The 941,794-nt window shown below is 43.5% G+C and overlaps 13 protein-coding genes and 3 non-coding genes across 73 annotated transcripts in view; 8 read left to right on the forward strand and 8 right to left on the reverse strand.

The window, feature by feature from the left end:
- The first annotated feature begins 9,106 nt into the window (after positions 1-9,106).
- On the forward strand, positions 9,107-22,620 carry pnrc1 (proline-rich nuclear receptor coactivator 1). The gene is made up of 3 exons (XM_078212483.1): positions 9,107-11,095; positions 13,270-13,681; positions 22,526-22,620. Exons 1-3 carry the CDS (start codon positions 10,700-10,702, stop codon positions 22,603-22,605), a joined length of 888 nt encoding a protein of 295 aa, XP_078068609.1. The 5' UTR covers positions 9,107-10,699; the 3' UTR covers positions 22,606-22,620.
- Positions 22,621-36,085: 13,465 nt separating this feature from the next.
- On the forward strand, positions 36,086-60,748 carry LOC144493505 (peptidase M20 domain-containing protein 2-like). Its single transcript, XM_078212484.1, has 7 exons — positions 36,086-36,597; positions 38,582-38,730; positions 44,355-44,497; positions 51,944-52,098; positions 57,013-57,145; positions 58,332-58,439; positions 60,022-60,748. Exons 1-7 carry the CDS (start codon positions 36,217-36,219, stop codon positions 60,168-60,170), a joined length of 1,218 nt encoding a protein of 405 aa, XP_078068610.1. The 5' UTR covers positions 36,086-36,216; the 3' UTR covers positions 60,171-60,748.
- A 20,358-nt stretch (positions 60,749-81,106) lies between these two features.
- LOC144494082 (gamma-aminobutyric acid receptor subunit rho-1-like) lies at positions 81,107-107,857 on the reverse strand. Its single transcript, XM_078213659.1, has 8 exons — positions 107,839-107,857; positions 99,919-99,986; positions 97,711-97,934; positions 90,919-91,001; positions 88,250-88,390; positions 84,355-84,507; positions 82,628-82,824; positions 81,107-81,406 (listed from the first exon to the last, which is right to left on the reverse strand). The coding sequence occupies exons 1-8, from the start codon at positions 107,855-107,857 to the stop codon at positions 81,107-81,109; spliced, it is 1,185 nt and encodes a 394-aa protein (XP_078069785.1).
- A 67,531-nt stretch (positions 107,858-175,388) lies between these two features.
- On the reverse strand, positions 175,389-228,665 carry LOC144494083 (gamma-aminobutyric acid receptor subunit rho-2-like). The gene is made up of 9 exons (XM_078213660.1): positions 228,401-228,665; positions 221,878-221,984; positions 197,975-198,042; positions 193,637-193,860; positions 190,983-191,065; positions 188,817-188,957; positions 182,450-182,602; positions 180,033-180,229; positions 175,389-175,811 (listed from the first exon to the last, which is right to left on the reverse strand). The coding sequence occupies exons 1-9, from the start codon at positions 228,589-228,591 to the stop codon at positions 175,500-175,502; spliced, it is 1,476 nt and encodes a 491-aa protein (XP_078069786.1). The 5' UTR covers positions 228,592-228,665; the 3' UTR covers positions 175,389-175,499.
- Positions 228,666-238,806: 10,141 nt separating this feature from the next.
- ube2j1 (ubiquitin-conjugating enzyme E2, J1) lies at positions 238,807-275,436 on the reverse strand. 2 transcript variants are annotated; one of them, XM_078212485.1, is made up of 8 exons: positions 275,323-275,436; positions 261,971-262,044; positions 259,115-259,246; positions 254,285-254,369; positions 253,114-253,219; positions 251,558-251,687; positions 247,668-247,808; positions 238,807-241,792 (listed from the first exon to the last, which is right to left on the reverse strand). In XM_078212485.1, exons 1-8 carry the CDS (start codon positions 275,351-275,353, stop codon positions 241,505-241,507), a joined length of 987 nt encoding a protein of 328 aa, XP_078068611.1. In that variant the 5' UTR covers positions 275,354-275,436; the 3' UTR covers positions 238,807-241,504. The 2 variants fall into 2 exon arrangements, with proteins under 2 accessions (XP_078068611.1, XP_078068612.1); XM_078212486.1 differs by lacking the exon at positions 247,668-247,808 and having other exon boundaries at positions 238,809-241,792; positions 275,323-275,431.
- A 2,343-nt stretch (positions 275,437-277,779) lies between these two features.
- Positions 277,780-311,170, reverse strand: LOC144493507 (ras-related GTP-binding protein D-like). 2 transcript variants are annotated; one of them, XM_078212488.1, is made up of 7 exons: positions 310,830-311,170; positions 301,582-301,877; positions 295,436-295,635; positions 293,227-293,341; positions 288,627-288,769; positions 280,438-280,528; positions 277,780-279,403 (listed from the first exon to the last, which is right to left on the reverse strand). In XM_078212488.1, exons 1-7 carry the CDS (start codon positions 310,969-310,971, stop codon positions 279,398-279,400), a joined length of 993 nt encoding a protein of 330 aa, XP_078068614.1. In that variant the 5' UTR covers positions 310,972-311,170; the 3' UTR covers positions 277,780-279,397. The 2 variants fall into 2 exon arrangements, with proteins under 2 accessions (XP_078068614.1, XP_078068613.1); XM_078212487.1 differs by having other exon boundaries at positions 280,380-280,528; positions 310,830-311,163.
- Positions 311,171-324,417: 13,247 nt separating this feature from the next.
- ankrd6b (ankyrin repeat domain 6b) lies at positions 324,418-537,803 on the forward strand. Of its 4 annotated transcripts, XM_078212489.1 has the most exons (18): positions 324,418-324,575; positions 432,299-432,432; positions 433,170-433,237; positions 461,325-461,700; positions 478,317-478,415; positions 492,371-492,469; positions 496,234-496,332; positions 499,687-499,785; positions 499,916-500,014; positions 502,589-502,687; positions 506,129-506,206; positions 507,201-507,305; positions 513,296-513,430; positions 515,260-515,448; positions 520,044-520,196; positions 525,994-526,107; positions 528,722-529,049; positions 534,578-537,803. In XM_078212489.1, the coding sequence occupies exons 4-18, from the start codon at positions 461,581-461,583 to the stop codon at positions 535,144-535,146; spliced, it is 2,385 nt and encodes a 794-aa protein (XP_078068615.1). In that variant the 5' UTR covers positions 324,418-324,575; positions 432,299-432,432; positions 433,170-433,237; positions 461,325-461,580; the 3' UTR covers positions 535,147-537,803. The 4 variants fall into 4 exon arrangements, with proteins under 4 accessions (XP_078068615.1, XP_078068618.1, XP_078068619.1 ...); XM_078212492.1 differs by lacking the exon at positions 499,687-499,785; XM_078212490.1 differs by lacking the exon at positions 433,170-433,237 and having other exon boundaries at positions 324,440-324,575.
- A 5,512-nt stretch (positions 537,804-543,315) lies between these two features.
- On the reverse strand, positions 543,316-552,218 carry lyrm2 (LYR motif containing 2). The gene is made up of 3 exons (XM_078212494.1): positions 552,149-552,218; positions 547,484-547,624; positions 543,316-544,814 (listed from the first exon to the last, which is right to left on the reverse strand). The coding sequence occupies exons 1-3, from the start codon at positions 552,191-552,193 to the stop codon at positions 544,737-544,739; spliced, it is 264 nt and encodes an 87-aa protein (XP_078068620.1). The 5' UTR covers positions 552,194-552,218; the 3' UTR covers positions 543,316-544,736.
- A 2,832-nt stretch (positions 552,219-555,050) lies between these two features.
- On the reverse strand, positions 555,051-749,592 carry mdn1 (midasin AAA ATPase 1). Its single transcript, XM_078212495.1, has 102 exons — positions 749,389-749,592; positions 742,999-743,222; positions 739,477-739,701; positions 737,482-737,589; positions 732,770-732,962; positions 729,305-729,514; positions 728,712-728,843; positions 727,976-728,079; positions 727,262-727,376; positions 725,473-725,672; positions 724,236-724,317; positions 722,032-722,127; positions 718,899-719,011; positions 715,542-715,690; positions 711,447-711,507; positions 709,024-709,235; positions 708,066-708,169; positions 706,411-706,555; positions 704,856-704,952; positions 701,529-701,642; positions 700,344-700,491; positions 699,258-699,368; positions 697,535-697,686; positions 694,724-694,902; positions 689,313-689,521; positions 686,835-686,981; positions 686,452-686,593; positions 683,315-683,449; positions 680,273-680,411; positions 677,704-677,842; positions 674,419-674,549; positions 674,146-674,284; positions 672,610-672,739; positions 670,307-670,546; positions 669,027-669,224; positions 666,813-667,024; positions 665,567-665,689; positions 663,779-663,976; positions 662,510-662,617; positions 662,231-662,419; positions 661,034-661,138; positions 660,625-660,888; positions 657,995-658,262; positions 656,620-656,779; positions 655,910-656,026; positions 652,905-653,110; positions 652,025-652,170; positions 651,237-651,439; positions 650,735-650,955; positions 650,010-650,123; positions 647,163-647,292; positions 645,477-645,598; positions 644,636-644,769; positions 643,434-643,588; positions 639,566-639,686; positions 637,896-638,106; positions 636,594-636,819; positions 635,145-635,274; positions 633,962-634,132; positions 632,207-632,421; positions 629,108-629,498; positions 627,974-628,083; positions 624,204-624,909; positions 621,086-621,244; positions 620,512-620,773; positions 618,268-618,503; positions 616,624-616,719; positions 616,409-616,503; positions 614,334-614,458; positions 612,831-612,980; positions 611,313-611,422; positions 608,422-608,495; positions 605,617-605,797; positions 604,799-604,958; positions 603,718-603,864; positions 597,788-597,914; positions 595,219-595,324; positions 592,813-592,928; positions 591,791-592,270; positions 590,310-590,527; positions 589,748-589,879; positions 588,393-588,580; positions 586,828-586,989; positions 585,870-586,007; positions 584,448-584,586; positions 583,138-583,313; positions 580,709-580,837; positions 579,986-580,127; positions 577,479-577,804; positions 575,973-576,116; positions 573,713-573,814; positions 571,193-571,394; positions 570,874-571,038; positions 570,490-570,653; positions 568,551-568,640; positions 565,577-565,692; positions 561,238-561,412; positions 560,077-560,150; positions 558,621-558,735; positions 557,741-557,804; positions 556,039-556,181; positions 555,051-555,636 (listed from the first exon to the last, which is right to left on the reverse strand). Exons 1-102 carry the CDS (start codon positions 749,482-749,484, stop codon positions 555,451-555,453), a joined length of 16,689 nt encoding a protein of 5,562 aa, XP_078068621.1. The 5' UTR covers positions 749,485-749,592; the 3' UTR covers positions 555,051-555,450.
- Positions 749,593-754,712: 5,120 nt separating this feature from the next.
- Positions 754,713-793,856, forward strand: casp8ap2 (caspase 8 associated protein 2). 3 transcript variants are annotated; one of them, XM_078212498.1, is made up of 10 exons: positions 754,713-754,901; positions 762,259-762,350; positions 770,082-770,171; positions 771,729-771,829; positions 772,914-772,988; positions 774,672-774,787; positions 777,058-779,531; positions 780,924-783,618; positions 787,595-787,694; positions 790,957-793,856. In XM_078212498.1, exons 2-10 carry the CDS (start codon positions 762,281-762,283, stop codon positions 791,014-791,016), a joined length of 5,781 nt encoding a protein of 1,926 aa, XP_078068624.1. In that variant the 5' UTR covers positions 754,713-754,901; positions 762,259-762,280; the 3' UTR covers positions 791,017-793,856. The 3 variants fall into 3 exon arrangements, with proteins under 3 accessions (XP_078068624.1, XP_078068622.1, XP_078068623.1); XM_078212496.1 differs by having other exon boundaries at positions 754,836-754,901; positions 774,648-774,787; XM_078212497.1 differs by lacking the exon at positions 754,713-754,901 and adding an exon at positions 759,827-759,941 and having other exon boundaries at positions 774,648-774,787.
- Positions 793,857-795,933: 2,077 nt separating this feature from the next.
- On the reverse strand, positions 795,934-850,690 carry slc18b1 (solute carrier family 18 member B1). The gene is made up of 14 exons (XM_078212499.1): positions 850,406-850,690; positions 828,667-828,809; positions 827,436-827,531; positions 822,697-822,770; positions 816,757-816,904; positions 815,121-815,277; positions 813,407-813,543; positions 809,955-810,056; positions 808,394-808,485; positions 805,957-806,052; positions 802,421-802,495; positions 799,167-799,260; positions 799,009-799,058; positions 795,934-797,730 (listed from the first exon to the last, which is right to left on the reverse strand). The coding sequence occupies exons 1-14, from the start codon at positions 850,425-850,427 to the stop codon at positions 797,676-797,678; spliced, it is 1,341 nt and encodes a 446-aa protein (XP_078068625.1). The 5' UTR covers positions 850,428-850,690; the 3' UTR covers positions 795,934-797,675.
- Positions 850,691-851,647: 957 nt separating this feature from the next.
- On the forward strand, positions 851,648-859,730 carry rps12 (ribosomal protein S12). Of its 2 annotated transcripts, XM_078212501.1 has the most exons (6): positions 851,648-851,714; positions 851,842-851,891; positions 853,919-854,035; positions 855,203-855,305; positions 859,282-859,383; positions 859,629-859,730. In XM_078212501.1, the coding sequence occupies exons 2-6, from the start codon at positions 851,878-851,880 to the stop codon at positions 859,686-859,688; spliced, it is 396 nt and encodes a 131-aa protein (XP_078068627.1). In that variant the 5' UTR covers positions 851,648-851,714; positions 851,842-851,877; the 3' UTR covers positions 859,689-859,730. The 2 variants fall into 2 exon arrangements, with proteins under 2 accessions (XP_078068627.1, XP_078068626.1); XM_078212500.1 differs by lacking the exon at positions 851,648-851,714 and having other exon boundaries at positions 851,721-851,891.
- LOC144494589 (small nucleolar RNA SNORD101) lies at positions 853,751-853,822 on the forward strand. The gene has a single exon (XR_013498118.1). It is a non-coding gene; the product is annotated as a small nucleolar RNA SNORD101 (small nucleolar RNA).
- Positions 859,117-859,203, forward strand: LOC144494597 (small nucleolar RNA SNORD100). The gene has a single exon (XR_013498126.1). It is a non-coding gene; the product is annotated as a small nucleolar RNA SNORD100 (small nucleolar RNA).
- A 190-nt stretch (positions 859,731-859,920) lies between the features above and the next one.
- LOC144494596 (small nucleolar RNA SNORD100) lies at positions 859,921-860,009 on the forward strand. The gene has a single exon (XR_013498125.1). It is a non-coding gene; the product is annotated as a small nucleolar RNA SNORD100 (small nucleolar RNA).
- A 19,565-nt stretch (positions 860,010-879,574) lies between these two features.
- Positions 879,575-941,794, reverse strand: part of eya4 (EYA transcriptional coactivator and phosphatase 4) — a 428,611-nt gene continuing 366,391 nt past the window's right edge. For 45 of the 50 annotated variants that reach the window (XM_078212520.1, XM_078212514.1, XM_078212513.1 and 42 more), the window contains 7 exons: positions 941,002-941,091; positions 917,603-917,661; positions 917,356-917,516; positions 913,332-913,446; positions 910,820-910,941; positions 908,264-908,364; positions 879,575-881,835 (listed from right to left, as the gene is read on the reverse strand). In XM_078212520.1, the coding sequence (XP_078068646.1) occupies positions 881,755-881,835; positions 908,264-908,364; positions 910,820-910,941; positions 913,332-913,446; positions 917,356-917,516; positions 917,603-917,661; positions 941,002-941,091 (729 nt within the window). In that variant the 3' untranslated portion in view covers positions 879,575-881,754. Of the gene's footprint in view, positions 881,836-908,263; positions 908,365-908,402; positions 908,504-910,819; positions 910,942-913,331; positions 913,447-917,355; positions 917,517-917,602; positions 917,662-941,001; positions 941,092-941,794 lie in introns of all 50 variants that reach the window. The other 5 variants (XM_078212517.1, XM_078212556.1, XM_078212503.1 and 2 more) reach the window with 1 other exon arrangement.

Genomic DNA, 941,794 nt, shown 5'->3' on the forward strand with positions numbered 1-941,794 from the left:
TGGAAACATTCAGCAGGACAGGTTAGAATCGTTGAATCAGAAATGCAAAAAGGCCACTTGGTCCATCATATCTGCGCCGGCCAAAAAACACGCCACCCAGATTAATCCCACTTTCCAACATTTGGTCCAAAGGACTACAGGTTCCAGTACTTGAGGTGCATATCCAGACATCTTTTAAATGAGTTGAGGGTTTCTGCCTCTGCTAGCCTTTCGGGCAGCAAGTTCCTGACCCAACAACCCTTGGGTAAAATACCTTTTCTTCCTATCCTCTCTAATCTTTCTACCAATCCCTTTACATTGGTGAATGGAGTGGGAATGGAGGGATACAAAAGAATGGTCTAGTTTGGACCAGGGAGCAGGGAGCGGCGCGGGCTTGGAGGGCCGAAGGGCCTGTTCCTGTGCTGTATTGTTCTTTGTACATCTGTGCCCCCTCGTCTCTGGCCTCACTGCTAAGGTAAATAGGCTCTTCCCATCCATTCTATCCAAGCCCCTCACAATTGTATACATCTGAAACTAATGTCCCCTCAAGCTCCTGTGTTCCCAGAAGAGCAACCCCAGCCTATCCAATCTTTCCTCATTGTTACAATTTTCCAGTCTTGGCACCATTCTCCTAAATCTTCTCTCTATCCACTCTAGTGCAATTACGTCCTTTCTGTAATGTGTGATCAGAACGGCACACAGTGCTCAGGTTGTGGCCTAATTAATGATTTACACAGCTCCAGCATAACCTCCCTGCTATTATATTCTATACCTCAAATAATAAAGGAAATAATTCCAAATGCCTTCTTAACCACCTTATCAACCTGTCCTGCTACCTTCATGGATCTGTGGACAATCACTCCAAGGTCCCTCACTTCATCTACACCTCTCAGTCTCCTTCCATTTATTGTGTATTCCTTTCCTTGTTTGACCTTTCCAAATACATCACCTCACACTTGTTCAGGTTGAATTCCATTTGCCACTTTTCTGCCCACCTGATCACCCCATTGATAGCTCCCTGCAGTCTACAGCTATCCTCATTGCTATCAACCACACGGCCAATTTTTGTGTCATCTGTAAACTTCTTGATTATGTCTCCCAAATTTGAGACCAAATCATTGATATATATCACAAAAAAATCAGGGGACCGAGTACTGAGCCCTGCAGAACCTCAATGGAAACAGCCTGTCAGTTGCAAAAGCACCAGTCAATTACTCTTTGTTTCCTGCCACTGAGCCAATTTTGTTTCCAGTTTGCTACATTCCCTTGGATCCCATAGGCTTTTTATTTTTTAACTGTCATTTAGTCTGGGAATGTGGGACATTGTCATAAACCTTGTTAAAATCCATGTAGACCACCATGTAGACTGCACTACCTTTATCAATCACCCCGTTACTTCCTCGAAAAAAATCAGTCAATCAGACATGATTTTCCCTTAACAAATCCATGCTGACTATCCTTGATTAATTCATGCCTTTCTAAGTGACAGTTTATCCTGTCTCTCAGAATTGTTACCAATAATTTGCCCAGTACTGAAGTTATACTGGCTGGTCTGTGATTATTCAGTCCATCCCTTTTCCCCTTTTTAAACAAAGGTACAACAAGAACAGTCCTCCAATTCTGCAGCACCGCACCTGTACCCAGTGAGGGATTGGAAAATGATGGTCAGACCTTTCACTATTTCCTCATGGCTTCATTTAATAGTCTGGGGTACATTTCATCCAACCCTGATGAGGTTAATATCAACTTATCTCCAAGATCTCAGGTGTGGACCCTTCATCAAAACTATTAATGCTTTCTGAAGTCAAAATGATTCATATCTTTTATGTAAACATTTATTCAAATGCTACTCAAATCTATATCTTTTTAACTATACAGACTGAAATTTCATAGAATCCCTGCAGTGCAGGAGGAGGCCATTCAGCCAATCGAGTCTGCACCGACAACAATCCCACCCAGGCCCTATCCTCGTAACCCCACATATTTACCACACTAATCCCTCTAACCTATGCATCCTAGGACACTAAGGGGAAATTTAGCATGGCCAATCCACCTAACCTGCCTATCTTTGGACTGTGGGAGGAAACTGGAGCACCCGGAGGAAACCCACGCAGACACAGGGAGAATGTGCAAACTCCACGCAGACAATGACCCAAGCCAGGAATTGAACCCAGGTCCCTGGAGCCGTGAGGCAGAAGTGCTAACCACTGTGCCCCGAAATGCTCAAATACACAGACAGAATTTGACTTTGGTGAATAAACAATTGGAAAGGGGAAGCCAGTAGACAAGGTGAACAGAAGAGTGGGAGGAAGAGGGGGGACTAGCTGGGAGGAGAAGGGAGGGTAAGAAAAGGTAACAGTGAAGAAAGGAAAGAATATGTACAGAGAGGGATGCGTGGTGGAAAAAGGGCAAGATCAAGTGTGGCACTTAGAGAATAGACATGGAGCAAGAAAGTTAAGGATGTATGCTTTTTCGTTTTGAAGGAAGGAAGAGCGAGGAAAGAAGGAAAAAAGAAATGAAGAGAAAAAGAAAGACTGTCTTACACTGTTGTAGCATTTTTCAAGACATAATGTGCTACATTGCATTCTGGTCAGATCACATAGGTACAAAATAATCCAAAACACGAATGAAATTTTGATATTTATTTTAAGAGGGATGGAATTCATAAGTAAGGAATATGCTTCATTTGTACAGAGCGTTGTGCTGGCCTCATCTGTGTTTAGTTTTAGACACTGAACCTCAGGAAAGATATAATGCCTTGGAAGGGTACATGCAAATTCAGCAGAATGATAGCAAGACTTAAAGTTCTAAGATTAATAAATGGCTGTCAAAATGAATTTGTTAAGTCACAGAATGGTTATGGCACAGAAGAAGGCCATTAGGTCCATAGTACCTGTGCCAGCTCTATGCAAAAGCAACTCCTCCACCATAGCACTACATTATTTTTCTCTTCAAATCATTGTCCAATTCTCTTTTGAGATTATTAATAACCCCACAGCAAACTCATGATACAATGAACTCAAAGGTCTTGTTTATTTCCATCCACGCAAAATGGGAAAAGGGGATTTGCAATACCCCTTTGCCTTCAGATACCAAAATGATAAAGAAAATAAAGATTCACAGTTCAGAGACCAGAGAAAAAAGAAATATTGTTTTATGTGGGTCTCATCCACACTCTCAGAGTCTCCCCCCTTCATGGAGGTCAATGGGCTGAAAATTGACGCTGGATAATTCACTTTTCCAGTGATATAGACTTCACATGATGTGATAGGCACGCAGAGATTGATCAGTCTTGTAGGCAATGGTACAGAATTTCCAGCAGAAGCAGGACAGAATACCTACAGTGTAGAAGGAGGCCATTTGGCCCATCAAACCTGCAATGACTCTCTGACAGACCATCTTACCCTGGCCCTATCCGGTAACCCCTTGTATTTACCCCACTAATCCCACTAACCTACACATCTTTAGACACTACGGGGCAATTTAGCATGGCCAATCCACCTAACCTGCAAATCTTTGAATTGTGGAAGGAAACCAGAGCACCCGGAGGAAACTCATGCAGACACGGGGAGAATGTGCAAACTCCACACAGTCACCCAAGGCCGGAATTGAACCTGGGTCCCTGGTGCTGTGAGGCAGTAGTGCTAACCACTCTGCCATCATGCCACCCCCAGGGGCCAGTTCCCCTTGGCAGAGCTCCTTGTCTGCAAGGCTGCAGTTAGACGATAAACAGCAGACTGAATTTTTCAGTTCAGCAAAGCAATATTACTGGTTCCACAAGCCAGAGACTCACATGACTCCCACCTTACCACACTGTCTTACCAAGGGATATGTATATCTCATTTGGGTCCCTGACATTGTTAAATGTCTTAATCACTGAGAATTGCAAGGAAGGAAGCAGACAAGCAGACTCCAGTTGGCCAGCCTGGGTTATGAAATGCAGATGGCCAGTGTATAGCTCTGTTTGCATTTAGCCTGTGCAGCCCACAGGGGGTTATTAGTGGTTCCCCAGAGATAAAGATGTGCAAGATTCCCTGATTCTGCCAGGAAGCTTCCTTTGTTCCAGTCACAGACAGACATAGATGCAGCCATTTTTAAGTCTTAGTCCGCTGTTTAAAATATTAGAAATACCCATGAAGATATCTATATATATTTCATATCTTAGTCCCCGCACAGTAAAAAATAAATCCTATTTTTTTTATGTGGTCTTATGAAGGAAGAACAGTAAGTGAAGAAGAGAATGTTGATTCTCTCATCCACTCTGGCATATCAGACACAGCTAACAGGGGCAATGGTAGTTTCTTGCTGCATTTGTTCTGAGGTTTAAATCTGGGATGGTGCATCAGGAAGGACATTCTCATGTCCTGGAACATAAAGTGATTCATTAACCTGGGAAGATTCAAATCTGTCTTTATGGGAAGTCAAATCAGGGTTGGAGTTCTGAATGTTCCTCTGTTGGGCCATTGATTTCAGAATTCTGTCTGTCTAACTCATGGTTAAATGTCTTCTAAAAGGTCTGGGGTTTTTACAGGCTGGTTAACACACAGGAGTGAGTAATATTTTGATTTATTATTGTCACATATATTATTATACAGTGAAAAGTATTGGTTCTTGCACGCTATACAGACCAAAGCATACCATACATAGAGAAGGAAAGGAGAAAGTGCAGAATGTAGCGTCACAGTCATAGCAAGGGTGTAGAGAAAGTTCAACTGAATGCGAGGTAGGTCCATTTAAAAGTCTGATGGCAGCAGGGAAGAAGCTGTTCTTGAGTCAGTTGGTACGTGTCCTCAGACTTTTTTACCTTTTCCCTACGAAAGAAAGTGAAAGAGAGTGTGTCCAGTGTACATGGGGTCCATAATTATGCTGGCTGCTTTGCCGAGGCAGTGGGAAGTGAAGACAGTATCAATGGGTGAGAGGTTGGTTTGAGTGATTGACTGGGCTTCGTTCACGACCCTTTGTAGTTTCTTGTGATCTTGGGCAGAGCAGGAGCCATATCAAGCTATGACACAACCAGAAAGATTGCTTTCTATGGTGCATCTGTAGAAGTTGGTGAGAGTCATAGTGGACATGCCAAATTTCCTTAGTCTTCTGAGAAAGTAGAGGCATTGCTGGGCTTTCTTAACTACAGCAACGGCATGGAAGGACCAGGACAGGTTGATCTGGACACTTAAAAACTTGAAGCTCTCAACCATTCCTACTTCGTCCCCATTGATGTAGACAGGGGCATGTCCTCCACTGTGCTCCCTGAAGTTGTTGACTATCTCCTTCATTTTGTTGACACCGAGGAAGAGATTATTGTCATCGCACCAGTTCACTAGTTTCTCTCTTTCCTGTACTCCGTCTCCTCACTGTTTGAGATCCGAACCACCACTGTCAACAGCAAATTTGAAATTCAAGTTGGAGGGGAATTTGGCCACATAGTCATAGGTGTATAAAGAGTATAGTAAGGAGCTGAGGACACAGCCTTGTGGGGCACCGACGTTGAGGATGATTGTGGAGGTGGTGTTGTTGCCTATCCTTATTGATTGCGGTCTGTGGGTTAGGAAGTTCAGGATCCAGTCGCAGAGGGAGGAGCTGAGGCCCAGGCAATGGAATTTGGAGATGAGTTTCTTAGGAATAATGATGTTGAAGGCTGAGCTATAGTCAATAAATAGGAGTCTGACATAAGTGTCTTTGTTATCTAGGTGTACCAGGGTTGACTGCAGGGCCAGGGAGATGGCGTCTGCTGGTTGAGGTGGTAGGTGAACTGTAGTGGCAATCTGGGAGGCTGGAACTGATTCATGCCATGACTAACCTTTCGAAGCACTTCATAATGATGGATGTCAGAGCCACCAGATGATGTCATTCAGGCACACTGCTTGGCTTTTCCTTGGTACCGAGATGATCTTCTTAAAGCAGATAGGGACCTTAGATTGTTGTAAAGAGAGGCTGAAGATGTCTGCAAATACTCCCGCCAGCTGGTCCATGCAGGATCTGAGTGCTTGTCCAGGTACCCCATCCTTGCCAGTCGCTTTCCGTGGGTTGACTTTCAAGAAAGCTGCTCTGACATCTGCGATGGTGACCTCGCATACAGGTTTGTCTGAGGCTTCCGGGGTGGAAGGTGTGCCCTTGCTGACCTGTTGCTCAAAATGGGCATAGAATGCATTGAGCTCATCGAGGAGAGGTGCATTGCTGCGGGCGATTTTACTTGCCTTCATCTTGTAACCTGTTATGTCTTGCAGATCTTGCCATAGTCGGCAGGGGTCAATGTTGCTAGCCTGGGACTCTAGCTTGATCCGGTACTGTCTTTTGGCATCTTTGATGGACCTTCTTAGATTATATCTGGCTTTCTTGTGGAGGACAGGGTGACCTGACTTGAACACCTCAGACCTGGACTTCAGCAGCCAGTGGATATCCCTGTTCATCCATGGTTTCCAGTTGGGAAACATACGGATTTGTTTCGTTGGCACACAGTCTTCTACACACTTACTAATGAAGTGGCGTACTCGTTCAGGCTGGTTGCTGAGTTTTTAAATACTGACCAGTCTACTGACTCTAAGCAGTCCCGTAGGAGATCATCCGATTCCTCAGACCCACATTGCACGACTTTCTTTGACAGATTCTCCCATTTCAGTTTTTGCTTGTAAGCTGGGAGCAGGAGCACAGTCTTGTGGTCTGATTTGCTAAAGTGTGGGAGGGCGATAGAGTGGTAGGCATGTTTGATACTGGTGTAGCCATAGTCTAGGATGTTTGGGCCTCTGTTGGAACAGGAGATGTGGTGGTGGTATCTTGGTAGGACACGCTTGAGCTTGCCCTGATTGAAGTTCCCGGCCACGGTGAACAAGGTCTCAGGATGTTTCGTCTCAAGGCTATTTATGGTGGTGTACACTTCGTGCAGCGCAGTCTTCACATCCATGTGGGGTGGGATGCAAACTGTTGTCAGGGTAACAAAGGTGAACTCATGTGAAAGGTAGTAGGGGCAGCATTTTAGCATCAGGTATTCTAGAACCGCGGAACAGAAACTCACCAATGTTGCTACATCTAGGCACCACAAGGTGTTGAATAGAAGGCTGACCTGACCTCCTCTAGCCTTACCTGAGGCCACTGAATGGTCGATTTGGTGGATTGAGAAGCCTCCAGCCCACACTACCAGAAGGATGTGGATGCTTTGGAAAGGATACAGAAGAGGTTTACTAGGATGTTGCCTGGTCTGGAGCATATTAGCTGAGGAGAGATTGGATAAACTCAGTTTGTTCTCACTGGAACGACGAAGGTTGAGGGGTGATCTGAAAGAGATCAACAAGGTTATGAGTGGCATGGACAGAGTGGGTGGTCAGATGCTCTTTCCTAGGGTAGAAAAGTCAAGTATTAGGGGACATAGGTTTAAGGTGTGTGGAGAAAAGTTTAGAGGAGATGTGCGAGGCAAGGTTTTTACACAGAGGGTGGTGAATGTCTGGAATGCACTGCCCAGGGAGGTGGTGGGAGCACATATGATTGCGGCATTTAAGGGACAAGTAGCTGAATATATGAATAGGATGGGAATGGAAGGATACAGACTCCATAAGTGCATACAGTTTTAGTTTAGGCAGGCATCATGATCAGCACAGGCTTGGTGTGCCGAAGGGCCTGTTCCTGTGCTGTACTTTTCTTTGTTCTAGTTGTAGGGCACACTCCAGTGAAACAGGAGTGAGCCATGTCTCCGTGAAACAGACTACACAGCAATCCCTCAGTTCTCTTTGAAAAGTGAGCCTGGCTTTGTGAACCTCATCTAGCTTGTTTTCCAGAGATTGGACATTTGCTGTGAGTAAGCTCAGGAGGGGGGCCTCGGGATCACGTTGTTTCACTTTCACTCACAAACAGGCCAGCACGTTTTCCACACTTCCTGGAGTGACTGCTTCTTTTCAGGCCTGAGAGATGGTGAGAGTAGTATGCAGTGTTCAAGGTATAGGTACATCTAATGAGGTTCTTCGCTCTGGTCAGTGTGTGGATGGAGGATTTGTTGGCTTGTTTGCGGTTCCTGCGTCTGGGCCCGTGTGGTCAGGCATTCCGGCTCACTGTCGGGCTGCGGTTTGGCTTTGGAGGTCGGAGGATATCCAGACCATGCTCCAGCATGAACGGGTTGAAGGTCGGTAAGTGGATGACGTCTCTGGGGCTGCAGTTGCAGGTGAGCCGGTGGCCGGGTCCATACGTTGGTGTCCTCAGAGTCACTACCTGCTCAGGGCTATCTGCAGGAGAATGCTGTAAGTACTAGGTTGTTTGATCATAGAGTGAATGGCTCTTGTCCATCTTAGCTTCTCCCCGCTCACTTTGTGAACCTGTGGGTTCAGCTGTTCAAACTCCAGGATTGTGATTAGGCTGATCGTCAGGAGGTTGAGTGTTTTAATGGAAATTTGGCCTCTTTCGGGGATTCCAGTTTAGTGTCCTACTCAACCGCTAGCACCACTGGGGCGTTCCAGTTAATGTTGCTAGGTATAATGAATTGGCTCGCCAAAAGGTGGGGTCAATCTGCTCCTGAACTTTGGCCAGCCTTTCTGGGTCTGGGTGATAGGGAGACGGTCTTCTGGAAGGGGTCTTTCCTGCATCTGCAGTGTTGCACCATGGTGGGGGTGGTATGTACCAATTTGAATGCAGTAGCAGCTGTGTCAGGTTGCCTTGTAATTCTGCAATGAGGTGGGTGTGTTTGAGATCCAATCTGGTTGGTTGGGTGGTAGACTCCATTACTTTTGGAACACTGCTAACTTCTGGTGGATGACCAACTCTCACCTTTGTAGCTTTTCAACTAGGTGAGGCATCTCATTCTCTATCTACTTGTCTGTTTGGGGACTCCCTTGGTCTCTCTTTAAAAGATGTCTGCCAGTCATACTTAATAATTTGCCTTCCTTCAGGCTTTTTGACTACACAGGGCATCTCCATCACTATCTCCTTCCTTGCTCCGGGACTTCACTGGCCTGTGCTTAACTCTGGAATACTCTGTAAAGTCTATTTTAAATTCTACTGACATTTCCTGGACCCCTTAACTTTACTAGCTTGGCTTTGGCCATGTTACATTCAAAAAGCCAATCAAGCAGGATGACCCTTCCATCCTGACTCGAAACATTGGCTCTATTCTCTCTCAGTAAGAAGTCTCACAACACCAGGTTAAAGTCCAACAGGTTTATTATTCTCCATTGGTGAGGCCGCAGCTGGAATACTGTGTGCAGTATTGGTCCCCTTATTTGCGGAAGGATATATTGGCCTTGGAGGGAGTGCAGAGAAGGTTCACCAGGTTGATACCAGAGATGAGGGGTGTTGATTATGAGGAGAGACTGAGCAGATTGGGTTTGTACTCATTGGAATTTAGAAGGCTGAGGGGGGATCTTATAGAGACATATAAGATAATGAAGGGGCTGGATAGGGTAGAGGTGGAGAGATTCTTTCCACTTAGAAAGGAAGCTAGAACTAGAGGGCACAGCCTCAAAATAAAGGGGGTCAGTTTAGGACACAGTTGAGGAGGAACTTCTTCTCTCAGAGGGTGGTGAATCTCTGGAATTCTCTGCCCCCCGAAGTGGTGGAGGCTACCTCATTGAACATGTTTAAATCACGGATAGATGGATTCCTGATCGGTAAGGGAATTAGGGGTTATAGGGATCAGGCGGGTAAGTGGAACTGATCCACTTCAGATCAGCCATGATCTTATTGAATGGCGGGGCAGGCTCGAGGGGCTAGATGGCCGACTCCTGCTCCTATTTCTTATGTTGTCAGACCGGCTGAGATTTTCCAGCATTTTCTGTTTTTGTTTCAGATTCCTGCATTCGCAGTACTTTTCCTTTATCTTAGGTAATAAATGCGTGTCAACATGCAATAGGGCGTGCATTCCCGGCTCTTGTGGGAAATTCCCGGCTGAAAGAAGTGGAAATTATTGCCACAGCAGCTGAGCCGACAAATAACGTCACTCATCCAACTTTCCATCGGATTCGACTCAAAGGTTTCAGGAAGCTGACGTCACCGCTCGCGCGGCCGGAAAGTCCCGTCACGTGATCGCCCCCTTTCCCTTTCCAACCGTCGTCTTGTCGACAAGAGATGTAAACAAATAGTACCAAAAAAAAACGAAATAAAGCCGACAGACATCTTAACACAGGGTTAGGCGCACTCCAAAGTGCAGCCGAGTGATGGAAATCAGAATCCTGTGCATGTCCCCCGGGTTCCGTTTTCCTTTCCCCTTCCCCCCATTCCAGGTCGATGACATCACCGTTACTAAGGGCCGCCGGGGGGGCGGGCCCCGGTGCTGGTCATGTGATGCAGGCACGGAGCACTGCCATTGGCCAGCGCCCTGAGTGATGACGTGTCGCGGCCGTCTCCTTCTCTCTCTCCCCCCCCCCCCCTCCGGGTTGTTGTGAGGAGAGGAGCGAAGCGCAGATTGAGCTGACTGTTTTGTAAACAGGAGTCGGCTCCTCGGCCTCCCATCTGCTGAGACAAAGGCGATTGTCTGAAGCCGGCGATATATATATATATACAGCGAGATATACAAATATTGGGGTGAGGAGTTAGAGCCGGAACCGGGGAGGATTTACGAGTGAGCGAACAATCGCAGGAAGTCGCTCCAACCCGGCCGCCATTTTCAGCCTTCGAAACTTTTAACCGACGGAGAAAGGCGACGTGTTCTTCTGTTTGTGGAGGCCGCCTACCCGCCCGGAGATTTCTTCCATCCTCTCCACAGTTAACTCGGACCAATATTTAGACGGCGGAGGCTTCCCGTTGCATGGTGACCGCCTCCCCCGCCGGACAACGCACCTCAGATGCTGAGCTCGGGATTTTAGCCACAGGTCGGAAGCGCAGGAGGAGGAGGTGGGACGTGGCGATGCACCCGTTACCTTTGCCCCGACCGCCGTCCGGCCCCTTGCCCGTCAGCGCCTCCAAGACCGTCGCCGCCAGTCGCCACCGTCACCACCAGCCACCGCCGCACCAGCATTCGAGCAAGGCGGCCGCGGTGAGCCGAGGCTGGAAGATCCGTTGCACTTCCTCGGCCGCCTTGCTGCAGAGACACCCGCACGGACGGTCCTCGCTGCAGCCTGGCTCGCGGAGCGGCCCTTCGGCCGATCACACATCGGCGGTGGCGGCCAGCTCTCTGAGCGCCGACGAGTACAAGGACGGGAAGGTAAGAGAGCCCCGGACCTGGAAAGTTCCGTGCGATTTCAAATTCGGTCGGCTTGGGATAACGTGGACTCGTTCATCTCCCCAGGGACTGCGGGGGAGGGGGGCGGTCACAATGCCGGTGGAGAACCGTTAAATGTTTGGATTTGGGAGTTTCCGGTCCTGACTGGCGACCCTTTATCTCCCCAGGGGGAGGGGGTGTTTGGGGAGCAGTGGCAGCCGGGGGAAGGGGCTGTCATTTTGGGGGGGGGGGGAGAGAGTTGGCAGCCGGGGGAGGGGTTGTTGTTGGAGGGAGGGTTGGGGAACAGTTGGGAGGGGGGGGAATGTTTGGGGAAGAGTGGCGGCAGGGGCTGTTGTTGTTGTCGGAAGCCGCGCGGCAGATTCAAACTCGGGCCGTTCTAAAGCGGTTGGGCCGCGCGCGCTCCTCTTTCCCCCCCCCCCCCCAGCGCGCTCCCTTCCGCCACCAATTGCAGGCATTGGCCGCCGGTGACCGCTCTTGGACGTTTTGTCCTGATGCCCCCGGGGTTAACTCCTTGTTAGAAGTCTCACAACACCAGGTTTAAAGTCCAACAGGTTTATTTGGTAGCAAAAGCCACTAGCTTTCGGAGCGCTGCTCCTTCGTCAGGTAAGTGGGAGTTCCTGTTCACAAACAGGGTACATAAAGGCACAAACTCAATTTACAAAATAATGGTTGGAATGCGAGTCTTTACAGCTAATCAAGTCTTAAAGGTGCAGACAATGTGAGTGGAGAGAGCATTAAGCACAGGTTAAAGAGAGGTGAATTGTCTCCAGACAGGACAGTTAGTGAGATTTTGCAAGTCGTGGGGGTTACAGATAGTGTGACATAAAGCCAACATCTCGGTTTAGGCCGTCCTCATGTGTGCAGAACTTGGCTATCAGTCTCTGCTCAGCGACTCTGCGTTGTCGTGTGTAACGAAGGCCGCATTGGAGAACGCTTAACCGAAGATCAGAGGCTGAATGCCCGTGACCGCTGAAGTGTTCCCCCACAGGAAGAGAACACTCCTGCCTGGTGATTGTCGAGCGGTGTTCATTCATTCGTTATTGTAGCATCTGCATGATCTCCCCAATGTACCATGCCTCAGGACATCCTTTCCTGCAGCGTATCAGGTAGACAACGTTGGCCGAGTTGCAAGAGTAGGTACCATGTATCTGGTGGATGGTGGTTTCACGTGAGATGATCCGGCACGTCTTGCAGAGGTTGCTGTGGCAGGGTTGTGTGGTGTCGTGGTCACTGTTCTCCTGAAGGCTGGGTAGTTTGCTGCGGACAGTGGTCTGTTTGAGGTTGCGTGGTTGTTTGAAGGCAAGAAGTGGGGATGGCCTTGGCGAGATGTTCGTCTTCATCAATGACATGCTGAAGGCTCCGGAGTAGATGTCGTAGCATCTCCGCTCCAAGGAAGTACTGAACTCCTTGTTCGCAGGGATTCTTGGCTCTGTGCAAATTTAACCCCTCCACCTTCACTCACTGGATGGCGTGTACCGTGGAAGGGATAAAACAGGAATGGTGCAGGAGCGAGGCGACTTCTTACAAGCTTTGCCCAGCATACCTTCTAATTCTATCTTTTACACTTGTTCTATGCTTCTAAAACGTCATTCTAACTTATACTAAGTGTTTTAATTCGACCTCTTACAGGTTTGGCATTAAGTTGATCTTTCTTGACAACCTAGCTATGACTAACACCATTCTGCACTCTGATTTCCTTCTCTGTGAATGGTGTGCTTTGTATAACGCGCAAGAAACAAAACTTTTCACTATATACTAATACATGTGGCAATAAATCAAACCAAAATGGGAGCTGGTTTCTGTCGAAAAGACTTGCGGCTCATGTTCTTGTGCGTATATTTTTCCAACTTTCCATGAAAGAATGCTGGAAGGGTATTTCCTGAGATCATCGAATCCCTACAGTGTAGAAGGAGGCCATTCGGTCCATCAAGTCTGCACCGAAAACAATCCCGCCCAGGCCCTATTCCTGTAACCCCACGTATTTACCCTGCTAATCCTCTGACACGAGGGGGTGGCCAATCACCTTAACCTGCACATCTTTGGCTATACGGTAGTGTGAGTGGATTAAATCTTTAATTCATACTGAAGCTTTGTTGAAGAGTTGTCGTCTGTGTCTTGCAATCTATTTCATTTCACTTTTTTGTTTTTTGTCTTAGGTGACCAAATCGAATATGGGAAAATCAGATAAAGCAATGGCTCCACAAACACAATTAATGTATAGTGTAAATAAAGCAGAAGAGCACTGCCAACCCTCAAATACCAAGAGAAGAAACAAGCGTAACCTTCAGTTAAGAAAATCTTCAATAAAAAGAAATGAAAACAACCATAGTCAGAATTCTCCCTCTGTTGAACGCTGCAACATTCTCAAAAAAGAGGGGGAAAAGCCGATTATTTATGGAAACAACCCCAAAAATCTAAGATTACTGAAAGTTGGTCTGAAGTCTGTACTGAGTCTTCAAGGAGATCAGAACTATGCTGGACCAAAGTTCAGTGAGCCACCATCTCCAAGTGTTTTGCCTAAGCCACCCAGTCATTGGGTAGGAGCACATGCTGAATATCCTGATGAGAGTAAGGAAATAATGACTGTCCACTTAAAGACTTTACTAAAGGTTGATGCATAATTCAAGAACAGTTCAGCTTAACTTAAACACTGTAATAGAGTCAAATTAAGAATGTTTCGGTCGTGATTCAATTTGTTGCAGCAGAAAGTCCTGCATTTTAGACAATTGTAAATTTCTCATTGTGTTTTTGGGATAACCATATGCAAGTGGTGCTAGTAATGAAGTGGGATTGTGTATATTAGTGTAAACCATGTAATTACTTGTATATTTTCATATACTCAAATTTGAAAGAAATGAATTATAGTTTCATATGAGAATTTGTTGCCTTGTACCAGTTGGTGGGCAGAGTTAAAATTTTATATTTTGTATATAAAAGGGGAAAACTCACGTTAAAAGCTCAAGCATTCCAAGTTATTCATCCTCTGAATGCACGAGCCAGCAGATAGTGTTATGTATACCCCTTTGTATGTTTGACAATCTGCAATGCATTCTTGACAGGAAAAATCTGGACAAAAGATAGAATAATTCAAGCACTGCTTTTAAATGCACTAAATGATACAATGTACCATCAACAAGATGCACTTTCATCTTACTGAGTGTTAAATATATAATGTGAATTTTAACGAATCACCAAATTTAACTAAAGCTCTGGCTGGAGGAGGAGCAAAGTCTAGTCTGTTAGTAAATTGAATACCTCACTGTTAACATACAAGTTTTGTGGGTCCTTTTAAATGTTGTTCTCCAGAATACCTTTCTTAAGCTTTGATAATTTCCCTCACCGATTTGCTCAATCATTACACAAGTTGTATAAAGCCAATAGGAAAGCAAGGGGTTATGTATCTAAAATTTGTCATCTCATCTAAATTTCTTACAGTTCCACTTTTGAAAGTGGGAGCAAACTCAGACTTGCATTCCTGTGTTTAATGTTTGGTTGGACTGTGGCCAGTGTTTTGTGGGTATTTCCCTAAACTTCTGGGACGGTACTGTTGATTGAATAGTTGACATCAGGCTTGGCAAATTGCTCTGGACCAGGATGTGCACAGGATCAATGGCATTTCCTTTTATCAAATCAGTTTTCACTATAGTTAACCAATATTGTACTTTTAGATGAGTAGTGACGTTCAGTATTGCACATCTGAGCTGTGTAGGAAACAACTTGTCTGTTTACAGAACAATCTTCTTGGTCTGAATCTATAAACAATGTAATTCAATCAATGATTTACTGCTACTCCATTTGATAGGGGCTGAATGATGTGGCTGAGTTACCATAAACCAGCATGTCTGAACATATACAAGAACAATTGGTAACTATCTGAAATCCAGTTACTTCCAAAAGAGTGTTTACTATAGTTCTCTCTGGACACCATTTTGGCCATTAATAACTAAAATGCTGGCTCAACGAGCCAAGTATGGAGATGTTTACACTTACATGGGGAAAATTCATTGATCCTGAGTCTTTTTGGGTCTAACTTGGACTGTACAAACTGTCTCCCTGGCTTTTGAGCACTCTTAACCCATACTTTTAAAGATACTGTTGTGAACTCAGTGATTTATATAACTGTTGAAACAAGTCCTGTAAACATACTGGAAATGGTAATTCTACCAAATGTCAAATGAGTAAACACAAGCTGAAACATTTTCTTTTATCCCTATGCAAATCACCAATTATTTACCAATGACTTAGAAAATACACAATTGTTAAATGAGGAATAAAACTGGTATTTTCCAGAAGAAATGCTGACATCCTTGAAGTATAAAGATTTTTGCTGCAACTTTTGTTAACTGTTCCTCTTGTACCCTTACTAAAAATTGGCAAATTTCAAAACCAAAAATAAAATTGATTTGGTCTCCCTAATAATTGCCTTGTTAATTTCAACAAATGTTTTGTGTTCATGTAACAATATTGTCACTTTTTTCCAACAGTGCTCAGCAATGAGGCTGGATCAGTCATTGATACTGGATGTGTTGAATAGACTAGCCATATTTTTCAACACAATTTATTTCTGTGAAACTCTGCGGGCTTTGTAGATGGCAGGAGAATACTTTTGAGAATGGATGGGTGTTAGTTTAAGTTTTGTGTACTATTTTTCAAGAATTTACAATGGAGTACAGGTTAAGACTTGAAGCAAGTCCTTTGTTTTGCTTCTCTATCCTCTCTGCATCAAGGTAACAAAAGCAGTTCTCCTCCCTCTATTCCTTTTGAAAGACTGTTGTTAGCCACCTGTATGTACTTCCAAAATTTCCAAAGCCCTTTAAAATAATCAAGTGTTGTAATGCCGGAAGAAGGCTTTTGGCAGCTTCATAAACAACCCTGCCTCACTTAGTATATTCCATTCCATTTTTGCTCTTATATTTTGCTATCTTCCCCTTTTGTGCATCAATATGCTTTTCACAACCATGCATGTGGCAGAGTTCAACTTTAACCATTCAGTAAAAATGTCCTTAATTACTTTTTAAATTTGTTATTGAGTAAATTCATGATCCCCCTAGTCTTGGACTCCCTACAAAACTAATGTGGAAACGTCTCTACATCTACCCAGTCAAATTATTTTGCAAGGTTAGTGGGTCACCACCCAGTCTTTCCTAGAAAGAGTTTAGCTTTTGAATTCTTGCATCATCCTTAAATCATTATTTTTACATCTCACCAATGGTATATCCTTTTTGTAATTTCCAGGATTTTTATTCATATTTCAGAGGCAGCAAAAGTTTAATGTTAAGGATTGCAATCCATTCAACAGCTTTAGCTGAAAGCATGAATGGCAGTGAAGCTACCAGGAATATCTTGACCGAAGTTCAGGGCAATGGCCTGATGTTTTTATTGTTTCATGGGTTGTAGGCCTCACTGGCAAGATAAGTGTTTGTTGCCTTTGAACTGAGTGGTTTGCAATTTCAGCAGGCAGTTGAGTCAACCACATTGCTAAGAGTCTGGAGTCACATGACCAGACTAGCAGGTTTCCTTCCCTAAAAGACATTCGTAAACCAGATGGGTTTTTACAACAATTGATAGTTTCATGGTCATCATTACTGAGACTAGTTTTATATTCCAGATTTATTAATTGAATTTAAATTCCACCAGCTGTTGTAGTGAGATGCCCACAGTTATGAGAAGCAAGTGGCTAGCTAGGTCTTCCGTTGCCCATCAAGTGGTCAAGCGTTGTCCAGATTTTCCATAGAAAGTTGAAATCTGGGACTTCATCCAATGGGAACTTGTAACTAATATGAATGGTGATATTTGCAGTCTCCAAGAGGGAGTGCACCATCAAGAGGTGGGGCTTTCATCAATTTATATGGTGTTGAGTGTACTCCAATGGGATTGAGATTTCCAACAAAGATGGGAGTTTTTTTTTGAGACATTGCGTAAACGTACGTTCTTCGTAAACATCAGGAGGTTCAATTTGCGCTAGCATAAGAAGTCTCTCGAGCTTTGTTGGTCTCAATGTCTCAAAATTAATAATCATGACTTCCCAGAGGTGGATTAGCCTAACATCTATTATTGGAATAAATTATTGAGGAAGTAATAGCAGTAGATTTGAAAAAGTATAATCTATTCAGCATAGCTTCATGAAAGGGAAATCATGTCTAAATTTTTCGAGCAAGTCTCAAGCAGAGTGGATAGAGGGGAACCAAATGTACTGTGTCCAAATTTACAGATGACAAATAGGTGGAAAGGCAAGTTGCAAGAGGGATACAAACAGTTTACACAGATATTAATAGGTTAAGTTGGCAAATGGAGTATAATGCGAAAATCTGAAGTTCAGATTGGCAGGTTGGTTAAGAAGGTTAAGGCTCATGGTATACAAGGAGAAGTGGCTAGATGGGTGGAGAACTGTCTTGGCCATAGGAGACAGAGGGTAGTGGCCGAAGGGTCTTTTTCCGGCTGGAGGTCTGTGACCAGTGGTGTTCCGCAGGGCTCTGTACTGGGACCTCTGCTATTTGTGATATATATAAATGATTTGGAAGAAGGTGTAACTGGTGTAATCAGCAAGTTTGCGGATGACACGAAGATGGCTGGAATTGCGGATAGCGAAGAGCATTGTCGGGCAATACAGCAGGATATAGATAGGCTGGAAAATTGGGCAGAGAGGTGGCAGATGGAGTTTAATCCGGATAAATGCGAAGTGATGCATTTTGGAAGAAATAATGTAGGGAGGAGTTATACAATAAATGGCAGAGTCATCAGGAGTATAGAAACACAGAGGGACCTAGGTGTGCAAGTCCACAAATCCTTGAAGGTGGCAACACAGGTGGAGAAGGTGGTGAAGAAGGCATATGGTATGCTTGCCTTTATAGGACGGGGTATAGAGTATAAAAGCTGGAGTCTGATGATGCAGCTGTATAGAACGCTGGTTAGGCCACATTTGGAGTACTGCGTCCAGTTCTGGTCGCCGCACTACCAGAAGGACGTGGAGGCATTGGAGAGAGTGCAGAGAAGGTTTACCAGGATGTTGCCTGGTATGGAGGGTCTTAGCTATGAGGAGAGATTGGGTAGACTGGGGTTGTTCTCCTTGGAAAGATGGAGAATGAGGGGAGATCTAATAGAGGTATACAAGATTATGAAGGGTATAGATAGGGTGAACAGTGGGAAGCTTTTTCCCAGGTCGGAGGTGACGATCACGAGGGGTCACGGGCTCAATCTGAGAGTGGTGAAGTATAACTCAGACATCAGAGGGACGTTTTTTACACAGGGTGGTGGGGGCCTGGAATGCGCTGCCAAGTAGGGTGGTGGAGGCAGGCATGCTGACATCGTTTAAGACTTACGTGGATAGTCACATGAGCAGCCTGGGAATGGAGGGATGCAAATGATTGGTCTAGTTGGACCAAGGAGCGGCACAGGCTTGGAGGGCCGAAGGGCCTGTTTCCTGTGCTGTACTGTTCTTTGTTCTTTGTTCATTTTGAAAGGGAGAAAAAAAGAATATTGTGCAGCAAGTAATCAGGAAAGCTAATGGCATGTTAACCCTTATTTCAAGGTGGTTGGGATATAAAAGTAGGAAAGTCTTGCTGCAAATTTACAAGGTACTGGTGAGACCACATCTGGAGTAGTTTTGGTCCCTTTAAGGAAAGAGGCAGTTCAGTGAAAGTTCACTAAGAGGAACCTGGTATGGAGGGATTGTCTTATAAGGAAAGGTTAAGTAAGTTAGGGCTACTCATAATTTAGAAGAATGAGAGGTGATCTCATGAAACATATAGGTTTCTTAAGGGTCTTGACAGGGTAAATGCAGAGAGAATATTTCCCCTCATGGGAGAATCTAAGACCAGAGGACGTAGTCTCAGAATAAAGGGTTGCCAATTTAAGACTGAGATGAGTTTCTTCTGAGGGTTGAGGGTCTTTGGAGCTTCTTGCCACAGAGCTGTAGGGGCAAAGTCCTTGTGTATACTTAGGGCTGAGGTACATTTTTGATCAGTAAGGGAATCGAGGGTTACAGATAAAGGGCAGTGTAATGATTCTAGAAGCTTGACTGGAAAGCAACATCGTTTATTACAAAATGCAAAGTAAAACCACTATCCTGGTGTACACATACCAGTCACTGTCTGGGACTATAGTTCAGCAAGCCCAGTCCTGGACCTGCCTTATAAAAAGCTTAGGCTTCATATGTTTCATATGAAGCAATTTTTAAAAGCGGCATCTCGGCCTTTTGGCTAAGATGCAAATGAGCTCAAGTCTTGGAGGAGGATCCTCCCCCTTCTCCAATCAGCTTGACTCATGTAGATCAGGCCCAGGACAGGGTGGTTTTGGTCTCCCGTCCTGTCTTGTCAGCCTGGATCTGAAATGTCTCAACTTGTTGAGACTCTGAATTGGATTTCATTTGATTGAATTGGAAAAGTATATATAAAAAAAAGCTTAGATGATGAGTTTCAGCTGGAGAGGCCACTGCCTCTAATATTCAGAGCCCCAGCAGGAGATTAATCAGTGCTTCCCCATGGACCTCATGGGAGTTAACACAGGCATGAAAGGAAACGTGAGGAATGTCGAATCAGGCATGATCCTATTAAATGGCAGAGCAGAATTGAGGGGATGAATGGCCTACTCCTGTTCTTGTTTCCTATGGCCTGATATCGGCATTGTGTGGCAACTCCTGAGTCGGGTTAAGCAGGCTAAGTAAAGTAGCAATGGCTGTGCTGTCCCAGGTGATACTTGCCAGTTACTATTCAAGAGTGTTGCCAAAGTATTTTGGTGTTGGGTTATAGATGAATAATGCACCGCAGAACTGATATTCCCTGTTCTTCGCACTCTTCAGTTGGAAGGGTGAAATGACAGTCTTTGTAATGTTTGTGAAGTTTGCTTCCAGAGAACATTGATCTTTCGTGGGTTCTGTGTTCTTAAATTGCTTAGCTTGGCCCTGGCTTTCCAGGCTATCAACATATGTGAAGATCCATGATTTTGTAGGAGATATGCAGGTAACAGCTGTAGTCTCACCAAAGTTCTATATAAGTGTCACAGAATGTGTTTCATTGTTGTCCATGATCAAAGGGTTCTAATGTGTGAGGTCCGTGTATTTTCTTATCCTCAAAATGATTTGTCCCGATTTAAATGTTTTCAGAAGCAAGCATTCGTGAATTTAAAAATAAGACTTCTTTCACACATTTGCCCAGTGGTTTAAAACAACACATCTCACAAACAGATTAGGTACAGATGAAGGAAAAAAACACTACTACAATCAGTCTTTTTCATAGCAGACCTGCAGTTTCTTAGATTCGATACTTTAGCTGGAGAAGACGTCTTGTAAAAGCAGAGGATTCTCCGTAAGCTGCAAGGCTGCTTGTAATTGAATTGCCAGATCAGCTCACAGGCAAACCTGAAGTTGGGACAGGTTGGTTGGGGGAGAGGCCTCCCACTTTTAAGGTATAGCTGTTTTACCTTGGCTACATAGCTATTTTACAGCTGATCTGATGCTATTTCTGCCTCTGAACAGCTTCTGTTGTTTTAAAAGCAGATAATGAACATGTGACCGGACACAAGTCCAAAATCCTTTTCCAGATAAGGGGGTGTGTTAGACCAGTTGTGGTTTTTTCGCTCCCAAGTGTTTAAGACAGCCATGTTTGTGTGGGATGAGGAGCCAACACAAGTCAATGAGATAAATTTCATATTCTTCTGACATAGTTCATAGTGAAGCAGAACACTGAGTTGGCTGATTATAGTCCTGTTTGTAGACGTTCCATCCTTCTAAAGGGTTCTGTGAATTTCACAAGTGACTGTGATTGTCCATATTCAGTAATTGCTTGAGTTTCAAGTCTGTCTGGAGTTGAATAACACCAAGAGTGATATAACATACTGCTAGTTTCAGCGTCAATTTTTAAAATATAGCTTTAAATGGAATTTGAATTCAATAAAAAATATCTGGAATTAAGATTCTAACGATGACCATGAAACCATTGTCGATTGTCAGAAAAACCCATCTGGTTCACTAACGTCCTTTAGGGAAGGAAATCTGCCGTCCTTACCTGGTCTAGGCTATATGTGACTCCATAGCCACACCAATGTGGTTGACTCTCAACTGCCTTCTGAAACAGCCCAGCAAGCCATTCAGTTTTAAGGGCAACTAGGGATGAGCAATAACTGCTGGCTAGCCAGTGATGCCCATGACCCACGAATGAATTTTTTAAAAAATTACCTGGTAGTTAGCCGGGCACTTTAATAAACAGTGCTGGCTCATTGGCAGTTAGTCCCACTTCTCTGGTCTTTCCCCATAGCCCTTTTAATTTTTTGAAATATTTATCCTTTTTGAAAGTTAGCATTAAATTTGCTTTCACCACCCCTTCAGGCAGTGCATTCCAGATCATAAGAACTTGCTGCCTTGACTCTGGCTATTTAGGTAATCATCTTTAATTTTTGCTTTTGGTTCAGCTCATTTATAAATGTCTGATTATGCTACTGTAAAAAATTGTGGAAGAATTGTGTACAAGAATGGCCAGCACTTGCTCACTTTTGCATCCCTTGAGAAGAAAATATGGAGGAGAATCATACCTCCCACAAACAAACACCTGAGCTTCTGAAGATACATATTTTTTAAAGATTTTGTTGTAATAAATATCTTTCTGGATATATCAATGCAAACGAAAATTCAGTTTTAAGGGCAACTAGGGATGAGCATTTCACATAAATACTAAGGCCAGGATTTTGTTGAGTCAGTAAGGGTCTTGCCCATCAGTTGGAGAACCAGTGTGGGTGGGGGGTTCTCTGTCAGTTTGCGAGGCACACCAGAAGAAATCAAATGCCCTTCAGATACTTAATTGGCCACTGTCTGCTCTTTACTGCAATTGAGGCCCCCAGCTGTGGATGTCCTGCTTGCTGAGACCTACTGGCTAATCAGAGGCCAGATGCTGCCTCATGCTTCCAGGGCCAGCGGAAGCGATGGCTGCTGGTAGCACTGCACCCACCAAGACCCAGAACACGGAGGGCCACAGGTGAATAAAGGTGGGATGGGCATGGGGACAAGGGCAGGCTTTCAATGGCTGGGTCCCTCAATGGAGCAGACCTAGATTTGCTGGGCAGCTTTCAGAGGGTGTGGGAGATCCATGCAGTCTCCATTTACTTCCTGAGCCACCACTAAACTGCAGTTGACTTGGGGATTATGGGTGTCAATCAGTTCATTAATGAGAGGTGGCCAGAAATCCCACATCAGTCTCTTCCGGCCTCCAACTTAATCTGGGAAGCTTTTCCAGCTGCTGGAAGGCTGAGACCAAGCATCTCCCATGATTAAGTGGGCTCTGCTGACCTGGTTCCTGCTGTAAGCTGCTGCTTAAAATCCAGCCCTAAATTTCTATTCATAGAAAATTGAGTTTGAAGCTCACTGGTGAAAGTTAGAGAACTGTCACATATCAGCTAACATGTTTTTTTTTGCATATTGCTCAGGATTTCAAGAGAAGTCCCAGAACGGTTTCCCCAGGAACGAGAGCACTTTTGAAATGGAATCCAGCTTCATGGAGAGTTAAATGGAAGTTGTTAAGGAAAATAATCATTTGCCACCAAAAAGGAACTGAAGCTTTTTGGTTGCAGCCTTAAGATTGATGGAGATATGGGAATTCCATTTGAGATCTGGAGGCAATAATAAGGCTAAGATGTCAGCGCATTAAGAATGTCAACAGGTGAAGGAGAATGAAATGTAAAATCATCAGCACAAAATGCTGCAGGTTTCCAAGCGATGTGAAGAAACTCCAAGGAAACTCAATTACATTGACTTTTCTTTTGCTCATGTTAGTAAATGAAGGAAGCTATTTTCACAAGCACGGATAAGTCAAAGATTTAGTGATTCAGTTACTAGACCGCAAGAGGAATTAAGGATTTGTACATTGAGGGAATACATTCTGAAGGAAGTTAATGTACATTGAATAAAATAATCAACAAACAGCTGGACGATAAGTGAAAAAGGTCATTGATACAAAGAAAACAAAGTGGGTGACAGGATTCCTGCGATCATGGAAAACAATCAAAGGCTAAGCCATCAACTACAGACAAAGTAATTTTTTGCAACAAAAAAGAAAATGCTGGAAAATCTCAGCAGGTCTGATAGCATTGGTGGCATAGTGGTTAGCACTGTTGCCTCACAGTGCCAGGGACCTGGGTTCAATTCCCAGCTTTGGTCACTGTCTGTGTGGAGTTTGCACATTCTCCCCGTGTCTGCATGGGTTTCCTCCCAGTCCTCCAGTTTCCTCCCACAGTCCAAAGATGTGCAGGTTCGGTGCATTGGCCATGTTAAGTTCTCCCTCAGTGAACCTGAACAGGCGCCGGAGTGTGGCGACTAGGGGATTTTCACAGTAACTTCATTACAGTGTGAATGTAAGCCTATGTGTGATTAATAAATAAACTTTAATCTGTGGGGAGAGAATACAGCCAATGTTTCGAGACTAGATGACTCTTTGTCTGCACGGCTCTGACAAAGGGTCATCTAGACTTGAAACGTTGGCTCTATTCTCTCCTCACAGATGTTGTCAGACCTGCTGAGATTTTCCAGCATTTTCTGTTTTTGTTTCAGATTCCAGCATCCACTGTATTTTGCTTTCATCAAAGTAATTTTTCGTTCTAGGATTATCTCCCAATATTTCAGACATTCACCTCCTGTTCACTTGATCCCACTAAACTTCAGCCTGTCTACGGCCCTTGATATGGTTGACTGTGCCATCCTCTTCCAATACCAACCCAACTGGGTGGGACCTTGCTCACCAGGTTGCATTTTTATCTATCTAATTGTAACCAATGAATCACAAGCAATGGCTTTTCTTCCTGAACCCATATGCTTACCTCTGGTGACCCTCAGCAACATCACCTGAAAGGCCAGCATTTGGTTGCATATCTATGCTGACAGCATCCAGCACTATCTCACCATCACCCGCATTGACTCCTCTGCTGTTGCTAAATTATCAGACTACTTATCACACATCTGCACTGGATGAGCAGAAATTTCCTCCAATTAAATATTGGGAAGAGTGAACCCGCTGAAACTGTCATCCATGCCTTCGATTTCTCCAAACTTGACAATTCCAACACATTACTGGCTGCTCTCCCACATTCTACCGTTCCTTTAACTCAAGGTCATGCTAAACTGTTCACTCACACTAAGTCCTGTCCTCCTATCACCCTTGTGCTTATTTTGGCTCTCGGTCAAGTAACGTGTTGATCTTAACATTTTCATCCTTGGTTTTAAATTACTTGCTGACCTGCCAATACATCCCTCCCCCTCCCACCCCTTTCATTCTTAGGATGAGAGAATTACTGGCAAAGCCAACATTTATTATCATTCCTTAGTTGCTCTCGAACAGGTGGTGGTCAACTTCTTTCTCGAACTATTACAATTGTTGCGGTGTTGGTACAGCCTCAATGCTGTTGGGGAGAGAGTTCAAGGAACTTGGCCCAGTGACAGGAAGGAACAACAATATAACTCCAAGTCATAATCATATGTGACTTGGAGGAGAACCTGGAGATGGTGGCATTTCCATGCATCTGCTTCCATTGTCCAACAAGGTGGCAGAGGTCACGTTTGGATGTTTTGTCTATGAAGACTCGGAGAGTTGCTGCAGAGCATCTTGTAGATGGTACACAGTGCTGCCACTGTACACCCAGTGGTGGAGGGAGTAAATGTTTAAGGCGGTGGATAGTGTCAAGCAATCAGGTTGCTTTGTTTTGGACAGTATCAAGCATCTTGATTGTTTACCCGAAAAGAAAACTCCCTCCTGCCCACCTTTTGAAGAAAGTTTTGAAAAACGGGCTGACCATTCTTGGAGCTGCACTCATCAAGGAAACAATTCCAGGTAGAGTATGCTACAGACCTCCAGCAGAATAAAAGACGACAACAGTGAAGATATGATGAGGTTTTTAAAAAATAAATTGTAATAACGGGTAGCTTTAATAAACCCAATATTATATGGTAAACTCCAAATAGAAGTTTGGTGACTGACATAGGCTGTCGAATACAACACCGCTTTTTAATAGAATTGTGCATTTTACCGGGGATTGCAATCTCAATTTGTAAGTAATGGAAGTGCTGGGAACGAAGGATCATAATACCATCAAGGTTAAGATCATCTGGACTCTGCTGAATGTCTGGAACGTCCTGCCTGGAGAGGTGGTAGGAGCAGATACGATAGCGGCATTTAAGCGACAACTAGATGAATACATGAATAGGATGGGAATGGAAGGGTATGGGCTCCATCAGTGCATACGGTTTTAGTTTAGGCAGGCATCATGATCGGCATAGGCTTGGAGGGCTGAAGGGCCTGTTCCTTTATTCTTTGGTGATACCAAGGGCGAAAACAGAACTGTGGGATTTTAAAAAGCAACTTCAATAATAGAAGACAAAAAGAAATATGTTGTTAAAAAAAGCTGTTGAAAAATGGAAAACATCGCAAGTTATAATATGCAGGAAATCTATGCTAAAGAAAGATAAATGTAAATTAAACAAGCAAGGGTAGAAATTCCAATTAGAAGAAAGACTTACCATGCAATGTTTACAGAGAAAGGGGAGAGCAAGAATTTTGGTAGGAATAGAAAATCATTTTAAAATCAGTTTTAAATTTAAGTGTGCAAAAGAGGCACTAGCAAGCATCAGAGCAAAGGACATGAGTACAATAATAAAACTTTCATTCCAGTATTATGTAAAAGAGCAAAGCATGGAATAATTTAAGAGTAAGGGGGAAAAAGTCAGTCGCACCAGGAAAGGAAATGTTAGTTTGCTGTGCAACCTCTGACCTCTAATGAGTTTCCTGGAATATTCTTAAATAGAAGGACTGTTCTTCAAATAGATCCAAGGAAGTGACTCTGAGTCTGCACATCCTATATTGGATAAGGCCAATGATAAGTATCTCCTATAATCCCCATGCAGCTAAGTAGCCCTTCAGTGGCTCTAAGAGACCAATACTGCTTTTTTTAAACTGGTGGCTTGGTGCCCATTAGTGTCAGGGGGATTAGCAGGATGAATGTGTGGAGTTGCGGGGATAGTACCTGGGTGGGTTGTTGTCGGTGCAGGCTTCATAGGCCAAATGGCCTCCTTCTGTACTATGTGGGATTCTATGATTCTAAGTTAGAATGATCAGTTTTTGATTTGTTGGCTTTGTTCTCTATAACTTCCTGTTGTGTGAGGAGTAGGAGAATCAATCTCAGTCCCTGTTCCTGATTCATGTCAAGCGACCCCAGCAGGTGTAACCTAAATTAATAGATTGAACAGTGATGCCTTTTAAATAGCCCAATGACTTTCACTGCTAGATGAATTAGTTATTGTAGGTCTGTGGTTGCTGTGTTACCAGAACCTGCGCTTTCAAAAAGGAAAACCAGAAATTAGGGAGAAAACAAAGCTTTCAAACAGTTCCCAAGGTGTGTATTTTGCTATTTACACTGAATTTGTCACCATATCATTCTCCAAATCCAAATTTACAAAAATGTATGTTGTTATGAGGGGACAATTCAACATATCATAAAATCATGGAACCTTGCAGCACAGCGGGAGGCCATTCAGCCTATCATGATTGTGCCGGCCCTCTGACCAACAGTTACACTTAGTCACACAGCCCCATTTTCCTGTCTGTAATATATATGTTTGCTTTGAGCAGTGAGCATGGAAGTTGACTAATTTGTTGTCAAGATCAATATTGTGGCCCTCTAGTAGTGCTAGTTTAGCAAATATTTTGTTTGTTTATCAACTTATTGACCGGAATTTTCCTAGGCACTTGAAGTCAGGTTTGGAAGTGAATGGGCCAGGAGAGGTCTTTAAATGCATCATGCTGGCATCCTGACATCTTATAGAATCACAGAAATTTATAGCACGTAAGGAAGACCATTCAGCCCATTGCATCCATGCCGACCAACAAGATGCCATCCAGCCTAATTCCACGGAAGCAATCCAATCCACTTCTGCTCCTGTGTGCCTGCAGTTGACCCCAGGCTGATCGCTGAGTGGTGGAAAAGACCCCCTTCCATCCTATGGCAGGAGTGTGGGGGAAGTAATGGACTTGAGGGGGGAGGGATATTATGATGACCACGGGGGATCGTCAATAGATAGGACCTCCCTTATTTAGTGGAGGCTCGCCCAAAAGGGAAGGAGCAGCAGGGGGAGGGGGGGGTTTAAAGCAAGCTGACTCCAGTCAGGCCAGCAGTTAAAAAACCCGGAGCTGACCTATTCTCTGTAGCTGCTGGACAGCGTTCAAAACACACTGCAAATAAAGACTGATTGGTGACAGAAGACTGGCCTCAAAGACACATATATCAGACTCCTATTCATAGGCTACAGCTCAGCCTTTAACACCATTATTCTTACAAAACTCATCTCCAAACTTCGTAGCCTCGGACTTGGCTCCTCCCTCTGCGACTGGATCCTAGACTTCCTAACCCACAGACCGCAGTCAATAAGGATAAGCAACAACACCTCCTCCACAATCATCCTCAACACCGGTGCTCCACAAGACTGTGTCCTCAGCCCCTTATTATACTCCTTATACACCTATGATTGTACGGCCAAATTCCCCTCCAACTCGAATTTCAAGTTTGCTGATGACACCACCGTTGTGGGTCGGATCTCAAAGAATGACGAGACCGAGTACAGGAAAGAGATAACGTTTGTTTATTAGTCACAAGTAGACTTTCATTAACACTGCAATGAAGTTACTGTGAAAATCCCCTAGTTGCCACACTCCGGCACCTGTTTGAGTACATTGAGGGAGAATTTAGCATAGCCAATCCACCTAATCAGCACTAGAGAATATGGTGAACTGGTACAACGACAATAACCTCTTCCTCAATGTCACCAAAATGAAGGAGATGGTCATCGACTTCAGGGAGCGCAGTGGAGGACATGCCCCTGTCTACATCAATGGGGACAAAGTAGAAATGGTCAAGAGCTTCGAGTTTTTAGGTGTCCATATCACCAACAACCTGTCCTGGTCCCTCCATGCCGACACTATAGTTAAGAAAGCACAGCAATGCCTCTACTTTCTCAGCAGACTAAGGAAATTTGGCATGTCCACTACAATTCTCACCAACTTCTACAGAAGCACCATAGAAACATTCTTTCCGGTTGTATCACAGCTTGGTATAACTCCTGCTCTGTCCAAGACCACATAAACTATAAAGGGTCGTGAATGAAGCCCAGTCCATTACTCAAATCAGCCTCCCATCCATTGACACTTCTACACATCCTGCTGCCTCAGAAAAGCAGCCAGCATAATCAAGGAACCCATGTATCCTGGACATATTCTCTTCCACCTTCTTCCGTCAGGAAAAAGATACAAATGTCTGAGGTCACCTACCAACCAACTCAAAAACAGTTTCTTCCCTGCTGCCATCAGACTTTTGAATGGACCTACCTCGAATTAAGTTGATCTTCCTCTACACCCTAGCTATGACTGTAACAGTACATTCTGCACTCTCTCCTTTCCTTCCCTATGTATGATATGGTTTGTCTGAATAGCGCACAAGTAACAATATTTTTCACTGTATACAAGTACACGTGGCAATAATAAATCAAATCAAAATCGTCAGTAAGATTGTTACAGTGAGCATCATTTAATACCAAATTCCTCAAGCCCCATAACCCTCTGACATATCTGCGCTTTTCCAAATTCTAGCCTCTTGGGTATCCCTAATTTTTAAAATTGCTCCAATATTGGCGGCTGTCATTTGAGCTGCCCATATCCCAAGCTCCAGAACTCCCTTCTTAAACCTTTCTGCCACTGTACCTCTTTCTCCTCCTTTAAGATCCTCTTGAAAACCAATCTCTTTGTCGTATGAGGAAAGGTTGAGGACTCTGGGTCTGTACTCGTTGGAGTTTAGAAGAATGAGGGGGGGATTTTATTGAAACTTACAGGATACTGCGAGGCCTGGATAGAGTGGACGTGGAGAGGAAAAATTAGACCCAGAGGGCACAATCTCAGGCTGAAGGGATGATCCTTTAGAACAGAGATGAGGAGGAATTTCTTCAGCCAGAGAGTGGTGAATCTGTGGAACTCTTTGCTACAGAAGGCTGTGGATGCCAGGTCATTGAGTGTCTTTTAGACAGAGATAGATAGGTTCCTGATTAGTAAGGAGATCAGGGGTTATGGGGAAAAGGCAGGAAAATGGGTATGAGAAAAATATCAGTCATAATTGAATGGTGGAGTAGACTCAGTGGGCCAAGTGGCCTAATTTCTGCTCCTATGTCTTATGGTCTTATGATCCAAGATGTTTGTCATCTGTCCAAATAACTCCACGTGTAACTGAATGTCATATTTTGTTTGATAATATTCCTGTGGGACACTTTACTATGTTTAAAGCCACTATACAGTTAAATCACGATGAGTCAAACCCTGATACACAATTCCGTTTATGTCAAAGTTGCAACCATTCCTGCCAGCAAATCCCACAGAATGACACCCATGATGAGTTGACATTCCACACTGATAACTGGTTTACTGGGGTTATATGACAAACTTAAATAAGTTCAGCTAGTCCAATCAATGGAGTTCAATCACACAAAGTGTGAAATCATGGAAAGTTGGGCAAACCATCATTTGACATTGAGATTTCCCTGTGAAAGAACATGCAAAGCTTGTGGGTATAGCTAAACCTGTGAGAAAGTTAAATGTGTTGTTGAATGGAGAGAAGGTGAAGTTGATGCAGCAAGTGGAAAACTGGTGCGAAACAGAAAGCAGAGATTGTGAAGGAGTAGGAGATTCCACTGTTGAGTTTGTCCATCATTATGAAAAACAAGGCGAAGGGTTTCTGGGAACCATTGGTCAAGATTTCATTCCCTCCAGCAAGGAAAAAGATGAGAAGGGCTGCTGATCCCAACACTGAAGAAGCTCTGCTAAAATGGTTCAACACAGTAAGAAGTCTCACAACACCAGGTTAAAGTCCAACAGGTTTATTTGGTAGCAAATACCATAAGCTTTCGGAGCACAGCTCCTTCGTCAGATGGAGTGGATATCTGTTCTCAAACAGTGCAAACAGACACAGAAATCAAATTACAGAATACTGATTAGAATGCAAATCTCTACAGCCAGCCAGGTCTTAAATGTACAGACAATGTGGGTGGAGGGAGCATTCAACACAGGTTAAAGAGATGTGTATTGTCTCCAGACAGAACAGCTAGTGAAATTCTGCAAGTCCAGGAGGCAAGCTCTGGGAGTTACTGATAATGTGACATAAATCCAACATCCCGGTTTAGGCCGTCCTCATGTGTGCGGAACTTGGCTATCAGTTTTTGCTCAGCGACTCTGCGCTGTCGTGTGTCGTGAAGGCCGCCTTGGAGAACGCTTACCTGAGGATCCAAGGCTGAATGCCCGTGACTGCTGAAGTGCTCCCCCACAGGAGGAGAACAGTCTTGCCTGGTGATTGTCGAGCGGTGTTCATTCATCCGTTGTCGTAGCGTCTGCATGGTTTCCCCAATGTACCATGCCTCGGGACATCCTTTCTTGCAGCGTATCACACAACCCTGCCACAGCAACCTCTGCAAGACGTGCCGGATCATCGACACGGATGCCATCATCTCACATGAGAACACCATCTACCAGGTACACGGTACCTACTCTTGCAACTCGGCCAACGTTGTCTACCTGCAAGAAAGGATGTCCCGAGGCATGGTACATTGGGGAAACCATGCAGACGCTACGACAACGGATGATTATCAGTAACCCCCAGAGCTTGCCTCCTGGACTTGCAGAATTTCACTAGCTGTTCTGTCTGGAGACAATACACATCTCTTTAACCTGTGTTGAATGCTCCCTCCACCCACATTGTCTGTACATTTAAGACCTGGCTGGCTGTAGAGATTTGCATTCTAATCAGTATTCTGTAATTTGATTTCTGTGTCTGTTTGCACTGTTTGAGAACAGATATCCACTCCATCTGACGAAGGAGCTGTGCTCCGAAAGCTTATGGTATTTGCTACCAAATAAACCTGTGGGACTTTAACCTGGTGTTGTGAGACTTCTTACTGTGCTTACCCCAGTCCAACGCCGGCATCTCCACAAAATGGTTCAAGGCAGCTCGAGAAAGAGATGTTTCATCCCCCGCCTAATCCTGCAGGATTTCCAGGCTGCCCTGGAAAAGAAACTGGGCTTCAAGATGAGGCATGCTATTAATTTTTTGCACAGTAACTGGGGATGAGGCAATTATGGCAGCAATGACAGATTGGCTCCAAGATGGTCTCGCATTTGTCTTGAATGAGCATGCAAAACAATATATTTTAACGCAGCTGAAACCAGACTGTTTTACCAGCTTTTGCCAGAGTGCTCTTTGATATTTCAAGTTGAGACAGGTAATAGTGGAAAGTGGAGTAAGGAATGTATCACTGCTGTGATCTGCACAACATGGATGACACAATAAACTGCTGCTTGCAATAGGAATGTCTAAGAAGCCACGTTGCTTTGCAAATGTCAAGACACTACCCACACAGTACAATATTGTCTTTTGGCATCTTTGATGGATCTCCTTAGATCGTATCTGGCTTTCTTGTATAGTTCAGTGTCACCTGACTTGAACGCCTTAGACCTGGACTTCAGTAAGCAGTGGATATCCCTGTTCATCCATATCGGACCAAGTTAGAGTCCCAGGCTAGCCACACCGACCCCCGCCGACTATGGCAAGGTCTGCAAGACATAACAGGCTACAAGATGAAGGCATGTTAAATCGCTGGCTCCAACACACTCCTCCCTGATGAGCTCAATGCATTCTACGCCCGTTTTGAGCAAGAGGTCAGCGAGAGCATGCCCTCCACCCTGGAAGAACCTGTATCTGGGGTCACCATTGCAGATGTCAGAGCAGCTTTCTTGAAGGTCAACCCACAGAAAGCAACTGGCCTGGATGGGGTACCGGGACATGCACTCAGATCCTGCATGGATCAGCTGGCAGGGGGTATTCACAGACATCTTCAATCTCTCTTTCCAACAATCTGAGGTCCCTATCTGCTTCAAGAACACGACCATCATCCCAGTACCTAAGAAAAACCAAGCAGCGAGCCTTAATGACTATCGGCCGGTGGCTCTGACATCCATCATTATGAAGTGCTTCGAAAGATTAGTCATGACATGAATCAATTCCAGCCTCCGTACTACCTGGATCCATTACAGTTTGTCTACCGCCGCAACAGGTCCACAGCAGACGCCATTTCTCTGGCCCTGCAACAAAGGCACCTATGTCAGACTCCTATTTATTGACTACAGCTCAGTCTTCAACACTATTATTCCCATGAAACTCATCTCCAAATTCCGTGTCCTGGGCCTCGGCACCTCCCTCTGCAACTGGATCCTGAACTTCCTAACTCACAGACCACAATCAGTAAGGATAAGCAACAACACCTCCCCCACGATCATCCTCAACACTGGTGCCCCACAAGGCTGTGTTCTCAGCCCCCTACTATACTCCTTATACACCTATGACTGTGCGGCCAAATTCCCCTCCAATTCGATTTTCAGGTTTGCTGATGGCACCACCGTGGTGGGTCGGATCTCAAACAATGACGAGACAGAGTACAGGAATGAGATAGAGAATCTGGTGAACTGGTGCAGCAACAATAATCTCTCCCTCAATGTCAACAAAACAAAGGAGATTGTCATTGACTTCAGGAAGCGTAAAGGAGAACATGCCCTGTCTACATCATGATGTGGAGATGCCGGCGTTGGACTGGGGTGAACACAGTAAGAAGTCTCACAATACCATGTTAAAGTCCAACAGGTTTATTTGGTAGCAAATGCCACTAGCTTTCGGAGCACTGCTCCTTCGTCAGGTAAGTGGGAGTTCTGTCCACAAACAGGGCATATAAAGACACAAACTCAATTTACAAAATAATGGTTGGCACTCACAAGACTGCCTCGAACGTTACCCAAGCACAACGCAACGCCATCTGCGCTCTCAAGACCAACCGCAACATTATCAAATCAGCAGACAAAGAAGGGGCCATTGTCAGACTGAACATAACGGATTACTGCAAAGAAGTGTACCGACAACTGAACAACGAGGAATACTACAGACAGTTACCCGCAGATCCGACCAAAGAACACACCCGTCAACTCAACAGACTGATCAAGACCTTTGATCCAGACCTTCAGAGCACCCTCCGTGCTCTCATCCCACGTACTCCCCGCGTTGGAGATCTCTACTGCCTCCCAAAGATACACAAGGCAAACACACCCGGCTGTCCCATTGTATCGGGCAATGGGACCCTGTGCGAGAACCTCTCCGGCTACGTCGAGGGCATCCTGAAACCCATTGTACAAAGAACCCCCAGCTTTTATCGCGACACTGCAGACTTCCTACAGAAACTCAGCACACATGGAGCAGTTGAATCAGGAGCACTCCTCGTCATAATGGATGTCTCAGCACTCTACACCAGCATCCTCCACGACGATGGCATTGTTGCAACTGCCTCAGTACTCAACGCCGACAACTGCCAGTCTGCAGATGCAATTTTACAACTCATCCGCTTCATCCTGGACCACAATGTCTTCACCTTCAACAACTAATTCTTCATCCAGATACACGGAACAGCCATGGGGACAAAATTCGCACCTCAGTATGCCAACATCTGCATGCACAGGTTCGAACAAGACTTCTTCACTGCACAGGACCTTCAACCGATGCTATACACTAGATACATCGATGACATTTTCTTCCTTTGGACTCATGGTGAACAATCACTGAAACAACTATATGAGGAGTCCAAAAATCTGCAGGTTAGGTTGATTGGCCATCCTAAAAAAATTGCCCTTAGTGTCCTGAGATGCGTAGGTTAGAGGGATTAGTGGGTAAAATATGTAGGGATCTGGGGTAGGGCCTGGGTGGGATTGTGGTCGGTGCAGACTCGGTGGGCCGAATGGCCTCTTTCTGTACTGTAGGGATTCTATGATCTATGATGACATCAACAAGTTCCATCCCACCATCAGACTCACCATGGACTACTCTCCGGAATCGGTTGCATTCTTGGACACACGCATCTCCATCAAGGACGGTCACCTCAGCACTTGACTGTACCGCAAGCCCACGGATAACCTCATGATGCTCCACGTCTCCAGCTTCCACCCTAAACACGCTAAAGAAGCCCTCCCCTACGGACAAGCCCTCCGTATACACAGGATCTGCTCAGATGAGGGGGATCGCAACAGACACCTCCAGACGCTGAAAGATGCCCTCATAAGAACAGGATATGGTGCTCAACTCATCGATCGACAGTTCCGACACGCCACAGCGAAAAACCGCACCGACCTCCTCAGAAGACAAACACGGGACACGGCGGACAGAGTATCCTTCGTCGTTCAGTACTTCCCCGGAGCGGAGAAGCTACGAATCTTCTCCGGAGCCTTCAACATGTCATTGATGAAGACGAATATCTCACCAAGGCCATTCCTACACCCTCACTTCTTGCCTTCAAACAACCGCACAACCTCAAACAGACCACTGTCCGCAGCAAACTACCCAGCCTTCAGGAGAAAAGTGACCACGACACCACACAACCCTGCCACAGCAACCTCTGCAAGACGTGCCGGATCATCGACACAGATGCCATCATCTCATGTGAGAACACCATCCACCAGGTACACGGTACATACTCTTGCAACTCGGCCAACGTTGTCTACCTGATACGCTGCAGGAAAGGATGCCCCGAGGCATGGTACATTGGGAAGGCCATGCAGATGCTACAACAACGGATGAATGAACACCGCTTGACAATCACCAGGCAGGAATGTTCTCTTCCTGTTGGGGAGCACTTCAGCAGTCACGGGCATTCGGCCTCTGATCTTTGGGTAAGCGTTCTCCAAGGCGGCCTTCACGACACACGACAGCGCAGAGTCGCTGAGCAGAGACTGTTAGCCAAGTTCCGCACACGAGGACGGCCTAAACCGGGATCTTGGGTTCATGTCACACTATCTGCAACCCCCATGACTTGCCTGGGCTTGCAAAACCTCACTAACTGTCCTATCTGGAGACAATACACATCTCTTTAACCTGTGCTTAACGCAATCTCCATTCACATTGTCTGTACCTTTAAGACTTGATTACCTGTAAGGACTCGCATTCCAACCATTATTTTGTGAATTGAGTTTGTGTCTTTATATGCCCTGTTTGTGACCAGAACTCCCACTTACCTGACGAAGGAGTAGCGCTCTGAAAGCTAGTGGCATTTGCTACCAAATAAACCTGTTGGACTTTAACCTGGTGTTGTGAGACTTCTTACCCTGTCTACATCAACAGGGACTTAGTAGAAAGGGTCGAGAGCTTCAAGTTTTTAGGTGTCCAGATCACCAACAACCTGTCCTGGTCCCTCCATGCCGACACTATAGTTAAGAAAGCCCAAAACACCTCTACTTTCTCAGAAGACTAAGGAAATTTGGCATTTCAGCTATGAGGCTCACCAACGTTTACAGATGCACCATAGTGAATCGCCCAATGAAGGAGCAGCGCTCCGAAAACTCATGATACCAAATAAACCTGTTGGACTTAAAACCGGGTGTTGTGTGACTTCTAACTGTGCCCACCCCAGTCCAACACCGGCATCTCCATATACTGGGTGCGGGGGGAGACAAGAGTGTATTTTCTCCCCCCCCATCTGACACAGCTGCTGATCGGCGGAGGCTGGATGGAGCCCCGCCCCAAGCACGAGGTGGATGCTGATTGGCGGAGAGGCTGGCTGGAGCCCCGCCCCTAGCACGAGGTGGATGCTGATTGGCGGAGAGGCTGGCTGGAGCCCCGCCCCGAGCACAAGGTCGATGCTGATTGGCGGAGAGGCTGGGTGGAGCCCGCCCCAAGCACGAGGTGGATGCTGATTGGCGGAGAGGCTGGCTGGAGCCCCGCCCCGGGCACAATGTCGATTGGCGGAGAGGCTGACTGGAGCCCCGCCCCGGGCACAATGTCGATGCCGATTGGCGGAGAGGCTGACTGGAGCCCCGCCCCGAGCACAATGTCGATGCCGATTGGCGGAGGGGCTGGCTGGAGCCCCGCCCCGAGCACGAGGTGGATGCTGATTGGCGGAGAGGTTGCGCACGCGGTGTTGAGAGTGGTAATCTGTGCTGGGGCTAGAGTAGGGAGAGTGCGGAGTGAGTCCTGTTGGAGCAGGTGGAGGGTATCGCCACTGAGGCCGGTGTGTGGTGATGGGGTCGGGGGAGCTGGCAGGCCTGAAGGCGCTGTTGTCCCGGGCCGTGGAGGAGGCCGCCGGTAACTTGTCGGCCCTGAGCCACCAGATCTGGAGTCAGCCGGAGTTGGCTTACCAGGAGCGGCGGGCTCACGACGTCCTCTGCAGCTTTTTCCGGGCTGCGGGCGGCTGGCAGGTGAAGCCTCACTACCACCTGGACACGGCTTTCCGGGCGGACTGGGGCCCGGAGGGAGGTCTGGCCGTGGGCGTCCTGTGTGAGTACGATGCCCTGCCCGAGATCGGGCACGCCTGTGGGCACAACCTGATCGCCGAGGTGGGCGTCGCCTCTTCTCTGGCGCTGAAGGCAGCCCTGGAGACGCTGCCTGACCTGAAAGTTAGGGTAAGGTTGCTGACTGGGGCCCCTTGTTGTTTCAATAAAGATTTGCCAGTAAAATGTGTTTGTTCTGGTGAAACCTAAAATAAAGATGGAAAGAGATGGGCAGCACCCAGGACAAAAGTCTGAGATCACCAACCAACCGACTCAAGAACAGCTTCCATCAGACTTTTGAGTGGACCTACCGTGGGTCAAAGCTAATCATTCTCTGCACCCTAGCTATGGCTGTAACACTAGATTCTACACCTTGCCTTCTCTCTGAACGGTATGCTTTATATGTATAGTGTGCATGAAACAATACTTTTCACTAATCCAATACATACAACAATAATAAATCAAATCCAAATCAGAAGATTAACCTTTGGAATTGGATTGCCTTCACCAGACTTGGTGAATGAATAATCTATGCTCTTTCAGAGACCAAACTGTTTACTGTGCATTTTTTGGCATTTACTTCTTGTTTGATTTATTATCGCAATTAAAGTGAATGTTCTGTCAAAATTGTGGCAATGAATTGGACATTTGCTGACGTGGTGCCTGGTGAATTGGTGAAACTTGGCAGTTGGTTGCAGGCAAATCATGCCTCAGACTACACCTTTGTTTTGATTTTATTATTGTTGCATCTATTAACATACAGTGAAAAGTATTGTTTCTTGTATGCTATACAGACAAAGCATACTGTTCCTAGAGAAGGAAACAAGAGAGTGCAGAATGTAGTGTTACAGTCATAGCTAGGGTGTAGAGAAAGATCAACTTAATGCAAGGTAAGTCCATTCAAAAGTCTGACAGCAGCAGGGAAGAAGCTGTTCTTGAGCCGGCTGGTACGTGACCTCAGACTTTTGTATCTTTTTCCTGACGGAAGAAGGTGGAAGAGAGAATTGGATGAGATTACCACTGTTGCCATACATTAGGTTTCAGGGTAGACCAGTGCTTCCTAAATTATTTTCCAATGTGACCCCCATACTCAAAATTAATGTGACCCTAGAGTGTAACAAAGATGAGACTGCAAATGAAGCAGCATAGAGAAGGCAGGATCAGGCTCCTGTGTTGGCTGACACAAAAACTGATGGTGGTAACTAGTGGGGAACAAAGCCTTGGGTTACAGAACAATAATAGGCTGGTGAGATGGGCAGAACAGTGGCAAATGAAATTTAATCCTGAAAAGTGAGGTAATGCATTTTGGGAGGACTAACAAGACAAGGGAATGAATGATTACATCCTAGGGAGTTACACGGAATCAATGGGACCTTGGTATGCATGTCCATAGAACTCTCGAGACAGCAGGATAGGTGGATAAGGTGGTTAAGAAAGCATATAGGCATATAGTATCAAGTCATCATGATCACATTGAGTCTGTTGAAATGAATAAGGTCACATGTTTTTTACATGTGATGTATCAGATCACCAACCAATATAGGACAATGTAATTTTACTAATAGTTCATGTGGTAAATAAACATAAAATGGCTGGAATTTTCTGGCTGTTCACTCTGGCGGGATTTTCTGGACCTGCAGATGACGCGCCTCTACACCGCGGGTTTCCCAGCCGCGTAGGGTGGATTCAGTAGGAAATCCCATAGGCAGCGACGTGACCAGAAGATTCCCACTGCCGGTAAAAAATAGCGCTGCCAGCTGCCCTGGGAAACGCGCTGCAGTGAGGTCAGAAAATGCCCCCAAAATCTATATTGCAGAGTCTTTAGTTTGCAAATTTGGACAATATGGTTGCAATGTTACCACCGTTTATGCGAGTGGCATTTCCCCATCCACTGCTGTGAACAGAGATTTGGCTAGGTGCCAAATTCTCCAACCTCATTGCGGCAGGAGCATGCCATGAACAGCCGGTGAGATCGTTCCCTGTTTGTCATTTGCTGTTTTTAGTTGCTGACGGTAATTCCAAATAGTTATTTCTCGGCCAAATGCACAAGATAATCTGAACTTTATCGTTTCTTTATCCATCTCTCATTTCTTTCACCCCCATCATTTTAATTTAGGTTTCAGTGATTGGAACACCGGCTGAAGAGGCTGGCGGAGGAAAGATTGATCTCATTCAAGTTGGTGTATTTAATGATCTGGATTTTGTACTTATGGCCCACCCTTCACAAGAGGATGCTTCTTACCTGCCTGATATGGCTTTAAATGAGTAAGTAATTGATTATTCTTTCCTGTTCTTTCAGAAAGGAGACTGTATAAACTATCAGAACATTTTCCCCATTGATTCTGCAGTATTCCCTTGATTTTTAAGAAATGAAAAATATATGCATGAACGATGACTAACAGAATATGGGCTGCTTTTCTAAATTTGCGGCAGTTTTAAGGTTGGTCTCCAGGAGTTTTTTCAATTTTTTCCCCTTCCCTGATCTTTCCATAAAATATTAGATATTCAAAAAAAAAACTTTTCCACTGTGGTTTTTTTATCTGAATTGTTTTATGCCTTTTTTTTGAGAGGGAAAATTTATGTTGCACATTTCAAGTTTTCAAAACACCCTGAAACACATTATGGCCAATTAAATACTTCTGGGTGTGTTATCCCTGGCTCGATATTCTTTGGGCTAGAGGAAGGTTTGTAGTAGTGTTCCTTAGGGGTTGATGTTGGGACCTTGCTTTCCTGATGTATATTTAATGGTCTAAATCTTGGTGTACAAGGGACAATTTCAAAGTTTGTGGATGATTCAAAACTTGTAAGCTGTAAAGAAGACAGTGTAGAACTTCAAAAGTTGGTAGGATGGGCAGATAGATGGCAGATGAAGTTCAATGTGGAGAAATGTGAGGTAATGCATTTTGGTAGGAAGAACATGGACAGACAGTATAAAATGTGTGGTAAAATTCTGAAACGGGTGCAGGAACAGAGGGACCTAGTTGTTTTTGATTTATTATTGTCACATGTATTAACATAGTGAAAAGTATTGTTTCTTGCGTGCTATACAGACAAAATATACCGTTCATAGAGAAGGAAACAAGAGAGTGCAGAATGTAGTGCTACAGTCATAGCTAGGATGTAGAGAAAGATCAAATTATTGCAAGGTAAATCCATTCAAAAGTCTGACGGCAGCAGGGAAGAAGCTGTTCTTGAGTCGGTTGGTACGTGACCTCAGACTTTTGTATCTTTTTCCCGAAGGAAGAAGATGGAAGAGTGAATGTCCGGGGTGCATGGGGTCCTTAATTATGCGGCTGCTTTGCCGGGGCAGCAGGAAGCGTAGACAGAGTCAATGGATGGGAGGCTGGTTTGCGTGATGGACTGGGATACATTCACGACCTTTTGTTGTTCCTTGCAGTCTTGGGCAGAGCAGGAGCCATACCAAGCTGTGATATAACCAGAAGGATGCTTTCTATGGTGCATCTATAAAAGTTGGTGAGAGTATATGTGCATAAATCATTGAAGATGGCAGGGCAAGTAGTGAGAACAGTTAATGAAGCATAGAATTCTGGGCTTTATTCATAGGGGCATAGAGTACAAAAGCAAGAAGGTTATGCTGAATTTATATACGATACTAGTTAGACTTTAGCTAGAGTATTGTGTACAATTCTAGGCACCACACTATAGGAAGGATGTAAATGCATTGGAGAGAGTGCGGAACAGTTTTACAGAAATGAGAAACTTTAGTTATGAGGATAGATTGGAGAAGTTGTGACTCTTCTTGGAGAAGAGAAGGCTAAGAGGAGATTTGATAGAGATGCTCAAAATCATGAGGTGACTGGACAGAGATAGTGAGAAACTGTTCCTGCTCGTTAAAGGATCAAGAACGAGAGGGCACAGATTTAAATTGATTTGTAAGGAAACAAATGTGACATGAGAACTTCTTTACACAGCAAGTTCTTTGAGTCTGGAAAAAGTAAAGTTTATTTATTAGTCACAAGTAGGATTACATTAACATTGCAATGAAGTTGCTGTGAAAGTCCCCTAGTCACCACACTCCGGCGCCTGTTCATGTACACTGAGGGAGAATTTAGCATGGCCAATGCACCTAACCAGCACATCTTTCAGACTGTGGGAGGAAACTGGAACACCCGGAGGAAACCCACGCAGACACGGGGAGAACGTGCAAACTCCACACAGACAGTGACCCAAGCTGGGAATTGAACCCAGGTCCATGTAGCTGTGAAGCAGCAGTGCTAACCACTGTGCCACCATGCCACCCAAAACACTCCCTGTAAGTGTGGTTGAGGCAGTTTCGATTGACACATTCAAGAGGGCATGAGATGATTACTTGATTGTATTCAAATAACCATCTAATGTGCAGGGGTACAGGGACAAGGCAGGGGAATGGTACTAAATCATTATGCTTGTTTGGAGAGCCGGTGCAGATGGGCCAATGGGCCTCCTTCCGTGCCGTAACAATTCTGTGATTGTGATAATGTAAAAAAAAAAGGAAGCTAGTCAGTTGCTTTCAGCAAGGTCCAACAAACAGCATTGAAATAATGGCAGCGATTCTCCTGAAAAAAGTCTAGGTGCTGTTGCCAGTGAGAAAACAGAAGTGTTAACCAGATGGGCGTCCCGATCTGAGGACAGTGCCAGACACGCTTTCCTTTCTGGCCCTGCCATGACGGATGCGGCAAACCATTTATTTTCTGGTGACTTTACTGAGACTGGAAGATCTCACTGGCGGGAGGGGCTGGAAAATCCCGCTCCCTGAAGGTGATTTCGAGCCTGCTCTCCGTCCGCTGGAATGGCGGCACGCCCTCAAAATCCAGTGAGACTAGGCACGATCCGCGCTGGCGAGTTTGAGTTCCGATCTTCCAGCCCCCTCGCTGGTGGCGTAGCATGAAACATGCTGTGATACCCCAGGAAGCTCAATTTAATACATTAGCATGTCATTAGTGAGCATTCCCTCTGGGACTGCCACCCTCACCGGATATTCACTGGGCGCTGGCATGACATCACTCCAGCGTAATTTACAATGGGTTCACCTAGACAGGAACCTGTCGTGGGGGTAGCCCTGGGGGTGTAAAAGTAAGTACAGCCCCCAGGGGGGAGGGGAATGACCAGGCAGTGGCCTTGCAATGCCCCTGGCACTGTCCCTTAGCACAGGTTGGCACCATGCTTGTGCCAACCTGGCAGTGTCAATCCATGCCAAGAGGTGGTCTCCAGTGGGGGCCTCCTGGTGGGGGATGGTGGATTCATTCAGACTTGGTTCTGGGCTGAGAGCAGATGGAGGAGGGGATGCCAGCAGTGGTCAATGGGGGGAGCGGCCACTGGTTGGGGGAGAAGGGGCCAATGATCGGGGGTAGTGGGGGAGATATGTGCTGACTCCAATTGGGGTGGGGAGCAGAGCCCCTGAGACCTGTATGGTGGGCAGGGGGTGTGGTCTGTTCCTATTATGATCGGGGTGCCCTTTAAAGACTGTCCCAATCTCAGTGCAGCCAGGTTTTGCTGCCATGTTGAGGCCCTGCCCCCTTGCATGATGACATCAGATACGCCCCCTTGGTTTTTTAGTCAGTGTTGTAAGATCTGGAGAGAACAGAAACATGTCGGTTTTCTCACTGGAAGCAACACTACATTTTGGTAAAATTTTCCCCCCCACATGTCTAAAATATAGACTATAGTAATGCAACTTTTATTCTAAATTGACTGCAAAATGTGTATGCACACATATACAGTTTGAGTTTGGTTGTGGGATAAGTTTTCCAAGCACACTCTTCTTCAAATAGCACATTGGGAGGGCAGGAAGTTTATCATCCCATTCAATATTTGACAGCTTGACAGTGCAATATTCCTCAGTATCGAGCGATGCACTGAAGTCTTTGGAGTGGGGCATAGCCAGTAGTTTGTGGGTTCAATTTCTTCAATTGATATCCGTATTCTAACCATGTCTCGGACGCTAATTTGCAAATGAAAAGGGCCTACTGCTGGGGATTGGGGCCAGAATTCCAGTTTGCCTGTAGCTGGAGTTCTCCAGTTCCGCTGCAGTAAGTGGAGATTTGGCTGAGCGTGAAATTCTCTGTTCCTGCTGGCGGGGTGTACGACATCGGAGAATTCTGGTCTCGGCCACCCAGCATATTCTGCAGATACACAGTCGAGCATTGGTTACTTCAATTGATAGTGAACATGTATTCAAATCCCACAAGATTGAGAATTTGAATCGAGTTATTAACAACAAAAAAGCTGCAGCAAATAAGTGACTATGAAGCTGTCGGTTTACCATTTAAAAAAAAAACTAACTGCTTCAACCAATCTGGCCTGTATTTGACTTCACTCATCCGCCCATGTGATTGAAGCTCGAGGAAATGGCTTGGTAGACTATTCAGTTCAACTACCACCACCACTTCAGAGAAACTAAGGATAGATAATAAATGCTGTTCTTGCCAGCAGCACCCACAACCTACAATGATGTTTAAAAATGGCAGTGGCTGGAATATTAGTGATAAATCTGGTGACAGTCTTCACTTCCCTGTCTGCTGACTTCTGATGTGGAGATGCCGGCGTTGGACTGGGGTAAACACAGTAAGAAGTTTAACAACACCAGATTAAAGTCCAACAGGTTTATTTGGTAGCAAAAGCCACACAAGCTTTCGGAGCTCCCAGCCCCTTCTTCAGGTGAGTGGGAATTCTGTTCACAAACAGGGCATATAAAGACACAGACTCAATTTACATGAATAATGGTTGGAATGTGAATACTTACAGCTAATCAAGTCTTTAAGATACAAACAACGTGAGTGGAAAGAGCATCAAGACAGGATAAAAAGATGTGTATTGTCTCCAGACAAGACAGCCAGTGAAACTTTGCAGGTCCAGGCAAGCTGTGGGGGTTACAAATAGTGTGACATGATATTGGGCTATGATATTGGCTCTGATATTGGGTTCATGTCACACTATTTGTAACCCCCACAGCTTGCCTGGGCCTGCAGAGTTTCACTGGCTGTCTTGTCTGGAGACAATACACATCTTTTTAGCCTGTCTTGATGCTCTCTCCACTCACGTTCTTTGTATCTTAAAGACTTGATTAGCTGTAAGTATTCGCATTCCAACCATTATTCATGTAAATTGAGTTTGTGTCTTTATATGCCCTGTTTGTGAACAGAATTCCCACTCACCTGAAGAAGGGGCTTGGAGCTCCAAAAGCTTGTGTGGCTTTTGCTACCAAATAAACCTGTTGGACTTTAACCTGGTGTTGTTAAACTTCTTACTGTGCTGACTTCAGCATGTTAAAATCGGCTCCTATGGCTTCAGTCCAAGCTTAGTTATAGCCATCTCCGTGTGTTTATTGTGACGTGATGTTGGCTTCAAACTTTAATTCTTATTTTCCAGCTCTTTATATCTGTTTCTGTCACAGCACTATCCCTTCAATATTAAATTTCACAAAATAAGATCCATTATTTGATTACTTGATGGTTCATCCTAAGGGGATTCAATTTGGGCACGTTTTGCCTAAAATAGTTACATTTCTGGTGTAAAAACAAGGTAATGTCTTTGTTAGAATTTAAAATTTCCCTCTTGCACTAGAATCTAAAGCAGGCGAAAATACCTGAGCTAAATAAAAGTGGCAATGATAGGGACACTCAGTATCGACCCAGAAAGTATGACTTGTCCATATTCGTAACAAGTCTGAATTCACTTGGTGTCACACTTAATGGAAGTAGCTGCTATAAACAGGGTTCATTTTTCTAGGGCTCCTTCCCCAAATTTTGTAATGATCCTTTCGATTCTTTTGAGGGGGCAGTAGTTTGGTTTAAAGACATTTATCTCTTGCAATTCCCAGTCCTTAATTTATTAATATTGCCCCAGTTGTGAATAAAGTGGGGTTTCTTTTGTATTTATTACCTTTTCAGAGTCACTGTAAAGTATTTTGGAAAGGCCACACATGCTGCTGGTTATCCCTGGGAAGGAGTAAATGCATTAGATGCTGCAGTTTTGGCTTACACCAATCTGTCTGTGTTGAGACAGCAGCTAAGGCCAGATTGGAAACTTCATGGTGAGTTGATTATTTTAAAAATGTGTTAGTAGTTTCAGATGTTGAATCGCATTGCTCCGTGCACTTGCTGGTTTTGAATTTTATTTTGGTAAATATTTGCTTTTCAATTTTTATGAAAGCCTAGGACAGAATGTTATGCTGCCCGGGCTGGGATGGAAGGTGTGAAGGTGAACGTAATGCCTGGTGGAATTAGTGTGGTGGGGGAGGTCAGGTGACCTCCCCATCTTTGGGCCGGTTGAGGCCTTTTAAATGGTCTGCTCTATTTGCTGGTGGGCAAGGAGTTGCTTTACAGGGTCCTAGACCTATTGGAGCCCTGTGACTTGGCAAGCCCCCCCCCCCCCCCCCTCCATTTATTATTTAAATGGAGAGACTGCAGAAAGCTGTAGCACAGAGGGACTTGGGATCCTTGTTTATGAAACACACAAAGCTGGCATACAGCTACAGAAGATAACAGGGAAGGAAAATGGGATGCTGGCTTTTATTTCCGGGGACTGGAGTATAAAAGTAAAGGGGTATTGCTGCAACGGTACACGCTGCGAGTGAAGCCACATTTAGAATACTGTGTACAGTTTTGATCCCCTTATTTAAAGAAAAATATATCACTGGAAGCAGTACAGAGGAGGTTTACAAGGATGATTCGGGATATGATGGGACTGCCATATGAGGAAAGATTAAACTGGTTGAGTCTGTACTCGGAGTTCAGAAGAATGAGAGGTGATATGATTGAAACATGAGATTCTTAAGGGGTTAGATTGGATAAAAATTGGGAGGATGCTTCCACTTGTGGGAGAGCATAGGACCAGAGGGCATAATCACAGAATAAGGGGGTACTCATTTAAGATGGATTTGAGGAAGAATTTCTTCTCTGAGGGGTGAATCTTTGTAATTCTTTGCCTCAGGAAGCCATTGAGGTTGCGACATTGAATATTTTCAAGGCTGAGATCAATAGGTTTTTAATCAGTTGGGGAATTAAGGGTTATGGAGATAAGGCAGGAAAGTGGACCAAGTGTGGTAGATCAACCATGATCTTATTAAATAGAGAGTAGTCTTGAAGAGTGAATGGCCTATTTTTGTTCCTATTTCTTGTGGTCTGAAATGGGAGACCCCATTTAAACTGTGCCCCTCAGGCTTTCCTCGAGGGGAAACTTGTTCTCGGCATCTACCTCTCAGAATCTTGTGTTTCAATATGATCACCTCTCATTCATCTGAACTCCAGTGGATGTAGGTTCAATCTTTCCAAACGGCAATGTAAACCGAGCAACTGTACGTATAAATAGTGCCCTGAAACATTCATAAGAGATTGGACCATTGGAAGTTACTCTATACTAAAACTATTCTGTTAAAGCTTTGTGTATAGTTGTTCTATAGAACCCATAGATATTGCGTAGAATGAAAGGAGCCATTTGGTGCATAATTTATGTACTGTTGTTGCTAGAGCACTCCAAATTTAAGACCAGTGACACTTTCCAATTTTTTAATATATCCTTTTACTGCAAATATTTTGCTCCGCCTTAAGATGCAGTTCTACTTTTGCTACACCCACTCAGTGTGGCTAAGGTTTCAATTTGACCAGAGGAAGTTCTGAGCATTCAAAACTATCCCCTATGTTTCTAGTTTCATTTTGGGTGTGGATGGAAAATTGGTGGTTATGAATCTAATTTTATTTTCTAACCCTGCTTTTCTGATGTCGAAGTGAATATTGCCCATGTATTTTTACATGCGTCTGTTTGGAGATCAGTTTCTCATAAGAGAATCTGTAGAAGAATTGGAACAATAAGCAGATGGTTGCACTAAATCAGCTGCTCCCAATGCCACTGGTCTGTTGTTGATGTACTTTTCTATTAAACAGACCAGGATTAAATGAGTGCTGATGAGAGCAATTGTTTAGGATCTGCATGCAAATTTCACTAGCCAGTTTAATGTATTTTGAGAGATGCAGTATAGGAAAATTAACAGGCATCCTTGGTTTAATACTGTTTTTGTAATTAATCACTAAATGTATTGGATGCATGGTGTTTGGGACTTGAGCAAACTTAACACCCCCTTAACACTGGAATAGATAGCATTTAATTAAATTATGATACTTGTACTCTCTAGAAAGCTCTTTAAACAAAGCTGTGGTTGATCTGGAGGGATTTTTTATTCTTCCACATTTGTGAAACTATTGAAATATAGCTGTCATTGTTTTCAGAATGTGACACAGCTACTCAATTTGAAAAAAAGGATAACAGGATGATTTTACAAAGACATGACATGATACACCCATCATGCATGTATATGTATGTGTGTGTGGTGTACTGAAACATTTTGTAATAACTTAGCACTTTTACTGTTTAAAATCCAGTCTTGTCAAATATCCATGCGCAAAAAATTAGTTGTATAAAAGAGTACGTCACAAAATTGCAACACAATCCAAAGAACCTTATCCATAAATGAAAACACAAGTGAGCCATGATTTTTAGCCTGTGGAAATACAGGAGCTCCTAGATTTTACAACATTTCAGATGAATTGTCCCACGCTGTTTAACATAGAACAGTACAGCACAGTACAGGCCCTTTGGCCCTCGATGTTGTGCCGAGCTTTGTCTGAAACCAAGATCAAGCTATCCCACTCCCTATCATTCTGGTGTGCTCCATGTGCCTATCCAATAACCGCTTGAAAGTTCCGAAAGTGTCCGACTCCACTATCAAAGCAGGCAGTCTATTCCACACCCCAACCACTCTCTGCGTAAAGAACCTATCTCTGATATCCTTCCTGTATCTCCCACCATGAACCTTATAGTTATGCCCCCTAGTAACAGCTACATCCACCCGAGGAAATAGTCTCTGAACGTCCACTCTATCTATCCCCCTCATCATCTTATGAATCTCTATTAAGTCGCCTCTCATCCTCCTCCGCTCTAAAGAGAACAGCCCTAGCTCCCTCAACCTTTCCTCATAAGACCTACCCTCCAAACCAAGCAGCATCCTGGTAAATCTCCTTTGCACTCTTTCCAATGCTTCCACATCCTCCTTATAGTGAGGTGACCAGAACTGCGTGCACTATTCCAAATATGGTCTCACCAAGGTCCTGTACAGTTGCAGCATAACCCCACGGTTCTTAAACTCAACCCCCCTGTTAATAAATGCTAACACACTACAGGCCGCCTTCACGGCTCTATCCACTTGAGTGGCAACCTTCAGAGATCTGTGGATATGAACCCCAAGATCTCTCTGTTCCTCCACATTCCTCAGAACCCTGCCGTTGACCCTGTACTCCGCATTCAAATTTGTCCTACCAAAGTGAATCACCTCGCACTTATCAGGGTTAAGCTCCATCTGCCATTTTTCGGCTCAGCTCTGCACCCTATCAATGTCTCCACCTCATCCACTACTCCACCAATCTTGGTGTCTTCCGCAAATTTACTGACCCACCCTTCAGCCCTCTCCTCCAAGTCATTGATAAAAATCACAAATAGCAGAGGACCCAACACTGATCCCTGTGGTACACCGCTGGTAACTGGTCTCCAGTCTGAAAATTTTCCATGCACCACCACCCTCTGTCTTCTATGAGAAAGCCAGTTACCTATCCAATCAGCCAAATCTCCCTCTATCCCACACCTCCTTACTTTCTTCATGAGCCGACCATAGGGAACCTTATCAAACGCCTTATTAAAATCCATGTATACGACATCAAGTGCTCTATTTTCATCTACACACCTAGTTCCCTCAAAGAATTCAATCAAATTTGTGAGGCAAGACTTACCCTTCACGAATTCATGTTGACTATCCCGGATTAAGCTGCACCTTTCCAAATGGTCATAAATCCTATCCCCCAGGACCTTTTCCATTAACTTACCGACCACCGAAGTAAGACTAACTGGCCTATAATTACCAGGGTCTTTCCTATTTCCTTTCTCGAACAGAGGAACAACATTCGCCACTCTCCAGTCCTCTGGCACTATCCCCGTGGACAGTGAGGACCCAAAGATCAAAGCCAAAGGCTCTGCAATCTCATCCCTTGCCTCCCAAAGAATCCTAGGATATATCCCATCTGGCCCAGGGGACTTATCGACCCTCAGACTTTTCAAAATTGCTAATACATCTTCCCTCAGAACATCTACCTCCAGCAGCCTATCCGCCTGTATCACACTCTCATCCTTAAAAACATGGCCCCTTTCCTTGGTGAACACTGAAGAAAAGTATTCATTTATCGCCTCTCCTATCTCTTCTGACTCCATGCACAAGTTCCTACTACTGCCCTTGACCGGCCCTAACCACACCCTGGTCATTCTTTTACTTCTCACATAAGAGTAAAAAGCCTTGGGGTTTTCCTTGATCTGACCCGCCAAGGACTTCTCATGCCCCCTCCTAGCTCTCCTAAGCCCTTTTTTTTTAGCTCATTCCTTGCTACCTTGTAACCCTCAAGCGACCCAATTCAACCTTGTTTTCTCATTCTTACATACGCTTCCCTTTTCCTCTTGACGAGACACTCAACCTCTTATGTGAACCATGGTTCCCTCGCTCGTCCATTCCCTCCCTGCCTGACAGGGGCATGCCTATCGAGGACAAGCAGTATTTGTTTCTTGAGCAAGTTCCACTTTTCATTTGTGCCTTTCCCTGACAGTTTCTGTTCCCATCGTATGCTCCCTAATTCCCACCTAATCGCATCATAATTACCCCTCCCCCAATTATAAACCTTGCCCTGCCGTACGGCCCTATCCCTCTCCACTGCAATAGTGAAAGACACCGAATTGTGGTCACTATCTCCAAAGTGCTCTCCCACAACCAAATCTAACACTTGGCCCGGTTCATTTCCCAGTACCAAATCCAAAGTAGCCCCACCTCTTGTCGACCTATCCATGTATTGTGTCAGGAAACCCTCCTGCATACACTGTACAAAAACTGCCCCATCCGAACTATTCGACCTAGAAAGGTTCCAATCAATATTTGGAAAGTTAAAGTCACCCATGACAACTACCCTGTGACCTCCACACCTATCCATAATCTGCTTTGCAATTTCTTCCTCCACATCTCTATTTTTATTTGGGGGCCTATAGAAAACTCCTAACCACGTTTTGTATAGTTTTTACACAAGAACCCATAGGATGTATAAAAGGGCTCTATTGAATTATCACATTGTAAAGATATTGGTACACTCACCAGTGCCCATCAGCTCTTGTTTCATTAACTGGACTACAAAACTGCTAGGTGGAGGCAGCCAGTGAATGACTATTTGCAGTGGATCCTGTCGGGTATAATATTAGATTCCATTCCAGTGACCTGAAAGGGGATTGCTGCTCACTAACTTGAAAGTCATAGGTTCAAGGTGAAGGGGGGGAGGTTTAACACAGATATCAGACGGACATACTTTACACAGAGGGTGGTGGGGGCCTGGAATGCGCTGCCAGGCAAGGTGGTGGAGGCGGACACACTGGGAACATTTAAGACTTATCTAGACAGCCATATGAACGGAGTGGGAATGGAGGGATACAAAAGAATGGTCTAGTTTGGACCAGGGAGCGGCACGGGCTTGGAGGGCCGAAGGGCCTGTTCCTGTGCTGTATTGTTCTTTGTTGTTTTGTTCTTTATAACCTTTTTTTTCTGGTGAAATCTTATTCCTATTTTGATTTCATTCTCTCCTCCTTCCTTGCTATGTTGGTTCCATGGGTTCTAGTCATGTCTTCTGCCTCCCCCAACTGGCTGCTATTTCTGCCAGCTTCAGGAATTGTCAACCTGAAGCAAATTTAACAAAAGTTAAATACCTAATTATTTCCCTGATTGTTCAGTGAATTCCAACAGATATTCAATCTGCTCTGCACCCTCTACGGGGACAGCCTATTTCTCGTGTAAAGTAATAATTAAGGTTATCAAATGTGCATATTAGATTGGGCAATGTTGGGTCGTAAGGAAATAGTGCTACACTTTTGTACGATGCTGTAGCTTTGGAACAATGCAACTACAATTTGAAAATGTGCAGCAAAAAAAAGTAATGACATTTCTTCGAAATGATGGACCAAAATTTATCCAGATAGATGCAATAAACATTAAATCCAAAACTTAACCAGGCAGGTGCAATGAACAATGAAGCTTTAATTTGGAAACGGATAAAGCATCCAATTATATTTCTCAATTCATGATGTCTTTGAGTGAGAAGGGGGGAACAGCACAAAATTAAAATAAACTAATTGTGCTTATCATATACTGAATGACTTGAAAGGAACTAAATCTATCCTAATAATAAGAGAACCTGTAAATGAATCCCAAGATGTAGAGGATAATGTGACTTGGAGAAAGTCTAATTTTGAAATTAAGCTGTAATAAATTGCTGATGCTGTAATTTTGAATAAGTATTAGCAATCAGTTTGATTTTGGATGCGTTAACTAGTATTTCTAAGTACATAAATGTTATTATGATTTAAATTATTCTGCGGAACTTCATTTTAGAGTTGTGATCAGTACACCAAGTTTGCTGACAACATGCTTCAAGCAACCACTTGCCATTTGAAAATCAGTGTACCTCTTTTTTTTTCTTGTAAGCAATTCTTTCCAAAGGCATTTTGTGTTATAAACTAATCAGTCCAGAAGTTTGCTACAATTGAACTCCAGACTGATGTTCTCGTATGATCAAATGATTCCAGTAAAAACATTTTGCAGTGGAGACAATGAAAATACAGTGTTGAAGAAAGGTGTTTGGGATTTCAATTCCTGATCATTTTGGTGCTCTGCAGATCATTATGGGGATCGTAACAGAAGTTTATGTTAGAAGTCAATGGCGAGCGAGAGTGGAGAATTTGGCAGGAGTGCAAAAATCTGTTTCACGCAGGTGTGAATGTCCTGCAGTACCTTCCACTGGTGCCCACCATGGTGGATCAGGAAACCTGCTCGAGTCCAGCATGAAACTGATTTCCATCCTGCTAATGGGATGCAGGTGACGGCCCAACCAAAACCTTCCACCCATGCCTGATTCTCCATGACACCAGCATGTTTTCATGCTGGTGCAAGGTACCAACGTGGCTTAGTGTCGGGATTCATCCGAACAATGCCGGGGCTACCTCCAGAGTTTAAAATGAAGGCCGCCAGCAAGCCTGGATTCTGGAATGAGTCCGTAAGACTGCACTCCTCTTCCTTTTTGTGTTCAGTTCTGAAAGCTAGCACTTGGGCTTCAACACTGCCTGACCTGGGCTCCTGGTCTCCATGGTAACCAGGTTGCATAGGCTTACTGTCAGGCAGGATTAGTGAAAGATCACATCTTCCTCTCCTCCACTCCATTTTTAAGAGGCAGTTCAAAACATAACCATTTTATGAAACCTCGCACAACTGTTGAATCCACCTAAATGGATTTGCATTTTAATTATAGATTTAAAGCACTAGGTGCACATATGTGAAGGCATAATGAATAAATATTCTAATGTTGAGTTTCCATAATTATTTGACTGCTTGATCATTATGCTGTCTTGCTGCTAGGTATTATTAAACATGGAGGAGTGAAGCCAAACATTATTCCATCATACTCTGAGCTGCTGTTTTATCTCCGTACTCCAAAGTACAAAGACCTGTGTACCCTGTGTGAAAAAGCAACACGGTGTTTCAAAGCTGCCGGCTTGGCAACAGGATGCCAGGTAGTTACTGCATGATAATTGTACAAACTGAGAGAATCACTTGTTATTGATGACATTGCACAGACATTGGCCTGGATTTTGCAGTCACCGGAAATAAATGTTTTTTTCCTGCTGACCCCTAATAATGCTGTCCACAAAGAGCTACTTTTCTAACATTAATTTAATTCTGGCACCAGCTACATTGAACCTCTGGCATCCAAACATGAGATCTCATCAAGCATAAGCAGCCAATTAAATATTGGTTCTAGCAGGCAGCAAACTGGAAAGTAACCAGCAAGTTTTAGCATTTTTTTTAATACCACTACAGAAACGATGCATATATCTGGGATTAGAGAAGAAGCTGGAAAGATCATGAACTCTAAAAACAAATCTTAAAAATCTGGGGAATTTGTCATACAAAGGGAAAATCTGACTTTCCACCAGTTTAAAATTCACTTTTTTTTAGGGCCAGGGAGGTTGTATTTCAGAAACATCTTTTAAAAAAACCCAGTACCTGGATTATAACCCACTCACCTGACGAAGGAGCAGCGCTCCGAAAGCTAGTGGCGTTTTCTACCAAATTAACCTGTTGGACTTTAACCTGGTGTTGTTAGACTCCTTACTGTGTTTACCCCAGTCCAACGCCGGCATCGCCACATCTTTAAATAGTTGAACAGCTTATACATTTAAAATTTTTTTTTGAATTTTGTTTGTTCGAATATTATATCTAGGACTGACATATTCATGATCTGACGTGGAAAATGCCAATTTACATTTAGTTTTTTGACCCAGCAATAATTAATGTCTTCAACCCCTATTGTGCCCCCCCCCCCCCCCAATGAAAGCTTTGTGGGTAGAACTTGGGTATTAAAAAATTAACACGTTGTTAGGTGTTTATTATAGATCCCCAGATAGTCAGTGATATTGAGAAGCAAATATGTGCTCAGTTTGTGGAGGTGTATAAAAACAATACCAATATGGGGAAAGTTGAAATCATCTAATATATAAGGGTGATTTCAACTTTCCCAACATTAATTGGGATAATCATACTTGTTAAGGGCGTGGGTGGAGTAGATTTCTTGAAATGTGTACAGGAGAACTTCAACAAGGGAGGGAGATCTGCTGGACCTCATTCTGGGGAATGAAGCCAGACAGGTGGTTGAGGTGGTGGTGGAGAGCATTTTAGTGATAGCAATCACAACATGGTACAATTTTAAGCTTGTTATGGACAAGGAAATAGACAAGCTGAAAAAAAAAAGTTATGGATTGGGGGAGAGCAGATTTTAGTAAAATAAGACATGATCTGGCCAAGGTAGACTAGAAACAGCTACTAATGAGAAAGTCTACAGAAGAGCAGTGGGTTAGGGGAGGAGGGGGCATTCAAAAAGGAAATGGGGAGGGTGCAAGCCCAACATGTTCCCTCTAGGGTGATAAGTAGGAATAACAAGCCCAGAGAACCATGGATGACCGGAAATATTCAGGATACAATGAGCAGGAAAAGAAAGGCTTTTAAAAAGTGTAAGGGGAGCAAATCAGTGGAGGCATTAGTGAGGTATAGAAAGTGCAGAGTGGAGCTTATGAAAGCAATTGGGAATGCAAAGAGGGGATACGAGAAAGCTCTGGCTGGTAAAAGTAGGGAAACTCCCAATATATTCTACAAGTTGTATCAGCGGGAAGAGGAAAACCAGGAAAAGAGTAGGAACCAAGGGGGCAATCTGTGGGTGGAGCCAGAGGACACTGGTGGAGTGTTGAATGAATACTTCACATCCATCTTGACCCAAGAGAATGAAGATGATGATTTGGAATTCAAGGAGGGAGACTGAGGTTCTTGAGCAAATGTAGAGAAGAACAAGGTATTGAAGGTGTTGGCAGCCTTAAAAGTGGATAAATCTCCAGGTCCAGATGAATTGTACCCTCAGCTGCTGTGGGAGACGAGGGTTGAAAGTTTATTTATTAGTCACAAGTAAGGCTTACATTAAGAGTGCAATAAAGTTGCTGTGAAATTCCCCTAGTCGCCACACTCCGGCGCCTGTTCGGGTCAATGTACCTAACCAGCACGTCTTTCAGACTGTGGGAGGAAACCGGAGCACCCGGAGTAAACCCATGCAGACACAAGGAGAACGTGCAGACTCCACACAGACAATGACCCAAGCCAGGAATTGAACCCGAGTCCCTGGCGCTGTGAGGCAGCAGTGCTAACCACTGTGCCACCATGCTGGGAGGAGATTGCAGGGGCTCTGACCCAAATTTTCTATTTCTCTCTGGCCATGGGAGATGTGCCACTCGACTGGAGAACAGCTAATGTGGTTCCGCTATTTAAGAAGTGTTATAGAGATAAACCAGGGAACTACAGACCACTGAGGCTCACATCCAGTGGTAGAGAACCTATTAGAGAAACTTCTGAAGGAGAGCATCTATATCCATTTGGGGAGGCAAAGTTTGATCGGGGATAGTCAGCATAGCTTCATCAGAGGGTGGTCATGCCTAACAAATTTGATTGAATTTTATGAGGAGGTGACCTGGTGTGTGGACGAGGGGATTTGATTTTATTGCCACGTGTATTAACATACAGTGAAAAGTATTGTTTCTTGCGCGCTATACAGAAAAAACATACCGTTCATAGAGAAGGAAACGAGAGAGTGCAGAATGTAGTGTTACAGTCATAGCTAGGGTGTAGAGAAAGATCAACTTAAATGCAAGGTAAGTCCATTCAAAAGTCTGACACAAGCAGAGTAGAAGCTGTTCTCGAGTCGGTTGGTACGTGACCTCAGACTTTTGTTCTTTTTCCCGACGGAAGAAAGTGGAAGAGAGAATGTCCGGGGTGTGTGGGGTCCTTAATTATGCTGGCTGCTTTGCTGAGGCAGCGGGAAGTGTAGACAGTGTCAATGGATGTGAGGCTGGTTTGCATGATGGATTGGGCTACATTCATGACCTTTTGTAGTTTCTTGTGGTCTTGGGCAGGGCAGAAGTCATACCAAGCTGTGATACAACCAGAAAGAATGCTTTCTATGGTGCATCTGTAAACGTTGGTGAGAGTCGTAGCTGACATGTCAAATTTCCTTAGTTTTCTGAGAAAGTAGAAACGTTGGTGGGCTTTCTTAACTATAGTGTCGGCATGGGGGGACCAGGACAGGTTGTTGGTGATCTGGACACCTAAAAACTTGAAGCTCTCAATCCTTTCTACTTCATCCCCGCTGATGTAGACAGGGGCATGTTCTCCTTTACGCTTCCTGAAGTCGATGACAACCTCCTTCGTTTTGTTGACATTGAGGGAGAGATTATTGTTGCCGCACCAGTTCACCAGATTGTGCAGTAGTGCATCAGGCAGTGCAGTCGATGTGGTTTATATGGATTTCAGCAAAGCCTTTGACAAGATCCCACATGGGAGACTTGTAAAGGAAGTAAATTCATATGGGATACAGGGTAATTTGAAAAAATGGATTCCGAATTGGCTCAGTTGTAGGAGGCAGAGGGTGATGATAGAAGGCTGCATTAGTGACTGGAAGCCAGTGTCCAGTGGCGTGCCACAGGATCTGTATTGGGCCCCCTATTCGTCATCTATATAAATGACATTGACTATGTGTGGGGGGGGGGGGGTAGGATTAGTAAGTTGCAGATGACACAAAGATTGGACAGTTCTTGTATAAGTATATCAAAGGGAAGAGGATAATCAGGAACAGAGTAGGGACCAAGGGGGCAATCTGTGGGTGGAGCCAGAGGACATTGGTGGAGTGTTGAATGAATACTTACACCCGTCTTGACCCAAGAGAATGAGGACGATGGTATGGAATTCAGGGAGGGAGACTGAGGTTCTTGAGCAAATTGACATGGAGAAGAACAAGGAATTGGAGGTGTTCGCAGCCTTAAAAATGAATAAATCTCCAAGTCCAGATGAATTGTGCCCTCGGCTGCTGTGAGAGATAAGGGAGGCGATTGCAGGGACTTTGACCCAAAGTTTCAGTTCTTCTCTAGCCACAGGGGAGGTGCTAGACGACTGGCGAACAGCTACTGTAGTTAACATTAACAGCTAAACCATGCTCCATATTATTTGCACTGGTTTTGCTCCAGGTATGTCAATGTACAGAGCTACAGGGAAAAAACAGGAGAGTGGCAGTTGGGTGAATTGCTCTTGCAGTTGGCCAGCATGGACATGATGAGTCAAATGGTAACCTCCTGTGTTGTAACTATTCTGTGGTTTTAAGAAGTTAGTGCTAGCGATCCTGTTAATGCTTTTTGGATTGCTGTTGAACTCGGTTTTAATAGTTAATATTTCCATTGACAATATGGTTTTCAAGAGTGATCAGTAATGTTTGGGGCAAGCATGGAGTCGAGATGGGGGGAAAGGATGGAATGGCAAGAACAGTGGGATCCATGGAATTGAGGGCATGAAAGCATATGGTGGATGTGTAGATGTGGTGCTTGCTCCAAATAAGCCTAACAGGGTTTGTATAATGAAACTGAACAAGCCTTGGAAATTGGGAGAGCAGGCTTGGAAAGGGAAGGCAGCCAGGTTGGGTTAGAAATCTCAATTAGACAGCCATTTTAAATTAAATATATTTCTTTATTTAAAAGTAATTTTATTTCTATAAGATTAAATTTATGCCACAAATGACAAATATATTCACAAGTTTCTAGGCCAATTTTGTAAAGACTAGAACTGTTTAATCTTGTACAATCGTCATGTAACTTCTGTATGCCAATCACAGTTGGTACCTTTTTTCTGAATACAAATTAGACAAGACCTATATGTAACTTGATGTCCCTGGTTGTATAGGAGCTAAACACATTTAAATCCAGTTTAGAATCATCTGTTCATATTTCTAGTGAAATGGATGAATGTTTTAATTTGCCTAGATACTTTGAATCCAAGAAGCTGGTTATTTACTAACTGTTCTGGACAAATAATTTACAAATGCTAATATTCTATTCTTTCAGGTAGAACTGGAGTTTGCTAAGAATGTATTCTATAATGTGCTTTCTAATGAGACTCTCCGACATCTGTATGAGGTGAATGGCAGAAGTCTTGGCATGGAATTCATAACTGGTAAAAGTCTGAACATGTTATCAGGTAAATTTGTTATAGTATCTTTTTACCATTTCCATTCCTGACCAGTTGGTAATGTCTGATGCAGCTTATATTTCTTTCCCCATTTTGCTTTAGTTTTCATGTGGTTTTTTTTTCTGGTCGTCTTAATGTTCATTCTGGTCATGCTCTGCTTTTCCTTTTCTTTCACTCCCAACTCCTACATGTCAGAGTTGCTGATCAATTTTAAAGAGTTTCTAGTGAACAGTTGAAAACTTTTTTTCTTCAGGAATCATTCTATTTTTAAACGAATTGTGCACAATTAGCTCTGAAACACTTAGCATCTTGAGGCTCACTTCTGCTGTAGTCATGCTGTTTATATAATAATTACTTGAATTATTTCCTACCAAGGAACTAAAAAAGTTAAAAAATCAGTGTTCAGAATTGTTGTCAGAAATAAATTATTTTTCCCTTAAATGTTGTCTCATCTGCTTTTGTAGTTTCTCTCAAAGTTCTGCACCAAGATCTGAAAATTATAGTTTAAAAGGTTTCAAGTTGCAGATGCTGCTTTGGAACTGTGAAAGGAAGTGATTGTGGAACAGCATCTCAAATTGCTGACAATTTAATAGTCGAGTGTTATTTTAGCAATAAAACTGAATTTCTGTTTTTTCTGTTGACTCTTAGCTTTTTTACATTTTGTCCAACAAAGTTTTATTCAATGTATAGTTTTAGTATGTATAATGAATCAACATGATATTGTGAATTGTAATATTTATTAGATTAGAATGTGCAGTTTTACTGCTACAGGTCAGCTGCCTTAAATCTATCCTAAAGTTCAGGTTTCCAAATGGTATTGCTTAAGTCTATTGACTTATTGTTGAACAAGTTGCTAATGGCTGAATGCTATCATTATACAGCAGTGATGGCATGTTGTGGAAAGATGGGGTGCAGCGTTTCTGTTTGAAGCTGAATCTTTCCTCTTACCTCAATGTTAAAGTGGTGTAACTCGCAACCACCAGATACTTTTATCATTTTTAAAATAGTATCCAAATGTAAACAATTTTTCAATAATTTAAATTGAAGGTACACACTATATTGCTTTTGTGCAATTTAAATTCCATTATTGTATTTGAGTATTACTCTCTAGAATGCCCTACCACTTCTTGAAAGATTGAGGCAAGCTAGATAGATAAGATGTTAAATACATCTCTTCACTTTTTGGCTTTCATAGGCTCCACAGATTTTGGCAATGTTTCTTTTGTTGTTCCTGGAATTCACCCTTATTTTTACATTGGAACATCAGCTTTGAATCACTCGGTGGAATACACTGAAGCAACTGGTAAGTAATTTGAATCACTGTATCCTGTACATTGGTTTACAAATACTTGCTGAGTACAAAAGTATGGTGTATAAGATGAATTATACCGATTGTTCCAACGTCCACAGTATTTGGCTAATTGCTTGGTTATTGTCATTCATCCATTATGTCAAAAAACTGAATATGCATGAAGTTTTGCATTCTGCTTCCAGTTTTGCCAAAGTTTCTCTGTAATTAGATAGTAGCAGGGTAAGCAAGAATAGCCTGGGAAGACTCATCCAGAATAGTTGAGATCAGAGCTTACAGTACAGGAAATTCTGATCATTTTTATTAACTCTTGAGGTGTGAGCATCATATTCAAAGCTGGCATTTATTACCCATCTAGTTGTCCTGAGAAGTTAATGATACAACTGAGTTGCTTTGTTATGGACAGGAGAGCGAGACAAAAAACCAAAGTCCGAGGTCACATACCAACCGACTCAAGAACAGCTTCTTCCCTGCTGCCATCAGACTTTCAAATTGACTGACGATATAAATTAAATTGATCTTTTTCTACACCCTAGCTATGACTGTAACACCATACTCTGCACTCTCTCCTTTCCTTCTCTATTTACAGTATGCTTTATCTGTATAGTGTGCAAGAAAGAATACTTGTCACTGTATACCAATACATATAATAAATCAAATCAATCCAGAACAGGTTAACATCGTCAAGTTAAAATCTCTGGCCTCGGAATTAAACATATACCGTTATCTTGCCTAGCTGATGGGATGTGATGACTACTTGTTTATCCAACCACTAGAAACTGAGCTTGGTAGTGCATTCAAGGGGTGGTCTCTCTCAATCTTGGTGTCTCCATCTTTATGACCCTCTTTAGAATTTCCCTGTAACCAAGCATTTAATCATCTACCCTAATATTTCTTGCATTGTATCTGTCAATTTTTAATCTCTGCTTTTGCAAAGATTAACTTTTTTTTCCTACACTAAAGACAAAGGTGTTTGTTGAGCTTAAGTAGCATGATGGATTTAAGTCGCTCCCTTTATGCCTAGGATCTGCTAAAAGGCAAACCAAACCAGTCAGTTAAAATAGTGTTTCTAAAGCTTTGACACCAAGAAGATTTATGAATAAATTTGTGAAGTTATGCTCGGGTGATTCATTTCATCCTCAATTGCACATACTAACTACATTAAACATTAAAATGCTAAGGACACTTTGATTTTAAACAAGCGCATTGTTCCACAATCTTGATGGCAATAGAAGGTAAACAACTGAAAGACTAATTTCTCTACCCATTTGAAGTCTAATCCCACCCATTTGAAGTAGCCTAGAAGTATTTGCATTTCACGACAGAACATGAGTGCTACAATTTTCCACATTATCACTTTGCACTATAATGTGAACATGAAAAAATATTTTCAGTTTTTTATTGCCTACTCTCATCACTACGGACCAGCCATGATTTCATTGAAATAGTCAACTGAAAGCATATTTTTAAAATTTGTATATATGGTAGTCCAAATAAAAGCTAGTATAAATCAAGAATAGAATAGAATAATCTTGCATTAGTAGTGCTTACTTTTGATGCTATGTTATTGTTGCAGGATCTAAAGAAGCACAGTATTATACACTGCGAACAGCAAAGGCCTTGGCAATGACTGCGTTGGATGTTGTGTTAAACCCAGATCTGTTGCAGCAGATGAAGAGAGATTTTGAAAAGGATAAATTGCAGGAAGAAAGAGATGGTGTTTGAACAATACAAGTCTCTTTGAATAGCCATTATTAAATGATCATTTTTTTAAAGTAATTTTTACTCCACTATTGATAGATTGTAAACGAATCAAAGATCACAGCCTATATAGAAATGCCACTATCGGTGCACAGATAATGTGGATTTTATTTTCACTCAAGGTTTAACAGTTACTTGCAAAAACAAATTATGCTCTTTATCTCTGCTTAATATTTTAAAATACAATTTTAAATTTCTGCAGCTTGGTATTAAGGCATTTTGCATGATATTATTCAAACATGGGAAAGTTATCATGTTGTATAATTTGTTTTAAAAAGTAGTTTATTTTGGAATGATTTTTGTAGTTTTCAGGTCACAGGAAGAAAAATGAAATTCTCATTGATAGTGATAACGAACCAATGTCTCTCATCCTGGCTATATACTTCAGTGAATTCTTGAAATAATGCTTTATTCAAGATATTTGTAATTTACACCCACAGTTTATCATGTACAGGGAGAATTATTTTTGCTGATTGAAAAAAATAAATCTATGCAGATGTGTATAATAAACTTTGATTAGTATACACTTCAGTGTATTACTACTTTATTGTAGCTGTCGTTTAATTTTCATATTAATTAAAAATATTCAAGAAACTGATCATAACTGAACAAATAGGAAATAAAACAAGAAAGAAAATCACAAAATTCAAACACAAAATAAACTGTCAAAGTATCACTAAAGGAATCACTCAATTTGTTTTGAAATTCTTTTATAAAAGCTACAGTGCAGAAGGAGGCCTTTTGGCCCATCGAGCCTGCACCCACGACAATCCCACCAATATAACACCACATATTTATCCTCCTGACACTAAGGGGCAATTTAGCATAGCCATTCAACCTAACCTCCACATCCTTGGTCTATGGGAGGAAACTGGAGCACCCAGAGGAAACTCATGGAGACACAGGGAGAATGTGCAAACTCCACACACACTGACCCAAGGCTGGAATTGAACCTGGGTCCCTGGCATTGAGGCAGCAGTGATAGCCACTGTGTCACCGTGCCATCCGTTTAGGTTACTATTTCAATTTCTGAGATGAAATGCAACACTGATAATTGGTACCAGAACATCATTTAAAAACTAAATTGAAAAGGAAGTTATGGCATTTGCCTTCAACCAAAAGAGAAAACACTGTTTCAAGTCCAGATGACTCTTTGACAAAGGGTTACCTGGACTCAACGTCAGCTCCTTTTTCTCCTTACAGATGCTGCCAGACCTGCTGTGATTTTCCAGCATTTTCTCTTTTTTGGTTTCAGATTCCAGCACCCGCAGTAATTTGCTTTTATCCAATATATGACATTTGCCTTGACAGATTTAGTGGTCATTGCAGAATAGTCTTGTGAAAATCCATGAACTTTCTGGTCTGTGGGTTCTTGAACAACTCTGCCATCAGAAAACCTATTGTCATGCAGTAGGTGATAGAGGAGGTCCACCAGGAACCATTGATAAGGAAGAAAACTCAAATGTGTAAAGGACCTCATTTTGGTGATGGAGAGACTTGTAAGCTTTTACTGAATGACACCAGGTTCCAATGCACTGTAATTTCCACATTTGACCAATAATTGGAACAATTAATATATTCCACTGTTGCTCTGAGCTTTGCATCAAATACGCTATTCCTTGGCAACTACCTGAAACTGCAGTAATCTCAAATGAACTGACAGAGGTAATGGTCTAAATTTGTTTGTTTTTCTTCAATCAATGTTGTATTCATTGTTAGTGTTTTTTATTCCACATCTCGACAGGGGACTCTACAGTAAGGGGGTCGGACAGGCGTTTTTGCGGAGGCAGGCGGGAGTCTCGGATGGTGGTCTGCCTCCCTGGGGCCAGGATCCAGGATGTCGCTGGTCGAGTCCCAGAAATCCTGAGGTGGGAGGGAGAGGAGCCAGAGGTAGCAGTACATATTGGTACCGCGGAAGGGGGAAGGGGTCATGATAGGAGTATAGGGAATTAGGGAGCTGAGAAGGAGGAAAGCAAAGGTAGTAATCTCAGGATTGCTGCCTGTGCCACGGGAAGGTGAGGGCAGGAATGGAGTGAGGTGGAGGATCAATGTGTGGCTGAGGGACTGGTGCAGGGGGCAGGGATTCAGGTTCCTGGACCATTGGGACCTTTTTAGGGGCAGGTGTGACCTGTACACAAAAGGCGGGTGGCACTTGAATCCCAGGGGGACCAATATCCTGGCGGGAAGGTTGGCTAAGGCTACTGGGGAGAGTTTAAACTCGATAGGTTGGGGGGAGGGGATCGAGACGAGGAGACTGGGAGCGAGGAAGTTAGCTCGCAAACAGAGAAGGGTTATAGACAGTGCAAGAGGGAGGATGGATGGGGAATAGAGAAGGGGAGAGCTCAGACTAAAGGATTGAGATGTGTTTACCTTAATGCCAGGAGTACAGTGAATAAAGGGGATGAGCTCAGAGCGTGGATCGATGCCTGGAAGTGTGATGTGGTGGCCATTACGGAGACTTGGATGTCTTGGGGTCAGGACTGGATACTCCAGGTGCCGGGATTCAGATGCTTCAGGAAGGACAGGGAGGGAGGCAAGAGAGGGGGTGGAGTGGCACTGTTGATCAGGGATAGTGTCACAGCTGTAGAGAAGATGTATGCTGTGGAGGGATTGTCTACAGAGTCTCTGTGGGTGGAAGTTCGGAGTGGGAAGGGGTCGATCACTTTGCTGGAGTTTCCTATAGGCCGCCCAATAGTAACAGGGAGGTGGAGGAGCAGATAGTGAAACAGATCCTGGAGAGATGCAGTAATAGCAGAGTTGTTGTGATGGGAGACTTTAATTTCCCAAACATAGATTGGAATATCCCTAGGGTAAGGGGATTGGACGGGGAGGAGTTCGTTAGGTGTGTTCAGGAGGGTTTCCTGACACAGCATGTGGACAAGCCTACAAGAGGAGAGGCTGTACTTGATCTGATACTGACCAATGAACCTGGATAGGTGTCAGATCTCTGTGGGAGAGCATCTTGGGGATAGCGATCACAACTCTATCTCCTTTATGCTTGCATTGGAAAAAGAGAGGATCAGGCAAGCTAGGAAGGCGTTTATATGGACTAAGGGGAAATATGAAGACATAAGGCAGCAAATTAGAGGAGTAAATTGGAAGGAGGTATTCTCGGGGAAATGTACTGAAGAGAGGTGGCAGTTTTTCAAGGAATGTCTGTCTAGAGTTCTACGGGACAATGTTCCGAGTAGACAGGGAGGTGTTGGTAGGTTAAAGGAACCGTGGTGCACGAAAGCGGTGCGGGACCTAGTCGCGAAGAAAAGGAAAGCGTACAAAAGGTTCAGAGAGCTTGGAGAAGATAGGGATCTAGATGAGTATACGGCTTGTAGGAAGGGACTAAAGAAGGAAATTAGGAGAGCCAGAAGGCCTTGGCAGGTAGGATTAAGGAGAACCCTAAGGCATTCTATAAATATGTGAAAAGTAAAAGGGTGAGACGTGAAGGAATAGGGCCTATAAAAGGTGAAGGCGGGAAAGTCTGTACGGAACCAGTAGAAATGGCAGAGGTGCTTAATGAGTATTTTGCCTCGGTTTTCACAGAGGAAAAGGACCTGGGTGGATGTACTGCGGGCTTGTGGTGGACTGAAAAGATTGAGTATGTGGATTTTAAGAAAGAGGTTGTGCTGGAATCTTTGAATGGCATCAAGATAGATAAGTCGCCGAATCCGGATGGGATGTACCCCAGGTTACTGTGGGAGGCGAGGGAAGAGATTGCAGAGCCTCTGGCGATGATCTTTGCGTTGTCGATGGAGACGGGAGAGGTGCCGGAGGATTGGAGCATTGCGGATGTGGTTCCTATTTTTAAGAAGGGGAATAGGGATAGCCCAGGAAATTACCGACCGGTGAGTCTAACTTCAGTGGTTGGTAAGCTGATGGAGAAGATCCTGAGGGACAGGATTTATGAGCATTTAGAGAGGTTTAGTATGCTCAAGAATATTCAGCTCGGCTTTGACAAAGGCAGATCGTGCCTTACGAGCCTGGTGGAGTTCTTCAAAAATGTGACTAAACACATTGACGAAGGGAAAGCAGTAGATGTGGTTTATATGGATTTTAGCAAGGTGTTCGATAAGGTCCCCCATGCAAGGCTTCTAGAAAAAGTGAGAGAGCATGGGACCCAAGGTGCTGCTGCCCTGTGGATCCAGAACTGGCTTAGAACATAGAACATAGAACATTACAGCGCAGAACAGGCCCTTCGGCCCACGATGTTGCACCGACCAGTTAAAAAAAAAACTGTGACCCTCCAACCTAAACCAATTTCTTTTCGTCCATGAACCTATCTACGGATCTCTTAAACGCCCCCAAACTAGGCGCATTTACTACTGATGCTGGCAGGGCATTCCAATCCCTCACCACCCTCTGGGTAAAGAACCTACCCCTGACATCGGTTCTATAACTACCCCCCCTCAATTTAAAGCCATGCCCCCTCGTGCTGGATTTCTCCATCAGAGGAAAAAGGCTATCACTATCCACCCTATCTAAACCTCTAATCATCTTATATGTTTCAATAAGATCCCCTCTTAGCCGCCGCCTTTCCAGCGAAAACAATCCCAAATCCCTCAGCCTCTCCTCATAGGATCTCCCCTCCATACCAGGCAACATCCTGGTAAACCTCCTCTGCACCCTCTCCAAAGCCTCCACATCCTTCCTGTAATGTGGGGACCAGAACTGCACACAGTACTCCAAGTGCGGCCGCACCAGAGTTGTGTACAGTTGCAACATAACGCTACGACTCCTAAATTCAATCCCCCTACCAATAAACGCCAAGACACCATATGCCTTCTTAACAACCTTATCTACTTGATTCCCAACTTTCAGGGATCTATGCACACATACACCTAGATCCCTCTGCTCCTCCACACTATTCAAAGTCCTCCCGTTAGCCCTATACTCAACACATCTGTTATTCCTACCAAAGTGAATTACCTCACACTTCTCCGCATTAAACTCCATCCGCCACCTCTCGGCCCAACTTTGCAACCTGTCTAAGTCTTCCTGCAAACTACGACACCCTTCCTCACTGTCTACCACACCACCGACTTTGGTGTCATCAGCAAATTTGCTAATCCACCCAACTATACCCTCATCCAGATCATTAATAAATATTACAAACAGCAGTGGCCCCAAAACAGATCCCTGAGGTACACCACTTGTAACCGCACTCCATGATGAATATTTACTATCAACCACCACCCTCTGTTTCCTATCCGCTAGCCAATTCCTGATCCAATTTCCTAGATCACCCCCAATCCCATACATCTGCATTTTCTGCAGAAGCCTACCATGGTGAACCTTATCAAACGCCTTACTAAAATCCATATATACCACGTCCACTGCCTTGCCCCCATCCACCTCCTTGGTCACTTTCTCAAAAAACTCAATAAGGTTAGTAAGGCACGACCTACCTGCCACAAAACCATGCTGACTATCACCTATCAATTCATTACTCTCCAAATAACTATAAATCCTATCCCTTATAATTTTTTCCAACATCTTGCCGACAACAGAAGTGAGACTCACCGGTCTATAATTCCCGGGGAAGTCTCTGTTCCCCTTCTTAAACAATGGGACAACATTCGCTAACCTCCAATCTTCTGGTACTATACCAGAGGCCAACGACGACCTGAAGATCAGAGCCAGAGGCTCTGCAATCACTTCTCTTGCCTCCCAGAGAATCCTTGGATAAATCCCATCCGGACCAGGGGATTTATCTATTTTCAGACCCTCCAGAATATCCTGCACATCCTCCTTATCAACTGTAATACTGTCTATTCTACTCCCTTGCAACCCAGTGTCCTCCTCAGCTATATTCATGTCCCCTTGCGTGAACACCGAAGAGAAATATTGGTTCAATGCTTCACCAATCTCCTCCGGTTCCACACATAACTTCCCTCTGCCATCTATAACTGGCCCTAAACTTGCCCTAACCAACCTTCTGTTCTTGACATACCTATAGAACGCCTTAGGATTCTCTTTAACCCTATCCGCCAAAGTCTTCTCATGTCCCCTTTTAGCCCTTCTAAGCTCGCTCTTCAACTCCCTCTTAGCCAATCTAAAGCTTTCTAGTGCACTACCCGAGTGCTCACGTCTCATCCGAACATAAGCCTCCTTTTTCTTTTTAACCAACAAAGAAACTTTTTTGGTGCACCACGGTTCCCTAGCCCTACCAATTCCTCCTTGCCTGACAGGGACATACCTATCACAGACTCGCAGTAGCTGCTCCTTGAAAAAACTCCACATGTCGGACGTTCCCAGTCCCTGTAATCTCCTAGTCCAACCTATGTTTCCTAATTCTCTCCTAATAGCCTCATAATTACCCTTCCCCCAGCTAAAACCACTGGCCCGAGGTTCATGCCTATCCCTTTCCATCACTAAGGTGAACGTAACCGAATTGTGGTCACTATCACCAAAATGCACACCAACTTCCAAGTCTAGCACCTGGTCTGGCTCATTTCCCAGCACCAGATCCAATATAGCCTCACCTCTAGTTGGCCTGTCTACATACTGAGTCAAAAAACCTTCCTGCACGCTTTGAACAAAAACTGACCCCTCTAACGAGCTAGAGCTATAACAATTCCAGTCAATATTAGTCAAGTTAAAATCCCCCATAACAATTGCCCTATTACTTTCACTCCTAAGCAGGATTGACTCCGCAATCCTTTCCTCAACCTCTCTAGAACTTTTAGGAGGTCTATAAAAGACTCCCAACAGGGTGACCTCTCCTCTCCTATTTCTAATCTCCGCCCATACTACCTCAACAGATAAGTCCTCATCAAACCTCCTCTCTGACACTGTGATACAATCTCTGACCAATAATGCTACCCCTCCCCCTCTTCTACCTCCTTCCCTACTTCGACTAAAACATTTGAACCCCGGCTTGCCCAAAGGAAGGTTCAGAGAGCTTGGCGAAGATAGGGATCTAGATGAGTATACGGCTTGTAGGAAGGGACTAAAGAAGGAAATTAGGAGAGCCAGAAGGGGTCATGAGAAGGCCTTGGCAGGTAGGATTAAGGGTCAGTACCACTGCAGGGAAGTCCATTGTCAACTTATCGGACTACACACTTCAACCAGATGAAATCGAAGTTCTCAGCCGAGGGCTTAATTTTTGCCCCACCACCAAAATAGACCCCATCAGTCTCGCAGCAGACACAGAGGAATTCATCAGGCGAATGAGGCTGAGGGAGTTCTTCCACAAACCCCAAGAGGCCAACAGCGAACACAATGAGACAGCCAATGAACCGGAACAGCCGACAGAGAGATCCACAGTGCATCCGAAGAGGAAAGAGTCGAATTGGACTCCTCCGGAAGGCCGCTGCCCTCGACTTGACATGTATGCCCAAGCCGTCAGGAGGTGCGTTAACACCAAATTCATCAGCCGCACTCACAAGACAGCCCCGAACATCACCCAAGCACAACGTAACGCCATCCACGCTCTCAAGACCAACCGCAACATTGTCATCAAACCAGCAGACAAAGGAGGGGCCATCGTCATACTGAACAGAACGGATTACTGCAAAGAAGTGTACCGACAACTAAACAACGAGGAACACTACAGACAGTTACCTGCAGATCCGACCAAAGAACACACCCGTCAACTCAACACTCTGATCAAGACCTTTGATCCGGACCTTCAGAACACCCTCCGTGCTCTCATCCCACGTACTCCCCGCGTTGGAGATCTCTACTGCCTCCCGAAGATACACAAGGCAAACACACCCGGCCGTCCCATCGTATCGGGCAATGGGACCCTGTGCGAGAACCTCTCCGGCTATGTCGAGGGCATCCTGAAACCCATTGTACAAAGAACCCCCAGCTTTTGTTGCGACACGACGGACTTCCTACAGAAACTCGGCACACATGGAGCAGTTGAACCAGGAACGCTCCTCGTCACAATGGATGTCTCGGCACTCTACACCAGCATCCCCCATGACGATGGCATTGCTGCAACGGCCTCAGTGCACAGCGCCAACAACTGCCAGTTGCCAGATGCAATTTTACATCTCATCCGCTTCATCCTGGACCACAACATCTTCACCTTCAACAACCAGTTCTTCATCCAGACACACGGAACAGCCATGGGGACCAAATTCGCACCTCAATATGCCAACATCTTCATGCACAGGTTCGAACAAGACTTCTTCACCGCACGGGACCTTCAACCGATGCTATACACTAGATACATCGATGACATTTTCTTCCTTTGGACTCATGGTGAACAATCAATGAAACAACTCTATGATGACATCAACAAGTTCCATCCCACCATCAGACTCACCATAGACTACTCTCCGGAATCGGTTGCATTCTTGGACACACGCATCTCCATTAAGGACGGTCACCTCAGCACCTCACTGTACCGCAAGCCCACGGATAACCTCACGATGCTCCACTTCTCCAGCTTCCACCCTAAACACGTTAAAGAAGCCATCCCCTACGGACAAGCCCTCCGTATACACAGGATCTGCTCGGATGAGGAGGATCGCAACAGACACCTCCAGACGCTGAAAGATGCCCTCATAAGAACAGGATATGGCGCTCGACTCATTGATCAACAGTTCCAACGCGCCACAGCGAAAAACCGCACCGACCTCCTCAGAAGACAAACACGGGACACAGTGGACAGAGTACCCTTCGTTGTCCAGTACTTCCCCGGAGCGGAGAAGCTACAGCATCTCCTCCGGAGCCTTCAACATGTCATTGATGAAGACGAACATCTCGCCAAGGCCATCCCCACACCCCCACTTCTTGCCTTCAAACAACCGCACAACCTCAAACAGACCATTGTCCGCAGCAAACTACCCAGCCTTCAGGAGAACAGTGACCATGACACCACACAACCCTGCCACAGCAACCTCTGCAAGACGTGCCGGATCATCGACACAGATGCCATCATCTCACGTGAGAACACCATCCACCAGGTACACGGTACATACTCTTGCAACTCGGCCAACGTTGTCTACCTGATACGCTGCAAGAAAGGATGTCCCGAGGCATGGTACATTGGGGAAACTATGCAGACGCTGCGACAACGGATGAATGAACACCGCTCGACAATCACCAGGCAAGACTGTTCTCTTCCTGTTGGGGAGCACTTCAGCGGTCACGGGCATTCGGCCTCTGATATTCGGGTAAGCGTTCTCCAAGGCGGCCTTCGTGACACACGACGGCACAGAGTCGCTGAGCAGAAACTGATAGCCAAGTTCCGCACACATGAGGACGGCCTCAACCGGGATATTGGGTTCATGTCACACTATCTGTAACCCCCACAGAGTTTCACTGGCTGTCTTGTCTGGAGACAATACACATCTTTTTAGCCTGTCTTGATGCTCTCTCCACTCCCATTGTTTTGTTTCTTAAAGACTTGATTAGTTGTAAGTATTCGCATTCCAACCATTATTCATGTAAATTGAGTCTGTGTCTTTATATGCTCTGTTTGTGAACAGAATTCCCACTCACCTGAAGAACGGGCTTGCAGCTCCGAAAGCTTGTGTGGCTTTTGCTACCAAATAAACCTGTTGGACTTTAACCTAGTGTTGTTAAACTTCTTACTGTGTTTACCCCAGTCCAACGCCGGCATCTCCACATCATGATTGCCCAAAGGAGGCAGAGAGTGTGTATAGATGGGTCTTTTTCTAAATGGAGGTCGGTCACCAGTGGTGTGCCCCAGGGATCTGTTCTAGGACCCTTGCTGTTTGTCATTTTCATAAATGACCTGGATGAGGAAGTGGAGGGATGGATTGGTAAGTTTGCCGATGACACGAAGGTTGGTGGTGTTGTGGATAGTCTGGAGGGATGTCAGAAGTTACAGAGGGACATAGATAGGATGCAAGACTGGGCGGAGAAGTGGCAGATGGACTTCAACCCAGATAATGCGTAGTGGCCCATTTTGGCAGGTCAAATGGGATGAAGGAGTACAATATTAAGGGAAAGACTCTTAGTACGGTAGAGGATCAGAAGGACCTTGGGGTCCGGGTCCATAGGACTCTAAAATCGGCCCCGCAGGTGGAGGAGGTGGTTAAGAAGGCATATGGCGTGCCGGCCTTTATCAACTGGGGGATTGAGTTTAGGAGTCCAGGGATAATGATGCAGCTATATAAGACCCTCGTCAGACCCCACTTGGAGTACTGTGCTCAGTTCTGGTCGCCTCATTACAGGAAGGATGTGGAAATGATTGAAAGGGTGCAGAGGAGATTTACAAGGATGTTGCCTGGATTGAGTGGCATGCCTTATGAGGATAGGCTGAGGGAGCTCGGTCTTTTCTCCTTGGAGAGACGTAGGATGAGAGGAGACCTAATAGAGGTATATAAGATGTTGAGAGGCATAGATCGGGTGGACTCTCAGAGGCTTTTTCCCAGGGTGGAAATGGCTGCTACGAGAGGACACAGGTTTAAGGTGCTGGGGTGTAGGTACAGGGGAAATGTTAGGGGGAAATTTTTCACACAGAGGGTGGTGGGCGAGTGGAATCGGCTGCCGTCAGTGGTGGTGGAGGCAAACTCAATCGGGACTTTTAAGAGACTCCTGGATGAGTACATGGGACTTAATAGGATGGAGGGTTATAGGTAGGCCTAGAAGGTAGGGATATGTTCGGCGCAACTTGTGGGGCTGAACGGCCTGTTTGTGCTGTAGTTTTTCTATGTTTCTATCTCCTTTGTGAAAATGTGGTGAGTGTCTCCTAATACCTAACTGTTCCTCAGTGGGAGTTGTATGGAGGTTGGGGTGTTGACGTCTTGGCTTTGGAAAGAAAGTGGCCGAGTCCCGCTCATGCGAGATCAGTAGATGGCCTATAATTGTTACTGTGATTTAAAAACATAAAATGCTGGAAAAACTCAGCAGGTCTGACAACGTCGGTGGAGAGAGAATAGAGCCAATGTTTCGAGTCAGGATGACCTTTCGTCAGAGCTGATACTATGTTTAATAATAGTGATGTTTGCCTGATCCTGTATTGCATTTTGCACCTGGAGTTATTTGACCGAATCAGCTCGGTGTACGACAGGAACACAATTGCTGCAATATGTATGATCCATGGGTTACTTAAATTGCTACACTCTTCCTGTAAATAGTACCGCCATGAAAGAAAGTATGAGGAGCAGTGTTGTGGGAACACGGGTCACATTACATCCTAGATTAGATATTTATTGCTGTTGCAATGCTGTGTCAGAATCCTGGAATTCCATTGTGATAATGCCATTACCACATGATCTACAGTGGTTTGTTTGCAGCACAGCTATGCATGTGTACAAACGTGGCACTTCCTGCATTGAACATACCTCACGAGCAAACAAAAACAATTCTGACTCCCCCCCCCCCCCCCCCCCCCCGCCGTCGCCTCCCCAATTGTATTTAATGTGAAACATATCATGCTTTCAGTTTTCACCTTCTCCCATTAGTGCTAAGCTCTCGAAAGAAGTGGCTAATGAGATAATTGATGAATTGGATTTCATTTTCCAAAACTTGCTAGAATCAGGGAAGATTCCATTAGATTGGAAGGTAGCAAATATAGCTCCTTGAATCAAAAAAAAAGGAGGTAGTCAGAAAGTAGGAAACTGTAGGCCTGTTAGTCTAACATCTGTCATGGTTGCTATATTAGAAGCTATAAAGTTGTCATAGCAGGGCACTTGGAAAAAGTCAAGACAATCTGGCAGAGTCAACATGGTTTTGTGAAACAGAAATCAGATTTAACCAATTTATTCGAGATCTTTGATGGAGTCATATGGCTGTGGATAAAGGAAAACTGGTGGATGCACTGTACTTAGTCAAGGGGTCTAGAACTAGGGGTCACTTTAAAAAAGGTTGGCAACCAAGATGAGATTTTTTTCTGAGGGTCTTTTGTCTCTGGAACTCTCTTCATCAGAAAGCAGTGGGAAGCAGAGTGTTTGAATATTTTTAAGGCAGACCTAGATCGATCCTTGATTGATTATTGAGTGGGTAAAATGTTATCATAGACTCCCTGCAGTGCAGAAAGAGGCCAATTGGCCCATCGAGTCTGCACCGACAACAATCCCACCCAGGCCCTGTCCCCGTATATTTACCCACTAATCCCTCTAACCTACACATCCTGGGACACTAAGGGGCGATTTAGCATAACCATTCAACTTAATCCACACATCTTTGGACTGTGGGAGGAAACCGGAGCACCCAAAGAGAACCCATGCAGACACGGGGAGAACGTGCAAACTCCACACAGACAGTAACCCAAGTATGGGATCGAACCCAGGTCCCTGGAGCTGTGAAGCAGCAGTGCTAACCACTGTGCTATCGTGCCACATTAATCGGGGGTAGGCAGGAATGTGGGGTTGACATTGCAATCAGATTGGCTATGAATGGCAGAGCAGGCTTAAGGGGCTTACTCCTGCTCCTAGTTTGTACATTGTGTTCCCTGTATTATTTATATACTATTCTGCATTCTCTACTGTTGATGTGTATACATTATAGGCTTAAGTATGAATTCATAGAAACCCTACAGTGCAGAAGGAGGCCATTTGGCCCAGCAAGCCTGCACTGACAATAATCCCACCCAGATCCTATTCCCACAACCCCACATATTTACCCTGCAAATCCCCTCTGATGCTAAGGGATAACTGAACATGGCCAATCCGTCTAATTTGCACATCTTTGGACTGTGGGAAGAAACCGGAGCACCCGGAGGAAACCCTGAATGTGCAAGTATTAGATAATTTATGATAACTGACATATGAATTTTTAAAAAAGGAAAACAGACAATTAGATTTTTATTGTATAAAGTACAAGGCCAGTTGTTTAATTTGCTGTTTCAAAATTCTGGAACATTTATGACAAACACATTGCAAACCAATAGAGGGCAGTATTACACTGTTGGCATGCAATAGTATTATTAGCAAAATAAGTGAAGGAATAGCAGACTAGAAAGATGCAGGATGAGATGTGACCAGATGAGTTTTGAATTACTTAGTTTAGGCAGCCTGAAGCTCTCAAGCTCAGAGGAGGAATTTGAAAGATTAGTCTAGAGAGGTAACAACAGCATAAATGAAGATTTGAACATTAGTACGATTGTGGTAGGGATAGAGACGGGCAACATTTCAGAAGGGAATGCGAGTGACCTTGCTGGTGCACTAGATGTGGAGTTTGAAGTTCAGTTTAATGGCATAGGATAGCAAGGTCGCGCATCTTCAGGTTGAATTGAATTGGAATTTAAGAAGGATGATGAGATTAGGGATATATTATGGAGTTTCTGGCAGGCCTGAACAAGAACAGTGTTGGTATTACTGAACTGCACAAAATTCTGGCTCACCCTTGAAATGTTTGCTGTGCTTAGCAACGTGGATGTTTGAATAAAACTGATATCGCATGCAAATGGTGCTTTTCAGGCACAAATGTGAGGATGAAACCTGCATGATGCATTCCTGTAATTATAAAATGCCCATCTGTATTTGGGTGGTGTTATACTTCTGATAGAAAATGATGGGAGGAGTGAGTGTGTGAACAATACTTGCTGGTGAATCAGCATAACTCCAATAGAAAATTTGGGTGTAAAACTGATTGTGAGACCAGTATAATATCTATTGGGATTAATTTCCTGGCTGGCTCACAGTACTTCGGGGCGGCACGGTGGCACAGTGGTTAGCACTGCGCCAGGGACTCGGGTTCAATTCCGGCCTCGAGTGACTGTCTGTCTGTGTGGAGTTTGCACATTCTCCTAGTATCTGCGTGGGTTTCCTGTGGGTGCTCCGGTTTCCTCCCGCACTCCAAAGATTTGCGAGTTGGTTGATTGGCCATGGCAAATTGTCCCTTACTGTCAGGGGGATTAGCAGGGTAAATGCATGGAGTTACATGGATAGGGCTTGGGTGGGATTGTTGTCGATGCAGGCTCGATGGGCCAATTGGCCTCCTTCCGCACTGTAGGGATTCTATGAGATGACAATTTCCAATTTTGTTGACTCACCTAATGAAGGAGCAGCGCTCCGAAAGCTCGTGATTCCAAATAAATCTGTTGGACTTTAACCTGCTGTTGTCAGACTTCATACAATTTTGTGAGGTTAGTTTTATTGAATAATTGGCTTGGGACAATTATATATGCAAGCATTTAGTGGCTCAGATCTTCCAGTTAGCAGGTGTGCCTGCCTCGACTGCCACTTCAACCATCCACTTACCATTTTGTGATGGAGTCTTTGCATCTTCCAGGACTTGCTCCAGCAGCCAATCCACCTAAGCTACACATCTTTTGATTATGGGATGAAACCGGAGCATCCGGAGCAAACCCACGTAGACACGGGGAGAATGTGCAAACTCTACACAGACAGTCAAACCTCGGTCCCTGGTGCTGTGAGGCTAGTTAACCAGTGAGGCTAGCCACTGTGCCATCCCTATAAATAAAAATTCTAACAGGAGGACCCACTATCCATGGTTAACTAATGAAGTTAAGGAAAGCTCAAATTTAAGGGAAGAAGCAGATAATAGTGAAAAGATGCGTGGCGGGTTAGATGATTGTCAGAATATAGAGAATTGCAGAGAATAACAAAGGATAATCAGGAGAAAGAAATTAAAGTACGAGGAAGATGGCTGGAAATATAAAAACTGAGAGCAAGAGTTTCTACAGGTATTTAAAAAGGGAACAAAGTATAAAGTTTTAAAGCTAAAGTTTTAAGTTTATTTATTCATGTCACAAGTAGGCTTACAGTCACACTGCAATGAAGTTACTGTGAAAATCCCCCAGTCTCCACACTCCGGCACCTGTTCGGGTACACTGAGGGAGAATTTACCATGGCCAATGCACTTAACCAGCACGTCTTTTGGACTGTGGGAGGAAACCGGAGCACCCAGAGGAAACCCACGCAGACACGGGGAGAATGTGCAGACTGCACAGACAGTGAAAGTGAGCATTTGTCCTCTGAAGAGTGACAATTTAGGGGATTTAACAGTAGAAAATAAGTAAATGGAGATGAAATTAACAAATATTTTGCTTCCGTCTTCACTACAGAGGATACAAAAAACTTTCCAGAAATAGCCATAAATCAAAAGGTGGAAGGGAGAGAAATTATAATCATTAGGGAACTGGTACTGAGCAAACTGATGGATGTGCGGGCTGACAAGTCTTCAGGTCCTGATGGTCTTGATCCTCGTGTCTTCAATGAGGTGCCCTCCAAAAATGTTCACAATGTGCTGGGGGTAGCTTAAGTGCCTGAAGGTGGACACCCAGATGCAGATGCAGCTAAGGGCCCCTGTAGGGAAATTCCTCCAGTGGTGGCCTGGCTTCTTTTTCTGTTTTTTATTTATGTTTTAAATGATTTGTTGACATGTCTCCTCTATTTTGAAGTGCCCTCTCTGACGCTCACCCTGTACTGCAACTTATTGCTCTACTCAGGATGGAGTCCGATTGGCCCTCCAGCTTCAAGAGTCCACTCACTGCCCTTAATTGGACAGGGAACCTGCATCATTACCAATTAAAGGAATGCCTCTATGAAATTCCCAAAGAGCGACTGTATCCACCCCCTCTCTCTGGGTACAGGGACTTGTTTCCTGTTCCTAGAGGGACAACTCAGCCCAATGGGACAGGTTTTGCAGTCAGTGGTGAAACAATGCCACACACCACTGACTATGAAGTAAGTCTCGCTGGGAGATCTAGGGAGCTAGAGAATTCCACATCTATCACCACCCACCATAGTAACTTTTTAAAAATTCATCTCGGCCTTTTGGCTAAGATCAAGTGTAGTATGGATTGGATGCTGCGCTTGGTTGAGGTCATTAGGTTACATTTAAGCTTCATATTCATATGAAGCAATTTTTAAAAGCGGCATCTCGGCCTTTTGGCTAAGATGCAAATGTGATTAAGCCTTGGAGGAGGAAATCTCCCCCTCCTCCAATCAGCTTGGCTCATGTAGATCAAGCCCAAGACAGGTGTGTAGGCCCTGTCTTGTCAGCTTGGATCAGAAATGTCTCAACTTGTTGAGACTCTGAATTGGACTTGATTTGATTGAATTGGAAAAGTATATTTAAAAAAATTTGTGGGACATGGGCATCGCTGGCTGGCCAGCATTTACTGTCCATCCCTAGTTGCCCAAGGGCAGTTGTGAGTCAACCACATTGATGTGGCTCTGGAGTCACATGTAGGCCAGACCAGGTAAGGACGGCAGATTTCCTTCCCTAAAGTGAACTGGATGGGTTTTCCCAACAATCAACAATGGTTACATGGTCATCAGTAGATTCTTAATTCCAGATTCTTTTTATTGAATTCAAATTCCATCTGCTGTGCTGTGGCAGATGGTGGAATTTGAACCTGGGTCCCCAGAACATTAATTAGGCTTCTGGGTTAATAGTCTAGCGATAGTAACAGTTGGCCATCGCCTTCTATAATCACTGATCATGTTATAGTCAATCACATGGACACAGGTGAGGTCCCAGAGGATTGGAGGATAGCCAATGTGGTCCCGTTATTTAAGAAGGGTAGGAAGGATAACGCGGGTAATTATAGGCCGGTGAGCTTGACGTCCGTGGTGGGGAAGTTGTTGGAGAAGATTCTTAAAGATAGGATGTATGCGCATTTAGAAAGGAATAAACTCATTAACGATAGTCAACATGGTTTTGTGAGAGGGAGGTCATGCCTCACTAACCTGGTGGTGTTTTTTGAAGAAGTGACCAAAATGGTTGACGAAGGAAGGGCCGTGGATGTTGTCTATATGGACTTTAGTAAAGCGTTTGACAAAGTCCCTCATGGTAGGCTAGTGAAAAAGGTTGGATCCCATGGGATAAAGGGGGAGGTGGCTAGATGGGTGGAGAACTGGCTTGGTCATAGAAGACAGAGGGTGGTAGTGGAAGGGTCTTTTTCCGGCTGGAGGCCTGTGACTAGTGGTGTACCGCAGGGCTCTGTATTGGGACCTCTGCTGTTTGTGATTTATATAAATGATCTGGAAGAAGGAGTAACTGGGGTGATCAGTAAGTTTGCGGACGACACAAAACTGGCAGGACTTGCAGATAGTGAGGAACATTGTCAGAGGCTACAGAAGGATATAGATAGGCTGGAAAGTTGGGCAAGGAAATGGCAGATGGAGTTCAATCCTGATAAATGCGAAGTGATGCATTTTGGTGGGAATAATGTAGGGAGGAGCTACACGATAAATGGAAGAACCATAAAGGGTGTAGAGACGCAGAGGGACCTGGGTGTGCAAGTCCACAGATCTTTGAAGGTGACGTCACAGGTGGAGAAGGTGGTGAAGAAGGCATATGGCATGCTTGCCTTTATAGGACGGGGCATAGAGTATAAAAGTTGGGGTCTGATGTTGCAGATATATAGAACGTTGGTTCGGCCGCATTTGGAATACTGCGTCCAGTTCTGGTCGCCACACTACCAGAAGGACGTGGAGGCTTTGGAGAGAGTACAGAGGAGGTTTACCAGGATGTTGCCTGGTATGGAGGGGCTTGGTTATGAGGAGAGATTGGGGAAACTGGGGTTGTTCTCCTTGGAAAGACGGAGGATGAGGGGAGACTTAATAGAGGTGTATAAAATTATGAAAGGCATAGATAGGGTGAACGGTGGGAAGCTTTTCCCCGGGTCGGTGGTGACGTTCACGAGGGGTCATAGGTTCAAGGTGAAGGGGGGGAGGTTTAACACAGATATCAGAAGGACATATTTTACACAGAGGGTCGTGGGGGCCTGGAATGTGTTGCCGGGCAAGGTGGTGGAGGCGGACACACTGGGAACGTTTAAGACTTATCTAGACAGCTATATGAACGGAGTGGGAATGGAGGGATACAAAAGAGTGGTCTAGTTTGGACCAGGGAGCGGCGCGGGCTAATTGTTCTTTGTTTCTCGTTTCAAGGCTTCATTCTATGATCATCTTGCTGGTGCCAGTACAGAGCGAGACTGCGGATAGTTGGGAACCTGTCTCGGGGGCAGGGAATTCATATGGTGTTCGTGGAAGTGGAAATGACTCGGGTTGGGAAGCATTTTCCGATCGGGGCCATTGTGATCTCCTGGACTCGTTTCGATCGCCTCAGGGGGTCGGAGAGGAATTTCCCAGATTTTTTTTCCCCATATTGGCCCTGGGGTTTTCACTCTGGGTTTTCGCCTCTCCCTGGAGATCACATGGTCTGGAATGGGGGGGTGGGGGTGAGTTAATAGGTTGTAATGAACAAAGCATCGTAGCTGTGAGGGACAGCTCGGTGGATAGGATATTGGTATGTAGATAGGCTGGAAAATTGGGCGGGGATCCTGGATTCAGGATTCAATCCTGGACCGGGGAGCGGCGCGGGTTTGGAGGGTCGAAGGGCCTGTTCCTGTGCTGTATTGTTCTTTGTTCTTTGTTCAGTAAAGAATTTTCACAGACACACAGAACCAAAAAACACTTTAAAAAATACATGGAGCAAACTAAAGACTGGGACATTCACATGGAGAGACGGCAGGAGCTAATATATTTTGAGAACTTTTAAATTTTATTTTAAATTTAGCTTAAAAGAATCTACTAATTAATGACTAAATGTCTTTCAGGATCAATTCTGTTGCCCTAAATGATATCAATCATGCCACCATTAAAACCCAGTTACACCTGATTGAACAAGGTGGGGTTATATGGTTTCCAAAAGCGATGGGGGAGAGTGGGAAATTTCATGCTGATTTGATTGCTTGCAGGTCCATGACGGGGACAGAGGTGGGTGCCAGACTCAACATAGTCTGTGTTGGAGCACTGAGTAACAGATTGCAACTTAAAAGGATTTCCATGCTAATCTGAGCATGCCCTACATCCTGAAGTTATGCCCAGCTTTAGAAGGGTAATGATGACAAACACAGAGATTTTACTGTATATTCCTTTCCCTCTCCCCCTCTAAAACCATCAACCCAATGACCTCCCCACAAAATCTGGGCCACTGTAAAAGGCAAAGATGAAGTTTGTGAGGAAGTGATTGAATGGTGCAACACTGAGCTCCCCATAATTTAGGAGGTGGGATGTTGCCGTTGTGTGAGGTGGGTACAGTTTGGTATTTCAGAGAACCCAACCTGGAGGAATTAAATGGCTTGAGTGCCATCAACATGCCCTGTACTCTCGGGAATCTTGGCCGCCAAGATTCTGGGCCCTGTCTTCAGAGACGTTGAACATGTTGCTCTTAGTAAACAAAGATTCTGTCACTTGCCTAATGCATCTGTCAAGTGGTGAACCTTGCTTATGTTGGTGGCAAGGAAAGATCCAGTGGCATACATGTTTAATAGATAAACACGGGAAAAGTTATCCATGTGGTACCAATTAATTTCAGGTAAGCCTCCAAAATCATGGTAGGCTATGTGGCAGAAACATTGAACAAAGATATCTTTTGGTATCCCATTTTTGGACCTAGGTGGTCAAATGAAGAACCTGGGATAGCAGACTATATACATGTAAAAAAAACCTCGCATGTCATTGAACCTGTATTTGTTACCTCTTTGTAAATGCTTGTTCCTTGCCTAAAAATGTAGAGCCCTCAAAGGAATTTTCACCCTCATCACTTTGTTCGCTGCAAGTAGCAGTACTGCCGGAGAATAGTGAGAAGAGAAAACAAAAAAAAAAGCACATCCCCACCACCACAGTAACGCAAATTAATCGAGAAAGCAAATGTAACCAATTATTAGTGCTGAGCTTCTAATCATGGTTTGATACAGTAATCTATCTCATAGAAATCATAGAAACCCTACAGTGCAGAAAGAGGCCATTCGGTCCATCGAGTCTGCACTGACCACAATCCCATCCAGGCCCTACCCCCATATCCCTACATATTTACCCACTAATCCCTCTAATCTACGCATCTCAGGACTCTAAGGGGCAATTTTAGCATAGCCAATCAACCTAACCCGCACATCTTTGGACTGTGGGAGGAAACCGGAGCACCCGGAGGAAACCCTATCTGTCAGGATCCAACTTCAGCAGCCCAGTACGAAAGGTTGATCAGCCCCGACATTATATGGTTGAGCTCAGTGTTTGGATTGCAGCTGACCAGCAAAGAACCCGTTTACATCGTTTACAACTTACAAAAAGACTGGTAATTCAATCAGCAGAAAGTACCCAAGTTCCTTTGCGATAAAATGCTGTCTGCTGCACGTTGGGCTCATGACTCTATGGTCCCTTGGCCAAATCAAGATGGCCTGTTACAAAGCCTCATAAAATGGCTACCTGGAGCTTTATTAGATTAGGAAGAATCAGAATGCACAATAGTCACCTGAGACTTCACTAAAACATACAGTAATTTATTTACTACTGTGGTTTATTTCAACACTTAAATAACAAAGATTGATCTGTGGTCCTTTGGCAATGTTAAACTGAAAGATGCACGTTTCAGATTGCTCTGCGTTTACTGCAAGATAGATAATTAGACACAGATAATCTTAATTATAAAAGTCTTGCCCTACAGGGTTTGCATCATTAACTGTGTTGAATGCCTACTGGCAGATGTTTGACCAAAGTCTATGCTGAGCCAACTGTAATGATATGTATAATCCATTGCTCCTTCAAAGAATTCATTCATTTAAAAATAATGTTTTTTTAATATAAAAAGGGCGAGTTGAAGAACAAATGCAAAATTTCTTATCTATGTTAGAAAAAACTTAGAAACTTTCAATATGTTCTTATAATGGAAAAAAACTAAATGCCTATGGACTAATCAGAATAAAATAACTTATCTGAAATACATCTAAAATGACCTAGACCAAACCATCTACCAACCAATGTATCGCATAATTAAGCAACTCGTTCTGAACAGGAAACTTTGAACCACTTAGCTGTATGTCACACATCATCCAGCTCTGCTTACCATATTTCAGACCACAATATGACTGATTGTGGTATTAGCTTGATCCCATCATAGTTGGAAGTTTGAAAACATCGCCCCCCCCGGTAACAATTGCCCCCTCCCAATGAGTTCTTTCTGGAGAGGGATGATAAGACTTTAAAACCTTCTACATGCAGAAATTTCTATGAGTAAATCGACCAATATATCACGTTAAAAAGTGCATAAGCAACTGGAAATATCAGTCTGGAGTATTTATCGATGATGTGGGTGTCAATCCAAATGTATCCTCTTAAGATTTTTTCCTTGTTTTCAGTTGGCTCATCAGCAATTGGTGGATTCACCAGTGTTCTGTCCTGCTTCTCTCCGTTTTGTGGTATATAATCAGGTCCGGCATATTCAGCCAGATTGCTGACCTCCCCGTCACTGTAAGTACGTTCTACCATTAATGGTTTTGGCTGAGGTATTGTACACGTGCAAGGTAGCTGTAACAGGAGACACTAATATTAATGATCAAAATACATAGAAACATACATAGAAAATAGAAGCAGGAGTAGACTGCTCGGCCCTTCCAGCCAGCTCCACCATTCATTTTGATCATGGCTAATCATCAAATTCAATACCCTGATCCCGTTTTCCCCCCATATCACTTGATCCCTTTAGCCCCAAGAGCTATATCTAATTTCTTCTTGAAATCACACAATGTTTTGGCTTCAACTACTTTCTGTGGTAGTGAATTCCACACATTCACCACCCTCTGGGTGAAGAAATTTCTTCTCACCTCCAAAGAGGTGTGGGTTAGATGGATTGGCCATGCTAAATTGCCTCTTAGCGTCCCAAGATGTGTAGGTTAGGGGGATTAGCCACAGGAAATGTATGGGATAGGGCGGGCGAACAGGCCTGGGTAAGGTGCTCTGTCAGAGAGTCGGTGCAGGCTCGATGGGTTGAATGGCTGCTTTGGCACTGTAGCAGTTCTATGATTCCCTATCCTAAAAGGTTTATCCCTTATCCTCAAACTATGACCCTTAGTTCAGGACTCCCCCACCATCGGGAACATTCTTTCTGAATCTACCCTGCCTAATTCTGTTAAAATTTTAAGTTTTCATGTTTGTACGAATACTGAGGATGCTGGAAATCTGAAATAAGAACAAAAATGCTGGAAGTATTCAGCAGATCAGGCAGCATCGGTGGAGATGAACAGAGTTTTAGGTTGATGACCTTCCATCAGCCCCAGGGTAAAAATACAATTCTTTATTATTTTGCCCTGCTTTAAGGGATGCCCTGGGGCGGCATGGTGGCACTGCTGCCTCACAGTTCTAGGGACACGGGTTCGATTCCCAGCTTGGGTCATTGTCTGTGCGGAGTCTGCACATTCTCCCCGTGTCTGCGTGGGTTTTCTCTGGGTGCTCTAGTTTCCTTCCACAGTACGAAAGACATGCTGCTTATGTGCATTGGCCATGCTAAATTCTCCCTTCGTGTACCCGAACAGGCGCCGGAGTGTAGCGACTAGGAGATTTTCACAGTAACTTCATTGTTGTGTTAATGTAAGCTTACTTGTGACACTAATAAGTAAGCTTTAAACCTTAAAGAAATGTTAGTGTAAACGATTAGACACTAAGGATCGACTTCAGATGATTAATATGTTGACCCCACAGGATGAAACAAAAATAAGTAGTCAAAGGACAACATGATACTCATTTTCTCACCTTTTCCCGTAGCTTTCTTTCCTTTCTCTCTTGTACTGTAGTTAGGTAATTCACAGCTGCGTACTCCAACACCGAGAGAAAAACAAACACAAAACTAACCCACAGGTAAATGTCCACAGCTTTAATATAGGACACCCTTGGCATGGAAGCATTCACACCCGTGATGATGGTGGACATAGTTAAAACTGTCGTTATACCTGGAATTATAGGGAGAGGACATGCTTTACAAATTCATAATCAAGAATTTAGACAATTCTGACAAAAGGTATGATCGCTAATTGTACTGATGCAAACGTATCCAGTTATCCGTTAGCTTTGTTTCAAACTGAGAAACCGTAAAGGAGGACCAAGATCCACTATAATGACATTATCAAGACAAAAAAGTTTAGATAAAAAGTAACATAAGAAGTAGTAATAGAAAACCTGGGCTTTAAAACGTATAGGTAACAGAAGGAATGGAAAACTGAGCGAGGTGCGCAGTTCTCAAGTTTTGGGAAAGAATAAGTTAAATTAGGAGAAGATGCATCTAAATTTTGAGTGATAAAGAAGATCTTAAAAGGAACAAAGAAGGAAAGGTAAGAGGAGCAATAACAATAAGCCATAATCTATTCAGAAAGAAGCACAAGGTAATGACTGTGAGAGGGAGTTGGGGGATAGGGGGAGGTTAGTAATTAAGGGATTAATCACTGCAGCATTGTTATAGCGATTATCTCTGAAAAATTGCACCTCAACAAGTATCTTTACATTGTCCCACAAGTATATCACTATATATTCAACAGGGTGAACAATTGTACAATCTACAATGATAGAGGACACCTTCCTCAATCTGGGCTCGGCAAATAATAGCAAATGGGACATGCGCTCTCATCAGCTCAATTTTTCAATATCTACTGTGCTTAGTCAATCCACTGATAGCTCCCTAATAAGAGAAAAGATTCAGGAAGGAAGTCTTAGATATGCTTTGCCTCTAATTTCAATTGATTCTCAGCTGTGTAAGTAGCACTCTCACGTCTGAGTCAGAAGGTTGCACGTTTAAGTTTTACTCTGGAAACTTGAGCACAAAATCGAGGCTGACACTGCAGTGCACTGTGGGGAGTCTGCTGCACTGTCAGAAATGATGTCTTTCAACTGAGGCATTAGAATGAGAATGCGATCCCCACATCAACTTCAGCCGGCTAAGCTCTCTGAAGGAATACACCATTAGACTTTTGATTCTGTACTTTGGACTCGTGTGAAACAATAATAATTATTTTTTCTGTGGTCCTCACCCTCTACCTCTTTCTTTCCTTTATCCCTCTTTGATTGTGTGAATATACCGGGGTTACTTTGCAAACCCTCTTCCTGTGTTTGAGTATTTATAAAATAAACAAATCTTATGACTTTACCCTATCTCAAGTTTGTGATGGGGTTATTAACAGAGGATTTGATCACCACAAAGTGTGGGGGAAATTAGGCCACCACTTAAAAAGGGGGAAGTAAAAAAAAACCACCTTTCTGGAGAGGAGGAATTAGGACTGTTTTAAATTAAGTCTTCTCCTTTTTGGAACACTTAGAAACGTCTAAAAGTCCAAAACTACCTGTAGAATGGTAGCAGATGGACCCACATTCCTCTCTACACTCCTGTTGACACTTCCACAAGGTCTTAGCCACTCTGAGCTGAATTCCACCAGGACACAAACATTTACTGCATCTTATTGGTGTTGCTGCTTTGGTTCTGATTTTCTTACCTAATGGAACTCTGGCGGGTACAGCTCGACGATCAATCCAGAATGAAACCCAGGACAGCATGACCATCAGGGTCGCTGGGAAGTAGGTCTGTAGCAAGAAGAAGAAAATGTGGCGATGCAGTGTAAAATTGATGTACAGGCGATTGTACCAACCTGTGGGTTGACAAAGGAGATGAATGGTCATCATTATGTCCCATTAACTCAGCAATGTTGTGAAGAGAAGGTTTAACATACAGATCATTTTCAGTTTAAACTGAACAAAATAGCCTGTTTAGATGACATTTGAAAATGAAAATGCAATGTAATTTTAATGATGTGGAGATGCCGGCGTTGGACTGGGGTGGGCACAGTAAGAAGTCTCACAACACCAGGTTCAAGTCCAACAGGTTTATTTGGTATCACGAGCTCTCGGAGTGCTGCTCCTTCATCAGGTGAATGGAGAGTTGGGTTTACAAATAGGGCATATATAGACAAAGACTCAATTGCAAGATAATGGTTGGAACGCGAGTCTTTATAGGTAATCGAATCTTTACAGATACACACAAAGTGACTGGAGAGTGGGTTAATCACAGGTTAAAGAGGTATGAATTGTCTCAAGCCAGGACAGTTAATAGGATTTTGCAAGCCCAGGCCAAATGGTGGGGGGTTACACGTAGTGTGACCTGAACCTAAGATCCTGGTTGAAGCCGTACTCATGTGTGCGGAACTTGGCTATCAGTTTCTGCTCGGCGCTTGTGGTGTTTCTTGAAAGCCACCTTGGAGAATGCTTACCCGAAGATTGGAGGCTGAATGCCCTTGACTGCTGGAGTGTTCCCCGACAGGAAGGGAACACTCCTGTCTGGTGATTGTCGAGTGGTGTCCTTTCATCTGTTGTTATAGGAGCAGCAGTCTGAAATCTCGTGATACCAAATAAACCTGTTGGACTTTAACCTGGTGTTGTGAGACTTCTTACAATGTAATTTTAGTTTGTTTAAAATTACAACTTTGATGTCCTCAAGAACAAGATGGACAGCATGGCTGTAGGTAGGGTAGGGGAATGTGGGTGATCACTAGATCAAGTGTACCGAGCCACAAATATAGATGTCATGCCTTGGATTTAGATTCACTGGAGAGTGTGTGCATTCAGAAATATCGTGGGACTGGAACAAAGAACAAAGAACAGTACAGCACAGGAAGGAGGCCCTTTGGCCCACCAAGCCTCCGCCATCACATGACACCTTTCTAAACTAAAGACCTTTTATCCATATTCTTCTATTCCCTGCCTAAGCAAGTATCTGTCAAGACTCCTCGTAAATATTGCTATTATATCTGTTTCTACCACATCCTCTGGCACCACATTCCAAGCACTTACCACCCTCTGTGTAAAAACGTGCCTCTTATATCTCCTTTAAATTTTCCCCCTTTTACCTTAAACCTGTGTCCCCTAGTAATTGGTATTTCTACCCTGGGAAAATGACTCCAACCATTAATTCTATCCATGCTTCTCATAATTTTGTAAACTTCCATCAGGTCGCCCCTCAGCCTCCATCGCTCAACTGAAAACAAACCAAGTTTGTCCAATCACTCCTCACAGCTAATACCCTCCAAACTATGGGGAGGAATTGCAGAGACACGAACTAGAATTTTCCACACAGCTTTGAAAGTGACAAAGGTAGCAAAAGATAGCAAAATTGCTGCATCACTGTCCAACAAAGGTAGGAAATGAACCAAGATAATTATCAGGCAGTTTATTTTAACCTTTGCTGTCAGTAAATCTCTTGCATTCATAATATGGCATAAAACACCTTGAAAAGTGATGGCTCAGACAGGGAGCTGTCAACATCCAGTTGCGCTCGATTAACATGTTTCTAGGTAAATGTAATGTGATAGATGTTTATACATAATTAAGGACCCTCCCCCCCCCCCATGCACCCTGGACATACTTTCTTCCACCTTCTTCCATCAGGAAAAAGATACAAAAATGTGAGGTCACGTACCAACCAACTCAAGAACAGCTTCTTCCCTGCTGCTGTCAGACTTTTGAATGGACATACCTCACACGAAGTTGATCTTTCACTGCACCCTAGCTATGACTGTAACATTACATTCTGCACTCTCTCCTTTCCTTCTCTATGAATGGTATGCTTTGTCTGTATAGCAAGAAACAATACTTTTCACTGTATACTAATACATGTGACAATAATAAATCAAATCAAAACAAATCAAAACATGGATTGTCATAAGGTGTTTGATAAAAGACTTGGGGCTTGATTCTTCTCCATAATTGTACCCAAAATCAGCCTTGAGAGATCTGTGCACAGGAACCCCCAGGTTCCAGAACATTCTTTAGAACTAACAAAAAAAACTAACAAAACAAAATTAGAACTCTGCCATTAAGTAGATATTGCCTCTCCTCATTTCTTCCACCAAAGTGCATCATGTTACATTTTGCTGTGTTAAATTCCATCTGTGATTTGTCTGCCCACACTGCAAGCCAACCATCTTCTGTTGCAGTCACTTGGTGTCATCTTCAGAGTTAGCTGCACCTCCCAGTTTAGAAATATCAACAAATTTTCAAATTTTGCAATGTACTCCAATATCCCAATTCATTTATGTATGTCAAAAAAGCAGTGATCCTAGCACTGAGCGTCGGGGAGCACCACTGTCTGCAATCTTCCAGTCTGAGAAATAACCTTTTATGACAACTCATTGTTTTCTGCCCTTAAGCCATTTTTCATTAAATCCAAGCCGACACTAACGCTGCTACTCCATGATCTTCAATTTTATGTGATACTTTGTCAAACGCTTACTTAAAATCCATAAAGGCAATGTCCATTGTATTTCCTTCATCAACAAATTCAAGTAGATTATTCCAATGTGATCTGCCTTTCACAAATCCATGCTGGTTGTCCTATTAACTCAACCTCTCCAAGTACCTACTGATTTTTTTGCCTTGATTATAATTTAAGTTTTAAGTTTACTTATTAGTGTCACAAGTAGGCTTACATTAACGCTGCAATGAAGTTACTGTGAAAATCCCTTGGTCGTCGGCACCTGTTCGGGTACACTGAGGGAGAATTTAGCATGGCCAATGTGCCTAACCAGCATGTCTTTCAGACTGTGGGAGGAAACCAGAGCTCCCGAAGGAAATCTACGCAGACACAGGGAGAATATGCAGACTCCACACAGACAGTGACCCAAGCCAGGAATCGAACCCAGGTCTCTGGCTGTGTGAGTCAGCAGTGCTAACCACTGTGCCACTGTGCCACCCATTTATACAATCTCACCCACCACTGATTTGAAACTGACCAGCCTGCCATTACTAGGAATGTCCTTATGCACTTGTGTGAATTAAGGTGTCACATTTGCTACTTTCCAATCCTCTGGCACTTCATTTGTATCTAGGAAAGATCGGAAGATTATGGCAAGCCTTCCACTCCATTCACCTCACCTCACCTCACCTCCACTCCACCCACCTCCACTGCATTCCACTCCCCTCACCTCCACTCCACCCCCACTCCCTTGAGCAACCTTGGGTGCAAGCCATTTGGACGAGGCGAATTGTCCAAACACATGACTGAACTCCAAATGAAAACTGTGAAGTTTTGAAAATTGCTTATTTTGTTAGTTTAATTTCTTTGTCCAGCATAGTCTTTTGCCTTATTAATGCAGTGAGATTTGACTTCAACATTCCCCCTCATCACTCGCCCCATCTATTTGCCACACCTGTTCCATGCTATCCATCTCCCCTGCACCATCCCTCCTACCCCCCCGGACATGAAAGCAACAAAACTACATATTCAGATTGGATCCAAGACACTAATTACTTTGATTTAAGTTAAAAAATATACAAATTAAAACATGAACTTGAAAAGAAAAATATCTCCCTAAAAAGAATTTAAAATAAATATACGACCTGTACTACTGTAAAAGGCCAGCTTGGTGGTTGTGCGGAATTCTTGTATCATGAACTGAGATAGAGAAATCTTTTCGTCTGTCGTCAATGAATTATTGCCGCTCTTCCAGTACAGCATGAGGTCATCATCAGTGTATGCATCTGGAGAGAACATGGATCAAAGGCAATATGGTTTTAGTAGTTTGGATAAATAGGATAGGGCTCAATTAAATAATCCTTGCAGTGCTGATATAATATGATGAAATGTATACATGTTGTAAAATCTCTGCAGAGACTAAAACAAACCATTGACCAGAAACTGAACTGGATTAGCCACATAAATACTGTAGCTACAAGAGCAGGAGAGTAGCTGGGAATTCTGTGGTGAGTAACTCACTTCCTGACTCCCCAAAGCCTGTCCCCAGTCTACAAGGCACCAGTGATGGAATACTCTCCACTTGCCTGCATGAGTGCAGCTCGAACAACACTCGAAAAACTCAATACCACTCAGGGCAAAGCAGCCCGCTTGACTGGCAGCTTGTACAGCTCCTTAAATATTCCCTCCCTCCACTGTCAATGCAGAGTGACAGAAGTGTGCATCATCTGCAGCCAATCGCAAAAGCTCCTTCAACAGCATTCTACCATCTAGAATAAGGGCAGCTGACGCCTGGGTACACCACCACCTGCAGGTTCTCCTCCAAGCCACACACCATCCTGAATTGGTACTGTATCGCTGTTCCTTCACTGTTGCTGGGTCAAAATCCTAGGACTCCCTCCCTAACAGCATGGTGGATCTACCTACACTCGGTGGATGGCAGTGGTTGAAGAACCATGCCTGGAATTCTCTGGTCTCACACGCCCTGCTTTCGCTGCCAGTGAGAATGGAGAATTTGGCGCTCAGCCAAATCTTCACTCACAGCAGCGGGACCGGATAATACCAGTCATGGGCGAGGCTGGATAATTCCGGCTCACTTTTCAAGATTTAGGACGGGCAATAAATGCTGGCCTTGCCAATGACTGTCATATCCCATGAATAAATTATTAAAATAACCAGCTAAGAATCTGGCCTTGCAATATAGTGTAGCATTTCACATTATAGTTGATAGAATGGCAGATATTAGGTGCAGCACAAAGATAATCTTTATAACAGATATATTTTAAATGAAATGTGAGTCGTTAGCATGGGATATGGGATCTTGGGTTTCATAAGTAGAGGTATTGAATGAGAAAGGCAAGGATGTTGGGCTAAACATGTATAAAACTCTGGTTAGGCCACAACTTTGTAGCCAGCTCTGGTCACCAGACTTTAGTAAGGATGTGAGCTCTTGAGAGAGTGCAAAGGTAGTTTACTAGAATTTACGAGGTATTCTGCGATTCTATTCTAACCAGCATGGAGGGGACTGGTTCTGGGAAGCCCAGTTGTGACTCCAAGTGTGTTGGGAGTGGATAGCATTTCTGCCTGGGAGTCTGAGTCTATGGGAAATTGAACTTTAACTGCCATACCTCAGTTAGGTGCTGCGTGAAGGCATGAGAGAGAGTTCAGGAAAGATTCACAAGAATGGTTCCAGGGATGAGGAACTTCAGTTATGAAGATGAGAAGTTAGCACTGTTTTCCTTGGAGACGAGAAGACTGAGAGGAGATTTAACAGAGACATTCAAAATCATGAGGGGTCTGGACAGAGACAGGGAGAAACCGTGCCCACTCATGAAACTGGAGAACGAGAGGGCACAGATTGAAAGCAGTTGGTTAAAGAAGCAAAAGCGACCTGAGTAAAAACATTTTTATGCGGTGAGTGATTAGGTTGCGCAATGTGCTGCCTGAGTGAGAGTGTGGCGGAGGCAGATTCAACTGAAGCATTCAAAAGGGAATTAGATAGTTATCCGAAAAAGAAGAATATGCAGGGTTGGGGGGAGGGGTGGGGTGGAGGGGTGGGAGCTGGCAATAAGTGAACTGCTCATTCAGAGAGCTGGTGCAGAGACAATGGCTTCCTTCTGCCCTGGAACAATTCAGTAATTCTGTGAAGATTGGGCAGCACAGAACCCATCTGCTGGCACCAAAGGAAAGCTGCTGGTGCTGAGGTAAATCTGGGACAGGATGTTCTCAGGGTCTCCTTGGCTGAGAGAAGGTAGCCTGGGGCAGTGGAAGCCGTACTTTCTGTGGCCACGATGAGCTTTCCTGCTCCTCCTCACTCCACAGAAAGTTGCTTCACTTACTTTCAGTGGCATTGCTGGCTTCATAATAACTATAGGAGTGGTCACTGTGGGCGCCCTACTCAGGACTCGGTCCAAAGGTCATTAGGACGCCATGAAATCTGAATTACATGTAGTAGGGTGGAGCCCCAACTATCCCTATTTTAAAAATGTGTCATGGGACTGAACGCCATTGGTAACGCTAGCATTTATTGGCCATCTCTAATTGTCCCTGTGGTTTTCGGGGATCTTCCGACAAAGTTACCACAGACTCTTGGCACAGACCTGGACACTCATCCCTCTGTGCTCTTGCAGCCACCTCATTCTAATCCTCTAATTAATTCACTACCACAACAGTGTTCAAAACATTTGGAACTATTTCATACTTCGAAGAGAACATTAAGTTACATTATGAATTTCCTGCTGAGGTGATTCGATTTTTGCCACAAGCGAGTTTAACGAAATGATTAAGTTTTGACGTGACACAACGCCTGACTTACAGCTTTCAATTTCCAGTGAGCAGCTCTGGGTATCGAGTGGAAAGCGACTGAAGTCCATATAACACATTGACGTTACTGTAACCCTGTAAGCAACATATCAATTACTGTGACTATTGGTGTGAGCTAAAACACAAATGCACTAATGCTCAGCAGTAGGGTTGCCCACCCTCCAGGAATTAAAAGTCAATCTCCAAGACACTGTCACGTGCAACTCTGGAGAAAAACCATCGGGACATTAAAAAATATTTTTTTTACATATTCTTTGAACATTTCTCTTTACCAGTTATAAAAATATTTTAAAAATGAGGGGTGGGGGAGATGTTGAATTGACTCAGTCAAGCATCATCCAATTGGATAATGAGTCCTTTTGCTTTCCAATTGGCATTGGAAAGCAGTGCATCACAAGGAAGGATGTGTTGGTTGACTAATGGCTGGAGTACGGGGAGGTTTTGGCATAGTGACATTGTCACTGGACGAGTGATCCAGAGACCCAGGATAACATTCTGGGCATTTGGTGAAATTTGAATTCAGTAAAAATTTGGAATTACATGTCTAATGATGACAATGAAACCATTGTCGATTGTCGTAAAAACCCAAGTGGTTCACTAATGTCATTTAGGGAAGGAAATCTGCCATCCTTACTGGTTTTGCCTACGTTTAACTCCGGGCCCAGCAATGTGGTCGACTCTTAAATGTCCTCTGAAATGACCTCAGTTCAAGGACCCTTAGGGATGGGCAATAAATGCTGGCCCAGTCAGCGATGCCCACATCACATGAATAAAAATAAATGTGGGCACACAAACCTCTGGGAATACATCTGATCACAGTTGCTAGCCCAACTCAGCAGGGGAGCAGTTGGCAAGAACAGCTCGATTTCACACTCTGTTATCACCAATCTACAATTTTAACACCATTGGGTTTTGATGGTGGATAAGGCTCCTCAAGGGTGAGGTTCTGTAAATAAACCCTCCCTCCACCCCCATGACCTTCCTGACGGGGCTTTTCTTCTCTTGGGAACTCTCTAGCAGCCTGACTTTAGTTCATTTCTGTCAACCAACTAGCACTTACAGCCAGAAACAACCAAGCAGCTGGATAGCAAGATTTAAATAAGATCTGACAGATATGAATTGCCAGAACCCTGACTCAGATTTCCATGAGGGATTACCATCCATTCCTGAAAGCGTTTTAAGTCATTGAATGCAGCTGATTTCCTTTGTGAAATAGAACCATAGAACCATAGAAAATTACAGCTCAGAAACAGGCCTTTTGGCCCTTCTTGTCTGTGCCGAACCATTCTTTGCCTAGTCCCACTGACCTGCACTTGGACCATATCCCTCCACACCCCTCTCATCCATGAACCCGTCCAAGTTTTTCTTAAATGTTAAAAGTGACCCTGCATTTACCACTTTATCCGGCAGCTCATTCCACACTCCCACCACCCTCTGCGTGAAGAAGCCCCCGCTAATATTCCCTTTAAACTTTTCTCCTTTCACCCTTAACCCATGCCCTCTGGTTTTTTTCTCCCCTAGCCTCAGCGGAAAAATCCTGCTTGCATTCACTCTATCTATACCCATCAAAATCTTGTACACCTCTATCAAATCTCCCCTCATTCTTCTACGCTCCAGGGAATAAAGTCCCAACTTATTCAATCTCTCTCTGTAACTCAGCTTCTCAAGTCCCGGCAACATCCTTGTGAACCTTTTCTGCACTCTTTCAACCTTATTTACATCCTTGCTGTAACTAGGTGACCAAAACTATTCACAATACTCTAAATTCAGCCTCAGCAATGCCTTATATAACCTTACCATAACACTCCAACTTTTATACTCGATACTCCGATTTATAAAGGCCAATGTACCAAAGGCACTCTTTACGACCCTATCCACCTGTGACGTCACTTTTAGGGAATTCTGTACCTGTATTCCCAGATCCCTCTGTTCAACTGCACTCTTCAGAGTCCTACCATTTACCCTGTACGTTCTACTTTGGTTTGTCCTTCCAAAGTGCAATATCTCACACTTGTCTGCGTTAAATTCCATTTGCCATTTTTCAGCCCATTTTTCTAGTTGGTCCAAATCCCTCTGCAAGCTTTGAAAACCTTCCTCACTGTCCATTACACCTCCAATCTTTGTATCATCAGCAAATTTGCTGATCCAATTTACCACATTGTCATCCAGATCATTGATATAGATGACAAACAACAATGGACCCAACACCGATCCCTGCGGCACACCACTAGTCACAGGCCTCCACTCAGAGAAGCAATCCTCCACAACCACTCTCTGGTTCTTCCATTGAGCCAGTGTCTAATCCAATTTATTACCTCCCCATGTATACCCAGCGACTGAACCTTCCTAACTAACCTCCCATGAGGGACCTTGTCATAGGCCTTGCTGAAATCCAGGTAGACAACATCCACCGCCTTCCCTTCATCCACTTCCCTGGTAACCTCCTTGAAAAATTCTAATAGATTGGTCAAACATGACCTACCACGCACAAAGCCATGTTGACTCTCCTTAATAAGCCCCTGTCTATCCAAATATTTGTAGATCCTATCCCTTATCACACCTTCAATAACTTGCCCACCACCGATGTCAAACTTACTGGCCTATAATTCCTCGGATTTCTTTTGGAACCTTTTTTAAACAACGGAACAACATGAGCCACCCTCCAATCATCCGGCACCTCCCCTGTGAATATTGACATTTTAAATATGTCTGCCAGGGCCCCTGCAAGTTCAACACTAGCTTCCCTCAAGGTCCGTGGGAATACCCTGTCCGGTCCTGGGGATTTATCCAGTCTGATTTGCCTCAAGACAGTGAGCACCTCCTCCCCTTTAATCTGTAAAGGTTCCATGACCTCCCTACCTGTTTGCCCTATTTCCATAGACTCCATGCCCGTTTCTCAGTAAATACGGATGCAAAAAAACCATTTAGTATCTCCCCCATCTCTTTTGGTTCCATACACAGTCTACCACTCTGGTCTTCAAGAGGACCAATTTTATCCCTCACTATCCTTTTGCTCATAACATACCTATAGAAGCTCTTTGGATTTTCCTTCACTCTGTCTGCCAAAGCAACCTCATGTCTTCCTTTAGCCCTCCTGATTTCCCTCTTAAGTAGCTTCTTGCACTTTTTATACTCCTCGAGCATCTGATCTGTTCCTTGCTGCCTGAACATTTCATACAACTCTCTCTTCCTCTTAATCAGTGTTACAATCTCCCTCGAGAACCAAGGTTCCTTATTCGTATTTACTTTGCCTTTAATCCTGACAGGAACATACAAACTCTGCACTCTCAAAATTTCTCCTTTGAAGGCCTCCCACTTTCCATTTACATCCTTACCAGAGAACAGCCTGTGCCAATCCACACTTCCCAGAACCCTTCTCATTTCATCAAATTTGGCCTTTTTCCAGTTCACAACTTCAACCCGAGGACCAGATCTATCCTTATCCATGATCAGGTTGAAACTATTGGCATTATGACCACCGGATCCAAAGTGTTCCCTCACACTCACATCCATCACCTGCCCTAACTCATTTCCCAATAGGAGATCCAATATTGCATTCTCTCGAGTTGGCACCTCTATATACTGATGTAGAAAATTTTCCTGAACACATTTTACAAACTCTACCCCGTCTAAACCTTTAACAGTATGCGAGTCCCAATCTATATGCGGAAAATTAAAATCCTCTACTATCACAACTTTGTGTTTCTTGCAGTTGTCAGCTATCTCCCTGCTGATTTGCTCCTCCAATTCTCGCTGACTATTGGGTGGTCTATAATACAACCCCATTAATGTGGTCATACCTTTCCTGTTTCTCAGCTCCACCCACAGGGCCTCTGTAGACAAGCTCCCTAATCTATCCTGCCTGAGTACCACTGCAACATTTTCCCTGACCAACAATGCCCCCCCCCCCCCCCCCCCCCTTTTGTCCCTCTGCCTCTATCCCGCCTGAAACATTGGAGCCCTGGAACATTGAGCTGCCAGTCCTGCCCCTCCTGTAGCCAAGTTTCACTCATGGCTATAATGTCATATTTCCATGTGTCTATCCATGCCTTCAGCTCATCTGCCTTCCCCACAATACTCCTGGCATTGAAATAGACACACCTCAAAAGGTTATTTCCACCACACTCAACCCTTCCATTTGTGATTTTGCTTGAACTAACCTGTCTTTTTACCCCTGCTCCACTATCTGCTCTGGCACTCTGGTTCCCATCCCCCTGCAAATCTAGTTTAAACGCTCCCCAATAACACTAGCAAACCTCCCTGCAAGTATATTGGTCCCCTTGTAGTTTAGGTGTAACCCATCTCTCTTGTACAGGTCTCACCTGCCCCAGAAGGGGTCCCAATGATCCAATAAATTGCTGTGAAGTTTCTGTAAAATTGCTACAGTTGCAAAAAGCTGCACAAACAAGATGGACAATGGACAGAGGGCCCGATTTTACCATCAAGTTGCGCCCACTTTCTGGCATGAAAATTTGGTAAAGTCAGCAATGAGGCAAGTAACACAATCTGCGCCCACCTCCGCGCCAGTTCCCCCTTTACCAAGGCCCAAAAATGGTCACGATCGGGACCGCACCCGAAACGTACGTGATGGCCATTTAAATGCATTTGCATGCACTTAAATTGACTTAATGGGCTACACGTCCAACTTTAGACATAGACATAGACATAGAACAGTACAGCACAGAACAGGCCCTTCGGCCCACGATGTTGTGCCGAGCTTTATCTGAAACCAAGATCAAGCTATCCCACTCCCTATCATCCTGGTGTGCTCCATGTGCCTATCCAATAACCGCTTTTACCAGCGGTAACGTGCATTTACCAGCACGCCCCCCTTTACCACCGCGTTCGCCCATCCAGATTCGCTGAGAAACAGACATGCTCTACAGAAGTCCGATTCGGGTGCTCCAGTTAGTGAGGAGGTAAGTGCCGAGCGTCCGACGGCTCTCTGCTTGAGGTCAGTGGAGGAGGGGGAGGGCGTGTGCGCTGCCGCTCTGCCTGGGATCAATGAGGGGGAAGGAAGGTCCGCTGCCACTCTGCCTGAGATTGGTGAGGGACAAGGGGGGGTCTGCAGCCACTCTGCCTGTGATCAGTGAGGGGGATGAGGGGGTCTGCTGCCACTCTGCCTGTGATCAAGGTGGGGGAAGGGGGTGTCTGCTGCCACTGCCTCAGATCAGTGAGGGGAAAGGGGGGGAGGGGCCCACGATTGGCTTGGGTGGTGGAGGGGGTGAGGGAATAAGAGGATCAGTAATGTTGTGGGGGTGGGGCAATGTCTGTGGGGGACAGGGGGAGGCATTATGCGGCCCAGGAATGATGTGGCAGGGGAGCAGCATTCTATCATTTTTTTTCTGCGCACGCGCAGTTGGAGGTGCCGATTGGAGCTGCAGGATTTCAGGCGTGTTAAACCCCACCCACGAGCTTCTTCAGCGCGATACAGAATTGCTGATATTTTTGCAGGCAGAGTGTGTACGGGGGTGCCTCAGACTGGGTCTAAAAGCCGGATCTGAAACACTCCCAGTTTTAAGTCTGCCCAGCACTTAGTATCAAAGTGGTAAAATTGTGCCCAGAGAGTCTGGGAACTTTGATAGACCACAAGACAGCCATAAATCTGCCAGTCCTTGAATGTTATCTGGAAAGCAGTGATTTATGTGCTGAATGGATAGTGTGGATAGATGTGTCTTGTTAGTAATTGGCTATTATAATTACGCAAGCATGGAGTTGCTGTAATTGGTTAAATATTACAATGGGAAACAAATGAAGTAATCACAATTATTGGATATTGATTATCTTTGAATAAGTGTACAGTTGTGATTGGTATAGGTAAATCACTTGTAGCTGAACCAAAGGTATAATTGCCATCGTATTCCTTTGTCCTAGCAGTCTGTATGCCATGTTTGTGGAAACAGGATCCCTTGTTATAGTTGAACAAGGGCCGATTTAAACTCTGAAAAAAAGTCTCCCTGGGGAAGCGAAGAACAGGATGGCTGGATGACTAGTGAAGTTCCCTAACAATTCCCATCAACTTCCCACTGGAAGACAAAATCAAACCTCTCGGATCAGCAGGGAGTCAGTTGCAGAACTGTCTAATCTGCTGCACAGACACTTACAGATGGCCTTCACCCTGGTGATCAAGTGATCTCTTCCCTCAATCTTTCTGCCTCCATACTTTTCCAAGGTAAAGTAGGAGTCAACTCCAATATCAGTCAATACGCTGTCCACACATATATAGTTGATGTATCCTTCAATATTGACAGCACTTTCCACCTCTTCTCCCAGTGAAAAGCAACAACTTTTGAAGTTAGTGAGGGATATTGGGCTGATTTTAAAAGGCAGTGCTAGTGAAATTCCGCCCCCGCCCCATTCGCTAGATTTCTGCATATAAACAGCATATAACCTCCTGTTGCAAAATTGAATGCAAAGTTCGATGAATTGTGTACAGTTTATGACACATGTACTGAAATTTGGCCTTTGCAATTGGGCGTACAACACATGCGGAATTAGAGAATTGCCCAATGAGTGAGTAGCACCACAGCCTGGTTTGAGTCAATAAGTGCAGGGAACACATGAGTTAGTAATCAACCTACTCTTTCTTATTAAAGACTTTACAAAATGATATTTCATTTTAATGTCTGGAATCCTATTGGAGTGGGAACAGGGTCCAATTTTTGTAAAAAAAAGTGAAATGTCCTTTGATATTGACAATAAATATGGATAATGTGAGTAACTATTTCTTCCTTCATTCAGGTTCCTACTGCATGCACTGTGTTTCTCTATATTGTCTGCTTACCTCAAACTGTACAGTACCTTTCCATCAGGATAGACACGCAACATGATATTGTCTGTGGTTGTATCATGTATAAAGGACCGTTTTGAATGTACAAAGAACATATCAGGGACCCAAATCTTTTTAACGAGCCTCCCATCAAAGGTCATACTCAAGTTGTTAGTGCTTGGGAATGAAAGGCGCTCATCTTTCCAGTAATGCCTCAGGTACAACGTCATGGTAAAGTCCTGTGAGAAAAGGTAAAACACGCACAAAAAAAAAATCAGACCATGTTTCTTCTTATTGCAACATACAAGATCCTGAGAGGGACTTGACAGAGTGGATGCTGAAAGGATGTTTCCTCTTGTGGGAGAGACTAAAATTAGGGGATGCAGTTTACAAATAAGGGATCTCTCTTTTAAGATGGAGATGAGAAGAATTTGTTTCTCTCAGAGGGTCATGAATCTTTGGAACTCTCCTTACGGGAGATTGGAGGAGGCCGGGTGAATGTTTATTTTTAAGGCAGATTCTTGATTAACAAGGGAGTCAAAGGTTACCGGAGATAGGTGGAATGTGGAGTTGAGGCCACAATTGAATCAGCCATGATTCAGGCCGGTGAGCCTCACATCTCTAGTGGGTAAGTTGTTAGAAGGTATTCTGAGGGACAGGATCTACAGGCATTTAGAGAGGCAAGGACTGATTAGGGACAGTTAGCATGGCTTTATGAGTGGAAAATCATGTCTCACAAATTTGATTGAGTTTTTTGAAGGGGTAACCGAGAAGGTAGATGAGGGCAGTGCAGTTGATGTTGTCTACATGGACTTTAGCAAGGCCTTTGACAAGGTACCGCATGGTAGGTTGTTGCATCAGGTTAATTCTCAGGGATCCAGGCTGAGGTAACCAAATGGATACAAAATTGGCTTCTTGACAGAAGCCAGAGGGTGGTTGTAGAGGGTTGTTTTTCAAACTGGAGGCCTGTGACCAGCAATGTGCCTCAGGATCGGTGCTGGGTCCACTGTTATTTGTCATTTATATTAATGATTTGGATGAAAATTTAGGAGGCATGGTTAGTAAGTTTGCAGATGACACCAAGATTGGTGGCATAGTGGACAGTGAAGAAGGTTATCGTGGATTGCAACGGGATCTTGATCAATTGGGCCAGTGGGCTGACGAATAGCAGATGGAGTTTAATTTAGATAAATGCAAGGTGATGCATTTTGGTAGATCGAACCAGGGCAGGACTTACTCAGTTAATGGTAGGGCATTGGGGAGAGTTACAGAACAAAGAGATCTAGGGGTACATGTTCATAGTTCCTTAAAAGTGGAGTCACAGCTGGACAGAGTGGTGAGGAAGGCATTCGGCATGCTTGGTTTCATTGGTCAGAACATTGAATACAGGAGTTGGGACGTCTTGTTTAAGTTGTGCAAGACCTTGGTAAGACCACACTTGGAATACTGTGTACAGTTCTGGTCACCCTATTATAGGAAGGATATTATTAAACTAGAAAGAGTGCAGAAAAGATTTACTAGGATGCTACCGGGACTTGATGGTTTGAGTTATAAGGAGAGGCTGGATAGACTGGGACTTTTTTCTCTGGAGTGTAGGAGGCTGAGGGGTGATCTTATCGAGGTCTATAAAATAATGAGGGGCATAGATCAGCTAGATAGTCAATATGTTTTCCCAAAGGTAGGGGAGTCTAAAACTAAAGGGCATAGGTTTAAGGTGAGCGAGGAGAGATACAAAAGAGTCCAGGGGGCAATTTTTTTCATACAGAGGGCGGTGAATGTCTGGAACAAGCTGCCAGAAGTAGTAGTAGAGGCGGGTATAATTTTGTCCTTTAAAAAGCGTTTGGACAGTTACAGGGTAAGATGGGTATAGAGGGATATGAGCCAAATGCGGGCAATTGGGACTAGCTTAGTGGTTAAAAAAAAGGGGCGGCATGGACAAGTTGGGCCAAAGGGCCTGTTTTCATGCTGTAAACCTCTACGACTCTATGATCTTATTTAATGGTGGAGCAGGTTCAAGGGACTGAATGGCCTATGCCTGCTTCTAATTCGTACGTTCACATCTATATGCATACCAACCACAAATGTTATCTTTTTATTCCTCAAGACAGCAAATTCTATAAGATTACTGATACTTTGGAATTAAATCATTTTAACATAGCATGTGAGTACATAGCCAAAGAGTACTGATATATTGTATATTGGTATAGACAGTTAGTGAATTACCATATCCACTTCAGATATACTGTCCAGACTTTCTACCTGTACGTCAACACCAACAGGTATTGATGGACCTGCATGAGGGATAAAAGGTAGGTTAATGTGGCACATATCAGGGAATACTATTTATTTGTTAGAATAAAAGAGTAAAATACTGTGGATGCTGGAGATATAAAATAAAAACAGAAGTGAAAAATGGAAAAACTCAGCAGGTCTGATAGCATCTATGGAGAGAGAAATAAATAACAATGACAGTCTGCACAGGGAACCATTTGATAGGATCTCCCATCCTAGGGTGGCTCGTTGACACAGTGGTTAGCAATGTTGCCTCACAGCGCCAGGGACCCGGGTTCAATTCCAGGCTTGGGACACTGTGTGAAGTTTGTACATTCTTCCCGTGTCTGCGTGGGTTTCCTCTGGGTGCTCCGATTTCCTCCCACAGTCCCAAGATGTATGGGTTACGTGGATTGGCCATGCTAAATTAACCCTACTGTCAGGGGGACTAGCTAGACTAAATGCATGGGGTTATGGGGATAGAGCCTGGTTGGGATTGTGGTCGGTGTAGACTCAATAGGTTGAATGGCCTCATTCTGCACTATCTTATTTTCCTACATATTGTATCTTATTTTCCTACAGGGCCTTGAGGACATTACATACTCACCACTGCATGATGGACTTGTGTTCAAAGTTATTTTTCTATATAAATTTCACAAGGGATAGGTGGCACTGCAAGGTCCAACTGAAAGGCGTGTTCTGTGGCAGTGTGGCCAGACCCCTACTCTGTGACACTGACTTGCAGAATCTCACTGGCTGTCCTGTCTGGAGACAATACATATCTCTTTAACCTGTCTTAATGCTCTCTCCACTCACATTGTTTGTACCTTTAAGACTTGATTAGCTGTAAGTATTCGCATTCCAACCATTATTCTGTAAATTGAGTTTGTGTCTTTATATGCCCTGTTTGTGAACAGAATTCCCACTCACCTGAAGAAGGAGCTTAAGGCTCCGAAAGCTTGTGGCTTTTGCTACCAAATAAACCTGTTGGATCTTAACCTGGTGTTGTTAAACTTCTTACACTGGGGATAGGCAGAACCTCAGAGCTTAGTGACACCTGGTGCTTGTACTAAGAGTCTATATGCAGCTTGATGCAGTCACACACAAAGGGTGATGAGGATGAGGTAATGTTGTGTGTGTTTTTTTCCCCCCTTTTTCTAGAGATTTGTACATTATGTCCTTGTGGACACAGACCATTTTTGATCTCCAGACAAACTGGAAGATGGTTCAGGTGATCACAACAACACAGGAGCCTGACCTACATCACATGCAACAACACAGAGGGCATCATGCACCAGGTTATTATCTACAATGGAGAGGATGAGGAAAGGGCTGTGGATGTAGTTTATATGGTTTATATAGTTTATACTTTAGTAAGGCTTTGAAAAGGTCCCACATGTCAGACTGGTACAAAAACTAAAATCACATGGGATTTGGGGTGGGCTGGCTAGATGGACACCGAACTGGCTTGATTATAGAAGACAGAGTAGCGGTGGAAGGGTGTTGTTCAGAATGGAGATCTGTAGCTAGTGTCATCAAAAAGGAGTAATCTGCCACATGGATGACATCTCCATTCAGAGCTCCACAAGAGAGGAGCATCACAACAGGGCCTGAGAAGTTCTGAAGGTCCTTCTAAGAAGCAGGTCTCATGTTGAGTGACATGTGAATTTGCCAAGACCATCAAACTTCTGGACCATATCATCCAAAGACATGGTGGACCCTCACAAAAGAAAGGCCATTACAGACTTTCCCCAGCTGGAACTGTATCACAGGCATCCAGTGGTTTTTTGGGATGGTAAAGACAAGTTTATCCCTAACTTAGCCACCATCATGAAAGCTCTATGGGTTTTCCTATGGAAAGGCCAGGAATGGTTCTGAGACATTGAACAAAATAATGCCTTTCAATGTAGTCTCTTCGATGTGCTGGTACATTTATGATCCAACATTACCCATTGTAATGGCTGCTGACCCTTCCTCCTCTGGCCGTGACGCAACTCCAGAAGGATGGCAACAGGAAACCAGTATACTTTGCCTCCAGAGTATTAACAGAAACAGAACAATACGACACCATCATCAAGATGTCAAGCTGTCAGATTATCCATTAACAGAACTATTTAATGGGCTTGCCTTTCCACGTAGAGGCCAACCACAAACCCCTCATTACCCCCTTGAATTCTACAGCGATGGTTCAAATGTCCCTATGCATTCCACTTGATCAATACACGGCCATCTACGTTCCAGGCAAGTTTCAATCCACGGCTGATGCTCCCTCCAGAGTTACAGTAGACCAAGCTACTGCCTTGGATGTTATAATTTTCTCAGAAGTGAAAGCATTCTCCTTGACTGTAATGAACCCATTGTCCACCTCCAAGATGTCAGACAAGCACAAAAAAAGAGGAACTGAAATGTGCTCTCAAGTATCTACGAGTTCTGCATACAAGGGTAATCTATAGAGAGTCCGAATAACCGGCTTATCCATAAATACTGTGAACAATGTAGACAACTTATCCATAGTGGATGATCTCTTAGTTTTTGATTACCACTTGGTCATTCCTAAGTCCATGCGAGCAGAGGTCGTCTACAGTCTCCATGGAGATCACCTAGGGCTTGCAAAATGCAGAACAAACATGCTGCAATCTTTGTGGCAGCCAGACATCACACAGGCTGTTCAAGATTTTGTTCTATCCTTCCACACCTGCCGCAATAAACGGCCAGACACACACAGAAACCCCGGTGCCATTCAGTTATTCAAACTGATTTTGGCAGAAATTGGGGCTCAACCTCTTTGATCATCAAGACAAGACATACCTCATTGCTGTAGATTATTACACTAGATGGCTGAACGTAGTCAGGCTCCAAACCATTACAGAGGAGTCAGTGGTAAGGTGCTGAAGACCATCTTCTATACACATGGCTTCCTGATAAAATCATCTCAGATAATGCTCCATAATTTGCTAATGACCACTAATGACCACTTCAGGAAACTCACAATGGGATCACCCATATCATCAGCTCCTCTCTTCATCCACAAGCTAGTGGGGAGGCTGAACGAATGGTCAGGACCAACAACCCCGATGTCTAAGAATCCAGACTGGCATTTAGTCCTGTTGCACTATTGAGCCAAGCCTCGAGTTAATGGATTCTCTCAAGGGCCAATGTCTAAAGACAGCTGTTCCTCTACTGCTAAAGGTAATGTTACCCTGGCCAACCACAGGGGGATGAGAAATAAGGAACTGAGCCTCCATAAGAAACACCAACAAAGATATAATTCCAAACATGGGGCCAAAACCCTACCATCCTTAACTTTAGACCACAGAGTTCGGATCCATGATCATCAGAAAGTGTCATCCTTACCAGAATGGAACACCCTTGCTCTACTCAGTCCAGGCACCTTCTGGTACTTTCTGATGCGGAGATGCCGGCGTTAGACTGGGGTAAACACAGTAAGAAGTTTAACAGCACCAGGTTGAAGTCCAACAGGTTAAATGTGGATTACAGGGTCAAAGGTAGGGTTCTGAAGACTGTGGAGGAACAGAGAGAGCTTGGGGTCTATATCCACAGATCTCTAAAGGTTGCCACTCAAGTAGATAGAGCTGTGAAGAAGGCCTATAGTGTGTCAGCTTTTATTAACAGGGGGTTGGAGTTTAAGAGCCGTGTGGTTATGCTGCAACTGTACAGGACCTTGGTGAGACCACATTTGGAATATTGTGTGCAGTTCTGGTCACCTCACTATAAGAAGGATGTGGAAGCGCTGGAAAGAGTGCAGAGGAGATTTACCAGGATGCTGCCTGGTTTGGAGGGTAGGTCTTATGAGGAAAGGTTGAGGGAGCTAGGGCTGTTCTCTCTGGAGCGGAGGAGGCTGAGGGGAGACTTAATAGAGGTTTATAAAATGATGAAGGGGATAGATAGAGTGAACGTTCAAAGACTATTTCCTCGGGTGGATGGAGCTATTACAAGGGGGCATAACTATAGGGTTCGTGGTGGGAGATACAGGAAGGATATCAGAGGTAGGTTCTTCACGCAGAGAGTGGTTGGGGTGTGGAATGGACTGCCTGCAGTGATAGTGGAGTCAGACACTTTAGGAACATTTAAGCGGTTATTGGATAGGCACATGGAGCACACCAGGATGATAGGGAGTGGGATAGCTTAATCTTGGTTTCAGATAAAGCTTGGCACAACATCGTGGGCCGAAGGGCCTGTTCTGTGCTGTACTGTTCTATGTTCTATGTTTATTTGGTAGCAAAAGCCACATAAGCTTTCGGAGCTCCAAGCCCCTTCTTCAGCCCCTTCTTTCTGATGCAACAGATGAGCCCTCATTTCAGTTGTACCCACCACACCACAAGTCTTTGATTACCACATGGTGTGGGATGAAAACTCTAAGGATACAATGAGCAGCTTGCGAGTTGCTTTCCCACCCTGGGAGCCATTTCCAGACCACTGGCTCGGTGGGACAGTTACAATGACCCAGCCCAGAAGGATGGTGAAGGCTCTTCAAAGATTTAACATCTAACTGGCAGGGGGATGAGGTGACAGAGTCGATGTAAAGTAAATAGTTTAAAGTAAATGTGATGTGAATAGTTTGCACATAACTAACACTATAATTTTTAAAATAGCAATAGTATACTGGGGGGTGGTGTAGTGTAATATGTTAGAATAGATATGCTAGTGAGTGATGTATCTGTCACATCAGCAGTGATGTGCTAGACATTCAGTACAGCAGGCAGGCAGTGCTCAGGGAATTATGCCGACTTAGTAATTCATCTTGTATATATTGTACATGGCAAAAATAAATGAGTTCTGAGTAACAATCTGACTCAGGCTAAAAACCCTCTTCATAAGACACATGACCTTGCATGTCCAAAGGAAGTCGAAACTTCCCAGGCAATTCCTATGTAGTTAGTGAGTGGGGGCTTCCAAGGGGTGGGTCCTCCAGATCATTTTCCTGGATATGACCAAAACGTTGGCTCTATTCTCTCTCTACAGATGCTGTCAGACATGCTGAGATTCTCCAACATTTTCTGTTTTTGTTTCAGATTCCAGCATCCACAGTATTTTGCCTTTACTCTGCTTTTATATTCTTGTTTGCATGTTCCAGCACCTCAGTCCGCACCGTTACCAATAAACTTGATTACTTCTCTCACTATTTCTACTGTATTGCTTCCTAAGCTGCTGCAAGTTTTTAAAAATCTAACTCCAAGTAACAATCGAAGATCAAGATATGATATGAAAATAACAAAAAGTCTGAGTTTAAAATGGTGACTGAATAATGTCGAAATAGTATTTTGTGTGAATAAGAAGAATAAGAATAAGAAGAAAATCATTGGTTTAAAAATGAGCTAAAGACTCCTTCACATAAATTATGGTGTTCAGGGCAGAATTTGTGCTTTTACTAAAATAAGACTAACTACAGTTTTCTTTCAACGTACCGGACAACATTAGAATTGTTACATTTCTGAGCTGTTGTTTCATTTAAAACAAATGCACTTGTTTTATTTAAAATATGAATTATCTGGAAGACCATCTGTCATTCAGGGAAGTTAAACAAATTACTGCAGAATCTAATCCAGTGGGTCAAAACTGCATTTCCTTTAATCCTTCTTTTTGGAAGAGCCAACTGATTATTATTAAAATGTAAGCCAATGTGAAGGGGTTTTTCTTCCTGACCGGTGTGAGATTAAATTCATAAGACATTTGTTAGATCAATACTATAATAATTAATTGGAATATGCAGCAAGGAGATGTAATCTTAATGATAGCGATGATTCACTGCTATTAGAATTGGGCAACATTAAACATTCAGGGGGAAAATTTGTTTGCATAGCTGTGCCTGGAATGGTTTTTTAAAATCAATTCAATGAGGAACACAGCAAAGGCTGCACATATAGTAATCTATGGTGCTCTCTACCCCTGGGGAGTCTATGTACCCTTCGAAGGGTCATCCAGGCTCAAAACATTGGTTCTATTCTCTTTCCACAGATGCTGTCAGGCCTGCTGAGATTTTCCAGCATTTTCTGTTTCTGTCTCTCAACAGCTATGACTGGAACTCATCACTGTTACTGATCAAAACCTTTCCAACTTGTCAGTTTCATTGGTGATCCTGGCAAACCGCTGACAGGTAGGGCGAACAGGCCTGCTGGCTGAGGAAATTAGAAATGAGGGTTATAACGGTTCTCAATTGGCTTTTTAATTACCTTAATAACTTACCTCACAAATCGAAGGGGGTTCCCCACTCAACTTTAACCCACTGCGCAGAAACTTAGAAATGGGTGGGATGATGTTCAAATCCCAGTCTGGCTGCAATTCCAGGGTATTTAACTCTTTGCATGAGGGCAAAACTTTTCCCCTCACCTGCCTGGGGAACTCCATTTGTGGGCACGATTTTACAAGCATTGGAACTAAGAATTTATGTTAATGACTTAAAAATCTCTAAGATTTCAAAACAGTTTTTAAGGGATGCACAAGAGCAGGGAATCTCTCCGAATTTACCTCTTCCCTGCTGTAATGCTTATCATGAGAGCTGAATTCAGAGAGTAGGTGAAGCTAACTCCCATCGTGTGTCATTATAACTGGAACTCAAAGATCCTGGCTCACTGAATCCCGCTACCCATAAGGAGAAAACTCATGTTTCTTGTTCTTGAGTGAAGCAACCTAGAAATTGAAACATTGCTTTATTAAATATTGACGATGCATCTCGGCGCAGCAGGAGGCCGTTCGGCCCATTGTGTCTGTACCTGCTCTCCAAACACCTGTGGAAATTAATTTGGGTCTGACCTCTTTAAAATTGTGTGTAATTTCTGACTTCCTGAATCCAGAGAAAATAAAGCCAATTTGGAAATTGGCATGAAAGTGGCGCTAGTCGCAGCAGACGTAGTGACAATGGGCTTCATACAACTGAGTGGTAGTTTCAAAACATAGTGGCAGCGATTTTACTGGCTCACCCTGCCCATCGATGTCCGATTCCTCGCCTCTCATGACCTTACTGGCACCGGATGTCTGGCGCATTCAGCCTCCCGCCCATTTCCGGCGAGTGGCTGAATAATGTGTTAAATTCATTTAAATCATCATTAACATTAGCAATCGTCCGGGCTTGTTTGCCTTTATGGCCTCACCAAGAGAGGTTCACTCCGGCAAGGAAAACCCCGGGTCCCCAGCAATGGAGAACAGTCTTTTTTGGCCTCGCCGGTAGAACCAGAGCCCATTGTGGCCCCCAGGAGGTGTTGAGGGCAAGGGGGAGTTCCACTTGGGCAGTGCCAGACTGGCAGTGCCAGCCTAGCACCCTCATACTGCCCACCAGGCTCCTTGACACTGCCCACAGCGGGGAGGGCCTGAAGGGGACAGGTGGCTGAGTCGAGACTGGCTGCAACAGCAGAGGCCTGATAGAATCTCTCTCTCTCTCTCTCTCTGTCAGGCCTCTGCTGTTGCAATAATGCATGTGCAGCCACAAAAGTCTGCACACGCGCAATAGCTCCATCTGCTGCTAGAGCAAGCCAGCTGGCTATTTAAGCCCCACCCACTACCTCAGTGGCTGGAAATGGTCTAGCCCGTTTTTTCATTGTCTAAGTGCATAAGATTCGAAGTAAAGACATGCCCACAAAACGGATCTGAAACTCTCCCGTGTTCAAGATAGCTAGACACTTAGAATTTTTCTTGTAAAATCGCCCCCAGTCTGTGAGGGTGCATTGACTCAATTTGTTTTCAATTTTAACAGCCAGTCAGATGTTAACCTGCTTATCTGACTATTAACTATTCAAACTAAATGTTTAAATCAAAAAATCCAGCTGTGCTTTTATATGACTGATAATGTCAACTTCATGCATTGGCATTAGAATATTGCTAGGTACAAGTTACACATGAATGGCTGTTGACTCCTACCTCCAAATCCAGGTCTCATTGTGAAGTCATGATCATCCACTCTGAGAAGTTGCTCAGATTTTGTCAAATACGATTTTGTTACGTCTGCACTCCTCTTTAGTATAGGACTGTAAGGAAAAATGTAATTGAATTCAACAATGAATAAAAAGCAGTTACCAGATCTATCAATCTATCTATAGGGCCAAAATTCTCTGGTCTTGTTTGCCCTGCTACCACTGCTAGCGAGAATGGAAAATTTGGCACTCAGCCAAATCTCCATTCATTGCAGTAGAATCCCAGCCGCAGAAGAGGTTGGAGAATTCTGGCCCTGATCTCTCTCTCTCCCCTATCTCTTTTGCTTTAGCAATCTCACTCACTCTAGGAGCACAGGAATAAGATCATTTAGGGCCTTAAATCTATTCTACCAATTAATGAGATGACGGCTGATCATGATTTAACTTTTATAAACCTGCCTTTTCCCCATATGTCTTAATACCTTTAGTTAACAAAAATCTATTAATCTCATTTTTAAATCTAGCACCAATTGCCATTTGCAGACGAGAACTTCAAACTTCTTCCACCTTTTATGTTTCCAAGAGATGTTTCCAAATTTCACTCCTGAAACAACAGTTACTCTATTCTCCTTTTGGTCCCAGATTGCCCAAACAGCAAAAGTAGTGTCTCTCTATTGACTTTCTAAATCCCATGGATTTTGTGTGACAAAAGTAAAATATGGTGGATGCTGGAAATCTGAAATAAAAACAAAAATATTCAGCAGGACTGGCAGCATTTGTGGAGAGAGAAACATTTGCTGCCTGGAATGGAAAATTTAAGTTGTGGGGAGAGGTTGCGTAAGCTTGGCTTGTTTTCTTTGGAGCAGAGAAGACTGAGGGGCGACCTAATCAAAGTGTACAAGATTATGAGAGACATGGACAGAGTGGATAAGGAGCAACTATTCACCTTAGTTAAAGAGTCAGTCATGAGGTGTCATAGGTTCAAGGTGAGGGGTAGAAGGTTTAGGGAGGATGTGAGGAAAAACCTTTTTACCCAGAGGGTGGTGGCCATCTGGAATGTGTTGCCTGGGAGGGTGGTAGAGGCGGGTTGCCTCACATCCTTTAAAATATATCTGGATGAACATTTGACACATCACAACATTCAGGGCTATGGGCCAAGTGCTGGAAGGTGGGATTAGGTGGGAGTTCGGGTGTTTCTAATGTGTCGGTGCAGACTTGATGGGCTGACAGACCTCTTCTGTGCTGTATGCTTCTATGATTCTATGATTTGCCAGACCTGCTGAGTATTTCCAGCATTTTCTAGTTTGTGTAATCACTCCTGTAATTTGAAACTTGTGTTGTGTGTTCATGTTTATTCCGAGTTGGAATAAAGTCTTTTTAAGAGTCCGATCATATGATGTATTGATGACATAATCAGCTGTTTGCACAGTCCATCCTAACAGCCTGTACAGTAAACACCTTGCCAATAAAACTCTTGCTTGTTTGTACCTTCATGATCTGCAAGCCTATCTTGTAAAAAATACCACAAAAGAAAACTGGTGATGAGGAGGTCGGAAAAAAAAAGAAAAATTGTTGATTTGTGCTGCAGACATCCAAAAGGATTAAGAAGTTAAATACACATCGCTACACCAAAGCTGGCGATGGAGGGGTGCCAAATATCAGTAGCAGCCATTGAAGGAACCAAAATGTAAACTACAATTTCAGACAAAACAACATAAAAAATAAACTTGCCACGTGTTTGCCCAGAAAGATCTGGAACAGTATAGGGAGCATTGTGAGTAAAAACAATACCCTGCAATAATAATTTGTAGCTCGGGGTCTTGCAAAACTCAGAAGGAAACAAGCTGAGCTCAGGGTTACCTTGTTTGAAAGAAAAAGAAGCAGAGTAGTGCTAAAAACTTAATGGCACATTCAGTATAAATGGTAAGAGTGTTTGGCACAGTGGGGGCATATGATGAGAACGCTGAGCGGCGGAGTTCATACACTGAAAGATTCGAATACTTTGTCCAAGCGAACAAAATTGCGGCAGACATAGTGTGTACAGTTTTGGTCACCTAGTTACAGGAAGGATGTAAATAAGATTGAAAGAGTGCAGAGAAGGTTCACAAGGATGTTGCCGGGACTTGAGAAGCTGAGTTACAGAGAGAGATTGAATAGGTTGGGACTTTATTCCCTGGAGCGTAGAAGATTGAGGGGAGATTTGATAGAGGTGTATAAGATTTTGATGGGTATAGATAGAGTGAATGCAAGCAGGCTTTTTTCGCTGAGGCTAGGGGAGAAAAAAACCAGAGGGCATGGGTTAAGGGTGAAAGGAGAAAAGTTTAAAGGGAATATTAGGGGGGGCTTCTTCACGCAGAGAGTGGTGGGAGTGTGGAATGAGCTGCCGGATAAAGTGGTAAATGCGGGGTCACTTTTAACATTTAAGAAAAACTTGGACGGTTTCATGGATGAGAGGGGTGTGGAGGGATATGGTCCAAGTGCAGGTCAGTGGGACTAGGCATAAAATGGTTCGGCACAGACAAGAAGGGCCAAAAGGCCTGTTTCTGAGCTGTAATTTTCTATGGTTCTATGGTTCTAGTCCCAACTTTCCTGAGCATCATAGGAGGGAAAACATTCAACCTCCTGCAAAGTTTGGTGCAGCCAGAAAAAACAGGTTCGAAAACCTATGATGAGATTGTAGAGATATTACAGGGTCACTTCTCACCTAAACCTTTGGTCATCACCGAAAGGTTCAGGTTCCATAAGTGTAACCAACAAAAAGGTGAATCAATAACACAATTCGTAGCTACTTTGAAGAGATTAGCTGAATATTGTGAATTTGGAGATATCTTGAGCGACGCTATTAGGGACAGACTAGTGTGTGGGTTAGGATGTGAAGCTATCCAGAAAAGGCTGTTAACAGAAAGCAACTTAGGCCTAATGAAGGCTTCAGAAGTCACAATGGAAATAACGGGAAATCCAACAGTGAAACTCGAGCACCAAAGTCCATAAGGCATTGGCTGAAAACTAAATACAGACGCAGGTTTGAAATTGCTACCAATGTGCAAAAACTGGACACAGCACCTGACTGCTGGTGTAAAGATACAAAATGTTGGAATTATGGTAAAAGGCACATCGAACGAGTGTGTTGGAGAAAGAAACAACAAGTTCCAAATAAGAATTATATAAAGCAAGAGCCCAGTGTATCAAATGGAAAACGGAATAGAGGGAAAAGGATTCACGGGATAGAGGAAGGGTATAAAAAAGGACCTGAGTCAAAGTCAGATGATGAATTGTCATTGAACATACTGGCTATTGTGATTGGAACAAACCGTTACTGGGTCACTCCTTTACTGGATAGACAACTATTGAAACTGGAAGTGAACACCAGAGCAGCAGTTCCGTTGGTACCAGAAACTGTTTACCAAGAGAAACCATGACATATTGCCTTAAAACCCTCAAACATAATATTAAAAACCTATACTGGAAGTGGTTCCATTAAGGGGAAGTATCGATGTAAATATGCAGCTAAATGGACAAACCACAGACTTGTCCCTGCACATCATTAAAGGGAACTTTCCAGCCCTAATGGGGAAATCCTGGCTGGAGAGAATTAAACTAAACTGGGTCGAGGTGAATCTCATGTCGGAGTCCAAAGCAGAAACAATCAAAAGCTTCAAGAAACAGCAAGTAGCAGTTAATGAAAAAGCTCTAAAAGCAGCTACGGCCAAAGCGCAGGTTAGTATTGCTGGGACCAAGATGACAACTGCTCAGCATATTGTTCTGGATAGAGAAATAAATAATGAAAAGTTTACCGAGGATGCATATGAATGCTTTGACAAAAATGAAAGTCAAAAGTATACTGAAAATATGGCGAGGATTACCAGAATGCATTTTTGTGCTCCCTTTGTAAATGCCAAACCACACAGAACAAGAAATTGAGGCACACCTCAAAACTTCCTTAAGGAAGCTCTCAAATTCATTGGAAAGAACATTCAGTTTGGAAAAAGAGCTGCTGACTCCCTTCATGCATCAACGGTCAAGAAGAAGAAAAAGATTGCTGATTGTAAACTGCAAAAACAGGAGCACAAGGAGCCAGCACAGAAACTCATGAAGGATGTTTGGATGGGAGTTGCTCCACATGACCAAGTGAAAAGATTTGGAGCTGCTCAGAGTGCTGTCTGCAACACCATTATCCCTTTCCTATTGCACTCTGCACAGCGACAACAAGAAGAATTATCATGACCTGGTTTTGCTCAACAACCCAACCCTAAAGGTTGAATTTGATACATTCTTAAAGGGTGAGAACCCTTTTGGAAATCCTCAGGAGCAACAGCTTCAACTGGATAGTTTAGAATTTGCATTCCAGAAACAAGATCTAAAACGTGAAGGTGACTGCAGTGAGAATGCAACCGTGAGGGGAGAGACGCAGGGTCTGACGGAGGCATGCCACCATCTGGAGAAGGCACCGCATGTGTTACAAGATTCAGGTAAAGGAGGCTCTGGTATGCAGCCTGGAGGGGCAGCTATTAGCAATGCAGAGACTGATCGACAGCCTGGGGCAAGAACTAAAGAAGCTGGAAGCTAAGCTTGAGCAAAGTCTAAGAACCCCAGCCTCACCAGAATGCCAGCTCCATCTTACTCCAGCCAAGATCTATCCTGGACGTGCCACGCTCGGCAGTGCAAATGTAAGTTCAAAATGGAATGAACTGCAAGAAAAGTACAACCAGGAGGTAGAGAAGAAGAAGAGGCGAGCCTCTGAAGTGGAAGCTCTGTAAAAGCAGCAAATCCAGGTTTTGCGAGTGAATGTAGGGTTCAACGCCGTGTTTTCCAGAAAGATCAGGACGTATTGGTAAGGAACCAATCTCAGTGAGAAGTGAATACCTGCCATTGTATTGGCACAGACAAGACCGGCCTCCTACACTGTTCAAACCCAGAACAATGTAATATGGAGGGGACACACTGATCAACTTTTAGTAACTAGAACTAATTTGTCAGAGACAGAGTCAACCAAATGTCTGCAACAAAACTGGGCCAAGTGAAGACCTAGACATTCCTGAGAACCTGACAATGCCAGAAACAAGTGTGGAAGAGAGCACTCAGCTGAGGACACATCAGCACAGAGTAAACCTCCAAATCCTATGCTGATTCTGGTTGAGACACTATGGACAACGTCAAAATTCAACCAAAAACATCAGAGGTTTCAGTGAACACGAAAAAGCAGATGCCTGAGGTTCACCAACAACTGCACAGGAATCATCGTCCTCCGAAACATCTAATTTATTGACTGTTGTTCATAATTTGAATTTTCATTGTTAATGTTATGTTATGTTTCACTGTGGGAACCTCTGACATAAAGGAGGTGGGAAGTGTTATGTATTCATGTTTGTTCCTAGATAGAACAAGGTCACTTTAAGAGTCTGATCACATGACATATTGATGATGTCATCAGCAGTTTGCACAATCTATCCTAACAGCCTGTACAGTAAACATCTTTCCAATAAAGTTCTTGTTTGTTTTATACTTTTGTGATCTGAAAGCCTATTCTTTAAAAATACCACAACTTGGAGACCAGGGATCATTCTGCTACATCTACGCTGCACTCCCTCCAAGGCCAATAGCTCCTTCCAAAAGTATGGTGCCTAGAACTGCTCAGTACGCCACGAGTGGTCTAACCAGGGTTTGTTGCAGCTAAACAAAGGCATGTTTATGAGTTATTTTTTATTAATTTAGGGGATGTGGGCGTCGCTGTCTGGACATTTATTGCCCACCCCGAACTGCCCGCCATTTCAGAGATCAGTTGAGAGTCAATCACATTGCTGTGGATGTGGAGTCACATGTCAGCCAGACCAGGAAAGGATGGCAGATTTCCTTCCCTAAAGGACATTCTAACCCTTTGTATTCTAGACCTTTTGAGGAAATAAACTTGACTGTGCCCAAAATACTGCTTCTTTGAAGGTAGCCCATTGTTCAGCTATCATTTTTCCTGCCAACCTTTGACTCCTTCAAAAGGAAATATAGGGTAAACAAAGCCAGAGAGTTCCCTGGATGAATAAAGTTTTTTTATTCATTCGTGGGACATGGGCGTCACTGGCTGACCAGCATTTTTTGCCCACCCCTAGTTGCCCTTGGAGGGCAGTTGAGAGTCAACCACATAGCTGTGGCTCTGGAATCACATGTAGGCCAGACCAGGTAAGGACGGCAGATTTCCTTCCCTAAAGGACATTAGTGAACCAGATGGGTTTTGCCGATAATCGACTATGGTTTCATGGTCATCAGCAGATTCTTAATTCCAGATTTTTTTTTATTGATTTCAAATTCCACCATCTGCTCTGGTGGGATTCAAATCCGGGTGCCCATAACATTAGCTGAGTTTCTGGGTTAAAAGACTGGAGATAATACCACTAGGTCATTGCCTTCCCAAAGTGATAGAAAATAAGGTAAGCATGCTGATGACAGATGTCAAGTAGAAAATACAATTGAGAATCAGGCTGAATATGGAAAGTTCAGAGGAGAGGTGAAAAAACAAATAAGGGAAGGAAAGTGGGATTACGGAAAGCGATTGGTAGCTAACCTTCTAAGGAAACCCAAAGTGTTCTATAGGCATGTAAATAATAAAAGGCTGGTAAAAGGAGTAGGGCTGGTGAAGGTTCTAAAAGGGCATTTATGCATGGGGGCAGTGGGTATAGCTAAGATATTAAATGAAAACCTTTCATCTGTCTTTACCAAGGAAAAAGATGCTACCCAGGCCATGGTGAAAGAGGAGGTACTTTAGACACAAGAAAGATATGTAAACTGGAAACATTATGAACTATGAGGAGAATAGTGTAGAGCTTCAAAAGGACATAGACAAGTGGGTGGAATGGGTGGATAGGTTGCAGATGAAGTTCAATACAGAGAAATGTGAAATGATTCATTTTGGGAAGAAGAACATGGAGCAACAATATAAAATTGTGCCTTTGACTCCAATTTATTCAGCTCAGATCTGTTCTTACCACTTGAAGTTGGCCTTCGCCCAGTTAATTATTCTTACTCGGAATTAGTTTGTCCTTTCACATAGTCAGCCAAAACCGTTTGACATAATGATCACTGCTCCCTAAATGTTTTCCCACTGACACCTGATCCACTTGGCCCATCCCATTCCCACGAACCAGGTCTAACAGTGCGTTCTTCTTCATTGGACTGGAAATATACATAGAACATAGAACAGTACAGCACAGAACAGGCCCTTCGGCCCACGATGTTGTGCCGACCTTCATCTGAAACCAAGATCAAGCTATCCCACTCCCTACCATCCTGGTGTGCTCCATGTGCCTATCCAATAACCGCTTAAATGATCCTAAAGTGTCTGACTCCACTATCACTGCAGGCAGTCCATTCCACACCCCAACCACTCTCTGCGTGAAGAACCTACCTCTGATATCCTTCCTATATCTCCCACCATGAACCCTATAGTTATGCCCCCTTGTAATAGCTCCATCCACCCGAGGAAATAGTCTTTGAACGTTCACTCGATCTATCCCCTTCATCATTTTATAAACTTCTATTAAGTCTCCCCTCAATCTCCTCCGCTCCAGAGAGAACAGCCCCAGCTCCCTCAACCTTTCCTCATAAGACCGACACTCCAAACCAGGCAGCATCCTGGTAAATCTCCTCTGCACTCTTTCCAGCGCTTCCACATCCTTCTTATAGTGAGGTGACCAGAACTGCACACAATATTCCAAATGTGGTCTCACCAAGGTCCTGTACAGTTGCAGCATAACCCCACGGCTCTTAAACTCCAACCCCCTGTTAATAAAAGCTAACACACTATATGCCTTCTTCACAGCTCTATCCACTTGAGTGGCAACCTTTAGAGATCTGTGGATATGGACCCCAAGATCTCTCTGTTCCTCCACAGTCTTCAGAACCCTACCTTTGACCCTGTAATCCACATTTAAATTTGTCCTACCAAAATGAATCACCTCACATTTATCAGGGTTAAACTCCATTTGCTATTTTTCAGCCCAGCTTTGCATCCTATCTATGTCTCTTTGCAGCTTACAACAGCCCTCCACCTCATCCACTACTCCACCAATCTTGGTGTCATCAGCAAATTTACTGATCCACCCTTCAGCCCCCTCCTCTAAGTCATTAATAAAAATCACAAAGAGCAGAGGACCAAGCACCGATCCCTGCGGCACTCCGCTAGCAACCTGCCTCCAGTCCGAAAATTTTCCATCCACCACCACCCTCTGTCTTCGATCAGATAGCCAGTTACCTATCCAATCGGCCAACTTTCCCTCTATCCCACACCTCCTTACTTTCATCATAAGCCGACCATGGGGGACCTTATCAAACGCCTTACTAAAATCCATGTATATGACATCAACCGCCCTACCTTCATCAACACACCTAGTTACCTCCTCAAAAAATTCTATCAAATTTGTGAGGCACGACTTGCCCTTCACAAATCTGTGCTGACTATCCCGGATTAATCCGCATCTTTCTAAATGGTCGTAAATCCCATCCCTAAGGACCTTTTCCATCAATTTACCAACCACCGAAGTCAGACTAACCGGTCTATAATTACCAGGGTCATTTCTATTCCCTTTCTTAAACAGAGGAACAACATTTGCCACTCTCCAGTCCTCTGGCACCATCCCCGTGGACAGTGAGGACCCAAAGATCAAAGCCAAAGGCTCTGCAATCTCATCCCTCGCCTCCCAAAGAATCCTAGGATACATTTCATCAGGCCCAGGGGACCAGGCTGAGGAGAAGGCAGTTTGTTTGTTCACTACATTTATTTATTTATTTTAAGTTAAATTTGTGTAAAAAAATCTGAGGTTTTTTTCAAAACAGGAAGTAGGCCCAGCAGGAGTCTGGGAAGGTTTTTGGAGGGTTTAAAAGTAGGCCGCACTTTTGAGCGGGCAGCGTCGTTAGCGGGCAGCAGAGTGAGCAGGAGGCAGAGTGAAAGCTGTAGGGCTTTGGCTCACAGGGCTTGGGCAGAAAGGGCGAGCAGGGGTGAGTTAATTCATTTTTTGCTGTTTCTACCTGGTACTGGCAAGGTATCTAGAGAGGATGGGTGTGCAGGCAGTGCAATGTTCCTCTTGCACTATGTTCGAGGTGAGGGACGACGTCAGTGTCCCTGCTGATTATACCTGTGAGAAGTGCATCCATCTGCAGCTCCTCCAAAACCGTGTAAGGGAACTGGAGCTGGAGTTGGAGGAACTTAGGATCATTAGGGATGCAGAGATGGCCATAGACAGAAGCTTCAGGGATACAGTTACTCCGCGGAATGAAAATAGATGGGTGACGGTGAGAGGGGCTGGGAAGAAGCAGTCGGTGCAGGGATCCCCTGTGGTCGTTCCCCTTAGCAACAAGTATTCCGCTTTGGATACGGTTGAGGGGGACGACATACCAGTGGTGAGCCGCAGTGAGAGGATCTCCGGCACTGAGTCCGTCCCTGTGGCTCAGGAGGGTAAGGAGGAGAGCGGGAGGGCAATAGTTATTGGGGACTCGTTAGTTAGAGTGATAGATAGGAGGTTCTGTGGCAGCAAAAGAGACTCGAGGATGGTTTGTTGCCTACCGGATGCCAGGGTCCGTGACGTCTCGGACCGTGTTTTCCGGATTCTTAAGGGGGAGGGGAAACAGTCACAAGTCGTGGTACACATTGGTACCAACGACATAGGTAGGAGAAGGGACGGGGATTTAAAACAGGAATTTCGGGAGCTGGGCTGGAAGCTGAGAGCAAAGACAAAACATGTGGTCATCTCTGGTACGCTACCGGTGCCACGTGATAGCGAGTTGAGGAACATGGAGAGAGTGCACTTAAACATGTGGTTGCAGGGATGGTGCAGGAGGGAGGGTTTCAGATACGTGGATAATTGGAACACGTTCTGGGGAAGGTGGGACCTCTACAAACAGGACGGGGTGCACCTGAACCAGAGGGGCACCAATATCCTGGGAGGGAAATTTGCTACGGCTCTTCAGGGGGATTTAAACTAATTTGTCAGGGGAGTGGGAAAAGGAGTTGTAGTCCGGAAGTCAGTGTTGAGGGTGGTGAGGTATTGGGGAAGGTATCAAGGTCAAGGGTGGGTACCGGTAGACAGGAAGGTGGGTTGAAGTGTGTCTACTTCAATGCAAGGAGCATCCGGAACAAGGTGGATGAACTTGGGGCGTGGATTGCTACTTGGGACTACGATGTTGTGGCCATTACGGAGACGTGGGTAGAACAAGGACAGGAATGGTTGTTGGACGTTCCGGGGTATAGATGTTTCAGTAAGTGTAGGGAAGCTGGTAAAAGAGGTGGAGGAGTAGCATTGTTAATCAAGGATAGTTTAACGGCTGCGGAAAAGCACTTTGAGGGGGATATGCACACTGAGGTAATATGGGCTGCAGTTAGAAACAGGAAAGGAGCGGTCACGTTGTTAGGAGTTTACTATAGGCCCCCAAATAGTAATAGAGATGTGGAGGAAGAAATTGCTAAGCAGATTATGGATACGTGTGGGGGTCACAGGGTAGTTGTCATGGGGGACTTTAACTTTCCAAATATTGATTGGAACCTTTGTAGGTCGAATAGTTTGGATGGGGCACTTTTTGTGCAGTGTGTGCAGGAGGGTTTCCTGACACAATATGTGGATAGGCCGACAAGGGGTGAGGCCACATTGGATTTGGTACTGGGAAATGAACCGGGCCAAGTGTTAGATTTGGTTGTGGGAGAGAACTTTGGAGATAGTGACCACAATTCGGTGTCTTTTGTTATTGCAATGGAGAGGGATAGGGCCGGACGGCAGGGCAAGGCTTACAATTGGGGGAGAGGTAATTATGATGCGATTAGGCAAGAATTAGGGGGCATAAGATGGGAACAGAAACTGTCAGGGAAAGGCACTGATGAAAAGTGGAACTTTTTCAAGGAACAAATACTGGGTGTCCTTGATAGGTATGTCCCTGTCAGGCAGGGAGGAAATGGCCGAGTGAGGGAACCGTGGTTCACAAAAGAGGTGGAATGTCTTGTGAAAAAGAAGAGGGAAGCTTATGTAGGGATGAGGAAACAAGGTTCAGATGGCTCGATTGAGGGTTACAAGTTAGCAAGGAATGAGCTGAAAAAGGGGCTGAGGAGAGCTAGGAGGGGACATGAGAAGTCCTTGGCGGGTCGGATCAAGGAAAACCCCAAGGCTTTTTACTCTTATGTGAGGAATAAAAGAATGACCAGGGTGAGGTTAGGGCCGGTCAAGGACAGTGGTGGGAACTTGTGTATGGAATCAGTAGAGATAGGCGAGGTGATGAATGAATACTTTTCTTCAGTGTTCACCAAGGAGAGGGGCCATGTTTTTCAGGAAGAGAAGGTGTTAGAGGCTAATAGGCTGGAGGAAATAGATGTTCGGAGGGAGGATGTACTGGCAGTTTTGAATAAACTGAAGGTCGATAAATATACTTCTGTAGAAAAGTTTCCTGACACACTAGGAAATCTTGCCCTTTTCTGCACTTTACACTGCTACTACCCCAGTTTATATTCAGATAATTAAAGTCCCCCATTATAGCTACCCTATAATTTTGCAAAACTGTAATTTTCTTGCAAATATATTCCTCACATGCTTCCCACTAGTTGGGGGTCGATAGACTACACCGAGCAATGTAATTGCACTTTTTTTAGTTCCTTAGCTCTAACCAAATAGATTCCATTCTTGATCCCTTTGGGACATGTTTTTTCTCCAGCACAATATTGGCTTCCTGAATCAATTCCGCCTCCCTCCCCCTTTTCCTCCTTTCCTATCTTTCCTGAACTCCTTGTATCTAAGAACACTTAACACCCAATGTTTGCCCTTTTTTGAGCCAGGTCTTTGTTATAGCCACAGCATCAGATTTCCAAATGGCAATCCAATGGGCGGCACGGTGGCACAGTGGTTAGCACTGCTGCCTCACAGCGCTTGGGACCCGGGTTTGATTCCCGGCTTGGGTCACTGTCTGTGCAGAGTTTGCACGTTCTCACCGTGTCTGCGTGAGTTTCCTCCGGATGCTCTGGTTTCCTCCCACAGTCTGAAAGATGTGCAGATTAGGTGGATTGGCCATGCTAAATTCTCCCTCAATGTAACCGAACATGTGCCAGAATGTGGTGACTAGGGGAATTTCACAATAACTTAATTGCAGTGTTAATGTAAGTCTACTTGTGACTAATAAATTAACTTTAACCTGAACCTGTGCATTCACTAGATGCACAGTCACCCTGATTTAGACTTTTATTACTTTCTTCCTTATTCTGAACCCATCTATTCAATTTTTCTATTCCCTTTTCTGGTGCTATCTATCTCTCTGTACCTTGGTATTCCTCACTGATATCATCCCTTGCTTTCCACACCTCTATCAAGTTAATTTAAACCCTCCCCAGTAGCACTAGCCAAATGCTCCACTAAGGGACCCAGTTCCAACTCTCTTTAAATACAAACCCACTGGGTCTGTATAGGTTCCATCTCCCCCAGAGCCAGTCCCAATGTCCCAAGAATCTAAAACCTACCTCTCCCACCATCTTTCCAGCTGCGCACTCATCTGCTTAATTTTTCTATTTCAATATTCACTTGAGTACTGTTCTTGGAGTTCGCCAGATATTTCTAATTTTCAGGTCCTGCTTGCTAATTTCCTACCTAGCTCCCTAAATTCTGACTGCAGGATCAAGCACATCCCTCTTTCTGTCTATTTCATTTTTACCAGTGTGGACCACAGTTCCTGGATGTTCACTCTCCCTCTTCAAGATGCGCGGCAGACATTCAGTGACATCCTGGACTTACGACTGCAGCCACAGTAAGGCCCTTCTATTCCCTAAATCATCGAATCATCTATCATTAGTAATCTTCCAGCCTTCCATATACCATCCCCCAGGTACAGCCGAACTTCCCGTGGTGCCATCAGCTTAGCTCTGGCTGCACTTCCCAGATGAACCATCACACATCAAGAAAGTAAGGAGGTGTGGGATAGAGGGAAATTTGGCCGATTGGATAAGTAACTGGCTATCTCATAGAAGACAGAGGGTGGTGGTGGATGGAAAATTTTCAGACTGGAGACCAGTTACCAGCGGTGTACCACAAGGATCAGTGCTGGGTCCTCTGCTATTTGTGATTTTTATAAATGACTTGGAAGACGGGGCTGAAGGGTGGATCAGTAAATTTGCGGTTGACACCAAGATTGGTGGAGTAGTGGATGAGGTGGAGGGCTGTTGTAGGCTGCAAAGAGATGTTGATAGGATGCAGAGCTGGGCCGAAAAATGGCAGATAGAGTTTATCCCTGATAAGTGCGAGCTAATTCATTTTGGTAGGACAAATTTGAATGCGGATTACAGGGTCAAAGGTAGGGTTCTGAGGAATGTGAAGGAACAGAGAGATCTTGGGGTTCATATCCACAGATCTCTGAAGGTTGCCACTCAAGTGGATAGAGCCGTGAAGAAGGCCTATAGTGTGTTAGCGTTTATTAACAGGGGGTTTGAGTTTAAGAGCCGTAGGGTTATGCTGCAACTGTACAGGACCTTGGTGAGACCACATTTGGAATATTGTGTGCAGTTCTGGTCACCTCACTATAAGAGGGATGCGGAAGCACTGGAAAGAGTGCAAAGGAGATTTACCAGGATACTGCCTGGTTTGGAGGGTAGGTCTTATGAGGAAAGGTTGAGGGAGCTAGAGCTGTTCTCTCTGGAGCGGAGGAGGCTGAGGGGAGACTTAATAGAGGTTTATAAAATGATGAAGGGGATAGATAGAGTGAACGTTCAAAGACTATTTCCTCGGGTGGATGGAGCTATTACAAGGGGGCATAACTATAAGGTTCATGGTGGGAGATATAGGAAGGATATCAGAGGTAGGTTCTTTACGCAGAGAGTGGTTGGGGTGTGGAATGGACTGCCTGTTGTGATAGTGGAGTTGGACACTTTAGGAACTTTCAAGCGGTTATTGGATAGGCACATGGAGCACACTAGATTGATAGGGAGTGGGATAGCTTGATCTTGGTTTCGGAAAAGGTTCGGCACAACATCGTGGGCCGAAGGGCCTGTACTGTGCTGTACTGTTCTATGTTCTATGTTCTATGTTCACACTTTGTTCAGAAATGGTTGGAGAGTGGGATACATTCATGGGACTTCTGCCTTACCTGTCTGTTCTTTTTGACTGTTTGGTGCTCAGCCGTTCCCTCTGTACTTGCATACTCTTAAGCTGTGAATTGACTACATCTATAAACATGCTATCCACAATGCTCTCAACCTCACGGATAGGACACAGTGCTATCGGCTGCTGCTCACGTTATGAAACATGAAGCTCAAACTGCTGCAGGTGATGACACTTCCCATACATATAGTTATCCAGGACACAGGAAGCATCCTGGAGTTCCCACAGAGAATGGGATGTGCATTCGTGCAGTCAGAGCAACCCTTCTGATAAATATTACCATTACTAATAAATTTTATTGCTATTATTAAGCATTATTAAACTTTAATGATTACTCAACAACTGGATAGTTGTAAAAACCCATTTGGTTCACGAATGTCTATCAATGAAGGCAATCTGTCATTCTTACTCAGTCCAGACTATAAGTAACTACAGATCCAGAGCAACATGATTGATTCTTAACTGCCCTCTGAAGCAGACTAGCAAGCCACCTCGTTATATCAAAACTCTACTGAAAAGTCCGATAAAGATAAAGCCGAATGGACCACCAAAAATCAACCTAGGTACTGGAAACACCCTTCCCCAATGCGGGTGGCATGGTGGCACAGGGGTTAGCACTGCTGCCTCACAACGCCAGAGACCCGGGTTCAATTCCGGCCTTGGGTGACTGTCTGTGTGTGTGAAGTTTGCATGTTCTCCCCGTGTCTGCGTGGGTTTCCTCCAGGTGCTCCGGTTTCCTCTCACACTCCAAAGATGTGCAGGTTAGGTGGATTGACCATGGTAAATTGCCCTTTGATGTCTCAAGATGTGTAGGTTAGGGGGATTAGTGGGGTAAATGCATGGGGTTACGGGGATAGTGTGGGGGTGTGGACCTGGGTAGGATGCTCTGTTGGAGGGTTGGTGCTGACTCAATGGGCCAAATAGCTTCCTTCTGCTCTGTAGGGATTCTATGATTCTATGATTCTATGACCTTGCAAAGTCCTTTGCACTAACATCTGGGGACTTGCAGAAAATTTGGGAGAGCTATCCCCCAGGCTAGCCAAGCAACAGCCTGACATAGTCATAGTCACATCATTATACCTTACAACCAATGTCCCAGACTCCTCCAATACTAACCCAGGGTATGTCCCATCCCAGCAGCACAGACCCAGCAGAGGAATACAGTTTGGAGCAAGTTCACCTGGAGTCCTCAACATTGACTCTGGACCCCATGAAGTCTAATCACATCTGCTCAAATATGGGCAAAGAAACCTCCTATTGATTACCACCTACCACCTTGCCTTAGCTGATGAATCAGTGCTCCTTCATGTTGATTACTTTAGAATAGCAAGAGTACAGAATGCACTCTGGGTGCGGGACCTCATTGTCGATCACCAAACGTAGCTGGTCGCACAACTACTAACCAGCTGGCTGAGTCCTGAAGTGTATATCTTTCAGTCTGAGCCTGCAGCGAGTGGTGAGGGAACAAACAAAAGGGAAAAGCCTGCCAAACATGCATCTGTCCATGACAGTATTGGCTGGAGTGACCATCGCACAGACCTAGTGGAGTCAAAATCCTGTCTTTACACTGAAGATACTCCGCATTGAGTCGTGTGGCATTGCCACCATGAGATAGATCCAGAACGGATCTAACAAAACTAGACATGCATGAGGCACTATGGGCCATCAGCAGGAGCAGAACTGTATTCAAACACATTTAGTAACCATATAGCCTAGTTCGGTCTGGCCTGGCACATTCCCTCACTGTAACATTACCATCAAACCAGGGAATGAACTATAGTTCATGGAGGTGGACAGGACAGCATGCAAGGAACAGCACCAGACACACCTAAAATGAGATGCCAATGCTGCTAAAGCTACATTAGATGACTACATACATGGTAAACAGTATAAGTAGCATGCAATAGATAAAGACAGAACAAACGCATCAGGTCTAAGCACTGCTGTCCATCCCTGTCCAGTTGTAGCTGGTGGTGAACAATTAAACAAGGAACTGGAACAAAGAACAAAGAACAAAGAACAATACAGCACAGGAACAGGCCCTTCGGCCCTCCAAGCCCACGCCGCTCCCTGGTCCAAACTAGACCATTCTTTTGTATCCCTCCATTCCCACTCCGTTCATGTGGCTATCTAGATAAGTCTTAAACGTTCCCAGTGTGTCCGCCTCCACCACCTTGCCCGGCAGCGCATTCCAGGCCCCCACCACCCTCTGTGTAAAATACGTCCTTCTGATATCCGTGTTAAACCTCCCCCCCCTCACCTTGAACCTATGACCCCTCGTGAACATCACCACCGACCTGGGAAAAAGCTTCCCACCGTTCACCCTATCTATGCCTTTCATAATTTTATACACCTCTGTTAGGTCACCCCTCATCCTCCGTCTTTCCAGTGAGAACAACCCCAGTTTACCCAATCTCTCCTCATAACTAAGCCCCTCCATACCAGGCAGCACCCTGGAGGAGGAGGGTCCACAATTAACCCCATCCTTAATGATGACAGAGCCCAGCATGCAGAGTTTAAGACAAAACAGAAATATTTGCAACCATTTCCAGCCAGAAATGCTAATGGGTGACCTTTCTCAACCTCCTGCAGAGATCTCCAGAATTATAGATGCCAGTCTTCAGCGAATTTGATTCATTCCATGTGATTTCAAGTAATGGCTGAATACACTGAAAACAGCAAACCCAACGGGCCTTAACAATATTCGGGCGATAGCACTGAACTAGCTACGCCCATAGCCAAGCTATTCCAGTGTAGCTCAAACACTGGAAAATTGCTCAAGTATGCCCTATCCATGAAAAGCAGGACAAATCCAATCCGGCCTATTACTGCCCAACAGCCTACTCTCAATCACCAACAAAGTGATGCAGGCTGTCATCAACAATACTATCAAGCAGCACTCCCTCAGCAATAACCTTCTCAATGACACTCAGTGTTCTGCCAGGGCCACTTGGCTCCTGATCTTATTATAGTCTTGATCCAAACACAGACAAAACGGCTGAGTTCCAAAGATAGTGACACTGACTGCCTTTGACGTCAAGGCAACATTCAACAAAATGTAGCAACCTTTTGTTCGCAAAGTCCTTTGTGACTAGGATTTCCTGGAGATTGATTACTATGATTAGTTAGTTGCTCTATCACTATTATATTATTGCAACTATCAGGATGGTAGAAGATTAATGAGGCAGGCCTTGGCCTTATTTTCATATAGAAATTCCAATGTTCCTGCAGAGACTGGGTTACTCAAACAACGGTTCACTTCCTGACTCCCTCTAAACCTCTCCACCATTTACAAGGCTTGTATAGAATGTGATCAGATCCGCAATTACATAGTTGGAGCTGCAAATGCGAACAAGAACTTGACACTGTTCTGGATAGAGTAGTTTACTTGACATCTTACCACTCGATTCGATACCCATCACTGGCATTAATTGGCTGCAGTATGTACAACCTAAGGAATCTCAAAAGCATTGAATCAAGTTGATTGGCCATTTTAACCTTACCCGCCTGCAGGATATTGAGGAAATTTGGCTTGTCCACAATGATTCAGGTATGCTCTAAGGGACTTTTAAGGGGCGACTTGACAAATACATGAATAGGATGGGAATAGAAGGATATGGTCCCCGAAAGGGTAGGGGGTTTTAGTTCAGTCGGGCAGCATGATCGGTGCAGGCTTGGAGGGCTGAAGGACCTGTTCCTGTGCTGTAATTTTCTTCGTTCTTTGTTCTTCGTTCTTTGACTCTCACCAATTTTTACAGATGCACCATTGAAAGCATCCTTTCCGGATGTATCACAGCTACAAAGGGTTGTGAATATAGCCCAGTCAATCATGCAAACCAGCCTCCCATCCACTGACTACATCTACACTTCCCGCTGCCTCAGGAAAGCAGCCAGCATAACCAAGGATTCCATGTACCCCGAACATGCTCTTCCACCTTCTTTCATTGGGAAAAAGATACAAAAGTCTGAAAACATATACCCACAGACTCAAGAACAGCTTCTTCTCTGCTGCCATCAGAGTTTTGAACAGTCCTATTATATATTAAGCTGATATTTCTCTTCACACTACCTGTAGCTGCAACAATATATTCTGCACCCTATCCTTTTCCTTTTCCTCGATGTACTCCACGAGCGGTGTGCTTTGCCTGTGTAGTGCGCAAGAAACAATATTTTTCCCTGTATCCTAGTTAATGTGACAATAAATCAAATCAATCAAATCAAATCAGATTAGCTGTCCATTTCACTTCACCTTTCAATGGAAACAAAGAACAAAGAACAATACAGCACAGGAACAGGCCCTTTGGCCCTCCAAGCCCGTGCCACTCCCTGGTCCAAACTAGACCATTCTTTTGTATCCCTCCATTCCCACTCTGTTCATATGGCTATCTAGATAAGTCTTAAACGTTCCCAGTGTCCCCGCCTCCACCACCTTGCCTGGCAGCACATTCCAGGACCCCACCACCCTCTGTGTAAAATATGTCCTTCTGATATCTGTGTTAAACCTCCCCCCCTTCACCTTGAACCTATGACCCCTCGTGAACGTGGCATTGTGGCACAGTGGTTAGCACTGCTGCCTCACAGCACCAGGGTCCCAGGTTCAATTCCTGGTTGGGTCACTGTCTGTGTGGAATCTGCCTGTTTTCCCTGTGTCTGTGTGGGTTTCCGCCGGCTGCTCTGGTTTCCTCCCACAGTCTGAAAAATGTGTTGGTTAGGTGGATTGGCCATGCTAAATTCCCACTCAGTGTACCTGAACAGGCACTGGAGTGTGGCAACTAGGGGATTTTCACAGTACCTTTATTAGGGCGGCATGGTGGCACAGTGGTTAGCACTGCTGCTTCACAGCTCCAGGGTCCCGGGTTCGATTCCCGGCTCGGGTCACTGTCTGTGTGGAGTTTGCACGTTCTCCTCGTGTCTGCGTGGGTTTCCTCCAGGTGCTCCGGTTTCCTCCCACAGTCCAAAGATGTGCGGGTTGATTGGCCAGGTTAAAAATTGCCCCTTAGAGTCCTGGGATGCGTAGGTTAGAGGGATTAGCGGGTAAATATGTGGGGATAGGGCCTGGGTGGGATTGTGGTCGGTGCAGACTCGATGGGCCGAATGGCCTCCTTCTGCACTGTAGGGTTTCTATGATTTCTATGAACGTCACCACCGACCTGGGGAAAAGCTTCCCACCGTTCACCCTATCTATGCCTTTCATAATTTTATACACCTCTATTAAGTCTCCCCTCATCCTCCGTCTTTTCAGGGAGAACAACCCCAGTTTATCCAATCTCTCCTCATAACTAAGACCCTCCATACCAGGCAACATCCTGGTAAACCTCCTCTGTACTCTCTCCAAAGCCTCCACGTCCTTCTGGTAGTGTGGCGACCAGAACTGGGCGCAGTATTCCAAATGCAGCCGAACCAACGTTCTATACATCTGCAACATCAGACCCCAACTTTTATACTCTATGCCCCGTCCTATAAAGGCAAGCATGCCACATGCCTTCTTCACCACCTTCTCCACCTGTGACGTCACCTTCAAGGATCTGTGGACTTGCACACCCAGGACAAAGTAAATTGTCCAGTCTGGAACTTGGCTAGCTGATCCAATCTTACTAGTTTTCCATTGGACAGGCTAGATTACAATTACCTCATGATATACATAGTTAGTCAACGTTTAACACTGAACACAAAATGTAGAAATATTTTAATTTTGCATTCCTCGGTATTTAGATTCCTCAAAACAAACAGCTAAAGAAGAGTAATACAAATGTTTGGCACAGACATATGGTGATATTAGAAGGTTGGCACTATGATAGCTTGATGTGGAGATGCCGGCGTTGGACTGGGGTGAACACAGTAAGAGTTTTAACAACACCAGGTTAAAGTCCAACAGGTTTATTTGGTAGCAAATACCATTAGCTTTCGGAGCGCTACCCCCACAGCTTGCCTCCTGGACTTGCAGGCTGTCCTGTCTGGAGACAATACACATCTCTTTAACCTGTGCTTAACGCTCCCTCCACTCACATTGTCTGTATCTTTAAGATCTGGCTGGCTGTAGGGATTCGCATTCTAATCAGCATTCTGTAACTTAATTTTTGTGTCTCTGTGACCTATTTGAGAGCACATTTCCACTTCATCTGACGAAGGAGCAGCGCTCCGAAAGCTAATGGTATTTGCTACCAAATAAACCTGTTGGACTTTAACCTGGTGTTGTTAAATCTCTTACTATGATAGCTTGTCAGAATAGTTGTACAGGACTGCCAAAACCAAAGTCTCTTACCTGCCCTGTTTTATTGTTTCCCCGACATCTCTGCTGTGTCTCTGGAATCCACTTTCCGTAAACCACGAACAATTAGAAAAAAGAGAACATATGAAAATGATCATTTTCCACAAGCAAGCCAACAAATTTATGGTCACTTTTACAGACACCAGCTTTTTAATTTTTGAACCGAATTCAAATTCTCAAATGCCATGGTAGGATTTGAACTCAGGTTCAGTTTGGGATAAGTCCAGGCCACGAGATTTAGTCCAGTAATATAACCAATACCCACTTGGTAGGTACCAATATTGCCAGGTTCCACTGGGGAAGCATGTTGAATACAGCCTGCTTCCAGAAACTGCATGGGTTGTTTGGTCCAAACCTTTGTGTTGGAACACCCTTCCTCAGAAGGACTAGTTCATGCCTCGAGTGGCCACTCCAAGAATGTAATTTCTTTTCTACTACTTCTGCTTTGGAGGTGCAAGTCTGTAGGGGTCATTTGCCCTTTGGGATATTTGACCGCCTTTTATTTTGTGTAACAGCCTCATAAAGTTGCACTAGTTGCTGGTAAGACAAAAGATGCAACCTTATCCCCTCCACATTTTGAGAGGGGTAGAGTCTCTGCTGCCAATCAAGGCCACAGAAAACTCCTGTATAAGATTGGGACAAAGTATATCCAGAATGTGCAGCCATTCCAGCATACACCCGCTGGAGTTACAGCAGGGGTCTACAGAATAGCAGATCAATTGCAGCCCTTGATAATAATTGATGTTTATTAAACCATGTGGGGCTGGGAAGAGGCCCTTAATTAGCCACTGAAGTGGTTCAACTGGGCTCCTGGCGGGCATCTTGGCCCTGGCAAAATGACAGTGACAGGAAGGCATTAGGAACACCCCTAGATGCCTTCCCGTGCTATTTTGCCACCTCCCACCTGTCATCAACAAGCCTACAAAGCTTCAAACAATCTTCTAGGTTCAGTGCTGAATTTACTATTTTATGGAAATAATTGAATGTTGGGGAACTGTAGGGTGAATTTGTTGGCTGAATGGCCTTGCTTATTTTTATCGGTGACCATTGATATTTTAGATGAAATAGGCAACATTGGGGTGAAATTGCCATTGGCAGGACTGGTAATAAATGCTTTAGCACATTTATTTTGAATTCCTTTGTCAATTATTTAACATAATTTTTAAGCCATTTAAAGTAAAAGGCACAATGATGTTAAAATAAAAATGTTTGTTACAAATAATACTTTCGTGATAGTCTTGATAAAAAATGAGAAACTAAACAATTTGCCATCGTCTTTCACTCCTTTGTCTATTGTAGCCAATGTTTCTCTTTGCACAGATTACATCGGAGATGACGTTATTTTCTATTTCTGTCTGCAGAAGCTATACTCAAAATGGCAACAGCCTAGATTTCTGCTTTCATTTCTAACTTCATTTTTTGTTCACATAGCAACTTTTTAGTTTGGTGAAATACTCGTAAACTGGATAAGCAATCAAGAATTTTGGCAGTACTTAAAGTTAGTGCTTTGACAAGGAGAGCATAGTGAAACAATTAGACAATTCCTAAGTCAACATGATTATCTACCTGTCCTCTTTTCATCTATCTACTTTGATATTATTTTCTCTCAATCTTTGTGTATCCTTTGATTTAGGCATTTTGATGTCTTCGCATGTTCTAGTAAATTCTTCTTCTCTTGCATGCTTTAAGGCACATGAAGCAACACATCTTCCCCATTCATTTTCCATCCAGCAGATTATGCTCTGGGTTTTTCTGGAGCAAAGACCTCTTTTTTTATGTTGTGGCTAGGTTATTCGCCTGATTGTGGAGATTAGCTTGGCACAATGGCAGGAGGTAGAGGGAGGTGGTGGTGGTGGTGGTGGTGATCATTCCCCCCTCCCCCCCCTCCCCCCATTGGACGAAGAGGCCCTTAATTAGCCACTGAAGTGGTTCAACTGGGCTCCTGGCGGGCATCTTGGCCCTGGCAAAATGACAGTGACAGGAAGGCATTAGGAACACCCCTAGATGCCATCCCGTGCTATTTTGCCACCTCCCACCTGTCATCAACAAGCCTACAAAGCTTCAAACAATCTTCTAGGTTCAGTGCTGAATTTACTATTTTATGGAAATAGTTGAATGTTGGGGAACTGTAGGGTGAATTTGTTGGCTGAATGGCCTTGCTTATTTTTATCGGTGACCATTGATATTTTAGATGAAATAGGCAACGTTGGGGTGAAATTGCCATTGGCAGTACTGGTAATAAATGCTTTAGCACATTTATTTTGAATTCCTTTGTCAATTATTTAACATAATTTTTAAGCCATTTAAAGTAAAAGGCACAATGATTGTGGAGATTAGCTTGGCACAATGGCAGGAGGTAGAGGGAGGTGAAATATACGAAGCCAGCTCCCACCCTTCTGCTGGCTGGGTGTAAAATGTGGTAGGGGTGGAGGGGTGTGGCATGGTGGGAGAGTTAGGTGAGGTGTGTGGGGTGATATGGGGTGATATCCACTCTGCCTCCATCAGGTGTGAGTGTCCCATGAATGGTGGTATTCGGAGGCTGGATATCTGCTTGCCTGAGCTATCTGCAGTGGGGCTCGAACCTATAACTCCCTAACCCAGATGTGGAAATGCTGCCACTGAACCATTGCACATAGGTCTGCTAAAATCATAATGCAGCTATTTGTTTATGCATTATATATGCCTATAAAATATCCACCTAGAGATTTCATGAACAAATGATCCATTTAATTTTTAAAAATTTTAAATGTTTACATGCATTAAATAGAACCTAATATCAATCAAAAGAGCATATCATTCAGATAGCTAAGGACAAAAGCACTCAGATAGCAAAAGGTATGAAGCATAGAATAGATTCACATTATTCTTCTACTATCACTTTTGCTTGCTGCTGGTTCTCTTACCTGTTCTGATGGTATTCTTCCAATTGATCTTTTCTCCTCTGCTCTTCTGATCTGCCTTCTACAGCCCAAAAAATGCAACAAAACAGCAAGAGATCCCCAAACCACATGGTGACAGCTAAAAATCTAAAGAGTAATGTGGGGAAATAAGAAAGAAATAGCAAAATCCTAATTCTTTTCACGCCTGCTATTCTCTTTCAGTTCTCACTGACTGATGGCTCAAATGTCGCAAAACACATCACAAAACATTTAATCTGTTCTGTGGTCATAGCAATTTGAACTAAACCAGTAAATCCCACTGAGTCATATGAGAGGATTTTCAGTCAGCTAAAATCTAATTCCACACATGTGAGATTGACAGATACCTCCTTTAACTGATGCAGCAATACCAAATATACATACATAATCAATCCAGACCTGACTCCTTCAGGTAATAAAATAGCTGATCAACCATCCAATAATTATCTTTGTCTATTGTTGGCACGAAGAAACATAGAAAATAGGAGCAGTAGTAGGCCATTTGGCCCTTCGAGCCTGTTCTGCATTTCATTTTAATCATGGCTGACCATCAAAATCAATATCCTGATCCCATCTTCCCCCATATCCCTTGATCCCATTAGCCCCAAGAGCTTTATCTAATTTCTTCTTGAATTCACACAATGTTTTGGCCTCAGCTACTTTTTGTGGTAGTGAATTCCACAGATTCACCATGCTCAGAGCGAAGAAATTTCTCCTCATCTCAGTCCTAAAAGGTTACTCCCTTTCCTCAAGCTATGACCCCTAGTTCTGGACTCCCCGACCATCGGGAACATTCACTACCAAGGAATGGGAACATTTTTTCTGAATCCATCCTGTTTAATCCTGTTAGAATTTTGTAAGTTTTTATGAGATCTCCTCTCATTCTTCTAAACCCCAATGAATATAATCCTAACCGACTTAGTATCTCCTCACATGACAGACCTGCCATCCCAGGAATCAGCCTGGTAAATATTTGCTGCACTCCCTCTATAGCAAGGACATCCTTCCTCAGATAAGGACACCAAAACTGCACACAATACTCCAGGTGTGGCCTCACCAACGCCCTATACAATCGCAGTAATACATCACTATTCTTATACTCAAATCCTCTCGCTATGAAGGCCAACAGACCATTTGCCTTCTCTGTTGCCTGCTGTACTGCATGCTTATTTTCCAAGACTGATGCACGAGAACACCAAGGTCTCACTGAGTATCCACCTCTCCCCATTTCACCATGCTGGAATTTTGAGAATTCTTCAATTTAAGGAGGGTGATTGTTGAGATTGTTGCTGCCCACTTAAAGCTAAGTAGAAATTGGCTTTGAGGTCACTTTAAGCAATGTGGACCAAGAATAGTCACAATCAATCACTACCAAATACAAACAATACTGGGCTAGATTCTCCGACCTCGCCCGCAGCTGGGATTCTCCGGTCCTGCTGCAGTGAATTGAGGTTTGGCTGAGCGCCAAATTCTCCATTCACACTGGCAGCAGCGGGATGTGAACGGCTGGGGAATTCTGGCCATTATTTGCTAATTATTAGGAATGAATCAAGTTAATTTTAGTTCGTAATTTCCAGTATTATGAAATATATTGTGATCGGTTCTGCAAGCTTAGCATCAATATGAGATGATTTTAGCTTTGCACAGCTGCTACATTCAAAGTATAACTCAGGAATCAGAGCCTGATTCACCAGAGGGCGTGCCAGAGGTCAGCACAGTGGCCCAATGGTTAACAGTGCTGCCTCACAGCATCAGGGACCTGGGTTCAGGTCCCGGCTTGTGTCACCATCTGTGTGGAGTTTGCACATTCTCCCCGTGTCTGCATGGGTTTCCTCCGGATGCTCTGGTTTCCTCCCACGATCCCAAGATGTGTGGATTAGGTTGACTGGCCATGCTAAATTGTCCCTTAGTGTCCCAGGATGTGTAGGTTAGAGGGATCAGTGAGGTAAATATGTGGGGTTGTGGGATAGGGCTTGGGTAGGATTGTTGTCAGTGCAGACTGGATGGGCCAAATGGCCTCCTTCTGCACTGTAGGGATTCTATGATATGATTCTATGGTCTGACCCTCAAACAGAGCTACGTGTATCTTCCTCTATCACACCACTTCAATTCAACATCACACTGAGCCACTGCAGCATGGTGCCATTTAGATGGTGTCCAACCCTCCAGCCTTGTCATGGAATCACCAGGAATTGGAGATTGATCTTCTGCATATTGCTGCAGGAGAAAAATCATCAGGGCATTAAAACATAATTCATTTGAATTGTTGCATTTCTTAGTTCTAAAAGTTTTGAAGGTAGGAAAGAAAGCTGTTTTAATGGCAGGAGGTGGCCGATCATGTGATGAAACCTCCGGCACTATATCCAACCAGAGATCTCAAACCTACTCTGCAAGTATTCAGAGCGTTATTTTGTTCACCTCCTGCACCACCCAACCCCCACACCAGCTCATCTTGTTTCACCTGCTTGACTTAATTTGGAGAGCAGAGGTTCTCTCATCCTTGCTTTATAAGCATTTTCATTCCTAACCTTGGTCGACTGACCTGCATAAGCTTTGTTGAACCAATTAAAGTACCTAGATCTGCTTGTAGTAGTCGACCATCAGACATTGTCCTCTTTTCAACACGTGTACAAGTGCAAGTTTTTAGAAAAATAAGCTCTGTGAGGTTTTGTTCATATTGAGATCAAACCAGCCATCAGGGTGAGACAAGGCCTTATGTGAAACACAGCAAAGCCCAGTCTAAGTCAAAAGTGGATGTCTGGATTACCACCATGTTAATAGATATAAGGCAGTGTGAGCTAACACCTGCATAAGGAAAATGGCACTGAACCCAAGAAAGTATAGAATTAATATCTTTCCATCTTTCACATTCCATTATTGATTGACTTATTTTGTACATTTGGGCCTTTTCAAGGTCAGAGCATGCTGTATAATCCAGAACATATAGCAAGAGTATACCAATTCTCATATTTCAGTTAGCCAGGTATATTTACATGCACAGAACTTAACATCCTGGGTCTTAAATAGTGATTTATGTGGGTTTACATAAGAACATTTTTTTAATTCCTTCATGAGATCTGGCTGTGACTGGTAAATACAGTAAGAGTTTTAACAACACCAGGTTAGAGTCCAACGGGTTTATTTGGTAGCAAATGCCATTAGCTTTCGGAGCGCTGCTCCTTCATCAGATGGAGTGGAAATCTGCTCTCAAACAGGGCACAGAGACACAAAATAAAGTTACAGAATACTGATTAGAATGCGAATCTCTACAGCCAACCAGCTCTTAAACCAGGACTGGTAAACCCAGCATTTGGTGCCAATCTTAAATTACCCTTGAACTGAACAGCTTGTTAGGTTATTTCAGAGGGCGAGGTTCTGGGGTCATATGTCATTAGAACCATAGAACCATAGAAAAGTTACTCCACAGAAGGAGACCATTCAGCCCATCCTGTCCATGCCAGCCTGAGGACACCAAGGTGCCCTTTCCAATCCCAACTTCATACCCTGGGCCTTTTATTTAGGATGTGGAGATGCCGGCGTTGGACTGGGGTAAACACAGTAAGAAGTCTTACAACACCAGGTTAAAGTCCAACAGGTTTATTTGGTAGCAAAATCCACTAGCTTTTGGAGCGCTGCTCCTTCGTCAGGTAAGTGAGAGTTCTGTTCACAAACAGGGCATATAAAGACACAAACTCAATTTACAAAATAATGGTTGGAATGTGAATCTTTATAGGTAATCAAGTCTTAAAGGTACAGACAATGTGAGTGGAGAGAGGGTTAAGCACAGGTTAAAGCAGTGGTTCCCAAAGGGTGCGGCGCGCCACACTGGTGCGGCGAGAGAGGATGGCAAGTGTGGCGGGAAGATTCAAGGACAATCAAAGGAACATTTGAACATGGTTTAAACAAGCATTGTTTTATACTTTCTGGATGGCCCATGATCATATTATAAAGTAGTTGTGTTCTATGTTATGAATCAAGCACTGCGAGGAGTTGTTTTTTTTTGTTTTTGAATGTATTTCTTATCAATACAAAATTCGGTGTGGCGCGAGCAAATTTTTATTCCGAAAGTGCGGCCCAGTGAAAAATGTTTGGGAATCACTGGGTTAAAGAGATGTGTATTGTCTCCAGGCAGGACAGTTAGTGAGATTTTGCAGATCCAGGCAAGTTGTGGGGGTTACAGATAGTGTGACATGAACCCAAGATCCCGGTTGAGGCCGTCCTCATGTGTGCGGAACTTGGCTATCAGTCTCTGCTCAGCGACTCTGCGCTGTCGTGTGTCGCGAAGGCCGCCTTGGAGAACGCTTACCCGAAGATCAGAGGCCGAATGCCCGTGACCGCTGAAGTGTTCCCAACAGGAAGAGAACACTCTTGCCTGGTGATTGTCGAGCGGTGTTCATTCATCCATTGTCGTAGCGTCTGCATGGTCTCCCCAATGTACCATGCCTCGGGACATCCTTTCCTGCAGCGTATCAGGTAGACAACGATGGCTGAGTTGCAAGAGTAGGTACCGTGTACCTGGTGGATGGTGTTCTCACGTGAGATGATGGCATCCATGTCGATGATCCAGCACAGGTTGCTGTGGTAGGGTTGTGTGGCGTCGTGGTCACTGTTCTCCTGAAGGCTGGGTAGTTTGCTGCGGACAATGGTCTGTTTGAGGTTGTGCGGTTGTTTGAAAGCAAGAAGTGGGGTGTGGGGATAGCCTGGGTGAGGTGTTCGTCTTCATCAATGACATGTTGAAGGCTCCAGAGAAGGGTACACTGTCCGCCGTGTCCCGTGTTTGTCTTCTGAGGAGGTAGGTGCGGTTTTGCGCTGTGGCGCGTTGGGAACTGTCGATCGATGAGTCGATTGACCGTCCCATCATATCGGGCAATGGGACCCTGTGTGAGAACCTCTTCAGCCATGTCGAGGGCATCCTGAAACCCATTGTACAAAGAACCCCCAGCTATTGTCGCGACACTACGGATTTCCTACAGAAACTTAGCACACATGGAGCAGTTGAACCAGGAGCACTCCTCGTCACAATGGATGTCTCGGCACTCTACACCAGCATCCCCCATGACAATGGCATTGCTGCAACTGCCTCAGTACTCAACGCCGACAACTGCCAGTCTCCAGATGCAATTTTACAACTCATCCGCTTCATCCTGGACCACAGTGCCTTCGCCTTCAACAACCAGTTCTTCATCCAGACACACGGAACAGCCATGGGGACCAAATTTGCACCTCAATATGCCAACATCTTCATGCACAGGTTCAAACAAGACCTCTTCACCGCACAGGACCGTCAACTGATGCTATACTAGTTACATCGATGACATTTTCTTCCTTTGGGCTCATGGTGAACAATCACTGAAACAACTATATGATGACATCAACAAGTTCCATCCCACAATCAGACTCACCATGGACTACTCTCCGGAATCGGTTGCATTCTTGGACACACGCATCTCCATTAAGGACGGTCACCTCAGCACTTCACTGTACCACAAGCCCACGGATAACCTCATGATGCTCCACTTCTCCAGCTTCCACCCTAAACACGTTAAATAAGCCGTCCCCTACGGACAAACCCTCCATGTACACAGGATCTGCTCAGATGAGGAGGATCACAACAGACACCTCCAGACGCTGAAAGATGCCCTCATAAGAACAGGATATGGTGCTTGACTCATCGAGCAACAGTCCCGACGTGCCACAGCAAAAAACCGCACCGACCTCCTCAGAAGACAAACACGGGACACGGTGGACAGAGTACCCTTCGTCGTCCAGTACTTCCCCGGAGTGGAGAAGCTACGACATCTTCTCCGGATCTTTCACCATGTTATTGATGAAGACGAACATCTCGCCAAGGCCATCCCCACACCCCCACTTCTTGCCTTCAAACAACCGCACAACCTCAAACAGACCATTGTCTGCAGCAAACTACCCAGTCTTCAGGAGAACAGTGACCACGACACCACACAACCCTGCTACAGCAACCTCTGCAAGACGTGCCGGATCATCGACACGGATGCCATCATCTCACCTGAGAACAACATCCACCAGGTACACGATACATACTCTTGCAACTCGGCCAACGTTGTCTACCTGATACGCTGCAGGAAAGGATGTCCTGAGGCATGGTACATTGGGGAGACCATGCAGACGCTACGACAATGGATGAATGAACACCGCTTGATAATCACCAGGCAAGACTGTTCTCTTCCTGTTGTGGAACACTTCAGCGGTCATGGGCATTCGGCCTCTGATCTTTGTGTAAGCGTTCTCCAAGGCTACCTTCACGACACATGACAGCGCAGAGTCACTGAGCAGAGACTGATAGCCAAGTTCCGCACACATGAGGACGGCCTCAACCAGGATCTTGGGTTCATGTCACATTATCTGTAACCCCCATGACTTGCCTGGGCTTGCAAAATCTCACTAACTGTCCTGTCTGGAGACAATACACATCTCTTTAACCTGAGCTTAACGCTCTCTCCACCACATTGTCTGTACCTTTGAGACTTGATTACCTATAAAGATTCACATTCCAACCATTATTTTGTAAATTGAGTTCGTGTCTTTATATGCCCTGTTTGTGAACAGAACTCCCACTTACCTGACGAAGGAGCAGCGCTCCGAAAGCTAGTGGATTTTGCTACCAAATAAACCTGTTGGACTTTAACCTGGTGTTGTAAGACCTCTTACCCCCTTTTATTTAGACCAGACAAGGTAAGGATGACAGATTTCCTTCCCTAATGGACATTAGCAAACCAAATGAATTTTTATAGCAATCAATAGTAGCTTCATGGCACCATTACTGAAACAAGTTTTCAATTCCAGATTTTTTTATTGATCAATTAAATATATGAATGAATCAAATTCAAATTCCATCAGCTGCCATGGTAGGATTCAAACCTGTGTCCGGGAGGGGTCTAGACCTCTGGATTACTAGTTTAGTCCTTACCACTGTACCACTGTACCACTGACTCCTCACAACAGTAGAACAGAAGAAATGGGAGCAGGAGTATGACATTTGACCCCTCGAGCCTGCTCCACCATTCAGTAAGATCGAAGCTGATCTGTTATGGTTTGAACTCCACTTTCCTGCCTGCTTCGCATAACCTTTGACTTCTTTGTAAATCAAAAATCTGTCTCACATAGCCTTGAATATAATCAATGACCCAACCTCCATTGTTCTCTGGGTTGGTGCATTTCAAAGATTAATGAATCTCTGAGGGAGAAAATTCCTCTTCATCGCCATTATTTTGAAACTGAACTCTTTCCCCCACGAAGGCAAACATCCTCTCAGCGTCTATTCTGTCAACCTCCTCAGAATCTTTTGTTTCAATAAGATCATCTGTCATTCTTCTAAACTCCAATGAGTGAGGGCCCAACATTTCTTCATAAGACAATCCTTTCATCCAAGAAATCAGCTGAGTGAACCTTCTCTGAACTATTTCCGATGGAAGTATATCCCTCCATAAGTAAGGAGACCAAAACATATACATTATTCTAGGTGCAGTTTCTCTGAGCCCTGTACATTTGCAAGAGGACATCCTACTTTTATATTCCAACCCTCTTGCAATAAAGGCTAATCAATAAAGGTTTAGAATAACTGATTTTGCATTTTATAAAACTCAGAATTGTAAATGCTTTATTAACTGTTTTGTTTTTGTTAACCCGTGCTGCTACTTCCAAAGATTTGTGATCAAATACCTTAAGTTCTCCTTGTTTTTCCACCCTCTTGAAAACCTTTTAGTGACAAACTCCAACAACCTGCATCTGCTTCCTCCTTGATAGAACATAGAACATAGAACATAGAACATTACAGTGCAGAACAGGCCCTTCGGCCCACGATGTTGCACCGACCAGTTAAAAAAAAAAACTGTGACCCTCCAACCTAAACCAATTTCTTTTCGTCCATGAACCTATCTACGGATCTCTTAAACGCCCCCAAACTAGGCGCATTTACTACTGATGCTGGCAGGGCATTCCAATCCCTCACCACCCTCTGGGTAAAGAACCTACCCCTGACATCGGTTCTATAACTACCCCCCCTCAATTTAAAGCCATGCCCCCTCGTGCTGGATTTCTCCATCAGAGGAAAAAGGCTATCACTATCCACCCTATCTAAACCTCTAATCATCTTATATGTTTCAATAAGATCCCCTCTTAGCCGCCGCCTTTCCAGCGAAAACAATCCCAAATCCCTCAGCCTCTCCTCATAGGATCTCCCCTCCATACCAGGCAACATCCTGGTAAACCTCCTCTGCACCCTCTCCAAAGCCTCCACATCCTTCCTGTAATGTGGGGACCAGAACTGCACACAGTACTCCAAGTGCGGCCGCACCAGAGTTGTGTACAGTTGCAACATAACGCTACGACTCCTAAATTCAATCCCCCTACCAATAAACGCCAAGACACCATATGCCTTCTTAACAACCTTATCTACTTGATTCCCAACTTTCAGGGATCTATGCACACATACACCTAGATCCCTCTGCTCCTCCACACTATTCAAAGTCCTCCCGTTAGCCCTATACTCAACACATCTGTTATTCCTACCAAAGTGAATTACCTCACACTTCTCCGCATTAAACTCCATCCGCCACCTCTCGGCCCAACTTTGCAACCTGTCTAAGTCTTCCTGCAAACTACGACACCCTTCCTCACTGTCTACCACACCACCGACTTTGGTGTCATCAGCAAATTTGCTAATCCACCCAACTATACCCTCATCCAGATCATTAATAAATATTACAAACAGCAGTGGCCCCAAAACAGATCCCTGAGGTACACCACTTGTAACCGCACTCCATGATGAATATTTACTATCAACCACCACCCTCTGTTTCCTATCCGCTAGCCAATTCCTGATCCAATTTCCTAGATCACCCCCAATCCCATACATCTGCATTTTCTGCAGAAGCCTACCATGGTGAACCTTATCAAACGCCTTACTAAAATCCATATATACCACGTCCACTGCCCTGCCCCCATCCACCTCCTTGGTCACTTTCTCAAAAAACTCAATAAGGTTAGTAAGGCACGACCTACCTGCCACAAAACCATGCTGACTATCACCTATCAATTCATTACTCTCCAAATAACTATAAATCCTATCCCTTATAATTTTTTCCAACATCTTGCCGACAACAGAAGTGAGACTCACCGGTCTATAATTCCCGGGGAAGTCTCTGTTCCCCTTCTTAAACAATGGGACAACATTCGCTAACCTCCAATCTTCTGGTACTATACCAGAGGCCAACGACGACCTGAAGATCAGAGCCAGAGGCTCTGCAATCACTTCTCTTGCCTCCCAGAGAATCCTTGGATAAATCCCATCCGGACCAGGGGATTTATCTATTTTCAGACCCTCCAGAATATCCTGCACATCCTCCTTATCAACTGTAATACTGTCTATTCTACTCCCTTGCAACCCAGTGTCCTCCTCAGCTATATTCATGTCCCCTTGCGTGAACACCGAAGAGAAATATTGGTTCAATGCTTCACCAATCTCCTCCGGTTCCACACATAACTTCCCTCTGCCATCTATAACTGGCCCTAAACTTGCCCTAACCAACCTTCTGTTCTTGACATACCTATAGAACGCCTTAGGATTCTCTTTAACCCTATCCGCCAAAGTCTTCTCATGTCCCCTTTTAGCCCTTCTAAGCTCGCTCTTCAACTCCCTCTTAGCCAATCTAAAGCTTTCTAGTGCACTACCCGAGTGCTCACGTCTCATCCGAACATAAGCCTCCTTTTTCTTTTTAACCAACAAAGAAACTTTTTTGGTGCACCACGGTTCCCTAGCCCTACCAATTCCTCCTTGCCTGACAGGGACATACCTATCACAGACTCGCAGTAGCTGCTCCTTGAAAAAACTCCACATGTCGGACGTTCCCAGTCCCTGTAATCTCCTAGTCCAACCTATGTTTCCTAATTCTCTCCTAATAGCCTCATAATTACCCTTCCCCCAGCTAAAACCACTGGCCCGAGGTTCATGCCTATCCCTTTCCATCACTAAGGTGAACGTAACCGAATTGTGGTCACTATCACCAAAATGCACACCAACTTCCAAGTCTAGCACCTGGTCTGGCTCATTTCCCAGCACCAGATCCAATATAGCCTCACCTCTAGTTGGCCTGTCTACATACTGAGTCAAAAAACCTTCCTGCACGCTTTGAACAAAAACTGACCCCTCTAACGAGCTAGAGCTATAACAATTCCAGTCAATATTAGTCAAGTTAAAATCCCCCATAACAATTGCCCTATTACTATCACTCCTAAGCAGGATTGACTCCGCAATCCTTTCCTCAACCTCTCTAGAACTTTTAGGAGGTCTATAAAAGACTCCCAACAGGGTGACCTCTCCTCTCCTATTTCTAATCTCCGCCCATACTACCTCAACAGATAAGTCCTCATCAAACCTCCTCTCTGACACTGTGATACAATCTCTGACCAATAATGCTACCCCTCCCCCTCTTCTACCTCCTTCCCTACTTCGACTAAAACATTTGAACCCCGGGACCTGCAGCATCCATTCCTGCCCCTGCTCTATCCATGTCTCTGAAATAGCCACAACATCGAAGTCCCAGGTACTGATCCACGCTGCAAGTTCACCCACTTTATTGCGAATACTCCTGGCATTGAAGTATACACATTTCAAACCCTGCTCCACCCCACCTCTGCAATGCCATGCATTGCAGTCCCCATCCATGCATCCCTCACTTTCAGCCCCACTACTCAGGATCCCTCCCCCCCCCCGAATCAGTTTAAACCTCCCTGCATGGCCTTAGCAAATTTACCCCCCAGGATATTGGTCCCCTTCTGATTAAGGTGTAGACCATCCTTCTCATAGAGGTCACACCTTCCCCAGTACGAGCCCCAATTGCTTAAGTACCTGAACCCCTCCCTCCTGCACCATCCCCTCAGCCATGAATTCAAACCTTCCCTCTCCCTATTCCTCTCTAAACTATCCCGTGGTACAGGCAAGAGTCCAGAGATAACCACTCTGTCAGTCTTGGCCTTTAGTTTCCACCCCAACTCCATAAATCCCTGCCTAATATCCCCTTCCCCTATCCTCCCTATGTCGTGTGTCCCCACATGTACAATAACTTGTGGTTTATCTCCCTCCCCCCTAAGAGTCCTGAATACCCTGTCAGACACATCCCGGACCCCAGCCCCTGGTAGGCAACACACCAACCCCCTAGTTACATGTGCAACTGGTATGTACAGATTTGAACTGTCATTAGGTATCAAGGTATGAGAAATTCATCATAAGTAGCATGTTAGTAAACTAATGCACTGTAAAATAAGTTATTGTACCACATTGTGGAGTAGTGGATGAGGTGGAGGGCTGTTGTAGGCTGCAAAGAGACATAGATAGGATGCAAAGCTGGGCTGAAAAATGGCAAATGGAGTTTAACCCTGTTAAATGTGAGGTGATTCATTTTGGTAGGACTAATTTAAATGTGGATTACAGGGTTAAAGATAGGGTTCTGAAGACTGTGGAGGAACAGAGAGATCTTGGGGTCTATATCCACAGATCTCTAAAGGTTGCCATTCAAGTGGATAGAGCTGTGAAGAAGGCCTATAGTGTGTTAGCTTTTATTAACAGGGGGTTGGAGTTTAAGAGCCGTGGGGTTATGCTGCAACTGTACAGGACCTTGGTGAGACCACATTTGGAATATTGTGCGCAGTTCTGGTCACCTCACTATAAGAAGGACGTGGAAGCGCTGGAAAGAGTGCAGAGGAGATTTACCAGGATGCTGCCTGGTTTGGAGTGTAGGTCTTATGAGGAAAGGTTGAGGGAGCTGGGCTGTTCTCTCTGGAGCGGAGGAGGCTGAGGGGAGACTTAATAGAGGATTATAAAATGATGAAGGGGATTGATCGAGTGAACGTTCAAAGACTATGTCCTCGGGTGGATGGAGCTATTACAAGGGGGCATAACTATAGGGTTCATGGTGGGAGATATAGGAAGGATATCAGAGGTAGGTTCTTTACGCAGAGAGTGGTTGGGGTGTGGAATGGACTGCCTGCAGTGATAGTGGAGTCAGACACTTTAGGAACATTTAAGCGGTTATTGGATAGGCACATGGAGCACACCAGGATGATAGGGAGTGGGATAGCTTGATCTTGGGTTCAGATAAAGCTCGGCACAACATCATGGGCCGAAGGGCCTGTTCTGTGTTGTACTGTTCTATGTTCTATGTTCTATTGTTGCCATCAGACGTTTGAATGGACATACCTTGCATTAAATTGATCTTTCTCTACGCTCTAGCTATGACTATAACACTACATTCTGCACTCTCTCCTTTCCTTCTCTATGAACGATATGCTTTATCTGTATAGCGCGCAAGAAATACGTTTCACTGTATACTAATACATGTGACAATAATAAATCAAATTAAATCAAATCAAACATTGCCACAAAATGGATTGGTGCTTGCAATCCACTATGTTGCTGAGTGGTTGGTCTCCATTAAGTTGCTAATGGAAGACGCTGAACAGATGACAGGCATACAAGCCAGGAGTTAGTAAGCCTGTTGCTGAAGTTATATACTGTTCTTGGTGTCCTCCTTGAATATTGTGCTCAGTTACCATAGAACCATAGAATCTCTGCAGTGCAGAAAGAGGCCACCTGGTCCATCAACTCTGCACTGACTCTCTGAAGGAGTGTCTCACTCAGGCCCTCTCCTCTGCCCTGTCCCCATAACACCGCACATTTAGCATGGCCAATTCACCTGCACACCTTTGGACAGTGGGAGGAAACTGGAGCATCCAGAGGAAACTCACGCAGACACAGAGAACATATAAACTCCACACCGTCACCCAAGGCCAGAATCAAACCCAGGTCCCGGGCGCTATCAGGCAGCAGTGCTAACCACTGTGCCACCGAGCTGCCCTCTTTACTCTTTACTGTGGAACAATGCAGAAAGGGGGTATGTGAGTAATCTCTATTGTCTGATGATTGAGTTATTAAAAAAAGTAAGCACAACCTGAACACTTCAGCCTTGAAAATGGGTGAATGAGACCTTGTAGATAGAGGTATCAAAATACAGATTGAAATAAAAATTCTTTATCCTGTTGATTGGAGGTGTAGTGGACAGTGAGGAAGGTTTTCAAAGCTTGCAGAGGGATTTGGACCAACTAGAAAAATGGGCTGAAAAATGGCAAATGGAATTTAACGCAGACAAGTGTGAGATATTGCACTTTGGAAGGACAAACCAAAGAAGAACGTACTCGGTAAATGGTAGGACTCTGACGAGTGCAGTTGAACAGAGGGATCTGGGAATACAGGTACAGAATTCCCTAAAAGTAACGTCACAGGTGGATAGGGTCGTAAAGAGTGCCTTTGGTACATTGGCCTTTATAAATCGGAGTATCGAGTATAAAAGTTGGAATGTTATGGTAAGGTTATATAAGGCATTGGTGAGGCCGAATTTAGAGTATTGTGTACAGTTTTGGTCACCTAGTTACAGGAAGGATGTAAATAAGATTGAAAGAGTGCAGAGAAGGTTCACAAGGATGTTGCCGGGACTTGAGAAGCTAAGTTACAGAGAGAGATTGAATAGGTTGGGACTTTATTCCCTGGAGCGTAGAAGATGATAGAGGTGTATAAGATTTTGATGGGTATAGATAGAGTGAATGCAAGCAGGCTTTTTCTGCTGAGGCTAGGGGAGAAAAAAACCAGAGGGCATGGGTTAAGGGTGAAAGGAGAAAAGTTTAAAGGGAATATTAGGGGGGCTTCTTCACGCAGAGAGCGGTGGGAGTGTGGAATGAGCTGCCGGATAAAGTGGTATTAACATTTAAGAAAAACTTGGACGGGTTCATGGATGAGAGGGGTGTGGAGGGATATGGTCCAAGTGCAGGTCAGTGGGACTAGGCATAAAATGGTTCGGCACAGACAAGAAGGGCCAAAAGGCCTGTTTCTGAGCTGTAATTTTCTATGGTTCTATAAACTCAGGACAACAGGTATAATCTGGTAAGGGGTGGGTCTCTGGCTAATCTCAACACTTCTTTGTACAAAAAGAAATTAATAACTGAAATAGTCTTTCAGGTAGGATAGTGGAAGCAAGAGTGAAGTTATTAAAGAGCAAGTTCTAGTGGTGGCTGGAGTGGGCTATGAATAGAACGATGAGCTATGGGAACTGAATGGCCTCCCTCATGCGTATTTGGCTTTGTGATATTGGTTGTTGAAGGGAGAGTCACTGCGGGGCAGCTTGCACATTTATCTTAGTGCAAATAATGCAAGGATATAATTGAGGAGCTTCAGGTACAGGCTGATTGCTTTGCCTTTTTTGGGCAGTAGTTGGATGTGGGGTGGGATTTTCCACCCCACCCGACCCCATGGCATGCTTTCCAGTAGGTGGAGGCGGCTTGCCCAGGAAAATTTAAATTTTAAAGTTTATTTATTAGTGTCTGATGCACATCAATTTAGACACGAGGCTCGAAGCACAGTAAATGAAGGCTTTTATTTACTATTAATGAAGCTATCAGAACTTATGTACACTATCCCAGACTGAAGGGGTCCCGGCCAGAGCAGGGACTCTTATACCTCTCCCAGGAGGCGGAGCCCGACTGGGATGTGCCACAACAGTAACGTACACAGGTGTAACAACCCCACCCTAACCCAACAGCAACAATAGCACAGTCCAACAGTAACATATGTACATCCTTGTAGTCCTGGCCAGCCCCTGGCTCAGCACTATCCAGTGGGAACCAACGATGGTTCACCACAGTGTCATAAGTAGGCTTACATTAACACTGCAATGAAGTTACTGTGAAAATCCTCTGGTTGCCACGCTCTGGCGCCTGTTTGGGTACACCGAGGGAGAATTTAGCATGGCCAATGCACCTAACCAGCACGTCTTTCAGATTGTGGGAGGAAACCAGAGCACCCAGAGGAAACCCACGCAGACACGGGGGAGAATGTGTAAACTCCACACAGACAGTGACCCAAGCTGGGAATTGAACCTGGGTCCCTGGCGCTGTGAGGCAGCTGTGCTAACCACTGTGCCACCGTGTGGCCTTAAAATCCAAAGCTGGAAATGTTAAGAAGTATATAGACTGTAGAGGAACCTGAAAGTGCTCAGTAAACCAACTAGTTGTACGGAACAATCACTTTGAGGCAAATAGGGATGTGAAATAGATGTGGCCAGACCAGCTTTGTTGAGAACAAATGAAATAAGATCAGCTAGCCTCAGGTTTATTTCTTTTTTTTAATGGTCATGCTTGATGTTTAATTCTACACTTGATAACTCCTGGAAATTTGGTAAATATGAAGATTAGACCTCGAGTTAGGCCTTTCGGTTATAAGGACTATAGTAAATTAAACAAGTTACTTCTATTTCTCTTTAGACTGCCAGGATTTGAAATCACTGGCCAAATGTGAGCTCACTGTTGCATGCTATATTTATTTAAATATTGCTGCAGTTAAAACTCAAATGGATATTACTTATTCATTCAGGCATCATGCAGCTGAAGGAAATGGCTTGTCATCTAGGCTGCCCTACATTTTGGTACAATAAACAGTGATAATGAGCTTCTGAGATTAAAAGATTTAGGGCATTTCTGTTAGCTGCACATACTACATCCACAGAGATCACAGGAAAATGAAACTGTCGGCACAATGAACCGCTCCTGCTCCTATTTGTTGATTCAATCAGGTGCTTCCATTTTGGGAAAAAGGGAGTCCAACTAGGTCAAGGATGTTTAGTTGCAAAGTAAACTCCACAATCTGTTTTTATGAAAGAATTCTTGTAAGTCCTGGCGGCTTCTCATATGTTACCCACATTGTCATGCTGTCAAATTTTCCTCTGCATTGAATGGGTATCCGGGGAGTTGCAGATGTGAAACTCAACGTCAATGCAACACCAATGCAACCTGACGAGCTTTTGAATGGACCTACCTTATGTTAAGTTGATCTTTCTCTACAACCTAGCTATGACTGTAACACTACATTCTGCACTCTCTCCTTTCCTTCCCTATGAACGGTATGCTTTGTCTGTATAGCATGACCAAAACAATACTTTTCACTGTATACTCATGCATGTGACAATAATAAATCAAACCAAATCAAATCAAAACCTATTTTTCCATGAGCTGCAGTCATGCCTCTGAACAGTTTCTGCACCTGCTCCCTAAGCAGTTTGTGTCATTTTATTCTCATCCCCAGTGTACATTAAAAGGAAGGCAATTTTTTTAAGCTACTAAAATCCGTTGCTACAGATTACCTTTTAACTCTGCCATTTAGTATTAAATCTGCAAGTTTTTTTATAACCATCGTGAAAGATAATTATTCACACATTCCAACAAATTATTTACCACCTTTTCCACATCTCCAATTGTTGTCGATAAGAAACCCACCCACTGAATTCTCTCAGATACAGAAAGAACAAACAGTTCCGTCCCACCTTGTTATGTTTCTTTTGATATTCAAAGCATCTCATACATAAAGATTGACTGTGGAGTCCAATCACTGTCACCATATTGGCCACTCAGCTGTTCTGTCCATGTTTGAACCAAGGCTGTAATGAGGTCAGGAGCTGAGTGACCCATGCAGAATCCAAATTGAGCGTCTGTGAGCAGGTTATTGCTGAATAAGTGCTGCTGGATAGCACTGTTGATGACACCTTCCATCACTTTACTGATGATCGAAAGTAGATGATGGGGCGGGAATTGGCTGGGTTGAATTTGTCCTGTTTCTTGTGTACAGGACACACCTGGGCAATTCTCCACACTGCTCCTTCATCAGGTGAGTGGGAGTTCTGTTCACAAACAGGGCATATAAAGACACAAACTCAATTTACAAAATAATGGTTGAAATGTGAGTCTTTACAGCTGATGCGCGTTATCACACACGAGGCTTGATGCTCAGGAAATAAAGGCTTTTATTTGCTGTAACAAGGCAGCTACTAATTATATACACGATCCCAGACTGAGGGGTCCCAGACAGAGCAGAGACCTTTATACCTCTCCCAGGAGGCGGAGCCCGACTGGGATGTACCACAATAACTATAATACAAGGCGTAACAGCCCAACCCTAACCCCAACAGCAACAAGTAGAACAACCCATCCCTAACCCCAACAGCAACATATATACATACTTGTAGTACTGGCCAGACCCTGGCTCAGTACTATCTAGTGGGAACCAACGATGGTTCACCACAACAGCTAATCAAGTCTTAAAAGTACAGACAATGTGAGTGGAGAGAGCATTAAGCACAGGTTAAAGTGATGTGTATTGTCTCCAGACAGGACAGTTAGTGAGATTTTGCAGGTCCAGGCAAGTCGTGGGGGTTACAGATAGTGTGACATGAACCCAAGATCCCAGTTGAGGCCGTCCTCATGTGTGCGGAACTTGGCTATCAGTCTCTGCTCAGCGACTCTGCGCTGTCGTGTGTCGTGAAGGCCGCCTTGGAGAACGCTTACCCGAAGATCAGAGGCCGAATGCCCGTGACCGCTGAAGTGTTCCACAACAGGAAGAGAACAGTCTTGCCTGCTGATTGTCGAGCGGTGTTCATTCATCCGTTGTCGTAGCGTCTGCATGGTCTCCCCAATGTACCATGCCTCGGGACATCCTTTCCTGCAGCGTATCAGGTAGACAACGATGGCCGAGTTGCAAGAGTATGTACCGTGTACCTGGTGGATGGTGTTCTCACGTGAGATGATGGCATCCATGTCGATGATCCGGCACGTCTTGCAGAGGTTGCTGTGGCAGGGTTGTGTGGTGTCGTGGTCACTGTTCTCCTGAAGGCTGGGTAGTTTGCTGCGGACAATGGTCTGTTTGAGGTTGTGCGGTTGTTTGAAGGCAAGAAGTGGGGGTGTGGGGATGACCTTGGCGAGATGTTCGTCTTCATCAATGACATGTTGAAGGCTCCGGAGGAGATGTCGTAGCTTCTCTGCTCCGGTGAAGGGTACTCTATCACCATGTCCCGTGATTGTCTTCTGAGGAGGTCGGTGTGGTTTTTCTCTGTGGTGCGTCAGAACTGTCGATCGATGAATCGAGCGCCATATCCTGTTCTTATGAGGGCATCTTTCAGTGTCTGGAGGTGTCGGTTGCGATCCTCCTCATCCGAGCAGATCCTGTGTGTACGGAGGGCTTGTCCATAGGGGATGGCTTCTTTAACGTGTTTAGGGTGGAAGCTGGAGAAGTGGAGCATCGTGAGGTTATCCGTGGCCTTGCGGTACAGTGAGGTGCTGAGGTGACTGTCCTTAATGGAGATGCGTGTGTCCAAGAATGCAACCGATTCTGGAGAGTAGTCCATGGTGAGTCTGATGGTGGGATGGAACTTGTTGATGTCATCATATAGTTGTTTCAGTGATTGTTCACCCTGAGTCCAAAGGATGAAAATGTCATCGATGTATCTAGTGTATAGCATCGGTTGAAGGTCCCTTCGGTTGTGCCCTGTTTGTGAACAGATCTCCCACTCACCTGATGAAGGAGCGGCGTTCCGAAAGCTAGTGGCGTTTGCTACCAAATAAACCAGTTGGACTTTGACCTGGTGTTGTGAGACGTCTTACTGTGTTTACCTCAGTCCAACGCCGGCATCTCCACATCATGACTACCATCGACAACGAAAACTGCCGGCTCCAAGTGGAGAGGATCTCCAAGAAGATCGCACATATCGACACAGACATCAAGTTTCTACAAAGATGCAAGAAAGCAGACAAGATACCGAAATGACTACAGATCACGAACCCACTCAGGTCAACCTATAACACAGATTACGCTGAGAGACTTTGCCGTCGCACCTTTCTCACCCTCCTCAACCACCTCCTACACCAGCTCTACAGCAAACGCCGCAGCCTGGAAACCAAGATAGAATCCATATTCTCAACTTGTGCTCAGGACGCAGACCAGCTGCGAAACTCTGCCAAGCAGACGAGACAAAGGGACCACACCATCTACATGCACACTAAGGACAAGAAACTTGAGAAACTCGGCATCACCACCAGCAGCAACCAAGCCTCCCCCGGTACCACAGTAGAAAACAGTACTACTGCAGGGAAGTCCATTGTCAACTTGTCGGACTACACACTTCAACCAGATGAAATCGAAGTTCTCAGCCGAAGGCTTAATTTTTGCCCCACCACCAAAATAAACCCCATCAGTCTCGCAGCAGACACAGAGGAATTCATCAGGCGAATGAGGCCGCGGGAGTTTTTCCACAAACCCCAAGAGGCCAACAACGAACACAATGAGACAGCCAATGAACCGGAACAGCCGACAGAGAGATCCGGAGTACAGCAACCGAAGAGGAAAGAGTCGAATTGGACTCCTCCGGAAGGCCGCTGCCCTCGACTTGACATGTATGCCCAAGCCATCAGGAGGTGCGTCAACACCAAATTCATCAGCTGCACTCACAAGACAGCTCCAAACATCACCCAAGCACAACGCAACGCCATCCGCGCTCTCAAGACCAACCGCAACATTGTCATCAAACCAGCAGACAAAGGAGGGGCCATCATCATACTGAACAGAACGGATTACTGCAAAGAAGTGTACCGACAACTAAACAACGAGGAACACTACAGACAGTTACCCGCAGATCCGACCAAAAAACACACCCGTCAACTCAACACTCTGATCAAGACCTTTGATCCGGACCTTCAGAGCACCCTCCGTGCTCTCATCCCACGTACTCCCCGCGTTGGAGATCTCTACTGCCTCCCGATGATACACAAAGCAAACACACCCAGCTGTCCCATCGTATTGGGCAATGGGACCCTGTGCGAGAACCTCTCCGGCCATGTCGAGGGCATCCTGAAACCCATTGTACAAAGAACCCCCAGCTTTTGTCGCGACACTATGGACTTCCTACGGAAACTCAGCACACATGGAGCAGTTGAACCAGGAGCACTCCTCGTCACAATGGATGTCTCGGCACTCTCCACCAGCATCCCCCACGATGATGGCATTGCTGCAACTGCCTCAGTACTCAACGCCGACAACTACCAGTTTCCAGATGCAATTTTACAACTCATCCGCTTCATCCTGGACCACAATGTCTTCACCTTCAACAACCAGTTCTTCATCCAGACACACGGAACAGCCATGGGGACCAAAGTCGCACCTCAATATACCAACATCTTCATGCACAGGTTCGAACAAGACTTCTTCACCGCACGGGACCTTCAACCATTGCTATACACTTGATACATTGATGACATTTTCTTCCTTTGGACTGATGCTGAACAATCACTGAAACAACTATATGATGACATCAACAAGTTCCATCCCACCATCAGACTCACCATGGACTACTCTCCGGAATCGGTTGCATTCTTGGACACACGCATCTCCATTAAGGACAGTCACCTCAGCACCTCACTGTACCGCAAGGCCACGGATAACCTCACGATGCTCCACTTCTCCAGCTTCCACCCTAAACACGTTAAAGAAGCCATCCCCTACGGACAAGCCCTCCGTACACACAGGATCTGCTCGGATGAGGAGGATCGCAACAGACAGCTCCAGACGCTGAAAGATGCCCTCATAAGAACAGGATATGGCGCTTGACTCAGCGATCGACGGTTCCGACACGCCACAGCGAAAAATCGCACCGACCTCCTCAGAAGACAAACACGGGACACGGTGGACAGAGTACCCTTTGTCGTCCAGTACTTCCCCGGAGCGGAGAAGCTACGACATCTTCTCCGGAGCCTTCAACATGTCATTGATGAAGACGAACATCTCACCAAGGCCATCCCCACACCCCCACTTCTTGCTTTCAAACAACCGCACAACCTCAAACAGACCATTGTCCGCAGCAAACTACCCAGCCTTCAGGAGAACAGTGACCACGACACCACACAAACCTGCCACAGCAACCTCTGCAAGACGTGCCGGATCATCGACATGGATGCCATCATCTCACGTGAGAACACCATCCACCAGGTACACGGTACATACTCTTGCAACTCGGCCAACGTTGTCTACCTGATACGCTGCAGGAAAGGATGACCCGAGGCATGGTACATTGGGGAAACCATGCAGACGCTATGACAATGGATGAATGAACACCGCTTGACAATCAGCAGGCAAGACTGTTCTCTTCCTGTTGTGGAACACTTCAGCGGTCACAGACATTCGGCCTCTGATCTTCGGGTAAGCGTTCTCCAAGGCGGCCTTCATGAAACACGACAGCGCAGAGTCGCTGAGCAGAGACTGATAGCCAAGATCCAGACACATGAGGACAGCCTCAACCAGGATCTTGGGTTCATGTCACACTATCTGTAACCCCCACGACTTGCCTGGACCTGCAAAATCTCACTAACTGTCCTGTCTGGAGACAATACACATCTCTTTATCTGTGCTTAACGCTCTCTCCACTCACATTGTCTGTACCTTTAAGACTTGATTACATAGAACATAGAACAGTACAGCACAGAACAGGCCCTTCGGCCCACGATGTTGTGCCGAGTTTTGTCTGAAACCCAGATCAAGCTATTTCCTCCCTGTCATCCCGAAGTGCTCCATGTGCCTTTCCAATAGCTTCTTAAATGTTCCTAAAGTTTCTGACTCCACAAGCTGTAAAGACTCGCATTTCAATCATTATTCTGTAAATTGAGTTTGTGTCTTTATATGCCCTGTTTGTGAACAGAACTCCCACTCACCTGATGAAGGAGCAGCGAGCGCTCCGAAAGCTAGTGGCGTTTGCTACCAAATAAACCTGTTGGACTTTAACCTGGTGTTGTGAGACTTCTTACTGAGACAGGACTAATCCAGGAATGGTGATGGTGATGTCTGGGGCATTATCTGTAAGTTATGATTTTGTGAGTATGACTATGTCAGGATGTTGCTTGACTACTCTGTGAGACAGCTCTCCCCATTTTGGCACAAGCCCTCAGATGTTAGTAAGGAGGGCTTTGCAGAGTGGACAGGGCTGGGTTTGCTGTTGTCGTTTCCGATGCCTAGGTCAATGCCAGGTGGTCCATCCGCTTTCATTCCTTTGAGTTTTCTTTGTACTAGTTGAATACAACTGAGTGGCTTGCTTGGCCATTTCAAAGGGCTTTTAAGAGTCAGTCACATTGTTGTGGGTCTGGAGTATCATGTAGGCCAGACCAGGTAAGGATGGCAGAGTTCTTTCCCTAAAGGACATTAGTGAACCAAGTGGGTTTTTACATCAATCAGCAATGGTTTCATGGTCATCCTTAGATTCTTAATTCCAGATTTTTTTTATTGAATTCAAATTCTACCCACTGCCAAGGTGGGATTCGAATCTTGGTCCCCAGGGGATTACCCGGGTTTTTGGATTACTAGCCTAGCAACAATATCACTGTGCTACTGCCTCCCCTGAAAACAGGTTGATGAGAATTAATTATTGGACACTAGGAAAGCAAAAGTTCCAGCTTCTTCAATAGTATCACAGGATTTACCTGCACAGGTAGGTACAGCACAAATTCAAATACCCCATGGGAATGATGGCACCTCCAACACATGCTCAAGTTACGGAGCAGCATTGGAACCTTCAGGCATCTGTCTCAGAGATGAGGGCACTAACAACTAAATCAAAGTGACATTCGGCATGATAATAACTGTTCTCTGTAACACTTTTATCTTGATCAGGTGCAGACTTGTGCTTCACAAAACAAGGGTACTGCTGCTAAGTGAGATTCAGTATCTCAGTTTTACTTTGAAATAAGCAGTAACAGAGATTGTGCACGATCGGGCAGCACAATGGCACAGTGGTTAGCACTGCTGCCTCATAGTGCCAGGGACCTGGGCTCGAATCCAGCCTCAGGTGACAGTGTGAAGTTTGCTTGTTTTCTGCGCGTCTGCGTGGGTTTCCTCCAAGTGCTCTGGTTTCCTCCCACAGTCCAAAGATGTGCGGGTTAGGTTGATTGGCCGTGCTAAATTGCCACTTAGTGTCAGGGGGATTGGTAGGGGAAATGCATGGGATTACGGGGATAGGGCCTGGCTGGGATTGTTGTCGGTGAAGACTCGATGGACTGAATGACCTCCTTCTGCACTGTAGGGATTCTATTATTCTATAATTCTATGAGGTACAAAGTTAAGCTGCACAGCTCCTGCTTCTTTCCACAACAGCACCATCTCCTGGTTTAGTGTTTTTATGTTTATACTCACCACGAGGGGTCAACACCAAAGTACGCGTTTTTCTTTTTCACTCTCAGGATTTGGGCATCACTGAAGTTGTTAACATATATTGCCATCCTTCATTATCCCGAGAAGTTGATGTTGGATGTTTTTCTTTGCAGTGCTGCTAGGCCATTTAAGTGGGCATTTAAGAGTCAGTCACTGGAGTCAGATAACAGACAGACACGGTAAGGACAGCTTCCCTAAAAGACATTCATGAACCCGTAGGTTTTTCCAACATTCTGATAACTTCATTGTTACTTTTGCTGAAATCAGCTTTTTAATTTCCAGATTTTTAAAATTGAACTCAACTTCTTAAACTAGATCTAACATTTTTCTGGATTAATAATTTGCTAGGACAGAACTTGAATGTTGCTGAAAAAAAAAGAAATGCTGCTGAAACTTTTCGTCATGAACTTATCAGAACAGATTTGCAAGAATACCAAATCTCAAAGGGAACACTGCATGAGAAGAGAATGCTGATTGGTTGGCAAGTGGATTCTGACTGGTAGAGGTGTTGCTATGGAGAATGCACCAAGCAACAGTTAACTGCCAAGCTTTTGTTTAAATACAAATCAGACCAGTCAACTCTGATTGGTAAAATGAACCAGGCAATGGCTGCCCCCTAAACTTTTGTTCAGTTGAAAGAGGCTTGGGCATGTTCTTTCTTTTTGCAAAGGAAAGGGTATTATGTGTGAATATGTGTAGCTTCTAGCATGCCTAAGTGAGCCATGCTGTGAACCCAACTGATAATCTTAAATTGGTTGCCAGTGCAATCTTAGCACAATCCTGATTTTTACCAAATGTTGTCCAATCACAGAATCACATCTAATGTTGGACACTAAGTTCTGAGTTTTGCAAGCACAGGCTGGTTGAGTATGGTCAGTAGCTGGGCAGTTAACTGTTCCCTGATGCACTCTCCATGGAAATACCTCTACCAATCAGAGCTTACTTGCCAACCAATCAGCACCCTCTTCTCATGCATATAAATTGCTGTTCCCTTTGAGGTTTGGTATTCTTGCTAATCTGTCTTGATGAGTGCAAGATGAAGGACTTTGAAAGCATGCCTCTTTTTTCAGCAGGTCACCGGGTTATTAGTTCAGCCCCTACGTTTATAATCCAGTAACATAACCATTATGCCATTGTTCCCTAAATATGATGATGTGATTTTTGTGTTGCTTGACTGGACTTTGAGTATGAGATAAAAACACATTCAGTTAAAGGCCTGGTGACGGGTCATTGTGGCTGAGAACCAGTGTAAACTTTGGAAAAGGATGCTGATCTCTCACACAAATGTTTCCCTGTTCCCCATAGCATTACTATAGTGAAATGAGAATGGTCAAAGTGGAAGGAAGCTAGATCCTGATCATATTACCACATGCGTTGATGTGACTTATGTGCATTTTTTTCAAATCAATTCTTGGAACAAAATGAAGAATGCTCATGTGTGAGCAAAGATTGGGAAGTTGAGGGACAGTTGATAACAGATTAGCCAGGAGATCTGCGTTCACTAGCTGTCCAGCATCGACAGTTGTTTCTGAGTTCTGTAACCTAAGAAACTAAAGGCAACCAACAAGGTTAATAATAAATGACACATTTATTTGATTTCCATTGTGTTTGGCAACATAAGTTTCATAATGATCTGTTATGGATTTGAGAGAATCCTGTGAATTGTCCCTCATCAACCACTGCACAAAGTAAACTTCAATGTTTAACCTCACCCCTCCTGTGCAGCACTGCCTATGTGCCATCAGCGCAATGTGATTGCAGAAAATAATATATAATTAGAGCAACCCCAACAGACTGCAATTATACTGTCAAACTCATCTCCCAAAACTTAGTAAAGTTGATTTCCATAAAACCATAAGACACAGGAACAGAATTAGGCCACTCAGCCCATCGGGTCTGCTCTGCCATTCAATCATGGCTGATACTTTTCTCATCCAAATTCTCCTGCCTTTTCCCCATAACCTTTGATCCCCTTATCAATCAAGAACCTATCTATCTCTGTCTTAAAGACACTCAGTGACTTGGCCTCCACAGCCTTCTGTGGCAGAGTTCCACAGATTCACCACTCTCTGGCTGAAGAAATTCCTCCTCATCTCTGTTTTAAAGGATCATCCCTTTAGCCTGGGGTTGTACCCTCTGGTTCTAGTTTTTCCTGCTAGTGGAAACATCCTCTCCATGTCCATTCTATCCAGGCCTCGCAATATCCTGTAAGTTTCAATAAGATCCCCCCTCATCCTTCTAAACTCTAAGGAGTACAGACCCAGAGTCCTCAATCGTTCCTCATATGACAAGCTCTTCATTCCAGCGATCATTCTTATGAACCTCCTCTGGACCCCCTCCAAGGCCAGCACATCCTTCCTTAGATACGGGGCCCAAAACTGCTCACAATACTCCAAATGGGGTCTGACCAGAGCCTTATACAGCCTCAGAAGTACATCCTTGCTCTTGTATTCTAGCCCTCTCGACATAAATGCTAACATTGCATTTGCCTTCCTAACTGTTGACTGAACCTGCACGTTAACCTTAAGAGAATCTTGAACAAGGACTCCCAAGTCCCTTTGTGTTTCTGATTTCCTAAGCATTTTCCCATTTAGAAAATAGTCTATGCCTCCATTCCTCCTTCCAAAGTGCATAACCTCACACTTTTCCACATTGTATTCCATCTGCCACTTCTTTGTCCACTCTCCTAACCTGTCCAAGTCTTTCTGCAGCCCCCCCGCTTCCTCAATACTAACTGTCCCTCTACATATCTTTGTATCATCTGCAAACGTAGCAACAGTGCCTTCAGTTCCTTCCTCCAAATCGTTAATGTATATTGTGAAAAGTTGTGGTCCCAGCACTGACTCCTGAGGCACACCACTAGTCACCGGCTGCCATCCTGAAAAAGACCCCTTTATCCCCACTCTCTGCCTTCTGCCAGTCAGCCAATCCTCTATCCATGCCAGGATCTTACCTTTAACACCATGGGCTCTTAACTTAAATATTTAACAGTTTTCTATACGGCACTTCTGTTTCCTTCTATTTTGTTTCAGAATAGAGCCTGCTAAAATCTTCAGGAGAAATGGACACTAATTCTTTGCTCTCATTAAGTTCTTTGGCAGCACTGCATTTCTCCTTGGTTCTTCTCATGTCTACAAATGACTGCTTCTGAAGAAGGTGAAACAACAGTCCAAATCTCCCAGTCTCTGCATGGCCAGAGACCAGACGTACGACTAGAGGTGCACATTGGGATTCTGCAGAAGTCCTGGTACACTGACATATGTGGGAATTATCCAGGAAGTTTCAACTTCCGATGGGAAATTTCCCTGCTCCCTGTGACCCGCAGTGAATACCTGCGATTCTGGCTAGTGGTGGACACTTTGGGTGCTTCCAATATACTTACTTGAATAACTACCCAGGAAACATTAGACAGATAAAACCTAATCTAACTCTGGGTAACTCCAGAACTGACCCACCCCCAATCACTCAATCACACACTGACCCTCCCAAACATCCACCTACCACCTCACCCTCCTACCACCTCATTCACCTGCCACCCTACCCACCTACCACCTCACCCTCCTACCACCTCATTCACCTGCCACCCTACCCACCTATCATCCCATCCTCCTACCACTTCACCCACCTGCTAGCTGACAGTTCGCCCTCCTACCACGTCACTCACCTGCTACCTCGCCACTTGGAAGAAGCATTGAGGGTGGCAAGGGCACAGAATGTACTCTGGGTGGGGAACTTCAATGTTCATCACCAGGTGTGGCTCGGTAGTACCACAACAGGTTCTGAGCTGGTTAGGTCCTAAAGGACATAGTGCTAGACTGGGACTGTGACAGGTGGTGAGGGAACCAACAAGAGAGAAACACATACTTAACCACATCCTCACCAACCTGTCTGCCACAGGTGCATCTGTTCACGACAGTATCGGTAGGAGAGATCACCGCACAGTACTTGTGGAGATAAAATCCTGTATTTACATTAAGGACACCCTTCATCGTGTTGTGTGGCACTATCACTGTGTCAAATGGGTTGACTTTGAACAGATCTAGCAGCTCAAGTCTAGGCACCAACGAGGTGCTGTTGACCTTCAGCAGCAGAGGAATTGTATTTAATCACAATCTGTAACCTCATGGCCCAGCATATCCCCCACTCTACCATTACCACCAAGCCAAGGGATCAACCCTGGTTCAATGGAGAATGCAGGAGGACATGCCAGGAGCAGCACTAGGTATACCTAAAATTGAGGTGTCAACCTAATGAAGATATAACACAGCACTACTTGTGTGCCAATCAGCATAAGCAGCAAGTAATAGATAGAGCTAAGTGATTCCACAACCAACAGATCAGATTTAAGCTCTGCAGTCCTGCCACGCCCAGCTGTGAATGGTAGTGGACAATTAAACAACTCACTGGAGGAGGAAACACCACAAATATCCCCATCCTCAATGATGGAGGAGCCCAGCACATCAGTGCAAAAGTTAAGGCTAGGGCGTTCGCTGCATCTTCAGCCAGAAGTGTCGAGTGGATGGTCTATCTCGACCTCCTCCAGAGGTGCCCAGCATCACAGATGTCAGTCTTCAGCCGATTTGATTCACTTCGCGTGATATCAAGAAACAGCTGAAGACACTGGATACTGCAAATGTTTATGGTCCTTGACAATATTTCGGCAATAGTCCTGAAAACTTGAGCTCTGGGAATTGCCGCAGTCCCTAGCCAAGCTATTCCTGTACGACATCTACCCGCCAATGTGAAAAATTGCCCAGGTATGTCCTCTAGAACCAGAGAACCATAGAAAATTACAGCTCAGAAACAGGCCTTTTGGCCCTTCTTGTCTGTGCCGAACCATTTTATGCCTAGTCCCACTTGCCTGCACTTGGACCATATCCCTCCACACCCCTCTCATCCATGAACCCGTCCAAGTTTTTCTTAAATGTTAAAAGTGACCCCGCATTTACCACTTTATCCGGCAGCTCATTCCACACTCCCACCACTCTCTGCGTGAAGAAGCCCCCCCTAATATTCCCTTTAAACTTTTCTCCTTTCACCCTTAACCCATGCCCTCTGGTTTTTTTCTCCCCTAGCCTCAGCGGAAAAAGCCTGCTTGCATTCACTCTATCTATACCCATCAAAATCTTATACACCTCTATCAAATCTCCCCTCAATCTTCTACGCTCCAGGGAATAAAGTCCCAACCTATTCAATCTCTCTCTGTAACTCAGCTTCTCAAGTCCCGGCAACATCCTTGTGAACCTTCTCTGCACTCTTTCAATCTTATTTACATCCTTCCTGTAACTAGGTGACCAAAACTGTACACAATACTCCAAATTCGGCCTCACCAATGCCTTATATAACCTTACCATAACACTCCAACTTTTATACTCGATACTCCGATTTATAACGGCCAATGTACCAAAGGCACTCTTTACGACCCTATCCACCTGTGACGTCACTTTTAGGGAATTCTGTACCTGTATTCCCAGATCCCTCTGTTCAACTGCACTCTTCAGAGTCCTACCATTTACCGAGTACGTTCTTCTTTGGTTTGTCCTTCCAAAGTGCAATATCTCACACTTGTCTGCGTTAAATTCCATTTGCCATTTTTCAGCCCATTTTTCTAGTTGGTCCAAATCCCTCTGCAAGCTTTGAAAACCTTCCTCACTGTCCACTACACTTCCAATCTTTGTATCATCAGCAAACTTGCTGATCCAATTTACCACATTATCATCCAGATCATTGATATAGATGACAAACAACAATGGACCCAACACCGATCCCTGCGGCACACCACTAGTCACAGGCCTCCACTCAGAGAAGCAATCCTCCACAACCACTCTCTGGCTTCTTCCATTGAGTCAGTGTCTTATCCAATTTACTACCTCCCCATGTATACCTAGCGACTGAACCTTCCTAACTAACCTCCCATGAGGGACTTTGTCAAAGGCCTTGCTGAAATCCAGGTAGAGAACATCCACCGCCTTCCCTTCATCCACTTTCCTGGTAACCTCCTCGAAAAACTCTAATAGATTGGTCAAACATGACCTACCACGCACAAAGCCATGTTGACTCTCCCTAATAAGTCCCTGTCTATCCAAATATTTGTAGATCCTATCCCTTATCACACCTTCCAATAACTTGCCCACCACCGACGTCAAACTTACTGGCCGATAATTTCCCGGATTTCTTTTGGAACCTTTTTTAAACAACGGAACAACATGAGCCACCCTCCAATCATCCGGCACCTCCCCCGTGAATATTGACATTTTAAATATGTCTGCCAGGGCCCCTGCAAGTTCAACACTAGCTTCCCTCAAGGTCCGTGGGAATACCCTGTCCGGTCCTGGGGATTTATCCACTCTGATTTGCCTCAAGACAGCGAGCACCTCCTCCCCTTTAATCTGTAAAGGTTCCATGGCCTCCCTACCAGTTTGCCCTATTTCCGTAGACTCCATGCCCATTTCCTCAGTAAATACGGATGCAAAAAAAACCATTTAGTATCTCCCCCATCTCTTTTGGTTCCATACACAGTCTACCACTCTGGTCTTCAAGAGGACCAATTTTATCCCTCACTATCCTTTTGCTACTAACATACCTATAGAAGCTCTTTGGATTTTCCTACACAAAAAATGGACAATTACCACCCATCAGACTACTCTCGATCATCAACAAAGTGATGGAAAGGGTCATCCACAGTGCTTTCAAGCAGTACTTACTCAGCACCAACCTGCTCACGGATGCTCAGTTTGTGTTCCGCCAGTGTCACTCTGCTCCTGATCTCATTACAGCCCTGTTTCAAACATGGACAGAAGAGCAAAATGCCAGAGGTAAGGTGACAGTCATTGTCCTTGACATCAAGGCAGCATTTAACCAAGTGTGGCATTAAGGACGCCTTAAGGACAAACTGGAGTCAATGGGAATCAAAGGGAAAACTCTTTGCTGGTTAGAGTCAAAGGAAGAGTCAAAGGCACGGTGACACGGTGGTTAGCGCTGCTGCCTCACAGCGCCAGGGGCCAGGTTCAATTTCCTGCTTGGGTCGCTGTCTGTGTGGAGTCTGCACGTTCTCCCCATGTCTGCGTGGGTTTCCTCCGGGTGCTCCGGTTTTCTCCCACAGTCCAAAGATGTGCGGGTTAGGTGGATTGGCTATGGTAAATTGCCCCTTAGTGTCAGGGGGGCTAGGTAGGGTAAATCATGAGGTTGTGAGGAGAGGGCCTGGATTGTGGTCGGTACAGACACGATGGGCCGAATGGCCTCCTTTTGGACTGTAGGATTCTTCGATTCTAAGATGGTTGTGGTGTTTGCAGGTCAATCATCTCAGCTCCAGGACATAGCTGCAGGAGTTCCTTAGGGTAGCATCCTAGGCGTAACCAAACTCATCTGCTTCATCAATAATCTTCCTTCCATCATAAGGTCAGAAGTAGGGTGTTTGTTGATGACTGCACAATGTTCAGCACCATTCACACCTCCTCAGATACTGAAGCACTTCATGTCCATATGCAGCAAGACCTGGACAATATCTAGGTTTGTGTTGACAAGTGGCAAATAATGTTCATGCCAAACAAGTTGTTAGACAATGACCGTCTCCACCAGCAGAGGATCTACCTATTGCCCCTTAACATTCAGAGGCATTACCATCACTGAACTCCCCACTATTGACATCCTGGGGGGTACCATTGACCAGTAACGGAACTGGACTAGCCATATAAATATTTTTCTACCAGAACAGGTCAAAAGCTAGGAATGCTGTGGTGAGAAACTCACCTCCTGGCCCCGCAAAAGCCTGTTCACCATCCGCAAGATCAAGTCAGGAGTGTAATGGAATACTCTCCACTTGTCTGGAATAGTGCAGCTCCAACAGTCTTCAAGAAGCTAAAATCCATCCAGGACAAAGCAGCCGGCTTTATTGCTATCCTTCCACAAACATTCAATCCCTCCACCACCAATGAACAGTGGTAGTGATGTGTACCAGCTACAAGATGCGCTGCAGGAAATCACCAAGGGTTCTCAGCAGCACCTTCCAAACTCACAACCACTCCCATCTGGAAGGACATGAGCAACAGATATCCGGGAACAGCTGCACCTGGAGGTTCCCCTCCAAGCCACTCACCATCCCGACTTGAAAATATATTGCCGTTCCTTCACTGTCACTGGGTCAAAATCCTGGAATCCTCTCCCTAACAACAGATGGTCTTATGTCTTGACAGATCTTTCACATCCAAGTCTGTCATGTGTAAAGGAATGGCCGCAGCACTCGGTTCTATAAGCACTGCACTGCTTTTCATTTTTCTACAAATTTCTTCTTCAAACTCTTATTCTCCTGATTAAATTCTTCACTGGACTTATTCTGATTTTGTAGTTGCTTTTCATGAAGTTCAGCTAATTCTCCATTGCCTCATTAAGTTTCCCTTCTTAACTTGATTTTGTACAGTTTTGCAACTTTCTTCTTTTGTCTTCAAGTTTGCTGTCAGCCATTTCATCTTGTTTTAATGTCTTCCCTCGAGTTTTACTTCTTTTTGCTGATCCCTCTTTACGCTCCATTCTGTAGTTCTCGCTTTGTCCTTTATTTAGTTACTTGGAGCCCTCCCTCTGGGGCCATTTGCCTGTCATTTAGTGGATCTGATTGCCCTCCCTCTGGGGTCTTTTGTTGCCTCCTCTCTGAGGTCTTTCATGACGCTCCTTCGGGGCTCTTATTTGAGGTCTTTCATAGAATTATAGGGGGCGATTCTCCCAAAAATGTTCTAAGTGCTGAATTTGCGGGAAAACTGGTGTAAATCACGATTGTTTTTTCAGTGTGAGTTCACTCTTGAATCTCCTACACTCTGTGCAATGCAGAGGTCACAATCGTGAATATCATTAAAAGCTCAGGGGCGGGGCCTATTCACACCAGAGTCTGACAGCGCAGTGGCCCAATCTGTCATCCTGCAGTTTGCTGGCCAGCTTGATCACTGGCCAGCCTGTGACCCCCGCAGTGCTGACCCTCCACTCGCCCCCCCCACGGCCCGATCGTGGCCCCCACAAGCATTCCCGTGCTAACCCCAACACCCCCCCATCCAGGAGCGCCCTAATATTCAGCCCCACCCAACCCAGCAGTGATGATCCCCCCACCCCTCCTCACCCTGGTAGACCACCCCCCCCCCCACCATGGAAGGCAGACCTCCACAGGAGGCAGACCCCCCCCCTCCCCCCCACCCCACCAGCCTGCCTCGATCGCTGGCCTCCCTCCAGTCCCGACTGATTCCAATGCAAAGTGGCAGTGGGACCCCTCCACCCCCACTGATCACCCCTAAGCCCCCCTAAGCCCTGCCCCTAGGCCTCGACCCTTTGGCACTGCCCGTTGTCCAGTAGGCAGTGCTGAGGTCCCCATGGGCATGGGCATTTTGCCCCTTGGTCAGTGCCAGGGGGGCACAGGCTGGCACTGCCAGGGTGCCCATGATGAAGAAGCAGCGCTTCGAAAGCTAGTGGCTTTTGCTACCAAATAAACCTGTTGGACTTTAACCTGGTGTTGTGAGACTTCTTACAGGGTGCCCATGCCCAGGGAGCACCACCCTCCCGCCGCTCAACCCTCTGGAGGGCCCCGATTGTTCCTCTTCACTCCAGCTGGGTATCCCGCTAGTTCCCCGAAAGTGGGGAGCTACTCGAAATCGCGCCGGGATGAAATTGTGCTGGCGGGATGGGAGATGCTATCGGGCCCAGAGAATTCTGTCCTGGGCCCGATAATCACATTCAAATAGCATTGAAATAAGATTAAAATTACCTGCTATTTCCTCCGGTTTCCAGTGTGGTCCCAACAGCGTCAGATCCCCGTCACTGGGTGACCCGGTGATCAACTGAGTGACTCCGTCATTGGAGACCCTGTGAGCTCGTAGTCATAGAATAGAATAGAAAGCCTACAGTACAGAAAGAGGCCATTCGGCCCATCGAGTCTACACCGACCACAATCCCACCCAATCAGGACCTTTCGTTTCCTAAATTAAAACTTTCTGTGTGTTCTGCTTTTTTTTATCTTGATGTGGAGATGCCGGCGTTGGACTGGGGTAAACACAGTAAGAAGTTTATTCCAACCATTTCCAACCATTATTCATGCAAATTGAGTCTGTGTCTTTATAAGCTCTGTTTGTGAACAGAATTCCCACTCACCTGAAGAAGGGGCTTAGAGCTTCGAAAGCTTGTGTGGCTTTTGCTACCAAATAAACCTGTTGGACTTTAACCTGGTGTTGTTAAACTTCTTACTTTTTTTATCTTGGCAGTGACCCTTTGCTTTATTTTCCTTAAGTTCTTTTTTTAAACTTAAAGCCACAACTCTTCTCGCCTCCAGCTCCGCAGGGATAGTTTTTAAAAGGCTCTAAACCTTTTTTTTCACAACTTTGGACTCTACCTGTTTCTTTGAACAGGTTGTTGTGCATCTGTCTTTCAGCTTCTTCAAACTACTGAGCCTCCTGGATCTGCCACCTAGTCTACAATGAAAGTACAGGAACTTTTCTTTATTTTGTTTACCCATTCTTGTGGATTCTGCCCCGGGGGTCTTGCCGTGTTCGGCACAGTGGTACAGTGGTTCTGGCACTGCTGCCTCACAGCACCAGGGACCTGGGTTTGATTCCCGGCTTGGGTCACAGTCTGTGCGGAGTCTGCGCATTCTCCCTGTGTCTGTGTGGGTTTCCTCCGGGTGCTCCGGTTTCCTCCCACAGTCTGAAAAATGTGCTGGTTAGGTGCATTGGGCCGTGCTAAATTCTCCCTCAGTGTACCTGAACAGGCGTATGAGTGTGGTGATTAGGGGATTTTCACAGTAACTTCATTGCAGTGTTAATGTAAGCCTACTTGTGACTAATAAATAAACTTAAACTTAAGATATTGCTCACCCATCTGGTAACTGTCCACGTTTACTGATTCTACATTAATCAGGGCCTGGCAATATCTCTTCTTTTGTGCACATCTCTCTATTTAGGCTTCAATCTTCCATAACTTGGGATACTGTTCTGCTTTCCTTCATTTAGTTGTCACCTTTCTTACTGCCATTGGTCGCCATGGTACTATCACCAAATCCCATTCCGACACCATGTCATGATATATACGTAATATGGGTTATTTGCATTGCAGTAGTGGTGGCTCACTGGTGAGAACTTGAGGCTTGTGTGTTTAAACATAAACACTTTTATTGATAGGCTTTAACTACTTACAGTTCCATATCAGGCCTTTCATGGTCATACTCTCACCATGCAGGCATAGAATCCCTCTAGTGCAGAAAGAGGCCATTCAACCCATCAAGTCTGCACTGACTACAACCCCACCCAGGCCCTATCCCCATAACCCCACCGAGCTAGTCTCCCTGACACTGTTGTTGACAAGAGTTCTGTTCTAGGCTGTTCTGGGACAATGTGACTCCATACATCACACTGCAGGCAATGCTACTCTCCAGTTCCACATCATCCTTTGCTTTGCTGAGCACCTTACATTATAATTCATGCAGACATATATCATCACTCTATCTGCTTGACAAATCATGCAGCCGCTACCTTACCTATCTGCCACCTCATCCACCAGCAACACCATCCATCTACCACCTCACTCACCTGACCAACTTACCTCATTCATCTTCCCACCATACCCATCCACCCAACAATTCACTAACATTCAAACTGGAATTTTAAATGTACCGTACAGCAGCTAGTGCTATAAGAAAGGGGACGTGTGCTGCCTTCCTGTGATTCAATTCCACTCTGACAGAGCTCTCCAAAAGGTGCTCCTTATTTCAGGTAAAGCTGGGTTCTGAAGACCTGGTGAGAAATGTGGAGCAGTGTTGAGTGGGGAGGATGGTCGAGCAGAACAGCAATCCAGCAATGATTGCTGCTCATCGGAATAACTGGACCAACGTAAATTTCATGCAAATGAATGTCAGATGGCTCTGCACCCAAATTTCCTCAACTAGTACAGAATATAAGTTATAGGCAAACTACCACCATAAAAGCCGGGAGCAATTGATTATAAAACTGCCCTTTCAGTTCTATTTGCTTTAGGGAAAACATGGTATTGCCAAGCAAAGTTTTCTTTTATTATTTTACTTCAGCGACATTGGCTGGATGAACATTTCTTTTGGCCATCTCTAATTGCCATTGAGATTGATGGTGGTGAGCCGCCTTCTTGAACTGCTGCATTCCAGGTGGTGTAGGCACACCCACAGTGCGGTTAGGGAGGAAGTTCCAGGATTTGGCCCTGGCGAAGGTATGTGACCTGTAGGGGAAGTTCCAGAGCGTGGTGTTCCCATGTATTTGTTGTCTTTGTCCACCTAGATGGCAGCAGTCGTGGGTTTGAAAGGTGTAGTCTCAGGAGGCTTGGTGAGTTCCTGCAGTATATCTTATAGGTGATACACAATGCAGTCACTGCACATCAGTGCTGGAGGGAGTGAATGTTTGTGGATGCAAGTGGTCATATTCCCATCCATCTTGTCCTTCTAGATGGTAGTGGTCGTGGATTGGGAAGGTGCTGTTGAAGGAACCCTGGTGAGTTCCTGCAGTGCATCTTGTAGATTGTACACATTGCTGCCACTGTGCAGCACCAGTGGAAGGGGATATTGGTGGTGATGGAAGGGTGCCAATCAAGTGGGCTCCACTGCCCTGGATGATGCAGAGCTTCTTGAGTGATGCTGGAGCTGCACTCATCCAGGCAGGTGACAAGTATTCCATTACATTCCTGACTTAGAATCATAGAATCCTACCGTGCAGAAGGAGTCCATTCGGCCCATTGAGTCTGCACCACCCATAATCCCACCCAGGCCCTATCCCCATAACACCCGAACTAGTTCCTTGACGCTAGGGGGAACTATAGCATGGCCAATCCACCTAACCCACACATCTTTGGACTGTGGGAGGAAACTGGAGCACCCAGTGGAAGCCCACGCTGACATGGGGAGAATGTGCAAACTCCACAAAGTGACCCCCAAGCTGGGAATCAAACCCGGGTCCCAGGCGCTGTGAGGTAGCAGTGCTAACTAACCCCTGTGCCACCGTGCTGCCCAAGGGCTTGTGCCTTGTAGATGGTGAAAAGGGTCTGGGGAGTCAGGGCTTTTATCTTTTGGTTTAGAAATTGGTTTTGCTGCTTTAGTATTCAATCTAGAATGTGTTTAGTGTTTTATGCCTCATCCCTGATTTTCTTTTATGGTTCATTTACAATTTGAGCTGCAACCAATAGTGCCTACTTCATAATATTTAAATTATATCTGATAGGAAGTTTGGACACTGTGCTTACTCTGCTCACCTCATATCTCAACTTTGATTTCATGCAAAGTTTCCCTTAGATATTAATTTTAGTGCATGAAATATGTGTTTCATTGAAAATGTATCAGTGGTAATTGAATGGAATTAGGCAACCATTCAACTTGCACTTGCCCATATGCTTTCTGTGGGCTTTGGCACAGCAGGTTTCTGTCAGCTAACCATCCGAATAGCAGAGCACCCACTTCAGGGTGCCTGGAATCTGTGTAAACAATGCAGTTAACTGTATTTCTTTAACTAATCATTTGAAGAGTCATCAATGAGTGGCGCAGAGTCTGAACCAGTTCCAATATTTAATTCAAGATCAAATCAGGTTCAGAAAGTGAAATAAAGTGAGGCTAAGAGAGGTTAGATTTTAAAAAACAAGATATGGGAGAGAAAGAAAAAATACAAAAAATGTTCTTTTTAAAAAATCACTATCAAAAAGTAACATTCAAAAGGAATGAGAAACCACACTTGTAAAGAATTATTTTCAGCACGATTGTTTTGGCAGAAATGAAGATTTGCCATACCATCAAAGGGTGCTTACCCTAGAATGAACAAGTCCTCACTTTACCGGGCATTTTAGTCCAAATCTTTGAAGTCAGCACTGGAACCTCACGTTGTTCAATGTATATGTTAGACAATAAAATACTGCTTTCATGCAATTTTTGAAGGAATATCACTTCTTAGACATTAACATTTTGTTTTCTGCATTTAACTGAACCGGAAGTCTAATTTGTACATTAATAATGGCAAATGCTGCTATTCTGTTATTTTTACAGTAAAATTCTACCTATTCTAAATACCTGCAACATTCTATTGCTCCTGTAGTTTTGTGCTGTGTGTCATATTGTAGTTGTCCTTTTATAGTGAGAACATATTACACTGTCATTATGCAATCTAGCCACCGGATGTCCACAATTCATTCAATATTGTTTCCAATGTTTCTTCGGTTACCATTTTCTCTCTGTAGCTGAAATATTTAGTTGCCAGAATATGGTACTAAACAAAATTTCCCTTTCGCTCCAAGGTACCTACCAGCAACCACGTTGAGGTACCCTCATGGCTTCTGACCTGCTTCAGTAAAGGTCCACCTTGCCAGATAAGTCTGCCAAAGCTCCAGAGTTGCCAGCACTGTGATTGGGCCTGCAGAATTGGGAGCCACTTGTGTGCTTGGAGGGATCCACTTAGGAGGCTGACTCCCGGAAGATTGAGCCACCAGTATTGCTGTCAGTGAATTCAGGCCTGGGACATCCATTTGGTCCTGTTGCCAGGATCCCAAAAAGCCGTGGTGAAATCTAGCACTAGGAATTAGCCTTGTCACTTTTCTCTGCACTGCCTCTTGTACTTGAATGTCACCCATGCCTCGATGACCAGAATGAGATGCGGAGTACTGCCTGACCAAAGCACAATATGATTCAAGTTTGTGTTCTTAGTTGTGTCCTGCTGCTTTAAGCTACAACTGGACATTCTATTGGCTTTACTGATTGCTCTTCTCCATTGCCTTAACTCTTAGGGGGCGATTTTACCATCGTGTTGTGCCAGTTTTCGGGCATGATGCAGTGGTAAAGTGAGCAGGAAAGTGCCAAGCGCGATCGGCGCCTGTTTTCGTGGCCGGCGCGATTTTATGAGCACCGGATATCCGACGCGGTCAACCTCTCGCCGGAAATGGGCGACAGGCAGGTTAATATATTTAAATCTATTGAAATGAACATTTGCATCTGCTCAGCGAGCCCGGCGCGTAATCGCCCAGGCTCGGCCCCCCTTTATGACCTCGTCAGGAAAGGTTCATGTCAGCGAGGAATAGACATGCTCCTCATGACCAGGGAGTAGTCGACTTGGCCTCGTCGGTAGAACCGGAGGCCATTGAGACCCACTGGGGAGGCCAAGGGCAAGGGGTGGTGCCGCTTGGGCAGTGCCACCCTGGCACTTGGGCAGTGCCAGTCATGCACGTCGTCAACGCCCACAGGGCACCTGAGCGATGCCCACCAGGCAGTGCCAGAGGCATGGTTGATGGGGGCAGGGCCAGTGAGAGCGAGTCTAAGAGGGGGTTAATGGGGAGGGGCTAAAGTGAGGAGTGGGTCCGCTCCACTCTGCAGCAATCAGTGGGGGGAGGGGAGGAAGGAAGAGGGGGCTCGCTGCCACTCTGTGGTCCACGATCAGTGGGGGGGTAGGTGGTGGGTCCACGATTGTTGGGGAGGGGGGGTCTGCAATCGATCTGGGCGGCGGGGAGGGTCGGCGGGGGCTGTATCTCGGGCCACGGGCCCTGAGATTGCAGGGGGAGGCAGCTGCTTCAGGCTGCCTGCAGTAGCAGGGGCCTGACAGCTCTCTCTTTTCTGTCAGATCCTTGCTACTGCTAATGCACATGTGCAACATCAAAGGCCTGCACATGTGCACTACCTCCCTCTGCAGTCTTTTGGGTGTGTTAAGCCCCGCCCACCGGCTTCTGCAGCGCAAATTTGACGCACTCAAACATTTGCAGGCAGAGTGCGTATGGCGGGGGGGAACTAAAAACGGGCCTAAAAGTTGGATCTGAAACACTACCAGTTTCAAGTCCACCCAGCACTTAGAATAAAAATGGTAAAATCGTCCCCTTAGTCTAAACCCTGGCTATTTCAACACCATGAAGTAAGTGTTTCTTCTTTTTATATCTAGCCCTGTACACTCATTAGCCTGAATTTTCATTTGGTATTGCCGCTCCACAGCCTTCCCAAAATAACCTTCTCAATCTTCTTTAGCCTCACCACCTCTCCAAGCCTCCTGGATAACTGCCACTGGCCTTCTGTACTTTCCAGTCTTTGCTCCAATCTTCGGTGGCCCACATCTCCAGAACTCTCCTCCTATTCCCCAAGACTTCGTACTTCTCTCTTCCATTCTAAAACATTTCTTAGAATTTAACCCTTCGGTCTTTGGTCAGCTACCTAACACACTCACTGGGGTTTGATGTTTCTTTTTTTCCTCTGTCAAAGATCTTGGGATATTTCTCGACCTTAAAATATGACTTTTAATCTGCTACAGTAAGTTATTTTATGCAGGCAAATGAAATAAGATGATTCAAATTACTACTGCAGATTTGGTTACAAGGGCAATTCATGCTCATTGTTGTGACTGAGACAAAAAGGAGGTTGAAGAAGAAACATTTTTATTCTTATACAGACAAGTTGTCAAAAGATTTCCTTGCAATTCATGTAAGTTGCAACGAATATGCATCATTAAGTAGACTGTATCACCTTTTAACATGGTCATTCGACAAGATTCACATCCTACAACTAAACCACCCATGATAGATTAAAAAATACTTCTTAAAAAATTACTTCAAATATTAAAAAAGTTCAAAATGTGCAATCATGAAATTATATTCAGCGGACTACAGTGGATGAAATTCTTTCTGCAATAAGTGCGTCAGTTTAGATTTTTGCGTTGGTCAATGCTTGTACTCAAGCAGAATTTCAGGTAAATTAGTTAAGCATTTGTGTACTCGTATCATAAATGGTGTTCAAAAATAGAATATATTCCAGGTCATGTGCCCACTATCAATAGGGGCCTCAGAAGGAAGACAAGTGGGTCACAGTTAGGAAGGGTAAAAGTCATAAGGGTGTTGTACCAGAAAGTACCCCAGTGGCAGTCTCCCATAATAGCAAGGGCTAGGCAACAGATGGGAGAGGGGAAGGGAGTGAGCAGTCAGTGGAGGGATCCCCTGTGGTTGCCCTCCAAAATAGGTATATTGTTTTGGATTCTGTGGAGGGGATGACCCTTCAGGGGTAAGCCACGAGGACCAGTTCGCCTGCACAGCGACAGGCTCAGAGGTCCAGAAGGGGATTAGGAGAGAAATAGTGGTGGGGGTGCAATGGTTAGAGGCACGGACAGGCAGTTCTGCGGGCGCGAACGAGATTCCAGGATAGTAGTCTGCCTCCCTGGTGCCGGGGTACTGGATGTCTCCGAGAGGGTAGGAAGCATATTAAAAAGGGAAGGTAATCAAACAGATGTAATTGTACACATTGGTGAAAATGACGTAGGTAGAAAGAGCAGGGGGGTCATACGAGAGCAATTCAGGGAGATGGGTGCTAGGCTAAAAAACAAGGCCTCTAGGGTAGCAATCTCTGGACTGCTCCCAGTGCCTAGTGCTAGTGAGGCCAGGAACAGGGAGATTCTACAATTGAACACGTGGCTAAAGGACTGGTGCAACAGGGAGGGTTTCAAATCCATAGATCATTGGGAAGTCTTCATGAGAGGATGGCACCTGTACGGAAAGGATGGGTTACACCTTAACTGGAAGGGCACAAATATCCTGGCTGGGAGTTTTGCTAGAGTGTTTCGGCAGGGTTTAAACTAGTGTGGCAGCGGGGTGGGGATCAAAACAGTAGGTCAGTAAGTACTGAGGCTGGGGTTGAGCTGGGGGCCAGGGCAAGGCTAGCTAAGAAGAAGAGCATTCTGGAGCAGGATGACCTGAGTGGGCCTGGAGGTCTGGAGTGCATCTGCTTCAATGCGAGGAGCATAACGGGTAAGACAGACGAACTTAGCGCCTGAATGCTTATGCGGAATTTGGATGTGGTTGCGGTGACGGAGACATGGTTAAAAGGACAGGACTGGCAGCTGAATATTCCGGGGTATAAGTGTTTTAGGCGAGACAGAGGAGGGGCTAAAAAAGGTGGGGGAGTAGCGGTATTAGTTAAGGAGCATATTACAGCGGTGCAGAGGGTGGACAATTTAGAGGGGTCATGTAATGAGTCGCTGTGGGTGGAGCTCAGAAACAGGAAGGGTGCAATCACTATGCTGGGGGTATACTACAGGCTACCCAACAGCCCACGGGAAGTGGAGGAACAGATATGTCAGGAGATTCTGGATATGTGCAGAAAAAATAGGGTTGTTGTAGTGGGAGACTTCAATTTCCCTGGTATAGACTGGAAAGTGCTTAGGGCTGGGGGTCTGGATGGGGAGGAATTTGTAAAATGCGTACTGGAAGGTTCTTTGGAACAGTATGTAGATAGCCCAACTAGAGAGGGGGCTACACTGGATCTAGTTCTGGGAAATGAGCCCGGTCAGGTCGTCAAAGTTTCGGTAGGGGAACATGTGGCAAATAGTGACCACAACTCTGTTAAATTTAGGATAGTAATGGACAAGGACGAGTGTTGTCCTACGGGCAGGGTGCTAAATTGGGGGAAGGCTAACTATAGCCGGATTAGGCAGGAATTGGTGGCCGTTGATTGGGAGAGGCTGTTTGGGGGTAAGTCCATGTCTGGCATGTGGGAGTCTTTTAAGGAACAATTGATAAGGCTGCAGGACAGGCATGTGCCTGTAAAAAGGAAAGATAGGAAAGGTAGGATTCGAGAGCCGTGGATAACCAGGGAAATTGAGGATCTGATCAAAAAGAAAAGAGAGGCGTACGTTAGTTCCAGGCAACTGAAAATAGATGCAGCTCTGGAAGAATACAGAGAGAGTAGGAAAGAACTCAAACGGGGAGTTAGAAGGGCAAAAAGAGGTCACGAAATGTTCTTGGCAGACAGGATTAAGGAGAACCCTAAGGCATTTTATTCATATGTTAGGAACAAAAGAGTTGTCAGGGAAAAAGTCGGACCTCTCAGGGACAAAGGAGGGGAATTATGCTTAGAACCCAAGGGAATAGGGGAGATCCTAAATGAATACTTTGCATCGGTATTCACAAAGGAGAGGGACTTGTTGACTGGGAGTGCCTCAGAGGGAGGTGTTGACCCGTTAGAGAGAATCTCCATTACAAGGGAGGAAGTGTTGGGTTTTTAGGTAACATCAAAACTGACAAATCCCCAGGGCCTGATGGCATCTATCCTAGACTGCTCAGGGAGACAAGAGATGTAATTGCTGGGCCTCTGACGGAAATCTTTGTCTCTTCGTTGGACACAGGTGAGGTCCCTGAGGATTGGAGGATAGCGAATGTGGTACCGTTATTTAAGAAGGGTAGCAGGGATAACCCAGGGAATTATAGGCCAGTGAGATTGACATCCATGGTAGGGAAGTTGTTGGAGAGGATTCTTAGAGACAGGATGTATGCGCATTTAGAACGGAACAATCTCATTAGTGACAGACAGCATGGTTTTGTAAGAGGGAGGTCGTGCCTTACAAATTTGGTGGAGTTTTTTGAGGAAGTGACAAAAACGGTTGACGAAGGAAGGGTCGTGGATGTCGTCTATATGGATTTCAGTAAGGCATTTGACAAAGTCCCTCATGGCAGGTTGGTTAAGAAGGTTAATGCTCATGGGATACAAGGAGAGGTGGCTAGATGGGTAGAAAACTGGCTTGGCCATAGGAGACAGAGGGTAGCAGTCAAAGGGTCTTTTTCCGGCAGGAGGTCTGTGACCAGCGGTGTTCCACAGGGCTCTGTACTGGGACCTCTGCTATTTGTGATATATATAAATGATTTGGAAGAAGGTGTAACTGGTGTTATCAGCATGTTTGCGGATGACACGAAGATGGCTGGACTTGCGGATAGCGATGAACATTGTCGGACAATACAGCAGGATATAGATAGGCTGGAAAATTGGGCGGAGAAATGGCAGATGGAATTTAACCCGGATAAATGCAAAGTGATGCATTTTGGAAGAAATAATGTAGGGGGGAGTTATACAATAAATGGCAGAGCCATCAAGAGTATAAAAACACAGAGGGACCTAGGTGTGCAAGTCCACAAATCCTTGAAGGTGGCAGCACAGGTGGAGAAGGTGGTGAAGAAGGCATATGGCATGCTTGCCTTTATAGGATGGGGTATAGAGTATAAAAGCTGGAGTCTGATGTTGCAGCTGTATAGAACGCTGGTTAGGCCACATTTGGAGTACTGCGTCCAGTTCTGGTCGCCACACTACCAGAAGGATGTGGAGGCTTTAGAGAGAGTGCAGAGAAGGTTTACCAGGATGTTGCCTGGTATGGAGGGTCTTAGCTATGAGGAGAGATTGGGTAAACTGGGCTTGTTTTCCCTGGAAAGACGGAGAATGAAGGGAGACCTAATAGAGGTGTACAAAATTATGAAGGGTATAGATAGGGTGAACAGTGGGAAGCTTTTTCCCAGGTCGGAGGTGACGATCACGAGGGGTCATAGGTTCAAGGTGAAGGGGGGGAGGTATAACTCAGATATCAGAGGGACGTTTTTTACACAGAGAGTGGTGGGGGCCTGGAATGCGCTGCCAAGTAGGGTGGTGGAGGCAGACACGCTGGCATCGTTTAAGACTTACGTGGATAGTCACATGAGCAGTCTGGGAATGGAGGGATACAAACGAATGGTCTAGTTGGACCAAGGAGCGGCACAGGCTTGGAGGGCCGAAAGGCCTGTTTCCTGTGCTGTACTGTTCTTTGTTCTTTGTTCTAACCCCACACATTTACCCTGCTAATCCCCCTAACCTTCACATCTTGGGACAGTAAGGGGCAATTTAGCATGGTCAATCCACCTAACCTGCACATCTTTGGACTGTGGGAGGAAACAGGAGCATCCGGAGGAAACCCATGCAGACACAGGGAGAATGTGCAAACTCCACACAGACAGTCACCCAAGGCTGGAATCGAACCTGAGTCCCTGGCGCTGTGACGCAGCCGTGCTAACCACTGTCCCACCATGTCGTCTAATTCTTAGGCCTTGTTTCAGAAGAACACCCCCTGCCCCAGTGTGACTTCTTTTTTCCACAGCACCCATCTCATGGCCTCCCAGTTATGCCAAATTAGGGATAGTTTTGTGCTGCTTAAGCCCACTAGGATTTAGATAACCAAAGTTCATTTCACATTGGATCATTACAACCGGGCAGATAGAGGGAACTTTCATCTCATCATTCCAGGCTAATATCGGAGGTGAAAGGTCAGTGCCTAAACTCAGTTCCTTACTGAATGCAATTCAAACCAATTTTGCAGAAGAAAAAATGTATTCAGGCTGCTGCAGATGTTAAGTGGATATGAAGGCAACTCAATTGATAAAATAAGTTATAAGCCAAAAGAATCTTTACTGAATGCTGTAATATTGTACACGTGTTCATTTTTTTGTGCACAGATCATATTTGTTTGGTCTTAAAGGGGAAAAGCTTGTTCAAAATGGTATTTATAAATATGCAGACCAATATACCAAGTTAAAAAATATATAGGAGGCTGGAAATATCAATCTGGAATATGTATCAATTGAGTGGGTATTCTTAATGATCTGCATGCCCACAAACTCCCTAAGGCGGCTCTTTTTTTGCAAATTGGATTCTCCGTCAATGGATAAGCGAACTACCATCCTGTCCTCCTTGACTCTGTCATCAGTAATTATCGAAGTTCTGGTATATCCAGCCAGGCTGTGGGCATCTGCTTCACTCAAGGTACCATCAAACATTAAGTCCTTGGCACTGGTAATTCCACATGTACAGGGAAACTGAGAAAAGAGAAAAGAACATTCCAGTGTTTCAAATGTAAAGAGGAATTAAACACCCCATCCCCACCCAAGCCCCCCAACTGGCAAAGTTGCTTGGAGGTGGGACATTGCTGAGTTTTTTCAATGGCGTCAAAGCTGGCTCCATGAGGCCAGGAAAATGCAGCCCTCTGAGTGCAATTGACACATATTGCCAAATTACATCAGCTTTGTGTTACGTTTTGTTTCCACTAGGACTTGGATTTGAGCATGCCTCAAAAAAAACCACGCTAAGGACATTTCAGTAATTGAGGGAAGTGGAGGAATTCCCATGGATTTGATCGTGGAATTCCCAAATGCAGCGACACCATTCGGCTCATTGAGCCTGCACCATAGAGCATCTTATCCAGGCCCTATCCCTGTAACCGCACGTATTTACCCGACTAGTGCCCCTGACACCGAGGGGCAATTTAGTAAGGCCAACTTGCCTAACCTGCACATCTTTGGACTGTGGGAGGAAAGCCACACAGACACGGGGAGAAAATGCAAACTCCATAAAGACAGTCACCCAAGACTGGAATTGAACCCGGGTCCCTGGTGCTGTGAGGCAGTAATGTTAATGACTGTGCCACCGTGCCACCCATCTTGCCACCGTACTGCCCATAATACACCTGATGGTGCTGGACTTAGTGAATGTCTCTATGCTTATGGAAAAGAATCGAGAGGGAAGGTTTTCTTCATTCATCGTGACTATGAGGCACTTGGACAAACTTATTTTGAACTGATGTTACAGTACCAACAACTGCTTACAATGAATGAGTTGCTGTGAATGTGAAACAATGCAGTTGGAAAAGCGAGACTAATATCTCGAGGAATCCAATGAGACAATTTTCCTTGACAAGGATGATAATGGATCTTTTATTTGTTACAATAATTCATGCCTTTCACTCAGAAGCTGAGGACCTGGTTGTTTAAGTAGTTAGTGCAGGTACTCACTCACTCCACAGTGGTGAAACAACAGGTGGAATTTTACACTCCAGGAAGGCTGGCAGTTGGGGAGGGACGGGGGCATAAAATCAGGTACATGGCAGTGATACTGTGCCCACCATCTTCCAGTCACTGTTGGGTGAGGTATCAGGTGGCGCACTTGCCCTTAGGCGAACTGAGGCTCTTACATGGCCAATGAATAGCCACTAAAGGGCCTATCCCACCGCTTTGGGTATTGGGCTCCAAGGCTCCAATTTGGTGGGAACTGCCTGCAGCCCCAGAATGGCCACCATTCCTGGTGGCATTGCTGGGATCAAAGAGCTTCCAACACATTGGCCAGCAAATCTCGGAGACAGGGCTCACTCCCAGCTGGGAGTGGGTGTCGCACCCCGAGCCATTTACCAGCCCGACGGCCATTAAATTGCTGCAGGGTGACCGCCCAGCCAAGCAGAGGTAGTCTTGCCCACGATCACCCAGCCAAGTGGAATGACCTCATCCCAGACCACCCAGCCAAGCAGAGGCAGTCTTGCCCCTGACTTTTCAGTTGGGTCGGGAAGGGGAGGGAATTTCTGATGAGAGTTACTCATCCACAGGAACAGCGAGTGGATCTAAGAACAACAGCCTGCCAGTCATACGGAGAGCTCGAGCTCCTGATTGGGCAATTGCAAAAGAAGCACAGATCTTCTTAAATTGCATCCATCACCTTTGGATATACAGAACTCAGCTGAGGCCCAAAAGAGGACCTACACGCACTGGCAGCACATATAAATCCACTGGATCCTTCAGGGATGCTGCTGGTGGAATTCACGGAAGTCCAAGATCACCCCTGGAAATATCCCAAACTATAAGCAAACTGTAACAGGACTGGGCAAAACAGCCCATCTGTCTGGTATGATGCACAATTTGCTCAGCATTTAAAGAGGGGCAGGCACTGGATGCCACACAACTCCAATGATCCATGTACAGAATCATGGAATTATTACAGTGCAGAAAGAGGCCATTCAGTCCACCAGGTCTACACCGACTCTCTAAATGAGTGATTCTTTAGTACCATTCCACCACCTTTTCCCTATAACCTGCCAAATTCTCCCTTTTCAGATAACAGGCTCATTCCATTTTGAATGCTTCAATTGAATCTCCCTTTACAACACTCTTAAGCAGTGCATTCCAGACCTGAAGCACTCGCTGCATGAAAAATAATTTTCTCACATCACTTTTGCTTCTTTTGCCAATCACCTTAAACCCGCACCGTCCCGTTCTCGATCCTTTGGCAAGTGGGAACAGTCAAGAATAAACATATTCTACACCTGTTTTGAGCAAGAGGTCAGCGAGAGCATGCCCTCCACCCTGGAAGCCCTGGAAGAACCTGTATCTGGGTAGGCATAACACCTCCTCCACGATCATCCTCAACACCGGTGTCCCCTACTATACTGCTTATACACCTGTGACTGTGTGGGCAAATTCCCCTCCAATTCAATTTTCAAGTTTGCTGACAACACCATGGTAGTGGGTCGGATCTCAAACAATGATGAGACAGAGTACAGGAATGAGATAGAGAATCTGGTGAACTGGTGCAACAATAATCTCTCCCTCAATGTAACAAAATGAAGAAGATTGTCACCGACTTCAGGAAGCGTAAAGGAGAACATGCCCCTGTCTACATCAATAGGGACGAAGTAGAAAGGGTCCAGAGCTTCAAATTTTTAGGTGTCCAGATCACCAACAACCTCTATTGGTCCCCCCATGCCGACACTATAGTTACGAAAGCCCATCAACTTTCTCAGAAGACTAAGGAAATTTGGCACGTCAGCTATAACTCCCACCAACTTTTACAGATGCACCATAGAAAGCATTCTTTCTGGTTGTATCACAGCTTGGTATGGCTCTTGATCTGCCCAAGACCGCAAGAGGTCGTGAATGTAGCCCAATCCATCACGCAAACCAGCCTCCCATCCATGACTCTGACTACGCTTCCCACTGCCTTGGCAAAGCAGCCAGCGTAAATAAGGACCCCATGCACCCCGGACATTCTCTCTTCCACTTCCTTCCGTCGAGAAAAAGATACAAAAGTCTGAGGTCACGTACCAACTGACTCAAGAACAGCTTCTTCCCTGCTGCCGTCAGACTTTTGAATGGACTTACCTTGCATTAAATCGATCTTTCTCTACACCCTAGCTATGATTGTAACACTACATTCTGCACTCTCTCATTTCCTTCTCTACGAACGGTATGCTTTGTCTGTATAGAGCGCAAGAAGCAATACTTTTCACTGTATGCTAATACATGTGACAATAATAAATCAAATCAAATCAAATCAATATATGTACAATTTCTGGTCGAAAGTGTTCTTCCTGTTAGTGCAGGTTGGATTTCAATGCAGGTCCCAGAGATGAGAGGAAAATCTGCTCATCACCAAATCTGCATTGTGACCTTAAAAAAAGGAGCTTCCAAGCGCTAAACGTCTGTGGATCATCAGAGCATGACAGTGACAGAAATAAACATGGGCAGAGTTAGAGTAGGGACAAGGTCATGAAGGGATTTGTAAGCAACGTCAAGGATTATGAATTCAGAGCATCACCAGATAAAGAGCCAGTGATGGTTGGTGAGAATGGCAGTGATGGGTTAACAGGTCTTAGTCCACAGCAAGATGTAGGCAGCAAATTATACAGATAAAAACCTGACATGGCAAATTAAAAAAAGATGTGTGAACCAGGATATTGCCTGGGATGGAACATTTAAGTTACATAGAGAGTTTGGATAGGCTTGGGTTGTTTTCTCTGGAGCAGAGGAGACTGAGGGGGGGCGACCTGATTGAGATGTTCAAGATTACGAGGGGCATGGACAGGGTGGATAGGGAGCAGCTGTTCCCTTAGTTGAAGGGTCAGTTACGAGAGGACACAAGTTAAATGTGAGGGTTGGGAGGTTTAGGGGGGTATTTGAGGAAAATGTTTTTTATCCAGAGGGTGGTGACAGCCTGGAATGCACTGCCTGGGAGGGTGGGTGAGGCGGGATGCCTCACATCCTTTAAAAAGTACTTGGATGAGTACTTGGCACACCATAACATTCAAGGCTATGGGCTAAGTGCTGCCAAGTAGGATTAGGTGGGCAGGTCAGGACCTTTCATGCGTCGGTGCAGACTCGATGGGCCGAAGGGCCTCTTCTGCACTGTAGTAATCTGTGATTCTGTGTGAACTCATTGCTTACTGCAGGTGAAACACTATCAGTCATACAGGTGGGTCATCGCCTGGTTGATCTCACCTTTTGTCGGAGCTTTCTTTCCTTTCTCTCTTGTACTGTAGTTAGGTAATTCACAGCTGCGTACTCCAACACCGAGAGAAAAACAAACACAAAACTAACCCACAGGTAAATGTCCACAGCTTTAATATAGGACACCCTTGGCATGGAAGCATTCACACCCGTGATGATGGTGGACATAGTTAAAACTGTCGTTATACCTGGAATTACAGAAAAGCTGAAACATAGTGCGCTATTCCGCTTGGAAAAAACTTAAAACAGTTGTTAACTTAATTTTTTAAAGAAATGTATAAAGAAAAGCAGCTGTAGATATAGTATCCTCCCTATTGGTGGAACATATTTATCCCTTCTTCATCCACGTTTATAAAAATGTCAATTTCTATACCTTTAAAATGAGAGAATGCATAGTTTGGAATAAATCTTATCCTTCCTCAATAAGGTCAGGATTGGGACACAAATTATCTTTGACTGAGGTTTGTTAAGGTTTTGATTTTGTTTGAGAGGAAGCAAAGTAAAACATTCAGGAGAAGCAATTGACCTCGGCTGGTGGGTCAGAACAGATGATATCAGATTGGTCACCCTTTATATACAGTGCCTGATATTTAATACTATTAACTGTAATGGAATTGAACAAACAGCAGCCAGACCAACACTGTCCATTCTGCGCCATTGCCCGAGACAGATTACGGCCCTCAAAGTGAGCTGTTACACTGCCAATGAATTACAGGGGAGATTTTTTTTTGAGCAGGTTGTTTATTGATAAAACTGTGGCTAAAATTGGATCAATATCAATTGAATCATCCCCAAGGTTTCCTGTGAGAGAATCTGTATTGTTGGGCAGAGGTCAAGGCCTACAATTCCCGGCAGCCTGGGAGTTCAGGCACAAGCGCAGGGAGCGGCAGAGAGGAATGGCTATGCATGTGCAAGGGCAACCTACTCAGAGTGGATGCAAAAACCCAACCATGGGACCAGGCTTTTACAGTGCAAAGACGGGTCCACCTGAAAGGTCAGGCTGGGGCAGATGGAGAGGAAGGGTGGCTCCACACAGCTGAAGCATTGCTGATAAGGGGCTGGATGCTCAGAGAAGTCCTGGAAGCCAGCTTGACAGCTTGGTGCAGCTGGGAGTTGGGGCTAAGGAAGGCCCAGGTGCAGCAATTGCTCAGTGCGGTTGGGAAGATTGGGGGCTTGGAGAGTCACAGAAGCAGTTGTTGGCAGCAGTGCAGCTGAGAAACTGGACTATGAGTGAGTTTAGATGCTGAAGTACAGCTTGGCCGACAGAGGGAGCACAGTCTTCATAGGATCCCTACAGTACAGAAGGAGGCCATTCGGCCCATTGAGTCTGTACTGACCACAATCCCACCCAGGTCCTATTCCCATAACCCCACACATTTACATGACACTTAGCATGGCCAATCAACCTAACCCGCACATCTTTGGTCTGTGGGAGGAAACGGGAGCACCCGGAGGAAAACCCACGCAGACACGGGAAGTATGTGCAAACTCCACACAGACAGTGACCCGAAGCCGGAATTGAACCTGGGACCCTGGCGCTGTGAGGCAGCAGTGCCACTGTGCCACCCCATCTTGGGAACAGCAGGTCAGTTCAGTTGGAAAAGAAGTCTGGGCCTGGGAGCAGACTTGAGAGAGACTTTGAATGGTGCACCTTCTGGGTGAGGAATGTACCTGTGGAACTTGGGTAGAGTAGAGCTGTTGTCAGCTGGGGATCATACCAATTTTCTGAAGAAGAGAAGCTGAAAGTCCTTGTGAAGAAGAGAGTTTGAATGGACTTTGTGACTCATAGTGATGAGTAAAGGCTAGGTGGATTGCTGAGAAATCCAGGAGGCCTGTCTTAGTTGGGTTTGCCACTTAATGTGCAATTTGTGGTATGCTCGATCAGTTTTTGTTAACTCATGTTTCCGTCATGTTAATTCTGTATGTTAAGAGTATAAGATAGATGGTGTTGACTATTTGTTTTATTGACTCCTGCACAGTAAAATTTCTTCTGTTTGTTTGAAACCGTGGAGTCTAATGGCTTTATTCTCTTAGTAAGTAACTGGTATTTCTAATTTCATCTACTTTAAAGGAAAGTTACTGGTCCCTAACCGGGTCATAACAAAATTTGGGGGCCTGGTCTGCGATTGTAACAGGGGTTGAACTTTCGCATAGCTATGAATTGCAGGAGGGATTTCTTCTTTGAGCAGCTTGTCAGATTGTGCAGTGATAAAACTATGGCAAAAATTGGATCAAAGTCAACTGAATTATCCCTCCGAGGCTCCTTTAAATTCCAACAGTGAAGATAAAAAGTAGCAACTGCCTGTGCCTGGTTTTAATTGATTTAGTGACATACATAATAATACAAAAGTATTATTATGTATTATACAAAAGTTAACTGGCGTTATTAAAATGAAATCTTTGCTTACCCAGTGAAACCCTGGCTGGAACAGCTCGACGATCAATCCAGAATGACACCCAGGACAGCATGACCATCAGGGTCGCTGGGAAATAGGTTTGTAGCAAAAAGAAGAAAATGTGGCGTCGCAGAGTGAAGGTAATGTACAGACGATTGTACCAACCTATTTGTGAAAGCAGATATTTGTCAAGATACATTCTTTGTGCATTTATCCCAGAGTCAAAGATTGCAGTGTTGGACCTGAAAAACACTCTACATTTATGAAGGATCCATTAAAGCTTCTACAATGTAATCTTCAGAACATTTTCAACAAATTTATAGTTCTACCATGTCCAGATACCAATTAATTCCAGACTGTGCAGCGAACCCGCTAGCTAAGCCATTGGAAAAAGGTTCATGTATTTTTAAGAAGAATTTTACCAAGAAGTGTTGACTTCCCTGGGACTGCCTCCTTCTTCCGCTTCTGCTTTAGCTGTGTTGGCATTACAGACTAATATCTGTATTCCACCTACATTTGTGTGGGTAGTGCTAACTACACCAGGCTTGAGTTGTTGAAATGGCTGTCCTGATAATTTAACTGGAAATAATCTAAAAATGGGTCTTGAACACTTCAAGTGATGGGGCAGTGACTATTTATTTTGGCAGCTTGTTCCATTGTGGGATTGCCCTTGGGAAGAAAGGTTGTTGATACACTGTTTGGAAACAATGGTAGTTTGTGTGGATGGATACTTCATGTTTTGTCATTGCTGGAGGATACCAGGCACTTGTTTCTCTCAATTCCCACCAGTCCATTCCCTATTTTATAGAACATCGTCAGTCTATGTTTCTACCTCCTTTGCTGTCGTGATTCCCATTCCAAATCTTTTGATCAAGGATGTAACACTGGTGTATTCCGTAGAATTCCTACAGTGCAGAAGGAGGCCATTTGGCCCATCGAGTCTGCACTAACTCGTAAACAGAGCATCCTCTCCAGGGCCTATCCTGGTGACCCCATGTATTTACCCCACTTTTCCCCCTAACCTATACATACTGGGACAATAGGGGCAATTTACCATGGCCAATCAACCTAACCCACATATTTTTGGACTGTGGGAGGAAACCGGAACGCGAGGAGGAAACTCACGCAGACACAGGGAGAACATGCAAATTCCACACAATCACCCAAGAGTGGAATTGAACACAGGTCCCTGGTAACCACTGTGCCACCATGCCGCCCGTATTTCCTGTGTTGATTTGTCCAGAATCATGCAGCACAGCTTTGAACTGCATCAATCTTATTGATATCATTCACCAGAAAAGGATCCTATTCACACACACAACACGCATACTTCAGGATTGAACAGAAAAATGTTTGGTAAGCTATAACGCTGATAATTTCGTTGAAATGCCAAAGATTCCTCCTCAGAAATCCAAGAACCCTGTTTGCTTTGGGTGTTATCTGCTGAATATTGAACTCCCACTGAAGGTTGTTTTTTAAATGAGCCCCAAGGTGTGGTTGTGTATCCACCTGTTGGAGAATTCAATTACAAAATTTAAACGATTTGCGTTGCTGGATCCTTTTGACTGGTGATGGACATAACATAGCATTTTTTGGCACCGAATATCAACTCTCATTGGTCTGGACATTTTTGCAATTCCAGTACATCATCTTGCAGTGAATTGATATAATCCTCAGTTTATTTCCCTAATGTGCAAACCACGTAGTCATACACAAATAGTCACAATCCTTTGTGACATTAGTGAATCTTTAAGAGATGTTTTTCCTAATCATGATCTCTGTAGCTCTCATGTTCAGTATTTCTCAGCTCACAGCTTAGCTGATGTCATTATATTGCCAGGCTGACTACGATGAGTCCTTTTATTGCAACTTAAGTGGCTTAAATGGGGTTGTTTGTGTTTACTCTGGGATTAGTTATATGATCCTGCATTGTTAGGAGGACGGTCATGTGTTTTGTTTTATTTTCAGTTTGGAATTGCAAGTTTGAGTTTTAGTTTTAGAAAGGACAGCAAGCTAAAAAGAAGTGTTTTCCCTCTCTCCTGTTGTTTTGAAAATTCTGTTGCTTAGCTGAAAACAAGATCTTGCTTTTCTGAAGGGTGAAAATATGCTGTTATTGGGGGCTGGCACAGTAAGAAGTCTCACAACACCAGGTTAAAGTCCAACAGGTTTATTTGGTAGCACAAGCCACAAGCTTTCAGAGCACTGCCCCTTCATCAGGTGAGTGGGAGTTGTGTTCACAAACAGGGTATATATAGACACAAACTCAATTTACAAGATAATGGTTGGAATGCAAGTCTTTACAGGTAATCAAGTCTTAAAGGTACAGACAATGTGAGTGGAGAGAGGTTTAAGCACCAGTTAAAGAGATGTGTATTGTCTCCAGCCAGGACAGTTCGTGAGATTTTGCAAGCCCAGGCAAGTCGTGGGGGTTACAGATGTGACATGAACCCAAGATCCCGGTTGAGGCCGTCCTCATGTGTGTGGAACTTGGCTATCAGTTTCTGCTCAGCGATTCTGCGTTGTCGTGTGTCGTGAAGGCTGCCTTGGAGAACGCCTACCACTCCCACTCACCTGTGCTCCAAAAGCTTGTGGCTTGTGCTACCAAATAAACCTGTTGGACTTTAACCTGGTGTTGTGAGACTTCTTATTGTGCTTACCCCAGTCTAACGCCGGCATCTCCACATCGTTGGGGGCTGGACCAGAGTCTCTTTGGTGTTTTGGGAAGCAGTCTTGGTTTAAACTGTTCGGAGTGAATCCAGAGAACTGCAGACTTCAACCAAAGGACCCATTTTCCATTATCATGTGAGCAGTATACTGTATTGAACCTGTTTAAAGGATTGTTTATGGAGGTTGGTTTGATTGGGATAGCTTATATATATATATATTCATTAAAGGTTATATATTATAGTGGTTATTTTGTTTCTTGTTTGTAATTGATAAAAATTCTTGCTAATTTTCTTACTATACATGTTAACTATATTCTTAAATAAACTTTGTTTGATAAAAGCTCCCTAGTGGACCATTTGAATCATACCTGAAGTGAAACATGTCATGCTTACCTTAGCCAAATTCAAGATGCAAAACTTAGGGTCCAGGCGGGTTCCATAGAACACTTTGGAGTTTCTGATCTGAACCGTAACACCTTTTATAAAAACTTATTTGGAAGGTTGTCTATGTATATCAAGAAGAATAAAGGTCCTAACCCAGTTCCCTGCAGCACTCTGGAGAGAACACCTCCAGGAGAGGATGGTTTCCCAATACATACACTACACTTTGTCTTCAGTTGGTAAAGAAGTACTGGATCGAATTTAATAATGACCTGTTGATACCATAGCAGTGAAGTTTGGACAGGAGCTTTTCATAGGAACTTTTAAGAAAGCTTTTAAGAAATCTAGTATGTAAGTAGTTTAATCTCGTCTGAGGCCTGAAGCTAGGTCATCGACAGTCTGTAGAAGCTGTGTTTTGGTGGATCTTTTCGGTCAAAAACCATGCGGCCTTTCTACCAGGATTGTCTGAACTTCAAAGTGCTTTGTGACTTGAGAATGAGTAATTTGCAGATGACACTGGTGAGAGTCACCAGCCTTTAGTTTCCTTGAATATGCCACAGATGTTAGCTTGTCTCTACTGGTCTAGCAAATAGTCGGTATTGATTGAGCCTTGAAAGACATTGGTCAATGTTGGGGGCCAGTTCATCAGCTGCTAACTTTAAAATGCAGGAGGTATGTCATCTGGACCTAGAGTTTCTTCCACTCATGAGACTGGATACTGAAATATTCTGACTCTAGGGGCATGGTTCCAGATACCACACTGATTATAGACAAGCAGCAGTGACTGCTAAGAATGACTTGTTCAGTGTGGAGCCTTTAATCAAAAAATTAGCCACCATTGCGGAGAGATGTTACCTTTTTTAGAAAATCAGGTTAAAGGGTTAGCTGGCTGACAAAGTGACAAAGACCTCTTCTAAACATTGTCGGATCAAAATGAGGCAGTAAAAACGTAACTAAATAAGACTAATTTTGGTTTAAAAATCCATTTAAAAACAAACCAAACCTATGCTTGTTTTAAAAGCATAATTTAAAAGCTCATCGAAGCAATTTGTTTCTTCACTGGGGATTCAGAGAAACATAGAATCATAGAAACCCTACAGTGCAGAAAGAGGCCATTCAGCCCATCGAGTCTGCACCGACCACAATCCCACTCAGGCCCTACCCCCATATGCCTACATATTTTACCTGCTAATCCCTCTAATCTACGCATCCCAGGACACTAAGGGGCAATTTCAGCATGGCCAATCAACCTAACCCGCACATCTTTGGACTGTGGGAGGAAACCGGAGCACCCGGAGGAAACCCACGCAGGTACGAGGAGAATGTGCAAACTCCACACAGACAGTGACCCAAGCCGGGAATCGAACCCAGGTCCCTGGAGCTGTGAAGCAGCAATGCTAACCACTGTGCTACCGTGCCGCCCATATTCTGGCATATTGTCAGGTTTTAAACAGAGGCCATCCTTTAGTGTCAGGAGATCCAGTCATAACCCTTTAAGAATAATTCAGTAATTCTATCAAGCCAGCTGGATATGTTAATTCAGCATCTCACGCAGTTTTAAATTCCATAAAACGGGGCATTTATTTCGACAGGCGCAAGGGCACATAAAATATGTGGGGTAGTAAGCCCACCACCTTACCGCCCACCCCCAAGCTGTCCTCCATAATTTAATAGATGGGCAGGTGCCAGAATTGACCAAATGCACTGTCCACACCAAAAAACAGCTTGTCCACTCTCGTCAGCCTGCCTTACATAAGATAAGGGCAGGCTGACGGGAGTGGACAAGCTGTTTTTTTCAAGGAATCTGAGGGGGGGGGGGAGCCCTGTGCACATTAGATCCCTGCCTTGCGTAGAAACATAGAAACTAGAAGCAGGAGTAAGCTATTTGGCCCTTCGAGGCTGCTCGCCATTCATTATGATCATGGCTGATCATCAAAATCAATATCCTGATCCCGCCTTCCCCCCATATCCCTTGATCCCTTTAGCCCCAAGAGCTATATCCAATTTCTTCTTGAAATCACAAAATATTTTGGCCTCAACTACATTCTGTGGTAGTGAATTCCACACATTCACCACCCTCCGGGTCAACAAATTTCTTCTCACCTCAGTTCTAAAAGGTTTACTCCTTATCCTCAAACTATGACCCCTAGTTCTGGACTCCCCCACCACTGGGAACATTCTTTCTGAGTCGACCCTGTCTAACCCTGTTAGAATTGTATAAGTTTCTAAACTCCAGTGAATATAATCCTAAGTCTCTCCTCATATGACAGACTTGCCATCCCAGGGATCAGCCTGGTAAACCTCACATTCATCCATATTATACTGCATCTGCCATGCCCTTGAAGGCCAAATGGCCTACTCCTGCTTCTAGTTTCTATGTTTCTACGCAAGACAGGGACTAATGTGCACAAGGCTCCTCCCTCAGATTCCTTGAAAAGAACAGCTCCTGTCAGCCTGCCCATACCTGTCAGTTTATGGTGTGGGCAGTGCATTTGGTCAATTCTGGCACCTGCCCACCTACCCAAATTATGGAGGACAGCTTGGGGATAGGTGATAAGGCGGTGGGCTTACTACCCTCCAGATGCCCACACATTCAGCCTGTCCAAATCATGTTGAAGCATCTCTGCATCCTCCTCGCAGCTCACCCTGCCACCCAACTTTGTATCATCTGCAAATTTGGAGATAATACATTTAGTTTACCCCCTTAATGATACCTCTAGCATTTGTTCCTCCACAGCTGGTCTCCAAAGCCAACCCCCAGCCCCTCCCTGGACTCTCTAATGCTCCCCGTCCAATACTCCCAATTTACCTCCCTTTGGGATCCATGTTCTCTTCAACCCTGGGCCTCCTTGCAATCCCAGCAGTGTCCGCCACTGAGTACTGGTGCTGCTGGGACTGTTAGAGCTGCCGGCCAATCAGATTGGCTGGCAGCTCTCAAAGGCGGGGACTACCTCCCACTGAGTGGCAAGCACTAACGATTGAAATAGTCTTGCTCAAATATTCGAAAAATCTATTTGAGTAGGAAATATTTAACCTGACCAAAAGAACTGCACATTTCATGAGTTAAATAGAAGAGAAGCTGTCCTCCCTGAAATCCCCTTGGTATTTCAAATCTCTTGTTGTAAATCCATTGGGTGACCAGCAAATTCCTCAGGGATATGACATAACAACTTGTTACACTGCATTGCTGGGGATTCTGATGGTCTGCTGATTAAAACTGAGGGGGTGAATAACGCAGTTAGCACAGTTTCTCAGCTATTTTCAAATCTCTGGTGTGAATACCAAATAAACTGGATGAAATTGTAGTTCATGTGTCACAGGAGAATACTCACCTGTACTGCTATAGAAAGCCAATCTAGAGGTAGTGTGAAACTTCTGGATGAGAAACTGAGACAAAGAGACCTTCTCATCTGTCTTCAGTGCTTCTTTCTCATCCTTCCAGTACAGCATAAGATCATCTTCAGTGTAAGCATCTGCCACAAAACAGATACCATTGTTTAATCATGACATTGAGACTGGATTTAGAGAACTCAGCCTCTGGTGAACAAACAATACTCTAACATTAAATTTAGATACAAAATCACCTGTTACATCAGGTTTTAATTTCATGTAATCATAGAATTACAGAATCCCTACAGCAGAAGGAGGCCATTCAGCCCATCGAGTCTGCACGACAGAGTATTTTACCCAGGCCCACCACTCCACCCTATCCCCATAACCCCACACACCTACACATCTTGGGACACTAAGGGGCAATTGATCATGGTGAAGATACATAACGCAGGCAGATTGACACCACTGTGTTTATAAATTGGGGTTGATTTTAAACTGCCCTGCCTGGCAGGAACAGGTTTAGGGAACCGTAGAGTAGATCAATTTGACCTCCTCCCTTTAATCATGCTGAGTGCTACTCCAGCTGCATGCTTCATTAATGTGGCTGACCCCATCAGGATCCTATGATGCAGTTAGGATCCTGAAGCACTTGCCCAGTAGACAACCTATTGGGCAGCACGGTAGCACAGTGGTTAGCAGTGGTTAGCACTGTTGCTTCACAGCGCCAGGGACTTGGGTTCAATTCCCGGCTTGGGCCACTGTCTGTGTGGAGTTTGCACATTCTCCTCATGTCTGCGTGGGTTTTCCTCCAGGTCCTCCAGTTTCCTCCCACAGTCTAAAGATGTGCGGGTTAGGTTGATTGACCATGCTAAAATTGCCCCTTAGTGTCCTGAGATGCATAGGTTAGAGAGATTAACGGGTAAATATGTAGGGTTATGGGGGTAGGGCCTGGGTGGGATTGTGGTCGCTGCAGACTCGATGGGCCGAATGGCCTGTTTCTGCACTGTAGGGTTTCTATGATTCTATGAACCTACTCAGGAAAACATCATGGATGTGACCTCAGGCACTGCTATCATTTTAGAATAAGGAGATTGCTTGGCTTTTTGTTTCTACCTTACCTGCCCCAATTAAGCTTTCACAGCTTATCATGGGAGAGAATTTTGCACCATTGCTTCGGATGGAAGAAGAGTTGAAGGAAAAGGTGCAGTCTCAGAAAACCAGGATAAACCGAAGGTGCGCCTGTTACAAAACAACACTTGGGGATGGGGCAGGTGGTAGTCAGTGTATACTCGCCATCGAAGATCTCACCCAACCCACAGGGACAAAAGTCTGAGGTATCTGAGGTCCCCAGTGCTAGAATTCAAGTTTGCAACAGAGTTTACAGGCCTTGATTTTTATTTGCATTTTGACATGCCATAATGAGGTCCTGGAGAAGACACAGAAGCAAAAGCTGCTTTTGAATAGATAAAGATGACCTCCCTCTTTTATTGCACTCATGATGCGCCTTACACCACTTGCCCATGCCTGAGCGTGTGCCCCTCCTTTGCCTACAGCCTCAGATCTGCTTCCCACTGGTATGCAGCAGACCACTCATGGTGGCTTCGCTCTGCTGCCCAATACCCAACTGCACACAAACGCCCTGCAAACAACATCTATCTTTGGCAAAGTAGCCAGGGTGATAGGGCCACAGAGCCAGCATGCTGGCCAGGGGTACAGAAGACTGCTCTGACCCGTCTCCATTCCCAACCCCAGCGGGGGCAAAAAGCCCAGCACCAAAACCTTCTTGTGCCTTTCCCATTATGGTGGAAGAAGGAATAAAAAGAATTAGATGATAATCTTGTAGGAGCCAATAAATTATCTGCCTGCAATTAGAAAATTGGATAACTAATGGAAATCTAGGTTTGGTTGATTTTCTCCCAATTAATGATTGTTCTGGGCAGAAAATCCACCAGTTTAGCCATTTTTTACATTCAGTGGGGTGGATAGTATGGTAACAGGAACAAGGGCTAGATAGATGTTTTGCAAAAACATAGCAGCCGCAGTGCATTGCACCTATGCACTGGAAGGATTTTGACTGAGTGGCTAGGAGGGTTTAAGTATGTCCTTAGTCAAGCCTAGAGTGCAGTGAGAATACACTGAACAAGCGCATGGTGGGCATGACTTACAGCTCTCTATCTCCAGGGAACAGGTCTGCGTGTCAAGGGGGAAGCGGCTGAAATCCATGTTGCACATCGCCGTCACTGTAACCCTACAAATCAAACAGATTCATCGTAAAGCTGTCGATGTTACACACTGAATAAAGATCCAGCTGTGACCACCACTGTAAATTAAACATCAATTCAGTGTTCCAGTAGGTTTGTCTGATTTCTTTATGTCTACAGGATGGAATTGATGAGACCTTTTCTTTGATTTCCCAGTGCCACAATTCTTAACAGTGTCCGGGTGATCGCCATAGCCCAAAGGTTAAAGTAATGTCCTCCTAAAACAGGAAAACCGTGCCAGCGGAGATTTTCTTGCTCCTGTGTCTGGGCAGCTGGGATTACCCAAGCACAGTAAATACAGGATATCCAGATGGGCTCCCTTGTGGGGAAACATTCCTGAAACCCGTCCTGCTTTCCCAGAATTTGCTGTGTCAAGTGATCCTGTGACGCTACTGTGCCTTTAAGAAATGCATTTTAATCCTGTTTCTCTGCAGTTTTTTTTAAGCATGCCTGGTTTTTTTTATTCTTGCCGTAATGTCTGTACCGGTACCTTTTATGGTTGCTGTAGCAGAATAATTGAAGCAATGTTTATTTTCAATTTGGCTTAATGCAGTGTGCTGGAGTTTTATGACCGTTTTGAATTGTTGGGGGAAGAATAATTGACAGGTCAGGTGGTACCTTGGGACAGCCTTTTTGCACAGGGAAAATTCAAGGGTTAGTTTCAGTTTGTTAGAAGGTGTTTGGACTGCAGACTGGAAGCAGTCTTTCTTGCCTCTTTCTCTGGAGTGAAAATTTTGCTGTCGGTGGTTTACTAGCTGGAAGCAAGCAGTAGCTCTATCTGTACTCAAGGTGTGCTGGGAGCTGCAGGACTGGGAAGTCAGAGTTTCAATTCTCCATCCAAAGGCCTGAATCACAGCATGTGTTGCAAAACTGCAAAATCCAGCATCATGTGAGCAAACTTGCTTTCTGTGCTAAACCTAGAATGGGGTGTACATTTGTATAGATGTATGGTTGGAACAATATATTTAGCTGTTAAGGTTTATACAATATCATGTTTTTTTTCCCCTTGTTCGTAATTGGTAAAAGTTATTGCTAATTGTCTTATTATATGTTAACTGTATTCTCAAGTAAACTTTGTTTGATAAAAGCTCCCTAGTGGGTCACTTGAATCATACCTGGAGTGAAACATCTTATGCTTACCCGTGCCAAATTCAAAGGCAAAATTCAAAATGCAAAACTTACGGTCTAGGCTGACTTCATAAAATACCTTGGAGTTTCTGACCTGGATTATAACAATCCAGTACACCCAGATACGACCAAGCCAGCTTCCCTTCATTATTTTCAATAAACTGTCAGAAATATTTTTAACAATCAGCTTGTTCTCTAGGGTTGATAAACTTCTGGACTAAAAGAAATAAGGTACTACAAGTCCAACATTTCTAGAGCAAATTTCCCACCTCACACCAGACAAACCTCATTATAGAATCAGCTCTTATATTTCAGGACATGGAATGAAGTGAACATATTAGCATAGTTCCCCAAAATAAGCCATGTAGAATTTAGTGGTGGAGGGGTTCCTGATGAATCATTCTGTCAGCTCTTCCCTCATCAAGGATTTCCTACCTGATGTGATGAGGAACATCCATAAATAATATATTTTTTAATTAATTCTTGGGATTTGGGTGTCACTGGCTGGGCCAACATTTATTATCCATCCCCTATTGCCCTTAAACTGAATGGCTTGCTAGGACAGCTCAGAGGGTATTTATGAGTCAGTCACACTACATTCACCATCATCTCTCTCATATGTTTGTTTAGCTTCCCTTAAATGCATCTATACTATTTGTGTCAACCAATTGCACAAGTGAGGCCAGTCGTAATCATTCCTGGCCAACACTCTTCCCCCAGGTACATGCCAGGTGGAATTTGGGGAACTCACATGAAATGAGCAAAGTGACCTGTGGCAGAGGAAACTTGAAAATCTGAACAATGATATTTGAAATGCCAACAGGAATAGTTAGTAATGAAAGCATTTTCAAAGCCTCAGTTATGGACCAGGTAGCACAGTAAATGAGTGCATTGCTGCTGTCTTTCCTCTGGGAAACACAGTAAGAGTTTTAACACTACCAGGTTAAAGTCCAACAGGTTTATTTGGTAGCAAATGCCATTAGCTTTTGCCAAAAGCTAATGGCATTTGCTACCAAATAAACCTGGACTTTAACCTGGCGTTGTTAAAAACTCTTACTGTGTTTACCCCAGTCCAACGCCGGCATCTCCACATCATGATTTCCTCTGGGAATACAGATATAACCAATTCACGTTGGTAGGTTGAAAGTCACTTTTGCTGATTATAGGGAGTCCTAAATGAGTTATAGCCTCAAGTCAGTTCTCAGTGGACATTGTTTCTCAGCACAAAAGTGCAGGAATTGCCATTAAAGTGAGTTACACCCACTCAGAGAAGCTGTATGAAGAAATGGAAAATGTAACAGGGGTTATTGTGTTATGGCAGACTCGATGGGCCGAGTGGCCTAATTCTGCTCCTATGTCTTATGGTCTCTTATGGCAGCAGTCACAGTAGATTTCCACGAGAAGAAACACAGTGCAGAAGCCACACTTACCTTATGCTATACAACACATTTCCATCAGGGAAGATGCGTAACATTATGTTATCCGTGGTTGTGTCGTGGATGAACGACCTTTTCGAGTGAACAAAAAACACGTCAGGTGCCCAAATCTTTTTGACGAGCCTGCCATCAAACGTCATACTTCTGTTAGTGGTGCTGGGGAACGCAAGCCGCTCATCTTTCCAGTAATTGCGCAAATATAGAGTCATTGTGAAATCCTGCAGAAAACACAATCCAACCAATCAAGGACTGAATTTCCTAGTTCATAACGTACAACAGCAGCAAGGTAAGGTCAATGGGTGTATGAGCTTCCAGGAAGGCGGTGGCCTAGTGGTATTGTTGCTAGACTATTAATCCGGAAACTCAGCTAATGTTCTGGGGACCCAGGTTCGAATCCCACCACGGCAGATGGTGAAAATTGAATTCAATAAAAAAAATCTGGAATTAAGAGTCTACTGATGAAACCATTGTCAATGGTCGAAAAAACCCATCTGGTTCACTCATGTTGTTTAGGGGAGGAAATACACTCCTTATCTGGTCTGGTCCAGAGCCACAGCAATGTGGTTGACTCTCAACTGCCCTTGGGCAACTGGGGATTGGCAATAAATGCTGGCCAGCCAGCGACCCCAATGTCCCACGAGTGAATTAAAAAAAATGAATCGGGGGCGGCACGGTAGCACAGTGGTTAGCACTGCTGCTTCACAGCTCCAGGGACCTGGGTTCGATTCCCGGCTTGGGCCACTGTCTGTGTGGAGTTTGCACATTCTCCCTGTGTCTGCGTGGGTTTCCTCCGGGTGCTCCGGTTTCCTCCCACAGTCCAAAGATGTGCGGGTTAGGTTGATTGGCCATGCTGAAATTGCCCCTTAGTGTCCTGGGATGCGTAGATTAGAGGGATTAGTGGGTAAAATATGTAGGGATATGGGGGTAGGGCCTGGGTGGGATTGTGGTTGGTGCAGACTCCATAAGACCATAAGACCATAAGACATAGGAGCGGAAGTAAGGCCATTCGGCCCATCGAGTCCACTCCACCATTCAATCATGGTTGATTTCAACTCCATTTACCCGCTCTCTCCCCACTCTCACCATGGGCCGAATGGCCTCTTTCTGTACTGGATGGTTTCTATGATTTCTAAGACTTTCCCTGAATATTTAAACAAAGGTAATATCGCATAGAAGGTCCAGACATAATCACCCATACATGATACGTTATTCATGATCCATTTAACTTTACAATACAATAAACCAAGTTTAACATTACCAGACTGGATCACTGGTTTTTGTTTCTCTTAATCTTAGTTATACACTTTTTAACCTTTGGACCATATTACACTTCTCAGATGTCACCTTTCACTTTCAAACAAATCCATGATTCTTTTGTGCCTTAAGAATCATTTTTGAAAATTGTACTGCACAAGATATGTTGCATAAAAATATAAATATATTTCATTATTTTAAATTGTTGCAGTATGATTCAATCCCCCTCTTACTCAGTCTCCTCCCCACTCTCACCACTGCACCCTTTTCACTCTCCAGAAATCATGAGTGACCTCAGGTCTCCATGGGCTTGCGAGTAATCACACAACTTCACCTTTCTACAAACAACTTTCACACTACCAGAAAGATGTGGAGGCTTTGGAGAGGATACAGAAAAGATTTACCAGGATGTTGCTTGGTATGGAGGGCATTAGTTATGAGGAGAGGTTGGAGAAACTTGGTTTGTTCTTACTGGAATGACGGAGGTTCAGAGATAACCTGATAGAAGTCTACAAGATTATGAGGGGCATGGACAGAATGGATAGTTAGAAGCTTCTTCCCAGAGTGGAAGAGTCGATTACTAGGGGGCATAGGCTTAAGGCGTGAGGGGCAAGGTTTAAAGGAGACGTAGGAGACAAGCTTTTTACACAGAGGGTGCCTGGAATTCGCTGCTGGGGGAGATAGTGGAAGCAGATATAATAGTGAGTTTTAAGGGGCGTCTGGACAAATACATGAATAGGATGGGAATAGAGGGATATGGTTCCTGGAAAGGTAGGGGGTTTCAGTTAAGTCAGGCAGCATGGTTGGTGCAGGCTTGGAGGGCCGAAGGGCCTGTTCCTGTGCTGCAATTTTCTTTGTTCTTCTTTGTTGTTGAAAGAGAGAACTGATCACTTTTTGGTGTTGATCAGTTTACTTTTGAGGATAACCTTGTTCTCAATTGCGAGCCACAGAAAATTCACCATGGAGAATGATACGTGAAGTACGATATATGTCAGACATGTTTGAGAAAGGAACTATCTGTATGGTTACATTTTTCAATTTGACTCCTGCTTCTGTATCAGAAGGTTGGGAGTTCAAGCCCCACTCCTAACTAAGGTCTGTACTCGATGGAGTATAGAAGGATGAGGGGGGAATCTCATTAAAATTTACAGAATAATGAAAGGCCTGGATAGAGTGGACGTGGGGATGTTTCCATTAGTAGGAGAGACTAGGATCAAAGGGCACAGCCTCAGAGTAAAGGGACAACCCTTTAGAAGTGAGATGAGGAGGAATACCTTCAGCCAGAGGGTGGTGAATCTATGGAATTCATTGCCACAGAAGGCTGTGGAGGCCAGGGTCATTGAGTGCATTTAAGACAGAAATGGATAGGTTCTTGATTGGTGAAGGGATCAAGGGTTACAGGGAAAAAGTGGTAGAATGGGGTTGGGAAACTTATCAGCTATGATTAAATGGCAGAGCAGACTCCATGGGCGAATGGCCTAATTCTGCTCCTATATCTTATGATATTATGGTCTTACTTGTGGATGGAACATTACAGCAAGGCACCATCTGTCTGCTTGAGTGGTTGAAGTACCAATCCCGGATCCCATGACATTGTTTCAAGAGCAAAGAATTATCCCCATGTCCAGGCCAACATTCCTTCCACAACCAAGGCCATAAAAACAAATTTGTTGCAATTCATCTAAATGCTGTCTGCGGGATTTTCCTGTCTGCACAAAATTAGCTCAAACAGTCACTACACCTCCAAGTAATTAGTTACATGTGAAGCAGTTCGACATGTTTCTGGGTAATATCATGAGTGCTATAACTTTATTTTCTCTTTTTAAAATCAGTATACACATGCAGATCAAGAAATTCCCAGGTCAAATCTCTGGTTTGCGCTAATTAGCAAAGATCAGCCAAATGGGAGTCCAGTTACTACAGGCTAGTCTACACTGCAGTTGTTACCTTTCCATGCCAACCGTTAAAAAATTCAGTTACTTTTTACTATTCATTCGAAAATCAAAATATTTTAGACTCAAAGGAGAAGTTTGAGGTTCACGCAGCTGTGTCAATTTCAGTGCTTCTGAGACATCAAACAATCATTTCCACAAGCGTTACCACATATCAATGCCAATGCATATTTGGGCATCACTAGGCGATGGCCTAGTGGCATTATTGCTAGACTATTCATCCAGAAAATCAGTTAATGTTCCACCACAACAGATGGTGGAATTTGAATTCAATAATCTGGAATTAAAAATCTACTGGTGACAGTGAAAACCATTGTCGATTGTCGGAAAAACCCATCTGGTTCACTAATGATCTTTAGGAAAGGAAATCTGCCGTCCTTACCCAGTCTAGCCTACATGTGACTCCAGAACCACAGCAATGCAGTTGACTCTCAACTGCCCTCCAAGGGCAATTAGGGATGGGCAATAAATGCTGGCCAGCCAGCAACACCCATGTCCCACGAATGAATAAAAAAAGTCACATCACTTGGAGCCCCATCAATATAAGGACCCACAGAATAGAAGGCAGCTGGTTTCAGTCCCCTCAACATTGATCTTAATCATGTCACTGTTATTCCCCCTGACAAGGACGGTGGGCAAGATAAGAGGAAAGATCCCCAACCCGAAAAATCGCAGAGCAACTGGGCGAGAACTGATCTCCATTTGTCATATTCTCTTTCAGCTCCAAGTTGTACATTGCTCTGTCAGGCCAGAAGGGAACAGACACCAGAAAAAGAAATCATCGAAACAAAAGAAAAAAAAAATGGGCGCAATCTTACCACCCGTTCTCACGACGCTCGCATTGCAGTGAAGTCAGAGAATTTGGCGACAAGCCAAATCTCCATTCGCTGCAGTAGGATGGGAAAAACGCACTGGCATAAACTAGCAGAAAATTCTAGCCTCTATATATATATACATATAAAAATCTGGTTCTGCTCCCTGATTTAATAACATGGCACAGGTTTTATAGGCACAAGTAGTTAAGTGGGAACAAAGTACTTCGTGTCTGGCCTATTGATATCCAAGACAAAATTGGCTATTTGATCTCCCCCGAACAGATAGAGTGAAGCTCGATTTGATCACTTACCATATCCACCTCAGAAATACTATCCAGACTTTCCACCATCACATCAATTCCAACAGGTATTGCTGGGCCTGGCAAAGAAAAACATCGTCAATCCCTGCACTTGGAAATGGCTCAATGGAATAAAATAAGCTTTTATGTAAAAATAATCAGTTTAATTCCTCCACTGTACAGAAGGAAATAAAGCTGGTCACCTTATCCAAACAAAATCAGTCTATTTATAATTATGATAGTTATGTGGGCTTTTGCAGAGAATCTGCTAAGTATAGATCAGATTTACACGGTATAAAAGGGACTGATTTAATGTCTGCTGCCAGTCATGGCATGAACGCAGATGTGACACAATTACAGCTCCAAATTAATCCATAATATCATTTGAATATTGAAAGGAAATTCTTTATTGCTTCCAACACACCTTCTGCCATTCTTCAGACAACTCCCTGCTCCTGAAATATCAAATCACTCCTCTTTGGATTTTGGTCATTATGTGAGGTTATTAGGGATGGTGTCGTGGTATTGTCACTGCCGTAGTAATCCAGTGGCCCACAGTAATAATTTGGGGACTGGGATTCAAATCCCACCATGACCGATGGTGGAATTTGAATTCAATCAAAATCTGGAATTAAAAGACCAACGATGACCATAGAAACTATTGCTGATTGTCATAAAAAATTGCAGTAATGTCCTTTAGGGAAGGAAATCTGGTCATGTGCATGTGACTTAAGCTTCATACTCTTCAATGCCCTTTCTTTGTAGGGGCGGCACGGTGGCATAGTGGTTAGCACTGCTGCCTCACTGAGTTCTATTCCGGCCTTGGGTCACTGTCTGTGTGGAGTTTCCACATTCCCCCCGTGTCTGCGTGGGTTTCCTCTGGGTGCTCCAGTTTCCGTCCCACAGTCCAAAGATGTGCGGATTAGGTTGATTGGCCATGCTAAATTGACCCTTAGGGTTAGCAGGGTAAATAAGTGGGGTTATGGGGATAGGGTCTTGATAGGATTGTGGTCAGTGCAGACTCGATGGGCCGAATGGCCTCTTTCTGCACTGTAGGGACTCTACGATTCTATAATTCTATGAAATATTCCAGCAAACCACTCAGTTATATCAAACCGCTAAAAGGTCAATAAAAATTAATGAAACCGGAAGGACCACCTGGCATCAACCTAAGCACCAGAAATGACAATGGGAAACTCGGCCCTGTCAATCCTGCAAAGTCTTATGCCAAAACTGGGAGAGCTGTCTCATAGTCTGGTCAAGCAACAGCCTGATGTAGTCACATTCACGGGATCATGCCTTACAGACATGACCAACACCATTCTTGGGTATGTCCTGTCTCACCAGCAGGGCAGACCCAGCAGAGGTGGCTGCAGTGATATACTGCCGGGAGGGAGTTGTCCCCCTGGGAGTCCTGAACATCGACACTGGACCCCATGAAGTCTCATGGCACCAGGTCAAACATGGGCAAGGGAACCTCCTGCTGATTACCATTTCCAGCACCCCCCTCCACTGATGAATCAGTACTCCTCCATGTTGAACACTACTTGGAGGAAGCACCGAGGGTGGCAGGGGCCCAGAACGTACTCTGGGTGGTGGACTTCAGTGTCCGTCACCAAGAGTGCCTCGGTAGCACCACCACAGATTAAGCTGGCCAGGTCCTAAAGAACAGACTGGGTCTATTGGAGGTGGTGAGGGAACCAAGAGAGAAAAACATACTTGACCTCATCCTCACCAACCTTCCTGCTGCAGATGCATCTGCCCGTGACAGTATCGGTAGGAGTTACCAGCGTACAGTCCTTGCGGAGACGAAGTCCCGTCCATTGGATAGATTTCAAACAGATCTAGCAACTCAAGTTGGTTTTGTGAAGGGGAGGTCGTGTCTCACGAACTTGATCGAGTTTTTTGAGGAAGTGACGAAGATGATTGATGAGGGTAGGGCAGTGGATGTTGTCTACATGGACTTCAGTAAGGCCTTTGACAAGGTCCCTCATGGCAGACTGGTGCAGAAGGTGAAGTCGCATGGGATCAGAGGTGAGCTGGCAAGGTGGATACAAAACTAGCTCGGTCAAAGAAGACAGAGGGTAGCAGTGGAAGGGTGCGTTTCTGAATGGAGGGCTGTGACAAGTGGTGTTCCTCAGGGATCAGTGCTGGGACCTTTGCTGTTTGTAATATATATGAATGATTTGGAGGAAAATGTAACTGGATTGATTAGTAAGTTTGCAGATGACACAAAGGTTGGTGGATTTGCAGATAGCGATGAGGACCATCAGAGGATACAGCAGGATATAGATCAGTTCGAGACTTGGGCAGAGAGATGGCAGATGGAGTTTATTCCGGACAAATGTGAGGTAATGCATTTTGGAAGGTCTAATACAGATAGGAAATATACAGTAAATGGCAGAACCCTTAAGAATATTGATAGGCAAAGGGATCTGGGTGTACAGGTACACAGGTGACTGAAAGTGGCAATGCAGGTGGAGAAGGTAGTCAAGAAGGCAATCGGCCGGGGTGTTGAGTTTAAAAATTGGCAAGTCATATTGACACTTTATAGAACCTTACTTAGTGAGGCCGCACTTGGAATATAGTGTTCAATTCTGGTCACCGCACTACCAGAAGGATGTGGAGGTTTTGGAGAGGGTACAGAAAAGATTTACCAGGACGTTGCCTGGTATGGAGGGCATTAGCTATGAGGAGAGGTTGGAGAAACTTAGTTTGTTCTCACTGGAGCAACGGAGGTTGAGGGGAGACCTGATAGAAGTCTCCAAGATTATGAGAGGCATGGACAGAGTGGATAGTCAGAAGCTTTTTCCCAGGGCGGAAGAGTCAATTACTAGGGGGCATAGGTTTAAGGTGCGAGGGACAAGTTTTAAAAGAGATGTACGAGGCAGATTTTTTACACAGAGAGTGGTGGGTGCCTGGAACTCGTTGCCGGGGGAGGTAGTGGAAGCGGATACGGTAGTGACTTTCAAGGGGCGTCTTGACAAGTACATGAATGAGATGGGAATAGAGGGATATGGTTCCTGGAAGCGTAGGGGGTTTTAGTTAAGTCGGGCAGCATGGTCGGTGCAGGCTTGGAGGACCGAAGGGCCTGTTCCTGTGCTGTAATTTTCTTTGTTCTTTGTTCTTTGTTGTTCAAGTCTGGGCACCCATGAGATGCTGTGGGCCATTAGCAACAGCAGAATTGTACTCAACCACAATCTGTAACCTCAGAGCCCAGCATATCCCACATTCTACCCTTACCACCAAGCCAGGGGATCAACCCTGCTTCAATGAAGAGTGCAGGAGGGCAAGCCAGGAGCAATACTAGGTATAACTAAAATTAGATGTCAATCTAATGAATCACAAGAATACTTGTGACACAAAGAGCATAAGCAGCAAATAATAGACAGTGCTAAACAATTCCACAACCAACAGATCAGATCTAAGCTCTGCAGTCCTGTCACATTGGGCTGGGAATGGTGATGAAGAATTAAGCAACTCACTGGAGGAGAAGTCTCCACAAATATCCCCATCCTCAATGACGAGGAGCCCAGCACATCAGTGCAAAAAACAAGGCTGATGCATTCGCAAAAATCTTCAGCCGAGTGGATGATCTAACTTGGTCTCCTCTGAAGGTGCCCAGTCTTTAGCCAATTCGATTCACTCAATAAATGGCTGAAGACACTGATACTGCAAAGACTATGGGCCCTGACAACATTCGGGCAATAGCCCTGAAGACTTACGGTCCAGAACTTGCCCCTAGTCAAGCTGTTCCAGTGCAGCTGCAATGTTGGCATCTACCCAAGAATATGGAAAATTGCCCAGGTTTGTCCCCTTCCCTCCATCCTCCCCTTTCCAAAAGCCCAAAAGTCCCCTGCTCAAGGCCCAACCCCCACCTTCCAAAGCCCAGCCTCCCCCACCCCAGGTCCCAATCATCCCTCTAGCAGCTACCAATGTATTGGCTAACCTATCCCCTGGTGTGAGAAAAGCTATAGCTCATGGAATAAAAGGGACAGTAGTAACATGGCTACAAAATTGGCTGAATAACAGGAAGCAGAGAGAAATTGTCAATGGATACTTTTTGGGCTGGGGGAAGATTTATAGTGATGTTCCCCAGGGGTTGGTTTTGGGACCCTTGCTTTTCCTAATATATATTAATGATCTACATGACAAGTATCGTAAACTGTGAAGAGGACAGTGTAGAACTTGAAAAGGACATAGACAAGTTGGTGGAGTAGGCAGATAGATGGCAGATGAAGTTCAATGCAAAGAAGTATGAGTTTTTTTACTGTATCTTCACACCCACACTGTTTTTATATCCTTTGGTGAATAATGGGGAGAAGGGGTGGAAGGTATTCCTGAGCTGATCAGCAGCCTGTAAAACAGCGTTGAATGCTCCTTCCATGGCCAACAAGTCCTGGTGTTGGACCTGAGACCAGAGCTTATGGTCCAGTAGCAGGGATGCCACCACTATGCCACAAGGCCTCCTAGTGTGAGGTGATGTATTTTGGTAGGATGAACAAAGAACAAAAAACAGTACAGCACAGGAGCAGACCCTTCGGCCCACCAAGTCTGTGCCAACACAGATGCCTCTCTGGTCTAATGTTTTCTTTCTTCTACATGGTCCATATCCCTCTATTCCCTGCCTATTCATGTATCTATCCAGATGCCTCTTGAACGTTGTTATAGAATCTCCTTCCACCACTTCCCCCGGCAGCACATTCCAGTTATTCACCACCATCTGTGTGAAACTTGGGAATTCTTTTCCTTTGAGATAATAAGGCTAACAGGAGGTGATGGAAGATTGGAGGGAGGCAAATGTTGTGCCATTATTTAAGAAAGGCAGCAGGGAAAAGCCAGGGAACTACAGACCGATGAGCCTAACGTCAGTGGTGGGTAAGTTGTTGGAGGGGATTCTGAGAGACTGGAACCGTGTGTATTTGGAAAGGTAAGGATTGTTTAGGGATAGTCAGCACAGCTTTGTGTGTGGGAAATCATGTTTTGATAGAGTTTTATGAAGGGGTGACCATGAAAATAGATGAGGGCAGTGTGTAGATGTTATCTACATGGACTATAGCAAGGCCCTCGCCAAGATACTGGTCAATAAGGTTAGATCACATAGGATCCAGGGAGAACTAGCCAATTGGATGAAAAATTGGCTTGCCAGTAGGAGACAGAGGTTGGTGGTAGAGGGTTGCTTTTCAGACTGGAGGCCTGTGACCAGTGGTGTGCCACTGGGATCGGTGCTGGGTCCACTGTTGTTTGCCATTTATATGAACGATTTGGATGAGAATATAGGAGGCATGGTGAGTAAGTTTGCGGATGACACTAAAACACTAAAATGGTGGTGTAGTCGACAGTGAAGAAGGTTATCCAAGACTATAATGTGATCTTGATCAACTGGGCCAGTGGGCCAAGGAATGGCAGATGGAATTTAATTCAGATAAATGTGAGGTGTTGTATTTTGGTAAGCCAAACAGGGCAGGCCTTACACAGTTAGGGGACTGCTGTCAAACAGAGAGACCTCGGGGTGCAAGTACATAGTTCCTTGAAAGTGGTGTCACAGGGAGACAGGGTGGTGAAGAATGCGTTTGGCACACTTGCCTTCATTGGTTACAGCACGGAGTACAGGAGTTGGGACGTTATGTTACAATTGTACAAGACATTAGTAAGGCCACATTTGGAGTATTGCGTACAATTCTGGTCGCCCTGCTATAGGGAGGATGTTATTAAACTGGAAAGGGTACAAAAATGATTTACAAGGATGTTACTGGGACTGGAAGTTTGAATAATAAGGAGAGGCTGGATAGGCTGGGACCTTGTTCCCTGGAGCGTAGGAGGATGAGGGGTGATCTCATAGAGGTTTATAAAATCATGAGGGGCATAGATAAGATGAATAGCCAAGGTCTTTTCCCCAGGGTAGGGGAGTCCAAAACCAGAGGTTTAAGGTGAGAAGGGAAAGATTTAAAAGGGACCTGAGGGGAAACTTTTTCACCCAGAGGGTGATGTGTATATGGAATGAGCTGCTAGAGGAGTTTAAGTTTACTTATTAATGTCACAAGTAGGCTTACATTAATAATGCAATGAAGTTACTGTGAAAACTCCTAGTTGCCACACTCTGGCATCTGTTCGGGTACACTGAGGGAGAATTTAGCATGGCCAATGCACCTAACCAGCATGTCTTTCAGAGGTGGTAGAGGCAAGACCAATACAACATTGAACAGCAAAGGGTTAGAGGGATATGGGCCAAATGCAGGCAAATGGGACTAATTCTGTTTAGGAAATCTGGTCGGCATGGATGAGTTGGGCCGAAGGGCCTGTTACCGTGTTGTATATTTCTATGACTATGATTCTATTTGACAGAGATGTTCAAAATCACGAGGGGGCTGAACAAAGTAGATCGGAAGAAACTGTTTCCACTCGTAAAAGGATCAAGAACAAGAGGGCACAGATTTAAAGTGCAAAAGAAGCAACTGTGGTGTGAGAAAAGGGGCTCCAATTGGTACCCAGGATCTGGAAAAGATGCTGTAGTAGTGAGCCCCTTTAAAGGGCCGGCTTTCAGAAGGTCATGTGGCCTGCTCAGCCAATCAGGCCAAAGTGCATGAATTCTGGAGCTGTGTGCAGGCTCTCCCAGGCATCTTTATCACTCTTTGTAATTAGTTATTCTTGTTCATAAGTAGTTCCATAGTTACTCTGATTGATGGTTGCTACTCTTTCCAAGAAAATACCGGGGAATGGCCCCTTTCACCGACCAGCAGCCTGCCTTCTGTGTTTAACTAATGTGCTGAAGCTTTTTGAAGAAGTAACAGAGTTCATGAGGGTAATGCTGTTGATGTGACTTGGACTTCCAAAAGGCATTAAATACAGTGCCACACAAAGCAGATACACAATCATAGAATCTTTATAGTGCAGAAGGAAGCCATTTGGCCCAGTGAGCCTGCACTGACAACAATCCCACCCAGGCCCTATCCCTGTAACCCCACGTATTTACCCTGAAACTAAGGGGCAATTTACCATTGCCAATCAACCTAACCCACACATCTTTGGAGTAAAGGGCTAGCTCATGGAATAAAAGGGACAGTAGCAACACGGATACGAAATTGGCTGAGTGATGGACATTAATGGACATTTCTCAACCTGGAGGAGTTCACCAGGGGTAAATGTTGGGACGCTTCCTCTTCCTGCTATATATTAATATCCTAGACCTTGGTGCGATTTCAAAATTTGTGGATAATATGCAATCTGGAAACATTGTCAACTGTGAGGATGATGGTGTAGAACTTCAGAGGGATATGGACAGGTTGGTGGAAAGGGCAGACAAGTGGCAAATGAAGTTCAACACAGAGAAATGTGAAGTGATTCATTTTGTTTGAATGAATGCAGGGAGACAATATACAATAAAAGGTACAATTCTAAAGCGGGTGCAGGATCAGAGAGACCTGGGTATCAACATGCATAAATCATTGAAAGTAGCAGGACAAGTTGAGAGTGTGGTTACTGAAGCAGAAAGCCCAATCAGAAGCCTGGCAGTTCAACAGAACCACTAGGAGCTGGAGCCACTGCTGGATAGGCAAAGGCCCTGAAGCCTACAGAAAGTAGGCAAAAAAATATTTTAAAACAATTGCAACGCCAGGTACTGGTGTGGGAAACCCCTTTGGGATATAAGGGCCGGAGGTGCTGCCTTCCCTGCTCACGGCCCCCTTTTTGCCTTAAACATCCTTCCCCTCCCAATGGGATGCTGCTGGGAAGCCACCTTGCTGGAATTCTCCTCATGTGGTGTGGGATCGATCCGCCCCCATCAGCAAAATGTCAACTGCTCAGTAAAATGGCCCTTGACATGGCCTTCGCATAGCTAAATAATTACGGAGGCAGACAGCCTGTTCAATTCCGATCCTGCCAACCATAAAATTCCACAATGGTAGCAAATGTTCGGGGAGCTGATCCAGAACATGGCTTGCCCATTTTTATGGGTTCTCCACCACCACCATCCCCTGTCCCCTGAGGGCTTGTAAAATTAACCCAATATCTGCCAAATGGCTGAGTGTCAATTGTTCTTAATATAAGCCTCCTGTGCAGCACATTGGGATGTTTTATTGCACCATAGACATTAGATAAATACACTATTGTTGTCACTGAGCGTGGTGAACCATCGTTGGTTCCCACTGGATAGTACTGAGCCAGGGGCTGGCCAGTACTACAAGGATGTACATATGTTACTGCTGGGTTGTGCTATTGTTGCTGTTGGGGTTAGGGTGGGGTTGTTACACCTTTGTACTGTAGTGTTGTGGCACATCCCAGTCGGGCTCCGCCTCCTGGGAGAGGTATAAGAGCCCCTGCTCTGGCCGGGACCCCTTCAGTCTGGGATAGTGAATATAAGTTCTGGCAGCTTCATTACAGTAAATAAAAGCCTTTCATTTACTGAGCTTCAGGCCTCGTGTTTGAGTAGCGCATCACTGGGAAATGGGAGCTTCACTTTGAGCATCTCATGTTCTTCCTACTCTGCCCAAGGATGTGCCTTACTTTCCACGCCAGCTTTCCTGTAAGCCTGTCAGTTTAATGTTACTTAGCACTGAATTAGGGGCAGCTTTGTGCCGTGTTTCCAAGTCCAGGAGGAACTGGATTGAGGCTGTTTTTCATTAGTTAAAATTGAGAAAACATAATCAGTCTTTCGTGAACATCTGGGCAGTTTGCCATCTATCTGAGCTGATCTCCTCTCGGAGACCCAATCTGGCAACAGCGATGAGACAGGGCCATCTGAAAGTTAAATCTCTTTCCCCATAGCAATAATGCAAGCGTGGCCTCAGCTTGATGTGGGACATGGTTTGCAGTAAGTTATGTAATATCTGGATGATTCACGGGCTGTAATCAATTTACTTACAGAGAACAAAGCGCGCTGGTTGAAAAGAAAATGTCTTCAAGGGCAAGATAATCTCTAGCTTTATTAGCAAATAGAACTGTTGAGAGTGGAACACAGCCGATGTCAATGTTTTCCCTCCTGTGTTAGTTTTAACGAATCTATAAACATTTAGAAATCACACGTTTGTGGATTTGTTCAAACTAATGTGTCAAAAAAACATAACATTGATTTTTTAAATTCAAATTGACTTTTTTATTCTAGGCAGTGGTCTAGAAATTTGTTGATACCATTTCTCATGTGTAAAATGAACACCTAAGCCTGGCCTATGATGAGGGTTAAGCATATTTGTCTTCCATGCCAGAAGTATCTGAAACAGGCAGCAAGATATTTAAGTAAAGAATCTAACCAGACTGATCCCCGGAATGGCAGGACTGATGTATGAGAGTAGATTGAGTTGGTTAGGATTATATTCGCTGAAGTTCAGAAAAATGAGGGGGATTTCATAGAAACCAATAAAAATCTAACAGGGCTGGACCAGGTAGATGCAAGGAGGATGTTCCCAGTGGCAGGGGAGTCCAGAACCCAGGGTCACTGACTGAGGATATGGGATAAACCTTGTAGGGTAGAGATGAGGAGAAATTTCTTCGCCCAGAGAGGGGTGAATGTGTAGAATTCACAACCACAGAAAGTAGTTGAGAGTTGGTAAGTTTGCCGATGACACGAAGGTTGGTGGTGTTGTGGATAGTTTGGAGGGATGTCAGAAGCTGCAGTGTGACATAGATAGGATGCAAGACTGGGCGGAGAAGTGGCAGATGGACTTCAACCCGGATAAACGTGTAGTGGTACATTTTGGCAGGTCAAATGGGATGAAGGAGTATAATATCAAGGGTAAGACTCTTAGCAATGTAGAGGATCAGAAGAACTTTGGGGTCCGGGTCCATAGGACTCTTAAATTGGCCTCGCAGGTAGAGGAGGTGGTTAAGAAGACGTATGGTGTGCTGGCCTTCATCAATCGAGGGATTGAGTTTAGAAGTCAGGAGATAATGATGCAGCTTTATAAGACCCTCGTCAGACCCCACTTAGAGTACTGTGCTTAGTTCTGGTCGCCTCATTACAGGAAGGATGTAGAAATTATTGAAAGGTTGTAGAGAAGATTTACAAGGATGTTGCCTGGATTGGGTGGCATGCCTTATGAGGATAGGTTGAGGGAGCTCGGTTTTTTCTCCTTGGAGAGACGAAGGATGAGAGGTGACCTGATAGAGGTGTACAAGATGTTGAGAGGTATAGATCGGGTGGATTCTCAGAGGCTTTTTCCCAGGGCTGAAATGGCTGCTACGGGAGGACACAGGTTTAAGGTGCTGGGGAGTAGTACAGAGGAGATGTCAGGGGTAAGTTTTTCACTCAGAGGGTGGTGGGTGAGTGGAATCGGCTGCCGTCAATGGTGGTGGAGGCAAACTCAATAGGGTCTTTTTAGAGACTTCTGGATGAGTACATGGGACTTAATAGGATTGAGGGTTATAGGTAAGCCTATATATAGGCCTAGGTAGGTAGGGACATGACCGGCGCAACTTGTGGGCCGAAGGGCCTGTTTGTGCTGTCGTTTTTCTATCTTCTATGTTCCATGTTCTAAAACATTGTGTGAAGAAATTAGATATGACTTTTGGGGCTAAGGGGATCAGAGGATACAATGGGGAGGGGGGAGCATGGAAAGTGGGATCATGATATTGAGTTGGATGATCACACTGAATGGTGGAGCAGGCTCGAAGGCTGAATGGCCTACTCCTGCTTCTATTTGCTTGTTGGATTTTTTTGTGACAATGACCTGCCCTGCTGCTTGACTTGACACAGGATAAAGTTGCTCAGCAACTCATGCCAATAACAGACAAGATGGAATATCATAGAATCCTATAGTGCAGAGGAAGGCCATTCAGCCCATCGAGTCTTCACCGGCCACAATCCCACCCAGGCTCTATTTCTGTAACCCCATGCATTTACCCTAGCTAGTCCCCCATGGAATCCCTACAGTGCAAAAGGAGGCCATTTGATCCATCGAGTCTGCACCAACTCTCTGAAAGACCATCTTACCCAGGCCCACCCCTCTGCCCTGTCCCCATAACCATAAGTATTTTACCCACTAGTCCCCCTGATACTAAGGGGCAATTTAGCATGGCCAATCCACCTAACCCGCACTTTGGGAAGAAACCGGAGCACCCAGAGAAAACCCATGCAGACATGAGGAGAATATGCAAACTCCACACAGATGGTGATCCAAGCCGGGAATCGAAACCTGGTCTTTGGCGCTGTGAGACAGCAGTGCTAACCGCTGTGCCACCGTGCCACTGAGTCTTCTGCAGCACTATTTAAACAGCTTATCCACAAAATATAGGTTGGGCCTGGATAAGATGCTCTTTTCAGAGCTCAGCTGTTGGTTTGTCCTTTTGGACGACTCGGTAACTTTTTGGAGTCTCTGGTCAGTTTCCTGCCTAATAAAACAAAATTGTGACTTCTGAGAAATTGTACTTCCTGGTGCTTTCACAATGAAATATTCGTAATAACTATTATTGCCATACAAAGCCCCAGTTAGACCACATCTGAAATATTGTGTACAGTTCTGGGCAATGCACCTGGGAAAGGATATATTAGTGTGTGATAAAAGTAAAACGCTATGGTTGATGGAAATCTGAAATAAAAGCAGAAAGTGCTGGAAAAATTCATCAAGTCTGGCAGCAGGAACAGAGTTAACATTTTGAGTCTGTATGACTCTTCCTTAGAGCTAAAGCAAGGAGAAATATGATGGATTTTATACGGGTTAAGAGGGAGTGGAGCACGTACAGCAAAATAGGTCAGAGATAGGTGGGAACTAAAGAGAGATTGACAAAGATGTCATGGACCACAAGACAAACAGAGTGTTAATGGTAGTGTTAAAGACTAAAGAAGGTGCTGATAGTAGCATAAAGATACAATAGCAGAATGTGTTAATGCTATAACAAGGGTACAAGGGTCCATACTCTACGAAAGCAAAATTTTAGAACATGTGACAGATGGCCTTATGAGGGAGGAAGGTGGATTTAAAAAGAGGAGAGAGTTCACAGTTTGAAGTTGTTAAACTCAATGTTAAGTACAAAAGGCTGTAAAGTGCCTAATCAGAAGATGAGGTGCCGTTCCTCTAATAAAGTAATCTGCCCATCTGGATGATATGGAAATGATTGAAAAATTAATCCACAGGAAACACACTTACTCAGTTAATAGGTAAAGAAAAATAAGGAAAAGTGTTTTCTCACCAGAAAATTGTGGAGTGAGCACATTTCCACTCCCATGTGTTATAAACCTCGCCAATGTTGCATGCTAAGGTGTCCCAAAACCCAAAAAGGTAACTTGGAACACCAGTTCCTAGTGGTGTAGTTATTTTAGTATAGTGTGAGGAATGATGTACAACCCAGTGAGGAACAGTTCAGACGTTGTGTCAACAATTAATAAAGAATTATTAACTTAAAAACAAAAACACACACGACAAGAAGGACAATATGACACTTAAATACATTGATGACAATACACACATAATTTCAAATTAAACTGTCCCCTGGTTCCCAACTACCTACATTACCTGAAACTCTTGAGATACCACTTTACCTAAACAACATTGAATATTATGTAACTCTATGAGCTAAATCCAGCAATAATTATCACATACAGGTTAAGATGGCCACATCTGGGAAATCGTCTTCAGGTTCAGTGAAGGCAGAAAATGGCTACTTCTTTCAGAAGACTATATCTGCAGTTCTGATGTTAGCTATCACTCGCTTTTCTCCTTAGTTAGATGTCTGCCTCTAATCAACACCGTGTCATGTTCTTTTATTAATTGTTTCATTTTGTTCTTAATCTAAATTTTCCCCAATTCCTAACATAGAAAAATAGAATCCCTACAGTGCAGAAAGAGGCCATTTGGCCCATCAAGTCTGCACCAACTCTCTGAAAAGAGCATCTTATCCAGGCCCAACCCATCGCCCTACCTCCATAATCCTGCATATTTACCATGGCCAATCCACCTAACCTGCACATCTTTGGATTGTGTGAGAGGACTAGAACATGCCAACAGTCACCTAAGGCCAGAATTGAACCTGGGTCCCCGGTGCTGTGAGGCAGCAATGCTAACCACTGTGCCACCATGCCACCCTTTGTTTCTTTTTTTTTAATGAAACCTCTTAATTTGAAGAACGATTTCATTTCTCAACCATTCCTTATCACTTCTACCTTATCAGCCATTACACAGATTTAAAAACCTGCATTAACGTAAAACATACCCCATGCCTTTGACAAGGTACTGCATGGTAGGTTGTTGCATAAAGTTAAATCTTACGGGATCCAGGGTGAGGTAGCTAAATGGATACAAAATTGGCTTGATGACAGAAGCCAGAGGGTGGTTGTAGAGGGTTCTTTTTCAAACTGGAGACCTGTGACCAGCGGTGTGCCCCAGGGATCGGTGCTGGGTGCACCGTTATTTGTCATTTATATCAATGATTTGGATGAGAATATAGGAGACATGGTTAGTAAGTTTGCAGATGGTGGTATAGTGGACAGTGAAGAAGGTTATCTGGGATTGCAATGGGATCTTAATCAATTGGGCCAGTGGACTGACAAATGGCAGATGGAGTTTAATTTAGATAAATGCGAGGTGATGCATTTTGGTAGATCGAACCAGGGCAGGACTTACTCAGTTAATGGTAGGGCATTGGGAAAAGTTCCAGAACAAAGAGATCTAGGGGTACAGGTTCGTAGCTCCTTGAAAGTGGAGTCACAGGTGGACAGAGTAGTGAAGAAGGCATTCAGCATGCTTGGTTTCATTGGTCGGAACATTGTATACAAGAGTTGGGATGTCTTGTTGAAGTTGTACAAGACATCGTAAGGCCACACTTGGAATACTGTGTACAGTTCTGGTCACCCTATTATAGAAAGGATATTATTAAACTAGAAAAAGTGCAGAAGAGATTTACTAGGATGTTACCAGGACTTGATGGATTGAGTTATAAGGAGAGGCTAAATAGACTGGGACTTTTTTCTCTGCAGCGTAGGAGGCTGAAGGGTAATCTTATAATGAGGGGCATAGATCAGCTGGATAGCCAATATCTTTTCCCAAAGGTAGGGGAGTTTAAAATTAGAGGGCGTAGGTTTAAGGTGAGAGGGGAGAGATACAAAAGGGTCCAGAGGGGCAATTTTTTCACACAGAGGGTGGTGAATGTCTGGAACAAGCTGTCAGAGGTAGTAGTATAGGCTGGTACAATTTTGTCTTTTAAAAAGCGTTTAGACAGTTACATGGGTAAGGTGGGTATAGAGGGATATGGGCCAAATGCGAGCAATTGGGACTAGCTTAGGGGTTTAAAAAAAAGGGTGGCATGGACAAGTTGGGCCAAAGTGCCTGTTTCCAGGCTGTAAACCTCTATGACTTTATGACTCTAATATTTACACGCAATATTCCCAATAATCTCTTTTGCACTCATGGTAAAGAATCCACAATGAAGTTTTCGCTCCCGGCCACAGGAATGATTTTTAATTTAAAAGGTTGTAGTAACAAACTCCATCAAAATAAACTTGGTGTTCCGATTTCAAAACTTCTCCAGAAACATTAGGGGATTGTAGATTATATGGGGCAGCACAGTGTTTAACACTACTGCCTCACAACTCCAGGGACCTAGGTTTGATTCCCGGCTTGGGTCACTGTCTGTGTGGAGTTTGCATGTTCACCCCATGTCTGCATAGGTTTTCTCCGGGTGCTCCAGTTTCTTCCCACAGTCCAAATATGTGTAGGTTAGGTGCATTGGCCATGCTAAATTGCCCCTCAGTGTCCCGGGATCTGTAGATTAGAGTGATTAGTAGGGTAAATATGTGGGATTACAGGGATAGGGCCTGGGTGGGATTGTGGTTGGTGCAGACTTGATGGGCCGAATGGCTTCCTTCTGCACTGTAGGCTTTCTATGATTCTGTGATAGTCTCTATATATGATTGTCTCTGCATATTACTGGCGACACAAATCTCAAAATGTTGAAATGCCAAACTTAAAGTCTCTTTTTAAGTTGTAGAATACTTCTGTTGGTGAAGATTTAATTTCCTTGAGAAATACCTCACAGGCTTCTCAATTCCAAGTTCATCTTCTTGTAACAACATAGATCCCAGGGTGTTTTTCTGGTTGGCGATCAATGATTAGTGGTGTGCTTCAGAGATCAGTGTTGGGACCGCAATTGTTTACAATTTACAGAGATGATTTGGAGTTGGGGACCAAGTGTAGTGTGTCAAAATTTGCAAATGACACTAAGATGAGTGGCAAAGCCAAGTGTGCAGTGTGCAGTGAAAGTCTGCAAAGGAATATAGATAGTCTAAGTGAGTGGGCGAGGGTCTGGCAGATGGAGTACAATGTTGGTAAATGTGAGGTCATCCATTTTGGTAGGAATAACAGCAAAATGGACTATTATTTAAATGGTAAGAAATTGCAGCATGCTGCTGTGCAGAGGGACCTGGGTGTCCTTGTGCATATATCACAAAAAGCTGGTTTGCAGGTACAACAGATAATTAAGAAGGCAAATGGCATTTTGTCCTTCCTTGCTGGAGGGATGGAGTTTATGAAAGGAATATAATGATTTGGATGAGAATATAGGTTAGTAGTAACCCTGCTAATCACTCTAATCTACAGATCCCGGGACACTGAGGGGCAATTTAGCATGGCCAATGCACCTAACCTACACATATTTGGACTGTGGGAAGAAACTGGAGCACCCGGAGAAAACCTATGCAGACATGGGGTGAACACGCAAATATAGGTTAGGTTATGGTTAGTAAGTTTGCAGATGACACCAAGATTGGTGGCATGGTGGACAGTGAGGAAGGTTATCTTCAATTGCAGCAGCATCTTGATCAAATGATCGTAAGGCAGATCGTGCCTTACGAGCCTGGTGGAGTTCTTCGAAAATGTGACTAAACACATTGACGAAGAGAAAGCGGTAGATGTGGTTTATATGGATTTTAGCAAGGCGTTCGATAAGGTCCCCCATGCAAGGCTTCTAGAAAAAGTGAGAGGGCATGGGATCCAGAACTGCCCAGTGGATCCAGAACTGGCTTGCCCAAATGAGGCAGAGAGTGTGTATAGATGGGTCTTTTTCTAAATTGAGGTCGGTCACTAGTGGTGTGCCCCAGGGATCTGTTCTGAGACCCTTGCTGTTTGTCATTTTCATAAATGACCTGGATGCAGAAGTGGAGGGATGGGTTGGTAAGTTTGCCGACAACACAAAGGTTGGTGGGGTTGTGGATAGTCTGGAGGGATGTCAGAAGTTACAGAGGGACATAGATAGGATGCAAGACTGGGCGGACAAGTGGCAGATGGACTTCAACCCAGATAAATGCGTAGTGGTCCATTTTGGCAGGTCAAATGGGATGAAGGAGTACAATATAAAGGGAAAGACTCTTAGTATGGTAGAGGATCAGAAGGACCTTGGGGTCCGGGTCCATAGGAGTCTAAAATCGGCCCTGCAGGTGGAGGAGGTGGTTAAGAAGGCGTATGGTGTGCGGGCCTTTATCAATCGAGGGATTGAGTTTAAGAGTCCTGGGATAATGATGCAGCTATATAAGACCCTCGTCAGACCGCACTTGGAGTACTGTGCTCAGTTCTGGTCGCCTCATTACAGGAAGGATGTGGAAAGGATTGAAAGGGTGCAGAGGCGATTTACAAGGATGTTGCCTGGATTGAGTGGCATGCCTTATGAGGATAGGCTGAGGGAGCTCGATCTTTTCTCCTTGGAGAGACGTAGGATGAGAGGAGACCTAATAGAGATATATAAGATGTTGAGAGGCATAGATCAGGTGGACTCTCAGAGGCTTTTTCCCAGGGTGGAAATGGCTGCTACAAGAGGACACAGGTTTAAGGTGCTGGGGGGTAGGTACAGGGGAAATGTTAGGGGGAAGTTTTTCACACAGAGGGTGGTGGGCGAGTGGAATCGGCTGCCGTCAGTGGTGGTGGAGGCAAACTCAATAGGGTCTTTTAAGAGACTCCTGGATGGGTACATGGGACTTAATAGGATGGAGGGTTATAGGTAGGCCTAAAAGGTAGGGATATGTTCGGCACAACTTGTGGGGCCGAAGGGCCTGTTTTGTGCTGTAGTTTTCTATGTTTCTATGTTTCTAATTGGGCCAGTGGGCTGACGAATGGCAGATGGAGTTTAATTTAGACAAATGCGAGGTGATGCATTTTGGTAGATTGAAGCAGGGCAGGACTTACTCAGTTAATGGTAGGGCGTTGGGGAGAGTTACAGAACAAAGAGATCCAGGGGTACATGTTCATAGCTCCTTGAAAGTGGAGTCACAGGTGGACAGAGTGGTGAAGAAGGCATTCGGCATGCTTGGTTTCTGTGGTGAACCATTGTTGGTTACCACCAGGTAGTGCTGAGCCATGGTCTGGCCAGTACTATGAGTCTGTAGATATGTTACTGTTGGGGTTAGGGTTGGGCTGTTCTACCTGTTAATATAGTCCTATGGTACACCCCAATTGGCTCCGCCTCCTGGGAGAGGTATAAAGGTCACTGCTCTGCCTGGTGACCCTTTAGTCTGGGATTGTATATTGTATATAGTAGCTCCGTTATTGTTGGCAATAAAAGCCTTTATTTCCCATGTACATCCTGCCTCCCGTGTGATTTATCGCGCATCAGTTTCATCGGTCAAAACATTGAATACAGGAGTTGGGACGTCTTGTTAAAGTTGTACAAGACATTGATAAGGCCACACTTGGACTACTGTGTGCAATTCTGGTCACCCTATTATAGAAAGGATATTATTAAACTAATAGGATTGGAGGATTGCGGATGTGGTTCCTATTTTCAAGAAGGGGAATAGGGATAGCCCAGGTAACTACCGACCGGTGAGTCTAACCTCAGTGGTTGGTAAACTGATGGAGAAGATCCTGAGGGACAGGATATATGAGCATTTAGAGAGGTTTAGTATGCTCAAGAATACTCAGCATGGCTTTGCCAAGGGCAGATCGTGCCTTACGAGCCTGGTGGAGTTCTTCGAAAATGTGACTAAATACATTGACGAAGGGAAGGCGGTAGATGTGGTTTATATGGATTTTAGCAAGGCGATCGATAAGGTCCCCCATGCAAGGCTTCTCAAAAAAGTGAGAGGGCATGGGATCCAAGGGGCTGCTGCCCGGTGGATCCAGAACTGGCTTGCCCAAAGGAGGCAGAGAGTGGGTATAGATAGGTCTTTTTCTAAATGGAGGTCAGTCACCAGTGGTGTGCCCCAGGGATCTGTTCGGGACCCTTGCTGTTTGTCATTTTCATAAATGACCTGGATGAGGAAGCGGAGGGGTGGGTTAGTAAGTTTGCTGGCGACACGAAGGTTGGTGGGGTTGTGGATAGTCTGGAGGGATGTCAGAAGTTACAGAGGGACATAGATAGGATGCAAGACTGGGCGGACAAGTGGCAGATGGACTTCAACCCAGATAAATGCGTCGTGGTCCATTTTGGTAGGTCAAATGGGATGAAGGAGTACAATATAAAGGGAAAGACTCTTAGCACTATAGAGGATCAGAAGGACCTTGGGGTCCGGGTCCATAGGACTCTAAAATCGGCCCCGCAGGTGGAGGAGGTGGTTAAGAAGGCATATGGTGTGCTGTCCTTTATCAATCGAGGGATTGAGTTTAGGAGTCCTGGGATAATGATGCAGCTATATAAGACCCTCGTCAGACCCCACTTGGAGTACTGTGCTCAGTTCTGGTCGCCTCATTACAGGAAGGATGTGGAAAAGATTGAAAGGGTGCAGAGGAGATTTACAAGGGTGTTGCCTGGATTGAGTGGCATGCCTTATGAGGATAGGCTGAGGGAGCTCGGTCTTTTCTCCTTGGAGAGACGTAGGATGAGAGGAGACCTAATAGAGGTGTATAAGATGTTGAGAGGCATAGATCGGGTGGACCCTCAGAGGCTTTTTCCCAGGGTGGAAATGTCTGCTACGAGAGGACACAAGTTTAGGGTGCTGGGGGGTAGGTACAGGGGAAATGTTAGGGGCAAGTTTTTCACACAGAGGGTGGTGGGCGAGTGGAATCGGCTGCCGTCAGTGGTGGTGAAGGCGAACTCAATTGGGTCTTTTAAGAGACTCCTGGATGAGTACATGGAGCTTAATAGGATGAAGGGTTATAGGTAGGTCTAGAAGGTAGGGATGTGTTCGGCACAACTTGTGGGCCGAAGGGCCTGTTTGTGCTGTAGTTTTTCTATGTTTCTATGTTTCTAAACTAGAAAGAGTGCAGAAAAGATTTACTAGGATGCTACCGGGACTTGATGGGTTGAGTTATAAGGAGAGGCTGAATCGACTGGGACTTTTTTCTCTGGAGCGTAGGAGGCTGAGAGGTGACCTTATAGAGGTCTATAAAATAATGAGGGGCATAGACAAGGTAGATCGTCAATATCTTTTCCCAAAGGTAGGGGAGTCTAAAACTAGAGGGCATAGGTTTAAGGTGAGAGGGGAGAGATACAAAAGTGTCCAGAGGGGCAATTTTTTCACACAGAGGTGGTGAGTGCCTGGAACAAGCTGCCCGAGATAGTAGTAGAGGCGGGTACAATTTTATATTTTAAAAAGCATTTAGGTAGTTACATGGGTATGATGGGTATAGAGGGATATGGGCCAAATGCGGGCAATTGGGATTAGCTTAGGGGTTTTTAAAAAAAAAAATAAGGGCGGCATGGACAAGTTGGGCCGAAGGGCCTGTTTCCATGCTGTAAACTTCTATGACTCTATGACTCTATGAATAGATAAGATAGAAGCAGGGAGGTTATTTCCACTGGCGGGTGAAACCAGAACTAGGGGGCATGGCCTCAAAATAAGGGGGAGCAGATTTAGGACTGAGTTGAGGAGGAACCTCTTCACCCAAAGGGTTGTGAATCTGTGGAATTCCCTGCCCAGTGAAGCAGTTGAGGCTACCTCATTGAATGTTTTTAAGGCAGGGATAGATTTTTGAACGTTAAAGGAATTAAATGGAATTAAGGAATTAAGGGTTATGGTGAGCGGGCAGGTGAACTGAGTCCACAAAAAGATCAGCTGTGACCTTATTGAAAGGCAGAGCAGGCTCGAGGGGCTAGATGGCCTACTCATATATATATATATATATGTCACGAGTATCCCCAGCCAGTTTAAACTGTTTGTCATAATTTGGTGCAGCTAACCCTGGCTTTATTGTCAACACAGTAAGAAGTTTAACAACACCAGGTTAAAGTCCAACAGGTTTATTTGGTAGCAAAAGCCACATTGTCAACACAGATTTCAAATGTTGAATGCAGTTTGGCACAAGGCAGCAGCCTCCTTCCTCATTCATTCATTACATACTAACAACAAAAATTGCTGACAAATTTCCTTCAAACTTTGACCTCTGACCAGTGAGCTTTAAACTCTATTGTATTAAGGACCTGATTCCATCTTCTTCAAGCACGTGAATCAGCCCATGTGATATTAACATCACTCTTGCAAAAAGCACTTCACAAATACATTGAGTTAATACTGCTTTGCATTATCTATAAGCCACCTAAATGATACACAAAATTACATCATTCTAAAATTAAATATGCATGCTCGGTGCAAATTTTGTTTTAAATAGACATTTTATTTTAGAAATGTGAACAATTTGCATGTTCCATGGGAGGCATCACTCTCTGGGGAATACTTTGCAAGCAGCATATCATACTTGTGTGCGCCCTGTGTTTCCCAAGATAGACGGGTAGGCAGCTGTTCTACAGACACACACATGCACATACACGGAGCACAAATTGCTGCTTCCTCTAATCCACACAGTCATCAGGAGCCAGTTAATCCTCACTTTGTACATTCCCTGAGCTTCCAGATGCTTAGTCAAATTCCGCAGCCAATGGGGCTTGCACTAAGCAGTAAAGATGCAAAATCCAAAAAAGGGATTTGCAGTCTTAATTCCGAGTGCATGTAGCTGCACATTGTGTGGGAGGAGCGGAGAGCTTTAAAATTACAGTAACTTCCAAAAAATAACAACCTTAAGGATAATGAATTACTGCTCTTATTCTCCAGAAGAATGTTTGAATAATAGTAGCTACTGTTACCAAGAGTCTTAGCATCATAGTCCATGGTAACAAAAAAGAAACAGGAAAGATTGTTTTCTATTTTTTCATTAAAGTCACAGATTTGACTAGCAATGTTTTTCATTACAAGTCCTATGCCAAAGTCATTACATTTCAAATCTCTGAATTTTCAATTTTGCAGTCTGGTTAATGGTGATTTTTTCAGAGGAACCACATGAATTACTTATTTGCAGCTATATATTTGAAATGCTACAAACAAAATATACAAAAAGAACTTTTCAAATTGGGGCTCAAGAGGACTGAGGTGTGGAGTTATCGAAACCCATAATGGATCATATTTCTCAATGTATGCTTGGTATTCTACTTTGAATAGGTTGCAAGTACACTTGAGAAAATGGTTAATAAAGACTACTAGGCTTTATTAATAGGGGCATAGAGTATCACTGCTAGGAGATTATGTTGAACTTGTGTCGGACACTAGTTCAGCCTCAGCTGTTGTATTGCATCCAGTTTTGGGTGCTGCACTTTGAAAAGATGTAAAAGCATTGGGGACGATGCAAGAAAGATTCATGAGAATGGTTCCAGGGAGGAGGAACTTCAGTTATGAAGATAAATTGGAGAACTTTGGTCTGTTTTCCTTGGAGAATGGAAGGCTAAAATGAGACTTGATAGAGGTATCCAAAATCATGAGAGACCTGGATAGAGTAGGTGGGGAGAAAGTGTTCCCACTCATGAGAGGATCAAGAATGAGAGGCACAGATTTAAAGTAATTGGCAAAACACAAAAATGATATGATAGCAAACTTTTCCACGTAGCAAGTGGTTAAGATCTGGAATGCTGTGCCTGAGAGTATGGCGGAAACAGAATCAAATGAGGCATTAAAAGGGAATAACTTATCTGAAAAGGAAGGATATTCAGGGTTACGGGGAAATGGCAGGGGAATGGAAAAGTAAAGCTTATTTATTAGTCACTAGTGGGCTTACATTAACACTGCAATGAGGTTACTGCGAAAATTCCCGAGTCGCCAACTCCAGCATCTGTTCGGGTACACTGAGGGAGAATTTAGCATGGCCAATTCACCTAACAAGCACATCTTTCCGACTACGGGAGGAAACCAGAGTACCTCCCACAGTCCAAAAGGTGTGCTGGTTAGGTGCATTGACCATGCTAAATTCTCCCTCAGTGTACCCGAACAGGCGCCGGAGTGTGGCGACTTACGGATTTTCGCAGTAACTTCATTGCAGTGTTAATGTAAGCCTACTTGCGACACTAATAAATAAACTTTAAAGTGCTTCCATGGATAATTCTGTTCTAGTGGGAATTCCACTGGCTGGGTAGCAGTTGCAGCATTTACAGCTCCATTTCAACAAGTGGATATCTCAGGGCTGGACTCATTTTAATATCCTGTGGCAGGTTCCCAGTACCAACTGATCACCTCTCTTGAAGAGTGTGGGGAAATGGGTGGGAGTTGGAGTGACACTTACGACAGCTTAGTCGGTGGCGCAGGCTGAGAATAAATTACACCATCATCAACTGCATTTTAAAAATCCTGCTCACTGCCTTAGCAATGCTGGATTCCAGGGGCACATTTACATAGAAATCATAGAAACCCTACAGTACAGAAAGAGGCCATTCGGCCCATCGAGTCTGCACCGACCACAATCCCACCCAGACCCTACTCCCATATCCCTACATATTTTACCCACTAATCCCTCTAACCTACGCATCTCAGGACACTAAGGGGCAATTTTTTAGCATGGCCAATCAACCTAACCCGCACATCTTCGGACTGTGGGAGGAAACCGGAGCACCCGGAGGAAACCCACGCAGACACGGGGAGAATGTGCAAACTCTACACAAACCCAAGCCGGGAATCAAACCCAGGTCCCTGGAGCTGTGAAGCAGCAGTGCTAACCACTGTGCTACCGTGCCGCCCCAATGCTAGGCATCCCCCATGCCTAGCATTGCTTTCAATGTTAAAAATACATTGATGTGTTCTCAATATTAATATTACATTTCTAGAGGCTCAGGCTACGTTTTGGAGATCCATAGTGGAAATCCCACCATGATGGTTGGCAATATTTATATTCCATTAAAAGCTAGTCTCAGTAATGTTATTCGTTCCCTAATGTCCTTTAGGGAAGAAAATCTGCCATCCCTGTGATTCCCAGACCCACTGAAATGGCTCTAACACGCCACTTAGTTCAAGGGGCAATTAGGGATGGGCAATAAATGCTGGCCTTGCCAGTAAAGCCCATATCCCATAAAAAAATAATCATGGGTTGTTCCCCCATGAACTGTTCAAGAATATAATGTGATTCTGCAGCACTTGTCATTCTTCATCAGTATCCTAAAAACATATTTTCTGCTTTAAGTTGCTTTTTCCTTAAAAACTGGAAATGTTACCAAATCAAATGAATTGCTTATATACACTAAAATCCTTGCTTTCAATCGAGAAACCAGAAGAAGAGCAGCATGGTGGCACAATGGTGGCACAACTGTTCCCTCACAGCGCCAGGGACCCAAATTCAGTTCTGACCTCAGGTGACGGGCCAGAATTTTACCGGCACGTCCACCCGATTGCGGGCGTGGGTGAGGCTCGGAGAACGGCATTCTCCGTTGGCCTTGGGCGGTATCGTACGAACCTCGGGCGGACATGCCGGTAAAATTCCGCCCTCTGTGTGAATTTTGCACATTCTCCCCGTGTCTGCGTGGGTTTCCTCCGAGTGCTCCGGTTTTTTCCTACAGTCCAAAGATGTGAAGATTGGGTTGATTAGCCATGTTAAATTGCTCCTTAGTGTCAGTAGGACTAGCAGGGTAAATATGTTGGGGATACGGGGATAAGACCTGGGTGTGATCGTTGTCGGTACAGACTCAATGGGCTGAATGGCCTTCTTCTGAACTGTGGGGATTCTATTCTATTCTATGGAAGACTGAGCAACATTCTCAGAAAAGCATGTAGTTGAATTTTATTTAGCAATAATATTTATTAAATAAATTCTTACCACCAAACGCAGGTCTCATTGTGAAATCATGATCATCCACTCTGAGCAGGTTTTCGGACTTTGTCGCTGGAACTTTGGTTAAATCCGGAATTTTCCTTATTATGGGACTGCAGAGGAGCAAAACATTTGATCACTTCCACTGTCCTCAGAAATATTTCATTAACAACATGGCAATGTGTCTAATACGAGATCATATAAGGGGGAGGCGATGGCCTAGTGGTATTATCGCCAGACTATTAATCCAGAAACTCAGCTAATGTTCTGGGAATCTGGGTTCAAATCCCGCTACGGTAGCTGGTGGAATTTGAATTCAATTAAAAATATCTGGAATTAAGAATCTACTAATGACCATGAAACCATTGTCGATTGTCGGAAAATCCCATCTGGTTCACTAATGTCCTTTAGGGAAGGAAATCTGCTGTCCTTACCCGGTCTGGCCTACATGTGACTCCAGAGCCACAGCAATTTGGTTGACTCTCAAGTGCCCTCCAGGGGCAACTAGGGATGAGCAATAAATCCTTGCCAGCCAGCGATGCCCATGTCCCACGAACCATATTTAAAAAATAAGTGGAGCATTTTATAAAACGATTTATTTATTTTTGGCATATAATATTGACATGAATTCACTTTTTCTGAAAGTCAGTACCTCCCTTTATTCAAATTATTTTCTCTTTATCCCATGCCATATTTCACCCGAGTGAGAGCTCTACCTCTGTCTATGTTACTCCAAAAGGGAGCTATGAGAAGTAGTTTGTTTTTGGCTCTTTTACTGACTTTCCCTTCTCCCATAGAGGAAACACCAGATGTATCCAAACCACTTTGCTCTGGCCTGAGTTTTACTGGTAAGAGAATTAGCAGGCATGAGCCACCAGTTTGTGGTGCCGTAATACTTCGGCACACTGTGTCATTCCACATTACTGCCTGTTCTTTTCTTAGTTTTTAAACAATGATCATGACAATTACTGGCAAAGCTTTTTGAAGGTAACAACAAAGGTTTATTAAATGTAAACAGAAAATGCTGGATAAAGTCAGCAGGTCTGGCAGCATCTGTGGAGAGAGAAACACAGTGAACATTTCGAGTCCATATGACCCTTCTACAGAACTGAAAAGGGATAGAAATGTGATGAATTGTATACTGGGAGAGGGGGGTAGGGCAGAATGGAAAGTCAGTGATAGGTTGGAGGTAAGGAGAGATTGACAAGATGTCATGGATATGAGATAAAGGGGATGTTCGAATCAAGATGAGGAGGAATTTCTTTAGCCAGAGGGTGGTGAATCTATGGAATTCATTGCCACAGAACGGTGGAGACCAAGTCATTGATTATATTTAAGATAGAGATAGATAGGCTCTTGGTTGCTAAGGGGATCAAAGGTATGGAGAAAAGGCGGGAGAATGGGGTCGAGAAACTTATCAGCCATGATTGAATGGTGGAGCAGACACAATGGGCTGAATGGCCTAATTCTGCTCCTATATCTTATGGCCTTATGTTAATGCTGCCATTAGAGACTGAAGAATGTTAATAGTAGCAAAGTTAGGATAGCAGAATGTGTTAATAGGAGAATAAATGTCAATGCTCAGTGGGAGAAAATCTGAACAAGGGGCAGTATATTTTTCTTTTGTTGCAGATGCTCTCTCCACAGGGGCAGTACGGTAGCACAGTGGTTAGCACTGCTGCTTCACGGCTCCAGGGACCTGAGTTCGATTCCCGGCTTGGGTCACTGTCTGTGTGGAGTTTGCACATTCTCCTCGTGTCTGTGTGGGTTTCCTCCGGGTGCTCCGGTTTCCTCCCACAGTCCAAAGATGTGCGGGTTAGGTTGATTGGCCATGCTAAAATTGCCCCTTAGTGTCCTGAGATGTGTAGGTTAGAGGGATTAGCGGGTAAATATGTAGGAATATGGGGGTAGGGCCTGGGTGGGATTGTGGTCGGTGCAGACTCGATGGGCCAAATGGCCTCTTTCTGCACTGTAGAGTTTCTGTGATTTCTGTGAGATGCTGCCACACCTGCTGAGTTTACCCAGCATTTTCTGTTTCCATTTCAGATTTCCAGCATCCGCTGTATTTTGCTGTTGAGAAGGCTTATTACTGTTAAGGATTAACATTTGCTATTTCTTGACCAATTGTGTTTATTTATAATGTGTGAGAAGCAGTAAAGATGAATGGGACCAATAGAATTGCTCTTGCGGAGAGCCAGCACAGACAAACTGGGCTGAATGGCTGTGCTGTCACCATTCTGTGGTTTTGTAAATATAAGTAAGAGTAATAAACAACAAAACATAGATTAGACTGAAACATTATTCGCTAAATCATTACTCAACAACATGGCTGCTGAAATAAATCCTTAAAAACCCAACTTTAAAAAACTTTCATCAACTGGAAGTGCTCAACTCTAATTTATGTTGCATTTAAATCCTGGGGTCTTAAAACTGTTGGTTTCACATGTTGGAATTGATGAGGGGTCACACGACACCAGGTTATAGTCCAACAGGTTTACTTGAATTCACAAGCTTTTGGAGCGCTGCTCCTTCGTCAGGTGAAGTGCTCTGAAAGCTCGTGATTTCAAATAAAGCTGTTGGACTATAATCTGGTGTTGTGTGACCTCTCACCTCATCCACTCCAGTCCAGCACCAGCATCTTCACATATTGGAATTGGTGATCTCTTTTTTCTTGATTAGCTATGGAATAGTTTTGTCGGAAATTATCCTCCTCTGAAACAATCAGAAATGGTTATTTTCAAAGTGGCCACCAGTTTCAACTTGAGCTTCCCAGTAAGCTGTCAGAGTCTTGACTACCAATGTAGGGATTTGAATAAGTAAAGTATCAAACTGTGGCAGTTTTGGGGGAACAGACAACATCAGTCTGATTCAAAACATTGGCTCTACTCTCTCTCCACAGATGCTGTCAAACCTGCTGAGATTTTCCAGCATTTTTCTGTTTTTGTTTCAGATTCCGGCATCTGCAGTATTTTGCATATTTCCTTCTGCTTTCCTTGGTCAATTCCTGTTAATGGTAATAGAATGCAATCAGGAGACCTCGAAGTATTTTAAGGGCAAGTTTACTCCTACCTTTCAGACTTGGATATATCCCCAACTTGATAGCCTTTTAGTTGATGGACTGAACCCAATACTTTAAATTTCCTAAATGTCATCCTGGTTCTTTGGTATCATTTTCAACTGTGGGTCAAGCGATTGAAGGTCTGAGTCCCATTGCAGGACTTAAGCATATAATCCAGGATGACACTTCAGAGTAGCAATGAGCAGATGCTGTACTGATGTCATCTTTTGGGTTAGAATGTTAAATGGAGTTCTGTCCAAATAAATGTAAAAGATCCCACGCTATTTGAAAAGCAGCAGAAAAAGTCATCTGGCCAAACTTAATCCCTCAAACAACACCTATGGAAAAATGCTAATTGACCACATAGCTATTCGTGGAGACATGAATTATACAAATTGGCAGCTGCATTGATTTACATAACAATAGTTACTACTCTTCCCAAGTAATTCATTGGCTGAGACCATTTTGGGATGTCCTGCGGACATACAAGTGCAAGATTTTTCTTGTTTTCTTTTCTCTGTACAGTGGGTGTGTTAACAAGAATCTTGCTGTGTTCCAAACTGTGTTTCTTATATATAGGAACCTGTAAATCAGCAGTCACAGTTGTGGTGGTCTCCTGTAGTTTTGAAGAGCTGGGTAAACTTTACAGAGTGCAAAGCTGTGGCCCATCGGGAAAGACCAGGAGAATGGTTATGACTGTTGATTGGCGAAATCAGCAACTACCAAAGTTCAAATTAAAGCTTTGACATGAAGTCAAATACTGTATAAATCAATCTCATGCCTCGGATAGCAAACTTGGCAAAAACAGCGTATAAAATCTTTTTATGCTTCCAGCTGTTATGATCAGGCTGGATAATATATGTTCAGAAACAGACTTCTCTCATCCAAGCTGCACCAGTGCAAACGAAATGAATGCCGGGGCAACAAAAAAGCACTGAAAATCTGACATGATTTACTGATGTATCACCAAAGGATGATTCAGACCCACCTGATGGAAAGCATCATTTAAAGGAACCCAGAATCCCTGTGCTTTCATAGAATCATAGAATCCCTACAGTGCAGAAGGAGGCCATTCGGCCTATCAAGCCTGCACCGAAAACAATTCCACCTAGTCCCTATCCCTGTAACCCCACATATTTACCCAGCCAATCCACCTGACACTAAGGAGCTATTTATCATGACCAATCCACCTAACCTACACAGCTTTGGACTGTGGGAGAAAATCGGAGCACCTGGAGGAAACCCACATAGACACAGGGAAAAAGTGTAAACTCCACACAGTGACCTGAGGTGGGAACTGAACCAGGACCCTGGTGCTGTGAGGCAATAGTGCTAACCTCTGTGCCACCATGCCACCCAAGTTAGGCTATTAACCCAACACATAGTATGTGACGATATATATTTAACTTCTCTATCCCAGCAAAGCATATCTTTTATAAACTATTTTATGGTATCTTTCTGAAATAAATCAATCTGAATTTCACAATTTGTTGATCTAGAATAGTTAATGGTATCACTTGGAATCTCAGTCACAAACAATATTTTCAAAGATCATAGCAGAAAATGTCTATTTAAAGTGGCATGTTTTAAGAATTTCAATGTAAATGGTTATGTGCAGCGGACATTATGCCTTGCATGTCCAAATTCAACAGTATTCGTTGTTTTTGTAATGGGAGTATTTGGAAGTGTTTTGCCATAATGATACCGTAATGAAATTAATTCCTGTAAAAAATGATCTTCTTTGAAGAATTACTTGAAAAAAACAGTGATTAACCAATGCCGTTCTGTCCAATCTATTTTAAGTCGACTCAGTTCAATGCTGCTTAACTGAAATTATATTTTTCAAGCATTGCTTACTTCAATGCATCAATCAATTCAAAACTTTAACACGGAAAATGACTTTGAATTATCGGGGTAGATGGTATCTGGAATCTGTACAAATATTCAAAAATGTATTGGAAACCTTAACTCCTGCAATGTGTTTAAATTCAAGATTCTAAAGTAAAATTAAAGTTTATTTATTAATCACAAGTAGGCTTACATTAACACGGCAATGAAGTTACTGTGAAAATCTGCTTGTCGCCACACTCCAGCGCCTGTTTGGATACACTGAGGGAGGATTTAGCATGGCCAATGCATCAAACCAGCACATCTTTCAGACTGTAGGAAGGAACTGGAGCACCTGGAGGAAACCCACGCAGGCACAAGGAGAACGTGCAGACTCCTCACAGACAATGACTCAAGCCGGGAATCAAACCTGGGTCCCTGGCACGGCGAGGCAGCAGCACTAACCACTGTGCTACCGTGCCGCCCTTCCCCAGCTGAAGCAAAAGTTCCAGTGGTCATGAAGGGAACCTTGCCTCTGATTTCTCCTAGCCAGTGGCAGGTGCTAGTCAATCACCACTTTAAAAGTATATATTTGCAAAGTAACTAAGGTGCATTTAATTGAATACATACAATCCTGTGTGTTTCACAGTTGCAAATTATTAAATGAAAAATAGCAAAAATGCTACAAGGCTTCCCATTATATTTTTGATCGGATTTGATTTATTATTGTCACATGTATTGGGTCACTGTCTGTGTGGAGTTTGCACATTCTCCTCGTGTCTGTGTGGGTTTCCTCCGGGTGCTCTGATTTCCTCCCACAGTCCAAAGATGTGCGGGTTAGGTTGATTGGCTATGCTAAAATTGCCCTTAGTGTCCTGAGATGCGTAGGTTAGAGGGATTAGTGGGTAAATATGTAGGAATATGGGGGTAGGGCCTGGGTGGGATTGTGGTCGGTGCAGACTCGATGGGCCGAATGGCCTCTTTCTGTACTGTAGGGTTTCTCTGATTAGTAAATAGTGAAAGGTATTGCTTCTTGCGCGCTATACAGACGATAGCATAAACTATATTTAACCACAGCATATCTTCTATAGTCTATAAATACATATATAAAACATTGCATTTACTCTGAGGAAAACAAGAGTTGAGACGACCTTTGTCAATATTTTAAGCTAACTTATTGTTACCTACTCAAAGAACTTAAAAAAAGGTTTTAAAAAATGAATAACCTGAGCTAATAATTCATGAATAATTGGTACAATTCTTTCAGCGTCTGGGCAGTCCAGCACAATCCTCAAAACATATCCAAATTTATTCCAAATCCGCCAAACTGCAGAGAATTAATTTGCCATTCCAGTGTTGCCGAAACCAACAGAACAAGAGATGAGGAGATCGCTGTGGGATGCACTACGCCTAAAAAGAGGTCAAAGTCCTTCTGTGGTTTTTAGCTTTTCATTTGACTGTTCTTTTTCAAGTGAAAATAGGTTCATAATTTTCACTTTCCACTTGCCTACTAGTCAAGAACTAATTCCGTTTATTCTTTAATTACAAAAAAAATGTATTTTCATCAATCACACCTACTACGTACAACAGTAAGTGATGCAGTTTTCTCTCAGTGAGATTACTTTCCCTGTCAAGACTCCTTACCTGCCCTGTTTGGGGCGTTCTACCTGAGGTGCCCACCTCCTCTTCCTGTGCTTCTTGCTTTCAGCAGCTATCGTCAGGCAGCAGAGTATCAGCATCGTTTTTAAAAAATAAGGCATGATTTGCAAAATCGAGGCAATCCCAGCAATAGTCCTGTTGAACCCTGCAGTGCGAATCACTTCTCGTTTAAACATTGAATCGATTTGGTTTTTTTACTCCAGCAGCATTGTCCGGTTGATGGCGCGGCTGACGCTCCTGCAATGTGTTAGGTTCGCGTTCAGAGTGATCTCCCGCTCGTCACACTTCCGACTGCCCTGTTCTGCAAACCGCTGGAGCAACTTCGGTGTCGGCGCTGCTTTGTGATTGACAGGGGACCATTATACATTAAGCCGGCAATCGCAGCCTAGCGAGTTATTAAGCTGCTCTTTCTCTACACCCTGGGTATGACTGTAACACTGTATTCTGCACCCTCTCCTTTCCTTCTCCCCTATGGACTCTATGAACGGTATGTTTTGTTTGTATAGCGGGCAAGAATTCACTGTATCCCAGTACATGTGACAATAATAAATCAGTTCAATTATCTTGCAGGTTGGCACTTTCAGAGATCAAATCAGGGTACAATAAATGGCACAGTGGTTAGCACTGCTGCCTCACAGTGCCAGGAGCCCTGGTTCAATTTCCAGCTCGGGTGTCTGTGTGGAGTTTGCATATTCTCTCCGTGTTTGCATGGGTTTCCTCCGGGTGCTCCGGTTTTCTTCCCCAGTCCGAAAGACATGCTGGTTAGGTGCGTTGCCTATGCTGAATTCTCCCTCTGTACCCAAGCAGGCACCGGAATGTGATGACGAGGAGATTTTCACAGTAACTTCATTGCAATGTTAATGTCATAGAATCCTTACAGTACAGGAGGCGGCCATTCAGCCCATCAAGTCTGCACCAACCACAATCCTACCCATGCCCTATCTCAGTAACCCTACATATTTACCCTGTTAATCCCCTGACACAGTAAGAAGTTTAACAACACCAGGTTAAAGTCCAACAGGTTTATTTGGTAGCAAAAGCCACACAAGCTTTCGGAGCTGCAAGCCCCTTCTTCAGGTGAGTGGGAATTCTGTTCACAAACAGAGCATATAAAGACACAGACTTAATTTACATGAATAATGGTTGGAATGCGAATACTTACAACTAATCAAGTCTTTAAGAAACAAAACAATGTTTGGATACACTGTTTGGATACACTGAGGGAGGATTTAGCATGGCCAATGCATCTAACCAGCACATCTTTCAGACTGTAGGAAGGAACTGGAGCACCTGGAGGAAACCCACAGACACAAGGAGAACGTGCAGACTCCGCACAGACAATGACTCAAGCCAGGAATCAAACCTGGGTCCCTGGCACGGCGAGGCAGCAGCACTAACCACAATCCCCTGACACCAGGGACAATTTAGCATGGCCAATCATCCTAACCCACACATCTTTGGACTGTGAGAGGAATGATGTGGAGATGCCGGCGTTGGACTGGGGTAAGCACAGTAAGAGCTCTCAACACCAGGTTAAAGTCCAACAGGTTTATTTGGTAGCACAAGCCACAAGCTTTCGGAGCACTGCTCCTTCATCAGGTGAGTGGGAGTTGTGTTCACAAACAGGACATATAAAGACACAAACTCAATTTACAAGATAATGGTTGGAATGCTAGTCTTTACAGGTAATCAAGCCTTAAAGATACAGACAATGTAAGTGGAGAGAGGATTAAGCACAGGTTAAAGGGCTGTGAATTGTCTCCAGCCAGGACAGTTAGTGAGATTTTGCAAGCCTAGGTAAGTCATGGGGGTTACAGATAGTGTGGCATGAATCCAAGATCCCGGTTGAGGCCGTCCTCATGTGTGCGGAACTTGGCTATCAGTTTCTTCTCAGCGATTCTGCGTTGTCCAAGGCGGCCTTCACGTCACACGACAACGCAGAATCACTGAGCAGAAACTGATAGCCAAGTTCCGCACACATGAAGACGGCCTCAACCGGGATCTTGGGTTCATGTCACACTATCTGTAACCCACACGACTTGCCTGGGCTTGCAAAATCTCACTAACTGTCCTGGCTGGAGACAATACACACCTCTTTAACTTGTGCTTAACCCCCTCTCCACTCACATTGTCTGTACCTTTAAGGCTTGATTACCTGTAAAGACTCACATTCCAACCATTATCTTGTAAATTGAGTTTGTGTCTTTATATGCCCTGTTTGTGAACACAACTCCCACTCACCTGATGAAGGAGCAGTGCTCCAAAAGCTTGTGGCTTGTGCTACCAAATAAACCTGTTGGACTTTAACCTGGTGTTGTGAGACTCCTTACTGTGAGAGGAAACCAGAGCACCTGGGGGAAACTCACGCAGACATGGGAAGAATGCGCAAACTCCACAGTCACCCGAGGCCAGAATTGAACCCGGGTCCCTGGTGCTGTGAGGCAGCAGTGCTAACCACTGTGCCACCCAAAGTAAATCTACTTAAACAATAAGAAAACAAGAAAAAAATTGGGGACTCGACGGTACGGGGGTCGGACTGGCGTTTTTGTGGACGCAGGCAGGAGTCTCGGATGGTGGTCTGCCTCCCTGGGGCCGGGATCCAGGATGTCGCTGGTCGATTCCCAGAAATCCTGAGGGGGGAGGGAGAGGAGCCAGAGGTAGCGGTACGTATTGGTACCGCTGATGTGGGAAGGAAGGGGGAAGGGGTCATGAAAAGAGAGTATAGGGAATTAGGGAGACAGCTGAGAAGGAGGAAAGCAAAGGTAGTAATCTCAGGATTGCTGCCTGTGCCACGGGAGGGTGAGGGCAGGAATGGAGTGAGGTGGAGGATGAATGTGTGGCTGAGGGACTGGTGCAGGGGGCAGGGATTCAGGTTCCTGGACCATTGGGACCTCTTTAGGGCCAGGTGAGACCTGTACACAAAAGGCGGGTGGCACTTGAATCCCAGGGGGACCAATATCCTGGCGGGAAGGTTGGCTAAGGCTACTGGGGAGAGTTTAAACTCGATAGGTTGGGGGGAGGGGATCGAGACGAGGTGACTGGGAGCGAGGAAGTTACCTCGCAAACAGAGAAGGGTTATAGACGGTGCAAGAGGGAGGATGGACGGGGGATAGAGAAGGGGAGAGCTCAGACCAAAGGATTGAGATGTGTTTACTTTAATGCCAGGAGTATAGTGAATAAAGGGGATGAGCTCAGAGCGTGGATTGATGCCTGGAAGTGTGATGTGGTGGCCATTACGGAGACTTGGATGTCTCAGGGACAGGACTGGATACTACAGGTGCCGGGATTCAGATGTTTCAGGAAGGGCAGGGAGGGAGGCAAGAGAGGGGGTGGAGTGGCACTGCTGATCAGGGATAGTGTCACAGCTGTAGAGAAGATGTATGCTGTGGAGGGATTGTCCACAGAGTCTCTGTGGGTGGAAGTTCGGAGTGGGAAGGGGTCGATCACTTTGCTGGGAGTTTTCTATAGGCCGCCCAATAGTGACAGGGAGGTGGAGGAGCAGATAGGGAAACAGATCCTGGAGAGTTGCAATAATAGCAGAGTTGTTGTGATGGGAGACTTTAATTTCCCAAACATAGATTGGAATATCCCTAGGGTAAGGGGATTGGATGGGGAGGAGTTTGTTAGGTGTGTTCAGGAGGGTTTCCTGACACAGCATGTGGACAAGCCTACAAGAGGAGAGGCTGTACTTGATCTGATACTGACCAATGAGCTTGGACAGGGTCAGATCTCTCAGTGGGAGAGCATCTTGGGGATAGCGATCATAACTCTATCTCCTTTATGCTTGCATTGGAAAAAGAGAGGGCCAGGCAAGCTAGGAAAGCGTTTATATGGAGTAAGGGGAAATATGAAGACATAAGGCAGCAAATTAGAGGAGTAAATTGGAAGGAGGTATTCTCGGGGAAATCTACAGAAGAGAGGTGGCAATTTTTCAAGGAGTGTCTGTCTAGGGTTCTACAGGACAATGTTCCGAGCAGACAGGGAGGAGTTGGTAGGTTAAAGGAACCGTGGTGCACGAAAGCTGTGCGGGACCTAGTCGAGAAGAAAAGGAAAGCGTACAAAAGGTTCAGAGAGCTTGGCGAAGATAGGGATCTAGATGAGTATACGGCTTGTAGGAAGGGACTAAAGAAGGAAATTAGGAGAGCCAGAAGGGGTCACGAGAAGGCCTTGGCAAGTAGAATTAGGGAAAACCCTAAGGCGTTCAATAAATATGTGAAGAGTAAAAGGATGAGACGTGAAGGAATAGGGCCTATAAAAGGTGAAGGCGGGAAAATCTGTACGGAACCAGTAGAAATGGCAGAGGTGCTTAATGAGTATTTTGCCTCGGTTTTCACAGAGGAGAAGGACATGGGTGGATGTACTGTGGGCTTGCGGTGGACTGAAAAGATTGAGTATGTGGACTTTAACAAAGAGGTTGTGCTGGAATCTTTGAATGGCATCAAGATAGATAAGTCGCCGGGTCCGGATGGGATGTACCCCAGGTTACTGTGGGAGGCGAGGGAAGAGATTGCAGAGCCTCTGGCGATGATCTTTGCATCGTCGATAGAGATGGGAGAGGTGCCGGAGGATTGGAGGATTGCGGATGTGGTTCCTATTTTCAAGAAGGGGAATAGGGATAGCCCAGGAAATTACCGACCGGTGAGTCTAACCTCAGTGGTTGGTAAGCTGATGGAGAAGATCCTGAGGGACAAGATTTATGAGCATTTGGAGAGGTTTAGTATGCTCAAGAATACTCAGCATGGCTTTGTCAAAGGCAGATCGTGCCTTACGAGCCTGGTGGAGTTCTTCGAAAATGTGACTAAACACGTTGACGAAGGGAAAGTGGTAGATGTGGTTTATATGGATTTTAGCAAGGCGTTCGATAAGATCCCCCATGCAAGGCTTCTCGAAAAAGTGAGAGGGCGTGGGATCCAAGGGGCTGCTGCCCTGTGGATCCAGAACTGGCTTGCCCAAAGGAAGCAGAGAGTGTGTATAGATGGGTCTTTTTCTAATTGGAGGTCGGTCACCAGTGATGTGCCCCAGGGATCTGTTCTGGGTCCCTTGCTGTTTGTCATTTTCATAAATGACCTGGATGAGGAAGTGGAGGGATGGGTTGGTAAGTTTGCCGACGACACGAAGGTTGGTGGGGTTGTGGATAGTCTGGAGGGATGTCAGAAGTTACAGAGGGACATAGATAGGATGCAAGACTGGGCGGCGAAGTGGCAGATGGACTTCAACCCAGATAAATGCGTCGTGGTCCATTTTGGCAGGTCGAATGGGATGAAGGAGTACAATATAAAGGGAAAGACTCTTAGTATGGTAGAGGATCAGAAGGACCTTGGGTCCGGGTCCATAGGACTCTAAAATCGGCCCCGCAGGTGGAGGAGGTGGTTAAGAAGGCGTATGGTGTGCTGGCCTTTATCAATTGAGGGATTGAGTTTAGGAGTCCGGGGATAATGATGCAGCTATATAAGACCCTCGTCAGACCCCACTTGGAGTACTGTGCTCAGTTCTGGTCGCCTCATTACAGGAAGGATGTGGAAAAGATTGAAAGGGTGCAGAGGAGATTTACAAGGATGTTGCCTGGATTAAGTGGCATGCCTTTTGAGGATAGGTTGAGGGAGCTCGGTCTTTTCTCCTTGGAGAGACGTAGGATGAGAGGAGACCTAATAGAGGTATATAAGATGTTGAGAGGCATAGATCGGGTGGACTCTCAGAGGCTTTTTCCCAGGGTGGAAATTGCTGCTACGAGAGGACACAGGTTTAAGATGCTGGGGGGTAGGTACAGGGGAAATGTTAGGGGGAAGTTTTTCACACAGAGGGTGGTGGGCGAGTGGAATCGGCTGCCATCAGTGGTGGTGGAGGCAAACTCAATAGGGTCTTTTAAGAGACTCCTGGATGAGTACATGGGACTTAATAGGATGGAGGGTTATAGGTAGGCCTAAAAGGTATGTTCGGCAGTTGGTTGTAGCATCTTTTTCTATAGTGGGGCAGTTAACCAACAGTTAACTGGATTAACCAGTTATACCAGTAATAATTTTAGATGGCATTCAGAGACTGAAATTTAAGCTTTGAACTACGGTGAGTAATAAATCTACATAATCTGAAAGCCACCCTTTAATCACTCTATATTTCTGTGGTGCAAGTTAATATGATCCAGATGTACCAGATATCAGTTCAGGCTCCAGTGCAGTTCTGCTTCAATGCAATATCCACCTGTTTTTACATGTCAAGCTGATTAAATTTAAATGAAAGCAAATAAAAATGGAATCATTGAGTGGCCATTAGAGACCATTCAACCGATCATCTCATGCTGCTTCTCTGCAAGAGCAACACAACCCCATGTCCCTGCCTTTCCCCCTGTATCCCTGCAAATGATTTCAGGCAATAGTCCAATTCCCAAGTCACTCTCAGGCACAGTGCAATATCCACCTGTTTTTACATGTCAAGCTGATTAAATTGAAATGTTATGTTCGGTACAACTTGTGGGGCCGAAGGGCCTGTTTTGTATGTTTCTAAAACCGGTCACTTTCTGCATGCATGCTTCGGATACGAGCTTATATCATTTTAAGGTGATGAGCATTTGTTCCTGAAGTGATACAAAGTATTTTTTTTACTACAGACCAGTGCTTAAAATCTGGAACACTGTGCCTGAGAGTGACTTGGGAATTGGACTATTGCCTGAAATCATTTGCAGGGATACAGGGGAAAAGGCAGGGACATGGGGTTGTGTTGCCCTTGCAGAGAAGCAGCATGAGATGATCAGTTGAATGGTCTCTAATGGCCACTCAATGATTCCATTTTTATTTGCTTTCATTTAAATTTAACCAGCTTGACATGTAAAAACAGGTGGATATTGCATTGAAGCAGAACTGCACTGGAGCCTGAACTGATATCTGGTACATCTGGATCATATTAGCTTGCACCACAGAAATATAGAGTGATTAAAGGGTGGCTTTCAGATGATGTAGATTTATTACTCACCGTAGTTCAAAGCTTAAATTTCAGTCTCTGAATGCCATCTAAAATTATTACTGGTATAACTGGTTAATCCAGTTAACTGTTGGTTAACTGCCCCACTGTAGAAAAAGATGCTACAGCCAACTGCCCAGTTAAACTTGATGTGGAATTGCTGGCATTGGACAGGGGTGGGCACAGTAAGTAGTCTCACAACACCAGGTTAAAGTCCAACAGGTTTATTTGGTAGCACAAGCTTTTGGAGGGGTACTCCGAAAGCTCATGCTACCAAATAAACCTGTTGGACTTTAACCTGGTGTTGTGAGACTACTTACTCAGTTAAACTTGGGCTTATTAACAGGATGTATCACTTAGTTAAACATGAAGTTAAAATTGGATCCTTCCTGGTATCTTGCTATTGTAAGGACTTTTAACACAAATCACTTTCAAAACACTATGGAGTGCTGCAGGCAAAGATAGCAAGTTGAACTAACCCCCAAGTCAGATATAAAAGTTATCACATCCAGTAATATGAAGTGCTTCACAAATTGACTGAGCATGCACCAGCCTCAGCTCAGGTTCCATTACCAAAAGCAAAAAATATCTAAAACCCCAACACAGTAGGCAATTAACATCTCTACAAGGCTTAAAAAGGTCCTTACTCATCTGTTGTATATGATGACCTCCAGTCATCATATACAACACAACTTGTCCGAATTCTGATGAAAGCCCAGGAATCAGGTTGGATTCATTGATTTAGCATCCGATATGCAGAAAACATTCCAAGGTACTTCACTGTAGCAAGATCAACAAAAATGACACTGAGTCAAAAGAAATGTTAGAAAATGTGACTAAAAGCCTGGAAAGAGGTAATTTTCCACAATTGCCTTAAAAGGAAAGGGAGGTGGAAAGCCCGAAAGCTTTACAGGAATGTTACATAGCAACATGGGCACATAGGAATTAGGAACAGCCCTTCGCGCCTGCTCCGCCATTCAATCAGATCATGGCTGATCACTCCCTGGTCTCAAATCCAGCTCCTCACCTGTTCCCCATATCCCTTTTCTTATTAGAAATATCTCTATCTCCTTCTTGAAACCAATGATTCAGACTTCAGCGCCCTCTGGGGCAGCGAGTTCCACAAATTCCACAATATTCCTCAATATATAGATGTAGTATATATGGACTTCAGCAAGGCATTTGATAAGGGGCCCCATGCAAGGCTTATTGAGAAAGTGAGGGGGCATGGGATCCAAGGGGACATTGCTTTGTGGATCCAGAACTGGCTTGCCCACAGAAGGCAAAGAGTGGTTATAGATGGGTCATATTCTGAATGGAGGTCGGTCACCAGTGGAGTGCCCCAGGGATCTGTTCTGGGACCCTTACTCTTTGTGATTTTTATAAATGACCTGGATGAGGAAGTGGAGGGATGGGTTGGTAAGTTTGCTGATGACACAAAGGTTGGAGGTGTTGTGGATAGTGTGGAGGGTTGTCAGAAGTTGCAGCGAGACATTGATAGGATGCAAGACTGGGCAGAGAAGTGGCATTTGGAGTTTAACCCAGATAAGTGTGAGGTGGGTCATTTTGGCAGGTCAAATAGGATGGCGGAATATAATATTAATGGTAGGGCTCTTGGTAGTGTGGAAGATCAGAAGGATCTTGGGGTCAGAGTTCATAGGACGCTCAAAACAGCTGTGCAGGTTGAGGCTGTGGTTAAGGCGGCGTACGGTGTATTGGCCTTTATTAATCAAGGAATTGAGTTTCTATATAGGACCCTGGTCAGACCCCACTTGGAGTACTGTGCTCAGTTCTGGTCGCCTCATTACAGGAAGCCATAGAAAGGGTGCAGAGGAGATTTACAAGGATGTTGCCTGTGTTGGGGGGGGGGGGGGCATGCCTTATGAGGATAGGTCGAGTGAGCTCGGCCTTTTCTCCTTGGAGAGACGAAGGATGAGGGGGTGACCTGATAGAGGTGTATAAGATATTGAGAGGTATTGATCGAGTGGACAGTCAGAGGCTTTTCCCTAGGGCTGAAATGGTTGCCACAAGAGGACACAGGTTTAAGGTGCTAGGGAGTAGGTACAGAGGAGATGTTAGGGGTAAGTTTTTCACTCAGAGGGTGGTGGGTGCGTGGAATGGGCTGCCAGCAACGGTGGTGATGGCGGATTCGATAGGGTCTTTTAAGAGACTTTTAGATAAATACATGGGACTTAGTAAGATAGAGGGTTATAGGTAAGCCTAGTAATCGCTAAGGTTCGGCACAACTTTGTGGGCTGAAGGGCCAGTATTGTGTAGTTTTTCTATGTTTCTAAATTCACCACCCTCTGCAGCTAGTAGTTCCTCCTCATCTCAGTTTTAAAGCTACCGCCTCTCAACCTGTACCTGTGCCTCTTGTTCAAGATTGCCCCACAAGAGGAAACAGTTACAACAGTGCTTGGATGACACTGCCAATGGTAAAGGGGTTTCAAAGATAGAGGTCAGAGTTTGAGGAAAGCAGAGTTCTTGGAACTAAAGAGTGTGCTGGAAATACTCAACAGGTCTGGCAGCATGTGTAGAGAAGCAGAATGTTGAGTTGAATATAACTTCAGAACACATTATTTTAATTGTGTTTAATTCACTGACACTTATCTTCCAGAAATGCCTACCCTGAAGCTCTGCTCTTCTCTCTGACAGGATTTCTGTTTATTTTACTTGGTGCTTTCCATTTTCCTCCTAGTGTTTGGTTAAGGTATCTGAAACTAATTTTCACAGCCACATCCCCTTCCTCAGTAACTGTCTTGAGCTGACTTATTCTACGTGGATTCCAACTGAAGTTCCATCATTCTTGTTTCAGATCCAGCCAGGAATAGTGGTATCCGAGACATACTATATTGCTCAGACTGTGCAGTCGCATGCACGCACATACATTTCAAGACTCTCAAAACTCCACATATATTGCTAGATCTATTTCCAACACACTTTTTTCTGATTTCCATCATCCACAATATTTTTATTTTTGTAGTTCCTGGAACCTTGGAGGAGATTGCAAAGAAAGAGAGGGATAAAGCCATGAAATTTGAACATAAGAATGTGTTGGGAGATCAGAAGTCATTGATGTACAAGCAAGAATTAGTGGGGGTTCGAAACAGCCAGAGCGGAGATCAAATTTATGAAAGGTGTAAGGTTAAGAGGCAGGCCAGAGTATTGAAATAGTTGAATTTGGAAGTGATAAGGACATGCAGCGTAATGGATAAGCTGTGGAGATGGACAATGTTATGAAGATGGAATTACACCCAACAGGTCATAAAGCCAAACCGTTTGGCTGAAACTGAGAGGTAAGAAATTGATTGCACAGAATACACAGGTTTTGGTCTTCCCAATATTTCCATATTCATTTTGCATTATAAACTATATACATTCATAATGAGAAAATATTAGCAAAAAAAATAGGAAGGTAAAACATGACAACAGATCAAGTTGTGTGAGTTGACAAGATTTTTATTATGTTATTGAAATCTAAGCAGATTACAAGATATTTTTGAATTTCCTCTTTAGGATCTGTTTTAGCAATGCTCCCCTGCCCCTGTGATCTCAGCACAGAGGATAATCAAGAATTCATCAACTTTGGAATGCAGATAACAGAACAGAACAGATTGAAAGAATGAGCGCTGGTTTCATTGATGGAAAACGTCAAAGGATTATGAGAAAAGCACTATAAATGGACAGAGGGCTGCTGCATGGAATTACAGTCCACAAATTGAATTTCAGATCTATTGCTTGCACTACAGTATGTTACTCATTACAAACATCAAAACATATTTTCTTTAAAATATTTTACATATTTATATTTTATTACAGTAAACCTAGGACTTCAGTTACTTGCAGAAAAATGCATGGCAATAGAAAGCAAAGGCAGCCCAAGTCCTCAAATTATGATTTAACTAAGTGCTAACACAAGAAAATGTAAATGTTGCTGTAATGAGAAATAATTCATTATGCTAATGGAACAGCAAGTGCTAACTTTACTGTTCACTGCCTGCCGTGCATTTTATCTTTAATTATATGTAAATAAAATAGACTCCTAATATCGCAAAAAACAAAGGCTTGTCTGCAAACATTAAACATGAACTAGTTCTACACAGGATCATACAATTGACAGAATGACTGACCTGTGTTGTATGTGTCTACTCTTTGAAAGAGCTGATTAGTTCCACTCCCCTGCTCATTCCCTATTGCCCTGCAATTTTTTCCTTTGCTAGTTGTTCAAAAAACAAAACACTACATACAAAGTTTTACAGTGGCTAAGTACATTTTCATTTTAAATGTATGTTTAATAACTGCATTAATTTCAATTTCTATACTTCCAGCTGCAAGGGTCTCTTCAGTTCAACTGCATAGACCATTACTGATAAAACACCATAATTTTTTAAATGCCATTTATTTGTTCCATGCCAGGAAACTGAAGTATAAACAAGACAAATCTGAATTTACATTTATTCAACAGCAAGTTTATTTCACTGTTGTAACTGACATTGGTTGTGTGTGTGCATATATATTATATATATATGATATAAAGGAAGTATTCATTTAGTGACTTTCCATTGTTGTGCTGTGGCAGAACAGTGTGTTTCTAATACCATGCTGAATAAACTGATACAAGAATTCTGCAATAATTTGTCTGGCATGCATAACAGGAAAGTATTATTTTAAAGAGGCCAGGCTGACATGCCGATTTTTCTTCTGAAGCCAGGAAAAGTAAAGCATTTCACAAAAACAAAAACAATGGGCTTTTCATCAAATATCTACTTTGAGCAATTTAGTGAAAATGATGCATGAAAAAGTTAGGAGAGTGACTGCAGAGCAACTGCATTGTTCCCTTAACTGTAAAGTGCAGTGGCACTGCTTGTGCAAAGTTCTCAGGGTCCAACAAAAATCAATTTTAGAGCAGAAAAAATATTAAACATTCACATCAGTATGAGTGTTTGTTCTTGTGGTTTCATATTTGAAACTGAAAACTTTTACATTGGCAAAAATCATTGTTCATAGGGCATCTGATAGTGCCCTCTGTCTACTCAGTAAAGCAGACAATATTTACTCATACTTTAGACAGTCAAAAATGTAAACAATGTTCAGCGTCCTGTATATGGAAATTAAAAGCATCATTCTGCAACTTGCAATGAAAGATTCAATGTTGTAATTACACATACACACAACAATCACCATCTGACATGCAACAGCATTTATAGCTTGGCTAAGGAAAATAAAGGAGCCAGGGCGTACTGGAGAAGAGGCATCGTTCCATCACTTACCAGAAGATCTCGTATTTGATTACTTTGTTCAACTTAAACTCAAGGAATTTAACCAAGCACTAGACCCCAAATCACTACCTCTACCTTTTTTAAAATAAATGTTTGACTTAAACATAAAAGTTGCAATACATCACCACCTTATTGATTTTGGTTTATTTTTGAAGATTTTATACCAATTCTCTGGTTGGATCTTTGTTTTAAGGTTTGTGTATTTTAATATTTACTTTAGGGCATTTATTAAAACAATGATAATCTTGTAACATGAAAGTAGCACAATATCTCAACCCACAACAACTTCACGTTGCTATGTTGAAAGCTCAATTTGGATTTCAGATTTGCTGTAGACAGTATTGAAAATCCTGACTATGTATTCAAATGAAAGTGAATGTTCACACTCTTCCTGACAGGGTTAAGGCATTTGTTAATTCATAGAAACAGGTCTCATTAAAAGGTAAAATTGCATACTACCCCACTGGCACTCAGGTTATGAGCACAATAAACTTTACAGTGGTCCACAGAAGCCTCTCAGTAAATAGATTATTAGCACCCTCAGACTTAACTGATACTTTTGAACAGCATGGTCTCAACACAAACAACTCATTCTACCGAGATAAACTGAATTCAACAAGAGTTTGATCAAAAATATTCCTGAACGGGTTTCCCTGCAGTATCAAATTTTGGAAAATGCCTCTGTTTATTACCCAAGGATAATAATTATGCATAAGCCTTGCATTCTGTAACACTTTAAATTCCCTTTTGGGTAGGTTTTTCAAAGCCCTTGCATATCCTGGCCATTAATATGGGGGTTGGATGTTAAAATACACGATATGATGTGTAATAAATCCAGCCTATGCAAAGCAAATGATCATTACAATTCATAGTCAAATCTGTATTCATGCGACATGTAAATCCTTCGGAAAATGAGAGCAGCCAGTGCTAATGTGAGGACGACAATTAGGACAGTGGATCCTATTTGATTGGTATTAGCTGGTCGACGAACTTGAGTGTACGACGGTGAAACTGGACGCCTCGCCTGTTGCTGCTGCTGAGCACGTCGTTGCTGCTGAGTACGCCGCTGTCTAGGACTTAAACTTGTAGTATTGGGTCTGCTCTGTGGAGATTCTTGAGTCCCAGTGCGAGCATCATCTCCATCAGTCTATAAAAGATCAAAACCATTTTAAGGCAGCTTTCAGGATACCCAATCTATATGATCAGACAAACAAAGAAAACAATGCATTGAGCAAGGAACTCGTACTATATTTTACCATTTCCTTCTCTCTCTCTCCTCAAGAGGAAGTTACAAAGCTCCATAGATGGCATATGGATGAATCATTGCTGAATTCTCGACCATTAAGCCATTTAGTCCAACCAGTTCATGCAAGTCTCTGCCAGTCCTTCCTTACTTAACTAAAAGCATCCTCTGTTCTCTGCTCTCTCATATGCTTACCTAATCAGCCCTTAAGTGCATCTATACTACTCACCTCAACTACTGTGGCAGCAAATTCTACACTCACTTGGTAAATTTCTAAATTTTCTATTTGATTTCTTGGTGACTATCCTATATTGATGGCCTCGACAATTTTGCTCTTTCCCAAAAGCTAAAACAATGCTAACTATCAAAACCTGTCAATGTTAAACACTTCTATTAGGTCACACCTCATCCTTTGCGTTTCAAAAAAAAAAGAGATCTAGACTTGTCACCCTTATAACCTCACAATCCCTGTATCGGCCTTGTAAATCCTTTTTGCATTTTCTCCAGTGCCTTTATTCCCCTTTTAGGGTACAGTAACCAGAATTTTTCTACATTACATCAAATGCAGTACAACCAAAATTTGATACAAGATTCAATGCAAGTTTGGATTATGGGGCAAATTTTCCCGTTCTACCCGCCATGGGAATCGTAGCGGGCGAGGGGGGGCAGGCCATGGAAAGGTCTGTTGAACTCGGGCGGGATTTTCCGGTTTCGGGGCGAGCGCGGACAAAAAATCCCATCCAATGCCTCTATTTTCCAGCGTTCTCTATTTTTTAACGTTATCACTAATAAATCCGAGTACATGCTTTGCCTTTTCATGGTCCCATTAACTGGTGTTGCTACTTCTAACGATGTATTGGTGCTCAGATGCCTATCAAGACTCTTATTTCCCAAGCAATACAAGACCTCATTTTCCCTTACCAAAATTTAAGACCCCTCACTGAGCTATGGTGAAGTTTATCACATGTCCCAGCATCAGATAACTCATTTCACAATAAAGGAGGCAAAAAGTGACAACTGAACAATCTATAACAGACATTATAGTGAGAATGAATCAACCAAGGAATACAGATAACATTAATATGAATGGTGCCTCATTTGACTTGTACAAATAGTGAGACACAATTAATTGTTTTTTTGAGGGAGGAGCAAGTTTTGCTTTGCAGACTACTCGCCCCCCCCCCCCCCCCCCCACCCTCACTATAACACGTTCTTTTTGATACCTTACATTACCCAATTGTGAAGGGACAAAATTGATCAAATTAGAAAGCAAACACAAGAGCTTAATTTCCTGACATCAGTTGTTGATTCAGTTTAGCTTTCCTTCTCTTTCTCTGAAGGTGAGCAGATGGACCAATGTTACTAGATTTGTTTTTGCTAAAACAATCTCTAGTCTTTGTCATTTCTGAACCACAGCTTATCCTGGATTTTGACCACAATTTATCTGCAAATTCCAGCTGAAGCATCCTACCACCCAAACTATCTTGGCTGAGCTCCAAGCTAGTCTTTCATAACAGATGAGTGTTACGTAAACACTCAATCCACTAAACAATTACAGCATACCAATAGTGGAGAACTTAAAACATTTTATACACCAATTTAAATGAATGGACTAAATTCATTTTTAAAAAAGGCAAGTATTCCCATTCTGTCCAAATTCATAACATTAGAACTATAAACCATGAAAATGAGTGGTTTATGAGCCTGGTTAAGATTTTTTTTAAGTTAAAGCTGCATTTGTTTGATTCATAAACAAGCTATATGATTATATAAAACTAAAAGATATTTTAAAGGAATTCATCCAGATAAAACAGTTTGGAAATTCAATGCAGCAGTCACTTAAATAATTTATTGAACAGGCTGATTTTAACTGTTACTCCAAAAAGCACAACGACTGAGCTAGGCAACTTGACATGACCAAAGAACATCAAGTGTTAACCTAGCATAGACCAGAGAACGTCAAATATATTCTTCTGTAGTAGATGCGGCCTGCACAGGATATGACAGCTGCTTCTGAATTAGCTGTAATCCTTTAGCCAGTATATAGACACTTGGATGAGAACTTATACATTCAAAGTAGTTATGCAAGTTACTAACATGTAATTAAAGTCTAAGGCTACTGCAGTCAATATTCAGACCACAGGATTGCAGACTGATCTAGAGAAAGACAAATGGAGCCCCAATTAAAAGCAGTAGAGAGAGAGAGATCAGGATCACACCTGTGGATAGGAGAGAGGTATTTTTGCTCAAATGGTGACTTGATATGAAGTTGGCCACCACACTGTAAAGAGCAGCAAATGCAGCATACTAGATTCCGAATGTACATCGAAATGCTGCCTTCCACAAAGAGAGAACGTGCAGCCTGGATGATGTGGCCTGGGAGGGAGTAAATGGACAAGTGATGCAGTGGTGGCAGAAAAAAAACACTAATCCAGGTATTTTACAACGTGCAAGGATATATTGGAAGAGCAGTTCCTTTGGAAAGCGGAGGGGGAGAAGGGAGGAGCATGCCTGGTGATAAGATCATACTGCAGGTGACACAATATGATTGGGCAAATGTAAAGGTTGGTGATGGTATAAGGTGAAGGCAAGAAGTGTCCTTCTGATGAAGGAGAAGAGGAGTTAAGAGCAGAGGCTTGGGAAACATGTTGGTCAAGAATACTGTTTCCCACTATGGAGGTAAAACTTCAGCTAAAAAAATGACAACCATGACATTTCAAAAGCTGTGTACAAAGTGGAATCAGAGAACGTGAAACAGAGACAAGAATGATATCTAGGCAGAAGACAAGTCAGTGGGCTTGTGATAAATATTACATAATGCATATCAAGCACTGAAAAGTTCAGAATGGGAAGGAAAAAAAGAAATCAAGAAAACGGACCACGTAAAAAAGGTAATAGATGGATCGAATTTAGGAATGCCGAATGAAAAGGGAGGGAGGGAGACAGAACGTGGGAAACTATAGGCTATTTGGTCTAACATTTGTCATAGAGAAAACGTTAGAAGCTATTATTAAAGAAGTTACACCAGGGCACTTGGACATGTTCAAGATATTCAGGCAGAATCAACCTGGTTTTGAGAAAGGAAAATCATGTTAAACCAACTTATTGGAGTTCTTTGAGGAACCAACCTGTGCTGTGGATAAAGAGGAACCAGTGGATATACTGTACTTTAGATTTCTAGAAGGCATTTGAAAAAGTGCTACATCAAAGATTATTGTAGGAAATAAAAATAGGGGGTAACATACTATCATGGCTAGATGATTGACTGACAAATGGGAAGCAAAGAGTAGGCAAAAAGAGATCTTTTTTAGGTTGGCAAATGTCACGATTGGTGTGCCACAAAGATCAGTGCTGGGACCTCAAATTTTTACATTTTATATAAATGACTTGGGTGAAGGGATCAAAGGGATGGGAGTCAAATTTGCTTACGACACAAAGTTAGGTGGGAAAGTAAGTTTGTGAAGAAGGCATGAGGCTACAAAAAGATATAGATAGGTTAAGTGAGTGGACAAAAATCTGGCAAATGGACTATAATTTGGGAAAATTTGAAATTGTCCATTTTGGCAGGAAGAATAAAAAAAACTATCAAAATGGTGAAAGATTGCAGAGCTCTTGAGGTGTAGAGGGATCTGGCTGTCCTAGTGCATGAATCACCAAAGGTTAGTATTCAGGTACAGCAAACAATTAGGAAAGCTAATAGAATGTTATCATTTATTGAAGAATTGAATACAAAAGTGGGGAGGTTATGCTTCAGTTATACAGGACACTAATGAAACCACATTTGAGGTACTGTGCACAGTATAGGGCACCTTATTTAAGGAAAGATGTACATGCAGTGGAAATTGTTCAGAGAAAGTTTATCAGATTAATACCTGGAATGGGTGGGCTGTCTTATGAGGCAAGGATCAACAGGCTAGGATTGTATCCACTGGAATTGAGAAGAGCAAGAGGTGACTTGATTGAAACATAGGATCCTGAAGGGGCTTGGCAGGGTGGGTGTGGAGAGGAGGCTTCCTTGTGGGAGAATCTAGAACTAGGGGTGACTGTTTAAAAATAGGGGGTCGACCATTCATAACAGATGAGATGAAATTGTCATTCAGAGGGTCGTGAGTCTTTGGAACTCTCTTCCAGAGTCTTTGAATATTTTTAAGGCAGAGATGGAGAGATGCGTGGTAAGAGGGTGATAGTAAACCCAAATCTGCTTCTGATAACATATCAGATCAGCCATGAGCATATTGAATGTCAGAGCAGACTCAAGGGGCTGAATGGTCTACTCCTTTTCCACATATTTGGGGAAATCGGAGCAATAACAGAGGAGCATCAACAATTATCTATACAGATAAAGTGAAAGTCAGTTTGGAGTTTCAGCCAAATATAGATCCTTGAACCAAAGAACCTCTTATGATGGAAGTGTTAGACATGAGAATGGAAAACTACCAGAGACCTAGAGTCAAGTCAGTAAAGGGCCTTACAGAAAAGATGAAACCAGAGCGAAGCATCTAGGTAGACATTGAAGACATGAAAACAATTGTGTCCTCTCCTATAAATTTAAATTTACAGTACAGCTTTGTTAATTTAACATTTTTTCAACTTGGAAATGCATAAAAGTAAGTTCAATCCATAATGATCAGACATGTATGAGCAATGCTATTTAGAGAAGCGTCAAACAGTGTTTGACCCGAATTGGCATTGTGTCAGTTTCATTAGGTAAACTCTACAGAAAATTTAAGATAAGCCAGACTCAATGAAACAGCATCTATTTGTCATTATATACATGGCAAACCAATCATTTCTGAAATTCCTTCCAGGACAAAGATCAATTAAAAACATTTCAATCCGAATCAATTCAGATCATATAGGAACAACTCAATGAAGCATGTAAATGTATAAATTGTTGAAGGTGGGTGTCAGGAAATTTATCTTGGTGCACTCAACTATGAAATAATTTCCCCACACCAGACGCAAGATCTATATTTTATACATCTATCCATTCCTGGTTTCTCTCATCTCCACATTCAAAATAATGGAGAGACTTTAGCAATGCTCCAATCCAATACGAAATTCCTGAATCATAAAGATATGCAAAACATGACATGTTGCATCAATTTATCACAGAATCCCTACAGTGTAGGAGGAGGCCATTCAGCCCATCGAGTGCACCAACCACAATCCCTCTCCAGCCCCTATCCCCGTAGCCCATGTATCTACCCTGCTAGTCCCCCAACACTAAATGGCAATTTAGCATGGCCAATCAACCTGACCCACACATCTTTGGCGTGTGGGAGGAAACCGGAGCACCCGGAGGAAACCCACGCATACAAGGGGAGAATGTGCAAACTCCACACAGACAGTGATTCAAGCTGGGAATCGAACCGGGGTCCCTGGCACTGTGGGGCAACAGTGCTAACCACTGTGCCACCATGCTAATCTTATTAGTTTAGCTTAAAAAAAATCAACATTTTACACTCTGGTTCCAAAGACTGGATTAGCACCCCTCCAGGAGGGGTGCAAAATTAATCTAAACAAATGGCAGCTAAAGGGTGAAAAGAAGTTATTGCTGAGACAGTATCTGGGTATTTGAATGTGAATATAAATGTTACCGTGTTACTACATTGACATTTGTAGACAGATTAGGATTAAGCGAACATGAAGTTTTTTATTCTTGTCCTCAGCTCATCAGCTAAATAGAAATATCTCATGGATTATTAGTCTCCAAGAAAATAGATCTGTTCAATGAAAATTTGCAAGGTTATAAAGATAGGAGGCAATTATTACACACCTCTCTCATATCTTCAGTTTCTGCATTGATTTGAGTGATTGGAAGCTGGTCGGCTACTTGAGTTTCTTGGTTTGCATTTTTTATAAGCTTTGATGCTGGAGAAGTTTCAGCAGCAGCAGTATTTGCAGAACTCGTCTCAGCCTATTGAAAAGTAAATGATGCAATTATAAACCTGAAAGGCAGTTAGCTTGGCTCGATTATTGGTAACTTACTTGTCTCGGAATCAGGAGTTATGATCCTAACTGCATCACACAGTATATCATCTCGTACCATCTTTCAAATGAGACCATAAACCGAGACCTGCCTGCCCATCAAACATGAAAAGCCAATCTTGGCCTTGGCTAACATTTCCCCCTCAATTAACACTTAAGGACAGGAGGGGGGATTAATTTAAGCAACCCTGATTTCTCCTCTCACCACCCATCTGTAAAGAGAAAAGGTATTTTGTTTTTAATTTCCCCCTTTGTGTGGGGTAGGATCTTTCTCCAACCATTGTTTTGGCGTGATCCAATTTTGATTAAGAGCCCCACAGCAAACTCGAGAGGTGGTAAATTCAGAGGGTAATTTATTTGCAACACAAACGCAGGATGATGGCGGTGGTGTTGCTACATAGCCCCTGAGGGATAGAGATAGAAACAGGTAAAGGGCATAGACAACAGAATAAATATTGTTTCATGCGAGTCCAGAATTAAAATCTCTCACTGTATTCTTTCAGTCGGCAGGCTGAACTGATCCAGGATAATCACACTTCCAATAGAGATGACCTCCATGATGAGATGGGCAGAGGGATTAATTAATCTTGTTGTCATTGGTATATAAGTTGCAGTAAAAAATGTGCAAATGGGGGCCAGGTATTCACCTGAACTAAGCCCTTGTTATGAGCTGCTGTTTGGTTGATAGAAAATGGCAGTCAGAGCTGTGCAGCTCCAGATGGCAATATTGCAGATTCCAGCTGCTTTTTCTTTGGTGGGCAAGTGACTCCCACCTCTCCACTGTGGCTTAGTCTACATTCTTGAGATTGGTAATGTCACCATCAATAATTTCAAGAGAGGTTTCGGGGGGGGGCCTTCATCCCATCAGACTGGCCACCTCCATTGGCCAGGTCTTGGCCTTAGAAATGCAAATGGTCATGGCACCATTCCTTTGGATTGGTCTCTGCAGTCGCAGAGGTCATTTGTGTCCCATCATAGATAACAGGCTGGCAGCTGTGCTGAATGCCAAAAAGTTATTTTTGTTTGTGTCGTTGCCAGTCATGGCTTCAGCCCAGTTCCCCATTCCCATCAGGAAATTGTGACATTCTTGAGGGATGTGTGGGTTCTACTGCAAGCTCATCCCGAATTTTAACACAGTAGCCATCCTGCTGACAAGACCTACTACACAAAAAAAAAAGCAAAAGTATAGATTGAGGAACGCCAGACAGCTTTTGAAAAGCTGAAGGCCGTTTTAATAGGTGCATCTGTGCTAGCAGCCCAGATTTCAACGAAGCATTTAAAGTAGCCATTGATGTGAGACACACATCTGGGTGCAGGGTGAGAGCTGTTCTACAGAACAAAGAATCCGGAATAGAGACACCAATCAGGTACATCTCTAAAAAGGCCAGTAAGCATCAGAAATGGTATTCTACAGTAGAGAGGAAAACCCTTGGGTTGTTGCTCTCAAACGCTGAGATACCTGTCCAAAATGGGTACACTGTCTATGTTGGCCACAATCCATTAACTATTGTGGAACAGTTTAAAACCCAAAATACTAAGCTACTCCATTTGAGTTTGTTCCTCCAACCATACCGCTTAAAAATCACCTGCATTCCTGGGAAATAAATGTGATTGCAGACACCTTGTCCAGAACTTAAAGAAGCCTAGCTAGGACTGAGGAGAGATAAAATTGACCATTGCTAAGAGAATGAACGGGTGCGAGAGAGAGTATTTTCCTTTTAAAAGTTTTTTTTCCTTTTTAGATTAAATGAGAATGAATCTTATTTCATTCCCCAAGGAAGGGAAGTGATATCTAAATCAGATCTCTAAAGGTTGCCACTCAAGTGGATAGAACTGTGAAGAAGGCCTATAGTGAGTTAGCTTTTATTAACAGGGGGTTGGAGTTTAAGAGCCATGGGGTTATGCTGCAACTGTATAGGACCTTGGTGAGACCACATTTGGAATATTGTGTGCAGTTCTGGTCACCTCACTATAAGAAGGATGTGGAAGCGCTGGAAAGAGTGCAGAGGAGATTTACCAGGATGCTGCCTGGTTTGGAGGGTAGGTCTTATGAGGAAAGGTTGAGGGAGCTAGGGCTGTTCTCTCTGGAGTGGAGGAGGCTGAGGGGAGACTTAATAGAGGTTTATAAAATGATGAAGGGGATAGATAGAGTGAACGTTCAAAGACTATTTCCTCGGGTGGATGGAGCTATTACAAGGGGGCATAACTATAGGGTTCGTGGTGGGAGATATAGGAATGATATCAGAGGTAGGTTCTTTACGCAGAGAGTGGTTGGGGTGTGGAATGGACTGCCTGAGTGATAGTGAAGTCAGACACTTTAGGAACATTTAAGCGGTTATTGGATAGGCACATGGAGCGCACCAGGATGATAGGGAGTGGGATAGCTTGATCTTGGTTTCAGATAAAGCTCGGCACAACATTGTGGGCCGAAGGGCCTGTTCTGTGCTGTACTGTTCTATATGATGGAGAAAAATCCTGGAATTATACATGGAAATCTTGGACTTTTGAGCTTTATATTTTTAAAAAGGACACAGACCCCAAAGATAGCTGAGAATGTACGACTAGCCACTAAGGGGAATTGCAGGATTTTTCTCTAAGGCACAATGGAACCCCTCTCTGTGGTTCCAGACAAGGTCATTTTGAAAGAATCCAAAGACTGACCACCATCTCTGGTAGAGAGAAAAGAACATAAAGGCAATCTCATCCAAAGACCCTGGATGTTTGGATAGTGGACTCCAGTTCAAATACACAAATACAGGGGTTAAAAGCTAGCTGAGGGAGCTGCCCAGAGTCTGCCTGTGTGCTGTAAGAAAAGCAGCTGCAGGTTTGCCACCATGAAGGTGATGCAGTGACCGAGACAGGGCTCCTGCAGAATGGCCAACTTTTGCAGGAACATCTAGGACTCTGACTGCGAAAGTTAATCAGCCAGCAGAAGGATCACAGCTGGGGAAAAAAACTGAAATCTCTCGACCAACTACAGAACACCTGAACCAAAGAATCAACTACTGGAATCAATCTGCATCAGCCACAATGTAACATCTACTCCTCAACTCGAGAACCGTTCCACATACCTTATTTATATTTACTTACTATTGGACTCAATTCTTACCTCTAATCTGTAAGAATGTAGTTGCATGTGTTTTACCATTTCTGCTTACTTGTTTGAAAATTAGTAAACTTACTCTACTAAATCTTAATTCAAGAAAGCCTGGTTAAATTGGCTCCTTTTTAAATACAATTTCCAGGTCTGGAAAAGGGATCCAAGGGAAAGGGAACTTGTTGGATTAAACCTTTGTTGCTACCAGCAGAGGGTGGTTTGAATAAAGACATGGATCCATTCATCCCTCCTCACCCAGGTTTTTACAATTTGGGGGTAACCCAACTGGATGGTGACAAAGCCAGGGGTTGCGCCCAGATCAACAACTTTTGGGGAATCACACTGCTGATTGTAACAGCACTAAGATAATAATTTAGTGCAAGTAAATCCATTCCTTCACCACTACTGATTAATTACTGTAGAACAGTACAAAGTAAAGTATAACTTACAATGTCATTAAGCTTTCCAAGAACATGCAAGCCATTCACTCTTTTGGTTTATAAAGGAAAATAGATGGGCTCAACTAACAATGCACACAAAAATATACAAATATTTTGCACAATTTATAAAAACCAACATACCTTAAAACTGATTTGTTTTGCTAATTCTTTTGCCTCCACATCAGCCAAACTTGGAATGCTACTTGCTGTGCATGGAAGCAGGGCCGTCCTCATGCGAGAACCACAATTTTCACAGTTAAAATCTTGTGACCTGAAGTATAAAAACATTTTAAATTTGTGATATGCTTATTAATCTTGTGTCTATGAGGGCTTAAATTCTGCTGCTTAGAACATAGAACATAGAAAAACTACAGCACAAACAGGCCCTTCGGCCCACAAGTTGTGCCGAAACACATCCCTACCTTCTAGACCCACCTATAACCCTCCATCCTATTAAGCTCCATGTACTCATCCAGGAGTCTCTTAAAAGACCCTATTGAGTTTGCCTCCACCACCACTGACGGCAGCCGATTCCACTCGCCCACCACCCTGTGTGTGAAAAACGTACCCCTAACATCTCCCCTGTACCTACCCCCCAGCACCTTAAACCTGTGTCCTCTCGTAGCAGACATTTCCACCCTGGGAAAAAGCCTGAGTCCACCCGATCTATGCCTCCCAACATCTTATATACCTCTATTAGGTCTCCTCTCATCCTACGTCTCTCCAAGGAGAAAAGACCAAGCTCCCTCAGCCTTATATAGCTGCATCATTATCCCCGGACTCCTAAACTCAATCCCTCGATTGATAAAGGCCAGCATACCATACGCCTTCTTAACCACCTCCTCCACCTGCGGGGCCGATTTTAGAGTCCTATGGACCCGGACCCCAAGGTCCTTCTGATCCTCTACAGTACTAAGAGTCTTTCCCTTTATATTGTACTCCTTCATCCCATTTGACCTACCAAAATGGACCACGACGCATTTATCTGGGTTGAAGTCCATCTGTCACTTGTCCGCCCAGTCTTATAAGTAGCTTAATAAGTAGCAGCCAATTCCTTTGACCATTATGATAATGATATAGATGTTAAGCAAAGCGGTGCGAGTTAATACATTTTTGTTCAAAATTATCTACAATAACTCTGGTATATAGCTTGTCCAGTCCCACTGTTGAATTAGCTTAGTTAAATCGAAATCCAACTCAGGTAATTTGACACTCTGGAATCTCTTAGCCCCATGCTCCTTGCATTGCATATTATGCAGGATTAAGCATTGTTCTGTATTACAGGCTTTGAAAATTGTCTCATTTTTTGGGAGAGGAAAGAGGATGGGAAGGGCAGGGAAGCACATTGGGCTGCACGGTGGCACAGTGGCTAGCACTGCTGCCTCTCAGCGCCAGGGACCTGGGTTCGATTCCTGGCTTGAGTCACTGTCTGTGTGGAGTTTGCATGTTCTCCCTGTGTCCGCGTGGGTTTCCTCTGGATGCTCCGGTTTCCTCCACAGTCTGAAAGACGTGCTGGTTAGGTGTATTGACCCGAACAGTGCTGGAGTGTGGTGACTAGGGGAATTTCACAGTAACTTGACTGCAGTGTTAATGTAAGCCTTACTTGTGACTAATAAACTTTTTCTTACAACATAATTTCCCCCAAAAACAATAACCCTTTTGCTTAAATATTGTAAATAGATAAAATAAAATCTTACTTTTTGGCTAGTGCTTTCCTCTCATCAGGAGTGTAATCCAGAGAACCAATGGCTCCTTCTCCCTTTGTTGGCATGAACCCAATAATGGCCAACAATGCTGTCCGTACTAAGAATAAATGCAATATCATGATTTAAAATATTTCCTTTGTAACTGTATATTCATTTCCCACTTTCCCTCGTGTCCATTTCTGCACTATACATCATAACAGCCATGAGGTTAGACAACTAAGTGAAAAGCTCCATTATGAAATTAAGAAACGCACAGCTGCAGTTTGGCTTGACCTAAGCTCCTGTACCCAAGGGTGGAGTGAGGAGAGGAAAATCGGCTCGATACCCATTCAAAATCTTCCCACTGTAGCACAGTTAAAGTTATAAACTGAGAAATTATAGATGTAATTCTTCATGTATCACTCCATATAGATTGCACTAGGATTAAAACTGTTACCCAACATTAAAAAAAATAAAGTCATCATAGTCCCAGATGATCATAGGCTGCTCTCCCCTCTGAGGGGGAGAACTGACTGGTGGTGATTTAACCTGAGGATCACCACACCTCAGGCGAGGGGCAAGGTTGAGCAGGCAGGCCTTTATGAATAACCTCAGCTGGTATGGGAATTGAACCTGTGCTGTTGGCGTCGCTCTGCATCACTAACCAGCCCTCCAGCCAACTGAGCTAAATCGACTCCTATGTACCCCGCATTAATCAACAACACCACCATTTCTAGTGATCAATCATGACAGCCATGGCTCAGTTGATAACATATTCTCTTCCAAATCACAAGGTTCCAGATTTAAGTCCCATTCCCCGGGCTTGAACACAAAATTTAAGGGTGACACTAGAGTAGTACTGAGGGAGTGCCTGCTTGTGGACCTATTTCGAAGAGGAGCAGTATTCTCAGTGTCCTGTCCAATATTCATCACTCTACCAAAAAAATAGATTATCTGGTCATTTCTACATTGCTGCTTGTGGGAGTTTGCCGAGTGCAAATTAACTGCCCCATTTCTTACATTGCAACAATGACTACACATCAAAAGCACTCCATTGCTGAGAGGCACTTTGAGACATCAGGTGGCCATGCAAAGCACTATATAAATGCAAGTTGTTTTTTGTGAATGCGACAGTTGTTGACGATGGTTTAGGTTTATGACCTGAATTCTGGGTGATACTCACTGCTCCAGGATGGTTGCCAGGTTTCAGGATGATGTCCAGAAATGCTCAAACATATCTTTTTTCCCACTTCAAACCTTCCATTAGGCTGAAAGAAAAAGACCTGTTCAAGTAGCAATACTAAATAGTAAACTTTTGGCAAAGAGATTGCTGGGTGTGAATCATAGAATTGCTACAGTGCAGAAGGAGGCCATTTGGCCCATCAAATCTGCACCAACAACAATCCCACCCAGGCCCCATCCCTGCAACCCCATGCATTCACCCTGCCAATCCCCCAACAATAAGGGTCAATTTAGTCAATCAACCCAGCCGGCATATCTTTGGACTGTGGAGGAAACCAGAGCACCCGGAGGAAACCCACGCAGACAAGGGGAGAACGTGTAAGCTCCACGCAGTCACCCGAGACTGGAATTGAACCCGGGTCCCTGGTGCTGTGAGGCAGCAGTGCTAACCACATGAAATAACTGCTAATTCCCAAGTGCCTTCAATATATTCTAAATAATTGTATGTGAAATACCAAAATGTTTCAGATTACTTGCTTGTTCCAATTCTTAAAAAAAAAAGAATGTCTGGACAAAGCACACAAACTAAGCCGAGTCCCTCATATGCATCTCTTTATGGGAAAGCTAATCTTTGCACATCTTAAAATCTTTCCACATTGCATAAAATGACTGTCAACTAATAGTATGTACAGGATACCTGCTTCTGGGTCTTAGCCAACTATACTGTACAATCAGATCCTCGGAAGTATTCAGGAGTGTTCTAAATAACACTTTCCTTTCCTCTTAAAAGAAAAATGGGCAGGAAGAGAGAGAGAGAAAGAGCAAGACATGCTGTGGAAATAAAACTGGACTGTCTTCATTCAGTATCTGCCTGTGAAGTGCAATTGAGTGAAGAATAAACCACGCAAAAGACCAAATGTACCTGGGTACATTCTTGCTCCATTTCGCAATGATAATTTTGGATATCATGAGAAATGAGTTTTAAATGAAAGCTTGTAAACTCTCAAAGCTATTCTTAGCAATGACGTTCATGCAACATACTAGTGCATAAAAAAGATCGGGAGGAACAATTAAACTGTTTCATGCAAGAGGAAAAGTGTTCTTTGGAGAAGGAAAATTGTTAAGCAGGAATAGATTTAACTTCCTTCCCCACTGTCTCTCATTTTAAAGCAAGAAAAAGAAACAAAATTCAACTTCTCTGCCCTCATTAAAAAAAGGTTATCAGATTGCTAAATGATATTTTGACAAAAATAAGTTGTCTGGTTTTCTCGGTTCATATTGCCATCAACCAAGTCTAAAGGTTATGGAATCAAGCATCACATAACAACTTGTATTCATAAGTGATACTGAGACAGATTAGCTATGATTGTATGAATGGTGGTGCAGGTTTGAAGGGCCATTCGGTATACCCCTGCCCCAATTCCTATGTTTTTATAATCTACATCACCATCAGTGCAGTAATGACATTGTTGGAGTTATCATCTTTGGGATGAAGCATTAAAAGGAGGTCCATGATACCTGCTCAACTGGATGTAAAAGATGCCATGGCACTGTCTGAAGGGGAACCAAGAGTTTGCCAAATGCCCTAGCAAATATTTATCCCTTGCCCAACAGCAGTAAAAAAAAACTGGCAGTGTATCATGCCTGTCCTTGTGGAGCATTGCTGTGAGCAACTGTCTGCCTTGTATATATACAACTTAGTTCAAAAGCAATCCAATGGCAGTGAAGCATGTTAAAACATCCCAAGATGTCATAATATGTTTGATAAATACAAGACTTAAGTTAGTATTTTCAGATATTGGGGAAAATGAGCAGAAATATAGATCAGCTCTTGTCTGCATTGCAACAGCACTGATTGAGAAAACAGCATAACACAAATAGGACAGATTAAGCTTATATCCTCAGGACTCCGGAAACTGAGGCTTTACTATTTAACCTCATCTATTGGTGAAAGACAGGACAAGGTGGATTATTATATAAACATCAGGGCTCTCGTTTACTAGACATGTGTGGAGGAAGTGTTAAAATATCATATGCACACACTACCACATTTCCTTATTATGTCCTGCTGAGCTACAGCACTTCCTCCCCCGCAACTAATGGCATTAAAAATAACAGTCTGCTTAAATTGAGTGTCAAAACTTACAAGTTCAAGGCGAAAAGCCTGTATGTGCCGCTCAATTGACAAGCGTCTAGCAGATTCGATGGTTGCTAATTTTGCATGTCAGCATCACCATCACATAACTCATTACAAATACTTAGTTCATGGTAATATTTTAGAGGCGATTTTTAGTTCTGGGTAGATTAAAGTTCAACAGTAGAAAATGGGATAAATGCAACTAAAGCAACTTGAAGACCATTACATTTAAAAGGCTGGGGCCAAGTTTGATCTAAGGTGTTAACAGCTAGAAAAGCAAGATCATAAAATAGCAGGTAGCTTACTTAGCTGGAGAATTGAAGGGGTAGGCCGTAATTTTACTGCCCTGCCATGAGAATCAGAGCGGCCGAGGGGCGGACCATGGAAAGGTCCGTTGACACCTCGGGCAGAATTTTACGATTTTGTGACGACAGAGGCCATAAAATCCCGCCTGAAGTGTCTACACTGCTCGCAAAGATTTGCAGCCCAGAGAGTGGTTTTGTTTTTGGAGTCAGAACTACAAGTAGTTTAAAAATTATTCAGTAAGCCCTGCAAGGCTATGGTGTTATGTTATGAAAGTGGGAGGAGCTTAAGAAAGTTCTAGAAATTCAGTGTGTGTTGGGAAGGGAGTGTGCTGCAGCAGGGGAAAAGGCCACACTGAAAAGGTGCTGTTGTTGGCAGGTTCCAGGCAGCAAAAGTGTTAGCTGGCTTGGTGTAATTGGGGCACAGGAGAAGCCCCACAAGCCGTTTGATAACTCTATACAGTCAGGGTTCAGGTGAGGTAGTAGAGAGCAGAGAAGGTAGCAAAAGGTCACTGGCCCCAAGCTGGAAAGGATTAGGACGCAGAAGCAGACATGGGAGTCATTTATATCTTGGTTTACAGCTTGGTGTAGCTGAGAAGATTGGAGCCCAATGAAGCAAACTGGCTACTCAAGAGCTGGAATTGCAAAATGCAGAGGCTGAGTACAGACACAGAAATTCAGGGGAATAGCATCTCGGAAGATAATATTGAAACCCTGGGAGGTGTGCAGTCATTGAGGCAGTCCAATTTGGAGCTATCTTGAGGGAATTCAAAGGCTTGATCTTTGAAAGCTTGGATGGGTTGCTGAGAAGCACATGGGATGGGGGTAGTGTATTGAGATGGATAGAAAACTGGTTGGCAGATAGGAAACAAAGTAGGAATAAACGGGTCATTTTTCAAATGGCAGGGAGTGATTAATGGGGTACCACAGGATTCAGTGCTAGAACCCCAATGATTTACAACATATATTAATGATTTAGATGAGGGAACAAAACATAATATTTCCAAATTTGCAGGTGACACAAAGCTGGATGGGAGGGTGAGCTGTGAGGAGGATGCAGAGATACTTCAGTGTGATTTGGACAAGCGGAGTGGACAACAGCATAGCAAATGCAGTATAATGTGGATAAATATGAGATTACACACATTGGTAGTAAAACAGGAAGGCATTATTTGAATAGCTATAAATTAAGAAAGGGGAATTTGCAACAAGGCCTGGGTGTCTTTATACACCAGTCGTTGAAGGTAAGCATGCAGGTGCAGCAGACAGTAAAGAAAGCAAGTGGTATGTTGGTCTTCATAGCTAGAGGATGTGAGTACAGGAACAGGGATGTCTTATTGCAATTATACAGGGCCTTGGTGACGCCACACCTGGAGTATCGTGTGCGGTTTTGGTCTCCTTATCTGAGGACGGATATTCTTGCTATCGAGGGAGTACAGAGAAGGTTTACCAGACTGATTCCTGGGATGGTGGGTGTTATATATGGGGGAGAAATTGAGTTCAGTTATAATATTCGCTGGAGTTTAGAAGAATGAAGAAAGAATCTCATAGAAACCTATAAAATTGTAACAAGACTAGACAGGGTAGATACAGAGAAGATGTTCCTAACGGTGGGTGTCCAGAACCAGGGGCCTAAGGATACCGGGTAAACCTTTTAGGACTGAGATTAGGAGAAATTTCTTTACTCAGAGTGGCGAATCTGTGGAGTTCACTAATACAGATATCATTTGAGGCCAAAATATTGTATGCTTTCAAGGAGGAATTATATATAGCTTTTGGGGCAATGGGGATCAAAGGATATGGAGCAAGGTGGAATCAGGCTATTGAGTTGGATGATCAACAATGATCATAATGGTGGAGCAGGCTTGGAGGGCTAAATGGCCTTCTGTTTCTGCTTGCTATGTAAATCCATGTAGCTCATAGTACATGTGAGCTACTCACATGTAGCTCTTAACCCTGAATGTTAGAGCACAGGATAGATATTTCAAATTGTTTGATTTTTTGACCATGTATAGGCTTTATTTACCGAGCAAATGTCTTGAAGCTCAAACTTTGTCTACTTAAAACAAAAAAAAACTTACTTGGTCCTTCACACGCTCTTAGAAAATGAAATTTAAAAATGCTATATAAAATATGGCAGCCCGTTAGAAGCAGCAAAATAGAGTTATCTAGGGATGACAGATTTTTATCTTCTCGGGGAAGAACATAATGGCGAATTCTAACCTCAGAACTGAGTAACTTTTATGTTTAGGGAACAAGATCATAAAACAGAATGCAACATCAGAATCACAGCTGTTTCCAAACCAATAATTGCAAGAGTAAGGACTGGTTGCATTCAAGTGTTTTATACTGATGGGACCTCAATATCATTTAAAGCCTAAAATGCTCTTACCGTTAGGAGAATAATGCTCGGTGGTTTCATTGGATATTCTGGCGGAAGCACAATTCTGCCATGGTAAACACCACCATCAAAATCAGAGTCTGGAGGACCACGGACAGTGAAATGCCATTCAAAGAGATTATCCTGAAAGTGACAAAAAATACAAAATCTGTTGGGCTGAACATTAAAAAGCCAAGCAATGTCACAAAGTATATGCCATAAAAGCATGTATGCCATTTATGTGCAACATATAAGCACATAACCATTGAACGAGACGTACAATCTTGACCCAACTTTTATAAACCATTACTGGGTCACAGTGTGCCAGAGTTAGTTCTCAGTAGTGAAAGAACATTTCACCAACAACTGTCCAGACTTTTCATGGACTTATTAGCAGAGATTTCCAATAATCTGGCAACCTTTCCAACACAACACCTCCTACAAGGTATCTGTGGTGCCTGAATCGGGAACTGCATGGTTCTTTAACCAATTAATCGATTGAAATACCTTCAATGGGACACAGAGCTAATTTCCAGAATTTTAATTAGGAAAGAAATTAGATTCGCAATATTAATTTTCAGAACCGGAGAGGATGTTCATTAGTAATTACTTATTATGCTACTAAAAACTCACCTAACCCTAAATGCACCAGTCCTACCTTTCCAGTTGTTTTTAATACAGAAATAATGGGCAAGTATCTGAAATTCACACCAGTATAGTGGTTTTAGTGCGAAGTCAAGCGATGTGGAGGAGCAGGGTATCTGACAGCAACTTGTATATTGCGTGTGCAGATGCCAGATGCTGATAACCTTGCCATTATTATTACAGTATTATCATACTGTCCATAGTTTACATACCCACAAAAGCAACTGATCTCTCAGGTACTTGCCAAGAACGGTATAATGAACCAAAGAATCGTAATAATTCATCAGCACACTGCATTGCAGTGGAAGACCAAACCTAGAAATATATTTGGCATCAGCTTTGGTGCCATGAGAAGGACTTGTAGGACTGATCAAAGGAAGAAAAATCAAACTCAGACTGCTCTCATTTAGATTAATTCAATTTACTGCAGAACAATAATGATAGGAATAAGGAGCAGGAGGGAGAACATTTTTTGAAAGAAAGCATCTTCGATGAAAGCGGTTACTCGATATGGTGAAAAGATAAGGTCTCAGGGTGTATACAGTGGCTGGGGGGGGGGGGGCATCACCAGTCACATCTTGTTAACTGTAGTACATGTTTGTTATCCCTACTGTCTCTGACTTCCAAGCTAATTTCCTATACATGTCAATAGGTTGCTTCTAATTCCATGCATTTTAATTTTTGTTAACAATCTCCTGCTTAGAATCTTAACACCTTCTGGACCTCCATTTTAAGCAACATAGGCACTTCCTTATCTACAAAATTACTAGCTACCACAAAAAGTTCAACCAGGTTTGTTAGATATCATTTATCTTTCACAAATCAGAGTTGGCTCTCTGATTAGTTCACATTTGTTGAAGTGCTCAACTCTATCAGCAACAGATTCTAGTAATTTCCCCAAAATAAACATTAGACAAAAAGTCGATAATTTCCTGTTTTCTCTCTTCTATGCTTCTTAAATATTGCAATATTAGTATTTTCCCAACCTAATGGGATAATTCCTGAATCAGAATATATGCATCTAGTTATAATCTGCTCATCAATTTGACTTCAACAAATTAATTGACATCTTACACTTCAACCTATTAATAGATTTACATAACCATCTGCAATGGTGGCATTCTGCACTAAAGACTTTGGATATTCAAAAAACTTGTTAATTGCTTTGGAACACAGGACAACCAAGCACACAGAATACAATTTATTGTATATAAATGTAAACTATGCAAGAGTAATATTAAGACTAGTAGGAACAGGAGGAATAATCTACCCCCTTCCTTACATTTATACATGTTGTCTGCTACAAAAGTAACATATTATATGGCATAGTCAGACAAACTTACCACAAATCCAACTCCTCTCTTATAACTTGGTTGATTCTGACTGGTAGAGCAGGCTCAAAATGCTAAAAGGCCTGCTCCTGTTCCTATTTATGCTCTCATCAGACACCATGCTTACTCCAGAGCACTCTGTATTCTTATGACGCTAAGACTAAATAAAATAGCATGGTTATAGCCTGAAATAACCCATGGTTGATGTTTGTTCCAGCCAGCATAGTCTTCAACAGGAAAGCAGCTGAAATGGAATTAGTGTTCCAACTTTTCCCTGTAATCCTATGAGCCCCTTTGACCAATTTCAATTATACTTCACAACAGTTATTGGTTACAATAGTTCATTGTGATTGCTATGTTCATTATTAACTCAGCTCTTCAACGTATGATAAATGGATGATGGGTCGACTGGACCAAGTATCATAATTCCTTCCACTTTCATTGATACCCTAAATATCCTCATCAGTGGCTTTATCTTCAGCAATACCATTACCCACCATTTGGTAAAAAAGCGATAGGATCATTGAAGCTGGTTTGACATACAAAGGAGATAGGTTGAGGGGGGGGGAATGAAGAGAGAAGAGTGGAGGGAGTAGCAGCAGGATGAGGCCCGTTGACAACAGGGCTCTTCCTGCCACAGACTTAATTGGGGTGGAGTCCCCACCTGTCTGATTAAATATAGTGGGTGGGCACAAGATTCTGCCAAGGGTGTGAGATGGAAGACAGAAAACATGAAAATGCATGTTAAAAACTTAGGGAGCAGTGCTGAGGACTGACGAAAAAAGGATACCTGCAGAAACGCTATGGGTTTTCACTTCTCCACTCCGTCAGCAAAAACATACATTCCAAAAAACAACTGCGCGTTTCATCTTGAAATTACTTTTAGCCTTACCTCCAAAGGCTGTGCATGGTATTGTTCGGTTGGGTCCTTCAGTTCTTGCGCTTCTTTCATTAAACGTTTGACAGCTATAAAAATAAAAATATAAATTTTAAACTTCAGCATCAGATTGGAATTTACCAGTCCAAGGTGATTTTTAGCTCTCAAGGATCTACTTCCATTCGTTTCTTTTTCTAGCCCAGAACTGTGTTTCGTGGTGTGGGTTTTCTCTGGAGATCTGCCCTCAAGTGCAAGCTAGGCAAATCTTCCAACATCATTTCAAATCTGCACCGTTTGGTCCTTTCAGTCCAAGTGCAAGCTCCCACACACATTCCGCTGCCGTGGTTGGTCCCTTGTTGCTCTCTCTCCCTGACAAGACTGCCAGTGTCTGTAAGGTTAACTCATCTTAGAAAATTTTCTGCTCTCAAAAGTTAATCTCCATGGCAATATGAATCAATTGGGCCTTTTATCCAGATAGAAATACTGATTAGCTATTCTTTTACGCAGAGAGTGGTTGGGGTGTGGAATGGACTGCCTGCAGTGATAGTGGAGTCAGACACTTTAGAAACATTTAAGCGGTTATTGGATAGGCACATGGAGCACACCAGGATGATAGGGAGTGGGATAGCTTGATCTTGGTTTCAGATAAAGCTCGGCACAACATCGTGGGCCGAAGGGCCTGTTCTGTGCTGTACTGTTCTTTAGATTCCCAATTCTATTCTTTGAGGTGAATGGACATTTTGAGAATAAATGTTTACAACCCAACATTTTCAACCCTTTTCTGGAATTTTGAAGACTAGCAGACCAACCACTGTTAACACAGATGCTGCCATCATCATTGCTAAGTGTGAACACCTACTTTCCAACAACAACCTAACAATAGGCGGCATGGTAGCACAGTGGTTAGCAATGCTGCTTCACAGCTCCAGGGACCTGGGTTCGATTCCCGGCTTGGGTCACTGTCCGTGTGGAGTTTGCACATTCTCCTCGTGTCTGCGTGGGTTTCCTCCGGGTGCTCCGGTTTCCTCCCACAGTCCAAAGATGTGCGGGTTAGGTTGATTGGCCATGCTAAAATTTCCCCTTAGTGTCCTGAGATGTGTAGATTAGCGGGATTAGTGGGTAAATATGTAGGGATATGGATGTAGGGCCTGGGTGGGATTGTGGTCGGTGCAGACTCGATGGGCCAAATGGCCTCTTTCTGCACTGTAGGGTATCTATGATCTAATAGGTCTGGGTGATGGGGCTACTAAAGATTAAAGGAAAACCTAGATTATTTTCCTGGGAAAAAGTAGCAAGGTATTCATATTTGCTGACAATGATTAAAAGTAAATCCTCAGGAGCAAGAATCATTTTGGATCAATCCTGAGGTAACTAAAATGCAGTGTAAAATATATTAAGTGTACTCTTTACAAAATAAAGTACAATTAAGGAGTTTCTACAGAAATTGCTGGAAATCCCCAGCAGGTCTGGCAGCATCTGTGGAAAGAGAACAGAGTTAACGCTTTGGGTCAGTGAACTTGAACCTGAAATGCTTCACTTTCCAAAAACCTGCTCAAGACCTGCTGAGCATTTCCAGCATTTTGTGCTTCCATTTCAAAATTTCCAGTGTCAGCATCTTAATTTAGTTTATAAGCTCGAAACATCTGAGCAACCCATTTTCCTGCCACAACAGCTTTCGGCATGCCAACTTATGAAAATCTGTTTCGTAAAAGGGAACATTACACATCACCATTAAAAGTTAACCAGCTATGTAACATCACTAAAAGCTTAGAAACAAAATATATATAAAAACACACAATCTTAAGTTAACCTGCATTTTAGATCCAGTTAACTTGAAGTTTTCAGATATGCTTAATTATTTTAATTTAATATAACAGAAAACAGAAGCAGCAGCAGGCCATTCGGCCCTTCAAGCCTGCTCTGCCACTCATGATGATCACGGCTGATCATCCATCTCAATAGCCTGAACCTGCCTTTCCCTGGTTCTGGACACCTCCAACATTGGGAACATCCTTCATTTACTCTGCAGTCCTGTTAGAATGTTATAGGTTTCTATGAGATCCCCCCCTCATTCTTCTGAACTCCAGCAAATACAATCCTAACCGACTCAATCTCTCCTCATATGTGTCAGTTCTGTCATACCAGGAACCAGTCTGGTAAACCTTCTTTGCACTCTCTCTACAGCAAGAACATCCTCATAAGGAGACCAAAACCACACACAATATTCTAGTGTGGGCTCATCAAGGCCCTGTATAATTGCACCAAGACATCCCTGCTCCAATACTCAAATCCTTTCGCTATGAAGGCCAACATGCCATTTGCTTTCTTTATAGTCAGCTGCGCCTGCATGCCTGCCTTCAATAACTGGTGTACGAGGACGTCCAGGTCTCGTTGCACACTCCCCGTCCTAATTTATGGTCAGATAATAAGCTGCCTTTTCATTTTTGCTACTAAAGTGGATGACCTCACATTGGTCCAATTTATACTGCCATTAATTTGCCCACTCACTCAATTTGCCCAGATCACACTGAAGGATCTCTGCATCCTCCTCATAGCTCAGCCTCCCACCTAGCTTTGTGCCATTTGCAAATTTGGAGATATTACATTTAGCTCCCTCATCAAAGTCATTAATGTATATGTTGTGAATAGCTGGAGTCCTAGCACTGATCCCTGTGGTACCCCATTAGTCACTGCCTGCCATTTGGAAAAAATGCCCGTTTATTCCTACACTGTTTCCTGTCTGTCAACCAGTTTTCTATCCATCTCAATATACTACCTCAAACCCCATGTGCTTTAATTTTACATGCTAATTAAAACAGACATGCCCTCAAAAATATTTAACAGATTGAACGATGTTGGATACCGTAGTGGCGAAGCAACAACATTCGTTGCTTCCTTTAAAGATCTAATGATCTGTGGTTTGGATTTCTCCCTTCCCAACAATAGTTTAAAATCTGAGATCAAGTAAAGGGGGTTTCCAGGAGAGCAGTGACGAATGCTTACCTGCCCCGTGACTGCAGAAAGCTGCAACACAGAGGATTTGGAGGTCCTTGTGCAAAATCACAAAAGGCTAGCATGCAAGTTCAGTCAGTAATAAGGAAGGCAAATGTTAGCTTTTATTTAAAAGGGAATGGAATGTAAAAATAGGGAAGTCTGGGAAGCTAAAACTAGGTAAGAAGTTTAACAACACCAGGTTAAAGTCCAACAGGTTTATTTGGTAGCAAAAGCCACACAAGCTTTCGGAGCTCTAAGCCCCTTCTTCAGGTGAGTGGGAATTCTGTTCACAAACAGAGCTTATAAAGACACAGACTCAATTTACATGAATAATGGTTGGAATGCGAATACTTACAACTAATCAAGTCTTTAAGAAACAGAACAATGTGAGTGGAGAGAGCATCAAGACAGGCTAAAAAGATGTGTATTGTCTCCAGACAAGACAGCCAGTGAAACTCTGCAGGTCCACGCAACTGTGGGAGTTACAAATAGTGTGACATGAACCCAATATCCCGGTTGAGGCCGTCCTCGTGTGTGCGGAACTTGGCTATCAGTTTCTGCTCAGCGACTCTGCGCTGTCGTGTGTTGCGAAGGCCGCCTTGGAGAACGCTTACCCGAATATCAGAGGCCGAATGCCCGTGACCGCTGAAGTGCTCCCCAACAGGAAGAGAACAGTCTTGCCTGGTGATTGTCGAGCTCGACAATCACCAGGCAAGACTGTTCTCTTCCTGTTGGGGAGCACTTCAGCGGTCACGGGCATTCGGCCTCTGATATTCGGGTAAGCGTTCTCCAAGGCGGCCTTCGCAACACACGACAGCGCAGAGTCGCTGAGCAGAAACTGATAGCCAAGTTCCGCACACACGAGGACGGCCTCAACCGGGATATTGGGTTCATGTCACACTATTTGTAACTCCCACAGTTGCGTGGACCTGCAGAGTTTCACTGGCTGTCTTGTCTGGAGACAATACACATCTTTTTAGCCTGTCTTGATGCTCTCTCCACTCACATTGTTCTGTTTCTTAAAGACTTGATTAGTTGTAAGTATTCGCATTCCAACCATTATTCATGTAAATTGAGTCTGTGTCTTTATAAGCTCTGTTTGTGAACAGAATTCCCACTCACCTGAAGAAGGGGCTTAGAGCTCCGAAAGCTTGTGTGGCTTTTGCTACCAAATAAACCTGTTGGACTTTAACCTGGTGTTGTTAAACTTCTTACTGTGTTTACCCCAGTCCAACGCCGGCATCTCCACATCAAAGCTAAAACTATACAAGGACCAAACCTGGAGTACTGTGAAAATACTAACAGTTTTGTTCCCCTTATCTGATATCTACTCTGGCATTGGAGACAGTCCAGAGAAGGTTCATTAGGTATCCTGGGTATGAAGGGACTTTCTTATGAGGTGTGGTTGAGCAGGTTGCGCCTGTACTCATCGAAGTTTAGAAGAGTGAGAGGTAACCTTAGAGACATTTAGGATTCTCAGGGAGGCTTGAGAGAGTAGATGCTGAGGGGTTATTTCCCCTTGTAGGAGAGTCTAGCACAAGAGGGCATAATCTCAGAGTAGGGGGTTGCCCATTCAAGACAGAGATAAGGAGGAACGTCTTCTCCGAGGGTAGTGATTATGTGGAATTCTTTACCGTAAAGGGCTGTAGAGGCGGGGTCATTAACTACATTCAAGGTTGAGATAGACAGATTTTTAATCAGTAAGGGAATCAAAGGTTATGGGGATAAGGTGGGAAAGTGAAGTTGAGGATTATCATGTTGAATCAGTCATGATCTCATTAAATGGCAGCGCAGATTTGATGGGCCAAATGGCCCATTTCTGCTCCTATGTCTTATAGATTAATTGATATCAACTTCTGGATTTCCATGTTATTCTGTGCATGTGAGAACTTCTGAAATTGGTGTCAGTTTCAGTGGAATAATTAATGATGGCAAACGCCAAATTGTACCATTCATTACCACTGCAAAATGTGTTTACGTGTTGTTTTAAAACATCCAGTGCAGATTTTAAGCAAGCAGTTTAATAATTTCAAACTTGGTTCTGATGCAAGATTTGGCTTATGCTGCAAATAAAAGTAAAAAGCTGCATTTTCCATTTTATAAGGATTGTACAATGTTAGCTGAGTAAATATTTTTCCAAAAGATTAATTTTTTCCAGTTAGATTCAGGTAAAGATTTGTGATATGAAAACAAACAGAAAAATAAAAGTATTTAATAAGTTTCTCAGTAGGGACTTATGAGTGCTGCCCAGAGTAGCACATAATCTATTGCTCCTCCCAGACTATGGAGTGGGCATCTCAACATACCAGCTTCGCAAAAAATCAAAAATCGACTGGATACCAAATTGCAGACTAAACAAGCACTTTGTCAATATCACATTATACTTTCAAACAGCTGTGTCAGTGCTATCACTTGTACGCAATCTATACATTGTCATTTTTGGCTAAAATTGCACAATGTTGCTGAAAGTTTTCTTTCTTTCATGCAATATGGGCTGGTGAGGCCAGCATTTACCCATCCCCAACTGCCTTCAACTGGGCTTCCCTGGCCATTTAAGAGGGTTAAGAGTCAACCACATTACTGTGAGTCTAGAGTCACATGTAGACCAGACCAGATAAGGATGTCAGGTTTCCTCCACTAAAGGACATTAATGAACTAGATGGGTTTTTACAATCAACAATAATTTCATGGTCACCAATATGAAAACTAGCTTTTAATCGCAGATTTATTAACCGAATCCAAATTCCATCCATTGCCATGGTGGGATTTGAACCTGTGTCCCCAGAGCATTAGCCTGGGCATCTGGATTATTGGCCCAGTGACTATCATTTGTGGAGAAAAAAAGTGTAGTGGTAAAGGCAGCTTTGAAGAAGCCACTGGAAATGGAACCAAGTATTCATATCAGGTTAAAAATAGAAAACGCTGGCTAAACTCAGGCTCTGGTAGTATCTATGAAGAGGGACTACCAGAGATACTTCTGAAGAATCATACATACTCAAAACATTGACTCTGCTTCTCTCCCCACAAATGTTGCCAGACCTGCTGTGTTTTTCCAGCATTATCTGTTTTAATTTCAGATTCCGGCATTCTCAGTATTTTGTTTTTATATGTTTGCTGCTGTTTGGTCCGAATTATTGATTTTAATCACATGATTGAAAAAAGCTCAAACTGAGATGATCCAGTTATGCACCCACCATTTCACCAACTAAAATATTTTAAAAACTAGAATTTAAAAAAATCTGGAATTATAAAAATCTGTAGCAGAAAATTCAGTTCACTAACAATCAGATTTAAAAAAACAACCCCTCTGAATCGTCAATATTCTCCCAGGCAAAGCTTAAACCATCAGTTAAGAAAAAAATATTAGCAACAGAATAATTCCCCCTAGTGGAGAAGCCCTTATTTCATAGCTATACTAAATCTTCAAAACATCACGATAAAAAGGGCACTTTCTCCTATTTTGAATGCTACCGCAAAGCATACACAAGTTAGACAATGCTTTGCAAACGTTTATGTAATGTGAACTCAAGCTACTTTCCGCATCAATGTTCCCACTTCGTTATGATCACTCATATTGTATTCAGGTAAACCTTTGTGAAGTAGCAGAGGCCTGCTCCAAAGTACTAATTGGAATTTTAATATTTCCTAGGAACTATTCAAGCGGAGAGGACAGATAGGGAATTGAGCACAATCTACAATAACAGCAAAATACAGCGGATGCTGGAATCTGAAACAAAAACAGAAAATGCTGAAAAATCTCAGCAGGTCTGACAGCATCTGTGGAGAAAGAATAGCGTCAACATCGAGTCTGGATGAGCCTTCATTAGAGTTTCGTCATAATCTAGAATGATGCCTCAGTACAGTGCTGAGTGCTCATCACTGGAGGTGGCATCTTTCAGATACAATGTTAAACCGAGGGCTTTTTCATCCTGGATGGCGTCAAGAGTCCCATTCTAAGAAGGGCAGAGGAACGCTCCTGACAAATATTTATACTTCATCCAAAATCAGAAAACAGAAGGCCGTTACTTCCATTGGTAGTTGTGGCACCTTGCTGTGTAAACTGGCTATCATATTTCCTATAATAGAACAGTGACTGCACTTTAAAAGAACTTTAGTGGGTATCGAGCTCTGTAGGATAGTCTGAGGCCATGAAAACATCATATAAATGCTAATTCTATCTATCCTGAACACTTAAAAGAAACAATGCACATACTCAAGAATGATTTTGAAAAAAAAAACAAAGTTGAAGAGTGAGGTTATTAGTATTATTAAATATGCTAAATAACTTTAGGAACAAAGCAAACAGAACACTTAAACATATGGGTAAAATAGTCATAGTTAAACTGAGCTGTGCACTGACCAGACCACATTGTGCACAACTGAGGATATGCAAGCATGGCACTGATAAGTGGAACACTGTAAGGAGACTAGTCGGGTTTTGTGGCACTTCCTGTAATTTTCAAGTTGAAATATTTTATACTGTACAAATTTATGAATAAATTATATATTTTTGAGGAAAATGTAGGTGTCAAGATAAGATAGCGAAAACCACCATGACCACAGGAGACGAAGGAAATTTGGCATGTCCGCTACAACTCTCACCAACTTCTATAGGTGCACCATAGAAAACATTATTTCTGGTTGTATCACAGCTTGGTATGGCTCCTGCTCTGTGCAAAACCACAAGAAACTACAAAAGGTCGTGAATGAAGCCCAACCCATCACGTAAACCAGCCTCCCATCCATTGACTCTGTCTACACTTCCCGCTGCTGCGGAAAAACAGCCAGCATAATCAAGGACCCCCACGCACCCCAGGCATATTCTCTTCCATTATCTTCTGTCCGGAAAAAGATGCAAAAGTCTGAGATCACGTACCAACCGACTCAAAAACAGCTTCTTCCCTGCTGCCATCAGGCTTGCGAATGAACCTACTTCGGATTAAGTTGAGCTTTCTCTACACCCTAGCTATGACTGTAACACTACATTTTGCACTCTCTCCTTTCCTGCTCTATGTACGGTATGCTTTGTCTGCATAGTGTGCAAGAAACAATACTTTTCACTGTATGCTAATACACGTGATAATAATAAATCAAATCAAAATAGTTGAGCAAAGATTTGAGAAACATTGGCTGGAATCCTCCAACCTTGCCCACAACCAGGATTCTCCAAGCGGTAAATTCTCCGTTCTCACTGGCAGATGAGATGCGATACTGGAGAATTCCGGCCATTGTCTTCAGCCTTTTAAAGAAGTGCCTAACAGATGGTCCAACTTGGGTTACTGGAACATTTTCAATTAAATTGTGATAAATGTATATATAAGAAGGTAGCGACAAGTTAGAATAATGAAAGGAAATTTTAGCATTAATGCAAGAAGTTGCACAAAAAAAGTGACAACAGACTTCTTGCTAGAGCAAAAACTTGGATACAGAGGACATACAGGCTCTTTCAGGATGCAACAGCCTCATCTGTACACACCTTACAGTCTGTCAGGAATGTAATTAAAGTGTGACTAAAATGAACTTTAATGCAAACGACAGCCATTATTACTGAGATTACAAGTAAAGTTTATTTTAGTCACAAGTAGGCTTACATTAACACAATGAAGTTACTGTGAAAATCCCCTTTACATTATTACTTCACAAAAATGTGAAACCAGGAGCAACAGGATATTATTCGTTATAAAATAAAGCTAATTCTTATTTAGATGGTTTCACTGCTTGGTTGGCTGTATATCATGTGGCTGCATTGCTCCAGCTATAGGTAGCCGGAGACATCTCATAACACGTCATTGTCTCATGTTAACCACACCACCTGGTTCACTTCCTAAACACGTCATAGCAGTATTACTCAAGTTATTTTTAAACCCCAACTTGGTGGCAGCTCAAGTGAACTATTGATTATTTGGGCAGGCCAATTTCCACCTCATGCACTGCAACAAAAATTGTAATGCTCCACTAAAGGTACCCAGGTTCCAAGATTGGCTGATTACTATTATTAATAAGCTTTTAGCTAAATACTATTTCTGACAGGTGCTGTTTCTCCCCTCACCTTTCTATTTATTCATGATTTATTTTAACAGGTTATTCTGTCAGAGCTAGAAATGTGACTGTGCCCTGACAAAACTCATAATGCAACTAGTTAAGTTCTTAAAAAAATACAGTAATAGCAACAACACTACTCCTTTCCCTCATAACATCTGTTGCTATACAAGTCAGATAATGGCAGATGTCATAGGCCAGCAGATCTGTTCTTGTACCAGACACTGCCTGTGAAACAAGGTCAGACCACAGGCAAGAAGGCATACAAAGCCACCCCGCTCACAACGGAACACACCAAGTCTTTCGATAAAGTTGGTCATTTTACAAAACGAATTCAGATAGTCTTGCTTGATATATACGTACTTGCATTTCCAAAGAATATTAGCAAATCTACTGAGATAGCATTTCCCCTCAGTCGAACCAGGGTATTCCTATGGTTGATGCATTTAGGTTAACCCAGTCCAATTTTTACAGAACGGGAAAATATTGCACCTGTAGAGCTTTATGAAATAATGTTTGAAAAAACAATCCTGGTAATTCAAAGTATACTTTACTGTAAAATATTGAATTGCTCAAGTCATTTGAATGCAGCCACAGAAATAGCAAAGTGGGAACTCTTGTGCCAAAAGTTAAACAATCTGAGTTTAGTAGACTATATGCATAAATTCTGCCATGATGTCAATCTGATGCTATCGAGTGCTGGTAATTACGGGGATTTCCTCAGGTCTACTTGGCTTCCAAGCTGAGAATCCAGTTTCTGAACTCCGTTCAAGCTCCCAGAGTCTGCCAGTACTTTTCAAAACTGCAACACTGGGGGTGGGGCGAGAAGCCAATCTAAAGTAACTGGACACTATAAAAACAGTATTGTTTTTAAGTTCAATAATCTTGCAAATCATTTTTTGTATTTGTATATTACAAACCTTATTTATAATTAGTAAATGCTCAGCTTTTTGGGAAAGAAAGTGACAAAGTCAATTGTTTCTCATCATTAGTAAATGTTGCAGACTACTTGGGTTCGAGATGTTTTCACACATCGTTAATAGCTTCTCAATGGAAATGTAGCTGTCTGCTTCCCTTGGGCTTTATTCATTATTCTCTATTTGTTTCGACAGTCATTTGCTGTTAAAAATCAAAATGAAAGCCCATCAACCGCAAGCAATTATAATCAATAAAACAGGTTAGATGCAGTGAGCATCTCTCCAATATATTGAAAGACTCGCTTATAATGAGATGTTACACACTTCCTTTTTTCACTTAACGCCAAATTTATCTTAACTGGGGCAAATTTAACACACCCATGTGACTAACTCACAGCCCTGACTCAACAGCTGTAACTATTAGAAGTTACCGCAAACTGGAACAGCTCTAAACAAGGTGCAAACAAAACAGTTTTTTTCTGATCAAATGACTTAAATAATTTACATTTTGACACCTGCACCCACCACTTTTGCAAAGTCGTAAAACAACTTAAATTGCTGTCTGCTTTAGCTCTAAGTACTTGCACACAACACTTAAATCCATTTGAGTTGGCCTGTTACACAAAACCAGAACTCCAATCAGCACCCTTAAAGAACTCATGCATTCACTTCAACAAGGGTTTTGTCACTTCAAAAAAAATTACATGGTATAATGTCCGTGTTTATAACCTATGAGTAAAGCTGCAAGAAATTCACATTTTTCAAACAAAATGAAAAGGGTCTTGTACAAAAGCAAACTAATTGATGAAAATGAACTCAGATTCAATTTATATGTGCTCAGTAATCCTGCAGTAAATTAGTTTTTAAAAGTTTAACTTTGAGCAGTAAATACAAATCTAATTTACGATCAGACTGCATCACAATTTAGATTGAGAACATGCAAATTCACAAATGACACTTTTGTTCACAGTTATCTAGAGAAAATGCTGGAAATACTCAGATCAAGCAGCATCTGTGGAGAGAAAAACAAAGTTAAAGTTTCAGGTCTGTGATCTTTCATCAGAAATAATTCTGATGGACAGTCTTAGACCGGAAATGTTAACTGTTTTTTGCTCAAAACTATTTCTGAATTTAGCTACAATCCAGCCTTCATATGAACAGAATTACAACTTACTAGAGAACAATAAACACCCACACAAAATGCACAATGGTTCCCTTAATGCATGATGCTATATTAAAGTTTAAGTTATTTATTTAAGTTCAAAAAAATATTAATTTCTGCTTTCCTTTCCTCCATCTTATTGTTCTTCTTGGCAATGGATTCATCGGCTCAAAAATCCAATCCCTGGGCGTTCAAAAGCTAGTTCCCAAGGCCAGTCGGTACTCTAGCACCCACTTTCCAGTGGCTGTCAAGACAGATACGGATTGCTAGCACCCAGAATGAATAATTAACTGTGCAGTTTCTGCAAGTTTATTAATTGATGCTCAAATCTAATGAGAAAGAGCACTCATTCCATTTGAAATTCTTTTCAAAACAGATTAACTTTAATTGAAGAGTGACCAAATAACATTTCAGGTCCTAATGTGGCTCTTGTTTTCCATCAAATTGACAGCACAAGGAAAACATCCACGAAGAGCAATGTAAAGCTTCCACTAACATTCACACATTTCCATTTCTCAGGTTTTGTTACAGGAATTTTTTTTAAAAAATGCTTTCATGGAGTGTGGATGTCATTGGCAAGACCAGCATTTGTTGCTCATCCCCGATTGCTCTTTACAGTTCCAGGTACAAGTCAAAGAATTGTGCCACTCCTTTTCAGAGAGAATACTAGATTGCACCCCCACCTGGGTACCTAGCACACTTCATTCACCAACAAGTCAGTAGTTAATAAATTGATTTGTTTTGGATGCTTAGCATGGTTCACGTGAAAATCTGAGATATCCATGGGAAGCTAACATATGGATAAGAATTTTAAAACCAACAAGAACAGGGCTAATGGGCAACAGAATTTTGAATGCAGATATTGACAGAGAATGAAGGATAAAATGCCAGTCAGGACAAAACTGAAATAAAACAGAACAGTAAAACAGTGCTGGAAATGTGACGCAACAAAAATTGCTGAAAGCGCTCAGCAGGTCAAAGAATATTTGTAGAGTTGAAGTTAAATTATTAGTCACAAGTAAGGCTTATTGCAATGAAGTTACTGTGAAATTCCCCCAGTCAGGCACCTGTTCAGGTGAATGTACCTAACCAGCATGTCTTTCAGAATGTGGGAGGAAACCGGAGCACCTGGAGGAAACCCACACAGACACAAGAGAACGTGCAAACTCCACACAGACAGTGACCGAAGCCAGGAGTCGAACCCAGGTCTCTGGCACTGTGAAGCAGCAGTGCTAACCACTGTGCTACCGTGTTGCATGTTAACATTCCAGGCATGTTAACATGCAGGTCAATGACCTTCAGTTTGATCTGAACTCCCAATTCAGTCTGGAGGTAAAGGCACAGATTAAGGTTTAAGTGGCAGAGATACAAACAGATTTTTTTGCAATGGATGATATGTGGGGTCAGAATTTCAGCTTACAGTTGAATGGAATGTGTACTGTACACTTTAACCTGACAGTTATCACTGAGGGCAACGCTAGGGATAGGAAGTGGTTTCATAGCTTTAGTCTTCCCAATGTTTAATTACAAGAAACTACTTTACACAACAGGATGTAAATCTTTGGAATTCTCTACCTCAGAGGGTTGTGGGATCTCAGTCATTGAGTATGTTTAAGGTAGAGATTGATAGATTTCTGATTAACAAGAACGTACGGGGTTATAGAGAAAGTGCACGTAAACGGTATTAAAGTCTGATCAGCCATGATATTAAATGGCAGAGCAGGCTCAACGGGTTGAATGGCCTACTCTCGTTTCTATTCCTCCAGGACGAGATGCGAGACAAGCCGAAGACACAGGTGGAGGTAGTATTGAAACAACTGAGTGTTGATCTTTCCAAAGCTAAAGAGAGTCTGTAAATGAGTAAAAAAAAAAGGGGCTAATCCGTAACCCCACCCTAGAAAAGTTAAAGACCAGTGTTTCACTCAGCCGAGAGGCGGCATTGACCGGGTTAGCGAACTGATTCTGGAAGCACCCCCGGGGAGTGAGGCCTAACGCGGGCCTTCAATACCTGGGCAGAAAGTAAAGAAAGCCGCTAGCCTCTGGTCACACTGCATAGATTACAAACAGCCGGTGTTGGTGGGCTGGATCGGGGGTGAACCGCAGCCACACGCACAGTTGGAGGGGAGAAATCAGACCAGGCTTGAGAGCAGCAGAAAGCCGGGCCCAGGGTATGTACACCAGGATCGGCATTGGATTCGGACACGGGGTGGGAGAATACCGAGATGGGGTTTTCCGGTGTTGATGAACTCACTCACCCGGGTTCCTCAGGTTGTACTGACCCTCCATCTTGTCAGCGCCACGACCGCTTCACCGGCTCCGGCTCGCGGACACTGCAACGTCACACACACACTCTGACCCCCGCCCCCGCTGCTGCGTGACGCGCGCGCACCCCTCCCCCCCGGCTGCTGCGTGACGTGACGGACGCGCGGCCGCCCGAGATCGGACTGACTGACGCTTCGACGTTGCCCCGCCCCCCCCATGCTCTCGCGCATACTCTCAGGTCTGGAGCCGAGTGAATGTTTGACCCATTGTGACGTGGCAATAACCTGATGGATCCGGCGCCGGCCGCCCCGCCCACCTCCCCATGTTTACTCCAATCAGAAGCGAACAGGAAGAAGGGGGCTGGATACTAGTGAGCAGAGTGGAATGGGTTGGGATTAGGGATGATGGTGTGGCCGCAGCTCAACACCATTCAGGCTCATTCCGTACACGCTCATAAAACATTCTGTAAATGCAAAATCAAGGTTGACAGTCACAATGAGTGACCCATATGGCTGTACTGACATCACTTTGATTCAACACCCTCTTTCCCCAGTTAAAAGGAACCGAGCAGACATAGACCAAGGAGCCAAAAGAGAAAATGCTGGAAAATCTCAGCAGGTCTGGCAGCATCTGTAAGGACAAAAGGATTATTTCCTGTTTGGAATATTTTAAAAGAATGACTCTGAGATTTCTGTTTTCATCGGGGACATATTTTGGTCTTTTGGTTTGTTTGTTCTATTTTTGTACATCTTTAAAGAGAGAATCTGTGTTTTTGTAAAGAGCCAGTATTTTTCTGTTGAAATGCTGTTTTTAAGTTGCACAAGATTAAACTGAAACTTAAATCAAATATTTTTGACAGTTATACCAATTCAAAAGTCTAAATAAATCTTTAAAATTGTCAAAAAAAAAGGACAAAAGGGTCATCTGGACTCAAAACGTCAACTCTTTTCTCTCCTTACAGATGCTGCCAGACCTGCTACGATTTTCCAGCATTTTCTCTTTTTTTTCAGATTCCAGTATCTGCAGTATTTGCTTTTAGTTTAGATACCGAGGAAAATTTGTAGTATGAAATTATAGTCAGGCTTCCAAAGTTGCAGAACGAACTGCTTGATGTTGAAGATGTCTTCAAGATAACTAGCTGCAGTTGCTTAATTCAATATGCAACATTTGTAGAATCCCTACAGCGCAGAAGGAGGCTATTGGGTCCATCGTGTCTGCACCGACTCCAACAGACCATTCCCGCCAGGCCCTTTCCCATAACCCAATGTATTTAACCCCCTAACTCACATTTTGGACGCGAAGGGGCAATGTAGCAGAGCCAATCCACCCTGACCTGCATACTTTTGGACATGATGTGGAGATGCCGGCGTTGGACTGGGGTAAACACACTAAGAAGTTTAACAACACCAGGTTAAAGTCCATTCAGCGTCTGGAGGTGTCTGTTGCGATCCTCCTCATCCGAGCAGATCCTGTGTATACGGAGGGCTTGTCCGTAGGGGATGGCTTCTTTAACGTGTTTAGGGTGGAAGCTGGAGAAGTGGAGCATCGTGAGGTTATCCGTGGGCTTGCGGTACAGTGAGGTGCTGAGGTGACCGTCCTTAATGGAGATGCGTGTGTCCAAGAATGCAACCGATTCCGGAGAGTAGTCTATGGTGAGTCTGATGGTGGGATGGAACTTGTTGATGTCATCATAGAGTTGTTTCAGTGATTGTTCACCATGAGTCCTAAGGAAGAAAATGTCATCGTTCAGCGTCTGGAGGTGTCTGTTGCGATCCTCCTCATCCGAGCAGATCCTCTGTATACGGAGTTCAGCATCTGGAGGTGTCTGTTGCGATCGTTATCTTTAACCTGGTGTTGTTAAACTTCTTACTACTTTTGGACATTCCAGGTTAACCTGGAACTTCAGTTTTTAACAATAGCTCTATTTTTTTTCAGTCAGGGAACTTGAAAGCAACAAAATTATAACGAATAAAATCAGCTTGAGAGATTTTTACATCAGATTTACAGGTTTTTGGTCTCCTTATTTCTTTGCCTTACGCAGTAGTGACTTCAAACACACTCTGCTTCCCTTTTGGAAGAATAAAAATCCACCTAGTATGTAGAACGTGTTTGACAAGCGATCCAGCACCGTGAAAATATATGGGGGAGCCTCACTCAAAACATTTAATAACCACCTCCCTAATTTAGTGCTTTAGTTAACTAGCCATGAAAATATACATATGCATGTCCTTCATCGACCTCGTGGCACTAGAAGCAGTTTAATTAAGTATTTTAGTTTCATTGTACCCCAAGTCGGAATTCTCTCACATTAAACTAACATTTTACCTATTTATTGAAAAATGCAAGAAGTCCTGCTCCTGTATCATTTTGTGGTGATTGTGTCTGTGCAAAATATTTTCTGCATTTTAGAAATAAATTCTTTTCTTGTTAGAGCCACACATGAGCCTGTCTTTTTTTTAAATTCAGCATATTATTTTACTTTCTCAGCCAGAACAAAGATAACAGCCAGCTACATAATCTACACAATACATTGTTTACTATGCAATTTGAGTCAGATGGCAAAGCGCATTGTCACAAATCAATGCTAGGCACTCAAAAAGGACTGGACTTCTGCTTCGTTTAACAGAATTTTCAGAATTTTCTTTGGTTTCAGTTTATAAAAAAACAGGGTATTGGAGCCCCATTACCTTATGAAGTACTCATCTCGAAGCAATCCTCCTTACAATCCAATGCAGGGAGAGTTAAATGGAGGTAGCCTGTTACATGATATCTACTGAGAATCACAATTCAACTTGTACTCAGGAATCTCAATGCTAAATACAAACCTGCACTACAATTAGTTTGGAGTGGTTTCGAGCTAACAGCTTTGAAGAAGAAGCGACTTTTTGTTCTCTCGCTGCCACAGTTGGAATGCGTATTGCCCAGAACGGAATGAGACCGTGCAGGCCAAGACATTTAGCTAAACCCCAGCAAATTTCAACACACCTGCAGTAGGCAAATGTAAAGACATAGGAACAGAAGTAAGCCACTTGGCCCATCAAGTCTGCTCTGCCATTCAATGAAATCATGACTGATCTGATATGACAATCCTCAACTCCATTTTCCTGACTTATCCCCTTGATTACAAGATGTATTCCCGCCCAACTAGTAATCAGCAACTCCTCCTGGAAGAGTGCATCTGTGAATATCCCACAAGAACAGTATCAAGCTTGGTTGTGTTCCTGTAGATGGACTTGCCTCTTGCCTCCCGTGAAGAACAGCCACTCACATAAGATGCCAGACAGGATTGAGACAATGACAGCTACCTCAGTAACATCTCATATTGTTAACATAAGAAATGCAGTTCAGTTGAGCCTCTGCAAAGAAATAAGTAATTTCCTGTCATTTAAAGTGGCAATGACCTGTCTCCTGACATGTTACCCTGCGAATGGACAACAAAGCAAACTGTGGAGGCTACGTTTACCTCTGTAAAAGCCTTCATGGTTGCTGCCCTGCTGGTGTCTGAGGTACCAGTGAACCTATTTGGGACAGGAAAACGGGGATGAAAACAAAGTATAGTGTCTTTAAAGTTAGGGACACCAGCAGGAGATTAAAATTTCGGAAACCTGACATTCTCTGAAATTATCAGAGTCTGATGGACATGTCTTATGGACATGAGCTATAGCATATTAAACTGGATTAATTTGCTTTGAACCAAACTGCTACAATTTCAGCCTTGTAATACATAAAAGTTACATAAGATAAATACAAATTTTCGACATCTGCGAAAGAAAAATATACCTTTTACAAAGTGCTTGCTTTAGAGCAATTTCTCTATCAGTATCCTGAGCGTTATCTTCATGCATATCAGTGCATTGTTATCACAGTATAGCTACTCAGCATCATGAACACGCTAGCAGAAACACCTTGAACATAGCAATCATTACGACTAAGATCCGAGTGTGCCATTGGGAGTTCCCAGTTTGCTTCTTTGTAGTCCTCTGTACTGTTTGCGGCACTTAAGTACGGTCGTGCGAACTTCAAAAATCTCATGAATGGCTTTGCGGAAACAATGAAAATTGTAGTCTATCAAACCTACAGTGTAAAAACAGAAAAGAAAATGCAATCTAGTAAGGCAACAATTGCATCCAGAATTATATAAAAAGGTACATTCATGTTAGTGCCCTCAATAGTTTGTGGTTTTAATGTGAAGCCGAGGTCAATTGTTCAGGCTTAGCAACCCTGGCAAGTCTGCTTCCTCAATGGATGAATATTTAACTTGGACTAAGAGGATAGAACAAGGACCAAAGTAAAACACAGCTCAAACAGGGCAGTTTAGTTCTGCTCCCATCCACCAGCATCACAGACATGTCGTACAGACATCCAATTAAATGCACAATATCTTAAGTAATTACTTCAGAAACATGCAGGATAAATATCTGGTTGCAAGCTGATATCGAGGTTATGGGTGAAAGTACAGACAGAAATGATTACATTTTCGAATCGTCACAAAGGTTTATGTGTGGCTATCATCTGGGGAAGGCAACTGAAGACATATATTGTTGGATCAGCAAGATATTTTGCAGAACTCATGAAATTAAACAAGGGAATTGTTTTAAATTTTGAAGCTGTGAACAACATTACTGTGTCTGTATTTATTGCCCATCCTCAGGTTCCCTACAAAGATGTTAGTGGGGCCTTCCGAAAGATGTGCAGTCCAAAGGTGCGCAGGTTAGGTGGATTAGCCATGCTAAATTGCCCCTTAGTGTCCAAAAATGTGTAGGTTAGGTAGATTAGCCATGGTAAATGCGTGGAGATAGGGCTGAGATTGGGCCTGGATAAGATGCTCTTTTGGAGAGTTGGTGCAGATTCGATGGACCAAATGGCTTCCTTCTGCACTGTAGGGACTCTACGGATTCCTAATTCCATGTTTTAAAAAAATACTTTAAGGTTTTAAGTAATGTAGTAACTAGATATTTTTATGATCATAATCAATTTTATGGTATTTTAAAGGCACGTAAGTGGCGTTGCCCAAAACACTTCTAGCTATATCTGGCACAGAACAAATTACCTTTGCGCTCAAAGCTTTCTTCCCGAAGAAAACATACTAAACCAAGGAATTTTGTCACCTCTTTTAGATATAGAACTGTTGTGTTGTTCAGTTTTATGATTGCCACAGATTCTTTGTCATATGTGCTTCCTCCACCAAATTCTCGAAGCCTGTAAAAGTAGAGCACAGTTACATTAACATCTGAGGTGGCATTTCAAACTACAGGAGGTGTTTATCACTTCCGCTTCCCTTAGAAAACCAGGGCCGATTCATTCAGCCAACTCCACCAATTTGCTTTGTTAATTTGCAAGTGGGCATGCATTCCCTTTCCCTCCTGTTTTCTCCTCTGCTTTCCTGATGCAGTGACCCATTCAGAAATATATCTAATGGCACCGGCCTACTGTATTACCTTGCATAAACGGCCACCCTTCAACATAGTCCAGGGGGTAAGTATTGGCAAGAGTTTTTGACTGAGGAATGAGGTGAAAACTCAAAACTGAATCCAGTCCTATGTTTCCTTCACCTCCATCCTTACATTTTCTAGCAGGAGTCACAGGAGCTGTTAACTCAGATGATGTCCCCTTTTTCTTGTTTGATAACCATTTGCAGTGGCCCCATTGCTACTTTGGAATGCAACCTGTTAATTCAGTACAGTTGACAATCAAAACAGAAACTTCCCTGATCTTTAAGGTGCAGCACAATACGCCACACAATGCATCTACCCACGGAGCCATTGGACAAGAGGATATTAACCAAACAAGACTTGTTTCAATAGAGCTTTAAGAGGTTCTTGATGACTTTGTCTCCCTTCTTTAAACCACTTAATTAAAAGTCTCTGCTGATAGCTGGACAGAATGTGAAACCAAACTGAGAATTGAACTCAAGATTTTTTTAAAAGCAAATTTTAAAGCTTTGAAAGTAATCAAACTCATGCAAATATTAGTTAATTCTTTTAACTTTTCAATGTTAAATACAATTATATACTCCTAACAGAATGCTAATGATTAACAATGAGTTAGGCAGTACTAAAGAAGCTATGGATACAGTATGTTCTGTGCCAGATATAGCTAGGAGTGCCTTGGTACAGTGCAACTTACATGCCAAAGTAATGGATTGGCAATACATGGATTTGGATCCGCATCTTCCGCACAGCTGTGTCACTGTGGGAAGTACAGAGTGGTGGACAGGCTCATTCCAGAGGAAGGATGGGAGAGAATAGAACTCTTCAGGACAGCCATCGTCAATTTACAACAGTGAAGACAGAAAACTGTAGGCCACCGGACTGTATGGCAGCAGATGGTACTTGACAATGATAAGGAATAGGAGAAATGTTTAAATACTAAGGAGAGGGGGAAATAATCTGCTTATACATGTAACATAGCAATTTTTAAACTGACACTTTGGAGTTTGTACAGTCTTTTGCAACTTCCACTGAAGAAATGTAGTTAGTTAAAATTGCAGATGTGCTAGTCACAATGTTCCAAAGCTCTCTAGATTCAGGAGTTGTGGCTTTGAATTGAGAAATTACAAATTTCACTCCATTATTTAGGAAGGAAAGGGGAGAGAATAAACTACAGACCTGTTAGCTTAACAGAGGGAAGTTCTGGAATCTCATCAGGGACACTGAGTGAGAACTTGGAGAAATATAAACTGATACAAGGAATTTATCTGGATATTGCACCTTGGAAGGATATTTTGGCTTTGGGAAGATGAACAGAGCAGATTCATGAGGATACCACTAGGGCTTAAAGGCTTAAATTGAGGATAGGCTCCATAAACTTGGCCTGTAATCCTCGAGGTTTAGATGATTGAGGCGGTGATCTAACAAGCGCTTAATATGATAAATATGATTCTGACAAAAATGCACTACTTTCTTCCTGTGGGGGAATCCAGAACAGCAACGCAACTTTAGGCCATTCAGGAGCAAAAGTAGGAAGTACTGTTCACGCAAATGGCAGTGGAAATCTGGTACTCTCCCCCAAAATGTTGTGGATGCTGGGTGAAGAAAAAATTTCAAGACTGAGATAAACCGATTTTTATTCATGATGTAGAGATGCCGGCGTTGGACTGGGGTGGGCACAGTAAGAAGTCTCACAACACCAAGTTAAAGTCCAACAGATTTATTTGGTAGCGTGTGCTTTCGGAGTCCTGCTTCTTCATCAGGTGAGTGGAGAGTTGGGTTCATAAACAGAGCATATAAAGACACATACTCAATTGCAAGATAATGGTTGGAATGCGAGTCTTTACAGGTAATCAAGTCTTTACAGGTACAGACAATGCAAGTGGAGAGAGGAATAATGACAGATTAAAGCCAGGACACTCAGTAGGATTCTGCAAGCCCAAATCGATGAGTCAAGCGCCATATCCTGTTTTTATGAGGATGCCTTTCAGTGTTTGTAGGTCTCTGTTGCGTTCCTCCTCATCTGAGCAGATCCTGTGTATTTGGAGGACTTGTCTGTCGGGGATGGCTTCTTTAACGTGTTTAGGGTGGAAGCTGGAGAAGTGGAGCATCATGAGGTTATCCGTGGGCTTGCAGTGCAGTGAAGTGCTGAGGTGACCGTCCTTGTTGGAGATCCATGTGTCCAAGAATGCAACCGATTCTGGAAAGTAGTCCATGGTGAGTCTGATGGTGAGATGGAACTTGTTGATGTCATCATGTAGTGATTCTTCGCCGTGAATCCAAAGGAAGAAAATGTCATTGATGTATCTAGTGTATAACGCTGGTTGAAGGTCCTTTGCGGTGAAGAGGTCTTGTTCGAACTTGTGCATGGAGATTTTGGTATATTGAGGTGCGAGTATGGTCCCCATGGCTGTTCCCTGTGTCTGGATGAAGAACTGATTGTTGAAGGTGAAGACATTGTAGTCCATGATAAAGAGGATGAGTTGCATCTGGGGATTGGCAATTGTCGGTGTTGAGTACTGAGGTAGTTGCAGCAATGCCGTCGTCGTGGGGGATGGTGGTGTAAAGTGCTGAGACGTCCATTGTGACGAGGAGTGTTCCTCGTTCAACTGTTCCATGGGTGCTGAGTTTCTGTAAGAAGTCCATAGTGTCGCGAGACAGAAGCTGAGGGTTCTTTGTACGATGGGTTTCATGATGCCCTTGACGTAGCCAGAGAGGTTCTCGCACAGGGTCCCATTGCCCGATACGATGGGATGGCCGGGTGTGTTGGCCTTGTGTATCTTCAGGAGGCAGTAGAGATCTCCAACGCGGGGAGTACGTGGGATGAGAGCACGGAGGGTGCTCTGAAGGTCCAGATCAAAGGTCTTGATCAGTCTGTTGAGTTGGCAGGTGTGTTGTTTGGTCTGATCTGCGTGTAATTGTCTGTAGTGTTTCTGATTGTTCAGTTATCGGTACACTTCTTTGCAGTAATCTGTTCTGTTCAGTATGACAGTGGCCCCTCCTTTGTCTGCTGGTTTGATGACAATGTTGCTGTTGGTCTTGAGAGCGCGGATGGCGTTGTGTTGTGCTTGGGTGATGTTCGGGGCTTAATTGTGAGTGTGGATGATGAATCTGGCATTGACGCGTTTCCTGATGGCTTGGGCATACATGTCGAGTTGAGGGCAATGGCCTTTCGGATGGGTCCAATTTGACTCTTTCCTCTTCGGTTGCTGCACCACAGATCTCTCCGTCGACTGTTCCGGTTCATTGGCTGTTTCATTGGGTTTGCTGATTTTTATTCGTTAGGGTAGCAAGCGACAGCGCTCAAAGCATGATACATGGGTCTGGAGTACAGATCAGCCATGATCTAACTGAGTCACGGAACAATTTCAGGAGAATGAATGGTCTACTGCTGATCCTATGGTTGGAATTCTACCACCTTGCCTGCCACAAAATCGGTGCATGCAAAGGGTCCGACAATGGAAATCTCCATTGACCTCAGGCGAGAATTTCCGGTCTCGCCCTAGCGAGGCCATAAAATCCCGCCCTATGTTCCTAACTATTAGTCCTCATCAAAGTAGGAAGTGCAATCATAGAAGAGAACATTGTTCCATTTCAGGTGTGTCATCATCAGAACACATAGCCAGCCAAATGCACAAGATAATTCCAGCACCCAACAGAGGAGATGAAAATCCTGCAGTAAATGCTAACACAAATACAAAATTTAAAAAAAATCTCTTTGCCCTCAAGTCAATTTATTTTTGCTTAAAATTTTCATCACTAGACATTTCCATGAGAAAGAAATGAAAGAGAAAGAAGGAGAAAATTAAAAACTTTCAACTCATCAACATTATGGAAGGTGAAAGACCGACCAAGACAACATTGAATAATTGGGTCTAACAAAAGCTTACAGAGAGTTTTAGCAGTAGATGGGCTGAGGCAGGAGCAGGAACAGGCAATGTTATGGAGGTGGAAGTAGACAGAATTTGTGATGGAGAAGATTATGGGGTCAAAGCACTGCCCAGGATAGAGTCATAGAGGTTTACAGCATGGAAACAGGCCCTTTGGCCCAACATGTCCATGCCGCCCTTTTTTTTAAAAACCCCGATAGCCCACAATTGCCCCATATCCCTCTATACCCATCTTATCCATGTAACTGTCTAAACGCTTTTTAAAAGACAAAATTGTACTCGCCTCTACTACTACCTCTGGCAGCTTGTTCCAGATACTCACCACCTGTGTGTGAAAAAATTGCCCCTCTGGACACTTTTGTATCTCTCCCCTCTCACCTTAAACCTATGCTCTCTAGTTTTAGACTCCCCTACCTTTTAGAAAAGATATTGACTATCTTCCTGATCTGTGTCCCTCATTATTTTATAGACCTCTATAAGATCACCCCCTCAACCCTCTACGCTCCAGAGAAAAAAGTCCCAGTCTATCCAACCTCTCCTTATAACTCAAACCATCAAGTCCCGGTAGCACCCTAGTAAATCTTTTCTGCACTCTTTCTAGTCTAATAATATCCTTCCTATAATAGGGTGACCAGAACTGTACACAGTATTCCAAGTGTGGCCTTACCAATGTCTTGTACAACTTCAACAAGATGTCCCAACTCCTGTATTCAATGTTCTGACCAATGAAACCAAGTATGCCGAATGCCTTCTTCACCACTCTGTCCACCTGTGACTCCACTTTCAAGGAGCTATGAACATGTACCCCTAAATCTCTTTGTTCTGTAACTCTCCCCAACGCCGTACCATTAACTGAGTAAGTCCTGCCCTGGTTCAATCTACCAAAATGCATCGTCTTGCATTTATCTAAATTAAACTCCATCTGCCATTCGTCAGCCCACTGTCCCAATTGATCAAGATCCCATTGCAATTGGAGATAACTTTCTTCACTGTCCACTATGCCACCAATCTTGGTGTCATCTGCAAACTTACTAACCATGCCCCCTATATTCTCATCCAAATCATTAATATAAATGACAAATAACAGTAGACCCAGCACTGATCCCTGAGGCACACCGCTGGTCACAGACCTCCAAATTGAAAAACAACCCTCTACAACCACCCTCTGGCTTCTGTCAAGAAGCCAATTTTGTATCCATTTAGATACCTCACCCTGGATCCCGTGAGATTTAACCTTATGCAACAACCTACCATGCGGTACCTTGTCAAAAGCTTTGCTAAAGTCCATGTAGACAACATCAACTGCACTGCCCTCATCTACCTGAAGGGAATGTTGAGAGGGAGGTTGTTTGGATCAGTCTGAGACAGTAGCAAGGGAGGTAAAACAATTGGTGGCTTGGAGATAGAGTTTGTGGCAGGGCTGGAAAAAAGGATCTGGTCTTTCCAAATGTCTAAGTGTAGATTGAAATTCAGATCCCAAAAAGCTCATAGAATAGAATCCCTACAGTACAGAAGGATGCCATTTGGCCCATTGATCTGTACTGATCACAATCCCACCCAGGCCCTATTCCCGTAACCCTCATTTACCCTGCTAATCCCCCCGACATTAATGTCAACTTAACATGGCCAATCAACCTAACCCACGCATCTTTGGACTGTGGGAGGAAACCAGAGCACCCGGAGGAAACCCATGTCAACACGGAGAGAAAGTGCAAACTCAACACAGACAGTGACCCGAGGCCGGAATTGAACCTGGGTCCCTGGAGCTGTGAGGCAGCAGTGCTAACCACTGTGACACCATGCTGTTAGAAGACAGTTCTTATCCACACTTCGACCTCATTCCTTGGGTAGTTTTGGGGATAAAATTAAGCATTTTTGTCAATAGAGTTATTAGAGTTTCCCTTGCCAATTACAGTATGCACAGAATTCAAATCAGGCTGACTGGCTGACCCATCAGGCTACAGAGAATTCACATTACAGTCTTGTACGCTGAGGACATCATTATGTGACTATGGCTTGTTCCTGCTAAACCATAGTAATATACTAATACCAGCAGAGTGCTGAATCAATATAGTGTAACTCTGTTTAGTAGCATCTCTGGTGACAACTGAACAAAGCGATAATGTCCTGCAATCACATATTTCAACCTATGTAGCTAACATTCTGTGACTGATGATCAAATCTGAATAAAAGACAGAGTGAAGTTTGTCAGAGGAGCAGGTCTATTGTTCTTTTTAATTTATTTCATGAGCAGCCCTGGATCCCAGAGCTATGAATTAGGAGGTTCTATTTATTCATTCATGGGACATGGGAGTTGCTGGCTGGCCAGTATTTACTGTCTATCCCTAGTTGCCTGAGGGCAGTTGAGAGTCAACCACATTGCTGTGGATTGGGAGTCACATGTAGGTCAGGCCAGGTAAGGACAGCAGATTTCCTCCCTTAAATGACATTCGTGAACCAGATGGGTTTTTCCGACAATCGACAATTGCTTCATGGGTCATCAGTAGATTCTTAATTCCAGACATTTTTTATTGAATTCAAATTCCACCATCTGCCGTGGCGGGATTCAAACCCGGCTCCACAGAACATTAGCTGAGTTTCTGGATTAATAGCCTAGTGATAATACCACTAGGCCATCGCCTCCCCTATATCTGGCAACTTTCACCCAGCATCAGTCAGCCTGGGGTGGAAAATCGGAAATCACGATCCCTCCGGACAGAATCGCATTTTCCGATTCCGTCTGAATTTTCTGCCCGTGTCACCATTCTCAGTGACGGCTAGCGCAGGCTCAAAGTCACTCCCACTGTATCCCTTCCATATGCTATTCGAGTTGGGACCTTAACTTTCTACTGGACACATGAACATACACCTAGACTGACCCTGGTGGGTAATATCGACTCAGTTTTGGTAAGCTTGAACGAGGTGATTCTGCATCAGGTTCTCCTGGCGTTTCCCTCAGCATACAACAAGAAAACCACTTACTAAAGCCTAAGATCTACAGTTGTGCTTTTCAATTTAATGCCTGTAAAATGGTTAAGTTGTGCATTACTGGCATCCTTGCATTTCACACTTTGCTTATGGTTAAAAAGAAAACAAAAACCCAATCTCATTCGGGACTAGAAGTCCAGAAACTATGGAACAATAATCTAGAATCCTAGTACAGAATGTGAACACAAGACTTCAAGCAAACAAATGTGCATTTTTAGATACAGCTAAATAAGACACAAATTTTTGAATTTAATTCTGCTAAAGGTCATCGACCCAAAACGTTAACTTTCTCGCTCCATAGTTACTGCCTGATTGGCTGAGTTCTTGCATTCTCTGCTCTTATTTCAGATTACCAGCAACTGCAGTCCTTTTCGCTTTGGTTTTTATGAATTGAAGAATGATTGATTGTTGCCTTGACACCGTAATAATATGGTGAGAAATTCTCATTGCTGCTTGCCCATGTAAATTGAAACACGATCGACTGAATCAGTAAACTAGGCATTCTAAATTAACACTAGAATTTAGAGATGAGGAGGAAAGAGGAAGAAAATTGTATCGACGCTGGAAACTCAAGCAGAGCTGGACTTTAGCAACAAGGTTTGCGCTGATGCACTGACATATTAATGTACTGGTGAACAGCATGGTAGAGGATGTTGGTTAATGCCAATTGTATTTCTAAATTCAGCAGCCCTGCCAAAATGAAACACTGCCTGAAAAACAAATTAAAAATTTAGATGGGAAAATGATGAGGCTCTCTCACACATGGGCTCTCTCACACGTCACTTTGTGGACTGTTGATACAGTGGTATTGGCAGAGTGTCTGGAGAAAATGACCTATCTTCTATGTAAAGGGCAGGTGAAAATAAATAAATAGAAATAGTAATAAAAAAAGCAAATATCGACATTGCTAGTATTAACAGAAAAATCACTGTAGTAAATTACACCTTTTTCTTTGCTTTCTCTCTGTAACAAGTTGAGTCAGGTACTAACCCGTATATGCAGGATATGTCAAATACAACATCTATCATGTCACAGCAGAGTTCATAAGTCTGCATGTCTACTGGAATACTGTCTGTTGCAATGTAGATTTTGCTGACTACATCAAAGAGGAAGGCTTTTTCAATTCCTGAATTCTGCAATAAACAGAATACCGTCAAATGTAAAATAAAGGCAAAGACATCAAATGTAGTTTTGATGGTGAAGGGTTTTGTTTTAAATCAGGCTTGTCCAACCTTTTTGCGTAGGGGGATCATATTTCCATTTTGCTCTTCACTCAAGCAGCTGATGAGCAAATTTGGGATGTCACATGAATTGCAAAGAAAGGTTGAGTATGAGGAAAAGAAAAAAACTTGCTGAAAAAAATTAAACAATGCCAAAACAATAAATTGATAATTTTTTTTAAAAAAAGAGTAATTAATGAGGATGACCATTCCCTTGCGAGATACTAGAAGTGTGTGCATCCAGTTTTCTCCCAGTCCCAGGGTGCTCACTCACTCACCCACTGTGGTAATGGGTGTAAATATTTGTTAGTGAGCAGGACACATACATGCTCTCTCTCACCATACCTTACGTGTTCACTCATTCACTCTCTCATGCATGCACTCACTCATACACTCACTAGCCTTTTCCTCCATGTGACCCTGGGGATCCATGGCATTTCTTTGTCGGGACTTGCAGCTAGTGTCTCAGCACCAGCCCCCACAGTCTCTCCTCCCTGTGGACACCACACTTTCTCTTCCCAATATGCCCTGCAGCCTCTCCATCCCCCATAACCCTGAAAGTCTCCCCTTACCCCACAGCCTCTTTCCTCCAAGGCCCTGGGAGCCTCTCTTCCCTATCCCCCCAAAAATCTCTGTTTTCATTGGTGAGCCTATCAGCAGTAAATGCGGGAGTGGAATGGTCGATGATTGAAGGAGCAGCCCCTTGCAGGATCTTTAACTTCACATACCTGTCTCTGACTGGTATTTTGAACAGTGGCTTGGGGACTATGACTGGCTTCGAAGGCCACAACCCAACCCGTGGTCAGTTGCTGGACAAGCCTGTTTTAAATGTTAGTGCAATCCCAGGTACTTCAGAAAATATACATCCAAGAGTGTACAACAGGAGCACAACATTAGTAGGGCACACTGACAACTTAATAATTAGTTCCTGACCATCTGTTATTATTTTTAGTTTTTTTACTGCACCCTTAATGGTGGTGCAACATCCTGATTTTTTTGTACTGTTGCTAAAAGCATAGTTAAAAGCATGAAATTGTTGGAGTCAAGGTGCACGTGTTTGTATTCTTCTGCTTCACAGTTTTGTAGTGAAAAATTAGGTTGGTAGAACGTCACTTCCTTTAACTCGTACTTTGTACTGCTTCAGGGTATGTCTTTTAATTAGAATCACTCCTTACTGATGCTGACCAAACTATTACTTCCAGTATTTCATGTTTTTATTTCAGATTTCTAACACCTTTTAAATATTTTCTGTGCAGTCTTTACTGAACATTTTCTACTGAAAATAGCCCATTCTTGTATCTTGTCAATCTATTTGTTAATATATTCTTTCATGGAGGTGGGTATTGCTGGCTTGGTCAGCATTCATTGCCCACAACTAATTGACCTTGAGAAGTTGGTGGTGAGCCATCATCTTGAGCCACTACACACTAATAATGTCATATAGGTACACTCACAGTGCGTAAGGAAGGGAGTGCCAGGATTTTGATCCAGTGACAGTGAAGGACTGGCAATATCAGTTCCAAGTCAGGATGGTGAGTGGCTTCAGAGGGTAATTTGGAGTTGATGGTGTTCCCATGCAACTGCTGCCCTTGGCCTTCTCAGTGGTAGAAGTCAGAAGTTTGGGAGGTGCTGTTAAGGAAGCCTTGATGAGATGCTGCAGAGCATCTTATCAATTCTACATACTGCTGCCACTCTGGATTGTTGTTGGAGGGAGTGAAAGTTTAAGGTGGTGGTTGTTAGGAATGGGTTAACAGACCTTCCAATTAAGTCCTAATTTGATGTCAATTATTCAATAGATTTACTGATATATAAAGGGGCCACAGATGGCACTGTTTTGTTGGTGGAGAATGGTGTGTGGAGTTGGATCAAATAAATAAAGATATTTTTATGAAGAAGCAGAATTTGTGCCTCCTTTACTGAATAGCAACTGAGAGGCTCAAACAGGGGTTGGGATGCAAATCAAGCTGGCTGCTTTGTATCATAGAAACCCTACAGTGCAGAAAGAGGCCATCTGGCCCATCGAGTCTGCACCGACCACAATCCCACCCAGGCCCTACCCCCATATCTCTACACATTTACCCGCTAATCCCTCTAACCTATGCATCTCAGGACACTAAGTGGCAATTTTAGCATAGCCAATCAACCTAACCCGCACATCTTTGGACTGTGGGAGGCAACCGGAGCACCCGGAGGAAACCCACGCAGACACGAGGAGAATGTGCAAACTCCACACAGACAGTGACCCAAGCCGGGAATCGAACCCAGGTCCCTGGAGCTGTGAAGCAGCAGTGCTAACCACTGTGCTACCGTGCCGCCCTATGTCTTGAATGATGTTGAGCTTCTGGAGTATTGTTGGAGCTGCGCTCATCCAGTAAAGTATTCTATCACATTCATAACTTGTGCCTTGTAGATTTGGACAGGCTTTGGGGAGACAGGAGGTGAGTCATTCACCACAGAATTCCCAACCTCTATCATGCGCTTGCAGCCATAGTATTCATGTGGCTGATCCTGTTCATGGGCTTATGAACTAAAAGGGTTTAACATTTAACACTAAAAGAGGTGTCACACCTAGTAAAGATGCATCATACTGCTAACTTTCAAGATGTGGACATTATTCAACATAGACTTGTTAAAATTAACTTTTCTTTTAAAAAGTGTATAATGTGCTACAAAGATGGCTGCTAAAGGCCAGATGACCTTGAGATTTCTGGACCAACAAGGATGAACCCATGCCTGAACCTGCTTCTGGAAATTCATTAAAATGTAAATGTCTGTGGGTGGACAATTGAAAAAGCACTCAAAACATCAAATAATTTGTGAAATATACAGCCCCATCATCTGGGTATATACAAGAACTCAAAATTCAATAACCCCCCCAGATTCAGTGTTTACAAGCTTAAACCCTAACAAAAAGTGCGAGGAAACCCATTTATCACAAGCAGGTGTGAACTGCTACCATTCATGCCCCACTCTGTAGTAATCATTTGTGTGGAAAATAAGGGTAATGATCAAGTGGTCACATGATCAAAACTGACTCCTGATAACAAATCTTATTACTCCAAGAAGCAGCCAGAAACCAGTCAGTCTGAAAACCAACAGGGGACCAACCTCCAACAAGACAAACTCTGCCTAATACAGCTCGTCAACTCAGGCAGTGAGTGAGAGGGGCTAATTTGTTTCACCTGCAAAGATTTGTCTCTCCAAAAACTTGGCTACAACTCGTCTGGAAATTTCCCAACTCGAATTACCTGCCTCAATCTAACTCTCGATATTTGTATCTCTCCATGCATGTGCTGATATGGCTACTGTAAAGCAGCATTTGTTTCATGGTCATAAACTGAATATATGACCAGATATGATTTGTTCTGTCCTGAATTCTTCCAAAACAAGCGTGTCTTGCACTTACAATACCTTCTGTACTTGTTATTCATTACAACATACATTCTAGGAGCCAAGTATTCCTTATAAGGTGATAGGCCTACATTAAACATACCATAACACTACATGGAATGTACCACAAAAAAAATGGTCCAGTACACTTCAATTGAAAGGGCTAGAATTAAGTGCCTTAATATTGTAGTGGGTACAGAATGTACTTGAGTTGCAGCACATAATTTATCAGTGTTTCTAAATTTATAGAAATAAATGTCCCAACAAGCTCTTAAAGCTCATACCCGATTTTATTATAGGCCAGAAATCACATTTCAAGATGTCAAACTATAGGGGAATAAACATGTGTTTTTCCGACTTACAGCAAGAAATTGACAAGAACTTTACAATGTACAAGCATCCTTGCCAAATAGCAAATAAATGCCTATTGATCTCTTGATCGGTTTAGATTACTCAGTAAAATAGTGTTCATAAAAGGGACAGATCTGGTTAGCTAAACACCATAGATGTGTTTCAGGCTCCAGACTATCCATAAGCAGTACCACAGGATTGTCCGCTGCATACTTCTAATGCTCCTTTCTTTAGAAATGTTTAAACTCAGCACTAGAAGGATGCCCCAGCTAAGAAAGTTCTACCTCTCTGAAGTGAAATATTCATAAATGATTCTTTGTTTATTATTGGCTCTCTGCAATTCCTCCCTCGGGAGTTAATTGTTTTCAGTGGGGTAGTAGGATGGTGAGAGCTGAGATTGAGTAAAGAAGCTTCACGTTTCATTGGATAATCTCCAAATTTGTGGCTTCCAGCTTCAGTCAGCTCACCTACAATTATGTAGCTTACAATTTAAAATCAAACGCAAGAGGTCATACAAGTAATATGACCAAAAGGATACATTTTCAGGAACTTATCTGAGAGCATTCCTTTAAGTATACACCAAAATATTTCAACATGGCAAGCAGCAATAGTTAAGAAACAGAACTTACTGAGATGAAGATGTTTAATAGATTCTCTAATGTTGGAAGTTGAGGAATCAGTTTCTGCACCACCTTGCTAAATGCTTCAAATATTGAATGGTCATAAATACTTGTCAAATAGAAACTGTAGGGGAAAAAAAAACTTTTTATTGAACAATTATTGGTCATCTCTTAGTCAACCTAAATTAGGAAGTGCTGCATTTTTTCTTTAAATCTGTAATGGGGTGTGGGCATCATTTAGAAACCTAAATTTGATGCCCATTCCTAATTGCCCTTGAGAAGGTGGTAGTGAGCCACCTTCTTGAATCCTTGGAGTCCGGGTGGTGTAGTTAGACCCACAGTGCTGTTAGGGAGGGAGTTCTGGGATTTTGAACCAGTGACATTGAAGGAATGGCAGAGATATACTTCCAAGTCAGGATGGTGTGTGGCTTGGAGGGGCATGTGCAGGTGGTGGTGCTCCCGTGCTTCTGCTGCCCTTGTCCTACCAGGTGGTTGAGGTCCCGGGTGTGGAAGGTACAGTCAAATGAGCCTTGGTGAGTGGCATCTTGTATATTGTACACACTGTTGCCACGACATACCAATGATGGAGGGAATTAATTTTTTTGATTTGATTTGACTTATTATTGCCACATGTATTGGTATACAGTGAAAAGTATTGTTTCTTGCGCACTATACAGACAAAGCATACCATTCATAAAGATAAGGAGAGAGTGCAGAATGTTGTGTTACAGTCATATTTAGGGTGGAGAGAAAGATCAACTAAATGCAAGGTAGATCCATTCAAAAGTCTGACGGCAGCAGGTTGTTGGTGAATGGGATTACGATTAAACGGACTGCTTTGTCCTGGATGGTATTGAGCTTCTTGGGTGCTGTTGGAGCTGCACTCATTCAGGCAAGTGAAGAGTGTTCCATAACACTCCTGATCTGTGCCTTATAGATGGTGGACAGGCTTTGGTGAGTCAGGAGGTGAGTTATTCGTCTCTGACCTGCTCCTGTTGCCACAATATTTATCTGGCTGTTCCAGTTTAGTTTCTGGTCAGTGGTAACCCTCAGGATGTTGACAACAAGGAAGTTGGTGATACTAGTGCCATTGAATATCAAGGGGAGCCAGTTAGATTCTGTGTTTTTGGAGGTGGTCATTACCTGGCACGTTTGGGCATGAATATTGTCTCGATCTTGGTGCATTGGACCGCTTCTGTATCTGAGGAATCACAATGCTGCAGAATACCGCGTGATCATCAGCAAACATTCCCATTTCTAACTTTATGATGGCAGGAAGTTCATTGATGAAGCAGCTAAAGATGGTTTGTCATACCTTGCACCACTTTGAGGGACTCCTGCAGCAATATCCTGGGACTGAAATAACGGACCTTCAACATCCACTACCATCTTCCTGTGTGATAGGTATGATTCCAACCATAGGGAATGTTCCCCTTGACTCCAGTTTTGCTGGGGCTCCTTGGTGCTACAGTCAGTCAAACGTTGCCTTGATGTCAAGAGCAGTGACTTTCATCTCACCTCTCGAGTTCAGCTCTTTTGTCCATTTTTGGACCAAAGCTGTAATGAGGTAAGGAGACAAGTGGCTCTGACGGAAACCAAACTGAGCATCAGTGAGCAGGTTATTGATGTGCAAGTGCTACTTGGTAGCACTGTTAACAACATCTTCCATTAGGTTGATTGGCCATGCTAAATTGCCCCTCAGCGTTAGGGGGACTAGCTAGGGTAAATGCATGGGGTTATGGGGATAGGGCCTGGGTGGGATTGTGGTCAGTGCCGGCTTGATGAGCCGAATGGCCTCCTTCTGCACTGTATAATTCTATGATCATTTTGCTAATGGTCGAGAGTAGACTGATGGAGTAATAATCAGCCAGATACTGTTTGTGGACAGGACATACCCAGGCAATTTTCCATATTGTTGGGTAGATGCCAATGTTTAGCTGTACTGGAAGCTAATGTACTTGGAAGTCAATGAAGTATTTCTGAAAACACTGTTGTAATGTAGGAAATGCAGCAGCAATTTGTGCAGCAAGCTCCCACCAAAAAATGACCAGTTAATGTGGTTTTGCAATGTTGATTGAGGGATAAATATTGGCCTAGACCTTGTTTAATTTGCATTTTTTTACCTCGGATGCATGAAGAGTTACAAATGTGTTGCATCGTAGCTATAGAGGGCATTCAGTATTCAAAAGCAGAAAATATATTTACATGAGATTCTCACCTGAGGTGAATTTTTTCCAAGCCAGCATCTGTAAGGTCATCGTTTGCTCGTTGGTGGATATCTCTTTGTGTTTCTATCTTGTGATCATCAGACAAACCATCTACTTTATGGATGAATACTTCAAAATTGATCTCTTTGTTTACTTTATATGCCCTGGAAACCGTGAGATGCAGTCTGGCCAAAGCCTCCATGTAATCATCCTAGGTTTCATGAAACAAGAAACAAAATTCATAATATGTACTTAGGGATTAATGCGAGTTGAGATTCTGGGTCATTTTGTTCCTTTCACTTGAGTTGTTTTTAAATGTTTTAACTGGCCTTGGAGAAGATGACGAGCTTAGATGTGTATATTAGGTGGATTGGCCATGCCAACTTGCCCCTTAGTGTCCAAAGATGTGTAGGTTTGGTGGATTCGCCATGCTAGATTGCCCCTTCGTGTCAGAGGGATTAGCAGGGTAAATGTGTAGAGTTACGGGGATGCAGCTTGGGTGGGATTTTTGTCGGTCCAGACTTGATGGGCTGAATGGCCTCTTTTGTAGAAATTGTATGATTTAACGGGCATTAAAAGGTGGTGTGGAGAGGGTAAGTTAACAGTTGAAACAATGCAATTCCTGAAGATCTCTGAAATAACTAATTGCTAAAGCATGGTCAATAGATCCTCCAATTTAGTTGTCTGACTATTCGGTTCTAATGTTGAATAAAAATGTTCAAACATTTTAGTCCCTCAAAGGAATGCTTCTCCACTATTATTCTTCCCAACAATTATATTTTCTTTCTTTCTTCTTTTCCCACCAATTTTTTGCCACGCTTTCCTCCTATTTTTTTTAATAGAAACCCTACAGTGCAGAAGGAGGCCATTCGGCCCATCGAGTCTGCACCGACCACAATCCCACCCAGGCCCTACCCCCACATATTTACCCGCTAGTCCCTGTAACCTACGCATCAGGACTCTAAGGGGCAATTTTTAACCTGGCCAATCAACCTAACCCGCACATCTTTGGACTGTGGGAGGAAACCGGAGCACCCGGAGGAAACCCACGCAGACACGAGGAGAATGTGCAAACTCCACACAGACAGTGACCCGAGCTGGGAATCGAACCCGGGACCCTGGAGCTGTGAAGCAGCAGTGCTAACCACTGTGCTACCGTGCCGCCCCTATTATTGTGTCCTTGCTTGCGAACAACTTCATGGGCACCAAGTTTTCTCCAGTATCTCGTCCAATTGGCCATTAATCATGTGAATCACAAGTCTGGGAAGTTAGTGCTGGCCTGCTGTTTGCTGATGGGATGGAACCAATCATCTCCAGTTCTTAATTCTATTTAAGTCCAATGTCCACACGCATGCATTTGCTAATTGCCAATCTGGTTCCCTTGTATAGTTTTATCTGAACGTTAATGTTTTGAAATTAGAGAAAAAAAATAATCAATAACATTTAAAGTAAAATAGCGTACTGTTAAATAAAAGTGAGTTTTTTCTTCTGTTAGAAGAGTCACACTAGCTTTCTTGATAGTTACGAACAACTGACCCATTCAGTCCAGGAAAGTCCTCAGTTTACTTCCCTACCGATACACGAAAGTGCTTCACGCTCGACATCTATCATCGCAAACATCGCTGAACACACAAAAAAATCAACAAAAAAAGTACAAGCTAAAGAGAAAATTGTGACAATCTGATTTTTTATTTATTCGTGGGACATGGGCGTCGCTGGCTGGCCAGCATTTATTGCCCATCCCTACGTGCCCTTGGAGGGCAGTTGAGAGTCAACCACATTGCTGTGGGTCTAGGGTCACATGTAGGCCAGACTGGGTCAGGACAGCAGATTTCCTTCCCTAAAGGACATTAGTGAACCAGATGGGCTCCGTATCTAAGGAAGGATGTGCTGGCCTTGGAAAGGGTGCAGAGGAGGTTCACAAGAATGATCCCTGGAATAAAAAAGTTGTCGTATGAGGAACGGTTGAGTTTCTGGGTCCATATTCATTGGAGTTTAGAAGGATGAGGGGGGATCTTATTGAAACTTACAGGATCCTGCGAGGTCTGGATGGAGTGGATGTGGAGAGGATGTTTCCACTAGTAGGAAAAACTAGAACCAGAGGGCACAACCTCAGGCTAAAGGGACGATTCTTTAAAACTGAGATGAGGAGTAATTTCTTCAGCCAGAGAGTGGTGAATCTGTGGAACTCTTTGCCACAGAAGGCTGTGGAGACCAAGTCATCGAGTGTCTTCAAGACAGAGATAAATAGGTTCTTGATTAATAAGGGGATCAGGGGTTATGGGGAAAAGGCAGGAGAATAGGGATGAGAAAAATATCAGCCATGATTGAATGGCGGAGCAGACTTGATGGGCTGAGTGGCCTAATTCTGCTCCTATGTCTTATGTCTTATGGGTTTTTCTGACAATTGGCAACGGTTTCATGATCATCAGTAGATTCTTAATTCCAGATTTTTTAAATGGAATACTTCCATAGATAAAAGGATCGAGGCGTAAACAGAGTTATCACACTCTCATTCCTTTGATGAATCTGTACGCATTTGGTTGTGGTGATCCAGAGGCCTTGTCCCTGGAATACTGCATTGCGGGCAGGTGTGGTTCTGTCTGTGAGTTGGACAACTGGGTCAAGGGATGTGGAGTCAAAGCTGTTGATTTTGCGAGAGGTGAGGATGCTGGAGTGAATGGATTGGTTTGCAATTTTTTAATCAAATGAATGTCTTAATTATGTGGTAACATTTAGCTTCGATTTGTATAGTGCAATGGGTGAGGAATTGTAATGGAGGTTGTGTCAGAAAGAATTTTATTTTTGCTGCAAAAGGTTTGGTTTATTCTAAACTGATGTTATTGGGCAGAAAATATTTTTGCGCAGGAAGGGCAAGGTTTTATACAATATGAAATTAGCAAATAATGAACTATGAAAAAATAAAACTCAAAGACTTAACCAATGAGCAAGAAGAAAATTGATTTAAGTTTAAAAACTTTAAAATATTATAAATATAAATATTTAAATACAATATTAATAATTTAAATGAAATGTAAACAAACTTTAAAAATTGATTTTGAAAATTGACATTTAAAGGAAGAAGTTGCAAAGAGTGTGAGAGTGTATTCTAACTCATTTTTCATTGATACCAATGATTCTCTGACCATGGCATCTAATTGCCTGCACACAGGTAACCACTCCAAATCATCATTCTGTAGAGAGAGAAATGCTCCCTGAAATCAGGCTTGAACTTGCCTTTTATTCCTTCTTTCACAGCTGTGGTTCAACCTGGAATAGTGCTCAATATTCCCAATTCCACTTAATTGTACATACCTCTATAAGGTCCTCTCTGATTTCTTTCCTTTTAAAGATGAGAGGATGTATTGTTTCTAACCTTCCCTCATAACTCTGTCCTCTGACATTATGGCTTAGCTTGTTCCCTTCTCTGAGCAGCGTCCAGTGCTTGGATGTTTTCCTATGCCAGATAATACACTATTTTAATATGTCAGAAGTCATCGGCAGGAATTTTACTGCTCCACCTGCCACGGGCATCAGGCTGAGCAAGGGGTGGACAGTGGGAAGATCCATTGACCTCGGGTGGGATTTTACAGTTTCTAAATGAGCGAGGCAGTAAAATCCCATCCATAGAGTCATTATGGCATGTAAGGAGGCCATTTGACCATCGAGTCCATGCCAGCTCTCTATTACCTAGTCAGTTCCATTCCCCAGCTCTATCCCCATAGTCCTGCATGTTTGTTTCCTTAATTTGCCTGTTCAATTTCCTTTGAAGTTTAAAAAGCGCAGAATTACTTGTTTCTGCCCCATTTCTTATAACAAATATCTTAGGGCCTTTCCAAGTGTGCTGCTATCTTAATGCCATTTTGTGCAATGGACTGTACAAACCCACTTCAGCTGGAACCCTTACAGGCTAAAGAAAGGAAGATTTTGATCTCGTCAGTCCTGGATGCATTCAAAACCATGTCCCAGAGGTGAAAAGACTATTTCTGACTACACTATCAAAGTTTGTACCCAATTTTGTATGCAATTGAGGCACATTACTGAAAAATACACGTGATTTAAAGCAGGAATAATAAAAGCAACAGCAGTGTTAAAAATGACCGAACTTCAACAAACTATGATGTAGCTTTGAATTAAGTAAAGCAAATCCTTTAAATTCGCGACAATTCATGGAACATGGCTGTTGCATTTATTGCCCATCCCCAATAGCCCTTGGAGGGCAATTGAGAGTCAACCACATTGCTGTGACTCTAGAGTCACATGTAGGCCAGACCAGATAAGGACGGCAGATTTCCTTCCCTAAAAGGACATTACTGAACCAGGTGGATTTTTCCAACAATTATAGAGTCATAGGGGATTACAGCATGGAACCAGGTCCTTCGGCACAACTTGTCCATGCCGCCCTTTTTTTTAAACCCCTAAACTAATCTCAATTGCCCGCATTTGGCCCATGTCCCTCTATACCCATCGTACCCATGTAACTATCTAAATACTTTTTAAAAGACAAAATTGTACCCGCCTCTACTACTACCTCTGGCAGCTTGTTCCAGACACACACCACACGGTGTGTAAAACAAATTGCCCCTCTGGACATTTTTGTAGCTCTCCCCTCTCACCTTAAACCTATGCCCTCTAGTTTTAGACTCCCCTACCTTTGGGAAAAGATATTGACTATTTAGCTGATCTGTGCCCCTCATTATTTTATAGACCTCTACAAGATCATCCCTCAACCTCCTACGCTCCATAGAAAAAAGTCCCAGTCCATCCAGCCTCTCCTTATAACTCAATCCATCAAGTCCCAGTAGCATCCTAGTAAATCTTTTCTGCATTCTTTCTAGTTTAATAATATCCTTTCTATAATAGGGTGACCAGAACTGCACACAGTTTTCCTAGTGTGGCCTTACCAATGTCTTGTACAACTTCAACAAGACGTCCCAACTCCTGTATTCAATGTTCTGACCAATGAAACCAAGCATGCCAAATGCCTTCCTCACCACTCTGTCCACCTGTGACTCCACTTTCAAGGAGTTATGAACATGTACCCCTAGATCTCTTTGTTCTGTAACTCTCCCCAACACCCTACCATTAACTGAGTAAGTCCTGCCCTCGTTCAATCTACCAAAATGCATCACCTCGCATTTGTCTAAATTAAACTCCATCTGCCATTTGTCAGCCCACTGGCCCAATTGATCAAGACCCCGTTGCAATTGGAGATAACTTTCTTCACTGTCCACTGTGTCACCAATCTTAGTGTCATCTGCAAACTTACTAACCATGCCCCCTATATTCTCATCCAAATCATTAATATAAATGACAAATAACAGTGGACCCAGCACTGATCCCTGAGGCACACCGCTGGTCACAGGCCTCCAGTTTGAAAAACAAACTGTAGGGGGACCAACCCCCTCAACACCAGTCTGTGTCCAATTAGTGCGAGGAAGGGAGAAGTTAGAAAGATGGATTGGCCAATGGGAGAGGGGAAAATGTCAAGGGCTGTGGTTTTCTGTCCAAGTGATGTAAAGGATGTTAAATCTATTCTAATAGCTCAGGGACAAGTGCCTCCCCAGCCACCCCACATTGGAAAGGTGAAGTGAAATCAGAAAATTCTGGAAATTCTCAGTGACTCAACTCTTCACATCATTTAATGAACTTGACAATCAATGTAACAATTGACAATGGTTTCTTGGTCATCAGTAGATTCTTAATTCAAAGTTAATTCAAATTCCACCAACTGCCATGGTGGAATTCAAACTCAGGTCCCCAGAATATTAGCTGAGTTTTCTGGATTAACAGTCGAGCAATAATACCACGAGGCCATTGCCTCCCCAACGTATGTCACCAAATGACATAGAACAGTTCCTTGCATTTTTAGTAAATTTTATTTATTTTAGTAATTGTCTGTCAGACGACTTCACAGCAGCATGAATGCAGAACAATGAAACCTTCTGAAGCAAAGGCATTCACTGTGTGCTTGTATTGGGTTTTACCCTATCAGAGCTTACCGTGTCAGCTGTCGCAAGAATTTAATTTCATTTACAAACTGGGAGAAATCTTCCATGTTTGATGTCGACTGAAATATTCCTCCGTACGATATTTAAGATGTTAGATAGAAAGTAATAGTTTTTAGCATCTAAATCTGAAGTTTAGAGTACATTACCTGTGAGTCAACCACAAATATCAAGGCCCCGGTCCCTCTGAAGATCATCTCATAGTCAAAGGTTGGGTCAAAAAAATCAATCTGCCCGGGAAAATCCCAGATCTGAAAATTAACAAAAGAGCTGTTGGCGATATCATCCCGACAGATTTTGTTGGTGCTTTCTAGGAAGAGCGTCTCGTTAGGTGACATTTTGTGGAAGACCACTTTCTGGATTGAAGATTTTCCACTTCTTCTCAGTCCCATTAGCAGGATCCTGGGTTTGACCTCTGTCCAGTAGTCATCACTGAAGTGCATAACTGAAAGGAAAAATTAAAAGAAAAACTGTTTTGAAAAACTAAACAAAGGGACCTTTCAGCCCTGGGATGGGGAAACAATTGAATACGCACTCCATTCTGCAAGAAGCAACGCATTCATTACACTTAGACCTTGCCTGTGGGCTTTTGCACTGAAATTTACAGTGGTTCAAAAACCCAAACAACACAGCACCCTCCCCGGGGATATGGGACCTCTGCGAGCAGGGCAAACAACCCCATATCTATGAGGTCTGATGAAGGGTCATCGAAACATTGGCTCTATTCTCTCTCCACAGATGCTGTCAGACTTGCTGAGTTTCTCCAGCATTTTCTATTTTTGTTTCAGATTCCAGCATCCGCAGTATTTTCCCTTAATTGGTGCTTGGCAGGGTGATTGTTCCCTCCTTTACTAGTGCCCCCAACCCTTGTCAGACTGGTCAACTTGGCATCCAGCTAGGCTCCCAAACAATTACACTCAAATCCTGATCCAGTGCCGTATGTCTCTGTCCTTAAGTTCCGCACAGCTGCAGGCTTTTAATCAGCTGGCAACTCTGAGGTGGGACTTCTGTTCCTGAGGGGTGGAAATCCCGCCTCCAGCCTATTAGTGACCAATTTAAGACAACTATTATAATTTCAATCCAGAGACCTTTCCTGAAATTGTTGTTTATTTCTAACATAAACAGCGATGTGTATCACAATACAATTCTTAAGATGGGCTCTTCAAAATAAATCTATGGGCTGGATTTCATGCTCCTTTTTTGCCAGTTTTCAGTTGCAGCTGGAGGAGGAATCTGGTGCCTCGTATAATTCAGCCCCATGTTTCTTGAATTTACTATTTCCTCACTTTTAGCAACTCATTGAAATAAGAACACAGACCTGTTGCATGCAAGTTACTTCTGATCAAAATGCTGTGCTCAGTATTTAAAATGTTTATTTGCTGTGTTGACAGTGTGTTATAATCCAAAAAGCTAGTTAGTGAAAGATAGAACTGGAGCCAGTCTGTATCACATTTGCAAGCATTTACAAATTTACGGGTGGCACGGTAGCACAGTGGTTAGCACTGCTGCTTCACAGCGTCAGGTACCCGGGTTCGATTCCTGGCTTGGGTCACTGTCTGTGTGGAGTTTGCATGTTCTCCACGTGTCTGCGTGGGTTTCCTCCGGGTGCTCCGGTTTCCTCCCACATTCTGAAAGACATGCTGGTTAGATGCATTGACCCGAACAGGCGCCGGACTGTGGCGACTGGGGGAATTTCACAGTAACTTCATTGCAGTGTTAACGTAAGCCTTACTTGTGACTAATAAATAAACTTTTTTTTTACTTTATTTATTTACAGAATTGCACATTATGGAGCATGTACCTCTTAACTCAGTTCATGCCCACCACCTACATATATCTCAACACAATCAATATACAATTGACTCTCTCTTAAAGACCGAAAGGTAGTGAAAATATTCTCTCAGCTCACAATCAAACTATTGTTGGAAACAAGCCCAGTTGACCAAGTGTTGACTAAGTGACAATGATTACAGTCTTGTCTTAAAGGTTTTAGCTCTTCTACTGGTTACAACAGAAGTTTGGTTGGGACCAGACACATTTTTGGTTAGAAATTGGAGGTTTGTAAGAAGAATCTGTTATGACATGGACTATGTTGATGCTGGCAGTATCAGTCAGAGCAGAGAGTATTTATCATATAATAGCTACAGTACTGAAGGATGCCATTTGACCCATCATGTCCCTATCTCTGGCAGAGCCACTCAGCTAGTCCCAAATCCCTTTCCTTCTCCATTTGGACCTGCATTTTTCCCATCAATTTAATATCCAATTATCTGTCTCCACCAAATTTCCAAGCAGTTCATTGCAAATACTAACCATAATGTTTTATAAAAACTTTCTTTCATGTGACCTTTGATTCTTTTGCAATTTACCTCAAATCAATGTCCTCTGGGTCTCGACCCTTCTGCCAATGGAAACAGGTTTCTCTCTATCTACTCAGTCCAAACCCATCATGATGTTAAACACTTCCATTAAATCGTCTCTCCATAGAATCCCTACAGCGCAGAAGGAGGCCATTTGACCCATCGAGTCTGCATTATAGCACAGTGGAAGCGACCAAAATAAGTACATTTATTTATTAGTCACAAGTAGGCTTACATTAACACTGCAATGAAGTTACTGTGAAAATCCCCTAGTCACCATACTCCGGCGCCTGTTCGGGTACACTGAGGGAGAACTTAGCATGGCCAAGTCACCTAACCAGCACATCTTTTGGATTGTGGGAGGAAACCGGAGCACCCAGAGGAAACCCATGCAGACATGGGGAGAACGTGCAAACTCCGCAAAGACAGTGACCCAAGCCGGGAATCGAATCCGGGTCCCTGGCAGTGTGAAACAGCAGTGCTAACCACCGTGCCGCCCATGTTTGGCTGGCTGAAGCGTTTTTCATAGTCTCGAACATTAGAAAATGGGTAGATAGGGAGGAAAATGGAGGTCAGGAGTTAACCCCCTGGTTCACAGCCTGGTTTAAAAAATGCAAGTTCTTTGACTAGCACCAAATAAAGCCCTGATGATAGTCCGGCATCAACCTTTGAAGAGAAACAGTGCAAATTGCTGAATCCAGAGAATAGAAAAGTGATGGCACAGAATTTCTTCTCGAGTTCCAGTCCATCACAGCCTATACCCAGTAACAAGAGAGATTGCCAACAATTGGCAATGTAGTTCATGACAAATTTGACCAGACCAAACAAATTGTAAAACCTTTGAACCCCTTGCAATGTTATCCCAGGGTCCAGATACCTTCCTACGCAGATTTTAAGAAACAGCATGAGATATATAAAACTAGTACAACATGGAAGATAAGGATATTGAAAAGCCACAGAGGTTTTGCGCAATAAGAAGGGAGATCTGTTCAGAAAGTTGGAAGAAAGTTGATCAACCAGTAAGAAAATAAGCGAGTCTAAGAACTCATGCAAGTGTTATCTTAAAACCTGACTGTCACATTCAGTTGGTTTTGGTATTGGGTAAGCCCTACGATATTTCAAATACAAGATGTTTAATGGTGATATGTGATAAAAGGGTCAAAATATTTTACCTGTCCAATGTGTGATAAGATAATTGTTAAAATGTTCACAATGTTGAAAATCTGCAGCATCCTGAAAATATAAGGGTTTTGTAAATATAAGGTCATTATCTCTCACAGTGGAAGGTGCGGTGATCCTTGCACTTTGTGAAGGTCTCATTAAAACCATAAAGAAACTAAATTCTGGGAGATGAAGTTAAAATGGTTCCTGGAAGTGTTGTCATTCGAGTTCTGAGAAATGCTTATGTAATCTATGTTGCTAAGGAAATGAGACTTGGCTAAAGACTAACGGACAACTAATCTGGGTTTCAAGTTACAGCTAGGCAGAAAACAAAGAGACTCACAGAAAAACCTTGTGGTGATGGAGAAAGTAAAACTCTCCCAGGAAAAGATCTTTACTATTCAGTAGAAAAGGCGATGGAAAGATACAGACCCTGACTATTTAAGGGGGTTTATTCAAGGGGTTAGATAAAGACATCTCTGAGAATCCCTGCTGCCAGGACTGAGAAGACCAGAGGGAGAGAGGGTACATTAAAGTGTACCTTGCTGGTGATAACTGTTTCCAGAAATCTCAGACGGAGTGGAGGCATTGGCAAAGGCCCTTGGAGGATTTAACCCAGCATGGCGAAGTGTGGTGAAACTCTGTTGGAGAACTGAGAGAAACTTTGAGACTGCCCTGATGTGTCAGTAGCTTTTGTGGCATCGATTTACGGTGAAATTTACCTTTCCATTTGTAGGGCGGGATTTTATGGCCTCACTCGGGCGAGACCAGAAATTCCTGCCCAAGGTCAATGAAGATTTCCTTTGTTGGACCCTCGCCCGCTCCGATTCCATGGCGGGCGAGGTGGTAGAAGTTCCAGCCATAGTATCATTTGCCTGTTAACCAGTGTTTGAATTATGTTGATTTAGGTCCAATTGTTACAATAAAAGTTTTAAAACGTGAGATCTTGTCCATCGGTTTCTTCCATTGGATCCTTTGGGAAACTTTATTTAAATGTTACCAATCTCTACAGGGATGGATTGTAACAATCTTCTCTTTAAGGAGAAACACTCTCTCTAATCTATCCATGTAACTGAAGTCCCTCATCCCTATAATCATTCTTGCAAATCTTTCGTGCATCCTCTCCAACACCTTCACAATCTTCCCAAAAAGTATAATATCCAGACTGGGTACAATATTCTAGTTGAGGCCAAACCAGTGCTTTATGAGGAATCACCATAACTTTCTCGCTTCTATACTCCTTGCTCCTCTTTATAAAGCCTAGAATTCCATGTGCTATGTTAACCACTTTCTTAACTTGCCCTGCCATCTTGAACAATTTGTGCACACATACCCGCTATGTCCCTCTGCTCCTTTACCCGTTTTGGAATTGAATCCTTTACTCTATATTGCTTCTCCTCATTGGTTCCCTTGTGAGAGAGTTTAGGACCATTTGAAACAGATGGGGAGGAATTTCTTCTCAGAGAGTAGTGAATCTGTGGCATTCTTTACCGTAGAGGGCTGTAGAGGCTGGGTCATTAACTATATTCAACGCTGAGATAGACAGATTTTTAATCAAGGTTGTGGGGATAAGGCAGGAAAGTGGAGTTCAGGATTATATCAGATTAATCATGATCTCATTGAATGGTCTACTTCTGCTCCTACGTTTTATGATCTCATTCTTCGTACCAAAACGTATTATTTCACACTTCCCTGTGCATTTTCTCTTGATTAAGTCATTACTCCGATATACACAGCACCTGATCTGTTTGCCAATTCAGTCAGCATTATTTTTGTCCTGTCTGTATGTAAAATAAATTGTGGTTAATTACTTTTGGTCTACAAGATCCTACAGCCCAGATTAGCTTTAAAATGTACCTTAGACAACTAATAATGAACTTTTTGCTTTTGCATTAATAGATTTAACATCTCATTCTAATTCACATTTGCCCAAGTGACTTTTAAATTTATCCCAGATTATTATTTCAAAACTGAAAAACTTTATTGTCTTTACCTCCAATTTCTACCCTTTTTATTTTCATGGTTTATCTCAGACTTTTCCTGGCCTTCTCATGGTCTTCATTCCTGGGGACAGACTAATCATTGTCACCAGATGCCCACCGTCTCCCACAGCCACCATGACTAGATTTCCTCACACCCCACTTTCTGTAAGGACTCTATTTCATTCTACCAGTATCTCTATCTGTTCAGATGAGGCAAACTTCCATACCAGCGCATCCGATATTCTTCCTTTTGCCTCAAATGAAGATTCGCTTTATGGCTGTTTATGGCATCGTGAAGAGATTTCAGACTTTGTTAGGAACAAAGGGTATTTATTGATGGCACGGTGGCACAGTGGTTAGCACTGCTACCTCACAGCACCAGGGATCCAGGTTCAATTCCGGCCTCGGTCACTGTCTATGTGGAGTTTGCACGTTCTCCCTGTGTCTGTGTGGGTTTCCTCCCACAGTCCGAAAGACGTGCAGTTTAGGTTGATTGGCCAGGCTAAATTGACCCTAGTGTCAGGGGAATTAGCAGGGTAAATGTGTGGGGTTACGGGAATAGGGTCTGGGTGGGATTGGGGTCAGTACAGACTTGATGGGCCGAATGGCCTCCTTCTGCACTGTAGGAATTCTATGATTGATAAGTGAAACTTAGGTACAGGAGGGTTGCAGCCCTGGAGCAGTGCTCCATTCCTTACGTGCTTACTTCATAGCTTCTAGATGATTCTGCCCAAGAGGACTTCAGCCTCTGGTGTGATCACTCATTCTGCCTCCATCGGTCCCTTAAGTCAGGTGACTCACTTCTGCTGTACTATATTAAAGAGACAGAGACCACATACACAACATGCTCTGACCCCATGATTGACAGGACCTTTGAATGTGTCCATTCTATTTCATGTACCTCTGCTTTCACCCCTTCCCCTCCCTCTCCCCCTCAGAACCACAACAGGGTTCCCATCATCCTCCCCTTCGACCTCACCTGCTTCCCTAATCAATGGCTCATCCTCTGCCATTTCCACTGTGCAGCCACCAAAAACTCATCGTCCCCTTCCTGCCAGCTTCCTAAGTGACTGTTCCCTCCACGATACTCTGGTTCACTCCTCAGTCACCCTAACGCACTCTTCCTTTTTTTTGGCACCTTTCCATGCAAGTGCAAGAGATGCAACATGTGCCCCACTTCTTCCCCCCTCTTTGTCCAAGGCTCCAAACGCTCCTTCCAAGTGATTTGCTTGTACATCATTCAGTTTGGTATACTGTATGAGCTGCTCATGATGCAATCTTTTCTACACAGCAAAAACCCAACACAGACTAGATGAATGCTTTATGGAACATTCAGTTCACAAATGTGACCCTGAGCTCTGTTGCCTGTCATTTTAATTCTCCACATTGCTCCCACTCTGACCTTTTCTGTCCTTGGCCTGCTGTTCCAATGAAGCGCAACACAAGCTCGAAGAACTGCACTCTTGACTGGGCACCTTCTGGTGGCAATGTTGAGTTTAACAATTTTAGACCATTATTGCTGCTTCCATTTTGATTTGGTTTCTCTCATTTCATTTACTTTGAATTTGGAGGGCAGCTAATCAGGATGCTGCCATTCAAACCTCTTCTATACACGTTATGTTTTTTCACTTGTCCCATTACTACTCCCTTTGGCCTTGCACCATGAAACCTTTTGTCAATTAACTTGTTCTTCACCCTATCAGAAACCTTCCCTTTTGTTGTCCTTCCCACTTGCTTAACATTTTTAACTTTCCTAGTTCTGATGAAAAGTCATTCACTGATTCTCCATTCATAGATGTTACCAGACGTGCTGAGTATTTCCAACATTTTCTGATTCGGTTCCAGTAATGCTTCCTTCTTCATTGGGCCAGAACCATACTGTGCAAGAAAGTTCTCCTGAAACTCTTGCCTCTCTCTGCCCTCTGGGCTATTGTAGTAGGATAATTAAAGTGCCTGATTTATAATGACACTATCATTTTTGCACCTCACTTAAGTTCATCTTTTATTTTTCCTATCTGGCTCTCTTGAAGGCTGTGTCTTCCAGTACAAGGCACCCATTCTTTTGGTATAATGCTAAGAATATCAGCTGATCATTTAACTAAAGTCTTAATCAGGTTAACTATTCCAATGCTTTTGTAGCTGCCTCTCATCTTGTCCCCTCCATTAACTTGAGATCAGCCAAAACTCTGCTCCCCACATCCTAACTTACAAGTCCTGACTGTTCACCCATCGCTCTGCTCTCGCTGACCTACATTAGTTCCTGGTTCTGCGATGTCTCGATTTTAAAATTGTCACCTTGATTTCAATCCCACTATGCTTGCCCCTCCCTGTCTCTATAAAAGGGATCGTCCAGCCCTACAATCCTCCAATTTTAGCCACTTGCACATCCTCTGAATTTTATCACTCCACTGGTGGCAGCCGTCCCTTCAGCTGCTTAGGGTCTAAACCAGAGCATACTCTCCCCCAAGATGTTTCTTCAAATCTACCTATCTTCTTGCATAACTCAGTCAAATGCTATTTGGTAATGCTCCTGTGAAGTGCCTTGGGTCTCTTTACAATGTTAAAGGTGCTATATAAATTAAAGTTGTTGTTGTTTTGCTCATCCAACATTTGCACCTACACATTGTAGAAAAGGTGAGATGGAAGAAACTGTGACTAATTTTTTGATTTCTCCTCTCTATGTTGTTATTTCCTATGGGGGATGGAGGGGGGCGGTGCAGTTAATCACTGGAACACATAACCAGATTTTCTTTGGCTCCCTGAGCTGGTCACCCCTGTTTTGTGCACACAAAAAAGGTTGTGGCCATCTTACAATGATGAAAATTGAGTCAAAAGCCAATTACCTAGCCATGTTATTGTATTTCTCCATCATCACCCCAGCTTAGATCAGGACTTAGCACTGACCAAGGGTCAAATGTTGTACATCCCTGAACTGCACAACTCCAAACCTCAGTGCATTTGATCACAGAACATCTGAAGCAACCAAAGCAAATAAGCTCGGTCCCTAGTCTGTGCAGGTCAATTAACCTCACTTTGGGAAGACAATTCCATAACAGCACTGGGAGTGCACCTGCAGCAGTGCTTTGAGAAGGCACCTCCCTGCCATCACTTTCCCAAGGGCAGTTAGGGATGGGCAATAAATGCTGATCATTTGTCAGCAACATCCACATTCCAAAGAGTAAATAAAATAAACTGGACTTTATGTTTCATGACAGGGTTGAGAAAATTGAGACAAGTTCCCGTCCCAGGACACTGCCCTGCTGAGAAGCACCCGGGGACATTCACAGACGATATGCTTCCCTCCATTGTCAAACAGTCTGCCCACATTTATTGATGAAGAATTATCATTTAGGGAAGAAGGATCCAGAGGGTTGCAAGAAAGTTCTCGCACGGGGGCAGCATGGTGGCACGGTTTTTAGCATTGTTGCCTCACAGTGCCAGGGACCCGGGTTCGATTTCCAGCTTGGGTCACTGTCTGTGTGGAGTTTGCACATTCTCCCTGTGTCTGCATGGGTTTCCTCCCACAGTCCGAAAGACGTGCTGGTTAGGTGCATTGGCTATGCTAAATTCTCCCTCAGTGTACCTGAACAGACACCGGAGTGTGACAACTAGGGGATTTTCACAGTAACTTCATTGCAGTGTTAATGTAAGCCTACTTGTGACACTAATAAATAAACTTTAAAAATGTAAGCCTACTTGTGATACTAATAAATAAACTGAAAAATAAGCATGCATTATGTTCAAAAACATCAAGGCTAATTGGAGTGTAGTCTAGGTTCGATATTGAATGTATTGATCCAGTTAGTTATGACAGTGGCAGTGGGTGTATTGGCTGGACTCGCTGCTAGATAAGCAGCGAGTGATCAGTCGGCTTGCTGGTGGGATTGGACATACCCTCATCGGCTGTTGCTGGGTTGTCGGGGTCTCCGTCCACAATGTCACAGTCAGCTTCTCCTCCGTAAGCGAACTCCAGCCCGATAGAGCCGCACTCGCTGTCCTCTTCCTCCCCGCATTCCTCCGCCGCCAGCTTGCTCATTCTACAGCAGCTTTCCCAGGCCAGCCTTGGTCAGCCAGGCGACTTTACTCTTCTTCACTGTCACCTGATAGTGAGAAACCATTGACGAACTTTCACCTCCCCACAAAACATCCGGTGTCAGAACCATGAGACAGAGAATGTCTTTCTAACAGGGAACCAAGTGGAGGCAGCAGTGGCCCACACTCACCCACTGAGTTTCAATCATTTGTGAATCATTGTATCTTTCGACCAAACTGTGCAACTGCAGGATAAAACAGTTGTGTCACATTTTAATAAACTTTTCTGTGAAGTATTACTGACTGTAATCTGCTGTTTCTCTGGGCTGCAATGAAATTGTTTTTTTTAAAAAACATTTTGCTCTGGATGTGGGTGACGCTGGCAAAGTTGTATGCAGCACGTCTGGATGTTTTTCTGTATTAAATATACAATATAAATGTTTCTCTTTTCAGTCGTTAGCCCATAAGGTAAACAATTATTTCTCTTTAGTTGTTGTCCCCTCCCCTTTACAACTGCTTAGCCCTTCTCAAAATAACTGACCGCTCCCCCTCCCCACCCCACCCCACCCCCTGCAAATTACTGGCCCATCTCCAACCTCCCCTTCCTCTCCAAAGTCCTTGAGCGGAATTTTCCAGCCACGCTCGCTCCAAGACCAGAAAATCCTACATGATCCATGTTCCGCCTGCTATGATTCCCCTGGCGGATGGGACGGGAAAATTCCACCCCTTGAATGTGTTGTCACCTCCCAATCCCGTTCCCGTCTTTCCCGGAACTCCGTGTTTAAATCAATCCAACTAGGTTTCCATCCCTGTCACAGGACCAAAAATAGCTCTTATCAAAGTCACAATCCTGTGTGACTGTGACAAAGGTAAACTTTGGAGAACGGGCAGACTCTGCACAGACTGTAACCCAAGCTGGGAATCAAAGCCAGGTCCCTGGCGCTGTGAGGCAGCAGTGCTAACCACTGTGCCATCTCCCCACCTCACGTTTTTCCTTTAAGACGCTTCATAAAACACTCCTTTTTGGCTGCTTTTGGTCATTGGATGGGACTTTCTGGCCATTCATGCACTGTCGCCACTGCAAGTGAGAGAGGAGAATTTGGCGCTCAGCCAAAACTCTGTTCACTGCAGCGGTGATGTGGAAATGCCGGCGTTGGACTGGGGTAAACACAGTAAGGAGTCTAACAACACCAGGTTAAAGTCCAACAGGTTTATTTGGTAGCAAACGCCACTAGCTTTCGGAGCACTGCTCCTTCGTCAGATGGAGTGGAAATCTACTCTCAAACAGGGCACAGAGACACAAAATCAGTGCTCCCTCCACTCACATTGTCTGTATCTTTAAGACCTGGTTGGCTGTAGAGATTCGCATTCTAATCAGTATTCTGTAACTAGCGCTCTGAAAGCTAGTGGCGTTTGCTACCAAATAAACCTGTTGGACTTTAACCTGGTGTTGTTAGACTCCTTACTGCAGCGGGACCAGAAAATCCCACTGGCATGAACAGCCAGAAAACTCCACCCAATATCTCTTTATGTGGCTCATTGCCATATTTTGTTTAATAATGTTCTTGTAAAGCACCTTGAGATGTTTTATTACATTAAAGGGGCTATATGAAAAGAAGTTGTTACCTTGCTGCTATGGGAAGGTGACGGTGGGTCTTCTCAAGTTGCTGCAGTTCTTGTTTAGGTTGTACAACTTTCTCAATGGTGATAGGGAAATGTTTGGTGTTTGAAGTGCTTATTAACTGAGTTCTTGTTTAGGTTGTACAACTTTCTCAATGGTGATAGGGAAATGTTTGGTGTTTGAAGTGCTTATTAACTGATACTTGGTGTGAATATAATATTGGAGGAAAGGTGATAGAAGCGGCTGAAGATGGTTGGACCAAAGATGTTTCTCCAAAGAACTCCCACAGAAATTGTGCCACAGCAGGAAACCCACACAGACACAGAGCATGAATACAAGAGCAGGGATGTACTTCTGAGGCTGTATAAGGCACTGGTCAGACCCCATTTGGAGTATTGTGAACAGTTTTGGGCCCCATATCTAAGGAAGGATGTGCTGGCCTTGGAAAGGGTCCAGAGGAGGTTCACACGAATGATCCCTGAAATGAAGAGCTTGTCATATGAGGAACGGTTGAGGACTCTAGATCTGTACTCATTGGAGTTTAGAAGGATGAGGGGGGGATCTTATTGAAACCTACAGGATACTGTGAGGCCTGGATAGAGTGGATGTGGAGAGGATATTTCCACTAGTAGGAAAAACTAGAACCAGAGGGCACAACCTCAGACTAGAGGGACATCCTTTAAAACAGAGATGAGGAGGAATTTCTTCAGCCAGAGAGTGGTGAATCTGTGGAACTCTTTGCTGCAGAAGGCTGTGGAGGCCAGGTCATTGAGCGTCTTTAAGACAGAGATAAATAGATTCTTGATTAATAAGGGGATCAGGGGTTATGGGGCAAAGGCAGGAGAATGGGGATGAGAAAAATTTCAGCCATGATTGAATGGCGGAGCAAACTCGATTGGGCTGAGTGGCCTAATTCAGCTCCTATGTCTTTTGGTCTAACGTGCAAACTCCACACAAACAGTGACTGAAACCGGGAATCAAACCCGGTCCCTGCTGCTGTGAGACAGCAGTGCTAACCACTGTGCCACTGTGCCGGTGAGTGTTTTGTGAGTGTTCTGAATATTTTATGATCACAAATCATAAATTTTTAATGGACACTTTCTGGGAGATGAGGCAAGGCTTACACGGTTTGAAATCGATTCCCTTATTAATCAAGAACCTATCTATCTCAGTCTTAAAGACACGCAATGACCTGGCCTCCACAGCCTTCTGCAGCAAAGAGTTCCACAGATTCACCACTCTCTGGCTGAAGAAATTTCTCCTCATCTCTGTTTTAAAGGATTGTCCCTTTAGTCTGAAGTTTCAATAAGATCTCCCGTCATCTGTCTGAACAAACTAATTCCACCTGAGCACCTTTGGCTAAATGGACTTTCAGTGCAGAACTGAGGGAATGTTGTCCTGAATTGAGGGAATATTGTGTTGAACTGAGGGAATGTTGTCCTGAACTGAGGGAATGCTGTGCTGAACTGAGGGAATGTTGTGGTGTTTTAAAGTGCTGGTATTCAGAAAACATATGGGCATGTAACTTCCCGCCTGAATCCCAATTTAAGTGGATTGTGCGCCACACATGCGCGTCGGAACGATGGACATGCATGATGGAAGCACAGCAAGTTGAAACCTCTGATTCGGTTTCGTAAAGCTGCTGGCATTTAAGCGGTGCACTGCAATCTCTCCCTAACTTCCATCACTTGCGCTGATGATAGGTGAGTATTTACACTTACTTGCACACTTTCATTTGGTCTAGCTCCAGTGAGTAAAGGCAGCAGACATTCTTTGGGTGAGGTAATTTTTTCCTAAGTGTTTTTAAGAATGTTTAAAATATAGGTAATGCACAGAAAGTGAAAGAAAAATTTATAAAAATGTTCTTTTACAACTTTGTCATGACATACTAATTCTAGTAAAAAGAAAGCTCATATATAACAAGGTGAATGTTAACGTCTCGAATGAGTTTCAGCTGAAGTCCATTTGGATTTTGCAATGCATTTTTTATGTATAATGTATAAAATATTTTAAGCAGTTTTTATCCCAATTTTAAGAGTCTCCCTGATGCAATGTTGATTCTTAGAAGCCTCTTGGTAAAATTAATCCTACATTTACAGGTACAAGTATGCAACTTGGCTAGTTCAAATGCTTTAGGAAAGTGTATTCCTTAAGATGACATATGCAAGTCCCCTGTAAGCTGATGTGAACTCTCTGTCTGATAGGTATTGCAGAATCCAGTGCAGCTTGAAGATCTGGAGTCATGTTTCATCACCGCTGGGACCTCAAACTTTTAGCTTGGCTTCTTAACTAAAGTTATTTTGAGGCTTCAACATGGGCACAGAAGAGACAGGCCACATGTAAAATGTACAATTTTTTTGTCCAAACCATCTCCTACTCCCTCCCTCACTCCCCCTCCCCATCCCTCCCCGTATCCCTCCCTCCTTTGCCTCCTTTTTTAGAGACAACAAATCTGTTGTGTTAATGTATAAAAATATTTTATTGATCATTGTGTTGAAGAGAAAAAATATATTTTCTAAGAAATTTGAAAAGATGAGGCAATTAAACAAGACATCATAGTGCAGCTGCTGAAGTAAAATCTTTAATTAAATGTTAACATGATATCAAAGTTTTGTATTTATAACATTATTTTTGGTAAATGTTTTCCATTAAACTTTACAAAATTCTATTAATGCTTTATTGAAACATTAAAGCAAAACATTTAAATATTAAATTATACAAATGCTTCAGTGAAACATCAAAATAGAGCAGTTGAATATGAGATAATTATCATTGAAGTAAGTAAGGCAGAAGAATACAAGTGATAAACACATTTAGATTTTCCATGGCCCAAAGTTTGAAACCTCCTTTGCTCCAACTCATGCAATAAGGTACCCAGATCATGGTCCAAGATGCTCTGACCTCTCCTCTTTCCAATTACATTTTCAGTTTCCATATTCCAAATTAAAACACACATAAATTTATAAGCATGCCACAGGTAAAGTTATATAATAATATAATACAGATTAAATAGGAGTTTCACAGATTTAAAATGAATAACAAAGCCTATGCTCATTTTATACATATTAAATAATACTCATCTTCAATCATAAAAATAAAATTAAAAATGCCATGTTAAATGAGCCATAGGATTAAGTACTTAAAAGAAATTGCAAAAAAAAGATTAAAAAGTTTCAACATACTTTTTATAATTGCAGGGAAATCCTTCTGTTCTGCCTTCACTGTACACTGCTATTTCCAAGCAAGGCCTCAATGGGCGCTCCCAGTCTGGCTCTGTCATAAGAGAGTGTGGTTAGAGTCCTCCTGCGTTGCGCACCGGGGCTTGTGGAGATTGTCCCACACAAAGTCCACTGCTCCCCTCGGGATTTGGAACGCAATATTTCAGCACAGGTAAGTGAGCAAAAAAAATTATTTTTGGTGGCCCATAGCTTTCCGTCACTAATCGGAAGTTATGGACCATGAAAACAAAGCCCTAATGCCTATTGACATGGAATGAAGAAATCTCATGGCCCTATTCAAAGAAGAGCAGGGAACTCTCTTTGTGCCCTGGCCAACATTCATCCATCAACCATCACACTAAAAATAGGTGAATTGGTCATTCATCACATTTGTTGCTGTGTGTTCATGTAATGCACAAATTGGATGACACTTTTGCTTGAATAACTGTAGTTTCACTTCCAAAAGTACTCCTGTGCATATATGAAGTGCTTGGGGGGAACCTGAGGATGTGATAAAGGGATATTAAAATGCATCTTTTTCTACCTGAGCACTCCTCCTGTCCAAACAGATATTATACCTGTGAAAATCATCAGCCCCAAAGGGCTAGTTCAATGGGTGCAAATGCCACCCAGGTGATCAGCAGTAATGAAACTAGATTAGCATCAATGTATGACATTCAGAGGACATGCAACCCATTACTGTTGCTGCAGCAGTCCAAAAATAAGTCATTACCTGTAGCACATTGAGATGGTTCAATGATATGATAAAGTGCTAAATCATTTTTTCCAGTAACGGCAATTTTCTTTTCTTCTTTCATGGGCTGTGGGCGTCACTGGCTAGACCAGCATTTATTGCCCATTCCTTAATGCCCTTGTGAAGGTTGTGCTAAGCTGCTGCCTTGAACTGCTGCAGTCCATGTGATGTAGGTACATCCACAGTGCTGTTAGGGAAGGTGTTTCAGGATTTTGACCCAAAGATAGTGAAGGAACAGCAATATAATTCCAAGTCAAGATGGTGTGTGGCTTGGAGAGGAACATGCCGGTGGTGGTTAGGGTTAGGGTTAGGCAGAGCATGCCATTCATAGAGAAGGAAAGGAGAGAGTGCAGAATGTAGTGTTACAGTCATAGCTAGGATGTAGAGAAAGATCAACTTAATGCAAGGTAGGTCCATTCAAAAGTCTGACAGCAGCAGGAAAGAAGCTGTTCTTGAGTTAGTTGGTACGTGACCTCAGACTTTTGTATCTTTTTCACAACAGAAGAAGGTGGAAGAGAGAATGTCCAGGGTGCGTGGGGTCCTTAATTATGCTGGCTGCTTTACCAAGGCAGCAGGAAATGTAGACAGAGTCAATGGATGGGAGGCTGGTTTGCGTGATGGATTGGGCTACATTCATGAATTTTTGTAGTTTCTTGCAATCTTGGGCAGAGCAGGAGCCATACCAAATAAAAGCAAATTACTGCGGAAGCTGGAATCTGAAACCAAAAGAGAAAATGCTGGAAAATCTCAGCAGGTCTGGCAGCATCTGTAAGGAGAGAAAAGAGCTGACGTTTCGAGTCCAGATGACCCTTTGTCAATGCTTTGATAAAGGGTCATCTGGACTCAAAACATCAGTCTTTTCTCTCCTTACAAATGCTGCCAGACCTGCTGAGATTTTCCAGCATTTTCTCTTTTGGTTTCAGGAACCATACCAAGCTGTGATACAGCCAGAAAGAATGCTTTCTATGGTGCATCTGTAAAAGTTGGTGAAAATCATAGCTGACATGCCAAATTTCCTTAGTTTTCTGAGAAAGTAGAGGCGTTGGTGAGCTTTCTTAACTGTAGTGTCGGCATAGGGGGATCACGACCAGTTGTTGGTGATCTGGACACCTAAAAACTTGAAGCACTCGACATTTTCCACTTCGTCCCCATTGATGTAGACAGGGGCATGTTCTCCTCTACGCTTCCTGAAGTCAATGACAATCCCCTTCATTTTGTTGACATTGAGGGAGAGATTATTGTCGCTGCACCAGTTCACCAGATTCTCTATCTCATTCCTGTACTCTGTCTCATCATTCTTTGAGTGGTAGTGGTATTGGCACTGGACAAGTAATCCCGAGACCCAGAGTAATTCTCATTTAAAATAATGACCATGAAATCATCGTTGATTGTCGTCAAAACCCAGCTGATGCAGTAATACCCTTTAGGGAAGGAAATCTGTTGCCTTTACCTGGTCAGATCGACATGTGACTCCAATCCACATCAATGTGGATGGGTGATAAATGCTGGCCCCGCCAGGGATGCCCTCACCCCATGAACGAATAACAAAAAGGTCTGGGTGGTTGTTTCAGGGCATCAACCCCAGGGATTTCCACCAATACCAGCATGATGCCTCTGCTAAACAGATCTTCCCCTCCTCTGTCAGCACTCTGAAGGGGCCATTCCCTCTGCAACACCCTGGTCCACTGCAACACCCCCAACACTTCATCTCCTTCCTACTGCACCTTCCATTGCAATTGTATGATGTGTAATTTCTGCCCATTTACCTCCTCCCACCTCCCTGTTCAAGGCCTTAATACATCTTCCAGGTGAAGCAAACATAGACTGGGTGACCACTTTGCAGAACACCTTTGCTCAGTCTGCAAGCTTAACCCAGACCTTCTGGTTGCTTACCATTTCAATTCACCATCTCACTCTCCTGCTCATATTTCTGTCCTTGCCCTGCTGTTATGTTCCACTGAAGCCCATTGCAAGCTGGAGGGAATAGCACCTCATCTTTTGAATTGGCTGTAACCTTCTGGACTCAACATTGTGTTCAACAATTTCAGGCAGTGACCTCGATCCTGAATACTTTTCCCCAGATACCAGACGATCTTGTTGTTTTGCTCTTTGCTTTCAGGTAGAACTGACTGTTTTTTCTGCTATTAATACCTTCTTGAATTGAATTGATTTATTATTGCCACATGTATTGGGATACAGTGAAAAGTATTGTTTCTTGCGAGCAATACAGACAAAACATACCGTTCATAGAGTACATAGGCGAGAAAGAAAGAACAGGGTGCAAAATATAGTGTGGCAATTACCGATAAGATGAAGAGAAGGATCAGTTTAGTGTGTGACTACTCTGGACCAATTATATACCTTTAATACGATCATTGCCACTCCCTTTGCCTTCTCTTCCATGATGTGGAGATGCCGGCTTTGGACTGGGGTGGGCACAGTAAGAAGTCTCACAACACCAGATTAAAGTCCCAACAGGTTTATTTGAAATCACCAGCATTCGGAACACTGCCCCTTCATCAGGTGCTCCGAATGCTCATGATTCCAAATAAACCCTTTGGACTTTAACCTGGTGTTGTGAGACTTCTTACTTCTCTACCACGACATCTTTCTCATGTCATCTCTTCTGCCCTCTAATCTGACATTCTCTCTTGCTCACACAAGAACAGAAGGACGAAGGGTCATCCTGACTCGAAACGTTGGCTCTATTCTCTCTCAGTAAGAAGTCTAACAACACCAGGTTAAAGTCCAACAGGTTTACTTGGTAGCAAAAGCCACTAGCTTTTGGAACAGGCTGCCGGCACAGCATCTCCACATCTATTCTCTCTCCACAGATGCTGTCAGACCTGCTGAGATTTTCCAGCATTTTCTGTTTTTGTTTCAGAATCCAGCATCTGCAGTATTTTGCTTTTATTCTCTTGCTCCACTTGCCACTTCCCCCTTTCCAACAATATAAAACCCACCACCTCTCTACCTCTCTTCAGTTCTGAAGAAGAACCATTGGACTCAAAACATTTCTCTCTCCACATATGATGCCAACACTTTCTGTGTTCACATCAGCACAGTAAGGAGTCTCACAACACCAGGTTAAATTCCAACAGATATATTTGGTAGCACAAGACACAAGCTTTCAGAGCGTTGCTCCTTCATCAGGTAAGTGGAGTTCTGTTCACAAACAGGGCATATAACAGGCATGTCTTTATATGCCCTGTTTGTGAACAGAACTCCCACTCACCTGATGAAGGAGCAGCGCTCTGAAAGCTAGTGGCTTTTGCTACCAAATAAACATGTTGGACTTTAACCTGGTGTTGTGAGACTTCTTACTGTGCTTACTCCAGTCCAACGCCGGCATCTCCACATCATGGTTCACATCAGCCCGAGGGATTGCCCAGGGTCAGTGACACTAAGCTGCAGTGTAAGGTGTGGGTTCCAGGGGTTGCCCAGGGACAGTGGGGCTGAGCTGCAGTGTAAGGGTGTGGGCTCCAGGGGTCGCTCAGGGACAGTGGGGCTGAGCTGCAGTGTAAGGGTGTGGGCTCCAGGGGTCGCTCAGGGACAGTGGGGCTGAGCTGCAATGTAGGCTCCAGGGGTCGCTCAGGGACAGTGGGGCTGAGCTGCAGTGTAAGGTGTGGGCTCTAGGGGTCGCTCAGGGACAGTGGGGCTGAGCTGCAGTGTAGGGGTGTGGGCTCCAGGGGTCGCTCAGGGACAGTGTGGCTGAGCTGCAGTGTAAGGTGTGGGCTCTAGGGGTCACTCAGGGACAGTGGGGCTGAGCTGCAGTGTAGGCTCCAGGGGTCGCTCAGGGACAGTAGATTCATAGATCAATGGGAGGTTTTCAGGAGAGGATGGCACCTGTACAAGAGGGAGGGGTCACAACTAAGTTGGAAGGGCACAAATATCCTGGCTGGGAGCTTTGCTAGTGCAGTTCGGGGGGGTTTAAACTAGTATGGCAGGGGGGTGGGGATCAAACTATTAGGTCTATAAGTGTGGAGGCTGGGGACGAGCTTGGGGCTGGGACAAGGCTGGCAAAGAAGAAGAGCACTCTGGGGGAGGACGACCTCACTGAGCCTGGAGGTCTGGAGTGCTTATACTTCAATGCAAGGAGCGTAGCAGGTAAGACAGACGAACTTGGGGCCTTAATGCGCACGAGGAACTTGGATGTGGTTGCGGTGACAGAGACTTGGTTGAAAGAGGGACAGGACTGGCAGCTGAATATTCCAGGGTACAAATGTTTTAGGCGAGACAGAGGAGGGGCCAAAAGAGGTGGGGGAGTAGCGGTATTAGTTGGAGAGCATATTACAGCGGTGCAGAGGGAGGACAATTCAGAGGGGTCGTGTAACGAGTCACTCTGGGTGGAGCTTAGAAACAGGAAAGGCGCAGTCACTATGTTGGGGGTGTACTACAGGCCCCCCAACAGCCCAAGGGAAGTGGAAGAATGGATATGTCAGGAGATACTGGATAGGTGCAGGAAAAATAGGGTTGTTGTAGTGGGAGACTTCAATTTCCCTGGTATAGACTGGAAATCGCTGAGGGCAGGGACTCTGGATGGGGAGGAATTTGTAAAATGTGTACAGGAGGGTTCGTTGGAACAATATGTAGACAGCCTGACTAGAGAGGGGGCTATACTGGACCTGGTACTGGGGAATGAGCCCGGTCAGGTCTTCAAAGTTTTGGTAGGGGAACATGTGGCAAATAGTGACCACAATTCTGTTACCTTTAGGATAGTGATGGAAAAGGATGAGTGGTGTCCCAAGGGTAAGGTGTTGGATTGGGGGAAGGCTAACTTTAGTGGGATCAGGCAGAAATTGGCAGCTCTTGATTGGGAGAGGCTGTTTGAGGGTAAATCCACATCTGGTATGTGGCAGTCTTTTAAGGAACGGTTGTTAGGGCTACAGGACAAGCATGTGCCTGTAAAAAAGAAGGATAGGAAGGGTAGGATTAGAGAACCGTGGATAACCAGGGAAATTGAGGGACTGGTCAAAAAGAAAAGAGAGGCGTATGTTAGGTCCAAGCAGCTAAAAACGGAGGGGGCTCTGGGGGAGTACAAAGAAAGTAGGAAAGTACTCAAACGGGGAATTAGAAGAGCAAAAAGGGGTCACGAAATGTTCTTGGCAGACAGGATTAAGGAGAATCCCAAGGCATTTTATTCATACGTTAGGAACAAAAGGGTTGTTAGGGAAAAAATCGGACCTCTCAGGGACAAAAGTGGGGACTTATGCTTGGAGCCCAAAGAAGTAGGGGAGATCCTAAATGAATACTTTGCGTTGGTATTCACAAAGGAGAGGGATGTGTTGACTGGGAGTGTCTCTGAGGGGAGTGTTGAACCGTTGGAGAAAATCTCCATTACAAAGGAGGAAGTGTTAGGTTTGTTAGAGAATATAAAGACTGACAAATCCCCAGGGCCTGATGGAATCTATCCAAGGCTGCTCAGGGAGACGAGAGGTGAAATCGTTGGGCCTCTGACGCAAATCTTTGTCTCGTCACTGGACGCAGGTGAGGTCCCAGAGGATTGGAGGATAGCCAATGTGGTCCCGTTATTTAAGAAGGGTAGGAAGGATAACCCGGGTAATTATAGGCCGGTGAGCTTGACGTCCGTGGTGGGGAAGTTGTTGGAGAAGATTCTTAGAGATAGGACGTATGCGCATTTAGAAAGGAATAAACTCATTAACGATAGTCAGCATGGTTTTGTGAGAGGGAGGTCATGCCTCACTAACCTGGTGGAGTTTTTTGAAGAAGTGACCAAAATGGTTGACGAAGGAAGGGCCGTGGATGTTGTCTATATGGACTTTAGTAAAGCGTTTGACAAAGTCCCTCATGGTAGGCTAGTGAAAAAGGTTGGATCTCATGGGATAAAGGGGGAGGTGGCTAGATGGGTGGAGAACTGGCTTGGTCATAGAAGACAGAGGGTGGTAGTGGAAGGGTCTTTTTCCGGCTGGAGGCCTGTGACTAGTGGTGTACCGCAGGGCTCTGTATTGGGACCTCTGCTGTTTGTGATTTATATAAATGATCTGGAAGAAGGAGTAACTGGGGTGATCAGTAAGTTTGCGGACGACACAAAACTGGCAGGACTTGCAGATAGTGAGGAACATTGTCAGAGGCTACAGAAGGATATAGATAGGCTGGAATTTTGGGCAAGGAAATGGCAGATGGAGTTCAATCCTGATAAATGCGAAGTGATGCATTTTGGTGGGAATAATGTAGGGGGGAGCTACACGATAAATGGAAGAACCATAAAGGGTGTAGAGACGCAGAGGGACCTGGGTGTGCAAGTCCACAGATCTTTGAAGGTGACGTCACAGGTGGAGAAGGTGGTGAAGAAGGCATATGGCATGCTTGCCTTTCTAGGACGGGGCATAGAGTATAAAAGTTGGGGTCTGATGTTGCAGATGTATAGAACGTTGGTTCGGCCGCATTTGGAATACTGTGTCCAGTTCTGGTCGCCACACTACCAGAAGGACGTGGAGGCTTTGGAGAGAGTACAGAGGAGGTTTACCAGGATGTTGCCTGGTATGGAGGGGCTTGGTTATGAGGAGAGATTGGGGAAACTGGGGTTGTTCTCCTTGGAAAGACGGAGGATGAGGGGAGATTTAATAGAGGTGTATAAAATTATGAAAGGCATAGATAGGGTGAACGGTGGGAAGCTTTTCCCCGGGTCGGTGGTGACGTTCACGAGGGGTCATAGGTTCAAGGTGAAGGGGGGGAGGTTTAACACAGATATCAGAAGGACATATTTTACACAGCGGGTCGTGGGGGCCTGGAATGTGTTGCCGGGCAAGGTGGTGGAGGCGGACACACTGGGAACGTTTAAGACTTATCTAGACAGCTATATGAATGGAGTGGGAATGGAGGGATACAAAAGAGTGGTCTAGTTTGGACCAGGGAGCGGCGCGGGCTAATTGTTCTTTGTTTATCGTTTCAAGGCTTCATTCTATGATCATCTTGCTGGTGCCAGTACAGAGCGAGACTGCGGATACTTGGGAACCTGTCTCGGGGGCAGGGAATTCATATGGTGTTCGTGGAAGTGGAAATGAATAGGGTTGGGAAGCATTTTCCGATCAGGGCCAGTGTGATCTCCTGGACTCGTTTCGATCGCCTCAGGGGGTCGGAGAGGAATTTCCCAGATTTTTTTTTCCCCATATTGGCCCTGGGGTTTTCACTCTGGGTTTTCGCCTCTCCCTGGAGATCACATGGTCTGGAATGGGGGGGTGGGGGTGAGTTAATAGGTTGTGATGAACAAAGCATCGTAGCTGTGAGGGACAGCTCGGTGGATAGGATGTTAGTATGTAGATAGGCTGGAAAATTGGGCAGGGATCCTGGATTCAGGATTCAATCCTGGACCGGGGAGCGGCGCGGGCTTGGAGGGCCGAAGGGCCTGTTCCTGTGCTGTATTGTTCTTTGTTCTAGTGGGGCTGAGCTGCAATGTAGGCTCCAGGGGTCGCTCAGGGACAGTGGGGCTGAGCTGCAGTGTAGGGGTGTGGGCTCCAGGGGTCGCTCAGGGACAGTGGGGCTGAGCTGCAGTGTAGGGGTGTAGGCTCCAGGGGTCGCTCAGGGACAGTGGGGCTGAGCTGCAAGGTAGGCTCCAGGGGTCGCTCAGGGACAGTGGGGCTGAGCTGCAGTGTGGGCTCCAGGGGTCGCTCAGGGACAGTGGGGCTGAGCTGCAGTGTCAGGCATGGGCTCCAGGGGTCGCTCAGGGACGGTGGGGCTGAGCTGCAGTGTAAGGTGTGGGCTCCAGGGGTCGCTCAGGGACAGTGGGGCTGAACTGCAGTGTAAGGGTGTGGGCTCCAGGGGTCGCTCAGGGACAGTGGGGGCTGAGCTGCAGTGTAAGGGTGTGGGCTCCAGGGGTCGCTCAGGGACAGCAATGCTGCCGGAGTTTGTTGTGATTATTGTGCAAGCAGCGAGGCTCAATCTGCGCAGTAAGAAAGTCTGGCAGCAGAAATAAAAGCTGCAACTTCTCACAAGTTGGCTCTTTAGTGAATATCTTGGAGAGTGAAACAAAATAAAGGATTTCATTTCACTCAGAGGTAAGTTGCAGTGTTTTTTTTCGTTACTTCAGCCAGTGCAGAAAGTTTGTATCGCAATAGCTCGGGCGAAGTTGCGACCTCACAAGTGCGTTATCGCATTTGTTTTCAGAGCAGGTTTGTTGGCCTTTCCCGATGTGTAATTGCTGTGTTATCTGAGAGTTTCCAGTATCTGTTCTATGAAGCTGTGTGTGTGCGAGAGAGGCAGAGAGACTGGCTGCTCGGGTCACTCTTGAACAGTTACAGGTAAGGGAGGAGATTGGCAGACACAGGTGAACCCAGGATGGCTCCGAGCTGGAGGTTTGTGAGTGGAACATATTGGTCCTGGAGGGGAGAGATGCTCCACTGATCTCCGGGAACCCAGGACATGAACCTGAATTGTTTTATTATTGTCACATGTATTAGGATGCAGTGAAAAGTCTTGCGCGCTGTACAGACAAAGCATATCGTATATAGAGCAGGTGATGTGTGAAGAACGTGTGATTTTGATAATTCTGTGCTGGCACCACGTTTCATTCTTTTACAAATTTGAATTTTCTATTTGCGACAGTTGTGTTAACTTTGGTAGATTTAAACGAAAATCCTACTCTCTGAGCTTTTTTTTTGTTGAACTTTTAACATCAAGTGAAAACTGCATCTTTGTTGATCTTTTGTTTTTGGTGCTTTGTTCGATCCAGATGAAATATTGTCCTATATAGGTGTAACCATGGGAGCCAGGCATGATTGTTCAAAGGTTAAATTATGCCTTTAACTTTCAAAAAAAAAACCTGGAGATTAATTAAGGGTGCAAATTAGGTTCAAACTGTACAAACTAAAATAGTTCATGTATTCAATAATTAGCCCCTTGAAGCATTAACTAAAGAAATGAGTATCATGTTCTCCATTATTGGAAGTCCCACAACTACGTTTTGGCACAATGATTAAAATCAACAAATTCCTGTGGAGAAATGGTGTTTACTCCCGGATTCTAAATCTGGTGATGAAATCTTAAAACATTCTTGATGCTGCTCATGAATGCAAGGCAGGTGTCACTGGACATGACGTGCACTTCTATAGCTGTCCAGCTATAAAGAACATTCAACACTGTGCCAAAGGTGAGATTGGGAGGTGTGCAGAAAGAAAATGTTTAAAGAACTAGGCTGCAAAGAGGGCCTCACAGCTGGAGAGGGAGTCAGCAGAATTTAGCGAGTGAATTCCAAGAATCCAGTATGGCCTCTGGTAAGTTAGCGGAGGCCAGGTGGTTGGAAGCTAATAAGGGGATGTAATAATTGGGAGGTCGGACTTGTTCTAAATCATAAATGACTCTGATCATTCTTCCTCCCCACCAGGGTTAAGCCCAATTTATGACAGAGGGTCAGGAAGCTTCTGCAGAGATTCACTCTTTCTAAATTACAAGTTGATGCATAACAATGTGTATCGGGCTTGTAGGAAGTGTGTGCTGATGTGAGGAAGTATTTATTCAAGGCACAAGAACAAGTATCTAGAGCATTAAAATTATACTTTATATATTAGTGTCACAAGTAGGCTTACTGCAATTAAGTTACTGTGAAAATCCCCTAGTTGCCACACTCGGTGCCTGTTTGGGTGCACTGAGGGAGAATTTAGCATGGCCAATGCACCTAACCAATACGCCTTTTGGACTGTGGGAGGAAATCGGAGCACCCGGAGGAAACACACACAGACATGGGGAGAACGTGCAGACTCTGCACAGGCAGTGACCCAAGCTGGGAGTCGAACCCGGGTCCCTGGGACTGTGAAGCAGCAGTGCTAACCACTGTGCCACCGTTAATTTGGTGGTGGGCACATCTCATGTTTCTATTTATCCATTTGTTCTTGATTACCTGAGCTAGGCCACATTTATTTCCCAACCCTAATTGGCCCTGAGAAGGCAAATGATGGTATATCTTCTCGAATAACTGCAGTCCTAGTCGCAATAGTGCTCGGTGGAGAATTTCATGGTTTTTACCCAGGAACAGTGATATGCATGTCAGCTTAATGCTATGACTTGTATGAAAACTTAAAGATGATGGTAAAAGCAATTGCTGCAAATGCTGGATTCTGAAACAAAAATAGAAAGAGATGGAAAATCTCAGCAGGTCTGACAATGACATGGTGGTACAGTGGTTAGTACTACTGTCTCACAGCGCCAGGGACCCGGGTTCAATTCCGACTCTGTGTGGAGTTAGCACATTCTCCCCATGTCTGCGTGGATTTCTTCCAGGTGCTCCAGTTTTGCCACAGTCCAAAGATGTGTGGGTTAGGTGGATTGGCCCTCCTAAGATATTGCCCCTTAGTGTCAGGGGGATTAGCAGGGTAAATATGTGGGGTTACGGAGATAGAGCCTGTGTGGGATTGTTGTCGGTGCAGGATTGATGGTCTGAATAGCTTCTTCTTGTACTGTAGGGATTCTAACAGCTGTGGAGAGAGAACAGGGTAATGTTTTGTGATAATGAGTCATCCAGACTCGAAACGTTAACTCTGTTTTCACTCCACAGATGCTGTCAGACTTGCTGAGATTTTCCAGCATTTTCTGTTGGTGTTCAAGATGATGGCATTGCTGCTGTTATCTTTCTATGGAAGGAGAGACTAAATGGACTTTCACATCCTTACTTAATTTCGTGGCAACAATTTTTTCAGGAATTTTATCCCAGTGAAAATGAGAAACTGAACTTTTACTTACTATACTAACATTAATATGCTACCAGTTATTGTTTCTTTGAGATATGATTTGATGGACAGGTAAGAGACATAAGAACATAAGAACATAAGAAATAGGAGCAGGAGTAGGCCATCTAGCCCCTCGAGCCTGCCCCGCCATTCAATAAGATCATGGCTGATCTGACGTGGATCAGTACCACTTACCCGCCTGATCCCCATAACCCTTAATTCCCTTACCGATCAGGAATCCATCCATCCCCGCTTTAAACATATTCAGCGAGGTAGCCTCCACCACCTCAGTGGGCAGAGAATTCCAGAGATTCACCACCCTCTGGGAGAAGAAGTTCCTCCTCAACTCTGTCTTAAACCGACCCCCCTTTATTTTGAGGCTGTGTCCTCTAGTTTTAACTTCCTTACTAAGTGGAAAGAATCTCTCCGCCTCCACCCTATCCAGCCCCCGCATTATCTTATAAGTCTCCATAAGATCCCCCCTCATCCTTCTAAACTCCAACGAGTACAAACCCAATCTCCTCAGCCTCTCCTCATAATCCAAACCCCTCATCTCCAGTATCAACCTGGTGAACCTTCTCTGCACTCCCTCCAATGCCAATATATCCTTCCTCATATAAGGGGACCAATACTGCACACAGTATTCCAGCTGCGGCCTCACCAATGCCCTGTACAGGTGCATCAAGACATCCCTGCTTTTATATTCTATCCCCTTCGCAATATAGGCCAACATCCCATTTGCCTTCTTGATCACCTGTTGTACCTGCAGACTGGGCTTTTGCGTCTCATGCACAAGGACCCCCAGGTCCCTTTGCACGGTAGCATGTTTTAATTTGTTTCCATTGAGATAGTAATCCCATTTGTTATTATTTCCTCCAAAGTGTATAACCTCGCATTTCTCAACGTTATACTCCATTTGCCATATCCTCGCCCACTCACTCAGCCTGTCCAAATCTCTCTGCAGATCTTCTCCGTCCTCCACACGATTCACTTTTCCACTTATCTTTGTGTCGTCTGCAAACTTCGTTACCCTACACTCCGTCCCCTCCTCCAGATCATCTATATAAATGGTAAATAGTTGCGGCCCGAGTACCGATCCCTGCGGCACGCCACTAGTTACCTTCCTCCAACCGGAAAAACACCCATTTATTCCGACTCTTTGCTTCCTGTCGGATAGCCAGTCCCCAATCCACTTTAACACACTACCCCCAACTCCGTGTGCCCTAATCTTCTTCAGTAGCCTTTTATGGGGCACCTTATCAAACGCCTTTTGGAAATCCAAAAACACCGCATCCACCGGTTCTCCTCCATCAACCGCCCTAGTCACATCTTCATAAAAATCCAACATGTTCGTCAAGCACGACTTTCCCCTCATGAATCCATGCTGCGTCTGATTGATCGAACCATTTCTATCCAGATGCCCTGCTATCTCCTCTTTAATAATGGATTCCAGCATTTTCCCTACTACAGACGTTAAGCTGACCGGCCTATAGTTACCCGCCTTTTGTCTCCTTCCTTTTTTAAACAGCGGCGTAACATTAGCCGTTTTCCAATCAACCGGCACTACCCCAGAATGCAACGAGACACATGGAGAAAGAATAATATGTGCAATACCAAAGTAGTTTACAACTGTATTAGATTTTTAAAAAATCTTTTACAAATAGTTTATACCTGGGAAAATTCTCAACCATCTTCCCAATACTATTACGTTCCTCTCTAATATGCTGCATATTTTTAAGTGAAAGTTGTATAAAATCTTTTTGTTGTAACTTTGATCCTGTGACCTTAAATGTCTATTGTAATTCTGCAGTTTTAATGCCAATTTTTCTTCAGTGTAAATTCCTTGTTAAACCAGATATGTCACTAGAAGTTGTCAAAAGAAAGTGAAAGTAAGATTGCAATGAATGGGGTAGTTGGGGATTATGTATCTTTTTTTAAACTCATTTATGGAACACGGGCATCGCTGGCTGGCCAGCATTTATTACCCATCCCTAGTTGCCCTTGAGAAGGTGGTGGTGAGCTGCCATCTTGAATCGCTGCAGTCCACGTGCTGTGGGTTGACCCACAATGCCGCTCGGGAAGGAATTCCAGAATTTTGACCCAGTGACTACAAAGGAATGGTAATATATTTCCAAGTCAGGATGGTGAGTGGCTTGGAGGAGAACTTGCAGCTGGTGTTGTTCCCATGTATCTGCTGCCCTTGTCCTAGATGGAAGTGGTCGTGAGTTTGGAAGGTGCTGTCTAAGGATCTTGGGTGAATTGGTGAATCTCATTCTTTCATGGTCATCTGTTTTAATCTTTGGTCCATTAACTTGAGCCTCATACACTTTGTGATTTTCCTGCCCTGAAACTCTCCATTATTCAGTAGTGTAAGGAGGATGCTGTATGGGTGCTGATGAGATACGGATCGTGTTATGCAAGAGTGGGTCAGCACGATGTTGAACCACACCGGAATGTTAGCGGAACATGGATTTGCAACTTCAATTTGATCTGTGCTGAATGCCAATATCAGGAGAGTTCCAAGCAGAGGTCAGGATTTTCTTTATGATCAGTTATGGATCAGCCCTGACACAGGGTTGGAAACAGGATTTTCAGTACAGGAGTTTGCCGCACAGAAGGCAATTATTTGGCCCATTGTATCAGTGTGTGCCCTTTTCTATAGCAATCCAAAATTAATAGGAACAGGAGTGGGTCATTCAGCACATCGAGCAGCTCCTCCATTCAATGTGATCATGGCTGATTGGACACTTCAGTGCCTTTTACACACACTATTCCCAATACCCTTTACATTGTTGTGAATCAGAAACCTATCAATCTCTGCTTTAAACATACTCAATGACTGAGTTCCCACAACCCACACACATTTCCAAAGATTCACAACTCTGTGTGTAAGGAAATTTCTCCTCATCTTGATCCTAAGTGGCATTCCCCCTAATTTTGAAATTGTCCCCCAACCAAGGGAAACATCTTACCGGGATCTACCCTGTCTATTCCTTTAGGATTTTGTAAGTTTCAATGAGATCACCGCTCATTATTCGAAGCTCCATAGAATACAATCCTAGTTTGCCCAATCTCTCTCCATAAGACAGGCCCACCATCCCTGGGACAGATCTGGTGAACCTTCCTTGCACACCCTGTTTGGTAATAATATCCTTTCTGAGCTAAGGGGACCAAAACTGCACACGGTACTCCAGCTGCAGTCTAACCAAGCTCCTATGCAGTTGAAGCAAGAGCTCACTACTTCTGTACTCAAATCCTCTTGTGATAGAGGCTAACATCCCATTAGCCTTTCTAGTAGCTTGCTGCACCTGCATGTTAGCCTGAAGTGACTTATGGACAAGGACACCCAAGTCCCTTTGTACATCTACACTTTCTAATTCCCCACCATTTAGAACATATTCTGCACATCTGTTCCTTTTACCAAAATGGATTGCATCACACTTTTCAACATTATATTCCATCTGCTGTGTTCTTGCCCACTCACTAAGTCTGTCCACATTCTCCTGCAGTCGCTTTACATCTTCCCCACAACTCACATTCCCACCCACCAATCTGCAAAATTGGAAATATTACACTTGGTCTCCACATCCAAATTATTGATTATATATTGTGAACAGCTGGGGTCCAAGAGCTGATCCTTGCAGAGTCCCACCAGTCACAGCGTGCCAATATGAGAATGACACATTTATTCCTGTTCTCTGCCTGTTGGTCAATCCTTAATCCATGCCAGTATATTGCCTCCTATCCCATGTGCTTTTATTTTGCCAATCAACCTCTTGTGGGGGGACTTTATCAAAAGCCTTCTGGTTCAAATATGCTACACCCATTGACTCTCCATTTACGAATTTTGTGAGTAACATCCTCAGAACACTCCAAGTTCATCGAACGTGATTTCCCATTCGTAAATCCATGCTGATTATGCCCCATCTGATCATGATTATCCAAGTGTCCATTTATCCCAACCCTTATAATAGATTCTAGCATTTTCCCTACTACTGATGTAAGGCTAACAGATCCTTAGTTCCTTGTGTTATCTCTCTCTCTCCCTCCTTAAATAGTGGGATGACATTTGTTACCTTCGAGTGGGATAGCTTGATCTTGGTTTCAGATGAAGGTCGGCACAACATCGTGGGCCGAAGGGCCTGTTCTGTGCTGTAATGTTCTATGTTCTATGTTCCAATTTTTAGGAATCATCCCAGAATCTATAGAATTTTGGAAGATGATCACCAATGCCTCCACTATCTCTATAGCAACCCCTTTCAACACCCTAGGATGCATAATATCAGGTCCAATTAATTTCTCCAATACAACCTTCTTACTTTTGTTGGTTCCTTTCAACTCATTCCCCTAGTCCCTTGGATCTCTGCATCGGGGAGATTTCCTGTATCTTCCTTAGTGAAATCAGACACAAAGTAGTCATTTAGCTTCTCTGCCATTTCTCTTTTCCCCTTCTGAATTTTTCTGACTCCATTTGTAATGGACCCATATTTGTCTTAGCCAAATGTTTTCTTTTTACATACCCTATAGAAGCTTTTACAGTTCATTTTTATGTTTATTGCAAGATTGCTTTCATATTCTAATCTCCCTGTATCAGTTTCTTGGCCTTCCATTGCTGTATTCTAAAATGTTCCAATCCTCATGTTTACTACAATTTCTGGCAACTTTATTGGCGTTTTCCTTTAATCTTATCCAATTCTTAACTTCCTCTGTCAGCCACGGTTGGCCGGCTTTCTTTTGAGTTTTTGCAATTCAAATGAATGTATAGGTGTTGTAAGCTTCAGCAATAGTTCTTTGAAGATTATCCATTGTCTATACCCAGTTCGACAGTTAAATCCCACTGCACTGCTTCCTTCCCCACTGCCCTCTGTCACCTACTTCAAATATTTATCCACTTGTTTCCCTAAAAGATGCAACGGCTTCAGAATCAACCAATCCACCGAGCAAAGCCTTCCATCTTGCAATCTTTGGAGTAAAGGAGTTTGTTCTACTCAGTCTGTCTTACTCCCTGAGTAAAAGCTATATTGTGTATAGTAGCAGTCATCAGCAGCCCTTAAGAAGTCACAAGATGGCTGATGGTAGGAAATTTGAAAAATGCCACTTTGATTCATTGGAGTGCGCTTTTCTGAAGATGGGCTGAGGTTTGTTGCTGGGCCAGAATATAGTAAGCTTTTCTCTTTCTCTAGATATGTTTTACTTGATTTGGGAGTGCTTAATGTTGATACCAGGTGCTTGAAAGGTTAAGATTTCTATTCATAAAATCCCTAGAGTGTAGAAGAGGCCATTTGCACCTATCCTCTGACAGAGGTTCAGGCAGGTAGACGGGTGACCAGGAGAGGCAGGCAGGAGTCTCCTGTGCCTATTCCCCTTTCAAACAGGTGTACCGTTTTGGATACTGTTGAGGGGGATAGCCTGTCAGAGGGAGATACCAGCAGCAGCCAGGCCTGTGGCATCACACCTGGTTCTGCTGCAGAGCAGGGTCAGGCAAAGAGCAAGCAGGCAGTAGTAATAGGGGACTCGCTAGTTAGAGGCACAGACAGGCGTTTCTATGGCCACAATCAAGACTCCAGGATGGTGTGTTGCCTCCCTGGTGCCAGGGTCAAGGATGTCTCTGAGCGATTGCAGGACATTCTTAAGGGGGAGGGTGAGCAGCCAGAGGTCATTGTACATATTGGTACCAATGACATAGGTAGGAAAAGGGATGAGGTCCTAAAGTGTGAATATAGAGAGTTAGGCAGAAGGCTAAAGTGCAGGACCTCGAAGGTAGTAATTTCTGGACTACTACCAGTGCCACGTGCTACTGAGAATAGGAATAGGAAGATTAGGCATATGAATGTGTGGCTTGAGAGCTGGTGCAGGGGGCAGGGATTTTTGGATCATTGGGATCTTTTCTGGGGAAGGGCTGACCTGTTCAAGAGGGACGGGTTACACCTGAACTGGAAGGGTACTAACATCCTGGCGGGGAGATTTGCTGGAACCACTCGGGAGGGTTTAAACTAGTTTGGCAGCGGGGTGGGATCCAAAGCAGTAGGGAGACAGAAGAGAAGTTTGAGGACAGCACAGAAGTTAAAGAGAGCACATTAAGTAGTAAAGACATTGTCAGTAATCCTAGTACCAGACAGATCAGGCAAAAGCAAGACAGAAAGCAAGGGAAGCCCAGATTAAACTGCATTTATTTCAATGCAAGAGGCCTGACGGGCAAGGCAGATGAACTCAGGGCATGGATGGGTATGTGGGACTGGGATATTATCGCAATTACTGAAACATGGCTAAGGGAGGGACAGGACTGGCAGCTCAATGTTCCAGGGTACAGATGCTATAGGAAAGATAGAACAGGAGGTAAGAGAGGAGGGGGAGTTGCACTTTTGATTAGGGAAAACATAATGGCTGTACTGAGAGGGGGTATATTTCAGGGTTCGGCCACTGAGCTTTTATGGGAAAAACTGAGAAATAAGAAGGGGGAAATCACTTTGATAGGGTTGTACTATAAGCCCCCAAATAGTTGACAGGAAATTGAGGAGCAAATATGTAAGGAGATTGCAGATAGCTCCAAGAAAAATAGGGTGGTAATAGTCGGAAATTTTAACTTTCCCAACATTGGCTGGGACAGCCATAGTATTAGAGGGTTGAATGGAGAGAAATTTGTTGAGTGTATTCAGGAGGAATTTCTCATTCAGTATGTGGATGGCCCGACTAGAGAGGGGGCAAAACTTGACCTCTTAAGAAATAAGGAACGGCAGGTGACCAGAGGCACTGGTCAAGAAGAAGAAGGAGGCACATGACATGCATAGGCAGCTGGGATCAAGTGAATTCCTTGAAGAGTAGAGTTAATAGAGAAATCAGGAGGGCAAAAAGGGGACACGAGATTGTTTTGGCAGATAAGGCAAAGGAGAATCCAAAGAGCTTCTACAAATACATAGAGGGCAAAAGAATAACAAGGGAGAGAGTAGGGCCTCTTAAGGATCAACAAGGTCATCTTTGTGCGGATCCACAAGAGATGGGTGAGATCCTAAATGAATATTTCTCATCAGTATTTACTATTGAGAAAAGCATGGATGTTAGGGAACTCGGGGAAATAAATAGTGATGTCTTGAGGAGTGTACATATTACAGAGAAGGAAGTGCTGGAAGTCTTAAAGCACATCAAGGTAGATAAATCCCCGGGACCTGATAAAGTGTATCCCAGGACATTGTGGGAGGCTAGGTATGAAGTTGTGGGTCCCCTAGCCGAGATACTTGAATCATTGATAGTCATGGGTGAGATGCCTGAAGATTGGAGGGTGGCAAATGTGCCTTTGTTTAAAAAGGGCTGCAGGGAAAAGCCTGGAAGCTACAGGCCAGTGAGCCTCACATCTGTGGTGGGTAAGTTGTTGGAAGGTATTTTGAGAGACAGGATCTACAGGCATTTAGAGACGCAAGGACTGATTAAGGACAGTCAGCATGGCTTTGTGAGTGGAAAATCATGTCTCACAAATTGATTGAGTTTTGTGAAGGGGTAACCAAGAAGGTAGATGAGGGCAGTGCAGTTGATGGTGTCTACATGGACTTTAGCAAGTCCTTTGACAAGGTACTGCATGGTAGGTTGTTGCATAAGGTTAAATCTCATGGGATCCAGGGTGAGATATCTAAATGGATACACAATTGGCTTCTTGACAGAGGGTGGTTGTAGAGGGTTGTTTTTCAACCTGGAGGCCTGTGACCAACGGTGTGCCTCAGGGATCAGAGCTGGGTCCACTGTTGTTTGTCATTTATATTAATGATTGGGATGAGAATATAGGAGGTATAGTTAGTAAGTTTGCAGATGACGCCAAGATTTTTGACATAGTGGACAGTGACGAAAGGTATCTCCGATTATAACGGGATCTTGATCAATTGGGCCTGTGGGCTGACGGATGACAGATGGAGTTTAATTTAGACAAATGCGAGATGATGCATTTTGGTAGATTGAACCAGGGCAGGAGTTACTCAGTTAATGGTAGGGCGTTGGGGAGAGTTCAGAACAAAGAGATCTAGAGGTACATGTTCATAGCTCCTTGAAAGTGGAGTCACAGGTGGACAGAGTGGTGAAGAAGGCATTCGGCATACTTGGTTTCATTGGTCAGATCATTGAATACAGGAGTTGGAACGCCTTGTTGAAGTTGTACAAAACATTGGTAAGGCCACACTTGGAATACTGTGTGCAATTCTGGTCACTCTATTATAGAAAGGATATTATTAAACTAGAAAAAGTGCAGAAAAGATTTACTAGGATGCTACCGGGACTTGATGGTTTGGGTTATAAGGAGAGGCTGAATAGACTGGGACTTTTTTCTCTGGGGCGTAGAAGGCTGAGGGGCGATCTTATAGAGGTCTATAAAATAATGAGGGGCACAGATCAGCTAGATAGTCAATATCTTTTCTCAAAGGTAGGGGAGTCTAAAACTAGAGGACATAGGTTTAAGGTGAGAGGGGAGAGATACAAAAGTGTCCAGAGGGGCAATTGTTTCACACAGAGGGTGGTGAGTGTCTGGAACAAGCTGCCAGAGGTAGTAATAGAGGCGGGTACAATTTTATCTTTTAAAAAGCATTTGGATAGTTACATGGATACGATGGGTATAGAGGGATATGGGCCAAATGTGGGCAATTGGGATTAGCTTCGGGGTTTAAAAAAAAGGGCGGCATGGACAAATTGGGCCGAAGGGCCTGTTTCCATGCTGTAAACATCTATGATTCTATGAAAGAGACCCAAAGTCCATTCAGTTTGCCTTCTGCCATCCTGCTCACCACATGATACAATAATGTACTACTAGATTGATTGTAGCGAACAATCTCTACCAATTAGTCTACAACAAACCCAAACACGAGGTAAGGAAAACTCCCGTAATGAAAAGATTTGGAATAGGCCCAAGGTCACCTGTTCCTCCCATGCATGCTCTACCATGCCTCAAATTGCTCACCGACGCAAACTATTTTTACCAATGCTGATGTTTGTTATGTTAACAGAATTCTATTGCCAACATATTTTCTGCAAATCATCCAAGCTCATCTTCCCACTACTATGTTTGTTTTTAAAAAAAAGATACAAAAGTAGTTACTTATGATCCATTCTTTTTTTAAGCTTCAAATTTTTTTTTCATGGGATGTGGGCATCGCTGGCTGGGCCAGCATTCACTGCCCTTCCCTGAGGGCATTCTAAGAGTCAATCACATTGCTGTGGATCTGGAACCACTTGTAGGCCAGACCAGGTAAAGACAGCAGATTTTCTTCTCTCAAGGGCACTATTGAACCAGGTGGGTTTTTATGACAATCGACAATGGTTTCATGGTCATCATTAGACTTTTAATTACAGAATTGTATTAAACCAAATTTCAACATCTGCAGTGGTGGGATTTGAATCCTGGTCCCCAGAACCTTACCTGGGTCTCTGGAATTAACTAGCCCAGCGACAATACCACTATGCCACCACTGCACAGGTGAGCTGTAACAACAAACTTGTCATTGACAAAGGGCCAGATTTTTGTGAAGTCAGGCTGACCCCTGAGAACTTTAAAAATGGTGGGTGGGACACAGTTGCAGAAGTCTTCGTCCCCTCCCTCTCCCCGGATTTCAAACATTCAATTTTTGCCAATAGAAGAAATGGGTCGAGGCAAGAATCATGCATGCAAAAGCCTGAACTGATCAAGACCATTTTGAATTAAAAAAGACTCAATTTTCACTGTTTTTGGGGCCTTCGCCTGTAGTATAGAAGTCACAAACTGATGGAGGAGTCACAGATGCTCTTATAGATCAGCTAAGGCCAATTTGAGTGCCATGATATCAAGTCTTTTAAATCTCCTGCTCCATAAACTAAAAAAAAAAGGTATAAGCTGTCAGAGTTTACAAAAAACACCATCTGCTGGACTGCTTTGATTGACAGGCCATCTGGTGTATGTTAGGAAAAACCATGTCGCCCTTTTTCACAGTTTCAAATGGCGTTCTCTGTTAATGTTTTTTAAGGGCTGTCACGAGTGTCAAGGTCATTTTGAATGTTTGACGGAGTTTCAAAATCTATATAAGCACTTTGATGAGTTGACAGTTTGAAATTTTAAAGAGGTTGTTAAAGGATTATCCATCTTTGTGGGTATTGAACAGAAGTTTGGGTTTTTTTACCACAGATTGGCATTTAAGCTTTGGTTTTCATGAATGACAGTTTTTCACTATGCGAGCTGTATTACATGGTTAGTTTTTTGCATCTCCACTTGGCCCATAGGGGATACTGAATGAGTGGCTATGGAGGTAACAAGGGCATATGTGGGAAGCATGAGCTGGTATGAGGGGGCATCGGATATGACGGGCCATGGGACTGGATGAGGGGATGAGTTGGCATGAGTTTGAAAGCCAACTTCTCCATGGTTCATGACTCCCCTGAGGGGCCATAGTTTGAATTCGCTACCTTAAAAGATTAGTTCAAAAAGTCCAAGCTATGCCATCTCCATGCCATAATTGGAACTATCAGCAGAAACAGATGACCAGAAGGTTTTCCACCTGTATCCATTATGAATGCTTGGCTGAACTGCAAGACTCTCGTAGTCATTGGCTTAATAGGAGTTGTGTTTGGACAACTAAAGTGGCGTGTTTACTTGGCTTGATTAACAACTTTGAGGTTATAAGTTATGCTTTCTGTGACTTTGTCAATGTCTGTGGTTATTTGTACAAGATTGAGAGGTGTGAAATGAGATAAAGCTTCTGTTATTGATACTCTAATGGCTCTGAATGGTTGACATTTTTATAGGGCTGTGTGAACAGTATTTTTTTGAAAACAGATTTCTGAATGGCTGTTATTTTTTCTCAGCATTTCACCCCTGAAAGACGTGCTGGTTGGGTGCATTAGCCATGCTAAATGCTCCTTCGGTGTACCCGAACAGGTGCTGGAGTGTGGTGACTAGGGGATTTTCACAGTAACTTCATTGCAGTGTTAATGTAAGCCTACTTGTGACACTAATAAATAAACCCGGGATGGAAGTGAAATGAAGGCCATGGAGAAGGTGTAGGAAGTGGTTAGGAGTGAAAGGGGCGAGAGTGTGTGAGGGCTTGAGGGCCTAACTGCTTTTAATCAGGCATCGACGGCCCAACTCTCTCCCATTTCACCCCTCCCTCCCCCACCACCTCCAAGCGAAGATAGTGTGTAATAGGATCTTTTAAACTGAGGCGGGCCTGCTGAATTGGGATATTTTGTAACTTGTGTTACCTGCCTGGGGAATGAGAATTTGGCCCTCCATGTCATCATATAGCATTCCTAGGTCAAGTACAATGTAACCAGCAGCACAAAGCAAGGCTTTGTCGAACAAACTGCCTCAACACCAACCTGTGAACAGTTTCATTGATGACACCAATGTGCCATTTCTCAAGTACCTTTGCCAGGCAGAATGATTCGTGAATGTAACTGTTAGCGCTAAAATAGGAGCAGAATTGTGATCCAAGCCTGTGTTACACTCACCAGTAAAAATCGTTATACATTATCCTAGGCCCTCACTGAGAGAGAAGGCATTCAACCTGGTGAATTGGGAGTTATGATGTGGAGATGCCGGCGTTGGACTGGGGTAAACACAGTAAGAAGTTTAACAACACCAGGTTAAAGTCCAACAGGTTTATTTGGTAGCAAAATTAAGCTTGTGTGGCTTTTGCTACCAAATAAACCTGTTGGACTTTAACCTCGTGTTGTTAAACTTCTTACTGAATTGGGAGTTTAGCAGGAGAAAAATAATTGTAGTATAAAAGAAGAACTTTTTCCTTTTTGTTACAGCGATAAGTATCCAGTAAATTGACATTTAGCATTCTAAGCTATTTTTCCTTTCTGCCTCAGCTCAAACCAACCATCCCCTGGCCTGTGTGATTAGAGTTGTGAGGAGAGGCCTTTTCTTTCGTATGCATTCTGCATCACACTTCAGAGGGATTCAGGTGCCCAGAAACATGAATAAGTTAACCGGATAGGGATGCGATTACCTTTGACTAGCATCTGCTCCAGCCCTATTAGAATGAAAAGAAGCAGATAGAGTTGGCCGAGTAATATTTCTAATTGAGTCAGCCTTTGTCTACCATCCCAATTCTTTCCTCTTGAAGCTGTGGTGTTAACCCTAACTGTGGTGTTAACCCTAACTGTGGTGTTAACCCTAACTGTGGTGTTAACGCTAACTGTAGCTGTCGGTGGTGCAGCGCTGCTGGTACTGGCGTGAGAACCCATCCAATGTTACTTTAAAATGTACGGCAATCATTTGGATCTTGTTAACGTGGCTAATTTTGTTTCCATTCATCTGGCTGAGTGAGGAGAGCATGCAACGGTGCACCATTTCAATATTGTATATTAGTGTGAGGCATGTTATCTTTTCAGGCATCAGTTGTTGCATTTCAATTTTTATTACAATTGACTAAACAATGGAGGGAAGCAAGAACGGTTGTGCATAAATTATTTTCCCCTCACATCATTACAGTATTGTCAAGAAAAAAGACAGATGATTCAATGGCAGATTTTTCACTCATACATAGTTCATTATAACCTCAAATATAACCTCTCAGTTAAACCAGTAAAACAATAGCTGATTACCTGTTCACAACAATCAGCTTTTATGTAAAAAAAAATTCAGTGGTTATATAGATGCTGTCAGTTGGTGATACAAGTATTTTTATCTTAGGTGTCATATGTAGTGAGTTACTGATCTCGGCTGTATTGTTTGGAGAGGCAACAATGGAAGTCAGTTGGGGAGAGCAAAGAAAGAATATATATCACGTTATTGACAATCTGAGGTTAAATCTTCTGTATTTTTTGTACTGTACTGCACAGCATAGCAGTAATCTCAAACTACAATGGGAATAGCTACACTGAACTCAAAGGTCAATGCAAGTTTTAACAGTGGGTTGTTTGCCTAGATTAGGACATGAGTCAAATGTAGCTTGCATTGGTTGAATGAGATGTTTATAACGGGTGGCCTCCTCCAGCCTGCAGACACTCTTTTCCTGCTTCACATTTCACATTATTTTGCAGAGGATGTATATCTTGCACCTATGCGATGAAGAATTGCAGTTCAGAGCGTTTCTGTATTTTTCTTGGGTTTTGAGAGTATTATATATCCATATGGCTGCATTAAGTAGTTAGCACTGCTGCCTCATAGCGCCAGGGACTCGGGTTCAATCTCGGCCTTGGGGCCACTGTCTGTGTGGAGCCTGCACATTCTCCCTTGTGCCTGCGTGGGTTTCCTCCCACAGTCCGAAAGATGTGCTGATTAGGTGCATTGGCCATGCTAAATTCTCCCTCAGTGTATCTGAACAGGCGCCAGGGTGTGGCGACTAGGGGATTTTCACAGTAACTTCATTACAGTGAAAAGAGCCGCTCAGGAGGATTTAAACTAGTTTGGCAGGGGGGTGGGATCCAAAGCAGGAGGGAGACAGAAGAGAAGGTTGAACACAGCACAGAAGTTGAAGAGAGTACATTAAATAATAAAGGCAGTGTCAGTAATCCAAGTACTAGACAGATCAGGCAAAAGCAGAGCAGAGAGCAAGGGAAGTCCAGATTAAACTGCATTTATTTCAATGCAAGAAGCCTGAGGGGCAATGGAGATGAACTCAGGGCATGGATGGGTACGTGGGACTGGGATATTATAGCAATTACTGAAACGTAGCTAAGGAAAGGACAGGACTGGCAGCTCAATGTTCCAGGGTACAGATGATATAGGAAAGATAGAACTGGAGGTAAGAGAGGAGGGGGAGTTGCACTTTTGATTAAGGATAACATCACGGCACTACTGAGATGGGATATATCCGAGGGTCCGGCCACTGAGTCTATATGGGCAGAACTGAGAAATAAGAAGGGGGAAATCACTTTGATAGGGTTGTACTATAGGCTCCCAAATAGTCAGCGGGAAATTGAGGAGCAAATATGTAAGGAGATTGCAGATAGCTCCAAGAAAAATAGGGTGGTAATACTGGGGGTTTTAACTTTCCCAACATTGACTGGGACAGCCATAGTATTGGAGGGTTGGATGGAAAGAAATTTCTCATTCAGTATCTGGGTGGCCCGACTAAAGAGGAGGCAAAACTTGACTTCCTCTTGGGAAATAAGGAAGGGCAGGTGACAAAAGTGTTGGTGAGGGATCACTTTGGGACCAGTGACCATAATTCCACTAGTAACTAGGGAGAGAGTAGGACTCTTAAGGATCAACAAGGTCATCTATGTGCGGATCCACAAGAGATGGGTGAGATCCTAAATGAATATTTCTCATCAGTATTTACTATTGAGAAAAGCATGGATGTTAGGGAATTCGGGGAAATAAATAGTGATGTCTTGAGGAGTGTACATACTACAGAGAAGGAGGTGCTGGAAGCCTTAAAGCGCATCAAGTTGGATAAATCCCCGGGACCTGATGAAGTGTATCCCAGGACATTGTAGGAGGCCATGGAGGAAATTGCGGGTCCTCTAGCCGAGCTATTTGAATCATCGATAGTCACAGGTGAGGTGCCTGAAGATTGGAGGGTGGCAAATCATAGAAACCCTACAGTGCAGAAAGAGGCCATCTGGCCCATCGAGTTTGCACCGACCACAATCCCACCCAAGCCCTACCCCCATATCCCTACACATTTAACCGCTAATCCCTCTAACCTACACATCTCAGGACACTAAGGGGCAATTTTAGCATGGCCAATCAACCTAACCCGCACATCTTTAGACTGTGGGAGGAAACCCATGCAGATACAGGAAGAATGTGCAAACTCCACACAGACAGTGACCCAAGCCAGGAATCGAACCCAGGTCTCTGGAGCTGTGAAGCAGCAGTGCTAACCACTGTGCTACCATGCCGCCCCTTAAATCTTGTACCTTTGTTTAAAAAGGACTGTAGGGAAAAGCCTGGGAACTACAGGCAAGTGAGCCTCACATCTATAGTGGGTAAGTTGTTAGAAGGTATGTTGAGAGACAGGATCTACAGGCATTTAGAGACGCAAGGACTGATTAGGGGCAGTCAGCATGGCTTTGTGAGTGGAAAATCACGTCTCACAAATTTGATTGAGTTTTTTGACAGGGTAACCAAGAAGGTAGATGAGGGCAGTGCAGTTGATGTTGTCTACATGGACTTCAGCAAGGCCTTTGACAAGGTACCACATGGTAGGTTGTTGCATAAGGTTAAATCTGACAGGATCCAGGGTGAGGTAGCCAAATGGATACAAAATTGGCTTGATGACAGAATAAGAAGTCTCACAACACAAACTATCCAGTCTTCAGGAGAACAGTGACCACGACACCACACAACCCTGCCACAGCAACCTCTGCAAGACGTGCTGGATCATCGACACGGATGCCATCATCTCACGTGAGAACACCATCCACCAGGTACACGGTACATACACTTGCAACTCGGCCAACGTTGTCTACCTGATATGCAGTAAGAAGTTTAACAACACCAGGTTAAAGTCCAACAGGTTTATTTGGTAGCAAAAGCCACACAAGCTTTCGAGGCTCTGAGCCCCTTCTTCAGGTGAGTGGGAATTCTGTTCACAAACAGAACTTATAAGACACAGACTCAATTTACATGAATAATGGTTGGAATGCGAATACTTACAACTAATCCAGTCTTTAAGAAACAAAACAATGGGAGTGGAGAGACCCCCCCCACTTCTTGCCTTCAAACAACCGCACAACCTCAAACAGACCATTGTCCGCAGCAAACTACCCAGCCTTCAGGAGAACAGTGACCAAGACACCACACAACCCTGCCACAGCAACCTCTGCAAGACGTGCCGGATCATCGACACAGATGCCATCATCTCACGTGAGAACACCATCCACCAGGTACACGGTACATACTCTTGCAACTCGGCCAACGTTGTCTACCTGATACGCTGCAAGAAAGGATGTCCCGAGGCATGGTACATTGGGGAAACTATGCAGACGCTGCGACAACGGATGAATGAACACCGCTCGACAATCACCAGGCAAGACTGTTCTCTTCCTGTTGGGGAGCACTTCAGCGGTCACGGGCATTCGGCCTCTGATATTCGGGTAAGCGTTCTCCAAGGCGGCCTTCGCGACACACGACAGCGCAGAGTCGCGGAGCAGAAACTGATAGCCAGGTTCCGCACACACAAGGACGGCCTCAACCGGGATATTGGGTTTATGTCACACTATTTCACATAAATATTTCTGCTTTTTTCCTCCTGAGTCTTTATCATGCGATCCTAGAATCAGAATTTATGTCACACTATTTGTAACTCCCACAGTTGCGTGGACCTGCAGAGTTTCACTGGCTGTCTTGTCTGGAGACAATACACATCTTTTTAGCCTGTCTTGATGCTCTCTCCACTCCCATTGTTTTGTTTCTTAAAGACTGGATTAGTTGTAAGTATTCGCATTCCAACCATTATTCATGTAAATTGAGTCTGTGTCTTATAAGTTCTGTTTGTGAACAGAATTCCCACTCACCTGAAGAAGGGGCTCAGAGCCTCGAAAGCTTGTGTGGCTTTTGCTACCAAATAAACCTGTTGGACTTTAACCTGGTGTTGTTAAACTTCTTACTGTGTTTACCCCAGTCCAACGCCGGCATCTCCACATCATGACCTGATATGCTGCAGGAAAGGATGTCCCGAGGCATGGTATATTGGGGAGACCATGCAGATGCTACGACAACGGATGAATGAACACCGCTCGACAATCACCAGGCAAGAGTGTTCTCTTCCTGTTGGGGAACACTTCAGCGGCCACGGGCATTCGGCCTCTGATCTTTGGGTAAGAGTTCTCCAAGGCGGCCTTCACGACACACGACAGCGCAGAGTCGCTGAGCAGAGACTGATAGCCAAGTTCCGCACACATGAGGACGGCCTCAACCAGGATCTTGGGTTCATATCACACTATCTGTAACCCCCACGACTTGCCGAGGCTTGCAAAATCTCACCAACTGTCCCGGCTGGAGACAATACACACACATCTCTTTAACCTGTGCTTAACCCTCTCTCCACTCATATTGTCTGGACCTTTAAGCCTTGATTACCTGTAAAGACTCGCATTCCAACCATTATTTTGTAAATTGAGTTCCTGTCTTTATATGCCCTGTTTGTGAACTGAAATCCCACTCACCTGACGAAGGAGCAGCCAGTGCTACGAAAGCTAATGGCTTTTGCTACCAAATAAACCTGTTGGACTTTAACCTCGTGTTGTGAGACTTCTTAGTGTTTTTACCCCAGTCCAACGCCGGCATCTCCACATCTTGATGACAGAGGATGGTTGTTGAGGGTTGTTTTTTGAACTGGAGGCCTGTGACCAGTTGTGTGCCTCCGGGATCGGTGCTGGGGCCACTGTTATTTGTCATTTATATTAATGATTTGGATGAGAATTTAGGAGGCATGGTTAGTAAGTTTGCGGATAACACCATAATTGGTGGCATAGTGGTCAGTGAAGAGGTTATCTAGGATTGCAACAGAATCTTGATCAATTGGGCCAGTGGGCTGACGAATGGCAGATGGAGTTTAATTTAGATAAATGTGAGGTGATGCATTTTGGAAGATCGAACCAGGGCAGGACTTACTCAGTTCATGGTAAGGTGTTGGGGAGAGTTATAGAACAAAGAGATCTAGGAGTACAGATTCATAGCTCCTTGAAAGTGGAGCTACAGGTGGACAGAGTGGTGAAGAAGGCATTCGGCATGTTTGGTTTCATTGGTCAGAACAATGAATACAGGAGTTGGAACGTCTTGTTGAAGTTGTACAAGATATTGGTAAGGCCACACTTGGAATACTGTGTACAGTTCTGGTCACCCTATTATAGGAAGGATATTATTAAACTAGAAAGAGTGCAGAAAAGATTTACTGGGATGCTACCGGGGCTTGATAGTTTGAGTTATAAGGAGAGGTTGGGTAGACTGGGACTTTTTTCTCCGGGATATAGGAGGCTGAGGATCTTATAGAGGTCTATAAAATAATGAGGGACATAGATCAGCTAGATAGTCAATATCTTTTCCCAAAAGTAGGGGAGTCTAACACTAGAGAACATAGGTTTAAGGGGAGAGATACAAAAGGGTTCAGAGGGGCAATTTTTTCACACACAGGGTGGTGAGTGTCTGCCAGAGGTAGTAGTAGAGGTGGGTATAATTTTGTCTTTTAAAAAGCGTTTCGACAGTTACATGGGTAAGATCAGTACAGAGGGAAATGGGCTAAACGTGGGCAATTGGGACTAGCTTGGGGGTTAAAAAAGGGGGCGGCATGGACAAGTTGGGCCGAAGGGCCTGTTTCTGTGCTGTAAACCTCTATGACTCAATAATGTAAGCCGATTTGTGATACTAATAAATAAACTAGCAGTGGGAAGCATGGCGAACGGAGGAAGTTAATTTGGCCTGAGACAAAAAATCACTTTGCTGACATCAGGATGAACTCTTAGAATTTTGTTCTCTGGACTTCAAATCAGATCGAGATTCCCAACAATCGAACAATGTCGAGAAGCCCCTTTTACGTGCATTATTTCATTATGCATGCTTATTGAATGGACACCTCACCAAAATTAAGTTCCCTGCAGGTCAGAAATGAGCCCATTTGCTTTTACGACTCCACATAAGTGGTGTGCATCTGGCAAGATAGATTTCTTCCATTTTGATGGTGCGTTGTCGCTGCATTGTCCACTTTGAGCAGTCTGTAAAATGCCAGCCTATGTTTCAAGCCAGGTGGTGGCAGTGCAATTTGCATAGAAGGTGACCAAGGAAGGGAGGAAAGGTTAACAGGAAAGGCTGGAGTGAAAGGTGGGAAGGGATAGTGCAGACTGCCTGCATGCCTTTAAGTATGGCACCTGGCCTTTTGACCCCCATGACGCAACGGTGGGAACGACGACTTCCTGCCTGTCCCAGCTATAGGAATCGGTGAGCTCCTTGCAGACGCATATTTAATGAATGAACTGAGCAGTGACTTCAGAGCAGTAGGCACCATTCATATCATTGGGATGCCCCAAAGCACTTCACATACCTGTCCTGTATCTCTTAACATATTCTGAACTCCAGGGACCCGGGTTTGATTCCCGGCATGGATCATTGTCTGTGCGGAGTCTGCACATTCTCCCCGTGGCTGCATGGGTTTCCTCCGGGTACTCTGGTTTCCCTCCCCCCTTGCTCTGCCCTTTCCCTCCTCCTCTCTCTCTCTCTCTCTCTCTCTCTCTCTCTCTCCCCCCCCCCCCCCCCCACCCCCCCCCCCCCCCTCCCCTCTTGTTCGGCCTTTTTCTCCCCCCCCACTCTCTCTCTTTCTCCTCCTCCCCCCCCCCCCCCCCCTTTGCTTTGTGAGCCTCTTTCCCTTCATGCATGTCGTTCACCTCAAAGTCTTTTATCATCCAACTCACAATGAGGCAGGGATATGGTCATGAGGTCAAACTCTTGTCCCTTTTCAGGACGTTTGATTACTTTCACTTAGGCGATTAGAGCAAATGTTTCATGATATAGAAGCTTTGACCCACAAGGTCTCATGCTATTGTAGATGCATAGGAGTTGGAGTGGGCCATTCTGCCCCTTGAACCTCCTCGATCATTCAGTAAGATCATGGCTAACCTGATTGTGGCTTTAATTCCACTTTCCTGTCTGCCCTTCCATAACCTTTCACTCTCTTGTTTATCAAAAATCTGTCTAACTCAGCCTTGAATGTATTCGGTGTCTAACCTCCACTTTGCTCTGGGGTAGAGAATTCCAAAGATTAATGACCCACTGAAAGAAGAGCTTCCTCCTCATCTCCATTTTAAAAGGAGACCCCTTATTTTCTAACTGTGCCCCTAGTTCTGAATTCACGTATGAAAGGAAACATCCTCTCTGCATCTACCCGGGGCGGCACGGTAGCACAGTGGTTAGCACTGCTGCTTCACAGCTCCAGGGACCTGGGTTCGATTCCCGGCTTGGGTCACTGTCTGTGTGGAGTTTGCACATTCTCCTCATGTCTGCATGGGTTTCCTCCGGGTGCTCCGGTTTCCTCCCACAGTCCAAAGATGTGTGGGTTAGGTTGATTGGCCATGCTAAAAAAATTGCCCCTTAGTGCCCTGAGATGTGTAGGTTAGAGGGATTAGCGGTTAAATATATAGGGATATGGGGGTAGGGCCTGGGTGGGATTGTGGTCGGTGCAGACTCGATGGGCTGAATGGCCTCTTTCTGTACTGTAGGGTTTCTATGATTCTATGATACCCTGTAAAAACCTCTTCAGTATCTTTAAGAATGGAATGCTATGAATGGATGATTTAGACACTGTCCCCTGTAGGAGACTGCAGAGAAATTTAAAGTTTATTTATTCGTGTCACAAGTAGGCTTACATTAACACTGCAATGAAGTTACTATGAAAATCCCCCAAGGTTTTAGTCTCATACATGAGTCAGATTGCACTTGGATTATCATGTTCAGTTCTGGACATCACACCATTAAATGATCATTAATGCTCTATGAAGGGCAGAGGGGTAGACTGATCTCCAGTGCAAAGGTGATGAGCTATGAGGAAGATTATTTAAAAAAGCTTTAACTTTACAATCTAGAAATCAGATTGAAGAGGAGCTCCTTGATGTCCATAAATGTTCTGCTCTATAAACCCAAATTGTACTTCCAGATGGAAGTCTAAAACTAGAGGGCATAGGTTTAAGGTGAGAGGGGAGAGATACAAAAGTGTCCAGAGGGGCAATTTTTTCACAGAGGGTGGTGAGTGTCTGGAACAAGCTGCCAGAGGTAGTAGTAGAGGCGGGTACAATTTTATCTTTTAAAAAGCATTTAGATAGTTACATGGGTACGATGGGTATAGAGGGATATAGGCCAAATGTGGGCAATGGGGATTAGCTTAGGGGTTTTTAAAACAAAAATAAGGGCGGCATGGACAAGTTGGGCCGAAGGGCCTGTTTCCATGTTGTAAACCTCTATGACTCTAATCAAAAAGTAGGGTGAAGAGGATAAATTGAGATGAGTAGATTTTTAAACCAATACAATAACTTTTTCTAAGTTTGATACTTGGATTTTAGAATGATTTGCTAGACAGAAAAGAGGAAACAAAAGCATTTTTTTAACGTCGTATATTAGTCACAAGTAAGCTTACATTAACACCGTGAAAATCCCCTAGTCGCCACACTCCAGTGCCTGTTCGGGTACACCGAGGAAGAATTTAGCATAGCCAATGCAACTACCCAGCACGTCTTTCAGACTGCGGGAGGAAACCAGAGCACCCGGAGGAAACCCATGCAGACACGGGGAGAACGTGCAAACTCTGCACAGATAGTGACCCAAGCCGGGAATCGAACCCAGGTCTCTGGCGCTGTGAGGCAGCAGTGCTAACCACTGTGCCACCGTGCCGCGCTCATTCAACAATTAGAAACAATGGTGGGAGACTTGGGGTGCTGTAGAGAGGCTTTGGCCAAATGGCCTTTTCTCACTCCTGATTTTCTGTGGTCAGGTGTGAACTTGACTAAAAGCAAAAAAACTGGCATTTTATTCAATCTGTTCTGTTCAAAGCGGTGAAGTGAACCCTGCCCCAATTATACCACCGGCCCCAAAGAATCCAATTGCCAAACGAGGAAGAACCACATCAAAAGTCATGTGTAATTTTCGATCATATAGATTGAGGCAACACCTGGGCTGTGGAATATTCTGGCGATGTGTGGCTCGAACAGAATGCTGCTGCTCTGCCTTCAAAAGAAAAGCTCCAAGGCAAGTTGGTGGTTTCTGGCACAGATGGTAAAGCACATTACGGTCTTCCATCCCCTACTCGGTATTGAATATCATGCCTGCTGTTCTGCCAGTAATTAGGTGTTGTGGGAAGGTGGGTAGTAGAGAATGTGTAGCCCCAGTTTGAGGCTTTATACAGGATTGCATAACTTCATAAGGCTCTGTCAAAACCCAGTTATATTGCTTTCATTGCTTTTTTAAAAATCAAAAATCATTGAGCTTCTTTCTTTTGTAAGATGGCTGTGTTGTGTATTCATGGTATTTCGAGTATTTCCTCACTAGCAGCCTTACAGTGGGACAGGGGCACGTTAAGAGACTGATCATGTGACACAGAATGCCAACAGTGCAGAAGGCCCATCGAGCCTTCATCGACAACAATTCTACCCTGGTCCTAACCCCGTAACCCCACATGTTTATCCTGCTAATCCCCCTGACACTAAAGGGCAATTTAGCATGGCCAATCCACCTAACCCGCACATCTTGGGACTGTGGGAGGAAACCGGAGCACCCGGAGGAAACTCACGCAGACACAGGGAGAACATGCAAACTCCACACAGTCACTCAAGGTCGGAATTGTATCCGCGTCCCTGGCGCTGTGAGGCAGCAGTGCTAACCACTGTGCCATCATGCCGCCCATCATTGGAGATGGCATCATCGGCCATTCGTCCAGGGAAATGGGCAGTGTAATGTAGCAGCCTCTGGTGTTAACATCTCCTGAATAAAGCTGTTCATTTGTCTGAACCTCCAGGCCTACCCAGAATCTTGAAAAATATGCCATTGTCTTCAACAATGAGCTGGGAAGCATGAAGGATATCTCAGTAAAGCTGAAGATCAAGGTAGAAAGTCAAGCTAGATGCTTAAAGGCCAGGTCAGTGCCGTACACAATCAGACCTCCGGTTGAGACAGAATTGGAATGGCTGGTCAGAACGGGAGTCCTTGAACCCATTAACGTGAGTGATTGGGCTACTCCATCGTACCTGTGCTGAACAACAACAAATCTGTATGCATTTGTGACGATTTTAAAGTCACAATTAATCTTGTACCATGTGCAGAGCAGTGCCCTCCACTGCTGACAACTTATTCACTGGGTTGGCAGGAGGCCAACACTTGAGTAAAATCAATCTCAGTCAAACATATCTTCAAATGAACAACAATTCCTGACAATTGTGACACAATACCATTTACACCACTTTCACTCTAGCGTTGGTCCAATGAACTATGGACCAAATTTTAAGCAGATTAGATGGAGCCCAGTGTTACTTATAATGCAGAGATGGGCATTGCTGTTGTAAGTTCACACAGTCGTGATTAAGTGTCGTCGAACCTTCATGAGAATGCTGATGGACTCTCCCAACTACCCTTACCCAACAGTGCATTGATAAGCAGTTCGTGTGGAAACATTTTCTACTTCGAGCAAGTAGATAATACTCCTGTGACCGCAGGACAAGTTAAGAAGCATACCAGAAATGATCCAGTACTGTCAGAGGTTATGTACATGGTGCTTTGAGGCAATACCTGAGGAGCAAACCCTGAGCTAAAGCCGTATTCCACCCGACTTGAATTATCCGTTCAGACAGGTTGTCTCCTCTGGGGAATGAGTGTCATCATTCCAACATTATGAGGGAAATGTGTAATACACCAAGTACTTGGCTGTGGCCACTGAGGTATTGCTAGGATGAGGGAGATAGCCAGAAGCTATTTTTGGTGGATGGGACTAGATGCCAAAATTCTCCATTCTCGCTGGTAGAGGCAGAGGGGCGTGAGCAACTGGGGAATTCCAGCACCTAAATGCCTTTGAATGGGGGACCCACCTGGCAACCCTGACTAGGTCTACTTTTCAAGCCTCCTGCAAAGAGAGCCCCCACCTGCAACTGGGTGAAAAGCAGCAGTGGCAGGATGAGGTCCTTTAAGTAGGGCCTCAATTGGAGGTGGGGCAGGAAGGCCGTACATGGACCTTCCCTCTTCTGACTTACTTGGGGCAGAGATGGGAAGGTGACTGGTTCCATAGCCACCGCACTTCCGCCACCAAACGCACAGGAATTCTGTGTTACCTGTGTTGATGGTAAAGCCTCTTAAATAATGTTTCTTTGCGGCTCAGAGATTCAGTTGACCAAATTACTCCTGATGTTCCGTTCAGCTGTGGAGTTTCAGCAATAATGTGTGGCACAAGAATTCAAGCAGGAATTCCAATTCCTTTGCCTGTCGAACGAATAACATCTGCTCAAGGGCATTTAAATAGTACAAACAAAGAAGAAATAAATGCACATGCTGGAAATCTGAAACCAGAATAGAAAAGTGCCGGAAACTCTGGAGTGAACAATTAATGTTTTCACGTGCCTTCACCTGAAATGGTAACTTGGCTTTCACTCCAAATCAAACAGTGGCTGTTTAAGTTTACTTGAAACCTTCCACAGGAACGTATTAACTGGATAAACAGGATCCCACAACAATAGGGAGATTGTCATCTTATTCCCTGAGGCAGCATTCACCTCCATGTAAACCACACAAACTTTTACCATAATAAAGTAACAATGAACCCTGCCACTACAAAGCAAGTGTATTCGCATCTGTTAACTGTGGAATTAAATTTAATGTAATCAGTTATTTTTTAAAAAAGTTTTGGATTCTCAAAATATATTCACATATAAAGTTCATGAGACAAGTATACATTTCCAACTGCTTTCTTGCGTGTATTCTGTATATTTTAGCCATGCATCCACGTTTGTTCATTCTAAGTGTAGATTTACGGTTATTTTCTAACACCTTTGTACATCTTGATGGTATACAGGAGCCGTGATACATCCAGTTGTGACTGGGACATGTGTGATGTTATAACTGGGTGAGGAGGAAGAAAAGTAAAAAGTAAAGTTTATTTATTAGTCACAAGTAGGCTTACATTCACACTGCAATGAAGTTACTGTGAAAATCCCCTAGTCGCCACAATCCGGCACCTGTTCGGATACACTGAGGGAGAATTTAGCATGGCCAATCAACCTAACCCACACATCTTTGGAGTGTGGGAGGAAACCGGAGCACCCGGAAGAAACCCATGCAGACACGGGGAGAACATGCAAACTCCACACAGACACTGGCCCAAACCGTGAATCGAACCGGGGCCCCTGGCGCAGTGAGGCAGCAGTGCTAACCATCATGCCACCGTGGACTGACCCCTCTTTATTCCGCCACCTTGGTTGGTCACAAAAAAGATTTTCTTTAATAATTATCTTTCCCGTGGGTGCCTTTTCCAATCCAAATCTAATTACTTTTTAGTAAGGAGCCAATCAAACCAGGTTTTCTTGAGTGAAAGTTTATTAGTTACTAAACCCGAGGAAAACAACAAAAGATGTGACACACACACATCTCAGAAGTAGGAAAAGTTGGAGTCCAAATAAAGGTTAAAAGAATATACAGTTAAATACTTGTCCTTGATTGTTGAACGTTGTGGCTATTTGAAGTTAGTTGGTTTTCTTGAGAACCATTAGCTTTATGTTTGGGTAACTGCACCTCACTTGAGCCAATTTTGGTTTGAGAGAGAGATTCCAAACTGCTTTGTTCGGATGTGTTTCCAGATGAATTTGATTCTTCTGTCTTGGCAAAATCAGTTCTTAAACATCCTGTCGCTATATTCAAAGAAGAAATTTGATTAACGTGTCTTCAAAGACTCCTTTAGTCAGCATCTTTCAAACCCATGACCACTACCGTCTCAATGGACAAGGGCAGCAGTTACATGGGAACACCATCACCTGGAAGTTCTCCTCCAAGTCACTCACCATTCTGACTTGGAAATATATTGTCATTGCTTCACTGTTGCTGGGTCGAAATCCTGGAGCTCCTTGCCTACCAGCATTGTTCGTATACCTACACCTCAGAGACTGCAGAGATTCAAGATGGCAGTTCACCAACACCTTCTGAAGGGCAACTGGGGGATGGGCAATAGATGCTGGCCTAGTCAGTGATGCCCACATCCCATAAATTAGTTTAAAAAAGTAATTATTGCTGCATTTTTGATCTTTCAATTCAGAAACTTTCCACACATTTCAAGTTTTGAATGTCTTTTGGGTATTTGGCAGGTTTGGTTTTGAATGTCTATTGGGTATCCAGCTGGTTCAGCAGTTTCCATTGCCTTGAAAGAATTAGAGTTAATTAAGGCCCAGTATTTGCATTTTTAATGTCATCTTTTTAAGGTGTAATAATCTTACTGAGGCCAGCATTCCGTCACCAGTCACCCTTTATTTACAATCTGTTCTTAAAGCTGTTCAGTGGCTACAAAGTGCAGGTCAGCCCCGAGCCTTTTGACTGCTGCCCCCGTCCACCCCTGCTCCTTCCCTATTGAGCGAGCCTCCACTCACCTAATAGCGAGCTCATGTTCTACAAGATCTATGGGAAGATCTATTGACATGCCACGTGGTCATCATCATAACATCCCTCCCCCATCAAGTTCATTTCTTCTTCTGCACCCCAGGGGTGGGGGGAGGGGGGGGGGGTCTTTTCCACCGTTTTATAGAATCCCTACACTACAGAAGGAGACCATTCGGCCCATTGAGTCTGCACCAACCACAATTCCACCCAGGCCCTATTCCCATAACCCCACACACTTACCCTGCTAATCCCCCTGACACTAGGATCAATTTAACATGGCCAGTTCACCTAACCCACACATCTTCGGACTGTGGGAGGAAACCAGAGCACCTGGAGGAAACCCACGCAGACACGGGGAGAATATGCAAATTTCACACAGACAGTGACCCGAGGCTGGAATTGAACCCGGGTCCCTGGCACTGTGAGACAGCGGTGCTAACCACTGTGCCACCCTGCTCCTGGCTAACATTTTCATCTTCGACATCCTAAGCGGTGTTCATTCATCCGTTGTCGTAGCGTTTGCATGGTCTCCCCAATGTACCATGCCTCGGGTCATCCTTTCCTGCAGCGTATCAGGTAGTCAACTTTGGCCGAGTCGCAAGAGTATGTACCATGTATCTGGTGGATGGTGTTCTTACGCGAGATGATGGCATCCATGTCGGTGATCCGGTACGTCTTGCAAAGGTTGCTGTGGCAGGGTTGTGTGGTGTCGTGGTCACTGTTCTCCTGAAAGCTGGGTAGTTTGCTGCAGACAATGGTCTGTTTGAGGTTGTGCGGTTGTTTGAAGGCAAGAAGTGGGGGTGTGGGGATGGCCTTGGTGAGATGTTCATCTTCATCGATGACATGTTGAAGGCTCTGGAGAAGATGTCGTAGCTTCTCCGCTCCAGGGAAGTACTGGACGATGAATGGTACTCTGTCCGTCGTGTCCCGTGTTTGTTTTTATCCAGGGGTACTTTGCAATGTTTAAATCTATAAATGGTATCACTGTTGGTTTAATTCATAAAGGGCAAGCAGTAACATTTGGAGGCCCCCCCCCCCAACCACCTTCCACCACTCCCCATTTTCCCGACACCAGCCCATGCTGCTAGCAGCTAGAACTGGTGGGTTCTCCACATGGCATGAGGGCTACTCTTACTGCGGGTAAGATAGGAGCAGGGTAGGTCCAACATTTTTATTGCCCCCCCCCCCAGGCAGGTGGGTAGGCAATGGGCAGGCCACGCAATGGATTGTATGAACCCCTCCACCACCTTCATACCTGCTGACAGGACAGCTGAAAATCCAGCCCCACATTTCTTAATTTAATGCCATGGGGGCCAGGAACAGCATATCTAAATCCTGGTTTAATTACTGTTCCTGTCAATTCGAGGCCAAGGGTTCAGCCTCAGACACCACAGTGGCATATATTTAAGAGGCATTGACAGGCGAACAAAGCCTCCGAGGTATTGTGAATGGATTTGTCAAGGAAAGAAGTGGTGTTCTAGAAACTCCATCCCATTTTAAAGTTGAAGGAGCCGATATTCATTGCACTCGTGTCGGCTGCTGCTTTCAGCATGCAGCACCATTCCTATGACATCAGATTTAACAACATAATTAGCATCTTGCTGAAAGTTTCCATTCGGACGAACACTTCCTTCCGATTAGCAACGCTGCTTTTTATCCATAAGGAAACCTGGCTCAGTTCCAGGTGGTTTCAACCAAGATTGGGAACTGACTATATGGCTAAGATTTAACATCCACATTAGACACCCTGTGCACTAAACCTCTGTGCTACCCATAAAACTATTTTGTGAATTGGTTTTTTTCTGTCTGTTGATTGTGGAGGGAAAGAATGTTCACAATTCTCTTGATGCTGCAGCCAGGACTGTCAAAACATAAGTGAACTTTTTATTAATATTGATTTACACCCAAAGGCGTGTGTATCAAATTTTGAATTGAACTTTTAATATGAACTAAATTTAATTTAAAATAGACTTCTGCTGGTTTACAATTGCTAATAAAATTTGACAACTTGCACGGTGATGTATATAGGACGTAGTGGCAAAAATACACTAAACAGTGTTCAAAAACAAAATGCCATCCCCTCCTGAATATGCATTCGGATAGCCATTTGATCTGATGGGAGTGATCTAAATGAGGACCCTGTCATTCCCCTCTGATTAAATTTTGGGTGGGACTGCTGCCAGTTTTGGTGGCAGAAGTTGGGCCCTCACTGGAAAATTCTGCCCTATGCCGCCTCATCACATTATTGTGTTATTGTTGCCCAGGTTGTAAGTTGACAGCTCAACTCAAGTTAAATGTGTCAGGAAGCTGAAGCCCAGCCATCTTTGTTTTGTTTGATTTTGATGTTTGAACTGGTTGGCATCATGCAGTTTGATGCCCAAGTTACCGTTTTCCACTTGCCAAGATAACTCGTAGGATTTGTCCAAAATTGGCTCATCAACTCAGCCAAGTCACAGAGACAAAGCAAAGGCCTTGCACAGGTCAATGCCAAAATCTGTTCCCCCAGTTGTTATACTATATTTTGTGTAAAAGGAAAGATTTGCATCGTGTTACTCTGAACAGCTCCATGTTTTTGTTAGATTGGTAAAGGTGGGCGGCAGTCATTCTTTGCTTCGGAAAACCCCGTAAAGGGCAAATAAAAGAATGACCAATTGATCCATTTTATTTTGCTCTGAATTGGTTGAGGGTAGAATGTGCACCGGAGCATTGAGAACTCTATACTTTCATTTGAGTAAGAGAATGAGATATTTAATTTTCAGCTGAACAAAGAGATGTGATTTTGTTTTAAATATTTCACCCAAAAGACAGTGTTTGTAACGATGTAGTGAAATGGTGAGAATTGAAAGGTGTGGGCCAGAGGTATCCCGGTTTCATTTTTTTTTTGGTCTGTAAGAAGTTAATCGATTCGCTGGAGATTTGCCTCTGATTCACTATGTAGCTGGCCCAAATGGGAGCCTGCGGAGAGCATGCACAAGCTGCATGTCCACATGCGTGTATCCGTGTGTGCATGTATGGAACACATGGGGCGGTGATCAGCCTTGACTTTGATGGCCTCTAATGTTTGATGTTACTGCTGATACTTGCTTTCTTAGCACATACACAGCTACTTGAGAGTTATCAGGATCCATGCTTCCATATGCAAGGAAGGGCGAGGAGAGGAAAAAAATGACTCCGTTAAAAAGGGGAATTAAGAAAATTTCTTGCATAAAGTAAAAAAGTTCAGTGAAAGGCGAACTCTACATTAGTGTGAGCTGCACAATTACATATTTAGACTAAAAGCCAAATGACAATTGGAAATGATTACTGTTTGATAAAATGCTGGACTCAATCAGAGTCAGTCATTATAAATTGCTTTTATTTTAGAGTTGACTTTTGCATTATAACTTAGTTGATTTATGCAATTCAGTTAGGGTTTAATGAAAACGTTATTTATTATTGCTTGGTTTCCTGCTTCAGTCCTGACACAGTTAATCGATGCAAGCGTCTGTGTTGCCATCACAGCCATGCAGTCATGCTATTCTCTCTCCTTTTTCAGTTAAACAAGCCCACATTTTGATATAAGGTTAAGATAATGATGGATGGATTAAAAGAATCAGTGAAAAACTGTTCAATACTTTACAGGAGTAGAAATATTTAAAGACTGCTGTATGCAACCTGCAAAATGTTGACAGACAGCGTAAAACAGCTGCTACATTTCCCAAGGCATCTCAAAAATCTGCCTATAACTTAAAAGCAGCCCTGAATAAATGCCTATATGATTATGGCCATTGCCTCAAGACTAAATAAAATGAATTCCTTTTTATCTTGGACTTGAGGAATTTTTTGTTGTGGTTTTATCTCTGTAATCTCCCCACAACCCTCTGAGATATTTGCCCTCTTCTAATTCTTGTGTATTCCCAGTTATAGGCTGGCATTTTCCAGGCCTGCCCCTCCAGTCCCGCTAAACTCGAAGGACTTTGGTCAGGATTCACTATGTTGTGGCTGGAAAATCACAACCATAATTGTTCCACCATTGGTGACTGTGCTTTCAGTTGCCTAGGCCCTAAGGTCTTGAATACCATTCTTACATCACTCTGCCTCTCCAACTCCTCCTTGAGGACATTTCTTTAGAATCTATGACTTTGACCAAGCTGTTCACATGCCTCCTTTTGTGGCTCTGTGTTGGATTTTGTTTTATAATGCTTCTATTGGGTTTTTTTTGTTATGTTTTTGTAAGTTGTAATTGGGGAGGCAGTGGCGTAGTGGTATTGTCATTGAACTAGCAATCCAGGAACCCAGGGTAATGCTCTGGAGACCCAGGTTCGAATCCCACCATGGCAGATTTCACCATGGTGAAATTTGAATGAAACTTGGTGATGCGCAACAATCAAGCACGAGGTACAAGGCTTCAGCTATTGAAGGCTTTTATTAGCAAACAATGGAACTAACTAACACGAGTACACCAATTCAGACTGGAGGGGTCCCGCCTGAGCAGAGGGTCTTATACCTCTCCCCAGGAGGCGGGGCCCGACCGGGATGTGCCATAACAACATCTACCACAGGTAAACACCCTAACCCAACAACATTATAACAACCCCCACAGTGGCAACACCCTAACCCAACAGTAACATTGGAATAACCCCACAGTGGTAACCAACGATGGTTCACCACACTTGGAATTAAAAGTCTAATGATGATCATGAAACCATTGGCAATTGTAGTAAGGAACCATGTGGTTCACTAATGTCCTTTTAGGGAAGAAAATCTGCCCTACATGTGACTCCATTCTCACAGCAAAATGGTTGACATTTAAAAGGCCTAGCAAGCCACTCAATTTAAGGGCAATTAGGAATGTGCAATAAATGCCGACCCAGTCAGTGACACCCACATCCCCTGAACAAATAAAAAAAACAAATCGAAGTTGCTGCTGGACCTAGTTTCTCTATTTGCTGTTTGTTTTCATTCTGCGAAAGCCAAAACCCAATGGCTTCACATTTAATGAAGAAATAGTCACGAGGAATGAAGTGGGACACAAATTTGTCCTGATTTAAGTTGCAGTTGCATTTAATATTGCATTGCAGCAAAAATCATGAAATGCACACAGCAAATTTCATCCTTACATTTCACAGAAAATCTCAACGACAGCAACTTCAGCCATTCACTTTCCCACACCCACTGTTACATCTCTCTTCTCATTATGTTTGCAGCACCACAGTTCTATCTCACAGCTAGGCTTAGTTGAGATTTTCTGTGACTCTATCTTTGTGATATCTGTGTCAATCTCTCCCGCCACAACAGTATAAATCTCATCCTATTTTCTATTGTCTTCAGCTCTGACGAAGGGTCATCCAGACTCGAAATGTTGGCTCTATTCTCTCTCCACAAATGCTGTCAGACCTGCTGAGATTTTCCAGCATTTTCTGTTTTTGTATTAGTTGAGAATGTGACTGGTTTGAAATCAAAACACTGGATGATCAATTTTAGCCTCTACCTCTTTGGGGAAGGAATATGCTTGATATGTAAGACTTCCACCAATTTGGGAAATCTGGACGAGCTTATACAGTGTGCAGTGTGTTGAAGTTCTGATGTTATTATACATTTCTTCTCTACTCAATACCATAGATGCTTTCGCAGTTGTTGGTCATTTTAAATCTGAAATTCAGTGTATTCATAAACAAATTTGGAATAAATCTAACTTAATTGTGTCAAGTGTATTACAACATTATACAGTTGTAATGATTCATGAGGCAGCATGTCTGCGAGAGATGATCCATTCTAGACACCATTGACTAATTGCGGTTTGTGATAGTCACTCATACTCACTGGGAGGTCATATTTGTTTTGTATGAATGATTTAAGATTTGCATTGGCATATTGTCACTTAGTTAAAACTGATTTAAATACTGTTTAAAAACTAATTTAAATACTGGGTGGCACAGTGGCACTGCTGCCTCATGGCTCGATTCCCAGCTTGGGTCACTGTCTGTGTGGAGTTTGCATGTTTTCCCCATGTCTGCGTGGGTTTCCTCCGGATGCTCCAATTTCGTCCCGAGTCTCCGAGATGTGCTGGTTAGGTGCATTGACCCGAACGGGTGCTGGAGTGTGCTGACTAGGGGCATTTCACAGTAACTTCATTGCAGTGTTAATGTAAGCCCTACTTGTGACTAATAAATAAACTTTAATTATGCAAATCAGTGGGAGAGAACATTTTATTGAGCTGCAAGATGCCAGCTAATCTGTGATTACTTCTAATTGTTCTATTCTCCCTCCATCAACTCCTTTTAATTTGAATTTTAAAATGTAGTTTCATGCGTTGTACAGGATAAAGTTAAAGTTTTATTTATTTGTCACAAGTAGGCTTACGTTAACACTGCAATGAAGTTACTGTGAAAACCCCCCAGTCGCCACACTCCGGCACCTGTTCGGGTACACTGAGGGAGAATTTACCATGGCCAATTCACCTAACCAGCACGTCTTTGGACTGTGGGAGGAAAATGGAACACCCGGAAAAACCCACCCAGACACAGCGAGAATGTGCAAACTTCACACAGTTACCCAAGATCGGAATTTAACCCGGGTCCCTGGCTCTGTGAGACAGCAGTGCTAGCCACCGTGCTACCCCAAATTGGATATTGAGGTTATACTGAGCAGTAGAGTAGTGCAATGTTAATTCATGTTACTTTTGTGTGCTGTATGGAGCAAGAACCTATCAAATAACTCTCAACAGAGTGATTGAAATATTAAAATAACCTGAATATTTACAGTCCACATGTTCACAAATGAAACTTTGATATGTTTATAGAGGAAATCTTTCCGTACAGTGAGTTCTCAGTCTCGCCTTTCTAAATGGCACAGTGTGGTGTTGAGCCAGATAGAACAAGAGTTGGCTGATCTCAGGTGGGTTGAAGAGGTGAGGCACACGATCGTTTGGTATTAAGTTCCCTGGGCGAAAGAAAGAAAACATTAATCAAGGATCTCATTGCTTATTGCTGTCTAGTAGCCCTGCTGGAGCATGTGGACTGTTAATAAATCCAGGTTGTTTAAATGTTTCAATAACTCTTTTGAAAGGGTTTTGGATAGGTTTTCATTTCGCAAGATATTCAATTAAAAGCTACCAGAAATCACGATGTACAAGTCGACCCCAGTCCCAGAAATCATGCTTTGTCATTTAGTTGACCCCATCCTTTTCAGCCACAACATGCTGTACTCGGAGTAGTATTGTACTGTGCCTACCCCGGTCCAACGCCGGCATCTCCACATCCTCGCAGTAGTTAGCCAGCCTAAATTTTCTACATCACAAATGTATGTTTTACTTGGATACCTTATAACTGGGCACAGGGGCACATCGGGTGATAGGGGCTTTGTTGCGAAGATGTACAGGAGTTTAGCGTATGCCCACTCTTTGAGGTGGATGCTGATGACATTTCAAAATTGTGACCACCCGTGCCGACCTAAATGCTGGGCCTAAAAGTCGATCCCCATTTTTGAACGGATTTTTCGAGGCCTCAAAAGTCAACTTGTGCAAATGACAACTGCAGTATTTTATATTAAAGCCATCCTGTGCTGAGCAAAAAGATTTACTATGTCCTTTGACGATCCATTTTAAGCTTTGCTGCCTATTTCTTCACAATTTGCGCTGACCCAGTCGATGTTCGAAGTGAACTTTGTTCACAAGCCTGGTTCTTGTCATAAAAAATATATATTTTTCATTTGTTTGACAATAGAATTTTTTTTTAAACTACCACTCTTTATATAAAAAAATGGAATTATATTAGGGAGTTCCTTTATACGAGGGAATTCCTCCCCAATGGCATTGTGGGTCAACCAGAACATGGACTGCAACAATTCAAGAAGGCAGCTCACCACCACCTTCTCAACCATAACTAGGGATGGGCAATAAATGCTGGCCAGCCAGCAACGCCCATGTCCCATGAATGAATTTTAAAAAAAACAATAGCTAAACCCCATTAGTTGAGGACCTGAGATGTTTATAGGCGTGAGGGAAGATTGGAGATCCCAATGTTGCTCAAGGTGTGGACTTGTGTAGAGTGGAACACCACACTTTTGGGAATTGTGCATAGTTTATTTGGGCTATGGTATTGAAAGAGTTTGTGTTTAATGGTGCATGTATGTATGTGTGTGTGTTATATTATTCAAGTAGTATGGGAAGGCAAAAAATAAGAGTTTATCATGAACAAGACATTCTTGAATTTCATTGACAGGCAAATCTTTACTCCCTGTGAATGTGATTGGTAGCCAGATACTATTTCTTATTAGGTAACAAGTTGCAGGCTTGTAGGCAGAAGGGCTGTCATTGTTATAAGTTGATATGTATAGTGCCAGGTCACCAGTGGAATTCCACAGGACTCCATTTTGGGAATGCTGAGTTGGATATACCAGGAAAATGTGCTACCGTGAATAATTGAGGTTTAACACTGTAGTTGGACCCGTGAGAGTCCAGCACGTACGCACCAAACTGAAAGCAGGCGACTCAAGATGATATTACTGAAGAGAGACATGCTGAAGATTTTTGTCTTGCGATCATCAGAACAAAGGCAAGAATACCAGACTTTAAATGATCGCAGGAGAAAAGGGTGCTGATTTGTTGTCAAGTCGACTCTGACTCGCGAAGCATTGCCATGGAGAAAACAACAGGAAACTCTGGGTAACTCAAAAAAGGTGCAGGGCTTGAAAATATTCCTTTTGTTTGCACAGGATGGGTCTCTGTGTGTGAATGTAAATTGTTTTGAGCAAGTATAAATGAGCCTCAAATCAAAATAACATGTGAAAAATAAAGGCAACCAAAGCCTTCAAGGCAACAGAATGGGTTCGATTTCCATTTATCACTTTCGAATTTTAGGCTTTTTACTCACGTTTTGGATGACATTCTACAATCGAGCTGCTTCTTCCATGAAATTGAGCTTTTTATTCACCTTTTGCCCCGAAGTATCTTTTACATTTGCTCAGTTTAAGCTAAATGCTCCAAATTGTTTTTTGTGGATGAATAGTTGTTTAAGATTTCTGGGTAAGTATGGCCATGAAAAATACAAACAAGTCTGGAGAGACAGGTGGGTTAGAAAGGAACTTCTCAATTAATTTCAAGATTCCAACGTGAGTTCCCGAGCAAGTTGTGAGAGGAACCAACGTATCAGCCTGCCAACAAAGGTCACCCTGAACTGGGAGTTTTCCCATATTCTGTCTTTTTTGAGATCTTCTATTTTCAACATGTCAATGGCACAATATTTCAATTAAGTTAATGTTTTGAAGCTTTCAATTCACCACAATAATTAGGAATTAAGAACAAGAAACCTCTGGGCTGCAGGTTTTAAGCACAATGTTCCCTCATCCAAAACTATAGTAGGTAATGTTGCTCCCTGTTGTGACTTGATAAGAATTTAATTACAAATGTTACATAGGGTAATGCAAAGGGCTTAGCTTTTTAAAATGTCATGATGATACATGCAGCACTAATTTATTATGTACTTCAGTTCAGATGTTCACTGTGTCTCTTGGCAAAAACCTTTAAGAGTTGCAGTGTGTTGTGTTTGGCCAGGAGAAAGCAATCCAACAATACTTCAAATACCAGTAAGCAAGGACATTTTTCCAACTCCCTCAACATTATTCTACGCAACTAATATCACTGCCTTCTGACAGGAGCTGTAGAATAGAATCACAGCCCACCAATGCCTCTAATTCCTCAGGAGGTGAAGGAAATTTAGCATATGCCTTGTGACTCTCTCCAACTTTTACAACCAGAAAGAATGCTTTCTACTGTATCACAGCTCGGTACGGCTCCTGCTCTGCCCAAGACTGCAAGAAACTACAAAGGGTCGTGAACAAATGCCCGTCCATCATGCAAACCAGCCTCACATCCATTGACTCCGTCTACACTTCCCGCTGCCTCGGAAAAGCAGCCAATATAGTCAAGGACTCCACGCACTCCGAACATTCTCTCTTCCACCTTCTTCTGTCAGGAAAAAGATACAAAAGTCTGAGATTGTGTACCTGATGCGCGTCAATTGAACACGAGGCACGAAGCTTCGGTAACAGAAGGCTTTTATTGTCTAACAATGGAACTAATAGAACGTAACCACACTATCCCAGACTGATGAGGTCCCACCCGAGCAGGGGGTCTTATACCTCTCCCAGGAGGCGGAGCCCGACTGGGATGTGCCACAACAGTAACAACCACAGGTGTATTAATCCCACCCTAGCCCAACAACAACATTAGAACAATCCCACAGTGGGAACCAACGATGGTTCACCACATTCACCCCTCCTTTGAGAACAAAGGCCGGCAGGGTACGAAAACAGACTAAAATGTCAACAGATTATAAGTTCAGACGGTCTGGAGGACCGCACTGTCGTTGTGACCTCCTCAATACCGGCGGTGACACTGGAGTAGGTGCTTGCGGTGGCGTTCTCCCCAAAACAGCGTCCAGCTGTTCTCCCACGGACTCACAGGCCGGTTGACCCTGATGAAGCGGTAGTGCAGGGGATCCCGGTACATTCTGCGATGGCGCCGATCTCCGGGGCTCAGGCAAGCTGTGCATTGAAGTAAAACTGTTAAGCACTGGTCCCGGTGCTGTCCGCGCCACGTCCGGGGGAGAAATAAGGGATATGGGATTCGTCACTGGGGGTATGGGAGCGACAGGAGTTGCTATGTCCCCTGCGGGCGCCAGGTCTCGGATCGAGACTGTGTCCTCTCGCCCGTCAGGATATGCCACATAGGCATACTGAGGGTTGGCGTGGAGGAGGTGGACCTGTTCGACCAAGGGGTCGGACTTGCGGGCCCTTACATGTCGCCGCAGAAGGACGGGTCCTGGGTACGTCAACCAGGCTGGTAAAGATATCCCCGAGGACGACTTCTGAGGGAATGAGAACATCCTCTCGTGGGGAGTAGCATTGGTTGCCGTACACAAGAGGGAGCGAATGGAGTGAAGCGCATTAGGGAGGACCTCCTGCCAATGGGAGACTGGAAGGCCTTTGGACTTCAGCGCCAATAGGACAGCCTTCCAGACTGTAGCATTCTCTCTTTCCACCTGTCCATTACCCCTAGGGTTGTAACTCGTGGTCCTACTAGAGGCAATCCCGTATGAGAGCAGGAATTGCCTCAAGTCATTACTCATGAACGACGAGCCCCTGTCGCTATGGATATAGCTGGGGTACCCGAACAGGGTAAAAAGATCACGGAATGCCTTGATCACCGTGGCAGTCGACATGTCCGCGCAGGGGACAACAAACGGGAACCGGGAGTACTCATCTATTATGTTCAGAAAGTACACGTTCCGATCTGTTGAGGGAAGGGGGCCCTTAAAATCCACACTCAGCCTCTCGAAGGGGCGAGTGGCCTTGACTAAATGTGCCCGGTCAGGTCGGTAAAAGTGCGGTTTGCATTCCGCGCAAATCCGACAGCTCCTTGTCACCGACCTGACGTCCTCCACCGAGTAAGGCAGGTTGCGGGCTTTGATGAAGTGGTAGAGCCGAGTGACCCCAGGATGGCACAGGTCATTATGGAGGGCGTTCAAGCGATCCTCCTGCATAGTAGCGCATGTTCCGCACGAGAGGGCATCCGAGGGCTCATTGAGTTTCCCTGGACGATACATGATATCGTAGTTATAGGTGGAGAGTTCAATTCTCCACCGCAAGATCTTATCATTCTTGATCTTGCCCCTCTGCGTGTTGTTGAACATGAACGCCACGGACCGCTGGTCTGTGATCAGGGTGAACCGCTTCCCCGCCAGGTAATGGCGCCAGTGTCTGACGGCCTCCACAATGGCCTGGGCCTCCTTTCCCACCGCTGAATGCCGAATTTCGGGGCCTTGGAGGGTGCGGGAAAAAAACGCAACGGGCCTGCCCGCCTGGTTTAGTGTGGCGGCCAGGGCGAAATCAGATGCATCGCTTTCCACCTGAAAAGGGATGGATTCGTCTACCGCGTGCATCGTGGCTTTCGCGATGTCGTGTTTCAATTCCTTGAAGGCCAATTGGGCCTCTGGCGTGAGTGGAAAAGTCGTGGACTTAATAAGCGGACGGGCTTTGTCCGCGTAGTTGGGGACCCACTGCGCATAATAGGAGAAGAAGCCTAGGCATCTTCTCAGTGCTTTTGCTCTAGCGGGCAAGGGAAGTTCAGCAAGGGGGCGCATACGGTCGGGATCAGGGCCAATGACCCCGTTTTCCACCACGTATCCCAGGATGGCTAACCGGCGCGTACGGAATACACACTTCTCCCTGTTGTAGGTCAAATTCAGGCGAGGTGCAGTGCGTAAAAAGTTCTGGAGATTTGTGTCATGGTCCTGCTGATCACGGCCGCAGATGGTGACATTATCCAGGTACGGGAAGGTAGCCCGCAGCCTGTTCTGGTCCACCATTCGGTCCATAGCACGCTGGAAGACCGAGACCCCATTGGTGACACCAAATGGAACCCTAAGAAACTGATACAGACGACCATCCGCCTCAAAGGCCGTGTAGTGTCGGTCCTCTGGGCGAATGGGGAGTTGGTGGTAGGCGGACTTAAGGTCTATGGTGGAGAACACCCGGTACTGCGCAATCTGATTGACCATATCAGATATGCGCGGGAGGGGATACGCATCCAGCTGCGTATATCGATTAATGGTCTGACTGTAATCAATGACCATCCGGGGTTTGTTCCCGCTCTTGACCACCACAACCTGTGCTCTCCACGGACTAACACTGGGCTGTATGATCCCTTCTTTGAGGAGTCGCTGAACCTCAGATCTGATGAAGATCCGATCTTCAGTGCTGCAACGCCTACTTTTAGTAGCGATGGGCTTGCAGCCAGGTACCAGATTCTTGAATAAAGAGGGTGTGGTGATCTTTAATGTAGAAAGATTGCATGCGGGGCGCTTTGGACAATTTGGAGACTGCAGCTGTTCCCCTACTGTCAGCGAAGGGAGTGGCCCACCGTACTGTAGGATTACACTCTTCATGTGGACCATAAAGTTTAGTCCGAGGAGAATTGGTGCACAAAGATGCGGCAACACAAGGAGCCTGAATCGCTCGTAAATTGTGCCTTACACTTTCAAGGTTACCACACAACGTCCTAGCACAGGGACAGACCGGGACCTTGATGCCATAGAGATTGTCTGTTTGGCAGGTTGAATCTGGAGTCCACACCTCTTTACAGTGTCAGGGTGAATAAAGCTCTCAGTGCTCCCGCTGTCAAACAGACAATAAATTGCATGACCATTTACCTGTATATCCATCATTGAACAGTCAAGCCTGTGGTGCTTAGCCTGGTTCAGGGTGATCGACGCCACCGTTGGTCCGTGAACATCACTGCAGGCAGCTGAGGTCGATGCTGAGGACCCCTGCTGGTCACTCATGGTCATCGTCGACCAAAAAGGCGGCCCCCATGAATCGCACATGGTTGAGGGCGCCAAAAGTAGCGACTCCTGGTGGTCATCCTCCTCCGACTCCGTCGACCGCAATGGCGTCGTCCTGGACACGCACGTGGACGAACCCCGTGAGTACTTCGACGACGATGGTGATGATCCCCGTTCTGAAGGGTCACAGGCTGCACTGCCGTTCTTGGGCTTCGATCTGCACACCTTCGCATAATGCCCCTTTTTACCGCATAGGTTACAGACTACCGCTTTAGCGGGACACTTTTGTCGTGGATGCTTGGCTCCTCCGCAGAAGTAGCACCGCGGGCCGCATGGGGCTGCAGCCGTCGTCGGGTCCACATGGGAGCACGCCATAACACTGCACTTCGAGCCCGTGGGGCGAGGAGAGATTTGCGACTGCTCCTGCCACGTTGTCTCCACGTGGTCCTCCAGATACAGGACCAAGCTCTTCGAAGCCGCCTCAAGCATTTCAGCTAATTCCATAGCTTGGGTCAGGTTGAGATTCCCCTTTTCTAGCAGCTTGAGACGGATGTATGAAGACCCTACCCCTGCCACAAACGCATCTCGGGCGAGGTCATACATGTACTGCTCAGCCGACACAGCTTTGCAGTCACAGCCCCTGGCAAGCTGCAAGAGCTCATTGGCGTAATCCTCCATGGTTTCGCCCGACTGCCGACGTCGTGTAGCGAGGAGGTAACGAGCGTGGATCTCGTTGGGAGGTTTCGTGTAGTGCTTTTTTAAAAGCTCGAGGGCCCTCGGGTAAGTGGTGGCCGCACGGATCGCGAGGTAGACTGTGTCGCTTACCCTCGCATGGAGGACCCGGAGTCTGTCATCATCTGTGGTGACCGCTGCGGAGGCTGCCAGGTAGTCTTCAAAACACTTCAGCCAGTGGTCGAAGGTGTTAGAAGCGCCCACCGCACGTGGATCTAGCGTCAGACGTTCTGGCTTTAGGATTAGCTCCATACTCTCCTTTCTTTTTTGCTTCCGTCGAGAGCTTAATGTTAGACAATAAAATTGATGCGCGTCAATTGAACACGAGGCACGAAGCTTCGGTAACAGAAGGCTTTTATTGTCTAACAATGGAACTAATAGAACGTAAACACACTATCCCAGACTGACGCGGTCCCGCCCGAGCAGGGGGTCTTATACCTCTCCCAGGAGGCGGAGCCCGACTGGGATGTGCCACAACAGTAACAACCACAGGTGTATTAATCCCACCCTAGCCCAACAACAACATTAGAACAATCCCACAGTGGGAACCAACGATGGTTCACCACAGTACCAACCAACTCAAGAACAGCTTCCTCCCTGCAGCCATCAGACTTTTGAACGGACCTACCTCGCATTAAGTTGATCTTTCTCTACATCCTAGCTGTGACTGTAACACTACACTCTGCACTCTCTCTTTTCCTTCTCTATGTATGGTATGCTTTGGCTGTATAGCGCGCAAGAAACACTACTTTTCATTATGTTAACACATGTGACAATAATAAATCAAATCAATATACAATGGTTACAGCACAGAAGAAGGCATTCAGCTTGTCATGTTCATGCCGGATCTCTGCAAGAGCAACTCACTTCCACTCCCCCAGCTTTTCCTCAAGACCATGCTAACGTTGAACTTCTCTTAAAGTTCTTGGTTGAATCTGCCTCCACCATACTCAGGCAGAGCATTCCAGACCCTAACCATGTGCTGTCTTTAAAAAAAAAAAATCATTATGGTGCCATTACACCTTTTTGCCAGTTGCCATAAATTGACGTCCTCTGGTCCTCGATCCATCCACTAGTGGGCACAGCTTTTCCTATCTACTCTGTGCTGACCCCTCATGATTATGGAAACCTCCATCAAATCTCCTCTTGATCATCTCCAAGGAGCACTGCTCTAGCTCCTCCAATCTATCCATTTGACTGAAGTTCCTTACCCCTGGAACTATTCTCGCCAATTTTTTCTGCACCTTCTCTAATACCTTCATATACTTCCTAAAGTGTGTTGCCCATAAGTGGGCACAATACTCCAGTTGAGGTGAACCAGGATTTTACACATAACTTCTATGCCCCTATTTGTAAAGCCCAGGATCCCATGTATCTTGTTAACCACTATTAACCTGTCCTGCCACCTTCAATGAATTTTCCACAGTGACAGCCAGGTCCTGCACTCCTTTCAGAATTGTGCCATTTATAGTCTCGCTCTGTGGTCTCCCAACAAAATGAATCACTTCACACTTGTCTGCATTAAAATTCATCTGCCACTTGCTCGCCTGTTCTACCAGCCTATGTATTTTTGAAGTCTACCACTGCCCTTCTCACATCTTCTCATATGGCAGATATCCACTCCATCTGACGAAGGAGCAGCGCTCCGAAAGCTAATGGCATTTGCTACCAAATAAACCTGTTGGACTTTAACCTGGTGTTGTTAAAACTCTTACTGTGTTTGCCCCAGTCCAACGCCGGCATCTCCACATCATGACTTCTCACAGTTCACAGCTTCCAAGTTTTGTGACATCTACAAAATTTGAAAATGTGCCTTGTACACCAAGTCTAGGTCATTGTTATGTATCAAGGAAAGCAATGGTCCGAACACTAATCCCTGGGGACCCACACTGTATCCCTTCCTCCGGTCTGAGAAGCAACTATTCACCACTCCTGTTTCTGATCACGCAATCAACTCTATTAGATATCTATCTCCCCCCAGTTCTGATATATGGTCGCAAATCTGAAATATTGGTCAGGATTTTCCGGCCCCCCCCGTGGCAGGTTTTCCAGCAGCAGGTGCAGCTCACCATTGGCCGCCAGTCCCATCAAAGTCATTGGCTGTTTACGCTGCCCGCTTGGCTGTGTCACCAGGGAACCCACCACGAGGGGTTGTCTTTGGTGGGACCGGAAGATCTCACCGGAAGGGAAGGCCGGAAAATCCAGGCCTTTAACCCTAGTTCTATCTCAACAGATGCTGCCAGACTTTGAGTATTCCCAGCATTTTCTCCTCTTATTTCTAGTATTGTGACAAATAGCTTATCTTCATTTTGTTTGGTTGAAGGCGAAATGTCAGCCAGAACACTAGATTAATTCTTCATTGATTATATCATGGGATCCTAAATATTCAAGTGAACAGACACACAGACCTTCAGTTAACGTCCCATTTAAATGATGGCAAATCCAGCAGTCCAGCTGTCAGTACAACACTGAAGCGCCAACCTAGATTTTGCACATAAACCCTGGGGTGGGATTGAACTCCCAATCTTCTGATTCTGAATGTGGAGATGCCGGCGTTGGACTGGGATGGGCACAGTAAGAAGGCTCACAACACCAGGTTAAAATCCAACAGGTTTAATTGGTGTCACAAGTTTTCGGAGTGCTGCTCCTTCATCAGGTGAGTGGCCCCTGGACTTTAACCGGGTGTTGTGAGACTTCTTACTGTTCTGATTCAGAATCTCGAGTATTTATAACTGAGACAAGCTGACATTCTCTACCGTCAAGTCTCCAAAATGTTGGAGGCTGATCAGGTCCATACCGACCAGTTATTTTGCATGGATATGTGTAGTCTACCCCCACAACAAGATGCCATTTCATGTCACGACAGGCACACACCCTTTATTGGTTGCCAAATATATTGACTTCTTTATGTTCCTCAACTTGATGAGTAGCAGTGTGAGGTGGGGTTTTCCATCTGAGTTCAATCTCCCCTGAGGTCGTCCTTTTGATACGCTGTAGTTCCTCTCTTCACATGTTCTGAAACAACATGTATGCGTAGACGAGTGAGCAACTGTGGACTGTAGAATGATTCTGAGCTGAAAGTCAGCTGTTCTCCAAGCCCCCCCACACATTGCAGGTGGGTGCAGAAGGGAATGAAAGGAGACCTTTTTGCTTTTGAGTACCCTGGTTTCTTTCTCAACCTGTACCAATCACATTTTATTCCTGTCGCAAAAAAATCTTTTATTTATTGTTTTGCACCCTCTGCATAAAATGTCACCACAAGCAAGTGCCGTTCCTTGCTCTGAAAGGGCAACAATTCCCTTAAGCGGTTAGCAGTGATGTGCTAGCTTGTGTATGTGTTCAGCAGAAAAGACCTTAAACAATTGAACAACTCGCTTTCATTTGATCCTCCAACTTGCTCTCCATTCTGTGGTATCGTAAAAGAATGTTTTACTTAATTGTTTAAAAGATCTTCCCAGGCTTTTTGATTATAATGTGATGCTGTTAGGTTTCCCTGATGGAGAATTTTGTTTTGTGGGGAGTATTTTTAATGTAACCTGCTATGTTGATCAACTGAAGTATGATAGAGGGGATGGGCTGTAGTCTCAGAATGAAAGAAAGAAAGAGAGTGTTACAGCAGCAGGGTTACCTGAAAACTGGCTTCTCAGGAATCGTAAAGCTTCTACTTTCTCCACCAAAACTATACAGTCTGTGCGGAGTCTACGTTCTCCCTGTATCTGCATGAGTTTCCTCCGGGTGCTCCGGTTTCCTCCCAGTCTGAAAGACGTGCTGATTAGATGCATTGGCCATGCTAAATTCTCCCGAACAGGCGCCGGAGTGTGGTGACTGGGGAATTTTCACAGTAACTTCATTGCAGTGTTAATGTAAGCCTACTTGTGACACTAATAAATTAATTCCCCGCCTTGTAAGTCTTTCTCCGGTAACTTCTCCACTGTCACTTCCATCAACATATGCACAACCTCTTTGTCACCAATATTGAGGACATTTATTGAGCCGCCTCTACTGCTAGCTTTTCTGTTTAAACCAAGCCAAATATCTCACCAGTTTCCCTAACCCTCAAGTATACCACCACCATCCTGTAGCCTTTTCCCAGCTCGTCTTATTCTTTAGCGTGTCCTCCTGCTCCCTCAGGCTCAGTACCGCTAAATTGTTGACCAACCAATTTTCCTTCTGATGAAAGGCCATTGACCTGAAGCATTAAACTCTCACCCAAGATGATGCTGCCTGAGTTTTGCAGCATTTATTTTTCTCATATGTTTTTATTTTGGATTGCCATCAAATTCTCCCATGCTAGTGATTATTGTCAATAGGTTCCTCTCCTTGGGCACTGTCCACCTACTCTTTCAAAACTGGGGTCAACACCTCTCAAAAAACTCACCCTGGATCCATCTGTTCTTGGAAACTACCAACTCCCCCTCCAAGCTCCAAAATCCTTGCTTTCCACATCAGAGCCTATCCAATAACCTGGGGCTGGATCTTCACTACATAGGTGGCTAGCTCAAGTTGGGGTACTTCCTGACTCTGTGGACCCACCTTGGTTTAAAGGGCCCCAGTACACCAAATCTTTGCTCTGGGGAGGTGGGGGATGGGAAATACTCGGGCCTGCGAACTGCAGAAACAGATCATGATGGCTGCAGAGGTTGGTGAGTGTGGAGGTAGACTACTTAGAAGGCCCATCTCAGTTCTCTGGGATTTTGTCCCAGTTGCTTTAGAAGCTGTTAGGCCCTCCTTCCCTCACCTCTTGCCCGCTCTTGCTTCCTGCCACCTCCATGCCTACTCATTCTCCCACTCACTCCCATGTCTCCTCCTTAGCCATTCACCTGGTATCTACCATGAGAAGACCTCAGGATCCATGAGGAGATGAAATAATAAACTTTTAACAATCTAACAAAGCTCTCACTCTTACACACTTAACAGTGAAAAATCTCCTGCTCACGAAACCAAAAAAACTTTTAAAGCTCCAAGTGATTAATCTGCTATAAAACAAACACTTCTATTCAGGACCCACGTCAAAGACGGTGAATCCTTTCATAGCTTCTTTAAACTGTCAACGAAACTATGAACTCAGAACCCCCAGTTGAAATAATGCTTTGTAGGTTTTGAAACTCGGCCAATCATTCATAATGACAGCTTTTGGGAAATGTTAACAAAGAACTCCATTGAACATATTTTTAAAACCCACACCAGATGGCCTGTCAATCAAAGCAGTCCAGTAGAAAGTTTTTTTCTAAACTCAATGCTTTAGTCGTTTTCAAGTTTATAGAGCAGAGAATTAAAAATAAAACTTCAGATCATGAGATTTAAACTGACTTCAAATGCATTTACGTTTACTTAATCAATTTGTGATTCCCACACATGCTAGGGCCCTTGGGACTGCCAAATTGGTGTTTGTTTGAACTCAGCATTAAGTTCAAATGGCCCTGCTGAGTTCAGGGTTCCCACCTGTGTGAATCATGCCAAGACCCATTGTGTACCAGAAAAAAATTGATCTGTTGAAAATGGGATTGGCAATTCAGCATCTGTGTGCTGCACAACGTTTTTAAAGGTCTGTGGAGTCTCCCTGACTTGGCAAAAGCCGAGCCCATCACCTCCATCCTCATTGACCTATGAATTCTCATCCTATATCTAAATCTCTCCATGGCCTCATCTCCATCCTCCTCGCTAACTCTTCAGATTAATGCCTCCTGTGTACCTCCCTGATTTACCCCCTTGTTAGCGGTCATGCCTTCAGTTGCTGAGGCCCCCCACACACACATTACTTCCATGGCTTAATGTTCACCCTTCCACACATCTCTACGAAACACTTCAGAAATTTTGTTGCATTTATTTAGAATTTTTAATGTAAGTTCCTGACATCGAAGAATAGCTAAAGAAGGAAGCTGCCTGTTCACTACAATCTCTTGAGACATTCTTCTCCGCTATGACTTTGTAGCTTTTGCCACGTTTATTATAAAAGGTAATTGATTTCTAGCTGGTGTAATGAAAATGGATGGCTACTTTATATTCTCCTCAGTGAGAAAGCAGTTTGCTGCAAAGTCTCTGTGATATATCACTTTGCGCAGTCTGATTAATGGCAATGGAGAGAAGCTTCTTTCTCGGATCCACAATCAGTAAAGGGTTTCAAAAGAGGAGGACCTGCAGTCAGGAAACTCAAACCAAAGATCACATCAGGATCTGATAGCTGTCCAATTTTTCGGATTTTGAACATGGAAGGAAATAGCAATGTTCGCGTTGCAGAGAAACCATACATGTATGGACAAGACTTCAGCCAGTCATCTGGACTGTCAAGACACAAATGCAGTCACAACAGGGAGAAGCGATGGAAATGTGGGGAGAGATTGAATTGCCCATCACAGCTGGAAACTCATCAGTGTGGCCACACCGAGCAGAGGCCATTCACCTGCTGTGTCTGTGGGAAGGGATTCACTAATTCGTCTCCCCTGATGACACGCCAAAGAGCTCACACTGTGGAGAGACCTTTTAAATGTCTGGATGGCGGAAAATGCTATAAAAATTCTCAGGAACTGATGTATTATCAACGAGTTCACACTGATGAGAGACCACCCAGGTGCAGACAGTCATCTCATGGGTTCAGACATTCATCTCATGTCACATATTATACCAGTGAATTCACACTGGGGAGAGGCCATTCACCTGTTAATGTGTGGGAAAAGATTCACTCAGTCACCCCACCTGCTGAAACACCAGCGAGCATGCAAACATAAACATTAGGAGTAGGTCACTCGGCCCCTTGAACCTGTTTCACCATTCAGTAAACTCATCGTTGATCTGATTGTAACCTCAACTCCACATTCCCGCTTGCCCCAATAACTTTTCACCCCCTTGTTAATCAAGAATCTATCCAGCTCTGCCTTAAAAATATTCAGACTCTGCTCCCACTGCCTTTTGAGGAAGAGAATGGCTTTTAACATTGTTCCTGTGACAAATGTTAGGCTAACTGGCCTGAAGTTTCCCACTTTCTGTCTCACGTTATTGAATAATAGTTACATTTGCTATTTTTCAATATAATGGAATCTTCCCTAAATCAGTGGAATTTTGGAAAATTAAAACCAATGCATCAACTATCAAAAAAAATCTCCTCCAACCCTACAAATCTTGGAGACATCTATACCGCTCTAATTTTGGTCTTGTGCATTCCCAATTATAATTGCTCCACTATTGGCCATGCCTTCAGTTGCCTGGGCCCCCAAGCTCTGGAATTTCTTGTCTGCAGATTGATTGTCCACCCCTGCCCTGCCTCGCTGGAAATGAGTAGAAGCAAGGCCAGCTTTTCCCTTCTGAGTATTCCCTTGTGAGCCAGACTTGAATGATGGCCTCCCAACATGGACACTGGCACTAGCCTGATAGCTCATGAGAAGGTCAATACTGATCAAAGTATTGTCAGATCTTGGAGATGGATCTAAGTTGACATGACGTTATTATAAAATGGTTAAGTGAGAGCTTGGCAAAAGCGAAGAAGAAAAGCTCAGTTATTAGCTTCGAGGACGGCTGCAGTTGCACCAGTTTGCCTGTTCTAAACTTCTGCCAATTCATGGTTGGGTTTGGATTTGAGATTTTTTAACATGCCACCTTTACCAGGCCCACCTAGTTTTGTGGATTTAAATCCCTCCCACGACAGTTCTGGTCAATGACCATTAATCAGAACTGAACCGTCAATAAGTAAAGATAATAAAAGTTTCATTGGACAGAGTTGTGAAGATAAGGATGAGATTGTTCGTCACTTCACAAAATTCTCTACAATCCTCATCAGGAGTGGAAAAGAGATATTGGAAGAAATACATTGGTGTTCAAGGATTTGAAATAGTGGAAAGTCTAATCATGTATCGATGTTCTGCAGTTTTATTTGATTTGGTTTTGAGGGATTGGAGTATTTACGCAGAGCTTCCTCTAAGATTAAATACTGTCTATGTAGTATGTGTATCATCTGTGGGGGAAAAACATTAACAGAATGGCCTTTTCTCATTTCATGTTCCCTGTGTTGTTTCCACCAGGCCTGCAGTCTGAAATCTGATGCGTTAATGATGGTCCAAATATATCATAACTGTTGAGTGAATCTTGGAGCTCTTGTCATTGGAACTGAGTATTTCTTCTTCTCTGGAGGAGAGAAAAAGTTGTATCTGCTTGAAAATATTTAAACAATCAGTGAAGCTGTAACGCAGCTACCAGCAGTAAATGATATTGACAGAGAGCACTTTCCAGATGTTTCATAAAATCAGACATCAGGTTTAACCTCAAGAATGGCTGCAAGTTATATTTAAGTGAGATTGACAAATACTCATTGTGATCTCCTTTGGCTACAAGTTAATGGATGACTATGAACAGTCTACAGGATTAGCAGCTACGTTGATGTGACAAATTACTCTTAGCAGTGGAAAGAACCTCATATTGTCACTGGTGAACGTGAAATACAATGTACCATTTTAAAAACTCAATTTTCTTTTACGGGATTGTTATGTATTGTAAAGCAACTCATTGCCGTGTGATTAGTTACATGATGCGTTGTGAAATCATCAGAGGCATTCACGGGCTTTTAATCTCTCCATGTTGGACTTCAATCAGGCAACATCTTGTAAATAAAGTTGCATTGGTTTCTTTAAGTAACCCACGGTATGGCACCTCAGAAATGCTTTTTCCTTGTTAAATTGGTCAGAAAAAATTGCCTGTACAGATCAAGTGTAGTATCGACATGCTGTACTTGGTTGAAGTCATTAGGCTACATTTTACCTTCATTTGAAGCAATTTTTAAAAGCGGCATCTCGGCCTTTTGGCTGAGATGCAAATTGGATCAAGCCTTGGAGGAGGTGCAAGGCCTACTCCAATCAGCTTGGATCATGTCAATCAAGCCCAAGACAGGAGATGAGAGCCCCGTCTTGTCAGCTTGGATCAGGAATGTCTCAACTTGTTGAGATTCTGAATTGGACTTGATTTGATTGAATTGGATTTAAAAAAAACAAGGAAATACTGGCGACGAGATTGGTTTTAAACTGAGATTGGCCAGATTCTATAGCTTTTCTTTTAAACCGTGACTTTGCCCCATATCATCCATCCACTATTGGATTGATGGAAAGGCTCGTGCAGTCACTGAAACATGCCATCAAAGCGTCAAAAGACGAAAGTTTGCTGTCCAGGAGAGTAAATAACATTTCCATGTCCTATCAGAACACGACTCATGGCATCACGCACAATTCATGGGCACTGTTGTTCCTGAGAACTAAATTCGATCTACTCGCGCTACCTGACACAACGATAATAGAATGACAAAAACAAGCACAAGTTACTCGCCGTGAATAGACATTGAAATTGAGGAGTTTTAAACAAGGAGACCTTTAGCGAGAAAACATTTGACAAGTGAGAAGTGGGTACCTGCAACCATTCTAGCTAAGATGGGGCTGATTTCTTAAACAGTTTAACTTGAAGTTGAGAGCATGTGGCGGAGACACAAGGATCAAGTCCTCACTTCAAAAAATTAATTAGTGGGGACGGTATCAGGATTAAGTCAGATGCCCAAGGTTATGAAATCCCTGAACCAATGATTGCTACAGAACCAAGTTCAGATTCTACTCCAGTAGAACAACCAACCTCTCTGGAAGCTGACAATGAAGCAACTTCACAAGATGAAGTACCTGATATTCATAAAGATGAGGCTACTGAGGATGTCAAAGATCAGTTCTGGAACGTTGTATCTTACCAAAACAAAATCGACATCCACCAAAAAGACACTCATTAATTGTAGATATACAGATAATACTTGGTAATGTAATTGATGTTCATTGTTGGTAATCATTAATGTTTAAAAGAAATAATGGGGAAGGGTGTTATGCATTGTAAAGCAATACATCTCTGTCTGATTAGTCATGTGATATAATGCGTGGGTTTTTATTTCTCTTCCATGTTGGACTTCAATCAGGCGACACCTTGTAAATAAAGTTGCATTGGTTTTTTTCAGTAACCCTCGATGTGGCAGTTCAATTTTTTCTCTTTGTTGTCAAATCGGTCAGAAACAATTGCACATAAACTACAGGGCTGGAAACTACTAACACACTTGCTGGAATTTTACCGCCTCATCCACCCAGTTTCTGAGTGGGCGAGGCTCGCAGAACGCCATTCTCCGTTGGCCTCGGGCGGGATCTTACGAGCCTCGGGCGGGCAAGGTGGTAAAATTCCAGCAACTATGTCTCTGATTTTAAAAAAATTTTGCTTGAACAAATATTCACCAGATTATTGCTGCTATCCAAAGCAGAGGCTGCAGTGAGCTGATTCAATGAATTGCATTCACTGCCTTTAATTGCATCTCTATTAAGTGATTACACTAAAGATGCAAGATTAAGATTCTGATGGGGATTCATGCTTTTCATGGCATTCAGTGTTTTAAATGCTATCTAGATTGTAATGCAGCGTCTCAGAACCATTGTTTGCTGTTATAGACTTTGAAGGAATTCTGATGTACTGCAGGGTTTGTCTGATAGCCGGCAGGTTACTGCTCCAGCATGATACAAACATTGAAACATAGAAGATAGGAGCAGGAGGAGGCCATTTGGCCTTTTGAGCCTGCTCCGCCATTCATTATGATCATGGCTGATCATCCAACTCAATAGCCTAATCCCGCTTTGTCCCCATAACCTTTGATCCCAGCATCCCTGCATCTACCCTGACTAGTCCTGTTAGAATTTTATAAGTCTCATGAGATCCCCCCACCTCATTCATCTGAACTCCAGCAAAAACAATCCTTCCCTAGTCAATCTCTGCTCAAATATCTGTCCCGCTATCCTCGGAATCAGCCTGGTAAACCTTCGCTGCACTCCCTCGAGAGCAAGAACATCCTTCCTCAGAAAAGGAGACCAAAACTGCACACAATACTCTAGGTGTGGCGTCACCAAGGCCATGTATAATTGCAACAACATATCCCTGTTCCTGTACTCGAAACAACATCTCGCAATGAAGGCCAGCATGCCATTTGCCTTCTTTACCACCTGCTGCACCTGCATGCTTACCTTCAGTGACTGGTGCACAAGGACACCCAGGTCCCGCTGCATACTCCCCTCTTCCAATTTACAGTCATTCAGGTAGTAATCTCCCGCCTTGTTTTTGTTTCCAAAGTGAATAACCTCACACTTATCCAAATTATACTGCATCTGCAATTGATTACCCCACACACCCAACCTGTCCAAATCATTCTGAAGGATCTCTGCATCCTTGTCACAGTTCACCCTCCCACCCAAGTTAGTATCATCTGCAAACTTTGAGATGTTACATTTTGTTCCCTCATTCAAATCTCAGCACCGATCCCTGTGGCACCCCATTAGTTACTGCCTGCCAATTTGAAAAGGACCCATTAATTCCTACTCTTTGTTTCCTCCCTGCCAACCAGTTTTCTATCCATCAATTTCCCCAATCCCATGCGTTTTAATCTTGCACAATAATCTCTTGTGTGGGACTTTGTCAAACGCTTTCTGAAAGTCCAAATATACCACATCTACTGCTTCCCCCTTGTCAACTCTACTAGTTACATAGAACCATGGAACCATAGAAAATTACAGCTCAGAAACAGGCCTCTTGGCCCTTCTTGTCTGTGCTGAACCATTTTTTGCCTAGTCCCACTGACTGGGTCCCACTGTACCTGTATTCCCAGATCCCTCTGTTCAACTGCACTCTTCAGAGTCCTACCATTTACCCTGTATGTTCTACTTTGGTTTGTTCTTCCAAAGTGCAATATCTCACACTTGTCTGCGTTAAATTCCATTTGCCATTTTTCAGCCCATTTTTCTAGTTGGTCCAAATCCCTCTGCAAGCTTTGAAAACCTTCCTCACTGTCCACTATACCTCCAATCTTTGTATCATCAGCAAATTTGCTGATCTAATTTACCACATTATCATCCAGATCATTGATATAGATGACAAACAACAATGGACCCAACACCGATCCCTGCGGCACACCACTAGTCACAGGCCTCCACTCAGAGAAGCAATCCTCCACAACCACTCTCTGGCTTCTTCCACTGAGCCAGTGTCTAATCCAATCTTCAAAGAATTCCAACAGATTTGTCAAGCATGATTTCCCCTTCATAAATCCATGCTGACTCTGTCTGATCCTGCCACTGCTTTCTAAATGCTTGTTATAAAGTCCTTGATAATGAATTTGAAAATTTTCCTCACCAGCGATGTTAATCTTATTGGTCTATAATTCCCTGTTTATTCTCTACCTCCCTTTTTGAATATTGGAGTGATATTCGCTACCCTCCAATCTGCAGGAACTGTTCCAGAGTCCATAGTATCCTGGAAGATGACCACCAATGCATCCCCTATTTCTAGAGCCACTTCCTTAAGTACTCTGGGATGTAGATTATCAGGCCCTGGGGATTTTTCCACCTTTAATCCCTTCAATTTTCCTAGCACCCTTTCTCTACTAATATTGATTTCCCTCAGTTCTTCCCTCTCACTAAATTTTACATTCTCCAACATTTCTGGCATTTGATTCGTGTCTCTTTTGTGAAGACAGAACCAAAGTATGCATTCAGTTGCTCGGCCATTTCTTTGTCCCCTAGTATACATTCCCCCATTTCTGTCTAGGGAACCTACATTCGTCTTCACCAACCTCTTTCTTTTCACGTATCTATAGAAACTGTTAGTGTCAGTCTTTATGTTCCCTGCAAGCTTACTTTCGTATAGTATTTCCCCCTTCTTAATCAATCCCTTGGTCCTTCTTTGCTGAATTCTAAACTGCTTCCACTCCTGAGACCTATTATTTTACTTGGCCAATCTGTATATTTCTTCCTTGGATCGGATACCCTCATTTCCTTTGTAAGCTGTGGATTGGCCCTTTACCCATGATGCAGTAATCGTGATGAAACTAAGGATTGTGACCATGATGGTTTATCGATATTGAATTTCTAATCTCCGTTGCGTCATCGAGATTAACACAATGGAGCCTGGAGTTTTTCTTACTTGGTAGAAATGGAAAACACCACATAAATGCACAGTTTAATGGTCAGCATCGAGAGGCAGCCTGGTCCACCAAAAAGCATTCTTCAGACTCTTTTATGATTTGATTTATCAATGTCACGTGTATTGGTATACAGTGAAAAGTATTGTTTCTTGCGCGCTATACAGACAAAGCATACCATTCATAGAGAAGGAAACGAGAGAGTGCAGAATGTAGCGTTACAGTCATAGCTAGGGTGTAGAGAAAGATCAACTTAGTGCGAGGTAGGTCCATTCAAAAGTCTGATGGCAGCAGGGAAGAAGCTGTTCTTGAGTCGGTTGGTACGTGATCTCAGACTTTTGTATCTTTCTCCCGATGGAAGGAGGTGGAAGAGAGAATGTCCAGGGTGCATGGGGTCCTTAATTATGCTGGCTACTTTTCTGAGGCAGCGGGAACTGTAGACAGAGTCAATGGATGGGAGGCTGGTTTGAGTGATAGACTGGGCTTCGTTCATGATCCTTTGTCAATCGGCCTAAGCACTACAGGCTGGAGAGTAGGGAATTACCTGCCAACATTCCTGATCCTCCTCGCTAAGCAGTACCTATTCCTGGGTAAGTGCAGGAACTGGGCTTAGTTTGGCCTCTGTGGTAGATATGGGTTTAGTTTGGCCTCTGTGGTATGACATTTTCTTTGTCATACGGGAAGCACTTGAACAGCATCCATGAAACTTCATCCAGTGATCATAGGCTGCCTCAGGGAAGAAAAGAAGGTAAAAGATTGGCCAAAAAAACAAATGTGCTTCAGCCTTCAGCTCAAAGAGTTTTGAGCTGCTCATGTCCTGGCATTTAAGTGAACAGGACAGCAATTTTCTATCGAACTCGGGCCACATTTAATAATGCTTCACCCCAAAAATCATAATTACATTAAAACCAATAACGTGCAAAAATGGAAGAATCTGAATCCATGCAGGAGTCAATATATCTTTCACAGTCTTTTTCCTCCAAAAAATCAGCCCAGCCGATTTGTCAGATTTAAAAGGAAACTTGTTAAAATGGCTCTTGCAACTTGTGAATAGCTTGTGGGCAAGAATACTACATTGCATCAAATTTCTTTCTTGGCATTTGACCATTTTTTTTCAATTCAGATTTGAACAAAGCAGCTAAAACAAATGCTTGTCTTTTACTCTCAGGAACTGAATCCCTTCATGCTTCTAAAGGATAGAAATTGATCCTTCTTTTGCCCAATTTCTAGGCAGAAGATAAGGGTGAAGAGGACAATTTCGAGGGTGCAATATTTCACACCAGATGTGTGTGAGTTACAGAGGTTGTCACATTGATAAAGTCAGCTTTGCACATGTCCAAGTATTTTTAACTCCTGGTCTACCTGAAAGTAACCCCCTTTCATCCCACACTTGGGTGGAATTTTATGGCTCCATCCAATTGAGGGGTGGGGTCGTAAAATCTGGCGAGCCCATCATGACTCATGCGGGAATGGAAGATCACACGAGCAGGTGGGGCCATAAAGTTCCACCCTTGGAGATTTCATTTCACCTCACTTCCATCCCTCTGTCTATTCTTGGTGTCAAGGCAATAATACAGGGGCAGCTCAAGTGCAATCAATCCCTGATGTACAGACATCTCCATTCTTCCAATAACACATTAAGATATCCAACAATACTCTACTTGTTTGGGTTTATTGTACTCCTGAGATTTCTGCATATTTCACATATTTCTGGTTTTTTAATTCACTTGTGGGACCTGGGCATCACTGGCTGACCAGCATTTATTGCCCATCCCTAGTTGCCCCAGGGCAGTTGAGAGTCAACCACGTTGCTGTGGCTGTGGAATCACATGTAGGCCAGACCATGGATGGCAGATTCCCTTCCCTAAAGGACATGAGTGAACCACATGGGCTTTTCTGACAATGGTTTCATGGTCATCAGTAGATTCTTAATTCCCGATATTTATTATTGAATTCAAATTCCACCATCGAACCCAGGTCCCCAGAACATTAGCTGATTTTCTGGATTGATAGTCTAGCAATAATACCAATAGGCCATCGCCTCTCCTGATTTCACTGCACCAAATGGTGGAGTTATGTGCTCAGACTCTGGTAAAGTTGAACCAGTTGTGGTGAAGACAATATTCAAACTCACTCTTGGTCATCTGGTGCAGCTGTCTTTATTTGAACCCACTGTTCTGAAATTGAGTTGAATGTCTGAAGGTTTTCCAGGTTGACTGTGAGCTGTGCTTGAAATTCTGCTTTTCCAGTCTGGCTGCTTCGGGGCTGAGACATTAATCTTCCTCTTGGATTTTGGTTCTTGTGATGCTCAGTGGATATTCATCACCAATCAAATAAGTTGTTGATCTGTCCAGCAGGAATCGAGCGATACAGACATTATTTCGGTTTTTGACTTAATCAATTACATACTCCAGGAGGTGCCAATCTAGATAGCCTCCATGCAGTTTTGTTCTGGCGGAAGAGGATGTTATTACGAGGCCATGCTGAGTACATTTTGTCAGTAGGGTTGTTTCTCCCAATGGCTCCCCTCTCCAGAAATCCAAGTGACGTCTGACCTCTCGCCATCCAGATTCAAGGAGTTGGAACTGATGTGTCCTTCTTGAAGCTAGCTCAACGAACATTCAGGTAAAACTCCTGCAAGATCAACTTTGGACACGGGACCGTCTGTCCAGATGGCTGAAGAGCATCTCCTCCTCCAGATTCTGATTCGTCAATTCTCAAATAGCCAGTGTTCCCAAAATAACAATTTGTCTATCAAACTATATCACGCTTTGAAGCCTTAAAGATGAGGTAGAGCAGCAACAGTGAAGGAAAGGAAAGGAAGCAAATCCTGCACTGCCTTGTGGGACATCCTGCCCCATGCTCCCAATGGTCACCAGCCTGTCACAAATCAGCTGATTCAGTCACATGAAGACCCATGGCGAGCCTGGCTAGACATCATCGATGAATTGAAGAACAGCTGACAAGATTTTTATGGTTTTTGCCTTTTTACATTTTTTTCAATTTGTTCCATTCTCGATGCAAGATTTTTTTTTGTTCATTCTCGAGCTGCGCTCGTCACTGAGAAGACCAGCATTTACTGTCCATCCCAGGTGGTGGCAAGCTGCTTCTTGAACTGCTGGAAGCAGTCTGTTGCAACTGAATGGTTTGCTAGGCATCTTTGAGGGTAAGTTACATCTGTGACATTGAGGGACTGAGACAGTCAGTGGACTTTTGGTGCATATTGATTCATGACCTATCCCTAGAAATGGAGGCGGAGAAGTCAAGGTAAAAGTCAAGAGATGGAGAGTGTGAAGGTAAAAGCGCAGAAATTGGAAGCAAAGTTGATTAAATTTTCCAGTTCAGGGTAAGAGTAGGAAATGGTACCGATACAGTCATCGGTGTTCTGGTAGAAGTGGTGAGGGTGGGGGCTTGAGTAGGACTGGAACACAAAATGTTCCAGATATTCCACAAAAAAGGCAGACATATCTAGGATCTGTGCAGGTTTCCTTAACAACACCTTTTATTTGAAAGAAGTGGGTAAAGTTAAAGGAAAAGTTGTTCATGTCTTTGGGTGGTTATCCATATTTGCTTCTCTTTCTGCCTAAAAATGTGGTTGCTACCTTGTGTCTGATTGATCTGCTCCTATTCCCAATAGCTGGCTCATGCTCCCATGCAGTAGAGATTGCGTCATTACATGCAGTCTTCATAAACTTGCTCCAAGTAGACAAAACACGCTGTATATACAGAAAGATATGCACAAAATATAGGCTCCTTGGTTTCATTTGTATGACCCTCAGTGGTCTCACCCTCTTTTAACTGCTTGAACCTCCTTCAGCTTTTTTTCCAGCACGAATCCCCTACTTTTCCAAGAAATGCTGGAAACACTCAGCAGGTCTGGCAGCATCTGGAGAAAGAAACAGTTATAATATGCTAACTTATTTCAGGCTTCACTGGAACATTGCAGCAGGGCAAGGACGGACATTTGATCCTCATCCCCTTCTTATGGCACCTTCCCTTGCAATTGCAGAAGGTGCAACACCTGCCCCTTTCCCTTCACAATGTTCAAGACCCCAAGCACTCCTTTCAGGTGAAGCAATATTTCATTTGCAACTCCGTCAATTTTCTCTACTTCCATCGGGAAGACTAAATGCAGACTGGGTGGCCATTTCGTGGAACACCTTCATTCGGTCTGCAAGCATGACCCCAACCTTACGGCTGCTTGTCATTTCAAATCTGCGGGGACAATCTTACCAAAAAAAATTCTAAATACTGAACAAGCGTGAAAACGGGAGAGAATCGCGCCCATTTTTTGGGCAAGGCATCACATGGCACTTAGGAGAAAAAAGTGGCAAAGTACGATTCACACCAGTCGGGGAAGTGGGTGGAGTCTATTCACACCGGGAAGCCGGCTGCAAACTGATAGAGGGCACCATTGCGCACGCCCTGATATCCCAATGCATAATGTACAAGAGTACACAGAGCATGGGAAATTGTCTCTGCTCCCCCCATTCCCCCCGGCCAATTGCCACCCTGGCGATCTCTGATACAGAGTACTCAGTCCCTATGAAGCTCTCCACGCCCTGCCTCCCCTTGAGCTCTGCCCCTTGGCAGTGCCAGCCACTGCCTGCCCCTGACCACCCGGGGGGCCTTAATGGTCTTCGGTCCCCAGTATAAAGCCATCACAATTCTCCCCCTCTTCAGCTCTGAAGAAGTCATACAGTCTTGAAACGTTACCTTTCTTTCATTCTCTGCAGATGCTGCCAGACTTGCAGAGCTTTTCCAGCATTTTCTGTTTTTATTTCAGATTGCCACCATCTGCTGTATTTTGCTTTTACTGTACTTTTTCAGACCTGGGCTGTCTCCTTGGCTCCCCTCTCTCTCTCTCTCTCTCTCTCTCTGCAAATGAGCTCTTGCCACAGTCCACAGCTATCTTGGCTTTGGAATGTGAAATTGTTAGCTTAAGTCCTTCCCTTTGCTCTCCTCCATTTCTCCCTTAAAGGATTCATCAAACCTACCTGTTTATCACTGTTAACCCTTCTTGGTCTTATTTATTTTCTGTGAAGCTTTGAGACATGTCAGTGGTGTTGTCAAAGTGCAAGTTGTCATTGATTGACTTGTTAAGATGTGTAGCATGAGGATGGCATTGATTCAATAAGATGCCACAGACAGTTAATGGTAGGGTGTTGGGGAGAGTTATAGAACAAAGAGATCTAGGGGTACAGTTCAAAGCTCCTTGAAAGTGGAGTCCCAGGTGGACCGAGTGGTGAAGAAGGCATTCAGCATGCTTGGTTTCATTGGTCAGAACATTGAATACAGGCGTTGGGACGTCTTGTTGACATTGTACAAGAAATTGGTAAGGCCACACTTGGAATACTGTGTGCAGTTCTGGTCATCCTATTATAGGAAGCATATTATTAAACTAAAAGCGTGCCGAAGAGATTTACTAGGATGCTACCGGGACTTGATGGATTGAGTTATAAGGAGAGGCAGGAAATTCCTGGGACTTTTTTTCTCTGGAGCGTAGGACGCTGAGGGGTCATCTTATAGAGGTCTATAAAATAATGAGGGGCATAGATCAGCTAGATAGTCAACATCTTTTCCCAAAGGTAGGGGAGTCTAAAACTAGAAGGCATAGGTTTAAGGAGAGAGAAACAAAAGGGTGCAGAGGGGCATTTTTTCACACAGGGTGGTGAGTGTCTGGAACAAGCTGCCAGAGGTAGTAATAGAAGCGGGTACAATTTTGTCTTTTAAAAAGCATTTAGACAGTTACATGGGTAAGATGGGTATAGAGGGATATGGGCCAAATGTGGGCAATTGGGACAAGCTTAGCGGCTTTAAAAAAGGGGGCAGCATGGACAAGTTGGGCCAAAGGGTCTGTTTCCATGCTTTAAACCTCTATGACTCTATGACAGTGCATAGTTTGAGCTGTTTGTGGACACCGTGGCGCTTAAAGATGAGGCAAAATGCTCTGGAATTATATCAGGCCACTTAACATCCGAGAAAGGAAGTTAAGTTCACCTTTCGGGGTGGGGCACTCCAGAACTACAAGATGGCACCACTACTTCGAGCAGCCAAGGTTTCTCCTCCTGAAAGCAAATCCTTTTCATGGGGCTGCCTGGAGACAACAAGAATGATTAAAAAAGGCAGTGGCAGAGCAGTTGTAAATGAATTGTACAAAGCAATTGTATCCATATATTAAATGGTGGTAGCATGACTCTTTATGGGAGCGTTAACTGAGGGTCACATGACCGGGCCGGAGCCTATGGATCGTCAAGGTGGGGAGCTCAGCCAATCGGAAGTGAGGGCCCTGGCTCGAAGAGGTCCTGCAGTTGGAGCCAGGGAGAAGAGTTGCTCAGTCACATTGCTGCTTTAGTCTGACCTTTTGTATATAATTATTTATTGTTGGCAATAAAGCCTTTGTTAATTCAAGCCACATCAAATCACCCTTAATCTATTACAGCAGCATATTAAACACGGTTGTTTTTTCCAGTGAATAGCCTTAAAACTGTAATTTTGAAAAAAATGTAACTCTATTGTATTTTCCTGGCTTCATTGTAAGCTGATGGTGGTATTCATACATGATTTAATCCTGCCTGCAGCAAACTGGTTGTGCTGTCATGTGACTTTCCTGCGCTCTTTCCAGTTGTTGTAAATTATTTCTGACAGCTAACAAGGGACCCGAGTGGACAGAAATTAAATCAAATGCAACTGCTGTACGTTGTTAAGCCCTGGGGCATTTGCTCTACATTCAAGTTCCAGCTGTGGCTCCGTTCGTAGCATTCTTTCATCCAAATCAGGAGGTTGCAGGCCCGAGCCCTACTCTAGGCCTTGAGCACTAAAGTCTAGCCTGATGCTCCAGCGCAGTCCTGTGGAATGCTGCATTTGCTGGAGGTGTCATGTTTTGAATGGGACGGTAAACCGAGGTCCCATCTGTCTCCTTAGGCAGATGTAAAAATTTCAATGGTACGACTGTGAACAAGAACAAGGGAATTATCCCTTGGCCAATTTGTATCCCTCAATCAGCATTGCAAAAAGATAGATTATCTGATCTTTACCACATTGCTATTTGTGGAAACTTGCTATGCGCACATTCGCTGCTACAATTCTAAATTGCCACAATGATTACATTTCAGAATAATACTTCATGTGTAAAAAAAAACTCTCGCCTTCATGAAATATGCTGTATAGATCGGGTATTTCCATTCTTTAAAAGTGATGCGTAAATGCAAGTTTGTTACCATCGTACTTGGTCTTTTCTTTGAGTTTATGAAACAAACGTTTGTCTAATTCTTTTTCCCATGAATGTCTGTGCTATTCTCTGGAGTTCCCTCATTAACCTCCTCCAACCTCTTTACCCCTCTCCTCCACTTTACAAGCCTTCATAAAGTAAATTTCTACAGTGATGTTATCGATCACCTCCCTTTCTCTCCCACAAAGACTCATCATCAAAGAACTTGGGATATTTCTAGCACTTAAGGTATGATCAGTTTGCATTGTTCACTTCAGGACGTATTGGGTGAAGGTAGCCCCATTTTAAAATGACGAGTCATGGATATCTGTTCTTTGTTCAGACCGGAGGGCCTGTTCCTGTGCTGTACTGTTCTTTGTACAAAGAACAGCACAGGAACAGGCCCTTCGGCCCTCCAAGCCTGCACCGATCATGTTTACCTATCTAGACCAACCGCTTATATCCCTCTGTTCCCCGTTTGTTCATATGTCTATCAAGATAAGCCTTAAATGTGGCTAACGTAACTGCTTCAACCACCTCACTTGCCAGTGCATTCTAGGCCCCCACAGTTCCTGTCTTTGAGCTATGATTTTCATTGATAAACACAGATAAAGGACCAAAACTTCCAATGAAGCCATATTATGAGCTCAACTGATTATCTTAAATTGGTTGTTAGCGTAATTGTGCGTGCACTCAGGATTGTTCAGTAAGTGCTGCCCAATCACGCCCAGCAGTAGATATTCAGTTTTGAGTTTTGTAAGCATGAGCTGGTTGAGTACTATCTGAACTCTGCCTATTACAAACAACCAAAGTAACATGTTGTTTGATTTGCTGAGCCAATTGCTCAGATGTATAGACAACGTCTGTGGCATCGCCCATGTCCTACAGGTTAAAACTTAATTTTTATTTGCATTGAAAAGCTACTCCCACTTTGGTCCCTTCTCCTTTCCCTCTGCTGTCCATTAAATTGCTTTGTTGTTTTAGTGCCAGGGAAGTTTTGTCATTGAGTGTCACTAAATGTGATTTTCAGAAACACTGTTAGTACAGCTTCATATTGTACTATCTCAGAAATGCTGCTCCTTACCCCTTCACTTTACTTTACTTCTTTATGCAGTAAGCCCATGGTATGTTTTGTTTCTCAGATTAAGCAGAAGACACTTTTTTTTGTATTTTGCATGTATTCAGGAAGATGTTTATTTTAAACGTTGTCTGAACAAATATGTTTTGTGTGGTGCACTGTATGATGTCTATCCCTCCTCCAATGCAGCGTGAAATTCTCAATACACCACAGCTGTTCTGTTGTCAATATTCACTAATTTTCAAAGGGTGCTTTGACTTTGACCAGCTGCTGCATGTTTCACCTCAGTGGAATCATGTGTAGCCACAGGAATTTTGTTTTTTTAATGCGTGGACATAGATTTTCGCGCGACTTCTCTATCCGCTCCCCACCCCGCTGTGGGAGCAGCGCAGACACTGCTGAGAATTTCAATGGGGTTATTGTTTACACCTATCCAGCTCTGCAGCCAGTACCTCTGAGTATTGAGATTCCAAAGTGATCTTCTCCCCATGTTTTAACTGCAAAGGAAGGATGGATAACAAGCGGCTAATTTTTTCGGGTTTTGCGGGCTGCAGGTGGGTGACACAATGAGTATCCACCTTAATTCTGAGTGGCTTTTCTTTGCGGAAGTAGAAAAGCCCAATGATTTTGAGGCTGCGCCGATGGCCAGTGCTTTATCATCTTCACCTTTTATCTAAGTTTAGACTTTGGGCCAAGTGGTTGCTTTTCTTGGAAGCCAACTTGGAGACAATCCAAACACAAGGAAGAGCTCTTATGAGTACGCTTCGAACTCCCACGAGAGTGGATGCTTGCACACTGCTACTGAGTCATATGGGATGAATTCTCCCATTCCCCACCGGTGGACAGAGGGGGGAGAATTCAGCAGAAGCCCAAAAATTGGTTTTACACCATCGTGGATTTTCTGCTTCTGCTGGTGCCCGCCATGGCAGGTCGCCAAACACGCTGGAGGCCGGTATCAAACCAGATTGCATCCCAACCACTAACCACTGTGCCACCATGCGGGCGGCCTCACAGCGCCAGGGACCCGAGTTCAATTTCGGCCTCGGGTCATTGACTGTGTGGAGTTTGCGCGTTCTCCCTGTGTCTGCGTGGGTTTCCCCGAGTGCTCCGGTTTCCTCCCACAGTCCAAAGATGTGCGGGTTCACGTTGATAGGCCATGCTAAATTGACCCTAGTATCGGGGGATTAGCAGGGTAGATATGTGGGCGTTCGCGAATAGGGCCTGGGTGGGATTGTGGTCGGTGCAGACTCGAGGGCCGAATGGCCTCCTTCTGCACTGTAGGGATTCTATGACTAATGGAATGTAGATAAAGGTCCAACCAGAATCTTCCAGCCATGCCTGATTCTCCATGACACCAGTGGGAAAATTTGCCAGTCCAGAACATGCCTGGAACAATGTGGCATTCTGAAGTCCGGACAATGCTGAACAATGCTTGTGGCTGCCTACAGAATTTAGAATGGAGACAGCCAGCAATCCTGGAATGCCACAGCAGTGGGTGGTGGGGGCGCATCTATCAGGCGGACCTTCCAGCTTCAGATTTTTCTTTTTGATTTGATTTATTATTGTCACATATATTAACATACAGTGAAAAGTATTGTTTCTTGTGTACTATACAGACAAAACATACCATTCATAGAGACGGAAACGAGAGAGTTCAAAATGTAGTGTTAGAGGATGTAGAGAAAGATCAACTTCTTGCAAGGTAAGTCCATTCAAAAGTCTGACAGCAGCAGGGAAGAAGTTGTTCTTGAGTCGGTTGGTACGTGACCTCAGACTTTTATATCTTTTTCCCGACGGAAGAAGGTGGAAGAGAGAATGTCTGGGGTGCGTGGGGTCCTTAATTATGCTGGCAGCTTTGCCAAGGCAGCAGGAAGTGTAGACAGAGTCAGTGGATGGGAGGCTGGTTTGCGTGATGGATTGGCCTACATTCACGACCTTTTATAGTTCCTTGCAGTCTTGGGCAAAGCAGGAGCCATACCAAGCTGTGATACAACTAGAAAGAATGCTTTCTAGGGTGCATCTGTAAAAGTTGGTGAGAGTTGTAGCTGACCTGCCAAATTTCCTTAGTCCTCTGAGAAAGTAGAGGCATTGGTGGGCTTTCTTAATTATATTGTCGGTATGGGGGACCAGGACAGGTTGTTGGTGATCTGGAAACCTAAAAACCTGAAGCTCTCGACCCTTTCTGATTCATCCCCATTGATGTAGACAGGGGCATGTTCTCCTTTATGCTTCCTGAAGTCGATGACAATCTCCTTCGTTTTGTTGACATTGAGGGAGAGATTATTGTTGCCGCACCAGTTCACCAGATTCTCTATCTCATTCCTGTACTCTGTCTCATCATTGTTTGAGATCCGACCCACCACGATGGTGTCGTCAGCAAACTTGAAAATCGAATTGGAGGGGAATTTGGCCACACAGTCATAGGTGTATAAGGAGCATCCTTCAGCATCATCAAAGAGGTCCATCGTCCTTTTCAAAGCTCTGTCTTCTTTATTCAGTGATGGACCAGTGATGTTGGGCACCTCTTAAGTATGGCAACCAGATCTGATGGTGGGAAGTGTGCCAACATGCACCCCTCCCCATGGAATATGTCACTAAGCCCCCGGGTGCATAATTAATGAGGTCAGGGCCATATGGCGTGGTTTGTGGCTGGCGTCCCCAATTGGAACCACTCCTGTCCACATCCCACCACAGGGGAAAATTCCACCCATGGCGACTGTGGCAGTCCACAGTCAAGCATGCACTAGAAACTTTGCTGGCAAGGGCAGAACCATTTGTCACATTCCCTATGGGAAATAAGTATCAATATGGAAGATCATGAACCTTTCCTCAGTGCCAAGATGCGCAAAGAGTCGAAGGCTAATAAATAAATGTTGAATGATAACCATGAAGATGACATAGATTGTCGTGGGAGCCCATTTGGTTCACTGGTGTCCTTTTGGGTGGGGGAGGTCAGTCGTCCTTGCCTGATTTGGCCTGCATGTGGCTCCAAACCCACAGCATTGTGGTTGACTCTTAGATGCCTGCTGGAGTGTCCTGGCAGGCTGCTCAGTTCGGGGGCGGTTGTGAGTGGACAATAAGTGCTGGCACAGCTGGTGATGCCTACATCCCCTGAACAAATCAGAATAAAAAGCCATGTACTGCAGAGATAATCAGCACCGGCTCTCTTGAGCCTGGCTTTTAACTTCAAGCACAGTTCTTGCAGATCGGGGGCTGAGGTAAACAGTCAACTGTGCAGCTCTCCACAGCATGAATCTCAGGAGATTTTTAACCCCTAGGCCGAAGCTGCTGAGGCCCATCAGCCTCCTGCAGAAACTCTGACGCAAATGTTTACTGGGCAGCAGATGGGAATGGAATTTTGATAGGATACTGCCATCAGACAGTCAAAGGAAAAGGAATGTGTCCATCAGTCAGGCTGGTGGTTTGGAGTGGGGAACCCATCATCCAATGATGACCATCCTCCACTACTGGACATTCTGCCGCAGGTGGAGTGGGGGAGGGGGTTTGGGGGGGTTGGATTTCGTAGCCAATGTTTCTCCAGATTTCCTATTACTTTTGAAGAAATTATCCCCTGTTATTTGTAGAGTGGACTCTGGGGGTCACGTAGCCTATTCCTGCTTCTATTTCTTACATTCCTGTGAAGACTCATCAAGGCGTGTCGATTATGCAGGTGTGAAATTAAAAAGGAAATGAGGAAAGCAGAGGGCATGACGAAATATGCGCCAGTAAAATCAAAGAAACCCCTAGGGAAACGCATATTAGCAAGAGGATAACAGAGGACAGAATAACCTATTAGAATTTGAAAGGGTAGAGTTGGGGGAATATGGGATACTTTCCTTCACTGACCAAGGTCTAGAGTGTAATTATGAGCAGGGACACAAGTTGGGCTTTGAAGAGGTCATCATGCATAAAAACGGACTGAGGCTGCAGCTAGAGAACGGTGTCCAATTTCCATCACTGCTTTGTGGCAACGATGTGATGACCCTCGAGGCGTGAGGAAGCAATGGACTGATCAGGGTTGTTTTCTCTGGAACAGAGGAGGCTGAGAGGGGAATTTAAGGTCCAAGAGCTGGAAAACTGGATTAGACTGGGTTGCTCTTTTTCAGTCGGTACGAAGGGCTGCTTGGCCTCCAATGCTGTAAACTTTCTGATGCTTCTGTTGTACAAATGTATCGATCTGTAATGGAGGAGGCCGGGGTTACCTTGAGGTGGCAGATAAAGCCACATGGAAGAGCCTTGTGTCTTACAAAAGGTTTTTTGAGACTTTCCCCCATCACAGCTTCAATTTATTCGGTGGATTCAACTCTGTGGCAGCAGAATGTCGGCTGGACATCAGTCAGCGCCAAAGGGCCAGTCACTGGCAAAAGTGAGAATATAAGTACTATCCAAGAGTTGCGATCTTCACAATACATAATCCCCATGAAGCTTTTGCTCTGTAAACACTTCCAAATCAAATTTACCTGTGAGGCAGGAGTGGCATGTGAGGCCATTTCCTGACATTGTGATCCCATCTCCTGAGTGGCTGTTCCCACCCAATGTATTTTCACCTCGCAGAGTGGGAGCCCTGCTGGAGACGGGCCTGAGGCAGAAGCACAGGTAAGTGCGTGCCAAGGCAAGTAGGTTAAAAGGCTTACCTCCATTAACTGTGGCATCGGCCAGTTTTGTGGATGAACATGAATGCTCCTAAACCCTCACTCCGCATCCCACCCTCGCCCCCATGCCCACTCCCTCGTACCCCTTCACCTACATGCTCTTGCACCCCTCCCCCCCCCATACACACTCACCCTATATCCACTATGTACAGAACTCTTGAGCCCTATTGGAAATTGAGAAGTAGCGGAGACGCTACCGAAATTGACAAGATAAACAGTAATTCAAAAACCACTTCAAACAAACATATTCCTGTTAAGTAGCTATAAATTTGTCAAGATAAACCAACTTTCAGATCTCTGGGCAGTTGTGTCAACAATTCCTGCTGAGTTGAATTAACTACTGGAGTTTGGAACTCAACCAAGCATTCATAATAGGATTTCATTGCACAGCTGCATGAACAAAATCTCCAATGCTGAACATATTAAAACTTCTCAAGTCACTGAAGAACCTCAGCCATCTGTTCAAACTCAAAACCAATGGAAAAGATGTCAATTAAAATATGAATCATGGGGCAACTAACACAGTTAATTCTGAATATCATTATTGTTCAATGCAGAAGAATATTTTATCAATTTGATAATGTACTCTAATGCATACGAACACTTTTCCACTTTAATACTGCTGGTCAGTTTAATGGTCACCTCTTAAGAACAAATCCCTGTCATCAATCACTGCATTAAAACATATTTAACTTATTATACAGCATTACATTATGACATGTGAAGTTGCCAACACATTTTGAACTTGCGTGTCAAAAGATTTCCACCTCCAGACTAGGGTTCCACCATGGTTTACAACATCATTAAGCTGCAGTGAACTACATCACCTTCAGAAGCCAGCCTGGCACCATCCAAATGGCAGAGCGTCTGAAGTGCCCACCCTGCAATGGAGCTGTCATGGTCTGGAGTGCTGGGTGTGGGCTCGTGATCTGCGGTCATATCCCGCGCCAACCAAAATTGCAGATGGCAGGAATGGGAGAGGGAATCCCAGAATCGGGTGCTGCCTGCCATTTTTAAAGCCTCACTTGCCTTTGTTCCAACATGGACAGAGGCAGGAAAATCTGGCCCAATACACTTAATAAGCAGATGACAACCATTGCCAATAGTTGACTGTTGTGATTGATTGTCAAGGTCTCATTCTCACTAACCTTTGGAGCAGGAAAATAAGTTCCTCTTCAATAAGGGATAAGGGAGGAAAGAATTTAATTTACACAGTGCCTCTAGTATCCTCAGGATGCCCCAAGGCAATTCACAACCAGGGAATTGTTACGTGTAGTCGCTGTTGTCATGTAGACAAGTGTAGCAGCCTATTTGTGCAGTAATTTTAACCCGTTGTACATTGTAAGTGTACATTGTAAATGTAGACAGAAGTGCAGTAAATACATGATTATGTGTGCAGGGAAGTATTTCAAACCGCAATCCTGACATCTTTGTGAAAAGATTACCCAGGAATGGAAAGGGAAGGTGTTATAAATTCAGTCTACAGGAATGTGATAAAGGGTTGTCAAGTTTGAAGGCTATAATCATCACCATTCTTTTGCACTTGAGTGACGAGCTAATAGAATTCAGAGGGAGATATAGACCTCGGGAAGTATTCATGAGGAATAATGCTTTCTTCCGGAATTTCTTGTCAGGTGAACGACCAACACTCTTTGTTGTCTGGTGATGGGTTTTCTATTGCTGAGGTGCTGACTTCTTTGCACAAGCTGATATTTAATCGACCTGTTATTGAACTGTGATCTGCATTCAGTTAAAAATAGAATGGCTGATCTTCACTTTGTGTGTTAGCACTCCCAAGGCTGGGATAATAAAAACCATCCAGAGCTATTTGCTGTTTGTCAAACTGTTATAAAAGTGTCTGCTGAAGTGGGAGTAGCTGTGAGGCAGTAGATGCTGAGCAACCTACAGGGTTGGGGGCAGTGGTGCAGTGGAGGAAATGGAAGGATATAAGAAAAGATTAATACTTGAGTTTAGTGGTTATGAGGAATGACCTGACCAGGGTGTTTGAGGGAGATGGTAATTGTTAACAAGTCCCACTTTTAAAAAATTGTTTTTAAGATTGTAATACAAAATAAAAGCCAACTAAAAAAGTATCCGGATTTGCTGATTGAGCAGGGATTTTCTAACTTTCCTTTCAGCTGAAATGTTAAGTTAAGCCACACCTGCACTCTTCGGTTTGTGAACTTGGTCCCATTACCCTATTCAAAGAAGAGCAATGTAGTTCTGTAGAGATTGCCCTGTGTTTGCACGGGCACATGGGAATGGCCTGTGTTGGCATTAATACCAGCAATGATTGAGATTGCCCTGCGTTAGCACTGGCACAGACAGTGAAGTTTGCCCGTTGTATCAGAAAAATATTCAAAATTATGCTTGATCCTTTTTAGATTACAGTGGTTGCAGATAATAACAATGGAAGCATATAGTTTCAGGACAACTTTTCGAAAGTTAAAACATTACAGTTTTTTTGCAAATTTCTTATGGGCTGCTTTCATCTTTAAAGACAAATTGCTTTAGATAACATATAAACTATAACCCAGTTCCATTATTTGCTTCTCAAAGCTCACCTGTAGCTTTGGCAATTTTGAAATAGTTCATGTTTTGCCCCAGGGCCATTATGGGTTCCTTTTGTGCTCCATCATATTGTTAACAGCCCAAATTGTCATAGACAATAATCATAATTTTATAAAATTCATGCATGGCATACTTATCACATCTAGATGTTGATTTTAGACTGAAAAGTTGTAAAGTAATGTTTATTTATTAGTCACAAGTAAAGCTTGCATTAACACTACAATGAAGTTACTGTGAAACATAGAAACATAGAAACCCTACAGTGCAGAAGGAGGCCATTTGGCCCATCGAGTCTGCACCGACCACAACCCCACCCAGGCCCTACCCCCACATATTTACCCACTAACTACACATCTCAGGGACAATTTTTTTTAACCTGGCCAATCAACCTAACCCGCACATCTTTGGACTGGGTGAAAGGTCAGCCTTGGTGATTCACCACTTTGTCCAAGATTGAACAAAACAATAAAACTGAAAACAGCCATCTCGCCCTCATGTCCTCACAGTCCCTCAACCTCAAACACTACCCATGCCCTATCCATGCCAATGCATGCCTCCACTAATCCCCATGGTACCTCATACCTTCCATGTCCATCTAGGCCCTTCCATACCAATCTATGGCCCCACCATGGTCCATCACATCCTCAATGCCTTCTCATGCCACTCCACCAATCCCCATGGCTCTGAATAACACATGCCAACTTAGTGCCAACTCATAAGAACATAAGAACATAAGAAATAGGAGCAGGAGTAGGCCATCTAGCCCCTCGAGCCTGCCCCGCCATTCAATAAGATCATGGCTGATCTGACGTGGATCAGTACCACTTACCCGCCTGATCCCCATAACCCTTAATTCCCTTACCGATCAGGAATCCATCCATCCGCGCTTTAAACATATTCAGCGAGGTAGCCTCCACCACCTCAGTGGGCAGAGAATTCCAGAGATTCACCACCCTCTGGGAGAAGAAGTTCCTCCTCAACTCTGTCTTAAACCGACCCCCCTTTATTTTGAGGCTGTGTCCTCTAGTTTTAACTTCCTTACTAAGTGAAAAGAATCTCTCCGCCTCCACCCTATCCAGCCCCCGCATTATCTTATAAGTCTCCATAAGATCCCCCCTCATCCTTCTAAACTCCAACGAGTACAAACCCAATCTCCTCAGCCTCTCCTCATAATCCAAACCCCTCATCTCCGGTATCAACCTGGTGAACCTTCTCTGCACTCCCTCCAATGCCAATATATCCTTCCTCATATAAGGGGACCAATACTGCACACAGTATTCCAGCTGCGGCCTCACCAATGCCCTGTACAGGTGCATCAAGACATCCCTGCTTTTATATTCTTTCCCCTTCGCAATATAGGCCAACATCCCATTTGCCTTCTTGATCACCTGTTGTACCTGCAGACTGGGCTTTTGCGTCTCATGCACAAGGACCCCCAGGTCCCTTTGCACGGTAGCATGTTTTAATTTGTTTCCATTGAGATAGTAATCCCATTTGTTATTATTTCCTCCAAAGTGTATAACCTCGCATTTATCAACGTTATACTCCATTTGCCATATCCTCGCCCACTCACTCAGCCTGTCCAAATCTCTCTGCAGATCTTCTCCGTCCTCCACACGATTCACTTTTCCACTTATCTTTGTGTCGTCTGCAAACTTCGTTACCCTACACTCCGTCCCCTCCTCCAGATCATCTATATAAATGGTAAACAGTTGCGGCCCGAGTACCGATCCCTGCGGCACGCCACTAGTTACCTTCCTCCAACCGGAAAAACACCCATTTATTCCGACTCTTTGCTTCCTGTCGGATAGCCAGTCCCCAATCCACTTTAACACACTACCCCCAACTCCGTGTGCCCTAATCTTCTTCAGCAGCCTTTTATGGGGCACCTAGTCCCTAGTCGCCACGCTCTGGTGCCTGTTCGGGTCAATGCACCTAACTAGCACGTCTTTTAGACCATCGGAGGAAACCAGAGCACCCGGAGGAAACCCACGCAGACACGGGGAAAACATGCAAACTCCACACAGATAGTGACCCAATGGGAATCGAACCTGGGTCCCTGGCGCTGAGGCAGCAGTACTAACCACTGAGCCACCTTGTTCATTGCTATGCTGCACTGCTGATAGTCAACATGGAGGAGGAAAAACTAGCAAAAATGTTGATATCAGAATGCAGTGTTGCTAAAGGGCTTTTGTGTTGGTATCAATTTTATTGCATAATAAGGATTTTTTTGGGGCTGGGGTATTTTACTTGTGGTTTTTCAGGCATATAATTTAATATATCAAATTAATAGCTCAAGATTTCTGGGCTTGATTGGTGCCTAATCTATCCTGGCATCCAGTGGAATAGAATGCAGTGTGGATAGAGCAGTGAAGAAGTCTACCACACAATGACATAACATCCATCACCTTTCTACTCAATGATCTGTATATCTCCCAATGCCTGAAATTCTTAATCTTTTGTTTAAATTCTATTGTACACAGCAATGGTGACCCAGGGCCACATGTGGCCCATCAGGGTTCTGGGTGCGGTCCACAAATCATTCTGTTGACTGTTGCTGTGGGGCCTGCTGGGTACAGAAGGCCTATCTCTGTGCTCTGGCACAGAGCCTGAGTGTACTCGGAGAACCAGGAAAGAAATCTTGGATGGCCAGATTGGAATCCTGGAGGTGGGTCTGTGTTGAAGCTATCCAAATGGAAGTGACTTTTGAAAATAATTCCAAGGTGAGATCTTCAGATATGGAGATTGGTAACCCTTGTGGGAAAGAGTTTCAGTGAGACTGGTTGTCTCACAGTGTGATGAACTTCTGGGTGGATTGTTGAGAAATCCATGGAATCTGCTTTGGTTGCATTTGTCAATTACTTTGGAACTGCGGTGTGTCTGACCACGGTTCACCTGTAAATTTACATGTATCTCATCGTTCTGAATTTGTATGTGTCCTTAAAGATATAGCTGGGGTGAAGGAAACATGTAATTTAAATCATTTTCTTATGTTTGCATTGAGACCTTTCAAACCACTTATCTGGTGTAAACTAGTTCATGTTATTTCTTGTTTCATAAATGTTTTATTCTTTGTATGCTGGCAGTATGCTGGCAGACTCCAATGAAATTATTCAGTAACGTTCCTCCACAGTTTAAAAAACTAGTTAGAATCTGTCAAGTCGGGTTTCACTCTGGGATCTGACTTGTCCCAGTATTAACATCAGCTGGGATTGTAACGCCGCAATCTCTGTGCAGTGTTTCTTTTGGACACTTTGGGCGGGATTTTCCGGCCACGCTCGCCCAAGGCCGTAAATTCCTGCCCAAGGTCAATGGACCTTTGCATGGTCCGCAGTTCCCGTGGCGGGCGGGACGGGAAAATTTTCCTTTTTGGAAAGCTGTGCAAGTCTAAGACATTGAGATATGTGGAGGATCCCAAAACAGTCCATGAGAATGAGTTACCACACCTGGAAGAAGTCTGCAACTGTACTCCTTGGGTGAGATCAAGGATCCTGGATTCACCTTTTGGAATGAGGACATCTCTGTAAGTGATCACTTCACCAGCTTCAATTAGGCTCAGGAGCCAGTGTGACAATCCACCTGGGCAAGGAACCGTGGCTGAAGGCTTGAATGACAGAAACACCATTCTGTGGCTGTGGAGGACTCCAACTTCTGGACATAGGCATGATCCGAGAACCACTCTGGTATGGCAATAAGCAAGTATTCATCCAGAGCCAATCCTTTTTCTCTCTTGAGCAGGAATGCCTTTGTTGCCCTTCACCTCCTCAAGCAGCAGAAGACATCAAGGCAAACTCTGTCATCAACTACACAAAGCTGCAAGCTCACAAGGGGTCCAGCAGTGATGAGACTCTCGACTGGGATCAAGGGGGAGGTGGCTAGATGGGTGGAGAACTGGCTTGGTCACAGAAGACAGAGGGTGGTAGAGGAAGGGTCTTTTTCCGGCTGGATGCCTGTGACTAGTGGTGTTCCGCAGGGCTCTGTATTGGGACCTCTGCTGTTTGTGATTTATATAAACGATCTGGAAGAAGGTGTAACTGGGGTGATCAGTAAGTTTGCGGACGACACGAAAATGGCTGGACTTGCAGATAGTGAGGAACATTGTCAGAGGCTACAGAAGGATATAGATAGGCTGGAAATTTGGGCAAAGAAATGGCAGATGGAGTTCAATCCAGATAAATGCGAAGTGATGCATTTTGGTAGAACTAACGTAGGGGGAGCTATACAATAAATGGCAAAACCATAAAGGGTGTAGATACGCAGAGGGACCTGGGTGTGCAAGTCCACAGATCCTTGAAGGTGACGGCACAGGTGGAGAAGGTAGTGAAGAAGGCATATGGCATGCTTGCCTTTATAGGACGGGGCATAGAGTATAAAAGTTGGGGTCTGATGTTGCGGTTGTATAGAACGTTGGTTCGGCCGCATTTGGAATACTGCGCCCAGTTCTGGTCGCCACACTACCAGAAGGACGTGGAGGCTTTAGAGAGAGTGCAGAGGAGGTTTACCAGGATGCTGCCTGGTATGGGAGGGCTTATTTATGAGGAGAGATTAGGTAAACTGGGGTTGTTCTCACTGGAAAGACGGAGGATGAGGGGTAACCTAATAGAGGTGTATAAAATTATGAAAGGCATAGATAGGGTGAACGGTGGGAAGCTTTTCCCCAGGTCGGTGGTGACATTCACGAGGGGTCATAGGTTCAAGGTGAAGTGGGAGACGTTTAACACAGATATCAGAAGGATGTATTTTACACAGAGGGTGGTGGGGGCCTGGAATGCGCTGCCGGGCAAGGTGGTGGAGGCGGACACACTGGGAACGTTCAAGACTTATCTAGATAGCCACATGAACGGAGTGGGAATAGAGGGATACAAAAGAATGGTCTAGTTTGGACCAGGGAGCGGCGCGAGCTTGGAGGGCCGAAGGGCCTGTTCCTGTGCTGTATTGTTCTTTGTTCTTTGGCACTTCAGCTCTGAATTGTCTTTACTCTTTGCAGAACCCTTTTTCCAACTCCCTTTCAGGCAGCAGAAGCTCTTCTTCTCTCAAACCTTCAGATAAGTACCACCATCTTCATGAAGAAGAAATAGAGCAATGATCCCCACCCTCAGCCTCCACCTGTTGCTATCACACAATCTGGAAACACCATGGCAACAAAACTGCATTTTCCAGCAGAAATGCACAGCAGCAAGGCGATACGGGAGCAGGGGAATAGCAACCATCAACTCACCAGAGCATACCTCAATGAGGTACTAGATCACAAGAAAGAACATCAGTGTGGTGATGAAAGCCAAACTATAGGTTGGGCTCATGGATAAGGAACATTTAAATGGAACGGAGATACACCAAGTTCCAGAAATATCATGATAGACCCCAGGCAGAAAACCCATGGCCACACAATGAAAGAACAGAGTGAACACTTCCTTAGAAGGAACAGGACAAGCCTTTTGTGTCCGAACAAAGCAGATAGGAAAAGTTAAATTCCAAGCAGTGCAAGAAGTGAATCAGATGGTAACAGCCAAGTGCTGGAAACACAGAATACTACAATTTCAACTCCAAACCAACAAAGTCTGCCCAAAGCAACGGAGCCTACCACTTCTCCAAATATGACCACACCAAGATCTGGAAGATTGTCAAGCCTCCAGAAATCTGAATTTATAGTCAGAGACTTCTGGGGAGAAGAAGTGGTAGCACCTAAAGAAAGATTGTACAGTAAATTTGTTGGGTAAAGACTTGGGGGAGGTGTTGTATAAGGTGTTTGGCTTTGCAAGGGTTTATACAGGAATGAAGAACGTTACCATGCACTGTATAATGTAGCGAGACACATGGCAGGAGACAGAGTTGTATGGAGAGAGTCAAGGGGCAGTCCACATGAAATTATCTCCTAGTTTGGTTATACTTTGTACATATGCAAATAGTTAAACACGACTGTTCAACAGTACAAACCTCTCTGTGAGACCAACTGAGCAAACCCTTACAACAGACACCTTAAGAGTACATGCCATCCTGCCAGCACATGGCTCTGTCAGGAAGGGACAGTGGGACCCAACCCCAAGCACCAACCCACTCTCACTTTAGAAATTCACACTGTTTTCTCACTCCCGTTTTAAACATGTCCTGACTCAATCTATTGAGAGGCCGAGGCTTCGTAAGTGAGCAATAAATTTAAATTAACCTCATTGCAGTGTTCAGGAATAGACCTCTGTGAGTAACAGAGCGTGCTTAAAAAAGTTGTCTTAAGTAGACTTGGTTGGTTGAAGCTGATAGGATGGTCTTCATTCTTCATTGTGCTGGGCCCTTGTTGAAGCTGCTATTGATATGTAAATCGAGGTGACAGTTCACCCAGGGAGAGCTCGTACCAAGCAGTGCATTGTGGCTGTCGGCTGTGAATAAGACATTTTTAAGTTCCAAGTCTTTGATCGTATCGGTCTCTTCTTGTGATGCTGTAGTCTAAGCCTGGACATGTGGGTACAGATGGTTGTGTGCTCTGCTTGGAAAGCTGTAACTGTAAGTACAAAGCTGTACTTTACCCTTTCCAGTCTTGCTGGGTTGGTGACTATGAGCATGATCAGCTTGGAGAACAATGGCAAAAGAGAAAACGTCTTTTACAGTCCCTCCTCCTTTTGGGAAACAATAATTGACCTCCTACCTAGTTAGGTTGTTATTTCAGTATAGATATATTTCAACAGTATTAACAATGTAAAAATAAATTAACTGTATTTCAGAGGATTGTGTTAAAAATGAATACTCAAGCACACAAAACACGTGTGTACACTTTGTTACTTGAAGTTGTAAGACATCAGATTTTTTTTTAAAGAATCAATTCATTGCTAGGAATGAATTCTATAAGAGAGTATTCCATGTATAAACTGTATTTAATATTTTTTCCTGGACAGAATTGAGGAATCGGAGGTATGTGCCAGGTGGCAGGGAACAGTTTCAGCACAAAGAAAGCAGTAAAGGCTGGTGAACAATGCAGCACTATGAGTTCAAACTGCTGCCAGAATTAATTTCATTGAGGTGCTGAAAATCTCGACATGGGCACATTGGCCTACAATGGTTAATGTCTGGATTTTATTCCAAATACGTCTTGCTAAATGTCAAAAGTAACCATTTCAGTTGTACAAATCTGAATGGTTTGTCGGGACCTTTAGTTACATAGGCTGTTGCCGTACACGAATTATTGGGGCTTTTTTGAATTTGCTTTCTTTAGTTTCATGGGCTTGTTCTTGGGAATCTTTTTGACTGAATGTTGTGCGTAAGCGATATCTTGTTTTATTGGGTGGGGGGAAGGGCTAGCAATTAAAATCAGACTACTTCCTTCCTGGCAACCTGAGTGGAGGGAAGCCCATGAACCAGGTTACTGTACATTGAGATAACATAGAAAGGCAGTTGATGTGTGAGAGCTTTGCTACTGCCATCTGCACACTAGAGGATTGATTGCTAATCCTGCATCTGCACACTGGAGAATTGATTGCTAATCCTGCATCTGCACACTGGAGGATTGATTGCTAATCCTGCATCTGCACACTGGAGGATTGATTGGTAATCCTGCATCTGAACACTGGAGGATTGATTGCTAATCCGGCATCTGCGCACTGGAGGATTGATTGGTAATCCCACGGCAAGTCGGCTGCATCAGAAAATGAATAAATCTGTATGGCTTGAAAGCCACCTGCTGACATTTTCTCAAAAAGTTGAGACGAAAGGGGAAGCATGTGTTTACAAATGGGCCTCCTTCTGTAGGATTCTATGAAGTGGTCTTTAATTGGCTGTTTAAGGGTCTTTAATTGGCCATTTAATAGGCTCAGAAATGGGTGGGTCGCCCAACATCTCCACCGCTCCCTATTAAATGGGAGACAGTTTGGGGGCAGTGGACAGGCCATGTGCCACCTATTAATATTCCACCTATTAATATTATCCAAGAAAAACAGCAATCCTAGCTAAGGAACACCACTCCAGTCCAAAAACAACATCCACCATTGCTCTCTGTCTCTTCTCACTCAGCCAATTTCATGTACATGCAACCATTGTCGTTTTTTATTTCATGGGCTTCTACTTTGTTGACAAACTTATCAGGAGGCATTTCATCAATACCTTTTGAAAGTCATGAGCACCACACTAATCACTTTACCCTCAGCAATCCTTTTTTATTCTTTCATGGGATGTGAGCGAAGATGGCATTTGTTGCTCATGTCAAATGTTATTTCCTTTTCATAACTCCATGTTGATTCGGCTCAATCGGTGTTTTCTCAGTGTCCAATTATCACATCCTTAATAGAATCTAGCATTTTCCTGACTAATGACAGGCTAATAGATCTGTCATTTCCCCATTTTTCTCTCTCCGTCCTTTCTTAAATATTGGGGTTACATTTGTCACCTTTCAATCTGCAGGAATCATTCCAGAATCTTTGAAGGTGGCCACCAACACACACAGCACCACTGGAATCAATCCAATCTCTACCATCCATCTACTTTGTTCCTCAAGTTGCCCAAGTGCTCGATGATCCTTCTGGATCTCCATCATGATTCTTCAACTTAGCCATGGTTGTTTTGCGAACACAGCAGTGTGAATGCATAAGGTGCTGAGCCTATGGTAGCTGAAGGAACTATTCCAAGTGCATGCGAGTCCAGAAGGAAAAATGCTACATAATCAAGCTAGGAATATAAATTGTTACCGTTCTGCTGTAACACCTTGTTTTAACCTAGAAAAAATTGTCGAAAACCAGTGGGAAATGCCATGCATTGGGATTGAAAATCCTTGATCTTTGCAGCATAGGTCCCGATAACCCCAGCAGAAATGCAACAAGCAAGTCGCTGTGGCCACAACCAGGAAGTTTTTGGCTAGTATTCCCCATCCTCGACCTGCTCATCAATGCCTCCTGGTTTAGGCAGGAGCTCAGTTGCATGTACTCACTTGGGGATATTTAAATTGTGTGATTTCCCCATGACATGGTAATCTCCTATAGGGCCAACGATGGAATTCATTGGCAGGCACAATCCCACATTATTGCAAGAATCACTGTTGGGCGCATATTCAGATCGACATGTTCTAGTTATGATTCTCCCTTCCAGAAATGTAATTGCCTGGAATGTAATCTTTTGTATGCACTAATGAACGAATGATGATGAGAGAGTTGTTGGAGCATGCATTTGGCCAGAAGTCACAATATTTTGGAGATCCTTGGCTGGGCTATACATTATACCATTTGTATGGGTGTGAAGCAGGAATGACTTTGCCTTGATGCTAAAGTTATATTGCAGGTACAGTGTGAATTGCTGTCTGCTTCATTTTCAGTATTTTTCTTCGTTCATGTCCCTCTTTTCTGTTTTCTGCTCTGAGTTCATTTCTATCTCTTCCCCCTTTGCCCTTTTACATTTTTTCCCCTGCTCTCTCTAATTGAATGCTAAGAGATAGACGTACTCATGATTCTACCATATGCAAGAACTGAGGTCTCTCTGTTGATAATTGAGTGGACATTAGGGTTGCTGGCATCCTTGCACAGTCCTTCTGGTCTGTTGCACCAACCTCCCCAGAAGACAAACACGGGACACGATCGACAGAGTACCCTTCAACGTCCAGTGCTTCCCCGGAGCGGAGAAACTATAACATCTTCTTCAGAGCCTTCAATTTGTTATCAATGAGGATGAACATCTCACCAAGACCATCCCCACACCCCCACTACTTGCCTTCAAACAACTGCGCAACCTCAAACAGACCATTGTTCACAGTAAGCTATCCAGCCTTCAGGAGAACAGCGGCCACAACCCTGCCACAGCAACCTCTGCAAGATGTGCTGGATTATTGACATAGATACCATCATCACACGTGAGAACACCACCCACCAGGTACATGGTACATACTCCTGCGAGTCGGCCAACGTTGTCTACTTCATATGCTGCAGGAAAGTATGTCCCGAGGCATGGTACATCGGCGAGACCATGCAGACACTATGACAACAGATGAACAGACAATCACCAGGTAGGTGTGTTCCCTTCCAGTCGGGAAACACTTCAGCAGTCACGGGCATTCAGCCGCCGATCTTCAGATAAGTGTTCTCCAAGACGGCCTTTAAGACACATGACAATGCAGAATCGCTGAGCAGAAACTGATAGCCAAGTTCCGCATGCATGAAGACGGCCTTAACCGGGATCTTGGGTTCATGTCACACTACGTGTAATCCTCACCATTTGGCCTGGGCTTGCAAAATCCTACCAACTGTCCTGGCTTGAGACAATTCACACCTCTTTAACCTGTGATTATCCCTCTCTCCACTCGTATTGTCTGTACCTGTAAAGACTTGATTACCTGTAAAGACTCACATTCCAACCATTATCTTGCAATGTGTCTCTGCCTAAATATGCTGAGTTTGTGAACCCACCTCTCCACTCACCTGATGAAGGAGCAGTGCTCCGAAAGCTCATGATTTCAAATAAACCTGTTGGACTTTAACCTGGTGTTGTGAGACTACTTACTGTGCCCACCCCAGTCCAACACCGGCATCTCCACATCACCTCTGATAAACACGTCAGTAAAAACAGCTGTTCTGATTGTTAGTTCTTCCAATTTTTTATAAAGATCACAGCTAGCATAATGGATTTATGCAGCAGTAACGCATAGGAATCAATGCAGAGCTTCCAGTTCCAACAGCACTATTATGGGCTTGCGCGAGGAAGTGGGAGTTTTCCTGTGGATCCCAACTGTATGAGGAGTGTCATGCTGCTGCAACTGGGAGTTACAGGTCCTTGTGACAAAGTAGTTGGTCGATTAATTGTTCCTACCTAATGAGTGAAACTGAAAGGTGGAGCTTTGCAGCAGACTTACCAGTTGTCACCTCAACATAAATTCTGTGGGCTGTTACGCTGGCTAAGACTGTGATCAGTGCTGTGACAGATTATAATCCTTGGCCAGACCCCAGATTGTGGGGGACATCCATGTAAGGAAGGTTTTATTTAAAGTACACAAATTTTGAGATTCAAGAAGTTTAATAAGTGAATAAAGTCACAAGATTCCATTGGTTTTGAGCAAACAAAAATAAATTTGACGATACAAGTTCAGAAAGACAAAACGGTTTACAATATGCATCTTACTCTTAACATTCAGGATAAGTATGAGGTACATGTGAATGAAGAAGCAAACTGTATCGAATACACCACACTGCACAATAAATGACAGATGAAACCAAAACAGATTCCATGGATTTCTCAACAATCCACCTGGACATTAATTACACTGAGTCAACCAATCTCACTGAAATTTTGTCCCTATCATGAGAGTTTCCAATCCTCACCTTTAAAGATCTTGCCTAGAAATTCTCTCCAAACATTGCTGCAACTTCAATAACTACCCACCTGTTTCAGTTTTGCTTTCCAAGATTTCATTCTGCTGGATTCCAGTCAAATAATAGCCCACAAGCACCATTTCAGCCAGACTAAGCAGAACTTCCCCAAAGGAGTACTTATGTCCAATGGCCCGTAGCAACCTTCTGTTGCCTCCAGGCTTCTCTTGATTTTACTTTGATGTCAAGGCTTCCCCCTGAGCCCATTCCACTTAAAGTCTGCTAACTGCAGCCCTTTTCCAGCTTTTTAACTTAACTGGGACTTCTTGCTGCTGTCCCCTGTTTGGGACTTTTAGAATTGAAACTGACTGACTGAAAACTGACCCCCAAAGAAATGCTTTTCACTGACCATTGAACTGGTCTGGTGTAAAATATACAAATTAAGAGTAGGAGTGGGCCACTCAGCCCCTTGAGCCTGTTCCGCCATTCAATAAGATCATGACTAATCTGATTGTAACCTCAATTCCACCATTCTCATCTGTCCCCAATGACCTTTCACCCACTTGTTAATCAAGAATCTATCTACCTCTGCCTTAAAAATATTCAAAGACTCTCTTCCACAAAAGCTGATGGAAACAGAGTTCCAAAGACTCACCACCCTCTGACAGAAAAACATTCTCCTCATCTCTGCCTTAAATGAATGACCCCTTATTTTTATACTGTGACCCCTCTACCTCTAGATTCTCCCACAAGAGGAAACATTCTCTCCACATCCACCCTTTCAAGACCCTTCAGAATTTAGTGTTTCAATCAAGTCGCCTCTTGCTCTTCTAAACTCCAGTGGAAACAAGCCAACCCTATCCAATTATTCCTCTTAAGACAACCCACCCATTCCAGGTATTAGTTTAAGTAAGCCTTCTCTGAACTGTTTCCAAAGCATTTACATCCTTCCTTAAAATTAGACCTGTCAGAACACTCCGAGAGGATCCCAGGGGTTACTAGGGAGTGATAAGTGTAACAAGCCGTGGAACATCCTTTACCTTAAAGTTTACAATTTCCACAGACTTTAAGCATACATAACACACAATAAATGGATTCCCTAACAGGTAGGTGAATTAATTTGCTGTACCAACTAATAAAGGGTGCAGGGGTGAAGGCAGGGAAATTAGATAAAGCCCATGTTACTGAACTAATTGTCACTAAACTGACCGTCTCATCCGTCTTTTGAGGTTGTAGAGCAGAGGTTTTGCCAATACAGAACAGAGGGAACGTCATTTTCACCTCGCATTCCAACTATGAAAGCTTCCAAAGGTAACTCTGTGGGAGTAGTTTTGACTTTTGAGTAACAGTGTTTAATGGGTGATATTGCACATCTCTCATGATTTTGAGATAGACATATTTCTAATAAAAAAAGGGATAATGGGAACAGGTGGGAGATGGATTTGAGACCAGGGAGAGATCAGCCATGATCCGATTGAATAGCAAAGCAGGGTCGAAGGGCTGAATTCGCCTATTTCTGCTCCTAATTCCTATGTTAATTTCCAAATGATTTCCTCTGCCTGCTGGGTTTTCGGTCTGGCTGTGGGAAATTGATTTAACAACAAAAATAATGGGAGCCAACTCATGAATGCCACGCTCTTGGAACCTAAATTTTAAAAAACAGCATAAAAGCAGCTTGTGAGTTGATTGAAAATTCACATTGTACTGAGCTCAGCTGGAGCAGAAATATTTCCCATTATCTGGATATTTCTGCGAACCTGACTGACAGTCACACAATGACGTCTCTGAACGATGTGGTGCTTTCCAGTTGTTTGAGCCTGAATTCCAAACCATGGGCTGTTTCTCAATGCAAGAGCCACCGGCCTGCCTAAACTAGAAAAAGGTGCAAAATATCTAAGGTGAAACACTTTTTCATAGTTCATCTGCAACTTTAAGAGGTGGTGCGTTCATGGAAAAGTATTTGGACCGTGAAAAGCCCCACAGGTCACTTCGACCACATTGACATTATGTGAAGTGACAAGTGCATTTCAATGTCGATCTTATTTTGTGTTTGAAAACAAAAGTTCATGCTATGCTCTCTTGTGGGGAGTTTTCCTTTTAATAACAGTTAAACTAGTTTGACAATGCTGTCAAAAAATCATAATGAAATGCGCAGTTTCTTTAATGATTGATTATACATAAAGCTTTAAACGGAATGCAGTTGCTAAAAGCTCCTGTGCCATTATAGCTAACTGCAATGTATTTGGGAGACACCTGGTCCATATATTTACTGTTAAATCAGAAGAAAGGAACTTTTCAAAGGAGTGAGATAAAATTGGGTGATGCTCACTGATTTGGATTTTTGCATACTGTTGTAAGAAGAATGATAGAATATTGCTCAACAAAAAAAAGAAAATCCCCTCCTTGAACAATAGGAGAGGAGTTGGCCATTCAGCCTTTTCAGCCTGTTCTACCTTTTAGTTAGATCATGGGTTAACTCCGTTTGCCTTCCTTTGTTCCAAATCCCCTAATTTACTTCCAACAAAAATAATGAGTCATGAATTTGAATGGACCTTCGGGGAGAGGAAATTATCACTTAATTTTGGCAATCAAATCAGGATGAGGAAAGGCTAAAAATGCACAACCTTGACTTGCTGCTTTCAATGGATTTTTCTTTAAGTGCATTGGTAGTTTAAAATTTCATGTTGGTAGTGGTGTAGAAATTGTAAATTCTGGTCATTCAGATTTGAGGGAAAATGGCAACAAGCTTATATAAGAAAATAATCTGCTGTTTCATTAAAATAATGTTGCAATGAGTTACGTGAAAATGAGCAGGGAGCATGAAGAGAAGTCATTGGAGACAAAACCTGTCATGAGCACTTCCTTCCCTGCTGTGTATTTCCATTGTCTTTCCTCATTTCTCCACTTGTAAATTATTTTCACTTCTTTTGATCCTCTTTCTTGTGGATGACTCTGTCCTCGGCTGAGGGTGGACAGGTAACCTCCCGTCTTTCAGCACTCTGAAAATCAGTTATTATAAAGTGTAACGCGTGGCACTGATTTGTTTTCCCTCTGATGATTTCCTCTCATGGAGATGCAGTGGAGCCCAGCTGTCCTTACAATGGGTTTCATTGACGTGGAGCTCCTGCCTCTTCACACTGGGATCTCAAACAACCAGCAGTGATTCCTGCTGTGTTCTTCTGTTTAACATGAAGGTACAAACCGTACAACACAGATTACTAATACAGTAATATGGGTTCTTTATTGGAAGATAAGACCAAAAACATAGAATGGTAACTGGAAGGCTGTGTGGACATGTCTGATCTGGGTGATTGTTGCTGTGGTCTGGCTACAGAATACACGGGATTATACATCACATCGAGTCTCATGATGGATAGCGATAGACAACAGTTTCGGATATGTCCCTTAAAGGCACATCACAACAGCTGCAATGCAGCTCTGCTGTATTTATTGAAACCTACAACCAAGAAGATCCCTTGGTCTGGATTTGCTGAGGAGGTTGAAGTGAAGGGGTTAGCTTCTGTTGACGTTTCCCTTCTGAAGCTGACTGCTACCCCAGGATGTAGGGCATGCACAGGGGAGTGCAGAGATCCTTATGTTGGGGTCACTTGGTGCCGTGCCACAGGCTGCTAATGACCCACCTACTTGTCCCCCCCCCCGAACAACCCTACCACTAACCCAAGCCAGTAACCATTTAAATCAGTCTGAGATTCAACTTCCCCACTTTCACATCATTGTCAGAAACCTCATAAACTGTTATACCTTGTTCAGTTAGTGTAACCATTTCTAAACAGTCTCGTTAATAAAATTTGATAGATGGCAGAACTGGCACTGAAGAAATAATTTTATAATTGGGGAGTGCTGTTCAATGTATGAATATAATAAATGTATTATTTAGCAAACTTAAAAACAAACACTTTATTACTTTCATTTTTTGGTTTCTATCATCACTCCATTTGTATGCTCCAAGCTTTAATTTGCTCCATGTAAAAATGTTGTTAAGTGCTTATACTTTACTACATTTTTATTTCCTGTTAATGTGCTTGCAAAAACCTTGAATGTTATTTTTTTAAATATTAGATTTGATTAATTATTGTCACATGTATTGGTATTATTTCTTGCACGCGATACAGACAAAGCATACCGTTCATAGAGTACATAGGGGAGAAGGAAAGGAGGGGATACAGAATTGTATCTTTTTCCCAACAGAAGAAGGTGAAAGAAAGTATGACCAGGGTGCATGTGGTCATTGATTATGCTGGCTGCTTATCCAAGGTAGCAGAAAGTGTAGACATAGTCAATGGATGAATTTATTCATAGGATGAGGGCATCACTGGCTAGGACAGCATTTATTGCCCATTCCTAATTGCCCTTGAGAAGGTAGTGGTGAGCTGCCTTCTGGAACTACTGAAGTCCGTGTTGTGGAGTTACACCCACAGTGCTGTTAGAAAGGGAATTCTAGGATTTTGACCCAGTGACAGTGTAGGAACGGTGATATATTTCTAAGTCAGGATGGTGTGGCTTGGAAGGAAACTTGTAGCTGATGGTGGTCCCATGCATCTGTTCGTCTTGGTTTTGAAGTGATAGGTCACAAGTTTGCAAAGTGTTGTCAAAGGAGCCTTGATTAGTGCTGCAGCGCTTCTTGTCGACGGTAAATACTGCTTCCACTGTTCATTTATTATTTAATTATTAGTGTCACAAGTCGGCTTACATTAACATTGCAATGAAGTTACTGTAAAAATGCCCTAGTCACCACACTCTGGTGCCTGTTCGGGTACATTGGCCATGCTAAATTCTTCACCAATGTTCCTAACCAGCACATCTTTCGGACTGAGAGAGGAAACCGGAGCACCCAGAGAAAACCCATGCAGGCACGGGGAGAACTTGCAGACTCCGCACAGACAGTGATCCAAGCCGAGAATTGAACCTGGGCCCCTGGCGTTGTGAGGCAGCAATGTTAACTACTGTGCCAACGTGCCACCCACTGGACGTCACTGAACAAGTTATTGCTGAGCAGGTACTGCTTGATAGCACTGTTGGGCACAGAGTGCCTGAAAATGAGGCTACCCTGCCTTCCCCCACCCCAAGAAAGCCGCAGGCAAATCCAACAGTGTCTGCTGTGCAGTCTGCCCCAGTGGTGAGTCCTCAGCTGCTGCTGGTTGAATATGAGCAGGGTGGGCTGAGGCCCTTACGTGATTCTTAAGTGGTCACATAAGGGCGTTAATTGGCTTCTGGGTAGGTAGGCTGCCTGCAGGCTTTCTCATCATTAATTGTAGGGAGGCGTGAAGGCAGTGGGCTCTCCACCCTGCATTTGCCTGCCAAATCACACCCACCCCACCCCTGCTTCCCCAACCTCGGCATTCACCTCTGGTGAGGAATTTAAATTCCCCCTTGTGCAAAAGTGTTTATAGATGTTTATCTGTGAATACACCATGGGCGGGATTACCTGCGCAAACTGCCGTGTGTTTCACGGTGGCGGAGGCGTGACCAGAAGTTGTCAATGGGGTTAAATGCACCACTCGTCGCCAGGAAACCCACGACAGGGGTACGCCATCGGCCAGATCAGTAGATCCCACCAGCTTGAGCCTTTCAGTGTTTGGATTATTAATGGGCAATGTGTTATTCGGCCTGCATTGTCTGTCATTGGAAGAAGTGAACTGAAAGGAAAAGCCCAGCTGGCCGAGAAGAGGGCCCAGAGCAAACAGACGTCAGTGAATCATGCTCCTGTTCAGCTTGCCGCTTTCCTCTGCAACAATGCAGCAGAGAGTGCCATTGGCAGAGTGAGACTTCGAACCCCAGATACAGATCAACACGTCACAAACACATCGTCACACAAGATGTCGGGGGTTGCCAAGTCGACCTGATTGTCTGCACTAAGGAAACTGTCTGATCTCCTAGGATTTCCAGCCGCAATGCCAAGATCGAGAAATGGGATAACCAGTACCGTGTGTTTGTGCTGCCAGGCATTGATACCCAGTTTTTATGACACCTAGCTGATAGTTGTTTCATTTCTGATCAAAAACAATTCAGAAAAATATTTTTTTGCTTTTGATTTCCTGTGCGCCATCGAGCCAATTACACCAACCATAAATCAAGCGATTGCAGAATTTGTTGCCAGCTGCTTTTGTTTCCATGTAAAATGGGTCAACTTTTCTTTTCCTTTCTGTTGTTGTCTAGGAAACAAATGGTGGTTAAAGGTAAATCACTAGTAATGTTATTGGAAAGGTGCCAAACACACTCTAAGGCATCTGCACAATTTTTGTTATTACTGCACTGTGGCTTCCTCTTTGCAGTGTGCATAGCTGAGCCTCCGCGAATGGTTTTGACCTCGGAGTTTGGGTCCTGTGCCAGGAATGTGGGATGAGCCTCATCCTCTACCACAGGGCACAAAAATGCTTTGGGCTAACAGCTCATACCGAAACAGATTTCACAAAAGAAGTTGCACTTGGCATTTAGAAATAGTTTATGAGCCTTCAGATCTTTGAAAAGCTACAATAATGACACGGTTGGAAAAGCTGGAATCCCAGTTAGAAAGTAATTTGACTGAACAGCGATTGCTGCTCACTTTTAACAAAATCTTAATCCACAACGTTTGTCTGAAGTTTGTGTCATGAAAAGCAGCAAAAGCCGGTTCGTGCAAATTTGAATATTTTATGAAGTTAGGTTAGAACGGAAGACTCTCTCCATTTATCATCGTGTTGAGTGTGTGGTACAAGCTTGGAATTCACTTGAGAGATGTGGGTAATGAGGGTTTGAAGATAAAGGATCTACCAGAAATACAAGATGTGAAAGATAAATGTGGAGAAATGTGAGCTGGAAAAAATATCTAATCTGCGGGATCAATTCTGCAAAATATAGATGCAATAAACTGGAAATTACAACAGGTCTCAACGCAGGTAATCCAGCCTTATTTCCTGGTCAGATCTAGAGTAATTTCAATAAGAAGATTCAGCACAAACACTCTTGTGCTGTTAGATTACTTCATTCTTGACTTTATTCGGTTTTGCACAGGTTTGAAGCAAGCTGCAAACCCTCTAGTTATCCAGGTATCTATCTTTATCCCCTTTCTGCTTCTCATCTACATGCTCCCTTTTGATGGTATCATGCAACGGCACAACATCAATTTTTACATGTCAGCTGACAACACCCAGCTCTACCTCACCACCACCTCCCTCAATCCTCCCACTCTCTTGATGTCGCCAGGCTATTTTCATGGCTCTCAGTCCTGGATGAGCTGCCGTTCTCCTAGATCATTGGGAAGATAGAAATCGCTGTTTTCTACCCCTCCCCTTTCACCATCAATTTCGTCCCCTCCAGACCATTGCCTAGCATTAAACCAGACAGTTTGTAACCTCAGTGCCCTGTTTGGTTCTAAGCTATATCTTCTCCATTACATAGAGCTTCTATTTCTACCTCTACAAACACTGCCTGTCTCTTCCCCCGACTCTATTTATTTGCTGCCGAAACCCTCCCTCATCCATGTCTTTGCTCCTTTCACAGTAAACGACTGTAGTGCTTGTCTGGCCAGCTTTCATCTTCCATGAACCCGACTTCATCACAAACTGTGCTGTAAATGATTTTAATTGCTATACAATTGGGGACTGTGCTCCCAGCCAGGTTCTAATCTCTGGAATTCCCTCTCCTAAACCCCTTTTTTCCTTTAAGACACTCCTTAGAACCTATCCATTTGACCAACCTTTTGGTCACCTACTGGTCACATATTGTCTTATGTGGTTTGTTTAAGGTTGGTTTGATAATGCTCTTGTGAAATGCCTTGGTTTTTTTATACATGTTGAAAGGCATTTGATTATTCATGTTGTTGAATGTGCCCTCACCCACACTAGGTTCCAGTGCTCACTGATCGACATCAGCTCCTAATTCCTTAAGTGCCTTTATTTTAGATGTCTCATGTTTAGATCCCTTCAAAGCCTTATCTCCCTCCCTGTTTCTGTAACATCCTCCAACTCAATGATCCTCCAAGAACTTAGTATTTCTCCAACTTTGGTATCTAGTGCAGCTCCAATTCCCTTCATCCCACCATTGGCAGCTGTATACACTAAGCTCTGGAGCTCCCTCTGAAAACCTCTTTGGTCTTCCACCTCTCCTCCTTTAAGACCTTCTTCCTCAAAACCTACTTAGTTAACTAAGCTCACCACCACCTTCTCTAGGGCAATAAATGCTGACCTAGCCAGCAATGTTCACATCATCGAATCATAGAATCTTTACAGTGCAGAAAGAGGCCTCTTGGCCCATCAAGTCTGCACCGACTCTCTGACAGAATGTCCCACCCAGGTTCTTTTCCCCTGCTCTATCCCCATGACCCCACATTCACCATGGCTAACTCATCTAACCTACACATCTTGGGACAGTAAGGGGCAATTTAGCAATTCCGATGAACCTAACATGCATACCTGGGTGGGATTGTTGTCAGTGCAGACTCGATGGGCCGAATGGCCTCCTTCTGCACTGTAGGGATTCTATCTTTTGGAGGAAATAGGAGCACCTGGGGGAAACCCACGCAGACACGGGGAGAATGTGCAAACTCCAAACAGGCAGTCACCTGAGGTTGGAATTGAACTGGGGTCCCTGGTGCTGTGAGGCAGCAATGCTAACCACTGTGGCAGCATGCCATTCACATCCTGTAAAAGAATAAATAATTAAGAAATCACTTTTTTTGGCTACATGTCTGATGCCAATGCCGTGAGGAGCCTTGTGATAGATTCCGATTTTGAATGTGCGATATAAAGAAAGGTAAGTGGTTGTAAAGATATTCACATGTACAAATGTATCAGATGAACTACGATAACACGTTAACATCTATTTAACACACATGCACTTTTTCAGCATGCGGCAGTCAGGATCTTGCTTCAGGGCTCCGATAAGTATAATTTGTGATGATGAGGAAGCACACATCTAATTGACAGTCTTTGAAAGAACCCGAATATGCCACGGCAGGAATACGCAGGATTTGAATTGTTCTATTGTTCAGACATGTGTAACCAATCTATCAGCACAGTCAGTGTTTTGGACAGCTGTCAGTTTTTGCTGATTCCTAGACATGTCTGTCATGTCCACAAACAATTTTAGAAATGGGAAAATTTGCTTTTTATTTATTACCATAGAAACCATAGAACCATAGAAAATTACAGCTCAGAAACAGGCCTTTTGGCCCTTCTTGTCTGTGCCGAACCATTTTTTGCCTAGTCCCACTGACCTGCACTTGGACCACATCCCTCCACACCCCTCTCATCCATGAACCCGTCCAAGTTTTTCTTAAATGTTAAAAGTGACCCCGCATTTATCACTTTATTCGGCAACTCATTCCACACTCCCACCACTCTCTGCGTGAAGAAGCCCCCCCTAATATTCCCTTTAAACTTTTCTCCTTTCACCCTTAACCCATGCCCTCTGGTTTTTTTCTCCCCTAGCCTCAGCGGAAAAAGCCTGCTTGCATTCACTCTATCTATACCCATCAAAATCTTATACACCTCTATCAAATCTCCCCTCAATCTTCTACGCTCTAGGGAATAAAGTCCCAACCTATTCAATCTCTCAAGATTACCTTCCATTTGAAAATATATTTGGGCTTTTATTCATTGACTCTGCTCCAAATGCCTTGACACCTTTCTTTGGTTTGCTGGGCAGTTTGCTGTGAGACCTGTACCAATGTCTGATCGGTGACACTCTGGCAGGGGCCCAGGCTGATTGAGTGGCTCATTTTTCATTAAAGGCTGGCCCTGTGTGCCTGCTCCATAAATCCGTAACACGAAACAGGCTGGGAATCTGGAATTCTTCTGTATAATCTTAATGTGCGTTCAGATCACCTTCCCAACTGCACTATTTTAACAACCACTGACCTATATATTTTGAACAAGTTGACAACTTTTTGAAAATAATAAAACCCTGTGGAGATTTGATGTGAATGTATAACCAGTGCACTTAAAAAAAAACTGTACTGAGAATTTTCAAACACTTGACCTCAGTGTTTTGTAAATTGGAACCATTGTGTTGTGTTATGTAGCACTGAGTCAGTGTATGAAAGCTCAGGTATTAGTTTCCTGCTTCTACCTGATATTATTTTTTGAAAATATTATACATGTGTATAAAATACACAGGAATGTATGAACACAGGCCCTCCCCCCCGCCCCCGCTGATTATTTGGTTATTATCACATTGCTTCTGATAGGACCTTGCTTTGTGTAAATTAGTTGCATGCATTTGCAACATTACAATCATAGCTAATATCCCAAAGTACTGCATTGGCTGTGAGGTGTTTGCAATATCTTGAATATTAAAACATGTTCTATAATTGCAAGTTCTTGCTTTAATTTTTCAAAAGGTTCAGTTTTGAAAAACCGCTTCCTTTCTCGTCAAAGCTACATTAAGCTACAAAAAAACCAAAGCTGACACTGCGTAGTACTGAGGGAATGCTGTACTCATTGGAGGTACCATCTTTCAGATGGATCATTAAGTTGCAACCCCACCTACCCCCTCAATGGATCTAAAACGTCCCATGGCACTATTTTGAAGAAGAGCAGGAGAGTTATATCTGTGTCTTGGCCAGTATTTATCCCTCGATCAACATCTCAAAAAAAGACCAGATTATCTGGTCTTTATCACATTGCATTTGTGGGATTTGATTTGATTTGATTTGATTTATTATTGTCACATGTATTAACATACAGTGAAAAGTATTGTTTTTTCCACGCTGAACAGACAAGGCATATCATTCATAGAGAAGGAAACGAGAGAGTGCAGAATGTAGTGTTACAGTCATTGCTAGGGTGTAGAGAAAGATCAACTTAATGCAAGGTAAGGGAGAGGATTTTTCGAGACAGGATTTATTCTCACTTGGAAATAAGTGGACGTATTAACGAGAGGCAACATGGTTTTGTGAAGGGGAGGTCATGTCTCACGAACTTGATCGAATTTTTCGAGGAAGTGACAAAGATGATTGATGAGGGTAGGGCAGTGGATGTTGTCTACATGGACTTCGGTAAGGCCTTTGACAAGGTCCCTCATGGCAGATTGGTGCAGGTGAAGTCACATGGAATCAGAGGTGAGCTGGCAAGGTGAATACAAAACTGGCTCGGTCAAAGAAGACAGAGGGTAGCAGTGGAAGGGTGCGTTTCTGAATGGAGGGCTGTGACAAGTGGCGTTCCTCAGGGATCAGTGCTGGAACCTTTGCTGTTTGTAACATATATAAATGATTTGGAGGAAAATGTAACTGGATTGATTAGTAAGTTTGCGGACAATGCAAAAGTTGGTGGATTTGCGGATAGCGATGAGGACCATCAGACGATACAGCAGGATATAGATAGGCGGAGAGATGGCAGATGGCGCTTAATCTGGACAAATGTGAGGTAATGCATTTTGGAAGGTCTAATACAGATAGGAAATATACAGTAAATGGCAGAACCCTTAAGAGTATTGATAGGCAAAGGGCTTTGGGTGTACAGGTACACAGGTCACTGAAAGTGGCAACGCAGGTGGAGAAGGTAGTCAAGAAGGCATACGGCATGCTTGCCTTCATCGGCTGGGGCAGAGTTTAGAAATTGGCAAGTCATGTTGCAGCTTTGGTAGAACCTTAGTTAGGCCGCACTTGGAAAATAGTGTTCAATTTTGGTCGCCAAACTACCAGAAAGATGTGGAGGCTTTGGAGAGGGTACAAAACAGATTTGCCAGGATGTTGCCTGGCAATAGCTATGAGGAGAGGTTGGAGAAACTAGGTTTGTTCTCACTGGAACGACGGAGGTTGAGGGGCAATCTGATAGAAGTCTACAAGATTATGAGAGGCATGGACAGAGTGGATAGTCAGAAGCTTTTTCCCAGGGTGGCAGAGTCAATTACTCGGGGGCACAAGTTTAAGGTGCGAGGGGCAAGGTTTAAAGGAGATGTATGAGGCAGATTTTATACACAGAGGGTGGTGGGTGCCTGGAACTTGTTGCCAGGGGAGGTAGTGGAAGTGGATACAGTCGTGACTTTTAAGGGGCCTCTTGACAAATACATGAATAGGATGGGCATAGAGGGACGTGGTCCCTGGAAGGGTAGGGGGTTTTAGTTAAGTCGGGCAGCATGGTCGGTGCAGGCTTGGAGGGCTGAAGGGCCTGTTCCTGTGCTGTACTTTTCTTTGTAAGTCCATTCAAAAGTCTGACAGCAGCAGGGAAGAAGCTGTTCTTGAGTCAGTTGGTAAGTGACCTCAGACTTTTGTATCTTTTTCCCAACGGAAGAAGGTGGAAGAGAGAATGTCTGAGGTGTGGGGTCCTTAATTATGCTGGCTGCTTTGCCGAGGCAGCGGGAAGTGTAGACAGAGTCAATGGATGGGAGGCAGGTTTGCGTAATGGATTGAGCTACATTCATGACCTTTCGTAGTTCCTTGTGGTCTTGGGCAGAACAGGAGCCATGCCAAGCATTCTTTCTGGTGATACAACCAGAAAGAATGCTTTCTAGGGTGCATCTGTAAAAGTTGGTGAGCATCGTAGCTGACATACCAAATTTCCTTAGTCTTCTGAGAAAGTAAAGGCGTTGGTGGGCTTTCTTAACTATAGTGTCGGCATGGGGGGGGGACCAGGACAGGTTGTTGGTGATCTGGACCCTAAAATCTTGAAGCTCTTGACCCTTTCTACTTCATCCCCAACAAGTAAAGGTTTAACAAGTTTATTAATAATAACACTATTAACCCTTAAATTACCCACATAAAACAAGAGGATACCCCAGATTCAAGTATACTACTCGCAAAGATGGTTTGGTTAAACCGCCGGCTCGATTCTCTGAGTCCCTCTGGTCCGTTGTCACGAAGGTGAGTCTCGATGGCAGCTTCTTCCTTCCTTCCTTCTCTGGTCAGTCTTCCGGATGGTCAAGGTCGCCTCCCAAGTCCAGTCTTCGCTACTGGTGTATCTGAGATGTGTACTTATATCCCCCTGCCTGCTTGTCTTTTCAGAAACTTCTCTGACTTCCGGCCAATGAGGTCCCAGGAAGGGGTTCCAATACCCAGTGGGTTTTTTGATGTCTGCCTGACAGGACACTAGGGTCCGCCCCCAGGTGTCCATCTCCATGCTGTTGCTTACATGTAACCTGTTGTCAGATAAGGTAACTGCAGGATCTCTTGGTGACAGAAAGTCTGGCCCGATCTGGGCTTCTAACAATAGGCCGGTGCATTTTAATGGGGTGCAATGATCTTCTGTTCGTTCTCAGTAGAGTGCAATGACCTTTGATGGGTGATTGATGGGTCAGGCCCAGACATGTTTGTGTATTTGTACAATTGGCCTGCCCGAGGTTTGACTGTGTTTGATTTTAATATGCCCAATTCATTAATTTAGGATATCCAATTTAATCAGCCTTAAAACTAGGCCCTGATTATGTTACCACACGACCCACTACGGTGGTGTCGTCAGCAAACTTGAAAATCGAATTGGAGTTTATATGCATGTAATTTGGCTGCCTGCATTACAATTGGATTAAAATCCTGGAACTCCCTCCCTTACAGAACCGTGGGTGCACCTATACCATATGGACTGCAACGGTTCAAGAAGGCAACTCACCACCATCTTCTCAAAGGCAATTACAGATGGGCAATAAAGGCTGGCCCAGCCAACGATATCCACGTTCCATAAATGGATATATTAAACAAAATGACTAAACTTCAAAAATGATTATTTGGCTGTAAAGTGTTTTGAGATGTCAGCTGGTTGTGAAAAGCATTACATTAATGTAAGTTTTTTTTCTCTTTTTAGCATCTATTGCTTTTTGTAGGAGAGAACTCTGCACTTCCAGCACCCTTTACATGAAAATTAATTTTCTTCTACTTGTTCTTTATACCCTGGCTTTGATTTTAAGGCTATGACCCTGATCCCAAACTCCCCACCAGCAGAGAAAGTGTTTCCCTGTCAGTTCCTGATCGATTTATTTCAGGATCCTAAAAACATCAAACAAATTTTCTCTTATCCTTCTACATCCCAGCATGCAAGCCGAGTTGATGTCATCTCTCCTTGGAGCCTGGTAATATTCTGGTCAGCTTGTATTGCAATCCTTCTGAGGCCAATAACCAATTTATTTTCTAAAGGTGCAGTGCTCCGAACCGTCAACAGTTTTCCAGATGTGGTTTAACCAGGGCTTTGCAATTCTATCTCTTTATATTCTAGCATTTCATTTGCTTTTTGAGCATTTGATGACTCTCACTCCAGGTTACATATTGACACATACCTTCCACCTTCACAAGCTGGGAAGTAACTGACAGATTGCTTCTAGACCGCTGCTGCTGGCATCCCATGATGTGGACGGTAGAAAATAGCCCCTGTCCAAAGCTCTTGTGCTAGCCGGCATGTTACAAAAAGTGCCCTTCAGTGGATTTCATACATTGCCCTACATCCATATTCATCAAAGGAAAATTGTATATCTTTTTTGTATGTGATGCCGAGAGTTTGATTAATTTCTCTGGGGCGTCTCCATATCTTCTCCTGAGGATTTTGAAATTGGACAATTGGGGAACTCCCCATGGAAATTCTACCCCTGAAGTCTTCATTATATCAGCTAAACCCAACCAAGGCTACAATTTGACTCGGCTGCATAGGAATACTCAGTGACCCCAGCTGAAAAGGAATATGCGTGGATGCCCTGTCGGGATAAGATTGGGCTCACCTTTGCTACCCTCCATGTTTCAATAGCTTAGCAAGTCCTGTGGCGGGGCAAGATGCGGTGTGCTCCTTGCTATGGAGACTGGTGAGAAAACATGACAAATCTTCCAGCCCTGACCTCCTTAATTATTCAGCTGGGTATTCCGTGATGGGGCAGGCCTGATCGTCCATCGTCCACCATTCTATCTGGGCGCCATATTGAAAACATGCCCAACATCTCTGACCCAATATTGAAGAAAGAAGGTTTACCTCCTGAAAATGAAGATGGGTCTCCAGAAGTACACTAAGGCTGGAGAATGGACCTCCTCCAGGACACTAAATCTGGAAGGTCCATTTGCAGATGCTTCCCTACCCACTGGTGTTCTGAGGTCCAGAGTTGCCGTCTCCCTCCATCCTGAACTCCAGAGTCACCCCATGGCTTTGTTCAGGTGAGTCCCAACATCTGCACTCCCAAGTTTTCCAAACGTATTTCGCACCAGTGTGTTTTCCCGCTAGTGCTGCGGAGAATCAAGATGTGGGTTGCGGGGCCTTCATCTGCATCTAGTTAGTGGAATGCAAATTAGTTTCATGGCAGCCTCCAGTGGGTTTCCCACTCTGTCAAGACGGGAAGATTCCGCAGGAAATTCAGGTTGTCGTAAAACCAATTTTTGGACCTCCTGTTGAATTCTCCCCCGACCTGCCGTGGAACCTGTCGGGAAGGGTTTGGGAAAATACCGTACATTGTTTTTTTTCCCCACCAGATATTTCCATTATTTTTCTTTCCAGACTTCTGTTCAGTGTGGTCTCCCACTTGCAGTTTATATTTTAATTTTGCTCCCTTTTTTTTCCCCCTCAGAAAAATTGTCCAGCACCTTTACTCAGTTATAATGTCAGGAAAGGAGGTGTTAGTAGAATATTTTGCTGAAGATTCCTCCTGGCTCTAGTTTTTCCTCTTGAGTGCGTGCGTATCTTTGATGCTGTTCCTTTTGACTGACTTTAATTGCAGACGATGTTCCTCTTGATGACTGCCTGCTCTGTGATCTCAAATTTCGGAGAGATTGTGGGGCCTGAGGCAAGAGCAGGGTATTTTTTTTTTAAAAAGAGAAATGCTTACTTATTTTGACATAATACAGCTGTTGGCTGAAGATTGTAAAGCAAGGAAACAAAGTGGCTCGCACTTCTATAGCATCTTTCAAATCCTCGCTGGGCCCCAAAGAACTTCCCCCAATGAAATGTAAAGTTATTGTAAAAGATGCTTAAATTTGGTGACTTGCATTTTAAATCTTTTCATGGAAACATTTGATCTTTAATTCCTGCCCGTGCATCGGTTTTGCAGTTTCACCAGCCATAAATAGGTGACTGGTTAGTGGCCTGGCATTGTTAATGTTGAATAACTACCCCCTTCATAAGCAGCGGAACAGACCAGTGCCCCCATGGGATTCTCCTGTTTCCATGGGATTCTCCCGTTTCCATGGTTTCATTCCGTGTGTCTCGTTGGTGAGATTGTTGAATGAAGCAGCATTGTGACACTTCAAATTGTTTTAGGCTTCCAGCTATGACTGCAAGCATCCACTTAATTTGTGACCCAGAAAGGCTGGTGACTGGGCCTATAGTAATAATAGTGCGAGGGTCTCTGCCATTCATGAACTGAGTACAAAATAGCCCGTTAGGTAAATGGGGTAACTATGTCGATGTCTCCTCAAAATGTAGCCTGTACTGCTGAACTATTCTGCATAATTCCTAAAATTTCAGACTGGTCACTAAAGTGAGTTCAATACTTCTGAGATATTTGCCTATACATGATTGTAGAATAGGAAATTAGGGAATTTTATTTACTTAACTGGATACTCCCATATGCAAAGAAAATCAAAATGCTTGCATTAAAACTGATCTCTCTCATGAACGTAGAAAACATGTCTCTGGGTGAACTAAATCGCCTATAGTAGTTTGTATAAAATATATTATCAGAGCTGACCTATAAGTCTAGGCTGTTAAGTTCAATGAAGTTTGTTAGTTTTTTTTTAACAGCCATACTACTCTTATGCTCCTCTGGATTTTACTTCATTATTTGAAATGATGTGGAGCTTCTAACACAGAAAAATCACTCCTATGCACTTCACAAATGTGGGGAAAACCACTGTAGAGTATCAAAGAAGTTAAACCTGTACTGTATGTCTAATTACCACATATAATTCTGTACCAAAGAAGTACTTTCTTGCAAACTTTGGGAGTGAGATGAAGCTAACTGGTTGTGTGCTATTTCTATCACTATTTCACACAAGTATTGCAATAGGTTCTGATGTGACTTAGAAACATAAAAAATAGGAGCTGGAGGAGGACATTTGGCCCTTTGAGCCTGCTCTGCCATTCATCATGATCAGGGCTGATCATCTAACTCAGTAGCCTGTTCCTGCTTTGCCCCCATATCCTTTGATCCCTTTAGACCCTAACTCCTTCATGAAAACATACAGGGAGGAATTTTCTTAGAAAAATTCGAAGTGTCGAACGGGTGAGAAAACAGGAACAAAGAAAATTGCAGCACAGGAACAGACCCATCGGCCCTCCAAGCCTGCACCGACCATGCTGCCCATCTGAACTAAAACCCCCGACCCTTCCAGGGACCATATCCTTCTATTCCCATCCTATTCATGTATTTGTCCCGGAGGACAGCTGTGATATTCTCGTTAACTAGTAGTGCAACTCCCCCACCCCTTTTATATCCCCCTCTATCCCGCCTGAAACATCTGTATCCTGGAATGTTAAGCTGCCAATCCTGTCCTTCCCTTAACCTAGTCTCTGTAATGGCAACAATATCATAGTTCCTAGTACTAATCCAAGCTCCAAGTTCATCTGCCTTACCTGTTACACTTCTCGCATTGAAACAGATGCACTTCAGTCCACCAGACCCTCTTTAATTAGCAACACCACCCTGCCTGCTGTTTCTCTGAGTCTTACTGGCCCTACTCTCTGGTTTCCCTTCAGCTAATTCGCCTTTGCTTTGGTTCCCACCCCCCCTGCCAAACTAGTTTAAATCCTCCCATGTGACACTAGCAAACCTCCTGGCCAGAATATTTATGCCCTTCCCGTTTAGATGCAACCCGTCCTTGTACAGGTCCCATCTGCCCCGGAAGAGACCCCAATCAGTCTCGTAAACCTTCACTGCACTCCTTTCATAGCAGGAACATCTTTCCTCAGGTAACGAGACCAATACTGCATAAAACAAAAATACAGCTATGGTCTCACAAAGGCCCTGTATAACTGCAGCAAGACAACTGCTCCTGTACTTGAATCCTCTTGCTATGAAGGCTAATGTCCCATTTGCCTTCTTCACCATCTGCCACACGTGCATGCTTACCTCCAGTGACTGGTGCACAAGGTCACCCAGGTGTCATTGTACATTCCCTTCTCTCAATCTATAGCCATTCAGATGATAATCTGCCTTCCTGTTTTTGCTATTAAAGTGTACAACCTCACATTTATCCACATTATACTGCATCTGCCATGTATTTGCCCACTCAGTCAGCTTGTCCAAATCACACTGAAGTATCTCTACATCCTCCTCACAGCTCACCCTCCCACCCAGCTTTGTGTCATCTGCAAATTTGGAGGTATTGTATTTAGTTCTTTAATCTAAATCTTTAATATATGTTATGAATAGCTGAGGTACCCCAATAGTCACTGCCTATCATTTGGTAAAAGACCCATTTATTCCTACTTCTTGTTCACTATCAACCAGTTTTCTATCCATCTCAATGTACTTCCCCCAACCCCATGCACTTTAATTTTGAACACTAACCTCTCACATGGGACTTTGTCGAAAGCCTTCAGAAATTCCAAATAAACCACATACATTAGCTCCCCTCATCAACTCTACTAGTTACATCCTCCAAGAATTCCAGTAAATTTGTCATGCATGAAGTTACTATGAAAATCCCCTCGTTGCCACATTCTGATGCTAGTTTGGGTACACTGAGGGAGAACTTAGCATAGCCAATGTACCTAACCAGCACGACTTTCAGACTGTGGGATGAAACCAGAGCACCCAGAGGAAACCCATGCAGACATGGGAAGAACAACTTTTCCGTCAGTGGTGGAGGGAGCTCCACATAGGCAGTCACCAAAAGCTGGAATTGAACTCGGGTTCCTGGCGCTGTGAAGCAGCAATGCTGACCACTGTAGCATTTGTACTTTATTGTTTATTACTCAGAGGCTGACAGACAAATTACAAAGATTAAGTTTGAGGTTTTTAGCTTTGATCTATTTACATTTCCAGCAATTATTTATAAGTTCACATTTGTGCAGACAAATAATTAATTTTATCATTCAAAATGTTGCCGATTATTTTTAAAAGTGAAGCCAAGTGGTTAATACGGAAACTTCTGTTGTCTCTAACTCGAGCAACAGCAGGTGCCCTAACAATGGATTTTTATGATATATCATGCAGTTTGGGAAACATTTGATCTCAATTTAGTGCCTGCTGTTTATGAAATCAGAAGTCCATCCTTTATAGATTATAAGCTCTTGAAGTCATTAAAACACCATCTGCTCTTTCCAATTCCTCGTCCCTCCCTCTAAAGAAATATTACCACAAGGCAAACATGTGGTTGTTGTGAAAACGGTTTATCACAGGACTTCTCAACCTCACTTTCACTCTGCTGTGGAAATTCAAAAAACTTCAAAAAACAAAGCCTGCTTTCTGGAAAAAGAGACATTTCTGGCTTGACTGGGCTGGCTGTTTCAAACCCTGCACTTCCACAGCTCTTTTCTCAATTTAGAGCTTCATCCCCGGAGGCCTCTCACAGCCATCACCGCCCAAGCTCAACATCTCTCTCAAATGTCATTCCTCTCTCTCATATTTGATTCAATTGTCCTTAGCACCCCTTTGAACTTTTCCGTCAGTGGTGGAGGGAGTTTGTGGAAAGCCTGCCAATCAAGCAGGCTGCTTTATCCTGGATGGCGTCTTGAGTGTTGTTGGAGCTGCACTTATCTAGGCAAGTGGAAAGTTTTCCATTACACTTACTTTTGCCTTGTGGACAGGCTTTCGGGAATCAGGAGGTTGTGTTACTCGCCACAGGAGTCCGAGCCTCTGACCTGCTCTTCTAGCCATGGTGTTTTGCAACAAAGCATTTCACTTGTCTTGGGGAAAGGCAGATTTGGTGTAAGTTCTCTTAGAAACATTTACTAGCTGGATGAAGTAGAAATTAGGAGTAGCAGAGCTGGGCATCAGGTTGAGTTTGGAATTTGATAAGGTGAGCGATGAAGCAAAGGGCTTTGATGTTTCTTGCTAAAGTGACAGATGAGACAAAGGATTATGTGCAAGTAACACCCAGCGTACTGAGGAGAACATTTAGTATCAGTGATCATGAGTAGAACAGAATGAGTCTGGAATCCACATGGACATAGTTGGAGCTTTGAGCGGCAGCTGAAAAATGGAGGTGACAGTGATGATGAGAGTCATTGACTCCATCTCTCTCCCTGCTGTGTGAGTCTGTAGCAAGCCATTTGTAACCTTGGTATCATGTTTCATCCTGAGCTGAACCCCCAACCCCCATAGCCAATCCATCTCCAAGACCATCTCCTCACAGCTCCCTTGCCTAGGTCATCTGCTATTCAAACCCTCACCCAAATCACTATTACCTCTCAGCTTTTCCAATTCTCTCTTTGCCAACTTTCTATCTTGCACCCCTTGTAAACTAGAGCACATTCCAAAATCTGCAGCCTCTCTCCTAACCCGCACAAAGTCACATTTATCCATCATTCCTGTGTACACTGACCTATACCGAATCTCAGTCCATCAAACCTCGATGCAAAAAGTTTAATTTTGTGCTTCAAATCTCCTAAGGCAGCTCCTGTCTCTTTAACCTCATGCAGCCCTCCCCCGTACTCTCCGATTTTTATTGCTGTCTCATTGATGGCTGTGCCTTCAGCTGCCTAGAACCTTCTTCCCTAAATTTCTTTCTCTGTCTCCTCCTTTAAGACACTCCTTAAGATCTACTTCTCAACATGTTTTTTGTCACCTGATGTAATATTGCCATAAGTGGTTCTGTGTCAATTTCTGTTAACATTTCTGTGCAGTGCTTTGCAATGTTCCACAGTATCAAAGGTGCTGCTTGAGTACCAGAGATGAGGAGAGGTTTTGGGAGGGAATTTCAGTGCTTGGATTCTGTGCAGCTGGAGGCTGCCAATAATGGAATGATGAAAATCAAGGATCCCAAGGCCAGTACTGACACTCTGGAGGCATGAGGCGGAACCCTCTCGTCCTGCCAGCAGTGTGAAGTGACCAGGGAACGTAATTTGGCAGAAGGTAAAAAATCGGGTTCCAGAAAGGAGGGGATGAACTTTGCAATTATGTTCTTGGGACTCTAAAGTCAGGTTATACTTGCTGAGGAACAATGTTGGGAAACCCTTCTACGTACATTAGCCAATCATGATTGCTCATTAAAAGGCCACCTCGCCAGAATTAAGTTCCCCACCAGCAGGAAATTGAAATCTCTTTTACAACTGCATGTAAGTGGCATGCAACTGGTGAGGTAGACTTTCTCCATAATTAATGGTGAGTTGCCCTCAAAGAGGATTGCATTGTCCTCTTTGGGAAGTGTTTGTAAATGCCAGTCTGTGCTTGAGGCAGTGCAAGTTGCGTGGAGGATGACCAGGGAAGCATTAGTGGGGAAGGGCAGAGCAGTGGTTGGCAAAGGTGGAAGTGATATTGCAGGCTGCCTGTGTGCCCTTTAAAGATGGTAGCCATGATGTGGAAATGCCGGTGTTGGATTGGGGTGGGCACAGTAAGAAGTCTCTCAACACCAAGTTTATTTGGTATCACGAGCTTTCGGAGCGCTGCTCCTTCATCAGGTGAGTGACTGCTCTCGTAAAAATCCATCTGATCCACTCATGTTCTTCAGCGGATGAAATCTACTATCCTTCCCCAACATGGCTTACATGTAACCAGAGGTCCACATCATTATGGTTGGCTCCTAACTACCCTCTGAAATGGCTTAGCCAGCCACTTGGTTGTATCAAACCTATACAGAAAATAGCTTTGTGGGTGTACCTACACTACATGGACTGCAGCGGTTCAAGAAGGCAGCTCACTGCCACCTTTTTGAGGGCAATTGGAGGTGGGCATCAAATGTTGGCCCAGGTTATGGTGCACACATTCCTAGAATAATTGAAAGAGAGAGAATGTTGCCGAGGAATTTGAAAACAATAATGAGAATTTTAAACGGAGGCATTGCCGGCCCAGGAACCAGTCTCAATCAGTGCGACTGGGGTGATGCGTCTGAGATGGAATTGTAGTGTGAGCAGTAGAGCTTTGGGTGAGCTGAAGATGTTGTAAGGTGGAAGAAGTTGCAAGGTTGGCCAGGCAAATCGAATCTGGAGAGTTTCCAATGAAAACACAAAAGGAGGGGAGAATTAAATATTGTTTGGAAAACATTCATTTCTTCTCAGATCCTCCAAGGGCTCTGCATTAATATTGCCTTTCATAAAGGTCTGTTTTTGTTGAACCTCAAACAGCAGTAGCAAAAAGGAAATTGCTTGATTTACTGTTCAAATAAAATTACTCTTCATCTGGCAGCTGCATCAGTTATTGAAATTATTATTTTCAATTTCCACCCTTCACTAACTGGGGTGCAAACGGGGGCTGGTATGTATTTATTGATTAATACGTTACAAATCTCAAAGTGCATTTGCGATTTCTTCACTTTATAAGACTTTAAATATGTTATTGATAGAACAAGCAACAGTTTATCTTCATATGGTGCCTTTTGTATAGCAAAACATTCAGTCAGGCACTGAGCAAGGCTTTGGAATAAATAATACAAAACTCCTGCCAGAAAGAATGGCAGGAATTTTACCAGCCCGCCCGCCACGGGAACCGGAGTTGCTGAGGGGCAGAGTATGGGAAGGTCCGTTGATCTCTGGTGGGATTTTCCGGCTTCGGGACAAGTGAGGCCATAAAGTCCTGTCCTGTGTGTCCGTTGGCCAGAGGCAATATACTCTGAATGTTGGAAAGCAGAAATAAAGACAGAAAATACTGGAAATGCTCAGCAGATCTGGCAGCTTCTGCAATGGAATTAACATTTCTGGTTGATGATCTTTCATCAGACTTGGCTAATTTTAACGGTTTGAAGCAAATACAGGGGCAGGGAAAAGGAAGAGAAAGAACAAAAGGATGACAGGAAAGATTAAGAAACAAAGGGATAGGGTTGACAGGACAAAGCAAAAGGAGTGTGGTAATGGGACAAGGAAAGAAAACACAGATGGGTCTTGAGGAGCTGTGAATGCCAACGACAGAATCATTCCCAGCAACTGCCAAAATGAAAATAATGCGTGCAGTCATTGTGAGATGTAATTGTTGAACTCGTACTGAGTCTGGAAGGCTGTAAGGTGCCTAATCAAAAGATGATGCGCTGTTTCTCAAGGTTGTTGAGTTAGATTAAAAGGCTGAGTTCAGAGAGAGTCGGGTGGAGGATTAAAATGACGAGCGAGCAATAGCCTGGGGTTACACTTGTGGTCTGAATTAATGTGTTTCGCAATGGACAATCTTGGTGTGATCTCTACAGTGTACTGGAGATCGCATCATGATTATATTAAATTGAAATAAATAAATCACTGTTTCACCTGAAAGGAGTATTTGGGGCTTTGGGAGGTGTTTTGGATTCTTGAAGTAATAATTACATTGCCTGTTTGATGGCAGCAGGGGTGTTCTTTTCTATTCTTTTCTTTCTCCTCCCTTCTCTATCTCTTTCATGTTTCTTCCTTTTCAATACATTACAATAGGTTATGGTAGAGTAAGTGGCGATTGAGGATTTCTGCTTTGTTCAGCAAGGCATTAACGAGAAGATTATCACAAAGGGACTGGAAAGCGAAGTCAGGAATACTTGAGAGATTGGCTTGGATGTGTAACTCTTTGCTGTAAACTATTGTTGGAGCTTTATCATTGTCCAAGTAGCCCAGGAACAATCATTTGGATAAGGCACTTACAGAACCACACCTCAGCCAGCAGTCAGTGCTATTAACAAGAGGCAGAAAAATCTAAACAACACATTAGTCAGAAGTTTAGTTAATATTTATTAGAATTCTGAAGGGCTTCACAGGAACCGAATCGGATGGAAATTGACACTGATCCAAAGAAGGAATGGCTAAAAGCTTGATTAAAGTGACTTCATCCTGAAAAAGCACTTCTGTCTGGTCTTCCACATTCTACCTTGTGTGAACCTGAGTTCATCCAAAACTCTGCTTTTGTGTGTTAACTCACAGCAAGTCCTGTTTCCCCATCACCACTGTGTTTGCTGGCCTACATAACTCCTGGTTAGCAATGTCTTGACTTTAAAATTCTCATCCTTCTTCAAGATTCAAATATGTCTTGCCCCTTCTTAACCGTGCAATCTCATCCTGCCGCAGAACCCTCCGAGATATCTGCTCTCCTCCCATTCTAGCCTCTTGCACATTCCCAAGTTTAATTGCTCTATTATTAGTGTCCGTGCCTACGGTTGTCTAGGCTCCAAGCTCTGGATACCGTCCTTGCACCTCTTCACCTCACTTTTAAGACTCTCCCTAATACCCACCTCATTAACCAAGCTTTTGGTCATCTGACCGAATATCTCCTGATGTGGCGTGGTGTCTGTCTGGTTTTGCCTTGGGGTTTCATTACATTAAAAGTGCTACATAAACATAAGTTGTTATTGTAAAGCGCTGATCTCCTTTCATCACAATGCTTCAATGTATATATTATGTATTATTTTGGCTTCCAAGCTGTGCTTGCTTTCGGTTCCTTTTTATCAATGACGTCTCATGCTCTGAAAATCTGCAGTAGTAACATTTTGGTTTGAAGGAGCAATCCCTTCACGCACATTTGCTCCTGGAACTATATTATATATTATATACTATGTGGACAGATTCTCACCTGAATATGATGAAGAGGAAGCCTTACTAAAAGCAGTGTGATGTAAATTAAAATACTGCCTTTCGTTAAGCATGTATTAACTACCTGACTGATATTTGGAGGAACTTTAAAATATGTAAGAGAGTCTTCAATTGTTAAGAATCCCCTTCCCTCCACCCTTCCCCCATCCTAACAAGCAAAGACACATGGCTGATTCACTTTTCAGGAAACAGCTCTCAGCAATGACCCTTTGCAATTAATTCTGAAGTGTCAATGTAGATTGATGACTTTTAAAATTCTGGATGTTTAAGATCAGCGATTTTTATTAAATATCCAGGAGTGGAAAATTTACATTAAATTTTACCTTTCTCTTATCATTAGGCAGTAGCAAAGTTTTCCTATTTTCTTCTAAGGAGGCAAGACTTGGTACAGTTTTCACAAAACTGTCAACAATCATATAAATTCAGTTTAAAATACCATTTCTATGTGCAAGTTACAAGCAGAAAGAAAGTTCCAGGAGCAAATGTGCGTGAATGGATTGCTCCTTCAAACCAAAATGTTACTGCTGCAGATTTTCAGACCATGAGACGTCATTGATAAAAAGGAACCGAAAGCAAGCACAGCTTGGAAGCCAAAATAATCCCCGGCATGAATAACGATTAGTCAGGCTGCAACAACCTGGTCGATGTGATTGTGCCGATTAGTGTCTTGATGAGGTAATTCAATCGAATAATATGAGCATTTACATTTCTTCTTGCTTCAGGGAATTTTCTGAATGAAAATGTGCTAGATTGACGTGAGGAGTGAACATATCAACCATCCAGAGAGAAGGATTGCATAAACCGAGGGACGACTCATTTCCCATTGTGATGAAGGTTATGGGAACATGGTTCCAAGGTAAGCAGTGTGAACACTTGTCAATCAACATTAGTAATATCACAAGGACAGTAGAGATCTCACCTGGTCTCTTCCCATAGCCCCTTAGGTCCATTGGAGTGGTCTGAGGGGGTCTCAGTTTAACACTGCATCTGACAGTGCAGTACCTCCGTGGTGTGGTGGGACTTGACTCTGTGGTCTTTTGCCAAATAGTTGAGACTATTACCACTGAGTAAAGGCCAAAGCCTAAAAGATGATAGATCCCTGAAAATATAATTACAATATTCTGATGTTGTGTGATGAAACCCCAAGAAGTCAGCTTGTGGCTTTTTATGATAACCCCCCCCATGAGATCCATAAGGAATCACCGATTGATCTCCCTGTGGGGCCCGTTGAGTTTGAGTTCCCCTGGTAACAGCCAGTGGCCTGCCCAGCTGGAACTCATTACCTAAGCCTTTTATAAGGCAGGCCCAGGACTGAGCCTGCTGAACTGTAGTCCAGGCAGGGACGAGTGTGTGTGTACAGCACAGTGGTGGTTTTACTTTGCATTCTGTAATGAGCTATGTTGCTTTCCAATTGGGCTTCCGGAGTCATTATGTTTTTTAATTCTATAGGTAGATAGAGGTGGGTCTGCAGCCTGGATATTATTTGAAAGAAAAGTGTTGCTATGGGAATTTAAAGTGGAGAAGGAGTTTCTTGCCTCACAATTATTGAGTTCCATATCATTGCTGATACATTAGCCTTGTTTGTGCCAATAGGATTTTATTGACTAGCAGCGACAGGAACACCAATTTCTTCAGAAATCCAGAGGGCCACAAATTCACGGGTATGTTTGCTTTTATCTGCATGCACATGTTTAAAGCCAGTCCAAACTTGAGAAGGTACCAGAGCTTCCCAATAACCTAGCTTGAACCAGGAAACCAGCTAAGAAATTCTGGGCACTAGCAATGTGGGGCATTAATGCATTTCATAATACCGTTGATTTTGGCTTGTGTTTTAATTCAATCTTGCCATATTACTCTTACTCCCTCCCAAATTCAACTACAGCTGAGTAATCAAACTTAACTCTAATGTTTTAAATATCAGCATTGTAACCCTTCATTATGAAAGAAGCAAAGCACTGGGTAATTCCAATTAACACCAAATCTGCATATTTCAAATGGCAACCTGTTCACTTTATCTTTTGTGACCATGAAAAATAGACTTCTCTCTGTCAACACCAGAATTAACTTTGCCTTTTGACATCCATAGAATGTTTTGTCAGATCTGACTGAGAAGAAAACTGAAGTGACCCATTCAGTTTTGGACTGATGATCCTAAATGCTACCCAATTCTAGCCATTGTTGTTCTTTGACACTTCACTTGTAGCACAATAGTTGATTACACATTGTGTAGAAGTCAATGTAAGCTATGATGGTATGCAATAAAGCAAAAAAGGCTGTATATCCACACACAGGCTGTTTGTGGACTGAAGGCATAACAGTTGACATCTCAATCGAAGAATAGCACTTCGTGACAATGCATTGCGGTATTTGACTGGAGTGCTAGCCTGGCTTATGCATTCAAGTCATGTTTTGGATGGAAGTTGTGAATGTGCCAAGTTGACTCACAATTTCCAACTGATATTTCTCAGCTATCTGCATGCGAATCCTACGTGACATTTCCCCCCCCAGCAACCCTGCCCCCCCCCATTCCCCCTGTGCCCCACTCCCCCCGCACACAGTCACCTTTATTTAATATAGGAACAACTATACCAATTGTATTGCCCCACCATTGACCCGGCTGAGATCCTATAATGCTGCATAGACCAAGAATTGAGCATGGGATGTGGATAGTTCAGTACCGTAGTGCATTTAACTATTACTGCACTATCAAGCCAGCATTTTATGATATTTTTATCTGCTATCCAGGATTTTGTTGGAGGTAGTACTTAGAACAATCTTGGAAGTGGAATAAGTTTGTAACTGGGGAAGTGAGTTCTCCATATGGCTTGCTCTGTGTAAATGCAAGTTGCATGTTTCATGGAATTATATTTTCTCATTGAATGCGGTTGGAACAGAGATTGTTAGAGGACTGATTGAAAGTAGTGGATCTGATTGAACATGCAATTTAGTGTTCAGGACTTATGATCCAAATAAAAATAAAATGGCAAGTAAGAAACGTAAAGAAAAGCTAAGCTTTCTGTCACATACATAACTCAACAGTGAAACCAGTTCCTAGCACACCAAGTTTGTCTCCAAGTTGCCTTCAGGTGTTTTAGTAACAACTTTTGTCCGGCTGTCCTTTCAAGAACTGGAAGGCGAGCGATTACGTGCACAATAACAGATTTCAGCATGCCCCACAGCACGCACTACTTTTGTGGGTGTTCTGGTTAGAATAGGCCTTGCATTAAGTGTGTAAACAGTAAGGAGCCTGAAGAAGGCTGTGCTGTACCAGCTGTTTCCTCACATCTGTGAGCACTACATGATCGTAAATATCACTGGATAGAATGTGAGATTCTTGACAAGGCTACAAGTGATATTCAAAGTTGAAGTTTCCTCAGCTTAATGCTAGTTTATTTTTCCTTTCTTGTTAAAATAAATACTGACGGGGAAAATGACTTCGTATCTTTGAAACTAAAATCTGATAAAGGCCACTCTAAGTAAAGATTTGTTTAAATCCACCTATTTAGCACTTTGCTGTTTAAAGGCCATGTGAAGCAAATCGAGGTTCTACTATTGAGGTCTGGTTAGTTTTATTCTTTTACAGGATGTGGACATCCCTGGCTAGGCTAGCATTTATTACCTCTCCATAAATACCCTTGAGAAGGTGGGTTGAGCTGCCGTCTTGAACCGCTGTGGTCCATGTGATGTAGGTGCACCCACAGTGCTGTTAGGGAGGGAAAAGTTCTGTTTGAAACCTTTCAGCTGCTGGTGTCTTTGGTATCACAAACTAGCTTGGAGCAATGTTACAAGTTTAAAAAAGAGCAGAATATTCAACATACTTCGAAATATTAATCCAATACACACAATGATCATTTCACTGGTTGGACAGAGATCATTTATGCTATGGACAAATAATTGGCAAGTGATGCAGCAAATCAAATAAGGTAATGGAGACAAAACATTGGAATTCTTCAAAATACACCCCATTGGAGAGGTAATGTGTTAGAATGATGAGTTTCCATGAATCATGTGCTTTTTTTCTCACCTCTGCTGAGAAAGCTCAGCATCTAATTTATAGCCTGTGTACTTAAAAATAATGTTTCATCCCATGAATGCAGTCTGACAATTTTCTTTTACCACGTACAGTATAATTACTTTCACTAGAAGCAGTTTGCATCTTCACGTTACCTAGCTCGATAATTTTGACAGTGAAATTTTAAGTAATATTATAGGTCAGGTGGCCTATGTCCAAGGGCAGGCGTTCTGACATTTTAGACTCCATCCACACCTTGCACAGCCTTTGTTCTGTGTCTCTCACCTTATCTAAACAGATGTAATTGTAAAGGTAGCCTAAGAAAATTACTTTTGACAGTTTTTGGATGTTTTGAGTCATAGACTCACAGTGTAATGAGTCCTCCTGCTCTTGCCCCTCTTCCCCCACACACTCCCCATGCCACTTCATGCCTCTTATCCACAGCATATGGCTCCTCGTAATCCCTATGCTGACCCATACCCCTCGAATCACCCCATGGTCCTTTATAGCCCCATGGCAAACCCATGGCCTCCATCCACTATCCTTTGTCCTTCCTCTCTCCATGCCTACTCATCTAGTATCCTTTGACAGTACTTTGACAGCTTTGATAGCTCGTTGACAGCTGAACAGTTCTTTGACAACTTTGACTTCTTCGATAGCTTTCGTAATTCTTTGCCAGTTTTGACAACTTTGATAGTTCCTTGACTGCTTTGACAGTTCCAACAGGATTGTGCACTTTTATGTACAATCATTTTTACTTTTAATAATCCCAAAGGATACCTTACCTTTTATTACAAAGGGGTACCCTGACTATCCAAATGAATCCATCAAGTTTTATTAATGACCTGGATGAGGGCGTGGAAGGATGGATTAGTAAATTTGCGGATGACACTAAAGTCGGTGGAGTTGTAGACAGTGCGGAGGGAAGTGGCAGGTTACAGAGGGACATAGATAAGCTGCAGAGCTGGGCTGAGAGCTGGCAAATGGAGTTTAATGCGGAAAAGTGTGAGGTGATTCACTTTGGAAGGAGTAACAGGAATACAGAGTACTGGGCTAATGGTAAGATACTTGGTAGTGTGGATGAACAGAGGGACTTGGGTGTCCATGTACATAGATCCCTGAAAGTTGGCACCCAGGTTGATAGGGTTGTTAAGAAGGGTTGTGTTAGCTTTTATTGGTAGAGGGATTGAGTTTCGGAGCCAGGAGGTCATGCTGCAACTGTACAAAACTCTGGCGCAGCCGCATTTGGAGTATTGCGTACAGTTCTGGTCGCCGTATTATAGGAAAGATGTGGAAGTGTTGGAAAGGGTGCAGAGGAGATTTACCAGGATGTTGCCTGGTATGGTGGGAAAATCGTATGAGGAAAGGCTGAGGGGCTTGAGGTTGTTTTCGTTAGAGAGAAGAAGTTTAAGAGGTGACTTAATAGAGGCATACAAGATGATCAGAGGATTAGATAGGGTGGATAGTGAGAGCCTTTTTCCTCGGATGGTGATGGCTAGCATGAGGGGACATAGCTTTAAATTGAGGGGTGAGAGATATAGGACAGATGTTAGAGGTAGGTTCTTTACTCAGAGAGTACTAAGGGCGTGGAATGCCCTGCCTGCAGCAGTAGTGGACTCGTCAACATTAAGAGCATTCAAATGGTTATTGGATAAACATATGGATGATATTGGAATAGTGTAGATTAGAGGGGCTTTAGATTGGTTCCACTGGTTGGCGCAACATCGAGGGCCGAAGGACCTGTACCGCGCTGTAATGTTCTATGTTCTATGTTCTAAGTTCAGAAATCCTCTCACTTGATCTAATCTGCACACACTGGGTTTTGCACACCTGGCCTTCCAAAATCTCGCTTCGTTGAAGTAGCTGGTGATTTAATTGGCCAGCCACTTCCATAAACCACGCATCTGTGAACCCCACCCGGCTTCAATCTCGCTCAGTGAAAATAGGAAATGCTGGGTTTGGGACTTCGAATTTCTGGGATTTTCGCCATGACAAAGAATCTCTGTCATCTGTCGTAGCGAAAATCTGGGTTCCTGAGTTCATGAAAGGTGCTACATAAAAATCCTTTCGAATTTGACTAAACATGAATTTTATTTTCGAGTAACTACCATGACTTATGAATTTATGATTCTCTTAAACTCACAATGGAACTTTGAGAATCTACCATCCCTATATGTAACTTGCTTTTAACTATATTTTTCAGTGACCAGACTAAGGTCATTTTTGAAAGGAGTGTTCATGTACTTGCAAGCCATAACTTATTAATAGACTCTCCCAAAATTTCTATATCTTTTGAACTTCAAATAAACTGTTTAGTTTGGACTGTTTCATGAGAGATTTTCCTATAAATTGATTTACATTCGAAAGAGAAATTATATTGAAGCAGATAAATGAAAAGAACAGTGGATGATTAGGACTGAACAGCAAACATATTTGCATTTACTTTTTTGATTTGGAGCCAGATAGTCAAGTACATACAAGTCTATATCAGTGACAGACCCCATACATATCTGTCACTCTTGATTTTTCTCCATTTATCATGTGGTTGTTTTTTTCAATTTCTTGACTTCAATGAAAAGGAGCGATGGAATGTCATGCTTGTGCAAGTGAAAGGTGTGTTAATAAGGAATAAAAGGTACAAGGTATCAAAGTACACAGTGCTATGTCCGACACTTGTGTAAATGTGCAAAAACACTGTAAAAGTCTTCTAGTTTACACAATTTATTTGGATGAGATTTTGAGAAGATTCGGGGAAATAAAGCAGTGTATGTGTTACAAACGCATGTTACTTGTTATTCACTTGTATAAAACCACTGCAATGAGATTAAGCAAAACTAAAACTCTTTCTGTCAGTGGCTAAGTGAGATGGTCATTGAATGACTATAAAGGTGGGGTTCTTTCTGACTGGCCAAGGGTGCGGGGCCGTGTCTGACTGGCCGAGCAGGCGGGATTGTGTCTGACGGGCTGGGGCCGTGTCTGACTGGCCGAGCAGGCGGGATTGTGTCTGACGGGCTGGGGCCGTGTCTGACTGGCCATGCAGGCGGGGCCGTGTCTGACTGGCTGAGCAGGCAGGGCCGTGTCTGACTGGCCGAGCGGGCGGGGCCGTGTCTGACTGGCCGAGCGGGCGGGGCCGTGTCTGACTGGCCGAGCGGATGGGGCCGTGTCTGACTGGCCGAGCGGATGGGGCCGTGTCTGACTGGCTGAGCGGGCGGGGCCGTGTCTGACTGGCCGTGCGGTTGGGGCGGTGTCTGACTGGCCGTGCGGTTGGGGCGGTGTCTGACTGGCCGTGCGGGTGGGGCGGTGTCTGACTGGCCGAGCGGGCGGGGCCGTGTCTGACTGGCCGTGCGGGTGGGGCGGTGTCTGACTGGCCGTGCGGGTGGGGCGGTGTCTGACTGGCCGAGCGGGCGGGGCCGTGTCTGACTGGCCGAGCGGGCGGGGCCGTGTCTGACTGGCCGAGCGGGCGGGGCCGTGTCTGACTGGCCGAGCGGGCGGGGCCGTGTCTGACTGGCTGAGCGGGCGGGGCCGTGTCTGACTGGCCGAGCGGGCGGGGCCGTGTCTGACTGGCTGAGCGGGCGGGGCCGTGTCTGACTGGCCGTGCGGGCGGGGCGGTGTCTGACTGGCCGAGCGGGCGGGGCGGTGTCTGACTGGCCGTGTGGGCTGGGGCCGTGTCTGACTGGCTGAGCGGGCAGGGCCGTGTCTGACTGGCCGAGCGGGCGGGGCCGTGTCTGACTGGCCGAGCGGGCGGGATTGTGTCTGACTGGCCGTGCGGGCTGGGGCCGTGTCTGACTGGCTGAGCGGGCGGGGCCGTGTCTGACTGGCTGAGCGGGTGGGGCGGTGTCTGACTGGCTGAGCGGGCGGGGCCGTGTCTGACTGGCCGAGCGGGCGGGATTGTGTCTGACTGGCTGAGCGGGCGGGGCCGTGTCTGACTGGCTGAGCGGGCGGGATTGTGTCTGACTGGCCGTGCGGACGGAGCCGTGTCTGACTGGCCGAGCAGGCAGAGCCGTGTCTGACTGGCCGTGTGGGCGGGGCCGTGTCTGACTGGCCGTGCGGGCGGGGCTGTGGAAACCATTTTTAGGGTGTACGTTGTTCTTGCACTGGATACTGATCACTTGCAACTATAAGAGTGAATGTTTATTTGTACACACCACCATTTATAAAGTAACACGCTGGTCTGAATTTTGTAGCCCCTCCTGCCAGCAGAATATAGCTATGCCACTGAAATGAATGGATTTGTGAAAAAGTTGCCGCATCCGCCATGGCGGGGCTCGCCCCACCAGGACTGGAAAATCCCGGCCAGTGAGTTTATATGAAAATTACAGACTTGCAAACTCCTCAGAAATGGAAATTGGAGTTTCCCATAGTGTGGAGCTGAGCCATACTGACGTTTGGACCTTTCAGTCAAAGAAATCATGCCTCTCTTCCTTGGTCAGGTTGCTCTACAATTCCTAGGATAATCCTGGAGACTTTTTATTTTCAATTCTTGCACGGGATACAGGCATCGCTGGCAAGGGTGGCATTTGTTGCGCAACCCTCATTGCCTTTGAACTGGCTTGCTTGGCCAGGCTCAGCTCTCTCGGCTGAGTTGACCACATTGCTGTAGGTCTGGAGTCACATGTAGGCCAGACCAGGTAAGGATAGCAGATTCCCTTCCCTAAAGGGTATTAGTGAACCAGATGGGTTTTTTATGACAATTGATGATAATTTCATGGTCACCCTTATTGAGACTACGAGAATTATTAATTAATTGATTTTAATTTCTGCTGAAATGCTGGGATTTGTCCCAAGTCTGGGTCTCTGGATTACTAGTCCAGTGACACCACCACTAGGCCACTTTCTCCCCCGATAAGGGCAGGCCCCATTTCCTGGGCTCCAAATGCAAAAACCTTTTCACCTCAAAGCAAGAGGAAGGTTTTCTAACCTTCCAGGAATTAAAGATTAATCTCCAGCACACTTGATGTGAGCAACCTGGGAGAAAACGATGGGAGCATTAAAAATTTGTTCCTAAACTTGCCTTAAACATTCTCAATTATTATTTATAAAACATTCTGGAGATGGGGGAGAAAAGGTTGTTTGGATGATTCTAAGCTTTCAGTCAACTGGGTAATGAAACTTTCCAACTGATGTGTGACATTGGTGCCTGTGAGGAGGGAGATATCAGTTGCCAGTGGTGGGAGTGAGTGGGTGGGGACTGATGATCATATGATACAAACCCCAGGAATACCTGCAACCAATGTTGGGAACTCTAGGGGCGGTACAGTGGCATAGTGGTTAGCACTGCTGCCTCACAGGGCCAGGGACCCGGGTTCAATTCCGGCCTCAGGTGACTGTCTGTGTGGAGTTTCCTCCGGTTTCCTTTCACAGTCTAAAGATGTGTAGGTTCTCCGAGCCCTCGCTCATGTTCTCCCCATGTCTGTGTGGGTTTCCTCCGGTTTCCTTCCACAGTCTAAAGATGTGTAGGTTAGGTGGATTGACCATGCTAAATTGCCCCTTAGTGTCCAAGAATGTGACAGGGTTAGATGGATTAGCCGTGGCATCTCCTTAGCATCTCCTTTTGATTGCTTACATTTTGCTGTAACCAATATGTATCCACTTTCCACATGTCTGTTGATGACACAGCGTTCGATCTCCATTGCTGCCTCTTTGACTTTATTATCACTTCTGTTTTGTCTGCCTGCGCAACATTACTTTCTTCAGTTGCTCACTGGGCAGACTGATGCTTATTCAACTGCTGCCAAAATTTCCATTGCCTCACCCTTAACGTCATTCTTCCTTGTGGCTGCTTGCCCAAGCTGAATTTGAGTGCACACTGTCTGGCTCTTGCTTAATCCCCAGCTGAGCTCCGAACCCAATACCCTATCCGTCATTGAGAGTGCTCACTCTCACCTCTGCTAGAGCACCGGCAGCCACCTTATTTCATCCTTGCTGAAATATTTTTTCCGTATTTTTACAAACTCAAATCTGACTTCTCGAATGCAGTTCTTGCTGATTTCTTAATCTTTACTCTGCACAAAACCACAATTCTGCCAAAGCTAAAGCATCCTGAGCTGGGCATCTAGTCGTCCTGTTCTCAATGATTTCTTTTGACACTCTATTCCCTGGAGTAGCAAATTTAAAATCATTGCCCTCTTTTACACATCTTTCTATTGCATTGACCAGCTCAACTTCTGCAATGCTGGAGAAGGTTCCTTCAAATTGATACCCAATCTTCAGGCACTAGTGACCAGATTGAGTGCAAATATTTAGGACGTCTTTAGGGAGACGCAGGGGCACGATTGAGTTTTTTGTTTAAGCAATGAAAGGATTGACTTCAATTTAATCTGATTTGCTAAGGCACTCCGTTTCATCAAACTGCTGCTGACTGCACAGCACAGATCTAGACACCAGACATGACAAAGGCTCACTCAGCCCAATTGACCATGCAAGGCCTATCCTTCACATCTGGGAGTGTGTCAAAATTGGGAGAGCTATGTCACGAACTAGTCAAACAAAAGTCTGACATGATCATACAGTACGTACATTTTGACTAACATTCCAGAGTCAATCCTCGTTCCTGTCCCACCCACCAGGACAGACCCACCCAGAGTGCTACACATTTGGCCCTGGGAGACTTCGACTCCGGATGCCAGGGAAAATTCCAACCCTTATTTTAAGTTGCTTTACTTGAATTCATTCTGTTTTAATGTGGTGCAGTTAATAGGACTGATAGGGTGGGCTTTTCTGGTCGTGCTTGCCCCAAAGCCGGAAAATCCCACCCAAAGTCAACGGATTTTTGCATGGTCCGACCCCCGCCTGCTTTGATTCCTGTGATGGGCAGGATTCCCCCCACAATGTTCATGTCTATCATCAAGAGGTTGTTTTAACATTGTTTCATGCCAGGTCTGGCACAGAGTCACATGACCCATTCAGCACCATTTTGGAGCGATCTGTCCCACACCTGTCACTGCCGACCCTCCCTCTTGCCGCCTCTCCAGCTTGGGATTTACCTCCGCAACCTGCAATTCGAAACTGCTCTTGTTCTGTAACTGCTTCTTCCCAATCACCCCCGAGCCCTCACTCATAGCAAGAGTTCAGGAGAGGAGGGGAGCGTGAGGGCTAGCAGTGACCAGAAAGATTGGCAGAGAGAGGGTGGGTTGGTGAGAGAGTGGGTCAGGTAGCAGGATGTGGCAAGCAGAAGGTTCGGAGAGCTAACTCAGTGGCAGACGGGAAGTTCATGAAGTGGGAGAGATGGCAATCCGGAGGTTGGGGAGTGGGAGAGGCAGCACTGAGCAGGATCCAAGTAGGAGTTAGCATATTTCTTATTTTTTAAATTTATTTTAATTTAGAAGTTATTTCTTTTACAAACACAAGAATTTAGCAGTGAAAAGTATTTCAACTTATAGGGTGTAATTGTTTTTCTGTCAAAGTCTACAGAAAATAACTACAGCTTTTACATTGGTTGTAATGGTAAAATCTGATTTGCTTTTTAGGAAAGCAATGTTAAACGAGGACTTACTACAAATGTGCTATTACAATAATGCAAGTCTCCAAGAAATTTTGGGCTGCAGTTTTCTTAATCCTTTAAAGCACAGCAGTAATGTCTCTCCATTAAAATATATATTGTCCTGCTCGACTATATTTTAAATGGAACAGAAGAATGAGGAGCGAAATCCTGTGTGTATGCGCACACATGTGTGTGCGTGTCTCTGTGCATCTTTGTCAGTGTGTGTATCTCTCCGTGTCTGACTGTGTGTTTTCCCTCCATCTTCTACCCTCTCTGTTCCATTTTAAAAGATGTTCTCTGATAACCTCTTTCAGTTTTGATGAACGGTGCACAACCAAGGCTTTAAAGTCTACTAAATAAAAGCAAATTACTGCGGATGCTGGAATCTGAAACCAAAAGAGAAAATGCTGGAAAATCTCAGCAAAGCTTTGATAAAGGGTCATCTGGACTCGAAACGTCAGCTCTTTTATCTCCTTACAGGTGCTGCCAGACCTGCTGAGATTTTCCAGCATTTTCTCTTTTGGCTTTACAGTCTACTGCCTCCACAGAAGGTGGGTGTTTCCAGCAATATTTTGTTATTTTCAGGTTTCCAGTATCTAGTATTGCTTTAATTCTTAATTTTATCATTACATTTGAACATATCAGGAACCTATGGTCCAATCATTGTATCTAAGGTGGGCTCTTGCATTTGGTTTTGAGCTTTTTCAGATAAAGTATTCATAGCAACAAATGGAAGAAGTGACTCAGCACGTCCCTTCAGTGGTGTAACATTCAGTTGTGAAAAAGGTGCAGCTTTCCATGATTGTGATCCAAACTAATCTCAAACATTTTCAGAGAGTATAAAACCTGTCGTTTCCTTCCATTGTCTCAAAGTTTGTTATTGATTTACTTCTAGTTTTTGAGATGAAGTAAGTGTGTTGTGTTGCGGCTGAAGATCAGTTGGCTCTGCTGCGAAGGATGGCTTTACCGAATGTGTCCAAGAAATAGCCGAGTGGGAGGAGTGCAACCTCAATAGTTCAAACATATCTAAGGAGATGGCAGAGGCATTGACCATCATCTTTCAAACATCCTCCGATATGCGAAATGTGCCAGTGGACTGGACAGCTGCCAAGGCACCACATCTGTTCAAAATTGGAGAAAGGGAGGTGCCAGTTATCAGTAGATTAGTTGATTTAACATTGCTGTAAGTAAGCTTCCAGATTAGAGGAAAGGGAATTGCATATATATAGATCATAGAATCCTACAGTGCAGAAGGAGGCCATTCAGCCCATCGCGTCTGCACCAACCACAATCCCACCCAAGCCCTATCCCCATAACCCCACACATTTACCCTAGCTAGTCCCCCTGACACTAAGGGGCAATTTTAGCATGGCCAATCCACCTAACCCGCACATTGTTTAGACCTTGGGAGGAAACCGGAGCACCCGGAGGAAATCCACGTAGACATGGGGAGAATGTGCAAAGTCCACACAGACAGTAACCCAAGCGAAAATTGAACCCAGGTTCCTGACTCTGTGAGGTAGCAGTGCTAACCACTGTGCCGCCCCAATCCAGTACAGTACCTCAAATCCAGTAATCTGAAAACCAAAGGTGTCTGAAAACTCAACCTTTTTGTTTTAAAATTTAGAATTTTAAGTCCAATTAAATGAGAGAAAAAAAACTTACTGGTCTTTTTGAGTCTTGCTGCTTCAGAGTGGTGGCATGCTGAGTAGTTACCCACTTCATGTGCCTGATATTTCCCATGCTCTGAGTGGTCAGACTGACCCTTGACCCCCATCTGACCCAGTTCTGAAAAACCTTATTGGCTTGTCTGGCAGAGTTGCTGCATTGGCACAGTGGCATGCCGAATAGTTATCTGCTTCTTGCACCTGATGCTTCCCTGATCTTAGCTTAGTTTAGTTCTCTGGCAGCTTCACTAATGCACCTATGCCCTAAATCCAGCACAGCTTGCGATTCAGCCTTACTGGCTTTACCTTATTAGTGACAGATGGCTGAACTTTTCCCAGAGATGTCCAAGTAAGGGATCTACAAGTTGGATTGGAGCAGATTGATTGGAAATGCATTTTGGTGGATAAAACAGTGGATGAAAAATGGGAGATTTTCAAAGGAGAGATTAATAGCCTGCAAGCTAGGTACATTCCCATGAGAAATAAATATAGGCTATGCAAAGGTAGAGTAACCTGGATGCCTAAGGATGTTAATGATGAAGATCATTTAGTAATGGTGATTCAGAGATCAATATTGGCCATGATATAGGAGAATATGGATTAATTAATGAAAGCCAGCACAGTTCTGTAAAATAAAGCATGTTGTGCATATAAATTTGCAAAAGGAGTTTGATAAACACTACTGTTTCCTATTTATTTTTCTTTCTGCCACCTCTCCAAAATGAGTCCTACAGAAGGCTCAAGAGCCATAAATTGGTCATTAAAAATGAGGTAACCTGGCTTCACATATTTAAAGTGGGAGACCCAGAACAATCTTGCTCTTCATTGCTGTTAGAGTTATGGAGGTTCTCCACTGTATACCAGTAAGTGCTATAGACAGCAGGTATGTGGTACTCCTTCAGGGTACAAATGCCTAAGAGCTTCTGGCTCGAAAGCCATAGATTATTCAAGCTCTACTGAAAGCTGCTTTTGTAGAGCACTGCTTCCTATTTGATTTACCACCAGGCCCGGGTTGCAACTTCCCCTTTGTTGTTATAATGAGTGTGGCCAGCTGGCTTCCAAATAGCCCCACGGTGAGTCACACTGGAAGCCTCAAAAGGTCTCTTTGGACTCTATAAGATTCCAGTGAAAACTGACATTCACTTGAGTAAATGCTAAATGGTTCAATTTGAAAGGAGGACAGGACTGGGGTGTAGGGTAGTTTTTGAAGGTTGCATGAAGCACATGGGTTCCTGGATTTTCTACATAGAGGCAACAGCCCAGATATTCCATGAAGCGGCAAACAACATCAGGATTTCTTTACTGCAGCCTGACATAGCTCTGCATGATGTGGAGATGCTGGCGTTGGACTGGGGTAAACACAGTAAGAAATCTCACAACACCAGGTTAAAGTCCAACAGGTTTATTTGGTAGCAAAAGCCACTAGCTTTCGGAGCGCTGCTCCGAAGGAAGTGTTGTGAGACTTCTTACATAGCTCTGCATTCCAGACCGGCTCTTCCAAACCTGGCTTCTCCAGACACATGGGGCGTGCTTTTACGGCCTCTCCCGAGGGAGACTGGAAACTCCCACCCGAGGTCAATGGACATTTCCGTTGTCCACCCCTCACTCACTCCGATTCTGTGGCGGGCGAGGTGGTGGAATTCCGGCGGTGGAATGTACAGTCCATTGGAGAACTCCATTGCAGTGAAGTAGCGTTTACGGGAAGACGGGACATACCTTCTTTGTATGGCACTAACAAGGTCCTGTGTGTCTGTTGGTGAATGACTGAATGGATAGGGTTGGTGAGGTAACTGGGAAGTGGGTGAGGTGGGTAGGGTGGTCGGTGGGTGAGGAGAGGTGGTCAGGTCATGGGCTCATCAGTTTGGGCTAGGGGGATACTCGGGTGGTAGGCAGTAGTGAGGACTGGTCAGAGGGCAGTTGGATTGGGTCAGGACGGGTCAGTCGGGTTGGGTCAGGGAACTGGGAGGTAGTCAGGGTGTCAAGTGGGCAGTTGTGTTGGGTCAGGTGGGATAGTTGGGGTTGGGAGGCATGGTCGGGGGATCAGTGTGAATAATTGGGGGTTCAATTCTGTAGTTAGTCTAGAATTTTTCTGTCTAACATTTCCTGGTTAACTAACCAGGTAAGTGCATCGGTAACCCTTGGGAAGGAGGCGGTGAGTCATTATCTTGAACCACTGAAGTCCATGTGGTAGCTACACCCACAGTGCTGTTATGAAGGGAGTTCCAGGATTTTGACCCCGCGACGGTGAAGGAATGGCAATATCTTTCTATGTCAGGATGGAGTGTGGCTTGGAGGGGAATTTACAGGTGGTGGTGTTCACATGTATCTGCTGCCTTTGTCCTTCTCGGTGGTGGTGCCCAGGTTCAAGCCTCCCATGCAATTCCCTTGGAGGTCAGCACATCAGGACATCCACAGACTAATGATGTGCATCTTGGGTTAAAAGTCTGATCTCATTGGGCTGGAGACCAGAAGATCTGGGCCATAATATGCAAAAACCAAGAGGTTATGCTAAACCCATACAAAATACTAGTTTGGCCAACATTTTACTGCAACATTTAAACCAGATTGATTTTGGCATATGGGGCCAGTTTGCAAAGCAGGACCATTTTAAAATATAAATGTATTAATTGGACAGGAGGTGAACTTGGTACCCAATTTATCATCAGTGACGCCAGCAGCAAAAGCAGTCGGCAACCATACTGGAGTCCACCATTGCCTTGCCAAAGAGAGCAGGCAGCTCATCAGGGGGGGCTGAAGTTGGAGCACTGAGGAGAGTGGCCATCCCCGCAAAGTAAAGGTGCTTGTGCCGCATATTGGCCCATCAACTTCAGTTTTCCACAAATAGGAATAAACTTTCTGATGTCCCCACACCGAACCCTACAGCTGGGCACTAACGTGCACCAAACTGTTCCGGATTGCTGATTTGGCCTTTTAAAAATCCCGTCCTCACCCTCCCTGGTCTACTCACAAGTTCTTGAGTAGTTTAATGGGCCGTTAAGTGGAGGCATGTGTGACTCGAGGTCACAGATTTAAAGCTGATTGGAAAGCAAACCAGAGCTGACATGAGGAAAACATTTTTATACAATGAGTGGTTATGCCTGATAGGGTGGTAGATAGAGATTTAGTTGTAGACTTCTAAACTTAATTCCATAAATACTTTTAAGGGAAATATTTCAGGGATATGGGGAAAGAGTGGTGAAGTGGGCCAAACTGGATTGCTCTTTGAAAGGCTAGCATTGACTCGATGGGTTGAATAACCACCTCCTGTGCTGTACCCATTCTATGATTTGTAAAATGAAGGTTAAAAATGTGTCTTTCCTCCTCTCTGGGCCGCCTCTGTTCTCATTGAGTACCCCTGACAATGCCAATCTTGAGTTTGAGGAAAATAAAAGTTTATTAGTGTCACATGTAGGGTTACATTAACACTGCAATGAAGTGACTGTGAAAATCCCCTAGTCGTCACACTCCAGCGCCTGTTCGGTACACTGAGGGAGAAGTTAGCATGGCCAATGCACCGAACCAGTACATCTTTTGGACTGTGGGAGGAAACTGGAGCACCCGGAGGAAATCCACACAGACACAGGGAAAACATGCAGACTCCACACAGGCAGTGACCCAAGCTGGGAATCAAACCCGGGTCCTTGGTGCGGTGAGGCAGCAGTGCTAACCACTGTGGAGGTGGGATCTAGAGCAGATGAGGAAAATGTTAAAATTAGAGCTTAGGGCATTTAGAAGGAATCGTTTTTTGCAAACAAAGGGATGGGGAAATCTGTAACTATTTATCCCAAAAGATTCTGGGTGATAGGACAATTGACATTTTCAACTGTCATAGAATCACTGCAGTGCAGAAGGAGGCCATTCGACACGTTGAGTCTGCACCGAAAACAATCCCACCCAGGCCCCATCCGGTAACCCCATATATTTACCCTGCTAATCCCCTTGACACTAAGGGCCAATTTGGCGTGGCCAATCCATCTAACCTGCACATTTGTGGAGTGTGGGAGGAAACCAGAGAAACAGAGGCCTCCTCAAACCCTCTGTGGTTAAACCAGAAATAGGTGTGTTCACAGCCAGTTGAGGTTCCAGTTTCTCCTCATTACCAATTTAACCTCACAAAGATGTAAGTTGCCCCCTGGATGAATATCTTGCTGTTTTCGATTTTGAACAGCTCAATAAAGTCATCCTTAATGTGGATTGGCACAGAAGGGGTTCTATCAGTAACCATGCACAGTGCTTCACCATGGGAATAAGTGCTGTGACTGAGTGCAGAAGCTCCAGATGGGAGTGCATGGGTGCTGAAAAGAATTTCTGGAGCTGGAATGCAGGGAAGGTCCCAGCATTGTGCGGATAAACTGCTCTCGCTACCTCAACAGTCAGAAAGAAACTGGCCTGAGTCCATGTGCCAGCTTGGTATGAGTGCTGTACTGGAAAGCTTCCCCTTAATGGAGGTCAGGATTTTTAAAAATCTGTTGAATGCTTTTCTGGATCTGTCAGGCAGAATTCTGTCCAGCCAAACATGCTCAGTTGGTTGATAGACTTGTAGTAACACGCAGCAGAATGTGTTAGTCGCTGCTTTGTTGGATTAAAGAACAAAGAAAATTACAGCACAGGAACAGGCCCTTTGGCCCTCCAAGCCTGCATCGACCATGCTGCCCGACTTAACTAAAACACCCTACGCTTCCAGGGACCAGATCCCTCTATTCCCATCTCATTCATGTACTTGTCAAGACGCCCCTTAAAAGTCACTACCGTATCCGCTTCCACTACCTCCCCCGGCAACGAGTTCCAGGCACTCGCCACTCTCTGTGTAAAAAATCTGCCTCGTACATCTCTTTTAAAACTTGCCCCTCGCACCTTAAACCTATGCCCCCCTAGTAATTGACTCTTCCACCCTGGGAAAAAGCTTCTGACTATCCACTCTGTCCATGCCTCTCATAATCTTGTAAACTTCTATCAGGTCACCCCTCAACCTCCGTCGCTCCAGTGAGAACAAACCAAGTTTCTCCAACCTCTCCTCATAGCTAATGCCCTCCATTCCAGGCAACACCCTGGTAAATCTTTTCTATACCCTCTCCAAAGCCTCCACATCCTTCTGGTAGTGTGGCGACCAGAATTGAACACTATATTCCAAGTGTGGCCTCACTAAGGTTCTATAAAGCGTCAACATGACTTGCCAATTTTTGAACTCAATATCCCGGCCGATGAAGGCAAGCATGCCGTATGTCTTCTTGACTACCTTCTCCACCTGCATTGCCACTTTCAGTGACCTGTGTACCTGTACACCCAGATCCCTTTGCCTATCCAGATATGACTTGGCCCCAAGTGTTCTGGACGGGACAGATTACAGTGCACCTTTTATATTGGCTATCCAACAGGACTGATGTGCACAATAACACTAAAGCATGGCTATCCAGGATGTCCAGCTGAGATGTAAAGAGCCTTCAGTTGGTGAAAGGCAAAGTATCTGCAGAGTGGCACCCTTAATTGTTTGAAGATGTTTGTATAGTGTTATATATTTAAGTCATTGCATGTTTGCTTTAAGAGCTGATCACATGATTTGATGGTGATGTCATTAGGATGTTGCACAGGCTGCTGTTTTAATTTGGACTCTGTACAGGCAACATCTCTTTCCATAAGTCTGTTGTTGTTAGTTTGAATCCACATGTGTAAATTGATTTGATTTACCCCTAACATACAACCCCTAACATAGTTCGGACATTATGTGCAGAGAGATCAAAGAATGCCACTGCAGCCACATATTTACAAAGCTACATTTGAGTGTTAAACAAACTCCCAGGCAGAAGGAAATCAACAGGTATCTAATGTAATTTAACTCGCTCTGCTCAGCATTGCCAATTTTGATACCATCTTTCAGACTAACACGGGGAGGTTTAGAAAGTAGACAATCTCCAGATGTAATAATTTAGGAAACATGGTATGTTATTTATTACAGTCTAAAGATTGCATAATTATTGTGTACACAGTTCATAGATTTGAATTAGATATCTTTGTATGCTTTGTTAATGTAGGCAGAATAGCAGATAGGGTAACTTGATATGACTACCTTCAACAATATTGCAATATTTTCTCAGTTTCAGGTTTTATGCATGCCATAGTCTTAATATATGGTTAGTTTCATAGTCCAAGATTTTGAAGTTTCTTGGTAATGTGAGGACCTTTTAAATTAATAGGTTACTTTAAATATTGATATGATAAATTCAGTATTTTGCATGATGAAAGTTCAGGTAGAATGATCCTGTAGGACTGCAGCATTTTGCAAATATCTTTAACCAACCAAAATTATAAAAAACAATTGGAAGTTTATTTTGTGTCTCCATAATGGCTTCTTCACCTCCACTTCTGATTCTCTCACCCATCCTGATTATCCCCCCTGGAATGACTACCATCCTCCCTCCCACAAGACCAAGGAACGCAGAACTAGCCACACCCCTAGCCAAGCTGTTCCAGTACATTTACAACACTGACATCTAGCCGGCAATGGAGAAAATTTCCCAACTATGTCCTGTTCACAGAAAGCAGGACAACTGTTGCCACATCATCAACTGTGCTATCAAGCAGCACCTACTCAGTAATAACTTGCTCACAAATACTCAGTTTGGGTTCTGCCAGGGCCACTCAGCTCCTGGCCAAGGATGTAATAAGGTCCAGACATGGATAAAAGCTGAACACAGGAGGAGAGGTGAGAGTGTTTGCCCCTGACATCAAGGAAGAATTTGACAAACTATGGCATCAAGGAGCCCGAGCAAAACTGAAGTCGGTGAGAATTGGGAGAAAATTCTCCGCTGGTTGGAGTCACACCTGGCACAAAGGAAAATGGTTGTGGCAGTTGGAGATCAATCATTTCAGCTCCAGGACATCACTGCAGGAGTCCCAACCACCTTCAGCTGCTTCATCAATGACCTCCCTTCCATCATGAGGTCAGAAGTGGGGATGTTCGCCGACGATTACACAATGTTCAGCACCATTTACGACTCCTCAGATACTGAAGCAGTTCCTGTCCACATGCAGCAACACCTGGACGCCATTCAGGCTTGGGCTGATAAATAACATTTGCGCCACACAAGTGCCAGGCAATGGTCAGAGGCTGGGAATTCTGCAGCAAGTAATTCACCACCTGATGTCTCAAAACCTGTCCACCATCTACACAAGGCGCAAGTCAGGAGTGAGATTGAATACTCTCCACTTGCCTGGATGAGTGCAGCTCTTCTGTCAGGAAAAAGATACAAAAGTTTGAGATCATGTACCAACCAACTGAAGAACAGCTTCTTCCCTGCTGCCATCAGACTTTTGAATAGGCCTACCCTGCATTAAGTTGATCTTTCTCTACACCCTAGCTATGAGTGTAGCACTACATTCTGCACTGTCTCCTTTCCTTCTCTATGAATGGTATGCTTTGTCTGTATAGTGCACAAAAAACAATATTTTTCACTGTATACCAATACATGTGACAATAAATCAAATCAAAAATTAAAGCTCCAACAACGCTCAAAGCTTGATGCCATCCAGACAAAGCATTCCACTTGGTGAGGTTGTCCACAAATGTCCATGTCTACTACCACTGATGCACAGTGGCAGCAGTGCATACCTTCTACAAGATGCACTACAGCAACTCACTAAGGCTCCTTTGAAAGAATCTTCCAAACCTGCGACCTCTAGCACCTACAAGTTCAAGGTAAGGGGGGAGGGGGCAAGGTTCAATACAGATATGCGGGGGACGTATTTTACACAGAGGGTGGTGGGGGCCTGGAATGCACTACCAAGCAAGGTGGTTGAGGCTGACATGCTAGGATCATTTAAGACTTATCTAGATAGCCACATGAACAGACTGGGAATAGAGGGATACAAACGGATGGTCTAGTTAGGAACACATGATCGGTGCAGGCTTGGAGGGCCGAAGGGCCCGGCCCTGTGCTGTATTGTTCTTTGTTCTTAGAACAAAGAGCAAAGAACAAAGAAAATTACAGCACAGGAAGAGGCCCTTCAGCCCTCCAAGTTTACATTGACCATGCTCCCATCCTATTCATGTATTTGTCCAGACATCCCTTAAAAGTCACTATCATATCTGCTTCCACTACCTCCCCCGGCAGCGAGTTCCAGGCACCCACCACCCTCTGTGTAAAAAAAACTTGCCTCCTACATCTCCTTTAAACCTTGCCCCTCGCACCTTAAGCCTATGCCCCCTAGTAATTGACTGTTCCACCCTTGAGAAAAAGCTTCTGACCGTCCACTCTGTCCATGCCCCTCATAATCTTGTAAATTTCTATCACGTTGCCCCTCAACCTCCGTCTTTCCAGTGAGAATAAACCAAGTTTCTCCAACCTGTCCTCATAGCTATTGCCCTCCATACCAGGCAATATCCTGGTAAATCTTTTCTGTACCCTCTCCAAAGCCTTCACATCCTTTTGGTAGTGTGGCAACCAGAATTGAAAACTATGTTCCAAGTGCGCCCTAACCAATGTCCTATAAAGCTGCAACATGACTTGCCAATTTTTAAACTCAATGCTCGGTCGATGAAGGCAAGCATGGTGGTGGTGTTCCCATGTATCTGCTGCCTTTGCCCTTTGAGATGGAAGTGGTTGTGGGTTGGGAAGATGCTGTCTAAGGATCTTGGGTGAATTGCTGCAGTGCATCTTGTAGATAGGACACACTGCTGCTACTGAGTGTTGGTGGTGGAGGGATTGAATGTTTGTGGATGTGGTGCCAATCAAGTGGGATGCTTTGTCCTGGATGCTGTCAAGTGTCTTGAGTGTTGGAGCTGCACCCATCCAGGCAAGTGGAGAGTATTCCATCACACTCCTGACTTGTGCCTTGTAGATGATGGATAGGACTTGGGGAGTCAGGAGGTGAGTTACTCACCGCAGTATTCCTAGCCTCTGACCTGGTCTTGTAGCCATTGTGTTTGTGATGAGTCCAGTTGAGTTTCTGGTCAATGGTAACCCCAAGGATGTTGACAGTGGGGGATTCAGTGCTGGTTACACCATTGAATGTCAAGGGGTGGTGGTTAGAGTGTCTCTTATTGGTGATGGCAATTGCCTGACATTTGTGTGGCGCGAATCTTACTTGCCCCTTGTCAGCCCAAACCTGGATATTGTCCAGATCATGTTGCATTTGAACATGGACTGCTTCAGTATCTGAAGAGTTGTAAATGGTGCTGAACATTGTGCAATCATCGGCGAACATCCCCACTTCTGACCTTATGACGGACGGAAGGTCATTGATGAAGCAGCTGAAGATGGTTGGGCCAAGGACACTACCCTGAGGAACTCCTGCAGAGATGTCCTGGAGCTGAGATGACTGACGCTCCACAACCGCAATTATCTTCCTATGTACCAGGTATAACTTCAACCAGCGGAGAGTTTGCCCGCTGATACCCATTGACTCCAGTTTTGCTAGGGCTCCTTAATGCCACACTCGGTCGAATGCAGCCTTGATGTCAAGGGCTGTCACTCTCACCTCACCTTAACCTTAACCCAAGTATTGCTGAAACCTTCACTCGTGACTTTATAACCTCCAGACACGATGATTCCAATGCTGGTCCTGATTATTCCAGTGCTGTCCTGTTCTTCCTCCCATCCTGTGGTAATTCTGTCTGCAGTCTTGGAATATAATTCAGAACTGATCGATACTGTAAACATCCAAATTACCATAGAGTCATAGTCATAGAGGTTTGTACAATGGAAACAGGCCCTTCGGCCCAACTTGTGCATGCTGCCCAGTTTTTACCACTAAGCTAGTCCCAGTTGCCCGCATTTGGCCCATATCCCTCTATACCCATCTTACCCATGTATCTGTCTAAATGCTTTTTAAAAGACAAAATTGTACCCCCCTCTACTACTACCTCTGGCAGCTTGTTCCAGACACTCACCACCCTCTGTGTGAAAAAATTGCCCCTCTAGACCCTTTTGTATCTCTCCCCTCTCACCTTAAACCTATGCCCTCTAGTTTCAAACTCCCCTACTTTTGGGAAAAGATGTTGCCTATCTACCTTATCTATGCCCCTCATTATTTTATAGACCTCTATAAGATCACTGTGGAAAAGGAGATACTCCAGCTTGTTCAAAATATTGGATGACGACCCATTTAGCTTTCAAGATTATCAATGAAAGATCCATTTCCAAGTTAATACACTTCCATCACAAGGTTGTCAAATAACAATTTGTGGCAACATTTCTGATGAGTAAGATCTATATCCTGTAACTTAAAGTGAGTAATGGTTGTGGTTTGTAATGTTTTCATTGACTTACCACAATCTGTCAATAATTTGAATCATTTTTCATCCTGGAATACATGAACCATTTTCTGCGGTTTGGTTGCTTTGGATTTTAAAAAAAATTACGTTGGCTACCACTTCAAGTTCTACTTCGTTTCATGGCACGCAAGATATAAGTCAATGGAAATGAATAAAGTGACTCGAACTTTGAAAATGCGACCAAATGCTCCTCGGTCAATGAGCAATATATGGCACTGCATATCATATTAAAATTGTACATATTCGTCTCTAATGGGGATGTACTAAAAGTGGACTTGACATCTTTTATGTGGTTGGACATAAGCAATCTAATTAAGTCAACATAATTAGAAGGGTCTCTTCTTTTATGTTATTGCTCACTCTCCTACCAGAGGTCTTTTTAAGATAAATATCTAATGTTAAACCTGAATCAAACCTTCATGCGATACACTTTAGCTTTGTTTTTGTAGCTCAGCTATTTTGAGCATTTAAGGGCAATCATCAAAGTGGGAATTTTGGCCAGTTTTTCCCGCTCTGTGATTTTTGGACTAATTATGCATCCCTTGTTGACACCAGCAACCTCAGCATGGATCATGATTTGAACTTCTTGCAGTGCATGGTCTAGTTCAATATCCAATGTTTAAAAACAAAATCTGGCCATTTTGTATCAAATCCCCTTTTAATTACAAAGCATGTTCAAATGTTGTGGTGACTGAACTAGACAGTTCACTGGAACATCAGTATTATAACTGATTGTTCATATTGGCCACAATGCGCCTATAATTCTTGATTTGACTTCCTTTTTAAAATTGTGGAGGTTGGATCAACGGCTCATCATACAGTGCAAAGATTGCAACTAGTAAGGAAAGTGGCAAGTTAATTCAAATGATGCCAAACATAAATTTCATAAGGCTCCAAGTTGAAGAAGGAAGTGAAAACTGAGAGAAACTATGAGTTCCACAGTGTAGGTTGAAGCCCTAGGAAAGAATCTGTTAAAGTAGAGCTTTGATTTCAACACAGTGTGGGTGCTGGGGAGTGTGCAGATTTCTTCTTGGGTAATCAGGAGAAGCAAAGTAGTAATTAACATATTAATAGTAATAACATGGAGAGAAAGTGTAAACTCCACACAGACAGTGACCCAAGGCCGGAATTGAACCTGGGTCCCTGGCGCTGTGAGGCAGCTGTACTAATCACTGTCCTGCATCATGGGAACATGTTTCTAAGTTCTCGAGGGACTTGCAATACTTGCAAAGATAGGGGAGTCTAAAACTAGAGGACATAGGTTTAAGGTAAGAGGGGAGAGATACAAAAGTGTCCAGAGGGGCAATTTTTTTCAGAGGGTGGTGTGTCTGGAACAAGCTGCCAGAGGTAGTAGTAGAGGCAGGTACAATGTTGTCTTTTAAAAAGCATTTGGATAGTTACATGGGTACGATGGGTATAGAGGGATACGGGCCAAATGCGGGCAATTGGGATTAGCTTAGGGGTTTTAAAAAAAAAGGGCGGCATGGACAAGTTGGGCCGAAGGGCTTGTTTCCATGCTGTAAACCTCTATAACTCTATAAAATAGAAGGGATAGATTTCCTATCCATCGATGAACTTTCCCATTTAGTAAGGGAAGAGAAGGTTATTATGTCTGAGTAATTCCACTGAATGATCGCAACTGTAAACAGGAAAAAGATATCATGGTTCCAGGCTGCATACTTTGGGAAACAAAAAGACTGTCACTAACTTTTGAACTGAGTTTACATGTGATATGGAAACTGAAGGTTGCAGTTGTGCTGAAATGTTAATTTGTCACTTTCAAACGTTACCTGCTCAGCCATGGGTCTGGTCATGGTCAAACAGACTTCAGGACTGTGGTGACAGAACTGAGAAGATACAAGTACAAAATTCGGAAATCTTAAAAGACCCGACGGTGAAATTCATGTTCACACAAGCAGTGTTGCTGAAGTAATGGCAAAGTTCTGAAAACGGCATTCAGATGAACTGAAATGAAATGGCATATTTTTCATAATATAAGCAATAGCTAGCCATTCCTGACATTGTACCATTGTATATTGGAAGATTGTGACAATATTTTAGGGAGCTTCCTTTATTTCCCTTATTTCTTGCTGAGAAGTTGAAGAGAAATGTGGGGAGGTGTTGAAATGCTCTGTTTCTGGGACTGATTGCTGAATTACTTTCAATCTTTTTATTTGGCTTCCACACTGATCAGTTCACTGATCTACACTTTTCTCTCCCGTTTCCCCACCAGTTCATGCTGCCATTCTTTATCTTCACCTTGTTACTCAATTTTCCCCATAACTATTATGGGAAACGTTGCCCTGTTTGATTGAAACAGGCCATGCTACATATGAAAATTCCTGATTTTGCAATAGTTTAGTGAAATTAAAGCCTATGAGTTTAATCTGGGGGGCAACATCTTTAGGTTGTACAGTAAGGGGATGGTACTGATTTCCATCTTTAAATGTGGATACGAGATTTTAAATTCTGTTCATGTAATATACAATCTCTTGGTGTGTACATGCAACAAGTGACTAATGAATCAAATGGTTTTCTGCTCGGTATTGTGGAATGAACATCCCTGCAATCATTTATGGGAAACTTGCACTTTACAATTGGCAAGTCATGGGTTTGATTTGATTTATTGTTATCATACGTATTGCAATACAGTGAAAAGCATTGTTTCTTGCACTATACAGACAAAGCACACCGGTCATAAAGTACATAGGGGAAAAGGAAAAAGATAGGGTGCATAATATAGTGCTGCAGTTGCAGGTAGGGTGAAGAGGAAGATCGGCTTAATATATGATCGGACCATTCAAAAGTGGTGAACAGAAGGTACTTGTTGATGGAGGACAATTACCTCATGTCGATATATTGTCATAATTCGTCTCTGTCTACCTACCCAAAAGCAAGTCATTCCACTGGTGGACTATTTATAGTAAGAAGTCTCACAACACCAGGTTAAAGTCCAACAGGTTTATTTGGTAGCATAAGCCACAAGCTTTCGGAGCGCTGCCCCTTCATCAGGTGAGTTCACAGACTGGGCATATAAAGACACAAACTCAATTTACAAAGTAATGGTTGGAATGCGAGTCTTTACAGGTAATCAAGTCTTAAAGGTACAGACAATGTGAGTGGAGAGAGGGTTAAGCACAGATTAAAGAGATGTGTATTGTCTCCAGCCAGGACAACTAGTGAGATTTTGCAAGCCCAGGCAAGTCGTGGGAGTTACAGATAGTGTGACATGGACCCAATATCCCGGTTGAGGCCGTCCTCATGTGTGCGGAACTTGGCTATCAGTCTCTACTCAGCGACTCTGCGCTGTCGTGTGTCGTGAAGGCTGCCTTGGAGAACGCTTACCCGAATATCAGAGGCCGAATGCCCATGACCGCTGAAGTGTTCCCCAACAGGAAGAGAAAGAACGCTCTTGCCTGGTGATTGTCGAGCGGTGTTCATCCGTTGTCATAGCGTCTGTATGGTCTCCCCAATGTACCATGCTTCGGGACATCCTTTCCTGCAGCGTATCAGGTAGACAACGTTGGCCGAGTTGCAAGTGTATGTACCGTGAACCTGGTGGATGGTGTTCTCACGTGAGATGATGGCATCCGTGTCGATGATGCGGCACGTCTTGCAGAGGTTGCTGTGGCAGGGTTGTATGGTGTCGTGGTCACTGTTCTCCTGAAAGCTGGGTAGTTTGCTGCGGACAATGGTCTGTTTGAGGTTGTGCGGTTGTTTGAAGGCAATAAGTGGGGGTGTGGGGATGGCCTTGGCGAGATGTTCGTCTTCATCGATGACACGTTGCAGGCTCCGGAGAAGATGTCGTAGCTTCTCCGATCCGGGGAAGTACTGGACGCCGGGGTACTCTGTCCGTCGTGTCCCGTGTTTGTCTTCTGAGGAGGTCGGTGCGGTTTTTGAAGGTTCTTCTCGCAACGCCATCCGCGCTCTCAAGACCAACCGCAACATTGTCATCAAACCAGCAGACAAAGGAGGGACCATCGTCATACTGAACAGAACGGATTACTGCAAAGAAATGTCCCGACAACTGAACAACGAGGAACACTACAGACAGTTACCCACAGATCCGACCAAAAAACACACCCGTCAACTCAACAGACTGATCAAGACCTTTGATCCGGACCTTCAGAGCACCCTCCGTGTTCTCATCTCACGTACTCCCCGCGTTGGAGATCTCTACTGCCTCCTGAAGATACACAAGGCCAACACACCCGGCCGTCCCATCGTATCGAGCAATGGGACCCTGTGCGAGAACCTCTCCGGCTACATCGAGGGCATCCTGAAACCCATTGTACAAAGAACCCCCAGCTTTTGTCGCGACACTGCGGACTTCCTACAGAAACTCAGCACACATGGAGCAGTTGAACCAGAAGCACTCCTCGTCACAATGGATGTCTCGGCGCTCTACACCAGCATCCCCCATGATGATGGCATTGCTGCAACTGCCTCAGTACTCAACGCCGACAACTGTCAATCTCCAGATGCAATTTTACAACTCATCCGCTTCATCCTGGACCACAATGTCTTCGCCTTCAACAACCAGTTCTTCATCCAGACACACGGAACAGCCATGGAGACCAAATTCGCACCTCAATATGCCAACATCTTCATGCACAGGTTCAAACAAGATTTCTTCACCGCACAGGACCTTCAACTGATGCTATACACTAGATACATCGATGACATTTTCTTCCTTTGGACTCATGGTGAACAATCACTGAAACAACTATGACACTGATGACATCAACAAGTTCCATCTCACCATCAGACTCACCCATGGACTACTCTCCGGAATCGGTTGCATTCTTGGACACGCGCATCTCTATCAAGGACGGTCACCTCAGCACTTCACTGTACCGCAAGCCCATGGATAACCTCACGATGTTCCACTTCTCCAGCTTCCACCCTAAATACGTTAAAGAAGCCACCCCCTATGGATAAGCCCTCCATATACACATGATATGCTAAGATGAGGAGGATCGCAACAGACACCTCCGGACGCTGAAAGATGCCCTCAAAAGAACAGGATATGGTGCTCGACCCATCGATCAACAGTTCCAACGCGCCACAGCAAAAAATCGCACCGACCTCCTCAGAAGACAAACATGGGACACGGCGGACAGAGTACCCTTCATCGTCCAGTACTTCCCTGGAGCGGAGAAGCTACGATATCTTCTCCGGAGCCTTCAGCATGTAATTGATGAAGACGAACATCTCGCCATGGCCATCCCCACACCCCCACTTCTTGCCTTCAAACAACCGCACAACCTCAAACAGACCATTGTCCGCAGCAAACTACCCAGCCTTCAGGAGAACAGTGACCACGACACCACACAACCCTGCCACAGCAACCGCTGCAAGACGTGCCGGATTATCGACACGGATGCCATCATCTCACGTGAGAACATCATCCACCAGGTACACGGTACATACACTTGCAACTCGGCCAATGTTGTCTACCTGATACCCTGTAGGAAAGGATGTCCCGAGGCATGGTACATTGGGAAGACCATGCAGACGCTACGACAATGGATGAATGAACACTGCTCGACAATCACCAGGCAAGAGTGTTCTCTTCCTGTTGGGGAACACTTCAGCGGTCACGGACATTCGGCCTCTGATCTTTGGGTGAGCGTTCTCCAAGGCGGCCTTCATGACACACGACAACGCAGAGTCACTGAGTAGAGACTGATAGCCAAGTTCCGCACACAGGAGGACGGCCTCAACCAGGATCTTGGGTTCATGTCACACTATCTGTAACCCCCACGACTTGCCTGGGCTTGCAAAATCTCTCTAACTGTCCTGGCTGGAGACAATACACATCTCTTTAACCTGTGCTTAACCCTCTCTCCACTCACATTGTCTGTACCTTTAAGACTTGATTACCTGTAAAGACTCGCATTCCAACCACTATTTTGTAAATTGAGTTTGTGTCTTTATATGCCCTGTTTGTGAACAGAACTCCCACGCACCTGATGAAGGGGCAGCGCTCCGAAAGCTTGTGGCTTGGGCTACCAAATAAACCTGTTGGTCTTTAACCTGGTGTTGTGAGACTTCTTACTGTGTCCAACGCATCTCCACATCAGGACTATTCATAGTCATCCAATAATCCGCTGTTTAAAACCTAATTGCTCAAATTCCCCAGGAAATCAATGAAATGTTCTGGTCACTGTGTTCGTGTCGTAGAGCTGGCAAACAGCCATCATATTGTTGTACAGCTGGTGTAACCCCTCCACTCTTCAGATTCGTGGAGCAGACCCGATGGTTCTACTCCTACGTCTTTGTGGTCTTACTAATTGTTCCATGTTCATTTTCACAGGTCATGTGGCTGATAATAATGGCATCACAGAAATGATATAACCCATGGAGCAGGGTAAATTCCGAGTATTTGAAGACACCATGTACCTGCATGTTAGGAAACCACCTGCAAGAAAACACGGCTAATTCAAAGATCCCTTGTTAGCCTAAAAAGAAACCTCTGGAGTTTGGCATCCATCCGAGCATTGCTGTTCTACATTTCATTTTACTGACAGAACCTGTCCACTGGTTGCCCAGAGCACCTCCTTTTCTAATTCATGAGCCAGAGGGATGCAGTCGCTCAGCTTTCAGAAAGGCTTCTCATAGCTGCACACAAAGGCCAGACAGAGAATGTGGTGCAGCTCATCAACAAGGGGGCCAAAATAGCCGTCACTAAGGTAACCACATTGAATTGTTTTGTGTCTGCATGTGTTTCCCTAATTTGAATGTTGCAAACCCAATTACCCATTGTTCCCATGTGCATAAAGTAGTTTTTAAACAGCCCTAACACATAGTTACTTGTGTGTTTGGTTGGATTACTCCCTCAGCAGCATGAATATCTGGGATTTCAGTATTACACTGCCACGTGGTCTAAACTTTGTAAGGCTAGTTTTACATCTGTGCTCTAATTATGGAATATACTACTGTATGGAATTAAATCACCACCAAGGCTCACTTATTATGAGCTATGTGACATACAAAACCCAACACCAGATCCTAATCAGTAAAACAGAAGTAAAGACTGTCATCCTACTATAGGTGTATTTAATGGTTTCTCTCATAGCCATCCTGTGGAGAGTAGCAACTACACCCTTATGGAAAGAAGGAGAACAAACTTGCATTTATGTAGCACCCTTCATGCCAAAGTAACTCTCAGTCAAAGTAATGATTTTGAAGTGAGGTCTCTGTTATGGACATAAACAGATCAATTGATTTGCACAAAGCAAGATCCCAAAACCGCAATGATCAGAAAATCTGCATTTTTTAAAAGGATTTAGTGGATTGAGTGATTAAATGTTGAACAGGAGACCGAGGAGGATTTTTTGTCTTCAATACTGTCATAGGATCTTTACATTCCTCTAAATAGGCAAAACAATTACCTCAGTTTAATGTTTTATCTGAAAGATTTGACAATCTATTGACTACAGCTCAACTTTCAACATCATTACTCCTATGAAACTCATCTCCAAACTCCATGGCCTGGGGCTCAGCTCCTCCCTCTGCGACTGGATCCTGAACTTCCTAACCCACAGACCGCAATCAGTAAGGATAGGCAACAACACCTCGTCCACGATCATCCTCAACACCAGTGCCCCACAAGGCTGTGTCCCCAGCCCCCCTACTATACTCCTTATACACCTATGACTGTGTGGCCAAATTCCCGTCCAACTCAATTTTCAAGTTTGATGATGACACCACTGTACTGGGCCAGATCTCAAACAATGACGAGACGGAGTACAGGAAAAAGATAGAGGAATTGGTGCGACAACAATAATCTCTTCCTCAATGTCAACAAAACGAAGGAGATAGTCATCAACTTCAGGAAGTGTGTTGGGGGACATGTCCCTGTCTACATCAATGGGAACAAAGTAGAAATGGTCGAGAGCTTCACGTTTTTAGGTGTCCAGATCACCAACAACCTGTCCTGGTCCCTCCGTGCTGATGCTATAGTTACCAAAGCCCACCAACCCCTCTACTTTCTCAGAAGACTAAGGAAGTTTGGCATGTCCCCTAAGACTCTCACCAATGTTTACAGATGCACCTTGGAAAGCATTCTTTCTGGTTGTATCACAGCTTGGTATGGCTCCTGCTCTGTTCAAGACCGCAAGAAACTACAAAGGTTCATGAATGGAGCCCAATCCATCACTCAAACCAACTTCCCACCCATTGCCACTGTCTACACTTCGCGCTGTCTCAGAAAAGCAGCCAGAATAATCAAGGATCCCATGCATCCTAGACATACTCTCTTCTACCTTCTTCCGTCAGGAAAAAGATACAAAAGTCTGAGGACATGTACCAAATGACTCAAGAACAGCTTCTCCCCTGCTGCCATTGGACTTCTGAATGGACATACCTTGCATTAATTTGATCTTTCTCTATACCCTAGCTATGACTGTAACATTACACTCTGCGCTCTCTCCTTCCCTTCTCTATGTATGGTATGCTTTCTGTATAGCGTATTATTATTCCCTATAATAATACATGTGACAGTAATAAATCAAATCCGTTTAACACTATCTCATGGAACCATAGCTGTTTATCAGTCATCAGGAGGTTGTGAAAGCCCCACAAGGTATTTAAGTTTTTCTTGACCTTCCCAAGGCAATGTCTCATGATGTGGACACTGCGGCTCTCTGATACCTCATCAAAATAGCGCTCTTCATTTTTGTACCTAGACCATGAGCTGGGACCATCATAGCCAAAACCAAATCTGTACAGGAGGATGCACTGGATAACAGGAACAGGTTAATTGGAGACAATGAAAACACAGATGACCTTTGCTTGTATCATATTAAAGTTCCAAAATTATAAGATAAGATATCATTTTTGTCTCTGATTCTGAAGATTATGGGATCAAGTCCCACTCCAGAATGTCAGCATGAAAATCAAGGTTGATGCACCAGTGTAGTACTGAGGGAATGCTGCACTGCCGGATGAGACAGTAAATCGAGACCCTGCCTCTTTCCTCAGGTGAATGTGGAAGATCCCATGAAATTATTTCAAGGGAAAATAGAGGAGCTTTCCCTGGTGTTCTGGTCAATACTTGTCCCTCAGTCAATAACATTCTTGTTATCCTATTGCACTTTGTGTGAGTATGCTGTGCACAAATTGGCTACCACATTTCCCATAATGCAACAGTGACTGCACTTCACTGGCTCGAAAGAGAAGTCCAGGAGTTATGAAAGTCACTATAAAATGCAAATCTTTCTCTTGGAACAATCACATCGGCCTTCTGAAGTGCTATTTGCCTGTCTCATTCTCACAGACATCTTTGTCTTAGTTAAAGGTTGGCCGACCATTCAATATTGGTCTGTTTGATCTAATGTGATTATGATGTGAGATGGAACTATTGGCTGCCTTTTGTTTCAGTGTAGCTGTGGATGCCACCATGACACACAACAAAGATCAGATATTAACCCGGGGCAGTGGCTTTGATTAACAGCGATGTCTGAGACCTTTGAGAACAGGACAGGGTCAATGATTAGCTATAACCCTTTTTAATGAGAGTTCAGTGACCAGAGTTTTCTTATTGCACAACATAGCAGTCTATAAGTCAGTGTTTTGTTCTTGCAGCCAGCAGCCTCGGAATTGTGTGTTTTTAAAATGTTGGCCAAACTGGAGCTTGTCTAGATTGAAGCTACAGCAAGTAAACTTCTGTTTAAAGTCTGAATTAGGAAAGAAAGTGAGCAGTGTCTTTACTACATGATGTATTGAGAGTTGAGAAAAGTATGTTTTTTCTGTTCCTTCACCTGTCTTATAAAACCAATCTGGTCCAGAGCTAAGTCTCAGTCTGTGATAAGAGTATCTGTTCAAATGTACTTTAAGAGAAGGGAACTATGCAATGGTGCCTGTACATTCTCGTAGCTGGTGTGTACAGCGTGAGGATCCTTGCTCCGATTCATCTAGGTAATTAAACAAGAGATTAATTACTTAGATATAAGGCAGGAAAACATGCTTTGTGGATTGCAAGGAACAAGACAGTTCCGCAAACTAGAGTGGCCAGTCATGCTTTAACCCTCAAACATCTGCTGCATAAGCCCAAACCATGGGACTGCATTACTAAATTCACCTTCACGTTGCCTGACCGGGTCTCTGTGGGCAGTACTTGCTTCTCAACATCCAGGAAAGATTAAACTGAAAGACAGAGCACCTTGGCTGATAAATTTAAATTGTTGTTTTAATTTCTATTAACGCAATAAAATGCTCCAAGGCACTTCACAGGAGTATTAGAACACAAAATATGACACAGAGTCACAGAAAGACATATAAAGGTCTGTCAGGGTGGCACAGTGGTTAACACTGCTGCCTCACAGCGCCAGGGACCCGGGTTAATTTACAGCCTCGTGTAACTGTCGAGTTTGCACGTTCTCCCTGTGTCTGCGTGGGTTTCCTCCAGGTGTTTCGCTTTCCTCCCAAGGTCCAAATATGTGGGGGTTGGGTTGATTGGCCATGGTAAATTAACCCTGGTGTCAGAGGAATTAGCAGGGTAAATATGAGGGGTTGTGGGAATAGGGCCTGGGTGGGATTGTGGTCAGTGCAGACTCAATGGGCCGAATGGCCTCCTGCACTGTTGGAATTCTATAATTCTATAGGATGTGCGGGTTAGGTTGATTGGCCATGCTAAATGGCCCCTTAGTGTCAAAGGGATTAGCAGGTTAAATACATGGGATTACAGGGATAGGGCCTGGGTGGGATTGTTGTTGGTGCAGGCTCGATGGGTCAAACAGCTTCCTTTTGCACTGTAGTGATTCTAAGCTGACACTTAGAATGAAGTTGATGGCTTATGAGGCCAGTGTTTTCAACACCTTGCTGTAAAGCTGTGAAACTTTAATTACTTACATCTATCAAGAAAAGAAGCTCAGTATTTTCATTTTTGCTGTCTGCAGTGTATTATGGGTATAATATGGCAGTCCTGTGAAGATCAGCGCTCCCACATTTTTTAGCACTTATCAACCAGAGGGGGATTCATTAGCTCAGCACGTCCGCAGGATGGAAGATGGTTGCATAGCCAAGGATTTTCTGGATGGTGATGCATCTGGAGCTAGACAAGCAGTATGATGTCTAAAGCCCCGCTTCAAAGATGCTTGCAAGGGTGACATGAAGGCCAAACATCAATTATTGCAGCTGGGAAGCATTGGCTGATCCCAGAGAAAAATGGTGACATCTCCAGTAGCCTGGTGTGCATCACCCTGATGACCAGTAGCTACAGCATCCTGGCACCAACTCTGAAAACAACAACTCACAAAGACATCTGGCAGCTTCATGTGTGATACTTGTGGCAGAACCTATGTTGCAAGGATTGGCCTCCTCAACCATCAGCAAGTGTGCACTAAATGAAGACACCCCAGTTGCAATGGATTGGTTGCTGTGTGCCCATCATCTTTTGTAGATGGAAGGATGTCAGAGCTGGAACATGCCTGGGAGCCAGTGTACACAGGGGTGATGGGTGACTGAAATTTTTGTAGGAGCTAGGACACTGGGCAGCAGAGTTTTAGCCTCCTAGTTATGCAAGGTATATCCAGTGCCAAAATTAGTACCTGTAGTTGATGGCTGTGTTCACTCTTTGTATTGCAAGGGGGAAGCTTAACTTTATCATATTTCTAAGGTTAAATCTAAGTTAATGAGATCTTTGCTCTCCCAATCTTGTATGCGTCTCAGAAGAACTCCAGTACAGCACAACAGATTTAGGAAGTAAGAAAAATATACGATATACATTTAAAAGACTTGTTAGGATCACTCAGGAGGTTTTCATCAAATATGCACCATACAATGTGGAAATAATGTCAGGTGCTGTACACTGTCTGAGACAGTGATGTTTGGAGGAAAGGATGTGCCCCTTGACTTAATTTCTAATACATTTATACATTCTGCAGACACAGGACAATATCAGTTGGCCACTTTGTGCACCTTAGGGAATCAATCTGACTGCTGCAAAGATGAGAGAAAACAGCATTAAAGGAAGTTAAGCTGATGCTGCAACAAACCAGATTTGGCTTGTCTGTGAAAGCAGAAACCTTCTTTATGAAATTAGATGTTTCTTTTCCTTCTGGTGGCTCAGGGGGAAACAGCTTTCTGCCAGTGATTTTTCATTTAGCAGGCTGTGCTCTGGGTTGTCTCGGTAACAAATACCCCGTTAATGCGATTAGGTCATTAGTCTGGCTAATAATCACAGCCCCTGTGCCAGGATATCCAACTAGACAAGGTGTCAGCATTACCATTCTGCTGCATTTGGAGGCAATTGCTCTCCTGGGTGTCAGCCCAGTGTACAGATAGTCTCCACCCTCCAGGGCAGTAAGTGAAAATAATATGTCAATTATTATAAAACTGGCTCCACTCCATTGGATGGATGACAGCATATGCGCAAAGATCTTCCATATGGTGAATTGGCCACTGGGTGATGATCTCCCGACATCCATACCTCTGCTACCAAGACACCTGCAAGCGAGATATGAAGGTGGTGGACGTTGACACTGACAACTGGGAGACAGTCACTGACGGCCATGACCTCTGGAGGTCGACTATTTGGATGGGCATTGGAAGAGGAAGAAACAGAAAGCTTACCTTTCTGAGAAGATGACCCAGAGAAAACAGAGCGCGGCACGGTGGCACAGTGGTTAGCACTGCTGTCTCACAGCGCCAGGGATCCGGGTTCAATTCCAGCCTTGGGTCACTGTCTGTGTGGAGTTTGCATGTTCTCCCGTGTCTGTGTGGGTTTCCTCCGGGTGTTCCGGTTTCCTCCCACAGTCCAAAAATGTGCAGGTTAGGTGGATTGGCCATGCTAAATTTCCCCTTAGTGTCAGGGGGATTAGCAAGGGTAAATCACTGGAGAATCACTAAGTCACTGGAGTCAGGGAAAGTCCCAGAGGATTGGAAAATCGCTGTTGTAACCCCACTGTTCAAGAAGGGAACAAGAAAAAAGATGGAAAATTATAGGCCAATTAGCCTAACCTCAGTTGTTGGCAAAATTCTAGAATCCATCGTTAAGGATGAGATTTCTAAATTCTTGGAAGTGCAGGGTCGGATTAAGACAAGTCAGCATGGATTTAGTAAGGGGAGGTCGTGCCTGACAAACCTGTTAGAGTTCTTTGAAGAGATAACAAATAGGTTAGACCAAGGAGAGCCAATGGATGTTATCTATCTTGACTTCCAAAAGGCCTTTGACAAGGTGCCTCACGGGAGACTGCTGAGTAAAATAAGGGCCCATGGTATTCGAGGCAAGGTACTAACATGGATTGACGATTGGCTGTCAGACAGAAGGCAGAGAGTTGGGATAAAAGGTTCTTTCTCAGAATGGCAACCGGTGACAAGTGGTGTCCCGCAGGGTTCAGTGTTGGGGCCACAGCTGTTCTCTTTATATATTAACGATCTAGATGACGGGACTGGGAGCATTCTGGCCAAGTTTGCCGATGATACAAAGATAGGTGGAGGGGCAGGTAGTATTGAGGAGGTGGGGAGGCTGCAGAAAGATTTAGACAGTTTAGGAGAGTGGTCCAAGAAGTGGCTGATGAAATTCAACGTGGGCAAGTGCGAGGTCGTACACTTTGGAAAAAAGAATAGAGGCATGGACTATTTTCTAAACGGTGACAAAATTCATAATGCTAAAGTGCAAAGGGACTTGGGAGTCCTAGTCCAGGATTCTCTAAAGGTAAACTTGCAGGTTGAGTCCGTAATTAAGAAAGCAAATGTAATGTTGTCATTTATCTCAAGAGGCTTGGAATACAAAAGCAGGGATGTACTTCTGAGGCTTTATAAAGCACTGGTTAGGCCCCATTTGGAGTACTGTGAGCAATTTTGGGCCCCACACCTCAGGAAGGACATACTGGCACTGGAGCGGGTCCAGCGGAGATTCACACGGATGATCCCAGGAATGGTAGGCCTGACATACGATGAACGTCTGAGGATCGTGGGATTATATTCATTGGAGTTTAGGAGGTTGAGGGGAGATCTGATAGAAACTTACAAGATAATGAACGGCTTAGATAGGATGGACGTAGGGAAGTTGTTTCCATTAACAGGGGAGACTAGGACGCGGGGGCACAGCCTTAGAATAAAAGGGAGTCACTTTAGAACAGAGATGAGGAGAAATTTCTTCAGCCAGAGAGTGGTGGGTCTGTGGAATTCATTGCCACAGAGGGCTGTGGAGGCCGAGACGTTGAGCGTCTTCAAGACAGAAATTGATAAATTCTTGATTTCTCGAGGAATTAAGGGCTATGGGGAGAGAGCGGGTAAATGGAGTTGAAATCAACCATGATTGAATGGTGGAGTGGACTCGATGGGCCGAATGGCCTTACTTCCGCTCCTATGTCTTATGGTCTTATGGTCTTAAATGTACGGGGCTTCGGGGATAGGACCTGGGTGGGATTGTGGTCGGTGCAGACTCGATTGGCTGAATGGCCTCCTTCTGCACTGTAGGGATTCTATGATTTTGGTGAATCCTATCTCCTCTCAGCCACGGTCTTCCTCTGCAGCAGATGTGGTAGAGATTGCCATGCCAGAGTGGGACTTCAAACCACACCAGATGATGCTTAACGTAGAGTTGACCGCTGTGAGACAGAAAGCTACTTCAGAGTTCCAAACAAAATGAGAAGAAGACTAAATTTATTAGCCAAAAGCATTATGAGCTAATTAAGACTATAAGATATAGGAGCAGAGTTAGGCCATTCAGCCCATCGAGTCTGCTCCGCCATTCAATCATGACTTCAATCATGACTCCATCATTCAATCATGTCCAAAGATGTGCGGGTTAGGTAGATTGGCCAGGTTAAAAAAATTGCCCCTTAGAGTCCTGGGATGCGTAGGTTAGAGGGATTAGTGGGTAAAATATGTGGGGGTAGGGCCTGGGTGGGATTGTGGTCGGTGCAGACTCGATGGGCCGAATGGCCTCCTTCTGCATTGTAGGGTTTCTATGATTTCTATGATGATGACTGATAAATTTCTCAAACCCATTCTCCTGCCTTTTCCCCGTAACCTTTGATCCCTTTACCAATCAAGAACCTATCTATCTCTATGTTAAATACACTCAGTGACCTGGCCTCCACAGCCTTCTGTGGCAAAGAGTTCCATAGATTCACCACCCTCTGGCTGAAGAAATTCCTCCTCATTAAAAGGTACAAGTTCGTATTCTGCTCACAGTTGTGAAAAAGTTCTTGAAATTCAGTTTTTTCATAGGCTCTACTCACCATTGAACACCAAAGCTCGACGTGAAACAGTAGAGGCCAACAAAGCTGTCTTAAAAAAAAGCTGAATTCATTCTCCACTTTGCTGCGTTGCTCGGATACCAGACATTCTTCTAGTATGGTACCCGAAACAGATCTGTGGCTTGCCTCTGAGCAGTTATGAAAGAAGCTCTGTTCCCTATTGCTGGAACTATCTGTTTCCTTAATTTACAAAGCAGGGTCATTAGAGGTTTCAGGATATAGGTATGGTTCTGAATATAGATTTTTAATGATCGCATGAGTTCAAATCTAACAGTCATGTGTGCCCATTCTGTTATATCAAGCTAATCTATTCTCAGGACAGATCGAAGAAGGCCTTAAGATCCAGAGAATCAGTGCAAATTCTATTTGCCATGCCTCTGTATTAGATGTTGTTAGAGTGCAAACAAGACATTTCAGTTATATTTTGTGCTGTGATAATTACCATGTATGTATACCAGTGCAGCTGGACATTTATACCATTGTTTGAGGCTTAATTCAGGCCTGGACAGGCACCTTATAAAGGAGCACAGAGCCCTGAGGATTTGAAGATGAGAGAACACTTTATAAGTAACACTTGATTTAACTTTTTAGTTGTGCTTGTTTTAAAATAGAAAGAACTGTACAAACAATATTTTTTTGTTTATCATAGAATCCCTACAGTGCAGAAGGGGGCCATTTGGCCCTTTGAGCCTGCACTGCCAACAATCCCACCCGGGTCCTATCCCCGTAGTCCACACATTTACCCTACTAGTCCCCCTGACACTAAGAGCCTGATTTTACCATTGCGGGTGTGAAAACGTGGTAAAGTCGGGTGTGAGGCCATTAACGCAATCTGCGCCTGTGTCCGCGCAGATCGCCACTTTGTCGAGACCCGGGAATGGCCGCGATCCGATTCGCGCCCGAAACGGGCGCAACGGTAATTTAAATGCATTTGCATGCATTTAAATTGAATTAATGAATCCAGATCGGTGATGGGGGGTAGTGGGGCGGACCTGAGCATTCTCTGGTGAGGGTTGGGGAGGGAGGCCCAATCGTTGTCTGGTTTGGCAGGGGGGCGGTGGTGGAGGGAGGCGAGTCAGATCATTCTCTGGTGGGGGCAGGGAGAGAGGAGGGCAGATCATTGGGCCTGATTTTACCATTTTGAGTCTAAGTGCCGAATCTGGGCGTCAAATAGATCTGCGCCTGGAATCCTCTTTGCCAGCGCGCCCGTCCGCGTTTTGCCGGCTCCAGTCCAATTCGCACTGTGGGCGGGGCTTAGCGCTACTTGAACGATCGGAGCTCTGAACTGCGCATGCGCAGTTCGAAAAAAATCTGACAGCGCGCCTAGGCGTGAAGAAAAAAGCAGAGAGCGGCTCTCTGACACAGACCATCTTGGGGCCACTCTGCGGCCGATCCCCCCCCTCCCCACCAGAGGAACGAATCCCTCCTCTCTGGAGTGGCCGCATACTTCAAACACCCCCTGTCCCCTTCCTCCCCACTGATAGGCCGCAGAGTAGCAGCCCCCCCCTCCCCGCCCTACAGGATTATACGTCACACTCTCCCCCCCCCCCCCCCCCCCCCCCAGGGGATGATCAGTCACACCTGCTATCCTCACCCCCCCCCCGCCAAGGGGATGATCAGTCACACCTGCTATCCTCACCCCCCCCAAATTTTTTTCTAACTGCGCACGCGCAGTTCAGAGCTCTGATCATTTCGGGCGCGATAAGCCCCGCCCACAGCGCGATTCAGATCCGCGATTTTTTTTCAGGCTGAGTGCGTATGGGAGTGCCTGAAAGCAGATTTCCAAGTCGGATCTGAAATGCGCCCAGATTCCGCACTTAGAATGAAAATGGTAAAATCAGGCCCTAAGGGACAATTTATCATGGTCAATCAATCTAACCGGCACATCTTCAGACTGTGGGAGAAAACTGGAGCACCCGGAAGAAACCCACGCAGACACGGGGAGAACGTGCAAACTCCACTCAGAAAGTGACCCGAGGCCGGAATTGAACCCGGTCCCTGGCGCTGTGAGGCAGCAATGCTAACCACACTGCCACCCGTGTTTAGTGTGGTTGTTTCTGGGATTCATTCTGTGTTTGACTCCTGCCCACTGACATTACCTGTGGGAGAACTTCCAATGCAAGTAGCCCTGGTCTCTTGCTGCCCTTTTTCACATTGCTCATCTTCTACTGACTTCCCTCCCATCAATGTTACCAGGTCGCCAAAAGTTACGTTCATAGAAGCATACAGCACAGAAGAGGCCCTTCGCCCCATCGAGTCTGCACCGACACATTAGAAACACCTGAACTCCCACCTAATCCCATCTGCCAGCACTTGGCCCATAGCCCTGAATGTTAGATGTGCCAAGTGCTCATCCAGATACTTTTTAAAGAATGTGGGGCAAATCAACTCCACCACCCTCCCAGGCAGCGCATTCCAGACCGTCACCACCCTCTGGGTAAAAATGTTTTTCCTCACATCCCCCCTAAACCTCTTGCCCATCAACTCAAACATATGTCCCTATGAATCTACGTTATGAGTAGAAATTCTATAAATTGGGCTTGCATTCCTTGCAATATAATAGGACAGGGATGATTTGACAGAGGATTTTTGAATTTTGAGAGGAATTGACAAGGTAGAAAGCAAAGTTCTCTCCTGCTGGTGGAGAGATTTAGGATAAGTGGACCTTAAAAATCAGAATGAAGCATTTGAGAACTTGGGGGACACTTCCTTATGCAAAGCATGGTGGAATTGTAGAACTATCTCACACAAAAAGCAGCTGATACTAGCTCAATTCATGATTTTAAATGTGAAATTGATAGACGTGTTTGCTGGGCAAGGGAATAAAAGGAGATGAAGCCAAGGCAGGTGAATGGAGTTAAACTACAGGTCAGCCATTCAATGGCAGAACAGGCTGAAGGAACTGAATGGCCTACTCCTCTGTTCATTTGGTAATTGTAGGAGCAACTGACCAGAACTTAGGAAATTTCAATCTTGTGGCTTGCTGAGGGACGTTGTCTTAAAAATTGCAACAAAAAAGTCACCAATCTGTCTGAAAAATAACAATAGTTGTGTTCAGTGCAGTTGTGCTTATATGGGAGTATACATAGTACAGGGTATTACAAAGTTATTTCCTGTCTACATGAGTGCAATAAACATGGAAAGTACAGCAACTTCATCAAGCATCCTTTCCGGGTCCATCACAGCTTGGTATGGCTCCTGCTCTGACCAAGACCGCAAGAAACTACAAAGGGTCGTAAACGTAGCCCAGTCCATCATGCAAATCAGCCTCCCATCCGTTGACTCCATCTACACTTCCCGCTGCCTCGGCAAAGCAGCCAGCATAATTAAGAAACCCCCGCGCCCCGGACATTCTCTCTTCCACCTTCTTCCGTCGGGAAAAAGATACAAAAGTCTGAGGTCACATACCAACCGACTCAAGAACAGCTTCTTCCCTGCTGCCATCAGACTTTTGAATGGACCTACCTTACATTAAGATGACCCTTCTTTACATCCTATCTGTGATTGTAACACCACATTCTGCACCTTCTCCTTTCCTTCTCTATGAACATAGAAACATAGAAGATAGGAGCAGGAGACCATTTGAACAGTATGTTTTGTCCGTATAGTCCGCATGAAACCTACTTTTCACTGTACAACAATACATGTGACAATAAATCAAATCAAAGCTGTTTATGTACAAATCTAAAGGTTATCTCTGGAACTCATATTTTTAGAGAAGAGTCCTTGTGGGTTTCTTGAGCTTTTGCTAAATGTTGCTGCAGCAGTTACTAGGGACGTGCTTTTTTTTAATACTTCAACTTTCTGCTAAACTGAAAGGATAGGGTGCGGAAAGCTGAAGTATTTCTGAGCTCTGCAGCCTTTGCTAATCTGTCAAGTTTAACGCTTGCTGTCAGCTCGCACAACATGATCGGTAATTACTCCGCAGCATGGGTCATGCATAATGGCAACAATGAGCTTTAACAAGTTCTTGCTACGTAATTTTCCACCAACACTATAATGTTCTTCAGCTGTTTAACAGAGAAATTTGAAGTAACAAATTTGGGGCAAAATAAACTGTGTATAAAAGTATGATCTACACAGTAATTTCTAAACTGGATAGAGAGGCAGAGAGATCTGAAGTACAGACACACTGCAGTTTCTTTTAAAAATCAGAAAAAATAAAAATGACTTTCTGGGACTTGTACAAAGGGACACTAAATATAACAGCAAAGTAAATATTGCTGAAAGGAGAGACATATTGCCAAACCTTTTCATCCTGCACTCGTCAGGACAAATGCAAGAATCCCGAATTGGGAACGATCATAATTTATATCACAGGAGATAAAGATACTAATTGGCATGGCAATTTGACTCAGCTTAGTCAAGGTGTTGCCATGGAGAAAGCAATGGGAAACTAAAGGTTCCCTAAGCTCCCAGGTAATTCAAAAAAGGCACAAGGCTTGAACATATCCCTTTTGTCTGCAGAGAACGGTTCTCTACATAAGAAGTAAACAAGCCGCGTTGTGAGCTTGACTTAAATTGGTTGTTTGTATAGCTATTAACGCACTCATGATTGTTCAGTACGTGCTGCCCAATCGTAGAATCGCATCTAACAGTAGACGTTTTGTTTTGAGTTTTGCAAATACAGCCTGGTTGAGTGCAGTCTGTAAATATGTTCATTCTATGCACAACATTATTAGGCAACTGGAGTATTGCAGGTAATTTCGGGCATGGAACTCAATGAAAGAACCTAAGACCTCCAAAAAGGACATAGGGAAGATTCACCAGAATTTGCAGCAAAAGTAACAAAGCTGTTACAATGGCACACTCCACTCCAATAGTACACCTTGCATATTAAAGGAGGATTGAATAATTGTGATCAGAACCTTTGCCTGCTTCTCTCTGACTTTTCTCCGCAGCCTATGGGACAGGAAATCAGGCCCACTTACTTTTATCCAACCGTGTTCTTGTTTTTTTTGTTGAGCCAATTGCTTTTCTACAGTTATGTCAACTAATTGTTCATAGTCTTCCTCCAGCATCTACAGTGTCGCTCCCGTCTTCACTTATACAAAACAATTTAAAATATCTATTTAGTTCCTTTGCTGTCCACTATTCGACTCCCTCCACTTAATCCCTGAGCTATCTTTCCGTCTCCTTAACTATTCCTTTGCATTTAATGTGCTTATTGTTCGGAAATTTATTGATCTGTGTGTCCCTGCAGAGACTGTAACATTGGTTCCTTCCTGGAAACCGCTGTGTGCGTTTTGATTGGTCCTTCATATCCATTCAAGTGTCAATGAAGAGCAGTTCAAGGGTCAAGTCAATTTTAGTCAGCCAATTAATCAGGTGAAGAACAAAGTGACTAGCTTCATGCAGCTAAAATGCTGTCGTTGGCCCTGGGAGCCATTTGGTAACTCTGTGGAGATGAGGCTCAGACAAAGCTCCAGTGGTCATTTGTTGTGTATTTATTTATTAGTCACAAGTAAGGCTTACATTAACACTGCAATTAAGTTACTGTGAAATTTCCCGAGTTGCCACACTACGGCGCCTGTTCGGGTCAATGCACCTAACCAGCACGTCTTTCAGACTGGGAGGAAACCGGAGCACCCGGAGGAAATCCACACAAACAGTAACCCAAGCCGGGAATTGAACCTGGGTCCCTGGCACTGTGAGGCAACAGTGCTAACAACTGTGCCACAATGCTGCCCGTGAACACCGTGCCGTATTCCATGCTGCTGAGAGAGTACAGCTTAGCAGAAGCTTTGGGAGGCATGGATAGCTCGGTGCATGCAAGAGTTGAGGCTCAGGAAGTCCTACGTAACTAGGTGTGTTGAGAAACAGGGAGAAGAGGCTCCAGGCAGCAGAGATGTTATGCTGAGCAGTCTTCAAGGCAGTCAGGGCTCAGGAGAAGTCCTGAGGAGCAAACCTGGAAGGAAGCAGTGGTTAAGGCAGTCTGAATTGGAGTGATTTTTGGAGGGAATTCCAGAGCTAGATCTTCAAAGTTGAAAACTGGAAATTGCTAAAAAGGGAGACAAAGTTTTAAAGAGATTGTGTAACTTACAGTGAATACTAATATCGGAGTGGGTTACTGAGAAATCTATGCGATCTGTCGCATCTACCATTTATTGTACAGTGTGGTGTGTTTGACCACAGTAATTCACATGTACCTCAACTTGATTCTGAATGTTATCAAGTATAAGATAGATCTTGTAAATTGTTTTATCTTTCTAAATTTGGATAAGAAATTTGCTTTATTTTTGCATGTTCAAAATCCATGCACTCTTGTTCCAAAAGGAGGTGTCTTTAATGTCAAATTTAACAACTTAAACAAAATGCTACTGGTCCAGCCAGGGACCAACCTCCCCCATGTACCGGGATCTGGATAAGGACTGTAACAATAGACTGTACAGTTTCCTTTCATTTCTTCTATTTACCCTTTTCACATTCTCTTTATCTTATATTGCTATTACTATTGTTACAAGACACTTCAAGGAGAAATAATTAAAAATGGCTGTTGTACCAAAGGAGGAGAGGTTGGGAGAGATGACCAAAGGTTTGGTCAAAGAGTTGGATTTTAAACAGGGCTTGGGTGCACATCGGTATTCCTTTACCATGCTGGAGTATGTGGGGATCCTCTAGTGTAAGCACTCATTGCTTATCAGGATGAACAGTTAATTGAAATAGTCACTGGGTCAGAGTCCTGGAACCTGCTGTCTAACAGCACTTCCATCACATTGACTACAACAGTTCAAGAAGAAGACTCACCAACCCATTGTACCCATTCTTAAGGGTAACTAAAGATGGGCAATAAATGCTGTCCTCATCAGACACCTATATCCCAGAATGATATTTTTTAAAGAAATACTTGCCAAAACTACTTTTCCAAAATTATATACTCCAATTTAAGAGCAGAAGAATATTCAGGTACAGGAAAACTTTAAAGAAGCTCTAAAAATCATGGTGTCACTTAAGAAGATGCTGGGTAGAATTCTCCCATGCCCCTGCCAATTTGTTCAATGGGCCGGGGGTGATGGGGAGGTGGGTGGGGTGGTGTAGAATTTGGCAGGAGGCCCAGAATTCGTTCTTACCCTGCAGGCTCTTCTGCTGCTGTCCACTGTTGACTGAAGGCTGCTGGTGAAACTGGCATTCACTAATGGGATAGAAACATAGAAACTAGAAGCAGGAGTCAGCCATTCAACCCTTCGAACCCGCTCCACCATCCTTGATCATGGCTGATCATCGAATTCAATATCCTGATCCCCCCCATATTCCTTGATCCCTTTAGCCCCAAGAGCAAAATGTAATGCAGATGAAGGCTTAACCAAATCTTCCTCCCACGTCCAATTGTCCGTGATGCTGGAGGGAAAACACACTGGCACAAAACATGTTTGGCATGCAGATATTGAGACTTATCTGAACAATGCCTGGGGTTGCCTCCAGAGTTTGGGATGGTTGACAGCCCTGGACAGCTATTGACAGGAGGAGCTTCCAGATTCAGCGCCGTGGAAGTCTATCTTCCGGTCTCGGAATGTTCTTGCACATCCATCTGTTTTTTCAGCAGGTCCATCTTCATTTTCAGCAGGTCCACAATAATTGGTCAAGTCAGTGATGTTGGGTGCATTTTCAAAATGGTGCCCGAATACGACATTCCAAACGGCCTGCCCCACCACCGCAGACTAATTGGAATGTTCCATCCGAAACTTTGGTGGAAGTAGAATTCAGAAAGTTTTAAAAGGGGAGTTTGAAAAATGAACATTTAACTGGAGTTCAGGATGGGTCAGAAATGAGGCATAGCTGATAGTTCTTTCAAAGTGTTAGCACAGGTGCAATGGTGTGAATGGCCTCCTGCTGTAAACTTCGATGGCTACCTTTTGCTGTGTTCTGATTGTTAAAAGGGTAGATATTCAAAGTATGTACAGTGAAACCAATAGAGAGCATCTGGATAAGGAAGAGAAGAAAGCTCAGAATCAAACCATGAGGTACGCCTATGCTGACCATGTGGGGGACAGGTTTGGAATTGTAAACATTGCAAAACAATCTCCGTGTGAGAGAGATTAAGTGAAGCCTTTATGTATTAAACCATCTCTCATTGTTGCCTGCCTTGACATTTTCAGCATGGACGTACTGCACTGCATTTGGCTGCCTACAAGGGCCACATTGACGTTGTGCGAATTCTGCTGAAAGCCAGTTGTGATCTGGACATCCAGGATGATGTAAGTCAAAAGTGATTGGATTACCTCTCATCAGATTTCCTTCTTCCTTGCCTCGCATTTCACTCGTGTCTCACTGCAAAGATTCTTCTGGAGAGGGATTGATGAAATAATCAAACGTTTTGCCATAAATAGTTGAAACCAGGATCATGTTGGAACCGTTCTTGTTGACGAATTAAAAGTATCTTGCGGTCTTTCTCAGTAAGGCAGTTAAGTTTAATGTTGCTACTTCACTCTGCACTATCAAACAATATCACCTCAATTTTGTGGTAGCAGCAAGACAAGGGCACTCATCGCTGACCAGGAAGAAAGCTGCCCACAAAGATCTAGTGAATAGTCAATGTTGTTCCTTTGTTTAAGAAGAGTAGCAAGAATAACCCAGGTAATTACAGGCCGGTGAGCCTTACATCAGTGGTAGGGGAATTATTGGAGAGGATTCTTCGAGACAGGATTTACTCCCACTTGGAAATAAGTGGACGTATTAGTGAGAGGCAACATGGTTTTGTGAAGGGGAGGTTGTGTCTCACGAACTTGATCGAGTTTTTCGAGGAAGTGACGAAGATGATTGATGAGGATAGGGCAGTGGATGTTGTCTACATGGACTTCAGTAAGGCCTTTGACAAGGTCCCTCATGGCAGACTGGTGCAGAAGGTGAAGTCGCATGGGATCAGAAGTGAGCTGGCAAGGTGGATACAAAACTGGCTGGGTCAAAGAAGACAAAGGGTAGCAGTGGATGGGTGCGTTTCTGAATGGAGGGCTGTGACAAGTGGTGTTCCTCAGGGATTAGTGCTGGGACCTTTGCTGTTTGTAATATATATAAATGATTTGGAGGAAAATGTAACTGGATTGATTAGTAAGTTTGCGGACGACACAAAAGTTGATGGATTTGCGGATAGCGATGAGGACCATCGGAGGATACAGCAGGATATAGATCAGTTGGAGACTTGGGCGGAGAGATGGCAGATGGAGTTTAATCTGGACAAATGTGAGGTAATGCATTTTGGAAGGTCTAATACAGATAGGAAATATACAGTAAATGGCAGAACCCTTAAGAGTATTGATAGGCAAAGGGATCTGTGTGTACAGGTACACAGGCCACTGAAAGTGGCAATGCAGGTGGAGAAGGTAGTCAAGAAGACATACGGCATGCTTGCCTTCATCGGCCGGGGTATTGAGTTTAAAAATGGGCAATGTTGAAGCTTTATAGAACCTTAGTGAGGCCGCACTTGGAATATAGTGTTCAATTCTGGTCGCCACACTACCAGAAGGATGTGGAGGCTTTGGAGCGGGTACAGAAAAGATTTACCAGGATGTTGCCTGGTATGGAGGGCATTAGCTATGAGGAGAAGTTGGAGAAACTTGGTTTGTTCTCACTGGAGCGACGGAGGTTGAGGGGAGACCTGATAGAAGTCTACAAGATTATGAGAGCTATGGACAGAGTGGATAGTCAGAAGCTTTTTCCCAGGATGGAAGAGTCAATTACTAGGGGCATAGGTTTAAGGTGCAAAGGGCAAGTTTTAAAAGAGATGTACGAGGCAGATCTTTTACACAGAGAGTGGTGGGTGCCTAGTATGTTAAAAAAGCCAGTTCCACTGTATTACATGGGTTTTTATAGTGAAACTATAAGAAGGATGTGGAAGCGCTGGAAAGAGTGCAGAGGAGATTTACCAGGATGCTGCCTGGTTTGGAGTGTCGGTCTTATGAGGAAAGGTTGAGGGAGCTGGGGCTGTTCTCTCTGGAGCGGAGGAGATTGAGGGGAGACTTAATAGAGGTTTATAAAATGATGAAGGGGATAGATCGAGTGAACGTTCAAAGACTATTTCCTCGGGTGGATGGAGCTATTACGAGGGGGCATAACTATAGGGTTCATGGTGGGAGATATAGGAAGGATATCAGAGGTAGGTTCTTCACGCAGAGAGAGGTTGGGGTGTGGAATGGACTGCCTGCAGTGATAGTGGAGTCAGACACTTTAGGAACATTTAAGCAGTTATTGGATAGGCACATGGAGCACACCAGGATGGTAGGGAGTGGGATAGCTTGATCTTGGTTTCAGATGAAGGTCGGCACAACATCGTGGGCCGAAGGGCCTGTTCTGTGCTGTACTGTTCTATGTTCTATGTTCTAACTAACAGCGTAAGAGTGGAGGTTCACTTCCACTGATTGTAGTCCAAACAGCACGAAGGGTGGTCCTCAACAGTGCAACTTCTGGAGCAAGCTAGAACCACTGACAGCAACATCTGAATTTCCTTGTCATTAGAGTCATAGAGGTCTACAGCATGGAGACAGGCCCTTCGGTCCAACATATCCATGCCGCCCTTTTTTTAAAACTCCTAAGCTAGTCCCAATTGCCCGCATTTGGCCCATATCCTTCTATACCCACCTTACCCATGTAACTGTGTAAACGCTTTTTAAAGACAAAATTGTACCCACCTCTACTACTACCTCTAGCAGCTTGTTCCAGACACTCACTGCTCTCTGTGTGAAAAAATTGTCCCTCTGGACCCTTTTGTATCTCTCCCCTCTCACCTTAACCCTATGCCCTCTAGTTTTAGACTCCCCTACCTTTGGGAAAATATGTTGACTATCTAGCTGATTTATGCCCCTCATTATTTTATTGACCTGTATAAGATCATCCCTCAGCCTTCTACGCTCTGCAGAAAAAAGTCCCAGTCCATCCAGCCCCTCCTTATAATTCAAACCATCAAGTCCCGGTAGCATCCTAGTAAATCTCTTCTGCACTCTTTCTAGTTTAATAATATCCTTTCTATAATAGGGTGACCAGAACTGTACCCAGTATTTCAAGTGTGGTCTTACCAATGTCTTGTACAACTTCAACAAGACGTCCCAACTCCTGTATTCAATGTTCTGACCAATGAAACCAAGCATGCTGAATGCCTTCTTCACCACTCTGTCCACCTGTGACTCCACTTTCAAGGAGCTATGAACTGTACCCCGAGATCGCTTTGTTCTGTAACTCTTCCCAACGCCCTACCATTAACTGAGTAAGTCCTGCCCTGGTTCAATCTACCAAAATGCATCACCTCACATTTATCTAAATTAAACTCCATCTGCCATTCATCAGCCCACTGGCCCAATTGATCAAGATCCTGTTGCAATCCAAGATAACCTTCTTCACTGTCCACTATGTCACCAATCTCGGTGTCAACTGCGAACTTACTAACCATGCCTCCTAAATTTTCATCCAAATCATTAATATAAATGACAAATAACAGTGGACCCAGCACCGATCCCTGAGACAGACCGCTGGTCACAGGTCTCCAGTTTGAAAAGCAACCCTCTACAACCACCCTCTGGCTTCTGTCATCAAGCCAATTTTGTATCCATTTAGCTACCTCACCCTGGATCCCGTGAGATTTAACCTTATGCAACAACCTACCATGCGGTACCTTGTCAAAGGCCTTGCTAAAGCCCATGTTGACAACATCAACTGCACTGCCCTCATCTACTTGGTTACCCCTTCAAAAAACTCAATCAAATTTGTGAGACGTGATTTTCCACTCACAAAGCCATGCTGACTGTCCCTAATCAGTCCTTGCATCTCTAAATGCCTGTAGATCTTGTCTCTCAAAATACCTTCCAACAATTTACCCAGCACAGATGTGAGGCTCACTGGCCTGTAATTCCCAGGCTTTTCTGTGCAGCCCTTTTTAAACAAAGGCACAACATTTGCCACCCTCCAATCTTTAGGCATCTCACCTGTGACTATCGATTCAAATATCTCTGCTAAGGGACCCGCAATTTCCTCCCTAGCCTCCCACAATGTCCTGGGATACACTTCATCAGGTCCTGGGGATTTATCTACCTTGATGCGTATTAAGACTTCCAGCGCCTCCTTCTCTGTAATATGTACACTCCTCAAGACATCACTATTTATTTCCCCAAGTTCTCTAACATCCATGCTTTTCTCAACAGTAAATTCTGAGGAGAAATATTCATTTGATCAAAAGGTTATGTGCAGAATATTTTTAGCAAACCACTCAGTTTCAAGGGCAACTGGGGATGGGCAATAAATGCTGGCCAGCCAGTGACGCCCATGTTCCATAAATGAATAAAGAAAAAAATGAAACAGCTTTATTAGATCACCCTTTGTCTTTTTCAGTTAAGGGAAGTACTAGTGGAGTTTATCCAAACTGTTCTCTTAATTTAACAATCTAAGCTATGTCACCATCCTAGTAAATCTGCCTTGTCTTCCATTCCTGGGATTCTGTACCAAAGCTAAATGCAGTGCTCCAGATGATGTCAAATCAAGACTTTGCACAGCTCAACCATCTCTTCGATGTTTTTGACTTCCAACCCTCCTGAGATAAAGGCCAGCATTCCATTAGCTATTTTGCCGCTGTTCACTGTCCTTTAGTGATTTGTATATATGAAGTGGAGATGCCGGCATTGGACTGGGTTACAGTTCAACAGGTTTATTTGGTATCACGAGCTTGTGATACCAAATAAACCTGTTGGACTTTAACCTGGCGTTGTGAGACTTCTTATTGTATATGTGAACACTGAAACACTTTGTTCCTCCACAGCTGCCCACCTTTCATGCTGAACAAAGTAGCCTGATTTGTCTTTCTCAGATTCAAAATAGATGACCTCCCACTTTGCCACTTGAATTCCAAACAAATATTTAACTCTCAATATCGTCTGTGCCCTGCTGTAACATCTTGTTCCCATCCATACTCTGCCTCCTAACCTAGGCCTGGACTAACTCCTGAGGTGGGTGTTCACAGTTGGGAAATTTCAATGGCTTGCTATGCCATTTCACAAGGATGTAAAGCAGCGGTTCCCAAACTTTTTTCACTGAGCCGCACTTTCAGAATAAAAATTTACTCGCGCCACACCAAACTTTTTATTGATAAGAAATACATTCAAAAACAAAAAAAAACAACTCTTAGCAGTGCTTGATTCATAACATTGAACACAACTACTTTATAATATGATCATGGGACATCCAGAAACTGTAAAACAATGCTGGTTTAAACCATGTTTAAATGTTTCTTTGATCTTCCTTGAATCTTCCCGCCACACTTGCCATCCTCTCTCGCCGCACCAGTGTGGCACACCGCACCGTTAGGGAACCACTGATGTAAAGATTCAACTACTTTGCTTTGAGCCTGGAGTATCCAACCAGATGAAAGAGGCAGATCTCTTTCCCTCATTTGTGAATCAGACGGGTATTGACAATATGGATATGTAGCTACCATTAGTGATACTAGCTTTTTATTCATTAATTTTTATTCAGCAGAATTTAAATTCCCTAGCTGCCATGTGGGATTTGAACTCATGTCTCCAGAGCATTAGTCCCAGCCTTGATGCGCATCAATTGGACACGAGGCACAAAGCTTCGGTAAAAGAAGGCTTTTATTAACTAACAGTGGAACTAACAGAACTTTAACACTCTATCCCAGACTGAAGAGGTCCCGCCCGAGCAGGGGGTCTTATACCTCTCCCAGGAGGCGGAGCCCGACTGGGATGTGCCACAACAGTAACAACCACAGGTGTATCAATCCCACCCTAGCCCAACAACAACATTAGAACAACCCAACAACAACATTAGAACAATCCCACAGTGGGAACCAACGATGGTTCACCACATTCACCCCTCCTTTGAGAACAAAGGCCGGCGGGGCACGAAAACAGACTAAAATGTCAACAGATTATAAGTTCAGACAGTCTGGAGGACCGCACCGTCGTTGTGACCTCCTCAATACCGGCGGTGACACCGGAGTAGGTGCTTGCGGTGGCGTTCTCTCCAAAACAGCGTCCAGCTGTTCTCCCACGGACTCACAGGCCGGTTGACCCTGATGAAGCGGTAGTGCAGGGGATCCCGATACATTCTGCGATGGCGCCGATCTCCGGGGCTCAGGCAAGCTGTGCATTGGAGTAAAACTGTTAAGCACTGGTCCCGGCGCTGTCCGCGCCACGTCCGGAGGAGAAATAAGGGATAAGGGATTCGTCACTGGGGGTATGGGAGCGACAGGAGTTGCTACGTCCCCTGCGGGCGCCAGGTCTCGGATCGAGACTGTGTCCTCTCGCCCGTCAGGATATGCCACATAGGCATACTGAGGGTTGGCGTGGAGGAGGTGGACCTGTTCGACCAAGGGGTCGGACTTGCGGGTCCTTACATGTCGCCGCAGAAGGACGGGTCCTGGGTACGTCAACCAGGCTGGTAAAGATATCCCCGAGGACGACTTCCGAGGGAATGAGAACATCCTCTCGTGGGGAGTAGCATTGGTTGCCGTACACAGGAGGGAGCGAATGGAGTGAAGCGCATCAGGGAGGACCTCCTGCCAATGGGAGACTGGAAGGCCTTTGGACTTCAGCGCCAATAGGACAGCCTTCCAGACTGTAGCATTCTCTCTTTCCACCTGTCCATTACCCCTAGGGTTGTAACTCGTGGTCCTACTAGAGGCAATCCCGTTTGAGAGCAGGATTTGCCTCAAGTCATTACTCATGAACGACGAGCCCCTGTCGCTATGGATATAGCTGGGGTACCCGAACAGGGTAAAAAGATCACGGAATGCCTTGATCACCGTGGCAGTCGACATGTCCGCGCAGGGGACAACAGACGGGAACCGGGAGTGCTCGTCTATTATGTTCAGAAAGTACACGTTCCGATCTGTTGAGGGAAGGGGGCCCTTAAAATCCACACTCAGCCTCTCGAAGGGGCGAGTGGCCTTGACCAAATGTGCCCGGTCAGGTCGGTAAAAGTGCGGTTTGCATTCCGCGCAAATCCGACAGCTCCTTGTCACCGACCTGACGTCCTCCACCGAGTAAGGCAGGTTGCGGGCTTTGACAAAGTGGTAGAGCCGAGTGACCCCAGGATGGCACAGGTCATTATGGAGGGCGTTCAAGCGATCCTCCTGCGTAGTTCCGCGCGAGAGGGCATCCGAGGGATCATTGAGTTTCCCTGGACGATACATGATATCGTAGCTATAGGTGAAGAGTTCAATTCTCCACCGCAAGATCTTGTCATTCTTGATCTTGCCCCTCTGCGTGTTGTTGAACATGAACGCCATGGACCGCTGGTCCGTGATCAGGGTGAACCGCTTTCCCTTTTCTAGCAGCTTGAGACGGATGTATGAAGACGCATCTCGGGCGAGGTCATACATGTACTGCTCAGCCGACACAGCTTCGCAGTCACAGCCCCTGGCTAGCTGCAAGAGCTCATTGGCGTAATCCTCCATGGTTTCGCCCGACTGCCGACGTCGTGTAGCGAGGAGGTAACGAGCGTGGATCTCGTTGGGAGGTTTCGTATAGCGCTTTTTTAAAAGCTCGAGGGCCCTCGGGTAAGTGGTGGCCGCACGGATCGCGAGGTAGACTGTGTCGCTTACCCTCGCATGGAGGACCCGGAGTCTGTCATCATCTGTGGTGACCGCTGCGGAGGCTGCCAGGTAATCTTCAAAACACTTCAGCCAGTGGTCGAAGGTGTTAGAAGCGCCCACCGCACGTGGATCTAGCGTCAGACGTTCTGGCTTTAGGATTTGCTCCATACTCTCCTTTTTTTTCTTCCGTCGAGAGCTTAATGTTAGTTAATAAAATTGATGTGCATCAATTGGACACGAGGCACAAAGCTTCGGTAAAAGAAGGCTTTTATTAACTAACAATGGAACTAACAGAACTTTAACACACTATCCCAGACTGAAGAGGTCCCGCCCGAGCAGGGGGTCTTATACCTCTCCCAGGAGGCGGAGCCCGACTGGGATGTGCCACAACAGTAACAACCACAGGTGTATCAATCCCACCCTAGCCCAACAACAACATTAGAACAATCCCACAGTGGGAACCAATGATGGTTCACCACAAGCCTCTGGATCAATAGCCCAGTAACACAACTGCTGTACTACCGTACACACAATTGCACCTCTATAATAGCACCTCCTGTCCCAGTACCATTAAATTCGAGGCGATTATGTAAAGAACAAAACTTGACCTTCCTACATTTGGGAAACATTTCCTTCAGGCTGATTGAGGTATCAAGTTGAAGAATCGTCGTTGGCCTCTGGTATAGTACCAGAAGATTGGAGGTTAGCGAATGTTGTCCCATTGTTTAAGAAGGGGAACAGAGACTTCCCCGGGAATTATAGACCGGTGAGTCTCACTTCTGTTGTCGGCAAGATGTTGGAAAAAATTATAAGGGATAGGATTTATAGTTATTTGGAGAGTAATGAATTGATAGGTGATAGTCAGCATGGTTTTGTGGCAGGTAGGTCGTGCCTTACTAACCTTATTGAGTTTTTTGAGAAAGTGACCAAGGAGGTGGATGGGGGCAAGGCAGTGGACGTGGTATATATGGATTTTAGTAAGGCGTTTGATAAGGTTCACCATGGTAGGCTTCTGCAGAAAATGCAGATGTATGGGATTGGGGGTGATCTAGGAAATTGGATCAGGAATTGGCTAGCGGATAGGAAACAGAGGGTGGTGGTTGATAGTAAATATTCATCATGGAGTGCGGTTACAAGTGGTGTACCTCAGGGATCTGTTTTGGGGCCACTGCTGTTTGTAATATTTATTAATGATCTGGATGAGGGTATAGTTGGGTGGATTAGCAAATTTGCTGATGACACCAAAGTCGGTGGTGTGGTAGACAGTGAGGAAGGGTGTCGTAGTTTGCAGGAAGACTTAGACAGGTTGCAAAGTTGGGCCGAGAGGTGGCGGATGGAGTTTAATGCGGAGAAGTGTGAGGTAATTCACTTTGGTAGGAATAACAGATGTGTTGAGTATAGGGCTAACGGGAGGACTTTGAATAGTGTGGAGGAGCAGAGGGATCTAGGTGTATGTGTGCATAGATCCCTGAAAGTTGGGAATCAAGTAGATAAGGTTGTTAAGAAGGCATATGGTGTCTTGGCGTTTATTGGTAGGGGGATTGAATTTAGGAGTCGTAGCGTTATGTTGCAACTGTACACAACTCTGGTGCGGCCGCACTTGGAGTACTGTGTGCAGTTCTGGTCCCCACATTACAGGAAGGATGTGGAGGCTTTGGAGAGGGTGCAGAGGAGGTTTACCAGGATGTTGCCTGGTATGGAGGGGAGATCCTATGAGGAGAGGCTGAGGGATTTGGGATTGTTTTCGCTGGAAAGGCGGCGGCTAAGAGGGGATCTTATTGAAACATATAAGATGATTAGAGGTTTAGATAGGGTGGATAGTGATAGCCTTTTTCCTCTGATGGAGAAATCCAGCACGAGGGGGCATGGCTTTAAATTGAGGGGGGGTAGTTATAGAACCGATGTCAGGGGTAGGTTCTTTACCCAGAGGGTGGTGAGGGATTGGAATGCCCTGCCAGCATCAGTAGTAAATGCGCCTAGTTTGGGGGCGTTTAAGAGATCCGTAGATAGGTTCATGGACGAAAAGAAATTGGTTTAGGTTGGAGGGTCACAGTTTTTTTTTAACTGGTCGGTGCAACATCGTGGGCCGAAGGGCCTGTTCTGCGCTGTAATGTTCTATGTTCTATGTTCTATGAATGACCTCCAGTGGTTTAAATTGGGATTTCTATGATTTTCAACCAATTAGATTCAGTTGTGCAAAACACAAAATCCCTGATAATGCTTTCAATCTGCTAACCAATCGTGTAAAACCTTATTCAGTCTCCAATCATATTTCTGATTGGCTGACAAATATTCACCCACCTTAGAATTTTGGATGCCATCAAGGATATTGTTGATCAGGTGAAGGAGAAGATAAAAGAAGCAGAAAGATCAGGAGGTTAGCAATTACGTTCTGCAAATCTACCGAGCACTTTCTGATTGTGGGGCTTGCTTGTTGCATTATTATGTTATGAATCAGATTATTCCAGTGCTGATCTGTACCTTTGCTGCAGTGATGAAAATGTCTTCATATTATTAGAAACTATCACTTCATAATTTAAATCAAAATCTATAGCATGTTCTATTAATGTGCATCCCACTTCATGAAACTTCCAATACTATCAAGAGGATTTGAGGGGCGGCATGGTAGCACAGTGGTTAGCACTGCTGCTTCACAGTGCCAGGGTCCCGGGTTCGATGCTCGGGTCACTGTCTGTGTGGAGTTTGCACATTCTCCTCGTGTCTGCGTGGGTTTTCTCCGGGTGCTCCGGTTTCCTCCCACAGTCCAAAGATGTGCGGGTTAGGTTGATTGGCCAGGTTAAAAATTGCCCCTTAGAATCCTGAGATGTGTAGGTTAGAGGGATTAGTGGGTAAATATGTGGGGGTAGGTCCTGGGTGGGATTGTGGTCGGTGCAGACTCGATGGGCCGAATGGCCTCCTTCTGCACTGTAGGATTTCTATGATTTGTTTGGAAAAATCTTTCTGGTCCATTTTTGGGCCTCTTTTGAATGCTGGTTCAATACCTTCCTATTTTACTTTTGTGGTCTATCTGAAACCGCAGACAAGACGTTGGTTTAATATCGGATCTACAGGATGACACCTCTAACAATGCAGCACCTGCTCAGTACTAGTGTGTCAGCCCTGGAATAATTCTTTTACCCTCCAGCCTTTTGATGACGAGGCAATTGTAGTAACAGCTGAGGCTAACTAAAATCAACAGCTTCTATTTATGAAGTAGCTTTAATGCATCACAGTTATATAGGGGAACAGATGATGGAACAAGGTGGGAGAGAGAAGACGGGAAAGCTTATGTTGAAAAAAAATGGAGGTTAAGAAGGCTTCTAAAGGTGGTTAAAATAGTAGAGAGGTGGTGGGTACTGAGGACGTATTTGTACAGAGTAGTTGGCTGAGGATTCTGATGCAAGTTGTTACATGAAGGGAGGGTGTGGATTGGATAAAAGGGTGTGGGCAGGGGAACTAGGTCTGGAAAAAGTTGCAGGAATTTGAAGACCCAAATAAGGTTTCAGAGTTAATGTATGGGAGACAAGGGACAGAGATTTTGAAAGGAGGTGCGGTTCGGATCCAACGTGGGTCGGCATTGAAAATCACAATTGCGGATGTCATCTGCAGATCCCAATGGCTCTGGGGCAGTCTCAGATTTTCAAAGGGATGGAGAGACGGAGTGGGGAAGGTGCCCATCACCAATTAATGGCCCCTTAAGCTCCTTGGGAACTTGTTAAGGGGCCAAATTTGACTAGAATTAAATTTTCAAAAGCCTTTTCGGGTGAGCACAAACAGTCTTTTGCACATCAGTCTAGTTCTCCTTGGGACCCAAATAACTTTATTTACAGTGTTGTCGTTCACAAATTTCTGGGGTGAACCAGTGCCTGCATGAATGCTGGTCCTCCAGCGGCCTGGAACTATCCACTTCCAAGGAGCTGCTCGCTGAATTTGACAAGGCAGCAGTGACCCTCAACATGGCTTTGCTGCTGTTGCTAGGTAGGCAGCTCCCATCTCCTGGACACGCTCGGTGCCTCTAATTGGGCACCAAGCTTGCCTCTTGACCATTTACATTATTTACATCTAATAATCAGACTGCAATAGCCACGCAGCCCGGGTGTGGGGTCGGGACTCGGAATTCATCTGGGTGTCAGATTCCTGACCCCATATTGAACATCTGGCCCAAGGAATCCGTGAAGGTCAGCAACAACCGGGGGAAACAGTCTTGGTGTGAGACAGGATGCTGGTAGCTGAGTTTTAATGCTTAAGTAAAGGACGAAATACATAGGTTCACTTAAATATCAATATCATAAAGATGCAAATTGGAGTCATTCACCTGACGAATACGCAATGAGTTTCAACCAGATAGAATATTAACTTTAGGCTGGAAATGTATTTATAAAGATTAAATTACAGTGAAAGTAATTGAGTTGGAGGAGAGCTGATTTATTTCTGACAATTAAAGTTATCTACCGTTTATCATTCCAAGTGTAGATACCCATTTAATGATGTGATCATTGTTAGTTACAGGCAGTCAAACTCCCTGGCATTGAAATTACCTATTAGAAGTGTAGAGTCTCATCGCTTCAGATATGAATTGTTGTTGGAGCTTTTAAAAAATGTCAAATTTAAAAATTGCCTTTTCTTTCTGTGTCTTTCTCTTAAACTGCTCTTTCTTTTCTTCTCTTTCTCTCCAAATCTCATTTGACATTGAATTCATTCCTTGCACTGATCATTTCATAACTTTTCCATCAGATTGATTAATGAGAGGCACAGTTGCTTTTCCTGTTCACTCAGGTTCTCACAGCACCAATGTTAGTTCATACTTTAAGCAAAGCTTAAATATTTATTTACGTTAGCATGCAAGGGCAAGTCTAACTAACAGCAGATGCTGTTAGATACTTTGTTCCAGCAAAATCTGGACAATTATTTCTCTTTAGTACAACCTAACTTTTCAACATTCCATGCAACCTCTTCTTATTAAATTGTTACTGGGATAAATGAATGACTCTGAATGTTAGCATTGCATAATATTAAAATATTATGAAAACACCTTTCTGCAGTGCCTTTGTGAAAATCTGTATTCTCCTGTGTATTTGTGAAATGATACAATTTTTAGTTTAAAGTTTATTTATTAGTGTCACAAACACTGCAAAGAAGTCACTGCGAAAATCCCCTAGTCGCCATGCTCCGGTGCCTGTTCAGTACACTGAAGGAGGATTTAGCATGGCCAATGCACCTAACCACCACGTCTTTCAGATTGTGGGAGAAAACCAGAGCACCCGGAGGAAACCCACGCAGAAACAGAGAGAACGTGGAAACTCCACACGGACAGTGACCCAAGCCGGGAATTGAACCCTGGCGCTGTGAGGCAGCATTGCTAACCACTGTGCCACCGTGTTGTGGCATTATTAGACTAGTTTGTAAATGAAGGCAGTATCCTCAGGATATAAGGTGCATTTATACACAAGTTTATTTCAGCACATCTGCAGTTCAAGGTCTGCACATCAGCCTTCAGGTTTGGGCAGGCAGTTTGATCAATCTAAAACTGGGAAACTGGCACACTGATGATGCAAACTCTTAAAAGCAGAGGCAGAGAGCTATCAGAATGAAGATCTGTCTCACTGAAGTTGTAGATGTCTCATGTTTTCAGACTTCCTTCATCACCACATGAAAATCTTCGGAAGGAATCCTCACCAGAAGTAACTGTGATGTTGTTTAGTTTCTATACTCTTAAAAACAGTCCTGTGTTGAGTCTGCTGAGGTGGAACTCATAAAATTTCAATTATTTTGCAGATAGGTTCTTTACAGGTCAATTCTTTTGGACCATGTCTCATTTTCTTTGTGAGTCTTTTGTCATTAATTTAATCTTTTTGTACGTCTTGGCCATTTGATGTGAGTGTGAGGTGTTTGCTGCAGCTCCCTGACTCTTGGTGATCATTTTAAATATCAGTACAACAATAAAGCAATTCACTTGAGAAGTTTTAGTTCTTGGCGATTTGACATTTTAAGCCCAGCTATATTTTTTAGCATTTAACAGTAAATTGCTTCAGAAGTATTCGAAATGAAACAATTGTAAACTTTAAGGTCTGATTTTAATCCTGTCTATGTGGCAGGATTAAGGAATCGGGGAGGTAAATAACAGTTGGGCTTTAATGCCTTCTGACATGTTCACATCCATCCTTATTTCAACTGCGGGGTCTCCAGCAGTTTTGGGGCTGCTTATCCCACGCAGGCTGAGACATCGTGTAAGTATTTAAATGTTGAGTTCTGGCGAGGTAATTTGGATCCCAAAACAATATAACCCGGCAATCGAGGTAGCTGCATCTTCTGTCTGACTTGCCATTCCAACTCCCGCCGGACATTGCCAGAAGAGGCCCAGAATGGTAACATATTAAGATTTTTTTTGAAGGGTTCCTTTGAGTCTGGACCAACAATTGTGTTTCCAAAAAGGTAGCAGCATACAAAAACTTTCAAATTGTCACATTAAATTGAAAATTAAATGTTATGGTGAGCAAATCTGTTAGATAGCCTGGGCATAACAATGGGATTGATCCAGTTTCATAAGTGTCAGGTAAATATTCAAGCCCTCATATTTTAACCCATTCCTTATTTTCCCTTTCTACTTCTGTGTGATAGAGTAACCAAACAGCCTTGCATCGGGCAGCCATTGTGGGCAATACTGAAGTCATCTCTGCGCTCGTTCTTGAGGGGTGTTCTCTAGACCGCCAGGACAAGGTGAGCAAGACTTATCGTTACTTCATAAAAGATATGTAAATGGCTGCAGTTTTCTCTTGAAAGAGGAGTGATTTTCACCATGACAGAGAGGATCTCTGCCACAGTGAAAATCCCAGAAATTGCTGAAAATCTAAGACCCCCTCCTGAAACCAGCACTTGCCATCTTTGTGGGGGGTGGGACTGGATTTGAGCTGGGGCTTGCACATGTGTGATCCGCGGAGGCAGCTGGCCATTTAAATCACCAGCTAGCTTTCTGAAATACGATTTTGAAAGAACAGGAGTGTGGATTCCGAAGTGTACAGAATGGAACAAGTAAGAGAAGGTTCAAACTTGGTGGATATGTTTGGAGACACCTTTAGGTGTCCAAAGTAAGGCACTCTCTGGAATTGTTAAAAATGAACATGACTCTGCACTTACAAAATCATTGGAGCTATCAAGGAACAGCCCCGCTGTCAAGGACATTTTAAGGAGCTGTCCAGGAAGTGTAAAAGCTGTCAAGGAACTGTCCAAGAAATGTTGAAGCTGTCAAGAAACTGTCCAAGGATCCTGGGTGAGTTGGCAGGGAGGGATTAAGGGCAAAGTGCAGGGGACATTGGTTGGCATGAGCTAGTATTAAGATAATACACAGAAAGGGGCAATGAGGTGGGTACTGAGGCACTACGTTAGCACAGGAGGTATTGTTAAGAACACAGCTGATGTTAAACACCAGAGCATTCCAAATCTCAGAATGGAAACTTGAAACATCTGGCATCAACTATATTTTTCCATTTTAGTGTAATGAGAGGAATAATGCGAAAAGCAGAAAATGATGTTCCAGGCATCTTTGTGATGATTTTAAATAAAATAAATGCTCATTAAACAATGAAATACACAACATGAAAATTAACTGGAAACACACTTAACTAACTCAATGGCTATATGCAGTATCCCTAAATTTATCGAGTTTCAAACCTCTTTAAATCCCTAATTTAAGAGCTAATCCTCGCAAACAGCATTCTATGGGTTTTTTAAAAAAAATCCAATAATAGTTACCACACCAGGCACTTGTATCTTTTAGAGTTGCTGCCGATGTAGGGCAGGACAATTGGTTGTTCAAATAGGCTTTTCTACAGACACAGCTTGCTGGGAGTTCACACAATTTTCCATGCTGTGGGTTGAGGTCTCAAAACAGCTAACTTGCATTGTTTGAATTTACTCCTGATGTACCGTTTTCCCTTTTGATCTTCCCTTATCTGAACTAACCTCCTCAGAAATCATTCCTAATTACCTTTATTTCGTGAGTTCACCCTGCACTTGTGAAATTCACACCTATTTCCCCCCTTTGAACATCTTATTCAAACCCTTGATGTTGTATTCTCCTTTGTTACCAACTTGCCATGGGTAAATATCTGTTTACAGGATTGCGAGGTTCATCAACATATCGAAAGCACTAGTTGCATTAACTTAGCAAAACTGTCTCTACCACTGTACAGTTTCCGTTTTTAAAGAAAAACATAAAACCAGCGGGAACACATTCCTAATTACTGGATCTCCTTGATTTTCATGTTATACTGATTTCCTGACAGTATGGGAGTGGGGGCAAGGATTGGCATGAATGGGGCAAAGGGAGTGTGAGGTGAGGGCTGGGGGAATGTTTGTTTGTTCTATAATTATTTATTTAAATGCCAGTGCCAGGGCACAGAAGCAGACCTTGCATTTTCACTCTGGGTTTGCCCATCCTGACTCCTGCTTCAGCCAACTCCTCGCCCACCCATACTGAAAGTCCGACCTATGGGTGGACATTTTTAAAGGCTAGGTTCGCCAAGTGGGGATATTTCATGACTCGCAAACCTGATGCGGGAGATGTAAATCTGGGCCGGCATTGTTGGAATCTGGAAATCAATCTGGCCTATATTGAGGAGCTGAACGTCTTTCTGACTTTTTGGGGGCAAAATTTGGCTTGGACAACATATAAACTTGATTGTCTGTTTTATATTCTTCAAATTTTCCACAATTGGTCCAAGATGACTTTCGCCTCCTTTGTTTCTGGAAACCTGTAGTGGTTTTGTGTAATGTGAGATTGGCCACTCTGACCCCAAACCATATTGAACATGAGTCCATAACACACAATCCACCAGTAACTAAAACTAAATTGAGTGCCCCTCAGAAACGACATGGAAGTAGTGGATAATTTGGGAAATGGATATGCCACATGGTGGACGGTTTCATTCTGAAATAGATATGAGAAGAGGGAGCATCACTTTGCACCTGACCATGCTGTGTCTGAGCTGAAAGTACTTAATGCTGACTGGCCCAATTTCACCATCAAGTTGTGCCCGTTTTCAGGCGCAGAAACTTGGTAAAGTTGGGTGTGAGGTGAGTAGTGTGATCCATGCCCACCTCTGTGCCGGTTCCCGTTTTACCAAGCCCTGAAAATGGCCGTAATCGGGACCGCGCCCGAAATGGGCACGACAGCCATTTAAATGCATTTGCATGCATTTAAATTGACCTAATTGGCTGCACGCCCAACCTTAGCGGCACTTCCCCCTTTACCACCGCGTTCGCCCATCCAGAATCGGCACGAAACAGACATGCTCCATAAAAGTCCGATTCGGGCACTCCAGTTAGTGAGGAGGTAAGTGCCGAGCGTCCGACGGCTCTCTGTTTGAGATCAGTGGGAGGGTCTGTTGTCACTCTGCCTGTGATCAGTGAGGGGGAAGGGGGGTCCGCTGCCACTCTGCCTGTGATCGGTGGGGGGCGTGAAGGGGTGGAGGGGCCCACGATCGGTCTGGGTGGCAAAGGGGGTGGGGGGGATAAGGGGGTCAGTAATGTTGTAGGGGTGGGGCAATGTCTGTGGGGGCCAGGGGGAGGCATTATTCGGCCCGGGAGGGATGTGGCAGGGGAGCAGCATTCTATCTTTTTTGTTTCTGTGCATGCGCAGTTGGAGACACCAATCGGAGTTGCAGGGTTTTGGGTGCATCAAGCCCCGCCCATAGGCTCTTGCAGCGCGATTCGGAATCGCTGATATTTTTGCAAGCAGAGTGCGTATGGGGGGTCTGAGAAAGGGTCTAAAAGTCAGATCTGAAACTCCCAGTTTCAAGTCTGCCCAGCATTTAGAACCAAAATGGTAAAATAGGGCCCCCTGAATAGGAAGAAAAAGTGTCACATTTCCACAAAATTGACAAGCCATGTTTCTCTTCAAGTAAAGCCATATTCATAGCACTTGAGTATCAGCCAATGGTCAAACATTCAATGGAATTACCATCTCCAAGTCCTGGTGCTCACCATTGACTAAAAACTCAACTGGACCTGCTGCATAAATGCCCATGCCTAACCATTGCTGAGTCAAAACCTGGAACTTACTATCTACCGGCGGTGTGACAGTACCTTCACCACAGAGACTATCAATCAATCAATGAACGGTATGCTTTGTCTGTATAGCATGCAAGAAACAATACTTTTCACTGTATGCTAATGCATATGACAAGAATAAATCAAATCAAATCAGTCAAGAAGGCGGTTCACTATCAAACTCGCAGGACAACAAAAGATGGGCAATAAATACCAATCTTGCCAGTGATACCCATATCCGAAGAATGATTTTTCTTTGGAAAATGTAGCAAATATTTTTCACATAAATCATCTGTAATTTGTTTAAAAGGATATTAGAATCATATTGGCTGTGAAATTTACTTGTCAACAAGCATGTTGCTTTGTAATTGATCTGTGTATCCTCAGTGACGTTGATGTTAAGTGTTTGCTTTGAATTTTATTTGCATTTTCAGGATGGTAACACTGCTCTGCATGAAGCTTGCTGGCACGGATTCAGTCAATCTGTCAAACTCCTGGTCAAGGCAGGAGCAAATGTCCATGCAAAGAATCAGGTTAGAAAGAAGGATTGCATTTTGGGACGTTTTGATTTTTCCTAATTAAAAGGTCCACTGATCTGTGTAATGGATTGTGTATGAATATATTTCAGGCAATAGATCAGCCACTCGACTTCATTGGAAATGCAAATTGGGAGATATGTGTAACGGGTGACAGATCCAATGGGGCCTATTTTATATCATTGCCCAAAGTCAATGTTAACCCCTGGGCTTGTTACAGGAGCAATTTCATGAACTTTCCATCTTTTAACAATGAATTGCAGATGGTTGTAAACTGCAGTGCCTCGTGGCTCTTGCAACAACATTTTGCTGATGTATCATTTGAATCAAAAGAAGCTGAAAGTTCTTGACCTTAGCCAGGCAGTCATGTTTTCACAACAGGGCTCATTTTCAGAGATGTATGGTTCATGGATTTGCACAGAAATGATGTGGAGATGCCGGCGTTGGACTGGGGTAAACACACCTGAAGCAGGGGCTTGGGGCTCCAAAAGCTTGTGTGGCTTTTGCTACCAAATAAACCTGTTGGACTTTAACCTGGTGTTGTTAAACTTCTTACTTTGCACAGAAACCCAGGCTAAATGGAAAATTTCCATCCATGAGTACATTTTCCAGAAATTGATCCCTGCTGTGTAAAATGTCAATGTTTTGTAATAGTAATTATCAAGAAGCAATGTTTTTCTAACAAATTAACTTCTTTATGCAAAAACTTTAATTACAGTATCTGCATGATTTTGGTTACCACATTTTTCGCTAGGTGTTGTCATTCCAAGTCTCATTCATCCATAACCTCTGCATTAGCTAGCGTGCAATGGCTCACAGTCTGACAGCACCTCGATTTTAAAATCCTCAACCTTGCTTTCATATCCCTACATATGGCCTTAACACTCCATATCCCTACATATGGCCTTACCACTCCATATCCCTATAACCTCCTGAAGCCTCACAAATGTCTGAGATATCTGTGCTCCTCCAAATGTCACCTCTTGAGCACCTTTTTTTTAAACTCTCGACTATTGGTACCTATGCTTTCAGCCGTTAAGGTCGCAAGCTCTAGAGTTTCATTCCTAAACCACTGAGTCTCTGTATATCTCTACTTCCCCCTTTAAGACGCTCCTTAAAACCTACTCTTTGACCAAATTTTTGGTAATCTTTTTAATATCTCTCTCTGTGTCTCTGTTTTTTATTGACAATGCTCTTGTTGAGTGCCTGGGTATTTTGCTAAATTAAAGGTGCTCAATAAACAGAGGTTTTTGTGTTGACAGTAACAAACTTGGTGATTGGATATATTTGTCATGTTATTTTGAACTCATTGTTGTTTTCAAAAAAATTATCCTTTTTGAGCTGATTTGAGCCACTTAACTTTGAGGCTGGATTAGATCCAAATAGATGCCTACTGATGTAGCCCCCGGGACCGACTGCTATCCATCAGTTCCTTGGTCATTTTTTCTTCTTCATCTTCATTAAGCTCTTTGCTTATTATCTTCCCTTTGACAAACATGTGGGAAATTGTAGCCACAAGCCCAGCTGGGCCAGCACCAAGCTACCTGTCCCGATTGACAAAATAACCTTTAGGAACAAAACACTTAATAGGCGGAATCATAGAATGATACAGCACAGAAAGAGGCCATTCATCCCATGGAGCCTATGCTGGCTCTTTGAAAGATCTCTCCAACTGGTTTGATGACCATTGACCTGGTCAGTACAAGGAGGAAACGTTATGAATTTTAAAAAATTTTGGAATCTGTAGTCATTTTAAGAATTTTTGGAAGGGACTTTAAAGAATTAGCGTCAATTATAAAGGGACCGATTATAATTTTCTTGGATAACAAGAAATACTGGTCCATGTTACCTGGTGATCCTTGACCAAAAGCAGTACCAACATGAAGGAAGTTATGAAAGAAACCATGTGGCTGGCAGACACAATGGAGAGCTGCACACATGATAGGGCGGCACGGTAGCACAGTGGTTAGCACTGCTGCTTCACAGCTCCAGGGTCCCGGGTTCGATTCCCGGCTTGGGTCACTGTCTGTGTGGAGTTTGCACGTTCTCCTCGTGTCTGCGTGGGTTTCCTCCGGGTGCTCCGGTTTCCTCCCACAGTCCAAAGATGTGCGGGTTAGGTTGATTGGCCAGGTTAAAAATTGCCCCTTAGAGTCCTGAGATGCGTAGATTAGCGGGTAACTGTGTGGGGGTAGGGTCTGGGTGGGATTGTGGTCGGTGCAGACTCGATGGGCCGAATGGCCTCCTTCTGCACTGTAGGGTTTCTATGATTCTATGAGTTACCAGCAGAGGAGCTTGAAAGTGAGGACAATCAGTGCACAGTCGCAGACACAAAGAGAAAGCAGACAGAAACAGAGTGAGTATTTTTTCACCATATTGCCTTTGGTTCTTTTGCCAATTGCATTAAATCTTTGACCGGTTCCCAACCCCCTTCATACCTGTTCTCCTTCTTTACACTATCAAAATGCTTCATGATCTTGAACATTTCTATTCACATCTCCTCTTACTTTTGTTTAAAGGAGAATAATCACATCTTCTCTCGGCTTCCTATATAACAGAGTCCTTCATTCCTGGTATCAGTCTGATAAATTCTCTTTGTACCCTCTCCCTTGACATCCTTCTGAAGGTGTAGTGTCTGGAATTGGCCATAATACTTCAGCGAGGGCCTAACCAATGATTCAGAAATGCTTAACTTAACTTCCTAGCTTTTGTATTCTGTGCCTCTATTAGGAAAGCTAAGGATCTCAGAGGCATCTTTAGAACCTTCTCAACTTGCCCTTTGAGTTTTCTTGCACCCTCTATAATGAAACATTAACTGCCAAGGACTGGAGTGGAGGCACATTTCAATGCCATGTCTTCCCTTTGTTTCTATATATATATTCTGAACTCTGTTGCTGGAAATATACAGTTCTATTTTTTGTTCTAAAGTCAATGTGATCACTTTGTTTTCTGAAATCAACATTTTAACGTTCTTGATATTTAAAAAAAATCATTGCAGCAGAAAACGGAAATGTATTCCTCCTTCCTTCCCTCTGCATGAACTAACCACTAACATCTATAGCCAGGAAGGCAAATGAATTGACTTGTATATTGGGGTCCTGTCTGCCCCATTCTCAAATTGATTGTCTTGAACTGCGGGAGAGCAGGTTGTGGTGCAGTGTGGCTAACTCCTCGCTTTATGAAGGCAAGTGTCTGACCCACAATGAAATGCCACCTAATGACTTGTATGGCTGAAATTAATACACGGGGAATTAGCATGAAAACTTTTTGAGATTAAACAAACTGATCATCTTCTTCACACACAATGATGCTGTTTAGTAACTTATCAGTCTTGCTGCTTGTGTCTCCCTTAAGGCAGGTAACATAGCCCTCCACTTGGCCTGTCAGAATGGCCATTCCCAGAGTTCTCGTGTACTATTGCTAGGAGGGTCCAGACCTGACATTAAGAACAGTGTAAGTGAGGGTCTGCTCTTTTTATATTTTCGATATTCAGAAGAATTTTTTTCACAAAAAAGGTGCCTTGCTTATCTTCAATAAGTGTGTATTCAGCGTGACTTGGAGTTGAAATGTTTCTGTTTTCCAGATGGGTGACACATGTTTGCATATTGCTACTCGTTACAATCATGTGACTATTATTAGAATCCTCCTGAGCGCTTTCTGTTCTGTCAGCGAGAAGAACCAGGTCAGTGCATGAAAAACTGTCCCCTATACTCTATATGGTGGGGAGAGGATTTTTAGCCCCCATCCCAAAAGGGGTAGGAACAGAGGCGACAGGTCATGGAATTTAGCACTGACGATCAGTGTGCCCTGGCTCCACCCCAGCTCTGGGCTATTTTCTTGGACGATAGGATGGCAGAGTGGGTGTGGCGGGCAGCAAGGCGGGCTGCCAATTCAGCCAGTTAAACACTGTCAGGCCAACTGTTGGAAGAATTTTCCAGTTGGCCTCCAAGTCCTTGGCGGGGTCAGAAACAAATCTAATCGCCTGGAAGCGGCCTCCCGATGGCAAACCTGAGGTCAGCGCCCCAGACTGACCTAAAAGGCCTCGCTGCTGCCCTGATTTCAGCAGCAGGCACACGCTTTCCTGTAGAAGTTCAAAGAAGTTGGCACCTCCATTTTGGGGTGCCCTCTCCTTCAGTTAATTACCAAGGGATCCAGCTGCAGCCTCCGAGCTGAGGACCTTCGATTGACCCTCTAACTTCAAGATCACACTTACCATCTTTAATTGGCAGTGAGCCTGCCCTTTGGCCATTAGTTGGCCAATTTGGGAAGAAACACAGGCGAGTGAATGCCACACTGTGGCACTTCTCGCCCTCATTTGAACCTGACATCAGTCCCTGTGGACGTGTGTTATTCTAATTTATATTGTATTGGAAGTATGACATTTAAACATGTTGATGGGCTTTAAATAATAAAGTGATGCATTTAGTAAATGAGACTAACAACTCATTATGGATATGAGAGAAAGCAATGCTAAAACCGAAAAGACTAAAGTGGGCCTAACTGCTATTAATTACTGTTTAAAAATAAATACAGAAAGGTGCCACGTGACGTTTATTGAATCATAGAATCCTATAGTGCAGTAGGAGGCCATTCAGCCCATCAAGTCTGCACCGACCACAATCCCCGGCCCTATCCCCATAACCCCATGCATTTTACCCCAGCTGGTCACCCCCTAACACTAAGGGGCAATTTAGCATGGCCAATCCACCTAACTGGCACATCTTTGGACTGTGGGAGGAAACCGGAGCACCTGGAGGAAACTCACGCAGACATGGGGAGAATGTGCAAACTCCAGAGACAGTGATCCAAGCCGGGAATCGAACCCGGATCCCTGGTGCTGTGAGGCAGCAGTGCTAACCACTGTGCTACCCTGCCACCTTATGTTCTATATGTTGTGTATTCCATATGTTGTGTACACAAATCTGATGCTTTTAAATGTTAATTCAGATAGCCAGGAAAATTTATTGTTGTTTTCAAAGGTAGTTGATATGCATTCCATATCAATCTCAGTTGAAGTTGTCTGCTGATGTCAATCCAAAACATGACATGTTAAACTTCAAAGCCATCATCCGCAACATCCATCTCCCAATTGTTCATTCATAGTAGCCTAGGTTTCCCAATTAATATGACAATTTTAAAACTTTATATTTTAAACTGGTATTACAATAATACAAACCAGAAAATCTAAGCTAATGTATTCTATATGGAAAGGGGATGGGAAATAAGCCCCGCATTTGGAAAACTGATTTTTAAAAAAAATTCACTTTGAAAGCTACAAGATCCCTCACCTCGTACTTTTATGTTGTCCTGTATTGAATATGTTGAGCGCTCGGCAATCTGGCACTCGAAGTAGAATCTAACGCATCAAGTATAGTTGCGCTGTACTACTTGTTGAATTTCTCTGACCTCCCTTCCATATCTGGTATTCACAAAGTACTGCAGTTAATCTCCAAATTGCTTCCTTTCCCTCACTGCTTTACTCCTTAATTGTCAAATCGACACAGACCTGAAATTTATTTAAACCTTTCAAACACCACCCTAAGTTGATCAATTGATTCTTAGTCACAGATGTGTGAATTCCACCCTAAGTCCCGCAGTGTGGCCAGGAACATGTTTCCCACTGCAGACATTGGCAGGAAACCACACCATATCTCCCAGACCCAACCTCATAAATTATGTACCACGCTGTATTTTGTGGCAGGACAGGTATGATAACATAGGTCCTGCCATCATATCTGGGGTCATGTTGAAAAGGTGCCCAACATCACGGGCCTATCTTTGAAGACCTCCTGAGAAGGAAGATAGATCTCCAGGAACATTCTGAGGCCAGACAATGGACCTCCTGGGTGACACTGAAACTGGAAGATCCACCTGTAAATGCTTTCTCCCCCCCCCTACCTGCAGATGCCCCCCCCCTCCCCCCACCCTCTGCAGATGCTCCCCCCACCTATAGATGATCCCCCCCCCACTCGTTGCTGTGATATTCCAGTGACCAGGGTTGCTGTCGGCCTCCACCCTGAACCCTGGAGGCGGCCCCAGACACTATTCAGGTGAGTGCCAACTTCTGCACACCATGGTGTTCCAGATTTGTTCTGGATCGGCGTATTTTCCTGCTGCCGTCATGGAGAATCAGGAGTGTGACGGGGGCATGACAGCATCCTGCCCTTAGAATGGTACCTTTATCAATTCAATCTCATAACCAATGTAGAATGTTGCAAAGCTCCATGAGTTCTTCTGACCCGATTTCTGTTCACAGGCCGGAGATTCTCCACTCCATATTGCTGCGGCTCTCAACCACAAGAAAATAGCCAGACTCTTATTGGAAGCCGGTGCTGATGGAAATATTGTCAATAACGTAAGTAGGCTTTATGTTATTATTAGTGAAGTTCTTTCAGTGTTTTTTCATTGGCAGTGAGGAAAATAGCCCAGGGTTTGCATTTCAGCATGAATTTAACTGAGGCTTATCTAAAACACAGTTCAAAAACATCACCTTCCTTTTTGAAATGTCCCCTATGGAAAGAGGTGAGTTAAACGTTGGATTCAACTTGAGAATTTTTCTCAGAAGTTTTGAAAACTCTTCTTAAAATTCTCCATGGCACATACAGGAATGTCTCTACTCGCCAACATTAACAAAATAAACCAAATCCCCTGGTGTTCATTTACTTCTCAGTTATTTCTATCACCCATTTTTGCCCCACTCCTTCCCACTTTGGGCCCTTCTCTCCTGGCTTTTCCATGCCTAGTTTCCCAGTCACGTTAACTTCATATTCACTCCTCTCAAGAACATTGTCTGCCTGCCCTCTGTATCCGAAGCCATCAATCCTGTACATAGAATCCTTACAATGCAGAAGAAGATCATCCAGCCCATTGAGCCTGCACCAACAACAATCCCACCCAAGCCATATTCCCATAACCCCACGTATTTAACCTGCTAATCCCCCTGACGCTAAGGGGCAATTTATCATGGCCAATCCACCTAAACCGCACATCTTTAGAGTTCTCTCTCATGTTGCCGTTCTACCTTGAATTTCCCATTTGGAGAAGCCTAACAATCCTCAGTGCCTCTCTTTACTCCAAAGGGAAGAACCAGGATCTGTTGCATTCTCCATGTGAGCAGCAACCTCAACTGGCCTGATCTCTTGTGTTAACCTTCCCAAGTTACAAACTCCCACTGCACATTTCCCTCCAGATTGGCTGTTCACACACAAACAGGTCCTAATCATCTGCAACATTACTGTGGATGACTGCTTTGATAACCTGGCTTTGACTGATATTTGGCACATAGGTGGGTGATACCTTTATAAGATTTACAGGTTTCAAAGCATAAAACCCTTTTAATTAAAATCTCCAGCGTCCCTAGTTTTGCCTTTCCTAACAAGGTATGAATTGTTATGAATTAAGTAGAATTTATTAAGTAAGATTTTACATATACGTAACACAAAACAATGAAGACCACATGGAAGTTCTGCATCCTTTAAGTTTTTAGAATTCTTTGAGCTTTGCTAGCAATGTATCTTTCTGATGTGGAAATAGTCCAAATACACCTCTTACATTGGCTTAGGGTGCATGTCACCCCTCCTCTGTAACTAAGAAGTCATTCAGACTAAAGGTAAATTTCCTTACGGCCTCCAGAGTTTACATTGTGAACAAATATTACATTTCCTTTAGGTACAGAGCAGTAACAAACAATGCAACCCAGGTCCCACAGATACTAAAACCATTAAGAACAAATGTTTAGAACATTTCCCACCTTAATATCAGTTTTCTCTCCAGTGTAAATGTTCTGCCCTGAAGAAGAGTCACATGGACTTGAAATGTTGGGTGGGATTCTCCAGCCGTGCTCGCCCCAAAACTGGAGAATCCTGCCCGAGGTCAATGGACCTTTGCGTGGTTCGCCCCCATCGCCCAGCCCGCTGTGATTCCTGTGACGGGCAGGATGGAGAGTTCCCCCATTAACTCTGTTTCTCTCTCCACAGATACTGCTAGACCTCTGTGAGTTTTTCCAGCATTTTCTGTTTTTATTACTGACCTTTCGCCTGGCCCACTCTGCCATGGTGGGCCATCCATGGATGTTGCCCTGGCAGTAGCCACCACCTTCCTGTGATGCTCCAGCAGCTCTCAGTGGGTGGACTTCCTGCTCCCAGGGTCTACCAGCCCCACCGCAGGTTTTTACCCAGATATCGCCTTCCTTTCCCTCAGCCTCTGCACCATGACTCCTCAGCTCTATGACGTCTGTTTTGACTGTTGTCCTGTCCTCATGTGCTCCCTAAAGCCCTTCTTCCATGTAAATTCTGTGATCCACACTCCTATCCCTTAAAATCTATGGGTGTACGTACCCCACATGGACTGCAGCAGTTTAAGAAGGCAGCTCACCATCACCCTTCTCAGGGCAACTAGAGATGGGCAATAAATGCTGGCCTAGCCAGCTAGGCCCAAATACCATGATTTTTTAAAAAATCAGCATCTCCCATGGCATCTGATCCTTCCCAGAGATCAGGTCTTCTCTCACCACATTGTACCCCTTATCATTCATGTCCCCCTACCCACTCCCATCCCAATCCCTCCTGTACCCATTTCTGGAAAACAAAACTCTTTCCCCAAATCACAAATCAGCTGTACTTTCTCACTACCATTTCTCTAAGCCTCCTGCCCCACCCCCTCTACCCTCACCTTTGATGAGTGTGAGGAGCTCTCAGGATTCTCTATCATTAACATTGAAACTACCCATAGAGCTGGCTTTATTGCTTCCCCTCCCCTCCCTACTCACGTGAGTCATACTCTACTCGAAATATTAACCCTATTTCTCTCTCCACAGATGCTTCCAGACCTGCTGAGTATCTCCAACATTTTCTGCTTTTATTTCAGATTTCCAGCATCTGCAGTATTTTGCTTTGATTCCTGTTTATCTATTTTTGCAACTTTGGTGTAAATATTTTCTTTCACTTAGACAATTAAATTGCAACATTTCCTGTTGCAAATGTTTAGAACATTAAAATCCTTTTGGTACAACCATTTTAAATTATTAAATTTAATTAGGTTTAATTTACAAATTAAGGGCAGCAGGGGCACAGTGGTCAGCACTGCTGTCCCTCTGAGCCAGGGACCTGGGTTCGATTCCTGGCTTGGGTCACTGTCTGTGTGGAGTCTGCATGTTCTTCCCGTGTCTGCGTGGGTTTCCTCCGGGTGCTCCGGTTTCCTCCCACGATGTGCTGGTTAGGTGCATTGGCCATGCTAAATTCTCCCTCAGTGTACCCGAACAGGCACCGGAGTGTGGCACCCAGGGGATTTTCACAGTAACTTAATTGCAGTGTTAATGTAAGCCTACCTGTGACACTAATAAATAAAATAAAGTTTGAATGAAGCAAGTGAAAATAAGTTTATGGTGAAATTAGTCAACTTGACTATAAGCTTTGTTCTGAAATATTGTTTGGTCTGTGTAAGTGTACTCTTGGTTATTTTATTAGCTGTGTGAGTACATGTATTATGCATGATAAATGTAGGAATTGAGGAGTCATTTAAATGTCTGTTATCTAGCACAACTTACTAATTGTCCTAGTGAATGCTGAAGTTTGATTTATGACAAGATGTAGGACTTCAATTAGCTAAATCACTTGATGGCATTTTTATATATTTTGTGCCTGGTCTGGCATAAAATCCAGTGGATAGTTCATTATAAGCATAATAATTTGCATTGTTCCACTAATGTGGTGCATTAGAGAGACTAATAGTAGTCAGGTTGAATACTCCAAACTTGATTATATCGAGAAACGATTTACCTCCTTGATTCTTTCTGTAGGCAGGTCAGAACCCTCTGGAAGCAGCTAGAGAGAATAATAGCCCAGAAGTGGCCCTTCTTCTCACCAAGGCACCACAGGTAAGAGTTTGTGGCAATGTCAAGAGCCACACTTATATATGGAAGCCAGGGTTGAATAGTGGAGACGGATAAATATTCTGTCCCCTTGCTTTGTTATCTTCTGCAGCAAAGGAGTATTTGGATTGAACGTTTCTTCAAACAGATTGAGAGAGTGGACTAAAGTTCACTTTGAAGTAATTCATTGCTTATAAAACACTCCATCTGATATAAATAGATAAATGCCAATATGTTCTTTGTAATTGTTAGGGTCACAACTGGGGCAGTAGGTGTATTAAAAATTGAGATGAGATAAACCATTGTGAGGGTTTTAACTTTGTGTTGGCCTATATTGCGAGGGGGATAGAATATAAAAGCAGGGATGTCTTGATGCACCTGTACAGGGCATTGGTGAGGCCGCAGCTGGAATACTGTGTGCAGTATTGGTCCCCTTATATGAGGAAGGATATATTGGCATTGGAGGGAGTGCAGAGAAGGTTCACCAGGTTGATACCGGAGATGAGGGGTTTGGATTATGAGGAGAGGCTGAGGAGATTGGGTTTGTACTCGTTGGAGTTTAGAAGGATGAGGGGGGATCTTATGGAGACTTATAAGATAATGCGGGGGCTGGATAGGGTGGAGGCGGAGAGATTCTTTCCACTTAGTAAGGAAGTTAAAACTAGAGGACACAGCCTCAAAATAAAGGGGGGTCGGTTTAAGACAGAGTTGAGGAGGAACTTCTTCTCCCAGAGGGTGGTGAATCTCTGGAATTCTCTGCCCACTGAGGTGGTGGAGGCTGCCTCGCTGAATATGTTTAAAGCGCGGATGGATGAATTCCTGATCGGTAAGGGTATTAAGGGTTATGGGGATCAGGCGGGTAAGTGGTACTGATCCACGTCAGATCAGCCATGATCTTATTGAATGGCGGGGCAGGCTCGAGGGGCTAGATGGCCTACTCCTGCTCCTATTTCTTATGTTCTTATGTCTTTTGATGAAAGTCTGTAAAAAATATTACCAGGTTCTCAGTTTCTGCCGTGGGAGAAGTTTGAGGAAGAAGAGGGAAAAACTCAAGGAAGAACGAAGAGCCCAATCAGTACCTCGTGATGAATTGATCCAGAGTAAGGTAAATACATGTAATCCTATTAAATTATTGATCTGAAAAGACAGATTTCTTGGATGTGGCTATTTGAAAAGTATTTTGATTAAATTGTTCCTGTTCCTATCCGTGCTGAATTAGCTGATCTAAACGGGGATGGCTGTGGAGAGGGTCTGGTGGGGCTGGGGGTGCTGGTGTGCTAGTTTGGCCTCAGCTGGGAAAGGGGCAAATCAGTCAGTGTTCTCACCTTATCACCACCTAGTGGAAAGCTGAAGTCAGTGCAGGATTTGACCTGCGATGTTCCCACTGGGAAGTAGCCTCCTGGAGTTCACTGACAGACATGCATTAGGAGTGGCAATTGTTGCGGGCGGTTTAGTGGAACTGTAGTTCAGTCCTTTCAGAAGAAGAAGATACAAATTAGGGAGGGGGTGGGGAGAGGAAAAATACATACCAATTCAGTGCTGATAGTGAGCAGACAGTTGTACTGAACATTGATCACTGAAATCTGACTCTGGGGTGCATGATCAGTTCAAGTTTTAATCCGGAAAATCGATGTACAGTAATTGAGGAGACGTTCAGTTTGACTTCAACCTTAATTAAATTTTGATATCTATTGAATTGTTGACAGGGCAATTCCCTGTATTCAAACCTACACGTTCATCTCAAACATGTATTTGAAAAGCTGTTGTACACCGTTGTGCGAATCATTAGAACTCGGCCTAGTTTCCAAGCTTGGAAACGCTGAGGTTACCGTTGTGACAATTCTCTCATTGAGGATTTGGGTTGAAGAGACTGGACTGCAACAAAGATATATTTATACCTTGGGATATATGGGTCCTTTACCCGCATTCTGATTCCGTCCTCTTCTAGATGTGTTGGAAGAGACGTCATTAATTGTAGCAATATTTTTGTCAGGTTAGAATAGAAGTTAACAAATCTCGACTGTATAATTGATCCCCAATGTCTGGATTATTTCATCATCACAAAATAATGAAATTATCACATCGCACATTGTGGCATCTATAAATATAAAACAATTATATTGCGTTTAATAACACTGCAGTGCATTATGTCCACCAGCATTAATGTTGCGAGTTTTTGTCGGTGTGCTGGGTAATTGGTTATTTTAATAATACTCAGTTCTATATCTACTTCACTAATTTCACTCCTGACTCTGCTAGTCATTGTCCTGCAGTCACTTCTGCTCCTGCCTCCATATATCTACCTCAGGTGTGCCCTAAGGTTCCAGCCTTGTCTACATCCTGTCCACTAGTAACATTATTCATAAGCATGGGCTCAAATTTCATTTGCATGCTGACAACATCCAGTTCCAGCTGTTTGTCCCACACTTGTCTCCACGGCCACCAGCTTACTGACCTGACTTGTTTGTTCAATGTCAAACCACAGACGAGCAGAAACATTCCCAAGTGCAGTGTCAGCAACACTAAAGCCATGACTCAGAGTCCCTGATTCCATCTCTGACCTGCTGCTCGTAAAGGTTGAATTCTCTTTAATTCTGAGCTCAGCTTCCGACCTCACATCCTTGCCTCCGTGAGGAGCACACATTTACAGATGATCTGAGATAGAACAAAGCAGGATGATACAGAGGTGAAGATACAAGGTGTTAACGATGATGCAAATATGTGATCAGAAGCTCACCTTGGGGTCAGCAAACAGTGGTAGAACCAGACAGAGTCAACATGGATTTACGGAAAATAAATCATGCTTGTCAAATCGCTGGAATTTAAGGATGTAACTAGTGGAGTTGATGAGGGGGAGCCAGTAGATGTGGTTTATTTGGGCTTTCAGAAGGCTTCTGACAAGTTCCACATAATAGATTAGTGTGTAAAATTAAAGCACATGGGGATTGGGGGTAGGGTTTTGAAATAGAATATTGGTTGGCAGACAGGAAACAAAAAGTAGGAATAAATGGATCATTTTCTGAATGGCAGGCAGTGACTAGTAGACTACCGTAGGGATTGGTGTTAGGACACTAGCTATTCACTACATATATGAATGATTTGGACCCGGGAACTAAATGTAAAATCTCCAAATTTGCAGATGACACAAAGCTGGGTGAGCTGTGAGGAGGATGCAGAAATGCTTCAGTGTGATTTGAATAAGAAAAATGAGTGGGCAGATGCATGACAGATGCAGTATAATGTGGATAAATGTGAGGTTGTCCACTTTGGTAGCAAAATCAGGAAGGCAGATTATTATCTGATTGGCTATAGATTGAGAGAGGGGAATGGGCAACGAGACCTTGCTGTTCTTGTGCACCAGTCACTGAAGGTAAGCATGCATGTGCAGCAAGCTGTAAAGAAGGCAAATGGCATGTTGGCCTTCAAAGCAAGAGGCTTCGAGTACAGGAGCAGGGATGTCTTGCTGCAATTATGCAGGGCATTGGTGAGGCCACTTCTGGAATATTGTTTGCTGCTTTGGTGTCCTTATCTGAGGAAGGATGCCATTGCTATAGAGGGAGTACAGTGAAGGTTTACCAGGCTGATTCCTGGGATGGTGGAACTGATATATGAGGAGCGATGCTGGAGTTCAGAAGATTGAGATGGGGTCTCATAGAAACCTACAAAAATTCTAATAAGACTAAACAGGGTAGATGCAGAAAGGATGTTTCCAATGGTGGGGGTGTCCAAAACCAGGAGTCACAGTCTAAGGGTACGGGGTAAACCTTTTAGGACTGAGATGAGGAGAAATTTCTTCACTCAGAGAATGGTGAGCCTGTGGAATTCACTACCATAGAAAGCAGTTGAGGCCAAGATGCTGTATGTTTTCAAGAAGAAGTTAGATATCATCTTGGGGTGAAGGGGATCAAAGGATATATGGGGAAGGCTTATCGCGTTGGATGATCCAGCAATTATGGCCTATTTCTCCTCCTACTTTTGATGTTTCTCTGTGACCCTAAGGTTGCAAACAGACTTGTTTAATCTCTAGACTGTTGCTAGGAAGGGGGATGGAATCAGTAGCTAGGGAACTGACTTTGGGACGTGAACCAATAACAATTTCTTCAGTCTTCACAAATTTCAATTAGAAGACATTTCTGCTCAACCAGTATTGAATGTCAGATAAACAGTGTGATAATTTAGCAACAACGGAAGAGTGGAGAGAGACATTGGTGAATAAATCTGGGTATCATCCGCGTACATGTGAAAACTAATGTTGTGCTTTTGGACCATGTTGCTAAGGAGCAGCATTTAGATGAGAAATAGATAATGGACACGGATCGAACCTGGGAGTACACCAGTGGCGGGGGTGGGGGGGCATTCAAATTATACTCTAGTGACGATTAGATAGATAAGAATGGACTGTGCGTGAGAGCAGTCCCAGCCATGTGGACGACAATGGAAAGGCAGTGGAGGACGATGACAGGTTCAACCACGTCAAAGGTTGCAGGCAGGTCACGAATGATGACAAAGGTACATAGAACATTACAGCGCAGTACAGGCCCTTCGGCCCTCGATGTTGCGCCGACCAGTGGAACCAATCTAAAGCCCCTCTAATCTACACTATTCCAATATCATCCATATGTTTATCCAATAACCATTTGAATGCTCTTAATGTTGACGAGTCCACTACTGCTGCAGGCAGGGCATTCCACGCCCTTACTACTCTCTGAGTAAAAAACCTACCTCTAACATCTGTCCTATATCTCTCGCCCCTCAATTTAAAGCTATGTCCCCTCGTGCTAGCCATCACCATCCGAGGAAAAAGGCTCTCACTATCCACCCTATCTAATCCTCTGATCATCTTGTATGCCTCTATTAAGTCACCTCTTAACCTTCTTCTCTCTAACGAAAACAACCTCAAGCCCCTCAGCCTTTCCTCATACGATTTTCCCACCATACCAGGCAACATCCTGGTAAATCTCCTCTGCACCCTTTCCAACACTTCCACATCTTTCCTATAATACGGCGACCAGAACTGTACGCAATACTCCAAATGCTGCCGCACCAGAGTTTTGTACAGTTGCAGCATGACCTCCTGGCTCTGAAACTCAATCCCTCTACCAATAAAAGCTAACACACCGTATGCCTTCTTAACAACCCTATCAACCTGGGTGCCAACTTTCAGGCATCTATGCACATGGACACCCAGATCCCTCTGTTCATCCACACTACCAAGTATCTTACCATTAGCCCAGTACTCTGTATTCCTGTTACTCCTTCCAAAGTGAATCACCTCACACTTTTCCGCATTAAACTCCATTTGCCACCTCTCAGTCCAGCTCTGCAGCTTATCTATGTCCCTCTGTAACCTGCCACTTCCCTCCGCACTGTCTACAACTCCACCGACTTTAGTGTCATCCGCAAATTTACGAATCCATCCTTCCACACCCTCATCAAAGTTTATCTTTGTTCATGCTCACCTAGGATGTTATTTGTCACTTATATAAGAGTTGTTTGCATGGCAGATGCAGTATAATGTGGATAAATGTGTACCTGAACAGATGCCAGAGTGTGGCGACTAGAGGATTTTTACAGTAACTTCATTGCAGTGTTAATGTAAGGCTACTTGTGACACTAATAAATAAACTTTTTTAAAAATGAGGTTATCCGCTTTGGTAGCAATAATAGGAAGACAGGTTATTACTTGAATGGGTGTAAATTGAGAGAGGTGGATACTCAACGAGACCTTGGAGTCCTCGTGCATCAGTCGCTGAAAGTAAGTGCGCAGGTTCAGCAGACAGTAAACAAGGCAAATGATATGTTGGCCTCCATAGCGAGAGGATTTGAGTATAGGGATGTTTTGTTGCAATTGTATAGGGTGTTGGTGAGGCCACATCAGGAATATTGTGTGTAGTTTTGATGTCCTTGTCTGAGGAAGGATGTCATTGCTATAGAGGGAGTACAGCGAAGGTTTACCAGGCTGATTCCTGGGATGGCAGGTCTGTCATATGAGGAGAGACTAAGTCAGTTTGGATTATATTCACTGGAGTTTAGAAGAGTGAGGGAGGAATCTCATAGAAACTTCAAAAATTCTAACAAGGTTAGACAGGGTAGATTGAGAAAGAATGTTCCCAATGGTGGGAGAGTTCAGAACTAGGCGTCATAGTTTGAGGATAAGGGGTAAACCTTTTAGAACTGAGGTGAGGAGAAATTTCTTCACCCAGAGGGTGATGAATGTATGAAATTTACCACCACAGAATGTAGTTGAGGCCAAAACGTTGTCTGATTTCAAGAAGAAACTAGATATAGATCTTTGTGCTAAAGGGATCAAGGGATATGGGGGGAAGGGGGGATCAGGATATTGAATTCGATGATCAGCCATGATCAAAATGAATGGCAGAGCAGGCTTGAAGGGCCAAATGGCCTACTCCTGCTTCTAGTTTCTATGTTTTGGTACTGTGGCTGGGGCCTGGAATTCAAACACGGAATCCCAGGAAAGATGGGAATGGATTTGAGAGGCGACAAGGACTTTAGAGTGGAAAGGAATGTTGGAAATGGGATGATTGTTTGCAAGGATGGTTTTTTTCAAAATCCCTACATGGGATAAGAGCATCACTGGCTGGGCCAGCATTTATTACCCATCCCTAATTGCCCTTGGACTGAGTGGCTTGCTCGGCCGTTTCAGAGGGCATTTACGAGTCAACCACAATGCTGTGGATCTGGAGTGATATGTAAGTTAGACCATGTAAGTATGGCAGATTTCCTTCCCTAAAGGACATCCATGAACCAATGCAAGGATGGTGGCATTGAAAGTCTTCTTAAAAACTTTTATCTCCGTGCTGCTCCAAATCTAGTTTCACCGTTGTGACATGCTTTGGGGATGTTTTATTCCATTAAGGTCCTATGTAAAGTTATTGAAACAGCCATCAATGATCTTTATTTCTCATTCTGTGATGTGGTCTTTAGAGATACCTATTTTTCCCTCCTCCCCTTCCAAAGAAAAAGTACCTATTGAATGTCCTGTATCTATTCTATAATCAATTGCATCTTTAATTTCATACTAAAATGTGGAGGTGGTAATGATCTGGTTACTTATTCTTTTCTGTTCTGTAACAGGGAAGTGTCTCAGTAGATGATGCCCACAGCAGTGAGCAAGGACATCAGAAGAAAAAAAATGGTGATGATTTAATCAGAGTAGCTACACCTGAACAGAAGAAAAAGCGGGAAAGAAAGAAAAAACAGAAGGAAAAGGTAATTGTGGGTTTTTTTTATACGTTTCATTAAGAACAAACAAACTAGGGTAAATTAACTAACAAACTATTGGATAAGTAACTGAATTACTTACATACAATATTAATAATAGGGCTGGTAAATCCCCCCATGAATTTATGTTGCTCCTTAAGAAAAAGTTATTTTCAAGGCCACATTTCCAACAGATACAATCTGAGTCTGTGTCAACCAAAATCAAACACTCAAAACGGCTACTGGATAATATCAGCACTCTGAAAACAAGGATGGCACAGTGGTCAGCACTGCAGCGTCACAGCGCCAGCGACCCGGGTTCAATTCCCGGCTTGGGTCACAGTGTGGAGTCTGCACGTTGTCCCCGTGTCTGCGTGGGTTTCCTCCCACAGTCCAAAAGAAATGTTGGTTATGTGCATTGGCCATGCTAAATTCTCCCTCGGTGTACCCGAACAGGCGCCAGAGTGTGACGACTAGGGGATTTTCACAATAACTTCACTGCAGTGTTAATGTAAGCCTACTTATGACTAATAAACTTTTAAAAATTTCCATCCCTTCCTATCAAGCAACAGTGTAAAAATTCTGACATCATTACTGTTTCCAACGGCAGTCTAATTCACACACATGATATCTTTTGATGAAGTGATGACTGCAAAGGATCCTGTACAGTTTTTGAAGATGAGCAAAGAAGTTCTGTACAAAAACAGACAATGCTGGAAAATTTCAGCAGGTCTGACAGCATCTGTGGAGAGAGAACAGAGCCAGCGTTTCGATGACCAAATGTTAGCTCTGTTCTTCCTTCACAGATGCTGTCAGACCTGCTGAGATTTTCCAGCATTTTCTGTTTTTGTTTCAGATTCCAGCATCCGCAGTAATTTGCTTTTATTTTAGAGAAATTCACTAGCCTGTCTAATATTTATGTTTCAGCCAATATCACGTAAGTGGAATATCTGACCAGTAATCTTATTGCTATTTGTGGGACCTCAGAGTGCACAACTGACTTCTGCATTTCTCTGTGTTAAAAGAGGGACTGCACTTCAGAAGTGTTTAATTAGCTGTGAAGAGCTTTGGCTAATCTTTAAATCATAAAAAGCAGAAGTTGTATACAAGCTACCTTTTTATTTCCAATGATAAGTTAAAAATGTGGGAGGCAACTGAATTCATCCGCTCACCCTTCCATGACCGGTCCTGGATGCTAGTGGTTATGGTGCTGGAATAGCAACCCAGAGGTTGAGTTCAAATCTCACCAATGCAAGGTGTGAAATTGAATCCAATAATGGTAATATATGCAAGGCCAAAACTGGACTGTAGCTTGTTCACGTATGTCCTTCACCTGCCTGGTGTTGTCTGGACTACATATGATTGCAGTTCCATACAATCTGGCTGATCGTTGAAGCTTCAGGCCAACCAGGCATGAGCAATACAATTTGCTTTCCCATTCTCCTTTGTGTTCTAAGAGCAAAGTTTATTTTTAAAAAGAAACCAATGTTTTCCCATCATTGCTTCCCACAGCCTCTTGAGTGGCTCTTGAGTTATTTCTTTCCTATCAACTAGCCTTTGCAGAAGTGTATTACAGGTATTAATTGCTCTGTGTGAATAGGTGCTTCCTGACAACTGGGCTGTGCTTATCTTTTCCTAGTTTGTACATTTGTTTTCCTTTCAAAGTTTACATAAAGTGGAACGTCAGAGTGTGGCATATTTTCAAGGACAGGTAAGCTGTACTAGCTTAAACACTGAGCAAAGAGCTTTATTACTTAAATAATGCGTCGTTCCTTGATTTTTGATTTGAACACTGACCTCTTTTATCCAAAGTTGCTAAACTTATTACTTTTCGACAGGGTTCTGGTCTTTCTGACCCTCCTCTATTGGCAGACCAGCAACCTCAACAAGACAACGCACATGTCAGGAGAAGGAGAAGCAAACATTGCTGCTGTTCCCCAAGTCCACAGCAAACTCTTCTCCCTCATAATTTTCGAGCCTACCAGCTCTACACATTGTACAGAAACAAGGATGGCAAAATCATGCAGGTAAAAGCACAATGACACTGCTTGATTGCTTTCTATTTTATCACACTAACAATTTGGAATATACTCCAGGGAGTATGGACTACAGTGCATTAATATAACTCATAGAAACAAATAATATCACAAATACATAAACCTGAACAATTTAGCTCAATCAGCCCAAATTTAAGATTAGACTGTTCTTTAAATCGCTCCCTATCAATTATAGTTTTTATCTACAGTTTCACTTTATGGTGACCTTTTCATTGTTTAATTGTTTTGTGCCCACGATACAAAAAGGAAATTCCATGGGTCCAAGCTATGAATTTTCCTCCTTAGCATATATTGTAAAGACCAGTTTGGGCATCAATGTTTATGGCATATTTGGGCACAAAGTGCCCCTGATTTTTTTCCTCCTAAATTCAGTGGGAAGAAGAACTTTTGCCTCTTGTGCCCGAATTCAGAATAAACAGTCATCCCTCTCCAAGCTCTTATGTCTTTGGCATTGGGGAGGAAAGATCCTTAACATGATGAAATTCACATGAGAGTTTAGTCTGTGACGTAAAATTTAGCTTCACGTGAAATTTCCCAATAATCGACTGTCTGTTAAATTGCATATTTCCCATTTAAAACGTTAATTTGGTTCATTCCTAGGCTGGTGAATTGAACTCTGCCCAACTAAATTGAATCTGATTTTTCTCACGCTCTGTGCAATCATAATTTGATGCTGGTGAATCGGAATCATTTTTCTTCCCTTCAGTAAATCTGATCAATGCCAGTGCATTAAACTCAAAAGTATGATCTGCATATTCCAGAATCATGCGCACTTGGAGCTCCTTCAACTTTTCCAGTAATAGATTATGATCTTGAATTTATGTTAGGCTCTTGTTTTTAAAAAAAATATAATTACAGCCATTCTAATCCTGATGGTTTATTGCTTCTTCAGATGATATATTCCAAGTGATGGAAATTCCTCTGCCCCCGGTGCTCTCTTTCCTTTCCGAGGTTCAGCAATTATGTTTGTACCAGCTTGAGTTTCAGTGTGACACACCATTGATTCTAACATGATGTGTCCTTTACTTTCCAATTGAATTGTTTCCATCACTGACAAACTTCAGATTGCTTGCTCTTTACTTAACTGTCTTTGGCAAGATGTTGGCCTCGCAATACAGGGCAACTGCCAGGTTGGGGGAGGCATGTGATCTTTGTGATGGGAGTGATTATGCTGGCATGCTCAGTCACGCGAAGGATATTGCCAGAGGCTGAGACCCAGTACGTCTGCCATCCAATGAGATATTCCCGACCGTAGATGTGTTGTCAGTGACTTCCTATGTCTATAGCTAAAGTTGAGGGGAATTGAAGGGCCATAGAGTATAACCACTTCAAATTTTTTTTATGTTAGTTTGACTTTTTGGCAACTGTGTGAATGCTGCTTCAATCAATCAACTACCCAACAAAAATCCTCTCCTGTAGAAGGAGCAAGAAAGTAGAAGTGTGTACAGTGTAGAGAGCTGGCAGGAGAAGGGAGGATACAGAGTGAGGTCACATGAGGTGAAGTCAACTTTTATAATAGTTTTTTCTTAATCAGGAATTGCACTTTGTTGAAGTCCCTATAAGACTCCTGAATGAATTAGAAATGTTGCAAGAAAAGACAATGTTACCTTGCTCTTGTCAGCTGTCTAACTGCAGATCCTGCTCCTGCCTCCCATTCCTGTCAGTCTTCTCACTGCTTCTGATCGTCCCATTGTTGCTACTTCCACAACCTGGGGGATTGTGGTCCCCTAATGGGGATTGTTGAAGTGTTTGCCCACCTCATTGCAAGCTTGCTGACTGATCTTGCTGGGGAGAGAGCTACATGGGGTTTCTGGGGAGGGAGGTATGTGGGGTGATGGGAATGGGTTCAGGCCATTGTGACCTGACATTGTGTGAATTTGAAGCGTTGTCTTGGGTTCGTATTGAGATCTGTCCAACATTTTTGTCTGATGTAATATAGTTCATTTTTTATTGTTTTGTAAATATTTAATTTGCGTTAAAGGTTCATCAACAGACTCCTGTGAATATATTCAGTAACTTCTTACCTCCATGTTTCTAAAGTAAAGTTAGGATCTGTCAAAGAACAAAGAACAGTACAGCACAGGAAACAGGCCCTTCGGCCCTCCAAGCCTGTGCCGCTCCTTGGTCCAACTAGACCAATCGTTTGTATCCCTCCATTCCCAGGCTGCTCATGTGACTATCCGGGTAAGTCTTAAACGATGTCAGCGTGCCTGCCTCCACCACCCTACTTGGCAGCGCATTCCAGGCCCCCACCACCCTCTGTGTAAAAAACATCCCTCTAATATCTGAGTTATACTTCGCCCCTCTCACCTTGAGCCCGTGACCCCTCGTGAACGTTACTTCTGATCTGGGAAAAAGCTTCCCACCGTTCACCCTATCTATCCCCTTCATAATCTTGTACACCTCTATTAGATCTCCCCTCATTCTCTGTCTTTCCAGGGAGAACAACCCCAGTTTACCCAATCTCTCCTCATAGCTAAGACCCTCCATACCAGGCAACATCCTGGTAAACCTTCTCTGCACTCTCTCTAACGTCAAGCCAGATTTCACTCTGGGATTTGACTTGTCCAGTATTAACACCAGCAGGTAAGCCTGCATGCCAATGCCCCAAAGGAGCAACATTGTCTGCATGGAATATTATCAGTGCTCTGTGCTCGCAAAACATATGAATGGCTTCAAGAAATAATCTCTGGCAGTACCCTCCAGACATAACTGAGGGCACCCAAGCCCAGTGCTACCAAACTACAGATAAACTTTCCAATTTCAGATCAGAAGGCTGTGTTTTCTCAAGGGGAAAGAGTGCACTTGGGATCAGTAAGCAAACACTTGTATGAATTTCCAAGCAGTTTGATTTGGAGACTTCTAAACACCCACCTGATCAAATAAGAAAATTGTTCAGATAACGTAACCTCACTCCTATAATGGAGTGAAAATATTTGTTTAAAATTATATTTTTTGTGTGATGGGTGTCTCTATTTGTGAAACTGACCATTATTTATTTGTTCCTGATGCAGCATTTGATAAATCTTATAGGGTTTAATAAAATCTGTCTCTGAAAAACTTGTATCTCTTTAAACTGTTAAAGAATAACACCCCAATGTTCATCGGGTGGCAAGGTGGCATAGTAGTTAGCTCCTCACAGTGCCAGGGACCCGGCTTCAATTCCAGCCATGGGTCACTGTCTGTGTGGAGTTTGCACATTCTCCCTGTGTTTGCGTGGGTTTCCTCCGGGTGCTCCGGTTTCCTCCCACAGTCCAAAGATGTGCGGGTTAGGTTGATTGGCCATGATAAATTGCCCCTTAGTGTCAGGGGGACTAGGAGAGTAAATATGTGGGGCTGCGGGGATGGGACCTGGGTGGGATAAAGGTAAAAGTTTATTTATTACTCACAATTAAAGCTTACTGCAGTGAAGTTACTGTGAAATTTCCCTAGGGATTGTTGTCGGTGCAGTTTCAATGAGCCAGATGGCTTCCGTCTGCACTGTAGATTCTATGAATAAGTTGGGCCTAAGAATTAGTAAGGAAAAGGTTAGGTCAATTGACCGAGGCATGGTCAAAAGGGCAAGCTTTTAAAGATGGAGGGAATTGCATTTGTGAGGAGAAAAATGGTTGAAGAGTGTGCCACTCTGAGGGAATGGAAGGGAGAACCAATAGCACACAAGAGTTAGAAAAGGGTAGGATAAGGCTGGAAGAGATTGGAGGAACGAGACAAGGCTATGAAGTGATTTATAAATGAAGAAGACAGGCGTGTAGACAAGCATGGTTTAGTGCAAGATAGGATGAATGTCTTGGAGTTTTGATGAGTTGAAATTTTATACAGGGTGGAGCTCAGGAGATTGGACACTTGCAATGCCTTACTCCCAGTCTGGAAGTGATGAAATGGATCAATGGTGGAATTAACTAAGACCAAAGATGTTGATATTTTGAAGGTATAATTAGACATTCTTGGTGTTAGTGGGGTATTCTGTTGCAGACTGTTATACATCTGAATACATATGCATAAGAAGATTATAGTAGTAGATTTCTGATTTTAAAGAAATGGTTGCTTGGCAGCACAGAAGTTGAATATTGAAAAGAAAGACATGTTGCTGAAGCTTTTTTTCTTGCGCTCATCAGGGCAAACGTTATAATGCCAAATTTCAAACGATCACACCTATTTGTGCTACAGGAGAAAAAGTTTCTGATTGGTTACCAAGTTAACTGATTGGCTGAGGCATTGCCATGGAAAAGTCACTGGGGAGCAATAGCTCAAAAGGAATATTGTCAAATCTTGTGCCTTTTTAGAATTAGCTCAGAATTTGGGGAGCCCGTAGTTCCATGGCAGCACATTGGCCAGATTCAACTTGCCAGCCAATCTGCACCCATCTCTCCCGTAACATAAATTGGTGATTGTTTGTTTGAAATTTAGCATGCTTGGCTTTGCCCTGCTGAGTGTAAGATTAAGTTTCAGCAGCATGTCTCCTCTTTTGGGCAATAATTTAAAGCAAAGCTCTTGCTAAAGTTTACTTGAATTGGTCATTAAAATCTGGCTATTAGCCAATGACCTTGTGTAACTTTGTTGTTCAGGCTCCAATAAATGGTTGTCGTTGTGAGCCACTGATCAATAAACTGGAGAACCGTCTCGAAGCTACAAAGGAAGAGATTAAAGCCGAACTTGAGATTGTGCAAGGAAAATTGAATACGAAACTTGGAGAACTGGAAGGAAGAAATAAACATGAGGTAAAAGAGGAACATTTCACTTCCAGGTTGTCTATAGATTTTTTTGACTTGCCAACTCAACAAAGTATTTTCATTATTTTTTAATTGGATAGTTTAAATGGTAATGTTTGAACATATCTGAAGTAGAGTCAAGGGTCTGGCGCTCTGGGATTCATCAACTGGGCAATTTGCTGCAGCTTAGGTTCCAGGGGATGAAATTTATGACTGTACCAGTGATTGTACTACTGGGGCGGCACGGTGGCACAGTGGTTAGCACTGCTACCTCACAGCAACAGGGACCTGTTGGGTCACTGTGCAGAGTCTGCACATTATCCCCTTGTCTGCGTGGGTTTATTCCGGGTGCTCCAGCTTGTTCTCACAGTCCAAAAGACTGTTGGGTGCATTGGCCATGCTAAATTCTCCCCCGGTGCACCCGAACAGGCGCCGGAGCGTGGCGACTAGGGGATTTTCACAGTAACTTCATCGCAGCGTTAACGTAAGCTACTTGTGGCACAAATAAATAATAATAACTGCCTGTGATGATTTTCTGCATAATATTACCTACACGTAGTATGGAGTTGGGTTTTTTTTTAATACATGAAAGATTGAGATGCAAAGTGAACCCTCTCGGTTCAAAGGAAATCGGATTGTGGACATTTCTCTTTGGATTGGGATGTTTAATATTATCTTCCTGGTTGTATTTGCCATAATAGGATGTAACTTTTCCTCCAGCAGCGGAATTCCAGGTTGCATATTCTGGAGTATTAACTAATGATCAAAGGACAGATTATGATCACTAATGGGATATTTGTCCTTGTGGATCGTCCAGTAATTAAACAAAGCCACTGCATTTCCCTAAAGCATGGTGTAAGGGGATTTTCATGGGGCGTCCCACTGGCGGGGAGGGGGGGGGTCTTGTATTCAGCTGATCTCAGCAAATGCAAAGAGTTGCAAAAGACAATATGCGGTTAAAGATGTTCTTCATTTGACCAATGTATTCAGAGAGAGATAGTCAGAGGATTCCAACTTCTCTCTGATGCTACATCACATGGGTACAACGGATATACATTCATGAAGATTTGATCCTCCTGCCTCATCTGTCATCCAAGCTCGTCGGTCCAATTGCAATAATACACTTTATTTACTTTGGCCAATAGCATTTTACCTTCCAGCAAAATTAGGAATTTGTTGGTCAGCTGAACCCAGAGGTCCGCCCGCCCGTTGCCTACTAACCTTACCTAACCTAATCAGGTAGGTTCAAGGGTCACCCCTAACACCTGCAGTCCTGGGAGCGAGAAGGGAGTAATCTTCCCTGGTCTGTTTTCTGTCCCTTTATCAGTGGAGATTGAATTGCAGCTGTTCATTACAGCTAGAAGCTGAATCCTTCTATTCATTTTAATAACCTTCTTGTAACTGCCTGGCTTGCCCCGACAGAAGAATATATCACAGAATACCTACAGTGCAGAAGGAGGCCATTCAGCCCATTGAGCCTGCACCGACAACAATCCCACCCAGGCCCTATCATATTTACTCTACTAATCCACATGACACTCCCCTAACACTAAGAGGAGCACTTTAGCATGGCCAATCAACCTAACCTGCACATTTTTGGACTGTGGGAGGAAACCGGAGCACCCGAAAGAAACCCACGCAGACACAGGGAGAACGTGCAAACAGTGACCCAAGCCGGGAATCAAACCCGGATCCCTGGCACTGTGAGGCAGCAGTGCTAACCACTGTGCTATCGTGCCGCCCAATGCTCTATGCTTCATTGGTCTGTCTATTTAACTTATTTCCCATTATGCTAAGGGGTAAATTGCTTGTTGGCCAAAGCTTACAGGAAAATACCAAAATACAGTTTAAATCTATAGTTCTTGTTGAAAAATAATTACATATGTGCTTATACAGAAAATACCTTCGTATAATATATAAGTGAGGCATATTGTTTATATATATATAAATAAACAATATGCCTCACTTATATATTACACGAAGGTCCCTTTTTTAAACTAATCTACTTGTTTTAGTAGTCTCAAAGCAGGGGTCGCTTTATCCCTGCTACACATGGAGAATAGTGTGTTGTGCAATAGTACTTAACAGTAAGTGAGCCAAATCACTTGGTAACCATTTATAGATGAATCCAGCTCTTGTCATTTTGAACAAATGGTCTCATTTGGATTGAGCGTCATATAATTAGCAGGAAATGTATGTGCAAATGCACTGAAGATATCCAGCTCCAGCTCACCATTTCCACCCTAGTTTCTATGATTAAGACTGAGTTAACTGTCTGTACGTCTTGAAGTTACAAATGAAGCAGTCAGTCATTCTTGGTGCTCAATGTAAGTAAAACTGATGCCATTCTAGCGGAAACTCCCTTCATCCCAGGTTAATTCACCAAATTTCAATCTTAGTGAGCTTCAAATCCTGTGTCCAGTCCATCACTGAGACTACATACTTCCAGCTTCAAAACATTGCCAACTTGGCTCAACCTTTTTATTCTGCTTGAGATTGCCTTCAAGCAGAAAGGCATCTAATAAAATTTTGCTATGTTAAGGGCATATAAGTGCATGCTACTTGTTCAAATGTCTGACTGCATGCCTACTGCCATATGAGGACAAAGCAATTTCTTTTCACTAGATCAGGACGGGATAGAACATAAAACATAGAAAAACTACAGCACAAACAGGCCCTTCGGCCCCACAAGTTGTGCCGAACACATCCCTACCTTCTAGACCTACCTATAACCCTCCATCCTATTAAGCTCCATGTACTCATCCAGGAGTCTCTTAAAAGACCCTATTGAGTTCGCCTCCACCACCACTGACGGCAGCTGATTCCACTCGCCCACCACCCTCTGTGTGAAAAACTTACCCCTAACATCTCCCCTGTACCTACCCCCCAGCGTCCTAAACCTGTGTCCTCACGTAGCAGACATTTCCACCCTGGGAAAAAGCCTCTGAGAGTCCACCTGATCTATGCCTCTCAACATCTTATACACCTCTATTAGGTCTCCTCTCATCCTTCGTCTCTCCAAGGAGAAAAGACCGAGCTCCCTCAGCCTATCCTCATAAGGCACGCCACTCAATCCAGGCAACATCCTTGTAAATCTCCTCTGCACCCTTTCAATCTTTTCCACATCCTCCCTATAGTGAGGCGACCAGAACTGAGCACAGTACTCCAAGTGGGGTCTGACGAGGGTCTTATATAGCTGCAGCATTATCCCGGACTCCTAAACTCAATCCCTCGATTGATAAAGGCCAGCACACCACACGCCTTCTTAACCACCTCCTCCCACCTGCGGGGCCGATTTTAGAGTCCTATGGACCCGGACCCCGAGGTCCTTCTGATCCTCGACAGTACTAAGAGTCTTTCCCTTTATATTGTACTCCTTCATCCCATTTGACCTACCAAAATGGACCACGACGCATTTATCTGGGTTGAAGTCCATCTGCCACTTGTCCGCCCAGTCTTGCATCCTATCTATGTCCCTCTCTAACTTCTGACATCCCTCCAGACTATCCACAACCCCACCAACCTTCGTGTCGTCGGCAAACTTACCAACCCATCCCTCTGCTTCCTCATCCAGGTCATTTATGAAAATGACAAACAGCAAGGGTCCCAGAACAGATCCCTGGGGCACACCACTGGTGACCGACCTCCATTTAGAAAAAGACCCATCTATACCCACTCTCTGCCTCCTTTGGGCAAGCCAGTTCTGGATCCACCGGGCAGCAGCCCCTTGGATCCCATGCCCTCTCACTTTTTCCAGAAGCCTTGCATGGGGGACCTTATCGAACGCCTTGCTAAAATCCATATAAACCACATCTACCGCCTTCCCTTCGTCAATATGTTTAGTCACATTTTCGAAGAACTCCAGCAGGCTCGTAAGGCATGATCTGCCCTTCACAAAGCCATGTTGAGTATTCTTGAGCATACTAAACCTCTCTAAATGCTCATATATCCTGTCCCTCAGGATCTTCTCCATCAGTTTACCAACCACTGAGGTTAGACTCACCGGTCGGTAATTACCTGGGCTATCCCTATTCCCCTTCTTGAAAATAGGAACCACATCCGCAATGCTCCAATCCTCCGGCACCTCTCCCGTCTCCATCGACGACGCAAAGATCATCGCCAGAGGCTCTGCAATCTCTTCCCTCGCCTCCCACAGTAACCTGGGGTACATCCCATCCGGACCCGGCGACTTATCTATCTTGATGCCATTCAAAGATTCCAGCACAACCTCTTTCTTAAAGTCCACATACTCAATCCTTTCAGTCCACCGCACGCCCGCAGTACATCCACCCAGGTCTTTCTTCTCTGTGAAAACAGAGGCAAAATACTCATTGAGCACCTCTGCCATTTCTACTGGTTCCGTACAGACTTTCCCGCCTTCACCTTTTATAGGCCCTATTCCTTCACGTCTCATCCTTTTACTCTTCACATATTTATAGAACGCCTTAGGGTTCTCCTTAATCCTACCTGCCAGGGCCTTCTCGTGACCCCTTCTGGCTCTCCTAATTTCCTTCTTTAGTCCCTTCCTACAAGCCGTATACTCTTCTAAATCCCTATCTTTGCCAAGCTCTCTGAGCCTTTTGTACGCTTTCCTTTTCTTCTCGACCAGGTCCTGTAACCGACCAACACCTCCCTGTCTACTCGGAACGTTGTCCTGTAGAACTCTAGACAGACATTCCTTGAAAAACTGCCACCTCTCTTCAGTACATTTCCCCGAGAATATCTCCTTCCAATTTACTCCTCTAATTTGCTGTCTAATGTCTTCATATTTCCCCTTACTCCATATAAACACTTTCCTAGCTTGCCTGATCCTCTCTTTTTCCAATGCAAGCCTAAAGGAGATAGAGTTATGATCGCTATCCCCAAGATGCTCTCCCACTGAGCGATCTGACACCTGTCCAGGTTCATTGGTCAGTATCAGATCAAGTACAGCCTCTCCTCTTGTAGACTTGTCCACATGCTGTGTCAGAAGCTTTAATCACATAATCACATGGGATTAAAGTAGAAAACACACATTTTAAACATAAACCATGACACCATCTTGATGACCACAATATATGGCTCTTCTGGTTATTTTTTTTCTCCCTATGATGAAGAAAGCGCTTCTTTGATTGTTTTACATTTACCCTGGCAGAGGATTTCCGAGCGAGAATGCAGGTTTAGTTTGTGTATCATAACAACTTTTTCTTTTAACTCCTTTGACTGGGGAAGCAGTTCTAATTCAATGCTGAGATGGCTGTTGTATGTGTGTTATGATATCAAAGTCTCGATCACTTATAAGGGACTGTGTAAACATGTTGTGGGTTCATTTATTAATTCTGAACACGTGGACTTGTGTGCTGTGTTCTTCTTCAGGCCAAAGTCAAACTGAGGCTGGATCACATGATACACTTCCTTAAAGTGACAGCATATTGCTATCCCTTAAAGACATATTACCACAGTATGGTTGGGAAGCAGCTATAGTTCAATGTTGAGGTTAACAACCCATTCAACATCTACAGTGTGATTGGTTGTGATGCCACCAGGAATGAACCTCTCAGGGCAGGAGTTGAACACATGGGCGATGATCAGACTTGGATGGCTACAATCACAATTTGTGCTGTTCCCCATGTTCCACTTGACCAAATAAATAATGGTATCACCTCCTTCCATCTGATATTTCTCTCTGAATAAATAACTGAATGATGTGTCAGCTCTGTCTTGGTTGGTGGCACTCTCATCTCTGAGTCAGAATCAGTCTTGTGTGAATTTTCCGTACAATTACAGAAGCTTTACTCTGTACAAATGTTTTACTTTCCAAACTCAGATCAGAGTTTTAGATAAGCTGACATCTGAGCGACTCTCAGCAGAAAGGACAGAATGTCTACATCGTATTGACCAGCGTGCTTTACTAGAGAGACTGGAAGGAGACAAACGCCAGGTAAAACCACATCTCCTGATCACAACAAGGTTGCATTATGTACTGTAAGAATCCTGGGAAATCCTTACATTGGGTTTACTATTAATTATCAAGAGCTAACTTAAATATATACCAGACTATATATTAAGGGTTTTTTAAATTAGATTTGATTTAAAGTATATTTTTATTCCTGCTTTGTGATATGCTCTGGTAAAATGAGGTTGAGAGGTGACTTGATACGAATCTGTGGTTTGGGCCTTCATCAACTAGATGTTTTGCAAGTAACGAAATGGTCAAGAAGTAAACTTCACAGAATACTACAGTGCAGAAGAGGCCCTTCGGCCCATCGAGTCTGCACCGACGCATGAAAGGTCCTGACCTGCCCACCTAATCCCACTTGCCAGCACTTGGCCCATAGCCTTGAATGTTATGGCATGCCAAGTACTCATTCAGGTACTTTTTAAAGGATGTGAGGCATCCCGCCTCCATCACTCTCCCAGGCATTCCAGACTGTCACCACTCTGAGTAAAAAAGGTTTTTCTGGAATCCCCCCCTAAACCTCCCACCCCTCATTTTTAACTTGTGTCCCCTCGTAACTGACCCTTCAACTAAGGGGAACAGCTGCTCCCTATCCAGCTTGTCCATGTCCCTCATAATCTTGTACCCCCCAATCAGGTCGCCCCTCTGTCTTCTCTGCTCCGACGAAAACAATCCAAGCCTATCCAACCTCTCTCCATAACTTAAATGTTCCATCCCAGGTAGCATCCAGGTAAATCTCCTCTGCACCCCCTCTAGTGCAATCACATCCTTCAGCAGTAATCTAGCAGTGTGTGAAAACTAATGGCTTGCTGTGTAAGAAAAACAAATACAATTCTGGTGGCTTAGGCAGAAGGCACATAAAACAATAGTGCCTTGAAACCTGGACAAGACGGCTGGATGCCAAGGCCACCCTGTTCTCCTTGCTTAACCAGGCACCAGTATTGACGTATCAACTGACCGATAAGGGTCAAATAGTAGAAAGATGAGGAATCATGAGACACTACCCTGGTTCAGGGGTGCAGATGTGTGCAAGATGTATTTTATAACTGGCCTGTTCAAATAACAGTAGGAAACTGACGGTTAAGGTAAAAGCAGGCATTATAGGAAACATATTGTAAATATATATGTGCACAGTCTAACCATTTTGTCACATTGCACAAAAGCATAAGAAATAGAAGCAGGAGAAGGCCACCAGGCCCTTCCAACCCAGAGATGTGAAGTATGTTTGTTTTTTTACGGTGTTTTGAGGTCAGTTTTTTACAGGAGTTCCTTTTGACCCTCTTTTCTTGACCTCTGCCTCCATCAGATCTTCTGAGACACTATTGAATGAGCAGAGTGGTCTGTAAACTATGGTGGAAGAGTATCGCCTGGCTATTTTTGTTTTCCTTTTGTGTAGTCTACTCTGTGCGCTTCTCTCATTTACCCTCCTGCTCTGCCTCCATTAAAAGGGTTTATTTGAGAAAGCCCATGTTTACCATAGAATCCCTACAATGCTGAAAGAGGCCATTCGGCTCATTGAGTCTGCACTGATTCTCCTAAGAGCATCCCACACAGGCCCTCCCCTCATAACCCCATGCATTTACAATTTAGGGCGGCACGGTAGCACAGTGGTTAGCACTGCTGCTTCACAGCTCCAGGGACCTGGGTTCGATTCCCGGCTTGGGTCACTGTCTGTGTGGAGTTTGCACATTCTCCTCGTGTCTGCGTGGGTTTCCTCCGGGTAGTCCCGTTTCCTCCCACAGTCCAAAGATGTGCGGGTTAGGTTGATTGGCCAGGTTAAAAATTGCCCCTTAGAGTCCTGAGATGCGTAGGTTAGAGGGATTAGTGGGTAAATATGTGGGGTTAGGGCCTGGGTGGGATTGTGGTTGGTGCAGACTCGATGGGCCGAATGGCCTCCTTCTGCACTGTAGGGTTTCTATGATTCTATGACTAATCCACCTAACCTACACATCCCTGGACACCAAGGGGCAATTTAGCATGGCCAATCCACTTAACATGCACATCTTTGGACTGTGGGAGGAAACCCACACAGACACGGGGAGAACGTGCACACTCCACACTGTCACCCAAGGCCAGAACCAAACCCAGCTGTGAGGCAGCAGTGCTAACCATTCTGCCACTGTACCTTGTCTATTCCTTTTATCATTTTGCATACTGTTGACAAACCTCCCTCCTTGGTTTGAGAGAAAATAGCCCTAATTGCTCCAACCTTTCCTTGTTCAAGGTAAATCTGTTTTGTACTTTTCACCCAGGGCTTCATTTCCCCCAAAATTGTGCGCAATATTCTAGCTTTAACCTGTCATGTTGTGCAGCCACAATGTCCTCTTCTGCTTTCATATGAACTTCTAAATCCTATTTGTTTTGCAGCTTTTTAAATAATCTGTCCACTCGCTCTGAAGATTTTGTGCCTTGCACACTCACATTGCTTTGCTGCTCCAACACATTGACAAAGTCTCCATTTATGAGATATTTTCATTTCTAAGGTGCTAAAAACTCCTTTCCTCCCATTAAATATGTGAATTGAAGTACAGCAACTTAACAGACTAAATCTGGTTTGACGATACTGTCTGCTGAATCATTCCCATCTTCTTTGCAGTCTTCTATGGTGGACGATATGAAATCCTGGTGTATGTCCAAGCTCCAAAATCTGGAGTTCAAACTGTCGGGAGAACTGCGATCTAAATCCGCAACCCCTGCTGTCGAGAACGTGCCAGAAACTCTGAACACCGATACCATCCAAAGCATCGGGGACCACAGAACTGCCGAGACATATCCTGCTGCACAGCAAGCTGGAGAACAGCCACTACAGCCCTACGTCAATCTGCACTGCAGTTTGGCGGAAGAATCAGGAGGTGCCAAAGTCCAATGCTCAGACGAGATGTCAGGCAGACAGTACTTTGTCATTCAGCAGGATGCTCCATCAGGTACAGAGTTACAGCCTGAAATACTGTGTGTATGAAGCAGTTAAAACAAATCTTCATCCTTCATTTGTAAGATGAGAATTCTAAGCAGATCAAGGCATGGTATTAAAGATGATTAAAAAGCATCAATCCTACGAAAGGTAGAAGTAATGTTTGGCACAAGTTCTGATATTCCCTCCCAGCATGAGTTTTAACCATTTGAGAACAATTCACCTGCATAATTAAAATAACAGCTGATCATCTGGATGAAAATGTTCCCTTGGCTCCTAAAGTTTGTTTCCTAAATCACTCAGTGGAAGTCTGTGAACAAAAGGGAAATGGTAAAGATGTGATCAGAATTCAAGAAATTGGTAGATCCTTAAAATCATTGAGTGAATTTTTCAAATGGTTATTAAGTGGGAGATGGGCCACCATAAATGTTAACAAACTACTGAGACATTAAGATATTAATCATATAGGCAGATAGGCTATACCTGATCCAACCAAACCTCGATGGACGAAGCTGACGGAGTAGACAACTGCCAGAGTGTGGAATTGTTTTTTGAACGGTTGGGGAAGGGAGCAACTAGCAAGAACCATAGTTACTAGAACTATCCAGGAATTCCAGCAGTGCCCTGGCTGTGGGCAGAGTGGATGGAGTTTCTGCCTAGCACTGTGATCCCGGGCTGAGGTCATTTACATAATTTGAGTATTGTTGAAAAAAGACAGATTGTTGAAGCTTTTCATCTTTCACTCATCAGGACAATCCTGAATAACAATGTCAGGGGAAACAATGGGCGGAAATTGCACAGAATGCTGGATCGGGTGAGAAAAGCTGTGCGAAACTCGCCAGCTTCCCAGGCATCTTTTCTTGCCTGGTTTAATGGCACTCTGTGCAATTTCAATAGATCATACATCCAGCTGGAGGGATAAAGCCAAAACACCAGGATTCTGAGATTAGGGTGCCTTTATGCTTTATTAATTAGGACAAACAATACAAGAGCAAGGTGGATATGCTGAACTTACACAAGACACTACTTCGACCTCAGCTAGAATAGTACGTATAATTCTGGGTGCCACATGGAAGGATGTGAACACATTGGAGAGAGTGTAGAAATGGTTTAAAGAATTGTTCCAGGGCCGAGGACCTTCAGTTATGAAGATAGATTGGAGAAGTTGGGACTATTTTTGTTGGAGAGAAGAAAGCTAAGAGGAAATTTGATAAAGGCGCTCAATCATGAGGGGGCTGGACAGAGTAGATAGGGAGAATCTCCTCCTGCTGATAAAAGAATCGAGAACGAGAAAGCACAGATTTAAAGTGATTTGCTGAAGAAGCAAATGTGATGTGAGAGAGAACTTTTTCACACAGCGAGTGGTTTGGGTGTGGATGCACTGCCTGCAAGTGTGGTTGGTGGAGGCAGGTTCAGTCGAGGCATTCAGGGAGGCATTAGATGATTATTTGAATAAAAACAATGTACAGGGGTATGGGGAAAAGGCAGAGGAATGGCACTAAGTCACATTGCTCATGTGGAGAGCCACTGCAGACATGACAGGCCTCCTGCACTGTAACAATTTTGTGATTTTGTTATAGATCACCAGGATACAGTGCTGCAGCACAAAGATCTATGGCTTCCTTAAGTGAACACAGTAAGAAGTCTCACAACACCAGGTTAAAGTCCAACAGGTTTATTTGGTAGCAAATACCATAAGCTTTCGGAGCCCTGCTCCTTCGTCAGATGGAGTGGAAATGTGCTCTCAAACAGGGCAAACAGACACTAAATCAAGTTGCAGAATACTGATTAGAATGCGAATCCTACAGCTAGCCAGGTCTTAAAGGTGCAGACAATGCGGGTGGAGGGAACATTAAACACAGGTTAAAGAGATGTGTATTGTCTCCAGACAGAACAGCTAGTGAGATTCTGCAAGCCCAGGAGGCAAGCTGTGGGGGTTACTGATAATGTGACATAAATCCAAGATCCCGGTTTAGGCCGTCCTCATGTGTGCGGAACTTGGCTATCAGTTTCTGCTCAGCGACTCTGCGCTGTCATGTGTCGTGAAGGCCGCCTTGGAGAACGCTTACCTGAAGATCCAAGGCTGAATGCCCGTGACTGCTGAAGTGCTCCCCCACAGGAAGAGAACAGTCTTGCCTGGTGATTGTTGAGCAGTGTTCATTCATCCGTTGTCGTAGCGTCTGCATGGTCTCCCCAATGTACCATGCCTCGGGACATCCTTTCCTCCAGCGTATCAGGTAGACAATGTTGGCCAAGTTGCAAGAGTATGTACCATGTACCTGGTAGATGGTGTTCTCACGTGAGATGATGGCATCCGTGTCGATGATCCGGCACGTCTTGCAGAGGTTGCTGTGGCAGGGTTGTGTGGTGTCGTGGTCACTGTTCTTCTCCTGAAGGCTGGGTAGTTTGCTGCGGACAATGGTCTGTTTGAGGTTGCGTGGTTGTTTGAAGGCAAGAAGTGGGGGTGTGGGGATGGCCTTGGTGAGATGTTCGTCTTCATCAATGACATGTTGAAGGCTCTGGAGACGATGCCGTAGCTTCTCCGCTCCGGGGAAGTACTGGACGACGAAGGGTACTCTGTCCACTGTGTCCCGTGTTTGTCTTCTGAGGAGGTCGGTGCGGTTTTTCGTTGTGGCGCGTCGGAACTGTTGATCGATGAGTCGAGCGCCATATCCTGTTCTTATGAGGGCATCTTTCAGCGTCTGGAGGTGTCTGTTGCGATCCTCCTCATCCGAGCAGATCCTGTGTATTCGGAGGGCTTGTCCGTAGGGGATGGCTTCTTTAACGTGTTTAGGGTGGAAGCTGGAGAAGTGGAGCATCATAAGGTTATCCGTGGGATACAGCAAAGAATACAGTGGGATACAGCAAACTACCCAGCCTTCAGGAGAAGAACAGTGACCACGACACCACACAACCCTGCCACAGCAACCTTTGCAAGACGTGCTGGATCACCGACACGGATGCCATCATCTCACGTGAGAACACCATCTACTAGGTACACGGTACCTACTCTTGCAACTCGGCCAACATTGTCTACCTGATACGCTGCAGGAAAGGATGTCCCGAGGCATGGTACATTGGGGAAACCATGCAGACGCTATGACAATGGATGAATGGACACCGCTCGACAATCACCAGGCAAGACTGTTCTCTTCCTGTGGGGGAGCACTTCAGCAGTCACGGGCATTCAGCCTTGGATCTTCAGGTAAGCGTTCTCCAAGGCGGCCTTCACGACACACGACAGCGCAGAGTCGCTGAGCAGAAACTGATAGCCAAGTTCCGCACACATGAGGACGGCCTAAACCGGGATCTTGGATTTATGTCACATTATCAGTAACCCCCACAGCTTGCCTCCTGGGCTTGCAGAATCTCACTAGCTGTTCTGTCTGGAGACAATACACATCTCTTTAACCTGTGTTTCATGTTCCCTCCACCCACATTGTCTGTACCTTTAAGACCTGGCTGGCTGTAGGATTCACATTCTAATCAGTATTCTGTAACTTGATTTCTGTGTCTCTGTGCACTGTTTGAGAGCACATTTCTACTCCATCTGACGAAGGAGCAGCGCTCCGAAAGCTTATGGTATTTGCTACCAAATAAACCTGTTGGACTTTAACCTGGTGTTGTGAGACTTCTTACTGTGTTCACCCCAGTCCAACGCCGGCATCTCTACATCATTCCTTAAGTGAAACATTGGTGAATAGGCGAGCAATGTCAATTGTGCACATGGACACAGCATTGCTAAAGATATGCAAATCCTGTATGGTGTTCGCAAACGTGAAGAAATCCTCCACCGCGTATCTGGAAAACTTGTTCAGAACTGGTTGTAACAATTCCCCCAACCATTTGGCCAATTAATGCTATGCAGAACCTGTCCTAGATAAGGAGTAAAGGAACATCATTTTTATGAGTCTTGGGCAGCCCATGCATATGTGGATGCAGCGAGCTGTGAGGACGAATCCTGTCATATATATCATATTAAGAAGTCTCACAACACCAGGTTAAAGTCCAACAGGTTTATTTGGTAGCAAATACCATAAGTTTTCGGAGCGCTGCTCCTTCGTCAGATGGAGTGGAAATCTGTTCTCCAACAGTGCACAGAGACACAGAAATCAAGTTACAGAATACTAATTAGAATGCAAATCTCTACAGCCAGCCAGGTCTTAAAGTCACGGGCATTCAGCCTTGGATCTTCAGGTAAGCGTTCTCCAAGGCGGCCTTCACGACACACGACAGCGCAGAGTTGCTGAGCAGAAACTGATAGCCAAGTTCCGCACACATGAGGACGGCCTAAACCAGGATGTTGAATTTATGTCACATTATCAGTAACCCCCACAGCTTTCCCCCTGATCTTGCAGAATCTTACTAGCTGTTCTGTCTGGAGACAATACACATCTCTTTAACCTGTGTTTAATGTTCCCTCCACCCACATTGTCTGTACCTTTAAGACCTGGCTGGCTGTAGAGATTTGCATTCTAATTAGTATTCTGTAACTTGATTTCTGTGTCTCTGTGCACTGTTGGAGAACAGATTTCCACTCCATCTGACGAAGGGGCAGCGCTCCGAAAGCTTATGGTATTTGCTACCAAATAAACCTGTTGGACTTTAACCTGGTGTTGTGAGACTTTTTACTGTGCTTACCCCAGTCCAACGCCGACATCTCCACATCATATATATCATATGACAGCTCATCATTCTTATCCAGTCCAGCAAGTATTCTTTTAGCTTACCTTTGAGTAAAACTTCCCGGTTCTGTTGAGCGGCAAGTCAAATTTGGACCTGACCTTAAGAATAATCCTTAGTGTGCTAAAAAATGAGCTCATAATGAATTTAAGGCTGTCAGTAAAGCTTGCAGTGTGGTGTATTTGCTTGTTCTGGAAGCTACATTAGCGCGCTGTTCTTTGCAGACAGAAAGAACATGTGCACATATCGTGCTTGTTTCATTGGAACAAAGTAAGCGATGGCTATTCGCTGATGCATCCTCAGGGCAATGCCTTGATGCCTGGTTTAATTTTTTAAATAACACTTGGCAGTTAACTGTCAGTCAACATTATTTTCATTTTCCATGGCGATGCCTCTACCAATCAAAGTCCACTTGCCAACCAACCAGCATTCTTTTCTCATACAGTATGAAGTTGTTTCCCTGGCATTGGTATTCTTGCAATAGTCCTGATGAGTGCAAGATGAAAAGCTTTGTAAAAAATGTTTTTTTTTCAGCAATTTTCAAATTCTATACTACCAAACTATTTACATAATTAGATGCTGTGCCTATGCCTGTGTTAGTTCAGCCCAACCAGTGCAAGAGGTGGAGCAGCACTCTACAGTTGTGACATAGTTGAAGGTTCGGGTCTCTTACTTTTGCTCTCACATTAGGAGATCCTGAACCACACTTCAGTTCATTTCCCTCTGAATGGGTCCCACATGTAGCATAGAACATTTGCTGACCATACAAGGACTGTCAGGATTTTGATAGGTGCCAGGAACTGCAACCACTTAAGAATGAGATCATGATTGTCACTCATAATATTTTTGTTTCCACAGAAACAGTACAGCCCGGACTCTCTGGTCCCAATTCCTCCACAACCACTGCCCAGGCAACTTCGCTTCCAGCTGTAAGACCAAAGGAAAGGGCTGTTTACTCTGCTCCCCCTGCTAAAACAGCCCACGAGTTGTCACCTTTGGAGCATCCTTTGTCCAAATTTGGGCATGTAAGATTTCAGACTTCTAGTGAAACTTCAGTGGTAAATACAGACCAAGCAGTGAGTGTTCATCCACTTCGAGGATACAATCAAAACAAAAGCACCCAAACTAAAAAATCTCTTGGCGTAAGGCACAGGCAACAACCAAGCAGCACAGTGCTTTCTGCTACACCGCGCACGGACCAACCCAGCGCACAAATCAAAGAGAGCTCACCTGTGCTCGAAATCACACAATACTTTTTTGAGGCAGTTTCCACACACATGGAGAAGTGGTACGAGAGGAAGATTGAGGAGGCAAGATGTCAAGCTGATCAGAAGGCCCATCAGGATAAAGTTGCATTGCTGGAGCAGATTGAAAATTTAGAAGAAGAACTACAGAAACTTCGGACTAAAATGCAGAAGGATAGCTAGCAGATGCCAATTCACTTAACATATGTGTGAGCCTTCACCTAAAAGGAGACTAGCTTAAAAAAACTGTATAATTGAGTTTGTCAGTCTCTTGGAGCTACAGATTCAACCTGAGTTTTGGACATCATTCTCTGCTACCCTAGGACCTCCCCATAATCTATTTAAAAAATAGGTTACACAATGTAAAAACCAAACTTGCTGATGGACCTCATGGATCTGTATTGTACACTGTTACTCTTGCAAAAGGTTGCAAATGTGTATATTCTGAGCACTTTGGTATCCAAGATGGGAATCTCCCACCCAAGAAGAGGAATTTCAATTCAATTCAGTACACTGGGAGGTGGAGAGAGGGGGTTGATGTTTGAGAAGTTATAGCATTATATCTGTGCAGTTTCCTAGCCGTTACATCAGATCTGGTCTCAGTCATGCAGATGTCCATGTACAACTAAGGATCCAAGATTACGAGGTAGCTGCTCAATGCTGATGTGAAGACATGAAGGCCATAAGAAAGTTAAAATAACTTTTTGAAAGATGCCTTGAGTGGATTCGGGCTGTTACATCCATTTTTTTTGGCTCCGTTAGTCTCAAAGAATTTCAGCTTTAAGTTCTCATGTTACCTTACTGTGGTTTACTCTTGGAAATGGAATTCCCACAATCTTTAAGTTTCCTAAAGAAAGGAAAGATGCCAAGCTGGAGCGATGGTACCAGAGGAAGGCTGTGGCATTGCCACTATTGCTATTAAGAGACATGAGCTTAACTGAAATTAGCGTAAGCAGACAGTTTTTTTTGTACAGTATCAGCAGTAAGCATTTTTATGAGAACCTTTTAAAATGTACTACGTTTCCTATAGCATTGTTTGTGGTCTCCGGATTGGGAAATTATACATCACTGGGAGAATTTACAAGCCAGAATCTGTCAGCCACAGTATCAGGAAGCAGGACACTTGGTAGGTTTCAACATAAGTGGAGCTATAACATTAGGGAGGGAGCAGAGACCAGGCTGAATATGTGAAATGCCTGAGGGGACCAGAGAGCTATTCTGGCAGCCAAAAAGGAAAGAACAAAGAGCCTTACAGCACAGGAAAAGCCCTTCAGCCCACCAGGTCTGTGTCGACACAGATGCCTCTCTAATATTTTCTTGCCTCTACGTGGTCCATATATCTCTCTTCCCTGCCAGTTCATGTATCTATCCAGATGCCTCTTGAACATTGTTATAGAATTTGCTTGCACAATCTCCTCCAGCAGCACGTTCCAGGCATTCATCACCCTCTGCATAAAAAAAAACTTGCCCCTTATATCTTTTAAACTCTCCCCCCCCCCCCCCCTCACTTCCAACCTATGCCCCTGAGTAATTGCCCCTTCGACCCTGGGAAAAAGACTCTGACTATCCACTCTTTCCAAGCCTGTCATAATCTTGTAAACCTCTATCAGGTCCCCCCTCATCCTCCAATGAAAACAATCCAAGTTTGTTCAACCTTCATTGTCCATATCCTCCAAACCGGGCAACATCCTGGTAAATCTCTTCTGCACTGTTTCCAACGCATCAACATCCTTCCAGTAGTGTGGCAACCAGAATTGTACACAATACTCCAAAAGCAGCCTAACCAAAGTCTTATACAGCTACAACATGATTTTAAGTTCCTATACTCAGCACCCGACCGATGAAGGCCAGCATGCCATATGCCTTCTTGACCACCTTGTCCACCTGAGTTGCCACCTTGAGGGAACTATGGATCTGCACGCCAAGATCCCTCTGTATGCTAATATTTCTAAGGGCTCTACCATTTATACTTTCCTTCTGCAGACCTTCCAAATCGCATCACCTCACATTTGTCCGTCACATTTGTTACTGTACAAATGCAATGTAGCAAAAGTTAGAATTACTTGATAACCAACAAGAAAAAATGTGCAGATCAAGTACTAAATGTTCTTGCCAATTTTGAAAGATGTCAATATGAACCTTTCTAAATTTACAGCCCTGATTATTATCAAGTGCAGCCTATTTTCAAAGTTTAACTTTTGTCACAACTGGTACAAATATCCAGTTTTTAAAGGATTGATGATTCTGCTAACCACCTTTAAGGATCACATACTGACGGCAGAATCAAATGGTGGCTAATGTAGCAAGTGAGACTGGAACAACTATGCAAACGGAAACCATCAAAGTGATGACAACAACCTGTTCAGTAACTAGAAAATGTTGAGCACTTTGCTTTCTTTTAGCTTACACATCCTGTTTACAAATACTAGAACACATAAGATGAGTGGCTGACTAACGAAGAATGTGGATATTGTCACTGATATTGGAGCTATGCAAACTACATCCCCAAGGTACTAGTTTTAATTTAGATTGACAACATAATGAGCTACTGGTACATTCAGATAAAAAGAACTTGACTTTATAGTATCTCATCTTTTTAAGCTTTTCTAAATATCTAAGCCCTATGTTAGAAGTTCACTGCTGACCTCCCAAAATGTTGGTTAGAAAATTGAAATGCTGTAAATGTACACCACAGTATTGGTTTTGAAAAACTCTGGTTCATTTTGTACATTTTTGAAAATATATTAATTTCTAGAAATAACATTGCTTATGATATAGTGTACAGGATGTGTCTTACCATGTCATGGGACGTAGGTCCTAATAAATTACATGTTCACTGGACCGTAAGAAAAGTCTTCATTGTAAAACTGCCTTCTCTTTATAATAGTGGATGGATTTCTACGTAATTTGCAACATCACAATTGAAATGCCAACTCAGACACTTAAATCATTGCGTAATGCATCCATAATATTTAAAAATTATTGAGTTATTATTGAATTATTTATTCATGGAATGGAGCTCATGGGGTGAAACTCAATCTCGCTGTGCTGATTTTTTTTTGAGTTTAAGTGTTGATTTTTCATGTGTGTTCTCCTCCCGTAAAGCACATCAGCTGTCAAACTGGAATCCCACGATTTCCTGCTGTGATGGGTGCCCATTTGAAACGAGCATTGCTTATACTAATAGAGATTCTAACACCGGTTGAAAGATCCAGATCAAAATTGATGATCAATTATGTGGAGCTTACTCCTCTTGTGTTCCAGGTCTTTAAAAGTCTAACTAGGGACCACTTGAATTCATCCCATGAACATTTCTTCACAGCTTAATTTCTGTGGAGGCAAGAAGGAGCTGAAATGCTACTCCAAGTTCCATAAGAAATACTCAGTGATTGCTGACTCAGGGTCCCCTTGCTGTGGTTCTAGACCCGTGGGACAGCTTGATGTCGGAGCTAGATCCAATTCCTAAGGCTTCACTGGTAAGCTGGGGTCAGAGTTGTCCGGTTTCATACAGATGATGCTGACAAATGACGCATTGACACAATGGCATTACCATCGCTGAATCCCCCACCATCAACATTCTGGGCATTACTATTGACCAGAAACAGAACTGGACCACTGATATAAATACTGGGAGTTCTGTGGAGAGTAACTCACCATGTACAAGTCATTAGTGTGACAAAACACTCTCCACTTACCTGGATGAGTGCAGCTCCAACAACACTCCAGAAGTTTGACACCATCCAGGACAAAGCAGCTCACTTGGTTGACACCCATCCTCCGCCATTGATATATTATGGCAGGATCGTGTACCAACTACAAGATGCACTGCTGTAAATCACCAAAGCACCCACAACCTCTCCAAATTAGGATAGGGGCAGCAGATGCATGGGAACAGATGTCCATTCCCCTCCAAGTCACACACCATCCTCACTTGAAACTATATCACCGTTCCCTCACTGTCGCCAAATCAAAATTCTGGAACTTCCTCCCTAACATAGAACATAGAACATAGAACATTACAGCGCAGAACAGGCCCTTCGGCCCACGATGTTGCACCGACCAGTTAAAAAAAAACTGTGACCCTCCAACCTAAACCAATTTCTTTTCGTCCATGAACCTATCTACGGATCTCTTAAACGCCCCCAAACTAGGCGCATTTACAACTGATGCTGGCAGGGCATTCCAATCCCTCACCACCCTCTGGGTAAAGAACCTACCCCTGACATCGGTTCTATAACTACCCCCCCTCAATTTAAAGCCATGCCCCCTCGTGCTGGATTTCTCCATCAGAGGAAAAAGGCTATCACTATCCACCCTATCTAAACCTCTAATCATCTTATATGTTTCAATAAGATCCCCTCTTAGCCGCCGCCTTTCCAGCGAAAACAATCCCAAATCCCTCAGCCTCTCCTCATAGGATCTCCCCTCCATACCAGGCAACATCCTGGTAAACCTCCTCTGCACCCTCTCCAAAGCCTCCACATCCTTCCTGTAATGTGGGGACCAGAACTGCACACAGTACTCCAAGTGCGGCCGCACCAGAGTTGTGTACAGTTGCAACATAACGCTACGACTCCTAAATTCAATCCCCCTACCAATAAACGCCAAGACACCATATGCCTTCTTAACAACCTTATCTACTTGATTCCCAACTTTCAGGGATCTATGCACACATACACCTAGATCCCTCTGCTCCTCCACACTATTCAAAGTCCTCCCGTTAGCCCTATACTCAACACATCTGTTATTCCTACCAAAGTGAATTACCTCACACTTCTCCGCATTAAACTCCATCCGCCACCTCTCGGCCCAACTTTGCAACCTGTCTAAGTCTTCCTGCAAACTACGACACCCTTCCTCAGCATTGTGGGTGTACGTACACCACTTGGATTGCAGCAGTTCAAGAAGGCAGCGCACCACCACTTTCTCTAGCATAATTAAGGATGGGCAATAAGCCAGCAATGCCCACGTCCATGCACACATTTTTAAAAAAAGGCTCATTGCCATTGCCCCATTGATTTTACTCCAAAAACAACTGCTACTTGAATTTGTCTCTATTCAACCTGTATTACTAGTAATACAATAGGCACTTGAACTTACAACAGTGTAAAACTCCCACTCAACATGGGAGTAATTTAACTCCCTTCACTATAAAGTAAGCAGGTTCAGGATGCAACCAGCAGATGCAATACTGTGATAACCATCTGATTATGTTTATATTTTAAAAACATCAGAAAGGTCTATTGTGCTACTATGGTGCAGTTTGTCTCAATAGTAGTAGGTATTACTTGCTGGTAGGTTTAGTTACTTATATTGCTGAAACTTGTTTGTAATTTCTATATACCCTGACCTGACAGTGAGAAAAACACCGCAATTTTTTGTTAAAAACAGTATTTTCATAAATTAACTGATTATCTGGCTGTGTTTGCATGCAATTGTTCTACATTCATTACTATTTAAACCTGTTTATGTAAAACGTGTTCCCTGATGCCACCTCAGTTGTGATCTTGTGTACCCCATGACCTTTTTAAAAATGTAATTGTGTTTATTTTACGAATCCCTATGAGTTCCAGATTGTAAAGAATAGATGAATTGGTCTGGATATGCAGCTAAAGACTTTCTTGAACTTCCGCTGTGAAGTTGGACCCCATAGAGGGTAGCAAATAAATCAACATTTGTGCAAAATTATGATTTTAATGTTAAACTGACACACGGATGGAATACAAGAACAACTTACATTTATATAAAAACAGCCTTCAGTTCTCTGGCACCTTGAGCAGGGTAAAACATCCCAACACTGGCAATTCTATCCTCCTGTGCACCCCCAGTTTTTATCTCGATACCACTTGAACCCTCTCTCAGCCCCTCTACTTCTTTCTCTCCTCCTCAGTCACAAGCTCAAAAGTTTCTGTATGTGGCTTAGTGTCAAGTGTTGTTTGATGTTGCTCCTGTGAGGGCAGATGCTAAGAAATAGCAGGAATTATTACTTTTTAAAAAACTCTCATTCCTTGATGGAACTTAACCTTACAGTTAAGGCAATCAAAACTGGTTCTGTTATGATATTGTAATGTAAAACGGCTATAAAATCGAAATGTATTCTCTCCAACTCTGACAAGCTGAAAATTGAGAATATCAAGTGCATCTCATTTCAGATAAATTGGAAGGCATTTTCAAAAGCACATTGATGATTGCTGCATCATATCTGAATTTACATTAATCTGACTTGCCTAATAAGCCTGTGGTTTTCCACAGTTAACTGTTGCTTTGTCATATTTCAACACATTCACATCACAAAAATAAGGGCACTCTGAATGCAGGATTAGTTTTTGACTGCTCCAGCAATAGCCAAAAACAGACAAAGACTTCATGTTTGTATCTTCCTGTGATTCAATTGTTCCTTAAACTATGCAGTATTCATAGAATCCCTACAGTGCAGAAGTAGGCCATTCGGCCCATCGAGTCTGCACCGACAACAATCCCACCCAGGCCCTAACCCCACATATTTACCCTTTTAGCATGTATTCTGTTTCACTTTGTTGAACCATACAGTGCGGAAAGAGGCCATCCAGCCCACTAAGACGCCACCGATTCTCCGAAGGAATATCTTATCCAGGCTCCCCTCCCCCCCCACCTTCCCCCAATTGGAGCCAATCCACCAAACCTACACATCTTTGGACTCTGGGAGGAAACCAGAACACCCAGAGGAAACCCGCACAGAAACGGGGAAAACTTGCAAACTCCACAGTCACCCAAGGCCGGAATCAAACCTGGGTCCCTGACGCTGTGAGAAGGAAGTAGCGGGAAACTAAACAATTACTTCATGGAGTAAGATACAGAAAATATCTCAGAGATACTAGGGAACCAAGGGACTTGTGAAAATAAGGAACTGAAAGAAATTAGTATTAATGAAGAGGTAGTACTCAATTAATTGGACTGAAAGTTGATGCATCCCATGGACCTGATAGCTACATCTCAGGTGTTGAAGGGGGTGGATTTTGAAATAGTGAATGCATTGATGGCATTCTTTCAAAATTCTAGATTCTGGAAAGGTTCCTGCAAACTGGAAAGTAGTAAATGTAACCTCACGAAGAAGGGTGGGAGAAAAAAAAGCTACAAACTTGTTAGCTTAATGGCAATTGTAAAATGTTAGAATCTATTATAAAGGATGTGATAACTAGACAACTGGTTTAAAAAAAAAAATTAGGCAGAGTCAACATGGATTTATGAAAGGGAAGTCATGTTTCACAAACCTGTTAAATAGTTGTTTGGTAGTACAGAACTTGAGTATTGCTGAAAAAAGACATTTTGTTAAAGCTTTTCATCTTGCACTCATTAGGACATTTGCAAGAAACCATTGTCAAGGGAAACATCATCTTTATACTGTATGAAATGACAGTGCTGATTGGCTGGCAAGTGGACTCTGATTGGCAGAGGCATTGCACCAGTTAATAGTGACTTGAAAAACTTGGATAAAATGTATTTTTTCAGCAATAAATCTGTTGGAAGTTTTTTGTGAGGATGTTACTTGTAGCGTAAGTAAAGGAGAACCAGTGGATGTGACGTATTTGGATTTTGATAAGGTCCCACATGAAGTAGTAAACAAAATTAGAGCAAATGGGATTAGGGATAATATACAGATATGGATTAAGAATTGATTAACAGACAGAAAACAGAGTCAGAATAAATTGGTCATTTTCAGGATGGCAGGCTGTTACTAGTGGGGTACTCATGATGTGGAGATGCTGGCGTTGGACTGGGGTAAACACAGTAAGAGTTTTAACAACACCAGGTTGAAGTCCAACAGGTTTATTTGGTAGCAAATGCCATTAGCTTTCGGAGCGTTGCTCCTTCGTCAGATGGAGTGGAAATCTGCTCTCAAACCTTTTGAATTGGTTTGAGAGCAGATTTCCACTCCACCTGACAAAGGAGCTGCGCTCCGAAAGCTAATGGCATTTGCTACCAAATAAACCTGTTGGACTTTAACCTGGTGTTGTTAAAACTCTTACTAGTGGGGTACCACAAGGATCACTGCTAGGGTCACAGCTGTTCACAATCTATTCAAACAATTTGGATGTGGGGATCAAATGTAATCTTCCCAAATTTGCTCATTACAAAACTAGATGGGAATGTGAGTTGGGAGGAGGGTGCAATGAGGCTTCAAGGGGATTTGGATAGGCTAAGTAGTGGATAAGAACATGGCAGATATGAGATGATGTGAATAAAGATGAATTATCACTCTGGTAGAAAAAATCTGAAAGGCAGAGTGTTTCTTAAATGCTGAGATGTTGGGAAGTTTTGACGTCTAAAGGGACCTGAGATAGTGTGCTGGTGTAGTAAGCAATTAGAAAGGCAAATGGTACACTGGTCTTTATTGCAAGAAGAGTTGAGTACAGGGGTAAAGATGCCTTGCTGCAATTGCATAGTGCCTTAGTGCAACTCCAACTGGAGTAGCGTGTACAGTTTTGGTCCATTTATCTAAGGAAGATGTATTTGCCATGGCGGGAGTGCATCAGAGCTTCACCAGACTAATCCAAAGAACAGTACCACACGAACAGACCCTTTGGCCCACCAAGCCTGCGCTGATCACATTGTCCTTCCTAGACCAACCGCCTGCATTCTTCTGTACCCAACCTGTTCATGTGCCTATCCAGATAAGTCTTAAATATCGCTAATGTATCTGCCTCAACTGCCTCATTTGGCAGTACATTCCAGGCCCCCACCACCCTGTGTAAAAAAACTCACTCCGCACATCTCTACTGAACCTTTCACCCCTTACATAGAAAAACTACAGCACAAAACAGGCCTTTCGGCCCCACAAGTTGTGCCGAACATATCCCTACCTTCTAGGCCTACCTATAACCCTCCATCCTATTAAGTCCCATGTACTCATCCAGGAGTCTCTTAAAAGACCCTATTGAGTTTGCCTCCACCACCACTGACGGTAGCCGATTCCATTCGCCCACCACCCTCTGTGTGAAAAACTTCCCCCAACATTTCCCCTGTACCTACCCCCCAGCACCTTAAACCTGTGTCCTCTCGTAGCAGCCATTTCCACCCTGGGAATACCTTGAACTTGTGCTCCCTTTTAATTGTCATTTCTGCCCTGGGAAAAAGCTTCCAACTCTTCACCTTATCGATGTCCCTCAATTTTATAAACTTCTATCAGGTCACCCCCCTCAGCCTCCGTCTTTCCAGGGAGAACAATCCCAGTTTATTCAATCTCTCCTCATAGCTAACACCCTCCATACCCAGTACCATCCTGGTAAACCTTTTCTGTACTCCCTCCAAAGCCACCTTCTGGTAGTGTGGCAGCCAGAATTGGACACAGTATTCCAAATGTGGCTGGGATAGCAGGATTGTTTTTTGAAGAGAGAGTGAGGAAACTGGGCCTGAGAGTTTCAAAGAATAAGACGTGATCTCACAGAAACTTACTAAATTCTTACAGGGCGTGACAGGGTCGATGTAGATAGGATGTTTCCCCTGGCTTGTGAGCTGGAACAAGACGGCAGTCTTAGAATAAGGAGTAGGTAATTTAGGACTGAGATGAGCATAATGACTTCAACGGCAATAGGAATAGCACAGTAAAGTGGCAATGAGGTAGATGATCAGCCACAATCCAACTGAATGGTGAAGCAGGCTCCATGGGCTGAATGGCCTACTCCTATGGTTCCTGTAAACTTTCCTCAAGGCCAAAAACACATGGTCCTAACAGGCCTCAGCAGAATCATTGTTCTGGAAAATCTTAGCCAAAATCAAGGCACTGCTGATGTATTTTATTTTGTTAATTGAAGCATTTTTTCCAGCTCCTTAAGTTGCAGGTTTCCATGGGTGAACATCATTCGCACTACATCCTGTAGGGAATAATGAAGAAAGATTTAGTATGTGATCTGGCTAGATTTATAGGAACTTTACCCTAGTTATTATATAGAGAGAGCTTTTAAAGTACCATTACACACACCTACAAGGAACTTGCATTGATGCATGCCCTTTCATGCCTCCCAAAACATTCTGCAACCAGTCAATTTACTTTTCAAATGCAATCGCTGTTTAATTGGCAGCCAATTTGTGAATGGGAAGGCCCCATTAGTAAAGAGATAAATGATTAGTTAATCTATCTTTGTGATCTCAGGGGCTAAACATTGGACTGGACATTGGGAGAACTCTCTTGCTCTTTTTCAAATAACACAACAGTCTTCAATGTTCACGTGAATGGGCAGAACTTGCCGTACTGTTTTAGTTGAAAGTTAGCATCTTGAACAATACAGCATTCCCTTCTGTTCTACACTGAAGTGTCAGACTATATCATGTGAAAAGCAAAATACTATAGATCCTCGAAATCTGAAATAAAAACAGGAAACTCTGGAACCACTCTGCAGTAATCTGTGGAAAGAGAAAGAGTTAAGGGGCTGGATTTCCCCACTGGAGGTGGGAATCAGGCGTTGGGATTAATCTGACTCCCGAGCATCCGTCACTTGTCATTTCAATTCTCCACCATGTTCTCACCTTATCCTTTCTGTCCCTTCTAATGTTCCAATCAGGCTCAATGCAAGCTTCAGGAACAGCACCTTGTCTTTCAGCTAAACACTGAGCTCAACATTGAGTTCAACAATTTTAGACCATAATCTCAGCCCACACGTGTTTCATTTTTATTGCTGGTTTAGTTTGTTCTCTCCACTTTCACTTGCTTACTTGGGAATCTGGAATGCGCTGCCTGGAAAGGTAGTGGAGGCCGGAAACCTTACAAACTTTAAAAAAATATTCGGATGAACACTTGAAATATCGTAACATTCAAGGATATGGGACAAGTGCAGGAAAATAAGATTAGCTTGCTTTTAGTGGTAATTATTGTTGGCGCAGACTCGATGGGCCGAAGGGCTTTTTCTATGCTGTATGACTCTGTAAGAAGTCTCACAACACCAGGTTAAAGTCCAACAGGTTTATTTGGAACCATGAGCTGTGGTTCCAGTGAGTGAAGGAGCAATGCTCCGAAAGCTTGTGATTCCAAATAAACCTGTTGGACTTTAACCTGGTGTTGTGAGATTTCTTACTGTGCCTACCCCAGTCCAATGTCGGCATCACCACCGTATGACTCTATATCTAACTTTATTCAGTTGTTAACTCGGGATTCTTCGTCCATAGATGTTGCCGTGTTCCAGCATTTTCTGCTTTGAGTTCAGATTTCCAGCATGTGCAATACTTGGCTTGTGCAAACAAACTGGTCCAATTCACAAATTAAATCAAGAAAGACAAGTAGAGGCAGATCAACAGCTACAAAATGTATTGGACTAAATATATATGAATGCAGAACAATGGCAGATGAAATTTAATAGGGTTGAGGTGTCTAGCTGCGTACTTGGCCTTGGTTAAGCACAGCATATGGTCCATTATAAGTTGATTGATCTTTTTAGAGGACTGTCTAGCTTCTTCTTGGGGAGTGGCAAGATCACCTCAAGACTGAGAACAAAAGGACTGGTATGTCTCTTTAGTGTTCTATTATTGTTCAGTTGATTTACTAGTGTTTCACAAGTGCGATTTACACAGAGACCGTCAAGATATTGGGGCGACACGATTAGCACTTCGGCCTCACAGCTCCAGGGACCCGGGTTCAATTCCGGCCTTGGGTGACTGTCTGTGTGGAGTTTGCCCATTCACCCCGTGTCTGCATGGGTTTCCTTCGGGTACTCCGGTTTCCTCCAAAGATGTGCAGGTTAGGTGGATTGGCCATGTTAAATCGTCCCTTAGTGTAATTGGGATTAGCAACGTAAATACGTGGGGTTATGTGGATAGGATCTGAGTGGGATTGTTGTCAGTGCAAGCTCGATGGGCCAAATGGCCACCTTCTGCATTGTGGGGATTCTATGATTCTTCTATGATAATTATAAAACTTGAACTGTTAAAACAAATGATTTGCCATTTGAATGTCTTCTCTCCTCCTCCTCCTCTCACATATGCAGTTGTGCTTTGCTATATTTCTAAAGCAACAAAACGTTACATTCTTAACACCTTTTTAGTCTAATCCCTGGATTTACCCAGTATTCTGTAGTAAAAGTGCACTGTGATTTCCAGTGAATGAAATCTGACTAAAGAATCTATACCTTCACAAAGTGCACGGAGGATATTTGTTGAGAAAACAATCCAAGTTTTAAATTATAAAGATAGATTGTTAAATGATAAAATATTAATTTGGTAAATAAGCTTGCATTTTCAAATTAAAATACGTTCATAACAAAACCAAATACAGCAAATTTTAAATACTGAAACTGATTCAGAGTTGACAGATGTACAGAATATTTTGTCAGTAAAAGGTATTTCACAGACTCTGGAGGATATTGACCATTTTGTAGTTTCAGTGCTCCAATGTTTGATTACATTATTATCCAATGAATATTTTTCTGCTTAACTCTGACTTCTGTAATAGTATTCTTAGATTCTAGCCAGGAAGACCAAGGAAACAGATCACGTTCTTTCCAAGTTACGTACACACAATAGCAGCCAGTTTGTTTACTTAGCACTGACTTACTTCATTTGTAGCATTTTTATTCCGTTTAAATTCTTCTCTTGCCCAATTCTTAAGATATTGTTTATCTCCTTCATTTGGAATCTGATAAATGACTCTTAAAATCTTCCTGTACAAACTCAGAACCTTCTGTCGATGCATGAACTGGAACACAGATAACTCACATAATCGGACACCAACATTTGCAATGCTGAGCTAAAACAAAATAACACACACTTATTTCAAAGATGGTGTAAAATTAATCTTTCTGCAAAGATCCCCGAGGCACGTTTTTCCACTTTAGGCATCTACATTAAGGACCAAACATGGACAATGTGTAGAGCAAAACTTGCTCTGCTCTAACGCACCAATAAGATTTGAATGCAACCTCAAAACAGCACCTTCATTGGATCGTTTAAATCACAGGCCACTGCAACCATGATTATAAATCAACCAGCACAACAGAGACAAGCTTGGAATTTTAAAAGGCCATCAGCCCATTAAATCATAGAATGTTTATAGTGAGAAACCATTCACCTCTCATGTCTGTGAGGCCTCTCTGCAAGAGAAACTCATCCAGTTCCACACCCCCATCTTTTCCAGGTTGTCCTGCAAATTCTTCCTTTTTAAGGAACGATCCAATTATGTCTTGAATGTTTCAACTGATTCTGCTATCACCACATTCTCAGGCAGTGCAGTCCAAATCCTAGCCACTCGGTGTGTAAAAATGTTTGTTCTTGTGTTGCCAATGCTTCTTTTGTCAATTAACTTAAAGTAATGTCCTCTGATTTTCAATCCTTTTCCCAAATCACAAGTTTTTCTCTATCTACTCTGCTCAGAACCTTCATGATTTTTGAACACCTTTATCAAACCTCGTCTTAATCTTCTCTCTTGTGGGGAGAAGTCCCAGCTTCCCCAATCTATCTACATATACTGTTTCTCTGAAAAAAAACTGTCCATTGAGTCTCATTCACCATGCCACATGCGGTAAAAATCTCTGCTATTTCTTCCTTGACTACTCACTGCATTCTAGGTAGGATGCCATTGGGGCTCAGGGTTTCTTCATGAATACTTTCTCGTCTGTAACTATCCTAACTAATTGCTCCACTTAGTCCTCTTATGCCCTTTTATTCCCACCACTACATTCTTCTGTGAAAACTGAGGTGAAGTACTGATTAATTATCTCTGCCATTCCTATACTTCATCAATAAGGAGATTACTCACATTCCTTTTGGGGAAGGAGGTGACTTTCATTCCATCAATCTACACTAAACTCAAATTGAGGTATGAGAGATTAAAGGACCTTGGCTCCATTCCAACCTTCTTGCTTATTATCTTACAAGCATTCACTTTAGCAACTATAAGACTCAAGAAAAGTGCCACAGAGGTATAAATTTAAATCCTGCATTTTTTTTATTTGCTGAGGATTCCTTTATTCTTGTAGACTCGGGGATTGGAAGTTTGGAATTAAAACATAGGAATTGCTCGATGAAATAAAGGCCAAAGTCCATCCAGTTTGCCTTTTACCAACCTGGTAGTTACATGCAAACAATGAGAATGGAATTGCTGATTTATCAAAGCCATCAATTAGCCAACGACAGATCCACACATAAGGTGAGGAAAATCACAGTAGTGAAGAGTTTAGGGAACAATATCTTCATAGAACGTGAAGTATATTTTCCTTATCCAAATTTGCACCATGTTACCTGCTGCAGCACAAATTAGTAAACCGTGCAGGAGACCCACCAACTCCATCTGAACTAATTTATTACTTAAAAGTCATAGAGGTTAACAGCATGGAAACGGGCCTATCGGCCCAACCTGTCCTCGTCACCCAGTTTTTTTTAAAACTATTAAGCTAGTCCCAATTGCCCATGTTTGGCCCATATCCCTCTATACCCATCTTACCCATGTAACTATCTAAATGCTTTTTTAAAGACAAACCAGCCTCTACTACTACCTCTGGCAGCTCATTCCAGACACTCATCACCCATTGTGTGAAAAAATTGCCCCTCTGGACCCTTTTGTATCTCTCACCTTTCACCCTAAACTTATGTCCTCTAGTTTTAGACTCTCCTACCTTTGGGAAAAGATGTTGACTATCTACCCTATCTATGCCCCTCATTATTTTATAGACCTCTATAAGATCACCCCTACGCTCTAGGGAAAAAAGTTCCAGTCTATTATAGCCCAATCCTTATAACTCAAATCATCAAGTCCCGTAGCATCCTAGTAAAGTTTTTCTGCACTCTTTCTAGTTTGATAATATCCTTCCTCTAATAGGGTGACTAGTGGCGTGCCTCAGAGGTCAGTGCTGGGACCACAACTTTTCACAATATACACTGACGATTTGGAGGAAGGAACTGAAGGCACTATTGCTAAGTTTGCAGATGATAAGTAAAAGTAAAGTAAAGTTTATTTATTAGTCACAAGTAAGGCTTACATTAACACTGCAATGAAGTTACTGTGAAATACCCCTAGTCGCCACAGTCCGGCGCCTGTTTGGGTCAATGCACCTAACCAGCACGTCTTTCAGAATGTGGGAGGAAACACAGGGAGAATGTGCAAACTCCACACAGTGACCCAAGCTGGGAATTGAACCCGGGTCTCTGGCGCTGAGAGACAGCAGCGCTAACCACTGTGCCACCATGCCACACGATACAAAGATATGTAGAGGGACAGGTAGTACTGAGGAAGCAGGCGGGCTGCAGAAGGACTTGGACGGGTTAGGAGAGTGAGCAAAGATGTAGCAGATGGAATACAATGTGGAAAAGTATTAGGTTATGCACTTTGGAAGGAGGAATGGAGGCATAGACTATTTTCTGAATGGGAAAATGCTTAGGAAATCAGAAACACTAAGGGACTTGGGAGTCATTTTTCAAGATTCTCTTAAGATTAACATGCAGGTTCAGTCGGCAGTTAGGAAAGCAAATGCAAGTTAGTATTCATGTTGAGAGGGCTAGAATACAAGAGCAAGGATGTACTTCTGAGGCTGTATAAGGCTCTGATCAGACCCCATTTGGAGTACTGAGAGCAGTTTTGGGCCCCATATCTAAGGAAGGATGTGTTGGCCTTGGAAAGGGTCCAGAGGAGGTTCACAGGAATGATCCCTGGAATAGAGAGCTTGTCGTATGAGGAACGGTTGAGGACTCTGGGTCTGTGCTCGTTGGCGTTTAGAAGGATGAGGGGAGGATCTTATTGAAACTTACAGGATACCGCGAGGCCTGGATAGGGTGGACGTGGAGAGGATATTTCCACTAGTAGGAAAAACTAGAACCAGAGGGCACAACCTCAGGCTAAAGGGACGATTCTTTAAAACAGAGATGAGGAGGAATTTCTTCAGCCAGAGAGTGGTGAATCTATGGAACTCTTTGCTGTAGAAGGCTGTGGAGGCCAAGTCATTGTCTTCAAGACCGAGATAGATAGGTTCTTGATTAATAAGGGGATCAGGGGTTATGAGGAAAAGGCAGGAGAATGGGGATGAGAAAAATATCAGCCATGATTGAATGGCGGAGCAGACTTGATGGGCCAAATGGCCTAATTCTGCTCCTACGTCTTATGCGGACCAGAACTACACAGTATTCCAAGTGTGGCCTTACCAATATCTTGTACAACTTCCACAAGACGTCCCAACTCCTGTATTCAATGTTCTGACCAATGAAACCAAGCATGCCGAATGCCTTCTTCACCACTCTCTCCACCTGTGACTCCACTATGAACCTGTACCCCTAGATCTCTTTGTTCTATAACTCTCCCCAATACCTACCATTAACTGAGTAAGTCCTGCCCTGGTTTGATCTACCAAAATGCATCACCTCGCATTTATGTAAATTAAACTCCATCTGCCATTCATCAGCCCACTGGCCCAATTGATCAAAATCTTGTTGCAATCCTAGATAACCCTTCTTCACTGTTCACTATGCCACCAATCTTGGTGTCAGCTGCAAACTTACTAACCATGCCTCCTAAATTCTCATCCAAATCGTTAATATAAATGACAAATAACAGTGGACCCAGCACTGATCCCTGAGGCACACCACTGGTCGTCACAGGTCTCCAGTTTAAAAAACAACCCTCTACAACCACTTCTGTCTTCTGTCATCAAGTCAACTTTGTATCCAATTGGCTACCTCACCCGGTATCCTAATAGATTTAGCCTAATGCAACAACCTATCATGCTGTACCTTGTCAATGGCCTTGCTGAAGTCCATGTAGACGACATCAGCTGCTCTGTTCTCATCTACCTTCTTGGTTACCCCTTCAAAAAACTCAAATTCCTGAGATGTGCACTGCACAAAGTGCAAAATAAAATGCGTGTAAAAGGCAGAGTCCTGAATAACTTAGTCAAAACATAAACCCCCTCGGTTCTCTCCCCCGATTCTTAGTGTCCTGTTTAATGTTATCTACAGCATTGCTCTGCTGGCTGTTAAATTTTGTTAAGAGACAGCAAGGAATCAATGAAACGGGCGAAATGTCAGGCTCAGCAAAAGAAGAATACCGAGAATAAAAGCCTTGAAGGTGCAACAAGGATAGGGCAAGATGACAAAATTCCGGGAGCTCACACAGCAAAGCAGCTGGGTGTTTGTGAGGGAGGAGGCTGCAGCCTCTCGAGGGCTGAGCGCACGCTCCCATTGTGATGTAATGGGTTAGAACGCTGGGTGAACTGCCGCGCGGCCCGGACTCTCTGACCTGTTTAAAGCTCAACACTCCCGCAGGTAACCTGCCCGCCGCCATCTTCCTGCATACAGCCCGTCGCACACTGATGTGCTCACAGGCAGGGACACCGCCCGTCGCATGCTGATGTGGTCACAGGCAGGGACTGATGGGTGTGGCCGAATATCACCGAAATGTACGCATGTGTGGAGAAAGATGGACAGTCTGTTTTAGGCCCTTCATCATTCAGTCTGCCTCCAGAGGCAAATTACTGCAGCTGCTGGAATTTGAAACAGAAAATGCTGGAAAATCTCAGCAGGTCCGTCAGCATCTCAGAATCCCAACAGGGCAGGAGCCCATTCGGCCCATCGGGTCTGCACCGACCGCAATCCCACCCAAACCCAATCTGCGTAACTCCACATATTTACCCTGGTTAATCCCCCTGACACCAAATAGCAATTTAGCATGGCCAATCACCCTAACCGCACCTATTTGGAGTGTGGGAGGAAACTGGAGTACCCAGAGGAAACCCACGCAGACGGCACACAGACAGTGACCCAAGCTGGGAATTAAACCCATGTCACTGGTGCGTTGAGGCAGCAGCTCTAACCACTGTGCCATCCTGTGGAGAGAGTTAACATTTGGAGTTAGGATGACCCTGCTGACTAGAAACATTGGCTCTATTCTCTCTCAGTAAGAAGTTTAACACCAACAGGTTTATTTGGTAGCAAAAGCCACACAAGCTTTCGAGGCTCTAAGCCCCTTCTTCAGGTGAGTGGGAATTCTGTTCACAAACAGAACTTATAAAGACACAGACTCAATTTACATGAGTCTGTGTCTTTATAAGTTCTGTTTGTGAACAGAATTCCCACTCACCTGAAGAAGGGGCTTAGAGCCTCGAAAGCTTGTGTGGCTTTTGCTACCAAATAAACCTGTTGGACTTTAACCTGGTGTTGTTAAACTTCTTACTGTGTTTACCCCAGTCCAACGCCGGCATCTCCACATCTATTCTCTCTCAACAGATGCCATCAGACCTGCTGAGTTTCTCCAGCATTTTCTGTTATTTGGACTGAGTTTGCCATTTGTCTCACAAAACACAACATCTGCATTTATGCACCATTCAAAACCAGACTGGGGGCCGGGGGGGGGAGTGGGGAGGAAGACAGTGCCATTCAACCATCACCATCATTCATTATTAAACTTATTAGCACAAAGAGAGCTGTGTTGCCTGTGTTGGCACAACAGCTTTGATAGTTCTGCTAAAAAGTGCAAAATATAAAATCAGAGTGGACAACGTTCTGTCAGTTTGCAAACAACTGCGAAGTGGTAGTGTTTCTGATCTCGACAATAGCTGCCACAAGATCTAGTGATCTCTGTGCCATGAATTTTGCCCCTCCTGATTCTTAATTTAATTCTGACGCCAACTACAGGGGATCCCTGTAAAAGGTAGGAATGATGTGGAGATGCCGGCGTTGGACTGGGGTGAACAGAGTAAGAAGTCTCACAACACCAGGTTAAAGTCCAACAGGTTTATTTGGTAGCAAATACCATAAGCTTTCAGAGCGCTGCTCCTGCTTATGGTAGGAATGCCAGAGGTTGCTGTAAGTTTCAGTGATGACGATGAAAGCTGGCAGTTTCACTGTCAACTGCAAAATCTAGGTCGATATCTCAACTATACTGGAGCAAAACAGCTTAGCATGTAGTAATAATGTATCTGGAGAAAAGACTCAGACCAGTCTAGAGAGAGTACCTGTACTGTTAAATATGCTCCAATTGGTTCACTGTTGCAGATGGAAATCAATTAGGAATCATTGATTTGACATGAATTTCCAATATTTGCGTTAATAGCTATGCTCTAAAACCCCTTAAAGTGTGACTGCATGCTTACTATGTTGAATAACATTGTTGGTTGCTAGGGATCCCCTGTAGCTGTACATTTATATTTAAATTGTATTCATAAAAAAAATCAGAATGGACAGGCAAGGTAAATGGTCAAAAAAAAAATCAGTTGGGCTTAATGGTTTAGAATCAAATATAAAGTTGCATCTGCAACATCCTCGAGTGACAATAGGATCAATTCAATGCTCATGACATTTTACCAGTATAGTTGAGAAGCTACTTCCCATATCTCCAACTTTTATGAAACACCTCAAGTATTTCTTTTAAAATTCAACTAGGCCATAGTGCAAAGCAGCACATGTTCCTCCTTTAATGCTGGTGAAACATCCCAACTCAAAACCTTACCACTTGAAAGATAAATGCTGAATAATGACGGTGTATTTAGAAATGGTGCTATTTGAAGGATCAACACCAAGATGGAAGTTTTGCTTGGTGTGCCTTGCAGTCTCACCCTGTCTTTTCTTTTGAAATTTTATGTGCCTCTACGTCCAGCGTTTGAAGAACTGCAAAAACTCTTGTTGAGAAGAGCTGGAAAAAAAAAAAATCGCCATAAAACCCCCAATTTTCAGCTGCGTGCTGATGTCAAACAAGAATGATGTTTGACTTCTACATGTGACCACAATTTTGATTGCAAGGCTGCATTTCTTCACTGCTGCACAGGATTAGCATTTTAAAAAGGAGAGCAAGATCTTCTTCATCTTTCCAGACAAAGCAACCAGAGTCCTCTGGGAACTAAATTGAGACACCTCAAACTAGGTGAGTGTTCTCCATTGTGCTTTCTCTTTCCCCTAATTTGTTGCAAGCTGCTATTAAAGGTGTTCTCCACTGCATGGTTCCTTCAACCCTCTCACATACACTCTCCTCCTCCCCCCTCATCACGCTGGTATTTTAAATAATTCTAGATGAGTCTATAAATTTCTTAAAGAATGCCATTTGAAGTTTCTGGTCCCAAGGTTCAAAACCACTTCCTAACTCTAAAACGGATGTGGCATCTAAAGAACCAACATCCATCTTAAAAAAGAGCAGATAGCGGCAAGCCTTTAGTAACTGATTTATTGACCTACAAAAAAGATACAAAGAATACAATTCCAAATATGAAGCTATCTCCAAATAACACACTAAAGCTTTCATTTGCAACAAATATGCACATGTTACAAAACAACAACTGACACTCAAACCTCAGACAGGTTCTCACATTAGTATAATAAACTGTGCCTTTGGCACAAACCACCATGAACACAGTGGTACGGTTCTCAATGTGAATAGAACATTTCACATTATAAACTCAGTCTTAACATCATATTTTCAGTCGCAGAACAAAGGTTTCTCTTCCCGGCTAATCTGTATTAATAGTACATTAAATATTACAGCTTGTGCAATGATTTGCAATACCGCTGGACAACATAGCAACATGCATCAACTCTCTGCATTCCACTGTGTTAATGATCAGTTGCTGTCACCAGTTCAAACCACTGCCTGAGAGCATCGCTGAGCGTCTCGGGGAGGGCATTCACATTTCTTAAAATTATATAGAACGGGAATGGGAATTCTTCCATATATGATTTAATTTCGGGACTTTCTCCTTGATCCTTGAATATAGGGACTTTAATGTCCAGAATGGAATCCTAGAAATGCAAACAAAAACAAAGTTAGAAGACTACATAAGGTGTGTAATCTTTAATGCTCCCTCAGTGTCTCAGCTAATGTTATAAACTAACATCTGCCTTATTGGCTACAATAATGGTACACTTTAATGCACAACTATACTCTCATCAGTAAGCAGCATTAAACATCTAATAGTAGGCTAACTTTCTTCATTCATTCAACTGTACATTTTTACAGGTTTTCAACCATATGCAGTTATCTCTGCTTCCCCCTTTCTCATTTAGAAATGGTTTAAAATGTTTTCATGGTTATAGAATTGTAGAAATTACAGCACAAAGCCATTCAATCCAATACACCTGTTCTGGTGTAAATTCTTCAACTGAAGCTTCTCTACTTTATTCCAATACTTCGTTATCGCTTACCTTAGAGGCAGGATTGTCCAGTACAACAAAGATAACAAAAATATTGCTGTGTCGAGCAGCTTCAACAGCAGCCGTAACTCGCTCTTTCCCCTCCAAGAACAGACCTCGTCCATCAGACACTATCAATAGTAACTGTGCTGTTTCTACAAAAAAAATTAACATTTCCATTATTATGGTCTTTGTTTCGCCTGCTTAGTTTGCATACAAAAAGCAAATTCATCTTCCATTAAAATTTTGCACCAGTTTAAAACATGTGCATGAAATGACATTTGCTTTTTGCCTCACCAGCCATTAAAATACCGTATGAAAATAGTTTGTCAAGTTGACAACACAATCCCCATCACTGCCAGAATACCTAAACAAAATACTTTCTCTCACGTGCCATTTAAACAATGCAGGGCATCTGGTGTTGCGTGACAGAGGGGAAAGCTCCTTCTGAAATCCTACTGAGAAATTCAACACTTCATTTTACAACTACAGATTCCAGGAAGATTAGGATCTCCTTTCATTCAATTTCAGAAGTGGATCATCAGGATATTAATGATCGATTTGGTTGCTCTACCATTTTCAGGGCAGATAGGAAAATCAGTGTGCATCAAATTACAAGTCAAAGCTTCACGGCAGAATTAACTTCAACTTTAATAATGGTGTTCTCGATTCAAGAGAAGATGACATGCAGCAACACCTGTACAATTAATTTGAATCAGAACATTTGAGTATTGAACGAATACCCTTCAATTCTAATATCTTCACTTGTACAGGAAGGTGCACAAAAAAGTTTGGTATAATTTCTCTCACTGCCTTTTTCAAAAATGCCTTAAAGCACTTCACAAGTGATATTGGAGACCTATTGCTGCAAGAACTGTTAATCACAGAGGCACAGTACTGTTAAGAGATCAGAAGGAGGCCACTTGGCCCATCAGATCTGCACCAGCTCTCCAAATGAGCAACTGATTTGAGCACAATTCTCCTGCCTTCTTCCTGTAATCCTGCAAATTCTTCCACCAGTAACAGTCCAATTCTCTTCTGAAGGCTTCAATTGAAGCTGTTTCCATCATGCTTTGAGACAGAACACTCCAGAGTGTAACCACTGTGGAGCGGCACGGTGACACAATGGTTAGCACTACTGCCTCACAGCATCTGGGACCCAGGTTCAATTCCGGCCTCAGGTCACTGTCTGTGTGGAGTTTGCACGTTCTCCGTGTGTCTGCATGGGTTTCCTCCGGGTGCTCCGGTTTCCTCCCACAGTCCAAAGACGTGCAGGTTAGATTGATTGGCCATGATAAATTAACCCTAGTGTTACAGGGATTAGCAGGGTAAATATGAGGGGTTATGGGGATAGGGCCTGGGTGGGATTGTGGTTGGTGCAGACTCGTTGGGCCGAATGAACTCCTTCTGCACTGTAGGGATTCTATTCTATGAACCACTTGCTGTGTGAAAATGTTTTTTCTCGCATCACTTTTATTTCTTTTGAAATCCATGCCCTCGCCTTCGCAATCCTTTACCGATTGTGAGGTTTATCCCTATCTACTGTCCATCGTGACATTTAATCCTTCTGCATGGTCTGCATAACCAAGTGTTTAATTTCACCATGTTGTATCTTTGACTTATTTAAAAAGCAACATTATTGAAGCCAACATAGAGGTTTGGAAAGTTTCTTGAACGTGGACAGCAAGTAATAAAACTGGTGTAAAGCTCTGACCTGGTCTTCCCTGCTGGGCATGGTGCTGTGCTGCAACAAACATGTTGGCTGCAGATTCCAGAAACTGCAAAGATACACAGAAGTTGAAAGTCAGAATTAGCTGCATTAGTTCATCCTTCACTTAATCTGACAAGGCAAAGTGGAAGAAGAAACGGTCTGGATCTAATGGGACAGTGTGTTTTGAGCTTGCTTCTCATACAATCCATTTATTTTTCTCAAAGGAAGTCTCTTCTGACAAGACTTATAAAGGCACTCATTCAAACTGTTGTTTGATTTACTAAATCGGATTGTCTAATTTGTAAGATACTTCATGATTCACACAGCTGCTGATTCAATGTGCTGAAACTAAATAATTTGTAAACAGCACAGATAGTTTATTCTTTTCCCTCTTTATTCATTCGTGGCATGTGGGTGTCGTTGGCAATGGCAACCTTTGTTGCCCATTCCTAATTTCTCTTGAACCGAGTGGCTTGCTAGGTAGGCCATTTCAGGCTCAATTAAGAATCAAACACGTTGCTGTGGGTCTGGAGTCAGGTGTAGGCCAGACTGAAATTAGCTTTCAATTCCAGATTTATTAGTTGAATTTAAATTCCACCAACTGCCATGATGGGATTTGAACCCATGTCCTCAGAACATTAGTCTGGGTCTCTGTATCATAGTTCAGTGAGATTACTACAATGCCAACATCTCCCTCAGCCACCAATTTCTCCTAAAGGCCTTAACCTTAGCTGTAAGAGCAGCGTAAATAAGCAATACTTCACCATTCCATAACCCAAGTAGACTATGCTACACACCCTTTTCAGAAAATTTATACATTCACACACACATTTGATTTGCACATTGCTTCTTCCAAACAATTACTGTTAATATGAGCACCAACCTGAGCTATCTTAGTTTTCTTCTGCTGGAATTGACAGCTCCTTAATATTCTTGCTCCGGACTGATCACTGAATTGCTCATGGAATGGATGCAGCAATTGGACATTCTCTCCAAAGCTGAAAGTTGAAGACATGACTGGATGATCAGAATGTTAACAGAAGGGCATTGAGCATATGCAAGGAAATTTGATGGCCAGCTTTGGGAAGATAACAACTATCGTGCCAGAACTTGTCAAACTTCAAGTTATGAAAATGCTGGAGATATGCTAAGCATATTTTACAAATAGCTCTCGAGACCCAGACAAAAATCCTCACCAGAACAGCTGTGCTGAAAATCGTAAGATATCAGAAAATGGGACAAAATTTTCATGGTGCATTAACAGCAATCTATAACTTTTACAGGTGTACATACAACCCCATGTTGAACCTTGGGCAAGAGTTTCCACTAGGCTGTGCTCTTCCTTCTTACATAATTAATCTGATAATTGACCAAACTGCAAAAGATTGGGGAATTTCGAAACGCAAAGTTCTTTTTTTTGTGGTGGTTTAAAAAACATCATGCTGGGAACCAGCCCCACCCACAGCACTGGTCATGTCCCCAGATCTAATTAATCACCACAGGATGTTTCCACTAATCATGCCTGCTAGAATCCATACAGAAACTGTTGAAGCAACTTTGAAGATGCTTTTAAAATTTTGATGCAAGGGCACCAAGAGGCACCTTATAAAAAGCATTATATGATTTGGTAAACGAACACATTACTGTATGCCAATGAAGCCAGTAAATGGCTCTTTAAAGGTAATTTTCAGTCGTTTAAAATCATCTTACTCCTAGGTGGTGGACAATATATTCTGTGATAACCCATTTTCAGTTGTACTAATAAATATACTCGAGTTGCCACTCAAAATATATCAAGGAATACCTATTAATGCAAGATTATAGTGGTCCACAAACTGTTTTACATTTGTGTTTATGCAGATTTTTAAGCAGAGTTAGTGGCCACATTGCCAATTATACCCAAAGCAGAAACTCAAAGTCAACTCCAAATGCAAGTTGCAGGCTTCTACATTTTATACATAAATATTTCTCTCATCTTTTTCCCCCCGAAAATCAGAGATTTAATGCAGAACATGACTATTAGATTCTTGAGACTACAGAAAATAGTTTAAAATTATAACATTAGAATGCTCCAAACAATGCAGGGAGGATCAGTAATGCTATTTGACCAGGGATAAAACATTGTAGCTACTTCACTGCAATGTTGTGTTAAACATGTCCTCAAAAGGTACATTAAATCTCTACCATCTTCTAATTCGGATGGGAGGTTATCGACCTGAAATGTCAACTTAATCTTGAGATTGTTGCCCGACCAGTAATTTCTGTTTTTGATGTCCTTACATAGGTTACAAGCACAAGTGACTGTTAGCATTAGCCAACTTGTTTTTATTTATACTCACCTGCACACAGCAACCTGTCCAACCTCCAGAAGTGAGAGAGCATTCCCAATTACAGCCAATGATTCAAAGGCTAGCTACAAAAGAAACAAAAGCACAGGGCATGTTAGGATAAAACTGAGCCATCCTACAAACACATGGTTGTAATGTTCTCCGCTCTAAGCTCAAGAGTCAAATGAACTCGAAATGTTAGCTCTTTCTTTCTCCACAGATACTGTCAGACCTGACCTACTGAGTCTTTCCAGTACTTTCTGTTTATATTTCGAATAGCCTCTTCTCCTGGGCCATGCTCCGTGGCACTCTGGTTATTATAACTCAGAAAGAGATGGTTGCTTGTGTGACTACAGTGAAATGATCCAACAGCCTTTGTGATCATGGGCGAATAACATTTGAACACCGACTTACCTTGACAGCCACACATTTACTTTCCAGACAGTCACTGCATAGCCACCAGGAGTGGGAACCCTGGTTGATTTTACATCCACCTTGTCTTGAATCTAACACTATCACATTTACTTCAACCCCAGACATGAGGTGAGTTAATAATTCAACACAAACCAGAGATCAAATCTGAGACTTTCCTAGCAGGGTGCCTCAATATCATCCTGGCTACTTAGCCAGACATGAGTAGTAACAGATTGTTCGTCTACAAACTATAAATATTGGATAAAAGCAAATTGCTGCAGATGCTGGAATCTGAAACCAAAAGAGAAAATGCTGGAAAATCTCAGCTTTGACAAAGGATCATTTGGACTCGAAACGTCAGCTCTGTTCCCTCCTTACAGATGCTGCCAGACCTGCTGAGATTTTTCAGCATTCTCTCTTTTGGAAACGATAAATATTATGTTACCTTCTTCCTTCAACAGACCATCCAAAGTAGTTGCTTTACCAAAGATGGGAGCAATATTTAAATGTGTGGAGGCAGTTTCAAAGGGGCCAAGAAATGTGCTTTAAATTAATGAGGCAGGTCTGTCTATTTGAAGGAACAGGGTATATCAATGTGCATGTTTACAGTCAAGTGGCATGGGTAGAAAGCAGTGTGTCTAGGTTTAATAAACAAATTTAAAATACCTACTACAATAGGCTATGGGCCACTTAAGTTTATTCAACTCAAGCATTACAGGGCAATTGTGCAACCTCAAATCTAACTTTTAAAAACCATACCTGTTTAGAATGATTGTCAACCATACTAGAAGAATCATCGATTGCCAAACAAATCTGGTATTGTCGTTTGCTTGGCTTTGTTCTGCGAAGCCAGATTTTGTCTTTACGGAACTGGCTTGCTATGTAGGGAATCACCTTGCGCATGTTTAATCGCTTTCCAGTTCGATAATCACCTCTGTACACAAATACATGCAAGGAGGAAACAAATATTTTTTAACCGCTCCAGAAGTACTTTTCCAAGAAACGTTAATGAAATAACAAAAAATTAAAATACATACTGACAGGAAAAAAAGGTTAACCCATCTTTCTCTAGAGCAAGGGAACTTTTTGATATGCAAAGTCTTCAATAGTTGCCACATGTCTTGGGTATCCATGTCTCAGTTATACCGCATAAATTAACTAAGATCTAATGATCTCTATGGTATCAGTTTCAACTTTCTTGGCATTAATTTTAATTTGGTGCCAAGTCTGGGGACTCTCCATGTGTCCAGCAATAGTGACATCATATAGCATATTAAACAGCATTCACATTGAAGAATTCTCTCAGACAGCAGAGCAGGAAGTAAAAATGGACAAAGATTCACTTCTTTAATAAATTGAGAGCAAAATAAAATTTTGCATTTCAGCTTTTTGTGTATATACTCCACAAGCAAATACAGACAACTATAAACTAAGGAATGACCATAATGGGAACATTTCACATTACATAGAACATAGAAAGCCACAGCACAAACAGGCCCTTCGGCCCACAAGTTGCGCCGATCACATCCCCACCTCTAGGCCTATCTATAGCCTAGATTACAAATATACAAAATTAGTTTTCCTGGGTCAGAGTTTGTTCAGCATTAGTACACCATTAAAAACCTATTTCACTAACAAAGTATAAATGTTTTCAGGGGTTTTTCCAACATAAAAGGGGAAGTTAGTCAGTTAATGATATCTAAAGATTGCTGTCATTGGGGACTTCAAGTTTTTAAGGTGTGCAGATCACCAACAACCTGTCCTGGTCCCCCCATGCTAACACTATAGTTAAGAAAGCCCATCAACACTTCTACTTTCTCAGAAGACTAAGGAAATTTGACATGTCAGCTACGACTCTCACCAGCTTTTACAGATGCACCATAGAAAGCATTCTTTCTGGTTGTATCACAGCTTGGTCTGACTCCAGCTCTGCCCAAGACCGCAAGAAACTACCAAAGGTCATGAATGTAGCCCAATCCATCTCGCAAACCAGCCTCCCATCCATTAACTCTGTCTACACTTTCCGCTGCCTTGGCAAAGCAGCCAGCAAAATTAAGGACCCCACGCATTCTCTCTTCCACCTTCTTCCGTTGGGAAAAAGATACAAAAATCTGAGGTCACGTATCAACTGACTCAAGAACAGCTTCTTCCCTGCTGCTGTCAGACTTTTGAATGGACCCACCTTGCATTAAACTGATCTTTCTCTACACCTTAGCTATGACTGTAACACTCCATTCTGCATTCTCTCATTTGCTTCTCTAAGAACGGTATGCTTTGTCTGTATAGCGCACAAGAAACAATACTTTTCACTGTTTGTTAATACATGTGACAATAATCAGGAGGAGCTTGGAACCACTGACAGCAACTTCTGGGTTTCCGTGTTTCATTGCACACGTGCAGATGCCTGATATTGCACTCAATTTCAAATGATAACAGCAAGTGCTGGCTATTTTTCCGTCATTGCAATCGCAAAATCTGGACCAATTCATCACACAAAATGCTTTCTCCAATTGGACAGAGCACTCAGTGCCCACTGAGTGAATTAGCATGGAGGGGTAGCAGTAAAAACAAGTCCTGGCCCAGAATGCAACAATGGTAGTGGTTAAAAAGTTAAAACTAATGGGAGCTATTTATACCATTTCAGTTGATTAAATTGGTGGAAAGAATGAATACTCTACATGGAACATCATTCTCCCTTGTGACCTTTTTAATGAAATGCTCTCTAGTGGCAGTAGCATTTAAGCAACGGAAGCTCCATTCTGGCTTTACCATCAGGGATGAGAGCGGTCAAAGGCAAAGAGGTTTTAAATTTATGACAGGGAATCATGTACACATTTTTGTACTATGCACTGTAATATATCATAGAATGCCTATAGTGCAGAAGGAGGTAATTCAGCCCATCAAATCTGTACCAACTCCAACATAGCATTTTACCCAGGCCCTATCCCGGTAATCCCACATATTTACCCCACTAATTCTCCCAATCGTATCATCTTGGTACACTAAAGGGACAATTTAGCATGACTAATCCACCTGCCCTGCACATCTCTAGAGTGTGGAAAGAAACCAGAGCACCCGGAGGAAACCCATGCAGACATGGGGAAAACATGCAAACTCCACACAGACACAGTCACCTGAGGCCGGAATTGAACCCAGGTCCCTGGCGCTGTGAGGCAGCAGTGCTAACCACTGTGCCACCCTTTATTCAAATCTACTGACTTGGGTCCGGGATAGGGCAAAATAAAAGGTGAGCGTGGGCCATGCACACGGTGGGGGGCGGGGGGTGGCGGTTGATCAACAATTTTATCAACTTATTTCACGTGGATCCTCACAGGCTCCAACTTCAACAATCACTTAAAACATTGCCACTGCACAATCTGGGTAACTAAAACCAGCACCTTGTTTCAAAGTTAAAAAAAGCAGAATTTTCATACAGATAACACTTCAAACTACTACCTATTATTGCCAACAGTTCAACAACTGAACTCCCCAGCTCTTGCAGCCACTGAACTGAATCTACAGTGAGGAAGTTTTTGTGGGGATGGGATGATGTAGGGCAATGGTTTGACACTCAGGGACTGTAGCACAGTTCAATCTCCAGTGGTTTAGCAGCTGAGCATTAGCTGGCAAAGGCAACACATAACTGAGGCATCCAATGTAACAGGGCCGCCAATTTTTAAATATCCATTTGTACTGCGATCGGTCCCAGAAATCGACATCCTATGGTTGATCGGTTAGTCCTTTGTACTCTCAGTCTCGGGATAGTGGGCAGAATCAGCCAACTGTAATCACTAACTTGTTTACCCACTGCTGGAAAGCAGATGTGAACTAGTGGAGACTGGGTCCCACTGGATTGTAGCATACCCCAGCCTAAGTGCATCGCTTCATCTTCATGCTGTGACCATATGCTGCCTCAGCGCATTTTACCGCCGCAGCTTTGCCAAATCTGTGGTTGCTATTTTTTCAAACTGGATGTTAAAGTAGACAACTTCTCCAGCCAGCAACTTAACATTGAAGCAGATGCTTGATCTAGCCTTGCTCCAGGTCTGAAGAAAATCACTCGCTGTGTCCTCCGCCTCCAGAACAACACACTCCACCACTAATATCCAACAAACAGGTTTTTCCCCACATGAGTCAAGCAAACTGGGACAGGAAGGGGAACATGGGTGATCCCACACAGCGGCTGTAGCACAACACAGTTCAACCTCCCCAGTGATTTAGCAGCTGAGCAGAGTCAATGATTGCTGTTATGTGGTAGTCGCCAAATGGAGGCATTGGAAGGCAAAAGAAAACCTGTATTTGATTATGTATATGTGAAGTGAAGCAATGGACTTCAGAGAAGGGGAGATTGGAGAAACATTCCAAAGAGAGGAATTCCAGAACTGAAAATCTGGAATTCCACCAAAGCATGGATATTTCTCACCCTTGCACCATAACCATTCATTAATAGGGTGCTTTCTTTTAGAAGTAACCCAAATCATGTAATGATATATTCATTAGAGAAATCCCAGAACAGAAGTCATCTAAAATTATATTCTGAAACACTTTCCTTTAAGAAATAAGCCAATTATCCAATAGTTTTAAGTTTAATTATTAGTGTCACAAGTAGGCTTACATTAACATCGCAGTGAAGTTGAATCCCCGAGTCGCCACACTCTGGTGCCTGTTCGGGTACACTGAGGGAAAGTTTAGCATGGCCAATGCACCTAACCAGCACATCTTTTGGAATGTGGGAGGAAACCTGAGCACTCGGAGAAAACCTACGCAGACATGGGGGGGCGGGAACGTGCAAACCCTGCACAGGCAGTGACCCAAGCTGGGAATCAAACCCGGGTCCCTGGAGCTGTGAGGTAGCAATGCTAGCAACTGGGCTGCCCAATTATGGAGTGTACTCCACATTTGCTTTGCTGCTTGAAAAACCAGAAGAAAAAGCCAAGTACAATTACAGAATAGAATGGTTTCTAATTGGACGATTTGTAATCTTAAACTGCTCATCATCAGTTGATGTTGATTCCAGAAGGTTCACTGATCAGGGAAAAAAAAAACACACTCACATACCACTCATTATAGAAAAACAAACAAGGATGAGTACACTGACCTGAGTTTAGCTGCCTGGGTGGGTTCTAGTACAAGACGAAGCTGTTCGCACAGTTGCTGTGATAGTGGCGCTGTCAATGCCTGATACTGCTGCCACATCTCAGCAGCAGCTCTCTCCTGGTATAAAACACAAAGAAAAATAGGAAAATGTCAAAAACACAAAAAAAAGATTGGCAATTACATTCCCAGTATTGGCAGGCAAACGTTTATCTGTTCTACAGAATTGTAGCTGTTGTTGTGGTTACAATCAATCAGGGGTGGGATTTTCCAGCCATGCTTGCCCCAAAACCAGAAAACCCCGCCTGAAGTCAACAGACTTTCCCACGGTCCACGCCTCACCCGCTCCGATTCCTGTGGCGGGCAGTACAGGAAAATTCACCCCACAAGTGCTCCAAGGAGCATTAGCGCAAGAGTTCTCCATGATATTCTGACCCAGCACCCCTCCCACTATCGGAGCAATCATACAAGGCACCCCACCGGAAAGCAGGATATATTTCAGATTTGAAGGTGAAACCTGTGGAAGCAAACTTCGCTTCTGCTACCCGGTTTATACTCCCATTGAAGACCATTAAAATTGATTGATTAAAACTGCATGGTAAAAAATTCTAGCAGTTCAAAACATTTTTTATGGGAATTTACATCTTTATGCTTTGCTGGAGTGCTCCAGTCAAACTGTTAGGGAATATATCAGTTCAATCTTAAAAAAAAAAGGGAAAAATAGTGCAGCGAGTTTAAAACCTTTTTAAAAATAGCACTGAAGATGACAACTTGTGCTAAATTAATTTATTTTGAGCAGTCCTGTTCACACTTCTCCTGTACCCTTCCTCTTCCGAGTGCAGGAACTTATTTTGGGTACAGCATAATGGGCGCCAGCATCACTTCAAAGTGGCCAATAACATACCCATCAATAGGCTCATATCAATGGGGGTCAGTGTGACTGGGCCCAATGCTGTTTACATCCAACAAATCAGACCCTCTCTTCACATGTTGGCCGTGAGCAGTTAGATTTGAAACCCTTTCTGCCAAATTAAGAGCTATTTGCCCATTGGGAAAAAAACTGTTAAATCACTAATGTTGCCATGTGGCTTCCAATCTGTCCAGAGTTTCAGCACTGTTCAATAAAGTGCCCACATTCCCTTAAGCTTTAATAAAAGTAAAATACTGCAGATGCTGAAATTGGAAACAAAAATAGAAAATGCTGGAAAAACTCAGCTGGTCTGGCAGCGTCTGTGGAAAGACCAAATAGAGTTAACGTTTTAAGTCAGCCTCTGAATAGAGTCGCAAGGAGCTGAAACGTTAAATCTGTGGGGCATTTCTCTGATTTGGTCCATTTGATTTATTCCATTTCATTGTTGCCAGGCAGAAAAACCCATGGCCAACTGCAAGGATTGAGCCGGAGAATGGAGGCGGTGGCAAAAAGAGGCGTGAGGGAGTGTGAGATGGGCGGGGGGGGGGGGGGGGGGGGGCGGAGGAGGTGAGCGCGTACGTGAAAGGTGGAGGGGGGGGGGGGGGGGGGGAAAGGTGAGCGGGTACGTGAGGGGGGGGGGGGAGTGTGTACGTGAGGGGGGGGGGGTGAGCGTGTACGTGAGGGGGGGGTGAGCGTGTACGTGAGGGGGGGGGTGAGCATGTACGTGAGGGGGGGGGGGGGTGAGCGTGTACGTGAGGGGGGGGGTGAGCGTGTACGTGAGGGGGGGGGTGAGCGTGTACGTGAGGGGGGGGGTGAGCGTGTACGTGAGGGGGGGGGTGAGCGTGTACGTGAGGGGGGGGGTGAGCGTGTACGTGAGGGGGGGGGTGAGCGTGTACGTGAGGGGGGGTGAGCGTGTACGTGAGGGGGGGGGATGAGTGTGCATATGAGGGAGTGAGGTGTGTGTGCAGGTGTGTGAGAGAGGAAGAAAGAGAGGTGCATGTGTCTGATTTGAGAATCAGCTTTCCAGCATCATTCTTCCCATTAAAAATGACAAAAGTTAAGACTTGATTTTTTTTTTTAGTAATATAACTTTTAAATTATGACCAGATGACGCACTCCTAAATTTGAGACTACTTCCAGGGGTTAACAATAAGGGGCCATGGGAGGATTGTTTGGCCAGAGGGTGGCACGGTGGCAAGCACTGCTGCCTCACAGCGCCAGGGACTTGGCTTCGATTCCTGACCTGGGTCACTGTCTGCGTGGAGTCTGCAGGTTCTTCCCGTGTCTGCGTGGGTTTCCTCCGGGTGCTCCGGTTTCTTCCCACAGTTACAAAAGATATGCTGGTTCGGTGCATTGACCATGCTAAATTCTCCCTCAGGTGTACCCGAACAGGTGCCGGAGTGTGGCGACTAGGGGATTTTCACAGTAACTTCATTGCAGTGTTAATGTAAAGACTACTTGTGACACTAATTAAATAAACCAATAAAACCAATGTGAGGGTGCTGTGTAGCTGGTGGAAGTTATTTGTGACTCTGTGCCTCTTCCTAATATATGCATAGGTATAGCTAGAAAAGACGTATTTAAACTTTATTTCTGTGATCGCACCCATTTCACGGCAGAAAAGGGACACCAACATTATGAGAATGCTTGGGGTTCCCCGATGCCCTTGGGAAGTCACTAGGGGCTTAGGAAACCCTGCATCAAGCTTTCCTTGGATTAATTAATTTACTTAGACAATAACTATGTTATCAAAAGATATTTCTACCTAACAGTTCATAAGCGGGTCAACACCAAGTTTACTAAAATGCCAATTACGTCAAATGAAGCTGCCACTGCCCAAGGGCTGGGATAAGATTTACTCCCGACTTGCTTTAAAAAGAGGTAAATCTCGAGCACAAGCCTTCAGTCAAAAAATCTATTCAAAATTTGCAATTTCATTGAATTGGAATAAAAAAATGATTAAAAGTCTCTTCACTTAAGTTGGTTTAAAGTGCCCTCCACCTTTTAAACAAAATCATCTTTCTTTCTTTATCAGTCCATCCACCAGTACAGATGGTCTTTTCCTTACCTCTTCTGGTTCTCCAGCCTCCTGATTTCGCCAAGCATCCAGCTGCTCTTCCAGCTGTTTACGTAGCTCCTCTGGGTCAGGAACAACTCTCTGGAAAACAAACTCATGTTATCCGACATAAAAAGTGTAGAACACAAAGGCACAGCCAAACGTATTGGCAGTAATTAATACACCACCCATACCAGATTGCAACTAGCCCTTTCCCAGTGTAAATGTTAAAATCTTGTTTAGATTGCAAGACCATAAGATTGAGGAGCAGAAGAAAGACTGATCTGATATGATAATCCTTAACTCTACTTTCCTGCCTTATCCCCTTGATTTCCTTACTGATTAAACATCAGTCTGTCTTAGCCTTGAACACATTAATCAACCCAACCTCCACAGCCCTCTGTGGTAAAGGATTCCACAGATTCACTCACAATTCCTCCTCATCTGTGTCTGAAATTATGCCCTTTGTTTCCCCTGGTGAGAAAGTCTAGGACCAACCTCTCAGCACCAACCCTGTCAAACTCCCTTAGAATCCTATACATCTCAATTAGGCTACCTCTTATCCTTCTAAACTCCAATGAGCACAGGCCCAACCTACTCAACCTCTCTCATAAGAAAATCCCTCCATACCCAGGATTAACCTACTAAACTCTCTCTGGACTGCCGCCAATGCCAGTTTATCTTTCCTTTGATAAGGTGACAAAAACTGCTCACAGTATTCCAGGTGTGGTCTAATTAGTGCCTCGTTTAGTTTTAGCAAGACTTCCCTAGCTTTATACACCATTCACTTTGAAATAAAAGCCAACATTCCATATGACTTACTGAACTTGCATGCTAGTTTTTTGCAATTTAATATGAGGACTCCAAATCCCTCTGTGCTGCAGCTTTCTGCAGACTCTCTCCACTTAAATAACATTCACCTCCTTTATTCTTTCTACCAAAGTGCATAACTTCACATTTTGCTATATTATATTCCATCTGCCAAGATTTTGTCCACTCACCTAACCTGTCTATATTCCTCTGTAGACTGTTATTCTCACCACTTGCCTTCCCATCTATTTTTGTGTTGTCTGCAAACTTGGCAATAGTGCATTCACTTCCTTTGTCCAAGTCATTAATATATATTGTAAATAACTGTGGTCACAGCACTGGTCCCTGTGACACTCCACTAGTTACAGGTTGCCATCCTGAAAATGCTCATCTTATCCCAACTCTCTGTCTTCTATCAGTTAGCCAATCCTCTATCCACACTAATATACTATCCCAACTGTGTGCTCATATCTTATTAAGAAACCTTTTGTGCAGAACTTTATCGAACACTTTTTGGAAGTCCAAGTATATTACATCTACTGGTTCCCCTTCATCTATCCTGCTTGCTACCACCTCAAGGACTAAAGAAGAATGAGCAATGGTAAAGGAGTACGAGGTTTCATTTTAAGAGATGTTTAACTAATTTAAAACAGTCATGTTTTGTAAATTGTGACCATGTTCATTGATAAAACACTGGCTTACTGTCATTTTCTCACTTCTTTTTAGCTCCCGTTGTGCACGCACCATTTCCCAAATGGGGCACAGAGGCAGCTCTAAAGGGGTAGAGTTGCCCCCTTGAAAGATGCATTTTGGACTGACAGGCCCAACCCAACACCCTAGACCATTCCCATTTCCCTCGTATCCAAGTAATCAACTTCCCAAAGGTTCAGCTAAAATTAGGAATGCATGGTTGAAACCTCAACACTTAAAAGTTACCAATGTGCACTCTACGTCTTGGAGGAAAAGTAAAAGTAATTTTTGTTCATTAAAAATAATTTTGTTTAGCTTTGTAACATGGAAGTAACAGCCTGCTTTATCAGTACAACTCACAACCAAGCTTCGACAGATCAGCATCATTCATCAAAACATGCCTGTTAAGTATCACTTTTATTGAATAGAATCGCTCTAATATCTTTCATACCTGTTCAACGTCCTCTGTTAGCAGCTCATGCAGAGTGTGGATGGTGGACTCGCTATTCCTTTCAGACATCTGTTCATTTTCGGATTCTGACCAGTCATCTGTTGCAGCATCCATCTCTTCAGGTTTGGGAAGCTGAAACTCTCCTTCAAGGTTGTTGTCGGACCCTGCAACACACCAGATATGGTTCAACTGATACGATTTTGAGTGTAAATGAAGACGATTTAGATTCATACAGGGCTATTCATGACCCCATGACATTGGCTTCACAGCCGATCGATTACTTTTAGAATGAGTTCGCTGCCGTAATGCAGGAGACCCAACAGCCAATTTGCTCATAAACTCACATACAGCAATGAGGTTATGCAGTGTTATGTATCTAATTACCTGGTCCTGTTGTAGATGAGGAGTTTTTCTCTGGCTTCAGTTCCTGTACATCCACGCTCTGCAACTCTTCCTGATCAGTTTCCATTTCAATGGATTGAGACTCTTCTTTGGTTTCCTCTCCCTGCTCTTGTCCACTTGCATTTTGTTGCTCCGCTGTGGCTACATCTGGAACGAACCATTTGTAAGATTAGGAAAAAGCTGCACACTATTTCAAAGCATACAATTCATTCAGCAAAAAGCGAAGTGGATTTTGTTTTTACAGATTCAGTGAGGAGATTCTTCTTCACTGATTTCTGAATTTGAATGATTTTGACCTCACCGTAGGTTTGAGCATCATATGAATCACTTCCTTCTTTGATATGTTCATAAACATCCGCTTCCTTCGCTTTCTGGTCGGATTGCCTCGTATCATGTTGTGCTGCATTGTCAGCTTCCACCATCTTCAGTCGCTTGCTCGCACACTCATTGCGATCGCCCATTGTTCTTTCGTTATCTGCACGACCGGGTTTTCTCTTGTAACTCTTGAGAAAGATCATCACTTTAGTTTGTCAAAATATCTGCAAGAAACTCAATTGCCTTTCTTTGTAAAATATTGCGCAATAAAATATGGGTGGCACGGTGGCAAAGGGGTTAGCACTGCTGTTTCACAGCATCAGGAACCCAGGTTCAATTCCAGCCTTGAGTGACTGTGTGGAGTGTGCACATTCTCCCCGTGTCTGCGTGGGTTTCCTCTGGGTGCTCCGGTTTCCTCCCAAAGTCCAAAGATGTGCAGGATTAGGCGGATTGGGGGCAATGCTAAAGTTGCACCTTAGTGTCAGGGGGATTAGCAGGGTAAATACTGAGGTTACGGGGATAGGGCCTCAGTGGGATTGTTGTTATGCAAACTCAATGGGCCAAATGGCTGTCTTCTGTCCTATAGGGATTCTATTCTTTTACTAAAATGTATCCAGGATATTACTTAGCATAATGGACATGGGAGTGTATGGAGGATGTGTTAGTTGAGAGAGGCATCAAAATCTCCTGAAGCCTGATTGCGATGCGAAGGAATTTGCTGGATTTGGAGATGGGCTTGCCCCTCAAGTTAGCACTAGACTAGGAAAAGGGGGATATACAAGCTAACACCATTTACTAAGCAGAGTGAACATGGATGGTTATATCAAATATACACAATGGCAATTTTTCTTTTAAGGTTAATGCTGTATGAAATTTATAGATATGAACAATGGATTAAGGTGACTTAACAGAAAGAGAGAGTTCAGAGCCCCTGGATCTCTGCGCAATTCATCACAGTGGTTCCAGAACCTGGCACAGAACGCGAGAAATCAAATGGATTTAATTTGCTGCAGTAAGGCATCTTGCCATATACCTTGTTAAGACTTTTCCCTTGCACCTTTTAGCTAAAAAATGGCTTTACCCACAAAGTTACTGTAACTGTAAGATAGTAACAGTTTATAAAAGACACCATGGCATCTGGACCTTGATGAACAGGATCTACAGTCTATCTTTTGAACCAGTGAGACTAGAGGATTGAGAAATAAACAGCAAAAGGTCTCGGGATGAGGGCAATTCTTAAATCATGTACAGAAGTGGAGCAAAGTTTGGATTTAGAGAAAAGAAATGAAGCGGGGGTGAAAAAATGAAATATTTTAAAAATCCCCAATAATTCATGGCAGAAGGAATGAAACTCCACATTTTGAATTTGTCTTCACTTTCTAGGTGAAGGGAGGTTGTTGGCAGACATTAACAAAGACTGGAATTTTGCCCTTCCGTCTGCCATGGAAACTGGGAGTGGGCGGACCATGGAAAGGTCTGTTGACTTTTCCAGTTTCGGGGCTAACAAGGCCGGAAATTCCCGCCCAAAGTATGACGTGCCCCACTTGCAGGACTTGGCTTTGCAGCAAGTTTAATGTGCAATTAACATGCAAATACAGATACTTCATGAAACTATGGTGGTCTAGAGCAAGATGGCATATTTGAAAGCTGATTGCTGAGTGGTACAAATTGTCTGGCAACTTGGGGCAATTATCAATTTTCAAAATATTATTTCATGGGATGTGGGTGTCACTGGCAAGGCTAGTACTTGTTGCCCATCCCCTATTGCTCCTGATAGCCCTTAAAATGAGTGACTTGCTTGACCAGGAGGCAGGCAATAGTCAACCACATTGCTGTGGCCTGGAGTCACATGTAGACCAGACCAGGTAAGGATGGCAGACTGCCATCCTGAAGGGCATTAGTGAACCAGATTGCTTTTTTTAAAAAAAAGTAACAATTGATGATAGTTTCATGGTCATCATTACCAATGACTAGCTTTATAATCCAAATTAATTGAACCCATGTCCCCAGGGAATTAGCCTGGGCTTTTGGACTACTAGTCCAATGACATTACCACAACACTACCATCTCCCCTTCTTTGCACAAGTTCCTGGCCAATTTGGCCATTAATTTACCGTTGTAAATTTCCGGGTCAATGGATCTTGAATATTTTACTGAAACAGTTCCTGCTGCTACATCAAAATAGCTTGGCAATGCATTCGAAAACCTCATCAAAAAGGTGAAGGACAGTGAATGAAAAACATTGCTGCACTGTGAAAGTGAAATATTTGTTTTTGCACAAACCTAATTGTACAGTTAACTTACAAAACTCTCAGCTGATCAATCATTTCAGAACTCTGTTATGGTTGCTAAGTTAGAGACAACGTACAGGTGATCAAAGCAATCACTCAATTCTTGCATGGTGTGCATGACCGAAAATGTGTTTTTATAAAAGATAATAAATGAAGTGGAACCACGACACATTTGTGGAAACAAAGTGCTGCCTATGAGTGAACAGTGCTTTTACCTGTGTTTTGTCCTGAGATTGTCTTTGAGATGCAACCCTTGCCATCAGTTTGGACTCATGACCCTCTGACTGATTCGCATCTGCAGCCCCACTTCCTTGTTCCTGCAAGATCCAATATCAAATAAAGTTTGTGCAAGGTATTCACATTTCACCAGATGCTGCATGCGAGTTTTTTTTTGGCAGATGGCCACTTCATGATTTATCAGATTCCGTTTTAACATTCAGAAACTGTTGTAATTTTATCTTCTATGTAGTATTTCAATTTCTCGTTGATGTGAATGTTTCGGAGCACCAAATGTTTTTTTTAAAATAATGTCAGAATTATAAGCATTGAAAACAGATTTGAAGACAAGACTGAAGGAAGACAACTGCTGTAGGTCTCGCCCTTCGGACTTTACTGCCCTATATCTTTTTTTAGGTAAGGGGACCAAAACTGTACACAGTATTCCAGGTGAGGCCTCATCAACATCTTGAAAAAATTGCAACAAAACCTCCCTATTTTTAAACTCCAATCCCTTTGCAATACAGGCCAAAATGGCGTTTGCTTTCTTAACTACTTGTTGGACCTGCTTGCTAGCTTTTTGTAATTCTTGCACTAGGACACCTAGATGCCTCTGGACTTCACTCAGCTGCAATCTCCCTCCATTTAGATAATAATCATAGAATCCCTACAGTGTAGGAGGAGGCCATTTGGCCTATCGAGTCTGAACCGACTACAATCCCATTCAGGCCCTATTCCTGTAACCCCACATATTACCCCAGCTAATCCCCCTGACACTAGGGTCCATTTAGCATGGTCAATTAACCTAACCCACACATCTTTGGACTGTGGGAGGAAACCGGAGCACCCGGAGGAAATCCATGCAGACATGGGGAGAACATGTAAACTCCACACAGACAGTGACCCGAGACCAGAATTGAACCTGGCTCCCTGGCGCTGTCAGGCAGCAGTGCTAACCACTGTGCCGCCCCAAATCTGCCTTTTGATTTCTGCTACTGAAGTGTATGACCTCATACTTCCCCTCATTAAACTCCATTTGCCAGGTTTTCGCCCAGCCACTCCATCTATCTATATCCTATTGCAGAGTCACAATATCCTCATCACAACATGCCTTTACACCAATTTTCATATCATCGGTAAATTTGAAAACCTTACCATTCTGTTCCTTCCTCCAGGTTATTCATGTAAATAGTGAACAATTGCGGGCCAAGAATGGATCCCTACAGCACCACTAGTTACATCTTTCCACTCCAAAAAGGACCCATTTAGTCCAACTCTGTTTTCTGTGACAGCCAGTTTTCAATCCAAGCTAACACACTTCCTACAATTCCATGGGCTTTTACTTTATGCACCAGCCTCTTATGCAGCACTTTGTCAAATGCCTTTTGGAAATCTAAATACACCACATCTACAGGTTCTGCTCGATCTACTCTCCCTGTTACATCCTCAAAGAATTCGAGCAAATTTATGATTTAGCTTTCATAAAACCATGTTGACTAGATTTGATTATATTCAGCTTTCCTAAATGACTAGCTATTTCCTCTGATTATTGACTCCAGCATCTTCCCAATAATAGATGTTAAACTAATTGGTCTATAGTTCCCTGCCTTTTGCCTTTCTCCCTTTTTGAACAAGGATGTCACATTGGCTGTTTTCTAATCTTCTGGTACCCTCCTGGAATTTAGTGAGTTATGAAAGATTTCAACCAATTGGTCCACGACTTCCATTAAAACCCTAGTGTGCAGTTCATCGGATCCTGGTAACTGGTCTGTCTTTAGCACATTGAGTTTCTCTAATACTTTATGCCTTGTGATTGGGACTGTTGTAAATTCTACCATATTATTTGAAATCAGCCCACCTGATAGCTTCGGGATATTTGCAATGTCTTCCACAGTGAAGACTGATGCAAAAAGCTCACTAACGGAGCAAAACTGCATATTGTTCCTATCATCCTTTGTGCCAATGCACTCCGGGATTCCTTCCTTTCAAGCTAGTCCACAGCCCCACAGATGACTGTGCAAGAATCTGCCTTCTTCAGGCATAGCCTATTTCACCAAAACAGAGAATGAAGGTGGATAATTGATGTGAAGTTAGTTTCCCATTTATGGGCTCCAGTTGAAACATCCATCATAAATATAGGTAACAAAGATTTTGTTTAATAAATTTAAAATGCCACACAGTTAGAAGTTGGATTTTTGTGTGTCGTGCAGATGTATGGAGGAGTTTTCGCACTCCGTGCGCAGACTGATCTAATTATACCTCTTTAGCGTGATCTCTCTCGGATGCGGATCCAGCCAGTTCCACAGCTGTATCACTCTGAAGGTTCTCCTCCCCAGTCTCTCCTTCAGCTTCATGTTCCATTCGCTGTTCAGACTGAGACTCATCTTCATTATCCTCATCTGCCTGGAAAGAAAAACAGAGCTAAGATGGACCCCCTCTTACGAAAAAAGAACTTCAAAATCATTGAAATTTCTTTTGAGGGGAATGTGATGGGGACAACTAATTTTACAAAACTGGGAACAGGTCTGAACAAAAATACATGAATGCTAATTACCAGAGTCCTGAGGATTAATTAATATATTTTTATGCTGTGAAATATCTAGCTGCACTGAGAGATAGATCAAGAGCGGACGTCAACAGCTCCACAACCTTTAACCTCATGGGCTAGCATGTGACCCACACTCGAGACCAATCCTAGCTCAGTGGGATGTAACCTGGAGCAACATCAACTAAATCTTCAAATGAGGCATTATTTAATGCAGGTGTTCCCAAACCTGGGTCTACAGATCCCCAGAGGTCAACAAAGGGTCTCGGTGGCAGGGGTCAGTGAAGCTGGCAGCTGCCACGAGACTGGCAAATACCGGTTCAAATGCACAAATTTAAAAAATCATAACATTGTGCCCTTAAATATATTTTTATCATGTTTCTTGTCAGGGGTATGTTTAAAAGTCAGCACTGTTTTGCAAGATGTCAATTTGTCTGGGAAAACATGCAGCTCTATGTTGAGAATGCAGGATAATTATGTGTTTATCTGAACAGGGTTAATGCATTTGTGTTTACTCATGTTTCCCTTGGGGTTTCGGAGTAGAGTTTTGATTAGGCTGATTTAAACGAGACAGAGTCATGTGTTAATGGGCAGAGCTGAGCTTGCAGGAGAGACAGTGTTTTAAAACAGTCAGTTTTTAGTCTGGTTCTGAAAGAAGCAAATTCTCTCTATCTCCAGATGTCCTCTGACAACTCTAGGACTGATAATCGAATTACAAGCTTGTAAGCCTGTGTTTTGCTAACTGACTTTGAAGATGGGTTAAGTTTGTAAGAGGAATATTGCTTGAATGGAACTCGGGGATAGTTTAGCATTGAAGAACTGTTTCTTGTCACGTTTAAGTATTGTTCAATTGGTAAATGTTAAGCTAATTCATTTGTTATTGCTAAATAAAGTTGGTTTTGATAAAAGCTTCCCATTTGTCAGTAGAATCGTACCTGCAGTGAAACATCATATCCTCACATAAATGTCAAAATAGCAAGTAGTTGGGTTCTAGTCTAACTTCATAATAACCTTGGGATTTGTGATCTCATACCCGAACAAAATAATTTCAGAAATCAAATAGGCCAATCAGAGCAAGTCCTCTTAGAGCACTGGATGATGATAGGCTGCCTAGTCACCTGCTTATTTTGTGAAAAGATGCTATACAACTGTTGTTGTTGCTTGCCCTTTCTTCAAGGAGAAAGTAAACTTCACACAAAGGAAATAAAGAAATTACATACTTTTGGCTGCTGCCCCTCGTCCTCAGGATCTCCTCTGTTTTCCCTGGTAGATTCCTTCTGTTCTTCCTCTTTAGACTGCTGCTGGTCCAGGTCTTCAGCACTTTCTTCTTCCCCATGTTCCTGATCCTCAGCCTCAATATTTTCTTCCTTGCTCTCATCCTCTTGGCTTCTCTCATCAGTTTCCTCCTCAGTTTGAGGATCTTGGTCTTGTTCTTGCTCAGAACTCTCCTGCATTGTCTCCGCGCTCTCCTCCATGGTCTCATCTTCATCTGGACCTTTCTCATGGAAATCCTTTAGTTTTTCTTCTATATCAAAGGGATTATCTCCTTTATGAAAGTAAAAAAAGGTTCATTATAATTGACACGATTTTGGTACTGATGTGAAAAGGTAACATTTTGAGGTAGTCCTTTAAAAATGATGGAAGCAGCAGATTAAAAAAAACATGGGTTAAAAAAGATAGACCACATGCAAGGTTTATGAATTTTCAAAAAACGTCAATATTAAAACTGGATTTCGAGTTGTCTAAACATCAATTGTGGGGAAAATGCTGGAGTCCATTATTAAGGAAGTCTTAACAATGCACGGAGAAAATCATAGCACGATTAGAGCAAGTCAACATGATTTTACTAAGGGAAATGGTGCTTGAAAGAGATTTTTGATGATTTAACCAGTAATATGGGTAAATTAATGGCTCATGGGGTTGGGAGTAATATATTAGCATAGATAGAGCATTGATTAAGGGATAGAGAACAGAGAGAGGGCACAAATGGTGTTTTTTCCAAGTTGGCAGACAGTGAATTGTGGAGTACTGCAAGGATCAGTGCTGAGGCCTCAGCTCTTTACAATCTATATTAATGACATAGATAAAAAGACAGTGGAGTAATATATCAAAGTTTTCATGATACTAAACTAGGTGGAAAAGCAAGCCATGGGGAGGACACAGAGGCTGCATCAAGATATGGAAAGGTTAGGCGAGCAGGCAACAAGATGGCAGATGGAGTAGACTATAAGAAAATGTGATGTTATTCATTTTGGTTGCAAAAAAACCCCCAAATGTTTTCAAAGTTGAGAAGCTTGTAAGTGTTGAGTTCAAAGAAATGTGCTGGTGCAAGGAACGCAGAAAGTTAGCGAGCATGCAGGTGCAGCAAACAATTAGGAAGATAAACGATATGTTGACCTTTATTGAAGGGGCATTGGACTACAACAATAAAGACGTTTTGCTACATTTGCACAGGGTTTTGGTGAGGCCACATCCAGAGTACCGAGTGTAGATTTGGTCTCCACATCTAAGACAAGATACACTTACACTGGAGGTGTAACAGCAAAGTTCACTAAATTGGTCCCCAGGACGAACCTATGATTAGAAGCTGAATAAATTGGGTTTGTGCTCTCTAGAGTTTAGAAGTTACGAGAGGCAATCTAATTAAAGCCTACAAAATTTTGAAGGGGCTTGATAGAATGGACGCAGAGAGATTGTTTCCACTGGCCTAAAACACGGGGGCACAGTCTCAGGATAAGGAATTAATCATTTAGGATGGAGATGAGGAGGAATTACTTCAAAGGGTTATGAATCTTTGAAATTCTTTACCCTACAGGGTTGCGAATGCTCCAACGTCAAATACATTTATGGTTGGGAAGACAGATTGTTGGTCTCAGAGAGAGAAGGTATATGGGAAATGGGCAGGAAAATTGAAGTCTAAGATCATCAGTGATCGTACTGAATGGTGGAGCAGGCTCGATGGACTGTGTGGTCCTGATCCCCTTTATGTTCTTAAAATGAAGGCTACAAATTAGTTTCCAGGGGAATAGTACATACATCTCCTTACATCTTTAAAATTTTTAGTGCATCTTCATTTTCTTATCCTCTATCCAACAGCTCTATACCTATAATTTGTACAGATGTCATTTGAGCTATATGCTCACAGACAAGGGCTACTCTAGAGCAATATGCCTTCCGATTTGAAAAGAATACAGGCCAGATTCTTGTTCTTGATCACTGATGGAATAGAACATGCAGCTAAACATGGACATTGAGCCAAGAGTAGGATTGGACCCATTCACAGAAGAATGGCCTCTTGGACAAGGGACTGGTGCCCTCACACCCCTGGAAAAAGTCAATATCTTGAGAAAATGGGCAAGAAATTCTGTTCTGTACAACCTGGGTTTAATCTAGGTACTGAATGTATTCATTGAACTCTGGAGAGGGCAGAAGACTGTCACTGTCTGAATACTGGAAAATCTAATAAATCCAGTTTAAAGGTTTTAAAGTTTATTTATTAGTGTCACAAGTCGGCTTACATTAACACTGCAATGAAGTTACTGTGAAAATCCCCAAGTCGCCACACTCTGGCACCTGTTCGAGTACACTGAGGGAGAATTTAGCAGGACCAATGCACCTAATCAGCATGACTTTCGGACTGTGGGAGGAAACCAGAGCACCTGGAGGAAACCCACACAGACACGGACATTCTTTGCACATATTCTCAACAAGTCCACAACTAACTTGCCTTGCTCCTCCTGATCCTCGTCACTTTTTTCTCCATCTTGGCTTTCCAGATTGAGGTCTTCAGGCAGGTCCAAGGCCTCGGTTTCTGGTTGTTTGTCCTGATTGCCTTGGTATGGGTCCACTTCATTTTCATTATATTCACGCTAATGTAATGAAGTAGATTAGTAAGCCCCCCTCGTACTTGCATTTGAAATCTGTTCAGATTACTAATGAAATTACTGGTGAGTTAATGTAAAAACACCGAATTAAGACAAAGTAATATTTATCATGCAACTGATGTGTACACTTGCATCTTCCACAACAGGCATTTTACAAAGGATGTTTTAAATGTGGTGTACCCATCAGCCTAGTGGGAACAAAATTCACTATGAATGAGATCTTTATCCAAAATTTTGGCATTTCTACTTTTGATGTTCCACTACTCATTGCTTTCTGTAAAAAAAGATTGTTTTTGAAACTTTGTTTATTCTCCCCCAGAAGAGTCTTTTTTTTCCTCCCCTAAAAACAAAAGTTCAAGAATGCAGGTAAGTTATTTGTATTCAGATTTTTCTTGCTGATTATCTCACAAAGACCATGTGGAGAACCCGAGCTTGCAACATTGAGAACTTCAGATGTGAACTCAGGCCCAGCCACTCACTGGTGCAGCGAGTTAAACAACCAGACATTCTGCACTCCTGCACACAGCCGCAGGGGAACTTTGTGGGGGAAAATGAAATGTCAATACCTCATCCAACTGCTCATGGATTTTCTCTTTGCCTTCCTCTTCCCCCCTCTCTTCTTCCTTCTCCTTCTCACTCTCGTTTTGGTTTGCTGCATCCAAATTGTCATCTTTAGCAACGAGTTCAGACTGCTCCTGCGGTTAAATAACAGTTGGGGTATGAAATTAAAAACTGCAGTGACCACAGGTCAAGATGGAACTGATCAAATGACTAAAGCGAAGAGGTACTCCAAGAACAGGGGTGGGAAGGCATGCAAAGGGAACAGATGCAATGTTTTTCAAACTTATCTAGTTCAAAGTACTTGTGTGAACTGTAAGGAAAAAATGTCCATTGATCAATGATATCAAAAGGCTCCAAGTCACCAGTGCATACAACTGGAGGTGCAGCCATTCCTGTTTCCTGCAACAATCTTTTTTTCAATAACTGATCATTTGGGGTATATATTCTACAAAAAGCAAACAAACAATCTCAGCAGTCTTGTGAATCAAGATTGAGAATATTTATTTAGCGGTCTTTGCTGTTTTCCTCCCTTCCACTTTCTAACAGAATTAGGACAGTTAGGATTGATATTAAAATGTATATAACTATATATACACACACATTAATAATCTTAGAGCAGACTCAAGGGCATGCTGGAGTTGAACAATAGTAGCTGCTTGCAGCCAATGTAAATGTGAAGGAGATAATGGAAATTAAATTTCAGACAGAACAGAGAGGGCCAAGACAAGGGACAAGATAACATCTACATTTCACTGATTAGGTAAATGAAGCTCACCAGTTGATATACGCATTAGAATAATCAGTGATCAGCAACTATTAAGGAGGTCTAGCAGTAATGTTAGAAAGAAAGAACTATAAAAATGTGTTGCAAACTCTAAATGTTTGAGACATTTTCCTTGGGTGACTCAGGAGCTTCTGTGCACACTCGAGTAAAAGGTTTTTTCCCCCCCCTTACTTGAACCTCACAGGCTTCACAGTGGCTGTTTTTCTCCACAACACAACCAAGCCAGAACTCCCTATGGGTTCCTCAATCCTAGCTTGAAACTCCATATTCATCTCATTCACGAGATCCACTTCCTAACCTTTTAACCATATTCTCAATAAACTAATCATCAATTTTTCTCTTCCCAGTCCACATATGCTAGCTAATACTGTAACTAACTCGATCTTCTTACGTACTGTATCCCTCCATTTCTAAATCACCATTCCACTCCACCCTGCCTCAGACCCCGAAAACCATCACCCCATCAACATTTTCACTTTTTTCTTCAAATCCTTGAATATATTGTTGTATCAGGTCCATGCCAATCTCTCTCATCTCCACTTGAATCTTTTCACTCAGGCTTACACCTTACCAGAGTACTGAAAAGGCCCTAACCAGAATAATGATTAACAACCGCAGCACGGTGGCACAGTGGTTTGCACTACTGCCTCACAGCACCAAGGACCCAGGTTCAATTCCAGCCTCGGGTCACTGTCTGTGTGGAGTACTGCATGGGTTTCTTCCGGGTGCTCCAGTTTCCTCCCACTGTCCAAAGATGTGTGGGTTAGGTTGATTGGCCATGCTTAATTACCCTAGTGTCAGGGGGATTAATATTGTAAATGTGTGGGGGTACGAGAATAGGGCCTGGGTGGAATTGTGGTTGGTACAGACTCGATGGGCCAAACATCCTCCTTCTGTACTGCAAGGACTCGATGGTGATTTCTTTGAACCTCTGACTGAAAGTGGTGTGTTATTCCTCCTCTCTGCAATATTTTGCACAATGAACCTCTCCACTAAATACCTCTTTGGCATTGCCCAGAATAGGTTCCATTCTTACCAACCCTATAATAGCCAGGGTATCACCAGCGGTGGCCTCTCTTCCTCCCGAGACCTCAAAGGATCCATTCCTCTCTCCCTTTTACTCATCTATATGCTACCACTAGTGACACGTGTACAGAACTCTTGATAAGAAAATGCTCTTTATTGATCAATGAAACAGTTAAACAAGTTACTCATTTTTAAACTTAAAACTCAGTTCTGCCAAAACAAACTACATCACACAGAAAGCCAGAGAAATTAGGTTTTTGGGTCAGGAGTTGGTACACGGTGATTCATGGCTGCTGCAAGAGTCAGTGCTTCCAGGAATCTCTACAGTCAGGACTCATCTGAACCCGTCATTTGTTATCAGCTCAGAAAATGGAAATAAAGGAATTAAAAAAAACAAGTATACATTGTCATCCCAAATTCTGCTACAGTAAAATGAAATGAAACAAAGGAGGAAAGTTAAGCACCCAGCAAGCAATTTTCTTTGCTACAAATGGAAATAAAATGACTGTCAACATTTCTTCATTGTAATTTCAACTGGTTTCAAAATAGCTGTCAATAATCATTAGTATTGAAATTACTTAATTAAAAAGTGAATTTCAGATTTATAAATGCTTGGCATCTTACCACATCCATCCCTGGCCCAGTTTCTTCAGCCTCATCATTGCCACTATCTTCATCCTCGTCATCCCCCCAGAGTCTTTCATCTAGTTGGTCAGCCTCTGCACCTTCCAGGTCACCCATCTGTTTATCCAGTTCTTCTTCCTCTTCATGATCCGACTCCTCTTCTTCATCGTCCTCTCCTGAAGAACCAATTCAACCATTGAAACACAAGTTGGAGCTGGTTATTGCTTCTCATTGGAGAATGAGCTGAAACATGCCGATGGCTATATTAATTTGTTTCAGTTTAACTCGACCACGTAAAAGAAAAGCAGCTCAAGTGGAAGGGTGACTGGGCATTCTAATAGATTCCCGTTTGATGCTGAAAGGAATTTTTTTTTGAAAAGATAGTATTTCAAAGATCTAAATGAAAGATTACAGCTGATGTCCAAACTATGATTCACAAATACATTCTCACATATCTCCAGTTTAGAGCCACTTTTAATTAGATTTCACCTTCAAGTGGCAGTCAACTGTTGCCAGCTCCCAACTGGAAAATTCTATTTCCAAGTGTTCACTATTATTATTCGCAGTGAACAGAAAATCTGGATCAAGAATCAGTCAATTTATGAGTGCTGAGATGCTGTAAATTATAAATCTGCCAGTTTACAGAAGTCCATTCTTAAATATGTACCATGAAGTCACTTGATATTCACGGTAGTATTAAACATTACAAAACAGGATAGGGAATGTACTGCAAGGTCACAAATGCACAGCATGCCAAACTCAGAACCCAATCATTTGGTTCCGAAGACTTTGCATTTTTGAGCTTTAATGTCCCATTCTAAGTTAGCTTCGTAAATACTGGCCTTTTAAAAAGGTCAGGTAAAGATGCCTTAGACCCAGATGATCATAGGCTGCTTTCTTCTTTGAGGGGGAGAGCTGAGTGGTGGTAATTAAATCTGAGGGTCACCCCACTTCAGGCAAGGGGCAAGGTTGAGAGGGGGAGGGGGGCTTCAATGGGACTGCTTCACTACTGCTCCAGCTCACATCAAATAGTAATAATGCTCTGATGCAGAGGCCACTATTTGAAAGTAGTAAAATGTGCTTTCACCAAGATTTCCATTAAATATAAAAACAGAATAAACTGGAAATGTTCTACGAAATGGTCGCTACCCTGAAACTTTAACATTGGCTTTTCTCCACAGACCTGAGCATTTCTAGCACTTTGTCTTAATTTTGGATTTCTGGCTTCTGCAATGTTTTGCATTTCCACTATATTTTCCTATTAAGCAGTACACTAAAAGTACATCTCAATTTGTCACCCAGCAGCTGACCTGGTTCTTTACGGTCTCCATCGTGCAGTTTTCCCTGGAAGTCCTCAGACATTTCGATAGCATTTTCTTCCTCTTTAACATCTTCCATGTTCTCCGCATCTTCTTTCTTTTTTTGGTCTTTGCAGAAAGTATCTTCCACCTGAAGAGTCGGAGAACATAAGATTTTTGCTAAAAATGGGAACCTATTATCTACCTCAGTGCAACATTCTAAAACTTACTTCAGCAATGAGGGAGGGTAATTACAAAAATACACACACAAAATAAAACAGTTGGGGGGGTGGGGGAAGAGAATGAAGGAAGAAGGGAGAGAACATAAGCAAAGGGGAATACAATGCATTGCGTGACTGTCTGCTCCCTCAATAGCATGTGGGAGGAAATTGATGGGAAGGATTGGAAAAGAAACTGATAAGACCCGTGGTATCGCAATCTTGCGATTACTGTGATCTCCAATTCTTATATCCTTTTTTCCCCAGCTTCACTCCAAGAGTGTTCTAATTTGCAAAACACCAAACAAACATTAACTGTGTCCCTCAAATAATTTACATGATAAACATTTCTTAATCTCAAATAACTTTACATCTTGAAGTGGGACAACTTATTGTTGTAATGTAATCCTTGCATCAACCCTCCTGAACAGGAGTTGGGATATACATTCACCAGCAGAGTGCGCTGGTCTATATTAGCACATCAATGCTTTGAATGTTGGCTGGTTTTCCATAGATGGAGAATCATAACTCACTCTGGTCCTTAGCCAACTCCCCAGTCAGGACTTTCTAGCAGGGAGTCACTGGATAGCAAGTCATGAGTGTAACAACTGGCTGTTTTGTTTTACCTCCTTAGTGCTCTGAAACATTCTTATTTCCAATGTAGTCAAAACAAAACTAAGTAGAGGCTAGAAATAAATCATCGGGCTCTCTGATTCAGGTAGCTGGTTTATACACTGCTTATTCCAATGGATTCATGGGGATCTCCCATTGACGTCTTCAAAACAATATTCAGTTCATAGGCAAGCCACGATGGAGGTGGGGTGTTAAATCACTGAATAATCATATGAGGGTTCAAGTATGATTGAGCGACAGATGTACAGAATGTAGATGTTCAATCTGCCGCATGTTACAGGTGCAGCTCATTTAACTACACAAGTGCAAAAGCTCAATTTGGATTTTAAGCAAAAAGGTGCAATTTTTTTACATCATTGATTAATAGACTGTAGAAAGTGGGTCCCCTTGAAAGCAGAAGCAGCACTGGTGTTGGAAAAGGTAAAAGATTGGGCTCCCAATGTTCATCTTTTTTATTACAGCAATATTTCTACAATTCGTAAATCATCCTCAGTCCTACAGTGCTTAGGTGGAAGGACTAGATTCTTTTGAAACCTTAATGTGAAACAATACTGCATAATTAAGACGCTGAGAAAGCACATACCTGGTCTTCATTTTCTATCTTGTCGCTGACATCCTTCATGCCTTCCCCCTCTCCAATCCCACCACTCTCATTCTCATGGAATTGAGTTGAACCTTCTCCAGCTGCATCCTCCATTAACTCTTTGGGAAGGCAGAATCCCTGCTCAAGAAATATCCCTCTCAGTCATTTCATCACCAAGATATTTTGAAGCATTCATTAACGACTTTTGTTTTGATAACAATCCCAATTTTTCAATAAAACACAAGTCCTCGGTGTAGCATTCATTTCAAGTTGTTGTGCTGGATTTAGCACTTGGGGCCAATGGGATCAAAGGTTATGGGGAAAAAGCAGGATTAGGCTATTGAGTTGGACGATCAGCCATGATCGTAATGAATGGCGGAGTAGGCTCGAAGGGCCGAATGGCCTCCTCCTGCTCTTATCTTCTGTCTTTCTATGTTGTGCTGAGAGGATTATTTAAAACAATGTGAAACAAAATTAAAAACTTTTAAAAACATATATATTTTTGAAGTAAAACGTGGGAGAATTTTACAGTCAAACTTCCAACTTCAAAACATACAGCTTCCATGGACACTTGTTTTTCCCAGTGACTGACAAAAGGTGTGTGGGTTAGGTGGAGTGTGCTATGCTAAATTGTCCCTTGGTGTTGGGGGGGGGACTAGCAGGATAAATACTCGGGGTCACAGAGATATGGCCTGGGTGGGATTGTTATTGGTGTAGGCTTGAGGGGCCGAGTGGCCTCCTTCTGAACTTTAGGGATTCTGTGACAAAAGGAACACACCAGAATGCAAGTTGTTCTTTGGCAGGAGGTGGCCTGGCAGGGCAAGAGTTGGAAATGAGAGAAGAGAAAGCAAGCCCAGAAAGACATTGTAGGAAATATGGTATTGATATTTTATGATATAAAAAAGTTAAATTTTTATTTCAAATTTAAATGATGGCAAAGTAAAATTGAATACCATACCTGCACAGCAAGGTCTGTGAATAAATGAGCTAAGACAGATAGCAATTTCCCATTGCTCCTATGAGTTGCCATGGAAATTGTTAGGTAGTGTAGGACCAGCTCGGAGTAAGTAGTCAACATGGGAAGGAGTCGCACGATGCAGCGGCAGCTTTGATTGAACAACTAAGGGAGAGAAAGAACAGACACTTGGAATGGAATTCCCACACATCCGGAGCTGCGCTTTGCTGAAACCAGATGTAATGGAAAATAAATTCAGTACAAGTCATCATCTCTCTTTGCAAATTTAAAAGCTGACCCAAGGCAAGAACACAATTCAGAACTCCCCGCTCGCCATCACGTTGGCCCATTTGAGCACAGCGGAAGCTTGTGTCAGGTCAAGATGCCTAACCTGTCACTAAAACTGAAGAAAAGTGAAAAGAATGGACCTACCTCACATTAAGTGGACCTTTCTCTACACCCTAGCTATGACTGTAACACTACATTCTGCACTCTCTCCTTTCCTTCTCTATGTACAGTATGCTTTGTCTGTGTAGCGCGTAAGAAAATACTTTTCACTGCATACTAGTACATATGTGACGATAATAAATCAAGTCAATAACTTGATGTCAGCATCATGTTTACCAATCAAAACTAAAACTGTTTCAAGGGACATGATCCTTTTGTTTTCTTTCTGTTTGGCATTTTCAAAATTCTGTTGAGGATAACAATCTAAAGTCACATTTCAATCCAAAGTGTATTCTACTAAAATTATTTTACTAATGTTCTACTCTGTGCTAGTTATTTGAAGCAAGGTGCAGATTCAGGATCCTTTATTCAACCTTTCTAGGAAAACCAAAAAGCAACGGCGTTGACATGCCAAACTGCAATTTTTAAAAATTCATTCGTGGGACATGGGCGTTGCTGGGTGGCCAGCAATGGGTAGTCGAGAGTCAACCACATTGCTGTGGCTCTGGAGTCACGTAGGTCAGACCAGATAAGGACAGCAGATTTCCTTCCCTGCAGAACATTAGTGAACCAAATGGGTTTTTACATCAATTGACAATGGTTTGATGGTCATCAGTAGATTCTTAATTCCAGATTTTTAAAATTTAATTCAAATTCCACCATCTGCTGTGGCAAGATTTGAACCCAGGTCCCCAGAACAGAGTTTCTGCATTAATAGTCCAGCGATAATACCACTAGGCCATCGCCTCCCCTTTAATTGGCACAAGAGAATTGTTCTCTTTGAAAAATTGCTTCAATAACAGTAGGTTTTCAACACTTGTCCATGAAAAGTGTTTTGCAAACTAAAATACCAGTCAAGCACTCTTAAATATTGGGGGAGAGGTTAATCAGATTACTTCAGCCAGACCTGTACATAATGCAAGCTGAGGGACCAGTCATCAGTCTGCAGAAATAACTAAACCAATGTTTTTTTTGGTATATACGCAGTAGGCTTTCCCCCGACTAATACAAATGTGCACAGAACAAACCTGATTACAGCTAAAGTTCAAACATACTTATAGGTACATTCTTATATTTATCTCAGTACATATAAAAAGGGACATTTTTTCCACAAAACAAACCTGGTACTGTGCGAGAGCGCACTCCTGACGGCTGTCCATTAGTTTTTCCAGAAGGTCAGAGACAACAGCAATAACTTTCTGCAGGTTTAAAGAAGCAATGTCGCTTGCTAATTGCTGCCCCAAATATTTACTCAGGTATCCAGATTGAACTTTGTGCACCACCTCCTTATCCTCACTGCTTTCATTTCCTACAATTGACCAAGACATCAGCGTTAATAAACAGCAACTATTTTCTGGCAACTAGTAACAGATAATAGAGTCATAGAAGTTTACAGCATGGAAACAGGCCCTTCAGCCCAACTTATCCATGCCGTCCAGTTTTTACCACTAAGCTAGTCCCAACTGCCCGCTTTTGGCCCATATCCCTGTATACCCATCTTACCCATGTAACTGTCTAAATGCTTTTTAAAAGACAAAATTGTACCTATTTTTGGTGAATATGTCACAAAAGGTGTGCGCTTAAACCCAACTACACAGAATACACTGGTTATTATGATGTTGTGACATTATCCAAGATACAAAAAATGGAACCGGCCCCAATTTTAAAACTAAACGGATTATGCCGGCTCAGTTGTTAGTGATTATTTTGCATGCGGGTGGTCACTGCTAACCACGCTCACGATCCAAAAATGGCAATAGCCAGCTTTCTCTTTTGGACATACCAACATTGCAGGTGGCAGAGCAGCCTCCTATAAGAAACTCAAATGATCACAGGTCTCTGTAGTGGTGGTAGAAATAACTTTTTAAAAATTCAGCCTTGGGACGTGAGCGTTATTGGCAAAACCAGCATTTATTGCTCATCCCTTACTGACTTCAGTGATCAGCCACCTTCTTGAATCATAGTAGTCCATATGTTATAGGTACACCTGCAGTGCTGCTAATCATAGAATCCCTGCATTACAGAAGGAGGCCTTTCAGCCCATCTCGCCTGCACCAACAACAATCCCACCCAAGCCCTATCCCCGTAAACCCATGCATTTATCCTGCTGATGCCCCTGATACTAAGGGGCAATTTACCACGGCCAATCCACCTAACCTGCACATCTTTGGACTGAGGGGGGAAACCGGAACACCCGGAGGGAACCCACACAGACACAGGAGAACATGCAAACTCCACACAGACAGTCACCCAAGGCTGGAAATTAACCTGCGTCCCTGGCACTGAGGTAGCTGTGCTGCCCAAGAAGGGAGTTCCAAGATTTTGAACCAGTGTCCTGTCCAAGTCTGATAGTATTCACTCCTATGATTCCCTCCTCTCCATTACCCACTACCCCCATTACTTTTAATAAAAATGGTCATGATTCTGCAAATCCCTAAGACACAGCTGTGAACTAACAAAGAATGCTAACACTTACCAGTGGCTTTCTCTTGTTCCTTTTCATTCTCCTCTTTCTGCCTTTTTACTATAGCCTGTACAGCACAAAGCACTGTATTAATTGCCGGCTCCACTTGCAGGGAGAAGTCCACTAATGAACTCACACTGGAATCTAGTGTTGGAGGAACATCAAAACAGCAATAGTTAATTCACAATGAATTGCATGGCCAATTTTCTTCCGACAAGTTGAAACTAGAAAGGTGCTCTACTAGCACATATTTCATTCTTTGATTTGATTTATTATTGTCACATGCATTAACATAGTGAAAAGTATTGTTTCTTGCGCACTATACAGACAAAACATATCGTTCATTGAGAAGGAAACAAGAGAGTGCAGAATGTAGTGTTACAGTTATAGCTAGGGTTTAGAGAAAGATCAACTTAATGCAAGGTAGGTCCATTCAAAAGGACCTGATGGCAACAGGGAAGAAGCTGTTCTCGAGTCGGTTGGTACGTGACCTCAGACTTTTGTATCTTTTTCCCGATGGAAGAAGGTGGAAGAGAGAATGTCCGGGGTGCGTGGGGTCCTTAATTATGCTTACCGTCAAATGTCAGATTCAGTAGCTCTTGCTCCCATGTTGTAAATTCAGCCATTGCGCAACTGACTTCCTCTTTAATATACTCAAGGCTCCTGAACAGCGCTGGGCAGTATGATGCATTCCCAGAAGCAGGAGCAGCGAACATGGTCTGTACGTCTTGCAGCTGAACCATGGTCCTACTCAAACAACCAATCCCTGTTGAACAGGTCTCAAAGCATGTCCTGACAAAAAAACAAACAAGAAACCTTATGTTTCCATCAGAAAAATGTTTAACTCAACCAGAAACCGTACATCATTGCACAATTCCTTCTTGCCTATACTAGATTAGGGAATTCACTTTGGAACTTTTTCATTGGCTATAATGCGCTTTGGGATGTCCTGAGGTCCTGCATAGCATCATCAAACGAAGCCCTTCTGATTTAAGTTAAAAATAAAACTAGAGAATATTGCATTCAATAGTTCGATGAGTTTACTCATTGAGCAACAGGGCTGGTTGTGTATGTACTGGTCATGTCTGGATTCACTATCTAATCACTGGGAGAAAAATGAACCCCTGTTCCTAATCACTATCGACTAAACCCAAGTGTGGCCAACCTTCTCCCTCAACGTACTGAAAGCATGAGAAGCATCCGAGCCCAATCATTATTTCCCTGACCCCTTGGGAATCTCTTGGTTTCCACCTGGTGCCTGTCCCAGATGGAATGACTTAGCCCGAGGAACATTAGTGTTAATCATCTCATGCACAGGGCATTATTGTGGAGGTTCTTCACGACAATACCTTGGGCCCACCATCTTCAGTTACCTCATCAGTTACCTTCTCTCGGTCATAAAAGGTTAGAAGTGGGCTTGTTGTTCACGGATGATTGTATGGCATTCAGTTCCATTTGCAATTCCTCAGATATTACAGCAGTCCATTCCCAATTGCAGCAAAACCTGGACAACTTGGGCTGATAAGTGGTAAGTAACATTCATGCTGTACAAGTACCAGGCAATGACCATCTCCAATGAAAGAGAACTTAGCCATCTCCCCTTGACATTTAATGGCATTACCAACACTGAATGTCCAACTATTAACTTCTTGGGGGGGTTACCGTTGACCAGAAACTGAACTGAACTGGCTATGTAAATACTGTGGCTACAAGATCAGGTAAGACGCTATGAATTTTGCGGTGAGTAACTCACCTCCTGACTCCCTGAAGCCTGACAACAGTGCCATGGATTTTTTTGCATCTACACAAGGGGGCAGACGGAGCCTTGGTTTAATGCCTCATCCAGAAGTCTCCTTGGACAGCACAGCACTCCCTCAGTACTGCACTGCAAGGTCAGCCTTCGTTTTGGTGTTCAAGTCCCTGGAGTAGGACTGGAACCCAAAATGTTCTGACTGTGGGATGAGAGTGTTACCAACTGAGCCACAGCTGACTGGATATTCAGGACCTAAAGTGCTGCGTTACCGATGTCTTTTTGTTTTAAGTGGAAAGACTTACCACGAATACAGCAAGGTTTTGCTGGCTTGGCAACTCATTTCATCTATATTTGCCTTCACTGCCTTAACCTCCTTCAGCATGCTTCCAACCTGCTGCGTCACCTGTTGCCACACTGGATCACCGTGTCGCATTTTACAAGCACCGGGCAGGTAATCTTCAACCAATGGTGTGGGGAACCTGAAATCCTCAGGTAAAGATGTTGTTGTCGTTCCTCCATTTCCCAAGTCCATTTTGCTGCTGTCCATCTGCTCCGTACTGGTCAATTTGTCCTGCACCTCGTCATGGGTCTCAGATGGTTTGTCTTTTGGACAGCACTGCAGAAACCATAAAAGTTGCTCCAAGGCTACTGTAAACTTCATAGACAAGGTACACAGCTGGGCCATCCAAAGTTTGACGCCATCTTGAGGTGGAAGAGCCACATCATGGTCCTTGAAACCTGCCAGCCTTTTCTGAATCTCTTCCAGACTTTTAATCAGATGTCTTCACATAGATAAACAGAAAAAAGGATTCAGCACAAGATTCATTAAGCAGCTTGACTTTAAAGAGAGTGGCTGAGTTACGATAATTGCATTTTTTTGGAAATAACTTTCTTTAAAGCTTTTAAGTTTAAAAGTGTCACAAGTAGGCTTACATTAACACTGCAATGAAGTTACTGTGAAAATCCCCAGTCGCCACACTCCGTCGCCTGTTCGGGTACACGGAGGGAGAATTTAGCATGGCCAATGCACCTAACCAGCACGTCTTTCGGACAGTGGGAGGAAACCGGAAACCCCGGAGGAAACCCACGCAGACACAGGGAGAATGTGCAGATTCCGCACAGACGGTGACCAAAGCTGGGAATCAAAACCAGGTCCCTGGCGCTGTGAGGCAGCAGTGTTAACCACTGCCCCACCGTGCCACCCCTTTTTTCCCCAGCCAAGTTATAGCTGGGGCTACATAAAAACCACAATTAAAGATTACATTGTGACTGGATTTATATTATACCACTCAAACATCTTAAAATGCGAAGCCACATAACGTACCTTAAACTGACCCACTGTTCCGTTAGTCCAGTCAGGCCCTGCCTTTGTTTGATCAGTAGTTTCAACAGGTGAGCTGTAAATCCTCGACAACGTTCAACGTTACCGAGACTAAGTTCCTACAAAAGCCAAACAAGCGTCGTTAAAACAGAAGCTGGAAATTTCACGAGTAGGAAGATCTCTCGACAACGAATGGCAAACAAATTGAAGAACATACTAAAGGAATAAAACTAATGCATCGAGCTTGCACCATTGTCCAGGCAAATCTGATCTTTGCACTTTTTTCCTAACCTGAACATTAGCCACTACCAGTGACTGCTTTTGGAGGTGGCAATTTAGCAACTCATCAACTCAGTTCTAATAAGAATTTCTTCCAAAGTTAAGTTCTATTTATGGATAAGAATTAAATGCCTAGATTCAGCTGTTCAGCATTTGACACACAACCTTTGTGAAACCCACTCCCTCGGCCGAATTTTCGGAAAAAGAATAGCGAAGTGTCATTTTCGGTATGAAAATCGGTGCCATTCCTGCCGGTACAATCTGGACTGCAATTTTCAGGCACTTGGAGGGATCATCTGAGCACTTCAATGAAGCATTTTAACGCCTTCACAGCATTTGCTCTTGAATTCAAGTCAGGAGGACACCCGCCAGCACACATCAGAACCCTTCCCTGCTTTAGCGCAGTGCTCACGTATGCCAGGTGTCACCGACATCTGAGCCACCAGGCGCCCAGCTCACATAGTCCCCATTTACAATCTGGTGAGTGGGAAGATTCAGTGAGGGCTGAAGATGCGACATTAACCAGTCTTAGTGCCAAGTAATGATTCAAATTCATGCAAATCAGGTTCAGGCTCTTCCTCGGCACGAACCCGATTGTGTCATCGGGGAGGGTCCGGGAAGACCGGGATTGGAAATCTCACTGGCACAAATCCTGTTTTTGGCCTTTCACATGATTTAGTGGCGATGACAGGATTTGTGCCAGTGGCACTAAATCCTACCCGCAATACTTTAAAAATTAGATCACCTTGCTTATATATCTTGATCTAAAGCACATGGATGCAATGTTTGCAGTACAGTGATTTAAATCTTATAGGTAATCAGTGATCCTGTTACAAATCCAAATGGTTAGAGCCATGACAAATTATACAATGCCCCTCAAGAAAGGAGGTAGGCATCACATCCTTGAACTTTTTAAAAACAAGTTGTACTTGAGGTTGTGGAGAACAATGGTAAGGGAGTATTTATTGCCCATTCCTCACTGCTCTGAGAATTAGTCAACATTGTGGAGGGAGTCACAAGTAGAAGCGGGAGGTTTCCTCACCAAATTAGCCATTTTATACAAAAAATAAACAACCTGGCAGCTTTTGTGGTTGTTTTTTCTGGCTCCAGCTCTTGCATTCTGGGCTTCATTGTTTAATTCGCAGTTTGCTATTTTGGGATTTTAACTCAAATTCTAGGTTGCTAGTCCAGTAGCATAAGCAGCAAATCACTATTTTCTTGTGGATCGATTCACCCACACAATGTACCAGTACTACAATAATGCTTTCATAATAATAATACAATTTAATAATATAATAATATATATAAAAATATATACAATAATACAATTATGCTGCAACTGTACAGGACCTTGGTGAGGCCACATTTGGAATATTGTGTGCAGTTCTGGTCATCTCACTATAAGAAGGATGTGGAAGCGCTGGAAAGAGTGCAGAGGAGATTTACCAGGATGCTGCCTGGTTTGGAGGGTAGGTCTTATGAGGAAAGGTTGAGGGAGCTAGGGCTGTTCTCTCTGGAGCGGAGGAGGCTGAGGGGAGACTTAATAGAGGTTTATAAAATGATGAAGGGGATAGATAGAGTGAATGTTCAAAGACTATTTCCTCGGGTGGATGGAGCTATTACAAGGGGGCATAACTGTAGGGTTCGTGGTGGGAGATATAGGAAGGATATCAGAGGTAGGTTCTTTACGCAGAGTGGTTGGGGTGTGGAATGGACTGCCTGCAGTGATAGTGGAGTCAGACACTTTAGGAACATTTAAGTGGTTATTGGATAGGCACATGGAGCACACCAGGATGATAGGGAGTGGGATAGCTTGATCTTGGTTTCAGATAAAGCTCGGCACAACATCGTGGGCTGAAGGGCCTGTTCTGTGCTGTACTGTTCTATGTCTTTCATTATTTAGCAAATTGAACTATGGCCTTCTCATCCATCTGGTAAAATTTCCCGATTTGACACTTGACTAAGGCGGATTTATCGATCCAGTTGTTACGATGACAGATCAATCACTGGATGTTTCTAACCCATACCCATCAACAACAAAAAAAAACAGATGAAAATCACTGGAGTCAAAGACACTCAGATTGAAATTCCACCTGCTGATGTTCAGAAGGCCACTGTGACCATCATTACCTTGGCAGGAGCGCGCATCGCTGCCTGGAGGGCAGCACGACGTGCAAGCGATTGATAGAAATACTTCTGACAGCCCTCCCATGCTGCGGAAACTTCAGCAAGCAACCTGCAACATTAACAAATGTCAATTCTAAATCGTATTGTGAAGTACAAAATCAGTTCAATAAAAAATATTCCTTGCTGTCATCAGTCCAAGAGTTAAATTACCTCAAATGATAACATTGAACAACTTTCCAGCACTACTTGTGCAGGTATTACCTTGGAAATCTATTCAATTGATGTGGAGAGTGGCAACTCCTCTTGTTCAATAGTTTATGGAGGGAATCATAGAATCTACAGTGCAGAAAGAGGCCATTCGGCCTATCGAGCCTGCATCGACAACAACCCTACCCAGGTTCCATCCCCATAACCCACATATTTACCCTCCTAGTCCTCCTGATACTAAGGGACAATTTAGCATGGCCAATCAACCTAACCTGCACACTTTGGATTGTGGGAGGAAACCGGAGCACCTGGAGGAAACCCCCACAAAGATGGAGGGAACATGCAAATTCCACACAGACAGTGACCCGAGGCTGGTGCTGTGAGGCAACAGTGCTAACCACTGTGCCACCCTAAGAAAGTTTACCTGCCATGAGAATCTCTCAGAAGTAACTCACAAGAGTGAAACGTCAATTTTAATTTTTCATCCTCCGTAGCAAAATAAGCAGAATTAAAATTAAACAACGTTTGGACATAATTTCCAGAAGGGAAGTCAGCAATCTGGAGAGCTACACCAGTTACTGTTTGAACAAACCCATTTCCTATAAGTTCAGAAACTTGCAGCACAGAGGGAAGCATTTGGCCCATTGATTTGAAGAGTTATTGAATAATTCAGAAAAGCACACCCTCAACTATATTTGCTTCACAAGAACATTCAACCGATGCTAGATGGGGACAGATTGGGGCAAGGAACGCATAAAAAAAGGCCAGAATTCGATGGTAGGAAGGTAGGTACAATGTAATGGAGATTTGAATTCAATGCACTGTATGGACAGGGAGCCAGTGAAAGCCAAAATGCTGGGTAAGACAGATTTAAAACAGGGAGGGATGCTGATGCCATGGTTCTGAAGGAGTTGAAAGTTGCAAGCAGGTAGGATATCAGAAAGGAAGGTCGAGGTACGTATATATTAACAATTGTACTTCAACAGCAAAAAAAAAATCATAGGCCAGAACTTTCCGGTCATCACGCCAGCATGATCTTCCAGTCCTGCCGACAGTGTACCCCCACCACAGGTTTCACGGCAGTGCCGGGTGTGTTTAACAGGAAATCCCGCTGACCATGGCAGGACCAGAAGATCCCACTGCCGGCCAATGGCGGGCTACCTCCCACCACCATGAAACACATGGCAGATTGCACATCGAATTCTGCCCATAGTCCCGAAGTGGAGATGCCGGCGTTGGACTGGGGTAAACACAGTAAGAAGTTTAATAACACCAGGTTAAAGTCCAACAGGTTTATTTGGCAGCAAAAGCCACACAAGCTTTCGGAGCTGCAAGCCCCTTCTTCAGGTGAGTGGGAATTCTGTTCACAAACAGAGCATATAAAGACACAGCCTGTCTTGATGCTCTCTCCACTCACATTGTTTTGTTTCTTAAAGACTTGATTAGTTGTAAGTATTCGCATTCCAACCATTATTCATGTAAATTGAGTCTGTGTCTTTATATGCTCTGTTTGTGAACAGAATTCCCACTCACCTGAAGGGGCTTGCAGCTCCGAAAGCTTGTGTGGCTTTTGCTACCAAATAAACCTGTTGGACTTTAACCTGGTGTTGTTAAACTTCTTACCTAGTCTCGAAACCAGATTTCCTGGCTAATTTTTTTTTTACAAATTTCATCCAAAAGCACCATTTTTACTCTCTACAATCCTTAACATTTCCTGCAGTCAAGACAGACTTGACTCACTTAACGGCTCACTTAAGCCAGTCACCATGAGATGCACGAATATCGCAAAGAACTTGATTTGGGCGGGCGGCACTCTGGTTAGCACTGCTGCCTCATAGTGCCAGGGACCCAGGGTCAACTCCCGGCTTGGGTCACTGTCTGTCTGTTTGGAGTTTGCACGTTTTTCCCGTGTCTGAGCGAGTTTCCTCCGGGTGCTCAGGTTTCCTCCCACAGTCCAAAATTGTGCGAGTTAGGTTGACTGGCCGTGATAAATTGCCCCCTTGTGTCAGGGGGATTAGCAGGGTAAAATGTGCGGTTAGGGGGATAGGGCCAGGGTGGGATTGTTGTCGGTACAGGCTCAATGAGCCAAATGGCCTCTTTCTGCACTGTAGAGATTCTATGCTTCCTCCATTCATCCACAAGCATTCCCAACAAGCTTCCGCTCATCAACCTCACATAGCAAAGGAGCTTATATGAGGAATAAGTTAGGGACAAAGCTTAGATCTTGTAAATCCTTGGGCCCTGCACACTGGTATGCACCTCCTCCCACCCCTCTCCTTGCAGTATTCTTTTTAAAAAGAAAGGTATGCATAATAATTTGGAGATTACATTATTCTCATTTCATCTGAAACTACTAACAGCTTACATGTTATCCAGTTCATCACCGCCGTCAACCGTGTTTACAGCTGTCTTCATATCAAGTGGGTGCAGACAAAGTGTGTCCTGGGGGTCTTCTGTTTTAGACCAAACTAGTCCTTTGCGGTAAGACAGGCCTGGGGAGAGAGAGAGAGGAGATGGCATACACTGCACCATATTTCAGAAATACACACCTCCAGTTTACAGCATATGTTCCTGAAGCAAGGAAAACCTCAGAGTACCTCTCAAGTCATCCGAATTCATTCCTCACAAATCAATCTCGGACTCTCCAGCAGTGACATATCTAGTGGCACATTGGTTAGCACCGCTGCCTCACAGCGCCAGGAACCTGGGTTCGATTCCGGCCTCGGTTTACTGTCTGTGGAGTTTGCACATTCGCCCCATGTCTGTGTGGGTTTCCTCCGGATGTTCCGGTTTCTTCCCAAAGATGTGCGGGTTCGGTTGATTGGCCATGTTAAATTGACCCCGTCAGGGGGATTAGCTAGGGTAAATGAGGGTTACAAGAATAGGGCCTGGGTGGGATCGTGGTTGGTACACACACTCGATGGGTCAAATGGCCTCCTCCTGTACTGTAGGGATTCGATGATAGAACAATCTGCCAGTGAAGCAAGGTCTCAAAGGCAATAAGTACATAGAACATAGAAAAGCTACAGCACAAACAGGCCCTTCGGCCCACAAGTTGCGCCGAACATGTCCCTACCTACTAGGCTTACCTATAACCCTCTATCTTACTAACTTCCATGAACTTATCCAAAAGTCTCTTAAAAGACCCTATCGAATCCGCCTCCACCATCACTACAGGCAGCCGATTCCACTCACCCATCACCCTGAGTGAAAAACTTACCCCCAACATCTCCTCTGTACCTACTCCCCAGCACCCTAAACCTGTGACCTCTTGTGGCAACCATTTCAGCCCCGAGTAAAAGCCTCTGAGAATTCACTCTATCAATACCCCTCAACATCTTATACACCTCTATCAGGTCACCTCTCATCCTTCGCTTCTCCAAGGAGAAAAGACCTAGCTCTCTCAACCTATCCTCATAAGGCATGCCACCTAATCCAGGCAACATCCTTGTAAATCTCCTCTGCACCCTTTCTATAGCTTCCACATCCTTTCTGTAATGAGGTGACCAGAACTGGGCACAGTACTCCAGGTGGGGTCTGACCAGGGTCCTATACAGCTGCAGCATTATCTCCCGATTTCTAAACTCAATTCCTCTATTGATGAAGGCCAGTATTCCATACGCCTTCTTAACCACAGCCTCTACCTGCGACGCTGCTTTGAGCGTCCTATGAACCCGGATCCCAAGATCCTTCTGATCTTCCACACTGTCAAGCATCTTACCCTTAATATTATATTCTTTCATCCTATTCGACCTGCCAAAATGAACCACCACACACTTATCTGGGTTGAAGTCCATCTGCCACTTCTCCGCCCAGTCTTGCATCTTATCTATGTCTCGTTGCAACTGCTGACATCCCTCCACACTATCCACAACACCACCAACCTTTGTGTCATCAGCAAACTTGCCAACCCATCCTTCCACTTCCTCATCCAGGTCATTTATAAAAATCACAAAGAGCAAGGGTCCCAGAACAGATCCCTGGGGCACTCCACTGGTGACCGACCTCCATGCTGAAAAAGACCCATCTACAACCACTCTTTGCCTTCTGTGGGCAAGCCAGTTCTGAATCCACAAGGCAATGTCCCCTTGTATCCCATGCCCCTCCACTTTCTCAATAAGCCTTGCATGGGGCACCTTATCAAACACCTTGCTGAAATCCATATAAACTACATCTATCGCTCTTCCCTCGTCTCATGTGCCTAGTCACATCTTCAAAAAATTCAATTAGGCTCGTAAGGCATGATCTGCCTTGGACAAAGCCGTGCTGGCTATTTCTGATCATACTATTCCTCTCCAGATGTTCATAAATCCTGCCTCTCAGGATCTTCTCCATCAACTTACCAACCACTGAGGTTAGACTCACTGGTCTATAATTTCCCGGGCTATCTCTTCTCCCTTTCTTGAATAACAGAACCACATCCGCAATCCTCCGGAATCTCTCCTGTCTCCATTGATGACGCAAAGATCATCGCCAGAGGCTCAGCAATCTCTTCCCTCGCCTCCCACAGTAACCTGGGGTACATCCCATCCGGTCCCGGCGATTTATCTAACTTGATGCTTTTCAAAAGCTCCAACACATCCTCTTTCCTAATGTCCACATGCTCAATCTTCTCAGTCCACTGCAAGTCTGCACTGCAACTACCAAGATCCTTTTCCACTGTGAATACTGAAATAAAGTATTCATTGAGTACCTCTGCTATTTCTACCGGTTCTATACAGACTTTCCCACTGTCACATTTGATAGGTCCTACTCCTTCACATCTCATCTTCTTGCTCTTAACATACTTGTAGAATGTCTTGGGGTTTTCCTTTATCCTGTCTGCCAAGGCCTTCTCATGACCCCTTCTTGCTCTTCTAATTTCCCTCTTAAGTTCCTTCCTACTAGTCGTATACTCTTCGAGATTTCTAACATTACCTAGCTCCCTGAACCTTTTGTAGGCTTTTCTTTTCTTCTTGACTAAATTCGTTACAGCTTTCATGCACTTTCGTGCTTGTGTATGACAAGCATTTATTATTACCAATAAATGGATCGAGTCCCCAGTAAACCGTTGGACTCAAACTGGTCAAGTTATACTATTTAAATTATTCAAAGTAGTTTGATATTTCAATAAATAGTCTGAGCACAATTTTTTTATGACCTGTTTATTTTGTAAACTGGAGGCTTGCTTTGAACAAGCCTGGTTTAATTTCTTTAAATCAACACACCTAGAACTACAAGAGGGAAACATTGATTGAATTTGAAGGCTAACTCACATTGATGCAATTTAACACCAAATCCAGTTTATTTTGCAACCCAACCATGAATTAGCCCAAATATTTACTACACGACACTTGATACAATGAGTCCCTGGTGATGGTACTAGGCAGGTCTTTATGGTGGCATTATCATATCACGAAATAAGACCACAAGATATAGGAGCAGAATTAGGCCATTCAATCCATTGAGTCTGCTCCGCCATTCAATATGGCTGGTAAGTCTCTCAACCACATTCTGCCTCCTTTTCCCCGTAACCTTTGATCCTCCTGCCAATCAAGAACCTATCTATCTCGGTCTTAAACGACCTGGCCTGTACAACCTTCTGTGGCAATGAATTCCATAGATGCACCACCCTCTGGATGAAGAAATTCCTCATCTCAGGTCTAAAGGGTCGTCCCTTTATTTGGAAACTGTGCCCTTGGATCGTCGACTCGCCTACTCATGGAAACATCTTTCCCACATCCACACAATAATACAAAATGTTGTTAGTATAAATATTCTAACTATCTATATTTCAACCATGCTGTCTCTTTAAGGTCACAATTTCAGTTGTATAGATCCTATTACCATACTTTACAGTAAGGAAAGTCAGCAAGAGCTTGTAAATTTTCCTCTGGCCAGGAGTTGGATACAACAAGAAATGACAGCTAAACGCAGTCAAGAATGTTGAAGAATCCATACAGGACACTTTTTATAAACTAGAGGTGAGGCTATATTGGATCTGGTGCTGGGAAATGAGCCAGACCAGGTGCTAGACTTGGAAGTTGGTGTGCATTTTGGTGATAGTGACCACAATTCGGTTACGTTCACCTTAGTGATGGAAAGGGATAGGCATGAACCTCGGGCCAGTGGTTTTAGCTGGGGGAAGGGTAATTATGAGGCTATTAGGAGAGAATTAGGAAACATAGGTTGGACTAGGAGATTACAGGGACTGGGAACGTCCGACATGTGGAGTTTTTTCAAGGAGCAGCTACTGCGAGTCTGTGATAGGTATGTCCCTGTCAGGCAAGGAGGAATTGGTAGGGCTAGGGAACCGTGGTGCACCAAAAAAGTTTCTTTGTTGGTTAAAAAGAAAAAGGAGGCTTATGTTCGGATGAGACGTGAGCACTCGGGTAGTGCACTAGAAAGCTTTAGATTGGCTAAGAGGGAGTTGAAGAGCGAGCTTAGAAGGGCTAAAAGGGGACATGAGAAGACTTTGGCGGATAGGGTTAAAGAGAATCCTAAGGCGTTCTATAGGTATGTCAAGAACAGAAGGTTGGTTAGGGCAAGTTTAGGGCCAGTTATAGATGGCAGAGGGAAGTTATGTGTGGAACCGGAGGAGATTGGTGAAGCATTGAACCAATATTTCTCTTCGGTGTTCACGCAAGGGGACATGAATATAGCTGAGGAGGACACTGGGTTGCAAGGGAGTAGAATAGACAGTATTACAGTTGATAAGGAGGATGTGCAGGATATTCTGGAGGGTCTGAAAATAGATAAATCCCCTGGTCCGGATGGGATTTATCCAAGGATTCTCTGGGAGGCAAGAGAAGTGATTGCAGAGCCTCTGGCTCTGATCTTCAGGTCGTCGTTGGCCTCTGGTATAGTACCAGAAGATTGGAGGTTAGCGAATGTTGTCCCATTGTTTAAGAAGGGGAACAGAGACTTCCCCGGGAATTATAGACCGGTGAGTCTCACTTCTGTTGTCGGCAAGATGTTGGAAAAAATTATAAGGGATAGGATTTATAGTTATTTGGAGAGTAATGAATTGATAGGTGATAGTCAGCATGGTTTTGTGGCAGGTAGGTCGTGCCTTACTAACCTTATTGAGTTTTTTGAGAAAGTGACCAAGGAGGTGGATGGGGGCAAGGCAGTGGACGTGGTATATATGGATTTTAGTAAGGCGTTTGATAAGGTTCACCATGGTAGGCTTCTGCAGAAAATGCAGATGTATGGGATTGGGGGTGATCTAGGAAATTGGATCAGGAATTGGCTAGCGGATAGGAAACAGAGGGTGGTGGTTGATAGTAAATATTCATCATGGAGTGCGGTTACAAGTGGTGTACCTCAGGGATCTGTTTTGGGGCCACTGCTGTTTGTAATATTTATTAATGATCTGGATGAGGGTATAGTTGGGTGGATTAGCAAATTTGCTGATGACACCAAAGTCGGTGGTGTGGTAGACAGTGAGGAAGGGTGTCGTAGTTTGCAGGAAGACTTAGACAGGTTGCAAAGTTGGGCCGAGAGGTGGCGGATGGAGTTTAATGCGGAGAAGTGTGAGGTAATTCACTTTGGTAGGAATAACAGATGTGTTGAGTATAGGGCTAACGGGAGGACTTTGAATAGTGTGGAGGAGCAGAGGGATCTAGGTGTATGTGTGCATAGATCCCTGAAAGTTGGGAATCAAGTAGATAAGGTTGTTAAGAAGGCATATGGTGTCTTGGCGTTTATTGGTAGGGGGATTGAATTTAGGAGTCGTAGCGTTATGTTGCAACTGTACACAACTCTGGTGCGGCCGCACTTGGAGTACTGTGTGCAGTTCTGGTCCCCACATTACAGGAAGGATGTGGAGGCTTTGGAGAGGGTGCAGAGGAGGTTTACCAGGATGTTGCCTGGTATGGAGGGGAGATCCTATGAGGAGAGGCTGAGGGATTTGGGATTGTTTTCGCTGGAAAGGCGGCGGCTAAGAGGGGATCTTATTGAAACATATAAGATGATTAGAGGTTTAGATAGGGTGGATAGTGATAGCCTTTTTCCTCTGATGGAGAAATCCAGCACGAGGGGGCATGGCTTTAAATTGAGGGGGGGTAGTTATAGAACCGATGTCAGGGGTAGGTTCTTTACCCAGAGGGTGGTGAGGGATTGGAATGCCCTGCCAGCATCAGTAGTAAATGCGCCTAGTTTGGGGGCGTTTAAGAGATCCGTAGATAGGTTCATGGACGAAAAGAAATTGGTTTAGGTTGGAGGGTCACAGTTTTTTTTTTTTTAACTGGTCGGTGCAACATCGTGGGCCGAAGGGCCTGTTCTGCGCTGTAATGTTCTATGTTCTATACTCACCAATTTCAGCAAGGTGTTTGAAGAGATCTGCCAAGGCTCTTTGCTTCTGCATCAGAATGTGTTTGACCTCTGACCGCTGCTTGTCCTTATCAGCTGTTTGGTCAACTGCAAGAGACTGGAGATCCTGTACAGCAGTGATGACATCACCTGCAAGCATCAGGACACAAGAGCTTGTAATTCATCCGGCTTTACTGGGAAGGCTCAATGATACGGACATTGTGGTATTTCCCTATTTCCACCACTGACAGACATCCAACGTTAACAACTCCTTACAACCCCACAACTATAACGTTTATCAGCACTACAATTTATTCCTTTGGACTACTGCAGTCAACAATAAAAGTGCGCAAAGCTGTGGTGCCAACAAACATATGCAACCGAATACAAGGGAACTCTAGAAACCTCATACGGAAAAAAACCTCAAATGTTTTGCAGATCAGGCAGCAAAGAGAAAGGTAGGATTAATGTTTCTGGTTGATGGGATTTCACCATCGTTGCCTGAAACTGTCTGACCCATTCAACATTGACACCATTTTCTGCTTCTATGCCTATTTCAGATTTCCAGCATCCACAATATTTCACTTTATTTGTGAACTTACTGGTATGCATGAATAAGAATCCCATCCAAAATACAAGACTATAATCGCAAGTCAGGGATCAAAAAAAGATTAAAGATTTGAATTTGGCATATTCATGGATTTATCACAAGGCGATCCTTTAGTTTGCCATGTCTGTGCTGGTTCTTAAGGGACTTGGCACGTGCCCCATTTCAAATATTTACCCATTAAAAAAAGAAACTCAGGTTTTGGAGTGGAAAGACAGGCCATAACAAAATGAAGGACATTGGATCTAACAGCCCTCTACAAAATGATGTATCCCGATCTCCAACTTGGAATCACTGGTCAGTTTACTGTCATATCACTTCTGACCTTTTTCCGACTCAATAACTTCTGGTAGAAACCAAATTTCAGCAATTCAACAATTCATTATTCGCTTTGTATTAGAACTATATTCACTCCATTATTGGGTTCATGTCCAGAGTGTAAAGGCTGGGAATCATTAAATTCAAGTCTTTTAATACCTGTAAATTGATCCAGACTTTCTACAAAACTGGGAAGAGAATTTGTCGTCATAAGTTTCAGGCACATTTTCCTCATCCGTTTACTAAGCGCTGGTAGACGGCTCTGAAGAGAACTCCCTTCTCCTGAGGCATCATCTTTCGAAGAGTTAGGAAAAATAACCTGCAACAGCATTGGATGGTGGTTAGAAATCATGAAAGTTTTTAGTTATTACAATACACTGACTAAATAAATAACTGGATAAATGTTCTCGTCACTGTCTCCAGAAAAAAAAACTGCTGTTGTGCTACAAAATCTGGCTCTCAAAATTAGGTTCAATTGTAACAGAGTCCATAAGTGCCATTAAAGAACATTTCAAAATGCAGCAGAAGTCCAGAGAATGCTGTTAAAACGTTGAAATTACATTAAATGTAACATAGTAAACCAACAAACATTAATATTAGCTACTGTTTCGCAGAGTGCAAGACTAATTAGTCTACAAAAGTGTTCAGAGGGGCAATGTTTTCCACACCCAGGGTGGTGAGTGACTGGAACAAGCTGCCAGAGGTAGTAATAGCGGCGAGTACAATTTTGTCTTTTAAAAAGCATTTAGACAGTTACATGGGTAAGATGGGTATAGAGGGATATGGGCCAAATGTGGGCAATTGGGATTAGTTTAGGGGTTTAAAAAAAAGGGCAGAATGGACAAGTTGGGCCGAAGGGCCTGTTTCCATGCTGTAAACCTCTGACTCTATGACCTGTGCCATCACTCCTTCCTACGGAAATACTAATCAATTTACAGCAAATTCACATACTGGTACAGCAGCATGTGTTTATATACCTGGGTCACATGGCATTTTTCTGAAGAAACCTTTCTGAGCACACAGTTCAGCTTCTCCACCTTGGTCGGTGCCTGTTGGTCAGCACTATCCAAGTTTCCAGCCTTTTCCATTTCTGTTAACGCAGGATAGCACGGATGGTTGAGTGCCGCTTCAAATTTCTTCATAAACTTGAACAGCGTTCTGCGGATACACATTAGAAGAAGTTGCACGATGGTCAGGCTGTGCTGGATCTAGTTTTGGGCTGCCAGAGGGCAGCGTCTGGGCACTGCCGGGAGGGAGTAGGGAAGCGGGATTTGCTTGGGGAGGTTCGAGGTGGGGAGGTCCTGTTTCCGCGGGGTGTTTGCACTTCCACTTTATTTTTATTGCTGCTTTCATTTCTATTTCTTTCAGTTCATGCCGCCCTTTAAAAATCAATGAGCCCGTCCCGCCAGCATGCCCCCCTCCCCCCATATCAAAAAGCATTTAATATGTTGGGGAAAGCCGGCAAGGCAACTGGTGGGCTGCTTTCTGCTTTTCCCGCTTCATAGAATCATAGAATCCCTACAGTACAGGAGGTCATTCGGCCCATCGAGCCTGTATTGACCACAATCCCACCCAGGCCCTACTCCCGTAACCCCACATATTTACCCCGCAAATCCTCCTGACACTAAGGGGCAATTTAGCATGGCCAATCAACTTAACACACACATCTTTGGACTGTGGGAGGAAACTGGAGCACCCGGAGGAAACCCACACAGACACGGGGAGAACGTGCAAACTCCACACAGACAGTGACCCAAGCCGGGAATCAAACCTGGGTCCCTGGCGCTGTGAGGCAGCAGTTCTAACCACTGTGCCACCGTGTCGCTTGAGACAACAATAATCTATAGTCAAGTTTACATTGCACATTCAGATACAGGCCAATCAGCCCATCAGGTTCATGCCAGGTTTTATGCCCATTCACCCCCCCCTCCCCCCTTCAGCATAACAATCTATAACCCCATATGCCTCGTGTATACAAGATGATGAAAGGTATGGGTAAAGTAGACATGCAGCAGATGCTTCCACTGGTGGGGCATTCTAGGACGAGAGGTTATAGTCTTGGAATAAGAGGTAGCACATTTAAAACAGAGTTGAGGAGAAACTACTTCTCCCAAAGGGTTGTGAATCTGTGGAGTTCACTACCCCAAAGTGCGGTGGATGCTGGGAGAGGGTAAATTTGAGGAGGAATTAGACAGATTTTTAATTGGAAATGGGGAGAAGAGTTATGGGGAGAAGGCAGGAAAATGGGGATGAGGAGCATATCAGCCATGATCGAACGGTGAAGCAGACTCGATGGGCCGAATGGCCTCATCCTGCTCCTATATCTTATGAACTTATCTAGCCTCCCTTCCTTCAGATGTATCCAAACTAATTAACTCAGCTGTTCCTTTTCGTAGCTAGTTCTAAATTCTAACTACAAAGTACTGGAAAAACTCAGCAGGTCTGGCAGCATTTGTGGAGGGGGAATAGTTAATGTTTCAACCCCAATATCACTTCTCCAGAACGGAGTTCCGGCAAAATGTCACGTTGGACTCTATGTTAATTCTGTTTCCCTGCTTTTATTTCAGATCTGTAGCATCCACAGGATTTTGCTTTCACCTAAATTCTAACCATTCTTCACATAAAAGTTTTGCATAAACTTCAGGTGACCACCTTATATTTATAGTTCTGGATGCTTACACATCTCTTGTCTACACTACCAAACCCGTCAATAATCTCCATTAGCTCACCCCTTGGCTCACTCTCTTTTCTGGAGACAAGCTGCATCTAATATTGCATTACGTTGTGGAAAGGAAGATGTACAAGCAGTGCAAGTTCTCATTTCCAAAAGAGAAAACACTGGAAAATCTCAGCAGGTCTGGCAGCATGTGTAAGGAGAGAAAAGAGCTGACGTTTAGAGTCCAGACGACCCTTTGTCAAAGCTTTGAAACATCAGCTCTTTTCTCTCCTTACAGATGCTGCCAGACCTGCTGCGATTTTCCAGCGTTTTCTCTTTTGGTTTCAGATTCCAGCTTCCACAGTAATTTGCTTTTAGCTCATTTGTTGCACACTCTCCACAGGCCGAGTTGTGGAGCTCCCTCATCTCCACGGATGATTGTGGGCTGTGCGCTTCTTACAGGATAGAACTGATCCCGGTTACTGGGCAGCATATCGATATAGACTTTCCCACCTAGTCGCATGCTGAGGAAGTGACTAAAATGGACCGAGGGTTTTGCCTTCTTGTATATTCTGCATAACCTAATACTAACCCCATGCATTCATTTTAACAATAGTTTAAAAGCTTAAAGTTAAAGTTTATTTATTAGTGTCATAAAAAGGCCCACATTAACACTGCAATGAAGTTACTGTGAAAATCCCCTAGTCGCCACATTCCAGCGCCTGTTCGGGCACACCGAGGGAGAATTTAGCATGACCAATGCACCTAACCAGTACGTCTTTTGGAGTGTGGGAGGAAACCGGAGTACCCGGAGGAAATCCATGCAGACACGGGGAGAACGTACAGACACAGAGACCCAAGCTGGGAATTGAGCCCAGGTTCCTGATGCTGCAAGGCAGCAGTGCTAACCACTGTGCCACCCTGACTAGAACTAGGATAGCTAATGAGACTACAACTTCCTCTCTGGCACAAACCATTTTAGTTAAAGGAATATGTACCAGATCCAGACAATGTTTATGTTGACATGCACAAATGGTTTCGGTAAACTGGAGTGATTTTTATTGATTTGTTGTTAACCATTCATCAGTACCTGATGCTCTCTTTTCGAGAAGATACTTTGCATTACCTGTGTGTTTTCTCCACTGATTGTTTAATGGACCAGAAACTGGCATCATTCCATCGGCTGATCTTGACGAAGTCCTGGAGGCAGACATGACTGAATTAATGAGGAAGCTCAGAGTTCAACAACCAGTGCCGTACCTTTTATACCCCGCAGGAAAATATCTAATGGCACAAGTTAGGTGGACAAGGAAGTCATCTCAGTAATCAGTAGCTATTTAGTATTTTTGAGCCTTCAGAAAGGCATGAGAAAGAGCGTTTGTAAATCACTGTTTATAATTACTGCAATGCAAATTAAATATACAAAATATTTAAAGTAACGACCCCACCAAAAACAATGCATTGAATCAACTTGCACTTATTGACATAATGTGGGGAATTTTATCATTTGGAGTCTAAGGGCCGGATCCGGGCGTAATGCAGATATGAGCCCCGAATCCTCTTTGGAGCGCGCCCATACGCTTTTTGCCGGCTCCAGTCCGATCCGCGCAGTGGGCGGGGCTTAGCGCTGCCAGAACGATCGGAGCTCTGAACTGCACATGCGCAGTTCGAAAAAAAATCCGAAGCAGCGCGCCCGGGCACGAAAGAAAAACATCTTGCAAACTGAAAATAATGTAGCATCTTCTTTGTGCTGCCCAATTATCTATGGGAAAGGTAATTAAACTACAGTGTCCTCGTGAGCAATTAGTGACCTGTATAATACATTTGTGATCTGTAACTGGATTGTTGATGCTCAAATGTTCAGAGTCCTGTGGTGAACCTGGAAGAATTGTCCCCGTGGTGGAACTTGGTTGGAAATAAGATTCAAGGATATCCCCCCGTCCATATTTTTGAAATATTTTCCCAAATTTTTGACTGTGGGTTTTTAGTTCCTGCGATTATCATTTTGACATTATCTTCCAAAGGGAATTCCTCTAATTCCGTGCAATGTTCAGATGAAAACAAGATGAAAGAAAGGTTCCAAGGCTGCTCCAGAGGCAGATTAGCTGCATCCAATGTTGCCCATGCAAATCACATTCATAAGTAGGGGCACATCTGCCATGGAATGTGAGAGAAGAGTTGCCAATACAAACTTCTTTTCGCTATGGTTGATTTCCCAGATTTAGTAATCTCCTTGAATCTTATTTCCAACCAAGTTCCACCACGGGGACAATTCTTCCAAGCTGGCTCATGGCTACAGGGACATCATCCAGTTACAGATCACAAATGTATTATACAGATCACTAATTGCTCACTAGGACACTGTAGTTTAATTACCCTTCCCATAGATAATTAGGCAGCACAAAGAAGATGCTACATTATTTTCAGTTTGCAAGATTCTCCCAAGTCCATCCTCCCCCCCCAACCAGAGATCCATCTGAGCCCGCACCCCCCCCCCCCCCCCGGCGGACGCCAGCGGAAGGCCAGGAAGGTGCTGCACAGTGGTTAGCACTGCTGCTTCACAGCTCCAGGGACCCGGGTTCGATTCCTGGCTTGGGTCACTGTCTGTGTGGAGTTTGCACATTCTCCTCGTGTCTGCGTGGGTTTCCTCCAGGTGCTCCGGTTTCCTCCCACAGTCCAAAGATGAGCGGGTTAGGTTGATTGGCCATGCTAAAATTGCCCCTTAGTGTCCTGAGATGCGTAGGTTAGAGGGATTAGTGGGTAAAATATCTAGGGATATGGGGGTAGGGCCTGGGTGGGATTGTGGTAGGTGCAGACTCGATGGGCCGAACGGCCTCTTTCTGTACTGTAGTGATTCTATGATTCTATGCAGGCTCTCGAAGGACTGAAGTCGGAAGGATGGTGGAGGGAGACCAGCGATCGAGGTAGGTTGGGGGTGTGCTCTGCCGATGGGGGCCTGCCTCCCAGGGGGGTCCGCTGGGGTGGTTAGCGGGGGGGGGGGGAATCTGCGAAGGATGGTGACTGCACAAGGGCAGAGAGGCTTTGGAGGTTCCCCTACAGAATAGAAATCCGTTTCGGATTTCTATTCGGCAGGTCGCTTACAGCGCGGATGTTGGCACGGTGGCACAGTGGTTAGCACTGCTGCCTCACAGCTCCAAGGACCTGGGTTCGATTCCAGCCTTAGATGACTGTGTGTGGAGTTTGCACATTCTCCCAGTGTTTGTCTGGGTTTCCTCCAGGTGCTCCAGTGTCCTCCCACATTGCAAAGATGTGCGGGTTAGGTGGATTGGCTATGCTATATTGTCCCTTAGTGTCTCAAGATGTGTAGGTTAGATGGGTTAGCCATGGTAATTGTGTGGGATTACAGGGGAGAGGGCCTGGGTAAGATATTCTGTCAGAGATTCGGTGCAGAATCAATGGGCCAAATGCCTCTTCCATACTATAGGGATTTTATGATTAAGGAGGCAGACACAGGTTCAAGGTTAACTCCATTCAGTTCCTGCTCGGAATCGTACTGGCAAGGAGATGCAGATTGAAGTTGTACATTTTCCAGCTGGGATTAAGAGGTGGCAGAGAAGAGAAGGGAGAGATGTACAGGGGTCAAAGTCACAGCTGAGTGACCCAAGTAGCGGCTACCAGGCTACTGGTCACAAGCAGCACTCAGCCATCAGTGTTAGGTTTGCCGAACAAAGGCAAGCAATGTGGGATGAATGTTTTCAGATAAAAACTTTAGCGAAAATCTCTCTGCAGGCCATTTGAAATTGTGTATTTTAGGGATCAAATACAAGATATGCCAAAAACAGAACGGTGAAGCCACTAATCTCATTTACTGACACACTCAAGCTTGCTGTCTGGAATGAAGCAAGTGTTAGCATTGTGAGGTGCGAGATTAGAAACATATTACCTTCCAGCTGCACTCAACCTGCAACAGCCAGAATGCCGTCTAATCATCCACATTAAATAAAGTCTTACAGTCACATTTGAGAACCATTTTATTTTCACCCCTCTCTTGATTACCTTCAATTCTTTCTCTATGGGTTGACGGAGTTCAGTTATTTTAGCCTGAACACTCTCCGAAAATTGCTTGTAGTAGTTGTATAAATTCCAGAGTAAACTGCACAAGACATCTGCAATAAAATAATTTTCTGGTTAATGTCCTTTACTTATTTAGTTGTGACATTCTTAGAAATTATAAGCCAAATGAACTATCATTTGCATTTCTTCTGTGCACCTTCTACACTTTTTCACTAAAACACATAGCCAATTAGGATGCACATACAAGAAATAGACACTCCAAATGCTTAAACTGTCAACTAAACCTTCTGTGCATTCATCCTTGCTATCATAGAAGCATTGATCCATAATTTCAACTCGCCCCATCTTACATAAACTGAAACTGGTGTAGATATCAGTTGTGCATTTGGTGAATTACTGTGTAGGGCATTCCTCCTCCTCCTCCCCTCCATCCTAAGAGGACAGTCACGTGTCTCCCATCCATTGACTCTGTCGACAGTTCCCGCTGCCTCGGAAAAGCAGCCAGCATACCCAAGGATCCCACGCACCCCGGACATTCTCTCTTCCACCTTCTTCCGTCAGGAAAACAATACAAAAGTCTGAGGTCAGGTACCAACCGACTCAAGAACAGCTTCTTCCCTGCTGCCATCAGACTTTTGAATGGACCTACCTCGCATTAAGTTGATCTTTCTTTACACCCTAGCTATGACTGTAATACTACATTCTGCACTCTCTCCTTTCCTTCTCTATGAACGGTAAGTTTTGTCTGTATAAAGCGCAAGAAACAATACTTTTCACTGAATACTAGTACACATGACAGTAATAAATCAAATCAAATAATGATCATCCCATGATATCATCAGGTCTCCATAGGCTGCCGGCAGTTGGAGAATTGGAACCTGTACCTAAAAACAAACCTGTCTGCTGTTTTTATTAAAACTTGCGTGGACCTCCTGAATTGAACCGATCTTTGCACCACCCCTCCAGCCAGTCAACGCAACAAAAAGTCCACTATTCGTATTCCATCATTCAAACCTGCACAGAGTTCCACGCACTATATCCAGACCTCCAGTGGTTATCTATCCACAAGAACATGGACTTGAAAAGCCTAATCATCTTCAAATCCTTCTTGTTCCATTTTGTTTACATTATACTCCAGCCCTACATCCCTCAAGATCTTCTGCCTTACATTTCCCCCACCCCATCTATCTTTCCAGCAAAAAAAAAGTGTTATGGTATTTGAATTCTCTCTAATCTTCAGTCTACAAACCTTCAAAATCCAAAAGAACTGTCTCCAACTGGACCTCCAGTCCTTTTCCTCAACCAGCCCCCTCGTTTCTGCTCCACAGTCCCTTGTAATGCCACTTGGGGGCATTTTGTTACAAAATGGTGCTATTCAATCCATAAGCATATTTTATTGCCTATTGCAAAACAACCCAAGTTTCTTGTTAACTAAAGAAAAGCATTTAGACCCAGTTAACCTAAACATTTCAAAAAAAACTATGAGATGGAAATAATTACCTTTTCCCTCCTTCGCTGGCACTGTCAAAACATGACAGTGAAATGCTAACAGCATTGACAGGCGACAATGAAACTCTCCCAGCGTAGCTCCTTCAATGAAAGTTTGCAGTGTACTGATTACTGCTGGCAGCTTCATCTGCTCTTCCACGTCTGACCAGAGTAATAAAAATACAAGTTTTAAAAAAAAAAAACAACCCTTTTTGTGGACTACACTGAACAGAAGATTCTCGAAAATACTCAGGTCTGCTCAGCACACATTGGGCACGACTAGCGGGAGGGAAAAAAATGGGATGGAGGTCGCGATCTTCCTCGTTCATTTTTTTGTGACGTAATCAGCAGAAGTTGCTCTGCATCTATTTATGAGTCCTGAACTCAATTGTCCGGGCTTGCTTAAGTTTCTGCCCCTGCCGGTGGAGGTCCACAAGAGCTGGGGCCACGTATGGTCCCCATCAACAGGAACCCGGCATGATGGCCTCGCTGGTGCGACCAGAGGCCATTGAGGCCCTCCGTGAGGTTGTGGGCAGGGGGGGGTGCCTCTTGGGCATTGTCAGCCTGGCACTGCCCACTCTGGCAGTGCCAGCCTGGTACACTGTCAGTGCCTGAGGGGGCAGGGTCAGACCGGGGTTGTGGGGAGGTAGGATGGAGGCAAGTGGGGGGGGGGCGCCTTTGTAGTGCACAGAGTGCCAGAAATCCATTCAACTAAGCTCACGCAAAACTCCTGTATTTTTTGGTGGGAAAATCGTGTCCATGTGTTGGAATGGGCAGAAGAATGTCAGTTGGGCCACAACAGTAACAGGAGACTTTGGAAGCTGAGCACGGCTAATGGAGCTTCCTGACAAAGAATTCAAGATTACACACTCTACATTACCTCTGGTATCCAGGGAGTACATCAAAAACTCAACAGTTGGCAGAATTCAAGCACCTATCACATATTGTCCCTAAAGCAAGGATTTCCTGATGAAAACAGCAGTGTGTGAATGCATCTGCAGAGGAGCCAATTTCACAGCTATCATTTCGACAAAAAGCTTCCATTCAAGGCCTCAAGTCGCTCAGGAGGTGTCCCAACAGTGAAAATGTGTCAGGTGAGATAAAAGCGTAACTGAAACTTGGAAATATATTGCTGTTTCTTTTACATTACTGGATAAAACCCCAGAACTTCCTGTCCAGCACACATGGGCTGCAAAATGCTGGCTTTTCCTGCAACATGAACATCCCATGAATGAATAAGATTGTAAACTAGAGTGTTTGAATTTGTTAACTGATCATTAATAATTAACAGCATCATTCCCACCCACGATAGTCATTTCATCCAACAATCATCAACAGTTCAACCAAGTTGTCTGATCAAATTCATGTGATGGAAGTTTCAAATATCAAATACTGTGAACCTAAACGCTCCACTTTAACACTGTAAATTGAGGTAGTTGTGCAGTGCCCAAACATTGATGAATTGCCTTCTGAATTTCACCACTATTCAATAAAGTAACAAGGCGGCTGCACTACCTTGCAAATTTTCTTCCGTTCGCTCCTGAAGGTATTTTTCAATTAACTGGTAGATTGAAAACCAATGCTTAGTTGATTTCTCCATGTGCCTTTTCATCACAACGTTGAGACTATTAGACCAGCAACTGTGGGAAGAGATTAAACGTACAAGTCATGATTTGTTAAAAGCTGGGGAATGATTGGTCAAACTTTTGCTTCAAAAACATGCAGCTGAAAGTCTTCCATCACAGTTCAGTTCACATCCGACAGTAAAAAAAAAACACGATCAAAAAGGCGGACCTAATTTTTAGCCAATTTGAATCAATTGTTAGAGGTAAAATAACTCGTCAAGGGACGATGTCCCTTCACCAGATACTGAATCCAGAGTGCCAGTAGACCCAGCACTCCCATATTTACATACAAGTGAGGCTCCCCGATTGGGCAGGCAATTATGACCAATCATTTTGGCCAACCAAATAAACTAAATCAAATTAGCAAGGGGCAAATTAAAATGGACAGCTCCGAAAAGGAAGGGAACAGCCCGAAACAAAAGACAACGTGGAAAAGAAACTTAAAACATCAAATCAAAATGTGATTAAAGGGGTCAATAATGCACCCCAGTCCCGGCAGTGCCTAGTGGACACAGAAGGCAATTATGGCCGTAATCAGGGAGCTCATACTCCAAGAGGCCTACCTCATGTGCCTCATTGATGTCATTACAAGGAGGAAAATGCCAGAAGCCAGACACTAACTTGTACTATTCCACCAACCAATAGGCAAGCCTTCAATTCTTTCTTTCTTAATTGCTACAGGTAGAAAGGCAGCCTTGAAAATGGCAAAAAAACCCAACACAATGCTATAATCCATAAGCTCAACTAAAAACAAAACTCAGACACATTCTAGGTTTGATAACTGAACTATGTTAGCTTCAGGCTTGATTGAGAAACGACAAGAAAACAAAATTGGAGATTCCTGACATGGCTGCCTCCCATTACTCCAGCTGGAAATGGGTATGTGGGAATACCAGTCAGGATCAGACATGCTGCCTGGATATGAAGTGCGGCCATCCAACTGTGCCACCAGGAGCTAACTGTATAAATTAACCTGTGCAGATGGGAGGCACTCATTGTGTTATGAGATGTACAGATATAAAAGGGCACTTGCCCTTCAAGGGTCTGTTAATTAGTTTATTTGTCTGATTGGTATACGGAAAGAGTATAAAGAGAGACTTGCTGACACTGGTGGCAGGGTGTAAGAGTTAGCAGCTGTACATTTGGAATGTCTCACTTTATGAATACATCTAAAACGGAGTAAGGAATGACTCCGGGTCACTTCCTGTACCAACTGCCTATAGGAGGCACCAGGAAAGAGGAGTAAGAAATATCCAGCACTGTGCCCCACTATAGCCGAAGACCTCAGGAGAGAATGTGCAAAAACTGGCATTCAGAGTTTCTGTCAACCTATGGTTGGCAAAAACACACAAGTCCAAGTGATCTATTCTCAAGCATAATATTGGGTTGCATCAATAATTAACAGGGCCATGTTTGTTCTTGAACTAACTACATCTATAGGATCAGAATGATCAAGTATGTTATTGATTGGTAGTTTAAAACGCAATATTGGCAAATGAGATTGGAAAGAGGATTATGCCTACTGTTCTAAGTAGGAAGATTGGAAATCCAGTGAACCTTCGCTGCCCTCTCTCTATGGCAAATATATCTTTCCTTAGATAAGGAGATTAAAACTGCACACAATACTCTTGGTGTGGTCTCACCAAGGCTCTATGCAATAGCAACAAGACCTCTTTACTCCTGTACTCAAATCCTCTTGCAATAAAGGTTAATATATTATCTGTCTTCCTAATTGCTTGCTGCACCTACATGTTAACTTTCAGTAACTCATGAACAAGGACACCCAGGTTCCTTTGGACATCAACTCTTCCCAGCACTATGGTCCTATCCACACAAGGGGTTTCAAAACATAAAACGTGTTTTTGCACAATTTAATTCCCACCAATCTGCGGCTACAGGAACTGTACAAATGATACCACAGGTCCCCATTTGTGTAAAGTGGCTAACCCAAATAATGATTCTTACTTTAGCTCCAGTTTGCGCCACTGAATGATCAATTGGCTGACAGCATCGAGGTGCTGCCGTAAAGACACAGATCGACTGGCATTCTCTTCCCAGTCCTGCAAAATAAAAACGGTTTGTTCAGAATGGGTCGAGGATCGTCGACTGGTGAACCACCACCTGAATACAGGTTTTGTTGTTTTGGGGAGCCGGACAATGAGAAGAGAGGAATGGCTCACCTGGGATTTACTAAAGAGGATCTCCATGCCATTTAAGAATTTCGCTAAAGCACAGGAAACAGGAAAGCTTCTAATTCTGTCCATTACGACTAACAGCTGTAAAACAAGAATGATACAGTCTTGAAATTCACACCAATACCTTGCTAGGTCACACAACAAAGCAAGGCATATTCTAAATACAGACATGCGTCCATTGCCAAATTGAGGCTCAAAAGCTCCTAATAAATCTGTCACAAGGGACAGTTAAACACAGCATCTGAAAGAAACTGAACAGGATGGTAGCAACTGCGAGAAATACACATCAGGCCCAAATTGAGACTCAGACAGCACGCAAAGGTTCAATCTGAAATATTCATATTTTCTGCAGATGCTAGTGGATATATTTTGTGTTTTGATATTAATTAATAACATTGCAGTGGTACATTCTTTTTCACTGCTATTATTCTAGCTCACCCTCTTTCTCACATACCCTTTCCTACCAAGTCATTATCTCAAGAAATGTCTTAAGTCTATCAATGATGAAATATTTCAGAAACTAGCATGGTTCAGAGTGCTAAGGGTGCTTAGACAACAATGACAGCAAACTTCATTACTGGCGAGTGCTCTCCTCAAGCACACTCCCAGGTGTACAATTTTACTCTGCACCTAGCTTTCTATTCAACTTGGGAATGCCAACAATCCACATCTGAAGAACACAAGAAATTGGAGCAGTAGACGACCATATGGCCTGTTGAGCCTGCTCTGCCACTCAATACAATCATGGCCGATCAACTCCACTTTCCTGCCCATTCCCCATATCCCACTCTTCCCCGATGCACCGAAATTCTGTCTATCTCAGCCTTAAATGTCTTCAACAATGGAGTATTCACAACCATCTAGGATTCACAACACTTTGAGTGACATAATTTCTCCTCATCTCAGTCCTAAATGAACATTGGCCCTTTATCCTGAGATCGCGTCCGTATTTTAGATTTCCCCTCGCAGTGCAAACAATCTCTCAATGTCTATCTAGCTCCTCGAGTCTTGTATGCTTCTATCAGATTCTTCTAAACTCATGGGCCAATTTACTCAGCCTCTCATAGGATGAACCTCTCATCCCCAAGGCTATTTCTTTACTGTCTCCAACACAGGTGCATCCTGCCTTAAATGTGAATAATGCAGAAGCAAAGTGCAGCTATTTCTCAACACTGAAGAGGTATTACGTTGAAGATTACTTAAATTCCAAAATATATGTGGGTGCTTAAACACTGGGCCAACTATAAAGGCACTTTATTTACTTTAATGCAGTATTGCATTTCATTGGGTCAGTGCTGAAGAGCAAATTATATAATCAGAATTAAACTGTGGCTACATCGTGTGAGGAGGAATATCCCAAATTTTGTCTTTGCCAATCCATGCTAATTGTCATTTACTATTCCCACTTTAAAACAAAAATCCTCATCAAACAGAAGGAGAAAAGATTCACTGGCTGGAGAAAAGCAAAAGGGTAAAATGACACAGATTGAGGAGCAGAGATCTATGCTATAAGAGCTGAAGACGGGATGCTTCAAAATGTTAAAGATCACAATACTACCAAGTGGATGCTCAGCACAAAACTGGATGAAGAGTGAATGGTGCAGAATGCAGTAACTGGATTCTCCTCACCTGCAGCAGAGCTGGATGTTCAGGCCAGTCCAAGAGTAACTCTTTGACCTTTTGAGTGAAATTCCTCAGGACAGGCTGACACTTCTTAGCCTGTTGGATATTTGGATGTTGGTAGAAATCGTAAGTTTCTTCCTGGGGTAGGACGAGCTCAGAGCTTTCTTCTCCCACGACAGAGTTTTGGATGAGAGCACTGATCAATAATTGACCGCCATGAAGCTGTCCACTCAAGGAAGCATCTAACCCAAAGCAAAGAAACATTACATTGAAATGAATAATGTACAATTAACCATTTATGTTTAGTAATTAAGCGAGTGCAATTGTAGCACACCCAGTTCAACTTCCCAATTTCTTCTTCAATTTTTAATTATGTTCCTTTACTGTTCATTTTGGGGCAAAATAATGGCACAAACTTCATCCCAGAGGTGGCTAGACATGGCACTTAAGGCGAATGGGATCAAAGGTTATGGGGAGAAAGCAAGATTAGGCTATTGAGTGGATGATCAGCCATGATTGTAATGAATGGCGGAGCAGAGTGGAAGGGTCAAATGGCCTCCTCCTGCTCCTATGTTTCTAACGATTATACTTTGGGGATCACCATCTTCATTAATTTTGCATAATCAGTGAATTTACCTATTGAGCTTGTGAACCTTAGCTCTAAATCACTTATGGATGCTGGCCAGGAAATTGAAATCAACCCCATCTCTTCTTGGAATTACGTCATGAGATCTTTTATACCCACCTCAATCACAGAAAGAATCTCAGTTTAACTCTACCTATTGTGCAGCAGTGCAAACGTAGCACTGGATTGTCAGCCTGCATCATATTGTCTCGTGCAGACTAAACTCTCAACTTTCTGGGCGGCATGGTGACACAGTGGTTAGCACTGCTGTCTCAGTGCCAGGGACCCAGGTTCAATTTCGGCCTTGGGTGACAGTCTGCGTGGAGTTTGCACATTCTCCCCATGTCTGCGTGGGTTGCCCTCCGGTTTCCTCCCACAGTCCAAAGATCATAGAAATCATAGAAACCCTACAGTACAGAAAGAGGCCATTCGGCCCATCGAGTCTGCACCGACCACAATCCCACCCAGACCCTACCCCCATATCCCTACATATTTTACCCACTAATCCCTCTAATCTACACATCCCAGGACACTAAGGGCAATTTTTTTTTTAGCATGGCCAATCAACCTAACCCGCACATTTTTGGACTGTGGGAGGAAACCGGAGCACCCGGAGGAAACCCACGCAGACACGAGGAGAATGTGCAAACTCCACACAGACAGTGGCCCAAGCCGGGAATCGAACCCAGGTCCCTGGAGCTGTGAAGCAGCAGTGCTAACCACTGTGCTACCATGCCGCCCCATGTGCAGGTTAGTTTGATTGGCCATGATAAATTGCCCCTTAGTGTCAGGGGGGATTAGAAGGGCAAATATGTGGGTTTACAGGGATAGGGCCTGGGTGGGATTGATTGTTGGCGAAGGGTCAATGGGCCGAATGGCCTCCTTCTGCCCTGTAGGGATTCTATGATTCCAGCTGTGCCAACAACTGAGCAATGCTGAGCGCATTCAACCACCTCAATGTCGCACCTACTGGAGATCTGAATGAAGAACAGGAAAAGATGCTCTGATCCATCCAGCTAAATTAATAAGTTTTTTGCAGTTTCAGCTCCTCTTCTCACCTATATTTTCCTCAATACCATGTTAAGCAGACAATTGGGACAAATAATCAGTCATGCAATAGTCTCATTCATGTTAAGTTTCACCCAAATTCCTACGGCATCATTCACCCAGCATCAGAGTGCACAGGCATCATAGTCATCACCCTTGTTATCGGCTTGAAAATCAGTCTGTATATTGTCCATAAAAATACACTGCAAGATAGGAGACACTGGCAGAACTAAATGATCCAGAGACCCAGGCTATTGTTAAGGGGACACTGCTTCATGACAGTTGGTCGAATTTAAATTTAATAAAATCCGAAACTGAAAACTAGTCTCAGTAATGGTGACCACGAAGCTATCAATTGTTACGAAAACCAATCTGGTTCAGTAATGTCCTTTAGGGAAAGAAATCTGCTGTCCTGACCTGCTCTGGCCTACATGTGACACCAGACGCACAGTGAGGCAGTTAAAATGGCCTAGCAAGCCACTCAGGGCAATGAGGGATGGGCAACAAATACCGACCTCAGAAACTGACACCCACATCCCAACAAAGAATTAAAAATTTAAATAGTTGAACATACTCACCAATTAGAGAATAGAACTGCGTATTTAACAAGGCAGCTGTATGGTAAGAGGACACAAAAGCATTAAGGTAGTCACTACACTGATGCACTGGCGCGGCCTGGCGGTACCATACAGTTTGTGCAAATCCCAAATACATTTGCTGGTGAATATTCATGACGATTTGAATTGAACTCTGGGACATGGGGGCAACAGCCACTGTGCTCTCAACTTCAGTCTCCATCTCTTGTTCAAGACTGGGCTGGGATGTGATGTCAGAAAAATCCTGAAGAAAGAAAAATAAAACTGCTTAACAGTCAAAATGTTTCAAAGGTCGAGCTGTGCTTGTTCTATGAAACTACATGAAAAAGAAAGACGTTTTAATGCTTGTTCCACACATCATTTTAAGCTATTTCATGACAATGCAGCTTAGGAACACATCAACTTTAAAACGTACACTGAAACCAGTGATTCACCCAGTGAAAGGTAAACTGAGCTTTTAAAAAAATATTTAAAACAAATGCAGAGCCACAGTGTATATAATGGTCCCCTTCATTAAAGGTCAGAACAAACTGAAGAAAATAATATTCCACATTACCTTGTTATACTGTGGGAAATTCTGTTTGAATTCATTTTCCTCGTCCTCCTCAGTCAGACCTGAGACATGTTGTTTGCTCTTGTACTTGTACAGGCTGGCTTCCTGCTCCTCTTTCACTCTCCTACATTCTTCTTGCTCATTCCAGGCATTTACCATTGCCTTTAATACAAAGACATCCACAGAATTTTTATTTTGTTCAATTATGTTCCTCCGTTTCCCGCCAACCCCAAGAGTACACTACTGGGTTTGTTAGCTGAAAGACATTTTAGACCTAGGGTGGGATTTTCCTGCCGCATTCGCCCCAAGACTGGAAAATTCCGTCAGAGGTCAACGGACCTTTCCATGGTCTCCTTGTCGCCTCGCCCCTGCCCTCTACGATTCCCGTGGCAGGCGGGATGGGAAAATTCTGCCCTTGGTCTTCTCTGTCCCAAACTGCATGGTTAGCACTGCTGCTTCACAGCGCCCAGGATCCGGGTTCATAAGTCTGCGCGAAGTTCGCACATTCTCCACATGTCAGTGTGGATTTCCTCCGAGTGCTCCAGTTTCTTCCCACAGTCTAAAGTAGTGCAAGTTAGGTGGATTGGCCATTGTCTCAGTGTCCCAAGATGTATAGGTTAGGGAATAAGCAGGGTAAACATGTGAGGTTACGGCGATAGGGCCTGGGTAAGGTGCTCTGTTGGAGAGTGGCTGCACATTCAGTAAGTCAAATGGCCTCCTTCTGCACTGTAGGAATTCTATTATCTTCATACAATCTCAAGAACTTTGACTGCAACGACAATATCATTTTCCATAACAATCACAAGGCTGAAGTTTAATGACATACACCTGCACCTTTTGTTTGACACGGAGAATTCTATTTCATGGCAACTAAACCAGGGTTGAGCCAGGCCAAAAAGTAATTTCATATTGTAGCCTTATAATCCAGCAGAAGGGGAATTATCTACCATTAACCTCAGCTCTATTCGGATCAGATGTGAAAGGATAAACCACTGCACCATCTAAATCTCCTGGCACATTTCCACTCCATCTGACGAAACAGCAGCGCTCCGAAAGCTAATGGCATTTGCTACCAAATAAACCTGTTGGACTTTAACCTGGTATTGTTAAAACTCTTACTGTGTTCACCCCAGTCCAACGGCAGCATCTCCACATCATCACTGGAGCATTAAACCAGGACTGAATCAAAGAAAATCATCCACAATTCTACCTAATCTTGATTTAAATTAGGTTTAAAACCATAATAGTGTGGTGCTTTGCTACTTCACACTTTTCACTGTATTTCATTAGAAATGCAACAAAATATAATGCATTTCTAAACTGAGAGATTACTAGGTCACCCCACCCATCCCCTGGTGTTACCACTTTTGCTAAATGTAATGATGATCAGGGGGATAAAAATACAAATGCCTAAAAACACCACCTTTAATTATCAATAGGCATGGATTAAAAAAAACTATGTCCCTTTCCTCCTCCCTCTCTCTTCCTGATTTTAAAAAGTAGTGACTCAAACCAAATGCAGTCGCTATCTAACCAGTTTTCATCTCTTCTACAAGCTGAGCCGAAGCAAGGAACATTAGCAAGCAATCTGGTCCTGGAGGCTGACAGCTCTACTTCATCTTGGCCAAGTCCTGTATCTACATGCAGAGTTTCCTGGATGGTAGTCAGTAAAACCATGCAAAGTTTCACCCTGTCCCCTTTCTAATATAGAAAGGAAATCATTTATGAAAAGGAAATAATTATTTTTGGTTTACGTGGAAGACAGTATTTATAGGCTATCCCTAGTTAGAATTCATAGAATCCTACAGTGCAGACAGAGGCTATCCAGCCCATCGAGTCTGCACCGATTCTGCGAAAGAACATCTTAATCCAGGCCCCTCTAACCCCACACATTTACCATGGCTTATACACCTAACCTACACATCTTGGGACATTAAGGAGCAATTTAGCTTGGCCAATCCACCCAATCTGCACATCTTTGGACTGTGGGAGGAAAACTGAGGACACGGAGGAAATCCACACAGATGTGGAGAGAACATGCAAACTCCACACAGTCACCCAAAGCCGGAATTGAACCCGGGTCCCTGCTCTGAGGCAGCAATGTTAACCACTGCGCCACCCTGTTGTCCACATTTTTATTAAGAGGTCATTCAGCCCCTTGAGCCTCCCCTGCTATCTGATTGCATCATGGCTGACCTGCACCTCAACTCCATTCACCCGCTTAAGTTGTGCTGAAGGTAGAGTCATCCACAATGTATACAGAAAAAGTGTCAAGTGTAGGCTCGAGCAGGTAGAGGTGGCAGGTTCCCTTACCTGAAAGGCAGTTGAGTTTTTAATGGCAAGTTGGGAGTTTTGATGACTGGCTTATAAATCATTGGCTTTATTAAATTCAATTGTATAATTTGTTGTGGTGGGATCTGAACTCTATCTCTGGGTTGTTAGTGAAGAACTATAATGGCCTAGCCACTATATCCAGCGAAAATGTTTGGAGAATCAGATGCCAAATTTAGCACCCACCAGAGATGCCTCACTATCTAAAAAATATTTTAAATATGTTAAGTTTAAATTTGCATGTCATCAAGTTCTAAAATTTCAAGGATTAAACCTGATGTGAAATGCTTTGAATTATACAGTTCCAAAAAAAAAATGATGACACAGCAACTGATTGGGGAAAGAGAAGCAAAGAGAGGGGAAAAGCAATTAAGATTTCCACTCATTATTACTCAATGAGAATGGCTGAAATTCTATGTAGACCTGGTGCGGACAGGTTTGGGTGCAACTTGATGCCCATCAGTATTTACTATAAATACTGACGTACCAGAGGATTGCTGCTGGCAAACAAGGAGTCACTGCCAAGAAAAACGTTGGCAATGCTGAGAGTGGGATGAGGTGGTGAACAGGGAGAAGGAAGAATAGGCTGGGGCTGAGGGTGGGGAGGACAGAAAAGATTTACTGATTTGATAAAACCCGATATTTGAAGGATTTTCACAGTAACTTAATTGCAATGTTAATGTACGTCTACTCGTGATAGTCATAAATAAACTTAACGAACATGTACGTTATAATGCCATATGTTTGCCTACTGAGAAATCAGAATATTAAAGCATCAAATTCTAATTACTTGGCAGAGGTGTCTGAAAAGTTGCAGTGATGCCTGGTCCAGGTCACCCAGCGAGAGCACGTGACAACGCAGATACAGCAGAGCATTCACCAGTAGCTGTTCTTGTGTTGGGAGCAACTGTTGTTCCTTAGCCAGACACTTTTCATCTGACGAGGTTTTGCACAAGAACTGGTTCAGCCCTTTGAGGGTCTCCATGGAGGTCTTTGAACATAATTCACCTGCCTGGGCAAGGTAGGTTGGGAACGAGAAGCTGACGGAAGGGAAGGCTGAAAGGCAAGTGACAAGTCTGGTGAGGTCAGTCTGTTTAACGAGCTTATTATTTAGTGATAGGTGAACCTCAGATGCCAGAAATCTCATGCCGTGTTGCATCTGCAAAATGGCAGCAAGCAGGGGCTCTACGACATCAGGATACTGGCAGTACTCTTCTGCGATGCGCCTCCTGAACTGGTGATGGGATTGCTGCCAAGCTGCCTCTTCGTTGAGTAAGACCTGGACGCTCTGGCGCGATTTAGGCCGCTTCGCCTGCAGGAGCAGCAGCAGACGGGAGAGCAGGGATTTGACTTTGGACCTCTGTGCAATACTGTTGACGTAGTGGTGGATGTCTTGGTAGAGAAAGTCATACTGAGGTATATGGGGACGGTGGGCCTGTTTTCTGGACAATACTGCAATCTGCTCCTTCAGGTGGCTGATTCTTCGCTGCAAAAACCTAGGGCATGTAAAACAAAAAATTATTTAAGTTGATGGGACACATAGAAAATTACAGTGCAGTACAGGCCCTTCAGCCCTCGATGTTGCACCGACCAGTGAAACCAATCTAAAGCCCCTCTGATCTACACTATTCCAATATTATCCATATGCTTATCCAATAACCATTTGAATGCTCTTAATGTTGACGGGTCCACTACTGCTGCAGGCAGCGCATTCCACGCCCTTACTACTCTGAGTAAAGAACCTACCTCTGACATCTGTCCTATATGTATCACCCCTCAATTTAAAGCTATGTCCCCTCGTGTTAGCCATCACCATCAGAGGAAAAAAGCTCTCACTATCCACCCTATCTAATCCTCTGATCATCTTGTATGCCTCTATTAAGTCACCTCTTAACCTTCTTCTCTCTAACGAAAACAACCTCAAGCCCCTCAGCCTTTCCTCATACGATTTTCCCACCACACCAGGCAACATCCTGGTAAATCTCCTCTGCACCCTTTCCAACGCTTCCACATCTTTCCTATAATGCGGTGACCAGAACTGTACGCAATACTCCAAGTGCGGCCGCACCAGAGTTTTGTATAGTTGCAGCATGACCTCATGGCTCCGAAACTCACTCCCTCTACCAATAAAAGCTAACACTCCGTATGCCTTCTTAACAACCCTATCAACCTGGGTGCCAACTTTCAGGGATCTATGCACATGGACACCCAGATCCCTCTGTTCATCCACACTACCAAGTATCTTACCATTAGCCCAGTACTCTGTATTCCTGTTACTCCTTCCAAAGTGAATCACCTCACACTTTTCTGCATTAAACTCCATTTGCCACCTCTCAGCCCAGCTCTGCAGCTTATCTATGTCCCTCTGTAACCTGCCACTTCCCTCCGCACTGTCTACAACTCCACTGACTTTAGTGTCATCCGCAAATTTACTAATCCATCCTTCCATGCCCTCATCCAGGTCATTAATAAAAATGACAAACAGCAGTGGCCCCAAAACAGATCCTTGCGGTACACCACTAGTAACTGAGTTCCAGGATGAACATTTCCCATCAACCACTACCATCTGTCTTTTTACAGCTAGCCAATTCCTGATCCAAACCACAATCACCCTCAATCCCATGTGTCTTTATTTTCTGCAAAAGCTTACCATGGGGAACCTTATCAAATGCTTTGCTGAAATCCATAAACACCACATCAACCGCTTTACCCTCATCCACCTCTTTGGTCACCTTCTCAAAAAACTCAATAAGGTTTGTGAGGCACGACCTACCCTTCACAAAACCGTGCTGACTATCCCTAATCAAATTATTCGTTTCTAGATTATTATAAATCCTATCTCTTATAATCCTTTCCAAAACTTTGCCCACAACAGAAGCAAGGCTCACCGGTCTATAATTACCAGGGTTGTCCCTACTCCCCTTCTTGAACAAGGGGACAACATTTGCTATCCTCCAGTCTTCTGGCACTGTTCTTGTAGACAATGACGACACAAAGATCAAAGCCAAAGGCTCTGCAATCTCCCCTCTAGCCTCCCAGAGAATCCTAGGATAAATCCCATCTGGCCCATTGCTGATGTCTCATTTAATGGAGCAGAGTAACACAATATTCTTGAGTATTAAAAGCTCTTCAAAAGAGAACTCTTGTTTAGGTGTCCTCTAGTCATAAACGTCTCAGGCCTCTTAGCAATCAACCAATCATGCAGTGAACAGCATTGTCAAAAATCATCTTCCAATCCAACAAAGGACCTCAAAATGATCAACAGGAGTTGGGACGTTTTGAAGTTGTACAAAACATTGGTAAGGCCACACTTGGAATACTGTGTACAGTTCTGGTCACTCTATTATAGAAAGGATATTATTAAACCAGAAAGAGTGCAGAAAAGATTTACTAGGATGCTAGCAGGACTTGATGGTTTGAGCTATGAGAGGTTGGATAGACTAGGACCTTTTTCTCTGGAGCGTAGGAGACTTAGGGGTGACCTTATAGAGGTCTATAAAACAATGAGGGGCATAGATCAGCTAGATAGTCAACATCTTTTCCCAAAGTTAGGGGAGTCTAAAACTAGAGGGCATAGGTTTAAGGTGAGGGGGGAGAGATACAAAAGATTCTTTCCACACAGTGTGTCTGGAACAAGTTGCCGGAGATAGTAGTAGAGGCGGGAACATTTTTTTTTTACAAAGCATTTAGACTGTTCCATGGGTTCCATAGAGGGATATGGGCCTAACGCAGGCAATTGGGAGTAGCTTAGTGGTTTAAAAAAAAAGGGCGGTATAGACAAGTTGGGCTGAAGGGCCTGTTCCTATGCTGTAAATTTCTATGACTCTAACTCTTGGTATTACATTCCTGTGACAGGCATTCAAGCCCAAGTTTGCTTGTCACCTAAGCACCATTTTGGTTTATCTGGTGTTCTTCCACTTTCAACTTTAATGTTGGCCTGAAGCAAGGGCTTCAGCCCTGTGATGTTTCAACAAAACCAATGGTGCAGGAAAGCAGTGCAAGGGTGACCGGCTCAGCAATATGCTTCAGGAGGAAACTGATTTACGTTCAGCTGCAGTTAACAGTTCATAAACCCGAGCAGTTTCCCAAACTCAAAAGTGCTGCAAATAAGGTCCAATTGCTCAACTTCCCAACATAACTGCTCTCATAAAAAAGCTGCGTAAAAAATCTCAATGGAGGAATGCTCTAAATCTGTGTGTCACGAATTGACGTACACACTCTCAGACATTCATTACATTTAAAATTACTCAGATGGTTCCCAGAGTTTTTTTTTCCCAAAACATAGATAGCAAAATCTCTCATCCACAAGTCAAATAGTTCTCAACTTCACGCGGCCAAAACACAGCCAGGCACATCCTTACTGGGAATAATGGATCAGAGAGTCTGTCACTTAATTTGCTCAGCTATTCTCACAACCAAACTGATACAGCAATTCAAGTCAGTCAGCTGGACTGGGAACTATGTAGTGCCCGAAGAATTAGGAAAGGAAGTCATGGATTAGTGTAAACACTGATCTGTACAATACTGATTGGCTAATGGACAGCATATTTAATTAGGCACCTAATTCGGGGATGGCAATGTCTGTTCTCTCCGTCCTGTAATAGTTCTTGACCGGTCAATAACTGTTCAGAAAGGCTGCGGCTCTTCCATTCACACTGCAATTGTTGCAACTAGGAAGGGAAAAAAAACCTATTAGCAGGCGACAACAACAACTTGCATTTATCGAGCAACTTTGGATCACAAAGTGTCTCAAGTCAGAGAAAGCATCAACAATAACAAAGCAAATGTGGACAGCTACATATATCCGATTTTACTAAGCGATTCAACTACAGAGTTAAGGATTTCAATGCACCCGTATTGTCCACTAGAGTTATCCATGCGAGTTAAGAGCATTTTGGTGAATGGGTGGTTTATTTTGAACACACATCAACAGCAATGAGATAAACAACCAATGTCGGTGTTGACTGGGAAGGCTTTGCACTTGCAAATATCATGGGATCTTTTAAGATCTACCTGAATCACCAGAACAGGCAGATGGGGTCCCAGTTTATCAATTCGCCCAAAGAAAATCTCTACGTACATGGCATCTTCTGTACACAAGATCAAAAGACAACAACTTTTATGCAGAGTGAATGTGCAGTATGTTCAGGTGGATCACGCAAGGTTACAGTGAGCAGAGATTATAAGGGGAGCTGTTCCATAATTGCTTCAATTCTAACCTGTGCGCAGATGAAGGTCTCCAAGGTTTTAGCAATGAGCAAGAAAACACTGACATCAAAACTCACCTCACATACCACTATTGCAATTAAGCATGCTCTCCTTTTAAGGGAAGCAGCTATCATGGACAAGTGGAACATTCAAAACACCAGGGTCAATTTTTAATTAATTGCAACTTACAAAGTTTGTTCCATAATTCATCCACCATTGAGTAAACTCAAAGGATCAAAATGGTAAACTTGAATTGAGTAGGCTATAAGACAAAGCACCAGCACATAGCAGCACAACGATTTAAGGCACAGGAGTTGGGGCAATTGTGGCAAATGCTAGTGTCGCAACATCACAAATGGCATCGCTGACCATCACTTCTGGGTCCAGTGGGGTTTCTTGGAGAATATGCAAAATCTCAATATCATTAGACATGTTCCAGTTAGGGGAATAATCACAAGACAAAAAAAAACAAACAAGATGACTGACCTCCTCCTTGACATAATTCAACTTGTACAGCTTTTTGACAGCAGGATCAAACTTGGTCTGTGGCGTCCAAATCTGAATCTGAACCAACCCTAGGTTCACCCACAGGCAGCCGCTCTGGGCCTGTGCCGAAAGGCTTCGAAAATCCTTTTCTTTGCCCACAAACTTGCGTACGCAGGTCACAAGAAGCGAAACGAGATCTTCGGGCAGTATTTCCTGCTCCGCAAGATTGCTGAGTAAACTCTGAATACTGTGACTGGCAATGCTGTTTTTATCAATGGCGAGTTGGTCACATGTCTGCAAATATTCCTCCTGAAGCTCTTCTGGCAAAAAATCCTTAATTGCGTGGAGCTGTTTAAGTAGCAATGTGCACTGCAATCTGGAATCTGTGAATCTGCAAACAACAAAGCGTCAAGTTTTTTCCCCCCCCTCTAGAACTTACAAATACCATTTGAAACTACACCATTTGGTCCTTAAAACTTTGATTTTAGCATTACGAATTTAACAGCTATGTTACAGAATGTCTTCAGAACAAGCATCAATTACCATCGGCATTTATTTCCCGGTTAGAAATTAAACCAGTAAAAACACATCAAGCCTACATCGTATCAGCGAACAGACCTATTCACATCCTGCATTCCAAAATAAGTTCTGAAGTGCGTTACGACACTTGCACGGTGTTTCATTTAATCCTGAATTAAGTTACAGGAATTGTGTGCTAACCCACTATACACCTAGCTACCTCCTTAATGCCACTGTGGATGGAATACATTGGTGTAAAATTAATTTCAGTTAGGACTCTGGATAATTACTTGGTGGGAGTGGAGGAACTATCCCAGCAGTCACATGCCCCACTACTGCTGCACCAAAAGTCTCACATTTAAAAAATACGCACGTCATGAAACTGCTTACAATTCTGTAAGAAAAAAAACCCAGCAGCTTCACGTGGAGAATTCTGCCCAGTTGGTGGTAAAAATGAGACACAGTCAGAGGACTGAGGCAAAGAGTACTAATGGGTCAATTGAGTTGCTACATCTATAGTGCTCAGCCTAAGCTTATTGGGAGTGAAGCAGAAGCTGTCTGATTACCTCCCAAGACATCTTGCATTAACAATGGAGCAAAATCCTAACAAACAGGCTTCGTGCAGATCAACATAAACTAAAAAGAAAGCCAACAATTCTAGAAACTTAATGTCAGTACCTCGAAGGCCCTTCCCTTTCCATGTAATAAAACAATGAATAGACAGGACTCTCATTGTTCACCAACTTTGACACACACACCCGTCAGCTGAGAAACAGCAAATCGGTTTTTAAAAAGTGATTCAGGTGTGCGATTGTATCTTTGAATTTATTAGACTTGAACTCCCTGGAGATTTACAATTCACAGCAGCAGCCCAACGCGATGCATCGAAAAGATCAGAGCTCACTATCACTTTGAAATCTTCCCAACCAATATCAAACACAGTATGCTTTGTTTCACCCGCCATGTTCCAATAAAACAAGATTCGAACATGATTGGGACCTTTCCTCGGTTGCCAATTTCAGATTACATTCAGGATAATAATCAAGTCAGCTTAAATTTAAAATTTAACTAAACTCAAAGGGTAATGTCAGAAGCATCAATGCAGATCATTCACATACTAGATCATTTCCCTACACCGGGCATGTCTTATGGCTGAACACTAGATTCTGGCTCTCTGGCTTCTTTTAAAGTAAAGTTTATTTATTAGTCACAAGTAAGGCTTACATTAACACTGCAATGAAGTTACTGTGAAATTCCCCTAGTCGCCACACTCCAGCGCCTGTTCGGGTCAATGCACCTAACCAGCACGTCTTTCGAACTCTTGCCCATGGTAAGTGTTCCGGGGGATGGATTTTCCCCAGACACCAAGCCAAAGGCAGCCCCCCCACCCACACCAAAGCTTCCGCTATTGATGGCATAGGTAGGATCCAGAGACACATTCTTGCTGACCAGTGTAGTGGGGATTCATTTCTATGTTCAATTTTCATCCCAGTTCAGTTGTTTGCCCCGAAACACATTTGAAGATATCCTAACAAACCAACCGTAATGAAAATGCTCACTTTCAAATAACCAGGTAGAAGTGGCATAGTTAATTCCAACTCCTTTTCTACGACACAGTGTAACATACCAAAATTTGCTGACGACACAAAAATAGTTGGAAAAGCAGGCCGTGAAGAGGGGATATGAAGTTTACGAATGAATATTGACAGGCTAGGGGAACGGGCCAGAATCTGGCAGGTGGAGTTTAATGTGGATAAGTGCGCGGTTAACCATTTTGGCCAGAAAAATAAAACGGCAAATTACTATTTAGATGGGAAACAGATTTAAAGGGTGTCTGTGTAGAGGGATCTGGGTGTCCTTGTGCACGAGTCTCAGAAAAAGTGGGTATGCAGGTGTAGAATGTTATAAGGAAGGCTAATGGAATCTTGACATTTATTGCAAAGGGTCTAGAGTATAAAAGTAGAGAAGTGTTGTTACAATTGTAAAAGGCATTGGGTGAGACCACACTTGGAGTACTGTATTCAGTTTTGGTCATCTTGTTTGAAGGATGTGGTGGCACTGGAGGCGATTCAGACGAAGTTCACTAGACTGATTCCAGGTTTGAAGGGACTGTCATATGAGCAGTGGTTGAATAGCTTGGGCTTGTACTCGCTGGAGTACAGAAGAATGGGGGGAGAGGGGGATTTGATTGCGATATATAAAATACTCAACGGGATTGATAAAGTAAATGTTAACCAAATGTTTCCCCCTTCTAGAACAGTCTAGGACAAGAGGTCATAGTTGTAGAATAAGAGGGGGGAGGTTCAAGACAGAGATAAGGAGCAGCTATTTCTCACAGAGGGTTGTGAATCTATGGAACTCACTGCCCCAGAGTGCAGTGGATGCTGAATCAATCAGTGGATTCAAAAAAGAGATAGATAAATATTTGATCAAAATCAGGATAAATGGCTATGGGGAAAAGGCAGGGAAGTGGAGTCAGGATGAGATGGAGATCAATCATGATCATATAGAATGGCGGAGTGGGCTCGAAGGGCTGAATTGCCGACTCTCACTCCTAATTCCTATGTTGCTATGACATACCTGAAATCGGCAAAGGAACACACAGCCATGTTGGTCCACAACACTAAGCTGACTTCTTGTAATTGCTGCATTCGCTCCAGCCACTCGCCCAGAGTCACGTGGGACACCATTATCACACCAGTTCCACTGACGGTCCCAGAAGTACTTTGTTTGGTGTTGGTCAGAATTTCAAAGAAACACTTAGATTGGACATCGCGACATAAAATGCCAGGCCCCTATTAGAGGAAAATAAATATTCTCTGGGCAATAAGAACATTGGAAAAATCTGGTTTCAATTATCAAGTAATCTAATTTGACTATATTAAGTTCCTTTGGTTTACAAGTTAGTTTTCCCTTTCTTTTGCTTGCTCTATGATACAGTATTGTCAGCTAAGATTCCAGGCAATACATTCCCAGGCTACTCTCGGCACTATGCTTTACACTATTTGGAGATGATTATTTACAATGTGCAGATGGAGAAAGAATGACTACAACAATGAGTTTAACAACAATAATGGCAATATTGGCTTTAAAATGGCTATTTTGGCTAAGCATGCTGGGATTTTTGGTCAACTTATAATTAAAACCAGATGCAGGTTGTAAAGTTACTGAGTCAGGGATTTGGTCTGAAGCTTCCTATGTTGACCAAATATTACTTCCAAGTAGATACGGTGACAATGAACTTTATTGCCTTTATGTGAGGAACACGCCATTTGAACTAAGCATTTTGGCATCTTTTACAAGTAATTTCATTGGCTGTTTGAACCGAGAGATTGTTTTTCGGTTACACAATTGGCTGGATGATAGAGAATCTTCTGGAAGCATTTAGAAGAATTTGTAGGTAAAAGGACATATGGGGGGTTTGGGGGGGGGATTCTTCCAGCCCACTGCACTGCTCTAGTAGCGCAGCGGGCCAGGAGACATCAACGGGGCCGGTTCGCAGGCTTCCCACCGGGTGCCATGGCCTCCGCGACCAAGATTTTCAGTGTAATCAGCTCCACAATTTACAGCTTGGAGCTGATCACAATATAGAAATCCCCATTTGCATCCGATTAGCGGGCCCAGGACTGAATTCTGTGGCCACTAGCGTCTCCCTGCCGTTTTGGGAACCTCACCCGCCCCAATTCTGGGGCGAGGTTTTCAGCCTACGTACAGAGCACGAATTGTTTGCGCTGCTGCTTTTCAAAACATGTTGGGGAACACTTCAGCATTCAGCCTCCGATCTTTAGGTAAGCGTTCTCCAAGGCAGCCTTCAAGACACACGACAACGCAAAATCGCCAAGCAGAAACTAATAGCCAAGTTCTGCACACGAGGACGGCCTCAACCGGGATCTTGGGTTCATGTCACACTACCTGTAACCCCCGCCACGATTTGCTGGCTTGCAAAATCTTACTAACTGTCCTGGCTTGAGACAATTCACACCTCTTTAACCTGTGCTTAACCCTGTCTCCACTTGCATTGTCTGTACCTGTAAAGACTTGATTACCTGTTCAGACTCGCATTCCAACCATTATCTTGCAGTTGAGTCTGTGTCTATATATGCCCTGTTTGTGAACCCAATTCTCCACTCATCTGATGAAGGAGCAACGCTCTGAAAACTTGTGCTACCAAATAAACCTGTTGGACTTCAACCTGGTGTTGTGAAACTTCTTACTGTTCAAAATACTTGTTGAGAATTATAGATTTAATATCATTGTACAACTGTTCACTTATTAGCTATCCTGTTGGCAAACCTCATACTCATACAAGTTATTTAAAAGGAAAATAAAACCAACCTTTAGGGATTTGTCGGTGATAGTTTCCGGCACCCAATCGACTCCTATGGATGTGGGGGGTTTCCACGTCAGCCAATAGTCAGGATCTGTTGTAACAGAGCTATTCCAGAATGTTCCAAATGTGGTTGACATCAGTTCTGAACTCAGCAACTTTAATTCTTCAGGAGAGAGCTGGGATAACGAGAACACATTAATAAAACTGTATCTCTAAATAGTTAATCAAATATTTTGCTCTTTCACTGACATCTTGGGTGTACATATCCATATTGATATACAATTTGGGGTTTCACTGATCTGTCAGGTTTAGTGTTTCCAAGGGTAAAACAGAGCCCCTCATATGCCTTAAACGTGAGGTGTTCCAGGAATTAATTTGCAAAAATGAATTTATTTATTTTTTAAACTAGAAACTATTTAAATATAAGTTTATTTATTAGTGTCACAAGTCGGCTTACGTTAACATTGCAATGAAGTTACTGTGAAAATCTAGTGCCTGTTCGGGAACACTGAGGTACTCTTTTTGGTCCATCTCCGTACATATGCGTCTATACACTTTTGTAGTTGTACACCGAGGGAGAATTTAGCATGGCCAATGCACCTAACCAGCACATCTTTCGGACTGTGGGAGGAAATGGAGCACCCGGAGGAAACGCACTCAGATGGTGGAGTCACAATCTGATTGCCACTTCACAGAAGTTCAGGCCCTGCATTTTCCAGAACCTTTTACTGACATCAAGGACTCTCAGGTTAGGTATTGTATAGCCAGATGCAAATGAAGCCCCAAATGCACCAAAACACTGAACCCATGCTCGCAAAAAGATATCTTTCCCCCAAACCCAGCCCCCAGTCTTAAAATCCAGCAGCAGGTTGTGAATCATTTGTACAGTGTAAATGTGTGGGTTTCCTGAAACACTGATAACAGACTTATAAAGGGCAGTAGTTTATTTACTAGCTTAGCAGCAACTTCATGCTTATACTCTGCCCGTGCTCCCAACATGTGACCTCTTTTGTAGCCGTGGCATCACGTCATTGTGTGACCACTCAATCTACACACTGCGTAAAAAGGAGAAGGACAACAGGTCTGTCAGGTGAGACAAAGTTTCTTCTGACACCCGGGTAAGAAAATCACAACATTATATTACAGCATTTCAATGCTTAACTTACCCGATTGTATTCATGTGCTCACCTCATCAACCTGTGACAAGTACCAAAATCCTTGGAGCTCTCGAGTTGCCACTGGGGTAGACCGTAAGCAGAATGATATTAATTGACGGAGTTGAGCTTGCATCATTGACTGATCTGGTTTAGCTCTGGCACTGGTGGTGATAAAACATGAAGTTTAGTACTTCAATGCAATTGGTATTGTTGGGCTACTGGTTTTCAAGTCAGTCTTTTTAAAAAATTAAAACAAAGGGCTGACAATAAAGGAAAAAGAGATAGTTAATGATGGGTATGTGGCACCTTTGGTAAAATAAAGTATAAAGTGGTTCGCACTGCTGCCTCACAGCACCAGGGACCCGGGTTCGATTCCCGGCTTGGGTCACTGTCTGTCTGGAGTTTGCACATTCTCCCCGTGTCTGCATGGGTTTCCTCCAGGTGCTCCAGTTTCCTCCCACAGTCTAAAAATCTGCAGGTTAGGTTGTTGGCCATGCTAAATCACTCCTTAGTGTTAGGGGGGGGGGGGGGGGGGTGTCAGTGGGATTAGTAGGGTGAATGTGTAGGGTTACGGGGATAGGGCCTGGGTGGGATGACGTCGGTGCAGGTTCGATGGGCCGAATCTCCTTCTGCACCGTAGGTATTCTATGATTTTCACTTTCTATAACAGGCAAACAATACCATGATTTGCAAACAGGCTGAAAATATTGTTAATAAAATAACTCCACATTCCCTTTGATGTGATAGAAAATCTCAAACACACACACACCCTCAAAATGAAGTTTGTGGTTTGATGTCTTGAGAGAGCAGGAAAGGGTGTGGCCCAGTTCCATTTTCAACAGTTTAAATATTATGTTCTGAGCTTCCCATGTTTGGGCACATATACAAATGTTGATCACCAGGTATTCACTGCATGGTTTCAGTTTTGCACATTTACAACTACAGAATCTGAGGGTCATAAAAACTGACTGCACTGATCAATGTTATAAAGATGGGCAATCCATTGATAGGGCTGGTTGACAGTGGTCTCCACTGGCAAGCTTTGTAGTGTGCAGCAGTTTTGTTTTTTTAGGTGGCAAGCAAGTTGAACAGCTATTGAAGGGGGAGATGGTGGCATGGTGGTATTGTCACTAGATTTAGTCATCCAGAGGCCTAGGCTAAGAGAGGACACTGGTTCAAACCCGAGCATGGCATCTGATGGAATTTAAATTTAATTATAAATCTGGAATGAAAATCTAGTCTCAGTGATGACCATCAAACTATCAATGGTCAGTGATTTGCCATCTTTACCTGTTGTGGTTTACATGCAACTCCAGATCCACAGCAATGTGGTTGACTCTTAAAATGCCCACCAAAATAGCCTAGTAAGTCACTCAAGTTCAAAGGCAATTAGGGATGGGCAATAACTGCTGGTCTTGAAAGTGACAACCACTCCCCACGAAAAGAATGAATAAAAATAAATGTACTTTTCTTTGCTTACCTGGAGGTTAATGATAGATCCAAAAGGTCAGCCACTACTTTATACTTGCAGAGCATCGCCAGATACTCCAGTGCAGGCCACAATTGAATTGTACTTGCTAATTGATTCAAACTTGCTCCATCCAGCTGAGGTAGGCTAGCCTCAAGGCTCTGGGAGTCTGAAGAGTTTAGAAGACCCTGAGATTTCATCATTGAGGTTTGTGCATCTACCGCACACTGCAACATGCCTGAAACACAAAATGATAATGCCATAACTGCTTCAAAAATCAACAGCTAATTATTTGAGCATCATCAACTTGAAAAATCTGGTGGGCCTGAATTTTCAGGGTGGTGAGGGCGCAGCCCCTACCATGTGAGGAATCAGCAGGGAACATATCCCAACCAACTCCAGCAGGAGCGTTGACTGGCAGAACTTCCACTCATCACCGGGAAGTGGTCTCACTTTGGAGAGCTGCCAGCCAATCCAACTGTCATTCTATGTGCAGTGGCCAGAAGAGAGGGCGAGGTCAGGGGGAGGTCCGCAGGTTCCCCTAGGCTCCAAGGGTGGATATCCCCAGTCACCGAAAAATGGAGGTTGGGCAGGAAAAGGCCCTTAGGTGGCAAAAGGATGAGCTTCCCATCCGAGGCCCTGCCCACCCCACCATCTGCTGTCAACATTCAGCTTATCAATGCCAAAACTGGACTCCAAGCTGATAACTAAGTTTGCCTCAAGTCCAAACCTTCCTGGAGCCGGACTTTCTGAAAGATTCCTGCCATTGCCTGCAGAGCAGACCAAGTGTCTTGATATCAACCCCATCTTGGTGCATCATCACCGACTTTGAAGGAATTGAGCAATTCTTGCTTTCAGCCAGCAGAACCTACCTGAACTTTAACTCCTACGTGAAGGAACTCTCACTGGGCTCTGGACTCTAAAATTCATGTGCATCAGGATCCCTATCTTTGTTTTAAGTTATTCATAGTTGTAAAACTCTTTTTGGTCCATCTCCATCTTGTTTGCATGTGTATGCGTACATATACGTATGTAGCTGCACTGACCATCCCTTGGGTTTGAATATATGAATAAACAATACCTCTAATTTAACCCGGAGAGTTTGCATTGAGCCATTTTAAAAATTGACTTCAGAGGGTTTGGGGAAAATGTCACAATTTATTTCAAACATTAAAAACACCTGTGTTACGGACAGATGGAGAGAAAAATAAAAGGAGTTGAGTTTGCTTCTCTCCCCCCTCTGGAACACAGCTGTAACTTCAATTTTCAGGCTATCCTAAAGCATTAGATGTGTTTTTTTAACAAAAAGCATACCAGTATCACATTCTGCAAAGTGATTTGCTTGGACGACGAGACCCCAAGCTAACATCAAGTGTCGCTTGATATTCCAATCAGTAGCAGTTGCCTTTATTCTATGAAGTTGTTCTTTCCAAGTCACGTCCGTCATTTTTGGCCTCAGTCTCAGTACATCCAGGGCAGAGCTCATTACCTTGAGTTTAGATGCACATTCCACGACAGATTCGGCCTAAAAGAGAAAAAAGTACTTTTGTCAACTTTGAGCTTCACAGCCTTGAATATCTGGAATAGTACTGCATTTGCAGAATAGATAACCACTCCCACAGATTAAGTTAACTTTATACATGATCTCCCTCCCTGCTTCAACCAGGCTAATCTTTACCGACTTTAATTCAATCTCTCTGGTTCAAAAACTGACTCCATTTAAGAATAATGATCTGCCAGCAGAACACCTCATAACATGCAGTTTCTCTTTTTTCTAAGTAAACTGGAATGCTTAAATGCTTAATCTACAGGTTCAGTTTATAACATAAAAAGTATAATTTCACAGCATTATGACCACATTCTAATGCTATATTAAAGCATACTAATGCTACTTAATCTTCATAATTACTTTAGTTCACCATTGGATGTGAACTGTATTTGCTAAAAGGAGTTCCTGAATTTCTGTCACACGGCTAATCTCTGGTAAATCCATTTTACTGTGGAGCAAATAGAAATGCCTTAAATGCATCTCAACTATTTCTTGTGGCAGCAAGTTGTGCATTCTATCCACTCTCTGGTTAAATAAACATTTATTTATAGTCTCCAGTTTTGGATTCTCTCTACATCGACCCGATCAGACTCCTCCACAGTTAAAAATTTCCACTGGGTCACCATCAGCCTTCTCTTTTCTGGTGAGACAAACCACATCTGATGCATCATTTGTGCACCTGTAACGCTGTATGTCCTCGTTTGCTGCAGGTTTCCTCCCTGGCTACATTTCTTATTGGATATGGTTAATCCCAGTTACTCCTCTTCCTCATAGTCAATTTTGCCAATACCAATCCCTTAGTTTGTAGAATTTTTAGTTATGGCTCTTCTTAATCAGTATTTTAAGAAGTTAGAAAGTTTCAAGCATCTTCAATGGATCACTTTCAAATCTGGAAAGGTTGCTGATTATTTCCACTTGGTGATTTATAGCCGGGTTGCCTTTGTGGAACTTTACCAAACGTTAGCTTTGATCAGCTCGAACCTTTGCCCAATTACCAACATCTCAATGCTCTTGGACGATCTAAAGTTTAATTAAAATTTAAAGTTTACTTATTTATTAGTCACACGGAGCTTAGCACACTGCAATGAAGTTACTGTGAAAATCCCCCTAGCCACCACACTCTGGCGCCTGTTCGGGTACATTGAGGGAGTATATAGCATGGCCAATGCACCTAACCGGCATGTCTTTCGGACTGTGGGAGGAAACTGGAGCACCTGGAGGAAACCCACGCAGACACGAGGAGAATGTGCAGACTCCGCAAAGGCAGTGACGCAAGCCGGGAGTCGAACCGGCGCTGTGAGGCAGCAGTGCTAATAACCACTGTGCCACCATGGAATTATAAGCTTTTCTGCTTTCCTCAATCCTGCCACGAGTGCTACTGCAAGGGTCAGGTGGCACCGTGAAGGAGGACAGGCCAGTATTGAATTTCACTAACCTTGAATGGAAGAGGACGACCCAATGAATTCTGTAGTCCCTTCAAAGTGGCAGCCATTCCGCCGGGACTAGCCAGATGGCTCTGCAGGTTCATTGAAATGGCGTGAATTTCTTGAGGAATTCTACATGAAAAGAATCCAAATTACAATACAAATGAACTCCTGCTTAAAACAAATGCTTCGTTATCCACAAAAATGAAAACGTCTTGGATTCCATGGAGGTAGTACTTGTAATCACATTTACCATCTCACCGGTGGATTGGATCATTACATAGGTTAGAATTGACTCATGTAGAAAAACCAAGAAAACGTGGGGCAGGGAAAACAGATAATTGCATCTGTTGAAGAGGTGTACTCAGACCAGAAAAAACACAGACCGGTATCACAAATGCACACCAGGACCAGAGGACATCCATCCACCCTCCCCAAAAGAAATGTAGGGAACAGGCAACAGGAAAAATAAGGCAAGGGAGATCACCGAGAGGATTGTACTATAGGCCCCTAATAGTCAATGGGAAATTGAGGAGCAAATATGTAAGGAGACTACGGATAGCTCCAAGAAAAATAGACTGGTAATAGTAGGGGACTTTAACTTTCCGAACATTGACTGGGACAGCCATAGTATTAGAAGGTTGGATAGAGAGAGAAATTTGTTTCGTGTATTCAGGAGGAATTTCTCATTCAGTATGTGGATGGCCCAACTGGAGAGGGGGCAAAACTTGACCTCCGTTTGCGAAATAAGGAAGGGCAGGTGACAGAAGTGTTAGTGAGGAATCACTTTGGGACCAGTGACCATAATTCTGTTAGTTTTAAGATAGCTATGGAGAATGATAGGTCTGGCCCAAAAGTTAAAGGGGGGGGGGGGGGGGGAATCAGGAGGGTAAAAAAGGGACACGAGATTGTTTTGGCAGATAAGGCAAGGCAGAATCCAAAGAGCTTTTACAAAGGGCCCCTTAAGGATCAACAAGATTAGCAATGTGCGGAGCCACAAGAGATGGATGAGATCCTAAATGAATATTTCTCATCAGTATTTACTATTGAGAATGGCATGAATGTTAGGGAACTTGGGGAAATAAATAGTTATGTCTTGAGGAGTGTACATATCACAGAGAAGGGGGCGTTGGAAGTCTTAAAGTGCATCAAGGTAGATAAATCCCCGGGACCTGATGACGTGCATCCCAGGACATTGTGGGAGGCTAGGGAGGAAATTGTGGGTACCCTAGCAGATAGTTGAATCGAAGCCACAGGTGAGGTGCCTGAAGATTGGAGGGTGGCAAATGTTGTGCCTTTCTTTAAGGGCTGCAGGGAAAAGTCTGGGAACTACAGGCCAGTGAGCCTAACGTTTGTAGTAGGTAAGTTGTAAGAAGATATTCTGAGAGACAGGATCTATAGGCATTTAGAGAGGCAAGGACTGATCAGGGACAGTCAGTATGGCTTTGAGTGTGGAAAATCACGTCTCACAAATTTGATTGAGTTTTTTGAAGGGGTAACCAAGAAGGTAGATGAGGGCAGTGCAGTTGATGTTGTCTATATGGACTTTAACAAGGCTTTTGACAAGGTACCACGTGGTAGGTTGTTGCATAAAGTTAAATCTCACGGGATCCAGAGTGAGGTAGTCAATTGAATACAAAATTGGCTTGATGACAGAAGACAGAGGGGGGAGGGTTGTAGAGGGTTGTTTTCCAAACTGGAGGCCTGTGACCAGCGGTGTGCCTCAGGGACTGGGTCCACTATTATTTGTCATTCATATTATTGATTTGGATTAGAATTTAAGAGATGTGGTTAGTAAGTTTGCAGATGACACCAAGATTGGTGGCATAGTGGATAGTGAAGAAGGTCATCTCGGATTGCAACGGGATCTTGATCAATTGGGCCAGTGGGCTGATGAATGGCAGATGGAGTTTAATTTAGATAAATGAGGTGATGCATTTTGGTAGATCGAACCAGGGCAGGACTTGCTCAGTTAATGGTAAGGCGTTGGGAAGAGTTACAGAACAAAGAGATCTAGGGGTACAGGTTCACAGCTCCTTGAAAGTGGAGTCACAAGTGGACAGAGTGGCGAAGAAGGCATTCAGCATGCTTGGTTTCATTGGTCAGATCATTGAATACATGAGCTGGGACGTCTTGTTGAAGTTGTACAAGACATTGGAAAGGCCACACTTGGAATACTGTGAACAGTTCTGGTCACCCTATTATAGAAAGGATATGATTAAACTAGAAATAGTGCAGAAAAGATTTACTAGAATGCTACCTGGACTTGATGGATTGAGTTATAAGGAGAGGCTGGATAGACTGGGATTTTTTTTCCCTAGAGTGTAGGAGGCTCGGGGTGATCTTATCGAGGTCTATAAAATAGGTAAGGTACATAGTCAACACCTTTTCCCAAAAATAGGAGAGTCTAAAACTAGAGGGCATAGGTTTAAGGTGAGAGGGGCGAGATACAAAAGGCTCCAGAGGGGCAATTTTTTCCACAGAGGGTGGCGAGTGTCTAAAATGAGCTGCCAGAGGTAGTAGTTGAGGCAGGTACAATTTTGTCTTTTAAAAAACGTTTAGACAGTGACATGGGTAACATTGGTATAGAGGGAAATGGGCCAAATGTGGGCAATTGGGACTCGCTTAATAGTAAAAACTGGGCGGCATAGACAAGTTGCGCCAAAGGGCCTGTTTTCATGCTGTCAACCTCTACGACTCTATTTCTCTACATTTTGCTGTCTCATATTGCATTACACATTTAGTGGATCTCATTTTTTCTTGCACAATTGCAGCAGTTTTCACTGGCTAATACTTCAGATTCTCAAACCTCAACCTGGCAGCTTTAGGAGAGTCTTATAACCTACTTAATTTCCTTATTGTCTTGACATATTGGTTTTAATGCAGGGAGAGCTTACTCATACTCCTTAGCAAGAGCAAACCATTTTATAATTGCTGTTATTCATTATAAAAATTATGAATATCTAAATTGAATTGTACAAAATTAGCTTCCCACGCAACATTTGCAGGCAATAGGATAAATGCCCTCTGAAAACTATTTAATCAAACGTCAAAAGGTTATAATATGCAATATTTCATTTGAGTAATTTTTTTCCCCTTTCTATATAAACGTACCGACTTATAAACAGGTATCGCAACATTAATTAGTAACTCCACAATCACCAGAAATGCTAGAAGATGATTTGACAAAGAAAGGGCTGAAGAACTGCATACTTCAACATTAATTCAAGAAGATTCAAGTCCACTCACATTTACATAAAACACAACTTTAGCAATAAACATGATGATGATGTTTGGTCAGGAAAGAAGCAAGATGGAGCCACAGAACATTTAGCCAAACTGAAATTATGACAGTTGTCTACACAACCTAAAGTTTGGCAGCACTAACTACAATGGAGATATGATGAAGGGTTTTCAATTCACAAGGTTTTGGTATCATCTGGATTTGTCTGAGCCAGCTATTCTGGATAGCTATTGTCTACCTTTTGGTAGCTCTCGTCCAGGCTGCTGCTAGATCTTGGTACTTTAAGTTGGCAAAATATTCGTCACAGAGTGGCAATCCCTACATATCACCTCTTCGCTTATGTATTTATAACAGGATGATTAGTTTGGAATTACCGCCCATCAGATTTCAAACAAGAACAAAGTTGTACTGTTATTTGTTATGCAAGATGATCCCAAGAACCGAAGATACTAGAGTCAGAATATCTTCAGCCTTTGAATGGCCTCAGCCATTGTCAATAAGAAAAGCCTTCAGAGTTAGGAGTGCTGCTACGTTAAGGCAATTTAAATACTATTTTGACTGAGTACCAAAGACTGAATACTTTAACAGAATTATACATTGTCAGGATGCTGGATACAAATTATATGGATGCTTACTGAGAAAAGTCAGATAGCTGACTGAGTTGGTCTTTCAGGAGGTGTTTCATGACCCAGTGCCAGTGGAGAGAGAGCAGTGCGATTCCCTCAGGATCTGTAGTAACCCTGTCTGATACTGCCCAGAATCGATCCCGCCACAAAGTGTTGCACTGTACCTATGGAGGTCAGAAAGTAGTGACACATGTTGAAGAATGCCCTATTATTGAGGTTGACCATGCAATAGAAATACCAGTTTTCAGTGTCTCAATTCTCAAACATATACCTATACGGACTTTCCAACATTGCTATTTATATTATTTTAAAATTGTACATGTCCTTTTACACTGCCATTCTTAAAAACAAAAACACAATCTCACTATAAGGGCGACACGGTGGCACAGTAGTTAGCACTGCTGCATCACAGCGCCAGGGACCTGGGTTTGATTCCGGAGTTTATACGTTCCCCTCTGCCTGCGGGGCTTCCTCCAGGTGCTCTGGTTTCCTCCCTCGGTCCAAATATGTGCAGGTTAGGTAGATTGGCCATGCTAAATTGCCCCTTAGTGTTCCAAGATGTGTCGGCTAGGAGCATACGTGGGGGAAATGCGTGAAGTTACAGGGATAAGGTGAGGGATGGACCTGGGTAAGATGCTCTCTGAAAGTTGGTGCAGACTCGATGGGCTGAGTGGTCTCTTTCTGCACTGTAGGGATTCTATGAAATTACACCTTCCTCACCGTTGCAGCACAATGGTCTTTTATCTCCCATCTCCTCAACCTGTACGGCAGACTGACTACTGTGCTCCAAACAAACCGACTTCTTTGCTTCCTAAATTAAAAGTTTTGCTGTTTCACTATACTTGAAAAACCAAAATAGTCAGTATATGTGACTCTAAAATGGTGATGAATTACATGCAAACACACTGTACCGTGCCCTCTAACCCCAATTCAGCTGTAGATTGTACTATTACACGAACATTTGATCTGGGTTCAGTAAACCACAGCATAGGAGACTGCCCAGTCAACATACGACATTACAGCTACAACTGAAGTTAGGGATAGACCTCCATCAGAAGCAATACAATAGTTAGCTATTGCAATTATCCATTTCTACACTGGCAGGCCTCGGGGAGGCATTCGTTGGCCTGTTTCATGCATTATACATTTCCCATGGAACATGATCCAAAGCTAGCAACGGACACAGGTCAACAACGATGAGTAATACTTGCCTCGTGGAAGACATAATCCTCCAGACTGGAAAATGGAGACTTTATGCACTGCATAACGCAGGCATCCCAGGCTTCAAAAAAAGCAGCAAGGTGAGCCAAGACTTGGTGAGGCAGGTCATCAAAGTTCATCATTCCTAAAAGAATGAAATAAAGGCTTCTTTACAATTTCAAAAGTTCTTATTTTCCTTGCATGTAGTCATCCTTTAGATTATTTGTATGGAACCACTTTTACATCAAGCACCTAATTAGCACAAAATATATTTCAAACGAGGGGGGATTTGTCTGTGTGGAGTTTGCATGTTCTCCATGTCTGCTTGGGTTTCCTCCGAATGCTCCGGATTACTCCCACAATTCAAAGATGTGCAGGTTATGTAGATTGGCTATGTTAAACTGCCCCTTAGTGTCAGGAGGTCCAGCTAGGGTAAATGCATGGGGTTATGGGGGTGAGGCTTGGGTGGAATTGTAGTTGGTGCAGAACAAATGGGCCGAATGGCCTCCTTCTGCACTATAGGATGCTATGATTCTATGGTTAATCAGCTAGTTTTACACATTCTGTATTAACAGTAATTCTTAAAGACTCGCCTCCAGGGGTCACAGCAATTGTCAGGCAAACAGGAATTGATAATGTGATTGCTTCTTCTGTTATTACTCCCGAGTGCCAGAATTGACATTAACAGATCAAAAAATGAAGCTGGCTTTCTTATGGATAGAAGATCTTCCTTGCCTGATTTTATCAGTTCACTGGACACGCATTTGAATCAATAAAGCAAACTTACTTAATGCTAAAGATGAAGAAAAAATGTTATGGTACACAAGGCCATTTCCCTGTTGACAGGAGTACCTTTCTGGAATGCAATGGATATCCTTAAAGCACTCCTCCTGCCTGATTTCTTTGCAGCATCAGAAGCCAACAATGTTTTCTCCATGTATCCTCTTTCCTCTCTGTCCATCAGAAGTGCCAGCCTACAAAATTAAACCAAAACAAACATGGAACTGTCTATGTGCAGAATCAGAGCACAGCCAATTCATAAAATCTCAAAGACACATCAAAAGTTCAAAATCTGTCAGAATGCCCAAAGCAAAGTAGATACATTTCATGAATGATTAGGTGAGTTGTTTCATGCTGCATGGTATCGAGCTTCTGTTGGAGTTGCATTTATCCAGGCAAGGGGAGAACATTCCACCACAGGTAGTGGAGATGATGGACAGGCTTTGGGGAGTCATGGATGAGTTACCTTCTGCAGAATTCCCAGCCTGTGATGTGCTCTTCTCGCACCAGCCCACTCCCCACCCAACACACACACAGATGTTGATGTGGCGGCTTCAGTGACAGTAAAGGTCAAAGGGAGATAATTAGATTCTCTCCTGTTGGAGATGTTCATTGCCTGGCACTTGTGTGATGCAAATGTTACTTGCCACATCAGGCCATGCCTGAATGTTGCCCAGGTCTTGCTACACGCGGACGTGGACCACTTTGTTGAGGGATTCCAAATGGAGTTCAATTGCAATTGGTGAACAGCCCAACTTGATGATTGAAAAAAGATCAATGAAGTTAACTGAACCTAGGACATTGCCCTGTGGGACTCCTGCCATGATGTTTGTGGCTCAGATGACTGATCAACTGCAGCCATCTTCTTCTGTGCTAGATACGCCAGATAGTTATTGACTACAACTCAGCCTTCAACACCATTAACCCAACAAAGCTCACTTCCAAACTCTGTGGCCTAAGGCTCGGCTCCTCCCTCTGGATCCAAGACTTCATAACTCACAGACCGCAAACAACAAGGATAGGCAATCTCCTCCAAGATTATGGGGCGGCACAGTGGTTAGCACTGCTGTTTCACAGCACCAGAGACCTGGGTTCACTTCCGGCCTCGGGTCACCGTCTGTGTGGAATTTGCACATTTTCCCCGTGTCTGCGTGGGTTTTCTCTGGTGCTCTGGTTTCCTTCCACAGTCCAAAGATATGGGGGTTAGGTTAATTGGCTATGATAAATTGATCCTAGTGTCAGGGGATTATCAGGGTAAATATATGGGGTTATGGGAATAGGGCCTGGGTGGGATTGTGGTCGGTGCAGATATGATAGGCTGAATGGCCTCCTTCTGTACTGTAATGATTCTATGACTTCGATTATCCTCAACACCTGTGCCCTGCCAAAATTCTTCGGTTTTGGGGAGAGTGCGATCGGAGAATTCCGCCCATGATGTTTTGTCTGTACAGCCCCAAAAAACCCTCCAACACATGTGACAATAATAAATCAAATCAAATGCAATGCCAACCTATGCAGTGTTCATCCTCTCAACCCTACCAATTTCCTTGGTGCCACACTCAGTTAAATACTGCCAAGAGGTAACGGTGCTCATTTGGTCCTCTGGGATTCCACTCTTGTACCTATTCTTGGGCCCAGGATGTACTGAGGCCTCAGGCAGAATAGATCTGCTGGGACCCAAGCTGAGCAAATACGATAACTAGAGCACAGATTTCTGGCTTTAAGCCCAATTGATTTTGCTAAAGTAATTTTGCTTACCTGTTAGCAATGGAGCGGAGCTGTGTTTGAAGCTCTTTTGAACAATGTAGCCCAGAATATGCCATAGAATTTAGTAAAATATCCAAATGCTGCTGGTTCCATCGGGGGTCCAAAGGAATTGCGGCACTTTCTGCAAAAGAAAAGTGGTTGAGTGGCAGGCCACAGAAAATAGGGATAATGAGTAGGTACTCAAATTGGCAGGATGTGACTAGTGGTGTCCCACAAGGATCTGTGTTAGAGCCTCAATCAGTCACATTATTTATTAATGACTTGGATAATGGCATAGAAAGTCATTTTGCTGAAGACACAAAGTTAGACGGCATTGTGGACAGTGTAGACAATAGCATAAAATTACCAAGGGATATTGATAGACCAGGTGAATGGGCAAAACTGTAGCAGATAGATTACAATGTAAGCAAGTGCGAGGTTATTCATTTTTGGACTGAAAATGGAAAGATCAGGGTACTTTCTAGATGGTATGAAGTTAAATACAGTAGAAATCCAAAGAGGCTTGGGGGTTCAGGTGCATAAATCTTTAAAATGCCACAGGTGCAGAAAATATTCAAGAAGGTAAATGGAATGCTTCCCTTTGTATCTAGAGGACTAGAATACAAGGACACATGTACAAAACCCTGGTTAGACCCCGCTTGGAGTACTGTGGGCAGATCTGGGTACCACACTTTAGGAAGAGTATATTGGCCTTGGAGGGAGTGCAGCGTAGGGTTACATGAATGATACCTGGACTTCAGCGATCAAGTTATGAGCAGAGATTACAAAAAATTAGACCTGTTTTCTCTAGTATTCAGAAGGTTAAGGGGTGTTCTGATTGAAGTCTTCAAGATATTAACAAGTAAAGACAGTGTAGATAAAGATAAACTATTTCCACTGTTTGGAGATTCTAGAACTGGGCGGCAAAGTCTAAAAATTATGGCTAGACCATTCAGGAGAGATGTTAGGAAGCACTTCTACACAGAAAGGGTGGTAGAAGCTTGGAACTCACCTCCAACAAACAGCACTTGATGGTAGATCAGTTGCTAATTTTAAATCGGAGATAGATTTTTTTTGTTAAGCAAAGGTATTAAGGGATATAAGCCAAAGGCAGGTATATGGAGTTAGACCACAGGTCAGCTATGATCTCATTGAATGGCAGAATAGGCACAAAGGGCTGAATGGCCTACTCTTGTTCCTATAAAAGAAACATTGAACTGCTCAACCTTTTTGACCAAGATGTTTCTTTGGTGCATGGTGTAGAGAAAGGGAAGATGCTGTTTGCACCCAATCCTAGCAGAAAAATACCTGTAAGACACATCTATACTTGGAATTCATTCATTGACATGTTGAAGAGGGATGGTTCAGAATTTGTAAATTTCAGTACTTTTGGCTGAATTAGTAATGCTCCCACCAGTGTACGTTTCACACATTGATGGAGTATATAACCTAGGCTGACACAAAATGTAGAGGAAATGCAACATTTTGGAGGTGGCCTTTTTCAGATAAAGCTTCATCTGCCATTGCTGATTGTTCACACTTATAAAAGATACCACAATCCTACTTGAATGGGGGATTCACCCGGTGTTGAACAATATTCAACCCCAACTACACCAAAAACAAAATAAATAGGGAATGGAAGTCTTGCGGGCCTTTGCTTTGTGATCATTGATGCCATGTCCAGTGATTAGACTTCAAAATTAATGTACCGACTGAAGCCTTAAAACGAAGATCAAAAGCTACATAAATTAATACATAGTATCTTTTCATATCATTTATAACAGCTAAAGAAATGTTCAGGTGCGCAAAGTTAATTCATTGGGGAGAATGTTTGCTCCAAGAAAAATAAATTGTAGAAAGTATTTCACATTAATTCATGTTTATACTGCAGCATTTTCCTTGCCAAGAGGGGAAGGTTGTTGTGGACACAGCGCGGTTTTAAGCATTCATAAGATTGTTTTTAATGGCTGGAATTCTCCGGTCTCACACACCTTGCTACCACTGCCAGCAAGAGGAGAATTTGGCACTCAGCCAAATCTCCGTTCACTGCAGCAGGACCAGATAATCCCAGCTGTGGGTGAGGTCAGAGAATCTGGCCCAAGTGTGTTTAAGTTTATTGAAGTGTCTTTACGAATAAAGAGTGATAGTAATATTATAAAATCAATAATAAGAGTCTTGTGGATAAAGTGCTGGTGACATTTCCAAAGAACACAGGCAAATTAAAAGATTTTGAAGAATTTTTTAAAAAGTCTGGACCAACGTCCCATGTTCTCTGAAGTACAGAGCAGGGTTATAAAATATACAAGATTTACAAACACCCATAATAAATTGTTCTCTTGCGCTTGCTCCCTTTGCGAATTGTCATATTTCAAGTTAAGGGCAAGGGCAGATAGTCAAAGCAATATTAAACATACATATTTTCTCAGGAAACAGTTCAGGTACAGCACCCGGTTTTGGACGCCCCATTATGAAAAACTAAATTAAAAACCCTAGAAAGCATGGATTCACCAAAGCTGGGAAACTAGAGTCTCAGGAAGATACTGAAGTTATTGCTACTGGATCAGAGGAGCCAAGACACGAATCCATAGAGATTTTTAAAATTATGAAGGTCTATTGATAGGGAAAGATCACCTCCCCCAGTTGGGGAATGAGGGAGGTGCAGGGGGGGAGATCATCCAAGGACAAAGGAACACCACCATTTATCGGCTTTGGTGAAAAATTTGTGCTATTCAGTCAGTTAAGTCCATTCGACATCTCTCCATCCCCCAATTATGTAATTAGTTCACCCGAAAATAAAAATGAGCAGACCCTGAACTAAACAAAAAGGCCAATGTTCCCATTGATAAAAGAGTACGTTACCATTTGCATCGAGCTGTAGTTGCTGTATAACTTCTTTCATTCCTGCAGGCAGTACACTGGCGTAAGCTACATTAAGAGCTTTCGCCCCTGCCTCTAACTGGGCACACACCAACTCTGTAGGTACAAAAAGCCACATTACTAACTCAATTACTATATATACAAATTCTAATAGTGTAATTTTGAGCTTTTACTTGTCAATGACCCTATACAATCCACATCACATTTTATTGCTTTACATACCGTTAGAATTCATATCATTCACACTTTCCTAAGAATGTGCAAAGTCAGGTTTATCAGTCATACTCCATACATATTTTGTACCAATTAAATACAAATATTAATGAAATTATTTAAATAATATTTACATCACTTATGTATAGGTGAAGATCTTCATCATTATTTAGGGTACAAATTAGAATACAATTTTGTGCACTAGCAGACATTACACTGTCAAGTGCAACTTCATTCTTTCCTGGGATATGAGCATTACTGGCAAGGCCAATATTAGTTGCTCATCCCTATCTGCCTTTAAAAGGTGATGGTGAGCTGCCTTCCCGGTGTAGGTACACCGACTGTGTAGTGAGAAAGTCTTCAGTATGTGGCGTCAACTGATGATCCCCCAGTTTTACAAAAGAAAAGTCATTAACAATGATTTGACTAACTAGCAAGACAGAAGCGCATCATCAAGTATACATGGTTGAACACTGATAGTTGCGGCACACTACCTGGTAAGTGTCTGTGGTTCTTTGCTGTGTGGCACAACCACCTGGCTCTTAACAGCCAATCTTGATTTGATGCTTTCTCTGTGACCAGCCTGACAGCAGCAGGAACCATTGACAACTCGTCAGCGACTTGAACTGCTGTTCTACGGTTGTGGAATAAAAGACTGTCCATGTTGTTGGATTGCAAAACTAGCTCGAGATCAGTCAGAGTCAGAGGTCGAGACCTGATTCAGGGAAGCGAGAACAACATCATTTACAAACATTGTTTTGCAGAAACATCCAACATTGTTAAAAACATACAACTCCCAGGTTTTCCCTCATAGCTCACACACGGATTTGGAATATCTGCACTACTGGCGAGTGACACTTTTTGCTGCGCTTAACCATTTTTAACCAAGGTAAACAGAAAATGATATTAGCAATTCAGATAACAAATACATTGGAAATAATCCAACTTTTAAGAAGTTTGCCCTTTTCTAAATTTTCCCGAATGCCTTCAGCCCACCTGTTGTTGTTCAGGCTCAGTTGGTTCAAATAGTAGGCAAGCACCTGTCCATCCCGATGAACCATGGACAGCATGGATTCCTCCGCCGTAAACATTGCTGATGGGATAGAATCTGGCCACAATCCCATAGAGACCAAAGAATCACCCCAGGACTGGGGTGACATCAAAGTAAGTTTGTGTTTCTCCACCAGTTCTTGCGCTTGCTGCAACATAAAAGAATAATAATTTGATGGCTCTCAAAATAACCCACGCCATATTTAAATTCTTTTACTTTCAACTCAAATGTAATTTTGACCAAGGCGGCGGAAAATTGAAGATAGCTTCTCAGGTGAAAGCATTGACAATAACTTTAACATGAATTAAAATACATCTGAGAGATTGTGCACTATGCGATACTGCTGTCTGAACGGTAACTCACTATTTATAATGTTAATAAATATACATGCTTGGCGATATTTGTGCTAAAATGTTAATTTCCTCCAACCCAAGTCTGAGATCAACCAACCAACTCAAGAACCGCTTCTTCCTTGCTGCCATCAGAGTTTTGAATGGAGCTTCCATATATTAAGTTGATCTTTCTCTACACCCTAGCTATGAATGTCACACTACATTCTGCACTGTCTCCTTTCATCTCCCCTATGTTCTCTATGTACGGCATGCTTTGTCTGTATAGCCTGTAAAAAACAATACTTTTCACTGTATACCAATATATGTGACAAAAATAAATCAAACCAAAAAATTTGTTACAAGTTGTGAACTCCCTTCAGAAGAGAGTTCCTAACCCTCACCTCCTGATGAGCTCGAGACGTCTGTGAAAGGACAAACGCTTCAGAGCAAGCTCGATGGAATGCCTCCGCCAAGCTGAGACCATGTTGTAGCTGCTGAACAATGAGAACAGCAGCGTGGAGAAGAGACGAGATGGAGGAAGAAGTACCTTTATTTTTAAAGAAAAAAGGAAAAATAAAGTGATAAATCAGAGGCATTCAAAGATATCAGGCTAATTCCAAGGATGAAAGGGTTGACGTACAAGGAGAGATTAAATAGTTTGGGCTTATACTTGCTGGAGTTTAGATGGATGAGGGGGATCTGATTGAGGTAAAATTTTAAGAGGGGTTGATAAAGTAAATGTAGACCAAATGTTTCCTCTTATGGGGCAATCTAGAATAAGAGATCACAGGAATAGGTTGAGGGGCAGTAGACTTAGCACTGAGATGAGGAGGAACTACTTCTCACAGAGGATGGTGAATTTGTGGAACTCGCTGCCCCAAAGGGTGCTGGAGTCCGAATCATTGAATGGTTTAAAGGAGGAGATAGATATATTTCTAGCATAAAAAGGGATAAGGGAATGTGGGGAACAGGTGGGGAGGTGGATTTGAGACCAGGGAGAGATCAGCAGTGATCTGATTGAATGGCGGAGCAGGCTCAAAGGGCTGAATTTGCCCACATCTGCTCTTAATCCCTATGTGCCTATATCTTTTTCTACACAAAGGCTTAATTTACAGTCACCTGAACTAAACATTTCACATTGGCATCTCCAAACCCAAACCTAATACAAGATGAGCAACTGGGATATGTAACAGTTCCAACAAAATATAGGAACACTTCCGTTCATTCTGACAGTTTACCAAAAGAGTTGAATTTGATTGATTTTGAATGTTTGGGGTTTACCTGCTGCGATTTCCTTTACTTCCGAATACAGTGCCATCAACTCATTACATGGATGGTCTCCGATGAAACCAAGTCCGTGTAACAGCGTTTTAAAATCCTGTTTATCCAAAGGGTCGTTATGCTCGCCTGCAACATGGATTTCAATCCCACGATTTCTCATGGCCCGAGAGATTTCCCCGTGAGCTGGGTCCATCGTCATAAACAGCCTATTTTGAAGTAAAGAGGCAGTTAAATGTGAAGCCTGAAAATAGTATCAGCCGAGGACATTTTTACAACACTATGGAGGTTCACAGAAGGTGAACTTAGAGAGGCTTGTGAGCTCATTACAAGAATATACAAGTGTTCAGAAGTATCAAATATTAATTACTTTTCCATGTTTGAGGAATGATAATTGGAACACAGGATGAAGAGCAGATGGACCTGCTCAAGAGGGCAATGGTTGGCAATGTGATTCAGTGGAGAAAAACAACTCCTTTCTGGAGGATAGGCTGAGGGAGTGAAAAGTGAAAAAAGGAGAGGTTGGCAGGATTTAAGTTCAGTTATTTATAAAGTGTCACAAGTAGGCTTACATTAACACTGCAATGAAGTTACTGTGAAAATCCCCAGTCGCCACACTCCAACACTTGTTCGAGTACACTGAGGGAGAATTTAGCATGGCCAATGCACCTAACCAGCGCGTCTTTTGCACTGTGGGAGGAAACACACGCAGATCGGAGAGAACGTGCAGACTCCGCACAGACAGTCCCAAACTGTGAATCGAACCCAGGTCCCTGGTGCTGTGAGGCAGCAGTGCTAACCACAGGGCCAAGCACCAAGTCTATACTCAACTTCTTGCAGCAAAACAAAACAACTTCACCTCAGGTCAGCAGTACCAATATTATGCTAAGTTTCATGAATTTTCATGTGGTTCATTACTCCTTTGCATCAGTGGCTGTTAGGACGGACAGTGTGTGTTGTTATTATTGTCAATAAATTGAAATATGCATATTAAAGAGTGGAGAGAAAAATTGCAGATGGTTTGTGTCCCATGTAGTTCAAGGCTGTGAGAAGAAAGCCCTTCAGTCAATGCGAGAAGTTTCACCCTCCTGGGCCCAAGTCAAGCCAATTAGTAGGAAGTGAGCTGTTGGATGGGTTGGAGGTGGGGCTGCATCTACACGGCAAATTACTCTGAAATTCATCAATGGAAAGCCTTCTTCATCGATAAAACATCAAAGAGACAGTCTGTGAATGGCAGAGAGGGGATGGAATGGCAATTACAGAACAGGTAGCAGAGAAGGTAAGACTTGATTACTGGTTGGAGTTAGTTGCCATCCCTCCAGACTGCAAAATTGAGGAATGGCAGAGGTTTGATTCAGAAATCCCCATTTTTGAAGAATAATGTCTTGGACCATTGAGCATGGGCTGGAAACCACAGTTTTTAAAAACAGCTTTCCTGTCATTTGTTTTTTTTAAAATGAAAATTGGTTTGATTTGCCTTTGAGGTTTCTGTGCAACTTCCAGGTTTGTGCTCTCGAACATACTGGGAAACAAGTATCTTGCCAATGGAGTGATTTGGCCCAATATTTTTTCTAAATGGAACATTAATTCTCTGTTGTACAGGATTCCACACAAAAAACCCCAGTTTAAAAATGCCAGTTAATACTGTGACATACAAAAGTAAAATCCATCACAGTAACACAAAATATGCCTGACATGAAATGAAAAGCTTTTGATAGGAGGTTGACATAGGGAATCTCATTGCATTTGAACAAAATTTCATAATGTTTCTGTATACCGTATTCATTATTCACAATGTGGTCTCCTCTATGGCGGGCAGACCAAGCATAGACTGGGTGACCATTCTGCAGAACATCTCCATTCGGTCTTCAGACGTAACCCTGAGATTCCTACCTAATTTTCCATCTTGCTCCCACTCTTGAGCTCTCTGTTCATGGCCTGTTACAGTGCTCCAATAAAGCTCAATGCAAGTTCAAGGAACAGCACCACGCCTTTCAATTAAACACTCTACAGCTAGAAGGGCCTCAGTGTAGAGTTCAACTTTAGATCATAACCTCTGCCTCCACCTTGTGTTGTGTTTGTTATTTTGGTGCCCTGTTTCTTCCTTTAGTCCATCACATTGCATTCGGATGGCCACTCTGCAATTATTCGTGCCTGATCTGGACATAACCCTTGATCCTTTACTGTACCCATTATCATTTCCTTTGGCTCACATCATGTAACCTTGTGAATTAATCTCTCCTGCCTTCCACCATATCATGGACCTTCACTTTTTTTCTTCCTGCCCCCTTTTACTGACTTAAAAACTCTTAACATTTCTATCTTTTCTTCAGAAAAGCTCATCAACCAATGTTAACTCTTTCTCTCTACGAATGCTGTCTGATCTGTTGAGAATTTCCAGCATTTTTTGTTCAGATTTCCAGCATCCATAGCCCTTTGCTTGTGTTCATACTTTTTCTGCCTTGTTAACATTAATTGCCTATTAACCGTGTTTACTTTGAGAAGGCAATGGGCATTAACTGGGGATTCATTTGTGCCTCTAGAGATTCTTGGTCAACTATGTAATGGGAAGAAACTGGAGCCTTCACCATCACTATCCATAGCTCCAAGCTACATGTTAAAAAAGTGCATGTCGCCACAGAAACACTGACTCCGGGGGAGGGAGAGAGAGAGAGAGAGAGAGAGAGAGAGAGAGAGAGAGAGAGAGAGAATGTGTGTGTGTGAGAGAGAGTGCATGTGCGCTAAGATTGGGGTTGTGGTGTTGTGAGCTGGGCCTGCCCTTCGGACAGAGAACTGAGGAGTAAATAGACGCCAACCCAAATGTGGTTACTGGGTTAGGTGGTGCTCGCTTGGGATCTGCAAGTAAGGGTACCATTAATTGCTTTTAGTGTTCAAAGATTGGCTCTAACTGGTTTCCGGAAATGTAACAGTTAATGTGTGCTGAAACATCTGGAATTAATCGCTTGCCCGAAATCGCCACTAGGAAAGCAAACACCTTTACTGCTTACCTGAAATTTGGGTGTGGGACAATTGTTGGGCTGGTGCCATCAATCACTCCCCGTTCACTGATGGTTAGCACCCCTCCAGGTTCCAAAAGAGCATTTAGACGATCAAGCACCGAAGGACTAAATAGTAAGTATAAAATATATATGATTAACAAATGGATAAATAGAAATTTAAACTTCTGTGCATCAGTAAACTCAAGTTAAATTTACAGTGGATACAAATTCCTGCAATTTCCATACTGGGTTGTCACACACCAGGTGTGAAAGGATATGGTGCATTTTGCCTGCATTTTTATAGATTCCCTACAGTGCAGAAGGAGGCCATTCAGCCCATTAAGTCTGCACTGACCACAATCCCACCCAGACCTTATCCTCACGTATTTTACCTTGTTAGTCACCCTGACACTATGGGTCAATTTAGCATGGCCAATCAACCTAAGCTGCGCATCTTTGGACTGAGGAAAAAATCGGAACACCCGGAGGAAACCCACACAGACACAGGGAGAATGTGCAAACTCCACACAGACAGTGACCCAAGCCGGGAATTGAACCCAGGTCCCTGGCGCTGTGAGGCAGCAGTGTTAACCACTGTGCCACCATGCCGCCCAAGTAAAGACCGACTTTGCACAGAGGCCTAATTTTGAGGACAACATTTACAACAAAGTCAGAATCTGCAAAAATTATGGAACAATACTTTCAGATAATTGTCTTACCTGCAGAAGTTGACATTATCCAGCAGCAGCCAGTCACCGGAATTCAAAGCCTGTACAAGCATCCCATTAACCCACTCAAACGTGCCACGGCTTTGACCGTCCAAAGATTGACTGCGCTGGAGTTTAAATTGCTGGAATTCTGTGATCAACTCTGAAAATTCTGAAGCACAAAGATAACAAACAACACGTTACTGACAATTACTCAAAAGGCTGCGCAACTTCTAAAGGAAACAATAAAAAAAGTTAATGTGCAAATAAACTAGCCGTTAAAGCTCTGACAGTAAATTTACGCAATTCAGACAGACATGCAACTCGCCTGCCACATCTAAGAAACACTTTCACAACTACAGTTTCCACTCATCCACTTAGTGCCGTTGCAGCACAGTGGTTTGCACTGCTGCCTCACAGCGCCAGCGACCCGGGTTCAATTCTGGCCTTGAGTGACTGTGTGGAGCTTGCACATTCTCCCAGTGTCCGCGTGGGTTCCCTGCGGGTGCTCCCGTCTCCTCCCACAGTCCAAAGATGTGCAGGTTATGTGGATTGGCCATGCTGAATTGCCCTTTAGTGTCCCAAGATATGCAGGTTAGGGGGATTAGCGGGGTAAATACATGGGGTTATGGGAAAGGGTCTGGGCGGGATCCTCTGTCGGAGAGTTGGCGCAGACTCAATGGACCGAACAGCTTCCTTCTGCACTGCAAGTATCCTATGATTGCCGAAAGACTGCATTTGTATAAAATACCCTGTAATATTCATGATCTGGCATTATGGATGTATGACTACAAGTGTAGTGGTTAGCATTGCTGCCTCACAGCACCAGGGACCCGGGTTCAATTCCCGCCTTGGGGCACTGTCTGTGCAGAGTCTGCACGTTCTCCCCGTGCCTGCGTAGGTTTCCTCTGGGTGCTCCGGTTTCCTCCCACAGTCCAAAGATGTGCAGGTTAGGTGCATTGGCTATGCTAAATTCTCCCTCAATGTACTTGAACAGGCGCCGGAGTGTGACAACTAGGGGATTTTCACAGTAACTTCATTGCAGTGTTAATGTAAGCCTATTTGGGACACTAATAAATAAACTTAAAAAACTTAATGGGTTGGCAATCAGTAGAACAATTCTGCATGAGAAGTCAACAACTTCAGAAAGGAGTAAAATTATGGGAGGCTGGGGTCAGGCAGAATAATAAAAATTCTTCTAAATGAAGAAATGACTATTATCCAGGCGAAAAGAAATTGGCAAAACCTTCAGCACTGTAGCTAAAAAGCATGTTTAAATTTACTCGTACAAAAAATAATTTCTACTGAGTAAATATTCAGAAATTTAAATGAGTTAATTTAGTCAGCATCTTTAAATAAAACTTAAGAAAAGCCAAGAAAAGCATACCTGAAGTGGAGAGCGTGTTCAGTTTGTTGTTAAAGCGCTGAAGAAGAATAAGCAAACTCTCTAGTTTGTTCATTGCATCAGAGGATATGCCAGAACTACGATCTTCATTCAGGCAACGCGAGTGACTGATCAGGAATGAATTCCAGAGTTTGAGAAGGACACCACCATCAGGGACAGTGTCTACAGACAGCAGAATATCTCTGGTGACAGCACTGACAACATCCTTCACCTTCACAACTAAACTCTGCCAAGGGCGAAAAATGTCAACCTGCAAGTACACAGAAAACCCATCAACATGGTTCTCTACTCCTTCAGAATCTACCACCTTTCAGCTTTAGGTGAGAAAGTACATTGGTCATCATGTTCCTTCGACTCAAAAAATATATATATATTAAACATGTAAATTAGTCAAAACCAAGAGAAGCATTGAACTCGGCAAGAGCACCCACAAAGACTTACGGAAAAGCAAGTTCTTTATACAAGGTCATTTACAATATATGACTGTTACACTATATTCTGCACCTTCTCCTTTCCTTCTCCCCAATGTACTCTATGAACTGTATATTTTGTCTCTGTAGCACGCAAGAGGTTAGGAATGGATCTTCCAATTAAGCCCTAATTTGATGTCAATTATTCAATAGATGTCACTGATATATAAAGGGCTACAGATGACACTGGGTGTTGGTGGAGAATTGTATGTGGAGTTGGATCAAAGAAATAAAAGGTAGTTTATGAAGAAGCAGATCTCATGTCTCTTTTACTGAACTGCAACCGAGAGACCCGAACACAAGAAACAATACTTTTCACTATATCCCAATACATGAAACAAATCAAACCAAACAGTACGGAAGAAAACATTGTCCTACAAACGACAGACACACAATACAGAACAGTGTCAAGTCTCTGACGCAGTTTCGTTACCAACAATAAAAAAGGCAAAATCTGCAAGGAATTTTCAAAATGTGTAAGAAACGAAAATACAAATGCCAATCACACTTCGGGTTTCGTAAACTGGGCAGAGGACAAGAGAAAGAGACCATGAAATATTTGTATAAGCCAACAATTAATTAGAGACCAGGTGGCAGTTTCTGGTGGCCATTATAGAAGCAACATTTCAGTTATTGAGATGCCCCGCTTGGGTTCAGCAGGATAATGCCAAAAAATGGGAAACCATTGCTGAAAGTGGCTTGAGATTTTGGGACTCCCTTCACAGGAACAGTGAGGCATTGATGAAGGTCATTAATTTGACGCAGTCGGAGAGTGATAGACAGATTATAAAAGAAAATGTTGGTTGCTGGGGAACAGATCGCTTCAACAGAGGGAGTGATTTAGGTACAAACCATTGCACCTCGAGGAAATTTGATTAAATAACGGCACAATAAATATCTATTGGGGAATAAGAGAGAAATTAGTTTAGCTTCATCACACAGCCAGCATACGGCATGGGCCAAACAATTTGTGCTGTAAACTTATTTAGCAACGTACACAGGAATTTGCAGCATTGATGTGTTTCAAGTCACAAAGACAAGCAGTGTCCTCAGAGTAAGTGAAATGTAAAAAGAGTAGAAACAATAATTCAAAAATAGGAATTTCAGAGGGGAGAGGCAGAGAGATTTAACTGAAATTTAAAAAGGGTAATAGGTAGAAATTAATATAGGAATTAGTTGGATATGAGATGATGTATTTTGGGAGGTCTATAAGGGTAGGATAGAGACAATGAAAGGTAGGTCCTTGAACATGGCAGTACAGGTAGATAGTGTGGTGAAGAAGGCATACTGAATGCTTGCCTTTAATAGCTAGGGCATACAATATAGGGGAGGTCTTGGTCCAACTTTATAAAACATTGGTTAGGCCACACTTGGAGTATTGTGTGCAGTTCTGGCCACCAGACTATCGGAAGGGCATGATTGCACTGGACATGGTGCAGAGGAGATTCATCAAGATGTTGCCTAGGTTGGAAAGCTTCAGCTATGAGATGAGAATGGATAGGCTGGGTTTGTTTTCCCTGGAGCAGAGGAGGCCGAGGGGGGATCTGATAGAGGTATACAAAATTATGAGGGGCACAGATAGGATAGATTGTAACAATCTTTTCCGCATGACAGAGGTGTCTAAGACCAGGGGGCAGAGGTTTAAAGTGAGTAAGTGGTTTAGAGGTGATGAGAAAAAATATTTCCACCCAGACGGTAGTGGAAATATGGAACATGCTATCTGAGAGGGTGGCGGAGGCAGGTACTTTCACAACATTTAAGCAGCATCTGCATGAGCACTTAAATCACTAAGGCATAGCAGGTTATAGACTAAATATTGATAAATGGGACTAGTACAGATTGGTAGTTGATGTTCGGCATAGACATGATGGGCCAAAGGGCCTGTTTCTGTGCTGTATGACTATGACTAAACAGCCCATTTGTGCTGTAATTTCAAAGTGCCGGATGTATCAGTCTAAAAATTTGTTCAAATGCTGCGACAAAACAGAAAAAAGTCCCCCCGCACCCCCCTCATGCTAATGAGCACCAAATTTCAATGCAATAACTAGGTGCAACTGAAATCTACGTACAAGAAATATCAGGCGAAATACATTTGGTGGAGGTACGTCGCTTAAAATTCAATCGCTCTATTAAATATTTCACCTGCTCAAATCCACCAAGTAGTTCTGTGGTGTCCATCGCACTGTTCATTGCCATAACCTTTAAATTTTGACCTGTTAAAAGAGCCAAGAGCTGGATTAGGCTGGTTTTCCCGCTGGCAGTCGGCCCCACCAGAATGACCATCCAGCCCATCTGTGTACACTTCATGATGGACTCCAGTGGCTGAAGCGAATGGTGAAGAACAGAGAGCTGCTTCTTTGATATTGGAACAGCGAACCCACTACGAGAAAGTGTCGAATACCCAACCTGAAACAAAAAAGAACACAGTCATGCTTATAATGGCTTGCTTTGAAGGGTAGAGTAACTCAAAAGGTGGACTAAATGTTAAGTTTTTGTGCAATACTTTTGTATACTGTTCTGTAATCCAATATTAAAAGTTCAAATCGCAAACCTGAACATGCTGTGGTGTGATGTGGAATTTTCTGGACCCGGTGTAGGGAAGTGATCGAATTCCATCACCTTCTGAATGTAAAATGCCTTCAAATACAGAAAACATCTTGGAGGGAAAGAAATAAGAAATAACATTAAATGGCCAAAGTTAAATGAGAACTTTTTCTGCACAAGGGCAAACTCAACACCATTTCTGAGATGATTATTAAGGCAAAGAAAGAAACAAGGCGATCGTGAATACAGTTAAATTGCCTCAGTTTCAATTCACAATAGATTTACCAACTAGTACCTCAAATATACACTAGGGTAAAGAACAAAGAGTATTTAAAATGCAAGGCAGTCGCAAAGTCACTGGACTTGTAACCCAGGGGCTGAGGTAAATGCACTGGGAACGTAGGTTAAAACCCCACCATGGCAGCCGGTGGAATTTAAATTCAATTCGTAAATCTGGAATTAAAAAGCTAATCATAGTGACCATGAAACCATTGCTGATTGTGATGTCCTTCAGGGAAGGAAATCTGCACTCCTTACCCGGTCTGGCCTACATGCTACTCCAGACCCACAGTAAAGTTTTTGACTCATTAACCGCCCTCTGAAGTGGCCTAACAAGGAACTCAGTTGAAGGGCAATTAGGGATTGGCAACTCCACAGCCCATGAAAGGATAAATAACAATTAAGAAAGATATTTTAGTTTTAATTATGACGAGCTCAGCCACACCTTTAAAACTCCACATACTTGGCAAAACTAATTGAGTGTTCAATCATGAAATGCAAGTTGTACAAAGCACTAACCTAGAGAACTCGGTTTTCTCCGCTGGGTTGGCGAATTACATCTACAGTACTTTCAAGCAGTGATGTAACAAATAGCAAAAATTCTCAAAATAATACGCAATTCTGAAAAAGGTATACAAATCACATGATGTAGCTTTTAACCAATATGCATAAATCCTTCCATAGCCATGCTAGGTGGATTGGCCATGGTAAATTGCCCCAAAGAGTTCAAAGATGTGTAGGTTAGGGGGATTAGCCATGGTAAATGTGCGGGGTTAGAGATGGGTTGGGCCTGGGTAAGATGTTCTTTCGGAGAGTCGGTGCAGACTCGATGGGCCTAATGGCCTCCTTCTGCACTGTAGGCATTCTATGAACTGACCGCACTAAAAATAAAGCAACTACAGAAAAGCTCAGTTGACATGCTTACATGGTTTCTGTCTGCCTCAGATCGCATTCGGTCTGCATACACCAAAGCAACATGCTGGCCTGGGTCATAGCACCCAGGCATCTGATCTACCAACATCAGCTGGCACCAGCGGAAAAGGTCACGCAGGTTAAATTCCCATGGTCCTCCTTTCTGTCCCCACTTTCTTTCCACCGTTACTTCTTGGTTAATCTTCCAAGAACAAAAACAATTGAGTTAGTTAATGTCCAATGCTTTACATCCAACCTTGTTGTCTTGCATCAAAAAAAAAGGATCTCTTACCTTGCAATTAAAATGAACCATTTTGCTGATGATATTTTTACCAATTGCAGGAAACATGGTGTTTGCAATGTACTCCATGTCTGTAACCGTAAGCTGGTCCACATATACCTGCATTAGAAAATCAATATTAACCCCAACAAAAATGACACTCAAGAAACAATACAGAAAATATTACAGGAAAATTTGGCATCATTTTTTACGCAATTGAATTGCATACACTGAACACATTCTTGATGCACTGGCAAACAGCTAAATATCATTATTCAACACACTCAAAAAAATGGATCACTTGCGGCTGCACCTAAAACGTCAGCAATGGCTCGTCTTTGGCCCATGCTCCACTGCAGTATTTAAGAGCCTTTAGACCAGCCTTTAGTGCTACAGTGTCAAATGTGAGGCATTTAAAATGCGAAGTTAAATTGAAGCACAACTCTCCCAGGTGGATATGGAGGATCCTATGACATTACTGAAAGAACAAGGGAGTTCTGTCTCCCAGCCAACTAGGTAAGAAGTTTAACAACACCAGGTTAAAGTCCAACAGGTTTATTTGGTAGCAAATGCCACTAGCTTTCGGAACAGGCCGTCCTTTCGTCAGGTGGAGTGGAGAAATGCCCAGCCAACTATCCAGGGATGTGAAACTTCAGTTGTGAGGATAGATTGGGACTGTTCTCTTAGGAGAGAAGGCGGCGAAGAGGCGATCTGATAGAAGTTGATGCAAGTGTTCAAAATCATGAGGGGCTGGACAGAGAAGAGAGGGAGAAACTGCTCCTGCTCATAATTGGATCAAGAACGAGAGGGCACAAAAAGGGAAAAAGGGGGTGGGTGGGGGAAGAGGAGTAGATAAAAATAAAAGAACCTTGAATTACTCTGCCTAAGGTTTTCAAAGGGGCCAGAAAGTATTAAAATGCTTCCACCTATAAGCTCATCATTCGCTAAATTTTCAAACAAAACAAAAGCTCACCAGCTAAGAACCTACACGTTATTTACCAAATTGTAATACGAGACCAAATGGCTGATGAAATCAGTAACGAGATGCAACTTATTAGGTTCAAACAGAAGGCTTCATGAAGTGCATAGGATGGAGGGTTATAGGTAGGCCTAAAAAGTAGGGATATATGTTCGGCACAACTTGTGGGGCCAAAGGGCCTGTTTTGTGCTGTAGTTTTTCTATGTTTCCAAGTGTACCTCTGATTGCTTAGCAGAATAATGGGTCATGAGCTGGGATATATGGGCAGAGCAAAGTCGACTGCGCTCATTATCCTACCTTACCTGTGTGAACCTGTTGAGGAACGACTTGGGGAGACCTTTCCTTCCACCCCCTTGGCGATAAGGATTCTGACAACCAAAGATCTTAGTCCTCTCGTGTTCCACACTAAAGTGATGGCCCAATTCGGGGATAAAAATCTCAGCGCGATGGTCGAAGCAGGCATTTAGTCCCTCTAGCACAGACTGGGAAGCCAGGTTTAGCTGAAAGAACAATGTTAATTAATAGTCATTCCATCTTCAATAATATCTTTCATTACTTGCTTTTTGCATTAGTGTTGCTGAAGATAGTGAAATGAAACTCAATTAAGTTCAAAATCTGCCCATCAGCACAGATGGGAGAGGCACATTACGAGCACTGAATATATAATTATGTGAATCCAGAGACATTTATTGACACTGAACAAAACGCAGGGGATGTTTTGAGTAGCTAAGCTGAATGATTCAATTATATCTCAATGGCTCGTCATCCAAAACTTTATCAGCTGAAAGACATTAAAAACACACCACCCTTAGAATTCCTGCTGATAAAACAATATAGTCTGTTACACAAACAAAAAGTCGCTAGATAAACTCAGCAGGGGCAGCATCTGTGGAGGAGAAACAGCGTTAACATTTCAAATCCAACATGACCCCTCTTTGGAACGCGAGAGGTCGAAATGTTCTGGGTGTTATGTTGTTGAAAAAGGGGGAGTGCCATACAGTCCAAAAAGGGAAGATCAGGGATAGGCCAGAGAGCGGGAAATATTTCTCTCCCATGTTTCACAGCATAAAACCTGTCAGATTTCTACCTCTGTAGTTCCAAAAATGAGCCTTATTGGACTCAAAAAGTTAACTCTTTCCTTCTCCTCGGATGCTGCTGGACCTGCTGAGTTTTTCCAGCATTTTTATTTCAGATTTACAGCATCTGCAGCATTTTGCTTTTATTTTATTATCTCATACATTGTTTACCCTAAAATTGCATACTCTTTCTACAGAAAGAACAAATCAATACGACGAGGCTGGAAGATGATAGAAGAAAAGGGAGGAGAAAGGAAAGCAAGTTTCAACAGCTCTGCTTGGACATAGAATCACAGAATCCCTAGTGTGCAGGAGGCCACCATTCAGCCCATCAAGCCTGCACCCACACCAATCCCACCAGGGCCATATCTCTGTATCCCTACATATTTACCCTGCTCGGCTCCCTGACATTAAGGGGCAATTTACCGTGGCCAATCCACCTAACCCGGGCATCGTTGGAGTGAGGGGAAACCAGAGCACCTGGGAGGAAACCCACGCAGACACGGGGAGAACGTGCAAACTCCACACAGAGAGTGACCCGAGAACCCTAATATGTCCCTAATAAGGGAGGAAGTCTTCCATGTGGATAACTGATTGAAGCAAAGAAAATTAAGAACCAAATGTATACATTCTGCAGTCATGGATTGATGTTGGACTAATCATGGATCTGGAACATATCTGTTTGGCCATTCAGTCAAAGGGCATTTACAAGGGGGTGGGAGGGAGAGAAAAGCTGAGGAGTGTAAAAACCCAACACGTGAAAGATGACAATAAGTCACCGAGTTTTAATTAATTTCAGTTGTCATTGATGAATACACAGGGGCCACTTGAAGCCCTTTAGGTACAATGGAGGTTCTCTGCTGTTTCAAAACGAAAGCATAACAGAAAGCTCACATCCACACACAGCCATCTCAATCAATCTCACATCGGTGCTACATTTTTGTAAAATGATGAAGTTGCTCAAGACCCAAGGTTTGGTGATGAGATTAACTAAAGCAGATCAATAACACTCACCTCATCTAAAACAATCCAATGTCCAGCCTTGAGGGCTGCAAGCAGAGGACCATCACGCCAGGCAAATTCGCCTCCTTTACCCCCCTCAACAGGCAGGTCTGTCCCAAACAAGTCAGTCACATCCTACAGGAACAGCAGTTTTTGTCAATAATTAGTACAGGTCAAAGACAGAAATCTTTTATCAGTCACATTTATTCCATTTAACACAGAAATTTCTGGCTGCAAACAGGAGGAAATTAATCATAATGGTAAGCATCGGATATATAATCTATGCTGCATTGAATAGTCAACTTTAGAGCAACTGGCCAAATTGGTAACTGCAATTATGGATTTATTACAATTATATATGTTGGGCAATACAACCATTAATAAAAATTCAATCTGCACTCCCAATCGTTTCCAGCCAAATTAAATTCAGCTCTGGCCGGAGGCATAACACTGAACAATTAAAATCAAACATCACATCAAGCCCAAGACCAAGTGCAAAGCCTTTTCTTGTCAGCTTGGATCTTGTTTGTCTCCTTTGTGGGGACCATGAAATGGATTAAATTTAAATTGGTTTTTGGAGTTAGTGAGAGATTAAGGGCTTGTCTACTCTGCACATTAAGCTGGCATTGTGAGACTTCTCAAAGTCCAACAGGTTTATTTGGAATCACAAGCTTTCAGAGCGCTGCTCCTTCATCAGATGACTCACCTGATGAAGGACCAACGCTCCGAAAGACAGTGATTCCAAATAAACCTGTTGGACTTCAACCTGGTGTTGAGAGACTTCTTATGTGCCCACCCCAGTCCAACACCGGCATCTCCACATCGGCTTTGTAACTTTAAGAATGGAGTAAAATTAAAAACAAACAACCAACCAAATGATGTTCATCAATTCTGTGGGTGTCCTGGCTAACATTTATTCCTCAATTATCGCGATTATCTCTTCATTTCTCTTATTTATTTGCAAATTGACTGCCATCTTCTCCATATTACAACATAGACTAAACTTCGTAGTTAAATCATTCAACTGTGAATCATTTTGGGATATCCAGAGACATTATATAAATAAATATTTTACGTCTTCTGCATTGTTGCTGCCGAATACATCAAAATTTTCCTGCTTTGTGAAAAATCTGAATTCTCAGAATGCAGCCTGCTTTTATAATGATTTAAATTGAGATTCATGGGAAAGGGAAAACAACGACTCGGGAAAGTTCAATCGCAGGCAACAGGACTTCAAGCTGTCTTCACACTAACTTACTGTTTGCTCAGAAAGGTTGATTCGGACAAGCTGGTTTCCAGAAGCCTTTGCCAGAGCTGTTACCAAGCTCGTCTTTCCAACTCCTGGTGATCCCTCTAATAGAATTGGCCTTTTTAACTTCAATGCTCGCAGCAGTCTCAGTGCATTCATCGCTGTTGTGCCAGCATTCAGTGCATAGTCTGTGACTGCAATTTTCTCTGCAGCAGCCCCTACTGAAAACATTAACATACACATTTATAGACATGCACACAAAGTTCTTTAAAGCCTATATAATCAGTCACCATGAAACAATATTGCACCCCCCTGGAATCAAATGAGGCAAACTGATCAATTTTTCCCAGGGGCAGGATATTCCGGCCACACTCGCCCCAAGGCCGGAATATCCCACCCAAGGTCACTGGACCTTTGCATGGTCTGTGTCCCGCCTGCTACAATTCCCGTGGTGGGCGGAATGGGAAAAGTCAGCCCCAGATGTTTTGTCATAGAGGTTACAGCATGAAAACAGGCCCTTTGGCCCAACTTGTCCATGCCGACCATTTTTTAAAAAAAACCCCTAAGCTAGTCCCAATTGTCCGCATTTGGCCCATATCCCTCTATACCCATCTTACCCATGTAACTCTAAATGCTTTTTAAAAGACAAAATTGTACCCGCCTCTACTACTACCTCTGGCAGCTTGTTCCAGACACTTACCACCCTCTGTGTGAAAACATTTTCCCTCTGGACACTTTTGGATCTCTCCCTTCTCAGCTTAAACCTATGCTCTCTAACTTTAGACTCCCCTACCTTTGGGAAACGATATTGACTATCAAGCTGATCTGTGCCCCTCGTTATTTTATAGACCTCTATAAGATCACCCCTCAACCTTCTACGCTCCAGAGGAAAAAAGTCCCAGTCTATCCAGCCTCTCCTTAATTCAAACCATCAAGTCCGGGTAACATCCTAGTAAATCTTTTCTGCACTCTTTCTAGTTTAATAATATCCTTTCGATAATAGGGTGACCAGAACTGTACACAGTGTGTACATGGTCACATGTTACATGTTTTAACTCACGTAACCTTGCTGCTGGTAGCTTGGAAGAAGCACAAACAGACAAATTTAATTACAAGAAAAAGGCCGAAAAGAATTTGAAATTCAGCATCTAGAAAAGTGAAGGTATGTACTTTAAAACAAACTATAAGGATTTCGGATTTCATTGTAATGTTATTAGACAGGCTATCCCACAAATCTGGCCATGTTTGATGGAATGATCTCCTCACTTTGGAAGTTAGAATATTTAAAATGAAATCACGGTGGAACAACGGTTAGCACTGCTGCCTCATGGCACCAGGGACCTGGGTTCGATTCCCGGCTTGGGTGGCTGTGCGGAGTTTGCGCGTTCTCCCCGTCTGTGTGGGTTTCCTCTGGGTGCTCTGGTTTCCTGCCACAGTCCAAAGACGTGCAGGTTAGGCATATTAAATTGCCCCTTAGTGTCAGGAGGATTATTGGGTAAATATATGGGGTTACGGGGATAGGGACTAGTTGGGATTGTGGTTGGTGCAGACTTGATGGACCAAATGGCCTCCTTCAGCACTGCAGGGATATTATACCAACTCTGGCAGACATAATCCAATACAGGTTAGCAGCCTTGGAGGAATGAATGATGGGTGTTTTAATACGAAAATCGGCCTTTTGGAAAAGGGTTTTTGGAGGCTGTGAAATCAATGACCAAACAAAATTTATAATGATTGCCAGATGAAAACATACCAGAATCCTGGTTTGCCTTCTACTATCCTGGTACTACACGTGACGATAATGGAGTTGTTGACTTAATCAGAGCAATCAATTAGTCTTCAACAAACCCAGAAACACGACAAGGAAAACCTTGGTGGTGAAGTGCTTTGAGGTTCATAAAATGTCATGTAGACTTCCCCATTAGAAAGATCCAGATATACACATTACAGGGCATAGTACACAATGACAAATAGTACCAGGGACCAAACTGCTTCACACATATCTCAAATGTATGACTTCAATGTGCTAACAAAAACAACTCTTAAAACTAGTGGTCCAAAGTCACCACCCCTTCCAAAGCACAAGATACTTACAATGACTTTTGTGTCTTAAATTACTCAACATATATCATTTAGTAGGGAGACTGGGAAGAAGCAAAAATTGGGAGGTACAAATTGATCAGGTTTTCAAGAATATGTCATTAATCGCTCTCCAATCCTTACCAATGGGAATGTAGAATGGATGAATTCCAAAACAGTGTTTCGTCCACACAACCTTCCTCTTTTTTTTCTGATCGTAACTGTTCAGCATTTTCCAAACACGTTTTGTCAACTTTGTAACTTTGGACAGTTTTTTAAAAAGAAAGTTCAGACATGCTTTCCGTGCAGCCAGAGTTGCTTCTGAAGAACAGAATGTAGACCCTGGAAGGAAATAAAATCAAAGGGATCAAACCTATAGGCACAATTAACTTGCAGTTCAGATGAACAGTCTGCCAAGGCAACACTGACTTCAGATTCCCTTGTGCCTTGGGCTGAGCCACTGAACAATGTATTTTACTACAGGAAATATTAAATGAAAAGAAATTTGTTTTTCCTTTCCAATACTTTCATTTTAGAACGTTTAGCAAAATTCATTTTTAAAAAGTGAGTACAGATTAATTAGGCTGAATATCCAGTTTCTATGATGCAAATTCTATATAGACGACTACATTTATGGACAGCCATAAATCAAACACAAGGCAGCTTGAATCAGGAATTAAAAGGCAAACTGCGATCACATCCAACTGCTTGGAGAATGGGAAACACAGCCTCTCTCAGCTCATCGTTTCAGGATGAGTTTTTTAAATACACATTGGGCTCATCAAAACATGAACAGCATGGGATTTTAGATTTTGCCTATAATAGGGGGAAAAATTACCACATGTTAAACACATTTCTTATTTTCCTCCTGTTCTTTAGATTTCCCACATGCACATCATTGCTGGAACAAGTGGACTGTAGGTAACCTATTCTCAGTTCTTTGAAATTATTGGCCTCAAATTTGTTGCTAGTTTGCAGTGGAGCATAAAATGGGTCAGCTTTGCATTTCCCCCACTTCTACAGCGAACTTTCTCTCCTGAAAAATGTCCTCACTGTGGAGAGGGCAATGTTACGGACAGGAGAAAGACGTTTCCACTTAATAATGGCAGTTTCATAGCAAACCCCTGGGTGACAGAGTGCTTAGCACTGCTGTCTCAGCGCCAGGGCGATTCCTGGCTTGGGTCACTGTCTGTGCGGAGTCTGCTCGTTCCCCCCGTGGGTTTCCTCCGGGTGCTCCGGTTTCCTCCCACAGTCCAAAAGACGTGCTGGTTAGGTGCGTTGGCCATGCTAAATTCTCCCTCAGTGTACCCAAACAGGCACCGGAGTGTGGCGACTAGGGGATTTTCACAGCAACTTCATTGCGGTGTTAACGTAAGCCCTACTTGTGACACTAATAAATAAACTTTTAAAAAGCTAACACATACCAGATCCAATTCCATCGATACAAGTGAGGCAGGCAGCATGTATGAACCCAGTGACAGGGTCAAGCTGGAAATCGCCACTTTCATCCAAATCCCGAATGTCTGAGGCTGCCTCTTTAGTTGCAACATTCATGAAGTTTACCCAGGACAGAACATCACGGATGCTCAACACACATCGACGCCCAAACTCTTGATTCTTTAACCAGTCAATGAAATCCAGAACAAGTTCCGCTATATCTTTGCCTGTAATACATAGGGGGAAAATGACCACATTTTAAACCCAATTCTGGTTTCCTTCCTGATCTTTAGATTTCCACAGGCACACCACTGCTGGAGCAAGTGGACTGTAGGGAACCCTATTTTCAGTCCTTTGAAATTATTGATCTCAAATTTGTTACAAGTTTGCAGTGGAGTGCAAAATGGCTCAGCTTTGCATTTCCCCACTTCTACTGCGAACCTTCCCTTCTGAAAAATGTCCTCACTGTGAAGAGGGAATTCTTCACAGAACAAGACAGGAGAGAGAGAGAGGAGAGAGAGACAGGTAAACTGTACTTATTTCCTTTCGCCACCTGCCCCCAGGCAGAATGTGTTTCAAATCATTTTTAAAGTCTGGGGCAGCGTATTTTCCCAAACATTCAATTTGTGACATCCAATTTACTGATAATCATCGCATTTTTATTAACTCAGAAGTGAGCTAATTTCACCTTCAAACCCCCTGCAGGAGTGTTAGCAGTGTCCCAATTTCACCCCACCCCACTGACCATAAAGGGGGTAGGGAGGGAGAAGTGGACGATAGAGGGAGTTTTACAACTATTTCTTGTCTCAGACTCTGTGGAATTCTTTACTGCAGAGAGTTGTAGAGGCTGTGACATTAAGTATGTTCGAGGCGGAGTTAGATAGATTTTTAATCAGTAAGGGAATCAAGAACAATGGGGATGAGGCGGGAAAGTGGAGTTGAGGATTATGTCATGATCTCATTGAATGGCGGGACAGACAGTATGGGCCGAATGGCCTACTTTGGCTTCTACATCTTATGGTCAGTAACCGAACAAGAACAACTGACATCAATATTCGCTCACGCGAGAGAGTTGAGTCAGCGTTCAATGGGAATTCTTTCAAGTAGGAGTTAAGAGTTCAGCTGTCGAGGATCAGAGTTGTAGGATTTGTTACACATTTGCTACTGATGCTGCAAGGTGGTGAAGTAGGTACATATGGGCTGGGTTGGTTCTGCCGACGATGGTAGGAAACCAGACTTGAGGAGCAGGCTGTTATTCAGCCTGAAGGGCGGTTTCTTGGTGGTTCATCAGTTGGTTGTTAAACAGCAGGCTAAAGATGTAGGGCTAGATTCTCTGGACTCCCAGCCACATGTTTCCCACTGGCGGGATGTGGCGCATTGTTTGCTAGCGGCGGGATTCTCTGCCCACCACTTTCAATGGGAATTCTCACCAACGTCATCCCACACCAGCAGGAACCCCGCGGGCAGGGGTGCATTGCTGGCAGGACAGGAGAATCCCACCGGTATGAACAGCCAGAGAATTCCGGCTGTAATGTGATAATTGTCCAAAAAAGCCAGAGGCTTGGGTCATGTGACACGCCACATTAATGGTTAATTAGTTAGTTTCTGCACTTCTGGCCAGAATTGCTCCTTAAGAGAGACACAAAGTGGTTTTTAGCATCTCTTCCAGCACAGTGAGTTTCGATCTCTCTCTTTTGTGACAGTTGGTCACGTGACTTGTAACAGCCATCCTTTTTGATTCCACAGAAAATCCATTTTTAAAAATAGCAATAAGAATAAAGTTTTGAATGGTGTTGGATTTCTTTTTCATGTCATAGGAACTCAACAACAATCAGAGCGCAAGTAAAAGCCCTTTGTGCACGACATAAAATGAACACCGACTGTCTTCGGTCCAAGCTTCTGGGGCAGTGAATATTACAAAAACGTCCCTTTGACTTATCAGAACTACTATTTCAATTCCGCTTACTTTGACTTGGAGACAGTAAGTTTGAGTGAGTACAGGGCCAGACTGATGGTTGCCTCTTAAAAATCAAAACCTAAGTAGAGCATAAAGGGTTTCCTTCTATAGAACAAGGAAAAGCTACTTTAAAATCTATTCAGGGATGAATACAAAATGATAGGAAAAACTTTGCAATACCCAGAATTAATTCATGTGACCAATAAACTGATGAGCTGACTCAATAGCCCAATGATAAGGCTGAACATTCAGCCTTTCACTCCAGGTCATTTCTCAAAATGCACAAAACTTCCAACAAAAATAAAGGTAATACAAGTCCGCGGCATTCCCCACCTCCATGATCTTGCCCATCTAAAGAGAGTCCAGGGTTTAAATTATGTTGAATGATCACCATCATATCCTCCCGGCTGTTGCTCGGTGGGCACCAGATCTCAGTGAATCGGTTCCTCAGGGCTGGCGAAAGCTGAAATGTTAAACAATGGGTCAACTTGCATCACAAGAGCAGACGGCTTCAAATTTACAAATTTTCTATTTCTCTCTCAGACACCTCATCCGAAAGGATATTTTGTTAGTAATAAAACTGAAAACGGTTCCAATATAAAACAGGTTTAAAACAACTGATGTAACCACTATATTGGTGTCCTATACGTACAGACAATCCAGAGCGAGATGGCAAATGTAATCTTTTAATTGGAAACAAAAGCGTAAAAGCAGAAGAAACCTTACCAGGTTTCTAAAAACAAGGGCAGACCATCAAATGGTAGGGTGAAACGTTAACAAGCTTGTCCACTGAAGGTGTAACAGGGGAGAAGGAGGGGCCGTAATGTTAAACGTGATGAAAGTCACGACAAGCAAGAGGAGCAAAGCCATTCAGCCCACCTAGCTCACCCATCCACTGAAATTTATGATTTCTCCATCAGACTAACAGCGTGAGCAGAAGAGGTGCAATGTCTACAATGCGATAGCTAAAGTGGAACCATGAGAGTCTAATCATGGAGGTAAATGGGAGAGGAGTGACAAAATGGAGGAGGGGGAACCACCATAGTTAAAAGCAGCAGCAGATGAGGAATAGATGGCTTGTCACAGCGACAGCCCTCACCCACTTCAGGCCTCACTCTTAATTCTGCGGTCAGCATTAGAAATGAATCGAAGAGTCTTGAATAGTGTGGCAGTATTATAGCACAACATACTCCAGAGTTTGAGGAAATAGGGAATCCATAGAATCCCTAGAATGCAGGTGGTGGTCATTCGGCCCATCAATTCGGTACTGACTCTCCAAAACAGCACCGTACTAAGTGTGATGAACACTAGCATAGACTAGTTAGACCAAATGTCTTGCTTCAGTGCTGTAAATATTTAAATGTAATTCTATATAAACAACAACAGAAAACTTGCTCTCAAGAGTCACAGCAGCACCCTTGGTTCAGAGTCCAAATGCTGAGGGCTCAAGTCTAACTGCAGAGACTTGGGCACATTCCCTCAGCAATACCAAGAGAATATTGCTGGAAAGTCACGTGTCAGTGCTATCACGTGGCCTTAATTCATTCAAAGAGCCAAGGCACTCTCCCTAGTGGCTTGGCTAACTGAAGGTGTAGGAGGGGAGAGACACACACTATCTGGTCATTTTCATTGGGAGCTTGCTGTGTGAAAACTGGCTGCTAAGCTTTTTTAAAATTAAAATACTTAATTGGCTGCCAAGTGCTGTGGGACACCCAAGGGTTGTGAAAGGCTGGTTATAAATGCAAATTCTTTCATCCTGCCCAAGAACATTAACTGTCGATACAGATATTGAGTAGTGATTGTAATAATTTCAAAGAAATTGAACATTGAAATCTTCATTGGACATAATGCAGTTCCACAATGGCTCACCTCTTTCTTTCCAAAATCTCCTCCAGGGTTCATGGTTGCAAGTATCCGAAATCTGTTTCCAGCACTTATGAGGTCCACACTATCATCTTCCCCACTTCCCTTTTCTGCAAGCAAGAGTGTCCGTTCATCTTCCAGGACACTGCGCACACATTCAAACAAGTCAGTGAACACAAAATGGAAAAGTTACACAACAGTTAAAAGGTTTAGGAAAAAAAAGCACACTCCTATACTTGACATCCAAAATTTAACTGACAAATCAGATTGAAACACCACCTGTTGAGTCTTTCCAAAACAGAATCATCCGCCAATGAGATTTCATCCATCAGAAACAGGTTATCTTCCTTCATAGCAAGCACAAGAGGTCCATCGTGCCACTCAAATAGCCTGTTCGGGCTGGCATCATCCTGATGATCAAGAAATATATCTTAAAAGTGCAGCATTACCCTTACTCAAATACTGGAGAACAACAATATTAACAACAGTTGCACATTCTTCCTGTGTCTGCGTGGGTTTCCTCCAGGTGCTCTGGTTTCCTCCCACAGTCCAAAAGATGTGCAGGTTAGGTGAACTGGCCATGCTAAAATTCTCCCTCAGTGTACCCTAACAGGCACCGGAATGTGGCCACTAGGGGATTTTCACAGCAACTTCATTGCAGTGTTAATGTAAGCCGACTTGTGACTAATAAATTTAATAAAATAAAACACAAACAGCTTGTGCAAAAACTGCCTCCATGCGGCAGCTGTACAAACTGTCTAATCCCTGACCTACACGCAGTTAAATCAGCACAGTCTTAACAATTTAGAAGCAAAATTTTGTGCCACACAAAGCATCAGCCATGATCCAACAGAGTGGTGGAGAAGGCCGACTGGGCTAAGTGCCCTACAGATGTTCCCACGTTCCTTTCAGGACATCCCTACACAGGTCCTGCCAACAACCATATATGCACAAAGGGGGAAGACAGATACTCATTAAATCCCAATTTAGTCATGGTCAGATTCCCTGGTGTGGATCACCTTTTTGATGCCCTCACTCACGTGAATACATAACTGAAGGAAAAAAATGGACAATTCCCTGCAATGTAAAATATTGATGTACTCCATGCAGTTTCCTTTAGTTTTCTTCCTTAATACTTTGATGGGGTGCGGGCGCCGCTGGCAAGGCCAGTATTTGCTGCCCCTCCCCGATTGTCCTGGAAATGAATGACATTTGAGGGCAGTTAAGGGTCAACACATTGCTGTGGGTTTGGAGTCAAATATAGGCCAGACGAGATAAGGATGGCAGATTTCCTTTCCTAAAGGGAAGTCAGTGAACCATATGAGTTTTTACAATAATGACCGAGACTGGCTTTCAATTCCAGATTTTACTAATTGAATTTAAATTACACCAGCTGCCATGCTGGGATTCAAACCCATGTCCCCAGGGCATTAACCCGCGATGCTGGATTACTAGTTCAGTAACACAACCACCAAGCCACCTGCTCCCTCCCTATCATGCAAATGGCTGCTATGCTTTCGGCGATGTTAGTCTTTCCTCCCCAAACCCTGTCATTTCACCTTCCTCTTCTCTAAAATTCTCCACCTCACTCTCTTTGGCTCAGTGCCCATTTTGTCTCAATACACATCTGTGTAACTCCTTCAGCTGTGCAGGGTAGTGGTGGTCTATATTAAAAGGAGAGTTGCTGTTTTAATACCCCATCCTTTGGGTTGTACCGGGCTGAATTTGAAATCTCTCATTGAATCAGGTGGATGCACTGCATCAACATTATAAAACGGGTAATCAAAGAGCACACCCATTACCAAGTATGGATATTGTGCACATCCTGGTGCACCTCAAGACACCGTTCACAATTATGATGCCGACTACAGAATATGGGCACGGCTCGAATTATAAATCAGAGTTGGGGTTATTTTCTTTTCAAACTTACTCCCTCTTCAACAAAATCTGGTTCATACAAGCTTACTAACTTGCATTCGCCACCTCTGTAGGAAAGTCCATGTTTAATAATTAGTTTTGGTTTCTTGATATGTAATTATCAAATAATCGAAGTGTTTAATCAATTAACTCATGATGTAAGGTACCAGTATCATCCTATGTAAGCCTGTGTCATTAGGTGCATTCTCACTGACCAGTGAAATGTGCCATTTTGCCTCAGACCAAAGTACGGTTACGTGTCATGGTTTTGTTACAGGACAAATAACGGGAGGAAACCCATTGAATACAGGATTAACGCAAGGGTCACTTATTGTTTAATTGTCAAAGCAAATGATGGAGAGATTAGGTTTTGGAAGTTGTATTCCTCTCAGTGTATTGTGTAAAGCAGAATTGTTTTAGGTCTCAAACCACAGTTCTGTGTCTTAAATAGCTTAAGTAACTTAGAACCTTAAAAAGAGAAATATTCACTTTCTTTTAAAGTGTGCAACAGATCAATGCACAAGTGGTTTCTGTATCTTTGGAATCAGTTTCTGTAATCAGTGTTATGAGTTTTGATGAAGGGTCATCTAGACTCGAAACGTTGCCTCCATTCTCTTTCCACAAACGCTGTCAGACCTGCTGAGGTTCTCCAGTACTTTGTTTTGTTTCAGATTCTAGCATCTGCAGTATTTTGCCTTTATTGTAATTATGTAGCTTTTGTGACTTATTTCTTATGAGCATGCATTAATCGGATGTTATTTTGTAATACATGCCTTGAAACCCCAACACATTAATCATATGTACTGATTTTATATGTACTATAGTAATTTTTTTTAACTGCTGTATTGGTTTAAGATTGTGTGCCTCTTGGAGCTTTAGTTATTTTTAAGAAACTTGCTTCAGGCAACAGCAGTCACGAGGAAGTTGGACACAATCGTTTGAACTTCCCAGCTCCAAAGCTCGTGCATGACCCGATTTTCTGCACAAATGTAATCTTTCAGATTGACTTTCTACACTGTTTGGCTTCCACTTATTTACCTCAGTTACGTTGCTCAAAAGATAATTCAGGTCAGCAAGTCTAACGGCTGGTTGGTGAATGAGATGATGTGGAGATGCCGGCGTTGGACTGGGGTAAACACAGTAAGAGTTTTAACAACACCAGGTTAAAGTCCAACAGGTTTATTTGGTAGCAAATGCCATTAGCTTTCGGAGCGCTGCTCCTTCGTCAGATGGAGTGGAAATGTGCTCTCAAACAGGGCACAGAGACACAAAATAAAGTTACAGAATACTGATTAGAATGCGCATCTCTACAGCCAACCAGGTCTTAAAGATACGGACAATGTGAGTGGAGGGAGCATTAAGCAGAGGTTAAAGAGATGTGTATTGTCTCCAGACAGGACAGCCAGTGAGATTCTGCAAGTCCAGGAGGCAAGCTGTGGGGGTTACTGATAGTGTGACATAAAGCCAACATGTGTGCAGAACTTGGCTATCAGAATATTTGCTACCAAATAAACCTGCTGGACTTTAACCTGGTGTTGTTAAAACTCTTACGATGAATGAGATGAGAACTTGTGGGAGTGGAGGGAGACCCAGACTGGACACTGGACCAGAGACGACCAATAGATTAGAGAACTACAGTCAACGTACCTTTTCATTGGAACCATGTCGGACAGGCCTTAGGCCCCCGAGGAAGTCAGATGTTTCCAGGTGCAAGTGACAGTTCACTGTGTGGAGCTCTTGATCAAACATGGAAGCAAACATCTGGCACATTGTGGTCTTACCACAGCTGTACAAAGCAAAGACATTCCATATTCAGTTATTGTATCCATAAGATAATGGAAAGCACTAAAGCCTACTGAGGAACAGCAGTGATCAATACAGATATTGAAGAATTACATCATGATTCAAAATCATTTGGGCTAAAAAAAAAAATTTCATCCAAATACGGGTTCCAGCTTGAAATGGAATATCGAGAAAACAATACTCAATATCAGATAGTGGTGCTGAAGTCCACACAGAATGTTGGGATACAAAGACAAGAAAGAAAGTTTAAACACAATGGTTAGTCCTCACCTCGAGCAGGACAAACACGCATTTATGTTGTAAATTCACTATAGAAAAACATTATAAGGCAATATGACAGCTATGGGTTTTTTAGAGCTAGTTCTTATTTTTATTAATTCACAGGAAGTTGGCTAGGCCAGCATTTATTGCCCATTCTTAATTGCCCTCGAGAGGTTGGTAGTGAACTGCCTTCTTGAACCGCTGCAGTCCCTGTAATCCAGGATTTTGACCCAGCGACTCTGAAGGAATGGCAATGTATTTCCAAGTCAGTGTGTGTCCAACTTGAGGGAAACTTGCTGATGGCGGTGTGCCATGTGCCTGCTGCCCTGTACTTCCAGCTAGTAGCCATCACAGGTTCAGTAGGTGCTGTCGAAGGTGCCTTGGTTTGCTGCTGCAGTGCATCTTATATATAATACACATTGCTGCCACTGTGTACCGACAGGCAAGGGAGTGAATGTCTAAGGTGCCAATCAAGCAGGCTGCTTTGTTCTGGGTAGTGTTGAACTTTTTGGAGCTGCACTCATCTAGGCAAGTAGATAGGATTCCATTGCACTCCTGACAAACATAGCTGTGTCTTGTCGATGATGGACAGGCTTTGGGGAGCCAGGAGGAGTGTAACAAACAGAATTCCTAGCTTCTGAGCAGTTTTTGCAGCCACAGTACTTAAGGCTAGCTCAGTTAAGTGTCTGATCAATTGTGACTAGAACACTGATAATGCCATTTAATGTCGAGGGGATTGTTAAGACTCTTATTGCCTGGCACTTGTGTAACACAAATGGAGTGTTACATGCCAGGTAACAGCCCACGCCAGAATACTATCTAAAGAATTGCAAATGGTCCTGAACACTGCACAATGAACATTCCCATTTCTGACATTATGAAGGGAGTTGTGGTTAATGCAGCTGAATATGGTTAAGTCTAGGACTGAACTCCAGAGATGACTGGTCTCCAAAAACCAAAACTCCAGCCAGTTGAAAGTTTACCCCACCTTATTTACCCCCTGCACAGTGGATAGCACTGCTGCCTCACAGCAACAGGGACCCAGGTTCAATTCTGGCCTTGGGTGACTAGTCCGTTTGCACATTCTCCCAGTGTCTCCATGGGGTTCTCCCCACAGTCCAAAGATGTGCAGGTTAGGTCGATTGACCATGTTAAGTTTCCTGTAGTATCCCAAGATGTATAGGTTAGGGTGATTAGTGGGGTAAATATATGTGGTGTTACATGGATAGGGTTTAGGCAAGATACTCTGTCGGCGAGTTGGTGCAGACTCGATGGGCCGAATTGCCTCCTTCTGCACTGTAGGGATTTTATGATTCCCAATGGCTTCAATTTTACTAGGGATTCTAGATGGTAAAAAGCTGCCTTGCCATGAAGGGAAGAACAGTCACGTTTACCTCACCTCTGGAATCCAGTTCTATTGTCCATATTTAAACAAAGGCTGTTATTAAGTCATTTTGGCTGAACCTCAAATACAGCAATCAATGAACAGTAAATGCTGCTTGACTCACTGTCAACCACCCATTCCATCATTTTGCTGAGGACAGAGAGTCAGCTAATGGGAGAGTCCTCTTTTTTGGACAAGACGTAACTGTAGAATTTTCCATTTTGTGAGAAAGATGCCAACATTGGAGGTCTAATGGAACCATATTGGCTAGAATCACAGCTAATTTTTGAACACAGGTCTTCAATACTGTAGCTGGAATCTTGTCCTGGCCCATAACCGTGGCTACATCCAAGTGCTCAGCCAGTTCTTGATATCATGTGATGGCAGTCAAATTGGCTGAAGACTGGCTGCTACAATTATGGAGACCTCAAAGAGATAGAAGGATCGTCCACTTAACATTGCTGTCTGAAGGTGATGTTGCTGTAAATTTGTCAATCTACCCAAATTACTCCAATTAACACAATTGTGTCACTTCATATATACCGCCCCGTCCACCACAGGAATCGGAGTGGGCGCAGGGTGGACAATGGGAAGGTCCGTTGGCCTCGGGGAGGATTTTCTGGTCTCGGGTCGAACAAGGCTGTAAAATCCCGCCCTTCAGTTAAATTCTACTTCAGTTTTATTAATCCAGATGCAGCTTTACACACCATGGCATAAATATGCCAGACTTACAGACGAGAATTCAATTTAAAAATTGTGGATGATTACCCGGTTTCTCCAACGATGAGCACAGCTTCTCTGAACTGCAAAGCTCGTCCTGCCAGAATCGCCAACTTTCGCATTCCATACGTCCACACAACATGGCGGAAGTCATCAGACACGGCTGACTTCAGGCCTGACCACATATCTGTTAAGTGGCAGACCAAGTGAAAGGAGATCATAAATTAATGATTAAAGTTGTTACCTTGCTGAAATCATGTCAAGCAGCAAACATAATGAAGCACAATTCAGTATATTGGCACAAACATTCCATTCCAGTGACGTACAATTTGTCCATCCCCTCAAAATGCAAGATCAGAAAAAATGAGGCTTTAAGTGGAGACCTATTTTGAGGTTCCTAGAGCACCACACTGCCAACACATGAAGCTGCAAGCTTAAAACTTTATATAAAAATCTCATCCTAAATTAGCGCCAAATGGAATGGACAGGATAACATTACAAGTAATGATAGAGATTGGCAGAAATATTTAAATTGCTTTGGTATTTACAAGGGAGGTAGAACAGATTGACATGACATTGAATAAAGAAATCAGCAATGAGATAATTGCATTCAAATCAAAAGAGGGGTAATTGAATAAACCAGGCAAACTCAAAAGGATACAGCTGCTGTTCCAAATGGATTGCATCCACATATTTTAAAAGAACAAGGAAAAGATAGCATAGGCATTACTACTCGTATTTAATAATGTGTTAGAAAAATGTCTTGTGCCGGAGGACTGGCAGATAGCTAATGTAATTCAATATTTAAAGGACGTACTCTGAGAGTCATAACTCAGTCAGTTTAACATCAGGCAATGATGGTGGTAAATTTAGATGAGAAAAGATAAGAGGTTCAAGTGAAGCAAAAACTTCATCATGAACGGAAATGGGACAATGTGATCCTTAGTAAAGAACAAGAAAAAATTTGCATTTATATAGACTTCATAGAAATCACAGAAATCCTACAGTGCAGAAAGAGGCCATTCGGCCTATCAAGTCTGCACCGACCACAATCCCACCCAGGCCCTATCCCCACATATTTACCCGCTAATCCCTCTAATCTACGCATCCCAGGATACTAAGGGACAATTTAGCATGGCCAATTAACCTAACCCGCACATCTTTGGACTGTGGGAGGAAACCTGAGCACCCGGAGGAAACCCACGCAGACACAGGAAGAATGTGCAAACTCCACACAGACAAGCCGGGAATCGAACCCAGGTCTCTGGAGCTGTGAAGCAGCAGTGCTAACCACTGTGCTACCATGCCACCCCTCTTTCATAAGACTCTTTCATAATCACCAGACATCGCAAAGAACTTTACAGCCAAAGTAACTGAAGCAGCTAATTGGCACACAGCCAGCTCCCACAAACATCAATCTGATAAATGACCAGTGCTGATGTTGACTGATCCCATCCATTGACTCTATCTACACTTCCTGCTGCCTCAGCAAAGCAGCCAGCATAATTAAGGATCCCAAGCACCCCGGACATTCTCCCTTCTACTTTCTTCTGTTGGGAAAAAGTTACAAAAGTCTGAGGTCATGTACCAACTGACTCAAGAACAACTTCTTCCCTGCTGCCATCAGAGTTTGAATGGATCTACCCTGCATTAAGTTGATCTTTCTCTACACCCTAGCTATGACTGTAACTACATTCTGCACTCTCGTTTCCTTCTCTATGAATGGTATGCTTTGTCTGTTTAGCACGCAAGAAACAATACTTTTCACTATGTTAATACACGTGACAATAAATCAAATCACAATCAAAGAGTGATTAAAACTGAGCAAGGACTCTAGAGATTACACTCCTCTCTGAAATAGTGCTGAGACATCTTTAAAACTCACCCAAGGGAGAAAATTGGAGTCACAGAGCTTTACAGCACAGAAATAGGCCCTTCAGGCTATCATATCCTCCCCTCCACCCCCTCCCCTATTATTGACCCCTCTACTAAGGGAAAAAGTTTCTTCCGATCCATGTCCTTCAATTTTGTACACCTCAATCAGGACCTCCCTCAGCCATCTCTGCTCCAAGAAAAACAACCCTAGCCTTGATAGCCTCTCTTCATAGCAGAAACACTCCAACCAAGGCAACATCCTGGTGAACCTAACTAACCATGTGCATTTACCATGGCTAATTCACCTAACTTACACATCATTGGACATTAAGGGGCAATTTAACATGTCAAACCACCTAACCTGCACATCTTTGGACTATGGAAAGAAACCGGAGCACCCGGAGGAAACCCCCAGACCGAGAATGTGCACACAACCCACCACCCAAGGCCAGATTCGAACCCGGGTCCCTGCCACACTCCTGCTGCTTTCAGGGATCTTTGGACACGTACCCCAAGGTCCTCTATACTTCCTAGAATCTTACCATTCACTGTGTTTTCCCTTGCCTTATTAGTCTTCCCAAAATGCATCCCCTCGCACTTTAAGGTTAAGTTCCATTTGCCACTGTTCTGCCTACCTGAGCAGCCCGCTTATATCTTCCTGAAATCTAATGCTTTCCTCCTCACTAGTTACCACAGCACCAATTTTTGTGACATCGGCAATCTTACTCATGATACACATTCACATCTAGATCATCAACGTGCACTACAAACAGAAAGGGACCCAGCACCAATGCCTGCGGTACACCACTAGACATAGACTTCCAGTCACAAAAAAAATTAACCTTCGATCAACACCTTCTACCTCCTGCTACTAAGCAAAGTTTGGATTCAATTTGCCAAATTGCCCTGGATCCTGTGAGATCCTTCTTGATCAGTCTCCCACGCGGGACCATGTCAAAGGCTTTACTAAAGTTCATACAGACTAGATCAACTGCACCACTTACATCTACACACTGAGTCACCTCCTTGATAGATAGCATCATCGAGTGCGCAGCACTCCTTCAGTGCTAGCCTGTATTTTTGTGCTTAAGTGGTGGAGTGGCATGTGAACCCACAACCTTCTGACAGAGGAGCATGTTCTACCAACTGAGCTACAGCTGACATAAGGCAGGCACACAATAACTCAGCAAAACAGTCTTTTCTGTGAAAACTTACCCATCCTTTTTTCAAGACTTGCTTGTGAGAATATAACTTCTGGAGCAAGCTTCCTTTTGAATTCTTTTTCAAGGATACGGCGAATAACAGCAACTTCTTCTTCTTTCCTCACACGGCCCGCCAGAAGCATATAAGCTGTCAGAGTAATTAATAATCAGACAGAGCAACACCGTGTAATATTTATTAACAGTCACTGTAACATTATATAACTGAAGAAACTCTGCAGCTCAAACAAGTCTAGAGACAACACTTATGCCTTGCTCCTTAAAGACTATCAGCTACAGCTCAACAGCAAAACCTCCAGCGAATGACATTTAGAAGGAAGCCCAGGCAGTCAACTTCAACTGCTCTTCTTAGAAAATTCATTCAGGTGATGCAAGTGCCCCTGGCAAGGCCAGTATTTGTTGCCCATCTCTAATTGCCCTCAAGAACATGGTGGTGAACTGCCCTCTTAAACTACTGTAAGGGTGTCACAGTATAACTCATATGGTTAGTACTGCTGCCTCACAGCAACGGGTCCCGACTGTGCCGGATACCCGGTGCTCGGAGATGCGCAAGTGAATTCCGCAAATCGGCCCACACGCGATTCTCCCAGCCCTGTAAAAAAAATTAGCACGCGGGATGGGAGAATCGCCTCCATGGTTCAAGGAAGGACAGGACTGCCAGCTTAACATTCCGGGATATCGTCGTTTTAGACTGGAGACTTGGGCACAGAAATGGCAGATGGAGTTTAATCCGGACAAATGCAAGGTGATGCATTTTGGAGGATCAAATTTAGGTATATGAGTTATACTGTAAATGGCAGAACCCTTAGGAACATTAACATAGAGGGATCTTGGCGTGCAGGTCACAGTTTTCTAAAAGCAGCAATGCAGGTGGCCAAGGTGATTAAGAAGGCATACGGCATGCTTGCCTTCATCAGCCAGGGCATTGAGTACAGGAGTTGGGAAATCATGCTGCAGCTGTATTAAACCTTGGTTAGGCTGCATTTGGAGTATTGTGTGCAGTTCTGGTCATCACTACCAGAAGTGTGTGGAAGCTTTGGAGAGAGTGCAAAGAAGGTTCACCAGGATGTTGACATGAGGAGAGGTTGAATAAACTCGGATTGTTTTCACTGGAAAGATGGAGGCTGAGGGGAGACCTGATAGAGGTCTACAAAATTATGAGGCGCATAGATAGGGTAGATAGTCAGAGGCTTTTTCCAAGTTACAAGGGGGCATAGGTTCAAGATGAGAGAGGGAACGTTTAAGGGAGATGTGCGGGAGACGTTTTTCACGCAGAGAGTGGTGGGTGCCTGGAATGCGCTGCCAGAGGAGGTGATAGAAGCAGGCACATTAGCAACATTTAAGAGGCATCTGGATGGGTACGTGAATAGGGAGGAAATAGAGGGATATGGACCAAATAAGGGCAGGAGGTTTTTTTTTTAAAGTTAGGGCATCATGATCGGCACAAGCTTGAAGGGCCAAAAGGTTTGTTCCCGTGCTATACTTTTTTGTTCTTTGACCTGCAGAGTCCTTTCAGAATTTCCTCTTTTTATTTCAAGTTCTGTACTACAAAGCAACCAATTAAAATGGTTAAGAAAGCAGTCAAGAGACATCAGCATGGTTTTGGTTTAGGTGAGTAGCAACAGAAGGATCAATGAAAGTTGGTGCTGCTGAAGCAGGAGGTCTTTCTTGAGGCCAGCCATTTTGCAGCTGCCTTCGAAAAGCAGACAGAATGAGATCAGGAAGTTTTTTTATTTATTCGTTCATGTGATGCAGGCATCACTGGCTAGGCCAGCACTCATTGCTATCCCCAATTGCCCAGCTTTGTGAACTGCTGCAGTTCAGGTATTATCGGAACACCCACAGTGATGTTAGGGAGTTCCAAGAATTTGACCCATCATCAATAAAGAACTGGCGGTTTAGCTCAATGTCTTGGAGGGGAACTTGCAGGTGATGGTGTTCCCATGCATCTCCTGCCCTTGTCCTTCAGGGCAGTCGAGGTCACAAGATTGGAATGTGATGAAGGAGCCTTGGTGAGCTGCTTGTGGATGGTACACACCACTGCCACTGCACATTGCTGGTGCAGAGAGTTTTGAAGGTGGTGGATCGGATGCCAATGAGCTGCTTTGCCCTGGTTGGTGTTAAGCTTCCGGAGTGTTACTGGAGCTGCACTCATTCAGGCAAGGGGAGAGTATTCCATCACACTCCTGACTTGTGCCCTATAGATAGTGAACAGGCTTTGGGTAGTCAGGAGGTGAGTTACTCATGGCAGAATACCCAGTCTTTGAAATGTGGTTCCTCACGCAAAAAGATTGGACACTCTTATTCTAAAACAACCCACAGCATTAAAACGGGCAGTTTGCCCCATCTGCCAAAGTTAATAGATCCTTCAAAAAAATTCTAGAATCCAAATCCACATCATCCCCAAAAACTGATCAGTTCTTCTTTGGACCATATTCTATGTACCAATTTGGTAAAATCTGTCCACCGAGTTAGATATATTGTTTACAAAGTGACGAATAAACCGGGGCGAAAACATGACCTCCACACTTTCAGTGGTGGAGGTAAATATACCACAGTGCATTGAATAGCCTCATTCATCATTGCAAGGATCTTTGATCCCACAATTTCACCAAATTTGGCATGTCAATTAGATATCACTTGCAGACAACCTAGCTGACCACACAACTGATAGCAGCCACTATGCTTCATATATAAATATATGATTTCCAGTTTATGTCACCCCAGAGAACAGCAAATATTATTCTTAGTCGGGTTCCATGCCTCTGGGAGCCCTCAGATACAAGAGAACTGGCATGGTCAATAGAAACAATGGATAAGAGGACTGGGGAAGGGAGAAACCAAAAAAAAGCATCACCACACTGAGTACGGCAAGACAAGTTGGTGCATCAACAGATAGGATGAATCACACACTTGGAATTTTCCTTTACAGCGTTCACAATGTCCAATACATTATAACAGTAAGACCTGAGACTTCTCAAAGAAAAGGAGAGAAGATCCAGATAATATCAGTGGGTCACTTAAACTTATCGATGTTCTTCAGGTCTACCCCAAAGACAAAGAACCCCGAATGACTTGGAAGCGGAAAAAGGCAAATAATCACAAGGAACAAGAAAAAGGAAAATCTCTCACCATCAGTGGCTATGTGTCTAATCCAGTCGTAACCTGGCATTAGTTTTTCAGCCAACCTATAGCGTTCAGCCCACCTAAACAGTTCTCTCAAGGTAATGAAGCCATGTTTTCCAGCAAAAACACTTGATCCCCTACGATACGCCTGTTTATAAAAAGAATTGTTAAAGCATCATGTTAAACAAATTAATTCTTTGCAGTTTTCAACAGCTTGCATCTATATCATTGTCATGACTGTTTGCAATTCAACAACGTGTCAAAATTGCTTCAATAATACAGTTGGAGAGGATTCGTATTTCCAGCACATTTAAAAAAAATATTCAACATTTCTCATGAGCTTACATTAAAGACTTCCAAAAACTTACAAATATCGTTCTTAAAAATACCTGCAATTCCAGCATAACTTTAACTAGTTTTGTGCAGTAAGATGGGGGCAAACAGGATCTCTTGTTAAGAATCATTTCCAATTCAGCCCGTGGAAGCTCATCAAAATGCAGCTCTACAAAACGGTTCCTGAATGCCCTCGACAACACCTAGACAGAAGGTTTAAAAGTCAAGGTTAGAAGAAAAAGCTAACTATTATACAAATAAATCTTTCCATAATCTTGAACTTATAAGAAACTACTTCTCCCAAAGACTTATGAAATCTGCGGAATTCGCTTCCCCAGAGTGCGGTGGATGCTGGGAGAGTGAGTAAATTTGAGGAGTTAGACAGATTGTTAATTCGTAATGGATTGAAGAGTTATGGGGAGAAGGCAGGAAAATGGGGATGAGGAGCATATCAGCCGTGATCGAATGGTGGAGCAGACTCGATGGACCGAATGGCCTAATTCTGCTCCTTTATCTTATGAATCTAGGATCCTACAGGCAAGGGCAGACCCAACTATAATAGGGCTGTTGGATAATGTGACCCCAAATAACCCCATACTTTCACAGTTCATGTTGTAATTCATAGCTGACATTTTTTGGAGTCATGAATCAAATCTGTAGACATGCAAAGTAAAAATAGCTGGGGAAATTACTGACGGAATCACAATAATATCAGAGTCAATGGCATTGTGCTTCACACAACTGGAAAATGCAACCGATTTTGTGCTTTAATGGAGTGTCGGATAGTGACTATTTTACCAAATTCCCAAACCTTTAACAAATCAAGAACAGCTCTCAAAGTCACAAACCATACCCTAAGCAACTAATGACAAAGAGAAAAAGTCCTCCCTCACCCTTTTGATATGGTAACCACAGTCCAATGTCACTCCACTGACACCCAACTGGGCGAGACTGCAATTGGCTGCTTCCATTCTTATCTATCCAATCAACACCTGCAGTGGTTTTCACTTCCTGCTCACACACTGACAGCCACAGTCCCCTTAAGGATTTATCCTCAGCCCTTAATTTCTCATCTTTGTATTGCCCCTCGAGATCATTCAAAAACAAGTGATATCAGAAACCAAATCACACACTCACCACCATCCCTTGATCTCTCTGCTATCTGTAAATGGTCAGGTTATGTCTGACATTCAGTACTGGATGCATAGCAATTTCCTCCGTTTAACGTTGGGAAAAACCAAAACTATTGCCTTCCACACCCGCTGCAAGCTCTGTTCCCTAGCCACTGACTCCATTCCCCCGCAAGGCTGAACCACAACCACAGTGCCATATTTGATTTAGGCACGAGCTTCATATCCCATATTTGTACCATTCAAAAGACCGCCATTTCACACCTTTATATCACCATCTGACTTTGGGCCTGTCTCAGCTCACCTGTTGCTGAAATCCTCATTCTTGCCTTTGTCACTACCAGACTCGACTATTCCAACACCTCCCACATTCTACCCTCTGTAAACTTGAGGTCATCCAAAGTTCTGCTGCCCGACCTTCACTTGCACCAGGTCCCATTCCTCAATCTCCCCTGTGCTCACTACAAGGCAAGCAATGTCTTGATTTTTACATACTCATCCGGGTTTCAAATTTCTCCATGGCCTCATTCCTTCCTACCTCTAATCTCCTCCAACCCCGTAACCAGATGCATCCTTTGACCCTGGCATTTTGAGCACTTCCGATTTCAATTACCCTCACTTTCAGCTCCCTGATCCTTAGTTTCTGCAATTTGTGTCCTAAACCTCTCCATCTCTTGACACACCTGTCAGATTCTGCGTACACCCTACCTCTTTGACCCACCTTTTGGTCACCTGCCCTAATAGCGTCTTGCAGCACAAATATTTTTTTTAAACATCCCTGCAAAACACCTTTTTTTTTTTAGGCATTATATAAATACAGATTGCCGGCACGGTAGCACAGTGGTTAGCACTGCTGCTTCACAGCTCCAGGGTCCCGGGTTCGATTCCCGGCTCGGGTCACTGTCTGTGTGGAGTTTGCACATTCTCCTCGTGTCTGCGTGGGTTTCCTCCGGGTGCTCCGGTTTCCTCCCACAGTCCAAAGATGTGTGGGTTAGGTTGATTGGCCAGGTTAAAATTGCCCCTGAGATTCGTAGGTTAGAGGGATTAGCGGGTAAATATGTGGGGGTAGGGCCTGGGTGGGATTGTGGTCGGTGCAGACTCGATGGGCCGAATGGCCTCCTTCTGCACTGTAGGGTTTCTATGATTTTATTTCCTCATGTTTAGTTTCATAAAAATGAACTCCAAGTAGTACGAGTTCCTGGCAGCTATTTGAACAATGCCATTTCACAATGTTGCCTTCAATTATAGTGGCAATATAATCAATGTTTCTTAAGCTCCACGACAATTCACTAGTATTTATAAAGGTCTAATTAAAACAAACATTCACATTGTGGGCTGGATGTGTCCCAGATAGACACCCACCACCCCTGCAAGTAGGAAAACCAGATAAGATTAAAAACAGACCTTCCTGCCACCATATAGTCCAGGTGGGTTTTGGGTTGCAAAAAGCATGAATCTTGGGTGTGCTTTCACTACTTCCTGGGTCTCGGTTATGAAGAGCTCACGATTGTCATCGAGAAGTCGATTAAGTGCTTCCAAGACATCCGTAGGGGCTAAATTCAATTCATCAAGGATAATCCAGTGGCCCATTCGCATAGCATTAATAAGCACACCTAGAGAAAAGAGAGACACGTCAGCACTTTGACAACATTTGTTAATCCATTCGAACTGTTTATGGCAATACCAACAAAAATCATTCATTCTAAAACATTAATGGCCCTGATTTTGTGGTCAGCTGAGAGGGGATAGAGATTCTCCTGTGAACTCAAAAAGCAGCCCACAGAGGATTCAGTAGGTACCAGAGCAGAGACTTTGACTGTCAGTTTTTAAACTTGGCACCTTCTACGAGAGATTTGTGACATCCAGCAACAGGGCAAGAATCACCACCCCAGGCAACAAAAGTAGGAAATAAAAAGCTGGGGGGGGGGGGGGGGGGGGGGGGGGGGTCCTCCGGGTGCTCCAGTTTCCTCCCACAGTCCAAAAGATGGGTTGGTTAGGTGCATTGGCCATGCTAAATTCTCCCAGTGTACCCGAACAGGTGCTGGAGTGTGGCGACGAGGGGATTTTCACAGCAACTTCATTGCAGTGTTAACGTAAGCCTACTTGTGACACTAATAAATAAACTTTTAGGTTCGGGCCATCTTTCCAAATGTTACTATACGAAGCATGTATTATTGTACAAAGACTGGCAAAGTGGCACCACACGATTCTCAGCAGCAAGAGAATGAGGATTGAAGAGACAGAAATTAATCTCACTGATTCACACACACACATATCCCAAGGAATTGAACAGGAGTGTCACAAAGTTAGCTTGGTCATTTTGCTCCACCCGGGGAACACTACCAATGTTGATATGGATGTGCACATCAAGGTAGGAGGTCGACTGAATGATCTCAACACTAACTCAAAAGGCTGGAACAATTTGCATCCATAAGTGGCGAAGATGGGAATGGGTTAATGAACCTTGTAACACTTAAGCATTGAGACCCGAACTCTGTAATACTTAGAGATTTGAGAGAAGCACTGTAGATCTCATTGTTTTCGTGCATCCAAACCAGATAAGAGAAACAGTTGTCCCTGCTGTTTCCCAGCTAATCATGTCCAGGAATGTGGCTCACCCAGCAAGTATAAATTAAGCTAAACTCCATTTTATGTTCTTTTATATTATGTAGCTTTGTTTAACACGGTGGAGTTGACATGTATGCCTTCTGTGATCGTATAATCATAGATTCATATATATTCATTATATACTATTCATCCTCACCGATATAAAGTGTTGTATAGGCCCCTGTACATCAGTTAACTTGTTTGTGCAAACTTATAATCTAAACAACCCACAGGAGTCCACATGGTGGCAACAAAACAGATATTCACAGCCTTGAGATGGCCACGGTTACACGGGAAAGACGCAACTGCCGAGACAGCAATAATCGTGGGAAGATGCAGACGTGACCAGGGGCGAAAATATATGTGTAAATGTTTGCTCTTGACCTGTATTCAGTGAGAAGTCTGGAGACCGCATTAGAGATCGGACTTCTCCCACAATTGTGAAAATAAACCACTGTACTTTGACTCACGACTAGACTCAGAGGCATTATTTACCTACAACAGTGGCTTCCAACAAAAAGTATTGTGGGTTGCCAGCTTGGCTGCTTTGGAACCAGGAAGAAAGGATTATGCAGCACCAGCACTGGACGTTTTAGAATATCATTCTGAACCAATCTACATCACAGGACCCTGGTTAGCAAAGAGCAGAAAAGCTCTTGCTCATGCCTGGTGATAGTGCTGGCTGCTTATTTTGAGGCTTGATATGGAGGCAGCCCTCAGGGCGAGGTAAAATTGAGAGAGACATTTTTTTGGCCATTTTGCTCTCATTTCCTACTCAGAAATATGAAGCAATGGAGATATGAAAATCACCCCACTATCATGGAAAGAGACACAAACAAGAAACAACACCGTAACAGATGGTAAGAAACAATGAAAAAGAAAAGGACAATGGTGCCAAAACTAGCATACCTTAAGAAAATCTCAAACTATTCTTATCGGAAGCCTAAATATAGCTACTGAAGAGTTAATTGTAAAGCAACAGTTTGAGCACAGGCCCAGGACAAAGTGCAATCAAATTTAACATATTAAACTGTCAGAACCTGAAATTGAAAGAAGGGATGCAATGGAGAGTGCAAGGATGCAGAAAAGGAGAGATACACAAGGGGAAGTTAAACAGCAAAGTTGTAACACATTAAAGTTTATAATTGAAAAATTCTGATTCTAGACAAAAGCAACATTCCAACCCCCAAAATTAATACAAGTAGATTTGTTCCTAAGATGTGGAGACTGCTGGCAAGGGCAGTATTCGCTGACCATCTGAAATTGGCGGTGGTGGTGAGCAACTGCCATCTGTGTGGTGAAGGTAACTTGTTGATAGGTAGGTGTAATAACTTCAATCAGGCCATTGAGGTTGGCCTATTGGAATATGAACTCCCTGATTAAGGAGTTAATTGATGGGCCAGTAAGTCCTTTCCTTGCATTTAACCGGGAGTGTCAGTTCCTCTGGCACTCCCAAAGGTAAATTGTTGACTGATAGCGCGCTGTGTACTGCTGTTGGAATTGTAAATGAAGGGATTTTGGTGAAGGGACTTCTGCCTCTGAAGACTCATTACAGTCGGGTGTTCCAGGAATTTTATACAATGATGAACAGCAATATATTTTCAAGTCAAGTGGCCTTTGAGGCAGTTTGCAAGATACCCGAGTGAATTGCTGCTTTGAATCTTCTGCACTGGTATCACGATGCAACCGTGGTGGAGGGAATCAACCTTTAAAGTGGTGGCTGGGGTGTCAATTCAGTAGAAAATAAAATACTGCGGATACTGGAATCAAACAAAAACAGAAAATGTGGGAGAATCTCAGCAGGTCTGACAGCATCTGTGGAAAGAGAATAGAGCTACCAAATCCACTAACTTGGCTCTATTCTCTCCCTACAGATGCTGTCAGACTTGGAGATTTTCCAGCATTTTCTGTTTTTGCGTCAATTAAGTAGGCTGCTTTGTCCTGGAGGAAGGTGAGGTTCTTGGACATTGTTGAAGTTGCACGCAGCACGACAGTACAAAGTATTCCATCATACACTCCTGAAATGAACCTTGTAAGTCGTCAAAGGCTTTGGAGAATTACACATCATAGGATACCCAGGCTCTGACTTGCTCTTATAGATGTGGAGATGCCAGCGTTGGACTGGGGTGAATACAGTAAGAAGTCTCACAACACCAGGTTTATTTGGTAGCAAATACCATAAGCTTTTGGAGCGCTGCTCCTTCGTCAGATGGAGTGGAAATGTGCTCTCAAACAGTGCAAACAGACACAAAATCAAGTTGCAGAATACTGATTAGAATGCGAATCCCAATCCCTAAAACCAGCCAGGTCTTAAAGGTACAGACAATGTGGGTGGAGGGAACATTCAACACAGGTTAAAGAGATGTGTATTGTCTCCAGACAGAACAGCTAGTGAGATTCTGCAAGCCCAGGAGGCAAGCTGTGGGGGTTACTGATAGTGTGACATAAATCCAACGGTTTAGGCCGCCCTCACGTGTGCGGAACTTGGCTATCAGTTTCTGCTCAGCGACTCTGCGCTGTCGTGTGTCGTGTTCAAGTTGCATTCTTGGACACACGCATCTCCATTAAGGACGGTTACCTCAGCACCTCACTGTACCGCAAGCCCACGGATAACCTCACGATGCTCCACTTCTCCAGCTTCCACCCTAAACACGTTAAAGAAGCCATCCCCTACGGACAAGCCCTCCGAATACACAGGATCTGCTCGGATGAGGAGGATCGCAACAGACACCTCCAGACGCTGAAAGATGCCCTCATAAGAACAGGATATGGCGCTCGACTCATCGATCAACAGTTCCGACGCGCCACAGCGAAAAACCACACCGACGTCCTCAGAAGACAAACACGGGACACAGTGGACAGAGTACCCTTGGTCGTCCAGTACTTCCCCGGAGCAGAGAAGCTACGGCATCTCCTCCGGAGCCTTCAACATGTCATTGAAGACGTCGAACATCTCGCCAAAGGCCATCCCCACACCCCCACTTCTTGCCTTCAAACAACCACGCAACCTCAAACAGACCATTGTCCACAAACTACCCAGCCTTCAGGAGAACACTGACCACGACACCACACAACCCTGCCACAGCAACCTCTGCAAGACGTGCCGGATCATCGACACGAATGCCATCATCTCACATGAGAACACCATCTACCAGGTACACGGTACCTACTCTTGCAACTCGGCCAACGTTATCTACCTGATACACTGCAGGAAAGGATGTCCCGAGGCATGGTACATTGGGGAAACCATGCAGATGCTACAACAACGGATGAATGAACACCGCTCGACAATCACCAGGCAAGACTGTTCTCTTCCTGTGGGGGAGCACTTCAGCAGTCACGGGCATTCAGCCTTGGATCTTCAGGTAAACATTCTCCAAGGCGGCCTTCACGACACACGACAGCTCAGAGTCGCTGAACAGAAACTGATAGCCAAGTTCCGCACACATGAGGACGATCTAAACCGGGATGTTGGATTTATGTCACACTATCAGTCACCCCCCACAGCTTGCCTCCTGGGCTTGCAGAATCTCACTAGCTGTTCTGTCTGGAGACAATACACATCTCTTTAACCTGTGCTTAATGCTCCCTCCACCCACATTGTCTGTACCTTTAAGACCTGGCTGGCTTTAGGGATTCGCATTCTAATCAGTATTCTGTAACTTGATTTTGTGTCTGTGCCCTGTTTGAGAGCACATTTCCACTCCATCTGACGAAGGAGCAGTGCTCCGAAAGTTTATGGTATTTGCTACCAAATAAATCTGTTGGACTTTAACCTGGTGTTGTGAGACTTCTTACTGTGCTCTTATAGAGCCAGTGTTTGTACAGTTGGCCTATTTAAATTTCTGGTCAATGGTGACTCCAAGGACACAGATGATGGGAGATTTATTCTTAGTCATGCTGTGAATCTCAAGGTGGTTAGAATCAGTTGTTCTGAAGGATAAGAGGGCTACAGGAGCCCTCTTATATGGAATTATATGCACCCTTCAAAAGGAGTTGGATTAATCAGCAATAAGAAGCAAACTGAAATATCTTAGTTCCTACTTTTGTAACCAGGTTTTATCTGTGCAGTAGAAGTACCCAGGCTGCAATTAACAATATTATGCAAGTAGAGCACATTACATCTGCATGAAAAATTAACTTTGAATCATTCACAATCTTCGTGAACCATTTTCTATTACCTTCAATTAAAAAATAATTGCACAAACCTTCCTTAAAGACCAATTTTCCAGTTTCATCGGATGCATAGCAGCCAATATATTCCTGAATGTCTGTGTGTTCGTGATTATTGATCCGCACAGAGTGGTTCCCAGTCGCCGCTGCCAACCAGGAAATCAGACTGGTTTTACCAACTGATGTCTCTCCTTGAATAAGTACTGGATGAATCCTTGAAGCAAAAACACCAAAGGTTTTATTGTAAACAAAACATATTACTGCCATTTGGCTAATCTTGAGCCTTTAACAAAAATAGATGACAATTGTGGTGTTACTGTGCTATTAATATACGTTAAAGGGAGGGACTGCTTTAAGATTGTGTTTTGTTACAAGCAGTTGGTTTGTCTGGCAGCAGATGCAGAGAAAGCAGGATAATTATTCATTTTGCCATGCAAGTGTTTATTTAGCAGAAGGCATAATGGAGTATTTTTTGATTGAAGTAATATGATGAGTTAGGTATACAGGGACTGAGTCATGTGATACTGGAAATGGGAGGAGCTCAGCTTGAAGCAGAAAAGCAGTTTCATTTTAGGAAGAACAGTTGCTGACTGGAGCTGGTTAAATGCAGAAGCCTGGAGGCCCGCTCTCTCTCTGAAATTTCCAAGGCTGTCAACAAAAGTTAAAGCAAGTATGCCTAGATTTTCTAACCAATTTTAAAGCGGGGGTTACGTTTTAAATTATTGCTTAATTGGAACTGAATAGTGATAAGTTGGGAGCGGAGTTTCTTTTCCTATTCAAAAATTGTTCAACAAAGACTGTTCCATTTTGTTAGAGTTACACTTAAACTGTGTTATGAATAAAGCTTGTTTTGATAAAAAAGATCCCCAATTTGTCAGCGAAGCATCCTTTCCTCACATTTATGCCAAAATAGAAAAATTGTTGGGGTCTAGTCTGGCTTCATAATATAGCTTGGACTTTCTGATCTGGCACCCAAACACAATCAGTATGAAATATATTTGATTGAACATACAAATGGAACAGTTGTTTTTCATAGAATCCCTACAGTACAGAAAGAGGCCATTCGGCCCATAGAGTCTGTACTGACCACAATCTCACCCAGGCCCTGTTCCTGTAATCCCATGCATTTACCCTGCTAATCCCCCCGACACTAGGGTCAATTTAGTATGGCCAATCCACCTAACCCGCACATCTTTAGACTGTGGGGGGGAAACCGGAGCACCCGGAGGAAACCACGCAGACACGGGGAGAACGTACAAACTCCACACAGATAGTGACACAAGGCCGAGATTGAACCCGGGGTCCTGGCGCTGATAGGCAGCAGTGCTAACCACTGTGACAGCATGCCGCCCATTTTCGTTTAAAGGTTACAGAGAACTGGATAATGCCATGTGGGTGAACAGATAATGGTGGAGGAAGAGAGCCACAAAATTTGAGATCATAAGAACATAAGAAATAGGAGCAGGAGTAGGCCATCTAGCCCCTCGAGCCTGCCCCGCCATTCAATAAGATCATGGCTGATCTGAAGTGGATCAGTTCCACTTACCTGCCTGATCCCGATAACCCCCAATTCCCTTACCAATCAGGAATCCATCTATCCATGATTTAAACATATTCAACGAGGTAGCCTCCACCACTTCAGTGGGCAGAGAATTCCAGAGATTCACCACCCTCTGAGAGAAGAAGTTCCTCCTCAACTCTGTCCTAAACTGACCCTTTATTTTGAGGCTGTGCCCTCTAGTTCTACCTTCCTTTCCAAGTGGAAAGAATCTCTCCACCTCTACCCTATCCAGCCCCTTCATTATCTTATATGTCTCTATAAGATCCCCCCTCAGCCTTCTAAATTCCAACGAGTACAAACCCAATCTGCTCAGTCTCTCCTCATAATCAACACCCCTCATCTCTGGTATCAACCTGGTGAACCAGGTTATGTTCTTATGTGGGGAAATTTCTTCACACAGAGGGCGATGAACCGGTGAAATTCCCTACCCCAGAAGGCTATGGAGAGCAAATCCCTGAATATATTTAAGAAGGAAACAGACATATTCTGGACTCTAAAGGTGTCAAGGGTATGGGGAGGGTGGGTGTATACGGTGTCAAGATGGAGGATCAGCCATGGTCATGTTGAATGCGGAGCAGGTTCAAAAAGCTGAATGGCCTACTCCTATTTTTGATGTTTCTTTATGCTCCAAAGAGCATCAGAGATCTGAGGGCTAACAGAAAAGAAAATACGAGCAGGGATTGGCTATTCAGCCTTCCGAGCCTGCTCTACCATTCATTATCATGGCTGATCATCCAACTCAGTAACGTGTTCCAGCTTTCCCCCCCACCCCATATCCTCTGATCCTTGTAGCCCCAAAAGGTTATATCTAGCTCATTCTTGAAAATTTATCATGTTTTGGCCTCAACTGCTTTGTGGTATTGAATTCCACAGGCTCACTGCTGTCTGGGTGAAGACATTTCTTCTGATCTCAGTCCTAAATGGTTTACCCCGGATCCTGCAAAAGTAGTCCGGGGTGCGTGTGCGTGTCTCTGTTGAAAGTAGGTCACAATGGAGGTACAGCCTCCCTGCCACCACCCCAGGGGCTTATAAACTGCCAGTGATGGAAAAGTCAAATTCTGCTCCAGGACTTCAGCACACACACTCTTAAAAAAAATGCAGCACTGCCTCAGTATTAAAGTGTTTAGCCAGGACTCCACCTCTCTGGCCCAGTGCTTCAGATTTATAATGAAGGCTTCATGGCATTATTCTAGATTGGGGCTGATGGTTCATATGCCTGCCTCAACCTATTTTAAAATACCACAGTTTATGAAGTGAACTGAAGATGAAAATCACACATTCCTACCCTGCAGCAACTACTCTCGCCAGATCCCTCAGGTTCAATTTGACAGAGGGTGTGAGGATATACAGCTTGTCAACAGACGGTTCCTTATCTCCTGTTGTAATCCAGTAGCCTTCAATCTGTAATGACTGTCCTCCTTTTGGTTCTGGTATTGGCTGAAACGTTAAAGAAAAAGTCATCGTTTCCCCATTTTTAAAATCTGCATGGCTCTTCATTTAGCAATTGATTTGACTTCACCATTTAAACCAAACACAATAGGCGCTAAGAATCTGAAACACCACAATACACAGCCCATTCCTGCAAAGTGCACTGGTAGATTATTTATACAATCTGTCTTGTGTAGTTGACAACCTGTCCAAGTTAATATTAGTGTCACAAGTAGGCTTACATTAACACCTCGATGAAGTTATTGTGAAAATCCCCTAGTCGCCACACTCCGACGTCCGTTTGGGTTCACGGAGGGAGAATTTAGCATGGCCAATGCACCTAACCAGCACGGCTTTCGCACTGTGGGAGGAAACCGGAGCACCCGGAGGAAACCCACACAGACACGGGGAGAACATGCAGACTCCACACAGTCAATGACCCAAGCTGCTGAGGCAGCAGTGCTAACCACTGTGGCATTGTGTCCCACTTACGTAATGCCTTTAATGACCAAAACATTCTAAGGAACTTGGCAGAAAACAATATTTGAAAAAAATTACATGAAATACAATTAGAAGATATTGGGCTAAGTGATAATAGGCTTGGTCAAAGCGGTATACTTTAAGAAGTGTCTTAATGCAGTTTAGGGCATAGGCAACTAAAGGCATTGCCAACAATGGTGGAGTGATTGAAAGTGGGGGATGCTCAAGTAACCAGAATCAGAGCAGTCCACATCTCAAAAGGGTTATTGTGCTGGAGGGGATTACCGAGAAAGGAAGGCGCAAAGTCCCATGGAGGGAGGGGGAAATGAGTTAATGGGACTTACTACCAGTATACAAGCAGCAGTATCTTGGATAACCTTAAGTTTACAAACTGTAGAATATGGAAAATCAGCTAGAAGTGCATTGGAACAGTCGGATTTAGAGGTGATGAAAGCACAAGGGTTTCAGCAGCAAATGCACCGAGACAGGGCAGAAACTATGAAGGTGGAAGACAGTGAAAGTGAGACTGGAAGCTCATCTCAGGGTCATATAGGACACGAAGTTGTGAACAGACTGGACTATCGTGGTTATATCACTGAATTGGCAATTCAGAGATCAAGTATAACTTCCTCCATGGCAGATTTAGACTTTTATTGCGGTTGCAAAAAAGTCAATTAAAGAAACCTGGCAATGCAGCCGTGAAGTTAAACTGCAGTTTTACAGAGATCTGTTCTGTAATTTCCACCAAGGAAGCGAGTTGATTTTACTTGGTCTGGGGTGAGAGAGACCAGTCCCAGGGCAGCGTGGTTGACTTAACTGCCCTGTTGCCGGGTTAGAAACACCCGTCAGCTGTGTCAAACTGATGTGTCACCTTCACAGGGCATCTGACTTGGGGAAGTGAAGCTCATCCTGAGAGTTCACTGAAAATATTATCTGGAGATCAAATTTAACTTCCTTGGATTGCGAAATTGGATATGTCACAGACAGTGATAATTTTCTACAAGTTTCGGCAACTCACCACTGTGGAATGAGCCTTCGTCCCAGATTGGTTTGAAATCCTAAGCCACAGTAAATTCACTGGCAAAAATAGAAGAAAATACCTGATGGAGAACAGCCTTGGCATTGTTCCCAATAATATGAAGGCAGATCAATTTCTCAACGATTGGGTGAGATACACGATCCAGCTGAGTTAGGAAACTCATGCAGAAGCCCTGTAAAATTTCAAAGTTAGCATGGACATGCAGCTCAAGTAACTAGTTCTGTATATATTTGGTATTTCTTTAAAATTCCTAATCAAGAGCAAAAGAACTAGGAGCAGCTGGCCATTTGGCCCTTCTGGCCTACTCCACTATTCAATAAAATCATGAATAATCTGCTCTTAGCCTTAATTTCACTTTTTTTGCTTGCCCTGCTATAACCCCCGACGCTCTTGCAGATTAGAAATCTACCCAACTCAGCCTTGAACATATTCACCTCCACCAGTCTCAAATGCAATCTGGGGTACAGAATTACAAAAAGATCAACAAACCTCTCCTCACCTCAATCTTAAATAGTAGCTCCCTCATTTTTAAATTGCGCTCCTCCATGATTCCTAGATTCCTCCATGAGGGGGAAGAGGAATCATCCTTCCAGCATCTACCCTGTCAAGCCCCATCATCTCTCATTCTTCTAAACTCAATTATCACAGGCCCAGCTTGCTCAACATTTCTTCATACGACCCATTATCCCAGGAATCGGCCTTGCACACCTTCCCTCTGAACTTCCAAGTGCAAGTATATCCCTCCTTAAGTAAGGAGGCCAAAACTGTACCCAGCACTTCAGGCCCAGTCTCACCATGCCCTGCATTACCCTCCTTTTATACTGCAGCCCACTCATAACCATGAAGATGGGAGCGAGGAGTGTAAGACAAAAAAAAATTGCATGGGGTTTATTCTAATCTCCCCACACAGAATATCAGCTTTTAAAGTAAAGGATCTAAATTGGGTTTACATTAAGGGTCAACATAAGTAGCATTTCTATGAGGATGAAAACACCTTTAAATAAGCATGTTTTGGGAACCAAATAAGACATTGCAGTGCACGCTTCAAGCTGCTTTCTTAAAATGGATGCAACAAAATATTCCGTTGCAGTAAATGTTATGTACCCAAGTTGGACAATGTTAACAACAGATGGCATTCATCAGTTACCTCATACAATGATCGTTGAACGTTGTTGCACGAGTTCATTGCTGCAAACTTAAGAGCGCGGCAGAGAGTCCGAAGGCTGTAGTGGGGCCTGTGGCCTGTACCGTCCATTAACTTGACATTTGTCTCCTTGCGCACAGATAAGTAAAACCTAACAAAGACGGGCACATTTTCAGATCAACTATCAGTATTTACAATAACATTGTTATCCATTTGGTCCCTTCAAAATGCTGTTGGGTTAGGAAATTTGCATCATAGAGGATGTGCTCCAAATATTTATAGTATTAACTTGAACAACTTGTAGTGAAAGAGACTATACTGGACTCGTCCAGAATGTGTGGTCTGGTCAATCTCCACTCTTGGGCAGAGTTCCAGCAGCACATCACTTTACACCAATGAAGGGAAATGCAAGAATAAAGGATGAAGTGGCTCAGTGCTCCAACTGGAACTTGTTAACAAACTATGACAATTGCTTTAGGAATAAGAGAACAGATAATAGAGTGTGAGGAGAAGAATATTATACTGAGTCGAAACTCTATGATAATCGCAGAGTTTTGTGGTTGTCTGCAGGGCCTCATTAATATAGACTAGACAATGCACTTCAACACCTTTGTGGGATGTAATGGTTGTACGTGCAATGGTTCTAGAAAGCTACATTATGACTGTCACCCTCCCTCAGACAGCTTGCTTACTGTGCATTATCCACAATGCTGGCTTGTGCTACACGCACATCATAAAAAAATGTTTATTGGTCACAAGCCAGTATTAACAAAAGCACAGGAAGCAAGCTGTCAACAAGATACATTATTTGCACCGTTGAGCCTCAAGGTCTGTTTAAAGTATAACATTATATTGTAGCAACGGGGCAATTTATTAAAGGACATAACAGTATCAAGGGCTGAACCTTGAAGCAAAAGAAACAGAACTTTAGCAATATAAACTGAGTCGAGAACTTGACATCTTATTGAGACTACACAGAGGAGCAACTACATTAACACCTCAAATTTATTTTACTGACAAAGTGACAGCTGTAATAAAAATACAACCCAAGCAATATAGTCAAACTATTGCTGCCACCCTCACATGAAGCCATATGGAACAGTGTTTATTATCTTCACTGCTAGCATTCCCTTTTCTCTCTCCATATACTTCAATATCCAGAACTCAGAAACATCAAGTTATCCTTACTCAATGATCCCTTGAATAGTTTTCTTGTTGACATTTAATCCCTTTAAGTAATCGGATACGAGGATTCGGAGATCTCCTTCATCTTCTAGTTCCTCAACATACAGCTCTGTAAATCTGTCAATGTAGAAACCAGCAAAATATCAGCATCATATTTTATCATTCAAAATGAGCAAAGGAGAGCCAAAATGAGGGCAAGAGAAATCAATAACATGAGAGCAGTCAACAGTCTAAATATATCCAAAAAAGGTTTAGGCCCAAGAATAAAGTGAAGAGATTAATATTTGAAAGATTTATGTCCAATTCTGTCATTGAGAAAAGGCAAATAAAATTGTTCCGTAATCGCAAACGAAAGATGGACAATTTTGGTATTAAGGTATTTCTATTCAGAACTCTTAACAATTCAAAGAAGCATGTGTTGCGAAACAATAAATTTAACATTTGGAGAGGGGTGGAACAGACAGTTTATGAAAGTAGAGAGAGGAACTTTTTAAAAAAATAATTAATTGCACAAATATAGAAGTTAGAGCCATAAAGTTAAAGATAATAAATGGAAAATTAATATTCACAAGGAACAAGGTTGCAAGTCTGAGATCGACACATCAGTTAGTTTAACATCCACAAGAAAATAAAATGATTTTCTTCAGATGAAAGCTCAGTGTTCGCAAGATGAGTCTGTGTGACTAAGAGTAGGCACGACAAATTCTTATCCAGTGCAGCTTAACAATTGTCAGCTACCCATCCAGTTCAATTTGTTTATTAAATGTGTCATTTTTTAGGATGAAGTCACAAGGAATTTTTTTTTCGTTCTTTCATGGAATGTGAGCATCACTGGCAAAGTCAGCATTTGTTGTCCATCCCCAATTGTCTTTGAACAGATACCATCTCCCTGGCCCTACACTCAACCATGGGACCCCTAGATAACAAGGAAGCTTATGTCCGACTCCTATTTATTGACTACAGCTCAGCCTTCAACGCCATTACCCCAACAAAACTCATCGCCAAACTCCAAGGCCTAGGACTCGGCTTTTCCCTCTGCGACTGGATCCTAGACTTCCTAACCCACAGACCGCAATCAGTAGGAATAGGTAATGACACCTCCTCCACAATTATCTTCAACAGCACTGCCCCGCAAGGCTGTGTCCTCAGCCCCTTATTATACTCCTTATACATTTATGACTGTGGGGCCAAATTCTGCTCCATCTCCATTTTCAAGTTTGCTGATGACACCACCGTAGTGGGTCAGATCTCAATCAATGATGAAACGGAATGCAGGAGATAGAGAATCTGGTGAAATGGTGCAACGACAATAATCTCTCCTTCAATGTCAGTAAAAAAAAGATAGTCATCGACTTCAGGAAGTGTAGTGGAGGACATGCCCCCTGTCTATAATCAACTGTGATGAAGTGGAAAAGGTTGAGAGCTTCAGGTTTTTGGGTGTCCAGATCACTTGCCCTGGTCCGTCCACACTGACACCATAGTTAAGAAAGCCCAGCAACGCTTCTACTTTCTCAGGAAGCTAAGGAAATTCAGCATGTCCACTACGACTCTCACCAATTTTTACAGATGCACCACAGAAAGCATTCTTTCCAGTTGTGTCACAGCATGGTATGGCTCCTGCTTTGGCCAAGACGCAAGAAATTACAGAGGGTTGTGAATGTGGCCCAATCCATCATGCAAACCAGCATCCCATCCATTGACACTGTCTAGACTTCCCACTGTCTTGGAAGAGCAGCCACCATAGTCAAGGACTCCACGCTCTCGGGACATACTCGCTTCCACCTTCTTCCATCAGGAAAAAGATACAAAAGTCTGAGATCACGTACCAACCGACTCAAGAACAGCTTCTTCCCTGCTATCAGGATTTTGAATGGACCCACCATATTATGCTGATCCTTTTCTGCACCCTAGCTTTGACTGTAACACTACATTCTGCACCCTCTTCTTTCCTTCTCCCCCTATGTACCCTATGAAAGGTATGCTGTGTCTGTTTAGGGTGCAAGAAACAATACTTTTCACTGTATCCCAATACATGCGACAATAATAAATCAAATCAAAAATCAAATATCTCAGAAAACAATTAAGAGTCATCTCATTGCTGTGGATCTGGAGTCACCTGTAGACCAGACCAGGTAAGGATAGCAGATTTCCTTCCTTAAAAAAAAAGGACATTAGCGAACCAGATAGGTCTTTATGACAATCAAACATAGTTTTATGGTTACCATTATGGGGACTAGAATTTTTATATTCCAGATTTATTAATTGAATTTAAACACAGCTATCACTGTGGGATTTGATCCAGTGTCTTCAGAGCATTAGCTTGGATCTCTGGATTATTGATCCAGTGACATTACCACTTGGCCACCATCACCCACTGAATTAATAACATTGCATAAAAACTAGCACGGTAAGAGGAAGCAAACAAACAAAAGAAAAGAAAATCTCTGAAACCCTGATTCTACTGTTCAGAGAAGATTTAATGTATTATCTTTTTTCAAACTGTGATACAACATGCTCGAGCAATGAGCTCAATAATATTAATCAAAAGTACATGAATCCATCAAATAAAATGAGCCAAGATAAACAGGGGCACCTGTATATTAATGGTAATGTGTGCTATTTATATGGACTTCCAGAAGATAGCCTATACCTTAGGAGTGCCATTTCAGTGATGAGGGAGTGTTGCATTAAAGTGCGCCTTCTTGTAATGGGACATAAACTGCATGAGCATTTGTCATTCCAGAGTGGCACCAATAGACAAACAGCCAAGACTGCTTCCAATATTCCCAGAGTGCTGGAGAGAAAACGCCCTAGTTCCTGGGGTGGAGCTGAGCAAGTACATGAATCGGAGGTGAAGTGATCTGTCTGCTGCTGTGCATGCTGAGTAAAGGGCACTCCAGTCTACAAAGGCCATTTCTTCTACAAAATCCCACGGTGGCCGCACATCAACCAGTATGACTGGCCTCACAAGAATCTGGGGACATAAAGGAGGCAGACAGCAATGGAAAGCAGCGGTGATCCCAAAGTGCCAGATACAACAGCTTTGCAACAGGCTGTGTGCCCCATAGTTGCAAAATAGGAACATGGGACTTAAAAGCAGGAGTTGGACATTCAGTTTTGCTCATTGAAGGCAATCCATAGTTCGCAATTTGCAAGTGAGTGAGTTTCAGAATACATCCCATGTATTTTATTGATTAAGCTATGTTTATCTCAGTATCTATAAAGTGTATACTGCGCAAGTCACAACTTCCTACTCAGCAACATTATGAAATTAAGATTTCTAAGGCCTTGATTAAGAGGAGAGAAATAATTTTATTAGGTTTTGGTTACCGGTTTCTGATGCCTGGTGGCAAGTTTCTCTTTCCCACATCTGTTGCTGGATTCATGCAGGCAAACAAGCGAAACTCTGGGTCACGCTGTATGGGCTCTGTAACAGGATAAACCAAGTTAGTATTTATTGCAAGACAATGAAGAATTTTTTTTTAAAAATTCATTTGTGGGCGTCACTGGCTGGCCAACATTTATTGCCCATCCCCAGTTGCCCTTGGAGGGCAGTTGAGAGTCAATCACATTACTGTGGCTCTGGGAGTCACATGTAGGCCAGACCAGGTAAGGATGGCAGATTTCCTTCCCTAAAAAGGACATTAGTGAACCAGATGGGTCTTTCCGACATTCGACAATGGTTTCATGGTCATCAGCAGATTCTTAACTCCAGATATTTTTTATTGAATTCAAATTCCACCAGCTGTCATGGCAGGATTCAAACCCGGGTCCTCTGGATTAATAGTCTAGTGATAATAACACTAAGCCATCTCCCTCCCTTACGTGACGAAGAGGAACATTTATTTCTGTTTTAAGTGACTACCCCAAAATCAAACTGGTGCACTAAATCTCTAACTGCAATAAGTTCTGCTCACTGCCTGGTGTAAAAAATACTGTAGTAAACTTCTGAACAGGTTAAGGACTGGTGGCAAGGTGTGAAAAGTTTCACTGAATGGCGGGGTTTACAAACAGAAAATAATAGAAACAACAGATGTGGGAAACTAACCTGACAAACAATGAATTTTGTAGAATGCAGGAAATGTTTGCTAGATCAATACCTGGTATTAATAAGTCTCATAAGACATACCTGGACTTGTCTTACGAGGAAAGATTAGACAGGCTAGATTTGCATCTGCTGGAGTTAGTAAGAGATGACTTGATTGAAAATACAAGATCCTGGGGGATCTCGGCAGGGTGGATATGGAAAGGATGTTTCCACTTGTGGGAGGATCTAGAACAAGGGGGTCATTGTTTAAAACTAAGGGGTCGCCCATTTAAGAGAAGATGAGGGCAATTTTTTTTCTCCCAGAGGGTTGTGAGTGAGTCTTCCTCAAAAGGCGGCAGAAACAGAGTTTTTGAAAATTTTCAAAGCAGAGTTCGATAGGTTCTTGATAAGCAAGAATACAAAAGGTCATCAGGGTAAGAAAGAATGTGGAGTTGAGATTGAAATCTTATTGAATAGCAGTGAAGGTCCACTCCTGCCGAGTGGTTAGCACTGCTGTCTCTCGGCGATTCCCGGCTTGGGTCACTGTGCGGTGTTTGCATGTTCTCCCAGTATCTGCATAGGTTTCCTCTGGGTACTCCAGTTTCCTTGAACAGTCCGAAAGACGTGTAGGTTAGGTGCATTGGCCATACTAAATTCTCACTCAGTGTACCCGAACAGACGCCAGAGTGTAGCAACTAGGGGATTTTCACAGTAACTTCATTGCAGTGTTAATGTAGGTCTACTTGTGACACTAATAAATAAACTCATGATTCATATGTTTGCATGCATGTTCCTATGTTCTAACTTATATGAACATATGTAGATTTGTATAAGCTATAAAGGCAATAGCTCTTGTACCAGTATCGCCTCGGTCCAGCAGCACAAGCGAACTTGTATCCCCTTCCAACAATCCACTCAGACATTCCAGTGTCTCTGCTGAAGCCAAGTTGATCTCATCCAACAAGATCCACTCTCCTTTCTTCACAGCCTGCGCTAGGGTACCCTAGAAAATTAAAATCAATCGTCAAAGGAATAAAAGAGCGCAGATTGTTTTCTGGCTTTGTGTCAGAGGGGAACCTATTTGTTACTCAACTCAAATTAGTCAGAACCTTTGGCTGAAGAATGAGAGAAAAAAAATATATAGTTCTTAACCCTGATAACTGTTGCGTGATCCTTGCTGGAAACTGTAGGTGTGGATCTTAAATGAAAATAGAATCATGTTCAAACTATGATAATCATTCTCCCTCCCACACTCTACCCCCACCCCCAATGGAGTCAAATAGCCCAGGTTCATCTAATTAGGATAAACACAAAATACTGCAGATGCTGGAATCTGAAACAAAAGAAAACAGAAAAATGCTGGAAAATCTCAGAGCTGACAAAAGGTCATCTAGACTCGAAACGTTGGCTCTAATCTCTCTTCACAGATGCTGTCAGTCCTGAGATTTTCTGTTTTTGTCACCTAATTAGGAGTTGGGGGATGTCGTTTAATAGAAGTATTCAAAAGTGAGGGTAAAACAGCAGAAGATGGCTCTCAGTGGTCAATGAATTGATAAAAAGGTGCAGATTTTTGGAAGGTACCAATATCAAAAGGTTAATTAGACATCTTTTCCACACCAAAGCTCATCAGAATCTCGAGCATGTGATCACAAGTAACCACGGTATTTTAGATGTAGAATTTGAAACAGGAAAATGACTGAGGGAGGTGTGGAGAAACGGCAGGATAATGTAACCGGAATAGATTACTCCCGAAGAACGAACCAGCTTTATGTTTGGGACAGAAAAAAAAACATTCAGCCTGCCTCCAGCAGCTTCACTATTGATGTTCTCAGCTTCCACTTACGCTCTGGAAGCTTCAGCATCAGGATTGTTACTATAATTCGGGATCGGGGAATTCCCATACAGCAAAACAATTCGGAAACTACTCAGGAAGCCCCAAATGTTTGACCAGAAGTCAGGGATAATTGCATTAGGTCAGAATGAGGCCAAGCACATGAACACATCTGACAGCAGCTTCAGGCTAGTGCAGATGTGCAGTTAAACGTGAAAAATCTGTGCACTGATGTGCAAGACATCTGCCGACGCTAAAGAACCAGAAAGATGCAAAAAGGCACCCTCCAATTTGAATGTGAAATTGTGTCAATTATCACTCCCACAGATTTCACTATGGAGTTTAAAATATTTAAATTAATTGTTAAACATTTTTTTTTTTTTAAATCCAGTTTCATTTTCTACACTCAGTTTAACATCTAGTTCATTGTTTCAACTTATCGGTTCCTAGTTCCTGAACAAATCTTGAAATGATTGGTTAAGGGTTGCTCGGACCACCACTGTTGCTCCCACTCTCAATAATTCCCTATGGAAAAGTTCTTGGAAAATTCAGTGGGTAAGGACAGGTCTAAATCAGCAGTGGGTGGCCACTCGTTCATTGCTCAAGCAAGGCTCTGGCTCGATAAAGGAGGTGGTCAAACCTCTTAGTCTTGAGTAACCGACACATCACTTTCACATCTTACCTCCACAAAGGCAAATACCAGTGCCGATTCGGTGAGTTTCATCTGCTGCTGAGCCTGGGTCAGACGTACGCCGAGTAATTCCCATTTATCTCTCAGCCAGCCTTCTAAAATAAAACATATTCCATTTTGAAAGAGAAGAAATATGAGAACAGAATTCAGATTGCTTCTGCCAACGTGAATATACGGACTTCAGCTAATGAATTTGTTTTAAAAAGACAAGTTTAAATGTTTTAGCTCACTTTTTGCCTTCGATTCGCCTTATTCAATCTTTCCTTCCCTCTCACTGCACCCGAGTCAACGTCAAATTTATCATTCACTCCTTTCTGTTCAATTCTCATGCCTTTAATCTCACTTTGCCCCATTGCTTGCCTGGACCACTGTGGCCCTCGCTGTGCTTCTAACAACTCACACTTCCAATTGCTTAACACTGAAAATGTCTGCCCACAAAGACAAACCCCATGTGACATCTGCCATGCAACAAAACCCTATCTACTTTCAAAGGCGGCACAGTGGCTAGCACTGCTACCTCTCAGTGCCAAGGATTAGGTTCAATTCCGGCTTCGGATCACTGTCTGTGTGGAGTTTGCATATTCGCCTCGTGCGCGCTCCGGTTTCCTCCGGGTGCTCCAGTTTCCTCCCACAGTCCAAAGATGTGCAGGTGAGGTTGATGGGTCATGCTAAATTTTCCCCTTAGTGTCAGGAGGTTTAGCAGGGTAAATGCGTGGGGTTATGAGCATAGGGTCTGGGTGGGATGGTTGTCGGTGCAGGCTTGATGGGCCAAATGGCCTCCTTCTGCACTGTAGGGATGCAATGCTATGCTAGGATATTTGCCAGAACTACTCTGCATTTTCCACCCTTTGTTGCTTCAAACAGGGACAACTGCACTTCACCCACACAGAAACCGAACGCATAAAAAGTTTTTCAAAATAAACATTTAAAATGTTTAAGGATTTCTCACTGTCTTCCTTGGCTTTCAGTTCCTTATTGATGGCGGTTTTATAGACGTGCAGCATCAGTCGGAGTAAATCCTGCCAGCGTTTCTGTTTGCAGCATGTTTGAATATGGCCCAAGAAAGTCAGGTTCTGTTTCCTAGAGTATGTCTGAATGAAAAGCTCTTCAAACGCTTCTCGCAAAGGCAGCATGATAAGTCTACGGTCCATCGGCTTGTACCTGAAACAGAAACAAATACAAATCCCAGATTTAATCTTTAAAATTAATTCAGGGGATGTGGACGTCACTGGCTGGGCCATCATTTATTGTCCATCCCTAATCGCCCTTGAACGGAGTGGTCTGCTAGGTCATTTTTAGAGGGCATCAACCACATTGCTATGGGTCTGGAGTCACATGTAGGCCAGACCAGGGAAGGCTGGCGGATTTCCTTCCCTAAAAAAGGACATTAGTGAACCAGATGGGTTTTTATGACAACCAACAATGGTTCCATGGTCATCATTCAACTTTTAATTCCAGAATTTTTACTGATTTCAAATTTCACCACCTGCCATGGTGGGTTTCGAACCCAGGTCCCCAGAGCTTTATTCTGGGATTACTAGCCCAGTGACAATGCCATTAAACCACCACTGCGTACATAAAACACTCATGCCACACCATCAACACTTGGGAGTGACAGACGTTGCTTTTGGCCCCCTACCCCATATCAGTGAACCCAAATACCCAGAGCTGAGAAAAATCTCACCAGGAAGATTGATGTACAAATGCTGAAAATCAAATTTCAATTTTAGGTCTAGGCTACTGAAATAAAGCTAACTTTTTATGGAGAGCCTACATTAGATTACCTCCATCAACGTCCTCTTCCCACATGACTTTTTTCACTGAAATAAGGGGCAAGTGAAGCCTTCTCTGGAAAGAATGTTACTCTTTGTATTACCACCAGGAACTGCAATTTTATTAAAAAATATTATGGCAGATCCAGCATTAAGTGTATCTCTAGCCTAATAGTTAGTTCTCAGTCAACGTTCCATTTACAGTTTGCTACAGGAATTGTTATGCTCCCCCCTTTCCATACTAGATGTTCTTGGCCATATTTCTGACTGAGCAACACTAGAGGGGGAACCTGGGGTTTGATGGGGCAATGAATGGTGAAGCATCAGTGAGCACTGAGGCAGAGCAGGGCCCTGTAAATACTGCCCGAGAGGCATGGCATGACTCGTAGCATTGGTTTGTGGCTTTCCAAGTGTTTGCTTGGGGCGGCACAGTGGCATAGTGGTTAGCATTGCTGCCTCACAATGCCAGGGACCCAGGTTCGCTTCCAGCCTTGGGTGACTCCCCGTGTCTACGTGGTTTCTTCTGGGTGCTCCGGTTTCCACCCACAGTCCAAAGATGTGCAAGTTTGGTGACTGGCCATGCTAAATTGCCCCTTCGTGTAAAAGATATGCCGATTGGTCATGATCAATGTATGAGTTATGAGGTTAGGGTGAGGGATTGGGTCTAGTTAGGGTGCTCTTTTGGAGGAACAGTGCAGACCCGATGGGCCAAATGGCCCTTTCTGTACTGTAAGGATTCTATGATTGTTCCTAAACAGGTGCATCTCCATTTTGGGGAAATCTAAGTACTTTAAATTACTGACAGCGATGCACAATGCAAAGAATCTGTGCAAGAATCAATGAGAATGTCAAACTAGCCTTGAGTATGTAAGGTTCAACATAAGGTGCAGTTTTCAAATTTTGAAGTATTTGCATTTTTAGTAAGTGAAGAGGACTCCCAGCAGAGTGCACACCTCCATCATGCTGTGTGAACTCAACGTTATTACAACTACACACTTCTTCCTGGAGGCCTTTCCCTGTCCAGTTAGTGCTCTATGACTCCTTCTCCATCTACCACACCCTAAGAGGGCATTGGCAACCATGGACTTCCAATGGAGTGGTCCATTATCAGCAGGCTTGGCAAAGGACTACAGTGGTTTGCCGTTAACTTCCATTGACCAGAACATTCTCCCTCAATTTACCGCCTACCGTCAATTGCATCAGAAGGATTTACAAGCTGATAATCAACCTGCGTGGTTCTGTAACTACAAAGCAGGGGAAAAAAATGAATATTTTTATTGAGAGTTTCCTTCACCTAGGAGGTTTCCGGCCAATCCGCATCCAATAACCTGCTCTGAAAATTCTGTTCACATTTTGACAGCGGTGTCAAATTCCACCACAGCTGCTGAGACAAACAACAACGTTCCAAATATAACAACCCACAATTTTCTAAATATTACAATTGCCCTCCTTCAGTGTCAGAGTCCCCCATCAGCTGTCAAATACTAAATAAATCAGTTTTCTAAACTGCAAAGAAATATGCCAAATAGCCTTGCGTACATTCAGCTACTCGTTCCGCTCTATCAGAATCCTAGAGCCATCCTCCAGACACAACACTTACCCTCCAAGCAAGTCTGCTGTGTCACTCTGTTGGTTCATATTTACGACCTTCAGTTTGTGACCTGAAACAAGTTCACAGGAAAATTACACAGAGGAGTCATCATTTTTAAGACAAAAAGATAGATAGGTTCTTGATTAGTAAGGGGGTCAAAGGTTACAGGGAAAAGGCAGGAGAAAAATATCAGCCATGATTGAATGGCGGAGCAGACTCGATGGACTGAATGGCCTAATTTTGCTCCTATATCTTTTGATATTATTAAACAAAGCCAAATCTTCACCATTTACATTTATTTCCCAGAATGTTGACAATGCGCAGACAATCAGCCATTGCTTGCTGTCAGGAAAGCAAACTCAATATATGAGTCAGCCCCTAATTTTGAGGAAAACATAGATTCAAGTATTCTGCTCGCACTTTACCAACATCAAGACTTAATTGTAATATCCACATTTAGTGAACAACTCGAAACAACACAAGTAACTATTTATCCCAATGTTACTTTAGGTGGACGAGAGGTCCAGCTGGTTTTTAAGCCTCCAAGTTACGTCTCTGAATGAACAAAAAGGAAACGATAAAAGATGGAGATGAAGGAGCAATCTTTGGATTTCAACTTGCAGTCAAATGGCTGAACCAGCAACCAAATTTCAGAAAATATCGTGAGAATTGAAGGAAACTTGCTGCAGGGATTGCCCTAATGCTTTTTTGTAACTTTAAAAAACAATTCAACAATAAGTGCTTCTTTTAAAAATAGAGAATGCTGACAATTTTACAATGTCCGCTAAAATTAATATTTACTTCAGGAGGTGAAATTCACATTTGTTAGCCATCCCTCAAACTGATTTATCACATTGTTACATCTTCACTGTCTGATGGGTGAATGCAGTTACAAACATTCCAATTTTGGAGGGGGGGGGGGGTGTAATGCAAGTGTGGGAGCTGCCGCGTTTTCGTAAGCTCTGCCGCTACTCATCTTTTAATCCTTATGCACAACCTGTAATGATGTGACCCTGATGTGTATAATCTGTGCTATGGTCCTGGTAGATCCTGGTTAGATTTTGGCAACAGGGAGCCGAGTTAAGTCATAGAAATCTTCATCTGATCGAGGCAGTTGGAAATGGCTGGGCGGAGAGGGGATCAGTTGGCAATGGCAGTTTTGCTGGCGAGCAGACACCATGCTTTGGCAGTGTTGCAGACATCGAGATGGTGGCCGCCACTGTGAGTGAAGCTGCAGGTGACGATCTCGGCTCCCTAGCACTGATGCTCACATTGATGAACTGCGAGATATCCTAAAGAGAATGGATGAAGTGGAGAAGAGAATCCTGCCAGTCAAGGGGGAAGGTTCCTCAGTGGGGGCCCACCTTCAGTCCTTGGAAATCCTGAGGGAGACTTTAGGTTAAAGTGTGACACTGTTTGCATTCAGTTTGGTCCTGATGTGCAGTTCCGGGTGAGCGGGGGTCTGCCTGCCTTGCCTCTGGCCCCGTGTCAAAATTAAATCCTTGAGATTCAGTGTTTGTAAATGCAGAGATAATTTCCTGTTTGTGAAGTGTTAATAAATAGTTCTCCTTTGTTCCATAGGGGTGCATGCTGGGTTGGCTGCATGACATTAAGGTTGTTTTCTTTTTGTGTTGTAATCCTTGCATTCACAGTGAAGGAGTAAACGTATCCTTTGCTTGGTTTGTGGATGAGTAGTACCGCAGAAGGGTGGTTGGCTTGGTCTGATTAGTCATCATAGTGGGTGAGGAATTCCTCTTGTTGGTATTTATGTTGCAGAACTAATGGGCTTGTGTTTTTCTTTTGTACTTTTGGTATTTTGGGGTGAAGGAATCTTTGCCCCTCTCCAAAGAGGATACAGAAAGGTAGTGTATCCTGAAAAAGAGTTTTATTTTCTGTCATTGACGCCTTTGGTGTGGTTGGAGTGGGGGGAAAATGTGCATTGGTGCACTCCCGGGCATGGTCCTTGGATAGCTAGCCGACATCAGGTTGGTTCTTCATATTTGACTGCATGAGTAAGTGACAGTGGTTGCTTGAATCTTGTTAATGGTGGGGTCGAAGTGGCACCTTTGGGGTGTCTAACGATAGGGATAGTTTGCTTTGTTCAATATAAGAGGAGGATGCAGGTTCGGGCAGTTGGGACCGTGTTTATTCGGGTCAGGTGGAGGGTACGTCGAACAGGGGTGTAGGTCACCCTCCTCAGAGATATTGCCTATGGGGGTATCTGGACTGCTCTCCTTCCAGAGACTTGGTTTCCCTGGGGATGGAGCATCCTGTTGGCTGCAGGCCCTGAGTGCCAATATGAGTGGCTCGGTTCAGCATTGCTGGTGTCTTTCTGTGGCTGGACGGTGGGCTGGTTAGAAGAGCAGGTCACCATCTTCCATGTGGTCTCACATGGGGGTTGTTTCTGAGAAAGGTTATGCTGCTCTGATCCTGGTAGCATTTTTGTGGAAGTGTACATTGCTAGACTACACCTGGCATCTGTTCATTAACCCTGGTTTTCCTCTCTCTCACTGGTTTCCTTTCTTTATCTGGGTAGTTGAGGTGGCGATTCAGGCTCCAATTTGTCATATTTCATTCTGGAAAGCTCCTTTGCATTGTCAGGAGAGTTGTATCTCTCCCAGAGATGTTCCGTTGATGGGTGTCTTGATGATTCTTCTCCTTATTGGTGGGGGGGGGTTTCCTCAGTAAAAGTGGTTTAATTTTTCAGATGATGGTGGGGTCTGAGCGATGTCTCTGATGTGGCTGGAGGGGAGTGAGGTCTGTTGTGCTACAAGTTCTGGTGTGGAGTAGGAATCCTTGGTCTATTAACTCCTGTATGAGAGCGCGCATTGCTGCATCATGTCTTGTATTGATGGTGGTATCCTGATGTTCCCCCTTTTCTGGGGTATCCTTTTATTGCTTGGAGATTCCAGGTTATCTAATTAGATCTTGATTGGTTATCTATCCCTTAGGGGATCCGGTATACTGTGTAGTGTCTTAGTTATCCTGTAGAGGAGGCATGCACAATGGTGCTATGCGCTCATGGCTTTATCCCGTTATCCTGACTTTCCCCACTCTTTCTGGAATCCTTTCATTATCTGTATGAAGGAAGACGCCGACTACATTGACTGATAATCTGAATATTTGTTGGTCTTTTCTGTATAATGATCATTCTGTGCTGTGTTTGATTTTGGGGATTTGTTGCATCTTGTGGCAAAATGTAAAACGGGAAACCTTCAATAAAAATTTCATTAACAAAAAAAAGTGCTAGTCTTAGTAAAGGTGACCATGAAGTTATCAATAATTGTTGTAAAAACCCATCTGGCTCACCAATGTCCTTTAGGGAAGGAAATCTGCCATTCTTACCTGGTCTGTCCTACATGCGAGTCTCGGGCCACAGCAATGTGGTTGACTCTTTGCAGTTCAAGGGCATTAAGGAATGGACAGCAAATGGTGACCTGATCTGTGATGCCCACATCCCATGAAAGAATTTATCAAAATTTAATAATTTACTTCAGGAAAATTCACTCCATGGGGTAACTTTGTTTAGTCAACTTCCCGTCCTCCTGAAGATATCAACTCCTGCTGGAGAACATTCCACAATGGTCTGCTGTCTTCCAGTGCTCAATCTTCAAATGTCAGCCCAGATAGGGGGCTTGTTGGATTATGGACACAAGCCTTGTGGGATTATAGACACAGGGCTGGTACAACCACAATCCAATTGTTATCCAGAATCCACACAGAATCTTTATTGATTTTATTTTTTGGTCTCCTTTCATGGCCCGGAAGAGGTGACAAGCGTACAATCCCTACTGCCAAACGTGAGCTAATCAATCAGATACCAGAGTCAAACACGGCACCTTCATCAATTTGTCACTCTTAGAGAATCCATCAGCTCTGACGAAGGGTCAGCCAGACTCGAAATGTTGGCTCTATTCTCTCCCCACAGATGCTGTCAGACTTGCTGAGATTTTCCAGCATTTTCTGTTTTTGTTTCAGATTCCAGCAGCCACAGTAATTTGCTTTTATCATTCTAGCCACTTGGCTTGCCTCATTGCATACGATATATTAAACCTTGTTCCAATAGTAACATGAAGTTTATTCAACAAGCATTGTTCTACCAACCTGTAATTCTGGCAAGGTACTGGACTGTCGAGGTTTTTCCAGTACCCGTTTCACCAACCAATAAGACAGGCTCCTTTTTACTTAGGCAAACAGCCAGCTGCTCCAGCAGGAGAGAGGAGGGCCGAGTGGCTGAAAATGGCTGGGTTTCCCTTAAAACAAAGTGCAAGAATGTCAGAAAAAAGCATCCTGGTTGAAAACATGGAATACTGATCCGTCAAGTAAGCGGAGGGAAATGACAATCAATCAGAGGCATTGGGATAGAGGAGATGAAGACAAGCATGAGGTCTTGGTAGGAATGAAGCAGGGAGAAGAGGAAGGGTAAATTCTGAGAATGTCTCCCATAAAATTCAATTGGATAATGAGGAAGTAATGGGAAATTTAAACAACTGGTTAAGTCTTCTTCCAGATAAGAGCCGAGGTGAATTGGAAGAGTAATTGCAGTCTTAAAAATGCATTTGTGGGAAGAATTAGGTAGAACAGTGATAGTTATACATGAAGATGTGGGGGAAACAGTTCCAATAAAGCAACATCTATATTTAAGTACAGAAGGAAATTGAATGTGTTCCAAAATGACATTGTTAAATCAAGGTCTAGTGATTGGAGTTCACCTATTGTAATGGTGCCAAAGTCCGATGGAATGCAAAGACTTTGTGTGGTTCAATTCTGGCCTCGGGTGACTGTTTGTGTGAAGTTTGCACATTCTCCCCGTGTCTGCGTGGGTTTCCTCTGGATGCCCCGGTTTCCTCCCACAGTTTAAAGATGTGTAGCTCAGGTTGATTGGCCATGCTAAATTGCACCTTGGTGTCAGGAGGATTAGCAGGATAAATATGTGGGGTTAAGGCCTGGGTGAGATTGTTGTCAATGCAGGCTCGATGGGCCAAATGGCCTCCTTCTGTACCGTAGGGATTCTAGAGGAAAGTGAATGTCATCACCAAGAGGGATTTGTTTCCTATACCATGGTTGGTACATTGCATTGTTGGACAGGTTAAATTCATCACAAAAATAGACTTGCTAAAGGGACGTTGGCAAGTACCTTTGCCCAAGAGGGCAAAGGAAATCTCAGCATTTGTGACGCCATTTATCAACTTAACGTTACACTATTCAGGATGAAGAACATATCTTTAACATTTCAGAGACTAATGAATAAAGTTATTCCGGAACTGAGTGCAGAAGAGGTGACTTTAAAGTGGAGTGATAAGAGAATTGACACCTGTATGCTAAAAGCCCAGTCCACAGGGCAGGTATCAAAGGGAAAGAATGATATATCTGTCGCACAGTAACTAGAGAGGGGGATACAGTCGAGGCAGCTACTGTCACAGCAGCACCGCTGGCAGAGGGAAGAACTTTGGGGAGGGATAACTTCCTACTCTTTGAAATGACACCATGGGATCTTATGACATTCACCTGAACGTGTTCCAAAAAGCAATGGAGTAATGCAACTAATGTGCCACCCAGTGGCCAAACTGTGCAAATACAAAATGACAAGATGAAGCAGTTTCCATTACAATGCTTTGATAATTTTTTAAAAAGGTGCCAAGGGGCCTCACAGCAGCAGTAGCAATCTAAATTTGACTCCAAGACATTAGGAGATATCGACGAAGGTGAAGGGGCATCTTTAAAAAGATAATGGAGGGTTTTTGGGGAGGGAATGCCAGAGCTCAAAGCTTCAGCAGCTTGTAGGCATGGTCCATGGTTAAATTCAGGAATGCAGAAAGGGCCAGAATTGGAACAGCACAGAGATCTCGAAGGTGGAAGAGATTGCAACAGGAGAGGGGAGGCAATGGAGGAATTTGAAACCTAGCAGATGAATTAAAAGAAAACGAAAAATTGCCAGACAAACACTGATTCGGTTCAACAAGGAGAGGGGCAATAGCGAATGGGGGCAGCGGAGTTTAGTTGAGTTTGTTCACGGACAGTGCCAAGTGGGAGGCTGCCCAGGAGAACACTGGAATAGTGAAATCTCATGTTAACAAATGTTATGAATGAGGGTTTCAGCAGCAAATAAAATCATGACAGACGCTGCCGTGACATTATCATGGAACTTGGCAGCTCCCAGTCAGGGAATTGAACCCCAGTCCCCCGTGTGACGGGCCTTTACACTAAAGAGGACCTAGCAGAGGAATATCTGAAACTAAGGGTATTTTCTAATTTGAAGTCACTAAGCAAGAAGGCAGTGAAGTCCTCATCTGAACTGGAAGTCCACAACTGCAAGATGCTGGTTCCCCAAGAAATCTCATGCCTCAGAATAGCAGGAAGTTGAAGGAGCATCAAAGTGAATGCCGGAGAAATGTGTCACACCCTGGTTTCGTTCCAGGAGTGAAGGATCCTGTGAAGTATAGAGGAACTTTTGGCAGGGAGGCTAAAATAGACCTGGAAGTGTTTGGTTGAGATTTTTGCATTTAGGGAATGTTTATGAAGTAGACTGGTAAATTAATAGTACATGTTTTGTTTAACTCTTTTACAGTTTGTTTGAAATCTTAAGAATAGAATAGAATCCCTACAGTGCAGAAGGAGGCCATTCGGCCCATCGAGCCTGCACTGACCACAATCCCACCCCGCCTTATCCCGTAACCCCACACATTTACCCTGCTAATCCCCCAACACTAGGGTCAATTTAGCATGGCCAATCACCCTAACCTGCACATCTTTGGTCAACTTGTGACAACTCTTTCATTGAATAACAGGGAGTTGGGATTTATTTAAAAAATATCTCCACGAAGACCAATGGTGACTTCAACCTTTTTCATATCATCGTAACTCTGTTCTCTGATTAATGACTCTTGCTTGACGATATTATGAAACAAACCTCCCCTCTAATTCCCCAATCAGCAAGTGTCCCAGCACCATTACAATACTAATGAGGAAAATAAAAAAGGGCACAATTTGTTTTGTTTGATTAGCATTCTGCTAGAATCTGCAGTGATTTCTAAAGTGTCAAAAACCCTAGGGCATTAAAAAAAACAAACTCAAATTTTAGTCGCTGCAAGCCTCGATCCTTCCAAATCATTTATTTATTAGAATTGTTGGCTATCAAGCTCGTAGTGCTTCATACTATGCTCGAGTGACTGTCTGTGTTTGCATGTTATCCCCATGCCTCTGTGGGTTTCTTCCGGGTGCTCTGGTTTCCTCCCAGTCTAAAGATGTGTGGGCTAGGATGACCGGCCGTGCTAAATTGCCCCTTAGTGTCAGAGGGACTAGCTAGGGTAAATAGGTGGGGTTATGGGGATAGGGCTTGGATAGGATTGTGGTCAGTGCAGACTTGATGGGCTGAATGGCCTCCTTCTGCACTGCAGAGATTCTATTAAAACCGATCCTGAAATGACAAATGGAGATGTTGAATTTTAATATTGCACTTACAACGGCAATAGGATGACATCGCTTCTTTGTCGAGGCAGAACAGCCCGTCCTACCGTCACTTTCACCTCACTGAACTCAACAGCAGGTTTATACAACTGGCAGAAGAACTCCGCCTGTAACACAAGTAAAACCAAATCATCCCCTCGGAACAAACAACACTGCCACAACTCTGAACGTTTTCATATCAACAACACACAAGGGGAGGGTAGAAACTGATCATTGCAGGTTTAATCATTAGCTCCGAAACCATACTTCAGGAAGGGTCTGAAGGTGTTAAGAGGTTGCAGAATAGATTAATGAGTGAGGGTGGGGTGGGAAAGAAAGTCTAGACAAGGCAGATATAGAGAACGGTCCCATTGGTGGTAAGGTCAAGAACCAGAGTAAACCTTGAAAAAAGGTAAATGTCTCAAGAACCAGAAGTGATGTGAGGGAATGCTTTAAAAACAAACAGCATGTGGTTAGGATCTGGAATGCACTGCCCAAAGATGCGGGGGCAGATTCAAATCCTGGCTCTAAAAAGTGGAATTAGATAAGCACCTGAAGACAACACATTTGCATGGAAAGGGCGGGAGAGCGTGGAACTAGGGCATTCGGCCCATCAAGCCTGCACCGACAACAGACCCACCCAGGCCCTATAACTCTCAGGAACCTGACTGATACTCTGCTATGGCTCAGCTTAGCTGACAGAATTCTGTTTGGACCACTTCATTGAATTCTGATGCTGTAGAATTCAAGATGGCGCTGGAGGCTTCTTGTGAGTTGTCCTCAGCATATCCTCTAATTCTATCTTTTACTTTTGTTCTATGCTTTTAAAACTGTACTCGAACTCTTATAAACTCTAACAATGCTCGGTTTCATCTCTAACATCGCATTCTGCATGCTCTCCTTTCCTTCTCCCCTATGTACTCTTATGAATGGTATGCTTTGTCTGTATGAACATGCAAGAAACAATACTTTTCACTGTATCACAATATAAGTGACAATAATGAATAAATCAAATCTTAGTGCTAGAAATCTTACTCTTGCAGAGAGCCAGCATGGGTAACTTGGTCAGGCAATAAAACAGCATAGGATGAATCCGAATCAAAGTAACTGCTGGGGTTTGCTTCAAGCTAGCTTTGGCCTACTGATTCCAGGGGAATAAGTGCAATTTGAACTTTGTTCCTCCAGGCTTCACTTTCCCATAACCATAGTCCTTTGCGCTCCACATAAGAGCACCAAAAATTGCTGCAGAATTTAACATCTGCAGTAGTTTATCCCATGCCAATTTATTTTCCTCTTAGTTCCTCGCCATAATTATATTGGAAGTCACACCTTGTACCAACACAGAGTGTTCGAAGCCCAAACACTTAACTGACACCAATCCTCAGATCCCCACTTTTACATCTCCACACATACGTTACACCAGCGATCTTGGATCTCAAACAAACCGATTTGAAAACCAGAATACAGTTTACCAGGTAGTCTTCACCATCTCAGCAGCCAATTCAGCCCAGAACTCAACTTTTGCTCCAGATGTTCGTCATTACAAAGACCACCTATTTCCACCTCTGCCCTCACCCCTCTGCTGTCACTCAGAACTCAATCTCCAAGGCCATTGTATTCCAATGCTTTGCTGCCAGGGGCCTCAACTTCCATTTGCTAATCTAAACCTCTCACTGGCTAGATCCTATCCCACAAAAAAAAAACCCCGCTCATTTACCAAGTCTTCATTGACCAATAAATGGTTCCTGTAAACCCTGATATTTCTCCAACGATTTGGTCACCCTTCCCAGTAACTCTTTTGGCTCTAAAACTTTTGGGTTTTTTCCCCTCTGTCAAAAGACTAGAAAGTGAGTTTTTAAAATCCTGTCAATGACTTTTTCCAGTATTTTGTCAACTACCTAAATGAAATGTCGGCACAGGTCAGGCTGCTTCAGCGAAACAAAGCCACAGTCAGATCACACCTGGTGTACTGTAGTTAGTTCTTGCTACCGCACCTTAGGAAGGATGTATTCATTGTGTGGGTGATGGGGGTAATGTAGCACAGATTTAGTGGAATGATACCGGAACACCAAGGATTTAGCTGGAAAAAACAAACCAGGGTGGTGTTCCCTGTAATTTAGAAGATTATGGGGTAATTTCAAAGTTTAAAATACAAGCAGAATAAATAGTTTCTTCCAATCTACCCTATTTCTGCAAGATAGGGAGCCTGGGACTAGGAAACAGGGTTATAAAAATTAGAGCCACACCATTTAGGAGTGGAATTGGGCAACACTTGTACACAAAAAAGAGTGACAGAAGTTTGGAATTCTCTTCCACCAAGAGCTAGATCAGTTGCTAGTTCTAAATTAGCACAGTGGTTAGCACTGCTGCCTCAGCACCAGGGACCTGGGTTCAATTCCTGGCTTGGATCACTGTCTGTGTGGAGTTAGCACAATTCTCCCCGTGTCTGCGTGGGTTTCCTCTGGGTATCCGGTTTCCTCCCACACTCCAAAGATGTGCGGGTTTGGTGGATTGGTCATGCTAAATTGCCCCTTAAGTGTCAGGAGGACTGGCCTGGGGAAATGTATGGGGTTATGGGGATAGGGCCAGGGTGGGATTGTGGTTAGTGCAGACTTGATGAGCTGAATGGCCTCCTTCTGCACTGTAGGATTCTATGATTCTACAAATACAAGATTGACAGATTTTTGTTAACCGAAGGTACCGTGGGGAGATACAGGGCAAATGGATGTTATAGACCAACCAGGACTTCGCTAAATGATCAATTCCTATTTTTAATGTTCCCAAGTACAGCTGGAAAAGTGAGTAAATTTGAGGAGTTCGACAGATTTTTAATTGGTAACAGGTTGAAGGGTTATGGGGACAAGACAGAAAAATGGGGATGAGGAGCATATCAGCCATGACTGAATGGGCCAAATGGCCTGATTCTGCCCCTATACCTTATGAACCTATTACCAAAAATGTGTGAGGTAAAAGACAAAATACTGGAAGTTCTGAAATCTGAAATAGAAACAGAAAATGCTGGAAAATCTCAGCAGGTCTGACAGCATCCGTGCAGAGAGAATACAGCCAACATTGAGTCTGGGGATGACTCCTCATCAAGTTACCCATTAACTCCAAGGGGAGAATGCCACAGGAAGTGAAACTATACCTTTTCTTTTGAAACGTTCAGCTTGCTTCCAATTATTTCTGCCATTTTCTGTCTGCTCCTTCGTTTCGACATCATGGCAGTGAAACAATCCAATGCCTGGGGTAAAAAAAAAATCATCGCGATTAGTCAAGAGCGTTTCATGACACGCCTGTCCAGTGACACCGTGCCCTCAATATTTTAAGCCTGAGCAGCCCAAAAATACCAAGAAATCTCAGCAGAAACAAATTAACAATGTTACTATCAAGTCGATAGATTCCATGGAACCCCTATCTAGTGGATTTATTGGAAAAAACAAACTTGCTACGGACATGACAAGACAATGAGAGATAAGGAGGCTGTTCAATACATCCCGACTCATCCATGCAGAAAGCCCCTAGTCCCATTCTAACATCCAGTTCTTTCAATTAACAAACCTCAGCCTTTCACCTCCACCACACTAACTTGAATTTGGTGCACGTTTTGATGGCTGACTAGGTGATGAACAAGTTGAGGAACTGATATTAGTGCCTCACTGCCCCCCCCCCTTGCAGTTTATTAATAATAGTTCATTTTAATTCCAGCATGAATTATGTGTCCCCTTTGTATCTTGTATACATCCCAGAGGATCACCTATCACATCTCATTCCTGGGCTGAAAAAAAACCAAAAACTTTTCAGTCTTTTATAAATATTTGGGCAGGCATAACATTCAGATTTTTTAAATTATTTTATTTATTAGTGTCACAAGACGGCTTATATTAACACGGCAATGAAGTTACTGTGAAAATTTCCCAGTCTTTGCATTCCGGCACCTGTTCGGGTACACCGAGGGAGAATTTAGCATGGCCAATGTACCCAACCAGCACGTTCTTCAAACTGTGGGACCCAGAGGAAACCCACGCAGACACGGGGAGAACGTGCAAACTCCACACAGACAGTGACCCAAGCCGGGAATTGAACCCGGGTCCCTGGCGCTGTGAGACAGCAGTGCTAACCACTGTGCCACAGTAAATATTCACTGCTTGGAGCTCACACCATTTTAAGCCCATAAAGATTGCAAATCTTTTGACCACACTCTTATGCGGCACTGAAAATGTTTCAATTCTCAAAACCGACCAGAGGAAAAACCCATCAATATTTCCAAATAGTAGACCTTTCACTGCTGTACCCATTGACTATCCTCAAAACATGCAATTCACCCAAAAATAAAATCAGTGACTGGTTCCCTTAAATTACAATCATTTATTAAAAATTAAAACATTCCAAAAGCTAGGAGTCAATAAAATGCCATTTTAAAAAATTTGTTCATAGTATATGACATCATTGGCTGGTCAGCATCTATTGCCCATCCTTAATTGCCCTCGAGAAAGTGGTGGTAAACTGCCTTCTTGAACTACTGCAATCCATGTAGTGTCGGTACACCCAGTTGACCTAGTGGCAATGAAGGAACAGTGCTATAGTTCCAAGTCAAGATGGTATGTGGCTTGGCGGGGAACTGGCAGGTTACGGTGTTCCCATGCATCCACTGCCCTGGTCCTGTGATGTCTACGCTTAGAAGGTTTTGAAGGTGCCTTCGAAGGAACTTAGGTGATGCAGTGCCTATTTTGAAATGGTACACACTGCTGCCATTTTGAGGATGGGTATATTTGTGGAGCCTCCTCTTCCTGTTGATTGTTTAGTTGTCTATCACCATTCATGGCTGGATGTGGCAGGACTGCAGAGCTTAGATCTGATCAGCTCAGTTCTGTCTATTACTTGCTGCTTATGCTGTTTGGCATGCAGGTCGTTCGGTGTTGTAGCTTCACCAGGTTCACACCTCATTTTTAGGGTGCACCTAGTGTGCTCCTATCATGTCCTCCTGCACAGTTCATTAAACCAGGATTACTTCCCTGGCTTGGTGGTAAATTAGAGTGGGGAGGATATGCTGAGCCACGAGGTTACAGATTGTGGTTGAGTGCAATTGTGCTACTGATGGCCCACAGTGCCTCATTGATACCCAGTCTTGTTGCTAAGGTCTGTTTGAAATCTACCCCATTTAGCACAGTGGTAATGCCACACAACAACGGCAGGTATCATCAAAGTGAAGAATGTACAGATTCAATCAGCATTTGCAGAAATAAAGAAAGTTTGTAACATTTGGACACTCCTTCCCAAGTCACTTTGGATTAAAAAGGTGCAGATCTGTCTTTCTCACATCTGTCTAATACAAATTCACCTTCTCCTTACCTCCTGAAAGACGTGGAGAGCAGTGGAAGAGGAAGTGCCATCAAAATTATGAATGATGCGTTCACACCACTTCAGTAAATCTCTGAGCAGAAAAACAAGAGAACAATTTAATGTAAAACGGTAGAGTATACACCAAAGTAGTCAACAACATGGTGATAAATGTGATAAACGCTGCTGGCAACACCCATAGACCAAAGGAAATTGACAAAACACCAACAGGAAACATGAAGAATTTTTTAAAACAACGATTTATGATCTGGAATTTGGGGAGGGGGGTTGATGTTGACAAATTTAAAATGAATTTTCAAAAGTGAATTGGATAAAATTTGAAAAGGAGTAATTTACAGGGTTATCAAAGAGTAGGGCTGTGGAAGAAATTGGATAGGCCTTTCAAAAGATAGAAAAAAAGAAAATACTGGAAAAACCCAGCAGGTCTGGCAGCATCTGTGGAGAGAGAAACAGAGTCAACGCTTCAAGTCCGTACGACTCTTCTTTGTAACTGAAGAGAGGCAGAAATGTGATGGATTATACACCGCATAAATGGAGCACAGGAGAAGGTCAGTGATGTGTGGGAACTTGAAGATTGTAAAGATGTGTTGGGCACAAGACAGAGGAAGTGTGAAGGGCTACAGAAGGTGCTGATAGTGGCATAAGGGTAAGATAGCAAAACGTGTTAATAGGAGAGCAGAAGGTCAGTGCTCAGTAACAGCAAAACCTAAAGAACAAGTGACAGATGGCCCAGTGTGGGGGGGGGTCAAAAAATGCTTTGTATATCAAAAAAAAAGTCAGTCTAAAGTTGAATTTACTGTTGAAACCCATGGCCTATAACCTACCTGTTCCATTCCCTCTTAAACAGTACACAATCCATTTTCATTTAACTTATTTCTGCCTCTAACGGGCCCACATTAACCTCTTCTTATTTACATACCTGTTTACAATTTACTTTTGAGTCCCTTAGTCCTCTGGTATTCTATTCTCTCCTGATAAGTGTCTTGGTCCTCCTTTGCTAAATTCCAAAATCCTCCCACCCATCAGCCTTACTATCCTCTTTGGTAATATCCTACAAGTCCACTGTTTTGGTCTGACACAACTTATTGTTATACAGCAATTTTCCTAAGGAGTAACAGAATATTCAAAATTTCTGGCTTACAAATGAAAGCTTTCGCTTCAGTGTTATTTTAAAATCACTCCTGATTAACGGGTCACAAATCACTACTGAAAGCAAATTGTTGCAAACCTTAAAGATAATCCTCTTCCCTCAAGGCACAAGTCTTTATCTTCAGTTTTTGTTTCACATTCATCAGGCACTTGTTTGTTTCCTTGGTTTCCAGCCAACTTGATCTGTGGTTCTTGATGTTTCTTGCCAGTCAGTTGGCAATAAATGTCCAAAAGGCGATCGGTTACTATTTCCAGGCTTGAATACCGGTTTACTAATACCTGGGAGCAAATAGTTTAAAAGGTAGTAAAAGTTGAAAGAATAAATACTCAATCACTCTTCAACACCATAAAATTTACATGTTGTTTCTCTACGTGCCATTCTGCAGTGGTGGTAGCTGGCAATTTTCCATTTTCGGACATATGCCAATGGTACAGTTGAAATTAGTTTACAGAAATATGCCAGACATTGAGGCCTTTTCTAAAGGAATCATCATCTAGCCTGGGGCAATATACATCAAAACAACAAATTTTCTCATTTCTATTAAAATATTTCCCGAAATGTCTGTAAATGATCTGCCATGAAAGGGTCTTCTATAGAGATTCATTCTAACCCCTCGCCTCACTCCCTTTAATGAGTTAAGATATCTTTGATTCTGTGTTTAAATTGATGACCCCACATCTGGAGAGAAAATACTCTTCCTATTTGCATCGAGCGTGAGCACTGAATATAGCCAAGTCAGAGAAAGTTTATACAGTTATGCGCTGGTCATATTAACCTGGCAGGCTTAAACACAAGTCACATTACAACTGGAAGAAAGAGTTAGGATTCGCAATCATTATTCAGATTGGAGAAGGGTTACAGGTGGTCTTTGCAGGGTCCACTTTTCTGTTTTCACCTCCGAGTGCTCCGGTTTCCTCCACAGTCCAAAGATGTGCATCTTAGGTGGATGGGCCGTGCCCCTTAGGGTTAGGAGGATGAGTCAGGTTATGGGGATAGGGCCTGGGTGGGATTGTTGTCGGTGCAGGCTTGATGGGCGAAAACCACAATTACTGCTTTGTATGCAGTTTTGATGCCGATTATAAAAATGTCCATCAAGACCTTGAATAGGAAAGACTGGGCTGGGATCAATTTAAAACTGTAACTAAAATGAATGATGAGAGAATAAATCTCTTTATCTGGAGGGTGAAAAGGATGGAATGCTTTTACCTCATGAAATAATTGAGGCAGGAATTGTTCCATCTTTTTAAAAAAAAAAATGAGGAAGATACAGGGAGATCAAGGGTGGAAAGCTTCGGATTTCTCTCAAGAGTCAGCACAGATTCTATAGGGTGAATGGCCTCCTATGCTGCAAACTGCAAGGGCCCAAGATGCCTCATGTGCAGAGTGATGTATAATGAATATGTCTGCAGACATAGTGGTGCAGGAGGACGCAAATACATGTTGTTCGTGGCAGATAGGTGCAGACTTTGATAATGCATAGCATGTTAGGACGAACCACGAAGAGGTTTCTAGAATTACACCAATTCTATTGGTCTCAATTTCCAAATACAACTTTGAGGGTTAAGATAGGGTTTGAAGGTAGGGCATGAAAGAGGGGATCACAGAATCTCTACAACGCAGGAGGAGATAATTTGACCCATAGAGCCTGCACTGACAACAATCCTACCCAGGCCCTATCCCTGGAACCCCGCGTATTTACCCTGCTAAACCCCATTACACTAGGCAGCAATTGAGCATGGTCAATCAACCTAACCCACATATCTTTGGACTGCGGGAGGAAACTGGAGCACCCAGAGGAAAGCTGCTATGGTCTCAGTAGAATCAGAACAGTACACTGATGAAAGAATCTGAAGTAAAATAAACTCACTTCCTTTAGTTCTGCCCTGTTCATGTTGTCCAACTGGATTTTTGTCCACAGTTTGTCCAGCAAAGCTGCGTGACTGTTTTGTTGTCTATACCAACCAGCACTGCTGCTGAATAATCTACAATAGATTACATATAAATTCAGTGACTTGCAGATCAGGAAAGAAAAATAGTTCAAGTTTCAGCACTTGGCACAACTCAATGTTTGCTGTCAAATATCCTACTGCATAGTAGTTTCTCTTCAGCAATAAATCACAACAATGCATTTTTGTTTTGTCCTAACTCTAGCAGGCAAATACAGCTTAGCTAAAAGTTGCTTTGCTTAGATTCCTCTGCATTGTTATTCGATACAAAATATACAGGTTGGTATCCAGTGTAAAGTTACTAAATGCAAGGCCCTCAGCAAAAACGTCTTTTATTTTGAAGAGCGAAGAAGTTTACTACAAACAACAGATATTAGAATAAGCAATTTCTCTTCCATGCCTGAAAACAACCCTCTCACCACATTTATCAATAGGTGATAACTGGCATTTCAGATCAGCTGCCTGCTATAGAAACAGCCAAAAATTTGCAGTCATTTCACAGGCGACTGATTTTGCAATCACGGCTCCAGAGCTGGGCAACAGGTTGATAATGTGTTTTTTTTTATTCCTCAACATCCTCTTTTGAGCTAGTAGGACAGTCATTGCTAAACAATCGGGACAACCGTCATTCTAACCTTCGAGTGGCAAAAAACTGGAATCCAGGTGCTGCCTTTATACAATCGCCATGTCCAGGAATCAGAAGATCACCAGTCTCCAGGAGAGGTATCAGCACTGATATCTGCAATGCAGTCAAATAAAGACTTGAAAACAAAGTAAACTATCGTACACACATGCAACTCAATGGTCACTGAAGCTATGTCTTTATCTGTATACTTCAACACAATTTCGCATCTGACCACTAAAACTTTCATTGTAAATCAGCTGGATTGTCATCGAGCTGTGCTCTTCAGCAGGTTTTACCCCCGATAGGAAAAGCTCGAAAGTAAATCTGTGTAAAAAAAAAAGACCCACAGTAGACAAAGCACAAAAGCCCAGGTCTCAGTGGTTCTGGCCATCTGATCCCACTGTAGGGAATCATGCAGCAATATTTCCAGGGTAAAACCAGCAATCAGTAGTTTAAACTGCTTGCCCAAATACCACACATTTGCACACGTTAGGACTTCCTCAGGGTCCTAGGATGCATCAACAACTTAGAGTTGTTCATTGCTCCCCTTGTCAGAAGATTCAGGCCTATAAAAAAAAAAATCCACTCTGCATACGATTGCATACTAAATCATGTATATGCTGTATACAAGAAAGTAATTAAATAGCTCTGTCATCTTACAATGCACACATTATAAATTGGACACATTTTTAGTGATCAAAACCGTGGTTCAACACAAGTGTAAAATATTCCAGGGGATTACATACTACATCCAAAGGTGCATAGTCAATGTCCTCCAAGAGAAGCCAATAGCCATGAGTTACTGCTTGAGTCAAGGATCCAGGCTGCCAAACAAACTCCCCTGGGACATCCGCACAGCGATACATTCCCAGCAACATCTAAAACACAAAAATACATCTCTGAAACAGAAGTTAAGTGAGTCACCATTGTTAAAACATGCAACTTCCTCGCTGGTCCAAAAAGTTCAATCTAGCTCAGACAGAGGAGCAAACTCGTAGAAATTTGGAAACAATCAAGTTTATGGTAACATGGGGGCAGCATGGTCGCACAGTGATTAGTACTGCAGCCTCACAGCGCCAGGGACCCAGGTTCAATTCCGGCCTCGGGAGACAGTGTGGAGTTTTCATGTCCCTCCCCACCATGTGCTAGAATACAGGACTGAATCCACAAATCTCAATAAACTGGAGTTGCCAATCTCGACCAAGGCAAAATTACAGGATGATGGTAAAATCTCTGGCTAGTCACATGGACTTCAGCATGGCATCAATAAAAGCCCAGAAACAAACAAAAATCTACTGCTGCCCTCTTTCACAAAAAAAGGAATTTACACATTCCATACCTTGCTGTCAGTCTGGTCCCCGAGTTGCACTTTTAGAAATTCGGGTGGCTTCTGTCGACCTGTAAGGGTTGCTAAGTATTCCACTAAAGTGGTTTTACCACAACCAATCGGGCCTTCTAGCAGCACAGCATTCTGGGACGCTACTGCCATTGCCAAGTTCTGCAGGTAACCATAGGTGGAAGCTACTAACACAAGGGGCTGACTGACACACTGGGGAGGAAAAGAAAGTACTGTCAAAAACAGCAGTGTTATAAAATATAATTAACTTTCACCCATTTGAAATCAGTTATCGGTAGACATTGCATTACAAAGAGCTGCAGTGACAAGAAAGGTCAGATTTCAAAGCTCTAGAAAATTCAGACTCACAAGTGGCATTCGACCGACTTCCGGTGAGGCCAGCATTTGGAAATCTTCCATAGACATTCAATTACCTAATGCTTCAAAAGCACTAACCATTTACATATAGCTATGTCAATGTGCACACAAATCTCTGCATAAGCAGGCCACAGTCAAAGAAAATGAATGAGCAATCTACTGCACTAAATATAATTGCAATATCCAACTCCTATTCCTTTACAGAACTGATAATTCTCCGCAATGCAGAGTGCAAGTTTAATGTGATAATAGGTGACTAGTCGTGTACAAACAGGAGCAGCACAGAGCAGAGTTTAGCTTTCGAGAGTATCTGAAATGCATATGCAGCTTGGAGAGTTAAGTTTCCAGTGTCGCCTATGATTTTCAATCCCTGAGCAGTGCAGATATACCTGTATGCCTGCATCACCATCTATCCAGGAAATATCTCCAACTGCTGGTATCAAGATTCTCAATTTGAGGAACAACTGGGAAAGGGTAAAGGTGAGCAACAAATTCTGGCCTTGCCAGAGACGCTCACATCCAAAGGGAAGAATCTAAAACTTGGGAGACCACCACGGAGCTTGTGGTTGCCAAGAGGGAGCTGGAATGCACAAATGACAGTAATAAAAATCATGTAGACATGGAGAATAGGAAAACTTTTTTCTTTGCAGCTGCAAATCAACGCCCCACATGGTGTGTCAGCTCCCCGATGCCAGGTCACCATTTCTGCCAGGAAAACTGGACAACAATTCTACACTTCCTAGCTATCCAGTGGACTATTTCAAAACCTGGATAAGTCAGGGAGTGAACATTTTCCTTTCTGTCAAATTCAGGACATTAGAAAGAAAGAAGCCTACAAGATGCATATGGAGTGCAAGACAAAAGCTATCCTATATTCTCACGGTATCCAAGGAACATGCAACTGCATCAGATTTCCAAGGATGGAAAATCTCAAGTATCTGAGGTCCAACCCTTACATTCCAGAACATTGGAAAGTCCAAAGATGTGCAGGTTAGGTTGATTGGCCAAGTTAAATTGCCACTTAGTGTCAGGGGGATTAGCAGGGTAAATGTGCGGAGTTACAGTGATAGGGCATGGGTAGGCTTAAGGTTGGTACAGAATCAATCGGCCAAATGGCCTCCTTCTGCACAGCAGGGATCCTATGATATGATTGGAAGAATGAGGTTCTCAGGGTCACATGACCTAGAGTTAGGGATTACAGTTTGAGAATGTAGAAAATGGGAAGTGCAAGAAAATTCCACGTTCCTGAAGCTATCCAGTCGTGGGTATCTGCAAGACCAGCAACTGTGATGTGGGGAAGGTAGTCAGAATCCACACAGGGACCTGATGAAAGGGTCAATCCGAGGTGTAGAATACAGTAGTGTGGACAGTTAATTAAACACCACTGATGGATTCAAACTAGCATGGTGGGCAAAGACTTTGGAAAGTCAGGAAATTGACAGCACAGCAACTACACAAATGTAGGAAATTTACAAATAGGCCAAGATAGATTTTCAATGTTTTTGAGGCTAAAGGATAAATCCTTCAGATAGGCAGTACAAGTATGATGGGCCAAACTGCCTCATATTTATGCAGAGTAAGGATGCAATCATGCCAGAAATCGACAAAGTCTGGTTTTGGGGGGGGTGAAGTGACATTTGACCCAAAAGGCAATAGTGACTTTTCAACGGCGTATTGTGCAGCATTCTAGAAGCAAAATGCAGAGGCACGGGTTTCACATTGGATTGTTGGCAGGTGGCTTCTGATTCGCCTGCCCCGCCATCATCTCAGCACTTCAATAATGCGGCCACCCCTGCACACTTCAAGCCAGAGGAAGCTGCTGGATAGTCATGGCTGCCAAACCTAGAAAGCATTCAGATCCGGGGCTCCCATTCCTTCATTGAAGCCTGTGTCCCGGCAAAACAAGGCAGCCACAAAGAAGGTATGGTGCAGACTTGCCAGTGACACCTACACCCCCCCCCGCCCCCCCAAGACAGAGCTGCTCCATGGGTACTGTGCCAATTGAGTGCACTCACCTCCGAGTTCCTCTCCGAGTACTGCTTGCTCAGTGCACACTTAAGTCCAGTTGCACACCATGTTCGTGTGGGAGTCAAATTTGACGTGGAGTATGATTTTGGCGTGTGGGCCCCGATAATATGCCAATCTATAATGACATTTCCAACGCTGCATGGTTGGAGTTGTGGCATTCCACGGACAGGGGGAGGGAAGAACTGGGTCTAGCATTTACACCGCCAGAAAACATGTCCAGACCTTCCCATCATATTTTTCACTCGTGCCGCCAAACACGCCCATCACGAACAGGAGGGGAAAATCCCAGCCTAGTAAGTGTACGATCTCTGCTAGAACGTACCTGCATGAGGATGTCTGATGAGAATAGGACTGGGGCCCACTGCAAAGTTTCTGGTGCTTAACTAATATCCCGAGGGCAATGATGTTTCACAGAAAAAACTGCCACATCAAACAGAAGGTACCAGAATGTAACCTTCCTATTGGAATAGGGAATTCGGAGGAAACTTCTTTGGCCAAAAAGAGTGTTGAGGATGTGGAACAGGGATGAACACTACAGAAGCACATAAGGGGAAGCTAGACAAACATACAAGAGAGAACAGAATTGAGGGAGCAGGGAAAGCTCAAATGGCGAAAGATCAGAGGGGACTGGGGTGCAGAATAAACACCGACATGGCTGGATGGTCTGTTTCTGTGCCGTATACCTTATGTAATCTATGTCATTCTCTGTAAACCATGCTCCAAGTTGCCTTTATCAGATGGGAGAGGAGAGGGCATTAAAAAAAAACGTAGCCTATCACAGGCAAAGACTCTACTCTGACTCTTGCTAGTTCAAGAATCTGTACTACAACTGGCTATGTATTTATCTACAAAGCCGCTTCAGAATCTCTGAATTCATAATTATAATGGCCGCAAGGCTGAACAGGTTTGTAGAAAATATCAAACTGACAACAGGGTCAATGTATTGAATTGACTAATGCAATGCTAGGCTTCTCCGATCATGTTATTAATCGTTTAGGATAGACTGGCCTCAATAAAGAATCCTTATTTTCAGAAAGTTAAATTCTAAAATAAGCTTTTAACCTGGCCCTGGTGGATAAGTTGTTTCCGTGGTAACACGACTCCACATACAGCAACAACATTCTCGGACAAATCTCCAGACATTATGTGCCCTTGTGAATGTGTTAATTGTTTCGCTTTCTGCCACGTTGCCATCTTCGGATTTGCCAGAATCAAAGCCTTCTCCACATTGAGAGATAGATCTTCTTCCAACAACCTTCAAGACAAAATTCATTTTTTAAAATTAATGGCAGAACTAATCCATAAATCTAAGTTTCACATCAACAGGGGTGACTAGAACACAGACATAAAAATATGAGGGAAGGTAAGTAAATTTAATTTTCACTTAACAAAATAAAATTGTCCTGAACTTGAAGCCTACTCTACATAGCATACATACACACATCCTTCTACCACCTTTGGTCTATATTGCTTCAGCATCATTTTTACCTATTCTGTCTTCAGAATGCCAAGCATAAAATCTCAAAGTTTCCAATTAAATTATATTGTTCATGATGACAGAGAAATAACTATCACTCAAGACTAATTAAAGTCGGCATGGTGGCACAGTGTTAGCACTGCTGCCTCTCAACGCCAGGGACCCGGGTTCAACTCCAGCCTTGGGTGACCGTCTGTGTAGAGTTTGCACATCCTTCCCATGTCTGCGTGGGTTTCCTCTGGGTGCTCCGGTTTCCTCCCACAGTCTGAAAGACATGCTGGTTAGATTGACTGGCCATGGTAAATTCCCCTTAGTGTCGCAAGATATATAGGTTACGGGGATTAGCAGGATAAATATATGGGGTTACATGGATTGGGCCTGGGTAAGAGTCGGTGCAGACTCGATGGGCCAAATGGTCTCCTGCAGTGTAGGGATTCTATTCAGGCCACAAGTTTTATTTACATAGTCATTCATGGATTATGGTCTGTCGACCGATATGGTTTCAGTGAAGTGCAAAACATCAAGTAATATATTGCCAAGACTAACCAATTGACATCAATATCATGCCTGCCCAATAAAAAAAATGTTTTACGACCCGCTACAAATTCCAAATAAGTAGCAAAGCAAGAAAAAAAAGCCATAAAAATCAAAAGCATTGAGTGATTCAGAAAGAATGTTCCCAAAAGTAGGGGAAGTCCAGAACTAGGGGGTCATAATTTGAGGATAAGGATACAAGAGGATAAAACCTTTTAGGACTGAGGTGAGGAGAAATTTCTTCACCCAGAGAGTGATGAATCTGTGGAATTCACTACCACCGAATGTAGTTGAGGCCAAAACATTGCCTGATATAGCTCTTGGGGCTAAAGGGATCAAGGTCCAGCCATGATCAAAATGAATGGTGGACCGGTCTCAAAGGGCCTAATGGCCTACTCCTGCTTCTATTTTCTATGTTTCTGAGTGGACATGCCAATGTTGAGCATCCTGCACTCATTAAGGTAAACCTCAACCCCACATTCCTGCCTACCCAGACAACCTTTCACCTCCTTGTTCATCAAGAATCTATCTCGCTCTGCCTTAAAAATATTCAAAGATTCTGGCACCACTCCCTTTTGTGGAAGAGAATTCCAGAGTTCCATGACACTCAAGAAAAAAAAAATTCTCCTCATCTGTCTGAAATGAGTGACCACTTATTTTTAAGAAGTGGCCCCTAGTCCTAGATTCTCCGACAAGAAGAAACATCCGCTCCATATCCACCCTGTCAACACCCCTCAGGATCTTGAAGGTTTTGACCAAGTCACTTCTAATCTTCTAAATTCTAGTGAATACAAACCTAACCTCTGCAACCTTTCCTCACAAGACAACTCAGCCATTCCTGGTATTAGTCTTATAAACCTTCTCTGAACTGCTTCTAATGCAATTATATCTTTCCTTAAATAAAAGGAGACCAACACTGTACTCAATACACCAGATGTGGTCTCACCAATGCCCTATATAACTGAACCATAAACTCCCTTCTTTAGTATCCCATTCCCTTTGCAATAAATGACATTGCATTTGCCTCGCTAATAACTTGCTGTACCTGCATACCAACTTTGGCGATTCTTGTACCAGGACAACCAGACCCACTGTACAGTAGGGTTCAGCAATTTCCCTACAATTAAACAATATACCCATTTTTTTATTCCTCCTGCTTTATGGGACAAATTCACATTTTCCAATATTACTCACCATCTACCAAATTTTTGCCCACTTTCATAATATATTTAAAACCCTTTGTAGACTCTTGCTGTCCTTTGAAGACACAAAGTGTTGCTTAAGTGAGTGGGCAAGGGTCTGGCAGATGGAGTACAATATTGGTAGGTGTGAAGTCATCCATTTTGGTAGGAATAACAGCAAAATTGACTATTATTTAAATGATGAAAAAATTGCAGCATGTTGCTGTGCAGAGAGACCTGGGTTTCCTTGTGCATGAATTGCAAAACGTCGGTTTGCAGGTGCAGCAAGTAATTAAGAAAGCAAATGGAATTTTGTCCTTCATTGCTGGTGGGATGGAGTTTAAAAACAGGGAGGTTATGCAGCTGAATAAGGTGCTGGTGAGGCCACACCTGGAGTACTGTGTACAGTTTTGGTCTCCTTACTTAAGAAAGGGTAAACTGGCACTGGAGGGGGTGCAGAGGAGGTTCACTGGGTTGATTCCAGAATTGAGGGTTGGCTTAAGAGGAGAGTCCGAGTAGACTGGGACTATATTCATTGGAAATCAGAAAAATGAGGGGGAAATCTTATAGAAACATAGAAGATTACGAAGGGAATTGATAAGACAGAAGTAGGGAAGTTGTTTCCACTGGCAAGCGAAACGAGAACTAGGGGGCATGGCCTCAAAATAAGGGGGAGCAAATTTAGGACTGAGTTGAGGAGGAACTTCTTCACCCAAAGGGTTAATCTGCAGAATTCCCTGACCAATGAGCAGTTGAGGCTATCTCATTGAATGTTTTTAAGGCAAAGATAGATAGATTTTTGAAGAGTAAAGGAATTAAGAGTTATGGTGAGTGGGCAGGTAAGTGGAGCCGAATCCACGAAAAGATCAGCCATAACCTTATTGAATGGCGGAACAGGCTCGATGGGTCAGATGGCCTACTCCTGCTCCTAGTTCTTACTTTCTAACCTATCTTTGAACACAAGTTATCAGAAAGTTTAGCTACTATTCCCTACATCAAGTCATTAATAGATTGTAAATGGTTGAAGCCTCACTAACCCCCGTGGTACTTCAATAGATGCAGTTTGCCTACCAGAAATAACCCACTTGTCCCTGTTCTCTGCTTCATGTTAGCTAATCAATTAGCTAACATGCCTGCATGACCCCATGATGCAGATCATCAGGTGTAGGGACTTTTCAGCCTTTAGTTCTGATAGTTTTCCCAGTACCTTTTTCCCTGTGACTGTGTTAAGGTCCTCTCTCCTTTTTTGAACTTTTAATTTTCAAGTATCCTGGAGATGATTTTTGTATCTTCAACAGTGAATACAAAAATACCTGCTCAACACTTCTGGTATTTCCTTGTTTCCTATTATTAATTCCCCAATCTCATCTTCCAAGGTACCAACACTTACTCGTTTCCTTTTCAATCACTTACAAAACCAGATAGTAAGATTTTGTTTTACATTTCTAGCTAGCTTTCTTTCTTACTCTAATGTCTCCCTCATTATTCTTAATCATTCTTTGCGCATTAGCTAAATAAAAACTTTAACTAATTATTCAACCAACTCATCAAGAAGCATCTGACAAGAATGCTTCCCAGAGACCAGTTGGGTTAAGTGCCATTTCCCACGGCTGGTGTTTGAAACAGGCCCACATTGGAAAATGGTTCAAAAATTTAATATAAAATCTGATCTACCTTTCAGGGAGAGACATTGCTCTTTATGAGTGCGTGTCACAAATCACATGGCCGGAATTCTCCCAAAAAAATTTGAAGTGTCCGAATTTGCATGAAAACTGGAGTAATTCATGCTGGTTTTTTCAGTGGGAGATCAGAGAAGCAGTGCCCACACTCTGTGCACTGCAGAGGTCACTAGCATGTATATCATTACAAATCTATGGGCAGGGCGTGGCCTATCCCCACTGGAGAGGCCAGCAGCAGAGAGCTGTACACTGATCCGTCAGTGCTGAGATTGGCACATGCGCAGTGGCCCTGCACTGCCGGCCTCCCGATCCCCGCATTGCCGGCTCTCCGAGCCACACCACAGCCCGATCGCTAGCCCCTCCCCTTCCCGGCATGCGCTCGCAGTGACAAACACACCCCCCCCCCCCCCCCCCCCGATTGCTGGCCTCCCTCCTTCCCCCACCGAACCTGTCCGTAGAGTGGCAGTGGGACCCCTCCACTGATCACCCCACCATGCCCCACCCACTTGGCACTGCCCCATGCCCCCTGGGCATTGGCACTTTGCCCCTTGGGCAGTGCCAGGGACCCAAACTGGCCATCACCGAAGGAACGCATGTGCAACTCAGCCGACGCGAGAATCTCCCGGCCTGCTGTGCTAACAAATTAGCACAGCGGAAAGGGAGAATCATAGCCTATGTGTCTGCATTACACACAAACCATTGCCGTCAAGTTCCTACCTGGCTCTCCAACGGCCACAACCCAATTTTATTTGTGAATCTTGCTGGATGTTACGTAAAATATACCACTGATTGGCAAAGATATAGTTGCAGTGACAATTCGCAATTTACACGATAACCGAAAGAACACAGTTGGAGCAAGTTTTCTTCAGTTTAGTTGATGTAATCTTGGTATGAGAAACTTACTGGAGTCTAAAATTTGTCAGTTCTTCTGTAGTGAGAATCTTCTTGAAGAAATGGTTCTTCTGTTCGTCATTCATGTTTGTTACAACAGCAAGACATCTAGCTGTGTACCTGAAAGAGAAAGTGGTATATTCAGGTGGGAAAATGCTCTCAGTCATTTTAAACCACACAGACCAGGTAAGAATGAAGTTCAAGGAGCCAGACAGAGCCAAATGGGCAGCACGGTGGCACAGTGGTTAGCACTGTTGCCTCACAGCGCCAGGTACCCGGGTTCAGTTCCTGACTTGGGTCATGGTCTGTGCGGAATCCGCACGTTCCTCCGTGTCTGCGTAGATTTCCTCTGGATGCTCCGGTTTCCTCCCATAGTCTGAAAGATGTGCTGGTTAGGTGCTAAATGCTAAATTCTCCCTCAGCGTCTCCAAACAGGTGCTGGAGTGTAACGACTAGGGGATTTTCACAGTAACTTCATGACCGTGTTAATGCAAACCTAATTGTGACACTAATAAATAAACTTTAAACTTGAAAACAATATAGTTTTGCAGGCATAAGGTATATTCCCTGCTTCTGTTGCGAACCCCATCTATCATGCACTTTGAAATCTAAAGTATACGATGGCTTTCACAAAGAAGCTGCAAAGAATGTTACATGACAGGCTTCAATACATCAAAAGGATGTTCTAAAGATCAAATTGCAATAAGTAGTCAATAATTTCAACCCAAGTTATTTGCAGTCACACTGCTTCTTCAGATGAGTAGAGTGAAAAATTTGTCACCGCACTTAGTATTTGCTTCTGGATAAAATATTAAGGTGAGAAAGGAAGGCATCTGTCTCTTGCATGACACAGCTCTTGGACTGAAAATCTGATTTGCAAACAAGTGATTACTTGTCTTTTTTGGAGTCAGATTCATATTCCAGGAGACATCATGTCCTGAAAGAGCTTGCACAGCTACACAAGTTTCACAGCTTTCCATTTCCTCACATCAGACTAGTGAGATTGCCAATTTGTGGCTGAATTCTGGGGGAGAGGAACACACTGGAAGGTACAGTGAGACTACTGTCCATTAGGAATTTGATCAAAACTGACTATAGTCAGCCAGCAGGCATTCATCTAGTCATTCTGGTTTAAATTTAAACCTCAAGTTCAGAAATGAAAGACCATAATATAAACTGCACCACCAAATCCTGCAAATCAGCTGATTTTAGACTTTTTTCCTCTTAAGGGTTCTCCAATATACCCTAACAGCAAAAAGCTACTGGCTCATCTCCCAGTGCAGTCTGTAAGCAGATACCAGAGGTTGAGGCAAATAAGCTTAGGGCAAATGGTCTGATATTTCCACCCTTCTTTGAGGGAAATATTCTGCCTATATTTGCCTCATCCTCCGAATACTTAACTGGGATCATGACCTCATTGAATGATGTATCAGAAGAGCTGTCTGTCAGGACCAATCCGCATCCCTAATGTCCTCACTACACTGCTGAAAAACATCTGCAATTGTTAAGAACATAAGAACTAGGAGCAAGAGTAGGCCATCTGGCCCCTCGAGCCTACTCCGCCATTCAATAAGATCATGGCTGATCTTTTTGTGGACTCAGCTCCACTTACCCACCCACTCACCATAGCCCTTAATTCTTTTACTGTTCAAAAATTTATCTATCCTTGCCTTAAAAGCATTCAATGAGGTAGCCTCAACTACTTCACTGGGCAGGGAATTCCACAGATTCACAACCCTTTGTGTGAAGAAGTTCCTCCTCAACTCAGTCCTAAATCTGCTCCCCCTTATTTTGAGGCCATGTCTCAAATGGCTTAGCTTGCAATTATTTGGCTAACTGTTGCAAACTTATTCATTTAACAAGATTTTCAATTTGGAAAGTAAAAAAGATACAAGGCTTTTTAGCCTAAGAGTACTCAAATTTTATTGAATAATTCAAACAACCCGATTTTAATTACCACCACAATATACTTAACCACAGGCATTAAACAGAGAATCTTATACATACCAGCGGACCAAGGTGTCATGGCTTCTCAACAACGGAATGCATACACTCCAATCCCATAATTCACTGAACATTATCCAGTTTTCCTTCAGGAGCCTGCAAGCTGCACTCATGAGGTCTCGGAGTTTCATGCGTCTTCGACCATATCGGACTGTACTGGAATCGGAACTCTCCAAAAACAGCCTCTGGAATACTGGTGGAGAATCCTTAAAGTATCTCAGTGCAAATCTTTAGGAGACAAGCAGGTTGCAGATGTTATAAATGTCCTATCACACAAAAATAAATCCCCTTCATTCTATGAAATGTTTATAACTTGGACAACAGCCAGACACTCCAGAGGACTAGGGCAGTAAATGTATAGGAAAACCACCAATGTCCAATTTCCCTCCATGTCATACACCATTCTTATTGCCATTCCCTCAATAACTGGAAAAAAAAATCCTGGAACTCATTATCCAACAACTCCGAGTGTACTTTCACCACATGGAGTGTTATTACTTGCCTGTCCTTACTAGCCCTTGAGTGCGCTGAGCCACATTCTTAGCCAATGTTCTCTGTATGGCAGAAGTATTCCTATGTTGTAAGGGAGAGAGTTCCGAGATTTGGACCCAGTGACAGTGAGGAGAACGGCAATATTTGAGTTGCAATGGTTTACAACTTAGAAAGGAACTGGGAGCAAGTGACATTCCCATATGCCTGCTGCCACCATTCTACAGATCCATGAAGGTGACAGATTTAGATGGTGGTGGTGAAGAAAACTTGGTGTGTTACTGCAGCCCATCTTATCTACAATAGACACCGCAGCCATATATGCCAGTGAGAGGAGGAGTGAATTTTTACAGGTGGATGTGGTGCTGACCAAGCAGCTGCTTTGTCCTGGATGCTGTCGAAGTTTCTGGAGTGTTTTTGGAGCTGCACTTAGCAAACAAGTGGGAAGTATTCCATCACACTCTTGACTTGTGCCTTATTAGCTGGTGGAACAGCTTTGGGAGTCAGGCGAGTGGCTTGGCACAGAGTTTCCAGCCTCTGGCCCGCTCTTGCAGCCACAGTATTTTAATGGTTGGTCCAGTTCAATTTCTGGTCAACTGTGACCCTCAGGATATTAATGGTGCAGAGATTCAATGACGGTAATGTCACTGACCGGGGTAGTTAGATTCTCTCTTGTTGAAGATGGTCATCGACACAAGTGTTTTTGCCATTTATCAGCTCAAGCCCTAATGTTATACAGGCCTTGCTGCATTCAGCCAGAGACCATTTCATTTTCTGAGGAATCATGATGGCACTGAACATTGTGCAATCATCAGCGAACATCTCCAATTCTGACCGTATGATAAAGGAACGGTCATTGATGAAGCAGCTGAAGATGGTTGGGCCTAGGTCACTACCCTGAGAATCTCCTGCAGCGATGTCTCTGGGGCGGAGATGATTGACCCAAACAACCATAAGATGTACAGCTCAGGTTGACTGGGCATTCTAAATTGTCCCTTAGTGTCAGGAGGATGAGTGGGTAAAATACTTGGGGTTCGGGGATGGGGCCCGAGTGGGATTGTCATTGGTGCAGGCTTGATGGACCGAATGGCCTCCTCCTACACTGTAGAGATTCTATGATTACCATCTTCCATGACGCTTGACCAGAGAGAGGAGACTGGACCTGATGAAACCAGAATGCCAGTGAACGGGTACTGCTGATCAAGTGCTGCTTGATAACACAGTCAATGACACCTTCTATCACTCTGCTGATGAGCACCATTAGGCTGACAGTGCGGTAGTTGGCTAGGTGTGCAGGTTAGGTGGATTGGCCATGCTGAATTGTCCCTTCGTGTCCCAGGATGTGCCGGTTAGGGGGATCAACAGGGTAACAGGGTTATGGGGATGGGGCCTGAGTGGGATGCTCCGAAGAGTCGGTACAGACTCGGTGGGCTGAATGGCCTCTTTCTACACTCTAGGGATGGGCTGGACGTTCTTGGGCAATTTCCCCACTTTGTTGGGCAAATGCCAACTTAGTTGGAAGGCATGGCGAGCCTGAAATATACTTTCATCACTCCTGTTAGCTTGCTCTCACAGCTCTTGCTGTACTCAGCACGTTCAGATGTTTCGTTATAACACAAAGTGAATCAAATTGGCTGGAGACAATCTTCTGTGATGTTGAGAACCTCATATGCAGGTGAGCATGGTTGAAAATACTTCAGCCTTGTCTTGAGCACTCAAGTGCGGAGATCCATCATCATTAGGAATGGAGACGTTTATATAGCCTGCTTCTCCCATTAATTGCTTTATTGTCTCCACTATCCACGGGTGGCATGATGGCACAGTGGTAGGGTGGCATGGTGACACTGCTGCCTCACAGCACCAGGGACCCGGGTTCAAATCCGGCCTCCGGTCACTGTCTATGTGGAATTTGCACATTCTCTCCCCGTCTGCGTGGGTTTCCTCCCACAATCCAAAGATTTGTGGGTTAGGTTGATTGCCCATGCTAAATTGACCCCAGCATCAGGGTAAATGTGTGGGGCTACAGGAATGGGGCCTGGGTGGGATTGTGATTGGCGCAATCGATGGGCTGAATGGCCTCCTTCTGCACTGTAGGAATTCTATGACTCATTTCAGATGCAGCAGGTCAAGGCGGCTCACTATCGCCTTCTCAAGGGCAAATAGGGATGGGTAATAAATAACATAAGAAATAGGAGCAGGAGTAGGCCATCTGGCCCTTCGAGCCTGCCCCGCCATTCAACAAGATCATGGCTGATCTGAAGCGAATCAGTTCCACTTACCCGCCTGCTCCCCATATCCCCTAATTCCCTTATCGATCAGAAAACTATCTACCCGTGATTTAAATGCTGGTCTTGTAGCAGTAACTCCCAAATTGTGAGAAATATTCTTTTAAAAACCTTGAATAATAACAGGTACAAAAACACATTGGTTTGTTCATTACTGACAACTTGCCCTCCTCTGCAATCACCTCATTCTGACCCACAGGCAGATATTTCTATCCACAATTCAAAATTAAGTGCATAAATCTACAAGACAATAAATGCAGAGATGAAAAAATAGTTTTTCCAAGTACTGGGCTTGTATATGCTTGAATATTAGTATACGGTTGAGTCAAAGTATATCGAGAGCAGGAATTGCACAAGAATCTGTATTGGAATCTCACTGCAGGTTGTGCCAATGATTGCCCTTGCAAGTGCATGCATGTGGGAATCTCCAAAGGCCAGGATAGGCTCCAACAAAGGCCTTGATATTGGAAGGTCTGCCCATTCCTCATTGTGGAGGCACATAAAAGAATGGCCACATGTGTTGTACCAGAGGGCAACAAGGGCCCCTGTAATCACCCTACACTATCAGTAGAAAACAAAATGGAAAATTAGGGAGATGGAAAAAATGTTAATTCAGCCAGATGGTCCGTAATTTTGTTCGCCGGAACTTAGCTATTTACATGTCACGTTAATGTGTGATCTGATTCCAAAAAAGCAGCAACCCAAACAGCTAGGGTCTACAGGTTTTAGGGTAACAGCAGGAATGACTTACAAAACGACGTCAGGGCTAATATCAATGAGTTTGCTCATCGCCACACACAGTCTCTCATGGAGATCATGGTTGAATACGGCTCCTTTAATTGTCTGAACATTGCGTTCAAGAAGATCCAGTAGCAAAGGCCTGAGGTGGCGTCCAATCAGCAGCGTGCATTCTTTATCCAACAGTAGCTGGGCTAAGGTGTTAAGGATACATTGGCGATCCTGCTCGGACCAAATCTACAGAGATAGCGGGGAGGGGAAAAAAAAGAGAAGCATCATCAACTGAATAAAAAATTAAATATCACCAATATTTTGATTAGATACTTTTGATGATGGTAATTATAATAGATCTTCCACCTATTCCATATGATCTTGAACACATTTTCTGTCTCAGCTCCCAACTCCGCAAGCGAATGCCTCAACCTCTTGAAGGAGGTTCCACCTACCCTCTTCTAAATCATCTACTCACGGCCCTTAATTCTCAGATCCCCAACTCCTGTTTCTATCCTTCCATGGTTTTAACCAATTATATACTGCTATATAATGGCATTCTTTGAGTAAGAGAGCCTGAAATTGTAAACATTTCTTCATATTTGACAGCTAAACAAATGTCTTCATCCGAATGGAAGTGTTTTGTAACCTCTCTAAAGTCTCATTATCCCATAGATAATGGAACCTATTTTAAGATATTAGAATTTTAAAGACTCATCATTATTTGGCATTTAAATTCTATGATTCGTGTGATCAGACCTAGAATTCTATTGGTTTTGTTTTGTTTAAAAATGGCCTCCAACTTAAGATGCTGCCTTCAATGTCTGAAGAAGTTGGCCTTGAAATCCCTTTTCCACAAAACCAAGTTTCATTCAAATTCAAATTCCCATCACTTCCCCGGGAATCAGGGAGGAAACAAAGACCAAACTTAACGTTGGTAGAGGTTATACCCCATTTTGCCGCTCTCTCCCTTCCTTGACAGACACTAAGAAATCATCAGGAGTCCAACCCCCACTTCTGCCAAATCCCATTCCCACAACACAGTAATGCCAGACCAAAGAACTGTCCTGATTCCCCTTGGCATTCTTTCAAATTCCTGCCTTGGGGCAAAATTTTTTTGTTTGCAAACGTAGCCCAGTCCAACACGCAAACCAGCCTTCCATCCATCGACTCTGCCTACACTTTCCACTGCCTCAGACAAGCAGCCAGCATAATCAAGTACCCCACGGACCCTGGACACACTCCCTTCCACCTTCTTCCGTCAGGGAAAAAGATACAAAAGTCTGAGCTCACGTAGAACTGACTCAAACAGCTTCTTCCCTGCTGCCATCAGATTTTTGAATGAACCTACCATTTATAAAAAGTTGATTTTTCTCTGCACCCTAGCAATGACTAACATTATATTCTGCTTCCTCTCCTTTCCTTCTTCCCCATGTACTCTATGAATGGTATGCTTTGTCTGTATAGCATGCAACAATACTTTTCACTGTATCCCAATACATGTGACAATAATAAATAAAATCAAAAAAGCCCAGAACCACCTGCAATAGTAACCTAATTAGAGATTCTGTAAAGTAATGAGCCATAGTCCAACGGTTCATCAGCATCTCTCTCAGTCAGGGAGACAATTGGTTGTATCGCTTGAGGGACACCACCTTGTGAGCATGGGGCAATGTAAGGAAGCAAAGGCTCCATGAACTACCACAACTGGTACAGGTATCGAACCTGCGCAGTTGACATCATTCCACATCACATTCTAGTCATCTCACCAACTTATCAGGCTAACCCAGGAGCCATCAGACGGCTGGCTGTCCTTGAAGTCAATAAGATAAAGTAAGGTAAAGTTGCCACAGTGCCAGATGACCAGAGGCTGCTCTCCCCTTTGAGGGGGAAAGAGCTGACTGGTGGCGATTTAACCCGAGGATCACCACACCTCGGACACGGGACAAGATTGAGAAGGTGGGGCCTTCACGAATAACCTCAGCCAGTACAGGGATTGAACCCATGCAGTTGGCATCGCTCTGTATCAGGAACCAGCTGTCCAGTGAAGTGAGCTAACCGACTCCCCCAAAGTTGATCATGGTAAATAGTAATCAATTAACTTGCTTAAGATTTTCAATGAAGTTACAGTAATGGTTGCTGTGGTGTACATGGACATCCAAAAGGTGTTCAGTAAAGTGTTACATTAACAGGCTTCTCAGCAATGTTGAAGCCCACGTAATAAAGGGACAACAGCAGCGTGGATCCAAAGCTGGCTAAGTGACAGGAAACAGTGGTGGTGAGCAGCTGTATTTCAGGCTGAAGTGATGATATATTGTGATTCCTCAGGGATCAGAATTAGGAACTATTGCTTTTCTTGACCCATATTAGTGACCCTAGATTTGGGTGTGCAGCGCACAATCTTAAAAATTTGCACATGACAACACTTGGAAGAATTGTGAACTGTGAGGAGGACAGCAACAGAATTCAGGACATCAGCTGGTGGGCATTGGGCAGACAAGCAGCAGGTGAAATTTAATGCAGAGAAGTGTGAAGTGGTTAATTTTGGTGGGAAGAATGAGCAGAAGCAATATAAAAAGGATGGAATGTGAAAGGGGGGGGGGGGTAGAGAAACATAGGGGTATATGTGGACAGATTATTGACGGTGACAGGACAGGTTGAGACATTGGTTAATAAGCATTGGGATCGTGGGCTTTACTAATAAGGGTAGGGATTACAAAAGCAATGCGTAGTGGTACATTTTGGCAGGTCAAATGGGATGAAGGAGCATAATATCAAGGGTAAAACTCTTAGCAATGTAGAGGATCAGAAGGACCTTGGGGTCCGGGTCCATAGGACTCTAAAATCGGCCTCGCAGGTAGAGGAGGTGGTTAAGAAGGCGTATGGTGTGCTGGCCTTCATCAATCGAGGGGTTGAGTTTAGGAGTCAGGAGATAATGATGCAGCTTTATAAGACCCTCGTCAGACCCCACTTGGAGTACTGTGCTCAGTTCCGGTCGCCTCATTACAGGAAGAATGTAGAAATTATTGAAAGGGTGCAGAGAAGATTTACAAGGATGTTGCCTGGATTGGGTGGCATGCCTTATGAGGATAGGCCGAGGAGCTCGGTCTTTTCTCCTTGGAGAGACGAAGGATGAGAGGTGACCTGATAGAGGTGTACAAGATGCTGAGAGGTATAGATCGGGTGGATTCTCGGAGGCTTTTTCCCCAGGGCTGAAATGGCTGCTACGAGAGGACACAGGTTTAAGGTGCTAGGAAGTAGGTACAGAGGAGATGTCAGGGGTAAGTTTTTCACTCCGAGGGTGGTGAGTGAGTGGAATCGGCTGCCGTCAATGGTGATGGAGGCAAACTCGATAGGGTCTTTTAAGAGACTTCTGGATGAGTACATGGGACTTAATAGGATTGAGGGTTATAGGTAAGCCTATATAGGCCTAGGTAGGTAGGGACATGACCGGCGCAACTTGTGGGCCGAAGGGCCTGTTTGTGCTGTAATTTTTCTATGTTCTAACTGCAATATTATGTCCAATTCTAGGCACCACACTTTGGAAAGGATGTGACAGCGTTAGAGGGTGCAGAAAATATTTCCTGCTAAGTAAATTTGGTTACATACATAGATTTGAGAAGCTGGGACTGTTTTCCTTAGAGAAGGGAAGGTAAAGAAGGGTATTTAAAATCATGAGGGTCTGGTTAGGCTAGAGTGGGGTGGCACAGTGTTTAGCACTGTTGCCTCACAGTACCAGGGATCAATTCCCAGCTTGGGTCACTGTCTGTGTGGAGTTTGTACGTGCTCCCAGCGTCTTACGTGGGTCTCCTCCGGGTGCTCCAGTTTCCTCCCAGTCTGAAAGACGTGCGGGTTAGGTACATTGGCCATGCTAAATTCTTCCTCAGTGTACCGAACAGACGGAGTGTGGCGACTAGGGGATTTTCACAGTAACTTCATTGCAGTGTTAATGTAAGCCTACTTGTGACTAATAAATAAACTTTACTTTATGAGAAACTCTTTCTATTGGCATAGAGGTAGAGAACCAGAGGACCTGGATTGGCCGTAGCCAAAATAACTAGAGACAACATGAGGAAAAGCTTTTTTTAAAAAAAGGCAATGAATAGTCAGAATCTGGAACTGAGGGTGTGATGGAGGCAAACTCCATCAGCTTTCAAAAGAGAATTGCATAATAATGTAAAGATAAAAAGAATACAGAGCTACAGGGGAAAGGTAGGGAATGGCACTAGGCAAGTTGCTCCTGAAGAGCATCAGCAGAGACACCAAGGGACCAAATAGCCTCCTCCTGCAATTTAACTTCCATGATCCCTCCACTGCAAAAGAAATCCACTTCCCAGCACTAATTGCCAGATATTTACCTATAACTAAAAACTTCATTCTACACTACCCTGCATCAAGATCCCTTACTTTAAAAAAAACTATTAAACATGCAGATCAAGGAATAAATCAGCAAGTCAATCATCTCAACTCCAGAAACATCACTGCAGGAGTTCCTCAGGGTAATGACCTAGGTCCAGACATCTTCAACTGCTTCATCAATGACCTCCCATCCACCAGAAAGCCAGAACTGGGGATGTTTGCCCTTTTTTTAAGGTCAAACCAAATAAACAAACTCAGGTTAAGTCAGGACAAAGTAAAAGGGGCAGCTCCCCAAAAGGAGGGGGAACAGCCCGAACAGAAATCAAAGTACAAAGGAAACTTAAAAACATCAAATTAAAATGTGATTGTCAGGGTCAATAACGACAATGCTCAACACCATTTGCAACTGCTCAGATACTGAAGTAGCCCATGTCCAAATGCAGTGAGACCTGGACAATATCCAGGCTTGGGCTGACAAGTGGCAAGTAACATTCGCACCACACAAGTGCCAGGCGATGACCATCTCCAGCAAGAGAGAGGATCAAACCGTCAACATTCAATGGAAAAACTATTACCGATTAGCAACACCCTGGGGGTTACCATTGACCAGAAACTCAACTGACCAGAAACTCAACTGGACCAGCCATTGGTTACCAGAGCAGGTCAGAGGCTAGGAATCCTGCAACAAGTAAATCACCTCCTGACTCCCCAAAGCCTGTCCACCATTTACAAGGCACAAGTCAGGAGTGTGATGGAATACTCTCCATTTGCCTGGATGGGTGCAGCTCCAACAACACTCAAGAAGCTTAACACCATCCAGGACAAAGCAGCCCACCCGATTGGCACCCTCTCCACAAATATTTGATTTATTATTGTCACATGTATTAACATACTGTGAAAAGTATTATTTCTTGCACACTATACAGACAAAGCATACTGTTCATAGAGAAGGAAACAAGAGAGAGTGCAGAATGTAAAAGCATAGAACGAGTGTAAAAGAGAATTAGGAGATACGGGGGGGGGGGGGGGGGGGGGGGGTACAGCTTGCAAGAAGTCACCTCACTCCGGCATCGTCTTTGGTTCCTCCACCACCAACATACAGCAGTGTGTACCATCTACAAAATGCACTGCAGGAACTCACCAAGGCTCCTTAGACAGAAACTTCCAAACCCACAGCCGCAACCATCTAGGACAAGGGCAGCAGTTACCTAGGAACACCGCAAACAACAGGTTCCCCTTCAAGTCACTCACTATCCTAACTTGGAAATATATCACCGTTCCTTCACCGTCGCTGGGTCAAAATCCTAGGACTCCCTCCTAAACAGCACCTGTGGGTGTATCTAACCACATGGACAGTAGCAGTACAAGGAGGCAGCTCACACCACCACCACCATCTCAAGGGCAATTAGGAATGGATAACAAATGCTGGTATAGCCAGTGAAGCCCACATTCCGTAAAATGAACTAAAAAAATGCAAGCTACATATTCATATAATTTTCACAGACGAATGATGCCATGTGGAATTCAGGCACCAGCAAAATGCACCCGGATAATAACAGTGGAATTTAACTTTAGTGATCCTGACATAAAACAGTAATTCCTGACTCAGGAGACAAAACGCCTCAGGTTAAATGTAAAACCAATAACCCAACCTGAGTGGCAACCTTGACATCCCCCCTCTGTGGTATGTGAAGGGACTGGGAATGAAAGTGCACAAGCCACAGCACCGCTATATTTATTTTTGCAACCATTGGTAAAATTATTTGCCCGCATTCAATCAGCTGCAAGGGATAAATTACAACATCTGAAAAGGCTGGAGTCTGTCATGTCAGCAAAAGAAGAAGCAGGCATCTTGATCTCTGTCGAGAATGTCAATGTTATAACAGGAAATAATCTGAAATGCATCTTTAGATTTTATATGAATAAAGTATATCTTTGCAACAAAAAAAAATTAGCACGAGTGTAAAAGGGGAGGAATTGGCAGTGTCCCGTTTGAGAGGAGCTGTGCCCTCCTCTCCTCTCAGCCTTGGGCCAGGCTCTGTGGTTCACTCACCTGCCTGGTCAGGAACTTGCTCAGCTCGCTGCGGCTCCTGTCGTTCAGCTTGGCGATTAGTGCCAGCGAGGAGAGCTGAAAGTGCGAGGTCTCCATCCCGAGGAAACCAGCTGCCAAGCACAGAGTGTGCACGGATGGGAGAAGGAGGAAAGTTAAACACCCAGCAGCATGTCCCACACCTCCAGCTCCTGCTCCAACTGCAACACATCCACACGTGGAAGAGACTGAGCTGAGCACTTCCGGGGCACATGCACATTTAAAGCTGAATGACCCTCCCCCTGCCCCCAAAGCAACTTCTAAACACTTCACTGCCTCAGCTGCCTTTGCATGTGGTCTGACCAGCTCCCTGTAAAGAAAATGTTGAAATGTGTGCAAAGATCTCATTACTGATCTGCAGCACCTCAGAATGCAAATTAATCCCTGGAGGGAATGTCAATATCATTGCATTTTCCTGCTATAACAATCTGAAATGCTTTGTAATGTGCCTTTAGATTTTATATGAATATAATATATTTTTGCAAAAAAAAATTGGCACAATTGGTAATGTTCTCATTACAATGTTGAAAGTCTGCATTTCAGCATGCATGTTGATCTTTGTAGAGAAGGGTCAATATTACCTGTTATAACAATCTGAAGTACTTTGTAATGTACCTTTCGATTTTATATAAATAAAGTACATTTTTGCAAAAAAAGTTAGCACAGTTGGTAATGTTCTCATTACAATGTTGAAGCATGACTCTCAGCGTGCATTTTGATCTCTGTAGAGAATGTCAATATCTTTGCACTTGACTGTTGTAACAATCTGAAATGTTTTGTAATGTATCTTTAGATTTTATATGAATAAAGTATATTTTTCCAAAAAATATTGACACAATTGGTAATGTTGTCATTCCTGTATGAAGCACATCAGCGTGCATCTTGATTTCTGTAGAGAATGTCAACATCATCGCAGTTTCCTGTTATGACAATTTGAACTGTTTTGTAATGTTTCTTTCAGAAATTTTATAAATAAAGTATATATTTGGATTTTGTGACACAATTGACAAGAGCAAACAAAGTAATTGAAACAGGCAATGCTTCGCTTTCATGCGTGCAACTCATTCACACATCACCGTGCAGCACTTTAGAAAGGCTGCAGATATTGCATTTTAAATTGATTTTTAATAAACTTTGTTTTGCACTCTATTTTGCAAATACAAAACGAAACCCTCAAATCGTCACTGAACACTGAAAAAATCTGTGTGAGAGACAACATCCAGAAGGAAATCTCCCTTTATAAAATATTTTTTTTAAACACCTTTTTATTTTAAAAGCTTTCCATATGAAAAAATAACACTTCAGAAAATTCAAATCATAGTTTGCTTAGCTGAAATATCACAGCATGGAATAGTGGCCAAAATAAAAAGTCCAATATTGGGACACTGTCTGGGTGGAGTTTGCATATTCTCCTCGTGTCTGCGTGGGTTTCCTCCGGGTGCTCCGGTTTCCTCCCACAGTCCAAAGATGTGCAGGTTAGGTTGATTGGCCATGCTGAAATTGCCCCTTAGTGTCCTGGACTGAGGGATTAGTGGGTAAATATGTAGGGATATGGAGGTAGGGCCTGGGTGGGATTGTGGTCGGTGCAGACTCGATGGGCCAAATGGCCTCTTTCTGCACTGTAGGGTTTCTATGATTCTATGAATAAGGGGGTGCAAAGTATTTTTGAAAGGTAGGCAGGTAATGCCTTTTATAGAACATGCAAAGAATCAATTGAACATTTTTATTAATGTGGCCAAGGACCACACTCTTAAGTTTATAAAATATTGGAGCAGAATTAGGCCATTTGGCCCATCGAGTCTGCTCCGCAATTTGATCATGGCTGATGTGCTCCTCATCCCCATTTCCCTGCCTTCTCCCCATTACCAATTAAAAATCTGTCTAACTCCTCCTTAAATTTACTCACTGTTCCAGCACTCATTGTGCATCTCCTGCGAACCTTTCCAATTGGAAGACAGGGTGGCAGAGTGGTTAGCACTGCTGTCTCGCAGCGCCAGGGACCTGGGTTCGATTGCTGGTCTAGGTCACAGTCTGTGCGGAGTCTGCACGTTCTCCCCGTATCTGCGTGGGTTTCTTCAGGATGCTCTGGTTTCCTCCCACAGTCTGAAAGATGTGATGGTTAGGTGCATTGCTCATGTTAAATTCACCCTCAGTGTACCCAAACAGATGCCAGATCACAGTAATTTAATTGCAGTGTTATTGTAAGCCTACTTGTGACATGAATAAATAAACTATAGGGAAACCTTCCGAAGTGCCAAGAATTACACTGCAATGACAAAACAGAAAAACAGTCTGCTTGGCCCAATTGTTCTTTCCTCCCTACAGATAGGAATCCTATTCCCTTGAGAATTTGAATGTGGAATGATCCTGCCCAAACTTAGTCCCAGCCTGCGGGTGGAATTTCTCAATGGCCACAATGGCACTTTATAGGTCCAAGATAAATGGGACTCATGATGGTAGCAGGGAGGCTACAGGGTGGCTGGTCTGACTGCCTGTCTCTTCCCTGGCATTATCCCTGGAGAGAGAACATGCTGTATCTACTGTTTTGCCCAATGCCTTCTACAACCATATGGTACCAGAGGGTATTGAGGGAATAGATGATATCCATAATGGTTTAATAATTATATATGTATGTTGTTGTATTGTGCATAATTATTGTTTGTTTTATATTTGTGGTGGCTGCCATGGCATTTGCCTTAACAGTTTCTCTTTTCCTTTGGTGACATTGGGGCAACTCAGTTTCATCCCGACAGGTATTTTGTTTAATGGCCTACAACACTGTGCTCACCCTGTTCTCACATCCCTTATTCCCCTTTCCTCCAATTATCTCTCCTACCTATTCTTAAAGGTTAACTTGCTATATGAATTAGAACCAACAAATGTTCCACATCAAATCTTCATTTACAGATATCCTGCTATAATACTAATTTAATGCACAGTAGTTAGTGCTGCTGCCTCACAGCGCCAGAGCCCCGGGTTCGATTCCAGCCTTGGGTGGAATTTGGTCTGTGTGGAGTTTGCACATTCTCCCTGTGTCTGTGTGGGTTTCCTCTGGGTACTCCAGTTTCCTCCCAAAGTCCAAAGATATGCAGGTTAGGTGGATCGGCCAAGCTAAATTGATTGTTGTTGTTCCAAGATGCGTAGGTTAGGGGGATTAGTGGGGTAAATGTGAGAGGTTACGGGGATAGGTAAGGTGCTTCTGCACTGTAGGGAGTCTATAGAGAACTACTACCCCTTACCTTTGTGATCCATCACATTGAAGGACAAGGGTAGTAGATGAATGGGGACACCACAGCCTCCAAGCTTCCCTCCAAGCTTCCCTCCAAGCCACACACCAGCCTGACTTGGGAAATATATCACCTTCCCTGTCACTGGGTCCCTTCCTTACAGCACTGTGAGTGTACCTACACCACGTGAACTGCAGAGGTTCAAGAAAGTAGATTACGATCATCTTCTCAAGGACAATTAGGGATGGGAAGTCAATGCTAGCCAAACCCACAGTGCCCACATCCTATGAAAGAATGTTTAAAAAAATTGAATCCTGTTGCAACTAGTATTCTATCGAACAGTAGTTTCATAGTGTGAGCCGGTTAGCTCAGTTGGATGGATGGCTGGTTCAATTCCAGTACTGGCTCAGGTTATTCATTAAGGCCTGCATTCTCAACTTTGTCCCTTGCCTGAGATGTGGTGATCCTCAAAATAAAATCATCATCAATTAGCTCTCCCCCTTGAAGAAGAGAGCAAGCCTATCGTCGTCTGGAATTTTGCTTTACTTAGTCACATAATGTATTGAGATGGGCAAAAATAAAATTTAATCTCTTAACTAATTCGGGAATATATCTGTGAAATTCCTCTCTGACCCCAAAAGCCAATCAAAATGAGTTTGAGAGGATCATGTTGACCATGAGGTCTTCACCACCATATCAATAGAAATATTAATCAAGATTGTATATTTACTCTTAAATAAAGTGTATTTTTAAAAAAGACATTGTGAACATTTATTTCCGGGTACAGTTTAATTAACAATCCTTTGAATAGCGGAATTGTCAACAATATATATTACATAGCAGCTGCAGTACTGAAATATCTTCTTCGGTTCACCTGGCCCATGTTGGTGTTTATGCTCCACCTTCCTCACACAAACCTTCTTCATCTAACCCTATGGTTTTCTCTTTGTGTACTTATCCAGCATCATCTTCAGCCTCGCTATTTGCCAAATTTGTAAATTTGCACGGGAGTTAGGAATACAAATTTTGACTGGTAAATGCAATACAACAATGCACTTAAGTACATGGAACTATGGTTATTTTACCCCAAACTGATCTCCCTCCCTTTCCAGTTAGGAGGTGCCAACCCTCCAGGATTGCCCTGGAGTCTCCAGGAATTAAAGGATGATGACTTGGTCACTGCTACAAACAAACCAGGACAAAAAAATCCTTGGGGCATGAAAAATAATCTTCAATTTATTTGAACTCTGTTTCATATTAGAATCATAGAATCCCTACAGCGCTGAAGGCCATTCAGCCCATCGAGTCTGCACCGACAATTGCACAGTAAGAGTTTTAACAACACCAGGTTAAACCAACAATTGCACCCAGACCCTATTCCTGTAACCCTACATATTTACCCTGACTAATCCCTCTGACACTAATGGTCATATTAGCGAGGCCAATCAAACCAACCCGCACATCTTTGTACTGTGGGAGGAAGCCGGAGCACCCGGAGGAAACCCACGCTGACACGGGGAGAACGTGCAAACTCCGCACAGACAGTGACCCAAGGTTGGAATTGAACCCGGGTCCCTGGCATTGTGAGGCAGCAGTGCTAACCACTGTGCCACCTGTATTAGTTATGAGAAAGTATTGGTGGGAGAGAAGAGGGGACTGCTTGACCAGACTTTTCATGAAGCCAATTGGGAAAGACTAGAGCTGGTGAACTTTGCAATTTGTGCTGGGAATGGGGGTGGGCATCAGTTTGACGGACAGGCCGGGGAACCAATGGTGTGAGATCACGTGATTCGGCTTGCGCCCGAGTTCACCGCCCTCCTCCCCCCTCCTGGCTTCTCCCTGCGATTCCAAGGGAAAGCCTGCAGGTGTCGCTGCGGGTGGAGTGATGAGCGCTCTCTCGGAGGGGGAGGGGGTTTGATGAGCACAGCTGCAGGTGTCGCTGCGGGCGGAGCTTGGGCACACCTGCAGATGTCGCTGCGGTTGGAGTGCTGAGCGTTGTCTCTCGGAGAACGGGGAGGTGGAGTGATGGAGTCTCCTCTTGGCGCGGGCCAGTGGCTCTTTGCGGATGGAGCCCGGCCGCGGGCTGGAAGGAGCGCGGGAAGCCTCGCTCTCATCACTCGGGCCAGAGCGGCGCGAGGCTGAGTGACAGGCGGCTGAGCGCGAGCGGGGCTCGGGGAGCTGAGAGGACAAGAGGGAGGGAGGCGGCCGGCCATAAGGACAGTGTGTGCTCTCCACCTCCAACAGAGAGCGGTAATAACACAGCTGAGTTCCCCTTGCCCCTGTCTATCTATCTGGAGTTGGAGTGTGTGTTTTGATTTGATTTGATTTGGCCCGAGTGTATTAGAAAAATAACAAACCCACAGAGATCAGTGTCCCCTCTTCAACACCCTCTTTCCCCCACCTCACCCTCTCTATGTTGTGCTGTAAGTGTTCACTCAAACTTATACGTTTTATTACTAATGCACCAACTTGAGTCAACATGGATAAGTTAAAAGTTTGAATTTGTCTTTCCTCAGTTTGTGTTTAATTGCCTGTTTGCTAAGGCTGTTTATTTCCCTGGGCTGTAGTTATCATTGTTTTAAAACATGGGCTTTTGCTTGCTTCCCCCCCCCCCCCCCCCCCCACAGTTAGGTAGACGCTTTGGTTTACCCTGCATTGTTGGCCCCTCGCCCTGATTCTCCTGAGTGCTGGGAATACCGTTCTGTCAGTCTTTGCAGCCAAGTTCCAGGGGCTGTTACATCATGTTCAGCAACAGGGACCTTAATTTATTTGAATTTATTTTACCTCCTTGGTGTATTGTGGCCCCTATGTGGCCAAGATACACAGAGCACAGATCAAACCTGTGAGCCCTATAGTGTTTGTGTGGCTCAGTGGACAAATTCAGTGTGGAGTAGCTACTCAGTACCCCATTCTACACTGAATTTGTCCACTGAGCCATCTGGGGAATGAGCACAATTCATTGATCTCGTTGTACAAGGCGGCCTACCCCCAGCATTTTCTCAGGAAAAAAAAAGGGGGCTCCGAAGACTGCCCTTTCTGCGGCCTTGTGGAATCCGTGGACCATGTCTATGTTGTGTGTCTTAGGCTGCACTCCCTTTATGTTTTCCTAAAGAACCTTGATGTTTTATTTGCACTTCAGTCCCACGCTCCTGATCTACGGACACCCGGTGCGGAGAGGGGAGGGTCAGGATGGCGACCTCGTGAACCTGGGCCTGGCGAAATGTGCCATTTACCAGTCCAGGCAGCGGGTGATCGAGGGGGCCGTCCATCCTGACTGTCTTCCCCTCTACCGCTGCTACGTTCGCGGCCGGGTGTCCCTGGAGAGGGAGCATGTGGTGTCCACGGGCGCGGTTGACGCCTTCCGCGCCCGTTGGGCACCGCAGGAGTTGGGGTGCGTTATCGACCCTAATAATCACATTTTAATTTGATGTTTTTAAGTTTCCTTTGTACTTTGATTTCTGTTCGGGCTGTTCCCCCTCCTTTTTGGGGAGCTGCCCCTTTTACTTTGTCCTGACTTAATCTGAGTTTGTTTATTTGGTTTGACCTAAAAAGAGGGCAGTGGGGCTGACCACTGTGCCACCGTGCAGCCTGTATATAAGAATACTGTGTGGTGTTTACCAGCCTTGGAGCCAGTCTTATGGCCACAGTGTATCTAGGAGGTATAGGCAGAAGTTTAAAAGAAAGAAAGTGAACAGTTAGTTCACATTTTACAGCTTTATTCAGAGGATAGTGAATATATGGAACAGTCATCCGGGAATGCAGTGGGGTGGATAATGAATTCAAGAGAGACCTGGATAAATGTTTGCTCCAGAGTTTGCAGAGCTTGAATAATTTAAGCCAATTCATAACATTTCAAATGTGACATCATGGTGTTTCCTGGACTTTTACATAATATCATATTATATAATTCACATTTAATCACTTAGAATTTTAAATAAATCTGTGTAATTGGTCACATTTGAGGGAAATGCAAAACTAGGATGCAGCTCACAATTAGTTATGGGCAGAAATGTTACAAATTTGATGCAGATAGCTACACATCTGAAGGAAAGTTGATGACATACGTTAATATATAGTGCAGAAATATTTTAGGATGAAGTTAGAGACCTGAGAATCTTAGAACATAGAACAGTACAGCACAGAACAGGCCCTTCGGCCCACGATGTTGTGCCGAGCTTTATCTGAAACCAACATCAACCTATCCCACTCCCTATCATCCTGGTGTGCTCCATGTGCCTATCCAATAACCGCTTAAATGTTTCTAAAGTGTCCGACTCCACTATCACTGCAGGCAGTCCATTCCACACCCCAACCACTCTCTGCGTAAAGAACCTACCTCTGATATCCGTCCTGTATCTCCCACCACGAACCCTATAGTTATGCCCCAAATCTTATGGCTTTGTTCTCCTTGAGTCTAATAAAATGCAAACCTACAAAAGGCAAATCTAATGTGATGTTGAACTAAATAGCTGAAACAGAATGCAAGATGTCAAAGTAGTGATCATATTGTGCGTTTACTTCAGTTAGATTGCATACAGAGCACAGTGACAGATTCTGTTCATCACTACCGAAGTGATGCATTTGTGTGCTGGAGCAATGATGTAGAACGGTCACGAGATTAATCCTGCTGACTCCAGGTACAATATACTTGCCACCTGTGAGGATAAGGATGAAGGCAGGATGGCCAGAATGCTAACCGTTGCACCATAGAACAGAAAATCAATGGTGGAGGAGAATAGAAAGATTGTAATCCTTCAGGATTTGATTATTGAGGAGATAGTCCTCTAGAAAAAAGGACCATAACTAACATAACAAAAACCAAATCTATATAAATTGAATTGAAGGATGGATAGATTGTTAATGGGGGTGATTTACAAACTATCTAATAGTGGAAGGGAAGTGGAGGAAGAAAAATGCAAACAAATATATAAAATGAGTAAATGATACAGAATAATAATCCCAGATGATTTTAATTACCCCAAACAAATTGGCAAGAAGGAGGAATGGAGTTTTTACAATGTGTTTAAGATTCCTTTCTTACTAATATGTGAAAAACCATACACGACAAGAATCATCACTGGATCCAGTCATGGGTAAAGAGCCAGAACTGATAAGAGAATTAAGCATAGGGGAATGGCTAGCCAATAATGATCATAACAGAGTAAGGCTTAAAATAATAGGCAACACAGCCTTCTGGACTTGAACTCTCAGCTGCAGAGAACTGTGCCTGTCAGCTCTCAATATTGTCATCTACTTCCATTACTATTAACTTCTCCCACTTGAGTGGCTTCCTATACCGTGGTGTCATGGCCAGTTTTCTCATCCACCCTGCAGTCACTGCTTTCATCCATACAGGTTGCAAGAACCTTGAACCTGTTGGACAATTGCAAAGGCTGAAGCTCCTCCACTTCTACCTTCTGGGTCCCCATAGCTGCTTCACTCAATGTTGCACCTTTCTCTCCCTGACCACTGTCCGAAGGGGTGTGACTGCCTCCTGGTACAGTGACCAGATAACCTTCCCCTTCTGATGCATCACAATGTCTGCAGCCTCCAGCTCACTGACTCTGAGCTGAAGCTCCTCAAGCTGCAGCCATATACTGTGGATGTGTGTTGCCATGGTTCTCAGCGGCGTCCAGGATCTTTACATTCTTCAGTTGCAACATGTCATCTGACCTACCATATTTATTATAATGTTGCTTTCTAAATTATAATTAAGATACCCCACTACTCTCAAACTTTACTACTGCTAGTAAACCATACTAATAACTTACAATTGCTAATAAATTGCATGCAGTTTCAAAGAGAAACAAGGAAAATATTCACCAACAATCACTTGCCTATTTCCCTGTGATGTTACACTTTGATTTTGTTCGCTGAATGCAGTCGGTCCACAGACTGAGCTAATCTGTCTTATGAAATCTTGCAGTTGTCACGCAGTCTCGCTGTGCTCCCCATCTTGTGCTTGTCTTACGAAGTCTCGCCACGCTCTCCGTCACGTGTCTCTCTTAAGAAGTCTCACTGTGCTCTCCCTCTCATGCCACTCTCATGAAGTCACACCGTTCTCTCCCTATCACGCTTCTGTCATAAAGTCAATGGAATCTTTTACACAGATGTAATAGGAACATTTCTAGCAACTGAAAATATAATAAAGAGTAGCCAGCACAGATTTGAAAAGGAGATATTGTGCTTGGATTACCTTATTGAATTTTTGAAGAAGTAGATTAGACAAGGGTAATGCAGTTGGTGTAGTATATTTGGAATTTTAAAAACACCTTTGCTAAGGTGCCAGTACGTAGACTCAAGACTAAGGCATCAGATGATGGGTCAGTGGTTAGCAAGCTGTTTGCAAAGCTGAGAACAGAGACTGGGATTAAGTTTAGCTCCTCAATGACAAATTATGAGAAGTGGCATTCCACTGGGACCACTGTTGTTCACATCAAAAATTTTGGCTTTGTGAATCAGAAGTAGAATTTCAAAATTTGCAAACAAGGCCAAATTGGGGACTGTATTTAATTCAAAGGAAGAGTACAACAAAATACAAGAAGGCAATAAGCTTACAGAATACTTGTGCAGTTGGCAAATTAATCTCAACATCTTGGTAGGAAAAATAAGGAAGCCGTAACTGGCTGGATAATAATTCTATATAGGGTAGAAGGACATGGGGACGTGGCATTGATGAAGGTGCAGAAAAGCTTCACGAGGATTAGGGGTTATACCTATTAGGGGAAAGGCTGAACAAACGGACTTTTTTCCCTGGAAAAGCGAAGGCCTAGAGGTGCCCTGATAGAGGTATTTTTGTTAACAATAAGCTAACTTGGAGAAAATACTCCGACTTGTGGGCAAGACCGCAGCTGGAAATGCTAACTGTAAGATGGTCACTAGTGAATCCAGTAAGGAATTCAGGAGAAACTATCTGATGAGAGGTTAGAATATGGAATGTGCTTCCACAACTGAGTAGATTAGGGAAAGTAAAGTTTATTTATTATTTAGTGTCACAAGTAGGCTTGCATTAGCACTGCAATGAAGTTACTGTGAAAATTCCCTCGTCGCACTCCGGCGCCTGTTTGGATACACTGAGGGAGAATTTACCATGGCCAATGAACCTAACCAGCACATCTTTGGACTGTGGGAGGAAACCGGAGAACCCAGAGGAAACCCACGCAGATACGGAGAACGTGGAGATTCCGCACAGACAGTGACTCAAGCTGGGGATCGAACCCAGGTCCCTGGTGCTGTGAGACAGCAGTGCTAACCACCGTGCCGCAACACATGCATCTAAAGGGAAGTTAGGTAAGAACATAAGGGAGCAAGGATTTGAAGTATATGCTGGTAGAATTGGATGAGTGGGTTGAGCTTGTGTGGAGCATAAATGCCAGCATGGACCTTTGTACTTGCTGTAGTTTAAACTACAGCGAAACCGAACTTTTCGTACTAATTATTTGAATATGTGGATGGCATGCAGGAAGTACAAGCCTTGGCGAAAAGGAATTTATTTTCTGGGATTTGTCTTCTCAAAACAGATGAGCATGTGAGCAGATTCATCCATTTCAGGACAGATCAGCTCAGCCAGCTGGTGAGAGGTTTTGCAGCCATTGCTGGGTTTCCCCACATCCAGGGAGCGATTAATTATAGTCATGCAGCCATCAAGGTACCAGCTGGCCGGGAGTCTTTGTGAACAGGAATGGCTTTCACGCGATAAACGTACAGATAGTGAGTAACCACAAGACTCAAATTCTGCAGGTGTGCACCAGGTACCCGAGCAGCTGCCATGATTCATACATTCTGTGTCACTCGCAGGTGCCCAGGCTCTTCACTGTTCCAACTTGTCGAGACGGGCAATTGATAGGAGCCAAGACTTACCAGCTGGAAAGGTGGCTGATGACACCTTTCAAGCAGCCAAGGATAGATGCACGGTATCTATCTAAGGGCGGCATGGTAGCACAGTGGTTAGCACTGCTGCTTCACAGCTCCAGGGACCTGGGTTGGATTCCCGGCTTGGGTCACTGTCTGTGTGGAGTTTGCACATTCTCCTCGTGTCTGCGTGGGTTTGCTCCGGTTTCCTCCCCCAGTCCAAAGATGTGTGGGTTAGGTTGATTGGCCATGCTAAAAATTGCCATTGGTGTCCTGGGATGCGTAGGTTAGAGGGATTAGTGGGTAAATATGTAGGGATATGGGGGTAGGGCTTGGGTGGGATTGTGGTCGGTGCAAACTCGATGGGCCGAATGGCCTCTTTCTGTACTGTAGGGTTTCTCTACACTTCTACAAAACATTCTGATTTGGTACATTTTGGAACAATCCAAAATAGTTTGTCCACAGTTACAGGTATATCCAGTTGTTAAATAAAATAGTTGAATGCACTTCAGTGGACATTTCTTTCCGGCAGCCACTCATGTTTTAGGCCGAAAGTATTTTGAATCCAGCTGTGTATTTGTTATTAAGATTCTGTAGATTTTAGACTCCTGTGTTGCCTCTGCTGGGTGTTTTCTGGAGCAATGCAAAATTACCACCCCTCGTAATCTGTGTTCATAGCTTTGTCCTCTCTTCAAATGCTTATCTGCTCTCCCCTTAGAAGTCTTTACCACTCTTCAGTTGTGTTCAGCCATATGAGCTTTGACTGCACATGGCTGCAAGTTTCTTGTTTTCGATATCATTGCAGCAGAAGATTGTTCACCTTTTCTGAAGCTTTGTCCTCGAACATCATGTTTCCTTTTCCTTCCGGTCTGCTCTCAATAAATCATAGAATCATAGAAACCCTACAGTGCAGAAGGAGGCCATTCGGCCCATCGAGTCTGCACCGACCACAATCCCACCCAGGCCCTACCCCTCTAACCTACGTTTCTTAGGATTCTCAGGGGCAATTTTTAACCTGGCCAATCAACCTAACCCGCACATCTTTGGACCACAATATCTCTGAATGGAAAGCTGACCATGATTCTGAAAGTTTTTAAATGTATGCTGTACTTCGTAATTGCATGATTATTTTAAATAACTTACTTTGAGCAATAGAGTATTTGTGTTAATTACCATATTCTTTGTCCTTCATGAAAGAAAAATATTTTTCAAACACTTCGGCACGGTAGCACAGTGGTTAGCACTGCTGCTTCACAGCTCCAGGGACCTGGGTTCGATTCCCGGCTTGGGTCACTGTCTGTGTGGAGTTTGCACATTCTCCTCGTGTCTGCGTGGGTTTCCTCCGGGTGCTCCGGTTTCCTCCCACAGTCCAAAGATGTGCGGGTTAGGTTGATTGGCCATGCTAAAATTGCCCCTTAGTGTCCTGGGATGCATAGATTAGAGGGATTAGCGGGTAAAATATGTTGGGATATGGGGTAAGGCCTGGGCTGGATTGTGGTCGGCGCAGACTCGATGGGCCGAATGGCCTCTTTCTGTACTGTAGGGTTTCTATGATTTCTATGATTCTAGCCCACAACACGATAAAACTTGACTGGCAAAACTTATCAACAGAGAACTGAACAAACTCGGCAAATCTGTGTCTGCTGGTCAGACAAGGGACTTCTTGCTTATGCACGTAGGCAGTGAAAATTGTACTTTCTTTGGCACATGCTGATATAGTCACTGAGTATTGACTGGAAACATTTTCTTCACTCAGATGGAGAATTTCTGAAGTCGTCATGGACAGCAACAACAGAGGCAGCAATGAGGATTATCTTTACGGTGACCTGTTGCAACAGGGCAGTTTTGGTAAGGGACAGCCTAAATGCTCAATGCTGGTTTGTCATGTTTTCGAACTTTTATGTGCAAATGGCTGCAACTTTAGAACACACACCATGCCTGTGATCTCCGATCTTCCATTGTGTCAATTCTGGCTTGCTTCCTGTTCCCTAACTGAGTGGGCAAACAGACACTTTTTACTCCCAGGCATTCCCTTATACCTTTTGAATTCTTCACTAGGACTGTCTGTGCCTGAACTTGGGAATGACAACTTTCAATTTTTATACATGCTTTGTGCTTGACCCTTCCTTAATTGGAGTGAATATTGACTCCTCTGTCAGCCAATGAGTAGGAGATGGGGCAGAATGTATGGTTTTAATTTAGTTTTTAAAAATTCATTCGTGGGAAATGGGTTTCGCTGGCTGGACAGCATTTATTGCCCATCCCTAGTTGCTCAAGGGCAGTTGAGAGCCAATCACATTGCTATGGCTCTGGAGTCACATGTGGGCCAGACCAGGTAAAGACGGCAGATTTCCTTCCCTAAAGGACATTAGTGAACCAAATGGGTTTTTACACAATCGACAACAGTTTCATGGTCATCAGTAGATTTATAATTCCAGATTTTTTTCTATTGAATTCAAATTCCACCATCTGCTGTGGCGGGATTCAAACCCCTGTCCCCAGAACACGAGCTGAGTTTCTGGATTAATAGTCTAGCGATAATATCGCTAGAACATCACCTCCCAACTTCAACAAGTAGGAACAAGAGGGCATCGGATGGCATCTATCCTAGACTCCTCAGGGAGGCGAGAGATGCAATTACTGGGCCTCTAACAGAAATCTTTGTCTCTTCACTGGACACAGGTGAAGTCCCAGAAGATTGGAGGATAGCAAATGTGGTCCCGTTATTTAAGAAGGGTAGCAAGGATAACCCGGGTAATTATAGGCCGGTGAGCTTGACGTCCGTGGTAGGAAAGTTGTTGGAGAAGATTCTTAGAGATAGGATATATGCGCATTTAGAACTGAATAATCTCATTAGCGATAGACAGAATGGTTTTGTACAAGGAAGGTCATGCCTCACAAATTTGGTTGAGTTTTTTGAGGAGGTGACAAAAACGATTGACAAAGGAAGGGCCGTGGATGTAGTCTATATGGATTTTAGTAAAGCGTTTGACAAGGTCCCTCATGGCAGGCTGATGCAAAAGGTTAAATCTCACGGGATAAAAGGTGAGCTAGCTAGATGGGTGGAGAACTGACTTAGTCATAGAAGACAGAGGGTAGCAGTGGAGGGGTCTTTTTCCGGTTGGAGGTCTGTGACTAGTGGTGTTCCGCAGGGTTCTGTACTGGGACCTCTGATGTCTGTGATGTATATAAATGATTTGGAGGAAGATGTAGCTCGTGTGATCAGTAAGTTTGCGGACGACATGAAGATTGCTGGAGTTGCGGATAGTGATGAACATTGTCAGAGAATACAGCAGGATATAGATAGGCTGGAACATTGGGCGGAGAAATGGCAGATGGAATTTAATCCAGACAAATGCAAAGTGATGCATTTTGGTAGATCTAATGTAAGGGGGAGCTATACAATAAATGGCAGAACCATCAGGAGTATAAACACACAGAGGGATGTGGTTGTACAAGTCCACAGATCCTTAAAGGTGGCAGCACAGGTGGAGAGGGTGGTGAAGAAGGCATATAGCATGCTTGCCTTTATTGGATGGGGCATAGAATATAAAAGTTGGCATATGATGTTGCAGCTGTATAGAACAATGGTTAGGCCACATTTGGAATACTGCGTCCAGTTCTGGTCGCCACACTACCAGAAGGACGTGGAGGCTTTGGAGAGAGTACAGAGAAGGTTTACCAGGATGTTGCCTGGTATGGAGGGTCTTAGCTATGAGGAGAGATTAGGTAAACTGGGGTTGTTCTCCCTGGAAAGACGGAGGATGAGGGGCAACCTAATAGAGGTGTATAAAATTATGAAGGGCATAGATAGAGTGCAGTAAGAAGTCTCACAACACCAGGTTAAAGTCCAACAGGTTTATTTGGTAGCAAATACCATAAGCTTTCGGAGCGATGCCCCTTCGTCAGATGGAGTAGTTATCTGTTCTCCAACAGTACACAGACACAGAAATCAAGTAACAGAATACTAATTAGAATGCAAATCTCTACAGCCAGCCAGGTCTTAAAAGGTACAGATAATATGGGTGGAGGGAACATTAAACACAGGTTAAAGAGATGTGCATTGTCTCCAGACAGAACAGCTAGTGATATTATGCAAGATCAGGGGGAAAGCTGTGGCGAGCTGTGGGGGCTACTGATAATGTGACATAAATCTAACATCCCGGTTTAGGCCATCCTCATGTGTGCGGAACTTGGCTATCAGTTTCTGCTCAGCGACTCTGCGCTGTCGTGTGTTGTGAAGGCCGTCTTGGAGAACGCTTACCTGAAGATCCAAGGCTGAATGCCCGTGACTGCTGAAGTGCTCCCCCATAGGAAGAGAACAGTCTTGCCTGGTGATTGTCGAGCGGTGTTCATTCATCCGTTGTCGTAGCGTCACAGCTTTCCCCCTGATCTTGCATAATATCACTAGCTGTTCTGTCTGGAGACAATACACATCTCTTTAACCTGTGTTTAATGTTCCCTCCACCCATATTATCTGTACCTTTTAAGACCTGGCTGGCTGTAGAGATTTGCATTCTAATTAGTATTCTGTAACTTGATTTCTGTGTCTGTGTACTGTTGGAGAACAGATAACTACTCCATCTGACGAAGGGGCATCGCTCCGAAAGCTTATGGTATTTGCTACCAAATAAACCTGTTGGACTTTAACCTGGTGTTGTGAGACTTCTTACTGTGCTTACCCCAGTCCAACGCCGGCATCTCCACATCATAGATAGAGTGAACAGTGGGAAGCTTTTTCCCACTTTGGAGATGACGAACACAAGGGGTCACGGGTTCAAGGTGAGGGGGGCACGGTTCAACACAGATGTCAAGGGGACGTATTTTACACAGAGGGTGGTGGGGGCCTGGAATGCATTGCCAAGCAGGGTGATTGAGGCGGACACGCTGGGATCGTTTAAGACTTATCTAGATAACCACATGAACAGACTGGGAATAGAGGGATACAAAAGAATGGTCTATGGGCACATGAGCGGCGCAGGCTTGGAGGGCCGAAGGGCCTGTTCCTGTGCTGTATTGTTCTTTGTTCATGCCTCCAACTTCATGACCAAAGCTATAGAAACCGTAGCCTCCTGTGTACAGTAGAATTATTACTTCTGCAACAAGCAGCGAGTGGAAGGTAGTTATCAAAGACCAATTGATGATTTTTCCAGAAAAAGGGCAAAAGTGAAGAATGCAAGTCTCTTTTTTTTCTTTAGTTCATACATATTAAATGCTTAAAATCAATTCCAGTTACTTACAGCAGTGTAGTCTCCAACCGTGATTGATAGGGGAAATTACTCAGTCATCTCAGTTCTGACTAGGCCTTGTGTTACTATATACAGCCTTCCTCAATGTGACTGTTCGCTCTTGATCATAATGTCTGGAGCGTAATCCTCCAGTTCACTGTGAATCATGCTGTGAGAGATCTGCTAATGTTACAGCACTGAGATACGCTGCGTGCGCTTCAGCTATAAAAGCTACTAAAAGCTGATTTAAAAAAGCTTCCAGGAAGCTGACAAATCCCAAACAGTACCCAACACAATTCTTACGATGTGACAACAGAAGTAATTACACAATACTTGCAATTTAGAAACATAGAAAAACTACAGCACCAAACAGGCCCTTCGGCCCCACAAGTTGTGCCGAACATATCCCTATCTTCTAGGCCTACCTATAACCCTATAAGTCCAAAGATGTGCGGGTTAGGTTGATTGGCCAGGTTAAAAATTGCCCCTTAGAGTCCTGGGATGCGTAGGTTAGAGGGATTATTGGTTAAAATGTGGGGGTTGGGCCTGGGTGGGATTGTGGTCGGTGCAGACTCGATGGGCCGAATGGCCTCCTTCTGCACTGTAGGGTTTCTATGATTCTATAACCCTCCATCCTATTAAGTCCCATGTACTCATCCAGGAGTATAGAAACATAGAAAAACTACAATTTAAGCTGCAGTTGTACCCAACTGTTCCTCACTTGTACTTTGTGGGGTGGAGGGGGCTGGGGAGAACAATACACGAGCAGCCCAAAAAAAGTGTGTTCATCCCAGCAATTTTTGGGGGTTTTTTTGGTGTATTTCTAGCATTTTGGAATCCACAGTGAAGACAAGTATTGCATTTTTTTCGCATTTAAGGAAGAGTTAACTAGGGTGCAATCTTACTAAAAGTAATTTTTCTATTAGGACATTCATTATTTTTATTTATGCTAGCAGGTTAATAGGGTGGTGAAAAAGGCATATGGCATACTTGCCTTAATCAATCAGGGTATAGATTACAAAAGCAGAGAGGTCATGATAGAGTTGTATAGACCTTTGGTGAGGCCACAGCTGGAGTACTGGTCGCCACATTGTAGGAAGGACGTGAATGCTCTGGGGGAGGGGGCGGGGTGCAGAGGAGATTCACCAGACTGCTGCCTGGGATGGAACATTTAAATTATAAAGAAAGGTTGGATAAGCTTGGAGCAGAGAAGACTGAGGACGACCTGATTGAGAGGCATGGATAGGGTGGATAAAGAGCAGCTGTTTCCCTTAGTTGAAGGGTCAGTTACGAGAGGGCACAAGATAAAAGTGAGGGGTGGGAGATTTGGGGGGGTGTTTGAGGTAAAACATTTTTGCTCAGAGGGTGATAACAGTCTGGAATGCACTGCCTGGGAGGGTGGTGGAGGCGGGATGCCTCACATCCTTTAAAAAGTACCTAGATGAGTACTTGGCACGCCATAGCATTCAAGGCTATGGGCCAAGTGCTGGCAGATGGGATTAGGTGGGCATGTCAGGGCCTTTCATGTGCCTGATGAGCTATATAAGACCCTCGTCAGACCCCACTTGGAGTACTGTGCTCAGTTCTGGTCGCCTCATTACAGGAAGGATGTGGAAAAGATTGAAAGGGTGCAGAGGAGATTTACAAGGATGTTGCCTGGATTGAGTGGCATGCCTTATGAGGATAGGCTGAGGGAGCTCGGTCTTTTCTCCTTGGAGAGACGTAGGATGAGAGGAGACCTAATAGAGGTATATAAGATGTTGAGAGGCATAGATCGGATGGACTCTGAGGCTTTTTCCCAGGGTGGAAATGGCTGCTACGAGAGGACACAGGTTTAAGGTGCTGGGGGGTAGGTACAGGGGGAAGTTTTTCACAGAGGGTGGTGGGCGAGTGGAATCGGCTGCCGTCAGTGGTGGTAGAGGCAAACTCAATAGGGTCTTTGAAGAGACTCCTGGATGAGTACATGGAGCTTAATAGGATGGAGGGTTATAGGTAGGTCTAGAAGGTAGGGATTTGTTCGGCACAACTTGTGGGGCCGAAGGGCCTGTTTTGTGCTGTATTTTTTCTATGTTTTTATGTGTCGGTGCAGACTCGATGGGCCGAAGTGTCTCTTCTGCAGTGTAGGATTCTGTAAGAAGATATCTCATGGAGAGTCAGAAGAAATGCAGTTTTGTGTTGTGCCATGAAAGATATTAGGGTAACTGACTAACTTTGAATAATTCAAGTTTCACTTATTAAATACTGTTTAATGTTACTTCACGGATCAAATTCTGGTCATTGGAGCCACAAGTGTTCACCAAAATCAAAGGGGGGTGAATTGGAAACAGGTCTGTAGACATTGGTGTATGCCCATCATCATCTGAAAAGTGTAGTTACTATAACCATTAATAAACTAAAACTGGGAACTTTATTACTAAAATTACATATATTCCTTTAAAATATATATATTTTTCTTCCCTTTGTGGTTAATTTTTATTCCTTAAACATTTTTACAGCTGGAAACATGGAACAAAGATGTACCAGTTTGAGTTAAATCATTGGCATGAGGTGGTCTTGGGCCACTGACCTGGGGTTAAGTCGCATACACGGTGGTCCCATGTTTGAGCAGCTTTGGGAATGGTCCCGGTCTTTTGCAGGATTAGGCAGAGATGCCGGAGTTTGGCAGCTTATTTAGGTGAGGCTGGGGAAGAAGGATTTGTGGCTTCCTTGTATCTGTCATCGGGAAAGGCATGAATCTGCCATTGTTGGGGGTGATATGGATATCACAAGTCTGAGTACTGGTTTGTAAGTTTCGAGGATGTGTCTGTCGATATCTAATCTGGTTATTTTGCGATTAGTTCCTGGAAATGTATACAGAAGCAAAATGCTGCAAACACTGGAATCCTGAAATAAAAACAGAAAATGCTGGAAAATACTCAGCAGTTCTGGCAGCATCTGTGGAGAGAGAAAAATAGAGCTAACGTTTCCAGACTGTGATCTTTCATCAGTACTGGGAAAAGTTGGGAATAAAATAGGTTTTGAACAAATGAAAGAGGAAGAGGGTGGGAAGAAAAACAAAAAAGCAGGTCTCTGATGGACAAGAGAGCAGAAATGACAACATGTTTCATAGTGCCCTCTCCCTCACCTTTTTTTCTGGTATATTGATGACTCTATATCAATTCTGTTGCCTACTCTGCCCAAACTGGAAAATTTCATAAACTTGGCTTCCAATTTCCCCCCTTCGCTTGCCTTCACGCGGTCAATCTCTGGCTCTCACCTTCTCTTCCTTGCCTGCTGTGTCTCCATTTCTGGGATTAGGCTGTCAACTAATATTGACTATAAACCCACTGATTTCTCAGCTACTTCGACTATACTTCCTTACATCTAATTGACTTTAAGGACTCTATTCCATTCTCCCGGTTTCTCCATGAGGAATCACGTCCATTTTGTTTTAACCACTTGTGATCTCATCCTCTCAGAATCATGACAGAGTTACTCTTGTTTTCAACTTCCAGCCCCCACCTTCCCAACTCTGTTAGTACAGCAGTGGATCATCCACCACCTCTAGTGCGATACCACCAACCACATTTTTCCTTTCCCCTTTTAGTGTTCTGCTCTCCTGCCCATCAGAGACCTGCTTTTTTTTTTTGAAGGGGCCAATTTCCAACAAACCCTGGTCAATTCCTCTGACGTGCCCAACACCCCCTCTCTTTCCTATGGCACTTCTATATGCAAGCACAGGTGAATGCACCACTTGCCTTTTTACCTCCTCGCATATTGAGAATCCTACCCATCACACCACCTCTAGACATTTCTTATGGTTCCTGTCCCATTGCCACTCCCTTTGGCCTTGCACCATGAAACCTTTTGTTATTAATCTCATCCACACTCCAGTTTATCACAGATCTCCCCTTTTGTCTTTCCTCCCACCCTCCCCCTTTCACTTGCTCAACATCTATTACCTGTTTATCAGGACTGGGAAAAGTTGGAAATGTAATTGACCTGAAACGTTGGCTCTATTTCTCTCCATTGATAGTGTCAGACCTGCTGAGTATTTGCAGCATTTTTTGTTTTATTTCTGTAGATTTATCTTTAATGTCTCTCTGTCTGCTTCTAATTTTGTATTTTTGTTGTTCCCTCCCCAATCTGTTTTTCTGTTTCTCACTGGCACTCGCTCATTCACTCTCCTTATTTCTTTGTTTTCCTTTACTCCCTGATAACTGAACAGTTTATTGTATTTTTTGCATTTTATTTCTACAGCTGGTTCCAGGACTGCAGATTAATGTGTTCAGTTTCATTATTTTGCTTGTTTTATTGCGTTTTTAATAATTTTTTTGAGTATATGTTGGCTTTCTCTTTGTGCACATCGCAGTTTCTCCAGTGAAGACTGACAATGAAAACTCTGTAGATATCTACGATGGCCTGGACACAGACTCTCAAGGAGGTGGACACTCTGTTTCACGTACGTTGAACATAATAACATTCACTAACCTGGCAAATTAGTGCAATGCTTCAGGCTGGTAGTCTTAAGGCAGGAATGCCCTCCAGACTTGAAGTTTTCACAGCTGCATGGAGAGAGAATGACCACTTTTCGTTTGGCCATGCTTGATCATTAAGGAAAAGGTCTGGTATTTCAGTGTCCTGGATTACTAACACATGTACATTTGGATAAATCAGTCACAAAGCACAAACCAAGTGTTAACGTTTATAGCTGGGTTATTAATCAATAAGCTAAATCTTAAAATAGATAACACTTGTCAGACACTATAGCCGACCACCCCCATGCATGTGTTTGTGTAATAACTTACTGTGCGCTACTTCCATTTCACAAACTGACTGACTAACTTAAAGGACTTTAAGGTTAAGAGAATCTTCTGGTAGCCTACTCATAAATTATAATTTGACTTAGTGGCAACAGACAGAGAACAAACTTAGCTCGATGATAATGACACCACAGCAATTTCAAGAAAGGCTGTTATCAGCATGCTTTCTACTCCCAGAAATTTGTGCTATACTATGTCAACTTGTATCACGGAAATAGATGGCCCTTAAAATTAAGGATACTGCGGATCTTGAGGATCCTTATGTGCAGAGGAAATTGGTGTGAATTTCAAATTTGTTGCCAGACATATGACCAGAAGAGTGAAAGCTGTATTAAAATGTCACTTCATGAAAGCTGTAAGCACAATATGGTGCAACTCATAGAATCATAGAAATCCTACAGTGCAGAAAGAGGCCATTTGGCCCATCGAGTCTGCACCGACCACAATTCCACCCTGGCCCTACCCCCATGTCTCTACATATTTACCAGCTAATCCCTCTAACCTACGCATCTCAGGACACTAAGGGGCAATTTTAGCATGGTCAATCCACCTAACCCGCACATCTTTGGACTGTGGGAGGAATGAAGTGGAGATGCCGGCGTTGGACTGGGGTGAACACAGTAAGAGTTTTAACAACACCAGGTTAAAGTCCAACAGGTTTATTTGGTAGCAAATACCATTAGCTGTCGGAGCGCTGCTCCTTCGTCAGATGGAGTGGAGATCTGCTCTCAAACAGGGCACAGAGACATAAAATCAAGTTACAGAATACTGATTAGAATGCGAATCTCTACAGCCAATCAGGTCTTATAAGACCTGTAGAGATTCACTTCTTTCATCTGCTTTTTGTGCTCAAATTGGCTCCTGCACATGTTGCTGAAGCAATAGCGATCATGCTTCAGAAATAATACATTGCCGAGTGTCTTGGGACCGCCTGAGGACATGAAAGATTATTTACAGACAAGTTATGTATTTCTGGTCTCGACCCTGCCATGCAAGTATAGAATTTATACCATTGCTTCTCACGTGCTGTCTAAAGGTCAGTTTTAAAGGGGCATTTCTGGAGGGCTTGCACCAGTTACATTTACGGCTAGATGTCCCTCATAGCACAAGTAATGTACCTTAGAGAAAGAGTCTTATCATTTTTAAAATAAAAATTCTTTTTTTCAATCTCCAATTAGATTACTTTTATTTTGCAGGTGACACTGCAGGAAAGAGTAAACCTGCTAAGGATTGTTTTGATCTGTACGAGGAGATCCTCGCTGAAGAGAGAACTGCAAAAGAAATCTCCTTGAAAGAGGTACACGTTTGGTTACTGCACCATTTGATGTCGGTAAGGGCTGCATGTGAAATGAGCCATGGTGAATGGCAGACGTGAGGAGGCTAGTTGGTCCATAAGACCTATTCTATACAGCCAGTTTCCAGATTCTAGTGAGCTGCTAAATATACAAGCAAGCTGCTTGCTGAATACAGGCTGCATGTATCTAAACACCAACAAGTAAATGCCACCAGTATCAACAACCCAGTCAGTTTTGTAATCAATTACTCTAGCCAGCACTATTTCTGCAGCTCCTTTGACACTTAACTTTAGAGTCAGTTGTATGATACGTAATAAAGTCAGCGCATCTCTAGTGAAGACTGAAGCTAAGTAGCCTTTTATGCCTCCCCTTGATGGGGAGGCAGTGTAATGGTATTGTTGCTGGACTAGTAAACCAGAGGCCCGGGGTAATGCTCCAGGGAACAGGGTTCAAATCCCACCTTGGCAGATGGTGAAATCTGAATTCATTAAAAATCTGGAATTTAAATCTAATAACCATTAAACCATTGTGGATTGTCAGAAAAATCCCATCTGGTCCACTAATGTCCTTTAGGGAAGGAAATCTGCCATCCATACCTGGTCTGGCCTACATTTGATTCCAGGCCCATAACAATGTGGTTGACTCTTAAATACCGGAGGGATGGGCAATAAATGTTGGCCCAGCCAGCAACGCCAGTGTCCCATGAACAAATAAATTTTTAAAAAGCCTTTCGAATGTCTTATGTGCCACTTTCAGTTTGTCTTGAGGAGTTCTTAACTTTTCCTGTGTGGTTTCTCTGGCCATCTGAATCCTGAAGTAGCTTAGAAAAACATCCTCTTACAACTGCTCGCTATCCTCTTCTGCTATATGTTAACTGGCTTCGTAACATCTTTTCTTGCCTTTATAAGAGATCAATGTCTATCCACTTTTTCCTGTGCAATATGTTTTTTTCCCCCCCAAATCCATAAGTATTTCTGCTTGCCTCTGATTTGTCCTTGTATGTAGCTCATTAATAAATTTAAAGTCAAGTTATATGAGTGATGAATGAAAGGAGCCTGTGTAATTACTTATTTTTTATTGCGACAGTTTCAGGAAAAATTTGTAGAAAGAGAAAGAAAAGTTGAAGAGTTACTGAAGAAGCTGCACGAAATACAGGTCCAGGTAATTGATGCACGTTATTGCCCCACTTGTTCAGCTCTGACCTATGAACTATCACAGTTTTTGATTGCCATTTTGAAACACAAGGAAAAATCGCACAAGACAAATATGATCCATCTCTGCTCAGCAGCTGTGATTTTAGATCATTTCCTTTCTTTTTAATTTGTTACATCAGATCCACTTCTTTTGTTTTCCTGCCTCTCAACCTTCTGTGTGAGTGTTTAGCTTCGGAATTCAAATATATTCTGGATTTTCTTTCCATTGCACACAGTACTTGGGCAGGACTGCATTTATTGTCCAACTCTAATTGACCTGAGAAAGTGATGGTGGATCTTGAATTGCAGCAGTCCTTGTGGGGATAGTGGAGTTATGTCGAGAATCACAGGATTCACCAGCAATAAATAACCATATAATATATATATATAGCATGTGACTTTGCGCTGGCAATGTTACCCATAATATTGATCCTCTGTTCCTTCTTGGCAGTGGAGGTTTCTAAACCGTGAGATGCAGTCCATTGTTCGGGTTCTATGTGCTGTAGACAGATTTGGTCACAGTGAACGGGACTGATTTGTTGATGGGTAAACTGGTAGCCAAAGAGCGCGGAAGCATCAAATAAATATTTGGTGTTGTACAAAATATCAAAAGATGTGAATAGTCGGGCTTTTTCCAAGGATGGAAGTGTCAATTACAAGGGGGCTCAGGTTCAAAGTGAGAGGGGGAAGTTTAACGGAGATGTGTGGGGGAGGTTATTCACACACAGAGTGGTGGGTGCCTCGAACATGCTGCCAGAGGAGGTGATAGAAGCAGGCACATTAGCAACATTTAAGAAGCATCTGGATGGGTACATGAATAGGGAGGGAATAGAGGGATATGGACCAAGTAAGGGCAGGAGGTTTTTAGTTAGGGCATCATCATCGGCACAGGCTTTTTTGGGGGGGGGGGGACGAAGGGCCTGTTCCTGTGCTGTATTTTTCTTTGTTACAAAAGACAAATCCGCTTGTAATAGTCAAACAACCATGGTTAACAAACTAAGTTAGTTGCAACATCAAGCTCAAAGCAAAGGTTTTCACAAATAAAAGGAAAAGTGGAAGTGTAGTGACTGGGAGAGCTATTAAAATGCCCCAAAGGGATATAAAGGTGAAAGAAAGAGCGGTAAGAAAACCTACAAGGAGTATCTAAGCTAACAGCAAAAGTTTTTCTCAGTGTATTGAACTAATCTAGAATCTGGAGAGTGGAGGTAAGATAAGGGAACACAGGTTCAAGCTAGTGAAAATCCAAGTTTAGGACTTGTATTTAGAAGTTGTTAATTACTTGAAGAATGACGAATGTGAGAAAATGAACCTTTAGATGGAGCATTCAAGGCAAAAGTCCTAGAATAATTATAAGAAACACTCAGAAACTGTGATAAAGGGGAAGGGGTCTGTGTTCCTGGTTAATAGAAATAAGAAAGACCTTTGTCATCCATATTTGTCTGACTAGAATGTGAGCAAGGAAAGGGAACAAAAGTATACTTGTGTTAAAAGCAGGTGGGTTTCATTTCATTTACTCTGGGTATGAGGCTAGTGAGAGTGGCATTCCCTGCTGCCAGCTGCACTATTAGACACAGGTGAAATAAACATTCTGTAGGCAGTAGAATCATAAATTGGACGTGTAAAATAGTGTGTGTGTTATGTTTTTTCCCAGAACTCCACTCTATCGAACGAAAACACTCAGCTGAAGAAGAATATATCAGCGCTTATAAAAACTGCTCGTTTAGAAATTGTCCGCAAGGATGAAGAAATTAATCGGCTGAACAGAAGGTAATATAGTCAAGATATTGAGACCAAATTAAAATAAAACACTTTATTTGTGTGCTTATAGATGCTTGAACTATTAATTTTAAACGGTTGTAACGTGGTGGAGTCAGCCTAAATATTTTGCAGAGCAGTGGATTACCCAGAGAATAAAAAGGCATATGGACCTTGAGAACAGGATTGTGATACTGGAGGAGAGGGGGGAAAGAAAGGAAAAAAGTTGTATTTATACATCATATTTTATAATCGTAGAACATCTTGTGCTTTGTAATCAGTGAATAACTTTTGAAGTGTAATCCCTTGAAAGAGGAAAACGTTTTGTAGATCTTGAGGGTGTGGACAGGGTGGTTAGAGAGCAGCTGTTCCCCTTAGTTGAAGGGTCAGTCATGAGGGGACGTAAGGGGCGGCACTGCCTCACAGCGCCAGGGGCCCGGCTTCAATTCCCGGCTTGGGTCTCTCTCTCTGTGTGGAGTTTGCACATTCTCCCCGTGTCTGCGTGAGTTTCCTCCGGGTGCTCCGGTTTCCTCCCACAGTCCAAAGATGTGTGGGTTAGGTGGATTGGCCATGCTAAATTGTCCCTTAGTGTCGGGGGACTAGCTAAGATAAGTGCACGGGGTTGTGGGGATACGGCCAGGGTGGGATTGTGGTCGGTGCAGACTCGATGGGCCGAACGGCCTCCTTCTGTACTGTAGGGATTCTATGATAAGTTCAAGGTGATGGGCAGGAGGTTTAGGGGGAATGTGAGGTTTTTACCCAGAGGGTGGTGATGGTCTGGAATACTCTGCCTGGGAGGATGGGTTGCATCACTTCCTTTAAAAAGTACCTGGGTGAGCACTTAGCACATCATAACATTCACGCCTATGGGCCAAGTGCTGGTAAATGGGTTTAGATAGGTCGGTCAGGTAGTTCTCACGTGCCGGTGCAGACTCGATGGGCCGAAGGGCCTCTTCTGCACTGTGCAATTGTGTGATGTAGATCTCGGAAGTAAGTGCAGGTCAGGGGGATTTGTTTTGGATTAGTCCAGGCTAACAGTAGGCAGAGAAACAATGAGCTAAATAGCCTCCCATTCTGTGAATTTATTTGGTTCTAAACTAACTTTAAAACTTTGGCAGTCCCAATTTTGGCATGAAACATTACCCACGTGTTTAAACCAATATGTAGTCACGCTGTAGAACTGACTGAGGGTAAACTTGTTTTAACATTGTGGGAAAGTGTATTGTGTATTTTACCTGGGTCAAACCTCTTTAAATGGACTAGGTATCAGAGTATGCAGGTAAGCGCACGTCAATAGTGGTTACATTTGGCAAAGAAAAAAATGGACAGATGCCGACATCAAACTATTTTTGTAGATAGTTGACAAATGTTGCTGCAAAATTAAACTTTTTTTTCCCCTTTGTACTTTTCGCATTTCCTTCGTGTTGACCCCATCCTTTGTGCTTGTTTTACATGCCACATGTGCCCTCAGCTTGGCATATTCATGGTTGACCAAGGATTTTGTTGGCAAACTCCTTAACCGTAGGAGGCAGTGGTTGCTGGTTGCAAACCTGTTTGAGGCTGGAAACCCCAGGCAGATGCTTGCAGCAGAAATTGGTGAATAAGAATGAGCTTTAAAACCCTGATGCTTCTACGTTGCCCATTCCCTGCAACCCAGAGACGTGAGGCAGTTCTGGCACTCTGAACCTCACTGCCACTCCAGTTGATATACTAACTGTGCAGACCAGGATTGAAGTGAGGACTGTCCTGGCGCATAGGTTCCATTTACTCAGTTGATAGCCTAGTGAATCATCCAAGTAGCTGGTGGCAAAAGTGATGACAGCCAAAAGGCCTGTTGGATTCTGGCCTTGGGTGACTGTCTGTGCGGAATCTGCACTTTCTCCCCGTGTCTGCGTGGATTTCCTCCGGGCGCTCCAGTTTCCTTCGAAAGATGTGCTGGTTAGGTGCATTGGCCATGCTAAATTCTCTTTCTGTGTACCCGAACAGGCGCCAGAGTGTGGTGACTAGGGGATTTTCACAGTAATTTCATTGCAGTGTTAATGTAAGCCTAGTTGTGACACTAATAAATAAACTTTAAAAAAAATAGCAGTCCATAGAGACACCTTCTATTGACAATGACAGCTTATTGCCTCGGAAACTTAATTAGCTTCTAAATCTTAGGTAACGTTAAATTATGTAATCATTACCTCTCTATTGCTTGTGTGCATATATATTTATAACAGTAATGTGGGGCATTGCCTGTAAAAAAAAAAATATATAGTTTTTCTCTTTTCTTCAATCAGACAGTCAATGAACTGGATTGGAAATCCAGGACTTCGTCGTTACCAAAATCAGAACCATCATCCCCCTGGATCATTCAATGTTCCAACTACACCACAGACTGACAACAGATGTCCCGGTCAACTACTTCCGTGTCTGCCCAGACCTGCAAACACTGAACACTGCCAGCTGGCTGCTCATCTAAACGAAGAAGGAAATTGTCTGCAAGGTGGACCACTTGGAGGCGCAAGCAAACCTTTGGAACCAAAAAGACAGTGTAACGCACAGAAATCCCTTCCCAACTCCCAGCCAGCCCCGTGCAGAGAATCTCCCAGTAAGTCTTCCCCGCAGGCAGACAAAGGACCACCCCAACGGCAAACTACAGCGTTGGATAAAACGAGACCTTTGCCTTGTGAGGAGAGAAGAAGAATTGAGAAAGTGAACGGTGAGCATTTGGGTAGAAATGGAAACGCAGAAAAGTTGGGCGGTTCTGTCACTGAGCCACCGCACCCCCGAAATAAGAACAAGGAACCCAGCTTCCCAGAAAAGACAGATAAAGTTGAGCAGCAGCATCCTCGGAGCACGAGACCACATTCTGAAATGAGAGGCTCAGGTCGGCTCATCCCAGAACATAATGACAAGGTCAGGCATCGTCTTACTCAGGACTCGCTTATCACTTGTTCAAAAGACAGTCCAGAGGTAAGGGACAAGGGGAGGCATGCTGAAAAGGAGGAGAGACACAAGGAGAAAGACACCAAAAGAAGTGACCCCAGAGGGAGGGAGCTGAAAGTGGACCGGAAGAAAGATCAGAGAAGCAATCGGGAAGTTGTCAAGGATAAACCAAGAGATGACAAGTTGAGAAGTCAGGAAACTGAAAAGGAAAGGGAACCAGAGAGAAGACGACCTGAAAAAACAAGAGAGCATTCCAAACTGACGAGCCCTGGAAGTCCTCGCAAGAGCTCCAAACGCAACACGTGCGTCGCAGTGGAGCACTCTGCTGGAGAAAGAAGAGAGCGGAAAATTGAGAGCAAGAAATCTGGAAAGGAGAGAAGTGCTGAGGATAGCAAAGACCAGAAAAGTAAACATTCGAAAGTGCGTGATAATGAGACCTCTAAGGACAGTGCTAAACAAACCAGTAAAAGTTACGACAGAAGCTTAAATAAAAGTGAAAGTAGAAAAGAGGAAAAGGGTAAATCTGAGCACAAAGCTCGAAGGGACCACAGCATTAGTAAGCATTCTTCAACGCATCATGGGGACTCTGCTAAAAGAGAGAGGACACATCAAGGTGAAAAAGAAAAAACTAGGTTATCTGAAAGCAATGACAAGATGACAGAAAGGAATTGTGTGGATCAAGCGCAGAAAAGAGCAGAAGAATCTGTGCATGGTAATTCCACAGCTAACTTTCAAATTTCGACGGATGAACAAAATTCAGCAAGAGACGCTGATCCCAAGTTGCAGTTCATGGAAACATTACAGCTTACTGTTTCCCCTGTGAAAAAGCCATCCACTGTCCTTTGTGAAATAGGCGATGAAATGCAGTCAAGCCAGCTACTCGGTGAGGATGAGGTGGTGAGAATTGCTGAGCAAACAGCCTTTGCATCTGAGGAGGCTGACTTAAACTTGGGAATTTCTAGCCAGTCCGAGGAAACACCAGCAATGGACACAAACTGCATATCCACTGAGTCACCAGTGGGGGGATCTGAGATTCATGTTCCTCAGGCCATTCGGGAACCTGCAGAAACTGAAATGGTGCCACCTGCCCAGCCGCAACGGGTTGAAGAGGAAGAAAGCTTTCAAGTTATATTAGTGGACGATGCTCCTCCCCAGCCTATGGAATGTGACTGCCCGGTGGATGACTCAGAAAAGTTAGCTCCAATAGTTGTGGAGACCATGGGCACTGTGGAAGTGGTCAGTGAAACTACTTATGAAATGGCTGAAAGTTCCATGCCACTCATGGAAATTGATAGCATTGATGCTGAAGAACATGCAGAATTGGTAGGAAGTTGTGCAGAAGTCGACAGTCAGCCTGCTGGTGAAGTGGATGGAAAATCTCCAGAGCCTGTGGAAGCTGACCGCATCACCACTGGCGTGCAGGGTGGGAGTTCAGATTGTCCAGTCGAACTTAGCAGTGCAGTCAAAGATGAGACGGTTCTCTCCCTGGATGCTGACGGGAAACGTGAAGATTCAGAGCGATCTGTGGGTGTCAGTGCAGCAGCTATTGAAGAATGGGATGGGAATTCGGAACCAGATTTCACTCCCTGTGAACCGCATCAGCCAAATAGAAGTGAGATAGATCCTTCAGCAACCATCAACAAAACACCTGTTAAAAATGTTTGTATACCGGATGACCAGGAAGAAAACTCCATTCAGAGCATTGACTTCACCTATATAGGATACATACCAGAACCAATCAGTCCACTAACCAGCCCGTTACGTCCTGCTAGACCCTCAACATTGGAGAGCTCGGGTACACAAGCAGAAAAGGTTGCTCACAAAGGTAAAGGTGTTTTCTATGTATGTGTAACTGTTGGAAGGATTTCCTCCTCCCACATGTAATTGAAGGTTGGCAATATAGATGTGAAAATATTTTTAATGAAACGCACACCAGTGCGCACAAGTTTTCAACAAAACCATTGGAGCTTGATGCAGTTAACAATCCTTTCTGAAAAGAAAGTGAAAATTGCTAAAATTCTATAATATATTTTGCAAATCGTCATCTGGTAGTACAGAACTTGAGTATTGATGAAAAGAGAGACCTTTCTTGTTGAACCTTTTGCAAGAATACAAACACAAGGGAGATAACAAGTTTATACTGCATGAGAAGAGAGTGATGATTGGTTGGCAAATGGACTGACCGTTAATGGCCAAACATTGTTTGAAATTTATTCTGTCATGCACTTCACTTTCTTGCCCTCCCCATCCCCAAATCTCTCAGCAGTACCATCCCAAGGTTATGCTCAGATATGACCACCGTTCCAGAGAATCTCTGTTCCTGATTTCCAGAAAGAAAACAGGGTTACAATTGTAGAAACGTTAGTTATTTAATCAGCAGCAAAATAAATATTGTGCCGTTGGGCGGCACGGTAGCACAGTGGTTAGCACTGCTGCTTCACAGCTCCAGGAACCTGGGTTCGATTCCCGGATTGGGTCACTGTCTGTGTGGAGTTTACACATTCTCCTCATGTCTGCGTGGGTTTCCTCCGGGTGCTCCGGTTTCCTCCCACAGTCCAAAGATGTGCGGGTTAGGTTGATTGGCCATGCTAAAAAAAATTACCCTTAGTGTTCTGAGATGCGTAGGTTAGAGGGATTAGCGGGTAAATATGTAGGGATATGGGGGTAGGGCCTGGGTGGGATTGTGGTTGGTGCAGACTCGATGGGCCGAATGGCCTTTTCTGTACTGTCGGGTTTCTATGTTGATTTTTATGATGCGTCAACAATAGAAAATAGTCTTTGGGTTTATTTGCAATCTATGAATCTGAAATCCCTAGTTTCAACAGCTGTTTAAAAGAATTTCCTCCCCTGATTTTCATGCAAAAGGATCCATGTCTTTAGAACTCTAATAATCGTCTTCTTCACTGATACCAGTTCATTTAAAAAAAAAAAATTTTGGATATTTAAACCATGACTCATCAATACTAAAATTTTGAGATTTTAGTTTAATTTCCAAACTGATTCCTGCCATCAAACACAAGCTAATTCAAAGTTAGCATAACGTGAATTGTCCATTATCATACACTCTTATGCTGACGTGGTCACAACTTTTAAAAACATGCCCTTTCGCATATTGCACCTCATGATTATATTCAAAGACACAAGGTATTCTTTAAAAGATTTATGAATTGTAAATTCTACCTCACTTTCATTTTTTACACGTTTGTCCATCATTCAGATTCTGCAGCAAAAGTCCAAGGTGGCTGTCCTCCAAGGAACTGCACTCTAGAGTTGAATAAAGAAAATCGGGAGCCGTTGTTCAAGGATGTGGGAAAAGCTTCGGGAACTTTGGTAGAATGTTCTTTTTCAGAAGAAATAGAGGAAGGAGAAATCGTGAGTGAAGAGGAATGTGTACCCGAAGTGCAGAAACCAGTGAGCAACATTGAGGTGGAGAAAGGGGGCAACCATAAAGAGAAGGGTAACTCGGGTAAGAGCACACTCAAAAAAGAAACGAGGCTGGTAAATCCTGATGTGTCTGCTCTAAGCTGTTCCTCCAAGACCTTAGTCAAAATAAAAAGTGGTAAAAAACGAAGGAAATCGGAAAGCCTGTCTTCAGATCAAAATGCTGATGGGTTGGGACTGTTGTCGTCCACAAATTCCGCTGAAAGAAATCAGATCAAGTCCTCAGTCTCGAATTTGATGGAAGCCTTAATGGCAACTCGTAAGAGTGTCAGGCAAAAATACATGAAGCTTCATAAGCAGTTTGAAATCCGCAGGTTTCAACGAATTGTTGAGGTTGCCTCTGCAGATTTCATCTCCGTTGTTCAAAGCTCTAGTTTTCCAAAGTCCAGGCAGCCGTTAAAGACCTCAATCTGTGCAGTAATCGAGAACATACTATCACAGGCCAAGTGCAATGGGATTGTGCAGAGTATCTTCCTACAGCAGGCCCCAAACATGAAAGAGAGATTGTGGATATTTGTGGAAAAGCAATTTGACTGTATGTTCGACAAGGTACGTGAGATGTTCATCTCTTGTGAGAGTATAAGTCTGGAACTGGCCCTGGAAGAGGAAAGGAAAAACCAGAGGATAGTCAAAAAACGGAAGAAAAATAAAGCAGTTAAGCAGCTCGAGAACAAAGTTGATGGTAAACTGCCAAAGACGAAGAGGTCCCCCTCTTCTTCAGAACCACCTTTGACAAATAATTTATCCAGCAAAAAGAACCCTGGCAAAAATAAACAAGCCAGCGATGAGCACAAAAGGAAAGGAACTAAAGAGTTGAACAAATACTCAAAGAAGGGTGTAGAGTTTTCAGCCATTGATATCCCCAAAGAAGATCCTCACGTGAAAGTCAAAAATGTGCTGTCTGTGACTCAGGTGAATTCAAATGCTTTAAATGACCCACCAACTAATTCTGTAAAAGACTGCCATGACAAGACTGAACTTGGCATTCTGACCGAACAACAGGCCTCTACTCTCACATTTAACCTGGTGAGCGACGCTCAGATGGGCGAGATATTCAAATGCTTGTTGCAGGGCTCCGATCTGCTGGAACAAGGTATTTCAACGTTGGAGTGTAATTCGTGGCCTATCCCAGAGAAGACGCGGCCTGACATTGGAACACAGCTCTTGGGCAATGATTCCACTTCAGAGAAAGCTCTGTCTGTGTCCCAGGTGGATACTGTGTCCTGGCCCCCTGTCGCACCAAATGCACGCACAGTTGGATTAAGGCCACCACTTGATCTTGACATCCTAGATGAAAGCTGTATGTTGGAAATTCCTGATAAGGTGGTACAAAGCAAAGGTTCTGTGATCAGTCCACCTGAAGATTCGAATAGCCAGAAGATAATTGAGAGTAGTTCTGTTCTGCAAATGCGTTCTTCTATTTCCTCTATTCTGATGGAGGATCTGGCAGTTTCCCTTACAGTCCCCTCACCCCTTAAATCAGACGGGCAGATCAGCTTCTTGACATCTCAGAATGGGGAACCATTGCATGATGGGGTGAATGAGGCAATTTTGTCTGCACATTACAGTGAAAGCGCTCTCCTTGATGAAGAGGACGCTTCGGAGCAGGATATTCACTTGGCGTTAGATTCGGACAATTCAAGTAGCCGGTCCAGCAATTCTTCAACCTGGAACAGGCAGATTTCGGCCTCTGCTTTTCAGTATCAGCTCCATCCCCCGATGCAGGCAGTCGTGATGGAAAAATCGAACGATCATTTCATCGTTAAGATAAGCTGCAGGCCACCTGCCGCTGAGGCGACCCAGCAAAGTTCACCACCTTCAGCAGTGAAAGAGAGGCAGGCAGCCGAGCTGGGACCCAACAAAGACCCCAGTACGGGGACAGCTGCTGAAGAGACTCTGGCAACCTGCAGCAACGCGGCTCAAGTGTTCAATCAGGAGGATAGTATAATGTCAGAACCATTGCCTAATCAAACCTTAATTGTAGAACATCCAGCAGATGTCAGCAAAAACATGGAAGAGTCGGGAGTCGACGTGGATGTGAAGCTACCTCATTCAGAGGAAGATCGACCATCGGTGGAAAATCATGTAGATGTAAAGTCCTCACTTGAGACTCCCAGTGACAATGCGGAGAGAGATGTGATGTTGGCTGCACCAACTTGTACAACGACTGTCCTGGAACAAGACAGTACTTCAGTTAACAAGAAAAGGAAGAACAACATGAAAGTGGATTCCACCGTGAAAAGAGCACGCAAGGAGAAAGAGCTTTTGAAAAGCAATAACAGGAAAGATAAAGAAACCAAAGTTAAAAGAAGCTCCTCGTCAGCAAAGAAAACGCTCAGCAGCAAAACTGTGGTTCATTCAAAGAAAGCAATGGTCAAATGTTCCCAGTCGACACCCAGGTCATCACCAACAAGTCTTCCTGCTAAAAATGTAATCAAGAAGAATGGTGAAGTTGTGGTTACCTGGACCAGGTAGGAACACTGTGTCAGTTTATAGACTTTAAATGTTTGCTCAGGAACGTGATGTAGGCTCATGGCATCTCTTGGATGTAATTACGAACATTTAATATTCTGATTGCCTTACAGTTGCATATAAAGTGGACATTTAATTTTTTTTAAAAAACGGAATCATAGAATTCCTACAGTACAGAAGGAGGCCATTTGGCCCATCAAGCCTGCACTGACAACAATCCGACCCTGTCCCCGTAACCCCACATATTTACCCCGCCAATCCCCCCCCACCCACCCCCCCGAAACTAGGGTCAATCTAGCATGGCCAATCAACCTAACATGGAGGAAACCCACGCAGACACGGGGAGAACGGGCAAACTCCACACGGACAGTAACCCAAGCCGGGAATCAAACCCAGGTCCCTGGCGCTGTGAGGCAGCAGTGCTAACCACCGTACCGCCCCAAGAAGAATAGACACAGTCCATGCTACACAACAGGCCAGTATTGAAATGAATGGCAAAAGTAATGTCACTCTTTACAAGCCTCTCATCTGAGAATTTTCTTGCCACATTGACCTTCATTCCTTCTAAACTCCATTACTGGACTTGTCATCTGGCCGGTTTGTAAATGGTTTTCTGTCCTCAAAGCAGTGTCCCACTGCCTTTCAAAATTACCGTGAAGCTCATGTCAGATAATCCCAGTGCGCAGTGTGTACTATCTACAAGATGCACTGCAGAAATTCACCAAAGATCCTTAGGCAGCGCCTTCCAAACCCACGACCACTTCCATTTTAGAAGGACAAGGGCAGCAGATACATGGAAATACCACCACCTGCAAGTTCCCCTCCAAATCACTCACCATCCTGATTTGGAAATATATCACTGTTCCTTCACAGTCGCTGGGTCAAAATCCTGGAATTCCCTCCCGAATGGCATTGTGGGTTAACCCACAGCATGTGGACTGCAGCGTTTCAAGAAGGCAGCTCACCATCACCTTCTCGAGGACAAGTAGGGATGGACAATAAATGCTGGCCAGCCAGCGATGTCCAAGTCCACAAATTAATTTTTTAAAATCCCAAATTGGAGTTTTAACAGCCTGTGGATTTTAGGGAGAGGATAGATTTTGACCCTGGGAAAACTGCATGTTAAACTGTGGGAAGGAGCATATGGGAAGGCATAGAATAAGGGGGGAAAGAAAAGTTCAAAAGCGACGTTGTGCTGTGAGAGCATGAGGGGCTCATTAAGAGGGAATGGTCATTTATCTGATGAGTTTTTCCTTGTGTATCAGAAGGATTTGAGGGAGATACAAGGCTCAGCCTCTCTAAATATGGGAGCAGTCTTTCAGGCTTTGGGCAGACTTGAGTTTTAGAGGAGATGGAGGAGAAAAATGTTATGCATAAAATGGGAAATGGCATGATATACTTCTAACCTGGCATCAATTGGTTAACTTGTGTGTGTTTTCCTTGTCTAAAATTGTCCACCTATTAGTGCAGGTATGTTTTCCTGTGTCAAGCCATTCATATAGAAAAGTGCGATGAGATAAAATACAACTCAAGTTCCTTTGTGGGTAGCCTACAATTTCTGGCAGTGCCTTTTTTAAAATCCATTCAGAGGTTGTGGGTGTCACGGGCAGCGCCTGCACTTATTTTCCTTGAGAACATGGTGGTGAGCCACCACTTTTAACCGCTGCAGTCTGTGTGGTTTAGGTATACAGTGGTAACAGTGCTGTTAAGCGGGAGCTCTAGGATTTTGACCCAGAGACAGTAAAATAGTGATCTAGTTCCAAGGCCGGATGATGACTTGGAGGAGAACTTGCAGGTAATGGCATTCTTATGCACCTGCTGGTCCAGTTGGGGTTTGGAAAGTGCTGTTAACGTTGTTGCAGTGCATCTTGTGTTTGGTACGCACTGTTGTCATTGTGCATCAGTAACAGAGGGGCTGAATATCCAATGTGGTGGATGGGGTGCTGATCAAGCAGGTTGCTTCGTCTTGGATATTGAGCTAATTTTGTTGTTTGAACTGCACTCCTCCAGGCCAGTGGACACTATTTCATCACACTCCTTGTAGATGGCAGGCAGATGGTGAGGGAGTCAGGGGGTGAGTTACTGGTTGCAGAATTCCCAACCTCTGACCTGCCCTTGTCGCCACAGTATTCACATGGCTGGACCAGTCCAGTCTGTGGTCGATGGTAACCCCCAGGATGTGGACAGTGGAGGATTCAGTGATGGTATTGACATTGAATATCAGGGAGAAATGGTTAGGTTCTCTCTTGCTGGCCTGGTAATTGTGTGGTGTGAATGTCACCATATTATAGTTGCTGTATGCTAGTTTTGAAGTATGCAAGCACATCACTTATTCTGGATCTTCACCAACTCTGATAGTCAGATGATCCTGCTCTCTTCTGAGTTCTTTAGCTCCATGACACTAGACTTGCTTGATTCCATTATTATCCAGCCAAACATAACTGGAAGATTTCCAGCAGTGCATTCTATTCTCAACCTCTACATATCAATGTCTCATTGACCACCTGTCAGTAATTCAATTTCAAACAGCTAAACATGACTTCTAAAAACTATGCAGAACAATTTGCTGGATATGCTGGTGTTCAGTGGTTAGTTTCTTAGTTAAAAGAAATAACATTCAAAAGTTTTTAAAAAGGTGCCTGGTCCTTATTTCAAATAAACCACTTTAATTTTAAGAGCTTTCTCAGACTCCCACAAGCAAATGCAATTAGTGCAAACTTTCAGTGGTGATTAACTCGGTCCGTGTGGCGCTGGATCCCAGCTTGATGGCTTTTAAACTAGTGCAAGCATTTGCTGGAACTTCCTACTCCTGGATGTTGCTTGACCTTGAAATTCTGTGATCTTTTCTGTCTTGTCCATTTCTATCTAAAGTATCCTTTTTAACAATACGATGTGGTAATTACTGCCAGTCAGTCGCTCACCACTGTAAATTAATTATTGCAATCCTTCAGATTTTGAGCAGGTCGATTAAAAATAAAAGTTGGAAATTTACTTTGCTTTTCTTTCTCTTAATCCATTCGCTGTTTCCCTTTCTTTCTGTACCTGATTTGCATTGAATTTACCTGTTCCAATTGACACTTCCTTCTCTGACCTTCATGATCTTTCCATCTGATTGCTTAAGGTGATCTGCAGTTAATTGCTCTGTTCGCTCAGGCCACAGATGCTCTGCTTCTCTTACTGCATCTCATCAGCCTCATTTTCAACAGCTTGCAGTCCAAAATATTACTGTGGAAGTTAGGTTTCAACAATTGTAAAAATTAAAGTTCCATAATTGTCAAGGAAAACTCTTGTCAAGTAATGGAAAATGCTTATCAGCATACGAGGCCTTCAGTGAAGCCAGCGCTTACATACTCCGGATAAGCGACTAAATCTGAAACCTTGTGTTAGTTCCATAAACACTGCTTCCAGCCTTGGCCATAGGATGGAAAATAAGACAATTCCATAACAAAATACCAAAGAGCAAGGAATGGGGACAAATTATGCTAATGAAGGATTAGCCGGAGACAGTTTTCTATTAGATAAAGAAAGGGCAAAAAGCAATGCTATGATTGGTGGATATGTATGCAAATGAAGGATCAGAAAGTTGTTCATTTCTCATTTGCTGTGATTAACTATAACTGTTAAATTGTTTGTACGCATTAACAGAACACCTTGCAATGCATTGTGTTGCACCATGTTCTCACTTGTGCATACGTTATTAAAGCTTGGAGATTGAGTACTCTGGGTTAGTGTGGTTTGTACCCCAAGCCGATGACATTACCTAATGGTAGATGGCATTCATTGGACTGATATAACAAATGTGTGGCCCATTAACTTTCCAGTTGTTCTTGGATGTCACCTGACCTGTTGAGTGTTTCCAACATTTTTACGTCGCTGTAAACAGATCATTTGGTTGTGACAGATTGCACCTATTTTATCTTTGCCTATTTAACATTGCTTTAGATCATCCTGTGTAATCCCTTTATGCTCTTTCAGGGAGGATGATCGAACCATACTCATGGGTTGCCAACAGAAGGGAGCAAATGAAGAAACCTTTGGTCACATAGCTGGAAAACTGCATAGGTCCCCACGACAGGTAAAGACCTGGTACCTGTAAAATGAGACAATTGTTTAACCTTTTGATGTGGGACTCTGGGAAAGATTAATACTGGTGATAGTTTGACATTCAATGTAGAATTTGAGAAACTTGCTCAAGATATATATCTTTGAAATTAAATAATTTATATGGTATCAAGTGAAATTCTTTTTAAAGTTGTTGCTATTGTGCATTCTCATGGACTTTCCTTAAGGTTATATTTGATATTTTGGTTGGGGGAGTGTTGTAAATCAAAACTCTGAAATGCACCCATTTTGGAAGAAGACATTGCAATAAATATTCTAAACTTGTTCTCCACAAAAGTCAATAACATAAGGAAACCAATCAACAAATCATGCCCATTAGATGGGTGTATGGGGAAATGCCAACTTCTCTTCAGTTCCGTCACGATCTGGTTTATTTTCCCTTCCGAGAAAACGCTCTCATCTACCACTCTACAGGTAACCGTTATCCTGAAGCCCATTCCACAGGATGAGCTGTCCTCTCGCATCCATTGCAGCTTTGCCCCTCCTGTGATTAGTTTATTCAAATATCTAAGCCAAGAAGTGTGATTTGTATTTTTTTAGAAAGTAAATTAACATGAGGTTCTGAAAGGAAAAGCTAGTTAGTTTGTGTAACTAATTGTTCATCCTTTAAACATAACATGCACAGCATAGAATGGCTCATGCAGCTCAACAGATCTTTAATTTTTATGCTCCATACAAGCCTTCTCCTGATCTACTTCATATAACCCTATATCATTGAATCCCTGCAGTGCAGAAGCAGGCCATTCAACCCATCAAGTCTGCACCAACCACAATCACACCCAACCCCTATTCCCGTAACCCCACATATTTACCCTGCTAATTCCCCTAACACTAGGGTCAATTTAGCATGGCCAATCAACCTTACTCAGTCATCTTTGGACTATGGGAGGAAACCGGAGCACCCAGAGGAAACCCATGCAGGCACAGGAAGAACGTGCAAACTCCACACAGACAGTGACCCGAGGCCGGAATTGAACCCAGGCCCCTGCCGCTGTGAGGCAGCAGTGCTAACCACTGTACCACCCCAAAGCCTAACCTTCTATTACTTTTGCACTTGGGTGCTTAGCTGGTTCCCTTAAATGCATCTGTGCTACCCTTAAGTTAATGAGCTCCATTTTCTAGCCACTCCCCAGGTAAGGAAGTTTCACCCGTTTTCCTTCTGGATTTTTTGAGTAATTACCCAGCCCCCACCCCCAATAAGTGGAAGCATCTTCTCTATGCCTCTCTATTACCTCTCATTCCTTCAATGTTACTAAATTATCGGTAAGTGGAAGCATCTTCTCTATGCCTCTCTATTACCTCTCATTCCTTCAATGTTACTAAATTATCGGACTGCTCATCTGACACCTAGTACTGGATGAGCAGAAATTTCTTCCAATTAAATAATGGGAAGACTAAGGCCATTGTCTTCAGTCTCAGTTCCACACTCTGTTTCCTAGCTACTGACTCCATTCCTCTGCTGTCCAATGGTCTTGTATTAAACCAGACTTGTGACAAACTTAGTGTTTCATTTGACCCAGAGGATTGCCTTCGACTGTATATCTGCACAATCAGTAAGACAGCCCTTTTCCAGCTCTGTAACATTGCCCAACTTCACTCCTGTATCAGCTCATCTGATGTTGCAGCTTCATTCATGCTTTTGTTACCTCTAAACTTGTCTATCCCAGCGCAGTCCTCACTGCTCTCCCACATTCTATCCTCTCTCTCTATCTATATATAGAGATCATCCAAAACTCTGTGCCTGTTTCTTAGCTTGAACCAAGTCCTGTTCACCTATCGCCCTTGTGTTCCCTGACCTGCAATGACTCCCAGACAAGCAACATCATGCTTTTTAGAATTCTCATCCTTGTTTTGACCCCCCCCCCCAAAAAAAAACCCCAAAAGGTCTTGTTCCTCCCTATCTCTGTAATACCCTGCAGCATCACAACTCTGTGAGATATCTGTGCTCCTCTATTTCTGGCCTCCTAATTTTAATCACTCCACCATTGTTGGCCATACCCTCTGTTGCTTTGGCCCTATGCCTGGAATATCCCCCCTAAACTTCTCCATCTCACTTTCTTCCTTTCAGACGTTCCTTAAAACAATTGATAGGTAGGAAAGTAAATTGTGAAATGGACATTAGGAGCCTGTTAAGAGACATAAGTTAACTGAGTAGGGAAAAATTTGGCAAATGACATATAATGTGGGAAAATGTAACTTGTCCACTTTGATAGGAAAATCAACATATTATTTGAATAGAGAGTGATTGCAGAACTTCCTTGGTGTCCTGTTACATGAATCCCAGAGAATTAGCATTCTACCCTCTGTCACAATAAGTGATTAGGAAGGCAAATGGGATATTGGCATTTATTGCAAGTAGAATGGAATATATAAGTCGGGAAATTTAACTACAGGGCATTGGTGAACTGTACAATTTTGGCCACCTTACTTGATAAAGGATGTAAATACATTAGCAGTTCAGAGAAGGTTCACTCATCTGATACCTAGGATGGGGGTTGGTAATCATATGATGAAAGGTTGGACAGCCTAGGCCTGTATCCATTGGTAGTTTAGAAGAATGAAGCGTGATCTTATTGAGACACAAAATCCAGAGGAACTTGACAAGGTGGATGCTGAAAGGATGTTTCCCCTCGCGGGAGAGACCAGCCCTTGGGGACACAGTTTAAAAATAAGGGGTCTTCCATTCAGGAATATTTTCTGAGGGTTTTGAGTCTTTGGAACTCTTCCCCGGTGAGCAGTAGCGGCAGTGTCATTGAATATTTTTAAGGCAGAGGTAGATTCTTGGCCAACAAGGGCATCTAAGGGCACAGGAGGTAGGCAGAATCTGAAGTTGAGGCCACAATCCGATCAGCCATGATCTTATTGAATGGTGGAGCAGTCTTGAGGGGCTGATCTAAGGGCTTGTCATCTGATCTAAGGGCTGGCATTTTCCTGAACCAGGATACAGGATGACAGGTGATTTTACCAGTGGTGACTCGCAATTTTACGAGAGAAGAAGTTGAGTGTAGATCTACCACAGGTCTTCTGGATTATGGAACGGTTTGATAGGGCAGACAATCACTTAAATGTAAGCTATTTTAAATATAAGTTATCTAGCAACTTTTAACAACATAAAGGTACTCCACAAGTATTATAAAACAATAATACTTAGAAAACAAAACAATATAGCATATGGCACCAAGCAAAGATGTAATTCAGATTTATTTTCTTTCCAGGTTTCAGAACGGTTCCATCGTTTGATGAAATTATTCAAAAAGTCAGAAAACATGAACTGAAAGTTTGTGCATCTGAGGTGCATATGTCTGTCCTGTAGAAAACATCCAAGCAATTTCAGAGAAGAAATATTCAGTACAGAAGTGGCTGACGAATAACCCACAATGTTTAAATCCGGTGTTTTCTTTTAAATCTAATTTTTTTTTTCAGTTCTTACATCTTTAAGACATCAGACAATATATCAGATGTATTAGGCAATACGTTGGAATGGAATGCACATACATGAAGAACTTTGCACTTATTTCAATCACCTTTGCCTTTCATCAGCCCCTAACCTTGGGAATTGTTGTGTCACCCCAGACCAGCAATTAATAGCTTTACAACAAACTTAATGAAACACACTTTAAATGCCGCGATTTGTTTCAATTTGACAGTGTCAATGAAAGTGATTTGTCTATTTAAAGTAAATTTAAATACAGGTACCTCTGTTGTTCTTACTGTTTCCCCTCTACATTTGTATACATTACTGACATTTGACTGCCTGTCTCGGTGCGTATACTGAGGTGTGCTGTCAGATTAGTATAGTCTGTAAAGTATAAAATATGTATTTGTACATAAATCTATTCATGCAATTTATATTTTTGTGAATATCTTTTGAGGCAGGTTTGAAACTTTTTTGAAGCTATCTGCATTCACACCTGTTTTTATAAAACTGTTAAATACAACCTTGTAAATTTGTTAATATTATAAATACAGGTTTTTGAAATTTACGGAAGTGTGTTAAGTATGTTTCAAACTGTGAAGATTTATTATTGTAATTTATTTTTGCTAGGTTTCAATGTGAGAAGTAAAAGTTACTTTTTATTTTTTGTTTCTTTTGTATCATGCCCAGAAAAGTGTGTAATGCTTGATGATGATGCAAATGCAGTATTAGCAGTTTAGATGCCTTCCTTGGCTTCAGTGCTTAAATTGCTTAATAGAGCTTTTTATATTTTCAACTTTTTGCTGGAACAGGAAGTAAAAAGATTGGCATTTCTGATACTTTCCACATCAAAAGTATCCTTGCAGATAGGTTTAACACCATTAGATTAAAGACTGGACTCTTAAGGTGCTGTTCAGTGCTACCGATGGTCAAGATTTGTTTTAGGTTCATAGCTACACAGAAGAAGAGAACTGAAATTGAGAATTGTGATTTTCAGGAGGAGCGGATAACTGGGAAATTTCAAATCCCTAGAATATAGCCGGTGCATCAGTGGTGCTTTAACAAGAAACAAATAGTCACAGGTTTCACTTGAGGGTAAAGTGATTGGAGGATCTTGGGATGATATATTCTTAATAAGAAGTTCACTTATGGAAAAAGCCTACCAAAGCATTGCAATTGGCAATTCAATATTACTTGAAGCAGTTAATGCCAAACAATGCGGTAGTGGCCAAAATGAACGAGTGGTAGCAACTGAATGCTGAAATCTCAAATGCTAATGAAACACGCTTGGTAAAACATATCATGACTACACAAGGTTTATGTGGGAGAAATTCATTTGTATAACACCACTTCTAGTAATCTATCTTTATTCCTTGGCTAGGCAATGCCGCAGATCGCACTTGCATGGCCCTTGCAATATTCTTCACTGATATCAATGAAGAAAGAAGTGACACTCTGTGAACTAATTTTGTCCCATGTGCATTTAGAGCTTTGAACCATATATCAATATCTTCCTCAGGGGATAATCTCTATTTAACTCTGTGTTGCTCTCTTTCCTAATTAGTTGTTTGCTGTTTTCTGATTTTACTTTGCCAGTAAGGTTACACAGGACCCTTAATTCCAAATTAAGTTTTCTCCCCACTTACATTGTTGCAAAACAACATTGAAATATGGTTGTCATGATGGTTCCACTCTGGTTTATAAAGAAAAGATTTAACAATGGTATTAGTTAAAATAGTGCAGGAATGGAGATTAGGACACTGCAATTGGCTGCAGTCCCTCTGGGCTAAAAGGGAGTACTCCATGCTTTCTATGCCGGATTATTATCCGGTAATCACTGCTAGAAAATGCATTTGTGTGGCATCGGGTGAGTACTAGGAGGAAGGGTTTTAGCCTAGCATCTGCTAAAGCCCTTCCCGAGTGCAAGAAATTGGAAGGGATTGGAATAGAAGATTTGTTGCTGTTAATAATTTAGTTTTGTTTTTGAAGTACTCATTATCATTAAAGATTTGCTCAGACTTTTGATTGAAGAAATTTGCACCAAATGTGAGTACCATATTAAAAATAATTGGTCAGTAGTAAGGATTACAATATATAGGGAGAAACCAGATATGATTTTCTGCCTGTTTCCAGTCAGCTGGAAAGCCTAATAAGAATAAGTCAGAGGATGTGCAGAGGGGTGGGAACTTCTAGCTGTGTCAAACTCAACTAAGATAGGTGGAATGAGGGCTGTAATTTTTATAAACCTTGATGGAACCTACGTCTGTTTTCTATCGGCTGCAAAAAATGCTAGCCCAGTCAATTATTGGCTGGATTTTCTTTCCTGCTTTTTGCCAATGTTTGTTCTCTAGGTCAAAAGTTGTAAACAATTTGTCCTTCAATGCTTTTTACTTCAGATATTAAATGTTCATTTTAAGACCTATGCTGCTATAAATTTGTCTAAATCCAAATAATGCGCTCAAGTTTTGTCTGTTTAGTGTCTTGATCATTTATCTTCTTGCCCATGATCTGTATGTGGCCTATGCTAATGCTGCAATTCCTGTCCATTTGTAGTGCTATTGACTGCTTAGACTAGTTGCACCATATGAAGTAATGTTCACGGGTATAAGGCATGATTCTACTCCTGCACAGTTTAAATTAATAAGATCTTGATGATTTTCACTTTTGTAACTTATTTTTTTAATAAAACCTTTGAAGTATATTTGCTTTAGTATTGGTAATATCCTGCTACATACTGTCAAGATTACATTTTAGTTATAGTCAGAGAGTTGCACTGCGTAAATCAAGGATGTTTCATCATTAAAAAGGTCAATTGATGAAAGGCAAGGCAGTGTTGGAATCACCACTAATTCCTTTCTCCCTGGCAACTGTCTTGAGCTGAAACTATTTGAGTGTCAGTCTTGTCTCTGATAGCAATCTTGCCTCAGAGTTAGAAGAATATTGTTTCAAGCTCCTCTCCTGCAACTTAAGCGCAGAGTACAGCATTACATCACCATAGTGTGTCATAGGTACAGTCCTATTAAATAAGACATTAAACCAAGGCCCCACTGACCCTTTTGGGTGGACATTGGTCCAAAAGCACTGATCAAAAAAAAGCATGGAATTTTTAGTGTCAACCAACTGGTTATCTGGTCATTTATCCCTCTGCCATTTTTTTGGGACCTTAATGCGTACAAGTTGGCAGCCACACTTTCCTACATCACAGGAGTGACTAAACAGCAGATGTGCTCAATTGATTGTAACGTGCTTTGGTGCGTCCTGAGATTATGAAAGGCACTAAGTTATTTCACTTGATTCCAAGTTGAGCTTATCAACTCTTCTCCAGGTCTGTAACATTGCACATATGCTACCCCCAGCATCATATTTTAGTTAACCCCAAACTCGACTAGTCCAATGTTTTTCTGGCCAGATTCTCATCTTCCATAAAATTGAGCTCATTGGCACTTTCCTGTATCTTAACCCCAGTTCCATTCATTTGCCAGCTCTGGTGCTGGCTAATGTACATTCAATCCTGGACCACTGACACCTTGATTTTTAAAATTCTCGTCCTATATTCAAATCCCTCCAAGGCATTGCCCCTCTTCTCATCTCTAACCACTTCTGTGCTCTTGCCATGTTTCTCCAATTCAGACCTTGTGTGCATTCTACACTCCCTTCTCCCCATTGGCTGTTGTGCTTCTTAGTTGTCTAATTTCTAAGCCCTTGAATTCCCTTCCTAACCCTTTGTCTATCCGTTAAAACCTACCTCTTCGACCCATCCTTCTTAAAATCTCCTTTGGGATTATACTGCGTGACAAACCTTGGAATGTTCTCCTATGTTAAAGGTACTGTATAAATGCGATTTGTCAGTGTTTTGTCTTAACTTAAAAATGCACACAGTTTAAAGACTAACAGTAACATCACATTGTGTAGAGCAGCCATTATACAGGAGGGCTGAAAAAGCATATAATAAAACAGTGGGACGTAGTGTTTGTATAGGGCTGACCAGGTCTATCATGCTGGTGAAACCTGAAACAGTAGAGGCAAGGGGTGCAGATTAGAATTGGAAACTTTCAGTTAAGACAGAATGGAGAAAAATATAGCAATTTGAAGTAATGGTTTTTATTCTCCCAGAAAGAATTCGAAACATTTGTGGAAATAGATCAAAGATCAGCTTTGATCTCACAATGGCTGAACAAGCTCGAGAGGCTAAAAAGGTCTCCTGTCCTTATGAAATGGAGGAGGCAAGAAAAATCCCTAAAAATGCAATCAATTCAAGAATATCTGCAAATCAGGATGTTGCGGGGGAAGAAACATTAACCAACTTTTTTTTTGCTTCCTCTGGAAAAGACATGAGAAAACCTGCAGTTGTGTTCAGTGTAGTAAATGAGCCATTGATTTATTGGGGGAAAATTGCTGGTCTTTTTGCTTGGAGTGGTATCATTGTGAAAATTGCTTCTGATTTTAACAACATTTGATTGATTCTAACTGCCCTCCAAAATGACCAGCGAGCCACTTCATTCAAGGGCATTTAAGGATGGGCAACCAAAGCTGGCCTTCGCCAACGCCACCCATTTCCCATGAAAGAAAAATGTGATTTTTTTGGTGTTTTTTTTCTGCCTTTCACTTAACCATGACTGATCAACATCTTAACTTCACTTAATTGTCTTTGCTCCACATCCCTCAATACCCTTCCCCAACAAAAATATCTAAGGTGAAGTTGCATGGGATCAAAGGTGAGCTGGTAAGTGGGTACAGAACTGGCTCGGTCACAGAATAAGTCTCACAACATCAGGTTAAAGTCCAACAAGTTTATTTGGTAGCACAAACCACTAGCTTTCGGAGCGCTGCCCCTTCATCAGGTAAGTGGGAGTTCTGTTCACAAACGGCATATAAAGACACAAACTCAATTTACAAAATAATGGTTGGAATGTGAGTCTTTACAGGTAATCAAGTCTTAAAAGTACAGACAATGTGAGTGGAGAGAGGGTTAAGCACAGGTTAAAGAGATGTGTATTGTCTCCAGCCAGGACAATTAGTGAGATTTTGCAAGCCCAGGCAAATCGTGGGGATTACAGGTAGTGTGACATGAACCCAAGATCCCAGTTAAGGCCGTCCTCGTGTGCGGAATCTTGGGCGGAGAGATGGCAGATGGAGTTTAATCCGGACAAATGTGAGGTAATGCATTTTGGAAGGTCTAATAAAGATAGGAAATATATAGTAAATGGCAGAACCCTTCAGAGTATTGATAGATAGAGAGATCTGGGTGTACAGGTACACAGGTCACTGAAAGTGGCAACGCAGGTGGAGAAGGTAGTCAAGAAGGCATGCTTGCCTTCATCGGCCGGGGCATTGAGTTTGAAAATTGGCAAGTCATGTTGCAGCTTTATAGAACCTTAGTTAGGCCACACTTGGAATATAGTGTTCAATTCTGGTCACCACACTACCAGAAGGATGTGGAAGCTTTGGAGAGAGTACAGAAAAGATTTACCAGGATGTTGCCTGGCATGGAGGCATTAGCTATGAGAGGTTGGAGAAACTTGGTTTGTTCTCACTGGAACGACAGAGATTGAGGAGGCGACCTGATAGGAGTCTACAAGATTGAGGGGCATGGACAGAGTGGATAGTCAGAAGCTTTTTCCCAGGGTGGAAGAGTCAATTACTAGGGGGCATAGGTTTAAGGTGCGAGGGGCAAGGTTTAAAGGAGATGTACGAGGCAAGTTTTTTTACACAGAGGGTGGTGGGTACCTGGAACTCGCTGCCGGGGGAGGTAGTGGAAGCAGATACGATAGTGAGTTGTAAGGGGTGTCTGGACAAATACATGGACACGATGGGAATAGAGGGATATAGTCCCTGGAAGGGTAGGGGGTTTTAGTTAAGTCGGACAGCAAGGTCGGTGCAGGCTTAGAGGGCCGAAGAGCCTGTTCCTGTGCTGTAATTTTCTTTGTTCTAAATAAAGCTTCCAAGTGCAGCTCGGATAAAACTTAGTTGTTGCTTTGGATCTTAAAATGTACTCTGAAAACTGAAATGGTGGACTCATTTCAGGGCCACCTCAATAAGTTACCTGCTTTGTCCTCAGTATCCAAGCAGACAAATAACATATAGTTGTTTCTGAATTATTCCGACAAAGCTGGGAAAATAATCCTACTTTCATTATCTTTAAAGTAAATACACGCAACAATGAAAAAATACGGGAAAAAAAAGAATGAGGAGAAAAATAGTGAATTCCAAACTGACGACTTTATTAGTTTACTCGGGTCAGAAAAATCATGATTAAGACCAGCTAATTCAATAGAATGGACAACAAATGATTTTGTATTCACATTGCTAAAAAAATTAATACTTTTCATAACAGAAAACATTCTTTAGTCGTTACATTTGGTGACAATTATATAAAATCGCTTTAAATCATTATCGAGTTAATATAAATAAAAATTTAAACACACCGAGGCACTCAAAAAAAGGGTTTAAAAATACTAAGATGTCTAATAGCTGTCAGCAAGAGAACTGTACTCCATACAAATTCTTAAGTTTCCAAATTCAATTTGGTACTAGTAGTGCTCGCTCTTCATCTGTGCTAGTCCCAGAATATGACCTTCATGAAAAGGAGAAAAGATAAATTATAATTTCACTGAAGACAAATATATTTTTGTATTATGAGGGTAAGAGATGTTGGGGGGCATTTCTCCTAGCTCAAATGGAGGCTGTTTAGCGGGCACCACAGTCTCTGCGAGTTTCCAGCACCATCATCTCTGCACCAGATATCAATGTGGAACTGTATAATATATTTGAATTTGCATCTAATTAGTGGGCCCAGGACCCACGAGAGTCTCCCCCCTCCCCCACCAGAAATGTTTCATGCTGTCATGCTGATGGACGGGGCCTAAATATGCTAGGAAAGCCAGCTGCACTAAGACCTTCCACCCTGGGCTTGTACTCAATGGAATTTGGAAGAATGAGAGAGAATCTCATAGAAACATATAAAATGCTGATGGGACTGGACAGACTAAATGTGGGAAGAATGTTCCCGATGTTGGGGAAGTCCATAACTAGGGGTCACAGTCTAAGAATAAGGGGTAAGCTATTCAGGACTGAGATGAGGAAGCACTTGTTCACTCAGAAAGTTGTGAATCTGTGGAATTCTCTACTGCAGCTGTTAGGGCCAGTTCATTAGATATGTTCAAGAGGAGCTGGACCTGGCTGCTAAAGGGATCAAAGGGTATGGAGAGAATGCAGGAATGGGACACTAAAAATGTCTGATCAGCTATGATCATATTGAATGATGGTGCTAGCTCGAAGGGCTGAATGGCCTACTCCTGTACCTATTTTCGATGTTTCTCCTCCCACCACAACAAATAAATGAATCCCTCCCCCACGAAGCTCCTGTTAGTGTCTGCCTCAGGCACTGCCCCTTGGCACAGGTTGGCACTGCCAGTCAGTGCAAACCTGTGCCGGGGCATTGCCAGGGCACTGTTTGGCCATGTCCCTCCCCTGAGGGCTACACTCATCACCCCCAGGGGATCCCAAGGCAGGTTCATGTCTGGGTGAACCTGTTGTAAACCGTGCCAACATCATGTCACATCAGCAAGGTACAAAAATATGGCAAGGGCTCAATATATGGCAGGGTGAAAGTGTTTAATTAAATGCAAATACATTAAAATATATTGAACTCAGATTCACACCCATTTTGGGCATGAACCCATTTACGTCGCCAGCGAGGGGCAATGAAAATCAGAAATAGTGATCTCGCCAGCAAAATTCGCGATTTCCAGTTTCGCCAGATCTTGAGCTCCGCCACCATTCCTGTGGACGGCAAGAATGGGCTCAAGATTTCGCCATTTTAAATTTTAATATGAAAATACAAAGTACAAACCTCCTTTTGCGCACCATTTCCACTATCAAGTACAAACCCATCAACGAACCCTGAAGATAGAAGAAAGGACCATTATATAAGCAGGATCTTGGTTCTTCAATTTTATTTTAAAATGATGGCTAAATAGTCTCTGCAAGATTCATGTTGTGTCCACTTACAAAAATAAATAGAACGCCTCCTTGTATAGCTGCAGCCCACTCAAAATTCAATTTGTCATATAGATATCCACCCAATGTTGGTCCTATAAATGATCTGATTTATAAAAAAAAACAGGTAATATTAGTTACCAACTAAGTAGGTTATTTTGTACCAAAGCAAAATTTATAATCTTCTGCTTATAGATGTACATCCAATCCCAGTCCTGATGCGTATAGCTCCAGTTTGTATTGCCTCCAGCAGTACCTGGTTCTGGTGGTAGGGCAGTAGTATGTCAGCTCCTGTTACACAAGGGGCTATTACTGTCTTATGATACAATGCGTGTGATGTGTACTGGCAGCATACAAACCTAGAAGAGTGGCTTTTTGAATTAGTCAACAGCAGAGGATGAAATTTGTGTGACAAGGCTATGCTAACCTGAGCATTCTTGCTTTTTCACATTTCGATCAAGGTGAGTGACTAGATACAAAAGTACCAGATAGCTGTCCATTAACATTGGCATTCCATGATTTGAAGGAAGCTGGGACATCCAATTACATATAGCCAGATAACTTGAGGCAATGTTATTCAAAGCACCCAAGTTGCACCAGCAAATTGGGTACAAAAAAAAAGACCTGCAACAAGTAAAACTTCCACATTTACTAAAACATCACAGCAAAGCAAAATAGGGCCATTATATACTGTATTATGAAACAATACTAGAAACAAATGCTAGAACTTTTCTACAAGACATAGCAGCACTCAGAAAAGGTGTAACCAACACATTTAAAAATCAGGTACGAATGTATAGAATGACTGGAAATTGTTTGATAAATGTGACAAACACATGACCAGAAAATGGGAAATGTGGTCATTATAAAACTGCCTAGTGCGTAGATATAGAGGGAAGGTAGAGGAAGAGGTACAAGTGTGGAAAAGCAGCAGATGTGCTGCTTAGCGTTTTGCCATTGACCACCACTGTGTGTTTTTCATCCATTTGTCTATGTTTATTTTCTGTTGTTTGACAACCGTGTCACTATTGAGGCAGAGGTGCATATTTTTCAGATTTTTCTTGTTCTTTCATAGAATCCCTACAGTGCAGAAGGAGGCCATTCGGCCCATCGTGTCTTCACCGATCACAATCCCACCCAGGCCCTCTTCCCATAATCCTATGCATTTACCCTCGCTAGTCCCCCTGATGCTAAGGGGCAATTCAGCATGGCCAATCCACCTAACCTGCACATCTTTGGACTTTTGTTTGTTCCACTGTTTTGTTGGGTGCATTCAAACATGACAGTGTCATAGAGACTGATTTGATGCACCTGAGTTTTCTGTTTGTTGTTTTGCATCTTGTCTCTGTTTGTTATTTTATATTTCCAAGGTTTTGTCTTCTTAATCTCCTCAATCTCTCTGGGTTCCTGTCCTAACTTTTTCTTCTCTCAACTTTCTTGATGAGCAAAACTGTCATTAATCGACCGAGTTCCTTTACAAATTTTCTGCACACTAACGCTGCACGAAAGTAGTGGATATTATTGCACGGAGGTGCTCACGTATATTTACCATGAATTCTAAAACAACATGGGTACATCTGTTTTTTTTTATTGCGATGGGTTGGAATAACTTCAGAATTGCCTGTGGCTGCATGTAGTAAACTGTCTGAAAGTTTTGGACCTGCAGAGTTTCACTGGCTGTCTTGTCTGGAGACAATACACATCTTTTTAGCCTGTCTTGATGCTCTCTCCACTCACATTGTTTCGTCTCTTAAAGACTTGATTAGTTGTAAGTATTTGCATTCCAACCATTATTCATGTAAATTGAGTCTGTGCCTTTATAAGCTCTGTTTGTGAACAGAATTCCCACCCACCTGAAGAAGGGGCTAAGAGCTCCGAAAGCTTCTGTGGCTTTTGCTACCAAATAAACCTGTTGGACTTTAACCTGGTGTTGTTAAACTTCTTACTGTGTTTACCCCAGTCCAACGCCGGCATCTCCACATCATGAAAGTTTTGGGCCATAACATAAAGTACATACATTTATTTATTCAACATCTTGTATACAACAGGAACTTCCTGTAACACGTGACAATGTTAGAAATGCAGGTCCCTTTAAGAATAAACCAAGTCTTGTTTCAGAGAGCAGTTAATGTTCATTGAAGCTTTACTTAAGAGGTGGTTTTTCCCCAATGGGGGGGGCTTCTAGACAGGGAAAGGATCCAGAAAGGACAGTAGAAACCAGAGTTTGTGCTGAACTATTGTATCATCGTAAAACTATTGTGAATCATCAGAATGTCTTTTGCTGCCTAATTTAGATATTCATCGACTTCAGGAAGCATAGTGGAGGACATGCCCCTGTCTACATCAATGGGGAAGAGTAGAAATGGTCAGGAGCTTCAAGTTTCTAGGTGTCCAGATCACCAACAACCTGTCCTGGTCTCTCCATGCGGACACTATAGTTAAGAAAACCCTCCAATGCCTCTACTTTCTCAGAAGACGAAGAAATTTGGCATGTCAGCTACGACTCTCACCAACATTTACAGATGCACCATAGAAAGCATTCTTTCTGGTTATATCACAGCTTGGTACGGCTCCTGCTCTGCCCAAGGCCGCAAGAAAATACAAAGCGTCGTGAACAAAGCCCAGTCCATCACTCAAACCAACCTCCCACCCATTGACTCCATTTACACTTCCCACTGCCTTAGAGAAGCAGTCAGCATTATTAAGGACCCCACGCACCCCGGACATATGCTCTTCCACCTTCTTCCGTTGGGGAAAAGATACAAAAGTCTGAGCACACGTACCAACCGACTCAAGATCAGCTCCTTTCCTGCTGCCATCAGACCTTTGAATGGACCTACCTCACATTAAGTTGATCTTTCTCTACACCCCAGCTATTACTGTAACACTAGATTCTGCACTCTCTCCTTTCCTTCTCTATGAATGGTATGCTTTGTCTGTAGAGCGCACAAGAAAAAAAATATTTCACATGTATGCTAATACATGTGACAATAATAAATCAAATCAAATCAAGAAGTGAGTTCTATTCTTTCTCCAAACCTCCAGCAAGTATTTTCCTCATGACCTGCCTGACCATAATTTCTGCCTACTGTGCCTACAAAAGCTGTAACCTTGCTTTGGACAGTTCTGAAAAGCAGAATACATTTTGAGCTGAAGAGTTCAAAACAGAAATTATTAAGGTACAAAATCATTGGAACCCCCACAGTAGACATTACAAAACTATTAAAATACTAACCCAAGAAATTAAATGTACATTTGATACATACCCAAGGCACCAACTTGCTCCAAACATTCCAGACACTAGACCTAAAGTACCAATGCCCTCTTCAAATCCGTTCTCACTAAACAAAAAGGTGAAAGTCAATGTCAATCATTACAGTCAAAGCTCACACTAGCTCATTAAATCTTGCTATAAACAGTCGCACCTCCAGTTGAAAGTTACTTGGGAGACGAGTAAAAGGATAGAGATGAAAAACTCTGCTCTCTAATTAAGCCTCTTAATATCCACACTGATTTAAATTTGCGTTCATGCAGAGCTTTGGAACATCCTTATGATATCTCAGTGATCCAGAGAAAAAAAATTGACTTTCATTAAACGCTTGGAAATCAATTCATTTATGCAGGTAAATGTGGCAGCCAATTTGCATACATAAAGCACCCCAAGAAGAGAAAGTGACCAGTTAATCTACTTTGGTGACCTGGACTGAATCTTCACTCCCACATCAGAAGTGCAGAGTTGGGAAAACTCCCGACTTCCCAAACCTGACTTTAGGATACTGCCCGGACATTCCAAATTCCGCTATGGGGATGGGGTGAGGCCCGCCACCCCCGGAAGTGATGGAGAAAAAGTTGAGGGCTCATTGTGGGTTGAGCAACAAGTTTGGTTTAAAAGGCTGGCCTCTAAAGAGTTCCTACAGTAAGGCAGGAAGTGGATGGAGCTTCAGTTTTCATTTAGAGGTGTCATTGAGCAGTCAAGTGAAGGCAAACGGTTAGATAAAGGCAAAATACTGCGAATGCTGGAAGGGGCAGAGACTACAAATCTGAGTAAATCAGCAGCTAAAACTAGATGCTACAAAAATAATATAGAAGGCAGTGAAGGCCAAACACCGAATATATTTAAGAAGGAAATAGAGAAAATGTCTAGGCTCTAAATGTGTCAAAGAGTCTGCCGAGAGCAAAGAAGTATTGAGATAGAAGATCACCCATGATCATATGGAATGGCAGAGCAGGCTTGAAGGGCCGAATGGCCTACTCCTCCTATCTATATTTCTATTCTCTCTGTATCCACTCTAACAAAACCTTGCATAATTTTAAAGACCTTTATCTTGCCCCTTCTTTTTCAAGAAATCCTTTCCATTGCCTCAACATTAAACTTACAGCATGGAACTCCGAATTGCACACACTATTGCAACTCTACCTTAATAAAGAATTATATGGAAAAACTGTGTTTTTCTGTGCAGCAACTTGGACGGAAGGTTGATTTTCCTCAATACGACTATTAAGAAAAATACAGTACTGCAAGAAGAAATTTGTTCATAATAAGTTACACTCCTTACCATTTGTGTTTTTGAAACCATTGCCCCATTTTGACCTGACAGGTTGAATGAAGGGGAGCCATTGACTCAGTAGCTGTGGTGATATAGTCTGTAAAGATGCTGAGACAGAACAGCAAAGGCTTTCTCAGACATAAGAGAAGATGCATTAGCCAAAGTTAAGCTTACATACAAGGTAAGCTGCTTTTCATGTTCTCCTGGTCAGTCTTCCACACTTTGTAAACGCAAGTTCCTCCAAAACTCTGCTGCCCATATCCTAACTTGCACCAAGTCCAATTATTACATCACCTTTGTGCTCACAGATGCCAAGCTGGCAACGCCTCCATTTTAAAATTCTCACGCTCATTTTCCATGGCCTCATCACTCCCTACCTCGGTAACCTCCTCCAGCCCTAACACTGTCTGAGAATCATGTACTCCTCCAATTCTGGCCTTTTGCGCATCCATGATTTTCTTCCACCATTGGTGGCAGTGCCTTCAGTTGGCAATTAGGCCTGACCTGACAGCGAAGAGAGGGAAATTCTGCAGAAAAATAATGTCATGCACTTTGTTTTGGCAACAGTCAAATGACACCCAAATGACACCTCACATCTATGCAAAGTTGAAACCACTTGACGGCCAATAAGGCCGTTTTCTTTTTCTTCAATTAAAAATTACACTCGGAGTTCTGAATTTGCAAAGTGATGCCATTCAAATAGGCAGAACATTAGGCTGAAGAAACGTGTGCTATGTAGAAAGATAGAAAAGAAAAGGGCTATTATAAGATTGGCAGACTCTGCTAGGGTTTTTGTTTAATCAACTTAGATGTAGCATTCACTTTAAATCAATGGAGAGCAAGTTTGTTAGTAATTATAATGAGGTGTTTTAAATACTTTGTAGTTTTAAAGGTACATGTAATACCTCTAATTAGTCCATACATATAAATAGATCTTCTGGACATTTTTAAAAATTAAACAAAGAAACTTTGATGCACACAAACATACCAAACATATGTTAGATGCATTCCTTTAGAGCACCCAACTGTTGGAATCACAAGGCCATAAAGGAGACTTAATTGCCTCACCAGACACCTTATTAGAAACAACTGATACAAGAGAGAGTTTTAATGAAGCTGCCTTCACAGTTTCTAATCAAAACAGAGTCAGAAAGATATTAATGTCTTAGCTAATGAAAGAGTTATGGTAGGGGACTTAATGGGAACTGACAAGAATTAAAGGTAACATAATGATATCCCTTGAAACTGTGGGTAGTGATAAAAAGCTCTGATATTGAATTGATAAGCAATATATACATGTGTTTCATTATGTTGGCAATAAACAAAACTTATCAGGGCTATAATTGGGAAATATCCTGAAGGCAAGAGGAGTTGACCACATCCCTTAGAGATTTAGTTAACTTCACTCAAAAGGCCATAAAATACTAATGGCTCTTATCAATTAACGGATACCATGTGAGACTGTTTTAGTGAAGATGCTTTGTCAGGCCACTATCAAAAATAAAGACATGATGTCTGGCTAAGAGTAGAGGACAGGCTTAGGGATGATATATTGGAGTATCCCACAAGGTATCGTGATCTCATAGACCAGGGTGGTTCAGTATTTTTTCTATTGGATCAATACATAAAGTATGACATTTGTAACACTTGATTGGATTGTGTCCAACTGACTGTGAGCTGCAGAATTGTATAAACCAGGATGATTTTCTTTGTCTATTGGAGTGGTGTCTCGACCCATTGTGCCGAGAACCAACCCTCTTGCTAGCAAGTAAAATAAAGACAATCTGTCAGTTAAGCATCTTGTGTTAGTGTATGTTTGTGTTAAAGTCACACTCGGAAGTCGAGATTTCGACAGCTCTTAAAGCCAGAAGTGTAGATGTTTACATTAAACTTTCGCTATGTATCATAATTTTCTACTTAAGGACTTGTAATATTCAATGCAAATATTAGTGTAATTACTGCTTGTGCTATTAGTAAATCATGATGTTGGTCTTCAAACAATTCTAAAATCTCTTGACTTGGAGATTTGAGAGCTGCTGTCTGTCTGAAGGATTTAAATGAAGACCAAACTGCAGAGACGGGGAGACAAAATATAGTTCTTGTCAAATGCAGCAGGTATATTTTCCTTAATTCACAAAAAAATGCAAAACGTAGATATCCCTGCTTTGTGCTTACACAAGTTACAGTTAAATATACCCAACTATTTGCTGGAAGCAAAGTTATAACATTACAATATAATAATTTAAAAATCTTACTAAGCGCTGGCGATGATTTCTGGAAAAACTGGAATGCCACTCAAGCTGAGTGAAAACCCGCTGATCACCAGCATCAGAACAAACATCCACAGTTGGCTGCAAAGGAAACAAAATAAGATCAATTCTTCAGAATGTTTCTCTTTTCAATTGGGTTAGTATCACTCTTCTAATACCTGGAATATGTTTTGACATATGCTTTCCCCTCTCCCCATAAACCAATAACCTATGATGAGAGTGGCCCAGAGCAAACATTCTTTTTCAACATTGCAGGTGACCTGCTGGTGGTTTGTGGATGAAATACCTATATCAGAGATTGGAAAGCTATTGAAATTATTTTGATACAAAATAATTTACCGAAGATAGGTGGGAAAACAAAGAGAAATAAATAGGTTAAGTGAGTGGGCAAGAATATGGTAGATGGAGCTTAATGTGAACCAATGTGAAATGATCCATGATGATAGGAAAAGTAGAAAAGTGGAATTTTTAAAAAGTGAAAAAATAGCAAGTGTGATATTCAGAGGGATTTAGGTGTTGTTCTTCAGAGTCACAGAAAATTAACAAGCAAGAACAGAAGGTGATTTGAAAGTTAAATGGTATGTTGATTTGATTTATTATTGTCACATGTATTGGGATACAGTGAAAGTAGTCTATTGTGCGTTATACAGACAAAACATACCATTCATAGAGTACATAGGGGAGAAGGAAAGGAGAGGGTGCAGAATATAGTGTTACAATCATAGCTAGGGTGTAGAGAAAGATCAACTTAATATATAGTAGGTCCATTCAAAAGTCTCATGGCAGTTGATTGGTACGCGATCTCAGACTTTCGTATCTTCTTCCTGGTGGAAGAGATGTATGTCTGGGGTGCGTAGGCCTTTATTGGCTTTTTTTGCAAGGGAATTAGAGTAGTGCTGGAAAGAGACACACATTGCCAAAGCTTTTCGTCTTGCACTCATTGCCAAATTTCAACAATTACAACAATTTATACTACAGGAGAAAAGAACGCTGATTGGTTAGCAAGTCAACTTAGATTGACCATGGCGTTGCCATGGAAAAAACAACAGGCAATTTTAGGTAATTCAATGAAGGTGCAAGGATTGAACATGTTTGTTTTGTTTGCAAATAATAGGTCCCTGTATATTTGCTTCTAGGGTAGTATAAATGAGCCATGTTGTGAGCTCAACAGATTTTCTAAATTGCTTATTAGTGTACTCAGGATTGTTCAGTAAGTGCTATCCAATCATGGAATTATGTGCAACAGTAGATAGTTTGCCTTGAGTTTTGGAAGCGCAGGCTGGTTGAGTATGGTCAGTACTCTGCCTATAATAAACAACTAAAGGAATATACTGTTTGATTCAGTCAACCAATTGTGCTGTACACAATGTATTGGGCATCACACCAGCACTACAACTCATACACAACCTTGCTTAATTGTGTGCGAGACAGGACATCTTTTTAGACTAATAGTGGCATCCTGTTAGTGGAAAATGGCAGTAAAATAAGGGAAAGTCACCATAGTCCCAGATGACCATAAACTGTTCTCCCTTTGACAGGGAGATCTGACTGACTGATGGTAATTTAACCTGGGGATCATGATACCTCAGGTGAGGGGTGTGGGGGCTGCAGAGGAGATTTGCCAGGATGCTGCCTGGGATGGAACATTTAAGTAATGAAGAGAGGTTGGATAGGCTTGGGTTGTTTTCGTTGGAGCAGAGAAGACGGAGGGTCAACCTGATCGCGGTGTACAAGATTATGTGAGACAAGGACAGAGTGGATAAGGAGCAGCTATTCCTCTTAGTTGAAGGGTCAGTCACACGGGGACATACATTCAAGGTGAGGGGCAAGAGATTTAGTGGAGTGGGGGGGGATGTGAGGAAAAACTTTTTTTACCCAGAGGGTGGTGACGGTCTGGAATATGCTGCCTGAGAGGGTGGTAGAGGCGGGATGTCTCATATCCTTTAAAAAGTATCTGGATGAGCACATGGAACATCATAACATTCAGGGCTATGGGCCAAGTGCTGGCAGATGGGATTAGGTGGGAGTTCAGGTGTTTTTAATGTGTTGGTGTGGACTCGATGGGCCTCTTCTGCATGATTCTATGATTAATTGAAATGTACAGCCAAATGTGTAAAGCAGACTGCAGAATATGTAATTTTACCCACTTTGAAAGACATTACTATAGTAACCATCGAATCTTCCAGTGTAAAAGTAGGCCATTCAACCTACTATACCAATGTCAGGCCTATGAAAGACTTATCCAATTAGTCCCATTCCCCTTTACTTTGCCCATAATCCAGAAATTTTCTTCCCTTCAATTTCCTTTAAAAAGCTACTAACAGATCAGCTTCCATTACCCTTTCAGACAATACATTCCAAATCACAACCTTTTGTTGCTATAAATAAGAAACTTATGAAAACTATTTAAAAAAATACCTACCACTTGATATGAAAAAAGGGTGCTGGTCCCAAGAAAAGAAAGCTGAAAGCAATAAGCCAACTTCCAATCAACATTAGCCACTTCCTGATTCTCTGGAATTTGGAGGAGTGAGAAACACAATAAAATTAGAACGGGACAATGAGAACAAGTTCTCTCTCTCCGTTTTATAAATTCAAGCATATGTTCAGTAGGATTTGAACAAAGCCATACATATATGTGAAATTTTCGATATCAATAGACTAAATCATTTGATGACAGTACTGAATGCTATAGAATCACATACCGAAAGGATGCTGAAAAACATGGGATAAAAAACAACTTCAGTGTAGTGCTGCTCGATTGCCCATCACCTGATCAATGCACCGAACTTGCTTTTGGGGGGGGGGGGGGGGGGGGGAAGAGAGAGAGAGGGGGGAGAGAGGGGGGTCATTATCAAGAACAAGAGAATTTGCTCAGCAGCAGTTATGAATTGGTACACAGTTTGAAAACCCAGTATACCTTATTACCAAGACATAACCTTTACGGCAGTTTTATGATTTCTAATCACTGCATTCTCTCCGTAGCCCATCAAAAGAGCCAAGTACTTTTCAGTTCCTCTTTCGTGGAAACATTGCAGTTAGGAACATTTGGGGGGAGAAAGAGTCCTCAAGATGCATTCAAGCATAAAGAGAAAGGTAAATAAACACAGCTGACTGCATGCCGAGTCAAAACCATTAAGCTGTCAATCAAACAAGAGTTAAAAGGACTGGACAGAAATTGAATGGGAACAAACATTTTCAAAGGGTTGGAAGGTATTTCAAAGACTCTGAGCCTTCATAGAAACCAGAGAGGCACATGGGCACTGAATCCAACTCCTCGACCCCATTGGGTTGCAACAAACCAGACCAACGATTGTCAGGACCTGTACCAAAGCCCGCTCAATTCAGATCCCACTGGGGAGGCAGGTGAATACTGGGAGAAAATTGAATCAGGTTTCAAGCCTGCCAATCACATTTAGAAGAGATAATTTGATTAATTACTGGCCGGACTGTCGATAGGTGGGCTGGGAGCATCGTGACAGTTTGGCGCCGAGGCGGAAAACAATTTTTGCCCGATGCCCGATTCTCTGGACCAACGCAATTCCCGCTGGGAGCTTGTGGGCCCAGAGAATCCCTCCTTTGTTTTCCTGACAGTGCAGTAACTCCCTCAGTATTATATTGGAGTGCCAGCCTTGATTTTTGCACTCAAATCCTGGAGTGGGATTTGAACCCACAATCTTTAGGCTCAGTGGAAAGGGTGCTACCATTGCTAACATAGATCCAAAAGTTACTAGTCCATTTGATTCATAGAAATAATATTATAAACAGATTTTGAAATAAGACTGCAAATTTTGGACTACTTACATTCAAGATTTGATTACAGTATCTTTAAAGCAAATTTTTAAAATCAAACTTATTTAAATGCTGACTAACAAAAATTAATAGAACAGAGGATGAAGTTTATCACGATGGATAAAGAAACTGCATTTGGGAAATAAAAGTTTAACAACATAAAAGACATCCAAGCTGGACTGCATACTTACTGGTATTTTATCACTTAAATATCCAAATAGTGGGGAGGATAGAGCATATGACATAGCGAATCCTAGGAATACTAGTCCTACATATCCAGGCTGTAAATTGAACTGGAGAATAAACAAAAGAGATATATATTCAACTAATTTAAACTGAAGTAACATTCAGTTGGATATAATCCAGTGATCAAAATATTGAACAATTTATATTTCAATATGTGGTTCACATTACCACATTAAACTTTGTATCACTCTTAAGTATTTTTTAAAAATCTACCCGCAGGAGAAAATAATTTCTGCTTGATTTCTGGATGTACATTTAAGAGAAGGTAGTTTGATGACTATTTTAGGTGAGAATCACTGGAAAATGATTAGCTCTAATTGACTTAGAGGAGGTATAGAAATTATATAATATATACACAGTGGCTTCCCTCACGGTTTTATTTTACTTTCTTTTATATAACATTTTTATTAACATTTTCTCACTGGATAAATCCCGCTGAGGTTTCAACTTACACTTGTACTGGGACATGTCATATTACAAGGTTACAAAATGCTGAGATGTGTTGTGCACATTCCCAGCTCTCAGCTAACCTTGGCAAGGACCACGCTAACTTGTATACAATGCATGATCAGAGGTCCAGACTAATCAGTGTTGACCACCTAAAATGGTGTTTTTAATTAACCAATGAATATAAATGAGCATTCTCTGAAGTAATGTGTAATAATGATTCTGTAAGAGAAAACAATAGAAGGAGACGAAAGGAGAGAGATTGGTAACATCTTGACTGTAAGACAGATAGACAGACAACTGAAGGAACTCTTACGATTTACCATGAAGTGTCAGTGAATTCTTGAACCTAACAATTCGTACGCTTTAACAGAATACTACATTGCATGTTGAATGCCACAATGCTTATTATATTCAGACCAACTACAAGGCTATGGGGGAATCTCATAATATACACAAAACCACTGAAGGATACTGTTAAACAAGATAAAAACAGATTTGTCCAACATAATGGGACAGTTCATCCATTACATTTTGATAACACTTGCACCAATTATTCAAAGTAATTCCGTGCCTTGAGCCTATTCTACCATTACATAGAATTTCGAGCAGAGAAAAAAGGCTATTCAGCCCAAATGGTCTATGTTTATGCTCCATCCTACTTAATTTAACCTCATCAATTTTTCCTTCTATTCCTTTCCTATGGGTAAATATGTTTCTCCGGAATTCCTCATTGGATTTATTAGGGACTATCTTGTGATCCAGAGTTTGGGTGCGACCTTACCGGCTCGTCACATTGGTCAATGGGTGGGGCAAGAGGTGAGATCACCAGGTTTTTCGTGCCTGGCTTCTCGCTGGAGGCCTGTGACTAGTGGTGTTCCGCAGGGCTCTGTATTGGGACCTCTGCTGTTTGTGATTTATATAAATGATCTGGAAGAAGGAGTAACTGGGGTGATCAGTAAGTTTGCAGACGACACAAAACTGGCAGGACTTGCAGATAGTGAGGAACATTGTCAGAGGCTACAGAAGGATATAGATAGGCTGGAAATTTGGGCAAGGAAATGGCAGATGGAGTTCAATCCTGATAAATGCGAAGTGATGCATTTTGGTGGGAATAATGTAGGGAGGAGCTACACGATAAATGGAAGAACCATAAAGGGTGTAGAGACGCAGAGGGTCCTGGGTGTGCAAGTCCACAGATCTTTGAAGGTGACGTCACAGGTGGAGAAGGTGGTGAAGAAGGCATATGGCATGCTTGCCTTTATAGGACGGGGCATAGAGTATAAGAGTTGGGGTCTGATGTTGCAGATGTATAGAACGTTGGTTCGGCCGCATTTGGAATACTGCGTCCAGTTCTGGTCGCCACACTACCAGAAGGACGTGGAGGCTTTGGAGAGAGTACGGAGGAGGTTTACCAGGATGTTGCCTGGTATGGAGGGGCTTGGTTATGAGGAGAGATTGGGGAAACTGGGGTTGTTCTCCTTGGAAAGACGGAGGATGAGGGGAGACTTAATAGAGGTGTATAAAATTATGAAAGGCATAGATAGGGTGAACGGTGGGAAGCTTTTCCCCGGGTCGGTGGTGACGTTCACGAGGGGTCATAGGTCCAAGGTGAAGGGGGGGAGGTTTAACACAGATATCAGAAGGACATATTTTACACAGAGGGTCGTGGGGGCCTGGAATGTGTTGCCGGGCAAGGTGGTGGAGGCGGACACACTGGGAACGTTTAAGACTTATCTAGACAGCTATATGAAGGGAGTGGGAATGGAGGGATACAAAAGAGTGGTCTAGTTTGGACCAGGGAGCGGCGCGGGCTAATTGTTCCTTGTTTCTCGTTTCAAGGCTTCATTCTATGATCATCTTGCTGGTGCCAGTACAGAGCGAGACTGCGGATAGTTGGGAACCTGTCTCGGGGGCAGGGAATTCATATGGTGTTCGTGGAAGTGGAAATGACTAGGGTTGGGAAGCATTTTCCGATCAGGGCCAGTGTGATCTCCTGGACTCGTTTCGATCGCCTCAGGGGGTCGGAGAGGAATTTCCCAGATTTTTTTTCCCCCATATTGGCCCTGGGGTTTTCACTTTGGGTTTTCGCCTCTCCCTGGAGATCACATGGTCTGGAATGGGGGGGTGGGGGTGAGTTAATAGGTTGTGATGAACAAAGCATCGTAGCTGTGAGGGACAGCTCGGTGGATAGGATATTGGTATGTAGATAGGCTGGAAAATTGGGCGGGGATCCTGGATTCAGGATTCAATCCTGGACCGGGGAGCGGCGCGGGCTTGGAGGGCCGAAGGGCCTGTTCCTGTGCTGTATTGTTCTTTGTTGTTCTCTCACAACCTTACCATCTCCCCATTTCTGGCGTGAGCAGCCTCGCGCCCAGGAAGGGGGTTGGGCTGCTTATAATATTTAAGTCAATTTAAATGCTCGTTTAAATATTTTTAGTGAGCCAGGATGCTATTGTCCAGGCTCACCTGCCTTAATGGCCTCACCAGTGAATGTTTTTACTAGCAAGGATCGCGTATGGTCCCCATCAACGGGGACACAATGTGGTGGCCTCGCCAGTAGACCGAGGGCCATTGAGGCCTACCAGGTGGTTGGGGGGCAGTGCCCCTTGGGCACTGCCAGCCTGGGATACTGGAAGTGCCAGTCTGGCACCCTGGCAATGTCCACTGGGCAATCTGCAGCTGGTGATCGCTGGGGGAGGGGGGGGGGAGCTACGCACTCTGCAGCTGGTGATCGGCTGGGCTGGGGGAGGGTAAATTTCCAGGGATGGGGGGCATGCTATCTAGACCAGCATTTGTTTCCCATCTCTAATTGCCCTGGAGAAAGTGGTGATGAGACACTTCTTTCATTACCAAAGTCCACTGTGCTATTAGGAAGGGATTAGTTCACCACTGAGATTTCCTGAATTTAAGGAAACAAACACAAAAAGATTCAGACAGGAATTCTTACCTTCTCAGTCACAAACAGTGACACGGTGGGGTCCAAAAAGCCTATGCAAGAACTTATAGAACATATAAGCATGCACACTAAAGCTATTTTGGGAATTGTAAGTAGCTTCCAGAATGATTCTTTGCTGGCTACTCCTTCTGAAAATCAAAAACATTAATTACATAGTCATTTGGTAGTACAGATCTTGAACATTTTTTGATATCCCTTTCCTTTAGGCCCCATCTTACCCATGACTGGTTCTACACAACATGAGCTGGCAAAGTAGTTTTGAACAAGTTTTCCAGGTTCACGGTGAAGGATTCTTTCACATTTGTAACAACATTCAATATTTGCATAGCAGTAGCAATGCTGTGTCTATGTGCTCAATTGACAATGCTATTCACCAATGTTCCACTTAAGGGAACCATAGATATTGGCACTGCAGCATTGGACGGTGTTGCAGACAAAAGAACATGAACACACATTGTGCCTATTTCAGCTAAACAAAATAAATGACAGCCATTGCTGGTTTGTTCCTCACAGCAATGCTTTGATCAAAGTCAAACTGCTTGATTTAAATTTCAAATAATGCTTGGCAGTCACCTGTCAGTCATGATCAACTGGTGCATTCACCATGGAAATGCCTCAACCAGAGTTCACTTGCCAACTAATTAGTGTTCTCTTCTAAAGAAGTACAAATTTGTTGTTTCACAAAACACTAATGTGAGTGAATTGTCCTGATAAGTGCAAGATGAAAAGCTTCAACAAAAAATTATTATTGATTAAAATATATTCCACATAATTTATTATACCACCCACAACTGTATAAGTATTTTACGGTGTTGGTGATTGTAGAACAATTTAACTTTTTTTTACTTATTATTACAAGCATCTACTTATACAGAGCATAACCATTTATTTCCCTTTCAAATTGCTGTCACTGTGAAAACAGCTATCAAAAAAAGTTTAATCAATTATCCCTTGACCTACTCTTATTCATTGAATGGCAATTATAAACATGAATGCACTTGAACTTAATTTGCTTAGATGCTAAGTTTTTGATCTTCAATTTGCTTTACTTTCCACTAAACCTGGTCAACACTTATCAATTATGCATTTGCATTATGCTTTCACATTATAGCAATTCCAAGTGGATTCATATTTTATCTTGTTTGGTTTATTTATTGATTATTCTTTTGATTCTTCTCCTGTTCATTATTTCTAGCAACATTCACTCCTTCCTCTTCTGAAGGAGTTAACCATTAGCTGGGCAAGTTTCCACAGGCACATGACATCTTCCAGTATTTGATTAACTGGCCACCCAGCATTTGAGCATTCAGTCAGAGATTCAGCAGACATTTTGACTACAGAAAGATACCACAGTTAAATCTAATCCTGTTCTCACCTTACATCAATGTATCATCACTGGAAAATAATAAAAGGTAGAAATGCAGTCTAATTTTTTTTCCTAAACCAGGGGACTTGACCCAACTATAATAACTTGGTTGAGATCAACTCACTCAGTACTGGTTTGTTTAACTGGCCACTATTTGACTCAACTATTTACGGTCTTAACCAGCTGAGCTGTTTAGACCAAAACAAAAAACACATTACAGTCTTAGAATTTGCAAGGAATTAAACACAATTGTTTAAAGTTTAAAATATTTGCCTATGCAAGCCATCCCAACAGAAGTTAACTATATTTATACAGTAAAGTAAAAATGCAGAGCCTTACCATAAGTTGGTAAAACACACATATTCAAAGGTACCATTAAAAGAATGATACATCCTAGTGCAATAAAAGGAACTTCATATCCAAAAGATTGGTACAAAAACCCTCCAATAGGCGGACCCAATATTAGGCCAAGCCCACTGAATACTTCCAGAAGTCCCTAAGAAAAATTGTAGTTTGTGTTAGTGATTTTGTTTGCTAGAAATATAAAACAATAAAATGTTACATTCGCTATTTTATTACAAAGTATAGTAAGCTTCAGTAAGATTTCCCTTCCAAGTTTCTCCTCTTCCCTCCCAAATTGCAAGGTAGTATTCCACTGACCTTCAATATGTAACACAAATAGGCATTATTCATTCATTAAGCATTGACAAGCAAGTGCTGATAGGATTACCACATTGGAGCCAAATCTTGTCCTTCTTTGACATCCCCCCACTTCTGCTACAGGGTGGAGAAATTGCTGGATAAAAATCAGGGACAAAAACTGATTAATTAATCAGTAATAGGTCACTTTTCTGAACTATAGTCTTGTAGCCACATGTCCTGTTGACGCCTTTGCTGAGATTAGTTAAGGAGCATAAATCGAGGACCTTTGATGATATTGGGAAGATGGAAGTCACCAATTTTAATCCACCACAAACTCAGTTCCCTCACCACCAGGGGTGCCAAATTTTGAGGCCCTGGAGCTCGAAGAAAATGTGTTGCCCATGTCATTTCTAAACCTATTACATTGCTTTCCTATATATTAATCATTTAAATCCCTAAATGTCAGTAAAACTATGCTTTTAAAGTGAAAAAACAGGAGTGCTGGTAGAGTGAGAACCATGAGAACCATGTGGTATTTTGAACCGATTAAGACACGAATTACAGACAAATTGACTTACTGATTAGGGAACAGTATATAGAGGTGGCACTGGACAGATAGTTGAACCAAAGCTGAGTAAACATGTGACTAACAAGCAAAAGGCAGAGATTTGAGAGATTCATAAAGTCCAGAAGGAGCCAGTTCACATGTTGTAATTTCTTTTGTATGTTTGCAAAATGTTTTATCAATTACATTCAGATTCATTTTGTGATAAGGGGCACATGTTTTATTGATGCTTCTTAGGTAGAACTGTGAAAAACCATTTCAATATTAAAAGTGTTAAACTGTAGAACACAAACAGCTACCATAATAAAATGAATATTTATCACCATGAGATAAAATAGTGCAGACATCAGCAAAGTGCTTCAGCTATGCCTCAGTGAATAATTCAATAATATTGTGCCGATATATGTAAGTTTTCAATATTTACATTCTCTTTAAACCCTTACTTTGGACATTAAGCAATTTGTTTTACTGAATGTTTTTGAAATTTGATTTGTGGAAAACCAGCAGCCAGTCTCTGCAATCACAGGATAACATATTATAATAGTTTGGCTATTCAGCTTCACGTGGTGTGACTTTTGCAGTTGCAGGTGGGTTGGAGAATGTGAATGGAATAAAAGATAAAATTTGTAGAACAAATTGAACAAATTGATATCTAGATAAGACATTCCTAAAGTATCTATATATACAAATGCATATATAAATTTCCTTTTAAAGCTTTAATGCTATCAACAGATTATACATTAATGAAAGACTTAAATTTGCTATTACCATTATTGTGGCGACATTGTTTGGAAAAGCTGTTGCAAGGATTGAAAACGAGGAAGTAATGCTCGCAGAAAACCCTATTGCATCCACTGATCTTACGATGAAACACAGAGTGATAAATATGGGTCCATCTGGAACTTTATCCAGTATGCTGAGAATGGAAAAAAAATTCAGAAAAGGAGTACAATGCTTTTTCTCCTGTCTTGTTTAATCTCAATTCTCCCTCACCAATACCAGGCTAAACTATCAGACTGTTTGACTGGTATCCATTACTAGGTGAACAGTTACTTTCTTTAACTAAATATTGGGAACACCAAAACCCTCTTCAGTCCCCACCACAAAGTATGTTCCCCAGCTACTGACTCCAACCTTCTCCCCTGCTAACTGTCCAAGGCGGAGACAGTTTTCAACCTTCCAACCACATATTCATGTCATCACTAAGACTGCCCATTTCCATTTCAGTATCACCTGACTCTGTCTTTGACTCAACACATCTACTGCTGTAACCCTCATCCATGCCTTTGTTACTTCCAGACTTGACTCTTCCAAAGCACACCTTGAATGTTCAAGCGAAGTGCCTTGGACATTTCAGTATGTGAACTTCCCACATTCAACACCTACAAACCCGAGGTAATCTAAAATTCTGCTAACCGTGTCCTTACTTGCATCCATTAGCTTTCTGTTTACTGACTTCCACTGGTTCCTGGTTAAGCAACTTCTCAATTTTTAAACTCTCACTCTTATTTTCAAATGCCTCCATGGCTTTACCCCTTCCTATCTCTAATCTCCTCTTGTCCCACAGCCCACCAAGATGTCTGCAGTGGTCTATTTCTGGTCTTAAGCATCCCTGAGTTTAATTGCCCCGTAAGAAGTCTCACAACACCAGGTTAAAGTCCAATAGGTTTATTTGGTAGCAAATACCATAAGCTTTCGGAGCGCTGCTCCTTCGTCAGATGGAGTGGAAATGTCATGTCCAACGCCGGCACCTCCACATCATGACTTTAATTGCCCCACCATTGGTGGATATACCTTCAGCTACCTAGGCCCCAGTCTCTATGTAAACCTTGCCACCTCTGAAAACCTACTTCTCTTATCAAGTTTTTGGCTATATCTGCCTAATGTTGCTTTCTGCTGCTCAGTGTCAAATTTTGTTTTGTAATGCTCCTGAGCCTTAGGATGTTTAGTTACATTAAAGTCATTGTATAAATATAAGTTGATGTTGTTAATTGACAATTAATCTTTGTCAAAGTTTGAAATGAGTTTATTTCAACAATGAAGAGTCTACATCAAATACATTAATCTATCCTCTCTTCTTTAATTATGCTGTCAGCAAACCCCAGGAAGTCCCATATGCTCCTCGGGAGGGGCAAGTTCCACTAAGATATTTGGCATGACCAAGAAGGCACAGCTCACATATGGAGATAGAGTCATAGAGGTTTACAGCATGGAACAGGCCCTTCAGCCTACCTTGTCCATGCTGCCCAGTTTTTATCATTAAGGACAGTCTCTACGTGGTAGAGCTCCCATGACTCTTACATCTTGAGTAACTCGTGGGTCCCAGAGATCTTTGAGAAACCACAGCACTTAGAGGGTTGGATCTTCAGTGACAAAGGGTATCTCAGAAGACATGGGTAATGACACCAGTTTGTCAGCCACAGAGTGTATCTGAGGAGAGATACAAACAAAGTGGCATATTCTGCCACAAGTTTCTTAATGTTAATCGGAATCATGATGGCTGGTAAAGTTAAAACTAAGACACAGCTAATTTCTTTGCTAGAGAGAATTTATTGACTTATTTCACAGTCAACACTACTCCAAATCCCACTGTCTCAGCTATCCACATTTATAGGTGTACAGATACCCATTACCTGTTTAATAATGTAATTGCCATTAAACTTGAACAATATAAAATTGCCATTAAATATTAACACTTAAATACTACAAACTATTGGACTCCTAAAGATGTGTTTCCAATTTTTGGGCCTGTCCAATATTCACCACACAGACTGTCCTGCATCATTGTTGTTTGCTACTCCCTGCACAACTTTGCCATGCAAAGTAGGGGTGTGTTTTTGGCATTTGGGCATCGCTGGCTAGGCCAATATTGATTGCCCATTCGTAGTTGCCATTCAGAAGGTGGTGGGAGCTGTCTTCTTGAACCGCTACAGTCTCTGAGATGTAGGTACACCCACAGTGCTGTGAGGAAGGGAATTGCAATTTCGACCCAGCGACAGTGAAGGAAGGCGATATATTTCCAAGTCAAGATGGTGAGTGATTTGGAAAGAAACTTCCAGGTGGTGGCATTCCCAGGTGCTCCTCTTGTCCTACTAGATGACAGTGGTCACGGTTTTGGAAGGTGCTACCTAAGGAACCTTGGTGAGTTCTTGCAGTGCATCTTGTGGATGGTATACATGGCTGCTACTATTTGTCCACGTTGAAGGGGTAACAATTAAGGAGGTTGCTTTGTCCTTGATGCTGTTGAGCTTCTTGAAGATGTTGTTGAAAATGCACTCATCCAGTGTGAATTAACAGTATTCCATTACACTCCAGACTTGTGCCTTGAAGATGATGGACAGGTCTTGGGGGGGGGTGCAGGTCAGGTGAGTTACTCACCACAGAATTCCTAGTCTTTTGACCTGCTTTGATAGCTACAGTATTTATACGGCTAATCGAATTAATGGTTAGATTCTGTCTTGTTGGAGATGGTCATTGCCTAGCACTTGTGTGGCGTGAATGTGACTTACCACTTAACAGCCCAAACCTGGATGTTGTCCAGGGGCATAGGTTTAAGGTGCAAGGGGAAAGGTTTAAAAGAGATGTACAAGGCAATTTTTTTCTTTTACACAGAGGGTGGTGGGTGCCTGGAACTTCCTGCCGAGGGAGGTAGTGGAAGCAGATACGATAGTGACTTTTGAGGGACATCTTGACAAATACATGAATAGGATGGGAATAGAGGGATATGGTCCCCGGAAGGGTAGGGGGTTTAGTTCAGTCAGGCAGCATGGTCGGTGCAGTTGGGAGGGCCAAAGGACCTGTTCCTGTGCTATAATTTTCTGTGTTCTTTGTCTTGCTGCATTTGGACAAGAACTGTGTTACCAGAGGGAGACATTGAGAAGCTCAAGGGTTTCATTGTGTGGAGTAACATGGCAGATGTCCCCATGACAACATCATAGCTAGAAGATTCCAGGAGGAATAAGGTGATGACAATTTTTCACAAGTTAATTTCTTTTCAGTTTTCAATGCAGGGAATGCCACAGTTGCACCTTCTCAATGTGAACATCTCAGGAAAGGTTGGAAATCTCACAGTGATCTTGAAAGCAGCATAAGCCACCATATGCCCGAATGAAAGGGGCCATCTTTGGAAGGCACAGTAGCTTTAGCAACATGTAGCCATGTAGATTAGCGTTCCATTAGTGCATATCCTGAAGCAACTTCATACTGTACAGTCCTTTCAACCATGGCATCAAGTCACTGGGTATGGCAGCTTTAAAGTGGCTGCAAAGTCAATTCTAACATGGATACACTCATGCCAGTATGACGCCTGCATAGTAAGGCAGCCCAAAAAAAGCTTCAATGTTTTCGCTTGGACGTCTTAAGAGGGAGCAACATCTGGAGAACTCCATCTCTACAATTGCCAGTTCTCATGGATGAATAATGCAGAGCCATTATTTTGTGACTGAACCCACAGGACTCAGTGACCTGTAACTCTACATTGTGCACCCAAAGATGCAAGGTTGGTTTGCATTGTCCTCAAAAGTGCCTCATTAGGATAATGATTAGATTGGTTACAAACACTCAGGGCCCTGCAATTGTCTGAAGCTCCAACATCTGCAACAGACCTGAAGGAAACCAGCTGATTGCTATGCTCTTGTCAGAGGGATGATTTAAGCAGGCGCCTCCTGGTGGCCCAAGACCTTGAAGGCCCCACCCTGCTAAGGTTCTCCTGCTCTGGGGCAAGCGCACCCTCCTTGGCTTGACCTGTTGGACTTGATGGAGTCACTGGCAGAGGGGAGTTTGAGCGGCAGGGCATCCATGGGTTGTCCTGGGTGCTTGGCTGGCACCCCTCCTCCCTTTCGATGCCAATGATCCTTCCTCAGCTCCTTCTGGAGGAGGGGCACCAAGAGGGAGGTCGAGCCAGCTCTGCAACCTCTTCCTTTAACAGTGAGAGTTTCCTCAAGTCCGGGATACCCACCCCAGTCTTGGCTCTCTCCCTTTTGTTATGGCAGATCTTGTTCTAAAGAAAGCCAAATGGATTAACTGTGAACACTAGGGATGAAAGAGAATTCAGAAGCATGCATGCCAGTTGGGTCTGCTCAGCCCTCCCCAGTAAGTGAAATAGGAATCGTTTGTGCAGGATCCTATATGAGGCAGTGAGTGTAAAGTGGCTGACAGACAGACAGTGCTGATGTTCTATGTAACATCCCTGTGGGCGCTCGACTGTCTGGCGTCCTTATGAGGGTGAAAGTTGGGAGTCAGTAGAAGTGGCAGGGTGAAAGTTGGGAGTCAGTAGAAGTGGCAGATCATTCATCCCCTTATGGCAATGCAGTGCAATCTTTGTTTGCCACGGGCACTAACCTCCTCAGCAAGCTTCCAGGCCAGCGTGGTCAGGAAGGAGGATCATCTTCTCCCATCCAGAGGAATGAGGACTTCCTGACTTATCCTGGACAGCTAGAATCTACAGCGAGGCTTTGCTGAAAATTGGCATTGACAATGTGTTTCTCCTTCGCACCATGGATTCCCTGCACAGCAACCTGAACTAAGTGAATATTTGTCCAGGTGCCAGTTAAACATAGCATCAGGACCAGCAGGCCCATGAGGTAATGGCAGGGTAGGTAAATCCCTGCCTGCCCCACCATAAGATTCATTAGCTCCTTGCTAATGCATAATTAACTGAGCTAAAAAGTGGAAGATTGGGCATATTTATACGACCCACTGCACAGAGGGAATCTCACCGTATTTCCTGCCTGCCACCACACTTAGGTTACAGAATGGGAAATTCAATCCAGTGTTTCATAACTGCTTCTCTTAATCACTACCCTTCCTAGAAAACCAGTCAGTTCTTGTCTGGCTGCACACTATTACCCTTTGAGTGAAAAACAATTTCCCTTTTTGCATGTGAAGAAAAGGCATGTCGCTGAATTTTTGCAGGGGCGGAGGGGAGCTCCAGCTTAGCCAAAATGGCACCAGAGCCCTGATTCCTGAAGTCCCACCCCCAAACCCAGCACCCACCATTTTCGCCAAGGGGGCTGGGGTGGAAGAGATTGGGTTGCAGTTTGCACAGCAGTGGTTCACCGGGGCAGCTGCACATTTGAAAGTTGCAGCTGTCTTTCAGTCACATGCGATTGTCGATACCCAGATTTCTAAACTACGACTCATGGGCCTTACACTTTTCAGGAGAAGGTCTAAAGTTATTGGAACTGTACGGAGAAGTAAGAGACCATTTTGGATATGTCCAGGAACAGCTTTGGGAAAGGTCAGCTTTGGGAAAGCCCTTTGGGCTTGTAAAAAGTAGACTTGAATGTGCATAAAAATTGGATACACTCATTGGTGTTGTTATGTGGACGGAGGTGGAAGAAGTACTCACTGAGGTACATAAGAAGCCTCACCAGGTTAAAGTCCAACAGGTTTATTTGGTATCACGAGCTTTCGGAGCGCTGTTCCTTCATCCGAAGGAGCAACACTCCGAAAGCTTGTGATACCAAATAAATCTGTTGGACTTTAACTTGTGTTGTGAGACTTCTTACCGTGCATACCCCAGTCCAACACCGGCATAGAGTCATAAAGACAGAGGTTTACAGCATAAAAATAGGTCCTTTGGCCCAACTTGTCCATGCTGCCCTTGCACACGGATGGAAAACCACCACAATCTGAATCCCAACTTGCACATTCAACGGCATAGGACTGCAATTAAAACAACTAAATAAATTCTAATGGATAATTTACCCAAAAAGGATTGTACACCAGCCAGAAACAGACAGCCCTGTCAGAAACATGAACTTGGCTCCAATTTGCACAATCTGAAAAACAGAAGCAACAAACATTTTAAATAGTCCAGAAAACAACATCTCATCATGCTATATGGGATACACACACAAATAACAACATCATAAGTAACTTTAAACCAATTGTGCAGAGCTATAATACAAGACAAGAACATAGTAGAGACCCAACATTTAAAATGTCCACACTGTGATGATACTGTGGCTTTAATCTTGTGCAAGATTTTAAGAAGTCGCTTCTATTTACTAGGTGTCGCTTTGTCTATAACCGGCAATCCTTATGTTGATACTGTAGAAGCATAATTGATCCCAATTGCTGGAGTGTTTGTTTTAATCTGCATTAATGCAGTTTGATTATTTTAGGGTTTCCCTCTAGAGTTTAATTAGGTTGATTGACAGGAAAAATCACGTGACTAGACAGGGCTAGGCTCATAGAGCAAAACAAGCACAGTTGTTGCTTGGGATCTTTAGAGAGAAGTAGCTCTCTGTGTCTCTTTGGAGACTGGAGTCTGAGACCTGCCAGAAAATAAGTTTCCTTCTCTGAAATTCTGCTGTTTGAAGATGTATCTTTCTCTGGAGGCTGTTATATAGCAGTCAAATGACAGGTGTCTTTTTGTAACTCTGTCCAGAGGTGTTAAAAATTTGGAAGTCTAGCACCCACGTAAGCCTACATGTTTTGTGCTAACTGATTCTGAAGAGGAATTTATAGTCAGAGAGACATAGAGGTTTACAGCATGGAAACAGGCCCTTCGGCCCAATTTGTCCATGCCACCTTTTTTTTAAACGACTAAGTTAGTCCCAATTGCCTAATGTTTGCCCATATCCCTCGATAGCCATCTTACTCGTAACTGTCTAAACACTTTTTAAAAGACAAAATTGTACCTGCCTCTGGCAGCTTGTTCCAGACACTCACCACTCTCTCTGTCAAAAAACTGCCCCTCTGGACCCTTTTGTATCTCTCCCCTCTCACCTTAAACCTATGCCCTCTAGTTTTAGACTCCCCTACCTTTGGGAAAAGACATTGACTCTCTAGCTGATCTATGCCCCTCATTATTTTATAGACCGCTATAAGATCACCCCTAAACCTCCTAAGCTCCAGAGAAAAAAGTCCCAGTCTATCCAGCCTCTCCTAGCTCAAACTATCATGACCTGGTAGCATTCCAGTAAATCGTTTCTGCACTCTTTCTAGTTTAATAATATTCTTTCTGTAATAGGACGACCAGAACTGTACACAGTATTCCAAGTGTGGCCTTACCGATGTCTTGTATAACTTTAACAAGACATCCTAACTCCTGTATTTAATGTTCTGACCAATGAAACCAAGCATGCTGAATGTCTTCTTCACCACACTGTCCACCTGTGACTCCACTTTCAAGGAGCTATGAACATGTACCCCTAGATCCCTTTGTTATAACTCTCCCCAGCGCCCTACCATTAACTGAGTAAGTCCTGCCCTGGTTCAATCTACCAAATGCATCACCTCTCATTTATCTAAATTAAACTCCATCTGTCATTCATCAGCCCACTGTCCCAATTGATCAAGATCCCGTTGCAATCCGAGATAACCTTCTTCACTGTCCACTATGCCACCAATCTTGGTGTCATCTGCAAACTTACTAACCATGCCTCCTAAATTTTCATCCAAATCATTAACATAAATGACAAATATCAGTGGACCCAACATCGATCCCTGCGGCACACCGCTGGTCACAGGCCTCCAGTTTGAAAAATAACCCTCGATAACCACCCTCTGCCTTCTGTCATCAAACCAATTTTGTATCCATTTGGCGACCTCACCCTGGATCCTGAGAGATTTAACCTTATGCAACAACCTACCATGCGATACCTTGTCAAAGGCCTTGCTAAAGTCCATGTAGACAACATCAACTGCACTGCCCTCATCTACCTTCTCGGTTACCCCTTCAAAAATCAATCAAATTTGTGAGACATGACTTTATACTCACAAGGCCATGCTGACTGTCCCTAATCAGTCCTTGCCTCTCTAAATGCCTGTACATCCTGTAGAGATTATGCAGAGAAATCCAAACTTTCACAAGTCTTTTTTCCTGATTGCACAGAAATGATGTACCCCTTGTTCTGACTGTTGGGGGAATATTTTCTCAGTGACTACCCCCTCAAACCCCTTACGAACTTTATATTTTTCAGTTACATCACCTCTCATTCTTCTCAACTCCCGACATTTATAGGCCTACTCTACTCAAACTCTCTTCATAGGAAATAAAAACATAACAATACAAGAAATATGAGTCTCTAGAACCTGCTCTGCTTTGTGATAAGGTCAGCTTCATTTTCTGGTTTGTTCCCTATAACCGTTGACTCTCCCTATACTTCAGAAATCAGTCTATCCCAGCCTTGAATATATTCAATGGCCTAGCCTCCATGGCTCTTTGGAGTAGAGAATCCCAAAGATTCATGACCCCAGAAAAGAAAATTCGCCCTCATATCACTTATAAACGGGCAACTCATTGTTCGTTAACTATTGTCTATAGTTCTAGATAATCCAAAGATGTGCAGATTAGGTTGATTGGCCATGCTAAAATTGCCCCTTAGTGTCCTGAGATGTGGTGGTTAAAGGGATTAACGGGTAAATATGTAGGGATAAGGGGGTAGGGCCTGGGTGGGATTGTGGTCGGTGCAGACTTGATGGGCCAAATGGCCTCTTTCTGCACTGTAGGGTTTCTATCATTCTATATCCTCACAAGGTTTGATATATGATCTTATTGAAACATAAAATTTGAAGTGGAATTGACAGGGCAGAGCCTTGGCATTTCCTAAGCTACTTTTGAATTTACCCTTTCCTAAATCTTCCCACCCAGTCCCACATTAGTTCAAAGGCCTGTCTAGAACCTTAGTTATTCAATTTGCTAGGATACTGATCCCAGACTGATTTAAGTGGAGCCCACCCTAGTGGACCAGCTTCCGCTTTTTCCAGTACCAGTGACGCATGAATCAAAACCTATGCATCCTATTTCATTCTTGATATCATTCTTTCAACCACACATTTAACCTTCTAAACTGTTGTTCCCTTTGCCAATTGGCATGTGCACAGGTAACAATCCAAAGATCATCATCTTCAATATTCTGCTTTTGAATTTAAAGCTTAACACCTCAAATTTTCTCAGCAGACTGAAACATAGAGTGACTTGGAAACCATTCCCTGTCTGACTCCCTAGCACAATAACGTTAGGAGATTCTGGTGTGTACTTGGTTCAGTAAAAAAAACAAACTGTATCCCAAAGCAGTGTATAAACCTTTCTTCTCTTCTTAGGCAGTGTCTTGGGATAGAGGATGACTTGCTTCCTCTCTGATACGATGGGTTTTGAGATGGCTGATAATGTAGATTTCTGCCTCATGCTTGAAGGGTTGGATAAGTTACTTGGAGATTTGTGCGTTCTTGCCGACATCTCAACTCTGCCTATGCACAGTCCCGACAAAGTCTTTCAGTGTAAATGATGCCTTCCCAATGAGCCTTCGCCATTTTACTCAGTCACAAGCCAGCATCTCTCATGAGTCAGCAGGGATATTTGATCTCTTCAGAGATGCTTTGAGGACACCACTAAAACATTTCCACCATCCTCGTAGGAGTCTCCTACTATGATTGAGTTCGAAGTAGAACAGTTGCTTTGGGAATCTGGTGTTAAATATCCGAATGACATGTCCAATCCAGTGGAGCTGGTTTTGAGTGATTAGTACCTTGATTCTGGGCAAGTTGGCTTGGGAGATGACTTTACTGCTGGTCTGTCTTTCTTTTCACTAAATTTGTAACATTTTGCCAAGGCACTGTTGATGGTGCTTTGAGATGCCAGTCTAGGTTGTCCAAGTCTCCGTGCATAGAAGAGTGCGGGGAACACTGCTGCAGTGGAGAGCATGACTTTAGTCTCAGGTTTGAGATTCTGGTCCTCGAATACTCTTTTCATCAGTTGGTTGAAGGCTGAGCTGACACAGCACCAACTTCCTTTATTGCTCTCGCGAATGATTTTCACTTTAGGTCAACGCTGAAGGCTTATGGAGAATCCCCAAATTTGACTGCCCTCAGAAATTTTTCCCCATCCTCTGCCTATTCCATGATGGGATGCATGCTGTGATCCTCACTAATGGGACACCGCAAACTCTGTCTCAGTGAAAACTGGGATCAAACAGGATCTCATTGCACCTACCCTCTTCTCCATTATCCACATTGTAAACTCACCTACAGCAAATTATGCATAAGCATGGAAATAATCGACAGAACAGACTAGAAACTGTTCACTGCCTTCAATCCAAAATCGAGACCATTCCAAACTCAGTCACAGAGCATCAGTAAGCAGACAATACTTGTGTATGGGCTCATTCAGAAACTGAGTTCCAGGTTATTACTGACTCTTTCTCTGAAGCATGTGAGAAAATGGAACTCTCACCAACCATCCAGAAAACTAAGGCTCCTTCCAAACAGCTCCCACAGTAAAACGCCTCCTCTTGTCGAGGAAGACAATGGAGAGATCCTAGAATGTGTGGACCATTTTCCGTACCTTGAGAGTATTTTAACACTCAATTGATGATCTAGAAATTGTAATGAACTGCTTTAATAAAATAGACGTTGATTTCCTAACTTGAAAAATGTTTTGTCATTTAGCTACTGGCTAAAATCCAGCGAGAATATAAATATTAAAATATTATACTTACATATTTTCCCAATATCAGTGAAAATAGAAGATTGAATAAAGCAAAACATCCAAAAATCATTCCAACAATAGAAGCTGTGGCTCCTTTCTTTTCTGCCTACAAAGAGAATATACAATAAATATATTATGCATGATTATTAATAAGCTGCTTACAGAGTATTTGGTAGTCATCCTTGGATCATTTTCTTTCACCCACAAAATGCCATTTGACAATATGATCTGCAGATTTGATGGGGAATAGGTTCTTGACACAGATAATAGGATCAAGTTCATCTTTCTTAAGCACTTCAAAGCCTTTGTACTGTTTGACTTCTTGTCTGATAAGCAGTCTCAAATAAGCCAAAATTTCCTCTTGCTATACATTGGGGAAATCGCCTTTGATGCATACGCTAAACTCTAAGCCCTTCCTACTGACTCCTTAGCCACCATCTCAGCTTGAAGATTTCTCATTCCCTCTCTATCCTATTCATTCCCAACCTGAATTTCAAACCCTCTGTCCTCTCCACTGAAACTGCCTGCTTCCATCTCTAATGATGCCTATCTCATGCTTACCTCAGCCTATCTGCTACCAAAACACAAATTCATGCTGGTTATCTCCAAACTCTCCTGGATCTCATCCTTCTTAAACTTTGGCCCATCAAAAACCTGTATCTTATTCTGCACAAGCCCCACTCATCCAACACCCTTGGCCCCAAATTCTGGAATTCTCTCCATAAACTGCTCCACCTCCCTCTTCTCCTTGAAGACTCTTCTGAAAATCAGTCTCTTTGACCAAGCATTTGTTAACCCCTCCAAATATCTCCACTGTAGGTTCAGTATGTTCTTTTTATTATGCATCAGTGAATTGTTTTGGAACATTTTTCTACATTAAACCATCTCTATATAAATGCAACTAGCCGATACTAAAAGACAATTAGATAGCCTCAGTAGGTTATTGTTACATTCCAATCGACAAACAGCATGGAAGTAGGTAAGCCACTTATTACAATCTAAGGAGTACATGCTCCCAAAACAAAATTATATACACTAGAATTATGTATATCAAGTGTTGACCAACTGTTTGCTGATCAAACATATTCTGTAACTGCAATATCCTTCAAAGGTAAAAATAACCAAACAGTTAAATTAAACAGCAGCTACTAAACCAACTGGAAATACAAAATGCACAAATCAAACTTTCAAGGATGTCTTTAAAAATGTGGTATTATCTAAATGCAAAACATATTTATTACCTCTGTTGGAAAGAAAGGTCCCAAAATTGAATAGCAAATCATAGAACTAAAGTTCAGCGATGCTGCAGATATGAGAGTGAAAATTTGACTCTTTGTCCACTTCTGCGAGTTGTTTCTTGGATTTTCATTTTGATCATCTGAAACTGTCATAAATTTAAAACAAGAGGTGAACATCGATTTTCAGAATCGGTACAATATTAGTGTCCACTTACAGGAAAGTAAATAGTGAAACTAGAAATCTTCTCAAAGTTACTTTTCTATTTCTTCTTTTCAAGTGTTGAAAAGTCCATATTTTCAGTAGTCTTACTTTATAATACAAACCTCTGAAGTACATATTCGCAGCAACATCAGGGCTTGGATATCTCTTTTGGGTCTTGTTGTCAATAACTAAATACCACACTCAAGAAGGCAATGGCCTAGTGGTATTATTGCTAGACTATTAATCGAGAAATTCAGCTCATGTTCTGATGATTGAGGTTTGAATCCCGCCATAGCAAATGGTGGAATTAGAATTCAATTTTTAAAAATCTGGAATTAAGAGTCTACTGATGACCATGAGACTACTGTTGATTGTCATCAGAAAAACCCATCTGGTTCACTAATGTCCTTTAGGGAAGGAAATCTGCCGCCCTTATCTGGTCTGGCCTACATGTGACTCCAGAGCCACAGCAATGTTGCTGACTCTCAATTGTCCTTGGGCAACTAGGGATGGGCAATAAATGCTGACCAGCCATTAAATGGAACTATGTCCCATGAATGAATAAAAAAGATAGCAAAGTACTGCACAGTTTGAAAATCAACTTCCTCAAATTTGTCATCAGCTGTTTTAATTATACTTGTCCCATGAGTCTGAGATTCGCCTGCCCAACTGCCTCATCTGAGGCAAATTTACATTCACTTAAGTAATGTCTCTAAAAATTAATCAGGTAAAAAATAGTGTGGTGACTTGAGACCTCAAGAAGGAACTTCAAATAACCAAGTTTAACAATAACAATAACTGATCAAATTAGTAATAACTATGAAAACAGGAGCACTAGTAAAACTGCTCTTGCCTACAGGTCAGCCCCTTGCAGACTGAAAAGCTTGCCAAAGCCCACATAGGCTCGAAATCCTCAGCAGACACCAGTAAAACAATTACATAGGAGAAAAGGCTGATCAGAACACTCCATAATCAAAATGACACTCTGTAACATATAGTTAGAACTCAACTATTTTTCAATGAACCAACAAATGTATGTTAAGAGACAGATTCATATTTTGAATGGAGACCCTTGCAGAGAATACTGTGAATTCTCACAGATTTTGATTTGATATCCGATTAAGTCGGTAGTACAATACTTTGTATCATCCATCTAATTTAATGAATAGTGACTATGATGTGCAGATACCAGTGTTGGACTGGGGTGGACAAGATAAGAGGTCACATGACACCAGGTTATAGTCCAACAGGTTTATTTGAAATCACCAGCTTTTGGAGCGCTGCTCCTTTGTCAGGTGAAGTAAACCTGTTGGCGTCATGTGACCTCTCATAAATGAATAGTGGGGATATACCAAACCAGTTGGATTGACTTCCACAATACAGTTAAGCACTAGTTGGAAGGAGCACAGAGGAATATACTCTGGGTGGGAGACTTCAATGCCTTTCACAGTCCTGGTATATTGGAGGGTGGCAAACATAACCCAGCTGCTTTAAAAAAGGGAGGGTGGAAACAGCTATTTAGAAGCTGATTAGCCTAACATCAGCAGTAGGAAAAATGCTAGAGTCGATTATAAAGGACGTGATAACAGGACACTAAGAAAATATCAATGAGGTTGTCTAAGTCAACATGGATTTATGAAAGAGAAATCATGTTTGACAAACCTATTGCAGTTTTTTTCCCTCATTATATTCCATTTTCTATATCTTTGCCCATTCACTTAACCTATCTATATCCCTAAGTAGCCTCTGTTACGGCTGGTCTCCAGATGAAGTTCCCCAATTGTTGGCTCCCCTTCTTTATTCAATCCCCTTTGTTTGGTCACAATAACATAAATACTTTAAAAAATGATCCCTCCATTGACGGAATACCTTTCCCAGTCCTAATAATGTTTTAAAAGGAGACAATTGAACAGACTTTCTTGAGCGAAAGAAAATGTTGACATACATGCATATACATTCATACAGGCGAGAAGTGAGAATTGAGTCCAAAGTAAGTTTAAAAATATATATACAAAAAAGCCCTTGGCTTGTCCATGAGGTGATGATGTTGAGACCTTTGTGATTCGTGATTTGAGTGGTACTGACTTCAGCAGGTGAATAGCCAGTTTTGAGATTTCAATGTTCTGCTGCTTGGCAGAGAAGCTGCTCAATTTTATTTTCCTCTGTAGCTTGGCTGACTTGGCTTGCTTCAGCAATTGGAGAGAGAGAGAGAGAACTGCAAACCTTTGCAGGTGTCTGTCGTTGCTACCTTTTCTTTAGTGTCACGAGTGCTAACACACCTGTGTCATACTAGCAGAGGAACTCCCCCGTGCTCCAGCCATGAAACATCACACGCCCTGCCATCCAGCATGCCTTTTAATTAACCTCTTAATTATATTATTCATAAGAACATAAGAAATAGGAGCAGGAGTAGGCCATCTAGCCCCTCGAGCCTGCCCCGCCATTCAATAAGATCATGGCTGATCTGACGTGGATCAGTACCACTTACCCGCCTGATCCCCATAACCCTTAATTCCCTTACCGATCAGGAATCCATCCATCCGCGCTTTAAACATATTCAGCGAGGTAGCCTCCACCACCTCAGTGGGCAGAGAATTCCAGAGATTCACCACCCTCTGGGAGAAGAAGTTCCTCCTCAACTCTGTCTTAAACCGACCCCCCTTTATTTTGAGGCTGTGTCCTCTAGTTTTAACTTCCTTACTAAGTGGAAAGAATCTCTCCGCCTCCACCCTATCCAGCCCCCGCATTATCTTATAAGTCTCCATAAGATCCCCCCTCATCCTTCTAAACTCCAACGAGTACAAACCCAATCTCCTCAGCCTCTCCTCATAATCCAAACCCCTCATCTCCGGTATCAACCTGGTGAACCTTCTCTGCACTCCCTCCAATGCCAATATATCCTTCCTCATATAAGGGGACCAATACTGCACACAGTACTCCAGCTGCGGCCTCACCAATGCCCTGTACAGGTGCATCAAGACATCCCTGCTTTTATATTCTATCCCCTTCGCAATATAGGCCAACATCCCATTTGCCTTCTTGATCACCTGTTGTACCTGCAGACTGGGCTTTTGCGTCTCATGCACAAGGACCCCCAGGTCCCTTTGCACGGTAGCATGTTTTAATTTGTTTCCATTGAGATAGTAATCCCATTTGTTATTATTTCCTCCAAAGTGTATAACCTCGCATTTCTCAACGTTATACTCCATTTGCCATATCCTCGCCCACTCACTCAGCCTGTCCAAATCTCTCTGCAGATCTTCTCCGTCCTCCACACGATTCACTTTTCCACTTATCTTTGTGTCGTCTGCAAACTTCGTTACCCTACACTCCGTCCCCTCCTCCAGATCATCTATATAAATGGTAAACAGTTGCGGCCCGAGTACCGATCCCTGCGGCACGCCACTAGTTACCTTCCTCCAACCGGAAAAACACCCATTTATTCCGACTCTTTGCTTTCTGTCGGATAGCCAGTCCCCAATCCATTTTAACACACTACCCCCAACTCCGTGTGCCCTAATCTTCTTCAGTAGCCTTTTATGGGCTTATCAAACGCCTTTTGGAAATCCAAAAACACCGCATCCACCGGTTCTCCTCCATCAACCGCCCTAGTCACATCTTCATAAAAATCCAACATGTTCGTCAAGCACGACTTTCCCCTCATGAATCCATGCTGCGTCTGATTGATCGAACCATTTCTATCCAGATGCCCTGCTATCTCCTCTTTAATAATGGATTCCAGCATTTTCCCTACTACAGACGTTAAGCTGACCGGCCTATAGTTACCCGCCTTTTGTCTCCTTCCTTTTTTAAACAGCGGCGTAACATTAGCCGTTTTCCAATCAACCGGCACTACCCCAGAATGCAACGAGTTTTGATAAATAATCACTAACGCATCCACTATTACCTCTGACATTTCTTTCAATACCCTGGGATGCATTCCATCCGGACCCGGGGACTTATCCACCTTCAGTCCCATTAGTCTACCCAGCACTGCCTCTCTGGTAACATTAATTGTATTAAGTATTTCTCCTGCTGCCAACCCTCTATCGTTAATATTTGGCAAACTATTTGTGTCCTCCACCGTGAAGACCGACACAAAAAACTTATTTAAAGACTCAGCCATATCCTCATTTCCCACTATTAACTCCCCCCTCTCGTCCTCCAAGGGTCCAACATTCACTCTAGCCACTCTATTCCTTTTTATATATTTATAAAAACTTTTACTATCATTTTTTATATTAATTGCTAGCCTAGCTTCATAGTCTATCCTTCCTTTCTTTATCGCTTTCTTAGTCTCTCTTTGTTGTTTCTTAAATTTTTCCCAATCACTTGTTTCTCCACTATTTTTGGCCACTCTGTACGCAGCTGTTTTTATTTTAATACTCTCCTTTATTTCCTTCGTTATCCACGGCTGGTTCTCCCTTTTCTTACAATCCTTGTTTTTTGCTGGAATATATTTTTGCTGAGAACTGAAAAGGATCTCCTTAAAAATCCTCCACTGTTCCTCAGCTATCCTACCTGCCAGCCTGCTCTCCCAGTCTACCTTAGCCAATTCATCCCTAATCCTATCATATTTCCCTCTGTTCAAACAGAGGACACTGGTTTGGGACCAAACTTTCTCCTCTTCCATCTGAATCAGAAATTCGACCATATTGCGGTCACTAGACCCAAGAGGGTCCTTCACAATAAGATCCTTAATTCTACCTACCTCGTTACACAATACCAGATCCAAAATAGCTCGTTCCCTCGTCGGTTCCGTAACATGCTGTTCAAGGAAACTATCCCGACAGCATTCTAAGAACTCTTCCTCCATTCCACCCTTACCGACTTGAGTCTGCCAGTCAATGTGCATGTTGAAGTCCCCCATGATTATTGCCGTTCCGTTTTTACACGCATCCCTTATCTGCTTGTTTATAGCCCTCCCTACCTCAACATTATTATTTGGGGGCCTATATACCACACCTACTAGTGTCTTTCTCCCTCTACTATTCCTCATCTCTACCCAGAATGATTCCACGTTTTGTGCCTCAGAGCCTATGTCATCCCTCAGTACTACCCTGATATTATCTCTTATTAATAGCGCGACCCCACCACCTTTTCCTTCCTGTCTATTCTTCCTAAACGCCTGATACCCCTGGATATTCATCTCCCAGTCCTGGTCACCTTTCAGCCACGTTTCTGTAATGGCCACTAGATCGTACCCACTCGTGCTGATTTGCACCATCAACTCATTTACCTTGTTCCGAATGCTTCGTGCATTCAGGCAAAGTGTCCTTATTCCAGCTTTTATCTGGACCCGCTTTGATGAGTCGCGAACACCCTCTCCCTCTACTCCCTTATCTAAATTACCGCCTTCATTCACTTGCACCCTCTCCTCTACCATTAATTTTGTAATTCCCCTTACCCCTGCATCCTCCACCCCATCAATTAGTTCCTTGATCCTAGTCAACTCTTCTAGCTCCCCTCCCCCCAACCTATCTAGTTTAAATTCTCCCCAGTAACCTTAGCCAACCTACCGGCCAGGATATTGGTCCCCGTGTGATTCAAGTTCCACCCGTTTTTTGTATACAGATCACCCCTGCCCCTAAAGAGGTCCCAATGGTCCAGGAACCTGAATCCCTGCCCCCTGCACCAGTCCCTCAGCCACACATTCATCTTCCACCTCACTCCATTCCTGCCCTCACCTTCCCGTGGCACAGGCAGTAATCCTGAGATTACTACCTTTGCTTTCCTCTTTCTCAGCTGTCTCCCTAATTCCCTGTACTCCCTTTTCATGACCCCTTCTCCCTTCCTACCCACATCAGCGGTACCAATATGTACCGCTACCTCAGGCTCCTCTCCCTCCCACCTCAGGATTTCCGGGACGCGACTAGCGACATCCTGGATCCCGGCCCCAGGGAGGCAGACCACCATGCGAGAATCCCGCCTACCTCCGCAGAAACGCCTGTCTGTCCCCTTCACCATCGAGTCCCCGATTAATACCGCCTTCCTCCTCTTTTCCTTAGCCCTCTGAGTTACAGGGCTGGACTCCACTGCGGAGACACGGCCACTGCTGCTTCCCCCAGGCGGGCTGTCCCCCCCAGCAGTACTCAAGCAGGAGTACTTGTTGTGCAGGGGCAAATCCACTGGGGTGCTCTCAACCACCCTAGCCTTACCCTTCCTGGCCATCACCCACTTGGCCTCCTCCCGTTGCCCTGGTGTGACCACCTGATGATAGCTCTTGTCTATCACCTCCTCATTCTCCCTCATCAGCCTAAGATCCTCGAGCTGCAGTTCCAGCTCCCTAACACGGTCCCTCAGGAACCGCAGCTCGACACACCCCTCACAGATGTGGATGTCCGGGAGGCCAGATGCCTCCAGGACCTCCCACATCCTACACTGGGAACAACACACTGGTTTCACACTCATACTGGACACTTTATGTCAAGTAAGACAGTGAAAAGTTAATAAGAGTGTAAGGAAACAAAAACTCACCCCTGCTCGTCCAAGCCCTGTGAGCCAAAGCCCTGACAGCTCACTCAACTTCCCACTCACTCTGCTGCCCGCTACGATGCTGCCCGCTGTATACTTTGGTGCGCTTTTAAACCCTCCAAAAACTTCCCCAGGCCTCTCCTGGCCCGACTTCCGGTTTTGAAAAAAACCTCCGATTTTAAACCCAAAATTAACTGAAAAAATAAATAATTAATTAAAGTCAGAAAACCCACTCTCTTACCCTCAGCCTGCTCCTGGGAACAAATCCCTGATATTAACAACTGATATTAAACCCAAACAACTGAGATTAAACCCAAACAACTGATATTAAACCCAGAACAACTGAGATTAAACCCAAAACAACTGAGATTAAACCTAAACAATTGATATTAAACCCAAACAACTGAGATTAAACCCAGAACAACTGATATTAAACCCAAACAACTGATATTAAACCCAAACAACTGAGATTAAATCCAAACAACTGATATTAAATCCAAACAACTGAGATTAAACCCAAACAACTGAGATTAAACCCAAACAACTGAGATTAAACCCAAACAACTGAGATTAAACCCAAACAACTGAGATTAAACCCAAACAACTGAGATTAAATCCAAACAACTGGGATTAAACCCAAACAACTGAGATTAAACCCAAACAACTGAGATTAAATCCAAACAACTGGGATTAAACCCAAACAACTGAGATTAAACCCAAACAACTGAGATTAAACCCAAACAACTGAGATTAAACCCAAACAACTGAGATTAAACCCAAACAACTGAGATTATACCCAAACAACTGAGATTAAATCCAAACAACTGGGATTAAACCCAAACAACTGAGATTAAACCCAAACAACTGATATTAAACCCAAACAACTGATATTAAACCCAAACAACTGAGATTAAACCCAAACAACTGAGATTAAACCCAAACAACTGAGATTAAATCCAAACAACTGAGATTAAATCCAAACAACTGAGATTAAATCCAAACAACTGAGATTAAACCCAAATAACGGAGAGTAAACCCAAACAACTGAGATTAAATCCAAACAACTGAGATTAAACCCACAACAACTGGGTTTAAACCCAAACAACTGAGATTAAATCCAAACAACTGAGATTAAACCCACAACAACTGGGATTAAACCCAAACAACTGAGATTCAATCCAAACAACTGAGATTAAACCCACAACAACTGAGATTAAATCCAAACAACTGATATTAAACCCAAACAACTGATATTAAACCCAAACAACTGAGATTAAATCCAAACAACTGACATTAAACCCAAACAACTGAGATTAAAACCAAACAACTGAGATTAAACCCAAACAACTGAGATTAAACCCAAACAACTGAGATTAAACCCAAACAACTGATATTAAACCCAAACAACTGAGATTAAACCCAAACAACCGATACTAAATGCAAACAACTGATATTAAACCCAAACAACTGATATTAAACCCAAACAACTGATATTAAACCCAAACAACTGAGATTAAACCCAAACAACTGACATTAAACCCAAACAACTGAGATTAAACCCAAACAACTGAGATTAAACCCAAATTCAGTTATTTATTTTCCTTTTTAAAATCTTTTATTAAACTTAACACCAATTCTTGTGCTATTTTAAACCTCAGGCATAGAATAGACCTGAACCACTAAGCAGAAATTCATAAACAGCTAGCTTATTTTCCTGTAGTAGAATAAGGACCCAATTCCAACAGGGTGGAAAAGTTAGAGAAAGCAAAGGGAAAGGAACACCCCTCTTCCCACTCAGCAAACCCCCAGGTATGCACTCTGTTCCATGCTGCACTCATGATCCCTGAATTTATCTAAATTCAACTGAGCGAAAGAAACCAGATTAAAGCAGTCAACTAATTAACTACTCAGCTCTCTCAGTGGAGAGTACTTACCCTATCTAAGATAGGAAGAAACTTACTCTACTTACTTACACTATTAATTACAGATGAGACTAGATATATCAAAACCATCATCAAACACCCAGGTATACACTCGATTTCAAGCTGCACTCTCACAGAAGGCCAAAAGTGGTGATGTTCACAGATTAGTGCATCGTGTTGACATATTTACTAGACACTGTGCTTGCTACAAGTGCCTTATCATCTGCAAATCTAACTGATGCCATATTTTGCCAACCTTGTCCCCCATAATCAGAACACCAGATTATGTGTCTACAAATGCTTCTTTCGTCAGTGCATCAGCATAGATGTCAAAGAGGACAGGTGATAAACAAAGGGCCATAACTTCTGAGCGCCGCAGTGTCGGGTGGCCAAAGGATGCGGTGAGGAATCCTCCTCAGAACTTCACAGAAAAGCATTTACACAGTAATTGCCCAGAAGTGCAAACTTCCTCTGGATAATTATGTTGCTAATAAGCCACCCAAAAAATGTGATTAAAATCATACAGTTCAGATGGTTCCTCCATGATTACACCAATAATTATGCAAAAAGTATTAAAAGAGTAAAACCTCTTTTAGCTTCTGTGTAACTACTGTAAAGACCCAGACCGACCACACCCTCGTAGGCACCGCATACTTCCTACCTCCCATCCAGGACTTCCCACCCCCAAGTCTCCCCCATAGGTCTAACTCACACCCAACCGACCAGACCCCTCTGTACCGCAACCAGACCTGACCCAATCACCACTACCCCTGACATGACCAGCATCCACCCCCCCAATCCATGAATCCACCCACCTCTCCCAATCTGACTCCACCTCCCCACCCTACCTCCTTGACCTCTGATCCTCCTAAAACCCTTACCTTCTCCCTGGCATGTCAATTTCAACTGGATCTTTAAACTCAACTGCTTTATGGCAGCTAGTGCTGTAAAAAAGAGGTGTGCCTCCTTCAATCTGACTTTGCTGGACTGCGATGCTCGGGTGCCTGGCCTGAATCAGAAGTGTGGCTTGTGTGGCTTTTGCTACCAAATAAACCTGTTGGACTTTAACCTGGTGTTGTTAAACTTCTTACTGAGTCAGAAGATCAGGCAAGACAGGTATGGAAGAAATTTGGTGTAGGCAAATGGGCACGGAGTGGCAAATTAATTCTGATTGCCACTCTGAAGAGGTTATAGCCCAACATCTTTGTTGAACTTCTTGTCCGATTACACATGGTTATGCAGTCATAGAGTCAAACAGTGCAGAAAAGGTCCTTTGGCCCACTGAGTCTACACCGACAATAACTACCACTAAAGGCACACCAATCCCATTTTCCTGCACTGGTCCCATATCCTTGAATGTTTATGATATTTCAAATGCTCATCCAAATACTTCTTAAAGGTAGGAAGGTTTCCGACTCCACTCCCTTCCCAGGCAGAGCATTCCAGATTTCCACCACCCTCTGGGTGATAGTTTTTTTCTCAAATTTCCCTTGAATCTCCTGCCCCTTACCCTAAAACTACGTCCCCTGAAGCAAAAGGAACAGCAGCTTACTATCCACCAGCTCCATACCCCTCATAGTCTTATACACCTCAATTATTCCCCCCTCAGTTTTTTCAGCTCTAAAGAAAACAATCCAAGCCTTATAGTTCAAATGTTCCATCCCAGGCAACATCCGAGTGAATGTCCTTGGTATCCTGTCTAGTGCAATCACATCTTGCTTATATTGAGGTGACCAGAACTGCACACAGTACTTCAGCTGTGGCCTAACCAATGTTCTGTACAGCTCCAACATAACCTCCTCGCTTTTATACTCTATGCCACAACTGATAAAAGCAAGTGTCCTATATGCCTTCTTAACTACCCTATTCACCTGTTCTGCCACCTTCAGGTATCTGTGAATAAGTACCCAAGTTCCATCTATTCCTCCGAGTTTCCTACTGTCCTGCCATTCATTAAATACTCCCTTGTCTTGTTACTTCTTCCAAAGTGCACCACCTCACACATATCAGGGTTAAATACCAACTGCCACTACTCTGCCCATCTGACCAACCCATCTATATCTTCCTGTAACCTACGACCTTCTTCTTCACTATTAACCACCCTACCATCTTGTTGTCATCTGCAAACTTGCTTATCATTCCCCCAAATTATATAAGTTATGTATATAACAAACAATAAGGGATCCAGCACTGAACCTTGTGGTATGCCACTGGATACAGGCCTCCAGGCACTCAAACAGCCTTCTACCACCACCCTTTGTGTCCTATTACTAAGCCTTTTGAATCCATATCGCCAAGTTTCCCTGAATTCCATGTGCTTCAACCTTCTCAATCAGTCTCCCATGTGGGACCTTGTCAAAGGCTTTGCTAAAATCCATATCAGCTACACCAACTGCACTTGCCTCATCCAGACATTAGATCACATTTTTGAAAAATTCTATCAAATTTGTTAGACATGGCTTTCCTCTGACAAAACCACGCTGACTATCCCTAATTAACCCATGCCTTTCTACATGGAGATTAATTCTTTTAAGACTCCCATTTCACTACCCTTCCTTTAGCTGTCCGTCCCATATACAGATTTCTTATCAGTCATCTATCTCTGCAGTTTACTCCAAAGTCATTTAGCACTGGCAAAAGCAAAATCCAGTCAACAAGATAGAATGCTTTCTTTACCTAAATCTACAAAACAAACATAAAATTCCTGTCCAAATTTTCATTCATTAATCTTATAATGCCAACTGCTTCTCTTGCCTCTTTTCCTCTCTGGAATCCAAACTGGTCAATTCTTATATAGTTTTGCACCTTCCCACCTACTCTCTTTGTTACAATTCTCAGCACAAACTTTGATGTATGGAAAATCAGACTAACTGCATGTAAGTCAGAACATTAGCATGCCTTTGGCTTCTTTCTTAGGGTGATCATTATTATCTGCACAAAGTCCTCTGGCTATTCTCCTGAGAATATCTTTGCAAAGCTTTGTAAACAGTAATATTAAATTCTTTCCTGTGGTGTTTAAAACATCTATTCCACTCACTTTTCCAGTTTTTATCCAATTTATTGCTACTTTTATCTTGCTTCCTAGAATTTCTGCTCCAATGAAATCAATGTCAACATTACTTTCTTCATCTCGGTCAATCATTTCAGGTCTTTTCATTTCTTGCATATAGTTTTCAATATTCTCCTTCTCTTTATTTCATCAGTGTTTGTTAATAAAATAGCATCCTTACCATTTTATTGCTGTTGTTTCGGTGGATTGTGCTGAGTATCACTAATCTAGGTTTGCATAGCTAAAGTCTAGCTTTCCAGCTGGCCCAGTTTTTTGAATGTATCACATTGCTCCTTTAACCATTGTTTTTGTACCTTTTTTGTTTCTCTTCTTAACTCTGACGCGCTACTCAAACACGAGGCTTGAAGCTCAGTAAATGAAAGGCTTTTATTTACTGTAACGAAGCTACCAGAACTTATATACACTATCCCAGACTGAAGGGGTCCCGGCCAGAGCAGGGACTCTTATACCTTTCCCAGGAGGCGGAGCCCGACTGGGATGTGCCACAACACTACAGTACAAAGGTGTAACAACCCCACCCTAACCCCAACAGCAACAATAGCACAACCCAACAGTAACATATGTACATCCTTGTAGTACTGGCCAGCCCCTGGCTCAGTACTATCCAGTGGGAACCAACGATGGTTCACCACATTCACCCCTCCTTTGAGAACAAAGGCCGGCGGGGTACAAAAAAACAGAATAAAGTGTCAGCAGTCTATAAGTTCAGACGGTCAGGGGGACCGTACCGTCGTTGTGACCTCCATAATACCGGCGGTGACACCGGAGTAGGCACTTGCGGTGGCGTTCTCCCCAAGGCGGCGTCCAGCTGTTCTTCCACGGACTCACAGGCCGGTTGACCCTGAGGTGACGGTAGTCCATGGGATCCTGACACGCCCTGCGGTGGCGACCATCTTCTGGGCTCAGGCAAGCTGTACATGGGAGTAAAATGGTTAAGCAATGGTCCCGATGCTGCCCGCGCCGTGTCTGGGGAAGAAACAAGAGATAAAGGGTTTGTTACAGGGGGTATGGGAGCGACAGGGGTTGCTACGTCCCCTGCTGGCGCCAGGTCTCGGATCGAGACCGTGTCCTCTCGCCCGTCAGGGTATGCCACATAGGCATACTGAGGGTTGGCGTGGAGGAGATGGACCTGTTCGACCAACGGGTCGGACTTGCGGGCCCTTACATGTCGCCGCAGGAGGACAGGTCCTGAGTACGTCAACCAAGACGGTAATGAGGTCCCCGAGGAAGACTTCCGAGGGAATGAGAACATCCTCTCGTGGGGAGTAGCATTGGTTGCCGTACACAGGAGGGAGCGAATAGAATGGAGCGCATCAGGGAGCACCTCTTGCTAACGGGAGACTGGAAGACCTTTTGACTTCAACGCCAGTAAGACAGCCTTCCAGACTGTAGCATTCTCACGTTCCATCTGTCCATTACCCCTAGGGTTGTAGCTCGTGGTCCTACTAGAGGCAATCCCGTAGGAGAGCAGGAATTGCCTCAAGTCATCGCTCATGAACGACGAGCCCCTGTCGCTATGGATGTAGTCGGGGTACCCGAACAGGGTAAAGAGATCACGGAATGCCTTGATAACCGTGGCAGCGGATGTATCAGAGCAGGGAACAACAAAAGGGAACCGAGAGTACTCGTCAATGATATTGAGGAAGTACACATTCCGATCTGTTGAGGGAAGGGGGCCCTTAAAATCGACACTCAGTCTCTCGAAGGGACGAGTGGCCTTGACTAAATGTGCCCGGTCAGGTCGGTAAAAGTGCCGTTTGCATTCCGCGCAAACCCGACAGCTCCTTGTTACTGACCTGACGTCCTCCACCGAGTAAGGCAGGTTGCGGGCTTTTATAAAGTGGTAGAGCCGAGTGACCCCAGGATGGCACAGGTCATTATGGAGGGCGTGCAAACGGTCCTCCTGTATACTAGCGCATGTTCCACGCGAGAGGACATCCGAGGGCTCATTGAGTTTCCCTGGACGGTACATGATGTCGTAGTTATAGGTGGAGAGTTCAATTCTCCACCGCAAGATCTTGTCATTCTTGATCTTGCCCCTCTGCGTGTTGTTAAACATGAACGCCACGGACTGCTGGTCCGTGATCAGGGTGAACCGTTTTCCCGCCAAGTAATGGCGCCAGTGCCTGACAGCCTCCACAATGGCCTGGGCCTCCTTTTCCACCACTGAATGCCGAATTTCGGGGCCTTGGAGGGTGTGGGAAAAAAATGCGACGGGCCTGCCCGCCTGGTTAAGTGTGGCGGCCAGGGCGAAATCAGATGCATCGCTCTCCACCTGAAAGGGGATGGACTCGTCTACAGCGTGCATCGTAGCTTTCGCGATGTCGGCTTTCAATTTATCGAAGGCCAATCGGGCCTCTGGCGTTGAGGGAAAAGTCGTGGACTTAATGAGCGGACGGGCTTTATCCGCGTAGTTGGGAACCCACTGCGCATAATAAGAGAAGAAGCCTAAGCATCTTCTCAGTGCTTTTGCACTAGCAGGTAAAGGAAGTTCAGAAAGGGGGCGCATACGGTCTGGATCAGGGCCAATGACCCCGTTTTCCACCACGTATCCTAGGATGGCTAAACGGCGCGTACGAAACACACACTTCTCCCTGTTGTAGGTCAAGTTCAGGCGAGATGCAGTGCGTAGGAAGTTCAGGAGATTCGTGTCGTGGTCCTGCTGGTCATGGCCGCAGATGGTGACATTATCCAGGTACGGGAAGGTAGCCCGCAGCCCGTTCTGGCCCACCATTCGGTCCATAGCACGCTGGAAGACCGAGACCCCATTGGTGACACCAAAGGGAACCCTAAGAAAGTGATACAAGCGACCATCCGCCTCAAAAGCCGTGTATTGTCGGTCCTCTGGGCGAATGGGGAGTTGGTGGTAGGCAGGCTTGAGGTCTATGGTGGAGAACACCCGGTACTGCGCAATCTGATTGACCATATCAGATATGCGCGGGAGGGGATACGCATCCAGCTGCGTATATCGGTTAATGGTCTGACTGTAGTCAATGACCATCCGGGGTTTGTTCCCGCTCTTGACCACCACGACCTGCGCTCTCCACGGACTAGCACTGGGTTGTATGATCCTTTCTTTGAGGAGCCGCTGAACCTCAGATCTAATGAAGATCCGATCCTCAGTGCTGTAACGCCTACTTTTAGTCGCGATAGGCTTGCAGCCTGGCACAAGATTCTGGAACAAGGAGGGTATGGTGATCTTCAGCATCGAGAGGCTGCAGGCGGGGCGTGTTGGGCAATTTGGAGGCTGCTGCTGTTTTCCCACTGCCAGTGAAGGGAGTGACCCACCGTACTGTAGAATTACACTCCTCAAGTGGACCATGAAGTTTAGTCCGAGAAGTATTGGCGCGCAAAGATACGGCAACACAAGGAGCTTGAAACGCTCGTAAACTGTGCCTTGCACCTTCAAGGTTACCACGCAACTCCCTAGCACGGCAACAGACCGGGACCTTGATGCCATAGAGATTGTCTGTTTGGCAGGTTGAATCTGGAGTCCACACCGCTTCACAGTGTCTGGATGGATAAAGCTCTCAGTGCTCCCGCTGTCAAACAGACAATAAATCACGTGGTCATTTACCTGGATATGCATCATAGATTTGTCAAGTCTATGAGGCTTGGCCTGGTCCAGGATGATCGACGCCACCGTTGGTTCATGAGCGCCACCGCAGGCAGCTGAAATCGATGAGGAGGACCCCTGCTGGTCATTCGTGGTCAGTGTTGACCAACATGGCTGCCCCCATGAGTCGCACGTGGGTGAGGGCACCAAACTCAGCGACCCCTGGTGGTCATACTCCTCCGACTCCGTCGACCGTTAAGGCGTCGTCCTGGTCTCGCACGTGGACGAACCCCGCGATGACTTCGACGACGAAGACCCGAGCTCTGAAGAATCGCAGGCCGCACTGCCGTTCCTGGGTTTAGATCGGCACACTTTTGAATAATGCCCTTTTTTACCGCATGCGGTGCACAACAGAGCTTTAGCGGGACACTTTTGCCGAGTATGCTTCGCTCCTCCACAGAAATAGCACCGCGGGACGCCCGGGGCTGCTGCCGTCGTCTGGCCCGAGTGGGAGCACACCATTACGCAGCATTTCGAACCCGAGGGACGAGGAGGGACTAGCGACTGCTCCTGCCACGTTGTCTCCACATGGTCCTCCGGATATAATACTAAGCTTTTGGAGGCCGTCTCGAGCATCTCTGCTAACTCGATGGCCTGGGCAAGATTAAGGTTACCCTTCTCCAACAGTTTAAGTTGAATGTACGACGATCCGACCCCGGCCACAAACGCATCTCGGGCGAGGTCGTACATGCTCTGCTTTGCCGACACAGCTTTGCAGTCACAGCCCCTGGCTAGCTGTAGGAGCTCGTTCGCATATTCCTCCATTGTTTCGCCAGACTGCCGTCGTCGAGTGGCTAGGAGGTAACGAGCGTGTATCTCATTAGGTGGTTTGGTATAGCGCTTCTTCAGAAGCTCGAGGGCCTTAGTATAATCGGTGGCCGCACGGATCGCGAGGTAGACAGTGTCGCTTACCCTCGCATGGAGGACCCGGAGTCTGTCATCATCTGTGGTGACCGCTGCGGAGGCTGCCAGGTAGTCTTCGAAACACTTCAGCCAGTAGTCGAAGGTGTTAGAAGCGCCCACCGCACGTGGATCTAGCGTAAGGCGTTCCGGCTTCAGAATTTGCTCCATACTCTCTTTTTTTTTCTTTTCGACGAGAGTTTAACGACAGTAAATAAAATTGATGCGCTACTCAAACACGAGGCTTGAAGCTCAGTAAATGAAAGGCTTTTATTTACTGTAACGAAGCTACCAGAACTTATATACACGATCCCAGACTGAAGGGGTCCCGACCAGAGCAGGGACACTTATACCTCTCCCAGGAGGCGGAGCCCGACTGGGATGTGCCACAACACTACAGTACAAAGGTGTAACAACCCCACCCTAACCCCAACAGCAACAATAGCACAACCCAACAGTAACATATGTACATCCTAGTAGTACTGGCCAGCCCCTGGCTCAGTACTATCCAGTGGGAACCAACGATGGTTCACCACAAACTCGTTATTCAATACCTGTATTTTAGCTATCCCTTTTTCAGTGTTGACATTCTTCAATTTTCTCCTTTCTTTCACCTTTTGCAACATTGCATTCATCCTCTTTCCTCTTAAACACCCTATGGTATTTATCCCTCCTTCCATGGCTAGTAATCTGTTTCCATTACTCACTGGTGTTGGTGGTATCCTGATCTTTTCCAGCTATTGCTTCATTTACAAATTCTTCATTTACTTCTTTCAGCCTCTCAAGGTTCCATTGTTTTCCCATTTATTCCACTTTGAATCTCCTTCAGTCAGAATATTGCTTCCATTTTCACAAAATTCTGATCGAATTCTGCGTCATCCCCCAGTTGAGCTTTTGAGTTCTTAACTTTCTCCTTGCATCTTTGTCTCACCACAATATTTGCCGACGACACGAAGGTTGGTGGGGTTGTGGATGGTCTGGAGGGATGTCAGAAGTTACAGAGGGACATAGATAGGGTGCAAGACTGGGCAGAGAAGTGGCAGATGGACTTCAACCCAGATAAATGCGTAGTGGTCCATTTTGGCAGGTCAAATGGGATGAAGGAGTACAATATAAAGGGAAAGACTCTTAGTACTGTAGAGGATCAGAAGGACCTTGGGGTCCGGGTCCATAGGATTCTAAAATCGGCCCCGCAGGTGGAGGAGGTGGTTAAGAAGGCGTATGGTGTGCTGGCCTTTATCAATCGAGGGATTGAGTTTAGGAGTCCAGGGATAATGATGCAGCTTTATAAGACCCTCGTCAGACCCCACTTGGGGTACTGTGCTCAGTTCTGGTCGCCTCATTACAGGAAGGATGTGGAAAAGATTGAAAGGGTGCAGAGGAGATTTACAAGGATGTTGCCTGGATTGAGTGGCATGCCTTATGAGGATAGGCTGAGGGAGCTCGGTCTTTTCTCCTTGGAGAGACGTAGGATGAGAGGAGACCTAATAGAGGTATATAAGATGTTGAGAGGCATAGATCGGGTGGACTTTCAGAGGCTTTTTCCCAGGGTGGAAATGGCTGCTACGAGAGGACACAGGTTTAAGGTGCTGGGGGGTCGGTACAGGGGAAATGTTAGGGGGAAGTTTTTCACACAGAGGGTGGTGGGCAAGTGGAATCGGCTGCCGTCAGTGGTGGTGGAGGCAAACTCAACAGGGTCTTTTAAGAGACTCCTGGATGAGTACATGGGACTTGATAGGATGGAGGGTTATAGGTAGGCCTAAAAGGTAGGGACATGTTTGGCACAACTTGTGGGGCCGAAGGGCCTATTTTGTGCTGTAGTTTTTCTATGTTTCTATATGGTCCAGTTGAAATCTTCCTGTATTGCCACCAACCACTTTCAATGTATATCATATTTTATGATGCCTAATTCACTTGATTGCTATCATGAGTCCTGTTCAATGTCAAAAATCCACCAGTTGTTTTGGCCTCACTCAATTCTTCTTCCGAGACCATATAGTCCTACTTCTTTATCGTCTCTCCCTTCTCCAATCTCTCGCAACAATCACACTGCTCATTTTACTCTCCTGGTCAATTTGGTTTTTTTAGTTCTGTCACACATTTCATCAACTATCTCATTTAGTTGTTTGTTTGTAGGCATATACACCTGAATGATTTCCACTGGTTGGTTGCCCTATAATTTGTCTATCTGACTGACATTTCATTTCTTTAAATATTTGGCAGCTTCATTTGCTGGCATTACTGTTACTCTGCCTTCTTTTTCAATTTATTCGAAGTACACCATTCTCAATTCATCACTCCTGAAGTCACATTCTCTGTCCATTGTATTTCCCACAACTCTAGAATGTTTCATTTCTCCTTCTTTATTTCTTGCTTTAGGTTCTCCAGCTTTCCTTCCTGAAAATTGCTCATGTATTCCACGTTCCTACTCTTTTGATACTTCCTAGCTTGTATGAAATTAGGATATCCCTGGAGAGTAACTCGAGCAGCCTTACCTCCTCCCATGCTAAGCATGCCATCATCTGACCTTTGACAGGAGCTCCTGTCTACGCTTTTGGTGTATATGTTCTGATGCCATCTGAACCCTTTTCTTGACTATTTTCAATGGTGATGTGCAATTCATTGCCTTCCACGGCATTGCCAATTTAGTCACCAAACAACTCTGCCATTGCAGAGGACGCACCGGGCTTCCCACAGTAGCAAACCTCACACATTTGACCTAACCTGTCAAACAAACATGCAATCTTTTGGAGATAGGTTTGAGGTTTTAAACTGTCAATGATCAAAACCGATACAATCAGCCAGAGCCAGGAGAATAGTTTCAAAATGGTTTTGCAATTCAACTCTTCCGCAAAGTAAGATTGTTCTAAACATTCTCATAGGGTGGTAGCAGCCTGTTAACTGAATTGTTGTGTTTCTGACAGTGAGCTCCAGTTTATTTCAAAATAAAACAAACTTCTCTGGGAGTAACCTGTTTCAACTTCTGTTTCTATCAGAATTGATATACCGGAGACACGGGGAGGGGAAAGAATCAACAAATCTCTACACATGCATGAGCTTTGGTGCTCTGACTTTTCCCATGTTTACGCTCTTCTGCCTGTCATTTCCAAACCTAGTGTTTGGGCATTTAATAGACGTCTTACTCTTGACCAACCTTCTGTAATCTCTCTTTTTAGGCTAATAGTGTCCTATTCCTTTCAATCATTCATTCCAACAGATTTATTTAGCTGAAGGCTGAATGCATTTGGATGTTGCTACACAACCTCATGACAATTTCAACCCTCCATGCAGCGCTGTCTGTGAAGAGTGCCAAGTACCAGTTAAACAAAATCAGGTTCTTCAGTTAGCACCTCTTGGTCACTAGATTCCCCAATAAAATTTTGAGAGCAATCGGACCACTGTTCTTCTGATAGTCAGTCCTGTTTTCACAGAATGGTCCTATGGACACAAATGCATCGTTCAGAAGCATGCAGAAAAGCCAGGAACAGAGAAGGTAGCAGACAGCGGACTATTTTTTCTTGGTTTTTTTTGAGAAAGCAGCCCTTCAGCTTCCAGTTCACCACAAACCAGACAACTGAACTTTATTTTCACATTGTCACAGTTCGACCCATTTGTGACCTAGTGGTGTGGTTATTTCTTCCTTGCTCAATTAGAGATGGATGACAATAGCAGTTTAGTAAGTACCACCCATACTCTTACCTGTTGCAATGTTACCCCTTACCGTGTGGCTCTAAAAACAGTGTCAATTCACCACATGTCTGTGTCCAATTCCCTGATCACATATGGCAAGTGGTGAACGTGTTGGCCAACACGGATCACAAGATGCACTCCAACAACTCACCGAGGCTTCTTCGGTGGTCTCCAGCATCCACCACCTTGAAGAACAAGGGCAACAGGCACTGGAGAAAACCACCACCTGCAAGTTCCCCAAGTCACACACCATGCAGACTTAGGAAATATATTGCCGTTTTTCATTAGCACTATATTACTTTATCGAAATCCCTCAATTCCCTTCTGAACAGTGGGACTACCTTCAATGCATGGATTTACCAGCTCCTCAGGGGTGATAGTGAAAAATGCCTCTTTGGACTCCAATCCTCTTACAATAAAGGCCAACATGACATTTGCCATTCTAATTGCTTGCTATGTTTGCATACTAACTTTGTGTTCCTTATAAGCTTATTTATTAGTGTCACGAGCAGGCTTACATTAACACTGCAGTGAAGTTATTGTGAAAATCCCCTAATCGCCGCACTCTGGTGCCTATTCGGGTACACTGAGGGAGAACTTAGCACTGCCAATGCACCTAACCAACACGTCTTTCGGACTGTGGGAGGAAACCGGAGCACCTGTAGGAAACCCACACAGATGGGGAGAACGTGCAAACTCCACACAGACAATGATCCAAGCCAGGAATCGAACCCAGGTCCCTGGCGCTGTGAGGCAGCAGTGCTATTCATTGTGCCACTCATATGAGTGTACCCAAGCCTCTCAAGTTTTTCTGGCCTTTTGAAGAATATTCTCCTTATCAATTATTACCAAATAACATCACACTTCCCCACACAATATTACATTGTTGCCTATTCACTTTATCTATATATCTGCAACCTCTGATGCTCACACATAGCTTTGTGTCATCTTCAAGCTTAATTTTGTCTTTGACTAATTCATTAGTATAATTGCAATTATATTATGTGGATGTGGAAAAGATTGAAAGGGGTGCAGAGGAGATTTACAAGGATGTTGCCTGGATTGAGTGGCATGCCTTATGAGGATAAGCTGAGGGAGCTCGGTCTTTTCTCCTTGGAGAGACGAAGGATGAGAGGAGACCTAATAGAGGTGTATAAGATGTTGAGAGGCATAGATCGGGTGGACTTTCAGAGGCTTTTTCCCAGGGTGGAAATGGCTGCTACGAGAGGACACAGGTTTAAGGTGCTGGGGGGTAGGTACAGGGGAGATGTTAGGGGTAAGTTTTTCACACAGAGGGTGGTGGGTGAGTGGAATCGGCTGCCGTCAGAGGTGGTGGAGGCGAACTCAATAGGGTCTTTTAAGAGACTCCTGGATGAGTACATGGAGCTTAATAGGATGGAGGGTTATAGGTAGGTCTAGAAGGTAGGGATGTGTTCGGCACAACTTGTGGGCCGAAGGGCCTGTTTGTGCTGTAGTTTTTCTATGTTTCTATATTTCAAGCAGCTGAGGCCCCAACACTTCTCCTTGCAACACTCCATTAGTCACAGTTCGCCAACTTGAAAATGTTCCATTTATTCCTACTCCATGCTTCCTGTGTCTTAATCAAGACTTTGATCTTGTTATGCAAACCTTCCTAAGAACCAGCAGGTTTGTTATTCATTCATTCCGCTGACATTTACTAGAAATGTTCACATTCTGTGAATTATTAAAAAAAAACAAATCTGTCCTCAAAGCAAACAATCCCTTTCTTGGCTATTCATTGCACTTCACGTTCTGGGACTCACGCTGTTCAGACACTGCCGAATTAATTCACACAACCAGCTAGCTAGTCAAGTAAGCAGCAAAAAAAAATCAAGACCAATAATTACCTTCATCCCCTTGACTTTCCATTGTAGTTTGGTAGAGGTGCAGCTAGCTGGTGGCAGTGGGGGGAGAGAAAGTTCTTGCTGCGTACTGGGTACAGAGCAAGCAGCTCGGTCTGTTCGGGTTCTGAGTCCCAATTCGCACTCCGCCCACTTTTACCCGGAATATTTCACAATTCCCCAAGTAACTCTTCCCATTGCTCTATTTTACGCATGAAACGCCTGAGTTGCAAGCATTCAATTTGTTGATCGCCCGTCCTCACAATTGTCCCATCATTCACCGGATCGAGTGTGTTGCAGCAGCTGAGTGAATGGAAACTAGTGACAGAATGATCCGCCCTGATCCTGGCGGTGGACAGGTTGAAAGTTAATGTAACTTATGGTTTTGGTGTCTATTCGGTAAAATGACACCGAACCAAGGTTTTGGCGTCAGGACAAGAAGCTGCTGACTCTCTCAGGGTAAAGATGACGGGTTAAAGTTTCACTGAGTTGAGTGCAAAATCTAGGCTGCCATCGCAGGGCAGTGCTGAGAATCAAAGAATCCCTACAGTGCAGAAGGAGGCCATTCAGCCCATCAAGTCTGCACCGGCCACAATCCCACCCAGGCCCTATTCCCGTAACCCCACACATTTACTCTAGCTAGTACCCCTGACACTAAGGGGTAATTTAGCATGGCCAATCAACCTAAGCCGTACATCTCTGGACTGTGGGAGGAAACCCACGCAGACACGGGGAGAATGTGCAGACTCCGCACAGACCGTGACCCGAGGCTGGATTTGAACCTGGGTCCCTGGTGCTGTGAGGCAGCAGCGCTAACCACTGTGCCGCCGTGCTGAGGGAGTGCTGCACAGTCAGAGATGCCAGCTTTTGGACAAGTTGTTAAGGACAGCAGTCCTTAATTGTCCCTGGTTGACATGGAATCTACCCCGGCACTATTTCCCAGAAGAATTGGGAGTTTGCCTTGGTCAACACTAGATTATCTCCTCTTTCACCCAATGCTGGGGAGCTTGCTGCGTGCAAATTGGTTGTTGTCCTTTTTCTACATTGCACCACTTTAAAAGTACATCGTCGTCTGTGAAGCGTTGAGGCTGTGAGAGACGCTACTGGGATAGGATAGAAGGAGTTTTTGTTGTTGTGACCGAGCGCTACAGAAATGCAAGTCTCTCCTTTCCCCCCTCCATCAGGCGAGTTGCGTGGCCACGTGTCTACGTCACGGAATGGGTCCTGCGCGGCGCGCGGCGGGTATAAAAGGTGACGTCATTGGGCGCGCGGCCTCTCTCCGCCATCTTGTCCGCGGAGCGGCTTCCGGTTCGCGGTGAGTGAGTGAGGGGACGGGGGAAACAATCGGAGCTGAATCTCAGCCATCCGCAAACCCTTCCACCCGGGGACAGCGCCATCCCGCACCGCACCCCCTAACACTCACCCTCTGCTTTATATTGCAGCAGCAAACCGCCCTTTCTGGGACAAGAAGCAGCACGATGGCCGAGGAATGGTGAGTGCTTTCTCCCCGGGTCTGCGGATCGGGACTCGGGCTGGGGAACAGGAGCGGGCCAGGGGCCTGGGGGAAGGGGGTTGCTGTGCTGGCAGCAAGGCCTGGGGGAAGGGGTTGCTAGAGTGGCAGCAGGGCCTGGGGGAAGGGGTTGCTAGAGTGGCAGCAGGGCCTGGGGGAAGGGGTTACTAGAGTGGCAGCAGGGCCTGGGGGAAGGGGTTGCTAGAGTGGCAGCAGGGCCTGGGGGAAGGGGTTGCTAGAGTGGCAGCAGGGCCTGGGGGAAGGGGTTGCCAGACTGGCAGCAGGGCCTGGGGGAAGGGGTTGCCAGACTGGCAGCAAGGCCTTGGAGAGCAATTGCAGTCTGTCATCAGCTGCTGTATTTGTCGATCTAAACCAGATGTAGCCTTAAGCCTTTTCAACAGTGAAGCATCTTAAAGCTTCCTGAGGTGGGAAATTTCAAATATTTGCAATCCATGCGTGAAGAAATTTCTCATCTCTGTGGTTAACACTGCTGCCTCAGAGTGCCTGGGTTCTGGGTTCAATTCAGGCCTTGGGTGACTGTGGAGTTTGCAGTGTCTGTGGATTTCCTCCTTCCGGTGTTCTGGATTCCTCTCGCAGTCCAAAGATGTGTGTTAGGTTGAGAGGCCATGTTAAATTGCTCCTTAGTGTCGGGGGGGGGGATTAGCAGGGTAAATATGTGGGGTTCTGGGAATAGAGCCTGGGTGGGTTGGTGTAGGTGCAGACTCAATGAACCAAATGGCCTTCTACACTGTCGGGATTGTACGATCTCAGTGCTAAATATTGACACTTGGCCTGATGTTGTGCTCAGGTTCCCAAATCAGAGGGCACATTCAGATACCTTCAGACTCTTGTGCATTTCCAAGCGATCACCTGTCCCTAAACTTAAGGGAGTAAAGGTCCAATGTACTTAGCCTCCCATAAGGCAATTCTCTCACCCCAGGAACCTTTGTTGTAGTGTCAAGAGGACTCATTTGTTTGGATATGGAGACCAAAACTGCATTTGGTCTCACTAAAACACTGTACACTTATAGTAAGACTTCTCTTTGGACTATCAGTAAAGACCAACATGCCATTTGGCATCCTAATTTCATGCTCATTTGCGTTCCTTGAGTGTACCTGAGTGTCTCAACTTTTTCTGGCCTTTTAAAGAATGTTCTGCATTTCTATTATTACCAAAATGAATAACCTCGCTCTCCCCCACATTATATTTAATTTGCCACACGTTGTCTATTCATGTAATCTGTGTAGATAAGCAACCTCTTCTCTCAGTTGATGTTTACACCTAGCTTTGTGTCTTCTCACAATTGATGTTTACACCTATCTTTGTGTCATTGTCAAACTTAGATTACTGTTTTATCTTTTGGTTAAATCATTAATATAAATTTTGAATAGCTGAGACCCCAATACACACCCTTATGATGCTCCACTAGTTGCAACCTACCAACTTGAAAATGTTCAGTTTATCCCTACTCTGTGCTTCCTGCCTCTTAATCAAGATTTTGATCTTGTTAGGCGCACCTTCCTAAGAACCAGCAAATTTGCTGTTAATTAGTCTCACTGACATTGCAATGAGTTATAGGAAGCATTGACAAATTTAACAGGTCAGAATGAGAAAGTGGTGGAATATAAGATTATTTCTGCCAAAAGCACTTTTATTTAATAATGGAGATATTGACACAGTGAATAGATTTAGATGTTAAAAGTCAAGTTTTTAAAAAATAAACTCCAAATATTTGGAATGGTTGCTGGTCAAAATAATTTGAATTCCATTGCAAAATTGACAACAATTGAATTTTCAAATGCCGTTGATCATAATTACCATCTCGCAGTTCGGCTACATGGTTGGAATGATGAATTTTTCATGTCGGATACCCCTTCACTCTTAAAAATGAGTGAAAAAATATTCTGACAACCATGTAGCTCAAAATCATTAACTTCATAAAATATAATGTTCCAAAAATCCAATAGTAGCAGGATTCTACATAATAGAGATTTTCAACTTTTGACAGCATAACTGCCAGCGGTGTCATGGATGTTAACACTGCACTTCAGGAAGTGCTTAAAACTGCATACATCCACGATGGCTTGTGTTGTGGTCTCCGGGAAGCTGTCAAGGTGCTGGACAAGTGAGTACCTTTTGATAATTCCATAAGTGAGCCTTCATCATTGCCGAACAACAGTAGCATGGACATCTGGTACGTGCAATGAGAGAAAAGTAGCAATCGCTATATATTGTACACTTGGAACAATATCTAGTGTTGGTAATTTGTTAAATAATGTCTAGTGCTGGTAACTTATTAAAATCTATGATGAAGGGGAAATTGTGATATTGAAAAGAGTTTTATTCCGGCAGGTTATTGCTAAAATTGTACTGACTACCAAATTGCTGAAGCCACATTTGTATGCTGAAATAAAAGCAAAATACTGTGGATGCTGGATCCAAAACAAAAACAGAAAATGCTGGAAAATCTCAGCAGGTCTGCCAGCATCTGTGGAGAGAGCATAGAGCCAATGTTTCACCAGACAAAGCGCCATCCAGACTCTAAATGTTGGTTCTATTCTCTCTCCACAGCTGCTTCAGACCTGCTGAGATTTTCCAGCATTTTCTGTTTTTGTATGCTGAAACCAATTTATAGTTAGTGTCCAATTTTAAAATGGTAGGTACAAACCCAGCGTACATCCTGTAGGTCAGTTTCTTATTTAAAGCCTTACTGTGAAATTAGGGTAAGAGCAGAATGTTAAAGGTTTTCACTGAATGGAAGCGTTCTATTTTATCGCAGCTACTTGGGATGCCCCTGTTCAAGGCGATAGGGGGAAATATCAGACAGGCTCTTGGTTCCTGGACATGAGCCAGTACCTCCTACATATGAGTGCCTGATGGCTCCACAATTTTGACAGTTGGTAGGTCCTTTCATGCAGAAATGTTGAAGACTTTTTGCAGCTCGTAGAACTGGAGTTGCTGTATTTGGAAATGGTCGGTGCTGATATGAAATAAATTTAATAATTAATCATATCAGGATATCAAACCTTGTAACAAAACCTAATGTTCCCTCAAATTAGCATGGACCTGTCTTGAACCTACCATTATACTGTCCTGTCCCAAGAACAGCCCAAGTGCTGGTGACCTGTCCAATCATTTATGTAGGTAGCAATACATTTAAACGCACTTGTATCTGTAGTTTTTGAATAACATCTGTTGATTTACTGTGTGTAATGTATTAATTTGAGCAGATTAGCTTCTATATACTGCCGAACATAGTTTAATACAAGATTGTGATTTTTTTTTACTCAAGACGACAGGCTCATTTGTGTGTCCTGGCAGGCAATTGTGATGAGGCACAGTATGTTAAGTTGGTAGAAGCCCTCTGTGCTGAGCATCAGATCAACCTGATTAAGGTGAGCATCAATGCCCTGAACAAAGAACTGTTATTTGGATTCAATGATCAACCTGCGTTCCATTATCTTTTTTCAATTTACATCATTATTCTGGATTTGGCTTATTTGTTTACATCATTAACTATCTTAAGCACCAAGTTCAGCTCCCAAAATCCCCACTCTTTCCTCGTACCCTAGCTCTTTGCACCATTTCAGTTTTTGTTTCTTTTTTGTGTTGGTGATCTGGACTGATTTTGATAGCTCCCTCTGACGTACAGGCTGTTAACATTACAGGCTGTCTTGTGTAGCTCATTGGTTATGATTGCTGGTGGTTCTCTTGGTTGTCTGTAAAACAGTTACCATTTTCAGTTTTAATTTCTCAGCTTTGGTTTGGCTATTAACTTTAGGGGCTTCAGTGCCTTAATGTAGTACTGTAGTTGCCATGGTTGATAGCTGTTTTCACATGGCATCTGTGTATCTCCAAAAGGAATGATTGGGTGGCATTCAGGCTTGGGAAGGAATACATCGTATTCTTGTTTCCTAACAACCACACTAAAGTTAGCTATTGCCCTAACTAAAGTCAACTTACTGCACACAGAAGGCAGATTAAACCTGGGACTTTCCTAGCCTGTTGGCGTAAGCTACTGAATGTACAAACCTGGCTGATATTTAGGGTTAATTTAATGTAGGAATATCTCAAATTAATAGCATCTGGGCTTCTTGAACCTCTGGTAACCTCTGTGATTCTAAGAATTGACCAAGTACATGGTATGGAAATGTAAAAATATGACAATATGACAAATGTAAAAATAAGCCTCCTTGAGGCTTCATTTGTTGCAAAGAGTTTAAGGAGCGATTAGTTAATCTACCGTATATAACACTAGTAAGGTTTGTCATTTGACTTCTGATCTCTGTTGAACTACCCAATCTCAAATGATGGAGATGCTATAGGCAATTCAGTAGGAGCGGGCACCATGGTTAGCACTGCTGCCTCTCAGTGCCAGGGACCCAGGTTCAATTCCAGCCTTGGGTGACTGTGGACGTTGTGTTCTCCCTGTGTCTGCGTGGGTTAGCTCCGGTTTCCTCCCACAGATTAGAGATGTGTAGGTTACCTAGATTGGTGGGGTTACAGGGATAGGACCTGGGTAAGATGTTCCGTTGAAGTGTCGGTGCAAACCCTGTACATAAGAAGAACATAAGAAATAGGAGCAGGAGTCGGCCATCTAGCCCCTTGAGCCTGCCCCGCCATTCAATAAGATCATGGCTGATCCGAAGTGGATCAGTTCCACTTACCCGCCTGATCCCTATAACCCCTAATTCCCTTACCGATCAGGAATCCATCTATCCATGATTTAAACATATTCAACGAGGTAGCCTCCACCACTTCAGTGGGCAGAGAATTCCAGAGATTCACCACCCTCAGAGAAGAAGTTCCTCCTCAACTCTGTCCTAAACTGACCCCCCTTTATTTTGAGGCTGTGCCCTCTAGTTCTAGCTTCCTTTCTAAGTGGAAAGAATCTCTCCACCTCTACCCTATCCAGCCCCTTCATTATCTTATAGGTCTCTATAAGATCCCCCCTCAGCCTTCTAAACTCCAACGAGTACAAACCCAATCTGCTCAGTCTCTCCTCATAATCAACACCCCTCATCTCTGGTATCAACCTGGTGAACCTTCTCTGCACTCCTTCCAAGGCCAATATATCCTTCCGCAAATAAGGGGACCAATACTGCACACAGTATTCTAGCTGCGGCCTCACCAATGTGGGTCAAATGGCTGCCTCCTGCCCTGTTGGGACTGTCAACATGGTTTTGTGAGGGGGAGGTCATGCCTCACGAACCTGGTGGTGTTTTTTGAAGAAGTGACCAAAATGGTTGACGAAGGAAGGGCCGTGGATGTTGTCTATATGGATTTTAGTAAAGCATTTGACAAAGTCCCTCATGGTAGGCTAGTGAAAAAGGTTGGATCCCATGGGATAAAGGGGGAGGTGGCTAGATGGGTGGAGAACTGGCTTGGTCATAGAAGACAGAGGGTGGTAGTGGAAGGGTCTTTTTCCGGCTGGAGGCCTGTGACTAGTGGTGTTCCGCAGGGCTCTGTATTGGGACCTCTGCTGTTTGTGATTTATATAAATGATCTGGAAGAAGGAGTAACTGGGGTGATCAGTAAGTTTGCGGACGACACAAAACTGGCAGGACTTGCAGATAGTGAGGAACATTGTCAGAGGCTACAGAAGGATATAGATAGGCTGGAAATTTGGGCAAGGAAATGGCAGATGGAGTTCAATCCTGATAAATGCGAAGTGATGCATTTTGGTGGGAATAATGTAGGGAGGAGCTACACGATAAATGGAAGAACCATAAAGGGTGTAGAGACGCAGAGGGACCTGGGTGTGCAAGTCCACAGATCTTTGAAGGTGACGTCACAGGTGGAGAAGGTGGTGAAGAAGGCATATGGCATGCTTGCCTTTATAGGACGGGGCATAGAGTATAAAAGTTGGGGTCTGATGTTGCAGATGTATAGAACGTTGGTTCGGCCGCATTTGGAATACTGCGTCCAGTTCTGGTCGCCACACTACCAGAAGGACGTGGAGGCTTTGGAGAGAGTACAGAGGAGGTTTACCAGGATGTTGCCTGGTATGGAGGGGCTTGGTTATGAGGAGAGATTGGGGAAACTGGGATTGTTCTCCTTGGAAAGACGGAGGATGAGGGGAGACTTAATAGAGGTGTATAAAATTATGAAAGGCATAGATAGGGTGAACGGTGGGAAGCTTTTCCCCGGGTCGGTGGTGACGTTCACGAGGGGTCATAGGTTCAAGGTGAAGGGGGGGAGGTTTAACACAGATATCAGAAGGACATATTTCACACAGAGGGTCGTGGGGGCCTGGAATGTGTTGCCGGGCAAGGTGGTGGAGGCGGACACACTGGGAACGTTTAAGACTTATCTAGACAGCTATATGAACGGAGTGGGAATGGAGGGATACAAAAGAGTGGTCTAGTTTGGACCAGGGAGCGGCGCGGGCTAATTGTTCCTGGTGTCTCGTTTCAAGGCTTCATTCTACGATCATCTTGCTGGTGCCAGTACAGAGTGAGACTGCGGATAGTTGGGAACCTGTCTCGGGGGCAGGGAATTCATATGGTGTTCGTGGAAGTGGAAATGACTAGGGTTGGGAAGCATTTTCCGATCGGGGCCATTGTGATCTCCTGGACTCGTTTCGATCGCCTCAGGGGGTCGGAGAGGAATTTCCCAGATTTTTTTTTTTTCCCCATATTGGCCCTGGGGTTTTTCACTCTGGGTTTTCGCCTCTCCCTGGAGATCACATGGTCTGGAATGGGGGGGTGGGGGTAAGTTAATAGGTTGTAATGAACAAAGCATCGTAGCTGTGAGGGACAGCTCGGTGGAAAGGATATTGGTATGTAGATAGGCTGGAAAAATGGGCGGGGATCCTGGATTCAGGATTCAATCCTGGACCGGGGAGCGGCGCGGGCTTGGAGGGCCGAAGGGCCTGTTCCTGTGCTGTATTGTTCTTTGTTCTTTGTTCTTGTTCTTTGATATTCAGCCCCTCGAGCCTGCTCTGCCATAATTTGTGCTCCAGATTAGCAGAAGGGGAAAATAATGAGTTGATGGCGATGCCACTCAATTACTAGCAGATTAGTGTTTAGGGTTTACTTAATAACGGTGATTTGAACATGGTGTCTGGAATTGCTCCCCATTGAGTCGCTACCTTGGAGAGGGGTGTCAGACTTACCCTTTGAGATGTTTAACTTGAATTTAAAAATGAATGATCGTAGATACGATTATCAATATATCGTGTTACATGTAGAATGGAATGACTACTGTATCTGTGATGACCACTTGGCTCCCTCAACGGAAATCAAATGAAGAAAAGTGTCAGAATTGTTACCCAAAAATGTCTGAGATGTAGTATTTGTCTTGCTGTATGTTGGTGAAACTTGGTGGCTTTTATATGATACTGTATAATTGCCTTTTTCTACACTAAAGGTTGATGACAACAAGAAACTTGGTGAATGGGTAGGCCTGTGCAAAATAGACCGAGAAGGGAAACCTCGCAAGGTTGTAGGCTGCAGCTGTGTTGTTGTCAAGGTGAGTTATTTGCGTCAGTAAATCAGACCAAGCTAATTTCCAAAAAAAGATTGGTTGCACTACTATTGGTTGTATATATGAAACTTGTGTTTTTATATATTACACAATATATTTTAATGTAATAGTCTTAAACTAAATGAAATAAAGATTGTCCATTCATAAGACATTGCCCCCCAATGTTTCAAGTTTGAAATCATGTTACACTGGTTAACTTGTATTAGATTAACTATGTTGTTTCTTTTTAGGATTATGGCAAAGACTCACAAGCCAAAGATGTCATTGACAACTATTTCCGAGGAAAGTGATACATTTCATAAATAAAAACAAAAACTAATTTTATGACTCAAGTTTTTGACTGTGAGATGTATTATGCTAAGTTAGCAGTATGGATCTTGGCAAGATACTTTCTAGTCTTTCACAATATGATCATGCATTGTAAAATTGTGGTAAGAATATTTCCTGTTAGTGGGCACTCATTGCAAAAAAAATTGCCAAAAGGACTAATCTGAATTGCTGTCAATAAAAAGTAGCCATGACTGTATCAATGATGACCACTTGGCTCCCTCTACTGACATAAAACAGTGAGGAAGAACGCCAGATCCGTTACCCAAAGTTTCTGAGATACAGTACAGGCTAATGTTTGCTAAAGTGAAGCTAAAAGAGTATGCTGTTTATAATTATATGCATACCCACAGTGAACTAATATAGTGTTTCACAATGCAATGAGGTTTAAGAACATAAACAGGAGTACAAGTAGACCATCCAGCTCAAGTGTGCTATGCCATTCAATATGATAATTGCTGATCATTCACCTCAACACCCCCACCCCATGTTGTAATCCTGTTTGAGATCCGCTTTTTAGTCTGTCATTCAGTGGGTTATATCCTTGTCCTTTCTAAACTCTTGCTTAGATAAGTGGGTACACAAGATACTATCCCACCAACAAGACAGCCTTAACCTAGTGGCCCTAACTTCTAGGGACTGTTAGATTCTCTATCTCTAGAAAGGCAATAATTCTATGTTGTATTTGCTATTCTCATAAGAGGTTCTATACAATACAGAAAATACCAGTTTGCTGGACCCCCTAATTTCCTGATTTTTTTATTACTGAAGGTCTGAGAGTTACTTGGTTTGGCATGTCCCGCATGCAGATCATCAGTGACATTCCTTACTCTTCTGCAGGAGTGTTGTATTTGCATACGTGTATGCCATTCTCCCTGGCCTTCAATCAATCCCAACCCAAAATTCCTTTTACTTTAGAAACAGAAAATGGGAGCAGAAGACCATTCAACCCTTGAGTTTGCTCTGCGATTCATTATGATCATGGCTGATCATCCAACTCAGAAACCTGTTCCTGTTTTCCTCCATGTGCTTTGATCCCATGAGCCTCAAGGGCTATATTTGACTTCCTGTTGAAAACACAACGTTTTTACCTCAACTGATAGGGAATTCTGCAGGCTAACCATTCCCTGGGTGCAGAAACTTTTCGTTATCTCAGTCCTATACGATTTACCCTGTAGTAAAAGGGTCCTTTTCAGAGTGGCAGGTTCAGTGCTGGGACCTCACTATTCACAAGAATAAGGGGTAAGCCATTCAGGACTGAGATGAGGAAGAATGTCTTCACTCTGATGTGAACCTGTGGAATTCTCTACAGCAGAATGCTGTTGGGGCCAGTTCATTGGATATGCTCAAGAGGGAGCTAGATGTGGCCCTTGCCTCTAAAGGGATCAGGGGTATGGAGAGAAAGCTGGAGTGGAATACTGAAAGTGCATAATCACATTGAATGATGGTGCAGGCTCAAATGGCCTATTCATGTACCTATTTTCCATGTTTACACTCACCCCTGGTTCTGGACATCCCCACCGTCAGGAACATCCTGCATCAACTCCTGTTAGAATTTTATAGGTTTTTGAGAGATCCCTTCTCATTCTTCTGAACTGCAGTGAATATTTGGGTGACACAGTGGTTAGCACTGCTGGCATAGCATCTGTGACCCAGTTTCAATTTTGGCCTTGGGTCAATGTCTGGAGTTTGTGCATTCTCACCATGTTTGCATTGGTTTCCTCCGGGTGCTCGGATTCCTACCACAGTCGATGTATTGGTTAGGTTGATGGGCTATGCTAAATTGCCCCTTAGCGACAGGGGTACTAGTAAGAATAATAAGTGGGGATAAGGGCTGGGTGGGATTGTTGTTGGTGCAGTCTCAATGGGTTGAATGGCCTCCTCTACTGTAGGGATTCTATGATAATCTTACCATTTGATCCCACCCCCCCAGTATAAGTCAATTCCATCATCTCCGTATTCAGTCCAGTGATTTTTTTCTTCCCTTCTCAAACTTTCTATTTGGGCAGTGTTGCTTTTGGTACACATCACTTGACCATGCTTGTGGTAGTAACTACCCTTTTATTTTGCATTTGTCAATCATTTATTGGGTCTGTACAAATTGAGGTGTCTTTTGCCAAGCAACTACATCAGGATTTCACTGTCTTTAAAAAGATGCACTTTTTGGATAATTCTAACATTTTTAGGTAATCTCAAAAGATTAAAGGGGCCTTTCTCTCCTGGTGTCGTAGGTGATGGTGACCAGATTGTGAAATTCAGCTCTCTAGTTCATAGGCAAAAGGCAAATATCTACCTTGTTCATCCTATCTACGCCTTCCTTTCACTAGAAAGTATATCAATATAAAAATGGTTATATGTCATTGAACTTCACGCATGTGAGTTATTCCAATCCCATTTGGTAGTATCTCCTTTTTCCAAACTTTTATCTCCTATGCTCAGATCACATCCTCACTGTTACATGCGCTAGTCACCATCTTGTCTTTGAACCTTGGAGAAACTTAGTCATCTTTAAAACAAACATTCCCACTTGATTCCAGGCATTAACATATTTTGCTTGTTAACATTTTCTCAAAAATAACCCACTCTTCCTGTTTTTTGACATCTCAAAATTGTCAATGTGTTGTTTGGCTGACAGGTATTTTTGGTATTCAATTCCTTCCAAAAACAAACTTGATACTGAGAAACTAGACCTTTTTTTTCAATTAACTCATTTTGAAAGTTGAAATTTATTTATGCCCTTAAGTATGTGGTAGATTTCCCACTGAATGCTTGAAAAAGCAACTTTTGTTATTTTATCAATTTCAGAAACATTTTTTGCTCAGACTTGATCGTTTAAAATTGTGGTTTTGCATCCAAGATAAAAGGCGATGGCCTAGTGGTATTATCGCTGGACTATTAATCCAGGAACTCAGCTAATGTTATGGGTCCCTGGATTCGAATCCCGCCATGGCAGATGGTGGAATTTGAATTCAATAAAAAAGTATCTGGAATTAAGAATTTACTGATGACTATGAAACTGATTGTGGGAAAAACCATCTGGTTCACTAATTGTCCTTTAGGGAAGGGAAATCTGCTGTCTTTACCTAGCCTGGCCTACGTGTGACTCCAGATCCACAGCAATGTGGTTGAATTTCAACTGCCCTCCAAGGGCAACTAGGGTTGGGCGATAAATGCTGGCCAGCTAGTGACGCCCATGTCCCATGAATGAATTAAAAAAGGTGTTTGCAACCAATTTAGAGTGATTTCGATATCTCCCATACTCAACATGTTGTCTTGAAAGATAACGTATGGCCGGAATGATTAAGGCCAAGTCTCTGACAGGCAGTCTTTATGTTGTGTTTTAATTCTCAAAACTGCTGGGTTCACTCGGAGATGGAAACCACCATCACGTTTTAAAAGAATACATTGTGGCCCTGGCCAAGAGTCGAATCTTAATATTTGTATATTTAGAAACTTAAAATCTTAATGCCTAATACACATTTAGCAAATCTAATTTGTTAATCCAAAAAAAAACAGCTGTCAGCGGAACTGTTTGCTATGGTGCAGGTGGAGAAAACTTGACATGAAATAGTCACTTTATGTAGATTAAAAACAACTGATCAAATTTACAAACTCTTTAAAAATTAAACATTCAAAATTGTAAAATGTGTCAATTTGAATTTTAACACGAGGCTAGTACAAATGTTTTGAAAAGTTTAAAATGGATTTCTACAAGACTAGGTATATCTTTTATGTTTTGGAAACAAACTGCTGAAACCATTCACAGCTGTACAAATACATTTTAAACTTATTAAAAATGCAGCATAGAAACATCTATGAACAAGTGCCTCAAATATCAGATGTACAGCTGGGTAAAAGAACAAGGAAAATTACAGCACAGGAACGGGCCCTTTGGCCCTCCAAGCCTGCACTGACCATGCTGCCCAACTGAACTAAAACCCCTAACCCTTCCGGGGACCATATCCCTCTATTACCATCCTATTCATGTATTTGTCAAGACGCCCTTTAAAAGTCACTATCATATCCACTTCCACCATCTTCCCCGGAAGCAAGTTCCAGGCACTCACCATCCTCTGTAAAAAATCTGCCTTGTACATGTTTAAACCTTGCCCCTCGCACATGAAACCTATGTTCCCTCATAATTGACTCACCCTGAGAAAAAGCTTCACTATCCACTCTGTCCATGCCCCATATAATCTTGTAGACTACTATCAGGTTGCCCCTCCGTTGTTCCAGTGAGAAACCAAGTTTCTCCAATCTGTCCTCATAGCTAATGTCCTCCATAACCAGGGAACACCCTGGTAAATCTTTTCTGTACCGTCTCCAAAGCCTCCACGTCCTTCTGGTAGTGTGGCGACCAGAATTGAACACTATATTCTAAGTGCAGCCTAACTAAGGTTCTATAAAGCTGCAACGTAACTTGCCAATTTTTAAACTCTGCCCTGGCCGATGAAGGCAACCATGCTGTATGCCTTCTTGACTACCTTCTCCACTTGCGTTGCCAGTTTCAGTGACCTGTAAGAACAAAGAAAATTACAGCACAGGAACAGGCTCTTCTGCCCTCCAAGTCTGCACCGACCATGCTGCCAGACATAACTAAAACCCTCTACCCTTCTGGGGACCATATCCCTCTATTCCCATCCTATTCATATACTTGTCAAGACGCCCCTTAAAAGTCACTACCGTATCCGCTTCCACTACCTCCCCCGCAACGAGTTTCAGGCACCCACTACTCTGTAAAAAATCTGCCTCGTACATCTCCTTTAAACCTTGCCCCTCACACCTTAAACCTATGCCTCCTTGTAATTGACTCTTCCACCATGGGAAAAAGCTTCTGACTATCCACTCTGTCCATGCCTCTCAATCTTGTAGACTTCTATCCGGTCGCCCCTCAACCTCCATCACTCCAGTAAGAAAAAAACAAGTTTCTCCAACTTCTCATAGCTAATGCCCTCCATACCAGGCAACATCCTGGTAAATCTTTTCTGTACCCCCTCCAAAGTATTCCACATCCTTCTGCTAGTGTGGCGACCAAAATTGAACACTATATTCCAAGTGCGGCCTAACTAAGGTTCTATAAAGCTGCAAAATGACTTGCCAATTTTTAAACTCAATACCCCGGCTGATGAAGGCAAGTATGCTGTATGACTTCTTGACTACCTTCTCCACCTGCATTGCTACTTTCAGTGGTAATGTACACCCAGATCCCTTTGCCTATCAATTGTCTTAAAGGTTCTGCCATTTACTGTATATTTCCTACCTGTATTAGACCTTCCATAATGAATTACCTCACATTTGTCCGGATCAAACTACATCTGCCATCTCTCCGTCCAAGTCTCCAACCAATCTATATCCTGCTGTATCCTCTGATGGTCCTCATTGCTATCTGCAAATCCACCAACCTTTGTGTCGTCCGCAAACTTACTAATCAAACCAGTTATATTTTCCTCCAAATCATTTATATATATTACAAACAGCAACGGTCCCAGCACTGATCCCTGAGGAATGCCACTTGTCACAGCCCTCCATTCAGAAATGCACCCTTCCACTGCTACTCTGTCTTCTATGACTGACCCAGTTCTGTATCCACCTTGCCAGCTCACCTCTGATCCCATGCGACTTCACCTTCTGCACCAGTCTGCCATGAGGGACCTTGTCAAAGGCCTTACTGAAGTCCATGTAGACAACATCCACTGCCCTACCCTTACCAATCATCTTTGTCACGTCCTCGAAAAACTCGATCAAGTCAGTGAGGCATGACCTCCCCTTCACAAAACCATGTTGCCTCTCGCTAATACGTCCACTTATTTCCAAGTGGGAGTAAATCCTGTCTCGAAGAATCCTCTCCAATAATTTCTCTACCACTGACTTCAGGCTCACCGGTCTGTAATTACCTAGATTATTCTTGCTACCCTTCTTAAACAAAGGAACAACATTGGCTATTCTCCCATCCTCTGGGACCTCATAGCTAGTGAGGATACAAAGATTTCTCTCAAGACCCCAGCAATTTCCTCCCTTGCTTTCAGTATTCTGGGGTATATCCCATCAGGTCCTGGGGACTTGTCTACCTTAATGTTTCTCAAGAACCCCAATACCTCCTTTTTGATCTCAACATGACTCAAAAACTATCTACATACCCTTTCCCAGACTCATCCACCAAGTCCTTCTCTTTGATGAATACTAATGCAAAGTACTCATTTAATACCTCACCCACCATGCATAGATTCCCTCCCCTGTCCTGGAGTGGGCCAACCCTCTCCCTGGCTACCCTCTTGCTCTTTATATATGTATAAAAAGCCTTGGGACTTTCCTTAATCCTGCTGGCCAATGACTTCATGGCCCCTTTTAGCCCTCCTTACTCCTTGCTTAAGTCTCTTTCTACTTTCCTTGTATTCCACCCTTGCTTCGGGTGTTCCCAGCCTCCTAGCTGTGACAAATGCTTCCTTTTTCTCTGACTAGGCTCACAATATCTCTTGTTATCCAAGGTTCCCAAAATGTGCCATACTTAGCCTTCATCCTTACAAGAATGTGCCGGTCCTGAATCCGTATCAACTTATACTTGAAAGCCTCCCAAATGCCAAATGTGGATTTGACCTCAAACATCTGCTCCCAATCTACATTTTTCAGTTCCTACCTAATATCGTAATTAGCCTTCCCCCAATTTTGCACCTTCACTTGAGGATTACATTTATCTTTATCCATCCAAGCTTTAAAGCTTACTGTGTTGTGGTCACTGTTCCTGAACTGCTCCCACCGAAACGTCGACCACCTGGCTGGGCTCATTTCCCAATACCATGTCCAGTATGGCCCCTTCCCTAGTTGGACTATCTACATACTGCTTCAAGAAGTCCTCCTAGATGCTCCTTAAAACGCTGCCCCATCCATGCCCCTAGCACTAAATGACTCCCAGTCAATATAGGGGAAGTTCAAATTTCCCACCACAACAACCCTGTTACTTTTACACTTTGCCAAAATCTGTCGACATATCTGAAGCTTCTGAAACAGAAAATTGTAATTTCCTTCATAAAATAACTCATCTAAATAGGATATCAAAGTACTCAACTCTACAGGGTAAGATTCATGGATGATAATGGTATAGATGTCAGTTGTCTGACATTAATTGTCATTGGTGTGCCAGGTTACAATTCTTTTTTGGTATTATGGTAACAGTCATGGAATCTTCTGCAAGTATGCTCAAGATTTTCGTGGGGACCTTTTTGATGGCACCTAGAGCCCGGTGAGTACGTGAGTCCATCTCTCTTTAATTCTAGGGAGCATGAAGCTGGGAGGATCTCTTTCAAGTTATTTTTTGTAAGTGGGTGAGAGGCCTTACACATTTCCTGCCTGGACATGTGGGGTTGGAGCCTCGTGCATTGAGACAATTGCTCACAATTGGCTGGCTAGTTTTGCTGCTCTTCCACTGGGTGAGGTGTCATCACTATGTCAGTTTGGGAACTGCCTTGGTCTCCCCTCCAAATCTGGAAAGAAGGATTCTGCAATCAATACTGTTTGAACCATTTGACTTCTTAAGGCTCTTCAACAAAAGTGGGCCGGTTTGTCACTGTCCTGTTACAAGTTAGGTTGGATACTTTCAGGTGCTCTATGAAACTCGCCTGACCTGGAACGTTTTATGTTGAATTTGGCTAGGATGCGCACAAGAGGTTTCATTTTAGGTGTGACCCACAAGGAGCTTTTTTTAAAATCAAAAACAAGGTTTAATTAAGGACACTGTTGACTTGTATAGTACGACAATTAGCAAGAACTTTTAACAATTACAAACAAGAAACAACCACACTCTTAAGGAATATCTCTAATGTGTTCCAACCAAAGCCAACATCTAATACACAAAACCTTCCAAATAAACACAATACAGTATAGGTTAATGCCCACTTGTTACAGGAATCCGGCCTCCTAGGTTGAATGCTGAAAATCCATTGTAATGAAACTCAGAAGAAGTTGTAGTCAAATCTGTTTCCCAAAACACAGCTTCTTTAAGGCAGAATGGCAATAAGCCTCTCCTTCAGCTAACTGATAATAGTTACAAAACCAAACAAAGAGAACAGGGAGAGAGGAAGACTGTTTCTTAGCTTGCTGCTAAACAGCTTCCAACACACTCCCCAAAATGAAACTGAAAGCCCAAAGGAAAAACCCCTATCACCTGACTGCCACATCTTAGCTCCACCCCCCATGACATCACTGAAGCTGCATGATTTAAAAAAAATCTTTCTTAAAGGTACACTCACATGACAGTCCCTCTCTGCTTTGGAGCTCTGAAATGAAAGATTCACGTGGCATATCCACTTCAACCCATACAGGTTCCAACGTTTGGTATTTTAAAAATCTTGCATAACATGCTCTATCCCCTCCACCCCGGAAGAACCTGTATCTGTGGTCACCATCACAGATGTCAGAGCAGCCTTCTTGAAAGTCAACCCACGGTAAGTGACTGGCCCAGATGAGGTATCCAGACGAGCACTCAGATCCTGTGCAGACCAGCTGGTGGGAGTATTCGTAGACATCTTCAACCTCTCTACACCAATCTGAGGGCCCTACCTGTTTCAAGAAGATGACAATCATCCCAGTACCAAAGAAAAGCTAGACAGCACGCCTTAATACTATTGACCAATGGCTCTGACATCCATCATTATGAAGTGCTTCGAAAGGTTAGTCATGGCATGAATCAGTTTTGGCCTCCCAGATTGTCTGGATCCACTACAGTTCGCCCACCACCGCAACAGGTCCATAGCAGACGCCATCTCCCTGGCCCTATACTCAACCCTGGAACACCTCGACAACAAAGACCTATGTCTGACTCCTATTTATTGACTAAAGCTCAGCCTACAACACCATTATTGCCACAAAACACATCTCCAAACTCCGTGGCTTGGGACTTGGCTCCTCCTCCTGTGACTGGATCCTAAACTTCCTAACCCACAGACCACAATCAGTAAGGATAGGTAACAACACCTCCATGATCATCCTCAACACCAGTGCCCCACAAGGCTGTGTCCTCAGTTCCTTACCATACATACACCTTATACATCTATGGCTGTGTGGCCAAATTCCAACTAGATTTCCAAGTTTGCTGATGACATCACTGTTGTGGGTTGGATCAATGATGAGGCGCAGTATAGGGAAGGGATAGAGAATCTGGTGCAATGACAATTACTCCCTCAATGTCAACAAAACAAAGGAAATAGTCATCGACTTCAGGAAGCGTAATGGAGGACATGCCTCTGTCTACATCAGCAGGGATGAGGTGGAAATGGTCTAAAACTGTTTTTAGATGTCCAGATCACCCAACAACCTGTCCTGGTCCCCCCATGCTGACGCTATAGTTAAGAACGCCTCTACTTTCTCAAGAGGCTAAGGAAATTTGGCATGTCTGCTACAACTCTCACCAACTTTTACAGATGCACCACAGAAAGCATTCTTTCTGGTTGTATCACAGCTTGGTATGGCTCCTGCTCTGACCAAGACTGCAAAAAACTACAAAGGGTTGTGACCGAAGCCCAGTCCGTCCCGCAAATCAGCCTCCCGTACATTGACTCCGTCTACACTTCCCACTGCCTCGGAAAAGCAGCCAGCACAATCAAGGACCCCATGCATCCTGGACATTCTCTCTTCCACGTTCTTCCATCGGGAAAAAGATACAAATATCTGAGGATATGTACCAATCGACGCAAGAACAGCTTCTTCCCTGCTGTCTTTTGAATGGATCTACCTCATATTAAGTTGATCTTTTTCTACATCCTAGCTATGACTGTAACACTACATTCTGCACTCTCTTGTTTCCTTCTCTATGTACATTATGCTTTATATAGCACACAAGAAACAATTTTCACTGTATACCAATACATGTGACAATAATACACCTCCTTTTGTAATTTTTTGACCCATTTCCTTAACTTCTACTTTATATTCATCCATAAGGTAAATGTATGCACTGTAGACCACATTATTCTAGATGTTTTTTTCAACTGAATGTTTCTCAGCCTTTTAAGAAAGCCCATCAGAGAAACACTTGCAATCTCCATCCCACTCTTCCACACCTTCAACCCAACACACAAATATTGACTAGAATTCGGGGGGGGGGGGGGGGGGGGGAGAGCATAGATTTGGCCAAAGAGTTTGTGAAAATTTAAAATGTTCATAGCAGTAGCTTTCTGCCCTGTCTGGCTGCAGATAGAATCTGCGGGATTTGATGCTGTGGAGTTCAGTTCTTTAAAAAACTCTCTAATACATAAGAGCTGAAGAAGGCCATTTGGCCCATTGAGTCTACTCCACCATTCTACTGCAGAATGAAGACATTAGTAGACAGTTCAGCATTAAGCTGGAGAGAAGTGGGGACAGGAGATTACCCTTCATACGAACATACAATTTAGAAGCAGGAGTAGCCCACTCAGCCTCTTGAGTCTACTCTGCCACACAATAAGATCATGGCTGATATTAATGTAATCTCAACCCCACTTCCTACCTACCACCGATAACTTTTCAGTCCCTTGGTAATGAACAATCTAGCTCTGCCTTAAAAATATTCAAAGACTGCTTCCACCACCTTTTGAGTAAGAGTTTCAAAAACAATTCTCTTCACCACTGTGTGAAATGGGCAACTCCTTTGATCAGTGAGCACTAATTCTTGATTCTCCCACAAAAGGAAACAGCTGCTTTCCACATCTACCATGTCAAAACTCCTCAGGATCTTAATATGTTTCAATCAGACCTAGCCTGTGCAACATTTCCTCATAAGACAACCCTCCCATTCTAGGTATTAGTCCAATAAACCTCTGAACTGCTTCCAATATATTTACATTCTTAAATAAGGAAAGCAATATTGTACACAGTACGCCAAATGTGGTCTCACCAATGCCCTGTATAACTGAAGCAAAACCTCCCATACTTTTCTACTCTATTTCCCTTGGAATAAATGATAACTTTCCATTAGGTTCCGAATAACTTGCTGTACCTGCATACTTGCCTCTGGTGATTCATGCACTCAGACACCTAGATCCATCTGCATTTCAGACTGCAATTTCTAACTATTTAGATTTTTTTATTCTTCCTGCCAAAATGCACAATTTCACATTTTTTCTCACTCCATTTGCCAGATCTTTGCCCACTCACTTAACCTATCTATATCCCTTTGTAGATTCCTTATGTCCTCTCCACAACCTACTTATCTTTGCGTCATCAGAAAATTTAGCAACCATACCTTCAGTCCCTTGAAGTCACAAATAAATTGCAAAAAGTTGAGGCTCCAGCACCGATCCCTGTGGCACATCATTCAGCCAATAAAAAAAAGACCCAGTTATGTTTCCTATTTGCTCGCCAATTATGTATCCATGCCAATATGTTATCCTTAAGCCATAAGTGTTTGTTTTCAGCAATAACATGATGTGGCACCTTATCAAGTGCCTTTGACTGCAGTACATCCAACAGTTTCCCTTCATCCACATCACTTCACTCAACTGCTGCTAATGTTCCACAAACAACTTGGGGAGGGTTTGGCATGTCACATAACAACAACCTGCCAGTTCTGAATCAATAATTGTATATTCCAAATATAACTTGAAAGATGTTTTCTTAGAATCAAGGTTCTTTGTTCAAGTAATAAGTCTCTGAGTGACTTGTTTCCAATTGCTGAATGCTGTGGAAGGCTACCATAGATGTCTTTGATAAAGCAGAAAGAGGATTGTTTACAATTCCCAAGAGGTCTCATTGTAATGAGTTTCATAGACTGCCTATCTGGGAGGTACAGTGATGTAGATTAGGTTCAACCATCTTGCTTTAGATTAAAATAGCTTTAAAAATCTGGAATTCCTGTTTCTGACCGATGAATTAAAAATCAATATTTGACATAAACATAATCTTGAGCATATGTCACTGGTTTATTTGATTCAATTTATTATTGTCACATGGATTGGCATGCAATGAAAAGGATTGTTTCACGTGCACTATACCGTTTATAGAGTACAAAGGGAGAAGGAAAGGAGAGGCTGTAGAATATAGAATTACAGTCATAGCTAGGGTGTTGGGAAAGATCAGATTAATATGAGGTAGGTCCATTCAAGTCTGATGGCAGCAGGGAAGAAGCTGTTCTTGAGTCGGTTGGTATGCGATCTTAAACTTTTTAATCTTTTTCCTCGACGGAAGAGGGTGGAAGAGAGTATGTCCGAGGTGCGTGGGGTCTTTGATTATGCTTGCTGCTTTTCCGAGGCAGCAGAATTCAAAAGCTGCAGATAATACAACAATTGGCTGTGTAGTTAATAGGAAGAAAGCTGTAGACTTCAGAAAGTTACTGTCAGGTGGGCAAAAATGCCAAATGGAACTGAATTTGAAGGAATGTGAGGTGATGAATTTGAGAGGAAACAAGGCAAGGGAATATACAATAAATGTGGAATACTAAGAATTGTGGAGCAACAGGGATGTTGGAGCGCTCGTTCACAGATCCAGGAGATAGCTCAGCACGTAAATAAAATGGTCAAGAAGTCATATGGAATAGTTTCCTTTATAAGCGGAAGCAAAACATAAAGGCAGAGTGATTATTCTGGAACTATAATAAAATCTAGTTAGGCCACAGCTAGCTTAGGTGACTGCAGTACAAAACGAAGCAATCACAGTAGAGAGAGTGCAGAGGAAATTCACAATGATGTCAGGGATGGAGAATTTTACCAATGAGGAAAGATTGGATAGGCTGGTATTTCTTTTGGAACAGGAGTTTGAGGGCAGATTTAATTGAAGTCTAAAATACTGATGAGCTTGGAAAGAATGAATAGGAAGAAACATAGAAACTAAAAGCAGGAATAGGCTCAATGCCTGAAAGGATGGTAGAGGCAGAAACCCTCATTGAATTAAAAACTTGGATATGCACTTGAAGCTGCATCAAACTGCATGATCCTCAAGGCACAGACACTACGTATAACTACGTGCTGTTGTTTTATTTCTCCTGATATAAAGGATGGGTCAAACCACGTTGCTGCTAAATTCTCCTGTCAGTTGCACTGCTATATCCCCTTTCCCTTATGGAAATATTTGTGCAGAAAAACACCTTTGACCACAAGTGCATCAGGCAGTGATCCACATGTAATGTCCTCAGGGCCCTTGGGGAAAAGGAGATGGTAGATCCGGTCAGATTGATCACTGAGCAGATTGTGAAAATTATTTGGCAGAACACCTCATGGGCATAACTTTCAAGCAAGCACCAAGGTACAGCTTAGCTGGTGATGAGAAATGCTCTTCCTATCAAATCCTTCCTTCGTGCCAGAGTGTCGTCCTCTCTGTATGCTGCTATTGAGGCAGCTGTGGAGGAGAGGAGACATGCCCACTCCAGGAATGTGTCCATGCAGTAAAGATCTGGAAAGAGAAGCCATGGATTTTGTCAAGCCTCATCTCAAGCAGCTTGGTAATGCGTGATTCTGCTCTACAAGCTGTTCCCAGTACACGCACCAAGACAAATATCAACTGCTGCTGGAGGACTCAACTCAGTGGAAGACACCCTTTGGTCTGCCCAAAACTGGTTGGTCTTCCAGTGCAAAGATGACCAAGCACTGCAAACAGGAACATTCCAAGATACTGGACTATATAAAGAGGTGTGCAGTAAAGCTTGGGTCAGTCACTGCAAAGGCTCAGTGGGAAAGAGGCACAGTCTAAGGTCTCTCTCACTGTAGTACACCAAGGGGCTGAAAACTAAAACTCCTTGAGGTGTTCGTTTGACACAAACTGTATACAACCTGTCATTGTAACTGTAGTGAGGTATCCTAGAGTTGCACATTCTGTAATGAAAGAAATGGGTCTACGTTGGACTTTATGTAATACCAAATTTGAATTTAAACTGTGCAGTTTTACAGATTTTATGAATAAACTATATTTTTGGAAAAAAATAATCTTGAAGTGCTGTAATCTACCACCATGCTATGGAATAAGAGCTGCGAAGAGGGATTAGGCTGGATAGCCCTTTTTTTCGTTGGGAGAGACTTGATGGGCCAAAAGGCCACCTTTGCTATAAATTTTTGATGTTTAAATAAAAACATTGTTTTGAAGAAAACTCTGGTAAGGCCACACTCGGAATACTGTGTATAGTTCTGGTCACCCTATCATAGAAAGGACATGATTAAACTAGAAAGAATGCAGAAAAAATTTACTACGATGCTACCAGGACTTGATGGCTTGAGTTATAAGGAGAGGTTGGATAGACTGGGACTTTTTTCTCTGGAGTGTAGGAGGCTGAGGGGTGATCTTATAAAGGTCTATAAAATAATGAGGGGCATAGATCAACCCAAAGGCAGGGAAGTCTAAAACTAGAGGGCACAAGTTTAAGGTGAGAGGGGAGAGATACAAAAGGGTCCAGAGGGGCAATTTTTTTCACACAGAGGATGGTGAGTGTCTGGAACAAGCTGCCAGAGGCAGTAGTAGAGGCGGGTACAATTTTGTCTTTTGGAAAACATTTAGACAGTTACATGGGTAAGATGGGTATAGAGGAATATGAGCCAAATGCGGGCAATTGGGAATTAATTGGGAGTTGGCAATTAGGGGTTTAAAGAAAAGGGGCGGCATGGACAAGTTGGGCCGAAGGGCCTGTTTCCATGCTGTAAACATCTATGACTATGAAAACATGCCTTGCTCACTTACGAGTGAATAGGCGAAGAAATGCTTCAGTAATGGGTGAGCATTGCCACCATCTGTTACTTTATGGTACTGCTCTTAATTGCTAATGACTAAATTTGAAAATGCAAAACTACAGCTAATGAATTAGACAGACTAAAAGAGGCATTTTTACAATTTGAACATATATAGCTCATCTGAAAACTATTTGATGCTTTTAAAGTGAAAAAATGGCAGATTCTTCAGGAGCTAGATCAATTAAAACCAGGTTCTGCAAAGCTGTTCATCCAGAAAATCTTGGGCAAGCTACTTGCTTTAGGTAGACTGTCTCCCTGCTTTCAAAATCGCTTTTCTCAACCCTTCTTGTAAAATACCAGTCAATGCCTCCCTTACCCATTAAAAATACTTGGGCGGCACGGTGGCAAAGTGGTTAGCACTGCTGCCTCACAGCATCAGAGACCTGGGTCCGATTCTGGCTTGGGTCACTGTCTATGTGGAGTTTGCACATTCTCCCCGTGTCTGCGTGGGTTGCCTCCGGGTTCTCCACTTTCCTCCCAAAATCCAAAGATGTACGGGTTAGGTGGATTAGCCATGCTAAACTGCCCCTTAGTGTCAGGGGGATCAGCTAGGGTAAATGCATAGGGCTATGGGGATAGGAGCTGGATGGGACTGTGGTCGGTGCAGACTCAATGGCCGAATGGCCTCCTTCTGCATTGTAGGATTCGATGATTTTACTTCAATATATTGGCTTCCAAAACTATGCCCACTTTCCCTGAAACTCCACATTTGAATTTGCCCAATCAGGCTTCTACTCTGGTATAACATTCAAATGACTTGAAATGGGATCGTGCCCTATCCCTCCTCGTCATCTCTTGGAGCATCTAGTTGACTACTCCATTCTTCTCCACTGGTTCTTTGTCCAGCTCAGTGGGACTCTCCTTATTTAACTCCTTGAAAGTGGAGTCACAGATGGACAGAGTAGTGAAGAAGGCATTCAGCATGCTTGGTTTCATCGGTCAGAACACAGAATACAGGAGTTGGGACGTCTTGTTGAAATTGTACAAGACATTGGTAAGGCTACATTTGGAATACTGTGTATAGTTCTGGTCACCCTATTATAGAAAGGATATTATTAAACTAGAAAGAGTGCAGAAAAGATTTACTAGGATGCTACCGGGGCTTGGTGGTTTGAGTTATAAGGAGAGGCTGGACAGACTGGATTTCTTTCTCTGGAGCGTAGGAGGCTGAGGGGCGAACTTATAGAGGTCTATAAAATAATGAGGGGCACAGATCAGCTAGATAGTCAATATCTTTTCCCAAAGATAGGGGAGTCTAAAACTAGAGGGCACAGGTTTAAGGTGAGAAGGGTAATTTTTTCAGACAGAGGGTGGTGAGTGTCTGGAACAAGCTGCCAGAGGTAATAGTAGAACAAAGAACAGTACAGCACAGGAAACAGGCCCTTCGGCCCTCCAAGCCTGTGCCGCTCCTTGGTCCAACTAGACCAATCGTTTGTATCCCTCCATTCCCAGGCTGCTCATGTGACTATCCAGGTAAGTCTTAAACGATGTCAGCGTGCCTGCCTCCACCACCCTACTTGGCAGCGCATTCCAGGCCCCCACCACCCTCTGTGTAAAAAACGTCCCTCTGATGTCTGAGTTATACTTCGCCCCTCTCAGCTTGAGCCCGTGACCCCTCGTGATCGTCACCTCCGACCTGGGAAAAAGCTTCCCACTGTTCACCCTATCTATACCCTTCATAATCTTGTATACCTCTATTAGATCTCCCCTCATTCTCCGTCTTTCCAAGGAGAACAACCCCAGTCTACCCAATCTCTCCTCATAGCTAAGACCCTCCATACCAGGCAACATCCTGGTAAACCTTCTCAGCACCCTCTCCAATGCCTCCACGTCCTTCTGGTAGTGCGGCGACCAGAACTGGACGCAGTACTCCAAATGTGGCCTAACCAGCGTTCTATACAGCTGCATCATCAGACTCCAGCTTTTATACTCTATACCCCGTCCTATAAAGGCAAGCATACCATATGCCTTCTTCACCACCTTCTCCACCTGTGTTGCCACCTTCAAGGATTTGTGGACTTGCACACCTAGGTCCCTCTGTGTTTCTATACTCCTGATGACTCTGCCATTTATTGTATAACTCCTCCCTACATTATTTCTTCCAAAATGCATCACATCGCATTTATCCGGATTAAACTCCATGTGCCACCTCTCCGCCCAATTTTCCAGCCTATCTATATCCTGCTGTATTGCCCGACAATGCTCTTCGCTATCCGCAATTCCAGCCATCTTCGTGTCATCCGCAAACTTGCTGATTACACCAGTTACACCTTCTTCCAAATCATTTATATATATCACAAATAGCAGAGGTCCCAGTACAGAGCCCTGCGGAACACCACTGGTCACAGACCTCCAGCCGGAAAAAGACCCTTCGACCACTACCCTCTGTCTCCTATGGCCAAGCCAGTTCTCCACCCATCTAGCCACTTCTCCTTGTATCCCATGAGCCTTAACCTTCTTAACCAACCTGCCATGTGGGACTTTGTCAAATGCCTTACTGAAATCCATATAGACGACATCCACGGCCCTTCCTTCATCAACCGTTTTTGTCACTAGAGGCGGGTACAATTTTGTCTTTTAAAAAGCATTTAGCCAATTACATGGGTAAGATGGATATAGAGGGATATGGGCCAAATGCGGCCAATTGGGACTAGCTTAGGGGTTTCAAAAAAAGGGGCGGTATGGACAAGTTGGATTGAAGGGCCTGTTTCCATGCTCTAAACCTCAATGACTCTATAATTGAACTTACACCAATACAGTGTAGGCAAACTATTCTATCACTGCAACTCCAGAGTTGCCAAGAATCTTCATTGCCTGCCCACAACGCCCTCTCCCCCCCTCCCATGTATGTTGTCTGTTCATGATATTTTAAGAAATGGGATCGCATTCCACATGTGTGCTGACTACACCCAGCTTGACCTCAGCCAGCTTAGTTTAGTGTCACAAGTCAATGTAAGCCTACTTATGACTAATAAATAAACTTTAAAACTTTTAACACTTCAATGAAGTTACTGTGAAAACCCCCAGTTGCCACACCCCGGCACCTGTTCGGGTACACTGAGGGAGAATTAAGCATGGGCCAATGCACCAAACCAGCACGTCTTTTGGACTGTGGGAGGAAACCGGAGCACCTCGAGGAAACCATGCAGACATGGGGAGAACGTGCAGACTCCGCACAGACAGTGACCCAGCACTGGTGTTGTGGGGCAGCAGTGCTAACCACTGTGCCACCCTCAATTGACATCAATCCTTTAAGCCAATTGAGGAGACATGGTTTTCTCCAGTAAAACGCTGGGAAACTGAAAGCCATTTTTCAGGAGCAGACCACATGACTGCTCGGGCCTGCTACACTGATCCTCTACAACAATCCTACTTTCTTCCCCTTTTATGTCACGGCACGCTTGTGTACTATAAAAAATTTTGAAGCACACCTGTTTTCTCTGAATTGCCCTCGAGCAAAAGACTTTTGTGCGGCAATTTCCATGTTTTACTGTGCATACAAGGACGCCAAAAATCTGATTTCCACAATAATAATGCTTAGCATTGCCAGCTTCAATCCTAGCTATCACAAAACCTGGGCCATTGACTTGGAAAAATGTAAACAATACAACATAAATGTAAACTGTACAAAGAGAACCTTGATTTCCTTAAAAACATAGTTCACAAATAATTTGTCCAGTTCATGCAAGATTTAATATTTTGAATGGTCATCAACATTAATGTTGACTGTTTCTCTCCACAGATGCTGCCTGATTATGAGTTTTTCCAGCATTTTTTTCTTATGTCAGATTTCCAGCATCTGCAGTATTCTGGTTTTGTATTAATATTTTGAGTACTATTACCACAGGTAGAAAAATGAAGTAGGAGACAAAAAGCAGCAACATAATTAAAAAGGAAAGAGGAGAAAGTTGAAGTGGAGGGCAGAAGTCTGAGCATAATACCATTCTCATATCTAGGCATGAGCTGAACATCGCTATAGATACAAGTTGTTGGCATGGTTTAAATATTGTGATTTTCAGAATGGCATATGTCATTTTCTTACCTCTTGCTGTCTCTCTTGTTTCTCCCAGCGATTTTGCATCCTTTTTTTTCACTTTTTGCACGAGGGAAGCTGGATAACTTGAACACTGGGCACTGTTTATTGAAGGTGTGCACTCATTCACAGTCAAGTCTAAGACTGCCCAACAGGGTCCCACACTGGGAAGAGCTAATGGCCCAGGAGTCCAGGAGTTACCTGACCCATATTCTTAAAGGGGCAGTCCACACCCCAAATCCCAAAGTACAATATATATACACACATACATCACTGTATACTTGACTGGGTAGATGTTGAGAGGGTGTTTCCCCATGTGGGAGAGTCTACACCGAGGAGGAAACAGTTTAAATATTAGGAGTTTTATATTTAAGACTGCGATGAGCAGAAATTTCTTCTCTCAATGGGTTGTTAGTCTGTAGAAATCTCTCTCCTACAGAGCTGCGGAGGCTAGAGCTGGAATTTTACTGCCTCGCCCGCCCCGATTCTGAGGTTTGCAGAACAGCATTCTCCGTTGGCCTCGCGCGGGATCTTACGAGCCTTGGGCGGGCGAGGTGGTAAAATTCCGGCATAGATCATTGAATATATCCAAAGCTGAGTTAGAACTTTGACCAACATGGGTGTCAAGGATTATCGAGGGTAGGCAGGAAAGTGGAGTTGAGGCCCCAACCAGAGCAACCATGATCTTATTCAATGGCAGAGCGCACTCGATGGAAATAATGGCTTACCTCTGCTTCTAGTTTTTGTGTTCTAGTGAGCTATTACTGCTGAAATTCTCACTTACAATTTTTTCACTGCACACTCAACTTCTCCAATGCTGTACTCTCCAGATCATTCCCACTCCCTCACTCATTCCATCCACACAATCTTCAGCACTCTCAAAACTCTAATCAAGTCCCTTTACTGTGAAATTATTTCCTTTAATCTTCCAAACCCTGAAAATCTACCTCTGTTTACATTCTCTAATTCAATCCTCAACTCTTGCTTGGTGTCTAATCCTTTTGTGAAACACCTTTAGAATTTCCCTGTGCTAAAAGCATAATGTAAGTGCGAGTTACTGTTGTACATTATATAGTACCTCATTATAATAAATATCTCATGAAACAGGCATTCATGTGTCCCAAAAACTGAGACTGTCTTAATCATTGAAATTAGTTTGTTTTATTCATTTTGAAACACAGAAATATCAAGACTGTTTCTGTACATGTATTTTCAGATAATTCACACTAAATATATTACAAAGAAACCCAGGACCATTTAAATTTCCACAAGAGTTGATTTTAATGTTCGAAAAGCACAATCAAAATAAATAAAAAAAACATAAACACTATACTGTTACCACTAAAATGTTGCTGAGTGGCCAATAGTTATTATTCTATAGCCCCAATACTAGAATCTGCAGGAACAAAGTTTAACAAATCAGAGTGGTGTATCAATGTTTTGTGCATCTTCTGAATATCTCCTTTCGTAAATCACACACAGAGCTGAAGACAAATTGGATTTACAGCATATTGGCAGATTAACTGTTATATACACAGAAAGGGAGGGGAGATGAGACGGAGAAATCAGAAGGATATTACTTTAACTGTATTGAATCTGGGTTGAGGTTTTCCTATAAACAGGCACTGCCAGATTAAAGACTAAAGGATATGTTCATGCTACACTACAAAGTTGTTGATTGTAAATGCTATTTAATAGTTAATAAGATGATAATTGGAGATTTAACAAAACTAAAATTGAACTGCAATCAACATTGATATACTTAGAAAATTAGCAAATTGGAAAATTATGTTTTGGTATGTGATTCTGCAGTTCTACTTAAATTAATTCTTGTCCTATCTTTAAGATTTTTTTGTGTGTCTGCCAATATGCTGTAAAATTGTATAATGCACAATTGCTTTTATTGGGAAGAACATAGTTTAAAGGCTTCTAACATCAACTTTATTTAACAGTCTTTGTCCTTTGAACAGGTTATTAAAATGAATTTGAATGGTTTATTGTACAATAGAAACTGCAATACTGGCTTCGAGAGAAAACTATAACAGTGGGCTGAGAAGTTTGATAGCTTTTCACTTTGTTATTTGTAAAATTAATCTGTCAAAGAAGACTAGACCTTTCCCAGGATGCAATAAGCCCTTAAACATGTTCAAAATCCTTATCCACATATCCCCTTTTATTCATAGATGTATCAAATGGGGAGAGGAAGGGGTGGATTGAGATAAAGCATATATGAACTCAGTGAGGTCGGGGTATTATCATTTTCAGATTTAAAGAAGATATAAACTAGCATGAAATCAAATAAGTGCCCAAACCAAAAGTTTTTTTAGAAACTTCCCCAAAATGGTAAAGACTAGCATAATATCAAAAAGTGTCAAGCTGTTTCTTAATGACTAAAATAGATTACCTCACAGTTTAAATTAAAACGTTTCTCCTGGATATCATTAAGGATTGTAATTTACAATTAAACACTAAAAGTCCAAGTAAAAACACAAAAACTCTCCAATTTTTAATTTCCTCTTTAGACCAACAGTTTGGAACAATTCTTCTCTGCTTACACAACGCAGAATTCTTTTACTTCTGATTCTTTTAATAATTTGGTCATTTCAAAAAATTAATCATCACAAAGAATTTATCTATACATTTGTGGAACAAAAGTTACATTGTAACACACCAACACTGTCTTATTTTAAGGCACAGCACATCGTTTATGTATATTCTCCTTGTCAAGCTTTACAAAAAGTGACTATCCCCATAAAAGCATTACGTGTTCGAATACAGCTGCTAACTTAGAGTAAGCTCTCACAGTAACTAAGTTACACAAACTGCAGGTCTAGATGTGATTGTCAATGTAGCCCAGTGCACTTCTAATGCAGGTTCAGCTTGGATAAGCAGACTAAAGTTTGCTAAAACACTGCATTATTGAGAACATCCAATGGCAACGAATGCCGTTGAACAACTTCATGCCGGATGCGTTGGTAGCAGCTTCATGTTTCTTAAAAGAGCTAGTTCATTGTAAAAGCTGTTCAAGCATCCTGGGCATTGTATAATCACTTGAAGAGTTGTAAAATACACACAACTTGCACTTTATCTATAATGAACAATATTTCCTAAGACCAACATAGTTCCTTATGCAGAGGTTTAATGTACCAGTCACTGTTCAGCAGTTTGAATTCACAATAGCCTCACATGACAACTCATATCTCTTCATTTCTTAAGACAAATGTGGAAGCCAGAGGTGCTGCAGATCACAGAGGGTAACTTCATATACTCCTATATATGTTGTTAACTTTGTATCTCTGGCTGTGCTGCAGAAGGCAGCTACAAGTATTCCAGTTCCAGTGCTTGATTCAAAGCCAACAGGTCAGAGTGGCTTGATATCCTCCAGAATGGCATATTGTGCTAGATGAATGAGGAAGCAAAACAAAAAGGTCAGCATTAATAAGCATTAAACTAATATTAAGAGCATGTTGATAAAGTTAAATTCTACACTTTCAAAATGCTTCATTACATATGAATAAAATGAGAGTTGTTGAGAGTTCATTTTGGTTACTGATAACCTATGATGTTTCATGCATCAAGGGAGGGGGCATTGGAGAAACACAGATGGTTGACTGCTTGTTCACTTGTTACATTTGTGGCAACCCCAGCCTGCAAAGCAGTTTTTACAGAAGCCCCTTTGAAAAGGGGGTTGATTAGACAGGAGAACAGGCAAAACCCCTTGAAGTCCAGGCCAACACAAGCCTGGATCTTCAGATGGACCCCAAAGACCCAGACTGGCTGATGAGCACTAACCCTTGCTAGTGCTCCTCGGCCAGTCCGCCTAAACTGTTACCACCCACACAAAGGTGGTGCAAAGCCAGGCACTCATGGCTCAGAGTTACTCATGGGCTTCTTCCAAGGTCATCTAGTTTGTACCAGGGAAAGTCAGCAGTCTCTGGCAACCATGATACGGCTATTGAGATAGCAACGCATACGAGCAATAGGCCATGCAAGGGCATCCACTAAACAGGCCCTAAGGATAAATTAATTATTTTCTTTGTTAATATCTATATATTGCTGGATAAAGATGCATGTGAAGATTCTTGCTGTTGACCTTTATTAAGTAATGTAAGTCAAGGAGAATTTATCATGAGGAATCTGAAACGGATATATAAGGCGATGATGTGTCCATGTTGCAGGTGAAGATGTTCTGTTCAACTGAAGCAAAGCCACACAATGTGGTCCCTATGTGGCTCTGCATCATCCAGATGCAGCTGTAATCTCCTCCCTTCTTCCATTCCTCCTCCTGAGGTGGCCTTCAGGTCCCAAAGGGGAGTGGCTGGGTCCTCATTACACTTTTGTGGAGGAAACAGCACACAAACTTGCAAATCCTCTCGATCATGGGCTGCTAAGATTCCTCCCGAGCAATCTAGGCAGCAAAATCTCTGCTTTAATGAACTGATGGTTTGCTCCATGGAGTTATTTGTGACTCTGTGGCTCTTGTTGAACCCCCTCTGACCTCATACGATGAGAAGATGGAAGAGGTCAATGAGCCGTGTGTGATGGGAGTTTCCCTTATCTCAGAGCAGCCGTAAGACCATAAGACTGAGGAGCAGAAGTAGGCCATTCGGCCCATGCGGTCTGCTCCATCATTAAATGTGATCATGACTGATCTGATGTGATAATCCTCAACTCTACTTTCTCCCTTTATCCCCATAACTCTTGATTCCCCTACTGATTAAAAATCTGTCCAACTCAGCCTTGAACATACTTAATGACCTAGCCTCTACAGCCCTCTGCAGTAAAGAATTCCACAGATTCACTACCCTCTGAGAGAAGATATTCCTCCTCATTTATCATAAATGGGCAACCTAATCCTCTGAGATTATGCCCTCTGTTCCTAGATTCTCCCACAAGGGGAAACACCTCTCAGCACTTACCCTGTGAAGCTCCCTGAGAATCTTATATGTTTCAATAAGTCGGCTCTCTTTATTCTAACTCCAATGAGTACAGGCCCAACTTATTCAACCTCTCATAAGAAAATCCCTCCAAATCCAGGATCTACCTAGTGAACCTTCTCTAGATTGCCTCCAATGCCAGTATATCTTTCCTGAGATAAGGGGACCAAAACTGTTCACAGTATTTCAGGTGTGGTCTAACTAGTGACTTATATAGTTTTAGCAAGACATTCCCATTTTTATACTCTATTCCCTTTGATAAAGGCCAACATTCTATTTGCTGTTCCTATCACCTTACATGATGATTTGCATGTTAACTTTTGTGAATACACGTGATTAATGAAGGAGGAGCCTCAAATCCCTCTGTGCTGCAACTTTCTGCAGTCTTTCTCCATTTAAATAATATTCAGCTCCTTTATTCTTCCTATCAAACAGCATCATTTCACATTTTCCTATGTTATATTCCATCTGCCAAGTTTTTGCCCACTCACTTAACCTGTCTATATCGCTTTGTAGATTCTGGGCCCGATTTTACCATTTTGATTCTAAGTGCTGAATCTGGGCGCAATTCAGATCCGACTTAGAAACTTGTTCTCAGGCGCTCCCAAATGCACTTAGCCTGAAAAAAAAATCGCGAGTGTGAATTGCGCTGTGGGCGGGGCTTATCGTGTCCGAAATGCTGCAGCTCCAATCGGAGCTTTGAACTGCGCATGCGCAGTGAGAAACAAATGTGAAAAACGCGCCCCTATCACATCGCCCCCGGGCCGGATAAAGTGGCCCAGGAGCGAAAAGCGGTAGTGATGGCCCCCACAGACATCGCCTCACCCCCACAACATAACTCGCCCCCTTATCCACAGCCCCCCGCTACCCAGATCGATTGCGACCCTCTGCCCCCTTTCTTCCCCACCGATCGCCCGCAGAGTGGCAGTGGTCCCCCCTGCCCCCCCACCAGAGATCAATCTGGCCTCCCTCTCCCCCTCCGCCAGAGAATGGTCGGGACTCCCTCCCCTCCACAAGCGAATGATCAGGCCTCCCTCCTCCCTCCGACCAGAGAATGATCTGGCTTCCCTCCTCCCCCCCCCCGCACCCCAACCAGAGAATAGTCAGGCCTTCCCCACCCCCCACCAGAAAACGATCGGCCCTCCCTCCTCCTCCACCCCGTCAGAGAACGATCTGGTCCTTCCTCCCCTCCTCCCCCCACACCAGAGAACCATCTGGCCTCCCATCCCCCCACCCTCACCAGAGAATGATCTGATCCGCCTCCCTCGCTCCTCCCCCCACCACCGATCTGAGTCAGAGAGCCGTTGGAAGCTCTGAACTTACCTCTTCAGAAGCTGGAGTGCCCGAAACAGACCTTTGCCGAGCATGACTGTTTCGCGCCGAATCTGGACGGGCGAACACGATGGTAAAGGGGGAAATGCGATGGTAAAGTTGGGCGGGCAGCCCATTAATTCAATTTAAATGCTTGCAAATGCAGCCATTTTCAGGCCTTGGTAAAGTGGGCATCTGCGTAGATGTGGGCGCAGATCGCGCTAATCACCTCATGTCCGACTTTACCAAGTTTTTGTGCCTGAAAACGGGCGCGACGCAATGGTTAAATCGGGCCCTCTGTGTGTCATCTTCACCACTTGACTTCCCACCTATTTTTATGTCAAACATGGCAATAGTAGATTCACATTCCTCGTCCAAGTCACTAACATATATTGTAAATAATTGGGGTCCAGCACTGATCCTTGTGGAACTCGACTAGTTACAGGTTGCCATCCTGAAAATGCCCCTTTTATCGCTGTCTTCTATTAATTAACCAATTTTCTATCCATGCTAATAGATGACTCCCAACAATATGGGCTCTTTTCTTATTAAGCAGCCTTTTGAGTGGTACCTTATCAAATGCTTTTTAGAAATCCAAGTATATTACATCTATTGCTTCCCCTTGTTGCCACCTCAATTTTCTAATCCTCTAGGACTTTCCCAAAATGTAGGAATTCTTGGGATGATTACTACCAGTGCACCCATTATCTCTGCAGCTACTTCCTTTAATATCCTACGATGCAACCTATCAGATCCAGGGGACTTATTGGCCTGTAGCCCCATTAGTTTCCCTGAGTACCTTTTCTCTACTGATAGTTATCGTTTTTATTTCTTTTATTTATTAAATTATTTATGGTGTTTTTCATATATTTTCAACTTACAAAAGAACAGTTCCTCTCCTAAAACCTTAAACACTTACTAGATACTCACCAGATATGCACCAAACAGTTAGCTACTCCTGCAGCAGGCCAAGACCACTTTCTGAAGAGTGAAAAAGGTTAGAAAGCGAAAAGCAAAAGAGCAGCTCTTTCCCCTGTGCACCGAACTCCCACTTTGATCCAAATTCCCAAATATACTCACTTGAACTGTGTATCGCTCAAGGAGTGCTCCTACCACTGTCTGTGCTCCCATTTACTGATTGTGTGCTTGAAATAGACCCTTTCTTATATGGAGCTGAGATAAGTCACTCTCTGTTGATTGCCTTGGAGGCCCAAAAACATGGCTAATCCAAACTGCTGCGGGATAAAAGCAAGTTTGCATTGTCAAGATAGTGAGCATTCACCAATACCAACTGCATGTGTTGAGTCGTAGTTCCTGCAGTTGGAGTATCACTCCTGGTTGTTATGGAGGGCCTGCAGAGCCATGTGTGTGCATTCGGTGTTAATCAGAACCATCTGTCAGCCTGATGTCCTGGAGAACCCATGGGGTGACATGGTGGCACAGTGGTTAGCACCGCTGCCTGCCAGCGCCAGGGACCCGGATTCGATTCCCCTCTTGGGTCACTGTCTGTGTGGAGTTTGCACATTCTCTCTATGTCTGTGTGGAGTTTGCACATTCTCCCTATGTCTGTGTGGGTTTCCTCCAGGTGTATGGGTTAGGTGGATTGGCTATGCTAAATCGCCCCTTAAGTGTCAGGGGAATTAGCAGGGTAAATGCATGGGGTTACGGGAATAGGGCCTGGGTGGGATTGTGGTCGGTGCAGACTCGATGGGCCGAATGCCCTCCTTCTGCACTGTGGGATTCTATGATTCTATGAACACTCTTGTCCTGGTTTTTCCTCCTCATGCAAAAGATGTTGAAGTTTCCGTTCCTCTCTGATACTTACATGGATGGAAAATAGTGAAACATTACTAATGTTGCCAGCTGCCATCTGGGCGGAACTGGTTGTGAAGGAGGAAAGGGTGATGGTGATCTTCAGTGGCACTGGGAGGGCAGTCCTCACTCAACCTGGTTTGACTTCACAGGTCCTCATACTGGGGTGACATAATTTTGTCACTGTGTCCTTAGCAAAGCAAAGTCTCCTGAGGCGCTGGTTCTAATTGATTCCAAGGTAGAAGTGATGCTCCCAGAAGACCCTGTTACAGTAGGGAATTCTATAGAAAGCCCTTCTTTTCCCTCCTCTCAGAGGTTCCGTTCTCTGCCACCTCCTTTGCCTGTCCTGCTCCTGCTGCAGAAGAAGTGGCACTGCAACTACTGCCCCCACATTTGTGTGAGATTATGTAATTATCACAGCACAGGAACAGGAGCAGGCCACTCAGCCCACCGAGCTTGCTCCACCAATTAAAACGGTCATCGCTGTTAGAACACGTCATTGCCTTTTACCCACACTATTCCTATAACCCTTTACATTGTTAATCAGAAATCTGTCAATCTCTGTCTTCAACATACTCAATGACTGAGCTTCCACAGCCCTCTGTTGTAGAGAATTCCAAAGATTCACAACCCTCTATGTAAAGAAATTTCTCTTCATCTCGGTTCTAAATGGCTTCTTCCTTATTTAGAGTCCGCAATCAAAGGAAACATCTTACTTGCATCTACCCTGTCTATTCCTTTAAGTATTTTGTAGGTTTCAATGAGATAATCTCTACTGAATACAGGCCCAGTTTGCCCAAGCTCTCTTCATAAGACAGTTCTGCCATCCCCAGAACAATTCTGGTGAATCTTCATTGCACTCCTTCTTGTCAATAATATCCTTTCTGAGGTAAGGAGACCAAAACTGCACACGGTACTCCAGGTGAGGTCTAACTAAGCTTCTAGAAAATTGAAGCGAGACTTCACTACTCAGCCTGTGGCCAAGAGAAACCTTCAAACTCCTTCAGCAACTCAGAGCTTCCACCATCATTGCCTCCGCACAAATAAGTCAAAAGCACCTCAGTTGCAACTTACTGAGTTCTAACCTTCCCAGGTTAGAACCCACCATACTTGCTAATGCTTGGGCTTTCAGGAGTTAATAAGGAAGGTGATTGCTGCACACATGTGGGCCAATTTCATTATTTCTCCTTGGCATCAGCTTGCTGATGTCTGTGATATCGTGATCTATCCCTTCTTTGGTCGCATTCAGGGGATGTACCTGGGTACACAACTCCAGTTGCTGGCTGCCGCTTGGTAATGACCAACAGCACCTCCCCCCACTATAAACATGAAGGAATGTCTGCATAGCATCACTCGGAGTGGTACCACGTGATTGGATTTCATGCCCGTTGTATCTTAAATCCCAAACTTACTGCTGCATTCCTGATGTACTATTGCTGGGATTGTGCCAGAATTTCTTTGGCGCTTTGCTGACTACGCAGTGGAAATCTGGTAAGGCCTCACTGTGTAGGTGGTATTGCAATTCAGGACAATAATAGCAACTTGCTTGTAAAACATCCCAAGGCATTTCACAAGAGTCTTATCAGACAAAATTTGGCACTGAGCCAGAGGAGATATTAGGACAGGTGATCAAATGCTTGGAGAAATAGGTAGGTTATAAGGGGCATCGTAAAGGAGGAGAGAGAAACAGAAGTTTTGGGAGGCAACTCCAGGGGTTGGCAGACACGAAATGTCAGCTCCATTCTCTCTCCACAGATGCTGTCAGACCTGCTGAGATTTTCCAGCATTTTCTGTTCTTGTTACAGATTCCAGCATCCACAGTAATTTGCTTTTATATTACTGACCTCACTGTGTTGCTGCAGTGCATCCTGTAGATACAGTCTGCAGATAGTGCAACCTGCAGCCATCATTGCCAGGGGTGTGAGGGGGTTGGGGGTGGTGGCGGCAGTGGCTGGGGAGGGAGAATTAGAATTGCCTGCAGTGCAGCTTATAGATAGCTGGTACACACTGCAGGCACAATGGTGAAGGGAGTGAATGCTGAAGGTGGTGAATGGAATCCTAATCAAATGGGCTGCTTTGATGATGTCAAGCTTCTTGAATTTTGTTGGAGTCGCACCCATCCAGGTCAATGGACAGCATCCTTTTACATTCCTTACTTGTGCTTTGTACATCATGGAAAGGTTTTGTAAAGTCAGGAGTTGAGTCACTCGCCACAGAATAGCCAGCCTCTGACCTGTTCTCGTAGCCACAGCATTTAAATCAGCTGGTCCAGTTAAGATTCTCCTAGGATATTGATAGTGGGGGTTCAATGATGGTAATGCCATTGAATGCCAATATTGGAGATGGTCATTGCCTGGGACTTGTGTGCCATGAAATTCGTTCATCTGACATGAATGCCGCCTGTTACCTGTCAACCCAACTCTGGCTTGTGGGAGATTGCGATGCTTCATTATTAGCATAATTGTGAATGAAAACTATAGAATCATAACTGAATAACACAATTCATGACCTTATGACAAAGAAAGGTTAATTAGTGAAGCAGCTAAAGACGAATGGATTAAGGACATCGCCTCGAGGAATACTGTTAGTGCTATGCTTGGGCTGGGATAATCAGTGTCTGACAACCATGACAATCTATCAGCAAGTCAGCTATGGTTCTGGCCACACCAGGATTTGCCCATGGACCTTCTGCTCCCCACAGGTCCCTGTATCGAAAACTGTCTTGGTGTCAGAACCAGCTACTTTCTCATTCTCTACTCCATATTTCTCTGCACTTAATGATTTAGTAATGAAATCGTAGCAACATAGAAAATAGGAGGAGGTGGAGGCCATTCGGCCCTTCGATCATTCATTATGATCATAGTTGATCATCCAACTCCATAACCTGATCGTGCCTTCCCCCATATCCTTTGATCCCCTTCACCTCAAATGCTATATCTAACTGCTTCTTGAAAACATACTTTCTGTGGTAGTGAATTCCACAGGCTGACTACTCTCTGGGTGAAGAAATTTCTCCTCATCTCTGTCCTAAACAGTCTACCCTGTATCCTCAGACTGTGACCCCTGGTTCTGGACACCTCCACCTTCGGGAACATCATACTGTCTAAAAGCATAGTTTAGAAATTGAATTGTGCTGCATTCATTTCTTGTGCAAGGTGCAAGTGCTGAGGGGTCCAATGTAATATGTGAAAGTGGTCAGTCCACCTTGACAGTTTGCCATAGGCCATTATTGATTGGGGGACCCTGTAATTGCTCAAGGCACTTACCCGAAACAGGCATTAGGCCCACTGCTTATGCAGCTTAGATCTCTTTTGAAAAATGGATGGCATGTGGCCAGTTATCTCGGGTGTACAGTAATCAAATCTGAGCAGAACTGCTGGAGGTTATCACTAAAACGATAGTACAAAATAGCTCTCCTCCTGGCCCCAGGAGGAGTCACTATCCTTGGACTTAGCTGCAACCCCCAAAACAAGTTTCAGGGACCATGACTAACATCTGCAGCTTACCCGTAATAAACCAAGGAGATGATGCACTACACCACTGCACGCTCCCAATTTTGAACATGTGCAGTGGTTAAAATTTGGGTGAGTTAAGCTTCTAGGCTTATGTTTCAAAGTTGCATGTTCCAGCAAAACAAATACTTTATGATTTTCTATTGTAATAGATTTAGCCCTTGGAAAATTAAGATTTTGATATGCTGCAAATGCAATACTATTCCAGAAAACACAATAATAGAAATGTAGCAGAAGTTTAAATGATGGTGTAACATTTCCCTAAATTTGTGGGAGTACTTAAACGCACAGCGTATGTTTCTGAGTCCTGACTCAGGAGGGGGAAGGGATGAATGGTGGGGAAGATGCAAAGATTTATTAATTCTCTCTTGGCTTAAAGGACAGTTTACAAACTGCAGAATTTTCAACACTCCAGCTGTAGTGGCTTATTCTTGTCAACCAGACCTGGGGAAATGTGGATTCAGGGTTGGAAAATCAAATGGAACAAAGTTTAACTGAGGGAACATAGCCAGCAACATTATCCCTCAATTAGGTATCGGCAGTGCAACTTTTTGTTTCACACTAAAACTTTAAACCAGAACACTCCAGGCTGATCAGGGAGCGAACAGCAGCTGGGGCACGTGGAATCCCAAAAGATTTGCCCCATAAGTTGATTAATTTTTAACACACTGTTTTTCATTTTAAAAAATTACTTCTGAGGTCTGACCCTTTTCCCCAAATCCAAGGCTACACAAAGACAAAAGGACATATCCACAGTCTGCTCTTAAGTATCTGCCAGTTCAGCTCTACCGCCAGTTGTTTTGGCGTATTCAGCAATGGTTTGGTATGATGCACTGGGCAGGATTTTCCGGTCGCGCTCGAGGACAACGGACCTTTGCACGGCCCGTGTCCCGCCCGCTACTAATCCCGTGGCAGGCGGGATGGGAAAATTTTGCCCACTGCCTCATTTTATTCCCATGTCTAAGGTTCTGCCTGCTCATCACTTCATCAGATTATCCAAGATCAGAATGTCTTAGTGTGGATCGATGCAGATATGAAGACATTCCATGGCAGAGTGATTTACTAAAACCAGTCATGTGCTCCCTGCCACCATCTTCTCTCTCCACGACCACCCCCCCCCCACCCCCCCACCACCCGCCCCTCCGGTCTGGGCCTCCTTCAATGATGCACAACTATGATAGGAGGTCTTCCGTAGCAAATTAGTTATGGCAATCCTTCAATGTTCCCATTTTACAAAGATTTTACGATTCAATTCATTTACAACAAATGATGGAAACATAGGAAATAGGAGCAGGAGCAGGCCATTTGGCCCATCGACCCTATTTTGCTATTCAATGAGATCATGACTGGTCTGGTTGTGGTTTCAATTCCACTTTCGTATTTTCCACCCATAACCCTCGATTCCCTTGTTAGTCAGAAATCTGTCTAACTCAGCCTTAAACAAATTCAATGACCCAGCTTCCACTGCTCTCTGGGGAAGAAAATTCCACATACTATCGATCCTCTGAGAGAAATAAATTATTGTCAGCATTCCCAGCTGCAATTCAACAAGTAATCATTTGGAGAAGCATGGGGGAGAAAAAAGAAAACATTTTTGCGGACCAACTTAAATTTTTGAGCAGGGAGACTACTGCACTTCAATGTAATGTTACATGAGGTGCCACTGCTCCCTCAGCATGATGTTCCCAGACTGCTATTCATAACCTTGCATATCACAGAGTTTAGGCAGCTCAGTGAAAGAAGACTATTGCTGTGTTGAATGCATGGAATAATTCTTTCATTTCTTTTTTGTTCATTAATTTTATTTCATCTTGAACTGGTAATCATAAATCAAAAATGCTATCTCCCGATTTGATCCCTGAAGATATTGGTCAGTATTTTTCAGCGGATATGATGAGCACCTACACGAAAACCTTTAGAAACTGCAGCAAGTTGTTTAAGACTGTGCTACAACTTAATGCTATTTCAGAAAGCAGATATGGCCAGGATTTTCTGGATGTCCCTTCCCCTCCAGCCAAGGAGCGATATTCGCTACTCCACAGCTTTTCATGCTCCAACGAGCATTAATTGGCTGGAGGTGGGCCTTCCAGCCCTCGCTTGGAAGGAAAGCCAGTTCAGAGACCTGCCTCCATCACAAGTCTCTTTCTTAAGGCTTGATGACCTCTGGATCCCCTATCCCCCACACAGCCTATTCCCCCCTCATCACCTCACTTGCAATTTCCCAGGCCTTCCCTGTCCTCCCCCTCCTGGGACTCATTTTAATTATCTGGGTCTCCGGTTCCCGGGACTCATTCTCATGTTCGTTGCTGCAGTTCCTCTTTCGGTCATTGCTGCTGGAGGGACTGGAAACAAACCAGCCAATCTGACTGGCTGGCAGCTCTCTAAAGCGGGACTTCTTCTCAGGTGACTGGTAGAAGTTCCATCTTTAATTAACTCTCGTTCAAGCGTAAAACTGTATTCAGGGCTATGGGCGTCAGTGGGGATGTGATCCCTGCCAACTCTTTTGATGGCGGGGGCTGCACCATCTAAAGAGGGTCACGCCCCCACCATCCTAAAAATTCAGCCTATGTCCCAATTGTCCAGTATCAGGTATGTTTTGGGGTCTTAGGTTGGGGAGGGGAGGTGAGGACCTTGGGGGTGGACAGAGTGAGGTCAGGGGTCTTGGTGGAGAGTCCTGGGGGAGAGGGTGAAGGAGAATGTGCAGGGACCAGAGCTTGTTGAAAGGAAGCCGTTGCTGGATGCACCCTTCCCCCTTCTTCCCCAGGAGTGTCAATTTTCCAGCTTCCCCCCGCCCCAAAATTCTTCCCACCAGCCTGAAAATTAATGCTGGTCCTTAAGTGGTCATTAATTGGGGCAAGGGCAGGAGAAGCTGGCCTAGGCCTTCCCTGACCCACAGTAAAATTGCAGAAAAGTCTGCAGGGCGGCACGGTAGCACAGTGGTTAGCACTGCTGCTTCACAGCTCCAGGGACCTGGGTTCGATTCCCGGCTTGGGTCACTGTCTGTGTGGAGTTTGCACATTCTCCTTTTGTCTGCGTGGGTTTCCTCCGGGTGCCCCGGTTTCCTCCCACAGTCAAAAGATGTGCGGGTTAGATTGATTGGCCATGCTAAAAAATTGCCCTTAGTGTTCTGAGATGCGTAGGTTAGAGGGATTAGTGGGTAAAATATGTAGGGATATGGGGGTAGGGCCTGGGTGGGATTGTGGTCGGTGCAGACCCGATGGCCGAATGGCCTCTTTCTGTACTCTAGGGTTTCTATGAGAAGTCAGAGCCCATCTGAAGAATTTTATAGCCACTCCCCACTGGCAGGGATATGTAAAATTCTGCCCATAAACCTGTAGCTGGGTGATGTCATGTGTACAAAAGGCTCCCTGAGGAGATAGGGGTGCCATGGTGGCACAGTGGTTAGCACTGTTGCCTCACAGCGCCAGAGATCTGGATTTAATTCCCGGCTTGGGTCACTGTCTGTGAGGAGTCTACACATTCTCCCCGTGTCCGCGTGGGTTCCCTCCGGGTGCTCTCCAGTTTCCTCCCACAGTCCGAAAGCTGTGCTGGTTAGGTGCATTGGCCATGCTAAATTCTCCCTCAGTGTACCCGAACAGGTGCCGGAGTGTGGCAACTAGGGCATTTTCACAGTAACTTCATTGCAGTGTTAATGTAAGCCTACTTGTGACATTAATAAATAAACTTAAACTTATAGCAATGTTGAACAAGTGTAACGAATGGAAAAACAATTGAGTGAAAAAATATAATTCAAGCTTTCAGTCTCAAGGGGTGGAATTTTCCCAAAAAGTGTCATTTTGTGAGAGAGAAGTGATGAATTCGCACCGGCATGTCAGGTGTGAATCAGATCGTGATCTTCCCACACTTCGTCATTTTTTGGGAGAGGGGTGAGTTTTGCACTGGTTCTGAGAGGGGGCGGGGCCTAAATACACCAGCAAGCCCAACTTCACAGAGATTGGGTGCTGATTGTGGGCGGCACGGTGGCACAGTGGTTAGCACGGCTGCTTCACAGCGCCAGGGACTCGGGTTCAATTCCCGGCTTGGGTCACTGTCTATGTGGAGTTTGCACATTCTCCCCAAGTCTGCGTGGGTTTCTTCCAGGTGCTCTGGTTTCCTCCCACAATCTGAAAGACGTGCTGGTTAGGTGTATTGACCCGAACAGGTGCCGGACTGTGGCGACTAGGGGAATTTCACAGTAACTTCATTGCAGTGTTAATGTGAGCCTTACTTGTGACTGATAAATAAACTTTAAAACTTTGATCTAAAGGGGGCAGCGATCTCAAAATAAAATTAAGGACCTCCCTCCCTCTGCAGACATTGTGGGACCCCCCCTTCCTCCCTCCCCCCGAGGGCCTGTTTCCGCACCCGCTTCTCTAACATAGATCACCAGCATCAGGACATTGGGGGCCTTCCAGTGGGTCCCCTTTCATGCCCCCCTTCAAGCTCAACCCTGTTCATGCCCTCTCATGCTCCCCCACTTCATGCCTCCACTTTATGGTCCTCCCCGTGGATGCCACCCCCCCCCTCTCTTCACATTCCTCCCCTTCAAAAACCCCCTCCAATCCCCCCCCCCCCCCCGCCCCCCCACCCTCAGGGCCCACCGCCCTGGCACTGCAATATATGTAGAATATGGAGAAAGTAGGATGGAGTTCAAGCAGAGTGTTAGGAGGGCTAAAAGGGGCCATGGAATGTCCTTGGCCAGCAGGGTTAAGGAGAATCCCATGGCAATTTATGCATATATTAGGAGCAAGAGGGTGGCTAGGGAAAGAGTAGGCCCACTCAAGGATAAAGGAAGGAGGTAATGGGTGGAGCCAAAGGAAGTGGGCGAGATCCTTAATGAGTACTTTGCATCGATATTCACCAAAGAGCAAGACATGAGGGATGTTGAGGTTAGAGAAGGGTGTGTGAATAATCTCGGATAGGTCAATATAATAAAGGAGGAAGACTTGGGTGTCTTAAAATGCATTGAGGTAGACAAGTCCCTAGGACCAGCTGGAATCTATCCCAGGATACTGTGGGAGGCAGGCAGGAAATAGCTGGGGCCTTAACAGATATCTTTACATCCTCTTTGATCCCAGGCAAGGTTCTAGAGGACTGGATAATAGCCAATATTGTTCCTTTGTTTAAGAGGGGAAACAGCAATAATCCAGATAAATACAGGTCAGTGAGCTGATGTCACTGGTGGGGAAGCCGATGGAGAAGGTACTGAGAGACAGAATTTATTCACATTTGGAAGCGAATGGACTTGTTAGGGATAGGCAACATGGTTTTGTGCGGGGAAGCTCATTCTCACCAAGTTGATTGAGTTTTTTGAGGAGGTGACAAGGATGATTAATGAGGGAAAGGCAATGGATGTTGTCTACATGGACTTTGGTAAGGCATTTGACAAGGTCCCTCATGGCAGGCTGATACAATAGGTAGAGTCTCCTGGGGTGCACTGGCTAGATGGATATAGAACTGACTTGGTCATAGAAGACAGAGAGTAGCGGTGAAATGGTGCTTTTCGGAAGAGAGATAAATAACTAGTGGTATTCCACAGGGATCAGTGCTGGGACCTTTGTTGTTTGTAATATATATAAATGATCTGGAGGAAAATGTAGGTAGTCTGATTACTAAGTTTGCAGATAATACAAAAATTGGTGGAGTGGCAGATAGTGACAAGGATTGTCAAAGGATACAGCGGGATATAGATAAATTGCAGACTTGGGTAGAAAAATGGCAGATGGAGTTTAATTTGGACAAATGTGAGGTTTATGGAGACCAGTTGTGACTCTCGCTAGGTTCCCACTGCGCCCGAGGATCAGAGAATCCCGGGAGCAGAGAGAATCCGTCTTAAAATTGACTAAGCTTATTTAAATGTTCATTTGAATGTGATAATCCCGTTCCTGTTCTCACTGGGTGAGAACCAGATTACCCCCAGGCGCGGTGGCTGGGAGAATCTCAATGGGGGTTGATGCCAGTACTAAACACACTAGACTCCTCCCCCAAGATTCTCTAACCCCGTGCCATTCCAACGCGGTGACCCCCCGAGGTTATATGTACCTTAATGATAATTATAATCTCTAGAAGGAATGTTACACACCATACTTAAATCACTTACTGCACTCTTGACACTCAAAGTACATCGCCCAACAGTTTAAATTCCCAGTGTAAGCGGTATCTCGGCCTTTTGGCTAAGATCAAGTGTAGTATGGTCGGCAGCCTATGGTCGGCCGCACTTGGTTGAGGTCATTAGGTTACACTGAAGCTTCATATGTTTCATATGAAGCAATTTTTAAAAGCGGCATCTCGGCCTTTTGGCTAAGATGCAAATGAGCTCAAGTCTTGGAGGAGGAACCTCCCCTTTCTCCAATCAGCTTGGCTCATGTAGATCAGGCCCAGGACAGGGTGATTTGGTCGCTCGCCCTGTCTTGTCAGCCTGGATCTGAAATGTCTCAACTTGTTGAGACTCTGAATTGGATTTGATTTGATTGAATTGGAAAAGTATTAAAAAAAACAGTTTAAATTCCCAGTGTAACCTCTTTGATGCCTGGGTCCCTTCTGAGGGCTTCGGCAAAGGGGTTACAATCCCAGGCAGCGGAGGCACGCAGGTCAAAGCCTCCCTGTACATGGATGACATGGCTGTCTTCTGCTTGGACCCCTCGTCTGTTTGCAGGCTCCTCCAAGTCTGTGAGCAGTTCGAGCTGGCCTCGGGAGCCAAAATCAACCGGGGCAAGAGCGAGGCCATGTTCTTTGGGAACTGGGCTGACAGATCCTTTGTCCCCTTCAACGTCAGGGCAGACGACCTTAAGGTGCTGGGGATATGGTTTGGAGCGGCTGGGGCATGCGCCAAAAACTGGGAAGAGTGCATCGCCAAAGCCAGACAAAAATTGGGATGTGGGAGCAATGTTCCCTCTCCATCACTGGGAAAAACCTTGTGATCCAATGCGAGGTACTGTCCGTGTTGTTGGACGTGGCGCAGGTGTGGCCGATCCCCAAAACATGCGCAGCAGCAGTGACCCAGGTCATCTTCAAATTTATATGGTGATTAAAGATGGATCGTGTCCGGTGGGAAGCGATGCACAAATCTCTAGAAACAAGAGGGAAAAACGTTCCCAACGCCACCCTCATCCTGATGGCCACCTTTGTGTGCGGCTGCTCCAAGCTGTGTGTAGATCCTCGGAACACTAACACCAAGTGCCACTACTTTTTGAGGTTCTACCTGTCCCAAGTGTTGCGGAGGATGGGTCTGGCCACATTGCCACGGAACGCTCCAAGTAGTTGGACCGTACCGCAGCACCTGTCCTTTGTGGAGAAACTTTTCCGGAAACAGACCTTTGACCACATGGTGATCAAGCAGTGGTCAGCATGTAATGTCCTTGAGGCCCTGAGAGAAAAGGAGACGGCGAATCCTGTCCGATGGTTCCCTGAGCGGACTGTCAGTGTCATCTGGCAGAATGCCTCCTCACCAGAACTCACAAACAAGCACCAAGACCTGGCTTGGCTGGTGGTGAGAAGGACACTTCCTGTCAGATCCTTTATTCACGTTCGAGGTCTCAACCTCAACGCACGCTGCCCTCGAAGCGGCTGCGGGGCTGATGAGACGGTCGCACACCTCCTTGTGGAATGTGCCTTTGCAAAGAAGGTCTGGAGTGAGATGCAGTGGTATTTGTCAAGGTTCATCCCGAGCAGCTCGGTGACGCAGGACTCTGTGCTCTACGGGCTGTTTCCAGGGACGCACACCGAGACAAATATCAACTGCTGCTGGAGGGTCATCAACTCGGTGAAGGACGCACTTTGGTCCGCCCGAAACCTGCTGATCTTCCAGTTGAAAGATTTGTCCTCGACCGAGTGTTGCAGACTGGCACATTCTAAGGTCCAGGACTACGTGCTGAGGGACGCGCTCAAGCTTGGGGCAGCCGCCGCAAAGACACAATGGGGAAAGGCCACCGTGTAAAGCCTTTCAACCAAAGCAGACCGAGGGCCCGGTAACTGTAGAACACCCTCGGCCTACGTAACTGTGTGCTAATCTGAAAAATAACAGCACATAGTAATACCTAATGAGTGTATATAATTTCAAGTACTGAAATGAAATGAATGTAATGTCCTGTAAATGAGCATCGTGGAGTATTATAAAAATGACTGGGTTTTTTTTGCACTGTTTTTAAGTATCGGATATGTTGTTTTGCAATGGCTTATTTGAGAGTTTTTTTTAATGAATAAAGTGTATTTTTGAAATAAAAAAACAGTTTAAATTCCCAGTGTGAGATCCACTTTCAGACACGATTCTCCCATCCCGCTGCGCCCCGCGAGCGTCTCCCAGCGCCGGATTTCCTGCGTGGCCTGCTCCGCGCTGGAAATCGGCAGGGAGGCGGGGCTAGCACTTAAATGATATTTTAAATATCATTTTGGACATCGAGGCGGTTCGGAATGGGGGTGGTGAGCCAGGAATGGTCGGGGGCCCCGATCAGGCCATGCAGGGGTTGGAGAGGGCAGCACTGCGGGGGTCCTGGGCTGGCCAGCTAAAGGGAGGCTGACAGTTCGGGGCCGCTGCGTATGCGCAGAGGCTCGCTGGTTTCTGCCTCCCGGGCGTGAATAGGCCCCGCCCCCTGAAATCTAATGATATTCATGCTGGTGGACTCTGCACTGCACAGAATGTGGGAGATTCTAGTGTGAACTCCCACTTTAAAAAAAAGTGCGAATTACTCCAGTTTCCCCACGAATTCAACACTTAGAATTTTTTTGGGAGCATTCCGCCCATTGACACCAATGTAATTGTACTTTAGTAGTGCATGAATGGGTTTATTTAGCTTACTTCATATCCAACCATGGCGATTCGAGAATTTAAATCAATTAATCTGGTAATTTGTAAGTTGACATGAGAAAATAATGACCATGAAATGACCACATGTCGCCAAAAAAACCCAACTAGTTTACAAATGTTGTTCAGTGTTGGCAACATGCTTAGTCTACCCTGTCTGACTCCATGTGTTTCTAACTCCATACTCTGTGGTTTATCATCAGGGATTTCTGAAATAATGGAAAGTCACCCAATGAGAAGTAGACGGCATAGCGGGGGAAATCTTGAACCCACAGTGAGCGTGAACCTGCATTAGCATGCATTTCAATATTATTAACCCACCGCCCGACGTATCTTGACCTTCCCCCCCGCCAGATACTTTGCGGTTTACAAAAGGTTTACATAGACGCGAACCTACTGTGGGGGTCTCCCTGGGGGTGTAAAGGTAAGCATAATCTACGAGGGAGAGGGACATGGCTAGGCAGTGCCTGGCAATGCCCTCTGGCACAGGTTGGCCCAGCTACATTGGCACTATGCCACTCTGGAAGTGCCAACATGTGCCAAGGGGTGTGCCCCAGTGGGAGCCTCATGAGGTGTGAGGGTTAATGCTCCTTCTTTGATTGGAATGCCCTGCCAGCATCAGTTGTAAATGCGCCTAGTTTGGGGGCGTTTAAGAGATCCGTAGATAGGTTCATGGACGAAAAGAAATTGGTTTAGGTTGGAGGGTCACAGTTTTTTTTTAACTGGTCGGTGCAACATCGTGGGCCGAAGGGCCTGTTCTGCGCTGTAATGTTCTATGTTCTATGTTCTATGTTCTTGGCCAGGAGCGGCCTGACGTAGAGGAAATGCCGGCAGTGGCTGTTGTGGTGGAGGGCGGTGCCGTCTCCAACTGTTGGGGGAGGGGGGGAGGGGCGGAAGGGCTGATGATCGCTTGCGGAGAGAGGTGGGGGGGGGGGGGGGGGGCGGTGAAGGTGGGATGGGGGGGGCACGAAAGAAGGGGCTGATAATCACGGGGTGGGGAGAGAGAGAAGTGGCCGATGATCGGGGGAGGGGGGGTCGTGGAGTGTATACTTGCTTCAGTCAGGGGTGTGGAAGGGAGCCTTTGGTAGCCTTGGTGGTGGGGCGGGTGGAAGTTTATTGGAGTTTTGATTAGGGCGCCGTTTAAAGATGGCACCCGCGATCTCTGAGCAGACGGGTTTTACCAGTGTGTTAAAGCCCCGCCTACCTCTATGACATCATGATTCACGCTCCCTTGATTTATTTTGGAAAGAGTGTGGAATCTGGAGAGGAAACCAAATGGTTTACTGGAGAGAAACATGCTGGTTTTTTTGTGAGAAACAGCACTCTGCCATTTTTTGGTAAGATTGCGCCCATTATCTAGGTGTGAGCAATAAATGTGGTCTTGTTTGCAGTTACCCACATCTCAAGAACAAGAAGAAAATGCACAAGATAATCCAATTTATTGTGCATTTCTACAGCTTTCACATTTTCTATTAGGGGTCTATTCCTAGTAACGTAAGATTTACTTTTAAATGTGGAATTTGAACCTTCACTGTTCCTTATATTTTGAACTAAGTTGAGCAAAACATTCACACATTATTGTCAATAGGGCAATGCCATGACCCCGCGTCATCACAGGTAGGAATTTAATAACAATAGTCAGTACTTGCCAGCTACACATGTTGTATTATCCTATTAAAGCATTTGTGTTGTTTTGTTGTTGTAGGATGTACTTTAACCAACAGAAAGATGATTAGTCAACAGTGAAACAATGAATTAACATTGCCAAAGACAAAAATGTGTCTCATTTCCTGATGGGACAAAGCACATCCAAAACAAACTGTGGACATGTGCATGTCATGAGTTTGGAATTATTCTGGCACTAAGATCAGGACTTGAACTTCAAGAAATGTATAATTGGATTAGACTACAGTTCCAATCCTTCCCTCAGATATTCCATTTCTCTTCACCCACCGCTGTTCAAATGATTGGCAGTGGAAGCGCAATTTATTAAATCAACATTCCATTCTATTTCAGAAGTAATTGCACAATTCATTCCAAAAGAAGCAGGGAAAAGCAGTCATGATATTGTCCATATTTCATGGATACAACATCATTAACAGCCAGGATAAGGACAGATTTTTTTCAAACCTGTATTTTAGCATAAGAAACCAGCCAATAGCTCTTTCCCGCCTGCCCAAAAATAAAAACATTGGGGAACAATTTCGACATGGGTTTCCTGATCTCTTTTATTGCTTAGAGATTAACCAAGCACAAAATAAAATTCTAGCCATCTTAGGCAGGCAGTGAGGTAGACAATTGTCTGGGCTCATTTATTGACCCAGAGTCTAAGCTATGCAACAGCGTGTACCCCAACTGGAAAGCCCTAGACAGGTCCCATATAGGGCCCCAAACCTTACTGATAAGAACTTGAATGAACTCCACAGTCAGCTTGTCCATTTGAAGGTGAAGAAGTTTGGATTGTGTGTGTCGTCGACAACAGTCAGTAAACCCTGTGCGGGGATTGATCAAAGCACCATAGACATCTTTTCCTGGGGAGCAGGGATGTTGGAAAAAAAAACATTTTGTTGGAAAAAAACATTTTGTTGGTGGTCACTGAAGAGTCCTGACTAGAACAAGGCCCAGCCTCTGCTCTGCTCAATTATTTTTTAGTTAATTCATATGATGTGGGTGTCACTGGCAAAGCAGCACTTATTACCCATCCCTAATTGCCCTTGAGAAGGTGTGAAACCACTTTCATGAATACATCTGAGTGGCTTGCTAGGCCATTTTAGAAGTCAGTTAAGAGTTAGCCATTTTGTCCTGAGTGTGGCACGCCATGTGAGTTAGACCGAGTAAAGATGGCAGCTTTTCTTCCCTAAAGGGCAGAAGTAAATGTTGTAAAGACCCATTGGGATTTTACAATAACCCATTAGTTTCATGGTTGCCATTATTCATAGTAGCTTTTAATTCCAGATTTATTTCATTAATTGAATTTCAACTTCCCAGATACTATGGTGGGATTTGAACTCGTGTCTATGGATTATTTGTCCGGACCTCCAACTTATTCGCCCAATAACTCTGCCATTCAATAAGGTCGTGGCTGATCATTTGTGGCCTTGGCTCCACTTTCCTGCCTGTCCACCAAAACCCTTAACTCCTTTGTAAATCAAACATCTGTCTAACTCAGCGCTTGAATACATTCAATGATCCGACCAACCTCCAATGCTCTCTGGGGAAGAGAATTCCAAAGACTAATGGCTCTCTGAGAGAAGAAATTCCTCCTCATCTCTGTCTTGCATGGATGACACCTTATTTTTAGACTGTGCTCCCTAGTTCCAGTTTCCTCCATGAGAAGAAACAACCTCTCAGCATTTACCTTGTCAACCCCTCATATTGCTCAATAAGAACACCTCTTATTGTTCTAAATTTGAATGTAGGCACAATTTGCTTAACCTTTCCTCCTGAGATAATCCATTCATTCCAGGGATCAGTTATAGAGTCATAGAGGTTTACAGCATGGAAACAGGCCCTTCGGCCCAACTTGTCCATGCTGCCCTTTTTTTTAAAAACCCCTAAACTAATCCCAATTGCCCGCATTTGGCCCATATCCCTCTATACCCATCGTACCCATGTAACTATCTAAATGCTTTTTAAAAGATAAAATTGTGCCCACCTCTACTACTACCTCTGGCAGCTTGTTCCAGACACTCACCACCCTCTGTGTGAAAAAATTGCCCCTCTGGACACTTTTGTATCTCTCCCCTTTCAGCTTAAACCTATGCCCTCTAGTTTTAGACTCCCCTACCTTTGGGAAAAGATATTGACTGTCTACCTTGTCTATGCCCCTCATTATTTTATAGACCTCTATACGGTCACCCCTCAGCCTCCTACGCTCCAGAGAAAAAAGTCCCAGTCTATTCAACCTCTCCTTGTAACTCAATCCATCAAGTCCCGGTAGCATCCTAGCAAATCTTTTCTGCACCCTTTCTAGTTTAATAATATCCTTTCTATAATAGGGTGACCAGAATTGCACACAGTATTCCAAGTGTGGCCTTACCAATGTCTTGTACAACTTTAACAAGACGTCCCAACTCCTGTATTCAATGTTCTGGCCGATGAAACCAAGCATGCCGAATGCCTTCTTCACCACTCTGTCCACTTGTGACTCTACTTTCAAGGAGCTATGAACATGTACCCCTAGATCTCTTTGTTCTGTAACTCTCCCCAATGCCCTACCGTTAACTAAGTAAGTCCTGCCCTGGTTCAATCTACCAAAATGCATCACCTCGCATTTGTCTAAATTAAACTCCATCTGCCATTCGTCAGCCCACTGGCCCAATTGATCAAGATCCCGCTGCAATTGGAGATAACCTTCCTCACTGTCCACCATGCCACCATTCTTGGTGTCATCTGCAAATTTACTAACCATGCCCCCTATATTCTCATCCAAATCATTAACATAAATGACAAATAACAGTGAGCCCAGCACTGATCCCTGAGGCACACCGCTGGTCATAGGCCTCCAGTTTGAAAAACAACTCTCTAGAACCACCCTCTGGCTTCTGTCAAGAAGCCAATTTTGTATCCATTTAGATACCTCACCCTGGATCCCGTGAGATTTAACTTTATGCAACAACCTACCATGCGGTACCTTGTCAAAGGCCTTGCTAAAGTCCATGTAGACAACATCAACTGCTCTGCCCTCATCTACCTTCTTAGTTACCCCTTCAAAAAACCCAATTAAATTTGTGAGACATGATTTTCCACTCACAAAGCCATGCTGACTGTCCCTAATCAGTCCTTGCATCTCTAAATGCCTGTAGATCCTGTCTCTCAAAATACCTTCCAACAATTTACCCACCACAGATGTGAGGCTCACTGGCCTGTAGTTCCCAGGCTTTTCTCTGCAGCCCTTTTTAAACAAAGGCACAACATTTGCCACTCTCCAATCTTCAGGCACCTCACCCATGACTATCGATGATTCAAATATCTCAGCTAGGGGACCCGCAATTTCCTCCCGAGCCTCCCACAACGTCCTGCGATATACCTCATCAGGTCCCGCAGATTTATCTACCTTGATGCGTTTTAAGACTTCCAGCACCTCCTTCTCTGTTGAGTGAACCTTTTAAGAATTCCAGGCACGGTTTCATCACTGTCCTCTACAGTTGTAGCAAAACTTCCCTATATTTAATATTTTTAATAGTATCCTACTTCACTGGTCCTTCTGCCACAGTGGACAACCTCACATATTCCCATGTGATATTTCATTTGCCAAATTTTTGCCCATTCTTTTAACTCTATATCCCTTTGCAGACTCTTTAGGTCCTATTTTACCATTTTGATTCTCAGTGCTGGACGGACTTGAAACTGGGAGTGTTTCAGATCTGACTTTTAGACACATTCTCAGGCGCCCCCATATGCACTCTGCCTGAAAAAATATCAGCAATTCTGTATCGTGCTGCAGGAATCTGTGTGCGGGGCTTAACGTGCCCAAAATACTGCAGCTGCGATCGGCGCCTCCAACTGCGCATGTGCAGGAAAAAAATGATAAGAATGCTGCTCCCCTGCCACATCGCTCCCGGGCTCGATAAGTCTTAAATGATCTTAGCGTGTCTGCCTCAACCAACTTGCTTGGTAGTGCATTCCAGGCCCCCACCACTCTCTGTGTAAAATATGTCCCCCGCATATCTGTACTGAACCTTGCCCCCCTTACCTTTGGCACGGTAGCACAGTGGTTGGGTGGCACGGTAGCACAGTGGTTGGGTGGCACGGTAGCACAGTGGTTAGCACTGCTGCTTCACAGCTCCAGGGTCCCGGGTTCGATTCCCGGCTCGGGTCACTGTCTGTGTAGAGTTTGCACATTCTCCTCGTGTCTGCGTGGGTTTCCTCCGGGTGCTCCGGTTTCCTCCCACAGTCCAAAGATGTGCAGGTTAGGTTGATTGGCCAGGTTAAAAATTGCCCCTTAGAGTCCTGGGATGCGTAGGTTAGAGGGATTAGCGGGTAAATATGTGGGGGTAGAGCCTGGGTGGGATTGTGGTCGGTGCAGACTCGATGGGCCGAATGGCCTCCTTCTGCACTGTAGGGTTTCTATGATTTCTATGATTTCTTGTGACCCCTTGTGTTTGTCATTTCTGACCTGGGAAAAAGCTTCCAACTGTTCACCCTATCTATGCCCTTCATAATTTTATAAACTTCTATTAGGTCGCCCCTCAACCTCTGTCTTTCCAGGGAGAACAACCCTAGTTTACTCAATCTCTCCTCAAGTCCCAGCAGTGATCATTTTGCAACTGTCTCTGTAATGGCTATCATATCATATTAATTTATGAGTACATGTGCCATCAATTAATCATTCTTGTAACAAACGCTGCGTGCTTTCGATCAAAAGTGTTTAATTCTGACTTTTCATGATCTTTCCAGGTTCTCATATTATTTGCTGGTGTGATATTATGCTTGTATGCTCTGCCTCTGTCTGTCCCACTCTGCTTATCATTACCTGCTTTGCTATCCTGCACTATTGCCTTATCTTTTTCTTTAACTTTCCAAATTTCCCTTCACAGAAATCTCCTCCCTCCACCCCTACCAGCACCCATCAATTTTAAAGCCCTCTCCGCAACCCTAGAGATATGATTTGCCAGTAAACTGGTTCCAACGCAGTTCAGATGAAGACCATCCCAATAGTGCAGCTGCCTCTTTCCCCAATACTATTAGTGCTCCAGGAATCAATTATTTCTCCCACACCAATCTCTGAGCCATTCAACTCTCTGGTCTTATTGACCCTTTGCTGATGGCTCAGGTAGCAATCCAGAGATCATTATCTTTGTGGCTCTGCTTTTTAATTTAGTCCCTGGCTGCTCATATTCCCTAAATAGAACCTCTTTCTTAGTCCTAACTATGTTGCTGGTACCGTTGTGGACAATGACAAATGGATCCTTCCCCCTCATGGCAGACTGGTGCAGAAGGTGAAGTCACATGGGATCAGAGGTGAGCTGGCAAGATGGATACAGAACTGGCTCGGTCAAAGACGACAGGGGGTAGCAGTGGAAGGGTGCGTTTCTGAATGGAGGGCTGTGACAAGTGGTGCTCCTCAGGGATCAGTGCTGGGACCTTTGCTGTTTGTAATATATATAAATGATTTGGAGGAAAATGTAACTGGTTGATGAGTAAGTTTGCAGACGACACAAAGATTGGTGGATTTGTGGATAGCGCTGAGGACCGTCAGAGGATACAGCAGGATATAGACTTAGGCAGAGAGATGGCAGATAGAGTTTAATCTGGACAATTGTGAGGTAATGCATTTTGGAAGGTCTAATACAGATAGGAAATATACAGTAAATGGCAGAACCCTTAAGGGCATTGATAGGCAAAGGGACCTGGGTGCACAGGTACACAGATCACTGAAAGTGGCAATGGAGGTGGAGAAGGCATACTTGCCTTCATCGGTCGGGGCATTGAGCTTAAAAATTGGCAAGTCATGTTGCAGCTTTATACAACCTTAGTTAGGCTGCACTTGGAATATAGTGTTCAATTCTGGTCGCCATACTACCAGAAGGATGTGGAGGTTTTGGAGAGGGTACAGAAAAGAGTTACCAGGATGCTGCCTGGTATGAAGGACATTAGCTATGAGGAGAGGTTGGAGAAACTTGGTTTGTTCTCACTGGAACGACAGAGGTTGAGGGGCGGCCTGATAGAAGTCTACAAGATTATGAGAGACATGGACAGAGTGGATAGTCAGAAGCTTTTTCCCCAGGGTGGAAGAGTCAATTACAAGGGGGCACAGGTTTAAGGTGTGAGGGGCAAGGTTTAAAGGAGATGTACGAGGCAGATTTTTTACACAGATGGTAGTGGGTGCCGGGAACTTGTTGCCGGGGGAGGTAGTGGAAACGGATACAATGGTGACTTTTAAGGGGCGCCTTGACAAATACATGAGTAGGATGGGAATAGAGGGATATGGTCCCCGGAAGGGTCGGGAGTTTTAGTTAAGTCGGGCAGCATGGTCGGTGCAGGCTTGGAGGGCCGAAGGGCCTGTTCCTGTGCTGTAATTTTCTTTGTTCTTTGTTCTCTCTACAAGTTCCACTCCAGGCCTGAGGATATATCTTTAACCCCGGCACCTGGCAGGCAATACAACCTTTCGGCACATACAAACTCTTCCCTCCAGAGAACAGTGCCTATTTTCCTAACTATACAGTTCCTTATCTCAACTATATTCCTTTTTTTTCCCTCCACTTGAATGATCCATTCCACCACACTTTTGTCATTTTCCTCATCCTCCCTGTACTCCCTCTCTCATCCACACAACCTGCAAGAATGTCAAACCTGTTGCACAACTTCAAGGGCTGAGACTCCTCCATTTTGACTTTCTCCATCCTGATACCTGCCCCTTTTACAGTCACACCCCCATATCCATTATGCTACTGTATCACCCCAAAGGAGCATCTGTCAGGAAATATCAAACAGGGAATTACAGCTGTCGAGGACATCTGGAAAATGGTTTGATCCAATTTTGGTTGGACATTTTTCAGACATCCTTGAGGAGCATGAAATTGGTTGCTGTAATTTGAATTTCATTGAGCTTTTTTCAGACCTGTGAAACAGGTGCCATAAAGTTAATTTTCTACACAGTTTTTTCACTGTAGAACATTGCCATGAATTGAAAAATGGAAAGAAAAATCTTACACCACATTTTGTTACGTGCTTTGGCACTTGAACTTTTAATTTCCTTATTTGCCATGACTGCTAATTGAAATGAGATTACTTGGTCCTTATGCTTTATTATGCTATCTGCACCTTCCACCAATAACTGCCTTGTTACTCATATGTGCTAATTTATAACACAAGAACAGTGAATGGATTGACAACTGAGCCCTTTAAGTCCTAAGCAATTGATCTTCAAATTATTAGTCAACTTTAACTTGAATGTCCAATTCTTGCTCCTTAGAAGATCTTCTCAGCTTGATGGCCCCATGGTTGTAAAATACAAAATTCAATTAATGTCCCATTTTAAAGTATTAAGATATTCGAATATTTTTTATTTATGCAATGAACGTGTTTCAAAGCAAAAGGGGATCTTTGGATGTTTGATATCTGTGTCTTATAATGCCATTGAGTAGATTTTCTCATGATATAATCCTTGAGAAAAGGCACATCACAATTGGTACTTAAAGCATGCAAAATCTGCTTTGGTCGATACAATGCTTTATAAAGGGACACACACCATTTCTTAAAAAGTCATGCAAGAAAGAAAAGAATTAACCACCACCTTAAAAAAGACCAAATCCATTAGCTAATAAGGTTAATTATATTAATTCTAGTTCACAAAGCAACTTGTTCAGTGCGCTATCTCATCATGCTCTACAAGCTAATATATTAATGCACACTTGGAAAAATCTTTTCCAACATCACGTAAATTCAAACAAAGAAAAGCCCAGAGCAATAAATCTAAGTGGTGCACCAACAATATTTAGCAGACTTGTTACCTTTTTTGCTGCCTGTTCTTCTTCTACACCATCCCCAATAACAACATATACTACTTTTCTGCCAAACCTTTGCATAATTCGTTCAAAGCAACTTTCTTTGCCTGGAAGATAAATGAGGAAGAGTTCAGGGTGAATTTACCTGAGTAGCGGCATGCTCTTCATCTCGGGCATCTCCAATGACAACATAAGTAACTTTAGTGCCAAATTTGGACACTATACGCTGAAAACAGCTTTCTTTGCCTGAAAAACAATGCATGGCTCAGCCTTTCAATCTGTTTTACTATACTGTACATAGTTAAAATCAGCCTTGTGGGAACAGGGTCAAATTATCTTTGGAAAAAATATTGAGAATGACAAGTGTCAAGTGCCAAGTGCAGTTAGTACTGCAGTGTACTGCATTCACTTGAATACAGCTAGTCAGCATTATATTTCATCTCCCTCAATCCATTAGTAATAGTGTACCTCAGTTTGCCATCTGCCCCTATTTTGTCACTTCCCCCTAATGGTTCAACAGACCTGTTCTGAAGACATACTTTCCACCCACAGTGGATCTTCTACCCAATGGTTAACTACATGTGGGCTGGGGTTCTCCGTGTTCAATAATCATTTTCCTCACTTTTCTCTTCTTCTTCAAAGGACACCGACTTGTGCTGGGGCACAAGTGATGTCAACTTGTGAGTTTTTCACCTGAGTGTGGATGCAGACAGCAAATTCTTGTAGGGAAACAGCATGACATCTTGTTCTTCTTTTCATCTAACATCAACACGCAGGAGATGAAATTTGCCTTCTGTGCTAATGCAATATGGGGAATAGCGAATTGACAACCCATTTTACACCACCCGAAATTTTCCTTTCAACTGACTGTGTCCATACACTGCTGTGTTCCAGATCACTAATGTACCATGATGGTGGGAAGTGATGGTGAATGCTCTGAGTTTCCCGAATGCAGGAAGAGACTCTTATGACAGTGACCTCTCCCTCTAACTCTATCAAACGTTTTCCTTAGCTTTAGTCCTGTTGTACTCTGATGAAATTTCAATAATTTTCTTGCTGTTTCAATATAGGAAGAGTTTCTTAAGGTTAAATTTGGGTTCCACAAGCATTCTTATTTTGAATTCCCTCTTTACTTCCAAAGCACTCTATTGGAAGTTTGTACATTTCTCCTCACTTACTGGTTGTGTTAGTTTTTTTTGGATTCTTTGGGTAAAAATGTGGGCCTGCAAGATTGGACCTTGCTGCATCTGTTTTATGCCTTTTACCCATAAAATGGGCATAATCAAGTACAATTTCTGCCCCAGCTTGTTGTTGCTTCTCTTTACAGGCTTTGTAATGCTTGGTGTCTCTTAATATTGTCCTATCAATCCTTTCAAAATCACATTTCTGAAATCTACAATACTAATCTTTAATTATCCTGCAAATTCAGTTGTGTGTCCTTAAATATTCCGTAAGAGTAACAATTTACTAATCTCATATCAGTTCCTGATACAATTAATGGTAATTATAGTATCTTTATATAGTTGGTGTATGTACTAATGTTGAACAAGCATTCTCCTAGAAAGTGTCGTATTAATGACAAACAGTCTCTCATAAAATCAGAATCTGTACTAATAATAAATAGTTCCTCACCCATTCAGGATCTGCGATAAAGTTAAAGAGCTCCTCAAACAGTCAGAATATGTGCTCTTACTTAACAGTTTTACAAAATCAGGTCAGCTCTCGCATAGTATTTTTTTCCAAGGCAGTTCCTTCAGCAGTTGTTTAAGTAAATAACCAAATATCGACAGTAAATGATACAACAAAACAAGAGGAAAGGTTCACCATGATCCTTCATAAATATTTACTAATAAGCCTCTTAAAAAACATTCTAATAAACTTTGTGTCACCGCCAAATACAGTAGATCATATCCAACAAACCAGGTTAATGTATTACACAGTTAAAGCCATGGGGATTCCTTTATGCCCAGTGTCTCATACACTGAGTGACCTGGATTTTCGGTGAACCTTGAGGTCCATGCTTCGGAACACTGTGGCAGCATAGTGGTGAAAATCAAGCAGCAGGAATTTTCTTGGATAAAGGAGTCCGATCAGTGTTGTCAAACGGCTTGTGGCACCGGCAGTCAAAAAGTGATTGTTCAGTGACATATTTCTTGCCTGTCCCACCTGCCACCCCATAATGGCCTGGGCATTGGCTGCTCTATTTACGTGAGGTGAAATCCCTCTCATTCCAGTTACTTTGTGGAGGTCACTGGCACCCACTCCCTTGCGCTCTCACTGAAGGATGGGTTCACTGATTTATGGAGTGCAATTCAGAGCTGATTTAATCTAACCCATTTGACTCAAATTTAGAATAAAATAAAACTACCATAAACATTAAATGGTCTTTACAAAATGATGAACTGCACGATGGAATTAATGTGGCATCATTGTCTAGAAACTGACCAAGTGAATGTTGGTTGTGGAAACTAAAAACTGTACCCTTAATTCTGTGACATTCTGCAATCTCAAATATAGTTTCAGTGATTATAATGCGGCAAGTATTTTCTGGTTGATTCTTACCTATTTTGGTTGCACTGTAAATATTTTCAATAGGGAAAACACCACCTAAGCTATATAATAGGACTTTGGCAAGTGCTGGCACGAGTTGCGTCGTAGTTACCAAGACATTAACACAGTTACTTCTGTAACAAAGAGATAAAATAAAATCAGTAACCTTCTTTGTAATATGAAAGATTATCAATTTTTGACCAAAATGAGTGTTAGCTCAGCTATTGCCTTTAGATTCAAGTCTCACTTGAGCAAACAATCTGAAGTGGCGTGTTAATGTAGTTCTAAGGAAGTGCTGTATTATTTGGATGATACTTTATAGTTAGACTGCTTTTAATTGTCTGGAGCAGAGGGAACTAATATATCCCTTAATACTGCTTGAGTTAAAGTAAGTGGGCAGTTTTCTCTTTGTCCAAGCAAACATTCCTCTCTCAACCAACGCTACTGATATAAAATAACTGATATACCAGATATCAATTTAATTTACCTTTATGTAGGACCTTAGTATTTTTAAAATTATTCTCGGGATACAGACTGCATATGTAACCTAACCTCAGTTGTCTTGTGAAGGGATTTGGGCCTTAAGCATCTTCAAGTTCTTTCCACCAATTTTTAAATACAAACTTGGAAAGAAATAGGCCTCAGTTTGTTTCATGCAAGACACAGTTCTTGCATTATCTGATTCATGCTTCTGTAGGGTCTCAGCTCTCTGCCAGTGGACAGTAAGCTGTTATAATGCTTCAGATCTGACCGTCTGCCTCATGCTAATATGGAAACAATAATGCATTTTACATCACTTGTGGGAGTTGGAGATTACATGCACTGTGGATGGTAAGTCAGTAACATTATTTTCAAGGTACAAATGTGAACAGTTTGGTCCTTCGCTAATTGAAAATCCATGGCGAGATGTACCAGATCACTTCAGCTATGTGTGATAAATGTGCTTTGCATCGAAGATATTTACCTTGTTGTACATGAATGCAATATTTTTATCAGGCTATGTTTTTAGTTGTGTTAGCTTATTGCAAAGAAATTAAACAATTGCTGAACAGAATAAGAGCTGTTGTGTCACTTGGGAGCACTCCTGACTCAGAGTAAGGAGGTCATGGCTTTGAGTAAGCTAACAAGCTTTGGACTCAATGTAGAGTGACTCCATTGCAGTACTGAAGGAGTGCTGCATTATTAGAGTGCTGTTTCTGGTGGATGTTAAAGGTCCTAAAGGCATTATACAAAAAGAGCAGAGTGCACCTTTATAATCATAGAAACCCTACAGTGCAGAAGGAGGCCATTCGGCCCATTGAGTCTGCACCGACTCTCCGACAACAATCCCACCCAGGCTTTATCCCCGCAACCCCACATATTTACCCCATTAATCCCCTTAACTTATGCATCTTTGGACACCAAGGGGCAATTTAGCATGGCCAATCAATCTAACCCACATACCTTTGGACTGTGGGAGAAAACCGGAGCACCCAGAAGAAACCCACACAGACATGGGAAGAATGTGCAAACTCCACACAGCCAGTTTCCTGAGGTGGGAATTGAACCCAGGTTCCTGGAGCTGTGAGGCAGCAGTGCTAACCATTGTGCCACCGTACCAACCTTCTCCAATATCCCGTCCTTCCCTAATGCTTTGTTATTACATCTGGTGTCTGGACCAACATTTCTCCCTCAACCAATTCCACCATTAAAAAACAGATTAACAGCAATTTTATTGCTGTATGTGGGATATTATGACTGTAGGATAGTTTTGTGTTTAGCTGCACAACTAGAGTTAGTGTGTAGCATTCACAAATGCAACAACACATCAAGGATCTTTCAACACCACCTTCCAAACCCGCGACCTCTAGCACTGAGAAAATAAGATCAGTAGATACATCAGTAGAACATGGTCCCCCCACCTCCTTGCCATGGTTAAGCACCACATCTCAAGAACAAGAAACAATTGAGATGGATTTTCTTCACCACTTGGACATAATGCATCCCCTGGGCAAAATGTAGGAAGGAAAATCTGGAGAATTGCATGCTATTCAGAGGCTATCTGATTATCCTATTGTTAATTTAACTGAAAGGAAAATTGGAAAACCTCTGTTACATGCAGGTTATTCTCTTGGTCTTATCTTCCTGCACTTTGGATGCATGATTCTCCATTCATTCATCAGGAGCTAACAATCCTGCCTTCCTGATCATCTTCCATTAAAGCAGTGCAATCATTACCCCCAATCTCTCTTCATGAGGGAATGTAATCCATTATGTCTAATCTACCTCTTTGCACATTGTCCAGGCAATTTCCAGTGCATTTCACATTGAAGACCTTTCGAAATGAAAATGTTAGAATGCTGTTATTTATTTTCATAGTTAAAACTATTATTGACACCCAATCATTATTTTGTCGGAACACAAAGCAATGATGTGACTATGTTCCGGAAGTTTCAGCAACAAGCAACAATTATACTGATAAATAAACTTTTGTGTCATGTGTTAAAATGTTATTCCTAATGAGTTATTAAACAGTAAATCCTACCTTGAGCTGATGATTGACAATGATTTAAGTGCATTTGATAGCCAAGAGTCTGTCAGAGCCTCAACCTCAGCCCTTAACTGAAGCCAGGCATCTCTTTTTGCTGGACCAAGTAGTCCTAAAATAAAATACAAGAAAACACACAGAGAAATACAATGAGAATACATTTAATACTCTGAGGTGTCCAAAGAGGTGTAGGTTAAGGGGATCATGCGGGGATAGAGCCTGGGTGGGATTGAAATTTTTCAATTAGGCATCAGCAATGAAGAGTCTTATTAGCTGTGAGAATCATGGGTACAATAAATGGTCATCATTTTCCACCCACTAATTTTTTCATAAATTTGGAAGCTGTTAACTGGGTTATTTTGACCAGTTTGATGGAAGGAAAGTTCTGCTACACTGGAAAACAAATATCATTCATTCAGTTTAATTTTTTATTCAGAAACTTTATTTCATAACATAGTGGAATTTTAACATCATTTTTCAGGATGAGTTTTTCAAACATAATTAGCATTGTGAAGTTAATGAAGAGTCACATCACGCAAATCAGCCTCCCATCCATTGACTCTGTCTACACTTCCCACTGCCGCGGAAAAGCAACCAGCATAATCAAGGACCCCATGCACCCCAGACATACTCTCTTCCACCTTCTTCCGTCAGGAAAAAGATACAAAAGTCTGAGATCATGTAGCAACTGACTCGAGAATAGCTTCTTCCCTGCTGCCATCAGACTTCTCAATGGACCTATCTCGTATTAAGTTGATCTTTCTCTACACCCTAGCTATGACTCTGACACTACATTCTGCATTCTCTCCTTTCCTTCTCTATGTAAATGGTATGCTTTGTCTGTATAGTGGGCAAGAAACAATGCTTTTCACTGTATACTAATACATGTGACAATAATAAATCAAATCAAATCAAAATCAAAGGGGTCTCAATATAATGGAGGGGGGAATTGCCTAATCTCTGCAAAATCTCTCTGCCTCAGGATACCAACACCGTTGAAACATTCAGTGCCCCAATGTCCACGGTGATAATAAAGTGGACCCAGGACCTGTGTAAAAGCAGCACGCATTAGGATCCAGATTTCAATGTGAATTATATGGCTGCATCATATCATATTGGGAAAGTCTGATTGGTGAAACTGATATCAAATGGGAGGCTGCATTGCTTTTATTCTTTCCCCTCGTCACTACTAGCAGGAAAACTCCCATTTCATGATGCCATCCCTCTCTCCCTCGCTGGAAAATTGCAAGTCCAAAATTAGTGGCCCACAAACCCCCTGCCAGCTGTGAGAGACATTATCGTACTACCAGAAAATTATGCAGATAAGGTACACAGCCTTCATAATCAAACCTCCAACCTTCCCAGAAGTCTTACAATTTGCTTCAGCTGTTATTCCGATGTAAATCATAGAACCCCTACAGTGCAGAAGGAAGCCATTTGGACCAGCAGGGCTGCACTGACTCTCCGACGGAGGATACCACCCAGGCCCTTTCCTGTAACCCCATGTATTTACCTACTAATCTCCCTAACCTGCACATCTTTGGACTGTGGGAGGAAACTGGAGCACCGGGAGGAAACCCACACAGACACGGGGAGAATGTGCAGACTCCACACAGTCACCCAAGACTGGAATTGAACCTGGGTCCCTGGTGCTGTGAGACAGCGCTGCTAACCACTGTACTACCCTGCCAAATAGTTGTTTGGTACAGAACTTGAGTACAGTTGAAAAAAGAGAGTTGAGGCTTTTGGTTTAGCATTCATCAGGACTGTCTTTTCATGACGTTTAAACTGCTGTTCACCTTACATTTAATATTCTTGCAAATGGCCTGATGAGTGCAAGACAAAACGCTTAAACATGTCTTTTTTCAGTGATACGAAATGAACTTAGAAAAATGGTTGGTTAATATTTGATTCATATGACAAGACGCTGTGTTCTTCTTTCACCAATCTATTGTTAATTTAAAATTATGTTCTTCTTTCATTTTTAATGAATAAAGTTCTTTTGGATTGTTTAGTTTATTTGGGGTCAAATGTTCATCAGTTGAAGACTTATTCAACTTAAATCACACAACTGTAAGTGAAGGGAAGATTAACCTTTGTGCAAAGAGAGTCTGCTACTTTTTTTAAGCGCTGCCCCATTGGCCTTGACAAAGAGTCCTTTTGGGTTTGGGTATTAGCTACGAGGAGAGATTGAATAAACTGGGATTGTTCTCTCTGGAAAGACGGAAGCTGAGGGGTGACCTAATGGAAGTTTATAAAATTATGAGAGGTATAGATAGGGTGAACAGTTGGAAGCTTTTTCCCAGGGCCGAAATGACAATTACAAGGAGGCACAAGTTCAAGATAAGGGGGGAAAGGTTCAGTGGAGATGTGCGGGGGAAGGTTTTTCCACAGAAGGTGGTGGTGGCCTGGAATGCGCTGCCAAGTGAAGTGGTTGAGGCAGTTACGTTAGCCACATTGAAGACTTACCTTGATAGACATATAAACAAATGGGGAATAGAGGGATATAAGCGGTTGGTCTAGATAGGTAAACGTGATCCGCACAGGCTTGGAAGGGCCTGTTCCTGTGCTGTCCTGTTCTTTGCAGATATCTCTTAACATTCTATGACATTTTGCTAAACTTTGTCCCCAGTTGGGGTGCATCCTATAATTATTCTTATTCCTTTAAATTTCACTCAAATATGCAATTTCACCACTCCAAAAGTTTGTTTTCAACAGAACGATCTTTGTTAACATAGCACAGATCAAAAATGTGCACAGATTTATTCGTTAATGTGCTAAATCTAGTGGAATTTCAACGGTAGAATGCTTTGAATGACAAGGATGTGAGACAGGTTGTCAAGTTGACCACAAGTGAGAGTTTTCTTTCAATGGCAGCACTGAATTGGTTGACGGTGAATGATATTTTTTCTGAAGGTGGCACATTATTGAATTGTTGGCCCATAACCTTTGGTCTCCAGAGGACCGTATCCAGGAGGCACCCCTGAAGATGCACTGCAGGAGCCTCCAGATGTCTCCTCATGAGGATTGCACTGGAACTTCCCGAGAAGTTCAAAATTCTGTGGGCAGATACCCTGAACTGGGAATTATCCAATACTCCAATTTAAATCAGAGATGTCTGATGGTTCCGACTGTACTACCAGAATAGTTACCCAAGAAATGTTAGTAGAATTGAAAGCATTTCTAACTCCTGGGTAATTAACAATAGTACCAACAATGCCCTCCACCCCATGGGAACCCCTGACTATCACCCAAGACCACCTGACGTCTACACTGACCACCTGACCCCCTTACCCATCCTACCTCCCCAAATGACCACCTCAGAGCACTGCCCACCACCCTATAACCCCCCCCCCATGCACAGACTATCTAAAAACTCTCATCCTATCCACTTACCTTCTCCCCCGCTTCTCAGAGTGGCTGGTCCATTCATTAAACTTATCTGCTTTACGGCAGCTGGTGCTGCAAAAAAAGTGTCGCGGTTTCCTTTCACCCGATTCTGCAGCAGTCAACTGAAGGCCTTAGGAACCTGCTACTTTGCACATTTCTCACCCGGCCAGAGTCAGAAGGTCAGGTGGGGGATGTGCAGCCACGTTCCATTTTCACTAAGAAGGAGCAGAGTGACAATCCAAATATGGTGGCACGGTGACACAGTGGTTAGCTCTGCTGTCTCACTGTGCCAGGGACCCGGGTTCGATTCTGTCTGCATGGAGTTCGCACATTCTCCCGTGTCTGCATGAGTTTCCTCCGGGTGCTCCGGTTTCCTCCCACACTCCAAAGATGTGCAGGTTAGGTTGATTGGCCATGCTAAATTGCCCATAGTGTCAGGGGGATAAGCTGGATAAATGTGGGGTTACGGGGATAGGGCCTGGGTGGGATTGTTGTCAGTGCAGTCTCGATGGGCCAAAGGGCCTCCTTCTGGACTGTAGGGATTCTACGATTCTATGACTGCTACTCCTTGGAGGTTCTGGCCCGTAGTGAGAAACCAAATTAATCAGAGTAAACAAAAAACCAGACTCACCTCCTATATTGTTTTTGTAAGTATTGTATAGTTCTTTTACACGCCTATAGCGGAAGGCTAATTTTCTCATCCAATCAACGCCTCCTCGCACACCGGTTGCTAAGCAGAGGTTTGCACTGGTGGCAGCTGCATGAAAACCGTCAGTTGCAAAACTGTAGGTACTGCAAAGAGAGCAAAACAACACATTTCTATCATTTTAAAATCCTTTTTCTTGCCATACTAACTTACTGTAGAAAACAACGATTACCTCAAATCTTGTCCATTGTCATCAGAGGAGACATCATCTATATGAACTTGATCACATTCCTGTTAAAAGATGAACAAATTAATAAAATACAAAAATACCACTCTGTGCACAGACTATTATATTGCAATTTTAAGTGCAGTTACTGTTCTGAATAAACTTCCACCCCTTTGTTTTCCAGGTTGTGGAACATTGACAAAAAGCATGTTACATACACAGAATGCTCAGTCAAAGACCAGAATGATAATGGACTTTTGTAACAAGCTCTAGATTTAGTTAATTCATCACTGTTGTTTACAATACAGTAAGAAGTTTAACATCATGTTTACAATACAGACAGCACACAAACTTTGTGTGACTTGTTAATTTAAATGATTGTAGAATGCAGCTAAATATGCCATTGAGTAGTTGCCTATCAGAGTAGACAGGGCAAAGCCATGAAGTTAGCTTGTACAACACACTAGATATACATTCCAAAGGCAGTGAGACCGAATAGCTGTGATAGTCAATGCCAGAAGTATAGCTAGAAATGCAGCAGTGCCAGAAAAAGATCAACAACCTCACAAGGAGCCCTGGCAAAACTGGGAGTCAATGGGAATCAAGGGGAGAACTCTCTGCTGGTTGAAGTCATACTTGGCACACATGGCTGTGATTGTTGGAGATCAATGACATCACTGCAGGAGTTTTAGGCCCAATCTTCAGTTCAGGTCCAAATGCAGCAAGATCTGGATAACATCTCGGCTTGAGCTGACAAATGGCAAGTAATTTTTGCACCACACAAGTGCCAGATAATGACCATCTCCAAAAAGGAAGAATCTAACCATTGCCCCTTGACATTCAATCGCATTATCATCAGTGAATCTCTTACTATCAACATCCAGGGGGTTGCCATTGACTAGAAACTGAACTGGATTAATCACACAATTGTAAGGGAAGGGAGGGAAGATTAACCTTTGTGCAAAGAGAGTCTGTTACATTTTAAATACTCTGCCCCATTGGCATAGAGTATAAAAGCAAAATACCGTGGATGCTGGAAAATTGAAATACAAACAGAAAATTCTGGAAAAAACTCAGCAGGTCTGGCAGCATTATGTGGAGAGAAACAGAGTTAACATTTTGAGTCTGAATGATTCTTTGGATCTATATAAATACTGTGGCTTCAAGAGCAGGTCAGAGGTTAGGAACCTAAGGCAAGCAACTCACCTTCTGTCTCCTTAAAGCCTGTCCACCATCCAAAAGGCACAAGTCAGGAATGTGGTGGGATACTCTCCACTTGCCTGGATGAGTGCAGCTCCAACAACACTCAAGAAGCCTGCCACCATCCAGGACAAAGCAGCTTGCTTGATTGTTACCCCTTCCACAAATGTTCATTCATTCCACCACTGACGAACAGTGGCAGCCGTGTGTACCACCTACAAGATGCACTGCAGGGATTCACCAAGGTTCCTTAGACAGCACCTTCCGACTCAAGACTGCTACCATCTAGAAGGAAAAGGGCAGCAGACACAGGGGAACACCACCACATGGAAGTTCCCCTCCAAGACACTCACCACCCTGACTTGGAAATCTATCGTTCCTTCAATGTCGCTTGGTCAAATTCATGGAGCTCCATCCCTAACAGCACTGTGGGTGAACCTGCATCACAGGGACTGCAGTGGTTCAAGAAGGCAGCTCACCACCACCTTCTCAAGGGCAATTAGGGATGGGCAATAAATGCTGGCCTAGCCAACAATGTCCACACCCATAAATGAATAAAAAAACAAATAGTCAAGGCCAGTGAATGTATCCACAAATGTCATATCCCACCGACTTTATCATAAGCCTTTCAGTGCTCATTGCACCACACTTACATCACACACCTACCAACAATCTCTATCAATGACACTTATACCCAGCATTCACAGCTTCACCTCATCCTCATTCACTTAGTATCGCTGCAAGTCTAATACCTACATCTTACAGCTTTCCATGCTGCCAGCTACACAACAATGACAGCCATATTACCTGAATACATTGATTGACACACTTCCTTATCTCCTGCAGAACCTGGGACACATATCTGGAGGGTGCAACACCTCAGCAGCAGAACAGGCAGAGGAAGATGTGCCATCTGCAACATCTCCACGGCTGTTCCGGCAGAAGCCTGCAGAATAACAAAACCTCCAATTGTCTTAGTTCCCTTACCATTCGATCAAGGTTTCACTCTGTCAAGACACAATGGAAGTGGTATCCATGCTATCAGGTCTCACAGACAGGGATTTTTCTTTCCAAGCATATCTCCCAAGCCCTTCGGTGATCATCAAATGGTTATGGGAGCAGGATTGTGTTGTCTGGAAGCTTCTGGTCATGATCTAGCACTGAGGCGGAGTTACAAGAAGGTCGTCTAGCACTCGGATGAAACATTGGTGTCTTTTGGCAGCTCTAACTGTGACTGAGCAGCTGTCTTTAGGATCCACTCTGCTCATCCCTTATTGTGGAGTGGGCTAGAAAATGTGCCTAAACTTAATTTGTCTCATCTCTCCCAACTGGATAGCTGTACCAGTGGGATCACCTTCCATGGTAGAAACAAACAAAAGACGCAAGTCACAATGTTTGGGATCAGGAACATAAGGATCCTCATGGACTCACCTGTGAATGAATGCCTAGAGTGTCACACTGGATTTGTTACCCGAGAACTCTGGCTATATGACACTGACATTGCCGCTCTGAGTGAGGCTCAGCAAACTGGAGAGGGACAATCAACTCTGAGATGGCTATACTTTTTTTTGGAAAGGGAAATCAGAAAAAGGATAGAGAGTTCATGAAATTGGATTTGCCATTGAGAACAAACTTGTCAAACACATTCTCTTAGAAGAAATGAGAACCTCATGAAACTTTGTCTCAAACTGGCAAGGAGCCAGTGTGCCACCGTGGTCAGTGTATTTGCCCCAACTCTGGATTCCCAATGCCAAAGCCAAGGAAGATTTCTATGCTAAACTTGACCAAGTTCTCTGTGTGCTTCCAAAGGAGGACAATCTTATTCTTCGTGGAGATTTCAACACCAGAGTTAGAAGAGATCTCTGGAATGGAACTGTTGGCGGGGAAGCAATTGGAAATGTCAACTCCAAAGGCATTCTTCTTCTTATCAAATTTGTAGAACATGGACTTATCATTATAAATACCATGTTTCGCCAGAAGAACAAGTACAACATGTCATGGCAATACCACGGTCCAAGCACCAGCACTTAAGTTATTGTCTATGCCCGGAATCATAATAATGTCCACACCACCAGAGCAATGACAGGGGCTGATGACTGCTGGACAATCACCAACTTATTCATTGAATTATATCTGTTAAACTGGCTCCCAAATGATGGGCACAACAGAAGAGGTGTCCACGAAAGATCAACAACAGACAGATTTCAACAATGCTTAGGGAAAAACTTCAATCAAGAACAGAAGTGTCCACAATGCTTGGGACGTCCTTAAATTCAATATCATCAATATTTGCAAAAGGATATTTGGATTTTCTGGCAGTGCACATCAGTATTGGTTTGAAGAAAATGATCAGAATATTAACAAGCTGATTGATTACAAATGAAAGATTTTCTGCCTCTGGTGGAATGACTTGAACTCATAATAAAAGAAACTGGCTCAACAACAAGTGAAAGCTGAGGTACAAAGGTCCACCTGTGACATGAAGAACATGTGGTGGGAAGACTACACAAAGGAAATTCAATATCTCACTGACATGAATGATAACCATGGCTTCTTCACTGCCACAAAGTCCAACTCCTCTGAGGTTCAAGGAAGGGAGAGATCTGATCAATGCCTGTTGGAGGGAACATTTTGAAGACCTTTTCAATTAATAATCAATTGTTGATGTGAGTGTTTTCAACTGCATCCCACACTACCTATTTAGAGATGAGCTCAGAACTCCACCAACAGCTATGGAGGTGATGAAAGCTATCACACGAATGAAGAACAACAAAGCAGCAGGAGGTGATGGGATCCTTGCTGAAATCTTTCAGCATGGAGGAGAACAGCTAACATTAGAACTCCATGTCCTTATCCTATAGATCTGGAATGAAGCGGAAGTCCCAAACTAAGGGTCATAATTGTGACAATCTTAGAATCCCTACAGCACAGAAAGAGGCCATTCGGCCCATTGAGTCTGCACCGACCACAATCCCACACAGGCCCTACCCCCATATCCCTACATATTTACCCACTAATCCCTCTAACCTACGCATCCCAGGACACTAAGGGGCAATTTTAGCATGGCCAATCAACCTAACCCGCACATCTTTGGACTGTGGGAGGAAACCGGAGCACCCGGAGGAAACCCACGCAGACACGGGGAGAATGCGCAAACTCCACACAGACAGTGACCCAAGCCGGGAATCGAACCCAGGTCCCTAGAGCTGTGAGGCAGCAGTGCTAACCACTGTGCCACCGTGCCACCCTCCAATCTCCAAGATATGGGACACCCAACAAAAAACCCAAGTATGGAAAATACAGCAGTATCTCCCTGCTTTCCATTGCAGGAAAGGTCATTACAACAACTTTTCTGAATCGACATATTACTCCTCGAATCTCAATTTGGGTTTAGGCCATCAATTTTTACAGCTCGCCAACTCCAAGAAACATTTTGCACAGAACAACAACTTTTCTGCATAGTGCATTGATTTGACAAAGGTTTTTGACTGTATAAATCATGAGGCACTCTGGAAGATTCTGTTGAAGTATGGACATCCTCCAAAATTAATTAGCATCCTCTGCCTGCTTCATGATGATGTTTGAATGGCGATCAGTAACAAGAGATCCATTACAGGCTCTCTTGAGGTTCAGATAGGAGTCAAGCAAGGTTATGTCATCTCTCCAATTCTTTTCTTGATCTTCCTTGCTGTCATACTCCGTCTGACTAGAAGCGAGCTTGTTGCTGGACTGTAGCTTATTTATTAAATGAAGGTAAATGATTTAATTTCAGATGCTTCCAATCAAAAACTAAGATCACCCTGAGGGAAGAAGGGGTTAAATGTTCAACTATCAATGAACATTTATCTTTTTCAAATTATGTGGGCAAAAGATGACTAAGAAATACAATTAATTGATGTAATATCTATTATGGTATTTGGGGTTGTACTGTATGGGTCATTAAGCAACATTCAACCAGTAGGTGGCGGAATTGGTACATCTATCACAACCACAGGCTGCTGCACATTTCATTTTAAGAATGTGGTGACAATGATAACATAATTGTTTAATTCATAACTTCACTCTGAAATCTGTAGTACATTTTATATGTGCTTGACTTGTGTGGCATTACATTTGTTATAGCATTTTCATTGAAGATGTGGAAAATAGTTAATTGCTCTGACGTGCAGCCGTCCAAAATGGAATTGCTAAGAACTACATTGCACTGCCAAACACTGTGTTGGGAGGGATTCTAAGCTTGCAGTTTGAATCTGATGGAAGCAACATCCACCTTCTATGATCAGCCTGCATTCCCACAACCTTCCCAAGGACAGCGAAGTGTTACAAAATATTCAGCTATTTTCTGCACAGATTGTAATGGATTTGTATGCAATTAGCACCCTCCATGTTAAAAAGAGAAAGAAAAAGTAAATTACCTGCATGGTTGTGTACAATCTGAAATGGTTTATGTGAATGTGGGAGTTATCCTGCCAGGCCAAGATGAATATTCTTTGTCCTTTTGTTTTGGTTGAATGGGAGCTGATGCATTGGAATGCCATGAATAACTCCCTGAGAAGCCGAACCTTGAAGCTGAAGTTTAGTGCTTTATAGTAATGATGGTGGATAGTTACAATAAACTTAGAAAAAGGTGATTGCTAACGTTCACTACCATGACTAATAAAACATCGGTAGCGTGGAACAGTGTTCTGCTGTTCTCTAAAAAAAAGTCCATCAACAAATCATTTTAATTTCTCAATCAAACTAAATGCCTGCTGCTGCCTGACCTCAAACCTTATGAGCTATATATCTTTCATATGGACCTAATAATTTACTGCATATGAAACTGACCTCAGCACAGCTGAATCAATGAATGTTCTCCACATATAAGTGAGTCGAGATTAGAGTAACATTCCAGTACCAAGTAGCCAAATATGATGAGGTTAAGCAAATACAGTCTTCAGTGTCAAATAACTGAATACATAATATACAAGAATAATGTCTTATTTAATTTTTTGTTCAAAATTACACTCAATAAAGAAATCATTAAAAACACATGAAGGAGAATGTTTAAACTGTTCCAAATGCTGAACTCCATAAGCAAAATTATTGTAAATCATACGATCAAATGTCACTAATGTGACACAACAAATAGTAGCCCTTCACTGTAACATTCACCAATACTGCATTACACTACATTATTTCCAGCTCCCTCATTAATACAGAAACCATATAAAACCCCACTATTGTATGTTTTTTGTATCCTTCCCAATTGACAGCCTTATAGAGCAGAGATCTACTGTATTAAGTTGAAACACTATGTAGCACATGTGTAAGAGTTGACAGAGGCAGAGGAAGAGATTGATGGAGAGAGTTGGATTTCAGGTCAGGGCGGGTACATGGAGACCCCGCTAATCCTGAGCAGAGGGAGCTCTGTAAGTGCACTCTGGTAGCTCTTAGAAACAACCAATAAGTCATATTGTTTTTGCAAGAGGCTGTTTCAATAAAAGTGTGCTCTCTACTATACTGCAGCTATGGTTTGGCGATTTGTAATAACAGTGACTGCTTGGCAATATCATAATTTGTTGCACTGTCTGGGCTATGGGAGTGTGCACTGTTGCACCACAGGAGATTTTTTTTAACACAGTCAAGGGTTTTCAGGAAGCCAGAAACCCATGCCTAAAGCAGGCTGGGCAGTATTCCCGATTGAAGCAGCCTTCAATTAAGAGACCAACAGTGTAGGTCAACAGAGGTTAGCTGTACGGAAACCTAAAACGACCAAAGGTAATTTTACAGCCAATATCTCAAGAACAGTGAAAGGCAGATGGCTCTGTAAATTTGACATGTAACAAAACACAACAAAAGAAATAAGACATGGCTATGGATAACACCAACCAAATTTAAAAAAATATTTTCCAAAGTAGCACACCTTTATAAAATCCTTTCCTACTGAAATACATATGTACACATTTAGAAACAATCACAGTTCCCATGCTCCCAGAGCTTGAAGGGGGCATAAGTTGGAGAAAACAATGATACGACTTTCCTGGTCTATCTCTGGCCTACAGTTCCAAAAACCTTGAAGAGGACATGTGCAGGTTATGGAATGGACAGAGAGCTGGCAGATTTGGAAAAAAGGAAACAAGCAATGGGAGTAGAAACTCATGGGAAAGATAGACTAGAATGTGGGGGAACAATTTCTGTGGGGTTTCCAATTTGGCTGTTTTAGCTTCTATAGAAGAACCACAAAATCCCTGGGGACAAACAGCATAAATTATCTGGGGTTTCTGTGGTCCTTCCAATGAAATTAGTGAGACAGATGGGAGAATCCCAAGGAAAACTCAGGACACAAACATATAAATTCTTGAACGTGTGAGAGTGCAGTTGATAGTATCACGAAAATGCCTCTTCATTTTTGAAAAATGATTTTTAAAGAATTTTCAACTGATTGGAAAGTCAATACTTTAAGAAATGAGATAGCCACCTGGTTCAAAATGCAAGGCTACCCTCCAAGGTGAAGGTGAGAAAAGCAAACAATAAACCTCTGAAAGGAAGTGTGAAGTGAGAAACATTTTAAAGGAAACCCACAGACTTCAAAACTCAACTCTGTAACTAAGAAAGAGATTAAAAATGCAACGTGCTGAATTTGAATCAACAACAAAGACAATGGGAACTGCTAACCTGCCAGACAGGGCCAACAGATACTCAAATTCCATTGTTGAAGATGAAATAACCTCATCTCCTGTTGGTTTCTGCTTTCTTGAAATATGTCAAAAGTTTCCGAGATGAAAGATCAAAAGGTGACTACAACAATGACTGCAAGACACGTTGATTGAATATCTATTTGGGAATATACAGGCAGGAGGATTTTAAGAACTGGTTTTGCCCAGCCAGCCACAGACAGAAGTCATCAAAGTCATTTGGAAAATCTGCTGAAGGGAGCAGTAAGGAATCTCTCTCCCTCTTAAGTTAATAAACGCCCAATCTCTACAGTATAAAAATCGAACCCAAGAAATAGTGACTGTCCATCAGAAAGAACCTCAGGAGGAACCCATCCATTTATAGGAGATGATTCACAGAATTAAGGGGAAGGAAATTGTCTCCAGCAAAGTGGACTCCAATTCATCTTCAGGATTTTAAAGGGGACCAACTAAATTCAAACAGCCACAACATGAAACAATTAATGCCTCAAGGAAAAGCAAAGAACTTAATCATATACCCTTTTAACTTTTAATTGGACTCTAACATTTTTACTTCTGATATGTTGCCTCGTTGCCGGGGGAGGTAGTGGAAGTAGATGCGGCAGTGACTTTTAAGGGGCGTCTTGACAAATACATGAATAGGATGGGAATAGAGGGATATGGTCCCCGGAAGGGTAGGGGGTTTTAGTTAAGTCAGGCAGCATGGTCGGTGCAGGCTTGGAGGGCCGAAGGGCCTGTTCCTGTGCTGTAGTTTTCTTTGCTCTTTGTTCTTATGTGCGTGCGTGTTATCGCATCTTGCATTATTTTCATAACTAAGAAATTTGCTCCATCTTTGACTCAAGAAAACTTGGCTTGATTGGCACCTTATTATTAGTAAATACATTTAGATTGGAAAAGGCATCTACAGGGTAAAGAAACTTTGAAACTTTTGTTTTGACCAGGCATGGAAGCTGAATAAAGGGGAAGCAGTTTGTCCTTCCTCACCTGACTGTAATAATCTCATACACTGCAGACTAATATGGGAATACAAAGCAACCTGAATTTTGTGGCCATCAGGTGCGTGCACTTGGTGGGCCCGGAAGTGGGTATGAAATGGGCTTCCAGCTGTGATCGGCCTCGGAAGGCAATTTCACGCTGACTGGCCAATTAACGAGCAGCCAGCGTGAAACACATGCTGAGAAAGGCTCAGCGCTGCCATGGTGGGTGGGAAGGGGGCAGGCACTGAGAAAGGGGGGGTGTGGCCTGGCACTTATATTGCGAAGCTCTACAAATTAAAAATGATGAAAAAAATGCAGCAAACTATGTCTAGGCAGCAAAGCCAAACCCCTGATAGCAGTATTCAGTCCCCGAACATCTTTTTTTACAATTAAGTTGCATCCCAGACATTTCATCCCACCCTGAATTGAGGTTGAAGTGAAAACGTAAAGTTGGCCTGGCCGATTGACCCAACTGTAAAAATGGACGGGCCAAGGACTTTGTGTAATTCCTTAATGGGCTTAATTGTCAGCAGGCGTACTTCCGACTTCAGAGTGCACCCACCAAGCAAAATATTGCGAGCACGCGATGATGTCCGGAAGCACGACTGACGTCATCTCGCGCGATTTCACATGTTGTCAGGTCAGGCGTGTGCCTGTTAAAACCACATCAAATTCTGACCGCGGTCTTGCAGAATTGCAAAGCAGGCTTTAAGAGCTAAATCGCTTACTCCTGCGCCTAAGCCCTATGTTCCTTGAAACCATGAAAAAGGCTAAAAGCGTTTTGGGTTTCATAGACAGGGTCATGAAATACCAGATCACAGAGGTGATGATAAATTTGTACAAAGCAATTGTGAGGATGGAGTTAGATTGCACTGAGCAGGTTTGGTGCCCTAATGCATTGAAGTTACAGAAAGATAACCCACTGGACAGACCCACAGTCATAAGACGTTTGATATATTAGCGTGATTTCAACTGGATCAGAGAATGTTAATAAGAGAATGAATAGTGGTTTTAAAAATCATTAGAAGTGTTGAAAGACTATTTCCTCTGGTTGGAGAAACAATGAACCATCACTTTAAAATTGCCCCTATGGACTGAGGAGGGGAGTGAGAGGGTTTTTCTTGCCAGAGAGTTTCTCAAGCTAGACGTCAGAGTGGAAGGTTTTAAGGAACATCTCAAAGGAAGGGTGGTTCAGAGAAGAAATTCCAGAGCTAGGGGTCTTGGTGGCTCAAGGCATGGCTGCCAATGGTGGAGTAATTACATTGGGATGTTAATTAAACCAGAATTGGAGGTGCACAGATACTTCGCAAGGTTGTGAGGCAGAAGGAGATTACAAAGATAGGGAGGGGTGAAGTCAAGGATGTGAATTTTAAAATTGAGGCATTGCTTAACTGGAAATTAATGAAAGTCAAAGAGCACAGGGATAATGGGTGAACAGGATATAATGCAAATTAGAACACAGGCAGCAGAGAATGGATAATCTGAACAATATGGAAGGTAGAAAATGGATGGCCTGGCAGTACCTCACTGGTGTGGAGATGTTCTACTGTGGTACCAGGGGAGGCTTGGTACCTCATTGGAACAGTCAAGTATAGAGGTTGCAAAGGTGTGCATGAGGGTTTCAGCCATAGATCATCTGAAGCAGCAGCAGTGAGTTAGACAATGTTACAGAGGTGAAAATAGGCAGTCTTGCTGATGACGCATATATGTGGTCAGTCTCATTTGGGGTTCAAACAGGCTGGCCCAGCCTCAGACCGTTGATTGGGAGAGAGGTGAAGTTCATGGTTAGGAAATGAAGTTTCTGGTGGGGACCAAAGACAATGGCTCCTGTCTTCCCAAAATGCAGTTGGAGGAACTTTCTGCATATTTAGTAATGAAAGCTTGGATAAGCAGTCTGAAAACTTGGAGACAATGTGCAGTTTGAAAGAGGAGGTGGTGGTGAGGTGGAGCTGGGTGTTTTCCATGGACATGTTGAAACTGATGGTGTGTTTTCAGATTATGTTACTGAGGGGCAGCCTGTAGATGAGAAACAGAAGAGAGAGAAAGGATAGATCCCTGGGGGAATAACAGAGAAAATGGTTTGGAAGTGGGAAAAGAAAAAAACTGCAGGTGGTGCTCTGGCTATCAATGGATGGATAATAATGGAATCAGGTGAGTGTAGTCTTATCCAGCTGGATGATGGTGGAGGGGCATTGGAGGAGCATGGTGTAATTAACTGAGTCAAAGGTCAACAAAGATAAGGAGGGATCGTTTACCTTCACCACAGTTCTATAGCATGCCATTTGTGACTTTAAGAGCCTTTTCAGTACTGTGTAGGGGGGAAACCTAATTGGAGAGATTCAAACATGGAAATCCAGGATGGATGGACACAATTTTGGGAAATGGCAGCATGTTCACGGACTTTGAGAAGAAAGGGAAGTTAGAGAGGAGGCCACGGTTTATAAGGATAAAGAGGGTTAGAGTTGCATTTTTATTAATAAGCGGAGAGGGGTGATGACAGCAGATTTGAAGAGGGTATACTACCTGGAAAGAAAACCATTAACCATATCAGCTATCACTCCTTCTCCATGATGGCACAGTGGTTAGCACTACTGCCTCATAGTGCCAGAGACCTGGGTTCAATTCCCGGCTTGGGTCACTATCTGTGCGGAGTCTGCACGTTCTCTCCGTGTCTGCGTGGGTTTCCTCTGGGTGCTCTGGTTCCTCCCACAATCTGAAAGACGTGTTGGTTAGGTGCATTGGCCATACTAAATTCTCCCTCAGTGTACCCGAACAGGTGCCGGAGTGTGGCAACTATGGGGTTTTCACTTCATTGCTTCATTGCAGTGTTAATGTAAGCCTACTTGTGACACTAATAAATAAACTTTAAACTGGGTATGGCGATTACCGAGTTAAGATTGAAGTATTAATACATTTAAGTTGCCACAGGGAAATGAGGAGATGCTTTCTAAAAGGTACTTTTCTTCTGGCATTGATTATACTTAGTCTTTCAGGCCTTTGGCACCTTTAATACATCTAGAAATCAAGGCCCCGCTTGCTCTAAGCACGTGTGGTATGGGCTGAACCGACATGAGGTGAGTTGAATAGAATTTCCAGGGATAGACCGGAAAGGTCCCACAGATAGTGACCCAAGCCGGGAATTGAACCCGGGTCTCTGGCACTGTGAGGCAGTAGTGCTAACCACTGTGCCATCATGGAGAAGGAGTGATAGCTGATATGGTTAATGGTTTTCTTTCCAGGTAGTATACCCTCTTCAAATCTGCTGTCATCACCCCTCTCCGCTTATTAATAAAAATGCAACTCTAACCCTCTTTATCCTTATAAACCGTGGCCTCCTCTCTAACTTCCCTTTCTTCTCAAAGTCCGTGAACATGCTGCCATTTCCCAAAATTGTGTCCATCCATCCTGTCCCACAGCCTGTTCAGTACAGGCTTAAGAGGCATCTGCTCATGCCCCCCCCTCCACCCCCGACTCACCCCGGGTGGAATTTGGAATGAGTCTTGGGAATCGTAGTTGGAAACCTGCTGGATGCAGCTTCTAAACAAATCTGCAGCTCCCCTTGTGACCCTGCTGGCGGAATTGCATCAAATTTCCACAACACATCTGTAGTTGAAATCCTGATGTTGGGAACTAGAGAAAACCTTCTTCCACCCAGGATTTTCAACTGGACTTTTCCATGTTCACACACTCAAAGCTAATGCTGCTACATGAAATAAAAGAATGCAGAATAGTCTATGTTGAAATTAGTCCTGACAGAAATTGATTATAAATAATTCCACTTTTCCCCATGTTGAAGATGGATTAAAAAAGTGCTGGCATGGGTTGTTGCTAAGGATAAACTTTGTCTGTTATTGTAAGTGAGGAGGAGGAGGAGGAGACAACCTTCTGTTCAGCAGAAAATTATTTGCAGCTTTCTAGGATTAGTAGCAGATTTTAAAATTTAGAGTTCTCTTCGCTCGAGCTGAAAATGTTAAAGGTTGACCTAATAATGGTCTTTATGGTTATTGAAGAGTTATGATATGAAAAATAGTAATTGACTCTACCAACAGGCTGGTGAGATGATAAGAAGAGGCTACAAATATAAGATAATCAAGAAATAATTAAAGGGAGCCAAAACAATTTTTGAAGAAGTGAGAGTGACTCGGGACAGAGAATTCTTTGCCACAAGTTACGTAGCTGATGAAGAAATAAAACCTAAAAGCATAGGCCTAGAGGTGGGGATGTGATCGGCGCAACTTGTGGGCCGAAGGGCCTGTTTGTGCTGTGGCTTTCTATGTTCTATGTTCATATGGCAAGCAAAGAGAGTATGAATAGAGCGGACCATTCACTCAGAGAGGAAGAGGCACAACATCATTAGTTTGTCTGATGTATTTCTGTTACAACCTTTGATGTGCACTACATTGGAGCTTGGGAGGCTTAATTTGATAGTCATTTTAAATAGTGCAGAAAACTACTGGGCAAAACTAAGTAAGCAGGGATAAATAGTGAAAAAATATCATACATTGACTGCAAACAAAACCGATTAGTGACTATCTTATCTGGTCTCAAATAGTTAGCAACTCATGGTTAGTTACATGAAAAGTCATAGGGGGCGATTGTCCCAAAAACATTCTAAGTGCTGAATTTGTGGGAAAAATGATGTAAATCACGATTTGTTTTTTTTAATGGGAGTTCAGACTCGAATCTCCCACACTCTATGCAATGCAGAGGCCACAGTCGTGAATATCATTAAAAGCTCAGGGGGCGGGGCCAACTCATGCCGGAGTCTGACAGTTCGGGAATTCTGCGTATGCGCAGTGGCCTTAAACTGTCAGCCTGCAGTTTGCTGGTCAGCTCGATCGCTGGCCAGCCCGGGACCCTCGCAGTGCTGCCGCCACCCCTCCCTCTCCGTACCCCCCACGGCCCGATCGCAGGCCCCATGAGCATTCCCGGGCCAGCCCCGACACGCCTCCCTTCCTGGAGCAACCCGATCTCCAGCTCCCCCACCCCCCAGCAGTGACAATCCCCTCCAAACCTCCCCCCCCCCATGAGAGGTAGGCCCCCCCGGCAGACACCCGCCCCCTGCAGCCTCCTCCAGGAGGCAGATGCCCTCCCGTCAGACCACCCACCCCTCCAGCCTGCCCTGATCGCTAGCCTCCCATCAGCCACGACCGATCTTAATGCACAGTGGCAGCGGGACTCCCCACCGATCGCCCCTAGACCATGCCCACAATAGACCCTGCCCCCTTGGCATTGCTCCTTAAACCCTGCCCCCTTGACACTGCCTGATGCCCGGTGGGCAGAGCCAAAGTGACCACTGGGCATGGGCACTTTGCCCCTTGGGCAGTGCCAGGGGGCAGCAGTGGCACTGCCAGGGTGCCCATGCCCAGGGGATACCACCCCCCCTGCCCAAACCCCTGAGGGGCCCCGATTGCCCCCCCTTCATTCCGGCGGGGTCGAGTGAAGGGGGGGCAATCGGAGCCCCAAATTGAGGCCCCGCTAAAATATTAGCAGGTCAGAATGGTGAGTGCCCCCCTCATAGGGTGCAATCTTCCCAAAATTGCACAGAGGGCATGATGTTACCACCCATTCACGCCACGCTCCGCTGCAGTGAAGACGGAGATTTTGGCGACAAGGCAAACCTCCGTTCACTGCAGTGGGATGGGAAAATCCTGCTGGCGTGAATGATTGGAAAATTCCGGCCCGAGTGTTGAATCAGGCAAGAAAGGCTGAGTGAAACTTGAAAGTTGCCGGCTCCACAGATGCCTTTGCGTGCCTGATTTAATGGCATGGGTGAAGGGAGGAGGAGAATATCTCAAACTGAGATCTCGTCAGCATAAATCCCATTTTTGACCACTCATGAGACTCAGCAGCCATTATGGGATTCTTGCCCATGGCTAACATGGTCGCTAGATCGCGCCCGTAATCTTCCACTGTGCCTGAATATGGTTTGAAACAGGACATTTTTTGCTTTTGCAGCAAATCATTTTATTTCTGCACTAATGGGTAGATTTTAACCTGTTATTTGGTCTAGAACTGGTATTGTGCATCAGGCATTCATGATAGAAACCATCCATCGTCATTCCATTTAAGACACTGCTCTTTCACTTAAAGAGTCTTCTTTCCTTCCCAAATCAATTGCCCAGCAGAAATGCAGGGCTAACTGGATGGATTTACCTAAACCATAAACTGTTCAAAAGATTTCACAGATTGACAGAACCATAAAGGACTCAACACATTCAAGCCTTGTCAAAATCACCATTCAGTAAGCTATTAATTGACTATTCCCAGAAAGAATTTCGGCATTGGCTACATATTTGATCTCTGCATCACCAGATTTCTGCTAATAATTTAACAGAATGCAATGTTAATTTTATTGGTGTTTTAAGAATATTCAGTTTATGAGGTACACTGAATAACTCACAAGTGCCAAAGGTTCTCATAAAGAAGGTAATCAAACTCACACTTCTCCAACGAGAAAAGGTTCATTTGTTAAGTAAGTTTCACAGTTAAGCTTCATTGCAGTGTTGATAACTTTGCGAAATATTAAACTAAACATCTTAAAATATTCCTCTGCAGATAAAGGGGCAAATTTTCAAAAAAACACCTCATTAAGCCTCAGCAGCATAGTACTGCGGATGCAGAAAATTTGAAATTCAAGGTCATGACCTGAAACATTGGGCTTGATTCTCCCATTGTGACCCACAACTTTTCTGGCGGGTCGGGTTGGAAGATGCGCGTGTCGGCCATTTTGCGGGTTCCCCACGAGCTTTAACAACCTGCATGCCTCTCCCAACCGGAAGAAAATGGCGCTGCTGGGAACACGCAGAAGTCCAGCGGGAAGTGAGGTCAGTCATTTGAATATGTTTTACATATATTTTAAATGTATTTTAAATGCGATTAGCGGTAGCATCCCGATAGCATCTCGCACCCCGCCAGGAGTACTTCATTCCGGCGGGGTTTAGAATAGCTCCCCACATTCGGGGAACTAGGGGGAGACCTGCCGGAGTGAAGGGGGGGGGCAATCGGGTAAGTACGCCCAAATTGGGGTCGGGCGGCGGGAAGGTGGTTCTCCCTGGGTATGGGCAGCCAGGCAGTGCCAGCCTGTGCCCCCTGGCACTGCCCAAGGGGCAAAGTGCCCATGCCCAGGGGGCACCTTGGCAGTGCCCAGCGGGCATTGGGCAGTGCCAAGGCAGTGGGGTCTACTGTGGACGGGACCTAGGGGCGATTGGAGGGGTTGGGGGGTCCCCGCTGCCACTCTGCATTGGGATTGGACTGGGCTGGAGGGAGGCCAGTGATTGGGGTGGGCTGCGGCAGGGCAGAGGTGGTCTATCGGGGGGGGGGTCTGCCTTTCGGGAAAGGGGGCCTGCTCCCGGGGGGAAGTTTAACCCTATGGGGATCTGCCGGGGTGAGGGGGGGGAATCGCCACTGCTGGTGGGAGGGGGTTGGGCTGGGCATCGGGGCGCTCCGGGGCGGGAGGGTCAGGGCTGGCCTGGGAATTGTTGTGGGGGCCGCAATTGGGCCGGGGAGGCGGGGGCTGGAGGGGGAACACTGCGGGGGTCCCGGGCTAGCCAGTGATCGAGCTGGCCAGCAAACGGGGAGACTGACAGATTGGGACCACTGCGCATGCACAGAGTTCCAGAACTGTCAGACTCTGGCGCGAATAGGCCCCACCCCCTGGGTTTTTAATGATATTCACGACTGTGACCTCTGCACTGCACAGAGTGCGGAGATTCAGGTTTGAAGCTGCACTGAAAAAACAGTCGTGATCGAGAACAGTTTTCCCACCAATTCAGCACTTTTGGGAGAATCACCCCCATTAATTGTATTTCTCTCCCCACAGATACTGCCAGACCAGCAGAATAATTCAAGCATTTTCTGTTTTTATTTCATTAAGTGTCAAATTGGCCGAGTAGTTGCATTCTCTCCTCTTAGTCAGAAGGTTGTGGGTTCCAGTCCTATTCCTGTGAGCTAAGCACAAACTCCCGGCAGATACGTCAGTCCAGCACCCAGTGGGTACTGCAGGTCAGTGGTGTCATCTTTCAGATATTAAACCAAAGTCTGTTTACCTAGGTAGGTAGATGAGATGTAGATGATTCCCTTGGAACTATTTGAAGAAGAGTAGTATTATTCCATTCCGATCTTTCCTGGAATCTCATATTTAAATACCTTCAATAAGATTACTGCCCCTTCCACACGACCAAAACAACTCTTAAATTCACAAATGACATCCTGTGTGACTGCAACCTGTCTGTTGCCTTTGACATGGTTGATCACATGATCTTCCTCCAATCAAGGGGGAAACGTGGTGAAATAGTGATATCGCACCAGACTAGTAATTCAGTGGCTCAGGCTATTGCTCTCGGGATTAGGGTTTGAATCCTACCAAGGCAGTTGATGGAATTTAAATTAAGTTAATAAATCTTTAATTAAAAATCTAGGCCAGGATTCTTCCAAAACAAAACTATGTGCTCAACGGGCGAGAAAACAGAAGTATTTCCTGCTCGTTGTTTGGGCGTACTTACCAGAACGAATCTCAGACACTGTGCAATGCAGAGTATCTCAGTCCCATTCACTCCAGAAAGCGATGGGTGGAGCCTATTTCCACCCGAGAGGCCAGCAGCATTGCGCTGTGTGGGCCACTGCGCATGCGCCGATCTGTCAGTGCAGAGATTGGCGCAAGCGCACAACCCACCCACCACCCTCGCCAATCAGCAGCCTCCTGCTGATCCCCAAGGGATCTTGCACAACTACGTCACTGGCTTGCCCCGCAACCCCCCGATTGCTGGCCTCCCAGACTCCTCCATTCCCTGATCGATGGCCTACTGGACTTCCCCAATCTCCACCCACCACTCTGGCCAGCCCCAATCCCCCATGGTCATCCCCAATCATCTCCTCCCTCTGTCTCCCACCGATCCCGATTGCAGAGTGGCAACGAGTACCTCCCCCACACTGATCATACCCCCTATAGGCCCCGCCCCCAGTGTGTCCAGGCTCCTCTGGCCCTACCCACTTGGCACTGCCTGGTGCCCGGTGGGCAGTGCCAAGGTGCCCAGTGGGCAGTGCCAGATTGCTCCTTGGACAGTACCCCCGACCAGCGTGATCAGGACGCCTGTTCCCCGTTAGTGGGGAGCAGTCGTAAACCCTGCTGAAGGGAACCACTCCTGGTGGCAGTTTGGGGGGGAGAGAGGCACTAGCGGGCATGGTAAATACTGTCCCGGGCCCGCTAATCATATGGAAATGTTAATTTCCATATGATAATCAGCTCCGCGTCAATATCCAGCGGACCTCGCTAAAGACCCCTGGCCCGTTGCACTGCTCAAGCAGTGCAGCAGGCCTGGAGAATCCCTGCCCTAGTCTCAGTAAAAGTGACCATGAAACCATTGTCGATTCTCATTAAAATCCCATTTGGTTCACTAATGTCCTTTAGGCATGTAAATCTGCCTTCCTTACTGTCTGGTCTACATGTGACTCCAATGTGGTTGACTCCTAAATGCTCCCTGAAATGCCTAACAGGCCCCTCAGTTCTATCAAACAGTGACAAGGTCTCCAAAAAGAAATGAAATTGGACAGATCACCCAGCATCGGCAAACCCAGCCCTGTCAACTCTGCAAAGTCCGTCTTACTAATATTTGCAGGTTTGTGCCAAAATTGGGAGCTCCGTTCCATAGATGAATCAAGCAATAGCCTGATACAGTCACACTCACAAATCATACCTTCCAGACAACGTCCCAGACACCACCATCACCATCCCTGGATATGCCCTGTTCTGCCAACAGGACAGACCCACCAGAGGTGATGGCACAGTGGTATGCAGTTTGGAGGGAATTGGAGTGTTAGACCTTGTGATCCTTTACCTCTCCCCATTCACACATGGAACCTGCAGAATCACATGTGTGCATTTGATGCTTCCTTGCAGTATTGCAAGTTCAGATATCCTGGCGATGCCATTTGCCTGCTCATATTGCATCTCTCTGGTAAGAGAGAAGACAATGGAGTCCCTTGTCTTGGCATTTCAGGCCTCTGTCACCCCCTGATACCACAGTGGACAGTGAATTGGAAATGTTACCACCTGGAGAGGGACAGTGTTGTTGAGGGGAGTACTGAGATGCAGGCTGTTGGACTGGATGGGATTGATGTTCATAAGGAGGAGGTGTTAGCAATTCTGGAAAGGGTAAAAATAGATAAGTCCCCTGGGCCGGATGGGATTTATCCTAGGATTCTCTGGGAGGCTAGAGAGGAGATTGCAGAGCCTTTGGCTTTGATCTTTGTGTCGTCATTGTCTACAGGAACAGTGCCAGAAGACTGGAGGATAGCAAATGTTGTCCCCTTGTTCAAGAAGGGGAGTAGGGACAACCCTGGTAATTATAGACTGGTGAGCCTTACTTCTGTTGTGGGCAAAGTATTGGAAAGGATTATAAGAGATAGGATTTATAATCACCTGGAAAGGAATAATTTGATTAGGGATAGTCAGCACGGTTTTGTGAAGGGTAGGTCGTGCCTCACAAACCTTATTGAGTTCTTTGTGAAGGTGACCAAAGAGGTGGATGAGGGTAAAGCGGTTGATATGGTGTATATGGATTTCAGCAAAGCGTTTGATAAGGTTCCCCATGGTAAGCTTTTGCAGAAAATACGGACACATGGGATTGAGGGTGATTTAGTGGTTTGGATCAGGAATTGGCTAGCTGTAAGAAAACAGAGGGTGATGGTTGATGGGAAATATTCATCCTGGAGTTCAGTTACTAGTGGTGTACCGCAAAGATCTGTTTTGGGGCCACTGCTGTTTGTCATTTTTATTAATGACCTGGATGAGGGCGTGGAAGGATGGATTAGTAAATTTGCGGATGACACTAAAGTCAGTGGAGTTGTAGACAGTACGGAGGGAAGTGGCAGGTTACAGAGGGACATAGATAAGCTGCAGAGCTGGGCTGAGAGGTGGCAAATGGAGTTTAATGTGGAAAAGTGTGAGGTGATTCACTTTGGAAGGAGTAACAGGAATACAGAGTACTGGGCTAATGGTAAGATACTTGGTAGTGTGGATGAACGGAGGGATCTGGGTGTCCATGTGCCTAGATCCCTGAAAGTTGGCACCCAGGTTGATAGGGTTGTTAAGAAGGCGTATGGTGTGTTAGCTTTTATTGGTAGAGGGATTGAGTTTCGGAGCCAGGAGGTCATGCTGCAATTGTACAAAACTCTGGTGCGGCCGCATTTGGAGTATTGCGTACAGTTCTGGTCGCCGTATTATAGGAAAGATGTGGAAGTGTTGGAAAGGGTGCAGAGGAGATTTACCAGGATGTTGCCTGGTATGGTGGGAAAATCGTATGAGGAAAGGCTGAGGGGCATGAGGTTGTTTTCGTTAGAGAAAAGAAGGTTAAGAGGTGACTTAATAGAGGCATACAAGATGATCAGAGGATTAGATAGGGTGGATAGTGAGAGCCTTTTTCCTCGGATGGTGATGGCTAGCATGAGGGGACATAGCTTTAAATTGAGGGGTGAGAGATATAGGACAGATGTTAGAGGTAGGTTCTTTACTCAGAGAGTAGTAAAGGCGTGGAATGCCCTGCCTGCAGCAGTAGTGGACTCGTCAACATTAAGAGCATTCAAATGGTTATTGGATAAACATATGGATGATATTGGAATAGTGTAGATCAGAGGGGCTTTAGATTGGTTCCACTGGTCGGCGCAACATCGAGGGCCGAAGGCCCTGTACTGCGCTGTAATGTTCTATGTTCTATGGAAGGATCGCTTGCATAAAACCTGAGGGCGAAAGTGGCCTTGATAACCAATGGCAGTGCTAATCTCATCTTTACAGTATGGCTGTTGGCTCTGATGAAGAAAGTGGCTCACTTCCTTGCTGATTTGTAGGTGCTTGAAACATTGCTCCTGGCTAAGGTGAATGTGGTTCTCCAAGAATATCTTTGCTGGATAGGGCTTTCTGTGGAGAGCATTCCTCCTTCTCCCTCTGTGTTCACCTTTCCCTCTTGGGTTGTAGTCTGTGCTCCATGTCATACTGCAACCCAAGAGGGACTGAAATTATACCCCCCATAACTCTAGCTGCCTTTCTATTCACTGGGCAGAAAATGCCTCTGACTTCCCTGACACAATGTAACAACTTTCATTTCAAAATAACAAGTCCTTTGAACTCCTCTAAGAACCCAACACTTGCAAGAGCAGAATTAAGTCAAAAGTACCTCTGCATACTGGATAGCTGACCCTTTAAATAACACTAAGGGGGTATTTCACTTCATAAAATCCCTAAGGTGCAGAAGGAGGCCATTCGGCCCTTCGAGTCTGCACCGACCCTTCAAAAGAGCATCGTACCCAAGCCCACCCCTCCTATCCCCATAATCCAGCGCTAATCCACTGAAGCTATCCATTGTTGGACACCAAGTGGCAATTTAGCATGGGCCAGTCAACCTAACCTGCTCCTCTTTGGACTGTGGGAGGAAACTGGAGCACCCGGAGGAAACCCACACTGACACATGGCAAACGTGCAAACACTACACTGATTGACACCCAAGGGCAGAATTGAAGCTGGGTCCATGGTGCTGTGAGGCAGCAGTGCTAACCACCGTGCCACCATGCTGCCCGCCATTGTGTAGCTCAATGGAAGTGATTGGAAGCAATCATTAAATGACCTATGTGGTTCAAATTAGCAAAATGTCCCAATTAACCCGAGAGGCTATTAATTGACCATCTTGCGTGATTATAGCGCATGCACAGCACACCTGAGCTAGAGTCCTCACAAGTATTTTGCATCACAGAGTCAAAATTTGTGGCCTTTATGTTTTGTACTTGAGAAATCCGGTGTCAGTTACACATCAATCTTGTCCCACTAAGGTGAAGAGGGGAAATAAAGCTGTTAAATATTCATATTGGGCAGTAGCTTCACTTAACCCCGTGCAGCATCCCACTGTACACAAGTAAATAATGCATTCCACATATATTATGCAACATGGAAATGAATAACTGTAGATGAAATGGTGATGGCAATGAAGTTAAATGTAATACAGTAAAATAAGTTGTTATTGACAGGCAATGTTAGCAACAGTAGGAATGAAAATAGACACCTTTTCCAAAATGCCATCAGTTAAAAAAGGTATTTTAATTAATATGTTGTGGTTGGTGAACAAAATATAATTTTGTATACTCATGGCATTAGAACTGACAGTTCCCATGTTTATGCCATAAATAACTGCATTGTATGCAGTATCATACAAAATATGAGTGCTATCGTACTCAGACTCAAATTGCTATTAATACTTTAATACTCAAGCATCTCCTTCATCTCCCATAATATTGTTCCATTTAACCTTCCACAGCTGAAGCCTACATTTTCCGTTCAATATCACTCAATGCAATTAGCACCCTTGTGGTAGGATTACATTCAATTTGATGAAAGAAGGATTCCAATACCATTGCTCACCACTTTTCCAGTTTCGCTGTCCTGCTTTCGTGACGATAATATTGATTAATTCCGAAAACTCGGTTAAAACCATCGATTGGTTCCTGTTGTGATACCGAGTAGTATAAGTGATATATTTTACCGTGGTTATTTTCCCTTCATTACAATCACCATTTCATCAACAGTTGTTAATTTCCATTGTTGCATAATATATGTGGAATGCATTATTTACTTGTGTGCAGGGGGATGCTGTACGGGGTTAAGTGAAGTTACTGCCCAATATGAATATTTAACAACTTTATTTCCCCTCCTCGCCTTAGTCGAAGAGGATTGATGTGTAACTGACACCGGAATTCTCAAGTATAAAACATTCAGTGCACAACATACTGCCAAATTCAACTTAAAAATACTATCCATTCCCTCCTCAGAAACAAAAAGTATTTTTCTCTCCAATATATACTTCGTACCCTTTGTTTTACAACTTTGTTGCCATAGTTTAATCAATTTCTGAACTGCTAAAGCGGAAAATGGGAAAGATGTGAATTGAACTTCTGATCTGTTTATACTCTGTTGAGGAATGCCCTTCCTCCTAGAAGCATTTGTTAGTGCCCTGGCCAAGAACTGGGAAAACACATCGAACAAGTGGACAAGCTTTGAGTGTCAGGCAAAGCTGGAATTTGAACTAATGGTAGCCTGGCTGGAAGTCAAGGGCTTAAGTAACTGAACTATCAAGCGCAGGCTTTACAATTCTTTCAGTCTTTGCTTTTCCAATTCTTTTGTTTAGAACAATTCGCACATAAACTGACAAGTCAATGTAGATCTGAGAGATCAATTATCTCGTCAAAACAGGACACAGAATCATTCTTTTTTCCAAATCAAATGAATACTGAAAGTAATTTACCATTTGAATGCTGCAAAACAACTTGAAATTTAATGGCGTTTGCATGAACCAATACAACAGAGTTTGATGTAATAAACAAAAAACATATGACAGGTACACCTAAAATTTGTATTTGCCCTTGAATAATCAAAAGGCTTTAATTAATCTCAGGAAAAATGGCTAAACATGAAGTTTGATCGAGGTCCCATAAAACTGAAAACAAACATTGCAAACTATTAGGTAGTAAACCAAATTAATTCCTTCTGTAGACTGTAAAATATCCATACCTCTAGATCATTGAAAAATAAATGTGTGTCAGCCAGATTGAAAATCATTTCTTCCATTCGAAGTCCAAGTGTAACAGCTATAGGCGGATCCTGCAAAACAAATATTTTCATCAGAACCAGCATGCTGCTTTGCAAATTCCATCACTTACTCCACTGTATTCACAGTCTGTTTAAATAATGAGAATGAAATAGTGGGCTAGATATTACGCTGAGAGTGGTCTTCCTGTACTCTAGCCTAAAATTTGGGACAAGCCCCTCTGTTTGGCTGGCTCACTCCACTTTAATTCTGTGGGCAACAGCCCATTAATTAGCGTGAGGCAGGACCTCTGCCATCCCCAGATGTCCTGCCTCGTACAGCTGCTGTCCAATTGGAGGCCAGCAGCTCTGTGCGATACCAGGATTGGTGCCGACTGCAGGTATTTCAGGTGGCCTGCGAGGAAATGGAACCATGGATGTCCCCAAACCTTGGCTCGTCTGAAATCTCACTGGGAGGGGGTTTGGCAGTCCCAGTGAGGGACCGGGGGGGGGGGGGGGGGGGGGGGGGGGGGGCGGCGGCGCGGGGGGGCATGTTGGACCAGGGCGGGGGGAGAGGAGAGGGACACAGCAAGGCAAAACTGTTTTGGGGGGAAGTGGGTGTTAGCCACTGATTGACACAGCGGTCCTAGAAAGGTCCTTTAAACTGACCAATAGCCTGGATGGTTAAATCATGCTGGGCTACATGCCAGGTGCAGAACCAACTCCATGCTTGCCTATTAAATTGCAGCAGTGGGGGGGGAATAAGGCCCCTTTAATG

The sequence above is a fragment of the Mustelus asterias genome, chromosome 5 (genome assembly GCF_964213995.1).
Source record: "Mustelus asterias chromosome 5, sMusAst1.hap1.1, whole genome shotgun sequence".
Lineage (NCBI taxonomy): Eukaryota > Metazoa > Chordata > Chondrichthyes > Carcharhiniformes > Triakidae > Mustelus > Mustelus asterias.

Bases quoted from the DNA above. Each gene is read 5' to 3' on its own strand.
- pnrc1 (XM_078212483.1), top strand. From the start codon at position 10,700: ATGGTGACCGCCTCCCCCGCCGGACAACGCACCTCAGATGCTGAGCTC. The intron at 11,096-13,269 runs GTAAGAGAGCCC...TTTTTGTCTTAG, and splicing joins ACGAGTACAAGGACGGGAAG to GTGACCAAATCGAATATGGG. The intron at 13,682-22,525 runs GTAAGGAAATAA...CATATTGCTCAG, and splicing joins TGCTGAATATCCTGATGAGA to GATTTCAAGAGAAGTCCCAG.
- LOC144493505 (XM_078212484.1), top strand. From the start codon at position 36,217: ATGGGGTCGGGGGAGCTGGCAGGCCTGAAGGCGCTGTTGTCCCGGGCC. The intron at 36,598-38,581 runs GTAAGGTTGCTG...ATTTTAATTTAG, and splicing joins TGCCTGACCTGAAAGTTAGG to GTTTCAGTGATTGGAACACC. The intron at 57,146-58,331 runs GTAAATTTGTTA...TGGCTTTCATAG, and splicing joins AAGTCTGAACATGTTATCAG to GCTCCACAGATTTTGGCAAT.
- LOC144494082 (XM_078213659.1), bottom strand. The intron at 91,002-97,710 runs GTAAGCAGACAA...TGTTGCTTACAG, and splicing joins AAGGTACTGTACAGTTTGAG to GGTTACAGTAACGTCAATGT. The intron at 84,508-88,249 runs GTCGTATATTTA...GTCAACCCACAG, and splicing joins GGCCTTTTACAGTAGTACAG to GTTGGTACAATCGCCTGTAC.
- LOC144494083 (XM_078213660.1), bottom strand. From the start codon at position 228,591: ATGTTTAAACGAGAAGTGATTCGCACTGCAGGGTTCAACAGGACTATT. The intron at 198,043-221,877 runs GTAAGAATTTAT...TTTCTTTGCCAG, and splicing joins AATGAGACCTGCGTTTGGTG to GCCCAGCAATACCTGTTGGA. The intron at 191,066-193,636 runs GTAAGTGTGGCT...TTTGATTTGTAG, and splicing joins AATGTGTTGTATAGCATAAG to GGTTACAGTGACGGCGATGT.
- ube2j1 (XM_078212485.1), bottom strand. From the start codon at position 275,353: ATGGAGGGTCAGTACAACCTGAGGAACCCGG. The intron at 251,688-253,113 runs GTAAGATTTTAT...TTTATACTTCAG, and splicing joins AGGAAAGCACTAGCCAAAAA to GTCACAAGATTTTAACTGTG. The intron at 247,809-251,557 runs GTATGTTGGTTT...ACTTTTCAATAG, and splicing joins CAAAACAAATCAGTTTTAAG to GCTGAGACGAGTTCTGCAAA.
- LOC144493507 (XM_078212487.1), bottom strand. From the start codon at position 310,971: ATGAGCAAGCTGGCGGCGGAGGAATGCGGGGAGGAAGAGGACAGCGAG. The intron at 301,878-310,829 runs GTATGTCCAATC...TTTTCCTTTCAG, and splicing joins CCCAGCAACAGCCGATGAGG to TTATGCACTTCAGTGATGAC. The intron at 279,404-280,379 runs GTAATTTGTTCT...TTTACACTGTAG, and splicing joins AGAAAGCTTTGAGCGCAAAG to GTTTGATAGACTACAATTTT.
- ankrd6b (XM_078212489.1), top strand. From the start codon at position 461,581: ATGAGCCAGAGGGATGCAGTCGCTCAGCTTTCAGAAAGGCTTCTCATA. The intron at 478,416-492,370 runs GTAAGTCAAAAG...TCTGTGTGATAG, and splicing joins ATCTGGACATCCAGGATGAT to AGTAACCAAACAGCCTTGCA. The intron at 507,306-513,295 runs GTAAATACATGT...GTTCTGTAACAG, and splicing joins ATGAATTGATCCAGAGTAAG to GGAAGTGTCTCAGTAGATGA.
- lyrm2 (XM_078212494.1), bottom strand. From the start codon at position 552,193: ATGGCGGCGGGCAGGTTACCTGCGGGAGTGTTGAGCTTTAAACAG. The intron at 547,625-552,148 runs GTCAGAGAGTCC...TCTGTGTTCCAG, and splicing joins GAGTGTTGAGCTTTAAACAG to TTCATGCATCGACAGAAGGT. The intron at 544,815-547,483 runs GTAAGTCAGTGC...TATTCCCTACAG, and splicing joins ATAAAAATGCTACAAATGAA to GATGTAGTGCGAATGATGTT.
- mdn1 (XM_078212495.1), bottom strand. From the start codon at position 749,484: ATGGAGACCTCGCACTTTCAGCTCTCCTCGCTGGCACTAATCGCCAAG. The intron at 706,556-708,065 runs GTAAGATGTGAA...TTAATTTTCTAG, and splicing joins TGGTATTTGCCTTTGTGGAG to GGTACCCTAGCGCAGGCTGT. The intron at 577,805-579,985 runs GCAAGTTAGTTG...ACTTTCATAAAG, and splicing joins CGAGGATCAGGAGGAGCAAG to GAGATAATCCCTTTGATATA.
- casp8ap2 (XM_078212496.1), top strand. From the start codon at position 762,281: ATGGACAGCAACAACAGAGGCAGCAATGAGGATTATCTTTACGGTGAC. The intron at 762,351-770,081 runs GTAAGGGACAGC...TGCACATCGCAG, and splicing joins GTTGCAACAGGGCAGTTTTG to TTTCTCCAGTGAAGACTGAC. The intron at 772,989-774,647 runs GTAATTGATGCA...CGTGTAAAATAG, and splicing joins TGCACGAAATACAGGTCCAG to TGTGTGTGTTATGTTTTTTC.
- slc18b1 (XM_078212499.1), bottom strand. From the start codon at position 850,427: ATGGAAAGTCAAGGGGATGAAG. The intron at 827,532-828,666 runs GTAATAAATATG...TTCTCTTTGTAG, and splicing joins GACCTTTCTTTCCAACAGAG to GCAGAAAAGAAAGGAGCCAC. The intron at 799,059-799,166 runs GTAAGTGGACAC...TTCTATCTTCAG, and splicing joins GAGGCGTTCTATTTATTTTT to GGTTCGTTGATGGGTTTGTA.
- rps12 (XM_078212501.1), top strand. The intron at 854,036-855,202 runs GTGAGTACCTTT...TTTTTACTCAAG, and splicing joins GCTGTCAAGGTGCTGGACAA to ACGACAGGCTCATTTGTGTG. The intron at 855,306-859,281 runs GTGAGCATCAAT...TCTACACTAAAG, and splicing joins ATCAGATCAACCTGATTAAG to GTTGATGACAACAAGAAACT.